General features: G+C 43.1%; 2 protein-coding genes and 1 pseudogene across 10 annotated transcripts; 2 read left to right on the top strand and 1 right to left on the bottom strand.

Moving 5' to 3' along the window:
• Positions 1-749: 749 nt before the first annotated feature.
• On the top strand, positions 750-179,729 carry NR3C1 (nuclear receptor subfamily 3 group C member 1). Of its 3 annotated transcripts, none has more exons than XM_088444108.1 (9): positions 750-830; positions 4,879-6,066; positions 119,352-119,515; positions 132,544-132,660; positions 155,113-155,391; positions 158,072-158,216; positions 174,756-174,886; positions 177,202-177,359; positions 177,680-179,729. In XM_088444108.1, exons 2-9 carry the CDS (start codon positions 4,892-4,894, stop codon positions 177,830-177,832), a joined length of 2,322 nt encoding a protein of 773 aa, XP_088300234.1. In that variant the 5' UTR covers positions 750-830; positions 4,879-4,891; the 3' UTR covers positions 177,833-179,729. The 3 variants fall into 3 exon arrangements, with proteins under 3 accessions (XP_088300234.1, XP_088300235.1, XP_088300233.1); XM_088444109.1 differs by lacking the exon at positions 750-830 and adding an exon at positions 936-1,128; XM_088444107.1 differs by lacking the exon at positions 750-830 and adding an exon at positions 936-1,124.
• Positions 179,730-183,905: 4,176 nt separating this feature from the next.
• On the bottom strand, positions 183,906-813,035 carry ARHGAP26 (Rho GTPase activating protein 26). Of its 7 annotated transcripts, XM_088444112.1 has the most exons (25): positions 812,454-813,035; positions 672,829-672,924; positions 670,585-670,646; positions 669,232-669,303; positions 666,491-666,592; positions 637,971-638,081; positions 626,945-627,049; positions 624,075-624,204; positions 617,183-617,283; positions 615,207-615,301; positions 586,807-586,885; positions 547,027-547,063; positions 526,966-527,031; positions 518,431-518,505; positions 494,115-494,202; positions 490,252-490,310; positions 484,255-484,360; positions 468,482-468,641; positions 430,627-430,765; positions 394,016-394,175; positions 354,447-354,482; positions 319,601-319,705; positions 293,603-293,691; positions 274,101-274,166; positions 273,834-274,021 (listed from the first exon to the last, which is right to left on the bottom strand). In XM_088444112.1, the coding sequence occupies exons 1-24, from the start codon at positions 812,605-812,607 to the stop codon at positions 274,111-274,113; spliced, it is 2,283 nt and encodes a 760-aa protein (XP_088300238.1). In that variant the 5' UTR covers positions 812,608-813,035; the 3' UTR covers positions 273,834-274,021; positions 274,101-274,110. The 7 variants fall into 7 exon arrangements, with proteins under 7 accessions (XP_088300237.1, XP_088300241.1, XP_088300238.1 ...); XM_088444111.1 differs by lacking the exons at positions 273,834-274,021; positions 274,101-274,166 and adding an exon at positions 183,906-184,015; XM_088444115.1 differs by lacking the exons at positions 273,834-274,021; positions 274,101-274,166 and adding an exon at positions 252,235-252,563.
• Positions 813,036-929,238: 116,203 nt separating this feature from the next.
• Positions 929,239-929,357, top strand: LOC148508722 (5S ribosomal RNA; annotated as a pseudogene).
• The last annotated feature ends 44,485 nt before the right edge of the window (positions 929,358-973,842 follow it).

The raw sequence follows: 973,842 nt of genomic DNA on the forward strand, positions 1-973,842 counted from the left end.
GGCCCCATATTTCTTCATCTCCTAATAAAAATATAAAACAATTATATCACCATGTTGAGTTATCATATTCACCAGTTATAAATGTGTTTTTTACATTTTCATTCTACCTGGATGAGTGAATTCTGTGAATATGTAAAAATATATATTGTGAATCAAATGGATTCTGCATATAAGTAATGTTCCCCAAAATAGTACTTTGCATATCCAACCTGGACACTGACAATTATATTATGGTGACGGCAATCTTAGCAGTTTTACTTCAGGCTCAAAATAAGTATTTGCTTTCTTTTCATGGTTCGTTATATCCTGTAATGATGAGGTGGGAGATATAAAGCGGTTTTCTAGCGGGGTAACCCCTCAGTGACTGCAGCGATATACAGTGCATACACCCACACACACACAGGGACACGAGGGATTAGAGGAAGGGAGCCCTGTATGTACAGAGACACTAACTACATATACACACACTATAGAGATATCAGGGAGCCCGTCTCTGGGCACAGCCCGTACCGCCGTCCTGGCACATACAGCGGGGGGCAGAGGGCTCAGAACCGGGGCTGTAGTTGCCGGCAGCAGCCAACAGGTTGCAGCGTTCCCCGCCCGGCCGCCCAGCAGCAGCAGCCTCCCTCCCCTCACGCACAGCCACAGAGCCCCCTCCGCCGGCAGCAGCCCGCACTCTCCTCCCCGCATGTCCGGGATAGGCGGCTCCCAACCCCGTGGGCGCCTTTGCTGTGTGCACCGCGCACAGGGGCCGCTGTCAGCTACACGCCGAGAGGGCATCTAGCCAGAGGACCCGAGGAGCCATGCCCGGAGCCTGAGGGCCGAGTGGTGTAAGTGGCAGCAGCCGGAGTTGGTGGGGGGAGAGGGAGGGACGGGAGGAGGAGGAAGAAGGGCAGCGACTGGACAGGGAGAGAGCCTGAGAGTGGACGCGAGTCGCCGCTGGAGACAGGAGGGCAGCAGCCGGGTGTCGCTTGGGGGTGTGCAGGTGGCCGGGGGCACTGCCATGGTACCTGGGCGCCGGCACCAGCTCCGCCTGTGTATGTGACCGATGGGCTGCGCCCTGTGGAAGTTGGATCCCGGCTGCCGCTGAGTGAGAGGCGCCGGGGAGTGGGCACCCCGCAGATGTAGGTAAGGGGGTGGCCGGGCACGGACGTGGGCTGAAGGGCAAATGCCTCATTTTGGCCCAGATAGCTGCTTGGTGACTGCGTATGTGGCCGCCAGAGTGGTCACTGACCCCGGGGGGTATACCCACAGCTCTCTCACCCCTGTCCCTCCCTGTTACTGCTGATCCGTCCCAGCTGTCTCCTACGGGAGCCCACTTACGGGTCTGCTGCAACTTTCTCTGAGGCCCGGGCTGGGGGGAGCTCCTCCATAATATCCCCGGGATGTATTATTACATGGAAACGGAGGCGGGCGGGGAGCAACTGTACTTCTGTCCCTATAGATGCGGGAATGCGAACTTCGGGACACATGGCTGTCCGTGACTCAAGAGCTTACAATCTGTTTACCTTGCTCCCGACAGCTCAGACAGTATAATGAGCTGCCTGTGTGGGTCAGTAGCTGAGCACTGACACACACGTAGCAGCTAGTAGTGAGTCCTCTGCCAGCCTCTCTGGGAATCGTTTTCTGTCTACTCTGTAACTTTCCAAAAATACAAGTTCTTATATAAAACGAATGACTGTCACTTCCTGTATCCCAGTTAATACTCCCCACTTTAGGTGCCCATACACGTTGCGATAAAGCAGCCGATCCGACGGATTGGTACGATATCGCTGCTATATCGTACTGTGTATGGGCATGATATCGGATAGTGCGCGCACCCGTGGTGTCGTACATCGCACCTCCAGATCTTACTGCGGGTTCAGTTGATCTGGGGTTGCGATGTGCGATCCGATGCTGTGCTATGCGGGTAGGGGGTGCTAGCATATCGGGCGGTTGGCCACCGTTTGTGTGGGGACCGCCCAATGTGTCGGCCGTCGGATCCACCGTTGTAAGGTGCAAATCGCACCGTATATGGCCGGCTTTAGTCCTGCATCCTAATACCCATCCCCCACCATCAGAGACATCCTAATACTACCCCCCCTTTTGCACTCAAAGGGCTCGATTCAATTCGTCACATATTGAATATCGTCGGGAATGAGCTCCCGGGGCCATTCAATTCAGCGCGCTGTTAAGCCTGACTAAGTAGCGAGCAGAAATCAGACAAAACAAAAGGCGTGATGCTGATTTCTGCCCTTAACGCTGCGGAAACAGCACCGCGTCGGGCAGTTTAGTCGGAGAATGCCCATTTTCGTGACTAATCACCATGTTTAAGGCGTGAAACAGTGAGTTGAATTGAATAGCTACGGGAGCTCCTACCCGGCGCTATTCAATTTGCGTTGAATTGAATCATGCCCATTGACACATCCTATTGCCCAAACCCTGCACCATCAGAGACATCCTAATACCCCTCTCTCTGCACTCACAGTCCTGTCCTAATACCCACCCCCTACTCTCTGCACTCACAGCCCTGTCCTAATACTCTCTGCACTCCCAGGCACATCCTAATACACAGCCCCATCCTAATACCAACTCTCTGCACTCACATGCATGGAGGAGCGTGCAATGACAGCAATAGTGGCAGTGACGTACAGGGGTGGAGCGGGCTACTTCCCCCTCCCCATATAGGAGAAGCTGTTTATTTCCTTTCCTATGACAGCAGGGCTTGGTGGGCGGGCCTGTAACCACTTTACGTCAAGTAATATACTCAGTATTGCTTTATGTTTTATTAATAGTTCTGCGCTTGTCTGTCAGCTTGGTTAACCCTTGCAGAGACCCCCAGAGAGGAAGGGCACTAGTAGTGGGCTCGGTTTGTTGCTTAGCAGAGTGGGTGTGCCATGCTGATCAACAGGTCTCTACACTTTCATCTTCTGTTTTGGCTCAATCCTTGTTGTATAGGTTTGGAGAAACCTCTATGTGGCCCTGGTCTTGCTGTGGTTTTCACTCTTTAGCTGACAAGTTGGAGGTTTATGAAATTGTTACATGTGGGAGAAGAGAGAAAACAAAACACATTTTTCTCAATTTGCGTCTTCATTGAATATAATGGCTCAGGTTCAATTCAGAAGACCACAATCTATTCTATAATGGATCTTGCAACACACATGTAGGGAGAGGGAGGAATTTTATCTGACAAAAGTAAAACCTGGGCACATGGTGCGTACTGTTAATAGTTTTGGATGAACAGTTTAACACATTCACTGCTGACATTGGAGAACTACTGTGTAGACACCTTCTTTATTATGGTTTGTGACTTGTCTATAGAATATGCTGATAATAATAGTAAAATATATTGCAATATTTACTTTAAAGTCTATGAAAGCTTACAGTTTGTAAAATAAAAGTAACCTAGAGTCTCAGCTAAACATTGCTGTTGAAGCGGAAATTCCTAAATGACTGTACATGCAATTATCATTGTAGCCTGTCATGGTGACGTGAAAAAATGTTTTGCCTTCTCATGTACTATATGTAGTCAAGTAAATCCATACATATGTGTTCTTAGCTGTTTTTATGTGCTGGTAATGTTTGGAAACATCATACATTTTGTCAGAATTTCAGTTTATGATGGCACTTTTAAGGTTAAAGGTGAATTAAATTTCTGTTTTATTTAAAAAAAAAAAAAAACTGGATTCTAGTTAGGCTGCCTTTGAGTCATTCATTATATACTGTATGTAGTGATGTTTGATGTGGTCTTAGATAAACATGAGCAGATTGAGGTATGTAGTATAATTTTTCTTTTTAGTTATTTGTAGTGCTAGGCATACACTGTCAGATAAAATGTCTGTCAGACCAACAGACATCTTACCTGACAGCCTGAGACTTGGCAGCAGATATCGTGGCCATACACTATGTGATATGTCATAGTGTATGGCCCACAATATCTACACCCTCACCCCTACACCGTGGAGGGACAGAGGAAATATTGGGCAGTCGGACGCATACCACTGCCAGATGCGGCCAACCAATGATCGGATCAGTCGGGCATGTTGGAGGATTTTTCATGCCTGACTGTCCGATCATCAGTCATGGACATACCCTATGCCATAATCTGTGGATCGGGAGGATAATTGCATAATGTATACCCAGCTTAAGAGGTATCTTTGCTCTTTAGTATATTCTATAAGTATTTGTTACCCCAGATTTAGAACTAACATGACAGCCTACAGCAGGGATTTTGGACTCCTTCAAACTAATGGTTTAGCACCAATTTTCTATTTAATGTTATGCCTTATTATTCCATATACCCAGAAGCGGCACGACAACTCTAAATGCTCTGAAGCATGATATGTGAGGTTAGCAACATGTGATTTGTATTGCAAGTCTTTCATTAGTGATACCACACAATGTATATTTCTTTTCTGTGCTTGCATTCATATATGTGTGTTTTAAAATAAAAGCCTCATTGTTTGAGTCATCGGGGAAGTGACGGGTGGGAGAATATATATTGAATCTCTTTAAGAGATAAAAGACCTCTATATAAGGCATTGCATGTAGAATCTGCTCAATATGCTGTTTTCTGTTCAGAGATAGAATTTCTACCTTTTAAAACTCATCTATGCAGAAATAGGTTTATTGCACACCTACAAAGGGGATGTGTGAGAATTTTTTTTAGGAAGTATCACTAGATTTTCTCAGGTAAATGTCGTGTTTAAACCTAATATTTATTGCATTCATTTCCAGGGGGAAATTATTGATTCTTATTAAATTCACAGATACATTGTGGTGCAGTTTTGAAAATGAAAGAGTTAAATAGGGTAGTAAGTGACTGTAGTAAAAGTAGACAATAAGTCAACATAACAAAGCTATCATTTTTTTATTGTATGTTTTTCTTTAATCTCTCAGGCAGCAGTACCCAATGGATCCCAAAGACCTATTAAAGCCACCCAATGGATCTCAGGCAGTGAAGAGTGCACATTACAGGGACAAGACAGGGAATGTAATTGATTTATTTACAAGCTACAGAGGTGGAGCCTGCGTGAACATTTCTACATCTTGTCCAACCCCACCTGCTTCACTGCCAGACACACGGCAGCCACAGCAGCAGCAGCAACTGGCTGTACCTGCGGATCCAGCTAATGGTTTGAGTAATGTACCTCAGCCAGATCTCTCCAAGGCAGTCTCCCTGTCAATGGGACTCTACATGGGGGAGCCAGATACAAAAGTGATGGGCAACGAACTTGGTTACTCTCAGCAGGCGCAGCTTGGAGTTCCAGCAGGAGAAACGGATCTCAGGCTCCTGGAAGAGAGCATTGCCAGCCTTCAGGCAAAATCCTCTATCCCAGAAAAGGTGCAGGAAGACAAAGGAGGTATCAAATGTGACCTGTCCACCCAGCCAAGTCCTTCTGTGCAAGGGCAGACGGGCAGCATTGGAAGCAGCACTACCAGATTGTTGTCCAGAGACCAAAGCACCTTTGACCTTTTACAGGATCTGGATCTGCCCCCAGAGTCACCCAGGGATATTAAGGGCAGTCCATGGGAACTGGACCCTCTCTTTGATGATGAAGCTGTTGACTTGCTATCTCCTTTGACCACTGATGACCCTTTTGTAATGAGGTCTGGTGCAGTAAATGAGGACTGCAAACCTCTCATTTTCCCGGATTACACACCAAAGGCAGGTGATTCTGTGGGGGATGTACTACTGCCCAGCACCGAAATACTTATGCCTCAAGTGAAGACTGAAAAAGAGGACTTTATAGAGTTGTGTACGCCAGGAGTGGTAAAACAGGAAAAGTTTAGTCCCGTTTATTGTGGTGGCCATTTTTCTGGATCTGGCCTTTATGGTAACAAAGCATCAGCTATCTCTGTACATGGTGTCAGCACTTCAGGGGGTCAGATGTACCACTATGACTTGAACACTTCCTCACTCTCTCAGCATCAGCCAGATCAGAAGCCCGTTTTTGCGTTGGGCACAGCTCTGTCTGTCATTTCAGATTCTTGGAATAGGTGCCATGGTACTGGGGATGAGAGCCTTACATCACCAGGGAATGTAAACTATCCGGGAAGGACCATTTTTTCGAATGGCTATTCAAGGTGAGTTTTTATTTTATGCTAGACCTTAAAAGCTATATATTTATATTATGTTAAACTTCTTGATGAGGTGCTCTGTAATCTTGTTATCCTATAGTTTGATAAAACAGAAAGGCATATAAGATTTAATTGTTAAATGAGATTTAATTAACAAGATGACATTTTCACAATTGCAGCAGTAACTTGTGTTGAATAATTTCTTCACTGAAATGTTACCAACCGTAAACAATTTAAGATCATTACAGCTAAACAAACCAAAGTAACAAAGTAAATAATGCTATTTGTATACATTTTTTTATTTTTATGATTGTTTTATTTCTTTTATTTCAAATTAATGATTTGGTGTTGAGTAACGATTTAAGCAGTGACTGAGTTAATTTCTGAAGTTGATTTGTTACCTGATAAACTTCCAGCGTAATGTTCAGAGATACAAATTGATGTCGCTTGGTTTAATTTCAAAATTGGTTAAAATAACACAGGGGAGATTGCATATAAAATGTTTGTTTTCCTAGGGAGCTTTGTTTATGAGCGTTTGTTTGGCAGATTTCATTTAGTACAATGAGTGTACTTTGCTTAAAAAAAAAAAAAAAAAAATCAACCTTTGCTTTGTTTATAAAGGTAAACTTGTATTTTTAAGGTCTGTTCATTTCTTTACCATGACAGTGTATATAGATGATTTTAATTTTTTTTCACTGATTAAATTTAGCATGAAAAACTGCAGGTGGTTTTCACGCCACTGGGATATAGACAGCTGAAAGGTGAAAATTGAAAAAACATACACATACATTTTGGGGGAGATTCAATTGTTTTCGGCAGCGGCTGGTAGTGCCGGGCGCCCAACAATTGAATTGCTCCATTAGGGCGCACACAGCCGCAGACATCAGCATTTCTGCTAGTCTCGTCCTGAGGAGGCGAGCAGAAATGTACGATAAGTCCTGGCTTTGGGCACCCTAACCTGGGCTTTAGATGGGTTTAGCCGATTTATGCGGCTAAACCCTCTCTAATAGGCCGCGAAGAGTGCGATAATTATCTGGCTCCCAAAACAATTGAATTGCAACATTGGGAGCCCATTAAATACTGCTAGTAAAAAACAATTGAATCGCCCCTTTGTGTATTGTTTGAATGAGCTGGCATTGCTTTCTTGTAGTCATCAAAAGGCATCCTTTGTGTACCACTTCCTCTTAGATATGTTTGGAATTTAGATTATAAACTTTTATTTAACATAAGGGTCATTTTGTAACAAATAATTGACGATAAAATATACCAAAGTAATCTATACAATCCTGAATAGTTGTGAAATAAGCTATGTTTGGATTGGATGTTTCAGTTTAATGTCGGTTCTGCTCAAGCAGTCTGTCATTACTGATTACTACCAGCAAACTATCATGGGGAAATTGATGACAATACAGGTTGAGTCTCCCATATCCAAATATTCCAAAATACGGAATATTTTCGGCATGACTGAGATAATGAAACCTTTGATTTTTGATGGTTTACTGTACACAAACTTTGTCTACGGCACCAATTATTAAAAATATTGTATAAAATTACCTTCAGGCTGTGTGTACAAGGTGTATATAGCATATAAATGAATTTCATGTATGTAAACAAACTTTGTTTGAGCCACAAAATTATTGAAAATATTGTATAAAATTACTTTCAGGCTGTGTGTATAAGGTGTATTTAATACATAAATGCATTCTGTGTTTATATTTGGGTCCCATTCCCAAGATATCTCATTATGGTATTCAAATATTCCAAAATACGGAATATTCCGATATCCAAAATACCCCTGGTCCCAAGCACTTTGGATATGGGAGACTCAACCTGTAGTAGGTTTACAAGTAAGGGCAGCATGAAAGTGACCACTCTCTCTACCTTTCATCTTCCCACTGCACTCTCCCCTGTGACTGATGTGGATAATGATTTTGGCACCCAGGATTGATTGTCAGGATCTACCTTTGTGTGAGGCTGCTGCGTTTTATCTCATTAAATATATTTATTGGTCATGTTATTAAGGATGTTTAAAGAAAGATATTTTAAAAACTGGCCAAAAATGCAGTTATAAATAGTCAATTAAAATATATATAATTAAATGTAACTGTTTCATTACTGTACTTCTATCACCTCACTATTTCTACTGTTCACTCCCTGCTTAATTTTGTGACGCTTACAAGAAATAGTTATTTCTAACACATGGCAGCTTCTACCAAAATCTGTATTCCAATCTAGAAATACACAAATGGAGGGGTATGCACACAATTGCTTAGTTTTGTTTCTGTTTTTTTTAAACTGACGACATCAAGATATAAATCTTCTCCCAACCACAATCTAGTAGACTGACCTGGAAATAGAATCTGTTGCTCTGATCAAGTTCCTCATTACACAGGAGGTGCAACGAGCTAAATGCACCCAGCAATCTCACTGAGCACATGATCTAAAGGCCACAAATGTTGGCTTTTGTCCGAACTCCAATAGCCTGTAATGAATAAATAGTTTTGTAGTCTTGTGCTATGCAGACCACATGCCTCCACACTAACAACAGTGCATATTTCTTACAAGAGTTTAATGTTTTGGTTGTGAACTAACAACAAATTCAGATTACACCATAATAACGCAGAACAAAGCGACTGTGAGGTTTGTTTGGTTTGTCACTTATGCTTTGAGTTTTGTAAATGTGTATTTTACTAAATAAATATTCAGTAGAGAATATCCACAAACTTTTGTTTGCACGTTTGTTTGTTTTTATTTCAGCTGGGTTTCGCTGGTAAACTTGAGACCCATATTGAGACACTGATACTGCCCCATAGCATGTAGATCAGACTAGTATTGCCTTGTACAGCTATTTTTCTGGTAGCTGTTTTGAGAAGTGTACAGGAGAGGCAGTAAACAACCCCTTGCTTGCTAATTTGATCCTATGGCTTAGTGACTTCAGAATCGGGATGTAGTCCGAGAGCAGCATCCATTTTTCAATCAATAGCTTCTGAGAACATTAATATTTTTTAGCCTCACTTTTTTTATCATGAGTCTAAACACAATGGTCTCGATTCAATTCATTGATAATTGAATAGCGCCGGGGAGGAGCTCCCGGAGCTATTCAATTGAGTGCGCTGCTTTGTCAGAGAATGCCGGTTCTCGCGCCCCTCAATCCTTAAACATTATGTTTAGTTACGAGAACCGGCATTCTCCAACTAAACTGCCCGGCGCGATGCTGTTTCCGCGGCGCTAAGGGAAGAAAACAGCATCGCGCCTGTACTTTTGTTGGATTTCTGCTCGCACCCCAGGAGGAATGTGAGAAGAAAGTCTTAGTGGGGCTTAACAGCGCACTGAATTGTACAGTTCTGGGAGTTCCTTCCCGGCGCTATTCAATTTGCGTTGAATTAAATCGAGCCCAAATAAATTCCATATTTGAGTGAAAGTCTCAATCTCTAGCTAAGAAATATGCACTGCAATATTATTTCCTCCTTTTTTTATTTTTTTATTTAACTCTTCAAGATAACTTTACTGTTACTGTATACAATCTGGTTGGTTGCTATGGTTTGCAACACGTTTGTAATTGTACCATGTTATTAAATAGCATTTTCCATGAGTTCTGTGTATGTAGGGAGAATGTTATATAACCATCTTTAACAAGGACATTTTTCAGTCTTGGCTAAAATAGTTATTTTTATAAGTCTTGGTTTGCGTTCAAACCCATCTGCAGTCTTTACTAATGATACACTTTGAAACCAAAGAGGCTGAGACACAGTTCTCCTAGTAATATTATACACAGGACTGTATTATTCTGAACATAAAAGGGAACGCCAACTTGAGTCATTTTTATCTTTCAGTCACATTTGTTTATTCACGCTGGATGATAGAATGAAATATGCTTAGCCCAGCAGTCTGTGGAAACCATGCCCCGCCCCACCTCAAAATCTGTGTACAAGATGAAAATGCTATATGGGGGGGGGGTCTCTTTTATACATTTCTACTTCATACTATCACAGTGATGTTTCTGCATATTGTATAGGCTGTAAAATAAATTATAATTAAACCCGGCATATAATCTTACCTGGTAAAGGCATTGTTATATTGCTTCTGAGGGAGAGAATCTGGTAAATGGAGCAATGACAACGGGTGAGTCACGTTTTGTGACCTCATTTGGTGAGCCAACATTGTTTGTAAAATGGCTGCATGTAGATTATAACAAGTTCTACAACCTACATAAAGCATGCTCTCTTCCTGTCTTGTTTTTGAACTTTCCCTGGCTATTTACTTGCTTTGCCTCCTGTTTGAAATGCGCCCTTAGTGCTTCCTGAGGGGCCATTCCCATCCATCCATTTTAGTGCACTTTTCAAATGGGTAAATAAGAATCCGTGTATTTTACAATCTGCTGTATTTAAGGCTTTAGAACAGGTCCTCATATCTACATGCATTAATGGTAACATGGATCGTATAGATAAAAGCAGGGCACATATATGAATTAGGGATGTGCGCCGGACCATTTTTGCCGGATTTGGTTCTAATTCGTCGTCCGGCTTTGGATTTGGATTTGCCAAACTGCGGTGACTGGCTTTGGATTTGGATTTGGATTTTTTTACAAAAATTGACAAAAAAAGCTAAAATCACATAAATTGGTCTTTTTTTTCTTCCTAGAGTATTATTAACCTCAATAACATTAATTTCCAGTCAATTTAGACCATATCACAGCTTATAATATTGTTTTCAACATTATTGGCCAAAGGTTGCAGTGAGCTGACTGGTTACTAAGCGACAAAGCAGCGGCACAACGACACAGACACCACAGTATAAAGCACATCTATGACACATTGCCACACAGCAGTGGCAGAAATGAAAAGTAGTGCACCCACCCAGTGGGGTACGGCCAGCAGAGTCACAGTACTTGTTTACAAAGTGGGCTACGGCCCTAGGAGTCACAGTGCACAATCTTATTCGCATTACACCGCACATAGGGCCTGATTCACATTACACCATAAAGTAGTGTCTCTTATTTATGTTACGACACACAGTAGTGCCCCTTTTACACAATGCCCACAGTAGTGACCCTTTTACACAATGCCCACAGTAGCGGTGTCCCTTACACAATATCCCCCAGCAGTGGTGCCCCCTATGCAGTCCCCTTAGTAGTAGGGTCCACTATGCAGTGCCCCCCAGTAGTATGCCCCCCCAGTAGTATGCCCCCCCAGTAGTATGCCCCCCCAGTAGTATGCCCCCCCAGTAGTATGCCCCCCCAGTAGTATGCCCCCCCCAGTAGTATGGCCCCCCCAGTAGTATGGCCCCCCCAGTAGTATGGCTTCCCCAGTAGTAGGCTTCCCCAGTAGCAGGCCCCCCCCCAGTAGTAGGCTGCCCCAGTAGTAGCCCCCCCTGTAGTATGGCCCCCCATGTAGTAGGCTGCCCCAGTAGCAGTCCCCCCAGTAGTATGGCCCCCCCCAGTAGCAGGCCCCCCAGTAGTATGGCCCCCCCCAGTAGCAGGCCCCTCAGTAGTATGGCCCCCCCAGTAGCAGACCCCCCCAGTAGTATAGCCCCTCCCAGTAGCAGGCCCCTCTGTAGTATGGCCCCCCCAGTAGTATAGCCCCCCCCAGTAGCGCCCCGGCCCTTGCACAAATAAAAAAATAAAAACTTACCTGTATCCCCGCTCCCGCGCCGTCCGCTCTGTCACACGCTGAGGAGGGAGCCGGAAGATGGAGCTCATGTGTGAGCTCCAGCCGGCTCCCTCCGTGCAGCAGCCAATGAGAGTCTGTGTGACTCTCATTGGCTGCTGTAACAAACACACAGCTGCCGCTGGCGGCTGTGTGTCTGTTTCTGTGTAGGGCAGAGCGCTATCACTGCGCTCTGCCCTACACGCGAGGAGACCTGATGTCGGATTCTCTAGTGAGAATCCGACATCAGGCGGCCGCCGTTCGGCCCCGAACGGGGATCCGAGTCAGGCGGTGAACACCCGAACAGGGTTCGGGTGGACTCGGATCCCCAATGTTCGGAGCGGTTCGGATTCCACAGAATCCGAACCGCTCATCTCTAATATGAATAGAGCCCATAGTATGAAATGGGAAAATAAATAGCATCTGGTGCGTACATTAGTTTTTATGCTTTTTCCCATATGTGTAATTGAGCACAGAAATAGCACTCCTGGACAAACCATAGTAGAGCTGTGAAAAGAAATAAGGGTCTAATGGTTTCTTTCTAGAAATTATTATAAAGGTACATATATTTTTCTCTGTCCTAATTAGTGAGTAGCCCTTTCAGTAACTTCTTCACAGCATGTGTATAAGATGATTTGCTTGGCGCACTCAGTCTGAGGTAGCGTTCCCGTTGGGCTGTTTTAGCGAGACGCCGCTCCCTGCTCAATTTCAAAAGGACAGAATGCACCCTGCCCTTATGGTGGTGCCCTGTTGGCGCCACGCTAAACCAACCTGCTGGGTGCCGTCTCCACCCGCGAGCCGGAGAAATTGCTGTACAGTGTTCATTTAAATAGATATCGTGCGCATGTGCACGCCATCTATTTAACAGTAGGAGAGAGCTTGGGGGCAGCCCAGCATGTTCGGAAGTGCTGGGCATGCCCCCAAGAGTGCCCAACACATATGGAGAGGGAGGGGCAGGCGCATCTTAAAGATGCCCCCTTTGCTTTGCGGACACGTCCCCTTTTCGGAAGCACGTCTGTGGAGTGCCCTTTCTACGGTCTGGCAGGGCGTCGGACCCAGAATGAACACTACTCAGGAAACTAAAAATTCATGTCTTGAAGGAAGAAAAACATATGGCTGTTTGGGTGACCACATGGTTGATTTACTGGGGAATATTCCATTGCCAGAGCAATTGTGAAAAACCCAGTGCAAGGTTTTTTTCTCATCAATTGCCTATGAGAAAATCAGTCTAAGTAATACCGCTGATGTTTTCTAGTAGCACCGGGGCAGGTGCAAAAGTCAAGGAAAATACCTGTTCTAAGTTAAAAATGTCAGGTCTTGCTTTAGAACCCCTTGGACACCCCCTCTCCCTAATGACTAATTAGGCAATTGGAAGTTTCCAATTAGCTGAATTGGTCCATAATGACATTACCTTCTGTCAGCCTGCTGAGGTCAGTCTCTTCCTCCTCCTAATCCACAATGTCCTCCTCCACCTCTTCATCCTCCTGGTCCGGCAGAGCTGCGCCCGATTACTGGATCGATGTCTGGACTATTTCTACGAATTGCAGTCGGCTGGGACGGTAAGAAGAGCCCATCCCTCTAGCAGTCATATGAATAGCTCTATGCATCAATTCTCTCCTCCCCTGCATACACCGCTGGTGCATAGCATGTCATACACCACTGCTGCTGTATGGTGAATGGGGAAAGTTGTTATCATGATGGTAATTACCATAGGCAGTGAGTAGGGATCGCAAGCCCTGCAGCCAGAGGGGATGGTGTGCAGAGCACCCGTCCAGTAGCCTGTGTTGCAGCCACTAACCTCACCTTGGGAAGCTAGTGTTAAAGAGCTCAGGTTAAGGTCTGGTAGAGCTTGCCTGTCTTTTGCACACTTGTCACTTCCTTCCTGTCTGTGACTTTCAGGTGAGAACTCACCTCACTCTAGAGCTATCAGCAGTGTCAGAGCTGGATTGGGGGGACTTGCTGAGCACCTGTGAGACTAGTGTGCTGTACTCTGATCCTGGGCTTGTTAATAGTAGAGATATTTCATCTGTAAGGTGTGTTGCTAGGTTGGAGCCAAATGTAAACCTTGGGAAGCCCAAAGTAAATGGTGCTGACTGGCACAGACCTGTAGGTACATGGGCTTCTCCATAGGCTTCTTGATATTCGTTTTTACGTATGCTACGCCCAAAAGAACAGGGTTAAGCAAACCCATCTTAAGTCCTGCTTAAACTGCAATTTAGGCTCCCCAAAACAGGGACTTTTAGTCAATTTCTGTTCACCACCTCAGAATGGGGCGAGCAGAAATCATGCATTCGCACCCATCAGCAAAAACAACTGAATAGCTAAGATGGGCGCGCAAAAACAATTTAATTCCCCCAAATGAAACCAGGTATGTTTGTTGTTTTTTCCTTTAGCAAATCTCATTAGTCACACATGTTGAGCAATAAGAGATATAGTTCTATTTGCTTTTTATGACTGGTAAGGAAAACTGTTTACTGCAAGAAGTGTGAAAGTACTGTGTTTTTTTCCACTATAAAATAGTTTAATGACACACGTGTGTACATTTACACTCCTACACAATTCCCAGCGGCCAGGTTATCAAAGCAACTAAAATGCTTTTTTTTTGGAGTAACTTCTATTCATATCAATAGATGCACGATTCCCTGGTTCTTTATGCCTTTATTGTACACTATTTGTCCCCACATGATGTCTATATCTCTAGAATAGATACAGATGAAGCAAATTGTCATCATGTTGTGCAGTAGTGTAAAAAAAATAGACCCTGCAGCGCCGAGCATAATAGCTATTGACCTGGCGGATGATGGGGGTCAAATACTAGTACAGTATATATTTTATATTAATGGTAATCATTGGCAGGATATTGATTCTTTTAAATCAGGGATGGGGAACCTCAGACCCGGGGGCCGTATAAGGCCCGCGGAATCATTTGGTCTGGCCCTCGTATCTTTTTTCTTCTAACCTCATCTGGCTAGCAGGGTGCCTAGAATGGCACCCTGCAGCCAGAATCTATGCAGCAATGCCACCTGGAGCATCCTTAGGACACCAGACGGTCACACCGCTGCCCTTACAGCTCCCAGGAGCATCCTCAGGATGCTCTAGGCATTGCTGTAATCACTGGTGATTGTGGCCCCGTCCCCATGTCGCATGGAGGGGGCGTGGCCTGTACCAGGCCCACGAATAATGTTCTATATATCGAAATGGCCCTCGGCAGAAAAAAGGTTCCCCACCCCTGTTCTAACTCTATAGCTAAAATATTTAATTTTTGTCACTAAGGAGGGTATCCTATTAGCAGCGCTGCTAATTGATCGCGGCGGGTCTATCCAATTAGCCTGACGCCAACACTTATTGTGGATATTTTTTGGGACTTGATAATAATCAACAATAAGTGCCGTTTTTTCACCACCTATATGGTGGAAACACATAGGCCCACAAGCTTATTGCGGATCCCGTTTGTTTTTCGGGAGAAATATCCCATTATTTCGACCAAAATAATAGGATGGGGGAAAAAAGCATCGTCAACAAACGGGGATAATCGTCGAAAAATCTAATTGGATACCCCATTTGTCATTTTAATTAATTTTGCCTCCATTATTGTAATATTTATAGAAGCATGACGCTGTATAGAATGATCTTAAATGTTGTCACGGCAACAATGATCTATGCATTTCCCCTAATCATTGCAATCAACATGTCACGGAAACAGCCGTTTAATGGTTCCTCAGTGCTATCACTCTTTCATAGTGAATTCATAGGCTGAATGCTGTTTTAGCCCACACAGTTGCTGGTATTCTCTTGAGCTGCAAGGTTTTGTTTTTTTTAAAGTGCGTGGCTGATTGTATCCGAACTACATTGTTTTCAGTTGGAATGTTTCCTGTAAATAGCCTTGATCGGCAGTCCGCTGTCTCTTTATTTCATTTGTTTCATTTTGAATAAATCCAAAAAGCGCATCTGGAAGACTAAGTAATACTTCAAATATTCTACAGATATCTTCATACACTGAGTTTTTAAACACTTTTAGGAGCATGCAACGATTTCCAATGAACAGCTAAATTACTTACCATTAGAAGCTCAGAATTGGGGAACAAAGTTTCTATTGTTACTGACCCACCCAAATGTAGCCAACTCACCACAGTAAAGTGGTATGTCAGTAAACAGTCAGTCATTTTTGTAACCCTTTTATCGGTACTGTAGTTTGACATTTACATTTTTTCTAGATTATTTCTCATTGGAAATCAGATTAGGACTTGATTTTTATTAGCCACTAGGTAGTGGAGAGAATGTAAAAAGCGCACACTGGCGCATAGTAAAGGCGCGTCTATAGAAAGCTGCCCAATCAGCTGCAGAGTTCTGATCACAGATAAGTGGTACAGAGAGTGGGGAATTAAATTGTTTTATCACCGTGTTTTGTCCCGTGATAAACATGTTTAGTTGTGATAAAATGTAGTTGCTATTCAATTGTACATTTTTTGGTCGTGATAATTGTGATTTATCACGCCTACATTCCAGCCTATCTGTAACATGGCCAGGGCTATTCAACTGTTGTAAATTAGGCGTGATAAAAAATATTGGTCGACCTATTTTTCACTTTATCACCTGTACGTTCTCACCACCCCTAGAGGGTGTGAGTTTTGAATAAAAAGTATTTTAATATTAGAATTTTATTAATAATTTACTGGTATACTATTTTTAAGGGTGAATATCATTGATTTAATAAAATATTTCAATAAAATGACTTTTTTGGGGCTCCTTTATCCCCCTCTTTTGAGTTGGTTCAAGAAACTTCTCCTTAATCTTGTTACAAGAAACTGCAGCTGTGAGGAGGGAACTTGTGCCGCGTAAAGCATCCAAGTCCTACTAAGCGCCCAAACCCACGTTTTGACGCCTAAAGTGCTAACTCATCGCGCATTTCTACTACAGTTGTGCTCCGGCGGCTGTATGTGCCCTTACAAAGCAAAAAGTGAATTGCTCTGTCTGGCGCCCGACTCCTGCAGCAGCGGATATAAACAACTAAATTGACCCCACATAGGTAATAAACCGGAGTAAGTAGTAAAATAAATATTTATTATGAATGCTTTCAGTCAGTCATAAATATATACAGTACCCTCAGTAGTACTCCTTATGCAGTGCCCCCAGTACTGTTAACCTCTATGCAGTGCCCCCAGTAGTGCTCTTTATATAGTGTACCTAGTAGTGTTCACTCCTATGCAGTGCCCTTCATGCAATGTCACCTTGTTGACCCCTATGCAGTGCCCCCAATAGTGGTCCCCCTATGTAGTCCCCTTTAAAGAGTGTCCCCAGCATTGTTCCCCTATGCAGTGTAACCTTATACAGTTCACACAGTAGTGCCTTTTATGCAGTGCCCCCAGTAGAGGTCCCCCGTATGCAATGCCCCTTATAGAGTTCCCCCATTAAAGGCCCTGCCTATGCAGTGGCCCATATAGAGTGCCCCCAGTAGTGTTCACCCTATGCAGTGCCCCCTTATACATTTCCCAAGGTAGTGGTCCCCTTTATGCAGTGCCCTTTATGCTCCCAGTAGTGGTCCCCCCATGCAATGCCCCGTATAGTGTGCCCCCATTAGAGGTCCTCCCTATGCAGTTCCCCCAGTAGTAGTCCCCCCTATGCAATGCCCATTATGGAGTGCACCCTTAGTGGTCCCAGTAATGTTCCCCTTATTCAATGTCACTTATAGTGCTCCCAGTTTAAGTCCTCATTAGTGCCCGAGTGCCCCCAGTAGTGTTTCCAAATATTCTATGCCCCCAGTTTAGGTCCCCCCTAAGAAGTGCCCCCAGTAGTGTCCCCCCATATGTATTGTCTCTCAGAGTGCCCTCAGAAGTGGTCCCCCATGCCCGTTAGAAATACACAAACAAATACAATACTTACCTCCTGCACCTGCCGACTGCACCTCTGTCCTCCAACGTCTCTTCACCCACGGCGGGAGCCGGAAGACTGGGTCGGGAGTGAGCTCCAGCCCGCCTCCTCCATGGGTGAACTACCATACTTTCCTTGATCCCCGCTCCTGCATTCGCCGCCGCCGTCCGCACCTCTATCCTCCCACGGCGGGAGCCAGAAGGCTGGCTCGGGAGTGAGCTACAGCCCGGCTCCGTCCGTGGGTGCTTGTGGATGAAGAGACGTTGGAGGACAGAGGTGCGGACGGCGTCGCTGGGTGCAGGAGTGGGGATTAAGGTAAGCATTGTATTTGTTTGTGTATGTGTAACGGGCATGGGGGACCTCTTCTGGGGGGCACTCTAAGGGACAATACATATGGGGGGACACTACTGGGGGCACTACTATGGCCATTTGAGTGAGGACCTAAACTGGGGGCGTCTATGTTTTTGTTTGTAGTGCGGTCTGCACTACACACGGGTTACCTGGCGGGTTAACGTCGGAAAGCTGGGTTTGGCTGGGTGCGCAGTTGACAAGAAAGGATCATCGACGCCCACCAATTTTACACGCCCACATGTAACTCATTTGAATTGCGACCTAACCAGCAGGCTGGCCAGCCGCGATCACTGTGAAGAAACTGGGCACAGAAAGAACACGAAAAAGGAATACTGTAGCGCTAGTAGAGACAATATATACACTTTAGTATCAATTGTAGCAGTCAATAAAACAATGTGGCATGTGCACAAAAATCAATACACTGTATCCCATAGGAAGTCAATATGAAAAAACTCTTTCTGGAATAGTTGATATTTTCCAGAATAGTATATACACAAATGTTGTGCTATCGGGGAGAACTTCCACTTAGATGTAAGTCCAATGGGTAAGTGTTCACCAAATGACAAGCTGGTATACTGTTCTCCAGATCAAAACAAATTATTAGTTCTTATGGGAGCCGTGATGTATGATAACTGTACCTTGCAGCTCACCTGATTCTCAAACAGTGTCCGGTGGGAGAAATTCGCTGGCGTGTGGCTGATATATGTTTGCTGGCCGCAGCAATATAGCCAGAAGCGGTCCAAGATCGATGTGACGTCCGTGGAAAAAGTGCTACTGTATAGGCTCAGCCGGTGGGGAGAGTATTGTGCTCTCGTCCGTGGAAATAAATGCAGCTGCTACCGAAAGATTTTCAGGTCTCACCTGAGAGAGCCTCCGCAGTCTGAATGAATGAGAACACTCAGACCGCGGGCATGGAATGACGCTCTCAATCAGGGAGGCTGTGAGATGCACTTGCTGCCGGCGTAGAGTCAAAGGGATTCTCTCACTCTGGGATAATCACGGAGAAGCAGGTCTCTTCAGAGACAGTGTATCGCCCTGTAGCCTTAATGCGTTTCTCCGGGACAACGCTCCCAGTTTCTTCAGAAAGAGGGCTGAGAGCGTCATACCATGCCCGCGGTCTGAGTGTTCTCATTCATTCAGACTGCGGAGGCTCTCTCAGGTGAGACCCGAGACGACGAGACGGACGAGAACACAATACTCTCCCCACCGGCTGAGCCTATACAGTGGCACTTTTTCCACGGACGTCACATCGATCTTGGACCGCTTCTGGCTATATTGCCGCGGCCAGCAAACATATATCAGCCACACGCCAGTGGATTTCTCCCACCGGACACTGTTTGAGAATCAGGTGAGCAGCAAGATACAGTTATCATACATCACGGCTCCCATAAGAACTAATAATTTGTTTTGATCTGGAGAACAGTATACCAGCTTGTCATTTGGTGAACACTTACCCATTGGACTTACATCTAAGTGGAAGTTCTCCCCGATATCACAACATTTGTGTATATACTATTCTGGAAAATATCAACTATTCCAGAAAGAGTTTTTTCATATTGACTTCCTATGAGATACAGTGTATTGATTTTTGTGCACATGCCACATTGTTTTATTGACTGCTACAATTGATATTAAAGTGTATATGTTGTCTCTACTAGCGCTACAGTATTCCTTTTTCTTGTTCCTATTTATTGATGGGTTGCAGTTCCCACCAACTGTAGCAGCTTTGTAGATTCAATTATTTTAATTTTGTTCTTATTGGACTTTAATTGCGCACCACATTCCTTTTTATTCTTCTATAGAAATAACACACCCAAAAAAAACCCAATTGAATTCCCCCCAGAGAGACACTGAAAACAGTAGGTGCTGATCAAAGGCTCTGAGACTTAGAAAAGGGAAGTATTATTTTATCATTATTATTTGTCTTTCTTGAAAAGCTTTTGATGGAGGATTCAGTAGAGTGTCCAATACATACAATGCAGAAATAATAATAGTGTAATATTGTTACAAATGTTTTCATAAAAACACAATTTTAATAGAAAAGAAATCTCTCCCAGATAGTTCCCGGTGTATTGTAATTTGTAACCCCTTACTTACAATAAGTTTTGAGTGTGCCCTAAATGGAGCAGTCATCAAAAGCTTTTCAGGCAAGATACAATTGGAAGTATGTCTCTTTTGTTTGTTTTATCCAAGTATTTGATCAGCACCTATTGCTTTCACTGTATATTATGTAGTGGAGAACCTACTACTTATGAAGCATCAGGATACTGTGCTGTCAATTGATTTACCTTTGCCGTTTGTTTTGCGACGCTGAGCCTGAAAAACACCACAGCAATTGCCCCTTGTAAGCCTGCTGTGATGGTGTTAGCCTGATTACCAAAGAAGGTACACTAGCATTCAGTGGGGGCGATGCAAATGTTTTTCTAGACGCCCAAACGCAATGGGCACCCGATGGAGCAATTCAATATTAGCTATGTTCGGCCACCAGTGCCACATGTGCGTGCCCAAAAGCACAGGTTTAGCCACGTATAGAAGCTAACCCTGTCTGAAGTCCTGCTTTGGGTGCCCAAACAGCCGACTTATCACAGGCAGAAATGTGTGCAGCCGTGGCTATTCGCGCTCGACTGTAGCAACAATTGAATTGCTCGGTGCCGAAAAGAAATGGCTGCAGCTAAAACAATTGAATCGCCTCCAGTGACTTGGTTTAACTATACTTAATACAAAATATACAAAATTAGCAAACAGGGTGTAGTCTTTGTGTAAAATTAAATAAATAAATATTCTTAGCAAAACTTGGTCACCTCATGACAGCTGCTTGTTTTATTGCAATGCAATCCCTTGCCAAGTATGTTGTCATATAAATAATAGCTAGTAGAAAAAACATTAATTATAAATTGCCAGGGGACCGGTTGACCTGGTTTAGGCAATAGCTGAACTGTACAAGACTTATGGTAACTGTATCCTACTTAGGGCTTTCTTAAGGTGCGTACACATGGATATAACTGGACGATATGAACGATAATGATATTGATAATATCGTTCATATCGTCCTGTTTTTGGGCCCTTCCAACCCCCAAACGATGCGCGGGCACGGATGGTTGATATCGCCCATCGCCCGTGCATGCAGGCCAACCTGGTTACTATAGGGACCCACGATCGTCGATCGCGATCGTGGGTCGTTATAGTTGTTTGGGGGTTAGCGCATGTGCTGGATGTTCGATATCGAACATCCAGCACATGATGGACGATCAGACAACGATATCTTTATCGTCTGATCGCTCAGTGTGTACGGGGCTTTAGCAAAGTGTACATGCACTGCAGTCCCAGTGCTATCACTGCATGTCAGGATGCGGTCAATACCTCAACCACGAGGGCCTGTCTAGTGCTTGGTGAAACAGAGATCATTAATATCTATTGTGTTACTGCATGTCCAATTTACATAGAAAATGCAGCTTCCTGCTTACAAGAGATCATGAAATCAAAACATAAACAATGATCTTGCTTAAACTCATGCTAGATTGGCAAATTGGTTTTCTGCTTAAGATGGATTCCTCCATAAATCACAGATCTCTTGCCTCAGAAGTGCTTGCAAGGGAAGTGAGCTGTCCCAGGAGAGTATAGCGCAGTACACCTTAAGCGTTCTTTTAGAATAGTGCTCTCCAAGGAAACAGAATGCAGAGAAGGGCACCATTATGTTATTTTTATAAATGACACTATGTAATAAAAGCCAATCCCAAACATGGATCAAGGTTTCTCTTTCAGCTTTCACATCTATACCAGTGCAAACATTCACTGGGAAATGTATACCGTTCAGAGAGCATTCTGTCTCTGCAGCTAAGGGGGTGGGATTGCATCGTATTCAGATCTTTAAAGTAATAGTCTCTGATGTGACTTGGATCCGTATACTCAATGGCTAAATTCTGATGTGGATACAAAAAATACAGTGAGAAAGAAATCAAGTCTACTCTGTATACAATGTGAAAATGCGTATGTTATTGTGCAGGTAATTGCACTCGCCTTGTGTAAGGGAGACACATCTTGGACAGTATCACTTCATTGCCCACCAGGTGGTTGCTAGTGTAAGGAATTGTTCACTGTTGTGTCCCTCTTTTTATTCTCCCATTGATTTGCATTAATATGGACGTGTCCTCAGGGACCATTAACACTGCATGTTTTCCAGATCTTCTAATTGGTGCACAGGTGTACATTCTAAAAGATCCATGCTAATTATTTCACTTGTGATACTGAGAAGATCTGTAAAACCTTCATTGTTAGGGGTCCCTAAGGACTGGAGTTGGGAAATACTGATCTACTGTATCTTTCCATTGGTATCTACTTTAAGAATATACTATTTTATAATGCAAGGTGGTCCAGCCATCAGTCCATTGGCTCTTTGTGGCTTTAACATCCCTTAGAGCTATAGACTGCAACTCCAGAAAAGTTGTATGTTAGAACAGTATTCATAGTATCTGGGCTTGGCATCATATCGTGCCACAAGGTATTCGGGTAATTCCATGTCACTTCTGATTGGCTAGGTAGGAATATCAGCAATAGGCTAGACATGGTTTGAAGTCAGACTTTTGTGTTTCGGTCTAATGTTTAGTAGGTTGGAAATAAATGAAATTGCATGAAAATCTGGCTAGTTTTCTATAATTCTGTGTAACACAACACTTATTTCTATGAACAGAGTTTTTTTGTATACAGCAATTATATGGGCTGGAACCATAAGTAATGCTTCCTGGGCTCAAGGCTATCGCTTACATTAAAGTCCACCTAGCCTAAAGCCTTAACCGTCTTATATGTGATTATACAGACAGCGCTTGAGAAGAGAAGGGGTTAATAAATAAGAGACGGTCATATCACATTTGCTATAAAGACAATTTAACCTTTTATCTGCTGAAACTGCATGAGTCAGATAACCAGGAAACAAAGTGTAGGACTAGTTTTTCTTGTTAAGCAGAGACATACATTTCTGTGGTGTTTTCAGGACTGTTTCAGTGTAAAAAGTCTGTCACCATTTAATAATTGTTTCCTTGACAAATGAAAACCCCACTGGGCTGACATACATTATTTCAGAGCTTTCTATAGGACTACTAACTGCTTGAGAGAAATTGCCAGGAGGAAAGAGGCACAGTGTAATATAACCTCTCATACTAAGAAATACTAGCAGAGATTCTTATTAAAATGAAATGAGCTTTTATTATGTACACATTATTTTTGGGATGAGTCTTTTCTTGAACTAGAATGCTTTACTTTGCCTTTTCCTATAAAAAGAATTACAAGTTGCCCACTGAGTAGTTTGCTTACAGTAAAATAATCCAGGCTCCTTGTACTCTTGTTCCCAAATATATATCAAGCTAATGATTTATTACTTCAGACATGTGAACAAATTAGTCATGGAACACGCACTCGCACTTCATGGAAACCCTGTTCTGATGTAGAGCGGTAAACTTTTCTTTTTAACAGGGCATAATGGGAAACTGCCCAAGGCACAATGCTACATGTCAGCCCCCATTGACCCCAGCATGTCTGTCTTGGCTGCCTACTAGTATACCTTACCTGTCCCACCCTTAGACTCAGAGTCTGTGTGATCTGTGATTTTTATCTCTTGCCTGTGCAGATATGTGGAGAATATTTAGTGTGAAATACAGTAAATGTGCTGCAAAATAATAGCTTAATTAAAAAAATGTATAGATATATATATGTGTTGCCCGCGACATCGCTTCTGCCAACATTTTATTTTAGGAGTTCTAGTTGTATAGGTTTGCATCAGGGCCCTGTCGCAGGAGTGGGCCACGTGACCAGCAGCCCTATATGGAGATTGGTGGCAGCAGCGCCTTCATCCACCACTCACACCAATGTCAGTGTGCCCTGTGCACAGACTGCTATGTATCCTATCCTATTCACCCACCACTCATACCTATATCACTGTGTGCCCTGTGCACAGACTGCTATGTAGCTTATCCTATTCACCCACCACTCATACCTATATCACTGTGTGCCCTGTGCACAGACTGCTATGTATCCTATCCTATTCACCCACCACTCATACCTATATCACTGTGTGCCCTGTGCACAGACTGCTATGTATCCTATCCTATTCACCCACCACTCATACCTATATCACTGTGTGCCCTGTGCACAGACTGCTATGTAGCTTATCCTATTCACCCACCACTCATACCTATATTACTGTGTGCCCTGTGCACAGACTGCTATGTATCCTATCCTATTCACCCACCACTCATACCTATATCACTGTGTGCCCTGTGCACAGACTGCTATGTAGCTTATCCTATTCACCCACCACTCATACCTATATCACTGTGTGCCCTGTGCACAGACTGCTATGTAGCTTATCCTATTCAAGTTTCTGCAGGCCCAAAGTTGCTCTCCCCCCACCCCTTACAGCCCCATACATGGTGCAACACTTATCTTTTGCATTGACGATGTCAATACATTTTTGTTGTTGTTGCTCAGCTTTAACTTGATGGATCTAGATGACACAAAGTGCAGGTTATTCCTTGGAGTTTCCACTATAAAATGATGCATTGACAAATATCTGTTCAGTAGTTTTTGCACCAGCTTTGGAACAAACAGACAGACACAACCTACTTATTATATTAATATAGATATACCATATATACTCGAGTATAAGTCGACCCGAATATAAGCCGAGGTACCTACTTTTACCCAAAAAAACTGGAAAACTTACTGACTCGAGTATAAGCCTAGTGTGGGAAATGGCAGCAGCTGGTAGTGCCCCCAGTAGTAATTCCCCCTGGTTGTGCCCCCAGTAGTAATCCCTCCTGGTAGTGCCCCCAGTGGTAATCCCCCCTTTCAGTGCCTCCAGTAGTAATTCCCCCCTGGTATTACCCCTAGTAGTAATCCCCCCTTTTAGTGCCCCCTGTAGTAATCCCCCACTGGTAGTGCCCCCTGTAGTAATCCTCCCCTGGTAGTTCCCCAAGTGCTAATCCCCCCTTTTAGTGCCCCCTGTAGTAATCCCCCCCTGGTAGTGCCCCCTGTAGTAATCCCCCCCTTGTAGTTCCCCCAGTGGTAATTCCCCCTTTTAGTGCCCCCTGATAATGCCCCTTGGTAGTGCCCCCTGTAGTCATCGCCCCCTGGTAGTGCCCCCTGTAGTCCCCCCCCCCCCCCTAGTAGAGAGAGACGTGAAAAGAATAAAAAAAAATAAACACTTACCTTAAACTCCCGCTCCTGGTCCCGCCGCTGTCCGCTCCTCCGGCCGCTTTGCATGGGAGAGACATCGTCATGACGACGTGTCTCCCATCACCCACTGCGGGAGCCAGAAGATGGCTCCCGCAGTGGGAGCAGCAGCAGCCGCTGACAGACTCTCAGCGGCTGCTGATTACACCAAACACGCAGCTGCCGGCTCCGGCGGCTGTGTGTTTGGCAGTGTGTAGCGCTGACCGAACTTCGTCCGGTCAGCGCTACACTTGACTCGAGTATAAGCCGAGGGGGTACTTTTTCAGCACATTTTTTGTGCTGAAAAACTCGTCTTATACTCGAGTATATACGGTATGTCACTAAATTCGGACTTATCTTAAGTGAATGGTCAGCAGTGACATTTCAGAGAGTGAATCTCTTTTCTCAAGCTTGAAAAAGGATCTGGATCCCCTGAACCACCGCTACTGAGTCTTCACTTAAGATAATACTGAATAAGTCTCAATTAAGTAGCTTCTATTTGCATCTTTGTAGCCTTCCCACTAGGCTGTTTTAGTGGGGCGACGCGCTGTGCCCGATTTCAAAAGGACAGATCGCGCCCTGCCCTTTGCGGTGCCCCGCTAAAACAACATGACGGGTGCCGTCCCCACCCGTGGGCCACAGTGAACAGATGCAGGTGCCCAGAATCTATTCACAGAGACAGGAGATCTTGGGGGCAGCCCTGCATGTCTGTAAGTGCCAGGCACGCCCCCAAGAGTGATGGAAAGGGGGCAGTGACCCACGGGTGGAAAAAATTGCGGTGCAGCGATCACCACCAGTGAACAGATGCTGGGCGCATGTGCCCAACATCTATTCAGAGACGGGAGAGCTTGGGGACAGCCCGGCATGTCCATAAGTGTCGGGCTTGCCCCCAAGAGTGATGAAAAGGGGTTGTGTCTTAAAGACACACCCCTTTTCTCGTGATCACACCCCCTTTTCGCTCACAGGAGTGCCCCTTTCTAGGTCTGGCGCTGGACCTAGCGTGAACACTATCTTTGTATATGATGACTTCCTTGTGTTGTGATATGTTGTGTTGTGCACCTGGTCAATTAAATTGTGGGGTGGTTTATGCCTTTCTATGAAACCGTAATGTAATCCAGTGGTAACACTCATGATACAAAAATACTTTACAACCAGGCTATTAGTGATCCAACGTGGGGTGACCTCTGACATACAGCCTCTGGGCATGTGCAACTTCACTGCGCCACACTTCCTCTCCAGTGTCTTTAGTATACGGACATGCCCCTGAATGTCCCCGAGTGTGGGTGCCATATAAAGACCCCAAACTCTGCTGTGCCACCATAGCAGTATATAATATTAACCCTGCTGCCACCACTAAGCCAGCCAGCATACAGTGTGCACAATGCGCTGGTGCATCATAATACCCAGAATACTCTGGCTGCAACTGGGATATCTCTGCATCCTGTACCTGCTGCATTACTGTTAACTCTGTGTTAAGTTTCTACCTGGTTAATAAACCAATTCCCTGGTTAAGTCATCTGCCATGTAGACTGACCTCTATTTGCCCACCGCTGACGCCTACCACCGTAGTGTCTACCAATACCTTGCAGCGTTGCGGACATGATGCAGTGACGTTGCCAGTGCCGTCAGTGTCGACTGGAGGAGTCGACTCGGAGAGCCACACAGCACCACTTAAGGTAAGTTAACCCACTATTTGACACTGCATGGCAGTGGGGAAGGGGGTTATTTTGTAAGTAGCTTTTTAAAGATAGAGGGGTCATATTTAGTGGTGGGGCCTGCCACATATTATTTTCCTCTGCCCTCCGAGTAATGTGCCGCAAATCCACTCACCCTTCCCCACGAGGCCACAACCCCCTTTTTGTGTTCTGCTTTTAAGATAACAGATGTTGGGATGTATGGATACGGGAGGCGGTCCATGTGGGGTGACACCATGAGTTGTCACACTGGGTGACACCAACTCTAGTGACACCACTGGTAAGGTATGGTTGCATACATCAATTCTGGTGTAACTTATGGGGGCACTGCTTTTGTTCTTGTTCCACTGTCTGTATGTGTGTATAGGGCTGAAGAATATTCATGAGGATGCAGCCTATCCATTTATTAGCAACCGCTGTCATGAGACACGCGTCCTCCATTCATATGCTGTATCGTCTTGCACTCTGTATTACCCCATACAGCACAGGGGGAATATACAAACTCCACACACTACGCCCGTAGTGGGAATCAAACTCACAACCTCAGTGCTGTGAGGCAGTAATGCTAACCATTACCCCGTCTGATGACTTTGAATTACTATAACTACATGAAATCTGAGAAGGTTTACTAAATACTTTGTTTTTTTCTTTCTAACTTCCTTCTGTGGTTTTCAGCTAGGAATTTTACAGTATTTAGCCAGTTGCCGACTATGTAGTGTGAGTGTTTGTGTGTATATATAAATGTCAAGTTAGCCAGCTCGTTCCCCTTTTAGCAAGTTTATTAAAATCATCCTCCAGGGTTTCCCTGTACTTTTTCTGTGCATGCATTTGGCCATGCCTTTAGTGCATACCCCTGGTTACTTGGAACTGGCTGGGTGTCAATCAGTGTTGGTCTGAAGGATAATTTTTCATTCTCATAACCACTGGCGTCAGAGGTGTATGTTGTATTAGTGATTTTAATGCTTGCAAAGTGTCTCGTATTTGCTGTTTTCTTATCGCCACCTGCTCTTCATTAAAGTCACTGAACTCTGAAATGGGAAAAAAACTGCAAGTAACAAATTGCATGTTAAACATTTTGCATTTGATATATGTGAGGGAATACAAACAGCCTTGGGAACCCCGCATGCTATGCCCCGGAGGGTGGCTTTTTCTAGTAGTCTCAGGAGCTGCAAGGAAAGATCTGCAATAAAATGCAGACCTGCATTTTATTGCATTGAGGGGGGATTCAATTAGGGGCAGGGATTGCAGCGTGGGGAGAAGCTCAGAGTTTCACGTCCAGCATTTTCCCAGCGAGATAAAGCACCAACCAATCAGCTCCTAACTGTCACTTTACAGGCTGTGTTTGAAAAATGCCAGTTAGGAGCTGATTGGTTGGTGCATTATCTTACAATTTTATCTCTCTCCAAACTTTTATTAAATCTCCCCCTAGATTTTATTTTGTTGAAGTGACATAAAAAGTTAACAGCGTACTTTTTAGGGGGTTTCGGCGTGGTGTAGTGAACATCCAATTCTCCTCCACATAAGTTTTGAATTTGGTACCAGCACTAAGCTGCTCTGTGTTGCCATACCTTGAATGGGTTGCATTTTGCGCCTTCCAGTTGCACTTCTGCAGTGAATAGCATTTCTGGGTGCACTCCAATGTTTCCATGCTTTCAGTCACAATTCAGTTTAAGCGGAAAAGTATTTTAGGAGAAAACCTGAACTATAATTTATTAAAAGGGATTTTTATAAAATGGTAGGAAATTGGACTTTGATCATTACACATTTCTTCAGTGCTAAACCTAGGTGCACTTCTAGTTTATGTTGGGTGCACTTTTAATGGTCTTTATTTGTGTACAAATGCATAACAAGGCATTTTGCGGTTTGTACCCAGTGCTTTTTCTTTGAGATGAGGTCCAAAGTGTTATTCCTGCTCCTGGCATTTACTGCTATAAAGACTTCTACCTCCACATTTTATCTAAACGATCCCAGAATATTCATCGTCACCTAGTAAAAAGATTATATTGTACATTACTGTGCTCATTTATGTACAAGTCAAAATATCCGACAATGGCAGCATATAGAAAGTAGCACCAAATATACAAACAGGCAAAAAATATATTAAATGTAGTAACCCTTAGGTGTAATATATGCACCTAATACAGAAATACAGTACCTGTGACAAAATGACAGAAACATAGAAAATTATTATTCTATAGAGCTACAACAATAAAATCCTGTTTACATAAAAACCCTATAAAAATCACTTGGGTTCTCAACGGTAATAATTTATTTTCAGTGTTACATACGTGTGATAAACATGATAGAATATGCCCTGTCATGAAGTGGCTAATCAGGCAGATATGTTTATTTCTTATGTTTGGCTCTGATATCCTGTAACACAGTGCACAGAAAAGAAAATTAAACAAAAATATGTTTGGTAAAAAGTCGAAATAGGGTGTAAGCAAAACAATAAAAGTAATCTAAAGATGTAAAACCTGTTCTTGCTTTTTATTTCTTTTTCCTGACTGCTACATAAAATTAAGCTGAAGATTTTATGTATATAAATGAATTAAATACTGTCTTGTTAACTCATTAGTACAACATATTTAGAAATATTAGAATATTTATTTTTTTTGTCATCCTTTTACCTTTTTTTCTTTTTAAAGAGAGGTTTACCTTTAGCTGGGCCCGAGACAGAATGGTTGTGTAACAATGCTTGTGAAACACACCCACGACTAATATTCTCTAGGGGCATGGAATGTATCGTTTCTGTTACTGATGTCCTCAAATGCTCCATGCTTCATTTGGAATCACACTCACAAATGTCCCAGCTTTTAGTGACACTAGAGTTGTTTTTTCTTTTCTTTATTTTACTCTAACCCTTTCTCAAGCCACTGACATACCCAAGTGGAGAATTACATCAAATATCACTATGCGTTCATTACAGTATTCTCCTCTGGTTTAAAGGCCAAGAATGTGTGTCTGCATGATAAGGCATTTTAAACCTTTACTAGATTTTTGCAGGCCTCCCAACTTTGCAACACATTATATATAGCAGGCTGTATAGAAGCATATATGTATGTGCTATGGTGACATGTAACAGTAAAGGTGGAGGGGGGGGGTCCTTTCCTATTACATGGTTACTGTTATGCTCTAAAGATGAGGCATGCAAACTTTCCTGAGATGAATGGCTATCCTAGTAGAGGAAGAGTGTTCCCCTGCCCACATGTTACCGCAGCAGCGACTGAGCTGCTATCTATCCTGTGCTTTGTGTTCGCCATTCAGGCACTTCCTTGTCACATACCACCTTATGTTCTGATGGACGTTACATGAGTTCTCCCTGCTTGAGTGCTTGTAGGTGATGGATACCCCTATACACTAAATGGTAATTCATATCTGTAACAGCTCATGAGAAACCTTAATAAAAAATAAATGTTCCCGCAACAAAAATATGGCAGTTATTTATTTCAAACAAAAATGGCTTATGGCATAAGAATTGCTTATATGCAGTAATCTGGCCACTGTGCAGGGTTTATAACAAATATTCACCACCATTTAGAATTTTGCACATGTTGCTTTATTGAATCAAAATTGATTTGTTTTGGGTTTTTTACCCTTGATGAGACACACTAATCTGTAATGTCATTTGGGTTTTCTTTTTATAATTACGAATAACTGACATTAATTGCCTATAGATTCTACTGGACAAGGGGACATTATGGCTACAGGGATACTTAGGTGAGTATGTGAGGTGTGTGTGTTAGCGTTCCCGCTAGGCTGTTTTAGTGGGGCGCTGCACACTGCCCTCCTTCTGGAGGGCAAAAAGCACCCTGCCCTCACCGCGCAGCGCCCCGCTAAGACAGCCTGCGGGTGTGTCTTCACCCGCGGGTCACAGTGTCCCGCAGGTGGGGAAATGTGCGGTGACCCGATCACCGCCGGTGAATAGACGCTGGGTGCATGCGCCTGACATCTATTCTACCTGTCAGCAGCGCTTGGGGGTTGCCCGGCATGTCCCAAAGAGTGACGAAAAGGGGACACGTCTTATAAACACGCCCCCTTTTCAATGACCATGTCTTCGGCGTGCACGGAAGTGCCCTCTTTAGCTCCGGCGCCTTGCCTGTCGCCGGAGTTAGAGCGAACACTGTGTTTTTATATTTTAATAAACTTTTAATTTCAATGGTGTGTGTCTTGTGTTTATTTTAATATTTATTTTACTGTGGAACTACAGATACCAGAGGGCCCGTAATGCCCTGCATGCTGGTTCTCCAAGTACCAACATGCGGGGTAGGCTTGCTGGGACCTGTAGTTCCACAGCAAAAGACAATATTTTAAACTCTTTACCTGCACCACACTTTTACACTATGAACCCGGCACCCACCGCTCCAGGGGTGCCAGGGATAGCCTAGGCCTGGGGTGCCCTGGAGAGGGAGGCCCCTTTATTGGGGGTCCCCAGTTCTCCAGTGATCCCCGGCCTGGGCTGACTAGCGGTCAGGGGTAATGCTTTGGATGGGGGACCTGGTGAACGGGTTTCCCTGGCTGTGGCATTACAACCCCCACTAGTAGAAGCTTGTTTGTTTTTTTGTTTTGTTTTTTTATAACAGGTTTACATTTTTTTAACACTGAAGCACAGACTGGTCTCACTTATACCGTCCGTACTTCTGTGTCAATCACACATATCCATGTTTCACGAATCTCCCTGATCCGTGTCTGCGTCTGTGTCATTGACACACAGATGCATGTAGCACAGATCTCCCTTATCCGTGCTACATGCATCTGTGTCGGCCATCGCATCGTTCGGTGTACATACACACGGAACTACAGTATGTGTGCCAAATCGTGAAAGATGGGTTGATATCATTCTGCAGGTTCAATATATCAGCGATCACGATCAGCGACAGCGGGAGCGCGCATCGGCATCGTTATCATGCCCACACACGGCACTTTTTAAACGATTGGTTGTTCCGATCCATCAAAAACGGACAAATTGTGTAAAAAATCGTACTGTGTGGGGGCCTTTAGAGTAATAAGTCAGTTATGCATAGAAGAAGAAACAATTACTCCCCGCCAGAACACATTTTTCATTCTGACAAGTTCCTGATCTATGTATATTTTTGTGTTGTTACATATAGTTGTTGCATACAAAAAGTGTATGCTTTAAAAACAGAGATGATCCCCCACCTGACCATGTGTTGCAGTAATAATTGGCGTCCATATGACAGCCCTGTACAGGAGGTCAGCTAAGGGCACTTCTTATTTGCTTTGGTTACAGCTAGTCTGTAGAATAACCAGGATTAAGAACTTCCTTTTTGGGAGATATATTTTATCTACGGTCATTGCTTTCGGATTAGATTGCTATTAATTCCTTGTTTGTAGATTTAGAAGATGTGGCCCCACGGATGCTGCCAATAAAGCAGTTTTCATAAATGCTTTTCTGTTAATTTATACGTTTTGTAAGTAAATCCTTTAAGGAGACTTCTAAAATAATATCTAATATAAGTGAGAGATTTACACCTTTTCTTCCTTGTAATACAGTGTTCAGTAAAAATATGGATAGTGGTATTGAATACACCCAAGTTGTTATTAATTGCCCATTATGCTTTGAATTTGCTATGACTATGAAATTAGTCACACAGGTCGTAAGTTGTATATGAAGGTCCTGGGGATAGATTTACTAAAGGTCGATTTTGTATTTATCTTTTTGAACAACGTCAAAAATCATCTGTTAGTAAATGAGTGATTTAGGGGTATATTTACTGAAAGTCGATTTTTGTTCGAAGTTGGGTCGATTTTGTGTTCCAGGGTCTAAATCACACTTTCACTTAGAGATGATTTTTTGACATAGGTTAAAAAAAAAAAAGATGTCAAAAACCATCTGTTAGTAAATGAATGATTTAGACCCTGAAACAAAGTCGACCAAAAATCTACCCAACAATGACTAAAATTAATCAAAATCGACTTTTAGTAATATACCACTTGGTCTTATTTTGTGGCAAATATTTTAGTAGTGTGCTAAAATAACTCACTGGGCACGATTCTATTCTATGCGATGTGAATAGCGCCGGGAGTGAGCTCCCGGTGCTATTCAATACATCGCGCTGCCAAGTCCGACTAGGATTTCTTCTCGCATCCCCCCGGGGATGAGAGCAGAAATCCGACAAAAGTCCCGGCGCGAGGCTGTTTTCTGCCCTTAGCGCTTGGAAAACAGCATCGCGCCGGGAAGTTAAGTCGGGGAATGCCCGTTATCGCGCCTTAAACAGGGTGTTTAGTCACGAGAACGGGCATTCTCCGACTAAACACAGCGCACAATTGAATAGCTCCGGGAGCTATCTCCCGGCGCTATTCACATCGCATAGAATAGAATCGTGCCCACTGTATGAACCATAAGGAAAAATTAGAAGTAGGGAAAAAAAGAACACACACCTGTATTTCCTCCCTGCTTTTCCCTTTAGTGTACTGCATAGTCAGTGTGTAAACCTTAATCATACTGCCCTTTTCTTTGCCATTGATCTAAAAATGCAGCAAACAAATATGTAGTGATTTTCTCTTAGTTCCTGATGTGTACATCTCCTCCTAATTTCCCACCATTGCCAGATAACGTACAGTACATGACGCACCCCTGATTCTGAGCACGTCTTATTTGCAGTGAAAACATGCAGAATGGAACATGACTGACTTAGTAACCCTAGGCTGTGGCAGCGAAAATCAGCCACCATTTAATATGGGGAGTATTTTTGTTTAAAAAGAATAACTTCCTATTATTGAACCAGTCCAGTAAAGGCGTATTCTTCTATTTTATAAATGAATACTTGCTTTATGAGTAATTATTAGTGCAAAATGATACATCTCCCAGCTGATGCTTTGTCATAGTAGAAAGTTTGCGGTATTGACCTGCTATAAGATGCCACAAAATGCTGATACTGGGTGTGGTGACAATACGGGAAACTTTAGGAAACCAGGAGCTTTGCACGCCATTGTGACACAGGTATGTTAAGTACAAGTGGAATCTAAAACTGGTTTGACATAATTGAATACAGAGGGAAACCACGTGCTCTCATCAGTGAATTTATGATTAATTTTCTTTTTTCTTTCAAATCGTAACTTCTGAAACCTCGTTTTTTAACTTTTTATTTTGTTTATTTGAGCACAGTCAGGTAGTGACAGCAATAATGAGCTTCTGCAAACAGATTTCTGGAAGACCATATTTCAGTTGTAGAACACAGGAGAAAGCTCACTATTATGAGTAATATGATTACAAGATGTTTTCAGAATTTAGACTTTGGCTTTTATGGGTTCCAGTGACCCTAGGCCAGGGGTGGCCAATAAGCGGATCTCCAACTACTACAGAACTACACATCCTAGCAGGCCCTACCACAATTTTGCTATTTGGCCATGCAACTGGAGAGCCACTTATTGCTCACACCTGCCCTAGGCCATAAGTAGAAATGTACAAGTCAAATTCATCAGAGAGAAGTAAATGAAGATAGTCACCCAGAGAGTTTATATAGACATTCCTGTGATTATTGTTGCCATAGATTGATAAATTGTCCCCTAATCTGCTCTCTGCAAATTGTGAATGCACAGTGAGGAGCCAAATGGATTAGGTAGTTCTACATTGTGAATTGACTCATATTTTACTCATTATGGGTAATTTTGAAAAAAAACAACTGAAGGCCTGTTATATTACCTCACTTGCTAAAATGAAGCTGAAAATTTCATTCTAATGTGAATGATAATGGAAAAATTGTAATCTGTCCTTGTACAAGTATGTATGGTGTACACCTGTACATGTGCCCTCTCCACGCTTTTTTTTTTTTTTCATCTTGTTTTAAACATGGGCACCATTTCTGTTCTCTGAAAGGAATGCCTTCATTCCACCTATATATATATATATATATATATATATATATATATATAGCGTTCCTGCTAGGCTGTTGTAGGGAGGGCAAAAAGCGCCCTGCCCTCACAGCCTGCGGGTGCCGTCTTCACCCGCAGATCACAGTGTCCCGCCGTTGTGGAAATGTGAGGTGACCCGGTCACCGCCGGAGAAAAGACGCCGGGCGCATGCGCCCCGGCATCTATTCTCCCTGTCTGCAGCGCTTGGGGGCTTCCCAGGCGTGTCCGTAAGTACCGGGCACGCCTCCAAGAGCGACGAAAAGAGGACACGTCTCATAGGCACGCCCCCTTTTAAATGGCCACGCCCCCTTTTTGGGAGCATGTTCGCCTTTGGCATGCGCACGTAAGTGCCCTCGCTAGCTCCGCCGCCCTGCCTGCCGCCGGAGCTAGAGTGAGCACTAGATATATTCCTTTATTTATATGGCGCCACCAGGGTTCCACAGCGCCTTACAAAGTACATAAACAAATGAGCAAACAAGAAAACAGCGACTGACAGTACAAAACAATGCAGGACAAGGACATAGTTTATACACATTGCTGCATTAGCGATTATAACACTCAAAATAAGCAGCAGGGAGTTAGCAATCAAGTGTTAGGTGCCCTTGTGGGGAGTTAGGAGTAGATGATCGTAAAAATAAGGGAAGGAGAAGCACTTGAGGAAAGAGGGCCCTGCTCGTGAGAGTATATAATTTATATGTATCCACAGCAGGTGCGGCACTCGCAGCAGTAACTAATCCTTGACAATAATCCCGATTGTGGTATAACGATTGTGGTATAACGTTTCAGTGCCTATTTAATGTGCACTGTCATCAGAATAACAAATAAATCAAACTTACCAGCTTTATAGAGGCCTCACCAATAGTGAAAAACCGTGTGCAAGTGCGGGACTGCACCCCCGGCCAGCCGCGATGTTCTCTGACGTCACCGCAACAGGACTAGCCTGCCACGTCAGGCAACAACATGTGACCCCACACCAATCTAAAAAACAAATATAAGTAGGGAAAATATCATAATGATGATATAAGCAGAGACAAAAGGTACCATAACAATTACAAACTGCAATGAATGAACCAACACAGATAGAAGTTAGTTCGGCACATTTCCTCAAATAAAGGAGAGTTAGGACCTATAGATTTACCTATAGATTTACAAACATTATTTCAAGAAAACTAGTGGTATACACTTAATTGTTGTCATCTCAATAAATTAAGCAGAGAATGTTCAAGTCGTCAGGGAACTGACTGACTTGAAAAAAAACAGTGCACAGTTATATAAAACATGTAAGACCAAGCTGGTCGTGTGTGTGTGTATATGTATGTGTGTGTGTGTGTGTGTGTATGTGTATATATATATATATATATATATATATATATATAATATATGACACACCTTCTCATTCAATGGTATTTGTTTATTTAAATTATTTTCAACATAGAAGATTAATACTGAAGACATCAAAACTATGAAAGAACACATATGGAAAATTATGTAAACAAAAAAGTGTTAAATCAAAATATGTTTTTTATATTTTACATTCCTCAAAGTAGCCCCCTTTTGCTTTGAGTGTGCAAAGCTATCATCCAAGCAAAAGGGGGCTACGTTGAGGAATCTAATATATATAAAACATATATTGATTTGTTTTAACCCTTTTTATGTTTACAACATAATTCCATGTGTTCTTTCCTAGTTTTGATGTCTTCAGTATTAATCTACTATGTTGAAAATAATTTAAATAAACAAAAACCTTTGAATGAGAAGGTGTGGCCGCACTTTTGACTTGTACTAATAAATAAATAAATATATATATTTTAGTGTTCCCGCTAGACCACGGGCAGGCGCTGAGTGTGTGGGCAAGGTGTCTCTGCCCGTTCCCAAAAGGGGGTTTGTCCAACACTTGCGGAGGTGATTGATTTCCACCAAGCACTCCCCTCACGGTGAATAGATGACGTGCGCGAGCACATGCCATCTATTCACCTGATGGGAGATTGGTCGCCGCAACTTTTCTGGACTTTGTCCCGGCACCTGTGGGACACTGTGGCCAGGGCAGGTTGTTTTAGCGGGGCAGCGCTAAAAGGGCAGGGTGCATTTGCCCCTTTAAAATCGGGCAGGGCGCGGCTGCTTGCTAAAACAGCTTAGCGGGAACATTATATATAAAAGTGTCATGCTCCATTTGGTCGTCAAGCAGTTTGTCAGCTTTTGAAACAGTTGCTCACCTTTCTAAGGGAAACTTAAGCTGGCTACACACCTATACAATCATCGGGCCGTTCATCCAATATCGAGAGAACGGCCGTTAAATTGTATAGGTGTGTACGCTGTCCCAATGCAGGAGTGTTAGCCGATAAACGGCTTTTAATGCTCCTGCAAAGGTCGGAAACGGGAGGTCGCATCTTATGTACTGTTTAATATTTATCGGGTCGATCTCCCGATCCCATATATGCCCGTACAGATTGTGCTAAATCTGCACAGTGTGTACGTGGCTGACGGGAGTCACACTGGGGACAGACTGCACGGCTGATGGGGACAGTTTTACTTGCACAAAAACAGACAAATCTCAGGTGCACAACTCCAAATTATTGATAATATATAAATGCAATAAAATGTTGCAATCAATAGAGGTTTTTAGCATAATCTTGGCCAAGGTTATGGGCCAACCCACCATATCCAGGTAACCTCTTTAGGGTAGGTCCCTAACGTACTAGGATTCAAATCCAGAGCGCAGGACCCCCCCAAACTGGCCCAGCTAAGCCGCCCCAGGCACCGCCATAGTAAGAAAAGTGCAGTGTAAAGAGATAGTTAAGAGCAGCCACATCAGCTTTACACTGACTGCATTTTAGCTTTCTATCATGGTCACTACACCATCAACCAGATTATCTCTGCCCATAGCTCTGTTCTGGATAAAATGTTTTCGCATTATAAATACTACATAATAATATTTGGTAGCAACTTTTTTTGTTTTAATATTTTGATTATAGAATAAAAGAATATATTGGCTGAGTTGTTTGAGTTAAGGATAGAATTAGAAAATTCTGTAACTTCCAGAAAATACACGTTTTTATTACTTTATTTATCTATATTAATAAGTGAGAAAGTGTGTCTGTCTGTCATTTATGCACGGCCAGAGTGTTGGACCTAGGACCTCATTCAGAGTCTCTCGCAAGATGCGATCGCTCGCTTGTAAAAAGGGGCCGGGTATGCAAATCAAGTGCTGTAAGGGCGCCCTCTATGTCTTAGTGAGCAACGGCAGTTAGCGTACGCTGGACTATAAAACCTCCCACCTGTCACTCGCAGCACACGTTATCTCCGGGAAGAGTCTGCTTAATCGTGACCATCGAGGATCATCGGAGCTGCTCGCAACGCTTGGGGTTGACCTAAACCCCCCCAAGCACTGCGAGCAGTTCAGGCTAAAAAACAACCAAGTCACGTGTGCAATGACGCTACTTTGCTAATTATGCACAACCATTAAACACCGTTCTGACGGTCAGACATGCCTGCGTTCGCACATCCACACCCCCATTCACAAGCATCTTCCCATGTTACCACCCACAAACTGCACTCAAAGCAGCGACCTGAAAGTGGCTTGCGAGGTACCAAAATCAGATCGCAACGAATGACTTGCACACGCGCACTGCGAATTATACACCTGCGCAGATATGTGACTATCGCTCCCAGCGAGCGTGCCCTAGCGAGAGACTCTGAATGAGGTCCCTAGTTCCAACAAATTTGGCAGGGTGGTGTAGTTTGAACAGGATTAGGTTTTTGCTTGGGTTTGAACTTCGTCAATGCCACACACTGTCACACAGTCACTAAAATGGGGACACTCTTAAATTACACAGGCTCCATGGCTGGCTCCAGCAGAAATTGACAGTCTGCCAAAAACCGGTGTGAAAGCTACAAAGGTATCCTTTTATCCTCATGGTCTGAACAAGGTTCAAACTTTATGATTCATTAAGGTTCATATTCAGGGGTCTATTTACTAAGCAGTGTTTGGAGACAGAGTGGAAAGTGATAAGAAAGTGATAAGTTGCCAGCCAATCAGCTCCCAACTGTCAGGCTGTGTTTTGAAAAATGACAGTTGGGAAGCTGATTGGCTGGCACCTTATCACTTTCTTATCACTTTTCACTCTCCTAACAATGCTAAGTAAATAGACTCCTAAATCCAGTTAGTCCTTTTTAAAGTTACCTTATATATTAGTCCGCCCTCTGTGTTTGCATGCAAGGGCGTAACTAGAACTTTGGGGGCCACAAAGCACCTTAAAAGCCCTCCCTAGAGATTAAAAAAGCACATACATTTGCACCCACACAGAGCCCGTTCATGTTATGCCACACAGAGCCCATTCATGTTATGCCACACAATAGTACCCCTTATACATATTATGCCACGAAGTAGGAGTGCCCATTATACATTATGCCACACGGTAATGCCGCTTACACGTTATACTACAAAGTAGTAATGTCCCATATAACACATAATAGTAGTACCCATTACAAATAATGCCACACAGTAATGCCCCCTTACATATTATGCACCCTCCAGCAACTCTCCTCCCCCTGTATCTGCAGCAGCCTCTCGCCTCCCCCTGTGTGCCATGAGCAGACAATGAATAGACCGCGCTGGCTGAATTTGAATCTGGCACCAGTTTCGAGCCAATCGGAGATCACGGACCGTCAGCCAATCAGCGAGCTCTGATTGCCTCGCAACCGGCGGTTCTGTCTCTCCATGTCTGCCTGCCTATGCGCCAGCTATAATCAGCTGGCGGGCCGGCACCAAATCAATACCGCTGCCACCCGGGCCCCCTTGGTGGCCCTGACTGGACTGGCCCACATTGTGTGCGTGACTGGGAGCTGCGGGCCACAGATTGAGCTCGGGCACCATAGCAGCCGCACCCCTTGCACCCACGGTAGTTACGCCACTCTTTCCATACATGTTAGCAAACAGTGAGTTCCTTTTCAGGATCAATTAACTGGGGTTATAGACGAGCACAATGTAAACAAAGGCTGCAGGTGTACTTCAGGATCCAGTCTTCAACCCGGGCAGCTAGTTTTATATATAGCACCAATATAAACCTTATTGCAATGCAGACAGTGTTTATTTACTTTATTCTATGCACCATGGCGCTTACTGTCTAAGGCCCTCATTCAGAGCCATACGCTCTGAGCAGAGCGCACGCTCTGAATGAGGGCCGGGCTCCATTTTCATGGAGCGTCCTCCTGGACGCTCGTATAGCTGTGGGTCACCACCCACAGGTTATACGAGCGTGCATTGTGATGGTCGCGATGGTCGAGACCATCGCGACCATCGAATTTGCGAGCCGGAGCCTGCGGTTGAGGTTTTCAACCGCAAGCTCCGGAGTGATTTTGGCTCTATCAGAGCCAAAATCACTCCCACTGACATCACTAGTGATGTCAGTGGGCCGGCTTCTGACGGGAGGCGTTCCCGTGGGAACGCCCCCGTCAGGGAGGCACGCCCACCAAAGGGGGCGTGCTGTCAATCAACATTGACAGCACGCCCCCTTTGATCGGACACAACGAGCGAAGGACTTTCCTTCGCTCGTCGCGTCTGGCGCATGCGCACGACGGAGCTCCCTCCGTCGTGCGCATGCTCAGTCCATAACATCGACCCACTTGCGAGCGGACAGCCGCTCGCGAGTGGGTCTGAATCAGGCCCTAAGTTTCCCAACTACAGACCCACAAAGGTGGACACACACTAGGAAGGGATTGTACACAGACACTGGAAAAATATAGCCTTAACACAGGTGTAGTATGAAAAATCCAGAATGTAAACATGGTCTTAATGTAAACATAGTGAATGTTGATAGTTGGCATGTCAACATCGGTTATTTTTAGTTAATTTTATTTTTAACTGTACCAGCAGCCTAACCCTAACATCGGCTGGGGACATTCTGTCAAGGTCGACATGCTAAACATATACCCTTAACACAGATAGCACTCTGGTCAGTTTTGCACCCCAGACAATCAGTGCTACAAAGCAGCAATGCTACACACTGCAACAGTCCCAGCCATATGTAGTTAGTGACCTCTGCAATTAATAGTAATAAATATGTGACTTTTACAGAGTCTAAAATAATTCCCTACAATGAATACAGTTCCTAACTAGTAGGAAATAACAGTCTGTGGATTACATTTGCTTCAACCTATGCGTCACTACTATTATACAAGTATGATTTGCCTTCAATTATCCACAATTCAAATTATACTACATTCTTCTAAATAGCTTTAAAGTCATGTGCTACTTTAATAGACATCCAGTAGATTCCTGAGCATGACTGACTGATGTACATTGTTTGTGTCATGACAATTATCAAATTGTAATAATACCCTATTCTCTTAACCATTGCATGGAATGCTTTGTCAGAATGATTTTCTGCCATCTGAGTTTGGCCCAGCACCTGGTAATTATGATGTTGGTGTTTATGATACAGAAACGAGGAATGGGGAGAATCTATTACATGTCATACGATATACTGTGGGGGAGATGTATATAGAAATAAAGTGGAGAGAGATAAAGTACCAACCATTTGGCTCCTAACTGTCATGTTTCAAGCCTGTAAAATGACAGTTAAAAGCTGATTGGTTGGTACTTTATCTGTCAACTTTAATCTCTCTCCAAGGCTTGATACAACTCGCCATGTCTGTAAAGCGCTGTGAAATATGTATGTTAGTGTTCTTGCTAGGCTGAACTGTTTGCACTATCTCAGAGCAGGTGAAAAAATGTGCAATATTCCTAATTTTGATTAAAAATGTGTGGATTTGTTTCAGAACCCCCTGTACTATCTAGTACCCTCCCCTTATGACAAAAAAAATTTTTTTTTAATGAGCTTAATTTGGCCAATAATGACATGTCATTTTTGGGGTGCAAAAAGTAAGTGTTGGAAAATGGGTTTAAAGTAGTGAGTCGGGTATTTTGGGGGGCTCTATGGATGGGACGTGTGTTTTAAACATTGCAGGTTGCTGCACCAGGTGTATTTTTTATTTTATTTATTTTTTTTTATTATTTATTTTTAGAAGTGCTCTTTTAAGACACAAAAAATTACTTGCACACATTTTCATGTACCCAAAATTTAACGGCAGCATTTATTTTGGCCAAAAAAAACTTGCTTTTTATAATTTTTCCAGTGTTGTACAAATATGCATGTAACAGCCATGTAACACAATTTAAGAATCCCAAATACTTTTATTAGGATCACTAATACACTTCTAAAATGACTTCCTATGTCAGTTGGCCTTTTTAAGGGGGTACAGACTGATTTCCCCAAAATGTGCTGTACGTTTCGCTGGTTTCACCATGCGCAGTTTTCGCACTAATGCGTTTTCATGTCTTTTGTAATAGGATAGTGCGAAAAATGTGAGTGCGCATAGACAAGACGTGAAAATATCGCACCAAAACACACGAATTGAGTGAAAACTTCTCCAACGTTTCGTTATCGCTTTTATTGCGGCTAATAGAATATGGCCCGTAGAATCTATTTGTCATGTACTATCTAGGACTCAAGTGCTATAAAAGCAACGCATGCATATATGGAGAATAAATATATTTTCGGAACAGATTTGTTTGTGCCTACAGTTTTTTTTAAAGTAACTATATACAAGTTTAACATGAAAGTAATTTGACTTGTAAACCTACAATATTTTCTCTTTTGAAACCATTGTTTTTTTTTTTTATGTTACTAGTTTCGGTTTTGTGCTTAGAGTTGGAATACTTTTCTCCATTTACTGTTTTAAATTAGAAAATTGGTGAGGAAAAAACCTGTGTGTGTAGTGAGTCAGAGGGGTGGTTGTAACCTAAAATAGACTTTCTGTGTATTTCCCTTCTTACTTTGGAGTTACAATATGGATTTGTGCTGGCAATAAAAGCTAAATCTGGTAGTAGGGATATTCTACTGAAGTCGTTTTAGAATTACTATTCTGTTTTAATAGACTGAAGGCATTTAATATGCCTGGTAGAATTTGAACCTCTAGGTTAGGATCAGAACACAGTAGCAAGAAGCTAAGGTTTTGTGAGGAGGTTTGTCTTTTGTATGGTACGTTTGTCTGCTGGCCTAACAGGGCTTTGCAGGTGTATTGTCTGCCTATTTATGTGTTTCTGATTGCTGTTTCTTGAGCTGGGAGATCTCGCCCACCCTTCCTCTCTTCTTTATGTTGCTGTCGGCATTACATGCAGGAAAGAACGGTAGTAGTGGCTGTCGTGAGGTAAGTCTTAAGGTGCTCTTCCAGCCAGTACACGGGTTAGGCTGATGCTACTCTACTTGGCTCAGTGGCACCACCTGTCCAGGTGGACTTGTGTGTCATTGGGACCAAAGTTTGGATAATTTAAGTTGTTAGTGATGTGTTGTAGTTGTCCACCATTTAAGCCTGTTTGATCGAGCAGATACTTATACTGCAGGATGGGCTTTTCCTTTATTCGCCACAATCCCCCCTCCCCCCCCCCCTTGTTCTTATAAAAAATAAAGCTGACCCTTTTCCCCATCAACCGTTTATATTGTTTGACATATTTATAATTGTGGGCTGACAACAGCTAATAGAGAGTTTATGTATTCACCAACTCTCGTCTGGTTCTGCTAGCGTAGTGCACCACCTCTAATTACAGTGCTTTGTTCAGTGTTGTATAACTATCCTGTTATACTGTAAAATGGGATATATTATACTGGCCACAAAAGCCACGATCACTCATATAATGCCCGTTATTGCTGCAAGATCCACCACATATTTTATTACTTAGCCTTTTTGTTTTTCTTACAATATGAACATGGACACAACTGTGTTTTTCCTTTTCCCACTTCCAAATAATTGCCTTTCATTGTATGAGTGTCATGGCACAGGGGTGTGGTGGGGGGGGCGTGATGATGTGAACCATCCTGTGTGAAAATACGAGCTGTGTCGTGGGCCAGCAGGGTGGGGCCTAATGACACAAATCCTCATCATCATGTCCCACCCACTTCGCAAGAAACAGAAATGGGATGGGGAAGTGCGGCCTATACTCCTGGGAGTCTCCTGATTATCTGAGACGGTAAGCAAGTATGAGAGGGAGGACTACACTAGCTAGTATAGCCAGGTAATCACTGCATATTACATATTGTAAACACTACAGTTCTTTTATGTATATTGTATATCTCCGTAGTACACAGCTTTTGTATATGTCAATGTCAATCTGTGGCTTCCCCATTAAAGAATAAGGAAAGGCAGTGAGGGGCAATGGCCATGCAGGTTACAGGGTGACTGTCCTCCAGTCATACTACTTTTCTTGCCAGCAACACAGAGCAGAAAAAAATCCATGGTGTAGGTTATTGGTATAGCACATCCCTTTCAAAACTTTAATATTAGCTGTTAAAAAAAATGAAGCATGAATCTTTTTTCTTAAATCTAATTATAAGAAGGACTTCATTTATTGATACATACTGTTTATACTCCATAACATTATTGCATTTTTGTGCGATTTTATTTGTGTTTGAATTGTTTACATATACAGCATATTACCTGACAACTGCAGATTTAAGCCCACTGCCTTTTAAGTAATGTATAGTAACAGTTTTTTGGGGCTAAGCAGCTTACATTGCCTTAGGCTTTTGTCATGTAATAAACATGAATCAGTCTATGGGGATCGCAGTTACATGACCTGGGATATCATGGTTTACGGCAGTTTAATTCGGTCACTGGGGGCCACTAACCTGCTAAAGTTGTTGAATTTATCTACTTAAAGAGTACTATGTTTAGACACAGATTACCCTAAACAGGCAAGTCTCCCAGTGACATTCTACAACTGGTGCTGGATACCAGTGTTTTAATTACATAGTTAACTAATGCAATATGAAATCTAATGCACACAGACAAACAATTTATAAGCCCCACTAAAGGGAACAGTTATCATCCCCATTTAGATAATAAAAGAGCCCTCTTTAGCTCTGTTGAAGAGGTTCTAGAGCAGGCATGTCAAACATGCAGTCCGAATATTCATGTTATGTTATGCGCCCAACAGTGTGGGCCCAAATATATATAATATGCGGCCCACACCCATACCATGATCGGAGCTCAGCTCCGATCGGGCAGTACTTACTTTATTTAAAACTGGCAACGCTAGTCTCTGAAGCGATCAGAGACTAAAGAAGCCTCTGATTGCATCAGAGGCCAGTGTTCCCAGTGATGCAGCGCGCGGTTGACGTCATGACATCACCTGCGATGAGAGGAGCCTGCACCTGCAGCTCTGGATCTAATTAGATCCAGACAGCATCTACACGGGACGATGGGGTGATGACGACGTGGACTGGAGCGGTGCCCAGCGGCTATCATGAAGAGAGGTAAGTACTGCACAGGTGAGTGGGGCCTGTTCTATACTGGGAGGGGGCACAACATAAGGTGCACTACTAGGGTAATTACTGGGGGCACTACTAGGGGCATTACTGGAGAACAGCATAAGGTGCACTACTGGGGGCACTGCATAAGTGGCATTAGGGTTAGGTTCAGGGACCCCCCCCGGGAGGGTTAGAGTAGGAAAAGGGGGGGGGTTAGGCACCACTAGGGGGGGTTAGGTTTAGGATGTGAGGGGGGGGGGTTAGCTTTAAGCAATAATGGGGGGAGGTTAGGGTTAGGCACCACTAAGGGAGGGTTGGGTTACTTACCAGCCTCAGTCGGGGATTAGGTCCGTCGGGGTTCTGCTGTCGGTATTTGATCCCGCCGGCATTAAATACCGATTCCCTATGGGGTATATTTATCACCAACTGCATCAGTAATGCGGTTGTGAGGGATTATTGTGCACCAATTTGCAATGTGGTAATATAAATACCATTTGCATTTATTATAGTTTGGGTGCAGGGACAGAGCTTCCGTAAAAGCTCTGTCCCAGTCACAGTGAAGGGCCAGAAGCAAAGTGATAACTGCCATTATCACTTTGCCTTTTGGATTTGGTCCTGGTGAGTATACTACATAGGTGACAGTGGGGGCTGATGGAAAAAATATGTGGTAAAGTAGCCCATAGTCTACCATGTGCTAACACTGTCTGAAGATGGCATTAGCTGGTGGTGCCAAGCTCCAGAATTCTTCACATTCCGGAGCTTGGCAAATGATAATTTAACGGCCCTCATAGGAATCTATGGAGCTGCTTTTGCGGTCGTAAATCTTCAATATTTGCTGCAGTCTCTACTGGTTACATAACTTTCATGAATACACCCCTGTACTGTAAGACCTACTATTGGGCACCAGATATTTCCAAAAGATGAAAGCAAGTCCATATCATGATCAGCAGATAGTGGGGCTACTTCTGAGTCATATGCAGCTGAGTCCATGTCTGCCTCTTTTTCCGGTCGCACATCTGTGACTTTATGCAAATGTGGCTACAAAGCCCTTTCCTGGTGTGCAGCCATGCGTCCAAATGTGCAAGGACTGAGACACCCACTGTCAGTGTCCGAAGGCTAAAATAGCAATTGGTGCCTCTCTAGACAGCAGAATCGGTTGCACCATCAAAACTTGCATAAGCCCTATGACCGGTGCAGCCTCTCCGCCTAAGTATGGCCCCCTATGTGAGCATTAAACTAATTCCGAAATTTACGTAAATCCGGTGTCTGCAGATCTGCGCATGAGCCACACTGCGTATGTGCAGATCTGTTTCTGCAATGTCGCAACACACCTGTAAGACGGTCCATCTCTATGCGTCTGAATAGCCACCGGCCAGGAATGCCCAATGCATTTTCCATGTACTTCTCAGTGTATGCGTCTGAAATTGCAGCTGCGACTCTGTACAAACACAATTGGGACGTATACGCAGTATAAAAAAAATACAGCTGAACTTTTTGAACATCGGCAGAATCAGGCCCAGTGTATTCATTTCGTAATCTCCATTATATAACATCCATAAACAATCCATAGATACGCAAACAGTGAAGAGAGAGAAAAGAAAAAGGAGCATGCATATAATACTAAAGTCATAATCTACTAAATATAAAACAAAGTAACTATGAAACAAAGTATTTATATTGTCAGGAAAACACTTGTATACATATGAAAAAAGTAAAACATCTGCCTGATCTGTAACCCTTTATGATTGCATTACAGACAGCTGCAGTGCAATGCTATCCTTACAGGATGCAGTTTATTTACCGGCACCCGACGCTGGAAGCTCGACTCTTTACTAAAGATAGGCGTCTAAATACCGACGCCTCTCTATAGACAGACGCCGAAATCCCGAAGCCCGGCATCCTGAACGAAGGTAAGCAAGGACTGTTAGCTGTTAGCCGCAAGGGGTGGGGAGGGTTAGTTTTAGGCACGCCTGGGGGGACTTAGGGTTAGACACCCCCCGGGGAGGGTTAGGGTCAGGCTAGGGGAAGCGGGGGTAGGTTAGGTAGGGTAGGGAGGGTTAGGCATCACCGGAGGGAGGTTAGGGTTAGGCGCCACTAAGGGAGGGTTAGGGGGGCGAGGGGAGGGTTTAGGGTACTTACCAGCCCTAGTTGGGATCCTGACGATTCGGGCTTCCACCGCCGGTATTTAGTCCGCCGGCAATACATCCGGCGGCATTACATACTGATTCCATTCTTACTGCCTACCTGACTAGGTGCTAACACATTAAAGCTAGTTGACAGGTGACATTTAAAGTTCATGTGCTTCAAGCATTTACATCTAGTTAAAGCATTTAAGTGTATAGGGATGGAGCATACTGGTGCCAGTGACCGTACTCCCACTTGTATCTGCAGTACACAGTCCTACAGCTGGGTCTTTTGTGCACTACCTGCTCCATTCACTCAGTTACTGCAAGTGACTTCCATGGACACCTGCACCCAACAACAGGTATAAGCACTGGTTACACACACCACATGTCAAGCGTGATTGCCTTTGATATGTGCGGTCACTTTTCAATGTGCCAGTGGGAAAGCACCCTTAGTTTTGTACTATAATAACAGAAAAACACCTAAAATAAGCCCGCATTTTAAAGTCTATTTTAGTAATTGGTCTCGATTCAATTCAGCGTGATGCTGAATAGCCGCAGGTGGGAGCTCTCAAAGCTAAAACTGTGCTGTTTGGTCCGACAGTTGCCAATTAAGTCAGCTGTGTGGCTGTTAGCACCACGCTAAGCAGGAAAACAGCCGCGTGGACGGCACTCTTGTTGGATTTTTTGTTGCACCCTCAGGGGGGTCCGAGAAGAAATCGTTTGGTTGGACTAAACAGCGTGCTGAATTGAATAGCTCCGGGAGCTCCCTCCTGGGGCTATTCAGCATCGCGCTGGATTGCACTGAGCCATTTGTCCCTTTAAAAATTTTTTTTACTGTTTTGTCTTAAATAGCAACTATGATACTGAAAAAATAAATGTGTAAGCACCTTCGTGGAAACAGAATTCTTTAATTTGCTTTAACGATGCAGCTTGCTAGTGGCTGCTGTTTGCCATTGACAGACATGAGTTCATCAGTTAATAATTTATTTTATTTTGTTATGGTTTTTTTTCTTGGAAACTGCTCAGTTTCAGTGGTAACCTGGGCTTTCTGTGCTGCTACTAACAAAACAATACACACACTGAGCATGCATTAGGAATCAGTGGTAACCTGGGCTTTCTGTGCTGCTACTAACAAAACACTACACACAGTGAGCATGCATTAGGAATCAGTGGAAATGGCTCTGCACTAATTGCTAATATCAAAGAGGTAAAAGGGATTCTTTGCGTGGGCAGATGTTGTCATCTCAAGTCAAATAACCTAAAATGCTCAACATTAAAACATATCCTGTATAATTTACTATTTTAAAGATTTATACAAATATATATTTTTTTTTGTTGGAACATTTTGAAAAAGGAATTATTTCATATATTCCTCAGTGATTTTTACCCTGAAAAGTAGTATTTAGGCATTGGTAATTTTGGGGGTGTTTAAAATTGTCTATTGTTTATCAGTAAAGGACGAGCAGAAGATTCGACACTTATCCTCACTGTAATCTGGAATGTTTGAAAAAAGGACACAACCTTTTGACCGCACATATCTGGAAATTACAATGTGCTAAATGGAGGGATGGCATTGCACATGAGCGAAATACATGTGATCCTAGACACACCTGATTTGCAGAAAGTGTGAAACCCAACCGCAGCTCAACAAGATCATGTAAGGCAGGAAGGATTCAGCACACACAGGAAGCAGGGGATGTAGTCAGCATTCCGGCTGATGGTCTAAATACTGGCGCCGGAATCCCGACAGTAGTCAGGATCCCTGCTCCAGAATACCGACCGAAGTTAAGTATCGGGGGTTAGGGGGAGGGTTAGGGTGCGGAATTAAGCACTAGGGGAGGAGGTTAGGTTCAGGCACTAGGGTGAGGTTAGGGTTAGGCACCAGGAAGGGAGGGTTAGGGTCGGGAGAGGAAGAGCGTTAGCATACCGACCAACAAGTGTCGGTATGTAAACCCTGTTGAGATTCTGACCGCTGGGATCCTGACGGCCGGCAACCCATACCCAACCCGGAAGCAGTGCATACAACCTGTCACTAGTATGCCTCAATATCATATTACCCTCAGTGTAGCAGTAGGTTCCCACTCTAAACCATTGGCATGTTTAATAGATTATTTCCTGCGTTTCCGATCAAGAAAGGTGATATATGTTTATGGAGTTCAGGCACTTCTGCTAGCTGGGAGAGAAAAGAAAAACCCAAACCCTATATTTCTCTATTCACAGAGAACCTGCATTGTATCATAGTCCTAACGAGGAACTGACATAATCTTATTGTTACTGTATGTGGGTTACACAGGGGTGTGAGCGCCTGCCTGCCATTGTTTTGACATCTGTGTATAATCATAATAGAACAGAGCTTGCACTTAGGCCAAAACATGAAAAAAAGCATAAAAAGTGAGAATAGTTCTGTTTATTCTTTGCACAAAAATCTTGGAGTAGTAAATAAAATGATGTTAGCTGCATTGTATGTTTTATCAGGGTTTTTGTTGTTCTAATTACCATGTCTACGTATCATGTCTATAAAACAGGATAGAGCCTTCATTAGGCCTCATAACCACTGGTGTTTATTATATATTCATTTTACTACCTTTCACTACCACTGTTTTAATTGTTACTGTAGCCACTACAAGCTAGGAGTGCAGTAACGTTCCACTTTTAGTTTTCAGAACCCACACCATTCTATCCACATGCATTATAGTAAACGCATAGTATCACCAGCTTAACTTTATACCATCATGAATAAACCCGCAATTCAACAAGCAGAATAACCACTCTCGCATTTGTTCTAGGTACCACAAAGCATCTTTGTTTATTCAGACAAAGCTAACCTTTAATAGGGACATATAGGGAAGGACAGCAAGGCCACTGGCAACCTAAGCAGAGCCAATCTGCCTGCTTTATTTAAAGAGGTTTGGCACATTGTTCATATGGAAACTTTTGAAAATGGAGGAGATATTTCCCATACCTATGAAGTGAAATATTTACAATGTGGAGTAGAATATAATTGGTGTGCAAGCTTTTTTTTTTTTTTTTTTTTTTTTGCCAATATATTTGTAATCCAAAAATGTGTTGTCAATTTAAATTTTTGTTTTGTTCATAATATAAGTTTTGTATTTAGAGAAGTATATGTATGTCATTTAAGGGATGAGGAGGTTTCCTACATAGAAACATCCCCCTAATCACTTGCAGTTGTGGAATGTTGGCTTCATTCTATGCTCTGTACATTCTTGTATAAAAGCACACAATCGATTGCTTGGCAGGGTAGGTTAAAGGAGCAATATAGTTATTTATTTATTACCAGTTATTTATATAGCGCACACATATTCCGCAGCGCTTACAGAGAATAGTTGGCCATTCACATCAGTCCCTGCCCCAGTGGAGCTTACACTCTATGTTCCCTATCACATGCACACACACATACACACTAGGGTTAATTTGTGTTGGGAGCCAATTAACCTACCAGTATATTTTTGGAGTGTGGGAGGAAACCGGAGTACCCGGAGGAAACCCATGCAAGCACGGGGAGAATATACAAACTCCGCACAGGTAGGGTCATGGTTGGAATATTTGTATTTTTATTTTCTACTGTGCATAGCCACACCTATGTATAGGTATCCTTTGACTGCCATAAGAAGCAATGAAGCCTAGTTTAATAGCTGATCAAGTTAAAATTTTGTGTATCAAACTTTTTAAAAGTAGATTTGATTCTTAGTAGCTTCTGAGATTTCTCATTTCATGTTACATTCCAATGAGATTCAGCCTAAGGGCATATAAGGGTTTCCCCAACGCTTAGGGTACAAATTGAATACAAGAGGCCTCTCTAGTGCTGGGAGGATACAAACATATACCATGCAGCATCAAAATATGTCCTATAGGCATAAAATTAGATCGAGCTGTCCCCGCGAGTTATATCCCCGGCAAATTGTGGAAGTCTTTCACAGAAGTGAAAGACTTCTCTGGGGGAAGCTGACACTGCGCATGTGAACATTGTCAGCCTCCGGAGCCGGCCAGGGGCTGCGAGAGAGATATGAAAAGATCTCTCTCCTGCCCCTGGAGCCTCAATAGGCTCAAAGCAGTTTACACCATCAAACTACCTTGGCTAAACTCCGAAAAGCTTTGCTTTTTGGAGTTTGGTACATAGGGGTCAGATCGTAGTCCCCATTGATAATAATGGGGACTGTGATATGCAGTAATATTTAGCACTTTGCCGTAGATTTCTGTGAAATCTGCATTGTGCTTTTAGTACATAGGAGCAATACATAAAATTATGCAGAAACTGCAGCATAATTTTATGTATCAAACAGCTTGATACATAGGCCCCATAGACACATGGGTTATGTTTGTACCCTCCCAGCGCAGGAGAGTCCTCTTGTACTTTAATGTTACATTACAAGCAGGGCCGGTTCTATAATACGTATGGTACGCGGCCGCGTAGGGCGCCACATAGTGAATGGCGCCGTGGCCGCGACCATGCTGATTTGTAACTTAATTAAATACAGCCAGCAGCTGAGGCAGACCGCGGGCAGACTGTGTCACTGTGAAACAGCTGCACCGCGGTTGCAACGGGCGGCCGTCCGATGGCTTGTATTGGTGCGACGTGACGTCATGTCAAAGGACGCAGTGGCTGTTGAGTCCACTGTCCAACTGAGGTAAGGGGCGGGCGTTTTGTGAATGGGAGCGGGCGGCAGGGGCGGATTGGAAATTGAAGTTAGCGGGCATGTTCCCGGCTGGCCGACACACTGTGAAGCCGACTCGACTGTCAGCCGAGGAAATTTTTTTTGCCTCGCCCCCAGTGCATGACAGGTAGCTTGCCTGCACTTGGTAGAGCGGCCCGCGGAGGAGCTCTTAGCATCGTGAGGCTTTCATGCCATGTCTAGCAAGACGCAGCTCTTTCCCAGCCCCATCACTCCGACGGATGGTGAGTCAGCTGCTCCAGAGAGTGGAGGAGGCAAAGGAATGGATTGGCTGCTGGCAGTCTTCCCTACACACACGGAGCAGCGCTTACAGGACAGCCCTCACACCCAGCTAGAGGCAGGTAACCGGCTTAGGGGTTCGTGGGCACTGGACCCAGGGGTGCTACTTCTAAAAATGACAAGTCTCTCCATCCTTTCCTGTGCATGACATCCTTTGCCCCCATCCTCCACCTGCGTGTGACAGCCTAGCCCTTTCTGCAAGTGACAGCCTGCCTCCCCCCAGGGCCGAAACTAGGATATCTGTCACCCGGTGCAAGGCAGCAATTTTGCGCCCCCCTCCCTTCCCGTACCTGGATTTTGTCCTTGCTCCTCCATAAGGTAGTGCATTACTCAGACGTCCCTGGTTCCATGCTCATTGCCATGGGGTTCCATGCTCGTTTCCAGGGGGGTTTATGCTCGTTGCCAAGGGGGTTTGAAGGGAGAAGATGCAGCTCTCAGCATCCTCTCCCTGCAGCGCCAGCGTTCCCGGCACTTCCAGTCTGTCTCCTCTCCTACCCCTGTGTGTGACAGCCTGTCTCCTCTCCTACCCCTGTGTGTGACAGCCTGTCTCCTCTCCTACCCCTGTGTGTGACAGCCTGTCTCCTCTCCTACCCCTGTGTGTGACAGCCTGTCTCCTCTCCTACCCCTGTGTGTGACAGCCTGTCTCCTCTCCTACCCCTGTGTGTGACAGCCTGTCTCCTCTCCTACCCCTGTGTGTGACAGCCTGTCTCCTCTCTTACCCCTGTGTGTGACAGCCTGTCTCCTCTCCTACCCCTGTGTGTGACAGCCTGTCTCCTCTCCTACCCCTGTGTGTGACAAGCCTGTCTCCTCTCTTACCCCTGTGTGTGACAAGCCTGTCTCCTCTCTTACCCCTGTGTGTGACAGCCTGTCTCCTCTCTTACCCCTGTGTGTGACAGCCTGTCTCCTCTCCTACCCCTGTGTGTGACAGCCTGTCTCCTCTCCTACCCCTGTGTGTGACAGCCTGTCTCCTCTCTTACCCCTGTGTGTGACAGCCTGTCTCCTCTCTTACCCCTGTGTGTGACAGCCTGTCTCCTCTCTTACCCCTGTGTGTGACAGCCTGTCTCCTCTCTTACCCCTGTGTGTGACAGCCTGTCTCCTCTCTTACCCCTGTGTGTGACAGCCTGTCTCCTCTCTTACCCCTGTGTGTGACAGCCTGTCTCCTCTCCTACCCCTGTGTGTGACAGCCTGTCTCCTCTCCTACCCCTGTGTGTGACAGCCTGTCTCCTCTCCTACCCCTGTGTGTGACAGCCTGTCTCCTCTCCTACCCCTGTGTGTGACAGCCTGTCTCCTCTCCTACCCCTGTGTGTGACAGCCTGTCTCCTCTCCTACCCCTGTGTGTGACAGCCTGTCTCCTCTCCTACCCCTGTGTGTGACAAGCCTGTCTCCTCTCTTACCCCTGTGTGTGACAGCCTGTCTCCCCCCCTCCATCATCCCTTTTGTGCAACAGTCTGTCTCCCCCCTCTTCCCTGCTAATGACAGCATGACACCGCCTACCTTCCCTGCATGTTACAGCCTTTTATCATGTACCCTTTTCCCCAGTGTATGACAGCATTTGATATTTTCTATCTCTGACCCCCCCATATGTCTCCTTCCCTTTCGTTGTGACAGCGTCTGCCTCCTCCCCTCTCCCCTGTGTTGACAGTCTCTTCCCTTCCCCCTGAGTATTGTGACAGTTGCTGTTTCTTCCCCTCCCAATGTGTTGTAGGTTTTGGGGTCTATTCATTATCACATAATTTCTTCAAAAGCAGGTCATCAGATCATGCACATTTTCACCTACTTTTGGAGAAATACATTTTTGGAGCCATTCATCATAAAGGTAATGGAGGAGATATCACTGATATCTCCTACTTACCTCTCTCTACCGATGTGGCCACTGTCCCCATAAATTAGTATGGGGGACCTAAATTCATAATTCCCCCGAAAACACAATATATTTGGAGTCTGGCAATCGCCATCTACAAATGGTCTTTGCTCCCGCACACCCAGTCCTTCCCTATGGGAAGGAGTCCCGGGTTGTGAACAGGGATGATTTCAGATCCCTCCTCCCCTATCTGGCTTCTTCTGCCAGATGCTGGGGCTTTGTGTGTCTGCGTGAACTCTAGTTCACGCAGCTGCCTTAGCACTGCCGAGTCTTCACTGCTCCAGACCCCGATAATTAACAAAATGAATAGACAGCTGTGTCTCTTATCCCTCTCTGTATTGTGGCTAGTGCTAACTACAATCCTGCCTAGATTTGTGTTGGACCCCTCCTACATTTTATTTGGTCCCACCTACATGAGGCCACTTTCAGAGTTTTTTTTTCCAGGGCCACTTTAAGTTCACAATCCGCTCCTGGCGGGCAGGTATGGTTCCGTAGAAAGCGGGGAGTAGAGGTATGCCTCCATGACAGGAGGAAGGCACGTTTGGCACACTTTGTGTGTTTGTAGGGGAAGTGCAGTCACACTGTAAATTTCTGTGTAAGTGGTGGGTGCTGTAACACTGTTCCTGTGTGTTTAGGGGTATGTTGTCAAACTTTTCTATGTGTGTAGTGGGTGTGCTGTCACACTTTGTGTGTATATTTTAGGGACTGCTGGCACATTTTGTATATGTAAGGGAAGGGGTGCAGTCACACTTTGTGTAGAGGGGGTGGGGGTACTGTTACACTTTGTGTAGAGGGGGTGGGGGTACTGTTACATTTTGTGTAGAGGGTTGTGGGGCAATGCATTACTTGTATATGACGGGCTATTTCGATCTTAATTTATGTAAGTTTAAACAGTTGCACATTTCCATATTGTTATGAGTTCATGACATGTTTTTTTATTTTTATATAAAACTGGTCTTTTGATCTAAAGCAGTGATTCCCAGCCTCGGTCCTCAAGGCACACTAACAGTCCTGGTTTTAGTGATATCCATGATTGAGCACAGATTGTAAATCAAAATAACTGAGGTACTGATTAAATCACCTGTGCTCAAGTATGGCTATCCTTAAAACCTGGACTGTGGCTATCCTTAAATCCTTAAAACCTGGACTGTTAGTGTGCCTTGAGGACCGTGGTTGGGAACCCCTGATCTAAAGATTCACCTTGTGTATTGTCACATTATTATCCAGAACCTGGGAACTGGGGCACCTTCATCCACTACTTGCATCTTTTGTAGCTATGTGTTACAGAGCTGGATGTAGTGCCAGACCCTACATCATTTATCCTCACCTCTCATTTACATGAAGTTACATTTTATAATTTTCTCAGCTTTACCTTTCTGCCACCCATAATGCCTAAGGCTACATCTGGCCTTATTGGAAATCTTCTGAAAATGAAACCCATAAAATCTATTTCTAGTCCTTATAGAGCTAGATTATTTCAAACTATACAATTATTATCAAGTGAGCCCGGAGTCCGGGACCAATATTTAATCTAAATTTAAATCACACAATTATCATGCATATAAGGGGCGCCAAAATCTGTATTCGTTTACCAAAAAATTTAGACTTGGGCCGGCCCTGATTACAAGTACTTGTTTACTTTTGGTTTTCTTTTGTTTAAATCGGGTTTTAACCATACTTTTGCAACGGCTTTTGCAAATGACAAACGTTTTTATGTAAACTGATTCTTCATACATTCTGTGGGTGGAATGTACTTGTTTTTTGTGTGGCGATAATTAATGGGCACCCGACAGAGCAATTAAATTTTTTTGTCGCCCAGTAATTATCGTGCTTGTTGCGCCCAAAAGCAGCTAAACCCATCTAAAGTCCTGGTTAGGATGCCCAAACTTCCGTTTGGGCTCCCAAAACATAGGCTTTTTGCGTATTTCTGCACACCACCTCAGGAGGCTACGAGCAGAAATATCAGCAGCTCTCGCGCCCGAATAGCGCAATAATCAAATTGATCTGTCGGGCACCCAAAAATACTATTGAATCCCCCCCTATTAGTGTGGTTTGAAAATAGAACTCCCCTCCACTGTCACCGCAGGAAGGGGGAGGAAATGTTGTAATACATACTATTTTATGTGATGAGGATAGGGAAACTTTTTTTAATTTTGTTTTCTCAGTGAAAAATACTGTAATGATTCATAGAATAGAAATGCGTACAGAAGTGACTACCAAACAAATATATCAATTTAAAAATACTATAAAATATATTTCATTCTATGAAATCTGTACCGTTAATGCAAACAATTAGGATAATCATGTACAACTTGTTCTTGTAGATGAATGAAGATATTTGTTCAATTTACCTAGATTGTATAATTGTAGAATTATTCTACCAATACTGTTGTGCGTACAATGCAAAGCTGTGAAACCGTATTTACGTAGATACCTGCATTCAGACATCTTCTTTTTCTTATCTAGTCTACCATGGCCATCAGAGGACTTTGACATCTTTTATTTTATGGGGTCATAGTAGACCACGTATAGTGGCTTGCACTCCTTGTCACAGGTGTGCCCAACGCCAGCTGCCTACAGGTGTGCCCAGCGCCAGCCGCCCACAGGTGTGCCCAGCACCAGCCACATACAGGTGTGCACAGCGCCAGCTACCAACATTTGTGCACTTTTGGCCATTTTTAATTGAAATGACAACTAATGGAAAATGTATAGATCTCTCGTAGATTGAATTCTCATCAGAATAGATAGCCTCTTGGGATCCCAGGTGTTCGGGGTCTCATTGAACTGATAATTCTTCTACATTTCACCGTAATTAGATACCCAATTGCAGTGCTCTCCCCATAAATTTCTTCCAGCCGGGTGGCATCAATCAAGAAGTAACCGGGTAGGGGCCTTCGCAATAAAAAAGTTTTTAAACCCTGACATTATGATTTAAACTTCAAATAACATTTATATATTCATTTTCCTCTTCTTGTTAGGAGCCCAGTCGTCTGATTATGAAAAAGCTGCAAAGTCTGTAGGATCTGGACCTTTTTATACAGCTCCCAGATACTGTCCCCACTTGCAGGCTCTCAAAGTGCCGGGTGGTAGGCGGTTTCTTGCCGGGTGGTGCACCCGCCAAAAACAGCCTGGGGAGAACACTGCCAATTGTCTGCCATTGGGTCTGAATGGCCAGATCAGTTTGAGGCTAGCTTTACATTTTTCTCCGCTTCAGACAATATGATGTCAGGTGAAGAAATTAAATTGTCGAATGTGCAGTTTAAAGTTAAGCGTATTAAACAAAGAAAGTACTAGGGAGAAGTTATGTGGTTTAAACTTCTGTATATGGTCAATACATCATAACAACCTTAAGTTTTAAAATATAAGTGAACAGTAATCTTCAAAGTGCACAAATAGGCAGGGATGGACTCCTATCAATTTTCTTTTCTATAAAGTATTAGATATCCACATTATAAAATTGATTATTCATTGTTTGCAATGTTACCGTTATGACCCCTTTACTTTAAACTAAAATAGCTGAGTAAAAGATTTTCTTTGAATCCCAATTAACATTATGAAAGTATGCCTGTCCTTCAGCATCAGGTCTTAATTATGTAAAGCTTTTGATTCAGGCAAAGAAGAGCGACCAAAGGGCATATCAGGTTCCTCAGCCACCACGAAGGTAACATTATAAACTACCGATTCTAATATTTCAGTGTTTGTTTAGAGTACAGATTAAGGGATGCCTAATAAGGCTGAGAGTTGGCCTGTGCCTCTTATGTTAAACAATAAGTATAATCTCATTCTAACAGCCTTATGCTTTGAGCTTAAAATCAAAGTCCTATATATCATTTACCTAAACTTAATCATGCTGGGTATTATTCTGATTAAGCTATGCACTGAAAAGTCTCTAAACTCTCTCCTCAAATAAACCTTAAAAGGCTGCTGCAAGTATGTTCTCTTTATTTGGACTTGTTTGAAAGCATATCCTTTCATCCATTTTAGGGTGTGTACACATAGGCGCTGGCGGAACCAGGTAAACTGTGTGACCGCACTTCTGGGGAGTTCCCAAAGTTGCGTTGCAGATTGGTACTCTATTTCATTTACATAGAACTTTAGTAGGTGTTGCAATAGAAACCCATAATATTTGTCCGAGAATTAACTATTGTGAACGCTACAGGCAGCATAGAAAGTGTGTATGCAGGCTTATTTGTGTACATTACTTATTGGAGCTCCGGTGTCCCAAGAGCATTTTGTAGGCTTTGCTAGTGCCTCATTTTTATGCTGGTATAAGATATTAGGTGTGAAAAGCATATGGTTGCAAAACATGAGCATGAATAAACAAGCATTACTATTTTGCCAGACAATACAGGGGAAACACAAAACAGGGTATGCATCCATTTGTATAGTTACATCTTTGTTAATAATGGTGACCTTACACAACAAGATCTATATCTGGTTTGCTTGGCTAAGTTACATGAACTCAGTTGTTTGGCAAGGGGCTAACTATCTAATTATTTTCTATTCTATATCTTATTAGTGGTCTTATGTATTTTATTGGGAGGAATTCAATTGAACGCAATGTGCCATTCCAGGATGGCACATCGCTCATTTATTTCTTGCCCCTTTAATGGGGTTCTAGGGAAAACTTGCGATGTTGGCACTGCCATATATGGCCAATATGTGCACAGCTGGGCATCACTGCAGTGATTGTATCTCGGGTTTCTTTCCACCTTTTTGTGGATTTATTCATTTCTAATTGACTGTAATTGACCATTATAGACTAGTTTACAAAGACAACTACCTACCTTATATATCTAGTAAAGTTTATCTAACAGGTGCATTAATCAGACAAAACTGGAGATTCCTCTCCTTACAAGGCAGACGTAGTGTGAAGTTGTGCTGTAAGTGACAAGGACTGGGATATACCAGCCGTGGTATAATTTTAGTCTATACTGTATAGTTCAATATTATTGGCGTTTTAAATTTCGAGGTCAAAAGTCATTAAATCTAGCCCCATATGCAGGTCTGCAGATACCTCTCTTACTTACCTGTTTCGTCTACAAATGTATTAATAACCACCTTTTAAAATAATATATGTCTTCCAGAAATTAATAGTATATGATTTTTCAGACTGAAGTCCCATTTCCCAGTGAACTTATGCCTGGAGGTTTTTGTAATGCTGGACTGCCAGTCCTAAGGGTAGATTTATGTAAACTGAACTATGATAAGACTTTGCCAGAGGTAGTGACTTGGTGATAGAAGCATACAGTGCATCCGGAAAGTATTCACAGCGCTTCACATTTTCCAAATTTTGTTATGTTACAGCCTTATTCCAAAATGGAATAAATTCATTTTTGTCCTCAAAATTCTACACACGATACCACATAATGATAACATGTAAAAAGTTTTTTTTGGAGATTTTTGCAAATTTAATTAAAAAAACAAAACTAAGAAATCACATGTACATAAGTATTCACAGCCTATGCTCAATACTTTGTTGATGCTCCTTTGGCAGCAATTACAGCCTCAAGTCTTTTTGAATATGATGCCACAAGCTTGGCACACCTATCTTTGGGTAGTTTCGCCCATTACTCTTTGCAGCACCTCTCAAGCTCCATCAGGTTGGATGGGAAGCATCGGTACACAGCCATTTTCTGATCTCTCCAGAGATTTTCAATCGGATTCTATCTGGGCTCTGGCTGGGCCACTCAAGGACATTCACAGATTTGTCCTGAAGCCACTCCTTTGATATCTTGGCTGTGTGTTTAGGGCCGTTGTCCTGCTGAAAGATGAACCGTCGCCCCAGTCTGAAGTCAAGAGCGCTCTGGAGCAGGTTTTCATCCAGTATGTCTCTGTACACTGCTGCATTTATCTTTCCCTCTATCCTGACTAGTCTCCCAGTTCCTGCCGCTGAAAAATATCCCCACAGCATGATGCTGCCACAACCATGCTTCACTGTAGGGATGGTATTGGCCTGGTGATGAGCGGTGTCTGGTTTCCTCCAAACATAAAGCCTGGCATTCACGCCAAAGAGTTCAATCTTTGTCTCATCAGACCAGAGAATTTTGTTTCTCATGGTCTGAAAGTCCTTCAGGTGCATTTTGGCAAACTCCAGGTGGGCTGCCATGTGCTTTTTACTAAGGAGTGGCTTCCATCTGGCACTCTACCATACAGGCCTGATTGGTGGATTGCTGCAGAGATGGTTATCCTTCTGGAAGGTTCTCCTCTCTCCACAGAGGAATGCTGTAGCTCTGACAGAGTGACCATCAGGTTCTTGGTCACCTCCCTAACTAGGGCCCTTCTCCCCCGATCACTCAGTTTAGACTGCCGGACAACTCTAGGAAGAGTCCTGGTGGTTCCGTACTCCTTCGATTTACGGATGATGGAGGCCACTGTAATCATTGGGACCTTCAAAGCAGCAGATATTTTTCTGTACCCTTCCCCAGATTTGTGCCTCGAGACAATCCTGTCTCGGAGGTCTACAGACAATTCCTTAGACTTCATGCTTGGTTTGTTCTCTGACATGCACTGTCAAGTGTTGGGACCTTATATAGACAAGTATATACCTTTTCAAAATCATGTCCAATCCACTTAATTTAACACAGGTGGACTCCAATTAAGCTGTAGGAGCATCTCACGGATAATCAGTGGAAACAGGATGCACCTGAGCTCAATTTTGAGCTTCATGGCAAAGGTATTGTGTGTAGAATTTTGAGGACAAAAATGAATTTAATCCATTTTGGAATAAGGCTGTAACACAACAAAATGTGGAAAAAGTGAAGCGCTGTGAATACTTTCCGGATGCACTGTATGTTCAAATAGTACAAGCTTGTATATGGTTCAGGAATTTTTTTTTTTTTTTTTTAAGGTGTTAACTTAAGGAAAATGCAATACAGATCTCTAGAGCCTGGATAATACTGGCACGGCTGAGGTTTCCTCTTTATTTTAATTTTTTTTTTAAATCTTTTCACACATTTTTTAAATTCTGCAAGAATATAAGTAAATTTGATAACCTATTTCTATGTCATTTTAGTTTATAATATTTGCCTTTATTCAAATATTTTCTTAGCTGTGTATATTGTTTTATAGCAGATAAAAAGTTAATTTGAAATTGTGCTTAATTTTGAATGTTCTGTATGTTGGTAGAGCTGTGATCGAACTTATTATTTTAAAGACCTGGGCATCATTAGTTGGGTAATAACTGTATTCTTAATTTACTATGTGTGGTATTACAGGCATGCACTGGATAAGCACAAAAGCTTCTTTGTATTTCACCAAGAGATTGAAATGCCTTGGCCTGAGCTTCAGTGATGTGACTGAATACACATAGGAGAAGACGGGCCTGCGATTCCCAAGGATGATTTAGTGCTAGACCATTAATGCTGCAATGAGTGAGGGATAGGACTACTTTGCATTTCCGCTATTTTCTTTAATTGCAGCACTCTTTTAAAAATCTGGAGGCAGAACTTGAAATTCCTACTTATCAGAACTGTGGCTACATTATCTAGATATATACTAGTGTTCTCCCTAGGCTGCTTTTTGCTGGTGCACCACCCGGCAAGAAGCAGCCGACCACCCAGCACTTTGGGAGCCTGCAAGTGGGGACAGTATCTGGGTGCTGTATAAAAAGGACCAGATCCTACAGACTTTGCAGCTTTTTCATAATCAGATGACTGGGCCTTTAATAAGAAGAGGAGAATTAACCACTTGCCTGGCACAGTCGTATCAGATACGACCATGCCAGACTGGGCTTTACCTGACATGGTCGTATCTGATACGACCAGTCAGAAATGGCCACTATATCAGAGGGACCTCCTGGTCCCTCTGCATCACAGGATTCTCCTCCTGTGTGTCCCGATCACTGTGGCCAGCAGTGATCGGGCAGCGGCGTGACCCCCCTCCCTGCGCGGCTGCCTTGCTGTGTCCCAGGCCTGAGCAGCCGGCGGGATACCCTCCCCCTTGTGCCGCCGGCGTGGCATTGACTTCTAGAAGCAGCAGCGGCGGCTTGTTAGCAGCGGCTGCTGCTCTGTTTCCGGGGAGTGGGCGGCTAGCCCACCCCTTCTTTCACCGGCGCTGGCTGGCAGTGGCTGCCGGTGACATCCAACTACAGGAGCAGCAGCTTCGGCTCCTTTCAGCCACGGCTGCCGCTCTGTCCTCGGGAAGTGGGTGGCTAGCCCTCCCCTTTGTTCACCGGCGCTGGCTGCCGGTGACATCCAACTACAGGAGCAGCAGCTGCGGCATCGGCAGCGGCTGCTGCTCTGTTCCCGTCCCACACAGCCGGCAGCACCTCATGCTCTTCTCTCCTCCCCCGGCCAGGCGATTACATAGTGCCCAGTGCTCAGCACCTCCTACTGCCTACAACTCTGCCCTTCTCCCAATTACTGCTGGACGCAGTGATCAGGCATTGTACATTCCCCCCCCCCAAAAAAAAAAAAAAAATCACACAATATATATACATTATAATAAATATATATATATACGGAGATGTGTGTGTGTGTGCATATGTATGTATATATACATATATATATATATATATATATATATACGGAGATAGATATATATACACACACACGTGTGTGTGTGTGTGTATATATATGTGTATATATATATATATACATATTGTGTGTGTGTGTGTGTGTGTGTGTATGTATGTATGTATGTATGTATATATATATATATATATATATTGTGTGGGAAGTCCAACTAGGACGAAACGCGTTGGGACTGGTTCTCCTGCACCTCCAACAGAGTGGTCTCTTTTTCTGCTTAAAACTTACCAAAGATAAGCACCTTTTATTCATTTTATTCCTGTTAGTAATCTGTCTGTTCGTTTTTACATGTGTTTGGAAAATAAAAAATTATTTACGGAGATCAATCTCCTTTTTATGGTTTGAGGCTGGATACCCCCGATGTATGAATTAGAGGGTGATTTCTGGTAACTTACAGAACAGGAGGGAGCTTATCTTATATGCACTACTATTTGCTACATCTGGTACGCAGAAATATTTATTTACTATCCACTCTAAATGGCTGAAATTACTACACTATAATATATGTATGGGCTTGGTTGGAGCCTTTTCATTTAAGGTCCATATAAGAGGGTACCTATCTCCGGAATCTATTGGCAGTTGTTTCCTGACCATATGAGGGAGACCTGGACATCAGATAAGCTTTATTGAAAGTTTTTGTTTGGTACGCACATTACTTATTTTGAGCACTATTTGCTGTTATTTAAATACTTCACTATTAGGCGCACGTCTTCTTATTTTTCAGCACCCTTGTTTACCCGTGGCCATATGGATCATTAGAAGATTGCAGCCACCTGTTATCATCAGGAGTGTTTTTTTCGCAATTCACATATATCACAAAGAATTAATTGGTGACATTGGCCCTCATTCAGAGCCGTACGCTCTGAGCAGAGCGCACGCTCTGAATGAGGGCCGGGCTCCATTTTCATGGAGCGTCCTCCTGGACGCTCGTATAGCTGTGGGTCACCACCCACAGGCTATACGAGCGTGCATTGTGATGGTCGTGATGGTCGAGACCATCGCGACCATCGAATTTGCGAGACGGAGCCTGCGGTTGAGGTTTTCAACCGCAAGCTCTGGAGTGATTTTGGCTCTATCGGAGCCAAAATCACTCCCACTGACATCACTAGTGATGTCAGTGGGCCGGCTTCTGACGGGAGGCGTTCCCGTGGGAACGCCCCCGTCAGGGAGGCACGCCCCCGGCACGCCCACCAAAGTGGGCGTGCTGTCAATCAACAGCACGCCCCCTTTGATCGGACATAACGAGCGAAGGACTTTCCTTCGCTCGTCGCGTCTGGCGTCTGCGCACGACGGAGCTCCCTCCGTCGTGCGCATGCTCAGTCCATAACATCGACCCACTCGCGAGTGGGTCTGAATCAGGCCCATTGTTTGTCACAAGACTATTTACAGAAGGGATTCAAAAAATTTGTGCGCCAGTATGTATATATATATATATATATATATATATATATATATTGTGTGTGTGCAGCCCCCCAACCGCGGTCTCAAACAATCAATTGTTTTTATCGATGGTTGTACCCATCGGTCATCGATGGTACAGCTGTCAATGGCCATCACTACAGTATTTCATAAAAATGTTTCTTTTTATGGTATATAGTGGTTTTTTTAAAACAAAATGCGTTGGAATAGTCTTAAAAAGATGTTCTTAACCTAATTCAATCATAAAAAAAAAAAAAACAATTTCGGAGCGGTTTTTGGAAAAAGAATTCATCAGTTAAGTGGTTAATATAGAAAATGTTATTTCAAGTTTAAATCATTTTATGGTCAGGGTTTAAAACATTTTATTATTGCGAAGGCCCCCACCCGGCTACTTCTTGATGCCACCCGGCTGGAAAAGTTTTCTGGGGAGAACACTGAATATACACATACTATACAGTATACAGTATATGTATTTGTGTGTGTATTTTAAAGTACTGTATGTATTGTGTATATTACCTTTGGCATTTCAAAAGACAATAGTCATGCTTCCCTTTTCCTATTTATCACAAAACTTTTGTAAGATGACTAAATAGGCTTCCAGTCCTGGGGCTCTATTTACTAAGCCTTGGATGAATATAAAGTGGATGGCAATAAAGTACCAACCAACCAGCTCCTAACTGTCATTTTTCTAACACAGCCTGTGACATGGCAGTTAGGAGCTGATTGGCTGGTAATTTATCTCTGTTCACTTTATCTCCATCCAAGGCTTAGTAAGTAGACCCCCTAATCTGGTAATTGGCTGCTCTGGATTTGTGTAGCACGTTTTCTATGCCCTGTACTGAGAGAGATGACACCATTTATAAAACCTATTTGGATGGGAGGGATGAAAAAGCAGGAAGGAAGCGGTGATACCATTAGAAAGAAGTGCTGTCAATATTACACTGTCCTGCTTTGACCTGCTGTGAAGAATGGGCCTGATTCGTATTTCTACACAAACCCAATGGTTTTCTTACATATCCGATGTTTTGGGATCTGATTGACATGCTGCAGCATTTGATGGACAAAGACCAGGGCCGCTCTACAAAACGGGGTCATGTTGCCCCCGATTTGCATGTGTGCCGAGCCCAGGGTCTGCGGTGTACAGATACTTCCTGCTGCATCTGCATTTTAGTTGTACGTTATTGCACATCCGCTATCCTGCAGCTGTGCAATACCGCCCACATCAGAATCAGGCCAATGGCTTAACATTTAGGTAATCAATTACCTACATAAACGTAACCCTGCATGTCTTCTAATTACATTGGTGTCTAAAAACACAAATGTATTTTCAGTCTCTTATACACCTTTTAGACATACCGAGAATCCTGGGAATTTGGCCTGCCTCAGCCAAATTCCCGGGATGTCGCGTATGTCTGAAAGGTACCAACCCGGGAACACGTACCCAGGTAGCCAACCCTTCAATCGACCAGGGATTTCCCCGGGACTTAAGTCCCGGGAATTACCCTGTTTATGTCTGAATGGTGCTACCTGGGAATTTACTACTCCCGGGCTGCACCAAGCAGCTTTTACATTGAGTTGGCAGCGCATAGCATCCTATAGGTGCCGGTGGCTGTGTACAGAGAACCCCAGGCGGATGCTGGGGACACCCGCCGGCTGGTCTCTGCCACAGCAGAGCGCCCACACTCCCGTTGGACCACCAGGGCAGATTTAAATAATTTAATAATAATAAAATAAAATGGTAGTTCTGCCTGCTGCATGATGACATCATCAGCGGCAGCCGGAGAAGGGATAAGCTAGGAAGGGCAGAGGAGAGGCAGGTAATATTAAAAACTAAAAAACCCTGCTCTTGTCTCAAGGGGTCTACCTGGGAATTTCCCTGGTAGACGCTGTAGTGTGAAAGGGGGGTCTCGACCAAATACCCAGAAACTTGGACAGGAGAAATTTCCGGGTCTGAGCAGGAAATTTCCCGGGTCATATGTCTGAAAGGGGTACTAGAGTAGTTGGCCTAGTTCGAATAAGTTAAATATTAACTTGAATATTAGGTGAAGTTTTAATCCTCCACACACTTATTATTGTAAAAAAATATCGGCCCCATAAAAAGAGATCATGTTGGCTTCCTCCTTCCTCTTTTGCAAATGCACTTCAGACCTTTTTAAATGTAAATTTTTTACTAAAGTTACTCTCAATGATTTGTCATACCCCCGGGATTTTCACATTTCTGCAAACTTAAGTTTAGAGCTGTGTCGGCATTGCTGCCCAGGGAAATCAAAAGACCGTATCACCTAATGTCATTTGTTAGCCCTTATTGGCCATGCTACAAAAGCCATCGGATTAGTTGGCCTCCTTAATTAAGGAAAGGTCATCTCATTATTTTCAAAACAGCAATACATTTTCATTATGGTGCGTATCAAAAAGAAAGATCCTCTGGCGCCTCCTATAGGTTCCGTATATGGCAAATTAAATAGTAATCACAAATTAGTATTAAAACAAATGGTTTATTTTAAGACACCATGAGCATGCTTATGTATGGTGATGTAGAGCAATGTAAGATAGGCTTTAGCCAATAAAAAATTATACAAACTCACTAACAACATAAAACAGATACAGTGATAGATAGGAGAACAGACACGCTATATATGCATTTTATTCTGTTCCTAGAATCCTTTTAAAGATAGTCCAAATATGAGGAGGTAAGATATATGCAGATATCCTCCTAAGTGATATAAGTCTCAAGTGATAGTTCCAAAATGTATATGCACATGTGCTTACCGCACTGGATGATGTTCCTCCAAATAGTGGCTTTTTCGGGAGGTAAATCAGTTTATAGTAGTTTGGATGGGGCAGTGCCCCAGTTTATCGTTGGATGGGGCAGTGCCGGTCTGGCGTCAGCTTCCGGTCCGTTGTGTCATGCGGTCACACGTCACTTCCGCTTCACGATCGTGGAGTGCACACGAGCACGTGGCTTTTATTCCTATTTGAAGTCAGCGCTTTCCTTGGAGTCACCCCTAAGTCCTCCTAATGGCACTACAAGAACCAGCACGCCCTCCAACGATCGAGAATAATCGGAAGTGACGCGAACACAGTGGAGCCGCCGGCCGGAAGTGAAGTGCATGCGGCAGAGCGGGTAATACAGAGCGAGGAGGTATAAATAGGTCAGTAAGAAGGACATCCGCACACCATCCTGAGGAAGCCTAGTAGTAGGCGAAACGCGTTGATGACAGTGGAGGGGGACCTGGTTCACGTCCATATACGTAGAGCACCCCAAGTTTGCCGGCAAACTACTATAAACTGATTTACCTCCCGAAAAAGCCACTATTTGGATGAACATCATCCAGTGCGGTAAGCACATGTGCATATACATTTTGGAACTATCACTTGAGACTTATATCACTTAGGAGGATATCTGCATATATCTTACCTCCTCATATTTGGACTATCTTTAAAAGGATTCTAGGAACAGAGTAAAATGCATATATAGCGTGTCTGTTCTCCTATCTATCACTGTATCTGTTTTATGTTATATGTTGTTAGTGAGTTTGTATAATTTTTTATTGGCTAAAGCCTATCTTACATTGCTCTATATCACCATACATAAGCATGCTCATGGTGTCTTAAAATAAACCATTTGTTTTAATACTAATTTGTGATTACTATTTAATTTGCCATATACGGAACCTATAGGAGGCGCCAGAGGATCTTTCTTTTTGATACGCTCCATATTAGGGAAGGTGATCCCCAACCCTTTCCTCTATAGGCAGCAACCTAATAGGATTAGTACTAGCGCTATCTTCATTCCCCTTGTTTTCACATTTTCATTATGGGCTTCTGATCATGGGGACTGTATTGATCTAGTTTTCTACTACCAAGGTGGGGCTTCTGATGAACCATCATTCCACAAAAGGGTTAGTCAGTATTATAACTCTCTTTATTAGGTACAGCTTAAATTTGTAACTGAAGGCCCAATGTGTGTATAACCGCTAGATGTTGTCCTCCAATGTCACTGTCATTTCTTATTATATTTATTACACTGCTGTAGAGAAGACCTGCTGCTCTTTGCTCTACTTTGCATCACTAAGGAAAATTGCATTTGCAGATGTAGCCTAAAAAATATTAAAAAATTTAAAAAGGTGCTTCTTTTTCATGTATTTACATTGTATATATTAAACAGAGTTTAAAGCATATTCCTTTACAGTTCCATTTTACCACTGGAAATTCCTGAGTTCTAATGTGAAAATGGTGCATAACCATACTAGGTTGGGGCATGTAAAGCTGCACTTTTCTTTCTCTGAAATACGAGTTTGCTTTGTTGAAGTGAAATGGAGAACTGGCAGACTTCTGGGAAGACCGGCTGCGTAAGCAGCTCCCCGGAATCTGACTAAAGGTGTCCATACATCTGCGACGGATCATAGCGACGGGATCGGAAACGCTGATCCGCTGGTCGGAAATGATAACCAGCGGCCATTGCTGTTCCACAATCCGTCGCAGGATCGCTGAAATTTTCACTGATCTGCCAATAATTTTTTGATCGTGATCGGCATATCTGTGAAATCCAATATGTTGGATTTCAGCGATCCTGCAATGCCGGGTTGCAGGATCGCTACATTGCGACGATCCGTCACAGATGTATGGGGACCTTAAGACCAGGAGCACATTCGTGAAATTTTATAGTAAGTGTGGTAGGGACAATTTAAAGGACAGCTAAACAGGTAAAATTAAGTTGCATATAAAGCACAGTGGTTAATGAGGCAATTTTATCAGCTAATGTTTAAGTACTCAAACACCTCGCCATAACAAACAGTTATCACCCCTCAACAGCTGTGTTTAAAGTGTTGATGTTATAGAACAAAAAGCTGAAATAATAAAGCTGTCGATCCAGTCATCCTTCGTATTGATACCCTGAAGGATGTCATAGTGAGTGGGGCTGATGGAGACTACAACGTACGCTCCTTCGCATGGTGTATCTTGTGTGAAATCAAAATGGTCATGTTGAGTAAATGAACCTAAGCAAATGCAGCTATGCACAGCGGCATGCCATTTGGAACTGGGCTGGGAAGAGGCAAAGTACAGTGCTTGTGGCTGCAGCATGCTGGGACAATAGCTGTTTCCTAATGGGCATGGCCTCGCCCTCTGGTGGGCGTGATTAACAGAATATGCCACTCCAATATTTGCCCAAGTAATAGAAAACATCCCATGCCATAAGGCCATTATATTGTGAGAAGATTATTACACATCAATTAGAGTGATCAGAAAGCTTTGGGAGTGGATAAATAATCAGCCGCTTTTGAATGAAACAGAACCATTCTGACATTAATATAAATATAACCCTCTTCAAATTAGCAAAACTTTGTGTGTGTATATATGTATATGTGTATATATATATATATATATATATATATATATGCATGCATTATTAGCACTTAGTTTTTAGTAAAAGATTAAAATTGTTTAAAGTGAAAGATGAAATGTTCATAACTGGAATGTTATTTTTCTGTCCTGGGACTAGTCCAGACCTGACCGGATTGCCATTATTATTGTGTGAGGTTATTGCATAGCAGCATCAGTTTGCTCATTCTTTTATTTTTTGATTGACAGAGATAAGACTATCCAGTCTTATCCAGTTAAGAGACATTTATCCGCCTTATGCATAATTCAAATCCTGCAAAAAAGAAAAACTAACAAACAAACCACCTTTACAAGTCATGTGCTTCCTATAAGAAATGTAATATTTTGGTATGGCAATAAAAAAATGCATTGCCTGCATGACATCTGCTCTGTATTGCTTCTTAGATCAGTGATTTCAAACCTGAGCATACCTCACACCTGTTCATAACTATATGACACTGGAGAAAAGCTCAGTACCAAGCTGCAGCTTTGTTCCTTACAGGGGCTTAATAAATATCATGTTTTGTTTTTCATTTCATTTTTTTTTTAACAAGAGATTCTAGGAAATTCTGTATCTCATCAATCAGCCTCGACTGGTAGCCAAAAGAAACTATGAGATAGCACTGAAGGTCTGCAGTCATCCTTGTATTTTATAGCTTCTAAATTATTATATACATTACATGGACAAAAGTGTGTGTGGTGGACACCCGAGCATCATAACCCCCATATATGCTTGCTGATTATCTATATTTAATAATATAGAGTTGATCCACCCTTTGTTGCTATAACAGCCTTCACCTTTGGGTTATCTACTAGATTTTGGAATGTGGCTGCAGGGATTCACATCCATTTAGCAAAAGGAGCATTAGTGACATCAGGCATAACAATTCATCACAAAATTGTTTAATGGGGTTGAGGTCTGGTCTCTGCTGTTCATTTGTTTCAAACCAAACTCGACAGAACATTTTTTGATGGACCTCTCTTTATGCAAAGAGGCAAAGCCATACTGAAACAGGTACGGGTGTTCTGTTGCTGTAAAGTTATATGCTGCGGCATTAAGACTTCTCTTCACAGGAACTAAGGGCCAAACCATGAAAGTTAATGATCATAATTCCCCATCCACCAAACTGCAGTCTTCAGGACGGGTTTTCCTTGAATTTGCCAAACCCAGATTTATCCTTCAGACTACCAGATTGTGAGCATATTTTTTCACTCCAGAGAATGTGTTTTTATTCTCCAGATAACATTTGGCGTTATGCATGGTGATCTAAGGCTTTAGTGCAGCTACTTGGCCATGGAAATTCAGGCCATGAAGCTCCGGACAAAAAGCTTTTCTGCTAACGTTGTTTCCAGAGGCAAGTTAGAACTCGGTAGTGAGTGTTGCAAGTTAGGACAGACGATTGCGCGTTTCAGCACTCGGCTGTCCCGTACTGCTATATATCAAACTTCTCAGCTCTTTCGGACTTCAGTATCATCTTTATGCAGTTGATACTCAAATCTACCTATCCTTCCCAGATTCGTCACCATCTGTATTGGTCCGCATTGCTGAATGTCTTTTTGCCATTTCATCTTTGATGTCATTTCGTTATCTAAAACTTTATCTTTCCAAATCAGAATTAATAATATTTCCACAGGACAATAGTAGTTACCAGCCTGGTAACTCAAACCTACCCCACAAGCTCACTGCCTAGGTGTTATCCTTGACTCTGAACTGTCCTTTGTTCCCCACATTCAATCTGTTTCCAAATTATGGTCCAAATTCAATTAGCCGTGAAAAGCGCGTTGATTTTGCCTCATTCGCCTGTTTAGACGCGATGTTTTCGCCATGTGCGTCCCCGCTTCTCTCCTATTCAATTCCAAAACAGGAAAAAGCACAGATAGGTGAATGTAGTGAATAACGAAACTAGCGAAAAGGACATCATATTTTGGGGAAATCAGTCTGTGCCCAAAAAAGAAACTCAATGACCCTGGAAATCAATATAGAAGTGTGTTAATAGCCCTATTAAAAATATTAATTGATCTTAAAATGAGTCAAATGGCTGTTATATGCATGTTTGCATAAATGTGAAAATAATACATAATGCAATGTTTCTTGAGAAAAAACTGTAAGTACCGCAGTTAAATTTGGGTACATGTAAATGGGTACTAGTATATTTTGGTGTCTCTAAAGTGAAGTTTTAAAAAAATCTCCAAATACACCAGCTGCAGCTTCCTGCAATCTTAAAAACACTTGTCTCAACCTTATAGCCCCCCAAAATACCAGGCCCCCTACTTTTTACCCATTTTCCGACACTTTATAAATTTTCGCCCCAAAAATTACAAATCGTTTTTGGGGTGTTTTTTCATTTTTAATTTTTTTTTTGCTTTATTATTCACTGGTTGTACAAAGGGTTCTGAATCAAGTCCCCACATTTGTACCCCAAAATAGAGATTTTGCACCTACATTTCGCCTGCCTTTGGGTTGAGAAACTTATTAGCGTGTTTTGCCTATGAAGTTTTTGAGCAGAAATTGAATAGGACGAAAAGCGGAAAACAGACGAAAGGCGCAAATCGGCTAAATCTTTTCGCTGTTAGCGGCTTTTCGCCTCTAATTGAATTCGGCCCTAAATTACATACATCTAAAATACGGGTTGGGTATGAAATCCCAGATGTCGTGATGCCGCTGGTCAGAATACCGACTGCGGCATCCCGACACCCATAGAGAACAGTGGTGAGTATTTTTCTAACCCCTACTCTAACCCTCCCTCCCCCTAGTGCCTTAACCTAACCTCCTCCCTAGTGCCTAAACCTAACCTCCCCCTCGCCGCACCCAAATCATAACACTCCATCCCTGGTGCCTAACACTCCCCCTAATGCCTAACCCTGCTACCTAACCCTAACCTCCCCCTAACACCCCAATACTTACCTTTGGAATGCCAGCGGTCGGGGTACTGATGCCGGGATCCTGACCTGATGGGATTTCGGCGCCGGTATGCAGACCGTCTGCATCCCGCACGCCGGGATGCCGACTACATCCCCTAAAATACATATCCAGAATAAACCAATATCTTAAAGTGTTCACTCTAGGGCTGTAGCCAGGCAGGGCACCGGATCTAGAGAAAGGGCACATCTGCTCTAGCCCGAAAAGGGCGTGTAATTAAGACGCATCCCCTTTTCGTCACTCTTGGAAGAATGCCCGCCACTTACGGACATGTCTTCTGCCCCCAAGCGCTGCTGTCAGTGTAAATGGATGCTGGGCGCATGCGCCAGGCATCCATTCACTGGCAGTGACCACTACACCGCAATTTTTCCCCACCCACGGGACACTTCGACCCGCGGGTGGGGGTGGCACCTGCAGACTGTTTCAGCAGGGCGCTGGGCTGGAGGGCAGGGTGCTTTTTGCCCATTAGAAATAGGGCAGGGCGCGGCCCCCCGCTAAAGCAGCCTAGCGGGAACGCTATCTTACATAAGGCACTGCAAAAACTCATTCCACACATTAATTCATGCATTTATTATCTCCTGCATTGATTACTGAAATGGTTTCCTTACTGGACTTCCCCAAAACAGACTTTCACCACTGCAATCCATGATGCTCCGCTCTATCAGTCTTTCCCTTGGTTACCTGTATTCTACCGAGCTCAATATAAAATATTTTTACTTACACATAAGGCTATTAACCAAACTACACCGACTTACATTTCTTCGCTTATCTCAAAATATCTCCCAAATCGACCTCTCCACTCCGCGCAAGATCTGTGTCTTTCATCCACATGTGTTACCTGCTCCCATTCACCATTACAGGACATTATTCAGGTTGCACACACTCTGTGGAATGCTCTCCCACACTCAATAAGACTTTCCGCTATTCTCCAAACCTTCAAGCATTCCCTAAAAATGCACCTCTTCATGCTGCTTATCAAATCCCAGATCCACCCGCATAACATCTATAAGCTATCCATCCCAGTTACATCCCCTCTAAACAGTACACCATAACTTTACATATTTTCTCTTTCGTCACTTTCACATCCTCCTGTGCCCAGGCCAACATTTCTGTGACTGCATCATACAGCCCACCAAGAGCCTCTGAAATCTGGCTGGACCAATATGCAATAGGTAGCACCTATCCTTGTATATCCATAGCTTGCAGACTGGGCCCTTTTACCTCTATGTCTGTCTGTTATTACCCAATCTTGTTTTATTACTGTTTGTTCCCAATTGTAAAGTGCAATGGAATATGCTAGCGCTATATAAGTAACTCTTCCCTGTGTCAGTATCTATCTGTCAATTCACACAGTGCTTTTCTCAAAAGCAGGTGTGCCATGCATATTTCATGTGTCTGTAGCCTGAAAATAATAGCTCCCGATAGTTCTAATAGCGAATAGTGGCCTTCTTTGCTCCTTAAGCATTCAATGTTCCCACATCATGCTTTAGAGGAAAGATTTCAGTTCTGATAAATGTTCAATTCCAGCCAGTTTCATTCCCTAATATATAAATATATATATATAATTTCTTCATTTAGGTAAGCCTGAGAAATGTGGGCAGTAAAATGTTAAATGGTGCTGAGCATTGATATTCAGTCTAAGTGTCCGCTTATTGGAGACAGTGGAAATTTCCATCCCTTAGTGTGCATCAGAACTTCCATATATTACTTTTTAATAATGCTGCATAGAGTAATGTAGAGTTTTTCGAATCGTGCTGACTACAGCGAAGATCAGGACACAGATTTTCATGGTGATAGACGTTTTATTGCTACAGCATATTCCTTTAAAATGGGGGATAAGTATGGGAAAAATGATATGTCAAATTTATTTTATTCTTCGGTCTTAAATGAAAGGAACTGTTAAGACAGTGCCTTCTTGTTTCGCCTCTAAAGAAGATGCCTGTGGCTTGAATTTTCCTCCCTTCCAATTTGGAATAAGAATTCTGCTTAGAAAACTGACATATTTTCCTTTGCAGATATCGTTGGTGAGGCGTAAACAAGTTACTGTAAATGGGAGCGGCGCCAGTTGGCATCGGGCAGAGAGAGTGAGCCTTGTGACTTGTACTCAGGGTTAGAAAAATGACTTTACTTCATTTCCTCTCTTTAAGTGAACACAGAAAAAAAACTGTCCCGTTCATCCCTTTAACCATATCTGTAAAAGGGAGTTTGCAGTTTTTCTTGGCTTAGAAAGCAGTAAATTATTTTAGCATCCTGCTCTGCTCTCTTTAACCACAGAAAGAAGTGATGAATGAATTTTAGATCTAGGCAGGATGGCCACTGCCGCTGATGTAAGAATAATCAGGACAGACATAATGTAACATTACATCACTGAGAACGGGAGTGTGGCCCTTCCACAGATTACTGCTTGGGGAACCTTGTGGTATCCTCTCCTGGCTGAATTGTGTATGTTGGGATAAGGATGGGGGGTGGGGAATAATTATAGGGTATTGGATGCTAGATAACTGCATCATTACATACTGACCGTGCTGTGTAAAGGTCGTAAACAGGCAGTGGCACAATATCAATGTTTATGTTCTTTGTTTATTGTATTCTTGAATCTGTAGTGTGAGAAATGACATTTATACTTAACAAGTATAGAGGTTATTATTTTTATCTAGGTAAAATGATACATTGTGATGGAAGACTGCCCCTGGTTTGTGCCCATTACTCATGGACAGTAGTGGCATACTCACATGGCATAACAATTTTGACATGCGAGTGCCCTTGCTTTGGTACAAATTAAAAGGTTCCCTCATGTCTGTCTATTTTTGCTCTTTTATTGCTGTAATCTGCATTAAAAGTTTGAAAATGATGTATGGTTGTACAATCACATAAAAAGGGAATTTTATAACGTAATATAATATTGCTTGCCCCATTCTGTCTTTTCTAAAGTTGGTCACAGTGTGATAGAACTGCTGACTATGGGGTATCAGACGGACTCCGTACAAGTGTAGCTACTCAGGGGCACTTATTTCATTTTATATTTGTATATGTATAAAAACAGTGCCTTCTTAAGGGGCCTATCCATTACCCGACTTTGTGAACAATCCGACCAAAACCTCCTGTTTTTTTTCGGATTGTTCACAAAGTCGGGTAATGGATAGCCGGCAAGGACCAGCGATGCGTGTGCACGCTGGGTCCTTGCCGTCCCCGACTGTTTACTGAACAGGCCTGACAACGCTCGTCAGGTTCGGCATGTTTAGAGATAGGAGGTCGGGCTCCTGCACTGAATGCCGTTCAGTGCAGGCACCACACCTCGGCGACCTGAAGGTCTGAACACTAGACGTTCAGACTTTCAGGTCACCTAATGGATAGGCACCTTAGTCCTGACCTCTCTGCAGCTGCTGATGTTGCATTTATTATTATTATTGTTATTATTATTATTTCGTTGTTGTAGTAGAAAAACCTAGCATGTTTCCAACAAATCAAGAAGTTGGCAATGTTTGAGGGGAGAAAAAATGTTTGTTTGTTTTTTAATATATTCCTGTGCAGTCCCATGTCAGGCTTAGAGCTGCAGTCTTTTAGCAAGGCTGTATTAAAGTGATGTGGATGTATACAGTATCAGCAGCAACGCCTACCATTATATCCTGGGGGATCTGGTGCCCACTGCAGGACTGGTTAATGTGTGCATGTGTAATGCTGGCCATACACAGGACGATTGATCACACGATTTGGGCAGTTTCTACAGGTTGGACAGACCAATCATTTGAAAATAGTTGTATTTTGAGTCTTCTGCGAACCCAATGCGCGTCCCCGCTGTCGTCTAGTTGCATCGCAGATCAGATGGTTTTGCAGAGAGATCTCAACTGTTCGTGTAGGAATTGACACACATTATGTGATGTGATTGATCAAATCCTATGGTCTTATGTGAAATAGTTACATTTTAAATACAAATCGTCCTGTATCTGAAGGGAAGAATTTTCAAGGGAAATCGTACAACTGATCTGACCAAATTAAGATTGTGAGCCTGCGTATGGGCACAAATTAACAAGCAGCCCCTAGAAGTCAGATTGGGCTGATGTTATAGCAGGGAAGTGGCTTCCCATTGGGAGTGCCCTCTCTGCTAATTACAGTCAGAACTGGCTGTCCCAGGCATAGAAAACACCTCCCCTGGGACTGCTCCGCCTGTCCTGTGTGTGATTGGCAGGTAGTGCTTCCAATGCCGGTGGACAATTTGGCGGTTTTGCAGTATTCTCTTAAACCACTGACTGTACAATGACTGTATTGTGGAATAAAAGCACTGCTACAACATGTTTGACTTATTTAAAAATCTGGGATTACTGTATATTGTTAGACACAAAAACATGTTCATTATTGTGTTTCCATCCCATATGGTAGTGAAACAGTTAAGCAGTACTGCACATCTAAGTGGTGGTTAGGTGTCCTGCAGGCAACTACAGCCCCCCACATGCCATGAGCCTTCTGCTAGTATCTCATGTAGCGTGATTTTGCTTGTAGTTCAGAAACATCTGGAGCAACAGGATTCAAAGTAATACACAGCCAGCTAATTAATAATAGACAACACAGCCATTTACTATTGAGTTGTCAGTTTGGTCTTGAGTTCATGCACAAAAAGCCATGGACATACATTTATGTAGCTAATATACAGTAACAGAAATAACAGTAATCTAGAAGGTGCCTGTGCATTAATTTACATTCATGTGCTTATGCACTGCTGAATCCTTTGGATTGGTTGCCTGAGGGGTGTGTGCCGATGATGCACAGAATTGTAATCCTGCCAGCTGTTCTAGCTTCCTGTTACATCTACCACGTCTATATTTTGAGCTGAGCACCTTCCTCTTTTGTGGTTTGTGGGGTTAGGAAGAATACTGATATAGTGTAAGATGCACCGCTGTATCACTTGGGGATGTCTGTATTGCTCTTGAAAGTGAATTATGCGCAAGGACCAAGTGAATTGCTGAAAGGTCCTCAAGCATTGGTAGATTAGTGTCTTTAGTAAACACTGTGACAATAACAATCATTCTTTACACTTTCTCCTAGATTCAGCTGCCTGGGCTGTATTAGAATGCCTGCATGAGGCATTTCCTCTGCATATAATTCAGCCATCCTACTAATATTGGTATAATAAAGATTATACAACAAATTTGTCTGTCTTATTTGCACTAGTTTCCACAGAATGAAACGTTTTGACTATACATTTTACTGATGTATGTTATTTTTAATTCAGTAAACTTGCTAAACTCATTGGTTACTACTGTATTCACTAAATGTCTGTGCAAGTGGGATGAACAAAAAACTAGCGGCTGGTTGCAAGTACAGGGTAACCATAATGCCCAGGTATGTATGATGTGCTTCCTACATACTACTGTGATAATCCACAAGCTTGGATGCAATGTATCATACAAATATGTTATTATTATACCCTAATAAAATGTCAGTGTGCATTACACTTTGGTGTGGCAGGAGAGCTTAAAGGTGCCCACACACATAGCGATGTGATCTCAATCACACGATGTGTACGATTTCCCCCTGAACTCTCCCCGGGAGCTCCCTGGCAGTCCTGCACACGATTTGGTCTGAAAATGCTGCCAATGTGACGCACAATCTATCCTGCCTCATAACTACTCCAGTGCATCCTGACTTGAGATTGTCAGATCTGCCCTACAGAACGGCAGATCTGAAGGTGCGATGTGCGACCTGCGGGGACACGCATTGCATCGTGATCATGAGTGGGGACTCACGATTTCTTCACGATTTGGCCATATTTTACACGATCAGTCGTTCCAATGCGTCGGAATCGGCCAGATCGGGTAAAATATTGCTATGTGTGTGGGCACCGTTAAAGGTAGCATTTTAATGTAGAAAAGGTTTGTGTAATGCTGCAGTGTTTAGAAGTAGTTTTTTGTTTTCATTTTTTTACAAAAAAATGTATGTGTACTGCACATAGCGCCCATTTACGTTCACTGCCTGTGTTTAATAAACCTTGTAAATTTAATAAATTGATCTATAAAAGTGTATTAACATTCTTATTGTTAAGACACTATTAACTCTTTCTCTAAGGATGAAGGGTGAAAGTCCACCACTTAAATCATTACCCTTCATTTCTTATATTATGATGCACTTATTGTGCATTCTTATTTCCATTTTTTTTATCCCCTGAGCCCCTTACCTTATTCTCCATTGATCACTTCCCTATGAAGTCTGTTCTGACAAAAAGTGTAGTGTTTTCTTTGGGACATCTCGTTGTTGAAGGCTATGTATGGTTTTGTCTTTTCACCTGAAAAGTTTATTTCATTTTGAGTTTTTTTTTTATTTATTTTAATATAATTCTGACATAATGAATTGGGAAGCTGTGCTTTGAACCGAGATGCAATAGAAAGTATAAAGATGAGCTGTTTCTCTTATCCTTTTCAGGCTATTGAGTCCGCAATAGATGCCATTAAGTACACTTTCAGTGGAATACACTTTGCTTCTACAATATGTTTTAATGTAGATTTTTTGTGATTGCATATTTATTTATATGTAATTGTGCACTGCAAGTAATCCCTGTAAATAAAATATTCATATGTACACAAACATTGCTATACCCGCTGGCCACTAAATCTACATTGGTTTATATGACTATTTCCTGCACATTTTTTGTTTTTCTTTTAGTTCATTTTTGGTTTCAGTGCAGCTGTACTGCGCTTTTTCCTGTAGTCTGTATATTTAAGGGGAGACGACAAATAAAATATGACTAACTTGATACTGCAGAATTAAATAACCTGCTGACTGTCATTGGAATATAAAAATGCACTAGTGTTTGTTCCTAAAATTTGAACTTTTGCAAAATAATTTTCTTTTCTTTAAATGCATTTGGGCTAATTATCTAGGATTAAAGAAGATGATTTTCTGCGCTTTGTCATCTTTTTTTCTGCGTTCATTTAAAAAAGGCAGAGATCTGCTTTTCTCACTGACCGCCAAGGCCTTTCTGCCAGTTATTACCTGAATCCATTCACAAGGACAATTGCAAATGTCTTAAATCATATTAAGCTTAATGGCTCCTTAAATTGGGCTAATTTTCTAGAGCACTGAATTGGTTTGCTTTTATTGCACTTCTGGCTTTCGACTATTCTATCACGTAATCCAAGATTTGTTAATGCTTCTTATCTAAGGCCATGTACAATTTCTGACCAAGGCTGCACTACAGGAGCCCTGTGTGCTCCTGCATATTTTAGCCATATGAACCCTGAGCTTACGTGCTGCACATAGCAGACAGTAGAAGCGCTGTGTTTCTGATACACATGTATTAATCCACATAAAATAAATAACATTAGGAGCCAAAGAGGCCCTGGAAAAGATACTGGTATGAGCTCCCCAAACCCCTTTCATTCATCCATCAATGCCAAAATGCTTTTCTCATGCCATTTTCTGGCACCTCCTGAACATACAACTCTCTATTTACATCACTTCTCTTTATTCTTCCTCATAAGTTAACATTTTGAGACATATTTTCCTTTGCACGTAAGTACTGTAGACAGCTAGCCCCCCCCCCATAACTATGAACCTAAAAAACTATCCACCATCTTACAGAACACACAAAGTGTCACTCACTGATAGAACATCAATTCCTTGCTGTCCCCTTGTTCCCACTCAGACATCATCATTTCCGAAGAGACCTCCTCACCCAATTACCCATCCTGTTTTATGTTGCCTAAGGCTCCAAAGTATCTTAATTCTTCTCTGCCCCATTACGTCTGGTAGGCTGGTTCCCTTGTAGTGCCGTATTTATGTTTGCTCAGAAGGGAAGCAATCGGGAAGCCGACTGCCTATATACCGGCAGCCGGCTTCCCGACTGTCTTATCCCGGCAAGGGTGAAATGCCGGGCGTCTAGATGTAGACACCCGCATTTCCCCGATGCCGGTAGACCGGCGCCGCGAGCGGACAGCCGGGGGGGGGGTTTAGGTTTAGGGCTCCCGGGGGGGACTTAGGGTTAGGCACCCCCCCGGGAGGGTTAGGGTTGGGCTGGGGGGAGGGAGGGTTAGGGTTAGGCACCACCGGGGGGGACTTAGGGTTAGGCACCCCCCGGGGGACTTAGGTTTAGGTAGCGGGGAAGGGGGTGGTTAGGGTTAGGCACTTGGGGGGGGAAGTTAGGGTTAGGCACCCCTAAGGGGGGTTAGGGTTAGGGGGTTTAGTGGATACTTACCTATCCACGATCGGGATTTCCAGCGCTGTCAGGCTTCCGCTGCGTCGCACTCTGCTCCTGTCGGGCTGCCGCTGACGGGAATCAAACCGCCGGCCATGCGAACCTGTAATACCAAACCTTTATAATGGGCCAGCATACTTCAAGTTTATTACAGCTGGGAGGTAATAAGGACAGGAGCTAAAAACAGATCCTGAATTAAAAGCTATGTGGAGAGAGATGAAGAGAGAAAGTGAGGGTGTGGGACCATTAGATCCATCACATCACAGAGCTGCACAGATCTAGCAAACCGTTCATCCACCTTAAGTACAATGCTATTTAGTATTCTAACTGATTGGGCATTATTTATTTTTCTTGTCATTTTAGATATTTGTTGCAAATAACATTCCACAAAGGAAGTCGGTCATTATTTTTATTCACTCAGTTTTATGTAAATCCAGAGGGCAATATAGGGAGGCCAATCTCGGCATTCAGTACTGAAAAAACGTCAATCCCGGGATAACTCCCTAGTCTCCGCTAGGGAGGCCAATCCCGAATACCACGATTGGAGGTTTCCAATCCCGGGATTCAATCCTGGCCATGTTTAGGCCACAATCCCGGGATCCTGCCGATCCTGATCCCAGGATTGGCCTCCCTAGGGCAATATATTGCTTTATGAAGACTTACAGATTACTACTACACAGGACACTGTACCTGCAGATTTATTATTGAGGGAGTAAAGGATTTCTACTCCACTCTACTTCTCTCTGGAATGTTCATTTATTGTTCATTTTATTGTTACCAGTGCAAAGAAGGTTGCATGAGTGTGGTGCCTGCGTGTACCGTCCCATGCAGCCTGACTCCAGGTATTCCACTCCAGAAATGTCATGAAGGAGTTCAGCTTTTTGTTTTCTTTGAAGCTCTTTAACGATATGGATGCACTCCTATATAAGCAGCTAAGACTTGTTTATTTATTGCAATATAATAGACTCAGGGCTTGGCATATTTTATTACAGTGGTGTATATATCATTGATCCAGCTGGTGACTATATGCTTCTGAAATGGCTGTAGCAGAGGAATTTGATCCTGTGAACTTTAGATGCATTTCATAAGTTGGTGATAGCACAAACTATATACATACATGTTTGGGCTCAAGGCCAACTGTCTAGTCAACAATTTACTGAGTAAACCAGTCACTTATTAAAACCGATACTTAAAGTGGTGTGTTTATATTTTTGTGCCTGTTTTTGCTCAACACCAAAAATGCAGAACTTTAGTATAGAGAATGGTTTTATCTGTAGTATAATAAACAGTTTATAGATGTGCGTATGTAATGTATGGAGCTAATCTTTTAATATACAATCTAGGACGGCAGCCAGTTTAAGGGTTGGGTGGACATCCAGGTTTTAGCATAGCTGAAGATTTTACACTATGATATCATATTTCTTTAATAGCATCCACTCACCTGTCTGTGTTTTGTAATTTACATTGGTCACAGAGTGGTAAAACTGGTTAGCAGTGTTCCAGGACTTCATTACAAGAATAAAACTAAAGCTGGGTACACATTAGCCGATAGGTAGACAATATGTCGTGCGATCCAGCGGATCGGGCAGACACATCGGCCAGTTTGTACGCACTACTAACGACCAAGCAAGCTCCCGTTTGGTCGTCAGTAGTCTTGGCAGATTGGCCCTACATGCAGCTCAATCTGACATTTCGGCTGAACCCCATGCAGCGGGATGCAGCTGGTACCGACATGTCGGGCACCAGATCGTGTAATGTGTGAAATGTCGGCAGTGCGGTCGTCTGTCACATCGCTGGGTGTGTACCCAGCTTAACAATAATAAGGAAATTGTAAAAAGAATAATAAAGACAACATGACCTACAAAAAACATTTAAAGCGAGTTCACAAAAGTCATGAGGGAAAAAAAAAAAAAGCAACGTTTGTCCATATTTATGAATCTGATAGTCTTTACATAGGTAAAGGAGCTAAGTATTGCAGTAACTACTTCATAGCTGTGTCTGTACTTTGGTTCCATAAGCCATGCTGCAGATCAAACTGATGGTCCTACCCCTAAGATTAAGGTAGTAAACTGGAAGACCTTAATGAGCAATAGTTTCAGTCAGTATCTAAATTGTCAAAAGCTTAATAAGCCATACACACGTCAGTGTTGTCAGTGTTCCTGCATCATGTGGCCCCCACAACAATCAGTGCACTCCTTAATGACCCTATGCATTTTAATTAGGTTGGTAAATTCATTTGGAAGATGACTGTGATGGCAGCAGTAATCCGGCTTTAACTAGCAGGATCTCGTATGAGTAGCGCCACATTGGACAGTGAGCGTTTTTGCTCCGCTCTCATTGGGGGCGATTCAATTAATCGTGATGTTAATAGCTCCGGGATGTTGGTTCCGAAGCTATTCAATTCTAATCTGACTATAATCACTGCCGATTCTCGCAACTAAAGCAGGGTGTTTAGACAGAAAATGCTGGTTCTCGCAACTAAAGTGCTGCCCGCGAGGCTGTCGCGCTAAGCTGGAAAACCGCATCGTGGCCAGCACTTTAGTCGGATTTCTCCTCGCACACTCAGGATGGTGCGAGAAGAAATCATATAGTCGTCCTAACAGCGTGCTGAATTGAATAGCTCTGGGACCAACTTACTGGCACTATTCAACTCCTGCTGAATTGAATCGCCCCCCAAAGTGACCACAAATGCTATGTTACTTTTCACTTATATGTAAGTATAGCTGTACTTGGCTTCTAGAGGTATTTTCACTACAACACAACTTTATTTCAGCACTAGTTATAATTCATCTTAAAAGTAGATTAGTTTAAATGTCTTTGCTCTCTATGGTAATTTCATAGATCATTGAATTGTATTGCAAGTGGTTACACCCTGTTTCTTTACATATGAAATATGCTTGTAGAACCAGTAGTCAGATTTTAATGAATTAATACAAAAATTAATCTTTGTAAGAATTTATCAAGAAAAAACAACAATTTTTTTACATGGTTATCTTTTTTTTTTAATTATAATTTTTATTTAATTAGACAAAACTCCTATGTGTTTAGAAATGTACGGTCTCTCCCAGTGATGCGTTTGGTTGTAAGCGTGGGATCTAGTTTGCATCCCGGCGATCGGGATGCTAGTGCTCAGAATGCCGGCGCTGAAATCCCGACACCAATCAGAATCCTGGCATCGGCATCACGTCAGTAAGTATTGGGGTTTGGGGGTGGGTAAGATTTAGGCTGCGGGGGGGGGAAGGTTAGGTTTAGGCATACATGCCAAAACTCCTACGGGAGGCTTGCGTTTCACCCACCAGTCTCCTGCTGCACCGCAAAGCCCTCCCAATCCCCCAGCACCATCTGAAATCCGGGCTACGCATGCGAAGTCCGACAGAGGCATAGCGTGGCATGATCATGCAAAATAGGCCGGCAAGTATGGGTTTAGGCTGTGGGGAGGGAGGGTTAGGGTACTTACCGGTTGGTGTCAGTATTTTTACCCATTCGGGATGCCAGCGTTGGGATTCTCAGCACTGGGATCCTGAGCATCGGCATCCTGTACCCAACTCGTGGGCGTAATAATTAGAGAAACGGGTACATTTGCTTGCAGTGTTAGAAAAATATATGTTTAGGACATGGCTGGACAACTTTGGCCTCTATGTGGTGGATGTGGTTACTACTTTGTTGAACTAATTCTCATATTCTTGAGAATGTACCCATTAAATGAGTAGAAAACAATATTTAATTAATAGAATAAAGGCCTCATGAATAATAGTCAGGAAGTGCCTTAGAGATATCAGTCGTTTTAAGCTAATTGATAGGCTGTAAGTTGATGCAGTCCATACTGTATAATGAACGGCTCACTCTGTGACTAACTGTAAATGCCCAAAATACATTTTGTACACTGCACCTCTTTTTCCCAAGTCACTAGAGATGTTTGCAGCAGGTTAAAGGATTAAATGAAAAACAATGACTTTCCCTGTGAAATCTTCAGGTTTCAGTAATGTTTATAGCTATTAGGTAATTATGCAACTATTCCTTCCATTACAGCCACTTTATTACAGCATGAAAGGATGCACACAATTTGTATATTCTTGTTGAAGAGATATATGAGAAAGTAACATGAGGAAGTAAAGTTTATTAACCTGGTGAGTGAAGGGATCAGGTGACTACAGTTTAGCGATCAGGTGGTAATGCAGCTATATTCATTTGCAGATGTGGCCATGGAAATAATCTGGATAAAATTCTTTATTGGTGCTTCTTGCCTACTGGTGTTAAGGGCCCCATACATTAGGCGGACGTTTCACCAATATCCTGATCAGACTGCAACCGCCAGTCGGACATGGAATTGGAGATCAGCTGCCATCAATTGCGGATCTGTCAGGAATTGGTGAAATTCTTCATGTTAAAAATCCCAGATTTACTGATCATGATCATATTTTGATCATTATTGGCAAATCAAGGAAATTCAACATGTTGGATTCACTGATGCCTCGGCGAATGAGGATCTGTGAATTGGCCCAATAAATGTCTGATGAACACTTCTAAAATATTAATAACATTTATATAGCGCCTTTCTCCAAAAGGACTCAAAGCACTTTACACGTACAGGAAACAAATCATTATACTCGGGAGGCATCATCGCGTTTGCACTGCATTGGTTACAATGGGTGAATACGAAGTATGTGATACAAGCAGTATCCTCAGTTCTGCCATTTGTTTAGTCTCTCCACAAAAAAAACAGGTGAGGCAGCCATCTTGGGTGCACTACACTGGTTACCCTGGGTGGAATAAACAATGTGTGGAGAAAGGATTACACTTTGGAGAGATACAAAGTATGAAATACAATATACAAACAGCAAGATACCTACAGAATCATCATTTTCATAGATTGTTCCTCCTACCCATGGAAGTACCAGACATCTTGCGCTGCGCGCACACTACATATGTTTGAGTGGGCAGGATAAGCATTATGAGATATGATAAACCTTGGGGATATACAAAAGAGAAGATAGAGTGGCCAGACATATAAGGTAGAGGTGAAGTCACAGTGGCAGTAAAGAAAATGCACCGTGATACAATTCAGTAGAGGGTAGGACTGCTGTAAAGAAGAGAGGAGATGGATGTACAGCAATATAGTGGCAATTCAAGCATGGGAAGGACGTAGTAACAAGTAGACAGCCCATGTGGCAGTGATAAAAGCAATAAAACAAAATGAGAGACAATGGTGAAAGCAAGAAAATAGCAAAAGCATGTAAACCGTTATGCACAGAGAACTATTTCTTCCAGTGACTCATAGGGCCTGATTCAGACCCACTCGCGAGCGGCTGTCCGCTCGCAAGTGGGTCGATGGTCTGCACTGAGCATGCGCACGACGGAGGGAGCTCCGTCGTGCGCATGCGCCAGACACGACGAGCGAAGGACTTTCCTTCGCTCGTTGTGTCCGATCAAAGGGGGCGTGCTGTCAATGTTGATTGACAGCACGCCCCCTTTGGTGGGCGTGCCGGGGGCGTGCCTCCCTGACGGGGGCGTTCCCACGGGAACGCCTCCCGTCAGAAGCCGGCCCACTGACATCACTAGTGATGTCAGTGGGAGTGATTTTGGCTCTGATAGAGCCAAAATCACTCCGGAGCTTGCGGTTGAAAACCTCAACCGCAGGCTCCGGCTCGCAATTTCGATGGTCGCGATGGTCACGACCATCGCGGCCATCAAAATGCACGCTCGTATAGCCTGTGGGTGGTGACCCACAGCTATACGAGCGTCCAGGAGGACGCTCCATGAAAATGGAGCCCGGCCCTCATGCAGAGCGTGCGCTCTGCTCAGAGCGTACGGCTCTGAATGAGGGCCATAGTCCCTTACATTTGCACCTACAGTCTGTTTGACTCTGCATGCTCCATTTTCTTGCGTTCACGCCAAAAGTATATAGGATACTATTTTTTACACAGCTTGTGCAAGTGCTGGTTAACACTGCGTGTACTATGCAATGACGTTTGCCATGCAGTTTTTCTAATGCCAGTGTGTAACCAGCTTGAAGTAAGGAAACAAATCTGGTTGCTTCAGTTTATAAATTAATTACTGAACCACTTCCAATACATAATGTTTGATTTTCAATTGATTTCCTAATATTGCAATAGACTATTGTCAAGTTACAAACCTATTTTTCACATGAAAATTCTGCAATTTATATTGTGTAAGGTTAAATATTTTCCTAATCTCGTTTTTAAAGTCCAGACGTTTAAAGGAATTATCTATGTAGACTAAGGATTCATAGTTTAGTGCTACATGAAAGTTATTACTCCTGGGCTGGATGTCTGATAGAAGCTTTCAAACCAGGTTTTAGCTTTGTTAACTCTTAATCCATGGAGCCATAAATAATAAATACATTACGGAATACAGTACGTGTAGAGCACAATATTTGTTTCCTAAAGTACACTGCTTCTTGCAGTATGTTTTCACATATCCCCAAAACCTCTTAATCAGGAATGACATTCCCCAGATTGCATTGCATGTACTTGGCACAACGTCCAGCCTCAGCTCCCAAGAAACAAAGTCAGAGGTGAAAGTATAAGTACAGAATAAATAGCTTTCCACCATTCTGACAAAATCCACCAGAAGTAGGGACCCTTTTTTTTTTTTTTTTTAAATTGAAATATTTTGAGAACTTTAATTATATTTGCAGTAGTATATAGGTTTTTTTTCTCTTCTGTCATGCTTTTTAAGGCTTGGGCCTAGTTTGTAATACAACAATACAAACAGTTGTCCAAGTGCTAGTGTTCACCCTAGAACCCTGCACCTGTTAAAACCCGTGCAGTTCCTCTTTCCTGCCTGGAGTATCTCTCTGCTCTGGTGCTTCTAGCACACAAACTGCGTCATTATTGGGATCTCCCCCCAGCATCCATGGCCATAACAGCACCCAAATCAATAAAACTTATGAAATGAGCACAGACCATATGGGTTCTATGTATACAGCTGTTTTTACATTCAATTATGCAGAAACCAGTTTCTATATAATTGTATGTATCGTTACTATGTACTAATGGCACAATGCAGGAGATTTCACAGAAATCTCCAACAAGTGCTACTTAGCACTTTATATTGCAGTCCCCATTATTATGGGGACTACGATCTGACCCCTATGTACTAAACGCAAAACAACAAAGCTTTTCAGAGTTTAGCCCCGGTAGTTTACACTATCTCCAGATGGTGTAAACTGCTGTATGCCTATGGGGGCTCCAGGGGCAGGAGTGAGATCTTTCAATCTCTCTCCCCCGGCCGGCTCTGGAAGCTGACACTGTGTGCATGCGCAGTTTTCGCTTCCCCCAGTCTTTCACTTCTCTAAAAGACTTCTATAATTTGCCGGGGATATAACTTGCAGGGACAGCGGTTACGACAACCACTGTCCCTGCGAGTTCACCTTTGTACATAGCCTGGCACACAGGGATGTGAGGATGCCCCATGCTGTATGGCACACAGGGTTGTGGGGAAGGATTAAGCCTTCGGAGGGCCCGGGGCACTTACGACAGGGGGGCCCTCTCCCTCTTGTGAGCGATGCACTACTGGCTGTGCCAGTTGCGTGTGTGCCGCCTCCTCCCACACCTCCATGAGGCAACAACAGCAGCACAGATCCTATCTGCACTCCTGTAGGGGGGGTAGACTCTGGAGCCTCCTTTTAGGCAGTGTGGGGATTCATTCTGCTGATCTCCAGCCTCTGTTGCCAGGAGTAGCTCAGTGCTGGGAGTGCTGCTGCTGGCTGTGTATGGTGGAGATAAGCAGCATAGTCCCGGGACAGCAGCGCCAGAGCTGGGTTGGGCCAAGGGCCGGCACCAGAAACTTTGGGGCTGATCACACTCATTTTTCTTGTCCCCACCTCATCCCTCCCCACTTGGTACAGACTGGTCGGCTTAAATCTTTTCTTTACCTCTGCAATTGGGAACCTCTAAAGAAATGGAGGCTTCAGACGGTATGCACCATATATGTATGCAAACGCATGGGCCAGGAGATGTCTGTTTAAGTAGGAATATAACCAATGTCATATTCTTACAACACAGGTCATATGTTTTTTTTTTTAATTGGTGTCTTAATGAAGATGATTGTGCCGCAGCTCCTTACCTCCTGTGTCTCTTCAGCTGTCGCATCCCACCATGTCTCTCCGGCAGCCTCAGTTCCCCCTGTTTCTGTAAAAGCAATAGACCCCCTTGTCTCTGCAGCAGCCTTGGCCCTCCTTAGTCTGCAGCAGAAGTCACAGCTCCCGTCCGCCCCCCCCATTTTCCAGCAGCAGGCAAGAACACGATATAGCAAGTATTTTGCGGTCACTGGATTGTCTCTCCCATATCAGATTTTTTATTTTAGCTAACTGAGATAGTGACACCTTTGCTTTTTGATGGTTCAATGTAAATAAACTTTGTTTAATGCACAAAAGTTTTTAAAATATTGTATAACATCATCTTCAGGCTGTGTGTATAAGGTGTATATGAAACATACATGAATTTCGTGTATGTACACACACTTTGTTTGATGCACAAAATTATTAAAAATATTGCATAAAACTATCTTCAGGCTGTGTATATAAAACATGTATGTTTAGATTTGGGTGCCATTCCCAAGATATCTCATTATGGTATGCAAATATTCCAAACTACGCAATATTCCGATATCCAAAATACCCATGGACCCAAGCATTTTGGATATGGCAGATTCAACTTGTACTTCATATATTAAATGCCCTCCAATCGCACTTTTATTCCAAAATTTACAATCCGGCGTATCCCAGAGGGAGAGACAACAACTATTCCTGTACTTGGGAAATCATGTTAGAAAAATATCTTGCAAGTACAATACTGAACATGCAACAGACACATGTCTGCACTCTGCTTTTAGGCTAGATAAAATTACTGTTACTAAAAAAGTATCTGCTAAATGTATTGTTGCAGGTTTAATGTAGTTTATTTTGTTTATATATTTAACTCTTGAAACCGTTTTACGTTATGTTATAACTGGAAACCTTTTTAGTTAAAGACATTTTGCTGTAAGTATGGCGACGTGCTAGAACTGCCTTTTTATTTTGAAGCAATTTGTTTTTTATACTGAGCTCTCCTTTTAGAGCAAACGTATTGATGGCTTCATCAACTACCTTGTTTCCAGAGAGTGAGAATAAGCGTGCTTACATTGTGAGCCCTCCATGCTGCTTGCTTTGACAAACCAGTGCTTAGAACATCATAACTAGTGGTTGAGTATGGATTGGGTTATATAAGGTAGTAATAGAATAAACATTTAGTATACTACATCACTTTCTGAACTGTGCGTGCAGTTTAATACTGATTATATGGAGGTACCCAGTCTGTAAAACTCCTTGCCTTGCCATTGATCAATATTCTGCTTTGAGCCTGGTCTCTTGTTACAACTCTCTGCATACAGTAATCCAGCTGATTAGGTACTCCGGCATTAAAGGGCATCTCCACAAATGTCTCGCATAGCATCCTAGCTGTGAGACCATCATGTCTGACACATGTCTTGGCTACTATGCACCACAAGTGATGCTGTGATACAGCATCTGAAACCACCGTGAATAAAATGCCAGGATGCTAGCAGTTTAAAGTTCAGTGGTAAATATGTTCTCACCTTTTTAAAGGGCTTCTCCAGAAAAATGTTTAAGGTAATATTAAATGTGTGGCTGAGAAAGGAAACTTCTGTAAAATAAAATGTATTCAGTAACAATTGTAAAAGGGTGTGACATTGTACATTAAGTTGTGAATAAACGCAACTTAAATTTGGATCCCACTCCCATTTAAAGGGGTTCTCTACAAAAAGATAAACAAGTGGTACATAGTAATATTATAGTACACCTCTTGTTTTCCCTCCTTGTCTATTAAAATGCACGCTTGTGTTCTCTGTGCACTTCACTGAAGTACAATACATTGTCATGTTTGTATGCATACCTTTTATAATATCACAGACTATGTACCCATATAGTGGGGCAGGATGATATTACATTGCACCGTAGCTCACTGTGTAAATGCAATGGGGGTGCTGTCAAAGCTCTCTTGTATATGTTCTGCCCAAAGAGGATTTTGTATAGTTAAATCATGTTTGTTTGCTTGTACCTTTTTTCAGCCATGTCTTTCTACCATCATGCAGAATTGTCTATTTCTAATTGTCTATTTTTGTTGCCCTGCAATACAACAACACAAATCTTTTGTCTGGATAATAGTGTATCCAATGCAGAGAGCAGAGTGTAAATGTACAAGCCTATACATTTAGTTATCTGAAGGATGGTGGATACCCCCTTTATATGGATTAACACTGGGTAGAAGCATTTTTATTGTACACCTGAATGCATGCATTAACCTGTGTAATATGTGCTGAGAATGTGGATAGTTTCTTACCAATTCTTGTATATAAACGTCTCCATCTTTATAATAGGTAGGTACATGTAAGACGTCAGAAGGTTTTCAATACCAGCTGATATTGCAAGTGATCTGTTTCTCAGGATTTATAACTTTCCTTCTGCTGACAGAGCTACTGAGTGAGTTAGAATGTCCATTTTGTATCACTCTAACCACATAAAAAGAAACTACATCAATATAACACTTGGAAATCCCATTATAGTATCAATATTTATAATGTAATTATGAGTGTGTGTGTGTGTGTGTTATTTATGAATGTGTGTTTGTATAATTATATAAAAAAAATTCTATCTATATATAATTTTAAAATGAGATAGACGCAATTACGGCACTTTGGTCCTTCTACATGGGCTGACCGTTTCCGCCTCTATCCATTCTGGTCAAGGTACGTCACCGTATTCGATGGGCAGGTCTCCCAGTCATACACATAGTTCCAGATTGGCTTTGTCGGCAGTGGTACGCTCTCCTTCATGGAATGCGGGCTGAAAGTCCTTGCTGCTTTCCTCTTCAGCAAGACTTTTTAAGTCGAGGCTTGTGTCTACACCCAAATCTGTCGTGACTGGCTGGATAACTTGGTTCTTGAGACCCAGATATTGAGGGCTCGCTTCAGACTCGTAGGCAAGTCGCTTCATATATAATAATTATCGTTTCTGAAGACTTTCCATTTTTTTAGTGAAAACATCAGGGTCTCTCGGCAGGAGCCTTTAGACTACCGCGTATTTGTCGTTATACGTCCAGCCCATGCCTTACTTTTCTGAAAAGGTTAGGTTCTGCCATATGGGTCCCTTTTCAGACTTTCTTTCAAAGTGTACTTCAAATTTAGCTTCCGTACATACCTCTTGTTCTTCTGTGGGATTTGAGTTTGGTATTGGTTGTTCGGGGGGCCCCCTTCAAATCTCTTGAGGCCATGGAGTTGAATTTTCTTACTTTGAGAGTGGTTTTTCTACTTGCGTCCTAAGGTCTTTCTGCTGTCATCTGTGATTTAGGATATCTTTTGACCGTGTGTCTTTTCTCCATATGGATATTTTGTCCTTGCCACTGCTCATAATGTGGTTAGCAGGCTCCAAAGGTTGATTTGATAGATAGATTACCACTATCATTGGCCTGTCTTCTGACAGTTTGAGCATCATGTTTTACACATGGCTTTGCCGGTCGGTGCTCCCCCTGGTTAGGCTTGCTATGGGAAGTCCCAGTGTCAACTCTGCAGTGTCCCCCAGATTGAATGTATGAGGAAAATGGATTGTTTATGTACTTTCCGTTAAATTCTTTCCTTGTAATCCATCTGGGGACACTGCAATCCCTCCCTGTTTGGTTTTGTTCTATGTTCTGGTTGTTTCCTTGTGACATAGTTATGGTTGTTCATCCCCCATATGGCTTTGTTATACAAAAACTAAGGTTAGGTTGAGGTAGAGGTTGCTGTATAGGGGCTGGGGTGGCGGAGCTAGCTTTAAACCTTTCTAGTGCCTACTCCTGTGCCAGCCCGTCTAACCCAGCGTAAGCCCTGCAGTGTTCCCCAGATGGATTACGAGAAAAGGATTTTATAGTGAGTACATAAAAAATCTAATTTATTTAAAACTGATGGGATTTTAATGTGTCTTCAATTGTTATAACAGATATCCTGAACAGCATATTATTTTGTATCTGCAAATGGATATGACTGAACCACCATTGATATTTAATCTGTTTAGGAACAAAGCAAATAATTTACTATTTATTATAGATTGAATAATGCGGATTTAGGGCCTGATTCACTACGGATTGCTATTGCGATCGCAGCTGCAATTACGCACACAGGTCTGCTGTGAAAATATGCTAATGGATGTAATCGCAAAGCCGCCGTACAGCCAGCATAGAGACGTCCACTACCGCTATCTTACATCCGTAATACCTTGCAGTCCTGCATGTACATTGGGAACATCGAGTAACATCAGCCCCTCACGCACAATTACAGTAGGTCTGACCTTACTCAGGAATTGCTAACTTCGTTACACGCAGTGAGTACACAAGCTGCATATGCAGTTGCAGTGGCTAATTTATGCACGCCCAAGAAACAGCGTTCAAACGGACACACGCCTGCGTTTCTCCAACCACTCCCAGTCACCACCCCCCAATGCTGACCTCCCATCACTCTCTGCGATGGCTTTCTTTCTGCATGGGTGACCGCTGTGCGATCTCAATGCTAACACCCACACTGCGATGCATGTGTAGTAAGCACCATCGTCCGATCTGCGTACGCGGTTGCAAATGCGATCCGTGATGAATCAGACCATTAATCAGAATAAATACAAAAAAATATTTTACTATATTTTCATTCACAAGAAATAAGTAAAAAAAAAAAACAGCATTTTGTTGAAAATAATTCTTGTAATACACAGATACAGTGTCGGTCTGGAGCGTTTATGAACACTCCAATGATTTCTGAAAATGTGGCATTCTATAGCTGTGATGCCTCAGTTTCAGCTTTACATGAAAGTTAATGGGGGGACGCTGTTCCCCATCACACCTAAGCGATTCTGCTGCCAAAACACTGCACTTTAAATTGTTTTGTGTGACAGAAACAGCGTCCTTGGTATTCTTATTCATCCACCTAACGTAGCTTAAAGAGCAGCTCCAGGCCAAGGAGTTGCGTCCAAATCCTATAATATGATGGAAAGCTGGCAGGGAAATATGAGGAATAGATCACAAAAGGGGGAAACGTAAGGGGGAGTTATGATGGTAGGAACTACGGATTAGAGTACACAGTCTATGTAGCAATTTGAATAATGATTAACAGTGAAAATGAGGTGATCTGTAATGGATGAGATGTAGGGGGAAAGACTATGTAAAGGGGAAGTTTATCATAAATTGAGAACGGTAGAATGTAAAAGTACAGTGATTCTGTTACAAAGTAATCTGATATTTAGATAGGGTATATGTATATTCCAAACATAAATAGGAGCATAAAAAAGACATATAATCAGGCTGTCTTAACAGCAGTGTGGGCCCTGGGCAAAGCAATTCACTGGGGCCCCTACCCACCCATTCACCGGAAAAAATGGAAATGGTCAATAAAATTAAACCTTTTGATTTATTTGTACTTTCAACAAAATCAGTCAGACATTTGATTAAAAAAATAGAAAGGTTTGGCTGACCCTGGCGCTCACTATGTATACTGTGTCTGGATCACTATGTATACTGTGTCTGGATCACTATGTATACTGTGTCTGGATCACTATGTATACTGTGTCTGGATCACTATGTATACTGTGTCTGGATCACTATGTATACTGTGTCTGGGTAATTGATATGCTGCAGTTGCAAAAAAAAGAAAAGTTGGCAACCTTTCCAAAATGAATGATATATAAAACATAGGCACTGGAGCGCTGGTGGTTGCTCCTGGTAACCAGAGGAGTGGAGTTGGAATTGAGAAGCCATCCCTTACAGTCAAATCAAGCACCTGCAACTTTTTTGTCCCCACGAGTAAATAAATAGCCCACAGCAGCACTGGAGATAGGCTGCTGTGTATGAGCAGTTGTGTCTCTCACTCTGCCCCGGGGCTTATTGCTCAGCCTCAGCGCAGCCCTTACCTTTGCAGTGCGGGTGGGTATGTGTGCCTGTGGCCGGGTTGGGAGTCCGAGTCAGGACAGAGGATTCTCCTCTGTGGAGGCAGAGACTAGGATAGGTCCTCCGGGTCCAGGAGTCTATGCGGCAGCGGCTGGGCAGCACACAGCAGCAGCTCTCAAGGCAACGCCCAAACTGCCTGGCCTGGGCGGAGCTGCTGCTGCTCAACCAGTCGGCAATCGTCTCTCACACTCAGAGAGACTCTCTCTGACTGGTCTGAAGTCGGCGGAGGAAGTGGAAGGACGCAGGTGGGTATTCGTCACCCGGGGGGTGTGGGTATGCATTGAGGAGCGGAGGAATACAGTGCGCCGGCTTTAATTTACCATATGATAGGGGAGTTGGGATAGACCCCTGGATACCAGCAGCTGCTATAACAGATCAAGTGTGCACAGGTTCTAACATCCTCATTTATTAATTTATCAAAAACTGGCCACGGCTGCAGGGGGGCGGGTTGGCGGGCCCCTAAAAGCTTCGGGCCCTTGTGCAACTGCCCAACAAGCCCAATGGAGAGACGCCCCTGCATATAATTGGAAAGTAGACTGTCAGTGGTGGGCAGCTGTGTGTGAAACTTCAAACATGGCTGTTGCTTTACGATTATTTGCCATAATATGATTGTTTTCTGTACATTTAGCTATACTATTACTGCGGTCATAGGGCCTGATTTACAGTTGTACGCTATGTTTTTGCAGTTGAGCGTTTATCCTCTGTCTGCACATTGCGCATGCATTGTCACTAACAGCGAGTATTAATTCACAGTGTGATTGACAGTCAGGGAGCGTTTGGGGAGGTAACGAGGAGTGTCTGCTGTCACGGCCATTTATGAGGCGTGTCACATCCTGTGTTTGCGATCCCGTACACAAGAAATATGGCTCCGGCGTCTCATTTCCCGCAGCCATTCTGCGTGAGAATAGAGTTACTCAGGACTGCTAACATCGAATGATCTTTGACCGATGCTGCGTCTTTGTATGCAGATGCTTGGATTTACCAAGACGCTGGTGGGCGTGTAAATACATATCCCGCCAGCTGCGACATTTGCATATTTTCGCACAGCAGCGTACATCTCCGATGTTTCCGGGTCTGCTCATGTGCAGGACCAATCCTGCGCATGTTCAGAACTGGTCCTGCGATTACACTCACAGACCCCCTCAAGCCACATCATTATTGACATGCGGTGGTTTGGGGGCGTGGGTAATCACTGTTCCCGAAAATTAGGGCATTTCCAGGATGTACGAGGCCAGGGTCTGCATCGGCTGACGCAGATTAATGCCCTCTTACGTGACCAGCACCCAGTCAGGCTGCAGGAAGCTTTAGCTCCCACAGCCTGAATAAAAAGAGCAGCCATCGTGACCATCGGTTGCGATGGTGATCCCAGCCTACAACGTCGGCCGCAGTGCTGGGATCGCAAATTCAGCAAGGAGGTGTCTGACACCTGCTTCTGCATTTGCATCAGAGATGGACGGACTTGCACAGCCACTTGTGTGCAGCTCTGCAAATACGTCCATCTCTGAACCGGGGCCATAGCGTGAAAGTATACATCCCTAATTAGGCCAATATAGATAGCCCTCTTGTACAGGAGATGTGCATCACTATATTGATGTGGCTGATATAGTAGATCAGCGGCAGCCACATGCTGGCTCTTTTGTTGATGTGAAGCGGATCAGGCCCCACAGACCCCCACTGCAACTGTAAACGCTGGCCTCTGAAGCGATCAGAGCCTAAAGAAAATTATGTAAATTATGTATTTTCAATGTGCTGAGCTCACTCCCAACATGACTAAAAACGGGGGTGTGACAAAAGGTCATGCTCCTTCAAATGTCATACAAATCGCACAAAAATGGGGCGTGGCTTTGTCACAGCTAGGCCACGCCCCATTGCTTTCAGTCCGCACATGCTGTCTGCTCTTTAACTTGACTACAGATATTTTTTGCCTCTGACTGGTTGGACACCCCTGTAGTAGATGGAACTATGTAGAGGCGCTTTATTTACATTGTTTAGAGAAAATCTTTGCAAGCCTAATTACCCAGGGAGTTCTAATGGACATTAGATGGTAATGTAAGATAGTCATTTCGTTTTTAATACCTATAAAATATTAAAAAGGTCACATCCTTAGTTATCTCATCGTTTGTGTTAATTGTCATTGAAAATCAACCCTCATACATAAATTAATATTCATTTGCAATTTAGCTCTTTAAAAGCTGCCCTCTCACTGTAGTGTTGGCCCCACACCTTATACACAATGCAGTGCAAATTGGGTTACACATGTTTTGCTGCTATTTTTATCTTCAACCTGTTTGGTTTTCTACTCTTTGAGTTCAGAGCCAGTAAAATCGTATTTAATAATCCATTGTCACACCATGAAGAGTTGTTGGTCAACTTGATTGCATTGCTAAAATCTATCTTTGTGTGGGCAGTTTTTGTTTGGTCATTGCCACCAACCATGAGATCTTTATACAGGATCAAAATGTAAAGGTTTAGAATTGGATATCATGTGGAATGGTTGGAACAGAGCCACCATTTTCCAACCTGGCAGCACAGAAAGAAGCAGGAGGACCGGCACTGTACAGTTATCAGATGGAAAGCATTGGTGCCAGAGCAACCAGATTAGTGTAGTTTGGCTATGAATATATGGATACTATTTGCTCACTGATCTAGTTATTCAGCGGTTTCATTGAAAAGCCAAATTGCGGAGTGTAAAGCTTTGTTAAATCTTGACACTTTTTCCAATTGCTTGTGAAGCTCAGACTTACTGGACGTATCTGGCCAATGAGCGCATAATATTAATAAATGGGAGCTGATTGCATAACACTGATATCCAGTACTGGTATATACAGTCAGGTGCGTAAATATTGGGACATTGACAGAATTTTCATATTTTGGCCTCTATTCACCACCACAATGGCTTTGAAATTAAACAAACAAGATGTGCTTTAACTGCAGACTTTCAGATTTAATTTGAAGGTAATTACATCCAAATCAGGTGAACGGTGTAGGAATTACAACGGTTTCTATATGTGCCTCCCACTTTTTAAGGGGCCAAAAGTAATGGGACAAACTAAACAATCCTAAATCTAACTTTCACTTTTCACTTTGTTGCAAATCCTTTGCAGGCAATTACAGCCTGAAGTCTGGAACGCATAGACATCACCAGACGCTGGGTTTCATCCCTGGTAATGCTCTGCCAGGCCTCTACTGCAAATGTCTTTATTTCCTGCTTGTTCTTGGGGCACTTTCCCTTCAGTTTTGTCTTCATTTAGTGAAATGCATGCTCAATCGGATTCAGGTCAGGGGATTGACTTGGCCATTGCATAACATTCCACTTTTTAGCCTTAAAAACTTTGGTTGCTTTTGCAGTATGCTTCGGGTCATTGTCCATTTGCACTGTGAAGCTCCGTCCAATGAGTTCTGAAGCATTTGACTGAATATGAGCATATAATATTGCCCGAAACACTTCAGAATTCATTCTGCTGCGTTTGGCAGCAGTCACATTATCAATAAATACAAGGGAACCAGTTCCATTGGCAGCCATACATGCCCACGCCATGACACTACCACCACCATGCTTCACTGATGAGGTGGTATGTTTTGGATCATGAGCAGTTCCTTTCCTTCTCCATACTCTTCTCTTCCCATCACTCTGGTATAAGTTGATCTTTGTCTCATCTGTCCATAGGATGTTGTTCCAGAACTGTAATGGCTTTTTTAGATGTTGTTTGGCAAAGTCTAATCTGGTCTTCCTGTTTTTGTGGCTCACCAATGGTTTACATCTTGTGGTGAACCCTCTATATTCACTCTTGTGAAGTCTTCTCTTGATTGTTGACTTTGACACATATACACCTACCTCCTGGAGAGTGTTCTTGATTTGGCCAACTGTTGTGAAGGGGTTTTTCTTCACCAGGGAAATAATTCTTCAGTCATCCACCACAGTTGTTTTCTGTGGTCTTCCGGGTCTTTTGGTGTTGCTGAGTTCTCCGGTGCATTCTTTCTTTTTAAGAATGTTCCAAACAGTTGATTTGGCCACACCTAATGTTTTTGCTATCTCTCTGATGGGTTTGTATTGATTTTTCAGCCTAATGATGGCTTGCTTCACTGATAGTGACAGCTCTTTGGATCTCATATTGAGAGTCAACAGCAACTGATTCCAAATGCAAATGTCACACCTAGAATCAACTCCAGACCTTTTACCTGCTTAATTGATAATGAAATAATGCAGGAATAGCCCACACCTGTCCATGAAATAGCTTTTGAGTTGATAGTCCCATTACTTTTGACCCCTTAAAAAGTGGGAGGCGCATATAGAAACCGTTGTAATTCCTACACCGTTCACCTGATTTGGATGTCTTGTTTGTTTCATTTCAAAGCCATTGTGGTGGTGAATAGAGGCCAAAATATGAAAATTCTATCAATGGCCCTCATTCAGAGCCGTACGCTCTGAGCAGAGCGCACGCTCTGCATGAGGGCCGGGCTCCTTTTTCATGGAGCGTCCTCCTGGACGCTCGTATAGCTGTGGGTCACCACCCACAGGCTATACGAGCGTGCATTTTGATGGCCGCGATGGTCGTGACCATCGCGACCATCGAAATTGCGAGCCGGAGCCTGCGGTTGAGGTTTTCAACCGCAAGCTCCGGAGTGATTTTGGCTCTATCAGAGCCAAAATCACTCCCACTGACATCACTAGTGATGTCAGTGGGCCGGCTTCTGACGGGAGGCGTTCCCGTGGGAACGCCCCCGTCAGGGAGGCACGCCCCCGGCACGCCCACCAAAGGGGGCGTGCTGTCAATCAACATTGACAGCACGCCCCCTTTGATCGGACACAACGAGCGAAGGAAAGTCCTTCGCTCGTCGTGTCTGGCGCATGCGCACGACGGAGCTCCCTCCGTCGTGCGCATGCTCAGTGCAGACCATCGACCCACTTGCGAGCGTACAGCCGCTCGCGAGTGGGTCTGAATCAGGCCCAATGTCCCAATATTTATGCACCAGACTGTACAATTTAGCCAGGTAAACCCTGATAAACATTGTAATTCAGCTGGTTGGAGTTTTTACATGTTGATAACATGGCCTATACCAGAACTGGTAGCCTGATAGTTTAGAGCAGTGATTCCCAACCTCTGTCCTCAAGGCACACTAACAGTCCTGGTTTTAGTGATATCCATGCTAAAGCACAGATGGTTTAATCAAAATAACTGAGGTACTAATTAAGTCACCTGTGCTCAAGTATAGCTATCCTTAAAACCTGGACTGATAGTGCGCTTAACTGCAGGTCTTGGCCATCTGTGTTTGTGGTCAAATTGGACACTAATCTTGTTGCTCAGTGCTTGTATAAAGCAGATAGCTTAGAAGTTGCTTAAACGGGATGTAGCCAGCATCTTGGTGTCTGCAATGCCAATGGTGAGAAGACCGACAACGAAATCCAGACAGGTCGGGATCCCAGCACCAGTATCCCGACCCCCAGCATCCCGAAGGTAAGTATCGGGGTGTTAGGGGGGGGTTAGGGTTAGGTAGAGGGGCTAGGTTTAGGCATTAGGGGGAGGGTTAGGCACTGGGAAGGTACTGTTAGGATTAGAGTGCGGGGAGGGGTAGGTTAGGTTTAGGCACCAGGGAGGGGGTGTTAGATTTAGGGTGCGGAGAGGGGGAGGTTAGGTTTAGGTACAAGGGGTGGAGGTTAAGGTTAGGCACCAGGGAGGAAGAGTTAGGGTTAGATAAATACTTACTACTCTTCTCTATGGATGCCGCTGTCGGTATTCTGACCAGCGGCATCCCGACAGCTGGGATTTCAAACCCAACCCAGGACATTTTCAAGCTTAGCCATTGCCTGCATGACTTTTTGTCCTTCAAAGTACAGAAATAATAATAACAACCTTTATAATTGTTTTACTACCTTTACTATATAATCAAAGGCCAGCACCTCTGCACAGAACCTTGAACTACACAATTAAAAGCCTTCACCAAGACATTCTGATGTTTTTTTTTTCCCTTTTGTACATCTATAATTGTGCTATACAAATGAAGAAAACATGATCATTGGTACACAGTTTTTAAAAAAAATGCAAAAACCACTGTTTCTAGATATCATCACCATGGATATAGGCTCTGGCAACTAACCTACATTTGTATAATATGTAACTTAACGTAGTTATTTTGTGAATTGCATCTTTGGATTGTACAAGGAAAACAACATTTGGACATAATTCCATCCGCTCTGTTGAAGTAAAAATAAATTGGCATGCAAGCAGAAGTATATATTATACTTTGTATTTTCAGGCTGTATCAGATTTGTTAAATTTCTTCCTATAATTTATTAATGATGAAGCGCACCAATATCAGTCAGACTTCAATTCCCACTTTCCTGCTTGAACACAGCTTTACTTGTCGCTGCAGGCCATACCACTCATTGCCTGTAGCTGTACCGTAGTCTTTTAAGTCTCTAAGACTGCAGAGCCTTCCAGACTTAATTCTGTAGGCTGTTCAGGGTCTCCAACAGTTTTCCCCTCACCTCTGTACTATGGAACACAGAAGAAGAAAAGTGTCTGGTCTCCTTTATGAATTTCAAAGACATTGCTGCTTGTAATTGTAGAAAGTATATATTAAACAGTGTAGTATCGCTTTTCTCAAACCATTTATTCATACGGTCCTATCTTTTTTTTTTTTATGTGAAACTTTATATTGTAGGCTATAGTATGTTTTATTCTGCTGTAAATATGTTTTTGTACTGTATTAATGTAAAACCAGCAGATAGCACCATCATATTGTCCGTAACTGTGTTACTAATGGTAGTAATATTACATGGAAAACAACATATTGGAGAGTTTTTATTCATATAAATTAAATAACGGATAGTACACAAGACTTATGAGGCAAAAAAAGTTCTTTCTAAAATAAGAAACATTAAGAAAAGATGAGATAAGCAGTGTGAACCATCTATAAGGAACTTTTTTTGTCTTAAAATTTGATATAATCTGTCGTCGGAATATTTTGATAATAAAAAGTTTTCTCTTTGGGCTAAATTAAATTGTATCGCGCTGTCTGCAGCTCCCGTCTAAGGTGAGGTCTATGCCAGCTGAGCAATACTTACTTAAATGTGTGCTGAGGAGATATGAGTACTGGTCCTCTTTCATTACCCTAAGGTGTGCCAAGGAACATCTCTCTTTTTCCCCACTTCCTCCTTTTATCACACCATTGTCTGCTCCCTTTCAGACATACATGCCATGATTGAGTGCATCAACAATCTATGAATGTCTTGCTTGGGAGACAAAGAGGTTTTATGCATTGTATATTTAATGTTAAGGACCTGATCTGTACATCTCTAAGCCTTCTCCAGGCAATACATCGTTCACCTTGAGCAGTGAGTCTTTATGCCAGTGTCCTGTTGGGGTTTGGAGATGTATTTTATGTCTTCTAAACCAGTTCTGTCCATGTATGTACATGAAGAGAAGACCACGTATTGGCTATGTGCAAGCAGGCCAACCTATGGGGGTCAGCCATGTTATAGACCAACTAGTGTTGGGTATATTTCTGAACAGTATGCAATTAATGTTTGCATTTCACAAAACACCATCCTGGTTCTGTTCCATCTAGAGCCCCATAAAACTTTCATTTTACTGAATGATTTCTTTTTATATTTGTTGAAGTATTTATTTTCTTTTTCGCTCTGTTTTGAAATATTTGCACACTGAATCACTGTTTGGCATTTGCTATTTCTTTGTATTTTTCCAGGGCCAATGCTAAATTGTAAATACAAGTGTGCTTTTTGTTTGCCTGTAGTGAGTTCTGGAGAAATGTGCCTACAATTCTACAACTACTGATTGACCTTTCAATATATTTGCTAACAAGATAAGAGCTGTATTTTATAGTTCAGTTTATATATATATATATATATATATATATGAGTTTTATTTTACAGCTTGATCTAGAAGTTGGCTGTGAAGAGTTTGTAACGGAACATGGGAGTAAATACTAGTAGAGGTGCAGTCAGTGTTTTGCTATGAATTGTATGACTTCCTCCGAGGTGTTGGCATGTGATTTCTGCCTCAGGAACTGTAGTCTATTATGAATAGCTTTATGTGTGTGGGATTAAATGCCTGAAATAATGTGTAATCACAAAATACTATTTCTTCTTTTATCTGATCATGAAATGTTACATTAGCCAATCGGAAATGATCATCAAAGTAGATCAAGGGGGGTATTTTCTTCTGCAAACTGAGATGATTATGAGAAGGATGGCCAACATCCCTGATTCACGTCTGGAAACTATTCACCGGATTTTATCTAGCCATGCTGTAAATTTCAATTGGCCAACAACCTTGATAAAGTCACAGTACTAATGATTCTCTTGGGAATTATGTCTTTGAATACAGAGAAAAACTACCACCCAGACAGGGATATTTCAAGTTTTTATTAGTGGTTTTATTTTAAACAGAGACTGCTCCTTTCATCTATTCACCTGGACGTGTCTGTTCCCGATTAGCAGGTTGCCACTCACTACAGCCTATTACCTGTGTTAGAGTGCTGCACACAGACCATCATCTGGGAATTATATATAGGCACTTACACCTTAACATCTGCCTTGGAACAGAAACTGTTTAAAGCGTCTCTTAAGATGAGTGCACACCATACGTTAGTGCAACCTAGTGACGATGCAATGTAACGATACATTGGGCACGCTGTACACACTGCACGATCCGGCATACGTGGGCGTGATACATTGTTACATGCATGTAACTGCCCCGCATTGCTCATTGCATCGTCCTATCTGACATGCAGGACTGCAGATGGGATGATGCAATGAAAAGCAGTTCAGGTGTACACACTATACAATGTGTATGGTATATTGTTCTGAGCCATGTCGGAATGATATATCGTATGATACATCGTACAGAGTGTACCCAGCTTTAGAGTCTCGTCTGTGGTTTAGCTGAATATTATGTCAATCTAAGTTTATGACTTGTATTTTGGAAATTCTTAGTTATTGGAATTTTATTCCCGTATGACTGTGTGAACTTGGCTGAAATATTGGTCACACTACCTCATCACTTCCTGATATTAACAGCCATCCTAATATTCTGTTTATTTTTTGTATGATGTTCATAATGATTTACATTTTATTAATAAATATTGTTTCTTAAACCAATTGTTAGCAAATTGCCATATTTAGGTTGTAATTGATACTTCTTCCAGGCACAGATATTTCTTTTCTATTATGTGGATCTGTTGGGATTTCTCTAGGCACTTTCCCTAGACTCGCTGGTTTATTAGTTTTATTTTAAAATTATTAAAGGAAGAATCAAATACACTTTTCCTATTGGGGACACCTAGGTATTTTATTTCACTAGTTCCGCAAAGATATCATATCTATTTATTACTTAGCTAGTTCAGTCATGGCCACCTAATGAGAGTGTATTAGACACTGTACAGCTGGCTGTTTAAAGCACATAGGATTGCAGGCCATAGACTCCTGCGTCTGTCACCATAATTGTACCCTGATCTATAGCACACTGCGTACAGAGAAAACTGATTTGACTCTGCCTACTGACATTTTGGCCATACCAATCACATGAGGCCACTTTTATAATATTTTCCGGGACAAGAAATTCCCAATTCGCTAGATTTTAGGGCAGGAGCAAATTAGATTTATCTACCACGATAGTGACTAATCATTGTTGCTTGGATATAATAGCAGCTTGCCTCTGTGCTGTTATTAGGTCCTAAAAGCACCAATTCATATACAGTTATATTAGTGTTTAGTTGAGACCTATGAAATGCTACACACACTGGTTGGGGCCATCTAAATGTAAGGTGAAAAATATTCTAACCCACCATTACAATAACCAAAATTGACATTCCATCTTGGAACATATCCCCTTTTTTGCTTAGAAATTAAACACATGTATATCTTGTATCCTTGTATATCAAACAACGAATACTAAGGGGTCTATTCGGCAATGATTTTTTTTTTTTACATAAAAATTATGGAAACTATAATTTTTGCATTTTTTATGTTAATCCACTATTCAGCAATGGGTTAATGGAGAAGATAACGCAATTATCTTCTCCATTCCCATATTGCAGAGTACCGCACTGTAGGGATCAGCCATTGATCTCTACAGTGCTTTAACGCTTTTTGCTATACAGCAAAGCAAAAATTACTAAAAATATTGACTTCATATAACGCGTTCACGCGTTATATGAAGAGAAAACTTACATTTCCCAAAAACTGCAGGGACAGAGGGAAATTTTCCCATAAGCCCCTGCAGCATCTTGTAACTCCGCCCAGTCTTTGTTCCTGCTTTGCGGTGACCGCCAAGGGTATGTCCAAATACAGCCTGTCAAAACTGCCTAAATTGATTGACATGTTTACACAGGATTTATATTAGTCTGTATTTGTTATATAATTTTTAAATATAAAAGCATATAAAGATACATGTATACAGACTAATATAAAGCCTGTGTGCACATGTCAATCAATTTAGGCACTTTTGGCAGGCTCTAGAGTGACTTACCTGTCGGCGGTCACGGCAAAGCAGGGACGGAGATTAATTCACAAATTCATGACTGAGCATGCGCAGAAGCAGACACTGAAGGAATCCCGAAAACAATACCTTCTGTAACATCGCAGGGACAGCGTGTTACCGCAACCGCTGTCCCTGCATAAAAAATGCAGCGGCAGCCCGACAGATGAACAGATCGCGGCAGCCCGACAGCCATGGAAATCCCGATCGTCCTCAGGTAAGTAATAACTAACCTAACCCTAACCCTCCTTAGGGGTGCCTAACCCTAACCTCCCCCCAAGTGTCTAACCCTAATCCCCCCTGTAAGTGCCTAACCCCCCCTTCCCCGCTGTCTAAACCTAAGTCCCCCGGGGGGGGGTGCCTAACCCTAAGTCCCCCCCCCTGGGGTGCCTAACCCTCCCTCCCCCTAGCCTAACCCTCCCGGGGAGGTGCCTACCCTGTCCCCCCCGGGTGCGCTAAACCTAACCCTCCCCCCCCCCCCCCCCACGGCTGTCCACTCGCCGTGCCCGGCATCCCTTTGATCGGGATGACGGGCGCCTGTCTTCCGGCGTCGGGAAAATGACTGGCGCCTAGATATAGACGCCTATCATTTAACCCATGCCGGGATAAAGCAGCCGGGAAGCCGGCTGTCGGGATCACTTCAGCCGGTTTCCCGATTGCATCCCCTTAGTAACACATCCACCATTGTTACTAGATTCAATAACAATGTTTAACATCCTATAAATTACAGTAATTTGATATTACTATGCTAGGAAGAGCATGGTGATTACATTTAGGTGTAAAGGTATGGGGTTGCACTAATTGGGGATAATTCAATAGTTTTTTGGAGCAATTCAATTGTTGCTCTGTTTGGGCGCCCATTATTTCTGCTCGCCCCTCCTGAGGTGGCAAGCAGAATGTGTGAAAGTCCGGCTTTTTGTACATTTTCCTTGTCACGCATAATGGTTTAGACTGTAAAGAGCAATGGGTGGCAAGCGCCAGAACAAACAACAAATAATTGAATATAGCCCGTCTAAAGTGATGGGTGATCGGGCGCAAGAGGGCACGCTAAAACAATTGAATCACCCCCATTGGGTGGAAGTAACCTTGCAAAAAGTCTTGAAAATTGTATCAAATAAAGTGTACACTGAGTGGGTAAATTATTAATCCTCCAGGTGATTTTATAAAAAGTAGCTACAATATAGGTAATGCTGGCATAGGGTGTCTGAATCTGTGTAAGACCAGAAAGCCGACAGTATGTAGAGACTAATGAAGTGTATCACTAACAACGCAATTGGACGGACTTATGGCCTGATTCAGCAGTGCGCATGGGTGAATCAGCCACTGCGATCGGAACTGCGATTGCTTCTATGCAGACCCATTGCAGAGTGATTGACAGGAAGTGCCGTTTCTGGGTGGTGAAGGGGGGGGGTTTGGTGAATGCAGGCGTGCCAGTGCGTTTCAAGGCCCTTGCATGGGCATGAATAATTTATCCACTGCGATACCATACACAGCCTGAGGCCTCATAGCGTGCGCTGAAGTTAGCAATTCCTGAGTGAGGTCTGACCTGCCGTAACTGTGCGTATGGGTCCGATGTTATTGATTATTTCGCTATGTTGCTAAAGTATACTGATGTGAGTAAGGGATAGTGGGCATCCTTATGTTAGGCTGCGATTGCAATGCAAATACAATAATTTGCATATCACCGCTGATATTAGCAACTGCGTTGCATGCCTATTGGCAGAATAGCGATCCTTGCTGAATCAGGCCCCTAGAATGTGGAATGATTGTTGGCTCTGGCAGCAGCCGTGCTCACATTAGCAAAATGGCTGCACTGGTGGATTATTTGAGACCGGCAGTAGTTAAAGTGTACATGGGGTGGTCCAGCAGAAAAAACTGGGTCTGAGCGCACGGCTTGTGGCCGTAAACAGCTACTGGATTCCCGTGCCTGACTGTGTCCAGTCCCACAGACAACCAAGAGAATATCAAATTTTGGATAAGCTGAATCAGGGACCAATTCAGATGGCCTCTTAACAAACGGTACCCTGCACAGTACATTGGTGGCCTTCATCAGCCTGAAGAGTAGTGACAATGCAAGAAGGATCCATTCTTTTGTGCTGTTGTCTCCATATCCTCACCCTACCATCTGCATGGTGTAATAACATGATTTGTCACACCACTTGTCCCGTTTCCAATCATTTGCTGTCCTTTCCCGTGTTCCTGAGCAAATTGGAGGCATTTCATCCTATTTGCAGCTGATAGCAATGGAGCAAGGATAGGCTTATGTAGCCCATAGGATATAACTCTGGTGACGCAAGTTGTTATAGTGTACTCAAACAATTCACCAGTGCAGCTGTTTTGCTAATGCTTGCACCGCATGCTGCCGGAGCCAACAATCACTTCACGGTCATAACTCAGTCAGATCGCATCATTTACCCATTATTTCATGAGTGATATACGTCATTAGCCTCTACATTCCTTTTGCCTTTTCGTTTTTATACACATTTAGACATCCTACGTCAGCATTATCTGTGGAATAGCTGATTTGCATAAAATCGTCTGATCGTCATAATAAATTTAGCCACTCCAGTTTATTTTCTTTATTTTCTTTCCTGAAACAACTATTATTTATGTAGAAAAGTTATTCACGGAGAAACTGGCATATCACCAAAGTGTAAAAACTGTTCTATTCATTAAGGGGAAAAAGCTTTATATAAAGTGATTAATATTGGTGCCCATTTAAACCGGGTACACACTGGCACTGTTGAAATGAAGGTGAATTTGTTGGTCCCTAGCATTTATAATGTACAAGCCCAGCTATGTGGGGGTTTCTGTATTATCCCCTTAGAGAGGACTGTTTGTGTGAGTTTCTCTGTGAAGTCTCACAGACCTTTAGAATTCCTGGAGAAAAATGTGTGTTTTATCCTGGAGTGCTGTCTGAGTTATTGTTTGAGTTAGAGATTGTGAATATTGATTTATGTATTTTGAATAAGGTCCAGGACAATCCAGAATGTGCTCTTCATTGGAAGAGATTAAAGAGCTTCTTAATAAGAGACAATCAGGATATTATTAAAACAATTGGAAGCCTGAAGCATTTGTTTTATATATCCTTTCTGTGTCGGTTAATGCAAGTCTGAGCTTCCGTTCATTAGGATTTTTGTTTGTTTTTTAAAGTTAGGTAATTAAAGTATTCCTTAAAAAGCTTGCTCCGCAGCACAATTGTTTACCAATTGGCCTTACATTTACCAATCGTCGATGTGTCGTGACGAATGTTACAACTGGGTGGGCATTTACATGTGCCCGCCCAGTTGAGCTGTCAGTCATCGGCGGCCTCTGAGGCAAGTGTGCGGGTGGTCGGCTGGCTGTGGAGTAATATTGTTTTGTGTAGCTGCTTTGTGTAACCTCATTGTACCACGTGGTTGCATTAAAATTTTCTGGAAAGACTGGTGAGTCAGTGCACCCTTTTTTTGAATTTTTTATATTGAAAAGGACCTTGTTGCCTTTATGGGTTGACACCTCAGCATTAATTACAACCAGACGTGAGTGTGGACCTAATTGACTGTGTGTATGTATGTATATATATATATATATATCAATAGCTTTTGCTTTAAATAAAAGAAAAACTTCTATAATACAGCATATAGAATGTTGTCATGTACAAAGAAAAACAAAAATGAATTAAGAAATATGCCCACAAAATCATATAATGAAGGACTTCAGAGGTGAATCTGCATCAGAAGCAGCTAGCTAGCGCTGGAGTTTGACCGTCATCATCAGCATGTACTGTCATGAGCCCTAAGGCACCCGCAGGTAACACGATAGCTGCCAGGCCCTGCCTCAGTTGCAATAAATTGAAATTACATTTCGGTGATGATTTGCATGTTGGTTACTGTAGTTTAACTTCTCCTTCCCTCCACCGTCCTGCCACTCCAAGCACTAGATGGCGGAAGTGTCAGACCTACATACAGACATAGGCCTATGCTTTTTTTTGTGGGCATGCAAATACATTTTTATATATTTTGTGCTAAACAGAGGGGCATAGACACAACTCATCATCAGTCCTATATCCACTCCCAAGAATGACAATTGTGCTTTTAAGGAATAGTTTAAGGCTCAATTGTTTTAGACACCCCCTGCTGGGCATCTATACGAATAGGCGCCCAATGGAGCAATTCAATTGTTGCTCCGTTCGGATACCCAATGCTGAGGCGGCACACATTTCTTCTCGCAGCCTCCTGATGTGCAAGAAGAAATGTGTCCAAAGCCCTGTTTTTGGGGCGCTCTAACCACTAATTTAGACAGGTTTATCCACTGTGCGCAGCTAAACCCGGTGCTTGTGGCCTCGATAACTCCTAATGGGCACCCGAACGGAGTGACAATTGTTTTGCTCCGTCGGGCGCCTATTAGTATAGACGTCCAGCAGGGACCTTTGTGTCGTACAAACATAATGAATTTCTTTACAGTTCACTTAAATGAATGACATGAGAAAGCATTAGAAGTAGGACTGGTGTGTCTATGGTACTCTCAGTACTTTGTCATATTCTCTGAGTAGTAAGCAGTGATGACACTTTTTACTGGCACTGTTCCATCCATACCATTGTCATCAGCTTCAACCCTTTTACTAATGCAACCTAAAAAGAGCAAGACAATTAGTTATCCTTAATTTATGGATCTGGATAACCAGGGCCTGCTCTAGGGGTGTTCGACAGTGCGGTCGCACAGGGGCGTCACCCATAGAGAGCAGCACCCCTCCCCAGCATCCTGATTTCAGCCGAAGTGGCCTGTGGGTGGTCAAATCGGGAGGCTGGGGACCCCCATCGTCGCAGCTGTGCGGCGGTGCCGGACCCCCGGAGAGTGAATGGATGCGCGCGTGGCAACCATTCACTGTCGGGAGAGGGCTGGGGGAAGCCCAGCCAGTGACGGAGTGCTGGGCTTCACCTCCAGCCTGATGTTATTTGGAGGCATGCCTCCAAGTAACGTCACACAGAGGGCGTGGCCTATGGTAATTAGGCCATGCCCCCAAATTCACCGCACGCGAGGTTAGGGCGCTCTCTCAAGAGCCGGCACAGGGTGCTCAGAACCCTGGAGCCGGCCTTGTGGATAACCATCATCTAGCTCAGGGGCGGGAACCTTTTTTCTGCCTAGGGCCATTTTGATATATGTAACATTATTCGCGGGCCTGTGCAGGCCATGGCCCATCAGTGTGACATCACATGGGGGCAGGGCCACAATGGCCGGTGATTACAGTAATGGCCGGAGCATCGTGAGAATGCTCCGAGGAGCTGTAAGGGCAGCGGTTTGACTGTGAAGCATCCTAAGGATGCTCCAGGCGGCACTGCTGCATAGATTCTGGCTGCAGGGTGACATTCTAGGCATCCTGCCAGCCAGATGAGGCTAGCAGAAAAAAATCTGAGGGCCAGACCAAATGATTCCGCAGGTTTTATACGGCCCCTGGGCCTGAGGTTCCCCATCCCTGATCTAGCTAATTGAATAACACAGACCCAGACAAATATGTAGAGTTCAGTTGGAAGCGTAACGGTACAGTATTTACAGTATTTACCTATACCCATATTGCACATAGTGAACATTATACTGAATCTGTCACCAATAAGAAGCAGACTTTTAGAGAATATAAGCTTCTACACAGATTAACTTAAAGGTAAAGCTCAACAGCAGGTATTAATATTCAAAGATAATGTCATCAGCCTAGAGTTTGTTTACTAGGACACTAGTTGTTACTTGTTGGCAGTGGCTAGTTTTCTCCTGTGAGTATCTGAAGCACAGGACACACATGCCACATGTCAGCTGGGCACGCACTGAAATAATAATGTTGGGTTTCCTGGCTAACGCAGCTCAGCCAGTACTGTTTAGTAAAACCGCTCTTATCAAATGGTCAAGAAAGTGTGCCTACTCTAATCATACGCACATCTGAAGGACACAAGATAAAATTGTACTAATATATTATGTTTCCCCACTACGTTGCACTTTGTTCTGTCTGCATTTCACAGTTTGTATTAAATTTTTATCATTCATACCGCTACAGCTTACAAAAAAAAAAAAAGTATGTATATATATATATATGATGTATGTATATGTGTGTGTATATATATTTCTTTAAACCTGCTCAAATGCCTTTATAAAATATTTTACCAACAAACCCCTCCTACCATATTCAGATTTGGCAAATCAACTTTATTTATTACCTGTAAATGGTGGCAGAGGCTGGTTGTGAGCTGGAGGTCCAATCAGTAACGGCTAACTTTTTACTGCAGATTTATTGAGCCTACCACTCATCTGCTCCTCCATCCTGTATTTTGTCCAGTGACCAGTAGGATGCAAGTAGCAGCCACTATATTTAAGATTAACATGGGTTTTATTTCATCTTATTTGTTTGTTGTTTTTTATGCGGTTACAAAATGAAGATATAGTTGTTCTTTTTCTTTTTCGTCTCTTTAATATAGCCACACTTCCATATGTATTGAATAGTGTATAGAAATATGTGAAAATCTAACTGTGGGAATGGTTTCCAGCATTTAATATAATATTAGAATGTGCTTCATATAATATTAGAATGTGCTTCATATAATATTAGAATGTAGCTTATGTTTAACAATTTATGTAAAAAGTGGAAAGTGTAATAAGTGTTACCAATGTATTTAGCTGAACAGAAAATATAGATACTTGTTATAGTGTCCTTTTGCTTTTGTACACAGTCCTTGCCCTGTGTCTGAAATTAGGGACAGTAGGTACCAATGTATTACATTATTGACATAGGTATGGCTATAAAAATACCTTGCTGGGTCACACAAAGTTGATTCCTGAATAAAGATCTACTTTCCCAAGATTAAACTTGGTGAAGACAATGGTGTTGAATTATTCAGTGTTACCTAAGGTATAACATAATTACTAACAGAATGGTATATTGGATTAATTCATAGCATTGCATGTTTACATAAGGTAGCATGTAAATCCGACCTCTGTCAGGCACATTTTACTGCATCTTAATAAAAACAATAAATATAATATCTCTGCTTATTATGCACTAAAGCAAAATCTGCAAGAGCTTGCAATCTGGAGGACAAAAGTAAAAGTAAACACTTGATTTAGATTTCTGATCGGCGCTATTGTTTTTAATAGATTTACTTTTTTTGTTTTGTTGACTCTGTTTCATTACATTTTGTACTAACAGTGTGTGCCTTAAAAATCTGCCTTTTTATTGCACTAGTTATATAGTGTACATGTCCTTTCTAGAATACATTATGTCAGTGGCTCCCAAACTGGGTGCCACTACCAAATCAGTGCTAATGGCTGCCAATTAAAAATGATGTGGACAAAAAGAAGCACAGCTCTGTCAGCCACCACATAACTGTACCTAAGCACAATTTACTTTGTTTCAATTTTGCTGAATTTCTCAATAAGAAACTTTTGACCCAGCTTTGCCATGGAAAAAACGCTGGTACTCTAGGGTGCCGTGATTCAAAAAAGTTTGTGAACCACTGGATTATGCTTAAAGTGTTTCGTTTAACACCGCTGTGAATTTTCATAATTAAAAGTTCACTTTGGAAAACTTTGCAGCATTGTGTCAATCACAACAACCGGTGGTGGATATTTTATGCTGTTAATTGGTCCTACTCCGTTCTCATCATATACCTGTTGATGCGTCTCACCCCTCCTCAAACAACTTCATTGATTTCCTGTGAATAAGAACATAAGTAACAGCTCTGCCTCTTACAGTGAAGCATCAGCGTGCATATCTCACTATTTAGCAAACAGAGGTCCGCATGGAACAGGGAAGTGGGAGGAGCAAGGTTAGAAGGGGGGTAAATCTGAAAAGCGGAAGTCCCAGAGGTAGTAATGAGCAATTTAAGAGAAATACTATTTGCCTACATATAATGACAGTTTAATCCTGTAATAAGTTGTAGAGGAAAGGATAATATGCGTTTTCGGTCTCTATGATTACGTGAACGACTCATTCATATAATTTGTATGTTGTTTACTCTGTGCTACTATTTCTGTGACGTCCCATCCCACATCTCATTTTAAACCATCAGTAAATAAATGATAAAATTATCAACTGTCCTATTAGCAGTGATGTGATAACAACCTCAGCACAGTGCTGCTCAGTGTGACAGCTATTGTGGCTGCCATCAGTTATGTAAAGTCAGTTTTCTCACATGTGAGAATAGCATTGTTTCCATATTTTGGCTTTAGCTGCACTTTAGAGTATGATTTAGCTTCAGTTTTACAAGAACATTAGAGCAGGTAACCCTATAATTACAGATTTTAAGAACCTTTTAATATCCTGAATTATTTTACCCTACGCTCCCCAGCTTACCCACAGAATCCCTCCTGGAGCCTGGATTGTGTGCTTTGGTTGTCCATTGCAATAACTACTTGTGTTGCATTATTTTTACCCTTGGCAAGATATCCACAGACAGTATTGAATCTGGCAACTTCCCACATGGCCCAGTAAATATTGTCATTTATCTGATGTCGGCTAGATGGATTGCCTGCTGAAGATGCCAAACCCCAAATTAGATTCGGCTCTCTGGGATACTGTGGTATTTAATAATTTATTTTTAGCTTTTCAAGTCATGCTATGTTCTCAAGCAGCATTGAGATATATATAATCAACAAGAATGAAAAAAGTTTTACTGCTACTATTTAGTGAATTCTATAAATGATCAGACGCAGTTCTAAGCATTCTGGGCAACAGATCCCATGGCCTGTGTTATAGGAGCTACCACCCGACAAGATAAAATGTTGTCCACGACAGTCATTACATTTGATAGTGTTTTGGCTTATTTTCATGAATGCTTTCTTATATATCTTTCCAAGAAATCGGCTAGGAAAAGTAGCACAGCATTGAGATACAATAATGTCTATGCCTTGCACCTCTACATGGACACCAGGCCATGTCAAGGCCTTTCTGTACCGGTGTCCCTAATGCTACAAGATAATAGCACCCACTTTGGGTCATATAATTGCATACTGTTATGCACATCATCCTGGCTTCAATTTGTTTTGTTTTTTTTAACTTATTAATTATTTGTTAAACTAATATAATTCCTTTCTCTGGGAGTGTTTGCTATCTTAATTTCTACCTTTTTTCTTTTTAGTACTCTTTAGTGTGGAATGGAGCTGATGAAATTCAGACCTGAGATTAGTAGGTCGTTTATAACCAAATCATTTTAACAGGTGTAACGCCTGCCCAGTTCATTACATTTGTGATAGGCAAATAGCCCTTCAAAGAATTCCCTGTATACACCACTCACATTGGCATAATGGGCCTGATTCAGAGTTGGGAATAGAGAGAGAGAGAGCACTTAACTGTGTACCTGGACAAACCATGTTGCAATGCAAGGGGTGTAAATACATATATATTTTTTTGCATGTAGGTAAATACTGGCTGCTTTTACATGTAGCCCACAAATACTGCACAGCTTAATTATTACTCTACAATTTATATGTCAGTTTGGACACCTCCCTCCCAAATGTAAATCTCTCTGCACATTTTATATCTGCCTCACCTGCAGTGCAGCATGGTTTCACCAAGATGATCAGTTGAGAGAGATATCTCTCTCTATTCCCAAGTCTGAATCAGGCCCAATGTTCCATGTATTTTCAGAATCCCTTGTGTGCTATATAGATCTAGCTAACCTTAGTCAGAGTGGAATTTCATTTATGAAATGTTATTTATTGCTAAGTAACTATATGGAAATAGTTATCTTCCTTGTCTGACTATGCCAATAAGAATTTTGAAAGTTCATTGTTATGGAGTTTGTTGCAATATTGTGGTCCACACCTGGTTTGTTCCTCTAAAGTCGGATACACGTAACTAGACAATATGGATCGGACGACATAACGTCCACATTGCGCAGTGTGTATCTGCTATTTAGCCGACTAAGTGCGCTCCCGCGCATCATCAGCGACTTTGCCAATGCCGCATGTCGCTCCCCGCATCAGAAAGTGTGTTACGCACTTGCCTATGCCAGCACCCCCAGCCCGGACCTGGCACACGACATGTCAGCTGGGTACACATTGTTAAGTGTGTACCCAGCATCACAGCCCATTGCATAATAGCTGTTGGGGTTGCAGATGATGCCATGTTTTATCAATGTGTTCCAGATGATGGGTTTTGCTCCATGTATGCTGCTTACTCACAAGCATAAATTGCATTATGGTTGTAATCAAATAGAGAATGGACATCTGAAGTGGAGCTGTGACAAGACCTGCCATTTTCACTTTGATTGCAATCTAGGACAGCTCACATTAAGCACCCCGTTCAGTAACCTTTCTTAGATCACAATCTTTTATGTGGCAAAAGCAACCAATCCTCCATTTAATTTACATTTTTATATACATAGTCTTTATTATCTTGTACAAAGCAATTATACATTTCAAGTACTAATGATCCTCTTAACTTAAAATGCACAACTTTATAACAGCTTTTTTACATATTTATGAATGCTTATAAAAAGTTTTCAGGACCATATCTAATACCCTGAAATATTTGAATTGCATAACTTGCAGCAGCATTATACAACTTGATTTCACATTTCAGTAGCAGGGCCATAACTAGAGGATGCCGACCAGGAGAGATGGTTGGAGGAGTAGGAGGGGGGTTGTTGGGCGCACGTGTCATCCTGGCTACAGGCAAAACTACAGCAGTTCTCTTGACGTAAAAATAAACGGGACTACTCTCAGAGGAGTCACAATGCCAGGCAAGCTGTGCCCCACCCAGCATTCTAAGTGATGCAGGTGGCGCTCCCATCTGTTGGTCCATCTATTTCTCCTCCTTTGCTGGCCTGCATGGCGATAACGAGACGTCACTTGGAAAAAGCTGCTGTGGTATTCATAGAATGAGATTGGCAAGTTACTAAAATAAAAAAACATGAGAGGGACAGTATGGCATATAATGTGAATTTGGGAATAAAGACATGGAAAAAGTCCACCTACGCAGTTTAATGCGCGGGATAAACCCTGGAAATTGAATCTCCCGGTGCGGGTAATTAGATCCCTCCCATAGTGTGGTGTATAATGTGAATTGGCAGTATGCACAGTGTGGTATTTAATGTGAATTGGCATCATGCATAGGGAGCGAGCGATTCAATTGTTTTCAGGACGGTGATAATTAATTGGTACCCGACGGAGCACTTAATTGGCACCCAAAACAATTGAAGTATCGCATTTGTTGTGCCCAAAAAGCAAAGGGTTTAGCTGCTCAAAGTGACTAAACCTGTCTAAACTAATGGGCACAGTGCCAGAAGTGCCAGTTTGGGTGCCAAAAAGCCATATTTATTTGTACATTTCTGCTCGCCATCTCAGGAGGCAGCAGGCAGATATGTGGGCTCTGAAGCCCAATCAGAGCAACAGTTGAACTGTTCCACCAGATGCCCATATCTTAGAGCTACCAAAAAAAAAAAACTATTCGAATTCCACACATATGGTGTGGCACTTTGTAAGTAGCCTAACAATTCATCTGATGGCAGGAGTGTAAAAAGTTATTTCACACTATCAAAGTCACTACATCTTCTGTAGGCTTAGGCATCCTGCAAGCTCCCAACCATTCAATTAAAATTTCCATTCCACTTTGGCAATCACAGTTATGGGGCTGGTTCAATTAGCTACGAGTTGGCCGAAAATTGCTTAACACGGTTAAAATACTGTTCTTTCTTTACAGTAAATGATTATTTAATGACCTACCTCTCCCACTACACGTATGCCAGAAAATAATAGAACACGTGTGGAATGCTGAAGAGCTACATTATAGACATTTGGCAGCAGCTATGTCTTTCCATGTTGCTAATGCAGGAAATAAAGTGCAGGACTATCCATGAATAATGTTGGTGCACGCACTAGCAACGTGCTCTTATTATTCAAGTCATAACAGCTCTCATTGCAGTGATTTAAGTTCATAGAAGGAGAGCTTGTCTGTTGAGAGTGCCTCGGGAAAACTAACTTTGCCCATGCATGCAGCTATCCACACTCTGCCACTAAGCAAACAAGTGCTCTAGATATATAAAGTTACTGTAGTCGTACATTTGTCTCTCCTAGCCATATATTTACTATTATTCATTGACTGGAAACAGACAAAGCATGTTCATTCATCCAGAAGAACAATTATCCCTGTACACTATCCTGCCCATAGGCTTTCAGGTGCTGCCCAGCCCCACTTACGCTATACTTACATTATTGTGCACCATGCCAGTACTGGTTTTACATACTATCATTAACTTTCATTTGTCATTTTTAAAATGTTTTGTAAAATATTGCTTTAAGGGTAGAGGGAAAAAATATATATTTTAATGCTTGTTAAGTTTAAATCTTGCACCAATGGAGTTTAATGGTATGAAGAGTAAATACTCCAATCTAAATATATATATATATATATATTTATTCATATATATATATATATATATATATATATATATATATATATATATATATATATATATATATACTGTATCATTGATGTTTGGTCTGTGCTCCCAGGATTAATTCTGCCAGAAGCCCATGACTCTTGAAGGTTGCTTGCATAGGTTTGCAATCCTTGTTAAAGTAGAATATTAGAATGCATAGCAATCCCCATATATATGAACATTAATCTTATTTTGGTATTGAAGGAAGTACAGATACTACTATGCCACGTGACAATAACTATTTCAATATATCATCTAGTGTAAGCTTTTCTTTGTAAATGTAACCCAAGGGATCCAGCATGTAGCACCACGCCATACCTGATGAGAGAGGCCTGTGGATTTATTATACATAAATGCATTCACTCTAGGTGCAGGCTTTCTGAATAGTGAGGAGGGCATATTTTAATTTTGATGTGCCTCATTGTAGCTGTAATGTGCTATTTTGTGCTAGAAAATTAAAATGTGTCGTCCTCACTGATCAGCACCCTGTACCTACAGTGAACACTAACCTTTGTCTTATTATGTCGGGGTGCTGGATTTCTCTATTCATTATATTGACTGTGATTAATAGGTGGTGATTGCAATGGTTGCTATCCGAACCCATCAGGAGCAGCTGTCTAACAGACTACAATGTAAATTTGTGAAATATTATTTTAGAAATACTATTTTGGTGACCGTAAAACAGTGATACTCATTTGCACGAGGTATGCTTTGTTTAGTTTTTATTATTGGCTATTACCAAGATAGCAATCTATAATGTTCATGATAAATTGATCTCTAGGTGGCATTGCTTTTGAATGAAATAGCATTTTTATATGGGGAGATAAGACCAGGTTGGACTGGCACACAGGGGTACTGGAGAAATCCCAGGTGGGCCCCACTGCCTGAGGGCCGCACCACTTGCTCTAATGTCAGGTTCCAGACCGTGCACTTGAATTAAACATTGTTACTCTATTAGAAGGTCCATTACATAATCTCTAATGTCTGTTCAAACCTCTGTGGGGGCTGGCCTTATCCCCTGTATGAACTGACCACTCCCCAAAGCATGGATCCCTACCATTGCATACCCCCGGTGGGCCCTTCAAGCTCCAGTCCGACACCGGATAAGACCTTGGAAATTTGGTTCAAAGAGGTTACCAGAGCAGAATAACTTCTTGTCTCGTCTGTCCCGGTATTTTTATACAGATGCTCACTACAACTAAATCCTTTATATATAGTTTTATTTTATTTTCAGATGGCTGGTGAGTAAAGCAGGGGCTGGCATGATGTGTAAGCATTGCATTTAGTCAATGGGTAAATAAGTTTATTACAAGGCCTCCTAGCAAGGACAATCAACAACTACCTAGCACTGCCGCAAATGATGTCATGTCATCATAAATGATGCTTGGTAACATATTGGCCTTGATGAGACCATCTGCGTTTCTTTGGAAACACTATACAAACCATGGTATTTTATTTTGTTTATACCCTGCAGATACATAACTTCTTATTTTGTGAATAAGTGTGTATGCCTCATAAGTTTGGAGATGAAACTATAAAAACCTCATCATCTTTTTTAAAATCTAATTGACACTAACGTCCATACTGCAGAATTGATTCCTTGAATGTCTTGCTAATAGCCAGGCGCATCACCATGTAGCACTAGCTGGAATTTTTTTGTGGCGGTGGCTGGTTGCAGTTTTCAGAATCTATTAGCAGTATCTTTACCCATAAAGTGATTGTGAGATTTATTAAAGCTGTCCTGCAAACATATTGTAGTAACTAGGTAACAAGACACACAAATAAATGACACAAGGATCCAGCATGCATCATCATTATATAGGAATTTCTGAGATGCACAATTTTTCCTATAGATTAGAGATGCTTTAATTTTAGCCTCCGTCTGCCTGACTTGAATTGCTTCACTGCATCTGATGAGTCAGGGTGCAGTGCTATGTGATTGTTTGATAGCTCCATACACAGTTTATATTGTAATCATAACTGTGTTTTAATATGTCTTTGCTTGTGAATTTTATCCCCTTTGAGCTTATTTTAAAATATTGTAACTTTTTTTATTATTTTTTTTTATCCAGCCCTGGAATGAGACCTGATGTGAGCCCTTCTCCGTCCAGTTCCTCTACCAGCACCGGACCACCACCAAAACTCTGCTTGGTGTGTTCAGATGAGGCCTCTGGGTGTCACTATGGAGTGCTGACCTGTGGAAGCTGCAAAGTGTTCTTTAAGAGAGCAGTAGAAGGTATATAAACACTCCCCTCTTTGACGTTTATTACTATTTCAAGATATGTTTCATCATCAATTAAATACTTTAGCATTGTGCTCATTTCTGCACCATGTGTGCTTTGGTCCTATTTGTCCATTAGTTTAATCTAATAGTTTTATTTTCTACTATTTAGATGTTAAAGATTTTATTAAGTTTGATGATGTGTCCACATACACCTATTCTCAAATCACACCAAATAGCCCTGTTTAGTGCGACATGGACTTAGCTTTGCCAAAACACTAACATAGTACACTGTAAGCGAACTAAAGCTGGGTACACACTTAACATGGTGCGTACCCAGCATTGCGACGGATGACCGTACCGCCGACAGGCTGACATATCGTGCGACCAGTACTCATTACACAATCTGGTGCCCGACCGCCCGATATGTCGGCGCCAGCCTCATCCCGCTGCATGGAGTCATCAGCTGGATTGTCAAATTGAGCTGCATGTAGGGCAGATCTGACTATGTGACTGACGACCAAACGGGAACGCGCTTTGTCGTTAGTAGTGTGTACACAGCGGGTGATGTCGATGATGTGTCGGCCCGATGTGCATGATCGGACTACATATAAGCTAATGTGTACCCAACTTTAGACGCAAGATTGAGGAAAAGTACACTAGCTAGGGCAGTGATTCCCAACCTCGGTCCTCAAGGTACACTAACAGTCCTGGTTTTGGTGATATCCATGCTTGAGCACAGATGGTTAAATCAAAATAACTGAGGTACTAATTAAGTCACCTGTGCTCCAGTATGGCTATCCTTAAAACCTGGACTGTTAGTGTGCCTTGAGGACCGTGGTTGGGAACCACTAAGCTAGGGTAAAAGGGCAAAAGACAAGTGACCCGCGCAATGTATCATTATGCTTAATCTGCAGCTTTATACCAATTCCTTTGTTACAAAAATACTAATCCTAAGTACCTAGTACACTATATGTAAACTAATGCGCAAAGTTGAGTAACAGCACAACACTGGAATCGCGCCAGGTGTCTCACGCCATATGGCGCTAATAGGTAAGTGTATGAGGACACATCTGTATCAGTACCTTGGCATGAATATTTCACACCTTGGAAGCCAGAAGATCTCCACTGTTTTTCTCAATATGTATTTGCATATTTTATAATGCTGACAAACAAATACAGATTTTGGGTATACAAAGAAATGGATCTAAGCGCACTGTCCTCAAGGATATGAACTCAAACTGATTTAATCAGGGAAAATACACCATAAATTTGATGATTTATGGTGTATTTTCCCTGATTAAATCAGGTTGAGTCCATATCCTTGAAGGGGTGCGCTTAGATCCATTTCTTTGTATACTATTTTGTTTATGATCCGGTGTTTATCATTGGGAGACAAGCTGCCAGTCCGCAAACTGTGTGCGCAAAAAATAACCTTTTGATTGTTCACAGATTTTGGGTGCATTTGGTTTCTGTATGTCATGCACCCACTGTCCAGAACATGAGACATGAGCCAGCCCCTGCGGTTATCTCTGCAGCCAGACATAGGGCCCCATTTACAAACGAAGTGAAATACCAGCGGCAATTTTCGTTTAGTATCACTGTTATACAAACGAAAATTCCACTGGTGTTTAGTAATACTTACCCCTCCGGCGAGGTCCCGCGAAGTCCAGCGGAATCCTCGTCCTCGACGAGGTCCTCTTCCAGCGACGGGGCTCCAGGGTCATGCGCATGAGCGACGGTCCGTCTGCGCATGTGCATGACAGGGAGACCCGGCAGTGCTTGGAAGGCTTCGTTGAAGCCGGAAAGGCACCGCCGGGTCTCCATTGCCGGCAATGGGGCCCGCATCGCTCTCACCATCTTTTAGATGGCGAGAGCGATGCTGTACAAACAGCGGTAATCTAAGATTACCGCTGTTTACTAAATACAGCAAGAAGGTATAACCCCTTTAGCGAGCGCTAAAGGGGTTATATTTCGTTTGTAAATGGGGCCCATAGTCACCTTCACTGCATAAACTGTGATACTAGTGCAGGTTATGTGTCTGATTGCCAGCACTCACAAATATTTCAAATTAAATATGACGTTGATTACAATAACGTGACATCCATTTTGAGTGGCTACAAAAACCTTTTTCACCTGAATACCAATCTAATCCAGTTAGCAAGCTGTGAACAGTTCGGAGGAGGCAAATTCTAGGTATAGGCAGAGGTTAAACAATCAATGTAGCAACAGCTTATAATCATAGGCATGCACAGAAGCACCAACTTCCAAGAAAGTTCAAAGAGAAAAATGTATATATAGAAAATGGGAGACAGTAAGTGCAAATGGTGGAAAACATACACACAGTGTATAATATTGGTGGTGGGAGAGTATCACTGAGTAATATTTTATACACAGTGGGATTTACAGAAGCAAACAACCACATGCAATGTATAGTTTCCCAGTGAGATAGTATAGATTGAAATTTGGTATTACCAACCCACATTCATCTGATTTTATTTTATTGTTTGTTTGGTAGCATTTTAATTGCTAGTTATATTTTCTGCCAATTATAAATATATCATGTAAGCTATATTGGGTAAAACAAGTTTAGAAGAGATCCAAATGGTGACATTGTGAATACATAAATGAATGTATGAGGGGTAGTTTGTTTCGTCAAAGGTTTTTCCTCCCAACACAAGATCAGCAAAAACCTGAGACTTGCCTTTAAAGAGTATTTGTCAGTGTATGGCCAAATGTATCTGTGAAGCTAACCTTCTGGCTGGTCAGAGTTCAGCAGCTATTTGCAGTACATTTTATTGGTAAAATCAGTGTCTCCAAAATGCACCCCCTCCCATATTATGCCAAAAATAGCCCTCCCTGTATTTAGTATTAAAATGCCCAATCTATGAGGCAAGCAGCATTCCCTATAATGAATAAGAGGCTAATGCTGAGTTCTTTCCAGACATACAGCAGTTTGTGTAGTGTAAAATATACAAATTGGGTCTGCGTATGCCCACAAATCAGAGCACACAAATATGCATGTATTTAGATTTGTTTTCTTCTGACATTTGCACCTGCTTCTGGCTGCAGAGGTATTGGGGGAAGGAAGTTCAGTGTAATTGTTATCAGGTGCAAATCCACACAAAGCCAGCCGCATATGCTCCTGTAAAGCCATATCACTTACCTGGGTCCAGGTGCAAATACACGCTGATGATGACTGTCACCTGAACTACAGTAGACCACCACTGCTGATTGCAGATTCGTTATAGAAGCTGTTAGGTGCTTTTTTTCAGCCATTGTGCATATTATGCTTTGTTTTCATAGAATCAAACACAAAGTTTGTACTTCACTATCAAAATAAAGGTTAAAAAAAAATTGGTATAAGTGTATCTCTACGCAAACCTGTCAAATGTGCTATTGGTGCGGAGCTGCAGACAAATTACAACCTGTCCATTCTTTGATACGTGCACATTTACATGCTTTTAGTGAACATACTGTATATTACTGTCTGTGGAATTTTATGTCTTCATACTCCGCATAAGCCCCCAAGACTCATTGCAAGGAAGCCAATTTATTCAACGATACATATGTTCTAATCTTTAGGTATCTGCCGAAAAGCCCTGTCTTCAGCCCCTTATTCTAATTCATATACAAGACTGAGTGTCTGTAATAACTAGTAATTAGGGAATGAAGCATCCATAATCAGTTATTTAACGCAAAGCCTTCCCAATTAGATTCCACAATAATAACAAGAATATGGTCTCTTTTAAATAAGACTGGTCCATACACAGAACTCTTTTGTGCACTAGTAGCACAAGTGGAGTTTGAGTATGAAATATTGGCATCACATCTTTTTGCTAATTCATAGTAACCCTGCAAGACATGTTATATCTAAAGGAGGTCCGCAGTGCAAGCGCAAAATGTAATATTTATATTGCACTACTGTCACCAGCTATGTATAGAACATATTATATAAACCTTAACGTTTAAGACCAAACTTTTGGTCCTGAACTAAATATTAGCAGGGTTAATATGTGATAACCACTATGGCTTAGACACTTGCAGAGAGATTGGAACTACTACCTAGTTACCATAGTAACCTGCAATAATGCAAAAGCATGAACTGGGTAAATGTACAAATTAGTGATGCTGACACATTAACGACTAAAAGCTCTGTGTTCTCCAGACTGATTTGGGCATCTAGCAAATTTGTGTTGGTCACATTAACTCTAGAGCCTCCTTTTTAGATTTATCTTGGCGGAGATAATGAAAAAGTTGAATAAAATGTTGGCCTATATTTGCTTAATAAAATATGTATTCTATTAAAAGCACTTATTTATAGAGCACCAAAAAGTTCTGCAGCGGTCTACAGAGCACTAGTCAAAACAGGGTACACGGTGGTGGTGGTGGTGGTGGTGGTGGTATTATTATAATTATTTACATCACTGTTATATATTAGAGAGCACTATGTATTGGATGTGGTATGATATGTTGTTTTATCATGTCGACATGGTTATAATAATTCGTTATGGACACACTGATGAAATGTCGACATATTGTCTCTGGTGGCCAAGCGGTCACTTACCTGCTCCTAATGGCTGCAGCGTTGTTACTCCTGGGTCAGAACTGTGGTCCTCCAGTGTTCCAGTAAAAGCCATATCACTTGGGTCCAGGTGCAAATACACAGGTACTGAGCAGGTTGAGGGTTCAAGTGTGGTGGGTTGTAGTGAACAGGTTGACTGTGGAGTGTTCCTATTGCATTGTAGATGCTGAAGGTGGAGTGTCAGTATAAATTTTGCAGGGCTGTATTTGAAAGTGAACAGATCCCCTTCAATTTCTGTACCCTGACGTAATCAGCCAGTGTCCAACGTCATTCCCTACCATCCAAGTGGGCATAGAGGGGGAATATAACCTTGTGGCGAGCGTAGCGTGGCCAACTTTCTTTTTTTGGTGGACTGTGTGGGCAGGAAACTGCACTTCCGCCCTCAGTCCACGTCACTTCCAGGTACAGCTACTGATGGGGAAATATACCTTTCCGGCTGTATATGGACAAGGGTGTAGTATACAGGCTGAAGGTGGGGTGTCTGTATAGAAGGTGCAGTGTATATGGACTCTGTATAAAGTGTGAAAGGTGGTAAATAAGATATTAAAAAATATATGGAAAAATTATATCCTGAACAGGTTACAGTTGATATAGAATTTTAACATGTGAAATGTGAGGAAAGTAGTGAAGATGGTCTTGAGGGGAGAACGGGTGGTAAGCTGAAGCTTTGCCTAAGTCGCAGAGAAACCTTGCATCAGCCCTGCATTGGAACTATAACTATTTAGCACCACTTTGTCGATTATACCATATTAAGATCTTTAAACAAAAAGAAAATCCTGCACTAGTATTAGTGGCATATATACTCTGCAAGTCCCTACCCAATACAAATTCCTATATTAATGTCTTTAATATTTATGGGGTTTTGAACCACTGAACTAAGTCAGATGAATGTAATGGAAGACAAGAAACAAAATTAATCCTTTTTATATACTGTATTGTATAAAAAGAGCTCATTTTGTTTAATGTGCTACAGTTATATTAGCATGTTAAGATCACCAGGAAACTTTTTGGTTGAACAAATTAGGTTGAAGAAGGAAACAGAATAAACATGTAGGGGACTTGCCATGAGCTAGGGTGATTCTCCTAAAAGTAAGGTTTTGTTGTCCTATGATCAATAACTTGGGAAAAGCAAAGTCCAAAGAATCCAATAACAAAGCTATTGGATGTGTATTGTCAACTCTCCCCTTGCTATGGGTAGGAGGGATGTAGTCAAGATCCCATCTGACTAAGGCCCTGATTCAGAGCCGGACGCTTTGACAGAGCGCTCGCTCTGAATCAGGGCGTCTTTTTTTTTTTCATGGAGCGGCCTCCTGGCCGCTCGCATTGCTGTGGGTTGCCACCCGCAGCTAATGCGAGCGGCCAGGATGATGGTCATGATGGTCAAGACCATCGCGACCATTGGGCTTGCGACGAGACCCTTGTGGAAGGGTCTCGTGGCCGCAAGCCCCAGAGAGCTTTCAGCTCAAACAGAGCCGAAAGCTCTCCCACTGACATCACTTGTGTTGTCAGTGGGGCCGCCCCCAAACGGTAGGCGTTCTCATGGGAACGCCTCCATCTGGGCAGCCACCCCCCCGGGCCGCCCACCAAAGGAGGCGTGCTGTCACTCAACATCGACAGCACGCCCCCTTTGGTGCGAGACCCGGAGCGACGGATTGCCCGTCGCTATCCGAGTCTCGCGCACGACGGAGCCGGCTCCATCGTGTGCATGCGCTCTGGGCCACCATCGACCCGGTTTCGAGCGCTCAGCACTTGCGACCGGGTCTGAATCAGGCCCTAAATCCGAGCAGACATAATATCGACATGAACAGAATGCCGGCAGCCTCAATACCAACATGGACAAAATACTGACACTTGAAAATCCCAACACATTTAAAATCCCAGGACAGTTACATTCCTGACATTTAAAACCCCGACACATCAAAACCCTGACAAATCAAAATCCCGGCAAGGACAAATCCTGACACTTCAAAATCCCGACACATCGATATCCCAACAATGTATTTACACTCCGTATTGGTGGCAACTGTGCAACAAAAGAAAAAATATGCCTACAGATGTGTCCTCATAAACTCATATACACAGTTATCTGCTAAAAAGTTGCACACCCACAGTAACTGATGCTATCTGCTGAAATATGGGTTTATGAGGACAAATCTTTGTTTTTTTTTCCTTTTGTTGCACAATTGCCACCCATATGGAGTGTCAATCTAGTGTCCTGTCTGTATTTTGTGCTCGTTGGTATAGCGACCCGTCAGTATTTTGATTTTCGTCCATTTCTAGCTTATGTCCCTGTCGGTAGTTTGACTGTCAATATTTTGATTGTCGGTATTTAGCCCGTGTCGAGATTTTGGTGCCGGGATTTTGACCGTCGGGAATTCATACCCAACCATGGTAGGGAAAAAGTAGCAACCTTTATTTTCTGTTTGTACCGTTGCTATACTACTTGAGGTTGGTCAACCTAAAGAATCCAAGTTACATTTAATGGTAACATCTCTTCCCTGTTGTGTTCATTGTAGTTTGTACGAATATGATTCAGATGTGAAGACACGGGACATTTGAATTCTACGTAATGTTGCATTACCTTGACTTCACCTGGTCTTCATATATTTTCTTTTGCAACCAATGGGTGTGCAGGGTGAAGTTGAGGTGAAATCAAGGTGATGGAACATCACCTGGAATTGAATTGTCCCCATAATGTCCCTGGGCTTCCATTCTCTCAAATCATCTAGGGGGGATTGTTACTGATTTGGTGCACTACACATCCTTATTCTGCCATATTCTCACTTCCGCTCAAAATAACCTAACTGTATAGAATACATTAACTGTGGTCTGGTGAAAGGTGGCTAATGTCCATTTGTTTTTAGTTGGATGATGATGTGGATTTTATATAAATGAGCCATTCAATATTTTCATGTTTAGTGTAAATGAATTATTGACTGTAAACACAATCCTGAGTGAGGAGCTTGGTATACGCAGAACGGCATTACTTTACACATGATTATGGATTTAGATTGAATTTAAAAGGTGGGTTGAGCATGATGTTTGAATAAAAACATCTGACAAATCGAATGAGACAATTCAGTTGTTGAGAAGTAGACAGGTTCATTTAATTCACCAAGTGCTTTTCGGTTTGTCAGATGGAACATTTCTGAGAAATATACAGGAGACATCTGCTTGGGTAAATTAAGGTAAAAATAAAATAGTGTTCAGTGAATTACCATCAGTTATTGCAGTCAAATTCATGCTTTGAACTGAAAAATCATTAGTCTGTTGTGTTAAGTTGATGATTGTGTATGTTTCTATGTGACTAATGGGATCAGTTGTCCACACATTGCAGGCTTGGATTTATAGAAAAGTGCACCTGGCAGAGGTGAGGGGGCTGGCAGGCCGGGTTCCTATCATTTTGAATAAATAAAAGCATAAAACCAAAAAAAAATGTCCTTATTTTATTTAAATTATTTCTTAGTTTATATTATTTTTAAATCTAATTTGCTCATGGTTCAATGGATTTTTTTTCTTTCTATATTTTACACACAGTAAATTGATTAAGTGATCGTATTCTGTTTTGTCTTGTTAATTTGTTTCCATCCAATGTCTAAATAATGGGAAAATAAACATATGGAGTTTAAACTTTCAGGGAAGGGTTAGGGCTGTCCCCCTATTTGCAAGCTGTTCACTTTGCACATTAACAATGTATTATTTGCATAAATTTAACATTGGGCTTAAAATAGTTATTTCTGTGTAATATTTGGTACCAGTGGTATGATAATGGGTTACCTGTTGGGGCCATAAAGAGTTAAGGCCCCCATACGCAGTGCGATAAAGCAGCCGGTCCGACGGATTAGTACGATATCGCTGCTATATCGTACTGTGTATAGGCATGATATCGGATAGTGCGCCCACCCGTGGGGTCGTACATCGCACCCCCAGATCTTACTGCAGGTTCAGTTGATCTGGGGATGCGATGTGCGATCCGTTGCTGTGCTATGATGGAGGGGGTGGGGGGGGGGATGCTGGCATATCGGGCGGGCGGCCACCCGATTGCACTGTGTGTGGGGACTGCCCAATATGTCGACCATCGGATCCCCAGTCGCCTCGCAAGGTGCATATCGCACCATGTATGGGCGGCTTTACTGTAGTAGCTTAGGTGAGGCAAATATGTAAATTTCGGCCTAACAAACTGCTAAGGTTCATGAAACCTATCCAATTATTGTACAGCATGGAGGGCCTGATTCAGATTTGGGAATAGAGTAAGAAAGAGCAAGTAACTGTGCATCTTGGCCAATTCCATGCTGCAGTGCAGGTGGGACAGATGTAAAATGTGTAAATGATGCCCCAACCTGGTGTGTCTGCAGTATTTACCTGTCAGTGCGTCACTGGGGGATGCTGCAGTCTCTGTCCCCACCAGTGCCGTCTCTTTTGCAGCCAAACACAGAAGGAATTGCAACTCGACGCAGGGCACTGTGGAACTGGACTGGGAGAGATGTCATGACGTCTCTCCCAGTCCCTGAAGATGGGGGAGGGGGTGAAGCACAGGGGGCCCGCTGTAATTTGTAGTAGTAGTGGTGTGCCCGGCAGAGAAGGAGCCAGGCACACCGCTACTATTATACATTGCAGCAGGCGTTAGATAAGAGGCAAGCTAGAGGGAGTGATCGCAGATGGAGGAGACCAATTCCCCCCCTGGGGCATTTGTGTTCTGTGCGCACGCACCGATGGCACCACCCTTGTTGTAGCCCTGCCTAAAGCTACCTATATAGAGGGGTTACCTAATGCTAGTCACATGCTTCTGCTGATAGCACCATGAGCCCAGAAACGTGTCAAGCAAATATCACAACTAATCACTTTGTACTGCTGATTACTATATCAATATTCAGCAGAAAATGTCACCTTTTCTTTTAGAGGATCTGACACCTGGATTACTGAAGTGTTTATCTGTTCAATTGCCAGTTTGATTGTACTGTGGTTTAGAGGGATCTCTTAAACTGGGTATATGTCGCTGTTTAGCGTTTATTTGAGAAATGTACCCTCTTCAACATTTGTTCCCGTGTCTCAACTTTGGGGTGCAAGATTTTCCCTCTTTATCTTTCTCTCTTTCTGTGTGTGTGTATGTGTAATGCCAATCTACTGTTAATAAATGTGTTTTTTTCTCTTACACCCCCTTCCCATGTACATATTTTATGATTTTGTCCCCCCTTACTTACATACTCCTACGCTTCTTTGTCCTATACTCTTCTGTATTACATTCTTCTGTCTTCATTTGCTTCTTTTGGTACTGCTGGGGCTGGGCTCAGATTGGCTTTTCTTAAACGATGAGCATTTATGATGTCACTGGCAATCTGCCCGGGCTTCGGGAACAATTTTGAATGTACGGCGCGGTATATATGGGGAAGGACCCGGGACATTCTGGGAACAGAAGCTTTAACTGTTTGGTGCCTGGTCTTCCAACCATAATATCCCCATGGTATCCCTGTGGATCCCTATGGACCCCGAAGAACAAAGATTTTGCTTTGACGTGCCATGCAAAAGGGCCACATAAATTGTTCATGAGCAAAACAGTCTCCACTTAGGTCAACTCCAGCCAGGTTAAGTGTCTGTCCCTGTGCTTTACTTATTGTCATGCCAAAGCAGACTCTTACCAGGACTCTTTTGAAATTAAATAATCATTTTTCACATAAATAAAATAGGAACTAGAAAAAAACTTGAAAACGTAATTTTTGTGTCGGTAAACAAGGCTTACATCATTTTTTGGGGGGAGAAAACGGATAATACGTATCAATTTCTACATGGTATAAAATAAAGTCTATCGTTGGGATATTTATTTAACTGTTTAGGCAGCATAAGCCAAGACAGCGCTCAGACATCCATTTTTTCATTGACTTGCTTCACTAAAATGGTCACCGATTGGCTCCCTTCTGTCATACATAAATGTTTTATACACCTAAACTTTCCTCAACAAATGCTCTATAGTAGTACCAAAGATTTTATTTTGTACTATGTATAGATGATGCCTTATTCCCTTGTGTCAAACTGGAGTCCTGGACAGCGGCAGCCGGATGCACCGCTACCAAATTATCCATTGCATTGAACTGGGGCAACAGTCTCTGTGCCTCCCCTAGGGCATTGCACACTTGGTGTGGTGATCAGCCACTCCACCCTCCCTACAACCATGTGCCCTACTGTCTTTCCCATGCGATAACGTTGTATGTTCCTAGGGAACCATAATCCCGTTGTGTGCATGTATAGTCCCTCTGACCCTATTCTCACCAGCAGTTTAAAATTAAATAGACCACATGTACAGTACCAGTCAAAAGTGTGGACATTCCTTCTCATTCAATGGTTTTTGTTTATTTAAATTATTTTCAACCTAGTAGATTAATACTGAAGACATCAAAACTATGAAAGAACACATATGGAATTATGTTTTAAAGAAAAAAGTGTTAACCAAATCAAAATATGTTTTATATTTTAGATTCCTCAAAGTAGCCCCCTTTTTCTTGGATGACCGCTTTGCACACTCTTAGCATTCTCTCAATCAACTTCATGAGGTAGTCTCCTGGAATAGTTTTCCAACTGTCTTGAAGGAGTTCCCAGAGGTGCTGAGCACTTGTTGGCTGCTTTTCCTTCACTGTGCGGTCCAGCTCATCCCAAACCAGCTCAATTGGGTTTAGGTTGGGTGATTGTGGAGGCCAGGTCATCTGACGCAGAGCTCCATCACTTTCCTTCTTGGTCAAGTAGCCCTTACATAGCCTGGAGGTATGTTTGGGGTCATTGTCTTGTTGAAAAACAAATGATGGTCCCAGTAAGCGCAAGCCAGATGGGATGGCATGGCGCTGCAGAATGCTGTGGTAGCCATGCTGGTTAAGTGTGCCTTGAATTTTGAATAAATAACCAACAGTGTCACCAGCAAAGCACCCCCACACCATCACACCTCCTCCTCCATGCTTCACAGTGGGAACCACACATGCAGAAACCATCCTCTCACCTTCTCTGCGTCTCACAAAGACACGGCGGTTGGAACCAAAAATCGCAAATTTTGACTCATCAGACCAAAGTACAGATTTCTACTGGTCTAATGTCCATTCCTTGTGTTTCTTGGCCCAAACAATTCTCCTCTTCTTGTTGTTCATCCTCAGTAGTGGCTTCTTCGCAGCAATATTACCATGAAGACCTGATTCAGTTGATGTTGAGATTTGTCTGCTACTTGAACTCTGTGAAGACTTTATGTGGTCTCTAATCTGAGGTGCTGTTAAGTAGCGGTTTCTCAGGCTGGTAACTCTATTGAACTTATCCTATGCAGCAGAGGTAACTCTTGGTCTTCGTTTCCTGGGGTGGTCCTCATGAGAGCCAATTTCATCATAGCGTTTGATGGTTTTTGCAACTGCATTTGAGGATACATTCAAAGTTCTTGAAATTTTCCATATCGACTGACCTTCATGTCTTAAAGTAATGATGGACTGTCATTTCTCTTTACTGAGTTGAGTGGTTGGTGCCACAATATGGATTACAACAGTAGTCAAATAGTGTTGTCCACTGTGTACTAACCCTACCTCTGCACAACACAACTGATGGTCTCAAACACATTAAGAAGGCAAGTAATTCCACAGATTGACTCTTGACAGGGCACACCTGTTACTTCAAAACCATTCCAGGAGACTACCTCATGGAGCTGATTGAGAGAATGCCAAGAGGTTGCAAAGCTATCATCAAAGCAAAAGGTGGCTACTTTGAGGAATCTAAAATATAAAAATTTTGATTTGTTTAACACTTTTTTGTTTACAGCATCATTCCATATATGTTCTTTAATAGTTTTGATGTCTTCAGTATTAATCTACTATGTTGAAAATAATTTAAATAAACAAAAACCATTGAATGAGAAGGTGTGTCCAAACGTTTGACTGCCACTGTACGTCACAACTACCGAAACTCTGAACATTTCCCCTGTTAAATATAAAATACTAGAAATTTTAATATTATCACTATATTATAAATCCATTGGCATACTCACTAGGCACCAGCTTTTCATGCTGGGTCCCAGATGAATATATGTCATTTTATTAGGGAGGCATTGCCACACCCCTGTTTTCTTTGCTCCTTATAGAAACACAAAGATGAAGCAGGTAAGCACACAGAGCAGGGGGAAGGGGGCGGCTCCCCTGTCATTACAAACAAGTAGCTCATATGGGGAGTAGAGACCAAAGATCAAGGTGTGAAAGCATGAGGCATTAAGAAGGCCACAACACCTCCATTTGGGGGGGGGGTGGGGGGATCATTCCACTTAGCACACAGAGCAATAGTGGTACTTCCTAACTGGAACTGTGCTTATATTCCTGCATTTTGAATGTGATATGTTTGATTGTACAGATGGTATATTTTGTATAATTAAAGATGATTTACCAATGACAATCACTATACAGTTTTGGTTATTCATACTGTTTGTCTTCTATTTTATGTGTGACAGGTCAGCACAACTACCTTTGCGCTGGGAGGAATGATTGTATTATTGACAAGATAAGGAGAAAGAACTGCCCAGCCTGCCGCTACCGGAAATGTCTCCAAGCTGGAATGAATCTGGAAGGTATGAAAGCTTTGCCAAAGTAAACTCTTAAGAGGTCAAATCAATTACCTGCGAGAGGGGTGATCTCGCGCCTGGATTTTTATATGCAGCCCTATACTGTAACCTACTACTCGCAGCTAAATGATTGACACCTATGTGCTATCAAGTTTGCACTTATTATAACCATTACAAGTGAATGTTGCTTTGTGTGAGAGAACTGCTAATATTTGTACACATTTACAACAAATGGTGAGGAAAATGTTCATGTAAGATAACTTTGACATAATGATGTGATTACTATAGGTGTAATTTTTTTATGTACTTCAGATGTTCAGTATGTAAAAGATAATTTACAAAAAAATATTGTACATTACGTATAGTCTATTTGTGCCCAAGTATGGACACTTTTACACAAATACTTGAATGTTATATGAGGCATTTTCATGTTCGATTAGCTCCATTGTATGTGTCATGGCTGTTCGTAATTGACAAAACCGTTGAATTCCTTTTCAAATGGAAAATGACACAGAAGAAAACCTGTTTCCTTACATGATTTTAAAACTTGTTTATTAAGGAGCTGATTTTTTTTAGCCCACAGACCATTGAATATGTAGTTTATATTGTGGGATTCATGCAGAGTCACATAACTAGGAATACAGATATGTTGTGTTGAAAAGCTTCTGTATAGGTAAGAGGTCAGTAATTAGCCGATAGTGCTGCTGGCCCTGTGCAACATGTGTAACTATACTCAGTTCAGTTTTGTTCCAAAATCTAATGTATTCCTTAGAATACAGACAGCTATCACATTATCCCTTTTAAAGTGTACCTTTCATTTAAGCTGGGTACACACTGAGCGATGTGTCCCCAGCCGATATATTGGCCCGAAGGGTACACATCAGAACGAGGTAATGAACCTTTATTACCAGCAAAGGGGCCGCATGCGATATCGTCCAGTTGGACGTGCAGCATGGCCGACCAGGCAGTGTCACATGTGGCCGCTGGAGTGTGCATATTGGCCGTACACACTGAGCGAAGCGGCTGATATGTTGCACCAATTCGGCCAGGAACGACATATCGTTCCGACATCATCTCAGTGTGTGCTCAGCTTTACACAACGTTGGCAGCCATTTTCTGGACTGAAGCAGAATTCAGCCCATCATGTTATTGGGAATTAGTAACATCACCAAGTCATCTGTGGTGCTCGCCAGGTCATATATTTAATAAGGGAATAATCAGAAATGTTTACAGTAGGACTAACCTTGCAGTGACATTTCGGTGCCGCAGACGCCCCTCTGTCTCCATGTTTGCTGTCCACTTTCAGAACTTCACCTCTCTGTATCCCAGCTGCTTTAAAAATGTTAGTTATGTGTCTTCATCATGATGTTTTACATTCTATAACAGCTCTGATAATGCATCTTGTGTTGTTATTTAATGTTGCAGTTGCTTATCTAAATAACATAACCATTGTAAATGTCATTCTATACAGAAATACTTTGTAAGAGATTTGTTAATAACCTACAGTAAGTAATGCAGCATTTCTTCAATGTATTGTATGTGACCTTCTTTAGTACTATGTGGCCCTCGCTTATCCATTGTGTCTCTCAAGTTCCTCAGTATAGGAATAAATATATTGTAATATCAGTGATGAGCAGCCTGATATACGTGCATCTCTTCAACCTTTATAAGGCCCAATGAATATTTCATAAATGAAAATAACAGCTCCAATGTCTCATTTACACCCTCACTTCACACATAACAAGCCACTCAGACCTCCCACATTCTACATGTACTCCAAGACTCCATTACTTACACCCACATGCCACTCAGACCTCCCACATTCAAATGTACTCCAAGACTCCACCACTTACACCCACATGCCACTCAGACATCCCACATTCTACATGTACTCCAAGACTCCACCACTTACACCCACATGCCACTCAGACATCCCACATTCTACATATACTCCAAGACTCCACCACTTACACCCACATGCCACTCAGACCTCCCACATTCTACATGTACTCCAAGACTCCACCACTTACACCCACATGCTACTCAGACCTCCCAACATATCCCCGCTCACTGGGATTACCAGTGACCACCCACTACTAATATAGTAACCTGTCTAATGGCCCAAATTAAATTCATAAATTTAATAATGGCAGCCTAAATGGTAATTACTACCATCTGGAGCTGGCACAGGAAAGACTGAGGTGGATTAGGTGAAGAATACAGTGCGTGTATACCTCTCTGCACTAGACCGGCTGCATTCTGCATTGTGGTACAAAGCAGAGACTGATGCCAGCAAGACCATACAGCTGGGGGCCACATGCAGAGGGCTTAATAGCTCTATCACTGTAACGTATTTGATGTGGGAACTGCCGAAAGAAAGACATGGGGCTGGTAATAAATACCATTTGTGTGAGGGTAGGAAAAATGGAACCTAGAAGGGAAAAACAATATGAATGACAGGAATAAATGTAGGTAATTGTTGTATAAGTGAATATAATTACATATAGATAATGGATGAACAGAAGAATTGTATCACTTATTAAAGTGTCGTGCAGAGGGTAATACTCTGGTAGGTAATAGTAGGTATGAACCCGAGTCCTAGACCCACAATAACCTCATTGTCTGAAAATAGAGTTCTGAGGACAGTCATATTAAAACAGTTGCGTATTCTAATATGCCATAGTGTGCACCACACATCTGCCACTCTCTGTCAGCTTAATTTTAATAGCCTGTAAACAGGTAAGAAGAGAGGCCACAGTGCAAGATTATGCCAAGAAATAAAATACTTTTCTAATAAAGTGAATTAAAAATATAAATTATTATTGCTCATTTTTTATGTAATACTTTAATAACTCCATGGCTAATTTGTGGCTTAGTGATGGTATCATATATCCATGTTGCTTTTTGTCTGTTAAAGCATTCCTCCTGACAGACTCAGTTACCTTATCCCGGTTCCATTACAGTTGGGAAGTATGCAATGCTGTTTGATGCCTTTTCATTGTGCATGTGTTTTTTTTTTTTGTTTGTTTGTTTTTGGGGGGGTGGGCGAGTACCATGCTTTTGCTCATACTGTAGACAAGGGATGCCAGCCAAAAGTGTGTGTTTACATTGAACAAACGTAGATTTATTTAATTGCTTTAAAACCACATCTGTATGTATTATAGCAGAGCTGACATGTTTGTGTGGTTATTTACTTTATAAACTATTCTGAGCTCAGAGTGAAGCAGGACTCTGGAGCTTGGATACGATCCTCCACTTCTGTAGATTCTCTTTTTTGTAAGCGAGCTTAACATTTTTATATTAAATTTCAAATGAAATCTATATGCAGTTAAGATTGATTGGAAAATCCTATCGCATATAATGAAAATCAAATCAAAACTATTTTGTTTTACATCTTGGAGCTGTGGATTGTGAAAAGCAGCTGGATCAGAATTGTGAGTTCATCTGCTGTAGAGCCAACCAGTACACAGTCCCCATATTCAGACATTGCTAATTAAACCCCATCATCTAGGGTTAGCATAAATACTTTTAACATAAATGTATAGATGGCAATCAGGAAGTGTTTGAATTTTTTACCTCTTCCTCTCTTACAGGAACTTAAATGTAATGACCAATACACTTGTACCATTCAGATTCTCAAAACTGATTATCAATTTGATTCCTTTTAGAGCACTGTTTTCTGTTAACACCTGATTAATCCTCCCTCATGAGGAAGCCGGCACCTGTTCATGCTGCATTTACCTTTTACTCTGAAAGGTTCATCCATATGTGGTTCTTTCATAGTAAAGTAAAGGTGCCCACACACATAGCGACATTTTACAGGATTTGGCCGATTTCGACGAATCGTGACGATGAATCGGGTAAAAAAAAGTACAAATCGTGAGTTTATACTCACGTGCACGATGCCGATGCGCGTCCCCGCTCGTCGTATATCACATCTTCTGATCTGCCATGCTGTAGGGTAGATTAGCCAATCTGGGATACAATGCATTGGCTGCAAGATAGATCTTTAGTCAGATTGGACATTTTTAACTCCAAATCGTGATCACGACGGCAAGGGAGCTCCCGTGAAAGTTCATGAGGAAATTGGCCATAAAATCGTATCGTGAGGACATCGGTATGTGTGTGGGCACCTTAAAAGTAAATGTATTGGAAATGTCCCAGAAAATGGCTTTTTATAGATTGGTAATGTCCCAGACAGTGGCTTTATATATTACTTTCCCATACTTCCCTACATTGGGTGATTCGGAATGGGAAGGGGAGTGTCTGTGTCGTCATCAGAAATCTTCTATGCATAGGAAAAAAATATTCCACCATACTCATAGTTTTGTTACATTTCTTTTGTTCTGGTACGCTACTGGGATATTTACATGCATATTTGTGACTACTATTATGTAATTTTATATATTTTTAGTTTAGTGATCATTTAACAACATTAGTGGGAGCCTGGGAGAGTATGGGTAAGCATCCTGTAGTGCATTACACTTATCGGTATATGGAATTAGGTGATGCTATTTGTAGAATGCGCTGTCATCCTTACAACAAGGGAAAAAGGTTAAAGAGCAGTCTTTCACTTTGCCTCCTCTCATGCTTCCAGTGGCCGCCTTCCTGTTCACAGATTGTTTCTTATTGTGTACAGAAAACTAAGTGGCCTGATTTGCAGTGAGCAGCATGTACCACTTTGTACAGGAAGAATATGTTTTTGCATATGAATGAGCATTAACCATAATGCATTTTAATGATTGACGTACAACAGATTCCACTGAGGAATTGAATTTCGGAGTCCAAGCCAGTGGCCAGACGCTAAGAAGTTGATGCAAGTTTATGACAAAGGGGGGAAAAAAAACACATCACAAGATGAAAGAACATCATTTACCGGCTCACCACAGTATTTATAGACATATTTTACATAGCACAAAGACTCTGGCTGTGTACTCCTATGTCCTTAGATTACCTTTTATCACTTCACAGAGGGATTTTCTCTCTCTCCTTCCTCCAGACTACAAATACATCTTTATTGAGTCTGTTTGGCAGTGTTAGGTCATATTTTTTAATCAGTCAAGGCAAATGTATATCTACACAGTACTGTTGGCTATCCACTGCAAATATGGAACTATATTAAATAACTGCCCAAGCGTCACTAAATTTTACATAGTTCAAAATAAAATGAATTCAAAACAGATTTTAATGTAATTCTACTGTTGTAGGTTCTTGCTTCAGCTGAATGACAACATTAAAGACTGCAGTTTAATCTTGGAGCAGATTGACTCTAGCCCTCATAGGGATACCCAGAATGCTTTGCACTGGAACTGATACAATACAGTTACCATGGTCCTAGCTCCCAAAAGAAAATAAGAAAAAACAATCAATTAACAAGAGGATAACTTAACTAGTGCATGGGCTACACAACAAAACTTTAACATGAAATCTTTCCTTTTGGAAGGAAAGAACAAGGTAAAATAATAGAAAAGTTTAAATATATCAAACATTATTTTTTCAAAGAGATCAAGAAGGCAGGATGTTTGACCTTCACTGCCAAAGGGGATAGGAGGATTTGAATTTTCCTAAAAGCCCCCCTTCATTCTGTAATGACTTAATTAAGCCACACCTCTTACTGGCAAAACACTGCAGCAATTTTTGACAGCCAGGAAATAGGGGGGAGAGCATTAAAAGTAGGGCTGCATAAAATTTGATTTTTTTAAAAAAAAAATCAAAAAACGATATATTTGATTTAAATAGGTTTATATATATATATAAAAAAAATATTTAAACATTTAAAATGTTTACTCAAAAACATTTTTAATAAAAAATCCTATTTAAATCCAAAAAAATCTGATTTAAATCAAATACATTTAGTTTTTGATTTTTAAAAAAAAAATCCAATTATATGCAACCCTGATAAAAAGTGCTTTATCTCCCCTATGCTGGCACCAGAGGACTCAGTTGTACCCTTCTTTAAAAGTGGGGAGATGTTATTCTGTGGTGATCATGTGTGATCACTTGAAAAGACTGGACTCCAGAAATCACTATGAACGCCAGGGAAAGGCTATATTGTGGTAAATCTGGCTTTATGCTGTTTTGGAAAGGTTGACTAATGCCGACTGAAGAACCACAAGGTATTTTTTAATAGTGGTTAGAAAAAAAAAACATACTTATCTGCTTTTAGTTCACTTTCTTTACCTTCTCTGTCATGTCATTATATTCCTTTTTTTATGTAACAATCCCATTACTGATTGTCCAGTAGTACGCAAGGCTGGACTGGCCATCTGGCAGTTCTGACAGATGCCAGAAATGCAGATGGCCAGATACCTTACAGAAACTCTGCTCAGCGGGCGGGGTTTGTGTAAGGTGCGGCTGCATCATGACATCATGTAATGGAGGAAACACTGGTATGAGGAGCCAAGGACACAGCCTACAGATGCAGGAGGTGTTAGAGCTCTCCGGGCACGTGTTGATGACATCAGAGCTCTCCAGGGGCTTGCGGATGTATTGGACATTTCAGTGATTAGTGAAGGTAAGTTTTAGGGGGGTATGACAGGGGGTACTGAGGCTGGCATATCAAGAGGACAATGACATATTATGGATCATATTAGGGGGTCTCTGGGGCTGGCATATCAAGAGGACACTGGCATAATAAGGATCATATTAAGGTAGGCATATTAAGGGTTCTTTGAGGCTGGCATATTAAGGGGGTTCTGAGGCTGGCATATTAAGGGGGTTCTGAGGCTGTCATTTTAAGGAGACATGATGGGTCTCTGATGCTGGCATATTAAGGGGACAGGATATGGGGCTCTGAGGCTGGCATGTAAAGGAGGAGCATGACGGGGCACTGACTGGCATATATGTGATATGTGGGCATTATGTGGAATTATTCTGTGACATGGCATTATGTGGAATTATTCTGTGACATACGGAGGGCACTGTGGAATTCTGTGAAATTGAGGCATTATGGGACATGTTCTATGACATGGAGGGAACTTTGTGTCATTTTCTGTGACATATAGCAATATGGCATTTTGTTGTAGGTAATATCGAAACTTTTCTAATTTTTCAACAAATGCTCAATCTGAACACACTTTTGCTTCAAATTAGGACAGGTGGCGGGAAAGTGGGGCAGATCACTCTTCTTTTTGAAACCTGAAAGTTGATTCACAAATGATCGGAAGTTGTACATGCCTTATAAAGATGATTAAAGGTAGCTTGGGGGGTGTTGTTCAGTGGCTGGTTAAAACAAAAATGATGGTCTGATGCTGTGGCTTATATAAAAAAGTCTATATCATGTGGTTCTGGGGGAAGAATATGGACTCACAGCAGTTAGGTGGGCTAGGTTTTTATATTTTCCTTTTATTTGCACACTTGCTTTCATGATGCCCACAAAACCTATACAACTATAATAGCTGAATAAGAACAAAAATGTATTATACATTGTATTTTAACTATATGATTCAATTTCCTGGCACTCCGGGTGCAGTCACACAGAGGCTTTGCTTTGCACAGCATTGTAAATGATCAGTGTGGGCAGAAGGCCAAGCGTGATACATACGTACATTTGTGCTGATGCTTCATGTAGCATTGCACCATCATGCAATAATACTGTGCATGGAGCCCACAGCAAGTGAGCCTGTGTGTTTTAAGTGCCAGAGACGATTTTTGTGACGTGTCAAAAACGAAGAGAGTGTCTCCGCACAAGCTAAGATAAATGTAGCCAAATACTTGAAATTGTATGGCAATGGATCATAATTCTAGAATTATAATGAAAAAATTCAATGCCATCAAAAAATAAAGTTGGCATACTTTACAGACATAACACCATATATAGACAATTAAATAACAAAACATACAAAAATAGTCGTCACACTCGATTAAGGACAATAAATAGGTAAATCCTTACGTATTCTGGTCAAATATGGCCATAAAAAAATGTTTGTTATGTGACATGTCAAAGCTTTATACATTATGAAATTACTATACAAAAATAAGAGTTCTAGTAGATTTACCTTTGTTAATTCTTATTCTTCGAGGTCCATAGGGTCCACAGGGATACCATGGGGAAATGTGGTTGGAGTGATCCAGGCACCAAACAGTTAATATTTCAGCTACAAGGATGCCTCGGGTCCTCCTTCACATATATCCCGCTCCTAGCCACAGACATTCAGTTTTGTAAAGAAGCCCAAGGCAGGAGAAGGAAGGACAATGTACATCAGAAAACACTCTCACAGAAGATGAGGAAATCCGTGAACGAGAGAAAAATTACCCAATGCAGCCAGGTGCGTCAGGGTGGGTGCCCTGTGGACCCTATGGACCTCGAAGAAAAAGAGTTAACAAAGGTAGTTCCTTGTTGAACCACAGGAACCAGGATAATTACCCCTGCCTGCAACAGGAAGTAAATGGCCTCCTGAAGGGCCAAAGCCTTGATAGAATCTGAGTCGTACAAAAAAAAATTTCTGGGGGAGGATACCTCCAGAAGGTGAGGGCATACCCCTGAGAGACCACTTCTCGAACCCAGGCGTCTGTTGTTGTTTGATGCCAGGAGTCCTCAAAATGAAGAAGTCGGCCTCCCACCCTGGGATCCCCCAGGAGGAGGCCCGTCCCATCAGTCGGAAGGTTTGTCATCTTGGAAGCTGGAACACTGACCGACCAATACCTCTTAGTTTGTGGCTTGGTGGTCCTGCTAGACGTTCTGGAGAAAGGCTGCCCCTGAGGGCGAAAGGACCGAAAAGAGAACTGCCTAGGATTTGATGTAGCTGTTGATGGCAGACCTGCAGATCTTGAGGCTGCCAGAGTAGCCACCATCTTATTCTGCTCCAAAAAATTAAGTTTCCATAAAAAGGCAGCGATTCCAGAGCCTTCTTGAATCCCGAATCTGCTTTCCAGGACCTAAACCGAAGCTGCCCATGCTGTAGAAGCCAGGAGTCCAGCATCTATTGCAGCTTCTCCAAAATACTGTAGGAGGCCGCTTCCCGTATGTGGGAGATATGTCAACTGTTCTCTGGTAGTATTTGGCAGAGTGTTCTCCAATGCCCCCGTCCATTCTTCAACAGCCTTGGATACACAGGCCGCAGCCATAGCCGGCCGGGTAACCGCTCCAGACAATGAAAACACTGATTTAAGACATGTTTCAAGTTTTCTATCTGTAAGATCTTTAAGGGAAGATGCGGACGGTATAGGCAACATAGCGCTCCTGACTAAATGCGTGACATGAACATCCACAGTAGGAGGGAATTCCCACTTGGTACATTCGTTAGGTGGGAAAGGATTCAAAGATGCTAATCTTTTTGTAACATGGAAACGTTTATCTGGAGTACTCCATGCTTCTCCCATAAGTTCAGTGAGCTGCTCAAACTTCGGAAACTCAGCTTTTACCACCATCTGGTGTTTAAACTCTGCCCCCTTAGGTCTAGGAGCTGGCTCGTCATCCTCTATATTTAGGACTGAGTTGACCACCCTCACCAAAGAAGGGACATCCACTGTAGAAGGATGGTCTTCCTCTCCTAAGAATCCCTAGATAAGAACCCGGCGCATCATCTGACACCGTTGATGATGCGTCTGAATCTACATGCTGGGCGGACTGACAAAATAATATAGTCCGCTTAGGCGCTTTAATGGTTACCGGTCTGTTTTCCTGCAACATTAGCTGAAACGCAGCAGTACTCGGACTAGAGTGGGCATAAACATTGAACCAGGGATGTATAGGGGGAGGGCAAACATAGCAGGATGGAACTGCTATGGGTATCCCATTATGGAAGGCAGCGTGGGATCAGCCAAACAGTCCACTAGGTGTGTCATTACCTGAGACAAGGACACTCAAGGTGGCTCCTGTACAGGGGCTGGTAGACTGGACTGGTGCAGTGTTTTTTTAATAACAAATAGCACACAAACCATCCTGTATAAAATCCTGAGAGGACAAGCCCGCCAAACAGCTTTTACATGAAGCCAGCACCGGGACTCCAGCCTCCTGTTTATCCTTACCCTTAGACATAATAAATAAGTGTAAATGTGACTGCCTTCACAAGTATCAATCTATCTGAGGTACAATAGAGAGAGGGAAAAAAAAAATTCCCCCATACACCTGTAGCAAAGGGTTGAGGAGAAATTGCAGTGATAGTTATAACTGACAGTACAGAAAATAAAGGCAGTATATCAATACAGCAGAGCTAGCAAAAGTCACATACAATGCATTTACAATATACTTGCAGTGGGCCCTGAATCAACTACTCAAAACACAAGGTTTGGTAGGATTTGAGTGCTGTATAACCTGGCCTCAGGGGAGAGGTATACAGGGAGACTAGACCCAAAACCTCCTGAGACAAACAGCTTCAGCAGAGCACTGATAGTGGTTGCTGGGCGTCTCATATACAGAGGAGGGTAGGAGGAGCAACCCAGATGCGGGAAAACCTCAGCTGGATTGGCGTCTGGGCTGGGGGAGGGACTGCCTGGGCGAGCCTATCTCCCCAATGCTGTATTAACCCCCCCGGGTGTGCTGCTTTTATAAACATGTCCACCGCCAGACCCGCTTGCACCGGTTGTTTAGTGGGGGAGTAGATGCACCGGTCGCCCCACTTCAGCAACCTCTGGCAGGTCTCCAACCGCTGGAGGTACGGAGTGCGAGCGGGGAACCACCTTAAATGTGTCCCTGTGCTTCCGGCTGCAGTCCCGGGTCCCAGCATCGCCGCTAACCAAGCTCTGCTGGTGCCCTCCAAAATCACCAGTCCAGTTACTGGTGTTGCGACGCCAGTGGGGGTAGATGGAGCAGCAGCACAGGCGTCCTCTAGGACGCCTAGCGCTGCTTGCTCTGTAGTATAAAATAAAACATAAAATAAAGGCTTGAGACTGACTGAGTGCGTCTGAATCAACTGAATGCCTGTGGCTAGGGGCGGGGTATATGTGGAGGAGGACCCGAGGCATCCTGGGAGCTGAAAGCTTAACTGTTTGGTGCCTGGATCACTCCAACCACATTTCCCCATGGTATCCCTGTGGACCCTGCAGAAGAAATGTTGATTCATAATAAGTTTTATAAGACACACCATCTGCAATACTTCTCAAATAGAATGCAAAATATGCACAATGCATTCGGCACCACCACACCATGTGAGTGTCAACACTTGTGGGTACATTTACTAAAGTGCAGTTTTTAGAAGTGGAGATGTTGCCCATAGCAACCAATCAGATTCTAGCTTTCATCTTCTAGAAGGTGCTAGTTTAATGTTACGTAGAATCTGATTGGTTGCTGTGGGCAACATCTCCACTTCTAAAAACTCTCACTTTAGTAAATATACCCACTGTTCTGAATTTCACCTGTTTCTTTGTACTCAAACTTGAGTGCATGACCAGATATAGCATCATAAGATAGTACAATGCATTTGTGCAGACACTGCAGTGTTTTACACATGACAGCACCCAATGAGCTTACAAAACTGTGGTAAAGAATATGCAAATTCCTGTATGTTGTGGCCTAGGCTGCCATGTGCTGAATGTCTGCTCATTGTGGCCTTTGTCTCTGATACGCTAAATCAGTCAATTGGCCTTAACATGGTATCATCCAATTTGTAAAATATAGTATACAGAAACTTATGGTCTACATTGTTAGAAATTACTCACTTACAGGTTGTAACTAGATTTATTTTTTTAGTATGGAGCCTGGAATGATGGCTTCAACGATGATCTTTGCACTTCAGTACTATTTTTTTTATTTATTTATACAAATTAATACATTTAAATAGCCTTTTTATACCTCCATTGGAATGTAATCCTTTTATACTTAATTTCAAATTTGAGCAATCTATTAACAGATTAGCAAGTATTTATAGAGTGAAAAAGTTAAAATAATAATACATACTGATACTGGCAGCAATCAGTCAGTCTAACCCAATCTGTACCTCTTACAGGGGTGGCACAGTACAAAATCTAGTGCAAGTATGGTCTTGTTTAATTCTGCTTCGGGAGGCATGCCCCTGCCAAGTTCTGAAGGTTTGAGTAGGAGAAAATAGAATTTATGCAAAAGGATTACATAATTTTTTTCCCCCTTTAAAAATGTGTTGGATTGGCCTGAAGTTGGCATAAACAAGATCCCCACAGCAGTGTATGTGCTTTATCTGGTATGAGTATTTCAGGGTAAAGCCTTCACATGGAAACTGCTTCTCCTCTTGCCTTCCAAAGTAAATATCAGTCTTACTGTATCATCCCACATTGGCTCTGATGAAAAGCAGTACTGTTTTCCAAATTAAATATGTACAGTATTTCCAGCTCCAGGAGGTATAAGAGCACATACTGTATGCCCTGGCAGTTATTTCTGTCCGCGTATAGTATGGGACAGTTACAGCTAGAAAGATTAAATCAGATAAGCCACTGTAATCTTCTATTTGCAACAAAATGTAGATCCCTACAGACATTGGTTTTGCTTAAGTTATTCACCATATGTAAGGAGGCTGAGGCTGAAATTGGTTTCACCCCTTGATAATTATTATACTTGCATTAAATAAGTTTCAAACTATGTAGCCACAAACTTTGGAAAAATAAAAAAAAATGTGAATACCCTGGACTTATTCTGTTTCATTATGCATCTGTTTTACTCTATGGAGTTCAGGCACAGTTCAGTTACAGTTGCTGCAATCAGCAGTCCTCATCATCTCTATTTGGGATCAATTCAATTAGGAAAATTTGCAGTAGAAATTGTATTTTCAATTCCAAACTGACATTACATTCTCCCAGCAAATTCACATTTTTTGCGCGCACCCCTGGGACAGGTATGTGGAGGTGTTCTATTGATGGAAAAGGGATTTTAGAACTTGCCTTCTTTGGTGATAGGTCTGCTGACTTTCCCATAACATCACTTTCCACAAACCAGAATAATGGTAGCGGAATAGCACAAACGGCCTAAAAAACAATAAAAATAATTTTTATGGAGTAAGAAAGTTGAAGTATCATTAAAAACACTTAAACTGATCAAATTTTATTGAAAAACCCACAAAAAAGCAAGAATGAAGTGATGCAGTATACATTAAAAAGGATAAACAAAACAGCTGATGTGAGTCTAAATGTACAAAGATGCCACCTACAAAAAAATATATATATTTCTCTACCATTTTTTTTTTTTTTTTTTTTAAATTGAGGACCTGGAATCTTAATTAACACAATAAAATACCTCTTTGCATTGCAAAACAATTTTACAGTCTAAGTTTGTGGTCGTTAAGTCAGGAAAACCTATGAAAACGTAAAAAACTGAGTTTAGTAATTTGTACACCACTGTACTTCCTTCAATCTCATAAAAAACGTAATCCTAATTACCCTAATTAAATCATTAACTCCTTACCCCTACATACTCTTAGTACTACCTACCATAAACTATACCCAAACAACCCCCCGCCCCACCCCAAATACCATAACTTACCCGTTGAAGATTGCTTCTGCTGTTGCAGCCGCACAGCAGTGTTGAGGAAGCAGCCGCTGAGGATCTTCTGTCAGTGAGCTGGAGGGGGTGGGACCATACACAGACAGGTAGGGGAGGAGGGCCCTGCAGCCTATTGCTGCAGAGCACAGCCCCTGGGATTGGATAATAGTGCCCCCTCCCTGCTCTCCATCAAAGCAGGTATCATCTACATCTCCGGGTGACCCTACTTGCTCCCACTCTTTCTCTGTTACCCAGGGCACAAGCCCTGCCTCGCTGCCCCTACACCCCTGTCTGAACCTTCCCAAATTCTTCAATGTCTTTCATACAGTGAGGTACTCACAGTTAGTCCTCACTAACTCTTGACCCAGATATCACCTTGGGGAGGGAGGGTGTTGTCCTTCTCCCTGGTTTTTCCATCTCCCCTGTGTATCTCACCTCCTCTGTCTATATCATGGCTGAGTCTTTGCAGAGGCTTCTATGTTTAGCATTATAGGAGAGGGGCAGCATTTTGTATTTTATATTTACAACTCTAAATGGAAATATCGGCTGGCGCCTGGTGTGTGTGCCCTGACAGGATGATAACGTTTTTATAAGTGGTGGATTTTATTATATAGTTATTCACATAAGGATAGGTGTATACAAAAAAACAGTTATTGCAGTGAGGATAATGTATTTCTTTGCAATCTCTTAGGGCAAGGTTTTACAGTTTTACAAACTTTTAATTGAAAACAAAATGTGAGTTAATGTTTAGACTGAATTCCGCTTACCAACAGACACATCTGCCCTTTTTGAACTTCGTTCGTCTGATCAGTTTGTGAAGTTCTATATAGGCAGTAGTGTAAATAATTTAAGTTGTTTCCTAGGAAAAAATAAACAACTAATCATGTCTGGTAAATACTATTCAGGTGCCAGTTCTTTGAGCAGAAAACCCTTGTCCCACACTGAAGAGCCCAGTAGAGGTAAAACTGTCTCATGGAACTTTTTTTTTTTCGTTCTTTTGACATTGATTCATGTTGTTCTTGAACTGTCTAGAATGTAGACTACATTTCTCAGAATAGTTATTGTCACTGTAGCGTTGCTAAAAATCCCTCCTAACCCTTTGTATTATTTCAGTGCAGCTTTATCACATGGAGAAATAGCATATACTCGTACTGTATACTGAACAGTAAAACAAGCTATCGCACTCCTTTTTGTTTGTCTAACCTTGTCACATAAAATGGCAAGGCAATAAAAAGTTTCATAGGGAAAGAGTGCCTTACTCATATTTTCTACCAAAACAAATTAATTAAGTATTGACCTCGGGTAAATTAGAATTATTGATCTGCAGAATACTTCTCAGGATTGCAGACCCTTAGGGATCTGATTAAAGAATGCTGAGCAGTAGCAGCAATGCCTCAGGTTGCCAAATGTTTCCTGGTGCACAGTGACTGCACTGTTTCTGAGAACAGATTAAAGAAAGGCTTTATTCAAAAATATTGCACATAGCAGTGTCTAAACTCTATTTATTTCCTTGTAGAAGATGATGTTTATCTTTTCCAGGGCAGGGAGATTGAGTAAGTTTAAGGTCCTACAGTAAATTTTTCTATTTTAAATGTCAATAATTTGCTTTTAGTGGCCTTCTGGCTGGTTAAGTTAAAATACAATGGCTTAGAATTTAAATTCTCCTACAATATAATAAAACATCAACAAGAAGCAATTTTTTCTTGCTGTTTTGGAGTCATGAGTTAGAAGAGATAATTTTATTTTGTGAATATAGATACAGTCAGGTCCATAAATATTGGGACATTGACAGAATTTTCATATTTTGGCCTCTATTCACCACCACAATGGCTTTGAAATGAAACAAACAAGATGTGATTTAACTGCAGACTTTCAGATTTAATTTGAGGGTAATTACATCCAAATCAGGTGAACGGTGTAGGAATTACAACGGTTTCTATATGTACCTCCCCAATTTTTAAGGGGCCAAAAGTAATGGGACAAACTAAACAATCCTAAATCTAACTTTCACTTTTTAATACTTTGTTGCAAATCCTTTGCAGGCAATTACAGCCTGAAGGCTGGAACGCATAGACATCACCAGACGCTGGGTTTCATCCCTGGTGATGCTCTGCCAGGCCTCTACTGCAAATGTCTTCAGTTCCTGCTTGTTCTTGGTGCATTTTGCCTTCAGTTTTGTCTTCATCAAGTGAAATGCATGCTCAATCGGATTCAGGTCAGGGGATTGACTTGGCCATTTCATAACATTCCACTTTTTAGCCTTAAAAAACTCTTTGGTTACTTTTGCAGTATGCTTCGGGTCATTGTCCATCTGCACTGTGAAGCGCTGTCCAATGAGTTCTGAAGCATTTGACTGAATGTGAGCATAAAATATTGCCCGAAACACTTCAGAATTCATTCTGCTGCTTTTGTCAGTAGTCACATCATCAATAAATACAAGGGAACCAGTTCCATTGGCAGCCATACATGCCCACGCCATGACACTACCACCACCATGCTTCACTGATGAGGTGGTATGTTTTGGATTATGAGCAGTTCCTTTCCTTCTCTTCTCTTCCCATGACTCTGGTACAAGTTGATCTTTGTCTCATCTGTCAATAGGATGTTGTTCCAGAACTGTAATGGCTTTTTTAGATGTTGTTTGGCAAACTCTAATCTGGTCTTCCTGTTTTTGTTGCTCACCAATGGTTTACATCTTGTGATGAACCCTCTATATTCACTCTTGTGAAGTCTTCTCTTGATTATTGACTTTGACACATATACACCTACCTCCTGGAGAGTGTTCTTGATTTGGCCAACTGTTGTGAAGGGGTTTTTCTTCACTAGGGAAATAATTCTTTTGTCATCCACCACAGTTGTTTTCCGTGGTCTTCCGGGTCTTTTGGTGTTGCTGAGCTCTCCGGTGCGTTCTTTCTTTTTAAGAATGTTCGAAACAGTTGATTTGGCCACACCTAATGTTTTTGCTATCTGTCTGATGTGTTTGCTTTGATTTTTCAGCCTAATGATGGCTTGCTTCACTGATAGTGACAGCTCTTTGGATCTCATATTGAGAGTTGACAGCAACTGATTCCAAATGCAAATGTCACACCTTGAATCAACTCCAGACTTTTTACCTGCTTAATTGATAATGAAATAACAATGGAATAGCCCACAGCCGTCCATGAAATAGCTTTTGAGTTGATAGTCCCATTACTTTTGGCCCCTTAAAAAGTACATATTGAAACTGTTGTAATTCCTACACCGTTCACCCGATTTGGATGTAATTACCCTCAAATTAAATCTGAAAGTCTGCAGTTAAAGCACATCTTGTTTGTTTCATTTCAAAACCATTGTGGTGGTGAATAGAGGCCAAAATATGAAAATTCTGTCAATGTCCCAATATTTATGGACCTGACTGTATATCATACTTGCTCAGCTGCATATTGGGGTTGGGTACGGATCCCGGTGGTCGGGATGCCGGCTGTCGGAATAACGACAAAATTAGTTAAGGATATTACACATCACCCACTTTTCCCGCAGCCTAATCCTAAATGCCCCCCCCCCCCCCTATCCACACGGCAGCCTAACCCTGACCCTCTGGTAAAAATTAATATCTAAAATCCCGGTACTTATGCTGCCACTAATCCCATAAATATCACCAATTGCAAACTGCAGCTCCCCAGTTGGCAACACTGTATTGCCACAATGATAAACTTGTGTAAAGACTGGTAATAAATATCACCAAGGGGACGCACAGACTACTTATGATCAATAAAAAATTATATATTTTATTTTTATATAAATTAAAACATACACATACAATATCACATATTTGAAAACATATAAGTACAGCTGAAATCCATCATTATCACATATTTAAAAAATACTTATATATAAGAACAGAAAATGTTCTACAGATGCTCCAGCTCCAAACTATACATTTATAGTAGATATGTAGTTGTCACTTAAAGAAATAATGAAGATTAGTCGTGCCAAATTTACTTTGTACTGCTTATAATAAAATTAAGTCCCTTTGGTACCAATTAAAGTGCCATTGAATGATTAGTTCCACGTTGTGGTCTGCTGCGCTATGCTCTACCCTTATATTGATGTCAGGTACCCTTAGCAATGGTCCATAGAAATAAGTGTTATGCTGTCCTGAGAGGAGAGCGAGGCTCAGTTTATGTTGTGTGCCTTGCGACAAGCTCCACCCTCAAGCTGATGTCACAATAGGGGGAGATCACTGGCCATTGACAATCCGGGCTACAGCGCTATACTCAACCACTTGACTTTCCACAATCACCTGGCACTTGTATAGCTATATCGGAGGGGAGAGAAGGAAGAAAAGGTCTATTACCCTTTTACTTAGTGTCTCTACTGGTCCAGACAATTAGCGCAATGTAATAGCCGGTAACCCTGAGCCCTCTCCCTAGTGCCTAACACTAACCCCTAACCCTAATACACACTGTCGGGATGTCAGCGGTCAGAATTCTGGAGCTGGGATACTGACTGCTGTCGGGATTCCGCACTGTTATACTGACTACTTCCCGCATATTGTACTCTGACTAAAACACAGCTTACACATTAAATTCTAGACAAATGTATATATGCACACTGGACCACATGTACTTGTAATAATCACAACAGTTCTAGTTAGGGAGTGGTCATGGGCTAATACTCTGCTTTCATCTTCAGAAAGGGAATCCTGATGACCCCAATGAATGGAACCGGCAGCAAGGGGCAAACGCAGGATTTTTAGAGGGGGGTTTCGAAATGCTTGAATTTATAGCAAGTGTAATCAGCTATAATATATGTCATACAAAGTATAGTGTATGTAACTAATAATTGTGACATTTACAGACCAACGATGACAGTAAACCATTAAATGCAGCAGTAAGGCCATCCTGTCTGAGCTGAATGTTTATATTTCAGATGTGGGCTCCATTAAAGAGCATTTGAGCAAGTTCGGGAGTCTGGGGGAGCAGCAGAAGAACCTAGCACTACTCTGGACATATATGTACATAGTGGTCTCCTTATGTACTGGATAATGTATTATTATTATACAGTATTAATAGTTGCCGCTATAGATGGTCTATATCAGTGCACCCCTAACAGTGCATGTTTTCCAGATCTCCTAGTTGTTGCAGAAGTGTATTCATTACTGGCTCACACATTATAAAACAACAGCAGGAAGTGCTAATTATTTAATTTGTGACACTGAGGGGATCTTAAAAACATACAACTTTATTGTGGTCATCTTGGTGTGGGCTGGGGTGGGGGCCTATGAGCAGTCACTGCTAGCGTAGTCATTGGAGGTGGGCGAGGGGTGGATTATATGTGTGGGGATGGGGGGGGGGGGTAAAATCCAACACCGAATGGGACACATTAATGAGACTTTTATTTATGTGCCAGGATAGGGATTGTGGAAATTCTCAGATTAATTTACTCATCTCTGTACCTACAGTATACATTTTATTTCTAACTCTACTTTTAACTAGCAATGGTGTCCGCAATATGCTGGCTTGCGACCGTTTCCCCAGCACCTCGCAGCCACCAACATCGCCTATTTCCTCGCACCCCATAGTGGAAAATGTGTGATGCTGGGGTACCACAGAATTTAATTGTCCCTTTCTAGTACCAGAACATGGATGCGTTACACAGTTCTGTTTTATTTCAAAGGTCATTTTCTTTGCACAGTGCTGATTTAGACTATATACATTATTTACAATTACTGCTAAAGTGCCTGTGGCAGTAAAGGAACACTTACCTGGTCCAGCACTGGGGAAAGCATGTGCTACACAGTTCTATGTTATCATGTAGTAATTGAATTCCCTCTCTGGCATTTAGAAGCTATATTGTTGATGATCAAACTTTAATATCAACAGATCTTCGCTGGTTGTCATGGAAAATAACACAATAGGTTTGCATTCACTTTATTGTGTGCTTACAGACCTAATTATTTCAATATCTGTTTGACCTGAAGAAATATCTTGTGGCTACAAGAAAGTAATATGTGGCAAACAAGTAATCTATATTAGCACCTATTACATACAGGCACACAAATTATTGTTCAGCCTTACAACTCTGCAATATGTATTTTTGTGTGCCTTTACGAAAACTGGCATTTAACTTTGAGAAATGTGTTTTGAGAAGAAGAGCCTGGAGTTGTTTTGATGCTGAATCTGCCTGCATTCATTCTCTCTATCAGTGTCTTGTCCAGATATACGGTAATGCAGGTGAGGAATCAAAATTCTATGGACAATTCTGCACGACCATTATATCTTTTATATATAGTGATAACCGTGAGCAGGACAGTACTTTTTATCTATAGAATAATACTGTCTAGGGTTCACTCTAGGATTTTTGGACAGGGTGCTGAGCGCTGAGGAAGACGTATTTTAACTATGGAGAGTAACATTTTGGACGTGCCGTGTCGCTAAGCTGCTGTATACAGTTATTGCAAAACTCAATACGTAATTATGTCACATTGTATGTACTGTAATATAATGCCCTCAATTGATATTATGCCACACAGTAGTGTCCCTAATTCACTTACACTGAAGTGCCAAAAGTCATGGGATAAATGCCTAGTATCCTCTAGTCCGGTGAAGTGCAGTTACTCGACATGATATCGATTCCACAAATGGACAGATGTTGACCCATGCCGCCTGGTGAGCTTCCCACAGCTCCCTGATATTTGTAGGTGCAGGATCTTGGGTGCAAATAAACTGCTTGATTGGGTTCATGTTGGGTGAATGTGGTGGCCACACCATTCGTTGGATCTCTCCAGAATGCTCCTTGAACCAATTCTGGACAAGTTGGGTCTGATGACACCGTGCATTATCCCACTAGAATATTCCATTGTTGTGGGGGGACATGCAGTCCATGAAGGGCTGCAAATGGTCATCAGGCAATGCATTGTAGCGGTTACCAGTCACTGACATGTTCATTCGGACCAGCGAACCCAACCCATGCCACATGAACTCACCCCACACTATTATGAAACCACCACCAGCCTGCACAGTGCCTTGTTACAACTGGGGTCCATGGCCTCATTAGGTCTTTGCCACACTCAACCCTACCATCAGCCCAAAACAACTGGAACTGTGACTCATCAGACCAAGCCACATGCTGCCAGTCCTCCATAGTCCAATTAGCAACATCACAAGACCAGGTGAGGTGCCATGTCTGGTGTCGTCGTGTTAACAGGAGCACTCTGGTGGGTCTTCTGAACCAATATCCCATGGAAGCTAAAGAACACTGGATATGCATCTGGTACCTCCTGCATTGAATGTGGATGTGATTTGAGCCAGTTACCACAGACTATTCTGGCCAATTGCAGCTGGTCATGATCATTAAGCACCCGTGGTTGGCCACTGCGCTGTCAAACAGTGGCTGATAATGACTTCCATGAGGTATTCCAGGTACACACGTGACACCGTAGATCGAGGAATGTTGAATGTACGCAGAACTTAGGAAATGGAATGTCACATCCATTAGGTACCCACTATCATGCCCCGCTTGAACTCCGATAATTCACGTCACCTTGCCATGAGCAGCCCAGCCAGTGTTCAGATTGACTCACGAGATGTTAGATTACAACTGATGCAGGTCCTGGCATTTCAGAGACATCAAAGTACGGTGACACCACCTAGCATTACCTTTACATTGGCACTTCAGTCTATTTAGCAATGCTGAGTTCAATACATGACATAGACAGGTCCTATGTGACTCTAGCTTACACCTGTCCAGGGCTCAGGGCAAATAAAAGCAGATGTACTAGAAACTATCAGTTGCTTAATTCATTCACTGGTCACCATGCTAGAGTGTAGGTGCAGGGGTCCCAGTGTCACCCACTCACCAGCATTTTGAGGTCCTCTTCAGACACCCTGGCATAGTGATTCCTCTGCTGCTCAAATTCATAGCGGGTGGTGTTGGTTACTTCGGCTACCCTGTCTGGTCTTGAACCCCTCTGGTGGGCCAGGGCTCTTGGGGGGACCCCACTGACATCCTCAGTAGGGTAGGGTGCTCATGGAAAGCGGGCACCCGTGGCATGAGGCTACCAGCACGCTCCTAGCATTACCATGCATATAGGAGAGCCCGGCACGACCTCATGACTAGGTTGGCATGAGACATCTGTTTCAATGCCAGCGCAAGCTTTGAGTGGAAGCCCCAGGTCCCTCCCTCCTCTTGTGTGATTGGTGTGTGCAACTCCTGGGGGCTTGGTTGTGGCAGGTTGCCTCTCTCTTGATGTTCCATTGTGCTTCCAATGTGAAAAGTATAGGATTCAGCATTCCAAGAACAGGCAGGTGCATCTCAACAGTTATAAAATAAGCTGGGTGTGGCGTCCTACCAAGACAGCCATGTGGGAACACTACTGTCTATTTATAAAGATCTTTAAATGAATAATACTAATAAATAGCAATTCCTCCTCCTGCAGAGGTTTATTAGGATATTAAATAATCTGATCTGTAATACCAAACCAATTTCTGTGGTAAGGATGATTAAGGTGTAATAAATGTATAAATATATTGAGAGTTTGGATAGGAGGCCTGATTCAGAGTTGCACGCAATCCCCGTCGCTGCGGTGATCCCCTACGCAGCAGACTTGCGAAAATATGCTAATGCTGTGCACAGTGATGTCCACTGCCGGCGTCTCAGATCCGCCGCTTATGTACAAAAATGAAAACATCGGTTGCACATCGGACCTCTGAGTAATACTATGCTGTCTCAGACAGAGGGGCTCACCTAAGACGCTGGGGATTTTCCAGCTGTGTACGATATCGCAGAGCTCACTAGGATGCTCCCAGAAAACAGTCCCGACGTACCTGCAGTTTTCCAGCCACCAACTGTTACCTCCTCCAATCGCTGACTACCTGTCACTCACTTTCCAAATCCTCTCCGCGACCACTATCACTAACAAATCGCTGTCTGTGCGTAGTGTGGCTTTGGCACATGTACAGTAGCAGAAAATCGCTCCGACATGGACATTGCGTGCATCTCTGAATCAGGCCCAGTGTGTGGATGGCAATAATGTAACATTCACCATTGCCTAACATCACGCTAAAATCTGTTTATATTTTATTTCCTAGCACGCAAAACAAAGAAGAAGATAAAGGGAATTCAACAGTCTAACACAACAGCAGTACGAGAACTTCCAGAAAGTTCAATGAATAAGACCATTGTTCCAGCATCGGTAGCACAACTCACACCCACCCTGATCTCCTTATTGGAGGCTATTGAACCTGAGGTGCTATTTTCGGGTTATGACGGCACGATGCCAGAAACAGCCTTGCGGCTCATGTCCTCTCTGAATATGCTAGGCGGACGCCAAGTGATATCTGTTGTGAAATGGGCAAAGGCAATACCAGGTAATGTGGCTTGTTCATCATGTTACCTTTGAGTCCAGCTTACCCTAACCAAGTGTACTTTTATATACTGTATATTTTTATGTAGCCAAATTTATAAACTTGACAAATTACTTATGTTGTTTTGGTGCTCTTAACTCCAAATGAATCCTGACAAATTCTACAATTATATGGCATTACCATTCTAAAAGTGAACTAGGTCAACACGCATTCAGACATTTGAGTTAAATCTGAAGTTACAGATGTGTCGTCATACACCTAGCCTCAATACGCCATGTGGTGCATCTTGCACCACATGTCGTCTTGCCTTGCGCGAGTGAGACCGCCTGGTCCCGTGTGTGTTCTACCCCCAACAATGCAAGCCGATAGGAGAAACCGCTTCCCGAGGCTGCACTGATTAATACAAAACATATATATATATATATATATATATATATATATATATATATGTGTGACTGAATCTGTATACAAAGCACAGCGGAAGCGCGTGGTAAACAGCCGTGACTGCTGCACTGTAGCCCTTCATATACTTCAGATTCAGACTCAGTCACACACAGACAGAGAAGTGTCACCTGTCATATTAATCAGTGCAGTCTTGTGAAGCGATCTGTTACAATTTGCAACGAAGACCCTTTTCGGGTGAAAAGACGCAGAGAAGATGCTCAGCGCAAGCAGAGTCCCATAGGACCTGGCGTGCCGTGAAGGGAAATTTGGCGCCACTGCAGCAATAGTATATGAGGACACATCTGTAACTCTAGCCGCACTTCGTTTTAAGATCTCTCTGGTCATTCAGACACCTGCTATCTTTAAAATGCCTGTATGTGCTTGTGCATATGGTGTCTCTGTAATAATACCTCTTCTGTGAGTTTGACCTTTTGTATTTAAATGAAAGCACATGCTATCTAAACATGTAAACCTTATGATAAACCCAGCCACGTTTTTATGATGGCAAATACTGCTGCTCTCCATAATTATATCGCCTACAATATTTACATAAAAGTGCACAATCGTCTATTCTACATCTTGTGCAGCAGCAGTCATAATGTTACCATGTACTCTTGTCTGCTGGTAAAAACACTTTTTAAAAACAATATTTGATTTTTGAATATAAATGTATAATTACTTTTGCATGTGTTTTTTACACAATAATGTTGTTAAACAACCTTTGATAAAGTCCTATCAAAACATTATACCTTTTACTTACCTTTAACATTTTTAATTCACGTCCCTGGAGCATAGCTTCCAATGGGATGTAGTTGGCATCCCGGGTGTACGAAATCCCGACTGCTGGCATCCCGGCGGTAAGCATTGGGGTTAGGCACTAGGAGGAAGGTTAGGGTGAAGCTGGGTATACACTAGACGATATGTTGTCTGATCCCATGGATCATAGCAACATATCCGGTACATTGTCTAGTGTGTACCTGTGATATGTGCACTCCTGCAAGTTGTTAGCAACATCCCCCGTTGACCCTACTGCAGGGCCGACAGGGGTTATCTCTATCGATGCCATACTGCAGAATGTCCCCCCATTGGACCCGGCACTGGCATATGTGTATGCACTTGCCGCATGCCAGGTCCCGTCGCCCGCGACATCAGGCTGGGTACCCATTGCCTGATGTGTACCAAGCTTTAGGCTGCAGCAGTATGAGGAGGTAGGGACGGTTAGGGTTAGGCTGCAGGAGGGGATGGTTAGGGTTAGGCTGGGGAAGGGATAAGGGTTACTGTTAGTATACGTACAGGATTCTGACTGTCGGGATCCCGTACCCAACCCCGTCCAATGTAATGAATTAGCATAGAACAGTTTTGTATTAAACATAAATTTTGTGGACTATCCACATTAAAGTGCATTTATTAAGCTACACGTAAAATGGTTTCAACAATGCACTGTTCTCCTGGAAAACCTAGCACTATAGATAATTGTTATTTACAGATTTATACATACATTCCAGGCAGCACTACTCATCTGTAAGGTTGAAAAGCAAAATGCAGGTGATGCTAATTAAATCTGTATCTTGACAAAATTCTTTGTGTACTTATACTGATGAGCATTACTAAATGAAGATGTTTGGTGACTGTAGCTTGGGTCCAAGACTGTAAAGAGGCTCCAAATGTTCCCATTCATTCAATAGTGATGTTATGGTTAGGAATTAAGTAATCTTGGGCCTACCAGTATATTGCATTGGATTTGTGTGTTTGTTCTTTACTGCAAAATACTTTGCAGATGAGGCTTTCTTTACTGCACTTAGGATAATGTAATTTCCATGTGTTAACTTTGTAACTGTGGCAGTGTGTAATCCACAGAAGTATGTAGCACTAAAGCATATGTCTGGTGTTTGGTAAATAAGTAGCAATAATAATAATATAGATATTGTCCATAACTGGAATACAGATATTGGTTCAGACACCATTAGACTGATATGATATATTTAATGAGTTAAGAGCCTTACTATCCCAATGTTGAAAAAGAAAATAGAGATTAGGAGATTAATTTACCGCTAGCATACAGTCTGAACGCTGGATGAGTATTATTTTAGATATAACAAACATACTGGATTCCAGGAAGCTAAAGACCGTGACTACTTATGTGTATTTCTATACTCACACATTGGTTTTGTTGTGTTTGTTATGTAGGTGGGCAGGTGCCCTTGGAAGTACACAGTTCTCACTGTTGTATTATTCTCAGGTTTCAGAAATCTGCACCTGGATGACCAAATGACCCTTCTCCAGTACTCATGGATGTTTTTGATGGTGTTTGCCCTCGGATGGAGGTCTTACAAACAATCCAATGGGAGTGTGCTGTTTTTCGCTCCAGATCTTGTCATTGACGAGTGAGTAGTATACTATTTGAACTTCGTTAAACTGTATTTGTAATCATTATTCACTTGAATAAGGCAGCTAAGCTAAGAATATACCCATTTGAGAAGGTCTATAAGAAAATGGTCTGCATTAAAAGGAACTGTTTTGACAATCCTTGCCTAAAACGTGGATCAATAGAAACATTAACGCTTTATTTTGTTGTGTTATTTTTGGTTGTTCCTTAAGCAGTAATTTCGCAGATTCTGTAGCTGCTTGTTTGGAACAGAGTTACAAATTACATCCTCGACATTTCATGGGCACATTTCTGACAGCTTGTGAAACTGTTGCAGAAAAATATTTGCTGTGGGCTGATTGGCAAATTGTCACACAACTACAATGACTACAATGATGGCATAAATCAATAGGGCATGATTTAAATATTGAACTATTTTGAATTCCCTGGAGGGAAATCTGACATAATGTGGTGGTGTTTTTTTTTTAATTCTGCAGAGCCGGTTTCTGTGCAAAAAAAACCTGGTCGCATTTTTCTCTTCAACGCAATATGGGAGATGAACCATTTTAGTCCAGTGGGTCTTTGGCTATTATAGGTCCAATATTTGTAACTGCTGTAGGTTACTGTGAAGGACATGCTCATGCTGCATCCTACAAAACCAATCTTAACAGTTATTTAGCATATTGATGCTGCCAATGATAAGATAGAAATAAGTGCTCTGTGGCTTCCAGGTTGTCAGTCATTCACTGCTGGAAAATGATAACTGTACCACTTTACAGTAGTTTAGTAGTTACAGCTTCTACTACAGTAGCAATTTGCTTCACACCAGAAGTAAGACAATGGCTGCTTATGTAATAGGGTGTGAGCTTGTGCTGCTGCAGGAATACATGCAAGTGTTCCTATATATATTTAAAGCGGCATTCATTTTAAAGGCAAAGCCAGCTTAGTTTTGTCTTTTAAAACTATTGCCGCTTTAAAATTACGAGGAACACTCGCATGTATTCTTGCAGCGGCACCAGCTCGCACCCTATTACATAAGTTCAATGGGATGTAATGTGAACTTCACGCTCAAATTAAAACTGACACAATATGTAAAACCTTAGTAATTTTCCGTGTTCCTGTTGATGGAAATAAAACACATACTAAAGCTACTTCAAAATAGTAATAAATCCTAGAAAATAGCCTGCTTTATATAAAAGATCTACTAACAATTATAGATCTAAGTTCCCATACCTGGTAAGATGTTTGACATTGTTTTTAAATATTTAGCATTAAGGCTCCACCAGAGAGGAAGACTGCTGTGTGCAGAAAAGATTTCCCCCTGTGATCACAACGTTCTTGCTAATATCATCCATTGTCCTAAGCCTTTACATATATACTTTTGGGTTTTTTAGTATCTGAGTTGTATATATTTAGATTATTTTATTGTATTCGTCCTGACTAATTGGATGACAGAAATCATCCTGACTGGCTGGCAGCTCACATGGACCACTTATCTGCTAATGTTTGCTAAGCGGTATTGTGCTCGCTGACATCTCATGCATTGGGGGGGGTTGATAATTTGTTATTGCGAAAGACTTTCCTAGAAGTTATAGCTGTGTACATTCTTTAGGTTGTCATTAATAAATGTAAACAGGTATAAGAAAAAGACTGTTAAATAATAGGGACTAAGGGCCTAATAACAGGGGTGGACACAATGCCAATGTTTGCGCAGTTGAGTGATTTTTTTTTTTTTGCTTCTGCGCATGTGCGAAAATCCCTACAGCGCATGCATACCACTGGGTGTACACAGAGGCCGCTGGTGTGTATGGGGTCTCTCTCATTTGTGCTGGTGGCGGGAAGCCGTGGGCAGTGACTGAAAGGTGGAATTGGCGTGAACACAAAAAAAAAAGTCTGTCTCGTGCATGTTACAGGAATGTCACGGTGGTGTCGGTAAACACGTAAGCGTACTCAAAAGCAGATCCACAGCCACAGAGGCCATGTTTGGAGGACGTTCATAAGGAGACACTGCCAAAGGTGGAGTGTTTACAACCACTGTCAGAGTTGCACTGTCCACAAGCATTGAAAATGGGCATCTTCGAGTTTGCTCAGTCCATCGTACACAATGGCAAAGCTGAAACTAGCTTTTGTATAATACCGCTGCTGCGACTCCACAAAGATTTTCAGCTACGCATACATTAGCGTCTATCTCTGAATCAAGCCCTAAGTCACAACCTTCTGCTCATCAACTACATTTCCATCAGGTATAATTATTAATGCTGGTGTACAGCCCACAGGGGCATGATTACTCTACCATTACACTGCCGGCCTCAGGTCATGTGTACCAGCTTCCCCACTCTCTGCACCCCTGGTTAGCATTGGTTTTACAATAATGGGACTCCGATACTTCCCACTATAAGCTCTTTGTCTCAAGGCCAGGACAGTAATTCTTTTTGGCACAAATGCAGTATGACCCATATCATACTGATATGAAAATAAAGAGTCCTCTAATTCCTGTGCACGATGACCCAGATCATGCATGTTGCCCAATTGGCTGGCTTCAGTGGCACTTGGAGATGACATCCTCTCCAAGCGTCCACTGCAACCAGGACCGGCCCGACCAGCGCTCCCTCCCTGCCTCTGGGCCGCTGCGGATAGTGAGGTAAAAGGGGGGGAAGAAGTGCTGCTTACCTGCACCAAAAGAGCCGGGTCACTACCGACTCGGGCGTAGCCGCGGTGTAAAAGGGGTCTGATCCGGGTTGGAAATGTGTTCCAAATCCCAGGTTAGACCCGGGACTGTGGTATTGTTCTTCCCCTTCCCCTCCGGAAAACTATTAGTAGCTTTGTATTACCTAATTGGAGTCAAATTAAAGCTTGTAGGGGCACTTGCCAATAAAATTGTCAAAATTATATACTGTCACATTTCCCTACAAGAAAACTTTACATTAACCCACTCATTGCTACACTGTTCTAAACATTTCTTACTGAATCCCCATACTCTGTCTACCCTCTACCATTCATCCCTGCTTAGGCTCCCATTTAGTCCCCAGTGACTGGCTAATAGGTTAATATTAATACTTTCTTTCCCTGCCAGAAAATCTTCCAGTCACTTGCCTATTTCATGATGTAGGTGAACAGTGGCCAATGAGCACCAAGTCTAGCAGTGCTCCTGGCTAAGGGAAGGGAACTGAAAGTGTGGACTGAGTATCCGATGTCAACGGGGGGGGGTGATGGAAATTAATATGGCACCATCCACCAGAGTGGGGCAAATTTGTGAGGGTCCAATAATGGTTGAAGAACGTATGTCTGGAACGGGCATCCCGACCGAACGGGGCGTCAACCTCATCCCGACTGAAACACTATTGCAGCATCAAACAATTGTCTCACCCACATAAAACAGTCTATTTCCTAGGTGAAATTCAGGTTTTTACATGGATTGTGTGACATCTCTTATATATAGTTGATAATTGGTTTCCAGTTTTCAGATAGATTCTTGAGGCTCTGTACAAGGAAATTCTTTCTCTGGAAAAGTCCCTAATTTTTAAAGAGGACCAAGTTTCCAGCACTACTTTTTTATGGGCAAATTGTGCTTATTAGCAGCTATATCGCCTTATTCTGTAAATATTTATATGAATGTTGAATTTAGAAGCTTACAGAATTGCATTATGATGGCGATCAGTGGGACGATGTCAAGTTTCTGTAATGTGATGCATACCTGCCATAAAGTATACAGCATCATTTTGTTGTAAATCTACAAATAGACACCCAGTAACCCAGCTTCTTAACCTCCAAAACACCCCAAATTAATCTGAAATCCATTCCAGTTTTAACTTTTATATTTTACTCTAGATTGCTTAATATTTATAGAAGACAAGCATATGAACTACAGGTTGAGTCTTCCATATCCGAAATTCTTGGGACCAGGGGTATTTTGGATATCGGAATATTCCGTATTTTGGAATAATTGTATACCATATTGAAATGTTGTGGCCGGAGGCCAGCCACACAGGGGTAATGGCTGCCGCGACACTAAAGGAGTTAACCCCTGTGCTGCGGCGCCATTTTTAAATGGACAAAGGGGCGCTAGGCGCCATGTTAAAATATATTACCGGCGCTAGGCGCCGGGTGTGTGGGGGGACTGTCTGAAGCACTGCATGCTGCCAGAGTTGAGCTCCGGCCGAGCGGCGATGGCAGGTTGAACCCCTGGTGCGCAGTGCTGAGAGAGGGCAGTATGGAGCGCTCGCAGCCAGAGTTCTGTGCTGCGGCGCTCAGGAGGATTAACCCCTGGTGGAGCCCCAGCAGTCCACGACTGCAGGAATAAGGGAGCCCAGCGCTGAGCACAGTATAAATAGCACAGATGTACATGTGGTTAAAAGCACAAAATGTATTTAAAATGTATGTGCAGCACTGAGCCAGAACAGGAGGTCTTGGGCTGATGCTGTGCACAGGCACAAACGGTGAATGTATTTAAAGTGTTTATTTATTTTATTTTATTTATTAACAGTTTCTTATATAGCGCAGCATATTCCGTTGCGCTTTACAATTGTCAACATTGATAGAACAAAACTGGGTAATAACAGACAGATATATAGGTAGGAAGGCCCTGCTCGCAAGCTTACAATCTATATAATTTAAGAAAAGTGCACTTAACTGTGATGCTCTGGACAGCCAGGGGATCCAGAGTCCTCCGTGGGCTGCTGGAACCCCCAGCCCCTTCCAGAGGAAATAAAATGTTCCCCTATGCAGCCTCATGCCTGGAAGTGGTATGAGGGGGTGCATAGGGAGCTGGCTAAGGCAGGCAGATAACCATTTCAGGGAGCTTCAAAATAGCTTCCCTTCCATGGCCAGGAAAGCGTGCCTGGGGACCCTGCTTTCCCACCTCTGGAGCTCAGATTCAGGCAAAGGTGGCTGGGTTGGTCCCTTAGCAGATTCCTGGAAGTATGTTTTTTTGGGAAAACCTCCCCCGGCCCTAGACGAGCTGACTCCTGGGTGGTGACCAAAACACCAGGTAGGCTCAGGGGAGTGACCACTCCCCACTGTCCATAGGGGACAATGTTAAATGTGCATGTGGTCAGCACATGCACAGGTCATGCACTTAAGGTGATTGGTTGGAAACCACAGGGCAGACTTACCCCTGTGGAAGTGTGTGTTAGAATGACATAAAAAGAGGGACTGTGAGCCTGTGTGTGGACAACCCTGTAACTTTTTTGAGGAGAAGAGCTGCTGATAAGATTCCTGTATGTGGTACATCTTTGGAAATCCTTTGCGGAGAATTGCTGTTTGATTTCTGTGTGATATTCCCCTTGAGACGGAAGGGAGGGTCTTCTTTAAGACATTGAGCAAATAAACACCGTTTGCCTTTACTTCAATTGACTCAATCCTGCGACCAACAGAATTGCGCCAAAACGCTATTCCATTCTCCTGCTGTTCTGGGTAAGAGCTCCGTGTCTCCAAGTTCAAGCCCTCTGCCAAGCTACCATGCAGACCTGGTCCATTGCGAGGGATCAGGTGGGAACAGCCGACACCAAACAGGAGGTGTGTCCACAGTTAGTCAAACGCATACGCAGCAGAAGCGGTTCCAGGTGCCAACGTAGGAGCCTGATTGTACGTAAAAAACGGTTCCAAACGCCGATGGTAGAGTTTGGTGGTGGCAGCATCGTTAAACGCCCACGGCGCAGTGGGCGGAGTCAGTGACAGGTGGTCACTGAAGGTGAGTGGGAGTCCGAAAGCGCTAACCCGTGACCAGGGACGGCCTAGGCGAAAGGCGTCCGGTCACAAATGTCTTAGGAATAGGGCCCAAATCTAAACACAGAATGCATTAATGTGTTATATACACCTTATATACACAGCCTGAAGGTAATTTTATACAGTATTTTCAATAATTTTGTGGCTCAAACAAAGTTTGTGTATATACATGAAATTAATTTGTGTGTCATATACACCTTATACACACAGCCTATAGGTAATTTTATACTTTATTTTTAATTATTTTGGACCTTAAACAAAGTTTGTGCACATTGAACCATCAAAAATAAAAGTTTTCAGTATCTCAATCATGCTAAAAATATTCAGTATTTCGGAATATTTGGATATGGGAGACTCAACCTGTATAACATTTAGGTAAATACAGCAAATTAACAAATAATGTTTTAATAAAATCTCTACTCCTTAGTAATTTTGTAAATTTACACATTATTTCAAAATAACCCTTTTCTAAGATAATAAAAAAAAAACAGAGATTGTTGTTAAAACTAAAATATATATGATAAAATTGTGTTAATTGTTAGGAAGATGGCCATCTTTTTAATGGTTATAAAATATGTTTTCACCTATTCGCCCAGGAGTGGGACTGCTTTGAGCATGTCCAACTTGCAAAACACTATGGGCTTTATGCTGAGTCAATGGTATGCATATCCGGTTATACACTGAAGTGCCAAAAGTCATCGGATAGATGCCTAGTATTGTGTAGGACCCCCTCTATCCCAGTGAAGTGCAGCAATTAGACATGGCATCAATTCCCCAAGTGGACGGAAGACCTCTGAAGAGATATTGACCCATGCCATCTGGATAGCTTCCCAGGGCTCCCTGATATTTGTGGGTGCAGGATCTTGGGTGCGAATGGATGTGTCCACCACTCATAAATGCTTGATTTTGGTTCATATCAGGTGAATGTGGTGGCCACACCATTTGTCGTAACTTTCCAAAATGCTCCTCGAACTAATTATGGACAACTTGAGACCTATTACACAGTGCATTATCCTGCTGGTGGTACATGACGTGCTGCAAATTGTCATTAGGCAATGCAACCTGGTGGTTGCCAGTCAATGATGTGTACAAACGGACAAGCAGACCCAACCCATGCAACATGAACACACCCCACACCATTGTGGAACCAACACCAGCCTACACGGTGCATTGTTGACCACTGGGCTCCATGTCCTCATGGGATCTGCGCCACACCCGAACCCTACCATCAGGCCGAAACAACCGGTACCGTGACTCATTAGACCACACCGCGTGTTGCCAGTCCTCCAGGGTCCAATTAGCGACTTCACGAGCCCAGGTGAGGCGCTGTGTCTGGTGTGGTAGTATTATCAGTGACACTTTGATGGGTCTTCTGCTCCCATATCCCATGGAAGCCAAAGAACGCTGCACTGACCTGCTGGATATGCGCCTGGTACTACCTGCATTGAATGTGGATGTGATTTGAGCCAGTGTCTCTTGTCTGTTACCACGGACAATTCTGGCCAGACACTGCTGGTCACGGTCATTAAGCACCAGTGGTCGGCCACTTTACTGTCCACAGTGGATGGTAATGCGTTCCATGAGGTATAATCCTGTACACACATGACACCGTAGATCGAGGAATGTTGAGTGTCCACACAACTTCAGAAATGGAATGTCCCATCCATCAGGCACCAACTATCATGCCCCATTCGAACTCCAATAATTCACGTCGCCTTGCCATGAGCAGCCTAGTCGGCTTTCAGACTGACTGATCGTGGTGATTGTTGCCAGCACTAGATAACTGCTTCTGATTGGATGGTTATGGTTTCACCTCTGAAGCTTATATTTTTTATCTAATTTCTTTAATATTTCTATCTGTACAGGAGGAGGAACATTTTACCTGCTGTATTATAGAGAGAGATTTTTTTTATTTAAATTTAAACTAGTAGTGTTTTTTGCTATCAAAACAAATGTAAAAAAAAACTTTTTCTTGTGCTTATGTCCTGGTTGTATGTAAGTGTATCTGGGTGTAAGTGCGTATGATATAAATCTGGAGCAGAGCTGAATAAGTTTTCAGTTGCGTCCAAATAAGCATAATGGATGTAAACACACTACTCTTATATGTTACTATTTACAGCTTCCAGACTGTAAGAACCACAGAAAAGAATGACATACCACGAGCAGCCAGCATTGAGGTGATCATAAGTCAAACAGCCAGATCTGACTTTTGCCAGCACCTGTCTTACCGATTGAAACACAACATTGTCAGGCCTTTCTTACTGGGGAGATTGCACTGTTTCACGTACACCTATCATTTTTACGTCATATGGTGTGATACACCTGGTGTGACTAAAGCTGGGTATACACTTAGCAGATATACAGTGCCTTGCAAAAGTATTCACCCCCCTTTGAATTTTTCATGTTTTGTTGCCTCACAACCTGGAATTAAAATGGATTGTTTGAAGGTGTGCATCATTCCATTCACAGAACATGCCTACAACTGTGAAGTTATGGTTTTTTTATATTGTGTATCAAACAACATTTAGGACAACATAACAGAAAACGTCAGCGTGCATAACTATTCACCCCCCTAAAGTCAGTACTTTGTCGAGCCACCTTCTGCGGCAATTACAGCTTCAAGTCGCTCTGGATAAGTCTCTATGAGCTTGCCACATCTTGCCCCTGAGATTTATGCCCATTCTTCAAGGCAAAACTGCTCCAGCTCCTTCATGTTGGATGGTTTCCATTGTGAACAGCAATCTTCAAGTCTGACCACAGATTCTCAATTGGATTGAGATCTGGGCTTTGACTTCACCTTTCCAACACATTGAAATGTTTCCCCTTAAACCACTCGAATGTTGCCTTAGCAGTATGCTTTGGGTCATTGTCCTGCTGGAAGGTGAACCTCCGTCCCAGTCTCAAATCACAGGCAGACTGACACAGGTTTTGCTCAAGAATACCCCTGTATTTAGCACCATCCATCTTTCCCTCTACTCAAATCAGTTTCCTAGTCCCTGCTGCTGAAAAACATCCCCACAGCATGATGCTGCCACCACGTTTCACTGTGGGGATGGTGTTCTTGGGGTGATGGGATGTGTTGGATTTGCGCCAGACATAGTGTTTTCCTTGGTGGCCGAAAAGTAAAATTTTAGTCTCATCTGACTAGAGCACCTTCCTCCATACATTTGGGGAGTCACCCACATGCCTTTTGGCAAACTCAAATCGTGTCGTCTTATTTTTATCACTAAGTAATGGCTTTTTCCTGGCCACTCTTCCATAAACACAGATACACCAGTCTCTGCTGTAGAACTCTGCAGCTCCTTCAGGGTTACCTTTGGTCTTTGTGCTGCCTCTCTGATTAATGCCCTCTTTGCCCGGTCTGTGAGTTTTGGTGGGCGGCCCTCTCTTGGCAGGTTTGTTGTGGTACCATGTTTTTTCCATTTGATGATGATGGATTTGATGGTGCTCCGGGGGATCATCAAAGATTTGGATATTTTTTATAACCCAACCCAGAATTGTACTTTTCAACAACTTTGTCCCTGACTTGTTTGGAGAGCTCTTTGGTCTTCACGGTGTGATGCCTCTTGCTTAGTAGTGTTGCAGCCTCTGAGCGCTCACAACCGGGTTGATGTTTATCCCCTGCGCATGCGCAGCGGCTGCACTGCGCGTGCACAAGCCCCGGAGTGAGAGAGAAACTCTCTTTGTCCGGAGCTCACTACAAAGGGGCCGGCTGTCGATGTTGATCGACAGCTCGGCCCGTTTTGTAGGCGGGGGGGGGTGGTTTCACAAACAGAGTTTTGTGGGCAGCCGCATTGACATTAGCAGTGATATCAGTGGGGAGCTCCCTGATGCTTGCGGCTGCCGAGACCCAACCTTAGGGTCTCGTCGCAAGCCGTGATGGTCTTGACCATCGCGACCATCAACCTGGTCGGTCGCTAAAGCTGTGGGTGGTAACCCACAGCTTAGCTAGCGATCAGGAGGCCGCACTTAAAAAAAGAAGCAGCCGCCCTCATTCAGAACAAGCGCTCGCTTCTTGCAAGCGCCTCTGAATGAGGGCCATAGAGCCTACACTGTAGGATCTCTGGGGGTCATTCAGACCCGGTTGCAAGCACCGATGTGCTCGCAAACGGGTCGATGGGTAGCCCTGCGCACGCGCAGCGGCCGCACTGCGCCTGCGCAAGCCCCGGAGCGAGAGTTTCACTACAAAAGGGGCGGCTGTCGATGTTGATCGACAGCTCACCCCTTTTTGTAGGCGGGCCGGAGGGGTGGTTTTTAAAACGGAGGAGTTCCTTAAGGAACGCCTACCGTTTTGTGGGCGGCCGCACTGACATCATCAGTGATATCAGTGGGGAGCTTCCTGCTCCATCAGAGCAGAAAGCTCCCTGGGGCTTGCGAGTGTCCAGACCCAACCTTAGGGTCTAGTCGCAAGCCCCGATGGTCACGATGGTGATCACCATCGCGACCATCACCCTGGTCGCTAGCTAAGCTTTGGGTGGTAACCCACAGCTTAGCTAGCGACCAGGAGGCCGCACCAAAAAATAAGCAGCGCCCGCCCTCATTCAGAGAGAGCGATCGCTTCTTGCGACCGCCTCTGAATGAGGTCCTCTGTCTTTTTACCCAGATTATGTACTTTTTCCTGAATTTTGCGCCTTAATTTGCTAATCGTTTACTATGTACTTAGCATTAAGTACTTAGAGGCATATTTAAGGATAAAGTCGTATGGTTTGCCAATTAGACTATTTAATGAGGATAAGTGTATGGGGACACACATTAGATGTGCTGCATAATCATTGTGGCTCACTGGGTCACACCGGTTACTGAATTTTAGAGGGTCTCATATCATTTACATCAAATTTAATGTTGGATCATTATGATCAATAAATATGTGAAAAAGTATTCCTATTGTGCTATATTAGCTATTTTTATTACTTAAATTAAGATTACAATACATTTAAGGTCACATTAATGCAGAAATGTAGCTATGCCCTTTTAGTTTCTAAAAAAAATAATCCTAATGAAGTTAAGGACTAAAGCAAATTATTTTTTAGTTTGTTAGTTTTGTTTTTAATTTTTCCAAGTATATAAATAACTGGTGATTAAAAACAAACTTTAAACAAAATAATAACAATAAAAGATGAGTGGATGAGGAGTGGGGTTTCTCTAGAACAGGGGTAGGTAATCTGTGGCATGCCAGCGGCTGTAGAACTACACATCCCAGAATCCCTGCCACAGTTTTTCTGTTAGGGCATGTTAGGATGTGTAGCTCCACAGGTTTCCTACCCATGCTTTAGAACATGTTCTCAGCCATCCGAATCCAGCATACACTGGTGGGTGGTGTCTAGTAAAACAGGTCACCTTTGAAAGAAAATGAAGTTTGGAAATCTGGTAACACTGTGCAGTGTAGCCTACTCAGTGCACATACAGCTGAAGACGCTTACGTCTGTTGACACGTACTCAGAGCTGTGTCTTGGAATCAGACATTCCTTTCTCCAACTGTATCCCTTTTATGGCTGCTTTTTTCATTGCTTGTATTGCATAACTATTTCTCAGTGCTGGAAACAGTACAACTGGAAGCGTGCATGTTAAGAGAATATATTTATATATTGTAAGAGAAAATTCTAAATGTACAGTAAGTCACACAAATCAACTGAACAAACACTATCCTTTTAAAATATTTAATGTTTTGTTTTATATAGCAATGTGGATAATTTCTTATAAACAAGTTGTTTTTTCTTATGGGATATATTTTCTTTGACATTGGAAGAAAAAGTGTTATTTTGTGTATATTATTGACCTACTGTCTCATTTCAAAGCAATTCAATATTATTATGTACAGATGCAGCTTTTTTCTTTTCAGTATTAGATTTGACTTTGTTCATTAATTGTAGCAATACCACCTCTTTCCCTTTGGCGTTTTGTGCATAGTGCGGTATTGTACAGGACATTAGGTACACTGAATTCTGCTCCAAATGTACGTCAGGCAAACAAAGCTTTTTCTTGTTACTGTATCGCTGCTGTATAAACTGATTTTGGCTTAATGTTTTATTGTGAAATGTGAAGAGCCTTATTACTGGCATACAGGTTGAGTCTTCATGGCTATACAGTGAGTCACAGAGAAGTGACGTTCAGATGCTGAAACCTTTTAACACCTACCCCTCAGCCTACACAAAGCTCAGTGTCTCCTTCAATTTTCCAGCCACACATGACATTACTGGCTTATTATTTCTGTATACAAGTCATGATTTTACTACAAAAAACTGTGTAATGATTTGAAAGCCAGAAAATATACTCTGATGCCAACTTGACATGCACATAGAACAGACATGATCCATAGAGGAGTGCTCTTAATTTGTCATTCTCTGTCATGCTGGTTAAGGAAAGGAAGACTCTAGCCTATTGCAGAAGGTTTAAATAAAGCCTGTAATTAGGTGGTAATGTATTAACTTTGCACATGCAAATAGCTTTTTTTTATTTGCCTTTCATTATTATTATTGTCCTTGTTTATATATACCATACCTTATTAGGAAGTGCTGTAAGGAGAATATATAATCTTTCAGATCAGTCCCTGCCCCATTGAAACTAAAGGGGGGCACACATTAGACAATATTTCACCCAATCCTGCGGATCGTCGACATCGGCAAGTGTGTACGCACTATGTCGGCCTATGCGCGCTCCTGCAAGGTCGTTCATCGAATTGACAGATCTGCTGCACATGCTGCTCTATATCTGTCAATGTGATGAAGGAATCCATGCAATCCACTTGTTTGACATGACCGGCACACTTACCAGATCCGTCTAGTTTAGTGTGTGGCCACATAGGCACCACTTGTGAACGATTGTAGCTGAGCAAACAGGCTAATTATCGCGTATACATTTTTGGGTTTGCTGATACCCGAAAATAAATTTGCGTTAAGTGCAGTGCTGTAGGCTGACTAATTAGATAGCTCCGGGGGATCAATTCCGCAGCCTAAATATATTAGAGGGGGTTTGACACCCGCCATGAATTAGCCACTCTGTTCTGCAGTTCTTCATGCTGAAAAAGAGTTGTGGCAAGTTTCTATGGAAAGCATGTGTCTTACTGTAATTATCACTTCATATGCCCAGTTACCTCCCCTAGTCTGTAATGCTCTGTACCCAAACACAGATCTCTGTGCCATGATGTAAGCTGATCACACGTGTCACTGCATTACTGCCAGGAAGCAGAAGGGTTACCTGTGTATCAGCTGGCCAAACATTTGCTGCTGTAAAGAGAGAACCTTCAGTTTTCTTTTTGCATGGCTTAAATGATGTCCTTTCCCTCTCATGTTCTGTATAATACACATGGGATCTTGCATGTTAGAGAGAGCCTAAACATCCCAGGTACCTATTATCATCATGTTTGGATGCACATACCTGTGGTCTTACTGACATCACTACTCATGCAAGTTATCAGTGCTTTAATTCACCAAAGGCCAGAATAAACTAATAAAATACTGATTAAAATGTGACAGTCAATACAGGTTTTTGCTGTAATACAGAACTATCACTTCATTGTTGTCATATAGAGATTTGTCTTACTTTTTAAACTGCAGGTTTTGCCTATTCTCAATGATCACTCTATGGATCCGTATTCAATTTGGAGCGAAGAGCCGAGATCGGCAAAAAAGTTTCACCGATGACGTCATTTCGCCAGGCGGAAAAGTATCGGCTTATTCAATTTGAAAGACTTTCCGCCTAAGCGGAAAGTCAATCCAATGTAATAGGTGAAAAAGTTTTGCCTATAAATAGCAGGCAGAAAAAGTGCGGTTTTGGGGTGCAACGTTGCAGAAACCCCCGTGCAGCCTTCAGGCAGTCCCCCAAAGGTAAACTGCGTCAAAAAAATAAAAAATAATAGTTAACACCCCAAAAAATAACTTTCATTTTGGGGGCAATAAAAAAATGTTGGGGGACAAAGTTAAAACTAGCAAACTAGACTCCAGGGAGGTCCCCAAGTATGCACCAGGTGTTTTTTCATTGCAGGTGCTTGCAGAAGGTGGATTTTTCACCATTTTTTCAACTTTACATTAGCAACTTTAAAATATGCTGTCCCCATTTACAAGTACCCTAAATTTGCTGGGATAAGTTATTTTCTGCAAAAAAAACCTCCTGAATACTATTCTTGACCATGTATACAAAAACGCTATTTAACAGCTATTGAGCCCACTTAAAAACACCAAATACCTTCAGCAAGCCAAATAGGGGGGTACCATAGTGAACCCCCATGTAAGAGCATCTTTTGGGGGGTCTCAGGCTGATTTCCCCAAATCTGACATGACTTTCCGATTGTTTCAGTTTCGCCGGGTCCAGTCCGTCTTTGAATACGGGGATACGTGGGGATGCACGCAATACTTTTCCGCTTGCAAAACAGGCAAAGTAGGAGGAAAGTCCGGGAGGCGAAAAAGTATCGCGGGTCCGCTCAAATTGAATATGGCTCTATGTATTATCGCATTAATAAAATGTAAACAGGGTTGTCCAACTGTTTTACATCATACCATGAAGGTAAGCACACTTGCCCCAGATCTCTAGAGATTGGCAGTCACGTTTAAGATGCTTGCGGACGGGATCCTGGACGTCAATATACCGACGCCGGAGTCCCGACACCGCAATGTCGAACATAGAATACCGACGTCTGGCATCCCGAATGTAAGGCTGGGGGTAAGTATTACACTTAGCCCGGGGATTGGGGGAGGTTAGGGTTAGGCACCACCAAAGGAGGGTTAGGAGAGGGGAGGGGGGAGAGTTAGGGTACTTACCTGACTCTGTCTGGATTCTGCACGATCGAGATGCCGGCGTCTGTATTTCAACCACCAGCATCTCATACACCGGCATATCATACCCAACCCTGTTATACGATTCCTTTATTCAAACGTGTTTGTAAATATAGAAAATTTGTATTTTTACTACTTTTTCTTATTTATGTGTAAACAGGCAGCAGCTATCTTCTTGGAGATGCAGAATGTACTGATGAGAGGCTCCTAATGCAGGGGCATTATGTGCCTACTGAGGGTGTAATAAACGTTTTACATTCACCCACTTTAACTGAGGCAATTCAATTTGTGTGGTATTTTTTAAACTTAGAGATTTCCATGTAGCCTACCACTACATCTACTATTAAGCAATCATAAGAAACAACCCCCTTTGTTACAACAGATCCACTGCTGTATTCCACCATTAAAACAGAATTCAGTTTGAATAGGAATAAGGGAGCAGTCATTGTGTACACTGAGCTGACCACAGAACCAGACAATAGGAAACTGCTTCCATACGGTTTTTCCTTACTGTGCTCACTATATACACTGGTGACCTGTGGGCTGCTTCCCTCATATGGATCTATTATTAAACAAACTGGCGGTCTATGGAAAGTACCTGTGTGTACTCGCCCTGAGAGTACTGCTGGTACCTCTCTGCACAGAAACATCAGATTAAATGGCCTCATTGCTTTCTATAATGTAAGCTCTTACGAGCAGGGCCCTTTACCCTCTTGTGCTTCTCCCTACTTTAGTTTCATCCACTTCTTACTCACCACTAGGGCACTTAACACTTGGTTGCTTATGCTCTGTTGCTTATCTGGGTGTTATGGTCGCTAATGTAGCAATATATATTAACCATGTCCTGGCCCTGTATTGTATTGTTCTGTAAGTCGCTTGTCTACAACTTGTTTATGTACTTTGTAAGGCACTGCGGAACACTTGTGGCGCCATATGAATGATAATAATAATTGTGTTGATGAGTGTAACCTGTGGCATCATTACCAGAGCCGTAACTAGACTTTTTGGTACCATGTGCCAGAAAGAGCATTGGCGCCCCCTCATTTTTCAAAGGGACATAATGCACCCAAAAAAGGGCCATGGCTTCATGGGGAAGGGCCAGGGAAGTGATAGGGGAGGCCATGAGATGCTGGGGATGAAATAAGAGGAAGGTACAAGCAAGAATGATAATAAACAGATATTTGATAGGCTCAAACAGCGCCCCCTGACCTGTGGTGCCCTGTGCGATGGCACCGGCCGCACTACCCTAGCTACAGCCCTGAGCATTACATTTTGCACTGTGCCTTTGATCACTAACCAAATGTAATCAGTATGTCGCCTCCAACCTGGAGCGTTATGCTTCTGAGTGGGGCTGCATGCTACACTGTGTACACTCCCACCAAGCTACACTGTGTACACTCCCACCAAGCTACACTGTGTACACTCCCATCAAGCTACACTGTGTACACTCCCATCAAGCTACACTGTGTACACTCCCATCAAGTTACACTGTAGAATTGCAAACAAACTATAGACAGTTGGTACAGTATATGTTTGGTGGGATTAAGTTTGAGGCAGATTGTTGTTTGACTGGAAACAAACCAAGGTACACAGGCAAGCCAATATATCTAACTCAAGCACATTTCTTACACTAGGAAGTACACAGCACTGTACAGTATTTATGAATGTGCCTGCAGACAACCCTCTTACCTCTACTCATACTTCTGTAATAGGAGTTTACAATCGATCCAAACATCCAACCCATGTGTGCAATAGATGCAGTCTAGACTATTCAGCCTAAGCCACCTTGCTTGCAATGAAAGGGCTACAGTACCTGTTATTTACAGCTGTTTATAGTATTTATTTTAATTCTGATTTGTATCCAATAGGTTATTTAGGAGTTTATTTAAAAAATGCAACTTTATTTTTCTACTCACCACCATAGATACATTTCACCATGAAAATAATCTTTTCAAATAAAATATCACAGAACTGGGCATGCATATTTCTGGCCAGAGACCACAGACACCATCACACGACATAGCGCTCATTATTTATATACGTCTTTCTTCTCTTTGCTATCTCAGGGAGAGGATGCGCCTACCATACATGCAAGAGCGATTTCAAGACATGTTCAAAATTGTCAAGGAAATGACTCGCCTCCAGATTTCATATGATGAATATCTCTGCATGAAAACCTTGTTGCTATTGTGTACAAGTGAGTATGTCCCGATTTGTTAACATGATTTTAAATGTATATGTTTGTCTGTGCTCTCATTCTCCACAGAAAGCTGGGCTAGATCGGTTATTCATGTTGGCATCACCCCAGTACACTTAGGGTCTGATTCTGAGTCGTACGCAGCAGCGTCTATTGGCAGTCACCCACCTGCAACTTTATACAAATGCATGTACAGATGGGTCCATAGCGCAGCAAGTTGAGCCATGAGTGGCACAAAACGCCTTCCCGCGATCGGGGACGCGCAATAGCATAGCGCGATTTGCGGGCACGTTTGTCCCGCAACCGGCAACAAAATAACTGGGCGCATCTATACATCCATGAGGCCAAATGTGCCAGGGCAGAGACATCCACTTTTAGCACCCATGCACACTGTAATACAGATTGATGGTGGCGTATAAGGACGCACCAGTCGCACCACCGAAACTTGCACCAACCCTACGGCAGGTGCAGTTTCTACGTCTGACAAGTCTCCTGTGACTGCATTTGTGTACACACCCACTTACAATGACACCCCTGCGACACTGCCATAATACCCCCCTGATTGGACCATTTGTGTGCATTTCTATCCACCGCCCATCACAACATTTCTGATACCGTCTGTCCCAATCGCAACAGCACCTTTGTGCGTAGACTGTGTAATGCGTGTTCCGTACGAGTTTACCCTCTATTTCGTGCATGCGCAGTTGCAAAAACACGCTCAACTATGTGACTATCGGCATTGCGTGCGGCCCAGAATCAGACCATTAATTATTTGGAAAAGAAAAATAGTGCAGCGCCATGTAGAATTCAGTAAAAACAATTTATTAAAAATTCTTATAGATGTATGAATTCTTCTTAATAAAAAGTTATGAGTAACATTTCAATGAATCCTTATTAGATTGAAAAATAGCAGGATATAAGGCAATAATTTGTACATATAATAGAAAAATATAAATAAAAGGAGATAGAAAACTGACACACATTAATACAATAAGACGTCCTGTGCGTTATTAAACTGCACTTTGATCTCAGGCAGTCCGCAATTCACTGTAACAGTGTGACTAATAATAAGTGAATAGTCAGTCACACAACTTATTCCCAGTTTCAAAGTCACGTAAATAGAGGGTAAGTTTGTATCAAAAGGTGTTCAGTTGTAAAGGTGCAGTAAATGGTTGCTGGTTTATGCCAGCTAATATACTTGCAAAATAATATGTGGGACGAGGGGTGGATATCCCCGGCAGGAGGTCCGATGTTAGCCTTTTCCAGACGCTGTTAGATAGATTCACCAGCAGGTGATAGCATCCGACACTCCAGTGTGGGACCGTCTCTTCGTGGTAGGGGGGGGGGTCCATCGGAAGGCTTGGATTCCTCTGTTCCGGTATATGTTCCACTTGGTTTGGATAGTCTCTGTCCCACAGTATCTCAGTAAGATGCCGTCTGGAAAAGGCTAACATCGGACCTCCTGCCGGGGATATCCACCCCTCGTCCCACACATTACTTTGCAAGTATATTAGCTGGCATAAACCAGCAACCATTTACTGCACCTTTACAACTGAATATCTTTTGATACAAACTTACCCTCTGTTCATTTACGTGACTTTGAAACTGGGAATAAGTTGTGTTACTGACTATTCACTTATTATTAGTCACACTATTACAGTGAATTGCGGACTGCCTGAGATCAAAGTGCAGTTTAATACCGCACAGGACGTCTTATTGTATTAATGTGTGTCAGTTTTCTATCTCCTTTTATTTATATTTTTCTATTATATGTACAAATTATTGCCTTATATCCTGCTATTTTTCAATTTAATAAGGATTCATTGAAATGTTACTCATAACTTTTTATTAAGAAGTATTCATACATCTATAAGAATTTTTAATGAATTGTTTTTACTGAATTCTACATGGCGCTGCACTATTTTTCTTTTCCATTGTTGTATATTTTGGGATGCAGAGCCCACTGTGTTAGCTGCCGAATTGAATTCAGAGTATTAATCGTTAGAATACGAGCGCACCTGCTTCCCACATTAATTATTTGCTATAGAGACCTTAAAAATTTAACATAATGCCATCGGCTACTTATTCCGACTGCATTCAGCATATTAGACTACAAATAACAGTAGAATTTAGCATACACCTTGCCCAAATGCTTCAATGTAGCTAGGCAAGGAAAGACTTCATGCCAACATTACAGGAGTCAAAAAAGGCCGTGTTAATAATAACTCTGTTTAAGTGGTAGCCTTTTATTTATTGTTTTATCTGCTATGGAGAGCTGTTTATTACTTTATAATGTTCTATATATTCATCTTTAGTTCCCAAAGACGGTCTGAAAAGCAATGTGCTGTTTGAGGAAATCCGTATGACATATATTAAAGAACTGGGAAAAGCCATAGTAAAGAGGGAGGGAAATTCCAGTCAAAACTGGCAACGATTTTACCAACTGACAAAGCTAATGGATACAATGCATGAGGTAAGTCTTAAATTGAAAATTTGTAGTAGAAAGGCGTGATTAAATAAATAAAAAAAAACAGCTCTAATGACAAACAAAACAGAGTAATACTTCTGTTTTATATCTTTTTTTTTTATTAATATTATTTCTTTCATCTGCATTGTGTCAGCACTCTGGTACCTTTCTTAGGAATATTTATTTTTGGGGAAAGGAAAACATTTTTAAATTATTTTGCAAAGATGAACAATACTGAAGGAAAAGTACAACTGTACCTCTACATGTTTTCTTCCTTGAAATTAAGTTATACTTTGTGTCACAATATTTCTTTCTTTCCTTTTTAGGTGGTTGAAAATCTTCTACAGTTCTGCTTCTATTCCTTCACCAACAAATCGTTAAGTGTTGAGTTTCCAGAGATGTTGTCAGAAATTATCAGCAATCAGATACCAAAATATTCAGCTGGAGATATCAGAAAACTTTTATTTCATCAGAAATGACTGCCTTATTAAAATTATATATATATATATATATATATATATATATATATATATATATACATACACATACATACACAAAAAGTTGCCTTAAGGAAAGAATAAGTCAAATTATAGCTTTTACTGTATTAACAAGAAATCAGACGTGGTAATGTCCTTGCAACGGTGTACCTATCGTAATTATGCACTACAGTTCATGTGGTTTACAGAGGGCCAAGATTTGGACTATGGAAAATTCCTCAGTTCACTCAGTGAAATGAGAAGCATAACAGATAATTAAACCAGAGTCTGAATTGTGAACATTCTGGTATTAATTGTCACATTGGATGGATATGTTTGCTAAAAAAAATAATTTTGTTTTATTTTCCTGTCAGGTGTTTTAGCTTTTTTTTAATTATTTTTGTTTCTCTCCCATGGGGGAAGAAAAAAAAAATAAGAGTTTGATTTATGCATGTAACCTGCTGAAAGTTTACAAGTGTATATCGGAAAAGGGAAGTTGTGCCTTTTTAAGCTACTGTTTGGATCTATCCGTTTTTACTAAATGAATTGACTTTCCGTATTTTTTTTTTTTTGTTGGTTTCCCTACATAATATATTTTTTTCCTACTCTTTCAAGACTCCTGTTGTACAGATTTGGATTTTTCTTTGTTTCCTTTTTTTTTTTTTTTAAGTCTGTGGCTGCTCACGGCTTTCCTAACACGAAATATTCTCCTAATCAATGTCTGTTGTTCATTTCTACTCTAATCATGTCTGGCTACTTGGCACTTTCAGCTACTTACCCAAACAGATTGTAGAGTTGTATGGCCAAAACCTTTACCTTGTTACAGTAATATACTGTATCATGCTTTTGTTTTTTTGTTTGTTTTTTTGGTGATTGATGCACCAGTGGTTTTTATATTACATATGAATTTCTCCTGCCTTCTTGTATAAGAATCCTTATATTTTGATTGATAAAATGTCTCCTCTATACTAGTTTCACAGGTGCCATAAAATGCTCAGAGATGCAATGTTAGAAGCTGCTGTAGCCATTTCAAAGCTTGCCTATGTGTATTTCTTTATTAGTAAAAAAGAAAAAAAAAGTAAATTACAAAAAAAAAATGTAGTCATTCACATTGGATTTTTTTTTAAAAATCTGATACAAAAAAAATAATTAAAGCCACTTTATTGCAGGGTCATAAAATAAAAAAAAAGTGACTTGCTAAAATCATTTGTTATGCTACATTATTGTGTATAAATTGTTCAAACTAACTTTATATTTATACGTTTTAAGAATGTATGCCACATTGGTATAATTGGAAAACTAGAAAAAAATGAAAGGGCTACTGCAGCTTGAAATAACAATCTGTAATATCTATAAATGCTTTATATAATGTATAAGAAAAGTTATTGTGGTAAGGCTTCAGCACTTTTAATTGGGTTATTTCAAATGAGAGCTGTTCAAGAGAAGAACTTAGTTCATCAGCTATTTTGAAATTGCAGCTTGACACAAACTTGGTGTCGGATACATTCTCTAAATACAATGTTTATTGCATTAACTTGTAGTGCTGATGATTTATTGTGTGATTTTTTGTTTCTCAAAAAAAAACTGAACTGTAAGCACTTAAGCTTTTTGAGTTTTTCTCTGTTCATTTGCCTACTTCTTAGCATATGATATAATTCTATCTTCAATTCAGGTCATATTCCACTTAGACCTGGAATCTCTACAAAGACTCTACTCTCTCATCCAGTAGTGGTATTGAGTGGAGTCAATAGTGCTCATTTGTCTACACAAATCTCATTGAAATTACAAGGGCACATACGTTCTTGATCAATAAAATCTTCATATTTTACAACTTTTTACAGTTTTAATACATTGTAAATTTTCATATATTTGTTTTTAAAACAAACTTTTCAACTTTTTACAGGACTCAGACATATTAGTCTGAAAATCTATTGCTGATAATTTTTTCAAGATAGAAAACAAAAAAAACAAACATTTTTTAAGTACAAGTGCAATGTAGACATATGCTATGAATCTATAGGAAAGTAAATCATGGACTTTTCTCACAATATATCTCTGGCATAGTCCCAACACCTCCCACTGTTCTACCTCCTAGGGCTGTAGTTACAATGTGTTTGAAACTGTTGGTAAGGAATCATGTTCCCTAGAGATAACCATGAGTCTTAACTATCCATCACTGACCCTGAAGACAGTATTGAAATATATATATATATATATATATATATATTTGAATAACCTGTACTTATCTTAAAAGGCAGTATTACTGTAAGATACAGAACTAGATACCTATTCCTCATTAATCCAGAATACAGCACTCTATGGGGCACATACTAAAGCAAACAATTGGGGCTATTCCTCATTTTGCAAATGATTGTAATTAATATCTGCAATGTTTTGGGTTCACCGATAGCAGAGTCCGAGCAAAAAGTGATTGGAATCTGTAAATCAGGTTGTCCAACATGTTGGATTTCACCAACCAATAGGGGTTGCAGATTACTAGTGCATGTTAATGATCAGCCGAATTGCTGACCGTTACTAGTAAAATGATGAGCCTTTTACGATTGGTAAATCACTGACAGCTATCTGTAATGTATGGGCGCAGATTGGTGGATTGGAGAATCAAAAAATAAGGGAAAAAATGCTGAATCTTTTTTTTACGATTGCTGATGTATGGGCCCCATTAGTAGTTTGTATGATCTGGCCTTTTCCTTTTGTGGGCTCGTTCACACACTTTTTAAAAATGCAGGAAAACTAACTTGTTGCTTCAGTGATACGTTTTGCCTTTATAATCTACTGTACTTTTAGCGTGCATTAACCCATATGAAATATTCTTTGCTTTATTTTCAAATTTTAAACCCAATAATAAGACACGTAATAGATAAGGGCGCCGGTCCCACCATGCATTCTAAAATTTTATTTTTAATGTGTTTAACGGGAAAAGTGTAAAAAAAAATACAGAGATGTGAACAAGCCCTAAATGGTCTTTGTCCTTTTTCTGTCAAATGTCACATTAATTTGGTATGGCACTTGCACGAAGCAGGCAGTCATCTTTGTTTCCAAGATCATTTATTTTTTAAAAATATCATATTTATTTATTTTATATCCCATTACTATTTGTTACAACCTATGTAAATGGCCTAATGTATTGTGATGTCCATATTCCTGTAGTGCATAATTTAGTTACTGTGGTGTTAAAGTTGCAAGTTTTTATTTTTCTTAGGTTATAAGTGTTTCTTTTGAAATGTTTAATGCCTTAAGGGTTAGGTATGAAATTATTAGTGCGACTGTTTCCAGAATCTTATAGATGGTACAGTCTCAATCCATTAGCCGTCCTTGTGAAGGCCTCTGGAAGCTTTGCACGTTCATATTGATAATACAAGAGATGAGTGAAATTTTCAAAGCGGTTTGGTGGAATATTTGCCTTATTCTATGGAAATTTGCATGTTTCTCTTGGCTCTATGCTTGTTGTTCCAACTGTAATTGTAGACCCTCCTGGACTTCTCCCTTATTACAATGTAAGCATACCTTAGAGCAAAATGAATCTACAACATTGTCATCTCAGTTAGTGTTAAAGACTATAGAGAGTCTGTACATGTGTGATTTACAAAAACAGTGCGGAATGGCAAAGTAAAAGATTGTATCACTGAGACGTTGCACCGCTGCAGTACAGCATGTTCCGCCGTGACATTCAATTTGTACAAAATTCCAGCTCAATTTCAATGGTCTCTGATTAGGTTCTGCCTGGCCCTTGCTTGCTTTTTAAATAGCACTTTATATTACCAAATCTTGTACAAAATGTAATGTGCCTAGTTCAGGGTTACTATATATTCGTTAGAGTGCATTTATTAAAAATATTACACCCCAACCACACACTGTAATATTGCTAGTGTGTGAATGTACAGCCCGTGCCAAATTCTTTCCTGTTGCAAGATTTGAATACACAATGTTAAGATTATCCTAAATGACATGTTTCTGGATACATTTCCAGATTAAATAACAAAGGCTATAAGCAGTGTAAGAAACATCATCGTTGTCCAACAGATTGAAACAAGTCACACAGTCTGGAGATGGTAGATGAACATATATCAGCTAAACACATATTTTCATGCTCTAGTGCAGTGTTTCCCAAACACATTCCCCAGGGCACACTATAGGTGCATGGTTTCCATTTTTTCTAGTTGGTGCACAGGTGTATTCATTACTGGCTGACACATTCATTTTAAAAGATCCAAAGGTGGAGCTAATTATTTCACTTGTGATTCTGTGAGGGGACCTAGAAACATTCACTGTTAATGCTCCCTGAGGAATGAGGATGGGAAAGACTGCTTTAGTCAATGCTAAAATATTAAATACAGACGTAACTGCTCTCTATATTGTGGCCTTGGTGTTTTCCTAGGAAAACCTTCTTCATGTTTTGCTGAAAGGTAACGAGCTTGTGGTAGCGTGAGACTCCCTAATCTAGCCACAACAAATCACGATTTCAAGTCTGTTTACCATATGACATTGTTATGTCCTTACATATACTTGCATACTCCTCATATTACCATTGAATTGAATTGCTACTGGGATTTATTTGTCCCTTGTTCCATAACTGACAATCTCAGACATTCTGAATTTGTTGCTAGAGAAACAAAACCATTACCCTCTCACTGATCAAGTGCATGGTCTGTAAACAGAACTTAGTTTACGCAATTCTTTAGCTTTACTTTTAACGTTGCTCTAATCTCAAAGCATTTATTCATTTTATAGTTATTAATACCTCAGAACAAATAAATGCTAGAAGATATAGTTTTATTACAGCCTATGCACAGATTTCGGTAGCTGGGTCCTCCAAATTGTGTAATTGCCATTGTGTCATGTCCACAACCTATTGAGAGAGAGAGAGAGTAACAGTGTCATAAATCATTAAACTGAAAATAGTTTGGTAATTCATTTAAGGAAAATACAATAATTCCTATAGTAAGGAAAATACAATAATTCCTATAGTAAGGAAAATACAATAATTCCTATAGTAAGCACATTAAATATGATTCAGTAAATATCTCCATTAGACAAGTAAAATAAACACTAAAAAGAGTGCCTTTAAGTTGGTTCTGGCCTAACTTGGTTGATTTTTAGTTCTTACCGTTCATCTAGTATCACTTACTTACTGACCAACTTAACCAAATTTATTAAACCTCTTGATTACCAGTCTGACGTTTAGGCTCAAATGGTTTCTTACACCAAATACTTAAGGTTGTTTATGTTCTGTTTATTTGATTTCTTTTTACGTGTCTGTCTTGCTTAAGGCCCGCATACACGGTGCGATATCAGACAAAGCGCGCTCCCATAGGGTCATACATCGCACCCCCTGATCTTACTGCAGGATGAGTCTATCAGGGGATGTGATGTGCCATCCCATGCATTACTGTGAGGGAGGGGGGAGCCGGCATATCGGGCGTACGGCCACCCGATCACAACATGTGTGCAGACCGCCCAATATGTCGGCCGTCAGATTCTCTGTCGCCTCGCACCGTGTATGGCCGGCATTAGTTTGTGTGTACAAATATATATATATATATTTCTACATACACAGCATGTGCTAAGGCAGTGTTGGCTAACCTTGACACTCCAGCTGTTGTGGAACTATATATCCCAGCATGCCCTGCCACAGTTTTAGCATGACCTAATAGCAAAACTGTAGCAGTGCATGCTGGGTTATGTAGTTCCATAACAGCTGGAGTGTCAAGGTTAGCCAACACTGTGCTAAGGTATTGTTGGTGCAAGTTATCAGATGGTGGATGTCTTATGTAATGTTTAAGGTGTGAGTGATGTGAATCTGCATTGATATGCCCTGTAATCCTAAATTCTTGTAAGGCATATTTACAGTTCCAGTAAATGAAATGAGCATTAATAACTTGGTCAAAGTAATTAAATGAATGGCAGTACCTGACTGCTATTGTTTGCTATGAGATGCAGTGATGGGTTTGTTTAATCGGGATGTAGTCGGCATCCTGGTGCTTAGAATCCCGGTTTAGGTTAGGCTACGGGAAAGGTATGTTAGGGGAAAGGTTAGATTATTTACCTGCATGCATCGGGATTTCCACTGTCGGCGCTGGGACTATGACCGCCATCATTGTGAGTGCCGGGATCGCGTACGCAATCCGTTTAATCTATCGCAACTTCTGAAGAACTGCAGTAGCCATTCTGAAATATGCCAACAAGACATCATCACTTTATTTACCATATTGGATTAAATACAATATTCAGGTCTAAAATATCTTGTAAATTATAGAAATGTAAAGGTCATTCACTTTAGATGCACAGAAATAAATATAAAAAGATTATTTTTGTTAATAAAAATGCATAGTAATCAGTAGTTTTACATTTTACTTTAGTATTTTAAAGCTTTATATCGTCTATTTTTTTTTCCTCTAAATTTTATGATGAAACAAAATATATAGCAAGAGAATGGAAGGCTACTGCAGCTGGATAAACCATACATTTTAATCAATTATTGTATCATAGTGACTTGTACAGTGTAAAATAAGAGATTTTGTTTCTTTTTATAGCGTTGCCTTTTTGTTGATTTTTTTTTAGGGAGTGTTGTAATCGCTGGAAGCTTACTTTCATGAATGAGTTGTATCATTCAGGTTTGTATTGCTGTAAAGTTTGTCACTTGGCTTTGCGGGCAACTCAGTTATTTGCTAAAATGTAAGCAGAATTAAGCTTAAAAATTAGTTGGACTACCCTAGTAATGGCTGCCACTCTGCCAAAACCTTTCCTTATGACTAAATCAGAGCGGGATGGAAAGTTGGGGGCTTATGTGAGGAAGTGTAAATTTTACCTGATATAACTTTTTTTGGCAGGAAAGCTTGAATAGCAGTCATCTGCATTTCATTACTGTGGTGGGATGAGCAAACTTATTAACAATGAAAAGTGTGTGTGTCGTTTCCCCTAGTGAAATATCATCTTAGAATTATCCCTAAGGGGGAAACTTATCAAACCTTATGAAGAGTGGAGAAGTTACCCATAGCAACCAATTAACTTCTATGTAGCATTTATCAAGTACATTCTAAATATAAAAGGTAGAAGCTGATTGGCTGCAACTTCTACTCTATTTAGAAAGTTTGATTAATTTCCCCCTAGGAAGGTAAGAGATTTGTGACTTCTGTTTTATCAAGTTAACATTACAACTTTACTAGCATAGCAGAAAAAGACCATCCCTTTCTGCAAAAATAATAGACAAAACTAATTTTATGAGCAACACAATAAAAGTATTTACAATAAAACAAAATATATATTTTTCTATTTGCGCTTTAAAAAAAAAAAAAAAAACTAATTTAGTCAATAAAGGATAATATTCTGTAATCAATGTTAATGTTACTACCATAAAATGACAACAATAAAATTTTATATTAATGTTTTTTTTTTCCCTCTACTTTAAATCAATGTGAGCAAGCGCTGTGAGTTTCTACCCTAGCATTGTATAAGGTGATCTCTCTTTATTGTCTATGCTTACACTGTTGTAAAATGATGATTTAAGATGGGCTTCTACTGTAATATAAGCTAAGTACTCATGAATATATTACAAGTAAAATCATTGCAGTAAGTGGCAGCACGTGTGTTTATGCTTTGTTTCTTAAAGGCTTCTTCAGTGTCAGTTCATAGGATATGCCCCACTGTAATCATCATTCATCTTAATGGCAAGTCTCTTCTGTCACCCATTTAAGTTACAAAAAATGCGTAGAACACACAAAGTGCATATTACACCCATAAATAAATAAAATGTATTGAAAGAACATGTGACTTGCCATAATAGAAAGCACATTGCAATTACCACTGAAGATATGATTTTTACTTATACCGCTTTTATACCTAAATTCTGGGTCTGACCCGGAGGTTGGAACAGGGTTCCAAACTGGATCAGACCCGGTTTTTAGCCGGCGCTGACCCAGGAAATTCCAGAGTCTGCAGTTTGCCGGCTCTTCCGGCGTGGAAGTGGACGCTTTGAGATGACATCATCTCAAAGCGCCACTGAAGCCGGCCAATCGGCTGTCATGCAGCGCTCTCCAGGTAATCATGACCCGGATCGCGCCGTTTACACTGCAGGGTTTAACAGGTCATTCCCGTGTTAAATCCTGCAGGTTACCTGGGTTCGATTGCCGGGTCACTCGACCCGGGAATCCAACTCTGTCCGCTTTTACTCTAAGGAGCTACCCGGGTTTTAGCTCCAGCGTAAAAGGGGTATTAGTGTTTTTTGGAGAGTGAAGGAAAGTGGCAACAGTGTGGCCCATATTCTTTAAAATGGTTTATAGAAAATATACTAAATCTAATTTATATCTAAACACGTGTAATATGGAATTATTAGGCTGCCTCTGATGGTTATCATTTGATAAATTGATTTCCCAAAGCCTCAGAATATGCTGACCTCCTGTGAGATAACTTGTGCTGCTCTATATGTGTACTTCACAAATATATATATAAAAAAAAATTGCCCATTTCAGACAATTACGGCTTACATCCCTATAAATAACATTTGTACAAAAAATCCTGTAATTTAACTCTATTCTACATTTGTTCGCCGTACACACATTTGGAGTTTACATGGTGTAATCCAACACATCCTTATCAAAGGAGCCCTGGTGTGTAGTTTGTCCAAGTAATCCTGCTCAAGCTGTATGTCAAGATTAATTCTCAGAATAAATAAATTATATTTAAGGAATCCTTGTTAACAAAGAAAGAATTTACTTTACTCCACGTTTTTGTGGCAATTACACCAACGCTTTTAGCACAGACCTACTAGTTCAGTTTATTGGATTTAGTTATATTTTCCGAGAAAGTATGGGAGTGTATTTGGAAAATAAGGTAACTGACAGGGTAAAGTTTTCCACTCTGTTTCTGCACATAAATTCCCAGATGTTGTCATGCAAGTCAGATATATATTACTTTGGAAATTAAAATACACTGATTATACATATAGAAATACAAACTTGCACTGTAAAAATATCATGCTAATCCAGATATTGCCATCGGAAATGCCCTTCCGCAGGACCCTGTATTTTAGATTTTGAATACTGCTAATTATTTTTTAAATTGAATAAGTTGACAGAGTAAAATGAACTCATATGGTGTAATATTAATCTGCCAGCTCTCCACAAGTGCACAACAGGTTCCTGTGAGTAGATTCAGAATATCACATGGTTATATATGTCGGCTCTGGCATGGGGATGTAGTCTGGAAGCCGACGGTCTAAATGCCGACTGCCGGCTTCCAGACTCTAATCCCGGCTGGTACTAATGACAGGCGTCGAAAACTCGACACCTGTCATTAACCATACGCCGGAAAACCGACGCCCGGCATACCGAACGAACGTAAGCTGGGCGCAGACAGCCGGTGGGGGGGGGGGGGGCGACTTAGGGTTATGCACACCCCTGGGAGGGTTAGGCTAGGGGAAGGGGGATTAGGGTTAGGCACTTGGGGGGGAGGTGAGGGTTAGGGGGTAGAATTAGGCTAGCGATACTTACCTTAGGGACGATCGGGATCTTCACTGTTGCCGGGCTGCCGGGATTTGAACCATGTGGCCAGCAGTAATACCTACTACACACCTGGCATGCATGTAAAGTATCTTCCTTGCACATACTTACAATATACTGTAATTGCAAATACTGCAGTTTTATATTATAAATGTATTGGAAACAACCATTATATAAACCTATATCTAGTGTGGATAAGACTGAGAACAAACACACACATTCTGCAGTAGATGCATGTATGTGGCGTACTGTCACTTTTCCTATGCAAGTGCCCATTCTCTTACTATTCAGTAATTGTGTAAATCTATGATGGCAGCAGCATATAGTAATTGATATTTAAGTACTAAGGGGCTTATGTATCAAAGCTTGATGTGAGATAAAATTGTGAAATATATATCACTAACCAATCAGCTCCAAACTATCATTTCTTAAACACAGCCTGCAACATGTAAGTTAGAAGCTGATTGGTTGGTGATATATATCTCACATCAAGCTTTGATACATATGCCCCCAAGTACATTACCTTCTTGGGCAGATGAATCTGAGTTGGGTGTGGATGCATTCATGCAGCAGCTAAACTACACCTTCCTGTTGTGACACTGGCAGTCATAATAAATACAGTTGTATTAAATTATAAATTCTTTCCTTTAACAGTGCATGGTTTCCATTTTTCCTAGTTGGTGCACAGGTGTATTCATTACTGACTGACACATTTTGAAAAATTCACAGGTGGAGCTAATTATTTCACTTGTGATTCTGTGAGGAGACCTGGAAAACATGCACTGTTAGTGCTCCCTGAGGAATGAGGTTGGGAAGCACTGACCTAGAGCATAACCATTTTAATATTTTGTAATCATGTCTGGAGAAGGAATATATAGTGTAATTCATCTGCATGCATTGCATTTAATCCATCATGTTTGTAAAGGTTTATCTGCCAATTAGTTCATTTCAGCTTTGGTAATGTCATACAATAAATGTGATTTGAAAAAAGCAATCTTCATTCCTGGAGATGCCAAGTAATATAGTTTACTGCACTTTTAAATCCCATAAAAATTGCAGTCTATTAATACGCGTACCTCCTTATGGAATACTGTAACTAGTGATAATCCTGTGCATCCTGAGATGTATATGAGAGTTTTACAAGTGGAGATGTTGCCCATGGCAACCAATCACATTCTTTCATTTATCTAGCACCTTTTAGAACATGGGTCTTCAACCTTTGGCCCTCCAGCTGCTGTGGAACTACAGATCCCAGGATGCCCTGCCACAGTTTTAGCATGTTGTTATATCAAACGGTGGCAGGGCATGCTGGGATGTGTAGTTCCACAGCAGCTGGAGGGCCAAAAGTTGAAGACCCCTGTTTTAGAAGATAATAGCTAGAATCTGATTTGTTGCTATGGGCTTCTAAAAACCCGCACTTTATCTAATTTGAAAAAGACACTAGGGGGTATATTTACTATTGTGATTTCATTTGTTTTAGTTGAAACAAGTGTTAAACTGAGCTTATGTCAGGTAAGCTAAGGTTATGTGGTTGCTTAAAATTATTATTACCAGTTATTTATATAGCGCACACATATTTCACAGGCCCCAGTGGAGCTTACAATCTATATTCCCTACCACTAAACCTGAAATACAATTATACATATATATATATATTTATACAGGAAAAAAACAATGACAAATGTTAGAAGTTTATCAGAATTGAATATATTTTCAATAATGTTGGGGTTATAGGGAAGTTTTACAAATTTACTGTGTTCCCAACGGAAATCCCTGCAGCCAGCTACTTGCTTCAGGAGGCCACAATCAATATTTGACATTTTACATCTACGATAATAACTTTAAAATTTTAGGCCGAGTGGTACTTTAAATAAAAACAAACAGATATGAAAATGAGAGCACTGGCTATGTTCTGCATGATAGTACATGCTCTGTCTGCTTGTGGGGCGTTTTGAAAACCCAGGGTACATAGACATGTCTAGTCTTCTCTACACAATGCTATGTCTATAGAGAAACCACTGGGTGTTATGCTAAGTGGTAATAGTTCTCATGGAATGGGTTACGGTCCAATCCCGACAAGACAAGATGCCGACTAGCGCTGGTAAGTACCCTAACCCTCCCCGTCTCCCCCCCCATCCATAACCCTCCTTTAGTGGTGCCTAACCCTAAGTCCCCTCTGGGGGGCGCCTAAACCTAACCTCCACTAGCCTAACTCTCAAGGGGGAGGGGGTGCCTAACCCCCCCTTCCCCTAACCTTCCTTGGGGGGTGCCTAACCCCCCTTCCCGTAGCCTAACCGTAACCTTCCTCGGGGGGTGCCTAACCCTAAATCCCCCCAGGAGTCCCTAAACCTCCCCCCGCAGCTAAGTGCTAAAATGCCCGGATTTACCTAATTCGGTCTGTCTGTCTTCCGGCGTTGGGATTAAGATATATCGGTATTTCGGCGTCTGTCTTAAGTTCCCCGTCGGGCTTTAGCAGTGAGGATATAGACTGGCGGTATTTAGTCTGCCGGTCTATTAACTGCATCCCAGTTCTCATATATCAGCTGTATGCGTCATGAGGAACCATCAGTTACATATAGCTAAGGAGATGGTGATGTCTTCAGTTGGAATCCAATACTTTGGGCATCATTTATCAATGAGTGATATTCTTGTTATCACTCATTACTAATCTTACTCATTGATAAATCTGGGCCTATATATGAAAATTGAGTGGGAATAAGGCATCCATGCAGGGGATCTATAGGTGACTCCTTGGAGGCCGCCATTATGCTTTGAAAAGATAATAGATGCATGGGCAGTGAAGAAAAGCAGCACATGGGCCCCCCATACCCAAATGTTGGTATGAGCCCTGGGAGGCACTGTTCCACCACTGCATACATGGATTCCCACTTTCAATCCTAATGGCAGCCAGTTAAATGAGGTCAGTCTATTAGGGATAGCCCTAGATTTGACCAGATTCCTATAATTACTAGCATTGTAATTATTATTTTACCTTTACCAGAGCCTGAAATAGGACTGATCAACTGGAGACATCCTATGCCTATAAACATTGATAGAAGAACAGATACAGAGTTTGGTCAGTGTGTGCATATAGAGTAGGGTAAGCAATAAGCGGCCCCAGATGTTTTAGAACTACGCATCCCAGCATGCCCTGCCACAGTTTTGCTATTTGGCCATGCTAAAACTGTTGAACTACACATCCCAGCATTCTTTGCAACAGTTTTAGCATGGGCAAATAGCAAAACTGTGGCAGGGCATGCTGGCATGTGTAGTTCCTCAACAGCAGGGGGAGACGATTATTGCCCACCCCATGTAGGTGGTAGAGCAAATGCAAATTGTGGAAGCAGATTTATAGCTGCATCCTAGCTCAGCTCTTTCTCATTGCAAAAATAAATCTGCCCATTCATTTGTGTCCTGCATGCAAGCGCCAACAGCGTTTTCCCTGCATGCCAAAAGAAAATAGCGTTTGCATCACATCATCATTTGTCCAGATGCAAATTCGCAATCTTTAGCTATATTTTTACCAACTCTAAATGAGGCATATAACATTCATTGTCACTTGGTATGAATGCCAGTCTGTCTATACCCAGTTCTAATGCACTTTACACCCGCATTGTAATATAGCAACTAGGTAATCCACAGCAACCAATCAGCACTTAGTTTTCATCTCAGTTCATATTGTTTTCACCTAAATGTAATGTTATTAAAGGAGTTGTCACGTGTCCTTTTCTCCTTTGCTTGTATAAAGATTGTGGCTCCTATCGGATAATCAACTCTACTGTGTGTATATATCTGTATATACATACATACACACACACCCACAAAGGGGACACATGCCGATTGTGACTTACAATACTTTAATTTTCAAGAGTATACATTAGTTCTAAATGTTTTAAAACATTCTAAAATATGTCACAAGTCTCTGACTATAACTGACAAAACTACTCTCCTGCTAGAACTATAGTGATTATTATTCAAGTGATTATTACAGTTGGTGTCATACTACAAAGGAGCAGCATAACACCATCATAAAAAAAGAAAATTAATTAAGCTTACACTCATGGAGCCATGGACTACATTAATAAGAGGGTGCAAATCCTTGTATGCCGTATCCTCCAGGGCACTGACATAGGAGTACTAAGCTGTAAAAAAAAATAAGAAAAAAGTTTGGTATATCCGTTATACATTTTTGTGTCTTGTGTCAATTTGAGTTTCACGTGTGGGTGAAACAGCAGCTACAGTATGTAAAGGCATTTGTGTTTTTTGTAAACTGCGCTTATAGACCAGCAATCGTTTAAATTGCAGATGGTTAACATGGTCAAGCTTTAGCATTGTTTGGCTATATATTAACTACCTTAACCCTAATCTGACCATGGAAACAAAATGGAGTCCATTTTTTGTTTTGTTTTTTTCAAGTGTCTTTTTTCTTTCTTGTTTCATTTCTGTCAAGTTGATTTTTTTTTTTAATAAGGTTTTTTTTTTTGTATGACTTCTAGATTGTTATAGCCAACAATAAAAATAAGTACAAGTTGTTGTTGTTTCTTGATTTTTTGTGTGTTTTTAAAATACCCTTTATTGCAACAATGACCCTGCTTATATGAACAGATTGAAAAGTATGTCAATATTCTATTTTGTATAGGATTATAAGAAATGCATTATAATGGAGACAGATATGATTCTATAATTGTGTAAGGCCTTATTAAAAAAAAATAATAATAGTTAAAAGCCAATTTTTGTTTGTTATCAAAGCATTAGTTGTAAACTATGTATAAAACTTTTTCTTTAAACTGTTTAAAATGTAGGGTTTTTATACATGTTGAATTAAAAGTCTGTAATAATGTTTTTGTTTTCCCTTTATTTTGTGAAGTGTTGGACTATTAGGGATGGGGGGAGGGTTGTTGTTTTTTTCCCGTGTAGAAATGTTTTGCATTTATATGCTCTTAATTTGCTGTTTGGGTAAATCAGAATCACATTTGTATAGATGTTGCAGTAGATGTGGTATGTGCTGCAGCTCTAAATAAAAAGAAACATTGAAATGACATAATAAAACCCTGCTTTTTCATTAAACTATTTCTATTTTTCATGTTTGTTTTGACTCTTGCTTATATTAGTTCCTGCATACTGAAAACAAAACTTGTAAACACTAGAGATTAAATTAAATACATTTAAGTATCTATGTACTTTTGTACGTAATTATTTCACTTGGATTTTAAAAATATATTTACTAGATGAATAAATCCTGGAAATTGTGCTCACAATGGCCTGTATATTATAGGACAACAAAAATATACTGTAACTCCGATGTGAGTTGGCAACTGTACAGATGCATCACAATACACTTATTCTAAAATCTCATCAAATATCCCCATTTAGTGCGCCATGGACTCTGCAACATAGCTGCATCAAAGTACTAATCCTAAGTACCTAGTACACTATAAGTGATCTAAAATGCAAAACTGAGGAAAAATAACAATGGGGACTGTGTAATCCAGGGGTGTCAAACATGCGGCCCACCAGCTGCTGTGGAACTACATACCCCAGCACACCCTAATAGCAAAACTGTGTCAGTGCATGCTGGGATGTGTAGTTCCACTGCAGCTGGAGGGCCGCATGTTTGACACCCCTGGTGTAATCTGTGTCATAAAGGAAAAGACCGGTCCGATACGAGTGACCATTGTTATGGTGTATCTCCAACTTTAGGAATATTTTTGTCACAAAGGAATTAGTATAAACACTTAGTACACTATATGCAAAAATCGAGGAAAAGTGCACTACAAGGAATTGTACCAGGTATTAGGTGTCAAAATAGCACCAGAGAAATAGGGAAACATTTTTAGGGGCACATTAATTGTTTCAGTCTAATCACGAGTATAGTAAAATAAAGACCGTCACAGAAAAAGCCAATATAAAATCCACTCTAATACCCTAATGAAACACAAACACTATCCCCATCTTATCAGCACATACCTAAAATGTTTATGATGCCAGGCCACGAAGCAACGAATGGACCCACGCTCTATTATGTCAGGAGGAAAAAATTTTATGTCCTGTGTAATATGAATTTAGCAAAATTTCCTCCTCAAGCCGTATTTGGCCATGAAATTTCTCACATTTTTCCAGCTGATTTTGGCCTTGTATATTCCCTGTACAGGTTGAGACTCCCATATCTAAACTGCTTGGGACCAGGGGTATTTTGAATTTCGGAATATTCCGTATTTTGGAATATGTGCATACCATAATGAAATATCTTGGGAAGGGGACAAAAATCTAAACAGAATGCATTTATGTGTTATATACACCTTATACACACAGCCTGCAGGTAAATTTATACTATATTTTCAATAATTTTGTGGCTCAAACAAAGTTTGTGTACATTGAACCATCAAAAAGGAAAGGTTTCACTATCTCAGTCATGCTAACAATATTCCGTATTTCAGAATATTTGGATATGGGAGACTCAACCTGTACTAACCCAATCATACAACACAGCAGAATGAATAAATAGCACAAAATGTAACCTTACAAATTCACTCAGAAAGGTGACTTAAAAATCAGAATTACATTGCCTTAACTTTCCACCATTGCCAAATAGCCTGTTAATGTGCAAAACTTGAACACAAAATACTCATCTATGATGATTGATCAAGTGTATATTTTTCTTTAAAAAAAAACAAACACTATGCAATAATTTACAATAACCAATTAGTATAGCATTCATAAAAAAGGGCCACCATTTTGTACCAACCACAAAATTAAATGTCAATTATTATAGTCTAGATGGCCCTTAAACACCCCAAATTCACAAATGCCTGATTGGGAATTGTGGCTAAATAAATAAATAAATCAGACACCCAACAAACTACCACAAAACTTATGTTCCAACAAAACTTGTGCAAAATAGTTTGTTGCCAAAGCGCACTAAACAAGGTATTAAATCATGATATATAATTAGCATTACACAAATATCAGAATCAGTAGTTCCAACAGGGCAACGAGTTTGAGAAGTCCTAACAAAGACACTTTGATCCAAAGTTCTTGTGCAGTTTCGGTGTTGGGTGTACATATGGTTTTATATAAGATATGCATTTCCATATTGCTTATGTGCACAATAACAGTATGCGTACATCCTTATCACGTCTTTGCAGGTCTTAGACTTACAGCTCATTACGGCTGGGGAGGACGGAGGTGGTAGGGGATTAGAGGCTGGTAAGTAGAAGCTATGCACATTAGGAATGTTATGTAATCGCATCTCAATCACACATGAATGTAGATGCATCTGCCAGGAGACATTGGGTGGAATGCATCAATGTTTTGCATTTTGGATGAAATGCATCCCACCATGATCTTATGTATAGAGACGTTTAGTAACGCCGTATGCATGTAGATTTAAGCAAAGGATAGCTCTTCCAATAAGATCTGTCCTTTGCAGTTTGGGGGCTTCAGGTTTATGACCTGGGAGTCAGGGGCATAACTAGGTATTTGAAGGCCCCATAGCAGAAGTCTATTAGGGCCCTTATGTACCACCTAATGGTGAAAAATGTATATAACACATGTCACTTTGACAATGTAGATGGGCCCCATAGCAGCTGCACCGCTTGCACCTATGGTAGTTATGGCCTTCTGGGCACGTGCAGCCAGCATGCACAAGCCGCGTGGGACCCTGGGAGGGATCCAATAAGATCCCTCTCTGGGATGTCTCCAAGATGAAGCCCATAGGCTTCTATTAGACATACAGTGATTGCTGTCAAATATCCGAAAACCAGATTTGCGGAGGTATGACCGTTTTTTTCGGTATAGTGTATCCAAATTGTGACGATGACCATCACAAAATCTAACTACTTCTAAGTGACTGTGTCTGGATTGACCTCCAGCTGATAGTACTTCATTCATTAGCATTATTGCTGCTCTATTACTTTAATAAAATTAATAGTGCGCATTACTCAGTCCTCATTTCTATACTGGCTGCTGCAGAAAGGATTATTCCCATTTAATGTTTAACCCCTGCATTGCTAAGTACTAATAGGACTTGATCTTATTATCATTCTAAAGTTGACCATACACCAAACCAACTTTCTGCCAATCATCCAACTAGGTAGGTGTATGGGAGCAAACGTCAATCAGCCATTTGCTCACAAACGCATGAAAACATTCATCATTCAGACAAATTGGTTAAATCGGTTTGCTATAAAAAAAAAAAACTTGTTTGAACAGTTTTTGTCCATTTTCCAGTGTTTGGGAGTAGTCCTCAAGCGCCACCAACAGGTCATGTTTTGTGGGTTTCTTTAGTCATGCACAGGTGAGTTAATCTATGTTGCTGCATCAGTAATTATCCCACCTGCTTCCAGAGAAAGAAATTGTCAGAAAATGACCTGTTGGGGATACTTGTGGATAGAGGTTGAGAACCACAGGCTTAAATGATGGAAGAAAGGATCTATGGCCCTCATTCAGACCCACTCGCGAGCGGCTGTCCGCTTGCAAGTGGGTCGATGGTCACCACTGCGCATGCGCACAACAGAGGGAACTCCGTCGTGCGCATGCGCGAGACCCGATGAGCGAAGGACTTTCCTTCGCTCGGAGTGTCTCATCAAAGGGGGCGTGCTGTCGATGGTGACTGACAGCACGCCCCCTTTGGTGGGCGTGCCGGGGGCGTGCCTGCCAGACTGAGGCGTTCCCTTGGGAACGCCTACCGTCTGAAGCCGGCCCCACTGACATCACTAGTGATGTCAGTGGGAGTGATTTTGGCTCTGATAGAGCCAAAATCACTCCTGGCCTTGCGGTTGAAAACCCAACCGCAGGCTTTTACTCGCAGTTCAGTTCCATCATTTTGCACGCTCGTATATGCTGTGGGTGGTGACCCACAGCTATACGAGCGTCCAGGAGGACGCTCCATATTAATGGAGGTGGGCCCTGATTCAGAGCGAGCGCTCTGGTCAGAGCGTCCGGCTCTGAATCAGGGCCTATATTGCTTGTACTGTAAAGCCATTAGGACTCACCTGCTCCTAGCAAAAACACTGCAGGCAACTGTAGAGTGCCAGGGAATGGGTGGGAGAGAGCAGTTTCGTCCCTTTTCACAATGTCACCTGGTGCAGGGAGGGATGCTGTGCCGAAAGGGGGCATGTCCTTACGGGCAGGGGACATGGCCTCTCGTCCCGAACCCACATGGTCCCGTGCTTATTAACTGGGGGAAGGGGGTGCCGGAGGTGTGGACTGCCCTGTGTGCAGTGTCTGCTCCCTCACAGTGTCAGGAGCAGAGTGCTGTACTTATGCTACAGTGCAGCACCCGGCTCCTGTCACTGAAGGGGAGTCTGCACCTTGGTGTCACCCCTCGGCTGGTGACACCCGCTTGCGGCCCGCACCCCCCTTGTGAGGCCAATGGAAGCAGGCCCGGTGATGGGGGGACAAAGGGTATGCCCGTACCGGGCCCCGAGGTCCAGACGGGCACAAAATGGGGCTGGGGCCGCCGGGACCCATAGCCGCTGCCCACCCCCAACTCCGCCTCCCTTGTTGCCTGGTCTGTGCAGCACTGAGCTCTTCCAGGTGGCTCAGCTGTGGCCCGGGCAGGGCATGATCTCCAAGTGAGCAGCGCGGCGGTGTGACATCAGGTCACGCCGCCGCTCGTTTTCCCTGCCCGTCAGGCAGGCTGCACTGGCCAGGGGACTTCTAGCAACAACCATGAGGAGTCTAGGTGATGATAGAGGAATAGGGACATGGGGCAGAGAAAGATAATAGGTGCTGGGTAAAGAAGAAGGTGAAAGGGAAGCTGATAGGGGCTGGGGCAGAGGAAGGTTAAGGGGGCTGGGGACAGAAAAAGGTGATAGGGGCTGGAGGCACAGGAAGGTGATGGCGACTGCGGGTAGAGGAAGATGATGGGGGCTGGAACAGAAGGTAATGGGGGGGCTTCTGGGCTGAGGAAGGTGATGAGGGACTGAGGATGGCTGGCTGCATACACCATCCCTCCTACCCCTGACAGCACTGCCATCAAGAAGACCTTGGAAGAGACGACAGACAAGCCTGCATCGTCCGTGACAGAGACAATGTGGTAAGTCATAGTGTATTTTTACTTTATTTAAAGGCTGACATATCTTTCAGTTAACATAATCATGCTTCACATATCACACATGCAGGGGGGGGGGATGTGCGGTATCAGGGGTGGTGGTGAGAAGGTGGGGCCCCCAGAAACATCTGTACCGGGCCCCGAGATTTCTGTTGCCGGCCCTGACTGGAAGAGAGCACTAAAAACGCACCCTTTCTACAATACTTGAACCCACAAACTCAAGGTATTCTTGTTTGAAAGTAGGTGTACCCTCCATCAAATGATGTGGCCCTGAAGTTATTCTTTGGTATCATGTATATGTACCATAGAATATCCCCTACACTCATTGTGGTAGCAGGGTGCTGGCCACGCCCCCGAACTTATGATGTAATGACATCACATTGAGGGGGCAGAACTGCCAAGACCAAGAAGAAGAGGAGTGCCCAGGTTTCTAAGGACGTTCCTTGCTGCTCTTAAGGCTGCAGGCAGGGGCGTCTTTAGAGGGGATGGGGCCCGTGTGCATTCCCCGTCCAAGGCCCCCTCCTCTCTTCCCGGCAGAGCATTAGTAGACTCTGGGCACTAGAGTATGCCCGGAGTCTACTGTGCATGCACAAAACGCCAGAAAAATGGCCGCGGTGGCCATTTTTCCAGGTGTTTTGTACAGCGCTGACACCTGGCGCGGGACCTCGGAGAGGTACGATTTAAATAATATGGTTGCAGGGTGTGCACCCATTATAGATACTCCCCTGCAGGGCTATGGCAACAGCTGTTCTGCAGGGTGCTGTTCCAGGCACCCTTTAAACCAAAAGCCAATTATGTAGCCCCCTAGGCCTTGCTCCATAGGCGACAGCACCATTCGCACATCCCTAACTACAGCCCTGCCTACACTGCAGAAATCAATACTAAGTACAGGGATGGGGTAGAATTTCCCCCATAGTGGCTTTATTAAACTCATGGGTAACCTCATGTGAAATAGTGGAGTACCTCATATATGTATGTCCTTCTGCCCTTTTGGGATTGGGGTGTTAAATCACAAATATTTGTGCAGACAAGATCACAAGGAAGGTTTAGGATCAGTTCAAATAGTGTACACATCCCATGACCCCACAGGTATATAAAGTAACATTAAAGGTGTTTAAAAGAAATGTACATCAGTGACTGAGGATGAGTCCACTGAAGGTAATCAGATACAGATAATAGTAGTCCAAATTATCCACTCATGTTTGGCAATAAAATTAGTGTTTAGCCCACACGTTTATACAAGGTAGTTTACAGTCTTGCTTATATATTGTTGGCTGGCTCATATAGAACTTAAGTGGGCTCTGCTCAATACAGATAATACAGTTTTTAAAGGTCATCAAGTGTGACACGGCCCTTAGGATCTACTATGGAGCCGACACAAATGCTGCAATGCAACAGTTGGTGATGGGAAAGTGGAACCCAATTGGACAGGTGTAGGATAGCCAATTTGGTGCCACATTCAGAGTGTATCCGCCATACAGTATGTCAGTAAATGTACATTTATTCCTAACTTACTGTTTGAGATTTATTCGATCATCTATGCCCACGTCATAACATATTTTGCATTCACTTAATTTTCCTCCACCATATGTTTAAAACAAATATTGTAGCAAATAAAGGGAGAGGGAAATTCCTTACTAATCATAGGATCAAGGATGCAGAATAAGTTGTATTGTGCACGTTTTCCATTTCTGAGCTACATACATAATGTGCAATAGATGGCACAGTGATTCAAAAAAGTTTGGGAACCAGTGGGATAGGTATTAGATAAAACACATACAGTATATGGTAAAGTACAATGCCAAAAGTCATGAGACAGCAGTATGGCAGGTGATGACATCTTGGAAATGCCCCGACCTGCATTAGTTGTAACCTGACAACTTGTGAGTCAGTTTGAACATCGGCAAGGCTGTTCATGGAAAGAAGACATGAATTATCGATGTTGCGAACGGGGCATGATAGAGGGTGTCTGCCGGATGGGACATTCCATTTCTGAAGTTGTGCAGACATTCAACATTCCTTGATCTATGCTGTCATGTGTGTACCGGGAATACCTTATAGAAGGCATTACCACCCACCATGGATAGCGCAGTGGCTGACTGTGGGAGCTTTGTGATGGTGAACACCGGCGTCTGGCCAGAATCAACATCTCCCTAGAGGTCTTCCAACCACTTATGGAATCAATGCCATTTTGAGTTGCTGCATTTCACCGGGCAGGCGGCGGGGTTCTACACGACACTAGGCATCTATACCATGACTTTTGGCACTTCAGTGTTTAACTACTGTATCACTGCTACATGCCCAGGGTGTGAGACTGGTCCACAGGGGAAATCCTCGGTGGGCCTTACTGCCTATATGCCCCAACCCCTCCTTTAGGGGTCAGGTTCCAGACAGTGCACTTGCATTATACATTGTTGTTCCTCTATTGAAGCGTCAGTTACCAGGTGGTGCAGAACCACTGATATACATGGGAGTATTCACTACAGTGCTTTGCGGTTATCAGTCTGGTACATTATCATGTATGCGCTATACCAGTATTTACTATATATGTTTAGAAAGGAGCCCAGACCTTGCACTCTCTAATGGTTAGCCAAGCCATTGTAGTTACTGGCCACAACCCCTATGTATGGGCCCCTACCAGTGCATTCCCCTGGTGGGCCCTTCACGTCCCAGTCTGACTCTGTACATGCCTGTAAACCTCACCATGCTCATGATAATCAGTACCAGACATGGGTTTAAAAAAAATATAATCGTGTTGCAGCATGACTTTGGTGACTCAGAGTAAAGGAAGCCATACACTGTGCAATAATCGGCTGGTCAGGCCAGTAATTACACAGTGAATAGCTGCAACTGAGCAACAATTATCACTATGTTGGACATAAGAAATCTTCCAGCATACCTAATGCTGGGCATTCACGGCCAGATAAAATGTCTGTCAGACTGACAGACATTTTATCTGGCAGCCTGCCAGCTGCAGATGTCACCGGCATACACTGTGAGATTTCTCTCACAGTGTATCAGCCCGACATCCGCGTTCAACCCCTGGGGGAGGAGACATTTCCCTGTTCCTTCCGTAGGTAGGACACAGGAAATGTCTGTCTGTCGGCCGCGACTGGGCATACACTGCTCAATGCGGCCGACAGTTTACCGGGAAATATCGCATCGGACGGGCATGCTGGACAATCCGGCATGTCTGACCAAGCAATATTTAACCCTCGGTCGCCCCCCACACGCTACAATTATCGGGGCGATCCGCTGATATCAGGCGGATCGCCCCGATAATTGTAGCGTGTATGGCCAGCAAAACAGATGCGATACTTGGTGCTCAGATCTAATATTGGATATACTCACAGTCAGACAGAGAGACCAATTATCTGAAAGTGTATGGCAATGCCAGATAATTTTTCTGTCTGTCTGTCTGATGGTGAGTTTTCTCTCACACTGTATCACCAGCATAAGACTTGAAGCAAATGACCTCACACTAGCTACTGTATTTTCAGTATAAAAACAATGAAGAGCACTGGGCAGTGGTAAATAATTTATTACTCAAAAAAATCACTTTCAAAATACATATAATAAAATCTTAATAACATAAATTGACATGTGCACAGGATAAAATCTGGCCAGACTCGATAATATTAATAAGGCACCTTAAATGCTAATGAGACATGATTAAGCAAGATGGTAACATGCAATAAAGGGTTAATGGAAATGCATATGATTAACTGCAAAGCGTCTCATACATCCAGCTCAGCCAGCATTAGTACAATGAGTGGGAGATGTTAGTACTGTTTCTATAATCTGTATTCCAAATGAGTGTTAGTTATTGATGCTACTAAAATAGGGCTTAAGTGCTTCACCAGTTACTTACATACATTTTAGGAGCTAACTAAAACCCTTCAATCTGTGTCTTAGAATTAGGGAAAAATGTAACTTTGCAGCCTCTGCTTACAGATGGGACATGAAACCTATAACATTGATGTTACCATTGAATCTGCCATTGGATCGTTAACATCAGAACATTAGCCACAATATATTGATTTCGTCCACTGAATATTATTTAAATCACCTATCTCACAAAACATGTGTCTGCTATAATAGAAGTTGAGAGTCACGAAACCACAGCCAACAAGGAACATGCTTATCCTTCCATCTCCTGCATCTGAAGGTGCTAAATGTTATACCCACACGTTGGCGCATTCACACAAAACAGACGCATGACTTCACAGAACATCATCTATTCTACGGAACTACAGCTCTATAAATGGCCTTTATTATATTTAGCTAACATACTTTATAGCATGGATGGAAACATGAAATCAGTCGCTTAACTCAGAGAGAAAGAGACTGACACTATTTGACTGCTCCGCCCACTTGAGCTGCGACTTGTCCCCTGACCAATCACACTCCCCACCCTATGACTCATACATATACTATACATTGAGTCACGTCACACACACACAGTGGTGCTTGCCAAGTAATCCTGACTCTGAAAGGGTGGACGGGGCTGGCTAAACGATAAAGCCAATCAAAAAACAGTGACAAAACATAGTATCTAAACTATTGATTGTGAGTAAACATCACCCTCTCGCCGTCGATGGCACAACCATTGACCATCAGAAATAAACCATAGATAGCAATTCACAATTTTACTTCTTCCCACCCAAATAAGACAATGGTTTCGGAATTCAAACAAGATATTTTTTGTTTTCCCCATGGTACCAAACCCATGCAAACTAGGAGCTCGATTTAATGCATCAGGAGCTGGAAAATATGGAACGGCAGAACCCTCCACCTCCAAGGCAGTCAGGTCTCATTGTTACATCATCTACTATGCTCCTTTCACCACAGGGAACCAGACATACTGTATTAGGGTCACAACTTATATTAGACCACACACACAGATTGATAACACCCAGTTTATCTCATCAGACTGCAGCCAGATATGCACTACTCCAAATGCATTCTAAAGAAAGTACAGTGTACATCTCCTTCAGGGACAGCACTGTGCAGATCTACGATGATCTGGTGCCTCCCACTTTAGCTAAGTAACCAGACTTTAAATAGAAACTCTAATGCCTCAGAAACAGGACCCAAAGCCTTTCACTGTGTGATTGTTTCACTCCTAGAAGTTAGTAGAAAATGAACATAGTGATCCAACATAGTGATCCTGGATCTACTCTGCCCCTCAAATCACAGCCAGCCCAGAGCTGGGCCACATGGACCAGGTTTGTGACTTACAAATCATAACCCTACTGTGTTTATCAGTTTGCCAAAAATTGGGTTATATCAGTGGTTCCCAAACTGTGCGCTGTGGCACCCTGGGGTGCCTCGGGACACTTGCTGGGGTGCCTCAGGATGGTCGTCCAGTATCAAATCAAATTATTTATGGGCAAAGTAATGTAAATGTGTGGACAAACAGAAGTGCAAACCTGTCCACCACCACATACCTGAGAATAAGGATGACAGGAGCACATTTTACTTCACTTTACTACATTTTTCTGAATTTCTCAATAAGAAACGTTTGGCTTAGGGGTGCCGTGAAAACAATGCTGATACTCTAGTGCGCTGTAATTCAAAAAAGTTTGGGAACCACTGGGTTATATGTTATAGCATATTGTTTTACCACTTGTTCCCAGGTTATTTTGTTATACATGTCTGTGCTATATATTAGCCTTTAATGATTTTATCTGAGGAATTGCTTCTATAGAGTATCATGCTTTTACATCTGGTTACATATTCTATAAATGGGCTACATTCCCACAATCATTGCTACTGTACAAGCTGAAATGCTTATGTGTCAGGATAGTCTTTTGTACTTAACCCAGTGGGACAATTATCTCCTTAGGTATAATAAAAACCCACCTCCATTTACTACAAGCATCTACTAACTAAACTGAGGGAAATCCTGAAGGAGTCACGTCACTGAAACATCATTATCTCCTTGTTGCTGTTAATAAGCTTTTCAAATCCTGTACTAGACAGATCAAGTAACACCCCAACACCTTTACACATAGGAAATCCACCCATGCCAGAGCCTCATAACGTTTCTATTGTATCTGAATTGTAATTTATAACTCTTATATACACAGAGATAATATGTTATTAGTCCAAAGTTTCTTTTGTGGTCAGGAGATCAGAATATGTCGGCAGAATGTTTTCTGATCATCACCCATTAACCCATCAGAGCTCACCATTACTTTGCCACCAACACCACATATTTTGGAAGATGAATAAGACAGTAATCAGGGGTATGCTGATCAGTGCAGCCATCTGTCACCAGAACAAATACTACAGTATATCAACAATTAACTCCTAAATTAAATGTTAAACATAAACATTCCCATGACAATGCCACCATGTCAGGCCTGATCTTACACCTACAATGCAGGAAAAGTTAGAAAACATTACCCAAATCTCAGATACCAATAACTACCCCAAGAGGACCCTATAGAAGCAAAGTGGAAATCAATGAAAAAGTCTACTGCTGTGTGCCAGAACACAATGGTCTTTCCAACATGTATAAATTCATACAGTACCTTTTGCTTCATATAACCAAACTGTTTAGCTCCTTTATGGACTGTGAAGCATGTCCATAGGTGCTGTCAGAGGCCACAGTGTCAATGATGTCTAAAGAAGAGAAAGACTCCTTGGTTAGTGGGAGCTACAGGCCAACATTATTACTTCATTCTAACATTGAGATTTTCATTAGTGTTTTAGCTATAAACATAAGCCCTGAAATGCCTATATTGATGCATGCTGACCAATTCCTGTTACAGTTACTTTTGGATTTACTCCTTCTACTTATATTAAACCTATACCAACTAAACAATATGCAAGATCGCTGTAATATGTTGTGTTACTATGTGCTGTTATTGTCTCTTATCTGTATTACTTTAACATCTTTTCAGCATAAAAAAACCCAATTTTCATATTCCTCCATAATCCCATGTTATCATTGATGCCCATAGAGTGCCCAGCAGGTTCCCTGCAGTGACTACATATAAATATCTCATTCAGCAGTGCCCACAACTTTCTGACCAGCACTGACTACTACACACATTATGCAACATAAAGACTGTGCCCAGAACTACCTACAGACAGTGGTGTCCAAACACACATTAGCATCGTGTCAGCATACATACTGTGCCCACACACATATCCCATAAAGTAAAGCAGAGCCCAGCAATTTACACCTACCTGGAGGATGATAACTATAATGTCCTGTAACAGCTAATCTGCCTCTCTACCTCAGGGGATGGATTGGCCTCTGCAAGATTCATGCCACTAAGCATAAAGAATTAGTGTCCTACAGCCTGCAGGTAGAAAGGCCATAGTCAGTGCCCTCCGTCAGAACCTTTCTTCCCGTGTGCCCATAATGCCTATATCAAGGTTTTGTGACTTTTGGGAATTAAGAATGGAGATGTCAACCGATGGGCTATGAAAGTAGGGAGAGCTGTGCAGGACAAAATATACAAAAGCATCCCACCAAACATATGTGAAATAAATATCTTTCTAATGACCGCTACACAATACAGAGGGCACTCTAGTGAACAGTTTACAATAGAGTGAGCATCTTAGAGACCTCTAAATATCTGAGGGCTATACAGTAATGCTGTCCTGCTCTCTAGTACTCACCACTCCTGTCTCCAGACCCGCTTCTGTCATTGTCCCAGACCTCTGTACATGATGAAGGAGAAACTGAAGCAGAATATGCTCTACTGTGTTACCAGAAGGCCAGACCCATGGCTTCACCCAATGACAGAGATTTACTTCCTTATATTGTTATACATACAAGAATAGAGAAAGCATGGAGAAGTACACTGAAGCCAGGTGACATGACATACTTCTAGTTACTGCAGAATATGGTTGGAACAATAACGTCCCAGGTGACTGTACATGTGACTTGCCGTCACCTCTGCTATTACTGGCTCTTGGTGCCAGGATCATTCATTTTTATGAGCACTAAGCGAGAACATGGCTTGTCCCCAGAAGTCCACTGTCTATAGGTTACAGGTCATTCAAAGATAGGCAAGGCCACACTGGGAGGTTGCTGGGACCTGGGTAAATGCTGACTTGTAAAGGTGGAGGATTTCAGTATGACCAGTAGCTGTGGTGGTATTGTTCTGCATTAGGGCTAGATACTAGCGCGTGTGTTTTGTGTTCTATCTTAACCCACTGTAACAGTATATTTTTATCATAATGTACATGCTAAGAATTAAAGGTAACAAGTACATCTTTTACCACGTATGTGCGCTGTATGTTTTTTTCACTACGTCTTGTTGAGCGTGGTGCATATGCGGTTTCCTGTGAGCAAGCTAAACTGAGCGGCAGCTATAGTCGGACACGCTCATTGTTACTTTATGCTGTAGAATGAAGAACATAATGATTGTGGCCTACATGGGGCCCATTACATGCAACTGCCAAATAAGAATAACTGCTTCTCTTCAGTGGTGCAGCTGGATTACTTTTAATCATTCAAATCCTATCAATAAATGTAGCATCCACCATTATGGAATACATGCTGTGTTAGAGCAGAGGCATCACCCGGTTTGGTGATACCCTGAGGAAAGGCAGATATGCATTATATCCCTTTCACACCAAGCTTCTGACCTGGAATATTGCCAGTGCACCGGCTTCTGGCTTGGTGTGTAAGGGTCAACCGGGGTTTTGTGTCCCGGGACATCAAACCTGGTTGCTACCAGGGTTGAACCTGGGATTGACCCGGATATAATGCAGTCTGAAAGGGGGTACTCAGGTTATGCAACACGGGTTAAGTTTAAAAGCTGCTGATTGACGTGGGTGCAGAGGTCCGCCTTAAGGGAATGACATGCAGGGCAAACACTGGTGCAGTGTGCACAAAGACAACCCGGGTTCAAGGTGCAGTGTGAAAGGGGTCCGAGCAGCTGTGACATGGGTTGAAATAGTGTTCAATAACCTGGGTCAGACCCAGGATTTTGGTCTGAATGTGGTTGTAACAGTGAGGCCAGGATTAGAAGATGAAAGCAGCTCTGCCATGGTCAGTAGTGTGCAGATACAATATGAACGTTGCTGTGCATTTCTTTCATTGCAAATGTCTCCATCTGTACAATAAAGCTTTCCAAGAAGAACAGGGGCAAAATAAAAGGGGGAATGGCTGGGAATGTAGGGGAAGCTGCAGTCTAAACAGGTCAAATTAGGTCCTACAATTAGACAGAAGCTAAAGGCTGTGTCTCAATAGCTGAGTGAGTTAATGGCATCCTGAGAAAGCTATGCCCAATGCAAATTCAGACATTTTATTGGCCCGTACATGACAATTGCTCACATATGTTACTGTCTGAGATCAATTGAAAATATAAAGCAGCTTTTGTTGAACTGAGGAAGAATCATTTCACTTCTTTTCTTACTTGTTGCACTTGGACAGTAAAAACATTGGGAACTATTTTTATTCCTTATTACACAATCTCCATGCAGTGGGTTCCTAAACTTTTCCACATCACAAACCACTTCAAATGTTAATAGCTGCTGGAAGGACTGGTACTTCCATTTTGCCGAGTTCATTAGTATATTTATAGCGTGGCAGGCCAGCCCAGCTAAGGTGGTAACAATGTCCTGTGTGCAAAAATGTATTTTGTGAGTGAGTGCAGTACCTGGGTAGTGTCAAATATTAAAGTTAAAGAATTATTGACGAATGTAAAGTAGTACTACGCTGAGACATGGTTTCTCTCACATGCAGCCCTGTCTTCACTAACAATCACACAAATGGAAAGATAACTTCCCACATGATTAGCTCACTCATTTCCTGAAATACTCTGTGCCGCTGCAAATATTATGATAATCTGTATGGCTGTATGAGGTGCTATTCCTACCTAATTAAAACTGGGAACATTACGGAAGATAAAATTGTATAATAAATAGATGCTCTGAGGGCCTGATTCAGAGCCGGACGCTCGCTCTGAATCAGGGCCCTCAGCTTGGCTGTCGCTATGCGGGTCTCGTGCATGCGCACGACGGTGCTCCCTCCCTCGTGCGCATGCGCATTAGGGCACCATCGACCCACTTGCGAGCGGGTCTGAATTAGGCCCACAGTGTGAAATAGATCTTCATCCATGCTAGCCACACACATCGTATTAATATGTTTAGTAATATAAGCTTTATCACTACAGTCATTGGACTGGTAACTAGTGGCTGCAGATGGAAGCACAAGTATGTGACCGACTGGTACTGCACCACCACATGCATTATACTATAGTACACAATACTATCACATTACCCCATAGTCACGTGTATATAGATATATATATATCTATCACACACACATATATATATATATGTATATATATATATATATGTGTATATATATATATATATATATATATATTTATTTATTTTTTAAAACTAAGGCCAGTCCCTGGCGGATCTTTCTGCCGGCCCCCACTATTACAAAACTTAGTAAATAAATGTTTAAGATGGGAAAAAAATCCCACTAATCTCCATGTCAACCCTACCAAATCCAGTTTCCTTCATCCAGATATGAGACACTATATTTCTAGGTGACAGTGACTATTAATTTAATTTCTTTATAACAGATTCATATTTTTTAGTTTTATAATTACACTTTATTATAGATGGTTTATGCTTTTGGGTCATTGCGTTTCTGAAATATCCAGCCTGTATTAAAGTTCATCACTGACTCTGGGATATTAGGTCCTATGATTTGATGCTCTTCCCCCATTCATCCTTCCACCCAGAGAGTATGGTTGGCGAACGCTTTTTTTCTACAAGTTTTTCTTTTTTGTGAAAAAGTAAACAGCACTTTATCCAACATGCTTCTGGCTTATGTAAGTACTGATTTATGTAGCTTGGATGTTGCATTGAGAGTTGAGGTTGAAGGAACAAATCTTTGCTGCTGATTTTTTTTGTTAGTGACGCTGTACTGTAGACCTGAGGACCACACATCCGTGTCAGCTAAGCCTTTCTGCAGGTCCTTTCTGTGTAATGTGGCTTCTGCTTTGCATGTCTGAACTGTTCTATCAGAGGGTTTCTAGGTCTTCAATATTTTGTGTAGACTTCAACAGTTCCCATTTTCTTAATAAACTGTCTGCCTTTATCATCAAGTCAGCTGTTTAGACAGAGGAACCTAGATTTGTAGGTACATTATTCTGGGAGGTTTATATAGGTGAAAGTATTTCTTCAACCTGGTCTAATAAGTTTATAAAGTTTTGAGATCTTAAGTATTAATGATTCAAACTTTTTGTATATTCCCTTTTTTTGCACTCAGTGAAAGCCTGTAAATATCATGCATTAAAAAGTGTTGACATTAATTTGCATGTTTCAGTGGCTACTTAATACAACTGTGTTACCAAGAAGGGGACTCACATTGGACAATATAATGGAGCGTACACACGGTCAGATTTGTCAGACTTGTCAGATTTGTCAGATGAACGATTGAACGATTAAACGATCTGAACGATTTGAACGATTTTACCAAAGTTTTGAACGATTTGAACGATTGAACGATTTTTGACTGCATTAAAATGAATGGAATCGTCCAAGTCTGACTGCAAACCCATCAGATGTCAGATATCGTTATCTGACAAACGGGAACGCGCATCGTTGATCGTCCATCGTTCAGGCATGTCAGATATGAACGATTTTCCTTCAGATATGAACGACTGAACGATTTTTAAATCGTTATCGTTCATATCTGAAGGAAAAATCTGATCGTGTGTATGCACCATTAGAAAATGTTCTTTGTTGTGTGAAGAAACTGAGACAGACAAATGTACTAATGAATTTAGGACATATATTTAGACCACTATTTTATAAGCGTGGGTGTTTTGAAAGTTTAAGTCAAAAGTCTTAAAACTCCCCCTACCAGACCTACTGAAGTATTACTAAAGGCCTATAATATATGTAGATCACTCAATCCATCCTAAACTGATAAAAGCAGTTTCATGCAGAGAAATGGGTTTAATACTTGCCAGCAAATGAACAGGATGAATCAACAGGTACAGGAAATGTACGATGTCCGATGCTAAATCTCAGGGCCGTAGCTATGGTAGTGCGGCTGGTGCCATCGCACAGGGCACCACAGGTCAGGGGGCGCTGTTTGGGCCTGTCCAAATTCTGTTTGTTATCATTCTTGCTTGTAGCTCCCTCTTATTTCATCCCCAGCATCTCCTGGCCTCCTCTATCTCTTCCCTGGCCCTTCCCCATGAAGCCATGCCCCTTTTTTGGGTGCATTATGTCCCTTTGAAAAATGAGGGGGCGCCAATGCTCTTTCTGGCACAGGGCACCAAATAGTCTAGTTACGGTTCTGCTAAATCTAAAAGGTGTTTCTACATCTCTCTCCCGCAAAATGGCAGAAATAAAACATCATACTGGTGTTATGTACTAAGAATCAGTGTTTTGGCTTTGGATTTATTTAAAAGTAATGCATGACATGTGTTTGCAAAACCATCGCTTAGTAAAATAAACACCTATGTGTGATTTTAACCACGGCTACTACTTGTCATATTCACAAACATAATGAAAATATAAAGAAGAAAAAAAAAGGTGAAATACCTCTGTACTAGAACAAATGCCAATAAGATCACATCTAAGGTCAGATAAAAGTAGCATACAGATATGTGTAATGAGGCACAAGCTGTGTAGCTACAGTAAGACAGCCGTATACCCTTTAGGAGCCGTACCCCCTTTAGGAGCCGTATACCCTTTAGGAGCCGTACCCCCTTTAAGAATCAGATTTTTTAGAAAATGCAAAAAAAAAACATTTCTAAGAAACCAGCCTCAAGTGACGGCTTTTTAAGTTAAAATGTTGTTATAATTACAACTTGCATTAAAACAGTAAATGGCTTGAACCTTTCATAATTATAATCAGTTGATTAAAGCAGATTGCTGCTGATTTGGTATTTGAATCTGTACTAATTAATCGTTAATGCGTTAGGACGACAGCAATGCTGTTCATCGTAGTATACAGTATGAGCTTGGCATTATGCTCAATTATTGTCAATGAACAAGTGAGTGTAATGAAAGGTTCCTAGATGGGCAGCACTGTAACAATGTAATGACAGGCTTTATCACTTACTAGCGCTTCCTGCAATCTCCCACTTCAGTTTGATGGACATTTGTTTTTTTATTTGATTAACCCTTTAGCTGATTTTTTCTTTGGCAATCCTGCAGTGCTAATGCAATGAAAGGGAAATATAAGAGTGCAGCTTGTTTAAAATTCATATTTGTATAATTGATTTCAAGTGAGCGGACTGTAGACTGTAGGATCCATGAGCAGGGCCTTCCTCTCACCTGTTCTCATCACCTACTTCTCTTGCACACCTGCCGCACATCCTCCTTGGGCTCTCTGCCCCTGGACTCCAATTATCGTTTTTTGTTCTTTTTTCAGACAAACTAGAACTGTCACTTGCACCCACGCTGACAGCTACAGGTTTCAGCTGACACTATACAGTTCAATTGCCCACATTGCATCAGTGACTGTGGAGATTTGTGCTGCACTGTATTACCCTGTATTGTCTTATTGTTTTGCCCTCTGTACAGAGCTGCTGACCACTTGTGGCGTCCTATAAATAAAATGTATCAGTAATAACAACAGTAATAACAAGTGGCAAGGATATAGGGGATGGGTACGGGATGCCGGCGGGCAAAATCCGGACTACGGCACCCAGACAGGGTTAGGATACCAAAACCTGTTAGTAGGTATCCTAACCCTCCGGGATGCGGTCAAAATGCAGACGGCCAGGAAGCCATCTGACTGAATCCCAGTATCTAAATCTCGATGCCAGTCTAGATCCTGAAGCCGGAATCTAGACATACAGCTTCCCGAACAAGGGTAAGCCGGGCACTGTTAACGCTTTGCTGCGTCAGTGGCAAACAAGATTTCTTGAAGCGGGTTTCCAAATGCATGATTTTAGAGTGAGAGTGGCCAGTCCATGAAGAGGGCATAATTAGGACTAATTCATCTGTGTTTGCCTACGGGGAGTGTTAGCTTCAGGCACCCCCGGGGGACTTATGGTTAGGCACCACCCCAGGAGGGTTAGGGGGGGGGGAGGGGAGGGGTAGAGTACATACCAGGCCCAGTCCTGATCTTCGGCATTCAGGTTTGCGGCGTCGATATTTAGTCAGACGGCTTCCCGGCCATCGGTATTTCATACCCAATCCTCCCACTCTGGCTATCTTAACTCTCCCTCCCCAGTGCATGAACCTACCCTCCCCCCTAGTGCCTAATCCTAACCCTCCCCCCATCCACACTACTTATTGGCGGGATACCGGTGCCAGTATTCTAAGCGCCAACATCCCCTGCGCCGGGATACTGGACGTATCCTTAATATAGACACCAATTTGCATTGTGTGCAGTTTACTGATATTTGGGATGAAGCTCGGGCTACATTAGAGTGTGGTCATGGCAGGTAGTGGTCTAGATGTTAGCAGGTTTGGCCGGGGTTGGGTACGGGATCCCGATGGTAAGAATACCGACAGCAGCATCCAGATGATCAAAATCCAGATGGAGTTTGGCAAGTATTTTTACCCAAATTTTAACCCTAACCCACCCCTCTCCCACAACCTCTCCCTAGCCCACCCCTCCCGCACTCTAACCTTCCCCTAGTGCCGTACCACTAAACCTAACCCTAATACTACTGTCGGAATCTGTCTGCATTCTGGTATCCTGACTACATCCTGTGGCCGGAATAGTCAGAATTCTTTCTATTGTCTAGAAGAATGCTATCACTGATGTAATCACTTCAGGATATGAGAATTGACCTAATCACTGGAGCCTGTGGGCCTGATTCAGCAAGGAACGCAGATGAGAATTCGCACAGACCCGGACGATGTTTTTGGACTGTGCATGCATCGCGCGTGTGCGAACTAGCCAGTGCGAGCGGGTAAGGGTACACAGGCTACATGCAGTGTGTACGCAGATCCTTCCAATATTGATTGACAGGAAATTCCATATGTGGGTGAAAAAGGGGGTGGTCGGGCGAACACAGGCGTGCCTGTGCGTTGAGATGCCGTTATAGGGGCGTGTATAATTGTCAGTGCCGCAGCATACGCAGTCAGATGACTCGATGCACGCAGGAAGTGGCCAAAATCCTGCACGACATCAGGTCAACCTCTATTGTGCGTATGGTTCCGATGGTTCTCGATGTTACTGATGTTTCCGCTGTCTTGCGGACTACTCAGACTTTACGTAAAGGGAAGTGGGCGCCATTGTGTAGTGTTGGGCGTCTGCATCTTATGCTGCGGTTGCCTTGCGTATGCATTGATTAGCATATATTCGCAGAGGCCGAGTGCGTGCGTGCACACACTTGCGTTCCTTGCGGAATCAGGCCCTGTATGCACATACATCTTTGGTGCTCCATTTCATTCACTGGCCATATCTTCTACAAAGAACTATCCCGTTCAGTCACACAGCATAATATAGCAATATTGCACAATTCAATGAGTGAACAAGCCTGTACAGATACAATATATAATGATATTATATCATTGTGTTACATTCTCTCAGATATTGAATTGCCTCACAGATTATCCTGCTAGATAGTGTGCACAGTAATGTAATGTTCCCTGTAATTATTCAGTAGCTACAGTGTGTGCAATAAAATTAGTCTTTTGCAGCTAAAAGGTGCATACACACGTAACGATTTTTTGAACAATTTAACTATAACGACATTGTTATCGTTCAATCGTTGAAAAAAATCATTCAGTTTCTGAGTTATAACGATGAACGATTATTGTTCATGCGCGTTCCCGTTTGTAGTTCATTCTGACTGACCAACTGAACGATTTTCATTAAGGGAAGTTACAAAAATTGTTTGTAGTTCAAAAAATCGTTCATTACACTTTAAAAAATCTGACAGATAATCTGACAGAAAATCGTTCATAAAATCGTTGGTAACAAAATCGTTGTGTGTGTGTGTATGCAGCTAAAGAGTTAAGCTACATTGCTCTATATCTGACAAAGACAAATGCACGCAAGCAAATATGAAGCATGCAATAAAGTTTTAATAATAATATTAATAATTACAAAGAGCAAAGCTACAAATCAATTTGTCCAACAAACACAAGTTTGAGCCTCACTGTGGGCTCTATTTACTACACTCCGCATATTGAATGCGGATTGTAGTGTGATATTACCGAGTGAATTCGCATTGCGAATTCAGGCAATATCACAGGGATTTACTATAAATCCCTTGCAGGGACAGAGCTTGCGATAAAGTAAAAAAATACCGCAACTAAGAGCCCGCGCATGCGCCGACCCACCGTCGCTGCTATCCCCCACCGACGCTAAGCCCCTCCCCCCGCGATCGCGGACCCCCCGCGACCCCCCCTCCCTTCATTACACTTACCTGCATCCTCCTGGCCTCCGGTGATCTTCTCCGGGCTTCCCGGTCAGGTGATCTCCCATACTGCACTGGGACCCAATCACCTGATGACCGGGCAGCAGTGCACTGTGGGAGACTAGCTGACCGGAGAGGAGCCATCACCGGAGGCCCGATCACCAGTCCCTGGATTCAGGTAAGTAAAAAAAAAAATGTTTGCATTTTTTTTTTTTTACAGCAATCAGCTTGCAGTCTCTTTAGACCACATAGCTGATTACTGGTACCGGCTCCCGCCTCTGCTCTCCCCGTTAGAGCAGAGTGGGAGCCCGGTAACCGGGGGTGACCCTGGATAACGCCACCTCCAGGTGGCGTTATTATCACATGGCTTCCGCCGGTATTTTTTTTACAATTTATCTTTAGTAACTCTGGTCGGATCACATTTCCCATTAAAATGCGATCTGCTTTACTAAAAATAAGTGATACTTAGGGGTTGGAGTAGAATTTTACTAATTCTACTCCAATTGCCCTGTAATAACTACAGGTGAAACTAAAATAATGTGAATAGGGTGTGAAAACACCCTTTTTCACTTTATTTTAGTAAAAAATAATGTTAATAAATAGAGCCCTGTGTCCTGTAAAAGAAACAGAACACAATAGAACCAAGTTTGAAAACAATATTTAATGGGGAAAAGGTGTGACCACTGTATCATAAATAACAATAACTGTAAAATAGACTATGCGGTAAAAAAAAGTGTACTATAAAGCACTGCACCACAGGCAGATCCCCAGATTCCAAATGCTATAGTACATATAAACATGATCTCATACAGTACAGTATGTAAATGGCAACCTCAATATAAATAACAGAATAATAAACCAAACCTTTCAAAACGGTCATAATAAAAAGGTATGGATCAAACTCAGTGATATAAAGCAATCCGCGGCAGCAGGATCTGGGAGAAGCAAATGTCTGGGATTACAAAAATGCAAATGTTTTTGTTACAAAATTGTATGTTAGGTATTTCTAACATTTTGGTAAAGCTAATAATGGGTGATAAATGTAGTTTCTATAATGTACGAGTATATTACATTGGTACAAAAATGTATAACAGTTTGTGTATGGGATGCGAAGACGCCATTGCTGATGGTGTATTGATCTTCATTTCTGCTCACCTGAAGATTCTCCCCAATGTAAAAGTCATCAAGAGCTTAGAACCGGTATCTCTGTATATTATTCTGTTATGATGTGATGGCTTTATCATTATTATACTGTAGTATAGTGGGGCCTGTATCCTGATCTCAAGTGGCTGGCTGGTGATGATCATCTACACTGGTCGCAGATCGAATGGTGCATCGGGGGATCCATATTCCCTCCCCATTGAGTATCTGTGTCCCTAAATTAGAGATGAGCAGTTCAGTTTTGACTCAGTTATTTACACCACATTAGTGCAAGTTCAGAATTATCTTATTGGCTATCTAAAACATGTGAGAGCTGGATAACCAATATGATGTCGTTTTTGAGATGCAAACATAACCGAGTAAATTGGAACGCTCATCTCTATCCTAAATTGGGGTGCCTTTATCTGAAGGTGGATAAGCAGAGTGTGGCGGCTAAGGAATGGTAGGCCAATCTCCTGGCTGTATAAAGCTCGGTCTATGCTTTTATTTACCAACCCCTAGGGGCTTCTGTAGTAGATAGGAATTTCCAGCATTTATTGGTAGAAATTCTTATATTCCTTACGCTATGCAGCAGAGCCCTGCGAGGTACGTCTTGTTGTCTCGGTTGCTTAGTCACGCTGCACATAAGTGCTTTATGTTGAAAGCATATCTGATTGTTGACGTTGAATCACTAAATGCACATTTAATTAGGTGAAACTGTTCCATAAACAAAATATAAATTCAGTTGTAAGTGTTTATCATGTATCGTGTTGCAGCTACTGCTACATTCATCATTTTATGTAAACTATAGTGTTGAACAAGTTTAGATTAACACACTTATAAGGATATGTACTGTGAGTAAATAACATTTCCGTGGGGTCTATTCATCATAACTATAAGATAATACATTGGTTTATTGCTTCTAACCCTTAACAACCTTGCATAGCTTACTAACTTAAACTAATAAATAACGACACAGAGAACAAGAGCTTGGCTAAAAGGTCACAGCTTTTATTTATAATTAATTAATTAACCTAACCAGGGTGGCAAGAGACGCTGCTGACTCAGTTCTAGCTTTCAGCTCACTCAAATACTCAGGGAACGATTGAAACGTCCCCCCTCAAGACGCACTAATGATGCGAGGGTCTCACTTCCCCCCTGGGCCAATCCGATGCGCTTACGCACAGAAAAGCGCCCAGGTCCCCCCGCGCGGTGAAGGACAAACTCGCCAGGTTCATCAAGGGCAAGTGCCCCCACAAAGTTATCTTACGCCACATACAAGAGAAGGACCCAGGCGCTTGGAAGAGTTAAAATATCAGTTCAGTCTCAAATGCGGCTGTGTGTAGTCAGCCTCATATATATCACAGTAACAATGTCAACAGTTGACATCCAAACCATAAACAATTAAAATTTCAGCCTTCACTAATGTGATTGATAATTAAACATGCAGCAAATGGTACACATTCCCTGGATATGCTCAATTAAATATTCTCCTGTCTCTGAGGGACCAGGAGTATAACCTTTAGAATAGCGTCACTGTTATTTGTAAGGCTAAATAGCCTATATTGAAATGTAAATGTTCTTTTAAAGATAATATTACCTGCGAGCTCCTGTGCCTTGTAGATAAGTATAGGAACTGGGGGCATATAGTGAAGCACCATCCAATTGAAACTGTAATGCGCTCAACCCGACCAGCGGGGAGCGTCTAATAGAAATAAAATGTTCTTTTGTAATCCTGGGATGACAATGACAGTAGGCAAACCCCGTATGTTCTATGGATTCCTACCTATCTATACACTCTAAAATTGTCGCAGTTTAGCATTATGAGTCGCACAAGAAATAATTGCTTTCAGACTTTGATTGTGGTTGCAAAGCACAAAAAGTTATTATTCACCATAAAAACAGATAGTTACACGCTGTGATCTAAATACAATTAGCGCAAACAAATTATACAGACACAAGGTACAGTCGTTACATACGCACGCACTCTGGACCCAGATCCCGGCATCAATATAGAAACCTCCGTCGACAGCAAAGCAAGAAGACTGGCATCTAGTTTCAGAGAGCCCACATATATACTCTTACAGAGATAGGCAATACAATAGAACAGTTTGGCATGATTCCATTGGTTCTTCTTCCTGGTTCTTCTGTTACAGTACAGTTCATAGGTCAGTTCGTATGGTCACAATCCAGCCTCCAACAGCTCTGTGTCTCCATTTTCCCGCTGCATAATAAATCTAGGCTGGCTGCATTACAGGATACATTTCAATGCCTAACTCTCTATGATCCATAACTTGCAGACACGTTGTGATTTCTTCCCCGATGGAACCGGAAATCTGCAAAGACACAGTGGTTTAGAATGACACCAAACACGGTTTGCTTATCATGTACTAAACCTTAGATATCAAATAACATGTATTTCACAACATTACGGATAAAACCTTAAATATTAACCTTAATGCTAGGGAACCTTTTTATGTAAGTGTGCAGTGTGTAAGTATTGGGGTATTGGGAAAAGACGCTAGTTAGCGTTGTGCGACTACGTGTTTTGTGGAGTACACCGTGGTACGTGTTTTGCAGGGTTGATCATATTATATGTTTTAGTAACTGTCTGTATTTATATAATGAGGACTTTTAACATCTTTCTATTGCTTGGCAATCGCACAACGCTAAATAATAGCATCGCCGTATGTACTTATGTGCGAGATTCGCTAAAATGGCGCTGGGTGGCCAGTCGCAAAATGGCGTCTTGTTGCCATTCTCAAAATGGCGACGTGCAGATTTAATTTTAAACAGATTCTGTCTCAGCCAATTATCTGGCTTTGACAGTTCTTACTCACAGCTCCAGCTGTGTAGAACTTACTTGACCCGGTAAAAAATCCCTTTCCAGGCATCCTGCACTGATACCTCTTGTACATGAGGTAGGCTTATCCAGCAGCCGATCAGGGAAACAGTCTCATCGCGGCTGTTGTATTGCCTGGAGGCATACGGAACACTAACAGGACCCCCAAACAGGAATCAGTTTACCATTACTGTACATTACTTCTACCCAGCTTGAGCTGTGAGTAAGAGCATACGGTGTTTGCCTACTGTCATTGTCATTCCAGTATTACAAAAAAACATTTTATTTCTATTAGACGCTCCCCGCTGGTCGGGTTGAGAGCATTACAGTTTCAATCAGAGGGTGCTTCACTATATGCCCCCAGTCCCTATACTTATTTACAAGGCACAGCAGGTCAGATCAGACCTGCTGCAATGGATGCTGGGAAAAGGGGACGGAGCCAGCACCGCATGCTACTTCGCTGCTATGTTTGGCTTGCGGTAACAGATAACGCCATCATCAGATGGTAAATCTGTAAAGCAGTAGAGGATGGGAAATCCATTCCTTCATGAATCGCACTCACCATATAATAGAGAATGGCAAAGGAAAGCGCTGTGGCAATAATAATAAATATATATAAATATATATATATATATATATATTATATATAGGTTTTAATTAAAACAAATACATAAATACAGTTAATAATACAATATATTGTGAAAAAACAACAAAAAAAATCCTTCAGGATAGGCAATTGAGCTCAATAAAATCTACAGCAATGATCTTGTGTGCACACAGATATGTAGTCAATAGGACCAAGCGACAGTACAAATAAAAATTATGGGAATTGGAACATGTAACGTGCTTCCAATTTAATAATGGTTTAAGTCGCAAAGCAAGACAGGTTAGGGTCATAGGCAGGTTTCCATAGCAGGTACAGTTGTTAATAGTCAGTGAATAGAGCAGCGAAACATGGCAGTGGATTAGTATAGATTGAATGTTGTTAATAACACATAGCAGTTCAAGAATGGCAAACAGAGGGAATGAATGGTGATCACAACCTGATCCCAGAATCTGTTAGTAAAACACCTCTATTGATGCATTAAAGCAGTCCACAAGCTCCTAAGTGCTTTTATCAAAAAGATAAAAAAATAAAAAATATATTGTTGGAGCAGGAGCATCTTAATACCCTGATACCGGCATCCCGGTCAGCTAATTGATGTGTTGATAACCAACAATAGACATCCCCTAATGTGGGTACCTTACAACTGCCAATGACTTTATTGTACTGAAGATTCCCGACGGGGTCAGAGTCAGGAACAACCGCTGCCAAATGGATGCCCTCTCTTACAGGAATCCGTCTCCCAGCAGAGCTAACGGTGGAGCCGCAGCCGCTGGGCAGACAAAGCCACGCTTTGGATAACCAGCCGTCCTCACTCTTGGTCCCTCAGAGTCAGCCGGTCCCCACGCAATGATTGCAGAAGGTGTCTTCCGTCTCACCGCTCCATAGGTCTGCCTGTCCACTGAGCTGTCACTGTGAGGTGAGCGTGCACTCGTGTGTAGTGGGTGCCCGGCGTCTCCTGTCTCAAAGCTGCACTTCCTGATAGTGAACACCTAACGCGTTTCTCAGCCAATCAGCAAGGCCGCTTCATCAGAGGCATGATAGAATAGAAAGCTGTGTCTCTGGTATATATATACATATATTGTTAGATCCTAATTCATATCAACCTATGTCTCATTAGGCTCCAATTAAGAAATTTAGGATCTTAAAAGTCTTCATGAATTTAAAAACATTAATTAGGATTTATAAACCATACATATATATTATATATAACAGAAATAAACACTATATATAGAAAAATAACATACAATATAAATTATTAATATGCATCTATTATAATATAGATAGCTCTATTTTTTTGGTTTTTTTGGTTGGAAATCTCATAAACAGGATGTTCAAATGAATATTAAACAAATATATATAGTTTTCTCTCCTGTACGGACATACACATTCACATAAGAAATACAAATGTGTATATATATATATATATATATATATATATATATATATATATATATATACACACACACACACACAAAAATGTGCACACATACACATATATTTCTTAAAAACTATCAAATCATCTATGGTTGGAACTCTTGAGAACAAGACACTGAAATAATTATTACGCAAACATATACTTCTTACATGGCCATACACATCCACATAAGGACATAAATGTGTATAAATATATGCACACACACATTATATATATATATATATATATATATATATATATATATACATACACATACATCTTAAAGAACCATCATATCATCGATAGTTCTATAAACATCGATGTTAACTAGAAATAGGATTCAGGATGAATTATTGTTTATCAAAAACATCAATCCTGATTATATATATATATATACTGATGGGGTATATTTATTAGCAAATACATGCAAACCCAAGATGTCATATAATACCAAGATGATCATATATGGCAATAAAACAAACTGGACTATGTCACCAGGACCTAAAATGGTCTAGGTAAATCTCTAAGAATGTTATGGAGGATGGATAAATATATATATATATATATATATATACATACACACACATAGGTGGAGGAAATAGGTTAAGGAGGGAAGTGGATGGGGAATGGGTCACACGGCTGACCAATGGGGACCCAAAAGTGCCAACCTATGACCCTAACTCCAGCCACGTCCCTCCATTTCATCAACAATGATTAAGCTCAACCATATCGTTCAGACCATAGGGGACTAAAGTATCTAATTGAAATATCCAAAAAGCTTCCCTATTGCAAAGTTTCTTGAACCAATCACCCCCTCTTGTAGTATTCTTAATCTGTTCTATGGCTCTTATTGAGATGCTGTCAAGTTTATTATCATGACAAGAATATACATGACGAGGTAAACTGTGAGTTTGTAATCTAGTAACGATATTCCGTCTGTGTTCTGAAAATCTGATATGTAGTGGTCTAGTTGTCCTGCCTAAATATTGTAGGCCACAGACACATTGGATGACATATATGACATAGGATGACTTACAATTCAAAAAACCATCTATAAGATACTTTTTCTTTGTGTGAAACGATGTTATTTCTGTTGTTTTTCTTGCCGAAAATTGGCAAGTCAAACATCTATTTGTCCCACACCTGAAATATCCTGATGGTTGCGATGGTAACCAAGACTTAAAAGATTTTGGATCATCCAAAGTGTGTTTATTGAAAAGACTTGGAGCCAGTTTATGTTTTAAATTCGGAGCTTTCCTAAAAACTACTCTATCCAAAGTATTATAGTTTTGATTTAATATTCTATCAGATTTCAAAAGTAATGAATTTTTTGAAATTATTCTTTTAATTGCATAAGCAGATGAATTATATTGAGTGATGAAAGGTATTTGTTCCATCTCTCCACTATCACTCTGTGATGTGTAGTCAAAATGTCTTACTGTTTTTATTTTTGTTCTATCTTCCAATAAAGATAATCTCTCTTCTTTATCTACTGACTCCAAAGCTTTATCCAACAACACACGAGGACACCCTTGACGTAGGAATGAATTATATAATCCTAATGCTTGATTTTGAAAGGTCTCAGTGGTCGAACAATTCCTTTTCAAATGCAGAAACTGGCCCTTTGGGATATTTTCCATCCAGGGTTTATAGTGACTGCTCTTATAGTTTAAATAGTTACCACAGTCAACCGGTTTAACATAGGTAGCCGTTTGAATTTGTCCCTTATCGATAGAAAGTGCAATATCCAAAAAGTTAATAGATGTTGAACTAAAAGTGCTCGTGAACTTTAACCCAAAATTATTGTGATTTAAGTGCCCAACAAAAGCTTCAATTGACCGTGCATCCCCATCCCAAATAAAAAACAAATCATCAATAAATCTGCCATAGAGAACCAGGTGCACCCTGAGTCCCTTTCCCCACACGTATTGGTCCTCAAATCTACCCATGTAGAGGTTGGCGTAACTTGGGGCGAACCTGGTTCCCATGGCAGTACCTTGTGTTTGAAGAAGATAATGTGCATCAAAAGAAAAATAATTGTGCTCCAAAATAAATCTAATACTATTGAATATTAGGTTACGTGATGTCTCTTCAACTAAAGAATCATTACTAAGATAATAGTTAACTGCGAGGAGTCCTTTTTCATAAGGTATATTTGTATACAAAGATTCAACATCACAAGTTAAAAATTGATATTAATCTTTCCAAACTATTGATTGACTTAGATTAAAAAAATGCGATGTATCTTTAATATATGATGGAAGAGACGTCACGTAACCTTGTAAATGTGCACCATATAATAGTGTGGTGATGTGATGCAGGCATGGAGCAGGGGTACTGCTGGAGAAGTAATACACTTCTCCGCAGAAAATTAGCTCCAAGAATTGCATGAAGCAGAGAAGAGCCCTGATTTTAGCTAAACATGGCTCTTCTCTGCTTCATGAACAGACCCCTATATACACTGATGTCCGCAACATCCATTTAGCATTTTCAATTTTGTGAGTGCCTGGGAGCCGGGTGCAGGAGTGAGGCTGCTTTCGGTAGTCTTCATGAGTTTTCGGCAGCTTGTCGTAGAGGGAAAGATTTTTTAATTTTTGTGTGCTTTGTTTTTGTGCATCCTCAACGGATGCTGAGAACACATGGGGGTGTATTCATGGAGCTGTAAAAAGCCCTTTATCAGTGATAACAGTACTTTTTACTGCTACCTCTTATTCACAGAAGCAGTTACTGTGGAGAAATCTCATATTTCTCCAGCAATGCCCCTGGTTAGTATAGACATCACTTCCCCATACACTAGTATGGGGAGAGCGATTCATAGAAGCACTGGAAAGCTCAGCTTTCCGTTTCGCTTCTACAAATGCCTTCTCCCTGCTCTCCCCAGCCCCTGCTGCTACTGCAGCCAATCAGAGGAGCACACGGCTGGGTCATCTCCTTCTGGCTGCCTGCTACCACAGTGCCCCCTCCCTCTGCCATAGTAAGGTGACCCGACATATGCATATGCTGGGTAACCACCTCTTAACTAGATGGAAAAATGAAACTGCTCATTCTCTACAGTGCCCGCTGCCTCCTCACACTTCCTGCTGCCCTCCACTCCACCCGCTACCTCCTGCTCCTCCCATGCACTGCCCCACATACTGTAGTGAGGTGGCCTGATGGCCAGTGCATGCACAGAAGGGTAAAGCCATACCCCAAGCAGAGGACCAGAGGAGAAGACTGCATTGTTGGACCCATGGATACCGGATCGCATCGCAGGATAGGTAAGTATACATGATTTACTTTTTATCTAAGCTATAGATCGTTCAAACTGATGCGCTCTATAGTGATAAGTAACAAGTCACCACCGCAGATGTACATGATTAGACCCCATGGAGAGATACAGCTAACCTACTTGTATCTCTGGCCAGCAGCTGCTTTTACACTAGCATAAGATTTTTCTCCAGTAGGACCCAGACCCACTAGATGGGTTCCCAGAGTTTTCCTTTCCCTCATGAGGGCGGCTCCTACCACACTCTGGAGAAGTGGCATCCAGGTAGGGGAGTGCCTTGTTACTTTATCAAAGAACTGGATGTTTAAAAAGATGTTCATTCCTTCCTCTATGGTCTCGGTTTACTTGGTGAGGTCATGGGCATCATGGAGGTTTGGGAGCCGTAAAGAGTGTTACACCTAGGCAGGAGAGGCAGAACAGGGTGCTTTCTCCAGACAGCTGCTGCCTGCCATTGTTAGACCCATGGCTGCTACTTACCATGGCTAAATCTTATGGATGAGTTTCTTGGATGGAATACCCGCCATAAAAAGGGCAGACTTTGCACTCAGGGTCTCATTCAGACCTGCTCGCGAGCGCAGGACACTCGCAAGCGGATCGATGGTACCCAAATGCGCATGCGCACGATGGAGGGAGCTCCGTCGTGCGCATGCGCGAGACCCGGCTAGCGATGGGGTAGCAGTCGCTCCGGGTCTCGCACCAAAGGGGGCGTGCTGTCGATGTTGATTGACAGCACGCCCCCTTTGGTGGGCGTGCCGGGGGCATTGCTGCCAGACGGAGGCGTTCCCATGGGAACGCCTACCGTCTGAAGCCGGCCCCACTGACATCAGTAGTGATGTCAGTGGGAGTGATTTTGGCTCTGATAGAGCCAAAATCACTCCAGGGCTTTCGGCAGCGAGACCCTACCGCAGGGTCTCTGTCACAAGCCCGATGGTCGCGATGGTCTTGACCATCGCGACCATCATCATGGACGCTCTCATAAGCTGTGGGTGGTAACCCACAGCTATGCGAGCATCCATAAGGCCGCTCCACGTTGAGGTAGGAGGGCCCTGATTCAGAGCAAGCGCTCTGGTCAGTGCGTCCAGCTCTGAATCAGGCCCTCAGTGTCTACCAGGGGACTGTATACTGCAAGGTTCTTAGGTTATTTCTTTCTTTTCCAAATGTACTGTATTCAATATATAAATATGACTAGGAACATCCCTGATAAAAGGGCCATTAAAGTAATGCCTGTACAAAGTGCCAGGTGACATTTCCAGGTGCAATGACTGAGACAGTTGCCATTTGTAAAGCAAAGGATCAGAGACCTCAACGATTAGTCCTTCAGAGCTGATGGGACCCAGAGAAGAGTAACTTTCCACATTGGAGCATAATTCGCAGGTGGGCGAGTCTTTTCTACCTTATGCAGGCTGCAATAAATGCAGGGCTGGTTCAGGCCTAGATTTCAGCTACAACAGTTACTGCACATAAAGCCCTGTGGTTTTGCTCCTGGCAGGTAGATACAGTGTCAGACTCTAGAGACTCTTCCGTTTTGTTTGGTCATAAATTGGCCATGATTATTTCTTTGGTCACAGAAGGTAAGATCACTATTTTATCTCATCTGTCCTGAGGTCCACATACTGGATGCTTAGCTTATTGAGACCACAGGGGACAGGAAGAGGCTACAGTTTTACACAAGGGCAGTCCCCAGGTTCCAGAGGTGGTTAAAAATGCCCTAGAGAGTACCTTGCTGTAATGGCTAAAAAGCCGCCTGCTTGATGGTCAGGACACCCACTCCGGGACACTTGCTTTCCTTTCGACCCTTCCTTTATTTGAAATCATTGAATGTTCACCTTCAGGTGGACAAATTTAAGATGGAAACCCGAAGAACTGTTGTCAACAGCATAGAAGAGGTGGTGTTTATGGCATTGATAGATATCAAAGATATGTATATATATATGTACCTATTTGGGAGGGACATCAGTTCCTTTTAAGATTTAGTTATTTCTCGTCCAGTTCAGAGCTCTTACATTTGGCATCACCAAAGCACCAGGAGTATTTACAAAGAAGATGATGGCCAGCCACACCCCGCTCTACCCCTTAACCGCCGCAGAACGTCATCCATGCTGCATCTTATGGGGTCTGCGAGAGGTGAATTTTAAATTTTTGACATGAAAGACACTGTTCTTTCTGCCCATTGTCTCAGCGAGCAGGGAATCAGATATAGAAGCTCTATCCTGGCAGTCAGCTTTCCACATTTTCCATGAAGCAAGGATGGACTTTATGTAAATCCTGCTTTTCCCCGGGAAGGTCTGGGGAAGGCTGTTAGATGTAGTAGTTAGAGATCTTAACATTTATGTTCTTAGGACAAAACAGGCTCCAGTTGTTTAGGGGAAGTTCTTGTGATTTCCCGGTGATCCCCCTAAGGTCCTGATACCACCCACGACTAAAAGTTATGATGAAACAATAAGCATTATTTCTAGGTGTAGGGGAGCACGGTGACATGAGGACATACAAAGAAACTACCCATTATTGTAGCAATGATTGACACAAGTGGAGAGCAGGAACCTGATGAAACCCAGGTCATTTTTTTATCATTAGGAAACAAATGAACACATTAAACACACAGGGTGATGTACAGCTTACCAAATGGAGATTTTTGTATCAATATCTTTATACTAGCACATAAAATGCACACAACACATTGGGGAGTTGGGAGCAAAGCAAAAAAAAAAGCAAAAGCAAGTAATTTTGTACAGACCATGCTGCACTGCAAGGGTAGGGATGCAATATATCCCGGAGTTTCAGGGATAAAACCAGATTCCAGTCTTCGTCCTGCAACCCCGATAACTGCCTTTGGGACGCACAAATGTCCCGGTTAGTGAAGGAAGAGCCGATGGATCTCAGAGGTACCAGAGGCAAGTCGGAAGAGAAGGCTGGTATGTGACGTGGAGAACCTGGAGGTGATCCGTATTGGCTGGCCACATGTTGTGACATCAATGGCAGGTGAACGTCTATTTCTTCCCGCCCGCCTCAGCATTTAACAGTCGGATTTTGGCATTGGATCCCCTGTTAATGTGCGCTAAATGTCTGAACATTATCAAATTCTCTGCACAGGTTGTATTTTGCCTTCACGGCAATATATTATGGTGTTTATGTAATAGGGCGTGGGTTAACTATGGAGATTTGATCCCCGAGAATGTGTCCCATTTTTTTATTTTTGAAATATAGCAACACTATGCAAGGGGTGCAATACAGTTATTTTGCATGCATGGTAAATACTGGCTGCTCTTTGCTGGACAACTTTATTTTTACACTGCAATTTAGATTTGAGATAGGCCTCTCCCAAATCTAAATCTCTCTGCACATTTTACATCTGCCCCAGATGAGGTTCAGGATGGTTTTGCCAGGATGGGTACGAGATGCTGGCACTCGGGATCCCGGCAGTCAGAATCCCCACGCCAGCATCCCAACATGGTTAGGATATAGACACTTGTCGGTCAGTATCCTAACACTCCCCCTATTCCTACCCCTAACCCTCCCTCCCTGGAACCTAAACCTAACCTTCCCCCTAGTGCCTAAACCTAACCTTCCCTTCCCCTAAATCTAACACTCCCCCTAGTGCCTAACCATAGTGGACTTGAGCATGAAATTACAATACATTTTGATGTTATGATTTAGTAGTCTGACCATAGGGAGCGCACCATCACATTATAATATCACATTGTACCAAAGTGGCTTAGGAACTTGTTGAATTGCAATTCCATTATCCAGCTGAAAGACACAGGTAGTGATTCAGGACACAAATACCGTTGCGACTGCGATTCCGTACTCAGAAGATTTATGAAAATATTCTAATAGCTATTGCATACAAAAGCTCAAACATCAGAAACATCGGTCGTCATCGAACTTCGGAGTAATCCTATGATGTAGACAGATCAGCTCTCCTAAGAGGCTGCAAACGAATTCACAGAGGCTCAATAGAGTACTCCCTGAAAACAATCCAGACATGCCTACATTTTCCTAACCACCCCCGTTACCTCCCCCAAATGCAGACTACCTGCCAATCACTTTGCAATTTACCACTGACACTAATCCATCACTGCACATGTGCTGTGCAGCTTTGATGCATATGCAGTGTAAAACATGTCCTCACTGAGTCCATCTCTGAATCAGGCCCATAAGGGCCTATTTATTAAGAACAGTAACTCTGAGGTGATACAATATGTAAGATTTTTTTTAATACTAATTATCAGAGTGATAAAAAAAAAACTTTATTGTCGCAATTTAAAATAAATATTGCTTCAGAGTGATAAGGATTATATAATCAAATGCTTGCTTGCCAGGACAGGGCTTCCTAAAATAGGCTGTCCCTACTGGCAGAACCTATGGTGTTGAAAGGTGTCAGCGGTGTGGGATGGAGGTCAGTCACCAGTGCAGAATACTTAACCATGTTTATTGGTTTATTAACCAACAGATAACAGGGGGCATGGAAACATTTAGTTAATGCAGGTATACATATATATATTTTAGGGTACTACACACCTGTACTATACATTCAGTGATGGCAGTAAGCAAAGGTGATGCAGTGGCACATATGGTACATCCACTGTATTGTCCGGTCATCCCAGCATCGCTACTAGCACGCTCAGCGAGACCCACCGGAATCACCAGCTCTATTACTGGTGTTGCGGCCCGGCGGAGGTAGAAGGAGTCGCAGTATATGCGTCTTAATTCAGACGCTCAGTACTGCCAACCCAAACACATAGAAAATAAATTAAAACAAAGTAAAAGCTTAGAACTGCCTGAGCAGTCCCCTGTTACAAAGGTGCGTCTGATTCCTGCCGCACCACACGAACATCTGAAGGCCTGTGGCTGGGGCATATATATATGGAGGAGGACCCAAGGCATCCTGGGAGCTGAAAGCTTTAACTGTTTGGTGCCTGGATCTCTCCAACCACATTACCTCATTGTATCCCCTGTGGACCCTGAAGAAGAAAGACCTAATTTCCTAAACACTTGAAACTGCAAAAGATCGCTCTTCAGTGATACAGTAAACCATAGGCTACAAATGCTGACACCTTCTGAAGACGGGACCAAGCTCTTAAAAGCTAAGCTATTGGAGCTTGGTAAATTGGTTCAAACCACAGTCCCTATTGAAAAAAAAATGGAGACTGAGGACTGCACTGGTACTTTGCCTAACACAGGATATCTCTCAGATGGAGAAAACCAATACAAATGTCCAGTGCTGACACTCATGTGCTCTGTAACTACAAGCTACACCAGCAGTTCCCAAAACTCCACCATTACAGTCCAGGTTTTTAGGATAATCTTGCTTGAGTCCAGATGGTTAAATCAAATTAACTGAGGTACTAATTAAGTCACCTGTGCTCAAGCATGGATATCCTTAAATGTTGACTGTAATGGCGTAGTTTGGGAACCTCTGAGTTATAAAATTGCCTTGGCAGAGAACTGGTCAGTTTCCCAAAAGGAAAAGAAAACACGAGTGCAAATTTGCAAGGTGCTAGTGTGACCACAGAAGATGATATATAACATTCATTCTTTGTTATACAGATTAGTTTCCTAAATCATGTGGAAATTGCCGCTTCCCCATGTTCTCAGAAATGAGGTTAATAAACCAGCCCCTTACTGTACTAAACAAGTTGTGACATTTTTGTTAGAGTGTCACAGAGGCTTGTTATTACTGCCTCCTCATACTTACCTACTTTGCTGGCAGAGAGGGGGTTGTGGGGGCCGGAAAAGTGGGCAGTGTAGGGGGTGTGGTGGCATGATTGCGTCATCAAGGCCCCACCCCCCGCTATATGGTGAAAAAAAAAAGGCATTGTATATTGAGGATGGGGTTACGAAGACGCAATTGGAAGGAGATGCGGGAGACTTACCTACTTTTCCGGGTGGCCGGGAGTGCCACACGATTTTCTGGAGCCTCCCAGCAGTGTAGGCAAGTATGTGCCTACTGCTATCACCTGTGTTCAGTGCTGTTACTGATAAACCATCATAATGTTTAAGGACATCTGTGTAAACTACCATCCATTTTATATTCTGCTGTCACCTACAGCAAACATATAGAATCTACCAATATGTTATGGGTAGAGCCGGCCTTAACCAATCTGATGCCTGGGCAAGATTTTGGCACCGTCGCTGACACAGCACCCCTCTCCCAGCACAGCACCTCTCTCAGCAACACAGATCACAGCAGCAGCCAGCAACACACATAACAATCCTCATCTACAGAGCTGTAACTATACATTTTGGTGCCATTAGCCAGCAAAAGTAATGGCACCCAACCCCCCATATTTTGAATAGTAAAATAGTACCCCCAAATCAAACGACGTTACACAGTAGTGCAACCTTATTCACATTACATCACAGGATAGTGTCTCTTATTCACGTTACATCACACAGGAGTGTACCTTATTCACATTACACCACACAGTAGTACCCCTGTACCTTCTACATGTTAAGCCTCACAGTGGTGTCCCTTAGTCATATTATGTAACACAGTAGTGTCCGTTATTCACATTACACCCCATCGTATTGCTCCTTATTCACATTACACCACACCGTATTGGTCCTTTTTTCGCCTGACACCACACAGTAGTGCCCTTTATACATGTTAAATCACATAGTAGTGCACCTTGTACACATAATGCCACACAGTAGCAGCACCCCTTATTCACATCCCCGCACTCCCAGTACAGAACTCACCTGACCAATAATACTGTGACCACCTTAGCCTGCCTGGACTCTGCAGACATTGCGCTCCTCACTCTATGCACAGCTCTGTGTGTCACCCTGTAAACAGGCTCCGCCTGCTGGATTCAATGGCCCATGGGAGGAGGAGCTGCTGCAGCTGGGCATGCACAGCAGCCCTCCTCCACTGGCCATTTTTGTTACTGCCCGCTGCCTACACTGTCTCTACTCCACTCTACCGCTGCTTCTTACTGTATAAATGGCCACCCAATCTGAGCTAAACTAAGAGCTCCGATCGTGGTTCACAGGGCAGCCAGAGCAGAGCCGCCGGCGCTATCCGCCTGTCCCGGTCCTGCCACTGTCAAGCTGAGTCGGCCCTAAGTTTGGAATGTATGCCCCTAGGCATTCCAAATGCCCTAGGCATTTACCTATGCCTAGAATCTATGCCTGGTTATGGGCCTAGCACCACGTGTGTGAAGAACACATAAGAGTAAATTATTTGGATCAAGGCAAAAAAAATGTACAGTTCAGGGGCCAGCATGAGCTTTGTAAAACGGAGAGGTTTAAAAAATTATGCCACATGGAAGTTTGCAATGGTGATGCAACTAAAGTGGGAAAAGTTGTGGAAGATCACCAATGATCCAGGGGACATTCCAAATCCTGATGAAGTGAATGAAGCCATGGGAACCATTGTCCTAGCTGTGGAGCAGCATGTGTATGCCAAAATTTATGGGAAAGTGTCAGCACATGGCATGTGGATAAACCTGCAGGCAGTTTATGAAGATAAACGTCTGCTGAGAAGGCATACACTGTATTAGTATCATAACTGCGCCCATACTATATTACGTGTTATTTTTAGTGGCACTCCACCAATTCCTTAATTTCTTACAAAGCTCAAATATTTCTACAGCAAAAAGGAGAGAGGGGGGGGGGAGGAGCAGGTGCACACTATAAGCACTAAGAAAACAAATGATCAAAATATCTATAATAGACTAATAATTAACATGGTTTTAAATGTAAGGTTTCTTAGTACATGTTTGGCCAAAGATGTTTGCCCACCTACCACGTCACGGTGAACCTTATACAGGTGGGTCCCTAACATCTCTAATACTAACACACTAATTAATTTATCAAGGACTTACCTATCATAGAGCCCATTAGATGTGTGTACTGCAATGCAAGGACCCATACCAGTTACAATCACCTGGGGCAGGCAGGAAGAGTGCTAGCCCAAAGAAGGGGTCTCACCTTCAGAATGTACCTTAAATACACACACAGGAAACGGGAGGGGCTGGGCTGCACATCCTAATATTAAACATGATGATAGGTGCTACCATGCTGAGACCAGTAGTTCTACAGCAAAAAGGAGAGGGGGGGGGGAGGAGCAGGTGCACACTATAAGCACTAAGAAAACAAATGATCAAAATATCTATAATAGACTAATAATTAACATGGTTTTAAATGTAAGGTTTCTTAGTACATGTTTGGCCAAAGATGTTTGCCCACCTACCACGTCACGGTGAACCTTATACAGGTGGGTCCCTAACATCTCTAATACTAACACACTAATTAATTTATCAAGGACTTACCTATCATAGAGCCCATTAGATGTGTGTACTGCAATGCAAGGACCCATACCAGTTACAATCACCTGGGGCAGGCAGGAAGAGTGCTAGCCCAAAGAAGGGGTCTCACCTTCAGAATGTACCTTAAATACACACACAGGAAACGGGAGGGGCTGGGCTGCACATCCTAATATTAAACATGATGATAGGTGCTACCATGCTGAGACCAGTAGTTCTACAGCAAAAAGGAGAGGGGGGGGGGAGGAGCAGGTGCACACTATAAGCACTAAGAAAACAAATGATCAAAATATCTATAATAGACTAATAATTAACATGGTTTTAAATGTAAGGTTTCTTAGTACATGTTTGGCCAAAGATGTTTGCCCACCTACCACGTCACGGTGAACCTTATACAGGTGGGTCCCTAACATCTCTAATACTAACACACTAATTAATTTATCAAGGCTCAAATATTGCTAAGTATACAATACAGAAAGTCTTACATTTGTATTAAACCTATTAGAAAGCACTATACAATGGCTTAGCTAATTATATACAGTGGGAGACTGTATTCTCTCCTCTTATAGAAGCAATAGTGAAAACACAGCTATGAAGAAATGTAGCCTTGGGTAACCTTACACTTGAATGGCCATATAATCTTTACCACTATTGATGGATTCTTCCCAGACTATGACAGCTGCTGACTGTTTATCCTACGTTAATGTTTTCCATGGGAATGCATGACATACCAGGGCAGAGTGGCAGCATGCTGTTAAATTTCTGTGCTCCATTAACATCTTGCGTGCAGCTGTGAAAATAGAGCTTTTCCAGTTAATTGGGCAGCATAATATTTCCAGACTGTCCAGACAAGAACATCTAATGTCAGTAGTGGGTTCTATGGATCATTTACAGAACCATTAGAGTCATTTATTCAGTTATGCTTAATGAACAGATTTACTCTATTATAGATTTTCAGGTATCATCAATGTCTATAAGTAAATGTAGAGAATTTGTATTTCCTATGATGGTCCTAAGTATATGGATAGGATGTATTCCAATAGGGAGAGCAAGTACTTGTATATATACTGATGCCATCTCTATGTTAAAACTCAAGTTTTGTACTAACAAATTGTACACAAGGTAAAAAATACAAACTAAATGACTGTTGAGGTGAAAACTGCCAATGAGCGAGTACACGTCACCTCGGCAAGTGTACGTCACTAAGTCCACAACATTTCTGCAGGTGCAAGAATGGACAACTTATTAAAACAGTATGCATTAATTGCCAACATTGTGTATGTCCACAGATCACAGAGATTGCATCACTGAAACTAACAGCAATTTGTGTATTCCACAAAACTAACATCCATATTAACCACTTAACTGACAATTTTTTTCTTCAAAATGCCGCTCCAAAATGGTCGGGTTTTTTTTTTTATGATTGAATTAGGTCAAGAACATCTTTTAAAACATTTCCAACACTGTTATAAAAAAAAAATAATAAAAAAAAAAAATGTTGAAACACCGTATACCATAAAAATAGCAATTTTTATGGTATACTGTGGTGAAGGTCATTGATGACTGTACCTTCGATAGCCGATGGGTTCAACCATTAATAGAAACCATCGATGTTGAGTGACAGCATGCCCCCTTTGGTGGGCGGGCCAGGGGCGTGGCTGCCCAGACAGAGGCGTTCCCATGGGAACACCTACCGTCTGGGGCCGGCCCCACTGACATCACAAGTGATGTCCCTTTAATGTAATTCAACCAAGCCCAGCTTACCCTGAGGCCAGTCTAGGATGGGTTTTCCTTATCTTATGCTGTACATTACTCCTCTGCTGCTTAGTGTTATAGTCCTGAGTCAGTATGTGGGTTTTGGACAGCTGCCAGAACCAATCAGAAGACATGGAGAGGTCATTGGAAGAATCAGAATGAAATACCGATGGCTGAACAGCCAGCGGTTCTCATACTGACGCAGAAAGCCCGATCAGCTACAATCCCGACTGGGGCTGATAAGTAACTTACCCCTCCCCTGCCCCCACTAAACCTCCCTTGGTGTTGCCTAACCCTAAAACTCCCGGGTGGTGCCTAACCCTAAACGACCCCCCCCCCCCGCGCCCCCCTGCATATGCTAACCTTTCGCACTTACTTTCGTTCGGGATGCTGGCTGTCGGGATGGTGGCTGTTGGGATTTTGATAGGCTTCAGGATTCCGAAAGCCTATCTTTAGTCCCGTGTCGGGCTTCACTTGACGGGATCTCGGCCGCAGGTAATCGAAATGCATGCCATTGGAACCTCCCCCATCGATTGTAAAACCATTAAACATCGGTACCAAAGCATTGATGTCTTATCATTTGAATCCCATGACTAGTGTAATTCTACATTCAATTTGAGATCCATGTATAAAAAGTTCACATATGATTCAATAGTATAAAAATCTTTCTAATTATTTTATAAACTTAATGTTTAATAAACGTACTTATTAACTAAATATGACATTTTTGATACAATATTGTAACATTTGACCTCATACATACACACACCTCCTGGTGAGCAAAGGCGGGTGTCACTGGAACGGCATTTGAGAAGTATGGGCTGGCCCACAGCTCTGTGGAAACTATGTATGACGTTGACGCGAAACCTGCGCTTGTTGGTTGGTATAGGATAATGGTAGCTGCTGGCACTATGGTCGCCTACAGACAATTATAATATATACAGTTATAGTGCCTGCGCTAGTTTGCATAATTCTATAGGTGCCTAATGTGACAATATGTATATCTAATAATTCTAAGCACACAGGGATAATAGGTGGTTTTAATGGATCCGGTAACTACTACAAATAAATCAATTGGGAAATCACAGTGCTCTCTAATTTGAGGAGTAATGTACGCAGGATATGGTACAGGGAAGTGTATAGGAGTATATAGTCAAATGAACGTAGAAAAAATGGTGGGGATAAAAAAGTGAACAATGTCCTTTAAATATAGGAAAAAAATTTAATAATATATAGTGCAGACGGTATTAATGTCCTGGGGGGCTGCGCTCTGGAGGGGCGGAGTCCCGTGCCCTCCGGTCCAACAACTTCTTGTGGTCGATGTTAGTCCTTGTGTGAAAGGTTCTTTCAGGTACACAGTCTCTCCATTGGAGTGTGCCAAGTTACACACTCTCTATAGGTCCCGTTGATTCACCAGACGTGGAGAGACCACCGGAACCACGATCACAGTTGATCACGTGGTCGCCGGCTATCGGTCGCAGCAGCCGGACGCTCTACCCACCAGAAGGTGGGGAGACTAGGTCCGTACGGAGGCAGTTCGGGTGTGTGACGTGTGCACACTTCCTGGATACTCTGGTTTGCCTTTTGCTTCCTGAACTGAGTGAATTCTCGCTGGATCTCGGGGAACAGCTATTCTTGTTAGGGCTTACTCCGATAAGCATTTCTATGCCAGCGTGTGTTCTAAAGATGGCTTGAATATTGCCCATTGCGCTGCAGCCTTTTGACCTACCTCAGGGACGTCCGCAGCACTACATAGTAAATCAAACACACCAGCAACGTCTCTCCCATAGTGCCAAGCGGGAGTGGACGGCGGACGGCAGCGGGCACAGGAGCAGGGATGCGGGTAAGTATAGTATTGTGTGTCCGTGTGTTTTATGTGTAAGGGGCACTGCATAAGAGGCACTACTACTGGGGGCACTGCATAAGGAGCACTAAAGGGGCACTGCATAAAGGGCACAACTACTGGGGCACTGCATAAAGGACACAACTACTGGGGCACTGCATAAAGGTCACTACTACTGGGGGCACTGCATAAGAGGCACTACTACTGGGGCCACTACTACAGGGGGCATTGCATAAGGGGCACTGCTACTGGGGGTGCTGCATAAGGGGCACTACTACTGGGGACATTGCATAAGGGTTACTGCTACTTGGGGCACTGTTACTGAAGATTTCTTCAAAAAACGACAAAGTAGACGAATAGAGATGCCAGCTGGAGCAAACAAAAAGCCCTATTGTTACTGATGAACAACGAAGGATGGTATATTTTATTTATATACTAAGTGATTGTGTTAGCCATGTCCTCCATGAGTTGACCATGCACCCTCACTGGTGGCTGGACACACCCCCTCAGGGAGATGACCATGCAAGATGAAGCAGTTGCAGAATCACTTCTTCGTGAATCCCTAACACTGCACCCTGTAGGCCCTTCAATCCCTAGGATGTGTGCACCACAATAAATGCTCTAAGGGAGATCAAGACTTGAATCAGCTCTCTGAATGGAAAAGCCACTTGTCTTATACATTACTTGGAGTAACCTAATGCTTGTGTTTTTTGTTAAACAAAAAGAGAAAACTCACTGCTCACCTTTGTCACATGATATAAGCAGGGTATAACTACAGTGGGTGCAGTTGCTATGAGGGACGGATCTGTCTCTGGGCCTCATCTCTCCTGCACCCAAGTCAAGCTGTCAAACACTGCTGGGAGTAAGGGTGGCCATCGACAATTGATAGTTACAAACCATTGATGGTCATGCGCCAATGGAAGTTTGTTTTACCATCTATGGTGGAGAATCAGATGGTTTATCTCCATCTATGGTGGCCATGGGCCCAATGTTTTTTTTTTCCCTTACAGTGCTGATAGGAACATAAGGCAGTGCTGGGCCGCTGATTGACCTCTGAGCCTATCAAGTCAGCAATAGAGCGAGATGGACCATCGGCACCCCGGCACACTGTATGTGTCAGATACACATACAGTGTGCCAGGATGCAGGTGGCCACTTCGCTCTATACTTGACTTGGCATGACAGGCTCATCTGTCAGTTAGCAGCCCTGCACAACCCCCCTGCACTTACACAGTGTGCCTGAATGCCAACTGAGACTCCTCCCCCAGGCTCCATTACTAAGTTAGAAGTTGTTCAACTAATCTGAAAAGGAAACTGCCCAGCCATCTGCTTTGTACATGCGTGAACCATCAATGGTACAGAACCACATGGTTTGTTGCCATCAAGAGTGTGTGCCACCATCAATGATGGGCACTCCGATGGCCATCACACAAGTCAGAGGACACCTAGATGCACAGCCTCTCAACCCTACACGTCTGTAGGGACGCAGTACAAGTGAGTGAAAGATGAGCTGCACAGAGTCCCTGCCCCCTGATGCAGGGACTGAGACAGTGATTAGGAAAAGATTAGTGAGTAGGCACCCGAATCCCTGGGAGGAATCAGGTTGTGTGCTCTCTGTATGTGATGGGATTGCCAGTTTGCTGCTCTGGCTGGACTGCAATGAATCACATGAGTCTCTACTAAGTGGTGGAAATGCATGTACATAACTAGAAGGCTCAGTAAAAATCTGGCAAATAAGGTCCAGATTTGCAGCAGGGGGTATCCAAAAACAACCATTAAACTTCCTGTCAAACAGGGCAACATCAAAGGTAATCTCTACCTTCACTAACAGATCGATTCAGTAAAACCACTGAAAGTAGAGATGAGCAGTTTGGTTTTGCCCGGTTAAGTTCGGATCTTAAAAACGACATCATATTGGCTATCCGGGTCTCATGTGTTTTGGATAGCCAATGAGATAATTCCGAACCAATTCGAACATGGTTTGGCATTATTTGACAAAAATAACCAAGTAAAAACCGACCGAACCACTCATCTCTAATTAAAGTAATAAAATAATGTCTGCTCATTTCATTGCACTCCACAATGCTAAAATATTTTTATACTTCCAACCATAACATTACCAGTATTCACCCAAATCTCCAGGAGTGGCCTGGTATTCATGAGGCATATTTGGTGGCAAGTTAGGGAGGCTTAATAAAATGACATTATTTTTCTTCCATCATTTATTTATATGTTGCCATTTATCTCTCTTCTCAGAAGCAATATGTGTAGAGTCACAGTACAATGTAGCAAAGTGCTAGAAGTATTTATCAATACTTTCTCAAAAGCTCCAATCTTCCATCAAGATGTTTAAATTAGGAATATAGCAGAGCTCCTGATGAATGTTTGGCTTGAAAAATTAAGGCCGAGATGAAATGGAGAACAAGCGGAGTAAAAACGGAGAGAACACCACACAATAATCAAAACATACAACATACGGAACAAACTGAACAGGCAGGCAGAAAGCGCTGAGGTGGGTGTCCAGTGTCTCCTGTGGAATCAGAGAAAAGGATTTACCGGTAGGTACCAAAATCCCATTTTCTCTTTCATCCACTAGGGGACACTGGGGGTTGCTTACGCTGGGGACGTCCCAATGATTTCCCCATGGGCGAGAGCGCTCGGCGGAACCTGTAGAACAAGACGGCCAAAACATAATGCCGAAGCAGCAAACGTGTCAAATCTGTAAAATTTTACAAATGTGTGAACAGAAGACCAACTGGCCGCCCGGCACAATTGTGACGTGGAGGCACCCCTACCAGCCGCCCATGACGCACCCACAGAACATGTGGAATGAGCCAAAATGGACAAAGGAGGTCGATGGTCAGCACTAACATAAGCCCGATGAATAGTCAGCTTAATCCAACGTGCCAACGTCTGCTTAGACGCTGGCCAACCTCTCCGAACAGCATCATAGAGGATAAAAAGTGACTCTGACTTACGGAGAGACTATGTCCTGGCAACATAGATGCGGAGAGCTCTAACCACATCCACGGGAGAAGACTCACCCGAGTCCTCCACCAATGACGGAACCACAATAGACTGGTTGATATGGAAAGCCGACACAACCTTAGAAATGAAGGCGGCTACCATCTGGAGTTCCACCCTATCAGCATGAAACACAAGGTAAGGTGGCTTATAGGACAGAGCACCCAATTCCGAAACTCTACGAGCCAAAGCTAGAGCCAGAAGGATGACCGTCTTCCAAGACAAGTACTTAAGATCAACCCCTTCCAAAGGTTCGAACATGGGCGACTGAAGGAACAGAAGCACTAAGTTCAAGTCCCAAGGAGCTACCGGAGGTAGAAAAGGAGGCTGCACATGCAAGACCACCTGAAGAAACGTCTGCACCTCAGGAATGAGGGCCAATTTGCATTGAAAGAAAATGGAAAGGGCAGAGACCTGAACTTTTAAAGTTCCAAGGCGACGGCCAGAATCCAATCCTGTCTGGAGAAAAAAACAGAAACTGGGAAAACGAAAGGTCCTAGATGGAAGACCCCGACTAGAACACCACGAGATAGAAGAACGCCAGGTACGAGAATGCGCAGCCGATACTGGCTTCCTGGCACGCAGGAATAACAGAGTCTGGGATACCTCTACGTCTTAAGATATCGGTTTCAAGAGCCACCCCATTAAACGCAGCTCTGCTAAGTTGGGGTGGTTGAAAGGACACTGCTGTAGAAGATCCGGCCGCAGAGGAAAGGGCCACGGATTGTCTACCAATAGGAACCGTAGGACACAACCAACTTCTCCGATGCCAGTCTGGAGCTACGAGAATGACAGAGGCCGACTCATGTCTTATTCTATTGAGAAGACTAGGAAGAAGAGGAATCGTAGGGAAAAAAAAGGGGAAACAAAGTCGTAGATCCAAGGAGCTGTCAGAGCTTCAACTGCCTGTGCCTGCGGATCCCGAGTTCTTGACACGTATACTGGGAGCAGATGATTCAATCGTGATGCCATGAGGTCCACCAGAGGACACCCCCATCGACGAATCTGCTTGTTGAACACGTCTGGATGAAGTTTCCATTCCCCGGGATGGATGTCCTGGCGATTTAGGTAATCTGCTTCTCAGTTGTCCACACCCGGGATGAATACCAATTACAGGATTACTGGCTGATTTTTGGCCCACTGGAGAATCTGGTTTACTTTTCGCATGGTCATGCGACTTGAGTCCCTCCCTGTCGATTGATGTAAGCGACGGCTGTCCCATCGTCGGACTGAACTCTTACCGGACGAGACTTTAGAAAAACTGTTGCTTCTATCAGAGCATTGTAAATTGCTCTGAGTTCCAACACATTTATGGGGACCACTGACCCTAAAAGTGATAATTGAGGACTAATGCTCCCCATCCTCGAAGGCTGGCATCCATTGTTACGATGATCCAGTCCCACACTCCAAATCTTCGGCCCGCTAAAAGATTGATGGATTGTGTCCACCAGAGGAGAGTCACTCTGGTAACCAGGTTCAGACGGATCTGTCGATGTAGAAGCAGATGAGATCCTGAGCCTTGTGACAGGAGGTCCAGTTGAAACACTCAGGAGTGGAACCATCCAAACTGTAGTACCTTGAAAGCAGCTACCATTTTTTCCAAGAGACACAAAGTAGGGATACCTTCTTTGGTCTGAGAACCAACTGAACTAACAACCGGATATCCCAGGCTTTGTCTATCGGAAGAAAAACCCCCTGTGATCCCGTATCCAAGATCATGCCCAGAAACAGGAGTTTCTGGGACGGATTGAGATGTGATTTCTTGAAATTGATTATCCAACCGTGTTGGATTAAAGTGTGATATGTCAGTAAGGCATGGTCTGAGAGAAGGGTTACCAATGTAGTCTTGAGTAATAGGTCATCCAAATAAGGGATTATGAGCTGATTCAGAGCCGCTCGTAAGCGGCCGCTCGTTCGCTCCGAGCGATGTTTGTCCAACTGCGCATGCGTACGGATCGTTATACGCATGTGCGAACCAGTCAGTGCGGTCGAAATTCATGTGCTCGCAAAATAGCGAATGCCTGATATTTTGAGTGACAGAAAGAGGCGTATGTGGGTGGTAACAGGGGAAGGTGCTTGAAAACGGGGAGTGGAGATCTGAACGTAGGCGTGCTTAAAGGTCAAAACGGGCGTTTTATGGGTGTGCATAATTAAAACAGCAGCGTCATTGACCACGTCACTGGGTTATTTTATAGCCAGAACTGCTCGCAAAATTGTGGTAGCAAAAACCAACCACAAGAACAGCGAGCAGTTCATACCCTGGTCGATGTACTCGATTAATCTAATAAATAGCGGATATGACGTAGGATGCGAGCGGCCAGGGGGCGTATTTTTTCAAAAAACGACCGCAAGTTTTGTTCGCTCGTTCAGACCTAGAGGCGTGAACAGACCGCAAAGAGCGAACAGTTCATTTGAATAGCCACCCCTATTTTCTGGACGAGCGAGCGCTAATTGCGTCCGGCTCTGAATCAGGCCCTATGTTATGTAACCGAAGGAGAGCAATCATGACTGACATGAGTTTGGTGAAAATGCAGGGAGCCGAGGATAACCCGAACGGCAATGCTCGAAACTGGTAGAGATCCTGCATTATAGCAAACCGCAGGAAGGCTTGATGCAGTTCCCAAATGGGAACATGGAGATAGGCATCCTTGATATCCAGGCATAAAAGGAATTCCCCTGGTTCCAAGCTCGCAATGACAGACTGCAGAGATTCCATTTTCAAACGATACATCTTCAGATATAGGTTTAAAGACTTGAGGCTAAAGATGGAAAGATGGGCCTGACCAAACCCTCTGGTTTGGGTCCTACAAACAGGTTTGAGTATACCCCCATACCTCGTTGATGCTCCGGAACCGGAACTAGCACAGATGATACTATTAAAGACTGGATAGCCTCCTGTAGAACCCTGGCCTTGTCTGCAGGTATTGGCAGACTCTTAGTGAAGAATCGAGGTGGAGAAGGGACTTCGAAGTCTATTCGGTACCCCAGGGAAATTAGTCTGCGAGTCCATGGGGCTGAAGAGGTTTGGTTCCAAACTTGTTAAAAATTCTGCAAGCGGGCTCTCACCGCAGGGGACCCCAGGTGGGACGGAAGACCGTAATGCCACCTGTTCTGCAGCTGGTTTAGGCTCCTGTTGACGTGCAACAGTGTGTGGTCGACCTCTAACTCTGCCGCCTCTTGCTTGCATGGGAGCACCTCTGGCTCTACCACAAAAGTGATGTGGCGCACGAAAGGAATGAAATGAAGGTCCAGTGATAGATCTTCTGGGAGCCGGAGCAGTAGACGGGAGGAAAGAAGACTTTACCCCCCCCCCCCCGTGGCCTGGGATATCCATTTGTCCAATTCCGGGCCAAAAAGCATGTCACCAGTGAATGGTGAACCCTCCACCGCACGCTTGGATTCTGCGTCCGCTTGCCAAGCGCGCAACCAGAGGGCTCTGCAGCCCGAAATAGCTGACGCAGATATACTTGGAAGGTAAACTGCAGGCTCATGGATGTGTTCTGCTAGTAGACGTAATTCTGCTCTGGGAATTACCCGAGTCCAATGTCATCAACTGGTCAGCCCAGCAAACCACAGCCTTGTCAACCCAGGCGGTAACAAATGGTAGGGCTAAGTTGAGCTCCCACTGCAGTATAGATAGATTTTAGTGTTGTCTCCAACTTACGATCCAAAGGGTCTTTTAGTACAGTAGCTCCCGGTACAGGAAGTGCTGTTTTCTTAGAGACTGGAGATAGCCGCATCTACAGGAGGAGGCGTTTCCCACTTTTCCAACATGGATGATGGAAAAGGATAGCTAGACGGAAACAGATGTGGAATTTGGAACCGCCTATCCGGCTGTTTCCAGGTCACTGAAAGCTGATGTTGAAGGTGTTGTGAAAACGGAAAACAGCCGAGCTCTTGGTTGTTCATGAAATAATTCACACTCTTGGGATGCAGGAATAATATCCTCAGGTAAATTGAGGATATTTCTGACTGCCAAAATTAGAGATTCCACCCCGGGAGAGGCGGACTCTAACTCTTGAGGAGTAACATCCTGTAAATGGTGTGAAGTGGAGGTTGCAGACACTGCTGTACCAATAACCTGTACCAGGGTGTCTAGAGACTTGGTTAAGCCAGCCTCTCACAGCTGCAGCACACTTTTCTTCTTGTTAGAGTTGTGCTGTGGCGATAAGGAGCTATCAGTACTTTTGTTAGAAGCCCTGTGAACTCCTTCCTGTTCTACTTAGAACAGGGCGCCAGGTACCCAGACCCCACCTTTAGAGAGGTGGCGAAGGGTACCTAATATAGTGTAAAAGATGCATAAAAAAAAATAAGACCTAAATTTAAATAAAAATCAATGCAATGCTGGAGCACAGCAGATTATGACCAGCTCCTAGTAGGCACATTTTCTAAACTGAGGGCTGGTGGGGCATAGAAGGGGAGGAGCTTCACATTTCTAAATTATTTAAAGTGCCAGCTCCAGTTATCCACACCTCTATACCCCGGTGTAAGCAACCTCCAGTGTCCACTAGTGGATGAAAGAGAAAATAAACTGTGAGTAAAAAATGTAAATCACCTACCACAGTATTTTTGATAATACATATGGACTGTAATATAGTTAAGGTACCAAATTATATAAAAATTGGACAAATAGCATTCTAACCTTGTAATAACTGGAGAGAAATAATTTTTAGCTTATAAAGGACAACATACCAATGAGCGCACAATTTAACAATTGACTCTTGATGCTGTTCAGGTATGTTATATGATCTGTATGGGATGTGATTGCCAGATCCCTGCTGTGGGTGGCTTAGCTGGACTGTAGTGCATCAGATGAGTCTCTTACATGCTGGTAATGCAGGCTCGCAGTATGCTCGCTTCTCTGTGTATCAACATTACCCTGTTTGTGGCACACGCTGGGGGCATACCAGTGATTAATAATAGCATGTGGGTATCTGATAGAAACATGTGGCAGATATAGTTACTGTCCTTCATGTAATTGTAATGTTACAGTACAGTAGATAATGGTAATTACAACTGTTATATGGGAGGACTACAATGAGGCATGAAACAAACAAATGCTGCGGAGAGAGGAAATGGGCCATGGCTTTTAAAATTTTATTACGGGACCAATAAAGTCCTACTTACACCCCAGGCAATAAGCTTACTTATTTAGCCATATTTGATTTAATAGTGTTTACTTACCATTTTATATTACTTTCCTTATTTAAGAGGGAAAAGATTGCTCATGAGAAACTGCCACAAAAATATTTCCCGTAAGATTCTTCTGAGTAGGCAGAAACCTTCAGTCAGTGAAAACGGCTCAAATTAAAATGAAATCAATCCATTTCCTACACACCCGGAATGACAAATGCTGCCATCAGTTCTTGCCTAAGAAATACATTTCCAATCTGCTAGCAAACATTATACATGGCCACGTATAAATCTACAGTAACTGACGTGTGACAGACCACGCCGACTCTTAGCCACAAAATGTAATATTAAACTCACAAATGTGCAGACACAAGATATTAATTCTAGAGGCTGGCACGAGATTTATAGCCTGTAAAGTAGAATGAAGATGAAATGGGTACGGATTACGGAAAGCTGGGTGTGGTTACACACGTGAGATTGTGAGGCCTGGCAGAAAGCCTTAGGTTTGGATTAGTATTTGCATGTTGAGTTATTATGTAAAATGTTGGCACTTGATAACTCATCACTATTTACAGTTAACAATTTACCTGGTAATGGTCATACTAAGGGACTTTACACAAATCTGTAGTCACGCATGACTCAGCCACATACACCCAAGTAATTATGTACATAATTATATATTTCAGCCTGCCAACAATACGCAGATATGCCAATGGCTAGCATAGTTTATTTATAGTTATTTAAGGATGTTATTTTATTCATTGAGTCATAATAGTTTCAACAGCGTCATATAGGGGAGATGCTCTGCTTGTGTGATACAGAACCTGAACAGTTAATATCCGTGCGGCTGGGCAGGGACAGTGGCATTTCATTGGATGCTGAAGTTAAGTAGAGGAGAGCAAATAAACTGCAGGGAGGCAATGGCAAAGGTTGGAAGCAACTTGACAAATGAGTTGGAGTGTAGGTGGGAGGAGAGAATCTGCAGCAACACGAAATAGGCTCTAATAGTATCCTAGCCAGCACGGAATTTACTATGTATTGATGGTAATAAGTACTATAATGTACACTGCAATCGGTATGATATGCCGGCCCATAGCAACCAAATGGATGTTTGTTTTAATGTTCTTAACCATAATTCAAAAATGGCTTTTAATATGGACATCACTTTTTATTATCTTCTATATAACGCATCAACATAGTAGACAGTGCCGTCTATGATGCATACAAATGACATGGCCCTAACCAAACAAGCTTATGTTCTGATGCAACGCAATGGTGGTGACATTCCCGTGGAACGGTTGGAGAGAAGGTAATTCCAGCGACATATTTCATATCATCTAATTCACCACCATAAAGGCAGCAGAATAGGAATAGCAGGTGTTGATGGGAATACATGGCCATGGATAGGGCACCGAGATAGTACCATGCAGCTGATAATCACAAGTCCAGCATTTATCCCTGGCTCTTGGCAGCTGGTGAATGCTGGTACACTGCCAGCCATAGTATGGTTTCCTTCATAAATGTCCTCCATTCAGTGGATTTCAGATATACAGTATGATCTCTTCTACCGTAACCCATCAATATGTCTCATATCTAAGCACTGTAATATTGTAGCAAATGACATTTTAGGCTCAAGTAACACATTTAAAAAAAAAAAATAATAATATAAATATCAAATAATAAAGAAATGGAAGATAATAAAAAAGTGTCAGATAATAAAGAAATACTAGATCCCAGCAGTAAGTAAAATGTCATTTTATTGCAGTCTGTCTACAGAGGAACTAGCTTAAACTTGCCTTTGGGAGAGAACATATGACCGAGATATTATAACTGTGACATTTTACTTCTTGAATATAAAAATGGAATATGCTTAAGTGCATTCTTGAAACTTTCTGGAGCCAAACTATCAACAACAAAAAAAAAAAAAAAAGTGCTAGAAGGGGTTTTATCCTGAGCAGGAGGAAAATGGAGACATGAGCAAACAGTGACAAGATGTTTGACTTTCAGAGGCAATCTGTTGTAGCGACATAGTCAGCACCATGGACAGACTTGTCATCAGAGGGATTACCGTTTAGCAGACACTAGACTGAATGGTGCAAAGGTCAGCAGCATATATTATCAGAGCTCAGGGGAAGATTAGAACATTTATTCTACTGTAAACAGGACAGTTCTGCTCAATTATACTTAATATTTTCAATGCAGCGTTATATTATTACTGTATTGTACTCTACATTCTGAGACAGCTTTTATACCTATTCTGAGAGAGCTTATATACACTGTGCCAAAAGTCATGGGATAGATGCCTAGTATAGTGCAGGACTCCCTCTAACCCGGCCAAGTGCAGCAATTGGACGTGGCATCGATTCCAAAAGTGGAAGGAAGACCCCTAGAGAGATGCTGACTGATGCCGTCTGGAGAGCTTCCTACAACTCCCTGATATTTGTAGGTGCTAGATCTTGGACCTCACCACGCCATTCATCGGAAATCTTCTCGAACCAATTCTGGACAACTTGGGACCGATAACATGGTGCATTATACTTCTGGAATATTCAGTCATTGTGGGGGTACATGAAGTCCTTGAAGGGCTGCAATCAAGCAATGCAACGTAGTTGTTCCCGGTCAATGACATGTTCAGGCAGGCCAGTGGACCCAGCCCATGCCACATGAACACACCCCACACCACTATGGAGTCACCAACATCCTGCACGGTGCCTTCTTGACAACTGGGATCCATGGCCTCATGGGGTCTGCGCCACACCTGAACCCTACCATCAGACTGAACTGGAACCATGACTCATCGGACCACGCCACATGTTGCCTGTCCTCAAGGGTCCAATTATCTATGTCACAAGCCCAGGTAGGGAGCTGTGTCCAGTGTCGTAGTGTTAATAGGGGCACTCTGGTGGGTCTCATTGCTCCCATATCCCATGGAAGCAAAAGAACACTGCACTGACCTGCTGGATAGACATCTGTTACCTTCTGCATTGTATGTGGATGTGATTTCAGCCAGTGTAAATTGTCTTACCACAAACAATTCTGGCCAGACGCCGTTGGTCATTGTCATTCGGCAGCCATGGTTGGTCACTGCGCTATCCACAGTGGGTGGTAATGCCTTGCATGAGGTATATGCTGTACACGTGACCTCACATCTTTGAAAATGGAATGTCCCATTTGTCGGGCACCCACTATCAAACTCTGATAATTAACATCGCCTTGCCATGAGAAGCTTAGTCGGTGTTCAAACTGACTCACAAGATGTCAGATTACTATTGATGCAGGTCTGGACATCTCCAAAATGTCACAGTACGGCTATCCCATGACTATATATATGTATATATATGCTTGCCATATCCCCATGTTAGATACAGAATCTGTGTATTTCAGATTTGTCCCGAATTAAACAGATGGGATGACAAACATTATTTTATATATATAACAAAATAAACAAAATATCCAGAACATGCGCTCACAACCAACTGATCTGCAAATGTTAATAAATATCCCAGATGAGTCCAGCAACAAGACCAGGTGTGTACTGGTCAGTTCATCAGATTCTTTATAGACACCAGGTACTTTTTCCTTCATAAATTGGTCCGCAGCTCCCCTTGTGAAAAGATCAAGCCCAGATCCGTAATTCTGTTAAATATAAATGGAAAGGGTGCACTTCATAGTGCAATGGCACTTTTAATTAATAAAAAGGTTACATATAAAACACTGCATTTTTTCAGTGCTGCTTGTACCTTATATAAAACTGTGTGGGCTGGTTACCACATGTTGTTCTTAAAATACTCCCACCAGCTGCCATGCTGTTTGCTTCGTTGTAAACATTGAAAAAATGAGATGTGTATCGCACTGTGTGTATGGATCATGAAATGGCTGAACAAAAGCTATAAGTGATCTTACGATGTCCCCCTACCTGGTTGATTCACGTGGTTGGAATCTTGGAGTAAATAACCCTCTTTCAAATATCTAAAAGTAAAAACTTTTATGGGGGGTAAAGCTCTCCTCTCCTTAGAAGAATAGGAAAATATCAACTGTAAAGATCATTGCCGCGTAATTATGAATTGAGTTGAATAATTTGCTTTGCAAGTTTGTATGGCGTGCTCCCAATACTTTCAAGTATGAAATTGGGAGTTGCCATGCTGGTTGCTTTGTTGAAAATACTGAAAATAAGAGATATGCATTATATCATGTTTATGGATCATGAGATGGCTGAACAAATGCTATAAGTCAGTGGTCAGGGAACAGGGGTAAATTACCCCACGTGGGGTAAAGATTAAATTCCTGGGGGCAATGGATGGACAGCCGGGCATGCATATGAATCATTCTATAATACAGAATGATTCATATGCATGCCCGGCTGTGCCCCAGGGAGGCTCTAAGCTGGACCCCGCTGAGATGTTATTACCAGCAGGCGCCCGGCTCCTTCCCTGCAGCCGCGTTAGCCGGAGGCTGGAGTTCTCTTCTGAACTCCAGCTTTCGCCTCTCTCCATGCGCACTATGGGAGAGACGTCATGACATTTCTCCCATAGTTCCGAGGAGCAGCTGGGCGGACAGGACGGCGGCGGATAGAGGAGCGGGGATTAAGGTAAGTGTTTTTTGTTTTTGTATAAGTGGCACTACAGGGGCATTATATGGGGGCACTACTACAGGGGCATTATATGGGGGCTCTACTATGGGGGCAGTACTACAGGGGCATTATATGGGGGCTCTACTACAGGGGCATAACTATGGGGGCACTACTATATGATTTCCTTCCATTCAAATCAAGGGGTAACGTCGGCGTATCTAAATATATTTGGGGTAAAAGGTAAAAAAGTTCCCTGACCCCTGCTATAAGTGATCCCATTATGTATTTTTTCCTGGTTGATCCAATTGTTTGTAATCTTGGAGTAAAAAATATAAACCATGCAATAATTAGTTATGAAGTCTGCATACAAACTTTTAGCTAAAATATGCTGAAAAGTCCTGTGGTTTTGAACTAAGAGGAAAGTTTGTTATAATTGTTATATTTGTGATACATGGTATTTAATGTGTAAGACTAGAAGGTCTCCACTACTGACATCTCCACTATGCAGCAATATGTACTATACAGCTGTTAATGGGTTAAATTCTAGTGCCACTTTTCTTCATAATATGCCTGGTTGTTTGGATTATAATAAACCGGCAAAAAAGGGGATGATTTATCCTTAGATGCCCCTTTCTTTATATAGAAATCGGCAATCTTGATTGTTCATTCACCAAAATGTATATTGTTGGACGCATGCAGCTTGTGTATAAGACCGCTGTTCCTATGTTAAATTCATCAATTAAGGATCTCATTTAGATTTGCATCAGTGGAGACCTGCGAGTCATAGGAATTAATTGTACTGATTGACAGCAAGTAGCTGAATTAGCACGTCTAAAAGGAACAAGTCACGTCACGGAGGACAGCCCTCTGACGAAGTCTCTGACTAAATGCATTAGGATGTGGCCTTGTGATATGACACAGACTCCATCGGCTCCAACCAACTCCATGGTTAGCAGCGACGTGGCCTGACCTGCGGCAACCTCTCGAGAAGCGGTGAGCAGCGGGGTGTGTGAACCCGAAAGCTTCCAGGGACAACGTGGTGGCGATTGCCGGTGGGAGTATTTTAAAAACACCATGTGGTAACCAGCACACACCGTTTTATATAAGGTACAAGCGGCACTGTAACAATACAGTGTTTTATATGTAACCATTTTATTAATCAAAAACGTGGTTGCACTATGAAGCGCCCCCTTTATATATATATATATATATATATATACACACACACACACTGTATATAAAAATCTCAACTGGTGGCCTGTTGACGTTGCTAGAAAGGAGTTAGGTTGTTGCAAAACTCCTAAACTCACCCATTAGTACCTTAGTAGAGAGCCACTGTTTTGGTCTCTGTTCTACAAGTCCCCCTATTTATCCCCATAGACCGCTTGTCATTTATATTCACAGCACAATAGTTTAAGGCATAGTGTAGTGGCAAGGGATGTCTATACCATAATGTAGGTCAAGTATGCAGTCACTGAAGCACAGCAGAGTTGTAGCAGTTAATTGTAGTCTAAATACAGAGATAAAATAAAATTGTATTTAGGAATATAATTTATTTCATTAGGTAAAGGAACATTTTAGGTTACAGTGCTTTGAAGGAAAAACGTACCCGATTATCTGTAGAAGCAATCTGCTGAAAACTAGATCCAAAATTAGGAAATTCCCAGTTAGATAAAAGTTGCAAACTAAAAATTGTATTGTGCATCATGTTAATGATATAAGAGAACAAAAATCAGCCAAACATTTATGAATCCATTCCAATGGCATAGGGTAGGGGGAGTCTCAGAATATTACTAGACAATAGAACTACAACCTTCAATAACTTAATGACATTGGATGGGTTCCAGCTGTACTAAACTGCCAATCTGAGACACCGGTAACTAAGGGAGGCTGTATGTGGGTAAAATATAAATAGTGATCAAGGCTGGGAGACCCTCTGTGCTTGGCATATAAATGAGAAGGTTTCTGGAAAGGACATGCAAGAAGGTATACAATAAAGGGAGGCAGCCATTGACAACTCATTTTATGTTACTCTCAGCAGAAACACAGATGAAGATTATATGCCTGTCAGCCATAATAGTGATAAGAAAAATAACATACATCTCATAATTTCTATTGTACCTCAAGGAGTACAGAATCACTTACATAGGAAAACAGCATCTCAGACTTCAGTGTTTCATAATAGATGTTTCAGAGCGCAGCGAAATTTGCTGCATTATATAAGAAACTGTTAATAAATAAAATAAATAATAGTAATATAAAAAAAAGGAATTTCACTTTGCATAATACAAAACATAATTTAAAATTATATTTTAATATTGTCTTATGAGTCTGCTGAGAACATATATCCAGCCAAGAGGAGGAAAAAAAATCAGATTTTTAACTGCATGGGACAGATTTATGGCCTGGCTTCTAAAGATTATTTTTGGTTCTTTTATTATTGTTATAATTGCAATTAGGGATGTGCACCGGAACATTTTTGCCGGATTTGGATTTGGTTCTAATTCGTCGTCCGGCTTTGGATTTGGATTTGCCAAACTGCAGTGACTGGCTTTGGATTTGGATTTTTTTACAAAAATTTACAAAAAAAAGCTAAAATCACATAAATTGATCTTTTTTTTCTTCCTAGAGTATTATTAACCTCAATAACATGAATTTCCAGTCAATTTAGACCACCTCACAGCTTATAATATTGTTTTCAACATTATTGGCCAAAGGTTGCAGTGAGCTGACTGGTTACTAGGCGACAGAGCAGCGCCACAACGACACAGACACCACAGTATAAAGCACATCTATGACACATTGCCACACAGCAGTGGCAGAAATGAAAAGTAGTGCACCCACCCAGTGGGGTACGGCCAGCAGAATCACAGTACTTGTTTACAAAGTGGGCTACGGCCCAAGGAGTCACAGTGCACAATCTTATTCACATTACACCCCTGATTCACATTACACCATAAAGTAGTGTCTCTTATTTATGTTACGACACACAGTACTGCCCCTTTTACACAATGCCCACAGTAGTGCCCCTTATACACAATGCCCCCAGCAGTGGTGTCCCTTACACAATGCCCCCAGTAGTGGTGCCCCCTATGCAGTCGCCTTAGTAGTAGGGCCCCCTATGCAGTGCCCCCAGTAGTAGTATGCCCCCCATTAGCTGGCCCCCAGTAGTATGCCCCCCATTAGCTGGCCCCCAGTAGTATGCCCCCATAAGCAGGCCCACAGTAGTATGCCCCCCATATGCAGGCCCCCCCAGTAGTAGGCCCCCATACACACATAAAAAAAAAAAAAAAAAACTTACCTGTATCCCCGCTCCAGCCGCGGTCCGCTCTGCTGCCACACGACAAGGAGGGAGCCAGATGGAGCTCATGAGTGAGCTCCAGCCGGCTCCCTCCATGCAGCAGCCAATGAGAGTCGATGTGACTCTCATTGGCTGGTGTAACAAATACACAGCTGCCGCTGGCGGCTGTGTGCTTGTGTCTGTGTAGGGGAGACCGCTATCACAGCGGTCTGCCCTACACTCGAGGAGCCCTGGTGTCGGATTCTCTAGCAATCAGGCGGCCGCTGTTCGGCCCCGAACGGGGATCCGAGTCAGGCAGGGAACATCCGAACAGGGTTCGGGTGGACTCGGATCCCCTATGTTCAGAACGGTTCGGATTCCACATAATTCGAACCGCTCATCTCTAATTGCAATATCAAAATTTCATTGTTTTATATGAACAACTTCCATACCCGCGTAGAATTTTGTTAAACGTATTGTAAATTTTTAACTCGCTTGGTCATTGCTTACCTCATGACTATTATTCATTATTGGCCAGTGGGCGGCAAAAAAACCTTCATTTAACGAATTGGTCTCAGCCGCCAAATGCGTGTGTATTATATATATATATATATACACGCACACACACAGTATATACATATATATATATATATATATATATATATATACATACATACACACACATGCACACACAAACAGTTATCATTACATATATATATTTATTTATAGTGTTTGCAAGAAGAATCAGCTGCACTCCTGGGCTTATATATAGGTATGTGTCTACATTTAAAATACAGGGAACACTTAAACAACACAATGTAACTCCAAGTCATTCACACTTCTGTGAAATCAAACTGTCCACTTAGGAAGCAACATTGATTGACAATCAATTTCACATGCTGTTGTGCAAATGGAATAGACAACAGGTGGAAATTATAGGCAATTAGCAAGACACACCCAATAAAGTAGTGGTTCTGCAGGTGGTGACCACAGACCACTTCTCAGTTCCTATGCTTTTTGGCTGATGTTTTGGTCACTTTTGAATGCTGGCGGTGCTTTCACTCTAGTGGTAGCATGAGATGGAGTCTACAACCCACACAAGTGGCTCAGGTAGTGCAACTCATCCAGGATGGCACATCAATGGGAGCTGTGGCAAGAAGATTTGCTGTGTCTGTCAGCGTAGTGTCCAGAGCATGGAGGCGCTACCAAGAGACAGGCCAGTACATCAGGAGATGTGGAGGAGGCTGTAGGAGGGCAACAACCCAGCAGCAGGACCGCTACCTCCGCCTTTGTGCAAGGAGGAACAGGAGGAGCACTGCCAGAGCCCTGCAAAATGACCTCCAGCAGGCCACAAATGTGCATGTGTCTGCTCAAACAGTCAAAAACAGATTCCATGAGGGTGGTATGAGGGCCCGACTTCGTTTTCCATTGGAACGGGTCATGTTGGAGGAATATTCTGGCACTAAACCCCCGGACTGCTACTTCTGCTAGTTTAAATTCTACAGCAGCGAAAAAGCAGGTTAAGAAGCAGTGGAAACGAAATCCTGACAGAAGCTGTTCTGAAAGGACATGTATTAAAATCCTGAAACGTTGATGATTCAGACGGAGTTTTGTGCTGCCCCAACATGTACAGTTGATATTCCTCTCCAATCACAGTGTTGAGATCCATATCCTAAAAGACTATTGAATGGTGACCTAAGGAAATACATACAAAGATACCTACGTTACTGTTTATACACCAATTTTGGGTACGCATATTGGATTATTTTTTCTATTTGATAAGTTCCATAAATTACTACACCATAAGGCGCTTGTTCTCTCACCTTTTTGTCTTTCATAATTATCTACGACTTTTTGAACAACGGTCTATTGGAGAGTTGGAGGCTGCCACCGCTACTACGGGAGGTGTATTGTAAAAAGAACGTTTTATACATAAAATCCGGATGACTGAAATCAACATGGGGGTGTGGCGCCATTATTAGTACCTTATCTAGATATAATTTATATATATATATATATATTTATTAGAGGTAAGCAAGTTGAAAGGAGAGCGCACTCGTGATTATGTGAAAAAATATGAGATATGGTAAGAACTTACCCTTGTTATCTCTATTTCTACGAAGTCCATAGGGTTCCACAGGATACCTTGGGGTATAGGTGTGACGTCAGTCGCAGGGCACCAAAGAGTTAAGCTTTCAGCCTCCCAGGATGCACTAGGTCCCCCTCCTATACCCCGCCCCCGGGCCAAGGCACCTCAGTTAGTTACCAAGCCATAGGCCGGAGGAGGAGAAGGAAGAGAGAGAACAAAGATCTGGACACATACAAGAATCACATTCTCACCAGAGGGAGACGGAAAACCGGTGACCAGAGCAAAGCCCATCTGCAGCACAGGTGCGACAGGGCGGGAGTCCTGTGGAACCCTATGGACTTCGTAGAAATAGAGATAACAAGGGTAAGTTCTTACCATATCTCATATTTTCTACTTCAGGGTCCATAGGGTATCCACAGGATACCTTGGGGATGTCCCAAAGCAGTATCCTTTAAGGGTGGGGACGCTCCTGTGCAGAAAGGAGAATCCGCCGCCCGAAGGAAGCATCCTGAGAGGCGAAGGTGTCAAACCTGTAATACCTCACGAAGGTATGGACAGAAGACCACGTAGCAGCCTTGCAGATCTGAACTGCCGAGGCACCACGTCGAGCTGCCCACGAAGGACCCACAGACCTAGTGGAATGAGCCTTCAGAGAAGGAGGGACCGGTAGGCCTTCATGAAGATAAGCTTCAGAAATAGCCATACGGATCCAGGCTGCCAAAGTTTGCTTTGAAGCAGGCCAACCCTTTTTACAGAAGCCATAGAGGACAACAAAGCGTCCGACTTCCTAAACAAAGAAGTGCGGTCAACATAAGTCCTTAAGGCCCGCACAACATCCAAAGAGGCCTCACCCACGGAAAGACCCGGTGAGTTAAAGGCCGGAACAACTATTTCCTCGTTAACATGAAACTGGGAAACAACTTTGGGAAGAAACTCGGGCCGAGTGCGGAGCACTGCCCTGTTCCCATGAAAAACCAAGAAAGGGGGTCTACAAGAAAGAGCCCCTAACTCAGAAACACGTCTGGCTGAAGCAACGGCCAGAAGGAAAACAGTCTTAGCTGTTAGCCATTTAATATCCACTGAGCCCAGTGGTTCAAACGGCGGTCCTTGGAGAGCCCTCAGGACCACAGCCAAATCCCAAGGCGCCACAGGTGGAACAAAGGGCGGCTGAATACGGAGAACACCTTGCATAAAGGTGCGCACATCCGGGATTGTAGCAATCCTACGGTGAAACCAGACAGATAGGGCCGAAACCTGTACCTTCAAAGAAGCAAGGCGAAGCCCATGATCTAGTCCTGCTTGCAGGAAGGCGAGAATCCGAGACAGACGAAACTCCCGCGGTGCATAACCTCTCGGTCGACACCACTGGAAGAACGTATGCCACACGCGATGGTATATCCTCGCAGAAGACGGTTTCCGAGCTCGTAACATGGTACGCACCACAGAGCTGGCAAACCCCCAGGACCTCAGCATGGCCGTCTCAACAGCCACGCCGCCAAAGACAGCCGAGTCAGGTCCGGGTGAAGACAAGGACCCTGAGACAGAAGGTCCGGTCGTAGCGGCAACCGCAGAGGACTGTCCACGGACAGACCCTGAAGGTCTGAGAACCAGTGCCGTCTGGGCCACGCGGGAGCTATCAACAGGAGCGTCCCTCCTTCCTGTTTGAATTTCCGGATTACCCGTGGAAGAAGGGAGACCGGAGGGAACAGGTATGCGAACCTGAACGTCCACCGGACGGACAGAGCATCCACCAGAGACGCCCCTTCGTCTCTTGTGCGAGACCCGTACACCGGCAACTTGTTGTTGTGCCGGGACGCCATGAGGTCGATTTCTGGAAGACCCCACCTGTCCACCAGTAGTTGAAAAACGTCCGGGTGCAGGGACCATTCCCCTGGATGAACGTCCTGGCGACTTAGAAAGTCCGCCTCCCAATTTAGCACTCCCGGGATGAAGACCGCTGATATGGCCGGAAGATTGCGCTCCGCCCAAACCAGGATCCGAGAGACCTCTACGAGAGCCGCCCGACTGCGAGTTCCTCCTTGCCTGTTTATGTAGGCCACGGTGGTAGCATTGTCCGACTGGACCTGCACCGGGTGACCCTGGAGAAACCGCTGTGCCTGCAGGAGAGCATTGAAGACCGCACGGAGTTCCAAGATATTTATTGGAAGCTCCGCTTCTGTCGGTGTCCACCTGCCCTGGAACAAGTGTGGACCCGAAACTGCTCCCCAGCCCCGAAGACTGGCGTCCGTTGTCAACAGGACCCAATTTGGAACCCAGAACGGACGTCCCTTGTTGAGGTGGGTCGTCTTTAACCACCACGCAAGGGACAGGCGAACCTCCGGGGTGAGCACAATCGTCTGGAACTTCAGAGACTGAGGCAGCCCGTTCCACTTGGACAGGATCAGGTGCTGCAGAGGTCTAGAGTGAAACTGGGCGTATTCCACCATGTCGAACACCGACACCATGGAGCCCAGTAACCTCATCGCCGAGTGTAAGGACACCCGGCGGCTGTGCAGACAACTGCGCACCCTTGACTGTAAAGCAGAGATCTTGTCCTCCGTCACGAAGATCCTTTGCTGTCCCGAGTCCAATAAGGCTCCAAGATGCAGAATCCTCCGAGACGGGATTAGAGTGGACTTCTGCCAGTTGATTAGCCAGCCGTGCCGTTGCAGCAGTGCAATGGTCAGGTCCAAGTGGTGTAACAGGAGCTCTGGAGATCCTGCCACCAATAACAGGTCATCCAAGTACGGCAACATGCGGACTCCTTGCAGCCGCAGAGAAGCCGCCATGACCGCCATAGCGTCCTGTATGTCCAATGACACCATGTAGTCCCCAGGTTCCAGCGCCAGAATGATGGACCGTAGGGTCTCCATCCGAAACTTCGGGACCCGCAAAGACTTGTTGAGTGCTTTGAGGTTGAGAATCGGACGATATGACCCATTGGGTTTCTGTACCAAAAATAGATTTGAATAGAAACCCTGGCCCCTCTGGGAGAATGGAACAGGCACTATAACTCCAGCCTGGAGCATAGTGTGCAATACCTTCCGCAGCTCCGTAGCCTTGTTCCGGTCTGATGGTAGACCCGTGGTGAAGAATCGAGCCGGGGGTCTGTGCCGGAAGGAGAGGGCGTACCCGTGAGAGACCACCTCCAGAACCCAAGTGTCTGTCGTAGTGAACGACCAACACCGGGAGAACTGCAGCAGGCGGCCTCCCACCCTGGGATCCCCCAAGGGGAGACCCGGACCGTCAGGCCGCAGGCTTGTCATCTGGCTTGGGGGCCGGACGTCTGGTACTCCATGCCTGTTTCCGGGGCTTGACCGATTTCTTAGGGCCAGCCTGTCGAGGAAACGACTGTGGTTTGGGCCTGCCCTGGGCCCTAGATGACCGAAAGGACGATGGTCCAGAACCAGAAGGAGCAGCGGCCGACGGGAGACAAGCAGATTTGGCTGCCGCCAGCGTGGCCACAATCTTATCCAGATCCGGACCGAAGAGAACTTCTCCGGTAAACGGCAACGCTTCCAGACCTTTCTTGGATCTGCGTCCGCCTTCCAGGATCGCAGCCACAAGGTGCGACGAGCAGCTACTGCTGCTGAAGAAATTCTAGACACCAGAGTACTAATGTCTAGAGCCGCCTCGTTGATGTAGGTGGCCGAATCACGGAGATTGCCAATCAACTCCGCTTGTTCGGCCGGACAGTCGGATTCAAAAGAAGCCTCTAATGAATCCACCCAGCGCTCCATCGCTCTGGCAACCCAGCAAATGGCCATAGCCGGCCGTGCTGCCCCCCCTGCAAGGGAATAAGCGGACTTCAGGCAGATTTCTACCTTGCGGTCCGTAGCATCCTTAAGGGAGGACATGGATGGCATCGGCAATGTGGCACTACGGACAAGACGGGTCACGTGAGAATCCACCTGTGGAGGGGATTCACACTTAGCAAAATAATTATCCGCGAACGGATAAGCCACCGCCAGGCGTCTCTGCGGCTGGTATCTTTTGCCAGGTTGTTTCCACGCCTCCTCTAAATGGTCCACCAACTGACCCAAAAGAGGAAAGACTGTGGCATCGTCCTTCACATCTTTGAAAAAGGCATACTTAGATTTAGCCGCTGGGGGAACTTCGTCCTCAATCACCAAGGCTGTGCGGACCGCCCGAATAAGTCCAGGAATATATACTTTGGACTTAGCATCAGCGTCCTTAGTATGGAAAGGTTCCTGATCGTAAGGATCCAGAATCTCCCCATCATCAGACGTCCCTTCGTCATCCTCATAAGGAGCGGACAGAGACGCCACCGGCCTTTTATGAGGCCGCATCACAGACTCCCCTTGCAACACATCCGACAAGTGCTGTAAAGAACTCGTCAGGGAGTTAACCCACGCTGGCTCCTGAGAACCCGGGAGCGGGGAAATAGGGAGACTGTGGGGTACCACCAATTGTCGTGGGAACCCCTGCATGGGTGACGACACCACAGACTGCTGGGACAAACCCATCGGAGTAAACGCGGGCTGCGGAGCTAACTGGCCCACTAAAGCTGTTAACGCCTGAGCGAAACAAGCCCAGGGCGGCTCCTGTACCGGTGCTGTAACCGTAATAGGCCGCGCCATGGACAAACACTGCCGGCAAAGGCCCTCCACGCTACCCTCCCCCTCCGCTAACGGTACTTTGCACGTGGTACACTGTAGCCGGAGGGGAAAATCACTTTCAGACATGATGGCACCACGTATGTGACCTCTCTCACCAATTAAGTATTAAATAGGCGAGAGACCACCCTGCAGCACCGCACCGCAAGGGCTTTAGCAGAAAGAACAGGGACAGTAATAAAGCTGACAGTTTAGAGAAGAATAGTTACAGGCAGCGCTAGCACAGTCACATACAATGCAGAGAAATAACAATTCCTGCACTAACAGCGCTGATCACTCAACTACACAGACACAGGGCCTGGTAGGACACAGCGCTGCATACACAGACCTGAGCCACAGCGGAGGAGAGGTATGCGGGGGGACCCAGACCACGATGCTTCCTTCCAGACTTCCAGCAGCGTTCACCATGCGTTGCAGAGAAGATGGCCGCCGAGGAGCAGAGAGAAGCTGGCCTGGGGGAGGAGCGCTGACACAGGACCAGTCAGCACAGTGCAGAGAGGGCTGTGTGCAGCGGGGGAGGTGCCGGCTGTGAGACAGGGAAGGCGCGCTCCCCTGGCATGCATTTAACCCCATGGGACGCCGCAGCGCTACCGCTCTGCTGCGGTCCGCTGTCCCAGGGGGTAGTGGAAGCGCAGGTTGGTCGCCTGGCTCCACGCTGCAGCCAGTCCCCAGGGAGCCCCCTGCCTGGGGACTTAGGACCATGTGATCAGCGGGGACCCACCGCGGGACCCCGCTGCTTACCTCTGTCCCCCTTGAATCCGGCCATGGTCCGGAGCATCTGGGGTCACCGCTAGCTGTGACCCCAGACGCCCACCAGCATCCCCGGATCAGTACCGCCGTTCTGGTACCGGCGGGGTGTAGGGAAGACAGCATGGACGTCAGGACTGACTGTCCATGCTGTTCATCCAGATGTGCAGCCACAGCTGCATGAAGAAAAAGCTTCAGGGGCTCTTCTAGCCCCCACTCCAACAGGTGCACCCGACTCCGGCCGGGCACCAAACTAAACTGAGGTGCCTTGGCCCGGGGGCGGGGTATAGGAGGGGGACCTAGTGCATCCTGGGAGGCTGAAAGCTTAACTCTTTGGTGCCCTGCGACTGACGTCACACCTATACCCCAAGGTATCCTGTGGATACCCTATGGACCCTGAAGTAGAAATAACAATTTTACTTATAACATTTGCTCACGTACATCAAAGTTTAAAACATTAAACTCCACCATGGACGGTCCTCCAGATCCTGGTGTAATCGACAGGCCACGCTGCAGACACCAATTCATTGGACCACCGCCGGCTCTGGGAATACCGGATGACGTCACATGCCAACGTCAGTAAGCCATGCCCAACATGTTTCGTCACTTGATGACTTCGTCAGGGGGTGTGGCTAACCTCAAAACTGTGAATCCTTATATACCCATCTCCTCCACATAATAATTGAAAGATCAGATAATTCCATTTCACAATATTAAAACATAGTAAAATTACATAATATCCATAACAAATATAAAATATATAATAATAACATTTCATGTTTACCAAAATGTACAAGACAGCCATAAAAAACACCAGAAAGACTAAAAATAGTCAATTAATTAATTAGGTGTTGTTACTCCTAGAAACAGCTCCCTATGTAACATTATACATCCTTATAACTGATCAACATATTCTTACAGCACACCAGCTATCTAGAAGAGATACATAATTTATGTTCCCAAATAAAAAATAAATAAATCGTATGGAATGGAAGCAGATTTCTATAAAAAGAAAACATATAACATATTAGACAGAATTAAGAGGAACAGATCCAAACTATATAACATAATATTCATATGGATTCATGAATGGATATTGCTGCGACATTGAAGATATGCACGCTCGCGGCGGTCAGCAGGCACTATAAGTATAGCGCATAAGGGAAACTAATCCAACATGAACTGTGCTACATAGATATCAGCCTCACAGCGCTAATCATGCAAAACGCATACAATGTCACAGCCTTCGTTCATTCCACTAGGTGCCAGGGTATTTAAAGTATATATCCAGAAAGTTTCTCGCTTGGATAACTAACAGGATATCACCTTTCCTATCATCTAATTTCACGTGTTCTATAGCCTTAAACTTACATTTTTCTAATTTGGAGTTGGAACAGCTTTGAAAGTGTCGAGGGACACTATGATTAGACACTTTGTTTAAAATATTTCTGGTATGTTCCAGAACTCGTATTTTTAGCTGACGTTTTGTCTTGCGTTTAAGGCTATAGAACAGGTGAAGTCCTGACCTTTAAACTCTGAGTTAGCATTTTATATGATAATTCTTCTCTTCTTAAAAGCCCAGTTGTGGGCAGCTTATTCATAATCAAAGTCTGTAGATCTGGCCCCTCTAGTGAAATCCGCATCAGATTAATTATGCTTGGTACACATTGGCCAAAATATTGGCCGTTCAATTGAACGGCCAATATATCTTGGGTGCGTCGGTGGGTGTGTACCATCGATATGTCTGTGAATAACGTTGTTCATAGACATATAGCTTTGGCTGTTCAGCACAGCCGATGGCATATTTATATTATATTATTTTAAATATATTCTTTTAGATATATTTACTATGTTTTAATATTGTGAAATGGAATTATCCAATCTTTCAATTATTATGTGAAGTAGATGGGTATATAAGGATTCACAGTTTTGAGATTAGCCACATCTCCTGACGAAGTCATCAAGTGACGAAACATGTTGGGCATGGCTTACTGACGTGGACGTCATCCGGTATTCCCAGAACCAGCGGTGGTCCGCTGAGTTGCTGTCTGCAGCGTGGCCTGTCGATCCGGAGAACCGTACATGGTGGAGTTTAATGTTTTAAACTTTGATTGTCGTGAACAAATGTTATAAGTAAAATTGTTATTTTTTACATAATCAAGAGTGCGCTCTCCTTTCAACTTGCTTCTAAAATCTATTGCACCGTGGCTTGGAGCTGGGATGCAGCTGCGCTACATATATACCTAAACAGATCATTTCTGGACATTTCAATCAAAAGATTTCATGCGCAGTAGTAGGATTTCTTCCATAATATTATATATATATATATATATATATACATACACACACACATATATATATATATATATATATATATATATATATATACACATATACACACACAAACCACAAAGGAGAGAAGGCAGCACTCACGGGTCTTGTAGATCAAGAATCAGTCTGAAAAATGTGTCTGTCTTGTTCGACGTTTCAGTCAGTAGGACTTTTATCAAGAACACAAGTACAATGGCAAACATACATACCTATATATCAGCATGACGTCAGTGATCGGTGCAAACTTCATCTGCGGGCCGCCAGGTGCCACGAGTATGACGTCATTCGCGTGCGCCCGATGCATGTCACAGTGCTAACACAATGATGTCATCGGCATCGTGACTCAGCAGATACTCAGCACTAATGCCAACACTGTAGGAGAGGACCCACAGGGCAACAACCACCATCAATAGAGGTACCCAGTGCCCAGTTGAGCTGCCAGTCACCGGCAGGCCGTGCAGCAAGTGTACAGGTGGCCGGCTGACCGGCTGTACATATGTACAGATGCGCAGATATCTCTGCAGATATATCGCCATCTGGTGTGCTGCAGAGTAGATGCGATAGGTCTGTGATCGATGGCGTTCACAGACATACCTGGGGTACACATCCGTCAACACGCTCGTGATATATCGACTGTTCAGTTGAATAACTGATATTTTCCAGTGTGTACCCAACTTTATACCTGTGCTAACCACAGGTGTGCGCAGGGGCATTGCATGGGCAGTGTTCTACCCATGCATTAAATCTTTGCCCATGCAAAATTCCTCTGGCGCTCTGTTCTATGATGTGACCAATAAGTTGCGCTGCGCTGACATTTTTATATGAAATGTCAGCGCAGCATGACTTCCAGCCATGTCAGACTGGAGGGCGGCAGAGCAGATACTTCCCCCAGTATAAAAGGAAGGGAGAATGGTTGTCTGTGGGAATAGATGCCAGTGAACACACTGAACATTGAAGAGAGTGGACTGCCAGCGTCGACTCTCTGAGTTTCAGTGGCCGTGTGTTTGTTATTGGTCTTTATGTACAGCCAGCATGTTGGACAGTATATGGGCAGCAATGCCATCTGTGTCCAGGCAGCAAGTGGGGGAGTATCTGGGCCACTCTTAGAAAAATGATCGTGTCCAAAAATCAACTGTGCAGCAAGTGTACTGGTATTCGGCTGACCGCCCGTACACAAAGCCTGATGTGCAGATAAATATGCCATCGTCTGTGCTGCACAGACAAAGCTATATGTCTGTGAACGACATCAGTCACAGACATATCGATGGTACACACCCACCGACGCACCCACGATAGATCGGCCAATATGTTGGTCAATGTGTACCAAACATAAATAATCTGATGTGGATTTCACTAGAGGGGCCAGATCTACAGACTTTGATTAGGAATAAGCTGCCCACCACTGGGCCTTTAAGAAGAGAACAATTATAATGCTAACTCGGAGTTTAGAGGTGAGGACTTCAACTTTTCTTTATTGTGAAGGCCCCCATCTGGCTAGGTGAAGACACTGTCCGGGGGTGCCATCCGGGGGATATTAGTGGTGTTTTTTCTTCCATCACAGACACATTATAACAGAATACAGAACAGAGAATATATGATGGAGGGCGATAACCGGTGCGCTCCCAATCACAACATATCACTAGCCGCATCGTGTCCCCTCATTATTGCACAGCCATACAGTACACAGCGGAAGGAACCCGCCCACCAACATCACAATTAGTCACTCCATGATGTAGCCAGTGATGTGTTGTGAATGGAGTCTGACCCCAGGGGCCCTGGTGTAATACACCTGCTGCACCACTGGTAGTTCTGCCCTTGATTGAGGGTATGAAACATACTGCTACAGAGGCACTGTGGGTGTATGCTCTCATGCATTATTATATTACTTTTAATCATCCTCACTAAGTTTACTATGTTCGTTTTTTATTAGTTATAAGTGTGTAATGCATGTAATGCGTCAGATTTTACTTTTATATATCTTTTTATAACACCTTAATCATATGAGATGTGTGGCTGCATGTAATGTACTAACAATTTGATAAGGTTGTATATGCCGTATAGTATACATAGAAAAGAAATATAGCATCATGGTCGGCTGGGTGAGTCATTTGCTTTGCATAGGATAGTACTGGTACATGTAGATGCTATGGCTAACGGGTTTGATAGGAAAAACTGGTATGCTTCCCTGCTCTGTGAATCAGCAGGTCTCGCTGTCTGAGCATATATATTACAATCTGTGTTATGTGAACTGTGGGCACTATTGTTTGACATAATATGTACTGTGGGCATTACCGTCTTTTATAATATAAAAGAGTCAGTGCTCTTTGGCATACAGTAATATGAACTATGGGCACTACTATTTGGCATAATGTGAAGTTTGTAGACTACGGTTCGGCTTAATCTGAATGGGGGGGCAGTACTTTTTTGATATAATATGAACTGTGGACACTACTATGTGGCATAATGTGAATTGTGGGTTTACAGTTTGGGGGGACCAGGCCAGTCCTGGAGGCAGATGAACACCCTCCTCAACACTGCCATATTGTAGCGATCTCTTTTCAAGTGGGAATTGGCCACACTATCGTGCTTGGTCAAGACACCTCTATAGCAACGGAACTCGCAAGATGTATCGTTGATTCTGTCGGTTGGAACTAGGACCACCCATTACCAAATGCCTAGTTTCGCCATTGTGGCCAATCCGCCCCTGTCTCTGTCACAAAGAAAAAAAAATGTGCCCTTAAAGTATAAACTTCATATGACTTAGAATAAAAGAGTCTAGGGAGTTTTAGTATTTGAAAAATAAGGGTAAAGTTACTGCACAATTTAGACTAATGTACCAGATTACTACTACTGCAATAATATTCTGTCCTGTAAGATACTAACTGGGGATGGAGTGGAGTGTATGATTTATGATGGTGTGGTGAGGGCCCCATCACACTGTAGTAATGGGGCACATACATTTTTAGTTACATGATCCCAGCCTCTCCCTACAATATTAAGTCCAAGGGCTGGATGAGACAGCAGGTGCCTGACATATACAGTGTTTCCCCGATAATAAGACACTGCCTTATTTTTTTTTTTGGCTCAAAGAAACTCCATAGGGCTTATTTTCAGGGTAGGGATTATTTTAATTAACATTGACGTTGTTGAATGCAGTCTGTGCCTCTCCCTCCCCCCCAGTTGCTGAATGCAACCTGGGCCCCTCCTCCACCCCCCCCCCGGGCCCCGCTTTTTTTTTCTTTTAAATCTCCCCCTCCCTGTTGAATGCAGTCTGAATGCGTGCCATTTTTCCACTTACATTTACCTTCCTCCACAGCTCTTGATCCGCGGCTCCTCCGACGTCGACCTCGCCCTTTAGAGTCGCGACGCGACGTCACGCGCGCTGACTCCAAAACAAGATTTATTGAAAGCTTGTTTTGGAGTCTGACTACCGTATCTCACTGTAAGCTGGTGGAGGAGCGGCCTGAGCAGCCTCCTCCAGCTGTATCATTGAGTAAGGGACCAGGTCGGCGGGCGATAGCATCGGCGGCCGGGCCTCCTTTCCCCCCTGGCGGCATCCATTTCATGCGGGGGGCGGAGCTGGGGGCATTTTATTGTGAAACTGGACAAAATGGGGATTTAGGTAGGGCTTATTTTTGGACCAGGTTTCAAAAGTAGGGGTAGTGCTTATTTTCGGGGAAACACGGTAGTAAACAGAGTTGTAGCTTTTGTAGATGTGAGGTAACAGATTAAAATACCTCCTTAAATATCTGTTTAACAATGTACAGTAATCACCGCAAGTAATCCAGATGGGAAAATAGAAGGTTTCCCTTGGTAAATTTAAGCCTTTAAATTACATGCAATTTTATACTCATAACATCACAGTAATTTTCTTAGAACATCTCCATAAACAAGTAGTTCCCAAACAGTGTGTTGTGGCACCCCGAGTGGCTGCTGCAGCACACTTCGGGCCCGATTCAGAGCCGCTCGCAAGCGGGCCAATGGTTGCCCACTTCGCAAGCGCCGTGCCCGGCGTGCTCCGCTGAGCGACTGAAGTTTAGTCGCTACGGGCCTCACAAGAAGATGGGGCAGCTGTCGATGTTGACTGACAGCTTGCCCCATTTTGTGGGCGGGTAGGGGGGGTGGCCGGACAAACGCAGGCGTTCCCTTAGGAAAGCCTGGCATTTGTAGGAGGACTGACTGACATCACAACTGAAGTAAGTAGTGGACTTCCTGCGCTATTAGAGCAGGAAGTCCACTCGGGCTTGCAGGGTCTCGTTGCAAGCCCGATGGTCGTGATAATCGCGACGGTCTCCAGCCCGCTCGCACAAGCTGTGGATGGTCACCCACAGCTTTGCGAGCGGCCGGAGACAAAAAAAAAAAAAAAACACCCAGATTCAGAGCGAGTGGCTCTGAATCAGGGCCTTAGAGAGTTGCCTGTGGGCCGGTTGTCTGGTCCCCCCAAAAAAATCATTTTGGCTGGTTTGTTTGAACACAGAAAAGACAGTGTCCAGCAATTACACCGACTGCGCTTTGTTGTGTGTGGCTTGGAGTTTCTGCCTCCTCCCGTACGTCCACTCTCCCCCTCCTCCGTGCGGATTACTCCTGTGACCATCAGTGAGCACATGGCAGAACACTGCAGATAGCGTGAAGGTTGAGAAACACACCATGGTAGGTCTGCACCCAAACAATTCATCTTTCTTTGCATCCGAGTTGTGAATTCATACAGTCTCCGCTATCCCAAACCCTATGTAATTATTACAGTATAATTATTGTGATTAAAAGGATGTTGTGATTTAGGACCTTGGTAGTGAATAAAATATATTTCTTCTGTTTTGTTTAAATGCTTGCTCCAAATCATACTTGCCAACTCTCCCTGATTGTCAGGGAGACTCCCTGACATAATAGTAATCTCCCTGTCTCCCTGAAAAGTCTACCAATCTCCCAGATTGCACCTTACCCCCATTATGAAGCTGTTATATTACAAAAACAACATATTTATTCTTTCAAATGTGATCATTAGTATAATTTCCCTGCATTGGTTATTATAAGACACAATGATTCCTATAGCTACATACATTTTCTGAAAAGTATCAGGGTGTTTTAATCAACTGCTTTGGGACTCATTTACATTTGGATGTAAATCAATGTTATGGCATCTCAGATGTAGCAGTACACGCCACTTTACCGCCGCGCTCATAGATGCTGCTTTCACTATCTCCCCGAAATGCTCTTTCAAAAGTAGGCAAGCATGTTTCAAATATTTGTATACTATGGCTGATATGCACCATTTTACTGAGATGTTTCTAGTTTGTACTTACAGTAAATACTTAATAAATGTGCTGTAAAGCGATTTCTGAGACACTGCAGGTGCTGGGAATGGAGAATGTTTGGGAACCCCTGCCATAAAGCATTGTTTGTCAAATTGGACGTAGCACGCTATAAGGTGCGAATATAACTATTCAACTCCAACATGCAGGATGTTTTTAATAGCAATTTATCTCACACCGGTAGCTGGAACTGTAGTTTAATAAATGTAATCTTCTAAAATTGCTCATGGAAGATTACATGGGTTGCAGTATGTTTATGAGAGCCACGGGACAGGCTCAAGTCTACCTAAGCCTTTTATATATTATTGATAATAATAATGTTATACCCATAATTTATAGCTGCAGGCAAATAGTTATAGTGTAAGAAAGTTCTGTACAACCTAACAATAGAAGTTGTGGCAGACAGAAAGCATCACCATAGAGAAAAACTAAAGCGGTTACGTGCGTTCCACTAAAATCGCCTCATCTAATTAAATGTTGCTATCTATCTGCTTGACAAAAAGGGTTTTCTACTGTATTATTCACTAAACCAACTGACAGCAACAAAATCCATTATACGGACAGCGTCTCCTCAACTAAGCTGCAAAAAGGATTACCCTTTTCACAAATGATACACATTGTTTGCATAGACAGTGATTACGATCACATATTTAGGCACGCAATGGTGTGTGCCATTCTGCAGGTCTCACTGGCATCTTGCGTACATAATTAAACACATCTCTGCACACAGTGATATAAGCAGGGTGCCAGAATAATGTCTACTTGTGAGAGTCTGTCCTTTACTAAGTAACACAAATGGTTAGATGATCACACATTGCACTGTTTACTGTTAAACTGAAAACTGCCAACAGGGACAATTTGCTTCCGCATCTGCAAGCCAGGCCCTACCCTTGGACTCCAGGTGTTCTCCCTAAACGTTTAAGTCAGCAAACAATACAGCTTTAACAATCTTTCGTGAAACTATTTTATTTTTAGCCCAATGGAATGACATAACATTAACTGAATGTATATTGTGCAACTTTGCAAAAAGAAAAGAATAGTGCATGAAGCTACTTTAGTTTTAAAGACATACTGTACATTATATGTAGTTTTGCCCTACAGAGCATAAAAAAGGTCAGACGCCAATGAATGTCTAATTACCACTGTTTCCCATTTACTTACAGAGAAAAATATTTGTGAGTAGCAAATATAAGCAACAAAAGATAATTTTTTTCTCATGTAGGATGTAAAGCCAACAAAGAAGTGCAAAATGCTCTATTCCATAATGTTAAATAAAAATGACCACATATAAAGAGAGCAGTCCGATCAGGGTATAGATAAGTAATTATGCAAATCTAGCAAAAAAATAAATAAATCACTCTCCTAACACATGACAGGTTGAGATACACCACAGAAAACTTGGATATATATTATGATCACCTGTAATTTATTAACATACTAACAATATACAGCCATGGCCAAAAGTTTTGAGAATGACACTAGTATTGGTTTTCACAAAGTTTGCGGCTTTAGACCAATTTTGTCAGATGTTACTATGGTATACTGAAGTCAAATTACAAGCATTTCATAAGTGTCCAAGGCTTTCATCCTTTTGCAGGATAGTCAGTGTTGTATATAAAAAAAAAAAAATCTAAAATAAATTATTGACGCGTTTCATTACTAATGTCAGTTTACAAAAGATCTACTGGGTATGTCCTCCACTCATTTGTCCGATCTATCTGTTAGACAGGCAATCTCCATTTCCCTCATTACTGTATGTAGGAGAGTCTCTGCAGTCACTTTCTTCTGTGGGAGACTTTTTAAGCTGTAAAAATTATTTAGAATAACAAAACTGACGTAGCCTAAGTGCAGAAAGGGTGTATTAATGCAACTTTTGAAATATGTAGAGGGATTCTGGACTATAGACGGTGAAAAGGTCTACAATGTCTAGACAGACACCAGATGTTAGACAGTCAATAGGTCGATGCGCTGAATGTCAACATGTAAGAAGGTTGACATGTACAAATGGTTGACAGGGTCAAATGGTCGACACAAACATGGTTGCCACAAAAAAATGTCGACACATGCTTTTTTTTGTTTTTTTAGGGTTAGAAACTTCCCGGAGGGTTAAGGAGCATACACACGGGACATGAACGATATGGATGATAACGATATTGTTTTAACTATATATATCATTCAAATCGTTTAGTGTTTATGCAGTGAACGACCAACGATGCGCACTCCCGCTGGGCGATAATGACATCTTTTGTTGTCTGAACATGCAGCCAATCTGACGATATTGTCAAGATTGTGGCAGGATATCTGTTATGAGATGTGGCAGTGTGTACACCCAATATCGTTTGTCCTGCACTACAGAAAGTTCAAGGGAAATCTTTTACCAATATCGCTCATACAGCACATCGTCCCGTGTGTATGCACCTTTAGAGTTAGGCACTTACCCCGACGGTTAGGGTTAGGCAACAGGAGGGAAGGTTAGGATTAGGCATTTACTGGAGGGCTAGGGTTAGACACTAGAAGGGACGGTTAGGGTCAGGCACCTACCACGACGGTTAGGATTAGGCAGTTACCGGAGTGCAAGGGTTAGACACTAGAAGGGACGGTTAGGGTCAGGCACCTACCCCAAAAGGTTAGGGTTAGGCACCAAGAGGAGGGTTAGGGTGAACATTAGGGCTAGAAAAAAAAAATCATATGTCGACCATTTTTTGTTTTGACCTATTGACCATTTGTACCTGTCGACATTCTTACATGTCGACATTTAGTGTTGACCTTTTCTCCCAGTCAACCTATTGACTGTAACATCTGGTGTCCATCTAGACACTGTCGACCGTTTACTGTCTATCTCATAATCTATGACCCATGTAGAGGGGAAGTAGCTGTACATACACTACTGAGGAGGCGTATCTGTTGTGGCTGCATCAAATCTGGTACAAGATTTATGTTGATGATGATCACGAGAACAAACCCTGCTATACCTACAAAAATAAATGAGCAGGACAAAATGCATAGGGTCACCCTGAAATGACTACTACAAGAAATAGACTATGCCAACCATGGCTGTTGGTACCCTCACAAATACCCTTGTTCTCAAATTTCATGCTTACCTAAAGTCCTTGGGACTGGGGTCCTCTTCATTCCTTCTAAGCATTCATAAACCACTGACAATTACTTTTTCCTTAAAGAGCCCAGACTCAAAATACTGGCCTCAGGTTGTAGGATAACCTAACTACATAAATAGAAGTTATACATCACTAGCGTAAGAAACACTAATAGCTGGGGAGTCTAGTAGAGAATCTGAATGGGCAACAGTGTTCCAGAGGATGGAGGCACCTCTAGTGAAATCGTGGAAGCAAGAATGAGCGGAAGTGACCAGCAAAGAGGAGATAGGCTGGTCAGAGGAGGAGCATAGATGGCGGGAGGGAGTGTGGAGAGAGGAGGTTATGGAGATGTGGGGAGGGGAGGAATGGTTAAATTCATTGCGAGAGTGAGTAGCTTCAACTGAATTGTTAGTAGTATAGAGAGGTAAAAGACAATAAGATGAACAGCATTGAGAATTGATTGAAGTCGAGAGAGGCGAGAGAGGGAGACCAAAGTGGAGGAGGTTACAGTAGTCTAGGCGGGAAAAGATTTGAATGTAAGTTTTGGTGATTTCAGGGGCAGAAAAGGACCTAATTTTGCCAGTGTTGTGGAGCTGGATGTGGCAAAAGTGAGAGATGGCTGTGTGTGTGTGTGTGTGTGTGTGTGTGGGTGGGGGGGGTTGGGGGTGTGAAGCCAGAGAAATGGCGCAGTGGAAAGCTTCAATTTTGGTTAAACAGTGAGTGGCAAAGTAAAGATGGGGAATGTGGAGGGTAACCCAGTAGCATGTGGACAGAGGAGGGAGTTAAAGGTAAGCAAGGAAGCTGCATGGTTTGTAGGATTGGGAAAATATTAAGAGATTTGAAGTAAGATTGCTTAGCGTGATACAGAGCAAAGTTGTAGATTGGAAGTTTGAATTTGAAGTGGAGGCAGTCAGTGTGACTGCAAGATGTCCTCCAAGAGCTTTCAGCTGAGTAGGAGCATCTCTGAAGGTTGCGGGTCAGTTGAAGTGCCAAGGTTAAAGAGGAGAAGCTTGAAAGTGACATTTGGAGGTTAGAGAGGAAGGTGTCCAGACAGAAGGAGATGAGGGTAGGGGAGAGAAGATGGTTGTCAAAGAGAAGGAAGATTAGTGAAATTGGAAATATCACAATGGTGAGAGAGTTGACAAGGGCCTGATTCAGCTTGGATCGCAGTCGCTAATATGCACAAAATCGGCGGATTGTTGAGTACTGCGCACTGGTATGCGTCGCGGTGAGCGTGCGCGAACTGGCTACTGCGATCGGGACTGCGATCACAGAGTGATTGACAGGAAGCGTTGTTCGAGGGCCGGAAAATGTAGGCGTGCCAGTGCTTTTGAACGCGGTACAGGGAAGTACATAAATGATCCACTGTGAGGCCTGATATAGTGATATTGTTAGCAACTTCTGAGTAAGGTCAGAGTTGTGCAAGTGTGCGTGAAACTGCGATGGTACTCAATTGTACCGATGTTTTCGCAGTCTTGCTAAACATTACGGATGTGTGTAAGGTAAAGTGGGCATCCTTATGTAGTGCTGCGGCGACATTGCTATCGCAATGAATTAGCATACTTTTGGAGTTGAACTGCATGCGTAATCGCTATTGCATTCGCAGTTGCGATCTGTAGTAAATCAGGCCCTAGGTGAAGTGAGTGACCGCTAGTGTGGAAGAGGGAGGAGGTCCATTTGGTGAGTTTAAAGGAAGAGAAGCTTGAAAGTGGTGGCATCCATTATCCTGACGGATATTGAAGTCACCAAGGATAAGAGGGGTAAGGCTGGAGAACTTGCTACCTTACATATTACACAAATTACATATTTTTGATGGACATAATTTACATCTACATTTGGTGTTTTGGGGGAGGGGGTTGAGTTGTGCCCAACTCTAAATGAGCCCATAAGGCTGTATCAAAAGAGAACATCACACTTAGGGGGCCAACGCAGAGCTGAACGAATGTTGGCGATAATTGCTCACACACTGCATATATAGAACTGAATGAATATATTCACCTATTGTAAAGAGCAGTGTCAAAAAAATGGCGCCATTTTTTTTTACACTGCTCATCTTTACAGTACGTTTACCAAATTTAGGATCTATATTGGGACAGATGCCAAGTGTTAGAAAAAACTGCTTTTATATTATTGGAGCGTCCTTATATCCTCAACCTACGTTTTAGAATATATTCACCTTTATACAGAGTTATTCATATCTCTGCAGCTAGACTGCCATGTGCTAATTTTCATAGCCATCCTCATTATAGTTGTGCACATGCACAAGCCCTAACCCTGCTGCAAAAGTCCACGTGAAAACAGGCACATTTACACCAGTACCGTAACAGGGCGCAGTGCGTCCAGTGCCAGCCCCATCTTCTAAATGCATGACCTCATGCCAAAGAGGCAGGGCCACTAGCATTGAGAAATACAGCTCTCTGTATGATGGCACCTCTAGCACACCCCTAGTTACGGTCCTGAATGCCACATACACACAACTCTGCATAGCCTGCAAATCTGATGACATGACTTTTCTGACCTTAGTCTATGTTTAAATATCCATTACCACTCAGCTATGCCCCTTCAGCTGCAAGTGAAAATGCAAATGAGTTTCGTATGGCTCTTCATTACCCATGCTACCCGTACACTCAGCTTGGGACCATGCATAGTGCAAAACATTCAAGATGCTTCAAGGCTAACTTACATTCAACTCTACATTGACCTCTGAATGTTTTCATCTGTTCAAACTTGCCATTACCAATTACTTTCTATAGAGTAATAAAATATGCCACACATGCATGGTGGTGAATCTGTCAGGTGGAGGGTGTATGGTGCAGGGCATCACTTGACCCATGGTCAATGCTCACCCTGCACCTATTATAGATGTGCAACTGCCATAGTGGTCACTCACCAGTGATGGAAGGCTCACAAGCTACTAGTCACTGCATAGCGTTCAATCAGTATTTCATAAATCAATCACTTCAGGACCAGTGATTTACATACTGAAAACTATTTCCTAGTTATTTTACAAAGAATTTAGAGGAATTTATCCTTTTAAACTTATGGTGCCTACACACAGTAGGATAAAATGAATGATAACGATATTGACAATATCGTTCAGATTGTTCATTTTTTTTGGTGCTCAATGACCAGCGATGCGCGGGCACATATGGACGATGGCGATATCGCCCATCGCCCGTGCATGCAGGCCAACCTGGTCGATAATGGCCGGGTTACATAGAGACCCGCGATCTCACTGACCTGTCATTGGTGGGTTGGTGGTGTGCTGGATGAACGATATTGATCATCCAGCACACCGGGAAGGTGCAGGACGATCAGTCAGCGATATCGTTATCGTTGACTGATCGTACCATGTGTACGCACCATTACTGTAAATAGTGAGTAAGTAACCACAATATGTTGTTGCACATGCATTAGAGTTGAAAGCAGTAACTCCAATGTTATTATCCTTTTTAAATTTGGGGCCTGATTCAGAGCCGCTCGTAAACGGCCGCTCGTTCGTTCCGAGCGATGTTTGCCCAACTGCGCATGCGTACGGATTTTAATACGCATGCGCGAACCAGTCAGTGCGGCCGAAAATCGTTTGTTCGCTAAATAGCGAATGCCTGCTATTTTGAGTGACAGGAGGAGGCGTATGTGGGTGGTAACAGAGGAAGGTGCTTGAAAACGGGGAGTGGAGATCCGAACGCAGGCGTGCTTAAAGGTCAAAGCGAGCGTTTTATGGGTGTGCATAATTAACAAAGCAGCGTCATTGCCCACGTCACTGGGTTATTTTATAGTCAGAACTGCTCGCAAGATTGTGGTAGGAAAAACCAACCACAAGAATAGCGAGCAGTTCATACGCTGGTCGATGTACTCGATTAATCTAATAAATAGCGGACATGACGTAGGATGCGAGCGGCCAGGGGGCGTAGTTATCCAAAAAACGACCGCAAGTTTTGTTCGGTCGTTCAGACATGAAGGCGTCAACAGACCGCAAAGAGCGAACGGTTCATTTGAATAGCCACCCCCTTTTCCTGAACGACCGACCGCAAATAGCGACCGGCTGAATCAGGCCCTATTTCCTTACATGAGTACAAAAAATTTCAGAGGAAAAAGATAAAAGGGCTAACAGTGTTAAAATGGACTTCACCAAATGTCTGATTACATGAGTCTTTCTAGATTACATTCAGCCTATAATTGTTTTTGCTGCAAGATGTTGCCAAATATGTTCTCTTTAAAAAGTTATTTCAGATTTGATGGATTACTAAGTGTCAGGTATATTCTATTTTTTCATTTGTAGCCAAAGTCGAGCGTTGTGCTGATAGCTGTAATACCTCTAGTCTCAAATGTTGTGATTTGCACAATCAAAATAGATTTTTAGTTTAATTATGGATTCTTTTCTCACATTTATTTTTCCCAGCAGACATTAGATCTGGCTGCAAAGTCGTCATACAAGATGTCATTACATGAAGTAAGTGACAACATTTCAGTTTGTTTCGTCTGGTTGTGAGCTCACATGAAATGACCTGTAATAGTACTGGGACTGTCAATCAGCTCAATTTTATATCTATCATAAAAAAGGACAGCATATGTACTCTATTATAATACAAGAAATTAAAAAAAATCAAATGAATGATAAAAAATTTCATTACTTTTAACATTCAACATATTTAAATAGTTTTTATTAAACAAAGAAAACGTATGTGCTGAAATGCTTGTAATCCTTTATATAATCATCACATATTCAATTTCCTTTATTCTAAATTTCCACCAACCCGTATGGCTCTGGCACTGGGCATGCTACATGTATCTGTGAAACACTGGGATTAAGGTATTTTCCTCTGTGCTTGCCCCAAACCTACTTATCTGGAGAGCTGCAGACTGTTATAGATAACTGAGCCTTAATTCAAATCATCAATCTGTCTCTGTGTATAGTGGTTTCTCAGCACCCAACGATCTCTATCTGGAATGGAATAACATTTATTACAGCAGAGCAGTAGTTGGTTATTCAGATGCAGGATAATTGATTCAGTTGTACTCACCTGTGGACCTCTACGTGGCAGCAAGTGTTTGTTCTATTCGAACTTGAAAAGAACAAAGTGAGATTGCTGTAGGGTAAGAACACATTCAAACAACATATGTCATTTTAAACTGGATAATCAAGTTAATTTAATAGCCAAGTGCCCTTTAAAGGCACTATTATTTATTGTGGACAGATCAGTAAGGGGCCTATTCATCATCGATAAATGGCCCAGTAACCATGCGGAAACGACAGTTTGCGCATATTTTAGTTACCAGGCCATTCATCATCAGGGTCCCAAATGCACCACGTGATATTCAGCAAACTCCGAAAACTGAAAGATGGCGCTTGTTCCCGGATCCCTGCTCTTTCCTATGGGAAGGAGTTTCGGGGATGCGAAGAGGGATCCCAGTGGATCCCTCCGCAGCCTTCTCTCTACCGCCCTGGCAGCATTGCACATGCATGACCTCGGGTCACGCATGCGTAGCCGCGCCAACAGGAAGCTAACTAATGCAGCTACTTCAGTAGCTGCGATACTATAGAGAGAACAGTTCTCTTTGGAGCAGCTGTCCCGCACTAGAGCAATGATGAATTGCTCCAATGCAAAGTTTCCTCCGCTGCGAGTTGGATACTTAAGTATCCCTTGCAGTAAGATCATTACTTAATCATCGGGGGCCATACGGCCTCCAATGATGAATAGGCCTCTCAGTGTGAACATCCTGTCAGTTCTTTTTAGCTAAAAGATAAATAAAACACGCACTTGTTTACAGCAGGTCCCATTCATAACACTCTCAGACCACTGAAACAGAAGGATGAGCGACTTAACTAACATACAACTCAGGATATTGTAAGGGATATCAAGGAAAGTCATACAACAATATATATATATACATACATACCCTCCAACCATCCACCGATTTTGGTAGGACAGTCAGAATCCAGAGGGGGGGGGGGCATTTTCTCACAGCAGAGTACAGGGTGAAGTGCACAGTATCTCAACAGTGCAGGAAGTAGGCCTGTGGGCAGCCCAGTAGCTCAGAGCGGTGCTATCGTGGTGAATCCTGACTCCCATGTGTATATACAGTGCATCCGGAAAGTATTCACAGCACTTCACTTTTTCCACATTGTTATGTTACACAGCCGTATTCCAATGTGGAATAAATTAATTTTTGTCCTCAAAATTCTACACACGACAACGTGTAAAGTTTTTTTGAGATTTTTGCACATTTAATTTAAAAATAAAAAACAAAAAAATCACATGTATATAAAGTATTCACAGCCTTTGCTCAATACTTTGTTGATGCACCTTTGGCAGCAATTACAGCCTCAAGTCTTTTTGAATATGATGCCACAAGCTTGGCACACCTATCTTTGGGCAGTTTAGCCCATTCCTCTTTGCAGCACCTCTCAAGCTCCATCAGGTTAGATAGGAAGCGTCGGTGTACAGCCATTTTCAGATCTCTCCAGAGATGTTCAATCGGATTCAAGTCTGGGCTCTGGCTGGGCCACTCAAGGACATTCACAGAGTTGTTCTGAAGCCATTCCTTTGATATCTTGGCTGTCTGTTTAGGGTCGTTGTCCTGCTGAAAGATGAACCGTTGCCCCAGTCTGAGGTCAAGAGCGCTCTGGAGCAGGTTTTCATCCAGGCTGTCTCTGTACATTGGTGCATTCATCTTTCCCTCTTTCCTGACTAGTCTCCCAGTTCCTGCTGCTGAAACACATCCCCACAGCATAATGCTGCCACCACCATGCTTCACTGTAGGGATGGTATTGGCCTGGTGATGAGCGGTGCCTGGTTTCCTCCAAACATAACGCCTGGCATTCACGCCAAAGAGTTCAATCATTGTCTCATCAGAACAGAGAATTTTGTTTCTCATGGTCTGAGAGTCCTTCAGGTGCATTTTGGCAAACTCCAGGCGGACTGCCATGTGCTTTTTACTAAGGAGTGGCTTCCGTCTGGCCACTCTACCATAAGGCCTTATTGGTGGATTGCTGCAGAGATGGTTGTCCTTCTGGAAGGTTCTCCTCTCTCCACAGATAAACGCTGTAGCTCTGACAGAGTGACCATCGGGTTCTTGGTCACCTCCCTGACTAGGGCCCTTCTCCCACGATCACTCAGTTTAGACGGCCGGCCAACTCTAGGAAGAGCCCTGGTGGTTCTGATCTTCTTCTATTTACAGATGATGGAGGCCACTGTGCTCATTGGGACCTTCAAAGCAACAGATATTTTTCTGTACCCTTGCCCAGATTTGTGCCTCGAGACAATCCTGTCTCGGAGGTCTACAAACAATTCCTTGGACATCATGCGGTTTGTGCTCTGACATGCACTGTCAAGTGTGGAACCTTATATAGACAGGTGTATGCCTTTCAAAATCATGTCCAAATAACTGAATTTACCACAGGTGGACTCCAATTAAGCTGTAGGAACATCTCAAGGATGATCAGTGGAAACAGGATGCACCTGAGCTCAATTTTCAGCTTCATGGCAAAGGCTGTGAATACTTAAGTACATGTGATTTCTTAGTTTTGTTTTTTAAATTAATTTGCAAAAATCGCAAAAAAACTTTTTACACGTTGTCATTATGGGGTATTGTGTGTCGAATTTTGAGGACAAAAATTAATTTATTCCATTTTGGAATAAGGCTGTAACATAACAAAATGTGGAAAAAGTGAGCGCTGTGAATACTTTCCGGATGAACTGTACACATACTGTGGCAGAGAGACTCAGGTGCCACAGTTCAATCAGTTAAAAGGTCCCCCGGGACCTGGGAGAACTCATTGTTTCAGGCTTACAACCTGGGTTTAGTCCGGAGTCCGGGTTTTCTTGGGAACCGGGATGGGCTTTGCCTCGCTGTTCCAGCTGGAGTAGGTATTTAGCTGGAGTAGGTATCGTTACCAGTGCTCCTGACGCCAGCAAGTGGCCAGGCGATAGTTTGTGAAAGCTAGCGTTAGGGAGCCCTGCCAAGCAGGGTGAACAACAGGACCTGAAGTAGCGGTGTATATGAAGATACCAAAAACTTGTCTGTACTAAACTGCTGTAAGAAAATAAAGTCCACTCTACCTTGCAAGTCTGCCAGTGTTTGTGATCTTTCGAGCCAGAGTGCTTCACAAGTGGCGCCCAAACAGGGACCCATCTGCTAGCCGCTGATCGTGTAACTGCCTGATAAAGGGGCACAGCCTGTCTAGGGCTGCCCTGTACTGCAATGTGCACTGCTATTCTCAAGACAGTCCTGTTTATTTTATCATAGGACATTTTTAACCAAATAATATTTTTCTAAATTAGATGCTTTAGGTGGCCGGAGTTTGAGAAGCTGTAGGAACAAGAATCTGATAAATAGGGTGTGGTGCCCCATATAATGTATGACGTTACTTTTATGGACTGACAGAACCTCATGCAAAATGAATCCGTTTGCTCTTTAGAAAATAGATTAAAAAAAAGGTGTGTCCTACTCCTATCCCTTCATTAAGTGATACGAAGCGTAATGCTTGGAATACTGAGCAATTCTGCCTGTGTTCCTGGTATTTGCCCTGATGAGATTATGCTTTACTAGTAAGTTGAAGCAATGTTTATTTTTTATGTCTTTATCCACCACTGCCTGCCCTGACTTTCAACAGCTTCCTGGATGCCACGTTGGACTATTCCTGGTCACTGTCCCAGAACCGATCCTTCCACTCAGTCCATGCGATAGGAATATGGTCTAATCTGGTCACTCCCTTCATTAGAGGATACAGGTCTTTGGTGCACCAGCCAATCAATAGAATGATGTCCTGTTGGTGTAGTGGAAAGATAAGCACACACATAGAATGCTCACCTTCCAACTGGACTATTGCTCGCTAATGATGACAACAATTAAAGACTCGGTCACTATCAGGCCACACAAGTAGTGATATAGTTGGTGATATCGGGGCATGAGTGGTCAGCTTCAGGGCCCAAAAGAGTAAAAGAACTTGGAGAAAAGTGCCAACCAATCAGCTCCAGTCACTTTACAGGCTGTGTTTGAAAAATGACAGGAGCTGATTGGTTGGTACTTTATCACCATCCACTTTATCTCTCCAAGGCTCAGTACATAGACCCCATAACCTTGGGAAACAGGTATTCTAAACAAACAATGCAATGTGATGCATGACAAAAACGAGAACTGGACTACATTTTATGGGTTTCCCCCACTCACAGAAATATCCCTCTCTCTACTTCCTCACTAGGACACCCATAATTGGGAAAGGACTCGCTTCCTCTCTGTTCTTAGCACACCCATTTCCTTTCCACAATACTTACTGGTCCTTTTGTGTAAAAACGAAAATTGTTTTTTTACGACAATAACTATGAAAAGTGCGTCATAAATACACTAATTTATTATTTGTAGACTTTCAAGGGAAAGAGAATAACCTCACACAATAAGTAGAAGACATGTCAGGATTTCAGAATAAGGAATAACATTGTTTCTTGTGTGTAAAAGCTTTCACCAAGAGCTACATTGTTGCATCAGTAGTAAGCAATGTATTAAGAAATGATATCACACAATAGACAGAGTAGATACAAATTAAAGTTACATTGCAAAAAAAAGATACACAAAAGAAAACTGCAGCACAAATAATGCTACATAGAATGAGACACACGTGTAAATTGTATATACCTTTATTTGGGAATGTATTGTAAAAGTCACAGAATGTTTGTAAACCCTGAACCATCAAATGTTTTGTTCTTCTGAGAGATCAGTATTCTATCATGGAATCATTAACTCCTCCCACAATTTACTTCCTACCATAAAGTTTTAACAAACTTGGTAACTAATCAATACACCGAAGAGAGGCATCAGAGACAGAGATTCACTAACCTAACATATACACATTAGTGCACTACAAATAAGCAGACTTTGGCACCAGTTCCTGAAATGTTAAAGTAAACTCCAAGTTACACTGTGATCATACAGAATTAGTTGCAGCACTATTTATGAAGCATGTCCACAGGAAAACAAAAAGCAGACATTCCTGGTAGAGTAACTGTTAAAGTTAGTATCTGCTCCAAACAGTAAAAAACAGAGATTTATGATTTGCAGTCAGGTCCAGCTGATACATTATGTGAGAAAACCTCACTGCAATAACTTGCGTCAGAAAAACTGTTCTAGTGCGGAGAGCGTTGATGCGAGTCAGCGATAACCTGGAATTGCAGTCTGTAGCGTTACAGTTCTACAAATACATTTTTACATCACAAATGAAATGTAATTGTTTATTTAATATTTTGTGAAAATAAGAAACACCCTTGTTTCAGTCACCAATTAACAGAAGAAAAAGATGGCATGTCAATAATTGCCAATTAACATTTATTTAACCTCCCTGATAGTTTGTTAATTGTACCAGCAAAAAATATATAGTAAATGCATACAGTTTTACAGTTCAAGTTGATTTAAACCAGGTATACTGTAAGCTACTTGTAGAGAAATGATGAGAGTGCATAGACGATATAGCTCATTGATAACTAAAATCAATACAATAGGTACAGATATAATACCAGGTAAGAGGTTACCAAATTTGAATATGAGGGATACAGTAGTCTGACCCTCAATTATGAACAAGATGACATAGAGTATGGAATAGTATGAACACCTCAAGAGTGTGAAGAAGAATGTTTCCTGCTAGCTATTAGGCTGGTGAAGTTAACAGTCACTGGGGTCAATTCAATTAGGAGCGAACGGGGCGAATTGCAATTAAAAGGCATAGAAACGGCGGCAATGGCATGGCAATTCGCCTCCCTCATCGCTCAATCTGACACTGGACTTGCACATTTTGTTTTCAGGCCTACGGGGCTACAAACAGAAATGTGCGACTCCGAAGGTACGTAAGTGCTGCATACAGCCGCACTTAAGCTGTGTACACAAGGGATGACTTTTGTCAACGATATGATCGATAAATATATAATTTATCGTTACATCGTTCATATCGTTGACTTTTTTTCACTGCACGACCAACGATGCGTGTGGTCGTGTGGACGATAAGGATATCTGAGATCGACCATACAGGCTGGCCAACTTGCACGATATCTATGGATTCTTCATCATTTAAATACTGTCAGAAATCATTCATCATTCATAAAATCGTTCATGATCATTGATGAAATCGTTCAACGATATAGTTTAATTTTAAACAGAAAAAAATTGTTCTAAGATATCGATGATCGAGCAAGTTGTCCCGTGTGTACGCAGCATTACTCACGGGAGCAAGAACATCGCTCCTAACTGGATTGGCCCCACTGTGTGTACATAAACAATGAGATAAGCCAGTGGTCACCAGAGAGAGAATAATCTGTGGCTTCTGTAAAATTACAACACCCAGGGTATGTTGACAAACTATAACTGTTGACAAACAGTAGTTGGGTAGCTTCCCGTATCTAACTCATATTTTGTGGGTACTACCATTAAATTAGATTTTCTATTGTAAACTAAGTAGAAACGTAGATCAAGGTGAAATGGCTTTACACAATGTAAAACAGTGGAACTATTCCTGTACAATAAAGCAGTAAATTGGTCTTGTTATAAATACTACATAGCAACTTAGTTTTTCATTTTATATAAAACATTAATTGAAAAAGTGCATTTTAAATTTCTTAGGGAAGAAAACAAGCCTACTATATATTGTTTTTATGCAACTTTTTTGTTCAGATGCTCCATCGTTCGTATGTTACCATCAATGACCAAACTTGGTTAAAAACAGAAATAAGGATTAATTGAAATAGACATGAAGGGAGCGAGTTGCCATTTTAACAGAGTGAAAATGCCGCCAATGGCCCTGCAACTCACCCCCCTTCGCGTTCCTATCTTGACCTGCACATTATAAACCATGGTGAACAAAATACTAAACAAAAGTGCAATCCAACAAAACAAATAAAAACTGCAATAACATTTTTACTTGAATACATTACAAACTTCAATTATATTTCACTTTACAAAATATGGTGCAAGAATTAACACATATGAACAAAAATGTGGGCATGTGTTAACTCCACACATTGTAGGTTTCAATATGCAACATGAACCAATATCTATAAGAAACTTGAGTTTGCAGGGGAGGTGTGACATGCCACATAGTGACGGAAGCCATTTTGTGCATGAATCATATTCATGTGAATGGAGCTTCTCTGTAGAACCAGTGACTTACCACACAAAATCAAAGCATCCATGTTGAGGGGTGAACCATATTCACATTATTAGTTTGGTAGGGAACTGATAAGCCACATTCTCATGAAAATAAGTTGAGCCTATGAATTTTTTGCCTCAACTACACGGATGCAACATAACTGTAGTGATTGCAAAATGGACACTGGCTGGTAAGAACTATTTATTATGGTAGGTAGTTTTTTTGTATTACGCAGTATTCCAGTGAAATGGACTTAAGTTACAACAAAACAAGTAATAAAATCAGATGGCATCAAAGAGTTATAAGACTGCAAAGTTAAATGTAACTACAGTGCAGTTTTCCAAATGATTATGCCAACCCCACTGGTTTATGTTACAGGACCATGAACAAGTGAGCTAGGCTTACACATATTTCTCTGAACCTTACAATAACTATCGCTATAAAACACTTAGAAAGTGGCTGTTACCCCAGTGAGCTGAATTAGTGCACAAAAAATATCAAATATAGAACTTTACCTCACAGCACTTGATGTAACTCTCTATTTACAATGTTATATTTGGAAAACAAAATATACAGCAATATATCAAGTCAAATACTTGAAACTTAAAAAAGGTAAAAAATAACAGACAATAACAGAAATGAAAAAAGATGCAGCCTCATCTGCAGGGCACGCACAGTGCAATGCACGAACCAACTCTGTCTTCAATGCAGACCCTAAAAGCGTCACACTTAAATATATTTCATATTTTTTAAGCAAAATGCAATTGATGGTATTTGCTTTAATTTGACCATCTGATAAATTATAACCTAAATGATATATGCAAGGGAAATATCAAAAGATTACTTTTTAATTAAAGTCAATGGGTTTTTTTCTGTAATTACCAATAAAATCATATATGTAAAGAGGGAAGCAAGTTACCATTAGTTTCCAAATGTTCTCTGTCTACCTCCATACACCTAATAGAAGAAGTGCCAGGGCATAACTCAAATTACAGGGGCTGATTCAACTAGACCCGGCTACTTTAAGAGCATTTACGATAGGCTGATCTCTGTTTGCACCTCAATAGGTTGTGAGCAGCCTCTGAACACACATCCAGCTAAATGAACTTGGCCCGTAGTCTCAGTGATTCGTCTATTCATATAGAAAATGTTTAAAATAAAATTAAAATTTCTACTATTGCCTAAAATGTATAAAAATCGACATTTTTGTTTAAAAAATTTTTTTACGTTATCACTGGCTAATGTTGGCCACAGACACAAAACACTACAGTTAGCCCAATATAGCAGTGTTTGCTGCCCCAAAATGGAATGCAATGAATTTCATCTAACAACTAGCTAAGCCATCCATAAAAGCCAAATTAGATAGTGAGCTGCTACTTGGCTCTCTGACATAGTGTCAGGATCTCAATGTGTGTGTGCAAATAAAATCTAGACGTCGAACATCCTCTACATTCTTTTATAGTAATACTGCCATTTTACTATGCTACTATGTTTCAGCCTCTTCTAAAAAAGGGTCTCAAAAGTCTTTTGTATATCCTGGACTTGAGCTCTTAATCGAATATATCGACATCAAACTCTGGAAAGACAAGACTTATATAAACAAAAGACAGACTAGTTGAGTTTATCAGTTATGTCAGATGTGAAGAAGTGGCTTTGGAATATATAAGGAACACTTTGTAGGCTCTAGTAAAGTGTTATATACAAGAAACATTGGAAAAGTTGTTAATTGTAAATCTTTTTGGAAATATTAACCATATGTAAATTATATTTAGGAAATGCAAACCCACTTTTTACTCTCATTTAATTTACTTGCCAAATATAAACCATTTCATTCAAGTGTGGTGGCATTAAAATCTGCATTTAAAACTTTGAATATCTATAAAAATAAAAACATGAGAAAATTGTAATAAAATTGCCCAAGCAGCCTCCACTATAGTTAAAACGTGTAGAGTACAGGTATAGTTGGCTTTTAGTGGTTAAAAGGTACAGTGAATTATAGCAATAAAATAACAGTAACATAAAATGGTCCCTTACTAAAAATAAAATTGTTTCCATCTCTGTATATATTTCACCACCATAAATCATTTTAAACATGTACATTACTATTAACACACATATTCACTGCAATAGGTAAAGAAAAGTCCTTCACCCTGTAATTCATGGAGGCAAAGAAAGAGAATCTTCTACACCATCAGCAGTTGTCATGGATACCATGTAAAGCTTTGCAACACTAGCAGAGCATAAAGCTATAGGAATTCCACATAGTTCTCAGGGATGAGTCCAGTCTTCCCATTGAGTGTCCCTTCTAACCAGCCTGGCTCCTGTGATGGATGAACTGTACAAGACAAACAGAGATGATCAGGTTACATAAATCGAACACAGCATACATAGGGGAGTGTGCTGTAATGTGTCCTTACATTTTACAGGTCACAGCCATACAGACGCAGCCTATTTTATAAAATCTACATATATATATATATATATATATATATACACACACACACACACACACACACACACACACACACACACAAATTGGGTCCGACACTCAAAGATGGTCTCTATGCCAGAGTGCCCGAGCCATCCACGTGGTCCATGGAAACAATATATAGTCAAACAAAAGGACGGCACTCCCAAACTGTTTCCAACACACAATGTTGTAATCTTATACCAACAACATAAGGTCGATGTTTCAGTGCTCAATAACACCTTTCTCAAGACATAAAAGTATCAAAAAGACATCTTACCTACAGCTACTTTTATTATGTCTTGAGAAAGGTGTTATTGAGCAGCGAAACGTCGACCTTATGTTGTTGATATAAGAATACAACTTTGTGTGTTGGAAACAGTTCGGGAGTGCCGTCCTTTTGTTTGACAGACCACGGGGAGGTGCTGAGTGTGTGGGCAAGAAGTCTCTGCACGTTCCCGAAAAGGGGGTGTGTCCAACACTTGCGGAGGTGATTGGCTTTACATACACACATACATTAAGGAGCCATTCAACCTAAAATAGAAGAATAAAAACAGGACAGAGGTGATACCAATGAAAGGGCACCCAATGGTGTTAGAATTAACATAAATGTGATGTGCACTGTAATAAGTAATATAGAATGGCTTCAAAATATGAATAAAATTGAAGGGTTTACCTGCATAGTTTCTTAAGTCCCCGGGGTTCTCTGAATAAATGCTTTCAAATAAAAAGTTTTTTAAGGAATCAGATGTCCACATATAGCTCCTGCTGCCCCACGGCCACGCAGTCTCTCAGCTTACTTATATTACCCAGTACCATGGTCCCCGCACTGATTGGTGGATAGCACTAGCCATTCAGCAATCAGCATGTGCAAAGCTATCCATCAAACCCAGCAGCCAGATCAGTCCTCTGTAGTTTGCTGGGCTGTTGGCATTCATCGAGAAGAAGTGACTGGATAAAAGTAACCACCCTCCTCGACATAAGCCTGCATCTATATGCAATAAATGGTTAACCTTTGGGTTTCAGTGAAGAACCACTTTAATACATATCAAAGTATACAACACGCATTCAAATATAATGTACATATTTCAGTGATGTTAGCTAAATCAGTGGGATCGGACTATGAATAGATAGAAAATGCTTGTCTGAAGTCTTTTACACACAAATACTTTTCAGGCTCTGGTTAGTCTGGTTTTGGCTCATTTATACGTCTAGGGATCCCAGACACTTGGTAAATAATTCCATTGAGCTGTTGTAGAGCAGATTTCTTTAAGAAAGGTTTTTTTATTTTTTAGAAATCCACAGAAAAATGGAGGTTAAAATTTGATTTGAATTGACCTCTGTCTTTTCAGTACTGTTGTAATACAGCAGATGTAGTCGCTGCCTAAGTTTATTTTATTAACCTAAAAAGACCTCTTGCCATGTTTAACATTGTTTTTGCTTTTCCATCTCATTCTAGACCAGCCAATCGGAAATCCTTTGGGTGCCTCTAACCTTCAAAGGGGCAACACGCAACTCTAAATGCCAGTAGTATGTAATGCCAGCTGCTGGGATGCCTCCTGTCAAAATACCGACAGCGGCATCCTGATGGTTGGTATCCCGCCAGGGGTCGGGTAAGTATATTTACCCTTCCCACCCTAACCCTCCCTTCTTGTAGCCTAACCCTAACCCTCCCCACCCCGCAACCTAACTCTCCCATCTTCCCTTAGTGCCTAATCCTAACCCCTCCAGTGGTGCCTAGCCCTAACCCTCCCCCTAGGGGTGCCTAACCCTAACCTCCCCCACCAAAACCTAACCCCACTATGCTACCTAAAACCAACCCTCCGCCCGCGGCTAGCTTTAAGGGCGCCCAGACTTACCTTGTTCGGGCTGGTGTCCTTCTGTGTTCCGGCATAGGGATTAAGATAAGCGTTGGTATTTCGACGCCTATCTTAAATCCCTTGTCGTGCTCTACACCCCAGTTAAATAAATACATTTTATTTAACCAATGAAAGGGACACCTCTCCGTAATCTGTATCAGCAGGCATTACTAGCTCTAGCAAATATAACAACAAAGCAGGAAGGAGCTGGGGCTACAGGTGAAGGCTTGAAAGGCTGCATGCAGCCCCAGAATCGCGTGTTGCCCATCACTAATCTAAAGACACATTAATGGCCACAAGGAGAGAAAATGTACAGCATCTGGTAAATCTTTCAGGGGCATTTAAAGTCACACAGTAGCCCAAAGTGACTGTATGGTGCACTGCAGCATTGATGGCATGTGACATGCATGTGAGAATATACTGTATGTTTCTAAGGGCCCCCTGAGTCTGGTTTCTAGCGGATTTATTCAGTTAGTTGTTAGGTTGTCACTGCTTCCTACAACCTTCCTATGAAAAGGTTTGTTTTGTCACAAAAACAATACCGTTAGTGGTGATTGTCTACTATGTATAGGCCCAACTATATTGTATATGTAGTTTGCTACAAATGGAATATAGAGAGGTGTCCTCACTTGTCTTTACTGCAGTCGCGCCAAACAGCCCCTCTTGGTGCGCCTGGTCCCGTGAGACTCTGGTAGAGCTGGCTGCTTTTTTACCGAATACTGTATGTGTCTAAATCGCAATGCAACTAGGATGCACCAGCAGACTGTGCTAATGAATTTGATATGTGACTCTTGTGTATCTGTGTGCAACTGAGTCTCTAAATCAGCATGCGAAGTGCTACAATGCAGTGGCCGCAGCTTCTTTCCACACCAAGTTCTGTTTACAGACTCCGTTCCACACATATATACAAGTGTCATATATTAAATTCATCAGCACAGTCTCCTGGTGAGGCTAGCAGAGTTACACTGGACCTGGCAGCTCACTCACGCCCAGGGCCGGCGCTACCATTAGGCAACTTTAGGCAGTTGCTTAGAGCGCCGGCCACCAGGGGGCGCTATATAGTCCCCTCAGCAAATAATTTTTTTTTTTTTTACATTACAGTGGCCACGGGTCTTAGCCGCCGCTACTATGCCGGACCCCACTGTGAGCCATGCTGGTCTGTACTCACGCCTGGGCTGTCACAGTGCTGACATCATCGGCTGACATCCACTGTGAAAACAGCCCAGGCGCTCCTTCCCCGAGTCTTCCGCAGCCGCCGCCATCTTCTCAGCTGCAGCTATAGCCCACGATCCCACTGTGAAACATCACATCAGCCGTCCGACACTGACTGTTCCAGGTTAGTCTTTGTCAGCCGGGCAGTCACAGCACTGACGTCCACTGTGATACATACCAGGGCATGCACCTGTATCCAGCCCCTCCCCTTCTCTTCCTTTGGGGGAACATGACAGATGCAGAGCCAGCTGTCAAATCTGGGTTAAGAGTTAAAAGTTTGCATTGTGCAACTGTGGTATGTACATCTTGTGTTTGTATATGTGTGTGATATGTATATACCTATGTATATGTGCATATGGTATGTATGTATGCATCTTGTAATTGTATATATGTGTGTATGAATGTATATTCCTATGTATATGTGCTATCTGTATATGAGTGTGTGTATGTATGTATTTAAGTATCTAGTATTTGTATGTGTGTATGTACTGTACATATGTAAATGTGTATCTGTATATGGCTGCATATATATGTACTTATACTTACCTGCTTTTATTGTCTGCTTCCTGGGAGATGCCCAGAGAGCAGCCACAGGTGTCCCCATCGCGGCAAACTGCCACAAATTGCGAGAGCATAAGGAGAGGACGGAACTAAATGACTCGAAAACGCATCATTTAGCCATGATTCCCGGCATTTATCTCCCCATCCTGCCCGCGTCAATAGGAAGTGGGAAGGATGCGGGAGGTTCGGATACTCTTCCAGGGGCCTCTCGACACTTCCAGGAGAGTAAGTATGATACTTTTTGCATGTGCGTATGTATAAAAATAAAATGTATATGTGTATTTGTGTATGTATGTAGTTATAAATATGTGTATATTTAATAAAAAAAAAAGTAAAATATGTTTTATGTTTGGGGGGCGGGGGGCGCAACTAAAACACATCCGCTGGGGAAAGCAGGGGCGGCTGAGTGAAGCTTTGCCTAGGGTACCTAGAAACATAGCACCGGCCCTGCTCATGCCAGGCATATCATGCTACATGTCATATTGAGGCTAGATTAGCAAGGACACACCCTGTTTCCGTCTCATCTGGCCACTCTCTGAGCTCCTACCGGGGCACGGACTGCAATTGGAGCTGCCGTGCTCCTCGTCGCCACGGTAATGGCACAGTCCAGGGGAGCTGCTGAGGCTCAGGTATTAACACTGACATTGTAAGGTAAAGTTGTAGTAGTTTGAAGATAGTGACTAGAAAGGGAGTGAAAACATTTCACATAGTCAAACAGGTCTTTCATGAGGGGAAAAAGTCACCAGAGACTATATTTACTAACTGATTTTGCTTGCAGGATTTTGCAAAACCACTACATTTAATATTATTGCAATTTTAAATACAGCGGGCAAACCCACAGAAAATTGTGGGGTATGAAAAACCCACCGCTAAGTAATTGTAGCCACCAGTGAGGAGAGAATTATACAGAGTATTTAAAGATTTTCTGAGAGGACAAGCGAAAGAGGGCCTCATTTATCAACAAGTGATATTCTTGTAATCACTCATCTTAAATGGTGCTCCAACCAATCAGCTCCTGTCATGTGTTTGAAAATGACAGTCAGGAGCTGATTGGTTGGAGCACCATTTAAGATTAGTAACAAGTGCTATCAAGAATATCACTCACTGAGAAATGAGGCCCAGAGAGTGAAAGAGAGAATGACACAGATAAGAGTATATGATACAGAGACTGAAGGATGTGGCATCTCCATTCTAAACCAGTAATACTGAAGTGTCGGGAAACGTGGTTGCACTGCAGCTTTCAGTATTGCAGAAGCACCTGAACTAGTTTCTCTTTGCAATACAAGGCTATACATAAACTTGATCAGGGAAAGATATCTAATATTTGAACAGTGTACAATAAATAGAAACAAAGTATAGGATATTTTTATCTGGGGCCGTGTATTCAGAGAGCTCTCATGACGTGGACAATAAAGGATTGCTGCTGAATAGACCCCTTAGTAAGAATGCCATAACATTACACCACTGCCGTCATTGTCACGTAGATGTACGTAGATGTCACATAGATCTAATGCATACTTGTCCACTCTCTCTGGAAGGGCCGGGAGGCTCCAGAATCTCGGTTGGTACTCTCGGCCACCCGGAAGAGCATTCAAATCTCCCGGAGCTACACGACATACACATGGTGCTGTTAGCCTATATGACATCATCCATCAGATAACAAACCATAAACAGGCATCTTAGCAGAAACAGTTATGTTACAGAAGTTATTGCTATATGCCAAAATCAGCTTAATTAGGTTGTGGAGATAAAGGATAGATCTTGTGAGTGAAGTTAGGAAAAATATAAAAAAAAGTCCATAAGAAAAGGATCAAATTACTCATATTTAGTATGTATAGGTGCCAGTCAGAGCATTCCAAAAATGTGCGCTGCTGATAATCAGCGTTTATCTGGTTAGGAAACATATAAAACTGAACTGTCATCAGCTGTGCAGCACTGTCTTGCTCTTTGTACAAGGATACAAATATAATTACACATGTAGAAGAGATTAGACATTTGCGCGAGTGCTGACCTTTTCTTCTCTCCCAGTAATTATCTCTCTAAAGAATAGGGCAATAACACAAACCACAACAGCAGCACTGATGAGCTAGAAAGCTTCATAAAAGTATCCATGACGATGAGAAAATTATTTCGGGAGAACTACTGGTAAAAATATTAAATAAAAAGATATATTACTAATCATAATATACCACCCTCTACGTGCTAGATGAACCTCAAGAGTCCTACGTCAGGACCTCATCAGTTCAGAAGATACCGCTGCTGTTAAGGATAACAGCCAGGAGACTCTAAAATGTTTGCACTGAAAGGTTGTCAATGTCTAACCTGCAATTCAGGCGAAACTCACCCCGGACCACCTCAGAAGTACTAGCTGGAAGTGAGCTCATTTGCAAAATGTATTTCAGTCATACAGATGTGTTCTCACTTACTGGGCATCCGTATACCATTGGTGTGTGACGCCCGACGTGACAGACGGTCTGAGAGGAGTAGTGTTGTATCTTTACATTTTGCGTCTGAGTCATAAGGCACATGTAGCAAAAAGCCACTCAGAGTGTACCAGAAACACAGGGCTAAGACTTTAATGTCACAGGAATTGGTCTTACACACGTACGCCTGGCACTCCGAGAGGGGCTAAAGCAACAGTAAGAATGGACACATCTGAACCCATTGCAAAGAAGTGTATTAAATGGAATGGGAATGAAATACCCGCGGTTAAAATCTCGACTGCACAAGCCCAATGGGATGATATTCTGACTGGGGCTGGTACGTATTCTAACCCCCCCCCCCAACCCTCCCTTGGTGGTGCCTAACCCTAATTCCCCCCGGGGGTGCCTAATCCTAACCTCCCCCCAGTGGCGCCTAACCCTAACCTCCTCTTCCCCTAGCCTAACCTTAATCCTCCCCGGGGGAGTGCCTACCCTAAATCCCACCAGAGGTGCCTAAACCTAACCCTACCCCCCGCAGCCAACAGTTAAGACGCACTGGACTTACCTCGATCAGTCCAGCATCTGTCTTCCAGCGTCAGGATTAAGATAGGAGTCAATATTTCGATGCCTACCTTAAGTCCCGTGTTGGGCTTAGGCGTCGGTATTTAGACCAATTATGTTTGATTATGGAGATTGTATGTTTGTATGCTTTATTATTTAATACGGGAGGCAGTTATTAGACCGGCGGACTGAATGACGCCAGTCTAATAACTGCCTCCCGTATTAAATAATCAAGCATGCAACAATACACTTTACTGAAGAGTTCAGTCACATTCATAGTGGCACTAGCATGCCACCTTTCCAACAAGCCAGTTTGTCACATTTATGCACCAGTCAATTGTAAATGCTGTTATTGGGAAATGCTAACGTTTAGGGGCAAAAAGAGCACAGCCGCAAAGCAGTAGGCCTCACAAGCTCACATAATCAATTGCAGCACTCACTACAGAGCTCCAGTCCGCATTTGTAAGCAACATCAGCACAAGAATGGACAAAAAATATACAACAGAAATAGTGGAAGTCATTAACATGCAGGCATACAAGGGCCAATTAATTTAGATATAAATGTACAATAACAGTGGTAATGTTAAATAGAATTCAAATAAAATAACATTTATTAATATAAATAAACAAGTAGAACATAATATATTTATTAGTATAGATTAACGATTATTGATTAGTACCTATTTTAATTATCTGGAGATTTAAAAATACAGAAAATATTTAGTGCTTATTTTAAAATATTATAATGTCTTCAAAATATTAAATTACTTATAGACATAATTTAAATAACTTAAAAAAATAATTTCAAAAAGCTGCAAAAATGTAAATGCAGTAGAATAAAATAAACTGATAGAAAATGCAAATACATCATAAACAGTACATGTTCATTATTTTCTTACTTAAAAAAAAAAAAAAGAGACAGGTGTACTTCCTAATGTTTAGCATTTAGTTTTACAAATATGTCTTTCAGATATGTTTAGAATGCATTCATCAGATAATTCTAATGTACCAAACATTTAATTTGTTTACACTAGGAGTTGCAGGTAACTCAACTTATGGGGCCCATACATGAGCAATTCATTGGAGCAATTCCCCATTCTGCCGATGCCTGGGTCGGATGATTGGCAAACTCCAACATGTTGGACAATCTCAATCCGCCAATTCCGACTCAAAAATGGTCGGAATCATCAAGTCTGGGATTTTTAGCATGCTGTATTTTGCCGAACCTACGAGAAATCGACGATCATAGGAATGATATCAGGGAATTGCGACTTAGATGCATGACCCGCATTAGAGGGAATTAGCAAATTTAAGTTTGCCCATTTTTCACAAAGCCCACCCTTATCATTATACTTCTCGTCATATGCAGCTCTGTTCCCACTAACATATGAGTGGGCGGGTGCCCGCCTAGTGTGGAAGGAAGCCTAGAGAGTGGGTCAGAGCTCGGCAGGGGAGAGGAGGAGTCCGGGAAAGAACACTTACCTGGGTATCGTGGTCACTGGACCCATCCCTGACAGAGCTGTCATTACTGGTGCTGCAGTGGGTATATGGTGGACATCTTCCAGCTGTGCTTGGCTAGAATTCGAATGGATTGAAACGCAGCCAAACTGTACCACCCAAGAAAAGCTCCTTATAGGTAGAGGTCCAGTGGTGCATGGAGATGTCGCTATCAAGAGAGGAAATGTATTCCCGAAGATAGCACCAGTTAAGTTCAGGATCCAGATCTGGCCTAGGAAAGGATCAGCAGCAGCGGAGATAAAGAGAGCTATACAAAGCTCACAATTGCGGCTTCTCTCAACAGAGGTAGGTGGTCACCGCCTTGGGCACTTACAGTACATAGTAACTTTAGTGCCACTAGACCACCAGCATCCACAAGCAAGGTGACAAATCAGTGATTATACACTTTGTGTCATCTGGTCTTACTCCTTTTCCCAACTCCTAGTAACCTTAGTTGGTACTTGCACACTGGTGCAAGGGATACATAATTCACCTGAGTGCATAACTAAGGTGCTTGCACCTCTGATGACCATTCATCCAACCTAGTGAAGATCATCATCACCTCCAAGGTTTAGTTCTCATCTATGGGAAAAAGATGCGTTTGTTCTTCTTACAGTGATACCATCCTGCATATCCTCCAGCCGGGGGTAGCTGAGTGTGGAGATGGGCACCTCCAGTGTGATATTTTGATGTAAGCATATGCATGGAACCCTCCAGTACTTACACTACCACAAAATCACTATACTCTTCTCACAAACTGCTCTACACAGCTGTGAATATTCCTGTGATGTGACCATCTATAGCTTGCTCATTTCACAGCAAATCAAAAAATGGAAACATACAGATGTAGCCGCTGTCATTGTTGCCGCGATGCGAGTGCATCATGGCATGGATGGCGCAACTAGTGTGCCCGCACACGCACTCTGTAGACTTCAATGGGGAGAACACCGACCACGTCTAGCCGCAGCCTGGCGAGAGCTGCGCTATGCCACATTGTGTGACAGGGTGTGCGTGCATTGTGGCAACGATGATGGCGGCTACATCTGTTAAGTTCATCTGTATGAACTTCAGGTAATATGCTGGAGCCTTTGCAATCACAATCTCCCCACTGTGCTACTGAGAGAACTTGTTACTTCAACTTGTCAACAAAATGTATTAACCACAAATTAACTGCTCTTAGCAGCCCTACAGATGTGTCCTGATACACTGTAACTTCAGTTCCGCCAAACTGCTCCTCTCAGCCACCAGGTTCCAGGCTTCTTAGCCACGCTGAACATCTTCCTCTCTCAAAATGTGCATCTTATTCCCATAAATAAAACTGGAAGCGACGAAACTACTTTGCTAGATAACACTAATCAATTTGATGTGCAACATTTCTACATCTGTGTGCAATTGAGTTTGACTCTGTATCCGGAGTGCTACGATGTCGCGCCCATGGCCTTTTCTCACGCCAATTTCCATTGTGCTTCATATGCAACTTTGTACGTTTTTAAAACGTATTCTTCTGTGGTTAGAGTTGCAGCCCAGCGTCTCTAGTACAGTTTAGGTGGTCTTTCACTGCATCTGCGATGCAGGATGGCTCAATCGCGGCTGGAGTCTTGCTCCATATGGCGCATAGACGCTAGGTTTACGAGGACACATCTGTATGTGCAAATCATTAATCTGTACTGCTAGCATTTCATTTAAAATAAATACTTTTTAACAACAGTCTTCCAAGTTTAATAGACTGTTATTACAAGTTATCTGTTCTAGCTAAACACAGGCATGTACACTAAAACAAATTACTATCATGACCAGATGAACAATAGCTCACCGTTTTCGAACACTGTGCCGGCTGTAAATGACAGTTCAGAGTCATGCTCGGCTTTACAAGCATACAAGGCCTTTGCTTTTCTTGGTAAACTGGAAAAAAAACAAGAAAAACATAAGTGTACTGGACTTGGTTACACACATTAAAAAAAATGTTTACATGTAATGTATTCTGCTTAGGACAATACTTTTCCAATTAAATCAGAAAACCTTGTAGTAAATGGTTAGAAATGCTTAAAGAGAGAATGGCAACCTGAGCGATTCCGGTCACTCCTATGAGACGGCTTACAGTATGCCATGTTTTAGGACATCTGGATATTGCAGTGCTCTGACACCTTTTGCATTAATAGCTTTGTTTGGCTGTCTAGCTATCCAATCAGAATCTCAACACTAGAAAGGTCAACACTGCAACGAAGGGCTTGATGCAATTAGGTGCGAAGGAGGCATAGAAACGCCAGCAATGACAGGGCAATTCGACATCCTCGTGGCCCGATCTCACCCCGGACTTGCACATTTTTGCAAGCAGCGTTATGGGGTTGCAAACAAAAATGTGAGAGTCCGGATGTACCATAAGTGTGAGCATGAGTAACTCACACTTAATTGGATCGAGCTCTAAGAGACACATATATACAGCTGTGAAAAGCCCTTTTTCTACAGAAACATTTTTGGACAGAAATTGTTTTTTTTTCTCCCAATTTCTGAAGGGCTGTCACCAAATAACATCAGTGGTAGCCATCACCGAGATTCTCTGGCTATAGCTTCACCATGTAAAAGTATGGGGAAATAGGTCATAACTAGGAGTGGGGAAATCTAGTTGACAGGGACAGTGATGGCACCTGTCTTGATAACTGGATAGTGAGTAACTGAAAAAAAATTTTTTTATTATTATTTAAAAAAAAAAAAGCTGTTTTTTTTATAAATGTTAAAATATTTAAATTACATTGTTTTTTCATAATTTCTGATTAATTCGTCCACTAATGTTTCAAGCTGCACAGAAAACCCCTAAGACTGGCTGCCAGTGAGTCCTCCAGCTAATGTATGCATCCCTCAGCTGCCCCAGTAAACATCTACTGATACATTTTGAGAACAGAAGAATTGCATTCACTATAAAGTCTTTTATATTGCCTTTATTACATAAATAGACCACTAAGTTGTATAATAAATAGTTTATCTACACCCCAAAAAGTGGCAATAAAGTGAAAAAGTAAATATATCCAACATTGTAAGCACTAGATAAAAAAAAAAGCAATAGAATTTGTATTTTGTATTTTTAAAACAAAAACAAGGTTTACAAATTTTTTAATAACTGTTTTGTTATTTTATTAAACTAGGAGTATTTTTAAATTACTTTTGGGACATGTCCCAATGGGAGAGATGTATCAAACCTTCCAAAAAGGACATAGCAACCAATCAGCTTCTAGCTATAAATTATTGGGATGTAGCTGAGATCCCGGCGTTCGGGATGCCGGCGTTCAGAAAGCTGGCGCTGGAATCCCGACACCAGTCAGAATTCCGGTGCCAGCATCCCGACAGTAAGTATTGAGGTTAGGGGGGAGGGTTAGGCACCTGGGGGAGGATTAGGATTAAGCTGCGGGGAGGGAAGGTTAGGGTTAGGCAGCAGGGGGAGGGGAAGGTTAGGTTTAGGGGTAGGGTACTCACCGCCAGGTGTCGGTATTCTAATCCTGTCAGGGTGCCGGTGTCAGGATTATGACTGTTGGGATCCCCAACTCCAGCATCCCGTACCCAACCCGATTTGTCAAATACATTCTATAAAATGATAGCTATAAGCTAACTGGTTGCTATGGGAGACTCATCCATTTGATCTCTTTGAAAGGTTTGATACATCTCCCCCTATGAGTGGTAAATTCTCTAACCTTACTTGGCTGGACTGACATGACTGGGAAAGAAGTAACCATTCTAAGCTACAGGGCTCCATACAACCTACTTATTACATTGATTAGATCAATCTTAACAAGTGTTGTGCACACAGTCTCATTTTATTTTGCATTTACATTTATCAAGAGGAGGAGCAAGCAAATTGTTTTTATTATCTGCTTCCTTATGACTGAAAACATTTAAAAGTTATCAGCCGCAGCAGTTCCTACCTTTTTATCATGGGGTGGCTGCCAGCTGTACCCGGGCTGCAGCCCAATGCCTCAGTGGCGTCAGTGCGCACTCCCTATCCATTGCGCATGTGCAAAAAAAAGGACCATGAAAAAAAAAAATTGGCATATGCGCAGAAAAACGTATTCGGCTAAGGGATCCATCGGCTGGAGCCCCTAGAAGCCAAATAAAACTGCTGTAATAAAAAGCAGAAGCAGCTTGCTATTGGAAACACTCTGCTAATCATGTTAGGGGTGCCTAACCCAATCTCCCTCCAGGATGCCTAACCCTGCCCCCCCCGCACCTAACATCTAACAGCGCCCACTTAACTTCGTTCGGGATGGCGGCTGTCGGGATAAAGATAGGTGTCGGGATTCTGACAGCCGGCATCTCGGCCGCTGGTAATGCGACTGCATCCCAATAATATTGCTTAGTTAACTAAGATATTAATAATAAATTCAAAGCAGCGATATCATAGCAGCCCTATTGCAGCGTCTTAGCACACAGGCCCAGTATTTACTATTTCACCATAAGAAATGTTACACACTCCTAGAGGTAAATTTACTAAGAATCGAGTTTGGTCGAGCAGGCAATCTCGGGTGAGTTTAGGCATGTTTTTCATCTCGCAAATTTACTAAAGGCAAAGTCGGGTGAGTTACAGAGAGATTTCTCTCATCTCACTCGCAAAACTCGGGCGAGCTAGCAAACTCCAATCTTATCACCATCGGCCAAAATCTGAAGTACTTTTCACCTAAATAATAAATCTTGCAAATTTACCAAGAATCGAGTTGTGAATCTCGGGTGACAAGTCTGCAAACTCACTGCCAAATTGACGTTTTAAGCACTCCCCTCCAGATCTACGAGTTTGGCTGAAACATACTCAAATATTTTTTATTTATTTTTTGTAAATTGTTAAATGTGTTTACATTTTTGTAAAAAAAATGACGCGAGGTCCCCCCCCAAAAAGACTAACCAGCCCCGGACTTGACAGCCTGTCCTGGTTCTTAATTTTACAGGGAAAAAAATGTGTGTGGTTCCACTGTAAATTAAGAACCAGCACCAGGCAAGCAGGGCCAGAGATGGTTTTAAATATATGGATAACATTTTTGTGTGAGGTTCACCATATATTTAAAACCAGCTCTGGACCCTTTCTAGCGGGGGACTGATGCCACAGCCAGGGGAGCCCTTTCACCGGGCCCCCCAGCCGCAGCATCAGCCATGACTACTAGTCAGCCCAGGCCAGGGATCCCTGGGGAGTTAGGGAGCTCCCCAATAAAGGGCTCCCCCTCTCCAGGGCACCTCTGGCCTAGGCTGATAGCCCGGTGCTATCCCCGCCACCCCTGGGCGGCGGGTGGTGGGTTGATAGTGTAGATGTATTGTGTAAAAACTTGAATATTTTACAGTGTCTATACAGTGGAACTACAGGTCCCAGCAAGCCTCCCCCGCATGCTGGTACTTGGAGAACCACAAGTACCAGCATGCGGGGCATTAAGGGCTCAATGATACGTGTAGTTCACCTGTAAAGAAATGTGTAAAAAAAACAACACACACCGTGAAAATAAAATGTTATTACATACATAGATACTCACCTGCTCCCGGACGTTCATGTCCCCTTGTCAACGTAAAGTATCCACTTGAAGTACCTGTAAAAAAAGCCCCACAACTCACCTTTTGTCCCACAATGTTCTCCGCAGTAATTCAAAGGGCCCGGCTACTATGTATCAACAAGGATGTTGATACAGTAACACTAATGAGAGCTCAGGGCTTGAGCGGCTACTCCACATGGGTCCCAGCCAATGAGCGGCAACTAATGGAAGCCGCTGCTGATTGGCTGACGTCCCGGCAATAATGTTAGCTCAAGCCCTGAGCTCTCATCAGCTAAACTCACTTCTTAAAATTTGCAAAACAAAACAAAACAAAACAAAAAAAAAAACTCACCCGAGTTTTGGCGATGCAAATCGAGTTTCAAAAAAACACAACTCGACTCTTAGTAAATTTACCCCCTAGTGTTTTTTTTTTTACAGTGTAATAACTATATACCGTTTCAGCAGAAACCTCACACGTCATTGATTTTCACAATATAATTTTTAGGTGTACAGCTCGTTTAACCACAGCTTGCTACAGAGTACTTGACTATGTTTACAGGCTGACATTGTGGGTTGAGAATCTCGTTGGCAGGTCTGCTACTGTAATACAGTCCAAAAATACAGCCCTTTCATAACAAAGAATTGCATGACTTTGAACTAAATAAACAGCTACAAAGTTGTTTATTTAGTAGATTAAATAAAAGTTATGTTTTAGTCATCATCTAAGTGCAAACCAAGTGCATCCTTTCACCTGTCACTAGACTGGACTGAGCCAGACATTGAAAAATGAATGTAAAAAGTAATCGCACATATATATTTTGAGACAGTGAGCTAAGCTTTGAAGAAGGGCACTATCAGATCATATAATAAAAATAATAACTATTCAGTTAAAATGTTTTAAATGTATCCAGAATAGAGTTGCTGGGTTTATAAGTCCGGTTTCTGGTGTGCTGAAGTCCCAAAACACAATTCACTTTGAGAGACTGGCTCGGTTACTTTCCCTCACCTGCCCATTTTTATAAAGTGCAAATAAGGTAACACAGCTGGACAAGTCTAAAAGAAAGGCCCTCTGCTGCTGTGTGGATAAATTATTCTGACATACTAGGTATATCATATGGAGTACAAAAGATGAATTGGTTTCCAGCATCTTGCTGGACCTGGAGTCTGAAAGTTAAAGTCCATCCACCAAATATTCAAATATACATTCAGATCTACTATAAACAGCTGAAAACCACAAAACACAAAAAATACATACACTCGTTGCCCATAATTTATTTGAATTGCTATTTATATATTGCGTTACCATATACTTAGCAAAAATATATTTTACACTACATACTCATCTTTATTTTTCCTAAAGATTTTATTTATATCTTTTTGCCCTTGTGTTTTATTTATAGAGTCACTGGTGTACAACAAAATATTTGTAGAAGCAATTTGCCAAAATGTCCCTCTCGTAAAGGATACAAAGAAAAGCAACAGTAGAACAAAAAAAATGATCATAAATGATCCAATAAAGCTGCTTGTAAGCAAAAATAATGCGAGCGGGTCTGAATGAGGGCCAATGTCTTTTTTAAGGACTTTGAAATGTTAAGGAGAATGCACAGGGTTTTTTTTTTTTTCCCCCAACGTGTTTATGCCTGAAATTTAAATAAGCAATGATTTTTTTAATAGTAAAACACAGGGTGCAATAATCAGGCTGATCAGTCGAAATTCAGCTTCTTGGTTTAATAATCTCAGATTGAGCAAATAGCACCTTGGGTCGATTATCTTTTCAAAATCAGTTGGATTGGATAATTGGATCTGACCACCTGCACTACATTTCTCCAAAATGATGAGCTGATATCTTGCACATTATGTAGTATAGACGTGTCAAACACGCGTCCCCAAACGCATATTTTTGCAGCCCCGCATTTACTATTGTAAAACAATTGGAATGCGGACTGCCGGAAAGCTGGGTGAGTTTCTGTTGGGTCATCTCACTCACACACTGCTGTGGGGCCGCCAAAAGGAGCTCAGCTTTGCTCAGGCAGCATTCCCAGTTCTGCCTGCGGAGGAAGCTTCTGTGCATGCGCAGAAGCTCTATGTAGAGACGGTAAAATGTCATAGGGGAGAGCTGCTGAGCATGCCCGGCTGCAACAGCTGCTCCAATGGACCTTTGCAGTTCCGACACCACAAACCTCTGCCCCCCTGCCTGCTCAATACCAGGAGCACTGATAACGTCACGCTGTCCACACCCTCAGTGTGTGCCACGAAGAGCAAGAGGATTTATCTGCTGTCAAAGAAGAATGGAAATTCGAGGGGGCAGGCACTGGTGTTGGAGGCTGAATAGATACAGGACAGGAGGCACAGAGGGATTTCGGCTGGAGGGGACACAGGTTGCAAGAGGGGCCACATGGGGGGCATGTGGCTGGAGGAACACATGTTCCACGTTCGAGAGAAAACAAGAGTTATGGTATACATACCTTTGTTAACTCTTTTTCTTCGGGATCCATAGGGTCCACAGAAATTACCTTGGGGTATGTGGTTGGAGTGATTCAGCCACCAAACAGGTAACAAGCTCTCAGCTTCCAGGATGCACTGGGTCCTCCTCCATATATACCCCGCCCCTGGCTACAGGCAGTTTGTTACCAAGCCCAAAGCAGGAGAAGGAAAAAAGATGAGAAGGAAGGACAAATGCACTTTAGAAACACTTTCTCTTAAGAAGAGGGAATCATAAAAAATACAAAAGAAAAGATTACCCAATAACATCAGGGGGTAAATTTACTAAGATGGGAGTTCTATTTAAGAAGTGATGTTGCCCATAGCAACCAATCAGATTCCAAGTATTATCTTCTAGAAGGTGCTAGATAAATGAGAAGTAGAATCTGATTCGTTGCTATGGGCAACATCACTTCTTAAATAGAACTCCCATAGTGAATTTACCCCCATGTGCGTTAGGGTGGGTGTCCTGTGGACAATATGGACCTCGAAGAAAAAAAAAAAAGAGTTAAAGGAATATTATACCATAACTCTTATTTTCTTCTTCGGGGTCCATAGGGTCCACAGAAATTACCATGGGCATGTCCTAAAGCAGTTCCCTTAAGGGTGTAGACGCTCCTGTGTTTCAGTAGAAAGGAGAATCCTAGGCCCAAAGGAAGCATCCTGAGAGGCAAATGTGTCAAATGCGTAAAATTTGACAAAGGTGTGGACGGAAGACCACGTGTCTGCCTTGCATAATTGTTCAGCAGAGGCACCACGACGAAACGCCCACGATGGTCCCACAGACCGAGTAGAATGTGCTGTCACTGTGTTTGGAACAGAGAGATCAGCTTGTGTGTAAGCTTGAGAAAATGTCTTATGAAGCCATCTAGCCAGAGTTTGTTTGTTAGCTGGCCAGCCTTGCTGCAGGATCCCTATTTCTGGACCCGTACCTGGGGACCCTGTGGTTGTGGCCTGAGGCCATGAGATCTACTTCTGGAAGACCCCACCTATCCACTAGGCTCTGAAATACTTGTGGATGAAGGGCCCACTCTCCGGCATGTATATCCTGCTGACTTAGGAAGTCTGCTTCCCAATGAGGACTCCTGGTATAAATATTGCAGAGATCGATGGAAGATGACATTCTGCCCAGGCCAGAATGTTTGACACTTCCGCCATGGCAGCCTGACTCCGCTTGCCTCCCTGATGATTAAGGTAGGCTACTGCGGTAGCGTTGTTGGACTGTACTTGCACAGGCCTGCCCTTTAGTACCTCCTGAGCCTGAACTAGCGCTCTGAATACTGCACGTAGTTCCAGGACGTTTATGGACAGGAGGCTTTCCCTGGTCGTCCATTTTTCCTGAAATGTGTGTCGGCCCATCACTGCGCTCCATCGGAGGCTGGCATCGGTAGTGAAGAGCACCCAATCTGGAATCCAGAATGGGCGACCCCTGTTGAGATGAGACACCTGTAACCACCATGACAGGGACAGTCGTACTTCTGGTGAGAGACGGATCGTCTGTGACTTTATTGAGTGGTACTCCCCGTTCCAATGTGAGAAGATTAACCATTGCAAAGGTCTGGAGTGGAATTGAGCATATTCCACCATGTCGAAGGTGGACACCATGAATCCCAGAATCTGCATTGCTGAGTGAACAGATACTGACTGGTTTGGAGAAACCTGCATATCCGCAACTGAAGGGCTGCAATCTTGTCTCCTGGCAGATATATCCTCTGTGCCAGAGGATCCAAACGTGCCCCTAAATGTATCATCTGTTGTACTGGGAGGAGCGACGATTTCTTCCAATTTATGATCCAGCCGTGTTTGTGTAAACAGGTAATTGTCAGTCTGAGATGATGCTGCAACACCTGTGGAGACTGTGCCAATATCAGGAGATCGTCCAGGTATGGCAGTATTCTGACTCCCTGGCGCCTGAGGCAGGCCATCATTACCACCATGATTTTGGTAAACACCCGAAGGGGTGTTGACAACCCAAAAGGCAGCGCCTGAAATTGGAAATGTTTCAGCAGCACCGTAAACATCAGAAACCGTTGATGGGACAGTGTAATTGGCACATGAAGATATGCATCCGGAATGTCCAAAGACACCATAAAATCCCCTGGTTCCATTGCCAACACAATTGATCGAAGAGTTTTCATACGGAATCTTTGTGCCCGGATAAATGTATTGAGGTCATTTAGATTCAGAATAGGCCGGAGAGACCCATTGGGTTTTTGGATTAAAAACAGGTTGGAATAATAACCCTTTCCTAGTTGATTCACTGGAACCCGGATTATTAACCCTTAAACCAGCAGAGAATGAATGGCCTGCTGGAGGGCCAAGGCTTTTGCAGACTCCGCTGCAGGAGTTGTGCAGAAAAACCATTGCGGGGGACCAGAAGGTAAGGGTGAACCTTGAGAGACCACCTCCCGAAACCAGGCGTCTGTTGTTGTGAGATGCCAGGTGTCCGAAAACTGAAGAAGTCGGCCTCCTACCCTGGGATCCCCCAGGGGGAGGCCCACCCCATGAGGCCGCTGGTTTATCCTCGGACTTGGAAGCCGGACATCTGATTGGCCAGGGTTTCTTAGACTGTGGTTTTCTGCGAGAACTGGTTCTAGAGGAAGACTGACCTTTTGCTTTTTCTTGTGGCCGAAAGGCTCAAAAGGATGACTGCCTAGATCTAGGAGTCGATGCTGTAGGTAGACCAGCCATTTTAGAGGCTGCCATCGCAGCAACAATCTTATCCAGTTCAGTACCAAATAGAATGCCTCCTGTAAACGGAAGGGATTCCAGGGCTTTTTTGGATCCGGCATCTGCTTTCCAGTCCCTTAACCAAAGGGCTCTACGAGCCACGACTGAGACAGCTGATGCCATAGAGCAGTGGTGTCAAACTTGGGCCCTCCAGCTGCAGTGGAACTACATATCCCTGCATGCAGTGCCACAGTTTTGCTTTAGGGCATGCTAAACTGTGGCAGGGCATGCTGGGATATGTAGTCCCACAAAAGCTGAAGGTCCAGAGTTTGACACAACTGCCTTATAGGATAGTATACCCGCATCCAACGCTACCTCTCCCAAATAGGAAGCTGCCTCCTTAACATAGGACATTATTGTCAGCTGTTCTCTGGAAGCCTCTGATAGAATGTTTTCCAGTGCCGTAACCTTCTATGTAATATGGAATCTCCTATCCAGAGAACTCCATGCTTCCCCCGTAAGTTCCGAGAGGTGTTCAGATTTGGGAAATTCAGCTTTCACAACTTTCTGGCGTTTAAATACTGGAGCCTTTCTTTGCACTGACTCCTCATTATCTATGTTTAGCACAGCTTTGACCGCCCTAATCAAGGAGGGGAAGTCCGCTGTTAGAAAATGGTCCTTCTCTCCTGAGAGAGATTCCTGAGAGGAGCCCTGTATATCCCCACACTCATCAGAAGATACATCAGTCTCAGCAGGTTGAATGGAATAACAGGATGAGGCCGAACGCCTTCTGGTTTTAGGCTGTACCAATCTAGCTGCTTGCAGTGGTTGCTGAAAGGCAGCAGAGGACGAAGTCATACTCTGACCTGAGTGGGCATAAACGTCCATCCAGGATTGATGCATAGGGGGCATAAACATAGTAGGTTGTAGCTGCTGAGGATACCCCATAGTTGGAGCCAGCCTGGGCTGCCAAACTGTCTACAACCTGCGCCATGATCTGGGATAAGGAAGACTAAGGGGGTTTTCCTGCCCAGGAGCTGGTAGGTTTGACTGATGTGGTGACTCTTTAAAACAGTGACCACATAATCCATCCTGTATGAAATCCTGAGGGGATAACCCCGCTTTACAGGCCATACATGACACCAGCACAGGGGCTTCAGCTAACCGTTTCTCAGTTTCTTTGGACATAACAATATCGCTAATTCTATGCAAAGTACTTATACAATGTTTCACACCCAAAATAAACCACACACACAGAGGGCTTATGAGGAGAAACAGCAGTGATAGCTATAACTGACAGTTATTCAGGAACAAAATGGCAGTATAACAGCAGATTTCACAAGTCACATGCAATGCAAAAGATTAACAATATAAATTATATATATATGCAATAAGCTCTTGTAGTCAACTATGAACAGCCTCAGGCCAATTAGGATATCGAGCTCTGTATAACCTGATCACTTAGGGAGAGGGATACAGGGAGACAGACCCAACCTCCTGAGAACACAGCCACCGAGAGCACCTGAGAGTGATCTCTGGCTGACTCATATACAGGGAGGCTGGGCACAGTGGCGGATCATGCACAGTCTGGATCATGCACTGAGCAGAGCAGGGTGTGTTCAGCCTGTGCTGTGATCGGAGCAGCCTCCGATCACAGCACAGGCTGAACACAGCCTGCACAGCCTGTGTCAGTGTCACGCTGAGGAGGGAGAGAGCACTAGTGGCGGATCTAAGGAGGGCAATTAGGGTGATTGCCAGGTATACTGCCACTTTTAGAGTGATGGGACACTGTCTCAGCAATCCTGCTCCCTCCTCCCTCACTGACTGCCAACGTGTGTACACCCCTGCCAAGCAGAGCTCCCAGACGCAGCGTCTCACAACAGGTCCTTCCTACTCCCCACTCACCCCTTTGGCTGACAGCGCAAGCAATAAACATAGTTTGTTGATTGTGGAACAAGATTCGTCATCACAGTGTCTCCACAGCACTGATCAAAGGACGTCTGGCCAGGAAATGGCTTTGTTGGGGACGGGACTAAAGTTACATGACAGGCAGGCTAGTTGACCAATGAAAAACAATCTAAAATGAAGCATATACATTTTAAATAGACTCATTTATGTGATGGAGGAGTCGGGACTGGAGAGGAGAGGAGAGGAGTCGGGAGTGGAGAGGAGTTGGGAGTGGAGAGGGGAGGAGTCGAGGCTGGAGAGGGGAGGATTAAACAATAAAATGCCCCCCCTAAAAGACAAGTCTAGAAACCCGCTCCTGGCTGGGCGGAGCAACCCAGATGCGGGAAACCTCGAATGTGGACCAGCGTCTGGGTTGGGGGAAGAGCCGCCAGGGAGAGCATACCTCCACTCTGCTATATAGATCCACCAGGCACTCTGACATGGGTGCCGCCATTTATTTTACCCCCAGCTGTCAGGATCCCTCATGTTCCGGTGGCCTAGTGTGGAGGCAGATTACCTGGCTCCTCACTACAGCGCTCTCCGGCGGGCCTCCACCGTCAAAGGCACGCACTGCCACGTGGTTCCCTGCCGCAGCGGCTGTGGGGAACCACCTTACCTGCGATGATCCCAGCTGCAGTCCTGGGCTCAGCTTCTGACACCCGCCGAAATCACCAGTTCCCTCACTGGTGTTGCGGCGCAGGTGGGGGAAGATGGAGCAGCAGCACGGGCATCCATCTGGATGCCTAGTGCTGCTTACTTATAATAAAAAAAACAAAAAACTTGTTTGGGACTGCTGCAGCAGTGCCTGGATCACTCCAACCACATACCCCAAGGTAATTTCTGTGGACTCTATGGACCCCAAAGAAGAAACTACCATATAGGTGGGCCTTACCTATATGGTGGTTTCTCTCTAATGTGAAACATGTGTCCCTGCAGCCACATGCTCCCTCTACCTGAGGTGACACTGGCAGAGGGGATGGGATTGCATATAAGACTTTTTCTTTGGCTGGTTACACACTGGAGCGATGTTGGGGCGATTTGCTGTTTCTTAGCGAAAAAATTGCCTACATCACTCTCTATTTATTCTCAATATGCGCACTCCCGCGGTTGCATGCAACGTCGTCAGGTTTGATGGTGCTGCACATCAAACCTGACGACATTGCTAGCGATATGGTGCACATCGCCTAGTGTGTACAGCCAAATGAACGTCCTGAAGATATGTTGCTCCGATTTGGCCTCTGAAGACATCACCTCTTGCCACTACAAGTCAGTGAAGTTAAAGATAATTGTTTTAGTGAGTACAGGAGCAACGATGATTTGTATACAAGCAAACAAAACTATATATCATTTGATCGTTTGCAAGATTGCAGTGTGTGTAAACTCAATTTCGCTAGTTCTGGGCTCAAGGGAAATAGTCTGGAAAGCCGTTCGTCTCAGTGAGTACCAGGCATTTTTCGTGCAGCCCACACAATCTTAGACCATGATTATTTGGCCAAATTAGGATTTTGTGTTTGACATGCTTGATGTACTGTAGTATGTACGAATTACTGATCTGTCCAACATTTCTGGTTGATCGTTAATTTAAAATCGTCATCTTTGTGATGATCTAAGGACGGATAATCATTCATACCAGAATGAGCACCAGCATGTATTCAAACCGGATATTCTCAAGAATGTTTCATCGCTCAGAAAAATCGTAAAGTTGGTTGAATTAGTAAAATCATTCAGATGTGTACCTAGTATGTTACATTCATGAAAAAGAAGCTAAACCTGGCTCTGCTCAAATTAATATGTTCAATTAAGGGGTATTTTCATCATATACTATTCATTCCCCTGCCGTTTATTTTACTTTATGGTAAATTGCCACTTTTTAATTATTTTTCATGGCTTGCAATGTCTTTTCTATGGTGTTTCTCTAGGGTTGGTAGTTTACGGTCTGGCTATGCGGTTTTCCTTAAAGGTAACACCTAATAGCCTCTGATGCACAGCAATCGCCAAACTAGATCCAACCACCCACACTGCAGCTAATACTGTATTATAAGTAGGAACAAGCATCAATACACAACAATCCCAATGTTTTGCTCTGTTAGCAATGTCCTAATGTACATGTGGCCCTCAATGTTTCACATGGGCCTCATTATTACCTTCATTTCAAGAATTAAAAACAGCCACAAAACAATCTCAGTATTCCAAATCTCTCATCCCAAAACGCCTCCGTATGCCCTTACTTGCTGCACAATTCCACCAAGTACCAGCCAAACCACTTTCTTGCCATGAAATGCCTGCAATGTCACTCAGATGCCCGCTATAGATAAAATGTACCTTACATGCCTTCAGATCCCGCATGCCCCCTCACCACCCCATTTGCCACTCAAATTATGCAAAGAACATTATAATTTTTGGCTCTGAAAAATGTATGAGACATTGGGTAGTTTCCAAACTGTGTCTTAGTAATTCTTCTCCTCATTTAAGTGCATGTGCTGCTGTTTTAATTCCTCCCTTCCGCTGTAGAATGCTTTCCTCCTGTACTTTGTAAAAACATTTGCTATAATTGATATCTTCTATCATAATGACCCTCTCTGTTACAAGCTGTAAAGATATGGGTACAGTATATTAGGACATATTGGGAGTTATGTTTTTCTGTTGATGTTAAGTTATAAGTCTGTCCCACATAGATTTATAGAACGTTAATTCCACTAAAAGCCTGTGAAGATGTCTGGCGCAGTTCTTTAGAATATACATCTCTGAGGATATTTTTGATTAGGAATAGCAATTATCTAAACAGGTATTCCTAAACAAAGCATTTTATCTGTGGCTGCACACATTTGTAGTTGGCCCAAACACACAGCAGGGCTAAACAGCCGTCTAATTAAAAGAGTATTCAGACTTCAAACAGGAACAAAAAAAAGCTACAACTCTCTCACTTTTGCACTGATAAATCTACGACTGCTTTGCACAAGGGCAGACTGACCTTATTCTCATGGTCCTCCTGTTTTAATGGGAAGCAGCAAAGGCTTCCAAACGCTGGGGTTGGTTCCTAAATTTTAGTCGGTGGTGAATGCTTCACAATTTTCTTTTCATTATTTATCACTGGAGATCTTACACAAATTTCAATGGCCAATTAATTTCCATTGGGTTTCTACATGTGGTGCACACCAGAGATGTGTGGTAAGGTCAATGGCTGGGGAGGCACACATGGAAATGGGTCTGAGTGCTGGGAGCCTGTCTCATCCCCTACGCAATGTAACTGTCCCCTCACTACACTAAGCTTCAGTGTCCATTGATTTTCTTACCTGCATCACTGTATTTGCTGACAGCTTGCTGCTGCTGCTGCAGACAGTGATCTCTAAACACTTCAGTGCACTTCCTGGCAGGGTTGCCGATATTCTGGCAGCCAGATCGGCGTTGCAGGGGGGCGTGATCAGCATAGGGGGCATGGCCTGGCCAGTTTTGTGGGGGGAGCATGGCTACACGTTCACATGATTTTGGCCCCACCCCCGCTACACAATGCTTCACAATGCATATTACCAGCATTGTGAAGCAGGGGGCAGGGCCAAAATTACAAGATCCGGGGTGAACTGCATCATCAGCCTCCCCGCTCCCGGGGTTTGTATTATACCAGTGAGGCTTGCCTGCCTTTCTGGGGGGCCGGAAGCACCACCCGATTCTCGGGTGGCTCCCGTCCGAATCAGGAGGGTAGGCAAGTACTCTTCCTGGTCACATGACACATCCAAGGTGTCCATCAGTCCTCAAGTCACGCCCCTCATACTTAGAGGCATGCCTCTATTAGCGCTTACTGCCCGTGGTGTGGCCCCGCCCCTAGCTCTGCAAGCAGTGTCTGACTATACAGCAGTGAGGCTGAGCTGTTGCTGCCTCATCTCTCGTCTTCCTGCAGTCCTAGGAAGCTCCACAAAGCTGGTGAGTGGAAACTATAAAAAGGATTACAATAAACAAAAATGATTATAAGTGATAAATATATTCTTTGTATTATTCAAATCATTTTTATATCAAACCTCAGTACTATAACATTTCTCTGACTGCACGTCCCTGGTGCACACCTAGAAACCAAACTGAAAAAGTTGTTGAAATAAGCATGAAAAGCACCTAAGGTAATTATTAATGGTTAAATGCACCATGACAAAAATAAAAGGACTTAAAAAAATAATAAGGCTTTATTTGGAAAATATAAAACCAGCTTAAACTCTATCACTGGAGATAAAGCAGTGAGTACTGTATACCAATTCACACTATATTAATACACCCACTGTTTTTTTTTTCCATCTAGGGGGTAAATTACTAAGCTCCGTTTTTTGCCCGTATTAGCATGTACGGGAGTATTTTGTCATTTTTACAAACACGGGAATTTACTATGAAAAAAACGGGGCATTTTCTGTATTTTTTTTTATAGGTGAGCATGGTCTATTCTGAATTAAAAATGCATCTGTAAATACAACTATAAATAAATCAAAAACACCATTGTCTGAACATGGCAGTACTCTCACAGACAGGAATAGAACACAGGAATTTACCAAGAATTGAGATTATAATCACGGATGTAATAATAGCAAACACAGTTCAAAAATAGAACTTTCAAATAGACATTCTCCTAAGCAGCAGTCCTGCTTTCAAAAATGGGGGAAAAAAATGGCGTGGGGTTCCCCCTATTTTTAAAACCAGCACCGGACTCAAACCTAGCTGGGAATAATGCCACAGCCAGGGAACCCTTTCACTGGGTCACCCCGGCCAAAGCATTAGCATCCCAAGCTAATAAGACAAAGCCAGGGATCTCAGGAGAGGTGGGGACCCCGCAAATAAAGGGGTCCCCATCTTCTGAGCACCCCAGCTTTAGTCTGTTAATTGTAGCGGCCTCTTGCGGGCCCAGCGAATGAGTGAAACCTACCGGTCTTTATCATTCACTTGGGTAGAGATGTGTCTTTTTTGTTTTGCCTAGTCCCGTGGAGCCTACTGGAGAAGGGGACAAATGTGATGCCAGGAGGTAGGCAAGTATTGTTTTTTTTTTCCACAGGTAAACAGTGGGATTTCTACTGGAGAAGTGGATGGAATATCTGTCAGAAGGTTAATATTTGTGAGTACGTTATGTATGGAATAAAATTATACTTTCTACGGTGGGCGAGTACGGGTACCGGCCGCCTGCTGGCACTTGTAGTCCCACAAGTGCCAAAGGGCAGGCATGCTGGCAACTGTAGTTCCACTGTAAAAAACAATAGTACTTATATATTTTTGAGCCTGGGGTGCTCGGAAGAGGGGGGCACTTTATTAGGGGGTCCCCACCTCCCCTGATATCCCGGCTTGGGCTGACTAGCTTGGGGCATTGATGCTTTGGCTGGAGTGACCAGGTGAAAGTGTCCCCTGGCTGTGGCATTACACCCCAGCTAGGTTCGAGTCCGATGCTGGTTTTTAAAATAGGGGGGAACCCCACGCCAATTTTTTCCCCTATTTCTAAAACCAGGATTGACTCTGGGAGCCCAGTACTGGTTCTTGCACGTTTTTTCCCCCATATTTTTAGAACCAGGACTGGCTTAGGAGCCCGGGCTGGTTATGCTTTGGAAACCCTACGTAATTTTTTTTTAAAATTATTAACCCTTTAATAACTTTAACACAAACAAGCAGCCTGCATGTATCTCACTGATATGTGCAGGCTGCTTGTTCGGGAGGGAAACACAGGGATTAAGCACAGGTAGGAACAATAACATACATCATCGGGAAACACGATCCTGACAAACACAGGAGCTTGGTAAATTCCCAAATGTATTTTTAAAAAAATCTCTCGATTCTGATCGTTCCTACCAGTGTTTAAAAACAGACAGTGATGGGCAGGAAACAAATCTTAGTAAATTTACCCTTAAGGGTCTTAATAAATTGTGATCGTCTTAGGACTTTATAGTTTATTCTGCATCATTCTGATAACAGAAACAAAACCCTAAAATTGCTATTGACAGTACAAACTACATTATAGAAGTAGAAAGTATGAAAATAGGGAAGTGGCTAAGATGGAGAATGGGGAACAATTCTAGAAAAATGGAGTTGAAAAACGTGCCGCTATAAGTGTATAGGGAGATGAAAAGCTCGGAGCTCTTATAAGCGCAGTGTTGAGTCACAAGCTGGCACTGTAACCCTGTATTAATCACTGACCTCAATTAGGGCTTGTTACCTAAACAAGTTATGTAACTGCAGTAAATGCGGATGTTTCTCATTCTGCTTTTTGGAAACTACCAGACCTCAGTTTAAGATGCTGTGAATTTCCAAAAGAAGTGGTTATGTAGAAATTGAGAGCAGTAATATACCTTTTTAATTAAGAGTCCAAATTAGAACATAAAACAATTATCTAACCATACTTGGGAGACCAGAGGGAAGGCTGAATAACCATTCAACTTAATATTGACACCAGAATAAGAGAATAGGCAGAAAATGGACGAAGAGGCTCTAGACATATGCTGGGTACTCCATTTTATATTAGTAGTTTGGTATAGTAGTTGCTATCACAGCAAATGTAACCTCTCCTTGCAGGTCACCTACAGTATACATTGCTATAAACATTATGCTCAACACTGTTCCAGTGCAAATTGCAGAGCTGTGAGGAAGACATACTGGGAAGGCTGTGAGGACGGCAGTTATAGCACAGTTGTAGCGTGACAGCACTGCTGAGAAAACACAAGTCCTGATCCTGATTTATCAAACAGAGCCAGTAAAAATGTGCTTCATCCAGAAATATTTTTTTGCATCACTATTAAAATCTAGTGTACTGTAAATACTCTAGGTACATGGTGTTTTCCTAGGTTTACTAGATAAATGATGTAACGCTAGACACAAATAAGAAATGCATTCTGTCATGTTTATTGTATAAACTGGATAAGTATAGAAATGGTATGATAATGTTGTCATAACCAACCCACTATCCAAATGGACTTATAATTATTATTATAATAATTTCCAGTAAATCATTGTGTATATTGATGAAGGAAACAGACAAGGCTTCCCGCATCCTGTCTATGAAGCAGGGAGGTGATATCACCACTCGCCTTTATGGACAGGCTGGCATCTATGAGGAGGATGGCAGAAGCTACACATCCATTTGTCAGGCCATAATTTAGTCTGTGACTTTTATAATCTGTGAAGATCTCACAAAAGAAAGTGGAATTGGGGTTGAAGAGTCCCTAATGACCCCTAATGTTTAACTGAGCTGAACAGAGTTCCCCCTACACACTATGCCAGACAAGTCCCACCCAGGAAGCTGTTCCATGTCACAGGCTGCATGTCCTCTATGCCTCCATGTAGCTTGGAAAAGCCACACAGCCATAATAAAATCTCTTCCATCATTCATAGCAATCATCCAATCATAGTGACTATACTGTAACTTCCAATGACTGAAAACTATTTTTGCTACTAAACAAACTGTCCTATACTATAACATAATATGTGTCATAAGGCCCATAAAGGGATCATGTATGTTTAGTGTTCTAAAGAGAAGTTATAGTTCATTTTTAGAAGCTAGAACTGGAATTGTTCTTGTACATAAGGACAATAAATCAGTTGTAAAACAGATTTGCTACCAGCATACTAACCTAGCCAATGATGACATGAGGATGGGGGTTTCAACAAGGATGAAAGTTTAAAAAATCTGCTGAATTTTTCCTATGGGGCCCCTCCCCTCACTGATGCTGGTGAGAAGCACTGAATGAGAGGAGGACAGGGCTGATAAGTCTGAAAGGGGCCCGCAGTGCTGATGATCCCCTGCAGCAAACTGTTTCCTAGTCACAGGCTGAAGTGTGCCTATGACTAAGAAGCAGTGCGCAGGAAGGATGTGGATTGAAAGATCTACAGTAAAAAGATAGACACCAGATGTTAGACAGTCAATAGGTCAACAGGGAAAAAGGTCGACATGTAAGAAGGTCGACTGGTACACATGGTCGGGGTCGACTGGGTCAAAAATTGGACACAAAAATGGTCGACACACTTTTTTCCTAACCCTAATCTTCACCCTAACCCTCCCCTCGGTGCCTAACCCTAGCCGCCGGGGTAGTTGCTTGACCCTAACCTTCCCTCCTGGTGCCTAACCCCAGGGCCGCAACTTGGGGGGGGTGGGGCTGGAGGTGCGCATGCATCCAACAGCGCCACCTGCCGCCAGTGTCCCCCAGGCCACCTCAACCTGGTGCCGCAGGTAGACGCCATTTGCCAGACGCCCACTGGGATTTTATAACCAGCAGGTGCCTGGCTCCTTCCCTGCAGCGCAGCGTTGCTGGGCACTGGAGTTCTCTCCTGAACTCCAGCTTTCGGCTCCCCCTAAGGGCTCTATGGGCGAGACGTCATGACGTCTCTCCCATGGTTCCGAGGAGCATACGGTGGCAGACGCAGGAGCGGGGTTTAAGGGAAGTATTGTTTTTTTTCCTGTGTAAGCAGCACTACAGGGAGCATTACCTAAGGGGGTATTACTATATGGGCACTACTACAGGGGCATTACTATAGGGGCACTGCTGAAGGGGGCATTACTATAGGGGCACTGCTGCAGGGGGGTGGCATGTGCAAATGGCATTATGTGTAAATGGCATTACAATATGTGGCATTATGTGTAATATGTTTGTTCTGTTGATAATTGTAATTTTAATACAATTATTTGGACACTTGATGGTTTTATTTAAGAAACCATAACTAATATTTTTAAGGGATAGATATTTAATTGATGTCAGAAAATGCCATCTTATGATTGGGAGTCGCCAAATTACTGTCTTGCCCCGGGTGACAACAATCCTAGTTTCGGCCCTGCTAACCCTAACTCTCCCTCCTGGTGCCTAACCCTAACGTTGGGGTAAGTGCCTAACCCTAACACTTCTAAAAGGTCGACACATTTTTTTTTTCTCTCCTAACCCTAATCTTCACCCTAACCCTCCCCATGGTGCCTAACCCTCCCTCCTGGTACCTAACCCTAACCATCGGGGTAAGTGCCTGACCATAAACGCCCTTTCTAGTGCCTAACCATAACCCTCTGGTAAGTGCCTAACCCTATCCCATCCCTCCTGGTGCTTAACCCTAATGTCGGGGTAAGTGCCTAACCCTAACACTCCGGTAAGGTTCTAGCCCTGAAAAAAATAAAAATAAATCAAGTGTCGACCATTTTCATGTCAACATTTTGACCCTGTCGACCTTTAGAGTGTTGACATTTTGTCCCTGCTGACCTATTGACTGTCTAACATCTGGTGTCTAGACATTGTCTACATTTTTATTGTAGATCTTTGGTCCAGATCTCGCGCAGGAGGGATCATCAGTGCAGTCAGACTCATCAGCCCCGTCCCTCTCCTCATCCAGTACTCACTCCACTAAAAGTGGGTGCAGTGGTCCCTGTAGGTGCTGTGGGCCCCATAGTAACAGCACCCATGGTAGCTACGCGCCAGATTACTTAGTTAAACTGCTTCTCGATAAGACTTGCACCCACATGTACAGTTGTGAAATTTCATTTGGAGACTGACGACCTGTACGTGGTCACCAGAACAGTTAATAAAAAAACTGGTACACAATGACTAGGGCTGGAAAGGGAGGGACTTCAAATCACCGATGATGCAAATATACCCCCTTCCAGGGAACTGTTAAAGAGAAACAAGTTACCACCAACTGTTTTTACTATCTAGGAAACTCCCAGATTTTATAGATTCATCCTTGGAAACTTTTGTTCTTGCAAACATATATTATACCCAAATCTAATAAACATAATAAATACTTGCCTACTTTTGGTCTCAGCTAACCACTTTGGGGTGCAGGGCAGGGCCAGTCTCTCACAACATGTTAGCCCTGCCCCCTCCCTATGGAACAGCAATTCCTAGTATTATCTCCCCATCCTGCCCACTTCACTAGGAAGTGGCGGGATGAGGGTCATTCGGCAAATCTTCCGGCGGTGCAGGGGACTACCTGAAAGCTCGGGAGACTTCCGCACCTTCTGGGAGAGTAGACTAGTATGACATAATATGATGGGAATTTCTGATCATCTAAGCTAAACTGAGCTATACATGATGTGCTCAGAGGCAGCAAAATGTCCCTGGATGTTACTTTAAATGGTGCAATGGCATAAAAAACTTTTGACATTAGGGGATCTAACATGGAAAAAAGGCTCCCAAAGCCCAGGTATTTCCCATGTGCCCCCCCCCCCCCCCCCCCCATCATCTGTACTGTTTTGTGGCTCCTCTCATCTGTATGCACAAAATTGTATGCCCCCCAGGACGGATTGGCCTTTAAAATCACCGGGAAGTTTCAGAATGTGGTCCTGAATGCCATCATGTGGCTCCGCCCCCAATAGTGTGTCACTAATTCTTTCTGAAAGGCACGGTCAGCCCGCTGGTGCCTGTCAGAGGCCCGTAGCTGTGCTCTCTCCCCCCTTTGGTGCAAAAGAGGTATTACTGTACATGCTACACTTATAATTTATTAATTATATGTATGTAGTAACTATGGGCCATATTTATCAACGAGTGATATTCTTGTTATCACGTTACTAATCTTAAATTGTCCTCAAACCAAACAGCTCCAAGATCATGTTTTTGAAAAATGACAAGAGCTGATCGGATGGAGCACCATTTAAGATTAGTAATGAGTAATAACAAGAATATAATTCATTGATAAATATGGCCCAAAGTGAGTGATAACAAGAATGTCACTCATTGGTAAATGAGGCCCTTTATATTAGAAATGAAGAGTACTGGAGGTTATGTAGTCATGACGTTGACATTTTGAATGTCAACATTCAGGATGTCAACATGTTCATAATGTCAACATTGACATATTGTCGTCATTGTGAATGTTGACAGCCAGTATGTCAACACATGTATTTATGGTTAGGATTAGGCTGAGGTTAGGGTTAGGCTGCCATTAGGGTAGGGTTAGAATAAGGTTAGGGTGAGACTGTAGTTCAGTTAGGATTAGGCTGCGGTTAGGGTAAGGCTGTAGCTAGCATAGGGTTAGGATTAGCTGCGGTTAGGCTGCAGTTTAGGTGAGGCTGTAGGGAGGGTAGGGTTAGGATTAGGCTGTGGTTAGGGTAGTTTTAGGATTAGCTGCGGTTAGGGTTAGGAAGTAGTAAGGGTAGGGCTAGGATTAGGTTGCAGTTAGGGTTTGGCTGCAGTTAGGCTATAGTTAGGATAGGGTTAGGATTATGCTACGGTAAGGGTTAGACTGTAGTGAGGATTGGGTTAGGCTGTAGTTAGGGTAGGGTTAGGCTGAGGTTAAGATTGGGCTGCAGTTAGGGTTAAGGTTTCATTTATGGTTACAGTGCAATTAGGGTGGGTGTTAGGGTACATTTTAGGTGGTTAGGATTAGTGTTGGGATAAAATTGCATTGTCAACATTTTGACTGTCAACATCCAAAAGCATTAAGAGGTGCAGTACTGCCCCTGCATTTGAGGTCAGACTGGTGTTATAGCATGTGTAGGGTGGTCAGAGTGGCATGTGGGGTGGTCAGAGGGGTAAGTGTGTTATTTGGAAGCAGGTGGGGTGGTTTGAGTTACATCTGGAGACACGTGAGGAGGTCTGAGTAGTATGTGCTCTGCCACTCTCTTTTTAAGGTATGTGGATAGGAACACTTTGGTGTTGGCTCCGCCTACAGTTGATTTGTTGCCGCCCAATTGAGGCCACTTCCACAATATTTTCAAGGGCCATTTATAGTTCACAATCCACCCCTGATGCGGGGGGCATCTGTATTGTGCCCTTCCCATCTGTATTTTCTGTATTGTACTCCCCCCTCACCTGTTTGATCTGTATTATATTCTATACCTCCCCCCCCCTCCCAAAAAAAAAGCCTCTATGTTCTGTATTTTGCCTTCCAGTATTCTCTACTGTACAGTATGTCCTCTAGTGCTGTAGAGTGCAACCACGCCCACCCAACTCTTAAGGCACCCGGCACAGGTACCCACCATCGGTGCTGGGGCGGTAAAAAAAAAAAGTGGATATGCCCAGGTCACTGGGACCTGCATAGGTAGTAATTGGGCATGGATTTCCAGCTGGGACATCCCCTGGTTACACCACAGAATTGTTGCCAACTATGCATATTACACCAAGATAAAGCTGTCATTAGTAGCTGATTAGAATAGAGCTCCCCAACTCTAGGGATAAAGAATCTAAAATGTAGAGAGCGCTGGCCTTTTAAAAGCACAACAATGCAGGTTTAGGCCTGTGCCCTGTACCAAGCAATGTTTGACATGTCCTGTATTATGTTACTGTTACTGTGCTCAGGTTACCTCAGAGTCTTGTGGGTGATGTCAGAGCTGTGATATTCTGGCCAACATAATACCCTTCAGAGCCTGCTGAGCTTTCAAGGACATGAACTAGCTCTAATACTCATTTGTTTTGGTCTGCAAGCATTGGCACAGGGCCACAACCACATTCCTCAGCCCTCATTCTGTCCCTCTGCTGCTTGTAAATGTGCTGAAGAATGGGAAGATTATGGGACATATGGGAAAATGGAGGGAAATACAGGATACATGGCAGAGATTTGCTGCACAATCCCCTAAATACATATTTAGGAAGTAAATCAAAGAACAATAAGTCAGCCCCAGCAAAAATCCGCCCGATTCAAATATTCGTCTTCAACTTGTAACAAAGCCTAAAATGCAAATTAAGTCATATGCATGATCTACTAGTAATATTCAGACAATCTGTATATATAAATATGTATATACACATACAAACTCCCACTATTATATATATATTCACACACACACATGCTAGTAAATGGGTAAATATGCCAAGTCACCTCAGCGCGTGCCCTAGCTGTGCCCGGTCCATCCCCTCTCTGCCCCCTTCCTGCTATACTTATTTCTTGGTGCATTAATGTGCTGTTTGCAGGTGGAGGATGAGGTCAATTGTACAAAGCAAGAACAAAATAAAACAACATTACCCAACATAGCAAAACATTGATTACTCGAGCATGGGTTTTTAAAGCATGGCCCGATGGAGGTTTCCTCTGGAGCAGTCAGCTGGTGAAGAGATTACTCCACCACGCATTTGAACACCGCCTGAAAGTTGAGCATTATCTCCAAATGTAGAATATTTATGTATTATTTATCACCAGTTCTTTATATAGTGCACACATACACATATAGCGCATACATACATATATTCCGTGGCATGTTACAGAGAATATTTGCCATTCACATCAGTCCTTGCCCCAGTGGAGCTTACAATCTATATACCCCTATCACATGTACACGCCTACACACACACACACTAGGGTTCATTTTGTTAGGAGCCAATTAACTTACCAGTACATTTCTGGAGTACCTGGAGGAAACCCACGCAAGCACAGGTAGAATATACAAACTCCACACAGTTAGGGTCATAGTGGGAATCTAACCCATTACCTTAGTAATGCCATGCCAACCATTACACAGTCTGTGCTACAGTAGACATTGTGGGCAGTAAACCTGCTATCTTTGAGGAACTGTCTTTAGCACCACAGGAACCCTGAGCACATTGTCTTCTCTATTTATAAATTGATTAAAGCCTCTATGACACATTGGCAAACTAATGGGTCAATCCAATTGTTTTGTGAAGGGAGATCATCGCAGACAACTGGATTATACCCTAAGTAAAACTGGAGGGATTGTATGAGAAGAACATTGGTCCAAAATAATCTGGTGTATTCGTTCCAGTTCCAAAGTAGAGATTCAAATTAAAGTGCTCTCCAGGTGGCACAGATATCCTCACTTACCTACCACTTCACATTTGATGGCACTGTTCAGATATTGCGCCTTTTTTGTACAAGGTTAGATATTGTTCTGCCCAGTTAACGGGAGCCGTCACTTCAAAGGAACGCACAACTTCAATATGATTATGGGTGATTATTCAATGACAGGTCTAGATCGCTACAGCCTATTCAATGATGACATAGCTAGACAAGGTCAGACTTTAAGGAAAATACTATGTACAAATCTCTGATGGAGTAGCCATTATCCAAAATCAATCCTGTTCCGGCAATCGGGTTAATGTTTGTCATTGGCTGGCCAAACTGTAGGACAAGCAGGGTGCAGCCTGGCAGTGTGGTTATTAGATTCTCACACAATCTTAGTTGCATTATACCATCCCATTCTTTATCCTTCCCATGCCAACTATTCCGAAGTTAACACTGTTTCTGTTTGATTAGGCTCTGCGCAACACTGAAGTACTGATGGATGTCTACTTGATTTGATGTTATGTGTACAGATGTGTCCTTTCTAACAGTTGCTTCAGTCATGCCAATTAGCCACTCTTGGCACACAAGGCCCTGTGCGAATCATGCGTTTTGCTTGCAAAAATAAAACCGGAAAAAACAAAATGACATTGCTGTCTTACACTGATCAATTTGATATGTGACATTTGTACATCTGTGTATTACTGAGTCTGTAACTGTGTAAGAAGGGCTCTGATGCGAGTGGCTGCGACAATTGTTCACTGAATTCCGTTGTGCTTCATCTACAAGTTTGTATGGGTGGCGGTTCAAATCCCGACAGCGGCAGCCCAGCAAGGGTGAAGATCCCGATCATCCTTAAGGTAAGTATCGCTAATCTAATTCCCACTCCAAACCTAACCCTCCCTTAGGGGTGCCTAACCCTAATCCCCCCTTCCCTGCAGCCTAAACCTAACCCTCCCAGGGGGGGGGGTGCCTAACCCTAAGTCCCCCCGGGAGCCCTAAATCTAACCCTCCCCCCCGCGCTGTCCGCACCCAGCTTACCTTCGTTCGGTATGCCGGGCGTCGGTCTTCCGGCGTATGATTAATGACAGGCGTCGAGTTTTCGACGCCTGTCATTAGTACCATGCGGGATTACAAAGTCTGGAAGCCGGCGGTCGGCATTTAGACCATCGGCTTCCAGACTACATCCCGTTTGTATGCGTGTAAAACCAATTCCTTTGCAGTTAAAGTCATACACTGAATGTCTTCTTGTTGTGTCTTGTGTCTAAAAGTGAGGACACATTTATGTACATTATTTCTAAATATTTAGTTAAGTAGACTAAATAAAATTTTTTTAAATAACTAACGATACATACTTCTGCATCGAACACTGTTCTGAATTACAAACAATATGTTTTACCCACAGAAGCTGCCCAATTAATTATTGCATGAACATATCTATCAACATATATTTAGACTAAGCAGGCCCTACACTCCTTTAATTACTTTTCAACATGTATTTATACAGCACCAACATTTCATGGGTTCATCATAATAGAAGTACTGCACCAACTGACCTTGTCGGAGATGAATCATTAGATGTTGATGATGTCGGCATTGGGCTTGATGGAGCTGAGAACATTGGGCATGTGAGGGGTGACGTTGGACTTGGACTCAGTGAACTGTTACAAAAAAAAAAAAATGTTCCGTGACATACATGAAAAAATATGTTCTTTACACGTTGGAATGAGATGGATATAAAACATTTTAGATATTTATTTTTATATATATATATATTTATATATATATTTATATATATATATATATATATATATATATATATATATACACACATACATACATACATACATACATACACCCACCAAAAAAATGGGCCCTCACCGTGAGTACAAAAAGGTTTTTTTTTTTTATTGAAACTACTCACAGGCAGATACAAGTCGATGTTTTTCGGTCAGTATTGACCTTTGGCAATCCTTAGCTATTTTGGACCAGCATGTCTTTAATGGAGCACCACCCTTGAGGTGCCTTGAGCAGGGAGTGCAGCTAACTGGATTGTATATATCTATATATTTATAATTGATCACTGATCTTAATTAGGTCAACACGCGCAATTGAATAATGACCTAATTGCGGCTGCGGCACATGCATGTAACACCTAATGTGCACGGCTTGCACCCAAGCTCCCACTGTGACGGCTGTGCACGTTAGGTGTGACGTGCTGCTTTTTTTCATGTCCTGATGAAAAGGCCGAAGGGCCTTGAAATGTCGACACATGTACTTACCATGCTGATGTTTGTTCATAAATACAAGTTATTTTTTCATCTATCGGAGTGCCGCCTCCTTCTTACAGTGCTTGAGCTTATACTTACGTCATAAGGACTTTTTTATGTATTTATGCTAGGAAGGCACCCGTTTTTTTTGGTATTATTTTGTCCTGAGTGCCGGACAAATCCACTTTATATCATAATTATATATATATATATATATATATATATATACACACACACATATACACATACAATATGTATTTCTTGAGTAAATGAAGGAACATGTTAAAATTCATTACAATATAAATCTGTTCCCTACCGTACCTCTACTATTTTATAGTTGAAGGCTGCACAACTTTCAGGTGATTAAGTAGATAATATTGTGAGTGAAATCATACATTGTTTAGCTAGACATTGCTTTAAGAGAAAATAACAGCTGGGTCGTGGAAACAATCCATATTAAGAAACTTACATTTACAGGTTTTGCTACTTAGCCAACATTGGGTTTCTCCAGACATAAGCTGGCCTTCTAATTAACTAGACCTTCATTACTCATTTATGGCTCAGTGAGCAGATTAAGCTGTTAGGCCGTTAAGGATTCAGAAAAACACAAAAACCAACACTGGTTGTTTTACTTAGTAAGGGAATTCAAAGAGAAGGGAACATACTAGATCATGTAATTGCAATAACCATGCCAAATTTAAATGTACTGTACAACCACAAAAATAGTTACAGGATAAAGAACATCCACCACACTTCCATTCTGCTGGGGTCAGCCTTGCTTTTATATAAAAAAAAATAAATTAAAAAAATATTTACAGTAAGTGCCTAATCTATGATATTAAATCAAAATAGTCATACATAAATAATATTTAATCTACAGGGTCTATTGGATTTGCCCAGTTCTGACAAACTACTGTATGCAGGGACAGAGCTGAAATGTCATAAAAAAAAAGAATGCTAAACCACAATTTATATATTCCATTATTTTATTAAAAAAATGTAGTTATATATTCCATTATTTTATTAAAAAGAATATAAAAGAATCATGAAGTATAAAAAAAAAATTCTTACAACGTACTTAATTTTGAATATATCTTAAGAATTGTGTTTATATTACTCTCAATACTTCCTTGGGTAATGGTTGCTTTGTATCTCAAAAATGTATACCAATGCCCTGTGTCTTAATATATTTTTTCTATTATATTCTGTATGTTTACATGTTCTTCAAAAAAGGAAAAAAAGCAAAAAGTACTTCTGGGAGCACCTTTCCAAACCCACTAGTGTTTGGGGTTGAAACTATTCCATATACAATTGGTGATCTAGTGCTGGGACCAACTTTTCTTCTATGTTTAAATGTTCGCTGTAAAAATTGACAAAACCTCAATATACAGATTTAAAAAAAGAATAGTGTTTTAATATATACAGGTTTTTTTCTAGTTGTACTGAATAGATGAATGTACTGCCAGTATCTTGAAGGTTAATGCTTAAAAGGCTTATGAATGACGGCATCAGTCTAAGTCCATACTATGTCCTCAGTTGCCCTCTCTGAAAATACAAAAATTGCTACATGAACCATTCAAGGGTCGGACCACAAAAGACGAAAGGATTGTAATGTATTGCGCTTTCTGAAAACATTGAATGGATATTGAAGAAAGCATCAATGCAACACCATAATGGGATTTCTGCCAATGTAGATAGACGACCAATTACTCATGCTCTGTAGCTAAACACAATTGGTCTATATCTGTCAAACATAACTGATCATGGAACACTAGTAATCCCAGTTGGGATGCTGAAGGCTAACATTCGTACCTACACTTGCTGCAGTTAGCGTGCATGAGATGTAAATGGCTGAGACCCAGCTTATACAAACATGCTCATTAGCAGAGTTGTCCCTGCTGCAGCTGTATCTAACCCCCTCCTTACACTCCATTTTATTTCCTAAAACACTGCAGGAAGCCCAGGGCTCTCTAATTATATGCTAGATATATTTATATAGTTAAGGACACATGCTGAAATGGGCGCCTCTATGCATACAAAAAGTAAGCTCTAAAAAAGATGCATGTAAAAAAATAGCGTATTTATGCCCATATTCTGAGAGGTACACATGCCAAGATGCATCCAACTCTGCACCATTAGCATATGTGCTAGGTGTATGTCAGGTGCACTTGCACCCAACCAGAACACGAACACTTACTGTACTCTGTTTGTGTCTGCAAGTTTCTTCTCTCCCCGGCCATGTCCCGGCGATGGTACGCCTTAATATGCACAGCAGTGAATTAGCGCTGCAGCTGGTGGGCTTGTCTCTACAAACACCAAGCCGCAGCTTTAGCATAAAGACGCAGTTACACTGCAGTCAAAGATGCAGTCATGGCTGGAATAGCGTGCACCCCGGGATCAGGTCCACAGTGTCCATCTACTTCTGTGACTTCACAAAATCATTTGGCATCCAGGTCAGTGGTTTAGTGCGTACCACACTACACAGTAAAACATACACACCACCGCCAGCGGCGGGTAGTGCACTCGTAGTACCCCGCCCCGCTGTGATATGTTTGTTTTAGCAGCCAATGAGAGTCAGACAGACTCTCATTGGTTGCTGCATCCAGGGCAGGAGCCGGGCTGTAGCTCAGTCCGCCTTCCAGCTCCCATAGTGCCGAGCAGGATGGGAGCAGCAGACAGCGGCAGGTGCAGGAGCGGGCATTCAGAAAAAAGTTTTCTGCACGTTTTATGTGTAAAAGGCACTACTACTGGGGGTACCAATATTGGGCACTTCATAAGGGGCACTGTATATTGAGCACTATACATTGGGCACTGCATAGGGGCACTATATATTGGGTACTGCATAACAGGAACTGTTGGGGCAGTGCATAAGGGGCACTACTGGAGGCACTGCATAACGTGCACTACAACAGGTGGCATTGCATAAGGGACACTAATACTGGGGATATTGCATAAGGGGCACTACTACAGTGGACATTGCATGAAGGGCACTACTACTGGGGGCATTGCATAATGGACATTGTATAAGGGTCACTACTACTGGGGGCATTAAGGTGCATATGGAATGGAAAGCTCCCAGAGTGATGAGTCATGTTGACACAGCCCCATTACCAGTGGCCACACCCCTTGTGGCATGTGGCCACACCCACTTTTTCAATGCGCACACATGGTGGGGGGCCCTCCATTTTTTATCTTGCCCTGGGCTCCAAATACCCTAGTTACGCCACTGACTTCTGCTACTATCTTAAATATATTCAGCTCAGAGAGATTCCTTATATTTAACAGAGAACATTACTGGAATATTTTTTATAAAAGAACTAGCAAGTCAAGTGAAGTCATTTAATGTGTCAGGCACACGTTGGTCTTCATATGCAGTAATTTAATTCAACACAGTAATGAAACATATTTCAGCTAATTTATTACTTGCCTATAGCCAAATATTTGGAAATCATATATATTCCAGTTTTTGCCCATGTCCCAGATGTTAAATGTAACAGATTAATGGTACATATAGTATTTTTCTATAAAAGCCTGTGCATTGTAAGGGATAAATTACACGTATAATAATATATTTTAAGAACAAAATGACCAAACACTGCTTTATGTGTGTGGTTTAGCCTCAAAGCCTGAAATATTAATCATCTATTTGGACCCTGTAATGCTATCCTCCCATCACCATGTACAGTACTAAAACATCATCAAACTATTTCTATCCTGTGTTGTACGGAAGGGAACAAAGCTATGATAATGGGTAACTCGCACACAATAACCACATTAATGCAACGGTGACTGAATAATTGGATACACTTAAAAGACCAAAGTTATCAGTCTTGCAAAATACCTAACAATACCTACAGGGTGTTTAGGTCCCCCCAAAAAGCTAACTAAAGATTAGAGAGACTAAGTACCATAATACGTACTGACAAATAGCCTAACCATGACTTCTCACAGATGATAACCCTCTTTACATTGGAACGGAGCTCTTCAGTACTCAGATGCTCGCATGATCGTAGAATAAAGTGCCTGTGACTTGGAAAAGGGAGCGAGACAAATGTAACTTACAGAAAGAGAATCAGCAGGGGCCTCTTATGAACGTGGATGGCTGGTGCACAGGCGCTGCTCAAAAGAGGGGCAGTGGCGCCACTAGGGGGGTGCGGACTGCACCAGATGTCACCCTCCAAGGGGGTGACGAATAAATGCTGGCTTCTCCTAATTGACCTGGAAACGGCTGGAACACTGTAAGGTAGCATTTGGAATGCAGATACATCCGCAGCAACACACAGAATATAGGCATGCTGCATATCATTTTAATCAGCATAAGCTGCTTTTGCGTCCTATTCGCATTTTGTGAATAAGACGCATTTGACGTTTAAAAGTCACATGAAAAGATGCTCGGCACTACCGATTCGCACCACGGCGCGACTAGAAGGGCCACTAAACATGTAAGGAAGTAAGATGTATGCGGACACATCTGTAATGTTATTCTACCATAGTAGTGTCCTAGTTAATGTTATGCCCCATAGTAGTGCCCTAGGTAATGTTATCCCCCATAGTAGTGACCTAGGTAATGTTATGCCCCATAGTAATGCCCTAGGTAATGTTATGCCCCATAGTTGTGCCCTAGGTAATATTATACACAACAGTATTAATGTTATACCCATTAATGTTATACCCAGTAGTAGTGCCCTAGGTAATGTTATGCCCCATAGTAGTCCCCTAGGTAATGTTTGCCCCATAGTAGTGCCCTTGATAATGTTATGCCCCATAGTAGTGCCCTAGGTAATGTTATCCCCCACAGTAGTGCCCTAGGTAATGTTATGCCCCATATTAGTGCCCTAGGTAATGTTATGCCCAACAGTAGTGCCCTAGTTAATGGTATGGCCCACAGTAGTGCCCTAGTTAATATTATGGCCCATAGCAGTGTCCTTAATTTTTTCATTTAATTTTTCATCTTATTTGCAATAGTGACTCTTCAAGTGCTCCATCACTATTGGAGGCTTTTGAATCTTAGACTACAGCCCCACGTCTGAAGAACCTTCAGGGCTAATACAATTGCTGTTTACAGTGAGTGTAAAATCAAGGGAGGAGGGTGGGGGGAATATTCCAACTCCTATCTTCCTAATGCAGGAAATTCCACTTATAGTGGAGATTTTTTTAATTTTTTTTATTTCAGCACCAGTTCCTTTCTGGGACCGTGCTAAACTTGGAGCTCAATCATGCCCCCCAGCTCCCTTCACAAAGTCTGTAATCAAGGAGAATCCTACTCTCTGACAGTGCTGGGCTCACCTATTAGCACAGCTGTGCCTGTGGGAGTGAAACGGGAGGGTAGGAGATGGATCAGATCAATGTGGAGCTTTACTGAGAGGCAGACAGAGACCGCCACCTATATGAGCGCTGATGAGTCCCTGTTTTCAGGCTGGGTAACAGGCCAGACTCGATTGCTTAGCAGCTAATTTCGGGAACGTGGCAGACAACTATATGACCTGGCAATGACACCCCCTGTACCCATGCCCATGACTACACCAACAGCTGGTGTATGGTATCTGTTCACTGCTGCTCTAGTAGTGAATGGGAGATACCTCTCAACTTTAACACTCACAAAAAGGACTGTCCCAACAAATGTGGGACAGTTGGGAGGTCTACCATCTCCCAAAGTTCACAGGAACTTCCCATACATCATTCATTTGACTGTGAGGCAATGGCCCCAAACCTAACAATAAATTGGGTTGCTTATGTGGATTTTGACAGCGCAATCTTGCTGCACCAGTTTGACAGGAAGTTCATATCATTCCTCTGTGCTGTTCTAGATGCACAGTTATGTATATTTCACCTACTGTAGCCTTTCCCACTTAAAATATGGATATGAAGGTGTTAGCATAGCTGAAATATAAACATTCTAATGCTCCGACTGGCTGCACATTGTTCTTGTTCTGCTAATTTTATGTATTTCACATCTCTGTGTAAAACCAAAAGATAAAGAATAGTGCAGTGTCTGGTAATATGTTGCTGTGGCGCCACATGCTCTTCTGAAAAGAGGATTTCGGAACTACAGTAAATGATACTTTGATTCCACTGTAAGTAAGCACAATCATTGTGACTTCCTCTATCACATGCTCTCTAGTAGCAATGTCGGATGTGGTCAGATTACATAAGCACAAACATGCCTCTATTACTAAAAGTCACTAATTATGGCTGGGTTCCCATTCTCCCCTTCTCACAGATAGCGTGTTATACTTTTGAACTGTATACTAGGCACTCTGAGCATATTGTACATGTATGTAATATATATTTTATTTGTCTGGTGGTCTAGGGTTCCGCTCCGCTGGTAAGACACTGGTAAAATTGGTTGACTGGCAAACAATGTGAAGACCAGTCTCTGGGTCCCTTATGTATGTTGCTATGGGGCCCACAAATTACTAGTTATGCCCCTGGTTTGTTGTTCTTCATTCTGATGATAGCCAATATGTTGACAGCATTATTTTGACGGGTCAATGCTGCCACTGTTGTAATGTTATGTAAAGCATTTTACTGTATCAGTGTTATAACTTTAAACATGATCATAAAACATCATAAAATACGATTACTGTTATACTGCTAACACGGATACAAGGCTTTAAATTACATTACAACAGTGTCAGCATTGTCCCTTTGTAATTGTTTTAGTGTAACATTAAGCGCCAAAAAGTAACAGCGATGTCAGGGAGCCATACTCATTTTACTATTCAAGTCAGGTTCTTTGCGTGCAAACAAAGTATTTGCTGATGTCATTAAATTACCTGGGGTGACAAAACTCTTGAAAGTCATTGAACTCAGAGAACATCAGTTTGACAGATCTGCAGATATCTCCAAATGTAATGCGATGCTTTTTTTTCTCATAATACTAAATTCAACCCAATTGCAGAATTAGTAAATGCATTTTTTATTTTATCTTCTCTTATTTTCTTTAGAGAATCAATTAGTAAATATTTTTTTCTTGTATCTTTACAGACTCAATCTACAATGTTAAAATTGTAAGTTATGTTTAAATTATATCCCTTTCAGACAGACGACCTGGGAAATACATAGGTCCATCAACCCATGAATTTCCCAGGTCTCAGTCCCCGACCCTGGGACAGAGCAGGGTCATCGACCCGCGACTTTCACCCGGGTCGTTTGCGTTTACAAATAGCGAAAACCCGGGTCGATGCACATTCACGTGCCATTACCCGGGTTTTTGCATTGTGCGTGAAAGGGTATTACATTTGTACCACTATATACCTGCCAAGTGTCTAAATATCTGGCATGTTGCACTGACGTAGCATGTTGAGAAAGTGGTGTGACCTTACGGATCTGGGGGTGGCTTATGTGTGGACTGGTCCATTGCCCAATTTATCCTGATTTTCCAACTGATGAAGTTGGTAGACTAAAATAATAAATTTTCTTAACGATCATCTGCAACAAAAAAGGAGTGAAACATTTGACAAACATAGCCATGGGCAATTTACTCCAGGTGTATTCCCATAGCAACCAAATATTTGTTTTTTTTTCCCACTAACGTTACAAAGATGTAACTCTCGTCACGGTCAATTGATCATATTTGCAACAATGGAGCAGTAGCACAAATCAACCATAAGAGTGTCGCCACTAGCGCATCCAGGCACGGGCAAGCCGGTCAGTCGCCCGGAGCGCTATTGGGATCCGGAGGGCGCAGGAAAAGCCCTCCCACCTGATGCTTTTTGGATGATATATACGCACAGGGGGAGGGAGTGGCGGAGGGAAGGGGCGGCAACACAGGACGACGCTGAGCGCAGCAAACCCTAGCGCCGGCCCTGAGTGTCACCATGCGCTCGAACAATAACTGCCTCACTTCCCATGAGGGCACCAGCATTGTAAGAGGCTGAGAACCGCCGCTGAATGACAGTGACTGTATTGCCGACGGTCTCTCCTGGAACCAGGCCGCAGGGGAATCTTGCAGAATTACGATATGACGAGGAAGGAGGACTTTACTTCCTGATGGTGATATACCCTGGTTCATCTTTAACCACTTCTCGAATTGAGGCCCTGCTTATCTCACACCATTTCTGGAGCGTGACTTCCTAACGGGAATATTTAGGTGAACATTAATTATTGGATCCATTGAAGGATAAAACCCATAACCCATGGTTAAGTAGTTATGCCAATGGTCTCTTTGTGGGACACTATCACGGTTGGAACAGTCTTTTTTTATGCTGTGAGCACTTCTATGAATCACCTATATATTCTTTTTTCTTGCAATTAATCATATTTGGTATTGGATCGTGATACATCAATATTTTTATTACAATTCACCTGAATACTAAACACTTTTACTAATTTTTTTTTTTGCAACACACCAATCTGACATACCCTTAACATTTACATATTGAAATCAAAAACCAATGTACTAGGAAGGATTTCTCTTGAACCTGTTCAAAAAGTCTAATTTGACATGATCCCAAAGGAAATCCTGGACTTGCTATATCTCAAGCATATGAGCAGTTTAAAGGCTTAATAACTTTCTATGTCACACATGAATATAATATATTCGTCCCTCCTCATGTAAATGCTTGAATTGCACTGGTCTAACCGGTTGTATTATCTGCCAGATAATAAAGACTTCATGAAGTTGTTTAACCCAGTTGCTCATATAAAAACAAGAATACAATATCATATTCCCCTGGCTTCTATCCGCCCATGAACTCAAACAAAGTAGAAAGTGGTTACAGCCCTTTGAGCAGCTCCACAAGCACTGTATACGCAGTCATCAGCAATAGTATGTGAATGGGGACTTTAGAACGTATTGAAGCTCCTTAAAGAATATGAAAGATCCCAAAGTAGAAATTTCTGTCCATTTCCTTTAGTGACATCATACTTGGGTTTGGGAGCAGTCAGAAGTAGAAAACAAGACAGATGGAAAGTGATGGCATTCCTCTGACAGCTGTGGAAAGGCACATTCAGCACAGAAATGGGACAGTGAAAACAATATTAAAGAAAAAAAAGTTTTAGGAAAATTCCACATCTTGGTAACAGAACAGTTCAGTATACCCAGACAATAGTGAAAGACTACTGTTAGAAAAGACCAGACGCCACTTTCAGTGACACACGACTGCAGACACTGACAATTTTCTCAGAGTAATATGGGCCATCATGTATAATACTGTCAAATAAAATAGTAGGTGTCTGAATTGTGCAGCAAATACATATCTAGGAAAAAAATATAAAGAAAAGATAATTATAGAGTTTATTGTCCTGCAATCCTACGATCGTCTCATAGCTTGGAAAACTTCTAATGTAAGCGGCTCAGTAAAAGTTTGTCAATTGGAAGATGATTGGACAAGCTCTTTATAGGCCTCAAATTGTAGCTCAACAAGGATTTCAGATTATTGGCTAAAATGATGGCACCAATCTCTGCATTCTTGCTCACAGGACATCAACTGTCACCAATATCACACAATTGGTTTGAGGTATACTTATTTTAGATCAAATACTATTATTATCATTATTATTATTAATAATATAAAATAATAAACATAACATAATAAACATAACATAAAATAATAATAAACATAACATAAAATAATAATAAACATAACATAAAATAATAATTTACAACTTGTTCAGGCGTTGGTCAGTAAATAAGTACCATCACCATGAACCTTTTTCCAAATAATAAATGACAGAAAGTTTGCCTGCTAATTGCTGTATGGACTATGCAGGGCTACCTCTGGCCTATTTAGGTTAGTGGCAGAATCCCTGATTTTAGAGCTCTGGTTTTGAAGTCAATGGAGTTATTGGGCCAGGCTGTAGGAAATCTGCATGATGCCGATTTGGAAGTTTCAGATGGACATTAGGAAGCACCATCATATACCAAACTACTTTGGTAGATTGTACTTGGCCAAAATCTGCCCTTAAATATGAAAAAACCATAAGTTTACAGCTCATTAATGGGAAGGAGGAAAAATAAAACTATAAAATGGGGATACATGTGTCATGCATGACAAAGACAAAATAGCAGATACCCTGTGATGTAGGAGTTAATGGCTAAATAGTAAATTGGTTTACCCATATAATAAGTGGAAATGGAGCTTTGCCAAGATAATTTCTCCTACACAACCCTTTGCCGGAAATATCCCAAACACTAGATGCAACAGTCAGTAGATAAGAATGTGTGGAAGTGTACACAAGATAATATACATTAATTGCTCAGTTTTCAGCCAGAGTTTTGGACCTAGTTCCACCAAATTTGGAAGCGTGGTGTAGTTTGAACAGGATTAGGTTTTTGTTTGGGTTTGAACTTTGTCAATGCCACACACTGTCACACAGTCACTAAAATGGGGACACTCTTAAATTACACAGGCTCCATGGCTGGCTCCAGCAGAAATTGACAGTCTGCCAGAAACCTGTGTGAAAGCTACAAAGGTATCCTTTTATCCTCACAGTCTGAGCAGGTGTCAAACTTTGTGACTCATGCATGTTCATATTAAATCCAGTTAGTCCTTTTTAAAGTGACCATATATATTAGTCAGCACTCTTTGTTTGCATGCAAGGGTGTAACTATAACTTTGACCACATAGCAAGATCTTAAAAGGGCCCCCCATAGGTGAAAAAAAACACATACATTTGCCTCCACACAGAGCCAATTCAGGTTATGCCACACAGTAGTACCCCTTATACACATTATGCCACACAGTAGTAGTGCCCCTTATACATTATGCCACACAGTAATGCCCCTTACACATTATACCACACAGTAATGTCCTTTACAGATTATGCCACATATTAGTAGTGCCCTATATAACACATTATTCCACACAATAGTAGTGTCACTTACACATTATGCCACACAGTAATGCACCTTACATATTATGCCCCCCCAGCAACTCACCTACCCGTCTCCCTCCAGCAACCCTCTCACCTCCCCATGTGCCATCAGTAGCCAGCAGGAGTGAATTTGGGGCTGGGCCGCCAGCTAATTACAGCTGGCACACAGGCAGGCAGTGATGGAAAGACAGCACTGGCGCCATTTGAATATGGCGCCAGTCGCGAGCCAATTGGAGCTTGCGGAACGGAAGCCAATCAGGAGCTGCCACTGCTGATTGGCTGTTGGACCGCGAGCTCTGATTGCTTCATGACCGCGGGGCCATCTCTCCATATCTACCTGCCAATGCGCCAGCTGTAATCAGCTGGCAAGACCGCTGCCACCCGGTCAACACCGCTGCCACCAGGGCCCCCTTCGGAGGCCCTGACTAGATCGGTATACCTTGTGTGCATGACTGTGTGCATAGGGAGCAGCAGGCCATAGAGGCACCTCCGGCACCATAGCAGCCACAACCCTTGCACCCACGGTAGTTACGCCACTGTTTGCATGCATGTTAGCAAACAGCGTAGTCCTTTTCAGGATCAATGGAATGGGGTTATAGACTAAGACAATGTAAACAAATTAAGGCCGCAGTTGTACTTCAGGGTCCAGTCTTCAACCTGGGCAATGCCAGGTATCCCAGCTAGTACCTAATTTTATATATATATATATCTATATACACACATATATACAGGGTGAGGCAATTAATTGGCCAACTAGTCGAGAGATTTTTTATTGAACAGTCAAGTCTTTACAAAACACACACACAATTCAGTGATTTTCCTGGTGATATCTGCGGCACCGATAAAGAGGTGGAAGTATTGTGAATGGGTGCAGGGTGTGCAGTGTGGGGCCCCATGAAGCCAGAGGCTCGAGTGCACCACAAACCCTGCACCCATTATAGATACGCCCATGAATTCACTGTAAGCACCATTGTATAATGATCCAAAAAATGATGCAGGGGAAATACAGTTCACCACACAGATGGCCTACACTGCTCCAGTGATAATTCATTACTGTTTCACCATTTATTGTTGTCAACACCGTAACAGGGTGGCACTGCGCGCTTACCCATCCCCGTCCCCTAACCACATGATGTCATGCTTAGGGGACTTGAAAACCAGCTCTGGGAAGTAGAGCAGACTGTCTAACAGAGTGCAGAGTGTCTGACCAGAGTGTCCCTTGGACCTGTTGTGTGGTTCTCTGGTCAAGCTGCAGAATTGGGGTGTGATTGCCACCATTAACATGATTTTTTTGGACAAACCTCTTGGGCATTTATTTGAAGTAAACACTTCCACGTAATGCATGGTTCACCATCTGATCTGAATAAATGAATAAAGAGAATACTACAGTAGCAGAAATGCTGAACGCTATATTAATAGAGATGGAAGGAAATAATCTTGATGGAAAAGGCAGCATGCACTTTTAAATGAATAGAACACTTAAAATGATAAACACTGCTGCTTAAATAATCATTTGGAGCTAATGTCATCAGCATGCACAAATTCATAACAGACTTCTAGCATTTCTCCCTAGAGTCTGCTATCAATCTGCAGTACAAGGTGCCATTAGACAGAATACAATGTACTGTATTCCTCATTGAAGAAAATAATCCTTTGTTGCGGAATGTCTCTGGTTCATAGATAATTGTTGCTTCCCTGATGGATGATTTAACTTCTGTATATATAAGTATAGCTTTCTATTACTTAATAACCTTTGCGTATTGTAAAAATAGGTTAATTAATGAGTACTTGCTGACTATTGTGGACCACATTTATGAAGGGCACTGCAAAGATCTTTATATTAACACAAAGCAAGGTGCAAACCGACATTCTAGTCCTGCCAATGCAAGCTAAACGTGCACCTAGGTCTGCAGGCAGGAAAATCAGGAGATATGCACATACACATTAAAGTCCAACAATCCCACCACTTTGCAACAACAACTCTCACGTAGTGTATCTAAACCAGTCTGTCTTGTATGTATGTATGTATGTATGTATGTATGTATGTATGTAGGGTCACTTAGTTGATTGAACTGTTCTTAAGCATTTGTGGGTGAACATTCATGAATCAGTGAAAAAGCTATCAGATGTAAGCTGACTATGTTTTAAAACATTTATGTGTATAAATAAATATATTATAATACTAATATTGGCCCTTTGGCCCTTTTTTCTGAGTGCTTCTGGTGAGAGGGTATTTTTTAGTATTACCCATAGAAAAATTGTTTCCTTGGATTTCTGTCCTATGGACATTGCCCTCTCTAGTGAAGAGTCGGGATGGCTTCTATAGATAAGCACCCTCAAAGATGGAATACAACTTCCATTTGAACAAATCATCTGACCCTGATCTATCATCAAAGAAGGATTGTATTTGACTTTTAAAATTCCAGTGTGGCCCTTCCAGACATATGTAGTATTGTCCACTCTAATTTTTTAAAATAATATTGTTGAGCGCCCTCTTTTTCTCTCTCTCTCTATATATATATATATATTTTTACATGTGCTTGAAGTCTACAGTATATTGGAGAAAGGGAATGGGTATGATATACCGCCGGCGGTTCGATTCCCGTCAGCGGCAGCCCGACAGGACCAGAGTGCGAAGCAGCGGAAGCCCGACAGCGCTGGAAATCCTGATCGTGCATAGGTAAGTATCCACTAACCTAACCCGCCTAATCCTAACCCTCCTTAGGGGTGCCTAACCCTAACTTCCCCCCCAAGTGCCTAACCCTAATCCCCCCTCTAAGTGCCTAACCCTAACCACCCCCTTCCCCGCTGCCTAAACCTAAGTCCCCCCGGGGGTGCCTAACCCTAACCCTCCCTTCCCCCTTGCCTAACCCTAACCCTCCCGGGGGGGGTGCCTAACCCTAAGTCCCCACCCGGGAGCCCTAAACCTAACCCCCTCCCCGCGGCTGTCCGCTCGCGGCGCCCGGCATCACTAAGTTCGTGATGCCGGGCGCCGGTCTCCCGGCGTCGGGGAAATGCGGGCGTCTACATCTAGACGCCCGGCATTTCACCCATGCCGGGATAAGGCAGTCGGGAAGCCAGCTGCCGGTATTTAGGCAGTCGGCTTCCCGATTGCTTCACGGAAAAAGTGCTACTACAAACAAGCCCTTACGGTAAACACTGAAATGCAATAGGAAGGTGCAAAATGCACCCCGTTATCTGCAGGATGTCAACATGTTCACAGTATTGACCTGTAAAATGTTGGCATTCTGCGGGACGGAAGGACTAGGGTTCGGCAGCGGGACGGGAGGGATAGGCCGCGGGACGGGAGGGTTAGGGTTAGGCTGTGGGAGGGGAAAATTGGAGTTGGGCACTAGGGGGTGGTTAGAGTTAGGGACTAGCGATATATTCTCTGCTAGAAATACTACAGGATCCATTGGACCTGCCACACCAGGTAAGTCACCACTAGACCACAAGAGGGATACCATCAGACCCCTCCGCCCACTCCTGCAGTGCGCGTGAGAACTCGGGTCACACATACGCATGAACACTGCTGGGTCGGTTACAGCAGTGTAAAATTCTGCTGCTACTTATTAGTGGCAAAATCAGCTGTGGTAAGTATCATGGGGTCGACTGCTTTTAGGAGTAGCTGTCTCCAGTATTTGAATTGAAGTGCTCCATATTTAAGTATCCACCATTGCAACTCCTGGCACAGGGATACTTAATTATTGAAGGTCAATAGGCCACACAGTTTGCAGCCATCCTTCAAATTACCTCAGAGTTATGGCTTCAATACACGGCAGTATGTACTGCACCACTAAGGGGCCTCTTTATTAATATGGCTGGAAAAATAATTTTTTTCGAGCCAATGGAAAGAAAAAAAAAAAAGAAAAAAGAAAATTAGTAAAAAAAAAAAATAAGTGACACTTATTTTGGAAAGCAAAAAAATTATTTATTTTCAAAAAGTATTTTTCCTTTGCAACGGCACAACGGCCGCGTGGAGTCAGGTAGGTACTGGGATCAGGTAAGTACTGGGGGATGGTTCTACTTTATCGGGCACAGCATATGGGCACAAATACAGGGGGCACGGTATATGGGCACTGCTACAGGGGGCATTGCATAAGGAGCACTACAACAGGGAGCATTGCATAAGGGACACTGCTACAGGGGGCATTGCAAAAGGGACACTGCTACAGGGGGCATTGCAAAAGGGGTACTGCTACAGGGGACATTGCAAAAGGGTACTGCTACAGGGGGCAATGCATAAGGGGTACTGCTACAGGGGGCATTGCATAAGGGACACTGCTACAGGGGGCATTGCATAAGGGACACTGCTACAGGGGGCATTGCAAAAGGGGTACTGCTACAGGGGACATTGCAAAAGGGGTACTGCTACAGGGGGCATTGCATAAGGGGCACTGCTACAGGGGGGCCTTCATAATTGGCACTGCTACAGGGGACAGTGCTTAAGGGGCACTACTACTCGGGGCATTGCATAAGGGGCACTACTACAAGGGACACTGCCACAGGGGGCATTGCATAAGGGGCACTGCAACAGGAGGCATTGCATAAGGGGTCTAGTACAGAGGGCCCTGCATAAGGGGCACTACCACAGGGAGCATTGCATAAGGGACACTACTACAAGGGGCATTGCATAAGGGGCACTACTACAAGGGGCACTGCATAAGGGGCACTACTACAAGGGGCATTGCATAAGGGGCACTAACTTGATACACGCAGTTTACGGGTTATAAACTATGTTCCCAATAATCTGGTTCTACAAGGACATAGAAACTATACAACCTGTCTTGAGCAGAGATGACAGAGTGGTAGGAGAGGAGAGGAGGGTTGGTGAAGTAGATCTTTCAGGGTGGGATGTAATGGGCATTACTGTGTGGCATAATGTGCTATTAGGGGTATTACTTAGTGTGGCATATGTTATAAAGGGCATTACGGTGTGGCATTATGTGTTATAAGGGGCATAATGTGTAAGGGGCATTACGGCGTGGCATAATGTGTTATAAGGGCATTATTTTGTGTCATTATGTGTTATACGTGGCATAATGTATTATAAGGGGCATTACTTAGTGTGACATTACTGTATCATGGAACCACACACCTTAAATGTCATCTTTGGGTGTGTTTGTTTTATGGGCGTGTGGGGGCACCTGAAACTTTTTTGGCAGAGGGGAGCGAAATTTACAGTTACGCCACTGTTCACAGTATAATTAGTGCAGTCCACTAATGCATAATTGGCAGAACGTCAGTTCTAGGTCTCCCCTGCATCCCCCTTCTCAGGCACTGTTTAGCCACCCACTAAACCATGGTAACCCTAGGTTCACCAACTGTAGAGCAAGGCCCTATGCCAATGTAAAACTTGATCCAGTCAAATGGCACAGACCGCTTGCAGTACAATAGTTAATAAAACTGAAATCGGAATTGCACCAACAAAGATGACCTCCTGTCTGTATAAAGCCAATAAATCAGACAAAATAACGGGACAGACTGCCAAACTATAATTATCAATGCAAAGTTTAATTATTAAATGCATACATTAATTATACAAAAAAGAAATTATATATTTATTTTTATAGCAGAATCTTCACTGGCGGATGTATTGCATTCTAGTATGACAATGTAATTTTAAATACTGTACAGGATATTCATCCAGGTAAAAAAAACAACAACACTTTTTTTGTGGCTAGGAATAAAGAAAACGCTCTGTGATGTGATGTGATGTGATGATTGCTTTTCTTTGGAAAGTTATGGACTTGTGTCTGCTCAACATAACAATTATGTAACTATACTGTTATTCAAAACATACACATTTCATTTCTCCTAAATACATTTCAAAATGTTTAAACAGATACTACTATAGCCTGCTCTGAAGATCCTTGAGGTCAAAGGGAGGGAGACCTATCTGCACATCTAAAGGGACTCATACACTAGGAGATAGATTGCGCAATCCTGTGATCAGATCAAAATGCTGGTGGGCCAATCGGAAATGCGTCCATCGATGTTTCACAATCCATTTCACCAATTTGCAAATTACGATCATATTTTTATCGTGATCAGCAAATCAGTGAAATCCTTTACCACGATCCTCCATCCCGGCATCTCAGGATCGCGACAATCCGTCGCTGGTGTATGGGGGCCATTAGTCGAGTGGTCAATGTTAGGAAAACACCAGTGACTCTGCATGTATAACGCAACTACGTTTGGCAAACAGTGGAATCCAATGCCCACAGTTGTGATCAGTGCAGGACACAAGTAAATAAAGCACAAAAGACACCATAGTACTGTAAAGCTGCCCAGTAAATACTAGTAAAAGTATGATTTTGAAACCAGTAGTCAGGAAGTTTAAAGGAACTGATAAGTAGTAGAACATTAATTGTAAAAATCACTGCATCAATCACATACTGTTACACTTTGAGAAACATCTGTCTACAGTGATCTAATGCTAATCTTTGGTGGAGGATCTACAACATGTTTTAAGAGTACGCTTGATATGGTCCAGTTGTAGAGATTGATCTCTTACCCCATTTGCAAGAGCTGTAAGCCTTGCATGCCTGTGATCTCAAGATCTCAGTACCCACTGGCATTAGTTATATTCATTGCACTATCATTTATAACTATTGGTCTAGTGTCAACTGTCCCACTAATGGTCTTTCTAACATTGTGGAACACAACTGTGTTTCGAAATGCATTTTATATTATCCACATGCGTTTACCGTGAGTAAATACATGGCAGAAGCGTACAGCAAGCTCCAAAGGCTAGTGCAAAATAGTTGGCAACAAAAATAAACAGCTCACCTAGGGCTCTACTCCAACCCCTAAGTATCACTTTTTTTTAGTAATCAGATTGCATTTCCCATAATTGTAATGGGAAATGCTATCTGTGTGCAAGTTACAAAAAAATAAATTTTGAAAATAAATAACTGTGGAGGCCCTGTGATAACGCCACCTGGAGGTGGCGTTATCCAGGGTCTCCCCCAGTTACCGGAGCGCTCTAACGTGCTGAGCAGAGCCCGGAGCAGACCCCAGTGATCAGCTGTGGGGTCTAAACAGACCACACGCTGATATACTGCAAAAAAAATAAAAATTTACTTATCCAAGTCCAGGGACCAGAGTTCGGGCTCCGATGATGTCCTCCCTCCAGTCAGCTGGTCTCCCATACTGCACTGCCGCCCAGTCATCAGGTGACCAGGTCCCAGTGCAGTTTGAGATGTCAGTTGACCGGAGTCATGGAGGACATCACCGGAGCCCGGATCAAGCAGGTAAGTGCAATTAAGGGTAGGGGGGATGCGGGGGGGGGGGGTCCGCGATCGTGCCCGGGGGTAGCAGCGGCGGCCGGTCAGCGCATGTGCGGGCACTTGCCACGGTATTTTTTGCGAAAAATACTGTGATATGGCTGCGGAAAGGATTCGCAGGGACAGGGCTTTATCGCAAGTAAATACCTGTGATATTGCCTGAATTCGCAATGCAAATTCAGTCGGTAATATCACACTACAATCTGCATTCCCAATGCGGATTGTAGTAACTAGAGCCCTTAGTCTTAATATATAGTAATCAAAGAGCAAATAAATAATGCAGGTGTTTTTTTAGTACAGTAACTTACAGCCACATCCGCTGTGTATTTTGTGCTTTGGCAGCTACATTCTATTTAAAAGCTGATCTCTGCCATTGACTAAAAAGGAAACATAACGCCAAGATTCAGTTACATAATAGTGAGTCGATGTTGCTAAACAAACTCGGAGTTTGGCAGAAGTAAAATGATGCAAGTTTCTCATCAAGTTATGTGGTCACATTTGCATAAAGGATTTGTTTCCTTTAACAGACAATGATGCGGCAGAGGAAGACTTCACAATTGTAAACAGGTTAAAGGGCCAGCAAACCTAAAACACAAGTTCTCTTGAAATATATCAGCTTTTCATAAAATGCTAAAATATATACGCAAAGGTTTTCATAATTTGAAATACTTACAATTCTATTTACTGTACATATAGGGGTTCAGGCAGAGGTGGATGTAAATGCAAACTGAGGCTTTTTTTTCGCCATAAATTACATTTGTATCTGCTGTCTCTTATCCCTATGGCAACAGGGACTCTTTGTGCACTTACAATTCTGGGTGTTTAGAGAACTGGAAAGGTGGCTGGAGAGGGCGAGCACGCTTGGGCAAAGTACAGTAATGGCATGGTGCAAAATGTAAACTTGAGATGACAACGATCATCTCAAATCATCTTATCGCAAATGGCCCCCATACACCAGCGACAGATTGCCGAGTTCCTGCAATCCAGAGATTGGCTAATGGGCCCCATACACCAGCGACAGATTGCCGCGTTCCTGCAATCCAGAGATGCCGGGTTGCAGGATCTGTGAATTCGAACATGTTGGATTTCACCGATTTGCTGATCACGGTCAAAATATGATCGTGTTTTGCAAATCAGTAAAATTCAACATGTGTAATTTCACTGAACCTCCGACGGATCACGGAACATTGTTGGCCGCCGGTTGGCATTTCTAACGGGTGTTTCCGATCCAATTGCAATATGTCTCCTGGTGTATGGGGCCGTAAGTGTGACTGAATCCCTCTCACTAGTAATAGAACTATTGTAATGTTCTATATGCACTTTTGCATTGTTAATTCCAATTGGTCTGTATCAAAAATACAGATTACCGTTTCAAATTAATACATCATTTGAACTTTAGTAGTACTTAATAGTTGTTGAGCAGGAAAAGGCCATTCATCAGTTTGTCATCCCCTAGACACAGGCCTACAGCGCTTCATTTAAAATCCACATCTCTAAACATATATACACTGGGAACTGCTTTTTTTTTAATAATGTGTTGGAAATTGCTTATGTGATGCAAATTAATAAAATAAAAGCTGTGTGATTAAGGGGACAGTTATGAGAGGGACCCAGTTATTTCTGCACTGGGCTTAGCCAGCTGTGAAGAAAATGTGCTGAAGCAAATATGAAGAGAATTTAGGTTGTCAGAACCTAAATAGTAAATAGCTAATTTTTATCCTTAAATCAAATACAGCAGGAAGAACGAGAAAGAGAAACTGGACTGAATAACAAATATCAGTAGTGTGATCTTAGTGTACGACACAGAAATACGACTCCAGGGTTAAGGTTTGCTGGTAAAGAGTCTCGCAGCGCACTGGAGACACCTTGTGATTCTGCTCAGCACAACTCTTAACCCAAAGTTTAATATGTCATTTTCTGGAGAAATCAAAAACAGCTGTAATTCTGGCTGCCTGGGAAACGAATGACTCTGACTGTTCAAGTTCTCATGGTAAAGAAATAAATGAATTTCTTCACTGTCTGCCAAAGAAAAATTGCACACAGCTTTATGGCCAATAAATTACCAATCATCATTTTGAAAGGGGAATTAAAGCTATTTAACAAAGCAAACGTATTAAACAAATAGATCTAATAGTAACACAATTTTAGTTCTCAAAATGCGTTCCATTAGAGCAGGGGTTTTCAACTCCAAACTTTAAGTATCCCCAAAGGGCAGGGGTTAAAGTGGGCCATAACTGTGTTCCGTCAGTTTCATGACATCGTGGGTCAGCCCACCTGACCCACGATGTCATCCTGGCGCCACAGTAAGTTCCCGGGCGCCTGCTGAGATTTTGTTACCAGCGGGCGCCCAGCTCCTTCCCCACAGGGTTAGGTCTAGAACTAGGTGCTGTAAAGGACCTCTGGCGTCACAACCATGTGACCAGCAGAAAAAGGGGGAGGGGCAAGGTTCAAAACAGGGGACAAAAGTGTTCCCTTGTGGGCTTGCTTCGCTCACCTCACTTCGGGCACAGTGTCTCGCTTCGCTCGCCGTAGGTTTGTATTCTCCCTCTATGCCCATGTGGATAGTAAAGCTGGTAGCGGGCCAGCCCTGCTGCCACGGTCATGTGATTGTGACATCAGAGGTCCTTTCTCCAACTTGGATCTAGCAACAACCTTCCCCACAGCAGCAGCCAGAGGCTGGAGTTCACTCTTGAGCTCCGACTTCCGGCTCCCGCAGTGTGCACTATGGGAGAGACGTCATGACATCTCTCCCATAGTTCCAAGAAGTGGGCACCCAGACAGATGGTAGCGGATGCAAGAGCGGGGCTTAAGTATGTACTGTGGTTTTTTGTGTAAGGGGCACTACTAATGGGGGTATTACCACAGGGGGCATTACTACAGGGGGCACTACTAATGGGAGCATTATTACTGGGGCAATACTACTGGAGGCATTGCGTAGGGTGCACTACATAAGTCACTACTACTGGAGACACTGCATACAGGGCACCACTACTGTGGGCTCTGCAAAAGGGGCACTACCACTACAGTGGGCATTGCATAAGGGGACTAATGCTGTTAGCATTATGTGTAATGGGCACTACTGCTGTGGGCATTGTATAAGGGCACTACTGCTGTAGGCATTGTGTATTAGGGGCACTACTGTGGGCATTGTGTATTGGGGCACTACTACTGTGGGCATTATGTAAAAGGGGCACTACTGTGTGTCATAACATGAATAAGGGACACTACTATGTGGTGCAATGTGAATCAGGGGCACTATGTGCGGTGTAATGTGAATAAGATTGTGTCACTGTGTGGCGTAATTTGAATTGGGGATACTATTGTGTGACCACACCCCTTTTTTGAGACCACACCATTTTGGGCGCCGGGTGCGCACAGTCCCTTTATTAACTAAGCGCCGGGAGTGAGAGTTCCCATGCTTCTTTAGGACCACTTTAAGCACTGCCAATGGATCATGTTTTGAGGATTTCTGTCTCTGGAAGCAGGTTGAATAATTACTGATCCGGCAACATAAATTAACTCACCTGTACATGATTAAAGAAATCCACAAACCCTCTTCAAATCCAGTCATTATGTGGCTCGTTTGTGTTGTCCAATAACAAACCCAGAACTCACAGAGCTTGTTTGGACAAATCTGCGGTCAATGGCGGTCTTGGACTCCCCATATTTGAAAAGTATTTTTTTGCAGCACAACTAAGCCACATATCGGCTTGGCACACGGAGGGGGGGATGCAAAAAATGGGTACTACTGGAAAATGACCTGGTGGGCGATTATCTTGTTGTTCTCTTCCATGGCTTCCCCCTAATCTAAGACCAGCCTCGGTACCGGATGTCCCGTGTGTAAGGGCCGTCCTATCTGTGTGGTACAAACTAAACAAAAAGCTAGAATTAGTGCCATACCAGTCTCCCCTGACCCCGCTGTGGCGTAATCCACAGTTTCCTCTAGGTTGCATGTCCTCTTACAGTCGTCCTTGGACGTCTGTGGGGATCACAAGATTCCTACATATTAAAGGCGATTTTGCACCCCTGAGTTTTACGGACCTCTGTGACAAATATGGTATGTCTCCTAATTTGCATTTTGCCTACTTGCAAATCTGGAGCTTTATTCAATCCCTCAGTAAATCTAATAGAGTGAGATAACTAAATTAATTTGAACGTCATTGCATTTATAATCCAGGCTGTAAGCACTCTATATCAATTTTGTATTCATTGCTATCCCCCTCACTTCATGAGTTTAAAGAACCATTTGAATTAGCTTGGGAACGAGATCTGGGGATGTATTTAGAGGAAGATGATTGGGCGGACACAGTGGCAAACACAGGATTTCTAGGGGGGGGTTTCCAAATGCTTGATTTTATAGTGAGTGTGGCCAGTCCATAAAGAGGGTATAATTATCACTTATCCAGCTTTAATATGCGTCATACAAGGTGTATTGTGTGTCATAATTCCAACATATACAGGACCAGCGATCACAGACACTGCCATTATATGCGGCATTAGGGCCATCTTGTCTGAGCTGAATGTTTTTTTTCAGATGTGGGCTATATTCCAGAGCATTGGAGCAAGTCCGGGAGAACAGCAGAAGAACCTAGTACTGCCCTGGGCATATACAGTCAGGTGCATAAATATTGGGACATTGGCAGAATTTTCATATTTTGGCCTCTATTCACCACCACAATGGTTTTGAAATGAAACAAACAAGATGTGCTTTAAATGCAGACTTTCAGATTTAATTTGAGGGTAATTACATCCAAATCGGGTGAACGGTGTAGGAATTACAACGGTTTCTATATGTGCCTCCCACTTTTTAAGGGGCCAAAAGTAATGGGACTATCAACTCAAAAGCTATTTCATGGACAGGTGTGGGCTATACCCTCGTTATTTCATTATCAATTAAGCAGGTAAAAGGTCTGGAGTTGATTCTAGGTGTGACATTTGCATTTGGAATCAGTTCCTGTCGACTCTCAATATGAGATCCAAAGAGCTGTCACTATCAGTGAAGCAAGCCATCATTAGGCTGAAAAATCAAAACAAACCCACCAGAGAGATAGCAAAAACATTAGGTGTGGCCAAATCAACTGTTTGGAATATTCTTAAAAAGAAAGAACGCACCGGAGAGCTCAGCAACACCAAAAGACCCGGAAGACCACGGAAAACAACTGTGGTGGATGACAGAAGAATTATTTCCCTGGTGAAGAAAAACCCCTTCACAACAGCTGGCCAAATCAAGAACACTCTCCAGGAGGTAGGTGCATATGTGTCAAAGTCAACAATCAAGAGAAGCCTTCACAAGAGTGATTATAGAGGGTTCACCACAAGATGTAAACCATTGGTGAGCCACAAAAACAGGAAGACCAGATTAGAGTTTGCCAAATAACATCTAAAAAAGCCATTACAGTTCTGGAACAACATCCTGTGGACAGATGAGACAAAGATCAACTTGTACCAGAGTGATGGGAAGAGAAGAGTATGGAGAAGGAAAGGAACTGCTCATGATCCAAAACTTACCACCTCATCAGTGAAGCATGGTGGTGGTAGTGTCATGCCGTGGGCATATATGGCTGCCAATGGAACTGGTTCCCTTGTATCTATTGATGATGTGACTGCTGACAAAAGCAGCAGAATGAATTCTGAAGTGTTTCGGGCAATATTATATGCTCATATTCAGTCAAATGCTTCAGAACTCATTGGACGGCGCTTCACAGTGCGGATGGACAATGACCCGAAGCATACTGCAAAAGCAACCAAAGAGTTTTTTAAGGCTAAAAAGTGGAATGTTATCCAATGGCCAAGTCAATCCCCTGACCTGAATCCGATTGAGCATGCATTTCACTTGATGAAGACAAAACTGAAGGGAAAATGCCCCAAGAACAAGCAGGAACTGAAGACATTTGCAGTAGAGGCCTGGCAGAGCATCACCAGGGATGAAACCCAGCGTCTGGTGATGTCTATGCGTTCCAGACTTCAGGCTGTAATTGCCTGCAAAGGATTTGCAACAACGTATTAAAAAGTGAAAGTTAGATTTAGGATTGTTTAGTTTGTCCCAATACTTTTGGCCCCTTAAAAAGTGGGAGGCACATATAGAAACCGTTGTAATTCCTACACCGTTCACCTGATTTGGATGTAATTACCCGCAAATTAAATCTGAAAGTCTGCAGTTAAAGCACATCTTGTTTGTTTCATTTCAAAGCCATTGTGGTGGTGAATAGAGGCCAAAATATGAGAATTCTGTCAATGTCCCAATATTTATGCACCTGACTGTATGTACATATCGGTCTCCTTATGTACTGGATAGTGTATTATTATACAATATTAATAATTAACCCTATTAATGGTCTATAGCAGTGCACCCCTAACAGTGCATGCTTTCCACATCTCCTAGTTGGTTCACAGGTGTATTTATTACTGGCTGACACATGTTAAAAGAACCACAGATGGTGCAAATTATTTCATTTGTGAAACTGAGAAGAAAATGCAGCACTAGTAACATTCTATTATATTACTATTTCTAACTTGGTCATAGTGTGGGCTGGGGAGGGGGGTTTCCTGGCAGTCGGAAATCCCCCCTGCGTTTGCCTATGGGACATCAGACGTTGGGTGACCAAATCCTCCATTAGTACTAATATAAAGGAAAATTCGTACAAAGTGTACTCCCGCTGGTATATGGTGCCCGAAAAGCTACATAATATTTTCCCAGGTTCTTCTGACCTCTGTTGGAGACAATGTGGTAATGTGGGTTCTTTTTGGCACATATGGTGGGCCTGCCCTTTGATCTCTAAATATTGGGATGAAGTCTTAGCCTTGTTGACCAGAGTGATTGGCGTTTCTCCTCCTAAGGACCCTTTGCATATGCTTTTGTGCAAACCCCTGAGATCCCCTCTAAATTTCAAAATAAATTCTGTGGCCACATCTAAAATGCAGCAAAACTTCTAATTGCTTCAAACTGGAAACAAATCGCAGTTCCAGCACTTAATGCTTTGGTACCTAGCCTCAATGGAGTATATAACTGCCCTGCTCCATGATAATGTGTTCAATTTTAATTCTACCTCGGACCCTTGGCACTCTTCGTTTAATAGACAGTTACCTGGTATAGAGTGAAGTTGATCCTCACTTTGTAGCGCAGTGCTCAGCAGGATGGTTCTCCCACTACCCCAAAGGGTTCTGAAAGAAATTCCCACATTTTTAGGCTAGTACAGGGATTTTGCATTTTTTTTTCATCTGGTCTGAGATGGTGAAAACTTTTCACCTGTTTTGCACTATTCGATTATCGCAGGTGTGGAAACGATATTATTATTGCATGTGCGATAATTTAAAGCGAAAACTGCTCATATCGCACCTAACTGAATCCGGCCCTAAGTATTTTTTTATTCTAAATACAGTCTTTGGGTTTTTTTAAATTAAGGGTATGATCTGCTGCACACATGAACATTTTTCTAGTAGATCATAAATTATTATGTTTATCAGCATCCCACCCCCAATGTGCCTACCCTGCTGTATATATTTTGTTATCTGCACAATGGCATGCTTCACCTTCAACATCATTATAAAAAAAAAAAAAAAAAGGATATTGGAGCGCACTGGTCCAAATCCCGATCCCTAAGGTGCTCCACAGACAACAGTTCCCACTTAGAACCTGTAGTAAGTGTAGTGCATTCAGATTTCAATTCTCCAATATCTTATATATTAAAATTATATTTGTACAAAAGAACAAACTGTAATTTACTTAAAAGTCTTCAGAGTGGAGCAGTGTCAAGCTATGCTGTATTGATGGCTCAGCCCAGTAATACTACCTTAGTCACCCGTTACAGGTTAATAAGTACACAAATTATCTGCTTCGTGTTTAAAAATAGCCACTTAACAAAGGCCAATCAAATAAACCAGCAACTCATAATGGATAGCCTTAATGTGACAGTTAAAGTATGATTCTGTGATTATGGGATGTAGTCAGCTGACAGTAAAGCATCCTGAGACCATTAATGTGTGGGGTTGCTTCTCAGCCAAGGAAGTGGGCTCACTCCCAATTTTGCCTAAGAACACAGCCATGAATACAGAATGGTACCAAAACATCCTCCAAGAGCAACTTCTCCCAACCATCCAAGAACAGTTTGGTGATGAACAATGCCTTTTCCAGCATGATGGAGCACCTTGCCATAAGGCAAAAGTGATAACTAAGTGGCTCGGGGGACAAAACATCGAAATTGAGTCCATGGCCAGGAAACTCCCCAGACCTTAATCCCATTGAGAACTTGTGGTCAATCCTCAAGAGGCGGGTGGACAAATAAAACCCACAAATACTGACAAACTCCAACCATTGCTTAGCCAAGAATGGGTGGCTGTCAGTCAGTATATGGTATGGGTTCGATTCCCGTCAGCGGCAGCCCGACAGGAGCAGAGTGCGACGCAGCGGAAGCCCGACAGCGCTGGAAATCCCGATCATGTATAGGTAAGTATCCACTAACCTAACCCCCCTAACCCTAACCCTCCTTAGGGGTGCCTAACCCTAACTTCCCCCCCAAGTGCCTAACCCTAACCACCCCCTTCCCCGCTACCTAAACCTAAGTCCCCCGGGGGGGGTGCCTAACCCTAAGTCCCCCCGGGGGTGCCTAACCCTAACTCCCCCTAGCCTAACCCTAACCCTCCCGGGGGGTTGCCTAACCCTAAGTCCCCCCGGGAACCCTAAACCTAACCCTCCCCCCCGGCGGCTGTCCGCTCATGGCGCCCGGCATCACTACGATCGTGATGCCGGGCGCCAGTCTCCCAGCATCGGGGAAATGCGGGCGTCTACATCTAGACGCCCGGCATTTCACCCTTGCCGGGATAAGACAGTCGGGAAGCCGGCTGCCGGTATATAGGCAGTCGGCTTCCCGATTGCTTCCTCAGTATATGACCCAAAAGTTGATTGACAGCATGCCAGGGCGAATTACAGAGGTCTTGAAAAAGAAGGGTCAACACTGCAAATATTGACTCTTTCCATAAACTTTTGGCCATGGCTGTACTTCTATAATGTTTTCCTACATCACTTTGCTTATTTTGGCAGATATGCCCATTTTTACCTACACTTATCGTGGGTAAAACAGGGAATAATTTTTGTGCAAATGCCTCATCATGACTTTTGGAATTGGATTGAGCAAAAAAGGAAGCACGCAAAGACGAGACAAGCAAAATTCTCATGCGAACGGTGCGAAAACTTAGCAAGCGATACATTTTTATCGCGGCTAATTGAATTTCCCCCCAAATTGTATTTTGAAGATATGCAATGAAAATTTTCCATATATAGTTTTGTACAATACATATAAACATAAGCTATATAAAAAAAATGGAAAAAGAGGAAGTGATTTACGGTAAAGAGGGGAGTAGTTTGCAGTATTAGTTGGTTTGTGTAATTAGAATTGTTCTTGCACTTGCTTAAATCTATATCTACTTGTGTCACAATTTTATTTTTTGCAAAGCTGTTTGCAAGGTTATAACAGCCTGTTTAATATACCATCAGATAAGGAAGGTCTAAAGTTCATAGTTTTGCTCTGTGTTGGTTAAACCACCATTATTATCATCTTTACTATATAGTGTATCCTACTAAATTAAAATAAAATGTATTTACTTTTTTTTGCTGTTGGTAGCAAGTATTTCAAGACATGGTCAATTAACAGTGGCGCACGCAGGGGGGGGTTCTGGGCATCCAGAAACCCCCAACTTTTTTTAAAATGGAAATATCCTCATCTCTAATGGTGCATACACGCGTTCAGATTTTCCTTCAGATCTGTACAATAACGATTTTAAAAATTGTTCAATCGTTCATATCTGAAGGAAAATCTGACATATTTGACATGTTTGTCAGATGAACGATGCGCGTTCCCGCTTGTCAGATAACGATATCTGACATCTGATGTGTTTGCAGCCAGATTTGGACGATTCCATTCATTTTAATGCAGTCAGAAATCGTTCAAATCGTTGGTAAAATCGTTCAAATCATTCATCTGACCGTGTGTATGTACCATTAGTTTCTACACCAGCAGTGGGACACCCGCAGCGGCGATAGGAGCTGCAGCACATGCACATCAGCTCCACAGATAGAGAGCTCTGATCAACAGGGGTCTCTGTACTGAATACAGATGGTCGGGGGAGGTGCTGCACATGCCCAGCAGCAGCACTGCTCACATGCCATCTGTTATGGGACTCTAGCCAGGGAGGTGAGCCTCCTCCTCCAGCGTGTATGTATGATATGTGTATGCTATGCGTGTGCATGTATATATGCTATGATGGCATTTGTGTATGCTATGTATGTAAAGCTGTGTGTGTATGTATGCAGTGTGTATACTATGATTGTGTGTGTATATATATAAAAATATTTATAAAATCATTTATATGGCGCCACAAGTGTTCCGCAGTACCTTACAAAGAGCATAAACAAATAAGTGACCAGTGACTTACAGTACAATACAAGACATGGATAATATACATTGCTACAGAGCATAAGCAACCAAGTGTTATGCGCCCTAGCAGTGAGTAAGAAGTAGATGAAAGTAAAGTAGGGAACAGCACAAAAGGATAGAGATCCCTACTCAAGAGAGTATACATACTAAAATCAATGTTATTATAACTTTATATATATATATATATATATTTATATTAAGAGATACCTGAAGGCGCTAATGTATAGTAATGCAAACTTAGTAAAGTCACATATAAAATCTTGTGTGTGATGGTTCAGATTATTTCATTAGAAGATATATTCAGTCCATAACTCCAGTTACACTTGATAATCTCAGAATGAGTGGTCCTGAAAATACACCCCCTCACCAGAATGTCACCCAAGAAAATGGACAAATCATCCTCTCATTAGAAGATTCCAAAATGTATTTATTTGGATAAATTACAAATATTGTACAATGGCTTACATTAAAACATGATGTTAAACATCCCACTGTAAGTGTAAAGCAGATGTTCTATGCCACCACTACCCTTGCGGATGTGAGCCCACTGGTTGTATGCTCCACAAATAGCAGAAGGGACGATATCAATACCCTACGTGTTTCGTCCCAAAACTGGAACTTCCTCAGGGGTACAGTCGAACATCAAAAGATTTGACAAGATAAAAAATATATTTTTCCACCGGGTATTTGCAAAAACACCGTGGAGCTTGCAATCTCCTTCCAAACTAGTGTGATAATGACTGCCCAGCAGCAGGTTCATTCCAGCTAGGAAGTGCCATTTTTTTTTTAACATTTGATACTATTTTCAATATTATAAGTTAACAATTTTTTATTATATATTCCCCCTTGAAAATGGGTTTGTCCCTGTTTATTGGTTATTACAGTACTTGCTAAAGTATGATTAATTATATAGGGACCAGTATTTATTCTCTTTACATAAAACATGCCCCTCTTTGCAAATAGCAGCAGCACAACTTCCTATTGCAGATTTCCCAAACTCCCCCATTACAGTCCAGGTTTTAAGGATATCTACGGTTGAGCACAGGTGACTTAAATAGTTCCTCAGTCAATTTGATTTAACTATCTGGACTCAAGCATGGACATCCTTAAAACCTGGACTGTAACGGCGGAGTTGGGATCCTCTGATTCACGGACGGATGCAATGGCGATTTTTACACAGATCGAGCAATTGTTTGCTTATGTGCAAGCGTGAATGTCGCACTGCACACGTTCAGTGACTGTATTGCTATAACTCACAGAGGACCCACTCCCAAAGTGAGTGACAGGTAGTCAGCCTTTCGGGGTGGCAACAGGGGGGGGGGGGTGTTTGAAAAAAGCAGGCATATCTGACCGTTTAAAAGCAGTTTTGTGGTTGTGCATAAATTAGTCATTACTCATTGCGTTCTCCTATGTAGCATGAAAACCCTCTGTGTGTCAGGAGAGCTGCAGTGTTTATGGCTGGTCAGACTTGACTTACATGCCGCGTGACTGCCCGATGTACGTTGGTGGTAGCGATGTTTACGCTGTTGCACGTCGCTGTACGTATACGAGCAGGCAGCAGAGGGGGCCTTTTGCTTGGGTGTGCTTTCGAAGGTATTAGCATATTTTAGCAAATGCGATCCGTAAGAGAATGCAGTTGCGTTTGCAATAACGTCCGTCTCTGAATTAGGCCCATTGGCTTTACAAAGTTCTAATAATTGCAGCTTTTCATTATAGAAAGTATGTTACAATAATAAACTGTTAAATTGACTATCATGCATATTTAACTAAAAACAGATAACTATAGGCTTTTAGGCTTCATTTTAACTGAATTTGTATATTTAAAGTTATGTGAAAATACTGTAAATAAACTTTTTTTTATTGAGAACATGCAGAGGAGTTATATAATACAATGATCATGCTGTGACGGTTTGCTGTTCTCATCATTAGATTAATACATTCATATAACACTTTGCGGTTTCCAATGTATACATTAACAGGTTTTTATTTTTATTTAGACTCTTCCAGGAGAAACTGATATAAATAAGAGCAATAAATTAACACTTTATGCCATGGGACAAAACATGATCTTTAAATGACATCATCATAATAAAAGGTCTGTGGTCATGGCTTTGTCCCAGTGCCAAGACATTCATTTTTATCTGACGTAGCATGAATAAAGCCAGGCGCCTTCGCCAAGGTACATACTGGCCTACATCGGATTATTGGCTTTACATTCAAAGCAGCAGAAGTATGACTGTAAATCTCTATTGGCCAAGAAGACACTCAGGGATGTGGATTCCTAAGATATTCTTCCCTCTTATAAGCAATTGCTCGTAGCTGGGCAATATTTGCAATCAGCGCATGCGTATGTTTTGCAATGCACGTGCGCGAGCCACTGCAAAAGATCGGGAAGCGCTCGGTCGCCCAGCATAGACAGCCCAGTTGAATGAGTGACAGAAGAGGCCATTTGTGGAGGGTAACAGGGGCAGGCCACTAGAAATGGGGTAGTGGAGGTATGATCGCAGGCGTGCCTGAGTGTTTCAACGCCGTTTCCAAGGAGTGCATAATTAACAGGCAGCGTCATAGTACACGTCACCTGGTTGTATTTCACACTGAAGTGATCGCAGTGCTTGCCGAAAGGTATAGTCTACCTCAAGCGCTGCGAGCACATCCGATGGTGCTCGATGTACCAATATTTTCATGCACTTCCAGGAGATGAAGTGGGCATCTTATGAATGGCTGGTGGGCGTCTCCATACAGAAAGTGATCGCACACCAAGACATAGTGGGCGTGCTAATGGCTTGCCGTATGATCGCCTGCCTTGCTGGGAGTGCCGCTGGATTTGCATACGCTGGGAGCGAGCGAAAGCATCTAGCAAGCGGGTCTGAATGGGTTCTAAAGTCTCAACTTGGGTCTTCTCACCAAGATCGGAACGCGGATCTAAAGACGGATTTTGCGTATTTTGGATTGCATTTAAGTCCATCATGATTTCATGAATGTTATTGATGTTAATAATACTATAGGAACATAAACAGGTCCAAGTTACATGATTTTAGCGGTTTTTATCAGTTTTTAAAGAAATCCAAAATCAAAACCGACCCAAAACACTTAAGGGAGGTTTTGCCAAAGCACGATAATGACTTAAAACCAAACCACAGGGGTCTGCACACATCTGTAGTTAGAATATATATGCTAAGGGGCACTACTGAATAACAAATCATGGTTTCGTAATGTAGAAAAATAAAAGTTGAGGAATAATAGAACCAAGCAAACTGTGCTAAACTTGAAGTGCTTAAATAATAAAAAAATATACATATTTTGCAATATCATGATATCAATTCAGCAGGTTTATGTTAGCAATCGTGGATCTGTGACAAGATGCATTCACTCATTGACTCACTAATTTACATCAGGCAATCTTGAAAATTTACAGTGTGAATAGCAATGACCAGGCTGCAAATCACAATCTTGGCAGTCAATAGCAACGATATTAAAATTATCAACTGAGGGTCTATAGCTGTCAAGCCATGATACATGAGACTTCATTCTGGTTCAGGGTGACATCCCAAAATGATTTAATCACAATTTATGAAATAACTAAGAATTTGTTTCCATAGAGTGTTTTTTTTTTTAAATCATCATGTAATTCTATCATCCATTTGATTTTATCACTCTAGTAGTACAGCAGAAGATTTCACTAGAAAGTGGAATGTGGCCTCTATTAAGCAGTGCACTACTAACAGCACATTCTTTTCTAATTTAACCCCCAACTGCGTATTAGATAAACTAATTACCAATCTCTGCATCTCCCTATGCTACACTCTCAAACAGCAAACCATGCAGTAAAGGGGCACATCCACTAGGCCAGTGGTTCTCAAACTCGACCCTCAGGACCCCACACAGTTCACGTTTTCCAGCAAGTGCACAGATGATCTTATTATTTCACTTGCGATTCTGTGAGACATGGAAAACATGCACTGTTTGAGGACCAAGTTTGAGAACCTGTGCACTAGGCGATGGGGTAACGACAGTACGAGCACAACATTGTCATTGTACAGTTGTTCCCCATCCCCTGCAGTGCCTACACTGAACGATTAGTCGTTCAGTGTAGGCTCCCTCCATCATCCCTGAACATGGCCAATCTGTCGTTATCGGCAGATTGACCAGCAAGTTCAGCCAATGATAGATGTCGGAAACGGCCAGCGGGAGCGTGCATCGCTGGTCGTTTCTGACATTATAGTGCACAATTAACGAGCGATTGCACGATTCCGATGTCGTAATCGTGCAATCGCTCATTCATATCTGCTAGTGGATGTACGCCTTAACTCAGAGGAAATTATTAATTTACACAAGAGTATGATACAGAAGTGGAGTAGTCAACCAATAGAGGGCTTGGAATTAAACACATCACGGGGTTTATTTACGAAGTGTCATATTTCTGCCCAATATTTAAAAGGGCAGTGCTTTTACTAGCAAGACACAGCTAGAAAAAGCATTGTTCATTTAAATATCTGGTAGAAACACGAACAACTGACACTTCTTAAATAACCCCCATGTAACCATCTTAGTTAAAAGTATTAAAGGCTGGATATTGGGTCTGATTCAGGGTTGAACACTATTCCGATGTTCACCTAGTTCAGAGATTATCGGTGGTTTGCGACACAGCCGTATTGCGCATGTGCTGCAAAAAAATTGTGATAGCGCCCGCTGTGATGATTAACTCACAATTAATAGAAAGGTAGAGACTGTTATGTGGGTGGTTAGGGGGGAGTTCTGGTCTGGCCAAAACGAGGGTGTCAGCAGTTTCCTGGAAATGTACTAGCCAGCGTTTGCGATTGAAAAGAAAAGCTCCAGCGTCTCAATTACCACGTCCATTCTAAGTGACCATAGACTCACTCAAGGAGGCGATGTTTTCAGGATCTGCGTCCAAGTGCTGCGTTTGTGTACGCAGTTGCGGGCAGCTACGAGGGCTCCAGTGGGCATCTCAATACAAATTCCGCTGGCTGATGCATTAGCATATTTTGGTAACTGCTAAGTGGCAAAATTCTAAAATGCGTTTGCTTTAGCGTACTACTCTGAATCAAGCTCATTGTGTCGGGGACAATATTCTACTGAAGGCAAAAGTAAATCCTTGAAAAAAAAAATTATGATGTCTTATGGAACACATCAGACATTTACATTATTTTCTTGCAATGACCTGAATATGTGACCTCAGAAATAAAGCAAGAACAAAAAAAAGGTTACACTTACAATTCCATTGCTGGTTCACATTTTAATATTAAATACATTGTTTATATACACACAGTACTAGATGTTAAAATCTGCATCAGCCTTTTCATGAGCTATGTACTGTGAAACTAATCAGATGACACAGAGGGGGATATTTATCAAATCTTGGAGAGAGATAAAGTGGAGTGAGAAAGTGTCAACCAATCATCTTCTGTCATTTTATAGGCTGTGCTCGAAAAATGACAGTTAGATGATGATTGGTTGCTACGAGTAACTTCTCCATGTTATCTCTCTCCGAGATTTGATAACTCTCCCCCTGTAGTGACAAAAAAGGAAACTCCATTTCAATAGCTTGCGCTCCACAGCTCTGACGCATACACTTACCTTGATAAAAGATCTGATATATTTTTCGGGTTCAATCTGAAAAAGACATTAAAGGGGTCTATGAAACATCATCACCTCCTCTGTGTACATAGAAGCAAGTGCTGAGCAGTACATAACTGACAATAATCACAACTACCACAGCAGCAGACACCAAATCCAGATGAAAACATTCTAAAGTATATGGATGTAACACATCCCAAAGAGGCCTGGGCATAGATAGCTTCACTTATAATGGCTTCTCCAATGATGTGACAGCTACACCGATATATCCATCATCATCTGCATTGCCATTTTTGCTTAGATTTTAAGGCAATAGCAACCCTTTACTAAGCATTTTGCCCCTTTATACACACACATATATATTTTTTTTCCTTGTATCCTACATCTGTTTCATTAATATGTTATAACAATGAACAGACCCAGCACAGACGGTAATATATCAGAATAAAAGATCTTTATTTTTCGACTACACTGGCTTTCATGGAAGTGTTGCCAATATTGGTGATATGTAATTGGGCATGTATTGTCGTAGCAAGATGATCTCTAGACAACGGCTTTGCAGATTTTAGAGCAATAAAAAAAAAAATATATTTTTAAAACGTAACTAAAAGGTGGTCTTTAGCAGCAAATACACTTAAAGTGGACTCATCGCATACACAGTAAATGCAGCAAGTTTATTGTCAGAAGTAATATCATTGAAGCTGCATATTACCAATTGCCTACAAACAGGTGATGTCACAATGACATCAGAAAATGACAGATTCCAATGTGTGTAGACAGTGGGCGTACTTTAGGGGTATTTACCAAAGCTTGGAGAGAGATAAATTTGTGAGATAAAGTATCAACCAACCCCACATACAGTCAGGTCCATAAATATTGGGACATTCAACTCAAAAGTTATTTCATGGACAGGTGTGGGCTATTCCCTCGTTATTTCATTATCAATTAAGCAGGTAAAAGGTCTGGAGTTTATTCTAGGTGTGACATTTGCATTTGGAATCAGTTGCTGTCAACTCTCAATATGAGATCCAAAGAGCTGTCACTATCAGTGAAGCAAGCCATCATTAGGCTGAAAAAATCAAAACAAACCCATCAGAGAGATACCAAAAACATTAGGTGTGGCCAAATCAACTGTTTGGAACATTCTTAAAAGAAAGAACGCACCGGAGAGCTCAGCAACACCAAAAGACCCGGAAGACCACGGAAAACAACTGTGGTGGATGACAAAAGAATTATTTCCCTGGTGAAGAAAAACCCCTTCACAACAGTTGGCCAAATCAAGAACACTCTCCAGGAGGTAGATGTATATGTGTCAAAGTCAACAATCAAGAGAAGACTTCACAAGAGTGAAAAAAAAAGCCATTACAGTTCTGGAATAATATCATATTGACAGATGAGACAAAGATCAACTTGTACCAGAGTGATGGGAAGAGAAGGAAAGGAACTGCTCATGATCCAAAACATACCACCTCATCAGTGAAGCATATGCTCATATTCAGTCAAATGCTTCAGAACTCATTGGACAGCGCTTCACAGTGCAGATGGACAATGACCTGAAGCATACTGCAAAAGCAACCAAAGAGTTTTTTAAGGCTAAAAAGTGGAATGTTATGCAATGGCCAAGTCAATCCCCTGACCTGAATCCGATTGAGCATGCATTTCACTTGATGAAGACAAAACTGAAGGGAAAATGACCCAAGAACAAGCAGGAACGGAAGACATTTGCAGTAGAGGCCTGGCAGAGCATCACCAGGGATGAAACCCGGCGTCTGGTGATGTCTATGCGTTCCAGACTTCAGGCTGTAATTGCCTACAAAGGATTTGCAACAAAGTATTAAAAAGTGAAAGTTAGATTTAGGATGGTTTAGTTTGTCCCATTACTTTTGGCCCCATAAAAAGTGGGAGGCACATATAGAAAACGTTGTAATTCCTACACCGTTCACCTGATTTGGATGTAATTACCCTCAAATTAAATCTGAAAGTCTGCAGTTAAAGCACATCTTGTTTGTTTCATTTCAAAGCCATTGTGGTGGTGAACAGAGGACAAAATATGAAAATTCTGTCAATGTCCCAATATTTATCGACCTGACTGTATAAGGTCAACCTTCAGTCCTGTCACTTCCACCTCCGGAGCATCGTCAGAATGCGGCACTTCCTTTCCCCAGATGCCAACAAAACTCTCATTCATGCAGTCATCATTACTAGATAAGACTACTGTAACCTCCTCCTCTCTGGCCTCACTCTGTCTCCGTAATCAACCTATGCTTAACGTTGCTGCTCATCTCATGTTCCTCTCCCACCATTCCGCTTCTACCTCCCACTTCTGCAACATGCTTCGCTGGCCGCCTATCCCCCTCATAATCCAGTTCAAAATCCCACCCTCAACTATAAAGCCTTAAACTACTCTGCCGTTCCCAACAGTTCCCATCTCATCTCTGTCCACAATACCTCCCACTCCTGCCCTGACCAGCACCTCTCCTCCACCCTGGTCACCTCTTTTCATGCTTGCCTGTAAGACTTTGCTAGAGATGATCCCATCCTCTGGAATTCACTCCATTGTCCGATCAGTTTTTCTATCAGTCACTTCAGGTTTAAACGTGTCCTTAACACCTACGTTTTAATTAAAGAGTACCTGCCCTCCTCTTACATTAATACTTCTACCCTCCACCATTTATCCCAGTTCACCCTCCAACTGTTCTTCTATTGCCATTCATATGTAAGCTCTTACGGGCATGGCCCTCCTCCCTCTTATTCTTCCCTAACACACTCCACGTCACCAGAGCACAACTTGCTTTATTCCTTCTCCCCTTCAGCTACTCTTACTCTGTCTGCTTGTCCATATGTTGGGTGCAGACTCACCGAATACTGAATTGTTTCCCACCTGTGACTCCTGCTAGCTTTAGTCAGTTGTCCTGCCCATGCCCCAGTGATCAGTTCCCTACTGACAATGGCGGATTATTTTGAAATCAACTACTGTAAGAAACAAATGTCTTGAAGAAAATAATCTGTTGTATAAGTTATTTGTGCTCTAAAAAAAGAAAAAATATATATATGGCAACAATACTAATTTAGAAAATGAACTGGAAATATGTTAGGAACATGCACCTGTGTCCCCTTTTCATCAGGGCGGAGGAAAGTTACTGGAGTTTTTTTCCTCGCCCCCACATTCAAAACGCTCTTCTCCTCTCTCTCTCCTCTTATCCTGTTGCTGTTTCTCCCCCTACCCCTCCTTTCCTCCTCTCCATAACTATTTCTCCCTCCCTCTATAAGTCGCTACCCTCTTTACATGTCCCCCCATCATCTCTCTGCCTAGGTACTGTATTTTAAACACTGTAAGCAGTGTGTATAGTTTGAAACTGGCCAACCAATAAGAAGGGTAGTGATGCGCATACACGTCATTGGGGGTACGTATGCACGGCATGTACAGTAAATATCTATGTCATACTTAGCTACTCTCCTGGAAGGTGCAGGAGACACACATTAGTTTGGGTAGTCCACCTGGAAAAGTGAAGTGGGCAGGATGGGGAAGTATTACCAGGAATCATGGGGACTAATAAGTGAAGTGCCCACTTTCACCCCAAAGTGGTCAGCTGTGTTTCGTCTCCAGGCTTCTCCAGGAGAGGAAATACAATGTCGGCAAGTAGGGGTGTAGCTAGAACTTTGTGGGCCCTAAAGCAATAATTTAAAGGGGCCCACACCATAATGAGTCTACAGATACATCTTTCAGTTGGAATCGGTATGAAATCCCGGCAGTCAGGATGCCTGCTGTCAATATACCGACAGCGGTATCCCGATGCTCAGGATCCAGACAATGGTCCGGTAAGCATGGTAACCCTACCCCCTTCTCCTACTAACCCTTTGTTTCTGCATCCTAACAGTAACCCTCCCCCTACCACAACCCACCTTGTTAGTGCCTAAACCTCCCCCTCCCCTAATCTAACCCATCCGCTCGTGACGCCTAAACATAACCGAAGCCCCCCCTCGCACCTAAGACCTAACCAGTCCTGCTATACTTCCGATTGGCATCCTGGCTGCCAGGATTCTGGCATCTGCATCTCCACTACTGTCGATATTCCGGCACCAGTCTTCTGGCCGGGTAGTGGCAATCCGGCACCGGGATTTCGTCAGCTGGGATGCTGGCTGTAGGTATAATAACTGCATCCCATTCAGTTTATGCCCCATAGTAGTGCCCTAATTCATTTGTGCCCCATAGTAGTACTGCAGTTCACATACCACACAGTGGGCCCTGTTCATCCTATATCACATTGTAGTGCCTCTAGTTCATATTATGCAACATTAAAGCGCTGCCAGTAGAAAGTATGCCACATACTGTCACCAGTTTATATTATGCCACATTGTAGTGCCCCCAGTTCATATTATGCTAGATTGTAGTGCTCCCAAGTCATATTATGCCATATTACAGTGCCCCCAATTCAGATTGCGCCACATTATAGTGCCCCTGTATATTATAAGAGCCACTGTACACACCCCGTTTAACATTAGAACATCCACTATACACACCACTCTATTAAAATGAATGTCACTTGATAATGTCTTAACTAGTGCTCCATCCCTATTAGCAGCTTTTGAATCTTATATGACAGCCTGATGTATGCAAGACCACCAGTGCTGAGAAGATTTCCATTTACAGAGAGTGCAAAAATGGGGGAGGGGCCACGGACTAACCAGCTTCTACCTTAGGGGTTACTTCCTATATAAGGAAAATCCACTTTGAGTGGAGATTTTCCTAATTTTGGGACAGTCCTAATCTCGGAGATCAACCTCAGCCCTCCAGCTCACTTTACAAAGGCCGGAGTGCGGGAGATGGATTGTATCAGTGTATTGTTTACAGAGAGGGAGAGAGGAGACTGCAATCAACATAGAGCCCTGACAAGTCTGACAGGCCCAATAGTTTAGCGGGGATTTTTGGGAACTTAATAGACAACTATATGACCTGGGTCTGGTGCACCACAAGCCTCTGGGCCGCATAGCAATGGCAACCACTATTGCTTTGCCCATAACAGCAGGTTTGCTCTATACGTGTGTCCTGTTAGTATGTGATGGGTGAGAGTGCCTGTGTTGGCAGCAGTGTGCATGTTTTACCTGGTGCAAGTGAGCCGCGTGATTACAACGGGCTTTGGCTCTTACTGCACATGTTAAGGACAGACACCTTACATTTTGGCTGAATTTAATAAAGGTTATAAGAATGGATCAGGTTGCATAACATATTTGTCAGTTCCGATCCCAATCAATGCAGCTTTAGAATAGCACTTGTTTTTAGCACACTCATGATAGACAATCCAGCAGTTGCCTAATAGCCTAATAATATATTTCTTGATCATGTGTGTCAGACTTGTATACATAGTGGTTCTTCAGAAATATATTATGTGCAGCATATATTATGCTGATTTGTCTACACACTTTTTACATGTACTGCCTATTCACTATTACTATGGTAATAAATAATACTCCTGAAAGTATAGACAGTGGGCTTGGCATGGTGATCATCAAATTAATAAAAAGCAACATGTTAATAATACAGTGCATCCGGAAAGTATTTACAACGCTTCACTTTTTTCACATTTTGTTACGTTACAGCTTTATTCCAAAATGGAATAAATTAATTTTTATCCTCAAAATTCTACACACAATACCCCATAATGACAACGTATAAAAAGTTTTTTTTAGATTTTAGCAAATTTAATTAAAAAAAAAAAAAAAACAACAACTAAGAAATCACATGTACATAAGTATTCACAACCTTTACTCAATACTTTGTTGATGCACCTTTGGCAGCAATTACAGCCTCAAGTATTTTTGAATATGATGCCACAAGCTTGGCACACCTATCGTTGGGCAGTTTCACCCATTCCTCTTTGCAGCACCTCTCCTGCTCCATCAGGTTGGATGGGAAGCGTCGGTGCACAACCATTTTCAGATCTCTCCAGAGATGTTCAATTGGATTTAAGTCTGGGCTCTGGCTGGGCCACTCAAGGACATTCACAGAGTTGTCCTAAAGCCACTCCTTTGATATCTTGGCTGTGTGCTTAGGGCCGTTGTCCTGCTGAAAGATGAACCGTCGCCCCATTCTGAGATCAAGAGCACTCTGGAGCATGTTTTCATCGAGAATGTCTCTGTACATTGCTGCATTAATATTTCCCTCTATCCTGACTAGTCTCCCAGTTGAAGCCGCTGAAAAACATCCCCACAGCATGATGCTGCCACCACCATGCTTCACTGTAAGGATGGTATTGGCCTGGTGATGAGTGGTGCCTGGTTTCCTCCAAACATAACGCCTGGCATTCACGCCAAAGAGTTCAATCTTTGTCTCATCATGGTCTGAGAGTCCTTCAGGTGCATTTTGGCAAACTCCAGGCGGACTGCCATGTGCTTTTTTTTACTAAGGAGTGGCTTCCGTCTGGCCACTCTACCATACAGGCTTGATTGGTGAATTGCTGCAGAGATGGTTGTCCTTCTGGAAGGTTCGCCTCTCTCCACAGAGGAATGCTGTAGCTCTGACAGAGCGACTATCGGGTTCTTGGTCACCTCTCTGACTAGGGCCCTTCTCCCCGGATCGCTCAGTTTAGATGGCCGGTCAACTCTAGGAAGAATCCTGGTGGTTCCGAACTTCTTCCATTTACGGATGATAGAGGCCACTGTGCTCATTGGGACCTTCAAAGCAGCAGTTATTTTTCTGTACCCTTCCCCAGATTTGTGCCTCGAGACAATCCTGTCTCGGAGGTCTACAGACAATTCCTTGGACTTCATGCTTGGTTTGTGCGCTGACATGCACTGTCAAGTGTGTGACCTTATATAGACAGGTGTATGCCTTTCAAAATCATGTCCAATCAACTGAATTTACCTCAAGCGGACTTCAATTAAGCGATAGGAACATCTCAAGGATGATCAGTGGAAACAGGATGTACCGGAGCTCAATTTCGAGCTTCATGGCAAAGGCCGTGAATACTTATGTACATGTGACTTCTTAGTGTTTTATTTTTAATTTAATCAAATTTGCAAAAATCTCAAAAAACTTTTTACATGTTGTCATTATGGGGTATTGTGTGTAGAAATTTGAGGACAAAAATGAATTTATTCCATTTTGGAATAAGGCTGTAACATAACAAAATGTGGAAAAAGTGAAGCATTGTGAATACGCTCCAGATGCACTGTATATAAATTGCCACAATTTTATGGAAATGAATGAATCTCATAGAATTAATCTACTCTACTTAGGAAGTTTGATAAGTTACCGTTACTTCAAGATGATATTTGGCTGTGTAGTATTGCTGTGTGTAGTTTGTACACTATTATCCCACTCGATATGGGTTTGGCTGCCGTCAAAAGATTTTTGTTCCAACACCCGATATACACTGGTCCGGATTTCAAACTTATTTTGACCAAATTTTTTTTTCTTTATGATGGCAAGTTTTATTTACAGGTAATGGGTTGTGCGATGGGGTCTAATGTGGCCCCATCGTATGCCAACATTTTTATGCTTTATGTTGAAAATGAGATGATCATTTCTAAACCCAAAATTTCTAACAGAGTGGTATTTTATACCCGCTACACTATCTTTAGGTATGTTGGAGACGGCCAAAATAGGATCTCATTGATTTAATATCACAATCTAATGCCAGCATTAGTCCAGTGAAGTTGACATTAGTAACAGTAACACTGATTGACTGCATTAGTGACAGTCAAATTAATTATCTAGATGTGTCTATCTCTTTGTGTGATGGAAAGATACCTCTACATGTCTATATACAAAAGACACTGATAGAAATAATCTTCTGCATAAAACTAGCTTTCATCCCCCTTCCTTGACACGGGGCCTCCCATATTTCCAAATGTTGTGCGTGAGATGCATAACATCGGACCCCGTACTTGTTGAAAGTCAGATGGACATAGGTATAAACATAGGTATCATGGTGTGTGGGGCAGAAAAAAACAACCCATATTAAGCGATGTTACAAGACACAGATTGCATCACCCACTTATAGAATACTTATATTAATAAATAATAATCGAGAACAGACAGACTAATATAAAGTACTAGTACTGTTAAACGTAGAACCTAGATCTTGCACATTATACAAGGCAATGCAACCCATGGTGTTCGTTGAGCCCCTTGGGAGCAAGGGTCCCCAACCGATATATCCACCTAGTCTCACACTGTACTAATTTCAATATCATGATAGTTCTTTTAAATTTAAGTGCCTCAGAATGCATTGTTGTTGCAGCTTTGTTTTTTGTTCTATGTATTTCAAGAATGTATTTGTATTATGCAGGCAGGCTCTCTAGCTGTTGTGCTTGGATTGTTTAGTGTTACTATAAGGGGTTACTATGGTGATGGGGTCTACAGTGATGTCATCTTTGGTTGCTGGTCATGTGACCATCCTGATGACATAATTGAGTTGTGCCACTGGCTGGATGTGCGGCTCCGCCTCCGGCATGATATGTATTGCGACTGGGTGCTATAAATTATTTATTGCACAATGTAACAATAAAAAAGCTTTTATTGGATTAGACATATGAAATTACTGATTGGTTGCTATAGTTTTTTATGAAAAAGTTGCACCTTTGAGTAGTATTGACAGTATTTATCAGTGTCCAGGGAATAGATCAATTATGGGCACAATTGGGCAAGTGTTTGAAAGATCTGTAATAGTCAAACTCAGGAATTCATAGAAAGAAAGAATTGTCTTTACACGGCTTCATACAGTACATCCAACATCAGACATCTATGAAAATAAAATGGATGGAGATGAAACTACTTTTGATAAAGCTCAAAAGAGAATACATGATTACTTCTAACCTCCATCATAAAGGTTGCAGCAACCTGCAAAGCTGTGTTATGCTGTTGCTGCATATTAGAAAGTTGCACCATCAACATAAAAAAGTACAAGTATATAAACAAAAAACACTAACAGTGATGGGGGATAAAAGACAGAAAGGGATATCCTTAAAACAGTTTTGGATTGTGGCATGAAGAGACCACCAGGGGAACGCAGTAGTAGGACCCATGCTTATGGGGTACCACCAGCCAGCAGAGCGGGTGTGGCCGGCCACCACAGAGGATCGACCAATCATTAGAGAGGACACAGCCTGCTGACAACATGGATACTATTGTGATGGTATGGACCCCTTAAAAAAAAATAAAAAAATTTATATATTTGGTAATATGGTAATATGGTAAATATTGATAGTTCATGCAGTATAATCTACCAGATTATGCACCATAGTCCAGGGAATGCAGTATAATGTAACATGGAGTGCTATATCGGTCATAAAATGTATTTACATCCAAGTGTTAGTAAGATCTACGTGTTGATGAAAACTCATTGATACGTTTCAGAAAATGCATGTAGCCATAGGTATAACTGTGCCTTATAACCAATGTAGGGAAATTATACCAATGATCCCATTTGAATGTACTTTCTACTGTTTTTTCTTTTATTTATCAGCTTCATAATAGGGGTAAGGTGAAATCAGGGAGATTACTACTATTTCAGGGAGTTGGCAAGTATGTGTAACACAGCAGCGTGTGCTGGGCTGGGGTGAGAGGCTTCTAACAGGTAAGAGGGAGCGGGGACGGCACTTGACTTAGCTTTACTCCTGCCCTGGGAGTAGATATACTATAGTTCTAAAACAGACTAGTGGCGGTTTTTCCTATAGCAACCAATCAGCTTCTGTCTATCATTTCTCCATTGCATTCTAGACAACGATAGCTACAACCTGATTGGTTGCTATGGACAACACCAACACTCATCTGTTTTAGAAGAAGTTTTAGTAAATCTACCCCCTGGTGTCAAAAATAAAACCAATCATGTATCAGTTGATAGAAAATCAGAAGCAGCAACCTAGTACCAGTGCTGCGGCTGCTGCCAATAATAATACTTCACCATCTACTAAAGGTGGTCAAGGGGAAAGAAGGTTTAAGAAAAGGCACCTAAAATCTAAACCGTATTTCACAATCTTAAAGAAAACATCATCTCTAACAATAAAAGGGAACATTTACTGCTGAAAAACATAAAACTGCCATCAAGCCATACTGGAGTGGTATTAAGGAACGACATTAAGAAGGTTGGCAGTCAATATGTCGACACCAGATGGTCAACATGGACAAAATGTCGATGGGTACACAATGTCAAGTAACAAAAGGTTGTGCAAATGGTCGACGCATATATGATTAACACAAAAAAGGTCAACTTTATTTGTATTCTAATCCTAACCACCCCCCTGGTGCCTAACCCTAAAAATGTTACAAAAACATAAAAAAAATGTTAACCATTTTCCGTGTAGACCATATGTGTGTCGACTATTTAAACATGTCGACCTTATGTGCCTGTCGACCATCTGGTGTCGACCTATTGACTGTTGACCCTTCATAGGATCCCATGCAATACAACGCATTCAGAAGCAAAGAAAGACTCAGACCATGAACTTAATTTGCGAGTGTTGTTCCTGCTACTGCTGTTTCATGCCCTAAAATTCCTATTGTGGAAGCCGGGGCCAAACACAGTCAGGAATCTTCTGTGACCTCGCATGCAAAACCTTCTCGCTCTAGACATGCCACCTTTAAAACAGGCAAATCAGGGCACAAAAAAGTGTTACATATGCTGTATTATACATATGTGCTGGTTTCATTTTGAGGTTCATGAGTGCAATTATGTAATTTTAATACATTTTGGTATAAAAGGGAATGCACTATTGGAAGCATCATTTATAGGTTTAATACACCTTACAGATTGCCTATTCTTGGTACATGGATATGAGAGGTTTAAGATGATATAAATTTCATGACCCATGTTTGCATTGATTTGGAATTAAGGAGACCTGCGATTGTTTAACTTCTACATTTATTAAGTGCAAGCACATAGGGGTGAGAGGTGGTCTTCATTCACAGACTGATGCGCTATAATGCAGAAGGTGAGAGTTACAGTATTGTATTCTCAATCACCACATCAATTTGTGCACCAAAGTTGATTATATTCGATTATATTACACCATATACAGGTTGTGTCTCCCATATCCAAATATTCCGAAATACGGAATATTCCGAAATAATTTTGGCATGACTGAGATAATGAAACCTTTGATTTTTGATGGTTCAATGTACACAAACTTTACCTAAGACTCAAATTATTACAAATATTGTATAAAATTACCTTCAGGCTTTGTATAACGTGTATATGAAACATAAATTTATATTTCTGTGCACAAACTTTGCTTGAGCCACAAAATTATTGAATATATTGTATAAAATTACCTGCAGGCTGTGTGTATAAGGTGTATATAACACAAATGCATTGTGTGTGTATATTGCGGTCCCATTCCTAAGATATTTCATTATGATATGCAAATATTCCAAAATACGGAATATTCCGTTATCCAAAATACCCCTGGTCCCAAGCGTTTTGAATATGGGAGACTCAACCTGTATAGCATTTTACTTTGTACATGTAAATTTGGGGGAGATTGGAAGCCATTCTATGAAGGAGGAGGATGTGGAAGAAATATTGATTAGGTTTGAGATATTATCAATTTACAGATCTTGATCCTATATAGGAAGCAGTGGTGGGCTGGGCCGGGGGGGAGGGTGCCATGTGCCCCCCTGGCCGCAGCGCCATGCGGGCCACGGGCAGTCTGTGTCTCTGTGACACAGGCTGCACCGCGTGTGTAGCGCTGACCGAACGCGCTGCACTGACTAACACACAGCCGCTGGCTTCGGCAGCTGTGTGTTTGTTTTTATCAGCAGCCAATGAGAGTCTGACACTCTCATTAGCTGCTGCTGCGCCCACTGCAGGAGCCGCTCCATCTTCCGGCTCCCGCAGTGGGCAATGGGAGAGACGTCATGATGTCTCTCCCATAATGCAGAGCAGCCCGGCCCGGGAGGACAGACTGAGCAGTGGATGGCGGCGGCGGGAGCTGGGATGCAGGTAAATGTTTTTTTTTTTATTACGTGTGACTACTGGGGGGGACTGGCACTACAAGGGGGGGGACTACTACTACTGGGGGCACTACAAGGGGGGGGGACTACTACTACTGGGGGCACTACAAGGGGGGGCTACCACCACTGTGGGCACAAGGGGGGGGCTACTACTAGGGGCACTACAAGGGGAGGGGACTACTACTAGGGGCACTGCATAGGGGGGAGGGGACTACTACTAGGGGCACTACATAGGGGGGAGGGGACTACCACTGGGGGCACTGCATCGAGGGACCACTGCTGGGGGCTCTATATAAAGGGTAAGACTGGGGGTACTGCATAGGGGGGAGACTACCACTGGGGGCACTGCATCGAGGGACCACTGCTGGGGGCTCTATATAAAGGGTAAGACTGGGGGTACTGCATAGGGGGGAGACTACAACTGGGGCCACTATTTAAGTGGCACTGCATAAGGGTTACCACTATTGGGGGCAATCACTACTGGGGGCACTACTGGAGGCCTGCATAAGGGGGTCCTCTCCTGGGGCACAGGGGTGCACTGCATATGGGCACTACGACAGGGGGCTGCCCCTAATCTTTATTTTTAATTTACATTAATCCCATATGGACCCGCCTCCTCCCTGGAACACTTGAGGGGGGGGCGCCGTAGCACGCACGTTCTTCGGGCACCCTGGCTAGACGCTACTCCTCTGCCAGGGCCGCCTGCATGCATTTGCCCCCCAGGTTAAAAGTTGCCAACCAGCCCCTGATAGGAAGGATCGCCTTGGTACAGTACTTTTTGTTACAGCAGCGTCCGTCAGCTATTTTGATTGAACACTGACAGCAAATAGATCAACAAGATTTTATGGACATCAGTACTTTGTAGGTCCACCACGTGCAGTGATTACTGCAGACACCCTTCCTGGCAAACTGTTCACAAGTTCATGGGCAACAGCAGGTGGTATGTTTTGCCATTCCGCCTTAAGAGTAGTGACCAACTGTGACACTGAAGAAGGTCGATTTGGCCTAGAACACATCTGTCGCTCCAATTCGTTCTCAAGGGTTAAGATCTGTACTCTGAACTGGCCAGTCCATACAGTTACCAAATTTTCTGTATACCAGTCCAGCGTCACCCAGGAAACGTGACAGGTGACATTGTCGTTCTAATAAAAACATTTAATTGTTTCTGCAGAACTATAAGTGCATTAGTGGCCATTTGGAACTTGTGTGCAATGGTATGCAATTCGCTTGTGCAGGGGTGTCTAATCACTTTTGTCTACATAAGGTACTAACATACGTTTCCAATGTACACCTCAATAATATTGAATTAAGTTACTTTGTATTTAAGTGATGTATGCAATCCTAGAACACAGAGATAAATGTTGATTTCAATCAGAAAGAACATGGTCATCTGAGCATACATTTGTACAGACTATAGTGAAAACCAAACTAATCTTTTCGATGCACTGAACACATACAAGTTTAGCTTTAATCTGCATTAAGCAAACTGTAAATGTTATTGTAGATGTTGTAAATCAAAACTCAAGTTCAATTTCAAGTTTTACTTCAAGGTAGCACAAACCTCAGTTGCATTACCCTGCTGACTCCCTGCTGTACTGTGTTATAATAAAGCACAGACCGTAATATGTCTATTATAATAAACCAGGTTTCTGCAAGTAACAAGATTTTGATAAAATAAAAGATGTCAGACTTAATAATGTGCAGCCAGGGAAATCTCTATCAGCAGCAGCAAATTGACTGTGATAAACTGCATTCAACATAATAGAAGTGTCAGCCAAAGCTGCCCCAGAACAAAGATACAGAGAATACCTATATGCTAACCTACTAAAGTGTCGCTTAGCTAAAATAAGTCACTTGGGCTTCTAACCAGGCAATGGTTCCAGAAAGGATGCTAACCTATCCTCTGACAGAAATAATGTACATGGCAGATGTTAGTTACACAGAACGGCATATCCACTAGAGACCCTATGACGAGTAACTCAAATTCTAAATGACAATAGCTGGTAACAATGTGGTTATACATTTAAAATACAGACATTCCTCACTTAACAACCTACTCACTTAACAACCGTTCGGACTTATTGCTGCCCATCCATTTAACGATGTGGGGGACGACGGCACGATTACGATGCCGTCGTCTCCCGCGGGGTGAACTGCATACCTTGAACGTTCAGAGTATGCAGATCAATCATCCCCGAACATGGCAACCTGGCGGCGGTCGTCAGGTTAACAGTCATGTTCGGGCGATGATTGATGTTAAAAACGAGCAACGGGCATGTGCATCGCTGGTCGTTTTTAACCTTTTACTGCCCGATTTGCGGGTGATAACGACCGTCGTTATCGCTCCATCGCTAGGTATAATAGCCTAGTAGATGGGCAGCATTACAGTATCAAGTTTTAGTTTCCTTTAGACCTTTTCTTTATTCAGAATACATAAAAATGATTACCTCCTGGTTCCTCATTTAGTGACCAATCCGATTAACGACATAGTCGTAGGAACGGAATGTCTGTCTATGCAAAAAAATAATTCAAATTTTGAATGTGCGTATTTAGACACAAGCGGTGTATAACTTTTCAGCTTCTTCACTTAGTAGTATCAAAATAGAACAGTGTGATTCTGTAAATAGAAGTATTCTTACATTGTCACTATAGTTGTTAGCTGTACTCAATAGAGCGAGCAAGAGGTGACAGCAAGAAAGGTGATTAGAGAGGGAGTGAGATGTGGGGGAAGGGGAGCATGAGAGGGGTAGGGGGGAGACAGCAAGAGCAGTGGGCAGCATCTGGGGCACTATGAAGTTTTGACCTAATGGAATACCTAATGGATCTAATGGAATACTAGAGGTAATCTACCATTCACAGCATTTAGGCGGTCCGGGTTCCATTTTTTTGTGGGTGGTCCTTTGCTTCATTTTGTCTACATTTGTTTGAAGTTTTTTTATCTATATGACTCTATACCCCAGTCATGGGACACGCTATGTAAATATGACCTACTTTTTAATATACATTGGATCACTCCCTTTCTTTTTGGTTTGATTTTTATGCACCAAACTGAAATTATTCGGATAATCTGTTAAACGTCTGTTGGATCAAAGAAACCCAGATAGGAGTACATACACATCTATAATCGTGAGTGTGGCATGCTAATATTGAGTCACAAGACATCTAACCTATATATTTAAAGGAACTTTTATACATCTGTTCCTGGCCCCATCCAAGTGAGTTGGGATACGCTGTCTTTCCCTCTTTTTTGGTGGAGGGCTTAAACATATTCAGAAGATACCATAAATAACAAATTTCAGGGGTTTTGTTATTTATGGTGAGTTGGGTATGCTATCCTACATTGTTATCTAGACTCCCACTGAGTCATCTTCACAGGATTTCATCTTTGAAATTCCTCCATGTTATACCTAAGAAGTTAATAACAGTATTACACATTGTGTTCTTTGTCTAAGTCCATCATAACAAGGACAAAAACACACCATCACTATTGAATGCAAGGATAGTTGGGATAAAGTATCGGGCGCGTGCCCGATTATCCCCGTATCCAATTATTGTCGAAAACGGGACTCGGCAGAAAGGGGAGTATGGAAAAGTCTAGGCAATTTTCGGGAAACCTTCCCGCCACCCCCCAAACGATGGTCTGACATGGGGGATCACTATGGGTACCCACGAATTGGCCTGCTAAAGGTAATTCAGGTTTTTTAAATGATTGCGGCAGGTGCTTTAATGCGCCTTTAAACAAGTGGTGAAGAATAGCATTTTGCATAATTTTTTGGGAAAAATAACTAGTCCCATCAAATTTGGGGTACATAAAAATGGGTGCAAGCATATTTTTAAGTCCCTGAAGTTAGTTTTTAAAATTCTTCAAAAATCCACCTGCCGCAACCAGCCGCATTCTAGAAAACACCTGACGCATACTTGAGGACCCCCCCCTGACTCTATTTCACTACTTTTTAACTTTGTTCCCCATCTTTTTTTTTTTTTACATCCCCCAAAACGAAACCCCTTTTTTTGGGGTGTCCTAGGCTACTTTTTACATTTTTTTTTGACACAGATTATTTTTAGGGGACATTCCAAAGGATGCAGGCTACTTTTTTAAAGTTTGCACCCCTAATCCCCAATTCTGCACTTTTTTTCGACACCTATTCTATGCTGAAAACTTATCCCCGTTTTTTGACAAAGGTTTTTCGCACCTGCGAAAAGTCTTTGAAATTGAATATGGGGATAAGTGAAAATGAAGATAACAGACTTTTCGGATCCAATTGAATATGGCCCTAACTGTTCTATAAAAAATAAAAAACACTATGGTTTATTAATAATATGCAACATTTTTTTATTAATAATGTGCTTTAACAGAAACATTCCTGACAATTGCTAGTTTTCAAATAATTAACCTTGAACAAAGTAAATGGTGCAGAACATAAAAACACAAAAACTTAATAAAGACATATGTACTATATATGTATATACACAGTATATATATATTACACACCCACACATATATATCCTGACAATAACACAAACTTTATTATATCCGTTTGTCTATGCCTGTTATTGGCCGAGTGCCGCACCTTACTCTACTGCCTGCGAGACTCTGAGTGCCGCCTGCTGTGTGATCTGTATGGTGGGGATGCGTTCTCCTCTCACAGGGAGGGCGCCGGAGCACATAACTGTACTACATTGAGTGCCGGATCATTGTTGGTGTATGTGTATAATTATATATATATATATATATATATATATATATATATATATATATATATATTATATATGCACACACACACAAATCAAACGGACCAGCACTCCTCTGAAGAATCAACTTGCTCCGGTGCCATCAGAACAAACGAAAATTAAACAGAACAAAAAACTGCGGCACTCGGAGACTGATGTTAATCAAATATATTAAATGGTGTCACAAAAAGAATACAACGTTTCAGAGCTCTGTGGCTCCTTTGTCAAGGTCACCTGATTAACATCAGTCTCCGGGTGCCACAGTTTTTTGTTTATATATATTATATACACACACTATATATACACACAAAACACACACAGTATATAATATATATATATATATATATATATATTATTTTTTTTAGAATGTTTAATAATTTAATATTATGTATAGATATGCATACATATATGATTGATATGCATACATATCAATACGTAAACTATTACTATACAGCAACAGCCTGGCCAGAGGGACTGAAAAGCAGCTTACCTTGGGGGACTCAAAAGATCACACAGACAGTGCTGCTGCTGTCACGATGTCACCAGCCTTCAAGGAGGAGAGGTGAGCCTGTGACTGAGGCTGAGAGGCAGGCTATGCTGCTGGTGGTGGTCGTGCACAGGCTGCGTGAGGGTGCGGTGCGGTGGCGGGCAGCACCTATGTGACGTCACACGCAGTGACGTCACATGACGCGCAGGCGGCGCCGCTGCCAATTAACTGTTAGCAGCGCTGGGAGGGCTACAGAAGCCCAGCCCTCAATGCTCTGCCATTATGTTTACGCACCGGTCCGGTGTCACAGCCGCAACTGGTGGAGGGGGGGGGTTATGCGCAGCCGGGGGGGGGGCACCGTCGGCCCTCAGGAGGAAAGAGAAAATCTTCCTACAGCAGCACACACACACACACATCACAAGGCTGTGGGCCTATTCTGATGGTGGGCCTGGAGCTGTAGCTCCATCAGCCCAATTATTAATCCGGCCCTGATGTAGGGGAGAGAGAGGACAAGAGCAGTGGGAGAGAGAGCGAGAGCAAAACCAGTGTGTGTGGGGCAGTAAGTGCAGGAGCAATGAGTGAAGGGAGAGAGAGGACAAGAGCAGTGGGAGGAAGAGAGAGGACAAGAGCAGTGGGAGGAAGAGAGAGGACAAGAGCAGTGGGAGGAAGAGAGAGGACAAGAGCAGTGGGAGGAAGAGAGAGGACAAGAGCAGTGGGAGGAAGAGAGAGGACAAGAGCAGTGGGAGGAAGAGAGAGGACAAGAGCAGTGGGAGGAAGAGAGAGGACAAGAGCAGTGGGAGGAAGAGAGAGGACAAGAGCAGTGGGAGGAAGAGAGAGGACAAGAGCAGTGGGAGGAAGAGAGAGGACAAGAGCAGTGGGAGGAAGAGAGAGGACAAGAGCAGTGGGAGGAAGAGAGAGGACAAGAGCAGTGGGAGGAAGAGAGAGGACAAGAGCAGTGGGAGGAAGAGAGAGGACAAGAGCAGTGGGAGGAAGAGAGAGGACAAGAGCAGTGGGAGGAAGAGAGGACAAGAGCAGTGGGAGAAAGAGAGGACAAGAGCAGTGGGAGAAAGAGAGGACAAGAGCAGTGGGGGAGAGAGAGAGCGCGAGAGCAGTGAGAGAGAGAGAGAGAGAGCGCAAGAGCAGTGAGGGAGTGAGTGAGAATGAGCAGAAGGGGCAAGAGGGATGAATAATAGGAGTAGTAAAGGGGAAGAAGTAGGACCAGGATAGAGGGTAATGAGATTTCAGAGGGAAGAGAGTTTGTTTCTGAGAGGACACCAGATTGGAATATCAGAAGGGAAAACAGTATATCAGAGAGAAGATACAGTGTAAATGTGAAAGTGTTAAAGATGACAATGATAGTGAAGAGTAAAGGGACATAAAGATTTATTAAAAAACAAAAGTGAAACTGGTCAGAAAAGCAATGGGGAGAAAACAAAGTGGCGCATTCAAAATGCAATTTACCTAAAATGCATATTAAATTAATTTAATTTTAGGATTAGACTATATTCACACATCTGGATATGTTTTGAATTTACCAATTTGTACAAACTACATCACATGTAAACTTATCTCTCTCACCTGCAATTTCCTCCACCACTCTGTTCCTCCCTATATTTTCACAGGATGTAGTCATAATCCCGGCATGTGGGATACTGGTTAGGCGGAAGGTTAGGCACTAGGGAGAGGGTTAGGGTTAGGCACCTACTGACAGGTGTCGTTATCCTAACCCTGTCGGGATGCCGACCACCGGCATCCCGTACCCAACTCATTTCCATTCATACTCCCTCTCGGCCAATGATTGCTACCTTTCCACTTCCCTGATTACCTCCTACAACTCTTGCATACTGCTCCCAACCACTGGAATGCCTTCCCATGTCAGATCAAACTTGCCTCCCAACCCTCAAATGTGCCCTTAAAACAAATTTCTTCAATGAAGTATAATCCCAAACCTGTGCACCCTTAGGGGTATATTTACTAAAGGTCAATTTTAATCGATCAAAATCAATTAACAACGATGTTGTTTTTCTAGAGCTAAATCACAATTAAAAAGAATAAAAAAATTACTAGTAAATGTGTGATTTAGCTCTAAAAACACAACATCGATGTTAATGGATTTTAAATCGATTAACATCGATGTGTTTCTAGGAGCTAAATCACACATTTACTAGCAATTTTTTTTATTCTTTTTAATTAAGTATTAGTAAATGTGTGATTTAGCCCCAGAAACACAACATCGATGTTAATTGATTTTAATTGATCAAAATTGATTCAAATTGACCTTTAGTAAATATACCCCTTATACTCTGTTTCTCCTTCATGCCCTATGTGTGCACGCATATCCCGTCTAGGTTGTAAACTCTCACAAGCAGGACCCTCTTTTCCTCTCTTTTTCCTAATTGTGCATATAATTTTAATCAGTAGAAGCTGCTTGTGCTATTTAGTCGCAAATAGATGTTTTTTCACATTAGGCAAAACCTGCACAGAGAGTTTAATTTAAATTCGGATGCATTTCGCAAAAAAAAAAAAAAAATTACTAAAGGTAAATGTGTATGTTGAGTCACAGATATTTTAAGATAAGTCAACTCACTATTTCTGAGGTAAGCATAAAAATATACATAATATATGCCTAACGTTAGAGATGCAGCTTGTAATAGTCAAATTTGGAATTTAAAATGTAATTTAATACAAACACCTCTAAATCCATTTTAACGTTTTAAAAATCCTGTGGGGCTCGTTTCCTGGAATAGTCCACACAGAAATGACAAATAAGAAATCTATACAGAAGTCCGTGTAGCAACAAATAGTGGTTCTAAGGTTCAAAATACACAGAGCTTGCTGACCCAGGACAGATGGGATAATGCTAGGTAGCTAGACTCTGCAGACTTTGGCACTGTGTTGTAGGCTGCTGCAAAGACCCACTGCCACAGAGAGGCAAGAGACACCCCAAATCAATAAGCAACAACACAGACAGAGATCGCTTTCTGCATCAAATCGAATATTACTTGCAAGAGACTAACCTTTAGCAAATTTTATATAAAAAAAACCCTAAATTACAGGTTGTGCAAACAATGTGATCATCATACATTACAGGATAAATGACATGACAAAATCACTAAATGGCCAATTAAACTATTTGTCTAATCCCATTGTATTTTCAACCTCAATTATGCATATATTTCTACTAACAGGTTAAAGAATATATCTAGGTGATATAACAGTTAATATATTGAGCACACACAAATAAAATCCTTCAATTTGTCTACAACACAGTCTGTCCCTGGAACTGGTTTCACCTGTTGCTACAATTAGTGTTGGGTAATCATTTCTGCACAGTCCTTACAGCAAGCTCTCTCAATCACTGCTGCAGATATGCACAGTTCACATTGATTTTTTTGTCTGAACATAGCTGGGTAATTTCCAGCTTGTTTGCAGTGTTGAAGTTCAACTTTGGAGTACTCATTCAGTGTCTGGCTGGGTCTGTCTAAACTACAATGTGTCCACATACACCTATCCTGAAATCATGCCAAATAGTTCCATTTGGCGTGCCACGTACTTTGCGACGTAGCTGCGCCAAGCATCCTGCCAGAGACTTTTCCCACAAAATATGCATCTTATTTGCATTACTAATGTGCACAGACAGGTAACACTGAATATGGACACTGGCATTTCATGTAGCTTCTGTGTGCGACTCAGTCAGACACTATAAACTATAAGTGAGTTTGTATGTTACAATATTCAGGAAACAATACAAAAGTACAGATCTCGTGAACTGTAGTGAAGCGTCTGTTGCGCCAAGTGACGTGCCACGTGGCGCAAACACACTAGTTGAATGAGGACACATTTGTACAGTTTGCTATTTTTCCATACAACTGTAACACGTTACACGCATGCCGCCGCAGAAGAGGAGACATGCAGAGCACCAGGACAGTCTCTTTTCCTTAACCCTTGTGGTTTTGTTAAATCACTTATATATGACATATGTACTAAATGGTACCATCATCTTCGTACATGTGAACTGAATGTTAACTGTGATTATTCTATCCGGGTCACCATTTACTCTGTGAAGACAAACAAGCTGGTATGTTATCACCATTTCGTCACCCAGTCAAGATACATTTTATTCTAAAACCTCTGAATGAGATATTAGAATTCTATGTAAGAATTATCTGACTGTAATGCACACTGAGCCTCATTCAGAGCTGTACGCAATTCTGAGGTTTACGGAGTTGAGCGATTACCACTAAACCGCACAGGCTTCTTTTTCACACTGCACATGCGTCATGGTACATTACCGTAGTCGTACTGTGACTTTTTACTAGCAGTGTGATTGACAGTAAGGGAGCGATTGGGGAAGGTAACGGGGAGTGTCTATCCAGTCTGCAAGGAAAGTGGCACCTGGGTCTCAATTCCTGCGCCCATTCTGCGCGACCATAGACTTACTCAGGTCTGCAACAATCAAATGATCTGCAACCGATGCTGCATCTTTGTACACAGATGCTGCAACATTTTACGCAGTTACTTAGGTTGGCAAAGCCGTAAGTGGACATCTCAATACATCTTCCATCAGCTGCGACATTTGCATATTTTTGCATAGCAGGTGCGTACAGGATCGCAGCTGCGACGGCATTAGCGTACAAGTATGAATCAGGCCCATTGCTCTCCGATATATTACAACTGTTAATTGCTATTTTTATTGGTGTCAAGGAGACTGTTCTGTAACCAATATATGATCCATCGAGTAATCATAGTATTCGATGTGTGATGGAATAGGGCATTTATATTCATAGATAATCATGTGAGACTATAAAACATGGCTCAGGGAGAAAAATTACTATAGTAAAAACTTAATACATATTTTTAGAATAAAATAGTTCTTCCAGTTTAAAAAACATTAGCCTTTGGACTGTACGAACAATACAGTAGGTGAAACAAGTCTGTATAGGGTGTAGAGATGTATTAGTGTTACTAATAAAAGTGAAAGTTGCTCTGCATTGCCCTATTTGTACATAATAATGTAGTGTTAGATAGAGAAGATTAAATTAATCAATGGCTAATATTTGCTATCTAAAAAACACTCAGAAGTTGTCAGGGCTTTTTATGACTGAATTAGATCAAGAACATTTAAACTTTTTCCAACAGAATTTTATTACATTATTTGTTATTTATTTAGCGCTTTCTAGAAGATAATAGCTAGAATCTGATTGGTTGCTATGGACAACATCTTCACTTCTGCAAACCCACACTTTAGTAAATATACCCCTAAGTCTCTCTCCCTATTTATGTGAACCAAGCTTTTATATGCAATATAGACCACGCCAGGAAAGTGGTTAATAAATGTAAAATTTACATTTTCATTATAAAATGTTCTGAAATAAAAACACAAATAATAATAATAATAAAAAAAAAAAACAACAACATATTTTATCTTTTAAAATGCAAACAAGAATATTCTTTATTTTAGTAGCTCAGATTTAAATGTTAAATTAAGTGAACAGACCGCCAATGATTTATGCGTGGAAAGCCCAATAGTGGTGTTATTAGTAATCATCATCATCGAGTATAGTTTCACCATTCCGCAGGTACCCGCAAATGATATGCCCATTAAAGATGTGTTCAGCTTTAATTCTCTCTACCCTTGTTACTTCCTGCGTTACAGGAAGGTACAATAGCATATATACTTTCTTGCCAATTGCTCCATTATAATTATTTTTTAACTTGACTACTCCCATGCCAACAACGTTTAGCACTTCTATCTAGGCCAACATTTCAATTATGAACTTTAAAGGACTGTACAGAGTCTGTAATGACAATCTACAGAGATCTGGAACTTTCATTGCCAGAGATGATAACAATATAGAAGCTCATTCTCACTGCAAGTCAGGATTGCTGCAATGTAATTTAGTTAAAACAGGTCAATTTAATCTGACCTTGTATGTTTATGTATAGACAAAGTTTTGTTTGCCTTTAACTTGATCTTCTCGTGCAGCATAAAGCTCATTATTGAAAGAACAGTGAAATGATCACCTAGCTCTGGGGTGGGGTGGGGGGGAATTCAATTAGCCACAATAACCCGTTTTTGCGTGTAAAAGTGAATTTCGGGTGTTAATAAAAATGTCATCCTATTCAATTAGCCGCCCAGCTAACGTGCGCCAATTTTGCATTGGCATTAACAAGTCTTTTTTCAGGACCCCTTGAGTAGGTGAAAAGTTGCAGAAAATACCTATTTTAAAGAAAAAATGTCAGGACTTGGGGCCTGATTCAGTAGTGATCACAATGGAGATTATGGACGCAGATCGAGCGATTGTTTGCCATCACACATGCATTGTACGGTCGCACAGAGGAAACCATTGCAGAGTGAGTGACAAGCTGTCAGTTTTTGGGGTGGTGAAGGGGGGGTGGTCATAAAAACGCAGGCTTGTCTGTCCGTTTGAACAACGTTTAAGTGGCGTGCATAAACTAGCCACTGCGATTGCATACGCAGCATGAGAGCTCTCTGCAATGTGCAGAATAATGGGATAAAAGATGCAGGAAAATTATATGGGGGTTCTGTATGGATGGGGCAGACGTTTAACCCATTGCAGATGGCAGTTATAGGTCTTTGATCATTTTATGTTACTGTTAAAAAAAAAAAGTGTTTACAAACAAAAATATAAAAAAATTACAGGCATATTTATGCACCCCTAATTCTATAACAGCATTTCATAGGCTGATAAAGACTTGCTTTCTATGATTTTTTTTCGCTGTTATAGAAAAATGCTTATAACAGACATTTGACACACTTTAAAGAACCTTAAATAGTTTACTTTTGACCACAAATAGACTTCTATACTGTTTTCATATGGTAGTACGCATTATTGTGGGGTACAGGTTGATGTCCCCATTTTTACCTATACTTAACACGTGTAACACCACCAAGAATTATTGTCCAAATGCTGGAAGATTACTTTTCTAAGTGAATTGGACGCTGCCTACAAGCGATACGTGACATTAATGGGCGATAGGTTTGATTAGGTAACACATGTTAACAAAGTTTTATCGCAGCTAATTGAATTCCCCCCTTAATATTCTCCATATTGTGTGTGTTTGAGATATATTTATATATACTGGAAGTGACGTCATCAGACCGGGCAAACACGATAAATGAAATCAAAGTTAAAAACAGTGTGTAATACAACATCCCAATGTGCAAAAGGGGTAAATATCATACGGCTGGTATACCGTGAGGTTACCAACTATATAGGGATCGCCCTCTATGAAAAAAAATACTATCAACTAATAGAAATCCCCCATATAGTAATGGCATCATGTTGCTAAGCAACCAACAAAGCATGTAATCAAACAATCGCGCCTGTCCGATGACGTCACTTCTGGGACATCGGAACCATTGTTCATTCCCCCAGCTGAAGGGCATGTAACCACATGTAATTGTGGTTCTGCCTACCGGAAGTTTCACAGAGGGACCTGTTGATGGCAGCGCGATGAAGGGAGGGTGATTACGGTTACAGCTAGATCCCCTTCAGTTTCTTTACTCTGACATCATCAGTTACTGTCCAACATCATTTCCTACCATCCAAGTAGGCATAGAGGGGGAATATAATCTTGTGGCGAGCGTAGCAAGCCACCGAGCCCGAATCGTGGAGAGCAAAGAGAGCCCCCGCAAGGGGACAATTTTCTTTTTTTAGTGAACTGTGTGGGCAGGGAACCGCACTTCCGCATTCACTGCACGTCACTTCCAGGTATAAATACAGAAGTGAAAATATAGCTTTTTGGGTGATTACAGGTGAGTGCACTTAAGTTTAATTTCATTTAACAAAGGGCTATAAAAGTCTACAGCCTGGAGCATGCATTATGGCAGACCCTTGAGGAAGGTGTTTAATACACCGAAACAGCTGTTGGGCTGGGATTTGAAAACATGTACTCCCTTACTGCCTATGCAACTTAATGATAAGTATTGCATTTGTACATTTTGAATAGGATGACTTTTTTTAGCTCATCAATAAACTGAGAAATTTTATACAAACAAATGGGAAAGCTGGTTTATACTTTTTCAAGGACACCTGGTGACTTGATTAAGTGACTGCTATCTGAATTTATTGTTTACTGTGCACTCATCTATATCTGTGAAAGTGGGTGCTATATTATATACACACACAAATATATGGAAAATGTGTGTGGAAAAGCGCCAAAAACATATCCAACAGAATCGGGAATATTCCCTAGCACCACTCAGATCAACAAACAAACAGCAATACCTAATACAAAAGGCGTCAGCTAAATACCAAAAATAGCCGGGTATAGTGCTTACACAAATTATACAAAAATGGAAGGTATAGCGGCCTGCTGAAAATATCAGTGTAAAATACTACTGTAGAAATATAAAGTGCTGGTGCAATAAAGTAGTGCAAACAACCATAAAAAAAAGGGGGGTACAATTTATTAAAAAACACAGTATGCAAGTAATATACAAAATAATGGTTAAAAGTACACAATGAATAGTCCATGCGCTGCTAAAGTGCTAAATATGTGATGTTATTTTAAAAACAGCAAAATTAGAGAATAAATATATTTAAAAAGCTTAGCTTTCATTCAGGAAAGGTTCAGTTCAGGTTTGGCAAATGAGAAATAGAGCTCTCTAACGTGTTTCGTCTCCTCCAGACTTTGCTGAAGTCTGGAGGAGACGAAACGCATTAGGAAGCTCCATTTCTTATTTGCCAAACCTGAACTGAACCTTTCCTGAATGAAAGCTAAGCTTTTTAATATATTTATTCTCTAATTTTGCTGCTTTTAAAATAACATCACATATTTAGCACTTTAGCAGCGCATGGACTATTCACTGTGTACTTTTACCCATTATTTATTTTGTATATTACTTGCATACTGTGTTTTTTAATAAATTGTACCCCCCTTTTTTATATATTTATATGGTTGTTTGCACTACTTTATTGCACCAGCACATTATATTTCTACAGTAGTATTTTGCACTGATATTTTCAGCTGGTCGCTATACCTTCCATTTTTGTGTAATATATATATATATATATATATATATATATATATATATATATATCACACACACATACATACACACACATATACAGTCATGTGCAGAAATATTGGGACATTGACAGAATTTTCACATTTTGGCCTCTATTCACCACCACAATGGCTTTGAAATGAAACAAACAAGATGTGCTTTAACTGCAGACTTTCAGATTAAATTTGAGGGTAATTACATCCAAATCAGGTGAACGGTGTAGTAATTACAACAGTTTCTATATGTGCATCCCACTTATATATACACACACACACATATATATATTATATATATATATATATATATATATATATACATATACTTTTTTTTTTGTAGAAATGAAGCCGATATAGAGTGCTTAGTGCCGTGTAACCATAAATAGTTATATACTTCGCATTGATAACCCTTAGAGTGCAAAGTGAAGTGTATATGTGCATTTGCAGTAATAAGTTAATTAAATCATGTACCAATTAAAAATAAAACCTCTAAATAATCTTTGCAATGACCACATAGTGTGTTTTAGTGCAAATAAAGTGTTTTTCAGTGCAGATAATAAATAATAAATGTGTTTAAGAACCACAATAGTATACTAAGATCACCAAGAAAAATATACAATTTATTTCACAAACATAAAAATAAACTATGCAATGATGGTTTGCACAGTAAACTACACATGGATAATATAATGAAGTCTAGATAACAGAGGAAACGCGTTGGGTCAGTGCTGTCCTGCCTTCCTGGACCCTCCTAACCTGAAACCGAGATAAGCTCATTATTGGTTTTATATTATTTTGCTGCTTGAATCAACCTTACCCAACCCATTTGTTATAAAAAAATTTTATCTATCTTATTATATTATCCATGTGTATTTTACTGTGCAAACCATCATAGCACAGTTTTCTTTTAGGTTTGTGAAATAAATTGTGTATTTTTCTTGGTGACTCTAGTATACTATTGTGGTTCCGAATAAAAAATCTGCACTGAAAAACACTTTATTTGCACTAAAACACTATGTGGTCATTGCAAATATAATTTACATGTTTTATTTTTAATTGGTATATGATTTAATGAACTTATTACTGCACATGCACATATATATTTTACTTTGCACTCTAAGAGTATATATAAAAATATATATTTAGTTTTTATCTGTAGCAATATATCTTGGGCCACCTACATGTGCAGGTCAGATATTTGTTAACTGAAATTGATCCACCAAACACTTTAAAAAGGGGGTAATGGTGAAGCACTAAGTAAAAGATTAGTCTTTTCTAAGCTACTATTTCAGAAAAGAGATTTCACCCCAAATATTTCTGTATTTTCCTTTTAATGATTAGACCTCCATAACAACAGAGCCTAAAAAAAGAGAAAAAAGTCAACATTTTAGGCTGAAATGTAATGTTATTTGTGAATGCAGAGTACAGGAAGATGCAGTTGTGATAGACTTGGAGCCTTTGATTAACCAGCAAAGATTTTAAAGGAAATATAGGAAATTGCCACCCTGCCCGGCATAAAACATCAAAGAATTTGTAAAAGCAGAACTCAGACAGTTAAATTAGTTTTTTGAAACATCTTACGCCTTGCCTATAACAAAGAAGAAAAAATGACACTGATTCTACGGTTCTGAGTTTAATTTAGACAGATACTGGCAAATAATCAGTTATGTACGGCTGCGGTCCTGAAGTGTCAATGATCTTGTACAACTCTACATCTGTTATCAATCAGTGGCTGTAAATTCCAATTGAGTTGAAATTTCTGTAAACTAATCTGAATAATTCTGCCAAATTTTATCTGATTTATGGTTCAAAGACTGGACACAGTAAACCTCTCATCTTAAAATGATTCTGTCAAGCAATACTTCCAAGTTATCCATTTTCCCCAAATTCCTTTAGTCTGCTTTCCAATGCAGATAGCCCTCGTTGTGAAAGAGAAATGAAGGGTAGTCAATGGCAACTTAATCAATGCTTTACATTTGTAAGGAAAGTCTTACAAATACCTGGGGAAAGTATGCGATTCCATATATAAACCCATTACGTGCAGAGTGTGTGTGTTTGTGTTTTATGACAAACTGTGTTCTAAAGTCTCTCCAAGTATAGAACAACTTAATTTTGCGAACGGTTCTTGAGATTTTTGGAGACAAGTAAATATAACTTTAAGCAACTACAGGCAATTCAGCATGGTCACATCTCAACCGCATGTCCACCTGGCAATATAATGAGGACATGTTGTGGGCGTGTAGGTGGAATTGCGGGCTATGTACCCACAATTCTGTGCATAAAAATTAGAGATGAGAGCTTTGGTTATACATCATTAGTTTCATATCTGAAAACGGCATCTTATTTGCTCCCCAGCTCTCAAGTGTTTTGAAAAGCCACTAAGATAAATCTGAACTAATTTGGGGAAAAGAACAGAGTAGAGTGGAACTGCTCATCACTATTAGAAATGAATCGGAGTGATTTCTTACACCAGGCATAGAGCTGGTGTAAATAAACGTTGATAGTGATGATGTGGGGATGTAGGTAACAGAAAACGATCAGCATTTACTGTTTCGCATGCATGCAAATAGTAATCAGGCCCTTACTCTATAGTCACTCTCCTACTCCAGGCCATCTTGCTGTATAGTATAGAATAGATAGATCTGGCAGATAATGGGAACTGGTTCACTTAAATGTCTGTGCAGCAGAGTACAATGCTCAACATGTACAGCTATATCTGACAACTGAAGAGTACAAAACCTTAGTAGGGTTACCTCCCATCTGGGATTCCTCTGGACAGCCCAGAAATCAGAAGCGCTGTCTGGAATCCAGAGGTTTGCTCATCCCATATGGGTGCTATCCAGACTTCTGTCCAGCTCCTAGCGAGGCATGCTCCCGCAAGCCAGCAGCATGTCTACTGACAGGTCCGTGACTAATTATGGGCGACCGGTGCCTCCGCACAGTGATTTGTGGGGAGGCACCATCTCCACCCCCATGGACCTTGCTCCTGGCAACAACCAGGATAGCTGCTGCAGCACCCCTGTGGATGCTCCAAACGGGCACTCTGCACAATATACAGTACTGTGCAAAAGTTTTAGGCAGGTGTGGAAAAAATGCTGCAAAGTAAGTTTAATGCTTTCAAAAATAGAAGTGTTAATATTTTATTTTTTTCAATTAACAAAATGCAAAGAGAATGAACAGAACAGAAATCTAAATCAAATCAACATTTGGTGTGACCATCCTTTGCCTTCAACACAGCATCAATTCTAAAATTCTTTGAGGTACACTTGCACACAGTTTTTGAAGGAACTCGGCAGGGAGGTTGTTCCAAACATCCTGGATAACTAACCACAGACCTTCTGTGGATGTAGGCCTGCTCAAATCCTTTTCTCTCTTCATTTTATCCCAGATAGACTCGATGATGCGGAGATCAGGGCTCTGTGGGGGCCAGGTCATCACTTCCAGGACTACTTGTTGTTCTTTACACTGGAGATAGTTCTCAAGGATATTGGCTGTATGTTAATAAGTCAATAAGTGGTGACTGGTGAGCTAAGTAGCATCCTGTCCATTCAAATACAAAATGGAGTGGTTCACAAGCGCTGTTTAGGATCGGGTTTATGTATAGGACCCTCGCTTTCCTCTGTGATAGGTTTCCTATATACTTCAAAAGATCAGAGAGAAGTAGTGATTTAATAACATATGCAGTTCCTTTTTCTTAAAAATCTGTCTGTATTTCTCAACTCACCGCAAATCAATGGGATATGGACATCAAAAGGTATCTTTACTTTTCTCTATGTGTAGTCAATGTGCCATAGTACCCCCAATGGTAAATAACTCACCGATTATTAAGCTGCTACATGGACATAAATGGTTTCTTTTTCCATCTGGATACACCGGTCACTATTAAGTACTTTCAACTATTTTCCAGAGAAATGGAAATGGAAAGGAGCTCCTTGGTATTCCAAAAATATTTGCATATAAAAAAAGATATATAAAAAATGAAACATTAAAAACATCCCCTATAAAACTTATGGTTTGTTCTCCTCTACTCCACTATGACTGAGAACACATTCCTCTCACCACTCATATCCCGGACATAGGAATGGGACATGGAACTGTTCATAAGATGGATATTCAGCCAAATTTAGAGACTAGTAGATTCCGAACCAAGGGGGATCCTCCAGCTCACCAACGCATTTCGGAATATGTTATCCTTCCTCAGGGTGTGGAGGTGAACAAACCATTTGGGCTTTTATACCCTAAAAATACAATGTGAATACTCAACCAATCAAAAACCGCACCTAGTAAAAGGTAGGATTAGAGAAAGGTCCTGATCTTTAAAACATATGGACACCTCCAATGGTGTTTATGCTTTATATCTAAATCCATAATTTACATTAACATCCAATACATAGATATAAAATAGTAAGAAACATATAAATTGGCAACAATAAATATGACATGTATCCAGGATCGGGTTCCACAATAGCAATGTACACATACCTAAATCAAGGATCCCCAATCCAAATCCAGTCCGTTATTGAATAAAAACTATCCTTATAGTCCCGTCATCCAATCGAGGACACTCTCCCATAATTCCGGTTATTATCTTTTCATCCATTGGTGGAAAAGGGCGCCTAGTTGGTTGGCAAGGAAACCGCTGCTATCACAAAGAAGAACGCTGGTTCCCTCGATCTCCGTCAGCCGGAAGTGTAGATTTTAGTCACTTCTGGTGGGTGACACAGCGCTTGTGAACAACTCCATTTTGTATTTGTATGTTTATGAGGTTTGGTGTCCTTTTTGAGTTGGTATTGAGCTGACGTTAAAGGGCGCATGTTATTTTCACCCTATCACTGTTTTGTAGCGTCCTGTCCATGCTTTCAGTAAAACTTCACTCTGAAGTTAGTAATACAAACAGTGTCACAACTATTAATGTGACATTTGCTACACTGATAAATGCAAATGTTACCTAATATTTTACTTAAGACAGAGTATGCCAGACAACCTATGGCAACATACTTATTAATGTGCTAATACATTTTAAATAATTAATTATTTTTCGTTTAATAATTTTCTGTGGTAGTTTTCTTTTTATTTGTATTTTTAGAATTGACTTGGTAAAATGGCTACCTATCACAGCTTTTCTTTCATTTCAATAAAGGGCAAGTGCATGAACAATAAAAATGCATCACTGCACTTCCCTTACCCATAATTCAATAGTAAAAAACTGTACAGCAGCCACTACAAAACTCTTGGATTGCTAATATTTATGACTGCACCAAACACAAACTGATGTTCTGCAGCAATGTCGCAGTCAGTAGCGGCTCCAGGCACGGGCAAGCCGGTCCGTCTCCCGGAGCGCTACTGTTTCCGGAGGGCGCAGGAAACACCCACCACCCGCCCGGCGGTATAGGATATATTTAAGCACAGGGGGGAGGGAGCGGAGGAGGGAAGGGGTGGCAACACAGGACGGCGCTGGGCGCAGCACTGCCTAGCGCCGGCCCTGGTCGCAGTCACTCAGGATTATACTGTTGCATATCCATCCCCTACACCAGGGATAAGCAAACTACAGCAGCTGGGTTGGCCTGCCATGGTTTTTCTGTTAGGGCATGCTGGCATATGAAATTCCTCATCAGCTGTAGTGCCACAGGTTACCTACCCGTGCCCGAATACTCCTTGTAACTGTTACCTAAACCAGGAATTGCATATTGTAGTCCCCATCACAGTATGGGATTACACGGGTCTTTTTTTTTTGTCACGGCTGCACAGCCATATATTGGTAATCCATGGAAAGCAATTTGCTCATAACCTTGCTAATGCTGACACGATTGCCCCTCTCAAACAGGGCAGTTCCATCCTGCATATACAGGGACATCTTCATCTGGCCAAGCGGATCCTTCTCTCCTAAGCAATCACACTGCCTAAAGCAATGGAACGCCTGCTCACGATATGGGGGCATTTTCAAGGGGGCTCTGCAATACACAGACAGATGTGCTGAGCATAATATATGGATGACTTTCTCTTCCTCCACTCAGTGACAATATTCTGCAGCCTTGGCTGCACAGGACATCACTCCCCTTCTGATTCTCTGCAAGGGTCCTGTTGGTGCAAGGATTCTCTCCAACCTCACCGCATTCATTTTAATTGTGGAACCACCACCCCCACCCTCTGCAGGGCAACTCCCGAGTCATAGGGCCCCCTTGTAACATCTTGTCGATGTTGAGTGACAGCACGCCCCCTTTGGTGGGTGGGCCGGGGGAGTGGCTGCCCAAACAGAGGCGTTCCCATGTGAACGCCTCCATTTGGGGGCGGCACCACTGACATCACGAGTGATGTCAGCGGGAGAGATTTCGGCTCTGAGAGAGCCGAAATCCCTCTGGGGCTTGCGGCAACGAGACCCTACCACAAGGGACTCGTCACAAACCCGATGGTCTTGACCATCGCAACCATCTTCCTGGCCGCACGCTATAGCTGTGGGTGGTCACCCACAGCTATGCGAGCAGCCAGGAGGCCGCTCTAAAAAACAAGAAGGCCGGCCCTGATTCAGAACGAGCGCTCTGTCAGAGCATCCGGCTCTGAATCAGGGCCAGTGTTTCTTATGAAATACTGCTCAATTTAGCTTCATGTACTGTACATCTGCTATCAGTCCTGATAATAAGGTACTTTCATGACTATATTACATATGCCTCTTAAAAAGTCCCATTAAACACAAGATTTTATTTCCAGGAACTTTGAGCAGAAAGATAGTCAGGGGAAAAAAAAGTCTGCAGCCACCAGCAGAACAGAGAACTCCCACCTAAATATTGCTTTCACTAACCCTACCAGCTACGGTAATTCAAATAAGCTCATCCTACAAAACAAAATGTAATTTTTCCTCTTTCCACAAACAGGTGCCACAGATGCACCTACCCGACATTTATCAGGGCACACACTTAGACTAACTAATTGGAAAGAGTCTCAGAGATGCCATAATCCCTGTGGCTCACAAATCCATGCACTTACAAAATGTGCCCTCATCCAACAATCCCTGTTTGTGCCATGTGGCGCGAGACACTTAGCGTGATTCCCGTACTGTGCTCTTTTTCCCTAATTTTGCTACGTTCTCCTTAAATAGGGCCTGATTCAGCATAGATCGCTATTCTGCTTATATGCACGCACCGCAGTTGCTAATATCAGCGGTGCTATTGAAATATTTGCATTTACATTGCGATCACATCCTGACTTCCCCTTATTCACATGCGTATACAGGGAGAACATAGTGAAACCATCGGTAACATCAAGTAACATCGGACCCATATGCACACTTTCACACGCCCTGACCTTACTCAGAAATTGCTAACAGCCACGCACGCTATCAGTGCTTTGGCTGCTTATAGCCACGCATTGGCTAATTCATGCACGCCCCTGCAACGGCGTTGAAACGCACTGGCACACCTGTGTTTGCCCGACCCCCCCCCCCCCCCGTTATCACCCACAAAGGGCTCTTCCTGTCAATCACTCTGCTCTGGGTCTGCGTAGCCTCTGCAAACACAGTTCCCATCGCAATTGCTAGTTCACACACTGCGATGCATACGCAGTGCGAATTAATTGACCGATTGCGTGCATACTAGCAACTGCGTTCCTTACGGAATCAGGCCCTTAGTTTGCAAATTGTACAGTAGGTACCTGGGAATAGTTTTTATGATGCAAAGGAATTGGTACAGATGTGTCCACATACATCTTACCTCCGTGATGCGAATATCACGAACAAGCTGCTTGTGTGTCATATTTGCAATAAGACACATTTGAAGGTAAAAGGTTGCACGAAAATACGCTCAGTGCTACCGAGTCACGCCACGGCATGGCGCAATTAGACCGGCTGTTTAGTGCACAGGGAAGTCAGTTGTATGTGGACATGAAAGATACATTGCGCCGGGCACACGTATCAGGGCTATCTTTTGTCTGTTCATCCTAGATTGTGTACTTTATCCTCAGTTTGGCTACTTTTACCTCCATTATGCAAAATTTTTCTCAGTTTGCCTCTTAATCGCTTATAGTCTACTGGTTGCTTAAGATTAGTGTTATGGAGTGGTTAAGTCGCAAAGTCTGTGGTGCGTTAAACGGGCTATTTGGCACAATTGAGAATAGGCGTATATGGACACATCTGTACTTTTAAAACCAGGTGCCTTCACACAATGCAAGCGCATGATGTCACAATGGATCACTTGTGTTGTGAGCCTGTATATAAATTACCCTTATAGTGTTTAGTTAGATTGAAATAATTTAGATGTTAATCGTAAAAATAAAATGTAAAATGACATACAATGGATGAACTGTGAAATATTTTGTGTGAAAATTCAGTGTTACCCTTTATTTCCACCATTTCAAACTCAATTAAATATGGATGACACCCAAATAACACAGAACTACTAAAACCCGTCTAACAAGCTTACAGAACAAAGCCTCTTTACAAAAAGCAAGCGGTGAAATCACAGAAATGAAATATGTGCTCTCGGTGGTAGAGGAAGAATACAGCAAGTACAAAAGCATACCTAATGAGCATGTGATTATACTGGGAATATCTTCTAAGTAAAACGCCTGACTGATTGTAGTATGAAAAAGTTTCATGGGTAGACAACAGCAATACAATACTAACTCCTACACACAAAGGCTTTTAACATCCACAGTCCCATATTGATTGCCAGTATAAAATGCATAACATGTAAAAGTAAGCTTCAACTGTCAATTACATCAAGTTCAAACATCCTCAATTTACTTAACTATTAATTATAGATTAGTTTTCTTAAAACCTAACAACCAGTAACATCAATTAATACATAAATTTCCTTATGCATCGACTTTAACAGTATGGCCTGTCTATTCTCTTACTTTCTAAGACAGGGATGGGGAAACTCAGGCTCGGGGGCCATATAAGGCCCGCGGAATCATTTGGTCTGGCCCTTGGAGCTTTTTTCTGCTAGCCTCATCTGGATAGCAAGGTGCCTAGAATGGCAGCCTGCAGCCAGGATCTATGCAGCATTGCCACCTGCAGCGTCCTTAGGATGCTTCGACGGTCACACCACAGCCCTTTACAGCTCTCCGGAGCATCCTCAGGATGCTCCAGGCACTGCTGTAATCACTGGCGATTGTGGCCCGTGCCTGTGTGACATCACACGGAGGGGGCGTGGCCTGCAACGGTCCCGCGAACAAGGTTATATATATCAAAATGGCCCTCGGCAGACAAAAGGTTCCCCACCCGTTCTAAGAAGACCATAACAAACCCCAAGTAAATTCTTTTATCTTCTACTTAATTCTTTATCATCAAAATTTCTTAGAACAGATATTTAGGACTCTGGGCTCCAATTTTTAGCAAGAACTGTAACATGCAGCACCTTTCATTATTCATCATCGCTTCCCGCAGGGTACAAGTGTGGTTATCGCACACCCTCCTCCCCGCGGCCTCTGCAGCAGGTGTACGGGAATTGGCTGACCAGATATATACGAGTGATCGGCCAATATATCTGCTAGTGTGTACCCAGCATTAGGCTGCGGGAGAGTTGGGTTAGGGGAAGAGTTAGGGTAATGGTTAAAATACTTACCAAAATCCGTTGGGATTTTTACTTACCTGCTGCAGTCGGGATTTCGACCCGCCGGGCTGCCGCTGTCTGTATTTGATCCGGCGGGTAACAGCCGCCGCCATTGCATACAGATTCCCTACTCTAGAATACTAAAATCAGTAGGAAAATAATAATGTTCCATAGTGAGCTAGGGGGATAGAATTGTAATATAAACCAGCTGCTAACAGCTGCTCAGTGTAAATATTTCTTCAAATAAATATGGACTAAGTGCTTATTTATTGTATACTTTTAAACAGTAATTGAATATTTTATTATCCTTAAAAAGTTTCCTTCACTAAAACAGGAGCTTAAAATGTATAAATGTCTCCAACAAAAGGCTGATAAAAATGTATAATGAAGATTAAACATTAGAGCAGTGGTTCTTAACCTGGGTTCGATTGAAACCCTAGGGCAGCGGTGGTAAACCTGTGGCTCTCTCTTTGTTCTGATGCGGATCCCGTGCTGGCTCCCCTGACTGACACTGATAGCCTCCTCTGATAGGCATGCAGCTGTTCAGAGGAGCCACATCCTTTGTTGAAGCAGTCTGCTCCGCTCCGGAGGCATATATGGGCGATGTAGTGATGTCACGCAGCAAACAGGAGGCAGAGCTCAACTTGTGACTGGACCTGCAGCCACGAAGAGGACACGGCCGCAGATGCCGGAGCCTACCTACGTGACACAAACAGCCGCAACAGGGAAAGAGCTGTGGGTTTTTTTTTGTTTCTTTATTTTATTTGTGACATGTGAGGTGTGTGGAGTGGCCTGTGGAGTAAGAGGGTGTGTGGGGGAAGGTGGCTAGACTGGAGTGGCCCAGGGAGAGAGAAGGGGCCTGGAGTGGCACACGAGGGGATGCTGTTGTGACACATGAGGGTCTGCTGGAATGACATATCGGGCTGGAGTGACTCATGAGGGGCTGCTAAAGTGACAGATGGGGGGTTGCTGGATTGACACATGGAGGGGCTGCTGCTGTGACACATGAGAGGCTGCTAAAGTGACATGTGGGGGACTGGAGTGACAACAGGGGGGGTTGGATTGTATTATGTGAATCTGTTTTTTTTTTTCAATGCATTTTATGTGGTTGTGGCTTTTTCAGTGCATTTTATATGGATCTGTTTTTTTCCTATGTGTCTTATATTGTTCTGACTTTTTATTTCCCTTTAATAGTTACCTCCACGGTGATTGCGTTCATGCGCTTTTACATGCTCCTACAAACATCATACCAAGGGCATGACCTAGATGGCCACACCCTTTTTGCACGTGCGGTTTCGCCGTGCATATGATCTCGGCTCTTTGACATACCTACAGATATTTTTGGGCTCTTTGCCTCTGACTGGTTGGCCACCCCTGCCCTAGGGTTTTGGTGGAGGTGTGTGTCCAATCCGTTCGCCAGGTGCATTAATATACTTTGGCATTCACACAATACTTTTATGGCATTTTTGTTTTGTTCTTTGAACACAGTGATTTTATGTGGAACTGAGGCATGGTTAATTTTGTGCAACTAATAAAATATATATCTCTATGTTTTGAATTTAAAAAAAAAAACAAAACATTTTATTTTTCCAACTATGAAGGGTTCGGTGAAGGCACGTATGAAACTTGCGGGGTTCAGTACCTCCAACAAAGTAAAGAACCACTGCATTAGAGAATACTTTAGAATAACAAATATCCAGATGCTCTGGAAGAAGTATATTCGACAAAATGCATCAGCCACAGTACACACCCCTGGGCCTTGTCCAATAATGTGAAGTGACGCCAACAAGTCTTCCCAAGGATAGGATGAAGAATGCCAGGGAGATCGGCCATGCTGTACTGTGCCAAAGCTCACTGAATGGACACAAACACTTATGAACAGGCCATCAACATTCATTACATTATCAAAAATGCATCTTTAATGGAAGGGGAAAATTAAAGACAAAATAACCTTTTTGTGTCGCCCTACAGCAGTGCAATGGAATATTCTTGTATTGCAACATGATGCTTCAACATACCAGAAGGGGGAAGGTTACAGTGAGGTGTAATTCTTCAACTACACGTTGGCAACGCTAGAAAATTCACTATGTCCACATACATAGCTACAACCGTCATCAGTTACTAGACATTTTCTAAATCTGGATAATCCTATTTCTGAATAATCATTTTACTATTTGTGAGAGCTCAGTGAAATAATGCAGTGTGTGTCTGCATTTGTGTGGTCACTATAAAAGTGCTTAGTTGGTCCAGTTATTATTTATTCCTTCCTTCACAGAAGATTATAGTAAAGTGTAAACAAACTGGTGCACGGGCTGCATAATACACACTAAACCGCATCAGAGTACAAACCATTTTTAAATCTTCTCTTCAAAAACAATCCTGCACATGAAGCCACCAACTTATCTGCATAATTCATGCACTCTAACTATGATTTACACTGAAATGAAACAGACGATAGAACAGATTGAATCTCTAAGCCCTGCGTCATCCCTCATTAAATCCTACAATGGACCCACTTTTACCAGATAGAAGATGGACTCCTGAAAGTGGCTAACCTAGCTTTATGTCATGGTGGCCCTGTCAGGGAACTTGAACTATATACAGCTCAGTCACAGACAACAATCTCAAACAAAAAGGAATGCGTACCAGAGACTCAGGTCACATAGTTGTCTATCTGGTTTCCAAAAATGCCTGCTAAGCAATACGGTCTGGCTCATTGCCTGGACTGAAAAGGGAAACTTATCAGAGCTCATATACTGTAGGTCTCTGGGCCTGAAGCAGAGTTGCACGCTAATGCTGCCACAGATGCGTTTTTTTTAGCTGAAGATGTGCGCAAATAAGCTAATGGAAGAGTCGCAGGGACTTTTACTGAGACGCGCACCGGAGCCATCGCAGCTGTCCGCAACTGCGTATACATGCTGTATGCAGCATCAGACGCAGATCAGGCAAACATCGACTCCATGAGTGAATCTATGGTCACTCAGAAAGGATACTGGAGCCCGGTTTCCTGCGTACGGGATGATAGTTACAGGATTTGACACCCCCAAAACAATTGATACACGCCTGCGTTTTTAGCCGACACTCCCCATTGCCACTCACAAACGCCTGCCGGTCACTCACAGTGTGAATAGAGACTTGCAGCAAGCGACTACGGTACTGTACCTCAACACTTGCGCAGTGCAAAAAAAAAATCGCCCCATTTGCGAAAAGATCAGCATCGCATACAACTCTGAATCAAGCTCTCGCTCAGTAATGTTCCACACTAATATCATCCTTCTCCCGCACTCCCATTTACCCCTCACAGTTACAGCTGAGGTAATCAGTGAGCATGGCACTGTTGGAGAGTAGGCTTCTCCTTGTTTAAGCATTTGTGTAGTGAGCAGGGGGGGTTGATCTCAAAGATTAGGACTGTCCCAAAAAGGGACAGGGTGCAGAAATTAAGAAAATCTTCACTCAAAGTGGAATTTTCTTCATTATGAAGTAACCCCCTCAGGTAGGAGCTGTCTTTACACTCACTGTAAACTGAAATCTTCTCTTTTGTGGACACTCTGCGATAGTAAGTGTATACCCAGCTTAAGGCATGAATGGAAAAGTTTGCAGTGACATACATTTTAAAGATAGTAAATATACAAAAAATAATATAAAAATCTAAAAACAGTACAGTATTAAATGTAGTATTTCCCCGGAAACTGCTGTTAGCTGAAACTGCATGTGGTCTGTGCCAGTAAAAGTATTATACATGCGATATATAGAACTATTCTCATGTTAACATCATGCCACTGCTTAACAACTGTAATAGTTTCAGCACAAGCACAGTACTTACAGGGAATTTGGCCTGCTCACTTTAATGACTTCCAGGTCGGGGTCACTGGAATTGAGATTATTCATGTTGGTGCGCTGAACACAGCTGGAGCTCAATGAGCTGTTTGCATAGGATGAACTGACAGATTCTGCACTTGAATTTACACTGTTCCTCTTCTCTTCTGAAAGCAAACCAAACATATAGGAATAAGTATTAATGGATTTCAAAATAGTATACTAAGGGCTAAATTTACTGAGCGGCGGGTTCTAAATCCTGATGGTTTTGCAACCCGCTTATTCACTAAGGCCAAAACCACCATAAACCTGCCAAGAGAGCACACTTTGTGATTTTAGACCTTGGAAAGAATAGAATAGAATACCCAAATTTACCAAGCAATGGTTTTTAAAACCACTGTGAAACTGCCGGTAAACCCATCCAAAGAAATGACTAGGCTCATACAGGCGTGATTGCTAAAACAGCAGCTAAATGAATTGCTTTTGACAGGCAAGATTGATTGACAGGAATATCACTTGGGCTATGGAGGATTATGATGCCGTTTACCAGACATGACTGGACTTTAACAGAAATGCATAAACAAACAAAAAAAACCACAAAACTCCATGTAGAAAATAAAAGGGGACATAAGAAAGAAAAGGTTAGAAATGGGAAAAGGTCAGCACTGGTCAGAAATAAGGGGCTAGATAAAGGAACCAGAGGAGGAGTTGGAATACATACATTTTGTTGACAATCAATAGGTCGGCAGTGAATATGCCGACAGGAGAATACTAGTACAAGCATTTTAACTGTCGGCATTACAACTTTAAACATGATGCATTAAAATGGTTACATATAAATGCTTGAACCATGATTATAACTGCCATCGGCATTATCCTGTTGATATATTATTTGTCGATAAAAATTGTGTATACTAGGGAAGGGGCAACAAATCAACCATAAGTTTGCATAAACCAAACAACAATTAAAAGTTCTGGATTGATAAAATTATACTTAGTTTCTCAATGTTTTTAAAGAATCATTAAAAAAAAAAAAAATGTACATTTATAACAGGTTGGGTTTGGGATGCTGACTACATCCCATTATAACAGCTGGCTGCATAGCCACTCTGAGACCCTGCCACTCTCCCGATCAAATACTCTGCAGATGGTACTCCTTAGAAGAAAATGTGACTGGCATCTTAGAAGTAAATATATCTGGGAGAACAAAACTTTCCTAGCTAATCCCTATGAAGAGGTCTAATATTTTCATTGTAAACTAAATAATTTGCAGATATACAAGAATTTTCCCAATTTCTTGGCCTTGTCTTAGTTGGAACCGTTTGCAGCCTTTTGTTATTTTCAAGCTCAGCAACACTAACTTTAATCAACTGCCGCCACAACTTACAAAGCAGGAATTGTGATCAACTGAAGAAAGCAACTAATTCTAAACAGATTTAATACAACTGTACAGAAAGTATCACAGATGTTTTCTGATATCAAAGCAAAGTTTGGCTGCGTTGTATAAGGCTACAAAGGTCTCTCTGCCTCTTCTAGAGCCAGAGTAGGAGTAAGGTGTGAATCCTAACTGCATGCCTGAGCTCACTTCTATTCACCCAAAGAGAGCTGTACATGGCGCTATTTGTAAAGTGCAAAAGGAAATAAACTTCCTTGTACAGGAGAGCGTGGTGTCACTGGACTCTGCAGGATGGAATCCCGGTATATATGTGAAAAAGGGAAAATCCAAAAGTGTGTGATATTATTGATTAAAGACAAATAAATCAAAGTAAACAAAGTGAATAGTTCTTATTAGGGAAAATAAAATTAACAAATCCGTCAGTACGTTAAACAATGTATTATGAATTAATTTTATATATCCCAATACATATATACATCGCCAAATGTTTTGTTTAATTTTTAATGCTACGATACCAATTATTCCCTCTGTTTTCTGTTATGTATTATGCCATGTGGGAACGGCTTCCACAAAATTAAAATAATTTCTGTACTACTGTAAGAATGGGATCTTTTTGTGTAAACAATAAGGTTGCCATAGAAACTACAAATAAATTTGGGCGTCCAGAGCACATGACTACGCAAGACAGCGCTTCACTTATAGTCACATCAGCACCAAGGTAGAAGACAGGTGCCAGCCAAGCTCCCCTGTTTGCCGAATCTGATGTCACTTCCGGTTATGGCTTTTAAACTGACTGGGCGCTTTTATAAATGGACCCCCGCATACATTTAACCACACATTGCCTTGAGGAAGAGCATCATAGCTCAAACATGTTGGGTAACTGTCTAAATCACAAGCGAAGGTCTCTCCCAATCTGGACCTTCCAAAATTGCCATTTGGGGATACTAGGATCCAGAGTCTGACCCCATATACATGCTGTTTACCATCTTCAGCAAGTACAACCTGTCACCTGGACATTTATGTTCCTATTTTGCTTTTGTTTAAATGGTTTTTGTTTTTATCTATATGTAAAATAAATACTTGTGAAGGTATCCCTCCATGTGCAGTTTTCTTACTCCTTAATTTACATGTGCTTAGTTGCAAGGACCCGTTTCTGATGTTAAAAGTTTCCAAGTGGTTACAGATGAGTAAGCGTATTTACTCAAGGGGGTTACTCAGATATTTATTGGTCTTTCATTAACAATATCAGACTATTTTGGATTTCTTCTTTTTTACATATATACTGGGAAACAACCTTCACGCTCTCCTATCCAATAAAATGTATTTCGCTTTGTACTTTACAAATGACATGGTATTCTAGCATTGTCTAAAACATATATAACAATAACAAATACCTCGGGTGCACTGTTTATCCTCTCACCAATGTTGGATCAAATTAAATTTACAATAATTCACAATATAAAATAAGTCACCCAATAATTAAACCTCTTGATAGTAAGTTTTTAGATACCTGAATATGTTATTCTTGGTATACAAACACTATAAAATACAATATCATTACAAGTGTGAACTCATAGGCGGGTTTCTCAGAAGATGGAGACAGGCTGTTACACCATTGACCGAATGCATTTCGTCAACATACAGGACTTCTTCAGGGGTACATATCGAGTGATAGCTCAAATATAAGGTAAATGTTGGAGATTTCTCTCTGTCTTTCAGTAAGGTGATGTTCTCAAAATGACCTGATAGAGCCAAACGATCATATTAATGGATCAACTAGGGAGGTACATCACACTTTCACAGCGTGTGTTTTCATGTACGGACCCGTAAAGCTTAGCAGTGTCTCAACCTGCGCATGTGTCCTTCTGTTAGCAGGTTCCGCTAAACAGCCCTTCTAGTCACGACATGCCGTGGCATGACTCGATAGCACTGAGGTCTTTTTGTGTGACTTTTTACCTTCAAATGCATCTTATTCGCACAGCGATGCGAATAGTTAGCACAAGCAGCTTCGGCTGATTAAAATTATATTCAGCATGCCTATAATCTGAGTGACTGCGGGTGTATCTGCATACGAAACGCTACGTTACAATTCCACTAACGTAGCTTTTCGCATGCAGATACACCAGCACATACACACACTAATCAGCCATAACATTAAGACCACCTGCTTATTATTGTGTAGGTCCACCTCTTGCTGTCAAAACAGCTCCGACTCGTTGAGACTCAACAGGACCTTTGAAGGTGTCCTGTGGTATCTGGCATCAAGACATTAGCAGCAGATCATTTAAGTACTGTAAGTTGCGAGGTGGGGGAGGATTGAGATCTGGGGAATTTGCAGGTCAGGTCCACACGTTGAACTTTTTGTCATGTTTCCCAAACCATTCCTGAACATTGTTTGCATTGGTCAGCAACAATGATTAGGTAGGTGAGGTGGGTCAAAGTAACATCCACATGTTAGCCAGCACCCAAGGTTTCCCAGCAGAACATGCCACTGCCTCCGCCAGCTTGCTTTCTTCCCATAGTGCATCCTAGTGCCATCTCTGCCCCTGCAAAACAACGCACACGTCCACAAGATGTAAAAGAAAATGTGATTCGACAAACCAGGCCACTTTCATCCATTGCTGCATTGTCCATTTCTGACGCACACATGCTCATTGTAGATGCTTTCGACGATGGACAGGGGTCAGCATGGGCACTCTGACCGGTCTGCAACTACACACCCCTATATGCAGCAAGCTGCGATGCACTGTGTGTTCTGACACCTCTCTATTATAGAAAAACTTTTGCTATCGGTGCTAACAATAATATCCTACAAATTTGGGTGTGTGCAGCAAATAAAACCAAGGTGATTTTGTCATGAAAATCCCCTTTGTTTTGTTTGCTGCACACACACAAATTTTCAGTATATTATTGTTAGCGTAGATGGCAAAAGTTTTTCTGTTTTGTATACATTTATGGCATTAGTAAGTACTGCCATGCTGCTGGTGCCATGTATTATATGGGTAAAACCGAGTACGGGCATATTTCTTTCCTACCTACCAGATGGGCTAGCCTACATTCTCCACACGCATCAATGAGCTTTGGGTGTCGATGATCTAGTTGACGGTTCACTGGTTGTCCTTCCTAGGACTACTTTTGGTAGGTACTAACCACTGCATACCAGGAACACCACACAAAACCTGCCCTTTTTGAGTTGCTCTGATCCAGTCATCACAATTTGGCCCTTGTCAAAATCGCTCAGATACTGTATTTACGCTTGCCCATTTTTCCTGCTTCTAACACATCAAGTTCCCTTACTAGCTAAAATATTCCACCCTGTGACAGGTGTAACGAGATAATCACTGATATACACTTCACCTGTCAGTGGTTTTAATGTTATGGCCTACACAGTGTATACACACACACATATAATATATATATATATATATATATATATATATATATATATATATATATATACACACACACACACATATATATATATATATATATATATATTATAATATTTATTATTTTTTAATTTATTTATTAGGCAGATAACCCGGCACTCGTCCACGCCGTAATTAAGCCATACCCGGGTGCCCTCTGATGCATATGTGAAAAGATTAAATAAATGCAGCGGCTCTCCGGGTTTTGAAAAGACAAACTTGATTATATTTCAAATCATGTGGATGATGACCCATCCACATGATTTGAAATATTGTCAAGTTTGACTTTTCAAAACCCGGAGTACCGCTGCATTTATTTCATCATATGTGTATTGTGAGATTATATATATATATATATATATATATATATACACATATATATACACACACACACACACACACACTGCCGTTCAAAAGTTTGGGGTCACCCAGACAGTTTTGTGTTTTACATCATGAAAATTTACTTATTTATCAAATGAGTTGCAAAATGAATAGAACATATAGTCAAGACATTGGCAAGGTTAGAAATAATAATTTTTATTTGAAATAATAATTTTGTCCTTCAAACTTTGCTTTCGTCAAAGAATGCTCCTTTTGCAGCAATTACAGCATTGCAGACCTAGCTGTTAATTTGTTGAGGTAATCTGAAGAAATTTCACCCCACGCTTCCTGAAGTTAGATTGGCTTGATGGGCATTTCTTGCGTACCATACGGTCAAACTGCTCGAACAACAGCTCAATGGGGTTGAGATCTGGTGACTGCGCTGGCCACTCCATTACAGACAGAATACCAGCTGCCTGCTTCTTCCCTAAATAGTTCTTGCATAATTTGGAGGTGTGCTTTGGGTCATTGTCCTGTTGGAGGTAGAAATTGGCTGCAATCCAGCGCTGTCCACAGGGTATGACATGGCGTTGTAAACTGGAGTGATAGCCTTCCTTATTCAAAATACCTTTTACAAATCTCCCACTTTACCAGCACCAAAGCCCCAGACCATCACATTACCTTCACCATGCTTGACAGATGGTGTCAGGCACTCTTCCAGCATCTTTTCAATTATTCTGCATCTCACAAATGTTCTTCTGTGTGATCCAAACACCTCAAACTTCGATTCGTCTGTCCATAACACTTTTTTCCAATCTTCCTCTGTCCAGTGTCTTTGTTCTTTTGCCCATATTAATCTTTTCCTTTTATTGGGCAGTCTCAGATATGGCTTTTTCTTTGCCACTCTGCCTAGAAGGCCAGCATCCCGGAGTCTCCTCTTCACTGTAGATGCTGACACTGGCGTTTTGCGGGTACCATTTAATGAAGCTGCAAGTTGAGGACTTGTGAGGCGTCTATTTCTCAAACTAGAGACACTAATGTACTTGTCTTCTTGCACAGTTGTGCACCGGGGTCTCCCACTTCTTTCTACTCTGATTAGAGCCTGTTGTGCTGTTCTCTGAAGAAGTAGTACACACCATTGTAGGAAATGCTCAGTTTCTTGGCAATTTCTCGCACTGAATAGCCTTCATTTCTAAGAACAAGAATAGACTGTCGAATAGACTTTCACATGAAAGTTCTCTTTTTCTGGCCATCTGGAGAGTATAATTGAGCCCACAAATGTGATGCTTCAGATACTCAACTAGCTCAAAGGAAGGCCATTTTTATAGCTTCTCTAACAAGCAAACCCGTTTTCAGCTGTGCTAACATAACTGCACAAGGGTTTTCTAATCATCCATTAGTCTTCTAACGTGCTTAGCAAACCCAATGTACCATTAGAACACTGGAGTGATGGTTGCTGGAAATGGGCCCCTATACACCTATGTAGATATTCCTTTAAATACCAGATGTTTGCAGCTAGTATAGTCATCTACCACATTAACAATGCATAGAGTGCATTTCTGATTAGTTTAATGTTATCTTCATTGAAAAACACAGTGCTTTTCTTTCAAAAATAAGGACATTTCTAAGTGACCCAAACTTTTGAACGGGGGGGGGGTGTGTGTGTGTGTGTGTGTGTGTGTGTGTATATATATATATATATATATATATATATATATATATATATTTATTAGGGATGTGCAGGCTCGGATAGGTTCGAGTTTGCACGTGGAGTTCGGATTTTTCCCTCCAAAAAAACGGAGCTCAGAACGAGGCAAAACGTCATCTTACATGGACGAACATCATCATTCCTGGACTAAAGACCAGGAATGATGATGTTCGTCCATGTAAGATGACGTTTTGCCTCGTTCTGAGTTCCGTTTTTTTGGAGGGAAAAATCCGAACTCCACGTGCAAACTCGAACCTATCCGAGCCTGCACATCCCATATATATATATATATATATATATATATATATATATATATATATATATATGCGCATTTGGGAAAGAAGTGGGCAGATATAAGATGGCAATGAGAATTCCTAGCTTATTAATATTAGGGAATTTCTTTTAGGGATTTTTTTTTTAATGCTTGTGACATTTCAGGACTTGAGGAAGATGGATTTACCGACCTCAGTGCTGTGCTATTAACACTTTTCCACTCAAATATCACATTCTACCAGACTCCCAATTCTCTCTGGTTTTGAGGTTGAGATCGTTGGCAAGCATCACTGTTATTACACATTATATTACACAGTGTATTTATGTTACACACATGCCATTTATTTATTTTTTTCTGTCAAAACCAACATGTCTGAAACATTACTATTTTATACTCTTCAAAGGCAAATACTGAATGCAGTTCTTTTCTGTAACTGCATTCCTCAAGCATGAAGTAAGATTACTATATGCAGTTACAATGAGAGCTGCATGGCATATATACCAAGTCATTTCAATGCAGCAGGATGGTGTATTATTATCCAATAAGAATTCACATCACCATGTCTTCCAACTGTCCAATAGTCACCTGTTTTAAAATATTACCCCTGGGAATGTAACCCAAACATTTTCTCTTATTCTTTACTAGCTGGGATACCCGGCATTGCCCGGGTGTAAGACTTGACCCTGAAGTACAAATGCAGCCTTTATTTGTTCACATTGTCCTCGCCTATCACCCTATTCCAATGATCCTAAAAAGGACCCCACGATTTACTAACATGCTTGCAAACAGTGGTGTAAGAGGTGTGGCTGCTATGGTGCCCGAGCTGCCTCTGTGGCCACCGCTCCCCCTGCACCCAGTCACGCACACAAGGTGTGTCCAGTCAGGGCCGCCAAGGGGGGCCCGGGTATCAGCAGTGTTAATTTGGTGCCAGCCCACTAGTTGATTACAGCTGGTGCACTGGAAGGCAGACAAAAAAACAGCGCCGCCGGTCATGAAGCAATCAGAGGTCGTGGACCGGCAGCCAATCAGCAGTGTTGGCACCTGATTGCTTGCCAGTCTGCAAGCTCAGATTGGCTCGTGACCGGCGCCACCACTGTCCGTCCATGTCTGCCGCTGCCTGCCAGTGCACCAGGTGTAATTAGCTGGCAGTCTGGCACCAAAATCCACATCTGCTAATGGCACACAAGGGGAGGCGAGGGGCTGCTTTAGGGACATGGGGAGGTGAGTTGCCGGGGGGGGGGCATAATGTGTAAGGGGCATTACTGTGTGGCATAATATGTAAGGGGCACTACTATTGTGTGGAATAATGTGTTGTATGGGACACTACTACTATGCGGCATAAGGGGCATTACTGTGTAGTGTAAGAGGCTTTACTGTGTGACAATGTGCAAGGGGCACTACTACTGTGTGGCATAACACGAATAGGCTCTGTGTGGGGGCAAATGTATGTGTGTGTTTTTACCACGAGGGAGGGGCAGACAGCCATTTAAGATCTGGCTATGCGGCCTCCAAAGTTCTAGTTACACCCTTGCATGCAAAGACAGAGGACTAATATATATGGTCACTTTAAAAAGGACTAACTCTGGATTTAATATGAACTTGCATGAGTCATGAAGTTTGACCAGACTGAGGTTAAAAGAATACTTTTGTAGCTTTCACACAGATTTTTGGCAGGGTGTCAATTTCCACTTGAGCCAGCCCCAGAACCTGTGTAATTTAAGATTTACCTAATTTTTAGGGATTGTGTGACAGTGTGTGGCCCTGACGAAGTTCAAACCTATTCAAAAACCTAATCCTGGTCAAACTACACCACCCTGCCAAATTTGGTCGCGCTAGGTCCAAAACGCTGGCCGTGCATAAAGGACAAACAGACAGATACGCGTTATTGCTTATTATATGGATTTGGAATATAATTTTTACTACAGTATGTAACAATAATTTTGTAGGCTTTGTATTTATTGAAGATAAGTATTTGAAATGCAAAGCATTCCCCAGTCCACTGAATGTAATGGGCATTTCGGTGGAACAAATTCAATTGGTTCAGCAGGAAAATGTCTCTCAATTAAACATTTTAGTATTTTCCGCAATAGATTTTGTAACTGAGGTTTAGGAAAACAAGTGAGGAAAAAAGCTGACTGGAAAAACTGAAGCCTCAGCATTGAAGTTTATACATTGATTAAACAAAATTATCCTTTTTCTTCATACTAAAAAATCTACCCAAATTGTTCAATTTTCCATACAATACTATGCATTAAAAATCTTAAAGCTGAAATAATACCAATAACTGCTAAAAAGTAGTACGGCCCAGTAAAACAAGAATATAGGGGATTAAAAACACCCAAAAGCACCACTAAAATCCCAAAATGTAAATCTTCAATTGTAATTTATGAAGGTAAAATACTGTACATTTAATAAAGTATTATCCATTGCTGCTTAAGCCCCAACACTTTTAGAACATACTTATATCCCAAGTTAGGTCAGAGTAGGCCAGCCTAAGGCATGACATCTGCTTCTCTTCCCTATTTACTGAGAGATTTAGGGGTTTGATAACATAATCCACCTTGAATTGTGTCATTGTGCATACCCCCCACCTCGTACAATGCAACAAATTGTGACTTTGAATGGTGGAGGCGGGGTCGCAGTGACGTGATCATGCTGTTCCCCCCACATGCCTTGATTCTACCAGCGTGATTAAGTCCAAGGTCGGCAAGTATGCATTAGAATAGTGTTCCTGCTAGGCTGTTTTAGCCCGACAGACAAACAAACCAACCAAGGAATTTTATATTCTGTCTGTCCGGTTATGCATCGGACACCCCTGCACCAATTGGGATGAAACCGATGCGAGATGGTCCAGTTGGATCCTGGCTAGGTTTTAGGGGTGATAGGGTCCTGGTTGGACCTCCCGTTGGTGTACGCTAGGCAGAACTTTGACCCAGGGAGCCTGAACTGGGCCTTCCATTGGATGGATTTGGATGAAAACTTCAGGAGGGGTGAGATGCCTAATTGAGTGGTTGGGATCCCAGTTGGACCTCCCGGCGGCGTGCGCAAGGCAGAACTTTCCTAATGGATGTGTTGGAAGAGCTGCTATTTTTTAAAATGTTGACAGTCACATCCAACTGATTCATAACTTAATGCCTTAAAGATTTAAACCCGGGCAGCGCAGTGTAAAGTTATGTTCTCGTCTGTACCATTTTGTACTTAAGTACTTTGCTTTAGGTTTTACACTTTTGTGCAGCATTGCAGAGCCTTTGTGGCACATATAAATGAAAGATAATAATGCCGCATAGCCCGCAATGCCATTGACACGCCTGCCATGAACTTATACTATGTCAGAGCACCCCATTAAAACACGTTTATGCCCCTTCAGCCGCAAATGGAGATACCATGAAGTTGAATACCACTTTGCATCATCGATACTTGTGTACACTCTTCTCCAGAACATGCGCACTGTGAAAATATGCAAAGCATGTCTGCAAAGTTGGTTGCAATTCAATTCTGTAACCCAAACCCGGTCATACCCGTATTCTATTATCTCCCCAAGATACACAAAAGCATGACACACCCTCCAGGTAGTCCCATCATTTCCGGCATCAATTCCATCTCATCTAATCTATCACAATACATCGACCACTATCTTCAACCATACGTCAAACGCCAACGCTCACACTTACAGGACACAACACACATACTGAAAATACTCGAGGACACCACCTGGGGGATGACCACTGGTTAGTCACCAGCGACGTCACATCCCTATACACCATCATCAATCACCAACAGGGTCTTGACAGCATCAAACACCATCTCAATCATGACGACACACTGGAACCAGAACAGATTGCATTCATCCTCCAGGGCATTGAATACATTCTCACACACAATTACTTTTGGTTTGATGGGGACTTCCACCTGCAGAGGACTGGCACCGCTATGGGGACCAAGTTCACGCCCAGTTATGCTAACCTGTTCATGAGCAGTTGGGAGGACTCCCACATATGGACGGGTCATGACTGGGATGCAAATTTGGTCCTATGGACCAGATACATAGACGACGTCCTCTGCATCTGGAACGGTCCCCTACACACACTCCTTGACTTCATTCAATACATCAACAACAACGACAGGAACCTCAAATTCACGACCAACTACAGCCAATCCTCCGTCAACTTCTTAGACCTAGAAATATACATTGATAATCACCAGATACAGACAAAGACTTTTCAAAAACCCGTAGACGTCAACAGTTACATCCTCTCTAGTAGTGGTCATCACCCCTCCTGGCTCAGAAATATCCCCACAGGACAGTTGAAGCGGATCAGATGCAACTGCACAAAACTCACAGACTATCACGAACAAGCCACAACACTTAAACAACAATTCACGGACAAAGCATACACTCACCTGAATAGGACTAGAAGATAGGAAACCACTTCTGGAATACAAACAACCACCACAAAACACAGACAACCACGTTCCCTTCATCACACAATTCAACACCCAGGCGACACAAATAAAAAGAATCAACAAACACTGGCACTTACTTAAGGAAGATGCACAACTGACAAGTATCCTATCCAACAGACCCAAAGTCATTACCGCAAGGCCCCCAACATCCATAAACTCGTATCCAACCACATTCCTCCCCCCATCCGAACACAAAGCACTCTAGACAACTCCAAACTCACAGGGGGTTTCTTCCACTGCGGCTCATGTACCAACTGCGTCACACTAAAATATAGAAGCACCACACCCACTACAACATTCTCAACCACACAGACAAACACCATGTATAAAATTAAAGAACACATTTCATGCAACACTAACAACGTAATCTACCTCATACAATGCCCATGCAATCAACAATATATAGGCAGGACCACCAGACCACTAAAGACCAGAATTGCCGAACATCTGAGAAACATCACCAAACAAACAAACAGAGAACCATAACATACCCGTATACTACAAAGAATACCACCATAGCAGCACACAAGGCACCACTTTCATAGGAATCAAACACATGCAAAAAAACTGGAGAGGCGGAGATCATAACAAAATCCTCAACAAGGAGGAACTTAGATGGATATTCACGCTGAAAACATTAACCCCCAGGGGACTCAACATTGACAACGAAGTCAAATCAGTTATAACGAAGTAATCTCCTACCAGCCCACCCACGCTCTCCTCCAGCCCCAACCCCTATCACTTCACCTTTTATCACTCCCATTAGTCCCTGCACACACCTGCACTGCATCGCCATTCAGCAATTCTTTGCACACACATACACCGCAATACCTTTCAAACACACCATTGGCCCAATATGATTACACGTATCACTCCAGCTAGTCCCTGCACACAACGGCACCGCATCACCTTTCATTAAAAAAAAAAAAAAAAACACCATTGGCCTAACCTGATTACACTTATCACTCCAGCTACTTCCTGCACACACCTGCACCGTATCACCATTCAGTAAGTCCCTGCACACACCTGCGCCGCATTACCTTTCAAACACACAATTGGCCTAATCTGATCACACATCACTCCAGGTAGTTCCTGCACACACTGGCACTGCATCATTCAGCAAGTCTCTGCACACACCAGCACCGCATTACCTTTCAAACACACCATTGACCTAATCTAATCACACTTATCACTCCAGCTAGTTCCTGCACACACCTGCACCGCATCATCATTCAGCAAGCCCCTACACACACCTGCATCACATTACCACTCAAACACATCATTGGCCCATTATGATTACACTTATCACTCCAGCAAGTCCCTGCACACACCTGCACCGCATTACCTTTCAAACACACTATTGGCCTAATCTGATCACACTTATCACTCCAGCTAGTTCCTGCACACACCTGCACCGCATCATCATTCAGCAAGTCTCTGTATACACCTGCATCACATTACCTCTCAAACACACCATTGACCTAATATGATTACACTTATCACTCCAGCTAGTCCCTGCACACACCTGCACCGCATCACCATTCAGCAAGTCCCTGCACACACCTGCACCACATTACCTTTCAAACACACCATTGGCCCCATGAGTCACCTGATCACACCCCCACCCCCGGAAGTGCCCTACATAAGAACCTCAGAAGCATTGATCCTCTCACACCTCCTTGAAGAAGGCACCTGTGCTGAAACGCGTTGGAGACCCTCACATCAAACCCGACACCAATCCAGGCTGACCTCCACTAAACATCCCCATCCCCACCAGGGACCACCAGTGCAGAAAGCTCTCAGCCCACCCGCCTGCTGGTCCGCACCGCTCACACCTCCAGTGACCGGCTCCACCCTGGACCAGCCTCTCAAACCCCCTGCTCCCAGGCGTGCTCAGCAATTCACTCCTGGCCAGGGGTGTCTCCACCGTCGACCCCCATTTCCACGAGGGACCGTCAGTGATAAGAGCATCCCGTACATCCGGCCGCAAGTCCGCCCAGCCAACATCGCCAGTGACCAGCTCCATCCCGGTCACACTTTCCACATCCCCCCTCCTCCCTGGCTTTTTTTGAATCAGTATCCCGGGCAGACCACCCCCCACGGGTGGTCCCAGCACACACGCTGCAACCCAGCCTCCCAGCGGCTCACCCATCCACACCTCTGGCTCCGCACCACCAGTGGCACGACCAAGAGCCAACTTCAGCTGCATACTCCAGTCGCTGACCTCCGCAGACCAATCACAACAGCCGTGCACCTGCAGCACACCAGCAACACGCTGATCCAGCTCACCAACAAACCTGCAGCTTCCAACCTATCTGCAACGGCCGCAACGTCGACCTACATCACCATAACAAAAAACCTACCGGTAGGTAAATACTGCCAAGTCTCACACCAACACGCGGGATGCCGCACAGGTGTTCCAACCCACTCTGCATATCCCCCCACCCCCCGAGACTTCCTAGACCACTGTTGGCTAACCTTGACACTCCAGCTGTTGTGGAACTATATATCCCAGCATGCCTTGCCACAGTTTTAGCATGCCCTAATAGCAAAACTGTAGCAGTGCATGCTGGGTTATGTAGTTCCATAACAGCTGGAGTGTCAAGGTTAGCCAACACTGACCTAGACTGTCGACCATAGGTCCAGCAGGGGTGACGTGCAAGGTCACTGAACCGCACGGGAAGGAGCCCCCTAAAAGGGTCCACCTACCTCCCCAGTCTCATCACTACCCATCACTGAACCCCACCCACCTGCCCAGGATCTTAACAGAGCAGCATTGTGACTACTCAATAAAAGATTTTGCCCCAAATTACTGCGTCTCGCTGGCCTCATTTTGATCCTATTCCATTCCCCTTTTCACATTACTCCAAACTACACTCCATACCCAACCACACCCTCCTCACTCCCAAAACACCACCACCACCAGAAGAAACATTCTAATTAACACCACTCACAAACACACACAAGTCATCACCATCACCACTACTAGCAGGAAGAGCACACCTTACCCCCACTACCCCCATACGTTTTCAGTGCGGGAAAGGTACTCCCACACAAAGGTGCAGCACCCCGAAACCACAACACACCACCCCCTGGTCAACGAGAGCGCAGTTCTACCGCCCATCTTCATAAATTCTGTAACAGCACCAAAATGAGTGAGCATAATTAGTTAAGGATAAGCACATCAGTTACTTCTTGTATACTACTGATCTTGGCAATACACAGATCTTGGTATATATTAGGATATAGTTATGCAATTTAATTTCAAATACTTCAATTATAGACAGAGACCTACATATGTTCTTTATATGTGACAATGCTTTTTCTTAGCAGATAAATTTAGGGGCCCCAAGATCGGGTGGGTACAAAGTACCCATGCCTGCCAGGGATGCACAACCACTCATCCTTTAGGAACATGCAGCTCACATCTCCATGTCCCCTCGAACCAGGACCCGATCCATCTCTTGGCATCCATTGATGTGTGAACATTTTTTATATTACAGTAAGAAAGTCTTTGGTTATTTTCATTATGAGTGATGAACTTTTTAGTTTATTTCAGCTCAGTTCAACTTACTGCAATTTAACAAAGGGATACTATGTTCTATTAGCAACTGTATATTTATCATAACACTTGTTCAGCATACAGAATTCTTATCTTAACAATAGGACTAGGCATCTGGACCCAGCTGGAAAGTATACATCTGCCACAAATATACAATGCAGTAATGTTCACCACTTATGACACAAGCTGCTACAGAGCTTTTCACCTAATCCCTAAACATAATAAAGCTCCAATGACCCATATAATCATCATGTGGTAGCAATAAAATAGTCCCTTTCTTTCTGTAGAACTAAGTTCCATCAGGTAGTTAACATGCACTATGTAAAGCTCTTTGCATGCGAACAGTCTTTCATTCCACGTCTCAGAACCTCAGAGTCACATTCTCTCTGCAACTACTTCAAGTTTATTTTGCTTTCATTATATATGAACGATGGAGCTGCCAAGCTTGCCGCCTGACAAATACATGGAAGTAATGATGAAAATGTTGAAAATAAACAATCTTCATAGTGCTTGATCTTATGCTGCTCAGGACTGGAAACAACTCTGTCTTTCAGGAGTGAGGTTGAACAGCTCAATAACAGAGATAGATAGCTGGAGAGTGCCAAATGTTACTCTGTTAATGTGTCTCTGTTCCATGCCGCAGATCCAACTACAGTAGGTGTAATGAGCTAGAGCAGTAATTCAGTAGTACTTAATGTGTATCTTCTATTAATGCTGGCACAGACAGAGGGTCAGGTGAGCGGTCACTACTTCGTTCTATCATAAGAGGGGTCAGGATGCTGAGTACATCCCCATAAGTGTTAGACCATCAGCATCCCATCTGCCGTGATGTTGCCATCCTGTATTTTTATTAAGAAACTGAACATCTGTATAAAAAACAAAACCAAATAGCTATAAATGTGAACTACTACATATATATCTAATGTCTGTAAATGTCTCAAAATGTCTAATAAAACACCCTCTTTCTTTTTAACAATGTAATAAACTGGTTAAAGGTTATACGCCATAGATACCCCAGGGTAAGCATTACATGCCTTGATGCAAGTTAGAAACCCTGGTGTAGAGAACATAGTAGGACTAGAAGAGGACATCGCCGATTTAAACAGACTACTCCTGGAGGAAATGTAGAGGTGGCAAAATGGAGGGGGGGGGGGGGGGGGGGGGAGACTGGGATGGGGAGAGTACAGTCTGCAATGGTTGTGTCCTGTGATGAATAGCTGTTAAAAACAAACATGGCCATTACCTACTATTAAAATAAGTTAGTCTAGAAAAGAAATCGAGATAGATAAAAATATAGATTAGAAACACATATATACAATATTTAGGTGGAGAACCCCTTTTAATGGTTAGTCTTATTTCACTCATGTGTCCTTATAAGCTGATTTTCATCATGACTATTGGTATGGAACAGAGAAAACTAGTAACTTATTGAGGTCTGGTGGAGTTAAATTACAATGGGCAGGTTGCTGCACGCATTAATAGCTTGCTATTGGACTACATGTTAAAACGCCCTACACAGCATACGAGTAGAGTACACCACACCCGCACAAATCCCAACAAGAAAACAAAACATAACCATAAAACTACAGACAACTCACCATACCTTTTTTACAATATCCAAAACGGATTTCCTTTACACAAGCAAATCACACAATAGGTTTCAGAAATCACTGATGGCAATTTGGATAATGCTTGTAATATATGCAGTCATTCAATCCACCACCATGGATTTTTCAAAAGCGGTTTAGAGGCAACAAGTGCTGAAAACATACTTTTATTATTTTTCTACATTGTGAAAGGAGTTGAACTCCTGTAGCAACCGTGCAAAAATGCCTCCCCACACAATCAGGCAGGGCGTACTACCTTCACAAAAGACCATTCTTATTTTTAAAATATTAAGTGGAAAATATGCTGTAACCTAAGCAAGCAATCAGATATGAGGTCTTATTGAAATTACCACACTAAACAGTTAGACACCGAGATATGATTGGTTGCTACGTTTTACAATATAACATTACATGTGGCACCATGTTAAATAAAGCCTTAATCACTTGAGTGGCATGCTGCTTCTCAAGTATATGGCAGCAATCAGTGGGCCAACCTCCTCCCTAGAAACAAAACAATAACCAAAATAAAATCAAGGATGTGAGTTACACAAAATATGGCTTTTCCTTTGCTGTAAGCAAATACATTTGTGTGGTACTTTATAAACAGAGGATAATCTGCAGCTTAGCAATGTGTGATAAATATCCTGCTGTAGCCATGATTGACAAAGTAAAACCTGCTTGAACAGATTTCCTAATGTGCTTTCTCGGTAGCCCTCAACACATAATGATGATTATAAGGCAACAGAGGTTTGGGGTTTTTTTGCTACACAGTGTGAACAAAAAAAAAAATCTTGAACATGGTGTGTGCTATTTGGCTGTGAATTGCAGGAACGTGAATATAGTACTCAGCCCTGCTTTCCCACCTGTCAGTAACGGTTTCAGAACCTGTCACCAGCCAAGACACAATTCCAGCTTTCACATTTGAGTGCTGAATATATGTTGTTTCAATGAATAAGTAAAAGCCCTTCTGTGCACATGATCGTGGCCTGAGAAGCATTGGGGCACTGCCAAAGCACATAAGCTATTCACACTGGGCACACAGGTGCTGTTGACTATTAATAAGTTGTGATATATACCACAGAATGGCTCTGTTGTCCAGCATTTATATGGTTCTTCTTGCATTTAACCGCAGCCTTTATAGCAATCGTTAGCGGCTAAGGTTAGTTTTGGAAAAGATTCAAGTTTTCAGTTCTGTAAAGCTTTAGTTAATATTAGTTTATTTATTCCATTAGAAACTTTTATCAATCCTGATGTTTGGAAAGCCATGTAACAATAATGAGCGTATGTATGTGGCTAAGTAGTGAGTGTGTTATGCAGAGTTACCCATGTTCCCTGACACAATATAGGATCACTATAGGAGGAGAAACAGGATTTCCTCATATTTGTTTTTAGTGGCATCCAAGCTGGGCTGCAGTTCCTGCAGGTAATCTGTCTATTTCACAGTTTGCAAACAATCTGTTATCTCAATGACATTTCAAACAATTTTAAAAAAGATAATGAATTCGCCCAAAAAAATTTGGGCATAGATATTACTTTTCTGAACACTAATTAAAAAGGATGCTTTACGGGTCCTGTCACATATTTTTGTAACTAAGGAAAGATTCCTGGACTGCACACACTGAATATATATATAATGGGAGGTGCTACCAGATGAGACTAATTGCAGGCAAAGAAATAGACAGATCTCAGGTGCACAATGCAATAAAATTTTGCAATCAATAGAGGTTTTTAGCATAATCATGGCCAAGGTAATGGGCCTACCCACCATATCCAGGTAACCTCTTTAGGGTAGGTCCCTAACATACTAGGGTTCAAATCAAGAGCGCAGGACTCCCCTAAATGAGCGCAGCCTAGCCACCCCAGGGCACCGCCATAGTGAGAAAAGTGAAGTAAAAAAGTAAGAGCAGCTATGGCTGCATAGAAAGGTGAAAATACAAATATAATGAAACAAAGTATTAAAATTGTGCAGAAAAGAATGAATGTGCTATAATGCAATGCCCTGGAGCAGCCCAAACAAAGCAATCCCAGGGGACCCACGCCCCAAAAATCAACCCAAAGTTGCACTACAGTATATAACTTGTAGGACTTACCTAAAATTGTGCCTATTACTAGTGTGCATATACATTACCATACTCCATGCTTTTAAACCAATAAGAGATGGATGCTAGTCCAGACTGAAGGTGTCTCCTTTCCTTCAGATGTGCAATTAAGCACATTAAATTGATTGTATAGGAAAGATTCCTGGACTGCACAACCTGAATATATATAATGGGAGGTGCTACCTGATGAGACTAATTGCAGGCACAGGAACAGACAAATGCAGGTGCACAACTCCAAATTACTGATAATATATAAATGCAATAAAATTTTGCAATCAATAGCGGTAGTATGTTAAGGACCTACCCTAAAGAGGTTACCAGGATATGGTGGGTAGGCCCATAACCTTGGCCATGGTTATGCTAAACACCTCTATTGATAGCAAAATTTTATTGCATTTATATATTATTAATAATTTGGAGTTGTGCATCTGAGATTTGTCTGTTTCTGTGCCTGCAATTAGTCTCATCAGGTAGCACCCCCATTATATATATATTCAGGGTGTGCAGTCCAGAAATCTTTCCCATATACTCCATTTAATGTGCTTTATTGCACTTCTGAGGGAAAGGAGACGCCCTCAGTCTGGATTAGCACCCCTTCCTAATTGGTTTAAAAGCATGGAGTCTGGTAATATATATGCACACTGTATTAGGCACAATTCTAGGTAAGTCCTACAAGTTATATACTGTAGTGCAATTTTGGTTCATTTTTGGGGCGTGGGTCCCCTTGGATTGCATTGGTTGATCTGTTTCAGGGCACTGCATTATAACACATTTTCCTTTATAACACATTTTAACCCTTCACTGTGTGTTTAATATATATGTACTTCACTTTTTTATTTTCATTCTTTATATGCAGCAGTAGCTGCTCCTAACTATCTCTTTACACTGCACTTTTCTTACTATGGTGGTGCCCTGGGGCAGCTTGGCTGGGCCAGTTTTGGGGGGTCCTGCGCTCTGGATTTGAACCTTAGTATGTTAGGGACCTACCCTAAAGAGGTTACCTGGATATGGTGGGTAGGCCCATAACCTTGGGCATGATTATGCTAAAAACCTCTATTGATTGCAACATTTTATTGCATTTATATATTACCAGTAATTTGGAGTTGTGCACCTGAAATCTGCATATTTTGTAACTAAAGCAGAATACAGCTTCATCGGTTTTAGCAGTCTGTAAATGAGTCTTCAGTGTGTGCGGGATACAATAAGAGGCTGATGCAGAAAGCAAGTCTGTTTATGGAGCATGTCTGTTTTCAAATTGCGCATTTTCAAGACTCAAGAACCAAAAATTGGGTGGCCACCCGGAAGAGTGGGCAAGTCTCTCAGAGCTGGCCGCCTACTTTGCATATGGGCTAATACACAGATTTAGTGCTGTACAGTAATGTAGCAATAATTATGTCCAACGCAGTGGCGTAACTAGAGTATTTGGGGTCCAGGGCAAGTTAAAAAAAACGGAGCCCCCCCTCACAAGTACGTGCGCGTGCCGAAAAAGTGGGCATGGCCACATGCCATAAGGGGCGTGGCCACTGGAGAATTGGAACTTGGCAACATGACACCACCGTATCTCGTCCCTCTGGGAACATTCCTTTCCATTCCATATGCACCTTCATGCCCTAAGTAGTAGTGCTCCTCTTGCAATGACCACTGTAATCGTGCCCCTTATCCAATGTCCCCAGTAGCAGTGCCCACAGTAGTGCCACTGCATAAGAGTGCACTACTGGGGGCACTATATAGGGGTACTACTACATACAGTGCCCCCAGAAATGCCCCTTATACAGTGCCACTAGTAGTGGTCCCCCGATGCAGTGCCCCTTATATAGTGCCCTCAGTAGTAGCCCTCCCCAGCAGTGTCAGACAAAAAACACGTAACCCCCCCTCCCCCCCCAAAAACAAAAAAAACACCTGAAACCCCGCTCCTGCGCCCGCTCCTTCCGCCCTCCCGGGCTGGCCCGCACTGCATTATAGGAGAGACGTCATGACGTCTCTTCCATCACCCACTGCGGGAGCCAGAAGATGGAGCTCATGAGTGAGCCCAACCCGGCTCTGGCAGTGGTCGCAGCAGTCAGTGAGAGTCTATCAGACTCTCATTGGCTGGCTGCCAAACAAACACACGGCTGCCAGGTAGTAGGAGTGTACTAACCGGCGGCTGTGTTTGTTACTGTGTAGTACGGACTGCACTCCGTGCGGTCCGCACTACACTGACCACCTGTGTCCTAAACCACGGTCGGCGGCACCCCTGCATCGCATGTCCAATGGCGCCCATGGCACGAGCGCCGCTCGACCCCCCCCCCCCAGTTACTCCACGTGTCCAACGTCTTTATATACCTATAGACCAGGGGTTCCCAACCACGGTCCTCAAGGCACACTAACAGTCCTGGTTTTAAGGATAGTCATACTTAAGCACAGGTGACTTAATTAGTACCTCAGTTATTTTGATTTAACCATCTGTGGTTAAGCATGGATATCACTAAAACCAGGACTGTTGGTGTGTCTTGAGGACCGAGGTTGGGAATCACTGCTATAGACTAAAGAGTTAGGCTGTAGGAGAACAAGCGAGGCGCAATGTAGACTGTAAGCTTGCGTTTAGGACCCTCTTACCCAATCTTGCTTTATTACAGTTTTGTTCCCAATTGTAAAGCACGACAGAATATGCTTGAGCTATATAAGTAACTGCTAATAAATAATAATAAATATGTAAACTTCAACATACAGAATATGCAGAAGATGATGTGCTGTGAGAATAGATGTTTCACGTCTAATTCTAACCTGGCAGTTATATTCTTGTCTGCAATATAATGTACAGTAGATGGACACTATTTACAAAGTGAAGGACAATTCAAACAGCATCCCGGATCCCTCAATATAGAGCAGGTCTGGTCACATCAGTGATTTTCAAAAAGCAGCACCTGTCTCATCCCCGAGTTATTGTCAGATTTTCACTTGGAAATGTATTGTGTTCATTTGCTACTAAAATGACATGCCATGTGCAACCCTTTTGAAGGTTAGAGAGACAGCCACGCGGTCCCCATAGTATATAATGGCACCTATCACGGTTTTACATTTTATCAAAAGCTTGAACACATAATAGCAGTGCTCAATAACAGAAATGTACTGCATTTTGAAGAATACTAGCAGCTGTCATTTAACAAAGTCATTGGGTTTATTTAATAACATGGTGCAATGTACAGATCTGTGCTGTAACCCATGGCAACCAAGGAGATGTTAACTTTTATAAGCTGTTCTAGAAAAAAATTACTATTAGATACTATGGAAAACGGAGCATATTGCACTAAATGGACGCTCAAACATAAAACCCATATGTGAATGCTGAACATCTCATTTCCAAACTAAGGGCATTAATATGCAGCTATAACAGTGTCCATTCTTCTGGGAATGCTAGACTTTGGAACTTGGCTCTGTGCATCCATTCATAGACAGGAACATTAGTTGCATCAGGCACTAACGTTGGGCAAGAAGGCCTGGCTCAGGTGTGGTATAGTATGTCAACATTCAGAACGTCAACAATTTCCATGACCACATTCAAGATGTCAACATCTTAAATGTTGATACATTGCACATGTCGACCAAATAATTTCCCATAGGGTTGTCTGTAACCCTATCTGCAGCCTAACCCTATAATCAGAAATATTTGTGTTTCTACATTGTGTCATTCACAGTTTGGACAATATGTAATAGTTGACATATTTGATGGTGGCTTCCTATCCATATTGACATTGTGCCATACCCTCCCGATTCGGCCGGGAGCCTCCCGAAAATCGGGTGCCACTCCCAGCCCCCTGGAAAGGCAGGCAAGCCTCCTGGCAGCTACCGCCCCTCCGCCCCCCCCTTCCCCTGGTAATAAGAAAATCCCCTGCAGCAGGTTGGGCCGGTGATGCAATTCTCACTGAATCGCGTCATTTTGGCCCCACCCCCTGCTTCACAATGCCGGTCATCTCGGCATTGTGTAGCGTGGGCGGGGCCCAAATTATGCGATCGCGTGGCCACATCCCCCGCTCTGCCAACAAATACCGGCCCACGCCCCCTTGATTTGCCAATCTGACTGCCCCCTCCCGAAAGGGGCAGCCAGAAAGTCGGCAGCCCTGTATTGTGCATGTATACCCCTGGCTCACAGCCACTTCTTCCATTTCATAAGACTGTGGTCATTTCCCTTCCTCAGTAAAACTTAGATAATTTATCGCTCCGTTTTGATTAATTCTTGCTGAGGAAAAAAAATAATTTTTGCTATGTCCCTTCAAATGTACTTGCAGAAACTATCACCAAGGTGGCATTGCCTTCCAGGCAAGTCCGTGCACCATGCAACTTTTACATTAATAACACTGTTAAGACAGTATTCTCTCTTATGTATATGATGCATTATATTGTGTAAGAATAGGTTAGTGTGACTTTCGCATTTACTGCTAACCAGAGCCGTAACTAGACTTTTTGGTGCCCTGTGCCAGAAAGAGCATTGGCGCCCCCCTCATATTTCAAAGGGACATAATGCACCCAAAAAAGGGGAATGGCCTCATGGGGAAGGGCCAGGGAAGAGATAGGAGAGGCCAGGAGATGCCGGGGAAGAAATAAGAGGAAGCTACAAGTGAGAATGATAATAAATAGAAATTTGACAGGCCCAAACAGCGCCCCCTGACCCTTGGTGCCCTGTGCGATGGCACCGGCCGCACTACCCTAGCTACGGCCCTGCTGCTAACACAGTTAGGCTGCACCTCTATCATGGTGTAAGTATATGCATTCCTGTGCCTACACTTCAGGAAAAACTGTTGCTGTATTTTCTGTTGAATGTATGATGAGATGTGTGCAACCCAACACATAACTACACATTTCTTCACTTACGCTCAGCATGAAAAAAAGAGTCTCTCTCCAAACGAGTTCCTTTGTTCCAGCAATATTTGTATAAACAATCAGCTCTATTTCACCATTACAGAGTTGGCAAGTCACATGGACACCGAAACCTGTGTCACATGGTAGCCATTTGCTTCATTACAGTGTAGCACAAACCAAGTAAAATCCTGGAAGAAAACTTAAACTAACAATAAAATGGTGGCATCCCCTTCATTTCCTACACAGCCATTAGTCTTACAGGTAAATCAATCATTTTAACTGCATGTTAGTACATATCTCTTACATGTTCAAATGCCACTCTCCATGTGCTGCCTTGTGCTTCTTTGCATCATCCACAGCAGTTGGGAGGATGTGGTGAACGATGACATGCTGCTACATGCAGCATGGAATGATATATCGCATGACCATCGCGATATATTGTTGCATCGCATTGTTCCGTCGGCTGAGTACAGATCGTATAGTGTGTATCCAGCATAATCCTTTTGACCTTGGTCAGACTTTCACCTTTTGCCTTCAATCCTATCCGGAAATCATGTCTTCTAGGTTGGTAGTGTTGCAAAGTCAAAACACTGATTTCACTTTTTGTACCTTGAATTGATATTGGCACTTTCAGCTGTGTACATTTTCTGGGATCATATAAACATAGACCTACACAATTCAATTCAAACATGGAACTAAATATATTTTGATCAACAGTAAAGATTTCTCATGTTTCCACCAGTTACCCACAGGTGTGTGACAGATCTGGGTCCCCCTGATGATTATGAATTTGCAGGACTGGAAAGGTCCAGCTCCTACTGTAGCACACAGCTAGTACAGGCAAATATACATACTATAAAGCATGTACTGTACATCTGCCTTCTTCATGGCGAAGTCTAAACCCGTTACGTATACGCATCTAGCAGCACCTGTTAATTTGTTCGTGTCTAAAGTATCGAAATACAAACTTCAGATGGAGTTAAATAATCTGCTATTCTGTAAGGACCTTATAAATCCACAGCTGGGAAAATAGAGGACTACAGTAATACAAAGGAAGCAAAAAGTATATTTAGCTTGCAGTCTATCCTATAGGGATTCAAAATACAGTTTCATATTCGAAAAATTTGTAATCCAGATGTGACATTCCTATACTATTTTATTAACATACTACCACTGATGGAAAGATTCATTAACATGTTAAGGGGATCATTGCACACTAAAATAAAGTGAATTAGCAGTGCAATAACCTAGAGCAGAGTAGCATCATCTCAAATTTGCGTGTCTGGGATCGAACTGTCCCTATGAAAGTTTAGGGTAGAATAGAAGGCAACCATTGAAAACTATCCAGAAACCAGTCTGAAGCCAAGAACAAAAGGTTTAGAAAATCCAGGGTGCAGAATGCTTGCAGTTACAAAAGCAGTTCTGGGGATTTCTTGGGTCTTCATTGAAAGCTGAAATTCATCCAAGTAGGCATGCAAGAAACCAATGACTGACGTATTCCACCTTCTCCCTGCAGAGATGTCATCTGTAACAGTCATAGCACCCTCATAAAAAGCCAGTTTCCCATACAGCTATGAAAAAAAAACCCCACCTGCAATAGGTTTACTAAAGCTTTAAAAACACTGCAAGGTAGGATTTATAACATGGAAGGGAAATGGGAGAAAATGTATATATACACCAATGTACAACCATGGCCAAAAGATTTGAGAATGACACAAATGGTTTGGTTTTCATAAAGTTTGCTGTTTCAGTGTTTTTAGACCTTTTTGTCAGATGTTACTATGGTATTCTGAAGTAAAATTACAAGCATTTCATAAGTGTCAAAGGTTTTTATTGACAATTACATTAAGTTTATGCAAAGAGTCAATATTTGCAGTGTTGACCCTTCTTTTTCAAGACCTCTGCAATTCGCCCTGGTATGCTGTCAACTTCTGGGCCACATACTGACTGATGGCCGACCATTCTTGCCTAATCAATGCTTGGAGTTTGTCAGAATTTGTGGGTTTTGTTTGTGTCATGCCAACAGTAAAGCATCCTGAGACCATGTGTGGGGTTGCTTCTCAACCAAGGGAGTGTTATCACTCACAATTGTGCCTTAGAACACAGCCATGAATAGAGAATGGTACCAAAACATCCACCAAGACCAACTTCTCCCAACCATCCAAGAACAGTTTGGTGACGAACAATGCCTTTTCCAGCATGATGGAGCACCTTGCCATAAGGCTAAAGTGATAACTAAGTGGCTCGGGCAACAAAACATCAAAATTTTGGGTCCATGGCCAGGAAACTCCCCAGACCTTAATCCCATTGAGAACTTGTGGTCAATCTTCAAGAGGCGGGTGGACAAGCAAAAACCCAGAAATTCTGACAAACTCCAAGCATTGATTAGGCAAGAATGGGCGGCCATCAGTCAGTATGTGACCCAGAATTTGATTGACAGCATGCCAGGGCGAATTGCAGAGGTCTTGTTAAAGAAGGGTCAACACTGCAAATATTAACTCTTTGCATAAACTTAATGTAATTGTCAATAAAAGCCTTTGACACTTATGAAATGCTTGTAATTTTACTTCAGTATACCATTGTAATATCTGACAAAAAGGTCTAAAAACAATGAAGCAGCAAACTTTGTGAAAACCAATACTTGTGTCATTCTCAAAACTTTTGGCCATGGGTGTATGAAACCTCCTGTTCTATAAACACAGATTTTGTGGAGTTGTCTTTGTCCAAAGCAGAATCACCTCTTTTCATATACTGTATAAACTCATAACAGTGGACTGCAATAACTTAAATAGTACATGATGTTTTATATCTCCCAGTATTCAATGTGGATTATAGGTAATATGCTGATACACCCATTTAAGCATTAATATATTAAATGCCCATACACACTAGTGACTAGACGATGTGCTGCACGAATGATATTGGTGAAAGGTTTCCCTTGAACTTTCTGTAGTGCAGGACAAACGATATTGGGTGTACACACTGAAAGATATCTTTCAAGATATCTTTCAGTGAAGTCATCCTGCCACATCTCTGAACATGCAATTCTTGACGATATTGTCAAATTGGCCTGCATGAACGGATGACAAAAGACATAGTTAATGATCCGTTGGAGAGCGCATACACACTGAACAATATGAACGAAATATCGTTATCGACCATATCGTTTATGAAAATCATTTAGTGTGTATGCGGCTTTAGACTTTAATCTTTGGTGACAATCTACTACTAGGTTGAACTTTATTTTCTGAACGGTAACAGAGAATCCAAAGTATAATACGTATACAGATGTGTCCTCTTAAATCTAGCCTCCTTGCGCATTAAACAGACATTCCAGTCGCGCCATGCCGTGGAGTGACTCGGTAGCGCCGAACGTCTTTTCGTGCAACCTTTTACCTTCAAATGAGCCTTATTACAGTGATGAGAATAGGATGCACAAGCAGCTTCTGCTGCTTAAAATTATATGCTGCATGCCCATATTCTGTATGAAACTGCGGGTGTATTTGCATGCGTAACACTATGTTACAGTGTGTTAACCGCTGACACGAACGTGGCATTTCGCATGCAGGTGCACCTGCAGTCGCACACAGAATATAGGCATGCCGCATATTTTAATCAGCAGAATACGCAAATAAGACGCATTTGAAGGTAAGAAGTCACACAAAAAGATGCTTGGCGCTACCGAGTCACACAGCTCTCACACGCTCTTTGTAACACGATTTGTAGTGCACGGAGGAACCACCCGCAGACTTCGGTTCCCCCTGAGGCATTTCGTCTATCTAATAACCCCTTTGAGCAGCCTTGTGCTAATGTTTCACCTCCGCCGCACACAGATATACAAGTGTCACATATCAAATTAATCAGCACTCTCCTGGTGAGCCCTAGTCGCATTGCACCGTGATTTAGACGCATTTTCGGCCCCCCCAAAAAAGATGCCCGATGCTTGCAGCATCGCACAGAACCTGGCGGCTCGCTCATGCCAGGCTTAGCGCTCTGCATGGCGTATTGAGGCTAGATGAGCAAGGACACATCTTTATGAACTTCAAAAGTGGCTTGTAATTTCAGTGATCTTATTGGATATACTATCCCAAATAATAAATCAGTAGGGGCATCCCCACTAAAAATTTATTTCTAACATTTTCGTAATAAATCAGGGAAAATGAAGGACCAGTGTTTCTGATTTTGAGTTATTTTTTGTTGAGATAGATTTCCACCATTTTTAAAGTCCTTAAATAAAATCACTAGCAAAATGTGTGGACTTGCAAGAGTTAAGCTGGGTACACACCAGAAAAATATATCTGCAGATGATGGTTGCTCATACACACTGAACAACCATCACTGCGACATGGCCGGGGGTTCCACGGGCTGGGGTCACATCATAACCCCCTCCACGGTGGCCTCCGCAGCAAGTCTACGGGCGGTCAGATGACCACCCGTACACACAGAACGAGGAGCAGATACACAATGGTGCTTGAAAGTTTGTGAACCCTTCAGAATGTTCTATATTTCTGCTGAAACGGCCTAAAACTACCTCAGATTTTTACACAAGTCCTAAAAGCAGATAAAGAGAACCAAATCAAACGTGCTAATTTTTTTAAATTTTTTTTTTGAGGATAATGATCCAATATCACATATCTGTGAGTGGCAAAAGTATGTGAACTTTAGGCATAGCAGATATTTTGAAGGTGAAATTAGTCAGGTATTTTCAATCTATAGGATGACAATCGGGTGTGAATGGAAACGGTCTTTTTAAAAGAATAAACAGTAAATTAATTCACAAGGTAATTTACTTTTGGGTAAAACTTAATGTTGCATATGTATGATACAGACTATGCCAATACATGTATACATATAGAACAAAGACAGGACAAACCAGGACACCAGTAAGGACAGGATCTAAATAAAGGAAAATGCACTCAAAAATCAATAATGTATATAGAGAAGTAAAACCTACGAGTGCTTTGATGGGCAAGCCGGGGAAAACTGTATGCAGACAAAAAGAGTTGTACAGCGAGGCTACCAAGGAACCAAGCCGGAGAGGCACACGTCCGTGCACTCCGACATACGGAACCTAGGAAGAAGCCAGGACGATCTGCCCAGCACCCACCGTCCACTTCACTCCCGGGGCTCCGGACGAAGAGAAGTGAAGAAGGTGGAAACACTGCGCTCTGGAAGACTACTGTGGGTAAGTAGGGCACCCGGGGTTACGGGACGCCGCACCTCGAGGCCCTGCTCACCATTGGGACATACTTAATTTGACCCACGAATTTAATTAATTTAAAATTAATGGTGGCATTATCCAGGATTGTACCATAACATCCCACATTTATCAGTGCATTCGCTGGATACATTTAAACAAACCCATATTAATAACGGAACTTAAAGAACATTTTTTCTTTTTCTTGTTTTCATTTTCCTTTTGTCTGCATACAGTTTTCCCCAGCTTGCCCATCAAAGCACTCGTAGAATTTACTTCTCTATATACATTATTGATTTTTGAGTGCATTTTCCTTTATTTAGATCCTGTCCTTACTGGTGTCCTGGTTTGTCCTGTATTTGTCCTATATGTATACATGTATTGGCATAGTCTGTATCATACATATGCAACATTAAGTTTTACCCAAAAGTAAATTACCCTGTGAATTAATTTACTGTTTATTGTGACATTATCAACTATAAAATACCACCACCTGTGATTGAGCGCGGGCTATTTCTATTGCAATTGTATTAAAAAAGAGATAAGGTTCCTCTTTAGCTCCTGCTGCCATCTCAGGTTACAAGTGAGTGAGCGCTTATTCACCATTTACTATCTAGGGTCTTTTTAAAAGAACAGGGATCTATCAAAGTCTGATGTTCACAAACACGTTTGAGGTGGTGCACAGTATCATGCCACGAACAAAGGACAATTCTGAGGACCTCAGAAGAGTTGTTGATGTTCATCGGGCTGTAAAAAGTCACTAAACTATGTCTTAAGAGTTTGAACTCCACCAATTAACAATCAGACAGATTGTGTACAAATAGAGGAAATTCCAAACCATTATTACCCTCCCCAGGAGTGGTCGGTCAACAAAGATCATGCCAAGAGCAAGGCGCCTAATAGTTTGCAAGGTCATAAAGGAACCCAAGGTAACCTCTAAGCAACTGAAGGCCTTTCTCACATTAGCTAATGCACCATCAGGAGGACAGTGAACAACACTAGTGTGAATGGCAGTATTGCAAGGAGAAAGCTGCTGCTTTCCAAAAAGAACATTGCTGCGCATCTGCAGTTTGCTTAAGATCACCTGGACAAGCCAGAAGACTATTGGAACAGTTTTGTGGACAGATGAGTCCAAAATAGAGATTTTTGGTATAAATGAGAAGCCTTATGTTTGGAGAAGGGGGAACACTGCATTCCAGCATAAAAACCTCATACCACCTGTGAAACACGGTGATGTGATCATGGTTTGGTCCTGTTTTGCTGCTTCTGGCCCAGGACGACTTGCCATCATTGATGGGACAATGAATTCTGAATTATACTAGAGGATTATACTATATTCTGAAGGAAAATGTTAGGAAATCTGTCCATGAGCAGCTTCTCAAGAGAATGTGGGTCATGCAGCAAGACGATGCCTCAAAGCACACAAGTCATTTAGACCAAAGAATGGTTAAAATAATAAATTTGAAGTTTTGGAATGGCCAAGTCCAAGTCCTGACCTTAATCCAATCGAAATGTTGTGGAAGGACCTGAAGCGAGCAGTTCATGGGAGGAAACCCACCAACATAAGAGTTGAAGCTGCTTGTATGGAGGAATGGGGTAAAATTCCTCCAAGCCTATGTTCAGGACTAAGCAATAATTACTGGAAACGTTTAGAAGCAGTTATTGCCGCACAAGGGGGTCTTACCAGATACTGAAAGCAAAGTTTCACATACTTTTGACATGCGATATTGGATCATTTTGCTCAATAAAAAAAGAGCACGTCTAATTTTTTTTCTCTCACTTGCTTAGTTTGGTTCTCTATCTACTTTTAGGACTTGTGCGAAAATCTGAGGTAGGTTTAGGCCAAATTTCAACAGAAATATAGAAAATTCTGAAGGGTTCACAAACTTTAAAGCACCACTGTAGGCCTTAAAAGCAGCATTTCCTTTTACATGGCACCCCTCATCTAAAATATTTCGGGGCAGTTATTACTAGGGATCTCTCTCGACTATTTGATGCAAATCTCACCCCTCTCTTGAGCAAATTACGAACAGACTTACAATCTATGATGACAAAACCTTTTTTGTGGTTTGGGAGATTGGGGATTTTTAAGATGAATTTCCTCCCTAGGATTTTGTCCCTACTACAGACATTACCAATCAAACTACCCCTTGGGTGGTTCCTAGAGGTTCAAGCCTTAATTAGAGACTTTATTTGGGGATGCAACAGGCCCCGATTGAAATTAGAATACATTTTTTGAAATAGAAAGATAAAGGTGGTCTTCGTCTCCCAAATATCAATGGCTACCACCAGGCATGCATGTTACATAGGATCCTGATGTGGTCTGGACCAAACGCCCTCAAGTAGTGGGTCCACATTGAAAATCAGGCATTAGATATCCCAATATTGATAGTACCTTGGCTCCCGACCCTTCCGAACATTGCCCACCCTACTGTTATACAGACCTTAAGCTGCTGGAAAACCCTACGTAAATCCCCTTAGATATCATCTTTATACTTGCCATTTATGTCTTTCCTTTTTAATGAAAAAATCCCACTGGGTATTGACTCTAAAGCATTTGCCCTTTGGTTCAAGGCAGGTTTATTTAGGATTGGTCAGCTAAGACAAGGTAAAGACATAATTCCTTTTGCTGAGATTTCCGAAAAATGGAACTTGCCCCCAAGAGAACACTGGCGCCACCTTGAAGGTAAACATTTCTTGCAGACTTCGGTTCCCACTGAGACATTTCGTCTATCTAATACCCCCTTTGAGCAGCCTTGTGCTAACGTTTCACCTCCGCCTCACGCCATTTCCTTGATTTATAATTTGATTTCTATAGATCATAGCGATTCTCTCCCTAACTTCACGAAAATTTAGGATCGTGATCTGCGTGCTTTCCCAGTACTAGTGTAGTAGAGACCCAATATAAGTTGTTATCTCGCTGGTACAGATGCCCAGACACTATCGTAAATGGGTTTAGGGGTGCCTAATATCGGTTGGCGTTGCTCTGGGGCCCCAGGAAACCCTTTTCATATTTGGTGGCAATGTTCTACAACCATTTTGTAGTGAGGTCCTTAGACTGTCAACAAAGATCCTTGACGAAGCAATTCCATTAGACCCTCTGTTCTGGTTGTTCCACTTGTCGGCTAGACCCCTCTCAAGATATAAAAAATCACTACTATGCCGCTTAAATAATGCGGCTAAAGCAGTTATTCCGGTGAGATGGAGGCCCTCCTCTCCTCCAACGGTGATTGACTGGTTTACTAGGATTGACATATATGGATATGGAAGACATAATGACCTTTGCTGATGGAAATTGTGAATCTTTTCGGAACACTTCGTTTTGTTGGATGCTCTTCAAAGACTGACTCCCAGATTTATAGACAGATTGTCTCTTCTACCTGTCCACGTCCCCCAGTCTAATGAAGTGTTTGTCCTCATCCTATTCTAATTGGAAGTGGAGCTATATGGTATATTGCTCTTTTGGCGCTAGTATATAGGTGCCGGTAGTCCAAGGGGTTTTTTGAGGGTAAATAACTGTGCTACTTGATTTGGAGCTTTTTTTTTTTTCTCTTTTCTTTCTTTTTTTATGGTAATATTTAAGGTTCAATTTTATAGACGATTGGTAATTTTATTGAGTGAATTATGTGTGATTTGGAATGCTCCAATTATTATGGAAATTATTTCTTTTATTATGTACCGTTTGTAGAAGTGCCAATATGTACTTTTTTTCAAATAAGCAAAAAGTTGCACTACTAAAGCACCACTGTATCTGCCATCGGCTGTGCTGCACAACCAACACGATAGGTCTGTGAACGACGTTGTTCACAGACATATCGTGTATATACACAGGCTGACGTGCACACTATATATATCGGCCGTTCAATTGAACAGCCGATATGTTGGCCAGTATGTACCCAGCATTAGGAGCACATCATCAGCAAACAACAAAAACTTATCCTTGGTGGGTCCCCATTTTTATTACCTTCACATATGGGTTCATACAGATCTTAGTAGCAAAGGGTTCAAAGGAGAGTATCAATTAATAAGGACAAGACATAGACTCCATTTTCAGTCTAAGAAACAAGAAAGTCTATGTATTGTCCTTATTAATTGATATGCTCTCCTTTGAACCCTTTGCTACTAAGATCTGTCTGAACGCATGTGAAGGTAATAAAAATGGGGACCCACCAAGGATAAGATTTTGTTGTTTGCTGATTTTAAAAAGATCATAGAACCCAAAAGTGTGGAACATGAAGGTCCAAAATAGTCTATCAAAGTGTTATTCTGCATTAAGAGTCAATATGATCACCGATATTTCATTTGATTTATGAGGGAGACTATATTCTCAGTTCTTCTAGTGCTACCTAAGGGCCTGAGTCAGAGATGGATGGAATTGCAGTGCCGCACACAAGCGGCTGTGTAATTCTGTCTGTCTATCTAATATGCTTATGCAGCAGGAGGTGTCTGTAGGAAAGAAACACCTGCATCTGCGGTCGCAGTCTGGACTCACCATCACAATCATCTGTCAAGATGGTTGCTCCTTTGGCCAGGCTGTGGAAGCTGAAGCTTACAGCAGACTGAGCGGGTCATGGTTATTTGCGAGACAACAAATTTTACTTGATCAGAGAGTCAATCAAGTGTATAGAGAAATAGTGATTCAATCTGTTATCAAGTATTCTTGCGAAGTCTCACACCTGTATTCTGTAGTAAAATTTCTCTGTAGTTTGTACATTTTGTAGGGTTTTTGATAACTACAATGCTTAAGCTTCATCTACAGTAGATGAAATTTTCTACCGTGTACTTAGGAATGGGCGGTTCTGCTCAGTAGGATCTGAAAAACGGTATCTTATTAGCAATCTGGCTCTCACGTGTTTTGGATAGCCCATAAGATAAATCCAAATTTGCATTAATTTAATTAATGTATCAATCGCTCATCTATTTCAAATGCTTTATAAGACGACATTGTATAAAGTGTCAGGAGCACAAGCCTTAGAGGATTTGTGTGTTTTAAGGGTGAATTTGGCCTTTTCTTCAGCGATATTCTGGTCCATTTATTGTGCCCAAGGCGGCTCTTACTTTGGTAGTGCACAGTTATTCAGAAATTGCTGAATCATTTTTGCGCCAGTTACTATGGTAGATCCACCTTATAAATATTGCAGAGACACAAAAAATTACAAAAAGTCTCATTAACTGCTACAGGGGTGTAGGCAAGTTCCCCCATTTTTATTCCCTTTGCCTGTAATGACCTGCACGCATTCCTAGCTCTCAGTTTGCTTATAAAGTATTGCTTCTAACGCCTTTTACATGCAACTTCTGTTTCAGCCAGTGGGGGCTCCTTTCCATTCTTTTCTCCACTGTCTCCTCACACTATAGAGATCTATGTATGAATAGTTGGCGATTGTGACTATTTATGGGATTCTTCTACTTTTTGCTCATGGATAAAGTGTTTGAGTATGTGTTTTCTCATGGCAAGTTACTTATAACAGATGTGTGAGCTTCCCATAGAGTTGAGAGCTGTGTATCAGCATGTGAGGTTCAATAAAAAAAGATTACTGAATGGAGTGTAAATAGTCTCTTTCATTTGAGGGATTTTTAACAATTAACTAGACCAGGAGAACATAACCGCTGAGAAGCTTCTGAGTAGTTGTACGTCCTCATCTCAATTGTTTTTTTAATCAATTAGTGCCTAGGAAATACATTCTTTGCTCTTTGATGTGGTTCTCCGAAGTCAGCAGTTTAAGGTGTTCTGCTGAGTAAGCAATGAGAACTCTACACTATTAAGAAATTGGCCAGTTCATGGACTAACAGGAACGATCAGTTTGTAAGAGAAACAGACTGCAGGCGGAAGGTCAGGTGTAAAAAACAAACTGGTAGGTTACCGGCATACTTTCCGTTTTCCTGGCTGTCCTCTCCGGGCGGGGGCATCCAGGTCACCTCAGCAGGGGAAGGGGGGCTGTTGCGAAGGGGAAAGTGGGCATTGTGAAGTGGAACGGCGGGGCCACAATGGTGCAATTCAGCACAAATCGAGTCATTGGCCTCCCAGATTGCCTACTTTCGCTCTGTTAGTGGGTGTCTGCGGACGGGTGGCGGATGAGTGTGCCACCTGATTTTTGGGAGCCTCTTGGCCATTCCAGGAAAGTAAGCAAGTTTGGGTAACTGGCTGCTGTCTAAAATTTACCCTAGGTGTGTGTGGGAACTATTGGGCCTATTCATCATAACTAAAAAAGGGATGGAGGTAATTCGATTTAGAACTCGCATTAGAGTTCTACCTAATTACTGGAGGAATTCATCATTCCTCCTCCCTATAACTATCTATTTCGAAAAGCTGTAATTTTTGCGACGACAGGGAAAAGTATCTATTTTCTGAAAAGCTATGCCCTGACTTACCGCAGCTGTAATCAGTGCCGCGCATGCCCCATTACATTTACAAAAGCGGTGCATGCGCAGCAGTGATTATAGCTGCAGTAATTCTATGTCCCTCCCCCCTTCCCCTCCCTCCCTCCCTCCGCTTCCCTCTCCCACCTACCTGGTAGACAGGCTGCAGCCGCGGACCCTGGACCTCCTGTCTGAAGATTTTTTTTTAAACTTTATTGTTTTGTTTTTTCTTTAAACTTTAACATATTCTCCCCACCGCAATGCTGCTGCTGTCCCCCCTCCGTTCCTCGGTGGAACTTGTAAGTGCAGTTAATTAAAGAAGCACTTACAAGTGTCACCGGGGAACAGAGGGGAGATGCTACCCGGCAGCAGCAGCATTGCGGAGGGGAGAACACACAGCGCAGCAGCCGGAGCGACGGAGGGAACCGAAGGAGGACCTGCCCAGCTGAAAGCAGGTAAGTGTAACCCGCTATACACCACCTGAGAGTGGGGTATAGCAACACCAACAAATTCAGAAAATACATAATTTTCGGAATTTGATGAATAGCCTAATTTCTACATCCCCATACTAATATACGGGGGAGTGTCGAAATTAACGCAGGCGGACTTAACCAGGAGATGTCAGTGATATATCCTGTGTTAAGGGTGTTAATACTAAAATAACGATAAATTAAGGAAAATGTCCTTAAAAATGTTATTTTAGTGTTGATGAATAGGCCCTTTAGGCTGTAAGTTCCATTGAGGTAGGGACTGATATGAATTACATGCTGTACATCTTCTGTACAGAGACGTGTAATTTGTGGTGCTATTTGAATAAATATTTCATTATCTGTCAAGTAGCAGCTGTCCTGTATACAGTATGTCACAATCCAAATTAACAATGAGTACATTTTGTTTTATTGTCCTGACCGATAGCCTACTTTAGTAAGTCTATTTCACTGAACCATTTCTTTTGTGGAACAATATGCTGTACGTGTACATTTAAAAATAATGAACACATATAATAGATATTTAGTTATCCACATCTAGAGCAACATGCCTAGTGCATTTACCTGTACAAATAAGATACATTACCTGCTTTCTTTAGGACTCCCCGTACTAATGTTTTTGCTATATGTTACTAATAAATAAACCAACTAGTTATTTTTATTACATAACAATCTCAAAAGAACAAGGGCCTTAAGTTGAAAGTTACAAAAAGTATTGCAGCCTACATCAAATAACATTTTACTAAAAACTGATAAAGCCAAACAGTACATTAATGGCTTACTTTGTGCATGAAGCTAAAAAGAAGGTGATGTGATTAGGGAGTAAGATGACAAAATGATGCACAAGGGGGTTTCTCTCAGGGGTGAGATGACACACCCACCTTTCTCTGTGGAATGCGTTGTGTGAAAAAGCGTCAAGGGTCTCTCACTGCAGGAAGGCGGCTTTGAGTCAGTGCTCCTTTTACGAGACAAATGCAGCTGGGAGTTTGTCTGTGGCATCTCCGGCACGGTGGAAAACATCTATAAATAAAAAACAGATTCAAAAGGTCAGCTAGTTATAAAACACATAAAGGAAATGGCAGAAAACTAAGTTAAGGCACATTGCTTACATAGTAAATCCCGTTTAACCCTGTCACTGCTTACATATCGGTGATTCAAATCCAGGGGAAAGAAAGAGACAAGGTTAAAAGATTCAGGGCTACCTTAACTTAACTAATGGTGAGCTTCCCCTCTAATTTTGGCATTCCAGGGTGACCGTGGCCATTTTGCATACTGTGACAAGATAACAGCGGCTAGCCTAATTGTTTTGTGGCAATGGGGGCCATGGGTTTCCTCCTACAGTAGTTCTACAATCTATTCCCACATTCCACAGACATATAGGCAGGTTACATAGTTTTGTATGGGAATTGTTCTTGGAATGTGTTTGTGTGTGAAATTAATTATCAATCATGGACTAAACTGAATGAATAAATTCTCTATACAACGCCTGGATGTCAGTGCTACATAAAGAAAGGACACAAGCAATAAGATGAATATGTAACATTTAAGCCATCTTATTTTAGAAAATTATATTATTTCAATGCTGAATTATTTGAAATGTGCATTGGTTGATTAAGACTTATTTCTGGCATATTAACAACTTTTCAATAAATTACAACGTTTTCACACATTTTGCTGTGCTACCAGATTATATATACTGTATACACACATATATAAAGTTCCAGGGCTCATTGGCTGTTGGGCAGTTGAGTAAAGCATGGCTCAGCATCATGTTTAAGAGGGCAATTTGTGAACTACAAAAGCATATTAAGCTGTGTTTTTGAAAAGTAATTTGTATTTTAAATATTCAACAAAATCTAATTTACAATACCCATATTAAGACAAAATGGGGAGAATTTCACCTATATAGGAATAAGGAAATACACTGTACAGTTGTCAAATACTCAAAAACAGGCACATTTCCAACTACAAATGTTTAAAAACCTTGTGACAGTACCTGGAAATAAGGGACATTGGCCACCATAAATGATATTACTGCCTATACTAATATTGTGGCAGTAGAAAGATTATATGGATGACCTAACACCACATCTATGTTCCATGTAGTATTGCAAAGCTAAAGTGGTATGGTGAAGAAATCTTGTTGTCATTAACAACATCTCAGGATGGTGATAACGGAGTACACATAGAGGAACACTCGCTTTATTATTCTGTAAATAAACCATTTGGTCTATTTTGAATATATATTAAAATAATATATATAACTTTAGAAATATACATGTTTTTCCCCATTAGATCTTATTAAGAAAAGTATAACTGGAAGCCCAAGCCAAGGTGTCCAGTCCCCTGTGCCAGCATGCCATGGCTGGTAAAGCAGAAAGAGTAATCATATCTTTGCCTGCCATTATCACAGAGGAGCGGACAATCACTCATCTGTCTTATAAACATTTGGTTTTTCCCAGTTTAACTAGAACATTTTGCCATCACCGTTTGCTGCAGCAATTAGTCTTTTTCTGCCTAATTTAATAAGAAAATTTTAACGAGGTAGCTAAGCAATAGTCCAGCTTACAGCAGAATCGTTAATAAGCAGTGGTGAAGAACTGTGCCAGTGCTAGGCCAGCTTCTATTCTATCAGCATGGCATTGGCATACAGATGTATCTACATACATCTAGCCTTGCATGCAGGTGTATCTGCATGCGAAATGCTACGTTACAGTGTCACAGCAGCGGACACAGTAACGTAGTATTTCGCAAGCAAATACACCGGCAGTCACACATAGAATATAGGCATGCTGCATATAATTGTAATCAGTAGAAGCTGCTTGTGCGTCCTAAAAGCACTGGAAGGTAAAGAGTAGCACAAAACGATGCTCAGCGCTACCGATTCACAGGGATCTCACTCGTCAGGTGTAACGCAACTTGTAGCACACGGAGGCTAGATGTATGTGGACACATCTGTAACTGTATTTAAAAAGGACAAAGTTCTGATAATTAGGATGAAGAACAAAACCCTTAATTCAGGACTGACCCAACTAAATTGGGAGTTCATCTAATGGTTTTACATTAGTTTGAGAAATTAAATAAAAAAATAAAAGTGTTTTGAAGAAAAATCCTCAAATCATAATAACAGGCAATTTGATAGGAGCCTTCTCTCTGTAAGCATGCTGCTGTCTCTATTGTGGCAGAGGTCCTTCCAGTGACTGGAAGTTCGGGCGACCAGGCAATAGAGCCACTCCGAGCATCCTGGAAATCCTTCTGCATAACACAGATTACTAGGGCCTCTTAAGAAGGAAGCTTAGGTGGTTAGACTTCCTTCGAAAAGGCCCGGTCCCTAACTCCTATGACCTCTGGACTGTACCAGAACTGCTTTTTGTCATACACCCTGCTCGGCTTGGTTGCTTACCTGGTTCTTGTGGACACTGGTTACCCTGTGTGTACAGATTCCTAGGCTGCCTGACTTGAAGAAAACTAAGATGTAAGCAACTTTATAATATATTGGCAAAGCAAATATATTGTGCAAACTATATAGAGTAAGGCCTGTAGGGAACAACCACCATTCCAGGGGGTGCAGCTGCTATGGGTCCCGGTGATATACGATAATTCTCCTAAGGCCTTTGTTCTCCCCAGAACAGCAAGGGTCCAGGGAGGGACAGTAAATACCAGAAGTGAAGGACATGTACTTTAAGAGGATACTGCCTCCTGAGGATGCAACAGCCGGTATGATCTTCTAGGAGGAGCAAGGTTGATAAGTTGTTCTTACAGGCAACAACGTTGCATAGAGAGTAGTTGTAGAACTTCGGTCTGCTAATACCTCCTCATCATCAGTAGGACCTCTAGAGTTGTCATATTCTTTAAAGGGCATTTTCTACCAATAAAATTATAACATTATCTAGATGACAGCACGTTTGATGATAGCATGTATTTATATGGGCAAAAATAGCATTAAAGAAAAAAAAAAAAAAGTATAAAAAAATCACAAGTGCTCCTAAAAAATTAGAAAGGAAAAAAAAAATTATTTCTAATTAATGAAGGTCGTGTGATCTTTACCTGGAATTTATCCAAGAGTTTTTTTGTTTTGTTTTTTTAGTACAGTAGGCTCATCAAAAAGTGGTACAGATGTGTCTTCATACACTGTTGCTCAAGTCGCACCAAGTAGCCCCTTCCAGCTCGCCAGGTCTCAGGCGACTTGGTCGCATGTCTTTCTTGCTCAAAATTTGCATCTTATTCACATAAATAAAACAACTGGAAGCAACAAAACTGCATTGCTAGATTACCCTTATCAATTTGATGTGTGACATTTGTACATCTGTGTGTGAATCTGTGTAAGAAGAGCTCTGATGAAAGCAGCTACGTGTTTTTCTCACGCCAAGTTCTGTTGTGCTTCATCTGCGACTTTGTACATTTTTAAAATGAATATCTGTGAGGTTAAAGTCGCAGCCTAGCATTTGTAGTACAGTGAGAGTGGTGTTTTGCTGCGTCTGTGAATCGGATAAGACGCAAAATTGAAATGAGGCCTTTTACAGTGTTGCTAGTTCGTTTATGTTAGAAAATGACTCTTCCTGTTGAGCAATAACATACAGATGTATCCTCACACATCTAGCCTCGATACGCCATGCAGCGCGACTTATCTGGCGTGAGCGAGCCACCAGGTCCCATGTCACTCTGTTAGCTCTAGGCGTCTTTTTTTGCCTGCCGAAAATGTGTCTAAGTCGCAATGTGATGCAACTAGGACACACAAGCAGACTGTGCTGATTAATTTGAGATGTGTTACTGGTATATCTGTGTGCACCGGAGTCTGTATATGAAGCACAACTGAATTTGAGATTAAAAAAGCTGTGGTCGCTACATTGTAGCGCTTCGTATACAGATCCAGAGACTCAGTGCACACAGATATACAAGTGTCACATATCAAATTAATCAGCAAAGTCTGCTGGAGCACCCTATATGCATTGCGACTTAGATGCATTGTCTGAAAAAAAGACACAAAAAAGACGCCAAACGCTAGTAGGGTCCCATGGGCCTGGCTCGCCAAGAAGTGCTTTTTATCGAGACTGCAGCAAAGATGTATAAGGACACATCTGTATGCCGTGATCTATAAAGGGTACATCCAGTGCATCTAAAAATACAAACAAACAACAGGGGGCAGGGTGCATACCAGAGCAAGCAAATGGTGATAATCCTACTACAAGTACATAAAGGTTATATTTTCAAATTTAGAGCAGAAGCTAAATACACATTTTTATTTATATAATTGAAATTGTCTTGTACAAGACATTATATTCTGAGTATACAGATCCTTTTATGTTGTTAGTAGGGGCATACAATATGCAGTTTGTGTATTAAGTCAGGTTACAATGACCTTTTATAGTGAGTTGTGAATAAAGCAGAATGGAGACATCTCCTACTCATATAAATTAAGGGGTTTATAGCGCTCTCAATCCTGTCTTGGAATTGTCCCTAGCTGCTCCACTGGTAGAGGTATCCCAACCTCTAAAAAATTAGTTAAATAAATGGTTAATAGTTAATTTCCTTCATTTTTTTCGGGCCCATTATCCACATATCACAATTGCCCCAGAGCGCACCACTATTAACCATTTATCTCCTACTCATAGTTAAATTATTTATTTACTGAATAATAAAATCTGTACTTTGTCACTATTGTAATATCATGCATCTTGTACTCGCGTAATCGTAAGTCTTATAAGATTTTAAATAGCATAATTGGGCCAATAGAGACATGTCCGTGATTTTCTATAGAAAGCTCAATAATGGGTTACATGATGTGGGATAGGTATGTAGAGGTGTAAATGATGTGGGACAGGTACATGGAGGTGTAAATGATGTGGGATAGGTACATGGAGGTGTAAATGATGTGGGACAGGTGCATGGAGGTGTAAATGATGTGGGATAGGTATGTAGAGGTGTAAATGATGTGTGACAGGTACATGGAGGTGTAAATGATGTGGGTCAGGTACGTAGAGGTGTAAATGATGTGGGTCAGGTACGTAGAGGTGTAAATGATGTGGGACAGGTACATGGAGGTGTAAATGATGTGGGACAGATACATGGAGCTATAAATGATGTGGGACAGGTACGTGGAGGTGTGAATGATGTGGGACAGGTAGGTGGAGGTGTAAATGATGTGGGACAGGTATGTGGAGGTGTAAATGATGTGGGACAGGTAAGTGGAGTGTAAATGATGTGGGACAGGTACGTGGAGTGTAAATGATGTGGGACAGATACATGGAGGTGTAAATGATGTGGGACAGGTAGGTGGAGATGTAAATGATGTGGGACAGGTCGTGGAGGTGTAAATGATGTGGGACAGGTACGTGGAGGTGTGAATGATGTGGGACAGGTAGGTGGAGGTGTGAATGATGTGGGACAGGTAGGTGGAGGTGTAAATGATGTGGGACAGGTCGTGGAGGTGTGAATGATGTGGGACAGGTAGGTGGATGTGTGAATGATGTGGGACAGGTAGGTGGAGATGTAAATTATGTGGGACAGGTAGGTGGAGATGTAAATTATGTGGGACAGGTAGGTGGAGGTGTAAATGATGTGGGACAGGTATGTGGAGGTGTAAATGATGTAGGACAGGTATGTGGAGGTGTAAATGATGTAGGACAGGTATGTGGAGGTGTAAATGATGTAGGACAGGTATGTGGAGGTGTAAATGATGTAGGACAGGTATGTGGAGGTGTAAATGATGTAGGATAGGTATGTGGAGGTGTAAATGATGTGGGACAGGTACGTGGAGGTGTGAGTGATGTGGGGCAGGTATGTGGAGGTGTAAATGATGTGGGATAGGTATGTGGAGGTCGCTTATTGGACCAATACAAAGTTAAATACAAGTCAGTGTTGCAGACATAGCCTGCGTGCTGTTTCACACTGTGCATGCTTCATAGCTGAATGCACACATCTATGGCCTTTTCAGAGCCGTGCTCCACTCAGGAGCATGTATGGCACCATGAAAATAAAGGATAATAAACTCCACTTGTAGCTGAAGGGGCATAACTAGATGGGACGCTTAAACGTAGGCTATGCAGAGCTGTGCGCAGGGGTAGATTAGATTGTTTTCAGACAAGACCCTGCACTAAGGAGAGAGCTGGTGTAATTGGACACTGAGAATGATGACAGTTACGAAATACAGTGTATGGATACGGGCAGTGACTACCCAACTCAGCCTATGTTATATTTATCTATCTATTCTATACTAATATAGTAAGAATGTTGTGTTTGTCTCTTTATTCCAAGTTGGTGGAAAAACTACTAAACCGATTTTCATGAAAACTGCATCATTTTGTAGTGGAAACTACTAGGAATAACCTGCACTTTGTTTCATCTGGATCCATCATGTCGAAGCTGAGCAATAACAAAAACAAAATGTATTGACATAATCAATGTAAGAGATAGGTGTGGCACCATGCCTGTGGCCGGTAAGGGGTGGGGGGAGAATTGCTTTGGGCCCGCATTCACTAGAATAGCATAAGCTACATAGCAGTCTGTGCACAGGGCACACAGTGACATTGGTGTGAGTGATAGGTGAAGGCACTGGGTCTGTATAGCGCTGCTGGTCACATTGGTCACTCCCATGACAGAGCCCCTACGCAAAGCAATACTACTAGAACACCTCAAATAGAAAAAAAAAATGTTGACAGAAGCGATTTCATCGTGGGTAAAGCCACGGGCAACAGTTAGTACAGCATAAAGCTGTATAGAAATGAGCTAACCAGCAACAAGTGAATGAAGTCTAGATAACACATGGGTACATCAAAGATTGTGTCAAAATTAGGTTTCTCATATCATGCAAAAAATAGAATGGACGTGTATTCTAAAATTAAAATACTAAGTTACATGAGAAAGAAAAATGACATTGTTGAGGCTGTACTAAGTGGTTTATGAAGTAACTTCTCTTCAGAATATTAGGTCAAATATAGTGCAGCGTCTCCGTGGTGCTTAACAAATCATTACATTTTCAACCCTTTCATTATGTGCACAACCTTATTTCACAGTACCCTCTCTGACTGGAGCAAGTCTGTATCTTGTGTGGGATTAAATTGTCCACAAAACATGTATAATGTACTTTTATCAGTAATTAAAGTGTGGCATTATCAGTTCAAAGAAAAAGACAGCTGGAAATAAACAGCAGCATTTGCTTCAGTAATTGTTTAATGATGCATCTCCATCAATGGATACGGGTTTGTTTTAATAAGAGACCTCCACAATATACAAGTATAGATGACTCTGCTAATAGGCTGATTGATTAAAGCCCTGAGTCAGGAAAGCCAACATCAGTACCAACAGCAGCTCCTTGTCACCGCAGGCAGATGTAACTGCTCAACGACAGACATCATTATATTATTCTAGGTGACAGAATCATTGTGGAGAATGTTAAACAACTACAATAGAAGGTTAATGGCTGGTGTCTAAACTAAACTACAATCATTCAACGATAACGCAGGATGTCTCATCAATACAGACACATGCTAAACTAAAAGCTGCAACTCTATTAGGGAATAGAAAATAAATGAACCCAAACTTTCCAAGCAACACACACACAAACCTAGAAGGATCCAAACATACATACACACATATATATTTATATATATTTTCGAAGCAAATGGCACATATACATTTGATAGCCATGATAATTAATTGGAGCAAGATATGCAGATCACTGCGACTGAGCTACTTCAGCATAATGAACTCTGGCTCCTCTAATTGTGAGTGATATAGGTCAGCCGATATTGGATAGCGCACGGAGATTGTGTCTGCCCCTGACAATCTGAGGATTCAATCAACACAGAACCAGACTGCTTTGTGCATGATAATCCACATGGCTACCGCTTGCAGATGTTTTATAAGCCCAATGAAGTAATAGGCTTAGGTCTTCATTATCACACAGTGGATCCAAGGAAATCAGATACTTTTTATCTAAGCTGTGAAAACACAGGACAGAGACAGCAACTTCACACCTCACGATGAGGCTACATAATAAAAAAGAAAAAGTCACATATTCAAAATCTAATATTTTATCTCTATAATAGGACAATAAAAAGCTGATTGCAGACAAGGAAAATAAACCTGGACAATACGTTTTTAACAATCCAAATCATCACAAAAAAGGTGCTGCCAATAATGACGAATAAAAGTCCCACGATACTAAAAAGGAAAAAGATTGGTCTTCCAGATAAATATAAACAACCAATCACTGAAGTCCTGAGAAATTCCTTTAATGGGGGCAATGCAATTCTCAGCAAACAATGGGGGTAATTCAATGTAGCTCTTGAGATGAGTGCCCGGAAATACTCAGATGGCCACGCTGTAAATCCACTACTAGAGGATTTCTGCTTGCAACCTTCTTAAGTGCGAGCACAAATCTGACTTAATCAGTGCCTCGGGGCAGCATTGCATGAGGTAACAGCATTACGCTCGGCACTTACGTTGAAAAATGCAATTTAGCACGACTAAGCCCCGGGCATTAGTCGTGGTAAACTGCATCTCTAAACTAAACTGCAGGGCACGATGTGGACAAATTAATAGCTCCAGGCACCGGGAGCTACATCGGCACACTGGGAATTGAATTGCCACCATTGTTTCTCAAACTCGGTCCTCAAGGTAACCTGACAGTCCAGGTTTTAAGAATATTTATGCTTGTGCATAGACATTATAATCAAACTGACTGAGATACTAATTAGGTCACTTGTGCTTTAGTATTGTCAAAGTTAAGCGGCCCATACACTGTGCGATATGAAAACATACGACACCTCGGTGTGTTTTCAAATTCAGCCCGATGCATCGCATGCTGTTGTGAATGGTAAACGATGCATCTTACAAGATGCTTCGTTTACCTATTTAACAGCACGACGGATCGCAGATGTTATGGTTTTTCCATAAGATCTACGAGGCCGATATACGACGGAGGGGACAGGCATCGCCATCAAACAGCATGCCAAAACACACACAATATGCATGATTGATCTAAATCGTGCATATCGTGTATAAAATCACCCCGTGTATGGGCCGCTTCAGACTCAAACCTGTCAGGCTCATGTTGTAGTTCAGATAGCGACCAACCAATTCCTTATCTGCAGTTAACCGTGGGAGACAATACACAGAAATATAAGTGTATGTATGAAGTATATCTGATTTATTTAGCTCAGGGTGTGGAGTTTTATACACTTAACATACGTTGCTATGGAGGATGAAATCAGCCTATTACGCACTCATTTTTGATATACTTGAAACCCGGCCTGCTACACTGGCCATACACCAGTGCGATTTCGGGCCGATTTCCCGATTTGCGATGTGTCGTATGAAGAATCGTGTCTAAAAGCCGCAGCTTTTAAAATGTATCGTATGATCAGATGTGCAGCCCATATTATCTATTGTTATCGTATGCCGATTGTGCCGTGTATTTGTGAATGCGATGCATTTGTGCGTCCGACCGGCGTCATTTGTAAAAAAAAAAAAAAAAGAGACTGATGCACGCACGGGGAGATCTGTGATGCATGCATCTGTCTTTAATAAAATAAACACATATGCAGGGATGGTTCAGTGAGAATAGCATAGGCTACATAGCAGTCTGTGCACAGTGCACACAATGACAATTATTATTGTGGAATTTCACAAATTCTATTAAAAACTGAATTACTTGCTTTACAGCCACCTATTAAAAGCTTTGATGTATACAACACTACAAGGATTTCATTGGTCATACCAAGTAGTCAGAACATACAGCAACATGGCAAGGTGGGTGATCAGAGAGGTCAGTAACACACAAGTTATCAAGTGTACATAATATTAATCCACAAATTTCATATATATCTATGGAGACTACAGCAGGTCAGTAGGCCCTGCTTGCAAGAGCTTACTTTCTACAGAAACTATGGGCGGAGACATAGAAGGAGAAAGAAGCTGGGTAATGCGACAGACATCAAACTTTATGCCAAAGTCTCATCTGATCTCAACTCCAACTTAAGTTGTTCATAATTGTCAGTTGGGTTTTACTAGGGAAAAACAGAAAGGGGAGTATCCCCAGATAACCTCCAGCACACTAAATTGTACCTGCAACAATACATAAAAAACTATATGGTAATAGAAATTCAGAGATATTTGTTGCATGCATGTGTAAGTACATGGTAAGCTGCCAGGCCACTTCACAGCTTCTGATACCGGCAGTTCCTACACTACATGATAATGGTGCCCACTCTGGGCCATGTAATTATCTATTGTAAGGCCTCATGATAAAGGCACATACAGAAATACATCCAAATTGAGAGCCAGCTTACCTGGGCGTCACCCCTGGGAACTCCAATTAGCACTACAAGAGCCAGCATGCCCTCCAAATGCTGGCTCATTCATGCCTCTCAAAACAGCAAACATAAAATGGAAGCTGCTCAAATCAATTTGGCGATACTCTTCAGGTGCATGAAAAGGAGAGGTCATACTAAACAGAGAAACAGTGTTACTAGGGAGACAGGCAAATTACATCACCATCAGGCATTCCATCAGGCTTCGGCTGACCATTCACTCAAATAAGATTCCAGGCCTTTATCTTTCCCTGGATATCGGGAAAGCATTTCATAAGATCGGTTAGAAATTTATGCCAAAAATCCTCCAGCAATTTGGGCTCGGAGGTCATTTTTAAAAGGCACCTCGTCCTATATTCTCTCTCTTCAGTTAGTGTTACAGTTAACAGGATCATATATATTCCTCCTAACATAACCAATTGCACAAGATAGGGTTGCCCACTGTCACCCTTGATATTTGCATTGAATGAACCCCTGGCAGTGGGAACACCACTCTCTAAATACATCAAAAAGGATTCCAGTTGGCTCCTGAATCTGAGTTGGGAGTAGAGCAATAAAGAGCAAGTAACGTTGCATCTGGATAAACCATATAGCAAAGGGGTACACGTGCATTTATTTTTTGGAATACAGGGTACAGTAAATACAGGCTGCTGTTGCATGTAGCCCACAAATGCTTGACACCTTTATTGTTACAAGCCCCTCCCAAATCTAAATCTCTCTGCATATTTTATATCTGCCCCACCTGCAGTGCAACGTTGCTTGTCCAGGTGTACAGCCACTTGCTCTTTTTCTCATTACCCCCAGCTCGGAATCAAGCCCATAATACAGAAAAATAAATACACTTTATAGGCAAAAGTGATTGGAAACCCCCGTGCAAGTGAAAAACATACCGTGCATACTATTGCACACGAGTTCCAAATGGCCAGATTGACAGCAGAGGCTCTCTGCTGTCCTTAGATTAAGTATTTGCTGAGTTTCTGTTGGCTGGCCTAGATTTGTGCTCCCTATCCTCATGTGCCACTTCCTTCTTCCCCATGTACTCTGCACACCCAGTGTTGTGTCACTAAACATGCTCATGGGAACATTTGTATGTTCAGATGATGTGACATTGCCGGACACTTGATTTCTGCAGATACACTCACTTTTTATATATCTGCTTTTATATATCTGCTAGCACCCTCTTTTGTTACGGTCTCCTAGCAATCACCGTGTAAGACCCCTAGAGTCACACAGGCTAGGTCTTCTGCCAATAATAGCCACCCGCTGTTTCCTTAGATCTGGTTACGCTCACCGGTACTTAGGTGGCCGTCTGGTCTTAAACTCAGGGCTTACATGGCAAAACCTCATGACCAGAAGATGTTATGAGGCTGGTGATGGTTCAGGTGCGGCTTTGGTAGCAGGATGCGGCCTAGTGAGCCGAAGTGCAGCTTTGATGGCCCTGGGGGCCAATGTGCGGCCTTGAGGGCAAAGGTGACCAGGAAGCAGACTGAGGCTGCTAGGTGGTAAAGCTGCAGATGTGGCAAGGTTGAAGACAAAGATCAGGCTTGAGGAGACCGCTGCTTGCTGCAAACCTCCCTTTGCTGAAACACTGCTCTGGATGGTTACAGCAGTGGGCAAAGCAGAAATCTGAGGTGGTATCACATCGAAGACAGTGATCTCAAACAGACGAAGGCATAGAAAGACAGGAGTTCGACTGGCAGGAACCGGCCTTATGTATAGACCCTATAAACAGCAAGATGGTGCGGAACCAGCAGGCTTACAAAGGATAGTGCATTAATGGCATGGAAGGTAGTAGATGAGCTATAGCTAGCAGCTGAGACGAAGCACGTCAGAAAGTAATCCCAGGAGCGCGTGCATCAGCCCATCGCCTAAATCTCCTAGCAACCGTAGGCGCCAGTTCGGCATCTATGTTGCCGGCAACAGAGGGAGCTGTTTGAAGCTGTGGACGGAGAGAACGGAGTCCCGAAAGAGGAGCGACAGCATCACGGCCGTCACTCAAGTGGGAGAACGCAGGTTACCATGACTAAAACCCCAGGATTAAGTAGCGGTAACCTGCATCTACCGATTTAAGAGTGATGGGGACAATTGAATAGCTCCGGGAACTCATTCCTGGCGCTTTTAAAATCACGCTGAATTGAACAGCCCCAAAGAGATAAAAAAACCAATTAGGTATATTAAGGGGGGGGGACCAGGACAATACAACAGCCTTTTTTATTATGTATAAAGTAAAAACATACTAATGGAACCACTGGCTAACAAAGAGTGTGGGCTTAAAGGGCATAGACCCACTCAAGGGAGTGATTAACTTCTCTGTGAGGGACGGACAGGACAGAGACTCCAGGCAGCAGATCACAAGATGGTGCTGGGTTAAAAATAATAATACTCAGACTGATAATAATGTCCAGGTATTGATGTCTTTGATGATGCAAGGTCTGTGTTAATTTCAGCTCATGAAGAGGGTAATTTGTAACATGCGGAAAAAAAAACCCCACTAAAAGTTATTTTCCATGTACTGATTATCTCTGAATGGTAAAATCCAGATACTGAAGTTCATATATAGTTTGGCAATATTGCGTACCCCTCTCACTATATAGCAGGTGGTGTAAAGATAACCCAATGTTCACCTGATATTCGTGCAAAAACAAGTAGTATGGGGGCATACCCAAACTCACACAACAGTCAGCTTTCATGTGCCGAAGATGTATCGTTTCTCCACACGTTCTTTTAATCCTTGTTCCCTCATATACAGTCAGGTGCATAAATATTGGGACATTAACAGAATTTTCATATTCTGGCCTCTATTCACCACCATAATGGCTTTGAAATGAAACAAACAAGATGTGCTTTAACTGCAGACTTTCAGATTCAATTTGAGGGTAATTACATCCAAGTCAGGTGAACGGTGTAGGAATTACAACGGTTTCTATATGTGCCTCCCACTTTTTAAGGGGCCAAAAGTAATGGGACAATCAACTCAAAAGCTATTTCATGGACAGGTGTGGGCTATTCCCTCGTTATTTCATTATCAATTAAGCAGGTAAAAGGTCTGGAGTTGATTCTAGGTGTGACATTTGCATTTGGAATCAGTTGCTGTTGACTCTCAATATGAGATCCAAAGAGCTGTCACTATCAGTGAAGCAAGCCATCATTAGGCTGAAAAATCAAAACAAACCCATCAGAGGGATAGCAAAAACATTAGGTGTGGTCAAATCAACTGTTTGGAACATTCTTAAAAAGAAAGAACGCACCGGAAAGCTCAGCAACACCAAAAGACCCGGAAGACCACGGAAAACAACTGTGGTGGATGACAGAAGAATTATTTCCCTGGTGAAGAAAAACCCCTTCACAACAGTTGGCCAAAACAAGAACACTCTCCAGGAGGTAGGTGTATATGTGTCAAAGTCAACAATCAAGAGAAGACTTCACAAGAGTGAATATAGAGGGTTCACCACAAGATGTAAACCATTGGTGAGCCACAAAAACAGGAAGACCAGAAACATCTAAAAAAGCCATTACAGTTCTGGAACAACATCCTATGGACAGATGCGACAAAGATCGACTTGTACCAGAGTGATGGGAAGAGAAGAGTATGGAGAAGGAAAGGAACTGATCTTGATCCAAAACATACCACCTCATCAGTGAAGCATGGTGGTGGTAGTGTCATGGAGTGGGCATGTATGGCTGCCAATGGAACTGGTTCCCTTGTATTTGTTGATGATGTGACTGCTGACAAAATCAGCAGAATGAATTCTGAAGTGTTTCAGGCAATATTATATGCTCATTTTCAGTCAAATGCTTCAGAACTCATGGGACGGCGCTTCACAGTGCAGATGGACAATGACCCGAAGCATACTGCAAAAGCAACCAAAGAGTTTTCAAGGCTAAAAAGTGGAATGTTATGCAATGGCCAAGTCAATCCCCTGACCTGAATTCGATTGAGCATGCATTTTACTTGATGAAGACAAAACTGAAGGGAAAATGCCCCAAGAACAAGCAGGAACTGAAGACATTTCAGTAGAGGCCTGGCTGAGCATCACCAGGGATGAAACCCAGCATCTGGTGATGTCTATGCGTTCCAGACTTCAGGCTGTAATTGCCTGCAAAGGATTTGCAACAAAGTATTAAAAAGTGAAAGTTAGATTTAGGATTGTTTAGTTTGTCCCATTACTTTTGGCCCCTTAAAAAGTGGGAGGCACATATAGAAACCGTTGTAATTCCTACACTGTTCACCTGATTTGGATGTAATTATCCTCAAATTAAATCTGAAAGTCTGCAGTTAAAGCACATCTTATTTGTTTCATTTCAAAGCCATTGTGGTGGTGAATAGGGACCAAAATATGAAAATTCTGTCAATGTCCCAATATTTATGCACCTGACTGTATGTTACATAACATAAAAAGAGAAGGGGAACGTGGTACGTATCAGAAATACATTAATTCAAGTAAATCACAAAGTTTAAAACAAATATGAATGATTCCACAATAATCACACTGGAGTAGATGGATAAAATAAGCACTAATTAACATGGTACAGGAATTCCAGACTTCCCCAAACTACCATCAGTGAATACCCCGGAGTGAATAAGAGAAGTGAATCAAACCATACTGTCAGAAGGTCCCTCCACCAACACGTTTCGATCAGAATAAATGATCTGAGTATATATTACAGTGTGGTGACACTCTGATGCTAGAACTGAAAGTAGGCAGCAGGGGTTTGCGCACCTTAGAGAGACCTATTTTTTACCACTAGGCAGCAGATGACAGGAACTGTCAATGACTGACAGATTTAGGTTAGTTCAAGGATCAAAATGAGCATATATGCCAAAAGCCATAATGGTCATGGGACAAAGCAATGTCTACTACTGACAGCTGTGCACCCATTCTCAAAATGGGCATGGATTAGAATATCAGGAATTGATTTTGGTGGATGAAATATAGCCTAATGTGTGTCAATATTACAATTGTGCATGCTGGCATTAATAAGAGCCAGTCGATATACATAATAGGCACAGAGTATAGGACTAACATAAATCATCGTGTTTCTCCAGGCACCAAGGACGGACAGGTTATTGTACATCTATAAAATAAGCAATGGTATGAGTGTTAACTGTGCAAAGAAAAAAACAAAAACAATACGAATATACATCCTATATTAATCTCATAGTGCCTACAAGAAAAAATAAATAACTTTGCACAGCATCCAATACTACTCTCAACACGTGAAAATACATTTCTTGATAGAAATGTGTTCCTGTCATTTCAGGTCATGCTTCGGGAAATGCTGTACCTCTTCTTAATGGAAGATAAATAGAAGCTAAGAGTGAAGCACATATATTACAAGAGCTTGCGTCTGTTAGGGGATTCTGGGAAAGCAGCGAGTTAATATATCAGACATTTTTTTGACAAGTAATATTCTGAAGATAGAGAATTTTGGCATCTGCTCCACTCACTGATATCAGTCACATCAATACTAATAACCTTGTGATGTAACCTTCATGAGAAGCATTCACTCTCATCACTGACAGGTTGCCTTGTCATTTAAATTGTTTGATACAAAATAGCTGCTTAAACCAAATCATCTAATATCCCTTTTAAACCAGAGCAAAAACCTGGGTTTTTGCTGGGTCTACCGGGTTGCAGCTCAGTGTAAAAGGGTCCCTGAAAAATAACCTGGGTCAAGTGACCCTGCAATCCAACCTAGGTAGCTACCAGGGTTGGACCCAGGATGGACCCAGGTAATGGTGCAGTGTAAACGGTGCAACCCAGGTTATCTGATCTGGATCATGCCTAAAATGAGCGGATTGGTGGTTGTGGAGCAGTCACCTCCCACTTTTTATGACCTCACAGGTTTAGCAGGGCAGACCTGAGTTCAGTGTGAACAGGGCTGACCTGGGAGTAACCCAGATCAAAGGTGCAGTGTAAATGGGTCTGACCAGGGTTGGAACCATGTCCAAAAACCCAGGTCGGACCTGGGTTTTTGGTGGAAAAGAGGTATAAGAAACTTTACCATATTGTATCACGCTTGCTTACACTTTTAATCACAATGTTCCATCCTATATCTATACAATACATGAAATACATGAATATGTATAGGCAAATGGACAGTAAATTAAAAAAAAAAACAATTGATTAGTGTGGTCATTACTTTAGATTTGTTTCTTTGAAGTTATGTTGAAATTGATACAAGGATTACAGTAACTTCCAAACTCTGGACAAGTGTCCAGATGCTTATTTTACTAATTTCTCAAATTATTTCAGCAAATTTCTTGTTTCTGGAACTAGATTTGAATTAAAATTTATAGCAAAAAAGTGCAGCTACTGTTTACTTGTGCAATATAAGAATTACGCAAAATGTTGTGCAAAATTATAATCATACTATCTTTAGGTGTTCTCAGAAATGCTAATGACTTACAGTATACCCTTCTTGCAGGGCCAGCTCCAGGGTTCTGAGCACCCTGTGCCAGCTCAAGAGAGTGCCCTAACCTCGCGCGTGATGCATTTGGGGGCATGGCCTAATTACCATACGCCACGCCCCGTGTGACGTTATTTGGAGGTGTGCCCGCATGGTACGCCTCCAAATAACGTCAGGCTGGGGGTAAAGCCCAGCACTCCGTCACTGGCTGGGCTTCCCCTGGCCCTCTCCCGTCAGTGAATGGTTGCCGCGCGAATGCGCGCGGCATCCATTCACTCTCTGAGGGTCCGGCACCGCCATACAGCTGCAGCTGAAATCTGGGGAGAGGTGCCGCCCTCTACGGGTGGCGCCCCTGTGCGACCGCACTGGTCGAATACCCCTAGAGCCGGCCCTGCCTTCTTGAAAAGTAACAGATCTAGAGGTGTTATCTTTCACTTAACATTCTACTTTTATTCCATTTTTAATTATTATAACAAAATAAAGCAAATCTTGTATCTTTTAAGTATTGTGAAAAAATAGATATTGAATGGATTGGCTTTAGTAACATTTAATTACAAAAAATATAATATTAATACATTGGTGGGGCAAAAATAAAATCACCCAATCCAATTCTTATTATAATGCTGTCATAGTGATAGTTGTGGTCAGTTGTGGTCAGGGCACGGCTGGACTGGCCATCTGGTAATTCTGGCAATTTTCAAACTGCAGTCTAGACCAGGGGTCAGCAGCCCCCCAACATGCATGCTAGACACGCCATGAGGAACAGTTTTAAGTGGCACTCTGAAGGTTCAGAAGAGTTACTGCTGAGGACAAATTTCTAAGCTGCAAACTTACATCTAAGCTTTAATATTTTATAATTAAATAAGCAATTTGTTTTTGTTTATTCAATTACAGATAGTTAGCAATACCAATGAGCCTAAACCGACTGATTACCCAATAAACTTTGTAAGTGTATTGAACTTGCCGCTTCCACCAACTCATTCATCTCACCACTCTCTCCATGGGGTGAGAGCCGCTGGTGATGCTGTATGTGATGTCATCTGCTCATACTTGTCTACTTTTATAGTTTCCTCTTTAGGAGAAGCCCGAAAAGGAGATGCAGGTGGGTAGCAATGGAGGCGGGATGGACTATTCATGCCATTATGCCCTGCACCTCACACCAAATTGGCACGAATTCTGCATATTTGAAGAGGGGCTGGGCCAAATGACAAGGATTATAGAAACAAGTCACTAGGCCCTGCCCCATCCACACATTCCTGGTATTATTAGCCCCATTCTGCACACTTCACTCGGAAATGGGTGGGATGAGTACCTACTCTTGCAGGGATTTCCCGAAAATTCATGAGCCTCCCGCATATTCTGGGAGAGTAGGCAAGTATGCATCTGTTATGTAAGGGGAGCTTTTTGTTCATTTATCTATCACTGATAAAAAGCATTAAATATGATTGACAATGGAATAATAATTTGATGCATTATCAATTATTAGGGGAGTATCACACATCAGTAGTGACACGATCTCTGGGCCGTTCACATTACCTTAAACACTATAGGTCTCCAATTTTTTTACATGAATGTTCACATATTTGCACTTTTGCTTATATTAGCATTGTAAGTGCTTTTCATTAACATTTACATCAGATGAGTGTGCAGATTGATAAGTTTATGAGCACTTTATATGAATAACCGTCGCCCATGTTTTTGTAGTCCTATTAGATTTTTACTACATTACTGTTAATAGCCACTGTGTTAATTTTTAAAAAAGGTTTTTTTGATTGGTTGGTCAATTATTCCAGGCCTATTTAAGCATCTCCATTTGGCTTGCACCACATCCCTGAAGACGTATTATACGAAACGTGTTGTATGTTTCCTGTCTGAATCCTACTAACGCCCACATTAGAAGTTTCACCACAACTAAGCTCCCACATATATTTTGTACACCAACGCAGCCGAATAGGTTGTACAGACAAATAGGTATTTTATAATTAGTGTAAACAGAAAAATATAATAAGTTACATTTTATTCAAGTGGGGTATCCACAGTAAATAGATATATCACATATGTCCAGATATCACATCATCCCCTATATGACGCCTATATGTCTGTACAACCTATTCGGCTGCGTTGGTGTACAAAATATATGTGTAACAAATAAAGTATGCTCATGCGTAAACTTTTTTTGGAACACAACATTTTTTATATTAAATAAATGGACTCCTCATTGTGACAGTCCTACATTTATTAATTGGTTGTGCTCTTGCTCTGACCTAGGTGGGAGTAATCTACCTTTCCTCATGGGATCATTACTACAGCCATACATCACTAAAATGCCCAATCTCGTCTGATCTTGGAAGCCAAATGGTGATAGGCCTGGTTAGTACTTGGAGGGAAGACCCCCAGGGAATACCAGGTGCCGTAGACTAAAGAGGAATATATGGGACCCCAACGACGACTGGCAGAGCACCGCAAACCATATTTCTATTTATTTTACCTAATTTATGTTTAAAATTTCTAGTCCTCTTGACTAACATTCTCATACCCCTTGGAATGATGATAAATTGTTAAATATTTTGCCAGAGGAGTACCTCAGGATCTTGTATCTCAATAGATCCATTTATACTTTATTAACTTGCTTTTTTTCTTAGGGGATTTTGGTACCTTATATTTTATCGATTTATATTTAATAAAAGCTATATTTTAATAGTATTTTCTAAGAGTGCCCCAACAACTAACCCTACTTTCTTCTTTTTGTGTATGTACTGTCTTTTTGGGCTATGGGAGCACCACCAACGAATCTTTGAATGACCTTATTAGAAAGTAATGATTACCTATGGTTGGTCCTTGTGGATATTATTGATTTGAAAAAATCAGCTCTGTGCAGAATCTTCTCCTGTCCTTTGTATATCATGTGAGTGCAGTCATCTCTGAATTGCCAACACTAAATGGGTGCAACTGGGAAATCTGACCACAAACATGAGTTTACAGATAACTTCACTTGGGTGAGTTGTACATGACCAAATATTTGTATCTGTGTAATGCTTGCTATCTTTCAGCCACGAGGAATCACATATCTGCCATCTATGTGAATCCAACCCCAGTGACGCTGCTAGCCAAGCCTTGCTGAGGCCTGCCAAAAACCCCAGGGCATATAGCGGTACTGGCATTTCGGCATCGGAGGAGGTAGATGGAGACGCAGTATCTGCGTCCTATTCGGTGTCTAGAACTGCTTGACTCAGAAGTCAAAAAAAAAAAAAAGAGAAGGTAAATCATAAAAGAAAAAAGCCTGGGACTGCCTAGGCAGTCCCACTGTTAAACAGGTGCGTCTGGATACTTGCCGCACACTAAACAAAAAAACTGAATGCCTGTGGCTGGAGCCAGGGTATATAGGGAGGACCAGTGCATGCTGGGAACTTCAAAGCTGTAGATGTTTGGTGCAATGGATCTCTCCAACTATATACCCCAAGGTAGAGTCTATGGACCCTAAAGAAGAAAGTTAAGTTTTATTTTTAATATATAAATTAGAGTCACTCTTGATGGATTAGTGCCCCTAAAAAGAGAGTATTGTTCTTTTCTCTTATGACTTCTGGATTAAATTTTCACCAAATGTTTTAATTTTTCTATCTGCTCTATTTCCTACTGTATAGCAGTTCTGATACGTTGAGCCATAGCTTCTTGTAAATGATGCTAGATAATGGCTGGCATTTTTTCCTTGTTTATAAAAGCATATTAGCACTTGAGGGTCCTTCCAGAGTGATTGCTTAGGTCTCTAGTTGCATTTGAACTGCTGCACATTTTTATTTGTTTTAAACTACTGAGTTTCTTAAAATTATCAAAATGCTTTTTGACAAAGTCAAGACATCTTCAATACCTACAATGTGCTCAAACTACTTCTCCTGAATAGCAGTGCTTCTGTTACAGGATTAGGACAGTGGCCAAAACACATTGCCAAGCCAATCTGGATAATGGAGGCAAACATGCAGACTACAGTGAATTGATACATTGAAACTTTCAAGGAGAATGAGTCCTAGGAGGCTCTGAATTGAATGGATAGTTGATTAGTGTTATTGATAACACTATCAAAATTTTAGAAGGCTTAGGTTAAAATTTCATTGACAATAGCGAACAATAATTTAACTTTGCTGATTGCACTGTGCAAGGTTTTGCCTACACAAGGATCCAAGGCAAGCTCTAATTGTATTCTGCCTCCCAGCTGATGTACTGTATGCAGGATCATCACACATTGATCTTTTGAAGCCCCTAAATGAACTTTGAGCCAAGCTTGCATGGATCACTTTGCAATTTATTGGTCTTAAAACACAAGTTCAAGTTCCACTTAATCAATAATTAACTTTTTAGCTGATGCTACTGTATCCTCCAATCGTTCCAACAGCAAACTCTTGAAAACATCTATGTTCCTTGGCAACTTCCATGAATAAGCGCGCCATCTTAAGAACGCTCTTGGCCTAATTACAGGTTTATTCTTTTTATTTTATTCTATTAAATCTTTTTGTCCTTGTAGTTTCTACTATCATAATATGATGTTTTGGCACATGTCCCCTTAAGCAGCAACAGTGGAAGGAGCCTCAGCTGAAATACATGGTGAAGAACCATTATGGTTGCCAGAGGCTTATCATTTAGGTATCTTGTATATCTGTCTTACGCTGCCTTCCCATCATCCAATCGTACCACACCACTGGCAGCCACAGATAGGTACCAGTCACTAGTGACTGTTGCGGCCTAACACAAGTCAAGCGCACTTTCCCTATCAGCCCTCTAATGTGCAGCATCAACTGTTCCCCACACCTGCTTAGTAGTAATGATAAACCTTCCCAAATGAGCTTACACTCTAATTCACGTCATTGTATGGAATTTGTTTGTTCCATGATGCCTTTATTGCGTAGCACTGTGTAATATGTCAGTAAATAAAGGATAAGATTAATACCCCTAACCTACCAGATTACTGAATTGTAGGGCGTCAGTATTTTTATCATATTGCACAGTTCCATATGTACATCCCTAATTGCAGCAGTACAGCCAGGTGAGTATAGAATAATGGACAGCATCTATTTACATGGAGCAACTTTGGGAAGAAAGTCACTGTATATAGTAAACATAATTTATACAATAAAATAGTACATTTTAGATTGTTCATTAATGTTTAATATACTGGGTATTTGTGAAATATTTGTAAATGATTTTCAACCTTTTATGGTGCTAAACTACTTATTACACCATTTATCTCCAATTAACAGATCAGTTATAGCCATATTCTGTCTTTTTAATCTCTTCTTTGAACAACACAGATGGAGAAAACACTTTATTTTTCATTTTGATCCTGGCTTTTTCAGCCAATATTGATTAGAGATATTCAGTATTTTTCACAGGACTTGGGAGACACAATTTAGTCAATAAGGAAAATGAATAAAAGAAAAACATGAATAAAGTAGTTGCAACCCTATGAACCTTTTGAATGACAGCGAGTCAGTAATAGACTATATAATAACACCAATTACAACATATACCATTCATGTAACACCCATGGCCACAGCGTCCATTTCCGATTAGTAGTGCTTTCTTATGCTGCCAGCTGTTGTGTAACCATACCCAATAACCACAGGTTTCACCATAACTAGACCATTGTTGTGGCCAGTTCTCTTTTCAAAGGAAACAGCGCCAAAAAGTTACAGAGCCACCAATATAAAGTAACTGTACAAGTACTGTATGCAACAAATAAAATTACTAGAGTCCAGTCTGTGCAAGGGTGAGCCACCAGCACCAATTACACTCTAGAGTCTTCACCAATGACTCTCAAATAAATACAGTGATAAAAATTAGGGGAGTGTAATTCATATAGGTGCTCACATCAGAACAAAGCAATAACATATATGCCTTTTATAATGATTTCTTCAGTATATCCCTTGGAAATGTTCAATAAACGGCACCCAGTCACTGCCGTTTGGCCATACAAATATGTATCTCAACAACACCTTCAATATTCCTCTTTCCTAGGGAGTATTCCTCCCATCATGTAAAAAACAGAAAGGGAATATAATAGTGTAAAACCATATTATTTAGACAAAAAACAAGGGACAGCTGACTAAGGTGCATACATATAGTTTATATAAAGTGCATGAAAAAGTTGGACTCCTACTAGATAGATTAGAGACAAAACCCCTCACAACAGCGGTGGTTTAAAGGTGACCGTGCCCGGGCAATCCACTGTCTAGGGCAGCGGTGGACAACCTGTGGCTCTTGAGGAAAAAGCAGCTCTTACGTTGTTCTGATGCGGCTCCCCTGACTGACACTGCCTGCCTCCTCTGATAGGTGCGCACTGTTCAGAGGAGGCTCGACTTCTGATACAGCAGTCTGCACGCGCTCCTGAGGCATGTATGGGCAATGTAGTGATGTCACGCCGCAAACTGGAGATAGAGCTCAGCCTGGGACTGAACTCGCAGCCAAGAGGAGAAAGCGGTCGCAGACGCCGGAGCTTACCTATGTGACACAGTCACATCAGGGTAAGAGCTGTGGGGATTATTTGTTTTTTTTTAATTTTATTTGTGACATGTGGGGGGGCTGGAGTGGGCCGTGGAGTGGGAGGGAGTGTGGGGAAAGGTGGCTGGTCAGGAGTGGCCTGGGGAGAGAGGGAAGGGGGGGCTGGAGCAACACATGGAGGGGCTGGAGTGACTCCAGGGGGGTTGGATTGTTTTATATGTGTCTGGTTTTTTTTTTTTCAATGTATTTTTTGTGGATGTGGCTTTTTCAGTGTATTTTATGTTGAAGTGGCTTTTTCAGTGTATTTGTGTATGTGGCTTTTTCAGTATATTTTGCGTGGATCTGGCTTGTTTCAGTGTATTTTATGTGAATCTGGCTTGTTTTAGTGTATTTTATGTGAATCTGGCTTGTTTTGGTGTACTTTATGTGAATCTGGCTTGTTTTAGTGTATTTTATGTAGATCTGTTTTTTCTATTTTATTTTTTTATATCGTCCTGGCTTTTCTTTCCCTTTAATAGTTACCTCCACGGTGATTGTGTACATGCACTTTTACAGGCACCTACAAACATTATACCAGGGGCGTGGCCTAGCTCACCACGCAACTTTCTGCACTTGCGCCTTCGACGTGCTCATGATCTCGGCTCTTTGAGACACCAACAGATATTTTTATGCTCTTTACTTCTGACTGGTTAGCGACCCCTGGTCTAAAGCATTGGCATCTGCCTGGTCCTTGGTAGGATAACACTATGACTCCTCTGCCAACATGTTTCGACCACCTTGTGGTCTTTTTCAAGGTGAGGAGTCTATGTTAACTTCCTGGTAATTAAACCAGATTTAGCCAATCAAATGGCGTTTTACTCAATAATAAATAAGATATTCCAATATCTTGAGAATAACACGATCCAACTGCCACCATCAAGGGCTGATTGGCCCATTTCTTCTAAGTGGTCTCCTCACGGCAGTCCTTTCATATATCTTATACGTGCCTGTAGGATTGCTAACATCTATGCTACATACATACTGTATCATGTGTGACATTGTTTGGAAATGAATCACTGAGTGACAGTAGAATGAAAGGGCTACTCCCAATCAACCCTGGGGTATATTTACGAAAGGTCGATTTTAATATACTGTATTTTGATCATATTAAAATCAATAAAAATCTATTAGACATTTTTTTAGTTGGTTTTTCTAAGTATTAGTAAATGTGTGATTCAGTCCCTGAAATATTAAATCGATCAAAATACATTTTTAGTAAATATACCCCCGAGTCCGAGGAATTAGGCACTGAAAATGGTAAAAGTTTTTTTTTCATATTTCAATGAAACGCATAAAACGTGTAGGACTATCATAGTCCAACAAGGGATACTGTTTTGAAAAGTAGGCAACATATTGCATTATATGATGGGGCTCCTCTGTTTATTAATGCCAGGATAATGGAGATATGGGCCTCACAACTGCCCATGCAATGTCTCTTGACTTTGTAAGGCTATCTGTAGTACAGTGTTAAAATGAGGGTGCCAACGTATAGGTGCCAGGATTAAGGAGACTGGGCACATTACCATTCTCCATCACTATTAGAATTTCTGCAGTGCAGGGCATGGCCTAACTGTCCAACTGAGTAGACGTGTCCCTCAAGAGCTCCCGCGATCCCCTGGGATTCCCCACCTATACCTGGGTCTACCACCTCTGGTGGCCACCACTGTCACCCCGCGTGCCCGGGCTCCGTCTCCTGTAAACAGAGCCTTTCTAGTGGCACCCCCGGCGTTGCGGCCTTCCCGGCCATTTGAAGCCGCAACTTTTCCTAGACGGCTGGAGCCGGCGCCGCGGACCAGAAGTCTCGCGGAGATCACAGCACGGCCGCAGATTTCGCTGCTGCCTAGGGACTGCTGGCTGCTGGAGTTGCTGGTGTGACCCCACATACCCCAGGAGGGCTCCTAGACATACCCAGGGCCGGACCCGCGAATAGCAGGTAGCCACCATCTTGCTATCCCTGCTGCAGCTGCCCCATCTTCCTGTGAAGGTGGAGGACACGGAGAACAGCCAGGGGCACTTTTTTTTTCTCTTCTCACTAAGTACAGCAGTCCCCCACAGCTCCTGCAGCTATACCCTTACTGGAGGTCCTTTCTGCTATCCGCCCCCTGCGGTTGGTGGTGACAGGATCACTGTGGTGTCCCCCGGATCCCCCTCAGACCACAATACAGGTACCACCACCAGGAGGCTATCATTCGGTGCACTCCTGGATGCTGCGACTGCAAAAGGGCCCTACCAGGAGTCTTCAATTGGGGTACCCCCAACCTCCCTCCACAGGAACGTACCACCCTGCTGCTTGCTGCCGGGATAGTGACTGGCCCTCCCAACAACTGCTCTGGAGACTGCTCTACCTCTAACACATCGATACAGCTTTTATCAGACCCCCCTTCCACACTCCTTCCTCGGACTCTTGCCTTCAGTCCTATTGGATTGATTTTTTTTTCTGTGATGTTTTTTTTTTAGAGGACGAGTCCCCTGACACCTGGGTGCTTGGATCCCACCCCCTCTTACCTTTATCAATAACATATTATATTGGTGTTACCAAGTTCTCTTCTTTCCTGGAATCTTACTTTTTCTCAACGGAAACAGCCTTCCTGCGTCGTTTCTGTCTTTGACTACAAGCAGATGTCCGCTGCAAAAACATCAAAAACAAGGAAGGGGTGATATCTCCCAACACTTCACCAGAGGCGTTAGGTCCTCCCAACAAAGGGGTTCTCCCTCCCCTACTGTGGTCAATATGGATAATGAAGGTCCTCCGCCTCCTGCCCCTTCCACTAAAGAGGACATTTTGGCTCTCCGCTCTCTTATTATGGAGTTTAAGGACTCTCTTGAAAACAAGCTTGACAAAGCAGTGGCCTCCATCAAATCTGATATCTCATCTCTAGCAACGAGAACTTCTAAATAGAATCTCATCAAGACAGTTTTCAAAAAGCTCTTAACGAGACTGGCAGGGCCCTGGACCACATCATTACAGAACTATCAGACCTCCGCACAAAGAACGGAGATTTGGAAAATCAGGAGCGTAGAAATAACATCCGCATACACAACAAACCAGAATCAGTGTCTCTGGAAGCTTTGGAACCTTATCTTTACAACATTTTCTCCTTTCTGATTCCGGATCTTGGAGAACAGAGAATTCCCTTGGAAAGGGCTCATCGCGCCTTCCGGCCTACACCAAGAGATAACGATACACCCCGAGATGTGATTATGCGCTTCCTTATTTACAAGGACAAGGAACTTCTTCTGGCCCCTACTCGGGGTAAACCCCATATCCTCTTCAATTCTGTTAATCTTCAATTCTACCAAGATCTTTCTCCTGTCATGATTGCCAAACGGAGAGATTTTCGGGATTTAACCAGAGCTCTGCGTAACAGGAATATCCGGTATCGTTGGTGCTTCCCCTTCAATCTTATTGTTGACCTAAATGGTAAATCGGTCCTCATCCGAGAGTGCAAGGACTTATTGACCCATCTAGAGGAATCTGGTCCACCTCCTGGGAACGACTCCCCTGATCCCTGATTCGTGAGTGATCTTCCTCTCAGAGGTTACACTTTGACTATGACTTTGTTGTTCTTGTTCTCCGTATTATGTTTCTGTATCTCTTCCAAGGATTTGGTAATTTAATCTCTAAGTCTACGGTTTAAGAAATTATTAGATGTCTATGGCTTAATGTGTTCCAATTTAATTATCAATGTGTTATTTTATGTCTATTATTTTGTCTCCCTCACCACCCCACACCAAACCAATAATCCCGGCGCTAATCTGGAAATCCAAATTTTACCAAATAGATGTGCAACAACCAGTTACTTAAAAGCAGCAAGTCTAAAATTATGGCATATGTGAACACCCATAAAAAACCAAGAATGCAATTTGTATCAGACTGCGCTAATATACAGGAAGCTACTGCAAGATAGCAGACTTCACATGCATACATAAATCAGTCATGGCTCCAAAATAGGAAATTTGTACTAATTTGTTATTATATTAATTTTTAATCCGATATTTGTTAACAATTAAAAATACACAATCTACAGACAAATACAACTCACATTATTCAAAATATACAATACACAGGACAATAAACCTCTATTGAGCATATGTATCTACACTAAAAACCACTTTGCTACTTGTGCATGATATGGCATAAATATTTGAAATCAATATAAAGGGTAAAATGCCCAGAGCAGAACAATTAGAATATTGATCATGTGTCCACCATACACCAGTTAAATGTCATGTACTGACTTGCCAGCCGGATATTGAAAAACCGCAGTGATGACGTAATACCTATCCGTTGTTCAGGTCAGGTAATATAACGTGAGCAAAAAAAGATGCCAATTTCTCCAGTGAAATAGGTTAATGCTATAGCAAGTATGGCTAGGCACAAACAATCATACCGTCTCCCTTGGTTCCTGCTGCGCTGATATGTTATCCTCAGCTGTCCTTAATACAGGTCAAGCGGTGCAGCGCCGCTGTATGTAATGGGAGCTGGTTTCTCCAGTTAAAGTGAGCGGGTGTTGGAGCAGGGGTATTTGGACTCAGTAGTCCCTCAGTCTCCCCTCGTCACTGCTCACTTAACAGTACCGCCCAGCTAAAATAACAATGCCGATGCCTCTCTGCGGTGACTCCGCGGAGAACAAATAGCGGCTGCAAACAAACCAGCTGGTGGTTCCACTGGAGATCGTTCACAAGTAGGAAATGCTGATTAGTAAGGAGGAATCCTCTGAAGCATTTCGCCCCTTTCAATGGGGACTTTTTCAAAGAGTCACCACCCCACATTTTTTTTTTCTCTTCCCCTTTCCCTCCCCTTTATTTTATTATATGTAATTTATTTATTCCCTGTGACAATGTTTTCATTATGTTTTTTTTTTTTTTTTATAATATTTCATGTCTTTTTAATTTATCTAAGAAATTGGTACTCTGTTAATAATGGTTTATGATATTATTAGATGGTGCTGATTTAGGCGATTCCAATTCATATGCCATTATTTCCCTCCATACATGTCACTATGCTGCCCTCCCCCCCCCCTTTTCCTTTTATATTATTATTTTTCCTTTTATTCCCCCTCAGCAGCCAGGGGACATTGCAGTCCCTCAAATATATTTTTCCCTTACTCTACAAACTATTAGGATTTCAGTTATTTTCCTAAATAAATAATTTTTATTTATTTTTCCCAGAGGTGACTCAGGTTATTTTGCCTGCGCCTCTTTGGACTATTTTGTCCTAGTTTCTGTGTACTTCTCCCCACATTTTTGGTCAGGGCTACGTACTCAGCCCTAGTGTTTTCTCCATCCCTATTTTTTCTTTCTTCTTGGTCCCATCTTTTTTTTTTCTCTTCTCTTTCCTTTTCTCCCCCTAAACGAGCCGTGGATTTTGTCTAATTTTTCCCATCTACTATAGTTTTTATTTAATTCTCTCTTCTCTCTCATTATGCCTTTCACTATTGCTTCTGTGAATGTCCGAGGTCTTAATACCCCCCAGAAACATTCGCATCTGTTCCGAACCATTCGTAATCTTAAGGCAGATATTGTCCTTTTACAAGAAACCCACTTCCGATCCCCTGATCATCCGTCCTTACTTTCTAAACAATTCTCCACTGTATTTTACTCCTCCAGCACAACCAAACACAATGGAGTTGCGATCTTAATAAACAATAAACTGCCCTTCATACAAAGCTCTGTCCATATTGACTCAGACGGTCGTTATATTATTTTAACTGGCAGATTGGGACATATAGACGTCACTATTGCTAATATCTATGCTCCTAATGCAGGACACCAACGCTCTTTTAAATCTTTTTTTTAGCTTATTGCATAAGAGACGTATTGGCTATCTGTTTCTTGGCGGGGACTTTAACTGTGTTCTGGGACCTGCTTTAGATAAATCCTCCCATCAGACCCGTCCCCGGGTATGCCGCCTCTCCAGATCTCTTACTAAACATGTTATAGAAGCGGGCATCTCAGATACATGGCGCTCTCTCAACCCCTCTTCTAGAAACGACACCTTTTTTTCTGCTCCTCACCGTTCATACTCAAGAACAGACTTAATACTCTGTGGTTTACTTGTCTCCAAACACTTAATTAACTCTGAGATTGTCTCAAATTCTTGGTCCAACCACTCAATTGTAACCTCTTCTTTCGACCTCTTGGATACTCCGGTCATCCGGCCCTCGTGGAGACTCAATGAGAAGTTGTTAAAAATCCCTCACTTTCGAGGGAAAATCACAGACATTTTGAAGGACTATTTCTCCCTTAATGTACCTGATTCTGGCAGTTCTCCAATTATCTGGGAAGCTCATAAATGTGTCATCCGGGGCCATATTATCAGCTATGCCTCACATAGGAATAAGGAACATAAACAACATCTCAAGTCTCTTACGGAACAGGTCCATCAGTTGGAATCTCTTCATAAACGAACCCCTACGGATGTCATCTATAGACAACTGGTGGTAGCAAAATCTGCATTTAATGCTATTATCTCAGAGAAGATTGAGAAATCCCTTAGAAGGCTAAATCAGCGCTTTTATGAAAAAAGCAACAAGGCAGACACCTTACTAGCCAATCATCTGAAGGCTCGCAAATCTCTTCTGGCAATTCCGGCACTCAAGGATCTCTCTGTATCTCTCCAATATAATCCAATTAAAATTAACTCTATTTTTAGGGACTATTATACTCACCTTTACAATCTCAAAAATCATGACCCTCCTCCACCTGACCCGTCTATTCCTACTTCTGAATATCTTTCTTCTTGTGCCCTACCTCAGATTGATTCTGTCACTGCTGCGGATCTTTCTCTCCCTATAACTGAAGAATTATTGCCCTTAAAACCCAGAAACCCTCAAAAGCACCAGGTCCATTTCATATTACAAGACTTTTCAAGGTTCTCTCACTTCCCATCTTGTGACCTCCTTTAATCATGTGTTTGAGGGCAGCTTCTTTCCTGCAGATACCACTAGATCAAAAAATCACGGTCATCCCAAAGCCAGGTAAGGACCCCAACTTGTAACTAATTATCGTCCAATATCCCTTTTAAACACGGACCTCAAACTTTTCGCTAAAATCCTAGCAAACAGATTAAATCCTATCCTCCCTTCTCTCATCCATCCAGATCAGGTGGGCTTTGTGCCTACCTGCCAAGCACTTGACAATACCAGAAGAACAGTAGATTTAATCCATCACATCAATATCCTTCAGCTCCCCTCTCTACTCCTCGCCCTAGACACTGAGAAGGCCTTTGATAGGGTCTCTTGGCCTTTTATGACTGATTCTCTACTTGGCTTTGGTTTCAAGGGCAACTTTCTCCAAGCAATTAGAGCTCTCTACTCCAATCCTTCCACTTCTGTTTTAGCAGGAGGCCTTCTTTCAGACCCCTTATCTATCTCAAATGGAACCAGACAGGGGTGTCCACTCTCCCCACTTATCTACGCTTTGATTATAGAGCCTGTAGGATTAGAGCGAATATTGATCTCTCTGGTATCTCTATTGGCAATTCCTCATACAAAATCTCTCTTTTTGCCAATGATGTCCTCCTCAACCTCACCAAGCCTTTGATCTATCTCCCAAATCTTTTCCAGGAATTATCTCTATATGGTCGCCTGTCTGGATACAAGGTAAACCACGATAAATGTGAAGCCCTACCCATCCATATCCCTAGTGCAACCCTGGACCTCCTGCGTCTTAATTTCACCTTTGCCTGGAGAACAGATTCTATTAAATACCTTGGGATCCACCTCACAAAATCTTACCACAGCTTGTACAAAGCGAATTATCCTCCCTTATTCCGTGCAATTGAGCAAGATATTTTACATTGGCGTACTCTTTTTGATCTCTTGGATAGGCCGCATAAACGCAGTAAAAATGAATGTTCTTCCCAAACTATTATATCTTTTTCAGACCCTCCCCGTTCCTGTTCCCCCCCGTGTTCGCTCTTCTCTTCAATCACTCTACGGTAAGTTTATTTGGAACAACAGAAGACATCGTCTCCGTAGGGAGATTCTTTTCAAAAGTTCAGTAACAGGAGGTCTCGGCCTTCCATCATTATCTAAATACTACCAAGCCTCCAGGCTCAGTCAACTGGCAGCTTGGCACTCCCCCAAAGGCACCAAAAGAGGAGTTGACCTGGAATCTGAACTCTGTAAAATCACTTCCGTTTCTGACCTCCCCTGGCTTCTACGCAAACACAGGCCCCCATCAGCTCTCTGTCCCCTCAGTTGTTCTCACTTTGTCTACTTGGGACTCACTCTCTTCTAAATTTGCTCTGTCTACCTACCCTTCGCCCCAAACCCCCCTGTGGAATCATCCTTCTTTTCCCCCTGGCAACTCACCCCATATGGTTACTACTTGGTCATATATTGGCATTACCAGTTTTCGTCACATCATTGGTCATTTTGCTCCGCAAACGTTCGCCGACATCCGCGAGAAGCATTCCCTCCCGCAAACCTGTTTTTATCAGTATCTCCAACTCCGGAGCTTTGTTACCTCATCCCTCCCATCCTCTAACTCCCTATGCAACACCACGGCGATGGAACGCCTTTGTATTTACAGTCTGCTGATAAAGGTCTCATCTCTCGTATATATCATATTATCCTCGTCCAGGAGCATCCACCTTTGGTGGCTCATGAACTTTCTTGGGAACTGGACCTAGGTATCTCTCTGGGGGATGAAACTTGGGAGGCCATCCGCCTCAATATTATTATCAAAATGCTCTATCAGTGTTTCAATTAAAGTGAACTCATGTAAAGTGTACACCCGATGGTATTTTGTGCCAGAACGTCTCAACCAAATATTTCCCGCCACTTCCACCATGTGTTGGCGAAACTGTGGTCAAGTAGGTTCCTTTTTCCAGATTTGGTGGACATTCCCTAATATTGTTCCTTTTTGGTCGCTTGTTAAATCACTTATATCCTCTATAGTTCCATTATGCCCCCCCTCCCCCCTGCTTCATAGCTTCTGTGCACCCCGGTCTGCCAGTTATCCAAGTTTTACAATAAATTGATTATGCATATTTCCTGTGCGGCCAAATATCAGATCGCTAGGACCTGGAAAAACCCTTCTCCTCCAACTCAACAGGAGCTCCTTAATCGTGTTTGGTTTGTGTCCAAAATGGAGTACATCACTAGTCTCCAAAACAATAACGTGGACAAGTTTCATAAAATTTGGTCCCGTGGTATAGGTTCAATAATGCTTCCTGGTCTATCTTAAACATTTATTCCCTACCCTGGTGTTAGTCTAATATTCTAAAATATTTATTTACTCTTATTTACTTATTTTCTCTTATGTTACCCCTTCTTTATTTTTATAATTCATTTTTTTTTTACATTTTTATTTCTCTTCTTTTTCACGGCTCGCTTCCCCTCATTTCCAACCTTTCGCTCCCCCTCAACCCTCCTCGTCCTTAATTTTTGTCCATCACTGTCTCTCTGATCAGCTTCTGAGTTCGTTTATTAATCTTTTAGCTCTGTTAAGAAGATTTAAGCTAATAATTTGATACATTTTATACGATTTCTGGAGTTTTTGTTTCTGGCTCCCATAATTAATACTTTGATGTTTTTGTTTCAAGTTTATTGTGCCACATCTATTTCTATATGTTTAATAAATAGAAGGAAAGAGAAAATTACAGAAATATATAATATAGTCAGCTGGTTTGAAGAAGTTTATTTGTACTTTTCTTGTCACAGGCTGTAACATTTGACTGTCTCTTTTTCTGTTTTTTTGATGATTCCGGATGTATCTGTCTATTGCTGTTTTATCATTTTTGTCTAACAATTTCACAAATAGAAAGATCTTAAAAAGAATTTCTGCAGTGCAGGCTGATGTCTGGTGATCACCAGATAATAATCAGTAATTTTAAAGTGGAACTCCCCTCTTTCAAATGAGGCTGCCCCGGAGTTTATATGTGTCACATCTTTTGAAAGAAGTGACTCTCTCTTTCAAAACGAGGGTAACCATGACAAAGTGATGGCCAGAATTTTATTTTTTCATCTTTTCAGCAACATCAACATTAAATGGTGAACTTTTAGGTAAATGCCCCCCCCCCTCCTCCTCCTCGAACCACTACAATGCTGAGCAGTGCTTGTTCTCAACAGTAAAAAGGGTCATAGAAGATATATATGACTTAAAGTGGGGCAGGCATGTGGTACGGTGTATAGGTGACTTGGTGTGTTTTTTTCAAAGACAAGAGTTTGTAAAGTGCTGTTTGTAAAAATTATTTTTGTTATTTTATGTAAGTAAAAAGATACCGACTTACATGTGTTTGTTGCACTGTTGGGCTGGATTTTTGTGGTGTTTAAATACTCTCCATGTTAAATACCAAAATGACTGGTTATGCCGGAATGATGAACAGGTGTGTTTTCTTTAGGGATAAACTACAGGGGGTATGCAGTCGGGATGCCGACGATCTAAATGCCACGGGGGGGGGGGGTTTAGATTAAGGGCTCCCGGAGGGGATTTAGGGTTAGGCACCCCTGGGGGGAGTTTAAGGTTAGGCACCTCCCCGGGAGATTTAGGATTAGGCTGCGGGAAAGGGGGGTTAGGTTTAGGCACCCCTAAGGGAGGGTTAGGATAGTAAATAGAAAAAATACTTGGGTGGCCAAGTTTGCTTAAGGCTGTAACCAGCCTGATGTGTGTACTTCAGTTCTCAGTAAGTGCTATAGTACAGTAAAATTGAAGAATTTCTTGCACACCATTATGGCCTGCGAAGGAAAATCTGCGAGGTCTGTGGCTGTTAATTACAGGGATAATGGTCCGAACATCACTAATAAATGAAGTGCTCCATAAAAGTCCAGTGTTCAAGTCCAAAAAGGAAAGTTATTTATGGGAGTTACTCAAGGAGAGTGTTCAGTGCTCAGGAACTACACAAATTTATAACCTGGTATAAAACAATGCTAAAATACTTGTAAATGCTACGTGGAATATTGCTCTTTCCTGCAACATGCTAAACACTACTGCCATTCATTTTCCTGGTTCCCTGCACACTACCCACAAACTTAACTCTCCTGCATGAGAGAATGCACAGTATAATGATACAATCACCACTTGCTGAACTTTCACACCATACTGTAGACTTATCAAACACAGAAAGAAAACATAGAAACAATATAAATAAATGTATTAGCACAATAAATAAATAAATATCTTTATTTCCTGCATTGCAAACGTAGATTAAAATTAAACATTAAACAAAAACAGGTGTCAAAGCAAGCCACAGACAGATCTTTCGCCAGTTTTCTAATGGAAACTTGCAATACAACATTGAGTTGTGGGTGGGATGTTTTTGCCACTTAACATGAATTTTACACAGCTTGCAGAATGCAAGATTTAATCTGCCATATGCCATTTTTAGTGCTAAAATATCACTTGATGTGTGCGTTATAGTAACATGGGAGCTCACAGTGCAAATCTCACTTCTAATTGAATTGCTCCAGTTCACTTATCGGTCAAATACAGTATTCAGAAATGAATATGAAACATCAGTCCTTATGACTTGTATAAGCTTACCAAACGTTCACATTTGCACAAAACTTGATATATGCCTGCAGCAATAGAGCTAAACCATATTGTGGATTTCTATCTATAGACTTCTTTGTGGGCTGGCCTATTTATAAAGTATTACAGTATGTAGCTTAGACTGACTCGTGCAAGTGTTCATTTGTAATGACATGACAAATAGCGTGAATGCTTCTTTTACACTAGTAAGAAAATGTCAACACAGGTTTGTTATGTGAATCATTAAATTCAAGAGAGATTTCGGAAGGAAGGAAAGGATGGAATAAAATACAGATACGTCCTCATACACTATCGCAGTAGTTGCGCCAAACAGTCCCTCTCTGCAAGCCAAATCCAGTGCAGAATGCCGAGCGTCGTTTTTGCCCGAAAATGCGTCTTAGTTGCAATGCAACACGGCACTGGTTAATTTGATATGCAACACTTGTATACAGTATCTGTGTGTGAGTCTGAATCTGTATAGGAAGTGCTACGTTGGAGCGGCCAAGGCTGTCAGCTCAAGTCAAGTTCCGTTGTGCTTCATATACAGACCTAGACGCACAGATACATAAGTGTCGCATATCAAATTAATCAGTGCAGTCTCCTGTAGCGGTTTCTTACATCTGATTGCGAGTAAGATGCATTTTCGGGTGAAAAAAATGCTCGGTGCAAGCTGAGTTGCATGGGATCTGGTGGCTCACTGGCGACAGGCGTCTTGCGCCGCATGGTGCATTGAGGCTCGGTATAAGAGGACACATCTTTATTGTTACCTCAAATGGCTAGAAAGTTTTAAATAAAATAAAAAAATCATCTGTTGTTGCTTTTTGGCCTCCAATCATATTCAACAGATAACATGCAGTGGGGGGGAAAGCACTACCATTTTATTTTACTCCAAACAAAATGAATTGCAATGCTCTGGGAGGTCACACAACACAGTGCAATGACGACTAAGGGGTCTAGGGGTCTATTTACTAAGCAGTGTTAGGAGACAGAGTGAAAAGTGATAAGTCTGTGATAAGGTGCCAGCCAATCAGCTCACAACTGTCATTTTTCAAACACAGCCTGTGAGATGACAGTGGGGAGCTGATTGGCTGGCACTTATCACAGACTTATCACTTTTCACTCTGTCTCCTAACACTGCTTAGGAACTAGACCCCTCAACCTGAAAGCCTCTCGTTCTGTTTAATGTCACTGCTCATGAGCACACCATAAAGAAAACAAAGAACAGTACATGGGATGATACTACGGAAGGAAAACCACTGCTGTCCATAAAACAACATTGTCACGTATCACACGCCTGCCAAACACCACCAGGGTGCTATTGAAGGAATGTTCTTTGGACAGATGAGATAAAAGTGGAAGCTTTTGGCATAAATTAAAATTGTGTTAGCAGAACATGAAACATTGCAGTGTATCAAAATGCTTTAAAGTTTACAATTTAAAGCTGGTCTCCCTCAACTATAAAACACAGCGTTGAAGTTATACGAGTCATGGCTTCTTACAAGTCTAAAAACCCAGATCAGCTTGTAGTCACTGAAACAATGAATTCTGCCTGGAGAGATCTGCAAATTCTATACAGAAACATCATGGTCTATTCTATGCAATGACCTGAAGACCAACAGCATGTGGTCATGCAGAACGACAAGTGCCCTAAACACACAGAATGACTGGAGCAGAAGAACTATTGCATTTTAGAATGGTTAAGTCAAAGACCTGACCTGAGCAGAGAAGAAATGTTGTCGCGTGACCTAATCTACAACAGTTATATGTGAGGCCGTCCAAAAATATTGAGGACTTATGGAGGCTTTGTAAGGACAAATGAGTCAAAATACTAAGCCGATATGCTTCACTTACCAAGGTAATCATTAAGGTCATTGTTGCTGTAAGAAGTTACTAGATCGAAAGGTGCACATTTATTTTCCTCCATCAAAAAACCATGAATGTTGGATAATTAGTTTTGCGAGTGTTCTTTGTTTAATTGGATTTTCTGTATTGATCACAATCCATATGAAATGAAATGCTAATAATATGGATAAAACGCACACACCACCCAATCTGCCTCATAAATAATTACTGCAAGTAAATTATGTGACCTGTAATGAAAGCCTTTATGTATGGCTTATAGGCTGGGTGAGCTGTACTGCAGGATACAAAATATCCACAGCCAATATACATGTGTTATTTTATCCAAGACTTGTAGCTGCAGCCCATCCAAACACTTCTTTTTATTGACAGCTTTAGAAATTAGCAGTTGTTAATTAGCTTGGGAAAATTCAATAGGCACTAATAATACAGGACATTGGCAATGAACATTTTTATGCAGAAGGCATGAGGACTGTGCTCTTGCTCCAGTGATGACAGATGCTCTGAATAACACACGGACTCCTATTAAACATATAGGGCAGTAAACAGTTGACTGGCTCCACGAAACACCTGAGTCATAAGGGTATATTTACTAAAGTGAGAGTTTTTAGAAGTGGAGATGTTGCTCATAGCAACCAATCAGATTCCAGCTATTATCTTCTAGAAGGTGACAGTTAAATGTTCAGTAGAATCTGATTGGTTGCTATGGGCAACATCTCCACTTCTAAAAACTCTCACTTATACCCCTTTCAGACATACGACCCGGGAAATTTCCACCTCTAGGAGACGCAAGAAAAACAATATAGGTCCAGTACTGACTGATTAACCCATGAGGTTCTCACAGAGTCTCCTGGTTAATTGAATCTGCCCCTTATTGTTCAAAGCATGGATAAAGGTTTTCAATAAATGCATATCTAACACACATGACTGGAGGATCAACAGCTGCAATATTGGGCTAAATGTGCTAATTTACTAAACCACAGGAAACAGGGGAATAAAGTGTCAGCAAAGAGATAAAATACTACATATTACATAAAAACTTGTTATACATTTGCTCTGTTTGTGAAGAAGTTATATAGAAAATATTACATAAACTGACTCGAGGAAATATTTTAAGACCAAGATTTGTTTCCTCAAAAGTTTTTACCTTTTCGTGGTTTTCAATAATTATTTCCACCACAATGTTTTGGAATTTGATATCCATGATGGCTGCTACAGTCTCTTCTTGGGGACGCAAAAGTGTAGGTCCGAAAACTACACCCAGGTTGGCGACAGTCATCAAGTTTTGCTTATGGTTAGCAGCAACACTGAAAATACAAAACCCAGGAGAAAATGTAAATTAAAATAAAAACAATCTGAACCTAAAGACAAGAAGAACATTAAAAAAAAAAAATCAGCATTGCTCAAATATGAGTTACATTTCTGGGAACAAGTCAGTCTGCCATTGTTCATATCTATGGCACAGTGTGTTTTTACTTGGCAAAGAACCAGTGGAAGCGTGCAGGCTTATGCTGGCTACTATAAAATAAGCTGAAACTAGGTATAACATTTCTTACCTTAGATAAAAATCTGTAATGAGCTTCATAAAAAGCACATTACTCACAAGCCTGCAGACAACGACACATTATTTTAATCATTAACAAATCAAATCTCTTTAAAAATGTTGCAGTTTTGGCAAGTGTACTCCCTGGCTCACGGCCCTGCGAATGACCTTGACAATCTGGCAAATCGTCACACTGGAGACATGCAGATGAAGCAGACCTTTGTGTACCTTGCACAAAGCAGCATACACATTAACACTGAATAGAACATCAATATTTTGAAGCCGATAAATGTGTCACATATCTGTGCAATAATCTGTACAGCATCTGTATACAACTGTGCAACATAAATACATCTGTACAAATTGTATGAGTGCAGTACCCGCAAATATTAAGCACCCCCCCTGAATGTACGTGGAGGGACTGCAGAAGATATCTTCGATATCTGCCACGGTTCCTCCATTTCAGTCAGCAAAAGCAGCCTCTGTAGGTTTTCCAGGGTGGCTGCTATGCTGTCAGATCTACCGAGCTCCAGAATGCATCAACCGCTGCCAGGGCCGGCTCTAGGCATAGGCATTAAAGTAAAATGCTTAGGGAACTGGAATGCCTAGGGGCATCCCAAGCCTAGGATCAGCTGTAGATTTTTGTTTCTTTGAGCTGGCTTGGGTGCTGATCGCCATCTCAGGAATCTGTGGCAGCCAGCAGTAGGGGTCAGGAGGCTGCAGCAGCAGGACACAGAGCAGGTGCTCAGTCTCAGACAGGTAGGAAGTGTGCTTATTTTCACATTCTGCCCGAGGGCTGAGCAGCTCAAGAGGAAGCCAGGCAATGCGGAGCTGCAGGACCCTGCCCCAGCCTCACATTATAAAGGTAAGAGGCTAATGCTGGGTACACACTGACAAATACATTGGCCGATCAATTGATCGGCCAAAATATCTGCTTCCCAAGGGCCAGTGTGTACCCGTGATATGTCAGTGAATGTCGTTGTTCACCAACATATCGCATTAGCTGTGCTGCACAGCCGAAGGACAGATATGGCTGCAGACATATCTGTCCATCGGCAAGTGTGTACGGGCGATCTGCAGACCGCCCGTACACACACAGTGGCAGCCACGAGGAGGGGGGTGGGACATGTCCCCGACCCGCCCGCCGGAGTGGGAGTGGGGACTGATGACACTGCTATGGGAGGGGGAGACAGACATATATAGTGTGAGCTCATGGAGTTAACGATCCTGCTATGGGAGGGAGGCAGATATATATGGGGAGTGGGGGATCAGGTGGCTGATGACACTTATGGGGGGGAGGGAGAGACAGAGACAAGGGGGCGTGGGAGCTCAGTGCTAATGACACTGCTATTGGGGGAGGGCAAGAGGCAGAGACACATGGGGAGTGAGGGCTCAGGGTGCTAATGACACTGCTATGGGTGGGAGGGGAAAACATATTTGGAGTGCAGGCCCAGGGGGATATGACACTGATATGGCTGGAATTCACATTGGTAAGAAGGGACCCAGTACGTGGGACAAGGGATGATGATGGTCACCAGGATAGAAAGGGGTATGGAGTAACAACAAGCTGAAACCATCAGCTACTATTCTACTGAAATGTGCTACAACAGCCTACATAGATGCCCTGCAAACTTATATGCAACAGGTGGGGTGTGGGGTCAGCCTCTACTGTGAGTGACGGGCGCTGACTGTGCTGGGTTGGGCTGAAATCTGTGCTGTGCTGGGTGAAGTGCTGTGCTGGAAGAGGGGTGCTGTACTGGGTGATGTGTGTTGGGTGCTGTGCTATAATCTGTGCTGTGAAGGGTGCTGGGTGAGGTGCTGTGCTGGTTAAGTGTATACTGTTACATTCGGGCAAATCTTCATTTATTTTTTGGCACAAAAAGCTTACAGGATAAAAAAAGTTAAGAGTGGATGACCACGGAGGAGCAAGCTAGAAGGCTGCGCACTGTAGACAAAGGGCACAACAGATTGGAGAGGACAGACTATTTAATATGGCCTTAGGAGGTTCAACAACTGCTTAGGAGGTGCAGAGTTTATATGAGGGGCTATAGACGCTTCCCAAGTTCTGTTAGAAGGGCTACAGACTGTATAAGATTACACAAGAAAGATTTCGCAACAACAGAGGAAGAAACACATAGCACAAAAGATACAAGGGAGGAAAACACAGATGACAGACACAAGGATATGTAATGCAGTTTATGTTGAAAGTGGAAAGCGCTACTGCGCACACTCCATTTTTTTTCCTCCAGGGAGGCTTCATTCCCTGTTCCAGGATGGCCGCTGGACCTAGCTACTGCACCTGTGTGGCTCCATCTTGACACTGTGTTGAGGGTCACAGAGGGAGACAGTTGTCCGCCAACCACAAAGCCTTCCAGCATCCCTGCACTGCTACCTGATCACCAGATACACTGAGTGAGTTGTAAAGCATCAAGCTCTGCTCCACCAAACTAGTGTATAACAGTGAGTTACGCTGTATCTCATATAACACCAAGAAAACTACTTATTGGTTAAGCAATTGGGCTGTTCGTAGTCACACATATTCCATTAGTTGTGACAAGATACATGAATTTGCAACGTTGCCTACTTTGGTGGGTGAGTGCAATAGTGATGGAGCAGAATTGGCCAACAGGTTAGAGGAGTGTGGGCCAAGAATTGTATACCCCTAAATGTAGTATAGTTCTAGAAATACTAAGAACCTAACCATTGGAGATATGGTAAGTGTAGAGACTCCACTCCCCACCCATGGATATAAAAAGTAGTATATCAGGGAAATTCCTACAAGTCGCCATTTCAAAACCTCAGACAATATAGTTGCCCTAGCTAAAAGAGATCTCACTTCTTTCGAGGAGCTCTGTGTCTCCCCACACTCCTCCTCCCACGCAGTGTCTGTGCTATACCATTTACTATTAACGAATCAGGCTTCTTCTGTTCCACCATGGGCTAGGGCCTGGAAAAAGGATTTAAGCCTCTCCTTCTCTGACCAGGAATGGCAGACATTTTTTCAAACACAGCCTGTAACATGACAGTTGAGAGCTGATTGGTTGGTCATTTATCATTGTCCACTATATCACTTCCCAGAGCTTCATACATCTGCCCCATTATTTCTTAAAGCCCATTCAAGCGCTATCTGCACTACGGTATAATACAATATAAGATTTTAATGCGATGATATAGGCATCCCGTTTTGCTTCATGCTATCTTCCCATCAGTTTCCAATTCCTGCTGGAAATGTTCCTCTGCTATAGGCTCCTTGAGACATATCTTGTGGGATTATCCCCGCTTATCAAATTTCTAGACCGACATTATCTCAATCTTCCAGCAAATTTTAGGTACTCCAATGCCTACAGGACCTGCATTCTGGCTATTCAATCACTCTCCAATTCCAGTGGCCAAGTATAAGAAATCTTTTCTTCGCCATCTTAGTAATGCAGCATGCTTCGTCACGTCAGTACTTTGGAACTCTAATAAATCACCCTCACGCAAAGACTAGTTACATAAAATTGATTATTTTATGTCAATGGAAGATATTTTAACATAATAACTTCTAGTTGACATTCAGTGGCACAGTAGTGAGCATTGCTGCCTCAAAGCTCTGGGAACATGGGTTTCATTCCAACAAGGGCACTATCTGCTAGGTTATTCAGCTTTTGCTAAAATAGACCCAACAGGAGATGTGTTAATGCCCCGGGGACCCGTGTGTAGCCTTCAACAAGCCCCGCATGTTAACTTGTGCCAGCAAGTGGGTCCCTTCTCCACCACGGTGCCATCTTTCCTGTGATATTCTGGAAGATGGTGGACGGGGGAAGGGGCACCCACTTGGTGGGGCAAGGAAAGTATACTATAGGTACAAGGTGTATAGTGCGGTGGCCCATAATAAAAACGCCTATGATCAAGAGTGAGTGAGAGTGTGGTAGCAGACACTGGGGCAGAGACTGCATATTTTATATCCAGTGCTGTGTAATATAATCAGTGTCATATAAATTATAATAACACCAATCAGTTATTGCAGTTGGAAGATGACTGCACAAACATACAGTACCAACATGTAAATTAATCAAATTGTGTAGTCATGCACTGCAATATGGGGAAATGACCGTTGTGTGGTCAGATTTAACAGTTGTCATCTATGAAGGACCATTCGCCATTCTTTCAAAAGACAATTTCTAAAGAAACATGAGCATATTAGTAGAGTTAGTATTTAGAAAGAAGGGAAAATAAATTATTAGCTTAAGCAGATCCATGCTAACACAGTCCAAGTTCTCTGATGGTGATGCAGCTCATTAACAGTATGTGAAAGTGTGTGAATCCAATTGTGACCCATTGGTAGTAATAGTAAGTAAAGCAATGATGTTGACATTCTCATTCAACTCTTTATTTTACTTAAGGTATAAAAGTACTCTGTCACATGCACTGCATATCTCATGTGAAATGGGACAGAAGAAGCACACCCCAATCAGTCCAAACTCCACTTCTATCTGCCTATATGGGTGTCGTACCATATGTGGACATTTACATTGCCGACATGAGAGTACAGACACTGATGATATGTCAATATGTTAGAATGTTAACATATCGTCCCTGGTGGCCCAGCAGTGAGGTGGCTCCAGCGGCATCTTATGGGTCCCTGCGGTCATGCGAGTGTGGCTTCCGGCACAGACATTTGATAGAGCGGCGATTCCAGTGAGTATTCTTCCCCTATCCTGAACTTTCCTTCTAGTGCCTAAATCTAACCTCCACCACCCATAGTCTAACCCGAACCTCCCTCTAGAGCCATGTCAACATTTTGACAATGCTGACATTTCACAAGTTGACATGTTACATGTCAACATTTTAACAATGTCAAGGTAATAACTGTCGACATTGTGGTGCCATTTTTTCTATTCCCTTTTAAGGCTCACAAACAGGGAGGAATGTCTTCTCTTCCATTTGAAACAAAGGTGATTGCTTTCCCAAAACTGCGCTCATCTAGACAAACTCAAAAGAGAATGAAAATAAACCCTAGTAGCATTTATACGTGTGAGGCATCTAAAATGTGGGACTACCTATAGGCGATGCGCAATACATGACGAACCGGCAGAACTCCCTCTCTGCTGCTCCATCGATCTGCTGTAGAATTAATGCTACACTACCCATGGTACCGTAGTCAGTCTAACGGTGTACAAAAAAAAAAAAAAGTTCATGTTTTATATGGCATGAAATAGATATTTAAAATGAATACGTTTAGTGTGTAAAGCACCTCAACTCCATTTGTATTCATAATTTGCCCACAGAAATAGTTCAACTTCTAATCAACCTAACAAAAATGGAAACATACTCAATAGGTTTTTAAAGGTTAGAACCAGTGTGTTGACCAATAAGTACCAGAGATAGCAATATTAGAAATGAGTTTGGACTCCTCAAATCAGCGTTGCTCATCACAATACCTACAGAGGGGGATTGTTTACCCACCTACACAGCACTGCAGAGGTATGCGTTACCATGGTAAATCCTGCTTTATTACAAATACAGGATTATGGAGGTTAAAAGTTCAGTGTACAGCTAGCATTGATATTTCAAAAGGCATGATTACAGCAAATGAATGAAATGTGGAAAGCACTCACTAACCAGTGCTGTCAGTGATTGTAAAATCAGATTTTGAAAATCAATGAGAGAAAGAACAACGTGTATCCAGCCGTAGGGGTTTAGAAAGGGGGGACAACTCCCCTTCCCCCCCCCATAAAAAACACTAAGTAAAACTAAAACACAATGCCAGCAAGAAGGCAAAAACATGGGGTACACGAGAGAACAAGCACAATGCAAAGAAACAGCCGAGACCAGAACGGAGACAATAAGGTAAGGGGAGGACAGACTTGAGGCAGATGTAAAATAATAGATGGGAATGAGGAAGGCCTAGGTTACGTGGCCGGTTTATTAAAATAGGAGCATTTCTCATAAAAAAAAAATAGTTCTATTGTGTCTTCTGTCATTGAGTAGTGTTTCTAAATTAGAAAAGTCTCCGCTTTTATACACAAGATGAGTCTCTTAGTGCAGAACGAGTACAGAACAAAAAGAAGCTACTAGTGGATGTGCAGCCATTATACAGGTGAACTTTCCAAAATGCTCGGCTAGCCTCTAGATTACCTGGCATGCCGTGATTTGATGTACAGTATAGCTGGTAGCTGCAGGATGACAAAGCCTAGTATGGCACAAACTAAATGCACATTTAGACAAGTTGCACAAACAATGGGAAATGGACAGTTACCCTACAATTAAGGAAACGAACCAAGAGCAAGAAAAGACAAGGGGAAACATAACACACTGTCCATGGCTAGTGTCTTAAGTCCTCCCTAACTCATTCATTCAGTGAAACATACAGCAAGTGGCAGATTCAGCAAGAGGGGAAAATCCCACCCAATGCTGCTCCTGAAACTCAGCAAAAATAGTAAATTATCAACCCCTGCTCTGCTAAGGATGAGTGGGACTGGACTTCACCACTGCAGGGGTTATAATGTTGATGGGTGGGGCGCGATGAGGTCGTTAATATAACATGCTTTATCTCCCTCATACCGGCACCTACATACTCAGGAGTATCTTTATTTTATAACACGTGAATTGTCTCTTTCAAACAGTGTGATCCCTTACAGAAAATACTACAAAAAGTCTAGAGATATGAGGAGGGGGTATAATTCCCAGTTCTCCCCCATTCTGGCATCAATAAACAGTGAACCCATCGTTTGATGTGGTGTCTACTTTTCAAAATGTTATACAGTGTTGGACTACCATATTTTATTCCAAAAAACTGCATTTTCAAGTGCAGATTTTATTATTAAACCCCATGTGTAGAATGGGTTTTCCGGTTTTGGAAACGTGGATTAATGCCGAAGGAGGGCCCACAATAGAATTGGTTGGAGGTGGATAATTACAAAAATAAAACAAAAAACACTCACATTGCCTTTCAGTTCACTTTCTATTTCAATAAAAAACACCAAAATATATTTTGGTCCTTTTGGATAAATTCTCTCTGCAGTGTGAGGAGAAATAAGTAAACAAATGCTACTGTATCTTCATGACATTCAAGGTCTTCTGAAAATAAAAACAAGGTATACTTTGTGTGGGTACTGAAGAAATAATGGATATGGATATGTTGGAAAGTGACCAGCCCAAACGTATCAAAAAAGGTTTAGCAGCTAAGGGGTTAAATAAACATCCAGTGGTGCTGTCGGGCCAAAAGGCGTGCACCTAGTATAGATGCCACCTACTAAGGAAGCCATGTGCTACTTGCTGCTCCTTACAAAAGGAGTAAAGGTGCCCATCCACTAGACGATTAAGTTGAGTGATTGAACGATAACGATCGTTCAATCATTCATAAATCATTTGCAAAAATGTCTAAAACGACCAGCGATGCGCGTATGTTGTACAACCTGACGATATCGTCATGTTCAACATGTTTGCAGATGATTGATGTGCCTTCACTTGCTCGACTGATCATTCAGTGTAGGAACATCACAGACTGACAAACGACTGCATGATTACAATGTTGTAATCATGCAGTCTTTTTCATGTCTGCTAGCGGATGGGCACCTTAAAGCGATTCCTTTTTATTGTTACTTTAGATAGCAGTTTGAAATGCATGCAAACATGGTCAATTCAATTATAACTGAGCAGTGGGAATTGTCGTTGCTACAGCGCAATAATGGTGCCAATGGCAAATCAGCTCATCCTGATAATGCAGATTTTAGTGTGCAGCCCTATGGGGCAGTGGCCGTGTGGCATACGGCTGCAATTACTGGCGGAGTGAGCTGACTCACTCAAGTCCTCACTGAATCAAACCCTTACTGTTCATTAGCAGTTGCAATGCCAGTCACAAGCCTGTCTGTATTGCCATCTAAGCAAGCAGAAGCACAGCTAAGCTATCAGACACATGTTCCCAGTTCCCTTCAGCCCATGTTGGAAATGGACAATTAGTATTTCTGTTAGTCTGGTTTTCACTACTGCAAGGAACCCATGCTCTAGATCAGAGGTGGCAAAGTGTGGGTTGTAACTATGTGTTTCACAAACCACCTTGTGTTTGCGTGACCACTACACGACCAATGTGAATCTGGCTCCAGGTGTTGACCAGACGCAGTGATGTGCAGTGCATGCTAGGCCTCGTCACGTGACTGCCTCCTCTGCACATTACAGGGAGGACACATGCAGGGTGCATCCAATAAGTGCTACAGGAGGAAGAAAGTGTACTCTCCCAACGCTCTGAGCAGGGTTCAGTGTCCATGTTTAGCAAAAACAATAAGTATGGTGGATGTCTGATCGGTATATAAACCAGCTTATATAATATTAGACGTATATGGGAGATCTAATGGTATGGGCCTATAGAAGGCATGTGGGAATGTCTGGTGCCATGTCAGTGGCATGTGGGCTGCCTGGTGCCATGTCAGGACATATTATCGCCACTTGTACAGTGATTCTGTGAAAAAGATATATTAATGTACTGTAGATAATTAGGGGGTTATGATGATTTCTCTAGTGGCTGGAGCATTATCACGCCCCGTTGTGAATGCTGTAGCCCACTTTACCTGCATTCACCTCCCACTGTAGGCGAATGTGGAGCAATCAAGCATTTGGGGGCATGACTGTCTCCTCTGCAGCCCAGGTTACTGACCAGGAACAGGCCCATGTACTTTGTACCGCATTTCCCCGTCTCAGCACTAGCACTGCACTGCCACATTGCAGCTGGTTTTCATTCTTAAGATGAAAAATATAACATATGCAAAAAGAGAGACAATAAGATGTTACAGTACAGCTGGCTAAACACTATGGGGCTGATTCTGATTAGCATACAAAGGGGTTGTAACTGCAGGCAGCCGCAGAGTCAGAATTATTACCTTATGCTAATGTGAGAATCCGTAGGGCTAATTGCGGGAGTTTGTGTGTCTGCAAGCGGAAAGCAGTGGCGCTCACTAATTTTATACCAGCTGCCGCAATAGTCATCAATAGTATCAGCACTTGCACCTGCCCCATGTCACGTGTAAGAGACCAGTCAGAAACAGGCGTCCCTTCCCCGAATGCACTACTCAGAACAGCACAGCACATTAGATACACGCCCATGACTCTCCTACAAGACAGGGTGGTCCGATGCGCTGGAATCGTCACCGCCCTGAAATTACCAACTTCCTGCAAAGACCGATCAGGCCAAACTCTGTGTGATTGGTATGGACATACGCATATGTGTGTAAATTCACAAAAACTCACGGTTTGTTTCAGTGTAAAAAGATCCATCCAGATCTCAGAGTCAGACCGTTTAAGCGCCTAATAGACAATAGTCTACTTGTCTATATAATAGATAATTCAAAGTCTAAAATGACTAGAAACATCCAGAATGCCAAGTGTTTATACTAACACCAGACAGGTTTCTCTATACTACCACATATACATACTGTTTTCCACTATGCAAAAAACTGAATTTGCACTTACTGTAAATGCATTACTCATGAACCAATGTATAATAGAAGTACTACAGTATAAGTACATCTGTTTTAATACTTTAATTTCACAAATGATTAAAAAGACAAAATCATGAAAACTATAAATGTCAGGTTTCTATTATTTCGAAACACTCATATGCTCAGCGCACACAAAATCCATTAAAAAAAGTCTCAAAATAGATAACTATGTACGGCCGTGGCCAAAAGTTTTGAGAATGACACAAGTATTGGTTTTCACAAAGTTTGCTGCTTCATGGTTTTTAGACCTTTTTGTCAGATGTTACTATGGTATAATGAAGTAAATTATAAGCATTTCTTAAGTGTCAAAGGCTTTTATTGACAATGACATTAAATTTATGCAAAGAGTCAATATTTGCAGTGCTGACCCTTCTTATACAAGACCTCAGCAATTTGCCCTGGCATGCTGTCAATCAACTTCTGGGCCACATACTGACTGATGGCCGCCCATTCTTGCCTAATCAATGCTGTATGTGAACTGATGATATACTATTGATGGGATGCAGTTTATATCCCAGCTTTTGGGATGCTGGCACTCAGAATGTCGGTACCGAAATACTGACACCAGTGAGTTCCCCAAGCCAACAGTCCAACTGTAAGTATTTGGGTTAGGGGGAAGATTAGGGATTAAGCTTAGGCACTAGGGGGAGAGTTATGGTTAGGCTGCAGGGGGGGGGGGGGGTTAGGTTTATGCTGCGAGGAGGAAGGATTAAGCTGGATACACACTGATAAATATATCATCCATTCGTTTGAAAGGGCGATATCTATAGTGTGTACAGCTGTGTCCGTGAATGACGTAGTTCACAGATATATCCGATCAGCTGTGCAGCACAGCAATTATAGCGGTCATGTGCTGGTGTGTATGGGCGACCTGCCGATTGTCCCTACACATTGCTGGAGGACCCGGCGGTGATTGACAGCTCAACTGGGCGGCAAATTTAAATGCCCGTCCATTTGAGCTGTCAAGCCCGGGACACACACTTACCAATTGTCGGATAGGTCGGCGGGTCAGCCGACCCGTCGACCTAGTGTGTGTCCAGCTTTAGGTTTAGGATACTTAACGACAGATGTCAGTATCCTAACCCTGTCAGGATGCCGGCGATGGGATTCTGACCAATGGGATCCTAAGCTCCGTCATCCGGTACCCAACCCCTATTGATAACTTGCAAACGAATAACTGGCTAATATTTTTTCCAAAAAAGGCTCAGAAATGTTTTTTTTTTTTCTTTTTGAGGATTTAATTGAACATCTATTTAAAACTTATCCAATTTTTTTTTTTAAACACAACATTAATTTTGATATTTTTAAATATCGCCTGGCGATATATCTGAATAAAGATCGATGGGTCATCATGACTACATTTCCATGTGGCTGCTCCTCTCTTCAGCTGCCGCGTATACACTGGGTGGCTGAGGGCTTATTTATTTCTATTTTTCCACCACTGCCGGGTGCTGGGCTGCCCAATAGGCAGTGATTAACAACACGGCAGACATTAGGGGAGGGAACGGGGATTCAGAGGGCCCGGGAGGTGCTGGAAGATTATCTGCCGGCAGCCGCCCAGTGGCCGTTTCTGACTGGTGGCATTGTTTGTGACCATGTCAGGTAACACACAACCATGGCGTGGTCGCAAATGATAAGACCATGCCAGGCAAGTGGCTAAGGGCAGCTATAGCATAAACCTAAAATGGATACACCTGCAATAATAGTAGTAAAACTATGGTTTCCCTGGATCTGTTTTTTAATACAATATTAATAAAGAAATGTCAAACAAAGTTTAAGTTTAAAATGGAAAATAAAAATTAAACAATCAATGATTTCATCAGACATGTAGAACCATTATTGGAGGTACTGTAGTGAGTACTGCAAGTAATGCTGAATGTAATCAAATAAACATATTAATCCCATATTGTGACATAAAATCTGACAGTAGAAGAATTTTAAAGGGAAGTTGTTAATGCTGCACTAGTTTATAGTAAATAAATATTTGTATTAGTGTGATTAAGCGTTTGACAAAATTCTAAAATGTGTTGCTTTCAGTAACTATTTTTTTTTACAATTTCATGATAGATGAAAAACGGGATGCAGTGTATAGACACCAGAAGCAGGGGGGACTTCAGCTAGGCGTCAAAATACAGACAACTTATCTGAATCCCAACGCTGGAACGCCGAAGGACGACAGCCCGAACGAGGCAAGTCCGGGGCATCCTTAGCTTAGCCGCGGAGTGTAGCGGGGTTAGGTTTTTTTTTTGGGGGGGGGGAGGTTAGGGTTAGGCACCCCCTAGGGGGTAGGGTTAGGTACCCCCGGGAGTAGGTTAGGGTTAGGCACCCTCCCGGGAGGGTTCAGTTTAGGGGGCGGGAAGGGGGGGGGTTAGGTTTAGGGACCCCCGAGGAGGACTTAAGGTTAGGCACCACCCTGGTCGTTTTAGGGTTAGGCACCCCTAAGGGAGGGTTGGGGGTGGGAGAGGGGATGGTTAGGGCACTTACCAGCAGGCGTCGGAATCTCCTGCTGTCGGGCTTCTTGTGCTAAACAGCCGTCGATATTACATACTGATTCCCAAGAAACAAACTGCCATGTGTTATTGTTGGTGATATATTGTGATATACACAAGATGATTAATAGTAGACACCAGCAGAATAAGCATATGGAGTGGGCTACGCAGTGAGCCTTAACCAGAGCTGCAGGTTTATTCTAGTGTAACCGTTGTAAAGCCGTACTCATTGTATTAACAATAGCAGTGGAGGAAGCAGAGTTTGTACAGAGGACCAGCCGGTTATATAGTGCAGCGTTAACAGGTATTGGGATGGCTAGCAGATCCAGTGATGGAAAAAGGGATAAGAGCATTAATTAATGGGGAGGAATAGAGATGGAGAGGAGATGGAGTGATAAGGGAGTAGAAGATATGAAGGACCAAATGTGGAAGGCAGTCCTAGGATACACAGGTGACTGTTCCCTTTCCCCTTGGTCTGCACCAAAGAGGAGAGAAGGAAAAGAGTATGAACCAGAGAGAAGAGCAAAATAACTTTACTGAAAACTGAAACAAAACAAATACATTCAAAATCAACAATGAGCTCCATAATCATATAAAAGCACAAGTGGTGAACGTGTGTCAGGTGACTGCGGGCATTAATTTAGATTTTGCTGCACCTCATGTGGATGATGGAGGGGGATAAGTGCACTGGTGTTGAGCTTTGCTGCCTGCAGTTCTAGTGTATAACTTAGCACAGATATGTTAATTTTTTCATTTACTTAGTAAATGATTCCAAAAGACTAGGGTGCCTATGTACTAGGGTGCCAAGGTTATTAAGGTTCCGTATCGAGTCGGATATTTTCATGTTTATTAAAAATATCACTACCTTGTACAAAGGGGAACTAACAGGGACAGTGGTTGTATTAACTGCAGTCCCTACGAGTTATATACCAGTCATTTTGTTGAAGTCTTTCACATTTATGAAAGACTTCTCTGGAGGAAGCTGACTCTACGCATGTGCACAGTGTCCATATCGGCCGCCGGCCAAAGGCAGCTGTTGAGAGATCGGAAGATCTCTCTCACTGCTTGTTAGCCTACATAGGTTTAACTAACGGGGCCAAACTCATAGGGTCAGATCGTAGTCCCAACTGATAATAATGGGGACTGCGGTCTGCAGCGCCAATTACCACTCTGCCGGAGATTTCAGTGAAATCTCCTGCATTGTGCTATTAGTACAACAATTCATATAATTATGCAGAAACTGCAGTTTCTACAAAATTTTAAGAAAAAAGGAGATTTTGGATTCAGAAACTAAAATGTTCTAGTCAGGATGTTAGAAAAAAAAATAAAAAAAATTATATATATATTCCTATAAATTCTAATAAAAACTCCATGACAAGTTGCAAGTTGTTGTTACTTGTATTTCTCAGAGTTCACAACACAAGTAGACGTGACATTGGAGCGGTGTCTTAATGATCCATGTAGTCTTACATAGTGTGTAAACATGGTATGAACTTGAAGGCCACTGATGGGTGGGTTATCTGTTACCTTTATTACCCAAACGCGCAGACTCTGCAGTCAGAAAATATAACTCCAGCTCCTGCAATTGTATAATAACTTACAAAATATCTATCAGGCTCAAATGTCTCTCCAATAGTTCTCACCCTAACAATATAATACAAGCTTCCAGCACAGGAGTGCCTGAAATGAGCCTTTGTATTGTGAATACAGTAATGTATTACATAGGAGAGAAAAATTAAGCAGTGATTTTATAAGAAAAAAGGCCATTATGAATATGTAAATATTGCAAAAATCTAGAACTTGACCATATCGCTTATTTGCAATTTAAGTAAAATACTTTCTATTTAATGTGGATGATTCAGTTGCAGATGCCGTAATCGCAGTCAGTAAAATGTTCTAGCAGAACAAAGTATAGTATAGAAGGTTAAGGTCCTCTAAAGAGAACTTTATTCCACTTCATATGTATTGAGTGGAAACGACCAAATTGACTGCTCCGAATAGGGAATTGGTACGTAATGCCAGCTGTCGGGAAGCCTCCTGTCAAAATACCAACAGCGGCATCCTGATGGTTGGTATCCTGACAGGGGTCGGATAAGTATACTTACCCTTCCCCCTTCTCCCCTTAACCCTCCCTTCTTGTAGCCTAACCCTAACCCTCCCCGTTGGTGCCTAAACTAAAGTTTTCCCCCTTCGTGCCTAAACCTAACCCTCCCCCCTTAGTGCCTAACCCCCTCCAGTGTTGCCTAACCCTAACCCTCTACCTCACCAAAACCTAACGCTAACCCTGCTACGCTACCTAAACCTCCCCCCTGCGGCTAACACTAAGGGCGCCCCGGACATACCTCGTTTGAGCTGCCGTCCCTCTCTGTTCCAGCGTCTGGATTCATTAGGTGTCGGTATTTTGACGTCTATCTTAAGTCCCCTGTCGGGATTGAGACCGGCATTGTCACCACTGCCGGTCTCATAACTACATCCCGAATAGATCAAATGGTAAATGTATAATATTTTGTACCAATGGTGGTAAATAAGTTACAAAATATTTGCAGCAGTATATATAAGTGAGTTAGGGGCCTGTATAAAAGCACAAGGCGGTGGATATTAGAAGTCTCCTATAAGATTCATGTTCTGTATATGCGTCACACACCTTTAGATGGTCAGTCATACATTTAAAACAGGGGAGACATATTCCATAGAGACATATGAAACATTTCAGTATTTGTATGGTCTTTTGTTAATATATCTTTATTTAATTTACTAAACAATTTTTTTTAATTATGTATTTTCTTTTCAAACAGAGAAAACGGAAAGTGTGACTTTAGCTGTATTGGTGTGGTGATTCTGTCCATGTCCAGCCGCTGGATGGGGAGGGGCTGGGTTTGTGCTGTAGGTATCATCATCTTGGGCTGATAAATTTGATGGAACAAGACAGTAATGACGGAGATTGCCTTTGGGCACTGTCCAAGCACAGTGTATGAACAAATTAGGTATTCTGCCTTTGTCACTCTTTCATGGATAAGGCATGTCCCAAAATGGACACCACATAGGAAGATACTGTATTGCGGTCTTTGATGGCATCAGTAACAAAGATGAAGACCTCTTTCCCAGCTGTCTATACATGTCTATTATAGTAGAATACAGTACTGTAATGTGCAATCACTACACCACATTCGGTAGTGCGCTGGAGATGCGTTTCTGCAGGTCCATAAATTGGTGGTCTAAGGAGATTAGAGTCTTGTGTGCAGTGCTAGTTAGCTCTCATCAGACATAGGTAAGCACATAGACAGATAAACATGGTCAAACATGTCGGTACAAGGTGAAGACACCAGGTAAAAATTACTTTTAGGGGGGAGTTGCCCTTTAACATACTAACTTTTCATATTGTATATTCAGCAGTAAGCATACACTAACTTACTTTGCCAAGTGCTTCATTAACAAGTGCAACATCTGTCGGTTCTTCTCTGGTAATCGGTGGATCAGACAATGGATTTCCTTTATTCGAGATTCCTGGTTTTCTAGCTCTTTAAAAATAAATAAAATATGCATTACCCTCATGACACAGGATAACATATATATATATATATATATATATATATATTTATATTTACACAAAGTTCTGATTACACAATTGTGCACATTATAAGCAACTATAAAAGTACCAGTCTTTCCAAAAAGGAAAAACTAAAAAACTATTTGCCACAGTCAGAAATGAGAACTACTATGCTGGGTCAGCATTTGAGTACTGCGACATCAGTGGTACTGCCCGCATACATAAAATCACCCAATAGATATAGAACAAGTCTGCGAAAGCTGCCTTTATTTTTGTAATTCTTTCTTTTTTTTTTTATTAGAGAAACTTCTCCCTTTTAACAAAGAAAAAGTAGCAGAGGAGTAGTGGACATATTTAGCTACTTATAAACCATCCAGTTATTCCATGTATAAGGTGTAGCTCAGTAATACAGAGCTTTTGCTATATATTTATGTTAAACAGTGGTTTTCCTTGTACTTTATAGTTTTTATCTTCAAACAACTGTAGAGCTGGCAAAATAAAACTGGAGAGACAACAGTGCTTCTGCACTAAAATCAATGGCGTAACTATGGGGGGGTCGGCCAGTTCACGTGCCCTAGGCGCCGTCAGACCGGCGATGTGCAAGGGTATATGTGGGGGAGGGAGAGGGGGGGGGGGGAGAATTCGTGCCGCCAGCCATGGTCCAGGACAGTGGTTTTAGTCTGTGTAGTGCAACCAGTAACAAAACACAGCTGCCAGCGCCGAGTCAGACAGACTCATTGGCTGTTGCACCCACGGCCAGAGCCGGGCTGGAGCCCACTCATGAGTTCTGGTTTCCACAGTGGGTGATGGGAGAGACGTAATGACTTCTCTCCCATAGCGCCGTGCAGGAGGACAGAGGAGCGGACATCGGCGGGCGCAGGAGTGGATTCAGGTAAGTGTTTTTCGTGCCATTATATGTAAGGGGCACTGCAAAGTGGGGGCCACTATTGGGGGCACTGTATAATGGAAACTACTGGGAGACAGCATAAGGGGCACTACTACAGAGGGCACTGCTTTTGGGACCATTGCATAAGGGGCATTACTACAGTGGGCATTGCAAAAGCGACATTACTACTGGGGGAATTAAAGTGCATATGGAATGGAAAGGAATGTTCCCAGAGTGACGAGAAATGGTAATGTGCCATTTTTCAGTGACCATACCCTGGCAGCATGGGGCCACAGCCACTTTTTGATGCGCGCAGATACTTGGGGGGGGGGGGGGGGCGTTTCTCAACTTGCCCATGGCTCCAAATACCTTAGTTACGCGGCTGGCTAAAATACATAATAAGACCTCTTTATCGCTAACTAAGGGCCTGATTCAGACCCACTCGCGAGCGGCTGTCCGCTCGCAAGTGGGTCGATGTTATGGACTGAGCATGCGCACGACGGAGGGAGCTCCGTCGTGCGCATGCGCCAGACGCGACGAGCGAAGGAAAGTCCTTCGCTCGTTGTGTCCGATCAAAGGGGGCGTGCTGTCAATGTTGATTGACAGCGCGCCCCCTTTGGTGGGCGTGCCGGGGGCGTGCCTCCCTGACGGGGGCGTTCCCACGGGAACGCCTCCCGTCAGAAGCCGGCCCACTGACATCACTAGTGATGTCAGTGGGAGTGATTTTGGCTCTGATAGAGCCAAAATCACTCCGGAGCTTGCGGTTGAAAACCTCAACCGCAGGCTCCGGCTCGCAAATTCGATGGTCACGATGGTCTCGACCATCGCGACCATCGCAATGCACGCTCGTATAGCCTGTGGGTGGTGACCCACAGCTATACGAGCGTCCAGGAGGACGCTCCATGAAAATGGAGCCCGGCCCTCATTCAGAGCGTGCGCTCTGCTCAGAGCGTACGGCTCTGAATGAGGGCCTAAATCTACTAGTACGGTCACAGGGCAGGATTCAAAGATGGACACAATGCCAAGGTTTTGAAAATGGGCGATGTTTTTTCTACTGCGCATGGGTCTGAGATGAGCTGCGCACGTTTGTGGAAGGCAACAGGAGTTGGCGACTCAAATGCAGGTACGCCGCGACCTTTTTGGGCGTGTGTCACAGCCTGCGACTGTGATCCTGTACAGTTAAGATCTGGCGTCTTAGTCCTGTTGGCCGTTCTGTGGGATTATAGGGTTAAATCAGAAGTCCAATGATCAACCAATGTGTTTCTGGTGGTTGTGCTTTTGGGCCCGATTCACAGCAGGACACCATTCAGATGTTCCCGCAGTTGAGCGATGCTTTGCTAGTGTGCATGCTCGAAAAGTCCAGGAGTCCCTACTGCAAGGTGGGAGAGGGAGGTGTGTGTGTGTGTGTGTGTGTCTGTGTGTGTGTGTGTGTGTAGAGGGGATAATGTCACCCACAAAATTGTACAGTGGGGGGGCGGAGCCACAAGGATCTAATTCACCACAAATTGCATCAAGTCCACAGACTGCCCATTTTACTGGAGAAGAGGCCAAGTTCTGGGAGGCTGGTCTTCTTTCACAGGAGTCTGGGAAAGCTAACTGAAGATCAGAAGTATCATGGACAGTAAGAGAGTAGGCAAGCATGGAGTATACAGAGCTGATCAGGGACTCATTTTTACTTAGTAGCAAATCCAGCTGAAGGGTGTACATTAATAACCTGGCAAACCATGACGCGCTGGAACCTATAAATATACATTTGACCATATAGAGAAACACCAATCTTATACTGTATTTCTGTTTGTATACATGTAAAAATGCCTCATTAGGGGCCTTTAATTCATGAACAATAGTGAGAATCGCACGACCAGCTAGTTTAGAGTGGGAGACTTAAGCCCTTTACAGACTTAGTAACGGAATTTTCCTTTCCCCAGCTTCGATATTTCATTACCTCTATTGGTGGAGTAGCAGTGATTGGCAGGGACTTATCCCCCTGAGAGACTCAGGGCCTGATTCAGAGCCGGACGCTCTGACAGAGCGCTCACTTTGAATCAGGGCCGAGCATTTTTTTTCCAGAATGGCCTCCTGGCCGCTCGCATAGCTGTGGGTAACCACCCACAGCTATAGCGAGCGACCATGATGATGGTCGCGACCATCGGGCTTGCGACGAGACCCTTGTGGTAGGGTCTCGTTGCCGCAAGCCCCAGAGAGCTTTCGGTTCTAACAGCCCATGGGAACGCCTCCGTCTGGGCAGCCACACCCCCGGCCCGACCACCAAAGGGGGTGTGCTGTCACTCAACATCGACAGCACGCCCCCTTTGGTACGAGACCCGGAGCGACGGAGTGCCCGTCGCTATCCGGGTCTCGCGCATGTGCACGACGGAGCCGGCTCCGTCGTGCGCATGCACACTGGCCTACCATCGACCCGGCTGCGAGCGCACAGCGCTTGCGACCGGGTCTGAATCAGGCCCTCAGTGTTTCCAAAAACCAGCTCCCTCACACACAAATCTACTTACACTACTCTCCCCTCCTATGCTGTAGCTTGGAACAGGGACTGAGCTTCCAGCGAGCATAGAGTGATGTAGGACAAGGGATGCAGTCAGGAAGCAGATGGTCGAAATGCTGACCGCCAGCTTCCCGACTGTCAAATCCCAGCATGGTACTAATGACAGGCGTCGAAATCCTCGCACCTGTCATTAGACCTACGCCGGGACCCCAACGCGATCCCAGTTTTTCAGTATGTTAATGTTTGTTCCTCTATACCACAGGTTGTATATTTGCGGTACAATCTCCGAAAACACCTGTTTTGGGGGGTTAACCACAAATATTAAGTTTCCCTCAGATGTATGAAGGAGGGACCGCAGCAGGCCCGATACCTGCTGTGATCCCTCCATTCCCGCAAGCAGGTTTCTATGGGGAATGTGATGCTGCCAAATTTACCAACATCTGGAATGTGATGCATTCTGGATATTGGCCCCCCCAGCTAACACCATCTGAAGATGGTGTTAACCAATCTAACCTATGGGCTACACCGTGCATAATTATTCTCCGGATCTCTACCCGGCAATTGCGGCCATGCATGTGCAGTCAGCATGACTGAGCGTGCGCAGCAGCCCGGGCAGCTCTCCAGGCAGTGTCCCTGCATGTGTCGGATGATAATTCCAGTTGCTATGATCGTAAATACAGCTTTATTGCCCCAGATTAGGATTTAGACCCCTTGGTGAGAATTATGGAATACATTTTCTGCCTATCGGAGAGCATGTATAATATTCATTGATAGGTTTAAATATATTTTGTTGTGTCCCTTTATATTCACAGTTTTGGAGAAACTACAGCAAGACATAGATCCCCTTCCCAGTGCTCATCTTAAAGCGCCAGTGTTATCTCTGTTGGCCTTGGCTTTATTTATCTTTTCTGTCTGTGTAAAGTTTGTGTGTGTGGGGCTCAAATACTTGGTCCATATTCATCATGTCTGTATTGTGACAGAACGTAGACTTCTACAAAATTGCAGTTGTGCTTTTTGTGGAAAATATGGATTCTGGGTACATGCAAGTTGACCTCCATGGACAGAAATCCAGCCATTTGGTTACAAACAGTATCTGTCGTCATCCTAAATTAATATCATGAAGATGGTGACTCTTAGCTAATGTTGGTATATTGAGACTTTTTAAAATAAATTCTTTATGTAAAGAAAGGTGTATACAGAAACAAATGTAATCAAGCAAAACATTGCAGGGAAACAAACGCCAGGGGATATGGAATACACCTAAAACGCAAATACAATGGACAACAATATACTAAGGGGTGTGATATATCAATAGAATATCAGGCATGTAAAAGAGATGGCACACAAGGAATATACACATTTGTCACAAAAAATAAAATATATAAGAAAAATAGAAAAGAAGAAAAAAGGAAGACTAATGCTGGGTATACACTTAAGCTGGCCACACAACAGGACAATATCGTTCCAACCAGCCAATCCGTGGCTGCTGTTAAGTGCTGAACAGTTCTTGCTCAGAGACACCATAAGCAGCCAGTATGTAAACTTTGCTTGTGATTGGCTGAGCCTTACCTAGTTACTTCTATGTGCACGGCTTTTCAATGAGTTTCCGGTCTATTTTGATTGCATTGCCTACAGTGCTTATTATTATAATCTTTACTTTCATGGTCCTGGCAGGAGGACATTATCAAGAAATCACTGGGTTTGTCACGTGTATTTTTGAGATCCATCTATGTTGTGTCGATTTGTTCTGACTTCTGTGAAATGTAACCGGTTAAATGCTTAGAAATCTGATGACAGGAATCATCACCAGATCTGTGTTGCAGTACAGAAGCAATGTCCTTCGGGTTTTTCAGCATGGACCTGTGCTTACATCATGTGCCCAAGAGGCTTTTACATTAATGGAAATAGTATATATTGGGCTAAGCTTGAAAAATGTGCCCAGATGAGATCCATATTTCATGTTTGGAGAGCTTGCTAGAACTATACAAACAGACCCACAACATACTCCTTCGTGACAGGCTCTAACAAAGTTGACATCTACTTGTGCAAAATAGTAGTATCAAATACAGCCATATACATTTTATATATTTATTCTCCTTAAATATTGTTATGCCTTTTGGCACTCCTCGAATAAAAGACAGAAAAAGTCTTTGCTATACAATAATCCTTGACAGCTATATCTTCCATTGAAAAGGTGAAAATAGACAGTCTGGCTAAACTAACAGGCTCAAGGACGATTCTTCAATTAGCTGGATATTTTTTATTCATGCAAGATCTTACCTGACCCCTTACACAGACACGCTAGCTCCATCACACAGCCCAATTTATTCCATGTTTCCCAGTGGACATAAAAAGTTCCACCAACAACAGTAAGATCAGAGCCAAGCGCCGCAGTGCCGGCTGCGTCTGACAGACGGAGCTTCACAAAAGATTATTTTTTTTTTGAAACAAAAAGGTCACTTCATGGAAAACTTACTTGCAGCTTTGATGAAGCTTCTCTGAAACTGATATGTCATGAGGGGACCTGGAAGCATCCTGCAATATAAAAACGTACAAGCTATGGATTACCCAGAGGCCAGAGAGACTACGTACTTCAGTTTGTATGCAGTAGAATTTAAATTTTTAATGGACAGGAAAGGTGCATAAGTAGATTCACAAAATAGATTTCAGAATTAAACTTGTGAAGAATAGTTATATGTGAAAGGGGCAATTTATATAGGGGCCTATTTATCAACAAGTTTTATCATTCACAACGAGTGATAAAACTTGTTGCGTATGATAATGGTGATCCAGCCAATTAGCTCCCAACTGCCATCTGTTTGAAAAATGACAGTTGGGAGCTGATTGGCTTGAGCACCATTTATCATACGCAACGAGTTTTAAAACTCGTTGCATATGATAAAATTGGTATATAAATGGGCCCTCTAATAATGTAAACATGATTAACCAATTTTCATTCTTGGCTTAGTATAGAAGGATGACTGATAAAAATACAGTTTAACCAGTGGATGAGACTCAGGGGCAGGTAAAGGCGCACGGATATACATAAGGACACATTATTTTACTACCTATTTTCCATTTATCTGTCTCTTAAATTATTACTGCTTTACATTGCAGGAATCGCACCGGATCCTGCAACTTGCAGGCTATTAGATATGAGCCATTATCTTAATGTCATTTTTAAAGCTTTGATGCATGTAGGAATAAATAAATCATCTTTACTGCTTCAATAGATTTCACTAATTCTAACTCCCAAAAAAATTGCAGATTTTTTTTTTTTTTTTTAAGGTTTTGCAGAAATCAAAGCAACTAAAACCCGATCACCTGACCGTAGCCAATTCAATAATTACAGAAGATAGGCAGGGAAACATAACATTTTAACCATGTCGGCATTGTGGTGCCGACAGTGTCATTGTTACTTAAAGCTATTTAACAGTGTCTGCAATATAACTAAATTATGTTAAAGCAGCATGTTTAACGTTATACTGCCGACACTGTGAAAAAGCGCTTAATTTTAACCTTGTCGGCATTGTACTGCTGATAGTGGCATTGTTGACACGGTCACTGTTGACCTAATGACCACATACAGATGATGTAGCATGGAGTCAGCTGCTTGGTAATGGTTTGCCTTTTTGATTTTGGGAAGCTAAAATATTTTGTCATCTTTCCCCTCTGCTTTTGAAATAATGACATTTCAATGCCTACAGTGACTGATATTATGTAATTAAAAGGTAAAAACCTGCAGATGTCAGTCAGGAATAAACTAAACCTCTGGGACAGTTAAAGACAACAAGTTTGATTATATACCTACTGATGGTTTCATTCACTCCATATTACCCTACCATAGCATTTACTTGCAGTGACTGTTCTTTTAACTGGATACGGAGATGTTGAATAGTTACACTGTATGCGGGAATAGTCTCCTTTCTGTATAATTGTGCGGGAGTTTGATCAGCAGCAGTTACAGATGTGTCTTTGCTCTTCTAGCCACAATACGCCATACAGCACAATATGCCCAGCGTGAGTGAGCCGTCAGGTCCCGATCAACTCTGTTAGCGTCTGGTGTCTTTTTGTGTATAAGGGGAGTATTCAATTTTGAGTGAAAAGTCCGTGCTGGACTTTTCGCTCCACATCGCAAGTTTTCCGGGGATAAAGTATCGGGCGCGTGCCTGCTTTATCCCTGTATTCAATTAGGAGACAACGAAAACGGGAGCCGGCGGAAAGGTAAGTTTCGCTAAAAAACTGGAATTTTCGGGAATTGCTCCTGGGACCCCCCTAAAGATGTCTAGACATGGGGGATCAGTATGGGTACCCCACATTTTTGCCTGCTGAAGGATGTCGGGCTTTGTAATAGCCGCGGCAGGTGCATAATTGCAGCTATGAAGAAGGGATGAAGAATAGCACTTAGATTTTTTTTTTTGCTAAAAAAATAAAAAATAAAACTATGCCCATCAAATTTAGGGGTACATGAAAATGGGTGCAAGCATATTTTTAAGTTCCTAAAGTAAATTTTAAAAATTCAACAAAAATGCACCTGCCGCTACTACCCGCTTTCTGCAAAAACACCTGCCGCATACTTGGGAACCCCTCTTAAATTAATTTCGGTATTTAAAAAGTTTGTCCCCCTTCTTTTTTTAACCCAAAAATGAAAGTAAATTTTTTGGGGTTTCATTTTTTTTTTTTACTTTTTTTTTTTTTACACAGATCATGTTTAGAGGCCATTCCCAGGGGTGCAGGCTATATTTTTTTAAGCCTGCACCCCCAAAAACCCAATTCTGTCTTTTTTTCGCCAGCTAAACGCTGGCGAAAAATGATCCCCGGTTTTTTTACATTTACTTTTCGCACCGGGGATTTTGGAAAAAGGCAAAAAATTACGTAATCGCCAATAAATCATTGCAGATAACTGACTTTCGCCCCATATTGAATATGGCCCTAAGTCTCAATGTGATGTGACTAGAATGCACCAGGACACAGTGCTGATTAATTTGAGATGTGACACTTGTATGTCTGTGTGTGACAGAGTCTGTAAACAGACCTTGGTATGGAAAAAAGCTGCGGCCACTGCATTGTAAAACTTTGCCTGCTGATTGAGAGACTCAGTTGCACACAGATATAGAAGTGTCACATATCAAACTAATCAGCAAAGTCTCCTGTACTGTCCTAGTCGCATCACATTGCAACTTAGATGCATTTTTGGCAAAAAAAAAAGACTCAAAAAAGACGTCCAGCGCTAGTCTGACATGACCAGACACGCCAAGAGTGTATGTTTGACATGACTGCAGCAAAGACAAGTGAGGACACATCTGTAGGATATCATTCTTTAAGTACTCTATTTTTTTATATTATATGCTTAAAATAGGTAACACCTATTGATTTCTAAATAATGTGTAAGCTACAGTATACTGTATTTGTGTTAATTTGCATGAATAACATGTTAGTAAAAGCTGTGCCTACATTTTGACAGCTGAGTCAAATAGAAATTTCAAGAACCAGTAAAGGTTATAGCATGTAAAATAAATTTTGCAATTGTATATGGCCTCTATTGCATAACTGTTTGACCTCTATCAAGAAATGTAGCCAAGTCATACTAGCACTAAACATATGCCAACATAACAAATGTAGTCATACCTCTCCCCCCAAAATAGATAAATCAAACCAGCTTCTATAATAATTTGTTTTATTTGGGGGCGGGGGGGGGGGGATAATTTAAGTGCGAGTGGCCATCTGAAAAACTAGATTATGTTTTTGCGACTCAGAAGCCAATTACTCAGGAATAACCATTTATAAATGAATCTGAAAGGGAAAACATCTGTAAATAAAATATATTTACAGCTGGGGTGAAAAAAAAAAAAAGGAAAAAACCCTGCTGTCATACTCCTATCTAAATAGCATCACAGACCGGCACTTCACATGAATACTATAATAAAGGAAAATTAATCTTGATCCACTGGCAACAGTAAAACTACATCCACATGGGGACTCCCTACAATGTCTCAAAAAAAAAAAACCTGCCACAAAATTGTGTGTGGACATAATTTAAGATCATTTATCTCCTAGGGATAAATTAATAATATGGGAAAAAAATAATTCTTACGGCCAAGCAATTGAGCTTGAATGAAGCAACAATTATATATGGGTGTACTCTTTAAAAATCCTGGCACTTGTCCTTTTTAAGAGGTAGGTTGGCACTAGTCCAACAAGCCAGTATCAGCCAGCTCTAAGCCACATTCCTAGGGACAAAATCCCACATTAGCCTTTACCCTATCCAAAACTAGATGCCCCACACATCTATGGTTTTCAATACCTCTACATATTTGGTAGAGCATGTTTTTAAAATACCTCAAATAAGTCTTCAAAGCACTTGTTATCGTCTTGATCTCCCACTCCGTGGAGACCTCAGTTTCTAATTCACTGGTAATTTTTGGATCTGAAACACACAAAAACTAAAACCATGAAGCAATAAAAGAAAAACAGTCTCAACAACAATACCTAAATTAGTCAAAATTAAAAGGTAACAAACTTTAGGTTTCATGATTAAAGTGAATAAAAACACAAAAAAGCAACAACAATGTACCTGAAAGTATTATGCAAAATACAATAAAGGTGAAATCAGACAGTAACATTTATTTATATTTATTAATTAAAAAGTAAAATCCACACCATTACAATACTTAGTACAGTATTGCTACATTTTTTTTAAATCAACAGGAAACGTGAAAATGAAACACTCCAACCACATTTAGAAAACCCTGTGTGTTTATCCTGCCTAAAGGTGCCTACACACTTAGCGATATTTTACACGATTTGCCAGATTCTGACGCATCGCGACGACAAATTGTGTAAAATATGCCCAAGTCATGAGTGTCCACTCATGATCACGATGCCGATGCACGTCACCGCAGGTCGTACATCGCATCTTCAGATCTGCCGTGCTGTAGGGCAGATCTGACAATCTCAGTCACGATGCACTGGAATAGTTAGGAGGAACGATAGATCGTTTGTCACATTGGACAGTTTTTAATACCAAAATCGTGCCCAAGACTGCCGGGGAGCTGCTGGGGAGAGTTCATTTTCTAAACTCACACCCTATTACATTTGGCTTCTGTATTCAGTCTATGCAGATAATGATCTCCCAGTAATATAGATTCCCTGGGCAAAGTCAGTATATGCAAAGTTGCCAATGGATGGGTGGTATCAACTTGGAAATCTGTTGGTAAGGTGTTCTTAATTGTCCCAGATATCAGGGGGTAAATTTACTAAAGTGAGAGTTTTTAGAAGTTGAGATGTTACCCATAGCAACCAATCAGATTCTAGCTTTTATCTTCTAGGTGGTGCTAGTTAAATGTTAAGAAGAATCTGATTGGTTGCTATGGGCAACATCTCCACTTCTAAAAACCCACTTTTTAATAAATATACCCCCAGGTCTCAATCCTGTGTGACATTACACTATGGTTATTTCGTCATTACCTCACCATCTCTCCAAATCAAAATTATATTTGTAAAGTACTGTATCAGTAAGGTTTTTATTTTTTTGTAATATATATTTATTGATTTTTCAAAATAAAGTATATTCAATACAGAAAAAAAAGAACATTGAACATGTATCATGTTACATCAACATGTATAAAAGATATATATAAGATCAAATGCAAAGAACAATGCTAATAATGTTTTATAGCAATATAATACCTCTTCCATACAAGATTAACAAAAATATAAATTATAAATTCTACATGTCTAATTATTAATTGATCGCAACCATATCAAACAGTATTGAATATCTGTTAATAAAACTAAAAGGGATAATTTAGAGCAGGAGAAGAGAAAAAAAAAATAGAACAACTGTAACTAAAAGAAATTAAAAAGAAAAGAAAGAAAGTAACATGACGTCTAAATGTTTCTCGCAGTGTCGAACAGTGTCTCATCAATTCCCTAAGAGCTGCAACTTAGACTCTTCTAAACAGTTTAGTTGATATATCATACCTCAATTAATAACATTTTATTGTTTCAAAAGGATTTGATCATTTTTTTATGCAAATACCAAACTGTATTCTCAAAAATGTTAAATATCTGTGCCTGGGTTTCTGTCGATAAGGTTGCTATATATGGGCTCCATTTGTAATAGAAGCGTGTAACACCTTTTTCTATGTCAGGGAGGGTCGAGTATCGATCAAAATACAAATTCTTGAGGAGCAGTTAAGGTTGGAGAGCACTTCGAAATCCACAAATTGAGTTTCACCTTTTTGGCTACAGTAACCAAGACTGTTAAAAATGGAATAAAATGTTTTTTGGAATTGTCCAAGTCCCAGGATGTAAAGTTCACACAAAGAAAGACCATAGGGTCTACAATCTCCCCAATAAAAAAAATAGATTTAATGAAATCAAGTACTTTGTACCAAAACCTTCTAATACAACCACAACTCCAAAAGTCGGGGCAGCACAGACGGTGTAATGGTTAGTATTACTGTCTCACAGCACTGAAGTCGTTGGTTTGATACCCACTATGGCCCTAACTGTGTGGAGTTTGTATATTCTCCCTGTGCTTGCGTGAGTTTCCTCCGGGTGCTCCGGTTTCCTCCCACACTCCAAAAATATACTGGTAGGTTAATTGGCTCCTAACAAAAATGACCCCTAATATGTATGTGTGTATGTGAGCATGTGGTAGGGAATATAGAGTGTAAGCTCCACTGGGGCAGGGACTGAAAGGAATTGCCAAATATTCTATATACAGCGCTGCGGAATATGTGTGAGCTATATAAATAACTGGTAATAAATAATAATAATAAATAATAAAAGTTGTGATAAAAAGTAGCTGAAGAATGTGAACATTTCGGACAGGCACCCGTTTCCTCAGTGACAGTGTTTTCTCTGCGCATGAGAAATGTATGCCCTGTATATTGTTTTAATATGAACTTCTTGTAAAGAAGCTGATTGTAGTATACGCAAAGTTGTATTAATGTTAGAACAGTTGATCATTATGTAATAATGATGGAATATCCTGTTTCTAATTCGTTTATAGAATTTGTCAGACGATATCTGCATCAGTTTGGAATAGAGATAACAAGTTCTACATGTGGAGTGTTTTATTACAGAAAATATCGACAGAAGAGGGTCAATTTGGGAGGTATCTTTCATTGCAACTGGTTAAGAATTAACACAGTGTCTAACTTGAAGGTAGGCATAAAAATATATTCTAGTTAGATTATAGCGCTCTTGTAGTGTTTGGAAGGAGCACATCACTCCCCCCAGGGTCAAAAAAATCTTCAGTATTTCTGAAGCCTTTAGATAGCAGGTGGTAGAAAATGGCGTTATCCGTACCTGATGGAAATAACGGGTTACCCCAGAATGATATAAATTAGTTCTGCGTGGGTTCCTATGCAATATTTTATTTATCACCCAACAAGCATTGTAGGTGTCTTAAAAGAACAAATGTGAGTAAATGAGGGGAGGAATTTGATCTTTTGGGGTGTGCAGTAAAGCACCCGGGGAATATGGTGCCAGCAATGCACAGTCCAGTTTATATGAAGTGTATACACTTCTCTCATACAGGCAGTCCGTAATATAGCTAAAGAAAATCGAATTCAAAAATTGTAGTAGGTCTGGTAAGTTCAAGCCTCCTCCTTTACGCGACAATTGTAAATAAGGGCGTGCTATTCAGAGAGAGACAGTTTAATTGGTAGCATTTGCATGACATATGAGATTTTAGGAAAGATTATGGATTTAATCAATGCAGTACGTCCTAAAGCGGATAATGGTAAAAGCTGCCAGCTGTCAATCATTTTGGATATTGATAACAGAACCGATGAAAAATTAATTTTATATAAATTGGAAACGTGTGAAGGGATTTGTATCCCTAAATACTTAAGTTGGTCTGTTACAATTTTGATTGTACTGAGTGGGCCTGAGGCGGGCAGCAGAGTTGTATCTCCAATCAGACTCAATAGTTCTGATTTGTTAACGTTTAATTTGTAACCCAAAAAGTCACTAAATTGAGAAATAGTGTTAAAGACTATAGGGATAGTGTCTGCTGGATAAGAAGTGAACAACAACATGTCATCTGCAAGTAGTGCCAAACACAAATCAACATTTCCTATTACTATACCTTGGGATTGGGGAGATTGCCTTATAGCTATGGCCAGGGGTTCCAAAGCTACTGCGAACAATAGAGGGGACAGTGGGCAGCCCTGCCTAGTACCTATCTGAATAGGAAAAGGGTCCGAAAGGAGGCCATTGCAAAGAATTTGAGTGGTGGGATTATAATATAGCGTTTTCAAATAAGAAACAAATTTCAATGGGAAACCAAACCAAAGTAAAGTGTCATATAAATGTTCCCAGTGTACCATGTCAAATGTTTTTTCAGCATCTAAAGATAATATAGCTTTTGGGATGGAAGACATGGCACACTGGGAATCACACAAGACTGACAATACTTTTCTGATATTCACAACTCATGAGCGGCCCATGATGAGGCAACTCTTCAGATTCTAATAATCGGTTATAGAACAATGTCAGAGAGGGGATAATACGTGCTGACAATATTTTGTAGTATTCTGACGTAAGACTGTCAGGTCCAGGGGCTTTCCTCAATTAAGTCTTGATATTACACTAGTCACTTCCAGTTCCGTAATAGGAGCCAGTAGAAAAGAATTCTGGGAAGTCTAGACCTGGGGAATAGGTAAGTCCTCCCAGAAACACGTGGGCGAAGAATTACTAACCTGTGGAGTAGAATATAGGTTCCCATAAAAGTCTTTAAAGACTGATGCTATTTGGACGTTAGAATCAGTGAGTTGGCCATTTTGCAGCTTAAGAGGGTGAACTATCAGTGGAGTGCGTTGACCTTTTATTAAATTAGAAAGCAATCTACTTGTTTTGTTGTCGTGTTTATAAAATCAAAAATCCGATTTGAAAGAATGTTTAGATTCTATATGAACTAAAATGCCATCAAAAACATTTGCAGATTTTGCGCAAAAAGCGGAACACCTAATTTTAGGGTATGTCCACCACCTCTGCGTGGAAATTGTCTATCCATCTGAACTAATGATATTAAATTAAAATCACCACAGACTAGTAGTGGAATATCATCATAAGGAAGAAGAAGTGCTGACAATTTTTTAAAAATACACAGTCAGATTTGTCAGACGAAGGACGAACTACGAACGATAAACGACGAACGATTTGACCAACGATTTCATGAACTACAAACGATTTTTGACAATATTAAAATAAATGAAAATCGACCAAATCTGACTGCAAACACATCAGATGTCAGATATCGTTATCTGACAAATGGGAATGCGCATCGTTCATCGTTGCAGGGACACACGTCAGATTTTCTTTCAGATATGAACGATTTTTAAAATAGTTATTGTACAAATCTGAAGGAAAATCTGACCGTGTGTATGCACCATTAGAGTAAGCATTTGGGGCATAAATATTACAGAAGACATATGGTTGTTTATCAATTTCAGCGTGAGATATTACGTAACGACCCTCAGAGTCCAGGATTTAACTTCCATCTGAACATGCTGTTTCGGTAATATAGCAACTCCTCTTGCTTTTGAATTGAATGGGGCTGACGCTGCGACTTTCTATTTCAAAGTATTAAGTTTGAGAGTTTCTTCAGAAGTTAAATGTGTTTCTTGTAAACATACAATATCTAAACAAACTTATTTAGGTACAATAATATTTTTTTCCTCTTTTGCGGGGAGTTTATGCCTCCAATATTCCAAGAGGCTAGTTTTAAGGTAGACATATCACATTGCAATTAGAGTAGGTGTGAGACAATAGCACAGACATTGAAGGTATCTTTCCAATAGAATAAACAGTGATGTCACCTGACAAACAGTAACACTCAGTAAAAAAAAAAATACAAAAAAAAAAAAAAAAGATAAAAACACAAACAAAAAAATAAAAATAAACAATAAATAACCATAGACAAAAAGACTATGAGACAAAAAAATGTAAATACCGAACAGTAGAACTAGCATTCCATTATGGAAAGCCGTGATACTTTTATAATAAACGTCCGGGCATAAACACATAAGCGAAATTGAACCGTGAGTTATCATGTGGTTAATGCTTAAAGTAGCCGTACATAGACATCACACAAGAAGACTGTGGGCGATAACTCCAAAAAAGGAAAACATGGCATGCTATAGCCTAAATTAGCCCAAACAAAGTGGGTCGTATAAAAGTCCAACTCTAAATGCAGGTGAAAAAAAAGTATTAAGGAATAATCATGGATCTGTTGCTTCCGAAAAATTCCCTAGACTTTCCTCTTCCTCTTGGAGGTATGCAATCGCATCTGCCACAGATAAGAAATCAACTAAAGCAGTTCCATTATATAGACGCAGTCTCGCAGGATAGAGAAGGGCAAACTTCTTATTCATTTGAATTAATCATGCGCATAACGGTGAAAACGCTTTCCTCGCTTTTGTGAGCACTGCTGAGTAATCTTGGAATAGTAACATTTTATTATTCTCCCATACAATATTGTGATGTTTCCGAGATGCAGACCATATAGCCTCCCTGTGTAGGAAATGTAAACATTTGACACCCGCGGGCGCGCAATGTCATGTGTCTTATAAGCACCCAGTCTGTGCGCTCGTTCAATCACTAGATCCGAGCATGTATCCTGAATATGAAACAGTTCAGTGAGTGTGTCACGGAGAAAAGTAATAAGTCCCGCACTTTTAACTGTTTCAGGTAAACCAATCATCCTCAGATTATTTCTTTGCGACCTGTTCTCAAGGTCGTCTAACTTGTTCCATATTGGGTGACACGACTTAGTATTTTCAGCGACAGCCTGTTTCATGTGTGATACGACCTGAAACGCAGCGTCTGAGTCTGGCAGCGGTGAGGAGTCATTGCTGTTCAGATCCACAGCATCCGGCACCATCTTGGATTCCGTGCGCCGTTTCTCCTTCTCCTGTTTCTGACGAGCTTGTTTGGGCGGTATGAGGGGCGCAAAGTAGCGCTCCATAAACCAGGGCTGCAGCGCTAGCAGGTGGGCAGCTTGACAGCTGATCGTGGAGGCTGAAGAGCCTGGTCAAAGGTGCTAATCGGGCAGGCGGTAAGGGAGCTCAGCTCACACGCTGCCGTTCATGCCACAGCCGAAACCGGAAGTCCTCTGAGTATTAGCAACTTTAAAGGACACTAGTGTACAGAGAAGGTAAGTTATAGTGACTTACCCAGATGTTTCCGCCTATGTTTGTCCTGCTAGTCCCGCTTCTTCCGTTGGTAAGTGTTCTGTGTCTGTAGGTAATTGGGCATTGAGTAGAGTGGCCCATCCCAGGATTGGTAGAATCCTGGGATTTAGACATAAAATCATCAGGATTTGAATCCCGGGATAGGACACTGATTTCTTCTATGCCGGGATAGATGCTTTGGTGTACCGTTGGAACAAATGCTTAGGCAAGTATGGGGACTATGTGGAAAAATAATATGTATTAAGGCCATACTATTTATTATACGCATATGTACGAGTTGAATAAATTTCCGCATTGAGAGATCGTTACTTTATTTTTGAACCACCCTCATACATCTACAGGTGTCTCTGGGAGTACAGCCGAATGTGGAATCATACACAAGGTCAGAATAGCAATAAAATCCAAATGTTTGAAAAAAATAAGACTTGGTGGGTAAAGTGGGCGCGTCTCCAACGCGTTTAGTCAGGTGGGACTTTTTCAAGGGTGTGCCCTTCGGTCCTTCTCCTGGTTTATGTGTCCCCATGGTTGCATGTATCTTTTGGTCTGTGACAGTTGCTTGCATGCATTCTGCACATGCACCGGTCATTTTCTCCCAGCGTCTTTGAAAAAAAAAAAAAACCAAAAAAAAAACAACAAACTGTTTTTTGTATGCACAATCCATGGCTGTCAGAGAAGACAGCCAGGGACAGTGCTGTGTGGTGCGGTAATGACACAAAATCAAAATCTATAGCTGCAGCTGCCGGAACGGTCATACATTGCCTCCCCACTTTGGCGCCCTATCTAGGGATAGCGGCACCGATAATGACAGGGGCGCATGTCATTCTGATCACTTTCCTGCATTACTACATGCAGGGAAGCGGTAACTGCATATAATACATCACCCCCGAAGTGAACTATTCTACTGAGGTGTTTGTTCAATTCACACTCATTTCCCCACATAAATCACATACTATAAGTGCAGGTTCTGAGCTATTCATTAAGACAGTGGTTCTCAACCCTTAAGTACCCCCAATAGGTCATGTTTTGAGGATTTCTGTATGTAGAAGCAGGTGGGATAAATACTGACCCAGCAAAATGGGCTAACTCACCTGTGCATGTTTAAATAAATTGACAAAACATGACCTGTTGGTGGTGGTGCTTTAGGACTGGAGTGGAAAACTACAATTACTACAGAACTTTAATTATTCTACTGAGGAATTCGCTCAATTCACACTCATTCCCCACATACATCATATAGCACATGCTCACAGTGATTGATGCACCAGCGAAAATATTGTATATCAAAAGACATTTATCAAGGTACCAAAACAGCTGCTTGTTATTTACTGTCACACACTTTGGCATGCTTTGTTTAGTTTTTATTTATTTTTATAGGATTTTTGCATTGCTTGAATAAGACAAATGTTTTGTGTCACCACATACTATAGCAAGCAACTTTTTAGATCACTTCATCTTAGCAAGAAAACCTCGCCCCTTTTGCGACTTGCTTCCATTATAGATTTCCTCTTTTTAGTGACGATAACATAGAAAAATAACTCCTGACCTATTGTTTAAACGCTCTCCGGGGTATACTATGCCATTTTATGATCCTGACGTCACCAGACACGGCAGGTTAAATCACCACTTGCCGCCATGAAAATGTATTTATTCCCTTTTCCTAATAAGGTAATGCAGGGGAACAAACCTCCCCAGACAGCTTCGGGTTTAGCTGAATAACAAGGAGCGATCCATCATCTCCCATATGAGTAAACTTCATATACAATTTCTGATATAGATTATACAACACATATATATGTATATAAAGTCATCCTATATCAGAAGCATGCTTGGCTGGCTGTACATCAACCAGCCAAACATCAATGAATTAAACCATAAAGAATGAAATTAAATATCAATTTTGTTTTTTTTTAAGCAAAAAAAGTTTAACACCAAAATAGTTCCTTTTGTTCCTGAGCCCCATCACTATGTCAGACCATGAATATGACAAACACACATACTGTATTTGCTACTCAAATAGTGGAGGTCATTTCAGGAACTGCTAAAAAACAAAACAAAAAAAACCCAAAAACTATTTTTGCTAGGTGATATTCATACCACTTTGGTGCCACCACAAGAAAACCACAGAAATAACGAACCAAAAACTCATGTGGATAGATTAATAAAGAAAATTTGTCCAAAAAAAAAAAGGATGACAGCTACCAAAAAAAACTGAATACAATCTGCATTTTGTTTTATTTAAAAAGCTGTTTCCTTATTGTAGTTTAGCAATATTATCCACTACACACACATTTTCTATCTAGGGGGACTATTTATCAATTAACATTTGCAAGATATACTTTGATGACACCCATATTGTGGTTCCACGAAAGTGTCAATGGTTAGCGTTACTGCCTCACAGCACTGAGGTCATGGATTCAATTCCAACTACGGCCCTAACTGTGTGGAGTTTGTATATTCTCCCTGTGCTTGCGTGGGTTTCCTCCGGTTGCTCCGGTTTCCTCCCACACTCCAAAAATATACTGGTAGGTGATTTGGCACCCCACAAAATTACCCCTAGTGTGTATGTGTGTGAGCATGTGGTAGGGAATATAGACTAAGCTCCACTGGGGCAGGGACTGATGTGAATGGTAAGATATTATCTGTAAAGCGCTGCGGAATATGTGTGCGCTATATAAATAACTGGTAATATTATCTGCTTTAACGCCATGTTAGGTGTGTTTGCAAATATAGATGGATCAAACACATAATTAAGAATATAGATAAAATCACAAAAAATGTTAGGTAACTAACAGAAATACTATAACTCCTCCACAATATTTAAGAGGACACTACAGTGGATAAGAGATATCTGGCAGTCCCCGTTTCAAATCACAAAAGTAGACCCCACAGCTTTCTATAGGGACTGCAAAAAATGCCTAATTTACCAGCTCTGGAAAGCTTATGTTTTCAGAGCTTGGTCCTGGAAAGCCACCTTTAGCTGGTGTTAGCCTATAGGATACCACGCCAATGACCTATGCTTGCACATGTGCATTAGGAAAGCTACTGGGGCCACAAACTGCTTGTCTATAGATATAAACCTGTAGAAATATACATATGGCTTATAAACTATGGTGTCCTGATTTGAAAGTTACTGCATACAGTGGTGGCACACTGAACAGATCAGCTTACTGTTTATCCATCCCACATATACTCAGGGCTTAAAGTGGGCTGCAACGGGGCGGAGCTGTCAGTTCTATTTGGAGACGGAACAAGTTCCACCTCCTCCAGTCCATCTTACCCGGCCAGTTGCTTAGCCAGCCCTGCGCTGCATGGAGGCGCTGGGATGGAGAGGCACTGCCACTGCCAACTCCATTTGCCCATGCCCGCTGAGATTTCGTTACCAGAGGGCGCCTGGCTCCTTCCCTACAGCGGCAGCCGGAGAGGCTGGAGTTCACTCCTGAGCTCCGGCTTCCATAGTGGTTGAAGGGAGAGACGTTATGACGTCTCTCTCAAAGTTCCGAGGAGCGGGGCTTAAAGGTAAGCATTGTGGGTTTCTTTTTGTGTAAGGGACAGTACTTCTGGGGGAACTGCATAAGGGGCACCACTACAGTGGGCATTGCATAAGGGGCACTACTGCTATGGGCATTGTGTAAAGGGCACTACTACTGTTGGCATTGTGTGTATTAGGGCAACTACTACTGTGGGCATTGTGTATAAGGGGCACTACTGTGTGTCATAACATGTGTCATAACATGAATAAGGGCCACTACTATGTGGTGTAATGTGAATAAGATTGTGCTACTGTGTGGCATAATTTGAATTGGGGATATTATTGTATGACCACATCCCTTTTTGCGGCGTACGCTGTCCCTTTATTGAAAACAGGGAGGAAGGGCACAAATGTATATATGTATAGTCTGCAGGGAGGGGGGTGAGTTCCACCACATCTATAGGACCACTTTAAGCACTGCATATACCTACGATTATTGTATTTATAACATAGCGAGCTACAGATATATACGACGGCAGGGCTCTCTGTTAGGAGCAGTGTGAATAAATGGTCAGATGACAATATAACATTTATACGTGTGCAGAATGCTAATTTTCCTGCTCAAATTAGTGGCTGGTGCTACTGTATGTGGGCTTTTCCTTTTCTAGTAAGCTTGGTGGTAAAGAAGCATAATCCAATAAGAACCGAGTAGCATCTATTGTTAATTTAAAGCCTGAATATGACAAGGCTCATTGATGCTAGCATGGGATTAGCTCCACCTAACAGAGTAAAGCCTGGCACACACTGTGCAGATCAGAGAAATGATTATCTGATCAGTGTGCTCAGGGCCGGATGCTGAGATGGACGCTAATGCCGCCGCGGCAGCTGCTGTACACAAATATGCAGGTGTCGCCGGGACTTATATAGAGACGCCCACCAGCGGCTTCGCAGATACAAGCAATGGCGTACAAAGACGCATCACCGGTCGCAGATGAGCCAATTATCATACTTCTGAGTAACCCTATGGTCACGCAAAACCAAGATCCCGGAGTCATTTTCACTTCGTGTGTGATCGCAGGAAGAGACAGGCCCCAAAAATGGTTGTGATACGTCTGCTTTTGAGTCACCAATCCCCGTAGCTGCCCACAAGCAGTCCTGGCTGTCAATCATTTGTGAATAAATCCTCACTGCAAGCAACATCTGTAATGAAACTTGACGCATGCGCAGTGCGACTCAGCCCCCCACCAGACCAACTGCGTAAACAGGGCACAGTGTACTTTCTTCTATGGGATCGGGTGGTCAGGCAGCTAAAATTTTAAGATGCGACCTCCCAATCTGACTGTCGCTGGAGCGTTTGAAGCGGTTTATTGGCTAATGCTCCAGTATACTGTTACCGGATCAGCCAATATAGAGTCATTAATCCAATAGCTGTATAGGAGTGTACCCAGCTTTAGTCATACTTTTAGGTCTCTGTGACCACCCAGCTCTAAATGGGGATTCACACGGCAACTAATATGATATTGCAGGGCAGGCCATCCGCCTGTTATCTTACCACCCACAGCTAGTGTAAGTGATCTAACCTGCCGAGGCTCAGCACTGCCCACATCTGCATACTGGATATTCCTCGAGAGACATGCAATGATCATTCTCATTAAGAGTAATAACTAACCCTCTGTATTTTTATTTAAAGAGTGTGATAAAAGTTTTAGGATTGTCTGGAGATCCCGGTAATACATGAGAAACAAAATGCAGAGAAAATGTAATGTGAATAAAAAAAATCATTATAAATATATAAGATAACAGCTGCTATATAACGCTAACATACGTAAAACTTATTGAATAGCTCCCCACTTCCTCTTACATTCCAGGCTTTTCCTGTGATTTATTTATCTCATTTGCTCCATTGTCTCTATCCGCTCACAAGAAATGCCTGGGTGGTTAAATTATAAAAGCATCCACTGTAATGTGTTATGCTTCAAGGTATTGGGGTATCTCTTTTCAGCTGTATATTATAACTTGTGCTTTATGTGAATACTGTAAGATGCTGATGTTCGAATGATAAATTCAAGTATTGCAGATACTTTGTGATACATCCCGCCCCCTATTGCATACATATTGGAGTTTATCAACGCCGGTATGCATGATTACTTACTGGCAGGGGCGTTTCTACCCCTTGGCCAGGATGGCACTCGCCAGGGGCGCCGATCAATGGGGGTAGATACGCCCTTGACTGTACATGAGATGCTCCCTGCTCACACAGTGCATACCCAGCTGTGCGGACTGACAGGACCGGGGAGAAGCGAATGCAAAGAGGACGGCGAGTCTGAGGCGCTACAGTGGGCCGTATTAATTTAGAAGTGAAAAGCAGTTTTCGGTGAAACTTTTTCGCCGATAACGTCATTTTCGCCGATTTAGTTTATCCCCGTATTCAATCTCAGCGTCTTTTCGCCGGTGCGATAACGCAAGGCAATGTACTAGGCGAAAAGTTTAGCCTATGAACACCTGGCGGAAAAAAGTGCAGATTGGGGTTTTGGGGTGCAACGTTGCAGGAACCAGCCTGCACCCTTTGGACACCCCCCCTGATGCTAACTGCGTCAAAAAAACACAAAAAACCCCCAGAAAAGGACACCCCCAGAAAAGCACTTTGCAAAAATAGGCGATAAAAATTCAAGTGGGGGTACAAATTCAAAAACTAGCGAAATAGCCTTTGGGGGGTTCTGGAAGTATGGGGGAGGTGTATTTTTGATTGCAGGTGATTGCTGAAGGTGCGTTTTTTAAATGCTTGACTTTAGCAACTTTAAAATATGCTTGCACCCATTGTCATGTACCCCAAAATGTACTTATTTTCCCCCCAAAAAGTAGCAAAATGCTATTCTTCACCACTTACTGACAGACGCTAAATAGCGCCTATTGAGAGCATTCAAAGACCCCAAATACCTTCAGCAGGGCTAATAAGGGATACCCATAGTGAACCATGTCAGAGCATTTTTTAGGGGGTGTCAGGCTGATTTACCCAAAAACAACAGGACTTTCGCCTGTTTGAGTATCGCCACGTACCGTTTTCGCCGTTTTGGAATTGAATATGGGGATACGCGCGCAATACTTTTTTGCGCAGAAAAGCGGCAAAGATGGCAATAAGTCCCCCTTGGACTTTTTGCTCCAACTTGAATATGGGCCATGTCAGAGAACCGATTCAGGCGCCCGGGCTTCTGCGATGGGAGGTGTTGCGAGGGCTCCCCAGGGATTGGTGGAGCCATGTGCCCCCCAGGCTGGACCCGCATTGGATATCTTGGGCTGGCAATCGACCCGACATGTTGAATTTTCAACAATGGCAGTGGCCGCGGAGTTTAACGACAGTAGTGCCAGCCGCCACACATCAAAGGTTAGTCATCATTCCAGTAGCCAACTGTCCTTGCGGTCTGTCATCGAATAGGAGGGACAGAACAGATGCTGACAGCTGCTACTCCTCACCTTACAAACAGCCACACTGAGTGACTCCGCCCCCAGACGTCTGTGGAGGCTGCAGCCAGGTACAGCCAGGCATCCCTGCTGACATCATGAACTCACTGTGGTGAACCATTTAATGTAATAGGGGAGGGGACTGAGCTATTAATATTATTTTGCGGGTTAGTAATTTAATGTAATTGGATGGATGACTTGGCTATTTATTAGTATGCTGAGAATTGTTAATTTAATGTAATGGGGGTGGGGGCTGGGTTATTAATTTATTGGTGTGGTGGTGTAAATCAGTAAACAGTGGGAGGGAAGTATTAATTTAAATGTGAGGGATATTTAATATTAGCATCTTTGCGCATCTTGGCAATGTCTATTATTTAAAGGTTATTTATTAAATATTAATGCCAATTATGGGCGTTTTGGAAATGAAAGGTTTATTTTTTTTATTGGGGTTGGGTATATGGCATCAACAGTGATTATGTTGCTCCCAGAATGTGAAATGACTGAGCAGCAGGTGCTGCACAATCTGATCGCACACACTGTCGGGACTCCGAGCGTAATGCCCCAAGTCCTGACAATGCGCCAGTATCCCCACACAACTGCGTGCCTGAAAACGCTCTGTAACCCTGGCTAGAATGTGTGTTATTTATTAATAGCAATGTGAAGGCACAACCCTTGTGGGCTATATGACCCTTTACACATTATATTGTGTAGGAATAATGTAATATAACTGGTGGGGGTGGCGTTAGTCCCTTATTTTTCCTGGTGCGCTCATGCTCCTAGAAACAGGGGTAGAACTATGGGAGACAATGGAGGCTCCTGCCGCCGGGCTCCAACTTTGAAGGGCACCTCCTCCATTGTCCACAACATATTCACCCCACTTAGGGCTGTAACTATGTACCTGGAGTGCACCATCACGGCCACCCAATGCATGGCACCCCTTCTATATATAGCCTGTCTGCATGTGATTGCTACATTACAGTGTCAGCGGCTGTGACGGGGGAGGGAATGGACCAAATTATAACTTTCCTCCGGGCGTCTGGGATGAACTTACGCCCCTGCATAGATACACCCCTGCTTACAGGCCGGGACAGCTCTTCCGATGTAGAGCAGTCCTGGCGAAGTACTGCCATAGGTATTGCGGTAAACCTCTTTACTGATGATGCATCCCCACCTATGTAGTGTTTAAGCTAGGCTGTTTGTTTCCCGCTGAAAGAGCCTGCCCTCAGCCGTCCCCACCCACGCTTTTTATCCATGCAGAGTGCTAGCGTGTAGCAGCAGCTTGTCCTGTGCTGGGGATTTTTAGCAGCGTCAGAACAAAATAAGCATAAACGATTTGAGGTAGAGGGCAGCAGTCCTGTGAAATGCATGACAAAGTACTGTATGAAGTTTATCACATGCTGTACCAGACGATCAAGACACGTTTGCATTAAAACCATACTACGGATCTGCAATAAACTATTTCTTTTGAAGAAGTGGTACCAACTACTCAATTAGGGGAACTTGCTCTCGATTTAAAGAATGTAACCCACATTGGAAATTGCTTTTCTGACCTATTGTGAGTTTGCAAATAGTTTATAGTAGAATACATGTTTGTAGCAGTGTAATGAGCGCACTAGTAATGTATTTACAGTACTAGTGTATAAAAACAGTAGACAAATATGAATTATGAGCACGCTGATGGAGAGATTTTTTATTAAACGCAAAGGATACCAAACATATACAAGTGTTCTTGGTGGAACAAGATAATATTCTTGGATACAAAGACGTTAATCAAGCCAAACAAACAAATATCTCAGTTAAAAAGACAATACAAAGTAAAAGAAAATATATTATAAACACTTAACTTGGTCGTCAGCTCATCTACTTAAGACATAAATAGTCAACTTCCAGGAGCCCCCTCCAACATCTTGGAGCTGGAATCTCGAACACTTCGAGAGAATGGCAAAGGCTACTGAAACCACTTTGTCTTGAACTTTTTATACCAGCCTGCCAGTGAGCTCTGAACACACAAATATGGGTATAAATCTGTTTCCAACTAAACTATTGGTTAAATACTGTTAAGAACTCTCTAATAGCCTAACACATGCGTATATACCTAAAGACAAGGTGCCCTGGAGAGGGGGATTTATGGCGTGTCTAGTTTCCGCATTACAAGTTTAGAGGGCATTCAATTAGATGCAATAATCCGTTCTCTCCCATAAACCCGCGGTTACGTGGTACAGTTTTCTTAAGATTACCTTTTTCCCTATCCTATTACATGTTCTCCAATTTTTGTTCTCTTAAGAAACTACTTATCCACAGTAAAACACTTTGGGGAAAAGCAATCCAGTTACAAGCGAGCAAAACCTTTTTGGGGGTTTGGGCTGGCTTCATCGCCGATTTCTTTTCACCACATCTGAGCAGGTGATAAGTTGTGCAAAACCCCTATTGTTGTCTAAAAATGTCAGGATTTGGTGCAGAACCACTGGGACACCCTCCTTAATGACTAAATAGGCGAAACAATTTTTAATTACAGTAGCTTAATTTGGTCAATAATGAGAAGTAAAAAGTGTTGGAAAATGGGTTTAGAGTAGTGGGCCAGCTATATGGGGGTGCAGTATGGATGGGACAGGTGTTTTAAACATTGCAGTTGCACATGACAGGTGTATTTTTAAAAAAAAATTTAAAATGCCCTAGAATTACAAAAATATACTTACTCCTAATTTAATTACAGCATTTATTTTTGCACAAAAACATAGCTATAATTTTTTCACTGTTAGAGAAAAATGCATATGACAACCATTTGACACAATTTAAGAACCCCAAACCCTTGGATTATGGATTAACACTCTTCTACCATACCTCAGTTTACCTTTTTTGGGGTGCAGGCTGGTCTCCCCAATTTCACCTGTACTTATCGCCTGTCATCCATGCAAGAATTATCGTGCAAATTGGTTATCTCCGATTTTGCAATAGGATAGCACAATAAACGGGAGTGCGCAAACAAGCTATATGTGGCAAATTCGGGCAAATGGTCCGAAACGTTTTCTCCGGAGAAAACTTATCGTTATCATGGCTATTTGAATACCCCCAAAGTCCGAAAAAAATATGTCGTCGATTATTACTTCTAGACAAAATTTTCAGCAACAAAATTAACACTGGTGTAGGTGATGGAAATGATACTCAGAAATGTGCCCACACACAGATCTGTCTGATTTTAAACAGGTCTATTGCAGCAAGTATGTAGCTGGTGCACGTGTGCTGCTGACAACCCTGCCCGCTTCAGTCGGGACTCAGACTGTATGTCGTCGGCGGCTGTCAGTCCCTTTGGGCAGTGCCAGTGGACCTCACCGTGCCATGGACAGGAACCAGTGCGGCCGCAGCGGCTGTCACTCAGTGTGGGGACGAGTGGGCGGGAGAGCATCCAGTGCCAGCCCAGCAGATAAGCAGTGGCAACAGTGTGGCAGTAAAATACATAGCAAGTCAAGCCCTATGAGGGTGGGGTCGGTGGTGGGGGGTGATGTATTTAAAGAACATATATATTTTATCACTATGCCATGTAAGGGGGGGGGGGGGCTGATAGAGATAATATAGTTTATCACTCTGCCATGTTAAATTATTTTACATGACAGAGTGATCAAATATACGATCTTTAAATATATCACCCCCCTAACATGACAGAGTGATAAAATATATAGATACACCTCCACCAGTGCTACATACATATATATATTTTTTTCACTTATTTCCGTAGCACTGGAGGTGCATCTAATCTATCATAAAGCCATTATCATCAGGGCCAGATTAACAATGGGGCGGATGGAGCTACAGCTCCAGGCCTCCACATAAAAATAGGCCCATCAACATAACAGCATGATTACCAGCTGCCTAACTGGCCATACATTTTAAGTATTTAAATAGTTTTTCTAGTCCCCCCCCATCCCCCCACAAAAAAAAAAATGCAATTTTCCTATTTCTATGTAGTTAGGGATACATTGTGTTCATAGTGTAGGGGGTGTACACACCAAGGTGACTGACCACAGCCACACAGCACCGATCACAGTTCCTCCCCTTCTCAGTATAGGCCCTTGAACATTTTCAGCTCCAGGCCCATGTGAGCCTTAATCCGGCCCTGATTATCATAATATATTACACTATCTTGCTCTTTAATATATCAGGACAGAGTCCTATATTTATGTCTTTATGATAGATCAGTTCACCCAGGGGCAGAACTATGGGAGACAATGGAGGTGCCTGTCGCCGGGTTCCAGCTCTGAAGGGGCACCTCCTCCATTGTCCACAACATATTCACCCCACACAGAATGAAAAGTGATAAGGTGCCAGCCAATCAGCTCCCAACTGTCCTCTCATAGGCTGTGTTTGAAAAATGACAGTTAGGAGACAGAGTGAAAAGAAATAAGGAGCCAGCCAATCACCCAACACTGCTTAGTAAATAGACCCCTTAGGGCTGTAACTATGCACCCGGAGTGTACAGTCACGGCCGCCCAATATATGGCACCCCTTCCCAACACCTGAGAAATCACCATACACTAGTGGAGAGCTCCATGTCAGACTATCAGCTGCTGCCTTATGGAGCATACACGCTGTCAGAATTTTCTTCAGATCTGAACGATAATGATTTAAAAAATCGTTCAATCGTTCATATCTGAAGGAAAATCTGACATCTCTGTCATATCTGTCAGATGATCGATTTGAACGATGTGCGTTCCCGATGGTCAGATAACGATATCTGACATCTGATGTGTTTGCAGTCAGACTTGGACGATTCCATTCACTTTAATGCAGTCAAAAATCGTTCAAATCGTTCATCTGACAGATCAGACAAATCTGACCGTGTGTATGCTCCATTAGTCTATCTATAGCCTGACAGCATGCAAATTGCTACATTACAGTGTCAGAGGCTGTGAAGGGGGTGGGGCACCGAATTATAACTTGCCACCGGGCGTCTGGGATGAATTTACGCCACTGCCCTGAATCATTGCTACTTTATTCCTGAGGTGCTTGGCAGAGCAGCTTCCCTAGGACCTTAGAATTACAGACTATTTTGTGAATACACAAATGCTTATTGATGAACAGAAAAAGCTTGAGCCCTTAAGGCCAACCTCATCTTGATCCCGATACTGCTGCTTGCTAAGAATACAAACTACAGCAATCTGCTGCTGAGCCTTAAGGCTTTCTGGAGGAAAGATGACCCTGAATTGTAATCCAATTACTGGAGGTAATCACTTCTATAGAAGATAGAATCAGCCTTGTTGTAGAAATGATCATGATCCGATAATCCTGCCCTTGGCATAATTGAATCACTGGCGTTCTCCGTATTGTAAAGATTTAGGACATTTAGGGGGAAATGCTAAACTACACAGAAACAAGATAAACTGCAGGCAGTGAATTACCACAGAAAATGTATTGCATTTACTGACCATATCCTTCTAAAATCTGTGATAAAATAGGATTTTATTTAAACCAAGCTGTGAGAATGAAATATACAGAGACTCAGTGCTGTTATGCAGTAGGCACTGCAGGAAAAGAAGGTTACATCTCTAGCACCTGAAACGTGGCCTCAAGAGTTTCAGCTATTACTATACATTTTTGCCCAAAGACATCCACATCTATTGAAGCCTGTGTGTCAAGAGCTGTAGTCATGTGGTTCATCCTAATAAGTTCAGATTGCTTTTCTGGTCAAGGTAATTTATGTTGTCTCCAATAAACTCAGAATGGCCGGATGTTGTGGCTCTGTGAGAACTGACAAGTCATTGTGTCTGGAGAGAAAACTGAATGATAACTATAGCTCCATTATGAAAGGATATTAAAAAATAAAAAAAGCCGATTTTGAACATTAGTTCTAAAAAAAACGTCCATCAGAAGGTGCCCTGGTAGCGTACAGGTGCTCTGGTAGCATACAGGTTTCTACGCAAACCTTCGTTGTGTAGAAGCCCTTTTGGCTACACTTTTGAACTGTTACAGGCACCAGTCAAGGAGAGAGCATGGACCATTGCGGCTATTAGTGTTGTCTGCTCCAGTTGAGGACTTCACCACCTAACTACAGTGAACAATGGGAGTTCATTACTGTAGAAGCAGACAGCATTGCTACTATAACAAGACAACACCAGAAGCCATGTGTCATGCTGTTTCTAAGACCATCAGCAGTGGGTTGTGAATCATTGGGGAAGGTGGCGAGTATCTGTCAAATGACGCAGCACTGCATACTGGTCCATACTTGCCTACTTTTGAAAAAAGCATTTCAGGGAGATTGTGAAAGCAACACCTATGATTGCAGCTGTAAAGTGGACGTGTACTGCTACATCTGAGAGGCGTGCATAAACTCGATTTACACTGAAATATAAACAAACCCCAAAGCAGTTAGTAAGATTCTTTTCAGGGCTTGCTCATGTTTTGTGTTTTACAAGGAGCTTCATACAAGTGTGCAAGAGAAACCTTATATGAAAAGTCATAGGGATCATTCTGCCTTACAACCAATGCAGGGAAATGGTACAGAATATTCCATTTGAATGTACAGTATATAAGAAGATTAAAGTGCTTACCTGTTAAATCCTTTTCTTTGATTCCGTAGGGGACACAGGCTGTACTCTGGGTATAGGTTAGTGGGACGGAGCCTGAGCACCACACAGTTAATATATAAAATTCCTCGGCCCACGTTCCCTCCACCCCTATACCCCGCCCCCAGCCACCTCAGTTAACAAGCCTAAAGCAAGGAACAAGAAGGAGGAGAAGGAAGACCGCTACACACTCAGGTCCAAACACACAACAGATGTGGACAGGGGAACCAGGAGCAAAGCAAAGCCCCATATAGGAATAGAACTTTAGAAACGTATGGGCAGAGGACCGTGTGGCCACTTTACACAGCTGCTCCTCAGAGGCACCATGTTGCACTGCCCACAAAGTTCCTACCAACCAGGTATACTGAGCCCTCACCATGGAAGGTGCAGGAAGGTCCGCTGCTGCATAAGCATGGCGAATAGTCAAAAGGATCCATCTGTCCAGCGACTGCTTAGTAGCCATACATGACAAAGAGCATCTGTCTTGCGCAAGTCCTTTGTCTTGTTTACTTAAATTAAGGAGGGCCTGCACAACATGCAAGGAGGCCGCCTCCGGAGTAACCTGAAACCTGGAAAGAAGGAACCACAATCTCTAGAATAATGCGGAACCTGGAAACAACCTTATGAAGGTAGCCGAATTGAATATGAAGGACAGTCCTATCCTGATGAAAGATCAGAAACAGGACAATGCTCTTAAGTCAGACACCCGCCGGGCAGAAGCTATGGCAAGAAGGAAGACAGTCTTCCAGGTAAGCCAACGAATGTTCACGGTGTCTAAAGGTGAAGCTGAAGGAGCTTCCTGCTGTGAGGTTGTAAAACAGCGAACACTTGTGAAGAAAATACAGCAGCACAAGTCCTACAATTATACAGCACAGAAGCACCCCCTCCCCCTGGGAGCTTTTCCCCTGGAAGATATAGTATAGAATTTCAAGGAAGTCCCCACACACTAGAGTAATAAACAGTTATGTGCCAATAGGGGGTAGAGCAATGAATGTAAATGCACCACAAATAGAAAAATAAGTGGGGCTATGAGACTTGAGATTATACCAAGAGAACAATATAGTCACACGCAAAGAACATTTGATGCAATTTTTAAGCAAAAGAGAATAAGTGCTCAACAAACCAGCCTCGATAGGGGAGGAAGGAGCTGTATAGTATGACCTGACTGCTGAGGGAGAGGAACACCGGGAGATCAGGAAGCTGCACTCTCTGGAGACTAACTGCACTAGCAGACATACTGAAAATGGCTGCCCAGCATCCCTGAAGGAGGGAAGAACGAGGAGACACCCTGGGATGGAATACCTTTTAAGGGATAGCACCCAGGGGCGGGGGAGGAGCTAACGGGTAGAGCCTACCTCCCCTTTCTGGCATGGACCCCAAGCCAATATGGCTGCCTACACCATGCTGCTCCGTTACCCAGGTGCCCTTGTGGTCTAGTGGGGATGCGGACAGGACCTGGGTGCCCACTGCCAGCATCTCCCAGACCAACGGTGAGAAGCCGCGAACATGCAGGGAGCAACTCTTACCTTTCCCCCTGTGTGCCGGCTGCGACCTCCAGCTCCCTCCTGTGACTGGAGCTCCGGCCGAGGACACTAGCCCAGTTGCCAGCGCTGCAGCCACTGGGGTGATGGAGCAGCAGTGCGGGCATCCTCAAGGACACCTAGCGCTATGTATTCAGGAAAGCAAAAAAAAAATAATATAAAATGAAAAAACAAAGCTGTCTTGCACAGATATCAGCGTGAGGCGCTGCTGCAGGCACCAACGCTAAAATGAGGTGCCTGTGGCTGGGGGCGGGGTATAGGGGGGTGCGAACCTGGGCCTTGGAATATCATGTATTAACTGTGTGGTGCCCAGGCTCCATCCCACCAACCTATACCCAGAGTAAAGCCTGTGTCCCCTATGGAGGAAAAAATAATCCCTTGTAAGGTAATCACATGCAGATGTATCCTCACTATTCTTTGCTGCAGTCGTGCCAAATAGACCCTCTCGGCGCGCCTGTCCTGTGTGACTCTGCTAGCCCTGGGCGTCTTTTTTTTGTAAAAAATGTGTGTAAGTTGCAATGTGATGCTACTAGAACGCACTAGGAGACTGTGTGTGACAGACTTTTTTGCGACATTTAAAAAAAAAAAAAAAAAAAAAAAGACGCCCAAAGCTAGCACGGAACCTGAGTGATCACTCATGCCTGGCACATCGCGCATCATGGCGTATTGAGGCTAGTTGAGCTAGAACACATCTGTATGCATGTGTCTGGAATTCACTCTTTTAAGGCTTGAGGAAGCGGCCAGGAGCCGTGTAACACGTCCAGTTTTACCCATCAGAGAGAAATATTTTATCTTATTCATATTATGCCTATATGTTATTTTTTAATGCTGTATGATTTTTTATAGATTTTATTTTTCTATAGTGAAACCTGTTTTTATTAATGTAACATATTTGTCCAGGACAGAACAGTAATGTATAATAAAAAGGTACCCTTTGGTGCCGCCCATACCCCTTGAACAGGGATAGAATGGGTGAGATGTATTATAGCGGCATGATCCATAACACTTGCTGCTTCACCACTTTACCGAGGCGCTACCAACGAGATGTATAAACATTTTGCCTGCCGTGAAAACTCCCCCCTCCGGTGATCTCATACAGGACCCACAGCGCATCAGCCTAGCCCCAGTCATTTATCACCCAACCCCACATTAATATATGGGGGAGTAGCGGTATCAGCGCACATAACCCCCATATCGCCTATTCATACATCTCTCACAATCTACTGTACACTTGAATAAATATACAAAACGGATATTAATTGCTAATATTTATTCTTGCAAGGTGAGGACCTTTAAGCCTAGATAATGAGATGAGCTACAGTAATAAAAAGCATTGTGTCTGTTATTTTATGATAACTGATTTACAGCTGATCAGAGAGCTCTGTGCTCATATGAGCAGTCCTGTATATTATAAATATAATAAGGATGTTTAATTTTATTATATTCATACTGTATAATCCAAGTAGTAAGATAAATATGGGTATCAAACCATTGTACTCAATGATGCTGCAGTCTTTTAACTGATAAACATTTAAAACTAGCCCACTCCCTTACAGCAGGTCCATTGGTTTCCTACTCCTGTAGCTCACAGTGCAGCATGGAACAGCTAAGCGAGTAGAACATTTACAATGTTTGCCATATGAGTGGGGGAAGGAGGATGTGAGAACCCATTGTCAGCAGCACTATAGTCTGTCTTGCAGAATACTAGTAGTGGTGTTAAAATGGATTATATGTAGCAACACGAACCAATAACTTGCAGATCAAAAAGAATTCTATGAATACAAAACGTGTAAATTCCTGTGAACTACAGATGTGTCCTCATACATCTAGCCTCAATATGCCACACATCGAGACTTACCTGACGTGAGTGAGCCGCCAGGTTCCGTGCTACTTTCCTAGCGTTGGGGGGGCTTTTTTGTCGCAATGCGTTGCGACTAGGATGCAGCAGTAGACTGTGCCGATTAATCTGATAGGCAACACTTTTATATCTATGTGCACCCAAGTCTAAATATCAAGCACAAAGGAACTTGGAATGAAATAATCTGTATGCTACAATGTAGCGTCCGCAGCTTAAGAGACTCAGTTGCGCACAGATATAAGTGTCGTATATCAAATTAATCAGCAATCTGCTGCTGCGTCCTAGTTGCATCGCGTTGCAACTTAGACACATTTCGGGAAAAAATAAAAAAAGACGCAAAAAAAACCACGCCCGGCGCTAGAGTCTCATGGGACCTGGCACGCTGACAGGGGCTTTTTACCGCAACTGCAGCAAAAATGCGTAAGGACTGTAGATATACAGAAACCTGTACCGGAGAATATTACACTTGTTGATAAGTAAGACATGGCAGTAATAAGCGACATACTGATCATTACATTACACAGCAGAATGACTGAGACAAGTCTTCCACTGACCACACTCACCCATTAAAATGCTCAACAGTTTTTGGACTCTAGAGTTGACTCCCACAATTCGGTAAAGTCCTTGCTCATTGATTCCTGTAAAACATTAAAGTGGTGCAGTATAGTGTGACTTTTGTAGGAAATCAAAGGGATACAAAATATGTTTAACAGACAAAGTTACTGAATACCTGTACAGTACTACGCAAATAACACGTGCAGCATTTCAGTTCTACCCGCCATGAATAAAGCTTCACTGAAGCATGACATGCAAATAACACACAAACCACTGTGTGATATTATAGTGATCTCTGTACTCAGCCTTATTCCTAAGAGACATTTTTCCCAACACTTTTCCCTAACACACAGCTGTGCATGGACCTTGTATTTCATATCACCCATCGGAATCCAGAAATATGGCAACTAACTGCCTTTGGTATGTGACTACACCATTTACATAAAAAAAAGAGGACCCCTGCTTTTCCAAATATAAGCCAAACTGTCACCTTATTCCCAGGTACACATTAACGGATATCCCTGCGTGTGGTCCTCTCTCTTTAAGCCAGGACCCATATTCATGGATGAAGTATAATTTGTATTTAAAATCTGTGTGATAGCTGGAGCCAAATGTGGCAGAGCAATGCTCATATTTTTGAGAGTCAGTGTAGGGACTGACCAGATGGGAAGACTGTGACGTGGTTAGTCAGCTGGACAAATTATTGCAATATTTTGGAACCAGCATTCCCTGTATTAACAGGAATTATAGTTTGAAAAGTAAGTGAGTGCCGAGTTTGTATGATTTTTTTTATGTAGATTGTGTGGTCACATACCAAGGGCACCCCAGATGGTTGAGTGCCCTGGATTAAGCCTGTCATTTATTTACATTTTGTGGTCACACTTGCTAGGGCATCCTGCTTTTCAAATATAAGACAAACTGTCGGTTTATCCCCAGGTGCTTATTTATGCTGGGCATACACTATGCAATTATCTGTCAGATATCTGTCCAATCTGGCTAGTTGGAATAAAATCCTGGTAATGTATGGGAGCAAATGATAATCGACCATATGGTCTTAAACAATGTAAAACGGACAAAAACAATTGTTCAAATTGGTTAAACTCATTTGATTTAACCAGTTTGTCTGAATGCCCATTTTTGTCTTGTTTTCCAGTGTTTGTGTGCAAATAGTGCACAGGTTCTCAAACTTGGTCCTCAGGACCCCAAACAGTGCATGTTTTCAAGGTCTCTTCAAAGAATCACAAGAGAAAAATATTTAGCTCCACCAGTGAATCTTTTAAAATGTGCCAGTGAGTAATGAGTATACCTGTGCACATGCTAGGTGATCTGGAAAATGTGAACTGTGTGGGGTCCTGAGGACAGAGTTTTAGAACCCCTGAAATAGTGGATTGTCATTTGCTCCCATACATTACCAGACTTTCATTCCAACCAGCCAGATTGGACAGATAATTGTAGAGTGTATGCCCAGCATAAATGATATCCCTGGGTGTGGTCCTGTCTCTTTAAGCCAGGACCCATACTCATGTTTAAAATGTGTGCGCTAGCTTGAGCCAAATGTGGCAGGTAAACATCATGTATTGGAGAGTGTAGGGACTGGTCAGATGGGAAGAGTGTGAAGTGTTGGTAAGCTTTACAAATTATTGCAATATTTTGGAACTAGCATTCCCTGTATTAAAAAGGAATTACATTTTGAAAATAAGTGAGTGCCGAGTTTGTATGATATATTTTTTATACTGTAATACAACCTGCTCCTGGACTCTTATTTCTTCTGCGCCACCCAATGCAAATAACTAGGATCAGCTCTGGTCGCTGTTATAATCCCTGTATCAAAGCCCTGATTGGTTGGCAAGGTCCCTCAGAGGCAAGAGATATTGCGTGCGTCTGCAAAACTATTTGCGTAAACTCGACCAAAAAGGCGTTAGAATAGGGTCTGTGTAACAGACTGTTCTGAGCACTGGCCGGTGTACTAGGTGGCTGTCGGGATAAAGGAGTTTCGTTTTTATTTATTCAAAAAAAGTGTCCAACAGCCGCGAGAGACAAAACCTGGGTTGGTTTCTAATCAACAGGTAAGTAATAATTTGGATATTAGGACATTTTATTTTTTGCTTGTATAAAATTGTATAATAGTGAGGAATGTCAGTGATTCCTTGTGACCAGTGTACTTGAAGGAACAGTATCAAATTTATTACTAACTCTATATTTACCACTGTTATTAACACTATGTTTTTACAGCTACATTATGCATACAAAAGTGATTGGACAACCCCACACAAGCGAAATGCATACCATACATATCACTGCACACAAATTCCAAATGGACACTAATGTGGCAGTTTCGACAAGAACACTTTGTAGGGAGGCCCATGCACTTACAGTTCTACAGAAACAACAAATGTTTTTATCAGGACATAAATGCCACCTGTAATGTTTCCAGAGTGATGCTGGACTGGTATACAGAAAATGTGGATGTACTGGCCAGCTCAGAGTCCAGATCTTAAGGCCATTGAGGACCTCTCGGACGAATTGGAGTGATGGGTTGCGTTCTGGGCCGACTCAATCTTCTTCAGTGTCACAGTTGGTCACTGTACTTAAGGCGGAATGGCAGAACATACTGCCTGCTGTTGCCCAGGTACTTGTGGACAGTTTGCCAAGAAGGGTGTCTGCAGTGATTACTGCACATTGTGGACCTACAAAGTACCAACACCAATAAAATCTTGTTGATCTATTTGCTGTCAGCATCCAATCACTTTTGTATACATAGTGTATATTACAGCTGTATCATCACTACATTCTTAAGGGGGGTATCCACTACACGACCTGAAAGTCTGAACGTCTCGAGTTCCGACCTTCAGGTCACCCAGGTGCGGTGTCCGCAATGAACGGTGTTCACTGAACGTCATTCAGTGAAGGAGCCCGACCTCCTATCTCTGAACATGCCGAACCTGATGAGCGTCGTCAGGTTTACAGGCAGGTTCAGTAGATAGTCGGGGACGGCAAGGACCCAGCATGCACGTGCATCGTTGGTCATTGCCGGCTATCCATTACCCGACTTTGTGAACAATGCGACCAAAACCTCCTGGTTTTGGTCGGATTGTACACAAAGTCGGGTAATGGATAGGCCTCTTTACAGCTATCTAAAAAATTATATTTTTAGCAAACACTAGTCACCAGGAATGCTTGGAAGATGGATGCATAGGCAATAAGTGTCTGATAGGGACATAGGATCATCTAGCCACATGGAGCATGTCACAGCAGCACATGGAGTTCTTATTGCAGGTGTCAGTTGCTAATGTCGCCCATTAGAGGCATAACAAAGTCCCACAGCAACCTCTTTGGTATTCTGTACAACTGAGTGGCAGAACATTTAATCAGTGGTATAATACCAAACAGTGAAAAGTACTTGCAATCAATTGATCCTGACTTCTAGCTCACCTTTAGGAACAAGCAATACATGAAGCTTTGATACAACTGAACCCTTAAAAAGCAGTGAAGGTTAAATCTCAGTAACATTAGCAACTGACAATCTTTGTATTCAGAAAAGGTTTTAAAAATGTCAAGTTGTTTTCAACAGACTTAATTGGTTCCTTATATCCCAAATGTGGCTGTCAACTTCAGTAGACTATAAAACGTAACTGCCACTATTTTACTATTTTTACATTTCATTAGCATAGCATCAAAACAGGCAAATTCTCCAGCTGTCACTTTGAGATTCAATAATAAAGAGGGTATATGTCTAGTAGTTGCATTGGCTGAGCAATTATCTTAAAACACTATTTTTTTAGCATTTCAGATTATATCAATAATATACAGTATATTACCAATTTAATAATGTTATAATATATAACCTAAATTAATTGTGAGTATGCATTGCATACTGATTCCAAAGACCCTAAGCAACTGGTTACTCTTATAATCAGCGACCTTGGCTGAAGCCTATTATGGGAGCACCTCTAGCCACGCCCATGCTCCCAAAATATGACCTGAAAGTTTCCTGTGTTTGTACATCAGTTTCAGGTCTGCAAAGGGGTGACAATTCAGCCATCAACTTAGGTGCCACACAATATCTAAAAAGTAAATGTAATTTTTAAAAATCCATTTGAGTAACTTACTTTATACCCCTGTAGCCTTGCATAAACTGGGTTATTATATTGAAAAGTGAAAGAAGGTGAAATCAGGTAACACTTCTTTACAGAAAATGTGATACATCTAGGGAACAGTCTCCAATAGAACTTTGGCACATATGAAAAAACATATTGGGAGGATTTTAAACTCCCACCTTACCAACTTAACTAAAATGAAAGGATAAAACAAATACAAGGTGCAGCAATCATGCTTTATCCAATACCCCTTTTATACCGACCTGAAAATCCCGGGTTGATGCACGAGAACAACCCGGGATTTTTGTCAGTGTAAATGGATCCACCCGGGTCCAGGGACCCATGGATCCAACTCAGGTAGTATGCAGGGTTGACCACGGGTCGTCCCCATGTCACCCTGCAGTGTAAACAGCGCAATCCGGGTCACGATAACTTGGATCGTGCCGCATGTCAGCACGATCATCTCCAAGCGTCCACGGCAAGCAGCATAGAACAGCGCACCCCACCCGCCCACCCTGCCTCTAGAACGCTGCAGAGTGAGGTAAGAGGGAGGGGAAGGGAGGGGAAGAAGTGCTGCTCTCCTGTGCTGGAAGAGCCGGGTCAGTGCCGCAGTGTAAAAGGGGTCTGATCCGGGTTGGAAAAGTGTTCCAAATCCCGGGTCAGACCTGGGACTTTTGGTAAAAAAGGGGTATAATATAGCCTCACAATGACACAATGATTATACAACCATATCTGTGGTCAATTTGGAGAGATAGTACATATTTACTTTTAACATGATCTTTTATTATTTATTTAATAATTGCACTATGAGATATGTGTTTCACTCTAGCAGCAGTGACGACAAAATGAAAATACAGTGATATTGAGAAGTAGATTTCATTTTCAGCTTACTTTTCTGGAAATATTCAGAGCAGCTCTATACAAAGCTAATTATTTCATTAGATCAGCAATTTATCATTGAGAGCCTTAGTTGCCATGCTGCTTAATGGACTGGATTAAAACTAAATAACAATTGAAAAAAGTAAACGCTTTACTAAACAACATTGTACTAATAAATTTACGCCTGTTTTTCTTAAACTACCGTCTTTCAGTGGATTCCTCCATTATGTCCTCGTCCTTTATCTTAAAAAAGTGTTGCTGTGCTCTCAACTTCTGCTAGCAGTTCCCAACTTCTCCATCCCTGGTAACAAGAAGGTCATCAGCCCTACACTACAGTCCTGTTCCTCACACCGAAGCAGTAATAAAGTCCTACCTTTCCTATTTGAAAAACTTGCCCCACAAAAGAGATTACAAACATATGTGTGCATCATCTTAACTCCCATCTTCACTACATCAGACTTTCACTAATGGACATTCCCCCATGTCTAAAAGGTGCGTACACACTATAGCGATATATCTTCGGGGCCCCTCAGCCCGCCACACAGCCAATGGGGGGCGCTATCAGCGTGATCGCTCTTCCCCTTTGGCATAGGGGACTCTACGACTGCTGCTTTAGCAGCCTCGGACAGTCTCCCAGTGCAGCCCAGCACACAGCAGTGTGAGCTGGGCTGCTGTGACCTAAGAGGGATGGGGAGCGGTGCCGGACCCGGGTAATTAGTACCCGCTCGCAGCTTATTGCACCTGAAAAATGATCAGGGCTAATTGAATTCCCACCTGAGTGTGCCTGCTGGACTCATTCTCCAAAGTCATTTACTAACAATGCAACTCTATGTCATTGCACTGGTGGCATTTTCAAACCATCCCTGAGAATGAAACCTGTGAAATTACTTTAGATCTCTCCTTTTTATATTGAATACTACCAGGATTACTTCCTATTCTTATTGCCCCAGTGTGGCATTTCTAAATTATTTTAAATCTGTGACCAGATAAAATAATATGGGGCTGATCCAGAGCTGCATGCATGGAGGCCGTAAGTGCTGCTGCATATTTGCCTGTATTGCATCTATCTATATTACCCCTATCCATCTGATTGTAAAAGTGGCACTTGCATCATCCCTATACCTAGTGCAAGAGAGCTGTCTGAAATCAGGTGGATCTCTGCATACGCTTAAGGTGCGTACACACTGCGCGATTAAAGTGGACGACCGAACGATAACGATATCGTTAAGTCGTCCACTTTATCGTCCATTTTTAACACAAAAACGATGAACGATAATGACGACGCCCGTTCCCGCGGGTCGTTCGTCATTGTCGTTCATCGGGTTAACATGCAGGCCAACCTGACGATGTCGTCAGGTTGATGCATGTTGTGGAATGGGGGAGAGAGCCCGGCGCTGAACGATATCGTTAATGATATCGTTCAGCGGGTGTGCTCAATGTCATGAACGACATTGAGCACAGCCTGCCGGGACACACTAGACGATAACGCTCAGGGAGCATACTGTCTACTGTGTGCGCTCCTATAATATAAACCCACAACTGCAAAACACTGTCAGAACTCAGAAAAACGTTGCATATGTGTCTGAATCACCCATAGTGGTCTATTCATGAACATGAACTGGCTACAGAAAAATATCACTAAATATCGCATCACATCAGTTCGATATATAGTGATATTTTGTAGCCATTCATGTACACTTACCTGTCCAGCATCTTTCTGAGGTATGCAGCCCCTCCGCGATGCCTGGAAGCAGTGAGAAGACAGACATATCGGGTACCCAATATGCCTACTGCACATGCGCCGGCATCTGATAGCAGCAAGTCAGGTCTGACCTGCTGCAAAGGACGCTGGGTAACAGGGGGCAGAGCCAGCATTGGGTGATGGGCAGAGAGCTAGGTAGTATGCAACTTCTCTGCTCGCAGCACAGATCACGCCATCCTGCAAAGGGATGGAAAGCTGAGCTTTCCGTTCTTTTCTAAATTGCATTTGTATGGTGATGCGATTCATACACGAAGCGAGGGTGCCTATGGGGAAGGAGTAACCTTCTCCATGGTAACCCCCTGCATGATTTTCGGAAGGCAGTGAAAAGCCCTGTTTTCAGCTAAACAGAGCTTTTCACTGCTCTATGAATAGACCCCCATAGCTATAGAGCATACCCAGTGCTAAAAATCACAAGACCTGTCCACAAAACAGAGTTTAGCGCAAGTCTGAACCAGCTCCAATATGTGGGTAATCCCCTCAGTACTCCCAAACACTTGACAATCATCCCTTTATGTTTATATAAGGAGACTACACCGCCTAAAGCTTGGTATACACAGTCAGATAAAATGTGTGTGAGACAGACATTTTATGTGACAGCCTGAGACCCAGCAGATATTGTGGCCATACACTCTGGGATAGGTCTCACAGTTTATGGCCACATGATATCTGGGTTCCTTCCCGGGGGAAGAAACATTTCCCATTTCAAATTTGAAGAAAGAGGAAAAATGGTTGCCTGGGACATCGAATACACTGCCATATGCGGACGACAGACCAACTATTTGTAGTCGGTTGTTGAAATACACTGTACAGTTATCTGGTCAGTCCTCCAGATAAATGTATGCCCAGCTGAACACTCCTCCTTTCAAGGCTATTGACAGCAGGACCCTCAAGTCATTTTGTCTCATGTTTCAGGTCATTTAGGTTTGTTTTACTTCCCAATCATACAAGCTCTACAGCAGGGGTGGGGAACCTTTTTTAATTTTGATATATATATATATAACATTATTTGCGGGCCTGGTTCAGGACATGCCTCCTCCGCGTGACGTCACACGGGGTGGGGCCACAATCGGATGGAGCTGTAAGGGCAGCGGTGAGACCGTCTGAAGCATCCTAAGGATGCTCCAGGTGGCACTGCTACATAGATTCTGGCTGCAGTGTGCCATTCTAGCCAAATGAGGCTAGCAGAAAAAAGCTCAGAGGGCCGGACCAAATGATGCCGAGGGCCTTATAAGGCCCCCGAGCAGGAGGTTCCTCATCCCTGCTCTACAGAGTATGTTGATGCTTTGTAAGAATAGTAACAGATCTGCAAAGTACATATTGTAAGATTATTTCAAGTCATGACTGCATCAACTTTCTTTTTGTTTAGATTGGTGTCAGCACTAATCATGCCAGAACTAAACAAGTTCATGTTTACCTGACTCATGTTAACGTTAGGAGTGTGATTGCCATATAGTGGCCATAGAGACCCCTGACTGCCCGACCACCAGTGCCGTGGTAAAGCTGCAGAGTTGCCATGTCTGATTTTAGTGCCTTTTTTCTCCAGGTCAGTTCTCGTTTCAATAAAAAAAAAGGATTGGGTGTAAATGGAAAGCATATTAAACTGTAATTAGAATAAGAAGAATTGACATTAAATGGTTTCAAATCTTGGAATCATTTGGCCTTTTTTATATTAATGAGTAATCCTAATTTGCCTTGTAAACAGGTGAGATAAATGCAATGTTACAGGCAGCTGTGCAGCAGTGATTAAGATCATCAAATTGACCCAAGCTTTATGCCATCTGTTGCACAGCGACACTCATCCTCACCTCTTGTTTCTACAGCTTGGATACAGTTCCGGATGATGCTGAAGCCAATATTGTCCAGCTGGGCAGCTATTAGGAAAGACAAAGAAATAGATCATTTACCTGTTGTTAGAAACATAACACAATCATCTGTGTCAGGTAAATATTTAGCGAATACCAATAATTACAAGACAACACCACTGTTTTATTAAACCTATAAACCAGGGGTGGGGAACCTTTATTCTACCAAGGGCCATTTTGATATATATAACATTATTTGCGGGCCTGGTGCAGGCCACGCCCCCTCCATGTGATGTCACACGGGGACGGGGCAACAATCGCCGGTGATTACAGCAATGCCTGGAGCATCCTGAGGATGCTTCGGGGAGCTGTAAGGGCAGCGGTGTGACAGTCTGAAGCGTCTTAATGATGCTCCAGGCGGCACTATTGCATAGATTCTGGCCGCAGGGTGCCATTATAGGCATCCCGCTATCCAGATGAGGTTAGCAGAAAAAAGCTCCGAGGGCCAGACCAAATGATGCCGGAGGCCTTATACGGCCCCTGGGCCTGAGGTTCCCCATCCCTGCTATAAACATATCAAGACCATTTGTAAATATATTTGATCAAAGGATATTGTTTATACTGATGCAAGAACCCTGTAATTAATACAAATGCATGGTTCAATTGACACATTAAGACAATGACCATATACTTGCAATAAAAGTTTAAGAAAGGGCACATCCCAGTTTGAGTGAATAGGAAAATAATTTTAATGTCCGATTGTTTCCATTACCTGCGCCACCCCCCCAAAAAAAAAAAAACATTACAAAAACATAAAAACACTAACATTGCACGCCCAGTATTATCCCAACTCAATACAATACAATCACATTATTCACTTAAAAAATTAAATCTATGGTCACAGCCAGTGAGGATCTGAGGACTGTGTGTGTGGCTACTCCGCTGCAGAATCCAAATCCATGAAGCTCCCGATGCACAATTCTTGTGCAATGTTGTTCAAGAGGCAGTTTGAAACGCAATAGTGAGTGTTGCAACAAAGACTATTTTTACTCAATATCTGGGAGATGTATTAAGGGGCCTATCCATTAGCAGATGTTTATCTGAGCAATGAAAGACAAAAGATATCCCTTGAAAATTCCGGTGACTGTGATGAACGATATCTGTCATGTACATGATACATTTTGGCAAACAACGAATGATATCGCATGACATCATTCAGGGAGTGGATTTTTTTCTCTGCAGCTGCTGCTAATATCTTTCGTCGTTCACCGCATATAAACTGCCAGATATTTCAAATATCTGGCAGCGATATGTGATAATTGACCAACATGTTGGAGAGATGAAAGATTCAATTTATCGGCCGCGGGAGTGCGTATCCGTCATCGTTCAGGGCCTATCCATAGCAGATAAATTGAACGATTGAACGATATATCGTTCTATCGTTCAATTTATCTGCTAATGGATAGGCCCCTTACACCTTCGAGATAAAATCCAATTAGCTGTCATTTCATAGGCCGTGCTAGATAAGTGACAGAAGCTGATTGGTTGCTATGATCACCTCACTTTCTCTCTCTGGAATTCTTGGTACATCTTCTCTTATAAGATTCAGCAGTCAGCAGTCCTGTATTGTGACCTTGTGTGGCATACTACTGTTGCTCAAAGTCAGTAACAACACTAACAGTTGACAAGTGCAGCAGGCATTCATGAACTGGCTTGCTGGAAAGGCGGCATCTTATGGCAGTACCATGTTGCCTGTCACAGAGTTGTTCAGGAAGACCAATTTTACTGACATAAGCCCCTGTTGGCAGTAAGTGTTATTAAAATAACCAAATGCACTAATTAGCAGGGGTGTCCTTATTATGTATATCAATGGACATATACACACCCTAACATAGAATATAGATGGATTTTGAAACAGGAAAAGGGAGAATTGGAAAGCACAAACTACATATGGGTAAATGTATTTATCCCAGTGGAATAAGAATAGGATCTTATTGCTTTTCCTAACTGATCTTTATTATACTGAAACGCTGCAAAGTGGAAAGTCGCGTCTGGGAATTTATTACAGAGATAAAATATTTAGTTTGTGCAAAATTTTGATATCCTAAAGGCTTTCAGTTCACATACTCAAAGCAAGATCTGAAACAGTCAAACTAATAAAATATAAGACTCAATTAAGCAGGTTGCGGTAGGGCTCCAGTACCTTTTCTTATCTTCATAGGACTGACTGCATATAAAGTCTCTCTGCTTGTATGTATTCATTATAGTCCAATGCAATAGCACTATAGTACTCAGAGAGCACTAGTTGGAAATATTTAGGATTGATTACACCATACATTACTTACAAAACAAATATAAAAAATATAAATACAATGAAATATTTAAGCAGCTTAAAGGTGCCCATCCACTAGAAGACATGAAAACGACTGCACGATTATGACATTGTAATCATGCAGTCATTGTCAGTCTGGGATGAGCCTGTACTGAATGAGCAGTCAGTCAGTGTAGGCACAATCAATCATATGCAAACATGCTCAACCTCACGTTATCGTCAGGTTGCCCAGCATGTTTGCCCGATGGTAGATGTCTAACCGACCAGCGGGAGCGCGCATCGCTGATCGTTTTAGACATTTTTGCAAACGATTTATGAACGATTGAACGATATTGTTATCGTTCAATCGCTCAACTTAATAGTCTAGTGGATGGGCACCTTAAAGTTTAAAAGATGAGGTGGGAGTTTAAATTGAACTTTCAATGTCTCTGTGCAACATTAAAGCTTGGCTCCCTTCCACATGCCATATATGAAACTGTATACCTGCACATATGGCCATAGGACTGCACTGATTATGCACTTGCAGCACAATGCCTAAGCATTTTAGAAACTAACATTGCACTGTGTGGATAGCTTGAGATTGCAGTAGAACAGTCTGGTCCAGATGAAAATAACAGTTTACAAGAATCTATAAATTGCTGGCTTTCCTCCAATATGTGGTTTTATTCTGCCCGATTCAAAATGTAAATTTTACATCTGTGTGTAGACTCCCCTGGTCATACAGTAACTTATTTTCGCTAAAGTCAATACTCATGTATGCTGAACGCTCATACATGCCTACCCTCCCTGAAGTCGCGGCAGGCTCCTGATTTTTCGGGTAACCCACCCCACACCCCCCGGAAGGGTAGGCATCTCTACCGCATTCTGCCCACTTCCAAGTGAAGTGGGCAGAATAAGGAGAATTTTCTTGCGGACCGGGTGGTCCGCGAGTAAGGGGCGTGACCTAACGACGCCATTCTAATGAGAATCGCGTAATTTTGGCCTCGCCCCTTATGTAAATATGTGACGTTCGCGGAAAATTGCCGTGAGAGGGCAGGGCTTAATGGAGCGACCCATCCGACCCCGCCCCCAACACCTCCCACCTGCTTCTCCTCAGGAGGAAAACACCAATGTCGGCAAGAATGTTCCACCTACACGTCCACAACACTATGTCAATAATTACTTGCGCCACGCGGGTAAATATTATTCAATGAAACAGCATTTTATCGGCACGGTGTACCAGGGGTTAATGCACGCTAACCCACCGATTCTGCGTAAACTGCAGAATTAACGGATTTCCCCGCACGTTATCCCCCAGAGGGCGCCTTTTTTGCTGACTTTTTCCTCACAGCTGAAAAGTCCATCTCTGTAGTTTAATATGCAGGGTAAACCCAACCGATTGAATCTCCAGGCACGGGTAGTTTCCGCGAGGTTTAATTGAATTCCCCTCTTTGACTATGTGCGACTGTGCAGTAGCTGCTCAGTTACACACAGTAAGCCGCAGTGGAGATGTGGATGAAATGTGTAGGACTCTGAATCAAAGTTGTGTGTGTCAGCATGGACGTATGTGCAGTGTGACAAATCTCAAGATCATTGAGCAAAGTGGATTTGCCTGCAAGTCTAAATCAGTTCCTTAATGTGCAATAATTGTAACATGCAGATTTCATACTCAAAGACTCAGACAAGTACACAGCTCATTCATCTTTGTTCCATTACAATAATGCCTCTATAGATGAGAGTCCTGTTTGTATGAAGATCCTTGAAGTCTACTTATTTAGTACAGATTAGGGATGGCCATCAGTGGGTAACCATCTACGGTACCAACAGTGGTTATCAATTGTATAAACCCATTCAAAGAGAAACAATCGATGGTTTTAACCACCAATAGTCATCCCTGCTCTATGACATACTGGGCTGCCAGCCAATCAGAACTGAGGGCGGGGCTTCACAAGTGCATTGGAGGGCAGAGCTAGGCTCAGTGTCCTGGCATGATCCACTTAGCTGGCCGATGTTATCGCAGATTATCCGGTGCTGCGCTGCACAACGCAGCTCGGATAAGTAATGCATGCAGGAGGTATGATGCCTCCTGCTACATTACCATAATTGCAAAGCTGCTTGCGTGCAGTTTTGCAATGCCGTCCTCAGCTGAATCAGGCCCATTGGCTGTTTGATGGCCATTCCTAGTACAGATACTGTACATTCAAGATTTTCCTAATTCTAAAACTGAGGACTCAACATGTTCTACACCCCACAGGTAACTGCTTAAAGTTTTCCTCTCTAGACATAAGCAGAGAATTTTTTTTTTAAATCAATCCAGATGGCAAGGATGGGCCCAATTCCCACAAGCGAGTAATTGAACACATCAGCATCCTGTTCAGCTCAGATCATGAAAGGTCAGAGATTCTTTTGCTGCCTCATACCCTTTTAATCGCAAGAAATAATATCTAATTAAATATCCAAGCAGCTTTTATTGGCATCTAATTTGACTTTTAATGAGACACTACAGGGACAAGGGCTTATATCCGAGAGCTTGTTTTGTAAGATTCAGAACAAAAGATTTGACTTGCTGTCTCTCCCAGGAGTCAGCCTGAAATTCAGTAGCTGCTGTACAGTGCAGAGGACACCAGGCCTGCTGATCAGTGCCGACACTCTGCAGTCCGAGCACCAACAAGCCCACTTACCATGCTGAATGTTGCTAACCAATTCAATGGTCTAACATACTACACAATAAAGACTGCTTCAGTTGATAGAAATGTTAACATTTAAATAAAATGGTTGGAGAGTACTTATTTTAAATAGAAAAAGAATGTTGAAAAGCAAAGCAAACTACCTGTATGTATATAGCTTGCATATTAGTCCCTAGAAAGTGGTTTGTCATTGTTTCACTTACTATAGGCTACTTCTATAATTCACACGCAGAGCAGGAATAAGTACCCTCAATATGCTACAATTGACTTTGCGGTCTAAATACTTTCTAATTTCTTTGTTCTGTTTCTGCCCCCACCTTTTGCTTGCTTTACCCCTAAATATAATGATACTTAAGCAAAACAAAGTCCCCTAACTGAATTTCAGGTCTGACATGATTGGCTTTGCAGTAATAAGAGTGTGACTCGTGTTCACTACTGAGGCGCATTGTAAAAATAAGTGCAGCTCATTGGTGGAGGATGTAACCGGGAGGTTTGGACTGCCCTCCTGGAGTTTATTTTTGTTTTTCTAAAAAGTTGGAAACATTTGATGTTTTATGAAATTACTAGAGTAGTTTTGGAAAGAAACAGGGACATTTGCAACATTTGTGGGTTTTAAGCGTAGTGTCTACATGCCCAGTCTGCAATTTACTGCGTAATTTAAATTCTTAAAGGATTTGGGTTGGTAATATAGTAGACATTCTAAATATTTAGCTTATTGTACAGTGGATTCTGCAAACCAAACTGCTAGAGGTTTATATCCTTGCCCTCCTCCCCTAATGTCCCTAGTCTACTAGTAGAGTAAATATATTAACACTTTGAAATCTAGGAAATATATGAACTACAGATGGCTCCTCAAACACTGGGCGTCTTTACACTATATGGAGCGAGACACCCGGCACGGCTGAAACACTCAGAGGAGTAATGTACTATATTTTTCTGTAAATTGTGTCTTAGTCACATTGAAGACGCAGTAAAAAGACAAAAAAAAAAAAAGACAACTGTATGAAATATATGATTATTTATGAACAAGTGCCATCTCCTTCCAGTGAAGGCAACATTCTGTGAGCGGAAACAATATAGGACTGTATCCTATAAGTAAGAACCATGCCACCTTGTATATAGCAGTTAATGAATGGTCTCAGTGACCTCACATGTTCTTAGTACATCAATAGGCAGCCTTCTCCTGAATATTGATTAAGCTGACAAAGTGGCTGTCTCTACAGCTGCAGGGAACACGGACAGGTGAACTTTTAATCAAAACTTTAACTTGCTGCTTAAACTGAATGAAGATGAGCATGTTATGGAAGGTGTTTTCCGTCTTTGCCTCAATTACATGACAGATAATATAAATGTTCAACTGTTGCAGGAAAGGTGCATAAGCTTTAAACGTATTCTGTGTGTGTGGCAGGGTAGGGAGACACTGGTGCAAATGAGGTCATAGACCCTTTGCAGCCAAAGTGTAGTATTAAAACTATGTGCTACAGTCTCAGTATAGTAAATTATAATCAGCTATGGGATGTAGTTATGAGATTACCAGCCGCAATGCCGCCGGTCTCAATACCGTCACGGGACTTAAGATAGGCGTTGAAATACCGACTTCTATCTTAATCCCAACGCCACAACATAGAAGGACGGCTGCCCGAACGAAGGTAAGCTGGGGCGCCCTTGGTGTTAGCCGTGGTGGGGGGCTAAGATTTAGGTAAGACAGCAGGGTTAGCGTTAGTTTTTTTTTTTTGGGTTGGGTCATGCACCCCTAGGGGGGAGGGTTAGGGTTAGGCACGAAGGGAGGGGGAGACTTGGGTTTAGGGACTAATGGGGAGGGTTAGGGTGCGAGGTGTGGAGGGTTAGGCTACAAAAAGAGGGTTAGGAGGAGAAGGGGGAGGGTAAGTATACTTACCCGACCCCTTTCAGGATACCAACCATCGGTATGCTGCTGTCAGTATTTTGGCAGGAGGCATCCAGACAGCCGGCATTACATACCGATTCCTCAGCTATAGCTGGCAGAAGTGCTTACAGCATGGGAAAGTTAGCTTCTGCCAATATAACAGGGCACTGTAAAAAATCCACCTGTAGTAGTGAGCAGTGAACTGCAAATTCAGGTAATGCCGTGCATCAAAATACACTACTAAGGGAGGGGTGCTATGAGAGTTTATAAGAAAATACAGTGGTGTAGAGAAGCCTTTTAATGAACTTGAAATGGAAACACTGTTCATTCCACTCTCTTTATACTGTATATAATTCATGACATGAAAAGTTAATTGGGGATGGGCACCATAATTTTAAGTTTCCAAAACATTTCTTTACCAACATGATGGGCAGGTTTTAAATAATTTAGACCGAGCAAATGGGAACATCAAATGCTGAGCAGAGTCCAAAAAACATCAGGAACAGTATAGAGTAATCCAAAATGGAGCAAAGCCATCATTTACTCTACCAATGTAACTATCACCATATTGTCAAGATTTTTTTGCAACACTGACAGACTTCCTGGCGCACCTTATAGTTTGTTTTACATCAAAGGCACATTTCGCTTAAGTCTGTCATTTAGACCATGAACATTCCAGCCAAGTAGGCGGAGTTCCCCAGTTTCTTCAGTCTTAGGGTCTCATAAGCAGACACTGGATAGAGTAAAACAAGCAGGAGATAAAAAATAAAACACAGTGGGACGGCTCAAAGCGGAACCAAGCAGCCAATTTGGCGGTAGATAGCAGTGAAAAAAGAGCGAAAACTGCATATGCACATGTACACTGATGACAAAGAAAAACAAACTAACCCACCCTGTATAGCCATCAAAACCTGAGGTATACCTAGTCCCCATTCCCTAAATAACCTCCCCTAAACTACAAATAATCTCTGACTAAACCTTATATAGAGCACAGAGTAATGAGGGTATAGGAAATTAGACCCTATAGCTACATCCAGCAGAAAACTCCCTTGAGATATAACTAACTGGTTCACTGGTGGAACAATCAATTATTTATAAAACATGTATCAAAACCAATGACAAGAGAATATAAAAAATATATAGGCCAGCATATTATATTGAATGTACACTTACTTCCTGAAGAAGCCGCTGATTGATCTAATGGCAGAGAAAGGCGTAAAGGTCTCACAGTGGCAAGTCGTAAGTGTGATCATACTGCATATTCCGGCAACCCCGCTGGATACTAACGAATAGCGATATCACTTTGAATTTTTTTTTGCACGAACCAAAACCAGAGCTCTGAGGTGGAAGGACCAAGCATGAAATGTGAGGGCACCACGTTTCTGCAGCATTAATTACTGCTGATAAGACATCAGCTCTCCTTTCTCTATAAACTCTGGAGGAACTTATATCTATGAACATATTTTACTAAAGTCTGACAAGTCACACCATCTAACATTGTCAGTCTCTGTGTTATTAATACTTTGGATGACTATTCAAAAGACTTCCAGTATATTACATATATATTTTGTTTGGGAGTCTGCTACACAAATATATCCGGAAGCACTGGCATGTCAGAATCAAAAGATAATTTCTGGGTTTGGGTCTAATTGAGAATTAAAAACAGCTGTGGGATTATTCCACTCTCTGTCCAGCGCTAAACTGTGTCCTTTCCTTGTTTCAGCATATTATATCAATCAAATATAAAATACAAAGTATTAGAGCATATAAGCTCATATAGATTACAGCATGTACTTTTAGTAGTGTACGGAGCAGACACTTAAAGTGAGCAAAATAAAGAGAGAATTAAAACATGTAAATTTCAACAAGGAGCACGGGGCTGCCGCTCCAACCAGTCCTCTGCATCTTTGGGGTTAGCAAAGAAATGAGTAGTATTGTCGTGCACCACTCTCAATCGTGCAGGAAATAGCATGAAATACTGGATATTACGATCACATAGTTTACACTGGACTTGCAGGAACTGTGAACGACTCTTCTGCACCTCCAATGCAAAATCTGAAAAACTGAAACAGAATGGTTCTCAAACTGCAGTAGGTCATTAGTACAGGGCAATCGGAAAACAATGTCCCGATGTTTGAAAAGTAGCAGACGGGCAATGAAGGTTCTAGCAGGAGCTCCAGGTGGAGGAGGCATTGAAGGGATCCTATGGACACGTTCCACAGCGAATTGGAGACTGAAAGCTTCCGGAGTGAGTAAATGAATTAGCCAGACCTCAAGAAATTTCTTAGGCGTCGAGCCTTTAGCCCGCTCAGGAAGCCCAACGAGGCGAATATTATTGTGTCTAACCCGCCCCTCAACATCAGAAAGTTTAGCCTGCATGGACGCCACTTGAGACAACAAACCCTCAACTTTACTCTTTAAAGGAGAGGCAACATTTGCCAAATCAGAAATATGGTGTTCAGTTTCACCCAAACTCTCCATTATATTTTGTAAATCCTGGCGAAGCATGGGTACATCAATCTGCACCTGGCCAATTTTATCGGTGACCAGTTGTGCGGAGGTAGAGATGGCTTGTAGAATTTGCTGAGCAGAATGTGATGCACCACTATGATCAGCATCACCCTCGATAGGCAGAGGAGAGGAGGTGGGGGTGGGGGTGGGGGGGAGAGGTCAGCCACAACCTGATTAGATAATTGAGCTGCCTGAGAGGTTCTGGCAAATATCTCTAGCCTGGCAGCAGCTCCAGTGGCATTTCCAGTTTTCCCCATGTTGACAAAAATAATATGAGGGCACTCCACACACAATTTAAAGTAGAAGACTTTAAATTGTGGGAAAGTAGGCACCCCGACTGCTGGTATTTCATACCCATTCCCATTGGGAAATGTGAATTGTGAATTTAAAGTAAAAAAACAAATATATGCCAATCGCCCAACAACACAGGATGGGGTAACTGTGGTTCAATGTTTGGTCTCACGTGGGTTCGGTCTTATATAAGGTTTTATTTCCTGCCAATAGTCATGTTTATTTTTAACACAAAAACATAAGTCTGGGTTATTGGTCTACAATGCTAAACAAGTATAGATTCTCATTGGTCTCATTTCCATCGCTATAAAATGAGACCAAGCACCTATTAAGGTCATCAGGAGGTTATGAAGCATTCAAAATAACTCATGAACATCTGCAATCTTGAATCAAAATTCAATTACAGCATTTCAATCTGAGTTTTGAAAAGGAATGTCTTGGATCAGAATAAACATTTAAAGTAGAATTAAAAACAAAACCACAATGTCCAGCCATTGCACACATACTGTATACTTGGGGGGAGGAAAAGATTGTGTATTGCAAAACAGTTTGGCAGATGGAATACTTACAGCATGACAGCCGTTTTAGGATCTTACTTTAGTAATCAGTCTTTTACTACCACTAAAATATGTTACTGGCTTTCTTTACTTCATAACGAAGAAAAATTAATAATGAAAATAGTGGTAAAAATAAATACATGTCCCTTATTCCAGTAATATTCTCCATATTTGTTCCATAAATATGCAGCCACCCCTGACAGCCTACAGTATTGCTTGGGTCTAATATAAAATAAGAATATTTATTTCTGTAGAATGAAACAAGGACATTACTTTATTAGGGAGACTGTTTTAAAATGCAAATAACCCAATGAAGCTCTGATACTGTCAGCAACTGCTACACTTTAGATCAGTCACAAATCCGTGAAGGTTGTCGGTGCGAAATTTCAAGGTGAATCAGACAAGAAGAGTCACGATATCAGGGTACCCTACTGCTGTTTTGGCTAACTCGTGGGGAGTAGGTATAATGGATAGATGGCTGCACCAGGTTTTTGGATACAAGCCTACCTTGTGCCTACTGCTCGCCCCTCAGCATTGAGGATGTGTTCGCACACAGAGGCAAATATCCATTAAAATACAGATGTATTGGATGATATCCAATCCAAACTTATGGAAAAAGATTCTCCCATGGCACTGCAGGCAAGGCAGAGTCCTGCTTCATTGTCGCTCAGCTTACTCCGAGACAAAGGTCCTCGCCATACCTCAGTAATGCTCCAATCTTCAGCCAGACTAGCAGGAGCCTGCAGCCCAGGCCAGTCCTGACACTCCGTTCTTCCAGGTCATAGACAGACATGAACAAGCACTTTACACAGACCTAGAGTCAGGCCCTGTTCAGTCAAACATTTAAATGAGCACTGGAACCTTATATATGATAGCCCACTTGTCTGAAGGAGTAGCCTGCCGTGAGCCAACCACTCCAAAGTAGATCTCACATGAGGATGTAGAGGCTATCTGTAATTTAGACAATGTATAACTGGCAGACACACAACAGATCCTCTGATAGGAGAGAATGCAATCTTCCAAACCTTAACACTTAACACCAAACCTTCGCCCCCAATTAATGCAAGCCGAGGAGACCTTCTCTTTCACATAATTTGCCCAAAGCAGTCTTAGACATCTCTCAGCACAATGCCAAAGCATTAGGACTGACATTACTTTATTATGCACCCTGGATAAAACATATCCATAATAAATGCATTGGTTTAAGACATAGCTGGGCACCTAGGGGAACTATGATGGTTCCAGTCCACACTTTGTAAGAAATGAGGCAAAGCAATGCTGGTATACAATGCACCCCTCATTTCCTCACAAGCAGTAACATCACACAGGGTTGTGTCACAGGCCTTCTGCAATAACGCCTCAGCCAAGATGCTGGACAGAGATACAGAGTTCCACTGTCATTTCTGTTCCTTCTCTGGTCTTCAGTGGTTTATCTCCACAGGCTTCTTGGTACGTACAGCTGCTGCTATTACTTATGGAAACGTTGGGAACACAGGTTTCCCTGTCGACGAGCATAATGCCAAAGAAAAGTACAAAGCTATTCCAAGGTGGCAGATAAATTGTGCCGACAGGGGAGTTTTAGGACTTTAGTGAGCCTGTATGCAAGAGTAGTGCTTGGCACTATAGGACAGATGGAGAATGACGAGAAAAACATATGTGACAATTGCTCTACTCACTTTCCCACTATAACCATTGCTGCCCCACTTTCTCTCCTTATCCCATGTCACCCATGACATACAAAAGGTTCCTATCTGGTGCCGAGTCACTTGAGTGCAGTTCTGTTGTCAGAGCAGCTTCCATACAACTGTTCCATGTGGCAGGGACTAAGCAGCGAGCTGGTACCGCCCCATATTATGTGAAATGATCGCTCAGAACGTGGAGCAGCAGCGTGAAATGTATAGTACAGTACAGCACTCTCACAGAATGGGAGAGCAGCATGAACCAGAAAACAGACCTACCTCTCCACACAGGAATAAGTCCTGACTCTGCAAGACACTCACACAAAAAAAACTCTGGCTGGCCAATCAGTATCAAGACAGATGGCAGACTGAGCAGCTCTCATATATACCTTTCTTGCAACTTTGGGTAGTTGATGCTGGTAACTGGCATCATAAGATGTTATTGCTTAGCTGGAATGTCAGGGACTGTTTGCAAGAGAAGTAGGAATAATGCATCTCATGGATTTAGTCTGCTTGAAATAAAAGTCTGTAAATGTCATCTTCCAGACAGTTGTACTTACTAATCTACAGCTCTGAATTTGCTCAGACCTGAAGACTTAACACTTTCATAAAAAATGGTTATTGAATCAGAGTGTGGAGAGAGTGTTAAAACAAAAAGTCAGTATACCCACACGCGATTACATTAATGCACATAGTCTACTGAGGTGGTCCATTTCCTTCAGCTACAGTACATCCAACTAGAAACATGCTGACTAGCTTATGGAGTATTATACTGTAAGGCATGCAGGCTCTATAGCAGCCCACATGTTTTTGTCTTAGTCATTTTGTGTGGAATCCATTACATTATATGTCAGCAGCTATGACACTGCAATGTAGCATTTAGCATGCAGATACAGCCGCAGTTGCACACAGACTATAGGCATGCCGTATATCAGTTTAATTCGCAGAAGCTGCGTGTGCGTCCTATTTATATCACTTTGCGAAGAAGACACATTTGAAGGTGAAAAGTCTCACAAAAAGACGCTCTGTGCTACCGAGTCACGCCACGGCATAGTACGACTACAAGGGCTGTTTAACGCACAAGGAAGTGAAATGTATGTGGACATATCTGTATGCAGCAATTTAGAAGCACTACTTTAATTTTCTGTTCTTTTCTCAAAGTGGTGGGATTTTGATTTGACCGCTCACACTATTTATTACACAGTGTCTCTTTTCCGATTATCCCACAGGATGGCGGATTTAGTGCAGTGGTGAAAACCAGCGCACTTTGTAAATGTAGATTGGTACTTATGGCTTCAACGATAGTAATTCTAAATAGGAGATTAAAAGAAAAAAAAAAAAAAAAAAAAGAGTAAATGTTGGGAAACATTGCATGGGAAAAACTGTTTCAGTCCAAACATTCTCCCCACTTACTGTGATACTCTAGTCAAACTGATACTGCTCTGTGCCATGCTCTGCTTGGTATTTTGATGAACTCTGTCCTGGTCCTGAATATATCCAATCCAGAAAAATGCAAATGATGCAATGATTCCCGGCAACTTAATGAGACATTGCTCTATAAAACATTACCACCTTTCTAGTAAAACTCCAGACTACTTTACAAGATTGTTATTCATCCAAGTTAAACAATATGCAAGTTGTATTTTTAAGAAGAAAGGGAACAAAAATTGGTTGGTGATAAAGATTAGAAACAAGCAATTTAGTGTCGGATAGAAGAGCAGAGGAATTGAATCCTTAGGTAAACTCTTGCGTGCTGAAGAGAACACAGACCTGCAAGTTTGTGATTATGTTACTGTAGAGCAGCATTAAAAAGTTGGAGATGCATTACTTTCATTATAGGAAAAATCTGAGAAGCCTACATAAACAGTTAAAGCACCATGCATATTTTCATAGCAGTTTTAAATGAAAGGGAAAAAGAAGAAACATTATAGAATTAACAGATGTGCACTTACACATTTAGAATATGTATGTGTTATGCCTTCAGCATTGTTCGTTTCATTTGCATTTCTGTGTAAGCTCCGTCTAGTGGCCAGCCCATTATCAGCTTAACTGAACTCTCAGGCCTTCGTAGTTACTTCCCAATGCACCCTGGGTAGGGAATAGTGGAGGCATATGTCTTCGTTTTGTACATGGTCTATTGCAAACGGGATGTAGTTATGATACCGGCTGTCGGCACCAGTATTCCGACGGTAAGTATTGGGGTTAGGGGGAGTGTTAGAGGTTAGGCACTAGGGCAGGGGTGGGCAATAAGCAGCCCTCCAGCTGTTGAACTACAAATCTCAGCATGCCCTGCAACAGTTTTAGCATCGCCAAATAGCAAAACGGTGGGCAAGGCATGCTGGGATTTGTAGTTATACAACAGCTGGGGACTGCTTATTGCCCACTCCTACAGTCGGGGGAGGGTTAAGGGTTTAGCTGTGGGAAGGGGGTTAGGCTGCTTTGAGGGAGGGTTAGGGGTAGTATACTTACGTGGTTGTGACGGGATTGTAATCAATTTGGGATGTCGGAATCGAGATCCGGCATCCCATTTACAACCCCTGCAAACACGTGCATTAATTCCTCCTCTCTGCATAGCATTGATGGCAGGTCTGCTACAGTTCAAAATTCAGTTATTGTATGTGTTACTAAGTTAGTACATTATAACACTGCACTGTTTTCATATGTGTATTCATGCTGTTTGCATACTGTATATGTTTAGGTTTCAGTTTTACCGTATTCTCCTATTACTACAATGAGCACCATTTCTCAGATCTTCACATCTAGATTAGATTATAGTGAAGACAGAACGGTATGTAATATTGTGCACATACATAATATGCAGAGACAGTACAGGAAAATCTCCAGTAATGTGGTTTGTTCTGCAGACTCATGTGATAAATATGTCCACAAAACGCTCCACTGGAGTCATCTATAAATAGTAAAACAGGACTGAAACAGAGAGACAAAATGTAATATTCACAGAGGCAAAAAGAAAGAATATGATACCAAGGAGCAAAGACTTTCACAATATGCATCTGAGCCGTGTACGAGTGAGGTCTTGTCAGATCATTAGCCATAATGTACTTGGTTGCACTCTAAGGTTAATTCCCAAATGCTACCTACATTATGGAATGCTGCATGTTTCATTACCAAACTGTATCATGCTGCAACAATCATAAGTATATTTCCATAGGACGACCAGTATCTCCTCAGAGTCCAGCTTTCTGCTGTTAGAAAGAGGCATAACCTATCAGCAGAGAAAGGCAGTCTTGCGAATAACAAGTATGGGGAAGATGTATTAGGCCATGGTCTGACCAGGGATATGGTCAGTATTTTCATCAGTATTCCTATTTAGAAATGAGGGGAAAGAAGTTGGTTATGGTCTATGTCATTATATCCTCCAATTAATTCACAAAGTGGTTCAGCATACCGGATGATGGTTTGCTGCGAAAGAGGGCACTGTCTTCAGAGAAAGAAGAATAACCTCTTCAAAAATAGGTCTTTTCTGGGCAGTTTGGGAGAAAAGAGGGACACCCGTGGCTAGAAATATATTGAATTTCTTAATATCAGTAATCTTGGCAGGTATTATCTTTTATTTTGTATGGGTACGCTTGTGGCTGTTCTCCAGCTTGGAGTAGCTGTTATTATTATTATCCTTTATTTATATGGCGCCACAAGTGTTCCGAAGAGTCTTACATAGCACATAAAACAAATAAGTGAACAAGAAACAAGTAACTTACAGTACATTACAGGACACTATTTATATACATTGCTGCAATAGCGATTAATAGCACTCACAGTAAGCAGCAGGGAGTTGGTAGTAAAGTGTTAGGTGCCCTTTTGGGGAGTAAGGAGTAGAAGAAAATGTAAAGAGAAGCACATGAGGGAAGAGGGCCCTGCTCATGAGAGCTTACATTCTAAAGGGGAGGGGCAGACAGACAGGCATGACACAGAAGGGGAAGATAGGGAGGAAAGAGCATGAGATGGGTTAGGATGAGCTGTATGCCTAGCAGCTCTTTGGTGTCATACACAAGCTGTTTACACATCAGGACGACGGATCAGCCATCTGGCCGATCCGCCATCCTGACGATTAGTAAGTACATAAACACTTACCAATCGCCTGCGCGATGTGTCACAATTGCACGGGCATTTGCATGTGTATGCCCAGTTGTGTCACCGGCGGCCTGTGCAGCAGGTGAACGGGCGGTCAGCTGACTGCCTGTATACACAGCGCGTCTACCATCGGCTGCAGCACAGACGATGCTATATGTCTGAACAACATCATTCACAGACATATTGTCTGTACATACTGGCCAACGCATACACGATATATCGGCCGTTCACTTGAACGGCCGATATGTCACCAATTGTGTACTCAGCATTACTGCTGGTAACAGAGCCAGGATACTTGTTACAATGTTTGAGGACAACAGCTGCCACCAAGGAGGCAGATGAAGCAATCAGACTACAACAGCAATGACTGTTGAACTCGCTGGACAGCAATGAAGCTGAAAGGTGATGGTAATCGGCAGAACTTCTAAAGAGCCCAGTATTGGTGAAAGACGTCCCTTGAAAGGTATCTTTATCGACATATATCCCCAATCCTGATTTTGTAGTGATAGATGTCACATCCCAATATTCACATACATAAAGAAGGGAAATCTCTCATAGTGTTTAAAAGTTTCAACAGACAATATTTAACATTTAACATGAATTCACAAGATAAGATTACTTCGTACCATATAAAGCCTTCCGAGAAAGGCACACATGTAAAGAGTTTGTGGTGACTAGAGGCTTGGAACGCTAAGGTTGTATTCATCCTTCCCGACTACGTAACCAGGATGAATACAACCTTAGCGTTCCAAACCTCGTCTTGGATGGGGAGATGATAACACAGTTATCGTGGAATACAAACTCCGTTATAGACTGGAAATAGAACCCACAGTTCGCTATAGGCAATTTTGGAAGGGTACCGGCTTACCTGTCCTGGTTTTTTATTAAGCGCACAGATGTGTTCTATTAAAGGGACCTATTAAGGATGTATAATATTTAAAAAGCTATGAAACATTGCAATTATAAAGTAGGGATATAGGGATGAACGATAAATTTGAATATTTATGATTAGATTATGGTTTTGGGTAGTAGTAAGTATTTGAGAAGGATAAACAAGTTGATCTAATTGGAAAGTCACATGATCTCATAGGGGTTTAAATAGGGCTACCAGCACACACTTCCTATACACCTTGACAAAAGACTTAGGTCCAAAACGCGTTGGTGGAGGAAGTGTGCGCACAGTCTGAGACCATAGAAGTTCCTGTGAAGGTTCACGTGCAGGAGATGAGTGGTAAACCCGGGTGCTTTTTAGTCACCACAAACTCTTTACATGTGTGCCTTTCTCGGAAGGCTTTATATGGTACGAAGTAATCTTATCTTGTGAATTCATGTTAAATGTTAATAAATATTGTCTGTTGAAACTTTTAAACACTATGAGAGATTTCCCTTCTTTATGTATGTGAATATTGGGATGTGACATCTATCACTACAAAATCAGGATTGGGGATATATGTCGATAAAGATACCTTTCAAGGGACGTCTTTCACCTATTCAAGGTGAGAACTATATTAGAGGTTTAAAGACTTTGAAGTATTTTGTAAATCAACATTTACCGACAAAGAACTTTTTTCTTTTCTTGAGTACATAAACAGAATCCAGCGCTTGGTGGCCGTGCTCATTTTTTTATATTGGATAGCATATGGTGTGGTGAACCTGAGTTCGGACTCTTGTGACGGAAGGAGCGCAGGTTACATGGTCTATTGTTTGAAAGCCCAGTATTGGTGTCATGACTGCTCCGAGCTACCATGTAGGTTCCTATTACTTCACAAATTGGTAACTGTTTATGAGATGATGATTATGTGGAAGGTTGGCACAGAGCTGATGCAGCCATTACTAACCTTCATCCGTATGCCACACAGTGGGCCTGATTCAGATGTGGATGCAAATGCCATCGCAGCTGTGATTTCTCATGGATCGCAATTGCTAAAATATGCTAAGATGCAGCTCACGCACAAAACCGGAAGCATTAAATGCAGATCAGGCGGCCATAAGCCTTCTGGGTAAGTGTAAGCTGTCGCAGACATTGCGGGTCTCCAGACACACAGAGGGCGCTCCTGCAGTGACCGAACACAGTGGCTACTTTACGGAGGCCCATAAAACAGTGTTTAAACGGTCCGACAAGTCTGCGTTTTTCTTACCTCCCCCAAACACTGATTATTCTGGCACTCATTTTGCGAGTGAATCCTCTGTGTGAGCGTAATTGCAATTCAATTGTTGCTTGTGTGCAATGCGGCTTACACACATGCGTAATAGCAAATAATCACTCAAATATCGGCATTACGTCCACATTTGAATCAGGCCCAATATATACAGACATACAGCAATGCTTTCTCTGTGGCAGCTGCTAACTTCTTGTTTCAGTAAGTAGATTAAAAACTATAAAAGGATGGAAGAAAGAATGGACTGCAAGCTCATGTTTTATAATCGGGCAGGTTTATACAAAAATCACCCCTGTAACACACAATAAAAAGTAGAGCAAACCCCCCCCCCAAAAAAAAGGCATACGTTCATGGCGGCAATGTCCTTTAACATGATTACAGATGTGTCCACATACATCTTACCTCTGTGTGCTACAAGTCGCACTACACAATGCGTGAGAGCTGTGTGACTTATTACCTTCAAATGAGTCTTATTCGCACAGCGATGTGAATAGGACACACAAGCAGCTTCTGCCAATTACAATGATATGCGACTTGCCTATATTCTGTGTGCGACTGTGGGTGCATCTGCATGCGAAATGCTACGGCACAGTGTCAGCAGCTTTGTCACTGTAACGTAGCATTTCACATGCAGATACACCCGCAGTAGCACACAGAATACAGGCAAGCGCTGTGTGAATGACGCATTTGAAAATAAAAAATTGCACGAAAAGATGCTCGTCGCTACAGAGTTATGCCAGGGCATAGCCCGACTAGAAGGGCTGGTTAACGCGCAAGGAGGATAGATGTATGAGGACACATCTGTACCATGCAAACTGAAAAGACTACACCCAGTATTTACAGCATTTCTAAATGCTTCCATCTGTAAATAAAACCATTTCAGCTACGAGAATTGCAGGCAGCGTTTCATGGTGGAGGGAAGAGGGAAAAAGCCAGAGATGTACAGTATGAGAGAATGTAATTTCCATTGATCAGTAGCTTCAGGGGAAAAGGTCTTGTTGCTACTAATGAAAGGGACAATAAATGATTTATTCATACAGATTGGGTCCTGCATTTCCACAGTAACTCCAGGAACACTTATGTTACAGTAACACGACACTGTTTGCGATTCAATGGGAGTAACACAGTTACTCTGTATCACACTTACTGTAGAGGTTTTTATTTACCAGTATTGCCTCTTTAAAACCAGCAACAGAATCCACTGGAGGCTCAGCGAGCGTGACAAACGCCAAGTAGCAAATTTAACACTTAGACTTAATTATCTTCCCATTAAGGGCCTGTTTGAGTCAAACACATCTGCGGCTGCTGTTCTGTATGGCCGCGCCAAGCTACTTACTTCTGCAAGAATGCTTACATGCCCAGCATACTCCCACAATACGTAACAGTTGTGTGTGATTGCATGGTCACCGACCAGTTCCCACCCATAGAAAGTGTGGTTCGTTGACAGACAGATCAATACATATGCCCTGGTTATCTCGATCCGTGTGCCTATGCCTGATCCGTCCTTATTTTGTTACTTTGGCGCATGCTGATATCCAGGAGATCCACCCACAGTTCCACCTGGTCAGACTCAGAATCAGCCCCTAAGCCACATACAGCGGGGAACTAAAAGACACAGAGAACCTTGCACCCCTACTTTGCATGCTAGCAAAGGGAACATTTGCAGATTATGTCTCCATACATAAAGTTTATAGATCTTAAAGCCAAAGCAGTGTTTGTATATGATCAAGTTAGCAGATAGGATGATATACAGAAAGATTTTTATTTCAGGGCACGTTATGTAGTATGAAACAGTTATTTAGGACAAAATTAATCACTCGTCCCTTATAAGATGCATGAAAATATCAGCCTTTTACTCAGGTACAAGATTCTTTTCAGAAATTGGTACTCACTTCCTTCACTTTGGCTGTCTTTGTTTGAATTGTAAACCTGCAATATAAAAGAAACGCAAAATAAAAAACATATAAATGCAACTATTTTCACATATACATAAGGTACTTTTGTAGATTATATAGAATTAGCATTGCCAGAATATCTTAGTGCATTTCAGACTTAAATATATATGCATATATCCTGATGTATTAAGACCAACAAGCTCCCCACTTCATAGGAAACAACCTATTGAATTCAAAACATTTCCATACATTGGAAAAAAATTATACCTTTTAGACCACTTTTATAAAAATCCTGCCAACCAAAGGTTTGGAAATGTAATGGCAAGTAAAGGATGTATTGTATCAGAATGGCATCAGGTTAAGCTTTTGAATGACCATATTATACACAGCTGACACGTCTGCTCAGAGAAAGCACAGAAACAGGATATTGCTCCAAATAGAAGGCTCCTAACTATACCCTCACACATATGTGAAGCTGCAGGAAAATTGCCAAGTACTGGGAAAAGATTATACCTGACCCTAATAATAGTTTCCATTTCCACTTTACCAAAAGCTTATGAAGCTTTTGGACATTTACTTCCCCTATCTCCCGCCTAATACCCTTTTGAACGATAATGGTCATGGCAGCCAAGAAAGATAGATTATGTACATACAGTAATTGGATTACTTCCACCGCTCCTTATTTAGGAACAGTTAAAATGTAAATAAAGAATATGATTTATTTTAAAAAGTGACTCTTCTAAATTTGAGATGGGTGAAGTTATGTTACAAAACATGGATCTCTATACTGAATCCCTTCCTTATCCTAGCCAAAGTAACTTAATGAAAGTTTCCGAGCCCACGGATTGTTGGCTGTTGAGACAACCTGAGTTATATTGGCGATCGATATCTGACTGATGCCTCTGTCTGCATCAATTTGCCAATTTGCCCCCTTTTAACATCTCTTATCCCCACAATCCATCATGGACCCTTTCTGTCCCCACCATCCTTGTTCATTTTTGGGCATGGCTTGTGCGACTTTACATGAATATGGCGTACCGATGACCAACCTATGACTGTCAGATTAACCTTCACTATGAGGCCAGTGGTTCCCAAACTTTTTCGAATAACAGTGCCCTAGAGTAGTTAATCAGCATTTTTTCCACAGCACCCCTGGGCCAAAAGTTTCTTATTGAGAAATTCAGCAAAAATTACATGAAGTATATTGTGCTTATACAGTAAGTCATCCTTAGGTTCAGTTATGTGGTGGTTGACAGGGCTGCGCTTCTTTTTGTCCACATATTTTTTGATTGGAAGCCATTAGCACTGTTTTTGCCGTCCACGGGGCTAGGGAGGTGAGTAGTGCACAGCAAGGGAGGCCTGTGAAAATGTTGCTATGGAGCCCCCATAGGTCTAGTTACAAGCCTAATTTTAATACCTGTTCTATATTGTTTAATACCCCCTTTATAGTAGACATAGTAAAATACTAAAGAAATTTGTTTTTATTTCCCAGGTCCAGCCTTTCACATTGGACTAGAGTGTTCCATGACCCGGGTCTTATGGCGTTACAGTGGACGCTTGTAGATGATGTAATCTCCAAGGACAACTGAAGCCAGCTAATCCGCTAAACCATTACCCAGGTCATTTCTGGGTAGCGACCAGGGTCGGATTCCCGAGCCACTTCACCTGGGATTTTTTTATTTTCAATTACCCTTTTACACCGAGCCGCGACCCGGGTAGATCCAGTAATAATCACGGGTTAATGCGGCAATGGAATAGGTGTAGAATTAATAACTTGCATCTGCAGTCAAGCCTGCTAAACCCTGAGGAAAGCAGGGCCCATAGTAGCATGGGTGGCAGCTACAATGAAGTGTATGGGAAATAGTGATTTGTGAAATTTTTAATATTACTGGAATATAAAATGTATCCGTAAATAGCATCTATTTCTTTAACTTATTCATCACTTGCTCACAATTTATGGTGATTAGCATAGTTTAGAAAAGATTTTATGGACATCATAAACAAATGTTTGGCGTTACAGTACGAAATATAAGGTGGACTGATTAGACAGTACAAAGACTACGCTGTCCTCACAATATGCCAAGCCCATGCCAGTATGGTTTGTTTTGGCAGATTAGCAGAAAAGGTTCAGGGTTTTAATCCATAGATATCATTTCCTGCTGAACAGCTAATTCAGGAAAAACAATGAAACTGGCAAATGTAAAATGTCTCACGTGTGAGATCTGGTCCTGACAGCGTGTTGAATTGTCCAGTTTTGGACATTTCATAATAAGTGAACACCATCCATTTAATAAATACCCATTTCATATAATACAGCATAATGTATCTTTCACTGTATACCACAAAATACATTAGGAGGAACTTTGAGGTGAATTCCGATTTCCTAATCCCAACAGTATAGATTATCCTTTATAAAATGAAAAAGGGTTAAGGTATACTCACAACCTAAATTATGGAAGCAGGACCTGCTGTCATAGCCAAACAACTGATGCTGCTAATTAGAACCGTCTAAGAAAGTCATATGACACACAGTAATAGCGAGCAAGGTCTTGTAAGGTCTATTAAAACATAGCTCAGCAGAAATGTATCTTACGCTTTGTGTTCCTGTAGACCCGATAATTGTTATTTATCATCGCCTTACATGGCAATGAGAAACGAAAGCTGGGTACACACTGAAGTGATATCGTCCAGATATGTCGTTCCAAATCGGATGGAAACAACATATCAGCCAGATTGTTCAGTGTGTATGGCGATATCTTCGGGTCGGCCAATCGGATGATACTGCATGCGGTGCTGAGCAAGGTGACGCCATCCTCCACTATATTGCTCTGACTTCTAACATGTACCGCGGATACGATATGTGGGGAGGAGAACTCTCCCAGAAAAGTGGAGGCTGTAATAGCTGCAAAGGGAGGATGAACTTCATGTTAATGTCCATGGTTTGGAATAAAATGTTTAACATATTTTTGGACAAGTATTGTATATTATCACACACTTACACCCAGTGTGGGAGCTGGAATGAATCAAACAGTCACCAGATACTTCTAATTCTATTTGATATTGCTTTAAGAAATCATACCTATAATTGCTAATAATCGCAGAGGGAAATATCTGAAGTGGAATTTGTTAGCTGTGAATGATAGAACGCAGAGCAGCTGCAGTGTATGATGTCACCACCTGTCTTGCCATTGGTTAAACCCTCAACAGATGTGTGTATACCCTCTGCCAGGACGGACAGAAATCTAAACTACTGTCGCTCTACAACACAAGTACTTAAGTTAGTTTTAGGGGCACTACCCAGTTATTAGAATTAGTAGAAGTAAATTTGCAGATACATTGGTGATAATTTATATACAGCCTTAGTGCTCCATTTTTTTGCACAAAGTTGTGCCATATATGTATTACTTGTTGCCTGCAGCTTCACCCACGATGAAAATCACTTCTGCCAGCATTTTTCTCATTTGAGGTTTTACTAGTTGTATTGCTTGCATAGGGACCCTGTTGTGGGAGTGGCCCATGAGACCAGCAGCACCTACACCCACCACTATACTGGCCTACACTCCTGGAAGTTGCGGGAGCCTCACAATTTTTTGGGTAGCCCCCGCACCCCCAGAAGTGTAGGCAGATCTCCCGCATCCTGCCCACTTCCTAGTGAAGCGGGCAGGATGGGGAGATATAATGGGGAATTTGCCGGTCTGTGAAGAGGGGGCGGGGCTAAGAAACGCTATTTACATCACCAGCCTTGCCCCTCCCAGAACCAGGCTACTCCCGGAAAGTATTATCACAAAGTAGGCAAGTATGCCCATCACTTACACCAATGTTGCTGTGTGCTCTGTGCACAGAAGTGAACACGGGACCAAAGCCCCTCTCCCACCCCCCCTAACTGGCTGCGTGCATGGTGCCACACCTATTTATTGCATTGATAATGTCCATAAATTTGTTTTTGTTATTGCTCATCTTTAACTTGACGGATCGAGATGAAACAAAGTGCAGGTTATAACTAGGAGTTTCCACCACAAAATGATGCAGTTTCATGACAATCAGTTCCAAAGCCTTTGCGCCAACTTGGAACAGACAAACTGACCAGTCATACATGCATACATACATAAATATATATTTTATTAGCAGATTTACCCAGTTTCACCTGGGTAGACCTTAGATATTTATGGTTCTATGTACTGTTCCCATTTCCATCTCACCACTCCAATAAACACATTAATACTTCACCTCTATAGTAGTAATGCATCACTGGTATAGTAAGGGATTACCTTCCCTCATCTATGTACTAACACATTCCACTTCCTCACCACCTTTCCCTTCCTCACCAGTGTTGCAACACATTCAACATTTCTCTCCCTTTAATGTGTAGAAATACAATCTCTTCCTCACACCTGTAGTAACACATTACCCCACCCACCCCTGTAGTAACACATTACCCCCACTTGCCTGTGTTGTAACTAGGGATGTGCAGGCTCGGATAGGTTCGAGTTTGCACGTGGAGTTCGGATTTTTCCCTCCAAAAAAACGGAACTCAGAACGAGGCAAAACGTCATCTTACATGGACGAACATCATCATTCCTGGTCTTTTGTCCAGGAATGATGATGTTCGTCCATGTAAGATGACGTTTTGCCTCGTTCTGAGTTCCGTTTTTTTGGAGGGAAAAATCCGAACTCCACGTGCAAACTCGAACCTATCCGAGCCTGCACATCCCTAGTTGTAACACATTCCCTTCCTTCACCCCATAGAAACATTTCACATTCCCTCTCTCATCTGTGTAGTAACACATTCCACTGTCACATTTTCCTCTTTCACCTCTATAGTATTTTTTTTTTTTTCAAATAGAGGAGCCACACCAACTGCCAATAGCTGAGGGTTAGATGGCACAGCATCTTGCACTTGAAAAAGGATCAAGGAGGATCCGAAACGCGTTGTTCCCATGCTGCTATGCTATCCTATCCACGGAGAACCCCCTGTGGGAGTCTTTGCCGAACCATTCAGGCTAAAGCGCGGTGGTATGTTGTATTACCAGCCTATTACATCAGGACTACACTGTATGGTCACTCACACCACCCACCTTAACGGTAATCTTCAGGGGGACCACTATTGTGCACTTTACGTTGTTATTTGCACTTTCATGGATCTTTTCAGGTTATTTTATTTGTATTTTAATGTATATTGAAGAATGCTTTATGTCTATTTTATCATCCTGTTTTATTTTCATATAATAAAATCGCCTTTTTATTTTTGAAGGCTTATTAGACCTCATTAACTTAAAGGTGATAATACTGAAAATAAGAAATCTACTATACATATGTACATATGTCAAGTGGGAGCACTCTATCCCATAGGTACAATTGCCTCAATATATGAATTTTTGGGTTATGGTGTATAACCCTCTCTCTATGGGAAAGTAAGCTGCACACTGCTTGTTCACTGCGCTTTCTTCTCGCTGACCGATTTAACTTAATGTAATTATTTGTCAGGAGCAATGAATCAATGTTTCAATGAGTGGTAAGAATACCAACAAATTTCTCCACATCTGTATGCCTGTTCCATCCAAACCCCCATCAAGGTCCACACAGAAAATCGTGATTATCCCATTAAAATTGCAACAGTTGAGATGTATGCTTATATAAGCAGATAGACCTGCCATACCAATTTGTGGATGGGATGGGTGGCTGGAGAAAATTGTATTATGATCCAGTTTGCCAGAGGTATGCCCCACATCCCAATTCCAAACTCCCAGAGGTATGACAAAAGAATGGAGAAGAGGTGAAGTACTGTAGGATTTTGATTAAGGAATTATTATTACAATATATGCCCTTGCTCTGCCCCTAATCCTTGTTCTGCCATTCCTAATTAAAACATATGTGTAGGAAACAGAGGTGCCTTGATACATAGCAGTAAAAGAAGCCTGGTTTATAATTTTTTTCTGTTACTATTTTAAATCCATCAATGTCTCCAATGATCGGCAGCTTTGACAAACCACAGGTTAGTATATTTACCCCATAGACTCCATAGTGTTCAGTGATGTGTTAGGTGTAGGAATGGGAAGGTGTGAAATTTTGCAGAGGAATCTGGAAGAATGACATTATTTTGTGGAATAGTTGGGAAATTTTCGCTCATATACGATCAAAACACACAGTTTAGAAAAAGCAGTATATTTGACTTGCATAATTTCTCGTCACGCTCTCAGGACAACCTGATACCCTGCAAGAGAGCAACCACACCTTTTTCATAATGGGTAACGCGGTAACCCCTTTCACACCAGAGCATTCTCTTGATCTAGCATGGCAGTCTTTTGGAATTTACTATCTGATTCTATTATGACATCAATGTGGGCAGGGGCATTTTAAGAGAGGAGGGGGCCCATGTGCAGCCTCAGTTTGTGCCCCCTCCTCTCTCGTGGCACAGTAGATTCTGGCTTAATGCTTAATGCCAGAATCTACTGCACATGCGTGGGTCTCGGGAAAGTGGCACCCGCGCCTTATTCCCGGGGACATCTTTTCTGCACATGAGCGAGTAACCGAGAAAATGGCCGCCGCCATATTCCCTGTGATTTCTGCTGCAGAGCAGCACACTGGAGACTGCTATTGGTGCAGGGTGTGCGGTGTAGGCCCCCTTAGACCCAGGGGCCCATGTGCACCACACACCCTGCACCCATTATAGATACGCCGCTGGAGGTGGGTACAGGAAATACAAAGGATGATATAAACTATGTATCATGGGCATTTTTCTTCTATGGGAGGGTCCAAAATCAGATTCAGGTGTTTAAACATCTGTAAGGATTTTGGGGTTGATGTATCAAGCATTGAAAAGAGTGGAATAGTGAACCAGTGGAGAAGTTACCCATAGCAACCAATCAGCTTTGAAGTAGCATTTATCAAGTAGAGTCTTTAAAATAATAGGTAGGAGCTGACTGGTTGCTATGGGCAACTTCTCCACTGGACCACTTCTCCACACTTTTCACTGTTTGATACATAAACCCCTTTGTGTAGTTTTGACTATAGTAATATAGGAACTGATGTCATGTACATTTTTCTCTCAATAACAATAGATGGCATCTTTCCTGTGACCTTACATTTTATTTTTTTTAATTCTTACAATTTACGATAAGTTGTACTGTACACTATGCCATTTAAATAGATATTAGAAGTCGCTGAAGAGTTCTGTGACCATATAAAAGTACAATGCTATAAGCTTGTAGAAATCAGAGGTGGTATCTAACATGACTATTGGGAGATCAGTTGGGCCATGGTACTACTGGGTACAGCTGGGAGCGTAGCCATGTCCCATTTGGGAATAATTTACAGTAATTTGTATATTATTCCTGATAATTAACAAGTTTTTCTAAGTGATGGACAGAATTCACTGTTACAACAGATGTTCTTTACAGGAATTTATACATACTTCACACCATGTGTGTGTTAATGATAGATCTTCCATATCGGCATAAAAGTTGCAAGTCAAAAAAAAATAAAAAAATACCCCAAAAACACATTCCGCTCATACACAAAAAACAAACAAACAAACAGGTGATTAGTGCATCACCCCTTCTGTACAGATCCAACATGTTTTACTCTCCATGTCTCCTTTCATATATATAATTAGTAACAGCAGAGAGCTTGTCACTCTTCCAAAGCCTTTAATCACTATTAAAGTATATTCTATAGCGATCAACTACGATGCTTTCTGGGGTCATATTGTTTTCACTGCCCTAATTAGATTCAAGCCCACGTTTCATTAAAAAGGGCAGGAAACCCTCTGCACATCCAAAGCAGAAGTTGCCTGGGACCCTTGCCAGCCTTCTGGCTAACTCAGTTATATAACAAATATTTTAGAACTTACAAGAGGAAAAACAAGAGCTTGAAAAAGCACAACAGAGGTGTCAGTCCTAGCCATCAAGAGAAAAATTTCAAGGCTTGAGATTGTACAGCGGAAAAAATGTTCAGCAAAGCAATCTGAGCGAGACAGAGTCTCAGCAATAATTTACAGTATCTAAAGGTCAACCGGTCAGGAGAAACTAGGTTTTACTTCTACAGTATGAAGCAAATTTTATAGATCAGCATTTTAGTCTTGATAAATTGCAGCAAAAGTTGCCTGTACAAAACAAAAGGGGGGGCAGACATGGAGGTAGAGATGGTCAATAAATAGAACAAGATTCAGGCAGACTGTTGCTGGCGAGAGCAAGTTGCAGAATCCCCACGCCAGCCCACCCGCCCTTCCGAGCGTCCCACACAATCACAGATGTCTACTGCTTACTGTAGTCAGGCAGCTAGACACAGCAACGTAAGCAACCAGCAACTGTAACCTAATTTTAGAAGATGTGCGGCTCTCGCCGCCTAAAAATAATATAATGTAATCACAGTAACCTCTAACAGTTCTGTTAATACTTCAAATAATCTAATCAGTTCTCCTTCCCAGGGAAATTGCATTAAAATCAGATGGAAGAGTGAAAATAGGAAGAAAATGCTTTAGGACATTCTAAGCCGAAGTTATTTTCTGCATATATCGGAGCTTTGCTAGTGCAAAACAAATCCCACTGAATCTGAGTGGTAGTCAGAATCTAGAGCCTATTCTTAACATACTGCTCTGACAGCAAACATACAATACTTCCTGTGGTTGGCTCCACAGACCAGAGTCACGCCAGTAACTGACATGAAAATCAGAATGAGCACATAAGAGTCTCTGTTCCACCCTGCAATGACATTTCAGTCTACTATACTAGCAGTGTAGATTAAACAGTTTAGCTTAAAATATGAAATATCATAAATACCTCTCTCAACATATAAATGTATCCTGCTAGAGATTTCAGAACTTTTACTTTAACTTGTATTTAGCAGTTTATTGAGGTATAATAATAACCCCAATAAACACCAGACTTCTCTTTTAAAACATTTATTGTTTCATAATATAAACGTTTCACTTACGATCCCTTCCACTGGATTATATATATATATATATATATATATATATATATATACACATATATACACACATACATACATATATATATATATATATATATTAGGGGTGTGCACCGGCCACTTTTCGTGTTTTGTGTTTTGGTTTTGGATCTGGATCTTTCTTCGTGTTTTGGATCTGGATTGGTTTTGCCAAAACCACCCTTCCGTGTTTTGGGTTCTGGGTTTTGTGTTTTGGATCTGTATTTTTTTTTTAAAAAGCATAAAAACAGCTAAAATCACAGAATTTGTTGGTTTCTCTGCTCCTATGCTATTATTAACCTCAATAACCTTAATTTCCACTCATTTCCAGTCTATTCTGAACACCTCACACCTCACAATAGTGTTTTCATGTCCAAAAGGTTGCACCGAGGTAGCTGGATGACTATGCTAAGCGACACGAGTGGGCGGCACAAACACGTGACCCATCTAGGAGTGACACTGCAGTGGCAGACAGGATGGCAGTTAGAAAAACTAGGCCCCAAACTGTACATAATGCAAAGAAAAAAAAAGAAGTGCAAGATGGAATTGTCCTTGGGCCCTCCAACCCACCCTTATGTTGTATAAACAGGACATGCACACTTTAACAAATCAATCATTTCAGCGCCAGGGTCTGCCACACAACTGTGGCTGAAATGATTGGTTCGTTTGGGCCCCCACAAAACAAGCTGGCAATTAATGTGTCCCTGCACAAACTGGCTCTACGGAGGCAAGATGTCATCCTCATCCTCCTCATCCACCGATTCCTCACCCTCTTCAGTGTGTACATCCTCATCCTCACAAAGTATTAACTCGTCCCCACTTGAATCCACCACCACAGGTCCCTCTGTACCTTCTGGAGGCTGGTCTCCCTGGAAGAGCTGATAATTCATTTTGATGAACATCATCTTCTCCACATTCTGTGGAAGCAACCTCCTACGCCTTTCGCTGACAAGGTTCCCGGCTGCACTAAACACTCTTTCGGAGTACACACTGGAGGGGGGGCAACTCAGGTAAAATAGAGCCAGCTTGTACAGGGGCCTCCAAATTGCCTCTTTTTCCTGCCAGTACAGGTATGGACTGTCTGACATGCCTACTTGGATGCTGTCACCGATGTAATCCTCCACCATTCTGTCAATGGTGACAGTATCATATGCAGTGACAGTAGACATGTCAGAAATTGTTGCCAGGTCCTTCAGTCCGGACCAGATGTCCAAACTTGGTCCTGCCTGCCCTGCATCACCGCCAGCGGGTTGCTTAGGATACCTAAGTTTTTTCCTGGCAGCCCCAGTTGCGGGAGAAAATGAAGAAGGAGCCGTTGACGTGTCACGTTCCGCTTCAGCTGACAGTGTGTTCACCAGCAGGTCTTTGCACCTCTGCAGGCTTGTGTCGGCCGGAAAGAGAGACACCACATAGGCTTTAAACCTAGGATCAAGCACGGTGGCCAAAATGTAGTGGTCTGATTTCAACAGATTGACCACCCTGGAATCCTGGCAAAGCGAATGAAGGGCTTCATCCACAAGTCCCACATGCCGAGCGGAATCGCTCCGTCTTAGCTCCTCCTTCACTTTCTCCAGCTGCTTCTGCAAAAGCCTGATGAGGGGAATGACCTGACTCAAGCTGGCTGTGTCTGAACTGACTTCACGTGTGGCAAGTTCGAAGGGCTGGAGAACCTTGCACAACACGGAAATCATTCTCCACTGCGCTTGAGTCAGGTGCATACCCCCTCCTTTGCCTATGTCATAGGTGGATGTATAGGCTTGTATGGCCTTTTGCTGCTCCTCCATCCTCTGAAGCATATAGAGGGTTGAGTTCCACCGCGTCACAACCTCTTGCTTCAGGTGATGGCGGGGCAGGTTCAAGAGTGTTTGCTGGCGCTCCAGTCTTCGGCACGCAGTCGCTGAATGGCGAAAGTGGCCAGAAATTTTTCGGGCCACCCAAAGCGTCTCCTGCACGCCCCTGTCGCTTTTCAGAAAATTCTGCACCACCAAGTTTATTGTGTGAGCAAAACATGGGACGTGCTGGAATTTGCCCAGATGTAATGCCCGCACAATATTGGTGGCGTTGTCAGATATCACAAATCCCCAGGAGAGTCTAAGTGGGGTAAGCCACTGGGCGATGATTTCCCTCAGTTTCTCTAAGAGGTTGTCGGCGGTGTGCCTCTTACTGAAACCGGTGATACACAGCGTAGCCTGCCTTGTAACGAGCTGGCGTTTCTGAGATGCTGCTACTGGTGACGCTGCTGCTGTTGCTGCGTAAGGTGATACATCTACCCAGTGGGCTGTCACAGTCATATAGTCCTTAGTCTGCCCTGTTCCACTTGTCCACATGTCCGTGGTTAAGTGGACATTGTGTACAACGGCATTTTTCAGGACACTGAGGACACTTTTTCTGACGTTTCTGTACAGTCTCGGTATCGCCTGCCTAGTGAAGTGGAATCTAGACGGGATTTGGAACCGGGGGACACACTACCTCCATCAATTGTCTAAATCCCACTGCACTAATGGCGGATACCGGACGCACGTCTAACACCAACATAGCAGTCAAGGCCTCAGTTATACGTTTTGCTTCAGGATGACTGCTGTCATACTTCATCCTCCTCGCTAAGGACTGTTGGAGGGTCAATTGTTTAGTAAAAGTAGTGGTGTTCCTACTTCCTCTCTGGGATGATGAACGACTCCCAGCAGCAGCAACAGCAGCAGCGGCAGCAGTAGGCGTAGCAATGCAGGATCCTCCAGAGGAATCCCGGATAGGAGAGTCAGTCATGCCAGTGACATGGCCTGCAGGACTACTTCCGATCCTGACTAAGGAGGAAATTGACGAGGAGGGAGTTGACGGTGTGGTTTGCAGGCGCTTGGATACAACAGGACAACGGGATTTAGGTGTCCCTGGACTGCTTACGGTCTTAGCCAAAGTTTCTGAACTTGACAGTAACTTTTTATGAACGCGCTGCAGGTGCCGTATAAGGGAGGATGTTCCTAGGTGGTTGACGTCCCTACCCCTACTTATTTCACCTTTACATATGGTACATATGGCAAGACAGTTGTTGTCCGGATTTGGATAGAAATATTGCCAGACCAAAGAGGTGGAATGTTTGGTCTTCTGCCCAGGCATGACCGTGATGGGCTTTTTCATCCCACGGACAACAACTGTCTCCCCCGGAGCCTGATTTAAACAAACCACATCACCATCAGAATCCTCCTCGCCAACTTCCTCCTCAGCGCCAGCTACATCAGTATCCTCATTCTGTTGTACTTCAACAGTGACATCTTCAATTTGCATATCAGCAAGTGGACTGTGGGTGCTCCTTTCAGCACTTGCAGGGGGCGTGCAAATGGTGGAAAGAGCCACCTCTTCCCGTCCAGTGCTGGGAAGGTCAGGCATCGCAACCACCACCACACTTGGACTCTCCTTGGGGATTTGTGATATCTTCTTAGAAAGCACAGTTCTTCGCTGTGCTTTTGCCAGCTTAACTCTTGATTTTTTTAGTGGGAGGAGGGCTTCCATCGTCATGTGAAGCTGAACCACTAGTCATGAACATACTAGGGATCGACCTTAGCCGTTCCTTGCCACTCCGTGTCGTAAATGGCATATTGGCAAGTTTACGTTTCTCTTCAGCTGATTTAAATGTCTTTTTCAAGGTCATTTTCCTGAACTTTGCCATTTGGGATTGTATGTGCCCTCTACTATGACATTGGGCATCGGCCTTGGCAGACGACGTTGATGGCATGTTATCGTCTATGTCATGACTAGTGGCAGCAGCTTCAGCACTAGGAGGAAGTGGTTCTTGATCTTTCTCTATTTTATTTTTATCGGAGAAAGTTTGGTCCTCCATTTATGTTATATCGATTTGATATATACGTGCGGCTAAACACAGAAAATAATTTTTTTTTTGGTTTGGACTGGAGTGTACTTTCGGGGGTTACAGCACCCTTAATGGTCAAGCCAGCCGGCCCTTTACTTATGACACAGGCGCACGCTTGGCACTACTTTGTTGATGCACGTGCGGCTACTGCGCACACAATTCACAAACACAGAAAATAATTTTTTTTTGGTTTGGACTGGAGTGTACTTTCGGGGGTTACAGCACCCTTAACGGTCAAGCCAGCCAGCCCTTTACTTATGACACAGGCGCACGCTTGGCACTACTTTGTTGATGCACGTGCGGCTACTGCGCACACAATTCACAAACACAGAAAATAATTTTTTTTTGGTTTGGACTGGAGTGTACTTTCGGGGGTTACAGCACCCTTTAACGGTCAAGCCAGCCGGCCCTTTACTTATGACACAGGCGCACGCTTGGCACTACTTTGTTGATGCACGTGCGGCTACTGCGCACACAATTCACAAACACAGAAAATAATTTTTTTTTTGGTTTGGACTGGAGTGTACTTTCGGGGGTTACAGCACCCTTTAACGGTCAAGCCAGCCGGCCCTTTACTTATGACACAGGCGCACGCTTGGCACTACTTTGTTGAAGCACGTGCGGCTACTGCGCACACAATTCACAAACACAGAAAATAATTTTTTTCTTGGTTTGGACTGGAGTGTACTTTCGGGGGTTACAGCACCCTTAATGGTCAAGCCAGCCGGCCCTTTACTTATGACACAGGCGCACGCTTGGCACTACTTTGTTGATGCACGTGCGGCTACTGCGCACACAATTCACAAACACAGAAAATATATTATTTTTTTAGCACTTGGGGGGAGCACCCCTGATGGACAGAGCACCCCCTGGACAACACTACAGCACCCCTTTAGGACTGGGACACTGCACAGGACTTTGGAGTGGACACAGCCCCTATGGAGAACTGACTGCACAACACAGTCCAGCCAGCCCCTATGGACTTTGAAGTAGTGGACACAGCCCCTATTAACAACAGCAGCACAGCACAACACAGCCAGCCCCTATGGACTTTGAAGTAGTGGACAACAGCAGCACTACACTACACTACACTACACTACACAGCACTAACTCCCACCCTCCCTCTTCACTGTCCACAGCCGAGTGAGAAAATGGCGCCGACGCGGGTACCTTATATAGGATCCAAAACCTGCGAGACTCGGAAGGCGGGATGATGACGTTTTGCCTCGATGTCAGATCCGAGTCAGGCGGGAAAAGTCGAGCCTGACTCGGATCGGACTCGGATCGGGGGGGCTCGGGGGGGTTCGGATTTCAGAAATCCGAACCCGCTCACCCCTAATATATATATATATATATATATATATATATATATATATAAAAGCTCATGTAATACTAATGGTTACAGAGGATGAGTAGAACATGAATGTTCCACATCAAAAGAAATGTTGCTCACTGTGGCAAAATATAAGCAGGAGTCCTTATACATCTTTGCTGCAGTCGCGCTAAACAGCCCCTCTCGGCGTGCGAGGTCCTGTGACACTGCTGGCGCTGGACATCTTTTTTTGCCAAAAATGCATCTAAATAGCAATGTGATGAGACTATGATGCATCAGCAAACTGCGCTGATTAATTTGATATGAGACAATTGTTTATCTGTGTGCGACTGAGTCTGAATCTGTATACGAAGTGCTACATTGTAGCGGGTTCGAGCTTTTTTCATTCCACGTTCCGTTGTGGTTCATATACAGACTCAGGTGTACAATGCAAACTTGTTTTGCATCTTTTTCCCAAACTGGATTTTTTTCTAAACTATACCCACACCCATACAGACTGATGCATTTTGCGCTTATGATCCCTTGCACTAAATGTGTGTGTGAGCACAGTAAATTAAAGCAGCGTTCACGTGAAATACATCCCGCTCTGACCAAAAGACAGATACACATACACGTGTATGGTGCTGGATCAGATGCTGGTGCTCATCACCTGGTGTAAGTGCGCACTGAATATGATGGCCATTGGCATCCACATCTGACTGCAGCATTTAATATAGGATTAGCATAAATGCCAAGCTATTTGCATTATTAGTGATATAAGGTCCACAACAAAAGGGAAGGTGACTGAACTTAATAAAAACTTATTTTGTCATTGAGTTTTATCCTAATTTCCTTTGATATGGTGAGTGCAACTTTTTTTAGTTTAATAACTCTATTCAGTCATGTACTACAGTATGTTTTAATTGTATACAGTGCTGTATGTTTAGCATTTAGTACCACCACAGTAAAACCAGATCTGCAGCCATAAACCAGCCAGCCACATATGCTTCAGTTCTCTATGGGAGTAAATATGATGCAAAGCTACCATTGGTGAGCCATCTGCTGTATATGGCCAGCTCAGCAAGCCTAGCAACATTATTTTTTACACTTAGGGGTATATTTACTAAAGTGAGAGTTTTTACAATTAGAGATGTTGCCCATAGCATTCTTCTATTATCTTCTAGGAGGTGCTAGTTAAATGTTAGGTAGAGTCTGATTGGTTGCTATGGGCAACATCTACATTTCTAAAAAAAAAAAAAAACTTTCACTTTAGTAAATATATCCTTTACAGTTCGTTTCAAATTCCATTCAACTGAATATAAATCCTCACTACATTCCCTATTCCAATAAAAACTAAAAAACAAAACAAAAACGAACAAACAAACAAACAAAAAACGCTTTTCCATCGATATTCTACAGTTGCACCTTAGAATGTCTGGAGGCATTTAATCATGGAATGCTAAGATTGATTTTGCAGAAGGTTACATAATAGAGACAATGCATCATTACTATAAATGGACATTTTCTGGATTTTAAAATAATCTGTTACTTTCTCATTTTAAGGTTAATTTAAGTAGGATCACAGAACCTTATTTTATCCAGCATCCATCTCTAACGCGGTAAAGGCACATCCAATTATGAGGTGAGCGGGCTTGAAACAACATGTATCCAATCAGAACACCAGAATGTGCTCAGCAGCACAAAGTATATCAGAAAATGATGGTGCTAATTTGGAAGGCAGACACCAGTCCCATCATGTAAATAAGAAAGTAGAGAGCTGTGGGGGCAGCGTCCTTATATGTAAATAGAGACAAGCAGGAAGCTGCAGCAGTCTCACGAACAAGGTCCTTCAACAACATAGTAGTGATGTCAAGCTTAAGTGAAATAAGCTACAAAATATTTTGCTCTTGAACCCGGTGTGTTCACAGATGATCATTTAATGTATTCTAATATCTTTGCCTTTTATTGATGTTATGGGAGTATATTAAATTAGAAAGCTTTTATAATGGCATACTAAACTTACAGGGGAAACTAGATTTATTGTAGTACATTTCTCTTCATTGTACAGAACATGTCTTGTAATTAACGCAAAAAGATTTCCACATCCAAATGAAACAGATCGGAAGATAGCTCAGAGTCTCCATTTCCTAGCCACAGTTGTCAGTTCACTGCAATAAACCCTACCCCATCTGCATAAGGGAACTTGCCACCTACTTTCTAACTAGCAAGGGACTTATTGCTCTATGGGACTAATTCAGAGATAGACGCAATGGCAAGGTTTGCGCAGATCAAGTGATTGTTGGCAAATGTGCATGCATGAACGCAGCACTGCGCACGCGCAGTGATTGCACTGTGAACTGGACGCACAGAGGACCCACTCGCAAAGTGAATGACAGGTAGTTACCGTTTGGGGGTGGTTAGAAAAATGCAGGTGTGTATGACAGTCTAAACCAGGGGTGGGCAATAAGCGGCCCTCCAGTTGTTGCCGAACTACAATTCCCAGCGTGCCTTGCAACAGTTTTAGCATGGCCAAATAGCAAAACTGTGGCAAGGCATGCTAGGATGTGTAGTTCTACAACAGCTGGGGGGTGCTTACTGCCCAGCCCTAGTCTAAACACTGTTTCGTGGACGTGCATAAATTAGTCATTGTATTCGCCTGTGCAGCATGAGAGCGTTCTATCTGTCAGGAGAGCTGCAGTGTTTGTGGCTGGTCAGACTGGAGTTACGTGCTGCGCGTTGATGGTACCAATGTTTACGCTGTTGCTCGTCATTGTACGGATATGAAAAGGCAGCAGTGGGCGGCCCAATGCATATTTTAGCTACTGCAGTCTGTGAGTATGCATTTGCATTACCGTCCGACAAAGGTGTGTCCAATAGATAAAAGGTAAGATTTGTTGTAAACTGGATTGGTCAGGCATGCACGATCATTACTTTGGACTACTGTGGATTCATTAGTTCTCAACCTGAAAATTAAGTAGTAGGTTTCTCTCAGATACATACATTAGTAGCAGTAGCATTTTGGAAAAGGGAGATATCCAATGAAAATAACATCCACAGCGTATATATGGCATATCTGTAGGCGTGGAAGTCTGTCTTTAAGGAAACAAAATGGCAAATGATAGAAAATGGATTCATAAAGCCTGTCATCAGTGAAAAGGGTTGAAAATATCCTCCTTGACTTATTACAATATACAGATCATCTTTTCATAAAAGTAGAAATAACCAAAGTAGTCCTATAAGAGTGGTACGCACATAGCTGCTTGTTATGCATTGGCCAAATCCAGTCAGAAATAGGGCCAGATTGAGAATTAAGAGTGGTCCTGGGAAATATTGTGAAAGAAGCATCAGGTTATACGTGGGTGGACCCATAGTGTCATTAGCTGATCTGTGTATGGGTGTACTGGGGGTGTCTATTTTTTAGGGAAGGAGACCAGCCACCAAGATCTGGGCTGTGGACCCTTTATTATACCACCCTTCCCCGGTTTACAACAAAAGCCAGCCAGCCCCACTCCTATATCTCGCCTATGGTCATGGCCAAGCTTCACTTGTTCATATCACGCCTATGGCCAAGTTCCCTTGTCCATATCACGCCTATGGCAAAGTTCCCTTGTCCATATCACGCCTATGGCTAAGCTTCCCTTGTCCATATCACGCCTATGGCCAAGTTCCCTTGTCCATATCACGCCTATGGCAAAGTTCCCTTGTCCATATCACACCAATGGCCAAGCTTCCCTGGTTCATATCACGCCTATGGCTAAGCTTCATTTCACACCTACAGTTTGGCCAAGCTTCCCTTGTTCATACAGATGTGTCCACATACATCTAGCCTCCTTGTGTGTTAAACAGCCCTTCTAATCGCGCCATGTCGTGGCGTGACTGTAGCGCTGAGCGTCCAACTTTTTACCTTCAAATGCATCTTATTCACACAGTTATGTGAATAGCTAGCAGAAGCAGCTTCTGTTGATTAAAATGATAGGCAGCATTCCTATGTTCTGTGTGCGTCTGCAGGTGTATCTGCATGCGTAACTCTACGTTAGTGTTACAGCCACTGACACCAACATAGCGTTAAGCATGCAGATACACCTGCTGACGCACACAGAACATAGGAATGCTGCCTATCATTTTAAGCAGCAGAAGCTGCTTGTGCTAGCTATTCACATCACTGTATGAATAAGATGCATTTGAAGGTAAAAAGCTGCACAAAAGACGCTCAGTGCTACCGAGGCACACACAGCTCCCGCGTTGTGGGGCCCGGCTTGTAGTGGACTCATCTGTATCGCACCTATGGCCAAGACCAACCTCCCCTTGTTCATATCACGCCTATGGCCATAACCAAGCTTCCCTGGTTCATATCACACATATGGTCATGGCTAAGCTCCCCTTTTTCATATCACGCCTATGGCCATGCTTCCCTGGTTCATAAAGTCACCAGATTACAGTAAACTGTCAGCACTACACATACATTTGTACCTGATGATTAATATTATTGTGAGGTCTCATATACTCAGCATGTTGGAAACTCATCAAACCTGGCATAGGGAAAATCTGACCTGGCAGCTGTATTTTTTATGCTACTGAAGTATTGTTTATTTGATTTTCTGCTTCTTCCTATATATTTTTTTTTATTAATTATTCCATTGGGCAGTGTCCCACTAACTGAATAATAGGGCAATATATACTATAATAGAAGTAGGAGAGATTGCAGGAAAAGCCAGGCTGGGTATTAGGATTTAAATAGTGCTCTGCTCAAATTTAGGGTTTTTGTTTATATCGTGTTTCCTTGGGAAAACATGTTGATAATTTGAGGAATATCATAACAGCAGATATATGCGGTAAGGCTGTTTTGCCAAATACGTAATATAAGTTAAGTCATCTATTTCTCATCCTGTTTATCATCATCAGCCATTGAGAGTCTCCTTTAAACTCTGAAATTATCCCAAATTTGACAAGAATCCAGCTCTGGTCATTCATTAATTTATTTCATAGACTAACTACTAAATGTCCTAAGTACTAATCCATTTCCTGATCTCCTATTCAATAAAGCATTTTAAATGAACGCAACTTATTTTTGATTCATACCCACTTGTAGTTTCTGATATGTCCTTATATTTATTTTCTGTGCAATCAGGGCCGGATTACGGGACACATGGGCCTAGGGCTTAAAATGTTCAAGCGCCTATTGTGAGAAATGGAGGTGCTGTAACCAGAGCTGTGTGGGTGGGTAAACTCCTTATACTATCAACCTCAAGCATAACAATCTAAAAAGTGCATCATTTTGTGAGGAAAATAGAAATGCAATTTTACTACTCCTGATTTATGGCTGTCAGTGTGGCCAGCTGGTGGCTGGTCATCACACTGTTGTTATGATGGTGAGCATATTTTTAGGTTTTGGCCTGGAGCTATAGATCCATTGTTAATCTGGCCTGTGTGCAATATGCACCGACATCAATATAAAAAGCACCAATTCAGATGTAAAATGCATTTAGGGAAAAATGTGAGTAAGCACTATTGCAAACTTTATTTATTAAAGAGCTTCTTTGAAAAATACAACAACAATCATTCTACTCTCAGTTCCACACAACAGCTCCCAAAAGAGAAATATGAAGAAATGCTCTAATTTTCTGTAAGACTGGAAACTAATTCTGCATTTCCAGTAATGACCTTGTGACCACAGTGTCCTGCATCCGCTGCACAGAAGCAAGAAGTGTTGTAGGTTTCCCATTTCGGTTTTTCTCCAAACAATGATGCAATTTTTATACTTTTACATATTTAGGGATACATTGGGGCTGATAGTGTCTCCCTAAATATGTAAAAGTGTAAAATTGCATAATTTTTTTTAAAGAAAAAAACTAAATAAAATTGTAATACTTATGAGCTGTGGCTGGTCATCATGTTGTCATCATGATGGGCCTATTTTTATATGGAGGCCTGGAGCTCCATCCGCCCCACTGTTAATGCTGCATTAAGTTTGCAGAACTCAAGGCCACAGAATGTGCTTTATTAAACTATAAAGGGCTTCCTGCACAAACTATTTAAGAATTTTAACGATCGCCTATAAAAGATTTCAAAATTGTCCAAGAACTCCTCCTGTGCAAGAGAAATGTATATGCTGCCAACGGTCAACATGCTTTTACCTGGTCATCTACGGGATCGTTGCTACTTGGAAGATCGAATTAATTGACCTGAAGGAAGATGCAACTTTGAAAGCAAAATGGGACAACTGACTCTCTTACATTCAGGATAAAAGATGGTACACATATATCCTAATACACCTAGCGTCTATATGCCAGAGATGTAGCATACCCTCTTTTTATTTTAGCTGCGCATCTTATTTGCATTGCAGACGCAATAAAATGCTGCCCACAGTGTAACAGAGACAGTAATATATAAAATAGTGGTTGCTCAGATCAGAACAGCCGCCCATTCCATTTTATATTACTGTTCTGAGAGGCATGGGTGGGACCAGCATTAGGAGGATGTGCAGGCACCTGTAGTGCTATTTGGAGGATTCTGGGTGAGCTCTAGGTGAGTTGGCTCTCAATCTAGATATATTACCGTATGTGCTGTTATCATATGACATAACAGTATGCAATTATATGACCCAAAAGTGGGTGCTATGATCATGTAGGGACACCGGTACAGAGACGCCTTGACGTGGCTCGGGGTTTAAACATATTTTCGCAAATATATGCAACAAAAATCTGTAGATTTCTATTATCATGTAGTATTCAAATCTTATTGCTGGTCTATTGCAGTGTGCTGGGGGATATTTTTTTTCTATTTCAGAGACACTGGGCTGGTGTGACATCAGGAGAGACAGTGAAAGTCAACATATGACAAGGTGTAGTCATCACTGTAGAAATGTCTAGTCAGTCAGTAGCCGGCTACCATAACAGTCCACCATAATTTCTCACAACTCAGATCTGCACCTGACAGAGTTGAATTTTACTAAAACGGCTAGAGAAACTGCTTTCCGGAGCCTCAATACATCTGTAGTAAAGACAAATCTTTTAACTTACATTTAACAACAAAATCTAAGCCCATAGTTGCGACTCAAGGGAAGTATATATAATTGTAAACACCTAAAAATAAACCTGCTTCAATTAAAAGGAACAATTAATAGGCAAGATGTCCAATGTAGGTCAAGGCTAAATCATATTAATAAAATGCAAGAGCAGATTATCTAAATTTACAATCACTCCCAAATATAAGTGCTTACATTTATATGCATACTAGCTGGAAGTACCCAGGTTTACATCTTTAAGTTGTTACGTGTTTTATGTGATGTCGCCCATATCCATCCAGTGGAAGACCCAGAACAGGGTCCCTGGGTCAAAGTTCTGCACGGCGCACTCTGCCGTGAGGTCCAACCGGTACCCCGACCACTCCATTAAGCACTCTAGACTGAAGTTTCATCCAAATCCATCCAGTGGGAGGCCCAGAGCATACTCCAACAGGAGATCCAACCAGGACCCTAACCCCCCCTAAAACCGGGCCAGGATCCAAATGAACTAAATTGCGTTGTTTTCATCCCAATCGCTGCAGGGGAGTATCTTCAAGTTATTAAGTTTTATTATGTGATGTTGTACAAATCCATCCATTGGAAGGCCCAGAATAGGCTCCCTGGGTAAAAGTTCTGCCCTGAGCACTCCGCTATGAGATCCGACCGAGATCCCAACCACTCCATTAGGCAGGCAAGTCCAAGTGTCACCTGTTTTCGTCCAAATCCATCCAGTGGATGCAGTTCTGCCCAGCTCCCCCAGGTCAAAGTTCTGCCCAGCATAAACCAATGGGAGGTCTGACCGGGACCTCAAACACCTAGGTATGTGTTCTGGGTTCCAAGGTTACCACTTTGTAAAGTTTTCATCCAAATCCATCCAGTGGAAGGCTCAGAACAGGCACCCCGGGTCAAAGTTCTGTTCAGTGTACACCAACGGGAGGTCCGACCGGGAACCAACCCCCCTAAAACCTGGACAGGATCCAGCTAGACCACTCGCAATGGTTTCATTCCAGTTGGTGCAGGGGTGTCCACATGAATATTCAGACAAACAAACAGGCCAATAAATTTTATATACACAATATATCTGTAGTTTGTTTAATTTGCAAATAATATTAAAACTATGCAGACAATCTATTAAAAACATTACATTTAATTCCCAAGCTTAATCATTGTATGTTCTGTAATGGGGAACAAGTCATGTAATTTCCTCACACATACGGTTTTATATGGTTTAACTCTCCGGAAAACCCATTTCACAAGCTCTTGGACGAAGCACAGCATTTTAAATCAAATGCAGAATTTAAAAGAAAAAAAAAAAAAAACAGTTCTCTTGACACTCAGCTAAACCTTTAAAGGAGTTCACATGTATTAATGTGACCAAAGTAATCACTATAGCAACATGAAGGCTTGGCACTGTCGCAGCACTTCACACTGCATAGCCAGCTGATTTACCTTTGAACAGATGGAGTATGCTCAGCGGAGCATGTCTGAAATTCATTTTATTATGTTGTGTAAACTTGACACCTGCCATATTACCCTTGTGCCCTTTTCCTTGTCACGGAGGCTAAAAAAAATATAAAAAATAAAGTCTGCATTTTAAACCACTGCAGGCCTGCTGGATTCTGCAATTGCTAGAGCGGGAGGAAGGGACATTAGGAGGCTGTTCATGTGGCATTTTGTTTTATCCTTTGCCATGTGCTTGGATTTCACAAAGTTGCGTTTACGTAAACACAGAGCAGTAGGATACAGGCAGGAAAAAAACCCAGAAAGTTAGTCTTCCAAGTGGGTGGGCCATGACGACTTGGTGTAGAGATGGAGAAAACAAAGAGAAAAAAACCTTTTGCACAAATTGATTTCAAAGCACGTCAAGATTCAACATAACAGAAAGCAAACAAAAATTAGATTGAGCCTTTCAGTAGTCTCAGAATTCTAATGAAATAACATGCTTTGGGTCAGGCTGCCACCTAGTGGCCAATGAATTCGCTTTGCTTTTTTTAAACAAAACAAAAATAGACTCATTCACACATCTAGGAAAATGGATAAAACACATTACAACAACTTAATAAGGCATTTAAGACTAATATTGGTGATAGTGTTTTCCGAACGTGTTTATATTGAGCTTTTGATGTGTTGACCATTTACCAATACACTAAATCATACTGGTAGTATGTGTGTATGCATGAGAATATGGCGCTATAATTATATAATGCAATGGTGAAAACAAGTGTCTACATGAGTCAACAACAGAAAGATTTTTTAATATATTATATATATATATATATATATATATATATATACACACACACACACACACACACGTATATACATACAGAATAAAGAAATAGATTTAAATTATTCTAAAAATGGGGGCGTGGCCTCGACAGGTTTGGAGTAATGCCGCATACACACTAGAAATACAATAATTTGGACAATATGAACAATAACGATATCATTATTGTTCATCGCATTCAATATTATCCAGTGTGTATGCAAAACATTGTTAACGATGCACGCTACCTTGGAACATTATCAATGTCTTTCATCGTCCGTTCTTGCAGAACCTGATGATATCATCAGGTTGTCCTGCAAGTACGAAGATGAGGGAGGGTGCCGTCACTTAACAATATCGTTAACGATATTGTTCAGTGTGTATGCTCAATGCAGTTAATGACATTGAATATGCTCCATGAGCGATATCATTAAGTGTGTATGCGGTTTAAGACATTAAGTCTTACAGCTCTCCAGCCTGAACATCCTGTATACTCATCCTGCAGAACCAGGAAAATAAGAGTTATGGTAGACTTACCATTGATAACTTTTTCTTCAAAGTCCATAGGGTCCACAGGGATACCATGGGGATAATGTGGTTGGAGGAGTCCAGGCACCAAACAGTTAAGCTTTCAGCACCCAGGATGCCTCAGGGTCCTCCTCCACATATACCCCCGTCCCCGGCCACAGGCATTCAGTTCTGTAAACAAGCCCAAGGCAGGAGAAGGAAAGAGGAGAAGGAAGAACAATCGTACACCAGAAACACTTTCAGAAAATTAGGGAATTCGTGGCCAAAAGAAAAAAATTACCCAATGAATCCAGGTGTGTCAAGGTGGGTTCCCTGTAGACCCTATGGACTTAGAAGAAAAAGAGTCATCAATGGTAATTCTACCATAACTCTTATTTTCTTCTTCAGGGTCCACAGGGATACCATGGGGATGTCCTAAAGCAGTTCCCCTAAGGGTGGGGGTCGCTCCTGAGCAGAAAGGAGAACTTGTGGCCCAAAAGGAATCATCCTGAGAGGCAAAAAGTATCAATGGTGTAAAACCTAAGAAAAGTGTAGACAGAAGAACACGTGGCTGCCTTGCACAACTGTTCAGTAGAGGCACCACGACTAAATGCCCAAGATGGTCTCACAGACCGGGTAGAATGTGCCATCGCCGTGTTTGGGACAGGGAGATCAGCCTGTGTGTACACCCGAGAGATAGTCATCCGTAACCATCGAGCCAGAGCCTGTTTTTTAGCTGGCCATCCTCGTTTGTGAAAACCATATAGCACAAAAAGAGCATCTGAGTTTGTACACTCCACATACAGATGTGCCCACATACATCTATCCTCCGTGCGCTACAAGTCAGGACAAAACACTACATTACAGTGTTACAGCCGCTAATACTGTAACGTAGCATATCGCATGCAGATGCACCCGCTCAGAGAATATAGGCATGCTGTATATAATTTTAATTAGAAGAAACTGCTTGTGCGTTTTATTTGCATTGCTGTGCGAAGATTTGAAGGTAAAAAGACGCATGAAAAGACTAGTTAGCCACGGAATGGCGCAACTAGAAGGGCTGTTTAACGTGCCAGGAGGCTAGATGTATGTGGACCCATATGTATATACGGAGAGCACAAACCTACAGAAAGGTCTGAAGACTGAAAAGCATGAACCACAATCTCTTCATTCACATGAAAACGGAACACTATCTTAGGAAGGTAACCCTCCCTTGTATGGAGAACAGCTCTATCCTGGTGAAAAATCAAAAATGGGGAGTGATAAAGCGCTGCCAAATCAGAGACACTGCGTGCAGAAGAGATAGCGAGGAGAAAGTGTTGATTTTGAAATGGTTGACGGCGAAAACAGAGTCCAGAGGCTCAAATGGAGGAGCTTGTAGCCCCTTGAGAATCAAAGACAAATCCCACGTAACTACTGGTGGGACAAAGGGTGGCTGAACGCGGAGAACCCCCTGAAAAAAAATTCTGTGGGTACACCATTTACCAAAAGAAAGCTAAACTCTGTAATAGATGCCGTCAGAGGATGGTTTTCGTGCCCTTATCATTTGAATCACAGATCTAGAGAACCTTTGGCTCTTAAGATGGAAGACTCAAGAGCCACGCCATCAAAGACAGACAGGGTAAGTCCAGATGTAAGCCACCAGTATTACAGTTCCACCTACCTGCATGAATTTCCTGAGGACACTTGGGTGGGGGGATGGGGAGAAGAGAGACATCGGAGGAAAGATGCGCCAGTACGCCCACTAAGGTGGCTGAGGGGTCTCTGGTCCTGGACCAGTACATGGGGACCTTGTGGTTGTGACATGATGCCATGAGGTCTATATCCGCTAGGTCTCATTTGCTCACTAGGACTTGAAAAAACCCCGGGTGGAGAGCCCATTCTCCGGCGTGTATGTTCTGATGACTTAGGAAGTCCGCTTCCCAGTTGAGGACTCCCGGGATGAATATTGCCTAGATAGCCGGAAGAGGACGTTCTGTCCAGAACAGAATGTTTGTCACTTCCCTCATGGCTGCATGACTTTGCGTGCCTCGATGATTGAAATAGGCTACCGTGGTTGCGTTGTCGGACTGGATCTGGACCAGCCTGCCCTGGAGCAGGTCCGGTGCAATGATGAGTGCTTTGTATATTGCTCGAAGCTCCAGAATGTTTATGGGCAGATTATTTTCCTGATTTGTCCATGTTCCCTGAAAGGTGTGATGACCCGATCCGCGAAGATTGGCGTCTGTTGTGAGAAGCACCCAATTTGGAATAGAGAATGGGTACCCTTTTTCTAGATGATCCTGAGACAGAGAGACAGAGAGACAGAGAGACAGAGAGACAGAGAGACAGAGAGACAGAGAGAGACGAGAGAGACCAGAGAGAGAGAGAGAGACACAGAGAGAGAGAGAGACACAGAGAGAGAGAGAGACACGAGAGAGAGAGAGACACGAGAGAGAGAGAGACACGAGAGAGAGAGAGACACAGAGAGAGAGAGAGACACAGAGAGAGAGAGAGACACAGAGACAGAGAGACAGAGAGACTAACCTCTGGAGTGAGAAGGATGCTCTGGGACTTTTTTAGTCGTTCCAGTGGGAGAGAATTAATTTTTGCAGAGGCCTGGAATGAGTATATTCCACCATGTCGAAGGTGGATACCATTGACCACTGGACCTGCATCACTGATCGAATGGATACCCTTCGATTGCGCAGCATTTTGCGAATACACAATGATAGGGCCGCAATCTTCTCCTCCGGCAGAAACACCCTTCGTAATAAACAGAAAATTACTTCCGCACAGAGTTGATAATTATATTCTTCTTGTATAAATATTTATAAAACCAACAGTACAATAAATTGCAATAAATTTGTAATTATGGGTTGGTAATGCTCCGTAGGTTCAGTACAATAAGCTTTATCAGAAGACAGACAGAAAAACCCTTTGTGGGGGACTCTTTAGTACATATGTAGTTAAAAACTTTTATTTGTTAAATATTTAATAAGGTCAAAACAATCTAAAATTGTTATTCAATAATTACCTGATCTATATTTCAAAATGCTGAAACACCCTTTGTGCCTGAGAATCCAGAAATGCCCCCAGATGTACCATCCGCTATTTTGGAGAAAGAGGATTTCTTCCAATTGATGATCCAGCCATGCGTCTGTAGACAGGCCATGGTCAGTAGGAGATGGTGTTGTAGAACAGCTGGAGACTGTCAATATCATAAGGTTGTCCAGATATGGTAGTATTCGGATTCCCTGACGTCTGAGGTAGGCCATCATAACCGCCATTATTTTGGTGAAGACTTGAGGGGCCATTGAAACACCAAATGGCAGTGTCTGAAATTGGTAATGAAGTTGCAGGACAGCAAACTGTAGAAATTGTAGGTGGGATGGTGTAATAGGCACATGCAGATATACATCCTGAGTGTCCAGGGAAGCCATAAAATCCCCAGATTCCATTGCCAAAATAATAGACCGAAGAGTCTCCATACGGAACTTGGGTACACGGATGAACTTGTTGAGGGTTTTCAGATTTAGAACAGGGCGATAAGACCCATTCGGTTTCTGAACCAAAAATAGATTGGAATAACCACCCCTTCCTTGTTGACCCACAGGAACCGGGATTTTCACTCTGGCCCGCAGCAGGGCGTAAATAGCCTCCTGGCGGGCCAATGCCTTGATAGCATCTGATGGGAGTGTTGTGCAAAAAAACATCTGGGGAGGATGCCTCCGGAAAGTGAGGGCATACCCCTGAGAGACCACTTCTCGGACCCAGGCATCTGCTATTTGATGCCAGTAGTCCGCAAATTGAAGAAGTCGGCCTCCCACCTTGGGATCCCCCAGGAGGAGGCCCACTCCATCAGGCAGAGGGTTTGTCGTCTGGCTTAGAAGCTGGACATCTGGCCGGCCCGGACCTTTTAGTTTGCTGCTTGGTTGTCCTGTGAGAACTAGACGACCCGAAGGAAGACTGTCCTTTTGCTCGTCCCTGAGGACGAAAGGACCGAAAAGACGACTGCCTAGACTTCAACATAGCTGTTGATGGCAGACCTGCAGATTTTGAAGCTTCCAGAGTAGCTATCTTATCTAATTCTGCTCCAAAAGTATATTCCCAAAAAAAAAAAAAAAAAAAGGAAAGGATTCCAGAGCCTTCCTTGATCCTAAATCTGCTTTCCAGGAACTTAATCAAAAGGGCCCTACGAGCAACAACCGAAGTTGCCTATGCTTTAGAAGCCAGGAGCCCAGCATCTATTGCAGCTTCTTCCAAATAGGCGGTCACTTACCGTATGTGGGAGATATAGGTCAGCTGTTCTCTGGTAGCATAAGGTAGAGTATCTTCCAATTCCCCCATCCATTCTTCAACAGCCTTGGCTACCCAAGCCCCAGCTGGTCGAGAAACAGCTACAGATTATGAAAATACTGCCTTAAGACATTATTACATTTTTCTATCTGTAGGAGCATTAAGAGAATATGCTGACAGAATAGGCAACGTAGCATTCCTGACTGTGTGTGTCCACAGTAGGAGGGATTTCCCACTTATAACATTCAGAAGCTGGGAAAGGATACAATGATGCTAATCTTTTCGTAACATGGAACAGTTTATTCGGGTTACTCCATGTTTCTTCCATAAGTTTAGTGAGCTGCTCAGATTTAGGAAACTCAGCTTTTACCACCATCTGGTGTTTAAACACTGGAGCCTTCTTTCTAGGAGCTGGTTCATCATCCTGCATATTTAGGAGTGATCTAATTGCCCCCACCAAAGAAGGGACATCCACTGTAGAAGGACGGTCCTCCTCTCCCGAGCTAGACCCTGGAGAAGAACCCGGCGCATCATCGGATTTCTCCGAAGATGCGTCTGAATCTATATGCTGAGCAGACTGCTAAAAGGATAACCTCCGCTTAGGCGCCTTAGTGGCTACCGGTCTGTTCGCAACAGCCGACTGAGCCATATTCTGACTTGAGTGGGCATAAACATCCACCCAGGAAGAGTGTAAAGGAGGGGCAGATATAGCCTGCTGTGGATATCCCATTAAATGAGGCAGTGTGGGAGTAGCCAAACAATCCACTAGCTGCGTCATCACCTGAGACAAGAGGACACCGGAGATGGCTCCTATACAGGGGCTGGTATACTGGACTGGACTGGTGAGGTGGTGCTTTAAAACAGACATCACACAAACTATCCTTATAAAGTTCTGAGGGGACAAGCTCACCAAACGGGATGTACTGTACATGAAACCAGCACAGGGGCTCCAGCCTCCTGTTTCGCCTTACCTTTTGACATATCAATTATAAAGGTAACAATGCAATGTAATGTGATAGCCTTCATGTGAATGTGAAGTACCTAGGAAAACTCCCACACACCTGTAACAGAGGTATGAGGTGAAAAAAAGAAAAGAAAAGTGTGATGGCTATAACAGGCAGTCAGAAAATAAAAGGCAGTATCACCACAGTAGCTAGCAAACAGTTACATACAATGCATATGTAATTAAGTTGCCAAAGACCCTGTATCAACTACTCAAACACAAGGCATATATAGAGCACTATATACCTTACCCAGAGGAGAGGTATACAGGGAGACTGACCCAAACCCCGTCTCATATGCACGAGGAGGGTAGGAGGAACGACCCAGACGCGGGAAAACCTTTGATGGTCTGCATATGGGTCGGAGCTGCTGGGGGAGTGCCTACCTCCCCCAAACTGCATCAACCAGCCGGGTATGCTGGCCTCATGGCAGCATAAGCATCTGCTGCTGATTCCCGGCAACAGGCGATAAGACCCCGATGGTCTAGTGAGGGAGCGGATGGCCCCGGGCCCTCACTGCAGCGGCTTCCGGTGAGTCTCCAGCACCGAAAGCAAGGACTGCCGCACACAATTCCCCATAAGTCCGGGTCCCAGCATCGCTGCTAGCAAGCTCTGCCATGCCTCGCTGAAATCACCAGAGACGTCCCCTTTGTTGTGGCCCGGCGGAGGTAGACTGAGTCGCAGTGCATGCGTCTTAAATCAGACGCTCAGCACTGCTAACTTAAAAACATAGAAATAAAATAAAACCTAAAATAAAAGCTTGGGACTGCCTGAGCAGTCCCGTTACAAAGGTGCATCTGAATCCTGCAGCACCACACAACTGAATGCCTGGGAGCGGGGTATATGTGGAGGAGGACCGTGAGGCATCCTGGGAGCTGAAAGCTTAACTGTTTGGTGCCTGGATCACTCCAACCACATTATTCCCATTGTATCCTTGTGGATCCCTATGGACCCTGAAGAAGAAAACTCCATTTACAAATCTTTTTGCAGTGGACCTTCTCCTTATAGTCTGCATCCACCGAGCTCCAATACTATGCATCTGTTTTCCCGTTGCTCTGTGTTGTCCTGGCCGTGGGGCCTCCCTCCCACTCGGATGCTGGGTTGCAGCACCTACTCCTCTCCAGCCTGCTGCCCCGCTGGTTGCACTGTTTTTTTTCAGCACTCGACAGCTCTGTTGGGCTATTCCTCGTGAGCCACTGATCTAGTGATGCTGTTACACTGCCAGACTCTGTTGCTTTGGTTCCATGCAGGGGTCTCCTGCTTGCCGCCATCTTAAGTGTGGATGCCTGCAACGCAGTAAATCCTGCTGCTGTGACTGGAACCACTTCTCCTTCTGGCTACCCTCTAGAGCAGGCCTGGCCAACGTGTGGCTCTTCAGCTGTTTATTATTATTTTTGGAAGTCTCCTTGTTGCCCCTTTGCTCCTGGGCTGGATTCACCATGGCCTTAGGGTACACGGGTGTAGCTGCACTAATTTTCCTTTGTTGGGGTGTGTTAGGTAGCAAGTGTAGTTAAGGGGAGGAGCAGGAGCGGATTTACCGCTAACCAACCTAGGCGTCCACCTAGGGCTTGGCGGGTCCAAAGAGGCCCGTGTCTGGGGCCTGAAATTCCGCCCTGCCTATCACAAATGCAGGCTTCTCTTCTTTTTGTAATGTTTTACAGAGGCTCCGTTACTGTGCCTCTGTAAAACATGTCCTAGAGGAGCACCGCACGACATACTGACGTCATATTGCCCCGCCCCACTCTTTTGTATCTCTGACAGTGCACAAGCCCAGGCTCAGCCCAGCCCCAGCAGTGAAGTGAGGACCGGACACCGGAGTAATTAAAGCAACTGCAATTACAGTGATCAGATGCAGGGCTTCCCGCATGGCCTTCCTGCACCTGTAAACGTCGGTATCGCCGCAGCGCTGTCCTTATAACAGTGCAAGGATACTGATAGCAGATACTGGGGAGCAGAGAGGAGCAGAAGAGTGAGGAGCTGATGAGCGTTTTGTGCTACAGGTGTCTCCAGAAAAAGGGGAAGGTGGGTGGGGGGTTATTTGGAGGGGACTGGGGAGATGGGAAGTGTCTACATTGCTATTATTTTTTCTAATCGTGACAGTGACATAGAGGTATATTTATTAGCATTTTGACACACATGCCAATATATGATTATACATTGTAGTATAACCAGGCTCAGTAAAGTATACCCAGGCTCAGACTGTCTATTGAAATTTCTTGTGTGAGGGAGAGGGGGTGTTTGATGTTTTCCACACCCACCTGCTCCTACAGGGGATGTGTGGGAGGGGGGATGTGTGGGAGGGGGGCTGTGGGTGGGGGGAGGTGAGTGGGGTCCGCGGGGAGGGGATGGAGTTTGTTTGCTGCAAGCATATGAAGACTGTGTGGTCGATTCAGACCCAGACACTAAGCAGCGCTCCCTCGCATCCAAATGGGGCCGGGTATGCATATTCCGCGATCGCACTGTCTGGTGTAAGGACACCCTGTAAGTCTTAGAGAGCGACGGCAGTGCGAACGCACACCGGTATAAAGCTGCCCACTTTTCTTTCTTAGCACACGTCATCTCCAGGAAGTGTATGATTATTCAGAACCATTAGGAGCCATCGGAACAGCACGCAGCGCCACTCCCCCGTTTACAAGCACCTTCTCCCGTTACCACCCACAAACGGCGCTATCACTCAAAGTAGCGTCCAGTCTGTGTACTACGAGCACACAATTCCCGGACGCAGTGACTGGTTCGCGCATGCGTATTTTGTCACATACGCCTGCACAGACAGACTATAATCGCCCATAGCTTAGCGACTGGGTCTGAATCGGGCCCCATGTCTTCTTGTGCTGTGTGAATGTATAATAAATTAATACTTCTGTGTCAGTAAGTGGTGTCAGTGAGTGTGTATGTCAGTGTCAATAAGTGCGTGTCAGTAATACCTCTTTCAGACAGAAAAACAAATTATTGGGTCATACATTTCTACCCGGTAATTTGCTGATCAACACAGGTCCTTTTTCTGTCTCAAAGGGTCAACCCTTGTCGAAAATCCCAGTTTGAACCAGGAATTTACCAGGGTCAGAGACCCGGGAATTTCGACCCTGGTTGACCCTTTCAAACAGAAGAAATACCCGTGTAAATCAGAAAATTACCAGGTTGAAATGTTTGACCAGGTAATTTGCTCTTCTGTCTGAACAGGGGTTCAAGTTGGGACTGGCAAAACGACCCGGTACGCATATCCCGGGTAAAAGCCGGCTTTTTAGCATTTTTTTTGTCTGAAAGTGGCATAAGTGGTGTCAGTAAGTGTGTGCGCCAGTAAAAGTTATTGGTCAGGAAGTGCTCTCTGTATCAGTGAGTAACATCTGTGTCCGCATGTGTCTGTGTCTGTTAGGGGTATCTGTGTCAGTAAGGGGTGTTTGTCAGTAAATATGTATTTTAATGTGGCGTCAGGGGTATCTTTCAGTGTGTGGTATCTGTCAATAAGTGGGTGTGTGTGTCAGTAAATGTTTGTATCAGTGTGTATTTTGTCAGTAAGTGTTATCTGTCAATAAGGGGTGTCTGTGTAGGGAAGTGTGTCTGTAAGAGGTGTATGTCTGTCACTAAGTATGTTTGTGTCAGTAAGAGGTGTGTGTAGGTAAGTGTGTCTGTCACTAAGTATGTTTGTGTCAGTAAGAGGTGTCAGTAAGTGGTGTCTTTATCAGTAAGGTGTGTCAGTAACTTTGTATGTGTCAGAAAGTGTGTCTGTATCAGTGTCAGTAAGGAGTCTGTGTCAGAAAGGGGTGCTCGTATAAGTAAGGGGTGTCTATGTCAGTAAGGCAGTGTGTGTGCGTGCAGCTACTGTAAGGGTCAGTGCATGTATGTATGTGGCTATGGGGGCAGTGTGTGTGTGTGTGTGTGTGTGTGTGTGTCAGACTCTCCAACATGACCCCTTCCATCCGGTACAAAAGCTCTGCTCCTGGATTTCTCTCTTAATTGATGATTGCAGCCACTTGTGGTGATACATCTGTCTCATCTATTAACAAGCTCAACACAGGTGTCTGCAATCATTAATTGGTTGGGAAGCCCAGGAGCAGAGCATTTTGTACCAGATGGAAGGGGACATGTTGGAGGGTAGGGTGTGTGTGTGCGCAGCTATGGGGGCTGTGTGTGTGTAAAATTGCATGCAGATGAGGGAGTGGGGCCCCAAACTGATAGCTTGCTTAGGGCGCCATGAGGTCTAAATCCGCCTCTGGGGAGGAGTTATAGTTGTTTAGGAATCCAGGTATGGGGTCTGGTATACAGGGTGGGTGTTTGGTTTTCTGTGTCGATGCCCATGCTCTAGAGATAATGGCTGATGTGTATTTTTTATGTTTAATTTCTATTGATCTGGTGCATGTTTGTTTTACAACTGTTTGATGGAGCAAGGTTAATGTCAGAATGGCCCGATCTAGTGTTCGCTATCAAAAATGTCACTATCTCAGTCATGCTAAAAATATTCCGTATTTCGGAATATTTGGATATGGGAGACTAAACCTGTACACTTGTTCTCATATGTACCAAATTTTAGTATTGTTACTTGTCGTTTTACACATCTCTCATGCATACTTGCCCACTTTTGAAAAGTAGTTTCAGGGAGATCATTTACAATAGTAGCAAGTGCCACACCGTTGAGGGGCTTAGCCAGCACCGCCCAAAGGCGTGTCCCACCTATTGGGTCTGTTCTAGAGTAAATTAAAATTACTGTAAAGACTTGACACTAAGTCACTAAAATATTCTGTATTGCTGACATGGTGGCAAATTGGTGTCGGTACATTTCCACATGGAGACAGGGGCATAAGGGGGCCTTGCAAAAGTAAATGTGGCAAAGAATATACTCCTCCACAACCATTCTAATTAAAATGCTTCAACCTTCAATTTTGTAATATATTGCTGACCACACAGCATTTCAGATGACATTTGTTGTGATCACCGGCACAAATTATATACAGTCAGGTGCATAAATATTGGGACATTGACAGAATTTTTATATTTTTGCCTCTATTCACCACCACAATGGCTTTGAAATGAAAAACAAAATGTGCTTTAACTGCAGACTTTCAGATTTAATTTGAGGGTAATTACATCCAAATCAGGTGAACGGTGTAGGAATTACAACGGTTTCTAAATGTGCCTCCCACTTTTTAAGGGGCCAAAAGTAATGGGACAATCAACTCAAAAGCTATTTCATGGACAGGTGTGGGCTATTCCCTCGTTATTTCATTAACAATTAAGCAGGTAAAAGGTCTGGAGTTGATTCTAGGTGTGACATTTGCATTTGGAATCAGTTGCTGTCGACTCTCAATACGAGATCCAAAGAGCTGTCACTATCAGTGAAGCAAGCCATCATTAGGCTGAAAAATCAAAACAAACCCATCAGAGAGATAGCAAAAACATTAGGTGTGGCCAAATCAACTGTTTGGAACATTCTTAAAAAGAAAGAACGCACCGGAGAGCTAAGCAACACCAAAAGACCCGGAAGACCACGGAAAACATTATTTCCCTGTTAAAGAAAAACCCCTTCACAACAGTTGGCCAAATCAAGAACACTCTCCAGGAGGTAGGTGTATATGTGTCAAAGTCAACAATCAAGAGAAGACTTCACAAGAGTGAATATAGAGGGTTCACCACAAGATGTAAACCATTGGTGAGCCTCAAAAACAGGAAGACCAGATTAGAGTTTGCCAAACAAAATCTAAAAAAGCCATTACAGCTTTGGAACAACATCCTATGGCAGATGAGACAAAGATCAACTTGTACCAGAGTGATGGGAAAAGAAGAGTACGGAGAAGGAAAGGAACTGCTCATGATCCAAAACATACAACCTCATCAGTGAAGCATTGTGGTGGTAGTGTCATGGTGTGGGCATGTATGACTGCCAATGGAACTGGTTCCCTTGTATTTATTGATGATGTGACTGTTGACAAAAGCAGCAGAATGAATTCTGAAGTGTTTCGGGCAATATTATATGCTCATATTCAGTCAAATGCTTCAGAAGTCATTGGACGGCGCTTCACAGTGCAGATGGACAATGACCCGAAGCATACTGCAAAAGCAACCAAAGAGTTTTTTAAGGCTAAAAAGTGGAATGTTATTCAATGGCCAAGTCAATCCCCTGACCTGAATCCGATTGAGCATGCATTTCACTTGATGAAGACAAAACTGAAGGGAAAATACCCCAAGAACAAGCAGGAACTGAAGACATTTGCAGTAGAGGCCTGGCAGAGCATCACCAGGGATGAAACACAGCGTCTGGTGATGTCTATGCGTTCCAGACTTCAGGCTGTAATTGCCTGCAAAGGATTTGCAACAAAGTATTAAAAAGTGAAAGTCAGATTTAGGATTGTTTAGTTTGTCCCATTACTTTTGGCCCCTTAAAAATTGGGGAGGTACATATAGAAACCGTTGTAATTCCTACACCGTTCACCTGATTTGAATGTAATTACCCTCAAATTAAATCTGAAAGTCTGCAGTTAAAGCACATCTTGTTTGTTTCATTTCAAAGCCATTGTGGTGGTGAATAGAGGCCAAAATATGAAAATTCTGTCAATGTCCCAATATTCATGCACCTGACTGTAATAACACATCTTACTATACTCTGACACCTTAGCCCCCCCCACTGACATATCTCTGCAGTGCCAGACTGACATTAATACTAGATCTCCCTCTGCCACATTCACATTAAGCCCTTAACTGACTATTTTTTTTTTCTAAAAACTGCTCCAAAATTGTCGTTTGTTTTTTTTAGTGAATTAAGTGAGGAACATCCTTTTTAAAATGGTTTCATTAAAAAAGAAAAAAAAAAAAAAAAAAATTTTTTTTTTTTTTTTGCAGATAGTTTTTTCAAATACCGTAACACCAGAACCACCATTGGAACATCGGAACCATCGCAACGTTCAATTTGAGACCAGATCCAGGCACCAGATATGTAAGGGGAGTGAGGGGGGGAAGTTTAATTAATTTTCCCCAGCGGCTGCTCAGTTCTGCAGGCGCTGGGTAGGGGGTCCTGCTTTGCTGACCGATCAGCAGTGATCGGCAGCTCAACAGACAAAGGGGGAGAGGGTGTTGACAAGCAGAGGGACCGGAAGGTCCCTCTGAGAGCAGCAGCTGCGGGAAGATTCTCTTCCTGCAGCTGCCCTCATGTTTATCTGTCTGGATGAAATTTGACGTCCAGTACAGATAAATAACTGCCTGGTGTGGACAGAAGCTTACGTCCATGCCAGGCAAGTGGCTAATAGATCCCCCCATTCACATTAATAGAACCCCCCCACACACATCAACATTAATAGAATCCCCCCCAGATTCAGAAAAATATAACCCCCCCCCCACAGACTCACGTTAAAAGAGCCCCCAAAAACAGATTCACATTAATAAAACCCCACACACAGAGATTGTCATAGAATCCATCAACTGGGACAGGCTGGGCCTGGGCTGTAACTGGAAACTCTTGTGGACAGACTGCAAACACCTCTGTATGAGAATCCTTTGATTTGAATGTGGGGTCAAGGTCCTCTGCAATATTCCTGGGTGATCGGAGCTTGGTCTGGTCAGGGCCACCTTCTATTGTTGAAAACTCTGCTTGCTCAGGGGGGCGACACTCAGTCGGTGATGCCAGAACTTCAAAGTCCAACCGTCCTTAGTTACAAGAAGGCACATCATTCTTCATTCCTATGCTCCTCCGGTCAGTGAAGCTACAAATGCTGCCGTCATCATCGCTGTCCTCGTGCATTAGTAGAACCCTCCACACATTCACATTAATAGAACCCGCCAACACAGATTCACATACACACACACACACACACACAGGTTCTCAACACACACAGGTTCTCAATAATAGATCAACTCACCTCTCCTCTCCTGCAGCACTGACATCATAGATCTTTCTGGAGCTACAGTGAGCTCTGAAACGCTCACAGCTCCTCAGTGAGTTCGGCACCGGCTCATCCTCCATCTGTCCTCCGTTATGGCTGGGCTTACCAGGGAATGCTGGGAGCATTGGTCTCTCCCAGAAGTCTGTGTTTGGCCCATGTTTCAGCTCTGCACAGTAGGCGAACTTGGGAGACCTCTCCGGGCTCCATAGCAAACAGACTACCTGCCCCTGCGTTTTCCTGTATTCAAGCCCGGGCCCAGCCCCATCGCGCAGTGCAGTCAGTATGTTCTGCGGGAGCAGTGGGGAAAGCAGGGGTTTGCATATACTTTGCGGGGTAGCAGGAGCTCCCATCTTAATTCGGGAGGCTCCCGTGGACAGTGGGAGGGTAAGCAAGCATGGTCTCATGCACATTTTGCTGATCTGGGTGTATCTTTCAAAATTCTACAAAATAAACAATTAAAAAAAAAATGTTCTAAAAACAGAAGCCTAACTTGTGGCCTTCGTTTAACATTACAAGCCGTAACAAAAGAATGTATAGTACAAATTTTAAAGCAACTGAAAAACACACATCTAAATATAAAGATAGGATAGATAGGATATAACCATCTCACCTTCCCCCCAACCTCCCTTAATTTTCAATTTACTGGTACTGATGGATGCCTGGAACAAGCCTACGCCATCTCCAATCCACATAACCAATAGAAAATGACAGGCTATATGGAATAACATAGTAAAGTTGTACTATTTCCATAATGATTGCCCTTGGTAGATCTCCATCTTACTTCCTATTTAATTTATGTTAAGAGTAAAATCAAAGAAAATCAAGTGGTGCTCATGGAAAGATGCGGCTGGACACTGTGTAACCAGAGCAAGCAGTTACCAGACAATCACTGCAGCACAGCATTCACTACACAACACAGCAAGTGATGTCCCCTTTCTGCTATATCACTGGAAACCTTGTTAGAACAATTAGAGCACCTCAACTCCTACCGGATAACAGACCATATATAGAGATGGTAAAAACGTATTGGTGAAAAGAGAACATCCTCTCTATACCGAAGGGCTTCGTAACATCAGGAACAATGGGATTGGAGCTCCAGGGAGGTTGCTGGTGACCATTCCTGTGGGACTTTGTTGTTTGTTTATGTTTTAAGTTATCCGGGAGGAACTGAGACACTTCATATGTTCCACATTTGTACAAGATACACTATATGGTTGATTTTACTGTGTAGATTGAATTAAAATATAATTTTTAGAAGGGTAAATGAGCTAGATACATTTTCCATTCCTTTTTTAAGTGCTATCTTCCCATATCATCAGTAAAAGGAACAGTACAGTACACTTTCACATCACTTCAAGAGGGATACTCTGAGAGGCGGGGTACAATTATATAAAGGGTGAGCAGAATACTGACCCCTATCTCCACCACGAAAGGTCTTCTACGCCTTCATTGCTTTTTTCTGGCTCCATTTAAAGGGACCTGTAAGACTCACATTTTTGACTTCTCCAATATCCACTTGGTGTGCGGATTTCTTACAGGGTGGAATTTCTATTATACAGTTTTATACTATGTATATTTTCACCGGATGTTTTTTAGGGATACAAACATTATGTTGGTGGTCAAAATGTCGACATGCAGTAAGTCAACTACATCATGTCCTTATGTAGCTTATGTTGACAGAGTATACATGCTCATTATGCCGACATGAACGAAATGGACTTATAAAATTTTGACTTGGAAGATTAAAGTACACAGATGTGTCCTTGCTCATCTAGCCTCAATACGCCAGCGCGACATGCCTGACGTGAGTAACCTGCCAGGTCCCATGCAATTCTGGTAACTTGCATCTTTTTTTGCCGAAAGTTCATCTAAGTCACAATGTAATGCGTCTAGGACGTACCAGGAGCCTGTGCTGAGTAATTTGATATGTGACACTTCTATGCAACGGAGACTGTAAAGGAAATAAGCTGCAGACGCTGCATTGTAGTACTTCACATGCTGATTTAGTCACACGCACAAGTGTCATATCAAATTAACCAGCAGTGTCTCCTGGTGCAACCATCGGTGTCCATGTAACCTGAACAATACAGCCATCAATCATATACTCACATTTTCAGGATCCTAGTCAGGAGCGTATCTATAACGGGTGCAGGATGTGCAGGGCACACGGGCTGCTGGGCAGTGGGGCCCACACCGCACACCCTGCACCCAAACTTCCAAATACTTACCTCTCCGAAGTCCCACGTCGGCTGGAGAGGCGCTACACAGAACGCCTGGAAAGTGGTCGCAGCGGCCACTTTCCCGCATTCTGGGCATGCACGGTAGGGAAATCACCGGGAAAATGGCTGCCGCGCCATTTTCCCGATGTACTGCGCATGCGCAGTAGAATCCGGGGACAGACTAGTGCCCAGAGACTACTGAATGTGTCAGTACGCCGCGGCCGCCAGAGAGATAGGCGTGGGCCCCGGATGGTGAGTGAACACAGGACCCCTCCTCTCTAAATTTGCCCTTGTTCCTAGTACCAAAATAGATGAACCAGTACTACACAAAAGTCAGAGTATACGGACACATTAGATCATCTCTGTGTGACCCGCAGGTTCTCGATCCAGGCGATTAGGATCTCACACACATTAATGATAAATAAGATGAAGCTCTGCTATAGTGTCCAAATGCCAAATGACCAGTGTGACAATTTTTTTCTCCTCTTCTGTACAAGTAATATAAGGTTACTTACTGGCTCCCGACCATCCATGGCTTCCATCCATAGCCGTCTGTCCTCTTCGGACAGAGCTTGCATTGTTAATGAAGTGGGTCTGTAAATAATAGGAGACCGAAAATCAAATGGCTATTTTATTAATGTAGAGGATGTAGAACATCACAGGACCAATCTAGCAATAATGGAGGTAGTTGCCCAATCAAATGTGTTGCCAAAAATTCAGAATACATGTTTTGAAATGAATGGCCTAATGTGCTACTAGTTACAGGAAGCAGCACTTTGGGTTGTGTGATGATAAGGATCTAGTGCCAGCACTGCACAAAAGACACCATCTCTGTCATCTAGCAGGAAATTACACTGTGCCATATAAGAGATTTAAGGTGTGTATCCTCTTATAGACATACAAACGAGAGCACGATTACAACATTGCAATCGTGCTGTCGTTTGTATGTCTAGTGATGTGCCTAGACTGTACATCTACTCGTTCAGTCCAGGCACATCCATCATCCCCGTAAATGATGAACCTGACGGGATCGTCAGGTTGACCAGCATGTACGGGCGATGATAGATGGCAAAAACGACCAGCGGGCACGCGCATCGCTGGTCGTTTTTGTCATTTACATGTCCGATTTGCGGGTGATTTGTGGGGGAGAGCACGACAACGATGTCGTTATCGTGCAATCGCCTGTCAAAATCGCCTAGTGGATACCCGCCTTAACAAGGAAAGACATTCCAGGAACCTGGCTTGACAGAATTACAATTTTGTGGAATTTAGAGACACATAGGGCTAGATTCAATTAGGCTAGATACTTACCATGCAACGAAAAAGGCTTGTAGCCTCAGACTTTTACACTAGGAGCTATTCAATTGCAAACCCGTTTTCTCACATGGCTAACGCATGTTAATACATAGATTCCAAAATAAGGGTCCGGAGCTATGGGTTAACGAGTTTTGCGTGGCCGCAATAAGGGCATAAAGTCCTGCTTACTGTTGACTTCTGTATGAGCCTCAGGAGAGGGTGAACAGAAATCCGAGGTAAGTACAGTCCACAATAACGCTACACTCCAACAAAGTAGAATGATATTAAGTGGAAGTAGGTTAAATTGAAGAGCAAAATAGGTTCTACACTATTATTGTGAGGGATGGCTATAAAATCAGTCTAGCAATCTAGCAAAACTCAATACATACATATCCGCACACAAAGAGAAAGATATAAATATTCATACATACATAGAAGATGGGGGTGGGAATCATGCTCATGTTACAAACCTCATATACTGTATTTTTAATTTAAAATGAATAGAAAAATCATCATATGCATTAATGTTGTGTTACTACAACATATTAAACTTTCTTGTCCAACCAGTATCATTAAGCAATGAAGTGCCAAACAACCTCCTATTTAAAATTACATGATGATATAAAAACACAATTTATTTCTTCTTTTATATAGCATGCCCCTTTTGCAAGGGGGATAACTGCAATTTTGCCTCTATTGGACTGCATTGGGAGAGCCGCACTACACACATCGTCCCTCCAGCAGCTGGGCACCAGAGTGAACTTATTCCATTATGAGCCATAGGTAAGCAACGCATATTTGTATTAAAAAAAGACCCCGCAGTACGGAACATTTTAGTTAACAACTTTGTATCAAACATGTGGCTCTCACAAAATATTAGAGATTATCGCAAGGTGGTTTGATTTATGGAGCATACACACTGTCAGATTTGTCAGATGAACGACTGAACGATCTGAACTATTTCATGAACGATTTGACCAACGATTTGAACTATGAACGATTTCTGACTGCATTAAAATGAATGGAATCGTCCAAAACTAACTGCGAACACATCAGATGTCAGATATCGTTATCTGACCATCGGGAGAGCGCATTGTTCATCGTTTATCGTTCAGACATGTTAGATTTTTTCTTCAGATATGAACGATTTTTTAAATTGTTATCGTTCAGATCTGAAGAAAAATCTGACCATGTGTATGCACCATTACAGTGTTCATTTTGAGTGGATGGTGATAAGTTTTAAAATACTGTTTACATATATAAATAAAAATTCACTTTAAGTGTTTTTTAAAAGAGATTTCTTTATTATAATCTGTGTATGTATATTCAGAATCTTTATTACAAGGAAATTTGTATTGTAGAAACAGGCAGGTTTTTAATTATATACAGCATGGACTAGGGGGTCTATTTACTAAGCTTTGTTAGGAGCTAAAGTGAACAGAGGTAAGGTACCAGCCAATCAGTTCCTAACTGCCAAGTCACAGGCTGTGTTTGCAAAATGACAGTTAGGAGCTGACTGGCTGGTACCTTACCTCAGTTCACTTTATCTCCTAACAAAGCTTAAATAGACCTCACAGTGTTTGTTTTCACTTTCTGTATTCATACTGGTCAGCAATCCCATAGATTGATACTGCACCATCTTAAGGCCATTATTTTATTACAATTGACATTACTGGCAGCTTTGTGACTGTGTTATTGTTTACACTTGTGGAGTGATACAACTTTGGCTTTGTGATGAGGTTTTTATCACAGTTGGAAATATATCAGGCATTAGGTGTGTGGTCTTAGGGAAATAATGCATGGCCATGTGAGCTAGTGTATCCAATCATGTTGATGGGATCTGTCTTCCTCAGGGACATATGGAGATCAGTTCAAATGGCTGTTGGTCACCCGCCCCCCTGTCATTCATTGCCTGTATCATGATGTTATACGTAATACTTCCATTATCTACTGAAACTGAGTGCTGGTCGTACACTTTGTCTGTGAGGGATGATGCGAGTGTTGTGAAAAAAAAAATTATATATATATTATAATATATATTACACACACATCTACACAAGAGCAATTTAATCTCGCTACAGCCCCTAGCATCTCATAGCAACCTACGCCATGTCACCACATCTCACCAGAGCCCTCCGCTACATCTAGCAACAGCCTCCTGCTTCTCACCACAGCATCCCACTGTATATTTCACCACAGCCTCCTGCATCTGACCAGTGTCACCACAACCTCCACTGCTACTGCCCTGTAGCTTGCTAGGGCCCGGCCACTACTCAGATATGCTGGGAAGAGCAGGAGGATCATGCATGAGGGATTTGTATTGAAGCTACCTTAACAATTATCAGCAGCAAGTCCCCAATGCATATTTATGCAGCCTCCATGCGCACCCCTCCCCAGCTGCTGAACATGGCGATGAGCAATGTCCACTTTGCACAATGTACCCCGTATTACCTGGGCTTCCTGTTGAGCTTTCTTACAGTGGTGCACCTGGCTGTGAAGAGCACTGGCTTCCATGGGAGGTGCCTCCTGTTCACCGAGGGCTGAGCGGAAACATCATGCTGGAAAGTGAGCACTTCATGGTGGAGGAGTGGTTACCAGAGTTTGTCTGCAGATTCAGTGTAGGAATGGAATCGGAATGGTTACTAACCATCGATGGTTTTGTTTTGATGGTAGCGGCCCAATGTTTGTCACCATCGAATGGAAATCATTTGATGGCATTCAGATGGTGGTTTGCCTTTATTCATTTTCTGATGGCTATGCCTTCCCTGGCTTCTTCCTGACACCTGTATCTGCATCAAGGTATCTTCATGGCATCAAGGTATCTTCATGGGTTCGTTGGAAGCAGTCGCTCACACTGGCTTGAAAAAGATACCACCAGGGTATTGAAACGCGTTGGCATGGAGGAGGTTTGCACAAGTGACGATTGAAGAGATCCAGTTTGGTGGCCATAAGAACTCTTTGGTCGTCTGGTTTATCATTGCACTACTGCTCTATTTGTCTACTGCTTTACTGAAGACTAACCGAAATGGTGACAGTCCAATCTGATCTTAACATTGTTATATGTATTTTAATCTGCGTGTTTGGTGTATAATAAATACAGTGTTACATTATCCGGAGTCTTTTTCTCCATTTATATATGAAAGCCAGAGGAACACAGAGGTCACAAACGAGGGGAAGATTGACAAATAGAGATCTTACAAGTCATGACCGCGACTTGTAACAATTGTTTCTGTCTCTCACTCGGTCTGCCTCAGACGTGACCCTGCTCAGTCCCAGACTTCCTTTCCTTTCTAGGTTGATGCTAAGCAACAGGGCACATTGCTATCGCTGTCTGGCTCAGTTTCAGATGCTCGCTTGCTGTTTCAGCACCCTGGCCAGCAGCTTGGTGCATGATTTTTTTCTGTGATTTGCTTCACAAAAACTCTTGCCTGCTCGGCTCGCTTTTGTCACAAATAAATGGTTCATACACCTAAACCTTGTCATTATGCATACTATTCCCCTTTTTTACAACACATGATCTTTATGTCGGCTCTGTTTATATGTCCAGCATCATTGTTTCAATGTATTGTGCCTGGTTTTCTTTTTATGTCATCTATTTTACTTGCTTAAAATCAGCATGAATAAAACATCAGTATGTGTCAGCATTTGTGGGTGGTGACTATCTATCCTTATTCGTAGAAACCATCAGTGTTGCCTTCTGCTGAGCAGACTCTGGCTCTTTTCCTTACACTGTGTGAACGTATTTTCAGCGTTTATACACTATGTACCATGATCGTAATAGGAGACTAATATTGGACTTACATACTTTTGCCACTTTTGGTATCGTGCATTGATGATGTTAGATTTGTGTCATTTACTGTTTATTCTCATGTCTTATGATGCCGTGCTATGCAATTAGGTGGTGGGTATATGTCACTTTTTTATTTGGTCTTTGTTTCCCTGTCAACTGAAGCTGGATGTGTGGTGTGACATCACGTAAATCCCCGGAAGTAACGGGGACGCCATTTGGCGGATTCTTCACTTGGGTGAGATGCTATTTAAGGTAAGCATGGTTTTCTATGTAGTATCCTTGATAAAATATATAATAAATATCTGAAACGTTGGAGTAAAGGGAGAGAGTCCAGTTTACAAGATATTCAAAGCCCAGGAGTGCCGCTTGGATTTTTGAGTGTGTAAGCCGGCGTGTCCGTACTTGGTGAGCACCCGGGTATTTTGTATTTTTTAGTGGAGTGCCGGTCCAATTGTGGTGTATGTATGTATGTATGTATGTATATTTATTACACACCATCAAATTGCAGTTGTGTGTATATAAGACATGTATGCTAGTGTAAGAACTAGCAAATAATTGGGGTCCCTTAACAGGCTGCAGGCTTAAAAGTTTTGATCAGAATATGAACAAAATCCCCATGCTTTTATTTGCCAGTTACACACAGATTTGCAGTATTATAGAATATATATATATATATATATATATATATATATATATATATATTATATATAAAAAGTCAATAAAGCCAGCACTCCACATGAAAGCTGAATACTTGCCCCAGTGCCATCTCAGGTATGGGTGACCTTGCAGGCAGAACAGAACACAACAGCGGCACTCAAGGGACTTCAAAAACTAGACTCAATACACACTGGTAGTTTCAACATTTCAATCAATGAAGGCTTATCAAAAACTACCAGTGTGTATCTACTTTTTGAAGTCCCTTAAGTGCCACTGTTGTCTTCTGTAATTATATATATATATATATATTTTGCACTGATGGCAAAAAATTTTGTTTGCATATATGGCATTAAAACTGCCACACAGCTGGTACCATGCACAATATGGGTTTAACGAATAAACATATACATATATATATATATATATATATAATTATACACTCACACATATTTTATATCTCAGATACAGAGGGGATGGGCTGAGTGGAAACACACATGCATGCAGCACTGATAGTAGATAATATTCCTAATGCGCATAATAAGAAACCAGCCCTGTGGAGTATACAAGTATCGTACACACACACTCAGCGTGGACAGCTGACAAAAGCCAGAGTAAAATGGCCTTTCAGCAGTCTTGCAAAGTGTTTCCCTTTGGCTTATTAAAAGCCTGATAAGAGATAGCTAGTCTGGAAAAAATGCTGGTTGCAAATCCAATTACTTTAGAGATAGAACTGTAATACAAATAAAGTAAAACTGCTCCAAAAGATTACTTGTCAAAATTAAAACAAAGCGGAAAAATATATCTGGATTAAAAAAAAAACAAATCCTCAAAAGTATTAAACACTTCAGTAGGTTATTAATTATATATTAAGTACAAAATATAAGACTTAACTTTAATGTATTCCATCGTCTTTAAAGAGAGGAAACACCTAAAAATACTTAATACAGATTAGAATTTATTCGATCTAATGACCCACACATCCCGACCTTAATGGTCCAGAGCAGTGGTTCTCAAACTCGGTCCTCAGGACCCAACACAGGTCACGGTTTCCAGGTCACCCAGCAGGTGCACAGGTGTGTTCATTACTCACTGACATTTCAAAAGATCCACAGGTGGAGCTAATTTCACTTATGATTCTGCCAGGAGACCTGCAAAACATGCAGCGTTTGAGGTCCCGAGGACAGAGTTTGAGAACCTGTGGTCCAGACAGTCTACAAAAAAAAGTGTTGTTTAAACTTAACTTATTAGGACATGGGATGGCACAACACACCATGCTGTGCAGATCTTTGGACCTATAAAACCCCTCTTTTGATTTTTACAGACTATACACTATATAACAGGTTGATCAGCATGAAGTGCTGGATTAAAAAACACAACCAAATGATTGGCTAATTGCTCTAGGCCAAACATTCTTCAAAAAACAAGTATATACTCAGGATAGCCAGGTCCAAATTTTATTTACTTGGAGAACTCAAATTTTTATCAGCTGTGAAGTGTGCCTTTGATTGGGATCCAAAAAAAAGATGGTTTCCAGAATCCAGTTGATGCCACGTTAGAGGATATTTATTCAATTATATATATTTGTCACAGAATTAATTTTAGACTACTAATTAATATTAATTCAATCTTAATTCAATCTTTGTCCAGAAACCAGTTTGGTTGGCCCATTAGCATTCGAAGATATCTAGCCATTTCACAAACAAAGACCACTTTCTGCCTGAGGCAAAGATCTATGGTAGTGTATAGTTGCCCATCACCGAGCGGACCCAGACGTAATCAGTTACTGTCCAACGTCATTCCTTACTATCCAAGTGGACATAAACCATGCCCGAAGCATGGTGAGCCAAATATTTTCTCTTGGTGGCCTTTAACTTTATGGGCATGGAACCGTACTCCCACCTCACTGGACGTCACATCCGGGTCCTTAGGACTAAGGGGAAATATAGACTACCAGAGATATACATCCCAAGCACATTCAAACTCACAAACACAAAAGGTTAGAATGAAGAACCATCCCCTTGGATAGCCACACCCACAGGTGAGGGTCAAAAGCTCAATATCAACACTCACGAGACACACACTCACTCACTCTGGCCAGCACAATGGTGCCAACCAACACCTTGAGGAAGCATGGACTCAGGGGCGTAAGTTCATCTCAATCATCCAAAGGTGAGTTAGAGTTTGCCTCCACCTAAAAAAAAACAAACAGGGATAACATATCTGGTGTGTTTGTAATAAATAATATATATTTTATTGTTTAGGGGTGTGCACCAGCCACTTTTCATGTTTTGGATTGGTTTTGCCAATATCACCCTTCCGTGTTTTGTATCTGTATTTAAAAAAAAAAAAAAAAAAAAAAAAACATAAAAACAGCTAAAATCACAGAATGTGTTTTTTTTTTTTTCTGGGTACCTACGCTATTATTAACCTCAATAATATTCATTTCCAATAATTTCCAGTCTATTCTGAACACCTCACACTATTGTTTTTAGGCCAAAAGGTTGCATCGAGGTAGCTGGATGACTATGCTAAGTGACACAAGTGGGCGACACAAACACGTGGCCCATCTACGAGTGGCACTGCAGTGGCAGACAGGATGGCAATTTGTACAACTAGGGCCCCAAAGAGTACATACTGCAAAGAAAAAAAAAAAAAAAAAGGTGCAAGATGGAATTGTCCTTGGGCCCTCCCGCCCTTATGTTGTATAAACAGGACATGCACACTTTAACAAACCAATCATTTCAGCGCCAGGGTCTGCCACACAACTGTGGCTGAAATGATTGGTTTGTTTGGGCCCCCACAAAACAAGCTGGCAATTAATCTGTCCCTCCACAGAAGCAAGATGTCGTCCTCATCCACAGATTCCTCCCCCTCTTCAGTGTTGTATACATCCTCATCCTCACAGAGTATTAATTTGTCCCCGCTGGAATCCACCACCACAGGTCCCACTGTACTTTCTGGAGGCTGGTCTTCCTGGAAGAATTGATAATTAATTTTGATGAAAATCATCTTCTCCACATTTTGTGGAAGCAACCTCCTATGCCTTTCGCTGACAAGGTTCCCGGCTGCACTAAAAACTCTTTCGGAGTACACACTGGAGGGGGGCAACTTAGGTAAAATAGAGCCAGTTTGTACAGGGGCCTCCAAATTGCCTCTTTCCGTCTGACCTGCCTACTTGGATGCTGTCACCGATGCAATCCTCCACCATTCTGTCAATGGTGACAGTATCATATGCCGTGACAGTAAACATGTCAGAAATTGTTGGCAGGTCCTTTAGTCCGGATCAGATGTCCAAACTTGGTCCTGCCTGCCCTGCATCACCGTTAGCGGGTTGCTTAGGATACCCAAGTTGTTTCCTAGCAGCCCCAGTTGCGGGAGAAAATGAAGGAGCTGTTGACGTGTCACATTCCACTTCAGCTGACCGTGTTTTCACCAGCAGGTCTTTGCACCTCTGCAGGCTTGTGTCCGCCAGAAAGACACCACGTAGGCTTTAAACCTGGGATCGAGCACTGTGGCCAAAATGTAGTGGACTGATTTCAACAAATTGACCACCCTCGAATCCTGGGAAAGCGAATAAAGGGCTTTATCCACAAATCCCACATACCGAGCAGAAACGCTCCGTCTTAGCTCCTCCTTTAATTTCTCCAGCTGCTTTTGCAAAAGCCTGATGAGGGGAATGACCTGACTCAAGCTGGCAGTGTCTGAACTGACTTCACACGTGGTAAGTTCGAAGGGCTGGAGAACCTTGCACAACACAAAAATCATTCTTCACTGCGCTTGAGTCAGGTGCATACCCCCTCCTTTGCCCATTTCATAGGTGGATGTATAGGCTTGAATGGCCTTTTGCTGCTCCTCCATCCTCTGAAGCTTATAGAGGGTTGAGTTCCACCGCATCACAATCTCTTGCTTCAGGTGATGGCAGGGCAAGTTCAAGAGTGTTTGCTGGTGCTCCAGTCTCAGGCATGCAGTCGCTGATGGCGAAAGTGGTCAGAAATTTCTCGGGCCACCCAAAGCATCTCCTGCACGCCCTTGTCATTTTTCAGAAAATTATGCACCACCAAATTTATTCTGTGAGCAAAACTTGTGACATGCTGGAATTTGCCCAGATGTAATGCCCGCACAATATTGGTGGCGTTGTCAGATTTCACAAATCCCCAGGAGAGTCTAAGTGGGGTAAGCCATCGGGCGATGATTTCCCTCCGTTTCTCTAAGAGGTTGTCAGCGGTGTGCTACACAGCGTAGCCTGCCTTGGAACGAGCTGACGTTTCTGAGATGCTGCTACTGGTGATACTGCTGTTGTTGCTGCGTAAGGCGAAACATCTACCCAGTGGGCTATCAGTCATCATATGGTCCTTAGTCTGCACTGTTCCACTTGTCCACATGTCCGTGATTAAGTGGACATTGGGTACAAGCGCATTTTTTAGAACACTTTTTCTGAAGTCTGCACATTCTTGGTATCGCCTGCCTAGTGAAGTGGAATCTAGATGGGATTTGGTACCGGGGACACACTACCTCCATCAATTGTCTAAATCCCACTGCACTAATGGCGGATACAGGATGCACGTCTAACACCAACATAGCTGTCAAGGCCTCAGTTATCAGCTTTGCAACAGGATGACTGCGGTCATACTTCATCCTCCTCGCTAAAGGACTGTTGCAGGGTCGATTGCTTAGTAAAAGAAGTAGTGGTGTTCCAACTTCCTCTCTGGGATGATGAACGACTCCCAGCAGCAACAGCAGCAGCAGGCGGCGTAGCAATGCAGGATCTTCTGGAGGAATCCAGGATAGGAGAGGAGTCAGTCATGCCAGTGACATCGCCTGCAGGACTACTTCCGATCCTGACTGAGGAGGAAATTGACGAGGAGGGAGTGGACGGTGTGGTTTGCAGGCGCTTGGATACAACAGGACGAAGGGATTTAGGTGGACTGCTTATGGTCTTCGCCACAGTTTCTGAAGTTGACAGTAACTTTTTATGAACGCGCTGCAGGTGACGTATAAGGGAGGATGTTCCTAGGTGATTAACATCCTTACCCCTACTTATTACACCTTTACATATGTAACATATGGCAAGACGGTAGTTATCCGGATTTGGACTGAAATATTTCCAGACCAAAGAGGTGGAATGTTTGGTCTTCTGCCCAGGCATGACCGTGATGAGCTTTTTCATCCCACTGACAACAACTCTTTCCCTTGGTGCCTGATTTAAACAAACCAAATCACCATCAGAATCCTCCTCATCAACTTCCTACTCAGCGCCAGCTACACCAATATCCTCATCCTGTTGTACTTCAACAGTGACATCTTTAATTTGAATATCAGCAACTGGACTGAGTGCTCCTTCCAGCACTTGCAGAGGGCGTGCATCGCAACCGCCGCCATAGTTGGACTCTCCTTGATATATCTTTCTAAAACGCACAGTTCTTTGCTTTGCTTTTGCCAGCTTAACTTGTTTCATTTTGCTAGCGGGAGGAAGAGGACTTCCATCATCATGTGAAGCTGAACCACTTAGCCATTCCTTGCCATTCCGTATCATAAATGGCATATTGGCAAGTTTATGTTTCTCCTTAGACTATTTCAATTTCTTTTTAAGGTCATTTTACTGAACTTTGGCTTTTTAGATTTTACATGCCCTCTACTAGGACATTGGGCACCGGCCTTGGTAGACGACGTTGATGGCTTTTTATCGTCTATGTCATGACTAGTGGCAACAGCTTCAGCACTAGGAGGAAGTGGTTCTTGATCTTGCCCTATTTTATCCTCCATTATTTTTATGGAGTAGCTTAGCCCTGCACCACACAGGACAGCACCTGTACAAAATTGAAGATGGGCAGCGGCCTACACCACAACACACAGGACAGCTCCTGTAAAAGTTTTTTGTTTTTTTGAAGGGCAGCGTACCCCTGCACCACACAGGACAGCCCCTGTACAAAATTGAAGAAGGGCAGCGGCCTACACCACAGCACCTGTAAAAGGTTTTTTTTTTTTTTTTTTTAAAGGAAGCGTACCCCGGCACCACACAGGAGAGACCCTGTAAAAATTATTTGTATTTTGGTCAGCGTAGCCCTGCACCACACAGGACAGCCCCTGTAAAAATCATTTGATTTTTGGGCAGCAGCCCCTTGATAGGAGCACAGCACCCCTACGCACCTGCCTACGCCGATAACAGGTGTGGCTGACTAACACGGCACGCACGCAGAAAATAAAAAAAAAATATATTTTTTAAATTGGTGATGGGTGAAGAGAGCACCCCTGAAGGACGAGCACCCCCTGAACACAGCACTACAGCCAGCCAGCCCCTATGGACAGGACAACAGCCAGCCCCCATACAGACAACAGTAGCCAGCCAGCCAGCCCGCCCCTATGTATATGGACAACAGTAGCCAACCAGCATCAGCAACAGCTCCCTCCCTCTTCACAATAGCCAGCCAGCAAAGTATTGTAATGCAGGGCTCGACAAATCCCGGGGGCCAGGTCGCCATGGCTACTAGATTTTGCTGCCTGGCTACCAGGTTTGGCAGTGAGGGAGGAAGCAGATCCTCATCAGCTCCGGCGGAGGTTCGTGCCTATAGTATAGCGGTGTTCATATAATGCACAGGAGTGCATGTGCTGAGTGTTGCCTGCGGTGACTGCTGTGCCTGTGTCCATCCCGGCCTGCGCTGATGACTCCTCTCCATCCTGGCCTGCTCCGATCCCTGCTGTCTGTCCCAGTCTACGCTGATCCACCTCTACATCCCAAATGTCTACTGTCTCCTATCTCCAGTTGCATAGAGCTCTCCGGTAGTAGGGTCTATGCGTGGCCAGGGATTGCGGAGGGGCTTCAGAGGGATAGTGGTGTAACCACGAGGGGAGGGGGGTTTTGTTGTACTTTATGGCACCATTGTTTTACGTGAAATGTGGTCCGTTATTCCTGGAGGGTGGAGCAGCGGAGCTGTGCAGAGCAGTGAGGAGGTCTCCATTCAACTGTGACCATCTTGTGGACTAGTATAGTGTGTATAACACACAGAGCTGTGTCTGGCTCCTATACTCTCATCCTGGCTCCTAGATTTTAGAAACAATTGTCAAGCCCTGTTGTAATTTATATATAAGTAGTGTACTACTAAGTTTATTATTTATTATCACAACAGTACAGTAGCCAACAGCTCCCAGCTCCCTCCCTCTGCCAGCCCCTATGGACAGGACAACAGCCAGCCCCTATATGGACAATAGTAGCCAGCCAGCCCCTATGTATGGACAACAGTAGCCAGCCAGCCCAGTATGTAATGCATCACACAACACTAGCCAACAGCTCCCTCCCTCTGCATGCACGCTCCACAGCCGGAATGAAAAATGGCAGCGATCGCGGGACCTTTATAGAATCCAAAACCCGCTAGAATCCGACATACATACATATACACCGAGCAATCACACTTAAATAGAATATATGAAAATTATTCTAAGGGGTCTAGAGTTGTGAAATAATTTTCATAATAGGACATTTTCATATATGAGTGTCTGTGCCCGATTATGCGCTGGTAAGCCCCAGGTGTCCTGCAGTATCAAGACCCAGGGATAGTTCTCCTAAAGTTAATGCATAGGTACAAATATATATTGTATACACTGTGCATCTTTGCACCAACATGTACAATATAATGTCAATAGCGGTTTATAGTATAATAAAACTGTGTCCTAACATGGAGATGAAGGGATGTGGAAAATATGAATCAATGCATAAAGTTGAGCAAAGTATACCTTAAATGATCTCTTTATGAAAAACGGCACGTGCGTCTTTAGGCCAGGCGTCTTTACACCATATAGCGACAGTATACAGTACAGACAGCCAGTAACCCGTAATGAGTATAATGTCGATAGAGATTTAGGGCTCTATTTATTAACATTATTTTTACTAAAATAAAGTGAAAAAGGGTGTTTTCACACCCTTTTCACATTATTTTAGTTTTACCTGTAGTTATTACAGGGCAATTGGAGTAGAATTAGTAAAATTCTACTCCAACCCCCAGTATCACTTATTTTTAGTAAAGCAGATCGCATTTCCCATAATTGTAATGGGAAATGTGATCCGACCTAAGTTACTAAAAATAAATTGTAAAAAAATACCGGGGGAAGCCCTGTGATAATAACGCCACCTGGAGGTGGCGTTATCCAGGGTCTCCCCCGGTTACCGGGCTCCCACTCTGCTCTAACGGGGAGAGCAGAGCCGGGAGCCGGTACCAGTAATCAGCTATGTGGTCTAAGCAGACCGCAAGCTGATTGCTGTAAAAAAAAGAAAAAAAAAATGAAAAATTTTTTTTTCCTTACCTGAATCCAGGGACCGGTGATCGGGCCTCCGATGATGGCTCCTCTCCGGTCAGCTGGTCTCCCATAGTACACTGGGGCCCGGTCATCAGGTGATCGGGTCCCAGTGCAGTATGGGAGATCACCTGATCAGGGAGCCCGGAGAAGATCACCGGAGGCCAGGAGGATGCAGGCAAGTGTAATGAAGGGAGGGGGGGGGGTCGCGGGGGTCCGCGATCGCAGAGGGCGGGGCTTAGCGCCGGGGCTTAGCGCCGGGGCTTAGCGTCGGTGGGGGGGTAGTAGCGGTGGTCGGTCGGCGCATGCGTGGGCTCTTAGTTGCGGTATTTTTTCCGAAAATACCGCGACTAGAGTGCGGATGGGATCCGCAGGGACAGAGCTTTATCGCAAGCTCTGTCCCTGCAAGGGATTTATAGTAAATCCCTGTGATATTGCCTGAATTCGCAATGCGAATTCACTCGGTAATATCACACTACAATCCGCATTCAATATGCGGATTGTAGTAAATAGAGCCCTTAGTCTTGACACAAAGTGATAATTTGAAGCACCTGGAGGAGTGACTGTTTACACTGCCTGAATGTGATTGGCCAGCCTCTCACAGATCACCGTCCACTGCTACAGTATTGTATTCAGGACACACATCAGGACAACGACATGCGTTTCACTGTGGCTATTACAAGGTTAGACTTGCCAGCGCAGAAACAGACGCTCATATACAATTATGCCCAATATGTACATTTTGTTCCAGGGCTCGTACGCTGGTGGTTCAGAGTCAGGCAAACTCAGAGTTTTAGCCGACTCTGCAGAAGCATATGCTGGTGAGCCTCCGTTTGTTGTGATACAGAATCAATTGTTACCGGCAGGTGGCTCTCTGTACCAGTGGTCCCTGGGATAGGAGATCAGACAGGTGTCTTAGGTCCCAGTTCACTGTCCAGCAGCAGTGGTAGGTGCACCATTGCTTGCTGCAGCGCAGGCTGAGGGGTATCAGGCGGGAGCCTTCCTGACTCCTATTGCAGTTAGCAGGGCTCCCAGTACAGAGCTGATCAATGTTGCAGCAGCAGTGGGTGCGCCCCTGCAGAGCTGCAGTAGAAGATCAGCGGCACACTCGTTTTCCTCTCTGTACCACACAAGTGCTGCAGCACATGCAATAGATGGAGGAGCCCCTTCAGGGTTTGGCATCCGGAGGCAGGTAGGAGCTGATTGGTTGCTATGGGCAATTCACCAGTGGTTCACTTCCCCACACTCTTCACTGCTTGATAAATAGACCCCATATCTCTCTCTCTGTATTTCTCTTTATCTATCTATGGGGTCTATTTACGAAGCCTTGGATGGAGATAAAGTCAACGGAGATAAGTAACTAGCCAACCAGCTCCTGTGATTTTTAAAATAAAGCCTGTGACATGGCAGCTAGGAACTGATTGGCTGGTACTTTATTCCATTGACGTTATCTCCATTCAAGGCTTCGTAAATAGATCCCTGGATCTTACATTGTATATAACCAATACGGTTTTATGTTATACTGTATGTAAACTTTATGAGAATCAAAATGCTATTGAAACACACTTTTTTACTTTATATCATACTTGTGTACACTCATTTTCTTGAATTAATTGTCCTAATGATTTAAAAGTATATTTCCTGGGTAAAAGCTTGTGAGTAAGCTATTAATGATGTATAATTAGTTATTAATTATGATAACTTATTAAATGATAAAAATAGAATATTTGCCTCAAGCATATGAGCGTAAAACCAGGCAAAAAGTGAAAAGAAATGCAAACAGACAAACGGCATGAAAAGGAGTGGCTTTCTTCTCCATCAAACCAGATTCTGGAACCCCTTATGAGGCCCCAACTAACATGATGTGCACCTATGTCTAGACAAGTCAGCATGATGTTTTCTTCCTTAGCTCCTATGGTAAGCCTAACCATATTTAACTTTTTCAACAGTAAATTATGCACGGTAAAGCTGGGTACACACTACACTGTTGTCTGGTCCGCGAAACAGAGCAACATATCAGGTACATAGTCTAATGTGTACCCATGATATGCGCGCTCTCGCGGGTTGGTAGCATCATCACCCAACTGCAGGGCCAACAGGGGATGTCACTAACAATGCCATGCTGCAAATTGCAGCATGACACACAGCTCCACCCCCTACCCCCTCAGCATCAGCAAGTTTACCCAGCAAAGTGTACTTGCCACATGCAGGGTCCAGTCGCCGGCGATGTCACACTGGGTACACATCGTGTAGTGTGTACCCAGCTTAGGACAATTTAAGGATTTATTTATTTTAAGAAATAGTTGATACAGCCATGGAGCAGATTTGAAAAAAAATTAATTTGTACATCACTTCAAAAATATGCTCCAACCTCAGGAGGTAAGTAAAATTCTGGTTCACTTGCTCATCACCTTCTGCCCAGACTACAAAAACCTTCATCATTTTCCCTTTTGCAGTCCATCATAAATTCATAATAATTGCAGCCTGGGTAATCTACCGCTCCACATCTTCCACACCCTTGCAAATCCTTCCACTGGCTCCCCACTGAATATAGAATCTAATTCAAGCTACTCAAAATCATTAACAAAGCCCCCCACAATGCATGCTTATTTTATACTGCTGACCTTATCATAGAAATGTAACCCTATGAGACCACTAAGCTTTGCCTCTGACCCTGCTGAGTACGTCCTATCCTTCCCTGTTCTAGGACTTCTGCTGCACCTCTGGAGCTCTCTACCTTGCCTTACCAGATTAAGGAGTACATTTACAAAAGTTTGATTTTGTATTCGATTTTATGTTCGATTGAAATCACCTGAAACCGAATCAAATCAAATTTAGATATCACTGTCAAAATCCCACATTGACTAAAATTCGATTGAGTTCCATTTCAAAATCAAATTCGATGTTGTTCGATTTTGACTAGTGACTTCTTGTTCGGTTTTGGATGTCCATTTCATAATTGAACATAAAATCACCTATAAAATCAAACACAAAATCGAGATCATCCCCAAAACAGACCTTCAAGCTGCTCAGTTTCATGCACATCACACAAAACAAGCCTGCTTAAGTCGCCAGCAGGAAGCAGGTCTATTATTTTGGGGATGTTGTGTTCGATTTCAATTTGAATAATAGTAAAATCAGGTGATCCTATGTTGGTCTATGGAAAAGTACCACTGTTTAGGGCAGCACAGACTGTGTAATGGTTAGCGTTACTGCCTCACAGCACTGAGGTCATGGGTTCGATTCCCACCATGGCCCTAACTGTGTGGAGTTTGTATATTCTCCCTGTGCTTACGTGGGTTTCCTCCGGGTACTCCAGTTTCCTCCCACACTCCAAAAATATACTGGTAGGTTAATTGGCTCCCCACAAAATTGACCCTAGTGTGTCTGTATGTGAGCATGTGATAGGGAATATAGAGTGTAAGCTCCATTGGGGCAGGGACAGATGTGAATGGTAAGATATTCTCTGTAAAGCGCTGCAGAATATGTGTGCGCTATATAAATAACTGGTAATAATAACAATAATAATGATGTTTCTACGATATTAATTTTGAAGGAGATTCAGTTTTATATTCAATTTCCCATTCAATTTTGATTTTAATAAATCTTTGATGCTCAAAATCGAATGCAAAATCACCAAAAATTTAAAATTGAACTTTGATAAACATACCCCTAAACTTTAAAACCTTCAAATGCACCCTCAAATCCCAGCTTTACTTGCTCGCCTACCAGTCTCCCACTACCATTGGCTCTCTTCTTACAGCCGTTGCGCCACTTGATGTCTGCCCCTACTGTGTCTCACTTCTCCGTTCCTCTTGTAAGCTCTGATGAGCAGGGTCCGCTGTACCATTGCCATGTCTGGCGGCCTACCTTATATGTTCCTGTAACGATGCACTGTGGTGTAGTACCTTCTGCCTCCACAATATGCTTTTATGCTACAGATGTGTCTTCTTCCATATTTGCGCTTTGATGGCAAACGTGTGCACGCATGGCACCATGCAATTTGCCACGCGCACGTGCACCAAGGTACGCCAGGCCGCGGCAGCGTTCTATGGATCGCGGGTGCGAATGCAGCACAAATACCTGGTCACAGGTGCGCAACTAGCGCCATACAAAAAGGACATATCGGTATGTATTGTATACAGTTTTACTTTAATAGTAAGTGCAAGAATGCAAGTGGCTATTATGCTTAATTGTGCCCATCTATTTTTTTGTAGGTTTGATTTTAACCTTTCTGTATGCAAATTTTATTGATCGCAATCTTGAACTTTTTGCAGTACCACACTACGGAATCTGTGGCACCATATAGTGAGATGAAAGGTTTGTGAACAACTGCCAGGTGGTGTTAAGTATCTACTTATTGTATGCAAGGGCACAGACAGCAGTGCCGGGCCCAGGTGGAAGGGGGCATGGCCTAATCGTGGAAGGTGCGGCCAAGCCCCTTAGGATGAAAAAAAAATTTTTTTGCAGCACCGTGGGTAGGAGGGGGGGGATGCGCTATGAGCCCCTCAGCATGGCACAAAGCCAGTGGGAGCACGATCAGTGTGATCGCTCCCCCCCTCAGGCATAGGAGACAGCTGCAGCACAGCTGGGTTGCTGTGAAGAAAGGGGGGGTGGCGCCAGACCTGGGCCCCCGCCAGGCCTCTCCAGCAAGCCCAGACTTGGCTAAACAGTACCCCACCCCCCTCTTGGGGTTCCCTGATTGCATGCATATAAACACAGGCTATCTATAAATAGTGAGTGTTATGGGAGTAGAAGAGAGCCGAGCACCTGCAATAACTACAGTATAGTCAATGCCTGGACACACAGACTATACACCTGCTTAGAATGGCCACACTTGTATCCTGATTTTGATTTTCATTTCAAAATGAGATCAACTAGCTGCTCAAATATCAGACATAAGGATCAGGAAAGCATGCTGTAGAGAGGAAAGCACTAGGTCAGGGAGAATAAATGAATAGTACTACATACAATGGATCACATCTTTCAGATTTTCAGCTTTATAAAGGATATACAATGTGGACAATGGCACCTACTGAGAAGTCATCAAAAAATGTTCCTTCTCCTGTAACAGAATACTACCCATCCATACAGTCTACAAATTACTGGGAAGACATGAAAATGGATACTACCATTTGAGTTAGTCTCTCACTTATTTGTAATACTTCTGCCTAATCCTATAAATCACAATAACAGGTAGAAAATGCTCTAAAGTAAATTGTAATACAATAGATTTTTCTTGGCCAGTGAACTAGCAGCTTTCCAACCTGTAAACTGGAGAGCGCAGTCACCAGTATAGGCCATGTAATTGTTGGTGCATAAACACAGCTCCCTCACCTGCAGTGTTTTTCAGCCACACCATGGGGGACCCACTGGGGGATTGTTTAGGAGAGGAGAGCAAGCAGAAGCCCAAGAAGGCAAGTTTGGACAGAGGCTGGAATGATATACTGTACACGGGGGCATCTGAAATGACACATGGGGGGGGCATCTGGAGTGACACACAAGGGGGCTAGAGTGTTAATAAATATATATATATTTGTGTGTGTGTGGTGTAAAATAATTTAGGGGGCATGTATTGGGTAAGTAAATTTCAATCTGCATGTAACAAGGAGGGAGCCCCTGACCGGTATCTTCCCTAGGGCCCCGTGGGGTCTTAATCTGCCTTTACTGTCAGGCAGAGCCGGATTAAGCACCACATGAGCCTGGATCTGAAAATGACCAAGGGTACACTGTGAGGAGGTGTGATCAGTGCTGTGTGGGCGTGTACTGCCCCCTACACTACCAGCCACAATGTCTCCCCAAATATGTAAAAGTAGAATTGCATAATTTTGTGAGGAAACTAGAAATACAATTCTAATTGTATGATTTATGGGCAATCCTGTGACCTGCTGGTGGCTGGTCCACATCATGCTGTCATGATGATGGGCCCATGTTTATGTGGAGGCCTGAAGCTGTAGCTTCATCCGCCCCATTGTTACTCTGACCCTGCTGTCAGGTCATTAGCAAGCTTGAAGCCAACAATGGTAACAAACCGTTACGAGGAAGTTATTGTAATTAAAAAGGAGGCCATACCTGCTACATAGCATAATATTTTCCATATCTTGTACCTCAAATACCTGGCAGTGGTCGGAGTACTTCATGGCTCATGTGGGGAAGCAAGTGAGGCAATCACACTACCAACAGTACACACCAAATGGCAGGGGCATCATTACCTAACCCTCCCCAGAGACTAAAGAGAAACTGTGTCAAACCTTCTAAAGAGTGAAGAAGTGGATGAGTGGGAAAGTTACCCATAGCAACCAATCAGCTTCTAACATTTTACAGGATGTACTTAATAAATGCTAGCGAGAAGCTGATCGGTTGCTGTGGACAACATCCCCACTCAGCAGCAGGTAAGCATTTCAGGGAAGTTGCCGACTTTCCTCGGGAAGCTGGGACTAATTTATCAGTCTGCCAGACATTACACAAGCTTAATCAACTAAGGGCTGTATTCAATTAGCATTGAAAACTGAAATCCCCCCCCCCCCCCCCCCCCCCCAAAAAAAAAGGATGGTCGAACGGGGAAAACAGGCGACAATGGTGAAAAGAAAACAAAAAAGCATAATCCCTAATTTTGGCTACAAATGTGGTGATTTCTTAATTTATCTTAAATTGTGTACTCTGCGAAAAACTAGCGCGCATAATTTGGGTTAAAACATTTTTTATTTTATTTTATTTTATTTTTTTAAAGGATTGATTTTGTGTTCCAGGAAATTTGGGGGTACGTTAAAATGGGTGCAAGTGGGGCGTGGCCTGACTGTCTGTTGAGGACGATGTGTTTCACATGAGCTCCAGCAACCCAGCTCTGGGAAAAGCCTTTATTGCCCCTTATAAAAGGTTTTGGGGACTTTAATGCACAGCTGCCAGTACAGTGCCTCTTGTAAACCCTGCTACAGGGCTGTTGGAGGCCCCTGAGGTCAGTGGGGGGACTCCTGGGAATCTGGGGCCTAGTCCGCGCCTCAGGCTGCGGACTCTAGTGTGGACAACACCTGCTGCCTCATCGGCGATCCCACGGAGCCTAGCGGACACAGGATTTCCTCTCCCCGTTGGACCCGCGGCCTCTGTGAAGCTACCCACCCTTGGATCACTCACCGCCACACGCCACTCCCTCGCTGAGGTTCCCGCAATTCTCGCCGGAGGGAGTGCTGCTGACGCGGATGTAGCGCTGCTTCATACCGCATCCTGGCTGTGATCACTTCTCCTGCTTCCAGCTCCGGTGGTCGCTGACGGCGGGGGCCCTTCCTGTGGACTCCTGTGCTGCCTTGGTGTGTCCTCCGCAACCCCGCTGACACCTCAGTTAGCACCTTTATCTGAGACTCTGGCGGGGTGAGCGCTGTCGCGGCGCCAGCTCTACACTTCACCCCACTCACGGGCATCTCTCTCATCTCAGGCTGTTGTGTACACAGCCTGCAACACCTCCCTATACACTCATGCATAATTTTGTCTGGAAGAATATTCACGTCCCTGCTACTACATTTGTCTATGTGATTAGCTGGAGCATTAAGAGAGTCAACAGAGGAAGGTACTCATAGCTGCACAAGCTGCTCTAATACTAATAACCTTGTTCCATTCTTCTCTTGCTGAAACATCATTTGCCCCATATACAGCTTTATAACACGGCTTCATTTAATTTGATATATATCTACCCACAAAGATAAAATATTCTGCTTATTTTCTTTAAGAACTTCCAAGACTTTGCAATATTATTCACTTGGCCTCAAGCTCCCTCTAGTGGCCACTTGTAAATTAGCAACTATGATATAAGGGAAACATCAGATACTACGTTTGAGGTGGTTCTGTATACTTGTTAAAAAAAAAGTTATAGTTACTTTCAGCAAGCGGACCCACGCAGAGGCCGCTATTAATTGAGCTCCTTGGTCGCTACGCTTGGCATACGAGACAAAGTTGACCCAATATAAGGAAAAGCCCATTGCTTTAACAAGTGGAAAATCACAAGAGAAGTCTGGGCAAGAGACCGAATCGGGTCCGGCTCTCCAGAGGCAGATAAAGCCGGAAGTTAGAAAACACTATATACTTTTGCACGCGTGGTGTTGCTCACCAAGTGATATTATCACATACCGCAGGTGCATAGAGACAGAGTTATTTATGCAATCCTCAACACCGTAGTGTCTAGCAAAATCCCCTTCTCATAGTTGCACACCAGGTAGACAAACAAAAACATTAACGAGAATTGTTGCGAATACTCTTCATCCGATACTAGATTTGATAATCATTACTGGCTATACCTATATACTTTAAGAATATACTCGAGATATACTAGGCCAATTGTATGGAAAAGTACATGGCTAAGCAACAGCGGGGCCCAAGAGGGGGCACTATCCCCAAAAGCAAAGAGAAGAATATTGTTGATGATCAACCTCGCCTGTCGGGATCCCCAGTAAAGGATAATACACCTGACATGGCGGAAGAGAACTCCCAATATAGTACCCAATCACTTCAGAGGGCTCAAGAAATAGCAGAAATCATATCTCCTTTGCTGGATCAAAACCTTGCAGGTCTATCCGAGCTAAAACAATCTGTAGAATCAGCCCTGAGCCAGCTGTTACAACAATCACAATGCCTCAATGAGGCAGAACAACGAATTTCAGTTTTGGAGGATGAACTCAGAGTCCAAAGCTCTGGTTCAAAAACATGAATCTGCAATGGCGGCTTTCCATAATAAATTAGAAGATCTGGAGAACAGGAATAGGCGCAATAATCTCAGTATCATTGGCCTGCCTGAATCTGTGAAACCTAGAGAGCTGATGGACTTGGTGTCACAATGGCTACCTACAACATTGGGAATAGACATAAAAACTCATCCTATTCTAATTGAACGCGTACACAGAGTAGGTCCGGAAAACCGACCCGTCAACGTAGGCAGAGACCGGTCATTCTTAGAGTCTTAAATTATGCTGAAAAGGTTCATCTTTTGGAAGCTTATCGAAAAAATCTTGATTTGAGATACCAGGGTGAAAAATTGCTAATCTTCCAAAACTTTTCCTACGAGGTAGCTATGCGTAGACGCGCATTTTCTCCGATTTGTAAAGAACTATTTGAAAATGGCTTCAAATTCGCCTTACTATACCCTGCCAAACTACGCATCCTACATAACGGAAAAACCCTTTTCTTCGGCTCCACGAAAGCAGTGTCCAACTTCCTCAGCTCCGCCAAACAGATGCCTTCTCCAACTGGCGCAGGCAGCAACAGATCTCCACACAGCTAATCAGTGGACAATTCTCGAAATTCATATATCCTTTACTACAGTATAAATGTTTAATCTTGCATTGTATTTTGGTATAAATTTAATACTGATAGTATGTTATTTACCTTTTTTTCAGCGAAGCCTTTTATCTATATTCTATATAAATTTAAGCAAACAGGTACATGTTCCATGTGCATTTTTCTCATCAAACATATTATATTTCTGGTTAATAGGACCGTATTGGTACCTAATTTGGGTTCGTAAAATGACACAGATTTACTGTGTTAGACATAGTAAGTATTGGTTAGTTTCCTTAAAATACAAGGTTGTTGAATTGAAACCAGGTTTCCTTTTGTTTCATTTAAAATCATGGTGTGATGGCTGGGACAAACCATGGTATGGTAAAACATTCAAATGTACGTTGTTTTGGATTAAGACAGGAATTGGATAGATGTCACAACAAATAGATGCAATTTTAACGTCAGTCAGGGTTAAACAATCAATTAAATTTGTATCTTGGAATGTAGAGGGGCTCAATACGTCAATAAAAAGAAAAAAAATAGTGCAACAACTGAAAAGGTTTAAACCAGACGTTGTGCTACTTCAAGAGTCACACTGGAAAAACACAGATACTAATGTAATTAGGGCAAACTGGATTAAAAATTTTACTGCAGCCTCTTACTCCACAAAAACGAGAGGGGCAATTATCCTATTTAGCAAATCTATACAGTATGAGATTCTTGATACGCTAATAGATTCTCAAGGTCGTTATCTTTTCATGAAGTTATACATAGATGGTGAAAAAAAAATCACAATTGCTAATTTCTATGGCCCAAATGATTCACGTACTCCCTGTTTTTCAGAAATTTTCACTAGTTTACAGTGATGGATGGAAGGATCGCTAATCCTGGGAGGCGATTTTAATACGGTATTATCCCCATCTTTAGATAGATCTGGAGTCTCTGGTAGGTCAGGGGTAACCATATCCCCCTCTTTGGTACATATGCAGGAATCATTGCAATTAGTAGACCCTTGGAGGTACCAAAACCCAACTGCTAAGGAATATACCTTCTATTCCCACCCTCATGACACTATCTAGAATAGATTTTTGGCTGTTATCCCCTTCCTTACTTCACAGAGTGATTGACATTGGCATATGACATTATGATCTCAGATCATGCCCCCATTTGGTTCACTCTTAAATTAAATAAGCCAGTCTCCAGCTCTTATAACTGGAGATTTCCCACTTATCTTGCAAATTCTGAGGATTTTAAAAAAATATTAGAACATAACTTTACAAATTATGCTACAGACAATTCACAACACATTCCTGATATTAATCTATTCTGGAGCGCTTCGAAACCTGTGATGAAAGGCCACATTATTGGATATGTCACTCACCGTAGAAAAACCTGTCTGCTAAATTAAAGGAACTCAGCCAGACACTATCAGTAACATACTCCTGCTTCTTACGACATCCCACGGAAGACAATAAAAATAGGTATAAAGAGGCCGAATTGCTTAATGACAATACATGTGCGGAACAGGCTTTATTAGATGTTACATTCCAAAAACACAGGTACTTCAGGTGGGGTAATAGAGCTGGCAAATTGCTAGCTTCTATGCTTAAACAACGCACGTCTCCCAAACACATTACTACAATTCGTTCTACTACTTCAGAGACCCTTATAGATCCCAATAAAATAGCGGAAGAATTTCTTTAATATAATCAACAACTTTATAAAGCCCCCAACAACCGACCAAAACCTGGGAATAGAATTGTTACACCAAGCAGGATTACCCAGACTTACCGAGGAGGAACGCTCTAGCTTAAATAACCCAATAACCGAAGAGGAAATCAAATCAATTATCAAATCTTTATCAGGAGGTAAAACCCCTGGTCCCGACGGATTTAGTGCAGAATATTACAAGATGCTGCTACCGCACTTTACCCCTTATCTTAAAGATTTATTTAATTCCATCTTGAATGGTAATGCAGCCCCACCGCAATTTAATGTGGCTCGTATCATTGTCCTCCATAAGCCTAATCGGGATCCTACTTTAACTTCGTCCTATCGCCCCATTTAGTTATTAAATCAAGACCTCAAAATATTCTCTAAATTAATAGCACAACGACTACAACCCATTCTTTCTAGAATTATTCACCTATCCCAAACAGGCTTTATAAAGGGGAGACATTCTGTACACAATATAAGAACCCTGATTGCGGCAATGACACACACACATCAGGCTAGAGAATTCTCTAATATCATTGTCAGCTGCGATGCCGATAAGGCATTTTGACAAGGTCTACTGGTCTCAATTTTCCAACTACAAGATTTTGGCCCACACTTCATACACATTTTCCAAGCTCTTTATAACTCCCCATCAGCTTTTCTAACAAACAATTTGAACACTAGATATTTCCCTTTACACAGAGGTACTCGCCAGGACTGCCCGCTATCTCCCTTGCTGTTTAACCTAACAATCGATCCATTAATAAGACACTTCACAATTCAGACGGGTTGGAAAGGTATTACAATAGCTAATCAAGAGATCAAAGTCTCAGCATTCGCGGATGACCTACTATTGTACATCCAAAACCCTAGACAGGCAATCCCTCTGCTTCAGAATATATTGACTATATTCGAGGACATAACGGGTTTCCAAATCAACACAGTTAAAACGGAGGCTTTAGCCTTTCATCCACAAGCACGTAGTAACTGGGGTGATACGTTCCCCTTTAGGTGGGCTTCCTCACAGATACGTTATTTAGGTATTAATATACCTACACATCCTTCCCAATTATATAAAGCTAATTTTGGGGGAGCTGTCACTCAAATGCTGAATGATTTCAAGTTATGGTCCAACCTACCTCTGTCATACATTGGACTTTGTCACGTTATTAAAATGGTGAGCTTCCCACGCATTTTATATATAATCCAGATGTTGCCCTTATTAATCAAGAAAAAAGAGCTCAATCAAAGGAAATGAGGAAATTTATCTGGGCTGGAAAGAGACCCAGAATCTCTCTTTTTAAACTTCAGCAAACTACTGATTTAGGTGGGGTGAACTTACCATGCATTAAAACCTATTCTTTGGCGGCCAATTATCGGATCGCCATGGACTGGATAGGGGGTCATAGTCATTATAGTAATTATGGCATGGAACAAGCATTTAGTCCTGGAACTCATTTGGTAGCTTTGCTACATATGCCCCCATCCTCCCTCCCTACAGATATAAAAGAGAATATTCTTTTATCTACCATATGTGCGGCCTGGAGACAAACTCGCTCAATGTTAAAGATATCTTGGTCTCATACATTTTTTCTCCAGTTATCAGATAACCCTCTTTTCCCTGGTGGACGGACATCCCCCTACACAAAAATCTGGTCCCTTCATGGCTTACGTTATTTATGTCATTTGTTAGATGCTGATACTTTACAGCCTTACTCACATGGTCAACTTCAACAGCGTTTTCCTAATATAACTATTCTAATTTTCCTTACTTGCAAGTATCTAGCTATTTACAAAGAACAAAGAGGGGGTTTATGGAGACAGATAACCAATTTAAACTAGATGATGCACTTAGTTTAAAACTTGGTGAGCCCTTTTCTTCTTCCGATATATACTCACATATAAGGCCCACAATAGATCTATCTAAAATAACAGGAGGTCTTGCCAAATGGAAAAAGGATTTTCCAGGACTAGATTTATCCTTATTAACTCAAGCCACCAGACGATTAAATAAGGAATTGATATCCATTTCCTACACAGAAATGAATTCTAAAATCCTACACAGGGCATTCTATACCCCTAGATTACAATATTTAACCGGGAAATCTGTAAACGCCAATTGTTTTAAGTGTAAAGCTCCAGATGCTGATATTTATCATTGTATGTGGTCATGCACATATGTTCAACAATTTTGGGAGCAGGTCCACTGGTATATTAAAAATAAGCTACATATAGATTTCGTGATGACCCCGGAATGGGCTTTTTGGAATAGACACGAATTATCCTCAACACATACACTGACCAAATCAGAGAAATGTCTTTTGACTAAAATAGCAGCCGCTGCCAAAAAAAACTATTTTATCCTGTTGGGTTGAACCCAATGTACCATCAACCTGATGTTGCCAAGAATAGTCCATTTGTTTAACATGGATTGGTCCTCTACTTCTATTGACAAAGAAAAATTGTCAGGGAAATTTTTTTCAACATGGCTCCCTCTCATTCATACATTATCGCCCAAATTGAAAGCAGCTCTTAAGCGCAGTTTTCAATGGACGACCTGGTACAGTTTAGCAGTTATGGAAGGTCAACCTCCTTTCTAATGGGTAGGAGAAGATAAATATGTATGTTAATGTTTTAATGATTTGTATGGCTTTTGTTCTTGTTTTTTCTTTTTCTCTCGTCTTTCTCCTATTGCTAGATTTAGGAAGAATTTATTTACAATTAAAATCGATAACTAATATAAAGGTTAAACAAGTCACATAACTCCAGATGTTAGTTGGAGTAATTTATTCATAATTCAACAGTCAAGTAACCTGATCCAAGGGTATGTAATGGCTTATTAAACATCAGGTTGGGAGGGAGAGAGGAGGGGGAAATTGTTTTTGTTATGTAATAATTTCAAACTGTTCTAAAACATTCTGTAACAATGCAACACTGTATATCGGTGTCAAATAATTCTAATAAAAAGAAAATTAAAAAAAAATGGGTGCAAGTATATTTTTGTGTTATAAAAACGAAATTTTAAAAACCGTTGCTGTGACCGTGTTTAAAAACACTTGATGCATCCATACCGCTCCCCAAAAACTCAGACCCAATACGCGAAAACTATTTTCAACTATTTAATTTTTTTTTCACCCAGAATTTGCGTGGTCGGTTGTTGACAAAATACACAACTTATGAAAAATTTTTGGGGTAATTTATCATTGGGGGGGGGGGGGGGGGGGCAAAAGGGTTCTGAAAGAAATCCCTAAATTTTTAGCCAAAAATAGGGATTTTGCTTTTTTTTTTCCTCCTGGTCTGGGGTGGAGAAAACTTTTCTCCAGTTTTTTTTTCTCCATCTTTGCCTGTTTGCCATTTTTGCCGAAAAAACCCTGCCGTTTTCGCTGCTAATTAAATACGGCCCTAAGGGGGAGATGTATCAAATCTTGAGGAAAGAATGTAGAGAAGTTGCTCATACAACCAATCAGCATCTGTCATTTATCTAGCACAGTCTGTAAAATTACAGAAGCTGGTTGCCGACTATTGGCAACTCCACTTTCTTTCTCTCCGATATTTGATACATCTCCCCCTAGGCTAGCACAGTTAATTCTGTCTTACTGCTGTTACTGGCAGTAGAAAAGCTTCTTTGACCAAATTAGAATTAGAAATTAGTAAGCATTATTCAGACACAGATAATAAGAGGATTTCAAACAAAATGGGCCCAAACTTTCCCAGCACCCAAACATATTCTACCCAGTCACCTCCTTTCCCATCAGCATGCAGAAGCTGCTCTGCAACTTGTGTGGCTAGCTGACATGTAGGCGTTGTTGCAACTTCAACTGCCCCCAATATGATGCGTTCAATACAACCATTGGTGACAAATACAGCATTGCATTAAATGTCTGAGGTTTAATATAGCGCACTCACCGATCGACAAGTTCAACATCGAAGCAAAACCTCTTCTCAATGGAGTCCGTTTTTCTCCGAATGCATGACTTCAAGTAAACTACTTCTTCCTCTCCCTGAGGAGTGAAAAAACACATGTACCAGTGACTGAAAGATCTACACTGCCAACAGCACACATGGATAGATGCAATTTATTACGGTCAATATGTCTTGAAAAAGACATGTATGCCAGTTGAATTTGTAAAAATAAGAGTCATTGAAATCCGTTAAGTACTGTCTAAGGATTATATCAGAATATCATTTACAAAAATATAGCAATACACAATTTAAAACCTGACACATAACATAACAGATGATCCCATAAACAGACAGTTCAGCAGCTGCTAAGGAGACTAGTCATAATATACTGTAACATGCCATCTCTCAAAATATGGGTTACTGAAGTTTTAACAAACAGCTTATATAGAACCGGCATAGACTAGCAAAATGATAAATGTATCATGAAGGTGTTTATCAGCACAGATCATAAGAGGTGGCCTTGTAGAAAAAGTGTCACTGCTGTCTGGGCATAGTGGAACCCTTAATTTCATTACACCTATAATAGCATCCATTTATCACACCGCTGTCAGGGAGTGACCAGGCTTACAGAACTCTACAGAAAGAAGTTTTGCCTTCCAATTTTAGAACAGTTAAAATGCAAATAAACAACATATAAAACATGGTCTGAATGTACCAATGATCTTGCTCTCAATTTATTTTATTAAGCATATAAATTATACCTGCCTCTGTCACTCACCAACCAGAAATAGATATTAGAGACTACAGTAATTACACGCACACTCCTCTCCTTAACTCAGTCTCACTTTTTCTTCACCTAAATGCTTTTCTTCCCTCACTTTAGGGGTATTTTCAAGGTATGCAGACTAAATATTCTGATTTTACCTATTGATTTCAATGGCCAATTCATTTCAAATATGGTTTTATGTATAGCGTACATACTGAAATGCATACTGAAATGAACAGGCTATTAATATTAATGAGAAAAGCTTTGTGCCACTTGAGGTTTAGACTGAATATGTAAGCATGTCCCAGTACAGACCAACCACAGGCACAGCGGCATCACTAGGGGGTGCGGGCCGACCAGGTGCCACCAAAATAGCAAAGCTGCTCTGTTATTTTGGTGACACCCCGGCAAGTGGAATCACCAAGCAACATTAAAGGATGACACGCTCATGCACGCGTCATCCACACTGTGCCTGTATTCTGAGAAGCTGGGGAATCAAAAGCGAGGATGACTAGGTGAGTAGTAGGCGCACTGAGTGACACCACTACACTTGTGTTTACGACACACACATTCAATGCCTGTGGGTAATGTGCCTAAAGCACTTTTGTAAAGGGAAATAAACTAAAAAATGATTTATAGCGGATAACTGCCATAACAAACTGACATTTTACGTTTGTTTGATACACACAAGCCTTACGCAAGCTGAGTACACACCTAACCGATATATCTGCAGATCACTCAATCGCTCATACACACTGAACAACCATCTGTCTTCTTGCCGCGGGTCCCACTGGGCGGTGGGTGGGGGGTGTAGCGTCCCCCTCCCTGCGGCCTCTGCAGCAAGTGTACGAGCGTTCAGTAGACCTCCTGTACACACAGCACAATGACCATTATATATCTGCAGATATATTGGGCATCGGCTGTGCAGCACAGCTGACGTGATATGTTTGAACAACGTCATTCACAGACATATCGCTGGTACACACTGGCCGACGGGCACCCGAAATATTGGCCGATCAATTGATCAGCCAATATATCTGCCAGTGTGTACCCAGCATTACACAAGTAATTTACTTTATGACAAAGTAAATGTGTTTAGAAATAAATTGAATAATAAAAGGTGAAGCTGGCTAGTGTTTAGATATATTCAAATCTAAGATGCAGTATGACCTAAACATATTGCACAGGCATATATATTCATCATGCAACTTACCACTTTCCCCCCAGACTTCTGGTCAAACGGGACCATAGTGATTTGCCTTGTGTCCCGCTGATAGGTGCAGTAATGTTTGACCCAAGATGTCCCAAAGTGCCCTACAATTAATTGACAAAAATATATTGTTATTTTTTGCCATTAAACTCAAGATTTACATGTGCCATATACCAAAGATAAGAGTGAACATGGAAATCAGCATGACAAGGTACTTTTAAAAATAAAGGAGATACTGGTTAAACTATAGGCCATTTTCACAAAAGTAGAAGTTATTTAGTACTGAGATCTAAATTTGGAAGATTGTCTTATTTTTCTATGCCTTTCATTCATATACTTAAAACCGGTTTATCCTTTCAATCATTAACTCTCTCTGAACAACCACCAACTCTAGACCCCTGGTCCTTCCTCCCATCTCGTACCTTTATAGATCAAACAACTGTTCTGTGATATTTTACCACAGCAAAATCTTTAATTGCCATGAGTTGGAAGACCCCTTCCCCACTACTATTTCAGCCCTGAAAAACTATGCCTGGTATATTGCAAGTATGGAAAGTATTCCTTACTATCTACACGACACACCTCATAAGTTTGACTACATATGGGCCCTCTGTTATCATAGCGAGAGCAGTCATTGCTTACTCCCACCCAGAAATGTCTCGCTTCATGATTATGTGGTCTTTTTACTGGTCATGCTCGTTTAAGCCTTTGAGACCTCCCTGCCGGGTTCCACATCTTCTGATTATATAAGAATTAAGATGTTCTTGTTATCTCTTGCCATTGACACCATCTATGTTTCTCATTTATTTAGTTTACTAGCCGGCATACCAGGCGTTGCCCGGGATGACGACTGGAACCTGAAGTACACTTGGAGCCATCATTTTTTTACATTGTCCTTGCCTATAACCTTGATAACTATGTAAATTAGGAGTAAATGACAGTGCAGGCAGGCGTATTCTCATACAGTTTGGAATGGGATATATCAGGAGCAGACTGACTTAAAGACCAGCAATCAGTATAGCTTCCAAAATCATTTGAGTTTCAGAAATCACTGCAGATTAGAGGGGGTGATTCAACTGCAGACAGATATGCTATTGCATCTGCTAGCATGTTAGCAGCTACAATAGCAGCTACAATAGCTGTAATATGGTAAGGCAGCAGGAGGCATTACTCCTCTTCGATGCATTACTGATCCGAGCTGCATCCAAGGATGCAGTATCCGACCATCAGCAATCCCTTCAGCCAGAGGGGTGACCATGGGGTCATGTGAGCCGGCCACCGCAGATCAGTAAAAAAGGTAAAAAAAAAAAATCTGTCAGCCAAAGGATATCTGGCCTCTCCACTCCCCCTCCCCCCAACGGCAGCGACGTGCCCCCGTTTAGGGAGATGGAGGCCGTCGTCGCCCGCTCCCCGCCTAGAAATGGTAGCAGACTATCAATCACTGACAGTCTGCTGACGGACTGCACGCGGGATCGCAGACCCGTACCGCACATGCGCAGTACAGGTCAGACGCATGCGCAAATTCCCGATCATCCCTGTCACTGATCCCTATCACTGCGTCCGCAGCAGAATCACCCACTAAAATCATTCTGCAGACCAACATTGAAGACAATATCTAGCAGGGAAGTCATAAGGGGGGAATGCCGGGATTGGAGTCCCAACCCCGGACAGAAGCGGCCCTCCGGCAGTGGCAGTGAGTGGCTGCAATCAATCTCCCCTACGGTTTATAATTCCCATATGCTAAACTTTGCCAGGATCAAAGATAGTGGATTGATTATGCTGTCTGCCAGAGTCAATGTATCGAGTGAAATATATTGAGTGCTGAACTGCACATGAGCCTGCCAGAGCGTGACTGTGTGTATGAAGCCAGTCCCAGAACCTGTGTAATTTAAGAGTGTCCTGGTTTTATGGGGATTGTGTGACAGTGGGTGGCCCTGACGAAGTTCAAACCTAGTCAAAAATCTAATCCTGTTCAAAACTACACCTCCATGCCAAATTTGGTAGAGCTAGGTACAAAACTCTGGTCGTGCATAAAGGACAAACAGACACACACACACACTTTTTCGCTTATTATATACATTTCTTATCTTTTTTTTTTTCTTTTTCTTCTGGATTACAGACTTTTGTTTAATATGTACCCATCCCCCCACTCCATATTGTTTAAAACTATGAAATGTAAAGGAATTGAGTTGGTTTGTATTTCTGATATCATTACTTACGTATTTCGTTCTACAAATAAAGTTTTTAAAAAATAAAAAACTGCTCATCATATGAATGCAAACAATATTAGTTTATAAATGGAAAATAAAAAAGTAGCACTGGTTTAAATAATGCCATTGTATGAATTTCGGAGACCCAGTGTAATTGTAAATGCGGTGATCAGACCTGAGAAGATAATGGTCATTAAGAACCCAGTGGCCCACAGGGTTACCCTTATTTGTTTTTAAAGGAAAGAAATCTCTTAAAGAGGTCAATATTCAGAAAGTGGGTTAACATGGTCTAATGCAGGGGTGGACAAATTGCGGATCGCCAGACCATTTCGTCCAGCTTCTTTTCTAATGCTACTCTGCAGCCGATATGTGACCCGCTGAGCAGCAGCAGGCTGGGACAGGTGAAATGTGGCAGATGCCATGAATGGGCCACGAGCTGCCTGTTGCCATAGTGCGGCAGTGTGTGCACAGGTAACTGTGCAAACATCTTGTCCCGCCCCTAGCTTTCTCTGCTGGCCCTCATCTCCTAGGTCAAGTGTGACTGACTGGCTTCCTCCTCCAAGATCTGCAGCTCCATAAATCAATCTACTTGCCACAAAACAGATATATCTTCTTTGTGATTACTTTCAAAGATTCAGTTGACATTCAGCACTGAAAACCCACCTGCTCATCAAAGCATACCCTTCCACCACGTAACCATGTTACCAGGTCTCTGTCCCTCCCGCCTCAGCCATCTCTACCTTGCCTACTTCCTGCACTCAGGTCCCCCTCTACACACTCATGCCTCATGTCATCTGTCATTCTCCCCTAGATTGTAAGCTCCTAGGAGCAAGGTCCGCATCCCCACTGTCTCACAACCTTCTTCTCTAGCACTTCTATGATAGCCTTCACCTTCAGAGCTGTATTGTGTATGGAGAATTGTGTTGCTAATTGTTACTTGTGTTCGGTTTACATTTTGGTTACTGTATTGTAATGTAATGTTCTGTGTACCCTTTACTGTATGCACGGCGCTGCGGACCACTTGTGGCGCCCTATAAATAAATGTCATAATAATAATAATAATTCCAACACATACGACACTTAGCAGTAACTTTTTGCAGTAATCCATTTTTTGTTAAGTGGTCCCACTGGCCAAAGCAATTGCCCACTCTTGGTCTAATGCATTGCCTGTAGCTCAAAGGAGAATGAGATCCACCACTAACCGAAAGTTGGACTGAACCCATTTCCTGCTCTAACACAATTTTCTCTAACTTGGCTTTCCAACCAAAGAAATGACACTCCTATGCAGACTTCTGCTTTATACTTACCTTAGAATTTTACAGCACTGCCTTCTTACTTGCCAAGCAGACATCATTTTAATATCCACCCGGATTTCTAGTCCCAGTTGCTTATTAGCCAGCTTCACCTTGCTACTCTGCACACCAGCAACTCTTCTCCCTTCCTCCCTTACAGCCCATTATTTTGCCACCTACTACAAAGAAAAAAAATGCACCATTCAACAAAATATTTCCTCATGCTAAATGCTGCACACCACACTCAATTGTAAACTAGGTCTTCCCAACTTCTCCACTCCCTCTCTACTTAGGATTGGCCAGATAAGCGCATGCTTAAAGAAATCGTATATCAACAAAGTTTGTCTCCAATTAACGCCCTACTACACTCCTCTCCTTTACTACTAAACTACTTTAGCAACTTGCGTTCAAACATCCAAGTCATGTTCTTCCTACTCATTCTATTCTCGACTCTATACAATCAGACTTCTGCACCCACAAGTGTGACCAGTGATCTACTTGCAACAAAGTCTAAAGATCATTTCTCCATAAATTTTCTTCCTGGACCTCTCTGCTGCTTTTGACATGGTTGATAATCTTCTCCTTGCGCACCCTTCACCTTCACAGCACAGTTGTTATATTTTCACTTCCTACCTACCAAACTGCTCCTTTGGTGTCTCTACCTCTGTCACAACCTCCCCTTCCTGTATCACTTAGGGTCTCATAAGACTCGGTTTTTGGCCTTTTCTCATTCTATAACTCTTCTCTTAGAGTATTATTTTGTCATTTAATAATACTCTAAGCAGACAACAACCAAATCTACCACTGCAATCTTCTTCTACCTGGCATTCTACTCAAAAATCTATCTCTGCTTCAAATCTATCTTAAACACCTCAGCAAAGTTGATCATCTTTCTCCACATCTGCTGCATCACTCCTATTTAAAATTACTCATCCTTACCTACAAAAGCTCTCAACACAATCCCTTCCTAGATCTCAAATTTCATATCAAAATAATCTCCCTCTTTCCCTAAACTTCTGACCTGCACCTTGCCTCCCTTCTCCCATGCCACTACCCATTTATGGAATTCTCTACCATGCCCGGTTCGATTTTTCCACAACCATCAAATTAAATATAACACAATCTGAAAACCCATAATCTTATTTATATGGGTTGAATGACCATGAGGTAAAGCCAATGGCCTCATGTGGAGTTTTATTTTTTATTTTTTTTGTCATGGCAGTGCAGGGTGGGACAGAGAGCTGCCGTAATGGAAGGATAGTGTTAGTGACAAGGGAGAAGGATTACAGTGCAAGGCTAGAGCTGCATTGGCGGTCCAGATTTAGTGGAAAGGGACTCTCCCAGCCTAAAAGGTTTGGCCCGGACAGCCTGCATTTCATTGCAGACCTGCCCGTAGAGCTTGTAATCCTCACGCATAAGAACAGGTATCGCACTTGTGCAATAGGTTGATCTTCTGGAGACAGTCGCACAGAAGCAGTCATGGCAGGCACCTTGGCATCATCCACGGCCAATGACAGTGTGATAGATCAATGTAAGTTCTACTGTGTGTAAGCATGCAGCCTATAATAATTAGAATGATCTAACACAATTACCCAACAATGGGGGTGATTCAGCCTCAGACAAAGTAGCTATCGCAGCTGCTAACATGGTAGCAGCTGTGATAGCTGTAATATTACAAGGCTGCATAGGTTTTTATTTCAAAGTGGTTTTTTTCTAAGTGGTATTACATGCACCGCATAATTTAAAGAGAGTTAGACAGGAGATCTTACTAGCTTTATCCTCTGTGATCAGTGAGGGATGATGATATGACTGATTTTCCCCTTCTCACCTTGCAGGTAAAGAATCTACTGGCAGCAGTCATCTGATATAGAAATACCAGTGCTGTTTGAATATACTGATTTTCTAGGTATATTGTCATTAATTAATATCTGCATAATCCAGAGTGACTCAAGGTCTGGCTATATAACTATATATTCCTAGATACATGGGATGCTGTTTAGGGTCGGTTTGTTTTAAAGATTTATGACTTGCATTTGGGGAGGGTGAGGTTACAGGGGAGCGGGGTGCAATCAGTTACTATACATGTATGCTTCAAAATATATTTAGTACGGTACAGGCTGCAGGCCTGTTACAAGGCTGCATAGGTTTTTATTTCAAAGTGTTTTTTTTCCCAAGTGGTATAACATGCACAGCATAATTTAAAGAGTTAGACAGAAGATAAACAGGAGGAACACAGGAGGGCAACAGTTAAAAAGAACTCTTTACAACTTTGAAACAATTGAAAAGGATTTTCTGAGTTTCTGGATACCCTGCAACTCAGCCACCAGCTTTCATTGTAACCTGGACACACCTTTTGCCAACACCCTGCTTCAGCATTGCAAGCAACTACCAGTTAGTTTGCTGCACTTTAAATGTTGTATGTTTTTCGACTATACACTGTTTAAATCATTCCTGTAGCAGTGTCAGTTTATCTCTATACCATTGTAGTATCTACCATGGTTTAAATTTAGGATAAAGTATTCTTAAAGATGTATAGGTGTTAAAGTCCTGCAACTTTAACAGCTCCAAACTCATTTTGTTTATTAGATACTATTGTATTTGTGCCTTTACATCTACCAGCACTGTTCTACCATTTATCTGATTTTTAGACATTTTAACTGTACTGTTCCTGTATCTCACTCATCACTACTACTGCTGCTGTTTCTCTCCCAATTCCATCATCTACACTACGTCTCTCTTTTCTTCTGCTCCCCCCTCACTCGGCAGCTACATAACTCTCTCCTCTACCACCAGTTCTCATTCTCTGGGCAATGATCTGTTGGGAAACCTTGGATCCTGGCATTCATGTGGATGTTACTTTGACATGTACCACCTACCTAAACATTGTTGCAGACTAAAGTACATCCATGGCAATGGTATTCCATAATGGCAGTGGCCTCTTGTAGCAGATTATTGCGCCCTGCCACATTGCAAATATTGTTCAGGAATGGTTTGTGGAACATGACCAAGATTTAAAGGTTGTGACTTAGCCTCCAAATTCCCTAGATATCAATCTGATCGAGCATCTGAGGGATGTGCAGAAAAAAAATAAAAAAAATTCAGAGCCATGAAGGCCCCATCAGGCAACTTACAGGACTTAAAGGATCTGCTGCTAATGTCTTGGTGCCAGATACTACTGGACACCTTCAGAGGTCTTGTGGAGTTCATGCCTTGATAAGTTAGAGCTGATAAAGTAGAAAAATGGGGACCTACACAATATTAGGCAGCTGGTTTTAATATTATGGCTGATAGATTAGACAAAATCTGGTGAACAAAGAACAACCTAAAATGACTGCAAATTGTGTGCACATTACACAGCAATAGATGTGCTATATACTGTGAAAATCTACCCACTTTTCTCCTGGACATAGAGATAACCCTCCATTGTGTATGGGCTGAAGGTCTGTTGCTCATGGGGGTTCTCTTTCATTTTCTTCATCAAAGCCTCCACCTCTGAGCGTGTGCCTTCAAAACGATCCCGTGTCTAAAAAATATAAGAGGGAGCTAATAACATACAGAGCCATGACAAAAAAAAAAGAAAAAAAAGAGTATAAGTGGTCTATATAAAAATCTTTAAGTGCCAGACCAAATTCTAGCAAGTATATTATGTCATTTATTGAAATAACGTTTTTATATATTTAATTAAATCTATCTAATCTTGCATGTTGTCTGTACTAGCATTTAGAGATATATGACTATGGAACAATCAAGAGGTTTTAGCGTTATAGAGTGGTCAACAAGCTTTTCAGTAGCAGAAGTGTTCTGTACAGGCTGAAGGATTAGTGGATTCACACAGTCATTGTCAGATAAAGAATGGAAAACACAACTGACATACAATGCATTATTTACCTCATTGTCAAAAATCAGCGCAAATGTAGTCGGTGCCATAGCCGTGAGAGTCGCTCTATGGTCATTCCATTTCAAGTGGACTAGGGGTCTCCAGCTGACCATCTCCAATTTTGATACAATTTTACACGAAGGCTGGTATATATGTCAGACTAACTTTGGGAAAATTTTAATTCACAATATGCAACAATAGACAGTCACCGACTCCGCAGTGCACAATCAATCAGCAGGTGGGGACGAACTTCAAAAATTGGTCCACTTGACATAGAATGACCCTATAGCAGATTGGGACTATGGCAGTGGTTCACAAACTTTTTTGAATCACGGCACACTAGAGCAGAGGTCAGGGGACTTTTTTACCTTTTACCCCAAAATATATTTAGATACGCCCACGTTACCCCCTTGATTTGAAAGGAAGGAAATCATATAGTAGTGCCCCATATAATGCCCCTGTAGCAGTGCCCCCATAGTTATGCCCCTGTAGTAGTGCCCCCATATAATGCCCAGTATACAATCGGGAAGCCGGCGGACGTAAGCCCGACAGCCGGGCTTCCAGACTGCTTTATCCCGGCGAGGGTTAAATGACAGGCGTCTAGACCGGCGCCCGGCATCCCGATCGAAGTGATGCTGGGCGCCGCTGCGGACAGCCGCAGGGGGGGGGGGGGGGGGTTAGGTTTAGGGTTCCCGGGGGCTACTTAGGGTTAGGCATCCCCCCTGGAGGTTAGGCTAGGGGGAGGGTTAGGGTTAGGTTAGGGGGAGGGAGGGTTAGGGTTAGGCACCCCCGGGGGGGACTTAGGGTTAGGCGGCGGGAAAGGGGGGGAATAGGGTTAGGCACTGGGGGGAAGGTTAGAGTTAGGCACCCCTAAGGAGGGTTAGGTTAGTTGATACTTACCTGGGGACTATCGGGATTTTCAGCTCTGTCGGCCTGCCGCTGACAGGATTTGAACCGCCGGACTTGTCTGTTGGTAATTCGTATGTATCCCATAATGCCCCTGTAGTAGTGTCCCCATATAGTGCCCTTGTAGTAGTGACCCCATATAATGCCCCTGTAGTGCCTCTTGTACAAATAAAGAAAAAAAAACCACTTACCTTAATCCCAGCTCCTGCATCCGCCGCCGTCCTGTCCGCCCGGCTGCTCCTCGGAACTATGGGAGAGACGTCATGACGTCTCTCCCATAGTGCACATGTAGAGAGGCAGAAGCTGGAGTTCAGAAGAGAACTGCAGCCTCCGGCTAACGCGGCGCTGCAGGGAAGGAGCCGGGTCCCTACTGGTAATAGAGCCTCCCTGTGGCACAGCCGGGCATGCATATGAATCAGTCTATATTATAGAATGATTCATATGCATGCCCGGCTGTCCGTCCATTACCCCCAGGAATTTCATTTTTGCCCCATGTGGGGTAATTTACTCCTGTTGCCTGACCACTGCACTAGAGTATCAGCAATTTTGTCCACGACACCCCTGGGCCAAAAGGTTCTTAATGAGAATTTTAGCAAAAGTTTAATGTAGTAAATTGTGCTTATATTTCAACCTTAGGTTTAGTTGTATTGTGGTTGACAGGGCTGCACTTACCTTTGTCAACATATTTCTTTGATTGGCAGCCACCAGCACTGGTTTTCCCTTTCACAGCAACTAAAAATCATCTTATTTCATACTGGACCAACAACCCGAGGCACCCCTGCAAGGTTATGGAGTGAGAGCTCTACAGTAAAAAGGTAGACAATGTCTAGATAGACACCAGATGTTAGACAGGCAATAGGTCGACAGACACAAAAGGCAGACATGTAAGAATGGTCGACCGGATCAAAAGGTCGGCATTCATATGGTTGACATGAAAATGGTCGACACTTTTTTTTGTTTTCTATCCCTAGTCTTCACTCTAACCCTCCCCTTGGTGCCTAACCCTAACAGTCGGTGTAGGTGCCTGACCCCAACCGTCCCCTTCTAGTGTCTAACCCTCCGGTAAGTGCCTAACCCTAACAAAAAATCATGTGTTGAACATTTTCATGTCAACCTTTTGACCCTGTCGACCATTTGTACCTTTCGACCTTCTTACATGTCGACCTTTAGTGTATCGACCTTTTGTCCCTGTCTAACATCCGGTGTCTATCAAGACAGTCTACCTTTTTACTGTAGATCTTTAGACCGGATACCCCCCTGCAAATGCCCTGAGGCATCCCACTGGATGGAAGTGAGAAATAATGAAGCTTTATTCTATATTCTAATGTAACAGAACAATTCAGAAGGATACATTTTAAAAGCTGTTGTGAAGGGGCTTACAAAAAATCTTTACCACCATCAGTAAAACAATTTTCTACCAGTCAGTCCCCTTGCTGATTCACTTTTCACAGAAGAAATATTAAAGCCAAGTAGTATTTACATTCTGGATGCTGATGGTAAGTTGTGTTTTGAAGTCACTGAAGTCTTTAGCCAGCTCATATCCATGATGGTAAAATGTGAAGAGTCCTTGCAAAAAGGCGAGCAGCTGGAAGCAGAGAAATCAAGAGATATACACATATTCAAATTAAAAGCACTAAGTACAGAAAGCAAACTTAATTCAGTAGATATTAGCATTTTATATAATAGGCAGCCTGACTGCATGTTTGTGGGCGGCACAGGGTATAATAATTTTTTTGGGAAAAGAATGTCAAGTGTTACAGTTGCACAAATGTAAATGACCAGTTTGCACGTGTTGATTGACTTAAACTGCACCCTTCAAAGTAAGACCACAAAACAAATACTGTACATCATACCACCCACAGTGGCTTGAAGCCATTTTCTTCAGGACACCTTGGCTCTCTCCACAGCCCCTTCCAAAATCTGAGGGTGTGTATTGCTGCAATGGAGGGGATCAATAGAAGATTTGCGGGTTCTGATTGGCTGCAGAGGATTGGGGAGAAGCATGAGGTAGAACCATTTAAAAGTAAGAAATGTAAATGAAATCAGAGGTGTTTGCATTTTGACTGATCAGAATGATTTACTTTGGTTCTCTCTTCGCACAAGATTTCCTCAAAATGCATTATGAATAAATAATAGTTTATCTAGTGCTTCAATTAACACAGAGCTATACACTCTAAGAAACATGATACAAATTGTGCGCAATACCATAAAACCATACTTGCCTACTTTTTTAAAAAGCATTTCAGGGAGATTGTGAGAACAGCACCTATGAGCACGGCGGTAAAGTGGAGTGTACTGATAAATCTGAGAGGTGTGCAATAAAGCTGACTTGCATCCAAATGTAAATGAGCCCCAAAGCAGTTAGCAAGATCCTACTTATTGTTTAAAACACAGATACTTTTCAGAAAATGTATGTAGCCATAGGAAAATTATACTAAATGATCCCATGTGAATGTACATTTCTCTGTTTTTTTATTTTACATAACAGCTTCATAATGGGGGTTATGTGCAATCAGGGAGATTGCTAGACTCTTCAGGGAGTTTGATTCTTTTTCAGGGAGACTCCCTGACAATCAGGGAGAGATGGCAAGTTTGCATAATACAGAAGAAGTCAGCCATGCCTGAATGATGTATGGGGTACAATGGATGAAGAATAACTATTTTAGCTGACAGTGGGAAAAATAGGAGTTATGGTAAACTTACCTTTGATAACTCTTTTTCTTCGAAGTCCATAGGGTCCACAGGGATAATGTGGTTGGAGTGATCCAGGCACCAGTTAAAGCTTTCAACTCCCAGGATGCCCCCGTCCTCCTGCATATATACCCCGCCCCTGGCCACAGGCAGTTTAGTAAACAAGCCCAAGGCAGGAGATGGAAAGAGGAGAAGGAAGAACAATCGTGCACCAGAAACACTCTCAGAAATGAGGGAATCAGTGACGAACGAAAAATTAACCCAATGCAGCCAGGTGCGTCAGGGTAGGTGCCCTGTGGACTTTGAAGAAAAAGTTATCAAAGGTGTCTACCATAACTCTTATTTTCTTCTTCAGGGTCCATAGGGATCCACAGGAATGTCCTAAAGCAGTTCCCTTAAGGGTGGGGACGCTCCTGAGCAGAAAAGCAGAACTCAACACCCAAAGGAAGCATCCTGAGAGGCAAAAGTATCAAAGGTGTAGAACCTAAGAGAAGTGTGGACAGAAGACAATGTGGCTGCCTTACATAATTGCTCACGATGAAATTCCCACGATGGTCCCACAGACCGGGTAGAATGTGCTGTCACCATGTTTGGAACAGGGAGATCAGCCTGAGTGTAAGCCTGAGAGATAGTCATACTTATCCATCGAGCCAGAGTTTGTTTGTAAGCTGGCCATCCTTGTTTGTGAAAACCATGCAACACAAAAAGAGCATCTGATTTTCTAAAATAGTCTGTACGATCCACATAGAAACAGAGAGTACGAACCACATCCAGGGAGGCTTCACCTTCAGTGAAGACTGAAGACTGAAAGCTGGAACCACAATCTCTTCATTCACATGAAAACAGGACAGTACCTTAGGAAGGTAACCCGTCCGTGTACGGAGAACAGCTATATCCTGGTTAAAAAAAAAAAAAAAAAAAAAAAAAAAGGGAGAGCAACAAGAGAGCGCTGCCAAATCAGAGACCCTGCATGCAGCGAGGAGAAAAAATGTATTCGCTGTCAACCATTTAAAATCTACTGAGTCCACAGAATCAAATGGGGGAACTTGCAGCCCCTTGAGCATCAAGGACAAATGCCATGGTGACATCGGTGGGACAAAGAGTGGCTGAACTCAGAACACCCTGTGAAGAAACAAAAAATTCTAACATTCGGCAAAGAAGCAATCCTTCACTGGAACCAAACTGACAATGCAGAAACCTGTACTCTCAGAGTGGCCAGGCGGAAACAGAGGTCTAACCCAATCTGGAGAAAGGCAAATACCCAGGAAACCTTAAAAACCCTAGAGTCATACTTTCTGAGGGAACACCATTGACCAAAGAATGCCAAACTCTAATAGATGCAAGCAGAGGAAAGACTTCGTGCCCTAAGCAAAACCTTTTGCTCTTAAGATGGAAGACTCAAGAGTCACGCCGTCAAAGACAAACAGGGACCCTGTGCTAACAGATCTGGCCATAAAGGAAGAGGAAACTGAGTATCTATGGATAGATTCCGTATGTCAGAGAATCAATGGTGTATGGGTCAAGCAGGAGCTACTAGTATTATTGCTCCGCCTTACTGCTTGAATTTCCTGAAGACCCTTGGGAGGAGGGAAATCGGAGGAAAGATACACCAGCTTGAAATCCCATCTCACTGCCAGTGTGTCCACGAATGCGGCTGAGGGGTCCCTGGTACAGGACCCATACCTTGAGATTGTGACGTGAGGCCATGAGGTTTAAGTCTGGTAGGCCCAATTTGCTCACCAGGAGTTGAAAAAAAAAAGCCTGGTTGGAGAGCACACTCTCCGGCGTGTATGTCCTGTTGACTTAGGAAGTTCGCTTCCCAGTTGAGGACTCCCGGGATGAATATTGCTGAGATAGCCGGAAGATGACATTCTGCCCAGATAAGAATGTTTGTCACTTCCCTCATGGCTGCGTGACTTTGCATTGCCTGACTGCATCTGGATCGGCCTGCCTTGGAGCAGGTCCTGTACCATGATAAGTGCTTTGTATACTACTCAAAGCTCAAGAATGCATATGGGCAGATAGGTCATCGCACCTTTCAGGAAAGATGGGCCATCACTGCCCCCCATCCGCGAACACTGGCAACCGTGGTGAGAAGCACCAATTTGGAATCCAGAATGGGCGACCTTTGTCCAGATGATCCTTTGGTAGCCACCACGATTGAGAGGGATGAACCTCCGGAGTTAGAACGATCCTCTGGGACCTTATTAGATGACACTGTCCTTTCCATTGGGAGAGAATCAAATTGTTGCAGAGGCCTGGAGCATATTTCACCATGTTGAAGGTGGATACCATTGACCCACGGACTTGCATTGCTGATAGAATGGATACCCTTCGATTGCATAGCAATTGTGTACTCGCAGTGATATGGCCGCCAACGTACTCTGGCAGAAACACCATTTGTGCCTGAGAATCCACAAGTGCCCCCAGATGTACCATCCGCTGTGTTCGAGAAAGAGAGGATTTCTTCCAATTGATGATCCAGCCATGCTTCACCATTGGGTCAGTTGGAGATGGTGTTGTAGAACAGCTGGAGACTGTGCCAATATCCGAAGGTCATCCAGGTATGGTAGTATTCAGATTCCCTGACGCCTGCGGTAGGGCAATGCCTGCAACTGGTAATGTTGTTGTAGGACAGCAAACCGTAGAAATTGTTGGTGGGATGGCGTAATAAGCACATGCAGATACGCATCATGAATGTCCATGGAAGCCATAAAATTCCCAGATTGCATCCCCAAAATAATTGACTGAAGAGTTTCCATACGAAACTAGGGTCACGGATAAACTTGTTTAGGGTTTTCAGATTTAGGATAGGACCATGAGGCCCATTTGGTTTCTGAACAAAAAATAGATTGGACTAATAACCCCTTCCTTGTTGAAACACAAGAACCAGGATTATCACCCCTGCATGCAGCAGGGAGTTAATGGTCCCCTGGAGAGCCAATGCCTTCATAGAAGGCCGATGGGGGAGTAGTGCAAAAAAAACTTCTGGAGGGGCAGCCTCCAGAAAATGAGGGCATTCCCCTGAGAGACCACTTCTCGGACACAGACATCTGTTATTCTTAGATGCCAGTGTCCGCAAGTGAAGAAGTCAGCTTCATCCTCTACCCCAACCACCCCCCCGGGATCCTGGAGGAGACCCGCCCCATCAGGCTGAAGGTTTGTCCTCCAGCTTAGAAGCTGGACGCCTGGCCCGGTCAGGACCTCTTCGCTTGCTGGTCCTGTGGGAACTAGACGGTCTGGAGGAAGACTGTCCTTTTGCTCTTCCTTTGAGGGCGAAAAAACCTGAGGTTACCAGAGTAGCCGCTATCTTATCCAATTCTGCAGCAAAAGGTATTTTCCATAAAATTAAAAAAAATTAAAGATTTAGCCCTCTCTTGACCCCGTATCTTAACCAAAAAAGGTCTCTACGAGCCACAACAGAGGCTGCCGATGCTTTTGAAGCTAGGAGTCCAGCATCTATTGCAGCTTCTCCCAGATAGGAGGCCAATTTCCGTATGAGGAAGATATAGGTTAGCTGTTCTCTGGTTGCATTTGGTAGAGTATCTTCCAATGCCCCATCCATTCTTCAACAGCCTTGGATACCCAATCCCCCCCCCCAGCCATACCTAGTCGAGTAACTGCTCCAGACAATGAAAATACTGCTTTAAGACTTGTTTCAATTTTCCCATCTGTAGGATCTTTAAGAGAAGATGCTGATGGAATAAGCAATTTAGCACTCCTGACTAAATGTGTCACATGAACATCCATAGTAGGAGGGAGTTCCCATTTAGTACATTGGTAGTTTTTACCACCTACTGGTGTTTAAACACTGGAGCCTTGGGTCTAGGGTAGGGGTGGGCAATAAGCGTCTCCCAGATGTTGTAGAACTACACATCCCAGCATACCCTGCAACAGTTTTCCTATTTGGCAATGCTAGAACTGCTACAAGGCATGCTGGGATTTGTAGTTCAACAACAACTGGAGGGCAGTTTATTGCCCACCCCTGGTCTAGGGGCTGCTCATCAGCCTGTATATTTAGGATTGATCTGACCGCCCTCACCAAAAAAGGCACATCCACTGTAGATGGATGATCCTCATCCCCTGAGGGACATACTGGAGAAAAACTGGAGATTCCACAGATGATGTATCTAAATCTACATGTTAAGCAGACTGATAAATAGATAACGTCTGCTTAGGCGCCTTAGTGACTACCGGACTGTATGTAACATTCGATTGAGCCATACTCTAACTTGAGTGGGCAAAACATCCATCCAGGAAGGATGTATAGGGGGGGACAAACATAGCAAGCTGTGAGTATCCCATTAAAGGAGTCAGCGGGGGAGTAGCCAAACGATCTACTAGCTGCGTCAACACCTGAGACAAGGAGAACACCCAAGGTAGCTCCTGTACTTTATATACTAGATGGTTGTGTACGGTCTATTATAAAGTCCTGAGGGGACAAGCCCGCCAAGCAGGATTTACCTGAAACCAGCACAGGGGCTTCAACCTCCTTTTCCCTTTTGACATATCATTTATAAAAGGTAACAATGCAATGCAATGTAATGTAATATAATGTAATGTGACAGACTTCACAAATAACTAGTAAATGTGAAGTACAAGGAAAACCCCCACCAACCTGAAACAGAGGGGCGAGGAGAAAAAACAGTGATAGTCATAACTAACAGTCAGAAATAAAAGGCAGTATCTACACAATACTAGCAAACAAACAGTCACATACAATGCATATGTAATTTAGTTGCAATAGACTGAGTCAACTACTCACACACTAGGCTTGGTAGGATATAGAGCACTATATACCTGACCCAGAGGAAAGGTATACAGCGAGACTGACCCAAAACCTCCTGAGACCAAACAGCTTCAGCAGAGCAGATAGTGGACTAAGCATCTTATATGCACGAGGAGGATACAAGGAGCGATCCAGACACAGGAAAACCTTTGATGGATCGGCGACTGGGCCGGGCAAGAAGCTGCCAGGGAAGAGCCTACCTCCCCTAAGCTGCATCAACGGGCCGGGTACGCTGGCCTCATGGCAGCAGAAGCATCACCTGCCAATCCCTGGCATCAGACTATAAGGTCCCGGTGGTCTAATGAGGGAGCGGACTGCCCCGGGCCCTCACTGCAACGGCTTCCGCTGCATCTCCAGTGCCAGAAGCAAGGACTGCTGTGCGCAATTCCCTGTAAGCGAGGAATCTACTTATCTGACATCTACGAGCGTCCGGCTGCAGTCCGGACCCCAGCATCACTGCTAGCAAGCTCTGCAGTGAACCTCCGAAATCACCAGAGCCAGTCCTGGTGTTGCGGCCAAGCGGAGGTAGACTATGTTGCAGTGCAGGCGTCTTAATTCAGACACTCAGCACTGCTAACTCAAAAACAGAAATAAAATAAAAACATAAAACAAAAGCTTGGGACTGCCTGAGCAAAGTTACAAAGGTGCGTCTGTATCCTGCCGCACCAAACAAACAGAATGGCATGGAGGAGGACCTGGGGCATCCTGGGAGCTGAGAACTTAACTGTTTGTTGCCTGGATCACTCCAACCACATTATCCCCATGGTATCCCTGTGGATCCCTATGGACCCTGAAGAAGAAAACTGTTATAGATTTTCATTAGCAGCGACCAATATTAAAGCAGCCGTTGGAGCCTGGCCTATATCGGACAGCACTTCAACCAGGAAGGCCACAGAGATCACTTAAATAGCTCTGCTCTCCCAACCCCCAAATAATGGTCCATTAGCTTTCCTTTTACTGTGTAAACATAACTTCATACTATTTTTTTTTTAAAACATATAAAAACACACTGAAACAGATGTGTCCTTACACATCTACTGCAGTCGTGCCAAAAAGCCCCTCTCGGCGCGCCAGGTCCCGCGAGACTCTACTAGCGGCAGATGTATTTTATTGCCAAAAATGGGTCCAAGTCGCAATACGATGCGTCTAGGGCGCACCAGCAGACTGTTGATTAATTTGATAAGCGACACTTATCTGTGTGCAACTGAGCCTCTGAATCTGTACAGCCTCAAGTGCACACAGATATACAAGTGTCGCATATCAAAGTAATCTGTAGTCTGCTGGTGCGTACTAAAAAAAAAAAAAAAGATGCCAAACACTAGCTGATTAACACGGGTCCTGGCTGCTCACTCACGCCAGGCAAGTCGCGGTGTGCTGTATTGAGGCTAGATGTAAGGACACATATGTACAAGTGTAAATACTGATCTGAATTCTTATTTGCCACACGGTTGCTGGTTCTTTACAAGTGAAGTCAACTTACATCAGTGGAACGGGAAAGTGTAGCTGCATTCTGATATACAGTATATATTGTTGTGGTTTCAAACAAATAAATGGTTTAATGCATCAAGTTAGGATTTATATGAAGCTGCAACAAAAATATAGATGTTACTACAGAACCTGTCTGCTCCATATTGTAGGCAACCATTAAATGGGCTGACCCAATACTCTACTTATCACTTCATATATAAGAGGTAGTGACATCACTTAAGGTGCCCACACACTAGGCGATATTTTACACGATCAGCCTGATTCCGACGCATCGGGACGACAGATCGTGTAAAATAAGTCCTAATCGTGTGTCCACTCACGATCATGGTGCCAATGCGCGTACCCGCTGGTCGTACATCGTATCTTCAGATCTTTCCTGCGCAGGCAAGATCTGACAATCTCAGTCACGATGCAGTGGAATAGTTAGGAGGCACGATAGATCATTTGTCACATTGGACAGTTTTTAACACCAAATCGTGCCCACGACTGCTGGGGAGCTGCTGGGGAGAGTTCAAAAGGGAAATCGGACACGATATCGCATCCTGACATCATCGCCTAGTGTGTGGGCACCTTTAGACATGAGAACATTAATATCTGGGCCGCCAAGCGAGCTGGAAGAGTGCAGTTACCAGGTAAAAACAACATATGTGCCTGTGGGAAGAGTGCACTGAAAGGGACATCTGAATGGACAACAAACCAATTATTTTCTGCTTTTTGTGCACACTGCCCATTGAGAACTATTTCATCTTCTCTAGGCGACCCCACAGGGGAAAAGCATTCTTAAGTGGATTTCCTGTTTATATGTAAACACACCAAATGCTTGGATTTTCACATGAAATTACATTGCAGACCAGTATTTCAAATGGAATGCTTGATTACTCATATCAGCACAAGCAACAGGAAACACAAACAAAAAATTAGTGGCCTTCTTCAATCTCCCAGCTGCTATTTATATATGTGCTGTGTACTGGGTTTATCCAGAGTTTCTGTTCTGTGTGAGAGCAGGAAACAGCTAGATGCAGATCTTCTTTCTGAATTCATGTGAAAATAAAACCTTCTGTACATGACAAGGAACCGTATTCAACTTCCTGCATCACAAAACGGCACAGGCCCACTGGCCCAGTATGTGTTCATGCAGTTCTTCCAGGTAGGAATATATGACATAACGTGAAATATAATACAATACAAGACATGTTTATACACTCTTAGAGATGGAAAAGCATTTCAAAGCTAGGATCATTTATAATTAATCTGTATTCATATAGTGCTACTAGACTTTGTAGCACTTAAGGATCTAGGAAGTCCCAATGTTCTATTTGTGGAACCTATAGCGGACAGAGCTACCACAAATTACAAAGAGCAAATTACAAACTAGGAATTAAGAACACAGGGAAAGAAAGCTGACGGAAGGCATAGGCCCGTATTAAATTTGGGAGCGAAAAGTCCGTGCTGGACTTTTTGCTCCACATCGGAGCTTCTTTTCCTGGGATAAAGTATCGGGCGCGTGCCCACTTTATCCCCGTATTCAATTTAAAATGAGCGAAAACGGGCCCCGCGAATTGGGATCTACAAAAAAAACAAAAACGGGGATTTTCGGGAAATAATTGTAGGACCCCCCTAAAGATGTCCAGACATTGAGGATCACTATGGGTACCCCCGTTTTAGCCCGCAGAAGAAAGTTGGGGTTTTAAATAGCCACGGCAGGTGTTTTTTCCCCGACATTGAAGAAGTGATGCAGAAGAGCACTTAGGTTTTTTTTTTCGTTTTTTTTAAGTGGTCCCATTAAATTTGGGGTACATGAAAATGGGTACTAGCATATTTTTAAGTACCTAAAGTACTTTTTTAAAAGTTCTGCAAAAATGCACCTGCCGCTAATAGCCTATTCTAGAAAACACCTGCCGCATACTTACAGAATACCCATGAAAATATTTCCCTATTTTTAATCAATGTTTTCCCTTTTTTTTTTTTACCCGAAAGTTTACATTTTTTCGGGGTGTCCCCATTTTTTTTTTTTTTTAACTTTTGACAGTCCCTTTTAAGGGGTCATTCCCAAGGGTGCAGGCTATTTTTTTTTAAGCCTGCAACCCTAAATCCCAATTCTGCACTTTTTTTCACCACCTATTCAGTGGGGAAAAGTTATCCCCGTTTTTTTTCAAAGACTTATCGAACCTGGGAAAAGTCTTTGAAATTGAATACGTGGATAATTGAAACATGCGAAAATTAAGTAATCGGCGATAAATTATATCGTAGAGGAGAGGTTAATTTTTAATGAAAATATCCCCGCTATGTGCCAAGGGAAACTCACAGGGACACTGGTTGCGGTAACCACTGTCTCTGCAAGTTATATCCCCGACATTGTGTGGAAGTCATTCACGTTTGTGAAAGACTTCACAAGGGGTAGCGGACACTGCGCATGTGCACATTGTCTTTTACTGCCACTGGCTGGAGGATGCGGGAGACAGATCGGAAGAAGCCTCTGTAGGCTTCAAGCAGTTTACACCATCTGAAGATGGTGTAAACTACCAGGGCCAAACGCCGAAAACCAGTTTTTTTGGAGTTTGGTACATAGGGCTGAGATTGTAGTGCCTATAATAATGGGGACTGCAATCTGCGATTTCTGTGAAATCTCCTGCATTGTGCTCTTAGTACATAGCGTCAATTCATAAAATTATACACATCATGTATTTAGAAAAAAATGTTAACACCAAAAACTACCCTATGGCACCACTAGAAGACAAACAGAAGAGAATAAAGAAGTTGTCTCTGAAATTGTGAAATTACAGGTAGTCTGAATATTCTTTTTTGACCAAAAGAGAGACTAATTCAGACTAGTCCAGAGGTTCAAAAAAAACAAAGAAAAAGATAGAGTATTTTGTTCTGGTGCACTAGCGTTTAATTCACATAGAGCATTCCATTGTGCAATTAAAATATTTAAGCTTTATTTAATTATTATTAAAATTAATACCATGTAGGGTTACCAATAAGGCGAAATATTTAAAATACAGTTAATGGTATAGATAGATGTGTGCAATTGTTCTGGTTTTTTAATCAAATTTCTTTTTTTTTATTCACAATTCTCTACATACTTCTATGTATCATATTCATCAATAGTTTGCTGCTGCTATCAAAATACTTAAAATCTAACTTATTAGTTTTGATTAAAAAAAAATTCTGCTCAAAGAGAACTTATTTTTTTCCCTTTGGTTTGTAACTTACCTTATCGGTTGTCATAGGCAGTACCCAGAAGTAATACTTATGTTAAATGAGAATACCCCATATTAGGTGTGCATCTGTAAATAATAAGATAGATCCTTTGCACATGTACCATCTAATCCCCCCCCCACCCCACACACCTTTTCTGATACCACTAAATTACCTGGTCATTCAGAGTTGGTTTAGGTGTCACTATATTCCTTGTGGAATAAGAGGTGATAACAATGAAGTCGGGAGTCTATTAGATACCTTTAGCGCAGAGGCCCAGAAACTCTGAAAGCCCTATGTATCTCACCCACTGTAAATGCATTCAGAAAAAACTTACTGGCTCTACGAACTCAAACATTTTCCGCTCTTGAACTTCATGGACCTTCAAAACATATTCCAGTGACACCTCATAGAAATGCTGCCTCATCAGGTCCACCTGGCTGTCCGCCTGAAATGATAAGAGAACTATTTAAAAATGATGGTAATAAAACAGAAAGTATTGCATATATCAGTTATTACTCTACAAAGCCAATAACAAACACTGAATCTGACTGGAAACATTCCTGGAATCTGAGGTGTGGGAACACATTGTTGTATTTTAAACACAGCTGTTTTTGATTAAAGAATAGCAATAAAGAAAGACACTACCTCCTTAGATGGAAAGAAATCATGTTGACATGCCTTCTGCCAATTGTGTTCTCTTTAGCACTCCTTTCTTATTCTATGGTCATCCTTCCATCATGTGTTCAGGTGACTAGGTAGGTGCTTTTTTAAACTATACATAATGTGCATATGAGATGCCACCTCAAATAGTGCTCCAACCAATCAGCTCCTCATTTTTCAAACACATGATAGTTAAGAGCTGATTGGTTGGAGCATCATTTAAGATTAGTAACAATTGATAACAAGAATATCACTCGTTGATAAATATGGGCCTAAATGTACTATAAATAGCCCTGAGATAGCCAGAAAAAAAATGTAACTAGGTGGACTATAACCTGATTGGTACACACATTGAGCTACATTTGTGGAAAATAAAAACGGGCTTGCATTAGACTACAGCCATATTGAAACAACTTAGCGGAGTAAGCTAATAAATAGATAATTTTCTTTTGTCTTCAAAATTTTCTTTAGAATATCTATTCAGAATCGCATGTTTGCAACTGCAGGTTTTCCCACAGGTGGAGAGGGAACCACACTATGGCTTAGAAACCACCTGTCACATAACCATTAAAGCAGACAAGGATATTATTTGACCAGGATTCATCTCATGGCTTATCATTGTAAACACAAAGGGCTTGATTCAGAGTATGAAGATGGTTCATATTGGGGATGGGCCTGACCTGGCAGTGTGGCGGGCCTGACCTGGCAGTGTGGCGGGCCTGTCAGTGAAGCGGTTGCGTACATAGATGCTCAATCGTTCGCTTTGGAGGCCAGACTCGGGCAGAAAATCTGCACCTGCCAAAGGGGTGGTGCAAGTTTCAATGTGCGACCAATGGTGTCGTGTAAAGACACACCATGCGGTATTACTGCATCTACACTGGATGCATCAGTCATTGCACATTCATATGAATGGAAAGGGCTTTCTAGCAGCATTTGCATAAAGTCAGAGATGGGAGACTGCCAAGACATGCACCCGCAGCCGTGTCTGCGTCCACATCTGAATTAAGCCCAAAACGCATTCAGACTTAAGGGCAAGACACCCACAGAATAGAATGCCACCTTTTCTATTCACATCTTTCACTATTTTATTTCTCCAATTAAAAAAAATCCGCTAGCAACATTAATTTATATATAATTGCCTCCAACATGAATATTGCTCTCCGTAAAGTCCAACCATCCAATTCAGGTTTCAAAATATTCAGAGTATGTTTCCACAGTAGAGAGATGCATCATCCATGGACATAAAGTCAGTTTGAGAAAACCATTACGCTATTATGGGATGACACGCAAGAGCCAAGCATATTAGAGAGGGACAGAAGCCAGAAACCAGCAGGGAACCAGATGACCTCCTGCCAAATGGATCCAACCATATGTGGAGCAGGGTGCCTCTACATGCTGTACACTGGGCGTATTTGTGATTGTTATAGGGCACACATACTAGCGTGTAAGAAGCTTATAGAGAATGTCCACTCTATCAGCAAGTATTAATGTTTTAAGTTAATCAAAATAAATTGAGTGTGTACCACAGCACTCTGCAGAACTGGACTGTAGGGAAAATAGGATATACATAAATCAGGGTCAAACAATATTCCAAAAGTAGCACTTTCATATTCAATGTCAATTTTACTTTCTAAAAGGACATTTAGGATAACTAGTTTGGCCACTAGATATCATATGTTCCAATTTTAAACTCTGCAATACTACACTGTAATTTATTTATTACCAATTATTTATATAGGGCACACATATACCGCAGCGCTTTAGAGAGAATATTTGGCCATTCACATCAGTCCCTGCCCCAGTAAAGTTTACAATATATATTCCCTACCACATGCACATACTAGGGTTCATTTTTGTTGGGAGCCAAATAACCTACCAGTATATTAATGGAATGTGGGAGGAAACCGGAGTACCCGGAAGAAACCCACGCAAGCACAGGGAGAAAGTAGAAACTCCACACAGTTAGGTCCTAGCCTTCCAGCTATTCCTGGATGTTTCGTTTATGCAGTGTCCTCAGTTTTGTAACCTAAAAGGCTGCACTGCAACCCTGCGTCTGATCTCACTCTGCACTAACAATAGTTACTGGGTCTGTGACCACAGAGAAACAGTTTGGAGAAAAAAATGTAAAGGACTGTCTGCCTACTTATTTGTATTAGCATGTAAACATATAGTATATCTAATTGACAGATTAGATATATATGGGAAAGTCAGGGAGAGCGAGAAAGAGCGCGAGAGAGAGAGGTGGCGAGAGGGCGAGACAGAGGGCGAGACAGAGGGCGAGAGGGCGAGACACACAGAGACAGAGAGAGACCTCTGCTTGCACCACTGTCTTCAAGTAAAATATTACCGTTAGCAATGGGCCACAGCAATTTAATTGTTGTGAAATGACTTTCAAATAAAGTCTAAATGATTGTGTATGTTTTAGGATTAAAAAAGATTAAATTGCTAAACAGCAGCTCTTCAGGACTTTCACATGAAATACTGACCAGTAACACAAATACATAATACTTCCCAATACTGGTAATGTGTGCAGATAGCACCCATACATACATAGGTTTGGTTAAAGAATCAATTGAATAAATACAGAAGGGAGAAGGATCCATCAAAGTTCTTTTTCTGACCGTTATCATAATTTAGTGAGTTACATGGTCATCTACAATTTGCTTCATCTACTAATGGCAAATCACAACGTAAATTAAATTTTTTAAACTTCCACAAACCACCACCACACACATTACAATCATAGGACTCATTGAAAACCTGAAAAACGTGAATTATGCTTGGGGGAATTACAAGATCCAGGAGCCCTGACAGCCACTGACTGCTAAGACATGCTGATCTTTGTAGAGCTATAAGTGCCAGCATGTCCTGCCAGCCTGGGTACGTATAAGCCAATCCGCTGTATGGTAATTTATCCTTTGTCATCAGCCTATTGATTTCAATGGATCCGGAGGTCAGTACCTCCTCAGCCAGTATATAAGCATTACTCCCAATTGGCCGAGCATTTCTACTGGCAAAGCAGACTTTAAAAATATTTCAAATTCAAATTTATCAGAATAAACAGCTATATTGATCAGCAGTGCAAACGGTCACACAATATACTTCAATGCGTGTTAGAATAAAACAGGTTCACAAGCTATAGGCAAGGTTACACACATCCATTATGCAGGTCACCAACTAATGAGATGAAACACGAAGTCTATTATGGAGCAGATTATAGAGATTTGTAAATGAAGTATCATGCTCAGTTTAGGGCTGTGGAGAAAGCAGTCTACTTGCAATGCAGGAACTGAAGTTTAAATGGGGTGACAAAAATCTTTCCCCATAAGCACCAGATTTTCATGTTTTAGGACAATTTTATATACAATGAGCTATATACATATACATACATACACACACACACACACACATACAAACATACACATATATATACACGCACACATATATATACACACATATATATATATACACACACATATATATACACACATATATATACACACATATATATACACACATATATATACACACATATATATACACACACACACACATTATATATATATATATATATATATATACATACACACACACACATACACACACACACACACACACACACATTGTCAGAGCGGTCACATGATTAGAATACACATGCTTCAAGGAACTTCAATTAAGCCACTTTGAATAATATTTTTCCACCATTCACACATGTACTCTCAATTAGTTCAGGTATCCACATTACAAGATTCATCCAGCTTTATTGTATCTATCGAACTCCACTGTCCTTACAATTAAATTAAAACTAGAACATTGTAAAGAGTGGATATTTTATATCTATGGTCTTTGTAAGAAGTGCCATTATCCACTCTGCAGTACAAAGAGGGTGCAGTTACGGGGCTGTGCAGTAGCAGAGGTCACAGTTAGCTAGGGAGTTTGATTTGCTAATAACTTTATTAGGGGGCAGTAACACAGAAATTCTAATAGGACTTCATGACAGAATTTCTACACAATATGGCAACAGCAGTGAGCAACTTAATCATTTAACCAGCAGATATAATTTAAGGGCACATAACGAAGCAGGTAAAATACAGTCCAAAGTTAAATTCCAAGCTATCCTGTAGGCGAGGAAGAGACAGGAGCAGGTCAAACAGTCCAAGGGTCAATATCCAAGTATCTAGCAAAAGCACTTAGTAAGCAAGTAAAACAGGAGCTAGGCAAAGGTGTACAGAAAGAATACAAATCACCTAACACCAGGGGATGTACTCAGGAACCTGACAGTCAGAATACAGATAGCGGCATCCAGACAGTCACAATCCCGACAAATTGCGAAGGTAAGTATTGGGCTTAGGCACTAGGGAGAAGGTTAGGCTGCAGGAGGGGTGGGTTAGGGTTAAGATTTGAGTCAAAATACCTGATCATCGGAACTGTGACCGTTGGGATTCCGTACCCAACCCAACACCAGCTGTTAGGTGATGCTCCTTACAAGGCCAAAGGGGGAGGAGGGGGAAGAGTTCCAAACTGCACAGAGCGGGTTCCTCCCAGCCTTTGCGTTCTATTCACCAGAAACCACAGTCGCAGCTGCCAAAGCTGGAAGCAACAGCATGGTGGCGGTGAGGAGGCTGCCATGCATAACAAACGGGATGCCATAAAAATATGTCAGACATAGGTCTCCTGACAGAACAGAGAACAAGGCAGGAAGATACTCATTATTTCTAAATGCATACGGTTACATTTGTTACAGACGTACGGCACCAGCTTTAAGAGTTTTAGCAAACAGTAATTCCCTAGCACAGACTTGTAGAACAAGTATTATAACTGTTCTGCCAACAGATTTAAACCTAAATGGTCGTCACCAAGTGATGCATTGAGGAAACAGCTTTGCAAAGTATAGTTTTAAAGAAACAAGTTGGTAAGAGACGTATTCACGATAATATGCTACAAACAGTAAGTAGGAGTATCAAGGAGCCATTTTGTAATCTGCGTTCCATGCAGAGAAGTTACTGCAATGTATGCCATACAATGGGTATTTCCCTAAACTATTCACAGTCAAGTATACAAGTCCTTCTACAGCAGTGGTCAGGGAAGCGGGGTAAATTACCCCACATGGGGTAAAAATGAAATTCCTGGGGGTAATCATTCTATATGCATATGAATCATTCTATAATATAGAATGATTCATATGCATGCCCGGCTGTGCCACAGGGAGGCTCTAAGCCGGACACCCGCTGAGATATTACCAGCGGGCGCCCGGCTCCTTCCCTGTAGCGCCGCGTTAGCCGGAGAATGGAGTTCTCTTCTGAACTCCAGCTTCCGGCTCTCTCCATGCGCACTATGGGAGAGACGTCATGACGTCTCTCCCATAGTTCCGAGGAGCAGCCAAGCGGACAGGACGGCGGCGAATGCAGGAGCGGGGATTAAGGAGTTGTTTTTTTTTGTACAAGCGGCACTACAGGGGCATTATATGGGGGCACTACTACAGGGGCATTATATGGGGGCATTACTATATGATTTCCTTCCTTCCAAATCAAGGGGGTAACATCGGCGTATCTAAATATATTTTGGGGTAAAAAGTAAAAAAGTTCCCTGACCCCTGTTCTACAGTATGTAGAACTCCATGTAAAGATGAAAAAGGAAAATCAATAAACTATTTAGATGGTGTTGTCCACTTCTTGACAACATACATATGCCCACCATGTAGCACACCAGTTGCCCACCAGGACGACTCCTCTACCTGTATCCAGACTACAGTACAGTATACTGTGCATGTGAAGAGTACAGTGAATGGGATGGTATATGTATGTGACAGAACTACTGTACAGCCACCTGAGATAAAGTTATTGCTTTGCATAAATAGAATAAGTCAGGGGTTGTTCCATAAATAATTTTAAAGGTGTAAAAGTTTTAAATTAAGCAGGTGCGCTCAGGATATATCTGCTGCATCTGCAAATAAAGGAGATCTCCAATGTCTAACTAACAATTCATCTGCTCCAGCTAATTTACAGATATTGTCCTTAATTATTCTGTCCCCTTATGGTTCAAAACTATTCTTTGCAGTGAGCATTAACTAATTTGCTGAGTGCAAAAAGTTACTTGCCAAGTTCTAATGTAGCAAATGGGGCAGGGATGAGATAGGTGAGCTTGGATTGTCATCTTTTGAATGGGATTTGTACAAATCTCCAATTCACTTGTAGATACAATAGAAAGAAAATGAGTCACAGAAACCCTTGTCAGGTGCATAAATATTGGGACATTGACAGAATTTTCATATTTTGGCCTCTATTCACCACCATAATGGATTTGAAATGAAACAAACAAGATGTGATTTAACTGCAGACTTTCCGATTTAATTTGAGGGTAATTACAGCCAAATCAGGTGAACGGTGTAGGAATTACAACGGTTTCTATATGTGCCTCCCACTTTTTAGAGGCCAAAATATGAAAATTCTGTCAATGTCTCAATATTTATGCACCTGACTATGTTTACTTTCCCACCACAAAAATTAGCAGTTCTTTATTTATTTTCCTTTTAAGTAAGAGAAAAAAAACCAGTGTTCTCTGTTAATGATCTTATGTAACGACTGAGACTGATGTTTTATGGAACACAAAAGCCACAGTGGTGAAATGACGTGCAAAAGGACAGGCGGCCTTGTATTTACTCCTGACCTGTAGGACTGGTTTCAGTTGTGTTCCCAACACAAAATAGAGGAACAGAATCAATTCATACTACTTAGGTTACACACAGTGGTGTTTGCAGGAAGTCTTTTGTGAACACCTGTTAGGAACACAGGTAAAAATGAATGTAAACTGCATTCTACATAGAGATTGACACTGTTTTGTTAGTTTTCTTTACCCCTTCGTCACTATGTAGATACTATTTTGGAACATTTAGACTGGTCATAATCAATACCAGTAATTGCTTTATACAGCATCCACAAAAATATTTACTTTCATTTCCTCATAAGATTTAGAACTTTCAGAAAATAAACATTACCTTGCCCATTCCTCCTCACACAGTAAATACATTCTGCACAAAAGAGAAAACAACTTTTTTTTTGCCCAATTGAAATTGCAAGAAAGCAAACTTCAAAAGCAAAATGTGTAGATGTCATTAACCCACCTTTCAAAAAACAATAAAAAGCAATATTCTACATATAGGTTTACATAACAGTAGTTTTCAGGAGTCTATGACCTGCAAACTATCTTTGTTCTAGGGAATAGGATTGCCACCTAGCAACAGCTAGTGGGGTGGGAACTGCAGGCAAGCCTCCTGAGTGCCGCTGGAGAAGGTGAGTGTAAAAAATTTCACATACGTTCTCCACAGCCGGGGGAGTGGGATGGCATGGCTCCTGTAACGGTCACGTGTACAGCCGCGCGCACTCGCATGACATAAGTGCTGACAGGCGCGCCTGGTCAAGCACTGCCGTGTGCGCAAGCGATGTAAAGCGCTTTAGAGCCCACCCCTTGCAGATTCCACAAAAGCTTACAATCCTCAAGAGAACATGCTAGTGAGGAATTAGATTGCATAGTTGATGGCGGCGGATGGGCAAGAGGGTGCATAGTTTGTCAGGAAATAAATTCCTTGATGATTGTAGTATATCTTGATCTGGTTCTGGGCCCGAGTGCTGCGTTAATTAGAGTGGTAGAAGTGGCTGAGAGATGTGAGTCGGTTAACGACAGAGCAATATCGCCATCCACATGCATTGTGGTAACAGGTCTTGGGTCCCTTGGAAGCACTCTTTGGACAGTTTTAGAGGAAGTTTGGGTCCTTTGCACAGGAGATTGATTATGGGGAACCAAATACTGGAGGACCAGACTGGGTATACAGGTTGAGTCTCCTATATCCAAATATTCCGAAATACGGAATTATTTTAGCATGACTGAGATAATGAAACCTTTGATTTTTGATGGTTAAATGTACACAAACTTGGTCTAAAGCACAAATTATTAAAAATATTGTAAAAAATTACATTCAGGCTGTGTGTATAAGGTGTATATAACACATATATGCATTCTGTGTGTATTTTGGGGTCCCATTCCCAAGATATTTCATTATGGTATGCAAATATTCCAAAATACGGAAATTCAGTTATCCAAAATACCCCTGGTCCAAAGCATTTTGGATATGGAAGACTCAACGTGTACTAGACTGATCCAGTATACCCTGTCTGTTCTGATCTTATGAGCATGGCCGTGGGAGGAAATGTATATGGGAGAATGAGATCTGTCCATTGAAACAACATTACATCTGTGCGGACGGCAGCTTGGACTCTGGAAACGAAGGTCGGAACCTGGGCATTTGATGGGGGTGCAAACAGGTCCAACTTCAGTTGACCAAAGCTTGTCTTGATGTTGTGAAAGATCTCTGGCTTCAGGGATACTGTCTAGTGTGAGGCACGTCCTGGAGAGGGAATCTGCAAGCTGGTTTAGTTCGCCATGTACGTACACGGCATACAGCTGAATGGAATTTTGTAACACCCAACACAAGATGTCTATTGCCTCTTGTGCCACCTATTTCTTTATGTAGGACACAGTGGTCCTGTTGTCCAGGCAAAGCTGAACATGAATGTGTCAAAGCTGAGGAGAGATCAAAGCTCCCAGTGCTAACTTGGCCGCTCTCAGGGCCTTATTCAGATTTGGGAATAGAGTAATAGGGCCCATACACCTAAACGACCAGCATAAGATCAGATGAATGATACGTTTTCCCTACGATTCTCCCAGAGCTCCCTGGCAGTCCCTGCAGCATGTTTGTTGTTTTTCTAGCACAGGATCAGGGAAATTAGGATTTTGGTACTTACCGATAAATCCCTTTCTCCGATTCCACAGAGGAGACTGGAGCCGCAGGGCCTGATTCAGAGCCGGACGCTCTGACCAGAGCGCTCGCTCTGAATCAGGGCCCTCCTACCTCTTGTTGGACCACCCACAGCTTATGCGAGCTGCCAAAAGGATGGTCGCGATGGTCAAGACCATCGGGCTTGTGACGAGACCCTGCGGTAGGGTCTCGCTGCCGCAAGCGCAGGAGTGCTTTTGGCTCTATCAGAGCCAAAAGCACTCCCACTGACATCACTAGTGATGTCAGTGGGGCCGGCCCCAGACGGTAGGCGTTCCCATGGGAACGCCTCCGTCGGGGCAGCAACGCCCCCGACACGCCCACCAAAGGGGGCATGCTGTCACTCACCATCGGCAGCACGCCCCCTTTGGTGCGAGACCCAGAGCGACGGACTGCCCGTCGCTAGCCGGGTCTCGCGCATGCGCACGAACGGAGCTCCCTCCGGCGTGCGCATGCGCACTAGGGCACCATCGACCCGCTTGCAAGCGGGTCTGAAATCAGGCCCTCGGTACGATGAGGGTATAGGAGGGGGTTAACCAGGAGCTGGCACCTTTAAATAAAAAACTACTGGTAGCTAGATCCTCCCCCTCTATACCCCCCCAGGTCAGTCTAAAAACAACTGTGCCCGAGGGGAGCTGGAAAGTAAGGAGAAGGAGACAGAAAAGCTACATTAATCACATACACATAAGAAACCAAACATATACATGAAAACAAGAACAATTCAGTCAGACAACTTACACGTAAACTAGCGTCTGAACCTGTAAAACAGTAACAATGCAGGTAGAACAGCACAGGGTGGGTGTCCAGTGTCCCCTGTGGAATCGGAGAAAGGGATTTAATCGGTAAGAGAGCGCTGACAGCCCTGCAACACCGCTTCGGAGTTTGGCCGTGCGGAGGCCGCAAAAGTATCAAAACGATAGAATCTTAGGAAGGTATACTTGCCTGACCAAGTGGCTGCTCTACAAAGCTGGTTTAAGGAAACCCCAAGAGCAGCCGCCCATGAAGGGACCTACCGAGCGCATTGAATGCACTGTAATATGACCTGGTGGTTGTTTGGAAGCCACCAAGTAAGCTTGTCTGATAGTGAAGCAAATCCATCTAGAAATGGTCTGTTTGGAGGCAGGCCAACCTTCCATATGCGGTAGTAATGTTGAGAAGGGACTTCTTTCCTAGCCCAAATCATTGTGGGAATCACACTAGATGGAATACCCTTTTTCCTGAGGACGGCCCTTTCAGTATCCAGGCCGTCAAACGAAGCCACCTTAAGTCGTGATAAACAAACGGGCCCTGAAGAAGGAGGTCGTCCTGAGAGGCAGTGGCCACGGCTCGTCTAGTAACAGATTCTGTATCTGGGAGTACCACGCTCGCCTGGGCCAATCTGGTGCTATCAAGAGGACCTTGATCCCTTCTCGCTTGATTCTTTGAAACAAGTGCGGAATGAGCGGAAAACGGAGCGAATAGGTAGATGTAATGAAACTTCCACGGAGCAGTCAGTGCGTCCACTGCAGCTGCCCGTGGGTCCCTTGTTCTGGAGTAGTAAACTGGTAATTGGTGGTTCAACCTTGACGCCATAAGGTCGACTTGAGGACAGCCCCACCTCAGAGTTAGTTGCTGGAACACCTGAGGATTGAGCGACCATTCCCCTGGATGAACATCCTGCCGACTGAGGTAGTCGGCCTCCCAGTTTTCTACTACTGGGATGAAGATAGCAGAAATCGCTACTGCGAATTCCTCTGCCCAAAGCAGAATCCTGGTTACCTCCCTCATGGCGCGTCTGCTTTTGCTACCGCCCTGCCTGTTTATATACGCCACAGCAGTGGCGTTGTCCGACTGGACTCTGATTGCCTGACCCTCCAGCAGCGGATGCGCCAGCTGGAGAGCATAAAATACCGCTCTCAACTCTATGATATTTATAAGCAGTTTGGCTTCCTGCTGCGTCCAGTGCCCCTGAAAATGCTTTCCCAGAGTCACTGCTCCCCAGCCCCTCAGACTTGCGTCCGTGGTGAGGAGGGTCCAATCCCACACCGCAAACCTTCTTCCCGCCAGCAGGTGGGAAGGGTTCAACTACCAAATGAGAGATGTTCTAGTCTGAGGCGCCAGGAGAACTCTCTGATGGAGAAAGAGGTGGGATCCTGACCACTGGGAGAGAAGATCCAGTTGAAAAGGACGGGCGTGAAGTCTTGCATACTGAATCGCCTCGAAGGCCGCTACCATCTTCCCAAGAAGGCGGATACAGAGATGTACAGACACTCGGCGATGTTGTAAGACCAGGCGCACCATGTGCTGAATGGAGGCAGCCTGGTCTTGAGGCAGGAAAATTTTTTGTTGCACTGTGTCCAGTATCTTTCCCAGGAATAGTAAGCGTTGTGTAGGGCTCAGGGAGGTCTTCTTGAAATTTAGTATCCAACCGTGTTGCAAGAGGATGCTCTGAGTTAAGTGAATGTCCCTTAACAGCCGAGCTTCCGATGAGGCTTTTATCAAGAGATCGTCTAAATATGGAACAATGACGACCCCCTGACCATGCAGCAGGGCCATCATTGCCGCCATAACTTTTGTGAATACTCTTGGAGCTGACGAAAGACCGAATGGTAGGGCCTGGAATTGAAAATGCGAGTCTAGGACCGCAAAACGAAGGAAGGCCTGATGGGGGGGCCAGATGGGGATGTGGCGATAATCATCCTTTATGTCTAAGGACACCAGAAACTTGTTCCTGTCAAGACCCGCTATAACGGATTGGAGAGATTCCATCTTGAATTTGAAAACTCGAAGATGAGGGTTTAAATCCTTGAGATTGAGTATGGGTCTCATGGAGCCGTCCGGTTTGGGCACCACAAACAGGCTGGAATAAAACCCTTGACTTCTCTGGTGGGTCGGAACATTCACTATTACCTGAGACAATAACAGCTTTTGTATTGCCTCCTGAATCTCTCCTCGTCTTTCTGCAACCAGAGGTAAACCGGTTTTGAAAAAATGAGAAGGAGGCTGGACCCTGAAGTCCAACTTCAGGCCGTGAATAATGATGTCCCTGACCCAGGAGTCCTGGCAAGACTGGATCCAAATCTCCTTGAAACGTAAAAGGCGCGCCCCAACCCTGGGATCCCCCAAATGAGAAGGAAGGATGTCATGCGGCAGGCTTGGCAGCTGCCTTGTCCTGCTGTGTGTTGGAGGCGGCTGATGCCGAAGCTCTACCGCGGCCTCTGGAACCTCTGGAGAAGGCCGGAGCTCCCCTGGAACGCCCTCTAAATCTTCCAGAGGCACGAAAGGACCGAAAGGAGGGACCTGCTGAAGGTCTTCTAGTAGGATGAGGAGCTGCAGATGGTAGGTAAGTGGATTTCCCACCTGTAGCTTGCGAGATCCACTTATCTAATTCCAATCCGAAAAGTACCTCCCCAGTAAAAGGAAGGGCCTCCACCGCTCTCTTGGACTCTGCATCTGCTTGCCATTGACGCAGCCACAGAGCCCTTCTAGCAGATATAGCTATTGCTGAAGATCTGGCGGATAGATTACAAATGTCCTTAGATGCTTCTCCAAGGAATGCAGCAGACTCTGCAATCTGTTCGGCTAACTGAATTAGGTCAACAGTTGGCGTACCTGTCTTAATCCCCTCTGCCAGCTGCAGCTCCCAGGCTTCAATGGCCTTAATTACCCAACAACTAACTAGTGCTAGACGCATCAAAACCCCTGCAACTGTATATAAGGATTTTAATGTGTGTTCCATCTTCCTATCAGAGGTTTCCTTTAAAGGAAACAGAGCCAGGCACCGGAAGCACAGTTTTCTTGGAAAGACGGGCTACTGACGTGTCCACTGCTGGAGGAGTTTCACATAATCTCCTACTGTCAGGTGGAAAGGGGTAATAAGACAGATATTTCTTAGATTTTTTAATTTTTTTGTCTGGGTGTTTCCATGCGGAAGAAAGAATCTCATCCAGCTCCTCCGATGCTGGAAAGTAACAGACTGTTTAAATCTTTTACCGAAAATAGATGGTTTTTCAGTAACCTCTAAATCCTCTACCTGGCGTACTGCTGTAATTAAAGCATCCACACCCTGAGATGCAGGTTCGGGGTCCTCAGGAATGTAAATTTCCTCTTCCTGTACCTCGCCCTCTTCAGGGTCCTGCAACTCCTCATCCTCTGATTCATCCCAGCATAAGGGGTTATGAATCAATCTCTTACTAAGGACCTGAGCAGGAGAAGAAGCAGGCGGAATCTGGGACATTGCTTTTGTAAGTCCCTCAACAGATCTGGCCAGCGAGCGAGCCCAATCTGGTTCAGCTGCCTCTCCCTGTCATTGCGAGCTGCTTCCAGCTCTGATGACAGATTTGATATGACTGTCAATTGATCAGACCACATAGGCTGAACTACAAGATCAGTATCTTGGAAGCAGAGACACACATTTATCAAACAGTAAGGAAGTATTAGACTGTCCCTGTGTGAATTTCTCACCACAAGTCTTGCAAGAAAATGATTTTTGGGCAGCTTTAGACCCCTTGGTAGACATGTCTATAGCACAGACACCACACACACACACACACACACACACACACACACACACACACACACAGAGAAAAGGACAGGAAGACTGCAATAACAGATTATACAATCACACCACAGAGACCCTGCTGAAAGGGGCACAGAGGGAGATAAACTATGATCTTTGCAGCGCTAACTGAATAGTGCTGATAACAAGAATAAAATGCAAGTGCTAATACACAGAGTACTAGCCTGACTCCTGACACAGCTCTCTGTACAGTCTGCACCCTGTAGTGCATGTAAAATGGCCACCAGCGTCCTTCTGGAAGCGCTGAGGCTGCTGGGAGGCAGGAGCAGAAGGAAACTTAGGCTCCGCCCTCCCCGCTATGGCGCTCTCAGCGCTAGCGGAGCGCACAGTGGATGCCCGCCTAAACACTTGTCCTGGCTCCTCTGCTAACCAGAGAGCCAGGGATACACTAACCTTAGCCTTGCCTGTGCTGCAGGCGGCGGGCATGTGCTACGGAGTCCCGCGATGTGCACTGCATGCAGCGCGTCTTTGGGCACCCCAGAGACTGAGGTCTCTGTAGCAGAAGATGTCAGCGCAAACCGCATGCAGCAGCGGTGAGGTCTCCCCGGCAGCTCCATTGGCGCAGACAGGCAGGTGCAGTAGGCTGCCTGTCTGTCCTCTTGCTGATAGCAGATCTTGAACTTTTCAGAGCCCTAAGGAGGCTTATGTCCAACTCCAAGGGCACATTTTTTTAGACTGACCTGGGGGAGTATAGAGAGGGAGGAGCTAGCTACCAGTAGTTTTTTATTAAAAGGTGCCAGCTCCCGGTTAACCTACTCCTATACCCCCATTATACTCAGGCTCCAGTGTCCCCTGGTGGATGAAGGAGAAACAGTCATTGAAATTACTTGAAATGCCACACGATGAATCGCATGAACAAAATAAACGGCACGATCCTCATACGGATACGACGGGCAAGATGTGCTGCACATATGATCAGAAGACACGATTGTACGAACAGCGGGAGCGCGCATTGGATCGTAAGTTACTAAAAAAAGACACGATTTTCACAAGATCCATCTTATGATGACTTGAAAATCGCGTAATCTTCCAGAAATTGTGTAGGTGTATGGGGGCTATAAGATAGAGCATGTAGCCATGTACCTGGACAAACCATGCTGCAATGCAAGGGAGGCAAATGCATACATTGTTTTTTTTATCGCATTTGGGGTAAATACTGGCTGCTGTTGCATGTAGCCCACAAACGCTGGACAGCTTTATTCTTAAACTGTAATTTAGATTTCAGTTTGGACACACCCCTCCCAAATATAAGTCTGCCCCACCTGCAGCACAACATGGTCTTACCAAGATGTGCAGTTACTTGCTCTTTCTTACTTGATGTGCGTTTCAGATTTCTGAGCGGTTCCCTTACCTCTTAAGCTGCATACACACGAAAAAGATTTTCTGTCCAACCATCCAACTAGTTGATTGGTTCGAATGAAAATTTGGTAACGTATGGGAGTAACTGATGATCAGCAATCTGCTCCTAAATGCTAGAAAACAGATGAAAATGGTCCTTAAGTTCAAACATATAACAAATTTGTCTGAACAATTTGTTCAAACAGTTTTTGTCCGTTTTCTGGCATTTAGGAGCAAATTGCTGATCATCATTTACGCCCATACCTTACCAGATTTTCATTCCAACCAATCAACTAGTTGGATGGTTGGACAGATAATCTTTACGTGTGTATGCAGCTTAAGAGGTAAGGGAAATGCTCAGAAATCTGAAACGCACATCAAGTTCTTCGCACTGAAGGCCTGATTCAGATTTAGGAGTAGAGTAAGAAAGAGCAAGTAACTGCACAGCTTTGTCATGTGTAAATACTCTGCCTGTGAGGGAAGCATCAGAGTTGATTATGATATTCACTGGGAGATCTAGGAGAGGCCTGGGAGAAGGCAGGAGGAAGGGCTATCCAATTCTCTATCTCCTGGCGTTCTATGGGCCTGATTCAGAGACGCAAGCTAATGCAATCACAGCTGCGAAAATATGCGCAGGTAAGTTTTGCAACCATTAGCATAAGGACACAGACTGCCACCTTCTCATATACACACGACCACGCTTAAATGCGAAAATATCTAACATTGACGCACATTGAGCAGCCATCTTGCAGCCTGCATGTCAGAAGAGCTCCCTAGTCAGATCTGCCGCAGCCTTGGGAGCTCTTCTGACACACACAGCTATGTATGAAATCACAGTGGCTAATTTATGCACACCCAGGAAATGGTGTTCAAACTGACAGACGCCTGCACTATTCAGGTCACCCCCCTCCCCGTCACCACCCCCCAAATGGTTGACAACCTGTCACTCATGCTGTGATGGATTCCTCTGTGCTTCCGTAGCCGCAATGTGATGGCTGCGCACGCGCAGTGCGGCTTATACTCATGCGCGAAGGCAATCGCTAGCTCAGTCTGCGTGCATAATCGCCTTTGCGTCCAGCTCACAATCAGGCCCTGTAGCAGTGTGTAGGATTTTGTCCAACTAGGTGAAACCTCTCCTGAGGAAAGATCCCAGGTTTTAAGAGTGTCTGCAAGTAAGGGATGCATGGAGAAACCCCAATCCAGTGGTTCTCAAACTTGGTCCTCAGGACCCCACACAGGTCATGTTTTTCAGGTCACCCAGCAGGGACACAGGTGTATTCATTACTCACTGACATTTTAAAAGATCCACAGGTGGAGCCAAGTATTTAACTTTTTGTGAAGAGACCTCGAAAACATGCACTGTGTGGGGTCCTGAGGACAGAGTTTGAGAACCTGTGCCCTAATCTTAAACTCTCATTTTCCCAATGATTTTAACGAGATCTCTCATAGTAAGCTGCCGACAGAGAATTTGGGAAACAAAAGCCTGAATGCTATAGAGCAGAGGTGCGGACCGGGCAGCGCTGCTGCTGAGCTCCCCTGGGAGGCTCAGGCGTGCCCGGACTGTGACCTGTCTAAATGCGGCGGCGTGACATCACAGGTCACGCACGCCATGTTGCCTGGCCTGCCAGCCCACCCCAACAGAGACTCAGCCAGCCCTTGTCGGCTCCCACCCGTGGCGCCAACCCTTCTCTCCCACCAGCCGGCGGCCAGCCAGTGCATCCCTCCTGCTGGCAGCCAGTCACCCAGCCAGCCCTTCTATCCCACCCGCCCGTGGACAGCCACCAAGCCAGCCCATGGCCAGTCAGCCACTGCGGACATCTCTGCACTGAGGGAACCCACAGCCAATGATTGACAGGTAGGCAGTATGTTTTAACTTTGGGGGAAGCAATGTGGTTTATATTTTTTTCTGTTGTCCAGCAATGTGTTGTTGTTTTTTTTGTCTCTGTGGGGGCCAATGCTAAGCTGCCGACACACTACATGGGGGCCAATGTAGTGTGTTTTATTCCTGTGGAGGCCAATGAATGTGTTTTTATAGGTCGCTCACGCTGCATTGTGATATAGTGTGCCTTGGCAATTTAAAAATTTTACGGAGCCTCGAGTTGAAAAATGTTGAAAATCACTGCTATAGAGAAAGAACGGAAATCTATTAGGAACCCCAGAAAGTTATAGATTGACAAGGGGTCAGTACATATTTAGCGTAATTTATCGAGTAACCTAGGTTGAGAAGGAAAGATACGTTTAAGTCTCGCTGGGAGAGTAGCTTCTGGCTTTCTGAATGGACTACCAAGTGGTGGGGACTCAAATTTTTGGCATATTTTACACGATCTGTCGTTCCAATGCGTCGGAATCGGCCAGATCAGGTAAAATATCGCTATGTGTGTCGGCAGCGTAACTCTTTCATAAGCCGGGTGAATGTGTAAGGACAATAACCTGAAGACCCTTACCATCCCTGGTAGAGGACATCGTTCCAGAGAATCTTAGAAGCCTTCTGTAGTTTGGATAAACCAGAATTTCATGGAAGGCCTCCTTGAGGTCCATCTTTCTGCAACAGTCATTCAGAGTAATGGTGCGTATCCACTTGCTGAACGAGCATGGTCAGTACGATAACATTGTAATCATACAGTCGTTCCTCATCCTGTATAGTGCCTACACTAAACGATATGTCGTTCAGTGCATGCACCCTCCCTCATCCCCGAACAATCTGTTATCTGCAAATTGACCAGCATGTTCTGAAGTATAGGGTGCTATTTCCTGTGTAAACATCACACAACTACTACTAATTGAGAATGTCGCTGGCAAATGTAGATCATGTGGACGGTAAACAGCAGTTAGTGACTTGGGGGGAAATGCATCAAATCTTCGAAAATAGTGGAGAAATGTATAGAACATTTTTTAAATGCTAGTTAGAAGCTAATAGGCTGCCATGGGCAACTTCCCCACTGTTTAGAAGGTTTGATACACTTTTCCCCTGGATATATATAGGCTCTGTGTCTACCTCCCACACATCATAATCTTCTTCGAAAAGTGTTTAAAGGAAGTTGGAAACTACAGGTCAGGTCACTACTGTTTTGCAGATGGACTTTCATGGTCATCTCTGTTCCTCCTCTGATGATCTCCGCTTCCTTCTTAGTGACCGCAATAACTTCTGATTGCATGGAGAATAGGTACACAGTGTCTCCGAGCTGGCAGATAATTACAGGAGTGCCTATGTAGCACAAGAGCAAAGGCCATTCCCAGAAACTGAACAAGGTTTACTTGATTAAATTAATGTCATGGTAGCAAACAGTTTTACTGTATCAATATTGTTAAAGAGACAGATTCTTCTTCCTCCATGTCTCCAGCTTAGACGGTCTTCTCCTTGTTACAACCATATGTATTACCAGTGGCTTTTTTATGCCAGGTGGCATTATGGAGGTAGTGGGGGAATTTTGTGAGCCGGACCACATGAGAAAAAAACACTGCATAACACAGTTTGATATTTTACTATAGCTGATTAAGAGATTTTAATCCCATTGAATGGCACTGCAGTCATCCATGTTTAGCCACATTTACAGAATATAGAAAACCGAACAAGGGGTTGCAGCTGTAGCAGATGTAAGAGCAATGTCAGTATATGGAGACACAGGAAATGCTAAATATATGAAGGTTTGTTTTAATATGAAACACAAGTAATTATAAAGCATCAGCACATGCAGAATTGCACTACAATAGCGGAGCGCAACACAGACCATAACTGCAGCAGTAGGATTGAGGGCCCTACTGGCAATATCTTATAACCTAACCAATCTAACAGAAATGTTACAGATCGTACAAGAACAAATCAGCTCATTTGGCATCAATGAAATATGAACCACACAGAGGGAGCAAATTATAGCACACTATGTAAAAAAAATAATATATATATATATTTATTTTATTTTGTTTTTTTAATTGCACGTACACATACACACGTACACACACACACTACTGTGCAAATGTTTAAGGAAAACAATGCTGCAGGTAAAACTGCTTTCAAAAATAGAAGTGTTAATAGTTTATTTTTTATCAATTAACAACATGCAAAGGGAATGAGCAGAAGATAAATCTACATCCAATTAATATTTGGCCATTTTGGACATACACCAGTTCAATGAATTTCACTAATGAGGAGTGCTATATAGTTCGGGTTAGTGCAAGTCCCTTCATTACCCCTGAGGAAGTCTGAAGAATAGGACATAGCTCTGTCCTGACAAAACGCTTTCGTTAAATGCTGGTTGGCTGTCCCAATTTTCAGATAAGCACAAATAATTATTTTAAATTGCACAAGCATTACCATATATTTTATTGGTGTAATTGATTGCTATATGGGATTACGCTATATGCTTTTGTTTTTCATGTTTTTATGTTATGTTATGTGAAGCAATAAATAAAAGACTAATATCTGGTCATTGAGGACATCTGTGGATTCATTCTGGATGTTCAGATAAGCCACATTTAATTGTTAATCTATATTGTGTGTGGGTCCACCATATTTTAGATATATTTTCATTCATAAATTTCAAATATATTTTATTGCTACACACCTTTTCTCAATCAAAAATAAATCAATGTGGTTAGGTAATCTGTATTCTACTTAAACATAAAATTATTAAATTACAATGTAAAAAGAATAGTATGTGTATATGGAACAGCCACCAGATGGTGCCAGCACCTAACATGAGGCTATATACAGAAGCATTGGTAAGATTATAGCTACTCACAACTCATATTTAACTTTGGGAGATATTTTACCTATGACTTTGGTGAACAACTACAGATTGTGTTATACATAAATTGCCTGAATATAATTTGGGATGGAGCAATTTACACAACAAATGCAAAGCTAGGTAGGGGCTGGGTACAAGTTCACGGCAGTCTGGATGACGTCGGTCAGAATACAGACAAACAGAATCCTGACACCCGTAGGTAAGTATAGTACTCCTAACCCTCCCTCCCTGATGCCTAAACCTAACCTCCCCAGCTAGTGCCTAAACCTAACTTCCCTCTCCCCACACCCTAACCCTCCCTCCCAGTTGCCTACACCTAACCTCCCCCTCCCCGCACCCTAAACCTAACCCTCCCCTAACTCCCGATACTTACCTTTGGGATGCCTGCAGTCGGGATACTGGAGCCGCACGTTGGGATGCTGACTACATCCCCTAGGAAGATGCACAATTCAATTAGATTAGATTTTAACATGCAACCTGAAGTTCCCAGAGAGCAGGAGGTGGCTTTCTCAGCCATGGCAGCGGAGGAGTTACCCAGATGAAGAGGTCTATTAAAGACCATGCCCAATATACTATATGGGGAAAACTTACTAAAAAAAAACGGGTTTTTAGAAGTGGCGGTGTCGCCCATAGCAACTAATCAGATACCGGCTGTAATCTTCTAAAAATATGAGATATGGTAAGAACATACCTTTGTTATCTCTATTTCTACGAAGTCCATAGGGTTCCACAGGATACCTTGGGGTATAGGTGATGACGTCAGGCATCGGGCACCATAGAGTTAAGTTTTCAGCCTCCCAGGATGCACTAGGGTCCCCCTCCTATACCCCGCCCCCGAGCCAAGGCATCTCAGTTACGTACCAAGCCATAGGCCGGAGGAGGAGAAGGAAGAGAGAGAAAAAAGATCTGGATACACACAAGAATCACATTCTCACCATAGGGAGACGGAAAAACCGGTGACCAGAGCAAAGCCCATCTGCAGCACAGAATGAACTTCGTAGAAATAGAGATAACAAAGGTAAATTCTTACCATATCTCATATTTTCTACATCAGGGTCCATAGGGTATCCACAGGATACCTTGGGGATGTCCCAAAGCAGTATCCTTCAAGGGTGGGGACGCTCCTGTGCTTAAAGGAGAATCCGCCGCCCAAAGGAAGCATTCTGAGAGGCAAAGGTGCCAAACGCATAATGCCTCACAAAGGTATGGACCGAGGACCAAGTGGCAGCCTTGCAGATCTGGACTGCAGAGGCACCACGACGAGCAGCCCACGAAGGACCCACAGACCTAGTGGAATGAGCCCTCACAGAGGAAGGAATCGAAAGGCCTTCATGAAGATAAGCTTCTGAAATGGCCATACGAATCCAGCCTGCCAAAGTTTGTTTTGAAGCAGGCCAATCCTTTTTACGGAAGCATAGAGGACAAACAAGGCATCCGACTTCCTAAACGAAGAAGTGCGGTCAACATAAATTCTTAAGGCCCGCACAACGTCCAAAGTGGCCTCACCCACCGAAAGATCCGGTGAGTTAAAAGCCGGCACAACGATTTCCTCGTTTATGTGAAAACTGGAAACAACTTTAGGAAGGAAACTAGGACGAGTGCGCAGCACCGCCCTGTTCCTATGAAAAATCAGAAAATGGGGTCTACAGGAGAGAGCCCCTAAGTCAGAAACACGTCTGGCCGAAGCAATGGCCAGAAGGAAAATTGTCTTAGCTGTCAGCCATTTGAGGTCCACTGATCCCAGTGGTTCAAACCGCAGTCCCTGGAGAGCCCTCAGGACCACAGCTAAATCCCAAGGCGCCACCGGTGGAACAAAAGGTGGCTGAATTCTGAGAACACCTTGCATAAAGGTGCGCACATCAGGGATTGCAGCAATCCTACAATGGAACCACACGAACTGGGAAGACACCTGCACCTTCAGGGACGCAAGGCGAAGCCCATGGTCCAGTCCCGCCTGTAGGAAAGCTAACACTCTAGACAGACGGAGCTCCCGAGGAGCATAACCTCTCGGCCGACACCACTGGAAGAACGTATGCCACACACGATCGTATATCCTTGAAGAAGATGGTTTCCGTGCTCTTAGCATAGTTTGCACTACAGAGCTGGAAAACCCCCTGAACCTTAACATGGCCGTCTCAACAGCCACGCCGTCAAAGACAGCAGAGTCAGGTCCGGGTGAAGACAAGGACCCTGTGACAGGAGGTCCAGGCGTAATGGCAACCGCAGAGGAATGTCCACGGACAGTCCCAGGAGGTCTGAGAACCAGTGCCTCCGAGGCCACACGGGAGATATCAACAGGAGCGTCCCTCCTTCCTGTTTGAATTTCTGGATTACCCGAGGAAGAAGGGAAAATGGAGGAATCATAAGCAGACCGGAACGTCCACCGGACGGACAGAGCATCCACCAGAGATGCCTTTTCGTCTCTTGTGAGAAACCCATACACCGGCAACTTGTTGTTGTGCCGTGACGCCATGAGGTCGATCTCTGGAAGACCCCACCTGTCCACCAGCAGTTGAAAGATGTCCTGGTGCAGAGACCATTCCCCCGGATGAACGTCCTGGCGACTGAGAAAGTCGGCCTCCCAGTTGAGGACTCCCGGGATGAATACTGCTAATATGGCCGGGAGATTGCACTCCACCCAAACCAGGATTCGGGACACCTCTACGAGAGCCGCCCGACTTCGGGTTCCTCCTTGCCGATTTATGTAGGCCACGGTGGTAGCGTTGTCCGACTGGACCTGCACTGGGTGACTTTGGAGAACCCGATGTGCCTGCTGGAGAGCATTGAACACCGCGCGGAGCTCCAAGACGTTTATTGGAAGCTCTGTTTCCGCCAGAGTCCACCTGCCCTGGAACAAGTGTGGACCCGTGACTGCTCCCCAGCCCCGAAGACTGGCGTCCGTTGTCAACAGGACCCAATTCGCCACCCAGAACGGACGACCCTTGTTGAGATGGGTCGTCTGCAACCACCAGGCTAGGGACAGGCGAACCTCCGGCGTGAGTACCATCGTCTGGGACCATAGACTCTGAGGCAGTCCAGTCCATTTGGACAGGATCAAGTGCTGTAGTAACCTCATCGCCGAGTGCAGAGACACCCGGCGATTCTGCAGACAACTGCGCACCCTCAACTGCAAGGCAGAGATCTTTTCCCCAGTCACAAAGATCCTTTGCTGTCCGGAGTCCAATAAGGCTCAGAGGTGCAGAATCCGCTGAGACGGGATCAGGGTGGACTTCTGCCAGTTTATCAACCAGCCGTACAGTTGCAGTACCGCAATGGTCAGGTCCAAGTGGCGTAGAAGGAGCTCTGGAGATCCTGCCACCAACAGAAGGTCGTCCAAGTACGGTAACATGCGGACTCCCTGCAGCCACAGGGAAGCTGCCATGACCGCCATCACCTTGGTGAAAACACGTGGTGCTGTCGCCAGCCCAAAAGGTAATGCCCGGAACTGAAAGTGGTCGCTGCGGATTGCAAACCTGAGGGACTGTTGATGGCGTAAAAGAATAGGAACATGCAGGTAAGCGTCCTGTATGTCCAACGACACCATGTAATCCCAGGTTCCAGCGCCAGAATAATGGACCGTAGGGTCTCCATCCGAAACTTCGGCACCCGCAAAGACTTGTTGAATGCTTTGAGGTTGAGGATCGGACGATACGACCCATTGGGTTTCTGCAACAAAAACAGATTGGAATAGAAACCCTGGCCCTTCTGGGAGAATGGAACAGGCACTATAACTCCAGCCTGGAGCATAGTGTGCAAAACCTTCCGCAGTTCCAAGGCTTTGTTCCGGTCTGATGGAAGACCCATGGTGAAGAATCGAGATGGGGGCCTGTGCCGAAAAGAGAGGGCATACCCGTGAGAAACCACCTCGAGAACCCAAGTGTCTGTCATGGTAACCGACCAACACTGGGCAAACTGCAGCCGGCGGCATCCCACTTTGGGATCCCCCAAAGGGAGGCCCGGACCGTCAGGCCGCAGGCTTTGTCATCTGGCTTAGGGGCTGGACGTCTGGTACTCCAGGCCTGCTTCCGGGGCTTGGACGATTTTTGGGGGCCAGCCTGTCGGGGAAAGGACTGTGCTTTAGGCCTACCCTGGGCCCTATAAGGCCGAAAGGACGACGTACCTGAAGTGGAAGGAACTGCGGCAGACGGGAGACCTGCGGATTTGGCTACCGCAAGTGTGGCTACAATTTGGTCCAGATCCGGACAAAATAGGACTCCTCCATTGAAAAGGCAAAGCTTCCAAGCCCTTTTTGGAATCAGCATCCGCCTTCCAAGATCGCAACCATAAGGTGCGACGAGCAGCTACAGCTGCCGAAGAAATCCGAGACGCCAGGGTACCGATATCCAAGGCTCTTCATTGATATAAGTGGCCAAATCCCGGAGATTGCCTATCAACTCGGTCTGTTCAGCCGAACAGTCGGAATCGAAAGACGCCGCCAAAGTATCAGCCAAGCGCTCCATAGCTCTGGCAACAAAACAAATGGCCATAGCCGGCCTAGCTGCCTGCCCCCCCCCCCCGCAAGGGAATAAACGGACTTTAGGCAGATCTCCACCTTACGGTCCGTAGCATCCTTCAGGGAAGACATGGAGGGCATGTGCAATGTGGCACTACGGACTAGGAGAGTCACATGAGAATCCACCTGTGGAGGGGATTCCCACTTATAAAAATAATTATCCGCAAACGGATAAGCCACCGCCAAACGTCTCTGCGGCTGGTACCGTTTGCCAGGCTGTTTCCGCGCTTCCGCTAAATGCTCCACTAACTGACCCGGCGTCACCCTTAATATCCTTAAAAAAGGCATATTTAGATTTGGACACCGGAGGATCTTCGTCCTCAATCACTAAAGCTGTGCGGACTGCCCGAATAAGTCCAGGGATATATACCTTGGACCTAGCGTCCGACTCTTTAGTACGGAGAGGTTCCTGGTCCGAAAGATCCAGAATCTCCCCATCATCAGACGTCACGTCGTCATCCTCATAAGTAGCAGACAGACGCCACCGGCCGCTTATGTGGCCGCAACACAGACTCCCCTTGTAACACGTCCGACAAGTGCTGTACAGAACTTGTCAGCGAATTAACCCACGCAGGCTCCTGAGAGACCTGGGGAGGGGAAAAAGGGAGACTGTGGGGTACCATCAATTGCCTCGGGAAACCCTGCATGGGTGACGACACCACCGACTGCTGGGACAAACCCATCTGTGAGAACGCAGGCTGCGGAGTTAACTGGCCCACCAGGGTTGTAAGCGCTTTGGCGAAACAAGCCCAGGGCGGCTCCTGTACCGATGCCGTGACAGTAACTGGCCGCGCCAATAAATAACACTGCCGACATAGCCCCTCCGCGCTACCCTCCCCCTCCGCTATTGGTACATTGCACTTAGTACACAGAAGCTGGAGAGGAAAGTCACTCTCAGACATGATGGTAAGTATGTGACCCCTCTCACTGATACTTGTTAGTATAGTGTGAGACCACCCTGCAATCACCGCACCGCAAGGGCTTTAGCAGAAAGATCAGGGACAGTGAAATGGCTGACAGAAGAAATTGAAAGTACAGGCAGCAGCGCTAGCAGCAGTCACATACAATGCAAAGAAAATCAATTTCTGCACTATCAGCGCTGATACTCAACTACGCAGACACGGAGCCTGGTAGGACACAGCGCTGCATACACAGACCTAACCAAGCGGAGGAGAGGTATGCCGGGGGACCCAGACCGCGATGCCTCCGTTTCAAGCTTCCAGCAGCATTCACCATGCGTTGAGAAAGATGGCCATCGAGGAGCATAGAGGAGGCTGGCCTGGGGGAGGAGCGCTGCCACAGTGCCAGTCCGCGTGTGCAGAGAGGGCTGTGTGCAGCAGGGGAGGCGCCGGCTTTGAGACAGGGAAGGCGCGCTCCCCTGGCATGCATTTAACCCCTGGGACGCCGCAGCGCTACCGCTCTGCCGCGGTCCGCTGTCCCAGGGGGGTAGTGGAAGCGCAGGTTAGTACCTGGCTCCACGCTGCAGCCAGTCCCCAGGGAGCCCCCTGCCTGGGGACTCTGGACCATGTTCTGCTTACCTTGTTGTCCCCCTTAGATCCGGCCATGGTCCCAAACATCTGGGTTCACCGCTAGCTGTGACCCCAGATGCTTACCAGCATCCCCGGATCGGTACCGGCGTTCTGGTACCGTCAGGGGTGTAGGGAAGACAGCATGGACGTCAGTACTGACTGTCCATGCTGTACTTCCAGATGTGCAGCCACAGCTGCATTGTAGAAAACTTCAGGGGCTCTTCTTAGCCCCCCTCTAACAGGTGCATCCGACTCCGGCTGGGCACCAACGAAACTGAGATGCCTTGGCTCAGGGGCGGGGTATAGGAGGGGGACCCTAGTGCATCCTGGGAGGCTGAAAACTTAACTCTATGGTGCCCGATGCCTGACATCATCACCTATACCCCAAGGTATTCTGTGGATCCCCTATGGACCCTGATGTAGAAATGTGCTAGATAAATGTTAAGTGGAATCTGATTGGTTGCTATGGGCAATATCCCCACTTCTAAACACCCGCACTTTATCAAATATACCCCAATGTCACTTTAACACAATCGAGTAAGCAGAGCTAAATCCTGTCTTCCCTCAATTTACGTCTCAAATCATCTAAAAGACTGCACCAAATGCAGGAGCTAGTGCTGCTTATAAGTGGCAAAGTACATTCGTGTAGAGAAGCTTTAATGTGTTAAAGCTGTCTTTATAGCACAATGGTTTAGCTAATAAACTGTGAAAGCTCTAGCCCTAGGATATGGTCTACTAGATATATGATGAGTAATAGGTTTCTATATAGTAACAAAGGGCGAGGCATGGCTAATGCGAAACTGTACTTATTATGCATTTGCTTCATGCTGTATTATCGTATACTGTAATTCAAATTCTTAATAACCCTTCAAGTGGCTACTACCAATTGTAAGAACATGCTTGTGACCCGGTCATATAAATAATAAATAAATAAGTAAGCATGAATTCGGATTACCAAAGAATGCAAACTGTTTGAAAAGCGAAGAAAAATGGCATAGGTGAGGAAGGAAAAAATAAAAGTATAGATTTCCTAATGGAGGAGTTTACAGATGTGTCCTCACATCTTTGCCGATCGCGCTACAAACATACGCACGCATCACGCCATGCGATGTCCGCAGCAGCATTCACTACGGTACACTATGGCATGCGCCATGCAATCCTATGGACTCGCAGGTGCGAGTGCAGTGCGTGTATCTGCTCACAGAGGCACATCTCGCGATGTGCATGGCGTGATTTGTAAATTACAGAAGGAGAAGTTTTCTACCTCTGGCATGAGAATGCTGAATGGATGAGTACTGAAGAGGAAAAGACTGTCAGTGGGATGCAATGACGCATCGCACTCGGGATGTGATGCATTCCGCCGGTCTTCGCATGTATGCTTGCATTGGTAACGCTGGCAAGCATGACGATCACCGCAAAGGACCGCTGTGTGTGTCTCTATCGCCCTTTGCGATGGAGGGACTTCCGTGTCTATGACCCAGAAGCCCCTCCGGCATCCTTCTGCGCATGTGCAGGACGCATGCACCGACGGAAGAAGTCTATAGGCTTCTATGGGTAATGCCATGAGGAAGATGGAGTTACCCACTGCAACCAATATGAGAAATGCGGTCAAACTCGCATTGTCGTGGTTTGACCGCATTTCTCACCTTGCTGCACCCGTCCTGTGTGAGTATCTGACATGACTTTTCAAAGGGTGCTAAATGTAATATAGAAAGTGATTCAGGGTATAAATATACATGTGAAAGCCTCAATGTTGATAGAGAATGATGACCAATGGCTGATGTGTACAGCTCGCTTCTGATCCCACTAACAGGACCCAATGAAAGTGATCTTTCCAAAGTGATAGATTAGGCCAATTTGGCCACCTCTATATTTCGGTTAGTGCAGGTTGTAAAGCTTGTCGGACATTACACAAAAGATTTTCTTTTCTGGCTCACATATTGAATATTCCGGACATATCCAGATTAGTTTTCATTTGGCAATATGGACGTTTAGTAGTCGTACAGAATGCTCAGCAAACTTTAAGGTAAATTCAACCAAAATGTGCGGGTCTAAAACAATGTGCTCCCAAAAACTAGTTTTCATATATTAGTCTGGCAGTGTAATAAGACAGACTTACATTGGTGGGTATTTGGGTCCGAGTAAATTTGTACAGCTGAATTGTATATGTAAGACCACCACTTTAAAGCCCTAGGGCGAGATGCACAACTTACCGCCGGACACCGCAATTGTACAGATCGCATATGCACTAACATGCGATCTGTACAGCAAAGGACAGCTCTTCCGATAAGATCTGTCCTTTGTGATCCCTGCCGACTTGTGGTCTTCCGGGTTTATGACCCGGGAGTCCATCTGTGCATGTGCAGAGTGACACGGCAGCCACGGGGCATGCTGGGAGGGATCCGATCGGAACCCTCATAGCAGCGCGATGCGGTAGAAGCCCATAGGCTTCTATAGGTTAACGCCAGCAAAAGCTGGCGTTACCCTCCGCATTGGAGCCCGGCGGACAGGACAATGATGCATACGAAAAATGCGGTAAACGGGTTTTACTGCATTTTCCTTTTAGTGCATCCCGGCCCCACATTTGATTAAGAGCCATGTAAAGTAATTACGGGAACAAACAAGGTACAAGAGCCAGAGTATGCAGCTAAGAACTGAGGGATAACAGCCTCTCGCCCTACCTCATGTAGGTGCACCTCTTTCTTTTTGGATGAGAGATTCATGTGCTTCTCCAGTACACTGCAGTATTTCTCAGTCTCTTTGTCATATTTCTTCTTCACCTCCTGCATTAATGAGATGCATACAATGTTAAAACATATAAGAAAAGAATCACTGCTAATACTACACGTAACGGTGCATACACACGGTCAGATTTTTCCTTCAGATGTGAACGATAATGATTTAAAAATCGTTCAGTCTTTCATATCTGAAATATCTGACATGCCTGAACGATGGACGATGAACGATGCGCGTTCCCGTTTGTCAGATAACGATATCTGACATCTGATGTGTTTGCAGTCAGACTTGGACGATTCCATTAATTTTAGTGCAGTCAAAAATCGTTCAATAACTTTGGTAAAATCGTTCAAATTGTTCAATCGTTCGTCTGACAAATCTACCGTGTGTATGCTCCATATGTTGAATGTCCTGAAGTAGTCTTGGCTTAGTGACAAGTCTGTAAGCCAGAGGAGACTCCAAGGCAGTGACCTGGTGCACCTGCTGCCGTTTAGAAAGCTTAATTGATATTTTTATATATTTGAGAAGGCAACCAATCAATTTACTAGAAAATCATGACATCACTGAAGTATAAAGCACATTGCTTCCCATGCTTCAATGATTTGCTAACTCCTACAAAAGGTATGTCTTCTGTGAAGGCAACACGTTTAGTCAACTTTAGTTCACTGAAAAGCAGAATAAACACAATTTGGTGTTACCATATTACACCTTCCTTTGACAGATGTATTACCAAGGTCACAAAGCATTGCAGATGAGAAATGTTGCATCTATTCAGTATGGGTTGGGTATGACATGTCAACATGGTCATAATGTAGATGTTAACATTCATCATGTAGAGGGTGGGCAATTAGCGGCCTAGCATGCATTGCAACATTTGTAGCATAGCCAAATAGCAAAACTGTGGCAGGGCATTCTAGGATGTGTAGTTTTACCCCTAACAGACAGTGATGAAAAATCAACATGTTAGAATGTCAACATATCATCCCTGGTGGCCCAGCAGTGATTTACCTGCTCCCGGCAGCTGCAGAGTCATCCTCCGGTCCTGGTCATGTGACAGGCTTCGGAGTATAATTCTCTGGTGTTTGGGTGAGTATTTCTCCCCTATCCATAATCCTCATCCTCCCTCTAGTGCAGAGGCTCCCCAACAGTTCAGGTTTTAGAGATGGTTGATTACATGGGGTTAAATCAAATTTTCTGAGGTAATAATTAAGTCACCTGTGGTCAACCATGGATTTCTCTAAAACCTGAACTGTTGGGGAGCCTTGAAGACCGCGGTCGCAGCATCATAGAACTTCATTTACAGATTCAGACGCATTCGTACACAGATGTAGAAATGTTGCACATCTAAATAATCACTGCAGCCTAGCCAAGTAGTTTTGTCACTACCAGTTGTTATACTTGTGGGAATAACATGACTAGGTGCAGCTTAACTGGCCAAACAAGTTTAGAAGTCACAGTACATGAAATGACATTGGAATTACGGTGTGGGGTGCTAGTACAATGGAGTCTGCAATATGTAGCAATTTTAAAGAACTTTATTTCACATGTCAGACAGAGAAATACGTTGCCGACCACTGGTGGAAAAGAGAACACCCCCTATACATACAGATGTATCCTCAAACACCTATTCTGTCAGTACCATTTAGCGGGAGAAGCGTGGTGTGCCTTATATGCCTTTGCACGTGTAGCAATTCCCGGACTTTCGTACTTTCCTGAACTTAGCACCTTAATGGCAACGTAACCACATAAAAAGTCACTTATAGTGTCCTAGGCACTTAGGATTAGTATTTTTATCGCAGAGGAATTGCCAAAGTTGTACATTAAGCACAACGATGCACAGCGCGGGTCACTTGTATAGGACCTCTGCATTTTGCCTTTTCACCAGTTTACCATGTGAGTCGCACACAGCAGCTGCATGTAATGTCAGCGCCAGTATCCAGGGTACCCGTGCACTGTACTTTTGTCGCATACGTGATACAAATAAGACACATTTTGTGAAAAAGCACCTAGACGGATGCTGGGTGCAGCTTAGTAGCAAAGTCTGTGGTGTGCCAAACAGGGCTATTTGAAGGGATTTGAGGATAGGTGTATGTAGCCATATCTGTAGCTAGTACATAATAGATTTCATCTCATTAGCCAATTAAGGTTATCATCCAGAACAAAGTGTGGAAATGTATGTAATGTATACAATTCCCCTTTTGATGCAAGAGGTTTGTTGTGGACATTTTGGGGACCTATTCCAGTGGTCATGTTTTGAGAATTTGTCTGTGGAATATTTACTAAACCGACAAACTAGATCAACTCACCTGTGCATGATTAAAGATATTCAGAGAACATGACCTATTGGTGGTACTTGAAAACCATTTAAAAACGGAGCCCCAAACAGATTTCAGGTCAAAGGTTGAATCATTGGTCTTGTATCAGTCAGACACATGATGTGAGCAGGGAAAGGCAACAGTCTTCTCTACTTCCTCCGCTGCTCAGGCTGTGTCATTATTATCCATTAGAAGCACCAAGGTGGATTAGTAGATGTGCGGTTACTCCTGGAAAGAACATGCTTATACAAGAATCTTAATAGCACCATCATCCAATGGGTCTCCCCTCTTATAGCCATTCAGCATTGTCGGAGGTAAGAACATATTTATTATCCTTATATATGTTTAGAGACATTATTTGTATAAATTACCTTAGCTGCCCCAATTTGTTCCTTCCTAAATTTTTCAAGAGGAGTAATGAGAACTTCCCCAGCATTTTCAATCTGTGGACACAAAAAAATTATAATACAGAAAATAACTGCAAAATGTGCTTTGAATATTATATATTAGGTGTGTGTTTCCTCTGTACAATACGTTGCTACTTGGTTTTACCTTTTAAAATTATCGCCGCTTTAAAATCTAGCAGCTAAATATCTGAAATTGTGCCACTGGGTGCAACTCGCCGACTACTGCATTTAGGTCCATACAGATGTGTCCTCACTCGTCTTTGCTGCAGTCACGCTAAACAGTCCCTCTCGGCGTGTCTGATCCCATGAGACTCTGCTGCCGCCATGCGTCTTTTTAGTTGTTGAAAATGTATTTAGGTCGCAATGCAACGTGACTAGGACGCAACGGGAGACTGTACTGATGAATTTGATATGTGACACTTGTATATCTGTGTGCAACTGAGTCTCTCGATCAGCATATGAAGTGCTACAATGCAGTGGCCACAGCTTTTTTCCACACCAAGTTCTGTTTATAGACTCAGTCACACACAGATATACAAGTATCACAAATCAAAGTAAATCAGCACAGTGTCCTGGTGCTTCCTAGTCGCATAACATTGTGACTTAAGGTGCGTATCCCACTAGGCGATTAAACACTCCATTTGAACGATAACGTCATCGCTTGTTAATCGCCCGCAAATAGTCTACAAATCAGGCAATTAAAAGTCAACACACAACCAGCGATGTGCGTGCCCGCTGGTCATTTTTGCCATCTATCATCGCCGGTACATACTGGTCAACCTGACGATTATGTCAGGTTCAGTATGTACAGGGATGATGGCTGTGCCTACAAAAGAATGACTGAACGTTCAGTGTAGGCACATCACAGACATAGAAACGACAGCACGATTACAATGTCATAATCGTGCTCTCGTTTCTATATCTGTTAGCGGATACGCAACTTTTGACAGATTTTCGGCAAGACAAGACATCTGACGCCAGCAGAGTTACACAGGACCTGGCGGCTCACGTACGCCCGTCATATAGCGCTGCATGTCGTATTGAGAATAGATGAGCAAGAACACATCTTTATGTCCAATACGGATATTGGTTTCCTGGTGCAGAAGAATGTAGATCCAAAGAAACAGCCATCCTCCTCCAAGACAAAATCTAGAAGGTGAGACCCATACATTAAAATGTCCACATCATAATGCAGAACAATAAAGTTGGAAGCTCCGGAAGTGAAATCCTGCATTCCCAGGACAGCTGCACACCTGCCAGAGCTGTATTGTGTACAATCCCCCTTGGAAAGTGCCCTGTGTCACAAAGACCACTCACCATCCGCATCCGTTCATCTTCAAGATTCCCCAACACAGTAGCGAATTCCTGCAGAGACCTGGCTGAAAAGGCAATAGGAGGAAGTTAGAACAATACAGCTCGGCCAGAAGGGATGTCAGCAGCACAACTGATCACTTCCTGTATGTCAGCTTGCTCACTACTGGGATTAATGATGGCATGTTGTACTTTTGGGGGATTAAAAAAAACAAAAAACACAGATATACAATTAGGTGCGAATATTACAAAACAAATTACGTTTCTAAAGTATCTCCATCCCATAACACAATTCAGTAAGCCATATGGGCTTAAGGTTGATCATAAATATCTGCATGCACCAACTCTTATGCGAAGACCAACCATGCACATGGATGGATTACCATTTGGTGGATGATATATTGTAAGACATTATTCCTGTAGTTGAGGTCACTGCGCCTGTGCGCTTTGTCATCATGTTCTAACATTATATCAAGAAGGGGGCAGCCACATTAAAAAAAAAAAGGAACACATTTGAACATAGCATTTAGCCAACATGCGAATACCATTTCTCCCCAAGATGTAACAGAGAAGGGGTAATGGTTAGGAATTCGTACTTAAGTTATCAATGCTTGAGTACTAGTTACTCATTTTGATTCAGCCACCTGTGCTCAAGCAAGGATATCCATGGATGAATTTAGACTGTTAGGCAGGATTGAGTTCCAAGGGGGAGATGCACTAAGCCTTGGAGAGGGATAAAGTGGAAAGTGGAGAGTGAAGTACCAACCAATTAGCGCCTGTCAGTTTACAGGCTTTGTTGAAATATGACAGTTAGGAGCTAATTGGTTGGTACTTTATCACTCTCCAAGGCTTAGTGCATCTCCCCCCAAGTGATATAGGTTGTGGCTTTGAACCAAAAGACAGAACAATATAAATGCTTATACAAGAAATATTATGTGGTTGGGCTGAAGAATTGACACTTTGGGGTCAATCCAATTAGATGAGAATTGCAAGTTTGTTTAATGAAACTCGCAGACTTCGCACAAATGCGCGCACCCGAGAATTCTCCAATTTAATTAAAAATGCCTATTCGGGATACTGGCAGCCGGGGTTTGCAAATAGACTGTCAAATGTGATGTGAGAAGTGCATGAAAAAGTTGGGAGACCAATCTGGCCGTCCAAAACTCCGTATAGAGGGATGTTTGTGGACATAGTACTAAAGGTTTTTAAATGGTGTCAAACGGCTGATGTGCTTTTTTTTTTTAATTACAAATGCAACAAAAATTATAAAAAAAGAGCAAACTTTTTTTTTGCTCAACCTCAAATGAACTAAACAAATTGCAAAAAATAAAAAAGTACGAAAAAAATATAAAGGTGATTTTTGTGATACTTGTAAAAAATACTATAAAAAGCAATTTTTTCAATTTTTTTTTTAGAAACATTTTTAATTAAAAAAATACTGTAATTAAATGTGGGGTGCCTAAACGAACAAAAAAAGGGGTAATTTGAGGCTATTTTTTTTTTTACCTCAAAAAACGACGACATGTAATTATTGGACTAATTAAACTAATTGGAAACTTTCAACTGCCTAATTAGTCAATAGGAAGGTGTCTAAGGGGTTCAGCACAGTGTCCCACATTTTAACCTTAAAATAAATATTTTCCCCACTATCTCTGACCCTCAGGGAGGTGCGAATGGAAAAATGAGAGTTTACTCTGACTAGTTGAGTGTAAAATGCAAAATGAATTCACTACGCGAATTCACAGAGAAAACCGCAACTTGCACCTCACAACTCGAACCTAATTGGAATGACCTTTTTTAGTTTGGATGTACAAAACGCTCCTGAGATTTAGACTAATCATAAATGGGCCCCTACAATTGAGAATAGCAGAGGGCATTCACGTTAGCCATCTTCTGAGGCTTTCACTTTCAAGTGTAGCTAAATTCAGTGAGCATCATTACACGGAGCACTAAGCCGAGTTATACAGCGGTATGCAGTGCTGGATACCAGGGAGCATTTTACAACATTGTACTACTGACATGAAACAGACAAACTGCAGGCCCATGTAATAAAATATCACTAATTATATACACGAGTGGCTACTTATTTGGGTATATAATATTTTGGGTCTCCAGATGGCAGCAATAACTAGAAAGTAGTAGAGATGCCAAGCACAAACACTCAATGTAGTCAGTCTGAAATATGATGGAAACCATGGACAGCGGCTGGTTAAACGAACAAGAGCGTTACACACAGGAGCATTTCCTTACCAATGCAGATTTCATCATCAGTTTCCGCATCACCGATGCATCGGAATTTGAATTCATTCAACGAACCAGCAAATTTCCTCTTTGCGGACGACAGAGCTGTAAGGAAAGAAGAACTTTAACCATGTGCACAAAAGATCCAATAATACTGTATAGCAGGGACTCTCAATCTATGGTATGTGTACCTCAGACAGATTCAAGTTGTACGAGAGTACATAATACAAAAAGGTCGAGATAATATGCTGCAGAGATACAAGAGGAAATGTGCACATTTCTGTTCAGCAGCTTCAATTCAGCACAATGCAACTCTGAATTAATTAGCAAAACATTCTAATCTAGTAAACAGATTTTATTCCCAAATCAGGTGAATTGTGGCAATTTTGTTCAATTGGAAACTGAAGATTTAACTAGTATTTCATTCATTCAACACAATCATATGTGCACTTTCTTCATTTATCTTTTACAGCTGTTGTAGAGCTGCTACTTGATTGCTCGCAACTGGAAAACCCTCTTCCACCATCACTCTCTGCCCTAAAGTCACAAATCCGGCATATAGCGGAGATGGTAAAGATCACCTACTATCTTCATGGTAGAGGTCATATGTTCTCTCAGGTGTGGGCTCCGTGGCTCTCATATGATGGCATCTCGCCACCTTTGATCTCCACATTTACTATGCATGTATGATTCATGCGCGTTGGATGGGTCTGCTCCCCCTGCTCTGACCTCTCCGTGGCAAACCCCTCTAATTAACTAAATACTTTTCTTTTCTCCAAGTGGCACTTCTTTCCTCTTTAATGCCTCCTGCCCAGTATCTGGTATTCTTTAGGGTACCTTGTTTCCCTTGGTAGTCTGGTTTCCCACCCCCCTCTCCCAACCCCTTTATATGCAGTTTTTTTCTCAACTTATCTGTTTTGATTTATTGACAATTATTTGAGTTACAAAACAGCTCATTTGTAAGGCTCATTCTATTTCTGTCTTTTCAGGTTTGTTTCTGTGCGCTTTCTAAATAAAGTATATGGGAAAGATTTCTGGACTGCACAACCTGACTATATCTCTATCTATACATACATAATTATATATATATATATATATATATATATATATATATATATATATATATATATAATGAGATATGGTAAGAACTTACCTTTGTTATCTCTATTTCTACGAAGTCCATAGGGTTCCACAGGATACCTTGGGTATAGGTGTGACGTCAGTCATCGGGCACCATAGAGGTAAGCTTTCAGCCTCCCAGGATGCACTAGGGTCCCCCTCCTATACCCCGCCCCCGAGCCAAGGCATCTCAGTTTTGTACCATGCCATAGGCCGAAGGAGGAGAAGGAAGAGAGAAAAAAGATCTGGATACACACAAGAATCACATTCTTACCAGAGAGAGACGGAAAAACCGGTGACCAGAGCAAAGCCCATCTGCAGCACAGGTGCGACAGGGCGGGAGTCCTGTGGAACCCTATGGACTTTGTAGAAATAGAGATAACAAAGGTAAGTTCTTTCCATATCTCATATTTTCTACTTCAGGGTCCATAGGGTATCCACAGGATACCTTGGGGATGTCCCAAAGCAGTATCCTTTATGGGTGGGGACGCTCCTGTGCTGAAAGGAGAATCCGCTGCCCGAAGGAAGCATCCTGAGAGGCGAAGGTGTCAAACCTGTAATACCTTACGAAGGTATGGACAGAGGACCACGTAGCAGCCTTGCAGATCTGGACTGCAGAGGTTCCACGTCGAGCTGCCCACGAAGGACCCACAGACCTAGTGGAATGAGCCTTCACAGAAGGAGGAACCGGCAGGCCTTCATGAAGATAAGCTTCAGAAATAGCCATACGGATCCAGGCTGCCAAAGTTTGCTTTGAAGCAGGCCAACCCTTTTTACGGAAGCCATAGAGGACAAACAAGGCGTCCGACTTCCTAAACGAAGAAGTGCGGTCAACATAAGTCCTCAAGGCCCGCACAACATACAAAGTGGCCTCACCCACTGAAAGGCCAGGTGAGTTAAAAGCCGGAACAACTATTTCCTCGTTAACATGAAACTGGGAAACAACTTTGGGAATAAATTAAGGACGTGTGGGTAACACTGCCCTGTTCCCATGAAAAATCAAGAAAGGAGGTCTACAAGAAAGAGCCCCTAAATCAGAAACACGTCTGGCCGAAGCTATGGCCAGAAGGAAAACAGTCTTAGCTGTTAGCCATTTAAGATCCACTGAGCCCAGTGGTTCAAACGGCGGTCCTTGGAGAGCCCTCAGGACCACAGTCAAGTCCCAAGGCGCAACAGGTGGAACAAAAGGCGGCTGAATTCGCAGAACGCCCTGCATAAAGGTGCGCACATCAGGGATTGTAGCAATCCTACGGTGAAACCAGACAGACAGGGCCGAAACCTGTACCTTCAAAGAAGCAAGGCGACGCCCATGGTCTAGTCCTGCTTGTAGGAAGGCGAGTATACGAGACAGACGAAATTCCCACAGTGAATAACCTCTCGGTCGACACCACTGGAAGAACGTATGCCACACGCGATGGTATATCCTCGCGGAAGACTGTTTCCGAGCTCGTAACATGGTACGCACTACAGAGCTAGAAAACCCCCTGGACCTTAACATGGCTGTCTCAACAGTCACGCCTTCAAAGACAGCCGAGTCAGGTCCGGGTGAAGGCAAGGACCCTGCGACAGAAGGTCCGGTCGTAGCGGCAACTGCAGAGTACTGTCCACGGACAGACCCTGAAGGTCTGAGAACCAGTGCCGTCTGGGCCACGCGGGAGCTATCAACAGGAGCGTCCCTCCTTCCTGTTTGAATTTCCGGATTACCCGAGGAAGAAGGGAAACCGGAGGAAACAGGTAAGCGAACCGGAACGTCCCCCGGACGGACAGAGCATCCACCAGAGACGCCTTTTCGTCTCTTGTGCGAGACCCGTACACCGGCAACTTGTTGTTGTGCCGGGACGCCATGAGGTCGATCTCTGGAAGACCCCACTTGTCCACCAGCAGTTGAAAAACGTCCGGGTGCAGGGACCATTCCCCCGGATGAACGTCCTGGCGACAGAGAAAGTCCGCCTCCCAATTTAGCACTCCCGGGATGAAGACAGCTGATATAGCCGGAAGATTGCGCTCCCCCATACCATGATCCGAGACACCTCTACGAGAGCCGCCCGACTTCGGGTTCTTCCTTGCCGGTTTATGTAGGCCACGGTGGTAGCGTTGTCCGACTGGACCTGCACTGGGCGACCCTGGAGAACCCGATGTGCCTGCTGGATAGCATTGAAAGCCGCTCGGAGTTCCAAGATGTTTATTGGAAGCTCTGCTTCTGTCGGAGTCCACCTGCCCTGGAACAAGTGTGGACCCGAAACTGCTCCCCAGCCCCGAAAACTGGCGTCATTGCCGAGTGTAGAGACACCCGGCGGCTGTGCAGACAACTGCGCACCCTCGACTGTAAGGCAGAGATCTTTTCCCCCGTCACAAAGATCCTCTGCTGTCCCGAGTCCAATAAGGCTCCGAGGTGCAGAATCCGCTGAGACGGGATTAGAGTGGACTTCTGCCAGTTTATTAACCAGCCGTGCCGTTGCAGTAGCGCAATGGTCAGGTCCAAGTGGCGCAGAAGGAGCTCTGGAGATCCTGCCACTAATAGAAGGTCGTCCAAGTACGGCAACATGCGGACCCCCTGCAGCCGCAGGGAAGCCGCCATGACCACCATCACCTGGGTGAAAACCCGTGGTGCTGTCGCCAGGCCAAAAGGTAATGCCCGGAACTGAAAGGGGTCACTGCAGATTGCAAACCTGAGGAACCGCTGATGGCGCAAATGAATAGGGACATGCAGGTAAGCGTCCTGTATGTCCAATGACACCATGTAGTCCCCAGGTTCCAGCGACAGAATGATGGACCGTAGGGTCTCCATCCGAAACCTCGGCACCCGCAAAAGACTTGTTGAGAGCCTTGAGGTTGAGAATCGGACGATACGACCCATTGGGTTTCTGCACCAAAAAGAGATTGGAATAGAAACCCTGGCCCCTCTGGGAGAATGGAACAGGCACTATAACTCCAGCCTGGAGCATAGTGTGGAAGACCTTCCGCAGCTCCGTGGCCTTGATCCGGTCTGATGGTAGACCCGTGGTGAAAAATCGAGCCGGGGGTCTGTGCCGGAAGGAGAGGGCATACCCGTGGGAGACCACCTCGAGAACCCAAGTGTCTGTCGTGGTGACCGACCAACACCGGGCGAACTGCAGCAGGCGGCCTCCCACTTTGGGATCCCCCAAAGGGAGGCCTGGACCGTCAGGCCACAGGCTTGTCATCTGGCTTAGGGGCCGGACGTGTGGTACTCCAGGTCTGCTTCCGGGGCTTGGCCGATTTCTTGGGACCAGCCTGTCGGGGAAAAGACTGTGGTTTGGGCCTGCCCTGGGCCCTATAAGACCGAAAGGACGATGGTCCTGAACCAGAAGGGACAGCGGCCGATGGGAGACATGCCGATTTGGCTGCCGCCAGTGTGGCTACAATCTTGTCCAGATCTGGACCGAAGAGAACTTCTCCGTTAAAGGGTAATGCCTCCAAACCCTTTTTGGAATCAGCGTCCGCCTTCCAGGATCGTAACCACAAGGTGCGATGAGCAGCCACCGCTGCTGACGAAATTCGAGACGCCAGGGTACTAATGTCTAAGGCCGCCTCGTTGATATAAGTGGCCAAATCACAGAGATTACCAATCAACTCCGCCTGCTCAGCCGGAATCGAAGGACGCCTCCAACGTATCCGCCCAGCGCTCCATAGCTCTGGCAACCAAGCAAACGGCCATAGCCGGCCGCGCTGGCCCCCCCCCGGTAGTGAATAGGCAGATCTCCACCTTGCGGTCCGTAGCATCCTTAAGGGAGGACATGGATGGCATTGGTAATGTGGCACTACGGACAAGACGTGTCACATGAGAATCCACCTGTGGAGGGGATTACCACTTAGCAAAATAATTATCCGCGAACGGATAAGCCACCGCCAGATGCCTCTGCGGCTGGTATCGATTGCCAGGCTGTTTCCACGCCTCCTCTAAATGATCCACCAACTGACCCGAAAGAGGAAAGACTGTGGCGTCACCCTTCACATCCTTAAAAAAGGCATACTTGGATTTAGCTTCTGGGGGAACTTCGTCCTCAATCACCAAGGCTGAGCGGAGTGCCTGAATAAGTCCAGGAATATACACCTTGGACCTAGTGTCCGCTTCCTTAGTACGGAGAGGTTCGTGATCGGAAAGATCCAGAATCTCCCCGTCATCAGACGTCCCTTCGTCATCCTCATAAGCAGCAGACAGAGACGCCACCGGCCGTTTATGTGGCCGCATCACAGACTCCCCTTGCAACACATCAAACAAGTGCTGTACAGAACTCGTCAGGGAGTTAACCCACGCCGGCTCCTGAGAAACCGGGAGAGGGGAAATAGGGAGACTGCGGGGTACCACCAATTGTCTTGGGAAACCCTGCATGGGTGAGGACACCACTGACTGCTGGGACAAACCCATCTGCGTAAACGCGGGCTGCGGAGCTAACTGGCTCACTAAGGTTGTAAGCGCCTGAGCGAAACAAGCCCAGGGCGGCTCCTGCACCGGTGCTGTTACCGTAATAGGCCGCACCAATGACAAACACTGCCGGCATAGGCCCTCCGCGCCACCCTCCCCCTCCGCTAAAGGTACTTTGCCCGTAGTACACTGCAGCCGGAGAAGAAAGTCACTTTCAGACATGATGGTAGAAAGTATGTGACCCCTCTCACCAATTTTTTTAAAAATGGCGAGAGACCACCCTGCAGCACCGCACCGCAAGGGCTTTAGCATAAAGAACAGGGACAGTAATAAGGCTGACAGTCAGAAAGGAAAGTACAGGCAGCAGCGCTAGCACAGTCACATACAATGCAAAGAAACTCAATTCCTGCACTAACAGCGCTGATAAATCAACTACACAGACAGAGTCTGGTAGGACACAGCGCTGCATACACAGACCTGACCACAGCGGAGGAGAGGTATGCGGGGGGACCCAGACCACGATGCCTCCATCCAGACTTCCAGCAGCGTTCACCATGCGTTCTTGGAAGATGGCCGCCGATGAGCAGAGAGGAGGCTGGCCTGGGGGAGGAGCGCTGCCACAGGGCCAGTCGGCGTGTTGCAGAGAGGGCTGTGTGCAGCGGGGGAGGCGCCGACTGTGAGACAGGGAAGGCGCGCTCCCCTGGCATGCATTTAACCCCTGGGACGCCGCAGCGCTACCGCTCTGCCGCGGTCCTGCTGTCCCCGGGGGGTAGTGGAAGCGCAGGTTAGTACCTGGCTCCACGCTGCAGCCAGTCCCCAGGGAGCCCCCTGCCTGGGGACTTCTGGACCATGTATCAGCAGGGACCCACCGCGGGACCCCGCTGCTTACCTTGCTGCCCCCCTTGAGTCCGGCCATGGTCCGAAACATCTGGGGTCACCGCTAGCTGTGACCCCAGATGCTTACCAGCATCCCCGGATCGGTACCGGCGTTCTGGTACCGGCGGGGGTGTAGGGAAGACAGCATGGACGTCAAAACTGACTGTCCATGCTGTACTTCCAGATGTGCAGCCACGGCTGCAAAACGAAAACATCAGAGGCTCTTCATGGCCCCCCTCTAACAGGTGCCTCCGACTCCGGCCGGGTACCAAACTAAACTGAGATGCCTTGGCTAGGGGGCGGGGTATAGGAGGGGGACCCTAGTGCATCCTGGGAGGCTGAAAGCTTAACTCTATGGTGCCCGATGACTGACGTCACACCTATACCCAAGGGATCCTGTGGATACCCTATGGACCCTGAAGTAGAAATGTTATATTATATATATATATATATATATATATATATATATATATATATATATATATATACACACATATATATATATACATATATATACATACATACATACACACACATACACATGTATATATATGATGGGAGGTGCTACCTGATGAGACTAATTGCAGGCACAGAAACAGACAAATCTCAGATGCACAACTCCAAATTATTAACAATATATAAATGCAATAACATTTTGCAATCAATAGAGGTTTTTAGCATAATCATGGCCAAGGTTATGGGCTTACCCACCATATCCAGGTAACCTCTTTCGGGTAGGTCCTTAACATACTAGGGTTCAAATCCATCAAATCCAGAGCACAGGACCCCCCAAAACTGGCCCAGTCAAGCTGCCCCAGGACACCACCATAGTAAGAAAAGTGCAGTGTAAAGAGATAGTTAGGAGCAGCTGCATATAAAGAATGAAAATAAAAAGTGAAGTACATATACAGTGAAGGGTTAAAAATGTGTTATAAAGGAAAGGGTGTTATAATGCGGTGCCCTGAGACAGATTAACCAATGCAATCCAGGGAGACCCACACCCCAAAAATGAACCAAAGTTGCACTACAGTATATAACTTGTAGGACTTACCTAGAATTGTGCCTAATACAGTGTGCATATACATTACCATACTCCATGCTTTTAAACCAATAAGGAAGGGTGCTAATCCAGAATGGGGGCGTCTACTTTCCCTCAGAAGTGCAATAAAGCACATTAAATTGAGTATATGGTTAAGATTTCTGGCCATGATTATGCTAAAAACGTCTATTGATTGCAAAATTTTATTGCATTTTTTTATATATATTATCAATAATTTGGAGTTGTGCATCTGAGATTTGTCTGGTTCTGCGCTTTCTAAATAAAGAAATTTATATATATATATATATATCTATATATCCACACACACATATAATCTGCTACTGATCATCACTCACCATGAGATCATTTACTTTTATTTTCAAAGTATCTAAAAGTGTCTAGATAACCCCAACAGTATACACACAAATTACGACCATCTGTGATATATTTTGGCCCAAAAAACCAAAATATAGACAGAGCCTGCTGCCACCTTAACAAATTTGTCGACATTAGTTAAAAAAGGGGAAAGGAGGAGGAGGAGGGGGGAGGACTAAAGCACCATTACACCAATGCACAATAAGCTAGATATTACCTATAAGAACCAATGTCTAGCAGTCAGTTTGTATTTCAGGTTGTACACTTGATGTGCAGACAGGTGTCCCACAGCTCTTGCCAGTTTTATTCCCTCATTGACTGCTGCTGAGCAAGTCAGAGCTGGGGCTGCAGGTGAAGCTCAGCATGAAGTACAGCACAGAGTGATAGGGGCATCTGTGTCACGTGGTAGCACACCATGCAAGAGAGCAGGAGAAAGAGGGGGCAGTGCATTGCAGTCAGCACTAAATAGCTTTCCTCCATGGGAAAGCGTGATGCCAGACAAGCCCTCTTTTTTGGGATACGGATAATGGTTAATTAGCGGTCAGTAGTTGATAATGGAGAGTAGTACTGGCATTCCCAACGAGGGGTTGGTGGCAGCATGCGAGATCTATCACATGGTATGTAGGGAAGCGGGGTTAATCTGAAGGGAGTTTTGGAGCAGGTGTGATCTCGGGGCATGTGAGAAACGTGGCATCTAGTAGTCACTTTCTCTGATAAAATATATAGTGTGCTGAAAATATAACGTTCCTTAGAGGTCCTGATCCATGCTGACAAGATAGCATCGCACAGTTGCTATAGATTTGTCAGATGCAGGTCCATGCTGTCAATCTCCTGTTCCACCAAATCCCAAAGGTGCGCTATTGGCTTCATCTGGTGACTGTGGAGGCCATTAGGTTTAGGGCTCCCGGGGGGGACTTAGGGTTAGGCGCCCCCCGGGAGGTTAGGGGGAGGGAGGGTTAGGGACCCCTGAGGGGAGGTTAGGGTTAGGCACCACCCCCCCCGGGGAAGGGGTGGGGGGGGTTAGGTTTAGAAACTTAGAGGGGGGATTAGGGTTAGGCACTTGGTGGGGAGGTTAGGGTTAGGCAGCCCTAAGGGAGGGTTAGCGTTATGGGGGTAGGTTAGTTAATACTTACCTAGAGACGATCGGGATTTCCAGCGCTGTCGGGCTGCCGCTGCCGGGATCTGTGCCAGTGTCGGGCTGCCGCTGTTGGGAATCGAAACGCCGGCCATGTGGCCAGCGGTATTACATACCGATTCCCCTCTTGACCATACTGAGTGTATATACATGCTTTTATGCACTGAATGCTGCCACGATTGCAGAGGCTATGTGCTTACAAGTGTTGGTGCTACAATAACTGTAATGAAACTTGCCTGTCACCAATGTGTAAACTATTCAATTTTAGACAATGGTCTGACGTAGTAGGAGCATGGCACGGCTCCATACAATTTAACGCTTTATCGTAGTATGTACCATATATAAAATAGTGGTGACTATACATTTATTTAGGATGATATTAAAAGTGAAATGTTTGAATGATTGGAGAAAAGGGAATAAATAAAATGATGAGCTCACAAGTTTAGCCACAAGAAGCAGGAACTGTGCTTAGTATAAGGAAATGGGTGCTTAAGTCATTAACAATTGTTTACTCTTTAAAGACAAAAGTAGATGACTGGATGAGGGAAAAAGGGAGGGTGCTCAGGCCAAAGTCACAGAAAGAAAAAAAAAAGAAAAAATCAGAGTTCAAAGCAAGACAGACAATGGGCTCTATTTATTAACATTATTTTTACTAAAATAAAGTGAAAAAGGGTGTTTTCACACCCTTTTCACATTATTTTAGTTTCACCTGTAGTTATTACAGGGCAATTGGAGTAGAATTAGTAAAATTCTACTCCAACCCCCAGTATCACTTATTTTTAGTAAAGCAGATCGCATTTCCCATAATTGTAATGGGAAATGTGATCCGACCAAAGTTACTAAAAATAAATTGTAAAAAAATACCGGGGGAAGCCCTGTGATAATAACGCCACCTGGAGGTGGCGTTATCCAAGGTCTCCCCCGGTTACCGGGCTCCCACTCTGCTCTAACGGGGAGAGCAGAGGCGGGAGCCGGTCCCTGTAATCAGCTGTGTGGTCTAAACAGACCGCAAGCTGATTGCTGTAAAAAAAAGAAAAAAAAAAATTAAACATTTTTACCTGAATCCAAACTTACCTGAATCCAGGGACCGGTGATCGGGCCACCGGTGATGGCTCCTCTCCGGTCAGCTGGTCTCCCATAGTACACTGGGGCCCGGTCATCAGGTGATCGGGCCCCAGTGCAGTATGGGAGATCACCTGATCGGGAAGCCTGGAGATGATCACCGGAGGCCAGGAGAATGCAGGAAAGTGTAATGAAGGGAGGGGGGGTCGCGGGGGCGGGGGAGGATGGTCACGGGGGGGGAGGGGGGGGGGGTTGCGCGGGTCCGCGATCGCGGGGGGCAGGGCTTAGCACCGGGGGGCAGGGCTTAGCGTCGGTGGGGGGGTAGTAGCGGTGGTCGGTCGGCGCATGCGCGGGCTCTTAGTCGCGGTATTTTTTCCGCAATGCGAATTCACTCGGTAATATCACACTACAATCCGCCCAATGTGTGCATGCATTCAACATTTTAGAAGGTTATAGTTTCTATTTAGTAGAGGCTAAAATCTATTGTTTCTTTGTAATTATAAATTCATTTATGGTTGGCAGCACATGGATCTTTAATGAGAAAAATGTAACCTCTCCCTTTGAAGAGTTTGTTAGACATGGCATTTCCTCCACAGCACCCAGACAATGAGACAGAAGGGAACACATAAAGTATTACTGCAACAGGGATCTGACAATGTGAATACCAGTTCACCCACACTGCGCACTCAGAAGATCACAGCACGGATCTCTTATGCGATACATGGGAGATACAGGTGACATGGCACAGTCGCCTCCAATACTAGTGTACAACTTCACAGGGAGCCCATAAGCTTTCCATTGGAACTTTCAAACAGTTCAAGGGCATATAGCATATCTGTTGCTCTGCTATTCCTATACTAGTTGTACATACCTTAACTTGCTGCCTAATGTGGCCCTCAGACCAAAACGAGGAGTGCACCAGTACAATTGTGGTACACTGCATATTTATTTACTTACAGTTTTCTATATAGTGCAACATATCCCGTTGCGCTTCACAATTTAAAACATTAATAGAACAAAACTAGGTAATAACAGACAGAGGTAGGAAGGCCCTGCTCGCAAGCTTACAATCTATAGCACAGGTTCTCAAACTCGGTCCTCAGGACCCCAAACATGGCATGTTTTCCATGTCTCCACACTGAATCAAGTGAAATAATTAGCTCCACCTGTGGACCTTTTAAAATGTGTCAGTGAGTAATGATTACACCTGCAGGTGACCTGCAAAACATGAACTGTGTGGGGTCCTGAGGACCGAGTTTGAGAACCACTGATTTATAGGATATGCAACATACTGTATATTAATGTTTCTCCTCGTTACACTCAAGATGTGCAGTAATTTCACTACAGTGGGTCTGTCATACTCTATGGAGCATATTCAAATAGCTGCGGTAAAATCTTAGTTTACTGTGACTTGAATAAACGCACCTATTGCATGGTCATTTCACTTAGCATAGCTATGCGCGCTTAAGCTTATTGCACAATTACACAGTAAAAAGTGATAGTGTGGTAATGTTCTAGGACGTTAGTCGCATTAAGTGTGTGGAAAAATGGGGACATCAGCGCCCAAGAAGTGCAAACATTGGATAACAGTACAGAAATATATAAGCGGCCAAAAGCAAAGTAATAGGGGCTCTTAAAGTGGTGTCAAATGCATTTTTTTTAATAACATCGAAAAAAATTATAGAAAGCCAGTGTTTTTCAGCAATACCAAGTCCCAACATTTTTACCTTACAATAGGGGTTTCCCAAACTTTTCACCTTGTATCTATACAGTATGGTTATCATTACATTTATACAAAGTGTTAGGAAGAAGGAAAATAATAAGATGACAGAAGGTGGTGGGAGGTAAGAAGCATTGTAGCATGCTGTGCTAAAACCCTGGATCTGACATAATTAGAAACATTCAGCAATTATACAAATATATATATTAAAAAAAAAAGGAATAGAGCAGAGGGACATAACACTGGCAGCGCACATTCTTAGTAACCATGTGTATTTCATACATGTGCCAAGAGCCCTGTCCAAATCCTGTACGTCTTAAAATACAGCGCACTCTCCAAGTGCAAATACTCATCCAAACTAATATTCATTCCTCCCACTGGGGCCTTTTACTCATTTGTCTTTTTGCCACCATAATCTGTACAATAGGTTTTGGAAGAGCAAGTGGAGTTCGCAGACATTTCATTATGACTGGCACACAACTTGCACTTTCCTGGCTAGTAAGAATGCTGGACCAGATTTGAAAATGATCTTGATTTTCGTGGACAATTTCCAATAGGAATAAAACTCAAAAAGGAAAAACTAGTCTGTGCTTAAAACGTGCAGACACCATAGTGACTCAATGTGGATAATTCCAAGGTGAGGTTATGTTGACAAGGTGTCTTTTCCCATTCATGACAATGTCACGATGGTGGCCCACATCCAGGCATAAGGGTCTCTGCATGCAGGCAGGCTGATAAAAAGCAGATCCTGTTACAAGTGTCTATTCAAGTAACCATAGTTACCAGTCAATTAGGAATAACTGACTCATATTACATGATAGGAGTATGGAAGGAAATAAAAGGCTACAAAGTTAAAACAACACGCTGTAGTCTAAAAGATAAAAAAATAAGGGGCCCTTTGCTCAAAAGTTCCTAATGATTAGCGATATGGCAAGATTAATATACAAAGAAATAAAAACACACATGATGGAAGGATGGAAACTGAGTTCATAGTTATGCTTCATTTGCATGACATACTACAAACAAGCCCCTCCAGAGAAAAAGCCTGAAAGGAGCATTCCAAACGGATTGCTGTTAAAAAGTGTGGGAAAGAAATATTCACTGGTATGAAAACCCTACCAGGATGCTGCAAACTGTTCTGTAACTGCCTGCTTTAGTATGTGCGATATTGAATGGTTTCATTACATTACAAATACACAGTATTTCCATCTATAGTGAACTTGTCATACAGAATATTTATTACTAATGCTCGGCACACACTGTTCAATTATCAGCCTAATCAGCTAATAATCAGCGCATCGGACCAAAAATTTTGTATTCGTGTATTGCTGCGACCGATCAGTATCGGTCAGTCAAACACGCTAAAACCATCCAGCATGTCCGATAGATGCGATAACTGGTCAGTCGCATCTGGCAGTGTATGCGCTGCTGTGACAGACTGACTGACATTTCCTTTATTCCTTAACAGGGGAGGAATGGGAAAATATCTCATAGTGCATGGCCACGATACCTGCTAAGTTTCAGATAGTCAGATAAAGGGCCGTATTCAATTAGGAGCGAAAAGTCAGTTATCTGCAATCATTTATCGCTGATTATGTAATTTTCCCCATTTTCACTTATCCCCATATTCAATTACAAAGACTTTTCACAGGGAAAAGTTTTCACCACTGCATAGGTGGCGAAAAAAAAGTGCAGAATTGGGGAGCAGAATAAAAAAAAAAAATTGCCAGCAGCCTTTGGAATGTCCCCTTACAGTAATCTGTGTCAAAAAAATGTAAAAAAAAAAAAAAAGAATCAAAAGGACACCCCAAAAAAAGTGGTTTCATTTTGGGGGCAAAAAAACAAACAAAAAACTGGGGGACAAACTTAAAAACTGGCGAAATTGACTCAGGGGGGGGGGGCCCCAAGTATGCGGCAGGTGTTTTCTAGGATGCAGGTGGTTTCGGCAGGTGGATTTTTTAAAAGTCACTTTAGGGACTTAAAAATATGCTTGCACCCATTTTCATGTACCCCAAATTTGATGGAAATAGTTATTTTTCCACCCCAAAAAAAGCTAAATGCTATTCTTCAAAGCCGAACTTATGCACCTGCCACGGCTATTTCAAAACCCCAATTACCTTCAGCAGGCCAAATCGGGAGTACCCGTAGTGATCCCCATGTCAGACCATCTTCTAGGGGGTGACATGCTGATTTCCCCAAAAGTGACAGGACTTTGAAACTTACCTTTCCGCCGGGTCCCATTTCCGCCGATCCCTAATTGAATACAGGGATAAGCGGGCACACACCCGATACTTTATCCCCTCCAAAAACGGCGATGATGGTGAAAAGTCCGACCTCGGTCTTTTTTGCCTCAAATTGAATATGGCCAAAAGTGTCGGTCGGTCTGACAGACATTTCATCTAACAGTGTATGCCCAGCATTAGCTACATACATAAATAAAATGCTATCTGAACCAATCTCACTTCTCAGCCTTCTCCAATCATGCTTCCGCCCCCAACTCTCACCACATGATCAACGAAAAAGAAAAAAATTGTGCATACACACTAACACACACATATATATATATATTTTTTGTTTTTTGTTCACTCATACACACACACACACACACACACACAGGGCAGTTGCAGGGGCACTCACCAGATTTAGTAGAATTCAGCACATTTTTTTCATCATCTAAAGATCAGTCATGGTTGCAGTAAATACACCGACATTTCGGTCTGGACATGGACCAGGATTGCATACCTTGGTAACGGTCTATCAGTAAAGAAGTCCAAACAAGACCCATATAGCATCACAACAGATACATATCAGCATGGCAGCCATCAACACATATACCTTGCTGGGTCCCAGCTATTTATGTCTCATCTCCAACAGCAGCAGATGTAATCACACCAGCAATCAGAGAGATAATCAGTGCAATTTACCTAGTACTAGCATTATCAGCCATTGAGCCCATGCACACCATCCTTTCTTAGGATGACACATTCAGATGTTAGCATGACACAAACAAGACCATATGATAAATTATCTGCCCATGAAATGTTAGCATTGAAGCTGTTTTGTGATAATCATAGCGTAGTAATCAGGCCGGCAGGCAAGGGTGGGGTCATGGACTGGATCAATTATGATCAGGTGGTTAGTAGAAAATTGACTGACGGCACAACCTATGAAAAACTCTGTTCTAATCTAGCGAATGAGATAAAAAAAACAAAACTGATCAGGTATTATTGACGGGCCTGACCAACGGATGACTAGACGAGACTATTTTCCAGTTTTTAACTGTTGAACGCCCAATAAGCCCCATCATTAATGCTCTACCCAAAATACACAAGACCCTCACTAGACCACCAGGGAGGCCTATTATCTCCGCAAGGGGATCTTTGTTGCAACCTATTGCATTATTTATTGACCAGATTCTCTAGGCACTCGTTGTACAAACTCCAAGGTGTATTAAAGACACCCAGGACTTTTGAAATTAAAAAGGTTCGACAAATTGGGTGAAAACCTCTTATTGGCAACTATGGACGTGTGTTCTTTATACATGATCATGCCACACACACACACACACACACAAGGTTTACAGGTACTACGTGAGGCACTATCAGCACAACGACATGCCAACATTCTGACAGAATATATCCTGGAACTTGCTGAGCTAGTTCTATGAATTATTTAATGTACAATAATGCTTACTACATGCAACACTCAGGTACAGAGATGGGTTCCAACCTGGCACCCTAGTATGCAAACCTATATATGGCCGCATACAAAGCGCGTCACATCCTGCCAGAGTTTGGACCCAATATCATCCTATTCAAGCATTTCATCGACAACGTATTCTTGTTGTGGAAGGGAAGTGTGGAATCCTTTCAGAAAATGGTTGAGACACATAATTAACTGATTAAATTTACCTGAACAGTTGACCTGGCCAAAATACACTTTCTTGATGTAACAATTATTAGGTCTGGTGATAAATTACAGTCCACACTGTAGAGGAAGAAGACAGATCGCAATACCATCCTACATGCACACAGCTTTCATCCTCCAGCCTTAAAAAAATAGCCTCCCGAAATCACAATTCTTATGAGTTCTACATAATAATTCAGATTTGAACCTCTGGAGAAAAAAAAAAAAAAAACTTATGGAAATGAGTAAAAGATTTTTGCAACGTAACTATACTAAGAAACACATCACCAGGAGCTTGGAGTAAGCCAGGAAGGCATATACAGTATGTCTCAGAGACCAGTGGGAGCCCAAGATGTCACGAATGGTCTTCACAACAAAATTCAATAACCACTCAGTGGTAAAGAGGTCGTTAAACAGTAGATGGCACTTGCTTACCACTGATCCAGCTTTATAAATATAGGGAATACCAACACCGATGTTGGCATTTAAAAGGAATCCCAGTCTCAAACAAATGTTATTAAGACCAATGTCTACTCCGGCACCCCCCAAAGGGAACAATCTGGCTACTGCAACAGAAACCTGGTTGTGTGAGCTGTAGTAGCTGTGTTACCTGCAGGAGCCTCCTGTCTGGACTCTCTTTTCCACATCCTCATACTGGAAAGCACATAAAGATCTGTTACATTGCATGTTGGACTTTGTCTTCTATATACTCATATGCCCTTGTAGCTTGTACTACATAGGATTAGCAACCCGAGGATTTCGAGAGCAGATAGCAAATCATTGAACTTTCATACGGACAGCCTTACAGACACGCATCTCCGATAAGCTCATTTGGGGTGGCAGGTTCGGAGCAAACCTGGTCCTCTATGGGAGATATATAGACGATCGTTTCTTTATTTGGGATGGAGATGTAGAGTCGGCAAATAATTTCATAACTTCACTCAATTCTAGCCCGTTTCGCCTCACTTTTACCAGTACCCATAGTTCACAGACCATCCATTTTCTAGCTATCACCCTTTCAATAATCAACAATGAAAACTTGCTGATACAATGTTAAATTTTAATCACAGTTCCACAGAATACATAGTAGTATTTAACAAATTGGTTTGCTCTATCACAGCTGAAAAGAGCTGTAATTATGTAAATTAGGGTTTGCAGGATAAACCATCACTTCCCCCATTCAAACTATGCTCCTGACGAAGGTATGGGAACACACGGAAACGCGTTGAGCTCAATCCTTACCATCAAGCCAGTGGGAATTAGCCTCCATAGCACGGAGCTTTAATTTACGCCTTTTGTCCGGCTATCAATACATAACCGGCTTTATCATCCAACTCAGCAGGGGTGGGCACGCCAGCAGTCCATCCAGCCAACGCCAGTCACTCCAGGAAGCCCAGCCAGCCATTCCACATCATCCAGCACATGCTTTATCATTCTGTGGCCTGTCGAAGTCGAATAATTGCATGTGACCGCAATTCAACTGTTATCGGACGATTTGGTCATCCACTGTCCAATTTATGTTGGTACAATCCACAACGCACAATTGCATGCGCACGTATCCACACATTCGCACAACACTACATAGCAAATAACATACAACACTCTCACACTGACAAACACAATATTGCAGGACACTATAAAACATGCAGGATTTAGTTAGTAATGAGAAACAGATACACCAGGATACTGTGAGTGTTTTACATATAAATTGAGAAGCCCCGCATACAGACAAGTGTGGCTGTGGCAATTGAAATATAACCCAGATACTGATATGCACAATTGAATTTGTCTGAATGAAGAGTTAGAAACAATGGTCAGAGGTTTGCTTAAGAAGTACTGACAAGTGTATTCTAAATAGGCAGAGGAAAACCTTTGAATTAGCTATCATACGAAGTGGCAACAGGAGTCAGCTGGGGGTCTCCACCCTGCTTGAAAGTGAACCTCGCTGCTTGTAACACCTTGCATTGTAGTTTTATAATATGTTAGAAAGGGATAATATAATTATATATATTAATCCATCATAAATACAATGAATTTCATAACACACACACAGATTTACATGCATAACACAGACTTACATGCATAAACACTGAACATTATATACAGTTGCGCTACGCATATTAGAACTTAACGCAATATTCTCTTACACAAATTTCCTAAAAGGTTCCTTAGTATAAAGGCTAATATTAGAAGGTTTATTCGTTACTGTATAATGTTACAAAACGCATGTATTTGATATCTAAGGTTTAGTATGTAGTAGCCACATTGTGTTTGGTGCTATTCTAAACCACATTTTATTTGCAGATCTCTGGTTCCATCGGCAAGGAGATCGCAACATGCGTCTGCAAGTTATGGATTATAGAGAATTATGTGTTAGAATGTACTTTGTGTGTGTTTTAACTAATCAATAGACACTACATACAAAGACCCATTGGAGGGCTGAACTACCATTGTACCAACTGACCTATGACAGAAGAACCAAGAAGAAGAACCAACAGGATTATGCCAACTCGTTTCTATTGTATTGCCTACTCTCTGTAAGGGTATATATTCAGGTGCTCTATATTCAGTAGGGAGTCATCATATTCTGTTGACGGAGGCTTCACCTTTGATGCCGGAAATCTGGATACAGAACGCCTGCGTAATGTATTGACTGTACCTTGTTTATGTATAATCTTTTGCGCTAATTGTATTTTAGATCAACGCGTGTAACTATCTGCTTTTTGATGAATAATATATTTTTGTGCTTTGGAACCACAATCAAAGTCTGGAAAGCAATTATTTCTTGTGCGACATTTAGGGTGTATAGATAAGTAGGAAATTAATAGGCCGAATCATCAGACGCCCTGCAGGTGCATAAGCGGACTTTCAGCAGCTAAGTCCGTTAAGACTTAACAGTTTAACATTCACTCCATCTGATTGTGAGGAACCCCGTCGGAACGGAGCAGAAACTGGACAAGACAGCTGGATGACCAAGCTGTGAGCTTTAAACTGCTCTGCTAACAACATCATACTGTTAATGAGACCAAAAGAAAGACATACACCAGTTGCCGTACAACTTCTTTGGTCCAATCACTATGCAAATATAATAACTCGGGACATAACCAATCATTCTTTGGAAGCTCCTTTAATCACACGCTACTCTGGAGTAGAATACACAGAGTCTTCTGTATACTGTACCATCATTTTTGCATATATACATAGTACTAAATATCTACATGTTGGATTAAATATATTTACTAAGCTGCACAAATTAAAGAAAGACGTGGAGTATAACCTATATAAACCTTTTTTTTCTCCACACTGGAATTGGTCTACAGGATTCCTTTTTATTTCAAAGTGTATTTTCTTGTTTACACAGATTTTTTTTTATGCAACAGAGGCCTCTGATTACAATAGGATTTATATTCTGATGTTTAAATATATTTTATAGTGTCCTTGTGAAATGAGTTGTGTCTTTTTTAGAAATAAAATAATACTCTATTATCTAATTCTGTGGAACTGTAAGTGATGATAAAAGCGCAGCCAATTGTCATCTCCAAGGATTTAGTGGTTATTAGAAATAACAAATAAAAGTTAGATTTTATATTTTTTGGCTAAACAAGATTATTGTGCACTCTGCTGAAAAGCACACAGTCGAGTCACATTATTATGAACACCTCCTATATTTGACATCGGCAGCGCCAAGCCCATGAAGTACGTCACATGCCATGCGCTAGCTTGGTGGGTATAGGTGGTGTGCGATAGGCCGTCTGCACACATCACTCGTTGCGCTTATGGGTAAAGGGGCAATTTATCAGAGTTGCAAAAAGGGATGATTATTGGCTTTCTGGCCAAGGGTGGCAGTGTTTCTGAACAAGCTCAGATTGTGAACTGTTCGCGTGCTGCTGTGGTGAAGGTGTACCGTGACTGGACAAATGGCACCATTGCGAATAACAGACGTGGAAACTGCGGAGCACCACTGCCATTTATGCGAGAGGGGAACGTCGGCTACGAAGGTGCGTGAAAGCCGACTGACGCGCTACAGTGGAGCAGCTCACAGTCAAAATGAACCTGTGGCCACCAAACGGGTGTCTAAAGTGACAGTTCAGTGAGCCCTGCTGCATATGGGGCTCCAACGCAAACTGATGGTCACTGCACCTATGCTAACAGAGGTGCATTGTCGGAAAAGGCTTAAATTTTCACGCCTGTATCGTAATTGGACCTCCGTTGATTGGAGAAGGGTTGCCTTCTCCGATGAGTTTTCTGTTTCATCGAACGGATGGATGTTGGAGTGTCAGGCAAGAAACATCAGAGAACAAACACCCTGCAACCATTGCTGGCAGAACACAAGCTGGTGGTGGCAGCATTATGGTCTGGGGAATGTTTTCATGGCATTCTCTGGGCCCACTCATCCATGTGGAAGGCACCCTCAACTGAATTGATTATGAATCCATCCTTGCAAAGCACGTACACCCATACATTGTCTTCCCTGATGCGGATGGGATCTTCCAGCATGACAATGGGACATGTCACACGGCTAGAAATGTTCGACAGTGGTTGGACAAGCACGACCAAGACTTCCAAGTACTACCCTGGCCCCCTAAATCCCCGGACTTGAACCCAATTGAGCATCTATGGGACCACCTCGATCATTGTGTTAGCTCTATGGATACTCCACCACGCACCCACCAGCGGCTGTGGGATGCACTGCAGTCAGCATGGCTCCAGATACCTGTGCCAACCTGCCAGCACCTTATTGAGTCACTCGCAGCCCGTCTAGCTACTGTCCATGCTGCACACAGCGGTTACTCTGCCTATTAGCTGGTGGTCATAATAATGTGACTCGACTGTGTACTACAGATGTGCCATCATACATCAAGCCTGCTTGTGCATTAAACAGCCCTACGGGTACATCTGTATGCGAAATGCTACGCTACAGTGTCACAGCCGCTGACACCAAAATGTAGAATTTCGCATGCAAACACACCCAGAGTTGAACACCGAAAATAGGCATACCGAATATAATTATATTCAGCATTAGAGGGAGAGAGATAGATATCCATCACTCTCTGGACATAAATATAACTGGCCTGGGTGCCCACCTCGGTGTAATTTGTACCAAGGTTCACGGTCACATACCATTCCAAGCGGCGGCACTCTGAAATAATAAACTTAAATCACGTAGCTTCAGAGTGCCGCCGCTTGGAATGATAATAAATATATATATTTGAACTTCTGTTCTATATTAATTGAGGTCAAGTGATCCTGCTGTATACTGTCCTGCAAAGTCTATAGCTCTCCAGAGTTTGATGGATTTCTGGATGGTGCAAAAGAAACTGAGGAAATTCTATCTTGTATACATTGATGAGGTCTAAAACCCATTGGTCCATGTGTCTGCATACTGTACAGCTAGGCCCCCTACTGGTATTAGAGTGGACGGATCTGGACAATAGCTATCGTGGGGTCTTTTGATTTTGCCTTCACCACTTTATAATGAAGGCTCAAAAGGCAGTCTAGCGATAGAAAGAACATTCTCCCTATTATATTGCCTTCATGTTTTATAGATCCTACTGGATATGGTTTCCTTGGTAAGTATGTTTAAGAAATTGCAGTAATGCGGACACTCTGCTCAGCTGTAATGGCTCCATTTAGCTGGTCTAGGCCCTTCCCTTATAATGCAGCATGCACACATATGTGCGGTTTAAATCAGGTATGATCATTAAATGAAGTCTGCTCCCAGAGAAAGCAGGCTGGTGTACCTGGGAAAGCCACCCAGTCCTCTGCTATTAACTTCAGATGCAAGCAGGGAACAGCGACCAGGTATTCCCTTGAACTACAGAAAAGAAAGGAAGACAAGACCCATTAGATACCATCTGGGGGTGGGGCTAAATATTGGTCTCTACACAAGTTAGAAAGGAGCTAAATCTATTGTAAGCAGTGGCGGAATGTACCTAGGAGGTGCGGGACTGCAGCCCCCGCTGTAAAATCTGCCACCCACAGGGACTGCCTAGCAGTGGCAGGGACTTCTCATTGGAAGCCCTCACTGCAGGTCACAGCCAGACATACAGTTCCAGGGGAAGAGGTTTTCTCCCCCTGGTACCGTCAGTCCAGACTGCAATAACAGAGAAAGTGCTTCCCATGGGAAGCCACTCCCCTGCTATTACAGTAGCCCTATCTGGCTTCTAGGGGCTGCAATCCCTAAAAAGCCAACCAATATGCTAGCAGCGCTGAACTTAAGCAAACCCCCCTTATTTAGGTTGTAAGGGTTGCCACAGAGTACTGAAGGTGAACAAATGTGCATAGGACAGAGTGATGCACGTGAAAGAGCCATTTGACCATCCAGTAAACATGCTTCAGTTATAAGCTACTAGCTGGGATACTCAGCATTGAAGACTTGACCATGAAGTACACCTGCAGCCTTTATTTGTTTACATTGTCCTCGCCTATAACCCCATTCCACTGATCCTGAAAAGGACCCCGCTGTTTGCCAACGTGCATGCAAAGAGTGCCATAACTAACGTGGGTGCAAGGGGTGCGGCTGCTATGGTGCCCAAGCTGCCTCTGTGGCCCGCCGCTCCCCCTGCACCTAGTCATGCACTTAAGGTGGGCCAGTCCAGTCACGGCCGCCGAGGGGGGCCCTGGGTGGCAGCGGTGTTAATTTGGTGCCGGCCCACCAACTGATAACAGCTGGCACCTTGGAAAGCCAAGCTCTGCCGGTCACGAGGCAATCAGAGCTCTCGGACCGGCAGTCAATCTGCAGTGGCTGCTCCTGATTGGCTCGCGACCTTTGCCAGATTCAATTTGTGCTGGCGCTGACTGTCCATGTCTGCTGCGGCCTGTTGGTGTCGTGCCAGCTGAATTTAGCTGGCGGCCAGTCACAAAATCCACACCTGTCGTCTGCTAATAGCACGCAGGGGGAGGAGAGAGGCTGCTGGAGGGACACGGGGAGGTGATGTGCTGGGGGCATAATGTGTAGGGGCATTACTGTGAGGTATAATGTGTAAAAGGTACTACTATTGTGTGGAATTATGGGTTATATGGGGCACTACTATGTGGCATAATCCGTAAAGAGTATTACTGTGTGGTATAATGTGTAAGGTGCCCTACTACTGCATGGCATACGGTGTATAAGGGGTACTACTGTGTGGCATAACATGAATGGGCTCTGTGTAGGCGCAAATGTATGTGTTTTTTTTTACCTCTGGGGGACCCTTTTAAGCTCTTATGTGGCCCCCAAAGTTTTAGTGATGCCCTTGCATGCAAAACACACAGGGCAGACTAAAATATATGGTCACTTTAAAAAGGACTAACTCTGTATTTAATATGAACTTGCAAGAGTCAAAGTTTGCTCAGCCTGTGAGAAAAAGATACATTGCTAGCTTTCATACAGGCTTTTGGCAGACTGCCAGTTTCCACTGGAGCCAGCCCTAGAACCTGTGTAATGCAAGAGTGTCCCCATTTTTAGAGATTTTGTTACAGTTTATGACCCTGACAAAGTTCAAACCTAAGCAAAAGCTAATCCTGGTCAAACTACACCATGCTAGATTTGGTGGAGCTACTGTAGACCCAAATCTGTCCGTGCATAAATGGACAATTACACAAATGCCCCATCAGGAACTCTGGCGCAGTATACCCTACTAAAATTAGTGTGTGTAAATCAATGACTAGGTAGCAGCCAGACAAACCACAAACTCTGTCAGTTTGCACAACAGAGAATCTAAAACAGCAAGAGAGTCGGCGCTATGCATATGCCACGTTCCAATTAATGTGAATAACGATGTGACATCCTGAATAAAATAGAAGTCAAATACAATTTTTCCTAGCATATAAAAAATGAATAGCAGCAGAATGATGTATATAATTTTGTCTGAAAAAGAGTAACCATGGTACAGGAGGCAGCAGAACACGACTACGCCAGGTTCTGCTCACTAATAGCAGGACAACGGCTCATGAATTTATGGTTTATACAAATTGAGCAGCACTATACACAGATCAATACCATATAAAGAAAAGAGTGTGCGAATCCTACCACTGCGCACAGCCTAGTAGCTATAAATATTCTATGTGAGACACGTTATATAGTAAATCTAACCACATTAATATAAAAATATGAATATACAGCAAAATAGAGAAAAAAATGTAAACAAATGTATGACACAAATGGTATAGTCACTGGTCTTTTAGAAATCCATATATTGTTTTAGTTCGTGTGGTAGGGGGATGTAGTTATGAGACCGGCAGCCGCGATGCCACCGGTCTAAATACCGACAGGCAAATCCCGACAAGGGACTTAAGATAGACGTCGAAATACCGATGCCTTAATGCCGATGGACGCCAGCCTGAACGAGGTTAAGTCCGGGACGCCTCTAGGAAGGGTTAGGCACCACTGGTGAGGTTAGGTTTAGGCAATAACAGGGAGGGCAAGGGTGCGGGGTGGAGGGGGTTGGGGTTAGGCTACAAGAAGGGAGGGTTAGGGGAAGTGTGGGGGAGCGCAAGTATACTTACCCTACCCCTGTCTAGATACCAACCATCGGGATGACGCGGTCGGTATTCTGACAGGAGGCATCCCGACAGTCGCATTACATACCCATTCCGTGGTAGGATATCACATACTCTTTTCTCAAAGTTCTTAGGCAGTGGATGACCCGCCATTGATATTCCTCCACTGCAGCCGCCAGTGTGCGCAGAGTACCACTATATTTTTTGGGGTCAATACCATATAAAGTCAAAATTTTATTGCAAGAGACAAAGTAGATTCCTTAACGATTTGTATGAGGAATTCATAGTGCAAGGCGATAGGACTGGAAATATCAGGGTCAGTGGCGTAACTATGGAGGGTGCAGGGGGTGCGGTTGCTATGGGGCCCGGCGGCTTAAGGGGCCCGCCGGCCCAGCGATCGCACCCCCTGCACTTTCCATATGCCGGGCGCCCGCTGAGATTGTGTTACCAGCGGACGCCCGACTCCTACTCAAACCCCCGGCGGCAGTCGGAGGATGGAGCTCACTCAGTCTTCCGGGTCCCGCAATGCACTATGGGAGTGACGTCATGACGTCACTCTCATAGTGCCGAGGAGCGGACGCCGGGGACGGAGCTCAGGAATGAGCTCCGTCTTCCGGGTCCCGCAGTGCACTATGGGAGTGACGTCATGACGTCACTCTCATAGTGCCGAGGAGCGGTCGACGGGGTGGTCGGCGGCTTCACAGGAGCGGGGATAAGGTAAGTTTTTATTTGTTTGTTTGTTTTGTGTGTGCGCACGCGCCCGCGCGCGTGGGGGGAAGTTACTGGGGGCATTACAGGGGGCTCACTATTGGGGGAAGCTACAGGGGTCTCACTACTGGGGGCAGCTACAGGGGGTCACTACAGGGGTCTCACTACTGGGGGCAGCTACAGGGGGTCACTACAGGGGTCTCACTACTGGGGGCAGCTACAGGGGGTCACTACAGGGGTCTCACTACTGGGGGCAGCTACAGGGGGTCACTACTGGGGGCAGCTACAGGGGGTCACTACTGGGGGCAGCTACAGGGGGTCACTACTGGGGGCAGCTACAGGGGGTCACTACTGGGGGCAGCTACAGGGGGTCACTACTGGGGGCAGCTACAGGGGGTCACTACTGGGGGCAGCTACAGGGGGTCACTACTGGGGGCAGCTACAGGGGGTCACTACTGGGGGCAGCTACAGGGGGTCACTACTGGGGGCAGCTACAGGGGGTCACTACTGGGGGCAGCTACAGGGGGTCACTACTGGGGGCAGCTACAGGGGGTCACTACTGGGGGCAGCTACAGGGGGTCACTACTGGGGGCAGCTACAGGGGGTCACTACTGGGGGCAGCTACAGGGGGTCACTACTGGGGGCAGCTACAGGGGGTCACTACTGGGGGCAGCTACAGGGGGTCACTACTGGGGGCAGCTACAGGGGGTCACTACTGGGGGCAGCTACAGGGGGTCACTACTGGGGGCAGCTACAGGGGGTCACTACTGGGGGCAGCTACAGGGGGTCACTACTGGGGGCAGCTACAGGGGGTCACTACTGGGGGCAGCTACAGGGGGTCACTACTGGGGGCAGCTACAGGGGGTCACTACTGGGGGCAGCTACAGGGGGTCACTACTGGGGGCAGCTACAGGGGGTCACTACTGGGGGCAGCTACAGGGGGTCACTACTGGGGGCAGCTACAGGGGGTCACTACTGGGGGCAGCTACAGGGGGTCACTACTGGGGGCAGCTACAGGGGGGCAGCTACAGGGGGGTCACTACTGGGGGCAGCTACAGGGGGGTCACTACTGGGGCAGCTACAAGGGGCTCACTATTGGGGGCATTACAAGGGGCTCACTACTGGGGGCATTACAGGGGGGCTCACTACTGGGGGCATTACAGGGGGGCTCACTACTGGGGGCATTACAGGGGGCTCATTACTGGGGGCAACTACAGGGGGCTCATTACTGGGGGCAACTACAGGGGGCTCACTACTGGGGGCAACTACAGGGGGCTCACTACAGGGGGCTCACTACAGGGGGCTCACTACAGGGGGCTCACTACTGGGGGCTCACTACTGGGGGCTCACTACTGGGGGCTCACTACTGGGGGCACTGCGTAAGGGGCACCATTACAGTGGGCATTGCATAAGGGGCACCATTACAGTGGGCATTTAATGTTTTAGGGGAACTACTGTGGTTATTGTGTAAGACCTAAGTTAGGGGGGGGGCCCTTAAAAATGTTGCTATGGGGCCCAAAAAGTTCTAGTTACGCCCCTGATCAGGGTCAAAACAGATGTGATTCATTTAGCTAGAAAGTCTAAAACACAGGTCCTCAGGACCCCAAACAGTGCATGTTTTCCAGGTCTCCTCACAGAATCACAAGTGAAATAATTAGCTCCATCTGAGGATCTTTTAAAATGTGTCAAACTCGCATCTTGAAATTAAGTCGCAGTTTAACCCACATGTCAGTCAAAACGAACACCATATTACATATGAGAGTTGCAGGACAAAGTTGCACCTTTAAAATGTGCGAATTTGTGCCCGCAAATAAACTATTATATGCTGTACCTCCCATAGTCTAGACCCGGGTCGATGCGCGTGCACCGGCAAAAGCCCAGGTATTTATGCTGTGTGTGAAAGATGTACAAATATAATGTATAAACACAACTGTGGCAGGGATTTCTGGGATGTGCAGTTTTACAACATCTGGGGGGCCGCTTATTGCCCACCCCCAGTGTAAAGCCTTTTAGAGTATAACAGGGCAATCCAATAGGTGAGATTTGCAAAAAAAAAAAAAAAAAGATTCAAATTTCCAATTTGTGGTAGTCGTAGCGAGGGTGCACAAATTTTCCACAAAATGCAACCTGGGACAAGTGCAGAAAGAAGGGGGGAAACCATCCTGGACCCCCAATAAATGACATTAAGTGACAAGTCCACATACCTGTCCCATATCATTTAATCCATTATTTGGCAGTTTAGCAAAATTCACCTGAAAACCAACATGTCCTTATTGGCCAAATTATGCTAGTTAAATCCCTTTAAAAGGTTTTGTACTGTCCCTAAATTTTTACCTTAAAATAAAGGTCTTTATTTCCCTACCTTTTCACCTGCTCACAGGTGAATTTCTTCCAAGTTTGGAATTAGATTGCAAATGAAATTTGCTGTGCAAGTTTGCTGTGAATGGCTCACAGGACCCATTTTGCACCTAATTGGATTGACCTAAAGGTCACTGATCTACAAATATTCATACACTAAAGGGGGGTATCCACTAGACGATAAAGTTGAACGATTATGATATAATCGTTCGATAATCGTTCAAACATCGTTCGAACATCGTTTGCAAATTGTGCAGTAATTGTTTCTAACGATGTACGATGCGCGCTCCCGCTGGTCGTTTAATAGTCTCCTCCATCGACTGAACATGCAGGTCAATTTCACTTGATTGCTTACAAATCGTTAACACATCGTTTACACATCGTTCAAGCTGAACGATCAAACGATGAACCACTATCTGCCCACTATAGCTGAAAGCTCTCAATCACAGATTGAAAGAACATAGTTTATCGTTCGATCTTTTGCAAATCTTTTACACATCTTTTGCAAATTGTTCAGAGTGGAAGATCAAATTTCAAGGGAAACTTCAAGGGAAAATCGTTAAGAGGTTGGACAGGGATAAAATCGTCTAGTGGATGTATGCAAAGATAAGTGATAAATACAAAAGTGGTGGGTCACAACTCATTAGGAGGACAGTAGAGACATGGAAACATACCAATGAAGGTATTTAGTACTATAAAGCAACATGCCCAGATAGATTTAGTGACACCCTCTATTCAAATACATTTACAGAATCCCCCACTTAAGTGGTTCTGTTCAAAAGCAGAATATTAGAAGTTATAGTTACACCCTGGCACTCACCAGAATAACACCAAAGGACGGGGTGTCCCTGCTGCTGACTCACTTTTACTATAAGTTCACCACTGCAATGATAGTGTCTACAGGGGCTGATTGAGAGACGGACTCTAATGCTGCCGCAGCTGCACATTTCTAGGCAGCAGCTATACGAGAATATGCAAATATCCCAGCTGCGGGATTTGTATTGAGGCAACTACCAGCAGCTCAGCAAATCCAAGAAAGTTCATACAAAGATGCAGCTCAGTCGCAGACCAGGTCAATGGTGTGTGACCATCTATGTTTGAGTGTCCTCCACCCCATATTGCTGCCTATTACTTTGCAAATAAATCCTAACTGCGAGCAACAATGAAAATTAAAATTGACACATAAGGCAGTTCAACTTAGAGGCATGCACAGATTACCGATAATTGCTCAAATTGCAGAAAGCATCAGCATTGCGTCCATCTCCGAATTAGGCCCACAATGTTGAAGACCAAAATAAGGCTACAGCATCATTTGTACCATCTTATTTCTATAAAATACTACAACATGCGCAGGTCACCGGGGAAATGGCACGGCACCAATTTCCCCAATGATTTCCTCACTGAACATGCGCAAAATTCCGTGAAAACAGCCACTGCACCATTTTGCCAGTGATTTGTACAGCGCTGCTCCTGCCGACACAAGACTTTTGAACCATCAAAGAAATAGGTGCAGGGTGTGCGCTATGGGCCCCCCTAGACTCAGGGGCCCGTGTGCACCATATACCCTTCATTCATTACCTAAATGCCACTATGTAGTACTTATCTTTCATCATCTTATCCAATGTAGTTTAACAGTTTAAACAGAACAGTAAAAAGAGGCAGACTACTATGTACAGCTCCATGGCACCAATGAATGAATTCTCTGCAAGTCTGCATACTTTATAGATGGATAGCCAAATCAGAAGGGGATACAGTCAGTCTCTCGGCGGCCATGATGCCGGCAATTATATTCCTGGTGCTGGAATCCCAACACCTCTCACAATGCAGAAACCGGCATCCTGACCACCGGGATGCCAAATGTAAGTAGCGGGGTGGGGGGTGGGGTTAAGGTTATGTTAATAAATAAAGAGGGCACATCTAGAGTGTTGTGTCTGTCTGTTCCAAGTTGGTGCAAAAACTACTGAACCGCTTTTCATGCAAACTGCACAATCTTGTAGTGGAAACTCAGAAATAACCTGCACTTTGTTTCATCTTGATCTATCTGAGCAATAACAAAAACAAAATAATGCTAAAGATAGGTGTGACAACATGCGCACAGCCAGTAAGGGGTGGGGGGGGGGGGGAGAGGTGCTTTGTGCCCACAGTCTCTTGAATGGGATAGGCTACATAGCAGTCTGTGGACAGGGCACAGCACACATTGGTGTGAGGCGTGTGTGAAGACTCTGCTGCCAGTCTGTATATCGCTGCTGGCCACTTCTGCCACAGGCCCCTATGCCAAGCAATACAACACCTCAAATAAAAAGATTTTTGGCAGTAGCGATTTTATTGTGGGAGAAGCCGTGGGCAACAGCTTGTTTTATTATAAAATGGGACAAAACTTATTATTAATGGTGCGGACATTATAAAGGGGGTACACTTGAATTTTTCATTGCCATGGTACCATGAGGTGATCAATGCTACTTATGCTGGGCATACACTATACAATTATCTGTCAGATATCTGTCCAATCTGGCTGGTTGGAATGAAAACCTGGTAATGTATGGGAGTAAAAGACAGTCGAGCATATGGTCTTTAAACACTGGAAAACGGACAAAAAAAAAAAAAAGTTCAAATTGGTTAAATTCGTGTGTTTTAAGTTTTAACCAATTTGCCTGAACGTCCATTTTTGTCTGTTTTCCAGTGTTTGTGAGCAAATGATGTATGTGATTTGCTCCCATACATTACCAGATTTATCTGTCCAATCAGGCCGGTTGGACTGAAATTGTACAGTGTATGCCCAGCATTAGCATTGGCTTGTGAATTCCAAAGTGCAGGGGCCCCAACAGAAACTTCACAAACAGCACTTAAGGAAATTACATCACATAGATTATAAATTATGTTTTGGAGAACAAAACTGACAGCAACTTCGCCTGGAAGACAGTCATTTGATATATTACCCCTATGTTCTCATAAAATATAAAGATGCAACCAAACTTAAATTGCAGAAATGGGATGCCATGCTTGTTTTACTTGCTAAAAAGGGATTTTTTTTTTTTTCATAGAAGTCTTGTTAAACTGAAAGTACAAAAAAAACAAAAATCAGTCAGTAGCAAATTTACATTGAAAAACTATTAAATTCCAAAACATGAAAAATACCATGGGTGAAAATATGTATGCATGACTCAAGGCCCCCATACATCAGCAATTTATTATCAATCGATTGCAAATTGCACGATTGCTGCAAAGGGAAAGATTTTTATACACAAACCGATTGCAAATTGCACGATTGCTGCAATCAATTGCTGATGTACAGTATGGGGGCCTTTACATGTGGTGACTGCTTTGCTTGCATGGTCAATACTGGATGGAGGTGTGGCATAAAGGCCCCCATACATCAGCAATCTGAAAACCACAATTGAACAATTTGAAGATTTATTGCCCGATTTTAGGATTTCCCAATCGAGTAATCTGCGCCCATACACTACAGATCTTTTTCAGTGATTTGCAGATCGATTGCAGCAAACACAGATCTGGCAATCTTGAAAGGCCCATCATTTTGCTAGAAACGGTCTGCAAATCTGCTGATCATGTCCATACACTAGCAATTTACAGCCCCAATCCATCTGTGAAATCCAACATGTTGGACAATCCGATTAAACAATTCCAATCACTTTTTGGTTGCAATCTGCGATCCGTGAAGCCCATATATTGCAGATTTTTATACACAATCGATTGCAAATTGCACGATTGCTGCAATCCATCTCTGATGTATTGGTGCCTTTATAAGTAGTATCCCAGCAAATGTGGTAATTAAGTTGGATGGGAAAGAATTACCAACAGGTGCTCAGTACTCAAATGTGCAGTTTGTACAAAGGCTGCTGGTTAGTCCTGCTCGTAAGTGCAGTGTTCTAAAGCTGGCCACACATCTAAAGATTATCTGTCCAACCAGCCAACTAGTTGATTGGTTGGAATGAAAATCTGGTAAGGTATGACAGCAAATGACAATCAGCAATTTGCTCCCAAATGCCGGAAAATGGCCAAAAACTGTTGTTTGTTAAATGTTTGATCTAAGCAATTTGTCCAAACTTGTCTGACGACCATTTTCATCCGTTTTCTGGCATTTAGGAGCAAATTGCTGATCATCATTTACTCCCATACGTTACCAGATTTTCATTCCAACCAATCAACTAGTTGGCTTGTTGGATGAAAGTTGGTCTAGTGTGTGGCCAGCTTTACACACTTGTACACAACAATTCAGGTATAACACATCAATAAGTATTTGTCATTCATCACTAAACCACACACCAAGGTACTACTTCTATGTCACATACAGTACACAGTAAATATGCCCACTTCCCAAAAACAACTCCCTCTAACATTATAACATTTCTCCTCTTCCACATACTTTAATGTATTAAACACATACAGGGGGTATTCAATATGGTGTGAAAAGTCATTTTTTGCAATAATATCGCACAGATGTCATTTTCGCTGGTTTTGGTTTTACACAGTATTAAATTTCAAAGACTTTTCGCAGGTTCGAAAAGTCTTTGAAAAAAAACGGGGATAACTTTTCACCACTGAATAGGTGGCAAAAAAAAGTGCAGAATTGGGGTTTAGGGGTGCAGGCTTAAAAAGAATAGCCTGCACTACTGGGAATGACAGTTTAAAAATAACTTTCAAAAAAAGTTTAAAAAAAAAATAAAAAAAAATAGGGACACCCCAAAAAAATTATTTTAAATTTGGGGTGAAAAAAAAAAAAAAAAAAAAATGGGAAAAAAGTATTTAAAAATAGGGAAATAGGTTCAGGGCTATTCTGCAAGTATGCGGCAGGTGTTTTCTAGAATAGGCTATTAGCGGCAGGTGCATAGATGCAGAATTTTTAAATAAAGATTTTAGGGACTTAAAAATATGCTAGTACCCATTTTCATGTACCCAAAATTTGATGGGACCACTTAAAAAAACGAAAAAAATAACCTAAGTGCTTTTCTGCATCACTTCTTCAATGTCGGGGGGAAAAAAACACCTGCAGCCGCTATTTAAATCCCCGAATTTCATTTGCAGGCTAAAACGGGGGTACCCATAGTGATCCCCCATGTTTTTACGGTTTTAGGGGGGTCCTACAATTTATTCCAGGAAAATTTCGTATTTTTCGCAGATCCCACTTCGCAGGTTCCCGTTTTCGTAGCTTTTATATTGAATACGCACGCCCGATACTTTATCCCTGGAAAATCTCCGATGTGGAGCGAAAAGTCCAGCACTGATTTTGCGCTCCCATATTGAATACCCCTCATAGAACCATACTTGCCTACTCTCCCGGGACTGTCAGGAGCCTCCCGAAAATCGGGTGCCGCTCCCGACACCCCGCAAGACTAGGCAAGTCCCCCGGAATGGATGCCAGCACCCCGCTAACCCCCGTGCCAGCCGCAAAAGCTGAATCGCGTCATCGTAGCCCCGCCCCTGCCTTATAATGCCAGTAATATTGGCATTATAAAGTGGGGGGCGGAGCCACTATGACGCGATCGCGTCGGCACGCCACCGCTCCGCCTATTTGACCCGCCCCCATCCTCCCTGCTGGACGTACCTGCCAGCCCCCTCCCAGATTCCCCTGCCGAAATGTCGGCAAGTATGCATAGAACTGGATTCAATTAGACACGAAAAGCCGAAATCAGCGAAGTAGTTTCACCTATTGCCGCTTTTCGCCTGTTTGCGTCTTATCTTCAATTCCAGGACGTTTTCGCCTAAGTGGAAACTCAATGCTCTGAAACAGGCAGAAAAGTTTCTCCAATGAATGGCAGGCAGAAAAAAGTGCAAAATCTCTATTTTTGGATGCAAATGTGGGGAAATGATTCAGAACCCTTTGGAGACCCCTCCCCCAAGGGCAATCAGCAAAAAATTACCTCAGAACACCCCAAAAAGACGCATGTAATTTTTGGGGGCAAAAATGAAAAAAGTGGGGGGGGATAAGGATAAAAAGTAGTAAAATAGGTATCTTGGGAGGCTGTATGGTTGGGGCAGGTGTTTTTAAAATTGCATGTGCATGCAGCAGGTGGATTTTTCACATATTTTAAAAGTGCACTTTCTAAAACACAAATATATGCTAGCACACATTTTCAAGTACCCCAAATTTTACAGGACTATTTATTTTCTACTAAAAACACTGTTTTCTATCATTTTTTCACCACTTTTACAAATATGCTCCTAGAAAGCTTTTAACATAAATTAATGGACAAAGTACTTTTATTAGGGCTAATAGTACACATCTGTAGTGATCTCCAGTGTCAGTGAGTCTTCTTTTTTGGGGTACAGTTTTATCCCCACCCTCTTAATCTATTCAGTACTTTCCGCCTGTTTTGCAGTCGCCTATTTGCATTTTTGTCTGTTCTGTAAGTGAATAGGGCGAATCGTGGGGATGCACATGCTGCGAATTCGCGCCCCAAACCAGGCGAAAGTGGCAGAAAGTACAACAGGCAAGAAGTTTCCCACTTTTCGCGTCTAATTGAATACGGGCCATAATCTGTCAGATTATATATCGGCGCTTCTACACGACACACTTTTGAAACGCAGAATGTTAACACGGGATGTGCGCAGACCCCCGTGTTTTGGTCCTGTATCTCTTTTGTGTTTTGGATCTGGATTGGTTTTGCCAAAACCTGCCCCTTGCATGTTCTGGTTTTTGAAAACAACTGAAATCACATAATATTGTCCCGTTTTTGTTCCTACAGTATTATTAACGTCAATAACATTTATTTCCAGTCAATTTTGAACATGTCACAGCTCACAATATAGATTTCATCCATTTTAGGCCAAAATGTTGCATCAAGCTAGCTGGCTGACTAAGCTAAGCGACAGCAGTGGGCGACACAAACATGTGGCAGTTCAGCTTCCAACATGTCACATTAGGAAACAAATGTTTATTAATTAAAACTGAGGCAGCTGGAGTATGTATGTAGTTGAAAGCAGGAGAGAGTTGATTTGTGGCAAATTTAAATTTTGGATTCTGAAGCAAATTTATGAGGGAGAAGGGGAGAGCATGGGTGAACAATATGACCCATGTTTTGCCCACAAAATCAACTTGGTGGTTCAGAAATTTTTTAATTAAAAGGGGCATGCAGAAGATGCTGTCAGTGGCCATAAAAATTTCTGGATATTTTCAGCATTCAGCAACCGCATGTCAAAGACTTCATCGGCTAGGGCAGTTCAATTACCAACATGGCACATCTAGGAAAGAGAATGTAACTGCAGTGGCACTTTAATAAACTATAACATTAAAAATGGCCACCAGCAATGCTCCAAACAGCACATAATGCAAAGAAAAAAAAGAGGTGCAAGCTGGAATTGTCCTTGGGCCCTCCCACCCACCCTTATGTTGTATATATTAAACAGGACATTCACAGTTTAACAAACCAATCACTTCGGCCACAATTGGCAGTCCTTGTCGCTGAAGTGATTGGTGTGTTTGGGCCCCCACAAAACAAGCTACCAGCAGGCAGCAGACATTGCTGGCAATGATCTCTACAAACACAACAGGTGTCGTAATAGTTATCATACCCATCACTGTGTACATCAGGGGTTCCCAACCACGGTCCTCAAGGCACACTAACAGTCCCGGTTTTAAGGATAGCCATATTTGAGCACACGTGTCTTAATTAGTAAATCAAAATAACTGCAGTACTATCTGTGCTCAAGCATGGCTATCACTAAAACCTGGACTGTTAGTGTGCCTTGAGGACCAAGGTTGGGAAACACTGGTGTACATACTGTTCTTCACACAATATTAATTAGTCCCTGCTGGAATCCACCATTACATGCGCCTCTGTATTTTTTTTTTTTTTTTTACTTAATTGCTGGTAAAGGGCTTCCTCGTGGCATTTGTAATTCATTCTGATGAACATCATCTTTTCCACATTTTGGGGAAGTAACCTCCTACACAGATCGCTGACAAGGTTCCCGACTGCACTGAAAACTCTTTCAGAGTACACACTGGAGGGTGGACAACTTAAGTAAAGCAAAACCAGTTTGTGTAAGGGACACCAAATTTACTTTTTTCCTGCCAGTAGTAAAACAGACTGACATACCTATTTGGATGCTATCCCCAAATAATTCAGCCACCATTCTCTGAATGGTGACCATATCAGACGAAGTCACGGTAGACATCACTAATTGTAGGCAGTTCTTTCAGACTCGACTAGATGTCATTAGGTTTTGCTGACTGATCTGCATCACCAGCAGCTCTTAGAAAACTGAAGGAGGAGATGCTGCCGCATCACGTGCCGCTTGAGCTGACAATTTCTTCATCAACAGCTCTTTGCATCTCTTCAGAAGTGTGCGCTTTGGAAAAGACAGACAAGGTATGACTTAAACCTAGGATCAAGTATGGTCGCCAAAATATTGTGATCTGATTTCAAGAGATTGACGACCCTTGGATCCCGGTTAAGTGAATGAAGGACTTTATCTACAAATCCGACATACTTAGCGAAATTACTCCCTTTCAGCTCCTCCTTCAGTTTCTCCAGCTGCTTTTGCAAAAGTCTGATTATGGGAATGACCTGACTCAAGCTGGGAGGGTCTGAACTGACTTCACATGTGGCAAGTTCAAAGGGTTTGAGAACCTTGCACAACAGAAATTATTCTCCACTGTGCTTGACTAAGGTGCATTCCTGCTACTTTCCCCATGTCATAGGCGGTTGTGTAGCCTTGGATGGCCTTTTGCTGCTCCTTCATCCGTTGAAGCATATAGGAGGCTAGAATTCCACCTAGCTACTACCTCCTGCTTCAGCTGATGGCAGGGTAAATTCAACAGTACTTACAGGTGCAGCAATCTTTGACATGCAGTAGCTTAATGTCAAAAGTGTCCCGAAATTTTTCAGGCCACAGACAGCATCTCCTGCAGGCCCCTGTCATTATTTTAAAAATGTTGCACCACCAAATTAATGGTGTGAGAAAAACATGGGACATTTTCAAAGTCGCCCAGACGTACAATATTGGTGGCATTGTTAGAAATCACAAATCCAGGGGAGAGTTCAAGTGGGGTAAGCCATTTTGCAATTATTTCCCAGAGTTTTTCTAAGAGGTTCTCAGCTGTATGCCTCTTCGTGAAACCGGTGATACACAGAGTAGCCTGCCTCTGAATGAGCTTGCAGTTGCTAGATGCTGCTGCTGTTGCACTGGTGGAGGCAATACACCTACCCAGGGGGCTGTCACAGTCATGTAATCTTTAGTTTGCCCTGTCCTGCTTGTCCACATATCTGTGGTTAAGTGGACAGTGGGCACAACGGCATTTCGGATGACACTAATAAAGGTTTTTTTTATTGTCCTTGTACAGACTGGGAATTGCTGTTCTAGTGAAGTGGAATCTAGAAGGGTCATGATAGAACACAGAACCTCAATTTACTGTCTATAGCCTACTGCATTAATGGCGGATACTGGACGCACATCTAATACCAGCATAGCGGTTATGGCGTCAGTAAACTGCTGTGCAATAGGGTGACTGCTGTCATACTCGTTCCCCCTTGCAAAGGATTCTTTGACAGTCACTTGTTTTGTTAAACTACTACAAGTATTCCTCCTCCTGGCCCCCTTGGGATGAAGATTCACTCACAGCAGCAACAGGCTTAGCACTTAACGATCCTGCTGAGGAATCACGGATAGGAGTCAGTTATTCCTGCTCTCCTCTCATTTGAGAATTTTTTTTTTTGAGGTTGAGAAAGCTTTATTTTTTGACAACTCCTCTTTTCAACAGCATGTACGTTTTTTCACGAGATACATAGAGGACATCTTGATTCTTTGGTCAGGTTCAAAGGAACAATTTGTACATCAGATGACACTGGTTAATCAAATGCATGAGTTCATAAAATGTACCTATGAATGTAACCCAACATTACATTATTTAGATGTGTACATTGAATGGAAAGGCACATAATTTGAAACCAGGATCTATCACAAACCCACTGTTTGCAACACCCTGTTACATGCCAGCAGCCACCACCCCATTGCCTTAAAGAAGAGACTTCCATTCTCCCAGTTTTTACGAATCAGAAGAATCACTACTAATGATGAGGTAGCTGCATTGGAAATTGACGATATAACCAAGAAGTTTATCTAAAGAGGCTATTCATCCCGAGAATTGGTTAACACCAAAAGTAAAGTCATGGCAATGACCCAACAGGAGCTATTTACTCCTAGAGTCAAAAGTCAAAATACCAACAAAATGATGATGTTTTTCACCAACAAGCACATCACAGCTAGCAAATTTATCAACCATACAATGAAGACTCTCTGGCCAATCATCAACACTGATACCAGCATCAAAGCTTTACATAAATCGATTATGTTGTGCCACAAAAAAAGGGAAAAACCTCAAAGATTGGTTAGTGCACAATGACATCACCACCATCTTCTAATCCAGATACACACTTTTTGTCCAGAAAACCAGAGTGCTACAAATGCATGGGGTGCACCACTTGCAGCTATATGGAACCAAGTAGGTAAATTATCCATCCGCACTCCGGAAAACAATTCCCGATCAAACACATTCTGACGTGTACAAGCAGATAAGTGGTATATATGTTAAGATGCCCCTGCAGCCTGGTATACATAGGCAAAACTACACGCACTTTCAAAGAACGGATGGCACACCACCATGCAGCCATCAGACAGGCACTATCTGGAAAAGAGATAGACCAACCCGTGGCCCGCCATTTCAAGGAGAGTTGACATTCCTTGGCTACTTTAGCATACAAAATTATTGATCACGTACCACCCTCTAGAAGAGGCGGCGACCAAGAGAAACGCTTACTTCAGCTGGAAACACAATGGATACACAAACTGAATACTGTTACCCCCTTTGGACTAAACAAGACTTTGTCCTTTGCATGTTATCTGTGAAGAAGGTCTTCCCAATATGTGGACATTTGAAGACTACTATTTCAAGAAATTTTAGCGTTGGAAGCCACAAAAAAAATTGTTTGGCTTTAACTACATAATATCCATGAATTTTGTTATCTTTTTATTTTTTACATATTTTCTATTATTTTTCATCCACGTTTTGCATTCATCATTTTATACATTTATCTGATTAGCTAATTTTCCAGCACCAGCTATTTATGCCCTTAATTTACATTGTATATTTCACAATGTTTTTTTCTACCCTCAATTTCTGAACATTGGCAACTTGCACTGTATTGGTAATGTGTGTCAGTACCTGCCGCCACCGGCATATCCTTTCAGATGAGTTATTAATTACAGACATACCATACTGGCTGTGCCCAAACTCAGCCAACCTCGGAAGCAAAGCAGTATTGGGCCTGATCAGTACTAGTAAGGGAGACCACCTAGGAAGATCAGGTTGTGTAATATATCCTTACCCTCTATTTTGGAAAGAGTGGTTGGTTGGCCTCATGGAATGCCATGTACAGGTTGCTTAGTGTATCGTGTATTAGTTGTTTATGGTGCGTTCATTCACACCATCCATGTTCCACTTATTGTTCTTCCCCGTTTTCCGCTTTGCTGCATGCTGAACTCAATATTAGTTCCGTTATTTTTGAATATACATTTTTTCATAACCAGTTTTCTTAAAATTTTTCCCCTTTTTTGATGTTTTAGGTCTATAATTGACCATATTTTTTCCAACTACTGTTTTTGTACAGTTAGATGTACAAAAATCTTGCTCTATAAGTGCGGATGTAGAATGATGCATTCCTGCAGCTGTTTTCTACATTCTGACAAATTTTTAACACCTCATTATTCATGTTGGTTTTATAAATAATACATATTCACATTTGCTTCTCATCTACATGATCCCTATTTTTTAATTAATTCATGTATCTCATATACACACACACCTGTTGTACACTTTCACTTTCTATTACTCCTTACATTTATTTTGGGTTTGTCTTCACTCATGCCTCACCCACTTTTTGGGTGTGGGGTTTATACATTGCCCCTGTGATTCTAACAGGAGAGGGATCCGGTGTCATTTACACACACAAAATATATAATATATAATATATAATATATATATATATATATATATATATATATATATATTTATTTTTATTTAGTTTTTCTTCATATATTTCCCACATTTCCTCTTTCTATATTCTACACAGCACCTACAGCCAGGTCCACAAATATTGGGACATTGACAGAATTATCATATTTTGGCCTCTATTCACCACCAAAATGGCTTTGAAATGAAACAAACAAGATGTGCTTTAACTGCAGACTTTCAGATTTAATTTGAGGGTAATTACATCCAAATCAGGTGAACGGTGTAGGAATTACAACCGTTTCTATATGTGCCTCCCACTTTTTAAGGGGCCATAAGTAATGGGACAAACTAAACAATCCTAAATCTAACTTTCACTTTTTAATACTTTGTTGCAAATCCTTTGCAGGCAATTACAGCCTGAAGTCTGGAATGCATAGACATCACCAGACACTGGGTTTCATCCCTGGTGACGCTCTGCCAGGCCTCTACTGCAAATGTCTTCAGATCCTGCTTGTTCTTGGGGCATTTTCCCTTCAGTTTTGTCTTCATCAAGTGAAATGCATGCTCAGTTGGATTCAGGTCAGGGAACTGACTTGGCCATTGCATAACATTCCACTTTTTAGCCTTAAAAAACTCTTTGGTTGCTTTTGCAGTATGCTTCGGGTCATTGTCCATCTGCACTGTGAAGCACCGTCCAATGAGTTCTGAAGCATTTGACTTAATATGAGCATATAATATTGCCCAAAACACTTCAGAATTCATTCTGCTGCTTTGGTCGGTAGTCACATCATCAATACATACAAGGGAACCAGTTCCATTGGCAGCCATACATGCCCACGCCATGACACTACCATCACCATGCTTCACTGATGAGGTGGTATGTTTTGGATTATGAGCAGTTCCTTACCTTCTCCATACTCTTCTCTTCCCATCACTGTGGTACAAGTTGATCTTTGTCTCATCTGTCCATAGGATGTTGTTCCAGAACTGTAATGGCTTTTTTAGATGTTGTTTGGCAAACTGTAATCTGGTCTTCCTGTTTTTGTGGCTCACCAATGGTTTACATCTTGTGGTGAACACTCTATATTCACTCTTGTGAAGTCTTCTCTTGATTGTTAACTTTGACACACATACACCTACCTCCTGGAGAGTGTTCTTGATTTGGCCAACTGTTGTGAAGGGGTTTTTCTTCACCAGGGAAATAATTCTTCTGTCATCCACCACAGTTGTTTTCCATGGTCTTCCGAGTCTTTTGGTGTTGCTGAGCTCTCCGATGCGTTCTTTCTTTTTAAGAATGTTCCAAACAGTTGATTTGGCCACACCTAATGTTTTTGCTATCTCTCTGATGGGTTTGTTTTGATTTTGCAGCCTAATGATGGCTTGCTTCACTGATAGTGACAGCTCTTTGGATCTCATATTGAGAGTCGACAGCAAGTGATTCCAAATGCAAATGTCACACCTAGAATCAACTCCAGACCTTTTACTTACTTAATTGATAATGAAATAACGAGGGAATAGCCCACACCTGTCCATGAAATAGCTTTTGAGTTGATAGTCCCATTACTTTTGGCCCCTTAAAAAGTGGGAGGCACATATAGAAACCGTTGTAATTCCTACACCGTTCACCTGATTTGGATGTAATTACCCTCAAATTAAATCTGAAAGTCTGCAGTTAATGCACATCTTGTGTGTTTATTTATTTACAGTTTCTTATATAGCGCAGCATATTCCGTTGCGCTTTACAATTGTAAACATTAATAGAACAAAACTGGGTAATAAACAGACAGATATATAGGTAGGAAGGCCCTGCTCGCAAGCGAAAATATAATATATATATATATATATTTATATATATATATATATATATATAGCTAGCTTATTCATAAAAAAGTATACATTTTTCTGCAGTGACAATGATAAATACCGCAGTTTATATGTTGTCTGAGTTTTGTGCGTGTAAAATTATCTTCCGCCTTGCTTTTAAGCACAGACGGTGTAATGGTTAGCATTACTACCTCACAGCACTGAGGTCATGGGTTCAATTCCCACCATGGCCCTAACTGTGTGGAGTTTGTATATTCTCCCTGTGCTTGCGTGGGTTTCCTCCGGGTGCTCCAGTTTCCTCCCACAGTCCAAAAATATACTGGTAGGTATTGGCTCCCTACAAAATTAACCCTAGTGCGTATGTGTTTGTGCATGTGATAGAGATTATAGATTGTCAACTCTTCTGGGGCAGGGACTAATGTGAATGGCCAAATATTCTCTGTAAAGCGCTGTGGAATGTGTGTGCGCTATATAATTAACTGGTAATAAATAAATATATACTTAATAAAAGTTATGTTTTATATTCATTTCTTTACATTCAATTGATAAGAGTGCCCCCACAAAGGATTTGTTTTCTGTTACCCTGCTATACAGGGTAATATTTGGTGGTGGACAACAAAGCACACATGCGGAGCAGCGGAGTGTGGACGGACCACCTGCACAGTCACAAATACGTGGATGAGAAACTGCGGTCTGGCCGGCAGTGTCACCTAACAATAATAGCCCAACTAGTTATTAAACTACCTAGCACACACAACAAAAAAAAATTATGTATTTTAACTTTTATTTTTTGGGGAACAGGACTCCTGGATTGACAGAGCACCCCAGGACAACACAGCACCCCTTTATGACCTGAAGCCCTAGCCCCTTGATAGACAGGACAACACTGCAGCAGCCCTTTATGTACAGCAGCCGCTGCCCCTTGATTGACAGGACAACAGTGAGCGACACAGCAGCACTCCCACACTTTATGTATTGCATCCCCCCCAGCCTGACAACACTGCACCCTTGTACAAATAGGACTGTGTGTTGTTGTCAATGACTGTCACTGACTGCACCCTAGAAGAATAGAGCGCGTCTGCTCTGTACACTCTCCACAGTGATTCTCGCAGGCTTTGGATTGGTGATCGGTGCCATTTTCAGACAGCGGGAGGATGACTTTTTGCCTCGTTTTGAGATCAGAGTCACGCGGGAAACCCAGAGCCGGACTCTGATCTCGCCTCGGATCACGAAGTTCGGGTGGATCCGGTTCTCCGAGAACCGGACATGCTCATCTCTAATATTAAACAGACAATAACATCAATAACAATAGTTATAATAAATACAGGTTTTCTGCAGTAAAGACTGCAATTACATGTTATTAACAGGTGTCCAGACAAGTCCCAGACACAAAGGCAGATCTCTGACAGGCTGTTACAGGTTTCTTAGGCCCCAAGGGCAAGCCTTTACAGGGCTCAGCCCAAAAGGACCTCCCCAATTTTTATTACCAATCTAAACTGCCACTATGAAAAGTATTGACAAGAGTTATTATTCAATCAATATCAGCACGGATCAAATAGCAATGCCTAGTATGAGATATTTGATTCAGCTACCCTTGCAACATACCAAACCTGGCTTCCAGGAGGAAATCCCTAGTCAGATGGTGATGTCACTGGGATTTCCTGTTACAATGAGGAAGCATTCCGTTATTCTTGCATTGTGCACAGTGTTTAGTTTGGACTCTGTATGCACATATCTTTGTGTCAGGAACTGAACAAAATGGTGAGAGGTCCAGTCGGTACACTTGCCTGCTGTCACGGATAGGTTAGAAGAGAAAGTTGACCATCTATTCTAAATGATTATGGTGGCAATATTCAGGATAGCACAGGTTTGAGAATATTTCTCCTTTCTAATGATTGTGTGTACAGCCATATCTGGTATGTTACCAGGCATGGGTGTGGTATGATACGGCGACATGTTCTGAATGTCGTCATCCAGCAAGTCTATATGTTCAGAACATAGACCTCCACAATGCTGACATTGACAGAATGTCGACATTTTCAGTATGTCACCAGACAGAATGTTGACACTACTATTTTAGCCTAAAACTTACCCTAATTGCAGCCTAACCCTAACTGCATGTTTCAACATTGTGAAATGTCAATATTTTGAACATGTCAACATTCTAAACATGTCAAAATTTTGATTGTCAACAACCTTACTGTAACCCACCAGGCACAGTACTGACCAATCCCTCCGAGGTGATAAACTAAGCAGCATTTTAACATTGACAAAATCTGTTTATTGCTGCATTCTCCTAATCTCATGCAAAATATTGTACAGGTAGCTCTCCATAGTACAATAGTCCATGAATATGAGCATACAGATGTGTCCACATCAGAGCCGGATTTATACCTCATGGGGCTATAGGCAAGATACCGATTTTGCGGCCTCTCCCAGCACAGACCCCCCCCCCTCACCTCCCAGCACAGACCCCTCACCTCCCAGCACAGACCCCCCCCCTCACCTCCCGGCACAGACCCCCCCCTCACCTCCCAGCACAGACCCCCCCCTCACCTCCCAGCACAGACCCCCCCCCTCACCTCCCAGCACAGACCCCCCCCCTCACCTCCCAGCACAGACCCCCCCCCCTCACCTCCCAGCACAGACCCCCCCCCCCTCACCTCCCAGCACAGACCCCCCCCCCTCACCTCCCAGCACAGACCCCCCCCCCTCACCTCCCAGCACAGACCCCCCCCCCCTCACCTCCCAGCACAGACCCCTCCCCTCACCTCCCAGCACAGACCCCTCCCCTCACCTCCCAGCACAGACCCCTCCCCTCACCTCCCAGCACAGATCCCCCCCCTCACCTCCCAGCACAGACCCCCCTCACCTCCCAGCACAGACCCCCCTCACCTCCCAGCACAGACCCTCCCTTCCCACAGATACCACCTCAACTGACAACACAGACTCCTCTGCCCTCAAAGCACAGACCACTTTAGCAGAGACCCCCCTTCCTTTCTCAGCACTGATCCCCTCCCCCGCAGCTCGATCCCCTCCCATTCCCTCACAGCACCTTTCACCCCTCCCCGACAAACTTACCTGTCAGGGACATTTGTGTTAGCGCCAGTGGTGTAACTAGGGTATTTGGAGCCCAGGGCAAATTTGAAAAGGGAGCCCACCCCCCCATGTGCGCGCGCCGCAGCGGGCAAAAACTGGGCGTGGTCACTTTAAAATGGGGCGTGTCAACATGACACACCCCTTTATTTTCAAACTGAACATTCCTATCCATATGCACCTTAACCCCTGTAGTACCCCTTATACAGTACCCCCAGTATGCAGTTGTGGTCCCTCTCATGCAGGCCCATAGTAGTGCCCCTTATACAGTATCCCCTGTAGTGGTCCCTCTTATACAGCCCCCAATTAGTTCCCCTTACTCAGTACCCCCAGTAGTGGCCCCCCCAAATGCAGTGCCCCACGTAGTGTTCCCCCTTATGCAGTGCCCCCAGTAGCAGTCCCCACAATGCAGTGCGCCCAGTAGCGGTATCCCCTTATGCAGTGCCCTTTATATGGTGCCCCCAGTAGTAGTCTCCCCCCTATGCAGTGCCCTTTTATATAGTGCCCCCAGCAGTAGTCCCCCCCTGCAGTTTTCCCAGTAGTGGTCCCCTTATGCAGGCACACTGTAGTGATCCCCCCTATCTAGTGCCCCCTGTAGTGGTCCCCGCAGTGCCCCTAGCAGTAAGCCCCTTATATAGTGCCCCCAGCAGTAGTGTCCCCCACCTCCCATGCAGTGCCCCCAGTAGTGGTCCCCCTGATGCAGGCTCCCAGTAGTGACCCCCCCTATCCAGTGGTCCCTGTAGTGGTCCTTCCTATTATTGCCCCCAGTAGTGGTCCCCCGAGTGCAGTGCCTCTAGTAATAGGCCCCTTTTAGAATGCCCCCAGTGGTAGTCCCCCCCTCCCCCAAGTAGTAGTCCCCAGTAGAGTACCCCCCCAGTAGAGGTCCTCCCAGTGGCACCCCCAGTAGTAGCCACACCTCCCCCAGTAGAGGTCCCCCCAGTAGTAGCCAACCCCTCCCCCGTTGTGCAGATAGGTTTAAAAATAAATAAATAAATATAAAAATATACTTACCTGATTCCACGCCGCTCCTGCTCCTATCCGCGATGCCGCTCCCGCCCAGCCAGTCCGCCCGGGCTGGCGCGTTCAGCATTATGGGACTGACGTCATGAAGTCAGTCCCATTACCCACTGCAGCAGTCAATGAGAGTCTATCTGACTCTCATTGGCTGCTGTTTAACACACGCATCACCGCCAGCGCTGGCGGCGATGCGTGTGTTATGCACAGCCTGAGCCCGCCTCCTAGCGCTATTGGGCAAGCGCTCAGGGGGAGGGAACGGGCCCAGTCGTGCAGCACAGGACCGGCGCTGGAAGCCTAGCGCCAGTCCTGTGCAAATGTGTAGCACTGACCGCACTCATTGCGGTCGGCGCTACACTGGCTATCTAGGGCGGGCGTCCAACGGCGCCCAGGGCACGAACCCCGCTCGCCCTGCCCTAGTTACGCCACTGGTTAGCGCCACTGACCTCCATGGCTCGAGTGGCTCTTCCTTTGCCTCGGTCAATGTAAATTGCGGTGTGACGTGATGACGTCACCTCCTGATAGCGCAGGGAGAGGGGATAGACAGCAGTAACATATGACTCACTGGTACTCTATACTCTGCCTAATAATAGAGCCGGCCTGGCCTGCAACTCTGCCTCCTCCCCCCTGCCCTTTCCCTTCCGCCTCCCCTGTGCTGCTGCTTACAGATTGCCCATGTATGCGTCCTCTGCCCAGATGATGCGCTCAAAACAAACAGCGCAGCCAAAAGGTACTTCTCCAGGACCAGATTTCAGGGGAGCCCAGCCACGGATGGCCTAGGATGGGCAGCGGTAAATCCGGCCCTGGTCCATATACATCTATCATCCGCGCGGTGAGAGACGTGTGTCTTGTGGTAGCGCTGAGCATCTTTTCATGCAACTTTACCTTTAAAATTAATCTTATTCTGCATGCGAAATGCTACGTTACAGGGTCAGCGGCTGTGACACTCTAACGTGGCAATTTGCATGCAGATGCACCTGCAGTCGCACACAGAATATAGGCATATCATTTTTATTTTTTTTTATAAATTTGTAAAAGAAAAATATTTAGTTGTCACATATAACAAATTGTACAGTAAAGCGTACAAAGTAGACATACAATAAACTGGACCTTGTGAACTGAGCACAAATAAATCAAATATTGGTCCATAACTGGAAGACAGTGTCTACCAAAATATATATATATATATAGCGCCATTTTGAATCCAGTTAGGAATATCATACCATCATTCCTATATTCATCTATACCAGTGATTCCCAACCTCGGTCTTCAAGGCGCACTAACAGTCCTGGTTTTGGTGATATCCAGGCTTGAGCACAGATGGTTAAATCAAAATAACTGAGGTACTAATTAAGTCACCTGTGATCCAGTATGGCTATCCTCAAAACCTGGACTGCTAGTGTGCCTTGAGGACCGTGGTTAGGAACCCCTGATCTATACAGTCATACAACCCAAATCTACAAACAGAGAAAAAGGAAAGAAATAGAAAAAATTAATCAAACACACAAAAGAGGGGAGAGAAAGTAGAGAGAGAAGTTGTGCAGATACCAGGTTAATAAAGGGGAGTGAGCTTCTATCATCTTCCAGATAAAAAATAAATAGTACCATCCTAACAAAAATAATAGTAAAATCATAAATTAGGGCCTTATAAGAGTCAGAGTATTTACATTCAATCCAACTGAACCACATGGTCACAAACTCTGAATGATTCTCAGAGGCAGAATAAAATATATCGTCCATGGCCATATAAAAGTCCAAGCGTTGGCACCAATTCCATGTTGAAGGGGGTATCTGAACGCCAGCGGACAGGCAAAACTGCCCTAGCAGCATTGTTTAAATGTTTTAGTAGGGATTTTTTTGTATATAGAAATTGGGGTAGATGTGTGAGAAAGCAACCTAAAATCAGGGCGATGAGGAACAGAGTAACCCAAATCTCTAAGGCCAAGGCTATTATATTACGCCAAAATGGAGTGATCAGAGTGCTAGGCATATCATTTTATTCAGCAGAAGCTGCTTGTGCTTCCTACTCGCATCGCTGTGTGAATAAGATGCATTTGAAGTAATAAGTCTGCGAAAACACACTCGGCGCTACTGAGTCACGGCATGGCGCAGCTAGAATGGCTGTTTAACGCACAAGAAGGCTAGATGCATGAGGGCACATATGTAACTCAAAATGTTTTCCTCCTTGATGCAAGTTCATACTTTAATTCACTAATGATAAATCAGTGATATGTCTCTAAATTTCACAACAACAAAAATTACTGACGTAAATTTATCACTGCATTTTGTATGTAGCATTATGAATATTAAGCTGTAACGAAACACTTGAACAATATAATACATATTCCATTCCTAAACATTTTTCTTGTAGAATACCAGCACAGAACAGCTAATCACAGTGATCTGAGTGGGACAAGGATGGATGTACTGTAAGAAAAGAATGTGCAGCTTTTCTTTACAGATCTTTGGACGGGGTGAAAGGAGAAAACAAGCAGTAAGAGAAAAATAGACGTATTGAGCAAAGCAGCCTGAGCCAGACGTCAGCCCGGACACCTGCAGCCTTGTTCATCCAAACTGTGTAATTAGCCCAAAGCTAAAAATATTCTGTTGTTAACATGTGTCTGTGCAAGTTTGGGGCCTAAAAATAAACAAATGAATACCAGGTCTTGAGACCAACAATTTGGATGCTTGTAAAAGTTTTTCTAGGTTTCAAGACCATAACAATTTAAATGGACCTTGTAGTGACACCATCATATAATGTAACTTTACATATGAATATACCTGTACACCTCTGTAGTGGGAAATGTATGATCTGCTCACTGTGTATTCATAATTTATCTTAAGATTTATTTATTGACCAAATGTACATTTACAGGATATACCCCTTCTCACACAAACCCTCTTGCTCCTGTTCCCATCACACTTTGGTTCCAGGAAAATCTCTTTTACACTAGTTCTGTCTGCCCTGTGGAACATCACAGCAATGTTATCAAGCACCTCCAATCAACTTCTTACAGATAATCCACATACAGCTTATCTCCATGCACTACAAGTTGTGTTAAACATAACGCATCAGCGCCGTGCAACATTTTGTGCAGATTATAATATAATCTTCACCAAAAAACAACATATATATATATATATATATATATATATACACACACACACACACACACACATATATATATATATATATACATACATACATAGTGATAGGATCACTGGTAAAGTGGTCTGTGACAGGGACATTTATCCCAGATTCCTGTCTTATGTGTTTTAAAACCCCAGGAGAAAGTCTGCAGTGTAGCAGGCTTGAGTTTCAGCTTTTTGAAAAGTCGGTTTGGGACCTGGGGGTTGTGGGTGAGAGGAGAGGGAGGGCTCCACCCACGGCCACTCCAGGTTTTGGGCCTTGCAACCTGGTAACAGGCTTGTTAGTTTTCCACCTGAGAGTGGCCAATATAAGCCTAGTGTGTTTAGGGCTGAGTGTCTCACCTGGGAGACCAGGCAGGGAGTTTGCTCAGAGACACTTGGAAAACCTATCTGTGAGTGTTGTGCTGTGCCTTTGTTGCTGGCGAGGGCATTAGGCCCTGCCAGGTTCTGGTAGTGAGGGAACTACCTGTGAAGTTAGTGCCCCGACAGGGCTAGGATTTACGTTTATGTTTTCTTTATGTTATTTCTGACATTGTACAATAAAGACTGGCGCCGACCAGCTTGTACTTGCATCCAGACTGGTGTGCTGCTTCGCTGCTGTGTGTGTGTGTGTGTGTGTGTGTGTGTGTGTGTGTGTGTGTGTGTGTGTGTGTGTGTGTGTGTGTGTGTGTGTGTGTGTGTAAGGAAGGAGTCCTCTACCAAGGAGAGGGACCCCCTAACCTAACTGTGTCACAATATGGTGGAGAATGCGGGCACCCACACACACTGAAGTTGCAGCGAGAGGAAAACTTTCCGTTTAAAAATTAAAGGGACAGACACCCAATTTGTGAGTGTGGAAATAACACTGTGTCCTTGGAGTCCCATAGAGGAGGCGTCAGCCAATGCTCAGAGAGGCAAGGTTCAGCTTCCAACCTACACCCCAGGACAAAATGGAGGACATTATTAAGGCCTTGCTTCAAGCTACAGCAGCTCAGCAGGAGACAAACAAACTTCAGCAGGAATCTACCAGAGCTCAGCAGGAATCTACCAGAGCTCAGCAGGAGACTAACAGACTTCAACAGGTCGCCATTGAGGAAACCCGCCAGGCCTTAGCGGAAAACAGCCAGGCCATAAGAGAGGTGGTACAGCACCTGGTCGCCCGGCCCAGAGGTGTTAATACTGGTCCTCCCACCACCACTCACTCCATACGAGCCAGTCACTTCCTCCAAAAGATTACTTCGGGCGATGATGTGGAGGCCTATCTCGCCGCATTTGAAAGAACGGCCGAAAGGGAGAGTTGGCCCAAGGAGCAGTGGGCAAGTCTGGTGGCACCTTTTTTGTCTGGGGAGCCACAAAAAGCATATTTTCGACTTATGCCTGGCTGATGCCAAGGACTATAAAAAACTAAAACAGGAGATCCTAACTCGCTTGGGAGTCACCACCTTTGTTCGTGCCCAACGGGTCCACCGCTGGGAGTTCCATATGGACAAGCCTCCACGTTCACAGATGCATGACCTCGTCCATCTGTCCTCAAAATGGCTACAGCCCGAGATGCTGACGGGACCACAGATCGTGGAAAGGGTCGTGATGGACCGGTACCTGCGACTCTGCGCAAGTGGGTGAGCCATGCAGACCCTAAGACCGCGGACCAGTTGGTCGAGCTAGTGGAGAGGTACGTGGCGGCTGAGGAGCTGAGGAGTATGCCCCACCAAGCCCCGATGGCGCACCGGCGAACTCCCACACACTGGTAAGACTGTTCCAGGGGAGAAGGGTGCTGGGCGGTGGGATGTACCTAAGACTGAGGGTGTAGAACCTGGAGACAGGCCTGCCAGGCCAGGAAGGTTCTTGCCCCATAAACGACTAGACATTAATATGATTCAGTGTTTCCGGTGTGGTGACTTCGGCCATATTTCCGCTAATTGTTCACTTACAACTGAACCTATGCAATGCGATACTGCTCATGTCTCCCGCAGGGGGTCTTTCTTTGCACAGACAGCCTGTACGGCTGACTGGCAGGCTGAGACTGATAAGCACATGTGTGTACTCACTGTAGATGGCAACCGAGTAGAGGCACTGTTAGACTCTGGTAGCTTGGTGACACTTATGAAAGCTGAGCTGGTGAACCCCTTGAGGCATAAGGGGAAAACTGTTGGTGTGACCTGCATACATGGGGATAATCGATATTATGTTACTGCCGAGGTGAACATCGAGACACCATGTGGCTCTGCTATAGTTTCTGTGGGTTTGGTGCCTGGTCTGATGTACGATGCAATATTGGGGAGAGACTTTGGAACAAAACGGCTTTCCCACAATTTCCAGAAGTGAGCAGAGGTGAACAACCCCGATCCATTTGAGAAGGTTGTCGATGTAGTGGAGGAGGGAGTTTCTTCTGAGTCAGAGTTATTCCCTTTTTCTACTATGATTGGCGAACTAGAGAATGCGGAGCGTGACGGTGGCCCGCCAACTGATGTGCCTAGCATTGAGGTGGGAAGTGTTGTTGGGCCAGGTGATTGTCTGCCTGATTTAGAGGTCAGAAGAGAGGTCTTTGCCGTGGAGCAGTTGAATGACCCTACTTTGGTAAAAGCCAGGGAGAATGTAAAAGTAGTTGATGGTAAACCCGTAGACCCCGATAGTCCTTTGTCCTATCCCCACATGGTAATGTGGCAGGATTTGTTATATCAGGTGACTAAGAAGGGGGAAGATATTGTGGAACAACTAATAGTTCCCAAAGCCTACAAGAAGAACAGTGTTGGATCTGGCCCATGGTCATATAACGGCAGGCCATCTAGGGGTAGAGAAAACCACTGAGCGAATAATGCAGAGGTTTTTCTGGCCCGGGCTTCGTAAAGAGGTATCTGACTTTTGCGCATCCGGCCCTGAGTGTCAGTATCATGCTCCCAGACCACATTTTAAGGGTCCACTAGTTCCATTGCCTATTATAGAGGTGCCGATAGTGAGAGAGCACCTGGAACAGGCTCAACAGGCACAGCAGAGGGTATACAACCGCAATGCTCGGTTACGCATGCTTTGCTCCTGGGGACAGAGTGTTAGTGTTGGTTCCCACTGTGGAAAATAAACTTTTGGCTAAATGGCAAGGGCCCTTTGAAATCTTAGAAAGAGTGGGACAGGTCAATTACAAAGTTTACTAGCCGGGGAAAAGAAAGCCGGAACAGATATACCATATAAATTTGTTAAAGCCCTGGAAAGATAGAACGGTACTGTCGGCCGTCGGAGCCCCTCCAGTAAATCTAAAGCCCTATAGGTTACCAGTAGCACAAAGAGAATCGGTGTCGAAAGAAATTAAAAATATGCTAGAGTTAGGGGTTATTGAAGAATCACATAGTGAATGGTCAAGTCCCATTGTGTTGATTCCAAAGCCCGACGGGAGTGTGCGTTTCTGCAATGACTTCCGAAAGTTGAACAGTGTTTCAAAATTCGATGCCTACCTGATGCCACAGTGGAGAAGGAGGCGTTGGCCATAAAGTGGGCGTTAGAGGCTCTCGGGTACTACTTGGTTGGAAGAAAGTTCAAATTGATCACTGACCATGCCCTTTGAAGTGGATGTCCGGAAATAAGGACAGTAATGCGAGAATTACGAGATGGTTCTTGGCGTTACAAACTTTTAAATTTTCAGTGGAACACAGGCCAGGGGGCCTGTTGTTTAATGCAGACGCGTTGTCACGTGTTCATTGTTTGGGGGCTTCAGTTGTTCCGCCCCATAGGTCGAAACAAAGGGGGGGAATATGTGATAGGATCACTGGTAAAGTGGTCTGTGACAGGGACATTTATCCCAGATTCCTGTCTTATGTGTTTTAAATCCCCAGGAGAAAGTCTGCAGTGTAGCAGGCTTGAGTTTCGGCTTTTTGAAAAGCCGGTTTGGGACCTGGGGGTTGTGGGTGAGAGGAGAGGGAGGGCTCCACCCACGGTCACTCCAGGTTTTGGGCCTTGCAACCTGGTAACAGGCTTGTTAGTTTTCCACCTGAGAGTGGCCAATATAAGCCTAGTGTGTTTATGGCTGAGTGTCTCACCTGGGAGAGCAGACAGGGAGTTTGCTCAGAGACACTTGGAAAATCTATCTGTGAGTGTTGTGCTGTGCCTTTGTTGCTGGCGAGGGCATTAGGCCCTGCCAGGTTCTGGTAGTGAGGGAACTACCTGTGAAGTTAGTGCCCCGACAGAGCTAGGATTTAGGTTTATGTTTTCTTTATGTTATTTCTGACATTGTACAATAAAGATTGGCGCCGACCAGCTTGTACTTGCATCCAGACTGGTGTGCCGCTTCCCTGCTGCTGTGGGTGTGTGTAAGGAAGGAGTCCTCAACCCAGGAGAGGGACCCCCTAACCTAACTGTGTCACAAATATATATATATACACATATACATATATATATATACACATATACATATACATATATACACACACACACACACACATACATATACACACACACACATATACACACACACACACACGACAACAACCACTAAAGACTTCTGTCATACTAATTTTAAAAAGCAGCATAATCGGACGACAGCAGGGTCATCAACTTAAGTCCTCTGGAACAGAAGTAGAGACATCCCTTTTACAAACAGCACAAGTCGTAGGGAGGCAACCATTGGCTTGAACTGAACATCACAAACACATTTGTCTTTGTTTACAGAAAGAACACATGTGGGAACTGAACAGTGTCTTTCTAGGGTCTGGACAACATCAAATATCAGATTGTCCCATTATGGAAGTAAATAGAAGCTGGGAGTGATGGAACGGATGCATGATCCTTCAAAGGGGAAACACAAGCATTTTGATGATGATACCAAATTAAAACATCACATACATAACAGAAGCAACACTTGACAAAAAAAAAATTATAATAATAATTTGCAGAGCCTACAGTGAAGATTGTATGCTACAGAATGGGGGGACAGGTTGTAAACATTTTTACATATATAGGGGGGGAATTCAATAAGACCTGATAATAGTTCGGGGGCCAAAAAAAATGTGACTTTCCCTGTTTTTAAGCTTTGGGCAATTTAATTAGGACCCTTTTTTCCCCCCTCGAAAAATTAGCAGGCGAAAATGCATAGAAGCCGTGATAAGTACACGGACCTGTGTGTTTTTGCGGGTGGCGTTTCTGGAAAAAAAAAAAAAAAGGATAATTATTGGGGATTTTTTTTTACCCTGAGCCTGCTGAGGTCCCAAAATTCATTCCAGATGCGCATCAGTGCTAATTGGATAGCCCTGGGGGTTCAGTTAGAGCGCAGTAATTTACCGCGGCTAATTTAATCCCCCCAATAGTCTTAAAGACAGAGCGTGTTTGATCTGTACAAGAACTGTTTTAAATCAGTCTTTATAGCACAATAATAAATGTACAGTACACTGAGTGGGCCCGGCTCACTAGCGCTTAAGTAGGCTACTACAAAAATACTAGAAATGGAGGCTAAAGGCAGCACGACCATCAAGAAAAAAATATTTTAATAGTGTGTAACCACCATTTAACCAAGCAGCACCTATGCAACTGTTTTTTATTACAGTCTCCATTTATTTCACAGCCCTGGTCAAAAACCAGCGGAGGCGCTCAACATACCCTCTCTACTGCCATTTGGTGAATTTTAGTCATTTACCAGGTCTATACTATAACAGGGCAGAAGTGCTGGTTCTAAAGTGTAAAAGTATTACACATCATAGACAGCTGACGTCCTACTTACAAGTACACTGTCCAAATGGCATCTGGTACAGGTGAAAAAAGTATTGTTGTGCGGTCTGTGTTCCTGTGACATCACTGCTTGTGTGTATAAATCTGCTAATACGCACACTGCACTATTGTTCCACTGAAAAGAATAAAGGTATATCCAGAAGGCATACTGACTTATTAGAACCTAACATGAAGGAGCATAGGGTACATAAGCAAGTTTCAAGATATAGCAGACAAGAAGCAAGAAAGATACAGTGCTGAAGTGAGAAATAAATGTATTTATAATTTAATAATTAATTTCATATTTGTTTCATTGTTACCAATAATGATCAGACGGTCAAAACTGCATATCCACCTAGTGAGTTAAGTAAACTGTAGTTCCACCCCCTCGCCATAACCCAGTGGTTTGTGGTTTTCCTGTACATTTTTGGTCATCACTTCAGGTTGCAATGCAGATTTACGGTTATTAACTGATACCAATATCCATGGGGCATTAATTTCCAATGTACCGCCAATACGTCATATCTTAAGGACTTCATGCGCAGTGGGTTAATATACTTTGCTGGGTAGGTAATTATCCCACTTGCTTCCACAGACAGAAATCATGACCCATAATCGTAAGCTGTTGTAGTTAATTAAGAATTGATGTTGGAGACCACTTCCCAATTTCCAGTGACTCCTGCCCACTCCATGTATAGCCATGGCCAAAAGTTTTGAGTGTAACACAAGGTTTTCACAAAGTTTGCTGCTTCAGTGTTTTTAGATGTCTAAACATCTTTTTGTCAGATGTTACTATTGTATACTGAAGTAAAATTACAAGCATTTCATAAGTGTCAGAGGCTTTTATTGACAATTACATTAAGTTTATGCAAAGCGTCAATATTTGCAGTGTTGACCCTTCTTTTCAAGATCTCTGCAATTCGCCTTAGCATGCTGTCAATCAAATTCTGGACCACATACTGGGAACACAGCCATGAATAAAGAATGGTACCAAAACATCCTCCAAGAGCAACTTCTCCCAACCATCTAAGAACAGGGGTGTCCACAACATCAATTGCAATCAGTGCGGGCACTCGACCGGTTGATTGCTGTTGGACGTCCAGCAGCAGCCAATAAGAATCAGGCAGATTCTTATTGGCATGCTACTCTGACGCCGCAGCTGGCTAAAGCCGCAGCTGTCCATGTCGGCTGTCACCTGTGACAGCAATAGCCAATAAGAATTAGGCTAATTCTTATTGGCTGAGGCTTACTTGCACCCAGCAATTGCGGCTCAAACAGCCGTGATCCTCTCCACCACCACCACCAGCATCTGCATGCTGCATTCAGGATACAGTCTACTCACAGTGCTACACACTGCTAGACAGTCTCTGCATCTATAACTACAACCACACTGAGACACAGCGCCTCTGACCTACACAGTGTGAGGCTCTTGGGAGCACGATCTGGATAATAAAAAAGGCGGCATAAGAGTTAGGTGAGAGCTATCAGCTCACTGTTCAATTTTTTATATCTGTGTGACTAACACCATGTTGTATGCAGCAATTACTAACAGCCAGTTTACTGCTGGTTTCTATCTGCAGCATCTTTAGTTTCTCATTCTGTGGACATTGGTTTACACAACTGATATGTTTTGTTGGTTTACGATTCATTGGCTCAGTGCCCTAAAAAGCATACCTCCCAACCATGCTGATTTTGGAGGGACAGTCCACCACGCCCCTTGCCACAAAGCCATGCCCCCTTTTCAGATGTGGCCTTTAGCATAGATGACCAAGTCTAAAAGTCTGCCCATCCCTGGGTTATACCAAGGGACGCCAGGCACAAGTTCCATCACACCTTGTTCTGTTACACAATGTGACGCTTTGTAATATACTTCACTGATCTGTATGAAAGAATTACAGTGCAGCCGCTGGCAAGCATTACACTATACCCATCCACAAATGAGTCATCAGAGACTGAACATGGAAGCAATTTAACGCTTGCTGTAAATTAATCAGCGTGCTACAGACACTAGAAGAAATGCAATTCTTCTTGTCCAAACAACCTATAGTGACACACAGGAGTTTTAGTGCACCTAAATATGATGTGCAGCAGCAGTAGAACCTATGTAATGCAGGTGGAGCTTTAATGTTACCCACCATATCCCTAGTATCGTGTATAGTATTAAAAAATAATTAATTGAGTCTGCCTGTTTTTTTTTTTTTTTTTTTTTTTTTTTTTAAGTTTTCCAAAATGATCTCCTCCTCTTCTGTAACAGATGGGGGTGGGATGACTTTCAATCGGCAAATACCACCCCCATTGGGTTATGCAGGAATATGAGCAAGGTTAAATGACGTGTCCATTTAGCAGGATGTAGTTGAAATACAGACGGCCAGGAAGCAGTCTGTCTAAATCCCGGTGTCTTAATCCCGATTTGGGACTAAAGATAGGTGTCGTAATCCTGACGCCCGTTTAGATCCAGACATCGGAATCTCGACAGACGGCTTCCCGAATAAAGGTAAGCCGGGCTAGTCTTAACTCTTAGCCCCAGGGGGAGGGGAATTAGGGTTAGGCACCACCTGGGAGGGTTAGGCTGCGGGGAGGGGAGTTAGGGTTGGGCACCCCCCTGGGAGGTTTGGGTTTAGGGTGCAGAGAGGGGGGGGGTTAGGGTTAGGCAACACCGGGGGGAGGGGGAGATGGGTAGAGTTAGTGTACTTACGTGCCCCTTTTGGGATCTCTCATGACCGGGCTTCCGGTGGTGGTATTTCAGCCACAGGGATATCATACCCAACCCCTATTTAGCATATTCAGCCTTTGTATGCACTATAAACTCATAGTCCTATTAATTGTTCAAGAAAAAAAAAAGTAAGTACAGTATATGGAGGAAACAAGGTATCAATGGCACAGAAAGCTTATATTTGTTATTGTAACTCTTTGCTAATTACAGGCGTGCCAATAATCTGGCTCCCTCTTCTGGGAGAGGCAGTCAGCTCGGCACAGCAAGGGGGTGCGCGACACCACTGAGGGTGGGGCATTACCAAATTGCCGGCATTGTGTTACCGGTGCCATGCTGAGGCGTTTCAGCATGAATTCAATCATCTTCTGCCCCCAGACCGTTCAATTATTAAAGGTGCGTGCGGACACCGGAGAGGGTTGCAGGTAGGTGGCGCAGAGCGGGAGACTTGACCATTTTTCCGGGGGGCCGGGAGAGAGACCCGATTTTTGGGAGGCGCGCAATCATTTTGGGAGAGTAGGCAAGTATGGCTAATATGGGAAAAATTTCTGGACTGCACACCCTGCAAATATATACATACATACATACATACATATATATATACACACACACATATATATATATATACATACATATATACATACATACATACATACATACACACACACATACTTATATACACATATACATACTGGGCGGTGCTACCTGATGAGACTAATTGCAGGCACAAAAACAGACAAATCTCAGGTGCACAACTCCAAATTATTAATAATATATAAATGCAATAAAATTTTGCAGTCAATAGAGGTTTTTAGCATAATCTTGGCCAAGGTTATAGGCCAACCCACCATATCCAGGTAACCTCTGTAGGGTAGGTCCCTAACATACTAGGGTTCAAATTCAGAGTGCAGGACCCCCCAAACTAGCCCAGCTAAGCTGCCCCAGCGCCCCACCATAGTAAGAAAAGTGCAGTGTGAAAGAGATAGTTAGGAGCAGCTACTGCTGCATATAAAGAATGAAAATAAAAAGCGAGTTACATATATAATAAACAAACAGTGAAGGGTTAAAATGTGTTATAAAGGAAAAATGTGTTATAATGCGGTGCCCTGAAACAGATCAACAAAGGCAATAAGTATGGCTAATTACCTGGTCTTAACTAAATTGTCAATTTAATATCACTAAGGACTTGGCAAATTTCAGCCCTGAGAGAGTACATACATGGCAGCAGCACAAGCACCTAGTGTTTTACTCTCTACGAATCTTATTTCAAGCTCCAGTAATAAATTACCTTGAATCATCATTAACAACAACATTTTCATGTATGTTTCTTGTTTACGGTCGTATGTTCACTTTGGGTATGCAGCGTTGCATGATGTAATCAATGTATTCTCTTAGCTGGTACATTGTTTTTACATAGATGCAACTGGTTAATACAGACTATAAGGAGGCCAGGCAATGCTATATCTGATGCTACATATATGCTAAGGCATGTTTAATTTACTTGTGCTGTAGGATAAAATTCTTCCATTTAGTCAATCATCTAGAGGGGGAGAATACAGTACTACATGAGTAGCTATTTATTCTGGCTCAGCAAGTTCTAGGTAAACAGAGTACTTAATGGGCAGTTTAGGATCATTTACGCCACATAATTGTTTTAAACTATTTGGGTCTGCAATAAAACTTGCTTAAAACCTTAATCCATAGCTAAACAAAAAAGGGTACAAAATGAAAAAGGTTGAAAATCTGTATTAATGTTCTTCTTCCAAACCTGGCTTAGGCGCTTCAAAATAACATTTATAATCATTAGAACTGCTAAGTCATAGAAGGCCTAAAAGTGAGAACAAGATGATAGAAAACATCAAAAAGGATAATATGCTGCTACAGAAAGTGACAAGTTGTGAACTGTCCATTTGCTAAAAAGTCAGTTTGTTTGACTTACGTGCTGGGGGCCTGATTCAGAGCCGGACGCTCTAACCAGAGCGCTCGCTCTGAATCAGGGCCCTCCTACCTAAACTTGGAGCGGCCTCTTGGACGCTCGCATAGCTTTGGGTTACCACCCACAGCTTATGCGAGCGTCCATGATGATGGTCGCGATGGTCAAGACCATCGGAACCATCAGGCTTGCGACGAGACCCTGCGGTAGGGTCTCAGTGACCGCAAGCCCTGGAGTGATTTTGGCTCTATCAGAGCCGAAAGCACTCCCACTGACATCACTAGTGATGTCAGTGGGGCCGGACCCAGACGGTAGGCGTTCCCATGGGAATGCCTCCGTCTGGCAGCCACACCCACGGCACGCCCACCAAAGGGGGCGTGCTGTCAATCAACATCGACAGCATGCCCCCTTTGCTGCGAGACCTGGAGCGACGGCTTCCCCGGGTCTTGCGCATGCGCACGACGGAGCTCCCTCCGTCGTGCGCATGCGCACTAGGGCACCATCGACCCGCTTGCGAGCGCTCAGCGCGAGCAAGCGGGTCTGAATCAGGCCCTGAGTGCGGTATGTGCGCAGCAGGTGTACATGTGGAGGGGAGTTCACACAGCAGATGGTTAATAATACAACTGCCTGGTTAAACCACATTAGAAACAGGTAAAAATATGACAAAGGGTTAATTAGTGGTACAGGCTGCAGAGATATTGCCAGTTGCAGCCTGGAGCATATTGGATATGCTGGGAATTGTAGTGTGCCAGGTGCAGCTTGCACTTGGAGCATAGCAGAATAAAGTAGTGCCAACATAGTGCTTGCTATGCTAAGCGGTGGTGACAAATTGGCGTCTGAGAGTCTTGTGGCTTCACACATGCTTAGTGTACACAGGGGCATGTCCAGCCATATAGGACGCCGCAGCAGAAAGACGCGTGGTGCAGCAGCGCATGTCAGAAGTCAGACCTCTGGAGAAAACTGTTCCGGGTCCTAGTACCCATGTGTGCGAACGCAACACCCCTTAGGCAGGCACTAACGGTACCAAAAGTGGGTCCTTCCCGCAGTCTCTTTTGGAATCCAAAATGGTCGATGTGAAATCGCTGTACCTAGATAGAGAGATTATGCCCATGGGGGTTAGGTCTATGTCTCAGAGAACGAGGAAGACACCAATGCACACACCACAGATATACTGCAATCAAAACAAAAATTATCGATTTAGGCCATTTGTATAGGATCAGAGAACCTATATGTCCAAAGCCATCTACTTGTCTGTAAGTACCTATGTTAATAGCATGCAGGCACAGAGAAAAATATAAAGAAAAATGGTATTTTTGAAAAGACAGTGGGAGAAGGGATACTAGTTGTGGGTACAGACTGACATATATTGGTCGATCAATTGATCGGCCAATATATCAGGTGCCCGTCGGCCAATGTGTACCAGCAATATGACTGAATGACGTAATTCACAGACAGACAATCGCGTCGGCTGTGCTGCACATGCGATGGACAGATACAGTCAGGTGCATAAATATTGGGACATTGACAGAATTTTCATATTTTGCCCTCTATTCACCACCACAGTGGCATTGAAATGAAACAAATAAGATGTGATTTAACTGCAGACTTTCAGATTTAATTTGAGGGTAATTACATCCAAGTCAGGTGAACGGTGTAGGAATATATGTGCCTCCCACTTTTTAAGGGGCCATAAGTAATGGGACAAACTAAACAATCCTAAATCTAACTAACTTTCACTTTAATACTTTGTCGCAAATCCTTTGCAGGCAATTACAGCCTGAAGTCTGGAATGCATAGACATCACCAAACGCTGGGTTTCATCCCTGGTGATGCTCTGCCAGGCCTCTACTGCAAATGTCTTCAGATCCTGCTTGTTCTTGGGGCATTTTCCCTTCAGTTTTGTCTTCATCAAGTGAAATGCATGCTCAATCAGATTCAGGTCAGGGGATTGACTTGGCCATTGCATAACATTCCACTTTTTAGCCTTAAAAAACTCTTTGGTTGCTGTTGCAGTATGCTTCCGGTCATTGTCCATCTGCACTGTGAAGCGCCGTCCAATGAGTTCTGAAGCATTTGACTGAATATGAGCATATAATATTGCCCGAAACACTTCAGAATTAATTCTGCTGCTTTTGTCAGCAGTCACATCATCAATAAATACAAGGGAACCAGTTCCATTGGCAGTCATACATGCCCACACCATGACACTACCACCATCATGCTTCACTGATGAGGTGGTATGTTTTGGATCATGAGCAGTTCCTTTCCTTCTCCATACTCTTCTCTTCCCATCACTCTGGTACAAGTTGATCTTTGTCTCATCTGTCCATAGGATGTTGGTCCAGAACTGTAATGGCTTTTTTAGATGTTGTTTAGCAAACTCTAATCTGGTCTTCCTGTTTTTGTGGCTCACCAATGGTTTACATCTTGTGGTAAACCCTCTATATTCATTCTTGTGAAGTCTTCTCTTGATTGTTGACTTTGACACATATACACCTACCTCCTGGAGTGTATTCTTGATTTGGCCAACTGTTGTGAAGGGGTTTTTCTTCACCAGGGAAATAATTCTTCTGTCATCCACCACAGTTGTTTTCCGGGTCTTTTGGTGTTGCTGAGCTCTCCGATGCGTTCTTTCTTTTTAAGAATGTTCCAAACAGTTGATTTGGCCACACCTAATGTTTTTGCTATCTCTGATGGGTTTGTTTTGATTTTTCAGCCTAGTGATGGCTTGCTTCACTGATAGTGACAGCTCTTTGGATCTCATATTGAGAGTCGACAGCAAGTGATTCCAAATGCTAATGTCACACCTAGAATCAACTCCAGACCTTTCACCTGCTTAATTGATAATGAAATAATGAGGGAATAGCTCACACATGTCCATGAAATAGCTTTTGAGTTGATAGTCCCATTACTTTTGGCCCCTTAAAAAGTGGGAGGCACATATAGAAACTGTTGTAGTTCCTACACCATTCACCTGATTTGGATGTAATTACCCTCAAATTAAATCTGAACGTCTGCAGTTAAAGCACATCTTGTTTGGCTTTGAAATTAAACATTGTGGTGGTGAATAAAGGCCAAAATGTGAAAATTCTGTCAATGTCCCAATATTTATGCACCTGACTGGATATCTGTTATGGGAAGCAGCATGACAGAATGTGATAGTTCCTCCAAAAGCACATATATTAGTGATCACAAATACACGCTATAGCACGGATTTTACTCGGTACATGGGACTCACTTTCAGAATGGTGGGCCCCGGGAACATCCACTGTGGCCAATCCCTGGCTCCTCATTGAATGATTTATTGATCCTTGCCCGGCTTTAGGCAATAAAAGCAGAAGGAACGCCTTGGCGCCCTTCCTGTCATGCGGCGGCACTACAGGGACATACGGCTCCTGACCTGGTGTGCTGACGACAGCTCCTACACAGAGTGAAGACATCCTCAGGCAAGTGTAAGCGGGTAGCGGTTTAATTGTGACTTGCTCTGGGCTGGGTTAAGGCAAAGCGGCTGCATATACATACTATAACGAGCGCTGCGCGGTGGTCACCGGGACCCGCACCCAGGGGCGCCAGGATTGTTTGGAGGCGCCTGCCTTTATCTTTACCAGGGGCGGGGATGTTGCCCAACTGCTGCCGGGCGGCTGTCCATATTCACCGGCCCGGCAGCATGGAGTGACTTCTGTGACAGGCAGCCTAGAAGAGAATCAGATTGGATGCCTGTCACTACAGTGCGGCGGCTGTGCAGAGCTCAGTGTAGTGGGATGATCAGGTAAGGTCCAGAGACTGTTCACCACACAGATATACAAAGTGCTGCAGAGCTGACTCTCAGACAGTAATTGCTCCGGTGCACATCCCAAATTGAAACATGTACAGCACAAAACATTAGACGGCACTCAGTGAGACTCCACAATCACAAGACATGTCTTGATAAAAGTGGTTCAACACTGAAACGTGGACAAGGAGCAAAGTAGTGCTGTGATTTATTACATCATTGTCGAGTCTCACTGAGTGCAGTCTAACGTTTTGTGCATAAAAAGATATCAACCCCAGCCCCCATGTGTGCCTCGGCCCACCTTCCCCATAGGTCTCTGCCCACGGAAAGGTATATTTCCCTTTCAGTTTCTGTACCTGGAAGTGACGTGGACTGAGGGCAGAAGTGTGGTTCCCTGCCCATACAGTCCACCAAATAAAGAAACTTGGCTCCTCGCGAGCTCGCCACACTTCTGGCTTGGTGGCTCACCACAAGATTATATTCCCCCTCTATGCTCTTGTGGATGGTAGGGAATGATGCTTGACAGTAGCTGATGTCAGGGTACAAAAACTGAAGGGGATCTATCCACTTCCCTCTGCCCATCCAGTCTTTGTGAGCATCTGCCCGCTTGCCCGTGTGCCTCGGATTGAGGAACCCTACTTGTATAATTTATACTGGTATCACATTCTGATGTAAGCCTGCCTGTACCCACGGTGCTGCATCCTTGTAGCCTGGCAGCACTGGACTTTCCCATGTGATTCAGTGAGGGGTCCACTGTATGTGAGTAAGGCTCCAGTTAACAAATGAGGGACGTTTGGGTTTATGTTCACCTTTATATGAATCCAGAGTCCTATATAAACTTATTTTATAAAATGCTTTGGAGAAAAAAAAAAAAAAAAAAGAAAAAAATTCGATCTACATTAGCAAATAGTTTAAAAATGTACATGGCTTAATGAGAACAAATCATGTCTAAACTAAAGATAAAAAATAAAAAAATGCCAAAAGTTACTGAGGAGGTCTATTTTACTACACTTACTAAGGGCCCGTACCCACTGGCATTTTAAATGCTGTGCCAAAGCAAGAAACAGAATCTTAAAATAGAAACCCCTACAAGAAAATCTTACTTAGATTACAGCTTCATGTGGATTACAAAACAAAAGATCTGTCTTACAAATAAGACGACTTCCCACTGATTACAAATCAGAAAAACAACATATTAATAAATTGATGCAGAACAGTTTGGAGTTTGTTTAAAATATTTATTTACTGTTCATTATACTGCACCTAATTACTACACAGCGCTGTACTGATAATATTTAACCACTCCCATCACTTCCAGTCACAGTGGTTTTTACAATCTATGGGGATTGATTCAGAGTTGTACGCTGATCGCATTGCTGCTGAGTCTTTGGATGCTGTAGCCATGCAAAATTATGGCTATTCCGAAGGAGGCGGCTTAAATATAAAAAAAATAGGACTCCTCCCGCGGGCATCGCACATACGAATGCAGTGTTTGGTCGCAATCATCGGCCATCTGAGTAAGCCTAAGTTTACTCAGAATGGCCACAGGTACCCCTCTGCCGCAACCAGGAAATCTGCATCGGAAGACACAGACCCTGACCTCGCCATGCCTACAAATAATGACTCCCCCATCCCCCTCCCTGCCCCCAAGACAACCGCAGCCCATCAATCAGGCTTTGGCTTAGAGGGCACTGCACATGCGCAGTCTTCCCATCATTGTTGTTGTACGCAACACCATCAGGTTTACGTGCAACTATGAATCAAGCCCTAAAATATAACCTTTTACATGCAAATGGGATTTGTAACAAACCAGTAGTCCTTTAGGGTGTAAAATACCCACATTAAACTCAGTCTAGATGCAACCCAGATGCGGGAATCTAGATGGCAATAGTCTGAATTGAACCAATGACTTCAGCGCTGTGGAGCAGCAATGCAAACCACTGTGCTGTGTACACTTTAGACTGGATTAGTATAATGGGATGTATGGACATTAAAGTGGATAATTTGCCATTCCAAGGGTCCCACTATTCCGCCTTACCCAGCACCCTGAGCCTCAGCACATGGCTAGTAGCCTGAGAGCAGCTCAGCTGTTTCCCCAGTAATAGTGGTTCCTGCTCAGGCTGTCTAAGCTATGACTGGATAGAAAAGTTATAAGCAATATAGAACACATGGCAAAGGCAAAAATTGATAAGTCATAAATATATCATCCCAGGTTTCCAATTGATATTTTGTACCAATATCTGTAAAATTTGTGTATTTTGTGTATAGTCTGTAAATTATTTGATATTAAAGAAATCTACAGAAAAATCACATCGATAAATTTAGGAAACTAATATATATTTAATTTTTTCTTTCAATTGACAAATGAGAAACATTGAGATTAGTCAAGCATAATTTATTATTTATAGATTGCAAACTCCTAAGGTTATTATTATCTAAGCCTTCCTCTCTTCCTTCCTGTTTAAGGCTTAAATCTATTTATATAATAATGGCTGTAGTTATTAAAATGATGCATCTGTCAAAGACAAATCTGCCAAAAGCAGAAAAGGAAGAAAAATACACATTGATTCTTATATCTGGAACAGCTTCAAGGTAATCCATGTTTAAGATTAACTGTAAACTATTTTACATGATGACCTTCTTGTCAATTGGACTGAGACAGATCATGTGTATGAAGATTGTCTGGTATACTGTGGTGGGTACAGTTTTAGAAGTTATATACAGACCGATCTGCTACACATATAATACACACAATGTTGTAGATCTGTGCTAGGATTTATTTTTGGTAGATACGCATAATACAGTTTTTCACTCATAGCGTTCAATTCATTAATGACAAGGGGGGAGAGTGGACGCTGCAATGGTGTGAAAACACCAGCAACGGCACCGCAACCTGCCCCCATCGCGGCCCAATCTCACTGCGGACTTCCGGGGTGCATCTAATTGAATCGACCCAATACTGTGAACCCTTATTTATAGCATTGAAGCCAGGTACAAATAATTAGTATTTAAAAATATAACCAACAAATGTGTTGACCTGCACAAGACAATAATAAAACCATAAAGCATTGTGTTCTCATCATTTGTAATATACACTAGTCCATAGATTATGTACTACTCAAGCTATGCATTTTAATTATTTCAAAAATAAGAATTGCTTTTATTGGACATTTGGTTACTCAAATAACAAAAACATTCAAGTATTTCAAGGTTGTTATGCTGGAAAAACTGGAATACTATGCACTAGGCATCAGCAGTACCATTCAAAAGCAGGACTAAGCAAACAACGCTGTCCAAACATATAGTACTTTGAATACATAATTTGGGCAATTTAGACTAAGCGTCTGAATCTTTGGATGCAGCAGTGTTGCTAACATATGCTTGTACTTTAATTTGACAATACTCTTCAGGTGGATAAAAAGGAGACCCCCTCCATTTCATGCATTTTAAGAGTATTGCCAAATTGATTTAGCATCTTCCACTTTGTTAGGTTTGCGGTTTTGAGAGGCGTAGATTGCAACAGCATTTGGAGGGCATGCTGGTTTTTATAGGGCTAACTGGAGGTCCCATGGGTGACTCCCAGGTAAGCCTGGTCTCAATTTGGATGCATTTCTCTATGTGCCTTTATCATGAGGCCTTACAATAGACAATTACATGACCCAGAGTGGGTACTGTTAACATGCAGTGTAGGGACCACCAGTATCAGAGAAGCCATGAAGTTGGCCTGGTGGCTTACCATGTATTTGCAAATGCATGCAACAAATATCTCTGAATTCTATTACCATATAGTTTAAGTATTATTGCAGGTACAATTTAGTGTGCTGGGGGGATACTCCCCTTTCTGTTTTTTTGTTTAGTATGACCCATCCCTTTCATGCACCTGAAGAGTATTGCCAAATTGATTTGAGTAGCTTCTACTCTATGTTTGCTAACATATGCTAATGCAGCAGGAGAAGTCTGTGGACAGAAGACATCCTCCTACCAGTATTGCAGATTCGAGGGTTGTGTATGAAAATGCAGCATCGGATCACCATTATGACCATCGGTCGCGATGGCTGCAGTCCTCGCCCATCTGAGTACACTTAAACTTACTTACTCAGAATGGGCAACAGAACTGCCAGGAATTTTGTACCAGTAGTCGTAGACCTTAGCCCCGACATGCCTACAAAACCGGGCAACACACCCCCTTTTGTTAAGTGGCCTGCTGCATCCTCCTTGACCAAATGGACATGCTGCGGCTATGGGACTCTGCAAGCTATCTCACTGGACAGGCCCTACGCATGTGCAGTCATCCCCGCCATCGGAGATGTAAGCAAACCATCGGGTTCATGCGAGGTCTAAAAAGTACTTCCATTGCCAGTCAATATCTAAAAGCAGTCAATCAGATGTGGATTGGAAGTTATGGAAATACATTTTCCGATAGGCTCTATAACATAGTAAACTTCATGGATCACAGTAAAGGTAGCCAAATACTGTCAGATAAAACTCACTATCAGACAGACATGGTGAAAACATACAATATCCTTGCCAGATTTCCAAGCGCAAATTATCGCAATTATCATGCTAGCATGAAGATTTTTCATGGCCGACAGACCAATACTTGGAGCTGGGTTGCGGCCATACACTGTGTGCAATTATCGGGTGTATGGCCACCTTTATGCCCATCCAATGAATGGAACAATGGTCACCCCTGCTATGACTTCTTTTACTGTAATGCAAAGTGCTGCAGGTTTCTAGCCTCCCATTACGGGAGAAGTGATTGTGTCAGAGTGTCCATTGTTCCCCCACGTTCCTAAACTGTGCTGTTCTAGAGAGAAACCTGTATGACTGGTATGTTGTAGGAAGTGTATCAACTGCAGTTGTTAGAGATAGAAGAATGACAAATGGAATGTTTACTCTTTGAAACTGCATAATGACGCTGTATTTCACTATGCCGCTAAACACCATGACCAGCATGTCTCTGCCTGCACTCATTTAACCCAATGAGATCCAGTCACATGGATTATTTCACTTAGACATTTCTAAATAAAATTATTAGAATTACTAAACGTCAGCATCATGGGCAAAAAAACAACAACCTGGCTCTGGAGGAGAATACAGTATGTACTATAGCAACAGACTCATATCGGCCTAATTACACAACTGATGCAAGAAAGAAAAATTTTTTTTTTATAATATATATATATATATATATATATATATATATATATTATATATATTTATATATTTATTTATTTTCCTCCGGCACTCCTTCACACTGTGTATCTGGACAAGCAGTCCATCCTTGCTCCGGTGCCCTCCAGGAGGACAGCACCCCCACAATGCACCCAAAGTCATAGGCGGAGTCTGGTGATACACGTAACAGCCTCGGCTGAGGGACTTTATTCAGTCAACGTTTCGGGGTCTTTCGCCCCTTCCTCAGGACAACAGAATCTGCTAGATATGCATGATATGCTGCTGATGCCCTTACTATTTGTACTAGTGCTACTATGATCTACACAATTGGATTAAATTATCGGTGATCTTAATGGACTGTGAGTGCTGGCCTCGTCTCTGTTTGAGCCCCTGGTGGATCACTCTGCAAGGAGAGGGAGAGAGAGATATGTATATATTTTATATACACACACATTTCTGATTTGCAACTTTCATATGTACAGGTACAGTGGTGCTAGAAAGTTAACCCTCAAGAAAGTTTTGCTACCTGTGACATTAAATGTATTCAACTCTTCAAAGTTATAAAAAAAAGTAGATAAAGAGGACCCAATTAATCTAATAAAACACAAGGATATAAATTTTCCATTCATTTACTGATCAAAATGATCCAACATTAAAATGTCTTTATTGGAAAGTGTATGTGGACCTCTAGGATTCAGTAAGTGTGACCTACTTGAGCAGTAATGACTTCAATCAAATCTTTACAGTAATTGTTGATAAGTCCAACATATCAGCTTGGAGGAGCAGTGGCCCATTCCTCCTTACTGAAGGGCTTCATATCATGGGTATAGGGACTATCTTGTATGAACACCAGTTTCAGATCCTGCCCAACACTTCTATTTGACTTGGGTCTGAATTTTGACTCAAACATTTCAGAAAGAAAAATCTCTTCTACATCAGTTCTACCACTAGATTATTGTAGACTGACTTGTGTGTTAAGGGTTTCTGTCCTGCTGCAAGACATACCTCCCGTCATGTCCGCCCATGATTGTTTAGCCATTTGCAAATGACTGAAACCTACAATGTTAAGCTGGCCACACACTAGACCAACTTACATCCAACCAGCCAACTAGTTGAATGGTTGGAATGAAAATCTGGTAAGGAATGGGAGTAAATGATGATCAGCAATTTGCTCCTAAATGCCAGAAAAGATGAAAATGGACGTCAGACAAGTTTGTTAAATGCTTGATCTAAACTATTTGTCCAAACAACAGTTTTGGTCCATTTTCCAGCGTTTGGGAGCAAATTGCTGATTGGTTGGAATGAAAATCTGGTAAGTTATACAATCAACTAGTTGGCTGGTTGGATGAAAGTTGGTCTAATGTGTGGCCAGCTTTACATACAGCAATGCTGTGCCTCCATTTCCCTTCACTGTCACAGACACCAGAAGACTCATTACATAGGCACGATAGACAGCCTTCAAATATTCTCACTGGGAAGTGCTGAGATAATTGTTCACAATTCAACCAGCCAACATTACAACCACCTTGCTTCTAGAAGGTCATCCTAATCTGGACCTTTTCTTCTGCCTCTTTCTGATATGAAGTTATTGCTTTTCAATCCAGTTGTCCATTAACAGTGAGAAGCAATACAGCCATTTACAGAGCAGGTACAGGTGCCAACTGTACAAATATTAACCAACACCGCATTCAGCTTTCCTAAGACTCTAACACAGGGGGTAGGACACCTATGGCATTCCAGCCGCTGTGGAACTACATTTCACAGCATGCACTGCCAGTTTTGGCATGCCCTAACAGCAACTGTGTCAAGACATGCTGGGATGTGTAGTTCCACAGCAGCTGGCATGTTACAGGTTGCCAACCCCATGCTGGTAAATTAGATTGGGCTCAATCGTCAACCAAGGAGCTGCCTTATTTGGAGAAGGAGGTACAATTCTCAATGGGACTATTATGAAGATATAGCAATATAAATGTTTTACTTTACTGCAAGCAGGAAACATGTAGGATATACTATACTAATAAAAAAATGTGTTTCTTCTACTGCTCTATAGCTAAAGGCCAAGAGCTGACTGTGGGCCTGATATGGCATGGATCGCTATTGTGATCACAGCTCTGTAATTGCACGAAGATCTGCAGCGAACATATGCTACTACATGCAATCGGAAAGCCGTTAGACAGCATAGAGACGCCCACTATCGCCATCTCACATCCATAATACCTTGCAGTCCTGCGTATACATCAGCCCCTCACGCACATTTACAGCAGGTCTGACCTGCCGCAGAAACTGCAAGTCTCAGTGGCTAATTTATGCATGCCCGTGCAACGGCGTTCAAACGGACAGACACGCCTGCGTTTCTCCAACCACTCCCAAACACTCACAGCCTGTTGTATTAATAATAATTACTTTGGTGCCAGCAAGTGGGGCCTCTAAGAAGAAGAGGAAAATTAATTTATAAATTGTTATTTCAAGTTTAAATAATTATAAAAAGGTCAGGATTTAAAACATTTTTTTTATTTTTGCAAAGGCCCCCTCCCGACTACTTCTTGATTCCACCTGGCTGGAAAAATTTTCTGGGGAGAACACTGAAGGGGTTTGTGCCCCGAAACGTAAATAAGACAATGCAGCATGCAATTTGCTCATTACGCAATGCACAATTTACAGCGGCTTTCATTATGCAGACAATCAAATTCTAATATGTACTGTACCTGTCCTGTGTCTGCCAATTCACCTGCTCTCAGGTTATCAAAACATACGTAGAGTGTAAAATAATTAACACTGGCACAGTTCGGGGCAGTGAATCACAACAGTTTGTTATTTTGTTTTTATGGCTTGGCAAACACTGTTATTAAACAAAAAATCATAGTTGCCTGAAATCACACAGAAGGCTGGAGTGAAAAAAAACAAAAAACAAAACAAAAAAACAGGGTTTTGGGGGGTGGGGGCAAGCAGGGCTATGGTATCGCTAACGATATCCCCAGATTGAGCTGCATGTTCAGCAGAGTGGGGATATCGCTAACGACCCGGGGGAGCGAGGATCGTTCATCAATGAGTGCATACACACTGGACGTTATGAACAATATATTGTTCAACGATAGGGTTATTGTTCATGGATATCGTTCAGTGTGTACGGGACTTAAGTTTTATTTCCATTTGACTTTAACACAAACTATACCTTATTGTTTTGTTTTAGCACACATTTTATTATCAGCAGCAAATAATTCCTTACAGTTTTAGGCAAGGTAGTCAGATTAAAGCAGAAGCATCCGGGTCTCTAGTGGACAAGTCATTAGGAAAGGGACAGACGTGTAAATCTTCCCACACCCATGTAATCAAATGATAGAGATTGAAAGTGCAATTTTACAAAACCGAAGGTAAAGCAGCTAACAGACTTCCAAAGCTACTAGTACATGGACTTGTACCAGTATACAGTAATACAATAAATGTAATGACTCATTTGTCTCTAGATATTAACTTTAAAAAAAAAAAAATATATATATATATATATATATATATAAAATAATAATATATATTGTTGCACTTATTTCAAGTAATGTATGCATCTCCACTAACTCCTGTTTACTGGCAGCCCCTTTAGGTGGCAGCGGTGTGTACACAGTAAATAACTTAACCAGGACTTGGTTTATTACCCAAACAGAACAGTTTTAGAGGATGACAGAGTTAATGTAGCAGGTATGTATCACAGGTACTGCCAGCAGAAAGAAAAAATATGAGATATGGTAAGAACTTACCTTTGTTATCTCTATTTCTACGAAGTCCATAGGGTTCCACAGGATACCTTGGGGTATAGGTGTGACGTCAGTCATCGGGCACCATAGAGTTCAGCTTTCAGCCTCCCAGGATGCACTAGGGTCCCCCTCCTATAACCCGCCCCCGAGCCAAGGCACTTCAGTTAGTTATCAAGCCATAGGCCGGAGGAGGAGAAGGAAGAGAGAGAAAAAAAAGATCTGGACACACACAAGAATCACATTCTCACCAGAGGGAGACGGAAAAACCGGTGACCAGAGCAAAGCCCATCTGCAGCACAGGTGCGACAGGGCGGGAGTCCTGTGGAACCCTATGGACTTCGTAGAAATAGAGATAAAGGTAAGTTCTTACCATATCTCATATTTTCTACTTCAGGGTCCATAGGGTATCCACAGGCTACCTTGGGGATGTCCCAAAGCAGTATCCTTTAAGGGTGGGGATGCTCCTGTGCTGAAAGGAGAATCCGCCGCCCGAAGGAAGCATCCTGAGAGGCGAAGGTGTCAAACCTGTAATACCTCACGAAGGTATGGACAGAGGACCACGTAGCAGCCTTGCAGATCTGGACTGCAGAGGCACCACGTCGAGCTGCCCACGAAGGACCCACAGACCTAGTGGAATGAGCCTTCACAGAAGGAGGAACCGGCAGGCCTTCATGAAGATAAGCTTCAGAAATAGCCATACGGGTCCAGGCTGCCAAAGTTTGCTTTGAAGCAGGCCAACCCTTTTTACGGAAGAGGACAAACAAGGCGTCCGACTTCCTAAAAGAAGAAGTGCGGTCAACATAAGTCCTTGGCCCGCACAACATCCAAAGTGGCCTCACCCACAGAAAGACCAGGTGAGTTAAAGGCCGGAACAACTATTTCCTCGTTAACATGAAACTGGGAAACAACTTTGGGAAGAAATTCAGGTCGAGTGCGGAGCACTGCCCTGTTCCCATGAAAAATCAAGAAAGGGGGTCTACAAGAGAGAGCCCCTAAATCAGAAACACGTCTGGCCGAAGCTATTGCCAGAAGGAAAACAGTCTTAGCTGTTAGCCATTTAAGATCCACTAGCCCAGTGGTTCAAACGGCGGTCCTTGGAGAGCCCTCAGGACCACAGCCAAATCCCAAGGCGCCACAGGTGGAACAAATGGGGGCTGAATGCGGAGAACACCTTGTATAAAGGTGCGCACATCCGGGATTGTAGCAATCCTACGGTGAAACCAGACAGACAGGGCCGAAACCTGTACCTTCAAAGAAGCAAGGCGAAGCCCATGATCTAGTCCCGCTTGCAGGAAGGAGAGTATCCAAGACAGACGAAATTCCCGCGGTGCATAACCTCTCGGTCGACACCACTGGAAGAACGTATGCCACACGCGATGGTATATCCTCGCGGAAGACGGCTTCCGAGCTCGTAACATGGTACGCACCACAGAGCTGGAAAACCCCCTGGACCTCAGCATGGCTGTCTCAACAGCCACGCCGTCAAAGACAGCAGAGTCAGGTCCAGGTGAAGACAGGGACCCTGTGACAGAAGGTCCGGTCGTAGCGGCAACCGCAGAGGACTGTCCACGGACAGACCTTGAAGGTCTGAGAACCAGTGCCGTCTGGGCCACGCGGGAGCTATCAACAGGAGCGTCCCTCCTTCCTGTTTGAATTTCCGGATTACCCGTGGAAGAAGGGAAATCGGAGGAAACAGGTATGCGAACCGGAACGCCCACCGGACGGACAGAGGATCCACCAGAGACGCCCCTTCGTCTCTTGTGCGAGACCCGTACACCGGTAACTTGTTGTTGTGCCGGGACGCCATGAGGTCGATCTCTGGAAAACCCCATCTGTCCACCAGCAGTTGAAAAACGTCCGGATGCAGGGACCATTCCCCCGGATGAACGTCCTGGTGACTGAGAAAGTCCGCCTCCCAATTTAGCACTCCCGGGATGAAGACCGCTGATATGGCCGGAAGATTGCGCTCCGCCCATACCAGGATCCGAGAGACCTCCACGAGAGCCGCCTGACTTCGGGTTCCTCCTTGCCTATTTATGTAGGCCACGGTGGTAGCATTGTCCGACTGGACCTGTACCGGACGACCCTGGAGAACCAGATGTGCCTGCTGGAGAGCATTGAAGACCGCACGGAGTTCCAAGATATTGATTGGAAGCTCCGCTTCTGTCGGCGTCCACCTGCCCTGGAACAAGTGTGGACCCGAAACTGCTCCCCAGCCCCGAAGACTGGCGTCCGTTGTCAACAGGACCCAATTTGGAACCCAGAACGGACGTCCCTTGCTGAGATGGGTCGTCTGTAACCACCAGGCAAGGGACAGGCGAACCTCCGGGTTGAGCACAATCGTTTGGGACTTCAGAGACTGAGGCAGCCCGTTCCACTTGGACAGGATCAGGTGCTGCAGAGGTCTGGAGTGAAACTGGGCATATTCCACCATGTCGAATACCGACACCATGGAGCCCAGTAACCTCATCGCCGAGTGTAGAGACACCCGGCGGCTGTGCAGACAACTGCGCACCCTCGACTGTAAAGCAGAGATCTTTTCCCCCGTCACGAAGATCCTTTGCTGTCCTGAGTCCAATAAGGCACCGAGGTGCAGTAGTGCAATGGTCAGGTCCAAGTGGCGTAGAAGGAGCTCGGGAGATCCTGCCACTATTAAAAGGTCGTCTAAGTACGGCAACATACGGACTCCCTGCAGCCGCAGAGAAGCCGCCATGACCGCCATCACCTTGGTGAACACACGTGGTGCTGTCGCCAGGCCAAAAGGTAATGCCCGAAACTGTAAGTGGTCGCTGCGGATTGCAAACCTGAGGAACTGTTGATTGCGCGAAATAATAGGGACATGCAGGTAAGCGTCCTGTATGTCCAATGACACCATGTAGTCCCCAGGTTCCAGCGCCAGAATGATGGACCGTAGGGTCTCCATCCGAAACTTCGGCACCCGCAAAGACTTGTTGAGAGCTTTGAGGTTTAGAATCGGACGATACGACCCATTGGGTTTCTGCACCAAAAAAAGATTTGAATAGAAACCCTGGCCCCTCTGGGAGAATGGAACAGGCACTATAACTCCAGCCTGGAGCATAGTGTGCAAAGACCTTCCGCAGCTCCGTGGCCTTGTTCCGGTCTGATGGTAGACCCGTGGTGAAGAATCGAGCCGGGGGTATGTGCCGGAAAGAGGGCGTACCCTTGGGAGACCACCTCGAGAACCCAAGTGTCTGTCGTGGTAACCGACCAACACCGGGCGAACTGCAGCAGGCGGCCTCCCACTTTGGGATCCCCCAAAGGGAGGCCCGGACCGTCAGGCCGCAGGTTTGTCGTCATCTGGCTTAGGGGCCGGACGTCTGGTACTCCATGCCTGCTTCCGAGGCTTGGACGATTTCTTAGGACCAGCCTGTCGAGGAAAAGACTGTGGTTTGGGCCTGCCCTGGGCCCTATAAGACCGAAAGGACCAGAAAACTGACGGGAGACATGCCGATTTGGCTGCCGCCAGCGTGGCCACAATCTTGTCCAGATCCGGACCGAAGAGAACTTCTCCGGTAAATGGCAACGCCTCCAAACCCTTTTTGGAATCAGCGTCCGCCTTCCAGGATCGCAACCACAAGGTGCGACGAGCAGCCACTGCTGCTGAAGAAATTCGAGACACCAGGGTACTAATGTCTAAGGCCGCCTCGTTGATATAAGTGGCCGAATCATGGAGATTATCAATCAACTCCGTCTGATCGGCCGGACAGTCGGAATCAAAAGACGCCTCTAATGAATCCGCCCAGCGCTCCATCGCTCTGGCAACCCAGCAAATGGCCATAGCCGGCCGTGCTGCCCCCCCCCGCAAGGGAATAAGCGGACTTCAGGCAGATCTCCACCTTGCGGTCCATAGCATCCTTAAGGGAGGACATGGATGGCATCGGCAATGTGGCACTACGGACAAGACGGGTCACGTGAGAATCCACCTGTGGAGGGGATTCCCACTTTGCAAAATAATTATCCGCGAACGGATAAGCCACCGCCAGGCGCCTCGGCGGCTGGTAACGTTTGCCAGGCTGTTTCCACGCCTCCTCTAAATGGTCCACTAACTGAACCGAAAGAGGAAAGACTGTGGCATCGCCCTTCACATCTTTAAAAAAGGCATACTTGGATTTAGCCGCTGGGGGAACTTCATAGCCGCTGGGGGAACTTCGTCTCAATCACCAAGGCTGTGCGGACTGCCCGAATAAGTCCAGGAATATATACTTTGGACTTAGCGTCAGCGTCCTTAGTATGGAGAGGTTCCTGATCGTAAGGATCCAGAATCTCCCCATCATCAGACATCCCTTCGTAATCCTCATAAGGAGCAGACAGAGACGCCACCGGCCGTTTATGTGGCCGCATCACAGACTCCCCTTGCAACACATCCGACAAGTGCTGTACAGAACTCGCCAGGGAGTTAACCCATGCCGGCTCCTGAGAAACCGGGAGCGGGGAAATAGGGAGACTGTGGGGTAACACCAATTGTCGTGGGAAACCCTGCATGGGTGACGACACCACTGACTGCTGGGACAAGCCCATTTGCGGAAACGCGGGCTGCGGCTCTAACTGGCCCACTAAGGTCGTAAGCGCCTGAGCGAAACAAGCCCAGGGCGGCTCCTGTACCGGTGCTGTAACCGTAATAGGCCGCGTCATTGACAAACACTGCCGACAGAGGCCCTCCGCGCTACCCCCCCCCTCCGCTAACGGTACTTTACACGTAGTACACTGTAGCCGGAGAGGAAAATCACTTTCAGACATGATGGCACCAAGTATGTGACCCCTCTCACCAATTATATATTAAATAGGCGAGAGACCACCCTGCAGCACCGCACCGCAAGGGCTTAGCAGAAAGGACAGGGACAGTAATAAAGCTGACAGTCAGAAGAAAAGTTACAGGCAGCAGCGCTAGCACAGTCACATACAATGCAAAGAAACTCAATTCCTGCACTAACAGCGCTGATCACTCAACTACGCAGACACAGGGCCTGGTAGGACACAGCGCTGCATACACAGACCTGCCACAGCGGAGGAGAGGTATGCGGGGGGACCCAGACCACGATGCTTTCCGTCCAGTGCTTCCAGCAGCGTTCACCATGTTGAGGAAAGATGGCCGCCGAGGAGCAGAGAGGAGGCTGGCCTGGGGGAGGAGCGCTGCTACAGGACCAGTCGGCAGTGTGCAGAGAGGGCTGTGTGCAGCGGGGGAGGCGCCGGCCATGCTGTACATCCAGATGTGCAGCCACAGCTGCATGAAGAAAAGCTTCATAGGCTCTTCTAGCCCCCACTCCAACAGGTGCACCCGACTCCGGCCGGGCACCAAACGAAACTGAGGTGCCTTGGCTCGGGGCGGGGTATAGGAGGGGGACCCTAGTGCATCCTGGGAGGCTGAAAGCTTAACTCTATGGTGCCCGATGACTGACATCACACCTATACCCCAAGGTATCCTGTGGATACCCTATGGACCCTGAAGTAGAAAATTCAAGTGCACACTCTAACCATGCTAAACCTAATAAATAATTATTATTATTATTATTTATTATATTGCATCAAAGAGGTTATTAGCATAATAATGGCCATAATTATGGGCCTGCCCACCGCATCCAGGTGACCTCTGTCAGGCAGGTCACTAAAAGTGTATACACACAACAATTTTTTGAATGATTTGTTGCTAACGTTCAGTTTCTGAGTTATAACGATGAACGATAATCGTTCAAGCGCGCTCCAGTTTGTAGTTTGTCATCCATTCAGACTGTCCAACATGACGATTGTCATTAAAGGAAGGAACATTTTTCGTTCATCGTTGTAAAAATCGTTCAATACACTTCAAAAAAATCGCTCACTTTTTCAAGGGAAAATCTGACAAATAATCTGACAGAAAATCGTTGGTTACAAAATCGTTACATGTGTATGCACCTTAACATTCAGGAGAAGGAAGAGAAAAGAAGACTCTTTGCTGGAGGCACTCTTAAAAGTAGTATGAATAAATTAAAACTTAAACTTTTACTTTATACAATTTTAGAATATAAGGTGGAAGAGGTTATTTTTCAACCTCCAATAATATCTAAATACGGTATGCAGTCGGGAAGCCGGCGGACGTAATCCTGACAGCTGGCCTCCCGACTGCTTTATCCCGGCGAGGGTTAATGACATCGAAGTGATGCCGGGCGCCGCTGCGGACAACCGTGGCGGGGGGGGGTTAGGTTTAGGGCTCCCGGGGGGGACTTAGGGTTAGGCACCCCGCCGGGAGGTTAGGGTTAGGCTAGGGGAAGGGAGGGTTAGGATTAGGCACCCCCCCCGTGGGACTTAGGTTAAGGCGGCAGGGAAGGGGGGGGGGGATTAGGGTTAAGCACCCCTAGGGAGGGTTAGGGTGGGGAGGTTAGGTTAGTTAATACTTACCTTAGGAAGACCGGGATTTTCAGCCATGTTGGCCAGCCGCTGTTGGGATTTGAACCGCCGGACTTTCCTCCAGCGGTAATTCATACCGACTCCTCTAAATACAGCCAATGATTACAAACAAACATAGAAATCAATATAGTTCACTGCCAATTTTTGTTAATAAAGGCAAAAGGCGATTATTGTAAGTGGTTAGATTCAACACATTATACTTATCTTGATCAGTCAAAAAACATCCCTCATTATTGAAAAAAAAAATATACCACAGAAACCTTCCTTCTATTTAAAAAAAAATAAAATCACATAAAACAAATCTACATAGATTCTAGTATACTTGGAGTATTTTGTCAGATGGTTTATCATATATATATATATATATGATATCATTGTATCCATTTTGTACCAATATGTTACAACATGTTGCAGTGCAGTTGCTAGCAGAGAGACAATTAGTATCAATATGTTGCAATGCAGCAGCTCCAGAGCTGGCAGAGAGACAATTGTTATTATGTAGCAAAACACAGAGAAACAAATCCCTACAGTTTTTTTCACTCTGTGGATAGAACACAGTCCTGCTGAAAAAACTATATTGCATGAAATTAATCAGCAGTAGATATATATTTTAGTCTCAAAAACTGGTAATGCAGAGTGCATTGTAGTAACCACATTTATTAGGTATGTACTAATTGCTCACGGCGGAGCTTCACCCTGCTTAGTGAGCAGGAGGGTCAATATTTTTTACCCTTAATAAATGTGCTGTAGAGAATACACATCAAGCACAATTGACACAGATTTGGGTTAAAAGAGATTTGACTGCAAAGAACGCACCATTTAAACCTTTAGTAGGTTGACAGAATCCAGGCAGGTGAATCCCGTTTCACTTCTGCTGTCTGATCACCATACATGTAGTAGAGGGTGATAGATGAGCGAGTGAGGAGGCCCTGCCTGGGGTGAAAGATGGTTGGAAATGCACTTCTGCTGTCGTGACAGTAACCACCCGTCTGTGCTGGTGTCAGACGACAGTGCAGCATTAGATGGGGGAGGTCCCGATGAGAGCGCGCGAACAACGGGGTGTCTAGGGTGGTGATCTGTATGCAGGTATTGCAGTGCTATTACAATAACAAGGCATAAAGTAAGGACGCTGGTATATTACATCACCATCTCCCTGTATGAGTATTTGCTTCAGTGGTCCTATTCCAATGGAGATGGCTGCATCCTTGTTTGCTGGAGATGGCGATCGTTTCACCTAGAGGGCTTGTTCACATCATGGACAGGTTTTTTTTCAATAACAAGGCATAAAGTAAAGACGCTGGTATATTACATCACCATCTCCCTGTATGAGTATTTGCTTCAGTGGTCCTATTCCAATGGAGATGGCTGCGTCCTTGTTTGCTGGAGATGACGATCGTTTCACCTAGAGTGCTTGTTCACATCATGGACAGGTTTTTTTCAATAACAAGGGATTTTTTTTGAATGATCAATAATAGATAAATATGTGTTGAATCTAACCACTTACAATAATCGCCTTTTGCCAGTATTAACAAATATTATATTGATTTCTATGTTTGTTTGTAATTATTGGCTGTATTAAGATATTATTGGAGGTTGAAAAATAACCTCTTCCCCCTTATGTTCTAAAATTTTATAAAATAAAAGTTGTTTTAATGTATTCATACTACTTTAATAGTGTCTCCAACAAAGTCTTCTTTTCTCTTCCTTCTCCTAAGTGATACTGTTCTGACTCAGGGGAGCACCACCAACCAAAAATTAGGAAGCAGCCACTATTGCTATGAATCTTATTAAGTTGGTCTTTTACACATAATATAATATACTCTACTGTAATATTTTTCATATTGAGTATTGCATAACGGTGGGTTTCGTTCTGATCAAAATGAATAGTACACACACACACACACGTGACCATTTGAGTGAGTACAAATGAACACACTTTATTTACAAGTAACAAACAGACAAAAGTTGAGTATACTCTAACTTTGTATGTTAATTGTTTATGTATTCAGAGGACACCGGTAATTCATCATCTTCAGCATAAGATGTACTTCATCTTATCTTCCGGGGAGCCCTCGTTTCAATAACGCCCAGGTAGTTCAATTTACATTGCAAGCACCATATTCTGCAGTCTTAGGTCCATGCACGAGCTGAGACCCTTTGTCTACCTCTGATCTATATACCCTAAAATGGGGTGGTGGCTTTCCGGATATTAAGCCCATCTTAGTTACAAACTAGGTATCAAGTACTGATTGGTACAACATAGCATTGACCAAACTTATCTTTCTTGCACATGCTCCGTAAGCACTAAGATATACTACCAGACAAAGACATACAGTAATGACGTATCCTAGTATGTCTGGAGATGAACTCTCAAGGCTCCTGTGTGTCGAATCTCTGATTACCCATAATGCTTAGCATCTCTACACATCTCACAATGGTCATTCTAATGGAATGTGGCTCACTGTCTGCCGATAGTAATGGCAGGTACAAGTTGGGCCTCTCAAGTTATGGCTTGTTTGACCTCAAAAGGTTATATCTAACCAGTATATGCAGACTGCAGCTATATAAATACAATGATTTTCGTCACACCTTAATGGGGCCTAGCAAGGGTTGTGTGTTACAAACTTATATGCCTATGTAGAAATTAAGTATTTAACACACTGGTTACAAGTATGTTGTGCCAACCACTTTTTGGGATTGGCCAACTTAGACTGGTTTTTCTAGTGCGGGTCCCAACCCTTTTGTTTCTACTTAGGACCCCAACACTCCTATGGAACAAATACAGGGCACAGGACCCAGCAGAACCACCCCACGGCACCACACTAGTGCGAGATTACATGTGATGGTTAATGAATTATAAAGAAACTCCTATGTGTTAAGTCTTACATAAGTAAGAGATTATAATTAAAAGTGTAAGAAGTGCTACAGATATAAAAGACAAACTAAAGAAGTGAAAAAGTGTACATTATGATGCCATGAAACAGTCCACCCACACCAACCCAGAGAGCCCCACACCCCAATACCAGTTCACTCCTGAGCTCCGGTTTCCACAGTGTGCACTATGAGTGAGACGTCATGACATCTCTCCCATAGTTCTGAGGAGCGGGCTCAAAGTATTGGGTTTTATTTTTGTGTAAGGGGCACTGCAAATGGGGGTACTACTAATGAGAGCACTACTACAGGAGGCATTACCACTGGGGGCACTACTAATGAGGGCATTGCACAAGTAGCCCACCAGTGTGGGCACTGCATAAGGGACACTACCACTGTGGGCATGGTGTATAAGAGGCACTAATGTGTCATAATATAAATAATGGACACTGCTATGTGGTGTAAAGTGAATCAGGGGTACTATGTGTGGTGTAATGTGAATAAGATTGTTCTACTGTGTGGCGTAATTTGAATCGGGGATACTATTGTATCACAATGCCCCTTTTTTGCAGTGGCGCACAAGGTCAGAGGTCGACATCTCCAGTAGTCTGGGGTCCTAGTGCCGGCTGAAGAGATAGCGCAGGGTGCTCTCTCCTAACACTGATTGCAGTGGAGTTTATCCATAGAAAATACTGGAGTGAAATACAAAGTTAGAAAAACCAACCCTAACATTATATTTTCCTGTATCATTAGTTATACTCTGGAGAGTAGACGGATTGCAATGGCAGTCACTTGTCAATTTTTACACTCCTCAAACACACCTCAAGCCACTGGGGTGTGCACACATAATTCACAGCCAATTTGAATAAAATATTCCTGAAAATTTGCTGGTTTAATGGATTTATGTAGAAGAAAAAAAAAAAAAAACACAACACACAGAAAATCACAACAAACCCCAAAACAAAATAAATTAAGTATAGACCATTAAAACAATCCTTCTGGTTTCGACAAAAATAAAAACTTAAGAATGTCCATGCAGTGGAATGCAGCCCAGGTGTTGTCATGGAGATCAAATAAAGGGTTGCCAGGGGGAAAGAATGGACAGAAAAGAAAGGAAAAAGAAAATTTGGTAAAACCGGTTTACATTTAATGTTTCCCAACTACATGCTAAAACAGTTCAGATTTCTTACTTTGCTTAAGATCCAAAAAATAACATGCAGAAATTACACTAAGTGCTAGATCATGAGTAATTGTTTAACCAACAATTAACTACAAACCATTTCAGAGATTCTATATAGATACGTATATCTAACCACACAATGGGGCCGGATTCAGATTTGTACACAAATGCTGATGTTTATGCAGATCAAGCGATTGTTAGCCATTGCGCATAAGCCACACTGCAATTTATTTGTGATTATGCTCGGACAGAGGAGTCACTCACACAGTAAGTGACAGGTAGTAGGTTAATGAAACAAGCTTGAAATGATTTGTGCTTCGTAACATGGTGTGTTATCCTGCTGGCAGTATACATCAGAAAAGGGATAGACTGTGGACATAAGGAGCTAAACAGTCAGCAACTAAACTCAGGATGTGGCACTTAAACATTGCTCAACTGGTATTAAAGGGGCATAATATGCGCCATGAAGACATTCCCTAAACCAGGGCCAGCCAAAAGATCGACCGGTAGCACGCGGAGCTCCCGCCGGTAGATAGCGACCAACTTGCTGCAGTAACTGAACACTGGTCTCTGAAGCGATCAGAGACTAAAGAAGCCTCCGATTGCTGCAGAGGCCAGCATTCCAAGTGATGCAGGGCACGGGTGATGTCACCGACATGTGAGGAGCCTGCGCGTCTGCTGGATCTAGATAGATCCAGTCAGCGGCAGACACAGGCAGCGTCTACGCCGGAGTGAAGCTGGAGCACTGACCAGGGAGAAGACCAGTAAGAACTGCACAGGGGAGGGGGCACTCTGAATAAGGGGCATTACCGGGGGCTCAGCATAAGGGGCATTACCGGGGGCTCAGCATAAGGGGCACAACTACAGGGGGCACTACTACTGGGGGCATTGCATAAGGGGCACTACTAGAGATGGCTTTGCATAAGGGATACTACCATAGTGGTCCTTGTATAAGGAGCACTACTGTCAGTATAGTGTATAAGGGACTGTGTATAAGGGACACTACTTTGTGGTGTAATGTGAATAAGATTGTGCTGCTGTGTGGAATAATTTGAATTGGGGATACTATGTGAATTCGGCAGGACAGACTAGTCCTTTGCTGCAAGGTCACGCCCCCTTTTTGCATACCACACACCCCTTTTCGAGCTCACAAAAGGTTTTTCATTTTCAAAGTCCAAAAGTCTGGCCACCCCTGCCCTAAACAACTGCACACCACCACCATCCTGACGTGTTGACACAAGACCGGATGCATCTATGGATTCATATAATTTATGCCAAATTGCAAAACATATTGTTAGTTACTGTTAGCTTACGGTCAGTTTCAACAAGTGTGCCCATATTTCTCTGGCTTCTCATTTACAAGGCGGCAGTTTTGCGTACACAACTGTAGTTCAAAGGATACTTTTTGCTTTGCATAACATTCTCTAAGTTTTAGAGACAGTATGTAGTCAGGAAGCCGGTGGTCGAAATGCCGATCGCCGCCTTCCTGACTGTGAAATCCCGGCATGGGACTAATGATAGATGTCTAAATACCAATGCGTATCAGCAGCCCCACAACGAAATCCCAATGCCCAGCATACCGAACGTAGGTAAGCCAGGCGTTGGGACCTGTTAGCCGCGGGGGCGTGGCTTAGGGTCAGACACCCTTCAGGGGAGGTTAGGGTTAGGTACCCCACTGGGAGGGTTAGGTTTAGGCACCCCTGGGGGGAGGTTAGGGTTAGGCACTGGGGTAGGGGAAGGTTAGGGTTAGGCACTTCTAAACCGGCAAACCTTCCCTTAGGGTACTTACCAGGTGCCGTCGGGGTCTTCATCTACCGGACATCCGGCATCGGTATTTCATTCGACGGGCTTAGGTCCGGCGGTATGTCATACCTATTCCCTAGACATGTGCATGAAAATCCCAGGAGATCAGTGGTTTCTGATATACTCAAACCACCATGTCTAGAACCACTCACTGACTCAATGGTCATTCATTTAAATCACATTTCCTCCTCCTTCTGGTGTTTGGTCTGAACAGCAACTAAATCTCTTGACCATGTCTTTATGCTTTTATGCATTGAATTGCTGCCAGACAAGTGGCTCATTAGATATTTGCATGGAGATACATATAAAAAGACACGTAAATACATAATATTTTGCCTACTCTCCCCCCCAACTCCCTCCCCTCCCCACCTCGCCCGCTCAACGGGTCAGTCTGGGGGAGCCAATAACGCGATGTGCGTTGAAGAGAGCCATCATTGTCTAGAGCCATCGTTGCCTCGCCCCCGATGCACAATGCCTGTAATCTCGGCATTGTGTAGCAGTCACGCTCCTTTATCCTGCCCCCAAATTCGCATCACACCCCCTTGTTGTGCCGATCTGGCTGCCTCCTCCCGGAAGAGGCAGCCATTTCGTTAGCAACCCTGACATACATACTTAGAATTTATCAGGCAGTGGCTGATCCAGCCCCACCCACCTACCAATCCTGCAGCCGCAGGCAGCAGAGGCCGGGGTGAGCGGCACTGCAGGTGCCAGCCGGGTCCTGGCCTTGATGGCCACATACTGTCAGGGCGGCTGAGACAAGCCAGCTATCAGCCCAGGCACCTGGCCGGCCAGAGAAGGAAGAGAAGTGGCATGGGATTTGTAGTTTATCTTTTACTGCTCAGATTCTGAGCAGTAAAAGAAACTACAAATCACATGAGGCACTGTACCCTTTACAAAAATGGCCATTTGAAAGCTACCACATGGCCAGTCAGCTACCAGTGTGTTACTATCCATGTGTGCATAGTGAGGGAATATAAACCTGGGGCAAGCAGACACTTGACTCCCTTTCTGAAGCTTGCCCCTCTCACTGTTGTCAAGGGTCACATGGTTGTGACATCAGAGGTCCTGTATAGCATCTCCTTTTAGACCTAACCCTGACAAGTCACCATGCTACAGGTATTATTAATTATCATTATTCCCACATATCTCAATCTCATTTACTGCTGACACGCTGACATGTGGGCACCATGGTGCAGATAATGCTATTAATAAATAATCCATATAATTATCTGCTCAGCCCCTTCCGTGTGATTACCATGCTGCAGATAATAATAATATAAAATAATAACCATGGTGCAGGTAATGCTAACAATAAATAATGCACCCACACATTTCTATATTCTATATGCTCAGCCCCTTCCATGAGGCAGATAATGCCCCCACACATCTCCGTTATTTACCTGCTGACCCCCTGCCATGATGTCACCATGCTGCAGATAATAATAAGACTAATAATAAGAAGAATAAGAAGAATGCTGCCCTCACATGTCTCCCTGAGCCCGTTAATGCAGTTGATGCCACCGGCACATCGCATACCTCCCAACATGCATCTATGTGACAGGACCTGCTCATCTATAACAAATTTCAGTTTAGTAATAGTTAGTAATGGGCACTTTTCTCCAAAAATGTTGCTATCTGCGTTTTGAAAGTTGCTTAAGTGATAAAAGTGTCAGTGTGACGTCCTCAATATTACACAGCAATAATTTGTTTATGCAGACGCTCCTTACTCTAAGTGCTTTAAGCAGGGAGTGAAAAGCGCCAGTTTGAAACTACCTTAAAACAGAAGGAAGGTGCAGGGCCCAAAAGAGTTGGAACTGATAATGGAAGGGGGCAGGACTAAGTGGGAGGAGTAATGAGTAGAAAGGGGAGGAGTCAGTATTAATTCTGAAACCTCCCCCCATAAAAGTAAAGTCTAAATCCGCCACTGGTATCACTACACTAGTCATACCCTCCCCATCAGCAACTACAGTTATTATTCTGCTATCTTATGTGTGAAGTGTTCCACATTTTTTATTTTTAAGATTTCCTTGTTTATTCTATATTATACAGATGTGCCCTCATACATCTAGCCTCAATACGCCACACATCGTGACTTGCTTGGCGTAGGTGAGCAGCCCGGTACCATACACTACTCTGCTAGCGTCAGGCGTCATCTTCACCGAGAATGCATCTAAGTCGCAATGTGATGCAACTAGTAAGCACCAGCAGACTGTGCCGATTAATTTGATATGCAACACTTGTAACCTGAATCTGTATATGAAGCACAATGAAATTTGGAGCCGTATTCAATTTGAGCAGACCTGCAATACTTTTTTGCCTACAAAACACGCAATGTAGGCGAAAAGTCTGGTAGGCTAAAAAGTATCGCGCATGTGCCCGCATTCAAATTGAAAGTACGCAAAAACGGGACCCGGCGAAACTTGAACAGGCGGAAAGTACTGTCAGAATTGGGAAAATCAGCCTGACACCCCCCAAAAGATGCTCTGACATGGAAGGGGGGGGGGGAGTTAGCCATGGTACCCCCCAATTTGGCTTGCTGAAGGTATTTGGTGTTTTTAAACAGGCTCAATAGCTGCTAAATAGCATTTTGTATAAGTGGCGCAGAGTGGTTTTCAGAAGTATTTTTTTTGCAGGAAATAACTTATCCCAGTAAATTTGGGGTACTTGAAAATGGGGGTCAGCATATTTTAAAGTTGCTAAAGTTAAGTTGAAAAAATCATGAAAAATCCACCTGCCGCAAGCACCTGCAATGAAAAAGACACATGGGGCTTACTTGGGGACCCCCCCCCCCCAGAGTAAAGTTTGCTAGTTTTTAACTTTGTCCCCCAATATTTATTTTTTTTCCCCAAATTCAAAGCGAATTTTTGGGGTGTTAGGGTTTTTTTTTTATTTTTTTACGCAGTTTACCTTTGGAGGACTGTCTGAAGGCTGCACGGGTGTTCCCGCAACGTTGCACCCCAAAACCCCAATTCTGCACTTTTCCGCCTATTACATTGCATTGACTTTCTGCCTAGCCGGAAAGTCTTTCAAACTGAATACGGCAATACTTTTCCGCCTGGCAAAATTACGTCATTGGCGAAACCTTTCCGCGGATTCCGGCTTTTTGCCTCAAATTGAGTACGGGCCTTGGACTGAAACAAGCTGTGGCAGCTACATTGTAGCACTTTGTATGCAGACTCAGAGGCTCAGTCGCACACAGATATACAAGTGGGGATGTAGTAGTCATCCCGGCGGTCGGGATACCGGCGCCAGAATCCCCACAGCAGTCTGAAATCGGACACGGTCAGCATCCCAAATGCTGACATCCTGACGGTAAGTATTAGGCAGCAGGAGGGAGGGTTATGGTACTTACCAGGAGATGTCGGCATTGTCACCCATTCGGGATTCCGGCACCGGTATTTTGTTTGCCGGAATCCCGTACCCAACCCTACAAAGTGTCGCAAATCAAATTAATCAGCACAATCTGCCGGTGCTTACATCGCATTGTGACAGCTGTATTTTCGTTAAAAAAAAAGACGCAAAATAGAAGCCAGACGATAGAGTTTCACGTGACATGGCTCGCCGAGAGGGGCTTTTTACTGCGACTGCACCAAAGTTATACAAGGACACATCTGTACAAGAATTTTGGAGAGAATGAGAGATCATTTAGTAGAAGTCAATGCAAGACAAGTGACTCAGCAGGGACAGGGAGAGTAGAGAATTATCCTCGCTCTCTTCCTTACAGCTGTCAAAAAGAAAATGGAACAGAGGAGTGATGGAAATTATTAACACCCGTGTGCACACAGTATATGGACTGGAACAGACTGGCGTATATAAATATGGCGTCAGAGCCGCAGCAGCATTAGAAATAGCAGATTGACCGACAAGTGTGCAAGACACTTGTGCTATATATTGTGAGACAGAAGTTAATCACTTTCTGTACTATATGCTTCAAAAATAAGTGTGCTGCAAATACCTCTGACACCAGATGTTGGAGTTAAAAAAAAAAAAAAAAAAAGTTAAAAATATATATAGCAAAGACCAAAATAATTCAGAAGCTGGAGGTTATTAAACAGCAAAGAAACATTTCTATCTGTCACTCAGTCTGCACTAGTGGTTATTGAACATTAGCAAAGGGTATTTCTATTCAAAGAGAAGGAAGGCGTTAGATTAGTAATTTAACGTAACTGTAAATTAGCTTATGATGTCCAAAAGTCAACATACTAGATATCCGTATTATAATATGGTTTTTTTATGTAAAGAGAGCACACAACAGCACCACTAATGAGCCCCAGAAAACCATGATCTGAAAGCCATTGACAGGTCAATCAGACAGGGGGAGATGCATCAAGCCTCGAAGAGAAGTAAAGTGGACAAGTTGCACATAGCAACAGTCATTATAGCTATCATTTATCTAGCACAGTCTATGAAATTACTAAGTGAAGACGCTGCCCAGAGCAACCCATCAGCTTCTCTCTCTCTTGGAGGCTTGACGCATCTTCTCCCCCTGGAACTGCTATACTCAGGGTACGGGCTACAGAAATTAAGATGGGCAGGAAATGTCATCTTAATATAACCTTAAGTAGCAGGGCTGCCACCAGTGACCTTAACAATGTGTAGGCCAATATCATTAGCAAGATGCACTGCAGGACTCTCTGATGCACTTTACTAAGGTTTTTCTTCTTCTTTTTGGACTGACTTATGCGTATGACTGAAAACGGATATGGATAAAGTGCCAGGGTTGTACAAAGTGCAGGGAGGCCTGTACACGCGTTAACGCCATCTCTGCATATGGGATATAGTCAAAAAGGTTGAAAATGTCAATGAAGACATTCATAATGTGGACACCCAAAAGTTAGAATGTCGACAGGCAACGAGTTAGAATGTCGACAAGTAACAGGTTGACATTAGAGTTAGGCTGCGGGCAGGAGGATTAGGGTTAGGCTATGAAAGGAAGGGAGGTTAGGCTTCAGTAGAAAGGAGGCTAGGCTTTAGAGGGGAGAGGTCACAGTTAGGCACTACAGGGAGGTTTAGTGATTAGGGAAGAAATACTCACCTTAACGCTGGAGGATCAGGAGGTATGACCCGAAAGTCACAGTCACATGACCTCCAGGACGGAAGACAGTGCTGCAGTAGGTAAGTCACTGACATATGTTGTCATTCTTTAGGTCGACATTTCATCACATGTCGACATGGTCATAATGTCAATGCTGACTATGTAGACAATCATACCCAACCCTTGCATAAACTACTAGCTTCCCCAAGAGCCTGATTAAAAAGGCTTCAGTCATGTATTAGGAACAGAGGCCCTGATTCAGAGCCGGACGCTCTGACAGAGCGCTTGCTCTGAATCAGGGCCGTCCTTCTTAATTTTTAGAGCGGCCTCCTGGCCGCTCGTATAGCTGTGGGTGACCACCCACAGCTATAGCGAGCGGCCAGGAAGATGGTCACGATAGTCAAGACCATCGCGACCATCGGGCTTGCGACGAGACCCTTGTGGTAGGGTCTCGTTGCCGAAAGCCCTAGAGTGCTTTTGGCTCTATCAGAGCCGAAAGCACTCCCACCGACATCACTTGTGATGTCAGTGGGGCCGGCCCCAGACGATAGGCGTTCCCATGGGAATGCCTCCGTCTGGGCAACCACGCCCCGGCATGCCCACCAAAGGAGGCGTGCTGTCACTCACCATCGACAGCACGCCCCCTTTGGTACGAGACCCGGAGCGACGGCTTGCCAGTCGCTATCTGGGTCTCGCGCATGCGCACGACGGAGCAGGCTCCGTCGTGCGCATGCGCACTGGGCCAACATCGACCCGCTTGCGAGCGGGTCTGAATCAGGCCCGGAAACTGATGAGACACACAAAAAAAAAAAAACACAAACACTGCGTAATGCAGCATTCTTCCATTTATTAATTAACTTAGGATGTACGAGCAATAAGGAGTTTTATTAACAAAACAGTAATTCATACGATGAAAAAAAATAAAAATAATCATTGATGAAACTGGATCACAAGTCAAATAAAAGATAACTTGGATATATTAAATATTGGAGTAAATTTTCGATATAAAAAGTATTCCATTTGTAAAAAGAAAAACAAAAAAAAACAAAATTACCCCTCATGATCCAGTTTCTTTGTATGAATTCATTTATTAGCCCATTTAATATATTATATTCCTATCTTAATTTTTACTATTTATATATACACTAAATAAATCTGACTAGGGTGCGGTATTCGGTCCATTTTAGGAACATTCAACAGACTATTTATAAAGGATATCAGTATGCACGTTTGTATTTAACACAATTATAACAATATTCATAAAAATAGTGAGCCTAGTACAGGCATGTCAAACTGAAAATCTCAACCGGACCGAATAATCAAGGTCTAAAAGGTACCCACACACTAAACGATTATTTGCACGATTACGATGCATCGTAGCGATAAATGGTTAAAATTTGTGCCAATCGTGTAGTTTCCACTGAGCGATAACAATTCGATACGCGCTCCCACGGGTCGTTAATCGGATCTTCAGATTTTACCTACTGCAGGGAAGATCTGGCATTCTCTTTAACGATGCACTGGAAATTGTTAAGGACGCACGATAGGTCGCTCTACTAACGAACACTTTAAGCACTTGAACTCCCTGGCAGTCCTGGACAAAGAAAATAGTTAACGACATTGCATAGTTTGCAAGTCGTTTAGTGTGTGGGCAATAATAAATAACCCAATAATAAAGTTTAAGGAAAGGGATGTCAAGTATTGGGAAGAAAATATTAACTTTAATGGTTTTCTTCCCGATATCTACATCTTTTTGTCGTCTCCAATTTCAGGAGAAATCTTATTGGATGTGATAACTTTTAAAACTGAACCAAGATGAAAGTCCGTCAATCTGGCCCTAGCAGAAGACTTGTTTCCTTTCATTAATGAGAATTGCTCACACTAGTAGGTACTTCCAAACATGTAAATAATTTCACACTCGAAATTACGAGTTTCTACAAATCGCACAGGCAAATACTTATAAATGTCAGGTACAATAACTTCATTGAATTTGAGCGTCAAATTTGAATCTCCATTACTTCCATTTGCATCCATAGCCTCAAAACACACACACACGCACGCGCTGCCCCCAAATCTATAACTGTGAAGGTAGGCAGTAGCTGTGTGATTGCACAGACATTGGCACTTAGAGCATGGCAGCCACCAGGCAGATGTGATATTATGAGTGACTCTTGACAGAGGTCTGGGCTTGCAACAGAAATTCAGCTGAGAGCGCGGTGGTAGACCTCGTGACGCATCTAACCAGCAGCGTGTTACTGCCGGAAGGCCGGCCTTGTGGTGTGTGGCGTCTCTCACCGGCAGCATATTACTACCGGAAGGCGGTATTCTGGGAGTGCAGGTCTTGCGGGATGTGGGGTCTCTCCCTGGCAGCGCGTCATCACTGTCGGCCCGCATAAAATGTGACGCTACCATCAGTCCTGTGTCATGCAAACAGTAAAGCATCCTGAGACCATTCATGTGTGGGGTTGCTTCTCAGCCAAGGGAGTGGGCTCACTCACAATTTTGCCTAAGAACACAGCCATGAATAAAGAATGGTACCAAAACATCCTCCAAGAGCAACTTCTCCCAACCATCCAAGAACAGTTTGATGATGAACAATGCCTTTTCCAGCATGATGGAGCACCTTGCCATAAGGCAAAAGTGATAACCAAGTGGCTCGGGGAACAAAACATCCAAATTTTGGGTCCATGGCCAGGAAACTCCCCAGACCTTAATTCCATTGAGAACTTGTGGTCAATCCTCAAGGAGGCGGGTGGACAAACAAAAACCCAAATATTCTGACAAACTCCAAGCATTAGGCAAGAATGGGCAGCCATCAGTCAGTATGTGGCCCAGAAGTTGATTGACAGCATGCCAGGGCGAATTGCAGAGGTCTTGAAAACGAAAGGTCAACACTGCATAAACTTAATGTAATGGTCAATAAAAGCCTTTGACACCTGACAAAAAGGTCTAAAAACACTGCAGCAGCAAACTTTGTGAAAACCAATGCTTGTGTCATTGTCAGAAGTTTTGGCCATGGCTGTATACATTTGTTAAGCGCCTAAAAACAATTGGGATATCTAATGTTGATTTAACCTTGTAGTTTTAATTCTGTTCCAAAATCTTTATCTGCCATACGTTTCGAGTTACAGCAAAAATTAATTTGGTTTGGATTCGGGAGGAAAAAAAAAAAAAAAAAGTTACCTTAGGGGGTCCAAATTTTGTGGCGATTCCTTAATGAATACTGATACTTCAAAAAAAAACAAAAAACCTGAAGAAATAGGCCACAATTAGTAAATCGTTTAATAAATTGAAACAAAAGATTTGGCAGAAATTGATTTTTTTTTTTACATACTCTCTTATTACAAAAAAAATAAAAAAATAAATGATATTGGGTGGTGGACATTTAATTTTTTTGGGGTGACTCTGCTGTGATTGCAGACAGCTACTGTCACACAAGCAACTGTTTCCCAACAGAACATAATTTTCAAGAGGTTTATGCAGAGTACGGGTGTCAGGTTCATTAACTTTCTGTGTAAATGTGTGGTTATATTGTGAAATGCACAAGGAATTGTCTGTAAGTAACTGGGATACCTTCCAGTAAAAATCTCATCCTTCAGCCTAAACAATGAACCCCTGTTGATTGGAATTTCAAAGTTAAAAGGGCTATTTTTCTGATTTACTTAAGTCTCTTCTCATGCAACAAGATTCACAAAGAGCTTCAACAAATGAAACTAGACTTCAATATGGGGGGGGGCACTGTAAGAACAAAGCTTTATTTTGCCAATTTTCCAGTGCTGTACTTAAACAAATACATAGACATTCATCTGTAACTGTGTGCCAGGTTCTGCAACCCTAACAACATTCTGCACCAGGATGCTCAACCTGATCCGGTTAGTGCAGGAAATAGGGCTGAAAACAGAATTTAACATTGCTAAAAGCGTGTCATATAACATCTATATAAATACTCCTCAGCCAGTATCTGAAGATTAACTAGGAGTATAGTAGTGCCAACACTCATTTTATAAATGGGGTCCTATCCCACTGTTTCTGGTTCCAATCACATATTATGGGGGTGAGAGCAGGCAGCAGTTGGGACAGTACTTGGGGTAGGTAACAGAGAAGAGTGAGTTAAGGACAGGCAGCAGTTTTGTGTAGACCTGTGGGGGGATAAAAGCAGGGAGAAGTTGGGGTAGAGCTGGGGATAGAGGGCAGTAAGGGCAGACAGCAGTTGTGACAGTGCAGGGTGGAGAGGAAGGGGCTAGGGGCAGGCAGTGCTCAGGGTAAGAAGGGGGCAAAGGTAGATAGTAGCTGGTGCAGTACTGGGGGGCAAGGAGGGAGTTATGAGAAGGCAGTTCTGGGGGTAGCTGGGGCAGTGCTGGGTGTTTGGAAGGGGCAAGGATAGATAGCAGCTGGGGCAGTACTGGGGTCTAGGAGTTTTGTGGCACGTAGTGCTGGGGGTAGGGAGGGGGTAAGGTTAAGTAGCTAAAGTAGTAGCAGCTGTAGCTGGCCCATCCTCACCCCCCACCCTCACTACACTGTTGTTTACCAAACGATAGTACCCACTTCTGGCCGCCCACCACTCTTCACCATCATTAGCAGCCAGAGGAAGTTACCCCCAGCCCTCCACAGCACGAAAGCCACCTGCTCACCCCCACAGCACCAACTAAAGATTGTCTGGGGAGAAGGAGGAGGGGCGGGGTCATATATATATATATATATATATATATATATATTATATATATATATCTATCATATTAAACACATACACAGTAACACATAGCTACACACTACTACAGAGATACAAAAGGAAAAAAGAACACCACGCTCTATTGTGTTAAAAAACAGCAGCACCATGTAACAAATTAATAAAAAATATTTAATGTAAATATAAACAAAAACTACATGTGTTCTCTCTAATTGCTTAAAACATGTATAAACCTAAGAATCAAAATGAAATATTCATATTCACACATTAATACATATCAGCTGGTTGCTAAAGACCCTTTTGTTAAGGGTCACAATAAGTGTTCTCTTGGAATTGGTTCTTTTATTGTTGTAATTGAAAAAATAAATGTACTATAATCCACAGAACCTTGGAATTTGTTAACCAATTAGCCGCGTCCTGCTGTATAGGTTATTTGATGTAGTTAATAAATAGTGTTGTAAAAAAATTAATCACTAAACAGTATTATAGGAATCCCAAAGAGAAAGCCATTAATTGCCAGGATCCACCTTATCCGTACTGCTTGTAAATGTAAAGAACAGAGATGTATATCCCAATCGATGTCGTTTAAGTAATTGTTGTGTACACACAGTTAACCCAGCAGACTTCTTATAGCTCTGCACTCTCATACGGGAACATAATGTCACTCACCTAGTACTTGAATGTCCAAACAGAGGAGATGTGCAGTAAATGGAATAAACTTAAGCACTATCAGCGCTATGTTCAGGGCTCACCAGCCACAAGATATTAAATATTTTTTATTTTAATTGTTACACGGTGCTGCTGTTTTTTAACACAATGGAGCGCGGTTATAGTTTTCTTTTTTCCTTTGTATGTATATTGGTTTGCAACCATTGTTCTAACTGCTGCTCAGTAATATATTACCAGTTCATCGGCTAATTGATAATCTGAGAGAATTTTTATATATTTTTACTCACACATTATTATTTGATCTTTATATTTAAATATGATCCTTCCAAGCGCCTAAGACTTGATCTTTTCCTTTTTCTGGTTATAATACAGAGATACACGGGGGGGCGGGGGCGTGGGCTCTATTAGGGATGGCCATCGGTATGGTTACCATCAATGGCAAAATAAGGTGTGGCCATCAATTGTTACCAACCAACTATGCAATGCATGACCATCAATGGTTTAACCAACTGATGGTCATCCCTGTTCTATGCCTGACCGGCCCGTGGGTCAATCAGAACCAGGGGCGTGGCTATTCTGGTATCAGGGCAGAGATCCGTGACCCAGCACCTTTTTAAAAAAAAACAAAAAAAAACTATTCAGTCATGTTCTTCCATTGATGGAGGGAAACCATCTGGTTCTCCCCCATCGATGGAAAAACATTTGACATCAGCCATAAACAATCGATGATTCAGAATCAATTGTTGATGGCCATCCCTAGTGTACTTAGAACCACCCCCGCCTGAAATAGTGAAGCCCCCTCCCACTACCCGCTGTAACAGAATAACCCAGTCTGCAACAACGCCCATGCCAGAGACCATTTACAATTACATAAGAGCAAGTAATCTGCAAATTAGCAGTTTACTTTCATGTTATTTAAAAAAAAAAAAAAAACACAAATCTAGATCTGGAATGCTGTAAGGAATGTATCTAGCAGCTGCGCATTAGAGTGTTGTGGGTTGGACAGACTTCCTCTCATCACAGTCTTAACGGCTAACAGACACTCCTCCTTTAGTGTTCTCGCTAGGCTGTTTTAGCGGGTACCGGACTGTAGATAGACAGTAATTAGTTAGACAATGTCTAGATCGACCCCAGATGTTAGACAGTCAATAGGTCGACAGGCACGAAGGTTGACATGAAAATGGTAGACACAAAAATGATCGACACATGATTTTAGGGTTAGGCACTTACGAGCCAGTGTCCAACGTCATTCCCTACCATCCAAGTGGGCATGGAGGGAGAATAAATTCATGCCCGCAGCTTGGCGAGCGAAGAGAGCCCACAAGGGGCCGAATGGTAATTATGCAAAAAAATCATGTCGACCATTTTCGTGTCGACCCTGTCGACCTTCTAACATGTCGACCTTTAGTACCTGTCGATCTATTAACTGTCTAACATCTGGGGTCGATCTAGACATTGTCTATCTATTTATTGTCTCTCTCTTATACCACACGCACTGCACCCTGCTCAATTTTAAAAGAGCAAAATGCGCCCTATCCTTTTAGCAGCGCACCACTAAAACAGCCTGCACTGAGCCCTCACCAGTGAGTCTCAGTGTCCCACGGGTGGGAAAGTTGCAGTGACCAATTCCCCCTGGATGAACAGACGCTCAGCATCTATTCCCCATGAGGGGAGAGCTTGAGTAAAGCCTAGTTCCTCCGTAAGTGCTGGGCACACCCAAAAACGTGATGAATTTAGGAGCGTTCCACAAGGACATGTTCCCTTCCTGATCGGCCACGCTCCCTTTTCAGGAGCACGCACGCCTAAGGGGTGCATATAGGATAACCTGGCCATGAGTCTGCGCCCTGTCTTGCACGCATTCTAGCAGGAACACTACGCCTGTCATTACCTTCAACCGCCCCACACCCGAGCCTAATGTATAGTATGTGGGGTGTCATGGACTACCCTAGCACTGACATTGGGCAGCCATGCAGGACACTACATACAGCACTTAAGTGACTGGCACGGAGTCCACTCCCATACCTCACCTGCTTTGTCTGATGTCTGAAGCCCAGGATCTCTTCCTCTCCTCACCATCCCCTGAACCTGGTCACCATGTTGTCTTGTGACCTCCAACATCCAGTATTTTGAATCTAGACTCACAGCTCCTGCTGCGCAGCAATGTCATGAGAGTCCCCACCCCTAGGCTGGAGAGAGCGTGCTTATGGGTCAAAACTCAAAGTGACCAGACAGCACAGCCAATGGGTGGGAGAAGGAAGCTGTTGGTCAGACAAATACTGACCTCTGATTGGCCAAGAGTGCCCCTGTAACACACTATCCCGACGAAACTCAAATCGGACACCCCCCCCCCCCCCCTTTACAGGAAAGACAGAATGGGGAAAAAAAAAAAAAAAGAAAAGAAAAGCTCTGGTCACTGTAGATGTTGGGGTGTTTGTGTCTGCAGCGCACGCCAAACTAGCAGATTGTTTATCAAGAGCTCCGGGTGGGTGCCATAAATGTTGGGGAAGTTCCAGTGATCTTAAGTCAACCCAGTCCAGGCCTTCCCGATTCCTGACAGATTTCGGCTGCAGTTAGTGCATTTCACCTGCTATTGAACACAGAGGGCCTGATTCAGGGGTGCCTGCCATGCCGATGCTTGCAGTTGAGTGATTTGCTACTGCACATGTGCAAAATATTCTGAAAACCCCTAAGGTGCATGCGTTACCAAGTGTATACGCTGATCAGAAATGGGACTGGTGCTATTAGAAATGGTGAGGCAAAAGCATGGGTGTTCCTGGGTGGTGACTAGAAGTGAACGCAAAAAAAAAATCTTTCACATGGGCATGTTATGAAAGAGTCAAGGGTGTCAGTAGAAGTGGCTGCGTTCTCAGACGCAGAGCCACAGCGGCCATGTTTAGATGGTGTTCAGAAGGAGACACTGCACCTGCCATAGGGATGGTGAAAGGGTCAATGATGAACATGATAATGTGCTGATTGTGGAGTGTTCAGAACCATCGGCAGTGTTGTAGCATGCACTGAAAGTGGGCGTCTCTGGGCTTGCACATACCAGCGCACTGTAGTATACATGGGAAAGACAGAAACTGGCATTTGTATATTACAGCTGCTGCGACTCTGCAACAAGATGCAACTGCATCCAGATCTGAATCAGCCCAGCAAGAACAGTAGCATGTCTGCTCCCCTCTGCAGTGCCTGCGCCTTAGAAGTCTAGGACTAGTGAGTGGGATTGTATTTTAACAGGGCCGACAGCTTTATGCTGGGTACACACTGGCAGATATATTGGCCGTCGGCCAGTGTGTACTAGTGATGTGTCTGAACGACGTCGTTCACAGACATATCGCGACGGCTATGCTGCACAGCAGATGCTGCAGATATATTGGGACATGGTGGTATGTGTAAGGGCTGTCTGCAGACCACCCGTACAGTTGCAGCAGAGGCCACGGGGAGGGGGATGTGACAAGCCCTGCGGCCAGAAGACAGATTATGGTTGTCCAGTCTGTATGAACAACCATCACGTGCAGATCACTCGATCTGCGGATAAATCTGTTGTGAGTGTACAAAGATTTTTTTTTTTTTCATTAGCAGTTGTTCTCTGTCAGGTGAGAATTGTACTGCGGCTGCAACCTGAGGCTATGACAGACCAGCAGTGTGTAGTCTGCTCACTCACTGCAAACTATTCTTTTGCAACAGGACTTTCACAAGTATTTCAACAGGGCATATGGTCTGTAAAATATCAGATATGTATAAGGGCTGTATTTGTTCCATAGGAGTGTTAGGTACCTGTCTGATGGAGGTCACGTGGATATGGTGGGCAGGCCCATAATTATGGCCATCATTATGCTAAGAAAATCTTTGATGCAATTTAGCAGTATTAATATTAATTTCAGCATAGTTAGAGTGTGCACTTGCATTTGTTTCATTTTCTGCTTGCAGCACTACAAGTCTCAGCAGGTAGCACCTCACATTGTGCTTAGGGTGTGCAATCTAGGGCCCCTCTCCCTCTGTATTATGTATAAGGGCTCAAGTTACTTGTGAAATTTGGTCAAATATTTTCATACTTATTATTTTATGAGCTTCTTAAATGCAATGAGTTTATTAAACAGATAAAACATTTTTTACTATGTGCTCAGATGAATAATCTGATCAATTAGGGGCACCCCACCAAGCACCATATGAAATTCTATTTAAGGCGTGCTTTCATTAAAGTTTTGCATACCGCTAATATACGCCCCATTAGATAAAAATACTCATTAAAAAGTGTGAATGAGTATTTTTACTGGACACCAAAAAAAAATGTAGCAGGAACACTCTGCATGCATGTATACACGTACACATACAGTTTTCCCCCGTGAAAAAAAATTACCAGTCAGGTAGCATTAACAAATAGCTGGGTGGGAGCAGTAACCTGGCTGGCCACAAATATTGCCCTCTTGCAGGCATAACGGTGTCCAGCAGGGCACCCACAAGCACTCAGTCTACCCTCTCTGCAATGTTCCTGCCATCCAAACCATGCATGACCTCTTAAAGATGGGAGAGGGATCGGTTATTGTGACAGTCACAGTAACATAAGTTCAGCAAGACGGATTTTGGTAGTCAGACTCCTGGAGAAGGATATTGCCGGGTGACATGTGAAAAAAAAAAAAAAAAGCCAGGTGGAGCACTCGTGATATTGAACCTGGGAAAACTACTAAAGGGTGCAGTCTCCTGGGGTACATGGCTGACCTAGTCATGCAGCAGCCAAGTAGCAGTACACCAGTCCAGGGGCTTGGTGAAACTGTCCGCAGCTAATTTCTTCAGCAGCAAAAAATACGCTGATCGTGCCCCCCATTGGCTGTGCCCCTGGCTGAAGGGCACACAGTACCCCCCCTCCCTAGTGCGCCGCACATGGTTTTTCCCTGAAGGGGGCGGGGCCACATCTTCCGCGATTAGGCCACGCCCTGTCCGACCTGCTGCAGCATGCAGATGATGGTCGTTCACTGTGTATGAACAACCCATCATCTGCAGATATATCGCTATAGTGTGTACCCACCTTCACATTCAGTAATAACAGTTTCTCTGAACAGGCCTCTGAACTGTTCTCCAGACAGTGAGAGACTGACTACAGAGACTGATACACCCTTCATCAGCCTCTCACAGTTGATCTAGCAATCAAGGCTACTAATCAGCCGTCTACCAGAAAAGAGCTAACATCTTATATATTGTATATCTCCCCTTGATAACTTTTCAGAGTATATAATCAACAATTTAAATATACATACAAGTCATTGGTCCATTTGTTTTTCTGTCTAGTTATGCATTGGACACCCCTGTGCACTGATTGGGATGAAATCAAGATGAGATGGTCCAGTTGGACACTGACAATTTTAGGGGGTTATGGTCTTGGCCAGACCTCCCGTTGGTGTACACTGGAGAGAACTTTGAACCAGGGAGCCTGTTCTGAGCCTTCCACTGGATGGATTTGGACAAAAACTACACACAGAGGTAACATTGGATCCCAGAAGACATACTAGGGGGTTGAGGTCTTGGTTGGCCTCCCGTTGGAGTAAGCTAGGCAGAGCTTTGACCCGGGGAGCCTGTTCTGGACCTTCCAGTGGATGGATTTGAATGAAAACTTCAGAGAGGTGGCAATTGGTTGGGGTGTCAAATTAATGGAGTGGTTGGGATACTCGTCAGACCTCACAGTGGAGTGCACCGGGCAGAATTTTGACCCAGGGAGCCTGTTCTGGGCCTTTCACTGGATGAATTTAGACAATATCACATAATAAAACGTGATAACTTGACCTAAACCTGGGCAATCGCCAGAGATAGAGATTATATATATATATATATATATATATATATATACACATATACATATATTATACACACACACACATACACCTACCTACATATGGCTTACTTGCATCACATATGTCAAAAGTGTTTAAAGGCCTGGAACGGTTAGGTTTGCCCAAAGTGGACAGCAGCCCAAAGTAAGAATATAAAACCTCCAAAATAATAATAATGAAAAAAAAAAAAATGCCTAATAATTGCAAATACATGAAAAAAAATTTCTCCTGGATAAAACAGCCCATTTATAGTATGAGACAATAACTTTGTATACCCTTCGATTCTAAAAACATAATTAAGAACCCTCTTGAAGGTATCAACTGCATCAGCCAACACTATTACTCCTTGGATATCGCACATTCCACATTGAACAGACTTTAAAGTAAGAGTCAAGTTGTGAAGAATTCAGTCCTCTGTGCACCCTTCAGGAGGACTTTCCTTTACAATAAACATCGCAATAAACGCCAACACAAATACAATAGAACCACATAATAAAAACAAATAAATGTACTTTATGTTATGAACATAGGCCCTCATTCAGAGCCGCACGCTCTGAATGAGGGCCGGGCTCCATTTTCATGGAGCGTCCTCCTGGACGCTCGTATAGCTGTGGGTCACCACCCACAGGCTATACGAGCGTGCATTGTGATGGTCGCGATGGTCGAGATCATCGCGACCATCGAATTTGCGAGCCGGAGCCTGCGGTTGAGGTTTTCAACCGCAAGCTCCGGAGTGATTTTGGCTCTATCAGAGCCAAAATCACTCCCACTGACATCACTAGTGATGTCAGTGGGCCGGCTTCTGACGGGAGGCGTTCCCGTGGGAACGCCCCCGTCAGGGAGGCACGCCCCCGACACGCCCACCAAAGGGGGCGTGCTGTCAATCAACATTGACAGCACGCCGCCTTTGATCGGACACAACGAGCGAAGGACTTTCCTTCGCTCGTCGCGTCTGGCGCATGCGCATGACGGAGCTCCCTCCGTCGTGCGCATGCTCAGTCCATAACATCGACCCACTTGCGAGCGGACAGCCGCTCGCGAGTGGGTCTGAATCAGGCCCATAGTCTACTCCAGTGATTTTCAACCTTTTTCAACTCAAGGCACACTACACAAGATTTTAAAATTGTCAAGGCACACTACACAAGATTTTAAAATTGTCAAGGCACACCATCCGGCATGCATGACCAATGAAAAAAAAAAAAAAATACACAGATTGGCCTCCACATGAATAATACACACTACTGTAGTAGTGCGCTGAGCTGACCGCAGCAGCACACTACACCCGCTCACGGCACAGTGGTTGAAAAATGCTGGTCTACTCTAGACAGATAATTCAGGGGCCTGTATGCAGCAGATGTAAATGTAGCATGCACGAGTTCCAGGCATACTGGACTGCACTGTTGCAGCTTTTTAAGAAATCTATTTGTTCCATGGTTTGTATTTGCCAGATGTAACTGCTGAAAAATGTTACCAGCGCTATATATAGGGTTAGGATACTTAACACTATCAGGATGCCGACTTTGCGATTCTAACCTCCGGGATCCCGAGCGCCGGCATCCTGTACCAAACTCTGCTAGACAATGCTGATAACGTCTATTCTACATTGATAATCTACCCCATTAAGTGATTTATTTTTTAATCGAGCACTAGAAGAAAAAAATAACTAGTTTCCCCACTGACAAAACATCCTTATATTATGTTTTAAAAAGATACCAAATGTGGTTTTATGGGGAGATGACAATTCAACTTCAAAAATACAGTTAATAAGGGTCTATGCTAGACAAATAGAATTTTTTTTTTTTTTTTTAGGAATCGCCAACTCTAAATAAAATAAAACATTTTTTCTTAAAAATGGTGGTTTAAAAGGTACGTACACACAGGGTGATATTACTGAGCGATTGCATGATTATGACATCGTACTTGTGCAATCGCTCACTAATCGTGCACCATAATGTCGGAAACGACCAGCGATGCGCGCTCCCACTGGTAGTTTCCGACATCAATCATTGCCTGAACATGCTGGTCAATCTGCCGATAACGACAGGTTGGGCATATTCGGGGATGAGGGAGGATGCCTGCACTGAACAACATATCGTTCAGTGTAGGCACTACAGGGGATCAGGAATGACTGTACGGTTGCAATGTTGTAATCGTACTGTCTTTTCTAATCGCCTAGTGTGTACGCACCTTAAAACCAGCATGAAAGGAACAGATGTGTATTCAGGTGTACTGCTCATAGTAACAATTCTACAATTACCAGAAATTAATGGGAAGAAACATAAGTTGTGGAGGAGGGAGAAGATAAAATAGGAGGATGGTGGTGCAGAATACAACAAATCCTAATGCGATCCACTCCATTATGGAACAAGCCCGGCTGATTACAGAGCCAAAACTCACACACCCACTTCACACAGAAATTAGCATGAAATGTGACGGCAGACAGGAAAATACCAGAAATATTTTACAGAACATACACACATACAGTACACCTCCCTCCTACTAGAGAAAACAACAGTACAGTCATATCAGCATTCAGATAAGAGTTTACTCACAGGCTCTAGTGCTTATCTTGTGCCAATAGAACAGGACCTGTCAAATATGCTGAATGTTAAGACCATGTGATCAGAAGTGTGTGGTGTGAAAAAAAAACATTCATAATGTAAACACCAGAATATCGACATGGTCCTTATGTCAACAAACAATACCAGCATTAAAAAAGTCGACATGCTCAGAATGTCATCATTTAATAGGTCGACAACTTAATGTCGACAAACATGGGCATTTTTGTTGTTGCATATTTTAGTCTAACCCAAAAACTGTAGTCAACATTCTGGTATTGAAATGACAAATGTAGAATTGGTTGCCAACCTACAGTCCATGTCAGAAGCAGCCAGAGAAAAACTCTAGGGGTAGTAATGCTATGCAGTGTTTTTTTTAAAAAGCCGCCGCATCTTCAGCAGTTTTGGCCACTGTATTTAAAAAACTAAATAGCATTAAAAACAATACACTGCGTGTTTTGTATTTAATATTATTGCCCTTTTAAATCCAGTGGCCAAAACTGCCAAAGATGCAGCAGCTTTGAAAAGTTCTACATAGCAAATTTAACCTCAGGTGCTCAATAGTTTCTGTACAGAAAGGATGAAACTATTCCAACATACAAATAATACAAAGCAATACTGTATGCATAAATGGGTGAAAAAGATTCAGGTGTATTTTAGCAATAGTGATTCTGTTACACGTTACAGTAGTTTAGGAACAGCTTGGGAACCTAAAATGGTCCCGTAAAAATTCTGGAAGCCAAAATAGACAGTAGGTAAAGCCAAAACAAGAGTATATGTCCACTGTCAAAGTCTCACACAAGCTCTAAAGTTTCCATAGCACGAGAAAAAAAGAACCCACAAACACACACAGTTACAAAAGTCTATGGCATCCCAACCATGGCAGTAGGACACCTCTCAATACCCTCTGTAACTCCTCTTGGGGTGGGGACAGCACATACTCTTAAAATGTTACCAATTAACTACTTGTAAACACTAACTTGAGCAAAAAATTAATTGGGGAATTGCTTAAATTATAAAATGAATGCGCCATACAAAACGTAATACAACTAAAACAAAGCAGGAGTTATACAATTTCGATGGCAATTGGCCAGTGTTTTTTTTTAATAAAGCTAAAGTGCTTAAACGAAATATAACTACCATGTCCACCTGAATAATATACTCAATGCAGAGAGCGTCTTTGGGACTGCAACACAGTGGAGAATGGGAAACCTCCCCTTGTCAGGTATTGTCCACTCCAACCATTTCCTGGTCATACAATGTGCCTGTGGTGGCCTGCATTGATGTTCTCCCAAGCCCAGCAATCGCCCTGTATTATCATCATTATGTCCCGCACATTCATTTTTTATTTTTTTTCATGTCATGCCAACCTGAATTATTTCTCCTCTATATCCATGCCTCACCCATATCATATCATGACACCTACCAATATCATATACCAGACCTGAATTATAGTATTTTTCCACCCTATTATGGTAACACAGATGGAGTCTCTTCCATATCATGGATTTCTCAGTATTGATTCTACTTCATAGCACACCTTCAAATGGATTTCCCACATTGATGCTCCCCTGTATAATAATATCCCCTTAATTTTCTGAATATGTTACATGGAATGTTGTGTTTCTCGGGCTAAATCACACATTTACTGACAGACAATTATTGATTTTAAGTAGGGATGAGCGGGTTCGGATTTACTCTGTTCTTATCACCACTTTACCACAAGTTCGGATTTATTTTATTGGCTATCCAAAACACGTGATAGCCAATAGAATGCCATTGTGAGAACCAAGTAAATCCGAACCCGCTCATCCCTAATTTGAAGAGTTAGTAAATGTGTGATTTAGCCACAGAAACACATTGATTCCACCCCCAATCTCGTGTGCCTATATTACGAGATTTGAGAATCTGACATTGGGGTGGGCTACTGCTAAGATTTTATGATTAATACTTCGAACTGCATTGTGCCATTATTGTAGATTTAATTTTTATATTTACTTTTTTTCATCTTTAATGTTTTTATTTAAATTTATTCTCTTCTGTTATTCATCTATATGTGTCTCTTTACCAAGTTGTATTATAGATCCTTTATCCTTCTGTGTACTTGTAGATCGTTACTATTCACAACCAAATGAAAATTACAGCACTCTTATTGAAGGTTGACAAGAAAAAAAAAAAAGTATTAGCTCATTGACTTATAATGGTTTTGAATCTTTGCTGAACATTAAATAAAATTCAAAAAAATATTCTGCTTTTTGTGTGCCAAGAAACTCTACTGTAATGAGGTTCTAAAGAAAAAGTTGGCACATAAATATTGCATTGGTAAGTACATACATAAACCAAATCCACTTGAGAAACATTATGGGTCAAAAAGGGGGCTAAATATGAGCCAGCTTTTAGAACAACTGGCTATTAAAAACTCAAACACTAAAATGCTGTCCAATAATGCTCAAGTGATATGCTGGCTATACACTAGCGCGATTTCGGGCCGATTGCCTGATTTGACGCATCGTAGGATGAATCATGTCGAAATAGTGTAGCATTTAGGTAGGATACGATCCGATGCGCGCTCCCACCGCTCTTAAAAAGTATCGTATGATCAAATGTGCATCCCATATTATCTATCGTAATCGTATGCAGATCGTGTGTGTTAAAAAGCACCAAATCGTGCCGTCGGGACTGCCGGGGAGTTAAAGAGAAAACGTATGATGAATCGAATCGTACTAGTGTATGGCCAGCAATAGTCATATATGCTTTATACTACAGAATATTCTGTAATGGTTTACAAACGCATCATTTGTACGGCTGTATGATATGAAACATTTGCTGTTAAGAATTAGTGTGGTCGGTAAGGAATAGATTGTGTTCCACTTGTTTCGATTACATCTAGAGAGAACACTGCCCCACCTTATCGCACACTATGAGCACCCACTGATAAGAGTGCACACCAAGAAGAGGCAAAGGAAAATACAACACAAACTGTAGTAACTATCTACTTCTTGGGTTTTTAGATTAAGGTTAGCACAATCATGTGTCAATACTCCAGAAATGATTTGCAAACCTAGCCCAAATGTAATAACCTAAAAAGGAAAACACAACACAATCAGGCACACAGAAAACGCAGAAGTCATTCAGTATATAGCGGTGGTTACGTTTGTAGCGAGAACTTCTATTTGTACATGAAGCTATTCTCTAATCCAGGGGTGGGGAACCTTTTTTTCTGCTGAGGGCCATTTTGATATATACATTATTCGCGGCCAGGTGCAGGCCATTCCCCCTTCGTGTGACATCATACAGGGGTGGGGTCACAATTGTCGGTGACTAAAGCAATGCCCGGAGCATCCTGAGGATGTTATGGGGAGCTGTAAGGCAGCAGTGTGACCGTCTGAAGTGCTCTAATGACGCTCCAGGTGGCACTGCTGCATAGATTCTGGCTGCAGGGTGCCATTCTAGGCACCCTGCTAGCAAGATAAGGCTAGCAGAAAAAGCTCCAGGGGCCAGACCAATTATTCCGCGGGCCTTATATGGCCCCCGGTCCTGAGGTTCCCCATCCCTGCTCTAATCTGTCAACTACCCCTCACTTGCTAAAGAGCTACGTTTTTGTTTTTTTTACAGAGAAGACTACAATTATACAAATACTGGTTTCTGTATAACCCAAGACTAGAATGCCCAGTGGTTTCCTGAAAGTGAAACACACTTTGTTACATTAGATTACTTTTGGTGCAATTTTATTTCCTTTATGTGAAGAATACAGGGATGGTGAGGGTCAATTTAATTTCTAAATGAAGCAATAATCTTTCTCAATAGCTACTAACCTGACAAAACTAACTACCTTTAGCTACTTAAATTTATTTGGTTAAATCGACAGTAAAAAGGATACATTTACACTTTTTACAAAGTCAAAAATATGACATGGTAGGTCTATTTAAGATATACTGTATTTTATGCCAAATATGCATCACTAAATGGCAAAAGCCAAATAAAATGTATATTATGGATCATAATCACAAACTAGGAGAATTGAGGATCATCATTAAAATGTACGTATGTATTTCTTCATCTATTTACCTAGCCTTATAAGCCTGTGGTGCTTCACAGAAAAATGTATTTCAAATAGAGATGTGCGGGTTTGGTTTTACTCGGATATGTTCGGATCTCGAAAACTGCATCTTATTGGCTACCGGCTATCACGTGTTTCAGATAAATAAAATAAATCCGAACTAGTGATAATTTTGGTGAAAAGAACCAAGTAAAAGCGAACTCGCACATATCGAATTTCAAATAAACTTGTGGGAGACAAGTGAAAGCTCTATTCTAAACAGCTTACAATATATACAACAACGAGAGGCATGCAAATACTTTGCATTCCTTTTTACAGTGATTTTGCTTTAACATAATATAGAGACAAGCATGACACATATTGAATGCTTAAATAGGTCTAAGGCTTGACAGCCATATATAGCAGAGATTAATTCCTGCCTCACCCTTCTCTCTCCAAAACATTAATTCCAAACAGCAGTTGTACGATGACCTCAGGGAACTGAATCAGGGAACCACAGGAAAAATAACTGTTGCACCAAGTAGAAATTGTTTCACTTATGTTTGCTAGGAAGGTGAAAGGGACTAAGGGGAAGTATGAATTTATTGTAGAGGAAATTGGTTGTAGGACATTGTTTCCTCCAGTGAAGCCCAGCCACGTGGAAGCAGTTATGGAGTTGTATCCTCTATGAAGGATAGGAAGAGGGATGACCGAATACTAGAGGCTCAACAATGGGGAAGTTTATTTTGAAAGTGATCCAATCACAAAACTGGAATTAGGTAGAGTAAACAAAATGATGCTGTGTATAGAGAGCATGGAACCTCACATCTCCACCACCATGTCAGATGATAAAAACATTGCATTTATGGGCCAAACCTTGCTTATGTACCCAAGTCTTCCACCAGCATATTTCTGTCCATGACTGCAGTCACTTTGCTCCAAACTCTTATAGTATAATAGACATTTGCAAGTAATTGACCATAACACTGCATGACTCTTCATTAGTGTATAAGTATTCTCACCCCTGGGGCCAAATGTAATAAGGTGAGAGTTTAGCAGTTATCTCTCACATTGTTCAAGTTTTATCTTCAAAATTGGAAAACATCTATATGAGATTTTAAATTGTGTTTTTTTGAGTCTGAAAAACATGTTTGTTCTGTTGCTGTGTTCTCGGACTCTTACATTGGCTGAGTTTAAAAAGTGTGAGAAACTCTCACCCTATTACATTTGGCCCCTGTTGTTTGAATGACTGCTTTAGGACAGCTTGGAATATTCTCAAAGAATCCAAGGGAAAAAAAGGAGTCACATTATATTATACACCTTCTGGAGCAGCTTATTTTTCCTATCTCTACTCAACTGACAAATGGGATATGTATCAAGCCATCTAAAGAGTGCAGAAGTTCCCCATAGCAACACTCTTAAAAGAATCGTAGATTATCTCAGATCCAGCAATTTGCAGTACCCCAAACAGCATGGATTTACTGGGGGGAGATCATGTCAAACAAATCTTATTGACTTTTTTGACTGGGTGACTAAGGAAATAGATAAAAGGAGGGACCATAGATATAGCTTATCTAGACTTTAATAAGGCTTTTGACACTGTTCCACGTCGCAGACTGTTAAACTGGAAAGCATGGGATTGGATACAAAGATAGTTGAATGGATAAGATTATGGCTGCAGGATAGGAAACAGAGTTGTAGTAAACGGAGTGCAGTCTCAAGAAGGAAATGTTACCAGTGGGAGTACCTCAGGGATCTGTACTTGGACCAGTGCTTTTAATATCTTTATTTGTGACATTGCAAATGGTATTGAAGGGGAAACTATGCCTTTTTGCAGATGACACAAAGGTATGCAACAGGGTAGACACACCAGGAGGGGTAAAACAAATGATTGATGAACTAGGTAGACTAGAGGAATTTTCAAGAACGTGGCAACTACAGTTTAATGCAAAAAAAATGCAATATCATGCACTTGGGTCTCAAAAATCCAAAGGTTAAATTTAGTATTAATGACACTATACTGGAAACTACTGAAGAGGAAAGGGATCTAGGAGTCACTATTTCAGGTGACTTAAAAGGCAAGCAAACATTGTAACAAAGCAATGAGGAAAGCAAGTCAGATGCTTGCTTGCATAGGGAGAGGAATCAGCAGTGGTCTGGCTCCTACACTTTCATTCTGGCATCTAGATTTTAGAAAAATTTGTCAAGTCCTGCCCTAGTGCCTAACTCTAAACCAAACCTGAGTGCCGGTGGTCAGGATTCTGGTACCCACCCCACACAGAAAAAAGTCCACTCCACACAAGTGATGACCAACGTTTCAATATTACTTAAACATCTTCGTCAGGGTCTTGTTAAGTAACATTGAAACGTTGGTCATCACACTTGTGTGGAGTGCAGCCATTAAAGGGGTAATATTGTTACTGACCCACTGATGTGCATCATGTTTGGAGGGCACCTGGTTTGAACATTTATCATTGCAAATGCGGAGAGATAGATATATTACAGTAAAAGAACAACTTTCACTAAATTATAACCATGAAGACTGGTTCCACAACTCTAAAGGTGAATGGCTCAATAACGTTAAGGATAAAACTCTGCATTGCATGGAAAGGCCTGCTGGAAGACAGGTGGAAAGTAAAAGCAACTTTTATATTTACAGCATCAGGAATACACTGAATTCCTAACTGACTGTACCATGAATTTAACAAGCAAGCCTTTCTTAAATTACTTTGGAAGTGATGTTACACTGATTTCAATAAATGACTAATAATCCCAGTGCTCTCCATTTGTTTGATTCAGTTTGCCTGCAGTACTGGATTGTGGAGGGTCCAGTCTGGATGTCAGGTGCAGTAACTCTGGATAACAGGAGAACACAGATTCTATTCATGACCCTTCTACCATGCCACTGTCATAACACGTTAATGAACCATTATTGATTGTTTTAACATGCTTTCAAACTAAAGTTATTCATTAATGCTGGCTTTAATCTATATCCTCAAAAATCCTTAGAATCCTTTTCTTTGTAGTATTTGTGAAAACTTTTTTGCAATCCTGGTTAACAAAGTATGATCTTCCTTCTTGTATTGTCTTGACAAATGCATGTCATGCATTATTCCGTCTAGTAGTGCATCATCTTTATATAATTTGACTCTTTTCAGCTGGGACCCCAAGTATCCATTATTCTGGAATGTGAAAGGAACTGGTGCACAATACAAGGTTTTGTATATCCGACACATAGTGCCCCCTAAGCAGATTCTAGTCCCTCCCCGATCACCTCTGTATTGACCTTGCGCACTATAATCCCCCATATATAAATCAGGTTTACTACGGGTTAGTGTTTAGAAAAAAATTCAATGGGGAAAAAAAAAAAATTCTAAAAAAGGTCCAGAATATAAAGGCCCCCCATATATGGTGCGATAAAGCAGCCGATCAGTGTACGGGCCTGATGTCGTACCAAGCGCGCACCCGTGGGGTCGTATATCGCAGTCCCTGATCTTACTGCAGGTTCAGTTGATCAGGAGATGCGATGTACGATCCCATGCAGCGCTATGCGGGAAGAGTGAGAAGCCAGTATATCGGTCGACCACCCGATTGCACCATGTGTGGGGACCGCCCGATATGTTGGACGTAAGATCCCCCGCCGCGTCACACAGTGCCTATCGCACAGTGTATGGACACCTTAAGAATCAAAACGTGCAGTACTATTTCTCTTTTCACAGAGTTTGTGGATCTCTCCCAAAGACAGACCAGGGACAAATCTTTACCACTTAGGTTTGTCCTTGTAAATTAGTAACACTAGGTAACTAGGTCTCCCAACATTGCTGCTGTAGTAAGGAAAGCAATACAACATTTGGTCCCTCCCCTGATAAAAGCATATTTTGTCGAGTTGTACAAAATCATAAAGTCTATATAATTTGTATGGCGAACGGTTATTAAAAAAACAAACAAAAAAAAAACAAAAACCACAAGACTAGCTTGGTTGTTACCAGCTTACATTCTTAGGAGGTGTCTACTTTCGCTACAGTTCAAAAACAAGCTCTCACATGTTGTAATTGGATACAATCTAGCCTCCACAAGAAAAGCAAAAATAAAATAAAAAAACCTACCAATAACCTCAGTCCCAGCACTATTACCATCCAATATTGGACTGTTGACAGTGTTGATGTATAATTGGTTTATTTTGCTGTAGTGGACAAGTCATGATAGCCAGGTGCTAACGGTAGGATTTCTCTGATGTGGCAGCATGAATGAGGAGAACTCTCCAGCAACATCACTAGCCAAGCAGATCTATTGTCACAGCAGACAATTTAAAACATTATGTAATTAGAGCAAATAAGCAGTAGTAGAGGGAACTTTTAACAACCTACTGAAAAGAAAAATAATGCTCATTATAGCAACCCCCCCTCACACTAACACCATAGCTATAGTTACATTTATTTATTATTTTTAACTGACCACCCAAAAAGTTTTTTTTTTTTTTAAACTTAAAATCTAATTACATTTTTTGCAAATTGTAACCCTCACAATTCAAAAAAAAAAAAAAAAAAAAAAAAGTACCAGTAAGTCATTAACCACTTAAGTGCCAACGACAAGTGTGACTCCTCTGCATTTCCCTCAAGAATGCCAAAAACTGTTAAAAATAAAAAAAATCTATATTAGATCCTCGAAGTAAAAATGCCATCTTGTGTATTCAATTTAAATTCACCTGCACCAATTATTATTGCAAGGGGGTAGAAAAATAAATTCACATTCAAAAGTGAAGTTTGAACGGATGTGGTACGAAAAGTCAACATTCAGATTGTCATCATGGAATGGTCGACAACCAATACGTTGACAGTCAAAAATGTTGGCATGCTCGTATTGTGAATATTTAACATGTCAACATTGTTTCTTATTTTAGCCTATTTCTAACCTTAAACCAAACAATAATAAGGAAAAAAAAAAAGCCACATTAACCATGTCAACCTAAAGTCCATGTCAACATTCTGATTGTACCAGACAAGTGGCCCAACATTGCTGTATGGACCTAAAATGCCAGCGAATGACTGAAATGATTTTCCTAGGATCATTTTTAGTTATCCTAGAAAACACAGGGCCTGATTCAGCTTAGGACGGAATTGCAAAGCAGCACGCAAGTAGCTTTGCAATTCAATCCTCGCAGTTATGGTAATACAGCAGGAGGCATCACGCCTCCTGCATACATACTTAGAGCTGCGCTGTCCAACGCAACATCGGATAATCTGCGAGTACATCAGCCCGCTAAGTGACCCATGGGGTCACGCAAGCCGGCCGCCGCACATAAGGGAATAAGGCCAGGATATCTCAGTCAGCCTACGGAGATCCTGGCCTCTTCTTTACTCCACACTCCCCACTGCTGAATCAGGCCCAGAGTCAGAAAAGTATCACTACTTGCCTTCCAATGCCATTATCAGTCAAAGTGGACTCTCCTCCAATTTGGTCAGCCTGCATCACCAAGCTTGGCAACCTCTACTTTATTTTGGCATACAGAAAACAAATCTTATGAGGCACTGTACCCCTTTAAGACAAATACACACATCAACTTGAAACTTGTCGAAACATTAAAAAAATTGGTCGGAGACCTGGGTCCGCAACCCTGTAATCAACAAAGGTTTTTCCCATATTTGCACATGGGTCAGTGCCCTGGATTATGTGTAAAAGACATAACCTGGGTCTTGATTACCCAGGTCATGCCTAAAAAGACTGGATTGGTAAGCACAGTAGCGCTTGGAGATGACAATCTCCAAGCATCCATTGTTAGACAGAAGACCCGGGTCCGGTATGAAGGGTGACAATTCAGGAATACCCGGGTCCATCCCCAGGTGTGACAGAGGGCAAGTACTGAAACCAGGCTATAACCCATGTTCAGTGTCTACGGTTCCGAGCTGGGTTAAAGCCAAGGTTTATGTCTGAAAGGGGTAAGAGGGGGACCACGACTAAACCATTTTGCAAACAGGAATCTGGTATATGGTTGATACAAAATACATTAAAGATGCCTCATTTTACACCAAGATACTTTAAGACAATAATTGTAGTGACTGAATTATTCAGCAGGCTTATAAGTCTTGAACATCTGTCCTGCCATTATCAAAGGCAGAGTACCAAACCCAAACCGGTTTCCCTGACATGACGTTATCACTGTACACCTCGACAAGTTGGTGACGAATTTCAGCTACTGATGCGCCCTTTAGTTGTAGAAAGCTGAGCACACTACTCACCACGTTTATGCCAGCCCCGCCATCTTACAACTGATGTGGGGACAGTATTACTGATATGAGGCGCAGTCTAATGGTTGTGAGGGGAAGCAGTGGTCTAACTGCTCTAGCCTGGTGAGAGAGAATTAAATAGATATTACATAAGTGAGAGGTCTTGTTACCTTACTTACTGAAATACATACTGTAGTTAGGAAACCGGCAGTCGAAATGCCGACCACCAGTTTCCAGACTATAAAATCCCGGGATGGGACTAATGATAGGCTTCTAAATAGCGCCGCCTATCATCAACCCCACGCCAAAATCCTGACGCCCCGCATACTGATCGTAGGTAAGGCGGGCTTCAAAAGGGTTAGTGTTTGATGGGGTTAGGGGTTTTACTTACCTCAGTCGGGATCTTCAGCTGGCGGACTTCCGGCGTCGGTATTTCATCCGCTGGGCTTAGGTCCTACATACATACATACATACATACATACATACATACATACATACTTGATTACGATAACTTATTAGCTCAACTATTGGGACAGTATATTACAATCTCGCCCAAGGACAATGCGACGGTAAAAAGCTGGGTTTAAATTTAAAAACAGGGTAATATTTACATTATATATGAAAAATGTAGATTGTTTATTTCTTCAGAGTATAAAAGTTGCCCGGATTTATTTTTAGCCATTATTTCTTGCATGGTATTTTTGCATGTTGAGGCTTAATGCCATTCTAGGCCAAAAGGTAAACAAATAATAAAAAAAAAAAACACAACACACTACAAAACTGACAGTTTGTATCCATCCCAGAGAGCAGAGAAAATATTGCTGCCTAAAGGAACAAACGACTGTCAATTAAGAAAGCCACCCCAATCAGTATATGGGCGTACAATCATACAAACTATAACTGCCAATTCCTGCTGACACGCCTTCATGTCACACTGTAAACATTCCAGACTGAACACATATTTATAAAGACAGGTTTAAAGACAAAATCCCAGTTCAAGACAATCTCTCATAGTAGTAAACATCAATCACAGACGTCTGCGGCTAGAACACTACACTATTATTTATAACAGCGCAATAAAATGATTTGCATCTCTAAAAACAGAAACATTATATACATAGGTTGCTTAAAGTACCCTAAATACCAAAATTAAAATTCTGAACCGTGACCATAACATACATTGTTTAGGGCCAACATTAAATTCCACTGCACACTCCATTATGCCCAACAGAAGCCCATGCCATACTATTTAGCAGTGTCGCAACAGGCTCAGCTTCAGCTCAATAAGCGGAGATTATAGAGCCCGATTCAGGAGATGGATGCTGTAGCTCAGCCGCTGTATCATTGTATGCAGCAGCTGTGCTACAAAATGCAAAGTCCACAGAAGGCGCCGTGTTTAAATAGACGTCTACTTCTGGCATATGCTGCTGTGTCCAGGGACGCAGCTTTGGATCACTTGTGTGACCATCAGACATCTGAGGAACAACCCTCAGTTTACTCAGGATGTCCAGTGTAATCACACTGCAAAGTGCAGGAAATATGCGTCGGAAGACGGAGACCCTGGCCTCGACCCAGTCGATGCCCTCTCCCCATCCCTGAATGGCTGCAGTATGTCAATCATGCTGTGGCTTTGGGGGCACTATGACAGTCATCACATACATTGATCTGTACATGCGCAGTACAGATCGTAAAACATCAGAATTGTATGTAAACCATCAGGTTTGCATATTACTCTGAATCAGGTCTGCAGTCATTTCAGCGGGCACTATCCCACTGTACACACCAACCAATTCACACCGAGCATTTATGCAGAGTAAGGGGCCTATTCATCAAAAACAAGAGATACGGTAAGAACTTACCTTTGTTATCTCTGTTTCTACGAAGTCCATTGGGTCCACAGGGTTGACCTTGGGGTATAGGTTGGAAACCAAATCCGGGCACCACGCAGTTAAAGCTTTCAGCTCCCAGGATGCACTGGGTCCACTCTCCCTATAACCCCACCCCCAAGCCAGAGGCACCTTAGTTTGTAAGTAGCCGGAGGAGGAAAGAAAGAGAGAGAAGACTGGAACACTCAAGAACCATACTCACAGAGAAGGAGACGGGAAACCGGTGACCAGTAACACAGCCCATATGAAGCCAGGTGCGTCAGGGCGGGCGCCCTGTGGACCCTATGGACTTCGTAGAAACAGAGATAACAAGGTAAGTTCTTACCATATCTCTTGTTTTCTACTTCAGGGTCCATAGGGGGTCCACAGGGTTGACCTTGGGGGATGTCCCAAAGCAGTTCAAACCAAGGGTGGGGACGCTCCTGGGCTGAGAGGAGAATCCATCGCCCAAAAGGAAGCATCCTGAGAGGCAAAGGAAACCAATGCCTAGAACCTTAAAAAGATGTGGACAGAAGACCACGTGGCCACCTAGTAAGGCAGAACAGCCGAGGCGCCACAGCGAGCCGCCCACGAGGGGTACACGGCCCGAGGAAAGCAAGCATCAACAACAGAAAGGCCTACCCATGGGTAGGCCCCTGAGGAAGACATACGAAGCCATCCAGCCAACAACTGGTTATAGGCAGACCATCCTTTCCTGTGAAAACCAGAAATCTCAGACCACAAATAAGGAGTCCGATTTGAACGGATCACAGAAATCCGAAGAGGCCGGACCACAGTCAATGAGGCCACACCAGCCGAGAGAACTGGAGACTGAATGGCCGTACCAGAAGTTCCAGAATAATATGGAACCTAAAAACCACTTTAGGAAGAAACACAGGGCGAGTGCAACTCACATCCTGACATGATGCCATCCAGAAGAGGGAGCCACTTGAGAGCGCTCCCAATTCCGACACTCTCCTGGGAGAGAGGGGGGAGAGAGAGACTGAGCAATAGACCATGTAATGGCTATCACAACCAGTGGTTCCATTGACTGTCCCCAGAGGGAACGAAGAACCACTACTAACTCCCAAGGAGCCCCTAGGGTGAACAAATGGAGGCATAATCCAGAAAACACTGTGAAGGATGAACTGGATACCAGAGTGGAGCAATTCCACATCCGAACCATACTGACAGTGTAGATATCTGCACTGTCAGGAAGGCAGGCGGAGGGTGAAACCCAAGCCAGCTGGAAGGAATGGAAGGATCGTAGCGACAGGTACGATACCATAAGAATTATGCCTGCCACTGTCTGTGGTAGGTCCCAGCAAAAGCTGATCTATGTGCTCTAATCATCTCAATTATGACAAAGCCAGGGAAGCCGTAGGACCACCGTAGGAATGCAGTCAAAGACAAATGATCCAGGTCCAGGGCAAAACAAGGACCCTGAGACAACAGGTCCGTATAGTGAAGCATCAGGAATGTAGTATCTATGGGGAGACTCCGAAAATCCAAGTACCCCTGACATCTGGGGCAATCAGGAGCCACCAGCAGTAAAACATCTCCATCTCGATTGAAACACTTCCAAAGACCTTGAGGAAGAAGGGAGACCGGAGGAAACAGGTACACAAAGTGGAAGGACCACTTCACTGACAAAGCGTCACCGAAGATTGCTTCAGTATCTCAAGAGCTGGACTCTAACACCGGTAGTGTGTGATAAGAGTCAGAAAAGCCATGAGGACCCCCCTGGGAGGCCCCCTCTGCTCACTAGGAGTTGAAACCTTTCAAGGAAAAGAGACCAATCCCCGGAATGCACGTCATGACGGCTGAGGAAGTCTGCTTCCCAATGGAGAACTCCCGGAATGGACGCTGCAGAGATGGTCGAGAAGAAACCCTCGGACTATGTCAGAATGCGCGACACTCCCGTCACGGCCACCCAACGACCAGTGTCTTCTAGAAGTAAGCCACCGTCGTGACACTGTTGGACTGAACCGTTCGAGGTTCACCATTAAGCCTGTGTTAGACCAGAGTGAGGACCCAAGACAGCCTAAAGTTCCAACAAGTTAATGGGCAGGGCGGAAGCGACAGACATCCAACAGCCCCGAAAGGAGTGCGGACCAGCCATAGTACCTTAGACTGGCGTCTGTAGTAAGGACAAACCTAGATGAGATGGCCATAACCACCCAGATAGAGACATACACATCTCCGGAGAGAACATCTCTAAATAGTGATCCGATGGAATTCCATCTGGAAAGGGTCAGTCTTTGCAAAGGCCTGGAATGGACCTGAGCATACACCACCCTTTTGAAGGTAGACACCCTGGATTCCAGAACCCACATGACAGAGTGTATAGACACTCGTCAACTGTGGAGACGTCAGCGCACCCGTAGATAAAAGAGTGGAGATCTCGTCTGATATCAGAAAAGATACTCCAATTCTGAGAATCCAGCAGGGCTCCCAGACTAACCATATCCTGTGAGGAATTCAGGGAGGACTTTTTTTTTCCCAGTTGAGTAACCCTTCCTGCTAGTGAAGGGAAGTAATGGATAACTGAAAATGGCTTCAAAGAACTCCGGTGATTCTGTAAAGAACAGGACGACGTCCGGATACAGGAGCAGTCGTATACCCTGAACAAGAGGACCGTCATAAAATCCATAAATCTGACAAACCCCGGTGGAGCTGTGGACAGTCCAAAGGGCAGAACCAGAAAACTGGAAGAGTTGCTGTGGCACAGCAATCCTGAGCTATCGCTGAAGAGAGAGTTCTACAGGTACCTGTAGTCACGTGACTAACCAGCAACAGCATAAAGACCCCAGGATCCATAGCTTGGATGATGGAACGTAGGGGTACCCTCCTGAACCTAGGCACCCTTAGGACTTGGTTCAGGGATTTCCGATAGAGGATAGGCCAATAAGAACCATACGGCCTCTGCACCAGAAAGCAGAATAACCAGTCCCTCGCTGAGATAGCGGGGCTGGTATAATTACCCCTGCTTATCGCAAGGACCGTATCGCTTTCTGGACCTGTAAGGCCTTGTTCGGTCTGAAGGAAAGCCGTGAGAGACTTCAACTCTTACCCAAGCAATTGTGGTGACTTGACACCAGCACTGGGCAAACTGAGGAAACCGGTATCTCATTCTGGGATCCCCCAGATGAAAAACCTGACGCGTCAGGCTGAAGGTTCCTCCTCCGGTTTAGAAGCAGGGCTAAACCTCTGCTCGGTACCAGGTATGGCGGCCCTCGTGGAGGACGACAGCCGAAGAAAAGACTGACCTTTAGGCTGACCCCGAGGGTCAAAAGACTGAACAGATTTAGTCTGAGGCCTAGTAGTGGGAGTAGCTGAAGGCGGTAAACTTGTAGTTAGTAATACTGCCAATGTTACTACAAACTTGTCAAGGTCAAGACCAAACAAGATCTTCCCCATAGATGGTATCTGCACCTCTGCATTCCCAGAGCGGAGCCATAGAGTATTACGGTGGATACAGTCACAGCCGGAACTCTGAAAGTTAGGAGACTGGTATTCAATGTAGGTATTTCCACATAAGACAACTGTATATATTATGTGAGCGACCAAAGACATTTGAACCCCAGACGTGTTGGAGGGGAAAAAAATGCATCAGCCCAGTATGCAATAGTATTAACCGACCATGCTATAGCCATGGTAGGACGGGTAACAACCCCTGAAAGCGAGTATACTGATTTCAGGCAGAGTTACAACCTATGGATCCAGAGAATCCGACCACGCAGGAATGGGAGGCATAGTAACGTCCGTAATCAGACGAGTAACATGCCAATCCACCCCAGGAGGGGCTCGTGATGACCCTCAGGGAATTTGGGACAGGAGGCCAAATCGCTGTTATGATGCCTCGTATCTGCCGACAGCCAGAGTCCCGCCATGCGATCCACCCGCTAGTCAGAAACAGAGAACCCGAAGGCATGTTAGACTGAGGGTGTATGAGACAGGTACAGGTCGACATTCTCTATAACCAGAATGGACCTGCTACCAGCCCTAAAGCAGGGATAATACTTGAAATAGGCTCTCCCCGTGTAAGATGGCTCTGCCGTGAACTGGATGCTGTTTTGGGCTCTTTCCAACTGGGAAGTAACCACATGGCGTATACCACGCCATATTGCATTTCGTAGAAAACGACATCCACCCAGGGTGGCTGTTGTGGTAATTCCTGCAAGGGAAATGACAGACTGTTGTGGCACCAGGGGGAATTCATGTACTGTGAAAAACACCTGCAAGGAGCGATAGTCTGTGTCACAGGGGTAGAGTGCAAGAAACTGCGAGATACCCTGAGATGAAAAGGGCAGTATGGTGAAGTAATCCCAAGTTACAACAATGGGGCCCGCCCGGTGATCCGCAATTGAGAGGATCCCGAGAAACTAACCGCCCAAGGGGGGTCGTGGAAGGGGCCTGGCACCAGATGGCGCCGCAAACATAACCCTTTAGGAGTCAAATTCTCCGCACTAACACCTGCAGCACATGACTTGCAGGATAGCAAAAATGGGTGCAGTATAACTCTCCATCTCCTGGTCAGACCTATCTGACCAACCCTCTTGGCGGAAATATCAAGCAGCGCTATACTGGTCCTGACTGATGCTAAGATTAGCTGCAGGAACCCATTTTCAGCGTATGCAAAACACAGTTCCACCTAAAATATGGCAATGTGCAGCACGCAACAGTATGTTACAAACCTCACAAATATTAACAAGTATATACATGTGAGGTCTCAGAACTAGCGTTCCCGCTAAGCTGTTTTAGCGGGGCGCGGCGCCCTGCCCTCCTTCTGGAGGGCAAAAAGCACCCTGCCCTCCAGGAGGAGGGCAAAAAGCGCCCTGCCCTAACAGCCTGCGGGAGCCGTTCTCACCCTCGGGACGCAGTGTCCCGCGGGTGGACAAACATGCGGTGACCCGGTCGCCGCCGGAGAATAGACGCCGGGCACATGCGCCCGGCGTCTATTCTCCCTTTCTGCAGCGCTTGGGGGCTACCCGGCATGTCCGTAAGCACCGGGCACGCCCCCAAGTATGACGAAAAGGGGACGCGTCTTATAGACACGCCCCCTTTTTGTAACCACGCCCCCCTTTCGCGCACAGCATTGCCCTCTCTAGCTCCGGCGCCCTGCCTGCCGCCGGAGCTAGAGGGAACACTAAGAACCATCCTAAGTACACCTGTATTAGGGCAGATTGTAAAGAAAAGAGATAGATATATACTGACAGGTGAGAGAATAAAGTATAGACAGCCAGCACTAGCATAAGTCACAGACAGATATAGTGTGTGTGTATATATATATATATATATATATATATATATATATATATATATATATATATATATATATATACACACACATACACACACACACACTTTATGCAGCTCGTTAATACACCAATTTGTGGTGGACTATAAGTAGCCTGTTTGAATACTATCTGGATCCTAAACACAATTCCTCTTAACATACACTTAGTTGACCAGGCAAGAAGTAATTGCTTAGGGTTGAATTCATACAAAAGGTCAAATTGCATTTGGAATTTATTGCATAGGCATCACATTTATCATGTATATTGTGCAGAGTGAGAAGAAAATAAATCATCACAGAGAGTAGTTGCAAACAATAAAACCAGTATTGCACGCAGCAATGTTAATATCATTAATTGTAAATATTCCCAAAATAGATTACTACTAATGTTATATAGAAATATCTCACAACAAGCATTTAGGTATAGATATGCCCATATGTTTAGCTACGCCCATATGTGGAACATGACACCATCTACATTCTTCCTGAAACTAGTTTTCAAAAGTATGATTTAATCAAGTACAAATCCATTCAGCTTTTTCAGATATATTACACAGCTCAGTAAAACACAGTCGTTGCTCTGTATTACAGTAAAATATTGAAAAGTTTCATTGATAAGAAAGTACCCAAAAGGATGAATGCACAAATAATGAACATTGCACCCAAATGGGCTAATTCTGAGTTGAAAGTTGCTTCCACTCCACATTTTTATTTTAAATTCACTTTACAACCTTTTTACACACAGAAGCATGCACAGATCTCACTCATCTGTACATGCATCTGTGTAATTCACACCTGCACATGCTAAATATTCCAGCATGAAGCAGGTCTATTATTTTGGGGATTTGAAGTTAGATTTTGTGCTCGATTTGGACATGGGCATCCAAAAATTAAAAATAAATCACTATTCAAAATCAAACCAAATTGGAAGCCTTTTCTAAATCAAATTCAAAGTAAAATTTTAGTAAATGTGGGATTTCGACATTCGATTTCAGGTGAGCTAAATCGTACATAAAATTTAATGCATCTCTAAGGGCCGTATTCAGTTAGACGCGAAAAGCAGAGACCCGCAAAAAAGTATTTTAGGTCTTTTTGCCTGTCGGAAACTTCTCAGTATTCAATTCCACCCGCTTTTCGCGTATGCGGAAAGTCAATGCAATGTAATAGGCGAAAAAAAAAAATTCACCTCTGAATAGCAGGAGAAAAGAAGTGCAAAATTTTTATTTTGGGGTCAAAAAAGTACAAAGTGGGGGACAACTTCACAAACAAGTGAAATAAGGTTCTGAGGGTGCTCTAAGAAGGGGCCAAGTGTTTCTGGGATTGCAGGTGCTTGTATGACGGAGGAATTTCACTTTTATTAAAACTTCACTTAGAGACATTAAAATATACTAGCACCCATTTTCAGGTAACCCAAATTTGCCAGGACTACTTATTTTCTCCAAAAAAATACTACTTTATGCCATTCTTCGCCACTTGTGCAGAGACGCCAATTAGAGGCCATTATACCAACTTAAGTAGCCCAAACTGTTTTATTTAATTTTTTTTTTTTGGGGGGGGGGGGGAAGAGGGGTTTAAGCTAATCTCCCCTACTCTGACACCACTTTTCGCCTGTTCTGACTTCGCGGGTTGCCGTTTACGCGTCTTTTGGAATTGACTACGGCGAACAGAGGACGCGCACAATAAGTTTCCGCATCCAAAAGATGCGATGTAGGCGAAAAGTCTGGCAGGCGGAACTTTATCGCAGACATAAAATTGATTAAATACCGCCCTAAGAGTGTGTGTACGACCACCTCAGCAACATGCCCATAAGCCAGACAATTTTGCTGAGTCCACTTAGTCACCTCGCTGTCATAGACCAATATATCTTCAAGACATTTCTGGGAAAAGGGCGCCTCAATTGCGACTCAGACTCTAGACGAATGCACACTAGCAAAAAAAATAAATAAATATATCAGACATTAACATAGTGCCTGATTCGGAGTCGCATGCCAAGCATGGAAATTTTATTTCCAAGAAGATTTTTGGCCAAGGTTTATTACAATTTAGGCCCAAACTACAAAGGCAATTTTTAGACTGTTTACAAAATCACATTACTATTTAATGATATTAATCCCCATATATGAATCTGGGATTTTAGGTCAAAGTATGATTTTGTGCCCCAAGGGCTACTGCACACAAACTACTTTTTTACAGATAGCTACAAAATAGGTATCATATGTTACAACGGAAGAGTGAAAAAAGTGGCTTTGAAGACATGAAACAATAGACTTTTTAAATTCCAATTTCTGTAGACAGACTCAGTAGCACACAGATAGACAAGTGTTGCATATCTAATTAAATCAGCGTAGTCTCCTAGTGCTTCCTAGTAGTATCACATTTTGCACTTACCAAACGTCAGATAGGACGGCAGATAGTCTGGATCAGGGGTGGCCAACCCGCGGCTCTTTTTTTTCCCGATGCGGTTCCCAGCTCTGCAGACCCCCCACTGGTACTGTGAACGCTGGCCTCTGAAGCGATCAGAGGGTAAAGAAGCCTCTGATCGCTTCAGAGGCCAGCTTCCCAATGATGCAGTGTGCGGGTGACGTCATGACGTCACCCACGATGTGATTAGCTTGCGCGCCTGCTGGATCCAGTTAGATCCAGCAGGCAGCAGAAAAGTCAGCGGGACTCAGGAGCCCTGACGGTGTGGAGCAGTGCCAGCATGAAGACAGGCAATTTTTTTGATAGGGCTGTGGGCAGGGAGGAGGAGCTAGTTGGGCCACAACTACAGGGAGCAGTGTAGAAGGGCCACAACTACTGGGGGCATTGCAGAAGGGCCACAACTGCCTGAGAGCCAGTGGAGGGGGGGTTGCCTGAGAACTGGTGGGGTGATGTCTGCTTTTAGGTTTATGGGAGCAGAATGGAGCTGTTGAGATAAGTCTGGGAGAGGAATGGGGGTGGGGGGAGAAGTATGGCTTGAGTGACACATGAGGGGCCTCTGCAGAGGCGTAGGGGCTGTAATGACACATGAATGTGGGCTGGAATGGCAAGGGAGGGGGGCTGGAGTGACACATGGAGGAGCTAAAGTGTATATTATGCGAATCTTGCTTTTTCAAATGTATTTTATGTAGTTCTGGATTTCAAACTGCATTTTATGAGGATGTGGTTTTTAAAACATTTTATGTGGAGCTGGCTTTCTCAGTGTATTTTATGTGGGTCTAGATATCAATATGTGGATCTGGCTTGTTTCTGTGTATGTTATGTAAATGAGGCTTTTATTATGTTTTCTATATTGCTCTGACTTTTTACTTCCACTTCAACAGTGAAAACATTATATTGGGAAGTTTATGTAAATTATGTATTTTCAATGTGCTGAGCTCGCCCCCAGCGTGACTAAAAACGGGGGTGTGACACAAGGTCATGCTCCTGCAAATGTCACACCAAAGGAGTCTGCACAAAAATGAGGCGTGGCCTTGTGACAGATATTGGCTCTTTAACTTGACTACAGATATTTTTGGGCTCTTTGCCTCTGACTGATTAGTACATCCTGACCCAGGAGTGGGCATAGGAAAAATGCGGTAAAAACACAGTTTTCGGGGTTTTTAATCGCATTTTCATATGTACTAAGCCCCGGTCGCCCTATTTTCGGTGCGGAGGGCAACGCCGGGTTTTTCGGGCGTTACCCTATAGAAGCCTATGGGCCTCTTACCACGTCCGCTCATCGCCGCTCCTTGCCCTGCACCTCTCCTTCCGGCTCCACCACTCACCTCAGCCTGCTACATGCCGGCCCATGCTCCTCCTGGGTCCACCGCCTCCACCAATATATATCCAGGTGCAGGGAGGAGAAGGAGAAGCCCGGGACTTCCTGCAGAGGTCACCAGCAGGAAGCCCCCGGGGCTCGGAGGGGGAAGAGACCCACGGAGACCCCCTCACTCGGCGTTGGCTGTGTCGCAAAGGTCAAGAGCTATCCTTTGCGACACTAATCGCATATGTTAGTACATATGCTATTATTGCGGTGACTGATGGGATGTACACAGCATGGTTAGTACATCCCGCCCCTGGTCTGGATGGTCGATCCATTGTCCTGGTGTGTACCCAGCTTAAGACAATAGCTGTTAGTGCATTGGCATAGCAGCACCCAGAAGAAATAGTAGTCAAGTGGGGTTAGAACAAGCTAATGCGAACATGTGGGTCCTGAGGAAGGTCAAGGTGGGTGAGGGAGCAGATCTCATGATGAAGTCAGAACTACATAATGAAGCGTAGGGGTTGGGGAGGGTGCATTGCCCTACCTGGGTGAAAATCACTTACCAGATAAAATAACATTCTTCTACAGTATTCTATTTAATTAAACAAAGCACAGAGCAGTACTTTTTACCCCTCCTCTAAACAGATTTTCTGGAACAAGAGCTCAAGGGTTATTTTGGGCGAGCAATTTTCTACAGCACTGATAGAAATTATAAATTTACTGAAACAGAACAAGTTGTAGGAAACAAACTTCCAGTAGAGGCTGCTAAATAGGTTTACAGTTTGTTAATGTTTCTGTTTGGGAGGAAGGTTGGAAAACAGACAGTAAAAGGGGCCTATCCATTAGACGACTTTTTGAACGATTCGACCAAAATCAGGAGGTTTTGGCCGGATCGTTCAGAAAGTCGTGAAATGGATAGCCGGCAAGGACCAGCGATGCGGGTGCACGCTGGGTCCTTGCCGACGCAGACTATCTGTGGAACATGCTCGTCAACCTGACGACAATCGTCAGGTTCCACATGTTCGCAGATAGGTCTGTCTCCTGCACTGAATGATGTTCAGTGAGGGCACCACACCTAAGCGACCTGAAGGACTGAACGCTAGTCATTCAGTTTTTTAGGTTGCCTAATGGATAGGCCCCTTAAGGGGTAAATTTACTAAAGTGCAGGTTTTTAAAATTGGAGTTGTTGCCCATAGCAACCAAATCAGATTCTATTTATTTATCTAGCACCTTCTAGAAGATAATAGCTAGAATCTGATTGATTGCAACAACTCCACTTCTAAAAACCCACACTTTAGCAAATATTCCCCTCTGCAACTCCTGTTGCTGAATAGACATTACTATTCAGCAACAGGAGTAAATCACTGGATAGCATTAAAAAAAAATGTATTAAAGCCCAAATAATATTAAAGAATTGTGAAATGGAATACGAGCAGCAGGATAGTTCAACATCACAACTATAGGTGACATCTTTACTCATAAATGTTTGCTCAACCCTAAAACCAGAGTATCAAAAGATTCCAAAACAGTCAAGGTCCTTAATAAACAGAGCTTTTAGTTACATACACACATACAACACTTAAGTCTTGAATGTTCACATCTAAAGAAATGTTTTACATGCTAACTTTTTTTTTTTCCCCCTTTTAAACACCAACTAGGAAATAGTATATCAACCAAATTGGGTAGGTTAGAACTAAATTTACACCCACTAGACAGAATCTTTGATTCTTTTTACCATATTCCAAAATGGGCAGTGAAGATCTAACAATAAATTACATTAACAACTGTTATGAGTATGTTGCTCAAACCCTGTCCTCAAGGCACCCTAAGGATATCCATGCTTGACACAGGTGATTTAATTAGTACTGCAGTCATCTGCTCAAACATAATTATTCTTAAAACCTGTACTGTTAGGGTTCCTTGAGGAAAAAGTTTGGGAAACACTGTTATAACAGGTTCTCTCTATTTTTGTTAACAGTTTAATTTTACCTACTTTTTCCCATATAGATTTTATCCTGTGACCCATTTAGATTGCTACAGGACAGCATGTTAAACAGACGCCATTTAGTATGGCCTCAGGCATCACCTACCATGTGACTAATCCAATTGATTGCAGAGTGTGACTGATCAGCAGATATATCTGCAGATGATGGTTGTTCACACACACTGAACAAACATCTGCCATTAGGCCTGGGGTCCAGTCGCTCCCCCTCCCCAGCAACCTGACCGCCCATACACACAGCACAATGTGCAGATATATCTGCCATCGTCTGTGCAGCACAGTCGACGCAATATGTCTCAACGACGTAGATCACAGACATATCGGTGGTACACATTGACAGACGCACACACAATATATTGGTCAATATATCTGCCAGTGTATACCCAGCATTAGACGTTAGCAGCAGCAACACCCAAGACAATTGGATTAGCTGTGACAACATGACAGCGTCAAATAGCCACCTCCTATTGAAGGAACTGCGAAAAAGTGACTATGCAGCCACCTCCTTTACTCACATCATCCCACCAGGAAAAAGATCACCTTCAAACCCAAGGATACGCCCCTCCCCATCCCCACATCCTTCTCAGGCATGCATACAGGGGTATTCAATATGAAACGAAAACATCGCCATCTATGCGTGTCGAAGTTTTTGCCGCACATCAGAGCTTTTGATGGCGAAAAAGTATCGCGCGCGCCCCCGATTATACACGTATTCAATATGAAATCGCCGAAAACGGCACCCAGAGAATGTGAAATCAGCGAAAACTACGCTGATTTTTTGGGAAATCACCCTAACACCCCCAAAAAGATGCTCTGACATGGGGGATCACTCTGGATACCCCCGATTAGCCCTGCTGAAGGTTTTTGGGGGTCTTTAAATGGGCTCAATAGCTGCTATTTTGGGGATTTGGGAAGGTGGTGAAGAATAGTATTTACAAGTTTTTTTGCTGAAAATAAGTAGTCCCAGCAAATTTGGGGTACTTGAAAATGGGGGTGAGCATATTTAAAAGTTGCTAAAGTGATGTTTTAAAAAAACGTGAAAAATTCTCCTGCCGCAAACTCCTGCAATGAAAAAAACACCTGGGGCATACTTGGCGACCCCCCTAGATTGTAGTTCGCTAGTTTTTAACTTTGTACCCCAAAATTTTTTTTTCGCCCCCAAAATTAAAGTACTTTTTTTGGGGTCTTCTGAGGTTTTTTTTTTAAAAAATTTGACACAGTTTACCTTTGGGGGACTGTCTGAAGGTTGCAGGGTGTTTTCCGAAATGTTGCACCCCAAAACCCCAATTCTGCACTTTTTTTCGCCACCCATTCCTTGGTGATAACTTTTCGCACCGGCGAAAAGTTTTCAAATTGAATACGGTGTAAAAGTAAAAGCGGCGAAAATGACGTCATCCGAGCGAAAACCTTGCAGAAACTGTTTTCGCTCCCTACCGGCACCCCCAGTGCCCTGTTCGCACTCTAGCGGGAACCTAGTACATGTACATTGGGCGTAGACTGGGTCAAATGTTGCCAAGCAGTGTTCATTCTAGCATCCTCACCTGTTAAAACCCCTGCTGTCCTCTCTCCTGCCTGGGGTGTTGCTCTCTGCTCTGGTGCTTCTAGCACACAAACTGCTGAATCGTTAGTGCGCCAACTGCTGAATGCTTAGTGCGCTAGATCCACCAGAACAGAGAGTGACACCCCAGAAAGGATAGTGGAACTGCACGGGTTGTGACAGGTGTTGGGTGCTAGAATGAAAACTAACCCAGTAAGGAGGGCACATAGTTGTGAGGGTCTTGGGGGTGGTGGGAGGGGATGCCCACTAGGTGGAAGTGGGCATGCCAGGCGCATATATATATATATATGAGTATGAGGGGGCTCTAGGCTGGTGTGTATATATATGTGTGCGATAAGTGGCTCTGGGTTAGCATATAAGACTGCATAAGGGCTCTTTATTGGAGTAGTTAAAAAAAAAAAAAATGGCTTGAAATATTAACGGACTGTAACCTCATTGCAGTTTTGGACACTCCCATGGCTAGGCTTCCTGGTGACACCTCTAGTCCGGGAATCCAGGCCCCTAAAGTTTTCGTTTTCCTAATTTAGGATAATTCACTAAGTAATTTGTAATGCTGGCCATACACTATACAATTATCGGGGCGATCCTGCCGATATCCGCGGATCGCCCCGATAATTGTACTGTGTGTGGGGGCGACCAAGATCAAAATATCGATCGGTCTGGCATGCCGAATCGACCAGCATGTCGGACTGATGCGATATTTGCAAGTTTGTAGTCGGCCGCATCGGGCGGTGTATGCGGTCACTGCCCGAGCGACCAACTTTTCCCCCAGTTCTCTGCATGTGCATGCACTCACCTTTCTATCCCCAGCGACTGCAGAGCTGAGCCGACGAACTTCCAGGTAGACGCTGTTCACTTCCGGCGTCATAGATTAGTTGAAGTCTAGGCAGTGAGTAGTTTGGTAAGACAGTGCTGTTCTGACATTGCAGTCCCGTGAGCCAATCAGCGGTCGCGCTGACTGTAGAGCGCCTGCTGATTGGCTCCGGCTACTGACAGTTCCCACGTGGTGTGACTCAGCCCACGTGGGAACTGTCAGTTGCCGGAGCCAATCAGCGGGCGCTCTACAGCGAGCGCTGCCGCTGATTGGCTCACGAGAGCTGCCATTCGGGAGCTATGTGTATGTGTGACAACACACATACATATAGCTGTGTTCCGTGGATCGGGTAAGAACGTTTTTTTGTTTTTAAACACCCATGGATGGACTGCGGAGACCAGCGCTGGATGTAGGGGAGTATGAAATCTTTCTTTGTAGGCCCATTTTTTTTGGATATTCTACGTGGAGAAGGGGATAGAACATCTGGTATAGGTAAGTATGTGTGAATGGGTAGGTGTATGTAATAAACTTATACTGGGCACGGTGTGTGTGTTTTGGATTTTTTTTGCCTATTTATTTTACAGTGAAATTACACGTGCCGCATGTCTGCTGGCACTTGTAGTTCCACAAGTGCAAAATGGCAGGCATGCTGGCACTTGTAGTTCCACTGTAAAGTACAATAGTACTACATTTGACCCCCCTATTACCCCCATACCCACCGCTCCAGGGGTATGGGGATGAGCCCCAGGCTTCAGCGTAAGCCTGTGGTGCTCGGGAGAGGGGGGACCCTTTTTTGGGGGGTCCCCAACTCCCCCGAGATCACCGGCTTGCGCTGACCGACTTGGGGTGTAATGCTTTGGACCTGGAGCCCCGGTGATTGGGTCTCCGGGCTGTGGCATTACACCCCGGTCGGTTGGGTCTGGTGCTGGTCTTAAATATAGGGGGTACCCCCACTTCGTTTTTGCCCCCTATATTTAAAAACCAGCACTAGTGCCTGCAGCCTGGTGTTGGTTTCTAAAATACGGTGGAACCCTACACATTTTGTTCCCCGTATTTTTAGAAACCACCACTGGCTGGCAAGCCTGGGGCTGGTTTGCCTTTTGGGGGGGACCTTATGTCATTTTGTTTTGTAAATATTTGCTACTTTTTTTTACAGGTTCAACAAAAACGGGAATTTTCGGGAAATATTCTAGGGACCCCCCTAAAGATGTTTAGACATGGGGGATCACTATGGGTCCCCCATTTATAACTACTGAACGAAGTCGTGGTTTATAATTGCCGCGGCAAGTGCATAAATGCGACTTTGAAGAAAGTGATGCAGAAGAGCATTTAGAATTTTTGGGGGGCGAAAATAACTATGCCCAGCAAATTTGGGGTACTTGAAAATGGGGGTCAGCATATTTTATAGTTGCTAAAGTGCAAATTCTTTTGTCCCTCCCCTGTGAGGGAACAAAAATATGTCAGAGCCTGGCAGATTTTTGTTTGAAAAAATCTGTTGGTTGTGTTAAAATATCTGTCAGTGTATGGGCAAGATATCTGTTGCTTTTAAATTGGTCTGTTGGTCAGACAGATTTTTATCTGTCAGTGTATGGGCAAGATATCTGTTGCTTTTAAATTGGTCTGTCGGTCAGACAGATATTTTTATCTGACAGTGTATGGCCAGCATAAGTATTATCATTATTTAGCAAATAAACAGAAAAATAAATAAATAAAACCTCAAGGTAACAAATTGGTCCCTGTGGTAAGAAAACTAGGTATCCTGTCTGATAATCCGAACAATATATTGTGAGTACATCGGCAATTCTGCACACCCGATATGTTGGTGAACAACGTCGTTCACAGATCTATCTGGTCAGCTCTGCAGCACAGCCGATCATCTGAAAGACATATCGTTGCATCTGCATGTGTGTATGGGCGAACGGCACCTTTCACACAGGTGTAGTGGGAACTGGTCCGCCGATGCTTGGAGAGGTCACCAAGTGCCGGAAAATCCAGAAATCACCATTCTGTAAACGGAACCCAGGTCGAACAAGCTTTTTTACAAAGGTCGTGTTCCAGTGTTAAACCCTGCAAACTACAATGGCTGGATTGCCGGGTCATACGATCCGGGAATTCAACCCTAGCCCCTTTTACACCTAGAAGCAACTGGGGTTAACCCGGCAATAACCCAGGTTTTAGCTGTGGTGTAAAAGGGGTAGTAATGAAAAACATTCACACTACTCAAAATAATAAAAAAAAGCAGTTATCAGACTGATAACATCTCAGTGGGTGCTATTGAGGATTTTAACATTTTTTTGGTACTTCCATATCTTTGCGGCCCCCTGCTGGCTACGCTACTTACGTAATATGTGGGGGCGAGTTTGTTTGGCTGGTCATATGCGACGAGTGTTCGGCGGCTAAAGAAAGGTAAGCCTGACTTGTATTAGTACCACAAACAACGCGGGGGGGCACAAAATGGGGACAGAGCAGTGGGGGACAAAACATACATACATACATACATACATATATCTCGAGTCGTCGGCACAGAAATACAGTAGAGCGCGGCATCGAAATACATTAGCAAGAGTCAGTATTGCAAGCAGTACAGTACCTTACGTAGTGGCTAAGTAAGTTAATTAGCGGGGGCCGCAAAGATACGGAAGTACAGTTTTGGTTTTTTTATTATTTATTTTTTTATTTAGTCACAGCTGACAGAATTGAAAGAGCAAATAAAATGAAAAAAAAAGTATTTTTCTGGCTTACCCAAGCACATTTTTCATTACATGAAGTTAATGCATTCAATAAAGATGTCCTCATCTATACAGACACAAGACAGTGTTATTGAGCACACTGCAGGTTTCATAAGGCTCATTGTACATGGCTGCTTATACTGTAGCTGACAAATTCTGCCCATGGAGAAAGTACCAAGTATGTAAACAGTCCCTTTCCCCTTAACACAACATTAGGAAGAAAGTGGACAGGAGAAGACAGGTCATGTCCAGCCACTGCCTGTCCGTGTTTCATCATAGGTTGCAGTAAAAGGCCAAAGTTTCTTCATATAGATTATCTCTTTGTAAATCTCCACTCCCTCTGCTTTCAACTGAATAAATCAACACTGAATGGTTAAAACTCATTTTGGCATATACAGGCTGAGTGTCCCATATCCAAAATGCTTGGGACCAGGGGTATGTTGGATAACGGAATATTCCGTATTTTGGAATATTTGCAAATCATAATGAAATATCTTGGGAATGGGACCCCAATATACACACAGAATGCATGTATGTGTTATATACACCTTATACACACAGCCTGCAGGTAATTTTATACAATATTTTCAATAATTTTGTGGCTCAAGCAAAGTTTGTGTACAGAAATGAAATTCATTTATGATTCGTATACACCTTATACACAGCCTGAAGGTAATTGTATACAATGTTTTTAATAATTTGTGCCATAGACAAAGTTTGTGTACATTGAACCATCAAAAATTTAATTATCTCAGGTCATGCCAAAATTATTCTGTATTTCGGAATATTTGGATATGGGAGACTCAACCTGTACAGTGAGAATATTTATAAGAGACATGGTTAAGTCTACTACAATCTGTGCATGGTCTTTATTGTGCAATATTAAAATAAATTGACACAAGAGAAGTTGATCAACATACATTTCAACACATTTTGCTTCCCTTTTCTCACTTCTATAACCTCTTTGAACAGGCTCACATACTGGCATGTAATAGCAGTCATTTCCTGCAGGGTCTCAAGCATCAGATGTAAAAGCTGCAACAAAAATGTAAATCAACGCTTCTTAGGGGGAAGATGTATCAAAACGTGGAGAGCGATAAAATACCAACCAACTTATTCATTTTCCAAACAGCCTATAAAAAATTACAATTAAACATTGATTGGTTGGTACTTTATCTCCATTCGATCTCTCTCTAAAGTTTGATACATCTCCCCGTGAGAAAATTGTGCCTTATATAGTTAAGAATTTAAGAATACCACCTTCATGATCAGCAAGACATCTCTATGGCTGAACAACTATAATACATTCCTACCAATAAGAAACCAGTCACAAACCTCTTCACTTGTCAAGTTATCAGAACCGATCTATAGCAAACCCAGGGCCTGATTCAGACCCGCTCGCGAGCGCTATGCGCTCGCAAGCGGGTCGATGGTGGCCCAGTGCGCATGCGCACGACTGAGACGACTCCGTCGTACGCATGCGCGAGACCCAGATAGCGACGGGCAAACCATTGCTCCGGGTCTCGTACCAAAGGGGGCGTGCTGTCGATGTTGAGTGACAGCACGCCCCCTTTGGTGGGTGGGCAGGGGGAGTTGCTGCCCAAACGGAGGCGTTCCCATGTAAACGCCTTCGTTTGGGGGCGGCCCCACTGACATCACGAGTGATGTCAGTGGGAGAGATTTCGGCTCCGAGAGAGCCGAAATCTCTCTGGGGCTTGCGGCAACGACACCCTACCACAAGGGTCTTGTCACAAGCCCGATGGTCTTGACTATCGCGACCATCTTCCTGGCTGCTCGCTACAGCTATGCGAGCGGCCAGGAGGCCGTTCTGAAGAAAAAAAAAAAATGCCCAGCCCTGATCCAGAGCGATAGCTCTGGCAGAGCGTCCGGCTGTGAATCAGGCCCCCAGTTCCCAAGGAACAATACATGTTCGGCAGTACTTTCTTGTCTTAAGGACTAATCTCAAAGCTATGAGAACATCACATGCGGTAGTTGGTAGGATGGAAGAATATTTCAAATGACCGACTGACCTAAAAGGGGAATCGGTATGAAATCTTGATGCCGGAAGCCTGAACGCTGAAGATCCCGACAGGGGTGGAAAGTATACTATGCCTACCCCTCCCCCACCTCCCCCCCTGCCAACACTAAGGCTCCCTCTTTGGTGCCTAAACCTAATCTCCCCCGAGGGGTGCCTAACCCCCCTCCCCATAGCCTAACCCTCCCCAAGGGGTGCTTAAACCTAACCCCCCATCCCCGGGGAAACTACGATACTTACCAAGGTCCAAACACTCGGGATTCCAGTGTTCGGGATGCAGATGCCGTTATCCTGATCTCCTTCAGGATATCAATGTTGGCATTTTGCCGGGCGGCGGGATTCCAGCGGCCGGCAATTTAACTACATCATTTAAGGTACCACTCCCAGGTACCATGACAGAAGGAACAGAGGGCCTGATTCAGAGCCGCTCGTAAGCGGCCGCTCGTTCGCTCATCTGTGCATGCGTATGGGTTTTAGTACGCATGCGCGAACCAGTCAGTGCGGTCGAAAATCGTGTGCTCGCAAATAGTGAGTGCCTGCCAATTTGAGTGACAGGATGAGGCGTTTGTGGGTGGTAACAGGGGAAGGTGCTTGAAAACGGGGGAGTGGAGATCCGAACGCAGGCGTGCCAAACGGTCAAAATGGGCGTTTTAAGGGTGTGCATAATTAACAAAGCAGAGTCATTGACCACGTCACTTGGTTGTCTTTTAGCCTGAAATGCTCGCATGATTGCGGTAGGAAAATCCAACCACAAGCACTGCGAGCAGTTCATACGCCTTTTGATGTACTCGATTAATCAAATAAATAGCAGAGATGACGTAGGATGCGAGCGGCCAGGGGTCGTTTTTTCCAAAATAGTGAGCGCATGTTTCGTTCGCTCGTTCAGACATAGAGGCGTCAACAGACCGCAAAGAACGAGCGCTTAATTTAAATAGCCAGCCCCTTTTCTGAACGAGCGTCCGCAAATAGCGTCCGGCTCTGAATTAGGCCCAGAGGATGCACCAAAAGGACACGGATGTTTGCTCACATGCTGGATACAGCAGAACCACACAATTTATTTAGGTGCAATGTAAGATCTTTACCTTGCTGCAATAACCACCACAATCCTATATCACTCTGCCCGAAATGTCCGCACGTGCCGATCAGCCACACTATCACCAAATTGCCCCACATGCTATTTATAACCCTACCTGATAGGCTAGAACCCGCAGAGGGAGAAGAGGAGGAGAGTACGTGGTGCAGACTGTATTGCCGTACTCCTTCGTATTATGCAGCGGAGATAAGGCAGAAAATAAGAAGTCCAAGAGAGGGTGCGATACCCTGCAGCTGTGAGGTATCACTAAAAGACCTGTCCCATCCACAGATAATATTCTGTGGTCACAAATGATTACATTACAGGCCATTCTGATGATAGCCATTTTGCGGCTAGCGAGATCCTACCCAAATTAGGTCATTTTGGAAAAGGGCAGAGATGCCAGCACCATTCTAAAATTTATTAAAATAAATAAAAGCAGTTGGAGGGGTGACAGTTGGAGCTTTGGGGAGGGGGGAGAGACACTGAGCAGCGTGAGGCAGATAAAAGGATAAGCAGCTGAGAGACTGCAACAAGTACCGCTGAAATCAGAGCTCTAGTTACATAGGGGTCAATCCTATTATGTGCGAAGGGCGCGAGTTGCCGTGGAGACTGCGTTAAAACGCCAGCAGACAGACACCCTTCGCGGCACGTTCAGAGCCCAAATTCAATGAGTTTTTCTCGGAGCCCTATGGGCTGCGAGCAAAAAACAGCGAATCAGAGATGCCGTAAAGTGCAGCCATTGCCAGGATGACTCACACTGGCAAGATCATCGCGGCTAATAGGATGGACACCATAGTATTGTATGGCATCATAGAAGCCTGTACATACATTAATGTTTTCCCCTGGACACACCAATTGTTCATGAAAACCAAAGTGAACAATATCATTAATTAAAATAGTTCATATTAATCTTTATTGCATAAATTCCTGATGTTATTCCCTGTTAAGATTGTATTCGCTTGTGAGAAACAAATGTCTTAAAAGACTGATTAGGAACCACTATTTTAACTCCAAGACAGTTTGCACTGATGCATTTATCAAGCTGGAATAAGGAAAACACACCCTGATTTTTAACTAAACTGTTTCACTATAGTTATACCCCTTTCACACAAAGCTTTTGACCCTGGATATTGCTAGGGCAACCCAGGTCCTTGTTTGGTGTGATAGGGTCAACCTAGGTTGTGTGTCCTGGGACTTCAACCCTGGTCACCAGGATCGAACCCAGGACCGACCTGGATACAATGCAGACTGAAAGGGGGGACCTGGGTTATTCAACCCAGGTTAAGTTAAAAGTTGCTGATTGGCTGTGGATGCAGAGGCCTGCTGCAAAGAAGTTTGGCAAACACTGGTGCAGTGTTAACGGTGATGACCGGGAATAACCTTGGGCCAAGGTGCAGTGTGAAAGGGGTCTGAGCATCTGTGACATGGGTTGAAACAGTGTTCAATAACCTGGGTCAGAGCCAGAATTTTGGTCTGAAAGTGGTTTTAGTGATGCCCTTATACAGATGTGTCCACATACATCTATCCACCATGCGCTACAAGTCGCGCCACACAACACGGGAGCTCCGTGTGCCTCGGTAGTGCAGAGCGTCTGCAGGTGTATCTGCATGCGAAATGCTACGTTACAGCCGCTGACAGTGTAACTAACATAACATTTCACATGCAGATACACTTGCAGATGCATAGAGAACATAGGCATGTTGCATATCAGTTTAATCAGTAGAAACTGCTGAGGACACATCTGTAGCCTTACACCAATAGCCCTTGTCCACTGACCTCAAAATCCCACGCATGAACCCAGGATTTTTGTCAGTGGAAATGGATCAACCCCGGGGTCAGTGTCCCGATAATCCAACCCTGATAGCTAGCAGGGTTTTAACTAGGAAAAACCCAGGTAGGGCTAAGTGGAAACAGGTATCCCGAGTCCTTCTATCCTATTAGCATGGGGAGATCAGGATCAGACCTGAGACTTTAATGTAAAAGTGGCATTATTTTACTTCTTTATGCAGGACACTACTGTACAGTGGGGGTGATGTACTAAGCCTTGAGAGCGATAGAATGGAGAGAGATAAAAGGGGCCTATTCACTAAGCCTTGGATAGAGATAAAGTACCAACCAATCAGCTCCTGTCATTTTGGAAATTCAGCCTGTAAAGTGACAGTTAGGAGTTGATTGGTTGGTACTCTCTCTCTCCAAGGCTTAGTACATCTCTCCCAGTATGCTACAAACACATATGAAATTATTTTTTTTAGTAAAAGATTAATGGAAAGCAATTTTGAAACTCAAACATAGATGTGTCCTCATACATCTAGCCTCCTTGTGCGTTAAACAGCCCTTCTAATCGCGCCATGCCGTGACTAGGTAGCACCGAGCGTCTTTTTACCTTCAAATGCATCTTATTCACACAGTGATGCAAATAGATGGCACAAACAGCTTCTGCTAATTAAAAAGATATGCAACATGCCTATGTTCTCTGTGCGTGTATCTGCATACAAAACGCTAAATTACAGTGTTACAGCCACTGACACTGTAACGTAGCATTTCACATGCAAAATACACCCCTAGCAGTCACACACAGAACTAGGCATGCTGCATATCATTTTTAGCAGCAGAAGTGGCTTGTGCCATCTATTTGTATCACTGCATAAATAAGATGCATTTGAAAGTAAAAAGTCACACGAAAGATGCTCGGCGCTAACGAGGAACGCGGAGCTCAGGTGTTGTGTGGCACGAATTGTAGGGCATGGAGGATAGATGAGATGTACAGATGTGTCCACATACAACAGTCACTACCATACAGAATGGGGAACACATACATTAGATACAATATAAGCCAGTGATTCTCAAACTCAGTCCTCGAGACCACACACAGGTCACGTTTTCCAGGTCACCCAGCAGGTGCACAGGTGCAGTCATTACTCACTGAACCATTTTAAAAGATCCACACGTGGAGTTAATTATTTCACTTGCGATTCTGTAAGGAGACCTGGAAATCATGCACTGTTTGGAGTCCTGAGGACAGAGTTTGAGAACCTGTAATATAAGCTATTGTTTCCCTCCACTCTGAAGAAGACTGTTATATAGGACTGAAGTACAGTATCTGATGCAGCTTTTGTGCAGGGAACATTGTGCACAGATTACATAGTGTAGTGTTAAAAGAGAATAGCCCTTCCGCACACACATATTGAAGACCTTGGAATTGGAGTGAAATTAATAGCATCACTGTTACATAATATTCTTCACAAAAACTAAGGGCCTGATTCAGAGCCGGATGCAATTAGCGCTCGCTCGTCCAGAAAATAGGGGTGGCTATTCAAATGAACTGTTCGCTCTTTGCGGTCTGTTCACGCCTCTAGGTCTGAACGAGCGAACAAAACTTGCGGTCATTTTTTGGAAAAATACGCCCCCTGGCCGCTCGCATCCTACGTCATGTCCGCTATTTGTTAGATTAAATCGAGTACATCGACCAGCGTATGAACTGCTCGCTATTCTTGTGGTTGGTTTTTGCTACCACAATCTTGCGAACAGTTCTGGCTATAAAATAACCCAGTGACGTGGTCAATGAAGCTGCTGTATTAATTATGCACACCCATAAAACGCCGGTTTTGACCTTTAAGCACGCCTGCGTTCGGATCTCCACGCCCCGTTTCTCAAGCACCTTCCCCGGTTACCACTCACATACGCCTCTGTCACTCAAATTATCAGGCATTCGCTATTTTGCGAGCACATGAATTTCGACCGCACTGACTGGTTCGCGCATGCGTATAACGATCCGTACGCATGCGCAGTTGGGCAAACATCGCTCGAAGCGAACGAGCGGCCGCTTAGGGCCTGATTCAGAGCCGCTCATAAGTCCATTACATGTACTGTATGTCCTCTAGTAGGTTATATAAAGTACTGGCACATCTCATAGAAAAACACAAAGGTTTACAAACAAGCAACAGACATGCAAGGATCCTCTGTTTGTAAAGCGACACAGGTAACAAACATGCAGCAGAGAACTACGACTAATGGGATTGGTTATACAATCCATGATGCAAACCCTACATTTTATATCCTCAAACTACCTGCATTCTCTGTATGCTTGGGCATGATAAGGCTGTTTATAGACGCTATACCCCATCAATACATATACTTTAGGTTTACATTCTCTTTTTCTTTAAATGTTCATCAATGCATAAGGGCAGAAATGTGCATAGAGAACCATACATTTTTCTTAAATTGTTAAAATGGTTGAGAAATATCCTACTGCTCACTCAGCTTAAGTTCAGCTTATAATAGCTACAGTAGGCCTATGGAGGAAGCCAGTCCGCAAGAGAGCAGAGATAGAAGCTCAACTTGGTAGCAGTGTATAACTATTTGTGCATTGGTCGCCATATTTAGATGTTTTTCGAGGCATTGGGTAACAGGTTTAGTGGACTAGGACAGTGGTTCTCAGTGGCCCCCAAGTAGTCCCAACAGGCCATGTTTTCAGTATTTCTATCTGTTGAAATAGTATAATTACCTACCCAGCAATATAGATTAACTCACTTGTAAAACAATTCACTAGGAGTAATATAACAAATAACCACACCCCCTACCCAAGTCACAGCTGTACTTTAAGGTAAACCATGGACTCCAAATGAATAGTAAAAGGTTATTTATGAGCATTGCTGAGAAGGAGTAGCAAAACCATAGCAACCAGACAGACATTTGCTTTCATTATCTATTTTCCATTAGAGATAAGTCAATTACCAATTGGGTAATATACACTGCCAGCTACATGTATGCAGGGATTTAATCAATCAAGTAGAACTTTTACCACCATTTTTCATGTAAATGATCTTCTAATTAAGCAGATCATTAAAAGGATAGATACCTTCAGGAAGGACAGATTCTATTTTGTTTTGTTTGTTTTAAAAACACATTATTAAAATAGAGCTGAAAAGTAAATATGAGTTTTACAGTGACAATAATAAACACTGTACCGGTATTGCGTTCCAAAAGTCATCATTTGGTTCCTGTTTATGCAATCTTGTGAGTAAAGCTATCTAGACTTACAGAAACACAGGTAAATAAGAGAGAGTAGTATATCAAAGTGCCATTTTCCCAAAATATCCCCTGTAGGTGGGGTCATGATTGATAGACCAAAGTGATCATACACAAAACCCACTAGCTTCAAAAAGCAATTGTATACTCTCACACTACAACTACAGTCCCTTCATGCTGTGTTCTGCAGCTGAATCACCACCCCAGGAATTATTTTTAGACACTGATACATCAAACCTACAGAACGACATACTGCGGTAGATGGAACTCTTGTTTTGAATACATTTTTATGGATGGGCATAAGCAAAAATGATCACACACACACATATATATATATATATATATATATATACATACACACACACGAATGCAAGTTTATATATACACATACAGATGTATGAATGCAAGTTTATGTCACAATAAAGCATGTTGTGTAAATATCACAAGATACAAAACATATTACATTATCACAACTTGCAAATGAAACAGACCCATGTGACAAAATATAGGTATACCATCATCTTTAATAAGAACAGGCTACAGGCTAGGGGTGGCTATGCTGTGCACTGAAGGAATGTGTAAGGGATGTGGTTGCAGCCCAGGTGAGCAGTGCTATTAGCTACAGCAATGCTTCCTTAGAAAGAATAGCCTGGCTGCAGTGTTGTACAGGGAAATGTTGTCTAATGTTATTTTCTGCTGTTTTACAGCCAACAGTGAATCAGATTTAACCATTACTGTTTAAGACAAATATAAAATGCTTTACATACTATTAAAAATGAGTAATAATCTACACACACACGTAACCCAAAGAACTATCCAGGATCCATCCACATAATTTCCCTGATAGCAGCCCAGACTGACAGCTGGCTCTGTACAGTTACTTGTAGTGACTGACCAGCAGAGGATGTGCCCATCATCTCCATCTCCTGCAGCAGTAGGTGTCAGCCTGCCCTAGGCACAGAGCAGCTGCCAGCCAAGGGCAAACACTTACTTTTATGCGCTGCCACCAGGGACTTCCCATCCTTGATCAGCTCTTTAATGAACTTGTTGGTCTTGTCCAGCTCAGTTTCGTGCGATTTCAGCCTCTCCCTGAAATGCGGGCTGTCCAAGTAGCAATCACTGAACTCCAGTGGGGGCAATCCCATCTTCCGCTCTGTGGAGGAGCAGCAGCAATGACACCAGACGATTACAAACCAACTACTAGCAATGCATGGAAATGCGGAGACCGGAGAAGGCTCAGGACATGGTGCTGCTGGTAGGACAGCCGGGGAGGTGCAGTCATTGAAAGTTCCCCCCTGCACTGGGAGGAGCTCAGGGAGCGGGCAGCCGCTGCTGCTGGGGTGGATGAGGTAACACGGGCTGTGATGGCATCCGGCTCCCCGCTCTCTTATTGGAGGCAGGGGGAGAAGAGAAGCAGAGGGGGCCTCACTCAGATAAGGCCCTATGATCTCATGGACACTGTCCGCCGCCTCCCACTGAGGCGGCCGAGTCACCTCCCACCCATCCCGGGCTCTGACAGCCGCCCTGCAACGCCCACTTCCCTAATAACCCGGCCCAATTATTATAAGTGGCGCTGCTGTGGCTGATTATTACCTGCTCGCCCTGTCTATGTGTATGGCTACTAGTGACCTGTCCTGTGACACATACATGTCCAGTGTATTGTTCCTGGGAGGGTCACGGGATGGTTCTGTCCCACATACTGTTGTGCTTTCCTGTAACACTGAATGGCATGTTCCATGTGTGATCTCCTCAGCTACAAGTGACACTGACAGCAGCAAAACTGATTTTCACAGACCCTGCAACATGACCCCTTCGGTACAAGAGGCTCTGGCTGCTCCTGGATTTCCCTCCTAATTGATAATTGCCATCACCTGTGTTGAAACACTTCTCATCAATTAACTAGTCAGCACAGGTGAGGTGACTGCAATTATAAATGAGGTGGAAAGTCCAGGAGCAGCGCATTTTGTACCTGGTGGAAGTAAGGGGTCATGTTGGAGGGTAGGTGTTCATGTGTTTATCATGGTGGCATGTCTATTAAGGGTAGAGATGTGCACTGACCCTCGTGTTTTGGCTCTGTATCCCCCCTGGTTTTGGATCTGGTTTGGTTTTGCCAAAACCTCATCTCCGTGTTTTGTTTTTGTGTTTTGGGTTTGGATCTGGATTTTTTTTTAAAAAATCATAAAAACAGCTAAAATCACATAAAATGGGCCTATTTTTGTTCCTGGAGTATAATTAACCTCAATAAGCTTTATTTCCAGTAATTTCCAACCAATTTTAACCATCTCACAATAGTATTTGCTTCATCTAGTTAAGGCCAAAAGGTTGCATCCATCTAGCTGGCTGACTAAGCTAAGTGACACAGTGGGTGGCACTAACATGTGACAGTTCAGTTTCTAATTTCCAACACTGATACAGTGTGGGTTGGATACACCAATAGTGCACTTACTGTGACAGCAGTGTTGGCAGAGCGGGGTTGCTGACGGTGTCCTCCGTACATGGAATGGCGGTGCTGGCAGTGTCCTCAGTGAAGGGTACCGGTGATGTCGGCAGTGCAGGGGTGCCAGCAGTGTCTTAGTGCAGGTTTGCTGGCTGTGTCGGCAGTGCGGGGGTGCCAGCGGTGTCTTTAGTGCAGGTTTGCTGGCTGTGTCAGCAGTGCGGGGGTGCCAGCGGTGTCTTTAGTGCAGGTTTGCTGACTGTGTTGGCAGTGCAGGGGTGTTCTCAATGCAGGGTGTCGGCAGAGCGGGGGTGCTGGCGGTGTCCTCAGTGTGGGAGTGTCAGCGGTATCGGCAGTGTGGGTGTCGCTGACGGTGTCCTCAGTACGTTGTGCAGCATTGCAGGAGTGTCGGCAGCGGGAATGCTGCCTGTGGGGGTGTCGGCAGCGGGGGGTGTCGGCGGTGTCAGGTGGTGGGGGATAACGGGCGCCATCTTCTTTTTCTCCTTTGTGCTGTTTTCAATGGGCTTAACGCTGATTGGCTGAGCCGTGACAGACGGCTCTCTCAGCCAATCAGCGTTAAGACCGCTCAAACCAAAACCTCGCGACTCGACAGCGGGGTCGTGAGGTTTTGCCTCGGGTGAGGGCTTTGCTCGGATCGCCCCGGATCCCCGAAATTCGGGTGGGTACAGATCTCTGAGATCCGAACCCGCTCATCTCTAATTTAGGGATACGTACAGTAAAACCCCTTTTACACCAGAGCTAAAACCCGGGTTATTGCAGAGTTAACCCAGGTAGCTCCTTGGTGTAAAAGGGGACAGGGTTGGATGACCCGGCAATACAACCAAGGTAACTTGCGAGGTCTAACACAGTGAAAATGGCGCGATCCGGGTCATGGTGACCTGGATCGTGCCGCATGCCTGCTGATTGGCTGGCTTCAGTGGCGCTTGGAGATGACGTCATCTCCAAGCGTCCGCTTCAACGCCGGAAAAGTTGGGTCTCTGCAAACCCTGCTGTGGTGTGAACAGCGCCAACTCAGGAATATCCTGGGTCGGCGCCGGGGAAATTCCGGATCTGATCCAGATTGGAACCCTGTTCCAACCTCCGGGTCAGACCCTGAATTTCAGTATAAAAGCAGGATCAGTCATGTCTGCATTCAAAATGTTGACATTTAGGGACAGTTTGAATTAGCCGGGAGGTTTACCCGCAGCTAATTGCACTGCCTTGTGCTAACCAATTGAATGCCGATATCCTGCTCGTTAAGCCCAGGAGGGTGCCCTTAACGCAGATTTTTCCTCACAGCCTCAGGTGCTTAACGCAAAATGTATGAGTTAACGCGTGTTAGCTGCAGGTTTAACGCACAAGGTAAATCTAGGGGCCTCATTTATCAACGAGTTTTATTATTCACAACGAGTGATAAAACTCATTGTGTATGATAATGTTGCTCCAGCCAATCAGCTCCCAACTGTGATCTGTTGGAAAAATGACAGGAGCTGATTGGCTGCAGCACCATTTATCATACGCAGCAAGTTTTATCACTTGTTGTGAATGATAAAACTTGTTGATAAATGAGGCCCTAATATTTAAATAGTTTGGGGCGTTAAACCTTTAGCTTTACCCACGCGGTAAACACCATGGCTAATTATCAAGCAGTGAAAAACTTAGAGAAGGCGACCAGTGGAGTAGTTGCCCATGGCAACCAATCAGCTCCTACCTGTTATTTTATAGACTGTACTTAAGAAATGTTACTTCAAAGCTGATTTGTTGCCATGGACAACTTCTCCACTGGTCCGCTTCACTAATACTGCTTTTACACCTAAATCCTGGGTCTGACCCGAGGTTATTCCCGGATCGGTGCCTTTCTCACTACACACGGGTGCAATGGAACACTTCTCCCGGTACTTGGAGATGATATCATCTCCAAGCTCCGAGAAACCCGGAAGTCCCCATGCTGTAAACGGGAGCTGGGTCGAATGATCCGGGGAACCCGTTTACACTGCAGGGTTTCACAGGTTGTTCCCGTGTAAAACCCTGCAAGTTACCTGGGTTGGATTGCCAGGTCATTCAACGCGGGCATCCAAACCTGGCCACTTTTACACCAAGGAGCTACCTGGCTTAACCCTGCAATAACCCGGGTTTTTTAGCTCTGGTGTAAAAGGGGTATCAGTGTTTCACTGCTTGATAAATCCCTAAATCTGCCCATAGTATACATAGCAAGAAAAAGAAAGAAAACTCGTTTGTGGTTCACTCTTTTGAAAATAATAAAACATAACTTTTAATAAATAAAAAAATTGCTTACATAAACACATGCGTATTGTGACAAAAATGTAAAAGAAAAAAAAAGGGTACAGTTAGGTTATAATGTGATTGGAGAAGAATGAGTCAATCCAGTTACCTGCAAAGAGTGTCAGTTGCTGGGGGTGTGGCCTGACTGGTTTCCTGGGCAGCAGCATTTATTAGGAGCGCCTAACCTCCGCGCCTTCAAAGGCAATATACCGCGGCCCTTCTCCTCCCAAACGTTTCCCTTCACCTCCCTGGTGTGCCCGCTCTCCTCCTGCTCCGATTTCCGGACTTTGCTGCGGCTCTGCGGGACCCGGTAATTTGCGGCCTAGTCAACCTCCAGAAGCCGCGTGCTAAGTTTTGGAGCCCTGCCTGCATGACGTCATCGCCGCGACCACGCTGCATTCCCAACGCACTACCTCTGCTCCTGACTAAAGGAGCCCGGACACCCCCTATTCAGAAGTGTCTCCTCCCTGGATGGTGCAGTTATCCCTGGGGATCGACGGGGGCCGCCATTTTGATTGACAGCCTGCTCTCAGTGTGCCTGGACGCTGTCTCCTGGGACCCTGCCAGCTCCTGCCAGCTGTTAATGGCTCTCATGTCTCCTTTCTATTTCTACAACCAGGTTGGTGATTGACTGTGTATTTCCCATTTGCCTTCCTGAAAGGCTGTGACCCCCTGCATTTCCATGCTGTTCCAGTGATACTTTCTACCCTCCCCCATGCGACCACTGCAGCTCCTGCTCTCCTGATGGAATCTCAGCTACTAATGCCTTCCTAATGTGAGATACAGTATAATACTACATACCTATTTGCCGATATATATGCTTTTCTAGCCTATGTGATACAAGAATCCAGCATCTCTAAACCATTTAAAGGGTAACTTTTCCTTTTCTGACATCCGTACCTCAGACCTCTGAAGACCTTCATGCCTGCCAAACGAGGCAGCCTTTCTACCCTTGCTCCTCCTATTAAATTCGTCTCACAAAAAACCCCTGATGCTGTATCTGCTGTGAAGACCTTGGTAGCGTCCATCTCTATGGCTAATTCTCTATCTAATCTTACGACCAGCCTGGACCCTCCTATTGATGCACCGCTTACAGTTCGTATGCTCCATCAGATGCTCCAGTCGTTTCGGACAGCCCTCACCTCCGATTTCCAATCCTCTGTTAAACAACTATCTGCTGAGGTAACGAATGTGGGTGACCGCACTAATCATTTGGAAATAAAGATGCAAGAACTTGTGTCCTCCCATAATGACCTTGTCACTTCTCACAATTCTGTCTTAACGGAGTTAACAGCGGTCAAGGATAAACTCGCTGACTTGGAGGACAGATCTAGGAGAAATAATATCAAGATAAGAGGTGTCCCAGAGTCTGTGCTTAATGATGGTCTCCAGGACTTTGCTCTGACCCTTTTCCAGAAATTATTACCGTCTGCTGAGGTCCGTGACCTGCTAATTGACCGTATCCATCGCCTTCCTAAGCCCCGCACAGCCCCTGGCAGTTCCCCCCGCGATGTTCTGCTACGCCTTAATTTCTTCCATATTAAGGAGGATGTCCTCAGAGCTGCACGGATGGCAGAAAATACAGAGGTTCTTAATAGTCTCCAACTCTTCCCAGATCTCTCGATCCACAACATCAACAAACGCAGATCTCTCCAGCCCATTACTAAGGCTCTCTGGGATAATGATATTCAATACCGCTGGGGTTTCCCGGTGAAGCTCTTATTACGGAAGGCTGGCTCTACATTCGTCATATCATCTCTAGAGGCTGGCGCTAAACTGCTGTCAGAATGGAAAATTCCCATCTCTATTGCATCATATTCTCCAAATCCTCCTTTTCAGTCGGAGTGGACCCAGGTTGGATGAAGATTTCCTGGATATATACAAACTTTTTTGTTGCTTTAATGGCTGAGCTAAATGCATTTTCCTAGACCGAGTAGCTGTCGTTATGGGTCTCACACCAAAGGGGGCGTGCTGTTGATGGTGAGTGACAGCACGCCCCCTTTGGTGGGTGTGTTGGGGGCGTGGCTGCCAGACGGAGGCGTTTCCATGGGAACGCCTACCGTCTGGGTCCGGCCCCACTGACATCACTAGTGATGTCAGTGTGAGTGATTTTGGCTCTGATAGAGCCAAAATCACTCCAGGGCTTGCGGTCACCGAGACCCTACCGCAGGGTATCGTCGCAAGCCCGATGGTCGCGATGGTCTTGACCATCGCGATCATCATCATGGACGCTCGCATAAGGTGTGGGTGGGAACCCACAGCTATGGGAGCGTCCAAAAGGCCGCTTTGCAAAAAAAAAAAAACGCCCTGATTCAGAGCGGGCGCTTGTTTAGAGCGTCCGGCTCTGAATCAGGCCCACAGAGCGATTTAGAGTCTACCCTTCGATCTTTGGGATCTCAGTATCAGGCCCACCCAACTAGGATGTTGCGTAAACAATTGCAAGAGGTCCGATAGCAGCTCCAAAAATTGTTCATGCTCTCAGCCCTTACCCGTTTACGTCATAAGTTTTATACTGCCGGGAATAAAGCTTCTCGCCTTCTTGCTCGTAAACTCCGCGGCCAACAAGCCCGAAATAGAATCAAATACCTTCTCTCCCCCTCCGGTTCCAGGTGCCTTAACCCCCTTGATATTGCCAATTTGTTTTCGGAATACTATGCAAAACTATATAATCTGTCAGAGGACCCTTCTATTCCTCAACCCACAACCCCTATTATTTCCTCTTTTTTTAGATAATTTGTCCTTTCCTACACTAGACGCAAGTAGCCTGGCGTCTTTAAACGCCCCCTGGTCACTGGAGGAGATACAGTTTGTAATCTGACAACTCCCTAAGGGAAAGGCCCCTGGCCCAGATGGCTTTATAATTCTTTTTACTCTGAATTCGGAGGAGTCCTTTCCCCAATCCTTCTACAACTATATTTGGAGGCTTCCAAGACTGGCTCCTTTCTAGCCGAAATGGTGGAGGCACAAATTGTGACTATCCCGAAGCCGGGCAAGGACCCCTCCGAATGTAAAAATGATAGACCTATAGCACGCCTTAACACGGACATTAAAATCTATGCTAAATTAATAGCTAACCGTCTGAACCCACTGCTTCCTCAGTTAATACACTCTGACCAGGTGGGCTTCGTTTCTGGACGTCAGGCTCCCGACAATACCCGTAGGATTCTGGATTTGGTGGAATGGGCCTCATATAACAAATTACCATTACTTCTATCACTAGACGCTGAAAAATCATTTTATAGACTCCATTGGGACTATATGCGCCAGGTGTTATGCAGGTTTGGACTTTAAGGCAATATCCTCAGCTCCATTAATGCTCTTTATATAGGCCCTTCAGCCCAGATTTTTAGTAACTGTTTCCTCTCATCATCTTTCCAGATAGCTAACGGTACTAGGCAGGGGTGCCCTCTTTCTCCACTAATTTTTGTATTGGCTATAGAACCCCTTGCTCAAATGACCCGTTCATCTATTGATTTCCCTGGTCTTTCGGTAGGCAACACCTCTCATAAATTGTCTCTTTGCAGACGATGTTTTATATTTGTAACTGACCCGGAGACCTCATTGATTCCCCTCCATAATATTTTAAACAGCTATAGTGCTGCCTCCTATTACAAATTGAATACAACTAAAACAGAAGCCTTACCTATCAACATTCCCCCTTCAATTCTTCAATCCCTGAAGGGACGTTTTCCTTTTTCTTGGAAGGACTCTTCCCTATCCTATCTAGGTATTTATATCCCCTCTTCTATCCATAATGTTCACATCGTTAATTATACCCCTTTGCTGATACAGCTGACAACTTTAGCCAATGTCTGGATGAATCACGAGGTCTCCTGGTTAGGCCGCCTAGTGGCATTCAAGATGATGTTACTGCCTAAACTGATGTACCTGTTCCGTGCTATCCCATATGCAATACCCCGTAAGATGCTACAGCAAATGCGGAGACTGATACTGTCTTATGTATGGAAATGTAGAGCTCCCAGAATGGCCTATAGCCAGTGCCAGATTAAGGTCTACATGGGCCTGGAGCTGACCTTTCTGATGGGCCTATTTGTGCTGCCGCAGAAGGTGTGGCCAGCATGGTGGGGATCTGACTACCATGTGGAGAGCGAGGGTGACCAGTGCTGTGGGTGTGAGATCTACACAGGGGGTGTGGCTAGCACCAGCTGCCTACTGTCATGCGGCACACTGTGTGTATGCATACAAATGGTGCTTTTGTGATTGAGACCCACAGTATCAGGGAAAAGTGATGGGTGATCCTGTGTGGTGACTGGGAGGTGGAAAGAAATGCACACAAACCGGTTTGTGTAACGGGCGTGTTACGCGAGTGTCAGTGAGATTGGCTGTGTACGCAGACGCTCAGCCGCAGGCACAGGAGGCCATGGTCAGACGGAGAAACTGCACCTGCCATAGGGGTGGTGCGACTGATGGTGGTGTATATGGATGCACCACTCTGTATTACAGCGTGCATGGGCGCTTGATATTGCATTCGGCAGCACGAATGTAGACAAGGGAAACAGTTTGTAGTGACATTTGTATAAAGTGGCAGGTGGAAGACCACCAATAGACGCTCCTGCATGCGCTTCTCCATCTGACTCAGAATCAGGCCTTATACCACATTTTAGTACCCCCGGAACACACTATGTCACATTGTTTTACATCCTAGTGCCCCCGATGCAGATTATAGAGCCCACCGATATACATTATGCCACATTGTAATGTCCCCAATACACAATGCCACATTGTGGTGCCCCCACAACACACATTATGCCACATTGTAGTGTCACTAATACACATTATGCCACAATGAAACCCATTTTATCAGGGGATTTTCTATCTCAATCCAAGTTAGAACCCCCACCCACTCACAGCTGTTTTGCAGGGCATCAAATGCAATGCCAGCTTGTGGCTCACTGACAGCAGTGAGTGAGGGTAAACGGGGTGGTGGAGGATAAAAGTGTAAAAATTTGCCCAAGTATGTGCCCCTGAGGGTACCACACTCCCCATACTTACTTTAAATCCATGACAGAATGGAGCCAGAGAATGTTCACAACTGGGGCATGAGTGAGGAGCAGAAAGGGGTAGGACAAAGCAGCCCTATCTGTGCCGCTTCACAGAGAAAGGACATCTAGAGTCTGACTGAATATGGCAGGGGTAGGCATGGTCCAACAGGATTGTCCCCGCTCTGTGTCAGCGAGGTTCACCCTGCCAGCACAGCACCATCCTCTCTGCTCACAGACCTGCCAGTGTTTGTGCCAAAGAACAGAAACTCAAGGGCCCCATACATCTGCGACAAACCATCGAGTTATAGCGATCTTGCAACCCGGCATCGCAGGATCGCTGAAATCCAACATGTTGGATTTCACAGATATGCCGATCGCGATCAAAAAATGATAGATCGGTGACATATAACATGTAGAAATTCATCGATCCTGTGACGGATCGTATAACATCGATGAACGCCGGTCAGCATTTCCGACCGGCGGATCGGCGTTTCCGATCCCCTAGCTACATCTTAACACAGCAAGATCTATTGGCTATAGTGTTTTCTATGGAACCTGTTCATTTTGAATAAGTCACTACCCCCTATAGTTTAAAAGATGGGCTATAGCACGTAATGGTGAACACATACACATATATAATATACATATATATATTCATTTATGCATATATACATAATAGTTGTGTAAGGCTATCACATGTTCTTAATGTACAAACCCCAACTGTTCCCAGCCTTTGGATAGGGCCTTTGCTGGAGTAACTAAGGGAGCCCGGGGTGTGTTGTGAAGGAGCCGCGAAGGGGTAGATGGGGGATCAGGATGGAGACATGGCAGGGAGTGGGATGCATGGAGTCACAGTGAAGTTGGGGGGGGGGGCAGTTCTGGAGGAGGCCAGCAGAAAGATGGTGGGGCTGAGCAGGGGGGGAGACAGAGCTGGCTTGGTAGTCAAACTAATATAAATATATATATATATATATATATATACACATATTATATATATATATATATATATATATCACACACACACACACAAACAGTATCTCTCTCTATGTACATACACAACACATTATCCACACATTTATAAAACTAGATAAAAAGAACAATAATTTTTGTCAGAGGTTGCATACCTTACAGAAGCACTGACTGAGGCTCAGTGATCAGCAACCACAGGACATTCCTGATCAGCAGTCAGCGTCTCAGCTGCACTGCAAGATTGATACTGGAGAGACAGAATCAGGAACCCAGTCAGCTGGCCCTGTCCCCTTCCCAGAGATAAGTTCCTGCTTAGCGGGGATGTGGTGGTGGGAGCGGCACTCCCAAAATCGCGCGGCGCGGAGGAAGCATTGAGGGACAGTTAGTGATGCCTTCCTCCGCGTCTCATCTCTGGTTCACTGGCGTTTGAATAGCGGGTGGCGGGATCTCAGTGGGCAAAGATTCGGTCGGCCGCTGGCAGGCAGGCTGGTGCGGCAGTAGAAAAAAATAAAAAAACCTGGCTTCAGCAGCACAGCCGATTCTGCTGTGGGCCTATTTTGATGGGCGGCCTGGAGCTGCAGCTCCACCCGGCCCATTGATAATCCGGCCCTGCCTATAGCAACATGATTCGCTCTAGATGACAGGGAGGCCTTACCCTACCTGACCTAATTAGATACCACGAAGCAGCCCTCCTCTCCCAGTTTTGTGATTGGTTTCTCCCTCCCCACACTAAGCCCTGGGTGGACCAGGAGGGTGCCCTTTTTCAAGGATTTCCTTTATCGGACCTTCTATGGTTACCTAAACATTTACGACCACAATTCCCATTACTCCCCAAGTCTGCCCTTGATACCCTAAAGATATGGGATATTAGGCACCCGACTCACTTTAACTTTACTCTCCCTACTAGGACCGTATCCCTCCAAGCATTGGATAGTTTGTTTCCCAATCTTCATATGTCTTATTGGATGCGATTGGGTATTAAGTCCCTGGCAGATCTTTTTTCCCCGTCCTCTCTTTTATTGTTTTCTGATTTATGTGCCAAATTTAAATTGGGCCCATCGGCCTGGTTTTATTATCTCCAACTTCAACATTGGATAGCTCAATTAAATATTGGCCCTGCCTCGTTTCAGACAGCACCAAACCAGATTCTAAATAGGTTATCTAGATCCTCCTCTAATGGGGCCATATCCTTCTGGTATTTACTGTTATCCCCTGCAGATCTGATGACCAAATCTTCTGTTCAGCTTCGTTGGGAGGCTGATCTCCAACGCTCTTTTACATTTAAACAATGGGAATCTATTCATTTGTCTTCTTTCTCCCTATCTAAATGCACTAATCACACTGAAATGCATATTAAACTCCTAAACAGATTATATTTGACCCCTTCTAGACTACATACGATATGGCCTACAGTTTCTAAATTTTGCTGGCGTCTTTGCCACTCTGAAGGCACGATTTTTCATATTTTCTGGGAATGCCCCTCTCTGTGCCCTTTTTGGACAGAAGTATTTTCCCTCATAAGGGAAGTTCTCGGCCTCACATTACCTCTAGTTCCCTCTCTAGCCCTCTCACACTAGTACCCTCTCTCTATTCCCAAATCTGCTCGTTATGTTCTTGGTCATATTTTAATTTCCGCTAGGGCCACTATACATTGGAAGTCTCCTCCCCCCCCCCCCCCCCCATTTGCCAAAGTTATTACAAAAACCCAATTCCATTTTGAAATGGAGACTAGGGATACTAGTTATTCTATGGCTCCGTCTTCTCCTATTGTGAAGTGGTACCCATGGCATATCTATGTCACTGAAGGCAGAGGTGCATCTTCTACGAGACTTAGTCCTCTAGACCCATCCTCCCCTGGTAATTTAAATGAACCTCCCTCGGGAGACTCAGATGTCTAGTCTGCTAGATTTTTATACTGTAGTAACTGTTGGATATTTATGGATGTCCTGTTGCTGCTTTATAATTTGCATTGTTATATTTTTCTTTTTTTCTGTTTGTTTAACCCCTCCTTGCCCCCTTCTCTTCTTTCTGTATCCCAATTTTTTTTTTCTCTGAAAATTTTCAATATAAAATTTATTGATGGGGAAAAAAAAGTGTCAGTTGCTGTTGCTACAGCATTAAAATGGCGACACCGCAACTTGCACTCCTCACAGCCTGCTCTCAGCCGAATTTGCTCATTTTTGTCCGCAGCCCTATGAGGCTGCGAGCAGTTTTAAACGAGTTCAGGCTTTTGTTACCACGCTAACTCGCACCTGCGGTGTATTCGCGGGTAATTGGATTGCCCCCCTAGTCTCCACATGGACACCTGCTGTTACAGTAATCCAATTATATCACCAATGCTATAGTCCAAAATTTAAATTGGGCGAGATCACCTTGCTTATTTTCAACAGCTAATATATTTAGTACATTGCGACAGTTTAAGCAGCTCAGATTAAAACAAATATTGTTGCAGTTCAGGAGATATCTCTAATTTAGCAGATCATTACAAAGTATCGACAGAAATTGTTGCAGACATCAGTTAATTGAAAAATATTTCATACATAGCAAACCATATAACAGAAGCATACATATAATCACTGAGGCCCTGATTCAGCAAGGATCGCTATTGCGATTACGCACGCAGTTGGCCGATTGTTGCGTTCTGCGTATGCACGGCAGTGCACGAACACTCCACTGCGATCAGTGACTATGCAGACCCATTGCAGAGTGATTGACAGGAACTACCATTTGGGGGTGGTGACGGGGGTGGTCGGTGAAATGCAGGTGTGCCAGTTTGAACGCTGTTGCCGGGGCGTGCATAAATTAGCCACTGCGATGCCATACGCAGCTTGGGCTTTCATTGCGTGTTATGAGGTTAGCAATTTCTGAGTAAGGTCAGGGCTTGTGCGAGTGTGCGTGAGGCTCTGATTGTACTCAATGTTACCTATGGGGTCGCAGTTGTGCTAAATATTACGATGTAAGGTGAGGTGGGCATTGCATTGCGATTGCAATCATTAGCATATCTTCGCAGCCAGACTGTGTGCATCATTGCTGTTGCGATCGCAATATCGATCCTTGCTGAATCAAGCCCTGAATATCAGATGTAAATACGATGATAAGTATATCAACATTCATTTAAATTGGGTAATTAGATGTATAACTAAGGGACTAAGATACATATCAGGATTAGTACAAGAACTTCCTATTTCTACTGCCCCCTCTGTGCCAACGGCAGGGAACTGGTAGGTGAGAGCATAAGGTGATCTGCTCCTAATTTAGAAAGATAGTGTATATGTATAAATACAGATGATCCCAATTGTGACGACATATACTGCATGTCACTGGAGTTCAACCCTAACACTAATGTCGACATTTTGTCCATGTGGACAGTTTTCAGATTTCGGAATAATCACAGAAGAAGAGAAAGAAAAGATTTGTCTTCCTATATGGCGCACTTATTGAATTTAATAAAATTCAATTCTTTATTGGATATACATTAAAAATTCCAATTGGAATAGGTTCCAGCGAAATATAGATAAAAAATGAAAAGAAAAAGTAATTGTGAAACTGTTAGTAATAAAGATGTGATAATAAAATCAAAAAGAAGAAACCCGCCGTGTGAATTTATTTCTTATTGGTAATATAGTAGATGTCCATGCTCTGTTGGGATGAGTATTAGTATTGCAGAGCTACTGCGTTGATTAATAAAATATGCACTCTATTCACAGTGAAGGGATATTAGTAGATTTCCATTATCCCCTCTATTTAATATGCATATAATTAATAAATAGCAGTATATTCCACTGTGTTATGTGGCACTTAGTTTCAATATAATTCTAACTAAATGTCAATGTACGTGTTGATAGTACCCTTTATATAACAATATTGCCATTAACAGAATAGACAAATACTCCAATCATGGTTATTCAAAAGAATTGGATTTTATTAGTTACAATAAGTACACCATATAGGAAGACAAATCTTTTCTTTCTCTTCTTCTGTAATTATTCCAATATTTTTTTGTTGATTTGCAGCACCCCCGATTTCCATTGGAATAATATCTATGAAAATAAAAAATACGGGGTTAACACGAACATTATTATGATACGTGTGCAGAATTTCACATTCCTTTGTATTATATGTAGTTTTCAGATTTCGCAATTTTAACCATGTCAAAATCAAGACATTGGACACTCTGGTGTGCATACTATGAATGTCGAGATAATGAATGTCAATGTCAATTTCTTAACTGCAGGGCCATAACCAGGTGTGTGCGCCAGGTGTTGCCGCACAGAGAGCATGGGTCTGTGGGTGGCACCATCGCCGTCTCTCGGCACTTGCGTCTGGTTAGCAGGGTGCTGCAGCCAGGATCGCTGCTGCAGCATCGCCAAATCGTTCTTTAGACACTCAAGACATGTAGCCTGTATAGCCAACTGGAGCATCCTCGGGATGCTCCATTCAGCGCTACAGATACCATTGATGGCGGATCCACCCCTCTGCACAATGTAATGGTGTCATGTGCATGTTGTCATAATGTTAGGCACTCGGGGCACCTGGCACTGGGTGTATTTGGGCCCTGTTACGATGTTGCTTGACTGGGGACACAGAAGGGGGGCTGGCTTGTTGGGGACACAGAAGGGGGTCTGGCTGGCTGGGGACTCAGAAGAGGGTCTGGCTGGCTGGAGAGACACAAAAGGGGGGACTGCCTATTTTGTCAGTCCCGGGCACCACAATTGTTGATGCCTTGGCTCAGCATCAAAGTGTCCCTGGGAATTATTGTACATCGTCAATTCTGAAATCCACAACACAAACATCTTCTCAAGGTGACTCTTTATAGCTGATGTTAGAGAGATGGAGCACTGCATACTGCCCTCCCCGTGAAATGGCATGATAACTAAAGGTGCCCATACACGGGATGGCCAGTTACGACAGACCAATCGTGTGAAAATAGGTGTATTTTGTGTGTTCTGCGACCCCAATTCGCGTCCTCGTCGTCATCTAGTTGGATCGCAGATCAGATGGTTTTACAGAGAGATCTCAACCGATCCTGTACGACATGACACACATCGTATGTAATTTGCTCATCTGCGATCCGATGTACGATCTATGATGTCCCTGGCCGCTCCCCGCAACCATTTTGTGTCAGACATCGTGGAGAAGAAGAAAAGAACAAGCAGGATAGATCGTGTCAGTAGTTGCCTTGATTCATTGTTTACAAGTGAGTATATACATCACTGCTCCACCAATGTGTATAATAAACCCACTGCCCCACCAATGTGTCCCCCTGCCCCATCAATGTGTATTAACCCCTGCCCCACAATGTGTATAATAAACCCACTGCCCCACCAATGCATACCCCTGCCCCACCTATGCGTATTAACCCCTTCCCCACCAATGTGTATAATAAACCCACTGCCCTACCAATGCATACCCCTGCCCCACCAATGTGTATTAACCCCTGCCCCACCAATGCATATTAACCCCTGACCCACCAATGCATACCACTGCACCACCAATGTGTTGTTTATAATACACACCATGCATCTTCTCCCCCTGTAGAATTTATTACAAACCCTAACCAGTTAGAAATTTATTTTATATAAATATCATTTTATTAAAACATTTTAAACCATATAAACAGATTTATAACATTAAAAAACAACAAAACCTTAACAAAACTATTTAAAACCTTCAAACATTCCAAATGTATAATTTTTTTTGGAAACTAAACGCATCAAAACAATAAAAGGCTAAACTTTTAAAATACATTTTTTTTTTTTTCCAAACAGGAATGTCATGTGCAATGGAAAAAAATTCCTAACGGAATTTATAGAAGAGTTCCATCATCAGAAATGTCTGTGGCAAATTAAAAATGCCAATTATTGGAACAAAACCATGAGAGCTGCTTCAGTCCAGGCACTTATGAACCTAAGCAAGCCCTATTACAATGAGGCGGATGGAGATCGAGTAAACCACAAAATTCAAAATTTGCGCACTGTTTATGTCCGAGAGAATCGTAAACAGAACGAGCCTCGGGCATCTGGAACAGGGGCAGCAGATGTGTACAGAAGTACACTCTGGTACTTTGATCTTTTAAAATTCCTCCATGAGCAGGAGCCTCTCCACGAGTCACAGGCCTCATTGGTGGATACTGTACCTGAGGAAGCTGCAGTGGAGAACCCAGACAATGTAGAAGCCTCCTCAAGCGAAGTTGTAAGTTTTTAAGTCTCAAAATTTTTCTAACACTCACAGTCAAATGAAGTTAATTTTCGTATCCTGTCACAGTACTGCCCCCACTCTGTTGAAGTAGGCCAGATATTGTTCTCTTTAGCCCTTGCAGTCACTGTTGTCACCAACAGTGAGGATGGGGCTACAGAAACCATCGATGTGGTCTCCTCATGTTGTTCCCTGTCATCAGGCACAGCTGTTTCCAAGGCCATACTGTATCCAGTTGCTTGTTTTCTTAAGAAATTGTGGAGAACACAGGAGGCCAACACAACTTTATCTATTTTCTCCACACGCAGGTTAATGCTTGTTTGAAATATCCGGAAATGGTTGCTTAATATTCCAAATGGGTTTTCAACTACTTTCCTCGCCCTGGAAAGACGGTAGTTGAAAATGGTTTTGTCATGTGTCAGGGCGCGTTGTGCATATGTCTTCAGCAAATGCTCGTGAAGAGCAAAAGCTCATCAGCCACAAACACAAAGTTTAGGCTGTGCTTGGTTTCTGTAGTTGGCAGCAGGTTCAGGCGTTGGGATGCCAGTCTTATAGAAGAGGGTTTGCTTAAATGAACCCCCATCCGAAGCTCGGCCATTTTTGCCCACATCCCCAAAAATGAACTTATAATTTGCGTTGACAACCCCCATGAGCACTATACTGTTAAATCCTTTATAATTATAGTAAAATGATCTGCTGTGGGCAGGTGGATTAATCGTGATGCGTTTCCCGTCTATGTCTCCTCCACAGTTCGGGAAGTTCCATCTACGGTCAAATTCCTCTCCAATAATAAGAATAAAGAAAAAATATAATTAAACATTTGTAAAACCTAAATTTAACAGTAATCAATTCTGTCTTTCCTCCAATAGCCTCAAAAACCTAACCTCGACTAGATGGTCAGCCCGCTAATTCCCTCCCAAAGCGGCAGTGAAGCCAAAGTAAGCAAAGTCTCGCAACCTACCCCTAAACGCAGCAGATACCAATGCAAGAACTTGGTTACGCAGGATCCGCTGTAAAGACCAGGTGAATATGGCTTTAAAACAAGCCCCCTGATATGTTCGACTACCTCGGAATACACATAGCGAGCATGATCAGAGAAGTGGTGGAGAGCCAACAAATTCACACTCAGTGGATTCTCTATGAAACCATAATCCGGGGGAGAAGCCAAAATCTAACCAGCAATACAAGGCTGACTGTTGAGCCTGTCCACCAGACAACGATGCAGCCCTGCTATAGGCCATCTGCATCCCAGAGTTACCCTCCGCCGCCAAATTACCAACCAACACCACAAATGGGGCCATCCCCACCCCAGCCAATGCCCCATCCCAGTCAGCCATTGCCACAAATCAGTAACCCCTCAACATCCTCAGCCGGTGTATATAGTGGCATGTTGGTGGAGGATGAGCAAGCCAGCCAATGGTTTATTCTTTAATGTAAAAAAATATCTTGTTGTTAAAGATTATTTCCAGCAAATGGAAAAAAGTTTTATTCAAATGTTTTACAACTGTATCAGCCATTTTTTTCTCTCGCAGTACCTGCTGCATGGTATGGGGTGTGGATGATGCGGTTTGGGCAGGTCCACTAAGCGCATGGCGCAAAGACAGATAGTTGGTTGCCGGGGCCTCATTCTGTCCTTGCGCCATGTGCTTTGGGGCCTGTTCAATCCATAATCTGACACACCAGATATCCATGCAGCTGGTATTGGGCGACAAAGAACTGGCTGATATTGTAGTTTTTACGTAGTTTATATACTGTGATAGAAGCACTGGTAAAGTGGTAAATGGCAGGTATGTTTGTCCTAGGTTTTTGGCCTATGTGTTCTAAAAAAACCCAGGAGAAGTCTGTTTTGTAAACAGACCAGAGTATCGGCTTTTGGAAAAGCTGGCTTGGGTCCTGGGGGGTGTGGATGTGAGGAGAGGGAGGGCTCCATCCACAGGCCACTCCAGGTTTTGGGCCTTTCAGCCTGGTAGCAGGCTCATTAGGGCTTACAGCTGGAACTGGCTGATATAAGCTGTGTTCAGTTGTAGCTGAGTGTCTCACACCTGGGGAAGTAGGCATGCAGGCTAGCATGTCCAGAGACACTGTTATGACAACCCTGTATGTACTGTGCACGTGCTGATGTTGACTGTGTGGGCAGTAGGCTCTACCGTCCTGGTAGTGAGGGTACCTACTGTTTAGTTATTGCCCAGACGGGCTAGGATGTTGGTTTATGATTTGTTATATTCATTTGGCACAATAAAGACTGACACCGACCAGTTTGTATGAGAACCCCAGACTTGTGTCCTGTTTCTATGGCTGCTGTGTGTGTAAAAAGGGGGTCCATCTATCCCAGGAGAGGGACCCCTATCCAGACTGTGTCACAATACTATTTGTTTTTCTAAAACAAGAAAAAGCAGGCATGTTGGTTTTGTCTTTTACTTTGCAAACATTTTATATAGATATACAGCCATGTTGGTTGATATTACACACAGTGTGTTTACCAAAAAATAAAAAATAAATTTGGGGGATTTCACAATAAAAAATGTGTAGTGTTTTTACTTACTTTGCAGTAGTCGAACTTCAGGACATTGATAATGGCCACACAGGTGTCTGGGATAATGCGCCCCAACGCCTGGGCAGAAATAAGGGTCCCAAACTTCAGGTCTTCAAAAGACTGTCCGGTCACCAGATACCGCAGGGTAGCCAGAAACCTCTTCTCAGTCGGGACGGCCATCCTCATATTGGTGTCCTGCCCCTGTATAATGAGGGTCACCAGACGCAACAACTCCTGGAAGGTGGCATCATCCATACGCAGGAAGTTGCGGTAGTCGTCCGGGTTATTCTCCCTAAGCTCCATCAGCAGGGGCATATAGGATCGAGTCTCCCTCCTAGTCAGCCACTCCTTGGTCCAGCAGGACCTCATCATCCTCCTTCTCTCCTGAACTCCTTCACCTTTCAGCCTCAGATAGCCATAGGCTAGCAGAAGCTTATAGCGAGAGGAATCCATCAAGAAAGCTGAAATCACACTTTTTAAAGGCAAGCCTTAAAAACAAAGCAAAAGACACTAGCAAAGTACAGCGTTCAGCAGGTAAGCCTAGCCTCACTAGTCACTGAGCAGAGTGTGCAAAGATCCTAAATTGGCTGCTTCCTTTTATACCCACTAGATAAGCCCTCCCCTACTGACATTCCAGTAGATTCATCGTGTCATAATGTGCTGCATACTATCAATCGTATACGGAATCGTTACATTTTAAATACAAATCGTCCTGTATCTGAAGGGAAGAATTTTCAAGGGAAATTGTATGCGACTTCAGATATGATTACAAATCGCACCGTGTATGGGGGCCTTTAGAGCAGACATGGACAGACATTTGGGGGGGGGAGTATTAAATTATCAGCAATATGGGGTCGCAATGTGCTGGCATGCACAGTAGCTTTATGTTGGTAGCCCAACATCAAAGATTTTCCTGCGAAACTCTACCAATGCTAGCGGTAAATAGATTAGTATCCCAATAGTGGAGCCATCTACATGCAGTGAGGCATGATCCCTAACAGAGCCAGAGTCTCCTGGAAGCAGTCTATGGAAAATCCCAGACATATACAGTAGGATGCCTTTTGGGGCCCATGCAGTTCACCAAAGAAGGAAAAGCAAAGATAAGCTGGCCAAACTGGGCATAAGTGAGCTATGTGGGTTACCTGGTCTATACTAATCTCATGTGTTATTTAATACCTCCTGGCTTTTAAGCAAGGTATATCTGGCAAATCATCCATATGAAAACATTTTTATTTTAATTATTACAGAATAAAGCACTGATTCAAAGTTGGTAATAATATAGGCATAAATTATGCTAAAAACACATGCAAAAATAGCATATGTTTATGATGCTTCTGGTTTACATTAGGTACATATACAGTACATCGCAGACACCTCCCACTTGCGTCCAAGTTTAAACCATTTATTTCATGTCTAATAAATGCATTTGTTATTAACCTTTAATTAAACTGTAAAAAATTCTATAAAACAGCAGGGAGAACTCACAATCTTGCATGTACGAGGTGTGGTTATTAAATAACTGGAATATACTTGGAAAAAATAAACCATACTGCATGAGTTAAAAGGGAGTGGGTGAACACTGACCTTGGACTATCCCAAAATGATTTAACAAGTTTCACCCTTCTTGCACAGATTGTGTGTTATTACACAGCGTTTGAAGAAGTTGTGTTTTTCCTGTGCATCATAAAAATTCTTAGTTCAAAATTAGAGCAACGTGTTAACTTAAAATGTTACTTTGAACAAAACACGGGGATTGAGTGGCACAAAAAATTTTTGGTTGTGAGGATGTCGAAGATGATGAACATCCCAGAAGGAAAAAATTTAGAAAAGTGTTTGCATTAAACATCGACTCAGCATCCGAATTATAGCAGAAATGGTAAACATCCGAAAAATTCAAAAGCTCATTTGTACAGACTTTTTGGAACATATTCAGGCGGATTCACATTTTTTAGATAAAGTTATTACCTGTGATGAAACATGGATCTTCTAGTACGATCCTGAGACAAAACGCCAGTCCATGCACTGTAAAAAAACACCAACATCACCAAGAAGAAAGCACATCAAAGAAAATCCAAAGCCATGATAATTGTTTTCTTTGAGATCAAGGTTGTTATTTAGCTTAACCCTAATTTCCCCCAGGGGGTACCTAAACCTAACTCCCCCTTCACCGGGGACATGAGAATACGTACCCGGCCATGGATATTCGGGATTCCGGCGGTTTGGGATGCCGGTGCCGGTGTCCTGGTCTCATTCGGGATATTGGCATCGGCATTATGCCGGGCAGCAGGATTCCAGTGTCGGTATATCGATGGCCGTCATCCCATCTGCCGGCAACATCACTGCATCCCGAATCAACATTACTACAAAAATGTTCTAGCAACTTTCCGGGAAAGAATGAGAAGAAAGAGGTCAGAGTTGTGGAAAAATGGTTTCATCCTCCATCAGGACAGCACACCAGCCCACACAGCTCTCTCTGTGAAGCAGATTCTGGCTGCGATACAGATAAGAGCATTGCTAGAACACCCTCCATACTCGCCAGATCTAGCACTATGTGACTTCTTTTCCCTAAAGTCAAATCTGTATTCAAAGGAACATTTTTTGCATCAGTTACTGAGGTGAAGAAAAAAATGACGGACCTGTTGAGACAGCTGACAGATAATGAGCTATAGCATGACTTTGTGAAATGGAAAATAAGAATGCATGTGTGGATGCAGAAGAGGAGTAGATAGAAGGGAAGTGGAGTTAAAATGTACTTAATATAATTAAACATATATTATAGAATTAGTCTCATTATTTAATAGCCTCCCTTCATATACCAAATAAAAACAAAACAAAGCTTTAACACACATAAGCATAAGCACCAATCAGTGTCAGTCACAAACAGCCAATCCGAAGTGGTTCACTTGTACTGGCAAGTGGAAATCATCATCATTTGTTATTTGCACCTGCCCATGACCACTCATTAATCATACCAGGCATATATGTGTCTTTTTCCCAGTCTGCATGCATTTGCAATTACGCAGAAATGTCATGAGTGTCGCCATAAAAAACTTTCATACAAAACCCAGAACTATATTTATATCTCTCGCCTTCTACTTCTATTAGCTGGTGACATTTCACCAAATCCAGGCCCTACCCACATGCCCTACTCACAATGCAATATAAATCCAGCAAACCTCAGACAAATCAAATGCCTCCCATCACCCTCCAAAACACTGAAATGTGCCTTATGGAACACACGTTCTGTCTGCAACAAACTAACATCCATCCATGACCTCTTTATTTCAAATAACCTCAATCTTCTGGCATTAACCCAAACATGGCTCACACAAACAGACACTGCCTCCCCTGCAGCGCTCTCACATGGTGGCCTACACTTCACACACACCTCCAGGCCTGGTAATAGTAAAGGAGGTGGAGTAGGTATACTACTGTCCCAAACTTTTACATACACAGTTATTCAACAGGTACCATCCCTTACATTTACATCATTTGATGTACATTCTATTAGGACTTTCACTCCTTTCTCTCTGCAAATTGCTGCTATCTATTGTCCACCTGGACCACCCAATCAATTTCTGGAACATTTTTCTGCCTGGCTCCCTCACTTCCTATCCTCTGACATCTCCACTATTATTATGGGTGATTTCAATATCCCCATTGACAGTCCACAATCCCCTCATGCCTCCAAACTTCTCTCCTTAACATCCTCTCTTGGCCTCTCCCAATGGACTGACTCTTCTACTCATCAAGATGGCCACTGCCTTGATCTTGTATTTACCAGACTATGCTCAGTCTCTGATTTCACTAATTCTCATTTCCCTCTCTCAGATCATAACCTTATCACCTGCACACTCTCCTCCATTACTTCAACTTCAATGCCAAGCAGATCAACCCAATCTCCTCCTCAAACCCACAGAGATATTAATGCTATTAATTTTGAACAACTATCCACCTCTCTGCAACAATCACTCTTGCCTATTTCTAATTTCACTTCTCCTGAGACTGCTGTATCACACCTGAACCAGACCCTAGAACTAGCCCTTGATGAAGTAGCTCCAGCTACCCATCACATTCTGTGTAGACTTAGACGTCAACCGTGGAATTCCAAATTCACAAGACACCTACAAAAACGCTCACGTAAAGTAGAACGTCAGTGGCGAAAGTCTCATACTCCAAGTGACTTCCTAACATATAAGAGGATCTACCACTCTTATCGTAATGCACTGGATGATGCCAAACAGACATATTTCCAATCTGTTATCTCTGCCCAAACCTCTAACCCCAAGCAACTTTTTAATACATTTAAATCAATTCTTACCCCTCCGTCACCCAACCCACCTGCTACTATCAGTGCACAAGATTTCGCTTCCTATTTCAAGAACAAGATTGATAATATCCGAAATGAAATGGTATGCACTTCCTCAGCCAGGGTCTTGTTCAATCCCCTACCTGAACCCAGTGGCACGTTCTCATCATTTGACCCCACTAATGAAGATGAAGTAGCTACACTCTTCTCATCCTCCTACTCTACTACCTCTCCTCTTGATCCTATACCTCACAAATCAGTAAAGCTTTGTCTCCTGTGCTCATTCCACACTTAACTAAAATCTGTAATCTCTCTTTCTCTACTGGTATATTTCCATCACTGTTCAAGCATGCAGTGAGCACTCCCATTTTGAAAAAAAAAAAAATCTGACCCTAACTCTCTCAAATTTCCATCCTATCTCCCAGCTCCATTGCCTCTCCAAACTACTGGAGAGACTTGCCTACACTCGCCTCACACACTTTCTTAACACCCACAACTTATTGGATCCACTTCAGTCAGGCTTTCGTTCCCAACACTCCACTGAGACAGCACTGACTAAGGTAGTAAATGATATGGTCACTGCCAAGGCTAAAGGCCATTATTCACTTCTAATTCTTCTAGATCTCTCTGCTGCCTTTGACACTGTTGACCACTCTCTTCTCATACAAACACTACAATCCCTAGGTCTTCAAGGCACAGCCCTTTCTTGGTTCTCATCCTACCTACCTAATCGCTCTTTCACTGTTCGCTTTTCTGATTCAACCTCCACTTTGTTACGTCTATCAGTTGGAGTACCACAAGGTTCAGTATTAGGTCCTCTGCTTTTCGAAATAATACCACCTATCTTGGCAAACTAATCAGCTCTTTGGTTTTGAATATCATTTGTATGCGGATGATACTCAAATCTACCTATCCTCCCCAGATTTATCACCATCTGTGCTGGTCCGTGTCACTGAATGTCTCTTGGATGTCATCTCGCCACCTCACACTTAATATTTCTAAAACAGAATTAATTACATTTCCACCGGCCAATAGTAGTTACCAATCTGATATCTCTATTACTGTTGACAACTCGACAATCAACCCCACCCCACAAGCTTGCTGCCTAGGTGTCATCCTTGACTCTGAACTGTCTTTTGTCCCCTACATTCAATCTGTCTCTAAATCCTGTTACATGCATCTAAAAATCTTAGCCAAAATTCGACCATATCTTACGCAAGACACTGCAAAAACTCTAATACACGCACTCATAATTTCCCGCATTGACTATTGCAATAGTCTCCTTATTGGTCTTCCCAAAAACAGGCTCTCCCCACTACAATCCATTTTGAATGCAGCTGCGAGGTTGATCTTTCTCACCAAACGTTCAGTGTCTGCTGATCCACTCTGTCAGTCCCTCCATTGGCTGCCGGTCTTCTACCGTATTCAGTTTAAAATACTTACACTCACACATAAAGCTATTAACCAAACCACACCAACATACATCTCTTCACTTATCTCAAAATATCTTCCAACCTGACATCTCTGCTCTGCACAAGATCTGCGTCTCTCATCCCCGCGCATTACTTGTTCCCATGCATGGTTACAGGACTTTTTTTGGGCTGCACCCACCCTGTGGAATGCCCTCCCATGCACAATAAGACTTTCCACTAGTTTCCAAACATTCAAGCGTTCTCTGAAAACTCACCTCTTCAGACAAGCTTATCAGATTCCAGGACCGCCCACCTAACCTTTTATAGCTCACTGTCTAATACTCTCTTCTTATAGTAAACACCTATCACATCTTCTCTGTCTTCAATTTAACATCCTCCTAACCATAGGCCAACTTTCCAGTGTGATTGGATTATAAAGCCCACCAAGAACATCTGCAATCGGGCTGGACCAATTTGCAATATGTAGCACCTATCCTTGTGTATCAACACCTATTTCCCTATAGAGTGTAAGCTTGCGAGCAGGGCCCTCATCCTTATAAATGTTTTTTATGTATGTATGTCTTTTACAACCCAGTATAATGTTAATTCAAATTGTAAAGCGCAACGGAATTTGTTGCGCTCTATAAGAAACTGTTAATAAATAAATAAATAATGAGTGTACTCAGCCTATGCTTTCTTTTCTGTTTGTCTGTTGAATTGTAGGTGAAGAAATTCAGTTTACTACTGACACTCTTGCAGAATGCAAGTCAAAAGTTGGCAACAAATTTAACCCTTCAATCTCTACCGTTGTGAGCAGAAGATCTTGACAAAGTTAGAAGCAACAGTAGCTACTAAAAGAAGGCCTTAAAAATGGATGAAATGAGCCTTCTTGGAAAACCGATCCATAATCACCCAAATGGTATTATATCCATTATCTGGGGAAGATTGGTAATAAAGTCTAATGAAAAGAGGGTCCAGGGTTTGTCTGGAATAGTTAACAGTAGTAGGAGCCAAAGAGAACTCTGACAAGGCACCTTATGTTGGGCACAGATTGTAACAGCAGAAACTCAGGAGTCTATTTACTAATCCTTGGATGGAGATAAAGTGAACGGAGATAAGGTACCAGTCAAACAGCTCCTAACTGCCATGTCACAGGCCGTGTTTGAAAAATGACAATTACTGTAGAAGCTGTTTGGTTGGCTCCTTATCTTCGTTGACTTTATCTCCATACAAGGCTTAGTAAATAGACCTGAAAGTCCTTGATGTCTTGTCAAAGCATGTCCTTGATATCTTGGGCTCCACCAGTAACTCAGTGAAATTAATTTGCCGGTTCTACTAAAGTCTGTATGTCAAGAGGCAAAGTAGCAATTTAGATCAGTGTTTGGGTGGATCATAGAATTTCCCATGGCAAAGTCCTTTAAGTATGGAGGGTGTGATGGCTAGGATACAACTTGGGTCTAATTATTTTTTAGCTCAGAAGGAAGTTTGGTATTAGAAGGGTCAAAGGACCATGATAATGAATTACATTTTCCATCTTTACTGCCTGACCATTCTTAACTCTGCATTCTTAAGCCACCTGAACAGTGATCATCTTGCCTGACTAGAATTCAAATGCTGAGCGGATTGTAGATAAGGGAGATTCTTGTAATTGGTTTAAATAGTAACAAAGAAAAAAATGCTCTTGAACAACTGTCTCCACTCCTCCAGCATTCACTTGACAGTGAAAAGTTTTATATCCTAGTGTGATCATTCTTTTTAGCCATTTGTAACTAATGAGAGAATAATCCACAGGAATGGAGTTTCCCAAAGGATTATTGTGAATTACGCACTTACACCTATAGACTAGGTACTAACTTTGAGGCTGAAGGGACGAGAGGTGTCTCGCTGTCTTAAGATATCAGCAGAGGCAAAAAAGTCCTTTAATTGATTGAAGGCTTTATATATCTCACAAGACCAATTCCTTGGATTTACTAACTTCTGGGTTAACGTCATGATCAGTGCAATCAGAGAAGAGTAGTCTTTCATAAACTTGGTAGTAATTGTAGAACCCAGAGTATGGTGGGTATGTTTGAATTGTGTAAAAAGGTATAACGAGCTCTCATATGATTTATCTAATATTAGAGGCACATAATGTATAACATAATATATGTATATATCTTAATAAACATATATAGTTAGGACAAAGATATCTAACATATAGTGCTTATCTATACTAATATAATAAGAACTTTGTGTCTGTCTGTCTGTTACAAGTTCACGCAAAAACGACTGAACTGAAAACTGCGTCATTTTGTAGTTGTAACTCCTAGAAATAACCTGCACTCGGTGTTGCAGCACAGCTTACACACCCCTAGTTATGGTCCTGTGTTCAATAAGATACTTTAGTAGATCCCTGGGATACTGAGAACTGGTGGAATCCATGGGCAGATTATACCGTCAGAAAGTGAGGTCTGAAGGTACAAGATTCTATTTGCCAGCCAAGAATAGAGGAGCAAAGTCTAATGGAAAATTGTTAAAAATGCAGTTTAAATATTCAGCTGTCACCTTACTGCAACTAGAAACATCAGGAAGTGATGAAGCCGCTGATCTTTATACAGGCGGAGAAACGCGTAGAAGAATAGACGGCAGTAAGCTTTATACTGTCCGTGTGATCACACTGTCCGTTGTTGTGCTGGCTCAGTCAGCCCGACATCCGTATTGCACATTGCCGCTGCGGAGAATACAGGCGTACAGGTGTCCGACACATTGCCACCGTGGATACTACAGGTGTGCAGGCCTCCGGAGGGATAGAGGAGGCAGACCCGGTACTTTGCTTTTGTGTAGGCTCAGTTTACCTGACACCCTTATCAGCTATTTCTGCTGCAGAGAATACAAGTATATAAACCTCCGGATAACAGAGGGAGGAAAACCCGGTATTCGTTACAAACGTGAGTGCACCACGTATTGTCAAATAGCATACCTCTTCTATACGGACTGATTTTGCAGTCTTTTACCCTCCTGGAGGAGTATGTCCATAATATATATGTATTGACTCATTATTGGATTCAAGCAAATACAGTGCAAATAAGAGCTAGCTATATTGAAACAATTTACAGACATTCGCTATCTATCAGTCCATTGCAACAAACTATCTAAGGTGTATATACTTTGGATATTTTGATTTCTTTACTTATCCGGATTTACAGATATTAACAAATATCTTACCTCAATAATTCTGGACTTCTTTTGGATACATTATTTGATCTTTCTTGTGTCAGAATTTTAAATGTTAACTAAGTTCAGTTGTTATATTTTTAAATTTAAATTTTAATTTACTGCCTAGTAATCACTTTCATTCCCTAAGTGACTGGTCCATCATTAGGAGTATAGGTCAACCCAGTGTCCACCAGGGGTAGGCAGTGGAAGGGGTTCATGCTTAAGGGATGTGGCCAGCCACCACAGAGGCTTGGCCAACCAGGATATAGCCTGCAGACAACATGGAGACTATAGTGCATGGTCTGTTCATCCATGTTCCAATCTACCAGGTAACTCACCCTGTAATATTTGAGTGCACTGTTTGAAACTTGACATTAGAAGAGGAGGTGGAGCCCACCAGAGATTTTTTCTCTATCCCTGAGAGCCAGTCCAACCCTGTTCCCAAACGCGGTCCTCAAGGCACACCAACAGTTCAGGTTTTTAGAGGTATCCATGTTTGAACAAATCAGTGTGTCCCTGATTGCAAAGGGATAAAGGAAAGAATACATTTCCCATAACTTTAACATGTTTTTTCCTTTTCTGAAGAAAATCCATGCAATTGATGCTTCCCCGTTTCTCACCATCATGGGCTCTATGAATCTTACCACTGACAGGAGGCTAGGGGCCTGATTCAGAGGTGCTCGCTGTTTGCGAGCGCTCGCTCTGAATCAGAGTGTTCTTTTTTTTTTCCGGCCTCCAGGCCCTTGCACAGCTGTGGGTGACCACCCACAGCATGTGCGAGTGGCCTGGCGATGGTCGCAATTATTGCAACCATCGGGCTTGCAGTGAGACGCTGCGGTAGGGTCTCCCACAAGCCCGAGTGGACTTCCTGCTCTAATAGAGCAGGAATTCCACTACTGACATCATGAGTGATGTCAGTAGGGACGCCCACAAACGGCAGGCGTTCCTAAGGGGACGCCTGCGTTTGTGTTGCCACCCCCCCTCCCCACCTACAAAACGGGGTGAGCTGTCAATCAACATCGACAGCCACCCCATGTTGTAGTGAGCCCTGGAGCACTGCACCAATCCACCCTCTGCTGAGTTAATTAACCCCAAGCCGTCACAATATATATAATATGTGTAGCATGTGCCGCCGATGGACCCCTATCACGTAGTAGGCATGCTTGGCCAAGCCCCAGGGGCGTGGCCTAGCATGACTACTATGTGATATGGGTCCTTCGGATGTACATGCTGTTTGTTGTGCATGGGGACTAATTTGTTCAAACCTTACACACTCGCGGTGGCCTGACCGCCACCGTTGGTATGTGATTGATTATCTATGTTACAAATATTGTTCTTAATGAATGTTTGGATAATGCACTATGTGGCGCATCCTTTGTTTACTTTTTAGAATCTGTATTTGAGAGAGGGGAAGACACCAGTCCAATACATGAGGCAGTGCATACAGACCGGCAGTGATTAACAGAGAAAAACCCAGACTGATTATTAATTTCATGACTGATTTGCACATCAACTGTTTTTCTTGTATTGTTTGTTTGTGTATATATATATATATATATATATATATATACATACAGTCAGGTGCATAAATATTGGGACATTGACAGAATTTTCAGATTTTGGCCTCTATTCACCACCACACTTTGAAATGAAACACACAAGATGTGCGTTAACTGCAGACTTTTAGATTTAATTTGAGGGTAATTACATCCAAATCAGGTGAACGGTGTAGGAATTACAACAGTTTCTATATGTGCCTCCCACTTTTTAAGGGGCCAAAAGTAATGGGACTATCAACTCAAAAGCTATTTCATGGACAGGTGTGGGCTATTCCCTCGTTATTTCATTATCAATTAAGCAGTTAAAAGGTCTGGAGTTGATTCTAGGTGTGACATTTGCATTTGGAATCAGTTGCTGTCGACTCTCAATATGAGATCCAAAGAGCTGTCACTATCAGTGAAGCAATCCATCATTAGGATGAAAAATCAAAACAAACCCATCAGAGATAGCAAAAACAGTAGGTGTGGCCAAATCAACTGTTTGGAACATTCTTAAAAAGAAAGAACGCACCGGAGAGCTCAGCAACACCAAAAGACCCGGAAGACCACAGAAAACAACTGTGGTGGATGACAGAAGAATTACTTCCCTGGTGAAGAAAAACCCCTTCACAACAGTTGGCCAAATCAAAAACACTCTCCAGGAGGTAGGTGTATATGTGTCAAAGTCAACAATCAAGAGAAGACTTCAGAAGAGTAAATATAGAGGGTTTACCACAAGATGTAAACCATTGGTGAGCCACAAAAACAGGAAGACCAGATTAGAGTTTGCCAAACAACATCTAAAAAAGCCATTACAGTTCTGGAACAACATCCTATGGACAGATGAGACAAAGATCAACTTGTACCAGAGTGATGGGAAGAGAAGAGTATGGAGAAGGAAAGGAACTGCTCATGATCCAAAACATACCACCTCATCAATGAAGCATGGTGGTGGTAGTATCATGGCGTTGGCATGTATGGCTGCCAATGGAACTGGTTCCCTTTTATTTATTGATGATGTGACTGCTGACAAAAGCAGCAGTATGAATTCTGAAGTGTTTCGGGAAATATTATATGCTCATATTCAGTCAAATGCTTCAGAACTCATTGGATGGCGCTTCACAGTGCAGATGGACAATGACCTGAAGCCTACTGCAAATGCAACCAAAGAGTTTTTTAAGGCTAAAAAGTGGAATGTTATGCGATGGCCAAGTCAATCCCGTGACCTGAATCCGATTGAGCATGCATTTCACTTGATGAAGACAAAACTGAAGGGAAAATGACCCAAGAACAAGCAGGAACGGAAGACATTTGCAGTAGAGGCCTGGCAGAGCATCACCAGGGATGAAACCCAGCGTCTGGTGATGTCTATGCGTTTCAGACTTCAGGCCAGTGGCGGACTGGGCCGGGGGGCAGGGTGCCATCTGCCCCCCGGGCCGGTACAATGATAGTATTCCACGGCCGCCTGTCTGTGGGAGTACTATAAGGCAGTCGCAGATTGTTCTTCAGCTCCGACAGGCGGCTGGCCAGCTACGCTTCTAGATAGAGCTGACTAGTTGCAGAGGCTAATCAAAAATGGCTGCCCCCATAGTAAGCTACAAAGAAATGCCCGCTATCGACCAATGGGGAGCCAGGTTTCCTTTCCCAGGAACCCTGGAGGCTGAAAAGAGTAAAAAGGGTGCGGGGCTTACCGGAGAGTCTGTCAGTGAAGAGGAGCTAAACAAGAAGTTTGATGGCACCCAGGGAGGAGAGAGACAGAGAGGGCAGAGGAGAGGAGTGATCCAGTGTACAGGAGATCCTGTGCTTCCAGTCTTTTCTACCCTTTTAGAAACCAGGTAAATGGAGGGTGGAGCTTATATACAGTGTATGTATCTATCTATCTATCTATCTACCTATCTATCTCATATCTATCTGTCTTATATCTATCTCATATCTATCATCTATCTATCCCATATCTATCTCAAATCTATCTATCTCATATCTATCTCATATCTATCATCTATCTATCTAATATCTATTTATCTATATCTAATCTTGTATACAAATTATATCAGTGTGGCATAAACTTTGCAAGGGTTTTCGTTCTTTATAATATTCATTGTCGGAATTCAATCAAGCGCGATGCTGAATAGCTCTGGGATTGAGCTCCTGGAGCTATTCAATTCAGCTTGCTGTTAAGTCGGAGAAAGCCGTTTCTCACAACTTAACCTGGGTGTTTAGTGGAGAGAACTGGCATTCACCGACTAAAGTGCCGGCCGCGTGGCTGTTAGCGCCGTGCTAAGCTGGCAAACAGCCGTGCGGCTGGCAGTTTTGTTGGATTTCTCCTCGCATCCCCAGGGGGGTGCGAGAAGAAATCCTTTTGCCCGACCAAACATCATGTTGACTTGAATAGCTTCAGGGGCTCCCTCCCGGAGCTATTCAACATCGCTTTGAAATTAATTGAATTTCCCTGCGTGTGTGTGGACTTAGGGCCTGATTCAGAGCCACTCGTAAGTGGCAGCTCGTTCGCTCCGAGCGATGTTTGCCCAACTGCGCATACGTACGGATCGTTATACGCATGCGCGAACCAGTCAGTGCGGCCGAAATTCATGTGCTCGCAAAATAGCGAATGCCTGCTAATTTGAGTGACAGGATGAGGCGTATGTGCGTGGTAACAGGGGAAGGTGCTTGAAAACGGGGAGTGGAGATGCGATCGCAGGCGTGCTTAAAGGTCAAAACGGGCGTTTTATGGGTGTGCATATTTAAAACAGCAGCGTCATTGACCATGTCACTGGGTTATTTTATAGCCAGAACTGCTCGCAAAATTGTGGTAGCAAAAACCAACCACAAGAATAGCGAGCAGCTCATACCCTGTTCGATGTACTCGATTAATCTAATAAATAGCGGACATGATGTAGGATGCGAGTGGACATGGGGCCTAGTTTCCCAAAAAATGACCGCAAGTTTTGTTCGCTCGTTCAGACCTAGAGGCGTGAACAGACCGCAAACAGCGAACGGCCCATTTGAATAGCCACCCCTATTTTCTGGACGAGCGAGCGCAAATAGCGACCGGCTCTGAATCAGGCCCTTAATGTGTCTGTATGTATATTAGTGTTCAAACTAGGTACTTTTAGCAGGGCACTACGCCCTGCCTGTTTTGTTAACTATGAAATGCACCCTGCCCATTTTGTGATTGATGAATTCTGCCCCGCTTTCTCTGGGTCAGATAAACGCACTGTGGGACGGAGCTTTAGGGGAAGGCGTAACAAAGGGCCGGGCGCAGCTGCTCAACCCAGTCCCCAGGAGACGCACACAATAGATGGTATTTATTTATAGCTCTTTGTCATAACAATTTTACCATCATATACTTAATTGGCTATTTAAACCACGCACACATTACGGAAACCATTGTTGTCACACACATTTTTGCATTGCATTCGCTAGTAGAAAAACTGGGCCACTTGCTTGCGTCTGCCCCCAAGGCTGAAAGTTGCCAGCCAGCCCCTGCTTCAGGCTGTAATTGCCTGCAAAGGATTTGCAACAAAGTATTAAAAAGTGAAAGTTAAATTTAGGATTGTTTCGTTTTACCCATTACTTTTGGCCCCTTAAAAAGTGGGAGGCACATATAGAAACCGTTGTAATTCCTACACCGTTCACCTGATTTGGATGTAATTACCCTCAAATTAAATCTGAAAGTCTGCAGTTAAAGCACATTTTGTTTGTTTCATTTCAAAGCCATTGTGGTGGTGAATAGAGGCCAAAATATGAAAATTCTGTCAATGTCCCAGTATTTGTGCACCTGACTGTATATATAATACATTCATTCAAGTGGGATAATTAGTATAGTTTCCTTGCATTGGTTATTAGCATACATGCCTACCCTCCCGGTTTTCGCAGGAGGCTCCCAATTTTTCCGGTAACCGCCCGCACCCCTGGAAGGGTAGGCACTTCTCCCGCATTCTGCCCACTTCCTAGTGAAGTGGAGAGAATTTCCGCGGTGATCGCAGGTCCCCGTGTTGGGTCCGGGGCTTAATGACACGATTCTTCATGAACAGCTTCAATTAGCCCCACCCCCTATGTAAATGTGCGCCAATCGCAGCTATTTACCGTGAAGGGGGCGGGGCCCCCATCACAACTCCCTTGCTTCTCCTCCCCGTACATATCGCAGGGAGGAGAAATTAAAGGCAGGCAACTATGGTTATTAGTCACAATTATCTCTATGGCTAAATGCGTTTTTTGAAAAGTATCAGTGTGTTTTTATCAACAATTAGTTCTTACTAACTTTTTGGGGCTCATTTACATGTGGATGTAGGACAATTTATGGCACGCCTCTCAGATGTAGCAGTAAACGTACACTTTACTGCCATGCTCATAGGTGTTGCTTTCACAATCTCTTGAAATGCTTTTTCAAAAGTAGGCAAGTATGCTCAAAATCGATGTTGTGTTTTGGGGCTAAATCACACATTTACTAATACTTAAAAACCAATTAAAAAATAGTTTGTTAGTAAATGTGTGATTTAGCCCCAGAAACACAACATCTATTAAAATCGACCTTTATTAAATATACCCCCAGGGCTGTAAATAGGGTGGTGCAACATGTGCCACGGCACAGGGCACCAGAGTTCAGGGGGCGCTGTTCAGAAGCACCTGTCAATTTTCAGTTTGTAATTATTCTCACTTGTAGCTTCCTCTTCTTTCATGCTCGGCATCTCCTGGCCGCTCCTATCTCCTCTGTGGCTGACATCCCCTCCATGTGGCCATCTCCCCAAGCACCTTCAGTCACATCATCCTTTATTTAACGCACACATTTTAAAATACAGGTTGAGTCTCCAATATCCAAACTGCTTGGGACCAGGGGTATTTTGGATATTGGAATATTCTGTATTTTGGAATATTTACATACCATAATGAAATGTCTTAGGAATAGGACCCAAATCTAAACACAGAATGCATTTATGTTTCATATACACCTTATACACAAAGCTTAAAGGTAATTTTATACAATATTTTTAATAATTTTGTGCCTTAAACAAAGTTTGTATATATTGAACCATCAAAAAGCAAAGGTTTCACTATCTCAGTCATGCTAAAAAAAATCTGTATGTCGGAATATTCCGTATTTCTGAATATTTGGATATGGGAGACTCATCCTGTACTGTCATATCTGGGACTCGAACCCACCGCTGATAATTGAAGCATACAAGCAGCTCTCTTTCTATACCTTCAGCCAATGATCTGCACTGCCCGCTCCAGACTTGTGCACAGCTGTTCTGATGGACAAATCCTGCTGCAGGTGCAGCTTCAACAGCACTCTGCTACATCTATAGCTGCTGAGTTATACTGCATAATTATTGTGTATCATCACTGCAGCCAATGGCTTCACACAGTATTTGGCACCGACACCTGGTTAACAGTGATACAAAAGGATATGTACCCTTTCATCGTCGTATGGGACAAATTACATTTGAGGCCAATCCCTTTTTATTGGGGGCGCACACCTTATGTCCCTTTTTGAAAAATGTATGTGTGTGTATGGAGGATCACCAATTATCTTTCTGGCTCAGGGCACCAAAAAGTCTAGTTGTGGCTCTGTATAACCCCCTAGTCTAAGCTTTGAAAGGAACCTGACAGGTCTACCGCCTCAATGGGAATATGCTGTGGCTCAAAGTGTGAAGACCCCTTATACTGACTTTTTCAGCTGCCAGCTCCAGGGAGAATAATTATGTCATTATAGACTATTTATTGCCCCACACACACTGCACCAGGGGTGTGGGGAATAGCCCTAGTGCTATAAGCAGAGGGCTGGTTGTTTCTAGGGGGGAGATCACATTTTCTAATTATTTAAAACAACATTATATAGATGGAGGCTGGCGAGATAGCTGCCCAGAGTATTGTTTCAAAAGTTATTCTGGTGTATTTGCAGCGGCTTCATAACTCACTATTACATCTCGCAACTAGTATGTTTGATATTAACAAAATCGGATGGCAACTTCAAATGCATCATTGATTCAATATGTTGAATTTGCAACTATACATGTGATATTATTACATATGATGACTTGAAACTCACAGAATACCACCAGTATTTCAATTAGGCTATTACATACCTCCTTTGGACTTTATGCTAAATTAGAAAAACTGTACTTTTGAGATGGACAGTATTAAGTTTTTGGATCATATTTTATCAGCAAGGTGGTTACAAATGAATTATGCAATACAAAGCCATTCAGAATCAGCCTGAGCCACAAGATGTCATGGCCATCTAATTGCTCTTAGGCTTTGCTAATTATTATGACGCTTCATTAGAGGTTTTTCTAAAGTTTTACAGTCTTTAAGTGCTCTTACTGGAAGTTATGTGCTTTCTTCTAGTCCAGTACAGTTCACATAACTTACAATTAGTTAAAAAAAAGGCTTCCAGCCCTAAGTTATCCAGATCCACAACTGTCCTTTATACTTGAGTTTGATGTCTCAGAAACTGCGGCGGCTGCTGTTTTGCTGTGTTGACTCAATGAAAAGGTCCTAAGCTAATTTTTCACCCTTTCACTGATAATTGTCACCTTCAGAGCAAGAGAAGCCAGTTGGTAATCAAGAAGAGCTCTCAAGGAGTGAATATACTTACTTGAAGGAACTTTTATTCTTGTAAAAATTTATGCAGATAATCTGGAGTACATAAATTCTGTTTAAAGATTTATTGTGACTATGTGCTAAGCCTTAGAGAGTGATAAAATGGATGGAGATAAACCAATCAGCTCCTAACAGTCAATCTTTAAGCACAGCCTGTAAAGTGATAGATAGGAGCTGATGGGTTGGTACATTATTTCTCTCCAAGGCTTAATACATAGACCCCTATATTCCTGACAAGCCAGGTGAGCCATGCTTTTTACTCATTCCAACTTTGTAGTAACAAACAGATGTCTCCTCATTCAACCATCCTTTTTGCACCATATGATTTGATTTAGACACTCTACCACAGGTAGCGATTCTGCTTAATTTGGGGTCTGTGCCGGATGGTAGCTGCACCCAATGCCCCATATAGTATACTGGGTGCTTAGGATTAGGATTTTTTTTGCAATGGAGATTATATAAAGCTACAGATTAAGTACAACAGTGTCCTAGTTACTCATACATTGCACATTTGTCACATTAATGATGTGACTAAGATAGATATTCGGGACAAAGCTTGAGTACTGACGCATGGAGCGAGTTAGTTGCAAAATATGAGACACGCGAAACGGGGCTACTTGTCGTGATTTGAGGTGTATGTGGACACAACTGTATAGACCTAGTTTTAAATATCAAATGGCAGATACCTTATTCAAGCAATTTGAAAAAATCCAATATAATTCCCAGACAGTCTTGCCAATTTTACCAGTGGATAATATAACTGCTATTCTCACAGCTTCAGGTTTAAGGAAACATTTTGTTGTTGTTTCTCGTTGAATGAAGAAACTATGAAAGATGGCCTGGTGTAAGGTGCACAAATCTTGGAAGATGGTTGCCTGGACTTAGATTCTCATTTATACATTGCTTACTAGCAAATAAAAGCAGTTCAGGTGACCACAGTTCACGCAAACCATTCAGCTCTATGTGAGACTGGTGCCAGGAACAAGGTGTCCCATAGTCCACCTAGTGGTCAAATGTAACCTTTACCAATGCCTTCTGGTCCTTGCAAATACATTTCTTTAGATGTTGTCACTAATCTTCCTCCATCCAGAGGTTATATGCCCATAGTTATAGTAGTATATGTAGGTATTTATCTACTGTTCCTCAAACAGCTCATTTGCTTGAACATCTTGTCCAAATTTGGTTCAAATGTGGTTGTTCAAATTCTATAGTATTTGCTAAACGACTGCTATTTACATCCAACTTTTGGAGACATTTTGTGAAATTATGATGTCATATGTTATGAGGCGGGGCGCCACAAGGCACAAAAACACCCTGCCCTGGCACTAATTGGGCAATTCATAGTGCAAAGTGTTCGCTGTTGCCACTTTAAATCATCAGACAGACTCACAGGATTCTTGCTGATGCCTGCAGGTCGCAGTATATTATATTTTCTTCTATGTATAGTTATTTGATTTGCAGTTAACTAAAATGAGTTTTATCTGAAAAAGAAAAGTTGTTTTTATCGGTCACTGTTAATATCTTAGATCTACGTAAATACAGGGAAAATAACGTTTAAATTCATCCTATGGTGGTTTCTAAATATCAATGGTTACTTTATAACAAGCAGAATTTCTTATTAAAATATAACCACTGTTTTGATGTTTGCAGCCGTGCATGCAGAGCCGGATTACCAACAACAGGCGGGTGACTAGGGAATGGCCTGCCATTGTCTGTAGGACTCAGACTGGGAGCCGCAGCCCAGCAGCTGGGGGCACGTCTACCAACCACCACAGCATGCAATGACCAGGCTGCCGGAGCTTCAAGGGCTAATGGAGACTGGCAGCTACAGTACATGCAGAGGATTGGGGCACACTATTGCACTACTGGGTAAATCCCATAAGACTAGAGTTGCTATGATTAATAAATAAAAAACCTGGGCACATTTGTGAGGATCCTGCTGTACACAGGCAACCTGCACGGCACCCTGTTACATAAACCCCATATCATGGGCATTCTATTGCTCTGAAGATGCAATATAGGCTACACGTAGAATTTGGTCATGTTTGGATATTTAAAGCACATTTAAAGTTCACAATTTATCCTGACTGCATGCATTTTCATTAAATAAATGTGTCTACTGAACAGGGGGTGAGGATGGCTGTTGGGCGGGAGTAAGGAGACATGGTGACCGTAAATAATAGTAGAAAAAGTGCTAAGTAGAAGGCAGGAAATACAGCAATATACAATACAATTCCAGCATAATCAGAGGTGGTACTTCAGGGCGAGCTGGTGGGGAAGTGAGAGACTTATAATTAGAGATGTGCGGATTCGGTTTTACTCGGTTCTTTTCGCCAAATTATCTCAAGTTCAGATTTATCCTATTTGCTATCCAAAACACGTGACAGCTGGATAGCCAATATGATGCCATTTATGAGATCCGAACATATCCGAGTAAAACTAAACCGCACATCTCTACTTATAATGTGTACAGTAGAGAGCTGTAGGTATTAAGCAATAAATAAGGCAGTAAATAATAGTAAGTAATGTCATATGTAGAAAGCAGTAAATACTGCAATAAATACTGTTAGTAGAAAGCAACAAGTTTGGCAGCAGATAAAACAATTCAAGCACAATTAGAGGTGGTAGTCAATGGCAAGCTGATGAGAGCGAGGAATTGTACAGGATCACAGAGTACAGGGAAGAGCAGTGAGGAATGGCGAGACCAGGTAGAAAGTACTGTATGTACAGGGATCCAGGAGTCCAGTTTGCAGGTACTTAGAAACTGAGTGCAGTTCCCAGGGGATGAGTTTTCTAACATGTTCACGGGGTTAGCAGGGAGAGATAGCTGCTCCTCTCTAAATGTATCTAAAAGATGGTTGTCTAGCAGAGTGCTGGGGGCCGAGTAGTCATAGGGCCTGAGCTTGAGCATTGCCGGCAAGCAGAGTGGACCCTGGATGCAGCTGCAGGGACCTAGGGGATCCAGCATGCACCAAGAAAGAAACACAGCTGGCAGCGAGGGCTGCAGTGGAGATGGCTGATCGTGGGTGCTGAGGGTCGTGGTGTAACTCACAGGAGGCTGGGACCTTGGCCAGGCTCAGTCACACAGTGCAGCTGGCCCCCCCTGCAGACGCTGCACAGGAGGATGCAGCAGATCATGGCAGACTCGTCAGATGGGACAAGGAGTATGGGCAGTGGGAGCCACGTAGCTTCTCTTCCACCCTCCAGTGCCTTCCCCACCAGCTTCTCTTCTGCTGTCATGTGCCCGGCCTTGGCTCCACCATAATTTGGGACATTTGTGGATCCCAAACACAATTGTTGCGACACTGGAACAGATGCACAAAAACTGGTACAATTCCGGAGGAAACTGGGATATATAGCATCCCTACATAACATGCTGCAGAAGGGTCACAGGAGCATGAGCTGATCTCCGATTGGAGGAGCCCATCACACGCATCTCTGACCCAATGAGATCAGCAGCAGCCTCATGGTGGGAGATTCACAGTTAGAACAGTACAGCAACAGGTAAGTGGAATAGGGAGGATGGGATGGGAAATTGATAAAATTGAGGAAAGTTTATAATATTAAGGGGTAATTTGTGCATGGGTTTTATAAGTGGGAGTTATGATGAAGGGGTTAATGCTTTTTGCGGGGTTAATTAACATGAAGGTTTTTTATTAGACAGAGGGAGGTACAGTAATGACTGTGAATGGAATTACTGATGTTGATAAGGGACTGTTTACATGGAGGTGGTCAGTTATGGTGAATGGGGTTGCTATGGTGATCCTGAGGTAGTAGTTAATGATTTTTAAGGAAGAGATTTTTTGAGGGGGTGAGAGGAGAATATTCTGTGGAAGTCTCAAAACTAGTGTTGTATAGTGGTCTTTCACATGCTCTAATATACGGCAATCACTCTCTATAGCATTTGGTGGTCATTCACATACTCTCTGTATTATATGTTGGTCATTTACATGCTCTCTGTATTATATGGCGGTCATTCACATGCTCTCTGTATTATATGGCAGTCAGTGCACTCTGTATTATATGGCAGTAATTAATATGCTCTTGTATTATATGACAGTCACAAAAATGCTCTCTGTAGTGCATGGTGGTCACAAAAATGGTCTCTGTAGAGTAGGGCAGTCACAAAAATGATCTGTGTAGTGCATGACAGTTACAAGAATGCTCTCTGTAATGTATGTCAGTCACAAAAATGATCTATGCAGTGCATGGTGGTCACAAAGATGCTTTCATGATTGTATGGTGATCACAAAAATGGGAAGGGGGTGGTGTGTACCCTATCAGAATTATATGTATCTCTGTCCTATCTCCACTTGTGACTGGGTGGGTGCAACTGGGCGGCAGTGGGATAGGTTTGCTATGATGTGCTGCCGGACTTGCGGGCACTGCTGATTGCTAATATGACCTATCACCGCTTATCGTTAAGTAGACCCTATATGTTTTATCGCTTTATGGATTAGTTTGTTTTGCATTTATTCTTTGTTTCTGTAGTAGGTTATTTGTAAGATTTTCTCTCAGCTCCAGTTTGTCTAGAAAAGGAATTAATTGTATGAACAGATTAGGGTGGGGGCCCAAAACAAATTAGCTTCCAGCTCAATACTGTATGTCATATAGCATATGAATTAACTGTATCAAGGCTTCAACTTGGCTGATGACTTATTGGTTATTAGTCTTACTCATACTAATTACACTGCAATTTCTATGAGTAGGGAATTAAAGTTGATTTTAATTCAGTCATAGTACATTACCTTTTACTATATTTTTTTAAAACATAATTGGAACATATCTGCTGGATTATATGAGTCTCAGCAGTGAGCTTTTGTATGAAATGATTGTGATTCCGCACAGCATGTTGGTTGTAGACTATTTTCCAGTTTGATTGCCCTTATATCCTCCTCCTTTAAGATTAATGTTGACGTCAGCCATAAACTTTAGTCAGCTTCAAATTAATCATCCGTTGACTAGGAAACAGCTATTTCTTTCTGACACTTCTAGTCTTGATGTTTGAGGAACATTAAATATTTCATATAGTCTTATGTAAACTTCTTGCATTTTAATAAACATTTAATGTTGACTTTGCAAAATGTACAAAACGTGTAGTAGCATCCATTTACTGACAGAAAAAAGGTAGAAGGCAAAACAGAGATTAGTTGTAGTTTCTGAGTCATTCTCGTCTTCTGAGAGCTGAACAGTCACTTGCATCTGGGGACAGGAGCGGAACTACCTCTGGTGCAGCCGGTACGCTGCACCGGGGCCCGCCGCAGTATAGTGGTCCACACTGCCCGGCGCCATTTGTAAATTGCAGGTGCAGTGCAGCTGCGTGCCGGGCAATCATTAGGGCTGTGACTGAGCCGGCTGGCAGCTACACGCAGAGAGAACCAGGGCACAGTACAGTCAGGCTCAGCACTGCAGTGCACTACTGGGTAATAAATCCCAGTAGTCTCTGCAGTGGGGTCAGAGGAGCATGTGCTGAGCTCTGATTGGAGGAGCCCATCACATGCTCCTCTGACCTGGACTTTAGCAGCAGCGCAGCTTCATGGGCAGGGCCGCCATCAGGGGGGATCTGCCGGGCCTGGAGTCCCGGGCCCGGACAGAGCGGGGGCCCGGTGACAGCAGGGCAGATAATATGAATCAGGCTTCGGCAGCCTGGGAGAGACAGCGCAGCGCTGCCGGCGGGATTTGAAACATGTCACAATCCGCAAGCATTACAGCTCGCGGACCGGCGGCCAATCAGGAGTGGCCTCAATGGCTGCTCCTGATTGGCTGCTGGTACGCGAGCTGTGATTGGCTCGCGGCCAACGCCATATTTGAAATACCACCGGCAGTGCTGCGCTGTCTCTCCCAGGCTGCTGTATATCTGCACCGCTGTCTCCCGGGGCCGGGCCCGCTGACGCTGAGAAGCAAGGTAGGACTCAGAGTCCCTGCCATATGCCCCTCCACCTAGTGCAGCTAGCCTTCTCTATCCAAACCCCCTACTCCAGCCAGCCTTCGCCTGCCCTGTGCTCCCCTTGTCCAGACAGCCTTCTCTGCCTGTGCCCCCCCCAGTCCAGCCAGCCTTCCCTGCCCTGTGCTCACCCTAAACCAGCCATTGTTCCCTGCCCTGTGCCCTCTAATCCAGCCAGTCTTTTTTGCCTTGTCCCCCCCTTCCCAGTCCTGCCCTGTGCCTCCCCACTAGTACACCTAGCCTTCCCTGCCTTGCCCCTCTCTAGCCAGCCATCTTTCCCTGCCCTGTGCCCACCAATTAAGGTCCAGCCTTCCCTGCTCTGTGCACCCCCAGTTCAGCCTTTTCTGTGCCCTCCCAGTCCAGGCTTCCCAGCCGTGTGTCCCCATGTCCATCCTTCCTTCCCGACCCCAAACTTTGAGAATTTTTAAATTGGTTTAATCACCAATTGACGTGCCACTCCCCAGTGTAACTCCACCCACATTATACACAGCTCCGCCCACCTCTGCACCATCCCCCAGGGGGGCCCTGCCTATTTTGTCAGTACCGGGCCCCACGATTTCTGATTGCAGCCCTGTTCATGGGTGTGACTCACTGTCAGGCTGTGACTGCTGCTCTGCCGGCTGCCTGAGGATGCTGAGTACACTGTGTGGGCACCAGGGCCATAACTAAGGTGGTGCGACCAGTGCCATGGCACAGGGCACCGCAGGGCAGGGGCACTGTTCGGGCCTGTCAATTTTCTGTTTATTATCATTCTCACTTGTAGTTTCCTCTTCTTTTATCCCCAGCATCTCCTGGCCCTTCCCCATGAGGCTATGGCCCTTTTTGGATGTACGTCTTATGTCCCTATTTTAAAAATAGGGAGGGGGACGCCAATGATCTTTCTGGAACAGGGCACCAAAAAGTCTAGTTACGGCTCTGGTGGGCACTACAGGTGGCATAATGTGTGGGGACTACAGTGTAGCATAATGTGTGGGCACTACAGGTGGCATAATGTGTGGGCACTACAGGTGGCATAATGTGTGGCGACTACAGTGTAGCATAATGTGTTGGCACTGCAGTGGTATAATGTTTGGGCACTACAGGTGGCATAATGTGTGAGCACTATAGTGTAGCATAATGTGTGGGCACTACAAGTGGCATAATGTGCGGGGACTACAGTGTAGCATAATGTGTGGGCACTAGAGGTGGCATAATGTGTGGGCACTATAGTGTGGCATAATGTGTGGGGCACTAGTTTGACATAATGTGGGGACACTACAGTGTGGTATAATGTGTTGGGACCCACTGCATCTCCATGTCACCCACTGCCTGTCACCTCTTCCTATCACCCACTGCCTCTCCCCTCTCCCTGTCACACACTGCCTGTCACCATCTCCATGTCACCCACTGCCTGTCACCTCTTCCTATCACCCTCTCCCTGTCACCCACTGCCCTCCCTCTCCCCCACTGCCTGTCACCTCTGCCTCTCACCCACTGCATTTCCCTGTCACTACTGCCTGTCACCTCTCCCTATCACTCTCTCCCTGTCACCCACTGCCTATCCCCTCTCCCTTTCACCCATAGCCTGTCAGCTATCCTTGTCACCCTCTCCCCCTCTCTGTCACCCACTGCTTCTCCTTGTTACCTCTCACTCTCTTCCCTGTCACCCACTGCCTCTTCTCTCTCCCTGTCACCCACTGCCTGTCACCTCTCCCTATCACCCTCACCCTGTCACCCACTGCATCTTCCCTCTCCCTGACACCCACTGCCTGTTATCTATCCCTGTCACCCACTGCTTCTCCCTGTCACCCTCTCCTTGTCACCCTCTAGCTCTCCCTCTCACCCACTGCACTTTGAACTTGGAGTAGGTAGGAGAAATTTTTTAACCTGGGCCCACCACTCACAAGTTCTGCCACTGTCTGGGGAGTTTCATGTTACCCCTATCCTCTTGGGCAGGGACTAATTTGGCAGTTCATGTTAGTCACGTAAGCTGCAATTACAATGTAAAGCAGGAATTGTGGCAACAAGTGAATCACTGGCAGCTTGAAGGCGTACTGGACAATGAGGTTAGTTATGTAGTGTGAATATGATTTCATTAACCAATACTGATTAAATAACATTATACTGACAACTTCCTATGCTTAGTTAGGTGGAATGGTTTGGGAAGGAGCAGGCAAATGTAGGGTGAGTACAGTAAGGGCATATTCATATAAATGCGACTGAGCTAGACAGGGACACAGACACGTGTGTCTATCAAGAGTACTAAGTAGTATCACTAGGGGATGCAGTTAAATATTCCTATTATTAGTATTTGGCCATTCACATCAGTCCCTGCTCCAGTAGAGCTTACAATCTATATCACTTCACCTCATGTGCCCTCAGACCTCCTCACATGCCTTTAATATACCAACAAGATCCGCTTGTTGAGTTGTGTGTACTATTTCTTGTGTAGAACACAGTTTATAAATAGTAGACAGTAGCAAAAATTATAAAGTGTGAGATGCAACAAATGACCAGCTGCTCATGCATGTAGGCAGGTATAGCCGGGATTTAGCAGGTCCCCCATGGAGCAGTGTACTACTGTTTTGCCAAAACACAGAGAATCCAAGATGGCACCACGCATGAACATAGGGGGTCATTCAGACCCGCTCGTGAGCGTCAGGACGCTCGCAAGCTGGTCGATGTTCCCCACTGCACATGCGCACGACGGAGGGAGCTCCGTCCTGCGCATGCGCGAGACCCAGGGAGCGATGGGCTTTCCATCGCTCCGGGTCTCGCACCAAAGGGGGTGTGCTGTCGATGTTGATTGACAGCACGCCCCCTTTGGTGGGCGTGCCTGCCAGACGGAGGCGTTCCCATGGGAACGCCTACCGTCTGAAGCCGGCCCCACTGACATCACTAGTGATGTCAGTGGGAGTGATTTTGGCTCTGATAGAGCCAAAATCACTCCAGGGCTTGTGGCAGGGAGACCCTACCGCAGGGTCTCTGTCGCAAGCCCGATGGTCGCGATGGTCAAGACCATCGCGACCATCTTTTTGGCCGCTCGCATATGCTGTGGGTGGTCACCCACAGCTATACGAGCGGCCAGGAGGCCGTTCCATTTTCATGGAGGAGGGCCCTGATTCAGAGCGAGCGCTCTGGTCAGAGCGTTCAGCTCTGAATCAGGCCCATAGTACCTAACAGTGGCCATCATGGTAAAGGAGATGCTTCAATTATGGAGCATCATAAAGGTAACGCAGTAGCACTCTCCATATACCAACATAACCTACATGCAACTCAGACTTCCACGTGTGTCTTTTTAAATGTACATCAGAATCCGACACATGACATCAGATCTCTTCAAAAAATTAAAGACAGTTGCACTGTCATGTCGGGCTAAGGAGATCTTGTGCTGGAGGATTATAAGTCGAGGTCCCAGGTTGGGAAAGGAACCAAAGGCGAGGGGCCTGGATGTATGTCCTCCTCATCCACAAGTACCGGATGTTGGCGAGATCTGACCAAAGGCACAGAGTCTAACCTACTGAGAGGTGTTCACCAGTGATCCCCCCCAATTGGGATTTGAGTTTAAGCTGCACCCAGCAGGAAGGTCGTGGCACTTTGGTCAGGTATCACAATCACAGGTAAAGCACAGGAGAAAGGCACTAGGAGTCAGTACTTAGATAACGTACTGAGGGCCTGATTCAGACCCGCTCGCAAGCGGGTCGATGGTGGCCCAGTGCACACACGCGAGCCCCGGAGCGAGCGCAAACAGCACTCGCTCCGGGACTCACTACAAAATGGGCAGCTGTCGATGTTGAACGACAGCTCGCCCCATTTTGTAGGCGTGGCGGGAGGGAGGCTTCACAAACGGAGGCATTCCCATGCGAACGCCTGCCGTTTGTGGGTGGCCCTACTGACATCACTAGTGATGTCAGTAGGTGGACTTCCTGCTCTAATAGTGCAGAAAGTCCACTGGGGCTTGCGGCAACGAGACCCTACCGCAAGGGTCTCGTCACAAGCCCGATATCCGCGATGGTCTTGACCATCGCGACCATCATCATGGCCGCTCGCATAAGCTGTGGGTGGAAACCCACAGCTATGCGAGCGGCCAAGAGGCCGCAACAAAAAAAAAAAAAGCACATGCTCTGATTCAGAGTGAGCGGCTCTGAATCAGGCCCAGAGTACACACACTGTTGATCCAGACGCAGAGCTGGTACAGGAGAAAGGCACTAGGAGGTACTGTAGTACTCGAATGATGTACAGAGTACACACACTGTGGTTCCAGATGCAGAACTGGCACAGGAGGATGACACTTAGGAGATAGTACTCGGATGATGTACTGAGTACACATACTGTGGACTAACACTAGGAATAAATCACTAGAAGGAGGGAGCATGGAACCTGGAACACTGCAACAGCAAGTATTCACTGGAAGAATGACATTGTACAGGCAACTTCCTGTTGTTCATAGCTCGGCTAAATACCCTAAGGTAGCGGTCCATTGAAGAACAGTGTCAGCTGACAGCAATCAATGCTACCATTGGGTGAAGAGTTAATCAGGTCATATATACTGTCATGGCTACGTCCATGACGGTAACAGCAGGAACTAAATCACGGAGCTACACATAGATGTCCTAGCGGACCCCAGGCATAATCCTCGCTGCCGCACCTGGCTTCTGATCGCTCGAGAGGTCAGAGGAAGCCGGCGCTGAGGTGAGTAACGGCCGATCCTAGGCTGCAACATGACAGTCCCCCTCCTTTCAGGATGGACTCCGGACACCTACAAGGCTTATACCCCTTCCAATCAATGAGATACTGAAGATGATTCAAACAGTGTCGAGAGTCAAGGATCCTCTCTATTTCAAATTCGACTGCAAGTTGAGTATGAACTTGAGGTGTCTTGGGTGGAGAATGCTGGAATTGGTTAAGAATTAATGGTCGTAGAAGAGAAACATGAAATTTGTTGGAAATTTTCAATAGAGAAGGTAGCTCCAATTTACACACCACCGGATTGATAACTTTAAGAATGCGATACGGTTCAATGAAGTTTGGACCAAATTTTATGCGTGGAACCTTCAACCGAATGTTTTTGGTTGACAGCCATGACCTGTTCGCTATATGTGTGCGCTCGCAAGCGGCCCGATGTTCTGCATACGCGCATGCTTTGTTCTGCGTGTGCGCGAACTACTCACTGCAATCGCATACCGCTCGCTCGCCCTGTAAAGACAGCCCAGTGTATTGAGTGACAGGAGAGGCCATTTGTGGGTGATAACAGGGGTTGTCCTGTAATAACGTGGGGGTTGGAGATGCAAACGCAGGCGTGCCTGAGTTTCAATGCCATTTCAGAGGCGTGCATAATTAACAGGCTGCATCATAGTACACGTCACTTGGCTTTTTTTACACTGAAAGTAGGGTAAGGCTACTTTGCAGTAGGGTAAGGCTACCACAAGCACTGTGTACGCATCCGATGGTCCTCGATTCACCAATGTTTTAATACACTTCCTGGAGATGAGGTGTGCCAGTGTGCGTCTCTACATACGCTAAGGGGTGTCTGCATATGCAGAGCGATCGCTCACACAGCCAAAGTGGGTGTGCTTATGCTTTGGCGAGCCATCGCATCCCATGACGTCAATTTGGAAATTTGCATACGCTCAGTGCGAGCCTACGCATCTAGCGACCGGGTCTGAATCAGGCCCTCTGTCTCCAATTCTCAGAAGAGGAACAGCAAGACGTTTTAGATCCGCGAACTTCTTGTAATTACTAGAAGCTTTTTAATAGACGAGTGAATATTTTTCCATATATCAGAAAATTATTCTACAAGATTTGTGATGGCAGGTACTTCCATGGGAAGTAAGTCTTGAAAATCCAGAACACATAGATGTTTACCATATACTGCAAAAAACAGAGTAGAATTTGAAAGGAATGGTACCTAAAGTTTTGGGTAACAAATCGACCCAGTCGTCTTGAGATGGGGACATGAAGAGTATAATAAATGTCACCAATTTCTGATTCACCTCTCCGTTTGGCCATTTGTTTGCAGGTAATAGGCGGATGAAAACTTCAGTTTAATTCCACAAGAGGCACATAAAGCCCTCCAAAATTTGACCACAAATTGCACACCTCAATCAGACACTATCTCCTTTGGTAGTCCATGGAGACTGAAGATGTCAGGGATAAACATTTTGGCCAACTGTGGTGTAACTCAGAAATAAAATCCATCAACAGATGAGTCCAAGGAGCATCAGGAATAGGCAGAGGACGCAAAGGACATATAACTTTATTGCGAGTGGATTTATGCTGGGCACACTTGGCACAAGTAACAATAAAATTCTGAATGTCTTCCTTCATAGTGTGCCACCAGTAAGAGCACTGTAAAAACTTGTGTTGATGATGCCCAAGTAGCCAGCAAACAAGGAGGCATGAGCCCAAGTTAATAAGTTCTTACATAACTGAGGTGCTACAAAGATCTTGCCAGGAGGGGGAGTCAGAAGTTGGGTATGAGCAAAAACCAGAGGATCCTGAATCGGACGAACTTGAGGTTGGTCTTCTTCTTCCTGCGGAGGTAGAAAGGACTGGGAAAGAGCATCAGCATTTTTATTTTGTATGCCGGGATGAAATTGGACCTTGAAATTAAACCTGGAAAAGAAAAGAGACCAACGAACTTGTCTAGCATTCAAACAATGAGCTGTCTTAAAATATAGAAGATTCTTATGATCGGTGATGATTGTAATAGGAAACTTAGTGCCTTCCAAAAGGTGTCTCCATTCCTCTAGTGCCAATCGCATAGACAACAATTCTTGATGGCATAATTCTTCTCAGTCTGGGAAAATTTACGAGAAAAGAATCCACATTCCTACCATCTACCACCACTTGTGACAGTATAGCTCCGACTCCTACTGAAGAGGCATCAACTTCTAATGTAAAGGGTTTCTCAAGTGTGGTTGATGAAGAATTGAAGCTGTTGAAAAAGCTGTTTTAAGAGCTTGGAAAGCAGCCACCGCTGCATGAGGCCAACAAGACAGGCTAGCACCCTTCTTAGTGAGAGCCGTGATGGGGCAACAATGGTAGAAAAGTTTAAAATGAATCTCCGATAATAATTGGAGAAGCCAAGAAACCATTGGATGGCTTTCAAGGAGTTCAGTTGGGGCCAGTCCCGGATGGTGCTTAGCTTGTCCAGATCCATTTGAAGGGAATTTCCTGATATGATGTGCCCCAAAAATGGCACAGAGGACTGTTCAAAAGGCATTTGTAGATTTACCTGTACAGATGATGGCTTCGAAGACGGGACAAAATTTCTCTGACATGTAGGCAATGCGACTGTAGGTTCTCAGAAAAAAATTAAATCTCATACAGATAGACTACAACAAATTGATAGAGGACATCTCGAATGATTTCATTGACGTAACTCTGAAATACAGCTGGCGCATTACACAACCCAAAAGGCATCACCAGGTACTCATAATGGCCCTCACAAGTATTGAAAGCAGTTTTACACTCATCTCCTGCTCTGATGCGGATCAAGTTGTAGGTTCCATGGAGGTCAAATTTAGTGAAGAGAGATGGTCCACGAACCTTGTCGAAGAGCTCCGAAATGAGTGGCAAATGATATAAATTTTTTTTTTGTGATTTGATTCAGCCCATGGATGTCTATACAGGGTCTGAGCCCCTCGTCTTTTTTCTCCACAAAGAAAAATCTGGCTCCAGTGGGAGAAGAAGATGGTCTTATAAAACCCTTGGCGAGATTCTCCTTTATATAGTCGGACATGGCAGCTGTTTCCGGAACCAACAGAGGATAGATACGGCCATGGGGTGGTATTGTTCCAGGAACTAGATCCATGCCACAGTCCCAAGGGCGATGGGGAGGCAATTTATCTGCAGCTTATTCACAAAAAACTTCAGAAAAATCTTGATATGGTTCTGGAAAATGAGGAATTGATTTATCAGACGTAGGAAACATCAGAGAAGATTTGGCAAAGACTTGTTGGGTTTGCACTGGAACAACATGAGGAAGACATCGGTGGAAACAGTTGGATCCCCAGGCCAGTATATGCATGGTGGACCAGTTCAGCGTAGGGTTGTGAGTTTTGAAAAAAAGGCAGGCCTAACACCACAGCATGGGGAGTTTTAGATAAAACTATGAATTCAATCTCCTCTTGATGTAAGCATCCTACTCTGAGAGTGAAACTGGTAGGGTAACTGAAGAAATTACATTTCCAGTGATAACATTGCCATCTACTCCAGAAAGATTCAGTTTGGTTGGGACAGGTAGTACTGGAATTCTTAATTCTTGTGTCAATGATTTAAAAATAAAATTTCCGGTGGCTCCCTAGTCCACCAAGGATATAATACTTTTGGCTTGAGTCTTGAAACGAATGTCCACCAGTAGTAAGCTATCTAACACATAAGAAGGCTTAATTAACACCCCCAAATGGACGCTGCTGTAAACAGTTAGGGTCTCTCGTTTCCCGAGAGAAGAGGACAATTTTTAAGTATATGCCCAGGGGCAGCACAGTAGAGACAGAGCTTGTTCTGGAATCGGCGAGTCCGTTCAGCCGAGATTAAGCATGAGCTGTTAACTTGCATAGGATCCTCTTGACCTGGCACAGGAGAGGAAGAAAGCACAGCTGTCGAAAATCGTTCCTTGAAGCGATCTTCACGTCCCCTACTAGCCAAATGTTCTCTGTGGTGCAGATGCATAAAGAAATTACTTCTGGAAGAGTCTCAGGAACATCTCGAGAGGCAAGTTCATCCTTCATTTTCTTGGACATCCCATAAAGAAATGCTGCCTTAAGTGCCTCGTCATTCCATTTTAATTCAGAAGCAATTGTTTGAAATTGAACCACGTACTGACCCACAGTATTGGTCCCTTGTCGAATTCGAAGGACGTTTGAGGAGGCCGAAGCAGACGGGCATGGCTCACAGAAAATTCTCTTGAAAGAACTAATAACATTTTTGGAATTAGAGACTCAGCCCGCTCCCATAATTGCGAGACCCATGCTAAGCAGTTCCAGAAAGCAAGGAGATAATGTACGCCACTTTCGACCTTGATATGGGGAAATGCTGGGGCAGACACTCGAACTGTATATCGCACTGGTTCATAAAGCCCTGGCAGCACCTGGGGTTACCATCAAAGCGCTCAGGAGAGACCAACTGTAGACAAGACTTATGAGTGACCGCTACTGGAAGGTTTACAGGAGCAGATACAGAGGGAGCAGGAAGTATAGTGGCCATAGTCGATTGGATGGAAAGTAATTGAGCGGAGAGTTCCTGGAGCTACCTGGTGTTGTGATGCCTCCTGATTCTCCATGCCAGAGGTGAAATCTTGTAACGCCCCCTTGGATCCCTCAGCTTAGATAGGGCTTGTACAAACCGGCACAAGTGGGAAACAGAGAAACACAATCACAGGTAAAGCACAGGAGAAAGGCACTAAGAGTCAGTACTTGGATAACATACTGAGTACACACACTGTTGATCCAGATGCAGAGCTGGTACAGGAGAATGGCACTAGGAGATAGTACTCAAATGACGTACAGAGTACACACACTGTAGATCCAGATGTAGAACTGGCACAGGAAGATGACACTTGAGGAGATTGCACTCGGAAGACTCACTGAGTACACAAACTGCAGCTCCAGATGCAGAACTGGCACCGGAGGATAATACTTAGGAGATTGTACTCAGATGACGTACTGAGTACATACACTGCAGCTCCAGATGCTAAACTGGCACACTGTGGAGTAACACTAGGAATAAATCCCTAGAAGGAGGGAGCATGGAACCTGGAACGCTTCAACGGTAAGTCTTCACTGGAAGAATGACGCTGTACAGGCAACTTCCTGTTGTCCAGAGCCCAGATAAATACCCTAAGGTAGTGATCCATTGGAGGACAGTGTCAGCTGACAGCAACCAATGCTACCATTGGGTGAAGGGCTAATCAGGTGATGTAGACTGTCATGGCTGAATCCATGACGGTAAAAGCAGGAACAAAATCACGGAGCAACACATGGATATCCTAGCGGACCCCAGTCATAAACCTCAGAGTGTTACTCACTGCCGCAGCTGGCATCAGACCGCTCGAGTGGTCAGGGGAAGCCGGCGCTGAGGTGAGTAATGGCCAATCCTAGGCTTCAATCTGACATGCACAAATTGCAGAAAAGGACAGACACAAAGCAGACACCCTGTGCGAGAGAAGCACTTACAAGGAGTTAAATGGAAAAACTCTCTGGCGCAGACCAGCTCAAAAGGACAATAGTACATAAAGTATGCAACCATTACACAGGTGTTGCTTTCTAGACATGACTCTCCATACAGTACATCTACTTATATATATTTCAGATATGAAAGCTACAGGTAATTAATCACTTCATAAATAATTACCTATTAAACATGCATTTGAGTGGCATATTGTACATTATTGTAAACTTGCACCAGTTGGCACCTCATAAAATTGCCAAGGTTTAAAGTTACGTTAACTAAAATCTACCTTAAAGTTATCAGATCCTTTTTTTTTCGTTAATTTAATATATTATCTTCTACCATAGTTACAACTATTTCCCTCACTTGACCTTTGTCTTCCCCAAATTCCCTAATTTTCTCATGTGCCCATTATAATGCTCACCATCCACCCTCATGTGCCCTCAGACATCCCTACATGCCATTTATTTTCTCATTAGAAAAACAGTTTCTGTAGTTACTATGGTTACTGCAGGAGCCGGCCTTGAATCCCATGGAGCAAAGGGGAGGGCAGAAGAGAATGCCAATATATGATTTGCAGCTGAGGACAGCTCTACTCTACTGAGAGTCTCCTGCTGCTTGCAGGAACAGGAGTTTCATCCGACACAGTAGAGATAAATGTTGTGACACCCTGCTTCAGAAGTGCTGCACTAAGTAGCGCAGCCTGTGTAAAAGGTCACCTATAAAAATGCCAGCACAAATCATATGACTGGAGACCTGACCACTTCATCACAGCACCACTGCTAGTTTACTACGGTGCCCAAGGGTGTCGCAGGACACAGTTTGAGGACCACTGGTCTAGTGTGTATCTAATCTAGCTGCTGGTCACAGAGCTCCTGAAAGTTTTCCTGTGTACTGATTTGGCTTTGATTTCCTGATTATTCTCTGTGGTCAGTGGGTATGAGTTCCCGGTGGTCGGGATGCCTCTGGTCAGAATACTGACAGCGGCATCCCAACAGTGAAGATCCCAACAGCGGTAGGAAAGTATACTACCACTAACCCTAACCCCTACTCTAGCCCTAACCCTCCCTCCTCGGTGACTAAACCTAACCTCCCCCCCTAGTGGCTAACTGTAATCCACCCCTAGTGCCTAACCCTAACCCCTAAACCTAACCCTCCCCTAACCCCTATTACTTACCTTAGGAATGCCGGCGGTAGGGATACTGAAGCCGGGCACCCGACGCTTTCGGGATTCTGGCACCGGTATTTAGACCATCGGCATTGTGCACGCTGGGATGCTGACTACATCCCCTCTGTGGCTCTTCCCAATACTGCTTGCCTACTGTGATGCACTATGTACAGACTCCAAACCAAGCTTCTGTCTGACTCTTTGTTACTATTTACTGTGGTGTGTTTCACACCCCTTGTAATGTCTATGACTGTGCTTTTCCCTGGCCTGTTCCTATTGTTTTTCTACTGTGGTCCAGAACCTTTGAATTGTGCCAAACCGAGCATCTGCATACATTGTTGCTTAAACGTGTACCAGACCTGAAACTATTTTAGGGCATGCTTATTGTCTGCTCAATAGTACTCTACTTCAATATCAAGGTACAGGAGGGAAGCATTCTTCAAAGGAAGAGATGTACAAGAACACGAGGACATGCACTGAAATTGGAGGGATGTAGGCTCAGAGGAAATTTGAGGAAAAATTACTTCACAGAAAGGGTAGTGGATAAGTGGAATAGCCTCCCATCAGATGTGATTGAAGCTAAGGTGATTGGAACAATTTAAACACGCTTGGGATAGACATAAGAATATCCTTAAGAGAGACGTAAGGAGCAATTAGCGTTGAAGTTGCCAGAAGGATAAATGAAAAGGGGTAGACTAGATGGGGCAAGTGGTTCTTATCTGCCATCAAATTCTATGTTTCTATGGCCCTGATTCAGACCCACTCGCAAGCGGCTGTCCGCTCGCAAGTGGGTCGATGGTCTGCACTGAGCATGCGCACGATGGAGGGAGCTCCGTCGTGCGCATGCGCCAGACGCGACGAGCGAAGGAAAGTCCTTCGCTCGTTGTGTCTGATCAAAGGGGGCGTGCTGTCGATGTTGATTGACAGCACGCCCCCTTTGGTGGGCGTGCCGGGGGCGTGCCTCCCTGACGGGGGCGTTCCCAAGGGAACGCCTCCCATCAGAAGCCGGCCCACTGACATCACTAGTGATGTCAGTGGGAGTGATTTTGGCTCTGATAGAGCCAAAATCACTCCTGGCCTTGCGGTTGAAAACCTCAACCGCAGGCTCCGGCTCGCAGTTTCGATGGTCGCGATGGTCAAGACCATCGCGGCCATCAAACTGCACGCTCGTATAGGCTGTGGGTGGTGACCCACAGCTATACGAGCGTCCAGGGGGATGCTCCATAGTTATGGAGGACGGCCCTCATTCAGAGCGTGCCGCTCTGAATGAGGGCCTATGTTACTTGCCAATAATTCTCTCCCTGCTAACCACTTGTCCCACCAATATCAATACTAAAGCAACCTTGTAACTTTGCAAATCTTCTATATAGGTTATTTGAGCTCTTGCCATTATGGTCCATGCCTGAAGAATTTAGGCAGCATCTCTATGATTTTAACATGGCCAATTAATAGCAGAAGAGTGGGTTCATATATGGATCAATCTATTACAGTTTGGTCCGGCCATGGACCCCACTGAAATACTGGAACCAGTCACAAATTTGCAGGAATTTTCTGAGCTGAAAGGAAAAAGAAATCAAGTAATAATACAGTACATTTCATACAAGGTCTTTCCAGTCACATAGATGAGATCTTTGCTTCATTGGCTCCTCCCCTTTCCCCTGTCCCATTTGGTTTCCAATGCTGAAGTTGTTGAAGCCAGGAGAGCGCTACTGCGCAGTCTCCATATTGGCTCCTATGGAGAGGCTTCATTCCCTAACCAGGATGGCCACTGTCTGTACTTTTGTGCATGTGCAGCGCCATCTTGTCACTGTGTTAGAGCACCACAGTGGAACACGGACGAGTTCCACTTAGCTCAGTGAGACCCTGCAATATACTGTATCCATAGCGTTGTTTACCGCTAGCATCCTGCACCGCTTCCAACACAACGGCTGGTGGTCTGTATACTCCGCTCCATGCTGAGAGTCTGTTACAGGCATAACTGTGAACATGGCTGTACATTGAAGTTACTGCTAGATTAACCACTGGTACTGGCTGGGCTGTTCAGTGACTTCAGGGTATCTGTTGGTGTGTACATTCCCTCTGCTGTACCATCTGCAAAAGTACATACATATCCAACAGCAGTTTCTGCTTCACATATTTTTTATAATGTGACAATCAGATCTCCCCATAAATTGAAAACAGCAATACATTTGTGAAAGCAGGGTAGAATTACATGGTGGTACTGAGGAGTGTAATCACACCAGCTGAACACCATATCAGCACAGCAGCTCAACCCAGGGAGCACAAATGTCATTGTGGCCAACTAAAATTGCTGCAACCATCTCTATTCTTGGTTTGGTTATCTTTACTGCCTCCTTGGAGACATCAGCAACCACAGATCATGGAAAACCACCTTCCTGGCTCTGTTTCCAGTTATGAAAATGAAAATATCAGGAACTACTTGAAACTGTCAAATAACTATGATAGAGTCTGTGCAGGACAGGTGCCTCTTCTGGAGCCAGAAAAATAGGAGGGGGGGATAGGTTGTAAAGGACAATTGTGGCTAACATCAAGTGACTTTTTGGGAATTTCTACAGGGATTGGTTCATATTTCGTGTCTCCATTTTATGCTCTCTTCTAATTTCAAAGTTGATGTCCCACTTGTAGCAGCACAGAAATTCCACTTGCCAATGACTGCTTAATTGTTGGATAATAATGACAATGCCTTATAATAGTAACACACACTTTCCCCACCAACAGCTACAATTGTTTTTCGGATCCACACCTATGGATAATAGCTTGTGTCCCCAACCAAAGGAGGCACAGATTTGATGCATTCAACTAAAGGGGGCGCAGATTATTATTATTATAATTATTATTATTATTATTATTATTATTATACTAAAGAGGACATATTCACTGCATTTTTATTTGGTACCCACTGGCCAGGAGATCTAGGAGAGGGCCAATGCTACTTAGGTATGGCCCAGTCATTCCCAGGTGAAGGGCCTCTCCATTGTCACGCCTGGGGGTTGAGGCCATTCGGAACAGGTGTGAGAGGTTGAAGAGGAGACTAGGGAATCATGAATAAATCTGGGGGCTTGAGCCAGGGATTCCTTATGTGTTGATGCGAGGAGGTAGAGGAACTGCAGTAGATGATGGGCCAAAAGGCGAGGAGAGGAATGGGATGTCTTTCTTATAAAGATATAAAGATGATGATATTGGACTGGGACGGATGGTGTGGAACTGATGATGTGTAGATTAGAATAGAATTGGAATTGATGATACTTAATAGATGAGTAGATGCTCATCTATTCTATGATGCTGAATTGATGAGTAGGATCGGTTTGGGACCGAGGATGCTGAATTGATGAGTAGGGTCAGTTTGGGACCGATGTTTGTAGATATCAGATGGGACCGATGTTTGTAGATATCGGGTAGGACCGATGTTTGGAGATATAAGATGGGACCGATGTTTGGAAATATCGTCTGGAACCATTGGAGGTATGTAGGAGCAAGTCTCAGTGGCAAACCAGACTGGACTACTAGATGGAATAGGAGACATGTATTAACCAGACTTGAATGGCACAGACTGGAACTGTTCAGATACAGGGTACCTGGGAGCTTAGCACAGAGCTATAACTTCAGCATAAGTGATATTGTACTGGCAATACTGTCAATGGGAGCCAGTCAGGATATGGAATTTATATGGGTGGATCCCCAGGGATTGGATGCTACGATCAGCTGGTCTGGGAGCAGCGCTCTGAATGAAGGAAGAGCATCAGGTGACAGGGTCCAATATGGCTGCGTCCATACTGTGGTTTTGGAGGGAACTCTCGCGTGCAGACTGTGTAACAACATGCTGAGGAGACTAAGGGGAGCCATCTCAACACTCAGAAACAGAACACTGAGCAGACTGGCATGAACAGCACAGACAGACCTCAGTACCAGCCAGGAGTGATGTGCAGCGTGAGCAGACCTCTGCACTATCCCGGAGTAACGCACAGTGCAAGCGGACCTCAACACTAGCCGGGGCAGACACCCGCGAGGTAGAAAGGTAATTTTTAGAGTCCGGAGCGTGACATCCATAAATTGATGGCCATTTTCCATAAACTGCATAGCAGACACAATAGATCTTTAATAAAAGAATATAGGTTTGATAAATAATTATGTGGTCTGTGGAGCTGAAGGAAAGGAATTTCAAAGGAAATAAATAAGCCATTTTTATGACTCTATTAACTATCAAACAAATTCAGCGGAACCTGTGAGAGTATGGGAGTTTATTTAGTAAGGTCAGAAATCTCTTTCCATGGTCCCTGGAGAATGGGTTGGGGATGCACAAAATCCATTGAAATCAGATGAGAAGATATTTATTCATTATTTAGTTCAGGTCAAACAAACAAATATAATAGTGAATATAAAGTGACATTAAATAAAAAGCAAGATAACATTTATTTTTTTTATTTTTATTGAGACTGTAACAATTGACGACCCAAGGATTTATTATGTAAAAAAAGATGGGAGAAGGGAAGGGAAAAAGATCAGAAAAGATGAAGTGAGGTAGGAAGGGGGTCGAGTCCAGTCGGAGGAAGTAAGGGCCTGATTCAGAGCCGCTCGCTCTGACAGAGCGCTCGCTCTGACAGAGCGCTCGCTCTGAATCAGGGCCGGGCTTTTTTTTTTTTGGATCAGCCTCTTGGCCGCTCACATAGCTGTGGGTGACCACCCACAGCTATTGTGAGCGACCATGATGATGGTCGTGATGGTCAAGTCTATCGTGACCATCGGGCTTGCGACGAGACCCTTGTGGTAGGGTCTCGTGGCCGCAAGCCCCAGAGAGATTTCAGCTCTAACAGAACCGGAATCTCTCCACTGACATCACTTGTGATGTCAGTGGGGCCGCCCCCAAACGGCAGGCGTTCTCATGTGAACGCCTCCATTTGGGCAGCCACCCCCCCAGCCTGCCCACCAAAGGGGGCGAGCTGTCACTCAACATCAGCAGCTCACCCCCTTTGGTGCGAAACCTGGAGCGACGGATTTCCCATCGCTAGCCGGGTCTCACGCATGCGCACGACGGAGCCGGCTCCGTCGTGCGCATGCGCTGTGGGCCACCATCGACCCGGTTGCGAGCGCTCAGTGCTTGCGACTGGGTCTGAATCAGGCCATAAGTCTATACGGTTGTAGCAATGGAAAAGCAATTAAGGAGAAAAAGTCAGGGAAACATTGTTGTGAGTTGCCTGTGATCCCCAAATCTTAATAAACTGCTTTGCTGAATTATTGATAATTGCTGTCAAGTAGTATATTCCATAAAGTTGGAGTACGCTGATGACATGTTTTGGTCCAGGCAGAAACTAAGGGGTAAATTTACTAGGATTCATGGTTGGTCGAGTTTTGCAGTTTTTAAACTCCGATTTGACTCGCTGAAACTCGGATGAGATTAGGCTTCAGAAACACTCAAATTTACCAAGAAGCGTGTTTTGCTGAGAGTGTGTTTTCCGATGGTGTATCTGATTGAGATTTTCCCCCTAGTTGCAAGTTTAGAATGAGATTAATCACCCGAGTTTGCAGTGTCTTCTGTCTGCCAAACAAGCAGCCTGCACATATCAGTGAGATATGTGAAGGCTGCTTGTGTGTTATATAGAGAATTGTTTAATGTTTAAAAAAAATGACATAGGTTCCCCCGCAAAAAAGCATAACCAGCCCCAGGCTGCTCACCTAGTCCTGATTCTTAAAAATATGGGGGGGAAATCATGTAGGGTTCCCCTATATTTTAGGAACCAGCACTGGGCTGCTGAGCCTGTCCTGGTTTTAAAAATAGGGGGAAAAAATTGCATAGGGGTCCCCCTGTTTTTAAAACCAGCATTGGACTCAAATCTGGCTGGGGTGTAATGCTACAGCCAGGGGACCCTATCACCGGGTCACCCCGGCCAAAGTATTATCACCCCAAGCCGGTCAGCCCAAACTAGGGATCTCAGGGAAGGTGGGGACCCCCCAATAAAGAGGTCCTCCCTCTCTCGAGCACCCCATGCTTAGTCTGAAGCCCGGGGCTCTTCCCTTCACCCCTGGAGCAATGGGTATGGGGGTAATAGTAGAGTAAATAGTAAGAAAGTATTGTTTTTTACCGTGGAACTACAGGTGCCAGCATGCCTGCCTCTTGACAGTTCAAACATGGGCTAAGCAGTCAGGAGCCGTTTGGCGGTGTATGTGGTCACAGGCATACATCGCTAATGTAAGTGTATGGTCTGGGTGCCAGTTTGTTTGTTTGCCAAGACCCGGGGATGCTACAGAGACCGGCGCCAGGACGGAGGTGAGTATAGGATCTTTTTTCACAGGTACTCCCATTGGATCTCTACTTGGAGAAGTGGACCGATTGTCGGACAGCAGGTAAGTATGTGTGAGTGAGGTAGGTGTATGTAATAAAGTTGTACTTTCTACGGTGTGTGCGTGTGTTGTGTTTTTTTAATAATTTTTTTTACAGCGGGGGTACGGATGCCAAAGGGCAGGCATACTGGCACCTGTAGTTCCATGGTAAAAAACAATACTTTCTTACTATTTATACTATATTACCCCCATACTCCAGGGGTGCAGGGAAGAGCTCCGGGCTTCAGACTGGGGTGTTCAGAAGAGGGGGGACCCCTTTGTTGGGGGGTCCCCACCTCTCCTGAGATCCCCGGCTTGGGCTGATGCTTTGGCCAGGGTGACCCGGTAATAGGGTCTCCTAGCTGTGCATTACACCCTGGCTTGATTAGAGTCTGGTGCTGGTTTTAAAAATAGAGGGACCCCATACACATTTTTTTCCCCCCTATTTTTAAAACCAGGACTGGTCAGCAGCGCAGTGCTGCTTCCTAACATATGGGGTAACCCTAGTTTTTTCCCCGTATTTTTAGGAACCAGGACAGGCTCAGGAGCCCGGGGTCGGTTATGCTTTTTTTGGGGGGGGGGACCCTACATCATTTTTTTTTGTATATTAACTCTTTAGATAGTGTTTACATGCAGAAACATACACAAATCACACTGATCTGTTTATGTTTCTGCCAAACTCACAGCTCAGGAGGTGGTCTATTTGAAACTTCTAATTAGCTGTGAGTTTACTACAATTACACCCAAGATTGTAATCTCGTTTATTAGTAAAGACCCGAGTTGTATGTTTTTCATGAAAAGTACTTCAGAGTTTGGCCGATGGTGAGTTTATTCGAGTTTGCAATCTCACCCGAGTTTATCAATGAAAAGAGAGAAATGTCACCCGAGTTTGTCTTTAGTAAATTTTCGAGATGAAAAAAATGCCTAAACACACCCGTGATTGCATTCTCGACCAAACTCAAATCTTAGTAAATTTACCCCTAACAATACATCAGCTTTCGCAATCGCTGTCTCTGCGAGTTTGCCATAATACATAGCGGGGATATTTTAATTAAAATTGTGGCAGTTCCGCTTTTATTTGTACATAGGCCCTTAAATGCTTAAGAGCAATAAACAGTCTCAAAAGAACTACTTCACAACAAAAAAGAGCATCCCCGGCATGGGTGAACTACCAAATAGGATTAATCCACTAATAGTTATCCATATAGATCTCAAGACAGACTACTGAACATGTCTGCATTACTGTGTCACATCTAACAACTTCAACAAACACAGGATTGGAAATCCTCAACATTCTGTCTGCACAAACCACAAACAGCTCACAAGCGTCCAATCTGATTTAAAAAAATCCAAAAGGTTGTAGTTTCTCTTCAATCTATTAAGCCACAGGCAAGGATTACGGCAAAGGTGGAGTTTTTGTTTAAAGATTAATCCTAGATCTTGCAAGTGGCTCCTGGAGGAGTTTTTTGCGAGTTGTCCCAGGTTGAGCCCACCGACAAAAAACGTTTAACTGTCCTTTGTGGTAATTGTTTATTAGATTTCACTTGTACAGGTCTGGGTGGTTAGTTAGATGGGCCTGATGCAGTTGAAATGGTAGATTCATTCTGGCTAGGAGGTCTACACTTTATTTAGGGTTTTTACCATGATATGTTTGCTCTCCAGTTTTAACCTATCTCTCTGGATGTATTCCCTAAATTCAAATATTTTCTGTGGTTACTGGAGGTCAGATATTGGAATACTATACGATTTTGTAAAAGTATATCAAGAATGAAATAGTGGTACAAACTTAGGAAAACCATGTTAACAGATTGTACTTTGAGAGATAAAGTGGCATATTCTTTTAAATAGGTGTTAGAGCCCTGACTGCTAAGTTATACTTTATCTTTGTTCCCCTTGTTTTGTTTAATATTTTTGAAAATTAAGAGTGAGAGGCCCCAGCCAAGCTCAGGGGGTATCTTTTTTATCATTACTGTTTCTGAATTGTTAGTGCTTGAGTTTTCGATGTGCAACAATATAATGAGGTGGCCTAAGCTGGGTGGAGAGCCACCCACGTGCAAGCACTAAGCTAGCTACCAGGGCCGTATCTAAGGTAGTGCAACCTGTGCCACCACACAGGGCACTGCAGGGCAGGGGGGAGCTGTTCGAGCCTTTCAATTTCCTGTTTATAATCATTCTCACTTGTAACTTCTTATTTTATCCCCTGCATCCCCATCTTTTCCTTGGCCCTTCCCCATGAGGCCATGCCCCTTTTTTGGGTGCGATTTGTACCCATTTGAAAAATAGGGGGTGCCAATGCTCTTTCTGGCACAGGGCACCAAAAAGTCTAGTTACAGCTCTGCTAGCTACTCAGTGGTATTCCTTAAATTTAGGGTTCTCACAGCTGGCATAGGAGAGAGAGGAGTTTAAATGACAACAGCTCCCAATATAGGTAGCAGTAGTTAATAGGCCTCGTCTAAAGGTGCATACACGCGTAAAGATTTTCTGTCCAACCATCCAACTAGTTGATTGGTTGGAATGAAAATCTGGTAACGTATGGACGTAACTGATGATCAGCAATTTGCTCCTAAATGCCAGAAAACAGATGAAAATGGTCGTCAGATAAGTTTGTTAAATGTTTGATCTAAACAATTTGTTCAAACAACAGTTTTTGTCCATTTTCCAGCATTTGGGAGGAAATTGCTGATCGTCATTTGCTGTCATACCTTACCAGATTTTCATTCCAACCAATCAACTAGTTGGATGGTTGGACAAAAAATCTTTACGTGTGTTTGCAGCTTTACAATACAAATCAGGATTTAGAGTGGGTGTGAGGAACAAGGTCCCTAAGACAGGTGCACCTTTTAGTGAGTTGTTAGGGTCGGGTGAATCCCTTAATCCCTTAATAGTAGATATGTCTGTAATGCAGACTGAACGGATGGATCTTGCTGCTCTTAGCTATGCCTTCCTGTCTGTAGTGAGACATTGTTTTACCATGGTGCACAATATTACCCTATAGGTGGATTTACTCATATTTCTGAATGAGGCCAAATCTGTGCAGCCAAGTCTACCATACACTTTAGCCAATCTCTTATTTGAAGTACTGCTAAGGAAATATCTGCAGACATAAATGTTCTCTTCACTGCTAATTGAGTTGGGCCAAGATGTACAACAGCAATCTGTTAATATTCATTTTGCATCTTAGTGGAAAACAGACTGACCTCATCTCACCCAATACAATTACAAATTTCTCAGTTATAAGAGCTTAATATATTCCTATTAACCCTAGTATCCCATGTCTGATTTTACAGAATTACATGTGACGAGGATACATTGTTGTAAATTAAAGCCTATAGTTCGGTGTGGTCTGAGTCCTAGAAAGGCTGAGTGACATAGCAGCTGAATATTTAGTTCTGGTTCACGCTCATGCATTAGCGTTTCCATGTAAAGCCGGATGATTCATTTGTAAAATGTCTGTTTATTAGCATACTGATGAAACAAAGGGGTGTTGTGTGCAGAGTGCACAGTTACTATTGCTTATTATAACATGCATGATCATTATCTGTTATCATAGGGTGGGCGAGGATCTCTTTGCTGCAACAAAAAACACAGAGAAATGGAAACATGCATTTCATCAAGTGTTTTGTGCTGTTGCAGTAGAGGTAATTGTATCCACAACAGTCATGTGTGAATAAAACACTATTTCTCTGCTGAGGCCATAACATAACAAGAAATTGTGGCTTGCCACATCAGACATGAGTAATATCATTGGGAACATTGTCTAACCCATCCAAGCCCACAAATTACAGGTTGTTCTAATTACTTCTGATTCAACATCCCATCGATACATACTGACATTTCTGACAAAACATTGTCCAAAAGCTAGAATGTTATTGATCTGCCATCTACAGGAACTCTGTATGCATTATACACATATTAAAGTCCATTCATACTTGTGGTTACCAATTACCATACAGCAACAAACATGCAGTGCTCAGATCCAGTTTCATGGTAGTTGGGCTGAAAGGCAAGATTCAGGTGCACAGCCGGAACTTTGTGGGCCCCATAGCAACATTTTGAAGGTGCCCTGCAACATTGTTTCTAGAGAGAGACACCTCTCTCTACAGTGGTTGTTCATTTTATGCCTCATAGTAGTGTTCTAGTTAATTTTATGCCCTATAGTCATTTCCTAGTTTATTTTATGCAAAATAGTAGTGCCCTAGTTTATTGCATGCACCATAGTAGTGCCCTAGTTCACATTATACCACACATTATATGCCTCCAGTTCATATTACAGTATGCCACATTGTAGTTCCCCCAGTTACTCATAAATCACATTGTATTGCATCCAGTATACTGTGCCATTACAGTACCCCCAGTTCATATTATGCATCATTAAAGTGCCCCAGTTCATATTATGCCACACTTTTATGCCTCAAGTCCATATTGCATCACATTACAGTGCCAACCATTTCATATTATGGTAATTACAGTACCCCAGTTAAAATTATGCCCATTATAGTGCTCCCAGTGCATTATACAATCTATTACACACCCTCTTACCTTTATAACATCCATTATATACACCACTCACTGAAAATGGAATGTCTCCCCATTCGCCAGCCTTGTTCTACATAGAACTCTGGTAAAGGATTCTGGGGACCATTCATCATAACATAATTATCAGAAGTGATAATTATGGTTTGAACTCGCTGAGAGTTCAAGCAAAGTTTTCTGAGGCATTCATCATGCCTCCTGCCCTAAATTATCACTTCCGAAAAAACGTCTGTTTCTGCAGACTCAGTTTTTCAGAAGTGAGAGACTTTTCTCCTGCACCTCTGGTCTTCCTTTAGTTCTCACTGCCTGTCTTCAAGCTGTGCATTCAAGGCATAAAGACAGGCTGTGAAAATTCTCGGTAGACTGGAGGACGCAGGCGAAAAGTGAGAGTGACCAGCCGGGCGCTGACACCCACCGCTGGCAGGAAGACTCCTTTCATGCTGCTGTGAGTGCAGTAGAGCTGGGTGGATGGACAAGGGGAGCTGCTAGTCACAGGGAGCTAGAACACAGTGGGGCGGATCTGAAAAGATCCCTTTGCTATACAAACTACCATGTAATACTATCAAGGGATGTACGCCATCTCATGATGGCATACAGCAACAGTTTCCCCAAAAAAATGTTTATTGGAAATTGTTGATTGGGGCTGTCCCTATAAAATAAAATTGTAAATTACATAAAAATACATTACTTATAGGATGTTGATGAACCCCTATATCCCACTGACCTCTTATCTTCACCTTATTTGCCTAAGGCGATGCTTCAAGTGCTCCATCTCTATTGCCAGCTTTTGAATCAGGGCCTGCAAGAAGATTCCATGCGGTGTTCCAAAAGGTTCTATATTATCCCATGCTTTTTGCAGTATACATGCTACCATTGGGTGAAATAATCAGACGTCATGGCCTGGTCTACCACTGCTATGCAGATGATACACAACTGTACCTGTCCTTTGCTTCAGGTACAAAGGACCCCATAACAACCCTAAATGGCTGCCTACCTGAGCTTCAGGAGTGGATGAGTGCCAGTTGGCTGTGACTGAACCCTGATAAAACAGAAGTCCTTATGATAGGTCACAGGACAGGGCTGCAGCACAGCCAACCAACAGGACTTACGCTTGGGGGTTCAGAATTACAAAACACTAAACATGTGCAGAAGCTTGGTGTTGTCCTGGATAGTGGCTTGACACGTAAACATCAGGTATCAGCCACAATCAAATCCTCATTCTTTCATCTGAGGAACATAGCCAGAATCAAGCACTTAATTCCCTCAGAAGATCTGCCTAAAGTCATACATGCATTTATATCATCACGCCTACACTACTGCAACGCCCTCTACCTTGGTCTCCCAGCAAAAGAATTGCACCGCTTGCAGAGGGTACAAAACGCAGCTGCCAGGCTATTAACCAACCAGCCACGTTCCAGCCACATAACACCCATTCTCTACTCCCTTCACTGGCTGCCTGTCAGATGTTGAATTGTTTTCAAGATTGGATTACTAACTTACAAAGCCCTACATGACCATGGCCCAGGGTACCTGCAGCAGCTTCTGATTCCATACCGTCCCTCTCGATTACGGCGATCCATTGGCGAAGGACTATTAACAGTACCTAGAATCTCACGGAATTCGTCTGGGGGTCGAGCTTTCAGTTTTGTGGCTCCAACCTTTTGGAGCTCACTTCCTCGCACAGTTCAAGAGGCCTCCACTCTAGAATGCTTCAAAAATAGTCTCAAGACTCACCTCTTCACCCAAGCATTTCACTAATGTCCCTTGTTTAAGCTTATTTTGTATTTTGTCTTGTAAATGTAAAGCACTTTGAGTCCTTTAGGAGAAAAGCGCTATATAAATAAAATTATTATTATTATTATTATTATTATTATTATTATTATTATAGTAAGGGCAAAAACAGGGGAGGAGGCGATAGTTACCAACCAGCTCCTACTTCCTAATGCAGAAATTCCACTTTGGGTGGAGATCTAAAGCACATAGTGCCTGATTCATCATGGATCAAAACTGCAACAATGTACGCACATCGGCCGATGGTGCGTACTGCGCATGTGTAAGGACTGCAGTGCGCGTACGTGAGTTAGCATTGCAATCGCACTGCAATCACTTACGCAGACACAAATCCACCCCAGATCAAGGCATGGGATGTCAGCGTTTGAGGGGTGGTGATGGGGGAGTGGTTGGAGAAACGCAGGCATGTGTCAGTCCGTTTGAACGCCGTTGTATGGGAGTGCATAAGTTAGCCACTGGGATGGCATACGCAGCTTGAGTGCTCACTGCCTGCGACGAGCCTTGCAATATCTGAGTCATGTCAGAGCTGCTGTAAATGATCCGATGGTACCAATGTGCACGCAGAGCTGAAAGGGCATCAGAGGATAGAGCTGCAGATGGGAACGATAGCAGGTGCTATCTATCACGGGGATTGTAAGCAGAGTGGACGACAGGTGCAGAGAATACCGCGGAGGTACACAAGTATGAACGCATACATACTTCTGCAACAGTGGTGTCACAAGGGGGTACAGGCTGCACCCTGGTGTCACCCACCGAGGGGTGACACCAAGTTGCAGGCTCTCCCTCAGTGTCAGGAGCCGGGTGTTGCACTGTAGCATTAAGTGTAGCACTCTGCTCCTATCACAGTGAGGGAGCCTACACTGCCTGCACCTCTGGCACTCCACACCACCCGATTGATAACCACGGGCTGGGGTTCGGGCTGTGAGGCCCCGCCCCCTTCCCCAAGACCATGCCCACTTCCCGAGGCCATGCGTCCTATTTGGCGGATGCATTTCTTCCCTCCCCGCACCGGGTGCCACCGCGGGGAGGGATGTCACTGTTCTGCAACACATACTTTTGCATATTTCTGCAAAATGTGTGAAATGTAGTGTACTGTCTTCTGAGGTTTTCTCAGTGCACTTTTATTTCAATGAAAGTTGTTAGCAGAAATTGAATTTAATAAAGAATGCTACACATTTCCCCTACCTTTGCAAAGACATTTCTGTTTTTGTTATGATATGTTGTTTTTTTTTAATTTACTCTACACTTCTTTGTCTTAGTGTCATTACTTTGAATATAGGCATATTTTGTAGAATATATAAATTCAAACTTGTATAAACCAAAACCTTTATAAAAACACTAGATAATGTGTCTGTATACTATAAAATGTAATGCCTATATAATCGTATCTGAGTATGTGGCAATTTTTTTATTATTATTTATGTTATTAAATTGTGTTTAAATAATAATAAATTGACATTAAATAAAAACAAAACCTAAACATTGGGCTTTTTCCATTCTAGTCAGCCCAGGCCAGGGATCCCTGGGGAGTTGGGGACCCCCCAATAAAGAGACTCTTACTCACAACTATTTTCTATATAACGGCAGGTTTTATTTGCAGGTATCAGGGTGTGCGATGCGGTCCAATGTGGCCCCATCATATGCTAGTGCCTTTATGTTAGTAGCGGAACAGGAGATTTTTTTCAGTAATAATGCCATTTTTGCATCTATTTTTGCTTACTGCCGCTATATAGACGATTTGTTTGTGATATGGTCAGGTTCTAAGCAGCAATTAGAAGAATTTATGAGGACCCATACTGCATCAGATAGTCCTATTAAGTTTACTTATATTGATGCTCAGCGTGTGAATTTTTTGGATGTACAAGTACTTTTAGACCATGGTACACTGAAAACTACTCTTTTTCAAGAACCTACTGACAGGAACACATTCCTGCATGCCAGTAGCTATCATCCAAAAGCTTGTAAATATGGATTACCATTTTCACATTTTTTGCGGGCAAGACGCATTTGTAATGAGGTTGAAGAGGCTGAGAAACATATTGACAAAATGTTACAGAATTTCTTGGTTCTTGGATATAATTATGATTCACTGTTGGATGCGAAAAGTCAGGCATTGGCCACTTCTAGAGAGTCACTATTAGGTAACAAGAAAGTAAAAGAGATGACAAAACGTATTCCATGGGTGAATCATTTGAATCCATTTAGTTCAAGGATTAATAGTGTATCTAAGAGGCTTTGCCTATTGTCCAGTCTGATTCGGCTTTGAACTTACAGGACACTAGGATTATGCCCTGCTATACCAGGGGGCGTAATATTAAGGACTTGATTATGCGGACCACTATTACTGATATTCGGGTTGGACAGAGTAGTGGATTGAATTTTTTATCACTAAAACCTGGCTGCTATAGATGTTTAAATTGCCTTACTTGCAGGTATGTGCAAACGGGGGTATATTTTAGACATCCTCATAGTGGAGCTAAGCTTGATATTCGTCATAGACTCACCTGCCTATCTAAATTTGTGGTATATCTCATAACTTGTCCGTGTGGACTAAGTTATGTTGGCAAAACAGAACGCACCATTCGTGAAAGAATGGCATTGCATCGTTCCGCTATTAAGGCTGCATGGGCAAATAAGGATAAGGGTTGTGACCAACCTGTGGCCTGGCATTTTTTCAATAATGGACATAATCTTTCTACTTTCAAATTTATTCTAATTGATCATGTTCCTGAAACAATATGTTGATGTGACAGGGCTGGCAAGCTGTTACGATGTGAAGCACGTTGGATCTATAAATTAGGGACATTGTCCCCTAGAGGTCTCAATGAGAGCATGGGGTTACACTGCTTTATATAGTCCAGTACAATTGTGACATCTGTTTGGCTTTGTTTGGCTTTTTTTGTATTGTCGTCTTACTTATGTGATGATGAGACGTATTTTATATTTTTTGTAATATTAGACAGTAGAGTTATGGTATATTGCCTCTGTATATTATTCTCGTGTACTATATTACCATTGTAAGTCATTTGTTCTTTGCTGTAATTCACACTAAGTGTTATCTGTACACAGTGCGGTCGTCTTGGCAACGGGTGAAGGTGGATGACGTCACCAGCGGTGCAACTTCCTGTTTCCCCGTGAGCCGGCGCTGCATGCAGTGATGGTGGAGGGTATTTAAGGTGAGTGTTATATGTATATTGTTATCCTGATGATGAGCTAATAAATCTCGAAACGTTGATATTTTGAAACCAGCTGTGCTTGGACTTTATTGTGCGGTGTGCTACCTATCCATTGGCTATATATATATATATATACATATATATATATACATATATATATATATATAAACACAATTTGAAAAAAATAATGGATTCACTAATTTTTCTATTTAAATTATTGCGCTTGAAAACATTTAACACACATCTGATGTTTACAACAAAAGCAATACGCATATTTGACATTTAGGCTGTACACATGTCCTAAAAATAATATCAGGTCACACCCTTTTTTTTTAATTATTAGTTTGTCGGTTTTTAAAACATCAACAATTTTTATTATTATTATTATTATTATTATTAAAAAAAAAAACCTTACCGTGTTTACGCAGATATGTTGGGGTACTTATACTGGAACTCACAGAATTATCTTTTTTTTGGCAATTTCAATCCAGATAATTTCAGGATCTTTAGGCTGAACTTTGGTCCCACTATGAAATATGAATATCTCCCCTTTTATAAGGACCTCGTTTTCCTTCTTACTTATATGTGGTGCTTGTATGTTATTTGTTGAGTCTCCTCCAGTTCTGATGGACCCATGTAGAGGTGATGTGTGAGGAGGAGCAGGAGGAGGAGCATTTGGTGACGCAACAGGATCAACATCTGCAAGTATCTTTTCATCCTGCAAATCCCCTACAAATCCTTCCAGAAATTATTGTATGTCTAAAAGATCTTCTTCCTCCATGCTTTCCAAAGTTCCAGAGCCATCTGAGTCTGTACGCAAGCAATATGCAACCAATAATTGGCTATAAAACCATGCTTTGAAGGCAGACAGGCTAATGGTAAGACACCTGTCCATGTGTTGAGTGGTGATAGAAATTTGAAATAGAGGGTGCTGTAGCCTACCTAAATCACAACCAATAATGTGTCATAATCTGCCATTTTAATGTAGACAGCTAATCAGAAAGTAATAACCACCATTGCCATCATGAGAGCCACATGGTTCATATGGTGGGAGCTCCGCGTCCTCATGGAGGTGATGAACCGCCATCTGGGACATGTGGTGCCCTACTTGGGCAATGCTACTAAAGTCATGGCCCAGATTCGGGAGCAAGCACACCATTGTGCAGATAGAAAGGCGATGGAGCGACCTGCAGCATTGCCAGCCAGACCTCCTGGCCCAACTACAGGCTGTCATGACCAGGCTTTCGCGGCATGGAGGTTTGCGGTCCTTACCTTTGATGAGCGCTGTGGCGCGGTCCTTCTGTCGGGGGAGCTGGCATGTGGAGACTGGCTGCATGCAGAGGTCCATCCTGGCAAGGGTAAGTCTAGCAGTGTCTCTGCATCACAGGTGTCTGGGAGCCACCATGTTGTCTTTGGCCATGTGACATAGCAGGCCAATCGTCTGTGGGTCACCTGCTCTCTCTGGCCTATCACGTTCCGCTTCTGGGTACTTAAGGGTGTTTGGAGCTTCCTGTAAGTGCCAGTGCAAAGTATTCACAGCGTAGCTGTGAGGGAGAGTTCTCTGCGCTCCTGTACCCTAGACTTGTGCTCCAGTGCTTGCCCTAGCTCCTTGTCGGCCTCTGGCTCCCTGCATAGCCTGCACCGCTCTGCTTTGCCTTATTCTCCGCTGGAGATCAGCCCTGCACCTTCCACCAGACCCTCTCCTGCCTGAACCTGTCTCCTCAGTTAACCCATTCCTGCACAGCCATCATCACATCATTTCCGGATTTCCTTTTCAGCCCTCATCACAACATTACCGGATATCCCCTTCAGCCACTATTCAGCAAACCAGGATATCCACTTCACTCTCACAGTCTATCTGGATTCATCTCTGTCACTGATCTGGATATTTGTTTACTCCCATTCACTACAGTTCCCTTCAGCCACATATATCAGTTTGTTTATTACTGGACTTTAGTTTATCTTATTATTCATGTCTACGAACATTCACATTAAACAACCCACCTTTCAGTTTAAACCTGTTCCAGTTCCGCTCCTGTTTCCACATCGGGTCCACAGCAAACACAGACTGACAGTTTGCACTGGCCGCTTGGGTTCAGCTACTGGACAGGAGTCCACAACAGATTTAGGGCCTGATTCAGAGCCGGTCGCTATTTGCGCTCGCTCGTCCAGAAAATAGGGGTGGCTATTCAAATGAACCGTTCGCTGTTTGCGGTCTGTTCACGCCTCTAGGTCTGAACGAGCGAACAAAACTTACGGTCGTTTTTTGGGAAACTACGCCCCCTGTCCGCTCGCATCCTACATCATGTCCGCTATTTATTAGATTAATCGAGTACATCGAACAGGGTATGAGCTGCTCGCTATTCTTGTGGTTGGTTTTTGCTACCACAATTTTGCGAGCAATTCTGGCTATAAAATAACCCAGTGCATGGTCAATGATGCTGCTGTTTTAAATATGCACACCCATAAAACGCCCGTTTTGACCTTTAACCACGCCTGCGATCGGATCTCCACTCCCCGTTTTCAAGCACCTTCCCCTGTTACCACCCAGATACGCCTCATCCTGTCACTCAAATTAGCAGGCATTCGCTATTTTGCGAGCACATGAATTTCGGCCGCACTGACTGGTTCGCGCATGCGTATAACGATCCGTACGCATGTGCAGTTGGGCAAACATCGCTCGGAGCGAACGAACTGCCGCTTACGAGTGGCTCTGAATCAGGCCCTTAATTCACAGCATGGCTTCTCATCTGGAAGGATTGGGAACCATGCAACAGCAGTTAGCACAGTATGTGCAAGAAATGGCACTCCGTCAGGACACTTTATAAGCTACACTAACTACTCCAAGTATGCCTGCAGTTACACCTGCCTTCACTTCTGAGGTATCTGCCTCTGGAGCTCCTCCTCATTTGTATTTACCTACACCTGGCAAGTTTGATGGCAATCCTAAACTGCGTCGTGGATTTCTCAACCAGTGTGATATACATTTTACTTTGCAACCCTCCAATTTCCCTACTGCTAAAACCAAAGTGGCCTATATTGTGTCGCTGTTGTCCGGCTCAGCCTTAGATTGGGTTTCTCCGCTCTGGGAGCGATCAGATCCACTACTGGATAATTATCCAGAATTTTTAACATCATTCAGAGGATTTTTGATGAGCCTGGAAGAACCACTTCTGCTTCATTCAGTATTATGAATCTGAAACAAGGCATCCGTCCTGTCAGTCAGTATGTCAGTTCCAGATGTTGGCATCAGAGCTCAGATGGAACGAAGAAGCCCTAACATCGGCCTTCTGGCACAGACTATCGGATCGTATAAAGGATGACCTAGCGACTCGTGATTTACCATCTAGTCTTAATGATTTAATTTCCCTCTGCAACAAGGTTGATACACTCTTTAGAGAGCGCCAAGCTGAGAAGCACAGAACTGATCGTTTAAGGCCTCATCCTCAACCTTTTCCTACCCATTCTCATCCCTCTCTTACAGATGAAGAACCCGTGCAGGTTAATCATACCCGTCTTTCTAAAGAAGAATGACAGAGATGCATTCAAAAGAACCTTTGTCTATACTGTGGAGACACGGGTCACCTGGTGCCCACAAGCCGGGAAACGTCCATTCCTAACTAGTCCCGGGGACACTCAGGAGTAATACTTTCGTCCCCAAAGCAAAATGACTCTGTCATTTCCATAGCTCTAGACATTAAGGGATGAATTTACTAAAGTGAGTTTTAGAAGCGATGTTGCCCATAGCAACCAATCAGATTCTACTTAACATTTAACTAGCACCTTCTAGAAGATAATAGCTAGAATCTGATTGGTTGCTATGGGCAACATCTCTTCTAAAACTCACTTCTAAAAACTCTCACTTAGTAAATTTACCCATAAGTCTAGTCCTGCATTTGTATCTGCCCTCCTGGATTCTGGGGCAGCAGAAAATTTCATGTCCTCTCGTTTGGCAGATAAATTACAAATTCCTTGCATCACCTTGGATCCTGCTATCTCCTTGACCTCTATCGATGGTAGACCTATTTCTATTGGAACTGTGTCTAAAACAACCCAATCTATTCTAGTTCGTATGGAGCCCTTCATCTTGAACATATCAGCTTCTTAATCATACCCAAGGCTTCCCATGAGATTATACTTGGATATCCATGGCTGCGTAAGCACAATCCCAGAATTGATTGGAACACTATGCAGGTTCTGTCATGGAGTGAGGAATGCCAGGGGTCTTGTCTTCCGAAGATTCGACCTGTGAGAAAAATTCAGACGTCAAAGGCCCCATCTATATCTAATGAATATCAATCATTTACCGATATTTTATCCGAAAAACAAGTTAACATCTTACCTCCTCATAGAGAATGGGATTGTCCTATCGACTTGTTGCCTGGGAAGATGCCTCCCCGAGGTCGGACCTATACGCTCGCCCTACCAGAAACCGATGCCATGTCGGAATACATCCAAAAGAACTTAAAAAAGGGATTTAACCGACCATCTACATCACCTGCTGGAGTGGGATTCTTCTTTGTTTCTAAAAAAGATGGAGGCCTGAGGCCATGTATAGATTATAGAGGCCTAAAAGATATTACAGTAATAAACAGATACCCTCTACCATTGATCATCAAATTATTTGACAGAGTCAAGGGATCCACTATATTTTCTAAATTAGATCTCCGAGGTGCATACAACCTCATCCGTATCCAGGCAGGTGACAAGTGGAAAACAGCATTCAACACAAGGGACGGTCATTTTGAATACTTGGTCATGCCGTTCGGGCTGTGTAATGCACCTGCTGTTTTTCAAGGATTTGTCAACGAGATCTTTAGGGAACTCTTATATGTCTCAGTTGTCTATTTAGATGACATTTTGATTTTTTCATCTTCTCCTGAGGAACACCGTAATCATGTCAAAGAAGTCTTGTCTCGTCCGAGGAACCAACTGTATTGTAAATTGGTAAAATGTGTGTTTCGGTGTACCAAGTATTCCATTTCTTGGATGTATCATTTCAGGATCGGGTTTAGAATTGGACCCCAAAAAGGTCCAAGCAATACTGGATTAGTCCCGTCCCATGTCTTTGAAAGCCATCCAGAGACTTCTTGATTTCTCCAATTACGATCGGCGTTTTATCTAGGGATTCTCCTCTTTGATGGCTCCCATCACAGCCCTAACTCATAAAGATGCCAACCCTGCTCTGTGTCCTTCTGAGGCAGAGACAGCTTTTCAACTTCTCAAACAAGCCTTTATAACAGCTCCAGTTTTGAGACAACAGGATACCAATAGGCCCTTTTTACTGGAAGTGAATGCTTCGTCTGAGGCAGTGGGAGCTGTCTTGTCCCAGCTCTTTCAGGATAAACGGATTCACCCATGTGGTTTCTACTCAAATAAATTCTCCCCTGCCGAAAGAAATTATGCCATAGGTGAACAGGAGCTATTAGCTGTCAAACTGGCCTTAGAGGAATGGTGATACCTCCTAGAGTGCACTAAGTTCCCTTTTACCGTTTTCACAGACCACAGGAATCTTCTTTTTATGAAAAATATTCAATGCGTAAGTCCTCGTCTGGCCCGATGGGCAATATTTTTTGCCCGTTTTTGTTTTTACCCTGTCGTATCGCTCTGAGGATCTGAATCCTTGTCATGGTCACTGTCCACTGATAGTGGTCCAGAAACACTGTGGAATACACCCGTTCTGGAGTCAAAGGTGTTCACCACTATACAACTGCAACCACCTGTTGGGAAGACCTTTGTGGCCCCGGAGTTGAGGAAACAATTGCTGACGTGAGTCCACTCATCTTGTTTTGCTGGTCATTCAAGCATTCATAAGACCTTGGAGTTTCTGAAGAGATCCTACTGGTGGCCATCAATGAAAACCGAGGTAACTGAGTTTATCTCATCTTGTACCCAGTGTACCCAGCATAAGTCTCCTCGACAGTCTCCAGCCAGTGAATTGGTGCCTCTTCCGATGCCATCTCATCCGTGGACACATCTGTCCATGGATTTTGTAACAGACCTGCCAAATTCTAATGGATATACCACCATCTGGTTTGTAGTGGATCATTTCTCCAAGATGGTCCATTACATTTCACTAGAGAAGTTACCCTCGGCACCTGATTTGGCTCACTTGTTTGTCCACCATATATTTTGCCTTCATGGACTCCCTTCAGAAATCATCTCAGACCGTGGTGTCCAATTCGTGGCAAAATTCTGGAGAGCCCTCTGCTCTGTCCTGCAAGTGAAACTTAACTTTTCCATGGCCTATCACCTTCAAAGTAATGGGTCCACCGAGAGGGTGAACCAGGAACTTGAGACTTTCATGAGAATCTTTATGTCCTCATCCTAGGACAACTGGTCTGAGTCCCTTCCCTGGGCCGAATTTGCACACAACGCATCATACCATTCTTCTACTAACCAAACTCCTTTCTTCATTGTGTATGGTCTTCATCCTAGGGTCCCTGAGTTCCGAAGTTTACCCACCTTTGATGTACCAGCTATGGATGCCACTTTACGGAACTTTGCTTCAGTTTAGGCTCAGGTGCGAGCTGCTTTTGTGAAAACCTCACTGTGGTACAAGGACAAGGCTGACAGGAAAAGAAGAAAAATTCCTCAGATGCGGGTCAGGGATCAAGTATGGCTTTCTACCCGCAATCTTTGCCTCAGGGTACCATCTATGAAGTTCGCCCCCTGGTTTTTTGGACCATACTCCATTACAGAGATAATCAATCCAGTCTCCTATCGTCTTCAGCTTCCATCTTACTTGAAAATTCATAATTCCTTCCATATATCTCTCCTTAAGCCGTTAGTTCTTAATACATTTCTCAGTGTTCTCCCTGTTCCCCCCAGGATCCAAACTGAAAAAGGGGTGGAATTTGAGGTGTATCAGATTCTGGATTCTCGTATCCGTCATGGTCATTTGCAATATCTGCTTGATTGGAGAGGCTATGGTCCGGAAGAGCATTATTGGACCAGAGCTGAGGACGTCCATGCTACTAAACTCAACAGCAAATTCCACTTGGCTCATCCCGAAAAGCCTAGAAGGTGTCCTGAGGGCACCCGTAAGGAGGAGGGTATTGTCACGACCAGGGTTTTGTGGCGTGGAGGTTTGCAGTCCATATCGGTGAGGGCGCTGTGGCGCAGTCCTTCTTTCGGGAGAACTGGCGTGTGGAGACTGGCATTGGCTGTACGCAGAGGTCTGCCAGCATTGGGCCATCCTGGCAAGGGTAAGTCTAGCAGCGTCTCTGCGTCACAGGTGTCTGAGCGCCACCATATTGTCTTTGGCCATGTGACATAGCAGGCCAATCATCTGTGGGTCACCTGCTCTCTCTGGCCTATCACGTTCCGCTACTGGATACTTAAGGGTGTTTGGAGCTCCCTGTAGTTGCCAGTGCAACGTGTTCACAGCGTAGCTGTGAGAGAGTTCTCTGCACTCCTGTACCCTAGACTTGTGCTCCAGTGCTTGCCCTAGCTCCTTGTCGGCCTCTGGCTCCCTGCATAGCCTGCTCCGCTCTGCCTTGCCTTGTTCTCCGCTGGAGATCAGTCCTGTACCTTCCACCAGACCCACTCCTGCCTGAACCTGTCTCCCTAGTTAACCCATTCCTGCGCAGCCATTATCACAGCATTTCTGTATTTCCTTTTCAGCCATCATCACAACATTACCGGATATCCCCTTCAGCCACTATTCAGCAAGCCAGGATATCCACTTCACTCTCACAGTCTGTCTGGATTCATCTCTCTCTCTGATCTGGACATTTGTTTATTCCCATTCACTACAGCTCCCTTCAGCCACATATATCAGTTTGTTTATTACCGGACTTTAGTTTATCTTATTATTCATGTCTACAAACATTCACACTAAACAACCCACCTTTCAGTTTGAAACCTGTTCCGGTGTCCGCTCCTGTTTCCACCCCGGGTCCACAACAAACACAGACTCTGACACAGGCCCTGTAGTGTGCAGTAAGTAGGCATAACCAGTAATATGCATTACTAGCAGTATACATGTCAGTGCAAATCTTTGTGCGCATCGTGCGGGCATACTGCAGAGTGCCTTTGTATGCACGTGTATGATGCTTTAGATGATACTATGGTGCTGCCATTTTGTTTTTTTGTGTAGCCATTTTGAAATGTCTTGTGTAGATGCATTTGCAATACTATAAAATCTCACTGCATTCTTTCTCATAGCACATTAATGACAGCTGCAAGCTGTAGAATTTCTTAGAGCATAGACTTTTTCTAAATGTTTGTTATGTCCAATTATAATAGAAATATGACTTAATTATTTATTTTATATTTTTTCCTTAGGACAAAAGTGAGCCCTTGAGATAAGGCATCGGAGAAGAGCAGCCCTCCCAGTCTCCCCCTCCACTGACCCCTCTCCTTTCCCTGCCCACTCCCGTCCACTCTCCTTCCCCTGTGCACTCCCCCTTCCCTGTCCACTCTGCGTCATCTGAAGCATCAAACTATGTTGCCTCCTCCACCCCAGGACAAAGTGGCGTTTGGGATCCAGCCACAGATCTTGGAGACCGACACAATCTGGCTCTAGGTACATGAAAGAGCAGTCACACTTTACACCACATGCAAATATTTGGCTTTGCAGCACTTACATTGTACATGTACTATATATTGAAGACATACTATCCAACTCTCCCTGATTGCTACTATATCAGGAAGTGTCCCTGACAATCTCCCTGATTGCACCTTACCACTATTATGAAGCTGTCATATATATATATATATATATATATATATATATATATATAAACAGATATATATACATTGAAATGGGATCTTTAGTATCATTTCCCTGCATTGGATATAAGGCACAATGATCCCTATAGCTACATGTATTTTCTGAAAAGTATCAGGGTGTTTTCATCAACACGTAGATCTTACTAACTGCTTTGGGGCTCATTTACATTTGAATGTAAGTGAATTTTATGGCACGCCTCTCAGATGTAGCAGAACACGCCACTTTACTGCCGCGCTCATAGATGCTGCTCTCACAATCTCCCTGAAAAGCTTTTTCAAAAGTAAGCAAGTGTGATTGAAGATACACACTTATCAGGCCTATCTTAAGCTGGGTACAAACTGACTGCCCGTCGGGCAGTGTGTACCCGCGATTTGTCGGTGAACGCTGGCATTCACCGACATATCGCATTGGCTGTGCTGCACAGCCAATGGACATACAGTATAGAGTATGTCTGCAGACATATCTGTCCATCGGCAGGTGTGTACGGGCAGTTGGAAGACTACCCGTATACACAGGAGGGGGGCGGGACACGCCCGCCGGGACACGTCCCCGATACGCATCCTGGTTGCCGGGACCTGCGGGGAACACAGATGATGGTTGTTCAGTGTGTACAAACATCTGTACAGTGTATACCTACCATTAATGCCTGAGTTGGATGGATTTGCACAGCAGCACACAAGCGGATGTGCAATTCCATCCGTCTCAGATGCAAATGCAGAAGGTAGGTATCAGACACCTCCTTGCTGCATCTGCATAATCCCATTGCTGTAACCGAGGTGGCAGCCTAGGATCATGATTGGAACATTTGTGAGTTGTGACCATGGGTAAATGAAGCCATAAGTTATGTACATGCACAAAAACCATTCTGACCATGTGTAGAACAGGTCCAAGTAAACTTAAACCTTTTACACCACCGTTAAAACCCAGCTTCCTGTTAAGTGTAAAAGGGGCAAGCGGGTATGTCCTAGGTTTGACCAGGTTTGGAGCCTTGTGCATATACATCTACTGGGTCTGACCCAGCAATTAAATGTAAACCATGGATGCCCTAATTAACTCAAGTGATAAATTAATTTAAACTGTATGTTTTATGTTAATCTTTATAATACAAAGTTTAGCACAAAATGAAGTATCTTATATTATTGTTTGCATTTGTACATAAAGTGACAAGCATATACTGATTGGCCTCTGACGTCCTGCATCTGCAGAGGGGCAAGAAACCCTGGTGGCAGAATTAAATAATATAAAAACTCATCTGGGCCAGCTACAGAGTTCTGTATATAGGATTTTAAATGTATTTCTTTAAGTTATTCTTTTTTTATGTGATAAACAATCATAAAAATGTATTTCTATTTTTTTTTTTAAATATATAATGTTTAATTTAATCTATCATGTGTTGTGTGATTATTATAGGTTATATATTATAGGTTAGCTTAGAAGGATCACAGCAAAAAAACACATAACTAGTATTAAATTAATTTAAAACATACACTTTATTTAAAAACTAGATCTATCTATCTATCTATCTATCTATCTATCTATCTATCTATCTATCTATCTATCGAATTGCACAAAGATTAAAAAAAAAAAAAAGTGCCTTTTTACAACTAGTCTTTTAATTAGGTCATTAGCAGTCAATTAGCCAAATCAAAGGGACCATTTGCATTGATTATGTGTGCACATAACAACAACAACAACAACATTGAATGTTGTGATAGAACTTGTTCTGGTTGTTAGCTATCAGTGTCTTTGGAGCCCAGAGCAAGATGAAAAATGGAGCTCCCCCCCCCAACTGTTTGCGTGTGACAAAAAAGTGAGTGTGGCCAGATGCAAAAAGGGGTGTGGCCACTGAAGATGGGGACATGTCAACATGACACACCACTGTTTCTCGTCACTCTGGGAACATTCCTTTCCATTCCATATGCACCTTAATGCCCCCAGTAGCAGTGTCGCTTATGCAATGCCCCCTGTAGTGGGATGCAGTAAAATATACCTACGATTGGGATGCCGGCTGCCGGAATCCCGATCGCTGAGAGAACACCGGCACCAGAATCCCGACATGACTGAGGATGCCGACGCCGGAATCCCAGCAGCCGGCATCCCGATCATAAGGAGATCGAGGTAAGGTAAGTATCAGCCGGCGGGGGGGGGGTTGGGAGTTAAGTTCAGGCACCCCAGGGGTATTTAGGGTTAGGCTGTGGGAGGTTAGGGTTATGTTCAGGCTAGGGTGCCTTCATTAGTGCCCCTTATACAGTGTCCCCAGCAGTGCCCATTATACAATGTCCCCAGTAGTGCCCCTTATGCAGTGCTTCCAGCAGTGCCTCCATTAGTGCCCCTTATGCAATGCCTCCACTAGTGCCCCTTATGCAGTAACCCCATAGTGCCCATTATACAGTGCCCCTAGTAGTGCCCCATATACATAAAACACACACAGACACACATAATTTACTTACCAGAATCCCCGCTCCTGCGCCCTCTGCCATCCGCTCCTCGGATCCTGCTTGGCACTATTGGAGAGACGTCATGATGTCTATCCCTTCACCCACTGCGGGAGCTGGAAAGTGGAGGTCATGAGTGAGCTCCGGCCCTGGGTGCAGCAGCCAATAAGAGTCTGTCTGACTCTTATTGGCTGCAGTGCTAAAACAAACACACCGATGGTGGCGTGTTTGTTTAGTGTGTATTGCATGGACTGCACTACACTGGACTGTGACCAGTGGTTGGCGGTGACCCCCACGCCGCCGGGTCCGCTGGTGCCCAGGGTACAGCCTTGCTTGACCCCCCCCCCTCACGTTACTCCACTGCTAGCTATCCTTTGTGATTGCGGCTGGTTGCAATTGTGTTTGCGATCCTGTTTTCAATTGCGAGTGCCTATGCAACTGCGTACTGTAGGTGTGTTAAAGTTCTTTCGCAATTCTGCGATTGATTGCAATTTTATGCAATTATTGTAGCATCTGCGATCCGTAATGAATCAGGCCCATTGTCCCTTTCTGGGTTAATCCTAATCTCAGAGTTCAATTCCTGACCCCAGTTCACTTCACAAAGGCTGTAATCCGGTTTGGACTGGCCCACATGGGTATAGGGAAAATTCCCAGTGGGCCTCACGGCTTGGGTGCCTCTCCTTCTCCCTTATGGGTCTAGTTTCAGATTATGCACTCAAATAATATATTATTACTGCACTAGAGGGTAGCTAGTACTATGGACTAGTGGCTGACATGGGTCCTTACTGCTGCATTCCCCATGGTGCCTTCTTCATTTTCCAGTCCAACACTGGCTGTAATCAAGGAGAAGACCATTCTATGGCACTGCCAGACTTATGCCTGTGAGAGTGAAATGGGAGTGCAGGAGATGGAGCACTCAGTGTGACATAGGCCCGTATTCAATTAGAGGCGAAAAGTCAGAAAAGTTTTGCCTGTCCGACTTTCCGCCTCCTTCACCTGTTTTAGAGGCGGAAACTTTACGCGCGCGTCCCGCTTTTCTCCATATTCAATTCCTAAACAGGCGAAAATGGAAAGCAGCGAATGCGGAACAGGCAGAAAGTACTGTCAGAAGTGGGGAAATCAGTCTGTACCCCAAATTAAGATGCACTAATATAGGGAATCAATGTAGATGTGTACTAATAGCCGTAATGAAAGTGTTTGGGGTACTCAAATAGTTTAAGTTGCTTCTATTTAGTGTCTTTGCAAAAGTTGTGAAGAATGGCATAAAGCAGTATTTTTTGGTGAAAATAAGTAGTCCAGTCAAATTTGCGGTACTGGAAAATGGGTGCTGGCATATTTTTATGTCTGTAAAGTGAACTTTTAAAAAACATGAAAAACCACCCTCAAACATGCACCTGCAATCCCTAAAACACTTGGCCCCTCCTTACAGCACCCCAAGAAGTCTATTTCGCTAGTTTTTATAGTTGTCCCCCCACTTTTTACTTTTTTGCCCCCATAACAAAAGTACTTTTTGGGGTGTTCTGAGGTAATTTTTTTTTGCAGATTTGTCCTTTTGGGGGCTGATCCAAGGGTTCTGAGTCATTTCCCCACGTTTGCACCCCAAAATAAAGATTTTGCACTTTTTTTCACCTACTATTCATAGGAGATACTTTTCCGCCTATCACAATGCATTGAGTTTCCGCTTAGGCGAAAACGTCCTGGAATTGAATATGGAGATACTTTGAAAACAGGCGGAAAGTCTGAATCCGCCGTAACTTTTTACCAAACGGCACATTTCGCCTCTAATTGAATCTGGCCCGTAGATTGAGGTTGGACCCAACTGCTTAAAAGGTATGCAGTTGGGTCGCCGGCAGCAGTAATCCCGACAACCGACTTCCCAACTGCTTTATCCCGGCGAGGGTTAAATGACAGGTGTCTAAATCTAGACACCTGTCATTTTACCGACGCCAGGAGACCAGTGCCCGGCATCCCGATCGAAGTGATGCCGGTCGCGGACAGCCGTGGGGGGAGGGTTAGGTTTAGGGCTCCCAGGTGGGACTTAGGGTTAGGCTAGGGGGAGGGAGGGTTACGGTTAGGCACCCCCAGGGGGGGACTTAGGCTTAGTCACCCCCCCAGGACTTAGGTTTAGGCAGCGGGGAAGGGGGGGTTAGGTTTAGGCACTTAGAGTGGGGATTAGGGTTAGGTACTGGGAGGGGAGGTTAGGGTTAGGCACCCCAAAGGGAGGGTTAGGGTTAGGGGAGGGAATTAGGTTAGTTAGTACTTACCTTTAGACGATCACGATTTCCACTGCTGCGGCCAGCTGGTGTCGGGATTCCAACCGGTAGACAAGTATCCGGCGGTGAATCATACTGCTTCCGCTTAAAAGGCAGTTCCAGGAACTTGGTAAACAATGATCTAGGTCTGTTGCCCCCTAATCCTCTGGGTCCCATAATGACGGTACCACCTGCACCCACTATAGCTATTTCCATGGCATGATTGTAAATACAGTACTTTACAGCTAATAGATTACCTAACACACAATAATTAGGATCACTGGCTGATCACATTTCACATTCTGATCAGTCAAGTTGTATAGGAGTTTGATTGTACATAAGAAGCCGGCCGGGACAGCAGATGTGCCTGCAGCAGCACACTGCAAAGAAAGAAGAAGCCGTCCACGGGGCACAGGAGATGAGCATCTGCCCTGCACTGTAGTGTGGTGCAGCGTAACTGGGTACAAAGGGAGGAGTGAGCCCTGTAGCAACCAGACGCCCAAAACCTACTGTAGCTACTCCCTTGTTTGAGAGTCTGCATTGTATTGCCACCAAAGATTTGGGAGTCTGCATTGTGTAGGCATCAGATATTTTGGAGTCTGCTTTGGTTTGTCACAAGAGATTTGGGAGTCTGCATTGGTCAGCTCTTCGGTATTTGCATTGCATTAGCAACCCACCGGCAGATGCTCATTGACGTTAGGATGCAGGGTAATACTAACTCAACCCATTTATAGGTACAGTACATTTATTGGCTCTTACACTCTCCATTTAACACTTACCCTGCCGCCTTTGACAATAGTAACCCTTACTTAATCTACAACTCCTAGGTTTGCTGCTAATCCATTGGAAGAATGAGTCAGTATGTCCAGAAACATGGCAGATTTCAAATTTCACCCTAAATATTATGATACAATTTGTACTCATTTCCATGCATTTTCCCTAACGCTTAATCAGCCAAATAAATGTATTAATGACCACAAAAGTGTTGTCATACAGTTCAGCAAGATTGATGATTTGTCTTGCAGTTCAATACACATGACCCTAATAAACTAGCTATTTATTACAGAGTGATGCAGATATATCAGTCCTCAGTTCCTCCACCACATCTCAGATAGGAGCGTCCCTTGTGTATGGAGAGCAGGAGTATGAAGTTACAGCCTCTCACGAAAACAACAGGCAAACCAGTGTTTCAGTATGTGCTCCATAGTGACACACTGACCCTTTTAAAAGAATTAACATGGACCCCTTGTTACGGATAAGATGTTTGATAGAAATTCTTGGGAGGTTTGAGGAATGAAGTAAGCTTTGGAATGACAGTAATAAATGTATTTTATATTTTCTTCCAGGCTTTGGGCTTTAAAAGAAAGAGGAAAAAAATAGAATGTTGATAGAAATAATGAAACTGACGGAAGCTGCAGCAAAATAATGGCGGTAATAAAAGGAAAACTGTAAATTGCATGACTCACATAGAGACATCAGCTCTCGATGCAAACACTTGTCATCACGCTGGAGCAGGAGAGAGGGGGGAGAGAGAGAGAGAGAATGCATACTGGAGTATAATGTAAATATGATTGACAGAGGGCCTGATTCAGGAAGGAACACAAGTAAGAGAACGCACGCACGCACTCGGCCGATGTTTTCACATTGCGCATGCATCACACTGCACGTGCACGACTTAGCCGGTGCAATTAAATAAGGGTACGCAAACTACACGCAGTGTGTATGCAGACCCTTCCGATATTGACAGGAAGTGCCGTTTGTGGGTGGTGACGGGGGGTGGTCAGGCGAACGCAGGAGTGCCTGTGCGTTGGGACGCCGTTATAGGTGTGTACATAATTAAGGCAGTGCGGCGTCATACGCATCCAGACGACTCGATGCACGCAGGAGGTGGCCAAAATCCTGCACGACATCAGGTCAACCTCTATTGTGCGTATGGTTCCGATGGTTCTCGATGCTACTGATGTTTCCGCTATCTTGCGGACGACTCAGGCTTTGAGTAAAGGGAAGTGGGTGGCATTGTGTAGTGCTGGGCGTCTGTATCCTATGCTGCAGTTGCCTTGTGTATGCAATGATTAGCTTATATTCGCAGCGGCTGAGTGCGTGCACCCACTGCGTTCCTTGCTGTATCAGGCCCAAAGTGTGAAGACTGCCAATGCCAGCATTGTACAGTATAGTGCTCTTTGATAGTTATGCAAAGTTATGCCTCCTGGGTGAGTCCATATGTAAAATAAGGCACTAGGATTGTCTGAGAATTATTCTGCCACTTTAGCTGTGTAGCGATAACTTAAAAAGTAATGATGTAAACTGGGTTAAAGACTCATGGCCTGATTCAGAGATGGACGGTACCTGCAGAGAAGCGTAAAATGTAAATGCAGCAGGAGGTGTCTGGAGGAAGCATACTTCAGCCTGGCTGGTGCCTGGTCACTTTTATGAGGCCAGGAAAACTGCATCCACCAACGCAGACCCTCATCCATTTCAGAAAACGGGGGCGACGCTCTCCTGTTTCCAGGAACGGTGGCCAGGAATGTCTCCGCTCTACCTCCAAATGCTGCAGCCTGCTTGACAAGACGTGGTGTTGGGGGGCGGAGCGGGGGTGTTACTGGCCACCGTTCCCAGAAACGGGGCTATGTTATCCCATTTTCTGGGAGACACTGCAGATGGAGTGCTGCGCATATATAGTAAACATCCTCTGCATGCGCAGCCCTCCTACAATCGGAGATGTGCACTAACCATCGGGTTAGCAGACATCACTGAATCAGGCTCTCAGTCATCCAGATTACATAATCCATACTCAGTGACCCAAACCAAAACCACCCAAACTTGGGGATACCTAGTCAAACAGAGGTATGTCTCAGTTTGGAATCAGTATGATATGCCACCGGACTTAAGCCCGGGGAATGTAATACCGATGCTAGAAGGTAGAAGATGAAGATGCTGACATGGTAAGTTTTAAATCTAACCCTAACCCTCCACCCCTAACCCTCCCTTAGGGGTGCCTAACCCTAACCTTCCCCCAATGAGTGCCTAAACCTAACCCCCCCTCCCCGCACCCTAAATCTAACCCTCCTGGGGGGTGTCTAACCCTAAACTCCCCCCTAATGGCTAACCCTAACCCCCTCCTTCCCCTAGCCTAACCCTAACCTTCCCCAGGGGGTGGCCTAACCCTAAGTCCCCCCGAGGGTCTGTAAACCTTACCCCCCATGCCCGGGCTTTGTATATACTTACCCGGCAGGCAGGACGATAGGTCTGGCGTCCTCTGCGTTCCGGCGTCAGGATTAACATATTACGATGTCAGGATTGAGACCCGAATTTGGCTGGGGGAACTGAGGGGATGTAGTTATGAGACCGGCGGCCACATGGCTGCCGGTCTCATAACTACATCCCCTCAGGTCTCATAACTACATCCCCTCAGTTCCCCCAGCCAAATTCTGGTCTCAGAACGATGCAAAATGTCATAATCCCGGAAATGTTAGATGTCGCGTGTTTTGGATTCCATATATATCCCTCCCTGTCATATTCTAATTCTACTTCCTAGCTTGATATCCTCCCTGCGCCTTTGTAGGTGGTCTGAAAGCACTGCACATATCTGTATGATCTGTGCAGGCTTCGTTAAGTGTAAAAGTAAAGAAAAGGCTAATTTAATAAAAAAAATGTTTGCCCCCCCAAAATAAATAAATAAAATCAGTAACCAGCCCTGGACCTCTGAGTCTGGTATAGGAATATAGTTGAGCAAAAAACATTGTGAGTTTCCCTATATTTTCCAATAACCAGCACTTGGCTGAACCAGCCAGGGGGCAGACGCTATAGCAGGGAGACACACAGCATTAGGTTCCTCTGCCATAAAGACAACCAGCCCCAAACTAGTAGACCCAGGCTGGATTCCTTTGGGCCCCCACAAAACATGGGGTTCCCCTACCAAGGAATGCTCTTCCATGCACCCCTTGGGCTTGGGTAACAGTACTGTAATTAAAGAGTTCACAATATTGTTCTTTGCAGGCAGACTACAGATCCCAGTAAGCCTGCCCCGGCATGATGGCACTTGTGGAGCAACAAGTACCATTATGGACATTAAAGACTTGCTAGCACCTGTAGTTAGTCAAGAAAATATATTAAAAAAAACAAGACACATACTGCATGTTGTAATCCTTTATTACAACAAATCCCCCCCACCCCACACACACATCTCAATTCCAACATTTAATACTACAAGTAGGCATCCAAGACGCTTGACAAAATAACAAACTACATGGAATCCAATGGACAGGCTGCTGGCACAGCTATCCCAAAATGACAAATTGTTTGCGGTACTGACATTAAATTAATGGGAAAGTGCTGATTGGATGAGAGCATACGCTGCCATAGCAACTGTCTGCTCTCAGCCAATCAGTGCTTCCCCATTCATTTCTATGGAGTGACCTGGAGTAATCCGTTTACACTGCGCTGCAGGTCTGCTGCACACTGTGCAGCAGGCCAGTCCATTGGGATTTTTTTTATTTTGCCAAAAGTTGGGGTGCTACATGGACTGAAGAGGACATGATCCCTGTGTTTTGTAAGTAATAAATAGGTGAAAGAAGGATGTGTGGGGAAGTGTTTTTAAATAAATGTATACAATATTCGGTGTGTGTGTCATGTCTTTTATTTTTATTTTTTTCAGGTGGACTGCAGGTGCCAAGGGCCCTTAATGTCTGGTCATGTTGGTACTTGTTGTTCTACAGTACAAGTGCCATCATGCTGGGGCAGGCTTTCTGGGACCTGTAGTCCATCTGTAAAGAACAAAGGCCCTCATTCAGACCCACTCGCAAGCGGGCGCACGTACGTTAGGCGTACGTACAAAAATATTTAAATTCAATGGCTCGCTCGTATTTTCGTTCGCATCTAAAATTCCTCCCTAAACTCTGACGACCCCTCCTCTAACTAACGAGCGTACGAAATAGCGAGCGTACATCCCCGAAATGGCTTGAAAGGAACGCACGCACAAGTATAAACAGGAAGTGGCCTTGTCAGATGTCGATTACCTGCTCCTTTATTCTGCCTACCTCCATCAATCGTATCATGCCAATCAATGTATCAATTAGCTTAATTGTTTGTTTTTTTCAACACAATGCAAGAAACTTTACTCTTGTCCGTGTTTGTGTTTACCCACAGAATACGTACGGATGAAACATTCGCTTTTATTGTTCAAAAAACATGTGAACCACAATTAAACAATTGTTCTATTGCTGTGGATCCCCGCATATTTCCCTGGGTTCATTTCTTTATTTAAATTTGCTTACGCATGTCACTGCATCAAGCCTATCATAACTCTCCAGAGATTTCTGGCCCTGTCGAACACATGACTCATACACTAACCAATAAAATTGCTCCTGTTAATTTCCAAAATACATTAGCCAATCAGAAAATTTTTACACACTTTATCAAAAATTATTTTTAAGAAAAACACCATTGCCATCATGAGAGCCTCCGCATTCACCAGGCGCGAGCTGCTGGTGCTTACGGAGGTCATGGATCGCCGGATCACCAGCCAACCTCAACCCATGACCAACCGGCAGAAGCGCTCCGCGTATGCGGAGGCACGGTCCCGCCTGCGGTCCTTCGGCTCACGCCGCAACATCGGGCAGCTGGAGCGCAGGTGGTCCGACCTGCAACGGCGAACGCCCCGCTTGCTGGCATGCTTTCGCATGCAGATCCTGGAAAGTAAGTGTTATGTATTGTGGTTTTAATGTTTGTGTTTGTGGGGCAAACTGCGTGTGCATGTTTTCCTGTCTGTCCTATTTATTATTTGTACTCATATCTGCGTGTGCATGTTTTCCTGTCTGTCCTATTTATTATTTGTACTCATATCTGCGTGTGCATGTTTTCCTGTCTGTCCTATTTATTATTTGTACTCATATCTGCGTGTGCATGTTTTCCCTCTATTTCTGATTTATTCATTCTACTGCTATTTGGCTTATTTGTTGTTTTTTTTTTTTTTTTAGTTTTGTTGCCCGGATTTGTCCATAAACTAACCGCAATTTCTTTGTCATATTTTAGGGGGACAGCCAAGACTCCGCCGTCACCGTCCGTCCAGACGGCGTTCCCGGCCACTATCCCCAACCCCCAGCCAACACTCCACCCCAAATCTTTCCCCTATTCCCCACTCCTCCCCATCCTTCCCAGACCCTCTCCCGGAAATGTCGGGCCTCCTTCCCCTCCGTCCCACTTCCCCCTCTCCTCCACCCACCCCTCTTCCAATTACCCCCTCCCCGGAGTCCATCATAACTCCTCCCCATTCTTTGGGGAATGACGGATCCTCCGAGGAGGATCATGGAGGTATTTCCGGAGCTCCCGTTTTGGCTCCCGGTATGTTTTTTTTTTGTTTTTTTTTAAAGCACAAACTGTTTGTATGTAATCATGTGTCGTGCCTTTCTTCGTGTTTTTGTGTCTTGACTTTTGGTGATTTTGAAGGTTTGCCTTTACCTCTTCCTGGTGATTTCAACATACACATATCATACCTGTGGGAATTTGTACCTAGGCCTTGTATTTTTGCCAGCCCCCCCTTTTTTTTTTTTGTTTGGGTTTAGGAGTGATTTGGTTGTGTTTTTTTTTTTTAATGTGGATTCCCTATTGTTGTATTAACCCACACACTTTTCTCACCCACAGAGGAACAGAGGCGTCGGCAAGAGGTGGCGGATTGTGTGGGGCAGATGCGGCAACATGTAATCGGCATTCTGGTGGCCCTCGACCGGCTGTCTGGCCTCCTTCGGCAGTAGTTTTTTTATTTTTGTTATATTTTCAAAATAAATTTATTCAGACAAATATACGTTGTGGCTCATTTTTAAAATCCAAAACCAAGATAGTTTAGCATGACATAAGTAGACTGTTCCTGCAAGGATTTCCCTTTTTTAAAAGTTAGATTGTGTTTTGTCTTTGTATGTCAAACAGACACAAGAAACACATAACAGTAACAATGTCATTTCCCTTTTTGGGTGTAGTGTCAATTACATATTTCTACATTTTACAGGTTCCTAGTTGGTGCGCAAGCTGCTTAGGCCAATCTTACAAATCCCAAGGTTGGGCCAGGCTTCCTTTTGGTGTGGGTTGGGAAGCTGAAAACATATTTCAGTTTAGCTCAACTGGCGTCAGTACTGGTTTACCCCTTAGTCAAATGTAACTTGTGTTAACCTGGTTACACTTGCTGTTAACGTCCCAAAAAAGGAAGACCATTTCACTCTCCAAACATTTATTCACAACATAACAGAGAAAACAAAGTGGTCACTCCCAAAAAAAGAACACAGTGATAAATTCAAATACAACACATACCAAGAAATAATTAAATAAAAACAAAAAATCAAGAACTGGTTGACGAAGGACCATGCCAACATGATTCCACAAACATGGCGTTGCGATATGGGTTCCAGAATATATGCCCAAAAGGACCAGATCCAGGTTTGGTAAGGGTAGCAGGAAGTAGTGAGCGTTGGAGTGCCAAAGATTATGTGAACAAACAGAAGATGGTGAGAAAAAAAAAACAAAATTAGATGTTCGCAAACAAACACAAACACATTAGGTATAAACACTGTAGTTTTGTTCAAACTTACCTAAAAAATCTGGCCACCACATCATCGCGTATGGCCCCCCCACATACTGACCTACGACCAACCTCGGGGGGGCCATCCTCAGGTAAGGCATCCTCTGGCTGCATTGGGACACCACTCCTTATGGCAATGTTGTGAAATATCCCACACAGGACCACAATTTTAGACACCATATCCGGCACATACATGAGCTCGCCACCAGAGCGGTGGAGGCATCTGAATCAGCCTTTTAAAAGGCCGATACAGCGCTCCACCACTTGCCTGGTGGCTGTAAGTGCGGAATTATACGCACTTTGTGGCCCTGGTGTGGGAGCCAAATAAGGAGTGAGCAGCCAGGACATGCAAGGGTATCCACTGTCTCCTGTGAACAAAAATATACCACATCAGGAACACTGTGTATCAAGCTTAACATTGTTATGTACTAAAGGTCTCCACTTACCCAGAAGCCACGCATCACCAGCTTGTAGGTTGGTTAATTTCTGCCATATCCCTGATTGCCGGATGACGAAGGAGTCATGAGCACTTCTGGGTAATTTAGCATTCAGGGACAGGATCTGGAGGGAGGCATCACATACCACCATTACATTCAGGGAGTGATAGTGTTTACGGTTTCTAAATATTGCCTCCAGCCGTGCTGGAGGCTGAAGTGGTATGTGAGTACCATCCACAACCCCTATGATGTGTGGGAAGCCAGCTATTTGGTAAAAATTGGCCTTGGCCACACTAAGGGCACCCATATCCAAAGGCATTTTAATAAAATGATGGAGGTGCTTGAAAAGTGCCTCCATCACTGCCCTCAGGATCCGGGAAAAGGAGGATTGGGAGATGCCCGCCACTATTCCCACCGTTGTTTGAAACGATCCTGAGGCACAGAAATGTAACACCGCCATAAATTGCGTCAGTGGTGGTATTGCTGTTGGACTGTCAATTTGCCGCTCAAGATCACTTTCTATTAATGAGAGAGTGTCTATGATGATTTTGGGAGGTAGACGGTAGCGTCTTAAAACCTCATCATCGGGCATTCCAAAAAGGGTGACACGTGTTCGAAATATCTGGGGCCTTGCATGCCTACGATGCCTACGCCTGGGACGAGTTTGAGGTTGGTCGTCTTCCGGGAGCAGGGCCAGAACAATTCGCCCCAGATCTACCTGAAATTCAAAGTTTACAATGTAAGGCTTTTGAGCCACCCCAAAAGTAACATAAAACAACTTAGCTTTCTGATACCATCCATAGCTGCTTACATGCCGGGGTATTGTCATGATACGTATAAACTGTAAAAAAGCCAAAAATGAGACATCAAAAATTTAGAGGGTGAATTTTTGTTTGTCAAATTGTTGCAAGCCAACACATAAAATAGGCGAAACACACATTTGGCCATCGATGAAAACGACATTGCACACCGTACGTCAAATAGGGTTCAAATGGACCCCAAAAATGGAAAAGGGAAAAGCAAAACTGGTTTACATGATGAATAAGCCTCGAAAAATGCGTTAATTAGTTCGCAAATGCAAGTCACTACACCAACAGTCAAAAATGCGTTAATTAGTTCGCAAATGCAAGTCACTACACCAACAGTCAAAAATGCGTTAATTAGTTCGCAAATGCAAGTCACTACACCAACAGTCAAAAATGCGTTAATTAGTTCGCAAATGCAAGTCACTACACCAACAGTCAAAAATGCGTTAATTAGTTCGCAAATGCAAGTCACTACACCAACAGTCAAAAATGCGTTAATTAGTTCGCAAATGCAAGTCACTACACCAACAGTCAAAAATGCGTTAATTAGTTCGCAAATGCAAGTCACTACACCAACAGTCAAAAATGCGTTAATTAGTTCGCAAATGCAAGAAAAAAAATGGACTTACCCAACTCGAATATATAAGCTTTCCAAAAAAAAGGTCTTTGGGTCCGAAAGCCAAAACAAACTAAAAAAGATGAAATTAGTGTAAAAAAAAAAATAGCTAACCAAAAAACAGAAGTAGACACCAATTGGCCACAAATTAGACTGCACAAAACTTACCAAATCAGGAAAGGATGGGGAAAAAAGCAAAAAAATGCGAACGGAAAACCAAAACAACTGTAGCAAAACCAAACAAAAAACCAACTCTGCCAAATCCTCCAACCGCAAACAACCAAATCCAACCAACTTAACCGCCAACAATCCAACAACCCAACCTCGACTCCACACACACCAAGCCATAAATAGTGTTTATTTTCCCGCACAAATTAAGGATGAATCATAGGGACGCACAATCAATGATGCGGCCGCAAACAAAGGACGCATGTATAAATACGTCACGAAATCACATTGAATTTCTGGTTGATTTCATTCTGGAAGCAGAGACATGGCTTCAGACCAGGGAAACAATGGCCAAAAATCCGGCGGTAAGGCCTTCATGCATTTTGTCTCAATGATTATTTTAAAACATAATATTGGGCAAGTTGTGAAGTGGCTAAATCTGCATATTTACCCAAATAGGTGAGGAGGATGACATGGAAGAGACTGCTGGCCCCAGTCAACCCGCCAAAGCTGCAAAAAAAAAAAGGCAGCCACATTTCACAAGCAAGGAGATGGAGGTTTTGATCCAGAAGTGCGTTGACATCCTGCCCCAGGCAGCCAGGAATATGAGCCAAAGCCAGAAGTGGAGAATGTGGGAGGAGGTCGCCGTTGCTGTCAATAGGGTGGGTGATTATGTCCGTCTAGCCCGGGATGTCAAACGGCGGTAAGTAAACACTTTCCCATCCTATAAACAAACCCCATTGTAAAAAAAAGGATAATGGTTCCAAATTCATTCCACAGATGGGCAGACTTCAAATATCGTCTAAAACAAAAACTTGCCGACAGGGCTAGGCATGCAAGGGGGACAGGTGGGGGTCCCACCCCTGTGTCATTGGAGTTGACAGACTTAGAAGAGATGGCACAGGGGTGTGTGCAGGCTGTGGAGGTGTTTGGCGTGTCCAACATGGATACGGACATGCTAGACTTTGCGGCTCCTCATGTTGGCCAAGGTAAGTCTTGTGATGTCACCAACTCAGAAATGCTATTGTGCCAATATGTAGATTCTAATGTGAGTCTTTTCTCCAATTTCCTAACAGAGACAGAGGCGGATGAGTCTGCTCCAGAGGGGAGCCTTGGCCGCAGAATTTCTGCTGACTCTGCAGGGGAGGAACCAGTACATCCGGCTGAGGACCCTGCAGAAGCCAGTCCAGGGCGTGCCCCCTCGCAGGCAGTGGGCCTCCTCACAGAACTCAATTTTAAATCGGATTGCCATACGGAGATTCTGCAGAGGATGGACGCCAGTCTGATACGGGTGGCTGAGGCCCTGGAGCAAAATGCTGCGGCCAACGTGACCATTGCTCAGGCCCTGGCGGAAAATACCAGGGCCAACATCCGCATCGCCGATGCCCTGGAGCAGCTCGTTCGCCAGCACATGGTGGAGCCGACCTCCCTTCCTGCCGGAACATCCAGATCCTCTACCTCTGGCACAACATCAGGCAATCCTCCAAATGTGCCTAGCCCTGTGCCTAGTCCAGAGGCCACAACATCTGCCTCTGGACAGGCCAGCCCGATGGCATCCCGGACCCGGTCTGGCGCCCACCCTCAGCCAGCCAAACGGGCGAGAAAACGGTGACAGCAATGGCGACTTTTCCCACTTTCCTTCTGTGCTTGGCTCATATTCCTTTCTGGTCAAAACTTCCCTCTCCTTTCTTGTGAAATGTTTTTAAATTTTGTATTTACGCTTATGTTAGTAGTTATGTTTTTTTTTTTTTTTGAGCAAATATCTTGGCCACAAAAAAAGGCAATACAATATTATGCCAATTTGTTTGTGTGTAAACAATAAATTAAAAACAAAACACTGACATTGTATTGTGACATTATTGTACAAATGGGTTACATTTAATCCTGGCCTTAAACGCAAAAACTGACCCTCTTTTTTAAAAAAAAAGGCCTCTTTAAGGAACGTTTAAAAAAACACATAGCGATGCAAATTCCACAGTAAACAAAAAAAAAGGGGAGCTAATTAAAAGATGATGACATTATTGTTAAAATAGGCCATAACCACCAAATTGTGGCCAAAATAAAAGCCCAAAAATGTACGCTAATTGATTATGTAATCATGACATTAGCAGCTCTGATTTCCACCTGCGTACGCTTTTGTGCTATCCCAATAAACTGCTTTCCAAACACATACCAAGCCGGATTTCAATCCAACACTAATTACTTTACTGACCAGCCACGATTAATCGCTGCACCATCGTGGAGTCCCGGGACGGAGGAGAAGGCCATCGCCAATGTGGTCGAGTAATCCTGACCCTAAGCTGTGCGAGCATTTTGAAGGGAAAGCGGATGTTTCAGTGACGTATGAGACGGTCCGAACACATTTGACGTTCGCATCTGCTAATGTATGTACGCCCCAAAAACGCCTCGCCACGCCTGCGTTTTTTCATCTCCACCCCCGTCAACACCCAAAAACGCCCTGTTCTGTCAATCACATTTGACATGTCACTTCCTGTACGCTATTTTAGGAACGAGAGAAAAAAAGCTCGCAATCTGCCGTACGCACATGCGCGGTGTAACACCGACGCATGCGCGGTTAGTCAACATCGGAACGCAACGAGCGTACTGTTGTTAACGTGCGGCTCTGAATGAGGGCCTATGAACGATTTTTGACTGCATTAAAATGACTGGAATCACATCAAATTACTGTGTTTGCATCAAGTCTGACTGCAAACACATCAGATGTCAGATATCGTTATCTGACCATCGGGAACGCGCATCGTTCATCGTTCAAACATGTCAGATATGTCAGATTTTCCTTCAGATATGAACGATTGAATGATTTTTAAAATAGTTTATCATTCAGATCTGAAGAAAAATCTGACCGTGTGTATGCACCATTAGTAAGATCTACTTGTCGATGAAAACACACTGATACTTTTCAGAAAAAGCATGTAGCCATAGGGATCATTGGCCCTCATTCAGAGCCGCTCGTTAGCGGCAGTACGCTCGTTCCGAGCGATGTTCGCACATCTGCGCATGCGTACGGTTTTTAGTACGCATGCGCGAACAAGTCTGTGCGGCCAAAAATCGTTTGTACGCTATATAGCGAGTGCCTGCTATTTTGAGTGACAGAATGAGGCGTATGTGGGTGGTAACAGGGGAAGGTGCTTGAAAATGGGGAGTGGAGAACCGAACGCAGGCGTGCTTAAAGGTCAAAACGGGCGTTTTATGGGTGTGCATAATTAATACAGCAGCGTCATTGACCACGTCACTGGGTTATTTTATAGCCAGAACTGCTCGCAAATTTGTGGTAGCAAACACCAACCACAAGAATAGCGAGCAGTTCATACGCTGGTCGATGTACTCGATTAATCTAATAAATAGCGGACATGACGTATGGTGCGAGCGGCCAGGGGGCGTTTTTAACAAATAAACGAGCGTATGTTTTGCTCGCTCGTTCAGACTTAGAGGTGTGAACAGACTGCAATTTGCGAACGGATCATTTGAATAGCCACCCCTTGTTTTTGAACGAACGACCGCAAATAGCGAACGGCTCTGAATCAGGCCCATTGTGCCTTATACCCAATGCAGGGAAATGATACTAATGATCCCATTTGAATGTATATATCTCAGTTTGTTTTTATATAACAGCTACATAATGGCGGTAAGGTGCAATCAGGGAGATTGCTATTATTTCAGGGAGTCTCCCTGACAAAGAGGGAGAGTTGGTAAGTATGGAATAAGTGTAAGCAATTACAGAAATCTGTCTAAAGGGAATGGGTCAATCTGCTACACATTACAAGGGAATTCCTATTGCCCAGACCGCCTCTCCTCCCCCATTCTTCCATGATGCTATAAACTTTGTTGAGAGAGGATTATAATTACTGAGCAGAACTATTCAATAATGTTATTTTATATGAACAATTACTTTCCTTTCTCCTGATAAATTACAAGGGTTAATTATGAGGGTGTGATTAGTCTGCAGCATACAAACCACTCCTATATACGAACTATGACACTGGGAATGTATACTTAACATATATATAAAAAAAATTTTGGGTGATTAAATTATATGTTAAAAGACCTGATAATTTGCAATAATACATATGCTACAAAAATGATATAGGACAGATTGTTTCAGTGGTTTAAATATTTCACTTTCTTGTTCAAGGTAAAAAATGTATTGAGCCATATATATTTTTTTCAATATAAAGAATATTTTTCTTTTCTTTAACTAAATGTAGTAATATATGTGCGTATATTGTCTGCATATGTGTTGTGTTTTGTATGTATAAAATAAGAATCTTTTAAATATATTCAAGTAAAAGTTATATTTTAAACAAAACAAATTTTTCTCATATAAGAGTGCACCAACCCAAGGAAAATTCCTTATGTTGAGTCATCTCTATGTGATTCGACATTCTACATATAACCTGTCAGTGTGTCTGTCTGACCTATGAGCCTGTCTTCTAGCACTCTCGGTATGTCCTGCTTGTATCTCTGCCTGTCCTGTGTGTCTGTATGTCTGACCTATGAGCCTGTCTTCTAGCACTCTCTGTATGTCCTGCTTGTATATCTGCCTGTCCTGTGTGTCTGTATGTCTGACCTATGAGCCTGTCTTCTAGCACTCTCGGTATGTCCTGCTTGTATCTCTGCCTGTCCTGTGTGTCTGTATGTCTGACCTATGAGCCTGTCTTCTAGCACTCTCGGTATGTCCTGCTTGTATCTCTGCCTGTCCTGTGTGTCTGTATGTCTGACCTATGAGCCTGTCTTCTAGCACTCTCGGTATGTCCTGCTTGTATCTCTGCCTGTCCTGTGTGTCTGTATGTCTGACCTATGAGCCTGTCTTCTAGCACTCTCGGTATGTCCTGCTTGTATCTCTGCCTGTCCTGTGTGTCTGTATGTCTGACCTATGAGCCTGTCTTCTAGCACTCTCGGTATGTCCTGCTTGTATCTCTGCCTGTCCTGTGTGTCTGTATGTCTGACCTATGAGCCTGTCTTCTAGCACTCTCGGTATGTCCTGCTTGTATCTCTGCCTGTCCTGTGTGTCTGTATGTCTGACCTATGAGTCTGTCTGCTAGCACTGTCAGTGCTTCTGTCCCTCAGCCTGCTTGTATCGCTGTTTGTCCTGTCAGTGAGTCTGGGTCCCAGTCTTGTATGTGCATCCTCCAACTCCAACAGTAGGCCTTGCACAATCAAGGTTGCTTTTGTGATACAGGGTGGTAGTCCACTACATAGCATGGGTATGTGTATTATTGACTGGGGTTGTTAATTTATACAGTACGTCTACAGTATTTGGTCTTAGGGCTCAAAAACAGAAGGTAACCATGAAAACATAAAACAATAGTGTTTGAGTTTCAGTATAGTCAGCAACATGAACCACATGGTGGATGCAGCAAGAATTACAATCTCTGTGATAAATATATCTTGCTGCTTACTACTTACTGCTGTTCTGAACATACCTGAAACATACAGTTTATTGATGGTGGATGCAAATAATTTCACTGCAACTATAATTTTATTTTAAAGTTTGAAATGAAAAAAAATATATATTTTATTCTTTCAATTATACTATAAATCTCACTGGATTAGAGTTTGATTAAACACCACTTTGGGGCTCATCCACCACATATACGTGAAATAATATAACAAGAAGCAATGTCTGTTTTATACTTTTTGCAGCAGCTTCTCTTTACTTTGGGCTGATTTTGAGATTTACGCAGTGCCAAAATTGACACTGATTGAGCGATGTTTAGCTATTGTGCACGCATGAAAGCCATACTGTGCCTGCGCAGTGATTGGTTTGGATTGCGCTTGCACAGAGGATTTGCAAAGTAAGTGACAGGTAGTCAGTGTTTGGGGTGGGTAACGGGAGAGGGGGCGCAGGCATGTCTGACCATTCAAACTCTGTTTCATGGGCGTGCATAAATTAGCCATTGCGACCTCCTTCACAGCCTAAGAGCTCTCAGCGTGTCAGGAGAAACGCAGTGTTTCAGATAGGTCAGACTTCATTCAGAATCTGCAAGGCTGCCCGATCTGCGTTGATGTTCCCTTTGTTTGCCCTGATGCACATGGTCCGACGTATATGAGAAGGCAGCAGTGGGCGTCACTATGCTCGGGGAAGCTTTAGAAGGCATTAACATATTTTCACAATTGCGATCTGCAGTTGCGTAATAGGATAGCAGAAAATGGCTGCTGAAAGCCATGTTATGTGCAGTGATTTTATGAATGTATCAGACATTAGATGGTAGGTGGTGGTCAGGCATTGCATTAGATGGTATAGGAATGTGAACACTAGACAAGCCATAAATCCTCAAGGTGTTGTCTTTAGGTATATACGCATGCGTAGCTGTCTTATCAGTATTTAACCAACAGAGTAGTTGGAAAGAGATTTATACCCATATTTGTAAGCGGTGTCTGCAGCCTGATGGCAGGTTGGTATCAGGACACAGGAGATTCAGTAGCCTTTTTTTTTTTTTTTATAAAATCTGAACAGTGAAAAATTATTATACATTGTACAATTCAAGAATTTAGTACAATAAATCTTTTGAATAAGAATCTAAAATGTTTCTTGAAATAAACAAAATCCAAAATCACTGTTTCAAATTTTTTAATTTTTTATATATTAGAGCAAATGTAAATTATAAATACTTCAAAATGCACAAGAATAAATGCCGGAGAATTTACTAAGAATCTTGAAATAACAAAACCTGCCACATATTACCCAGAATTATTTATATAATATATGTAACCATAAAATCTGCAATGTTCTGTTTATTGCACTGTATAACCCACATCATACATTTGAATTTCGTATAACCTGAGTCGCTACTGGAGAGTATTAAGAAGAGAACATAAGAAGAGAATATAATGGAAAGAAATCGAATCAATTTTAATAGAATGCTAGGAGAGGGTACTGGTAATCCCTGTAATTAAATTGGGATAATCAAAACATATCAAAAAGAGACATATAGAGAGATACATGAAAGAGTCTTAGGTGATCTGTCTTAATAAGAACCATTCTGTATGTTCAAAGACCTTGCATATGTTATTCTGAGATTGGGCTGTTAAGCACTGTGTTCCCATTTTTTGAGAGAGTCAGAACCCCCTTTTCAATAACAAAGATAGCCATACGACGTTCACAGTAAAGAACCTCCAATAGGGCAGTTTTCCATTTATTTAACGAGGGTGCTGCTCTGGAGATCCAATGTTTGAGAATTAGTTGTTTGGGCACTATGACCATGACTCTCAAGGAGGGTTTCCCCAAATCTAAAGAGGATTCTGTTTCCCATACTGAAAAGTCATCAAAGAGTAGGGCAGCAGCGTTCTTAGATAATTGAAGTTTTAGTATAAAATGTTATTCCAAAATTTATTGATCTTCCCGCAGTACCACAAAATATGAGAGAGAGAGAGGCCTCAGAACCTTTACATTTTACGCAATTTCCTGTCTCCAATGGCACAAAGTGCTTCCTCTGAGCGGGAGACATATAAGTACGGTTAAGTACTCTAAGTTGAATCTCCTGCAACCGTGCTAACTTAAGGCATGGCAAAATACCATCCAGACTTGTAAGAATTCAATCAAAATCATGCAATTTGGGTATTTCTGTCTGCCGGGCCAGTGCAATAGTCGACCAAGCATGTATGGGCAAATCAATGATATGGCCATAAAGGTGTTTTATCTTAAATTTTATTAAACGACATACAGTGAAAATAGAAGATAAAATATCTGGGGTGTCTGAATTCCGCAAGGGGTTAACCAATGATTGACTATAATGACGTGTCTGTAAAAACATAAAAAACTGAGAGTGAGGGAGACCATATTTTTCTTGTAACTGTGCAAACGAATATATAGCGCCACCTGGGTCAAATACATCTTTGATGGACATAATACCCTTTTGGCTCCAGTACTTGTATAGAAGATTGTCAAGAGAGGGAGGAAAGGTTGGGTTCTCCCATAATGGAATGTGTGGGGATGAAAAAGGGTTTGTTTTTAAATGCACATTAACTTTAAACCATGCGTTGTAAGTGTCCCAAAACAAAATATTAGTGCGAAGGGTCAAAGGGAGTTTTGCTTTTGGTGTGTGTAGTATGGCTGCCGGGGCATAAGGGTAGAATAAAGCTTCCCCTAAGGTAGGGTTAGTGTAATGATCAGTGTGAAGTATCCAATCAGTTACATATCGAAATAAGGCAGATTGCGCAAAAGCAGTAATATTTGGAGCACTAAGTCCTCCTTTGTTTTTTGGTAGATAGGTTCGGGAACGAAGTTTCTGATATTTCCAGACAAATTTGAAGAAAATTTGTGTAAAAACGCAATATATCAGCTTTTATTAGTGTGATAGGTAATGACTGTAGAACGTATGCTAATTTCGGAAATATTATACTTTTAATTACTATAACTCGGCCTAGAAGGGACAGTTTCAAATCCTTCCAATTTAATAATTGGGATTGTAGTTTATTTAGTAATGGGGAGAAATGAATGTCATAAAGTGTAGATAGTTGAGCAGGTATGTAAATGCCTAAGTATTTGAGTTTATGCGTCGTGACTGTAAAGAGAGAGGCAATATGAGGGTGGGAGGATAGAAAATTAGGTGCATTGATGGGAAGCAGTTCTGATTTATCTACATTGATGTGATAACCTGAGAAAGAGCTAAAAACGGATATAATATCTAAAATTGCAGGTATGGAGCGTAAGGGATCTGAGATGAAAATCAACTTGTCATCTGCAAATAAGGATAATTTACATTCCTGATCTCTGATAGTGATACCTTTAACACCCATGTTTTGTCGCAATGCGACCGCTAGAGGCTCAAGTGCGATCGCAAATAGGAGTCTGGAAAGTGGACAACCTTGCCTTGTCCCTCTTTGAATACAAAAGGGGGTTGACATGTATCTATTGGTGAGGACCCTGGTGATGGGGGAAGAATACAAAGTTATTTTGAGTTTTATAAACCGGGGGTTTGGGTATACCACAGTGACGTAGCAATTCAAACAAGTGATCCCAGGTTAACAAATCAATGCTTTTTCTGCATCAAGGGATAGCAAGAACCTGGGATCGCTTGTCTCCGCACCTTGTAAAGACTGCAACACTGTTAGAACCTTCCTAATAATTGTAACCGAACTCCTGCCCCACACAAGCCCAGTTTGGTCGGAATGTATAATTGTTGGGAGTATCACATTGAGTCTTTCAGCCAATATCTTTGTCAGTAATTTATAATCTACGTTAAGTAGAGAGATGGATCTGTATGAAGAGAGTAGGAGGGGGTCTCTACCTGACTTTGGGAGAACTTTCACAATGGCGGAGTTGAAATACTAAGGGAGAGATCCACCCTCCAATATAGAGTTAAATAGATTAGTCAGGGGTTCGGTTATATAGGGAGGCAAAATTTTAAAGACTTTACCACTAAGGCCATTGGGGCCAGGAGTTTTGAAAGTTTTCAGGGATTTAATGACTACGTTTACTTCATCAGAAGTCATTTTACTCATGTGACTCGCTGCCTGTGTAGAGAAGATTCGTGGTAGGAGGTCAGAATCCCAAAAAGCTTGTTTTTGATGGCTCGCTATTGGCTCCTGAGAGTAAAGGTTTTGATAGTAACAGAAGAAAATGTTTGCTATATCATTTCCATTAAAATGTGTGGAGGATTGTTCATCTTTAAGTGCCACAATGTTGTTATGTGATTTATTTCCCCGTAGCATTTTCGAGAGGAGTCGACTAGGTTTATTACCGTGTCTGAAAAAGTGAAATTTACCTGAGTAAATGTATTTGTCATCCATTTGAGTAAGGGTCTGATCAAAGTGTACAGTAGTTTGCATTCTGTGTATGTAGCTCTATTTAATGGCATGGGAGAAACTTTCAAAGCTTGGAAAGCATTTGTTAGGGAGGTTTGGGCAGATCTATAGGCAGCATCTTGTTCGGTTTTAGATTTTTTCATATAGGAGATAATATCTCCTCGTATCACAGCTTTGGCCGTTTGCCAGAATAAACCTGGGTTGTCTTTGTGGATCTGATTATTAGTTTCACAAGTGGTCCAAGCCGTTTCCAGCATTGATTTAAATTTAGATGCAAGTTTTGCTGGGAATCTCCACTGAGTATATGGGCCTAAAGTGAATTTCCCTTGTATATATACCCACGCTGGAGCATGATTTGATATGGATATATGTTCGATATTACTATCCATGACCATTGGGGACAGTGATCTGGACAAATAGAAACAGTTGAGTCTGGAAAACGTATTATGAGAAGCTGAGAAGTATGTGTATTCTAGCTCGGTGGGGTGTCTCGTCTTCCACATGTCTAGTAGATTGAGTTCTGTAGCAATGTAATTCAGTCCTATTTTAGGCTGTTTAGGGGGGGGCGAGAGGATTTTTTCCTATCTAAAACGGGAGGCGATTAAATGAAAGTCTCCCCCTAGAATAATGTGTGAGTCAGTAAAGGGATATAGCTTATTGATCAAACCTAGAAAGAATGATTTATCATAGGCATTAGGACCATAAACATTACACAAACAATATCTAGCGCCATCTATAGTGGCATCCATAACAATATAGCGACCATTCTGGTCTATTTTGGTGGAATGTATAGTATATTGAATACCCTTACATAATAATATTGCCACACCGCGAGCCCTAGAGGTGTATGAGGAGAAGGCTAACACCTGGTGGTGTAACATATTCAGTTTAGCATGTTCATCTGGAGTCAAGTGGGTCTCCTGCAAATAGGTTACATCAGATTTAAGTCAGTTAAGGTACGTTAGTATACGTCTTCTTTTAACTGGATTATGTATCCCCCTAACATTCCACTTACAAAATCTAAGGTGGGAAGGCATCACATGGAATAGAAATTAGATAAAGTACATAATGGAGAATCATGAGATATCTAGGTATGATCTCTTCAGAGTATCTGTAACTGATAATTATGGCCAAAGCGGTAGAGGTGTTTAAATCGTTGCAAGTAGTGGGTAAATGCTGTAGAACAAAGATCTGCAAATAGGCACATTGCCAATTTTTAGACAATAAGAACCAAATAAAAGTAACAAGTAAAACCAAAATATGTAGAGAAATATCGTAAGGTACAATATAACATCTTATAGGAAATAATGCTGTAACCACAGCCATCGTGGTAACTAATTAATCTAGAACTATAAATCAACACCACAAGTATAAAATTATGGAGTTAAGCAAACATTAATAGGCATCTCAAGTATAAAAGAAAAACCTGATAAGTATACTGAAGTGAATGAAAGAGACCATCACAGTATCAATCATTACGGTCCATTTCAGAGAAGCCGGACGCTTCATTTTCTTCATTGAGGAAAGCCTGGGCATCAGCTACCTCTGTGAAATCTTTGGCTCCTTGTTAGGTATATATGCGGAGCCTTGCTAGATACATGAGAGCAAAACGAGTTCCCGATTTGATAAGTTGTGAGCATGCAGGAGACATGCTTCTACGGGCTCTGGCAACCTCCGCTGAGTAGTCCTGGAATAAAAGGATGCGCCGACCCTCCCATTGAATTGGACCTTTTTGTCGAGCGGTCAACCAAATAAGATCCTTGTGGCGAAAGTTCAGACATTTGAATATAACGGCCCTAGGTGTGGCAGCCTCGAAAAGGTCCCAGACGATGAGCATGCTCAATCTCTAGGGTGTTTAATTCATCTGAAATGCCAAGTAGTGTTGGGAGACCTATTTGGAGAAATTTGGTGAGGTCTGCACCTTTAATTGATTCCTTGAGGTCCAATAGTCGCGGATTATTGCATCTGGATCTATTTTCTAGATCATCTACTTTGGATAACAGTTGTAATTGGGTGGATGTTAGGGATGAGACTTGTTGTTTCAGTTCTGATATGTCCTGGAAGTTAGCGCCAATTCTATTCTCATTTTCAGATACTTGTTGAGAAATAGTGGACATTCGTGTTTTAATATCAGATAGTGCCCCCATAAATTTATCTGCTTGTTTTTGCAAGAGTGGCTCCACAGTTTCCTGTATGGCTCTAACAATCTCTGTATATGAGAGAGGAGCAGGTGTTGGGTCTGCTGTATTATGCGTGTCCGCCGAGGCAGATGTAGAGGTAGAATGCATGTCTTCCGCGCTATCTGTAGATTGATCTACAATCTTGTTGCCTCCTCTAATGCGGGGTGTTTTGGGAGTGTGCGGTGTAACCATGAATTTATCCATGTGTGAGAGAAACCATTGATTTCACCAATATAGTTGCTCGTGGTGTAAAGGAGATATCTTGGTGATGGCCGTGATTACATAAACTGAAAGGATTTACATTATAATTGGAAGAATGTGTAAAGGAAAGAACAATAACAGTATTACAATAGCACCACCTTGTGGGGGGATCTAGTAATGCAGAAGATCCTCAGGGAAATAAGTATATACAGTTCCCAGTATATATTAAGATAATACTTTGGCCTTCACTGGACTATTATAGTGAGTGTTATTTCTTTATTTTTGTATACTGTGCTGTCTCCTGTGTGCAATCAGACAGAGCAGTACCTGTCTCCTGAAGGGTGAACAGCAGGTCACAAAATGGCTGTGTGCATGTGTCTCTGGGTGATCCTCAGACAAGGCTCCTGAAAGAGGTGTGCGGCTTCAGAGACCTGACCAGCAGCATCTCCCTATGTCAGCATTCACGGTCTTGGGGTACAGCGGCCAGCCAGGGGAGAGTGAGAAAATGGGACTCCTGGTGTGGTGAGTGTAGTGGCAGTCCCAGCTTTTGCACGTGGTGCCACGTCTGCACTAGGCCGCGGGTCCCGACTGTCGGTGGTCAGACGTCAGGGAGCCTGCTAGGCACTGGTAACACAGGCCCTGGGGGCTAAGGTGGCATTGTGCAGCAGGGCAGCAGCGAATGCGGAGGCAGCTCGGCGTGGTGTGATGCAATAGAATTCGATTCAGTACCCTGTTGACTTTCTCTCGATGGGCGATATTCCAGCTCCAAGGTGTTGGAGGGGCTCCTGGAAATGAAACCATTTATGTCCTAAGTAGATGAACCGACGAGCAAGTTAAGTGTATATAATATATTTTCTTTTACTTTGTAATAAATGTCTTTTTAACTGATATCTGTTTGTGTGGCTTTACTAACGTCTTTGTATCCAAGAATCTTATCTTATTCCACGGAGAACTAGTTGCAAATGCATTAGCGTAAATCTCAGAATCAGGCTCTTTGTTCCTACATCATGCTTTCAGTAATACCCCTGTACAAATCCTGCACTTACCCCAGCCTCATATATTATAGTATTGCCTGCCATTTACACAGACATGATGTTAAACTATACATTTTGCACTATTTTATCTCTCACTATATTTCACAGCAACTTTCAATAAGCTCATAGAGCACAATATAGGTGATCTCTTAATCAATGAATAAAAGGTATCACACATAGCTCGGCATGGGTAACATATTCACCCTCTTTACACCTGGAATGATCGGTAGTATTTGCACCTGGTTTATGCCAGGAAATGTGGTTTCACATTGGTAAATGGAAGAAGACACAAAGGCAACAATAAAGTGTTTACTAAGTTCAAATCAATACACACATCTGCAGCCTTCCCCATCAAATGAGAATCTGCTGTAGTGATGTGGGACAGTTGCATATATAACTGTAATAGCAGAAATAGATCACTGCAGCAACAATAAATTATTATAAGCATGTGGGAAGAATTCAGATGCATTCGGCCAATCAAAAGCAGCTACTGATCATCATAATTACAAATTTGCATATTGCACAGGATAGAGCACCAGCACCTCCTAACAGACACATATGCATATTTCTTGTGGTTAGCATTGAACGCTTTTATGCAAACAAACATTTACTGTACTTTTAGTGCAATTAGGCCCCCCATTCCCAGTTTGCATCCCTAAATGCAAGTTAAATTAAATTATCAGATACATTTTTAATCAATATCTAATTGTTTAATTTTTTTACACAATTTTTTGCAGGAGCATACAAGCTGTCCTAGATTCTAATCCAAATACCAGCTGCAGTTGCTATATAATACTGCTTTTACACCTAAATTCGGGGTCTAACATGGGATTTTGAACACGGGTCCATCCCTGTTCAGACCAGCCTTCATTCACTGTTTACACTATGCTTTGACCCGGGTTATTTCCTGGTCGGCTCCGTTTACGCTGAACCCGGGTCAGGGGCCTATTTATTAAGCTGAGGTTCAGGCGAGTCAGCCTGCGAGTCTGAGGCTCAAGCTGCAACCCGGGTCAGGGGCCTATTTATTAAGCTGAGGTTCAGGCGAGTCAGCCTGCGAGTCTGAGGCTCAAGCTGCGGGATAAGCGGGTGGGTAAACAGTGGCTGCTGCAGAGATGACTGGTGCAGGCTGGTGATGGCTGTCTGTACTCCCTGCAGGACTCTTGTACTACAAGTGGATGTAGAGATTGCTGGTTAGGGCTCTCTGTTCTCAGTCTGCTGCTGTGATGGCTGCATGTGCTGTCTCTCTGTGGGGCACTGACAGATGACATCATCAGCCAGTGTCCCAGAAGCTCTAATCACAATCTTTTAGCATTACCCGGATCAAATAACCTGGGTCACGACTGTTTCCACTGCCTCATTACCCGGAACCTACCCGTGTCCAACCCTGCTCAATCCCCGGTAGGATTGCCGGGTCAACTGACCCGGGTCATTTTTTTTGGAGCCGTTTCCACTGAGGCCTGACCCGGGAATAACATGATGGATTTCAAAGACCGATTAGGGCTGTAGATTACTAGTGTATGGTAAGGTAACCAACAGTCGATTTCCAGACTGTTACAACTTACAAGTAATATGAGCCTTTCAAAATTGGCAGATGTCTTTCGTGAAAATGATTTGCAAATCACTAAAAAATATATGTAATGTGAGGGCACAGATTGGTGGATTGGGGAATCTTTAAAGTTGGGAATTTTTTTTTTTACAGAATTTGTGAATCTTTTTTTTGTGATTGCTGATATACGAGTCCCTTTAGCCAGACTAATTGATGTTGCCAAGTGAGACCTGACTGTTCTGGAAGGCTCTTATTACACACATACAGTAGTTATCCTAAATAAATAAAACACAATGAACATATTAGCATAGCATTTTATATACAGTATGTGACATTGTTTACAGAACTGTAGCCTATATGAAAAAGCATAAAAAGGTTGGCAACCATGATGAGTATATCCCATATATTTTTTTCTGCAATGACAAAATGAAAGTATTCTACAGTATATTGAAATGTATATCAAATACTTATGCAAACAACATATTTCAATGTTTAACTTTAAACAATGTCACTTTAAAAAAAACAAAAAAACTAAGGACAGAGGTGATACAGAGTGCATCCCATTGGCCACTATACAATACAGAGAGATTTTCAGTGGGCGCCTTACAATAAAAAGTATAACCCAGTGACTGTCATACAATACAGAGAGCATCTCAGTAACTACCATACAACACAGAGAGCATTGTAGTGTGCATTATACAATACAGAGCGCATTCCAGGGACCACCAGATAATACCATCCCCCATCATTATTTAACCTCTGCACAAAAATAAAAAACAAATAAATAAAAAAAATGTAAGCTTTGTAGCCAATCTGAAAATAAAATCCATTTCTTGCAGTCGCCAGTCGCTTGGTAGTTTGCAAAATGACACAAATCGCAAATATATAAAAATTTATATTACATAAATTTAGTGACCATGCGTGACCATCAAAAATCAGCCTTAAACCAACTGGAATATTTTCTCTGATAAAAAAAAGTACAAACACTAGTCTAAAATAAATGCATTTTTTTGTATGTAACCCCTGAAACACTAACATAAAAATAAGCTTTCTATTCTGCCCTCCCCCCCCAAAGTACAGTACTTGCCACATGCTATACTTTGCCCCCACCAAAGTACATGCCATTATGTTATATTCTGTCCTCCCCAAAGTACCTACTACACAATATACTCTGCACCACCCAAGTACCTGCCGCACACTATATTCTACCTCCAAAGTACCTGCTGCACGTTATATTCTGCCCCACTCCAAGTACCTGCTGCACGTTATATTCTGCCCCACTCCAAGTACCTGCTACACGTTATATTCTGCCCCACTCCAAGTACCTGCTGCACGGTATATTCTGCCCCACTCCAAGTACCTACTGCACGGTATATTCTGCCCCACTCCAAGTACCTGCTACATGTTATATTCTGCCCCACTCCAAGTACCTGCTGCACGTTATATTCTGCCCCACTCCAAGTACCTGCTGCACGTTATATTCTGCCCCACTCCAAGTACCTGCTGCATGTTATATTCTGCCCCACTCCAAGTACCTGCTGCATGTTATATTCTGCCCCACTCCAAGTACCTGCTGCATGTTATATTCTGCCCCACTCCAAGTACCTGCTGCACGGTATATTCTGCCCCACTCCAAGTACCTGCTGCACGGTATATTCTGCCCCACTCCAAGTACCTACTGCACGGTATATTCTGCCCCACTCCAAGTACCTGCTACATGTTATATTCTGCCCCACTCCAAGTACCTGCTGCACGTTATATTCTGCCCCACTCCAAGTACCTGCTGCACGTTATATTCTGCCCCACTCCAAGTACCTGCTGCATGTTATATTCTGCCCCACTCCAAGTACCTGCTGCATGTTATATTCTGCCCCACTCCAAGTACCTGCTGCACGTTATATTTTGCCCCACTCCAAGTACCTGCCGCACGTTATATTTTGCCCCACTCCAAGTACCTGCTGCACGTTATATTCTACCTCCAAAGTACCTGCTGCATGTTATATTCTGCCTCCAAACTAACTGCCACACGTCATATTGTGCCCCCCCAAAGTGCTTGCAGCATGTTATATTCTGCTCCACTCCAAGTACCTGCTGCATATTATATTCTGCCCCACTCCAGGTACCTGCTGCATGTTATATTCTGCCCCACTCCAAGTACCTGCTGCATGTTATATTCTGCCCCACTCCAGGTACCTGCTGCACGGTATATTCTGCCCCACTCCAAGTACCTACTGCATGTTATATTCTGCCCCACTCCAAGTACCTGCTGCATATTATATTCTGCCCCACTCCAGGTACCTGCTGCATGTTATATTCTGCCCCACTCCAGGTACCTGCTGCATGTTATATTCTGCCCCACTCCAAGTACCTGCTGCACGTTATATTCTGCCCCACTCCAAGTACCTGCTGCACGGTATATTCTGCCCCACTCCAAGTACCTGCTACACGTTATATTCTGCCCCACTCCAAGTACCTGCTACACGTTATATTCTGCCCCACTCCAAGTACCTGCTACACGTTATATTCTGCCCCACTCCAAGTACCTGCTGCACGGTATATTCTGCCCCACTCCAAGTACCCGCTGCACGTTATATTCTGCCCCACTCCAAGTACCCGCTGCACGTTATATTCTGCCCCACTCCAAGTACCCGCTGCACGTTATATTCTGCCCCACTCCAAGTACCCGCTGCACGTTATATTCTGCCCCACTCCAAGTACCTGCTGCACGTTATATTCTGCCCCACTCCAAGTACCTGCTGCACGTTATATTTTGCCCCACTCCAAGTACCTGCCGCACGTTATATTCTGCCCCACTCCAAGTACCTGCTGCACGTTATATTCTGCCCCACTCCAAGTACCTGCCGCATGTTATATTCTGCCCCACTCCAAGTACCTGCCGCACGGTATATTCTGCCCCACTCCAAGTACCTGCTGCACGGTATATTCTGCCCCACTCCAAGTACCTGCCGCATGTTATATTCTGCCCCACTCCAAGTAACTGCCGCACGGTATATTCTGCCCCACTCCAAGTACCTGCTGCACGTTATATTCTGCCCCACTCCAAGTACCTGCTGCACGTTATATTTTGCCTCCAAAGTATCTGCCACACGTCATAATGTGCCCCCTCCCAAAGTACCTGCCGCATGTTATATTCTGCCCCCCCCCCAAGTACAAAGAGCAAGCACACAGAGACAGTGTGGTGAGCCGTGCTGTATGCTGATTCTGTTGTGATTTTTTTTTTTAAATATTCCTTTATTGAAGCACAGTAATTGTGTACAATAATACCAACATTTCTGTTGTGATTTTGTATATTTGCTTGTAAGTCTCCCACAGGATGCAGGAGGGTACCCAACACTGGTGCAATCCCAGTGCTCCCCTCCATTGTCACCACCAATGGATAGTAAAAGTGGTAATTTACACTTTCAGGATAAAATCAGCTTATAAAAGGAAACAAAAAAAACACGTAGTGTAATACTTTAAGCTAAGTACTGTTTTCCAAGTAGTAATGCACTCACTTTTTCACTTTTCCAGAGCTTCACTCAATAGGACCAATACCATCCATATATACAGTCAAGCATATCCGTTCAAGTAAAAAATGTGGCTTTATTCAACAAATATTAAGAAATCCCGCCAGCAGGGCAACAAACTAGACTGTCCCTGAGTCAATGAATATGTGCATGGGGCAGTCTTTTTTAGGGGTTCTAGAAAATTTAAGATGTAAATTTAGGCTGTCCTCACTGACTGCTCAGTGTAAAGTGTCCAGTATTGTTGAAACACCTGCCTTCATCACCTACACCTGGTCACCACTGTCTACTATGCAAAGCAGAAATGCATGGGACATATCTCCCTACTGACTGACATGACCGGGGGCTTGATTGTAGGACAGTACACTCTTTGACCAGTAGATGCCACTGTCGGCTCACACAACCTTTTATTGCATTTGTCAAAGTATTCAGTGACTTTTAGAAATGAGAATAACATTATCTCCTATAATTGATCAAACTGGCCTAACTTTAAGATTGATATGACAATTTGTTAGTATGGTATTTTAAAGGTAAAGCTGAAGTAAATAGAAATATATGTGTACATTGCAAATTTGTTTTAAGTATAAAGGATTTTTTATCTATATGCAAATGTATAAATCTTTTTACTTTAATACATTGTGGTTTACTAATGTTCGTTAAGTGAATTATACTTTCTCCCCCATTGGTGTCCAGTGTCACCTATATATATCTTTTACAAATATATGTACATCACATTAAAATGACACAGGCATTGAAGAGGAAGTCAGTATTTATTGTTTATTGTAGAAGCTGGAAAGTTATCTTTACTTTTACACAAATGTGAGTTGTTTAAGATGAAATGTTACGATTACATACAGTGGTCAAAACTCATTCTTCATTTATACGGATCCTCACACCAGTACTCTGTGACTGGTCTTTTCATAACCTAAGGGGTAAATAAACGAAGCAACAGTTTTGCTGAAGTTTTGAAACCACTGCACATCGCTGGCAAATTGAATCCCTGAACCACTGAATAAAACTAGAAACATATCTACACATAAGAAGGGGATTATGTGAAGGGAGAGGAAGAATGGAAAAACCCAACAGAAGGCAGGTGGAGAAGAAAGAACTGTGGCCCTGATTCAGAGCCGGTCGCTCTGACAGAGCGCTCGCTCTGAATCAGGGCCGGTCTCTTTTTTTTTTGTAAGAATGGCCTCCTGTGCCAAGTGATGGTCGCGATGGTCAAGACCATCGCGACCACCGGGCTTGCGACGAGACCCTTGTGGTAGAGTCTCGTGGCTGCAAGCCCCAGAAAGATTTTGGCTCAAACAGAGCCGAAAGCTCTCCCACTGACATCACTTGTGATGTCAGTGGGGCCGCCCCCAGACAGTAGGCGTTCTCATGGGAACGCCTCCATCTGGGCAGCCACCCCCCAGCCCGCCCACCAAAGGGAGCGTGCTGTCACTCAACTTCGACAGCACGCCCCCTTTGGTGCGTGACCCGGAGCGACGGATTGCCCGTCGCTATCCGGGTCTCGCGCATGCGCACGATGGAGACGGCTCCGTCGTGCGCATGCACACTGGCCCACCATCGACACGGTTGCGAGCGCACAGCACTTGCGACCGGGTCTGAATCAGGTCCTGAGTTAAACATATCAAATGAAAAAGTGGACCTCCAATCAAAAAGGACAAAAGGAGTAGGGGAAGAAGAGGAAGGAAATACAAATAAAGTATGAAATCTGAATTTGAGGAGGATTTAGCTGGCATAGTAGCAGATTTCATAACAGGGTCCCTTCTCCCCACGAGGCAGATAAAAGCTGGAAAGACTAAAAACAGGCAATACATAGAATAGGTGTCACATGTCAAGTTCTCCTCAGCATTGCACTAATTAAAGCATGGCAGCCTCATTCAGGGCATGGGGTGACAGCGAGAGGTAAACACTATGACCAGCAGTTCACCAAAAACAGGAGATAATAAACCGTGTGCCTTTATAGTAAGACAACAACAGGGAGCTTGCAGTGAAGGCTGATAAAGCTGGTAACAGAGGGAGAGTGTCACAAGATGGCAGTACAGCCTCTCTGACAGGCAAAATGGAGGTTGAAGAATTGCAGGTCCCAGGCAATATAGTGGAAAAAACCCTATGAGCGTATTTATGGAAGGAGAGTGGGGCAGAGCCAGTGTCGGGCTGAGGCATGAAGAGCCCAACAGGGGATTGCAATCACTAGGGCCCACTAAGTGGTGTGGCCAGTTTCCAGAAATAGTGGCCTAACAGGGGTGTGGCCAGCCACCAGAGAGGATTGGCCTGTCTTTATACAGTAGTAGTATCATAATAAGTTAAAAACAAATAGGAGACCAGCGCTAAATATATCAATAAATATAAATGATGGACAGTTTAAAATTATGTGACAGGGTCAGCATGCTTTCACATGAGGTTAATGTGGAGCTGCAGGTTTGTGCAGAGATGGAGCAATAAACAGCATGGTAGTTAGATCCAGTCCAGGTTTTCTGAGATCATTTGTTAGCCACAAGCAAGGCTAATTAGCAGCACCTGGTATCTGTCTTTCAAGTTGTGTCAGTGCAAGTCCACAATGATCCTGATGGTGAATTAGTCACCCAGGTTCTAGGCCCAGAGGAGACTAGCGTTAGGGATCCTGGACCTGAGGGTCCACTAAAAGAACTTTGTTGCTGTTTGGAAGATTCTGTGTACTTGCTATAACATCTTGCCTGTGAACACTGCACTGACCTGTATATCTGCCTGTGGTGAGAAAATAAACTTATGTTGGATTTTTGTCAGAATTACAAATCAGTATTTATTATTTAAATAAATTCTGCTCTCTTATGCAGATGAGTATTTCATAAAGTACTTATATAAGATGTGTAAATACAGTATATATAAACACTTAATTTCAGCAAAGCATAAAAAAGTCAATCATTAAAAATCCGCTCCTGTAATAGTATATGTTGGAGTTAGGACTCACTCCTCTGTATCCCAAATATGGTCTATTTTACCAATTAGGCTCATAGATATTCAGGAAGTCCTTTGGCATCCAGCACATGGCATTTAGTGTGTTGAAGCACAATCCACAAGGTGTCTCCCAAAGCTGCACGGGTTTCACATGGAGATAAAAGAGTCCAATATAGATCCAACAGATTCCAGGAGTCCGGAAAAGTAGATTCCAACCTCAACGCTCTTCACTGAGCAATGAGCGCTCAGCTTCCTCAGGAGGTTCTGTTGTGGGTCCAAAGTTTGTCCTTAATATACCCACTCAGTGATTAAAAGATTCAAAACACTTGTAGTTAATTAAAAGAAAACCATCCATCAATTTAATCCTATCATTAAAGAGAGGCAATTTCACTCAATCCACAATATATAAAAATATACAAAATAAGATAAAACTTACATACAGTAGTACACATTGGGAAAGCGTTTTCCGACAGCGGTGCTCCAATCATGTGATCTTATTAGTCACATGTACGGGCATCTGCCACTCAAACATTGGCAAACAATACTGCGTCATTTCACACCGTGTCTCTCCTCCATATACTCTGGTCACATGACTCTACATAGTCACATGATGCGGAGTTTAGTTACGTCAGCAGGGGTGATCATTAAAGGGGGAAATCCATTAGTGGCAAAATGTTATTGATTAAATGAGAGGGGAGAGTTATTACACAAACAGAATGAGTCAGAAGATTATGCTGCTCAATAGTAATCATTAGATGTTCAGTAGTGACCCAAAGAATAGATAATAAATCAGGCAATAATACAGATTATTATAATTGGGTATTCCCTAAGAATCAAATTCATAACAATAATAATAATACAATAAAGTAAATAATGCAATATATATTATAACAATCTAGACCAATAAATTATTTATCATGAGGGACTGTTAGTATAGATGATAACGATCTGAACCAATAAGTTGTCTATCAGGGAGGTTTAAATATAAATAAACATAATGCAGTGTAAGAAGATCTCAGTTGATCTCAGAATTAAGCTCCATTGCTTCTTCAGTCCTTCAGGATGTAAATAATTAAAATTCAATATCCAATAAACCTCTGTACTGCACAGCTTGTTGAATCTATTTCCACCACTAGAGGTCGAAGCAATTACCTCTAGTACTATTTTCCTAAGGCAAGTTGGATCACTATTGTTTTTAACATTAAAATGTCTAGGAACACTGGGCCTGATTCAGACCTGCTCGCGAGTGCTGAGCGCTCGCAAGCGGGTCGATGTTGCCCAAGTGCGCAACGGTTGCCCAGAGCGTCTGGCTCTGAATCAGGGCCACTGTGTAGACTGCTACGACCCACATAAAATAATCCACAATCACATGAAAGTTAATAAACAATGAACTTAGAGTCACAGTTCATAAAGGAATTTAGTGCATACTTTTCCCCAGAGAATGATACATTGATTTTAGTGATTTTCCAAGTCATGTGGGAACACATAGTACATTTAGGTTTACCACATCTATAAAATCCACACGGTTTGGGGGTCAGCCAATTTAGGTTTGTCAAACTTTTAGTATTATCTTTTGCATCCTCTAAGTTGCTAGCTGCTAAGATGGATTTAAGTGACCTATTTTTACAAAAGGTCATTCAAGTATTAGATGATAGAAGGTCATGAAGAATCGTATCCAGTTTTAATATCCTATTATTCCAGGATATGATTTCCCTGATTTCTCGAAAGCCATTATTGAATTTACAAACAAAGGCAAAAGGGGATATTTACTAAAGTGAAAGTTTATAGAAGTGGAAATGTTGCCCATAGCAACCCATCAGGTTCTACTTAACATCTAACTAGCACCTTCTAGAAGATAAAAGCTAGAATCTGATGGGTTGCTATGGGCAACTTCTCCACTTCTAAAAACTCTCACTTTAGTCAATTTTCCCCAAAAACTCTATCTTACCTTTTCTTTAGTAGCATCATAGTATGGATGGTGCAACTGATGGAGTATGGATGCACCAATCGGTATTACAGCATGCTAAAAGTGGGCGTCTCTGTTCTTACACATTCAGCAGCACGGATGTACACAAGGGAAGGAATTTCTAGTGTCATTTGCATAAACTCTTAGCGGCTGGCAATAGAAATGGCTGAATGCGCTTTTGTGTGCGACTCAGAATCAGGCCCTAAATAGTTTTCATATATTTTTATATATTTGCAGGGATATATTAAGAAGACTCTGGTGAAGACCCTTTTTTTCGATAGCTACTTGCCAGTCCACCAGGAACCTGACAGAGTTGGCTGCTGGTTTAGAAGTACTGTCTGTGATTGGGAAAATGGTTAGGAATAGTGCTTCCTTTTAGTTTTCTCTTAGGGCCTGTTGCATAAACTCCTCATGGTTCTGGGGTTCCTGGGGAGGAAGGAATATGGGTCTGTTTGAGTGGAAGAATTGAAAGAGCTGTCCTCATACAGGTCCCTCAGTGAGAATCAGAGTAATTGGATTGAACCTCTATCCACTGCTGGACTTGTTTCTTTTTTTTATGTAAAAAAAATGTTAATGTGGCTACTTACCATCTTAAGGCATTTACAATGCCATGTGTGTGCTGATGGCCATGCTGCAGAAGGGCTGGTTCTGTCCCTCTTTCTTCCAGTTGTTATTCTACTGTGTGGTCACATTGCTGGCAAGTCCTACCGGTTGTCATCCTGAGTCTGAGGTGAGCTCTGAGACCAGTCACGACAAGTAGTGGCTGCCGCTAGGCATCATCTGAGGGATGAGTTGGAGTCATCTCATCATGCACAGATACAGCATAGCAGCAGAATGTATATATAATTCATTGGCCACCACCAGTTAGCTGAAACAGCTTCCTAGCTGGCAAGGTTGCAAATGGTGCCCACAGGCTTGGTGCCATTCACCCATGAAAGTGGGTGGAGCTAAAAGTGTGGGGGGGCAGCAAGCAGAGTGGTGGTTATACTATAGAACTATAGAATCATTTACCAGCCGGCTGCAGCTTGCACCATTATATTAATATAAGTGAAGCTGCTTCCTGGCTGGCTTGTAGACAAAGTACGGTGGGATTGGCCCTTCCCATTCTTTGGAGTGGGTGGAGCTACAAGTGTGGGAGGGTCAGCACATGGAGCAGGGTGAAGATATCAGAATAGAATCATTCACCTGCTGGCTGTAGCTTGCACCACTATACTAATGGATGTGCAGCTGCTTCCTGGCCCGCTATTGTGTAGATGAAGTAAAGCAGGCTTGGCCCTGCCCACCCGTGGTCTGCTTCATAGCTGGCCAGCACCTTTTGTGAAAGTCAAAGAGGACAAAAAGGGACTCTGTAATATTGAGATCCCTGGTCCTGTCCTCACATATCCTCCGGCAAATAATCAGGTGCTTGAAAGGCAGGGACCATGATTTTCTAATTGATGTGAAACCAAGAAACTATTTTAGGAAGGTAGCCTAATCATGTCCGAAGAATGGCCCGGTCCGAGTTAAAGATCAAAAATGGAGAGCGACAAGACATCATTCTCAAGTCTGACACCCGCTGGGCCGACGCTATGACAAATAGGAAGACCATCTTCCACATAAGCCAGGAAATGTCCACAGCGTCCAAAGGCTCAAAGGGTGACAAGTGAAGAGACTGAAGCACCAAAGACAAGTTTCACGAAGCCACTGGAGGAACAAATGGAGGCTGAATGTTGAGAACACCCTGCGGGAAAGTCCGTACACCAGGCATTACAGCAATCTGCCTCTGATAGAAGACAGAAAGAGCAAAAAACCTGCACCATCAAGAAGCAAAAAAGAGTGGTATCGCACAGAATTTTATATTTCTATAATAATTTTGCTATATACCAACATGCTATATCTCTATAATATCATATACCATATGCTACGTTGGTGGTGCTCCCACTCTGTATTTCTAACAAAGTGGACTCCTCTCATGAGACAGTCCTACATACAGTATAGCTGTGTATGTACCAGGGCATTCCACACCATTACATTTGGCAATACACCTACAGCCATACCACACTATATATACCCAATGTTGTCTGATCTTGGAAGCTATAAAGTGGTGGGCCTGATCAGTACTTGAGTGGGAGACCACCAGGGAATATCAGGTGCTGTAGGTAATATATAGGAGGTGGATTGGGAAAAGAATGATTACACAGCATATCACTTTTTCGTTACTGTTCTCACACACATATGAACTTGTCAATTAACCATCAGGGTTTGGATTATGCTTTCAGGGTATCGGGGTAATCATCTCCTTATACAACTGGTATAGATGTCAAATTTCTCTGACATAGTATAGCTGGAGATTGATACCCTTGCATCAAATAAACATTAAAAATAAAACATAATAATAATAAAAAATAATTTTGCCATACTCCATATCTAATATGGTAAACAAACTAGATAGAGCATGAGGACATTCTTAAATATGAATATTTATTATTAAAAGTTATATTTTTTACAGATTTTGATATAAGAGTCCCCCAGCAAAGAGCCCTACTTTTTTCTTTTTCTTTGGTTCCATCAAGAAGCAAGGCAGAAACCGAAGTCCAGACCACCTGCAGAAAGGAGAGGACCCGCAAGAGTCGAAATTACCTAGAGATAAGCCCCCTGGCTAAACTCTAGGTAATTTAGAGAATCCCTTAGTTGCCATGATTAATATCTCAACATCCATCCTGTCAAATCGAGACAGGCCAGATCCAAATGGAATCATGAGCCCTGAGATCTTAGATCCAGTCACAGAGGAGATACAATGGAGCATCGATGGAGGGGCCTAGGAGATCCACATACCAAGCTCAGCGCGGCTAATCGGGAGCTACCGGGATCTCGGTACCGCCTTCCAACTTCAACTTGTGGTAGACCTGTGGAATCAGCGAGATCGGTGGAAAAATGTACTGTGATATAGTCGGGGTAGGGGGTCCCTCTCCTGGGGTAGATGGACATCTCCTTACACACAGCAGCCAGAAAAGAGCACACCAGTCCAGGGTTTTCATGCAAGCTGGTCGAAACCAGTTTTATTGTGCAACATAAACAACAAAATAAAAACAACATGAAAATAAATCCTTGCCCGTCTGGGCACTAACTAGACAGGTTATCCCCTCTCTACAAGTGGCAGGGCCTACTGCCTTACCACAAATACAAACACAGCACTTTCAAATATCACAGTGTCTCTGAACAAACCTCAGTGACGGTTCTTCCCAGGGTATGTGGACACTGAACCAAAACCTAACACAGCTTATCTGAGCCACTTCCAAGTGCAACTACTAATCAGCCTGCTCTCAGACTGAAAGGCCCAACACCTGGAATGGCCTGTGGATGGAGCCCTCCCTTCTCTTTTCACATGCACACCCCTAGGACCCATTTTCCAGATTTTACCAATAGCCAACACTTCTGGTCTGTTAGAAATAACAGACTTTTCCTGGGGTTTTTAAAACACATATAATAGGAATCTGGGACACACATATAGCGATCTCAGACTTGTCCAGTGCTTCTACCACAGTACATAAGACATAAGATCCACCGAACCACAAAGCGGTCCACCAGAAGGGCTCCTGGATCCTTGGTGGTTTAGCAGTACCTTGGTAACTTATGGTTGTGCCAGCATCAACGGGAACACAAACTAACCTAGAACTGACAAATATCTCCTTGCAAATGTCCCTGCTGGCATGGTGATTTCGCTTTAAGGAGACAAACGGCATTATCACAAAAGCTCATTTCAACAAAAAATTATGCAACACTTTACAGAGTGAGAAAGACTGTCATTCATATTAGTTCCTGCCCCATTGGAGCTTACAGACTAAATTTCATAACACACAAGCACTCACACACACACATACTGTGTTGCATACATATGGTAGAATGAATTTGCACTAAAACAAAGGGGACAAAAAGGGTAATCACAAGAGCCTATTCCAACAACAATTTATACAATGCTCTACAAAGAATATATGTCATCCATATTATTCCCTTCCCTATTGGAGCTTACAGTCTAAAATTCATAACACATAAGCATTCACACACCGTCCATAGCAAACAGACATATTTTATAAATATCCATGTATACCAGGAAGATATTATCACACCTCTCCAGCCTAGAATTTGTGTCTAGCCTGACAGTTATCAGTAATTAATAATATTAATTACCTGTCTTAGGTCCACTACTCCTGCAGTTCTATCGTCATAATATGCTTTGTAGTAAAGTTGATCTTACAAAAGTCTAGAGATGTAGTTTGCATGGCTGTTGTCCTCACATATTCAATCATAAAGAAGGTCCTCATGAAAAATATTTTAGAGGCATGATAATATGTTCCTGATATACATGCATATTTACTATTACTTTTATTATTACTATTATTCTTTCTATAAATTGTATAACTAATAAATGCAATAAAGTACAGAGAACAGAAATCATTAATAAAAGTTCCTGCCCCATATGAACTTACAGTCTAAAGTCACTATCACCAAAAAACTCTTAGAAATACACAAATTCAGTGTTTCATAAATACAATCAAAGGTCAGCGCAGTCCCAGACCCAGATGTCAAGTCCAATTAACAAGTCCGCCAGTTCCAGGCAGTCAGCTGCTTCAACAGTTCCAGTCCAGTTAAGAAGTCCACCGGATAAGTCCTGGTCTCCAGGGTCAATGTTTCCAGTCCAGTCTCCAGCATCAATAGTTCCAGTCCAGGAAAGAAGTCCACTGGACACAGCTGGGTCTCTGGCATCAACAGTTCATGTCCAGTTAAGAAGTCCACCAGATCCAGCCTGGTCTCCAGCATCAACGGTTTCAGTCCAGTTAAGAAGCCCACTAAATCCAGCCAGGTCTCTGGCATTAACAGTTCCAGTCCAGTTAAGAAGTCCACTGGATCCAGCCTGGTCTCCAGCATCAATGGTTCAAGTCCAGTTAAGAAGTCCATCAGAGCGAGCCGAGTCTCTGGTGTCAACAGTTCAAGTCCAGTTAAGAAGTCCACCGGATCCGGCCTGGTCTCCAGCATCAACAGTTCCAGTCCTGTTAAGAAGTCCACTGGATCCAGCGCATCAACAGTTCAAGTCCAGTTAAGAAGTCCACTGTATGCAGCTGGGTCTCCAGCATCAATGGTTCCAGTCCAGTCTCCAGCATCAATAATTCCAGTCCAGTTAAGAAGTCCACCAGATCCAGCCTGTTCTCCAGCATCAACGGTTCCAGTCCTGTTAAGAAGTCCGCCGGATCCAGCCTGGTCTCCAGCACCAACAGTTCAAGTCCAGTTAAGAAGTCCACCAGATCCAGCTTGGTCTCCAGTACCAACATCCCAGTCCAGTTAAGAAGTCCATCGGATCCCACCGGGTCTCTGGCATCAATGGTTCAAGTCCAGTTAAGAAGTCCACCGGATCCAGCCTTGTCTCCAGAACTGACAAATATGTCCTTGCAAATGTCCCTGTTGGCAGGGTGATTTCGCTTTAAGGAGATAAACGGCATTATCACAAAAGCTCATTTACACAAAAAATTATGTAACACTTTACAGAGTGAGAAAGACTGTCATTCATAATAGTTCCTGCCCCATTGGAACTTACAGTCTGAAATTCTTAACACATAAGCATTCACACACCGTCCATAGCAAACATACATATTTTATAAATATCTATGTTTAGCAGGAAAATATTATCACACCTCTACAGTCTAGAACTTGTGTCTAGCCTGACAGTTATCAGTAATTAATAGTAAAATTAATTACCTGTCTTGGGTCTACTACTCCTGCATTTGTATCATCATTATATGCTTTGTAGTAAAGTTGATCTTACTAAAGTCCAGAGATGTAGTTTGCATGGCTGTTGTCCTCACATATTCAATATTGAAGAAGGTCCTCTGGAAAAATATTTTAGAGGCATGATAATATATTCCTGATATACATGCATATTTATGATTACTTTATTACTATTAATATTATTATTAATCATTCTATATATTGTATAACTAATAAATGCAATAAAGTACAGAGGACAAAAATTATTAATAACAGTCTCTGCCCCATAGGAGCTTACAGTCCAAATTCTCTAACACCAAAAAACTCTTAGAAAGACACAAATTCACTGTTGCATAAATACTATCAAAGGCCAGCGCAGTCCCAGACCAAGATGTCACTAGTTCAAGTTAGAATAAACAAGTCCACCCGTTCCAGTCAGTCAACAGCTTCAACAGTTCCAGTCCAGTTAAGAAGTCCACCGGATAAGGCGTGGTCCCCAGCATCAATGATTCCAGTCCAGTTAAGTAGTCCACCAGATCCAGCCTGGTCTCTATCATCAACGGTTAAAAGTCTGTTAAGAAGTCCGCCAGATCCATCCTGTTCTAAAAGTAAATGGTTCCAGTCCAGTTAAGAAATCCACCGTATCCAGCCTGGTCTCCAGCATTAACAGTTACAGTCCAGGTAAGAAGCCCACTGGATTCAGCTTGGTCTCCAGTGTCAACAAATTCAGTCCAGTTAAGAAGTCCACTGGATCCAGTCTGGTCTCTGGCATCAACGGTTCCAGTCCAGTTAAGAAGTCCATGGATCCAGCCTGGTCTCCAACATCAAGGGTTGCAGTCCAGTTAAGAAGTCCACCGGATCCAGCTGGGTCTCTGGCATCAACGGTTCCAGTCCAGGCAAGAAGTCCACCGGATCCAGCCTGGTCTCCAGCGCCAACAGTTTATGTCTAGTTAAGAAGTCCACCGGATCCAGCCTGGTCTCCAGCATCAACGGTTCCAGTCCAGTTAAAAGTCCATCAGATCCCGCTGTGTCTCTGGCAACAATGGTTCATGTACAGTTAAGAAGTCGCTGGAACCAGCCTGGTCTCCAGCATCAATGATTTAAATCCTGTTAAAAGTCTACCGGTAAAATTCTTAACACATAAACATTAACACACCGTCCATAGCAAACACACATATTTTATAAATATCCATGTATACTAAGAATATATTATCATACCTCTACAATCTAGAACTTGTGTCTAGCCTGAGAGTTATCAATAATTAATAATCATATTAATTACCTGTCTTGGGTCTATTACTCCTGCAGTTCTGTATTCATTATATGCTTTGTAATAAAGTTGATCGTACAAAAGTCTAGAGATGTAGTTTGCATGGCTGATGTCCTCACATATTCAATCATAAAGGAGGTCCTCCTGAAATTTTTTTTAGAGGCATGATAATATGTTCCTGATATGCATGCATATTTACTATTACTTTTATTATTATTATTATTATTATTATTATTATTATTTCTATAAATTGTATAACTAATAAATGCAATAAAGTACAGAGAACAGAAATAATTAATTACAATCCCTGCCCCATAGGAGCTTACAGTCTAAAGTCACAATCACCATAAAACTCTAAGAAATACACAAATTCAGTGTTGCATAAATGCTATCAAAATCCAGCACAGTCCCAGACCCAGATGTCACTGGTTCAACTCCAATTAAGAAGTCCAAGAGTTCCAGGCAGCCAACAGCTTTAACAGTTCCAGTCCAGTTAAGAAGTCCCACGGATAAGTCCTGGTCTCCAGGGTCAATGTTTCCAGTCCAGTCTCCAGCGTCAATGGTTCCAGTCCAAGTAAGAAGTACACTGGATCCAGCTAGGTCTCTGGCATCAACAGTTCCAGTCCAGTTATGAAGTCCACCAGATCCAGCCTGGTCTCCAGCATCAACGGTTTCAGTCCAGTTAAGAAGCCCACTGTATCCAGTCAGGTCTCTGGCATTAACGGTTCCAGTCCAGTTAAGTCCACTGGATCCAGCCTTGTCTTCAGCATCAATGGGAACACAAACTAACCTAGAACTGATAATTATCTCCTTGCAAATGTCCCTGTTGGCAGGGTGATTTCGCTTTAAGGAGACAAGCGGCATTATCACAAAGGCTCATTTCAACATTATGCAACAATCTACAGAGTGATAAAGACTGTCATTCATATTAGTTCCTGTCCCATTGGAGCTTACAAACTAAATTTCATAACACACACACACACACACACACACACACACACACACACACACACACACACACACACACACACACTGTGGTGCATACATATGGCAGAATGAATTTGCACGAAAACAAAGGGGACGAAAAGGGTAATCACAAGAGCCTATTCCAACAACAATTTATACAATGCTGTACAAATAATATATGTCATTCATATAATTCCCTGCCCCATTGGAGCTTACAGTCTGAAATTCTTAACACATAAGCATTCACACCGTCCATAGCAAACATACATATTTTATAAATATCCATGTATACCAGGGAGATATTATCACACCTCTACAGTCTAGAACTTGTGTCTAGCCTGACAGTTATCAGTAATTAATAATAATATTAATTACCTGTCTTGGGTCTACTACTCTTGCAGTTCTATCTTCATAATATGCTTTTAGTAAAGTTGATCATACTAACGTCCAGAGATGTAGTTTGCATGGCTGTTGTCCTCACATATTCAATTATGAAGAAGGTCCTCCTAAATAATATTTTAGAGGCATGATAATATGTTTCTGATATACATGCATATTTATTATTTTTATTCTTTCTATATATTGATAACTAATAAATGCAATACAGTACAGAGAACATAAATCATTAATAATAGTCCCTGCACCATAGGAGCTTACAGGCTAAATTCTCTAACACAAAAAAACTCTAAGAAAGACACAAATTCAGTGTTGCATAAATACTATCAAAGGCCAGTGCAATCCCAGACCCAGATGTCACTGGTTCAAGTCCGAATAAACAAGTCCACCAGTTCCAATCAATCAACAGCTTCGACAGTTCCAGTCCAGTTAAGAAGTCCACCGGATAAGGCCTGGTCTCCTGCATCAATGGCTCTAGTCCAGTCTCCAGCGTCAATGATTCCAGTCCAGTAAAGAAGTCCACCGGGTCCAGCCTGGTTTCCAGCATCAACCGTTCAAAGTCTGTTAAGAAGTCCGCCGGATCCATCCTGGTCTCCAATGTCACGGTTCTAGTCCAGTTAAGAAATCCACTGGATCCAGCCTGGTCTCCAGCATCTACGGTTACAGTCCAGGTAAGAAGTCCACCGGTTCCAGCTTGGTCTCCAGTGTCAACAAATTCAATCCAGTTAAGAAGTCCAGTGTATCCACCTAGGTCTCTGGCTTCAATGGTTCAAGTCCAGTCAAGAAGTCCACCGGATCCATCCTGGTCTCCACTATCAACGGTTTCAGTCAAGTTAAGATGTCCACTGGATCCAGTCTGGTCTATGGCACCAACGGTTCCAGTCCAGTTAAAGAGTCCACGGATCCAGCCTGGTCTCCAACATCAAGGATTGCAGTCCAGTTAAGAAGTCCACCGGATCCAGCTGGGTCTCTGGCATCAACGGTTCCAGTCCAGGCAAGAAGTCCCCTGGATTCAGCCTGGTCTCCAGTGCCAAAGGTTCAAGTCTAGTTAAGAAGTCCATCGGATCCCGCTGGGTCTCTGGCATCAATGGTTCAAGTACAGTTAAGTCAGCTGGATCCAGCCTGGTCTCCAGCATCAACTATTTAAATCCAGTTAAAAAGTCTACTGGTTCAAGCTTGGTCTCCAGCATCAATGGGAACACAAACTAGCGTAAAGCTGGAAGCAGTGTGATAGTGTAAACCTGGAAGCAGAGTGATAACGTAAAGCTGGAAGCAGTGTCATAGCGTAAACCTGGAAGTAGTGTGATTGCGTAAAGCTGGAAGCAGTGTCATAAAGCTGGAAGCAGTGTGATAGCGTAAAGCTGGAAGCAGTGTGATAGTGTAAACCTGGAAGCAGTGTCATAGTGTAAAGCTGGAAGCAGTGTGATAGTGTAAACCTGGAAGCAGTGTGATAGCGTAAAGCTGGAAGCAGTGTGATAGTGTAAAGCTGGAAGCAGTGTGATAGTGTAAAGCTGGAAGCAGTGACATAGTGTAAAGCTGGAAGCAGTGTGATAGTGTAAACCTGGAAGCAGTGTGATAGCGTACAGCTGGAAGCAGTGTGATAGTGTAAAGCTGGAAGCAGTGTGATAGTGTAAACCTGGAAGCAGTGTCATAGTGTAAAGCTGGAAGCAGTGTGATAGTGTAAACCTGGAAGCAGTGTGATAGCGTAAAGCTGGAAGCAGTGTCATAGTGTAAAGCTGGAAGCAGTGTGATAGTGTAAAGCTGGAAGCAGTGTGATAGTGTAAAGCTGGAAGCAGTGAAATAGTGTAAAGCTGGAAGCAGTGTGATAGTGTAAACCTGGAAGCAGTGGGATAGCGTAAAGCTGGAAGCAGTGTGATAGTGTAAAGCTGGAAGCAGTGTGATAGTGTAAACCTGGAAGCAGTGTGATAGCGTAAAGCTGGAAGCAGTGTCATAGTGTAAAGCTGGAAGCAGTGTCATAGTGTAAAGCTGGAAGCAGTGTGATAGTGTAAACCTGGAAGCAGTGTGATAGCGTAAAGCTGGAAGCAGTGTCATAGTGTAAAGCTGGAAGCAGTGTGATAGTGTAAAGCTGGAAGCAGTGTGATAGTGTAAACCTGGAAGCAGTGTGATAGCGTAAAGCTGGAAGCAGGGTCATAGTGTAAAGCTGGAAGTAGTGTGATAGTGTAAAGCTGGAAGCAGTGTGATAGTGTAAAGCTGGAAGCAGTGTGATAGGATAAAGCTGGAAGCAGTGTGATAGGATAAAGCTGGAAGCAGTGTGATAGCGTAAAGCTGGAAGCAGTGTGATGGTGTAAAGCTATCACAGTGCTTCCTGGTCTAGGTCTCTGGCAGCCAATGCTCATACGAGGCCGTCGGCTGGCGCATGCATCATCGAGAGGAAAAAATTTGCAAATTAGAAGCCTATAGGCTGCTATAGGGTAACTCCACCTGGAGATGACGTTATCATATCGTGGCTAAGCAAGGATCTTGGTAATTCCGGCAGCACATCAGCCCCTTATAGAAACCTATGGGAATTGCATTTGTGAATGAAAATGGAGGAACCGCGGCAGATAGAGATATCTGCTGCAATTCCTCCATAGTACATATGGGGGACAATAAATATTTGCGGGTACCAAACAAAAACACCTGTTTTCGGGGAATATGCCGCAAATATTTAATAATAAATAGACCCCCAAATATCTGGTATATTTTATGTTATTCCACCACATTGTTGGTGTTACTCAAAAGCTAGCTATAAATCTAACTTCAATAAATAATCTTACCAACACTAATGTGGCCATAGTATAATATACAATACATATTTGGCACTACAAATCCCAACATGCCTTCTGGCATGGCATGCAGTGCCTAGTATTTGCAGTGGCGCTGAGAGTATTATAAATTACACATGAACAGCATATAAAATTTAAATAAATGTATTAAAAATACTTTAATACATTTATTTATAGTTTATACGCTGTTCAGGTGTAATTTATGAAACTCTAACCGCAACTGCAAATACTTTTTGGCTTAGTTGTTTTGTGTGGAGACTGGCAATCCCCACTTTTTGCTAGGTGGCAGCTGGAGCATCTAACTAAATACAGGTGCTCAATAGGCGCCAGGGTAACTTTGTGATTACTATGCAGTGCCTATACTATGCAGTGAATAGTAGCACTAAGGAGCTAAATTCAGTTACAATAGTAGAAATGCCAGTCCTACTTGTCCTGTTTACAGCTTGTCAGCTTGTCACAGTGTCCTGGATGCAGTGTACAGTAATGGTCAGTGCTGCTGTGCCTCTGCCCACAAGGTACGGGAGCTGCCTAGAGACAAAAGTGACAGTTCTCTGATGGGAGGATGCAGAAAACCAACACTGGTCTGAGGGGAGGGGCCAACTTAAATCAGTAAGTGTATAGCTAGCACATACTCTCCTAATTGTCAGGGAGACTCCCCCTCATTGAAAGGGGCATGGCCTCAAATGTCAATGGTTCAGGGTAGTGGTCGTGGGGGAATATTTTCTTGGCATACATTAATACCATTTGAGTAGGGTTTAAATACTATTTTTGCTCTCCATGTGCATCCCCATCTTCTAAAGTCTGCCTCCAGTGGGATAACGCACCTAAGGGTAGATTTACTAAAGCTTGTGAAACAGACAAGTGATGGTGTTGCCCATAGCAACCAATCAGAGTCTACGTGTCATTTTCTAGAATGCAATAGGAATATGATAGTTAGAATCTTGTCTGTTTTAAAAGCTTTAGTAAATATACCCTCATGTCACAAAGTACACAGCTCATTGTCATGTTTATGGAACCAGCTTGAGATAAATTCACTCCATTAAGTCCCGCAGTCACCAGAACCCAATACAATAGAGCACCTATGGGATGTGGTGGAACAGGACTCTTATGCTGGGTACACACTACTAGATGATATGTCGTCCGATCCAGCAGATAAAAGCGTCATATCGGGCACATCGTCTAGTCTGTACAAGCTATGTCGCTGATGATGCGCGCTCCAGCCTCAGCAACATTCTCCTTCAGCCCTACATGCAGGGCTGACGAGAGGTTGTTAGCAAGGGCCATGCTACCGAATGCAGCATGGCCCCGGGCGTCACTCCGTCGCTGCCCGCATCTGCAAGTGTATGCACTTTCCGATGCAGGCTCTCCCGCCGAGTCCCATCGCTGAAGATGTCGGGTTGGGTACACATCGTCTAGTGTGTACCCAACCTTACAGCATGAATGAGCAGAATGACAAATCTTCAGCAGCTGTGTGATGCTGTCATGTTTGCATGGAGCCAGTGGGGGGGTTTCCAAATGCTTGATTTTAGAGTGAGTGTGGCCAGTCCATGAAGAGGGCAGAATTAGTACTTATCCAGCTTTTATATGCATCATACAATGTGTATTGTGTTTCATAATTCCAGCATATACAGGATCACAGTAAGTCATTTGATGCGGCAGTAAGCCATCCTGCCTGAGCTGAATGTTTTTATTTTAGATGTGGGCACCATTCCAGAGCATTTCAAGCAAGTCCGGGAGCCTGGGGGAGCAGCAGAAGAACCTAGCACTTCCCTGGACATATATGTACATATTGGGCTCTATAGCAGTGCATCCCTAACAGTGCATGTTTTCCAGATCTCCTAGTTGGTGCACAGGTTATTTATTACTGGCTGAAACATGTTAAAAGATCCACAGTAGTGATACTGAGTAGAACATGTAGCACTAGTAACATTCTGTTATATTACTATTTCTACTGTGGTCATGGCATGTGCTGGGGAGGGGGGTTTCCAGGCAGACGGAAACCCCCCCTGCGTTTGCCTATGGGAGCAGTATCTCTAATGCTGGGTATACACTGCCAGATAAAATGTCTATCAGACCAACAGACATATTATCTGGCAGCCTGTCACCCTGCAGATATCGCGGGTATACACAGTGTATTGGCACCGATATCTGTGCTCTGCCCTCAGGGAGGAGACATTTCCCAGTTCCATCCATGGGAAAGAACAGGGGAAATGTCTGCATGTTGGCCGCGCCTGGGCATACACTGCCCGATGCGACAGACATTTAACATATAAAATATCGTATCGGACGGGCATGCTGGACAATCCGGCATGCCTGACCAATCGATATTTTTCCGTCGGTTGCCCGATATAAGGCTGATCGTCCCAATAATTGTATAGTTTATGTCCGGCATAAGTAATGTTTCCAGTTCCTTGTTACCTATCTGTCCTGTGGCATAAAACAGTGCTAAAACAGTGTACATAATATAGTGGCCACTGAGTGTGTTCATATACACAATCCATTTAAAATATGACTATATAATCCTTCCCATGAGGTAATTTATATTTAACGATAATGTACTGTTTATAATAATTCAACTTGCACCAGAGCTGTAAGTAGACATTTTGGTGCCCTGGGCCAGAAAGAGCATTGGTGCCACCCCCACCCACCCACCCACACATATTTCAAATAGAGACATAAGGCGTCATGGACTCATGGGGAAGGGACTTGACATATTGAATTTGTCCCGTACAATGTTGAAGGCGTACCAATCCCTCTGAACCACTGTTATCCAGATGTCACTGCCAAATAAAGTGTGATCCCATGGGCTGCAGTGGTGGTACACAATAATTAGGCAGTATAACTCACCAGCCCTGGATGTAGGAGAGCACTGGTAATTTGTCAAAACAGCCCGGCACAAACCTGAAGGTATAGAAAGAGTGCTGCTTGTAGCAAGCAAGGGTGCTCGAGGTGTTCTGGTAACAGCTGGGTCAGGAATCCGTGGCTGTGTTCAGGGTTGCCATCAGAAATTGTGGAGCCCAGTACACATGTAACAGACAGGGCCCCCCTTATCCTGCCCATTGGATTGTTGGACGCAAAGTTCCAACGAGCCCTGGCGCTCAGAGAAAGCACATGCTATGATGCGCCTTCCCACATCACACACAGGGGTGTATCTAGGGGTCCGAGCGCCCCTGGCAAAGTAATCTACTGGTGCACCCTCCGCCCCATATTTTCTGAATAATTACTCTGTACTTATAATGGCTCTACAGCCATGTTTTATCAGCCAGCACCCCCTTCTGATTCATCAGGCAGCCCCTTTTTTCTCTGCCCAGCATCCCCATCTCCCTCCTGTCTCCCCAGCCACCCCTCTCCTGTCTCCCCAGCCACCCCTCTCCTCTCTCTCCAGCCATCACCCTCCTGTCTCCCCAGTCATCACCTTCCTGTCTCCCCAGCCCCACCGCACCAACCCACTTCGGTGTCCCCAGCCACCCCTCTCCTGTCTCCCCAGCCACCCCTCTCCTGTCTCGCCAGCCATCACCCTCCTGTCTCCCCAGTCATCACCTTCCTGTCTCCCCAGCCCCACCGCACCAACCCACTTCGGTGTCCCCAGTCACTCCCCTCCTGTCTCCCCAGCCATTAGCCTGCCTGTAATGCGGGGCTCCAGTCCCTGGCCCTCAGATCCAGCCCCCTGCTCCAGTCCCTGGACCTCCGGATCCAGCCCCAGCTCCAGTCACCGGCCCCCTGCAGTCCACAAATACTTACAAACTTCAGCCTGTGGCTCGGCGGCTCCTCGGTGCAGTAGCAGCAGCGATGAGACGCAAATGACAACATGACGTCACGCTCGCCTTGTTCAAAAAGAAAAAAAGCTTTATATATTCTATGTCCTGTACCAGGCAGCCGCCAGCAAGCGTTGGCGGTTGCCCGGACCTTGACATCTAGGAACTTCCGGCTGCCTGGTACAATAGAATAAATAAAGCTTTTTTTTTTTTAACAAGGCGCACTTGATGTCATGTCATCATGTGCGCCTCAGCGCACATGGGCGTACCCGGGACTGCAATCCTGGCGGCCCTGTCTTCAGTCTACCCCCTGGCCACGGGTGGCACCCCCGGATGGCACCCTCCCTTGGCTGGCGCCCCTGGCGAGTGCCATCCTGGCCAATGGGTAGATACACCTCTGATCACACACATACAGTATATACATACACACACCCCTCCAGAGGGTGCGGGCTCAAACGGGTGAAAAGTGAACTGTTTGGGTCGTTTTACGCTGCTAAACCTGACCTCAGCGCAATCAGCTCGTTAGCAGGCATCAATTGAATAGCGCCCCACGATCTCCTGTCATTTTAGGGAGATCGGGTGCACTAAAACAACTGAATACCGCCCTTTGTTGGTAGAAAATAGTAACTGTTCCTTCTGGTAATTTTTAAAACTCTGCGTGAATGGATTACTGTACTGATATTTTTCTGGTGTATATTTTCTGCCAACAAAGTATTTAATACTTGGTCACCAGGAAAAACAAATTGTGGTATAGAAAAGGTTCACATACTTGAATGTACAGCAGATAAGCCACTTGCTATATTTATTAAGATACATACCTGGCAACCTATGGCCTTTCACTTCACCTGTAATGCGCAGTTTGTAAATGATTTCCATAAGGTGTAGAGTTGTATTAAGCTTTTTAGGTAAATTGTCTAACACTTGAAGGGTAATGTAACAATATCAGTAGCAAGAATTTGGAATAAAAGCAAAGGGACAGGACAAATAGAAGGCAACTGCATTACTCTTGGACTCTGCCTGGATCTCTGGGTGAGCCTGGGAATCTCTCCTTCCCTTTGTTGTGGTGTCTTGCTGTATTACTTCCTCTGGCCTTGAATTTAGCTGCTTCTCTCCCCATGGTCTAGATATGAATTCTCCTTGCTTGTACAGGACCTCAGACAGACTAATCTTTTGATTTCTGATGCGGTTGGTACTCCCCTCCATTACTCTTCCAGCTACAGTAGATCTAATAATCCCGCAGCCCTGTCTGACAAACTGACAAACTTCTTCGCCAAACATAGGACCTCATTTATTAATGAGTTTTATCACCAAAACGAGTGATACATTTCACTGTGTATGATAAATGGTGCTCCAGCCAATCAGCTCCCAACTGTCAACTGTTAGAAAAATGACAGTTGGGAGCTGATTGGCTGGAGCACCATTTATCATACACAGTGAAATGTATCAATCATTTTGGTGATAAAACTCGTTAGTAAATGGGGGCCATAGAGCCTTATCTGCTACAGGCTAGTGTGGCTGCTTCTCTGGGTGATTGATGGCTCTATCTGTAGTGGGATACGTTCAGTATTGCGACACAGGGAATGACGGCGCTTAAAATACCAGCGCTGTAATCCTGACACCTGTCAGAATCCTGGCGTTGGCATCCCAACCGCCGGCATTCCTCAAGCAAGTTGCAGGGTTGGGTTAGGGCTAGGCACTAAGGGGGGAGGTTTAGGTTTAGGGTACAGGGAGGTTACGTTTAAACACTAGTGGGAAGGGTTAGGTTCAGGCACTGAGGAGGGTTAGGGTAGGGAGAGGGGGAGGGTTAGGATACCTAATGACAGATGTCGGTATCTTAACCTTGCCGCGATGGTATTGTCGGGGGTTTTTACTGTCTGGATCCCAAGTGCCGCCATCCCTCTGTAGTGTGTGATGTTCTCATCTATCATTGTCTCCCTAACATGGGCACCCTGTGCATGCAAACTATATAGTAGTGTCTGGCGGGTGAGAGACATAGAGAGGATACTGCCCAGCTGCTCTGACTGAGCACAGTTCGGCCACAGTAGCACACTGATTGGTGGATGAGACTGGTCTAATCTAACAACCCTTCTCACAGTTGACCCCCCTGTTGACAGGTGACCGCTGCTTGCTATGTGTTTCTCTCCCTTGTGCAGGCTCAGCAGACATGCAAAAACTGGTATATGATAGCAGATGTCCCCACTGGGAATGGCTGCCAACGTGGTGGTGGATGTGATCACATTCTACCCTGCACTTTCCCGTATATATATCTTCTTCCTATTTCTGGCCCCTAAACCCTGATTTTTTTGCGGGCTCTGATGTCACTTCCTATTATCTTACTGCCATGGAATGCTGAGGACTGTAGTTAGTGCCAGAATCTCCGCCCACCCTGTCAATCAACATCTCTTACAAATGCTGGATCTGGATAATCTTTTTCTTTTTGGCAGACGAGATAGCTGACACAGCGTGCGCTCTGAGTGATCTTGCCTACCCCAAGCACATTTTTACTATTCAGCAGCAGTCTGCCATGCATTTTGGCAATCCAGCTCTTGATAAATAGGATACTTAAAGCAGCTACCAAAATGTCTTAAAGGGGGGACCAGTTTGATCCCTGGCTTGAGCTTCAATAAACCTTCTTCACATAGGCTCTCTTGAATACTTATCACTAAAAGTATCTAATAAATGAAAACACAGACAACCAGATTTGGGATTAAAATTAAGGTTACATTTATTTTGACAACCAAATTGAATTATTAATCATTTCTGATAAGAAAGATTGGTGATTAAAGTTAGTAAAACAAGACAAACATAAATTCTTACAACCAAACGTTGCAGTTCAGCTCTCCATAACACACCCGGACGGGCTTGTGTTATTTGGCCACCTAATTATTCTAACAGCTAAAACCAAACAGCCATTCTACTGCAACAGCAAGGTATTAGCAATAGCCAGACCATCGCCACCATTGGGCTAAAGAAAAACTATTACAATGACACCAGCTCCCTGTTGCCCCAAAATACATTTTCAATGAACAAGAAAAGGCCCTCAGCTGTCATGTGAACTCCACCGGGCCTAAAAAAATGCTCATCCCTAAATCCAATCAGATGGCGCTCAACCAGAACACCACCTTGGAACCATAAGAATTGAGCAACAGCAGAGTTGGCCTTTTGCCGAGCCTAATCCATACTGCAGCTGGCTTCAAACCTTGCCACTTACTGCATGGTATGAGGGCTGACCGGCTGAATTTGCAAAATGGCCAAGACTTTTTCTACAGGTCCAAGTCACGTACAATGGCGTAATGGGAGATCCAAAGATGTACACTGGCTGCGGTATCGATTTCGATATCCAAGAAAGAAAGACAAGAAACTGCTCCCTCAGTCTTGTTCTGCGCTATCGAAACCATGAGTTCTGAAAAAAAGGGCTTGCACTGAAAATGGCAATTGCCAACAACAATGGGGAGTCCGCTGAACAAATACAAAGGAAGTCATCAAGGTAGTGGCCTCCTCTGTCCTTGCCACCACGCACCAATGCAAAAAAGTGCTAAATCACTCAAAAAAGGAGAACAATATAGAACATCTCATTGGCAAACATTTGTCAATTAAATATTCCCAGCGCAAATTAAACCACATATATTGGAAGAAATCTGGATGTAAGGGTTACAGACGGAAGGCTGATTCAACATCTATCTTAGCCAGAAGATACCATAAGAATGAATTAAGGGCCTGATTCGACCACGGACGGAATTGCAAAGCTGCTCGCAAGCAGTTTTGCAATTCCGTCTGTGCAGATATGGTAATGCACAGGAGGCATCACACCTCCTGCTACATTACGTATCCAAGCTGCGTTGTCCAACTCAGCATCGGATACTCTGTGAAACATCGGCATAGGGTCATGCAGCCGCTGCAGATGAGAGGAAGAAGCTAGATCCTGGCTTCTTCCCTCCCCCCAACGGCAGCGACATGGAGGCCATTGCCGCCCCATCCCCGCCCACAAACGTCAGCAGACTGTCAATCACTGACATTCTGCTGCTAACCTCCGTATGGGATCACAGACATGTTCTGCACATGCGCAAAACGGGTCATGTGCCTGCACAGATTTCCGATCATCAGGAATCTGTGTTCAGCAGTTAACTAGCATGCACTGCTGAATAAGGCCCTAAGTCCAAAGCTGTATCAAAAAATTGATAAGTAACATGGCACAACTCTATAGGAATAGCATTGTTAACTGAACGACCTGCAGTGTAAGACAGATGTTGAATCAGTCGATACTTGCCGAGAGTCTTTATGGTGCCATGCTGATAGGGGAAAGCAGCAAATCTTTCAAAGGAGGTGGACTTAAAGGGCCCGCCATCCAGCCTAAATCACCTCCTTCATGACCTTCTCCAGCATTAAGTAAGCAGACATCAAATTACTGTAGGAGCACCAGCAGTGGCGGGCTGGCTCCGGCAGCTGTGTGTTTACTTTAGCAGCTGATGAGTCAGACAGACTCTCATCGGCTGCTCCTCCCACTGCCAGAGCCGGACATCTTCCGGCTCCCGCGGTGGGTAATGGGAGTGACGCGTCACTCCCATGACGCGTCACTCCCATAATGCAAAGCGGCGGACGGAGGAGCTGATCTCGGCGACGGGACCAGGAGCAGGTGTCAGGTAAGTGGGGAGGACTACTGGGGGCACTACAGGGGGGGAATACTACTGAGGGCACTACAAGGGGGGGACTCCTGGGAGCACTACAAGGGGGGAAATACTGGGAGCACTACAGGGGGGGAATACTACTGGGGGCACTACAAGGGGGGGGACTCCTGGGAGCACTACAAGGGGGGGAATACTGGGAGCACTACAGGGGGGGAATACTACTGGGGGCACTACAAGGGGGGGACTCCTGGGAGCACTACAAGGGGGGGAATACTGGAAGCACTACAGGGGGGGAATACGGGGGGAATACTGGGAGCACTACAAGGGGGGAATACTACTGGGGGCACTACAAGGGGGGACTCCTGGGAGCACTACAGGGGGGGAATACTGGGAGCACTACAAGGGGGGACTCCTGGGAGCACTACAGGGGGGGAATACTGGGAGCACTACAGGGGGGAATATTACTGGGGGCACTACAAGGGGGGGACTCCTGGGAGCACTACAAGGGGGGGACTCCTGGGAGCACAACAGGGGGGGAATACTACTGGGGGCACTACAAGGGGGGAATACTACTGGGGGCACTACAAGGGGGGGGAATACTACTACTGGAGGCACTACAAGAGGGGGACTCCTGGGAGCACTACAGGGGGGGAATACTACTGGGGGCACTACAAAGGGGGGGGGAATACTACTGGGGGCACTACAAGGGGGGGAATACTACTACTGGGGGCACTACAAGGGGGGACTACTACTACTGGGGGCACTACAAGGGGGGACTACTGCTACTGGGGGCACTACAAGGGGGGACTACTACTACTGAGGGCACTACAAGGGCAGGACTACTACTACTGGGGGCACTACAAGGGGGGGACTACTACTGGGGGCACTACAAGGGGGGACTACTACTGGGGGGGACTACTAGGGGCACTACAAGGGGAGGGGGCTACTACTAGGGGCATTGCATGGGGAGGAGGGGACTACTACTAGGGGCACTACATAGGGGGGAGGGGACTACCACTGGGGGCACTGCATCTAGGGACCACTGCTGGGGGCTCTATATAAAGGGCAGTAGTGGGGGTACTGCATAGGGGGAAGACTACAACTGGGGCCACTATTTAAGGGGCACTGCATAAGGGTTACCACTACTGGGGGCACTATATAAGGGGCTTACTACTGGGGGCACAAGGGGCACTGCATAGGGGGGATCACTACTGGGGGCACTACTCGAGGCCTGCATAAGGGTGTCCTCCTGTGGCACTGCATATGGGCACTATGACAGGGGGCTGCCCCTAATCTTTATTTTTACCTTACATTAATCCCATATGGACCCGCCTCCTCCCTAGAACACTTGAGGGTGGGGGGGGCGCCATAGCACGCACGTTCTTTCGGGCACCCTGGCTACACGCTACTCCTCTGCCAGGGCCACCTGCATGCATTTGCCCCCCAGGCTAAAAGTTGCCAGCCAGCCCCTGGGCACCAGTCAGCATGAACCCCAAACTAGAAAGGCATAAAACCCAGTTCTGGGAAATTAGACTTTGTTGTATCTGTGTATCTAACAAGCCATATGAGCAATGACCCAAGGCAAGTCGTCGAATGGGCACTATTTAGTCCCAGCCTCCTCACTGCCTTCCCCCGCCAGACGAATTAAGTTAGCCGTATCACCTGGCCTTGCACATCTTCGGCAGGATGTGGACCCCCACATCAGAGACATAGGTAATGAAACAGACATCAGGGCCCATTGCAACTAATAGAGCTGCTGGAGGGAGACGTCTTTTTAAGAAACGCTGACATTAGTTCAGATGCCGAGACCAACTGAGATCTCAACATCCCTAAAATGTGAACTCCCAATTGCTTGTGACAAAAACTCTTGTCATACGAGCACCACATAGACGTTTTGGAAGAATAGAACATCCCATGTGTAATGTGCAAATACTTGAGCACATTGAGATGTTCAGAAGGGCAAGTTTACAAATAGGAAGCTGAGAACATGTACATGCCATCAACCACCAGTAGATGTTCTCACCTACCCCGCTTCTGCTTAGCAGCCTGCAGATGTGCCTTAGCTTTGGAAGTAAAGCCAAATACATTCATGTTATTACCCTTGTTTATGCAAACACGAATACGGGGACATAGAATGTTATTGCAATGAATCACACCACCCCAAGGAATGACTGTCAACCTGGAACTGCTATCGCAGGTAGACCAAAGTCTGCAAGCCCAATGTCTAACATGACGATGCCTACGCTTATGTCTTTTAGCATGTGGCACTGACTCGTGACAGACAGTAGGTGTAGTGGCTGCTGGCACAGTAACACCCAGGACCTGCAGAAAATGACTAGTGAGCAGAGCCAACTGAGACTGCAGTTGTGGCAATGAGGCCGGACCAGTAGGGTCGACAGATGCTGATGTCTGAGCAGCCAGCAGAAGAGCCAATGCTTCTGCCAAAGCCACCAAAACATTTGCTGCAGCTAAGGTGTTGGGCGCTATGGTCGAAAGGCCAAGCCTGGCATCCTAGGAGGCAACATCGCCAGGTCCTTGCAGGACACTGGGAGGGTCTCTATGTTGCACCCCGTGCAAACACCCACTCACTCAACAACTGAGCCCGTCACACCTGCTGTAACATAGTCCTGCATACTATCACTTTATTTTAAAAGTTTACTTATTTATCTTATAACTATCACTCCTGGCAGCACTATACTAATTAATGTCTTTTTGACAGAGAGATTTGGGTTCCTAAAAATGTTTTCCCACATTCAGTGAATATATTACAATGTTCACCCTTCAAGTTCCTGGAAAATCCTGAAGGATACATCCAGGGGGATGGTGTTATCATGAATCGCATTATCGTGACCCTGCTCCCATCTGTTCAATGACACAATTTAAGGGAGAGCTTCCCAAAATTTGGAAGTCTCCCAAAAATTTCGGGAGAGTAGGCAAGTATGATTAAGGCAATTCTGATTAAATATAATTTTCTACAGTCCGCAATATCATTATTTTTGCATGCAGAGCAGACACAATACAAAGTACACAAGTGGCCTGCATTTAGCTAGGAACACTCCAAACCACTCAGGAACGATGTCTTAAGTTTGGCCTGTTACATACAGTATATGTTCTAGGCATCCATGTCACGTGCTACAGGTAAACAACTAATAAATCGTAAACACTGATTTATAATACTCTGATAATACCTTCTTGAAAACATATTTTACGAAAGAGGTATTAACTAAATGGAGCAGAAGATTCCATAAGCCAGATCTGGTGACAGTACATAAGTATTGAATAACAACACCCAATTTATTTCATAACCACTATGCAATTTAAATGCATCTGTTTCAGCAGTACTTAATGTAGGCTGTATAAAGTGTCTTGAGGAGATATATTTGATAACCTTGAACTAAATTTTGGGCACTCAACCAGCACAAAAATAGCAGCAGCACCACATAGCTAAAAATAAAAAATGTAAGACTATTGTCCTTATTTTGCTTGTTCTTCTGTCATTTTGCCAGAGCACCAGAGCATGGGAGACTATAACACAGGCTGCACTGACTGGATATGTCTAGTAGGAGAAGGACTGGGCATGCTCACTTCTGTGCCAAGTGATCTGGGAGAATATAGCTGCATTTAGTTTTGCTTATTGCGCATTATATTGGGGAACTTATTTAGTGCTCAATAACCTTGACTGGGCTCCGAAAAACAGGTTTACAGAGCCATTAAACGTCTGACCAGTTTGAGCCAAAGGAATAGACCACACTTCCTAGACCTATTCCATGCCCAAGGTTATATATTATTTCTCATAAAAAATTGGATTCTATCCTGATTACGATTTAAGACAGTCTTGAATAAGCAAGATTAAAGACTTCAGCAGACTTCAGTTCCAAAGGAACACAGCCAGAAAGAGCCTGAAAGCCACAAACCTGAGGTAAGATGGAAATTGTGATTCCTTAATTCATCTAGCCACATGGAGATTATGATAATATGTTATGCATAATATAATTGCTTCCCCTGATGTATCAGCTTTATCTTGCCTGGCTGTTGACTGCTTGGTAACTACTGTTATATACAGATCAGACAGGGGCAGGGTGGAAGCCAGATCTGCAGACAGCAAATAGTGATATATACAGTAGAGTGTCCTGGAGGATACTTGCCTTTTTAGCACATAAAAAGAAGGTACGGGGGCAGGAGGGGTTTCCGTCTGCCTGGAAACCCCCCTCGCCAGCCCCCATCATGACCACAATAGAAATAGTATTATAATAGACTGTTACTAGTGCAGCTTGTTCTTCTCAGTATCACAAATGAAATAATTAGCACCACTTGTGGATCTTTTAACATGTATCAGTCAGTAATAAATAGCCTGTGCACTAACTAGAAGATCTGGAAAACATGCACTGTTAGAGATGCATTGATATAGAGCCCAATATGTACATATATGTCCAGGGCAGTGCTAGGTTCTTCTGGTGCTTCTCCAGGATCCCCGACTTGCTACAATAGTCTGGAATGGTGCCCACATCTAAAATAAATACTGTATGTTCAGCTCAGGCAGGATGGCCTACTGACACATATAATGGGTTACTGTGATCACTGGTCCTGTATATGCTGGAATTATGACACACAATACACTTTGTATGACACATATAATGGGTTACTGTGATCACTGGTCCTGTATATGCTGGAATTATGACACACAATACACTATGTATGACACATATAATGGGTTACTGTGATCACTGGTCCTGTATATGCTGGAATTATGACACACAATACACTATGTATGACACATATAATGGGTTACTGTGATCACTGGTCCTGTATATGCTGGAATTATGACACACAATACATTATGTATGACACATATAATGGGTTACTGTGATCACTGGTCCTGTATATGCTGGAATTATGACACACAATACACTATGTATGACACATATAATGGGTTACTGTGATCACTGGTCCTGTATATGCTGGAATTATGACACACAATACACTATGTATGACACATATAATGGGTTACTGTGATCACTGGTCCTGTATATGCTGGAATTATGACACACAATACACTATGTATGACACATATAATGGGTTACTGTGATCACTGGTCCTGTATATGCTGGAATTATGACACACAATACACTATGTATGACACATATAATGGGTTACTGTGATCACTGGTCCTGTATATGCTGGAATTATGACACACAATACACTATGTATGACACATATAATGGGTTACTGTGATCACTGGTCCTGTATATGCTGGAATTATGACACACAATACACTATGTATGACACATATAATGGGTTACTGTGATCACTGGTCCTGTATATGCTGGAATTATGACACACAATACACTATGTATAATGCTTATTAAAGCTGGCTAAATACTAATTCTGCCATCTTCATGGACTGGCCACACTCGCTCTAAAATTAAGCATTTGGAAACCCCCCTCTGGAAATCCTGCGTTTGCCACTGCTGCTGGTATGTGTCTGTGCACCTTCAGTAACTATTATCATAAAAGCTATTTCTCCTGTCCAGGAATCTAATGTAACTCTTTGTACATAAACTGTATTGAGTAACGGAGGGTATGAGGACAGATAAAAGCATTGGCATGCTCTGAATCTCAGATACTCACAATTACATATATTCATCATAAGCCACATCTGTGATCCCCAGTGTTTCAGAAATGCAGATGTGTCCTCATACATCTAGCGTCCTTGCACATTAAACAGCCATTCTAGTTGCGCCATGCCATGGCGTGGCTCTGTAGCGTCTTTTCACGCAATTGTCTACCTTTTAATGCTTCTTATTCGCACTGCGATGTGAATAGGACGTACAAACAGCTTCTGTTGATTAAACTTATATGTAACATGCCTATATTCTGTGTGCAACTGTGGGTGTATCTGCATATGAAATGCTACGTTACAGTGTCAGGTAGCATTTCACATGCAGATGCACCCACAGTCGCACAGAGACCCTGATTCAGAGCCCGACGCTCTGACAGAGCGCTCGCTCTGAATCAGAGCCGTCCTTCTGGTTTTTTTAGAACGGCCTCCTATAGCGAGCGGCCAGGAAGATGGTCGCGATGGTCAAGACCATCGCGACCATCGGGCTTGCGACGAGACCTTTGTGGTATGGTCTCGTTGCCGCAAGCCCCAGAGTGCTTTCGGCTCTAACAGAGCCGAAAGCACTCCCACTGACATCACTTGTGATGTCAGTGAGGCCGGCCCCACGGATGGTAGGCGTTCCCATGGGAACACCTCCGTCTGGGCAGCCACGCCCCCGGCCCGCCCACCAAAGGGGGCGTGCTGTCACTCAACATCGACAGCACGCCCCCTTTGGTACGAGACCCGGAGCGACGGATTGCCCGTCGCTATCCGGGTCTTGCGCATGCGCACGACAGAGCTGGCTCCGTCATGCGCCTGCGCACTGGGCCACCATCGACCCGCTTGCGAGTGCATAGCGCTCGCGAGTGGGTCTAAATCAGGCCCAGAGAACATAGGCATGCTGCATATCATTTTAATCAGCAGAAGCTGTTTGTGCTTCCTATTCACATCGCTGAAGACATATTTGAAGGTATAAAGTCTTGTGGGTTAGGGTTACCATTAGATTTAGGGTTTGGTTTAGGGGTTACAGTTACCAACATGGTTAGGGGTTACAGTTACCATTAGAGTTAGGGGTACCATTAGGGTTACCAAAAGATATAGGGGCTAGGTTTCAGTTTGCGGGTTAGGGTTAGAGGTTAGGTTTAACAATAGGGTTTGGTTTGCAGGTTAGGGTTACCAATAGGGTTACTTTTCGGTTTATGGGTTAGAGTTATCATTAGATATAGGGGTTAGGGTTCAGTTTCGTGGTTAGGGTTAGGAGTTAGGGTTACCATTAGGCTTTGGTTTGCAGGTTAGGGTTACCATTAGGATTAGGCTACAGTTTGTGTAAGAGTTACTATTAGAATTGGGGTTACCATTAGGTTCAGAGTTTGGGTTACCATTATGGTTAGTGCTCAGTTTGCGTGTTAGGGGTACCATTAAGGTTAGGGTTACCATTAGGATTAGGCTACAGTTTGTGTAAGAGTTACCATTAGGATTGGGGCTACCATTAGGTTCAGAGTTAGGGTTATCATTATGGTTAGTGCTCAGTTTGCGTGTTAGGGGTACCATTAAGGTTAGGGTTAGTGCTAGGATTACACTTACCTTAAGAAGGCGTTGTCAACATAAGATTATTGCAAAGATATGGAATGAACTGCGCTTCTTAGGTGTGGTGAGAGGGAAGTGGATGTGTGCATGTCGGGGTGGGGTGGGACGGGCAGGTGCAGCACCATACTGTAGCAGTATCAGATCCTGCTGAACATCACAAGTAAATAAGGTGGTACAGATGGGCCCAGCTAGTTTGTTGCTCATAGCGTGCCATTCAGACCTCTGTGTCGCGCCATGGAACGTTATGTGGTGGCTGGACTTTGGCGTACCGTGGTATTCTTCAATGAAAGATACGCTACGGCATGTAATACAGCGCTTAACCGCTGGGTGGCGAGTGCTCCACTGTTGTAATTGTACTGAATACCATACTGTTAAATTGGATGGATATCACATTCACGCATTGTATTTGCATATTGCATGTTCGCACAACCAATCTTTTTAATATCACATAAGCTCTTAGAACGGGACGCAAATCAGTACACATACTGTACATAACTGTACAGTAGTGTACTTACCGTGCTGTTATGATGGTATAACTGATACAGTAGATTAATTAGATGAACGCACAGCTTTCAATGAGATGGGATGAATTATACTCTAATGGTGGGGTACTGTGTATATATGTAGTTATGTACTAGTATAATATTTTACATTATATTACATTACATTGTCGCAAGTGTGCAGCTTCAAACACACAGTCATTGTGTAATACAGAGCTGTGCGTGACTGTGAAATATTTTTATAGAAAAGTACAGGACTCACACACTTAATGATTTAAAACTTTATTAGACATTCTTCCACAGCCTGATTCCATGAGGAAAATGCTGTACTACAGTATATTGTACAGAATCACTGCTTCTATCAGACTATCATCGGGCGGTGATATAGAAAATGCATTGGAAATCAGACACATGCACCATGAGTCGCCATGAGTCATGCCACATCATGACTACGCCATGAGTCGTGCCACACAGAAAGTTTCGTAACGGAACCTGGCGTAGCACTGAAAAAAAGTCATAACGTGATATACAACTTTTTGTCCACCAGGTGTCACTTTTCCTAAAGTACAGAGTTTAGGAAAAGTGACACCTGGTAGACAAAAAGTTGTATTACATATTATGACTTTTTTCAGCGCTACGCCAGGTTCCATTATGAAACTTTCTGTGTGGCACGACTCATGGCGTAGTGTGTGGCGTGAGATGCATGGCGCGTTACATGGCGTATGAGCAACAAACTAGCTGGGTACATCTGTATGTACGGTCCTGGGTGGTGTTGGTGTAAGTCCTTCTAGGAACTCATGGTGTTGAATTAATATGTTTAGTAAACTGTTTAGTACAGGTGGGGAACGGTGGGTGGTGGATGAGGAGGTATATGATGTGCCAAGAGGAATAATGTCGAGAGTGGTGTGGGGATGTTGGAGGATGGGTTGGCGAATATCAGAATGTGTGGTGGTGTGAGGTTGTGGTGTGCTTGAGGCGGGAGGAATGAAAGGCATATGTTGTGTAGGTGGCTATGAGTATGTTGTAAATATAATCAGATGTGGAGAGAATTGAAAGGCAGACACCAGTAGTACCATAGGCAAACGCAGGGGGGGTTTCCGTCTGCCTGGAAACCCCCTTCTCCAGCCCACACCATGATCACAATAGAAATAGTAATATAATAGAATTGTACTAGCGCTGCATGTTCTTCTCAGTATCATAAATGAAATAAATAGCACCACCTGTGGATCTTTTAACATGTATCAGCCAGTGATATATACACCTGTGCATCAATTAGGGGATTTGGAAAACATGCACTGTTAGAGATGCACTGCTATAGAGCCTAATGTTTACATATATGTCCAGGTTCTTCTGCTGCTCCCCCAGACTCCCGGACTTGCTCCAATGCTCTGGAATGGTGCTCACATCTAAAATAAAAACAACTAGCTCAGGCAGGATGGACCTACTGCCACATTTAATGGGTTACTGTGATCACTGGTCCTGTATATGATGGAATTATGACACACAATACACTTTGTATGACACATATAATGGCATCCTGTGATCACTGGTCCTGTATATGGTGGAATTATGACACACAATACACTTTGTATGACACATATAATGGCATCCTGTGATCACTGGTCCTGTATATGGTGGAATTATGACACACAATACACTTTGTATGATACATATAATGGCATACTGTGATCACTGGTACTGTATATGGTGGAATTATGACACACAATACACTTTGTATGACGCATATAAAAGCTGGATAAGTGGTAATTATGCTCTCTTCATGGACTGGCCACACTCACTCTAAAATCAAGCATTTGGAAACCCCCCCTCTACAAATCCTGCGTTTGCCACTGAGTACAGGACCAACCCTTTTATTGAGAAGACACAGAAGAGAGCTCCTTCAATTTACGGATCAATCCATATGAACTTGCAAACCCTTGTACAGCGCATGCACAGCCTGCGATTTCTGCCTGCGGTGCATGTGCTGTATGCAGATATTACCAAGATCCCTCTGCATTTACTCTTCTCACTCAGGCCCAGAATGTATAAAATGGGACACGGCCTTAGCTGCTGTTATAATATGTGTTCTGACCAGCAGCCACATGGTTATTACATCTGTTTATTGTTCCATGTAGAGGGACTGTGATTATTTGTCCTCTGATCACTTGTATATGCCATCTCTGTACCAGTTACTACTAAGCCAGCAATCACATTGGCAGCTTCTATTATATGGAATGCTGTTATACATGCACTGTTTGTTGGTTTAAGACTTGTATCTCAGGCCTTTGTAGTGTAAGGTATTTGTCTGTCTAGGGTGCAGCCTAGAATAGAGATCAGATCTAATGATTAGTGTGGTTTACTTCTAAAGGCCCCCATACATCAGAGATCGATTGCAGCAATCGTGCAATTTGCAATCGATTGTGTATAAAAATCTTTCCCTTTTTCAATCGATTGTGGCATCTCTGCAATCAGCAATCGATTGAAAAAGGGAAAGATTTTTATACACAATCGATTGCAAATTGCACGATTGCTGCAATCAATCTCTGATGTATGGGGGCCTTAAGGGCGGCATAGACATATTTATAATGCTTGCAGAGTGTGCGCTGCAGAAGGCCTCGCACCGCACACCCTGCACACATAGGCCCTGATTCAGAGCCAGACACTCTGACCAGAGCGCTTGCTCTGAATCAGGGCCCACCTCCATAAATATGGAGTGTCCTCCTGGACGCTCGTATAGCTGTGGGTCACCACCCACAGCCTATACGAGCGTGCAGGATGATGGTCGCGATGGTCTTGACCATCGCGACCATCGCCAGTGCGAGCAGAAGCCTGCGGTTGAGTTTCTCAACCGCAAGGCCAGGAGTGATTTTGGCTCTATCAGAGCCAAAATCACTCCCACTGAAATCACTAGTGATGTCAGTGGGGCCGGCTTGAGACGGTAGGCGTTCCCATGGGAATGCCTCCGTCTGGCAGGCACGCCCCCGGCACGCCCACCAAAGGGGGCGTGCTGTCATTCAACATCGATAGCACGCCCCCTTTGGTGCGAGACCCGGAGCGATGGAGAGCCCGTCGCTCGCTGGGTCTCGCGCATGCGCACGATGGAGCTCCCTCCGTCGTGCGCATGCGCAGTGGGAGAACATCGACCCACTTGCGAGCATACTGCCGCTCACGAGCGGGTCTGAATGACCCCCAGTGATTGACAGGAAGTACCGTTTGTGGGAGGTGACTGGGGGGTTGCCGGTGAAACGCAGGCGTGCCAGTGCATTTGAACACCATTCCATGGTCATGCATAAATTATCAACTGTGTTGCTTTACGCAGCTTGAGTACTCATAGCATGCGACGAGGTTAGCAATTTCTGATTAAGGTCAGAGCTTGAGCAAATGTGCATGAGGCTGCGATGGTACTCGATTGTACCGATGGTTTTGCAGTCTTGCTAAGGATTACGGATGTGTGTAATGTAAAGTGGGCGTCCTTATGTTGTGCTGCATAGCGATCACAATGGATTAGCATACTATCGCAGTGAGACTGCGTGCGTGCGATCCTTACTGAATCAGACCCTATGGGCTCTATTCAAGAAGTGAAAAGCCCTGTTTCACAACCCACCTGTGATAGCAGGGTGTCACGCCTGGCAACTGTTGGTCCTCTGTACTAGGCTCAGTGGCCGGAGGGCTAGTGTAAGCAGGGGACTGGAGTCGGGGTGTAAGAATATAGGACCTCTCCATATGCCACTCTCAGGTGTTGGCAAGACCTAGCCCAAGGTGCGGAGTCTAGTCCACCTGATGGTTTTCACCAGTGATCCCTCCAAGCGGGATGTGGGCGTTCTCTGCACCAAATGAACAGATTGCAGCCTCCGGGGTAGATACCTGAGAGAAGCGAGGAAACTAAAGTGATAATAACAAATGGAGGAATATTGTATAGGTCACTAAGGGTTTATGGCAGAAATGTTCCAGAGAAGATTTGAGAAGAGATACTGCAGTCACTGGAAGCGATGGGGAAAGCACTGCTGAATCAGATGCTGACTGTCTACTGGTACCCCTACCAGTTGAAGTGGACGCTGATTAGCGATGAGGATAGCACTGGTGAATCAGACGCTACCTGTGTACCGGAACCACTGCTAGTTGAAGTGGGTGCTGTTAAGTGATGAGGATAGCACTGGTGAATCAGACGCTACCTGTGTACCGGAACCACTGCTAGTTGAAGTGGGTGCTGTTAAGTGATGAGGATAGCACTGGTGAATCAGACGCTGACTGTGTACCGGAACCACTGCTAGTCGAAGTGGGTGCTGTTAAGTGATGAGGATAGCACTGGTGAATCAGACGCTGACTGTGTACCGGAACCACTACCAGTTGAAGTGGACGCTGATTAGCGATGAGGATAGCACTGGTGAGTCAGACGCTGACTGTGTACCGGAACCACTGCTAGTTGAAGTGGGTGTTGTTAAGTGATGAGGATAGCACTGGTGAGTCAGACGCTGACTGTGTACCGGAACCACTGCTAGTTGAAGTGGGTGCTGTTAAGTGATGAGGATAGCACTGGTGAGTCAGACGCTGACTGTGTACCGGAACCACTGCTAGTTGAAGTGGGTGCTGTTAAGTGATGAGGATAGCACTGGTGAATCAGACGCTGACTGTGTACCGGAACCACTGCTAGTCGAAGTGGGTGCTGTTAAGTGATGAGGATAGCACGGGTGAATCAGACGCTGACTGTGTACTGGAACCACTGTTAGTTGAAGTGGACGCTGATTAGCGATGAGGATAGCACTGGTGAGTCAGACGCTGACTGTGTACTGGAACCACTGCTAGTTGAAGTGGACGCTGATTAGCGATGAGGATAGCACTGGTGAGTCAGACGCTGACTGTGTACCGGAACCACTGCTAGTTGAAGTGGGTGCTGTTAAGCGATGAGGATAGCACTGGTGAATCAGACGCTGACTGTGTACCGGAACCACTGCTAGTTGAAGTGGACGCTGATAGTGAACTGAGCCTCACTTTTGGTGAGGCAGACGCTGGTTAGCGCTGGCAGACAGATCCAGACACTGGAAAACAAATAGATACGGAATGTACGCTGACATTAATAAGCCTGGGACGCAGCAACAGCTAGTAGTGACTAGTGAAGTGAAGTTGTACAGGCAATTCTCTGTTCCACGATACTTCCTGAAATACCCTAAGGTAGTTGGTCATGGGCCAAGGATCTCAGCTGACCGAACCCTGGACACCCATTGGGGGAAACTGAACAGGTGATATCAGCCAACATGGCGGCGTCCATGCCAGCACCGCAGAGAATAGGACGCGCTCATGGAGGCCTAGCAGTCCCCGAGATAATATACGAACCACTACTAGAACTGCATCTGGCATCTGGACACCTCTGAGCCCGAAGACGCCGGCGCAGAGGTAAGCAGCAGCCGATCCCGGGCCGCTTTTCTCCTCTTCATCATATTCAGAGAAGGCGTTTACTGTGGAGAAGTCTAGTATTTCTCCAGTATTTCTCCAGCAGTACTCCTGATTAGTGTTAAATTGTTTCTCCATACACTAGTATGGGGAGAGCGATTCACAGAAGGAGCGAAAGCTCTGGTTTCCATTTTGCGTTGTAAAAAGTTTTGCCATCTCAGGAGGGGGAGAATAGCAGTGAAGACTGCTCTCTTCCTGCCTCCTGCCTGTCACCCTGCCCTCTTCAGTAAACTGCGGCCAATTGAAGTAAAGGTTGCCGCTAGATCCCCTTCAAGCATTCTGTCACCCCCACTATATACTGAATGACTGTCAGCAATACTGTCCCACAGTGGAGTCATTTAATGGTTGTGGCCAATTACGATAACTTTCATTCCTCGGGCTTTCGCTGGGATTGGCGCATCGCTGGTGTTGGCTTTTACACTTCATGTCGCTGGAGAGGTGAGTATCTGTGCATCTCCTGAAAAACCACATGATTTTCTCCACAAAGGGCCTGATTCAGATGAATGTAATGGTAATTACATATGCAAATCGAGCGATTGTTCGTCTTCGCGCATGCGTATAAGCCGCACTGCACTATTGGATGCACAGAGGAATCCATTGCAAAGTGATCAGCATTTGGGGGTGGTAACAGGGAGTGGTCATAAAAGCGCAGGCCTGTCTGACAGTCTGAATGTGCCATTACATGGGCGTGCATGAATTAGCCCCTGCGATCTCCTACGCAGCTCTGTGTGTCAGGAGGGCTGCCAAATTTGCGAAAAAGTCAGACCTGCTGCAAGGGCAATATGGCTGCTTGATGTGCATCTATGTTACCGATATTACGCAGGTATGCGTAACAGAGCAGGGGTGAAAGCAGCTACTTATAACCAGAGCTCGGACTTGAGGAAACTGGGGTTGCTATCCCTGGAGAACGTGTCAAGGATAGAGAATCTGATCAGCTCATGTCCTTTTAATCGCCCCGCTTACCAATCCATTTGATATCCACACTTCGTTTTACCAGGAAGGAGGCAGCCCAACACAGATCATTGCTCAGTGCCAGACCACTAGAGACGGCAGCGGTCTTATTGCTCTCCTCCCACTCACTGTGTCCACAGCGGTCTTTTCGGACCACACAGAGGATCCAGCAGTTGTTTGGAACCCCGCTCATTGTGCCCGATAGCGGCTTTACCGGATTGCACAGCGGATCCAGAAACCCATTTGCACTCCCGCTGACGAGCGGTCGAGAGCACGCCTGTGTGAGATATTCTGAAGTGTATACTAAGGATTTTGACCTTCATTTGTGGACCTTCATATATGTGTGCTAATATTAATAACCAATATTGAGTCAAACGGAAGATCACTCATCAATTCATGTACATCATCATTTAGCACCTTTTTTGAAGTTAACCCTTTCAGAAAAGGAATCTGGGGAATTATCAATTAAAAGAGTGTGAACAGACTATAGCACTGGATTGTACCATCTTCATTATACTCTATGTTTAGATTTTATTGTTTGATATATGCTAGTACAATTTTAAAATTATTTTTTTAATAAATATACTGTTATTTCAATGTGTGTGGTTATTCAAACCAGCTCTCCACATCCACTTGTGTTACATTGATCTTATGTGCTCTGTATTGTTTGGCAGTCACAAAAACGTTCTCTGCATTGTATGGCGGTAATTAGTATATTCTCTGTGTTATATGACAGTCTTAAAAATGGCCTTTGAATTGTATGGCAGTCTCAAAAATTATCTTTGAATTATATGGCGGTGTACAAAATGCTCTCTGTATTGTATAATGGTCACAAACATGCTCTCTGTAGACTATGGCCCTCATTCAGAGCCGGACGCTCTGAGCAGAGCGCTCACTCTGAATGAGGGCCGTCCTCCATAAAAATGGAGTGTCCTCCTGGACGCTCGTATTGCTGTGGGTCACCACCCACAGCACATACGAGCGTGCAGGATGATGGTCGCGATGGTCTTGACCATCGCGACCATCGCCAGTGCGACCAGAAGCCTGTGGTCAGGTTTTTCGACCACAAGCCCTGGAGTGATTTTGGCTCTATCAGAGTGATGATGTCAGTGGGGCCGGCTTCTGACGGTAGGCGTTCCCTTGGGAACGCCTCCGTCTGGCAGGCACGCCCCCGGCACACCCACCAAAGGGGGCGTGCTGTCAATCAACATCGACAGCACGCCCCCTTTGATCAGACACAACGAGCGAAGGAAAGTCATTCGCTAGTCGCGTCTGGCGCATGCGCACGACGGAGCTCCCTCCGTCGTGCGCATGCGCAGTGCACACCATCGACCCACTTGCGAGCGGACAGCCGCTTGCGAGTGGGTCTGAATGAGGCCCTATGGCTATAATTAGTATTCTCTATGCACTGTGTGGTGGTCATAAAAACTTTGGCAGACACAAAATGTTCTTCGTATAGTGTGGTGGTCTGCAATTTCAGGGTGCCAAAACATAATTGTATCTTTTCCCAACCAACCCCAAAAATTTCTAATGCCCCTGATGGACTGTAAATTTCATTTACTATTAATAGACTAATGGGATGATGTTATTGTCTGAGATTTCACTCTGTGTCTGCATCAATTGAACAGTCCAAAGTCACTTGGATCTGTGATCCATGGGCGAATGCGAGCAGTAACAGATTAACAGGAAATGGCCTGTAACTGGACGGCGAGAACTGAGTTGGACAATACAACTCATTTTCATAGGAATATCATAGGCGTATTATTAGTTTCACATAATCAAAGAGTTGGCATTGGGGACAAAGGGTGCCAACATCTATCTATCCTCTAGGTGACTTGGATGAAGTTACGCCACTGTCTTGAGAATACCTGTGTCAACCACTCTCACAATCTACACATGTGATGTAACAAGTATGAGCACAGGGAGAAAAGAGATGTAAATAAGTGGTGCAGTTATTAAAGACTTGGAACTAATAACTGTTGATATTAAAATTGAACCTTTATATACCCCTGCCTGTACCTTCTAAAATCCTACCTATAAACCTCTAAGGATGACGCTAATTTGCGTACGCAGTCATACCATAAATAAAGACTTAGACGTGGAATCTGTGGTTCCAAAGCACAAGTGTTATTCAGGTAAAAGTTCAGACAGTTACACGCAATTGATCAAGACACAATTTAGGCGCAAAAGGAAAATTATACAGACCCAAGTACAGTATACATAGGCATCAGCAAGAGACCCCTAGTCATACAGCGTTCAGCACGAAGACTGAGAACCAGCGTTCGTGCACACATATTTATACCCCCCCCAGAATAAACAGGACAATAGGGAAGTTTGTTGCTGGTGTCATTGGTTCCCAGGGGAGAAGCATCTGTTACAGCACATTTAACAGGCTAGTTCAAATAGACTCTCCCTGCCTCTAACAGCTGGGGATCTTCCTCTTCACGCCCCCTGCAACATCCTAACAGCTGTTCCTAAAATATACATTTTGTTGCTTGTATGCTCTGCGATCCATAACACGAGAATGCATGATGCGATCTCCCCACCGATAACACCGGAATACTGTAAAAAGAGTACCCATCAGTACAAGACCAAACACGACTTGTTTAGCATGTATAATACCTTAGTTATCAAATATCTTTATTTCTCAGCATTTAAACTAACTGAACCAACTTAAATCATACACTTTAAAGCTTATTAAACCTTATGTGTGAATATGTAATGTGTGAGTATTCGGGGTTCGATATAAAGACATATTAATGTGTGTATGAAGATGGGTGCACTTTAGCAGTGTGACATGCTGAGCCAGATAGTTCCACATGCCCTCTGTCAGCAGGCCCCCACCTTTCCTGTGTTTAAAGGAAACTGGAAACTTATCATCTCAAGCTGTGAAGTTGGGGCCATCCTGTCTGTGTGTGGGGCTAAGACCTGTTTAGGATTCAGACAAATCCAATTGTGTAGATCAATGCCTGGATTATATTACAATTGCCACAACTATACTTTGTCTGCATCCAGGGATTCCCAATTTGTATGTAAAAATACCCATTGTCTATTCTATTTACTTTTACTCAGGAAGCTTGTTCTTCCAGTTGCCCTTGGTAGATTAACAAAAACATTGCCATCTGTTCTTAGCTCCTGAGTTGTAACTTGAAGTGACGCTGGTCACAAAATGGCGTCTTGCAGATTCTTGTTTCTAAAATGGAGTCTAGCTGCCATTTGCAAGATGGCGTCGCGCACGCTTCAATTTTAAACTGATCCTGTCTCAGCCAATAATGCAGTTTTGACATAACTGATGCGGTACTTTTCTGCTACGCCTGTCTTGGCTGCTCAATAACCACCTGAATGCACAGGGAAACCTGCTAACTTTGACAATGTCAGAGCCTTAAATGAAGAGACTTGAATTAACCTGAAAGTGACTGATCTAGATTAAAATGTAAATGTTATGTGGATACACCAGCAATCCACGTAGATCTCTGTTTGATGGTCATGTGATACTATGACCTATTATACCTATTATATATAATTGTACATCTGGTTTTATTTGCTGGTGCTAATTCTATAAATACACATGCATAACGGCACTGACATTATTACACACACCCATAGTTGTCTATATATTCTAGGGGCTATTTGATGCTGAGTTGGTTCATCTGCACAGATTATACTTGGCACTGTCTCGGGGGACGCTGGAGCTCTTTAATAGCTAAAGAATGGATGGTAACAATTGTATCCAAAATGCAAAAAATACTCACTTTATTGTGCAGATGGCCAATACTGAACAAAAGGGAAAATTCCAGGAAGAAATCTTTAGAGCCTGTGTTCATGGACATTACGGACAGTCAAGGGTGCCAAGAGGGGGGTGGGTTGTGTATACTTTACCGAGGTCCAACCCAGTCTGTAGGACCTGACGAGGGCACTGGTCAGTCAGAGAAATAGAACTACAACCTCATTTCTGTGTGCACATTTTTAACAATGCACACTATGAAAAGCAGGGCATGACCAAGCCGGGTCGCTGGGCCGGTCCATTTAATGGCCGCCACCCTTCACTCACCTCTGGTCCTACTAGCCGGGCTGCCACACAGCTCACTGAAGTAAAAAAAAAAAAAAATGGCTGACAGGGGCGCTGATGCACATGCCCAGCCACAGCAGCTCCTCTCATTAGCCTTTGCGGAGCCAGTCAGCTCCGCCTGCAGCCCATCCCCTCTCCGCCATCTGCAGCAGCAGTCTGCTCTGCCTTGGCTGCACACACACTGCTCAGGAGCCGTTGCTGTTAGTCAGTAAGTAAACAGCTGTGAAATATAATTATATTTAAAATCTGCCTGTAACCACTTAGCAGCAGTGTCAAAAAAAGTAGTATTTCTTGCGTTCAACTAGTGGGCGGCAGCCTGTGTCAGCTCTTTTCCGTGGCCACCGCCCACTAGGACTTCTGGCATCTTCGCTTGGTGGGCACCAACTCGCCAGGGCTTCGGCGTCTTCGCCAGGTGGGTGCCAACCCGCCAGTGCTTTGGCGTCTTCGCGTAGTGGGGGGCAGCCTTTGTCAACTCTTTTTTGTGGCTGCCACCCACTATGACTTCTGGCGACTTCGCCTGGTGGGCGCCAACCCGACAGGGCTTCGTTGTCTTCGTCTGGCGGGCACCAACCTGCCAGGGCTTCGGCGTCTTCACCTAGTGGGCGGCAGCCTGTGTCAGCTCTTTTTCATGGCTGCCACCCACTAGGACTTCTGGCGTCTTCACTTGGCGGGCGCCAACCTGCCAGGGCTTCAGCGTCTTTGCCTGGCAGGCGCCAACCCGCTTGGGCTTCTAACGTCTTCGCCTAGGGGGTGGCAGCCAATTAGCTCTTTTGCACAGCTGCCACCTCCCCTGGGCTTCTGTTGTCCTCTTCATCTAGTGGGTGGCAGCCTGTGTCAGCTCTTTTGCATGCCCACTAGGACTTCCAGCGTCTTTTCTTCAGGAGCTCTTCTCTGCTCCCTCCCGGCCAATGGACTGCCATGCTTGCCTCCTTGCGCTGGATTATATAAGCCAGCCAAGGGGGCGGCCATCTTTAAATTTAAAAAATGGCGCTGAGGCGCCATTCTTGAAATGGGTGCCGCTGCCGTACTCGGCAGAATGGCTGGCAGGGACTGGATCCTCTCGGACCCAGACAGACCCACCGCTGATGCCCGCACAGATGCCGGGTCCCAGCGCTGCTGCTGTCGGGTCCCGGCACTGCTGCTGCCGGGTCCCAGTGCTGCCGCTGATGATGTCGCAAGCCGTGATTGACTCGCGGCAGCCATCTTTGAATTTAAAAAATGGTGCTGAGGTGCCATTTTTGAAAGGGCTCAGCTGCCAAACTCAAAATGGCAGGCATGGACTGGATCCTCTTGGATCCATGCCCACTGCTGCTGGTTCCTCCACCGCCGTTTGGTCCCACCGCTATCCACGCTGCTGCCACCCGCACCGCCGCCGCTGATGTTCCCACCGCCACTGATGGCCGCACCGCCGCCGTGTCCCCGCTGCTGGTACCGCCTGCTGCCAATGCTGTGTTCCAGCACCGCTATCACCCACAAATTACAGCCATCTTTTGTGCACCCAAGTGAAGCTCGCTCTCTTCAATGGCACATTCTTGAGATAATAGTCTAAAAACTGTAACTTTCTAATTTACCTAAACCCCAAAAGCACGTACTCTGGAACAATAGCTACCTAATATAACAAACCCCAAGTCTAAATTCGCCCCCTACCCAGAGTTATGCCTTCCCAAAAATCCCCCATAGAGAACAGCAGACAAGTGGTCCTAATTGAGAGTGTCAGAAAAAACTGACAGTTGGAAATTTAGATTACTCCCTAATTCTCATTTTTTATGTTTTTGCCCTGAAATTTGGCTTGCAGCACCAAGCAACAGTTCTACCCGTCCGTGCAGAATTTCAGCTCCGTACCTCCAACAGCTTTTGAGGTGTAGCCCCTTAAACACCATGCCCCCTTTCTGCAATTCTCTATGGGAGAATTGCAGTTTTTTAGATGCAACCTTAATATAAGGGCACGATATTTATTCATTTATTTTTATTGATTAACAGTTTCTTATATAGCGCAGCATATTCCGTTGCTCTTTACAATTATAAGCATTAATAGAACAAAACTGGGTAATAACAGACAGATATATAGGTAGGAAGGCCCTGCTCGCAAGCTTACAATTTATAGATATATAATGTGTGTGTATTATATATGTATATAATGTATATATTATATAGAATATATATATGCATATATTATATATAAAAATATATTTGTATATATACATACATAGATCTAGAGTGCCACCCAGCCACTTGATAGATAGATAGATAGATAGATAGATAGATAGATAGATAGATAGATCTATCTATCCAAATGTGTCTTCATACATCTAGCCTCCTTGCGCGTTAAACAGCTCTTTTAGTCGCGTCATGCTGTGGTGTGCCTCGGTAGTGCCCAGAGTCTTTCGTGCAACGTTTCACCTTCAAATGCGTCTTATTCACACAGCGATACAAATAGCTAGCACAAGCAGCTTCTGCTGATGAAAATAATATGCAGCATGCCTCTCTATGCAGCATTATGGGCCTTATTCAGAGTCAGGCGCAGGGGGGATGTTAGACGCAGTGGAGTGTTGTTTTCTGTCTGAGTTGCACCGTGCACACATCCCGATGGTGTTTGTACAGATTCAGGCACACGCACAAAGAAGTGCATCAGAAATGTGTTGGGCATTCCTGTGTGGTTACAGGGGGTTGGCTAATCAGACGCAGATGTAGCGATGGGTGTGTTTTTTGAGTGACACAGGTTTGTTGCCAAAAGTGGTTACTTATATTGGAGGCCATACTTAGATGGATAATCTGCACCTAACATAGGGCTGGTGCAAGTTTCAATGGTGCAACCTATGGCAGAGTATAAAGTAGAGATGTGCGCCGACCCCCGTGTTTTGGATCTGGATTTGGTTTTGCCAAACTGCCCTTGCGTGTTTTGGTTTTGGATCTATATTTTCTTCAAATATTTATAAAAACAGCTAAAATCACAAAATTTGGGCCTTTTTTTTCATACAGTATTATTAACCTCAATAATATTAATTTCCAGTCATTTCCAGGAACTTTTGACCACTTGACAGCTCACAATATTGTTCACCAACATAGGCCAAAGGCTGGCTGGCTAAACTAAGCAACCAACAAAGCAGCGGCACAAACACACGGCAGTTATTTCTGATTACAAATGTTTTGCAAATTAGTAATGTATTAGCAATAACCAATCAAACTAACTCACAAGTGCGTTAAAAAGAAAACAATCCAACACATAAATTTACTAAAAATCATGCGTTGAATATCCTTGGTCAAAACAAGTAGTCGTAATTAACAAGAAGCAAACCCTAAACCATGTGTAAATAGCAACAGCAGACATGAAAGCCCCCTACACCTGCCCATTCTCAGGCCCTGATTCAAAGCCGGACGCTCTGACAGCGCTCGCTCTGAATCAGGGCCGCCGTCCTTAATTTTTAGAGCGGCCTCCTGGCCGCTCGTATAGCTGTGGGTGACCACCCACAGCTATAGCGAGCGGCCAGGAAGATGGTCGCGATGGTCAAGACCATCGCGACCATCGGGCTTGTGACGAGACCCTTGTGGTAGGGTCTCATTGCTGCAAGCCCTGGAGTGCTTTCGGCTCTATCAGAGCCAAGAGCACTCCCACTGACATCACTTGTGATGTCAGTGGGGCCGGCCCCAGACAGTAGGCGTTCCCATGGGAACGCCAACGTCTGGGCAGCCATGCCCCCGGAACGCCCACCAAAGGGGGCGTGCTGTCACTCACCATCGACAGCATGCCCCCTTTGGTGCGAGACCTGGAGCGACGGCTTGCGCATGCGCACTGGGCCAACATCGACCCGCTTGCGAGCGCTCAGCATTCGCGAGCGGGTCTGAATCACGCCCTCAGTGTCCAATCCGTATTTCCCTCCTGGGGGTGCTGGGCCACTGATGACTGGTACTCTGTGCCCATGTATAGCCCCTTTCAATCAGCCTTTTTGTTGAGCAGTTCCCCAAAATTTCCCCAACCATAAAAATAGCATTCCATACCTACGGGTCAGAAACAGTGCAGGTCAGAAACAGTGCAGGTCGAATACAATGCAGGTCAGATACAGTGCGGACAAAAAAACAAAACAAAACAAAACAAACAAAAAAAAAAAAGGCAGCTGCTCAATCAATCAGGTACTATTTCCAGGTGCATGAAAGGGAGGGGTCATACCAAGTAGATTAGAGAGGGGGGTTTAACCCCCTATTGTTCCTCAGCACACTGAATTATATTAGCAACAATATATAAACACTATATGGTAATAGAATTTCAGAGATATTAGTTGCATGCATTTGCAAATACATGGGATGCTGCTAGGCCTTGTCAAGGCTTCTCTGTCACTAGCAGTCCCTACACTAAACGGTTCACATCCGGGGCACAGAGCAGCCCAAAATAACATCCAGCCCAGGACCCCCCCAGGGCATCACACGAAAAATGGAAAAAGAGTGACAGTGCAGTGTAAAGTATAGTAGTGTGCAAGTAATTACTAAGTGTTAAGGGGTTAAAATATATGTGAAAAATTGCATGAATAATAAAGAAACATAAAAAGGTGATGTGAAAAGTAACTATGTGTATTAAGTGGTGATGCCCTCAGGAGGCCCAGCCAGAGCAGCCTCGGGGGCCCTATGCCCAAACGCTCACCCCAAATGTAATGTATGCCAATTAAAGTCTCATAATAAAGGCACATATATATTTTTGGCAAATGTAAGGCCTCATGATAAAGACACATACATAAATGCATCCGAATTGAGAGCCAGCTTACCTGGGAGTCACCCCTGGGAACTCCAACTAGCACTACTAGAACCAGCATGCCCTGCTAATGCTGGCTCATTCATGCATCTCATAACCACAAACAAAAAAATGGCAGCTGCTCAATCAGGTACTTTTTCCAGGTGCATGAAAGGGAGGGGTCATACCAAGTAGAAAAGAGAGGGGGGTTTAACCCCCTATTGTTCCTCAGCACACTGAATTATACTAGCAACAATATATGAACACTATATGGTAATAGAATTTCAGAGATATTAGTTGCATGCATTTGCAAATACATGGGATGCTGCTAGGCCTTATCAAGGCTTCTCTGTCACTAGCAGTCCCTACACTAAATGGCTCACGTCCGGGGCGCAGAGCACCGCAAAATAACATCCAGCCCAGGACCCCCCCAGGGTATCACACGAAAAATGGAAAAAGAGTGACAGTGCAGTGTAAAGTATAGTAGTGTGCCAGAGAAGCCTTGACGAGGCCTAGCAGCATCCCATGTATTTGCAAATGCATGCAACTAATATCTCTGAAATTCTATTACCATATAGTGTTCATATATTGTTGCTAGCATAATTCAGTGTGCTGAGGAACAATAGGGGGTTAAACCCCCCTCTCTCAGATACACTGCGGGTTGGATACAGTGCATGTAGGATACAGTGCGGGTTACAGTGTGGGTTGGATACAGTGCAGGCCGGATACGGGGCCTGATTCAGACCCGGTGGCAAGCGCTGAGCGCTTGCAACCGGGTCGATGGTGGACCACAGCGCATGCGCACTACGGGGCCCGCTCTGTTGTGCGCATGCGCGAGACCCGGCTAGCAACGGGCACTCCGTCGCTCTGGGTCTCGCGCCAAAGGGGGTTAGCTGTCGAAGCTGAGTGACAGCTCTCCCCCTTTGGTAGGCGGGCCTGGGGGGTGGCTGCCCAAACGGAGGCGTTCCCATGAGAACGCCTGCCGTTTGCGGGCGGTCCCACTGACATCACAAGTGATGTCAGTGGAGAGCTTCCAGCTCTGTTAGAGCCGAAAGCTCTCCAGGGCTTGCGGCCACGAGACCTTACCACAAGAGTCTCGTCGCAAGCCCGATGGTCGCAATGGTCTTGAGCATCGTGACCATCATCATGGCCGCTCGCTATAGCTGTGGGTGGTCATCCACAGCTATGCGAGTGGCCAAGAGGCCGCTCCAAAAAAAAAAAAAGCCCGGCCCTAATTCAGAGCAAGCACTCTGTCAGAGCATTCGGGTCTGAATCAGGCCCACAGTGCGGTATGCAGTATGGGTTGGATACAGTGCAAGTCGTATACAGTGTGGCATACAGTGTGGGTCTGATATAGAGCGGGATACAGTGTGGGTTGGATACAGTGCAGGTCGGATACAGTGTGGCATACAGTGCGGATCTGATATAGTGCGGGAAACAGTGTGGGTTGGATACAGTGCAGGCCGGATACAGTGTGGTATACATTGTGGGTTGGATACAGTGCAGGTCGGATACAGTGTGGGGGTACAGTGTGTTTCGGTTACAATGCGTGTCTGATACAGTGCAGTTTATAGTGCAGGTCGGATACAGTGTGGGTTGGATACAGTGCCGGATACATTGTGGGTTGGATACAGTGCGGTATACAGTGTGGGTTGGATACAGTGCAGGCCGGATACAGCTTGGTATACATTGTTGGTTGGATACAGTGCAGGTCGGATACAATGCGGGGTACAGTGTGATTCAGTTACAGTGTGTGTCTGATACAGTGCAGTTTATAGTGCAGGTCGGATACAGTGTGGGTTGGATACAGTGCCGGATACATTGTGAGTTGGATACAGTGCAGGTCGGATACAGTGCGGTATACAGTGTGGGTTGGATACAGTGTGGGTTGGATACAGTGCAGGTTGGATACAGTGCACTTACTGTGATGTCAGTGCGAGGACGCCGGTGGTGTCCTCAGTGTGAGAAATGCCAATAGTGTCCTCAGGGCCTAATTCAGACCCACTCGCGAGCGCTGAGCGCTCGCTAGCGGGTCGATGTTGGGCCAGTGCGCACGCGCACGACGGACCCGGCTCCGTCGTGCGAATGCGCGAGACCCGGATAGCGACGGGCAAGCCGTCGCTATGGGTCTCGCTACAAAGGGGGCGTGCTGTCGATGGTGAGTGACAGCACGCCCCCTTTGGTGGGTGTGCCGGGGGCATGGCTGGCCAGACGGAGGCGTTCCCATGGGAACGCCTACCATCTGGGGCCGGCCCCACCTACATCACAAGTGATGTCAGTGGGAGTGCTTTCTGCTCTGATAGAGCCGAAAGCACTCCAGGGCTTGCGGCAGACGAGACCCTACCACAAAGGTCTCGTCGCAAGCCCCGATGGTCTTGACCATTGCGACCATCTTTTTGGTCGCTCGCTATAGCTGTGGGTGGTCACTCACAGCTATGCGAGCGCCCAGGAGGCCGCTCTAAAATCAGGAAGGACGGCCCTGATTCAGAGCGAGCGCTCTGTCAGAGCGTCCGGCTCTGAATCAGGGCCTCAGTGCGCGGGTGCTGGTGGTGTCCTCAGTGTGGGAGTGCCGGCACTGTTGGGGGGGCTAACGGTGTCCTCAGTACAGGGGCAGCAGTGCGAGGGTGCTGGCAGTGTCCTCAGTGCAGGGTGCCGGCGGTGTCAGCAGAGCGTGGGTGCCAGCAGTGTCCCCAGTGCGGGGGTGTCAGCAGTGCAGGGGTGCCAGCAGTGTTCTCAGTGAGGGGGTGCTGGCTGTATCGGCAGTGCAGGGGTGCCAGCGGTGTCTTCAGTGGGGGGGTGCTGGCAGTGTTAGCAGTTTGGGGGTGCCGGCAGTGTGTGGCACTGACGGTGTCCTCAGTACGGGGGGGCAGTGTCCTCAGTGCTGAGTGCCAGCAGTGTTGGCAGAACGGGGGTGCCAGCGGTGTCCTTAGTGTGGGGGTGCTGGTAGTGTTGGCAGTGAGGGAGTGCCAGCGGTGCCTTCAGTGCGGGGGTGCCGCAGTGTGGGGGTGCTGACGGTGTCCTCAGTATGAGGGGCGGCAGTGTCCTCGGTGCATGGTGCAAGCGGTGTCGACAGAGCGGGGGGCGGCAGTGTCAGTGTGGGGATGCTGGCTGTGTCGGCAGTGCGGGGGTGCTGGCGGTGTTCTCAGTGCGTGTGCCGACGGTGTCCTCAGTGTGAAGGTGCTGATGGGGGCAGCAGTGTAGGGTGCCGGCGGTGCCCTGCGGGTAGTTGGTAACTAAAGTATGCCTCTGAAAGCACTCGATTAGCAATACTTCCTAACCCAATACAGGGATTCTTCTTGTCCATATGAAACACCATTAACTCTGCCCTCTCCCCACCTAACCACTAATTAGTTACTTTTCCAAAAGGCTTGGATGAGATAAAGCAAGTCAAGTACATAAGCACATTCTTATTTTTATATAGGGTCTAGGGCCTACATATCACACCATCCTTTATACAGAATATTCATTATTCACATCTGTCCTGCCCTGTTAGAGCTTACAGCCTAAATTAGCTACTGACTTTTATATTGTACCAGGCAGTTGCACGCAACAATGAATTGAACAAGTAGTGTTTCCTAAATCTAGATTCCGCACAGGAATTAATGAAAATATGTCTTATCAATTTCTAACGGCTTCCGTACAGAATCTACCACAGCTGATTTCCTAGTCTAATCAATAGCAGGGTTTCTGGGAAAGTCAGCCTTGAAAAAACAATACTTATACTGTAGTTTTAAAAAAACCTGCTAGCTGGGGAACAACGAAACGAGGAGTGTGAGTGAGTATATATATATATATATATATATATATATATATATGTGACAAATGCAGCACTCAAAGGCTTCAACAGTATTCAAGATAAATTTACTTCCTGTGGACCACAGAAAGTAAATTAATCTTGAATACTGGTGAAGCCTCTGAGTGCCGCATTTGTCACTTTTTCTAGCAGTAGCGGATCTGGACACACAACGCAGTAATGCTGGCAACGGGTTGAAGTATACATTGTTTGTTACTGAGTGCCGGATAGTTTGGATTGAATATATATATATATATTACAGTCCTCTTTAGGAACAGCACTCAGGTCCTGCACCCATAATAATGACAGCAGGCTACAGGAAAAGGAAGAAGGCACTGGGCAAAGTTATTTGGAAACCTTGAGTGCATACACCATCTTGTGAATATATATATATATATATATATATATATATATATAAAAAC

This window comes from Taudactylus pleione, unplaced genomic scaffold (genome assembly GCF_031769625.1).
Source record: "Taudactylus pleione unplaced genomic scaffold, aTauple2 ptg000349l, whole genome shotgun sequence".
NCBI lineage: Eukaryota > Metazoa > Chordata > Amphibia > Anura > Myobatrachidae > Taudactylus > Taudactylus pleione.

What these genes read in the sequence shown, in the direction of transcription:
- NR3C1 (XM_088444107.1), top strand. An exon ending in CTTTAAGAGAGCAGTAGAAG is followed by an intron (nt 119,516 to 132,543) that starts GTATATAAACAC and finishes TATGTGTGACAG; the next exon opens with GTCAGCACAACTACCTTTGC. An exon ending in ATGGGCAAAGGCAATACCAG is followed by an intron (nt 155,392 to 158,071) that starts GTAATGTGGCTT and finishes TATTATTCTCAG; the next exon opens with GTTTCAGAAATCTGCACCTG.
- ARHGAP26 (XM_088444110.1), bottom strand. Translation starts at nt 812,607, where the DNA reads ATGGGATTGCCCCCACTGGAGTTCAGTGATTGCTACTTGGACAGCCCG. An exon ending in CCTGGTGGCAGCGCATAAAA is followed by an intron (nt 672,925 to 812,453) that starts GTAAGTGTTTGC and finishes CTTTCCTTACAG; the next exon opens with CTCTGTCGTCCGCAAAGAGG. An exon ending in TTATTGAAAACCACGAAAAG is followed by an intron (nt 430,766 to 468,481) that starts GTAAAAACTTTT and finishes TTTTATTTATAG; the next exon opens with ATGTTTTCCACCGTGCCGGA.